At 45.8% G+C, this 1,153,433-nt stretch overlaps 2 protein-coding genes across 5 annotated transcripts; one reads left to right on the top strand and one right to left on the bottom strand.

Annotated features, from left to right (window-relative positions):
- The first annotated feature begins 397 nt into the window (after positions 1-397).
- ERGIC3 (ERGIC and golgi 3) lies at positions 398-352,777 on the top strand. The gene is made up of 13 exons (XM_085619066.1): positions 398-604; positions 79,491-79,561; positions 84,231-84,318; positions 85,600-85,719; positions 89,994-90,087; positions 106,279-106,444; positions 149,256-149,313; positions 258,697-258,728; positions 294,745-294,841; positions 295,428-295,492; positions 338,471-338,607; positions 347,766-347,821; positions 351,784-352,777. Exons 1-13 carry the CDS (start codon positions 511-513, stop codon positions 351,861-351,863), a joined length of 1,158 nt encoding a protein of 385 aa, XP_085475192.1. The 5' UTR covers positions 398-510; the 3' UTR covers positions 351,864-352,777.
- A 42,000-nt stretch (positions 352,778-394,777) lies between these two features.
- On the bottom strand, positions 394,778-904,245 carry LOC146812060 (protein MTSS 1-like). 4 transcript variants are annotated; one of them, XM_085619067.1, is made up of 14 exons: positions 903,861-904,245; positions 819,073-819,134; positions 785,010-785,083; positions 699,475-699,559; positions 651,839-651,930; positions 609,553-609,627; positions 557,992-558,149; positions 552,743-552,850; positions 551,581-551,678; positions 514,301-514,415; positions 460,950-461,075; positions 442,609-442,759; positions 423,458-423,484; positions 394,778-399,010 (listed from the first exon to the last, which is right to left on the bottom strand). In XM_085619067.1, exons 1-14 carry the CDS (start codon positions 903,930-903,932, stop codon positions 398,244-398,246), a joined length of 2,010 nt encoding a protein of 669 aa, XP_085475193.1. In that variant the 5' UTR covers positions 903,933-904,245; the 3' UTR covers positions 394,778-398,243. The 4 variants fall into 4 exon arrangements, with proteins under 4 accessions (XP_085475193.1, XP_085475194.1, XP_085475195.1 ...); XM_085619068.1 differs by lacking the exon at positions 423,458-423,484; XM_085619069.1 differs by lacking the exon at positions 460,950-461,075 and having other exon boundaries at positions 903,861-904,237.
- Positions 904,246-1,153,433: the final 249,188 nt, after the last annotated feature.

Consider the following 1,153,433-nt stretch of genomic DNA (forward strand, 5'->3'; position numbering starts at 1 on the left):
ATCAGATTGTAGTTCTTATCGAAATCGTGAGGCATGCGGAGACGGTATTTTGGAGACGAACGTGACATTCTCGATGTTACCGTGCATATTTTAAAACATCGCAAACGTGTCTAGTGTGAAATATATTTTTAAGAACACACTAGAACTTTGCTTATGTTTTTTCCCGACTGTTTAATATAAGGACGTTAGCCTCCGTCGCAACAGTTAACCGTATTGTTTATATTCACTTGGCAGTACCGCTCATGCGTGAATCGCTCAAGTCACACAGAGGCCATGTTGGGTGTGGATGTAGCCTTCGTCTAGAGGGAGGAGCAAGTAGGGTGGTTATCATTTCTCAAGTTACACGGTTTGCGGCCAGACCGTGAATCCCCAATTAACAAGGCACACGAGAGGTATAGTGTCTGAGGTGTGTAAGGTGCACGAGGATTGGCTGCATGCGTTGCGCGTGCGCTTGAGGGTAGCGTAGTTGGCTGTTCAGTCCAGGAAGTGAGTGCATTTCTGAGGCTGATAATGGTCATGGACAAACTGCACAGGCTAAAGCAGTTCGATGCATATCCAAAGACTTTGGAGGATTTCAGGATTAAGACCTGCGGGGGGGCTGTAGGTAAGAAAAATTCTTATTACCTAGATGCTGAGAATGGTTTGTTTCATACAACAAGAGCTGGTTTGTTTCATACAACAAGAGCTTATGAATTGGGAGAGTTACAGATCATTTTTTGTGTGAAATCCGGAGAAGAGGCAGCCAGTTCATGGTTTAAAGGGGGAGAGACAGACCTTTCGTTGTGCGCATGGGAAAGGTTCCTGGTATACATTTTAGGTGACAGTTTCAGTTGGCTGCTAATACATCCTGTTCATCGCATATGGCTCATGATCTTAAACATCTCAGATGCACATTTACTCTTTTTATGAATATTTGACGGTGTGTGTTGATTCCATTATATTTTCTTCTCCACTGATTTTTTGACATTCATTTCAATGCAGCTAAAACTTTGTCTCGACAAGGTCTAGTTGCAGAATTCCTTTCCAGCTGGTAACTGTTTTTGTAGGAAGGAAACACCGAATACTGTGTATGTTTGTGTGGTTAGGGGTGTGTAAGTCAGCAATTTCAGACGAAGAGCCGATCAAGTGGTTTCAGTTCATTTTTATTTGATATAAGATATCTGACATTATGAATAAACATGTCGTTACCAAGGACTGAACACTTTTACATAGTTTGAAATTCAATTATAAAAGTACGTAACACAAATCGGTGGAGAGTATCTCACCATTGTGCAAAGATTAGTACTGTGTGCTTTTTATACAGCGTTTACTACCCCTACGTTGGCACGGGAACACATTCTGCAGTGGCAGCATGCTGCTCTGTGATATGCTGACTGCATTATAGACTTTGATAAGAAATTACAGTTTGTCATGTTGATTATTACACAGTTTGAAACGGAAATTGGAAACAATTCATCATACAGTTTTTAGAGTAATTCAATGTACATGGATGTTACATGTCTTTTTTGTTCTTTGAGTAGTAAGGTTGTTATAAAATGCCATGAGAACATCATGCATTATATCTGGTTTAGAATAAGTGCTCGGATATTCCTCCTGCTGTTTCACTGAAATAGTTTATGGTGAAGCCTAGTGGTCTCGTAGGTGCTTGTGCATTTCGGTCATGTAAGGAACAGTGAAAAGGTGCTAATCACAAATTTTAGCCTGAATGCTATGGTACAATTTTTTTTTGTTTATCGCTGTTCCTTAATAGTGGATCCTTATGCTTGTTGTGGAGTACCATTCATGACATCCCATAAGCTCATGTATGCAAACAAGGTACAATGTTCCTCAGATTCATGAAAAGTGAAGGGAGGTATTACAGGGGTGGGGGGTTCCCCTTGGTGGAACTAGAGCTCACACACACCCAGCAAGCTAGGTGTCATGCTTCATCATATGAGCTTGCCCCTCGTCAGGGCGGCGCTGCAATCCCTGACGGGCTCCCGAACCAGGGCTCTTTGGCGGGGATCTTTTGTTCCTGCCGGTTGGTGCAGTGGGGGTGAGGGGCCTGGTATTGTAGATGTGAGTGGAAGTGGATTAAAACAGGTCAGTCTGTCCGTCTGTCCTAGCCATTATTTTATTCATAAGGTAAACTGCCTGATTAAAAGGGGGGTGGAGAGTGGCAAAGTACTAGCTGTAAGGTGTCTAGTAATGTAGCTCTACTCTCAAGATTAACATGTTTCATGCCTCTATGGTCAGGGGGATCCGGGCACTTCTTCAGGATCAAGAAAGAACAATCTATCTACACTGCGTGGTTAAGTGAACTCTACATACCATGTTCACAGGTCCGTGACCTGAAAAGTAAAGGTGAATGAGTTTAGGACACAATTTCATTAATGTTCAATTCATAGCACAGTTACCCTTAAAAATGGACACAAGACCAGAGTGCAGTACGGTGGTAACACAATCATTGTTGAATTGATCTAGGCGTGGGTACTTGATTGTACCGTGTGTAATCTCTAAAAGCGTCCTATCACCTTATCATGCCAATGGTAGTGCAAACAATAAGGATGGTTAGGAGTGAGGAAAACAATGATAAGAACGTAGTAATAAAAACTTCATGGTAAGGCTGAGGGCTGGAGAAAGCGACGGGTTGATCGACTCACCTAGTCTATTGCTGATAAATGCCAGCAACAGTCCTGGCGGTTATGTAAAAACGGACTCCGATTGTGTCCTAAACCAAGTAATAAACAAGGAAAAAGTATAATGTAAAGGTATACTGGAGCAGTGTGTTAAACAATGCTGGTTTACGTGATAAAAACGCCTCAAGCTGCGTAACAAGGGAACCAACTCAGGGCGTCCGCGCTCCCCCCGTAGTAATGCGAGCAATGAAACCGGCAGCCGAGAGACAGTGCGGGATGCGCACTGGGTCACGTGTCTGATGGTAACGGAGCCGGGAGGGAGGAGGCGGCACCGGACAACCCCGAGAAGTGCCAAAGTCGCACTTGCTCATGAAGCGACCGGGTCAAATCCCGCTAAAGGTAGGGAATGGAGTCAGTACTCACCCGCGTTTAGGTAACGCTGAGCCTTCGACCTACCCTGCCGCCAGGAACCGGGATGGTAACTGGCACCTGGGGTGGAGGGCAGATGTAGTCCAGGCTCGTCCGGCCATGGGCGGGGTTTGCCGGGAGTGGCGCGCATGCCTAGAGGCGCGAAGGGTTCAGAGTGAAGGGACGGGGGATACCGCGGCCATCTTGGAGTGGAATGAGATCATATTATGCACCAACGTAGAATACAATGTCATGGGTGCACAGAATACAAGCCGAGGTACTGAAGTGTAATACTCCAGTCAAAATAATTTACTGTCAAAAGCGGCGGTAATGCAAGGGTGTGATCACCAGTAGTAACGATCGATAAAACCTAACGCTAATGGCGGCATCAATGAAAACAATACTCCTAGTTGAGCAGCCATAAGGTAGCGGTGTATGTAAAACAGAAGGGGTGGTCGAGTTGGTTAAAGACCTGGATCAGATGACAAGGGAGAATCTCCGTCTAGGTGGCATACATGGAGACAAGGGTTTGATAGTTGCCCCTAAAGATAATGATAAGCAGAAGTGACCCCCATGGGATAGCGTCATTAAGTCCTTTTGTGTGGGCCGACAGTCTATGAACCCATCTCTGTTCAATCCTGAACAAGGAAGATTTGGAAATCTGTGGGTGGGATTCCAGAATAATCCAGTGTATTGAATCTGGAGAATGTTGTGCTTCTGTGTAGTGTCTGTATAGTCTGGTGGCTACTCTTTGACAGCGAATGTTACTCCTATGTTCAATTATTCTGGTTTTGCTGTTCGCATTGTCATCCCTACATATTGTAAGCCACAAGGGCACGTATTATCCCATAAGCTCAGCCACTGTCAGTTCCACTGAATATGATTTCAGCCATGTCTGGCCATTGCTCCTTGAGTGGCACTTGATAGGAGTCTGAGGTTGATAAATTATTTGCCACCTTTTCCAATACCTTTAGGGATTAATGGTGATATTTATGTAGAATCATGGGTGTTGTATAACTCGCCTGTATTGGGGAATAATTGTTCCTATCCTTATTGGGTGATAATATTTAGGTCTGGTCTGTTAATATTTTCGTGGCTTTGGATAGGGAAGAGCAAGGTCTTTTTGTCCATTTGAATTCCGGGTGATTGTTAATTGATTTTATCATTATTGGAAGGGAGTTTCTTATTTTTTTTCAGCTTGTACCCATCATTCCTGTGAGTGGTTGGTATGATTACCTAAGAACCAGTCTGGCTTGAAGTGCTGTTTTCTGAGAGCATCTCGAGCTTTACTTGTAGAAATACAGAGCCCCTACTGTTTGTGGCGGTCTTTGTAATGCAATGGATCTTTAAAGTAGAGCTTCTGGTGATAATGAGCCAGTGAAAAACTTATAAGGCAGAGAGAGATATGGGCTTGTAGCTTTATGGAAGTTGTCTTGCTGCGTTCTGTAGTTCTGAGCAACCGTTAATATAAAACAATTGCTGGCTCCTGAGCAGCCCTGTTAAATGGACCCACTTGAAGGGAGCTGACTGGGTCGTGGGGGCCATGGGGCTCCCACGGCGGCCCTCTACGAAAAAAACACCAACAAAATACTGGGTGTCCCAGGTGGGACCGGGACAACCAGGAAAACCCCCCCACAAAAAAGTGAATAATAAATAACCAGCCACAAGCGCTCATTTATTATCAAGAAGTGCCCCATAATACATATTTTTAGGTTGAGCATTCGAGACCTCTTGTATATACTTTAGTACATACTTATTATATACTTATATGTGTATGTACTCTGTGGGCTCTAGAGATCCGCCCTAGGACTGGTCTGCTTCCGCTTAGGGACTATTTTTCTGTTGAACTGCCTCTATTTAACTGTCTTGATAAAAAACGACCAGCAGAGGTCAGTAAAACACCAGAATTACTTTCTGCTTAGGGACTTTCCTTTTAAATTTTTCTGGCAATTGCCTCCATTTAACTTTCTTGGTACAAAATGACCAGCAGAGGTCTGTAAAATACCAGAATCATTTTAGCATTCTCTAGGTTCCAGCCATAGAAATTGTGTTCCACGAGCACCCGTAGACAATAATATTTTTTTCAAATCTTGTATTTTCAGTGATATGACCACCGAAGGCCCTGATTTTTTATTAAAAACAGAGCTTTGGACTATACCATTTCCCGCTGAAAGGCAATATTTCTCTCCATGTGTTGCCATACCTGACGTGTCACGCAGTTTGGTGCTTACTTTCCCTCCATGTTAAAGAACAGTAGATGTTTCAGCACCCAGGCAAATGTGCTGCATAGCTAAATACAAATAAGGTCCCAAAGGTGAGACCGATTTTATTGCAAATGCTTGTTTATTTTTGGTGATGCCCCTTGAAGAGGCGTGGCATTACCTCACTTTTTAATGTTGCTGGGGGCTGCAGGGAGTTCTGCAGCCCCCAGCAACATTATGAAAAAAACTGTAAGTCTCCTGGGTCATTGAATTCATAACCCCAGGAGAGCTTACCATATGTTTTTTTAAATTCTGCCCAGGCTGGGACGTTCGCTTTACTGCTGGGAGTGCAGTGTTCTTTAGGGGATGCTTCTGTGGATGCATTTGTGTTCTGGAGATGTATAAAAAACGGCACAAGGATCTCCTGTGGTTGTTTTTATGATTGCATTTTTGGGCTGAAAAATGTTAAAAGACTCAGACCTGTTATGTTTTTTTTTTTAATAGTGTTTCTGTCTATTTGCTTATTATTTATTATTCCCCCCCAAAAAAGTAATAAAAATTATGTAAAAAGAAAGAGTTTGAGATGTTTTAATAAAACCTTATTAAAATTAAGTAATTAATATGAATTAACATTGCATTGTGTGAAGTATTAAATATACGTTTGATTACAATTATTGGTGATTTTTGAAGATGAGAGGTCTGCTTAATATATATTGTTATGCTCACACCTTGAGAAAGCCAGTAGGATATTTTTTTAATATTTTGGTGTTGCAGTGGTGTAGAGTTTGCTGCTCAGGGGCCAGGCCCTCTGGCCAACCCCATGACATGCTCAGTAGAACAGAGTCAGCGAGGCCACATTCATGGACTATTTCATTCTGAATCGGGCTCCCTCTGCACTCAGAGCCACCATTGCTGAATCCCCATTGGAGCCTGCCGGCTTTAGCCCACTGACTACTGTGATCACCGATCCTGACAGTGCACGGATAGTTTCTAAAATGTACCGAGACTGCATGGCCATAGTTCCCAACAATGACAATAGGATTCGGGAGGCTTGGGAGCAAGATCTGGGGCACCCAATAGTAGACCCACATTGGGAATTTAGCTGCGCGCAAACCAAAGAAATCTCCTTAAACAGTCGTCATAGGTTACTGCATTTTAAATTCATGCGAAGGGCTTATATGTCTCCAGAAATAATTCACAGTATAGACCCAGATAGGCCACACTCCTGTCTGAAATGTGCGAAATCACCATGTGGAGCCCCACATCTAGTTTGGTACTGCGTTAAGATCGATCAGGTCATATTGGCGTTCCGTTTGCAAAGAACTTGCTAGCATGATAGGGATGGAGGTCACGCCTACCCCTGAATCCGCCCTCCTGTGATGCGTGCTTGACTTTCCAAAGGTGTCCGCAAATTTACTGCAATGGCGTTTCTGCTTAGCGGTTAAGTGGGGCTGCAAAACTGCACCTACATTAAAAACCTGGCTCCAGAGTCTGGCCTACTGTAGCACAAATAGTGATCTATATGCAGAAACCCAGCCAATAGCGTCTTTCCCCAAAAATATATGGGGCCCTTCAAGGCCTACTTGGAAAAACTAAACACCTCTCCGGCTTCACAACAGCCAGACGGTATTGTCCCCACTGGGGTGAGGTAAGGTATATCAAGTAATGTGAAGATGTTGCATGTAATTGTTATTAAATTATGTTACTTTGTATTAGGTGGACGGTGCAATTTTTACGCCTTGGGTAGGTCTGAGTGAGGGACTTTTGTAGGAGTATGTTTTTTCAAACATTGCGGGCCTAGATAAATGTGACACTGGTTTGTAAATGTAAAAGGATAACAGTATACGTTTTTTTGCTTTTGATGCTCTTGTATTAATCTACAAAAGGCAGTCACAAGTTGATGTATGTAGTGAGTAACTAGGATTGAATGTATTATACTATGAAAATGGAAAATAAAGTAAATTTGTTTTTTTTTTTTAAATGCCATGCTCAGGGATTTGGTGCCTGTAGGGGGGTTGGCCTAAGGCCAAACCCCTGCCTTGCACGACCAAAGGCCATGCACTGTGAGGGGTTGGCTGTCTTTGGGAGGAGGTTTGCCGCAGTGCCTGGCTGCAGACCAGGCCATGCAAGCAACCCCCCACTGCACACAGCTAAAAGCCGGGCATGGTGAGAGATTGGCTGCACACGGGGGTTGAATCCAGGCCCTGTAGCCTACCCTCCGCCGCACATGCTCAAAGACCTTGCCTGGTAGGTGGTTGGCTTTACGTATGTTAATAAAATATCACTTTGTTTAAAAAACCCTAGAAATTCACAAAAAAGGCAAATGCTAAAGTGACGTTCTAGTTAGGTGAAGATGTCAGTTTAAACATGTTGTTTTAAACGTACAAAGCTACTGAAATTGACCAGCTATAGTTCTCTCAAGTAGCTATATCTCATGCCCTAACTCGCACCCTCGCCATGTACTGCTATTACCCCGTATGTTACATCACTCATGACATCCTGTATGGCACCATTCATAATATCACTGCAACATTTGCAATCAAATTATAGATGACAAAATTGTGCGACCTTCAGACTTTATGTCTAGCTGTTTTTGTGCTCGATATCTCTTCTGCAGCAAAGGGGATGCTTCCGCCTCAGCTGCCATGACTCAGTACCAAAAAGTAAGCTGCACAGTCAAACAGTTCAAGCTATGCTGTTTATTATTTGCCATTTGCTAATTTTTACCAGCACAGCTAGCGAGAAATGAAGTTCCCGACTCTTGGGTCGATTAGTGTCATAAACACCCGCAGGATGCACCCAGTCCATTGTTATAGGGCATATGAAACTAAGTTCTTGGGGAATCACCCCTCCAACAAGAACCCACGGTGAGAGCTACATCATTGTTACTTGGCTTCAGCTCACATCATGATGTTCGGCGATGTGACTGCATCATGGGACCCCATAACACGAATGTCATTGGCCCCCTTAATCGTACTGCAGTGTAAGTACTACTGTTGTGGGCCCGTCTCCAAGCCCAAGGGGCTGCATGGGTCCAAGTTTATCTGGTGTCACACTCCGCATTCACTCTTGTGGATGCTGGTTCAGGGGTGGGCACAGGTTGGCAGGTAACCGCTCAATCAACTCTACTCACGTGGATGTACTAGCTTCGAGGGCAGCAATGACCTCCACCTCCTAGTTCTGCAGCGGGCGTTGCAGGCAGGTCTTTGGAAATTAGGGTCAAGTGTTCAAGGAGGGGAGAGAACTGCGCCAGAGGGGAGTAGTGTGTGCCCTGCCACAGTGGGCAGGCAGCGGGAAGCCTCAGGCTCATTGAACTTCCCGGTCATTGTCAGGCCTCCGGGGCTTCTCCCGCATGTGCAGGCACCAATTAAGGCGTGTTGTTACTAAGCTTTAAACAGCTCTCGTGCGCGCCACCCCCCAAGTCGCTGGCACCCTGTTCTCCACCGTACCACTCTAGAACGGCAGTAGCACTCATTCTGACTGCATGGCCAGAGCTGCGACGGAGCTTTGCAACCATCTTGTCTGCAGGCTTAGTCACGCTCACAAACTTTCCTTTTTGTGATAGGATTGAACAGGTTCCTCTTTATTTTTTGTTCTTATGTAAAAAATAGGGAGGAAATTTCTGATGCCACAAGAAATGATACAAAGAAAATCATGGTCTTCAAAGAACTGGCAAGCGAACCTAAAAAAAATCAAAGAAACCCTCTTTGAATGTCTCTACAGTTCACTGTGTGCTGCTTTTCCTCTTGAAGATGGAAAACCAGGCAGAAGATGTCTGCCAAGCCTTTTGAGCATCTCGGGCCTGAGAAAAAGAAACCACAGGATTTTGTAACCCAAAGACTGCCACAATGAACAAAAGGAGGACGACTGTTTAGCAAGCTCATCTTGACGCACTCTTTAAATTAAATATATAATTTGCATTAGTGATCACCCTAAATGTATTTTCTGAAAATCCCTGGATACATGTACTCTTAATTGTATTTAATCATTACAAGAACAGGTTTAGCTGTGGAAGATGGCTGGAGGTGGAAAAGTGATAGGGACACATTAAACCTTCGAACAGTCAGTAGGCAATGTGGGAACTTCAGCAGTTGTTGCAGGGAAACCACTATGATCGTGAGTAGAGTAAGAGTAGTGTTCACAGATAAGGTGGGCACCTGGGGGTAAAACAATGATTATGTAGCCTAGGGGTAGAAGCCCTCTTGCCTGTTACCATTTGGGTGCGTTGATTGGAATCACTGTGTTTAGCTTACCACTTTTGCCATTTTGATATACATCAATAAAAATGTGATTGCAAAGCTACTTTCCACGTGACAGGAAATGGTGAGAGAAGACCACGGTAATGCTAATGCGGCCTGACTTTTCTTCAGCTAACTTGATCTTCTCGAATGTCCAGGGCAATGCTTTGTTGGGATGAAGCTGAAATGTACTCCCAACACATAAATAGGGCTACTGAGCAGATCCCATGAATTACAGGCTTCTTGAATGTGATCCCACAAATTAGAAACTTCTTTGATATGATCCCGGTGCTTTAAACTCTTAACTATTTGCAATAATCACGTTACTGTACACCAGTACATAGTCTGAGGTATGCGTTGGCATTAAATGGTGTTGGGTGAGGTTTATCTTAAACCACTGCAGGTTAAAACCGGTTCTGTTCTTGCAAATCACTTGTTTAACTTGTAAATTTCAGAGAGGCTTGAAGCAACGACTAAGGTGAATGCTCTACTCCATAAAATTAGAATAATATTTTTGCCTCTTCACATGTATGCTGGTTATACAAGAAGGACAGCTCAAACCTCCAAGTTTAGATTGAGCTCTTATTATTGTGACAGATGTACAACTAGGCAAATATAATTTTGTATGTTAGTTCTTAGAGTATCTTCTGCTCCGTTGGTCCATTTGTTTTGAGTTTAATAATAGATCGTAATTTATTAAATCTTCCCCATAATTACATATAAAATGTGGCTAACGTAACACGAGCATCTTGATGCAGTTGTGATCAATATGATGTCTAATACAGAAGTCCTACTTTGATGTAAACTCCTCTCTCGGGGAAGATTTTCTTGCATTAGTACTACAAGCATTCTTGACCTGAATCAGTGTCTAGTTGGTCTTCTGTAGCTGGAATGTTTAGCTGTCAAACATTTTTTGGCTATCAAATGATCAACCATGGTACAAGAACGTTGCTTGATTATTTGTTATTAGGTGGGGGAAATTCTAATTAATTCATTATATTATAGTATTTTGGAAGGAGATAACAGTTTCATGAATGTCCGTTCCTTGTTATATCAGATGATGGGTGCAGTGTAAACGATCTGTGACCAGAAGAATGTTTTCTTTGTAATAATGATGTATAAAAGCAACTGAAACGGTCTAATCTATATTTTTTCAAATGTTCAAAGTAAGCCTTCAAACCTTCAAGTAAGCCTTTTAGCAGCTTTTGATAAAAACACAGTTATTAGACTCAACAGTAACACACGTTCTATCCAAACCAAGTTTAGCTGAAATGTATACTGTGCTAACACTAGTTTTAATCTCTCTACAGAAATATGTCAAGGAATCCCTTTTTTATAAAAAATAGCAGGCTTATGCTGTTTAGATTTTCACGCCTACCTGATCTGATGACTGGAAACACAAGACTAAAGTTGTTTGCCCATTGAAGCATAAGTAACCACTATTTGGCTATGACAAGATTTGCTCAGTTCATACATTTTGTGAGCAAACCTACATCGCAACATCCTTACAGGATCGACTAGTGGTCTAGGAGCGCTTTTCTAAAGTATTCATGCTAAAATCTTACCTTACAGGATCTTACGTTCTGCAAAATGGATGAGACTGAAAAATCCTGGTGCTTAAAATGAAAGTTAAAGGTGAGCTTACATGGCTCATCGCCGTCTAAAGAAGTATGGGGCTTTTAGTGTCAATAAAATACGCCATTTGCTAGCAACTCAAAGCAAATGCGCTTTTCTAAAGTATTCATGCTAAAATCTTACCTTACAGGATCTTACGTTCTGCAAAATGGATGAGACTGAAAAATCCTGGTGCTTAAAATGAAAGTTAAAGGTGAGCTTACATGGCTCATCGCCGTCTAAAGAAGTATGGGGCTTTTAGTGTCAATAAAATACGCCATTTGCTAGCAACTCAAAGCAAATCAGCCTTGTAAGATCACTGGGCTTGTGCTCTTTTGGACGTATACTATCTTAAATATAAAGTTCACAATTTACAGGGATAGTGGGCATAAAAACATGTGTACTGAGACTAAATAACATGTTGAAGCAGCTTGTAGAATGCTTTACAGTACAAGGCCTCCTGTGTCTTATTGACAATCGTACACAATCAGTTCATTTCGAAGTTATGTGATCATTAACATATTAACAGATGATACTGGCTTATACAAAATATAATGATATGTCCATATCTGATCATGACTCCTAAGATTTGTAAAGAGTCCTCTGATGAATACAGTTACTGATGCCTTATTTATAATGGATGTTGTTGCAATTTCAGTTTTTAAACGTACCCCACAAGCCAGAAGAAGGGCAGTGGAGAAATATAAGGGCCAAGCTGCAGTTCATTGGTTGGCCATAAAGAACTAGGCCTTTTCTTCCCCTTGCATTTAAACGATTTTCGTCAGCCTATTTAGGAAGACCTTGTCTAGGGCTGCAAAGAGGTTCAAAAAGGAAAGCAGCAGTAGTTGGTGTTGATATACAATCTGATGTTGTTGTTTTTTACATTCAGTTAAGTAATGTTGTCCCATTTACTGTATTAAATCTAGATTACTAAACATTCAGCAACCCATTACTGTCCAGATAATCTTGTACATGACAAGCCAACATTTTTTCCTTATATCCATTCACTAGTATGCTGTTATCATAGGGCAATTCCCGGCAAACGGAAGGAAATCTGCATCTGGAAAACAGCATCATATGCAGATAGTTTCCACTTCCAGCACAAAAGATTTAGGCTTCATTGTAGTTTAGTAAAACCCTGTGCAAAACATTTACCAGAGAAGGGCATGCTTACTATTTAATGAAATATCTCTAGTTTGTATGCAGCAAATCTGCCATTGCTTATCCTTCAGTGGACACTCCTGATCAACATCTCAATGCTGCTTGGCCAGCATGATACCCACTGCCATGATGTCCAAAATCCCCTTACATCTATGTGATACTATGTGCTCGGATTAGCCTGATGATCATTTGTGATAAAGTCCTGACTATGGAACCCTGACCGGTGTGCCAGGTAGCAGTGCTGCAAGGTGCCACAAATCCAGAAATACAGAAAATATCAAATAAGGTAATGTCCCATAGTGTTTTGAATCAAAATGGTGACAGAAATTCTCTCCTCTTGGGTATATATATTTTATAAGATCCAGCTGTTATCTTGTAAATTAGTCACGCCTTAGGATTTGTTGTTGGTGGAAGAGGCAGGTTGTTCATTAATCTAACGTCAAGTGACTACTGTATTTTAGTCCCAGGTGCCGTTGCTGCGCTATGCTGTGCCGTGTTTGGAAGGCTCCGGTGCCCGGCTTGCCATGACAATATTAAAGGTGCATGGTGATACAGTTACCCTCACTACTTCAAACTGAAGGAGAAGTGGTGTCAGTTGATACCAGTCATATACAGAATGTCCCTGGGCAGCATTGAAATAAAAATCAAATGCAGGTACTGTATAGCCTCCTCATGATATGGCAGTGACAATACCTGCCATCAACGTTGTGGTTGTCTAACTGCCCAAACCAGCCACGTCATCAGCAATGTTAGGGTACTCGAAAAGGCTATAGGCAGTGTTCTCAGAATATTACTAATGAGTTATAATAACTTTGACAGTATGTTAAGAACAGTGTGCCTTGCACTAAAAAAGGGGAGGGCAGGCTAACCTCCTAGCATAACCTGAATAAAATATATATATATTTTGCAGGCTCATAATTTTCTCTGAAGACATCTTCAGCTTACCAGTGGATCTTTACACTTAAATAACTCACTGATGTTTCTTGCCTCTGTAAATGGAATTATCATTCAAACTTTGCTGTTGTGTGGGTCCACTTGATTTACTCCAGTTGGAGTTCCAAAAGACCTTGTAATCCAATTATTGTTTGAATAATTGGGTCTTAAATGTGTGCCCCATTTGTGGTATTTAACAGAATGTAGTCTGCATTCAGAGATATCAGAATCTTCCATTTCCCAAAGAAGACTCCTCCGTGTGAGCAATACTTCCGGAAGATACATGCTAGAGGTTCTAGGGAGATAATAAATAATACTGAAAACAAGGGGCAGTCCTGGCCAGTGCCAATAGTGAATACAAAGCTGGGCGACAGGCACTCGCTAACTGACAAGGTTATCTACTGTGCAAGCTGTTCACCTAAGCCAACCTTCTGGAGCACCAGGAATATAATATTCACTCGAGAGAGTCCAATGTTCACTTGAGAGAGTCCAATGCCTTTTTTGCGTCCAGGAAGGCCATCACAGGCTCAGGGTCATTGGGTAAATCAAGGCTAAAATTGTGTGAAGGTTATGGACCATTGAGCGACCAGAGATTCTTCAGCAGAACCAGGACCATCATGTATTGGAGTAATCTCATTGCAAGTCTTTGCCAATATTTTTGTATGTATGTGTGCTAAGGGAAGTGGCTCATAAGGTAGGCATTCTGACACCAGTTTACCTGGGCTCGATGAAACCATTGAAAATTGCCACTTCAGTGTCAGAGGTTACATTTAGATCGCCCATGTATGTTTCGGCATGCTCCACAATATGCCTTGTAGAATTTTGTTTTCTGTCCATTGCTTCCATGTGCCTTGCCATTAGGCATGGACTTCATAGTATCAAATGCTTTCTGCAATGTTGGATGAGCCTCTGCTTCCTTTTCTTGCTGTTCCAGCCAGACCAATGCTACCTTGCCTAGGAAGGCATGAATATTAGACTCCGAGTAGACTGCCTTAGAAGAGTAAATGTTACTAATAGTATTCCACGAAGGCCACAGGAATGTCAGGAGTATCTCTGCAAGTCTGCACTTCTCTTTCCTCTAGCTCCTCCACCTTCCCATTAGCCAAGTAGGGCTCGATCTGCTTTGTCAGCATTCTGCCAAATCCCTAACCCTTCCCATATCTTCTAGCCATGGCATATTTGTTGAGAAACATATCCTCTTGCTGGGCTTTATCATGGAAATCTGTTCACTTTACTTGTTTCATCTCCAACCATGTGCTTTTGTGATTCATATGGTACCTGTTTTCCAGTTATCGGAGGTCATTTTCTAGTCTCATAAGCCAATCAAGATACAATGTAGAATACTCTAGTGTGCTTGGATATGCCTATCCCCCTTCTATATGCCATAAACCCTCCAAGGTCACACACTCATTTGAATAACTGCCTGTACCCTAAAAATGTGTCCAACAGGGCGTCCAATTGAAAGCACCTATTTTTGTGCCCATTTCTGGTAGTTACCTTACTCTCTCAATGCTACTGGGCAGTAATCTACATCATGGGAGGCAAAATAACACTCTCCACTGACGAGTGCAAGCAACTTCTCAGTAATCTGTTCAAGATGTTGCAATTCATGGAAAAACACATTTATATTCCCAGTCTCTTAAATGCCTCTGGGTTCTTTTCAAATAGCCGAATTTTTACATAATTTGTTAGCTTCAAAAGATATAGACTGTGTAGTAGCTATTAATTTTCTAGCGAGGTATTAAGTATTGCGTTGAAATCCCCCTCCCAAGACAAAAGCACATGAATCTATCCTCGTACAAGCTGAAAATTCTTTCTCATAGACTTGATGTCATCGATATTAGGGCCATATGTATTAGTTAACATCAAATGTGTATCACACAGCAATCACTGGTCCACATCCGATTATGCCCTAACATACAAGAAAGGGACAACCTTTCCCAGGGAACAAACACGTATCACATGAGGAGAAATGTGTTCTCCCTATCAACATCCAAATTACATAATGACCCAGGGGGCAAATGAGTCTCCTGTAATAAAGTGATATGGACCTCATGTTTTTTCAAATAAGCCACGTTCTTATATGATACTCCTACCATTGTTTAACGCCCTCACATTCCAAAGCACTAGCCGAACCTTGAGAAAATGGTTGTCATGCTAATTGGATAATACCTGCTCCGATTCCCTTCACCACCTGCCTATCATGGGGTTTGACAAAGAGTACACACCAGGCCTCCAAAAATTATAAAAATGTTGCCAGACCTGCAGAACTAGTGACTTGAATAACGAACTCGACCTAACTGTAATGTGCTTGACTCATAAACTGATCTCACATTGTGTGATCCTAGGCAAATATTTTATTTCACTGAGTTGACTTTTTCTTCATTATCTCAAATGAAAGACAGAGAGCAGTGACTAATCTAGTCTGAATATCAAATGAGGATGTACACATGGTAGATGTTGGGGTAGGAATTGTCGTGAGTGACTTGTTAAGATGAATACAGAGTTCACTAACCTTACGATTGTTACAAGGTATGTGTGCGAGAAGGTGTGAGTTCAAATATGTGAGTTCAGCATGTCTGCAGTACCAAAAACTCTAGTTTGACTTATTAGACCAAACTTTTCCTCTATGTTTAATGGGAAGCTAGCCCATATATAGGGTACACGTGACTCCTGACTTGTCTCTTAGAATAGCATTGTTATCAGGGCGGGATAGGAATGTTTCTCAGTTCATGTTTAAAAACTCTCACTTCTAATTAATATATTACTGAAGCATGATGAGGTAGCGCACTGTCATTTACAGACCGCACATTTTCCATGGAAATGGCCACACACTTTCCCACTTACTGATAAAAATATATAGTGTACAAACGCTAATGTGTGAATATTGGGTTTCAGCAAATATTTATCATTTACACATTCCCAAGTAAGATGTTGCGATTTGTTTTGATCCTATTAAAACCTTTGTTTCCCACACACTTCTGAATTACAAAAAAGTGCTTTTCTCACTTCTGACATTTTGAAATATGTGTACTGTTCATTTACAATCTATTTAAATGTTGTGTTTAGAAAAAACACTGACATCTTATAGCCTTTGATTTCACCCTATCTGTACTCGGCACGATTATCAGCCAGTTCGCTTTACAAAATCCTCTAACTTTGCAGTCAGAGCAAGAGAAGTTATCCGCAATCTACAGGATAAAATATGTATCAATTTGTAAGAAGACATAAGCTGACATTTGACCTCTGTCTTTGAACGCACAGCAAATGAGACAAGTAAAAACAAGATTTAAGGCATTTTTATTGCTTGTTCACTATGAATGAGCTGTACACCTGTTCTTTGCCAGATCAAGCTCTCACCAGAACTGGCAAGTTGGCCCTATAATAGCTTGCCCTGATAAAATTGTACTCGTCATAGCAAGGGTTATGCGACGTTGTATCGCATGCCATTACCCCGCATGCCGTTGCAAGGCCAAACTTTACCCTGACTTGCTGTCGGGGGGACGCTGGAATTTGGAATAGATTAATTTTCTATTCAAACTCCAGTGTGTGCAACAGTAGGGAAGGTGTTGGAGTTAAATCCAACACCTTCTACCCACTGCTACAAACGCATGCGTAATAACGGTTGCTGTGTAAAGGCCGTTTCCGCATAGCAAGTGGGCGAGTAGATTTTTGGAAGCCTGTACATATAGTATCTGGATCATTCTCACCCTTAATCCTTGCATTCTTAGGCTTTGCCTAAAAGACTGCGCAGGCGCTGGCTTTTAGCGAGGTAGTTGTTGGCTTGCAGTGGGCTTTGAGCCACCCATTACTTACCATTGGTTGTTATCATTGTCACTTTAATTTGTTGGCATGTATGGGCTTTTGTTATGATTGACCGAAAGGGTTCACTCCTCTTCCCCTCCTGACTAGACCTTGTTTGAATGTGCGTTAGCATTGTTGACCTGAAGGTTCTACAGCTGACTGTCTTACTTCAAGTACCGAATATTGCAGCGGTTGTGCAGAACTCTGGTGTTTACCGGGTTTTCTCCGGCTTGTGTTCCGATTCTGAGGATTCCTTTACCAGAGCCTACGTGTTGCTGTGGATGGCGGTTCTTGCCTCCAGACCTGCCTTTCCGGTTCTTGGAGCCAAAGAGCACCTGCAGAGAGCGTTCCGTGCCTCTGACATGTCCGGAGGTTTCCATGGGCGTGTCTTCAGTGGATGGGATTTCATCTTCGCTTTTTTAATTCAGCTTTCCTGCACTTGTTGAGCCAAGGTGCGCGTTCTTTATAGCAACACCGGTCTGTTTAATCTACGGACACTAGTGAGAGGAATTATACGATTAAACCGTTGTCCTGACATACATCGTGTGCAGTTGCCTAGCGGTTTCTCATCATTCTGATACTTTTATACTGTACCTCTAATTCAGTTTATTTTCCGTTGTTGTGCAATTTCGTAAAGCTAGCACGCAGTCTCCTTCACGCTGATGGACACAGCTGTTCTCGTCGTGTTTCATGCAGTGGAACGAGTTTATTCTTTTTTTTACATGCAATTAGACACTAATGGGCATGGTGTCTATACCTGTCTGCTTACCATCTCGCTGAGAGGCACAGCATCTGGAGGGGGATTTCTTGGAATCTATCCTCAGCAGTGGAGGCATTTCTTTTTTCAGAATTTCTTCTTACATGAGTTTTGAGAATGCTAACTCACGCTGACAGGCATAGTTATTAATTTTTTCCAGCCTGTCATCTTATCATTCTGCTGATGGGCACAGCATGTTGTAGGGATATTTTTATTTTAGGGAAAGATTCCGGTTGTAAAGAGTTCTTTGTTTAGACACATTTTCTAGTGTGTGAAGCCATAACTCTAATATGAGTACTTATTTCTTCCATGCGTATCGTTTCTACAAGCACATCTGTCAATTGAATTAAGTGTATAGTTTTTCCACTAATATTCTGGTTGGTGCAGCTCATGGTGGAGAGTTTTTCAGCAACTTCGTTCTCTCATGGAACATACATTATAGAACATTTTTGTTTAAGGTTATTGTGTTACATCGACAAATCTCGTTTTAGGTCTCGCCTGGCGTTGGAGCGCGCATGCGCCTCTCGCCCTGCAAGGGCTATAGTAAACACTCAAAGAAGGGGAACTTTAATACATGCCCCTGTGTCTCGACCGTTTCCAATTGGCTTAGGTCGTGATTAATGTTTTTTCCGTGCTTGTGGTTTGCTGGCTGTCACTTTTGTTGACGCCATCGTGACAAGCGCATCTGTTTTCACTTAGCCCCAGCGAAATGCAACATATACTGGCGGCTGGATGAAAACAGATGGTGAGCGCTTTTTAGGTCTCGCCCCTCTGTCCTAATCGTTTCTGATTCGCTCACGTCGTGATTAATGTTTTTATCATGCTTTTTTCATTTTATGGACGTCATTTTTGTTGACACCCTTGCTGTTTTTAAGCCCGCCCATCAGGATAAGCGCACGCCATCTTTAATCACGCTGTGTTCACGCTGTATTAGCATGCGCCAGTCGTCTCTGTGATTGGTGGACCTTGTCAAACAATCACAGAGACAACTGCCGCATGTGAATGTGGCGTGAAGGCAGCGTGTCGCGCGCGCAGAGCTCCGGCATGTGTGCCTAGCTCTCTCCACAGTGAATTTGTGTGCGATTCAATTGCCTGCAGCTATTTCCCTGGAAGCTAAAGCTCTGCAGTCGGAATGCAATAAGGGTGCGTAACAACTGTCCTGTACCCACAGCTCCAAATAATCTCCTGACCTGCACACCGTCACATGTGATGCCCGCGTCGGAGGGGGCTGTCCTCCCACATCGCTCTCAGACTGCATGTCAGCTGTGTAATTGGAGCAGTCTCCGTGAACTGTGCACGCAGCGTGTGATAATGTGACAATATGTTGACTGTGTACTCACATCGCCACAACAGAGAAATGTATTCACTTTGCCATCATATGAAGTTAGTGCATTTTCCCCTGTTTTTTTCCCGCTGTCTCTCTCGTTTTTCTCGCCCTTGGCCTCCTATTTCTCCTCTTTTCTGTTATTGACCGTTGCCTCAGTCTCAGCCTAACTGTGGTAACTAGCGTCTGTGCGTGCAGGGACCGGAACATTAAATTATGCATGGCCCTTCCCTAAAGGTAATGGGACGTTCGTAAAAATGAAAAATATTCCGATGTGCTACATTTAGACTCAGTTTTCGCCAGGAAGAAGGATGTTGGTTTGTGCGTAACACCCACCTTATCTGCATTGTCTCCTGGGTACATAGCTGAGTTTTAGTGCCCATGACAATAACTTGTCCATGCATTCCCTGGAGTAAATGTGTAGGGAAACCCGTGTGAGGTCACGGACTCGTAGCCCTGAGGAACAAATGCAGCAATCCTGCGGTTTAGTGTTTACATCATTCTTTATGTGACTGGGAAATCCGAGTTATAATCTTTCTTCCTCGCTCAGGCAGGCTGTGTGATCCTGAGGAAATCCCTTTATCACGCTGTGCTTCTGCTCTTTCCCTTTCAACAAACTGAGAGCTCGTCAAAGCGGTGGAACCCTAGAAGCTGCTAACAGTCTGGACGTTACAGGTGCCATGGGTTGGAACGTAGAACGAACATACCTGGTATGTACTGAATCCCACCTCAGAAGACTGAGCAGTGTGCTCTTCGGTACATGATCACCTGTGGGGCCGCCCGCCTCTGCTTCTCTGCCGTGTATCGAGGGTCCGATGAACCCTCCCGGGGTGCTGAATACTTACGGTAGGTAAATGACTGCAGAGTGGTCCGGAGTGTCACACCCAACCTACCCCTCTCCAAAGCGCTGCACCTCGGTCCCGTTCCTGCTGACAGCTGCTCGGTGCCCGGCTCGATACCCCGAGGGCACATCGCCAAGTGTGGCACGGGTGAGCCCAGCACGGCTTGCGCAATGATGTCCAGCGGTGTCGAAATCCGGCCCGACTAAAAGGGAGCGACCATTGAACGCGGCGGACTGTTCAAAATACGGTATCACCAGTTGGGAGGGAGAGGGAATAACAAGGTGGGAACTTGTCTCTGCCCCCTGGGAGTTTGTTTGTATAGCGCATATTTTGATTTCAGTGACTTTCTGGGCGCTGTGGTGCACTTGCAGGGTTAATCTATTCGAACAGGATTTCCATCAATTACACAACCCAGTGGGATTTAAAGAGCAGTGTTAGCTTGTATTATCAGATTATGCTAATGAGATGAATGTGAATCCAGTGGACAGCTGGGTCAGGCTCGCGCTGCTGTGGCGAGACTGTTCGGTGAACTAATAACCCTGAGCGGGAGGTAGATCGGTGGTTGAGCGCCTGCTGCAGAGATCTAAGTGCAATCTGCATTTTAAGGACATGGCCCCCCAACAACCCCATCGTAGCGTTTCGTTAAATGGGCACTATGCAAGTACAACAAGATAAGCGCTATGGAGCTTTTCAGGTCTGGGAAAGAAGGACTACATTTATCACCATCTTGCGGCAGTTCAAAAGTGACCAAAAGTGAGGCACAATAGAGCAGAATGTCATTAAGGATTTACTTTTAGTGTATATATATTTTTTTTGGGGGGGGGCGCAGTGTCCACTTCAGGGGCACCGCACTTTCTGTTTCCGTTTTTTTTTTTAACCCCCTCTGACGAATGTTTCCAGAAGGGCCTCATGGGCGTGCGGTGCGCGGGTCATGTTACAGGCCGCAACATATGGGGACGCAGGCAATCATGGTCGACACCTGGACTGGCTTCAGATTCTAACAGGCGGGGCGGGCCTGGCTCCTCACATGGGGAGATTTGCACCCAATCTTGTGGTAGGTTTCTGCGGGCTCTTTGATTCGACTTCCATAGGTGCCTAGTACACCCTTCCACCCCCCCCCCCCCCCCCCCCCAGCACGCCCCAAGTCCAGCTGGATGTATTCCCACAGTGCTCACATGCTCTCCTTGGTGAAGAGCCCTCAGGCTGCACGCCAGAGTTAAGTAAACCAGCCTTTCCCCCCAGGGACCTCCGGTAAGCATGTGTCCCACCTCCAGGAGTACACCCCTTCCCGGACAGTTAAGTGTGGTGTCCACCTGTCCCGTCTCCTCTTTCCAGGAGTTCCTATGCGTCAATGGTTTGCAGGACACATGGTGTAACAGAAGGGGCATTATATACAGCTTCGGGTGGACCGTTCTCGTCCCTCCCTCTATCTCTTACTCTACCCCTTCGTCTCTTACCCACACTTTGCTTCTTTCTACCCCGGTGTACCTTGCTCCTTACACCCCCTCTCTTAGCTTCTACCTCTTTATTGCTCTCCATCCTAGTGGCTTTTGCACCCTACCCGCTGTCTCATACTATCTAGCCCTATCTTTTGCTCTCTACCCTGTCTCTTGCTGTCTACCATCTCTCTTTCCTCTAGCACTCTCTAATCCCCGTACTCCCTAGTCTCCTGCTCCCTGCCTCACTATCACTTACGCCATACAATACTGTCTCTTGATTCCGTCCTCTTTTCTTTCTCCCTCCTCAGCGCTGTCATAAGTAAATAGGAATTGTGTAACCATGTGTGCATATTTATCGGGGGGGGGGGGGGGGGGGTCCCTACAGGCCTCGTGGACACAGTTCTGAGAACACCCACCGCTAAGAGGGGGAGGGGCAGAGCGGGGCCTATCCACAGACGGAGGCACCAGATCACCCACTTGCTTTTCTATTCTGCACCACAAGGCGCTTTGAATCCGGAGGCGTAGGCGCTAGAGGCCTCTCACAAGTGGCACTTTTATTAGCTTTTTTAAGCAATAAACATCTGTTATTCAGCGACAAGAGACGTTGGGGTGAACGTTATTAATATCCACGGTATATTTCTCTCAGATGGGGGAGGGGGCTTAACATGGGGCAGAGGGTGTACAAGAGACCACGTCATGCTCTCAGGTGGGGGGCAGGGGCTTCACATGGGGTCTGAGGGCGCACAACAGACCAGACCATGCTCTCGGTGGGGGAAGGGGCTTTTTATGGGGTCTGAGAGTGCACAACAGACCAGACCATGCAAAAAACATTGCCATTTACAATACCAACAACTTTAAACTTTACAAATGCGAGACCTATTGCATTGCACATGCTTGTTTCTTGGGTTAGTAATGCAAGTTGTAAATTTGGTGTTGCCATAAGCTTATATTTCAAATTTCCATCTCTGCATGCTATTACATTGGGGGGGGGGGGGGGGAGTGCAAATACAGTAATTTTACCTGCTTTGCCAATCTATCTTAGCAATTTGTCAGTACACAATGGCTGCAACAAATATGTCACAACCACCTTTAGTTTTTAGGTCAAGCCTAGAGTCAGCGCACAAGCGCTGCTCTGCGTGGCATGATGTAATCCCTCTGTGGACTTTGAACACGCCCACTGATTTTCTATTGGTTACTTGGTCTGCCTTTATAAATTTCATTGTTTTCATTGGTGAATACTATACATTTGTCCCGTTTTGTGGCGTTTTCTTCCAACCCTGGTGCCTACTCCTGCTACTTGGATCCTTTCACTATTGGGCCAGATGTTTTGGTGAACTCCTTTTTCTTTCCTCCCTCTCCTCGCCGCTCGGACGCAAGGCACTGATTTGCTGTAATATTATAACTTTTCAGAGGGTGGCCTAGTGAGTGCTGGATTCTCATTCCTCTGTGTGTTGAAATGCTTTGCCGTTCAGAGCAACATTAAGCTTTACAGCCCGACATGAAAGGGCCCCAACATGATGCTGATCCAAAGCTTCCACTCTTCCCCTCTGGAGGCAGGCTGGGCATGCATTGTGTATCAGTGAGTCACTGATACACAATGCATACAACTGATTACCTGTAAAGGGTGTGCTTGTGTGCTTTCACCTCCAACTTCACACTGCTCTAGCTCATTTGCCTCTCTCACCCTGCCCTCCACGTTGCTCTCTCTATTGTTTGCTTCCGCATGCCCTCTGTGCCCCTGCCCCCACCTGTGCTCTCTATTTTTCTTCCCCACACCCATGCCGTCCGTGTTCCTTCTGCTACCTCCCGTTTGCCCGCCCCCTCGCTTTTAAAAATGCTTTGGTAATTTTTTCTTTTCACTACAGGGTCCAAATTGTTTTTTTTCCTGATAAGTTTTGATGCTTTGCAATATCCATGTGAAAGTGCTGCTTTCAAGGCATGCATGCAGCGCACATGTTTAAGTGCTGTTTTCCTCTTCCGTCCACGTCTCTTTCCTGCTGTATGTGCATTTTTGTGTATGTAGTCTTAGCCTCCACATTAAAATGCTTATTTGTGCTAGTCCTCAGTAGCGTTTGCTTTCTTGGACAAATATGTGCATTCTGAGGCGCTTAGTCTCACAGATAGTCATTGATCTTGGGGTGAGTGGGGCCCCCCTGTAGGGTTGCCCCTCTGTGTTTTCATGCGTGTATTACTTCAGACTCCATATTAAAGTGCTTCCCCACGAGCCCCCGGATTGAGTATTTATTCTTGCATCCGTTTTAAAGTGCTTTGTACCCTTCATGTGACCACTGCTGCAAGTCATGTTTGCCACGCGCCCTTATATTTAAATCGCTGTTTTCAGATAATGAGCTTGTGTGTATTTGCATGTTTATGTGGAGCCCCCTGCAAAGGCTTTTCTTTCTGTCCATATGTACCAGCCTCCTGTTGCGAGTGTGTCTTCTTGCACTACGTTTATTCTCCACGTGAACATGCTCCCTTCTGTTAGACTGCACCCGCTGGAAGGATGGCTTGCATGTTGAGGTTGCCCTCCAAGTTCTCCACGTGGGTGTGTGCTCTCTTTCGTGTTAAGATGCAGAGTTCAAGGTGAAATGCCCCACGCAAGCCCCCTGCTGTTGAGGTGCGGGCTCAATTTCAGACCCTATGTCTTACCCCTGATAACAATGTGAAAGCGCGAGAACACAACACACAGCAAGCAGTGGGCAATCCACATAAGAGGGATAAAGCCCGGCATCTCTAAATTAAATACAATTGTGTTCTCTTTGGCAAACTGCACTTTGAAACAGGCAGCAGTACTATGAACTGCTACACACACTGGTCCGGAAGGGCGCGGGGATTAAGAAAGTTGGTAACGGTGTAAAAGTTAGCAAAAAAGCTGAACAACAATGCCAGGAGTGTGCTCGTCCCCTAAAGACTATGAAGTCCAGAACATGTGCAAAATGCTTACCAATTAACCACTTCCCTGGGGCCTGAGTCAGTGCTGTTCTGTTCCTGGAGTATCATGAGGCACTAGAGAGCCCTTTTGGTAAACTCTTTTTGCAAATGCAGTAGATCTCTGCATTTGTTAGAGTTATTGGCATTATAAATGCCAATGTTTTTTAACTAGCCATTTTGCAAGGTGCAGTACAATAAGTGGCCAAAAGAGGTCCCATGGGACCTCTTTTGGCCACATATGGTACTGCAACATGACCAGGTAAAAACCATTGGCATTTTTAATGCCACTAACTCAAACAAATGTGAGATCTATTGCATTTGCAATACTTGCCAAATGAGGTGGGAGAACCTAATCTACCACGGAAACAATGGAAAGGTTTGTTTGAATCTTATCTTATAGGTGTTGGGGGGGGGGGGGGGGGGGGGGGTAATTCACTTCACTGGGCAAACAATTCATTTTACATTACAATTGAAGGGTAGAGGGCCGCAAAACTTATGATAACATCACAGAGTCTCCCCAGGATGAGGGAGAGAGTGATGATGAGGAGAATGTATATCAAGTTGTATTAAACAAATTATAGAAACATTTTGGAAAAAAGATTAACGTAGTGTTAGAAAGGCATACATTTGTTTTTCTAGAATGCAAGGAAAAGGTGAACAAGTGAAATCGTTCATTGCTGTCTTGAATGGATAATCCAATACTTGTGAGTTTGAATGCTTAACAGATTCTCTTATCAGGGATCAATTAGTCAGATGCACTAATAATTCCAAAATCCAAGAAAAGCTGTTAGTTGTGAATCCTGATCTTAAAAAAGCAATTGACATTGCAGTGAGCATCGAACCTTAAGGCTGATTGCATCAAAGAAACGAAAGAAGGTAGTGACACCACAGCGGAGGTAAATGTGATAAATAAGAAAGACCTCAATAGAGAATTTAAACACAAAAACCAAAATGAGACACCCAATGGAAGCACACTCAAGTATTATAGATGTGGGAGCCTAAATCATCTTGCTAATAATATGTCTTTTCAGGCCAGAATGGTAGTATGCCACAGGTGTGGGATGAAGGGCCATTTAGCTAGAGTATGTAAAGATCTGCGTTCCAAACTGGTGTTTGTGGAACAAGATAAACCACTTGAAACTAAATTGATATTCCAATTAGAGTATTGCCCTGATGTAACAAGTTTCCTGTCTTGCAGAATCACTTTTCAAAACAAACCTGTTATGTTGTTCGCATTTTCACCTTGTACTTTGGTTGACAAGGAATTGTTTTCACATTTGTTCCTTGACATGCAGAAGGATTTTGAAGTACCTGACATTAAACAGAGGGGGATACAATGGTGATCCAATACTGTTACTGAGGATGACCACTATGGAAATTGGTTTTAAAGGAAGGAACACTGTGGGAAAAATCTATGTCACAGAAGAGGGTTCCAATTTGTTAGGCTGGAGACACCAAAAAAGAACTGAGAATCAAACTAGACCACAACAGTCCAGACCAAGTACTCCTAGTACATCCTTCTTTGTGTGGGAGTGATGTCTGCAGCGATTTCCCTGAGGTATTCACTGAGAAGTTGGGTTTGTTAAAAGAATATCAACATTGCATTAAACTAAAATCCAAGGCTAAGCCTATAGCACATAGGTAAGATCTAATCCTCACATGATGCATGCCCCTTGAGGAAAGTTCTAGACGGACTTGTAGAGTTGGGAGTAATTGAGCCTATAGAGAGTTCACATTGGTTGGCTCTGTAGTACTAGCAACTAAAACCTCCAACATATACATAAGATTATGCATAGATCTGAGGGACCTGAACGCTAACATATGGGTGGACAGACATCCCATGCCGCGCATTCATGACGTCCCCTCTTTCATTAAGGGTGCAAGGTGTTTTAGTCTTTTGGGCTTATTCTCTGCATATCACCAGGTGAAGCTACATCCCGATTCATGCCACTTCACCTCTTTCGTAACTCCCCTGAGTGCATTCCAATATTTACGCATGCCTTTCGGCTTAGCGTCCGCTGCGGCCGCTTTTCAAAGGATCATGCAGCATGTGTTTAAAGGACATATCTAGGGACAGATGTACGACTCACCAGTTTGCGACTCTCAAATTGCGTCGCATTTGCGACTTGCAATTTGCGAATCTCAAATTGGGATACACAACAGTGTCTCAGACACTGTTTGTGATTCCTAATGGGGGTTGCAAATTGCAAGCCTCATTAATATTAACGAGGCAGGCGCAATTTGCGATCCCAGTAGGAATGGCTAGCACTCACAGGGATGGTGGCTTGCTGGCGTCAGCAGACCACCATGTCTGTGACTGCTTTTTTAATAAAGCAGTTTTGTTCAAAATGCAGCCAGTTTTCCTTAAAGGAAAACAGGATGCATATAAAAAAGAACAAGCATTGGCATAGCCAATAGGTCTCGCCTTTGGGACCTTAGAAGTGTTTAGACATGCAACAGTTGATGTTGTTGCACCAAGGATATTGTACTGCATAACTAAATACTTATAAGGTTCCAAAGGCGAGACCTATTGGCTATGTCAACGCTTGTGCTTGCAGGAGCCTCACACCGCAAAGGAATGTTTCAATTCTGTACAGAATGTGTACCCCGCTGTAGAGCTACAGAGTTTTATTTGTTGTTTAAAAAAAAAGTACTCCTGTATATTTACTCCTATGTTTGGAGGAGATTGGAATTCTCAGAGGATAGCGGGGCACTCGTGGGAAGCTGTGGTGTGTATTTTTATATAGCGCCTACTACTCGTGAATAGGCGTGGAAGATGTCATGTCGTGGTTTCCAGGGGTACTTCTGGAATTATTGTAAAAATGCTTAGCTTTTCTTTGTCGGAGGGATATCACGGGCATTTTAGGAATGTCCGAACACTTTGCAAAGAGAAGGGAACTTTGAACATAGTTCCCTCACTCCTCCACCCCCCATTAAAGAAACCGCTTCCTCTAGATCTCCACACAATGTGGGGGTAGTCACTCCTCGCTGTGTCCTACATACTAATTTACTCCTGCCCTTGAAAGAAGTAAAACTTAAATTGTATGGAGCACGGGCGGTGCTCTTCGAATATTGCCCATGTCCACTTACTTTGCAAGACATTCTCACACTGAATCGTCCATTCCCCTGCAGGTAACATTTGCTTAGGTGTAACACCCCCCCCCCACACACACACACGTGCTCATGTAAAGCGCTCCAATATAAGCGCTCCAACAGAAGCACTATATAAAATTGCGAAAAAAATGTTACTATATGAGAACCTAGGTATAAGCCAACAGTATTTGCGCACATGGCGGTTTTATTTCAGGTGATACAGGTGAGTAGGTGGGTGCGGGGGACTGAATCAAGGGCGGGATCAACAGTGAAAATGAAAACGGTACTAAGGTGGTTATTGTATGGAGGGTTGGATCGGTGAGGTGAGGGGAGGGCAGAGCAAACACATAGCTGCCTGTAAAAATACCGCTTGCACCCCTAATATCAATATTCCCCACCTCTCGATGACCCCATTCTGTTAATCGGAGCCTGTGCTTTTTTTTGCTGTTGCAGTTTTACATAGCGCTAAGGTATTGGAGACATTACATGAGCACCAGTTGCTTTACGTTACAGAAGGACACATTCATTTTTGGTTGGCACGGGGATTAACTGATTTGCTCAGAATCACAGAATGTTGCTCCGACGCCGAAACTCCAACCGGGATCCCCAGCTCCAAAGTCGGCAGCGCCGACTCTAACTCCAGTGTCTGTTTTCTGTTTCCCCTACGGAAGAAAAAACTGGAAGAACTACTGATTAGCAACCCAATTATTTCAGGGCTGACTTTACTTGACTGCGAAGTTGCGTTTTCCATTCTAATCAAAGCCCTACAGGTCATTAGCTAAGATTGCCTCTGGTTACGCGATTAATCCCGTGCAGCAGTGCAACAGAGCTCTTCTGTGGCAGAGGTCACGTTACTGATACTAGTGCACGTGCAGCTGTATCCAGTGATAGCTGTGTGGACAGGGGCCTGGCAAGCACCAACAGCTTGTAGGTAACATCACACGCCCGAGAGGCTGAGCTCTGCATTCTGGAGAAGAGAAGCAGTGAGACAGCATGAAAGAGGACCCGAGCTTGTTAACCAAAAGTGCACCTTAAGACATTCGATGGTAGATAACTTTTATATAAACACTGTATGGCACACTATGCGAGTCAGAGAACAACCCCTAGGAAAATGTTCTCAAGCCTACTCCTATGGGGTAGCGTCCATCGTGTGATTTAGTTGGGAGGGTGAATGTCGGAGTACCAGATTGCCACAGGTAATCAGATTTCGAGACAGAGCTAAAAAAAAAAAAACATGCATTGCCCTAGCCATATACAAGCGTCTGCATTGCCCATCTGCGCTTTAAAAGTGAAAGTGGGCATGCACGCTCAATGGAAGCGATTTCCAATCACGAGGCAGCATTTGCCAGAAACCTAACCCTCCCACGTCACGGCAAACCAAGATGGCGTCAGCCAGTCGAAATGGGCCATCCTAAAAGTGGACAAGGTGGAAACCAAAAACCCCGGTTGCCAATCACGCGCCGTCGTTTAACGACGACGCGAGCCAGTTGAAAAGAAGAGCGTGGCTTAAAGCCCCCTTCTGAAATCGTATCGATTCCAAAAGGACCTCGCATGGCGAGAGCAGCGCATGCGCGCTTCTAACACCAGGCGAGACCTAAAAATGAAAGTTTTCAGTTTCATTTTTAGATCTCGCCTGACCCAGCGCTTGCGCTGGTCTGGCTAGATTTTAAGTAAGGGCTTCAAAAAATGCTACCGCTGGCTACAGCTTGCAGTGCATGTGCGCGGGCGCGCGCTTCAGCAGAGGCGCCATATGGCGTGATTACTGCTACGCGCGAACCACTCGCGCACATGCACTGCAAGCTGTGGCCGGCGGTAGCATTTTTCTTTCTTTCTAATCGCGGCACCGGTGCTTTACTTTTAACATTAAAGGTAAAGCACCGGTGCCACGATTATAGCAAAAGTAAAGAAATAGAAACAAACATCTATTTCTTTACTTTTGCTATAAAGTAAAGAAATAGATGTTTGTTTCTATTTCTTTACTTTTGCTATAATCGCGGCACCGGTGCTTTACTTTTAGTGTTAAAAGTAAAGCACCAGTGCTGCGATTAGAAAGAAAAAAATGCTACCGCCGGCCACAGCTTTAACAGTTTTCCTGCAAGTATGACCTGACTGTACCCATATATAATGGCCCCTTATTGTGGTGGGATAACTGTGCTTGTAGATTTGCTATATGGTAACCACTTTGTTGTAAAAACAAACTCATTGCACAGTCGCCAAATAATAGCTCACCTTCCATTGCATTAACATATTTACAGCTGCATTGACTACAGTCAGTGCTTCACTGTCCATACATGTCTTTGTCTCGCTGAAACGCACATGTGAACAATGTCTTAGGCAGGTTAGTGCGAAAATGGAAAAGCTGTCTGCAGCGTTTGAAAATGTTTTCAAGTACATGTCATGCCAGGTGGAATCATGAGTCTGGATATTTAGTGCATTCAGCTGCCTTTCTTTAACACCTGCGACCATATGATGCGTTGCAGCAATCTCACCAAAACTAATGTTTGTTGCATTGTGCAATATGAAAACCAAATGTCCGCTAGGTTCTTTTGTTTTTTTGCTTGTGAATGTATTGCGTGTTCAGTTGGTTTGAGAGCACATTAAGTTGCAGCCCTTCACTCCAGTGCAGTATCCCTCACAATCCCCTCCAGTGTAAAACCAGTACTTTTGCCTTTCGACTGCTTGCACATTCAGTCCTTGGCCTCTCTACTGAGGCACTCAATATGGGGACAGTTTTTGTCCATTGTGGTAGAGTTTAGGTTTGAAATATGCGTAGTGCCAAGGTTACGAGCCCATCTGACTTTGGATACTACAAACCTGGTTCTCCTAGCTCTCGGGTTTGTAGAACTTAAGCAAAGCTTACCGGCCTCTCTAGCCACAAATACTGTGTATTAAATTCTATAGAACAATTATAGATGGCTGCATGAATGTCCCATGACATACTGTTTCACAGCATGACACATTTATAATAACTGTTCAGAACTCGCGTTTTTAACCCTCACTGATGAGTGAGAGCAGAATAACACAGGTTGTGAATACTTCAGACCTCTGAGGTGGCACGCCCAGTTTTGGCTGCCTGAAGCCACCAGTACTATAATATGAACTCTCTGATGTAACAACTTCTCCTCCTGGCAGTGCAAATTGCAGATGTCCGTTCCACTGAGGTGGATGGTAGAGACGAATGTTCCCGAAATGATGAAAGGGAGGCCTATAAATTCATCATATGTGACCTACTATGCTGGGTGGTAACGGTCCATGCTTGTACTCTTAATTTGATCTATGTTTTGTGATACAATGAATTCTATTGCACTGTATTGTGTATCTTGTATGTCGCAATGTTTATGCGTCCTTTATCTATCGTATGGTAATTCAAATGCCGATAACATTTTAGAACAGAAAGGGAAGCCTATACTTAATAGAGTATGCAGTGGGATTTTCATGCAAGGATACCCAATCCGGGCACTTATTCGTAACAAAGGCCAACTTTCCATCAACTCTGTAGCTTATAATATCCTAATGCTTCAGCAGCCAATGACAAACACTGTTTTACTCTCTGCTTTTTTTGGCAGATGCTGCTTAAAACTATTTAAATTCGGATTACACTATGCAATTGTAAACATATCTGAAACTATCTGGTGTAAACATTAAGAATTATCCAAATTGTGTCACAATTAAACAAAAATAGCATTTTCTTGCCCTTCCCCCAATTTTCTCATTCTCCCTGCCCCGCAGCAGTTCATATTTTTACCATCAAGTAAACCACAAAAATTTGGGCCACCTGAATCTCTAGCTGCAGACTTTAAGATTCCTTTGCTGCTGCTGTGCCTTGGCTGATACCTTACACTTGATAGCCAGGTTAAATGGGATGCAGTTTCATATTGCAATAACCTTTGCTATTAAATGGTTGTGGAATTAGACTGAACCAGTTCAATTATCTTCCCAAAATTATTTAACCTGAAAAATCGTATGACACTGAAGAGTACACTTAGCTTTACCACGCCCTCTAGGTAGGTCTGAGCTTTTAAAAGCTCTTCTCTAGTCTTATAAAGTCTTTTAGGCTAGGCTAAACATGTATGTCACCATTTGGGGTGCATCTGCGGTTAAAATCTACTGTCACACCTCACCTATTGATCATTTTTGCTATTAACTATGGAAAAAGATCATGCAGCACTTTAAATACTCTTGAAATATCACCAGTCCCAAAAATCTGCATAATTGACCAGTCAAATAGGCATAATTTCTAATTACGCCCTTTTGGCTGGTGCTATCATCTCACCACACCAAATTTCCAGTCCTGTTTACTTTTCATTCTGCAGAGGTCTGGTAAAAATAGTGCAATTTGTTAAGTATTACATCCCATAATGTTTGTGTAAGTTACCAGATCTTTAGTTGCCACGAAGCACTCAACCATAGTATGGTCCTCCAGAACAATGTCAAGACACACAACCATTAACGATAATGGGGCAACCCAGTAACCCTCAGAACCTGGGTGTGATAGTATATGCAAAAACAATGGTTCTGTCGGAGTATAGACGGACTAACTTAATAGGTGCTGAATACACTTTTGATTATCAAGGACACACACAAACCCAAAGAAACAGGACAGAATCCAAGTCACTTGATAGAATGATATTAATTGATGTATCGAGAGCACCAAAATATTTACAGAGTAAACCAACCAAAAAACACAATTATAGTGAAACAATTAGTGAAACAGTGATACTTTGCACAAAACACATCACATATAACGAATATGTACAATGGACAATACATAAAAATAATCAACAAACAAGGTCCTATTTACAATACATAAGCCACTTAAGGGTTCAAATTTCCTTGTTGTCTGAGTGGATTTGCATGTGACGCATAGGACATGTAACGTCGACGTTTCGACCCTAGGATAATTGTGCCAATTACTACGCATCAAGGTGGGTCTTCATCAGGACAGACGAGGTTGGGGACCTGGGGAACCGACTTAGTTACGAGGAAAATGATTCCTGTTGTCGCTAATGCAGATGGCCAACATCAAATGTGGAAATAATATTTAATTCCTCTGTCACGTCAGTTGCAGCTGAGCCGTTGACGGAACTAGTTGTCCATTCACGGACTCCAATACGTGGCGATTGTAGAGACAGCACCACTCTCCCTTCTAAATCAAATATCTCCGTCCCAGAGGAATTAAATATTATTTCCACATTTGATGTTGGCCATCTGCATTAGCGACAACAGGAATCATTTTCCTCGTAACTAAGTCGGTTCCCCAGGTCCCCAACCTCGTCTGTCCTGATGAAGACCCACCTTGATGCGTAGTAATTGGCACAATTATCCTAGGGTCGAAACGTCGACGTTACATGTCCTATGCGTCACATGCAAATCCACTCAGACAACAAGGAAATTTGAACCCTTAAGTGGCTTATGTATTGTAAATAGGACCTTGTTTGTTGATTATTTTTATGTATTGTCCATTGTACATATTCGTTATATGTGATGTGTTTTGTGCAAAGTATCACTGTTTCACTAATTGTTTCACTATAATTGTGTTTTTTGGTTGGTTTACTCTGTAAATATTTTGGTGCTCTCGATACATCAATTAATATCATTCTATCAAGTGACTTGGATTCTGTCCTGTTTCTTTGGGTTTGTGTGTGTCCTTGATAATCAAAAGTGTATTCAGCACCTATTAAGTTAGTCCGTCTATACTCCGACAGAACCATTGTTTTTGCATATAAAGACACACAACCAACCATAACCAACCATACAACCACACACACACCCACACCCAACCACACCCACACCCAACCACACACACAAACACACACACAACCATGATCACGCACATAACCATAATCACACACACAACCACACACAACCCCCCACACACACACAACCACACACACCCTCTCAAAAACAACCTCAACCACACACACAACCACACACACAAACAACCACACAGCAACACAAACACAACCATACACACAAACAACCACACAAACAACCACACAAACAACCACTCAACACACACACCACACACACACACATTCAACCACACACACTCAACCACACACACATTCAACCACACACACATTCAACCACACACACACACACAACCACACACGCACTCAACCACACACACACAACACATACACACACAACCACACAAACAACCACACACACAACCAACCACAAACACAACCACACACAACCAATCACAACCAACCACACACACAAACAACCACACACACACACACAAACAACCACACACACACAACCACAACCACACACCCAACTACACACACACACAACCACACACCCAACTACACACACACAACCACACACGCACACAACCACACACACACACAACTACACACACAACCTCAAACACTCACACAAACAACCACACACACACAACCACACACACACAACCACAACCCCACACACAACCACACACACAACCACACACACACAACCACACACACACAACCACACACACACACACAACCAACCACACACACACAACCAACCACACACACACAACCACACACACACAACCACACACGCACACAACCACACACGCACACAACCACACACACACACACAAACAACCACACACACAAACAACCACACACACACAACCACAACCAAACACACAACCACACACCCAACTACACACACACACAACTACACACACAACCTCAAACACTCACACAAACAACCACACACAAACAACCACACACACACAACCACACACACACAGCCACACACACAGCCACACACACAACCACACACACAACCACACACACAACCAACCACACACACAACCAACCACACACACACAACCACACACACACAACCACACACACACAACCACACACACACAACCACACACACACAACCACACACAACCACACACGCACACAACCACACACACAAACAACCACACACACACAACCACAACCACACACACAACCACACACCCAACTACACACACAACTACACACACAACCTCAAACACTCACACAAACAACCACACACACACAACCACACACACACAACCACAACCCCACACACAACCCCACACACAACCCCACACACAACCACACACACAACCACACACACAACCACACACACAACCACACACACAACCAACCACACACACAACCAACCACACACACACAACCACAACCACACACACAACCACACACACAACCACACACGCACACAACCACACACACACACACAACCACACACACACAACCACACACACACACAACCACACACACACAAACAACCACACACACACAAACAACCACACACACACAACCACACACACCACCACACACCCAACTACACACACACAACCACACACCCAACTACACACACACACACAACCACAACCACACATGCACACAACCACACACACACAACTACACACACAACCACAACCCCACACACAACCCCACACACAACCCCACACACAACCCCACACACAACCCCACACGCAACCACACACACAACCACACACACAACCACACACGCACACAACCACACACGCACACAACCACACACGCACACAACCACACACACACACACACAACCACACACACACACACAACCACACACACACACACACAACCACACACACACACACAACCACACACACACACACACACACACACACACACACACAACCACACACACACACACACACAACACACAACCACAAACAGTTTTTTGGGCTGTCAGCATAAATACGCTGTCACCAAACACGATGAACACCTCGGGAAAGTTTGGGAAGTCACCCCCAACTTTGAAACCACTTGCTGTTGTAGAGTGTGTGCTGTACACATGGCAATACCTTGACACAGCGGACTGTTGCAAGGAATGCTTTGAGCCTCGGAGGCTGACAGACCTCAGTCTGTGCATTAGTTCACCCCGTCTTGGCGCTGCATGAAAACAGGGTGCCCACTGTCCAGCATGAAGTGAGACATTGTGATCGGGGCTGGAGATGCTATTTAGCAATCTGCTTAGAACATTGTGTTTCATTTATGGCATTAAACATAAAGGACCACTGGCAACGCTGCTAAAATGGATTCCATTTTGAGTAGTGACTAAAACTTTAAAAAAAAACCTTCAGTACTGAAACAAGCGCAATAGGTCTCGCATTTGCAAAAGTTTAAGCTATTAGCATTGTTCATGACAATGCCTTTTTTAATCTATTTTATAAAGTAAACACATAAATAAATGTAATTATCATTTACAATGCCAATAGCTAGTGTTGCATTATTATTAGCAATACCAACTGCTCACACTTTTATAATGCGAGACCTATTGCATTGCAAATGCTTGTTTTTTAAAGGCAGGCAGTGGTCCCTGGGACCACTGCCTGCCCTTAAAAAATATTTTCTTACATAGATAGATATCTTTTATTTCGGCATCGAGCCATAAAAAGTTGCATAAATAAACAAATTCCAGCGGTCATCATACATACAAAGTTATTACACATAAAGAAATTCAGATAAAATCAGCTTAAAAAGGAAGTGATACCAGCTAGAGAATCGATTGTTATAAATGCAATTGATCTTGGCCCTATATATCAAGTAAAACAAACTGTATAACCTCTTGTAGGACACACAATCTAAAAGGATATAATATCATTAATATAGATATTAAAAAAAAAACATGCATCTAAAAATCAGATCATAAAAGTAAAAATAAGCATCGGACAATATGCTGGGTATCGAGGAAAAGACAGACACTAGAAGTCCTATATGAATTATGCTCTGCAAAATAGCTATTATGGTTAGGTTTTCCCTATAGCCTTCTTTCTTAATTTCCACGCGCAATGCAGATACCGCAAAGGCTAGTTGTTCACTGGTATCGCTCTTGAAGAGTCTGAAGGCCTCCCAATAGTGTCTGAAACCCACAAGTTTACATACTGCTAAAAGCCATTTCTTCCGCGCAAACCTATATAAAGAACAAAAGAGCATGAAATCGGCCTCAGTTTTGTCAGTGTCAGAACAGTTAGGACAAGAGTTTATAGGGGAAGGGACATTGGACCATATTGAGGTGTGGATTCTCAAGGGTAAAAGCCCACATCTAAACTGAACATAAAAACATTTGGCCTGAAGGATACATTCTATCCATATAAGGTTAAAATCTTGGGAGACACTTATGGTTTAGGAACTGACCTGTCAGGCTACTATTAGGGAAAAATTTCCAATGTCTGGGTCAGGGCTGCCTCCCAATGTAGCTGTTTTGCTTTTTGTGCATCACCCCTAGCAGTCGACTCGGGGATGAACATAATTCGTCCATACCTATACAATGAGAAGTTTCTTTAATAGCCTTCAGCCATGGGGTGCGTACTGCCCTGCACATTCTCTATTGGTTCCTAATTCAATCTAATTCAATATAACAGTGGTTTTATTTTGACTATTAAATGTATAGGGCTAAGCTCTAAATCGAGTCATAATGGGGTGGTAGGTGAGCTTGGGAGAAGTTTAAATAAACCCTTTATGAACTTATTTGTAATCTTGGTTAGGGACACCGAGGTACAATGACCCCATATCTCGGCTCCATAAATCGCCGAAGGAACCACCACTGCTGCTCTATATACCGTAAGAACGGGAGATATTGCACCTCCCGATGAGGCCCTATGTTTTCTCTCTATTGCAGAGGCTTTCTGTTAGAGTATGGTTTTGCTTTTTTCCAACTGCGGACCCCATGATTGACTATTGCTTAGCCTCACCACAAGATAATCGAAATGGGACACCTTTTCTAGAGGAAGTCCCCCAATAAGCATATTGCCTTTATATTTTTTTTGTGTGGGTTTATGGCCATTACCTTGGATTTTGAAGGGTTTAGTTTGAGTTCTCTTTCCATGCAAAAACTAGCAAAGGTATTCAATTCAGTTTGCAAACCCATAGGCGTGAGAGAAATCAGCAGGGTGTCATCTGCAAGCATTAGAATAGGGGTGGGCACACCGGCTAATTTGGTGGCATCATTCATACATTCCTTCAGCTTCCTCGCTGCACCGTTAATGTATAAGCTAAAAAGTGTTGGAGCAAGGACACACCCTTGTCTGACTCCTTGGTTAATCTTTATCCTTTCTGTCAGATCACCTATATCATTCCATCTGACCCTTGCATAGGGGGTGGCGTGGAGCTCTATAAATATTCTTAGTAGCTCTGAGGGGATGCCGTAACCTACCAATACTTCCCACAGGGTTTTTCTTGTGACCAGGTGGAATGCCTCTCTCAAATCAATGAAAGCGACATATAGATAGATGGTCACGCTTCAAGGTGACATATTTCCAAGTTATCACCTTGAAGCAGAGGACCTGGTCCAGTGTGCTGACCTTAGTTCTGAATGAATCCTGCTTGTACCTCATCAAGGATGTTGTTTTGTTCAGCCCGATCTCTTATATAGAGGACCTGTCTGCAGAATATTTTCTGCGTGTTGTCTAGCAGATTTATGGGGGTGTGGTTGGAGGGGTTGGTTCTGTCACCTTTTTTATAAACTGGTATTATGACAGTGCCGTGCCATGTCGGTGGTATTGAGTTACCTTTTAATATACTTTTGAATTGAGCGTTCAAAGATGGGCACCAGATGTCTGATTGGGAAAGAAAAAGGTCGCCAGGAACACCATCCGTTCCTCGTGCCTTGCCTTTTTTCGTTAATTTAACTGCTTGGTAAGTTTCAGATAAATTAAAAGTGAGGGGAGATTCGGCTAGAGCAGAATGTTCCTTCTCAAAATGCGTCGGAGTGTGGTCGTAGGCCCAATTTAGGGAAGGGCTTGTTTCATAACTTGGGGGATGTACTCCACTATACAAACTGCTAAAATGGGTGACCCAAGATGCAGGTTTAATTACAGGTTCTAGGTTGTTACCAGTGGCCCGGTTGACTGATAGCAATTTCCAAAAGCTTGTAAGATCTCCCTTTTCTAGTGTTTCAGCAATAGTGGACCACTGGTTTTCCTCCCATTCCCTTTTTGCTTTGGCTAACATAATTTTATAACTGTGCCTAGCCATGACGAAATCTGCTCTACAACCCTTTTTGACAGCTTTCAATAAATGGGGTTTCTCTGAGCGACAAGATTTATTAAACCAGGATGGCATTTTTCTTTTAACTGCTCCTCTCCTCTGTTCACTCATAAAGCAAGGCCTTAGTGCTTCCATGAGCTCGCAGTGTATAGGAACAAAGTTGATGTTGTGGGCATTAGGGAGATCAATCAGGGAGAGTTTAAGCACAAAGAAAGAGGTTACACATATATATATATATATATATATATTCACTGAAAAAGCCATAGGTTTCACACATGTTATAGTTAGCTGGACATTTTACTGATAAAAAACCAATGAAATTCCCCCGTTATAGTTACTGTAGGCAACTATAACTCACGCGACCGCAATCCTCTGCTGATGCTAATACTGTATTTAGACACTTATTTGCCCATATCTTCTTCCATTAAATTTTAGCTATACATATATTACAAATATTTTTTTTTCATAAAGACACATATGTCATCAGCAGAGGATTACGGTCGCGTGAGTTATAGTTGCCTACAGTAACTATAACGGGGGAATTTCATTGGTTTTTTATCAGTAAAATGTCCAGCTAACTATAACGTGTGAAACCTATGGTTTTTTCAGTGAATTAGCAAGGTTTTTTAAATGCTATTTCCTAACTATAACGTGTGTGAAACCTATGGTTTTTTCAGTGAATTTGTACGGTTTTTTAAATGCTAAGTTACTTTACGCCATTTGTGGCGTGCGCGCCCACTTAACGCAGTTCGTTCCGTGCACGGTTTTTATCAACTTTAATAAGCCCTGTACATTTGGTGGCCTTCGGCCACCAAAAGCACAGGGGGTGAGGTCAATGTGGATAGTGTTTTTTTTATTTCGATTTTATAATTTCATGTTGCCAAAATTACGTTTTTTTTCTCTATTAATAAGCCCTGCACATTTGGTGGCCTGCGGCCACCAAAAGCACAGGGGGTGGGGTAAGTGTGGATAGTGTTTTTTTTATTTTTATTTTTTTACCGTAAGCGTACGGTAAGCTTACGGTAAGCGTAATTGCCTAAAAAAAAATAAAACCGTTTTTGCTCTTGGGGGATGTTTGGGGACTCCCTCAACATGACTATGTGGGAGGGAGTTGTCAAAACAGCCCCGTAACATGTTTTTGGCCATCATGTTTGATAAACAACACTCAGTGCGAGAGACAAAATGGCGGACGCCGCTTCCTGGTTTCGGCCGATTCGAATGTTTACTAAGATCTAAGAGCCAATCAGAATCGCGCTCGCGCACGCCACCGTAAGCTTACGGTAAGCGTACGGTAAGCGTACGGTAAGCGTACCGTAAGCGGGCTCAGATATATATATTGATTTAAAGGCTATTTTCTCAGAATCTACTGAACAGATTTACACCAAACCTACAAAAGGCACTTCCTTGACCTAGGGACTACCTCTCTGCCAAATTTCTAGTAATTCTGTTCAGCCGTTCGGGCTGTAGCTCGTTCTAAAGGTCCTATGGAAAAATGCATGGGAAAAACGCGTTTTGGGACCCCCCTTTTATCTCAGCCCCCGCTTGACGAATCCCCCCGAGACTTTCAGGGTAGGAGCGGAGCGTAGCGCCCCACCTATTTTGAGAAATTCGCGAGGATTCGTCGACCGGCGCCAAAGTTATTCAAAATAGAATGTTGAGGTTTTCCTATGGAAACGTGGTCCTAACTATAACTACCTACTGGCGACCGCCAGTAGGTAATATATATATATATATATATATATATATATATGTATGTATACATATGGCGAATTACTAAGACTCAAACACATATGCAGTTCACCACACAAATTTGACAAGTGCTCCAAAGAAATGGTAGAGAGACTCAAGGAGGGAGGATACAGTAAAACAGTCCTCAAGGCACTGAGTAAGGCGTAGGAAAGGCCCAGAGAGTCTCTACTGCTCCCTAGAGATAAAACTGACACGAATGAGGAAGATAGTCCCCGCCTAATCACTACCTTCAGCAAACAAGAGAGAAAAATTAAGTCAATCATCAGAAAGAATTGGCCTATAGTTCTCACTGATGGAGTGTTGGGTAGCAGACTTCCGGAGATACCTACCATTACTTACAGAAAACCTAGATCAATGCGGAGCCAATTGGTGTGAATGAGTCCTGAACTTGGCGTAGCCAGCACATGGCTCAAACTGAAATTAGGCTTCCACAAATGCTCATCCTGCCGAGCTTGTAAGTTCGGCATAAATACCACCCACTACATTACTCCATTTTCAGACAGTAGTGTGGCCATTAAGGGTAGCTATTGCTGCAGAACTGAGTATGCTGTATATGTTCTGACGTGCACCTGTGGCCTGCGTTATGTGGGAAGCACAAAGCTGCAGGTGCACGTCAGAATTCTACAGCATCTCAGGGCGATCGTGAACAACAACAACGCCTATGCGGTCGCAAGGCATTTCAAATCTGTACATAACAATTAACTGAAATGCCTTACATACTACGTGATCAATGCAGTGGCCCCCCTCAGAAGGGGAGGTAACAAGAAAAACTCCTAAGAAAACTAGAGACACGTATCATTTTAGAACTAGACAGCAAGACTCCCAATGGGTTGAATACTACCGAAGACATGTACAATTATTTATGAGCATTTTGAAATAGAGCGGTGCCTTTTACATTGCAGTAAATCTATTTAATGGTTGTATTATGTATATCTTTTGCACATTGGTTGGTTCGGGTCTAGAAATAAGTAGGATCATGCAGGGTAGGATGAACCAACTAATACTTTCACTGAAATATACTTTCGAGTATAAATTAGAGCAAGATTCCTGTTTTTTAACCAATTTTTTACTTGCACAGTTTGGGATCAGAAGTTTAGGTTAGGTGTTTTATGTATTTAAAAATTTATATATACTTGTTATTGATACAAATATTTTTCGTCACTGTAGGAGCAATTCAGCTTTTTTTTAACACCACTTTTGTACATAGAGGAATTTTTCAGACAGTCTGTTTCAGGAATATATACTCGTAGATTGTATTTTGGGGACGATTTTAATGGCAATATGTGTTATGCATTCATGCAGATAAAAAGATTTTGTCTATATTTTCTGTTGACAAAGATATATATATATATATATACATGTTCTCATGTGGATCAGTATAGCATTTATACTCCAACATGGTGCCTGTTATACTGATGACCCATATTTGCAGAATTTGCACAGAATACTATGTTTTGCACAAATGATTGTTTACATATTTATTGATATTTTAATTATTTATGTATTCGGGTCAAATTATCTGTTCCACAATGACATCAGAACATAGTTTACATTTTTTAATGTTTTTATATATAGATATATTCAATTCAATTCAATTCAAATAGACTTTATTCGGATTTCAACAAACCATCCATAAAAGCACATAGACAAACATTTTAAAATACACAACAAATACTACAATTTTGGGCCGTTAGTTGTTACATATAAGAATATAATTTATAAAAAACAGCAATGAAAACACAAATAACCTACTGGCTGGGCTGTGCAAAAGAGGCCATCGTACAACAGTATATAAGGTTATACATAGAAAATTGGCTCATAGATTTATAATAGTAAAACTAATATAATATATTAAATTTCAGCAAGACATGTTTTAAAGTGCAAAGTGAGTGTCTAAGCAGAGCTAATCAATTTTCAACGACCTGCGTGAGCATACAATGGCTTTAAGAAAGCTACTAACTCTAAAAATTAATTCGTCAGATCCTAGCATTAAAAAGTGTCTATAGGAAAGGTTATGGTTAGACAAGTCATATTTCTTACAATATGGTATTAAATAATGTCTTGTGAATTTCATATAAAAACCACAGCCGAAGATGAAATGGAGCATACTCTGGGTTCCACCGCGGTCACAGGGACAATGTAGTTTTTCCGGGTTTTTAATATAACCCAGTGGAAAGCAGATGAGGTTTATAATGCTCCTATCCCTGAATCTAAATAATAAAAATCTGGACCATCTACCCAGTTTTTTACATAGATAGGGCTGGGGGGACATCAGGGATTCAATATGAGATTCCTGGATTGATAAATAGTCGATTGTGGATTGTTTCACAGAGACTGCTCTTTCCCTTTCGTTGTGAAAATGCTGATAGAGAGCTCTTCTCACCAGGTTTTTATGGGAGCCGTCAATCCTATCCGGGTATGTGAAGAGATGACCGTAGTTGACGCTCATAAGGCTCCTCCCTACCGCATTAATCCATGGGATTAGAGCTACATTATCACTTTTCAAACAATCTAAGATAATCTCACGAGTCAAAGAAGCTGCCGGGTTTTGCCATATCCTTAGCCAAAATAATGCAGGTCTCGCTCTAATAAAATCCTCAACATATTGTAATTTTAATTAATTGTGACATACAAAGGTCGGTGCACTAATAACTCCCCCCAGGATTTTTCGACAGAATCTGTTCTCTTCGCTCTGTATTGCTTTACAGTTCGAAAACCCCCAGACTTCTGCACCATACGTGCCATTTGGGAGACATTGGGTTCGGTAAATTTGTAGTAAACTAAGAACCACATCAGCCTGGCGTGGTTGGCGTAGGGAGGTGATGGAATTAATCGATTTTGAAAGTTTATTTCTCCCCATCGCCACGTGTGGTTGCCACGAACCACTATTAGAGAATAACAGACCCAGGTAAGGGAAAGTGCAAGTGCTTTTTAGGATGTTTGGACCTATCACAATCTTTGGGATTTTATAGTTTTTAGGGCCGCAAGTCATTATAAAGGATTTGTTGAAATTAGTGCACAACCCTAGATCGGACATATAATTAACAAATCCCGTTATTAGAATACGCAGAGCATTTGGGGTGCGGCCCATAAGGACCGCATCATCCGCGTAAAGTAGCGCCGGGATAGGTTTCTTATTGATAATTGGAACGTCCTTTGTCAAATTGCATAGGGAATGAGTTAATTCATTGATGTATAAGATAAAAAGCAGGGGGGCCAGGACACAGCCCTGTCTCACCCCCTTGCCGATTAAAATCTCATTTGAAACCTCACCATCATTATTTAGACGAACTCGAGCTTTCAAGTTGCGGTGAAGATTGGCCAGGAAGTGAACTAGGGGTTCGTCTAAGCCATAGTTTAAAAGAATGGACCACATGCGGGAGCGATTAACGAAATCAAACGCTGAACTTAGGTCCATAAAGCCAAAATACAGAGGGGATCGTTTAGCTCTCGTATATTTGGCCATTATGAGGTTAAGGTTTAAACATTGTTCCACCGTGCCAAGCTTGCTCCGAAAGCCAAGCTGACACCGGTGGATAATGGAGTTTTCGTCTGCCCAGGTGCTTATTTTGTCGAATAAGACCCTACCAAGGACCTTCAGGGTGTTGACGATCAATGATATTGGACGATAACACCCCGGGTCCAACCTATTTCCCTTTTTAAAGATAGGAACAATGGTACTACAAGACCATGTGGGAGGGATGGATTCCTTGCCTAAGTTATTAAAAAGATTGCAAAGTATAGATATATATTTATTGCATTTGCCACTTTTGCAACTTTAAGCATTGATGCTGTTTACAAAAAACTGTCTTGCAAATTTAGAAGTTCCTCACTCATGAAGCTATTATTTTGTGGAGTGGCGGAGTATTTCTTCTATGTTTATGGTGGAGGTCATGTGACTCACAAAAGGGGTTGGACACCTAGCAACATAAAAACAATGGCAGACGCTGTATTTTCGGTGTGATCAAGGGCACAGTGTGCTCGAAACGCGTCGCAGAGGAAAAGATTGAATAATAAACATCTACCTGCCAGAGCCGTTTGGGTCCGTTTCTCTCATTTCGCCGCAGTGGAAGTCTTGAGAGTTTTGCTTTTGTTATATATGTGTGTGTGTGTGTATATATATATACACGTATACATATGTATGTATGTCATTTTCTATGAGTCAGTAATTAAGTCTGCCCATTTAACATTTCTAAGATTGTTGGTAATGTCAATTTGTGGGGTGGCTACAACGGTTACCAGCTTAGCATCTTTAAGAGAGGTCATCGAAAAAGTTGCACTTAGTACTGGATATTCACTCTCTGGTCGAGGGACTACCTGCATATCAATTAAATCGGGCCATAGTTCATGGTCTAACAATATAAGATCGTTCCTAGAAGTACTACGGCCTCTTTTAAACGTGGGGCGGGGTGGATAATCAGATTCCGTATTGCCGTTAACAATTCTCATCCCATGAGAAGTAATAAAATCTAATATTGGGCACAAACTTTAGATGTTTTGATTGCCTTCTTATTCTCTCGTTGAGGTGACATTTCTGAAATAATACACCCAGCATTTATCGGGATATTGGTATTGCAGTCTCTAGCTATGAGTTTTAGTGCATTAGGATGAAACTGACCCAACAATTTGTCAAGTTTATTCACGGTTGAGGATAGTACATTGGAAGAGACTGGTCTAATGTTAATGTCCACCAGGGCTATATATATGGTGCCTGTTTGGGTGGTAATTTTAACTTGTAGGGCCAGTAGGTCTCTGGAATTGGTGGGAATGGTTTTTACCTCTGGAAATAAGTCGAGGTTAAGCCAGATCAAGAGACCTCCAGAAGGATGGCCAGCCGGGGAAGGGACCGCATTTTCTGTAAATGTCAGGAAACCAGGGAGAAGTACTGAACTAATGGCCCACGTTTCTTCTAGGAATATAATGTGGTATGAGTCGACAAGTGTACCCCACTCCGGATCTGGCAATTTGGATTTAATGCCTGCAACATTCCATGAAAGGAATCTTAAGCAGTCATGCTCTATCGGGACTTGGCCAGAAAGTTTAGGCTGTATACAACTTCCCAATGCTGACATATGGTCCTTGATAGTAGTGCAGGGCTCTATTACCTCAGACTTACAATACTAGACAGGGTGTGATTAATAGTATGGAATGGGGCTCTTCGATAGCAGAAAACTGATGTCCTTCTGAATAAAAGTCAGTCTTGACAAGTTTAAGTCAATCTATATCTGAGGTATTGGAGATGCTACATGCTGTCCTCGGGTTTATCTTGCCCAGCCCAAGCGGGGATATTTGATCTCTTTTGTCCCTTAAAGCTCTCAGATCTAAGCTTAGACCTGGGGGTTGTAGTTTCAGTCTAATTTGGATGTCATTGTCAGGTCTGAATCGTAATTCTAATGCATTCAAACCTTCAGTTAGAGCAGCATCCCTGAAGGATACACCTACGTAATCCCTCACTGGATTATCACAAACAAACTTTTTGACATCCAATATGTTCTCTCTTATTATGGATCTACATGCCCTTTTATTTTCTCACATACTCACAAAGGGGAAGAGGTCCCCTGGAGACTCCGTCCCATTTGCGAGTGGTTTACCACCTACTTGAAGTAGGTGGTAAACTGCGAGTGTTTTGCGGCCGCAAATGCGGTTGCAAAGCAATAGTACTTGGTATGGTGACTTGCTATTAGGAAGGGATGCCCCTTCCTAATGGCGAGAGTCGCAAATGCTATTTTGCGACTCAGTGACCCGAAAAATAGCATTTTTACATCCAATTGCCCTTTTTTGCAGTCACAAACTGGAGGATCTCCCGTTTATGGCCTACAAAAAAGGGTCATACATGTGGCCCCTAGTACGTTGTGTTTCCAGGAGGAGAGTCTTATCCACAGCAGAGATATGAGAGAGCATAATGAAATGCTTAGAAAAGTATTAACAGCATTACGGAGTGCTGGGTTCACCCTTAGGAAGGAGAAATGCTGTATAGGTGTGGGTTCTGTGGAATATTTAGCACACACAATTTCACAAAATAGAATAAAGCCCAAGTTGAATTGTGTGGAAGCCATTCAGAATACTGGAGCTCCCACCAATATCGCCTAGCTCAAATCTTTTTTGGGGCTTTCAGAATACTACTGCAAATGTGTACAGAACTGTACCAGTACTGTGGAATCTTTGCCTAGATTACTTAAGGCGAAAGTTCTTTTCATATGGAGCAAAGAATGTCAAAGTGTGTTCTCATCCGTAAAGGCTAGTATTATTGCAGCCCCTTGGCTCGGCAGATTTGACCTGACCAAACCCACTACTCTTACAATGGATGCCAGCAATAGGGGTTTAGGTGCTGGTTTGACACAACGAGTAGATTGTAATGAACACATGGTTGCTTTTGCCTCCAGGGCACTAAAAGGGGCAGATAAGAACTAATCAGCTGTGGAAAAGGAGGCTCCTGCGTGCTTTTAGGCAGTCCGATACTTTAGATTCTTATGGGGCATACCATTTACCATCAAAACCGACCATAAGCCATTAATTTTTTTTTTTAAAACAGACTTTTATTGAGTTGCAAAACATAATACAATCAATCCCCTTACCCGTTACCCAGCCCTCCAGCCAAGTCAGTGCGTAGGGTAGTAACCAGTCCACCAAACTAACCACAACGGTACAGCAGTCACCCCATCAGCATCTGTGCTGTGAGGTATCCCATCCACAGGATTAATCCACTACCAGTGTGTGACATAACCAATATGCCCCCCGCCCCTGCCCCCAGCAACCCCCCCAACATATCCCCCCACCCTAACCACCCACCCAAGCATGTCGCCAGTAGCTACCATAACTACGTGTACAGCAAAGCCTCTCGTGCCACTTGTCGGATCCACCTCCCACATACTACAGCAGACATTGCCTCAAGAGCATAAGGGGAAGCCCGTCACAGGGCTCTCACGGGACCAGAGTCCCATCACCCTCCACTGGATCCCCCCCATCCTCCACAGCCGAGCGCTTGAACAGTTCCAGGAGTGTCATCCATGCCCGGGCCAGGTCTTGCGACTCCGACCATAAGCCATTAATGTATGGTTTTACGACAAAAGGGTCTGTCAGAACCACACCTGGGATATCCAGCTGGATTTTGGGGTTGGAAGGTTACAATTTTAAGGTACAATATTTCCCTGGGGTACAAAATGTGGTTGCCGATTTACTGTCTCGCATCCCTGCAGAAGACGAAGATACCAATGTTGAAGACCAGGAAATGGTGCTTAAATTGTCGAGTATGAATAAAGAAGAGTGGGAGGAGTGTTTGAGAAATGACAATGAAATGAGTTCCCTGAAAGACTGCATACAAAATGGCTGGCCAGAAAACAAAAATAAAGTGCCTGCCTCATTGTCCAAATACTTGGATGTTTGGTATGAATTAAGTACCCTGGACCGGACGGTGTATAGGGGGGGATAAAATTGCCCCCCCCAGATAAGTTGAGAGAGAAGATTATTAACCTGGCACATGTGGGACATTTAGGGTGTAGCCTCATTAAGAGTAAAATACGTCTGGATTACTGGTGGCCAGGCATGGACTCCATGGTTGAGACCAAAGTGAGAGACTGCGTGAAGTGCATGAAGAGTGGCAAAACACACCAAGCCAGGAAGACTCCTCTTTCTCCTGTGAATGTCCCAGATACTCCTTGGACCAAAGTAACACTCAACGTAATTGGTTCCCTTAATCTGAAGGTGTTAAATGAACATTTTATCCTTCTATTAGTTGATTATCACACACATTGGATTGTCACGAAATGCATACATCAGATCAATACCAACTGTAACGCCCTGAACGTCTCAGGATCGTTTAACAGACACGATAATGAGGACGCAACCACTTGTGAAGGGTTAGTTATTTTAATGAAGGCAAAAATAATACAAAGAATAAACAAAAGATATAGTCACTGGAATCCTCCAGGCTAAGTACGTTACCAGCCCTCCGCACGGATGGTCCTAACCGTCCTCTGCATATACGCCGATCCCGGCGTATGCCAACAGAGGGCAGAAATTAAATGGCCGACAATGCCAATCGGTAGGCTGTGAGGGGCACGAAGAGGGTTGGGGAGAATCGAGGAGTCAGGGAAACACCCAGCCGGGGTCTCTACCTGAAGGGAGCAGCCGCTCAACCTCTTCCTCAGACTGCACCGGGACGCGGAGTCACCTCCTGGTGATGCGTCACCGATACCCCAATCAAAAAGCAAGAAGACTGAACCGAGAGCAGCCGCTCGATCGATCCTGTGGACTTCCGAGTCTGTAACGCGGCAAACACCTCCTGGTGTGCGTTACAGCTGGCAGCCCCTGTATCTCTGGTCGGGCTGGGAGTTACGACTCCAACCAGCAAAAGCGCCACTGCGCTTTGACTCAGCCGAGTCAAAAAGCGAAGCTCAATGGTTGACCGGTAGAGCTTCCGGGTCCTTCACAGGTGACGATGGGGCAAGACACGGCCCAGGGAGTAACGACTCGACCTACCTCCGTTCTTGCCTTACTGGAGCACCACTCCGGAACACTGCTCTTCACGAAGCAGGTACGTCGGTGTAAACACAATATCCGACAGCGTTGTACCTCCCGGTTCCTCCCTTTATAGGGCGTGTTTTCCTTGAGTTATGTAACAGCTCTCCTGTTAACTCAAGGAAAACACGCCCTTATGTAAACAGGAGAGCTGTTACATAACTCAAGGAAAACACGCCCTTATGTAAACAGGAGAGCTGTTACATAACTCAAGGAAAACACGCCCTTATGTAAACAGGAGAGCTGTTACATAACTCAAGGAAAACACGCCCTTATGTAATGTAACAGCTCTCCTGTTTACATAAGGGCGTGTTTTCCTTGAGTTATGTAACAGCTCTCCTGTTTACATAAGGGCGTGTTTTCCTTGAGTTATGTAACAGCTCTCCTGTTTACATAACCTCTCAACCGCTAAGCATCCTGGGGGATGTAGTCCGTTTTCGCTGGTTACCGTTTTCTTCCCCTCGAAAGACAGGAATTCTTGACACCAACTCGCTTATCCGGTTTCTTGAAGATGTGCTCTTTGAAGAAGGCATTCCGAGCATCTCAGTAACTGATAACTGGGTAGAGTTCACGTCTGATCTCATGAAATAATTTATGGCCAATCTCCAAATACAACATCACAAAACTTCTTTATATTGCTCCTATTAAAATGGGTTAGTCGAAAGAATGAATCACATGATTAAAGAATGTTTGCAGTGAGCATAAGTGATTGGCACACCTGCTAAAACTGCCCTACACGACACCTTGTGGACTTATCGCACCACACCTAATTGTAGCTCGGAAATTGCTCTTTTTGCATCCTTGAACGGTAGAGTTCTCAAAACTAAATTATCTGCTACATGGCTAAGAAAGAAGGGCATGTGTGTGGTGGACAGGAGTGACATATCTAGGAGAATTTCCCAACACCAGGATAAGTACAAAAACAGATACAATTTTAATAAATATGTAAAACCCCCAGAATTTTCAGAGGGAGACTGGATCCATATGGACCTTCCAAAACCACGTAGGAAGAATGACTCCAGGTACTCTAAATCATTTAGAATAGCCAGGGTGGGTAGCGACGTTGTACATCTCGAAAATGGTCAAACCTGGGGCATGGACAAAAGTGTTCCACACAATTCCACTCTGAGTCTAGTGCAGACCCTACCTCTAAAAGTGTGCAAATGGATACCAATCCATACATTCCCTGAAGATCTCGGAGTATAAAATTCTCTCTTGTTTGTCACAGAGATTACAGCATCAAATTATAGTATCTGTCTTATCATACTAAACATCTATATCCTTATCTAGCATTACCTTACCTACTCTAGTTCTTGTATAATGTATGCATTGTATGTATATATATATAGCAATATATATATATGCCGTCCCACACTGCGCCAAAGCACACCATGCACTCCTTCCAATTGAAAGCACGATTACGAGATCAGGGCTTAAAAGTGGTTTTATTCAGCAGAAAACCAGCCATACATGCCCTACGCGTTTCGGCGTTACCGCCTTGCTCACGGGTAAGTTCCGCCATCAAAATTCCAATTTTTAAACATGACGCGAACATAGTGAAAATAGAAAAGGTACATTGTTATATAAACAGAATCACACCGAATGTTGCGGCCATATTGGAACGGTCAATAAACATGATACATACAACCTTAATACGAAGTATATACTCATTTTTCACTTCTTAATTCATTTTACACAGTCTAATATTTGTGTAATTGAGTGTGCAAACAATAATGATATTACTTCGTGCGAAACCACACATACCAGAATGCTTCATTTTCGAAACCACCAGAGGAGGTCCAATGAGGGCCACCATTTAAGAGCCAGTGAATGAAGGAGTGGTTTACGAGGAGGCAATAGCTGGACGATGCCTTTGAAAAAGTTCGGGAAGAATGAAACGCGTCAGGCTGCATGTCCGGATGAGAAAGAAATAAACAAGCATCCAATTACCGTTTTGCGAGTGCGCCTCCCTTCCTTCCTTGCTGAGGGAGTCTTTTGGATAAATTACGGCTTGGTCCTGCCGTTGGACGCACCACCCGACAAGAGCGCCATTATGCCCCGAAGTGGACCGTTCAGTTTGCTGTCGAAAGACGAAAATGGGGAAATGGCTGCCACCTTGGACTGACCGAGGTTGGGATCTAAGCCAGCCTTGAAAATGGGCTGCAAAGGAGTAAATCGGTGATATGTGCTAGCATTCAACGGACAACAACATTCCAGCAATTACCCACTGGAGGGTCACCCACTGGAGGGTGCAAACAATAATGATATTGCTTCGTGCGAAACCACACATACCAGAATGCTTCATTTTCGAAACCACCAGAGGAGGTCCAATGAGGGCCACCATTTAAGAGCCAGTGAATGAAGGAGTGGTTTACGAGGAGGCAATAGCTGGACGATGCCTTTGAAAAAGTTCGGGAAGAATGAAACGCGTCAGGCTGCATGTCCGGATGAGAAAGAAATAAACAAGCATCCAATTACCGTTTTGCGAGTGCGCCTCCCTTCCTTCCTTGCTGAGGGAGTCTTTTGGATAAATTACGGCTTGGTCCTGCCGTTGGACGCACCACCCGACAAGAGCGCCATTATGCCCCGAAGTGGACCGTTCAGTTTGCTGTCGAAAGACGAAAATGGGGAAATGGCTGCCACCTTGGACTGACCGAGGTTGGGATCTAAGCCAGCCTTGAAAATGGGCTGCAAAGGAGTAAATCGGTGATATGTGCTAGCATTCAACGGACAACAACATTCCAGCAATTACCCACTGGAGGGTCACCCACTGGAGGGTGCAAACAATAATGATATTGCTTCGTGCGAAACCACACATACCAGAATGCTTCATTTTCGAAACCACCAGAGGAGGTCCAATGAGGGCCACCATTTAAGAGCCAGTGAATGAAGGAGTGGTTTACGAGGAGGCAATAGCTGGACGATGCCTTTGAAAAAGTTCGGGAAGAATGAAACGCGTCAGGCTGCATGTCCGGATGAGAAAGAAATAAACAAGCATCCAATTACCGTTTTGCGAGTGCGCCTCCCTTCCTTCCTTGCTGAGGGAGTCTTTTGGATATATATATATATGTATGACTTCTACTCCCTTTCACGCAATCGTTTTTGCCGCTGCAGGTAGGAGCCCGGACCACAATTTAGTGCATAAGATTCGTTTTTAATGTCTGTTCACAAGCACAGCACAGCCATTATATATATATATCAATCAGGCTCCAAGGTTACCACACAAATTGGGAAGCACTCGGCAGCTACGAAGGTTCAACCTTTAAACCTTTAATGAAAGGTACGGGCGGTGCACAACAAGCTGGAAACATTGTAGCAATAAGTTCGTCATGCCTTACACGTTTCGAATAACTTCTTCTTCAGAGGCATAGACGACAAAGTGGCAAACCGGCACTCCCCCGCATCTTAAATGCTCGATACCACGCCCTGGATGGGCCGCCCAAATGAGACTGTGTCCTATTGCATTCTGGGAGTTGGAGTGCCGCACTTTAAAATCCATAGATGGGTGCACTTTCTTGCTGCCGAGTGCTTCCCAGTTAGTGTGGTAACCTTGGAGCCTGATTGATATATATATATAATGGCTGTGCTGTGCTTGTGAGCAGACAATAAAAACGAATCTTATGCACTAAATTGTGGTCTGGGCTCCTACCTGCAGCGGCAAAAACGATTGCGTGAAAGGGAGTAGAAGTCATACATATACATATATATATTCACTGAAAAAAACATAGGTTTCAGGCACGTTATAGCTAGGAATTAGCATTTAAAAAACCTTAGAAATTCACTGAAAAAACAATAGGTTTCAGGGGCGTTATAGTTAGCTGGACTTTTCACTCGTACAAAACCATAGAAATTCCCCCGTTAGTTCAGCTAACTATAACTCGCGCGCCCGCAATTCACTGCTGATGACGTCACATATTACATCACTCATGACATGGTCAGTGACAAAACTCATGACATGGTCAGTGACATCACTCATGACATCACTGATGACATCACTGATGACATCACTGATGACATCATCCAGTGAATGTGTTTTTCTGAAAATTACATATGTTTTATATATGTATATCTCAATGTCGATGGAAGAATAAATGGGTATATAAGTGTCTAAATGGATGATTTGTTTTTGAAAAATTAATTGTATAACTGACTAATTAAGTGTATCTTAGTGAATACATGGCTTAGTGAGTAATGTTTAAATATGTAAATATCTGTATCAGTCTCTCACTTTGTGTATAAGTGGCTGCATGGGTTGGTGAGTAGCTACATGAGTGTCTATATAGGTTATTAGTTGGTTTTTTGAGTATCAGTATAAGTGTCTGATGTCTGTATGGTTCGGTGGGGGGTATTACGTAGTGCATAGGTGCATGAATGAGTGACTCACTGTTTGTATGTGTTGAAGACAGCATGTGTGCAGGACTGTATGGGTGGATGAGTGTGTGCATGGGTGTGCTAGTGAGTGAATGACTGTCTCAATAGTGTCTCTATGAGTAACTACATATGTTTTAAACTAGTATATGTGACTATTGGTGTATATAAGTGAGTATATGTGAGAGTGAGAGATTGAAAGAGTTCCTGTATGAATAAGTATGTGTTTCTATAAGTGGTTGTTAAAAAGACTAAGTATGTGTACGTTTCTGTAGAAGTAAGTGTGGTGGTGTGTGTATAACTGTATATGCAGGTAAACGGATGTTTGATTCTTTATTAGCATGAGTGACTGTGTGTGAGTAACTTTATGGATGAGTGGCGTTGTGTAACAGGATGTATAGGTGTATAAGTACATATGATGAGTGAGTACATGAATGAGTGACTGTATAGGACTGTTGGTGAATGAGTGGATGTGTATGTGGATCTTACAATTACTGAATAGGTTGTTGTAACTGGTATTGGTATGTCGATTGTTTTGAAAATTGTAATTTCTATTTTTGAATGTGTGTATCAAAGGTTATATTAGGGGGAGAGGAGGTCTGCCACTCTATCACAAGGATGATGTCATCAGTGATGTCACTGACCATGTCATGAGTGATGTAATATGTGACGTCATCAGCAGTGCATTGCAGGCGCGCGAGTTATAGTTAGCTGAACTAACTATAACGGGGGAATTTCTATGGTTTTGTACGAGTGAAAAGTCCAGCTAACTATAACGCCCCTGAAACCTATGGTTTTTCAGTGAATTTCTAAGGTTTTTTAAATGCTAATTCCTAGCTATAACGTGCCTGAAACCTATGTTTTTTTCAGTGAATTTCAAAGGTTTTTTAAATGCTAATTTCTAGCTATGCCTACAGAGATAGGACATGTGAAGAAAGAAGGAAAAACGCACAGAAAGAAAAAAAAGAAATGCAGAAAGAAGCAACAGAAGTCCTCAAAGACGAAGAAAAGTGCAGGAAGAAGTATAACGTGCAGAAAGAACAAACAGAAGAGCAGAAACAAGCCTTGTTGCAAAATCATCCTGTACCCTCAACTTTTTCAGACGGATACTGGTGGTAACTGAGTCTGACTAACCAGTCCTAGAGCCAGTGCTATGTTAAAAGACACTCAGAATACAGTGAAAACACCTACATACACTAGGGCACACTATGTGTTGGGGTCCCCCTGTGATTAGCATGACCTCCTCTGTAAACCCCTAGTATATAATAGGGCAGGGGATTAAAACTACCTCTTAAAACGCACCACAGGGCGTGTTTGAACACGTCACCTCATGCCCCATCCCCTCCCTTCCCCACTGTGTAAACACGCCCTGTAGCCGTTTTAAGTTGGGAGATTAAGTCCCCTTGAATCCTGAGGGTCCCTAGGGTCCAACTAGACCACTAGGTACCTCCAGTAAGCGCCACAGAGCTGCGTTGCAGAGAGGTGTAAAAAGTGGCACGGCCTGCACCACCTCTCTGCAACGCAGAGCAGTGGTGCTTACTGGAAGCATCTGGTGGGCTAGTTGGACCCCAGTGTCCCTCAGGATTGAAAGGGAATTATTTCCCCAACTTAAAAACGCGCCACAGGGCCTGTGGGTGTTCTGAGTTGAGAGATTAAGTCCCCTTGAATCCTAAGGGTGCCTAGGGACAAACTAGCCCACTAGGTACCTCCAGTAAGCGCCACAGAGCTGTGTTGCATGGAGGTGTAAAAAGGGGCGTGGCCTCAGAACACCTGTCTGCAACGCAGCTCCCTGGCGCATACTGGAGATACCTGTTGGGCTAGTTGGCCCTCAGGGACCCTCAGTATTGAAGGGGAATTAATTCCTCAACTTACAACTGGCCAGGGGGCGCGTTTGCAGAGTGCTGCAAGGAGGGGGCGTGGCCTCCGGCGCGATGCCGGTCTTTTATTTATTTATTTTTAAGAAGGAGGGCTGTGTGGCCCCCTTTCTTTTTCTAATTTATTAGCCCTGGGGACCCCATCCCCCAGGGCCTGCACCCTAATTTTTTTTGTTGAAAAAAAATTAATTTGGCCCTCCCAAGGCCTTAATCGGCCCCGGGGACCCCAACCCCCAGGTCATGGCCTTTTATTTATTTTTTTATTCTTTAGGAGGGGGGCTGTGTTACCCCCCTCCTCAGGCCACTTATGGCCCCGGGGACCCCATCCCCCGGGGCCGGCCTTTGTTTTTTATTTTTAAAAAAATATATATATTTATAGAAACACCTAGGACATGCTGGACAAACCGTATGTACCTATCACCATGACGATTTGCGTGATATTCATTAAAAGGCGACTATGCATACAATGAATCCACGTAGAATGTATTCACACCGCTAGTGAAGCTCTGACCTGTCTGACACCCTACCGTGCCTAATCCCGGCGCCCCCGCTGGTGGGTACTCTCCAAGTAGACACCCTTCTCGTTTATTTATACAAACATGGGTAGCTATTGATGGGCACATTTAATACACATGCACACCAAGCCATTCAAAGGGGATTCGACAAAAATTCGACCTAACTATGCAAGAAACCCCCTCACGGTTAATAAAACACACATCCTCTGCCGGATGTGTAATACTTTTTATTTTACTCTCTGGAAAGGAGACAAACCTCACTTGAGAGTCACAGCGTGCTCCTGGCTGAGCCCAATGCTGTGTTACACCCACCAGTGCCCGCCGAGTGCCACACACCTCTGTGTTGTATTCCACCAGCTAGTGCGTATGCTATGACACTCTCTAGCCCATGTGCACTGTAACACCACCCCGTGAATATGTCATGCCACACTTGCCTTCGCACGGGTTATATTGCCCCATCTAACGTGCCTTCCTTGATGCCTATGTTATAAAGCACAGCGCTATGCCATACATATTACAATCTGGGATCCATATCTTTGTCACAGTGCATATGCAATGTTACACTACCCAGCACATATTTTATATTACAACTTTAGAGACTACTTAGGTTACACAACACTGCCCTGTGCATATTACACTCCAAGGCGCATATCACATAGCAAGCGCTAGTGCCTGTGCTATCTCGCGCTCTCCAATGAATCTGTCATTGCGCACAATGTATTGCATATTATATTTCAAGCCCCGGTTCATCTTATATCACACTTTTTGGTGCATAGTTTATACCATATACTATATCTAGTTTTCATTTTCAATCGTGCTTTCAGGACTATGTTCTATATAACACTGCGTCCACCTACCCTTTTCACTGGCATTACATTTTGCGATGGGGGGTGGAGGGTCAGGGGATGTTTCTGCCAAGTGAGCCCGGAGTCACAGTCCCAAACGTCCTCTTCTTCCTGAATAAAAGTGAGATTATGCTGCATACTTGTTCATATTTTAAGTAGTTCGTACAGACACACATTTTAAAAACAATAAAGTTCCTAATACCCACCTTCTATGAACAGTTAGCTTGCTGCCCCATCCACCTCCTCCCTATCCTCTGTTGTCTGAATCCATGGACTAGCCTCCTCTCTCCTGCCATGCATGGTCTGATGTGCTGCCACTGCCCTGCATTTAGCATGATGTACCAGTCCACTCATCCTGCCCTCCATTGCCCAATTCTATGGCCCATCATTGACCTCCTGCTTAGCCTCTGTGCTTTGCTTGCTGCCCCTATTCTCCTTCCCACTGCCCTCCAATGTCTTTGTGCATGCCCCTGCTCCATCCTTTTTGACCACCATGTTCCATGGACCTGCCACTCCTATCTACTCTGAGTGTTCTGTTGAGCTGCCACTGCCCTACCACCTGCCTAGCATTGTCAGATGACTGTAACCTGTCCCTGCCACCTCCACCCTGCCTGTCCACATGCCATGCCCCATCCCCTTCCTCCTGTCCTCCATGGTCCATTTTACTGCCACACCCTTCTGCCCTCCCTGGTCTGTTGTGCTGCAACTGCTCCTCCTGCCTGCCCCGCGCGGTCAGTTGCGAGGCCCCTTCCCCTGAACTCTCTTGTCTGTGCCCAGGTCCTGACCCTCCCTTCTATCCTCCATGGTCCTTTGTGCATGCCCCTGCACCCTCCTTCTTGCCCATCATAGCCATTGTGCTGCCACTAACCCTCCCGCTTGCCATGCATGGTCTTCTGTGCTGCCATGGCCCCTCCCACCTTCCCTGTGTGGTCAGCTAGCTGCTCCTGACCCCCTCCCACCTTCCCTCCATGGTCTGTGTGTATGCCATCATAGTCTCACTGTTGCTCTCCATGGTGTGTCTTGTTTCTAGTGCCCATCCTGCCTGACCTCCATGGTCATCTTGCTGCTCCTGCCCTGCCCCCTTGCCCCCAACCCTCTGTTTCCATGTGCAGACCCCTATTCCCTCCCTCCTGGCTTGTCGGTTCCATTGTAATGCCCCTGATCCGTCCCTCCTGCCCTTTATGGTCTGTTATGCTGCAGCTTTCTCCTCTGTCTGTCCATTATGGTCAGCTAGCTACCATTGCCTCTTGCCCCTCTGTTGTCTGTTGTCCATGTGCATGGTCATGTCCCCTCCCTATTGCTTTCTATGGATTGTTGTGCTGCACTCCCGTCCCGCATGCTTTGTGTGGTGTATTGTGCTGCTGCAAACCCTGATGCCTGCCCTGTAGGGTCAGTTTGGTGCACCTCTCAATGTCCCTCCTGTCCTCTGTTATCCGAGTCCATGTCCCAACCCCAATTCCTCCTGCCTACCATGATCCAATGTACCATACTTGCGAACATTTTGAACTTGGTAAGAGGGAGATTTTGAAATAAAACTGGGGTATTGATTTTCCCCTTTGAGTTACATTGAAAAAGAGAAGATTGTAGACAGGAAACAGATCAAGTAAAGCCCATTTAAGCTTACAAACCTTGGACGTTTCCTGGCTGAAACGGGTCTGTTGGCATGTATGGTTGTATGACCACTGCCTCTTCCTTCTGCCCACAATGGTCTATTATATTGCCACAGCCTCTCTTGCCAGTCCTGTATTGTTGGTTTGTTGCCCCTGCCCCCCTTTCCACTGCCCTCCATAGTCTGTTGTGCTGCCACTGCCCTTCCTGCCTGCCTAGTGTGGTCAAATTGTTGCCTCTGCACTCTCCTACCTGCCTTCAATTTTCAGAGTCCGTGCCCCTGGCCTCTGCCTCTCAACAGTATCCCAATGAACAACTAGATTGCTAACATTCTATATTTATTACAAAAGTGTGGAATGCCTGACGTCATCTTGATGTAATCAAAACTGTAATGCCTAGAGCATTTCCTTTAGAAATTACATATATGAGAGGGTCTTATTTGCATCAAAATTATGGTTAGTGCTCTAAAAAACTAAAATGAGGACATATTTTCTGAGTTTTCAAATAGCGACAAAGAACTTTTAAATTATTTGTAATCTTAGTTTTTTTATCCAGTTGACCACTTGATTAAATGTTGCATCCAAGGGGAGAGGGTGTGGTGTTACTTCCAGAGCTGCAGACTTTGCAACTGGGGAACCAGGTTGGAGTTTCTGCTTCAGCTCAACATTCTGTGATTCTGGTCAAATCACTTAGTCTCCCCATGTCTACAACCAAAATGAATTTGATCTTGTGTGATGTAACCAATGTTCATGTAAAGCACTCCAATACCTGACAAGTCTGCACTATATAAAACTGCAAATACACAAAAAATAAGGGTTTTGCACACTTCTGTCATTGGGCTACATTTGGGCTACATCTGGGTGATATTTGTACTGCATTTGGGCTCTTTTGTCTCTGGTGGCCATCTTGGGAGATTTATTTGTTATGAAGTTTCTTAATTTCCTCATTTACTGCAGTCTCCTCAGTTGGAAATGCTTTCAGTTTTTTACTTTGATTCCATCAAGAAGGTATTCAGATATGTCACACATTTGCCATAAATTCAGAATGTTAGCACTCTAGTTGCTCATTAGATCACTGTAGTAAAGCTACTGCTCACCACGGAAGTCTGCTGCTAGTATTAGAAGTGCATGTTTCAGTCTGCATATCAGAATTTTTTAATGAAATAGAAGAGGATTTGAGAAGTCGCTCAAAATGTGCCCTCATTTTTCTTTCTTCAGCTTCTCCGCACTAATCATAATTTCTATGGCAAAATGAACCCCCTCATTGTGTTCCTTTTTAAATTAAATGTTTTAAGTGTTACCAGTTTATTCCAATCAAGATGGCTTCAGGTGTGCCATACTTTTGTCATAAGTAAGACAGTAAGCGCTCTAGTTGTTCTTAAGAACACTCTGGGACATTCTGTCATTGGGCTATACTTGGGCTACATCTGGGTGATATTTGGGCTACATTTGGGCTCTTTTGTCTCTGGTGGCCATCTTGGGAGATTTATTTGTTATGAAGTTTCCTAATTTCCTCATTTACTGCAGTCTCCTCAGTAGGAAATACTTTCAGTTTTTTACTTTGATTCCATCAAGAAGGCATTCAGATGTGTCACACATTTTCCATAAATTCTGAATGTTAGCACTCTAGTCGCTCATTAGATCACTGTAGTAAAGCTACTGCTCACCAGGCAAGTCTGCTGCTGGTATTCAAAGTGCATGTTTCAGTCTGCATGTCAGAATGTTTTTATGAAATAAAAGAGGATTTCAGAAGTCAAAATGTGCCCTAGTTTTTCTTTCTGCAGCACTAATCATAATTTATATGGCAAAATGAACCCCCTCATTTTGTTCCTTTGTAAATTAAATGTTTTAAGTGTTACCACTTTATTCCAATCAAGATGGCTTCAGGTGTGCCATTCTTTTGTAATAAGTAAGACTGTTAGCGCTCTAGTTGTTCTTTAGAGCACTCTGGGAAGCTGCAGTAGAACACAAAGGAATCAACTGGCAGTCTCTGCCCTTGTTGGATGTACATGTTTTACTGAGAATGTCAGACTTCATTCTTACATGACTGAGAAAGATAATGTGAATTTACAGAAAATATGCTCTCAGTTTAGGTTATAGATCACCTTCCAAACCTCTGTGGGAAAAGTATGAGAAAATAGTTTTCTCTCAAACATGGTTCGTGATATCACAGCAGAAGGCTTTTTCACATGGTAAAATCACCTTAGAACACACCACAGTTCCTAAAATGAGTATGGTACCATCAACAAATGATTTATAATGTAACTAAAGTCTTAAAACCTTCTATTAACTGCAATGCTTTTTAATGAGGTGCTATCATGTATATTGGTCCCAAGATGGCTGACAACACTTCTTGGATGAAGTACTGACAGCCAATCAGATCTCACGATGAGATGTGTGGTTAGGCTCCGCCCAGGTATGTATGTGATTTTCTCAGGAACTACTGAACAGATTGACACCATATATGCAAAAGGCACATGCCTGACCTGAGGACTACCTCTTTGCCAAATTTCAAGTAATTCTGTTCAGCCGTTCGGGCTGTACCTTGGACTAAAGGTCCCTATGGAAAATTGCATGGGGAAAACGCGTTTTGGGACCCCCCTTTTTTCTCATCCCCCGCTTGACGAATCCCCCCGAGATTTTCAGGGTAGGAGCGGAGCGGAGCGCCCCACCTATTTTGAAAATTTCGCGAGGATTCGTCAACCGGCGCCAAAGTTATTCCAAATAGAATGTTGCAGATTTCCTATGGAAACACGGTCCTAACTATAACTATCTACTGGCGACCACCAGTAGATAATATAATATAAAACAGATCACTCCAACGAAGAGACCAAAGGACACAGCGGGGAAATTTTCACAGCGACCTTTTATTCACAGATGCAAGGCATAATGCATTTCGGCGTCTGCCTTCTTCGGTTGCCTTTTTGCACTGGGTTACATTCGCTCCCTCCTTTAAGCAGTCCGATGTAAATGACTGCAAATCCCAGCTTGCATTTCTTCGGTAAATACCGACTGCGAAGCCATGTCATGCTTCAATGCATGATGATGTGCCTGGAACAGAGGGGAGAGGGCTAGGTAACTGCCGAATGAATCCCAAAATAAATGTGTTCGTGGCCGCCTTGAGTCCCCAACGCCTCAGCCCCAGATCCAGAAGTCCAGTAGGGCCGTGACACGAAGATACAATGATCCAGTATCCCCGTGCAGTCACGGACTGCTGACAGCAGCGGCCTTTTACTAGTCCTTAACCTGAGGCGGGCCTGCAAAGTCCAAAACTGTAAGAGTGGGCAGAAAAGCTTGCGACACAGGTGTGTGTTCGTAAAGGTTTTAATGGGGAATAGAGCAAGGTCTCAGAGTCTCAAAACGAAGTAAATAAAACGTATCCAAAACAACAGGGGAATGTGTTCTGCTTCGTCCTTCAGTGGGATGTGTTCTCCCTCTTTGAAGCCCGTCGTCTGGCCCTCTCGGCCGGGATGCCGTTGCTCAGCGATGTCACCAGGGTTGTACCAAAAGAAAAGAAAGGAGACCTATTGGGACCTTTATAGTCTTTCTTCGTTCTGAGGAAAAGGGTGTGAGGGAAGTCACCAGGCTCTGTTTAGATAGGTCGTGCGGGGATGGGTTCCACCACCTGAGTAGGATTTAGGGAGAGGGGAGCGCACAGATGCTAGGATTCCCCACCTGGCAGCCCCACTCCTCCCTTGGCTCTAGGTTCAACCCGCCTCCCGGTACCCAGCAATCGCTGCTGTACCTGCTCAAGCCACGTTCGTCCGGGACCGTGGCAGGGCGCTTCGCAGGAACGATGGCCTCCAGGCTTCTCTGCAACCGCGTCCTCCGGTGTCCTCGCGACCACGGGATCCCTCGCTTCTTCGCCTTCACTCCGTCTCTCGTCTCTCCGGGCTACTTCCTCCTTCACGATGACGCCGTCCTCTTCATTGGCTGCTTGGGCTTTTACGTCCGATGACGCGGTGTGGCTCCACCCCCATGGGCGGGGCCAGTAGCCGTCCGTCTCTTCCTGGAAGGGCCAGGACCCGGAAGGGGGGGAATCCAACGTGGCTGTCCAAACCGTGGTGGGGTCTTGCGACTGAAAGGTGGAAACAGCGGTGAGTGGAAGAGGGGAAGGCAACACCGGAGTTTCACAACCCTGCCCCTGACACACCCCTCCCCTAGATTCCTTCCCGATCGGGGCCGAATGGAAAAAGGGACAGGAAGTCGGCATTGGCATTGAGGGCACCCTTTCGGTGGCGAACTTCGAAGGAAAAGGGCTGTAGAGGGACAGGAACCACCTCATTACCCTAGGGTTGTTCCCCTTTGTCCTACTCATCCACACGAGAGGGGCATGGTCGGTGTACAGAATGAATTGGGCTCCCTCGAGGTAGTATCGCAATTTGTCTATGGCCCACCAGATGGCGAGACACTCCTTCTCGACTGTGGGATACAGCCTTTCGCGGGGAAACTGTTTCCGACTGACATACAGGACCGGACGTTCGGAACCGTCAGCGGTGGTTTGGGAGAGGACGGCTCCTATACCCACATCGGAGGCGTCCGTCTGGAGAATGAAAGGACGAGAATGGTCGGGGAAACTGAGCACGGGATGGCTAGTGATAGCCTTTTTCAGTGTTTTGAAAGCGGTAAGGACAGCGGGAGATGGGATCCGTAAGGCCCTATTGGGGACCCCTTTTTGCAATAGGTTGGACAGGGGGGCGGAAATGTCAGAGTACTGAGGAATGAACCTCCGGTAATAGCCAGTGAGGCCCAAGAAAGCCCTGATTTCACGTTTTGTGGAGGGCAAGGGAGTTTCGGTAATGGCTTTTATCTTTTCGTCCTGAGGTTCGAGACACCCGTTCCCGAGTACGTACCCCAGATACTTCACTTTGTTGAACCCCACGCGTGATTTCTTGGCGTTAATGTGCAGTCCGGCCTCTTTTAGCGCTTGCAATATCTGGTGACAATGTCTCTGATGGTCTTTCCAAGTCCAACTGTATATAATTATGTCATCCAGATATGCTGTTGATGGGGAGTCAGGATTTTATTCATTAGTCTCTGAAAGGTTGCCGGGGCCCCATGTAGGCCAAAAGGAAGAACTGTGAACTCAGAGGCCCTCAGGAGTAGAGAAAGCTGTCTTTGCTTGATCTCTTTGCCTTAGGGGCACCTGCCAATACCATTTTGTTAGGTCTAAGGTGGTGATATATTTGGCCTCGCCAAGTCTCTCGACTAGTTCATCTACTCGAGGGAGAAGGTAGGCGTCTAGCTTGGAGATAGCGTTTACCCCACGAAAGTCTATACAAAATCTTATTGATCCATCGGGTTTTGGAACCAACACGATGGGGGATGACCACTCACTTCGTGAGTGTCGGATAACCCCCATTTGCAACATTTTGTGGACCTCTTCCTTGACTGCTTTCCGTCTGGAGGCCGGAATGCGATAGGGTTTTCGTTTTATCACCTTCCCTTCCTCAGTGGTTATACAGTGTTCTAGAAGCCGGGTTTTTCCAGGTAGGTCAGAGAAGAGGGCCCTAAACCCTAGGGCTACGTCTAACAACTAGTTTAGCTGGTCTGTTGTTAAGTCTGGGTTTACTACCAAGTGTTCCAGAGAGCAGTCAGGTATGTTTTGGGACGTCACTAGATGGTTATTTACGGGAGGGTGTCCCAACCACTTCTTTAAGAGGTTAATATGGTATGGTTGGGTCCTCCTAGGGCCTAGGCGGAGCCTATAGGTGGTTTTCCCAATGGTGTCTGTGACCTGAAAGGGCCCCTTCCATTCGGTTGTTCCCTTGGCGAGGGAAGAGGGTAATTGAACTAGAACCCAATCACCCAGACTCAGGGTTCTCCATTTTTTTCCCTTGTCGTACATCTGTTTCTGGCAGAGTTGTTTTCTCTCTAAGTTGGCATGGGCTAGGTCTCTGAGTTTCCCGATCCTGGAGCGTAGATGTTGGGCGTACTCGAGCAAACTGTTGGTATCATGGTTATCCTTTTCCCAGGTCTCTCTTGTCATCTCTAACAGGGTTCTTGGTTGTCGACCATATAACAATTCGAAAGAGGAACAACCTAGACTGCTTTGTACCTGTCCACGTATGACAAAGAGAGCCAGGGGAAGGAGCCGGTCCCACGACTTGCCCTCGCTACTCAACATCTTCTTCAGGGTCAGTTTCAAGGTCCCATTGTAACGTTCTACCAGGCCATCGGTCTGAGGATGATAGACTGAAGTTTTAATGTGTTTCACGTCCAACATCCCAGAGACCTGAGACATGAGTTTCGAAACAAATGGGGTTCCTTGATCTGTTAGTATCTGGCGTGGAAACCCCACGCGTGAGAAATATTCGAGTAGTTTATCTGCTATATTGGAAGTCGTGGGGGCCCTAAGGGGAAAAGCCTCTGGAAATCTGGTGCAATAGTCCACTAAGACCAAAACGTATTGGAACCCCTTTGTTGACCGAGGTAGTGGTCCAATGATGTCTAATCCCACCCGCTCAAAGGGTTTTCCTACTATAGGAAGGGGTTGTAAGGGTACCGGAGGGGGAGTGTAGGGGTTCTTTCTCTGACAGATCGGACATTCCCTACAATGTTGTTTGGTTTGGGCATAGATTCCAGGCCAATAGAAGTGACGTAGCAGTCCCTGGGTGGTCTTCTCGGCCCCTACGTGTCCGGCCAATAAATGGGAATGTGCAAAGAACAACAACTGCTCTCGGAATTCTCGGGGAACCAGTAGTTGTGGTTTATCACGGGGTCCCGCTACCCGGTATAGTAAGTCGTGTGATATAAGGAAGTAAGGATATGATCGGGGTTGGTCTCTTGGGGTTGTTCTGGCTTCTTCCCAGGCGTGTGTAAGTGAGGCATCATTATGCTGAGCCCAACGGAAGTCTTTGTCTGTTAGCCAGGGTTCCTCTGTCAAAAACGCCATTTTCTCTTCTCCCTTAAGTTTCCCAGGGTTTTTTTTTTCTAGAGTGTCCATAAACAAGGACAAGAAATCTGGATTGTCTACTCCTAATATGACCTCCTCGGGCAGGTTGTCTAACACCCCTACTAATACCGGGGCATGAAACCATTTTTGGGTTTCCAAGGAGACGCGGGCTACTGGATAGGATCGTACGTCCCCGTGTACACACCGGATGAGTACGTTTTTCTCGGGGATCAGTTGCTCGGGCCTTATCAATGACTCCCTTATCACGGACTGTCGACAGCCTGAGTCCAAGAGGGCCTGTACTCGTATTTCATTAACTACTAGACTTACATGAAAACAAGACCCCATTTCAGCAGTGTACATGAGACTTCGGGGAAGATAGCTGACGTCCATAGGTTCCTCGGTCTTTTTCCGAGGACAAGCACGGGCGATGTGTCCCCACTCTCCGCACTCAAAACATTGGGGTCCACGGTTTAGCGGGGGCTCAAAACGACCCAATCGCGCCCGTTCGGGTTCTCTGATGGGTCTGAGGGCTTTTCTCGGGGCCGGTGGACCTTTAGAGGGTTTTTCCGGCTCCCATGAGGGGAACCGGGGTTGAGCCCGGGAGTAGGAAGTGGCCATGTCTAAGGCTTGCTCCACAGTTAGGTTGGCATGCTGACGCAACCATCTTTGCGTGTTGAAGGGTAGGGCTTCCAAGAATTGTTCAAGGATGATGGTGTTCATAAGGTCCTCTTTAGTGTGGTCTGTGGGTTTTAGCCATTTTTCGGCCGCCAGTTTAAGCTTATAGTACAGAGTCTTGGGGGTATCTCCCGGGGCTCGTTTTTCTTTTCTAAACCGCAGTCGATAGGCTTCAGAATCCATACCCAAATGATCGAGGATTAAGGCTTTGATCTCATCATAGGGCGTAACGCCCCCAGCGTTAGCAACCTGATACGCTGCTTGCGCTTCGCCCGTCAGGAGGGGTGCTAGGTAGAAAGGCCATTTCGCTACTGGCCAGCCAGATGCCCGCGCCGCTCTCTCAAAATTTAAGAGAAAGGCGTCGGGATCTTCCCCCACCGTATACTTTTGAAGAGACACTGTGGGTAGCGCGGATAGACCCCGGTGTAGTCTCTGGCCCGCGGGAGAGGTTGTGGGTTCCTCAACGACCTTGATAAGGGTCTCTAGCTGCGCCTTCATGAGGTCTTTGAAGGTGTCTCGATCTGCCTGGGCGGCGGATAGTTGACGCTCTACCGCCCATTCTAGCTTCTTCTGCCCCTCTACGATATCCTGTATGAGGTTCTCCATGGTTGGGTTCGCTACGGGAGGTTATCGTGCCCGCATTCTCCACCACTTGTAAGAGTGGCCAGAAAAGCGTGCGACACAGGCGTGTGTTCGTAAAGGTTTTAATGGGGAATAGAGCAAGGTCTCAGAGTCTCAAAAAGAAGTAAATAAAACGTATCCAAAACAACAGGGGAAAGTGTTCTGCTTCGTCCTTCAGTGGGATGTGTTCTCCCTCTTTGAAGCCCGTCGTCTGGCCCTTTCGGCCGTGATGCCGTTGCTCAGCGATGTCACCAGGGTTGTACCAAAAGAAAAGAAAGGAGACCTATTAGGACCTTTATAGTCTTTCTTCGTTCTGAGGAAAAGGGTGTGAGGGAAGTCACCAGGCTCTCTTTAGATAGGTCGTGCGGGGAGGGGTTCCACCACCTGAGAAGGATTTAGGGAGAGGGGAGCGCACAGATGCTAGGATTCCCCACCTGGCAGCCCCACTCCTCCCTTGGCTCTAGGTTCAACCTGCCTCCCAGTACCCAGCAATCGCTGCCGTACCTGCTCAAGCCACGTTCCTCCGGGACCGTGGCAGGGCGCTTCGCAGGAACGATGGCCTCCAGGCTTCTCTGCAACCGCGTCCTCCGGTGTCCTCGCGACCACGGGATCCCTCGATTCTTCGCCTTCACTCCGTGTCTCATCTCTCCGGGCTACTTCCTCCTTCACGATGACGCCGCCCTCTTCATTGGCTGCCGGGGCTTTTACGTCCGATGACGCGGTGTGGCTCCACCCCCATGGACGGGGCCAGTAGCCGTCCGTCTCTTCCTGGAAGGGCCAGGACCCGGAAGGGGGGGGAATCCGACGTGGCTGTCCAAACCGTGGTGGGGTCTTGCGACTGAAAGGTGGAAACAGCGGTGAGTGGAAGAGGGGAAGGCAACACCGGAGTTTCACAACCCTGCCCCTGACAAATACCTTGGAGAATTATTTGCCACCATGCCAATATTTTCACAGGCCTCTTTCAAGACGGGTCCTCTTTCACGCGCTACTGGCCAGCGCGTGGAAACATGCAAAACAGATCACTCCAACGAAGAGACCAAAGGACACAGGGGGGAAATTTTCACAGCGACCTTTTATTCACAGATGCAAGGCATAATGCATTTCGGCGTCTGCCTTCTTCGGATGCCTTTTTGCACTGGGTTACATTTGCTCCCTCCTTTAAACAATCACAGTGCTCCCATTGGCGGGAGTGTGACAGGCTCGGCTTTTTAATTGCTTGCAGCTGCAGTCCGATGTAAATGACTGCAAATCCCAGCTTGCATTTCTTCGGTAAATACCGAATGCGAAGCCATGTCATGCTTCAATGCATGATGATGTGCCTGGAACAGGGGGGAGAGGGCTAGGTAACTGCCGAATGAATCCCAAAATAAATGTGTTTGTGGCCGCCTTGAGTCCCCAACGCCTCAGCCCCAGATCCAGAAGTCCAGTAGGGCCGTGACACGAAGCAAAGACTCTCATTTAAATTTTCAAAGTTTTCTAGTTCTTCTTTTTATTTTAACTTGCATAATAACTCCAGGGTTACAGCAAAGGCAGCCCAGTGGACACATTACTTGTGTTCTTCCACTGCTCCCTTTTTAGGTGCTACGTTTTTTTTTTGTTTAGGCACTCAGAGATTGCATGTTTTCTACCTGACTTCCTCACATACTTCTCCCCTGCAGTGCGCTCACACTTGTTGCTCCTAAGCACCGCATTTTCTAAAAGAACTTTTAACGTGGAAGGGGTGAATAATTTTCAAATTTTCGGCGATATGTCGGCAGCATCGGCCCACAGGCGCAGGGACTCTGTGAGGCTCATTGACCCCTTCAAGAGCAAGGAAGCCCAAGCTATGATAGTGCAGCAATCGAAACTCAAAGTCTTGGCTAAAGGGAAATTTTTTATATTCTCGGCCCTGCATGAAGCCCAGTCATTCCTCGATGGTCTCGGAGGATGATTAATTAAATAAGTTGCTGATTTTTGCTGAACTCACTACTCTTGTAGGGCGGACGCTTGATGGAAACAGGAAGCACACAATGATGCAATGAGATGGCATCCAAAAAGAAGAAACAGAGAAGGACGGAAGTGGGACACTCGGGTCTCCGTCCACTCAAGGGGGGAGGGGAGGGGGGTGAAGGGGGGTGTCGCAAGGGGGAAAAAAGAGAGTTCAAAGGCAATATGTTTCTCTACACTTTAAAGATTATGGTATGAGTAAGGCTATTTTTTCTAAAAAAAAAAAATGTTTCATATTTTTTGCATCTTGCCCAAATAATATCTCACACTCGTCACTTTTCTCCAGATCGATCATGCTAAGATGACAAAACCCTATAAGTATATCTGCCTATTTTGCACTAGGGTAGGCTCAAAACCTTCAAACCCGCGCTGCTATTTGTACTATCTTTTTGCTTATCTGCATATTTGCACATTCTTCGGTATTTTATTTTTTCGATGACATATATTTTTATATGGTTTTTTGACTTGCATAATGAGTGGTATGTGTTTTCATATAACAGCATTTTATATTCTTTTTACTCATCTGTAAATTTGCACATTGAAAATTTAGATCCTATAGGTATTGTTTTTTTTACTGTTTTATACATATATTTTAAATGCTGTTACCGCTGCCTGTATATTTGCACACTTGCTCATTTGCACACTTGCATACTAGCTGAGGGTTATGTCCGACATCTTAAACATCAAAAAATATGGTGAAATTTATTTCCCTAAATGTTAATGGCCTGAACAACGTTCGTAAAAGGAACGCTATTGAGTGCTGGTTGAAAAACCTTGCACCAGACGTCATCTATTTTCAAGAAACCCATCACAAAGATCAGGCAGACTCAGCTAAACTTTTCAAAAGCTGGGTGGGCTATAACATATCTGCTCCTGCCGGGATGGCCCAGAGAGGGGTTTCTATATTAATAGGGAAACATGTAGGTTTTAACCTCGAAGGGACGCGCACAGACCCCAGAGGTAGATGGGCAGTTGCACACGGTAAATTAAATAATGTTAATGTTATCCTTGCCACAATCTACGCACCAATTTTAGACGACCCCCAAGCTATTCTACAGGTCAAGCAGGCATTAACCGGTCTCTCTGGGCCAATAATTTGGGGGGGTGATTTTAATTTGTTACAAAATCCTCGCTTGGATTCATCTGAGAAAGACCGCCGACAGAATAAACCCCAAGTTGCCTTAGCTGTTCAAAGTTGCAAAATTGACTTAGATGTCACTGATCATTGGCGTAACTTAAATCCTACCAAGCGCGAGTATACATGTCATTCAGCAAAATATAATTCTGCGTCAAGACTAGATTTCTTTATATCATCCCATGGTCTAGAAGTATATAATCATGTTTATTTACCTAACGCTTTTTCAGATCATTCAGCTCTCACCATGGAGATTAACTTGGGGAATTATGAAATAAGACCTACAAGTAGATGGTTTTTTAATAAACTTAACCTTCTCGACCAACAATGGTGCACGGATATCAACGAAAAGATAGAGCAATTTTTTAGACAGAATAGAGGTACAGCCCCATTAAACATTATCTGGGGTGCATTTAAAGCCACTTTACGTGGAATAATTACATCTAAAGAAATTCCCAAGCTCAAGGCAAGAAGGGAGGAGAAAACCAAACTCCAAATTGAACTCTCACAGGCAACCCAAGAGCATTGTAGGGTCAGATCTATGATCTCCCGACACAAACTCCATGAGGCGAAGTGCAGGATGAAGGATTTTTATTATGATTTAGGTGAGATAAACAGTAATTTACAAGCACAAAAGATCTATGAGGAGAGTGAATACACAGGAAAGCTGTTGGCCTGGCAATCTAAAGAAAAGCAGGTGCGTAATAGAATAGATCAGCTAACAGATCCTACCACCATTTCCATCGGCGAGTTGTTTTTAAAACATTATGAGGGGATATATCAAGAGACTGAGAGGACTACATCCGACTCTATCACGGAATTTCTACAGCCACTTGAGATACCTAAAATGGATGCTGAGGGTAAGAATTACCTCACAAAGGATTTTACATTATTAGACTTAGATCAAGTGATAGAGTCCTTCCCCAATGGCAAGGCCAATGGTGAGGATGGCCTTCCCATTGAATTTTTTAAAAAATTTGGGGGAACATTACGTAAGGAACTTTTGAAATTAATTAATAATTTACTCCAAGGAAGTCCCCCACCAGATTCCTTCCATACAGCGGTGGTGGTCAGCATTTTAAAAAAAGGAAAGGACAAGGAAAATATAAATTCATATAGACCGATTAGCCTTTTGAATACAGATTATAAAATTTTCACAAAACTTTTAGCAAATCGATTAAATAAAATAGTAGGTTCTCTGGTAGCTCATGATCAGTGTGGTTTTATTGCAGGCAGGCATCTCCATTCCAACACCACATTTTTATTGGAGGCACTAGATTATTTTAAAACTAATAAGGTGAAGGCACAAATTTGGTTTTTAGATGCGGAGAAAGCCTTCGATTTAGTGTCTTGGGATTGCCTGTTTGCAATTTTACGTAGTTTTAATTTCCCGAATGTCTTTATTTCTCTTTTACAACAATTGTATTTGAATTCTAGGGCACAAATTATCGTCAATAACACTAATATTGGGTCGTGTGAGGTTTCTAGAGGCACGCGACAAGGATGCCCACTGTCGCCAATTTTATTTGCATTATTTATTGAACCTCTAGCAATCACCATCAGGAATATTAAGGCTGACACTGCCCCAATATTAGGAATGACAAACATAAAATTATACGCGGACGATATTGCCCTTTTCATAGACTCCAAACCCTCAAGTCAATTGAAGATTTTAAAAATCTTCTCTGACTTCCAAAAGCTAGGGGGCTATAAAATTAATGTAAGCAAAACGGAAATTATTTTACTCAACTGCACTACAGACACTTTAGTTCCAGAATTTAGGCGGATATACAATATGGATCCAAAGAGATATCTTGGAATATTTATATCGGATAGCCCAGACGATCTCTTCTCACTTAATTTTTTACCTTTATTAAAAAAGGTGGGCTCTCTTTTAGACCGCTGGAACCTACTACCCCTGTCCCTTATGGGGCGGGTATCGCTAATTCGAATGTCGGTCTTACCTCTTTTTAATTTCCTTTTCAGCGCAATTCCCTGCGCAATCCAGGCCTCCTACTTCAAAAAAATAGAAGTTTTGATCTCCTCTTTCTTATGGGCAAAAAAATCTCCTAGATTAGCACTGAGCACTTTATATTTACCATTTACACAAGGAGGGCTGTCCCTTCCAAATATCAAAGAATATAATTTTGCATCTTTTGCACATTATAGCCACAGGTTTTTTTTGTTTAGATTCATATGAGACAGATAATTTTTTTATGAAAAGGGTGTTGTTGGAATTGAAAATATATGATCCGGTCAGAACTACGAAAGATCCAAAAAAAGTACGTTATAAATCCCTTCTGTGGATTTTCAAGGTAAAAAGTCAGTTTTTCAAATTTTATGACTTTTCCACGCTAAGTAGTAAGACGAATTTAATAAATTTCAGCTTGGGAGATGCTTGCTGTATGGACAAAAATATATTAACTCTTTGGAAGGAGAATGGATTTGAGAAAATTGAAGATTTCCTCCTGGGCAACAGGTGGAAATCTTGGGATGAAATTCATACCCAGCTAATTCACTCCCATCTAATCCTGAACTGGTCATTTATTAGGATAAATCCAAAACTCCGAGAACTCAATATAGGAAATTTATTTAATAAAGAAAATATCACCACTATTTTTAATAATAAAATACAAAAGAAAATGAGTATTTGCATTGAAATATTAAAAGAAAGTAAGGACCAGGACCCCTATAGCAAGATTTTTGAAAGATGGAAAAAGAGAGAAGACATTATAGTTAATCAACAGGTTTGGGATAAAATAAATAAATTCAATAAAACCATTTTTCGAGGAGCAAACTTTAAACGCATGCAATTTTACACCAAATGGTTAATATATAGAACTCCGTCCTTTTTACACAATATCTTCCCCCAAGTAGCCGATAAATGCTTCCGATGTGATGAAAAAGGTACTTGAAAACACATTGTTTGGGAGTGTCCAAAAATCCAGGTTTTCTGGAAGGAAATAGAAAAATATCTTTCAATTGTTCTCAAAACTAATATTGTATTTGATGGACTAATTCCCCTCTTAGGCTGCTCTCCTATTCACACCCAACACGATGAGTCCCTTTTTATAGCTTCCTTATTAGCTAAATCCCTCATATTACAGTCATGGAAAACAGATCTTGTTCCATCTCTTCAGACATGGAAGACAAAACTACTTCGAACCCAGGGTAGGGAAAAAAAATACGCCCTTAGAGCAGGGGCTCTCAAAAAATATGATAAATATTGGAGCGTATTTGATTTTTAAATTTACCCTGTTATTACCTAACTGGATCTTCATTTTTGCGAGAACATCTATTAGTCTATTAGTCTATCTCGACTCTGCATGCTGTATCTCATAATTCAGTTCTGCAATATTAACTGATAAGATGCTCACTACATTTAATTGCTACGTACTGTTCTCATTCCCACAAAATCCTTTGAGTATTAACGAAAGTCGTTTGATTGTTTGTATAACTTTGCACTTTATAACTTAAATGTTAAATTGATAATTTTGTATGAATGTTTTTTAGTATTTTCCTTCTCATACCATATTAATTAATTGGACTCTAACTGTATCCCGTTTATATATTGTATTACTATCTTTGCACTCTCAATAAAAAAATAACAACAAAAAAAAAAAACACTTGTTGCTCTTTCACTACCCATGTGTGCCTCCCTCCCACCTTCCTCCATGATACCCTCTTGTGCTTATCCCAGTTTAGCTCTTTTGCCCCTGTGCTTCTTGCCCCACTCCCCGTTGCGTTCTCTCGTTTGTTTGCCCCCCCCCCGTTCCTTTCTGTTTGCTACCCCCCCAGGGCCCTCTGTGTTACTTTCTGTTCACCTGCGACTCCTATGTTGCTTCCTCCCCACCCGTGCCTCTGTTTCTTTGCTTCTTCTCTCCTGTTGCTTCCCCAGCCCTTTGTGATTCTGCCCAACCCCCTCCACTTGTGTTTCTGCTCCTCCACATGTACTACTTTTTATTTCTTTCATCTTTTTGTTCACCAATCCAACTTGAATCTACAAACAAAAAGGAAAACAAGCATTTGCAATGCAATAGGTCTCGCATTGACGCGAGTTTGAGCTATCGGCATTGCAAATAACAATGCCTTTTATTGTAATTTACAATGCCAATAGCTTAAACTTGCGTGACTGCGAGACCTATTGCATTGCAAATCCTTGTGTGCGGAGACTAATCCGATACAGGGTGAAAGGTCACCGATCCGGAAGGCATGTAAAATCACGATCACTTAAACCCCGTTTTGGGGTAGCAAGCTTAGCTCGAGGCGACTTGTAGGCAATGGTTATCCCCTAAACAATGGAATGTTAATTGTGTAAACGGATAGTTCATTATTTAAAGGCGACTCATTTAAAAACTGTCAATGTCACAAAGGAAACTGAGAGATTAGTAAAGGGAACGTGCATCCCTTTGAAGTAATGAGTGTGAAAGGGCAGAAGGGTAAGGCATTCAGTGGAGCTGCTCCTGTGTCGCAGCGATAGAGCGCTTCATGCATGCCTTGTACTCAGTGAGTGAATTCCGCGATGGAGCGCTACATACTCGCTTTGGGTCACTCAATGAATTCTGTGATGATCGTGCGCTTTCTGTATCTGGCACACTGAATGAATTCTGCATGGAGCGCTTTATACGTGCCTTGGGCCCACTGAATGTATTCTGCAATGGAGCGCTGTATGCGTGCCTTGGTCTCTCTTAATGAATTCTGCAATTCAGCGCTACATGCGCGCTTTGGGTTCACTTAATGGATTGTGCGATGTAGTTTCAGGTGCGCGTGGAGCTCGCTGAATGAATTCTGCAATGGAACGCCTGAAGCGCACATTGGGATCCCGCAATTACTTCTGCGATGGACCACTGCAACTGAGCTCTTCATCACCCATTGGGCTCATTGAATGAATTCTGCGATGGAGCGCTTTCTTGCGGCTTTTGGCCTCACAGCACTTCCTGCGCGCCTTGGCATCGCTGAATGAATTCTGCGACAGAGCGCTTCATATGTGTGATGTGTTCACTTTCTGAATTCTACGACAGAGCGCTTTATGCGCACCTTGGTCTCACTGAATGAATTCTGTGAGGGAGCGCTTCAAGGAAGCATTGGGTTCACTGAATACTATATGAGATTAAGCTCTTTATGCGGGCATAGGGTTTACTGAATGAATTATTAGAAGAAACGCTTTATGCTTGTGTTGGACGCACTGAATTCATTCTGTGATCGGCTTCATACGCGCTTTGAGCTCGCTGAATGAATTCTGAGAGATGGCACGGTCATGCTCACTAAATTAATTCTGAGATGTAGAGCTTCGTGCTCGCTTTGGGCTTGCAAAATAAATTCTACCACGGAGCGCTTCGGTGCGTCTTGGGCTCACTAAAAGAATTCTGCGAAGGAGCGCTCCCTGTGCATGTTGGACTCAGTGAATGTATTCTGTGGAGGAGCGCTTTAAGCGTGCCTTGGGCTCAGTAAATGAGTTTTGCGACAGAGCGCTTTATGCGCTTTTTTTGGGGCTCACTGCGCTTCATGAGCGCACTTGGTTCCCTGAATGCATTCTGAGATGAAGCGCTTCATGCGCGCCTTGTACCTACAGCGCTTCGCATGTGGGGCTCACTGAATGAATTGCCGTGTTGGGGGCCAGGAGCGAGGCCCGGCGTCGCCGCAGCAGCAGTGTGTGCCCTGCGTCCCGGATGCCACCCTCTCCAGCCGGCCAGATTACCGTTCAAGGTTAGAGCAGCTGCCTTCCCTTCACCCGACTTCTAATTACACCGCTCTCCCGGCAGCCATTATACGGGGCACGTCGGCGATAAGGACAGGGCACGGACAGGAGCACATGGGGCAGGGGTGACATTTCAGGAACAACGCACAGGCTGCCGGGTGTGTGCACAGAGCAGATAGCGCGCTTCCGCCGAGCGCATTATCGGTGTTCTGCAGGAGTCGCCTGGCGCCATGCACCGGTGAGTGCACACGGGTATGAGCGTGGCAGAGTCAAGAGAGGGGTGAGGAGGGCACAGCCATGCCACTCTCTCCGGCCTCCAGCACGCTGCCTCCTCCCACCACATCCACAGCATCTCTCAGCTCCTCTTCCCCAGAAAGTCAGATCTGTCCTTCGGCCTGTCTTCTCCTTAGCACATCACCACCTCGCATCTGTCTCCTCTGAAAGGACAAGCGCTCGCTATTCCCGCTGTTTATTTTTGCATCGCGCTTTCACTTTAAAGTGACAGCGAGATGCAAAAACACGTGGCGCCAAGTCTCCTTTTTTTGTCTGGCCCATCCGGACTGGATCGCAGAGCTTGTTTACATAACACGCCTCCTTGCGATAAGAAACTGCTTCACGACAGCCGTGAAGCAGGCGATCTAGTCCGGATGGGCTGGACAAAAAAGCGAAAAGGAGGCACCCCAGAAAGCTCATTTCCAATGGCAGGCCACCGTTTAGCATAAACGGTGACACCAGCCAATGGAAATAAGGGGCGGGGCTTAAAGCCCTTTTGTCAAACTCCTTATTAGCAATAAATCTCGCCGAGCGAGCTACGCATGTGCGCAGCAACGCTAGGCGAGACCTAAAAAAAGCATCTGCTCCATTTTGTACACACTGCATGCTTGGTGCATGTGCTTACAGAATGACACATAGGCTTTTTATTTTCTTTTTTTTCTTTTCTTTTTTTTAAAGTTATGTTGAATAGCTTTGGTAATTTCTACAGCATTGTTAGGAACATTTTCAAAGCCAATAGGTCCCAAAGCAAAATATATTGATTTTGACAAAGCTTGTTAATTTATGTTAAACTGTATTTTGTTAGTGTTTCAAAGCAAATAGTAAATTTTTTTACTCTAATAAGAATCGCTATTTTCGGGTGATGTGTGTTAAAATTGAAAAGGATTTCTGTACTTGTTATGAGTACAAATTCCAGCTAGGTAGCACATAAACTGTTCTATTAAAATTATATGTGATGGTTATTATTTTTAGATTTAAAATGTAGCAATTTCATTGCAAGTGCATGGCCGCTATATTTGGGCAGTGGCATGTATTAATGTGTCTTTGCTTCATTTTAACTTTATGGCATATGCTCGCAAAACAATAAATGTACATTTCACCAGCTGCCAAGGCCAGACCTGCTGACATTGCCAGTATTTGTTTTAGCAGGGTTCGTGCTTTCACTTGCTGATGGACACCTATGACCAAATAGGGAGTAATTGGCAATACAGCAGCTGTCATACTCTGCTTCTTGTGAAACTCTTTTCGTGAAAAAATGGCAATATTGTTACAAGAGGCCTGTTCCCGCGCGGGCATTCTTGTATCTCAGTGGTCAAGAATAATCATTAAATAACCCCTGCCATTGTTCGCATGGATCTTTGTAAATTGACAAGGAGAGCTGATTGTTATGTTCATATCTTGCTCTAATCTGTTCTGTGTTAAAATGATGAACTAGTTCAGTAAATAACAGTTGCGACTTCCAAACACCGAATCATGCTAAATCTGAAGAGATTTGGTGGATAATGGCTGGGTATGCATTTACTAAATGCTTAAGATGTGTGAAATCCTAGCTGCTTTGGGGTTCTGTTGGTTTATTTTTCAATCTGAGTGTTCAATTAAGGATGGTATTCAGATGGATCACTCATAGTGCGCAAGTGATGTTACTTCCACTAAACTGTAGATAGTACTCGCTACTCAAATGTAACCATTTTCTAAATTCTGCAAACCTAGGCACATTGAAATGTAGTAATTTGTACAGGATCACACAGTCTGATCATTTGGGGAAACCAATATTACATCCCAGATCTCCAGTCAAAGAACCACCCACCTCTGCCCTGATGCCAGCTCAATTGAACTATGCGTTTCTTAGTTATCTTGAGGGGGCCCATAGAGATTTGTGTTTAGACCCAGGGATCTATGAATTGACCTCTGGTAACCAACTATCAACTAATGGAATTGTTTAGGACAAGGATGTGTTTTTAGGTCTCTCCTAAATGCAGTGCATGTGCTGTCTGTAGTGTAAGGAATTTTGTTAACTTACAGTTGGCTTAGAGCCTGTCAGTTGCTTACAATTGGTTGTCTTTATTGTCACTCTCATTTTAATGTGTCTAATTTATCAGCTTTCGTAGGGTTTCCTTCCTCTTGTTTGTCCTGCCACTTGTGTTCTTCCACTGCTCATTTGTCAGGCGCTACTTTTTTCTATCAGCACTCTGAGAGTGCATAGATTTTCCAATTGTCTCCATCATACCCTCTCTGTGATCCTATTTCTCGCCCTCCCTCAGTTGGCGTTCTTTAACTTACCCACCTCACTTTCTTGCTTCCCCACTACTCAATTGTCCATTTACTCCCTCTGCCCTGCTTGGTCACCGTCCATTGTCAGTGTTTCCCCATACTCTTCCACCCGCCCTCCATTGTCGGCTTCCTGCCCCAGCCCCCTGCGCCCATCCTGCGCCCATCCTCTACTGTCAGTTAGCTGCCCCATCAACTTCCGCCCACCCTTCAGCCTTTCTTGCCTACCCTGCGTTTTCAGCTTTCTGCATCAGTCCCTCCCACTCTGTCAGCTTGCCACCCTAGCCCTTTCCACCCGCCCTCTGTTGTCATCTTGCTGCCCCAGCCCTTACCACCCGCCCTCTGTTGTCATCTTGCTGTCCCAGCTCCCACCTTCTCTCCGTTGTTCGCTTGCTGCCCCATCAACTCTTGTCTGCCCCAACCTCTTCCGCCTCTCCCAGCCACTCCCCCCTGTAACCTGTTTTCAGCTTGCTGCCCCAGTTCCTTCTGTCTGTCCTCTTTTGTCAGGTTGCTCTCCAGCCTCTGTCCCTCAATCGTGCCTGATAATTTTTCCAGTTGACCAGGCAAGTCTGTATCTGGGCATTTATCTCTTTTGCCGCTTGTTTTTTGTTCAGACTGAAGCATTTTTTCCAGTTAGAACTTTTTTCTCCCTTGTTCTGTACATTGGTCATGTTGGAATGGAAAAGGCAACTATATCACAGTAAACATTATCCAAGTTTTGCTTTAGATCTATTTGTGATTTCCTTACAACGGACTACTCACTGGAAGAGATGTTCGAACTAGTGTCTCTCTCCTTCCCCCGGTGGTCTAGAGGGGACAGGTTCACTAAGAAGGAAGGACTTTCACCAGGTCGGATTTATTTTCCACCTTCAATTAGGAGCATCCTGTTTTGTTGCTGGTGTGGTGGATCTTCTTTGGCACTTGCCTTAAAGCAGTTCGCGCCTTTCTAGGGTAAAGTAGATTATCCTTTGAATGTAGCTATTGCCGTTTCCCTTTTGCCACCCCAAGAAGATTCTCATCACCTTCAAATTGTATACGGATGAGGTGCATGTGTCTGTATACAAGGTGTTCACTGCCAGACACAAATGTGACCTGGACCTCGCAGGTTCAGTTTTGTCTGATTTGAGGTTGCTCATGCATGCTTCTCATGGGCATGAGCACACACCTGTTTTTGACCTTTCTTCTTTCTTTGGTGCTTGAGGGACCTGTGCTGTTGGATTACACTTTCTTCTGCTTTGGTTTCCTTTTACTTCCTGGGCCAGCATTTTAGTCAAAATGTGTTTGTCTTTTCTTTTGCCTGATGTGTGGTCACAGTGTATGCCTGTAACAGTCTTTTGACTTGGTTTCCGTTCGAGAGGTTCTGTAGTGTCCCTTTCAAATGTTTTGTTGTTTGTATCCATTTTGCTTCAGTCGTTTTTTACCATAATCTCTTCTCTGTATTTAGGTGTCGTTCTAGCTCATTTACCTTAGTTCTCTGAATTAAGACAGGTGGCATGATTAGTTGATTTAATTATTTCAGAGTTTGGTTCAAGCATCATATTGTGTGCATCATGAGACAGTTACTAGAGGCTGGATTGTACATGTAAATTATTCCTCTGTGTTTTTGTTTGTTTCGCCTTTTTTTTTTACTTTGATTTTTTTTGTGCTTTATCTCCTATCACATTTTCACGTGACTATATGATCATGTCTATATTGAGAAATGACCATTATGGGGACGTTGATTAGTATGACGAAGGATCGATAACTTTCTGGCATTTTAGATTTCTGCCTTCCTCCTCTGTTGGTCTAGTTTTGACCTCTGATTGGGAGTTAGTCTTTCTTCTATGTATTGGCACCCTGGAGATAGTTTTTTTTTTTTTAGTACTAGAGTAAACAAGCAGAGTGCGTATCTCCAGGGTGAAGAAGCAGTATACTTTATAAAACTGTCATAAGAAATAGTCAGGCTCGGAATAGCAGAGATTACCAGTAGGCTATCCATTCATTAAACTCTAAACGCATTGTGAGAAGTAAAATATTTGGTTGACCCCTCCATATTGTTTGACATGTCTGTTTTTATTTGCAGTGACGGTGATCAGTGGCCTTATAATGCTACTGCTTTTTTTCTCAGAGCTCCAGTATTATCTTACAAAAGAAGTAAGTCTTTCTTAGTATGTTTATTACAATTTTTCTATTTCTATTTGTTCCTCAAGAAAGATGCAGTTTGTTTGAATGTTTTTTTAGCTTCTTTTGTGAGCGAATTTTAAATTTGGGAACTGAATGTTGGGTCTGAGCCTAGGCCTAAAAAATATTTGCAGCTCTTTGCTGAGAAGAACCAGAGGCTTCTTTACGGAGCATATGAGAATTTACTGCCCTCAGCTATCTACAGTTCACTGACCTAAATTACTCCTTTTAAGTACATTGTACGTAGCTTATAATGCAAACTCATTTAAATTATTTATAATCAGCCATTGTATCAATTGGATGCACGTGAAGCCTTTTCAACAGAACTAAACATTGTTGGTTTCCAGGAGTTTTCTCAACACACAGCTGTCTTTGAGCGGAACTACAGAATTGATGAATGGTGCCAGAAAATAGACTAGTGTATGGTGGAGCAATCAATAGCCATCTTGAAGCAAAAGCTTCTCCAATGACTTGAAGATGAAAGGCAGGCCTTCCCAACTGGCGTCAACATGCAAAGATGCATAAAGAAATGGCATATGTGGTTAAGACACCGAACGTCCCCAATGTGGAGACTGGGAAAAGTGTGAAGCAAAAGAAAAAAAAGAAAAGCAAACCAGAAACCAAACCCAAGTTGATTATTACAGATATTGAGCCATTGCATTCCTATAGAAAGCGCAAGTAGAAGGATCCAGTGGCTTCTGGCACATTCGCCATCCTTTCACAACAGCCTTCTGTAATAAAGGGCCAACTCCACTCTGTGGATGTAGTTTCTTCATTGAGGAAATCTGGAGAAGTCAATGGGAAGCCTGTGCCAAGACATTGTAAGTGTTTCTGTATTAAACCGGAACAGAGCATTCTACTCTGCTGTCCCTATGCACTTGTAAATGGAATACCTTTCGTGGTTGCTCTAGCAATGTACATACTATTCATAGCTAAGCACCCGCTCCATTTATATTCACTAGAGAGCCCGTTCAGAGGGTGTATATCTTGATGGAACAATATTGTGCTTTGGAGACCTTTAGACCAAGGAAGAAAATTACATCAATTGCCACCAGATAACATCGTCCTCTTGGAGAGCATTCTTTAGACCCCCGCCCCAAGAAAACACCTGTACTTCTACCTGCACTTCCAAGTGATTTGAAACCTTCATCCCAGAAAAAGTGGTTTAAAACCTTCATCCCAGCAAAGTGGTTTGACACCTTCATCCCAACAGAAGGTAAAGTCATATTAAAATATGTCCCCTTGGTAACATGGGTCACCGCCAACAAGTTGCACCCATTGGCCTGGGTTCAAATGTGGGGTGACAATCCAAGCAATTTTTGAAAATGAAAACAAAAATAATAGTTTTTGTCCCCCAGTGATTCTTATAGCATACGAAACTGTGCTTCTAGCTTTGTATGTTATGTGGGTTGGCCTGCATTCTGAGCCCTTTCTTCAGATGTCTGCTACTCATTGGTCCCACTAATGAAGAGTATTTTTCTGGGTACGTACAGGGCAAGGTCTCTGGTAGCTCTGCACAAAGTGTGCCTGTCCTTGACTTTAGATTGTTAAGGAGACTTATAGGCTAGCCCTGCTTGCCCTAAGCTTCATAATATGGTGGTCTGCTGGTTAGTCGGCCTGGGGCATCCTATAATGCCACACTTGATACACAAGAGTCAGACATATGAAAACTCACTGACAAAGGCTTTCCATATAGAGACAAAGCATCTTATCCTGGAGGGGATGTTGTATCAGCCAAACGTTACCTGTTTTTAACACACCCTGGGCTTTACAGTAAATTGTGTCAAGGAAGGCACAATGTTTCCATGCACAAACTAGTTCTTGTATATGTTGTGGGGTTAGGATGCTTTGGTTATTTTTGAAAAAAGAAATATTTAACTGCCTCCAGTTTCACACAGGATGAAATCTAGTTGCAGCTCTTCAAATATGATAGTTCTGCATAAGTGAGCTACTACAACATAAAACGAAGCTCAGTACTGTTCTAACATCTCAGGAAAAAATAATACAAGGAAGGCACTGGAGGATGAACATGCCAAACTTGCTCAGTTCTGCAGCTGATTTAATTTGCATATAATGACTAGTTCCTGCACTTCAACTAGGGCCCCTTTCTGGTGTTCCACATATTTTAGGTCTCAGCTGTAGACCGCTTTAGCCGCCTGTTACCTATACATACTGTTTCAAATCTCATACACATATTCTTACGGAGGGCTTTGGGTAATCCCCTTGTTCATGATTGGATTGCTTTGCGTATCAGTATCTGCTTTCCGCCCTTTCAATGGCTTTCCTCCCTGATATTATTTTGGAACCATGTAAGAGCATGGTACCTCTACAAATGTGACAAGTTGTTCCTTTTTGCAGACTACTGTTGACGAAACTATACTGATGAACCATCTTTAGACCAGAGATTAAGACACCGTATTGAAAGAGTAGAGATTTTAACTTTTTCCTAAAAAGTTACCTATATGTAAATAATAAACACTTGGCCCACATTGAGCCATTTTGTAGGTGTGTATCTTATGATTCTTCAAGGAGTGAAGGCTAGTGTTACACCATGTAAGTTGCAGCAAACAATATACCGCTTGATAAAGGTTCTATCTTGTTATATTGGAAGCCATGGAGTCTTTAAATACAGGAATAGTCCGGGCCTGTATGAAAAAAGTTATTGTAGTTCTTCTAGGTAAAAAGTCTAATCTTGATCCTCTGTTAGTTTCCAACAACCACGCCATTAATTTTCTTCCAGCAGTTGCTAAAATCTTGGGAGACTTGTGTGACAAAAACAATGATACTCCTTCCTTTAATCGCAAAAAACCCCAAGATAATTCCCCAAAGATTTTCATACTAGCAGAAGCACAGAATTATCTCTTTTGGCAGTGGTGGTTGACATTGTCTAACAGCGGATGATAATCTTAATTTAGACTTAATTTTGTGAGACCGCCCTGCTGTATTAAAAACCATTGACCACGCTATCCTTATAAAACAACTCCACATTATTGGTATCATAGCTTAGTGTCTTAGATAAGTAGGAAACTGTTTTCATCCTTCCTCAAAGATAGAAGTTAACTGGCGATCTTTTACTAGAATGCATCTTCCAAACAGTTAACTTGGGTTCCTCAGGGTTCCTCGCTGCTGCCTCACCTGTTTAACATGTCACTGTGGACTCATTTTGCCTTAACTTCTATACTTGTGCTGAAGACACTCGGCTATTATGTTAACTTAGAGCAAATTCCATGGATTCTTCACATACGCAGAAATGTGTGGCTACTTCCCAGACATGGGTGAGCAAAAGCTGGATCATGTTTAAATGTTTAATATGGACAAAACCAAGATTCTCAACTCTGATTCAAACAAACACATGTGAAAACCCACTTCTGGCCTGTAACTTGTGGCACTTGCCCTATGCAACGGTGAAGAGCTTAGGATGCAAGATTGACACTTCCTTGCAGATGGTTTGTCAGATTTCGGCAGTGCCCTCCTTTTGTACTTTCGACCTTTCTCATCTTCGCCCACTCCTGCCATACACAGCAGTGGAAGGTATAGTCATGGCTATTTCTGCTGCCATCAAGTGAAAAATGTAACTATTATATAAGTTCAGAGTTTAAAGTGAAAACATCTCTTCTTTATTGCTGTCAATCCATCCAGACGAAAGCAGCTAGACTGTCTGTTGAAAAACAAAGGTTCAACTCTTCAACTGGCATTCGCAAGACACTACATGGCTTCCAATATAACAAGATAGAACCTTTATCAAGCTGTGTATTGTTTGCTGCATCTTATATGGTGAAACACTAGCATTCACTCCATGAAGAACTAGCAGTACCAGAGGAACAATAGCCTCTAGTTTTGAGAAATATTTGATGGTTATTTAGTCTGTGATCCAGATTGCGCTGGCTTAGTGAAAACCTAAATTCAGGGATTCTATAGAATCAAATTCCACCCTCTTGGTCTTGGCTGATTGAAGAGTTGAGCCCATAGTAGATGCTGAGTCATCTGTAACTGGAAATGCAGTCCTATAATCTCTAATTTGTTTTGTATTTTGAAGTGAAAGAAATTGCCTAATTGTTCCCACAAATGTGCTAGAATGACGAAGAAGGAGCGCAGTTGCACAAATCGCTGATAATGGTGAATAATTCTTATTGCTTACTAGGTATCTAGGTATTCTTAGCAATTTTGTATTCTTCTAATGCCCAAGCTCCTCTTTATAACAAAGTTGATTAAATGCATAGGGTGTAACCATATTTAGGTTAGAACAACACTGCTATCTTATTAGAATCTCTGTTTTACACGTCATTGTGCCTAAACATTTTTGTAGTGCTTTTGAAGCTAATTTCAGTTATGTTTTAGTCTAGAACCTAAACTTGTGAAGAGCTGAAATGTGATTGTGACTTGAAAATGATGCTAAAGGGCTCTGTTGCTATTTTCTTGAGCTTCATTATCCTTTCAGATTTAGGCGACTAAACATTCCTCAGTCAATCGTTCTTACACTATTAGGTCATTTGCGATTTTTCATCTGCAAATATTTTAATTGACTCCTAAATTGCACTGTTTGGTGACTTGATTACGTGATTGTGTAGTGCTAATTATTGTTCACTTTTTTCTGTGGATGAGTCTACACCTGCTGCTGACATACTTTTTTGTCTCTCCCTAGGTGTATCCAGAATTGTTTGTTGATAAATCAAGAGGAGAGAAATTACGAATAAATGTTGATGTTTTCTTCCCGCATATGCCTTGTGCATGTGAGTAAACTGCCAATGCTTTGTGTTGTTGAAATAAGCACAGTAAAATCGTTTTTGTTTGTTTTCCATCTCTTGTTAAAGTTGAATTGGTTATTTCTAGCTTGCCAATCAATGGAAATTAGCAGTGACTGGTATCTGCAGGAGGGGTCACAGGTGGTGCCCACGTGCAGCCATTGGCCACTATTCCATTCATTGCCAAACATTGGTCCAGTACAGGAATAGGCACACATGCTCAGTAAATACCTGGTGTGGATGAGGGGAGAGTCTGTTCATATTTGGCCCAAAGGCTTCTTGGTGGAGAGGCAGAGTCAGTGAGCTACTGATCCCTTACCAACATTTGGGTCATAAAGGGCAGTGCTCATTCTGTCAGTAAAATTGCACGGCTATCTAGGCATCTGTGCAGTGACCTGTGATCTGCCAGCCCAGAAACCCACTTGTGGTTTTCGCCAACAAACAAGTGATTTTATTTTTGCCCTGCTTTGATGTGTACTGGGCCTTGTAGTTGGCGACTTATTTGGCATGCTTGCCAAATACAAGTGTTTGTGTCGGTTTTACCCTTTTACTGCAGACACAACACCAGTTGTTGACTGGGGGGTTGTTAAGGTTGTGGTCAATGACTTGGGAAGAATACACATTGGGGGCATTCCCAGTTGCAGAGATAATGCCGAAATGGACCCTAAGGCATTTCTGCTTACCTCACGTTTGTACGTCAGTGAATGGCAAAGCACATAAGGTAGTTTGCTTGAAGTCCTTTTCAATCTATACGCAATTAAAAATAGTAGTATTAATTTTATATCACTTTATGTCAGTATAAGTTGTTGGAGTTAATATAAACCAGTAGGGAGGAAATGAAGGGGGGCACTAGATGTGAAAGATGGAAGACTCAGTAAGGTGCATACTGAATGTACCATGTCCAAGCTATCTCTCTTTGTACAAAGGCCTTCTCGGCCGATCTACAATCTCCGTCCACTTTTCTACTTTAGGTCACGATGAATGAACTATAAATGCGCACTAGTCATGCTAAAGACCATTTGAACCTAAAGAATGCCTGCCTCTTGTGATTTAATCCATGTTCTGAGTGATCTATTTGTAGCTTATTCCAACTTAATGCATCATCAAGCCTCATTTGTGCAAAAGCATTTTATTTCTGTTTTGCACCCAGGACAATGTGTGATTATTAGAAACAAGATGTTAAATCCTACTCTGTGAACCTGTCATGGATTTGAGTAATGCCAGGATTCCTTTGAGCCCGAACCAATCTGTCTCTTTTGCTTTACTCAGACTTAAGTATAGATGCTATGGATGTGGCTGGAGAACAACAACTGGATGTTGAGCACAACCTCTACAAGCAGCGACTGGATAAAGACGGAAATCCAGTGTCGCTAGAGGTCGAGAAACATGGTACAGTTCACCTCTTCCCTCCCTTGCTTGATTGGCTCTAAACCACTTTAGGCTGTATTTGAGAATTATTTGTGGATAGTAAAGTTTTGAAGTCTATGTAGCTGAATGGTAGCTTTCCCAGTACTTACTTGGTTACTAGCCCATTGTGTTAAATATCGTAACTGATTTGTAAATGCAAAGTAAGTTTCCCTTCACTGATAAATATCTACACACAAAATAAAGTGGCGTTTCTGTGCCTTTCTTTAGTGTCCGAACAAGTAATGAATGAGCCATTGCCTGCATATTCATTTATGTAAGGAATTACACATTGTGTAGACCTATCTTAAAACAGTGGTGGACCACTTTACAGATTACGTCTTTTACAGCATTGCAACCATAGGTTTTGCACATGGAACAGAATTGGGTGTGTGCTATGTCCAGTCGGGATCCAAATACAGAGATCAAAAAGTGGTAGGCAGGAGATAATGATCACTTGTGATAGAAACAATTGTTTACACCACATATTAACACCTGGCCTCTAGTCACTAAAAGCACCATCAACAACCCTCCCGTCAACCACTGAGAGGAGCCTCTATCTCCACTACGGACGCCCTTCGCTTCCTCACCTTATTCCTTGACTCAAATGAACATTGAGCAATGATATCATCATTTCAGTCTCTTGTCAGATCTTTACTCCACTCAGAAACCTCAAAAGATAATGATCAGTGTATTATCCCATACATTTTAATACTCTCTACCTTATATCTGTTCCTATTCCTGTCTGTGTTGAAAAGTATAAACAACCTTTACATCTACTACATATGAGAAAGGGATACTAAATGATTAAACACAATTATTACAAGCATTGGCAAAGCCGATTGGTCTTGGTTTAATGTGGTAACTCATGCATCATAACCACAATAAAATCAGACATGAATGGACTGGTGAAGTATAGGGAAGGCTCCCCTGCCTTCGTATCAGTGTTTTTTCATATCTATTTAAAATAAAGAGGGCTATAGCTGTAAAGTAGTCCCTCATACAGTTCAATGAAAGTATTTGAGTTATGCCCAAACAGTCAATAGAATTAGGTGAGAAATGAATACTCCTCTGGGGGGAGCCAAGACTTGATTGACAATGTCTCAAGCTGATGGCTGAAGGAGATGGCACACAGTTGAAAGGGGCAGACCCAAAGACCTCTGTGTGTATATTGTAAGCAATAGGTCTGTTTCACAAGTGTGCTGTCAGAACCCAAACTTAACAACTGGTGCCTGTTTAATCTTAATGTCCAGGCGAAAAATCACGAGGCAAAAAAGGCAGCAGTCGTGTAAAATGTATTCTTTTAAAACTGTAGTATTCATATTGTATGAACTTCATATTATTAGCAAAATCAAAACGAGCTGTTTGCATGAGATTTTCCTCACTAAAATATTTTACATTATTTGAACTTTATTGTTCATTATTAGTTATTCTCGCCTTCATTTTAGCAACTTGTTTCTGGTGTCACAGATGGCAGGAGCAGCTCCTTCCACCTCCCACTACCCCACTCTCTGCACCAAGAGAAGAAATAACTCAGGAGATTGGGATTGTAAGAGGAGGGACTAGGACTTTTCCTAGTCCTTCGCCTTTCACTCCATACTTCCTGCTTAATTTCTTTCATTTTCAGGACCACTCCATCCTCTCACAATAATTCTTTGTGCATGAGAAGGAGGAGTTGTGTGTGTGTTTGTCTCCCAGTAAGAAGCCGGAGATGGTTGGGAATTTTTGCATCGGCTAAGAAAAATCCAAACGTCTGGCCCTGTTTTTGTTTGGATGCACAAACACACAATTAACCCTGCATCTGCCTTCTTGCTGGGGAAAAGAACTGTGAGTCTGTATCCAAGCAAGGAGCCAGACACTGGATTTTTATCTCATCTAAGAATATATAGAAATTGGGAGTTAATGAAAGCTATATAATAAATATGGGCAAGAATCTGAATTTAGGGCTAGGGAACATTTTTACCACACCAACTTCTAATCTGGTGATTCAGAGGAAGTTTTTGCAAAAAGTGTTGTATTGTAGATACTGACTTAGAACAGGAAATAAAAAAATAGAGAAACTCAATAGATAATCACCAATGTCCTGCCGTCCTGCATTTCCGTACTTCTCCCAAAGTAGTCCCCCACAAGTGCATTGTCTATGACAGGAAAGGCTCAAGAAAGCAACCTTGGAAAGTGCAAGAAAGAAGCTTGTAATTTGGTTGAATTTTTATTTTTTAGGTGGGCATTTACTGTATTTTAACTTGGGGTTGGGTGACACGTAAGGAAACCTACCAAATCCAGGTGTTTATGGAATCTAGCCATCTGGGGGATCCTTTATGGTGTGACTTGCATGAGTGTCACCTCATTGTCTTACAAAGAAAAATTCCCTGCAAACATCTGACACTGGGGGAAAAATCAGCATGTCTTCACATTTCTGTGACAGAAAGTTCCAGATATTCTGGGGAGCAAAAAAAACTCCTGCCACTCTGTATTACCCCCTCATAATAAAAACACTACCGAATGTGGGGTTGGGCAATCATAAACAGACAGCAAGCAACTAAATGATATGAAGTGTGACGTCAGTGTGGTCTTCACATGGTCATGGTCTGGTCTGGTCTGTCGCGGTCTTGTGCAATAGACCCACTCATACGCCTAAGGTACTGACTTTATTAGAAGTATGAAAACATTGCATGGCAGGCCTTTGTCATGTGCCCAATGTTCCAGAGTTTTCTGTCACAAACATGAAGAAACTTTAATTTTATTTTTTTATTTTTTGTAACCCATGCTTGAAAATTTGCTGAGGATTATGGATCGTATTCACACAAGCAATATCACTTGAATTCCCCCTGGCCTCTAGTTTACAGAAATGTCTGGGTTTGGTAGGCTTTTTATGGTACTGTCCGACCCAGGGCCTAAAACTGCAGACCTGCACCATGGAAGCTCCCCTACCGCCCCCATCAAAAACATTCCCTGCTGTCTAGTCTTTTGATTGCTGCTCTTCCCCAAGGAAAATGAGCACATGTCTGATATCAAAACACTCAAAAGACCAGGAGGACATAGAGGTTTCTCAGGGATCTCTTTCTTTGTGAGGAAGAATGATGGAAATTGGTGCTTTTTGTGGTCAAAATGGTAACTCTGAAAAATGTCATGTTCAGTGTGTTCTCTTGGCCAGTCAATTGGAGCAAGGCACGGCTGCCATGCAGTTTTGAAACCATAAAATGTGCAGGTGTTTAAAATAAATAGTTGTGGTAGATTTTCATGGAGCACAGATGTGATACCTGCAACTAAAAGACAGTTACCCTAAAATGGCTTTTCCCTTTCAGTTGCAATCAAAATTTCAGACACACGCTGTACCCAGTTTGTCTGTGTGTCCCCCAAAACCTGTAGAATACTCCTATTTGTCTGATACCTTCATACTTGGGAAACCCAGGAGAACACAGATGTGGGGATAAAGGCTTGACAGTTATATGTTCTGCGCGAGGGAGACTGGAGGCCATTATCATGGTTTGGAAAAAAACTATTTCACACAATTGGACACATGTCATGTTCTATCTATTCTGCAAGCCAGACACTCAGTCGTGCACCACTAGATTCCTCGGGTTGTACAGAATTAGAAAATATAGCTTATATGCTTTATATATAGTCATGAATTTCATATGTCAGCAAGCAAACAATGCATCCTAAGCATGGATAGTGCCACTATTTAGTGATATACATTTGTATTACATAATTGAATGGGCAGACTATATTACCTCCAAAAATCCACATTATTTCTTGTTGCCAGACTCCAGATATTCAGGGAAGCATTTCCTTGGTTAGTGTTCCAGGACTTGTATTTGTTCATTTGAGGAAGGCAACAAAATAATGAACAAATGTGTTAAAAAATGAAACCTCTAATATTTCTGTTCTGTTTAGGCTGCAGTGAGACATTGTTGTGGGGATTGCACCAATACGTTATTAACCTTTCTGAGATGGGAAAGAGCATTATTTAGTTGTATGGATGCATAAAGAGAACAAAGAGGTACACTTGTTTGAATAAACAATGACTTATTAAAAATGATTTTTTTAAAGTTCTGGCACAGAGGTGTACAAACAGCATGGATTAACCGTATATTGCAGCAGTATACATTTATGCATTAATACAATACCTGTGGGATTTGGTCTCCAAACTTCAGTCTGGCAGAATCTCTGTTTTGGTGGCATGGAAAATTATTTTAAAAAGGTGGTGGTCTGCATTATTGTTTTCTCATCTTCTGTGTTTTTTTTGTTAATTATAGATTTTGGGACGGTAGAAGAGAAAGTGTTTGACCCAAGTGAGCTGGATCCAAACCGCTGTGAAAGTTGTTATGGAGCAGAATCAGAGGATATAAGGTATCAATATTTTGGATCTCTTGAGCTTTAAATTAAAAGCGTGTTCACAAGCAATGCTAAATGTGGGCAAAGTTGCACAACATTTCTTCATTTCCATTTACTGGAAAGAAATTGAGATGGAAAGGCATAAACCTTTGGGTGCGTGCATCTTCACTTGAACCTTTCTTGGCAGATGGAGGCATTACGACCCGTCATAGCATCTAAAGATTAAATGTTGGTCCAATTTTCCTTATGTTCTTCATTGCCATTTTCTGCTATTTTATTTTCATCAGCGCTAAATGCCTCATAGAACTATGTGATACCAGGCTTCTCACTATCATCAGTATTGATTCAAGGACACTTTCAAGGGTTAAACTATACGTACCTTTCAGTGTAAGAAGAAACTGTTTTCCAGCCTTTGTGGTTATATTAGAGGTGTAACAAAGTGGCTTAACGTCTACCCCAGCACCACTATATTAAATGTTTTAACTTAATGCTAAAGATGCATGGCTCACAGGATTTTTTAAAATGACTGCATGTTTGCTCTTGTTTTTGGTGGAACCTTCAAGCAACTTTGTGTTCCTAGCTTGTGTCTACCAAGAAAACATAAGCAGCTAGGTCCATACTCCTGTACTGATTCTTTAGGTCTCGACTAGCGAACGCAGCGCATGCGTTGCTTTCGCCTTGGCGAGACTATTGTCGGTTTTGCTAGCGAAGGGAGACACACCATGTGCGCGCATGGACAGGCGATGTGCACGCGCATAGCGTCTCCTCTCTGCCCCACATGCTCCCACCGCGCGCTCACACGCTCCCACCGCGCGCTTGTTGAATACGTTCTTTCGCATCGGTATCAAAGCGTAGCTTGCCCTCTCCTGGTCACGTTTCACACACCTTGGCTTCCGAGTTGGGTAGGCACAAATGTTTAACGAGGCAAGAAAGAGTTTGACTGCGGTCTGTCTGCACTATATAAATCATCGTTATGTTTTTTTCAGTGTCAGCTCTTTGGAGTTCGGTTTTCCCCAGAATTTTTACCTGTGTGGCTCCCTTCTGCCTTAATGACAACGGACGGTCTTCATTTACAGACACCACCGCATCATGCGTAGGTGTTTAGACTATCACACGAGCTACACAACCCTCCCTGTATTGGAGTGCCATCAGCGCCGCTCTCTATTGGGTAAACACGGCCCTGTTTGTGGCTCGTGTGAAGGTTGTAAATGCTACTTTTGTAGGGATGGAGCCACAGGGAAGGGCGGGGGGAGCAGGGAGGTGTCCGTGAGTATGAGCCCTCAGGGCGACCAGAAGTCTCACCTGGGTGACGTTTTCTCAGCTGCTTTGGGACACGTAACTGGAGACAGGACTATTCTGGACCCCCCTGACGTGTGCGGACACAGCAGGGCTCTTCTGCGCGGTCATACAAAACCTCCCCTAGCCTAGGGAAACATGTAAAGATGTAAGGCCACAGCCGACCGGCCGGTGCCCTGGAATAAAATTTTCCTAAATAAATATAGGCAATAATAAACCCTTCCGGATTGCTTTTTAATATTGAGGTTTTTTAAGGAGTTACATTCGGGCACTCCTCACAACCGGGGTGGATGTTTTGTGTGTGTGTGTGTGTGTGTGTGTGGGGAGGGGGCTTGGCTTTACATTGAAGAATGTTGAACCAATGCCTCTCTATTCACTCAACCTCCAGACTTTACACTCAGCTGCAGCTCTCTCAAGTAATCGAAAGGTGGCATACAGCAATTTAAAAACCCCTCAAAGAATACATTAAAGCATGACACACGCCCACATCCTTTCTAAATGCTCTCTCTCAGGATTCTCTAAAGTTGGAAAAGCTGCTGAAAAGTCACACATTTCTGATGCCCAGCAGCTCACCCTTTCTAATTCTTGGAGGCCCTGACAAAGCATATATTAGAAAACCTACTCCACATTCAACAAGCATTTCAATGCAGTAGGTCTCGCAATTGCGAGTTTTTGAGCTATTGGCATTGTAAATGGCAATGCCTTTTACAACATTAAAAGGCATTGTCATTTACGATATCAATAGTTCAAAGTTTTGTAAAAGCAATACCTATTGTAATGCAGAGTGTGGTGTCCTAAAACACTATGATGCGACCAACATTCACCACATTATAGCTCTTGTTTTACTTTACATTAAACCATAATACAAAGCCGCTGTGCTGCTGTTCAACATAGCTAAAACACTGGCAAAGCCAAAACGACTGGCATAGGTGAGACATATTGGTTTTGCCAATGCTTTTTTTTTGTATCTGCAGCACTCACACAGGACAATGGTGGCTACTTTTCGTATAGAGCGTTATGCCGCTCTAACTTTTAAGTGGCCGCCCCCTTCCCTCACAGCACTCACTACACAATGGCGACGTTCTATCACCTTTTATTATTTTTTTTATAAATTGGCATGCTGAGTGCGGCACTTGCTTTAGGGACACCACGCTCAGTTTCATTAAAAAAAATATATATAATGTGCAGCGCGGCGCCCGCTTCAGGGTCACTCGCTCTGTTTCATTTTTTTATTTTTTTAAAAACTTCAATTGTGAGCACAGTGCCCACTTCAGGGACACCGCGCTCTGTTTATTTGATTTTTTTTTTAACTTTATTGGTGAGCGCGGCGCCCACTTCATGGACACCGCGCTCTACAATACAATAGGTGTTGCTTTTGCCAAAGTTTGACCTATTGGTATTGTAAATGACAATGCCATTTAATATTATAAAAGACATTGCCATTTACAATGCCAATAGCTCAAAATATTGCAATTGCGAGACCTATTGCATTGTAAATGCTTGTTTTTCTGGTTGTTAGTGGCCAACAAATTAATAGTCATTCCCAGTTTCACAAGTAGTTGCCCTCTGATATGTTTGTTTATTTTTATTTCCTGAGTAACTTGAGGCACTTATTTGAGCTTTAATCTCCATATGTCTACTGTGATCCTGATGATGACCTTTCAGGCATTGTGACTGTGAGCGAGAGATGGCTTATAATCACAGACGCAAGGCCAGATTTGTCACTTGGACAATATTCTTCCTCATGCAGTGCCTGTAAATGTTTACAGAGAAGATGTTTCTTCTTGGGTCAATTAAGGTTAGAATTCAGCTAAGATTCCCTCATATTGGGTTCAAGCTGTATTAAAATGATGCACTAAAATGTTTCTTCTTCCAGCATTTAAAAATATATATTGGATGATAAGCTGCGTTCGATGGGTAAGAATAAAATGGCCTAGAACTGGTCAGAAGTATCTTATATATGACAATGATGAGCTGACCTCGATACATGTCCAGCGTAAGATGTTAAATATTATTAGTTGGAATATTTCAGGGATAGTCTCCACGCTCGGAGATTAGGGATGGCTAGATTTTATTATTAATTATATTTTTTTGCAGGAGACGTGCGCCAAGAACATGACCACTTTAGACCGATTTACTAGCGTTGTTAGGCCGGCTTCTCCACCTCCCTCTGATAGAGCAATGACCATGTTTACGGTTTCCTTGAATATTAAGGTGGTGTCCATTCCTGTTTATTTTTCGTGGATTCAACTCTTTTGGGTTATTTTATTGAGGCTTTCTTATTGATTTTTTTTTTATTTTATAAGAAATTTCTAATTTAAAAAAAGTTAATGCTAAACTATTCCTTTTCGGTTCCTGACTGCCAACATCTGCAAAACTATACAAACCACAATTGCAGGAAAATCACGCAGGTTTGTGCAGTTTTTCACGGTCTCTCCAGAGAAAGAGGATCAGATCAATTTGTGGTAAAAATAGTGCAATGATGTGCTTCTATGGCCGTCCTTTCGGTTAATACATTTAAATAGTAATGCCGTACTACCGAGAGAACTGAAACTTTTTATTACAGATATATTTTTACCTTCCATCAAATGAAAATGTTACCTATTGTGCAAGACGGGATGTTCAGCTCTAATAATACATAAAGGACAATATGTGATTCAGCAGTTGTGGAGTTTAAAAGGCACTGACTTGGAACTCTTTTGTGCTAATCCGGGCGCTCATGGCCACAATGCACACAGGTCCTAGCTTTTGGTATCATGCATGGACTTTTACGGAGAGCCTCTCTTTATGAGCCTCATTGTGAAAGGAGAAGAAAGACTTGGCGTATGTAACTAACTGCCATTATAACCCAACAACAGTCGTAGATAAAGAGCCTTTTCCTCATCCCCAAAGTTGGCGTGCAGTAGTTGGCCGTTGACCATAGTCCAGGTCAGGCGTATCTACAAAGACTATAGGCACTGAGCTAGGGATTCATAAAACTGGACCAATTGAGGCACAAGGGTATTGGATTTTTTGCTTTTATCATTTGGTATTTGATCTAATCCTGTTTTATCTTAAAAACTTGAACGTGTTGCTAACACTTGCATATATACAGCCAGGTGCAAAAAAATAGGCTTTAGAATAAGCTCTACTATAGAAAGTTAGATACTAAGAGAATTTATGGTTTTGTTTTGCTGTATTATGTCACTGCCAACAACTGATGTAGACAGTATATCTGAAAAAACTGTATGTTCAAGCAATGCGTTTTTCATTTAATAAATGTTTTAGAGAGGATCATAAAGGCTTCTCATACCAGGTCTCTGTACCAGGAAGATAAAGCTTAGAAAGTTCCTAAGTACTAGCTATGCCTCATACACCGCAAAAGTTATAGACTCAGCTTTATGGGAGTGAGCTGCACCCTATATGTGGGGGTGATTAAAATACATGAAAATAAATCCTTAGACAATATGAACATGTTTGTTCCCAACCTATACAGGCTGCACAGTGGTCTTGGATTGTGATATTCAAAAAATATTAAGTGATGCTCTCTTGTGTGCAAGAGACTGTCCTGTTTCACAAATAGGACTGGAGTAAAAAACATTTATACCCATAACTGTATGCAAAATTAACTTTGGTACAATTGTTTTTACTTCCACTTGTGCATGTGGGTCGCTTCACTGGGGCCATCTACTTTTCCCATAGAGCCTGTAATGAGACCTGATAACGCAAGGTTCCAGCAGGCTGCCTGCGCTGCTCTTGAGCAGGTGCTGGGACCACCTCCACCGGTAGCTAGACCTCTGCAGGTTCTCTTGAACTGCATACCATGCACTGTTACTGAGTCAATGCTGCTAGAAGCTCTGCTGTTTTAATTTGTATTTGAACAATTGAATTATTTGCCTTTCAATCCATTTATTTAATAGTGAGTAAGTACCAGTTACACATGTTCACAAGCATACTATTGAAGTTTATCAGTTTTGTAATTGTATTTTACAGTTGACAAGCATAGTAAAACATAGGATACCATAAGGCCAGAGGAAGGGCTGAATACCATTTCTAGCCATTCATGATTGGGTTCGGCCAGAAGAAGGAAAACATTCATGCCCACTTTGCAAATCACAGTTTTCCCAGGCCTATGTAGAATCAATAGAAGAGAAAATTGGTTGCAGAATATTTGTGAGGTAGGGACAGAAGGCCGTTCCACCTTTGCATCAAGATTTAAAACCAGAAGAAAAATCGAGATATATATCAATCAATCATTCAATAAGGTGCTTATAAAGCGTGCTACTCACCCGTGAGGGTCTCAAGGTGCTGTGGGAAGGGGGGGTTGCAGCTCCTGTTCAGTTGAAGAGCCAGGTCTTGAGGTTCTTCCTGAAGGTGTGCAGAGTGGGGGAGTGTCTGATGTTGATTGGGAGCTCGTTTCAGGCTTTGGCTGCGGCATAGGAAAACGCTCTTCCGCCTGCTCTGGTTTTGCGGACGGGGGGTCTCTGCCAGGGCGAGGTCGGCGGAGCGGAGGTTCCTTTTGGGTACGTGGAAGGAGACTCTCTTGTTGAGGTATTTGGGTCCGATGTTGTGGAGGGATTTGTAGGCTTGGGTGAGCAGTTTGAAGGTTACTCTCTTCTCGACGGGGGGCCAGTGGAGGTCTCGTAGGTGTTGGGTGATTTGTTTATGTCGTGGGGTGTTTAGGATGAGTCTGGCTGCGGTGTTCTGGATGGTTTGGAGCTTGTGTAGAAGAGTTTTGTTGATTCTGGTGTAGAGGGCGTTGCTGTAGTCCAGTCTGCTGGTTGTGAGTGCGTGGGTGGATGTTTTTCTGCATTCGGGGGTATCCATTTGAAGGTCTTGCGGAGGATGCGGAGGCAGTTGAAACTGGTTGAGGCGATGCAGTTGACTTGGCGGGTCATGCTAAGGGAGGAGTCAAGGATGATGCAGAGGTTATGTGCGTGGTCAGTAGGAGTGGGTGGACGCCCGAGGGTGGAGGTGCCAGCAAGTGTTGTCCCAGGCGGATGTGGAGGGTTCCGAGGATGAGGACATCAGTCTTCTCCGAGTTGAGCTTCAGGCAGCTGTTTTTCATCCAGGTTGCAACATCCTTCATTCCTTCCTGGAAAGAGTCTGGTGTCTTTGCGGTTCTTTGTGAGGGAAAGGATGAGCTGGGTGTCGTTGGCATAGGATACTATGCTGAGCCCATGCTGTCTGACAATGGCGGCGAGGGAGGCCATGTAGATGTTGAAGAGTGTGGGGCTGAGTGATGATCCTTGGGGTACTCCGCTGTTGATCTCTGTGGGTTCGGAGAGGAAGGGGGGGGAAAGTCTGATCCTCTGGGTTCTGCCGGAGAGAAAGGATTGGATCCAGTTGAGGGGGGTTCCTCGTATCCCAGCGTCTAGTAGGATGTGGGCTGCAGTGTGGCCCTGGTCGAGTAGCATGCGGATGTCATTGGTGGCGGCAAGGTGTGCGGTTTCAGTTCTGTGGTTGCTGCGGAATCCGTACTGGGAGGAGTCTAGGATGGAGTGTTCTTCAATGAAGGCGGTCAGCTGGGCGTTCACGAGTCTCTCTGTGACTTTGACAGCGAAGGGGAGGAGAGAGATGGGTCAGTAGTTTTTCAGGTCCGTCAGGTCGGCCGTGGGATTTTTGAGGAGTGGTTTGACCTCCGCTCGCTTCCAGACATCAGGGAAGATGCCGGATTCGAAGGAGGTGTTGATGGTTTGTCATTGTTCGAGTGCGATGGCGGCGGCGGCCCTGTGGTAGATGTGCGGTGGGAAGGGGTCCGTGGGGGCTTCTGAGTAGGTGTTCATCATGGTCACGGTGGTGTGTTCAACAGAGGCAGGGTTCCAGGTAGTGATTGTCAGCTCTTTGTCGGTGGTGGTGGGGGGCTGTAGTGTCTGGCGTGTGTTCGCTGAAGTTGTCGTAGAGGGCCTTGATTTTCAGATGGAAGTAGGAGTTGAGCTTGTTGCAGAGTTTCTGGGGTGATGTGATGTCCGTGGCTTCACTGGGAGGCTTGGTGAATTGCAGTATGACGTTGAAGAGTTCTTTGGCGTTGGTTGCGTTGGTGTGGATTTTCTTCTTGATGAAATTCCGCTTAGTGTCTCGTATGAGCTGGTGGTATTCCTTCAGGGTGTTCCTGTAGCTGTTCAGGTTTTCCGTGGTTTACCTGTTTCGCCAGGTTTTCTCGCGGTGTCTGCAGGAGCGCTTGGCTTCTTGGAGTTAGATGGTGAACTAGGCAGCCTTCAGGGGGCACTGTTTGGCCGAGTGCCGGAGGGGTGCGAGCTTGTCAGAGCAGTTGGAGACCAATCGGTGCAGTACCTTGGCTGCGGAGTTGGCGTCTGTCTTGGCACAGGGGGAATCTAGTAGGAGGGTGGTGTCGAGGTGTTCCTCTTTGCTCTTGCTCCAGTTCCTTTGTGGCGGGCGCAGGACCGGTTTGGGTGTGGTGGTGGTGGTGTTGAAGGTGAAGTGTATGCAGTGGTGGTCCGTCCAGATGGGCTGCAAGGTGTGGCTGAAGTAGATGTTCTTCCCTCCTGCGAAGACTGGGTCGAGGGTGTGTCCTGCTCTGTGTGTGGGGGTGGTGGCGAGCTGCTTCAGTCCGAGGTTGGAGAGGTTGTCAAGGAGGGTGATGGAGTCGGGGTCGCTGTGGTTGTCGAGGTGGAAGTTCAGGTCCGCGAGTAGGATGTAGTCCGAAGAGGCGATGACGTGGAGTGCGACGAGGTCGGTCATGGTGGTTGTGGCCTGGGCGCGAGGTCCGGGGGGGTCTGCAGGCGAGGGTGCTGCGTAGCGTGGTCTTGGGGCTTGTGTGGATCTGGAAGTGGAGGTGTTCTGTGATAGAGTGCGGGGTGCTCGTGCTGGAGGTGGAGAGTCGGAGGGAGGTCTTGTGTGCGATGGCGAGTCCTCCTCCTGGGCAGTGGGAGCGGTCCTTTCTCTGGATCTTGTATCCGTCAGGGATGGAGGTGGCGATCTCAGGGCCTGAGGTGGCTAATCCAAGTTTCCGTGAAGAAGACGACGTCTGGCGAGAGGGTGTCGAGCAGGTCCCAGATTTCTACGGCGTGTCTGTGTAGGGAGCGTACGTTGAGGAGGATGCATGTGGGGCGGTTGTTGATGGTGAAAGATCGTCGGCAGCGTCTGCAGGAGAACTGTCCGTGGGCGCTGTTTGGTGCGGCTCTTTTGCAGTCGTTGTGTCTTCCTGGGTTTAGTGCGTGGAGGGCGGCGGAGTCGTATCTGTGGGATGTAGGAGGTCCAGGGTTCCTGGCGCTGGCTGCAGTCGGGACGCGGACGGGTGCAGACGGGCTGTATATAGGTTTCTGAACCATCCCTCAAACACATTACACTAGACCGAACCTCCAACCTGTGGCGCCAGACCACATGTGAATTTTTACAGTCTTCTAGTGCATGCTACATCTGAACTCCGCAGGGCTTTCCAAAATCCTGCCACCAGGTCTCTCCTTTGACTGCCTTCTGATATCTGAAATTGGGTTGATCCCACCACCAATTATCCCTTTGGAGCCCGAACTGTTTGAACACTCCATTTTTGCATTGTTACATTTCCCCCAGCAGATGGGTCATTCCTTTTATTATAGGGTGCACAGCTGCAAATATCTTTTTCGGTGCCGCTCTCTTATCTGTATACATTGATTCGCAGATATTAAATCAAGAGTCCTTCTTGCCCTGCTGTACTTCTGTGTGTAAAGTAGTGCTGTGTGTTTGGGTATCTGACTGCTGCACCTCTTTAATTTGGTTATTTGTACCCTCCCAATTGCCCTCTTCTTCCCTGTGCATCACCGACAACAGGCCCTTAAATGTACTCTTTAGGAATAGCGGGAATTGAAACATGGCTTGTTGCCAAAAGGTTAGAGTCTATAGGTCTCACTCATGTTATTTCTCTTCTTACTTGCTGTTCAAGTCCATTGATTCTAAACTCCTCTTTTAGCTATCATATGCGGTATCTTCAATTTGTCTTGCTCTTTTCTGCTCAAGAGGAGTCGGTCAGTGATCACTAATCTTAATTTAACAGAGACCTCCCCTACAACCAAAGCTTTTGAATGAGAACCTCCACAGGCCTCCTGTCCTTGTCTCTCCACAGTTTTTCCAAGTCTTACTGGGTCCAGGTCGCTTGCTTTAGGCACTGCTGCGAATGCTCCTTTCAAAATATCTGCACTTCCACTGTCCGCACCTTCATTTTAATTCTGTTTCTGCCAACAGTACGCTCTCGAGGACCTGGCCTGGCAGTTCGGTCTGGACTGTTCCCATGGGGCACAGGGTCAAGACTGATTTGCATATGGCTGGGTCCAAACTGGGGTGGCGTAGTGGGCAAAAGAACGATGGATTTAACCCAGATCTTTTGACTGGGGGAGAATGTTTGCATTGTCAGCATCCCGTCCATCAATTGTTTGCTGTAACACTTTTTGCCCTAAGTGGGATGGGTATGCCCAGACGTGGGTCCCTTGCTCACAGCACCACTGGATTCAAGCTAGCCTAGCTGAAGAAGGGTGACATACCCTGAAACCGGTCCCAGGATGCTTGTTTCTGGTCCAGGTAGGACCTGGCCTGGCAGTTCGGTCTGGACTGTTCCCATGGGGCACCGGGTCAAGACTGATTTACATATGGCTGGGTCCAAACTGGGGTGGCGTAGTAGGCAAAAGAACGATGGATTTAACCCAAATCGTTTGACTGGGGGAGAATGTTTGCATTGTCAGCATTCCGTCCATCATTTGTTTGCTGTAACGCTCTCCGACTGGGAACAGGGCTGGTTGTGCTACAGGAATGCCACTGCCATCTCCAGAAAACGTTGATCTGAATGTGAGAGCATGTCTTTAGGTGTTTGCATTAAAGGGCAGCACTAAATATTTTTCTGAGGTATACACATGGACTCTTATCTCGTTTGATCATTTAGCTTTTGTTCAGTCATGTCCTACATACCGGGGAGTTCCTGCGAATCCCCAGAAGTTGAGCCTGCCGGGAGTTCAAATAGGGTACATCTGCCCTTCTTCAGTGCTATTTGTATTTCACATCACCAGTTGCTCAACCACATCAGGGATAGATCTTTAATGATTTACTACTTTATGCAGACTTTACTGTAGTCACCAGTTATGTGTCTTTACTGAAGCGTATTTTGGAGCCTACTTGTTGAGGCTTTTGGCTTATGTCTCCAGTGGGCATGCTCCAATGCTCATGGAGGATCAATTTCACTATTTCCCCGAAATCATTTAAAAATAATTGTCAACAAGAACTTGTTTCTGCCTTTGACTGTTCTGCTTGCCCTTTCACTTGTTTTACTGTTACCCACACTGAAACCTTTCAACCCACCCTGAAATCTATTCTGTAGAAAATCATGTTAAACATTAATTTCAAACTTAACAGAGATATCAAGTCATTAGGTTTGTTACTGATTCAGGAATCTTGAATGGTCGATGAAGTAGAGGTCCTATTAAACATATGTTACTGACTCAATATAAATCCACTAGTCGCAACTCGGGACGCGGAGTGGAGCTGTCATGTGTCTGGGAAATGAAACACACTTATTTTTCCCAGTTTCAAAAATGGTATTGTTTTATTGTAAAAAACGAACAAATTTACAAGAAAGTTCAAATGAAGGAAGATAAAGAGAATAATCCTTTCCTTCGTGCACATCACTTTTGATCCATTTTGTTCATCCTTGTCATTCCACTTTCGATTCATCGTGTATGTTTCGGCCCAGTGCCAGAGGTTGGGCACAGTTTTGCAGATGTGACTATGAAAGTTCAGCGAAACCTGCTATTTTATTAGTACGAGGTTCGTCGGGGTTTGTGCAGAAAGAAATTAACTGAAACCACGTTGCCTCCTCAAAAAAGATGTCAAGCCGCTAAAGTGACACAGTTGTTGAGTGACTTGACTTGTTGCGGTACACACCGTTCAACAATACCTTAACTTACCAGTCCCTTGCTTCCTGTTCCAAAATTTAGTCAGTACTGAAAGTCTGGAAGATTGCTTACTTATTTAATAATTATTTACTACACTTTTCCCCATATCAATCTTTAAGAAATATAAGGAATTAAATGACAGGTTGAATAGTAGAAACAGTGAGTTTGCACAAGGCAGATTACCCCTGACCAGTTATGGATTAATAGTGAGTAATGCCAGTTAGGAATGAGATAGGTGTGCGAGAAAGGGAAATTGTATTTCATTTCATGTTTTTTGAGAGAAAAAAGTTTTTTTGGGTGAGATTTCCGTATATTGAAGAGAAATGGTAAATGGTCAGCAAGAGAAGTTTTAAAGAAGCAAATGGCAAGAACGATTTGATAATATGAACGAGGAAGCTGAAAGTTACAAGACTTTACCATAGCAGAGTGAAAACACAAACCCAAGGGTTTCAAGCATATGTAGAGAAAGAAATAGCTGCGTAGAGGAATCGCAAAGGAGTCACTGCCAATTGTTGATCCGATATAGACAAACAAGCAAAAAGATGGGCTCAAAGATAACCAGAAGATAATCAGAAAAACTGAAAAAGAAAAAATCAATTTGCACATTTGTGAAAGGAGTTAAACCTAAACGATGAATAAGAAAAGAAAACAGAATAGGTTACAGTGAAAAAAAATAAAGGGCCAAAAACAAAAGCCTGTAAAGAACAGTTAATGAAGCAGAAAGGTCACCTTTCTAAGAAACTAAATGGGAATGAGAAAGAAATGGGCGGGGGTAGAAGGGAGAAAACCAGTTCAGCCCCGTCACATAGATATAAAGATCGGAAAGAGAACAAATAGGAGTAGAGTGGTTCACCGTGTCAAAAGCAGTGGACAGATCAAGAATAATAATGATAGAAGAATATTTATTGTGACAAGTCTGAAGAAGATTCAAATGACGCAGATCTTGTTTCGTTTCTAATGTCTGTGACGGCTGATGTAAGAGATAAATCTGTTATCTGACAATCCATTTTGATGAATATAACTGAGTGATGCGGTACAAAAGGGGGTGGTGATGGACGGAGCATCAGAACCAATCAAACACTCACACCCAGTCAACAGATCTGGCTTTGATCCATCACCGTTCTTTAGCCCACTCTGCCACCCAGTTCAGACATGGCCATATGCAAATCAGTCTGACCCTGTGCCTCCTGGGAACAGTCCAGCCTGAACTGCCAAGCCATACCTTCCCTGGACCGGAAACAAGCTTCCTAGGACCGGTTTCTGGCATTTCAACCGTCTTCCGCCAGGCTTGCTTGAATCCAGTGGCAAAGTGAGCAAGGGACTCACGTCTGAGCATACCCTGCCAACTTATGGCGAACAAAGCGGTACAAAAGGGGGTGGTGATGGACGGAGCATCAGAACCAATCAAACACTCACACCCAGTCAACAGATATGGGTTTGATCCATCACCGTTCTTTAGCCCACTCTGCCACCCCAGTTCAGACATGGCCATATGCAAATCAGTCTGACCCTGTGCCTCATGGGAACAGTCCAGCCGGAACTGCCAAGCCATGAGGCACAGGGTCAAGACTGATTTGCATATGGCTGGGTTCAAACGGGAACGGCATGGTGAGCAAAAAAACGATGGATTTAGGCCCAGATCTCTGTACTGGGGTGAATGTATGACATTGTTCTGCATTCTGTCCATCAATTGTTGTTTTTGCATTTATAACTGAGTGATACCTGTATGAAATTGCCAAGCCATGCCTTCCCTGGGCCGGAAACAAGCTTCCTAGGACCGGTTTCTGGCATTTCAACCGTCTTCAGCCAGGCTTGCTTGAATCCAGTGGCAAAGTGAGCAAGGGACTCCTGTCTGAGCATACCCTGCCAACTTATGGCGAACAAAGCGGAACAAAAGGGGGTGGTGATGGACAGAGCATCAGAACCAATCAAACACTCACACCCAGTCAACAGATATGGGTTTGATCCATCACCGTTCTTTAGCCCACTCTGCCACCCCAGTTCAGACATGGCCATATGCAAATCAGTCTGACCCTGTGCCTCATGGGAACAGTCCAGCCCGAACTGCCAAGCCATGAGGCACAGGGTCAAGACTGATTTGCATATGGCTGGGTTCTAACTGGAACGGCATGGTGAGCAAAAAAACGATGGATTTAGGCCCAGATCTCTGTACTGGGGTAAATGTATGACATTGTTCTGCATTCTGTCCATCAATTGTTGTTTTTGCATTTATAACTGAGTGATACCTGTATGAAATGTTATCCTGTCAGTGACAGAAGTAAAAAATCCAGCTTAAACACACTCCTCTGGTTCCCGCGGTGTATAATAGCTGCTAGTGAATTAAAACATAAATGATAAGCTTATGGTAAGGTGAGTAATTGTCATTGTTACATTAATATCCCACTAAAATCACATGATTTAAGAAACATAGCACGCCTGTGGGGAGCGGGGACACCTCCAATGATTAGCGAATGGAAGAAGGACATGGACTGGTGCATGCTGCAAGAGAAGACAGTTTATTCGGCACGGGGGTGCCCGAGGAAATGGGTGGCGGTCTGGTCAAAATGGAATGAATACCTGGTGAATTTGTGCAAACCTCCCATGCTCCCTTCCCTTGACGAACCACTTACATTATAATGCTGATGGACTGCTATATGTTTGAATACCACTATCCTTGAAGTGATCTTTCTGTATATCAATCTGGAGCCGCAACACTGTGCAATATATATGTGCAAATGTAACAAGACCAACAAGTTTATTTGTGGTAAATAAAAAGAGTTAAAAAAAAAAAAAAAGAAATCGCATGATTTAGATATGCAAAAATGAATACCCACGCCGAGTAAAATCTCACGTCTGCAAAAAGAACTTTGTAACAGTGATGTGCTAGGCAACACTATTAAGTCCTCACAGGATTGTTACGATAGGAGCTTTTATGTAGAAAAAAATTAAGTATCAAGCTGCACACCCATTTCTGCCATGAAAGGTCGTGGCCTCCCACATATTTTGTTTTCTCCCACAATCCAGTCTATTTACACTGAAAAATGTGTTACAAGCCTCCGCATAGAAATCCATGTTAACAAATAATTTTTCGAGAGCAGCAAAGCAGCACTTCATCAATAACTCCTCAGGTCTAGGCATAGCTCCGGTCTTAAAAATGTATTTCTTAATGACAGTCCTTAAAGAAAAGGGAAAAAACCTAGTTTCTTAGCCTGGTGAATGCACTGTCCCCCCATTTTAAAATGTCACAAGCCCCTTTGAGATGTTAGCAAGGTCTATACTAAACCAGATTCACTCTTATTTTTGCACCCTCCTTTTGTCTGGTCTAGGCCAGAGAGAAGGAACTGATCTATCCTGTTACCCAACCTACATGGTTTATTACTTTTAGTGGATACAACTGATATTAGTACTTCGTTCCTTTTAAATCTTTCAGCAGCCATAGAAACTGCCCACTCTGACCGCCTTCATTTCTTGGCTGTGTGATATAGGGTTGGGGGCACAGTCATCTGCTGCATTATCTTTTCTTGTCAACAAGAGGCAGCATATTTCACCCTCACCGTCCATCTCCCCACGTCAGTCAACAGCAAAATAAATGCATTGTCAGTTTCCCATCAGTCAGTCTTATGTATTTTGTAAAATGTTTATTTGCACACTCTTCCTGCCCCAATGCAATCATTTGGATTTGCCTTCATAAACTACTCTGATGATTTTACAGTTAAGTTAGAGCTTAAGTTGTTTTTCACATCCATGTGGATGTTGCTTAATGTCTCTATTGAACTAGATTGCCTTGATTTCTCCAAAAAACTTATCCGTGAAATGGGAATTCTTGTTTCTTGGTAATTCTTCATTAAGCTCTCTGCATGCATTCCCCACCATGTTTTAACATCCTTTCCAACTCCAGCAATAGTTCTGTAGAACCCAGTGGTCCTAGTGTAACCCCATGCTCACTCTTGTTTTCTGATCTTGAAGAGCCACAAAAGCTGCAGATAACTATTGTGTAAGACCTCTGGAGGCTTGGTGGTGTGAGCAGAGTTTGTCTGAGGTTTCCTGCTTACTTTATGAATATCAGTGTATAAAAACAAAACTTAAGCCAGTGGAATGCCTGAATTAAGCTCAGCCACTGGGCCACATTCCAGTCCATCTTTTGGCTCACTGTGCCACTATAGATAGGGACCAACCATTGGTCCTGCACCTGTAGGAACAGTCCACCTTGCACTGTTAGACCACATTTCCTACAAACGGGGGCACAAGCAACCACGGACAGGTGTCCGCCTTTTTTATCTAAATCAGTGAGCTGCAGTCTTAGGCATGAGGAGCTAAGCAAGCTAAATTTGGGCATAACTGTTGCAATTGGAGCTTCTCAATGAGAAAAATAAAGTGGCTTTCACTGGACTTTTCATGTGTTGTCAATGATTTGCAGGTGTAAGCTCAAATTAATCATCACCCAGTCTCTTTACCACCCTCCCTCCCTCCTCCCCAAATCTCCCCCGACTCCACCTCATCATTTTCCCCATTTCCTTCTCCTTGTACCCCACAATCCATTTCTCTGCCTCTCACATTCAACCACATCGCTTCTCCAATCCATCTACAGTAGCATATTTTAAGCGGTTTGCCTCTTTTCGCAGTTGTGAGAAAAGGTAGGGGGAAATAAACAAGGTATTTTCCTCTCTTCTTGGTTTTAATATCTGTAAATCTACCGGAGATTCTCTTGATTCTCTCATGTTTTACTGAATTTTGGAGTTCTGAGAGAAAGGTGGGTGCTGGATATGCTTAAAAGAAAATTCAAGAGGAGACAAGGCTACGTTATACAGCCTTTCTGACCTTGGTTGGTGAATTTGTGCAAGCCTTATGTTTCACAGCTCTTATCTTCACAAAGTTTATGCCGGCAAAGATTCTCAGTAATAACCTGTTGTGTGCTCAAAAGAGCTGTCAAAATGTGTAATGAGGAAACCTCTCAATCATGTGCCTTCCACCTTGCTGGTCCATTGATTGTTTGTTTAATAAGTTTAAGACCCTTTCCTTCTAAAATATCAATTTAAAACATCTTTTTTCCCAGCTGCTGTAATGTTTGTGATGATGTTCGTGAGGCCTACAGGCGGAAAGGATGGGCTTTTAAAAACCCAGATACAATAGAGCAATGTAGAAGAGAAGGCTTCAGCCAGAAAATGCAAGAACAGAAAAATGAAGGCTGTAAAGTATATGGATTTCTTGAAGTTAACAAGGTAAATGACCTATTCCCAATAAGAACCAACTTTGTCTCAGTAGTGAACCGAAATTGGCATATGTGTAATTTTATGTTATACAGAGGAGTTGAAGACAAATTCATTAATGAGGGAAGGTATGGCATATTGTTTGACACACCAGATAAGAATACATGTTGCTCCTGTATTGTCATTAAGGTTAGTATTCTTCTTCAGATGTAACTGAAATGTTCATGATGGTTAAGGACCATGTTGTCGGGTTACAAATGGGTAGTAATCCTGTAGCTCGGGTCTCAGATAGTCATCTGAAGATACTTTCTGCAAAATGCCACTATATTGTTCAGTGTGCTAAAATCAAGTGCTTCTCGCTACCTATTGAAAGAGTGACCCTGCTCGTTCAAAATCATCAACCCTCAAAATCCATCTAATTAACGCTGCTAACAATTTAAAATGCAGGAATTTCAGGAAATCAAATTATGGACCACTACTACTGCATACAAGGACAACAACAAAAAACTTCTTCTTAACCCACAACACTTCTTTCTGGAAGAACCTTATTCAAAGGGCAAGCACTCGTTTAAACGTTTTGGAAGAACACTAAAGAAATTAATAATAATTTTCTTGTCAGTTGTCTTGGGAAACAAACCCACAGCTAGGACTCAGTTTTGAGCATTGATTGTGATGTTCACATGAATTTTGCAAAAAGAAACTGTGAACTTTAAATTTAAGTCACTGCCATTAGTTCATACTAGAAAGTTAAATCTCATCACCTTGCCAGATGGAAATTCTGTTCACATATCTTCTCCTATGATTGATGTAGACTGCATTAACCATGACTGAAAATGTTACACTGCAAAGTAGGCAATACGGGGGAAATGTGGCCTCATGCTCGTCCCTTTACCTGTCCAAAACAAAGCAATTCATTCTGAAAAAAGTAATTGTTCAGTACCATGGTATGTTCACATTCCTTAATGATTTCAGCAGCAGTAAAAATATTGCTATTTTTCTAGGCATGTTTGTAAATTCAACTGGGTATGTTTGTTTTTGGGGTATTGCTGTTTTATATCTAATGCTACCAGTAGTTGAAAGGCTGCGTTAAAGGCAACACTTAATTTGTTTTTTCATATAGGACTTTATTTCCTCCCCAAGATCATGGCAGTAGTTTAAAAGTGAGAAAGTAACAGAACCATTGCCAGATATTCTGCATCACAATTTGAAGTTGTTTATTATACTTATGGATTTTGTGTAATCCATTGATTGCAGGGATTGCAAGGACTTCCACAGTTTTATTTCCAAATTGTTCTCTCTTTTTTACATTGCCAGACCCCTTTTTTAGCCGCAGCAATTTAATTGTTCAATTTCTTTACAGGCTTCAGGGAAAAGTTCAATCTGGGTATTTTAAGTAATTTTATAAACCTTTCATCTTATAAAAAAGTATCTAACAGTGCCTGCTCCACTCCCTTAACGGAGTTTTATAATACTAGTAGTGTCACTGCCTTGAACTTAACATACACTCTGTTAATCTATAGTGCGCTTCCTTCTTACAACAGTTTCATGGCTAACTGGGTCTAAAGGAGAATAAAACATACAGCACACAAACCAGAGATATTGAGTTCACTGCCAAAATGTACATTTCAATGGATCTTCTCAGGCGAATCTTACAAGTATGATTATGCTGCCCAGAACATATTTTGTACATTACTATACAGTAATAATGCAGTGCCTTTTGACTAGGTTTGTGCTGTACAGATTCCACATGCATATATACAGGGTGGCATCCTGAACAATAATAATGGGGCATACAACACAAACCAAGCTCTAGACCTGGTAACATTTGTTGGTCTAGAAATTCTTCGTAACTTTATAGGCTACATCTGAGCCCAATAAATCAGCAGAAATGACCTATGCTAGAGGATTGGTAAAACCAAGCCAGCAACTAACTCAAAATACCAGACTGCCTGTGCTAATGTGTCAGCGCCGCAAAGCAAGGGGGGAGGAAGGGGAGGTTGCACCTATCCATTTGTCCACATATCAGAGTTCAGCTCCGCTCCATAACCAGTGGTCACAATGTATAGAACGGTAGACATTTTCAACGTATGCTCCACCACTCTTTCATAGTATTTTCAATGGAAATACAGTAATCTTTGATAATGCGATCCAAAGGCTGAGTCAGCCATATTAATTTAGGAGAACCAACTCGGAGAGGGAACCAAAATCAAAGAAAATCGTACTGTAAACCTACCTTAACTTTTTGCTGCTAGACTGACTGATTCTCTTAATCAATTGCTCTCAAACCCTTTTTGCCCTGTTCGTACTATTTCTTAGTGAGGAATAAGATGGACAATATGGGCAGAAAACAAGGGGCCAAAGTCCAATTTGGTTTTTACAGAAACATTAATGCTGTGATCAATTATAGATGTTTTAATTTTACAGGTACACTTGTCAGGCTTGAAATGTACCCAGGTGGATTGCCTCACATATTTATTTTGAGTGGACATTTTATAACCGTTATTCATAATCTAAAGTATTTCACAACTTAATCTGTTTGCAATGCATGCAAACACAAAATGGCAATACTTGGTCAGCAGGCACTGGTATTCAGGATTTGCAGGAGTTGTGATTTCAATGACATGGGCAGGAACATGTTTGTTTGCTTTTCCCTTTCTTCTTGTCCCCATATGACGGTAAAATATTAGATGAAACAGTATTTTGATACATGGATCTTCAGACTGTTAGGCCTTTCTTAGCCTAACAGCCCTCTCCAGCATTTTTAGCCCAGGAACCCTTTTTCGACGTCCATCTTCATTTGCAATATGTGCCATGGGGAAATTTAGTTTGTAGTGCTGGATTGTACAAGGGACCTGGGAGCTGAACTCCCACACACTTAAGGGGCTTGCTCACAAATGGAGGTTAGAAGGGCTTTTAAATTACAGTGTTCCTTACCAATGTAATTCAAAAGCCTTAAATATGCTAGAGGGGTAGAAGCAGGGGCTGCAAATAATGTTTTGGTAAACCGTTTTCATAATTTTTTGCAAATACAAACATACACATAATCAATTAACATAACATCATGGACGATTGCCAGCAACATATGTCAAGTGCATTTTGTCACCAGAAATAAGACTATGCAACCAATTGTAGGCAATTACTCCACGTTTCCCTTCAACTTAGCTCAGCTAAAAACACCCCCAAAGTTATGTACCAGATTCTAAAAACTTTCACCCATCCCATAGCCTGCGAGACAGAAGAAGCTCCCTCTCAAACACTGTGCGATAAAATAAGTAACCATTTCATACAGAAAATTGACAACATCTACAACAATATCATCGCCTCTAAGCAGTTCCCCTGCTCGGATACTGTATCAGACATTCCTCGCTACTGCCCATCGCATTCGACCATCCTACAGAATTTCCCCCCTCTTACACAGGAGGACACTGAATCCATAATGATTAACATAAAATCCGGCTCCCCTCTGGATGTTATACCCGCCAAGATCATGAAATCTTTAGCTAAACAACTTTCCCCTTCAGTCTGCTCCATACTAAACCAATCACTAGAGGAAGGGCACTTACCTCCCTCCTGGAAGGCCGCTCAGATCATCCCCAGCCGGAAAAAAAAAAACCTCCCTATGGAAATTCTCTCAAACCTCCGCCCCATCTCCCTCCTCCCTTACCTGAGCAAAGTCCTGGAAAAACACGTAAATAAACACCTCTCCGACCATATCGAAGCAACTGGCTACTTGGACCCGGCCCAATCGGGCTTTCGTCCAAAATACAGCATGGAATCAGCCCTAGTGGCCGTCACCGATAACATCAGGTGTACCTTAGACCAGAACCAGTCCACCCTTCTTGTGCTATTAGACCTTTCGGCTGCGTTCGATACGGTCGACCACCAGACTTTGCTCACGAGAATTAGGGAGGCAGGAATCGGGGGGACGGCCCTAAAATGGATGACCAACTTCCTCTCCAAGCGCTCCCAGACTATCAACCTCGGCCCTTTCCGGTCTAAACCGCAAGACCTCTCCAAGGGGGTGCCACAGGGTTCATGCTTAAGCCCGACTATGTTCAACATCTACGTAGCTCCCTTGGCCACCTTACTGAGACACCACGGATTCGTCCCAATATCCTACGCGGACGACACACATCCCACTTTCTCTTTTAACAAAACCTCTCAGACAGCTCAATCCACATTTTCCACCAGCTTGCTGGCCATATCCCGCTGGATGGAAAGTAATTTCCTCCAGCTGAATGCCGGAAAGACGGAAATTCTGCTCTTCGGTGATGCCCCTCTCCTGTGGACTCCTCAATGGTGGCCCCTGGAATTAGGCGCCCCCCTACCCCGGCGACCACTGTCCAGAACCTCGGAGTTCTCCTTGAACCGACTCTCTCTATGAAGAAACATGTCTCTCATACAGTGGGCTCATGCTTCCACATCCTGAGCCTTCTAAGAAAAGCATTCCCCTATCTCCCCGACACTACTAGAAAGACCCTGACGCAGACCCTGGTACTGAGTAAGCTAGATTACTGCAATGCCCTCCTGATCGCAGCCAATGAGTCCTCATTAGACCGCTTACAGATGATACAGAACACCACCGCTCGCTTGGTCCTAAATGCGCCCTACAGATCTGCCTCGCTACCTCTCCTTCATCAACTACACTGGTTGCCCATTCGACAACGCGTGAAATTCAAGATATGTTGCCTAACACACAAAGCGGTTTGGGGCACTGGCCCCTCCTATCTGGCGGAGAGACTCCATCATTACATCCCTCACCGGACTCTGCGCTCCAGCTACAAATCGCTCCTAACTATTCCCAAGATAAAAAAAACAAGAACGGGAGGAAAAAGCTTTTTCCTACCTGGCTCCTCTCATCTGGAATCAACTTCCCCTCGCCTTAAGACAATGCCCAGACCACTGGAAGTTCAGGAAAATCCTGAAAACTGCCCTGTTTATAGACTAATACCCCGACTAATGCTTCTCTGCAAATCCAGAGCGCTGAGATACCCTCTCGAGGGGGATTCAGTGCGCTATATAAACATATAAATCAAATCAAATTTATCATTATACATATCGCAACTGGTATAGAACAAAGGTTAGTGGGCCCATCAGTAATGACTGGACTCAGAAAGAACTTTTTTTCGTGAATCCATACCCTCTCCAGAAAGGTGAATAGATTTTTCAGTGAGTCTTGTCATTCTGTAGGAACATTGGGGCCTGCATGAATTCCTTTCAACCCCTCAAAACTTACAGGAGCTTAGCGTTTCTCCTGACATGGAACTATATGATTTCTGCAGCTTTTGATTATTCATCATGGCCCCTGGAGGGGGTGGTTCCACACTTTATTTTATACATCACAAGGGCCAGTGGCAGCAGCAGTGCGGTCGCAAATTTTTCTGGGTCCCAGGGCAAAACATTTTGGTGAGGCCCTCTAACCCAAAAATACTTTTTGTCATTGGAAGGATGAAAAGTTGACTGGCTCTGACTTGTTCAAATCTGTGACATAGATGTTTGTACCTAGCAATTTAACTCATTACCTATGACAATTGCACACACAAATAAAGGTGTGCTTAGGCACAATTGGACACTAGCATGTTGCACTATGTATATTATTTGCATATTTTTATTTGCGGCACCTGTATATTGGCCCAGTGATGACTGTCACATTAATATACAATTTACACTGAATTTACACTGAAGTGGCATCATCTATGTCCTCCCAAAACAAACACTTCATTTTCTGTCCCTGTTCTCCCCAAATCATCCCTTCTACCTTTGTGCCTGCCTACCTACCTGTGTGTTAACTCTGTTTTTGCTGTTGAATGATTGGCTTTGTAAATGTTTGAACAGGAGGAGGAAAACAGACTACAGCACCATCCATATGACAGGGTGCACATATTGCAGAATAGCGTTTCATAGAAAGAGCCATACCTCCACCTCTCCCCACAGGACAAAACATGGACCTCAGTGGTTGTAAAGAACCTCTAGTGCTGAGACTGAAATCACAGGGTAATGATTAGACCCTGTTATCTCCATTCTACTATGTTTTTTCCCATATGTTTTCAATTGAGGTTTGTGGCCCTATCTAGAGTAGGCGCAGCTGCACCACCCCTTGTGATGATCCTGGACTGCTGAAATGCCTTCCTGCAAATTGTCAACTTGCTCTTGAGAGAGGATTACTCTATCCTACTAGCTTTTGTGTGTGACCTGTGTAGAACTTGCTCGAAGTATGCTACCATTTGAGGACACTCCCATACCAAATGATGAAAGGTAGATCTGGGTACTCCACAGGATTTTGAAATCCTAAATCCCAATAAATTGGTAAAAGATATTGTGCAGAAAAGATCAAGGACAGGCATTTATAACATTCAGAAAATTCATTAATAACAACTATGCAACAATTGGTATGAGTACAAAATAAGCAACATTGTTTTAAACATTTCAGTGAGAGTCATATCGAAGGCCCGCTTCTAAGAAAGTCTGTGATTTTCTTAAAATTTATTGGATAATCTAATAAGGTTTAGAAGGAAAGTCACGTTGTTGTGTTTTTTTAAGTGGAACTTTTAGCCAAACAGCGGTAGATTCGCAAGCGGGTGTTTTTTGCTACAAGCAAGAGGTCAACAAAGGAATTCTTACAACAAAGCCAAAGTCTGTTCCCAAAGTTCTGACAATTTCCAGCTTAATCATTCGACGGTCCTCCACAATTCTTGCCAGGTCCAACTAATGGAAGATGATTGCCACCAGAGACGTAGCCGCTAGCGTCCCGGCTCTCTCCCTACCCAGCCCACTTCCTGCTTCTCGCACCGCATCACGTCGACGCCGATGCCGGACACCGAAGCGGAGAACGCCGATAGTGATCGTAAGAGAGAGCTGATCTGAAAATTGAGAGCTTCCACATTGAGTGGAGCTGAGCGCATTTTGCACTGCAAATATTTGGGGGTTTTGTTTTCTCTACGCGATGACGGCGCAGTTGTCTGAAGACTGCACATGAGGACGACAGCATTCATAGGTTAAGCCTCCCTTCGAATCACCTTCCGAGGCACCACAGACGAGAGGACAATGAATACAGACGGTGGCGTGCAAACCTTGTGAGCCCTGTGAGGGTGAGGACAGCGCCTGGAGGCATCGGTAGGCAGGATGATAAAGGAGTAAGAAGCCGCTTTAAAGCATCTTTGAAACGAGTAAGCCAGGCGGTGGGGGGTAAAGTAGTTTTGACAAACTCCATACGGTATACCAGACCTGATATGCCTCTCCCCCTGTAGCTCATGGATGTCCTTCCCTCATGGCATACTAAGGCTGCGTGAGGCTTGATATTTTAATCTCCCTTACAGGACTATTGGCGCCCCCAGAGCTAACAGGACTGCGTAGGACTGCTAGACCCTCCCTACAGTCTCTGCACAGTTTCTACTGATCCCATTGGTATATCTATTTATCCCGCTGTGGCAAGTGATGAGAGGATGTTTCTTGTGGCTTAAGATGGCCTGTGATTATGGTACACCATGAGCCCTGCTTGTGCCCTACTGCTGCCCTCTATTTTCCGCTACGGCTAGGTTAGAGTGGGGAAGGAGGGGACCCCTGCTACACGGTCACAAGAGCCCTAGGGCAGAGAAAAGTGTGGGGGGGTACCATCTGAGATTCTGCTCCGTCTCTCCTTTGTAAGGAGGGGGCGAGAGAATACGCACAAAGCAACACAAGGTGGCAAAAAAGGAAACCATCAAAATTCCAGATCAGGATACCCCCTTCCCAGCTCCTAGAGGGGTACGAAGAGGCCAGAGAAACACACAGCAGCAAAGGATGGAAATGAAAGCTAAAGCGTTAGTTGAAAGAGAAAATAAAAATGTGCAATCCGAGCCAGACGACCCATCAGATGCCGAGAGCACGTCAGACTTAGAAATTGAGGAAGGTGCTGGTAATTATTCATCTAACCCACGCCCAGAGATAAGGAATGGTAGGGATCAAGATAGGAGCTTGGGGGCGCAGAACATAAATGATGATGTACCGCCTGGTTCTAAGCAATACCCTCTCTTCAATAAACATCAGAAGAATCAGATCACAACTAAGACCACGGACTTCGCCCCAGATTGACGGTGCTTCCCCTCGTGGCAGAGAAGGTTAGATTAGTACACCTGCAAGGAAAGGATAACCTAGATTTACACCCCTCCAAAGCTACTCAGCGGTCAGACAGGATCCCATGGGAAATAAATAGCGAAATTGAAGAAAGCACCGAAAACGTGATGGCGCTGGTGAAAAAAACTCTGGAGGGAGATAAGAGCGGAGAATCATCAATACAAAGAATGCCACTAACCATACTGAATGAAATTAAAGATTTGAAAAAATCCCAGGTTTCAGAGATCGCCCAATTGCACGAAAGACTGGCCAGATTGAAAGAAATCTCCTCTAGTGCACTGAAAAGGCTAGACGAGGCAGAGAGCCACATCTCTGACCTAGAGGGCAAATTATCTGCCATACAGCAGGATGTGCTAGTTCTGAGCAAAAGTAAGAGTCCGATGGAATCAAAGCTCCAGGATTTAGAAAATTATAATAGGCGTTCAAACCTCCACCTAGTGGGAATCCCGGAAGGATGTGAAGGCGCAGAGGTGACTAAATGGGCTGACTCACTGCTGAGGAAAGTAATGCCGCAACTAGAAGGGAACCTTACGATCACAAGATCCCAAAGAGTCCCAGCACAGACAATCGAATGCTAAATTTCAACGGACAATACTACTTAATTTTGCAGATTTTAGAGTTAAGGAAAAAATACTAAGTACGGCAATAGCAAGGAGATCCTCCTTCACCACAGAAACCCCTCAATTCAAAATATTTTCTGATATGTCTGCAGCCTCAGCACGGAGGCATAAATACTTTGTTAAAATGATCGACCTGTTTAAAAGAAGAGGTGCACAGGCTCCGATAGTCCAACAATCTAAACTTAAAGTATTAGCTAAAGGTAAATGCTATGTTCGAGGCATATGAGCTGCAGATTACACACGTGTGCATAGATCGCCATCTGGTGTTGGGCCCGGATGTTTGCAGTTTGTTTTTCCTCTTGGAAAGTCTTTGGAAGTCACGAAGTCGGTGACTCCTCCTTTGGATCGTATTGCGCATGGGCTTCGGCTCCATCCTCAGATTGTTTTTTTCCGCCATCGGGCTCGGATGTGATCTTCGCGCTCCGGTTCTGAACAGCTTCCAGTTCGACGGTCGACGCGCAATCCTCACCTTAAACCGCTGGATTGTTTCGATCGCGATCTCCCCCACTCAACGCGCATTCTCATCGGCACGGACCTTCAGTTCCAGTCGTCGACGGCGGCCTTCGGGCCTCTCCAAGCTTCGGTCCTGGCTAATGGAAAGGACTCCATTTAAAAAGTGCCCTCGATGTGGGTCCAAATTCCCCCACACTGATCTCCACGAGGTATGCAATCTCTGCCTCTCCCCTGAACACGAGGGTCGAGACTGTCCGGCGTGTAAGACCTTCCGGTCCAAAAAGACTATTCGGGACCGAAGAGCCAGAAGAACTATGGCGCACTCCTCGACGACGATTCCGGACGACATCTTCGGAGAAGGCATCGACGCTCCAGAGCAGTACACCGAAGAGGGACTCGTCAGCGCTTCCAAGGCCGACGACTCGGATGTGGAGGACATCACCCCGGCGCAGAGGGTCGTGAGTACTGATCCCCCCCCCCCCCACATCCCTGCCGGCACCGAAAAAGGCTCCGGTCACGCCTTCGCCTCCGGGCCTAGGCAAGACCAAGGACACTGTTTCCAACACCTCACCTTCGGGCCCGGTGAAGAAGCCAGCCTACTCCCGGCACCGATAAACATGCTTCGGCGCCGAACAAGAAGCCGATCCCCATATCGACACTGAGCTCCGCACCGAAGCACTCGGGGTCGAAACCCAGCTCTTCGGCACCGACAACACCTTTGGTGCCGACCAAAGCACACAAGGCCACCGGCACCGACACTTCGAGGTCGAAATCCATCTCGGCGCTGACCAAGCGTCCGTAGGTTCTCAAACCAGGTTCCAAACAAAGAACCAGCACAGAAAAGCCTAAAAAGCCAACGGCCCCGATTCCTTCGGCGCCGACGGACAGACCAGCCTCACCGGACTTATTTACACCGGATCCCTTGCAGAAAACACTCACCAAGGATCCAAAAACTGGACATTTGACACTTTCTTCCAAAAAGAGACATTTGGAGAAGCCTGCTCCACCTCCGCCTCCAAAAAGGAAGGACTTTGCTACCTTCCCCACCTCCTCCCCGTGGAGGAAGATTTCCTCCTCGACACGTTCGACACCACACACAGGTCTACCTCCATATTACCTATGCTTAAAGGAGTGGTAAAGCATGCGCCAGAGGTTTTTAAGGACCCAGTTAGAGCCAGGGTCATTAACCCGCGCATCGAGAAAAAATACAAAGCTGCCCCTACAGATCCCTCCTACATCAGAGGGCCAGCGCCACTAGACTCTCTGGTTGTATCCACTGCACGTAAAAGGGAAAATTGCCAGGCGAAGCACCACCACCTGACAAAGAGTCAAAGCTAATGGATGCATCAGGGAAACGCACTGCGTCACAAGCAGCCAATATGTGGCGTATCGCAAATACTCAAGCCCTATTGGCCAGATACGACAGGGCACATTATGAGGAGTTAGAGAGCATAATGCACCACCTCCCTGAGAAATATAAAGCTAGGGCCAACGAACTAATTCAAGAGGGTAAGACTATCACAAACACCTCTATACGCTGTGCCTTAGATGCAGCAGACACAGCAGACACAGCTTCCAGGGTGTGAGAAGTTGGCCTGGTATATGCTGTTTACTAGTTAAAGTGACCACCTTGTACCATGCCAAGCAACCCTTATGGTGTGGTTGTAAGTCAACCTTTTCGGACTAGCTGCCCTAGTGGTAGCGTAGGCTAAGCAGTCTTTGAGGCTAAACTCGTTAAAGCGTGTTAAGCAAGCTGTTTTACCATATGTAACCCCCTTTTATACCAATGAAAGGACACCACACAGATATATATTCAGAATATATATGTATTTATTACTCAAAGTATCCCCTAGACACTCTATGAGCACAGGAACACAAATCGTTAAACAAGAAAGTATTACAATATACAGAAGTTGCACTTTATATGGATAGGCCCTGGTGGCCGATCAAACCATATACTAAAATAGTGGTATAAGTACCACGAACAGGGAGGGGAAAAGGCCTAGGGCCTCTAGAATCGCTAGGCCTACAAGGAGCTAACTTCAGTTAGTGACCAGGAGGTCCACGGGTTGCGTGTGCAGTGAGGAAAGTTACACGCGGGCTCCCATAGGTTTTCAATGGGTGCGTAAAAGTTCAAAAGTTACTGCTAGAAGGGTCTTCTGGATAGACTACGAACTTAAGACTTAAAACACAGACACTAGAGATGTTACTCTACACTTGGGCACCGGAGTGCCAGCTTTACCTCACCCACAGGAAGCGGGTGCATAGGTCTCGAAGTGCGTCGGGTTTCGTCTATCGATTCAATGGAGCCTGATGACAAAGATGCTGCAGGCGGTCGGTCCAGAAGAGATGCGGTGGATCCAAGGGTGGATCGGAGTTGTAGAAGACCTGAAAGCAGAGGGGACAGTGTTCACAGTCACTAGCCAGTGACCGGCGTGGCACCAGGTAGGTACCAGGCGGTGTCGGGTGCAAACAGGTGATGAGGTGTAGCTTGTCTCCGCAGCCACGTGGTCCCTGAAGGTCGACGACGTCCAGGAGTCGGTTCACGAGCTGTCCCACGCAGGCTCTCGCTGTCGGCGGTGTCGGCGACTCGAAGGAAGCAAACAAGCCTTGGCAAAAGCAGAAGTCGTGAAGAATGAAGAAAGCTGATTATTCTGACCAGCATGGTCAGAGGGGCTGCTCCTTTGGAGAGCAGCTGGGGCCAGTCTGGAGCAACCAGACCAGCGTCGTAGTTTTCAAGGTTCGTCGCCAAAATGGCCACTAGCCAACGGGCCAGGGACCGGGCAGGCGCGTCGAGATGCAAAGTGCAGAGGGGCCCCACGCAGATCGTGGAGATGCTGGAGGGCTCACCTTTGGTGCAGATGCTGCTCGGATGTTGGGCTTCTCAGGACCCAAAGCACAACCTGGAGGGAGCCTCTGTTGTCGCGCTTGCAGCTTGTCGTCGGTCTTTCAAGATGGCTGGCTCCACGTGTCTCGGTGCCTCCACGGGTTCCTTCTTTGCAGGGACTGTGGATCGGGCTGTGAGAGGTCTGGAGGTCCAGGTCTTGTCGGGCTCTGGGCTCGGGCTCCGGCAGGAGGCGGCGGCAAAGCAGACGTCGAGTAGCTGGTTGGTGCTTGCGTTAGCAAGATGGTCACTCCCTGACCATAGGGGAGATTTCCTTCTGTCCTCTGTGCAGCAGAGCGTCGAAGTTCCCGTCTTCTTCTTGTAGTTAAGTTGATTCCAGGATGTCTGAAGTCTTAGGACACAGCTCCTACCTTTAAGCGGATTCTAGGGGCCGGACTACCTGCTAGGTCCCTCCCTAAGGGTGGGACCAGGAAGGGGGGTGGTTACACCCCCAATCCTTTGTCCAGCTCGCCCCAGGTCCGGGGCTGGTGTGCCCCAGGACCGGTTTGAACTGGCATATGCACCGAGGCTGCTTGTGAGCCTCAGGCATGTCTGATTCCATTCAAGCCCTACCTGACCAATACACAAAATCCTGTCTGGGGTGGTGCTCGCACCTCCCCTGGCAGGAAACCCTTTGTCCACGTCTCCCAAGCTGGAAGGACTCCCAGCAGCAGGAGGGCAGACTTGTGTCTGTGGTGGCAGCGTCCATTTTGTGGAGCTGAGGCTATGTCTGATTTTACCCGGGTTTCAGGTACTGTACATGTCGTGTCCCTCTAGAAGGGTGGATTGCTAACCCCGACGCCAGAATTGGCGAGCGGTTAGTATTCCAATTCGTATGACACCTTACTCGACATGTTTTGATAAAGCCAAACCAAAGATAGCATTTAACCGCGAGGTTCATAATGCACTTAAGAGTATATGGTATGACGATATCTGGAAACGGTAGAAGGAAGTTGTTCCGACCACTGCAGACAGGCTCAGCTCATGCCAGAGCACCATCTCACATGGAACCAAGCACTCTGCCTTCAGGATTGTTAAGGCCTGCCGTAGGAGTGACTTAGAGGTTAACATGTGTCCCATTTAAGGTTAGGTATAGGTATACTACACCTAAGTAAGAGGTGGTTACACCAACTTACCCCAGCTGAGTGATCAGCCAGTTGTGTCAAATTGCTAGGCCAGGCCTGGGGTGGCATAATACATGCTTCAGCCCCTGGTAGGTCTTAGATACACCAATGCCCTGGGTACCTAGTGTACACTGGTACAGGGGCTCACAGGGTGATCCAAATCCAATTGGTTAAGTACCTAGGGTACATGGAGTCCTGAGGCTGAGATCCTAAATGGCAGGATCTCAGGCCAACTAAGTCGAAAAACCAGCTCGACACTAGGCAAAAAATTTGGGGGTAACCATAGTCAGATATCCACCTTCCTACACAGGGCCATCAATGCAAGCGTCCTCCTCCGTCGCCATGCTTGGCTGAGAATATCAGGGTTTAAACCGGAGGTACAAGCCTCCATCCTTAACCATCCCTTTGACCAGGAACATCTATTTGGCCCAAAGGTAGATGAGGCCCTAGAAAAAATGAAGAAAGATACAGATACGGCGAAGTCCATGGGAGCCTTACAGTCACACCCTCCTAGACGCTCCTTTCGCCGCTCTTCCTTTTGCAGTACATCTAGAGGCTACTCTTCAGATACCGCGTCCACCTCGTACAAATCCCCCTCTCAGTCCACCTTCACGAGGGGTTATCAAAGAGGCGGCTATAGGGGTAACAATAATAAAGGCAGAGGCAAAACAAACAACGCTCGCTCTGCCACAACGCCTACCCAATGACTTCCCCCCCCCACTCCCCCCAGACCATTCCACTCCGGTCGGGGGCAGACTCCAACATTTCCTTCCCGTCCGGGCGACCATCACCTCAGACAAATGGGTGACACAAATAATTCAATCAGGCTACTGCCTAGAACTAATATCTACCCCCCCCAAACATTCCAACCAAACAGCGCCCAATGTCACAAGAACATTTAATACTCCTAAAGCAGGAGGTAGTCTCCCTCCTACAAAAACAGGCAATAGAACCCGTTCCTACCAACCAACAAAACATGGGAGTCTACTCCCTATATTTTCTCATACCAAAAAGGGACGAGACTCTGCGGCCCATCCTAGATCTCCGGCCCCTAAACACGTACATACACTCCGAACATTTTCATATGGTAACGCTTCAGCAGGTACTTCCGCTCCTCTCCCAAAATGACTTTTTGACCACCCTAGATCTAAAAGACGCGTATTTTCACATTCCGGTGCACAAAGCTCACCGCAAAAACCTCAGATTTGTAGTGGACGGACAACACTTCCAATTCAAGGTGCTCCCGTTCGGAGTCACAACAGCGCCAAGGGTATTCACCAAGTGCCTAGCAGTGGTAGCAGCACATATACGAAGAATAACACATCCACGTCTTCCCATACATAGACGACTGGCTAATAAAAGCCGGGTCGTACAATCAGTGTGTTCAACACACATCTACCACCATTCAATTACTCCATCAGCTGGGCTTCACAGTAAACCACCAGTAGTCCCATCTCCAACCATCCCACATAAAACAATACCTTGGTGCCACCATAGACACCTCAAGAGCACTAGCCTACCCCAATCCGGCCAGGATTGCAAGCATTCAGGCTCTACGCGCAAAATTCGCACTACAACACTCCCTTCCAGCTCGAGTGTTTATGCAACTAATAGGGATGATGGCCTCTTGCATCTTCATAGTGCCTCACGCAAGACTCCAGATGCGTCCTCTCCAAGAGTGCTTAGCGCGCCAATGGAACCAGACCCTGGGTCAATTAACAGATCTGGTGTTGGTAGACGGTCGCACCCATCGCTCTCTGCAGTGGTGGAACACCACAAACCTTTCCAAAGGTCGACCGTTCCTGGACCCGTTTCCTCAAATAGTACTGACAACGGATGCATCGCTCTCCAGCTGGGGAGCTCATCTATTACATCTCACCACACAGGGCAAGTGGACACCTCAACAAAAGTTACTCCATATCAACCATCTGGAGTTACTAGCAATCTTCTTAGCCCTAAAACCTTTCCAAACTCAAATTTCAGGCAAGGCAGTCCTGATCCGAACAGACAACATGACAGCCATGTATTATATCCAAAAACAAGGCGGCACACACTCTCCACAGCTCTCTCACCTAGCACAGAGCATATGGAGATGGGCGATACCCCAGAAAATCTTTCTCCTAGCTCAGCATGTCCCAGGAGTCCAAAACACAGTGGCAGATCTGCTCAGCAGACAGACACAACAGATCCACGAGTGGGAGCTTCACCCGTAAGTTCTTCACCCATACTTTCAAATGTGGGGGCATCCACAGATAGACCTCTTCGCCACCCACGAAAACGCCAAATGCCCAAGCTTCGCCGCCAGATACCCACACCCATTGTCCAAAGGAAATGCGATATGGATGAACTGGTCAGGCAAATTTGCGTGCGCTTTTCCGCCTCTCCCACTCATTCCACTAGTGGTGCGCAAACTACAACACTCCCTCACAATAATCCTAGTAGCTCCAACGTGGGCCAGACAACCATGGTATACCACACTGCTGTAACTATCTGTAGTGCCACACCAAAAACTACACCTCTCTCCACACCTCTTAACCCAGAACCATGGAGAGATCAAACACCCGGACCCAGCGCAGCTCAACCTTGCGATCTGGCTCTTGAAATCTTAGAATTCGGGTACCAAAATCTTCCCCCTGACTGTATGAATGTCATCACAGAAGCTAGAAGACCTACCACTAGAGCGTGCTACGCTGCCAAGTGGAAACGTTTTGTTGTTTATTGCCATAACAACAGCATCAATCCACTGGACGTGTCCATTCAACACATAATAGGCTACTTACTCCACCTACAAAGGTGCAATCTAGCCTATACGTCCATTAGACTACACCTCGCAGCTATTGCGGCTTACCTTCAAAACAGGCAACATCTCTCACTCTTCAGAGTACCTGCCATTAAAGCCTTCATGGAAGGCCTTAAAAGAATAATTCCCCTCAGAGTGCCACCCTCACCTGTGTGGAACTTAAATATCGTTCTCACAAGGCTAATGGGGCCTCCCTTCGAACCTCTCCATAAATGCGAACTACAGTTCCTAACATGGAAAACCGCTTTTCTTGTAGCCATCACTTCCCTTAGAAGGGTCAGTGAAATACAAGCACTTACCATCCAAGAACCCTTTCTCCAAATGCACCATAACAAAGTTGTTCTCCGTACCAACCCAAAATTCCTCCCTAAAGTCATTTCTCCCTTTCACCTAAACCAAACAGTAGAACTACCAGTATTTTTCTCGCAACCACAGACAGTTGCAGAAAGGGCTCTTCACACACTGGATGTGAAACGAGCCTTACTCTACTACATTCAGAGAACACAGTCTTTCCGTAAGACGAAACAACTGTTTGTTTGTTTCTCTCCACCACACAAAGGTAACCCCATCTCAAAATCGGGGATAGCTAGGTGGATTGTAAAATGCATTCAAATCTGCTACCATAAAGCAAAGCGAACGCTATCCATTCCCCCGAAAGCCCATTCTACACGAAAAATAGGTGCTTCCATGGCATTCTTAGGCAACATCCCATTAGATGATATCTGCAAAGCAGCTACATGGTCAACACCGCACACTTTCACCAAACACTATTGTGTAGATGTGCAAACTAAGCAACAAGCTAGTGTGGGCCAGGCTGTACTCAAAACATTATTTCAAACTACTGCAACAGATACGGGTGGTCGCCACTAACGGTGGGTACTGCTATATAATCTATGCACAAGTGTGTGATCTGCAGCTCATATGCCTCGAACGGAATATGTTACTTACCAGTATGCATCTGTTCTTGGCATGTAGAGCTGCAGATCTACACACGCCCACCCGCCTCCCCGGCTACCTTTATCTGTTCCAGTTTATCTTATTTAGATAGCACACACATGGGCATCTTCACTGTTAATACTACGCTCCATCTTTCCCTGCTGGCGAAAAACAATCTGAGGATGGAGCCGAAGCCCATGCGCAATACGATCCAAAGGAGGAGTCACCGACCTCGTGACTTCCAAAGACATTCCAAGAGGAAAAACAAACTGCAAACATCCGGGCCCAACACCAGATGGCGATCTATGCACAAGTGTGTAGATCTGCAGCTCTACATGCCAAGAACAGATGCATACTGGTAAGTAGCATATTCCATTTTTGCAGGTGTCCAGGAAGCTCAATAACTGCTATCAAAACTGACAGATGAATGGGAGTGAGACTCTGCTTCTGCCTTAAAGGGGATAAAATTAAGAAAGTCAAATGGTTATGGCAAAGCTTAGTCACTAATTTCATTGCGCTTGTAAAAGTTTGTTTAAATAGCATTGGATAAGAGGTAGGAAGGGGACGAATCAGAGGGTGCAAAAGATGCAACAAAATGGCATCCAGAAAAAAGGAGGGGAAAGAGGGAATGGTGGGTAATTCCGTCTTTCAGGGGAGGTGGTAGAGGGAAAGGTGGTGGGGGTGAGGCAATGTTTTAAAAAAGAGAGTTTGATTATGAGTGCTTAAAAGTCATGCGAGATGGATCAATCTAAGACGCATAGGCTCAATTTCGAGTTGACATATTTACATTTGGGGTTCACAGTATCTGCTTACAATATTATAAGCCATTTTATGCACTTTAGATCTATTTTAGAACTACAGCTGCTAGGGAAAATAACTGTTTGCCTGTGATTACAATATTTGTTTACATAGCACAAGTCACTTTATGTATCCTTGACGCACTTTGGGATTTCAGCTGCTACAATATTCAACTGAATGTCTGTGTTTACATTATCTGCCTATATAGCACAAGTCACTTTATGTATTCTAGATGCACTTTAGAACTACGGCTGCTATGGTATCTAAATGGACGTCTGTGCCTATAGCACTTGCCTTTATAGCACTTTAGATTGCCTGTGTTTAAAATAATTTTTTACATAGCACAAGTCACTTTATGCATCTCTGACGCACTTTGGAATCTCAGCTGCTATGATATTCAGCTTAATGCCTGTGTTTACATTATCTGCTTATATAGCACAAGTCACTTTATGTACTTTGGGGCACTCTAGAATTACAGCTGCTAGAGTATTCAAATGGATGTAACTTAACTATAATGAGAGGCGGCTACTGTACGCAACAACTTTACTATAGACTGAAAGCCCATATGATTATAGTCCTGTTTTCAAGAGCACAAGTCAGCTTATATATTTTAGATGCTCTTTTCGATTACCATGGCCCCTCTGTAAAGTTTAACACGATCCCCGTCTGCAGGGAATTCTTTCAAGACTTGAGTCTAGGCACAAATATTTTTATATATTTTAGGTATACTTCAACTTTGCACAGGCTCTATTTTTGTAAATGTGGCACTTACCTGGAAGGATTCTTAAACAGTTATGCATACACACGGCACTTTTTTGAGAAACCGGGGAGGGTATGTGCACAAGGATGGGTTCCTAGAAAAACGTGAGTCATTTTTTAGCATAATTACTTGTAGGTAATGGGCAGAAAAGATTTTGCAATACTTTCTTTTAATGCCAATGGACTGAACAATAAACGCAAAGCCCAGGCAATAGGAAGCTGGTTTAGAAGTTACAATCCAGATGCTATACTTCTACAAGAAACTCACTTAAAGAGCTCAATGGATGCAAGTAAGATTCTTCAGAACTGGGCAGGCTTCCATTGTTCATCAAACGCTGGGTGTACGCATCAGGGGTTGGGAATATCTGTAGGTAAGCATGTACAATTTCAAGCAAAAGTCACGCAGACGGACCCAGGGGGAAGATGGGGTTTTGTGCATAGAAGTTTGAATCCGATAAATCTCACTTTAGCCATAATCTACGCGCCAGTTCTCGATAAACCTCTCCCGCTACTTCAGCTCAAACAGGCCCTCTCCAGCATCCCTGGCCCTATCATATGGGGGGCGATTTTAGCTTCCTCCAGGACCCATCGGTTGATTCTTCTAAGAGTGCACGGAAACAAAATAAGCCTCTGGTGGCTATTGCAGTGGCCAGTTGTAAAAGGGATCTGGACTGGTAGATACATGGTGTCTCTGGAACCCAGGGAAATATGCTTTCTCATGCTTCTCGGCAAAATATAACACAGCTTCTAATATAGATTTCTTCCTGGTTTCGCATGTTCTTACAATGAGCAGGCACATATACATTCCTAATGCCTTCTCAGACCAAGCACTAGTCAAAATGGTAATAGCCGGGATTGGGCCGGAAGGAGCACCTGGGAGGTGGTATTTCAATAAAATCAACTTAGAAAGAGAGGACTGGTGCACAGAGGTAGCAAATTAAATTAGTAGCTTTTTTACTAGCAACACAGATACTGCCCTGGTAGATATAGTATGGGATGCCTTTAAGGCTACACTACGAGGGATTATTACGTCTAAAGAAATCCCCCTACAAAGGGCAAAAAGGGAAAAAAGACTCCAGATTGAGTTACGGCTTGAACACACAAATAGAGAGTACAATAAAAACCGAGACCCAGCATTAAAATAAGAGCTGCTATTAGCGAAATTGGAAATGCAGGAATATTACTATCAATTAGGAGACACAACGAACACGCCATACCTACAAAAGACATACGAGGAGAGCGAATACACAGGGAGACTGCTTGCGTGGCAGGCAAAAGAAAAACCGGTCCAAAATAGAATTGAATCACTGATAGACGGGGAATCCAAAGCACATCTAACTAGGTCCTCGGATATTGGAGAGGCTTTTCTTAGACATTATAAGAGAATATACCAGATAGACCGACAACCATCACCTGATTATATTGCTAACCTTTTAGACAAGCTACCAATTCCATTTTTGAGCGGAGGACTTGGAGAAATAATAACAGCGGAATTCGTTATTGAAGAAATAGAAATAGCAACGAGCTCTATGGCAAATTGTAAAGCGGCTGGGGAAGATGGACTGCCAGTAGAACTATATAACAGTTTTGCCCTGATTTTGAATACACAACTTCTTAAACTAGCTAACCACATACTAAAAGGGGGTATGCCTCTGGCCTCCTTTCACACAGCGGTGGTAGTTAGTATTCTGAAAAAAGACAAGAACAGGGAAAACACCAACTCCTATGGGCCTATAAGCCTTCTCAATGTGGATTACAAAATTTTCACAAAGCCTCTTACCAACAGGTTCAATAAAATTATGGGATCTCTGATCCACATGGACCAATGTGGCTTTGTTGCTGGTAAACAACTCTTAGCAAATACAACAATTTTAATAGAAGCTTTGGACCTTTTTTAATAAGAATAATATAGAGACACATGTGTGGTTTTTAGATGCTGAAAAAGCTTTCGATCTGGTGGCCTGGGAGTGTCTTTTTAAACAAATTCTTGCTAGGTTTGGTTTTCCAGAAGGTTTTATACAAATAGTAAGAAATGTATATAAGGGTTCACAATCCCAAACAATAATTAATTCTAGAAACGTGGGCACCTGCAGAATAAGTAGGGGTACAAGGCAAGGGTGCCCTCTTTCTTCAATTCTATTTGCCTCATCTATAGAGCCCCTGGCAATCGCCATCAGGCAAAAAGCACCACAAATGGCCCCCTAAAGGGCATGACCAATTTAAAACTATATGCCGATGATATCGATCTATTTTTAAAACCCGGCATGAACATTCAGAGGAAATACTAGAGTTTTTTCAGAATTTCAGGCAATAGGTGGATATAAAATAAATATTGACAAGATGGAAGGTTTGCTATGTAACTGCTCGGCTGAGACACTAGTACCAAGTTTTCGACTAATATATTACCCCCGGCCCAAGAGATATCTAGGGATACAGGTTTCGGAAAGAGTAGAGGAGTTATACATATTAAACTATATTCCCTTGGTACAAAAAGTCAAATGTTTACTAGTAAAATGGAATCAACTCCCAATATCTATAATAGGTCGGGTGGCACTTTTGTGAATGTCAATCTTACCGCTATTTAACTTTTTATTTGCAGCAGTCTCATGCGTACTTCAATCATCCATTTTTATAGAATTAGATAGCCTATTCACATCCTTCCTATGGGCCAACAAAGTACCAAGACTTGCACTAGCCACTTTAAACCACCCGATCGAGGAGGGAGGGTTATCCCTCCCAAACCTAAGGGAGTATTATTACGTAAATTTTGCACATAATAACCATAGATTTTATACACAGTTTAACTCTACAGATATGGATAATTATTTTATGGGAAAAATATTAGATGAATATAAAATCACAGATCCTATGAGGATGGCCAAGAACCCGAAGAAAGTGCGATACAAGGTTCTCCAGTGGCTGTTAAAACAAAAAACCCAACTGTTGAAATTTTATGATATCCCACGGCTAAATGCTTCTATAAAATTGGCTGACCTATATATTGTGGAGGTCAGGTTGTTGCAAACAGGTGTATTAAAGAAATGGGAGGAGAATGGGTACAGGCAAGTGAGAGATTTTCTCAATTCAGACTGCCTGAAAAAGTGACCAGAAATAGAGATTGCTTCATTCAAGGGATATGCTTAAGTGGTCATTTATTCAGATAAAACCCTTTTTAGAAAATATTGGCCCTAGATCGCTAAGAGTAAGATTAAAACTAAGCGAAGCAATACAAGAAACAACGGATAAGCAGTCAGTAAGCATCTGGGTGAAAAATTTTAACGAAAATAAATCTTCCGCTGTCTACGAAGCCCGAGATAAATGGCAGAAGAACAAAGGTTTCCAGATCCCTAGAGCAGTCTGGAATTGAATTAATAAAGTTAATGTAACAACAATAAGAGGCGCCAATTTTAGAAGAATGCAATTTTACACAAAATGGTTAATATATAGGACCCCATCGTTTCTCCATAATATATACCCCCAGATCGAAGATAGGTGTTTCTGATGGATACATCTGCCAGTGGATTTCTCACCTTGTGATTCCTCACCTTGTGAATATCCCATGCGCCAGCAACATTCGGAAACTTTTGTTGCTCTCCACGCTGACTAGTATGATGACGACGTCACAGAGGCACGACTCCGCATGCGGCTCCGCTGACGTCACTGGATCCATAAGAAGACCTCGTCGGCGTGATGACGACCGTTCCCTTTTTTCCGCGCCGTCGACGCTAACGTTTTCTGGGACTCTCCGTAGCTTTGGCTAGTTACTTTGTATTTCTGCTGTGTCTCTCTTTCTTCATGCTTCCTGTTAAAGATGTCGACAAAAAAGTCCGGATTCAAGCCGTGCAGGGAGTGCGGCAGGCATATGTCCATCACGGATCCGCATGAGGACTGTCTGGTGCCCGTCGTCGGATCACTACGTCGAGGGATGCTCAAGCTGCCGCAAGATGAGTACTAAAGCTTTAAAAGAAAGAGAAGCCAAGTTATTTATTGCTAGAATGAAAAAGGAGAAGAGAGGTCGAAGACGATCCAGATCGAGGTCGGCGTCTAAGTCGACGTCGGGGCATGCTTCAAAGTCCAAGAAGCAGAAGAGGCATGGCTCTCGACACCGTTCGGATAAAGAAGCGGCTCGGAGATCGGCTTCGCCTACTCGACGTTGTAAGGACTTTGTGTCTCCTTCTCCTGTCTCTGTTCCTGCTTCTCCTGTTGGCCTGAACTCTCCTGTGGCTTCACCGGATCATTCTCCGGCTCCATCTCCGATGCCGGCTCATTCTCCAGTTGAAGAAGATCCGGCTCCTGATGAGTCTTCGACTCCGCTGGTTCCACCGTCGGCGCCGATTAGCCCGAGTCCGGTTATGCCTCAGTCTGAGCCATATCCCCCCTTTCCAGGTCTGGGTCAGGATCCATCGCACTTTTTGAATGCGATGTATGGAATCTTCAATAGAGCGATGTACCCCTCTGGAGCACCTTCGGGTCCCATGGGTCCTATGGCTTTCAATCTGGGGGTTCCCTAAGCCTACGCTCAGGCTCCATTTATGCCTTTTTTCCAGGCAACGCCGTCTTGGCATTTCCCGGCACCGAGGACATCGCCGCTTCCATCTTCACCGGCTCCAGCTCACCTCGTTCGACTCTGACTGCCCCTCCTGCTCCGTGTTCGACGCCGGCACCGGCGCCGTCGGAGTCGGTTACGGCGCCACGACGCCGGTCTTGAGGATTAGGTCCAGGAGAGAGGCTCAAAGAGTCCTGGAAGAGCAAAGGTACCAGGTTGAGGAGAAGGAAGAGGGTGAACTCATGGAGTCTGATGATTTGTTTGAAGAGTTGAAAGAGGCTAGTGGCCTGGATTTATCACCAGAGTGGGAAATTACTCCTCCAGCTGATACTCCCTCCAAAGATGTGGCCCCCTACCACACGGTTATTAGGAAGGCTGCGGAGCTTTTGGATCTACAGCTACCAACTGCTGAATTCAAGCCAAACATCCTCACTGAGGTTTTGCATTCTCCCTCCACTGTGTCAGAGCCCTTACTGCCATTTAATGAGGCCATCACTGAGCCAGTTATGGAGGTATGGCGAAAGCCCTTTTCAGCTCCTGCGGTCTCTAAAACGGTGGCTAGAAGGTACAGGGCGGATCCAGGAGATCCAGACTTTATTACTTCCCATCCTTCTCCGGAAAGTCTGGTGGTTCAGGCTGCTTGCTCTAAGAGGTCTTCTGGTGCCTTTCCTCAGGTTCCTAGTGACAGGGACGCTAAACAACTTGACCAGTCAGCCAAGAAAGTCTTCTCCTCGGCCAGAATGGCTTTAAAATCGACAAATGCCACCTGTCTTTTGGGCCGATATATCCATGCTCTCATGGATTCAGCAAAAATAACAGCCCCTAAGTTATCAGAGGAAGACAGACAGAACTTTAATGAGGTGCTATCAGACACTCGGGCGGCTACACGCCAGGTTATCCAGAGTGGCCTGGATACTGCGGACTCTGTCGCTAGAATTATGGGCTCTTCTGTTGCCACAAGGAGGAGTGCGTGGCTGAAATCATCGGAGTTCTCCCCTGATGTGCAGGCAACTCTTCTGGACTTGCCTTTTGACGGTTCTGGGCTTTTTGGTAAAAAAGCTGATGCTGCATTGGAGAGATTTAAAGAAAGCAAAGCTTTAGGTCTTTTAGGTGGTACAGAGGCTTTGGAAGATCGTCCTTTCGAACCTACAGGCAGCCCCAGCAGCAACAGCAGCAGCAGAACACCCTGTATAAAAGCTACAGGGGCAGAATCAGAGGTCGTGCTCGAGGTCGACAGCTCTCCTCCTCCTCTTCCTCAATCCCTCCCACCACTGCAAAGCAGCCCTAGATCCACCATTCTGGATCATGTTGGTCCTGTGGGGGGCCGGCTTACCCATTTTCTACAAGATTGGGAATCGGTTACTACAGACCTTTGGGTTCTAGATCTTGTAGAAAATAGGTACGCCCTTCCCTTTCGGGAATTTCCTCCAAATTACCCTCCTTGCCAAGGTGCTTGCTCGGAGGTCCATCTTCTACAGGAGGAAGTCCTAACGTTGCTGAAAAAAGGTGCGATAGAAGTCGTTCCAGAGCAGGAAAGGGGTCAGGGATGCTACTCCCGGTATTTCCTGATTCCGAAGAAGGATGGCAGGCTGCGTCCAATCCTGGACCTCAGGATCTTGAATCTTTTTCTGAAGCAAGAGAAGTTCAAGATGCTCACCCTTGCGCAGGTTCTTCAAGCACTGCAACAGGAGGACTGGATGGTGTCCATCGACTTGCAGGATGCGTGTTTCCACATCCCCATCCTAAAGTCGCACAGGAAGTATCTCCGTTTTACGGTAGGGTTGCAACATTATCAGTTTGCGGTCCTTCCGTTTGGTCTTACTACTGCACCTCGAGTCTTCACCAAGATGATGGCAGTGGTGGCAGCCCATCTTAGAAGGTCGGGGATTCCAGTTTTCCCCTATCTGGACGACTGGCTGATCAAAACGGAGTTGCCGGAGAAGGTGCTTCGTCATCTGCAGGTTACAAGTCAGCTGTTGTACAAATTGGGTGCCCAAATCTCACCTGGTGCCCTCTCAGCGCAACCTGTTTATAGGGTCGGTACTGGACACTACTGTGTGTCGAGCATTCCCACCTCCTAAAAGGATTCTCGACATACAGGAAATGATTCCCTTGTTTTACAATGGAGCGGTCGTTCCAGTCCTGAAGGTCCTTCGTCTGCTCGGTCTGTTTGCTTCCTGCATACTGTTGGTCAACCATGCACGCTGAAACATGAGGGCGCTCCAGTGGTGCCTCCGCAGGCAGTGGTATTAGCACAAGGGAGATCTCAGGGAGCCTGTGAGGATCTCCAGAGAAGCTGCAGCGGATCTGTCTTGGGGGAGCGTGGAGGGCAATCTGTCTCAAGGAAAGCCCTTCCATCTTCCTCCATCGGTGGCCACAGTGATAACGGATGCATCCACTTTAGGGTGGGGTGCTCATCTGGGGGATCTGGAGATCAAGGGTCTTTGGTCTCTAGAGGAAAGGTTGTTGCACATCAACCTTTTGGAGTTGCGGGCCATACGTTTGGCTCTCAAGGCCTTTCTCCCTTTCCTTTGCGGTCAGTCGGTTCAAGTCTTGACGGACAACACTACCGCGTATGTCAACAAGCAGGGAGGAGTGGGATCGCGTTGTCTCTGCAGAGAGGCTCTGCGTCTCTGGTCCTGGGCTCAGGATCACCAGATTTGTCTGATGGCAAATCATCTGGCCGGAGCTCTGAACGTGTATGCAGACAGTCTCAGTCGGCAGTTCTCCGACGACCATGAGTGGAGGCTCCATCCGGAGGTGGTTCGTCACGTGTTTCGGACGTGGAGAACTCCTCGGGTGGACCTGTTTTCCACTTACGAGAACGCTCACTGCCCGTCACTCTGCAGTCTCCAGTATCCGATGCAGGGAGCTTTGGGAGACACGTTTCAGTTGAGATGGGACTCACATCTCTAAATACAATGCACAAAGCTAGCGGTATCCCACTAAGGCAGCACCGGATTTCAGAGTAACTCAATGTATCAGTTGGTGAAAAAAAATTTTTGTTCACCAGAAGTGTGCAATTTTGGTTAGCACCCGCCAGCACAATGCCGTTCCATTAATTGGAATATACATATAAAAAAACAGCACCAAATGCACCACTCAGCCTATATAATTTAAATAAGTCCAAATCATTAGGGTAGTTATTTTTCCAAAAGCTTCTTCTTTATTATGCAGTTTATCATGCAATCTTTAAAACTTCCGACAACAGCAAAAGCAGCCGACGCGTTTCGTCCAACTTTGGACTTCTTCAGGGCTGCAACAAATTTATACACAAAAGGCAATATAAATGACACACATAAGGACCAAAACACGAACAACAATTTCAACACAATTGAGGGTATTAAAAACATTGTAAATACAAAATTATTGTTACTGGTCTGTCTAAAATGTCGTCAGGGCAATCCATAGTACATACAGTAAAAATTAGTATTTAACAACATCGTATCAGTGACATATTGAACACATGGAATTGCAAGATGAGTGCATTTGGAAAACATATGAGCACTCCTTACAATATGTCACATTTCTAGAGGCCCATGACAACCATTATATTAAAAGAATAAAATAGGCCGGTAGGGGACACAAGAAAGGAAAGGGAACCTCTTCACCCAGAACTTGATGTGAGGAGCGTGCGGCAAGCGATAAAATTGAAAAACCCGCAGGATAAAGCGGTAAGTTAGGTGATGGTGGCATAGGAATGGAAACCCAACTGGTGGTCCCACCTAAACCCGAAGGAGATAAAGAAAGGAAAAAAATGACTGCAGAGGAAAAGATCGATAAGTATGTACCCACCAAAAATAGTAGGTTGAATGTCAAACACGTGGGGTTCTTTTTAACTCTATTCAAGAATCTTGCTCCATTCAGTTCGTAGTATATCCCAAATAAGTGATCCCAGTACCTCGGAGGAAGAGAAGATCACATAAGGGGCACTGTAGAGAAACAAGGTCATCCTATATATCCGCGGACATATATCGGTCATAATGAAGTCCTACTTACTATTTAAAAACAGAAGTTTATGGTACGAGTTAGAAGGTTTCAAAATCCTTTGCCATCAGTTTCAAGAAATAGTATGATAGTAGATCTATACAAAAACTCCTCCAATGATAAGGGCGAGTGTATCCTATAGTGAGATACCTATAAAAAAAAGGGGACATACATGATGCATGCTTCATCAGAAAGATGGGCGTTATAGTTCCAGTAGAGGAGTACCTCACTGCTTTTAAAAAGGAAATCACGGACATAATTGGAAATATGTACTAAATCACTCAACATGTCAACATTTGACTAAAGCCAATAGTTTACTAAGCAGAGAAAAGTTTGATGAACTATAACTATCTGAGCGTCAAATCAATTGTGATAAGCATCCAGAATGATAAGGGCAGTTAGGGAATGAGAAATACCCTCTGTTACTTGCCACAAGGAGCTACCAACTGTATGCAATACTATCCTCCGTAAAGCACGGCGAGAAACACCTTACCCGATTCAGTATCCAGATGCGAGTAAAGGGAGGCACCAACCCCGTCCGATAACAGCGGCATCCACGTTTCACAATGTTAATGGGTATCTCAGATCCCCATTCTTTACTGCCCTTAGGTGTTCTTGTATCCTGACTTTTAATTCTCTTTTAGTACTGCCAACATATATCTTATTACATGGGCATCCCAGTATGTATGTCACAAACTTGGTTTTACATGTAATAATATGTTATGTTACGCCTTTTTCACTCTTTTGGTATTAACATTCGTTTTTTCTGGCACTGACTGAGGTGCTTAGCATGGCGCTTTTTGTTGCATCTACTGGTCGCAAAGATGTGTCCAGTCAAATCCTTGCTACCGACATTGACATATCCTTTCCCTCATCTCTTCTAGTGTTGACGTTGGCCAACTCATAGGCGCTCATCACCTCTTCAAGATGGCGCCCATCTCGATATTTAGGCACTAGTTTAAAAGTCGCTGTTATTTATAGACTTACGTTCGGGTGTGTTTCTTTACCTCTTGGGTTTGTATTTTTATTACTTTCACCATTTCCTGGACACTCTTCCAATTAGGAGATATAGCTACCTCTTACACCTTTGTTTCCCACAAACCGCCACATACACCTTTACCCTCCAAAGATGGCGGCGGACTGTGTGATTTTTTGATATGCCTTGGTTGAGACCTAAAATCAACTATACGACCATGGGCGCTTATCACCTCTTTAAGATGGCGACCATTTCTTTATTGAGACTTTGCTCATACAGTTGATGTTATTTGACTCGCCCGTTCGAGTGGTTAGTGTTATCCCCTGGCTTTGAGTTTGTGATTATTTTTTAACTAATTCCTGGACACACATCCATTGAGGTGATACCCTTCAAAGATGGCGGCGGACTGTGTGATTTTTTGATATGCCTTGGTTGAGACCTAAATCAACTATACGACCATGGGCGCTTATCACCTCTTTAAGATGGCGACCATTTCTTTATTGTGACTTTGCTCGTACAGTTGCTGTTATTTAACTTGCCCGTTTGAGTGGTTAGTGTTATCCCCTGGCTTTGAGTTTGTGATTATTTTTTAACTAATTCCTGGACACACATCCATTGAGGTGATAAAGCTAACGTTCACGCTGTTTTTTTCCCTTGTTCCGTTATAGATTGGACGGCTAACTGTTGGTCCCGCACGTCTAGGGCAGTATTATAGGTTCGTTTTATGGAAATCACGGACATATGGGAATAGTAATATCCCGACTATGTTACGAATCGGTTCATCGATATGTAGTTTTCTTTCGCCTTTCAAATATGGCGGCCGACTTACTAGACCTTTTTCCCTTCTGGAAGCGTTCGACTTGTGACTCGGAATTCCCGCATTCGGGGATTAGGATCACGTGTTTTCACTCTCGCCTGTTATAGATGCTATATAAACAGGTATCCTCATTCGTGGATGCCGCTGTTATTGGACGGGGTTGGTGCCTCCCTTTACTCTCATCTGGATACTGAATCGGGTAAGGTGTTTCTCGCCGTGCTTTACGGAGGATAGTATTGCATACAGTTGGTAGCTCCTTGTGGCAAGTAACAGAGGGTATTTCTCATTCCCTAACTGCCCTTATCATTCTGGATGCTTATCGCAATTGATTTGACGCTCAGATAGTTATAGTTCATCAAACTTTTCTCTGCTTAGTAAACTATTGGCTTTAGTCAAATGTTGACATGTTGAGTGATTTAGTACATATTTCCAATTATGTCCGTGATTTCCTTTTTAAAAGCAGTGAGGTACTCCTCTACTGGAACTATAACGCCCATCTTTCTGATGAAGCATGCATCATGTATGTCCCCTTTTTTTTATAGGTATCTCACTATAGGATACACTCGCCCTTATCATTGGAGGAGTTTTCGTATAGATCTACTATCATACTATTTCTTGAAACTGATGGCAAAGGATTTTGAAACCTTCTAACTCGTACCATAAACTTCTGTTTTTAAATAGTAAGTAGGACTTCATTATGACCGATATATGTCCGCGGATATATAGGATGACCTTGTTTCTCTACAGTGCCCCTTATGTGATCTTCTCTTCCTCCGAGGTACTGGGATCACTTATTTGGGATATACTACGAACTGAATGGAGCAAGATTCTTGAATAGAGTTAAAAAGAACCCCACGTGTTTGACATTCAACCTACTATTTTTGGTGGGTACATACTTATCGATCTTTTCCTCTGCAGTCATTTTTTTCCTTTCTTTATCTCCTTCGGGTTTAGGTGGGACCACCAGTTGGGTTTCCATTCCTATGCCGCCATCACCTAACTTACCGCTTTATCAGGCGGGTTTTTCAATTTTATCGCTTGCCTCACGCTCCTCACATCAAGTTCTGGGTGAAGAGGTTCCCTTTCCTTTCTTGTGTCCCCTACCGGCCTATTTTATTCTTTTAATATAATGGTTGTCATGGGCCTCTAGAAATGTGACATATTGTAAGGAGTGCTCATATGTTTTCCAAATGCACTCATCTTGCAATTCCATGTGTTCAATATGTCACTGATACGATGTCGTTAAATACTAATTTTTACTGTATGTACTATGGATTACCCTGACGACATTTTAGACAGACCAGTAACAATAATTTTGTATTTACAATGTTTTTAATACCCTCAATTGTGTTGAAAGTGTTTTTTTTTTTTTTTTTTTTTGAAACCGTTTATTGCAATCTCAAGTATATACAAGTATGGGCCTACAACCTTCCGGCCGGCCGCTAGAGTGACAGGAGCACCTGACAAACGTACGAAAAGGCACTTGGCGTTGCAGAGAAGTAAATCAGGAGGTATCAACGACGTGGGCCACATGACTCTAAGCCCACAATACGGTTTCATTTTATACAAACACAACAACACAAAAAAAAAAAAAAACACACCCGCAAGGCAACCCGCAATCGAAAGTAACCGCACGTGCTCCTCAAAGGAGGGACCCCGACCATCCACAGGAATCTAAAGAGGGGGAGGGGAAACAAATCCAGGACTGGGGGAACACTGTGCCCGGGGCTGGGGGAGGGGGTCAACTAGGGGGACGGAGCCGGTGAGGCGGCAGGCAGCAGTGGTGGCTCGCAGATACCCCCGCGGTAGGCGTTCCAGGGGCCCCATACTTTCACCCACGCCCCAGGCTTACCCCTTGCCACATACACCACCTTTTCTCGGAACATGCACCAATCCATGTGTTCTTTCCAGGCCGACACCGCCGGGGGCCGCTGGGACCCCCACAGTTGAGCGATGTCACGCTTAGCTATCATGTATCCCAGAGTCACCCATCGCGTCTGCGGAACCGAATAATCAGTTGGTTCCCACACATTCAGCAAGCATCTCCTCGCTTCAGGCAACCGCGCGACATGCGTAACCAGTCGCAGGACCTCATGCACACCACGCCAGAATCGCTCCACCTTCGGGCATTCCCACAAAATATGCAAAAAAGTCGCCAAAGCACCACACCCACGCTTACACAACCCATCCTCAGCATAGCCCATACGCAGAAGCCTTGGCCCCGTCATGTAAACCCGGTGGAGTATCTTAAGCTGGACGAAGCGAAGGCGAGCCGGTATGGCCACCTCCTTCGGAGAGGCCACCGCGGAAATCCAGTCTTCGTCGTCCAACTCCAGCCCGTCGGCAACCCAAGCCTCACGGAGGCCAGTCAGCAGGCCCGAGCGGTCATTAATCAATTTTTTGTAAATAAGGGAGATCGTGCTGTCCGGAACGTGGCCATCCAGCACTCTATCCTCCAGGGGGGAAGACTCCGGGATGGAGGCGACGTCTGGGAAGACGGAGCCCAGCGCGTGACGGACCTGCAAGTACCGAAAATATTCACTGCCCTGCAGCTGAAACTCCGTCTGCAGCGTCTCGAAGGTTTTAAATCCCCCCCTCGTCCAGAGATCCCCCACTTTACTGATGCCTATCGTGTCCCACTTCTCGAAGCCCTTCGAGGTCCACAGGGAGCCCAGCCTCTCAGGCGCATACAACGGTGACGCCCGGGTCAAACGGTCCTTCCATCCCATAGCTGCATTGGCCGCGTGCCACACCCGCACCATGACACGCGTGGGCCCCGTCAAGCGGGGATCGGGCGCGCCAGAGTAGAGCGCTCGATTGTAGTCGCCACCGGGCAGGAGCATCTTGTCCATTTCAAATGCCGGGTTTAAGGCGGGCCCATAGAGGCCGTGATTAATTGCAGCTAGCTGGGAGGCCCAGTAATACCGCTTAATGTCCGGGAGGGCGATCCCCCCGTCGTACCACGGGAGCGTCAACTTCGCCAGGGCTATACGCGGCCTCCCGTCCCAGAACAGGCGGCGCTGTAGACTCTCCACCTCACGGAAGTAGCGCGCCGGGACTAAGTCCATAGTGTTCTGGAGAGCGTACAGGAAGCGCGGCAACGACATCATCTTAAACAATGCCGCCCGGCCGAGCGGCGAAAGCGGCAGGCGCCGCCAGCGCGCGACGTCCTCCTTCAAGCACTGGAGGGGGGGAAGCAAATTCCGCTCGTAGCGGGCCTCCGGGTCCAGCGTGATATAGACACCCAGGTACCGAAACCCCTGCGAGGCAATCTGGATCGGACAGCCCAGCGGGAGGACTGGAGCCTCCCCGGAAAGCACATAGACACAGGATTTAGCCCAGTTGATGACGAGGCCTGAGTTACGGCCAAAGGAGCGCAGGACATCAACCAGGACAATCAGTGATTTGCGCGGGGAGGCTAGGTACAAAAGGATATCGTCAGCGTAGAGGGACACGCGGTCCTCATACTCGGGGGTCCAACGGAGACCACGGATGGAAGGGTGCCACCGCAGCCACTCCGCCAGGGGTTCCAAGGCCAGTGCAAACAGGAGCGGCGACAAGGGGCAACCCTGTCGCGTGCCCCGTCCCAGCGCGAATGGGGCCGAGACTCGTCCGTTCACTACCACCTGCGCTAATGGGCCCGAATACAACAATTTGACCCAGCTGATGAATCCCGGTCCAAATCCAAACTTCGCCAGCATCGCCCAAATGTATGGCCATTCGAGCGTGTCAAACGCCATGGTGGCGTCTAAGGACGCCAAGATGGCCGGCTCCCGCACAAACGGAACACGCGCGAGCACCCCGTGCAAGCGCCGCAGATTGAGGGCCGTGTTGCGATGGGGAATAAAGCCGGACTGGTCTTGGTGGACCAAATCGCCCACCACGCCGACCAGCCGGTTGGCGAGCACCTTGGCAAGGATTTTGGGCTCCGCATTCAAGAGCGAGATAGGCCGATAGGAGGTAACCCGGTCTCGGGGTCTCCCCTCCTTGTGGATCACCACGATTGTAGCCAGACGTTGGTCCGGCGGGAGGGAGCCCCGCGAATGGGCCGCCAGGAACATCGCGCGGAGGTGGGGTGCCAGTACATCCGGTCGCAGCTTATACAACTCGATAGGTATGCCGTTCGGGCCCATGGCCTTGCCAGATGCGACCGAGCGTATGGCGAGGGCAATTTCGTCCGAGGTAGGAGCAGCATCCAACGACTCCCTGTCCTCCACCGAAAGGGAGGGCAGCGCGATATCTCGAAGCAGGGCATGGGAATCCGCCTCCGAGCAAGGAGAGACCGGGGAATACACCTCGCGGAAATAATCCGCGAAGCAAGAGACAATGTCTTCTGGCTCGGTGACACGTACACCATCCATCCTCTCAATCAGCGGGACCACACGACTCGCTCTCTCCTTTTTATCCAACCACGCAATCAATTTACCAGCCTTGTCACCCACATCATACAGTCGCCCCTGTTGCTCTCTACTGAGGCCCCTGGCTGCCTCCGTGACGAGGGCCCTATAGGCCGCTTGCTTAAGGTGTAGAACATGTAGTGCAGCATCCGTCACCCCACTCCCCAGATCACCCTCTAATTCAGTAATTTCGGCCTCCACCCGGGTCACCTCCTCCTGCTCGCGCCTCCGGGCATGGGATATGAAGGAGAGGGCCTCCCCCCTAAGAACTGTCTTGAAGGCCTCCCACAGGGAGATAGCCGAAGGGACAGACCCCACATTCTCCTCAAAATACCGCTGCAAGGCTTTAATTAAGTCAGCACGAATGGTGGGGTCGCGCAGGTACCAGGCATTGATTGGAGCTACTCGGGAGGACATCAAAGTGCAACAGGAGCGGGGAGTGATCTGAAATACCCCGCGCCAGATGGCGCACCTCTCCCATTCTCCCAGCATAGGCCGCAGGGACAAGGATATGATCAAGCCGCGAGAGGCTACCATGGGCACCCGAATGGAAGGTGTATTGCAGCTGCGTGGGATGTTTTAAGCGCCAGCAGTCCACCAATCCCAATGTATCTAAGAGGCCGGACAGCCACGCCTGCGCCCGGGGGAGGTCCCTAGGGGGGTGACGATCCCTAGTCCCAGAAACCACCGCATTGAAATCCCCCCCAACCACCAGAAGCCCCCCCGAGAGGTCAAGGAGGAGGCGCCCCAGGTCCGCAAAAGTGGTAGACTGTAACCCCGGTGGGACGTACACTGAAACAAAGACAACTACTTTGCCCTCCATTCTCCCCACCAAGGCAGTATAGCGTCCCCTCTCATCATGGCGCACCTCGTCTATTTCCAGCGGGAGCGAGTTCTTAACCATGATACCCACCCCCCGCGAGCCAGACGTGAAGCCCGAGTGGGCCACCAAACGATAGCCACGCCGATTCATGGCACAAAAGGAATTACCAATAAGGTGTGTTTCCTGCAGAAAGACCACATCTGGCGAAATTCGTTTCAGATACTGCAGGACTACACCTCGCTTAATCCTATCCCCCAGTCCATTAACGTTCCACGACAACAAAGTCAAGTCCCTACCCCCCATCACGTACAGAAGCCATCATTCGTCCCCCCGAGAGCACCTCAAAAACACCAATACAGTAAAGGGTTTGCCTTGCGGTAAAAACAAACAACACCCCACCCCAACCCACCCGTCCCAACAGAACTCCCCCCTCCCTGCACCCCTGCATGAGCCCAAACAGCCCCCCCAAAGTGCAGTGTGCCTGTCGCCCCATAGATGAGAAAACTAACTAGTCCCCCAGAGGAGGAGGGAGAGCCCCCAAGAGACCCCGTACGACCTCCACGGGAGGGGAACTTACACAATCAGTCAATGATGACAATAATGTTGTCCAGAGCAAGGCCTACTATTAGTCCCTCAGTCCTGATCCGGCGAGCCCTCCCCGCCCACCGCGCCCCCCCCACCCCCCGGCCCCGATCCCCGGGCAAAGTGTCCAACCAGTCCCCGGCCGCCTCGGGACCATCAAAAAAGTGCGTGCGGCCATCCACCTCTACCCTCAACTTCGCTGGAAAAAGCATTGCATACTTGAGGTTCAGGTCCCGTAGGCGACGTTTGACTCCGAGAAAACTCAGTCTCTGCTTCTGGACCGCCGGAGTAAAATCAGGATAGAAGTTTACGTCCATATTGTCGAGTCTGACCGGTCCTTGTAGCCTAGAAGTCTGCAGGATAGCGTCTCTGTCCCGAAAGTTGAAAATCCGGGCAATGAGAGGCCTCGGAGGGGCTCCGACCTTAGGTCTTCCTCCGGGGACCCTGTGGGCACGTTCCACCGCAAAGAGTTTACTCAGCCCCCGGGGCTGGAGATGGGTGAGGATCAGGTCCTCCACAAACAGATCCGCCGCCTCCTCCTCACGTCCCTCCGGCACCCCGACGATGCGGACATTGTTCCTCCGGGCCCGACCCTCGGAATCCTCCAGTCGACGATCCATCAGGGCGCTCGCCTGGCCAAGTCGGCGCACCTCCTTTTGGAGGGCCGCCACGTCCGTTGTGAGGCCCGAGGTAGTGTGGGCCAAAGAGTCGACCCGGTCATTCGTCTTGGACAGATCGGCCCTCACCAGGCCCACATCCACGAGGACCGAGTCAATCTTCTGCGCCAGAGTGTCAAAGCGCTGGTCCACCGAGGCCTTCATCTCGGCGATGGCGCCCATGACGTCTCGGAGGGTCAGATCCGCGGGCAGAGCAGGAGCATCAGTCGGGCCCACAGGGGACCTACGCGGCGCCTCTGGAGATCCCTTCTGGAGGGTGTAGCGGTCCATGCTGTTGGATTGATGGGCTGCGCCACGGCGGGTCGATTTCACCTTTGTCCGGTCGCCATCTTGCTTCGTGGACATGGCTCCAGTCCCCAAATCGTGCCAATCTCCTTGAAAGGGGCCGACAAACCAGTTCACGGGCTCCGGGGGGGGGCGACCACAGCTCCGAAGGGCGGATCACAGCTGGCGGGCCGGCAGAGCACCCCGACGAGGCCACACCACCGCACGCCGCCACGCGACCCTACCTCGCTTGGCAGCAAGGAGGGCGCGAAAGCGAAAGTGAAAGTGCGGGGTACGCGAGTCGCCCAGCCTTGCCCGCCGCCGTTGTTCACTTTGTCTCCGGATCGCCCCACAACTCCAATCCGGGGGGCCGGCGTGGAGAAGGCCGCAACCCTCAATCGGTGCTCCCGCCGGTGTCCGAGGTCCGATTTGGAAACGGAAAACGGGTGGCACCTCAGCTCGGTCTCACAAACACAGTCCCCTCGTCTAGGACAGGATATAGTCAGGATTTATGCAGGAGGTCGCGGAGGTCCTCGGGAGCCTCGCACCTACGCGGCCATCTTGGTTGCGCGCTAGGCTCCTCCTGTGTTGAAATTGTTGTTCGTGTTTTGGTCCTTATGTGTGTCATTTATATTGCCTTTTGTGTATAAATTTGTTGCAGCCCTGAAGAAGTCCAAAGTTGGACGAAACGCGTCGCAGCTTTTGCTGTTGTCGGAAGTTTTAAAGATTGCATGATAAACTGCATAATAAAGAAGAAGCTTTTGGAAAAATAACTACCCTAATGATTTGGACTTATTTAAATTATATAGGCTGAGTGGTGCATTTGGTGCTGTTTTTTTATATGGGACTCACATCTCCTTTACGCATTTCCTCTCATACCCTTGATTCCTCGTGTATTGAGGAAGATTCGCCAAGACCGGGCCCAAGTCATATTGATCGCCCCGAATTGGCCAAGAAGGGTGTGATACACAGATCTTCTCCACCTCTCCTCGTGCCCTCCGCTCCGTCTCCCTCTCAGGGCAGATCTCCTCTCGCAGTCGGAGGGGCAGGTTCTACACCCCCACCTCCACAGCTTACACCTTCATGCCTGGAGATTGAACGGGGCAACCTGAATTCTTTTTCTCTCCCACCTGACATGGTAGACGTAATTTTGTCTGCCAGACATCATTCCACAAAATCTATCTATTCTTATAGGTGGTCTAAATTTGTCCTTTGGTGTGGAGAGAAGTCTATTGATCCTTTGAGGGCTTGTTTATCCAACATCCTTCAGTTTGCTCTTTCTCTTGCTTAGCAAGGCTTTGCTGTAGCTTCTGTGAAGGGATATCTATCGGCTTTGTCTGCTTTCCTTTGCTTGCTGGATCAGCCGTCCTTGTTTAAGTCACCTGTTGTTTTACGATTCCTTAAGGGCCTTATCAATAAGTTACCGCCTACTCCTTTTATTGTGCCTCAATGGGACTTAAATCTTGTCTTAACTTACCTGATGGGTTCTCCTTTCGAGCCCTTGCACAAGTGTCCCTTAAGGCTGTTATCTTTTAAAACGGTCTTTCTCGTTGCCATTACCTCGGCAAGGAGGGTAAGTGAGCTTCAAGCTCTGAGTTTAAAACCCCCGTTTTTGACCATTCATTCTGATAGAATGGTACTCAGGACCAGGGCTGCTTTTCTGCCTAAGGTGGTAACTCCTTTCCATCTGGGGCAATCCATTACCCTTCCTACCTTCTATCCTCCCCCTCACCCTTCCAAGGAGGAGGAGCGGCTTCACCGCTTGAACCCTAAGAGGGCGGTGAGCTTCTACCTCGATAGGACTAAAGACTTTCGAGTGGACGACCAGCTCTTCGTGGGCTTTGTTGGCTGCAGGAAAGGCAGAGCTGTGCACAAGCGCACCCTTTCCAGATGGATTATCTTGTGCATCAAGATATGTTACGCTTTGGCCGGTAAGGAGCCTCCAGAGGGTATAAGGGCTCCTTCTACTAGGGCCAAGTCTTCTACATCTGCCTTATCTAGAGGTGTTCCTGTGAAGGACATTTGTAGAGTGGCAACTTGGGCCTCCCTCCACACTTTCGCAAAGCATTACTGCTTGGACTCTGAGGTGAGGAGGGACGGACACTTTGCTCGTTCCGTCCTTCAGGACTTTCTGGTATAGAATGGTGGACACCCTCCGCCGGGAGTGGGACTGCTGTGGGAATCTTTTCACAAGGTGAGGAATCCACTGGCAGATGTATCCATCAGAAGAACAAGTTACTTACCTTCGGTAATGCTTTTTCTGGTGGATACAGTATCTGCCTGTGGATTCCTCACTGACCCACCCGCCTCCCCGTCGTCCACCCTTGTATACTACAGTAGTGATAATGTAACAAAATGTATCTATTACTATCAAAGGAAGTGTGTTATTTCTTTTGCCTTCCTGGGTTGTCTTCACACCGTGTGTGTTGGTTTGTATATTATGTACTGTGTATACTGTGTATATATATTGTTGTCAGTCCGTCCGTGTGCCTCGAAGGCACGGAAAAAAGGGCAGAACTGACGTCATCACGCCGACGAGGTCTTCTTATGGATCCAGTGACGTCAGCGGAGCCGCGAGCGGAGTCGTGCCTCTGTGACGTCGTCCTCGTCTGCGTGGAGAGCTACAAAAGTTTCCGAATGTTGCTTGCGCAGGGTATATTCACAAGGTGAGGAATCACAAGGTGAGGAATCCACAGGCAGAAACTGTATCCACCCGAAAAAGCGTTACCGAAGGTAAGTAACTTGTTCTTTTGCTGCGCTGAGGAGGGAGGAGGTAATTGGTCTCACATTGTTTGGGATTGCCCAAAGATAAAGCAATTATGGGAAGAAATTGAGAAATATCTCAGAACGACTTCTAGCCAAGCTTCAACTATTGACAAATATATTGCAGTTCTGGGATGCTCTCCAAGCATAACAGTGGAGAAAATGAAAGAGGAGTGGTTATTTATATCCGCGCTGGTGGCAAGATCTTTAATTATACAAAACTGGCGAAGTAATATCGTACCCACATTCCAAGCCTGGACAGCTAAACTGTATAAAGTTAAAGAGCTGGAGAGACGCTATGCTTTAAGATTAGGGTCTCTGATAAAATTTGAGAAACGCTGGTAGTTCATAGGAAATTGAATCTGTGATCTGTTTAAAAAAAGAAAACATTTAAAGGGAAATTGTACAAAGCGCGGCTATAATTGGCTTTTTCTGGTTTTAGGTACTTTTGTTTATGAATTCTGATATTCTGACGTTGAAGAGATCTAAGAATGGATTATGCTTGAGGGAATATGTCACCCAAAATTTTGAAATTAGGCACCATAAACACTTTATTTTGTACATGTATGTTGAATCGTGTATTGAACTCTCAATGAAAAATAAATAATAAAAAAAATAAAACTTGCTCTTGAGAGGGGATTACTCTATCCTACCAGCTTTTGTGTGTGACCTGTATAGAACTTGCTCGAAGTATGCTACCATTTGAGTACACTCCCATACCAAATGATGAAAGGTAGATCTGGGTGCTCCACAGGATTTTGAAATCCTAAATCCCAATAAATTGGTAAAAGATATTGTGCAGAAAAGATCAAGGAAAGGGCATTTATAACATTTATAACATTTTATTAATAACAACTATGCAAAAATTGGTATGAGTACAAAATAAGCAACATTGTATTAAGCGTTTCAGTGAGAGCCATGTCGAAGGACCACTTCTAAGAAAATCTGTGATTTTCTTAAAATGTATTGGATAATCTAATAAGGTTTAGAAGGAAAGTCACATTATTGAGTGGAACTTTTAGCCAAACACCGGTAGATTCGCAATTGGATGTTGTTTGCTACAAGCAAGAGGAGGTCAACAAAGGAATTCTTTCAACAAAGCCAAAGTCTGTTCCCAAAGTTCAGACAATTTCCAGCTTAATCATTTGACGGTCCTCCACAATTCTTGCCCGGTCCAACTAATGGAAGACGTTTGCCACCAGAGATAAGGTATATGAGAAGATGCCGTATATTCTGCGTCAGCAGAACTGGGTGTTTTAGGACATTTGTATAGCTGTTTGCACTTTTGACCACCTCAGCCTGGGACAGACTATTTATTTTTATTTCAATAAATTTCTGTTGAAGTTTATCAAAAAGCAAAATAAAACAAGAAAACATGATGATTGGCCGGATTTGTACATCTGAGTAGTGTGACTTACTGATAAGCGTAAATTGCATGTCAATTATATATCCTGGATGAAAAATTATAGAGAATAGAGGTAACTAAGAGGGGTATAAAATGAGGAGACAGAGAAAGATGTAGAGAAAATGGTAAAAATGCATTTGTGATCTAAAGTTTTCAGAAATGGGGGGTAAGACACAAGAGAGATACATCCTGAGTTCTGATGAGAATGAAATGAGAACGATAGGTCATGGGGGTTTCACTGTTTGTAGATATATTTCCAAACTGTTACCTAGAGGAAGACACAGTACATTTGTCATTGTGCATTATATTGTCCAAAGCTCTCATGGAACAGACCCAGGCCCACCATTCGTGATGCGAAATATCTTTGTGATACTTCCAACCTGCGGGTATGGTTTTTACTAAATTTTAAGCCGCAAGTCCAACAAATGAAAGTCTTATTTGCTGAGGAGGGGAATGTGGAACACTTGTTGAGGGACCCAAAGTGACCGTCAAAAAATTAGGATTCAGGGTGGTATTGAAGATCGATTGAGGGTGCGCTCACAGTGGTCCTAGAAGGAACTAATGTATTTAGGGTGGAAAATAAGGTGTTTGAAGTCCCTTACAGAGTCTTTACTGTGCCAACAAATGGTTTGAGTCTATCAAATCTAATTCTTGTAATCTCGTAGCTGTCCAAAATGTCCCACATATCATCCAAAATTTTGACTGGGATATTAAGGGGGATACTTTATATCTAATGCTTTTATCCTATATTTGATCCCACGTTACCTGTGTTGGAGGAGATATATTGTTAGATATACAAGCGTCTTGCCTCATTTTTTGAGTATGAGAGCTACTCGGATGAGTTCATTTCTCTAGGAGTTTGTTTATTGTGGATGTAATATGTCCTTTGCTATAAATGAAGATAGGGAATTATGTACAATCAGAAGGATGTCATTTCTCAGTTTTCTAATAGCAGCATTAATTTTTAAGAAATATTAGAGTTATGAATTGGGGTGAATGTATTTCTCAGAACTCGCGGGGAATCGGGGATACCCCGGCCTTTGAGGAGAATGCTCGTTTTCTCCCATAGCTCCAAAAACATGGGCTCAAGTATCATTGAGACATGAGGATTAAACCAAATAGGAGAGTGATCCGATTATATTTTTGTAGAAACCCATATTGGAAGCGTCTATCAAAGAAATATATTGCTGTGATGGTGTCTTTAAGATCTATTATATGAGGGAGGAACCTTCAGTTGCTTCTTAATTTTGTCAAACGTAATGGATTAACCAGGTCTGTTTCCATGTCAACCCATGGGGGCAGGGGGCGGGGAAGTTCTGGTTTTAACCAATTGATAGCTAGTCTGCAAGGAAAGCTGTTTGATAGTTATTAAAGGTGGGTATCCCTACACCTCATGTAAACTTATTAACGGTAAGCTTGCTGAAAGATATCTGTGCTTTTATCCTTTCATATGATGTTGGAGATAAAAGTATGAATGTTTTTATGAAAACTGCTGGGCAACTAAAGAGATAGTGTTCTGAGAATACAGCTTATTTGGGTGGCAACCATCATTTTAACAGTTTCAATGCAACCCCACCAGGTAATTAATTTAGGAAACCATGCTTCCAAAATATTTTTAATTTTGAATAATATTATGTGAGATTGTTTCTGCTAAGTTTTTTTTAGATTCACTTCCTAGGTATTTTAGGCAAGAAGATTTCCATTCTAAATTGGAGTCTTGGGCCATATGTGGTGAACATAATACATTATGGGGAAAATGTGCCATTGGCAATACCTATTCCAGCCTATATAACCTTCTGTCAAGCAGGCTGCTCCTTCAAAGTCTTTATATTCCTGGATTGACAGGCGCTATCTCGGGAAATCTCTGCAGTAGTACCGCTTGCGTACATCTGCAAAAATGCAACATGGAGGACATGGCACACTTTACGGGAGCAGTATTGTTTAGATATCTAGTCCATAGAGAAATTCAGAGTAGGCAAAGCAAATCTCTGGGGTCTACTTCAGTAAGGTAATTCCTCCTTTGCCTATTTAATTCATATACCGCTTGCTAGAATAGATTTAAAGCAAGTGCATCTTTGAAAGATTGGTGGAGAAAAAAAAAAGTTTACTCCTAACCACTATTCTCTAGGTTTTTTCATAGATTACCAAGTGACCATGTCTCCTTCTCTATAAAACTTTGTGTTTACACTCCTTTTACACTTCTGCTGTGAACTTCAGAGATATGGTGGCCTCTCAGGAGAGTGGAGGCTTAGAACTCAACATCTCATTGATTTCATTGAAGTCCAACATAATGACTTAGATAAGTTGTGAACTAATATGTTAAATGTATAGGTTCTGTGTATGTTTTATGTGAGATTCTCATGTACCATTCTAAGACAATAGCTAGTGGACTGTCCGTGTTAAAGAAAATGGAATTCTGAAGGTAGGTAAGAATGAAAATGACCGGTCTCACTGAAAGGAAGCACAAAAAAATAGGGCAACCGGATGAGGTGGCTGTCCTAATTAAAAAACCAGATGGAATGGAGGTGAGTAAACCACTTATTTTTTTCTGTTCTTCCCACACTAAATAGGGGGATTTGACAAAAAGAGACTGAAGTTGTCAACATCACTCGTTTTGACGTCCATATTTTCCAGAACTCTGCAAAAATGTTGTGTTAAACAAATCATGCGACTAAAATGTATTTTGAATGCCCTGGTTTGTGAGGCACTCCCTAAGAATCTCTGGATAGGCAAATGTTTTGTATCCTTCTATTAGTTATGTGGTCGACAAAACTGAGATCTCTGAGGTCTTAAGATTATAATTACTTTTCTTTTTCCATTAATTTGGATGGATATTGCACTCCTCTTTGTTTGTAGTTTTATTAAATGGTCGAATGCATGTCAGTCCTATCTCTTGCACGGGCTATATTGGCTTACAGATTAGGATCAACGGTTTGCTTCTTAATTAGCTTTTTATGCTGAACAGATGCTTTATTTTAACTCAGTTTTATAAACTAAGAGTATAATACTGCTATTCCATTCCTGAATAAAAAGGAGAAGCAATTTCTGTCTTGTAATGTGCGCAGGTAAAGTAATGTGCTCAAATTATTGTGTTCTACAGGTAGCAGGAAATTTCCACTTTGCACCTGGGAAAAGCTTTCAACAGGCTCATGTGCATGGTAAAGTATTAATTCTGTTCCTAAAGTTACTTTTGTCTGCATGGCATGCTGCATCAGCTGTATTCACTCAACCCTGAAGAAAGCTTATTTTCTCTGTTTGCTGCCCCCCGCCCCTTAATTCCATAACTGCTAATTCATACGTTGTAATGGAAAGTAGAGGCAAAGATTATCATGTAGTCCATTTAAAGGCAAATGTTTTGCCTCATTGTCCATCCCACCCACCCAACCAAGCTATCTTTCTATGCATCCTTGTGTTCCTCTACATTCGCTGCAAATTTTCCTTGTACTAGGATGTACTGAAACTGCAGATGTTCCTTGAAGGGCCAGAACTGCGTACTGGCATTTTTGTTTTAGTTGTAAAGGGTTGATTGGGTGATTATCTTCTGCTGTGTTTCTCTCACTTACCCTCTTTGCTTAACTTTGCAACCACATCATCTGCCACTTGTTTGGTTTCAAGAGGTTGACATCAGGCAGGACTTAAGTCTCTTCATTTGATTCCTTAGAGAAGCATGCTAGGCTTTCAGCAGTTTCAAAATCAAAATACACTTTGTATTTCCAGATAACTGGGTGGTATTTTTAGACCTTTACTATGGTGTTCTTGGCAACCACCTCAACCACCTTGGCCTGAAGAAATGTGATAAAAGTCTGCGGAACCAGGCAGATTGTCTCATACACCAGAATGCTGTTTTGGAGCAGACTGTGTAGCAATAACTACAGGGCATATGTCTGTACTGAGCTGGTGATCTTTCATGTGTACTCGATCAAGGATATTTGGTCCTAAAGAGACCAACCTTTGAGAAGTGCGCTTCCTGGGATCTCTCAGGAGAAACCTGGTTCTGGACATAGGAGGATGGAATTTCCATTATCTGTGATCCTGTCTCCGGATGTGGGTAGAATAGTTGCTTCCACACACGCAGATGATAATGTAGCCAAGTCTTCAGTAAACACAGGATATGGCAATGTATATGGATGGGAGGGAAGTATACGTTTGTAAATGGTACAATGTAGCAAAGAATGAGAAAACGTAAGTTAGCACCAAGAAAATTGATTTAGTTCACAAATGCATTTCCAAGTTAAGCAAATAATACTTGTGATAAACGGTCACAGTGTAAGATCAACAACACATTAATGAGGATGAGTGATATGCCCATTTATGGGGGAAAGAGGTACGCTCAGAGTAGCAAACCCCACTGTAGTGATTGCATGGGTGCTAGACTGAATATATCCTAGCAAAGAGCTTGGGCAAATAATTGATGCACAGCTAAAGGCACGAATAGTGATAAAAAACGTTGTTTTGTTATGTTATATGCATTTGTGAAACGCCTTATCACCCTCAAGGGTATCCTGGCACTGAGCAGCCTTAGGCTTGTGTGCCTAGCCTTGCCTATGGCAGATTGGTTAATTGAGAAGCCAGGTCATCAGCTTCTTGCAGAATTCAAGAAGAGAGGAGGAGGCTCTGATGTGGAGTTTTAGGTCATGCTATGCTTTAGGAGCAATGAAGAGAATGCCTTTCCTCCTGAACTAGTTCAGTGTATGTGCAGGATGTGTGCTAGCAGGACTTCTGCAGAGTGGAGGCCTATGAGTAGATCGACAAGCAGCGGAGGACACATTCTTTAATAACATTTAGTAGGAACTGTTGGAGACACTGTATAGTCTTTTAATACAAATAATCAAAGTGAGAGTAAAGTCTGTGTTGTTGCCACAGTCATTGAAGAAGAGCCAAGTAGCCCCAAATTGTCAAGAATATCTTTTATTGTTTTCCTAATTTTCTTGCAAGTAGAACCAAACATATGGATAAGGCTAAAAGGTTGTACTCTCTAAGCAAAGTGGACATTGTTTCTTGCACGATGACCACTCATTAAATGACCTGCACTATAAAGGTCTACCTGAAACCTGTGTGACGTTTAAAAGGCATGTCTAAGGTTTGTTTAGAACCCACTAATGGATAGGGTCTACAGCAATAGGTGCACCATTGCAGCTAAAGTTGTGGCTGTAATAAACAAGCATTGGCATAGCCAATAGGTCTCGCTTTTGGGACCTTATAAGTATTTTGTTATGCAGCTCCATAACCTTGGTGCAACAACATCAACTGTTGCAGGGCTAAACACTTATAAGGTCCCAAGCTGCATAACTAAATTCTTATAAGGTCCCAAAAGCGAGACCTATTGGCTATGCCAATACTTGTTTTAATTGCCAAAGATGTGATGAAACTGGCTCCGATGTCATTGCCAGTGATAATCTTTATGGCCTTTCTAAGCACCCACGTGCACCATCAGTGACTGCTGCCGTCACACCTCGCTTGGATTAGAGCATGTGACCTTTACTTGGAATCATCCCACCATCAGCAGTGCCAGCCACAGCTGCTCACAGCACTGCTGCTGCCATTAGATATCTGGAAGTTGGACCAATTTCTCACCAACTGCACGATCTAACTTTGCTACCTGTGAAGAAGCGCTTTGAATTCAAGGTAATGAATGCAGCTCATCGATGCTGCTGCAAAAGGTCTTCGCGGAGGCTGCAGGCTTGCCTCCCAGCTCTGGGATCAGTTTACAAAAAAATTCTGAAGGGTTCGTGCAAAATCAGACACTGAAAACCTGCAACACTGTTCACTGGGATGAACAAAAGGTACTTTAACAGTCAGAGCTTGAGACGTCACATCTCGGGTGCGCTCCGTAGAACATGCCCTGAAGGGCATTTAAAGGCAAACTCGAACCGCTGATCTTGTACGAGGCTGAAACCTCAGATGCTGATGACTGACAGGCTGTATGCAAACTCCAAAATGGTTATGAAATCTTCTCTAAACCAAGAGTTGATGCTAGGTGCAGAGCCCTCGATGCGTTGCTAGAATCATTTTAACGCCAGGGTTCAAGTTAGAGGTGCTGATGCAAGAAGCATCAACCAGCAGTACAGTGTGACTGAGAAAATGTTTGGTTTTAGGAAGAAAGTGCTAGTACTGCCAGCGCTGTGTTATTTGGGGAAAATGGCATCTGTTCCTGGGTTCCAAAGTTTTGGTTATAGCTTTTGCTTCAGCGGCACGGTCCGCTTAGCGCCAAGAAACACTTGCAATGCATGCACGTATGCTCAACAAAGCAGAAAATGCATTTGTTGCCCTTCTTAACAACGGGGTGAATCGCCAAAGGCTGTGAAGAACTGTAAATGAAAGGTAGGCCTCATCACACGGTTAAACTTGGTAAAACACAATGTTGCAGACAAGCGAAGATTCAGAAGTCAGTTGTAAATGCTGCAAACGGGTGAAATCTGCAACAAGTACTTTGACCAATGAGCTGCGTAGTACAACCTGTGCAAAAACAACAGGCGCACAACAATTACAGATTACACAAGCATAGGTGTCGCATTTGGGCTGTCACTGCATATTTATTGTTTTTTCCAATGCTTTTTTTATCAATTCTAGCCAGAATTGGCAAAAGGAACGAAAAGGTTTTTTGGTTGATGACTTGTGCTAAAGGCAAAAGAAAAAGTGGTTACCTGAATGGGAGCACTGGAAGAATACAAGTCCCTGAATCGAAATGATGGTAAGGAGGCGGTGCTCGGGGAAAGGACAAACTCAAAGGATGAAGACAGAGTGGAATGAAAGACATGCAAATGAGGGACAAGGAAACCAGACGACAGGCTGGCCCAAAGCCCACTGTAACCATAGTATCGCCCACGATCGGTCAGACAACGAACAGCTAAATGCAATCTGTAGGTGAGACCTGAAAATGCACATGAAAACATCGAACAACCAGCAAGGGCAATAGGTCCGCCTTAATATTAGGAAAAATGATACGCACTGATAGGCGAGTTGGGAGTCTATTTGTATGGGGATGTGCAGCTGGGCGAGTGACTATGGGACCATGCCATAGAAGGAAAAAAGAAACGGGATAAGTGTAAACAGTGCACCTCAAAGGAACAAGATGGCAAAAGTGAAAGCAGGGGTGCGCGCACAACGGCAAACACGCGAGTGGTGCGCGCGCAGCAGCGAAAAAAGTTAAAGCTCCTGATGGCGCCTCGGGCACTGAAAGCTGCCAGCTGCGTGCGTGCACGCTTGCGTGAACTCAAGCGCTAGGCCGTGTGGCAGCACTTTTAAAAGCCCTAACTAAATGTCTCGCAGAGCAGCGCAGGCGCTTGCTCAGGCGAGACCTAAAAAGGGTCAGGCCATACTTTGCGATGCAGAATGTCACAGTGATCAGGAGATTGATAAACACATAAAATGCTTCATTAAGAATAAAGCAAATAACCTTTTACTGAAAGTGTTGCCCTTTCTTTTCATATCTGAGAATCTGCTGCTATCCTTCGTTGTCCAAATTGTGAAACTAGGAGGTCATCTTGATTTTTGAGAAGAGGACTTTTTAGGTCTCGCCTACGCAGCGCGCAAGTGCTCCTTAGGAGGGGGCCTTTAGCAATCGCGCAGAACTTTGCTTGAAACTCGTGCATGTTTTGCATTGGTTTCAATTGCCACTCGTGCGCGTTTGGCATTTCCCTTGCGGGAGCGAGCAGCGGCGCCATCTGTTAGCAATTATCGCGCTCGCTCCTGCAAGGTAAACGCTGCACGTCACTGCACTCACCCGCCGCAGTCACGGACACGCCTTCCAGATTGCCAATCTGCCTGCACCAGTCCCTGCTCTCGGCCGCACTCCCCCCCCCCCCCCCCCGTCCCCCACCCCTCCAACTTGTTTATTTGCCGCTAAGCCAGAAGCTTCTGCACTATGGCAGGAAGTGATTTTAGTGCTTTTGACAGCTCCTGCTTGGCGGTCCACCTTAAGGAAAGCAGCAGCGGCGCTGCCGATCTACTTCCTGTCACTACACATCTTCCGTGCCATACTGTATCTGTCAACATGGCGGCTGCAGCAGCGGGACACGGAGCGGTGGTTGAGCGGCTCCCGGTGATCTCACGCACAGCCCATCTCACTGCAATGTTCACTGAATGGGTGTGCAATTAAAAAATAAAACACGCAATGATACAAAACCTTGAAGAACTCCGAACACTACAGCGGGGCTGTCAGCTTTGGTGAAAACTCCTGGTGTGAAACGGGGTGGATAATAAATGGTAGTAACTTGCTAGCTCGACCATTGCCTCACGCCACACCTGCTTCGTAACCCTGACGTCACAGGAGAGTGGGGCCAGTCTGAGTTGGCTCAGTTTGTTGGCAGGAGGAGTGGCGTGAGCCTGCATGGGGGGTGGTTGAGCACAGTGGCGATCTGTGGAGCTCAAAAGGGAACAAACATGTGGTGTAGTGGTGACCACTTTTAAGTGCGGCTCGCCCAACTGGCACCTTTGCTGACACTTTAACCAAGCTGCAGTAGGAGCGCGAGGTAGCAGTGCGAAGCAGCGACCGTGGTTGCGCAAACACTCAGAGGTCGCAGAGGCTGCAGCAGATGGCTCTGGACGCCGACTCTTCTCTAAAATATCCCTGCAGGGCAGGCGCTGCTCCCAGGAATCTTCAGGCTTCTCACGGTGAGTGCCACTCATGCTGGTTTACATTGTCAGTGCTACCAGCGTGAGGCGGAGTAAACCATATCTTTACGCGTGGAGGCAGAGGCAGGAAGGTAAACCACAAAACTTAAATGGAGTAAAGGTGGATCGAGAACCGTTCTCTCCCCTGAACAACTGTGCCTTGTTATGCCGGAAACGTTTCTGTATGTGATTGAGTTTAATTTTCTTGCAAACCGCATTTGGCTTCAAAGGCTGAGCTGATTCCTGGGGCGGGTAGGATACGCAAGGTACATGTTAAGTGAAGCAACATTCCTTGCTTTTCAACCCCATGTCGTATGACCTCTTCTTGCTCCGGTAGAGGTTGTGAGCAGGTGAAACGGGAGCCTGCGTGCCTCTCCTGTGTTCACGTTGAAAAAGAAGGAAAGGAATGCTTATGCATCAAGCAGGCAAAATTATAGCATTATTCGACTTTAGCTTATATGTTTGGACAGCTGGTACCAGGTACTTTTTCTTTATTCGCATCACGCTGTAGCCCCTGCAGCACTGGCTCCAATGTCACTGTACGCTATAGGGGGTTGTTCTAATCTTATGGCCCATAAAACTATCTGAGGAGCGAACTTCAAAAGAATGGCCTTTTGTTCCAAATGGGCCCTATTATACCCCGCACGGCTTGCATCAAATGTTTCCAGCAACATCAGCTCTGTGCTTTTGATGTGGGCATCCACGAGGGGACTGGCCTGTCACGCTCTTCTGCCACATACTTCGTACTTTCTGGGCCAAGATCTTCACCTCAATCACCGCAAAACTAAAAGTCCAAATAGAGCCTGACCTACAAGTGGCATTATTTGGAATTTCGACCAACAACCATAATTTTAACATTAAGACAACAACACAACTTCTTTAATGGATTGTTGGTTGCTAAGTTATTAACTCTGCAAGGGTGGAAATCTACTCGCCCCGACGTATGAATTCTGGGTAAACAAAATGGGCCTAGTAAAACAGCGGGAGGAGCGGTATGCACAGTGGGTGGGTGCACTTAAAACAAGCATTTCCAATGCACTAGAGCTCGCATTTACGCGAGTTTGAGCTATTGTTTTGGCTAAATTTAAATGGCCTTATTCGTCCACAAATCCATCAGCAAAAACACGATCAAGTTCAAGGATACAGCACAGAAAATGTCAAACAAAGAAATGTATAAAAGTGAAACACTTGTTACCACAAGCTATGAAAAAGTTGGAATTGGGGAGAATTCGGAAAACGTATTGAGCAATTCAGTGAAGGTCAGTGGGACCATGCAGCAGAATTTAAGATGATAGGAATCCAAAGTTCAGAAAATGGAATGGGACCCAAAGCAAATCGACACTAATGTACGCGAGCTGTCTTAAGCAAGGAGGCTGACCCATCAGAATAGTTACTATTGTACTTTATTACTTTTAAAGAGTTCAATCTCATCTAGCACAGCCTTCCTCAAAATGTGGTCAAAAGATAGCTCAGCAAGGCTAGATATGATGACTGGTTGCTTTTGTCAAATGATTGTGGACCCAAAAAAGCTCTAAGTAGGAAGGAACGTGACGTGAGACCAGGAAGGGCGAGTTTCCTGTTGAATATTTATGTCTTGCTTTCAATTCCACCAGCGGTGATCATAAAATAAAAAATCTTCTTCCTCCTCTGCATTTGAGTATTTGTAGATAACAATACTTTTTCTATTAGGAAATCTACCTGCACCCTGCTTTTAAAGCATCAACCAAACAGAGGCGCCTCTCCCTTATTTACCCACATCCAGTGAACACTGTGCCATGAAATTGCTTCTTGTCACTGTGTATTCTTTTTCTCTTTTCCCTTTTGGGGGCGTGGGGACACCTCAGTACATGTTCCTCTTTCTTCCAGGCAGTAGAGTACAATGACGCTTCGTACAGATCATTAGCAGAAAAGCAGGGCCTGCAGGATACCTTCTACAGTCCCATACTCCGCTTTAAGCATAAACACTTTTGTTTCAGGAGGCAATATGGCTCCAAGACTGTACAAGTTACAGGGGCATTTTCAGGGTACCTAATAGTCACTCGTTGGTTCCTGATAGGGCAGACGTTCAAACCAAAGTCGATCTAGTACTGCCACTGTACTGGGATAACATCCGAAACTGAAGATAGCTGAATGATGGTAAAGTAATTATCTCAGAATTAGTTTGATGGGTTGTCATCTTTTTCCTGAGCACCACCTTGTTCTTTGGGCCTGCTGTCCTCTCGCTGAGAACCGTTGTTTCTGCTACAGGAGTTCAACTTCCATGCTTGCCGTGTGAAGTAATCATGGCTAATAGAAGCCAATCTGCTGGTTATTCTGAAAGGAAGTCCTTTCTTAAGGTGGTCCTAAGCAAATTAATCCTTGCTTAGGAGGAAAGTCCCTTTAATAAGGTATACAAAAAAGAAAGACTCCAAGCTTCTCAAGTCTTCTCATCATTGAAAATTCCAATGTGGCGATCATTTCTAGAAACAAAATGATAAAATGATCCACTTGTAACTGCAGCATAGATGACATATTGCTATAACTTTTTTTTTTTTTTTTTTTTAAAGTGGTCACAGTTATTTCAATGGTCCATTTAGACTAGTTTCGGGTATGCAGCCAAATGTTGTCCTGTAATGTGGATTCCATTGTATTATTTCGAATGTTTTGAATTATTCCCCGTTGCCAGCCTGGGATAGGCTGTAAGATATTAAAACACACATAGGTAATACAGAGCGAGGCCTCCGGATCCTACTCACGTCATTGTTTGGGCCTGCACCACAGAGGCGAAGAGGCTTAGTCTTCCACTTCTCATAAACACTGCCACACTGAGCTGTGATCTTTGCTGCACTTTCCACCTCTTTTTCTAGCATTTAAAGATAGAAACTTTGAGTTCGGTTTCTATTACAGGTAATAGACCTTTTCTTAATTTCTTTTTCCCTAAATGTTTCCAAATGCGCCGCTTGCCAGGGTTCTTTCAAAAGCTCTCTCCGACTATAGGGTCTCAATATTTTACATTTATTCTGATCCGAACTTCAAACAGTGCTGACCTGCATGCTAACAGCTATGAGCAACTCTAAGTTCTGTAAAACATGCTTCCTTAAGAAGGTCTTTACCGGTAACCTATATCTAGAATGATTGTAATGCTTGATTGTGATGTATTGACCACCACATAACAGTTGGCAGTCATTTTCAGTTTATTCAGGATCATTGGTGCAGTTTAAGAGACTAATTCCTCTGAAAAAGAACTTGTCAAACATGCTTCTGCTTCCACTGACTCAAAAAAGCCTCTACATATTGACGCGCTTTTTGGGGATTAAAGGTTGAAAATTTGTGAACTGACCCACGTCTCCTCTGGAATGGGGACATCAGACAATTATAATCAAGAGCAAAAAGCCACTAAAATCTCCATCGCCCTCTAAATCTACCACCACCCTGCGAGCGAGTGACTGCCCTTGTTAGCAAGGCTATTGCTGTCAACTGGATATCTTTGTAAGTCAACCGGTGAGCATTGCTTGTCAATCACCACCTTTTTGCCCCAAAGACCTTCACGTCGGTAAGTAAGTTATTCACAACACCTTCATTGCTGAGCTCGGCAATGCCCCTCAGTAGGGTAGGTAGGCAAAACTGTAGCCAATGATGGCGTCCTTATCAGTGACCCCTCGTTTGCAACCAAGAATAAGCCTCATCCTTGACTGGGCCACCCAGGCCAACACTGCATTCTTGGCATTGAGATGGCTGGCGAATGAACAGATCACCACGAACCAGCTAGCCGCTTCAGCGCCTTGAGACCCTCTCAAATGATTTGCTGCTCTTTACAAATCCCTGATTGATTGATTGATTGAGATGGTAACTCCTACTCTTACTGTGCTCAGATCGCACATACTACTCGGTAAGAGTTCATGCAGAAGCCATAAGTGTTAGAACCAGAAAACTCTTCGGCTTTCTGTTGTGCTTACTCAGGAAATGTATGTGAGGCCACTTTATACGCCTGGGCCAGTAGTCCTAGAAACTCCTGCGCATGCGCTGAACGTACTTCTTTCCAAACTCATAAATCCTCCTATCCAGCCTATCCATAAGGCTGAGATCAGATACGTTCTACTAATGACACCTTACGCTGGAAAAACCTGTAGGTGAAATCCCAGGATCGTTATGCTAAAGAACCTTCTGAAGGCCGCACAATGCAATCCGAAATTAATTTCCACAGCTATGACCGATGAATCCTTTCCATCACCTGAAGTGTGAAATTACTTTCATTTCTTGTATGTGAAAAGATACATTTTGTTCAGTCTAGATACAACTGAACCTTTTACCGATCTGCTCAGTTATCTGTCTGCTTTGGTCTCTCTAAACGCAGGCAGTTTTTAAACAAGGGTGACTGTATACCCTGCTGTCGTACCGGGATGAACAGGCGCTTCCTCAAAAAGTCACTGAACGGGTATTCAGGGGTATGGCAGGCACAGCGGTGCTATTTTTCGAAGCACTTCTCCTGAACATGGTTCCGGAGTAGCGTGCTACTCGCCGAAAAAGCGTTTGGACGCCTCGTCGGTTAATAAGCGCTAGTTAAATGCAATTACAATACAAAGCTGCCACAGTGCATACATGGCACAGTTTCAGGAAGCACGATTACTTGGACATCCACTGCATAGTGGAGTTGAGGTTGGGCCAGGTAGCTGTCAGGTTGCATTAAAGTGGGCCTTTCCGATTTGTCATTGTACTACTTGCTGGTTTGAATTAGAACCTATGAAAGATCTAGTGCTGGAGATTTAAAAAAGAACCTGACTGTAACTACAGTAACCACGTTGATGTATTTAGATTTGCTTACCTTCTGCTTTGCAGGAGCGGAGTTGCAAGCCTCTCCACCTCATTGGTCGCAGTGCAGACCCGAACAATGAGGTGGAAAGGCCAACACTTGTGTATTACATGTTGGTGCTATAATGCTGTTACCTAGAACAGTTTGCCGAAGATTCCCAGTCTGACAGTGGGTAATGCATCATAGAATCTAAATCTGTCATGAATGCCATTTCTTGAGGACTCTACAGCAGGTAAGTAATCTTTCCATCTCCGGCACTCGGGGGAGTTAATATTTGAGCCACCTTTAGCATAAGAATACTTCTCAGTTTTCTGAATATTGATTGTGAGCGGGCAAGGACTAAGACTCCCATGTAGCCACCTACTTAGAGACTTTTCCACTAATCCTGCTCTTTCTACATATCCCCCATTTTCTCTTCATTTTCTAAACTTCTGCTAGCATTCGTTTTTTAATTACATTTCTTTTTCTGTACCTTTTCTCTGACATGTTATGGCTTGGGGGTACCGTTAGTGGCACCACTATAATGACATAGGTGTACAGTACACTCACGTTTGCCCACAAAGATCCTTTATCAGATGTAACGCAGTAGCTACAATTCCTTCTATAAATTGTTTGTTTAAAATAATTGAAACTATTTGTAAGATTCATTTTTAAAAGGGAGTGTGTTTTGGAAAGCGGCCACTAGAGGGTGCTCGTAGCAAAGCTTGGAGTCGCCGCCTTCGTTTTACTGATCAGTCTGAAAAGAGGCGAGGTAGGTGTGTACTGCGAGGTAGGTACTACCTGGTCTCTACAGGCATCTACCGTGTCCAGTCTATTGTCCCTAGTGAAATGTTTGTCCTCTTTTGTTCTTCAGTTGTCATATAAAGGACTCGGATTCCTCCTAGTTGGGCAAAGAAAACTATGAATAAATACATTTCTAAATAGCGGTACCGCTACAAGCCGAGATTTTTTGGTAGACCCGTTTGTTCCTTTCATTTGTAAACATTTTCCTTCAACAACGAACCGGAAGTGCTGCCTCCGTTTAAATGCAAACAAATCCCAGTATTGACGGAACTCTAAAATGCAAAGTAAATGTAAACCTTAATGCAAATGTCGCTGCCTCAGTGTGACCCTGATGGCGTTCATCCTGTTGTTGGTAGGATGACTACTTTATACATCACAGGCTTTGCCAGCGGCCTCCAGTTGCCACAGCTTGTTCTTATGAAAAGTTTGGGAGTTGTTGCCACTTGACCTTCCAGGAACTGGGGCAGGGGCGTTCACATTATTGTCTCTAAGGGCAGTCAGTGGTGGTTTATTTTTTCCTTTAAAGGGGCCTACCATCCGGTTGTTTGTGCTTGCTCACAAGGAGAGTACTTTCAACTCTCATCTTTGCTTGATGATGGTATGACTTTTCTGCCCTCGCTGCCAAACCACAGACCTGGCAGCTTCAGTTTTGGTAATTGATCAGTGGTTTACAGCTGGAATTACAGTCAGTCATTAATACATAAATTACAGATTTGCAATTTGGAAGGAACACCCTAAACATGCCCTTCCAAAGTTTGAACCGGCAATCATTTCTAAACCTATTCTGCTTTTCAGAAAAAGTTTTCTCAAGCACACAATTGGTTCAGAACATAAGAAAAGGTGATTTAGGGGTCGCTAACCCTATAAGTTAGCGATTCACCACTACCTCTTAATCACTCAGTAATTTTGGCCCAATGTTTGTTATTCTAGAGGGGCAATGATTTTTTTTTTTGTTGTTCAACATGGTTGACGTTGAGGCCAGGGAGTCGTGTCCCCCCGAGGTGGTGACATCTAATGACATGCGCCGTCTGAGATGGTCGGGTCTTTTGGGGTACCCTGCCACCTTATCAAAAATTATAGACTAAGTGGATGGTTCCATCATTGCTATAGAGTCAGTCTTTGCCTCTGATGGGAAACTGTGCTGACCTGGGAGAATACAAGATAGAAGCAGAAAATCTGGCCAGAAAGTTACAAGAAAGATCGTACCCAAAAAAGATTATTGAAAGAGCCAAGAAACGATCTCGTAACACACCCAGAGAGGCCCTACTCGAAACACATCAAAAAGAAGAACCGGACGCTCTCATATGTGTTACCACTTTTAATGCATCATCAAATGTGATTAAGAAAATCATCAATAAAAAGTGGACAGTCCTTACTTCTAACCAACTCAAATTTGAGAAACCAATGTTCTCTTTCAAACGGAACAGAAGTCTGAGGGATTCCCTCATTCACACTGATTTCAGAAAACCTAAAACACAATCAACAAATCAAGTAACACTATGGAATTTACCAATGGTCACCTGACATTACCCATGCGGGTCTTGCGTGGTGTGTCCATTTACAGAACAGACTAAAAAAATAGACCTTGGTATGCGATACGCGTGGGAACAGCGATCACATACAAACTGCAACACAGAGAAGGTCATTTACCTCATCAAATGCCCCTGCCAACTTATGTACGTAGGAATGACAGGAAGGAAAGTCAAAGTGCGCATATGTGAGCATAGAAGCACGATTAGGAGGGCTATTGCATCCACAAAATTGACAGCACACTGCATTGAGTACAAACACACAGATACAGACTTGTGGTGGACAATCATTGAGAAAGTGAGTGGGGAGGGTGATATGTCCAGAATCCTACTAGAACGCGAACAACGATGGGTGTATAGACTCAAAACCCACATTGTAGGATTAAACAATTCAATACCATGGAACCAACTTAATAAGAGATAATTCTCGTGAGGATTAAAAGACTGGAATATAAACGAACATCCCGACCCCGTAATTATTGTCCCAGGTATGTGGTCGTGCCTGACCTATAAACAACTAAGATTATCAAGTTCTAAAGAGGTGAGAACTTTTCCGAAGGATATAAACCTCAATTAATATCTTAATATAGCTACCATTTTTCAAAAAGATCTGTGGCGGAGTTTAAATAAGAGAATACGCACACTATTCAGTCCGGCAAGTGATCAAATACCAGCCCACTCGCTGTTTTATCCTATGTAAAGGTATAACCTAGATAATGTCGTAATACTTCCCCCTAAAACATGGTTGGTGATCGATCATGTGTATGTATCACTCACATAGATGAGTAACCATATGGCACTGCCGGTTTAGGACAATACTGGCAGGCTTTTGCAATACACGGCATTTCTACACCGGTACGCCTTGCTTAGAACAAACCCCTCCTGTCTTTACCGGTATTAAACTGATCAGTACAAACCGATCGGTAATAATCATAGTCCGTAACAATTAATAGGATCAGATGTGTGGCTGATTTTGACTTCGTGATAATAAAGCTCAGTTAAAAAAAAACCTAAAGAGCGGAGAAAGACGCGTAGTCAGATTAACACTACAACTCCCATGTTTCTTATCGTCTTTCGTTCATGCCGGATATGGGATGCGGAAGTAGGCGGGCTAACATCCAATTACAAACGGTCTACTTATAACGTCACAAGGAGATGAAGCAGTACCCCAAGCAGTGGAACCACCTCCGAATAGGATGATACGAGGGGCAGGACCCTTGATGGCGTGAGTAATGCTGGAACTTTACTACGGACATAAGGTATGAGGAAGAAGCTGGTCCCTCTTGGGATCCTGCATTAAGCATAACTCTTACGCACATTTTTCTGTGTTTATGTCTTCGTGTGTTTGTCTCTCTATATGTGTTTTTTACCTTATTGGGGCCCTCTTCCATTACTATGGAACAACAATTCGGGATACTCGAATCTCGTGTGGGTGATGAAAAAACGCTTACGAACATGAAGTGTCTGACTACAGGGCTACCCCGCAAATGTTGGTTTTCCACTTGGAGTCGATACCCCTCCCAGAACGGGGTAAGAATGAATGTGTGAAATATGTAGATGTATGCATGAGCGTGAAAGGTGAGCATGCAATTACGCGATCATGTTATATATAAAACAAACCACGGCAATTATTATTTTTATAGTGTTTTGACCGCAAGGGAATTACACGGGTGTAAGATCAATATGTTTAGACACACACCTAAGAGCAAAAGGTAATAGGATGCGGCGTAATGCCGCCACCAAGCCGGGCAATACACAGATAGGAGCGTGTGAGAAACTTAGAGTGTTTTTTCACCCGCCACCTCTATATATCTGTTGGTTTCACCATTAATAAGTTGAGACGTACGCCTGTAGATATGAACATTCCTGGATCTCCATATATAAGAATGTGTGGTCTCTTCTCTCTCTTTTTTTCTCTTTGTTTCTCTACTTAGATGGAGTGACATGTAAGACTAATTAGTCTACGTAAACTAATAAGGAGCGTTAGTTGACCTTATCACCAGTAGCGTAGGGAAAGCCCCTGCCCTACCCATACCAGGGGGCATTATATTCCGCCCTGAAGAAAGTCCAGCACCCTTTATGGGGCTTAATAGGACTGAAACATGTTGGCTATAGGGTCTTAGGACCATAATATCCCCATTGACCCTTAAACTTTATTTTATTATCACCCCCAGCAGGTCCAAGAATAAAAGGGATACTGGGATCTGCTGTCGGGTTTTTAATTTTTATCCCCCTGGCCAAAAACATCTTCTTAAGAGCTCCCTGGAATATGGTCGAGCCCACCTCGACTTGTAGGCGTCGAGGTGTCCCAATGATGAAGCATGACACCACTAGGGTGTGTGAGGGAATATAAAACAAAAGGAGTTGCCTCCTTCCCCACTTATTAGTGGTGGTCTTTTCTGACTTCACTTAGGGACCTCAACACCTGGTAGCTCTAGGTCTGTTCAAATACAACTCGCAACTTAATTGCGAGTTGATAGTGGGGAGTACTTTTGGTAAAATAATCTGAGGGATTTAACATCAGCGCATGATAGCTTATTTGTCAGTCTGAAATCTTATTTCCTTACAAAAGCAAAACCAGGACCAAGTGGTGTTAACCATCAAGTCTCTTGGTATAATAAAGAATGTAGGGAGGCTAGGCTACTACTTGGGAACGCCTTGAAGGGTGGCGATGTAAGCCTGGTTCGTCACAGAAGAATAATCTATAAGAGTTGTGTTGCCAGGGCCAAACGCCAATGGGATGGAAAAAAGTGGGAGGGCCTTCTCGAAGCAAGCCTTCAGAATAATAGTAAATTATTCTGGAGCATTGTAAAGTGGGGATCCGGTGGGCAGCCTGAGTGTCCCCAAAATAATGTTTCACAAGAGAAGTGGGTTGAGTATTTTAAACTCCAGTATGCTTCTCCCACTGATCTCCCCGAAAGCCTTGGGTCCCCCCAGATGTTCAATTCAGAAGATAATTTTACTAGTTCAGAGGTGGAACTAGCACTTATAGGAGTGGCGTCTGGCAAGGCTCCAGGCCCGGATGGAGGACCTGCGGATTTCTGTATGATCAGCTTAAATGGGGGAGATATATACAGTTGATTGCTAATGCGATGGCACATGGTGCCCCAATTCCTAGCTCATGGAAAGCGGCAGAAATAATTCCGGTGTATAAAAAGGAGGACCGCTCGCTTCCCGAGAATTATCGGCCTATTAGCCTGATTGACGCTATCCAGAAGATCACTGGTAGATTGATCTTAAATCGTGTGCATCTCTGGATAGCGTCAAACAATATTTTTTCTCCATTTCAGGCAGGATTTCGCCAGCACATTAGCACTATTGACCAAGTATTCCGTTTCATCCTCCTTTATTGGAAGACAGTGGTCCTGGGCAAGGGGAATTTGTACGCGGTGTTTGTGGACCTAAGGGCCGCCTTTGATTTAGTCCCTCGCCCCAAACTTTGGTTGACATTGAAAGATCTGGGGCTTCATGGCGGCTTGTTGTCCTTAATTCAGAGGCTTCACGCGGATAATTCTGCTAGAATTAGATGGGGAGGCCATGGTATGACGACCGAGGACTTTCCGGTCCAAAGAGGTGTGAGGCAGGGTTGTGCAATGGCCCCAACTCTATTCTCCCTATATATCAATGACATAGCGTTTCGTCTTTTGAAAGCTCACGTTGATGCCCCTATTCTTGGCAACACTAAGGTCCCTATCCTAATGTTCGCCGATGATACGCTTCTAATTGCTAAAACACCCTGCGGACTTCAGCGTTCATTGGATATTTTTGAGACCTTTTGTGTAGTTCGTGGCCTTGAAGTAAACATTAAAAAAACTAAGCTTATGGTATTCAGGCCGCACAAATCTTTTTAAAACCAATTTGTTTTGTTCAAAAATCCACTAGAACAAGTACAGGCTTTTAATTATCTAGGAGTTAACATTCAGAATAATTTCGAGGGAAATTACAGAGAGATTTGTCCACTTTAAAACATAGGCAGCTAGTTGGTGTACTGGCTGGCGAATTTAAAAAGTCTCCTTCAAAGCCCATTAGACCTGTCCTCCAGGTCTACAGTGCCAAAGCTGTGATTTCGGCTCTTTATGGTGCTGAACTGTGGGATACGAGAACCTGTCTTCCTTAACCATCTCGGAAAACAAGTTTCTGCGTAGCATTACTTCTCTCCCACAGAGCACACCTATAGTTCCCTTAAGATACGACCTTGAGAAGAACCCCATAGCCGGTGTAGCCAGGCTTCGACCCATTCTTTACTGGCGTCGCCTATGGACCACTCCGGCTTTGGCTCAGTATGCGGAGGGTTTCCTTGATATAATGTCTCTGGTGGGCTCTCGGAAGATTGTTTGGCTTAAAGAAATCAGAAAATCCCTTGAGGCTTTGGGGCTGAGCGATCTTTGGGAGAACCCTTCGGGTGCTACCTTTCCATCTAAAGCACTCTTGAAAGAGAAATACTGGGAGTTGGTAAATGCCAAGGTACTTTTTGATACTAAACCCCTTTCGCTATCTAATGAATTTTTGAGCTTCAAAACTGCCCCAAGGGTCGAACATTTCTGGGATCTTGTTACCAAAGTGTTAGATAGGAAACTATTTTTCCAGATGCGGGTGGGAGCGCTGCCCTTAAATTCATTTGTAGCCCGGTGGGAGACTAAGAGTAGTAATTCATGTTTTTATGCAAATCCCAGGTGGAAACACTAGCACACATGTTTTTTGTATGCCCTGCCTATTCGGCTCCGAGGCGTGTATGGTTGAGACCTGTTTGCCAATTATTGGGTACTAGACGGAGTGTTGAAGCAGGAAGACTCCTTCGTACCTGCACTGACCCGGTAATTGTTGTGGCTGTTGCTAAATTCCTGGGGTGGGCATGGATTATAAGAATTAAGAGCAATGGTTAGTAAAGTGTCAGCTGCCCTGGATGTTACCCCTAACGATCTTTTTTGTACTATATGTATTTTTAAAACCTGTAAATATTTTAAATAGTATCGATTTTATATTGTCTTTTTGCCAAACTATCTGTGTATTGTGTACCTGTACCTGTTTTGTATCGATTTTATGACTTTCGTCGAATAAAGCTGTTTTTGGATTGGATTGACATTAAAATGTTTCAAGCCCATTGATGTATTGGCTGCCAATATAGTATATTGAGCTAACACAGAAACGAAAGTTTGTTCTGTTAGTTAAAGAATTTCAGTGACCTGAATTTCACCTAACAGAAATTACCTCTGAAATGCATTTTTTGAATTTATTTATAATTTCTTTTTAACATTTTGGTAGGAAAGACATGCAAGTTACATTGATACAGAATATAACGGGATATACAAAAATATAACTTGTGAGACATTGAACCTATATGGCTCTTAGTTACTCTCCTGTTTCTTGGACCTCTAACACCAGTGCATCTACCCGTGTCATCTTTTACATTTGGCGTTGCCTCACAATTGATTATAATTGTCTGATGTCCCCATTTCGGACGGGTTGTGTGTGGTACTCCTAATATTTCTCAATTAATTTGATATCTACCTAGCTTACGATGCATAGTGTAAACTTTATTCATGAGCTTTGTGAGTGTAGCATCCTAGACTATCAACCGAGGGGGGGGGGGGGGTTGATGCCGCTCACCTGGCCTGCCGTCAGTAATGCCATACGTTTTGCTTCTGCCCACTTGAGCAATTCGCCCTTCCAGTTTGTAATCTGCAGTGTCCTGACTGATTTCCACACCTTTGCCAGTTGTATTTTGGTCAGAGACAGGGCGATGTCAGCAAATCTGCACTTGTTATTTTTTTTAGGTCTCAACTGAGCCAGCGCATGGGCTTCTCTGGCGTGACATTTAGTATGTGGGCTTTAAAGAGCCGACCAGCTTTTTGGCTGGCATAGAGCGTGCGGTTACGCGCACAATGACGAGCAGAGGCGCCATCTGGTTTTCCTCTCTCGTCATGGTGCGCGCGCATCGCACACCACTCGCCAGCCTGCTTTCACTTTTGCCGTCGCTCGCGCACCAATCTCGTCCTTTTTTTTTTCTTTTAGCACGCGCGCGCACACAACTCCCGGGCTTGTTTATTTTTATTTTATTTTTGCGCACGCACACAACTCCCGGTCGCGGCTGCACGTCTTGCTTGTTGCGCAGCCAATGCTTGTTTATTTTTAAAAATAATTGTTTTCAAGTGTGTTAATTCAATTGGATCAACTGAAGTGAAGTGGTACTACAATTCCCAGAATGCATTTGTTTCTTAAATAAGACCCCATGATTAAGCATTGAATCCTTGGTGATATACAGTCATCTGGTAAACTAAATATGGGTTTTAAACAGGGCTTAGTTTTCAATGCAGTGGCTTCTGCATAGCACTGCAAGGGCATTACCAAACTTCTCTGCTGCACTATTAGTATACAAACCTCTCCTAGGGGTATTGTCAGCATTTCCGTGCATAGATAATAGCACATCTCCCCCACAGTTCTCAACACCACAGACAGTACCAGCACTCCTTTTCATCACTGCATGCCTGCTATGATTGTACCACTGCACCGCTCCTGCACTACAGAAACAGAACTGGCCTTTCTCTGCTTCACTGCATGCCTGCTAGCATTGTACCACTGCACAACTGCTGCACTACAGAGACCGTCCCAGCACTTCTCTATATTCCCGCATTACTGCCTAGATAGCGCCACTGCGCCTCTACCGCACTACAGAAACAGGCTGACACTTCTCTGTTTCACTGCATGCCTGCTAGGATTGTACCACTGAGCCTCTGCTGCCCTGACAGCACTAGCATTTCTCTGATGCACAGGTGAGACATTGCAAGCACGTCTATGGAACACTGAAGGGGCTTTACCCAATTTATGGGACAGTCTCACTGTAAAATTACTAATTTAACAGCAGTTCTAAGCAGCACTATGGGGGCACTCAAGCTTCTGTAGTACAGCCAGGACTGCACCAACTCTTTGTGTTTTTTACAGCACTGCAGCGAGTGAAACGAAGGCTCTCTGTAATTATTGATGGGGAATACCAAGTGCTTCTAGGCAGAAATGCTAGAACGCCTTCTCAGCACTACATGACAGTATCAGCACTTCTTTGCAATACTAGAGCAAAGGATTGAGAGCTTGTCTGCAACACTGCAGATACATCAGCACGCCACTGCACCTTCCTGCAAGAACATTGACAGTGCTTCTCTGCTGCACTGGGGAAGTCACAACATGCAGCACTGCACAGGTCCTGCTCCCCCCCCCCCCCCAATCAGAACTACATTGACACTTCAGCCACACATAGGAACACTGCAGGGGCACTGAAACCACTCATCTTCAACACTGCATGTTCACAACAGGACCGCCTATGTTCACTGGATGTGCACTAAAGTTGCTCCTGTGCAGTTGCACTGCAAAGGCCCTGCTGCCATTGCAATCAGCACCACGTGGACACTTCAGCCAACCATTCAACAATTTAATGGCATTAAAGGCAGGCCTCTGCAATACTGCAAACACACATCTGTCTCACTTATAAACAGTGCAAGTGAACTACAGTCACTGCTCTGCAGCTGAAGTGCTTGGAGACAGCAGTCACACAGATAGACAGGGTATGTGAACTACAGTCACTGCTCTGCCGCTGCTGTGCTGCATGGAGACCACAAACACATGGATGGACACTGCTTGTGCACTACAGTCACTGCTCTTCAGCTGAAGTGCTTGGAGACAGCAGATTGACAGGGTATGTGAACTACAGTCACTGCTCTGCTGCTGCTGTGCTGCATGGAGACCACAAACACATGGATGGACACTGCTTGTGCACTACAGTCACTGCTCCGCAGCTGCACTGCATTAAGACCACAGACACACAGATGAACAGTGCATGAGCACCACAGACACTGTTCTACAGCTGCAGTTCATGAAGACCACAGATGGAAAGTACATGTGCACTACAGTCACTGGTCTGCAGCTTCACTGCATGGACACCACAGATGAACAGTCCGTGTGAACTACAGTCACTGCTCTTCAGCTGAAGTGCTTGGAGACAGCAGATTGACAGGGTATGTGAACTACAGTCACTGCTCTGCCGCTGCTGTGCTGCATGGAGACCACAAACACATGGATGGACACTGCTTGTGCACTACAGTCACTGCTCCGCAGCTGCACTGCATTAAGACCACAGACACACAGATGAACAGTGCATGAGCACCACAGACACTGTTCTACAGCTGCAGTTCATGAAGACCACAGATGGAAAGTACATGTGCACTACAGTCACTGGTCTGCAGCTTCACTGCATGGACACCACAGATGAACAGTCCGTGTGAACTACAGTCACTGCTCTTCAGCTGAAGTGCTTGGAGACAGCAGATTGACAGGGTATGTGAACTACAGTCACTGCTCTGCCGCTGCTGTGCTGCATGGAGACCACAAACACATGGATGGACACTGCTTGTGCACTACAGTCACTGCTCCGCAGCTGCACTGCATTAAGACCACAGACACACAGATGAACAGTGCATGAGCACCACAGACACTGTTCTACATTGCAGTTCATGAAGACCACAGATGGAAAGTACATGTGCACTACAGTCACTGGTCTGCAGCTTCACTGCGTGGACACCACAGATGAACAGTCCGTGTGAACTACAGTCACTGCTCTTCAGCTGAAGTGCTTGGAGACAGCAGATTGACAGGGTATGTGAACTACAGTCACTGCTCTGCCGCTGCTGTGCTGCATGGAGACCACAGGTAAAGAGTGTATGTGAACTACAGTCACTGCTCTGCAGCTGAAGTGCTTGGAGACAGCAGATTGACAGGGTATGTGAACTACAGTCACTGCTCTGCCGCTGCTGTGCTGCATGGAGACCACAGGTAAAGAGTGTATGTGAACTACAGTCACTGCTCTGCAGCTGAAGTGCTTGGAGACAGCAGATAGACAGGGTATGTGAACTGCAGTCACTGCTCTGCCGCTGCTGTGCTGCATGGAGACCACAAACACATGGATGGACACTGCATGTGAACTACAGTCACTGCTCCGCAGCTGCACTGCATTAAGACCACAGACACACAGATGAACAGTGCATGGGCACCACAGACACAGTTCTACAGCTGCAGTTCATGGAGACCACAGATGGAAAGTACATGTGCACTACAGTCACTGGTCTGCAGCTTCACTGCATGGACACCACAGATGAACAGTCCGTGTGAACTACAGTCACTCCTCTTCAGCTGCACTGCATGGAGACCACAGACACACAGATGAACAGTGCATGTGCACTGCATTAAGACCACAGACGAAAAGTGCATGTGCACCACAGACACTGTTCTACAGCTGCAGTTCATGGAGACCACAGATAGAAAGTGCATGTGAACTACAGTCACTGGTCTGCAGTAGTACTGCATGGGGACCTAGACACATTGATGAACAGTGCATGGAACTTCAGTCACTGCTCTGCAGTTGCCCTGCATGGAGACCACAGACACAAAGATGAACAGTGCATTGACAACAAAAACGCTTCTTTACAGTGCAATGGAGGAAACTTACAACCTCGATGTTAAAAAGCAGCTTCAAAGGCAACAATGAAAACCTACATAAAAACACAATGATTGACATATTCTCAATCAATTTCTCATGCTACTTGCCCAACCAAAGAGGTCTTCAAAATGTCATTGAATTCTGTAACCCAGCCTGCACTTCATCAAAAGAGCCAGTAACCTTGAATCTCAGGTTCTCTCAAAAGCTAGCACAACAACTCTCCCACTCCGAGCCTCGCCAAACCCATCTTACCACACAACCTAAACTCTGCTCTTTCAACCAGCTAACAGAAAAAGAACCCAATGGCCAAATCAAAGATGGAAACTTTGCATGATCCCAGCAAATCCCGGCCCCAAAACATTTTCTAAGCCAGCCTCTTAGAATCTCACATCCCAGGCTTAGTCAAACAAAATAAACTATTTTCAACCAGCCAGAACGCGTCAGATCTGGGAGAAGAACGAACTCCGCGTTATCTCCATCTAGGAGAACCCAGAGAACTCTGTTGACGCGACTGCATCTCTGGACTTCTCCTACCTGACCTATCATAGCGTTTGACACTGCAGATCACCAACTACCAGCCCGAGCACCAAAGGAAAAATAGATACATGACACAGTCCTTCATCGTAAAAAAACCTTACCATGATAGCAGATCCCCATTAGTCACATTACGCCTGTTCACCTCTACACAGTTCACCTGTAGCGTAGATATCCCACAAGGAATACAATGTCCTCCTCTTGTTCAGTAGGTACCTATTTCCTCTTCCAGGTCTTATGACCTCCTCCAAGCTCGCTTCCTACAACTCTGCGGATAACACTCGGATCGCCTTAAAGCTGGAAAGACCATCACTCTGCAAAGGTCTACTGCATTTGGGACAATGGATGCTAAAGTATCATCTCAAGCTTAACTCCTCAAGGACAGGCATACTCTTTTGCGGATTGTGAGAAGTTGGCCTGGTATATGATGCTCACTAGTTAAAGTGATCACCTTGTACCATGCCAAGCAACCCTTATGGTATGGTTGTAAGTCAACCTCTTCGGACTAGCTGCCCTAGTGGTAGCGTAGGCTAAGCAGTCTTTGAGGCTAAACTCGTGAAGCGTGTTAAGCCAGCTGTTTTACCAAATGTAACCCCCTTTTATACCAATGAAAGGACACCACACAGATATATATTCAAAATATATATGTATTTATTTCTCAAAGTAACCCCTAGTCTCTTTATGAGCACAGGAGCACAAATCGTCAAACAAGATTATCACAGAATACACAGAAGTTGCACGTTATATGGATAGGCCCTGGTGGCCACTCGAACCATATACTAAAATAGTGGTATAAGTACCACGAACAGAAAAGGGAAAAGGCCTAAGGCCTCTAGAATCGCTGGGCCTACAAGGAGCTAACGTCAGTTAGTGACCAGGAGGTCCACGGGTGGCGTGTGCAGAGCAAATAGTCACACGCGTGCTCCCATAGGTTTCAATGGGTGCGTAAAAAGTACAAAGTTACTGCAAAAGGAATCTTCCGGATGACCTAGGAACTTAAGATTTGGAACACAGGCACTAGAGATGTATTACTACACATGGGCACCGGAGTACCAGCTTTACCTCACCCACAGGAAGCGGGTGCATAGGCCTCAAAGTGCGTCGGGTTTCTTCTATCTGTTCCGTTGAGCCTGGGACAAAGATGCTGCAGGCGGTCGGTCCGGGAGAGATGCAGTGGACCCAAGAGTGGATCGGAGATGTTGAAGACCTGTAAGCAGAGGGGACAGTGTTCACAGTCACTAGCCAGTGACCAGCGTGGCACCAGGTGGGTACCAGGCGATGTCGGGTGCAAACAGGTGATGAGGGGTAGCTTGTCTCCGCAGCCACGTGGTCCCTGAAGGTCGACGACGTCCAGGAGTCGAGTCACGAGCTGTCCCACGCAGGCTCTCGCTGTCGGCGGTGTCGGCGACTTGATCGAAGCAAACAAGCCTTGGCAAAAGCAATTGCAGGAGGATTCGGAAATCAGCTGTTGGTTCTGACCAGCAAGGTCAGAGGGATTGCTCCTTTGGAGGGGAGCAAGGGCCAGTCTGGAGCAACCAGACCAGCGGTGTTTGTCGTAGATTTCGTCGCCAAGATGGCCACTAGCCAGCGGGCCAGCAACCGGTTAGGCGCGTCGAGTGGCAAAATGCAGAAGGGCCCCACGCAGATCGTGGAGATGCTGGAGGGCTCACCTTTGGTGCAGATGCTGCTCGAGGGTTGGGCTTCTCAGGACCCAAAGCACAACTTGGAGGGAGCCTCGGTTGTTGCACTGGTCAGCTTGTCGTAGTCGTTCCAAGATGGCTGGCTCCACGTGTCTCGGTGCCTCCACGGGTCTCCTCTTTGCAGGGACTGTGGATCGGGCGGTGAGAGGTCTGGAGGTCCAGGTCTTGTCAGTCTCTGGGCTCGGGCTCCGGCGGGAGGCGGCGGCAAAGCAGACGTTGATGCGCTGGATGGTGCTTGCGTTAGCAAGGTGGTCACTCCCTGACCACAGGGGAGATTTTCTTCAGTCTTCTGTGCAGCAGAATGTCGAAGTTCCCGTCTTCTTCTTAGTTTCAAGTTGATTCCAGGATGTCTGAAGTCTTAGGACACAGCTCCTACCTTTAAGCGGATTCTAGGGGCCGGACTACCTGCTAGGTCCCTCCCTATGGGTGGGACCAGGAAGGGGGGTGGTTACACCCCCAATCCTTTGTCCAGCTCGCCCCAGGCCCGGGACTGGTGTGCCCCAGGACCGGTTTGAACTGGCATATGCACCGAGGCTCCTTGTGAGCCACAGGCATGTCTGGTTTCTTTCAAGCCCTACCTGACCAATACACAAAATCCTGTCTGGGGTGGTGCATGCACCTCCCCTGGCAGGAAACCCTTTGTCCACACCTCCCAAGCTGGAAGGACTCCCAGCAGCAGGAGGGCAGACTTGTGTCTGTGGTGGCAGCATCCATTTTGTGGAGCTGAGGCTATGTCTGATTTTACCCGGGTTTCAGGCACTGTACATGTCGTGTCCCTCTAGAAGGGTGGAATGCTAACCCCGTCGCCAGAATTGGCGAGGGGTTAGTATTCCAATTCGTATGACACCTTACTCGACATGTTTTGATAAAGCCAAACCAAAGTTAGCATTTAACCGCGAGGTTCATAATGCACTTAAGAGTATATGGTATGACGATATCTGGAAACAGTAGAAGGAAGTTGTTCCGACCACTGCAGACAGGCTCAGCTCATGCCAGAGCACCATCTCACATGGAACCAAGCACTCTGCCTTCAGGATTGTTAAGGCCTGCCATAGGAGTGACTTATAGGTTACCAGGTGTCCCATTTAAGGTTAGGTATAGGTATACTACACCTAAGTAAGAGGTGATTACACCAACTTACCCCAGCTGAGTGATCAGCCAGTTGTGTCAGATTGTTAGGCCAAGCCTGGGGTGGCATAATACATGCTTCAGCCCCTGGCAGGCCTTGGGTACACCAATGCCCTGGGTACCTAGTGTACACTGGTACAGGGGCTGACAGGGTGATCCAACCCATTGGGTATGTACCTAGGGTACATGGAGTCCATTTTAAAGAGAGAACAGCCAGGCTGAGATCCTGAATAGCAGGATATCAGGCCAAATAAGTCGAAAAACCAGCTAGACACTAGGGAAAAATTTGGGGGTAACCATAGTCAGATATCCACCTTCCTACACAACCCCCCCCCAAACGAAGGGAGATAAGGCTGACCTTGACCAGGTAAGCCTATATTGCCCAAGTGGCCATATAAGGAGGAACCAGCACTGGCATGGTTACCCCCTGTCTCATGGTCCACTAAGCAATCCCTCACCCTAAGGGTATCAGAGGGTCTCCACCATAGGGAATCTCTACCTTTGGCGTGTCTTGGCAAAGTAAAAGGCTGGTGTTGAGATGGAGTACTGAAGTGAGTGTCCTCAAAGTGAGGCCTCAGCTTCCTCCAATCATCCTTCACCATGGATGCCTTTCTTTCCTTAACTGAGTTGCACTGTGCTCTCAGGGTCAGCCTCTGGCTACCTAAAGCTGGAGGCTGGGTCCCTTTTGTGGGCTTACTGGAGGGACAGGTCAGGTTTGGGGCCCTAAGGTCCCAGGTTTGCCTGTGCCCAACAGAATCCCTCTGGAGGAGGTCCCTAACTACCTGTAAAGGAGATCCCTCAGGAATGTTTTTACCCATCACCTGACTAGGGCTACTAGCCAGGCAATCCTCATTCTTTTGATGGGGGGGTTCTTGTGGACAGGGGCCCTCTGGGGGTCCACTGGCCTCCCTGACCTCTGCAGTCCTGGGCTGACTGAGGCAGGGTAGAGAGAGGCAGGTTACCTGCACCAGACTGGGTCCCACCTTGGAAGGGGCCACTGACATCAGAGGCTCTGCCAGGCCAGGCCTGGCTACCTCTGGGGCAGTTCCTTCACAAGGGGTGAGGTCAGATCCCTGAGGAGGCTGACCTTTTCCTAATGTCTGGGGAGAGGGAGACTTTTCTTCCTCCCCACTACTCTCAGTTTGTGTGGAGTGATCCATTGTTTCAGGCTTCACTACACCTATGTCAGTCTGAGTATAGGCTGAGACCATTACAGCCTTGCCAACCTTTTCAGGGGGGCACTCAGTTTGTGTTTGAGCTGTGACTGTCACAGCTCTGCCAGTCTCTACAGGGAAGTCTGTCTGTGCCTGGGCTGTGGCTACCACTGCCCTTCCAACCTTTTCAGGGAGGAAATCTATTTGGACAGGGGTTGTGAATGGCACAACCCCCCTACCCTTTTGTGACAGGCCTACCATTTTAGAATGGGTGTCTTGTTCAACTCCAGCCCAGGCTGAGAGTTCTAAGTCATTCCCCAGTAAGCAGTCTACAGGCAAGGTTGGGGACACTGCTACCCTTTTAGGGCCAGTGACCCCTCCCCAGCTGAGACATACCTCTGCCATGGGATGACTGTTCTGTTTGCCATCAATGTTAGTCACCTGGTAGGAGAAACCAGGCAAAAGCTGCTCAGAGGGAACTAGCCAATGGGCCACCATTGTGATGCTAGCTCCAGTGTCTCTGTAGGCCTCAGCCTTTGTACCATTGATGTAGGGCTCCTGTCTGTACCTACCCAAAGTGTTGGGACAGGCAGTGAAGTTGGCAAACCCCATGCCACCATCACAGACAAGAGTATCTGCTGCAGGGGAATTGGCTAAGCCAGGGTCCCCCTGTGTTCCCCAAGTAAACCCACCCAAATTTTTGGGGGCACTCCCACCACCTGGGGGATTACTGCTGACAGTAATAGGTGGTGTGACAGGAGTAATTGGAGGAACAGTTTTGTTTGTAGCCCTTGGGCAACTGCTGTCAGTTTTCCAATGCCCAGGAGTTTTACACTCATGGCAGTAAGGCTTTTTACCTGTGGTAGAGGAGGGAGCCTGGGACCCATCACCCTGTGTGGAGTTTTGGGGCCCTGAGGAAGATTTCTCTTTTGCTTTATCCCCACCCTTCTCTTGAGGCTTGGTGGTATCTTTCTTTTGGTCACCACCCTGATTCTTAGGCCTGATCCTGGTCCTGACCCATTTATCTGCCCTCTTTCCCAATTCTTGGGGAGAGGTCAAATCTGAGTCTACCAGGTGTTGATGGAGGAGCTGGTTTTGACAGTTACTTAAAATCTGTTCTCTCATCATCAAATTGTACAATCCTGTATAATCAGATACCTTACTTCCCAGCAACCAACCCTCCAAAGCCTTAGTGGCACATTCAACATATTCAGACCAGTCCTGAGTCTGTGTCTTTTGGGTGTCTCTGAACATTAACCTGTACTGTTCAGTGGTTAAGCCTAACCCATCAACCAGAACACTCTTCAGAACTCTGTAATTTCTGACATCCTCTTCTCTAACAGTGAGGAGTCTGTCTCTGCCTCTTCCTTCAAAGGAGAGCCAGAGGATTGCTGCCCACTGGTCTTCAGGAACCTGCTGTACTTTGCAGGCTCTCTCAAGAGCAGTTATCCATTTGTGGATGTCATCCCCACTTTTGTAGGGGGGCACAACCTTAGACAGGTTCCTATTATCAAAGACCCTATCTTTGTCCTTAGGGACAATGCTGCCACCAGTGGGTATAGACCCACTCTCTCTAGGTTGCCTAGCCTTCCTCAGTTTTTCTTCCATCAGGGCTACTTCTAGCTCCTGCTTCCTGATCCTCAGCTGGGCTTCCTGCATTCTGGCCTCATGTTCCCTCCTCTGAGGGGTGGTCAGTCTCCTTCTGGAGTGACCTTGAGAGCCTCTAGAGCCATGGGAAGCATTGGAGTCACCTGAGCGATTCCTTTGCCTTCCAAGCCCTGTGTTAAGTCCACTGGGGAGATCCAATGGGGTGAACCCACTGTCAGTCCCCAATAGCCTTAGTTTAGCTGGGCCAAGTATAACACTTGGCACTGGGCTAGTTCTCCCTTCATCCCCACTCACATCTGTATCCCCATCACTTTCTTCCTCTGTGGTAGGCATCCCATCTAAGGGGTGACTATTGGAAGGGGGTACCTCTGTGGCATCTTCAGAAGGGGGGCCTCCTGTTCCTGTCCCTAAGGGGGCTAACTGGGAAGCTTTCTTGAGTTCTCTCTGATTCTCATCATTCTGTAAGAGTTCTCTGAGCTCAGCAGAGTTTGGGTTCTTGGGCTGTTTAAGGCCTCTAAGAGTTGCCAAATGCCTGAGCTCATTCTGATTAAGGGTAGCAAAGCTGGATGTTGCCCTCTGGGGGTCACTCTCAACAGAGATGGGTACAGTGGACCCCTCTGCCCCGGCCATTGCTCTTAAGTGTGGGTGGATGTGTTGCAATCTACCTACACTTGTGTTTACCTACTAAACCTATCTAGTAGTTGTAGTCAGGGTGTGCTACTCCCTTTGCTCTACAACAACTAAGTTCAGTAGAACTTATGTATATCTAATCTTGTTTTATATGTACCTACAGGTACCTATGTGATCTTTCAATTGGTAACCAAGAGATTACAATGGTAAAACACAGCAAGCTCAAATCCAACCGCTGCTCACCAATGTGAGAAGTTGGCCTGGTATATGATGCTCACTAGTTAAAGTGATCACCTTGTACCATGCCAAGCAACCCTTATGGTATGGTTGTAAGTCAACCTCTTCGGACTAGCTGCCCTAGTGGTAGCGTAGGCTAAGCAGTCTTTGAGGCTAAACTCGTGAAGCGTGTTAAGCCAGCTGTTTTACCAAATGTAACCCCCTTTTATACCAATGAAAGGACACCACACAGATATATATTCAAAATATATATGTATTTATTTCTCAAAGTAACCCCTAGTCTCTTTATGAGCACAGGAGCACAAATCGTCAAACAAGATTATCACAGAATACACAGAAGTTGCACGTTATATGGATAGGCCCTGGTGGCCACTCGAACCATATACTAAAATAGTGGTATAAGTACCACGAACAGAAAAGGGAAAAGGCCTAAGGCCTCTAGAATCGCTGGGCCTACAAGGAGCTAACGTCAGTTAGTGACCAGGAGGTCCACGGGTGGCGTGTGCAGAGCAAATAGTCACACGCGTGCTCCCATAGGTTTCAATGGGTGCGTAAAAAGTACAAAGTTACTGCAAAAGGAATCTTCCGGATGACCTAGGAACTTAAGATTTGGAACACAGGCACTAGAGATGTATTACTACACATGGGCACCGGAGTACCAGCTTTACCTCACCCACAGGAAGCGGGTGCATAGGCCTCAAAGTGCGTCGGGTTTCTTCTATCTGTTCCGTTGAGCCTGGGACAAAGATGCTGCAGGCGGTCGGTCCGGGAGAGATGCAGTGGACCCAAGAGTGGATCGGAGATGTTGAAGACCTGTAAGCAGAGGGGACAGTGTTCACAGTCACTAGCCAGTGACCAGCGTGGCACCAGGTGGGTACCAGGCGATGTCGGGTGCAAACAGGTGATGAGGGGTAGCTTGTCTCCGCAGCCACGTGGTCCCTGAAGGTCGACGACGTCCAGGAGTCGAGTCACGAGCTGTCCCACGCAGGCTCTCGCTGTCGGCGGTGTCGGCGACTTGATCGAAGCAAACAAGCCTTGGCAAAAGCAATTGCAGGAGGATTCGGAAATCAGCTGTTGGTTCTGACCAGCAAGGTCAGAGGGATTGCTCCTTTGGAGGGGAGCAAGGGCCAGTCTGGAGCAACCAGACCAGCGGTGTTTGTCGTAGATTTCGTCGCCAAGATGGCCACTAGCCAGCGGGCCAGCAACCGGTTAGGCGCGTCGAGTGGCAAAATGCAGAAGGGCCCCACGCAGATCGTGGAGATGCTGGAGGGCTCACCTTTGGTGCAGATGCTGCTCGAGGGTTGGGCTTCTCAGGACCCAAAGCACAACTTGGAGGGAGCCTCGGTTGTTGCACTGGTCAGCTTGTCGTAGTCGTTCCAAGATGGCTGGCTCCACGTGTCTCGGTGCCTCCACGGGTCTCCTCTTTGCAGGGACTGTGGATCGGGCGGTGAGAGGTCTGGAGGTCCAGGTCTTGTCAGTCTCTGGGCTCGGGCTCCGGCGGGAGGCGGCGGCAAAGCAGACGTTGATGCGCTGGATGGTGCTTGCGTTAGCAAGGTGGTCACTCCCTGACCACAGGGGAGATTTTCTTCAGTCTTCTGTGCAGCAGAATGTCGAAGTTCCCGTCTTCTTCTTAGTTTCAAGTTGATTCCAGGATGTCTGAAGTCTTAGGACACAGCTCCTACCTTTAAGCGGATTCTAGGGGCCGGACTACCTGCTAGGTCCCTCCCTATGGGTGGGACCAGGAAGGGGGGTGGTTACACCCCCAATCCTTTGTCCAGCTCGCCCCAGGCCCGGGACTGGTGTGCCCCAGGACCGGTTTGAACTGGCATATGCACCGAGGCTCCTTGTGAGCCACAGGCATGTCTGGTTTCTTTCAAGCCCTACCTGACCAATACACAAAATCCTGTCTGGGGTGGTGCATGCACCTCCCCTGGCAGGAAACCCTTTGTCCACACCTCCCAAGCTGGAAGGACTCCCAGCAGCAGGAGGGCAGACTTGTGTCTGTGGTGGCAGCATCCATTTTGTGGAGCTGAGGCTATGTCTGATTTTACCCGGGTTTCAGGCACTGTACATGTCGTGTCCCTCTAGAAGGGTGGAATGCTAACCCCGTCGCCAGAATTGGCGAGGGGTTAGTATTCCAATTCGTATGACACCTTACTCGACATGTTTTGATAAAGCCAAACCAAAGTTAGCATTTAACCGCGAGGTTCATAATGCACTTAAGAGTATATGGTATGACGATATCTGGAAACAGTAGAAGGAAGTTGTTCCGACCACTGCAGACAGGCTCAGCTCATGCCAGAGCACCATCTCACATGGAACCAAGCACTCTGCCTTCAGGATTGTTAAGGCCTGCCATAGGAGTGACTTATAGGTTACCAGGTGTCCCATTTAAGGTTAGGTATAGGTATACTACACCTAAGTAAGAGGTGATTACACCAACTTACCCCAGCTGAGTGATCAGCCAGTTGTGTCAGATTGTTAGGCCAAGCCTGGGGTGGCATAATACATGCTTCAGCCCCTGGCAGGCCTTGGGTACACCAATGCCCTGGGTACCTAGTGTACACTGGTACAGGGGCTGACAGGGTGATCCAACCCATTGGGTATGTACCTAGGGTACATGGAGTCCATTTTAAAGAGAGAACAGCCAGGCTGAGATCCTGAATAGCAGGATATCAGGCCAAATAAGTCGAAAAACCAGCTAGACACTAGGGAAAAATTTGGGGGTAACCATAGTCAGATATCCACCTTCCTACACGGATGCTGGCACATTCAGTGCTTAATTTGTGCGGGTGTTTTCTGGTGCTCAGCACCAGCACTTATCTGTAAACACCAGCACATATTTCTGAGAAACCACCACATGGTGGCATTGTGTGTGCATTTTTAAGCAACGTTTATTAGGGAAGCATTAAACTATTTAGTGTGTCTTTAAAAAACGATAAAACTTGAACTTAAACCTGCAGTTTAAAGTGATATGAATTGTGCCACCTGTAGTGGACCAGGGAGTAATACTTTGTGCCACGGCGCCAATTTTTTTTTTTTTTTTTACATATTAAGCACTGCATTCATGGCCTATGCGCAACCACTTTGACTGGATTTCTAACCCGCACGAAAAACCTGGTCAATAAAGTGACAAGAAACTAATTTAAACACTACACACTACAATTGCTGTGCCATACATTCTCTTACTTCGGCCTCTCTAACTTGACAGGGATTAAAAACTCTAGTGCTGTCATACTTAGTTTATGCCAATGAGCGCTGCGTTTCTCTCTTTACACAATTTCTTGGCAACTTTAACAAGGCCAGAGTGCTTCAGACCGGCTACCATGAACCTGTGTAGATGGGGGTAACTTTAACTTTAGTTCTTTAGCAAAGCTCTACACTGGTTAGAACATTCAAGAAGAACGTCCCTCAGAGCGATATGCACTGTACTCCTGGTGGTCCATGGGACAAGACCCACCTCCCTGCATGCTAAACTCAGACTGTGCTGCCAAAAGAGAAACTCAAATAGAGAATGGCTCCACTCCTAAAAAGTTCCCATTATAAAATGACTGAACAGATGGACGCTCCTTCTCAGTACAGACATGCAAACTGTGGAATATACTCCCAAAGCGAACAAGCACGGGCAAAGCCAAAAGGACTGGCTTGCATGTTGAGTCCTGATTTAAACATATAAAAATGCCTGCTGCAGTGAGAATACAAAGAAGCATTTGCATAGCCAATAGGTCTCGCTTTTGGGACCTTATAAGTATTTAGTTATGCAGCACAATATCCTTGGTGCAACAACATCAACTGTTGCATGGTTAAACACTTATAAGGTCCCAAAGGCGAGACCTATTGGCTATGCCTATGCTTGTTTTATTGTTTTTCTGTTGTTTTTTGTGTGTGTTTTCTTTTTTTTTTAACTCGGGAGAGAACACTTTTGGAGAGATGCTATGTGTGTTTACTGTCCGCTGCTCTATAGAATGAGTGACTTTTGACTTTTTGTCAGTACCCAGATAGATCTGTGCAGCCCCTGCACATCTGTACCAGTCCACATGTTTGGAATGACACCTTGAACATATATCTTGGATCAATGGGTACATCCTGTGTAATTGGTTGGGTGTTATGTAGGTGTGGTGTCGTATACTGAACTGAATCAATTTAAAAATGGAGTTTCATGATACCGTCTTCAGGTATACCAGCATGGTCCTCCAGTCTGAGTCCGCAACATTTAATCCACGCGTTGGAGAGTCTGCCCAATTGTTTCCATCAATGCTGGGAATCATCACGTACCAGCCCTTCTTTCCATACCTAATTGGAGCATTGTCTCTAGTTTAGGGTGTGTCTGTGGGCCTCTCTTCCGCTTGCCCTGAATGCACCATCCTGAGGTTTGTGTGCCAGGAATTAACCAAAAGGGATAGCATACTTCTCTTGCAGAGAGAGCATTGTGTGAAGCGTGTCACCATCGCAAAGGTCTCCCACCTTTTCAAAATCTGTGCTGTTTTTTTTTTGTTGGTCTCACCTCGCACAACTTTACTAATTGTGGTATGCTCCACAATGGCAGGCCCCTGGGTGTATGTCATCTCCACCACAGTCATTCACATCATTTTGTGCCAGTAGTATATAGCAGTCTGCAGCTATATGGATCCATGATGTTTTGCTGACTATTGTGATAACGGGTTTAATGTAAATTTCTAAACCAAATCTGCCCTCAGGCATAAAAGATCAGCATTACGAGGTTCTCCAACTCACCTCACCTCACTACCTACTGCAACTGTACAGACTAGTGGTAATGTTCTAGGGTGGGTGAACCTAGCCCTCTGCAAAGGGAAGGGACTTGCTGTTTGTCACGGGATGGCTTGTGTGTTTTTTCCTTCCCATATTAGGTCTTTCAACATAACGTGTATTTGTAAAGCGCCCGTTCACCTGAAGGCATCTTGGCGCTGAATAACAGATCTTTATTGTTACCCATCTCAATACCATATCTGTTTCTACAAAGAAGCGTTTGTGAAGAAGTAAAAGGAACCTTGGTTTGAGTACCATTTTGGCGATGCCACTCTTCCAGAGAGGTAGCTTATTCCAAAATGTTACAAAACTCAATAAATTGGAAAATAATATTGCTAAGACTAGGTCATGTCTATAGGAAACAATCACTATCCCTCACTAAAGATCACGCTGGGTAATGCAATCATAGAAGAAGTCTGCACTTATAAATACTTAGGCTTCAATTTTGATAACAATTTTAACTTTGATACACACCAGCTGGACATGGTTAGAAAAAACAATACACTCATTCTGTTTACTTGTAAAAAACCTAAATGGCCCCTCCTATCAACCACTGCTTTCTGTTGTCAAAGCAAAATTGCTTCCATCGCTAACTTATGCAAGCATGGTGATGCATGGTAAGGATTCCAAAATGTTGGATAGACTACAAATTATAACATACAAACGGGTCTTTGGTCTCCCCTGTAATGCTTCTCCTGCTCAAATCCGTTTAGAATTTGGATTGACCCAGCAAAATATAGCAAGAAGATATCATTTTATTAAATCTATGCACAAAATTCGAAACAATCAGTCCAGCGCTTTATGGGAATTCCTGATTAACAATGTGAATTCAAGTTACAACAAATATTTGCGATCATCGTTACAAATATCTAATACGGGTGACTTATGGGACTTGAATCTGACGCATTCCACTTTTTGCCAAACGATGAATAAAGCAGCAAAAATTAATTCGCTAGTTGATGATAATAACATATTCTTGTGGCGATCCCATGCCTGGATGACAATTTAAACATATGTCACATTGCAACCTGCAACATATTTACATCTAACCTATCCGGCTTATGTCAAGAAATAATTATTGGCTATACAGTTAGGAGAAATGCCATCCTTAGCAGATAAACCGCCATGGAGATATAAAACGTGCAGATTATGTTGTGCCCTAAAAGAGGTTTTCTTGCATTTGGTCTGCATATGTCCCATACTATATAATGTACGCCGTATACTTTTAAAGCGCCTATTCAATGAGAGCGGGATTCGCACATGTAGAACAGCCATAATGAGAAGCCTGGACCCCACAGACCCTCATCTAAACTGCAACCTTTTGAAGTTTCTACAATTACACGATAAAGCAGTTAATCAGAATTCCAAGCAACTTACATCAGAATAAGGAACTTGGCCTATATTGTGAGCAAAATACATTGATATGATATTTACACAACTGTGGGGTGTTGACATTTGGAGCTGCAGATATTTTTATAAACAAAATTAGTAGCTAATTTCAAGCTGATGCACATGCCACTTTATAATAACTGAGAAGAGTATTAATGTTTATGAAGTGAAAGAATTTTATAATAACGCGCTGCAAAGAAGACCAATATATTTTCCTGTTTTGTGACAATACTAACCAATGCTTTTAAGAAAACTGATCATTTAAAAAAAAAAAAAGCGGATTTCAATTTTAAATACGCACACTTAATTTGTAATAATTGTAAAATATTGTGACGGTTTTTATTAACTAATAACAATAAACTTAAACTTACATTCCTGATTGTTCGTAGGGTTTTTGATATGTTATCCTTGATACAGTCTGCCGCTGCACGGTATATCTTTATATGCAAGTATTTCAATGGGTCAGTTTCCCATCTGAGTGATGGCAGGGCTCCTGGCCCCCACGCAGTTCTGTTTCAATAGTTTATATGTAGGACTTTTGCTTGCTTATCTTTAGTACAGATATCACTGCAAATCTTTTTGAAGATTTCTAGTAACTGATCTAAGTAACCTTTAGAGCACTTGGTTATTACTGCAGCACAAAATATTTAGTAGAAATTCTTGAGAAACAGAGAAACGAATTATGGCCCGTTAATGATGAGACACTCGAGAGTGACATTCCGAGTGTGCACTACAGTCCAAGCAGTTGTTAATAATAGTAACGCCTTGTTTTTCATGCGGCCCATCGTACGACAATTGTGTAATTTCTAAGCAAAATAAATAACACCTGTTACTATTACTGACTTTATAGTAATGAAGTAACTGATCTTGGAAGAATGGACTGCTAAGTGTGCCTTGCTTAGATTTAATATCAGGACCTGCACATCACTGCCTTTGATGTGGCCCTTATCCCAGTGACAAATAGATTTCCCCTGGGCTTCAAGTGGGGAGGCAATTCGCTTTAGGTGTAACTTAGGAACATAGTTTTGGAAGACCTCGTATCTCAGCACAGTGAGACTTTTCCAAAAGTAGAAGACAATTGTAATAGTTAAAATGCTTAGACATTAGGTTAAGGATTAAACAGTTTTGAAGGCGTGTTTCAGAGGAGGCCTTCCATAGTAGTCAACTATAACTAGAGTTCCTTGGACCTCATATATATATATATATATATATATATATATATATACTCCCAGACTTCCATTAACGTGAATAAGGGGCGTGATAATCACTTAAGGAGTTGTTGCCTACCAGCAGCGCGATCTTTTCCCAATTGCCTCTGATGAAGGGATTACCCAGAAACGTGTCAGGCATAAGAGAAGCTGCTCACAGTACCAGTCCATGTGTCCATCAGAACCTGTAATTTAGGCTGGTAACCTACATGCCGTCTCGAGTGCAGCCCGATTTGGGATACCATGTGTTGACAATTTGAATGCGGCAGCCCAGCCGCAGGGCTTGCACCACCCCATGATACCGAGGGGGCCACGGAAACGGATTCACCATTTCCAAAGTGGAGCGACATGCCAGGATTTATCTTGGACATAATGACTGGGGCCCAATTTGGGCTTTATCGACAGCAGGAATAAGCGCGCCGAAAAAAGGAAGGTATTGCAGGCACTACTACTCCCAGACTTCCATTAACGTGAATAAGGGGCGTGATAATCACTTAAGGAGTTGTTGCCTACCAGCAGCGCGATCTTTTCCCAATTGCCTCTGATGAAGGGATTACCCAGAAACGCGTCAGGCATAAGAGAAGCTGCTCACAGTACCAGTCCATGTGTCCATCAGTACCTGTAATTTAGGCTGGTAACCTACATGCCGTCTCGAGTGCAGCCCGATTTGGGATACCATGTGTTGACAATTTGAATGTGGCAGCCCAGCCGCAGGGCTTGCACCACCCCATGATACCGAGGGGGCCACGGAAACGGATTCACCATTTCCAAAGTGGAGCGACATGCCAGGATTTATCTTGGACATAATGACTGGGGCCTAATTCGGGCTTTATCGACAGCAGGAATAAGCGCGCCGAAAAAAGGAAGGTATTGCAGGCACTACAACTCCCAGACTTCCATTAACGTGAATAAGGGGCGTGATAATCACTTAAGGAGTTGTTGCCTACCAGCAGCGCGATCTTTTCCCAATTGCCTCTGATGAAGGGATTACCCAGAAACGCGTCAGGCATAAGAGAAGCTGCTCACAGTACCAGTCCATGTGTCCATCAGTACCTGTAATTTAGGCTGGTAACCTACATGCCGTCTCGAGTGCAGCCCGATTTGGGATACCATGTGTTGACAATTTGAATGCGGCAGCCCAGCCGCAGGGCTTGCACCACCCCATGATACCGAGGGGGCCACGGAAACGGATTCACCATTTCCAAAGTGGAGCGACATGCCAGGATTTATCTTGGACATAATGACTAGGGCCCAATTCGGGCTTTATCGACAGCAGGATTAAGCGCGCCGAAAAAAGAAAGGTATTGCAGGCACTACAACTCCCAGACTTCCATTAACGTGAATAAGGGGCGTGATAATCACTTAAGGAGTTGTTGCCTACCAGCAGCGCGATCTTTTCCCAATTGCCTCTGATGAAGGGATTACCCAGAAACGCGTCAGGCATAAGAGAAGCTGCTCACAGTACCAGTCCATGTGTCCATCAGTACCTGTAATTTAGGCTGGTAACCTACATGCCGTCTCGAATGCAGCCCGATTTGGGATACCATGTGTTGACAATTTGAATGCGGCAGCCCAGCCGCAGGGCTTGCACCACCCCATGATACCGAGGGGGCCACGGAAACGGATTCACCATTTCCAAAGTGGAGCGACATGCCAGGATTTATCTTGGACATAATGACTGTGGCCCAATTCGGGCTTTATCGACAGCAGGAATAAGCGCGCCGAAAAAAGGAAGGTATTGCAGGCACTACAACTCCCAGACTTCCATTAACGTGAATAAGGGGCGTGATAATCACTTAAGGAGTTGTTACCTACCAGCAGCGCGATCTTTTCCCAATTGCCTCTGATGAAGGGATTACCCAGAAACGCGTCAGGCATAAGAGAAGCTGCTCACAGTACCAGTCCATGTGTCCATCAGTACCTGTAATTTAGGCTGGTAACCTACATGCCGTCTCGAGTGCAGCCCGATTTGGGATACCATGTGTTGAATATATATATATATATATATATGTATATATATATATGTATATATATATATATATATATATATATATATATATATATATATATATATATATATATATATTCACTGAAAAAACCATAGGTTTCACACATGTTATAGTTAGTTGGACATTTTACTGATAAAAAACCAATGAAATTCCCCCGTTATAGTTAGTGCAGGCAACTATAACTCACGCGACCGCAATCCTCTGCTGATGCTAATACTGTATTTAGACACTTATTTGCCCATGTCTTCTTCCATTAAATTTTAGCTATACATATATTACAAATATTTTTTTTTCATAAAGACACATATGTCATCAGCAGAGGATTGCGGTCGCGTGAGTTATAGTTGCCTGCACCTACTATAACGGGGGAATTTCATTGGTTTTTTATCAGTAAAATGTCCAGCTAACTATAACATGTGTTAAACCTATGATTTTTTCAGTGAATTTGCAAGGTTTTTTAAATGCTAATTCCTAACTATAACGTGTGTGAAACCTATGGTTTTTTTCAGTGAATTTGTACGGTTTTTTAAATGCTAAGTTACTTTACGCCATTCGTGGCGTGCGCGCCCACTTAACGCAGTTCGTTCCGTGCGCGCACCGTGCGCTTCGCGCACCGTGCGCGCACAGACCGCGTGCCCACGTTACGCTAGATGGGCCATGAACGCACGATGCGCTTCGCGCACCGTGCGCACATGGAGGACATATGATGAGCATCGTTGTGACAGGTAACATATTAGTTTTTCTTTGATCTCATATGCCATGCACAAATGGTGCCCTTCTGGCACCATTTGCACATGGGGTGGGGAGAGTGTGGAATTTTTTTTTTTTTTTTTATTATTTTTTACCGTACGCGTACGGTAAGCATAATCGGCGACATTTTCAAAAAAATTAAAATTCCCTTTTTTGCCTTGGGGGATCGTTGGGGACTCCCTCAACATGGCTAGGTGCTTGGGAGCTGTCTAAACAGCCCCTTTACATGTTTTTGCCCTTTGTTTTTCAACCCCCTGTCAGAGTGCGAGAGAGAAAATGGCGGCCGCCGCTTCCTGGTTTCGACCGATTCGAATGTTTACTAAGATCTAACGGCCAATCAGAATCGCGCTCGCGCACGTCACCGCACGCGTACGGTAAGCGCACGGTAAGCGCACCGTAAGCTGGCTCAGATATATATATTGATTTAAAGGCTATTTTCTCAGAATCTACTGAACAGATTTACACCAAACCTACAAAAGGCACTTCCTTGACCTGTGGACTACCTCTCTGCCAAATTTCAAGGAACTCTGTTCAGCCGTTCGGGCTGTAGCTGTGTCTAAAGGTCCTATGGAAAAATGCATGGGAAAAACGCGTTTTGGGACCCCCCTTTTATCTCAGCCCCCGCTTGACGAATCCCCCCGAGACTTTCAGGGTAGGAGCGGAGCGCCCCACCTATTTTGAAAATTTCACGAGGATTAGTCGACCGGCGCCAAAGTTATTCCAAATAGAATGTTGCGGATTTCCTATGGAATCGTGGTCCTAACTATAACTATCTACTGGCGACCGCCAGTAGATAATATATATATATATATATATATATATATATATATATATAATTATTATCTACTGGCAGTCGCCAGTAGATAGTTATAGTTAGGACCGTGTTTCCATAGGAAATCTGAAAATTCTATTTTGAATAACTTTGGCGCCGGTTGACGAATCCTCACGAACTTTTCAAAACTAATGGGGCGCTAAGCTCCGCTCCTACCCTGAAAGTCTCGGGGTGATTCGTCAAGCGGGGCTGAGAAAAAAGGGGGGTCCCAAAACGCGTTTTCCCCATGCATTTTTCCATAGGACCTTTAGTCCGAGCTACAGCCCGAACGGCTGAACAGAATTATGTGAAATTTGGCAGAGAGGTAGCCCTCAGGTCAGGGATGTGCCTTTTGCAGGTCTTGTGTAAATCTGTTCAGTATTTACTGAGAAAATAGCATTTAAATCAATATATATATCTGTGGGCGCGCTTACCGTGCGCGATTCTGATTGGTTGTTAGATCAAAGTAAACATTCGAATCGGTCGAAACCAGGAAGTATCGGCCGCCATTTTATGTCTCTCGCACTGAAAAAAAAAGGTTGATAACATGAAAAGGGGGCAACGAAGAGAGTTGCAGACCCCCTAGCGTTCGTCAGGGGGTTCACGAAGGACCAAAAAGTATGAAAAATGAATTTAATAATTTTTTTTAAAAATCGCGGGGTGCGCGTACGGTAAGCTTACCGTACGCGTACGGTAAAAAAAAATAAAAAATAAAATAAAAAAGAATTAACAATCACATTTAATATATAAATCTAAGGACCCCCAAGAGAGAAAAAAACAATTGATATTTTGTAAAAAATGGCGAGGCGTGCACGGTACGAAATGTGCAACGTGGGCGCTCGGTGCGCGAAGCGCACCGAGTGCCCACAGCGCGCGCAAAAATTAAAAATAAATACATAACTTAGCATTTAAAAAACCGTACAAATTCACTGAAAAAACCATAGGTTTCACACATGTTATAGTTGGGAATTAGCATTTAAAAAACCTTGCAAATTCACTGAAAAAACCATAGGTTTCACACATGTTATAGTTAGCTGTACATTCCACTCGTAAAAAACCAATGAAATTCCACGTTATAGTTAGATCAGTTAACTATAACTTGCGCGACCGCAATCCACAATGTGTCATTTGAGATGTCATCATTGATGTGATGAGTGATGTCACTGAACATGTCATGAGTGATGTAATATGTGACGTCATCAGCAGTGGATTGCGGTCGCGCAAGTTATAGTTACCTGATCTAACTATAACGTGGAATTTCATTGGTTTTTTACAAGTGAAATGTACAGCTAACTATAACATGTGTGAAACCTATGGTTTTTTCAGTGAATATATATATATATATATATATATTCTTAACACTTTCTATAAAAGAGAGCAATATTTTGGCTTTAGGTCTCTCATACAGCGCTAGGAGCAATTTTGACTATGCTGGGACCCGTATTGATATCTATAAATATGTCCGTAAACTTAAACTTAAACTTCGCAAATATCACACACTACATAGGTCTGAACCAATGGTACCGCCTGTTCTACCAAGTCTAAGTCCCCCGTTTCTTACTGCTGGTGATGCGGAGTTGTTTAAAGATCTATTACATATGCAGACTGAGAATACGCAGGTGCCCTCTAACTTGGATCAAGGAAACAGGGTGGGGACAGCACCTACAACATTCAAACCCAAATCCACGTTCTGTCCATTAATGTTGAAAGACAAGGGGGTTAAGGACAACAAAAGACGCCAATACCGGGATTTCGCATATCATCAGTTGGTTAAAAAATTACTAAAGAACATTAATGTGGTCATTCGCCAGTCTGACAAAGTCGGGAATGTTGTACTTTGGCCGAGAGAAATGTATATGGAGGAGGCCCTTGGCCAATTAAACGATAGGAACTGCTATAAAAGATCTACGATGGCGGAGTCCAAGCTGGCTTGGAACCTGCTGTATACCAACTTGATGGCATGGAGAAGTATGGGCCTTATCTCCATGGATGAATATAAATTCTTGAAAAACGAACATCCAGTGATGCCCATCGTTTATTTCATCCCTAAAATTCATAAAGACACTATGAAGCCACCTGGACGGCCCATTATCTCGACCTGCAATTCCATCATGGAGAATACTAGCAAATATGTACACTTTTTCCTCCAGGAGCATGTCAAAAGACTCTCTTCGTTCATTTTGGATACTGGTGACCTATTACAGAAATTGCAGGGAATACAATGGCAAACAGATTATCATCTAATTTCATTAGATGTATCCTCCCTTTACACGGGTATCCACCATAGGGATGGACTGAGAGCAATTGAATACTATCTCAATATGAGACCTATTAACTTTCATGAACACAACAACATGTTATTGTCCATGATCAGAACGTGTCTGGAAAACAACTTTTTCTTATTCTCCAACCAGGTGTTCCAGCAGGTCAGGGGTGTGACTTTCCGGGCTTGTTTCTCCCCCAGCTACGCCTGTCTGCACATGGGGTATTGGGAGGAACAGGTCCTCATACCTACGTTCCCTGACATTATGTCCAACAAAGTTGTGAAATGGTTCAGGTTTATAGATTACCTTCTGATTATTTGGAAAGGAACTAAGAGTGATGCCTTGCAGTTTATTGAAAATTTGAACAAAAATGATTTGATTCTGGGGTTTACTAGCGAGATCAGTAACCGTGCAATATGTTTCCTTGATGTTGAAATCTTTATTCAGGATAATGAACTAAGAACCAAAATGTACCGTAAACCAATAGCTGGCAATGCCATATTGCATGCCTCCAGCCACCATCCCGCACACTTGATCAGAAGCATACCATATGGAGAAATGCTCTGTATTAGAAGGATCTGTAGCACTGATCAGGACTGTGCTGAAGCCCAAAATGAATGTAGGGATAGATTACTGAGAAGAGGCTATCTGCCTGAACTGGTGGACAAGGCAATAGGTAAAGCCAATGAACCTGGTAGGTCAATGGCATTGGCAGGTACATTGAAAACAGAGCAGAATGAAATCCGGCTAATCTTAACCTACAATAGTCAACATCAAAGCATTCGCAAAATTGTGAATAGCAATTGGGCTTTGATTGCTAGTGATCCTGTTTTGGGACAACAAATGCCCCATTCTCCTAGCATCACATACAGGAAGGCTAAATCATTGAGCAATCATTTAGTTTCCAGTAGCCCAAAGGTTAGGACTAATAGTTCATGGCTCAACAGCAGCAAGGGGTTTCTCAAGTGCTCTGCCTGTAAAGGCTGCAGGTTTGGGGTAAGCAAGACAGAGTACATGACTCCCCTGAGTAACAAACCCACTACTATACAAAGTAAGTTGACCTTCAAAACGGAGTATGCGGTATATGTGCTGGAGTGTCCTTGTGGCCTGCGCTGTGTGGGCAGCACCAAGCTTCAGGTCCACAAGAGGATACTCCAGCACATATGGGCCATTACCAACGGCGATACCGCGGACCCTGTGGCAAGACATTTTGAGGAATTGCATGATAAGAATGCAGCAGGTCTGAAATACTTTGTGATTGACACAGTCCCACCACAGAGAATGGGTGGGGACCGGGAGTCACAGCTACGCAAACTTGAGACAAGGCACATAATACTTATGGACTTTAAAGCACCAAACGGACTGAATACAAGTGAAGATTCTTTCACCTATCTTCACTAGGTCATTATGACCAAATAGTACATACTAGCTGCCTCATATCTCCCTGTAACTGTTTTTAACCATTTCTTATGTAATGCTATTTTGAATTGCTATTTTTGCACATGGTTTACACTTTATTTAATCAATTTTTTCACATACTCCCATATGCAATTTGCACAAGGTCAGTCAGATCTAAGTGGTTAGATATTTTTAGGCCCACTTGGGCGTAATTCTCCACTTCAACATGGTTACATCAGTGGAAGGCTGGTAGATCAACATAGACATTTAAATGCTGCTCTCTCAAGAGATAAAAGGTTTTTATAATTTTTTATTAATAAATATGAAATCCTTTTACAAGCTGCTATTTAACTATGTTTTTGTAAACTGGAATTTAATTGCCATTGTCATGAGCCATTTTATAACCGCACGATATTATGTATTTATTTAACCGCATTTATTGATATATATATTTATTTAAATATTTATGTGATTTTTATAATATTTATTAAATATGCTGTTTAACTTATGTGATAATTAAGCATAAGAGGTGAAATGGTTGTTCAGTATCAATGTATTTTACAGGCATTTGAACGACTCATGACTCGACTACCAAAGATATTTAGATATTTGTATAGTATATTTTCCATGTTCATCATTAATTGCTGGGTAGTATGTCACTTACTTGCACTTTAAATAATTTCCAACTTCCTCACTCATGTCATGTGATCAAGGCCCCACGTGTCATGGCGGTGGTGTCGGGCATTCAATAAAATATATGCCCCATCTATTGGGTTCGCCTCGTCTATATTGCAGAGTGTGATCGTATCTGAAGGACGACTTAACTTTATATAGATATATATATGTATATATGTATATCTATCTATATATATATATATATATATATATATATATATATATATATATATATATATATATATATACACACAGCAAAACCAAAGGGAATGATGGACGGAGTGTTGAACATTGCAAGCACTCACCCCCAGCCAACTGATCTGGGTTTAATTCATCACCGTTCTTTAGCCTACTCTGCCACCCCAGTTCAGACATGGCCATATGCAAATCAGTCTGACCCTGTGCCTCATGGGAACAGTCCAGCCTGAACTGCCAAGCCATGTCTTCCCTGGACCGGAAACAAGCTTCCTAGGACCGGTTTCTGGCATTACAGCCGTCTTCAGCCAGGCTTGCTTGAATCCAGTGGCAAAGTGAGCAAGGGACTCACGTCTGAGCATACCCTGCCAACTTATGGCGAACAAAGCGGTACAAAAGGGGGTGGTGATGGACGAAGCATCAGAACCACTCAAACACTGACACCCAGTCAACAGATCTGGGTTTAATCCATCACCGTTCTTTAGCCCACTCTGCCACCCCAGTTCAGACATGACCATATGCAAATCAGTCTGACCCTGTGCCTCATGGGAACAGTCCAGCCCGAACTGCCAAGACTTGTTCGGGCTGGACTGTTCCCATGAGGCACAGGGTCAGACTGATTTGCACATGGCCATGTTTGAACTGGGGTGGCAGAGTGGGCTAAAGAACGGTGATGGATTAAACCCAGATCAGTTGACTGGGGGTGAGTGCTTGCAATGTTCAACACTCAGCCCATCATTTTCTTTGGTTTTTGCTTTGTTCGCCATAAGTTGGCAGGGTATGCTCAGAGGTGAGTCCTTTGCTCACTTTGCCACTGGATTCAAGCAAGCCTGGCTGAAGACAGCTGAAATGCCAGAAACCGGTCCTAGGAAGCTTGTTACCGGTCCAGGGAAGACATGGCTTGGCAGTTCGGGCTGGACTGTTCCCATGAGGCACAGGGTCAGACTGATTTGCATATGGCCATGTTTGAACTGGGGTGGCAGAGTGGGCTAAAGAACGGTGATGGATTAAACCCAGATCAATTGACTGGGGGTGAGTGCTTGAAATGTTCAACACTCCGTCCATGATTTCCTTTGGTTTTTGCCATATATATACACACACACACACACACACTCACTCTCACACTCCTCATATTCCTTATATTTCCTATTGTCAAAAGAACAGGTGTCCTGAGCCCAGCATAAACCCTGTAGAATTTGTTCATACACACCCTAGCCTCAAAATGAAGAGAACCCACAAACACATTATCAAGACAGACTGGTTAAGAAAATAAACTGAAATGTAGAGCAACTATAACTGGGGGCCTGGACTTCTGCAACAAGTATTTCCTGTGAGAGGGACTCCGCACCTGGCTGCAGTTGTGGCAGGCAGGCGCTCAAAATTAATGCAGTTCTCATGCGGCGCGGGACGCCAATCTTGTCTACTGGGGGACTGGACTTCTACAACTAGCATTCCTTTTGAGAGGGACTCTGCACCTGACTGTAGTTGCGGCAGGCAGGCGCTCAAAATCGGAGCAGTTCTCCTGCAGCGCTGTACATGCCCGGGGGAATATAGGGCTTGTCTTCACCCATCATCGACCGGAAGAGGCCGGGCTGTTTAGAGGACATGGAGTCTTTATGCAACAAAGTTTTATGTAGTGGTTAAGAGGTAGTTATAAATGCATGATGATTGTAATGCAAGACATTTTGAGTGTCCACAGGAGCTGCCATGAGCTGAGATAATATGAATCTATTGAGGTTGTGGTGGCCTCATGGGTGATTCTTGATGGCCACATGGGTGATTCTTGATGGCTTGTTGGCAATTGAATCACAGGACATCCGCATCACTAGTATAGGGATTCAATTCACCTTTTGTAATAGCATAGGGCGGGGTGGTCACTCAAGAGCGGGTTAGAGCAATCTCAGGAGTGATCGGCCTTTGAGTAGTTTTGATTGACTGTGGCTGATGACTGCTCCCTGTTTCCCCGTGCCTGTCCCAAGCGAAGTTGGTGCTGTAGCCCGTGTACCCCAGTTAGAGACCAAGGCATATGCAGTTCCTAGAAGTAATGATGGGCATTGTCACTGTGCAACTCGAAACCATTGAATTGTTGCAGATCCTCTCTTGGTATCCTGCTGGGTTACAGAGTAAGTTGGCTGATCCACATTGGGGCGATTACATTGGTTCTTTTAACCTCTGCCTCTTCAAGGAAACTTGGGCCTAAGAGCCATTGCACAGGTCAGGTGTCGCTACCTATTCTGTGGGCACACTCTCCTTATTGTCTGGTCTCCCCTCTGGGAGCCTTTTAATATGGGTTAAAATCTTGTTGAATTGGGCAATCGAGTAGCTGACCATTGGATCGCCTGATGTTTTGGGGCTGTCCATCAAGATTTGCACTGGGTCTATTCTCAATGTCTACAACATCTATAATTGTAGTGTGGCCTTAAATAGTGTCTGTTGAACACTAACTACCCTGAATATTCACTTGGAGCCCCTGTCTTATAAACCTAAGCTCATTCTTGCATGTGACTTTAACACCATCTGTGAACCATTGGACTATACTATGCTAGTCACCGAACCTGAAGATGAAGGCTTGGTTGTCCCGCAAATTAATACCCCACCCTTAAAATCTTGTTCCGTTCTGGCTACTCAATTAGCTCTGTTTACTATTAATCATAGAGTGCGGGCGTGTAATGGCAGGACAGTCTCTGTTATGGGCAGGGCCTTCAAGTTTCATAGAGGTTTATTGAAGAGCAGAATCGATTATATAATGCTGTGTCTCAACCTATGAAATTGGCTGGAGGACTTTCGCTTAACTGAAAGAGTAGAGAGTGATCATAATCATTTGCATCTAATGTGTAAGGCAGGGTTGTACAATTGTACTACCCAGCACAGAGCCTATGCGAATTTAACAGTTGGGAACTCCAGGACGGTCTTAGAGTGGTCAAAAATTTGCTTTTGCCCTACACGACTCGCCTTAATTTATGGTTTCTTTGCCTCTACTTTATTTCCATATGGGGATGCTGATATGCATGCTGTCCCCATTTCTTCAATTCATGTACAATTGTTCGACTCCTGGAGTAGTTTATTTAAACTAGAGGGGGTACTGTTAAATTGAAAGTATCTGCCACTGAATTGACCTCTTGGTCCACGAAGGACTGTAAACAGGCTAAGGCTAGACTGATAACAGCCACAAGAGCCTTAAACCTTCTATTGATCTAAGGGGTAAGACTGCATTGCAAGGAGGTGCTTGCGGCTAGCAGAAAGAGCTGGGAGGATCACAACTGGCAGGACCTGTTAGAGGCCTCCAAAAGGAAAGGTACTTCCTCCTTTAGGCGCTTGAATGCTCGCACTGTGACTGTACATCCAACAGCAGGCATGGGTCCAATATTTGGCTAACCTATGTTCTTCGCCCCCTTTAGATAATTCATCCAGCAGTACTGTTCTGCATCAGCCAGTTGATACTAATCTTTTGCCGCCTGCCTTAGACTTATTTTCCCTGGCCGATACTAATGAAACAATAGTGTCTTTGAATCCAGGAAAAGCTTCCGGCCTGGACCTTGTTCCTGGTGACTTATATCAATCAGAGATTGAGATTTGGGCCCCTTGCATACATATTCTGTCCAATGCCCCTATGGCAGGAGATCCCCTTCCTCATTCTTGGATGGTCACTGTAATTATACCAATTTTTAAGAAGGGAGCTAGATCTGACCCTAGCAATTATTAGCTTAATCGACATCCTCCAAAATGTATTTTGCCGGCAGGTTTATACTAAACTCCAGGAGTGGATTCTTGATGGAAACATTCTCTCTCCCTTTCAGATCGGGTTTGGATTTAAGATCAGAATAGTTGACCAAGTCTTTTGGTTTATGTTGATTTTATGGAAATACATAAAGATTGAGAAGGACCACCTCTATGTCGGCTTAATCGACCTTAGAGCTGTGTTTGGTCTGGTTCCCAGATCCTGTTTCTGAGACTCCCTTAGATCGATGAGGGCGCCTTCCCCCCCTTGGTAGGGATTTTAGAGAGGCTCCACTAGAACAACTGTGCTATATTATGGTGGGGTAAGAATGAGGCGCTAACAGAGGATTAGCGATATGCGAGTGGTTCGGCAGAGATGCGTCCTGGTGCTGAAGTGCTTTTCTCTGTACATAAATAATGTATTAAACCACCTAAATGACTGTATTTATGATGCACGTAAACTCGTGATGTTCCAACCCCCAGTTGCGTATTGCAGGTGGTACCCTGCTTATCTCCAGAACTCCTGCCAGAACCCAGAATTTACTAAATAAATTCCAAGACTTTTGTAACCTTAAGGGGGTTAGAGATTAATGTCCAGAAAACCAAATTCATGATCTCACGAGCACATAGATCATTTCACCAGAGCCCGTCACTCGGAAACATGTTACTTGAGTAGGGTAACCACTTTGATTACCTGGGAGTCAGAATCAGTAGTTCCCTGACGTGGTCCGCCCCCACTGAGAAGAGCAAGGCCACTATTTTCCACAAAAAAAGCTGCTGTTGAAAGGATGTACAGGGCCACTTCCCAGAGGATAGTGTCTCCTGCTGTAGAAGAGTACAAGGCTGAAGGTTGGGCCATGGCCTCTTTGGATTCTCTTATTGCCAGAGAAAATCCCTTTATAAGATTATTATTTTCTTTACCTCAGTCTACCCCTACTTGTCCCTGTATACTTCGATCTCGCTTTAAACCGGACTGGTGATTTGGCAGTACTGAGACCCTTGGTTTATTGGGTCAGGATCTGGTCTCCGCCGGAATTGGAACCCTATAGACAGGGCCTCAGGGAACTGGTGCAGCAGGGTAGGAATTTGACTGTCCCCTAGCTGTTGCCTGTAAGAAATGGCTCCTTATCCTGGGCTTGGAAGTCATGTGGATTAATTCTTCTTCTATAAACTTCTCATTGAAAGCTCTCCTAAAGAAATCGTTCTGGGGTTTAGAAAAGCTAAATATCTACGGGACTCGGAAAGTGATAGCCGTACTGCTAGGGTTTTGATCAAGAAACTTTCCATGAACTTCAAAGTATACCAAGATGAGATTAATCCATATTGGACCACAACACTCTCTTCATGAAGTTTAGGGTTTGGTTCCCTGGCATTGAACAGTTTTACATGTAAATTTAATAGGGCGAGCCCTGGCAAAAAATGTTGTTCTGTATGCTTGGATTGGGTGGAAGCCATTGAACATGTTTGAATTAGCTGCCCGCTGTACAAACATGCCAGAACAAAGTGGTTGAAACTTTACTTCCAGAATCTAGGGTTCCAGCATTACTTCCCCCGCTCTCCGTATACCCATCTCTGACACACACAGGTTAAAGGTCTTCCATCTGAGCAGGTTCCAACTAGCAGTGGGAGCGACTAGGAAACATCTGGGCCTCCTACTCTAGTTGATGTGCACTCTGGATTTGAGGCATTAAATGAACCTGCAGCCTTTATCACTCAGTGTTGTCAGATCTGGATGTAGTCAGGATGATTGTTTTCCTAGGATGCCTGTATAGCTCCCGAACCGTTACAAGCTCTTTTGATTATTTTTTCCATGGTCTCATTCACATCCTTTGAGCCCTCTATATAAATTCATCAACTACTCAAATTATGAGTATACCACATATGCCTTGTCAACAGAGGGTCTTTTCCTGTACTTATAATGTTTTTGATGTAGAGATGTTTTTGTAGCACTTGCACGTTGTCTAATTCAGTTGATGGGTACGCATTTTTACTGCCTGGTGGGCATGTTAGGCGCTTGTTATCGGGGATGGTCATGCTGTGGTTTTTGTACTTTTATATCACGGTTTGTTTCAACTCTGTAATTTTAGAGCATACTGATGATTTATAATGATGCACTTGTGTATATTGCTCTTATGGTCCTGGTGACCGAAATAAAGTGTCTTTTGAGCTGAGTATTTCGTATGTTGCGGTTTTATACTTTTCTATCTGCCACTCATCAGGGGATGCTTTTCTAGGGGACTACCAATGTAGTAGAATTCAGATTTTAGCAGTACTAAGAGCTGTGGACAGTAATCATCTCACATGGCTAGTCAGCAGTGGTAGGTCATTCATGTAATGTAATAGGATTATCTTCCAGACAATGGGACCGTAGTATATAGTGCATTGCCTAAGGTATTTTATTTCGAAGTCCAATATTTTGCTAGGCCTGGACAATAGTACAGTATGTAAAGCCTGTCGCAGTCTGCCTGAACGCATCTCCAACAGTCTGCATGGTTTATTAGACCAACCTCTTAGTTTATGGGGTGTCCAGTACCAGCCTTGTATTGTCTTAAATAGAGTAAAGTTCATTCTAGATTCACTGACATATTTGTCTGTGTCTCTTATCGCCTCTTTCCAGTCCTCATCTGTATATTCAACTTGTAGCAGTCTATGCCATTTGACACTTAATTGTGTCAAGAGGGGTTGGAAGTGTAAGTGATGCACAAATTGTAGATTCCGGATCTCGCCCCTTTCAAGAGCCCCCAGTATTTCAAATACTGCAGTTTAGGAGAGTTTTGTATGTGCCATGTTGACTTGCCGAGTGCATGGAGTAAAGAGAGTGTTTCAATTGTATGTATCCCCATTCCTGGCTCCGGGGAAGGTGAAATACTTTCTGGTGTGAGGCAAAGGGTGCCTTCTGTCTGTATCTGCATTCCTGACTTTGCCAGCTTTCCCAGGATATGGGTTTACTCTCTACTTATATCCTTCTGTTGTGCCAAATCGGTGCTTTAACATGAATATGGGTGACACTTTTTAATAATTTATGTGAGTGGACGCATGTTTGAGTTGTTGTATGTGTAAGCCGACTTGTGGTCTACAGCGATGGTTGTTTCTGGTCATAAAGTATCTGATGCCCTGGTCCATGTGCATGGCCTCTCATTCTCTGACTACCCATAGGGGACATCATTGTGTTTTGCCAAAAAGAGATTAACTGTGATAGTGAAGGTCCATCAAGTAATGTTCCATACTTGGCAGACTCATCCCGCCGCAGTGTCTGTGGGCGATCATTTTACATATTCTCAGTCTGGATTTCATGGTCCCCCATATGAAAGACTTTATTCCCTTGTCTATTTCTCTCAGGGTTGAGGTTTTGACAGCTAGGTAGAGCATTTCTAGTACATATATAAATCTGGGAACTTAATTGCATGTACCCTACCCCGTAGTGACAGATTCAGAGGTGACCATTTAGCACGTTCCGCTTTTGTTTTTTCTATGAGTGGCTCAATGTTATCCTCTGCCATCTTTTCCCAGCCTCTGTTGATATAGACCCCCAAGTAATACTTAAGATGTTCTGGCCACCAATGGAACTTGTATTCTGTGGCAGTCGCGTTTGTCATTATTTGGGACAGCTGCAATATGTTGCTTTTGTCCCAATAGACCCGGAATCCCAAAATCTCAGAAAAGTCTGTTATGATTGACATTAGGGTGGAAAGTGAGGTGGTCAAGTCTGTTAGGGTGAGCAGGATATCATCTGCGTAATTAAGGATTTTCTTTTCTTTCGGCCTCCCATCCAGCTGTCCATACTGATGCCATGAAGTGTGGGATGAGTGCAGAGGTCCGAGCTGGGTCCTGTCGTAGGGGCCCTCTGTGGAATGAACCTGGGAGCCAACTCAGGCTGCCCCATGGCACCTGCTATGAACTGGTGTGTGGGCCTTCTGCTCATACCATCCTGCAGCCGTGCTATGGTTGTGTTTCGGGCCCGATCTCAGCCAGCAGCGGTGTCCTAATTCAGGGCAGGTGTTCCCGGCATTCTCTGCAATGTGTTGTGCAGCCGCCCAACGGGGTGGATGCAGCGTCTGCTGCAGGCTGCGAGAGCGAGCACCATGTCAATTGGTGCTGCACTGTGAAAGAGTTTCTGAATTTTCATGTCCTCCAATCACCCCCTCCAACGTCTCGATTGGGAGACGGTCCAGGCACTGCTGGGACTGTGTATACAGCCCCTCTGTCCCGCTGGCCTGCAGAGCTTCACTCCAAGGCAGCCATCACTGTTGAGGGCCATACCATGCCCCATCCCACCTTTTTTGAGTTTTCTCTATTGATTTACATATTACTGGTCCAACTGCTGATCTCTTTTCATCATCATAAATAAATCTTTATTCGGATATAAAATATCCATAAAAGCACAAGACAAAATACCAGCAAAAATGTATATTTAAAAACATTACACAATTTAAAACAGTAAGCACACAGGGGCCTGAGATATGTAACGTGCACAGCAATAAAATACACGGATTACAAAAGGATAAAATGTGCAAAACAGCCAATTCTTAAAAACGTATGGCAAAATTCTTAAAAACTAATGGCAAAGTTTCCCATGACAGGTAGCAGCATAATTTGATAAAGTGCAAAGAGATTTAACAGAGAGCAGCATAATATGGTATGGATACGGTCAAATGTAAACAAATAGCAGCATAGTACATTAAAGTGCAATCAAATATAGGCTGTAAGGTTAGGACCTTGAAGTACATGGCAACAATTTCTCCAGAGCACCATCTAAAGTCCAAGCTTAAGATCCCTGTCGAATAGCAGCAAGAAATAATTAAGTGCGATCAAGTCTGTTATAAAGTACTCATTGAAGCACGTGAACGAACTGCTTTTTTCAAAAAAGTGCTGACACAAAAAATCAAATCTTCCCTCTTAAGCTTAAGGATTTCCATATAGGCTGTTCTATAGACGATAATGGCAAGTGCCTTGAAAAAAGGAATCCGCAATTGTTTCGTATATTCTTGTTAAAAATTACAAAGGGGGGGGGCGTGGCTAACTGCCGACGGGAATGGGCGCTTGGTAGTTTCACTCCGGAGCGCCACTCCCGAATTATCCTGCAAAACCTTGCTCCTATCGGCCCGATCCCTGCCCAAGTGCCAGTAAATAGCAGCTGTGGGACCCGACGATCGCCGGGTGAAATTTGTGGCTCATCTGAGGAGGTGACCTGCTCGCGCTCCAGTGACCGGGACTTTGTGGGTGTCCCTGCCAGTGGCAGTGCTGCGCAGCACGGCCAACGCCCCACGCAAGACCGAGGCTGAGGCCTGACCCGACGGAGGCTGTGGTGGTGCGGAGGGAGCTTACCCCGCTTGAGCAGACACCGCCGGAACACTTGCAGTGGGGGCATTCTCCAAGTATCCGGTGAGTGACGGGGACCCAGCGACCGGTGCGTCAGCCCCCGCGGTAAAGATTGGTACGAGCCTTCACTGGAGTGTGCGCGAGGCCCGGCGCGATTGTCAAGAGGCGGCGGTGAGCAGCTGCTAACGTTTTATGGGAGTGAGCTGGAGGCCCGGGGACAGCTTGTGGCGCTGGATATTGGTGAGGCTGTGTGACTAAAACACCTGCAGGATTCGCAGTAGAGGCAGTGAGCTAATGGCGGCCTCTCATAGCTGAGACACTGGGACGTGGCTGTGTGTTGTGAGTGAAAGTGGTAAACTTCCTATAATATGGACACAAACGGTTGTGGCTTGGCTGGTGAGGGGTCCCCAGGCTGTTACTATACGCTATGACCCTACCGCTGGGAGCCTGAGATTTTGCTTTTGCTGGAGAAGGCTTCGGGGGCCTAGACCTCGGGCTTCCCCAAATTGAAGTGACCCAGACTGATCACTAGTAGAGGCCCAGTCATCATGGTGCCCCAGAGGAGCAGTGGCGGTCCCCCATGAGAGATCAAGGGCTGCAGGGTCCCATCCACGGAGTGGTCTCTCTTTCTATGGTGCTGGGGGCATTGTAGAGGTGCTGGAGTTCTCAAACGTCCGTCACTCTGGTGTGAGAGTATTTGGCACCGGGGGCCCCAGAGCTTTTGGCCTCCCACCACGCCTGGCTGACCTCCTGGCCAGAGCGGCACCCACAGTGGCGTGGAAGGACTCTAATATTGAAGGGGTATGGCCCAGATTTTCGAATAGTCTACTACGTCTGGGGACTGGGGTGCACTATTTTACCACCTGAGTGCATTACGTGAAGGATCAAGCCGGATCCCCCTCTGAGAAGGGTGCTTCCCACGAAAACCGACAGGTCAAGTGGAGGTTTTCACTGCTGGCGGCTGGGAGTAGCGGAGGCGCCCAGGTCATTTAGGGGTGAACCGGCGACAATAGACAATGGCATCCGGCCGTACTAGCCGGACGGCAACCCAGTCCAAGCTGGAGAAATTTGCCTGGCAGAAGCAACAGGCGGAAGATAGAACAGAGGCGGTGACACCAGGTGACGCCACGGAACCATCGAATAAGGATCTACTCGAGGCGATTACGGCGATACGGACCTCCCTGGAGGTGCGGATTGACACCGTGGCCACGGATGTGGCGCTGATCCGTGAAAATATGAAGAAAATGACTGAGAGGGTAGGAACTGTGGAGAACACTACTAAGTAACTAGTTACCGATACCGCCCTGCTCAAGAAACAAATCACTGACCTCCGCTCTTCTCACGAGGCGATGGGCCTGCAGTTGGACGATTACGAAGGCCGAATGCGAAGGAACAACATTTGCATTATTGGCGTGCCAGAACGCGCGGAGGGCAGGCGGTGGACCTATTCATTGAAGAACTGGTCCTTAAGCATCTACAACCTAGAGGACTCTCCAAATGCTTCACGATTGAGAGAGCTCACCGGGTGCCTGGGGGCCGTCCGAGACCTGGGGCACCCCCACGGCTGTTGCTAGCGCGGGTGTTTAATTTCGTGACTGCGATGTTATTCTGCAAACGGCTAGGGCAGCCCTGCCGCTTACCCTGGAGAACAGCAAGATCATGTTCTTTCCGGATTTCACGTTGAGAGTACAGAAACAACGGCGTAGTTTTCTGGAGGTGAAGCGGGCCCTACGAGATCAAGAGATCAAGTATGCAATGATGTTTCCCGCTAAGCTACAAGTGGAAGCCAATGGAAAATCATGTTTTTTTACTTGTCCAGAGGATGCTTGGGACTGGCTGGATGGCTGGCTCAAGGTCGCGAAAAAAGGAAGGAAGGCATTCTCAGCGGCGTATGATGATGTGGACTGGCGCCAGCAAAGGCGCTCCCCGTCACCCTCTAACTCTGACTCCCAGGGACCTGCGGGTGGGCACTAACCCGGTGCCGGGTAAGACTATTTGGTGTTGATAGTGGCCCACGGGCACTCTTGGGAGAGTGGTGTCGATGCCGCGACCACATGTCTAGTGTTGGGGGGGGTTGTGGATTGTATTTTTGATACCTATATGATGTGGATGGACCAGGCTATTTGGGACTGTTCTAATGTTTGATTATGTTACATGCGTCACTGAGTGCAATATTCGTTCAAAATGATTGACCTTTTCGGCAAGTGCTTGGTCTTCTTTTAGGGCTTGCTGTCGCACTGTGCTTGCCCGGGTGGCTGTCACAAGATGTCTATTGAGGACCATGCTGGACCTTGCTGTGTTGTAAATGGTTTGGGGGTGGGGGTCGGGCCGGGGAGCAAAACACCAACTGTATACTTATGAACTAAATGGGAGTGGGGTCACTTGCGTTCCCTGTAATTGTTTATGGGTGGGCGACAGGCACTCTGCATGTTGGGGGTGACGGGCAGTTCTGGCCCCGTTACGCAGGGAGGCAGGGAGGGGGGGGTGTGTTTTTAGGGCTAGGGACACTTGGGAGTTTCATTTGTTGGGGAGGGGGGGGTCTCACTGGATGTTACTTTGCAGCAAGACAACATGATTGATTATATGTGTACGGATTGGTTGTTTTTTATGTTCAGGCGACAGCAGAAATGATCCAATACTTTGAAGTTATCAGTGAAAGTCCAGGGGTTGTACAGTTTGATGCATTGGAGGGCTTCGGCCACTGCGGGCCCTCTATACATATTGACCTGTTGCTCTCTGGGACAAATGACGAAAGGTCAGGGGCTTAAACTTGTCACCTGGAATGTGAACGAGTTAGGAAACAAGATTAAGAGAGGTATCGTGTTGCAATTTGTCCACCGTCATGGACTTGATATGGTACTACTACAGGAAACTCACTTGATTGGTAACTCATGTATGGCCCTCGATAGGAAGGGATACCGAATGGTGGCACATTCAGGTTTCACTACTGGTTCCAGGCAGGGGGGGTGGGGATGCTCCTACGAAAAGGCTGTCCATACGTGATACAAAATACCTGGACGGATCCGCTGGGTAGATACGCAGCTTGCACAGACTTATGGGAGGGCAGAGTTCTTAATGTTGCTTCTGTGTATGCGCCTCCAGGTTTGCAGCGCATGACATTGACTGATATTGGGACATTATTACTGAACCTACCGGTGGGCACACTGGTACTGGGGGGTGACTTTAACTTGACGATGGATGGGCTCCTAGACAGATCCCCACCTAGACGTGACTCAGCGCACTGCTCCCACTTACGAGACTTTATAGATGCCCTGGGGATGGTAGACGTCTGGAGGTGGTCGCACACTAGGAACACGCACTATACATTTCAGTCTGGGGTACACGGAAGTCAATCCCGAATCGACTATCTGTTCACACATGCACAGCACATACAAGACTTTTTGAAATCAAGGTGTCTGGCGCAGGGGGTGTCGGATCATTCTCCTGTACTGACGGTCCTGGGTGTGCAGCGCCCGCCGCAACCTGGTCCAATACGGATTCCACCCCTCATATTAGAGACACTCTGAGGAAAGAAACTGATTACTACTTTGAAGAAAACATTGGGTCGGTTCAGTTGGCCATTACACTGTGGGGGGCATACGGTGCTGTGATCAAAGGGAGGGCTTTATCTGCAATAGCTGGCCATAGGGCCGAACGCCGTCGAAGAGTGACGGAGTTAAAAACTGAGATCCTACGTCTTGAGGTTGATGTTTCTCGAGACCCAGAGCCAAGCACTCAGCACCTACTAAATATAAAAAGGCAAGATTATAAACAATTGCTCCTAGAGGACGCCAATAGACGAGCGTTGGCCACCCTGCACCATATATATGAACAAGGGGAACGCACCGGTAAGTTATTGGCTTGGCTGGAGCGCAAAGAACAGTCAGCAAGGTGGGTGCGTGCACTTAAGGGTGCTGATGATAGTTTGATAACAGATCCTCGAGACATCGCGGAGTCTTTCGCTAACCATTATAAAACAGTTTATGGGGCTCCGAAAGATTCACAAGCCGCATGGGCGGCATAACTTCTTGCCACTATCGAGGTGATGTGTCTTTCTGAGCAAGATGGGTTGGCGCTGGATGCTGATCTATCCGCGGAGGAAATTCATAAGGCAATTCAAGACATTCGCACTGGCAAAGCGGCGGGCCCTAACGGACTTCCGATTGAGCTAATCAAACCAATGGCTTCCACACTAGCACCTCATTTACTTAATTTCTATAATGAAAGCTACAAATGCGCCCTCCTCCCAGAAGACATCCGAGAGGCCGCCATTGTGGTCATCCATAAACCCGGTAAGCCAGTAGACGAGTGTACTTCGTATAGGCCTATCTCTCTAATTGAAATAGAGGCCAAAATATTGGCCAAGCTACTGGCGAATCGTCTGCTCCCTTATCTAACGGACTTGATCCATCTGGATCAATCCGGATTCATGCCAGGCCGTGTATGCACCCTAGAGGAGGAGGCCATACTACTGGCACTAGACGCTCAGATGGCGTTTGACACCATAGCATGGGAGTACCTGTTTGCTGTTCTCGACCGCATGGGGATTGGCCCCAAATTTAAGGGATGGGTTAAATTGTTATATTCGCAACCCAGGGCTCATGTCTCAGTGAATAATCACCGCTCCACCTCATTCCCCCTGTGTCGTGGCACTAAACAGGGATGCCCACTGTCGCCACTCCTTTTTGCCATGGTTCTAGAGCCGTTGGCGGTTTGGATAAGGGGAGACCCGGGTATTAGAGGCATGCGATGGATGAATGATCACGAAGATCGCATATCACTATATGCAGATGATATTCTGCTCTACCTCGCCTCCCCAGCCCGCTCATGACACCGAGTACTTCATATCTTTCACATCTTTGGGGCACACTCTGGGTATCAAATAAACTGGTCTAAATCTCAGATGTATTCCCTTTGGGGTGAGCCACCTCGCAGTCCTCGAGGATATACTATCCCGGTGGCTTCCCAGGGTTTTCTTTACTTAGGGATTTTTATCACTATCAATGCCACATTGTTTTTTTAACGGAATCTGCAGGGGCTGTTGCAGCGGTTTCGCTCAGACGTCACATATTGGAAAACTCTCCCTTTTACGCTGTTAGGTCGTGCGTCCTTATTCAAGATGCTTGCTCTGCCACGTTTTCTTTATGCGCTACATAACACTCCCATCCCGGTCCCCAGTTCCTATTTTTCGCAGATTGATGCCGCAATACGGGACTTATTGTGGGACAATAGACCGTCTCGGATAGCCATGGCCAAGCTAACAATGGGTTGGTATGATGGAGGCATAGGATTGCCGGATCTGCGCCTTTACTACCGGGCTTCACAGCTGACGGCCATTAACCAATGGGTGTTCGGGAGACATGATGATCCCAGCTTTCGCACTGACCACTGGTTGTTGGGGAAAGGGGGCTATAATAGAGCGGTGTGCTGTGAGCTCCCAGCGGTTGCTGCCCTGAGACCTCCGGGGCCACACATTGCTGAGTGACGGGCCGTGCCCCGGTGGATGGCTGTGGAGAACCTGCTGAGTATTGTGGAGGCTGCGCGCCAGTAGGTGCTGTCGGGCCTTGAGGGAGAACAGGCCTGCCGATTGCAAATCGTGGAACACCGGCTGACCCTGCTGCTATCCTGACTGCGGGGTAGACCGGCGCTGCCTTCAAATGCCGACGCTAGCCGGCGCCGGCTGCGGTGAGTGGGGTGCGTCTCGACCCGGGCTGGTGGCTGGCGAGGCGGGCGCAGGCCTGAGGGCAGGCTGCGAGCTGTGGCGGGTGGCTGGTTGGCCTTGGGTGTGAGGGCCGGGGGTTCCCACCTCATCGAGGTGTGGGGTGCTCGATCTGCGAAGCTGGGGCCAGTGACGAATGGCTTGATGGAAGTAGCTGTGTGCCGGTGCCCTACAGAGTGATTTTCCGCGGCTGAGTGGCCCCCGCTTGTGACCCGCATTTGAGTGCTGGCCTTCTGCCTCTGCGGCTTCCTGGTGCTCCTCTTGCTCTCCTTTGACTTGCTCCCTGCCGCCTACGGTGGGGTACCTGCTGCTGGCCTTGGAGCTCCGCGAGCGGCTCTCCCCCCACCCCCTGGGATGGACGTCTAAGGGACCTAACCTGCTGATGGTGGGGTGAATTGTTTATGTGCACAACACTATTCGGAGGAGCTGCATCGGTAGATTACTGCTGGCACGGGATAGTCGGCGCAGGCTGTGTCTGCGAAGCTTGTGCTGTACATAAGTGACGAGAGTGCATTGTGGTGATACTGATTGCTATTGCCCGAACCCAACTACACATGGGTCGACTTTAACTGCTGCTGGTCCTTTGGAGGTTGTCGGCTGCTTGTCCCTGGTATGGCGGGCGATCCCAGGATTTGATCCCACTGTGTATGTGGGGAGGGGGAGGTCTTTGTCAATGGTCCTGCGATACGTGCTGACTACATGGGTGAAGTATTGTCCTTCCTAAACACCTCCCTTTGTTGGTGTGCACGGGCCAGACGGTGCAGCTGTGTCTCTGTGGCTGGTGTTTTGACTGGCTTTGCGGCCCACTGCAGGCCCCTTGAGTCTACATACCCTCACATCTGACACCCAGTACTCTGCTGTCCCCGCTCATCATTTGGTGTAAGTGGCGATCTCAGAGGTGGTTGAAATGGGGAGAACTGAGAAATCACAGACTCTCCTCACATTTGAGGTGTGTAAATCGTTGAAAACTTTGCAGAAGGCAGCGTCAGACTCAGAGGCGGATACTCAGAACGACAATCCTCCCAATCCTGAATCCACACTGCTGGCTATGCAACGCAGTCTTCAAGCCATAGAAGGTACAATGGCAGCGGTGAACCACCGGCTTGATCATATGTTGTCACAGCTTGAAAAACAAAATACTCGTATGGGGGAGGTGGAGCAACGAGTATCTACGGCGGAGGATGGCCTAAGTGACATCACAGAAAAGGTGCTCAATATGGAGAAAGTCTTAGCCCTTATCCAGGCCAAGAATGAAGATTTAGAGGCGCGGCATCGGCGCAATAATAATAGACTTACTGGCCTTCCGGAATCCACGAATGTGGGGAAAATGGAGACCTTCATAGAAAACCTCATTAAAGAAATCTTTGGCGCTGATCAGCTCTCTGAAATGTTCATTGTCGAACGTATTGTCGAACGTGCCCACCGCTCTCTTGCCGCTAAACCCTTTCCCGGGGGCCCCTCCCCGCCCTAACATAGCTCGTCTTTTGAACTACAGGGACCGAGAAACTATTTTAAGGATGGGAAGGGATAAGGGCACTATAGTACACCAGGGCAACACACTGGCCTTTTTCCCAGACTTCACTGTGGCCGTACAGGCGGCCAGACGTGAATTTGGCGGTGTTAAAAAAATGTCTGCAAACAGAAGGGGTCCCATAGGCAATGCTCTACCCTGCCTACATGTGGGCCCGGACGGTGATTTAAAAATCTTTTCAAATCCCAAAGCTGCTCTTGAGCACGCTAAACAGTTAAAGCGCAGGAGGCGGGAGGCAAGCGCTCCACCCGACTACGAGGAGCAGTAGAGAGATGTTACTTTGTTCAATAGTACACCCTCAGGTACTTTCCATGACCACTCCTGGTACCTCTTTTTTAGGTGTTTTTGGGCCTGGGCGGTTCTCGACAACGCGAAGACTATGCAACACGGGAACCGCATGCTGGGCATGGCCCGAGCAGAAGTAGACTCCCTGGCCTATTGCTATTGCTGTTCTACGATTATTTGTGACTAACTTCGTATTTCTTTTTTTGATCCTCCATTCCAATATGTATCGTTTCAATATAATGACATGTCTTGTGAGGGAGTTCTTCAATTGAGGTGTCTCACCGCTCTTAGTGACATTGTGATCTGTTAAATTGCGCGTTCAGCGACTGAAGTTTATATATCCGGGCACTGTTTTTAGACCTTCTCGGCCACCCCCCACTAAGTGTGAGGCTAGTAGCACTCTGCGCCCCCGAATTGGGTGCAATTTGCTTATTTAGTGGGTTTGTTGGGGATGGGGGTTTTACATTGGGATGGCTTTAGCGAGTTGGGGATGCTAAAGTGGGAGGGGGGTTTGGGGTTTGTTTTTTGGGAAGGCAGAATGACATTGCAGCTGTGCTGTGTATCCTATGTTCAGGAATCTTATGGTACTTCAGACATGCATTGTATGCACTATTGTACATAGGTCCGATTGATGATGGCTTGACACTATGAGCGGTAAAGTTAAGTTCCTCACCTGGAATGTGCGTGGGCTCAATACTCCTAAAAAGATAAGATCAGTATTCGCATATTTGGATAGAATGGGGGTGCAGGTAGCCTTGCTGCAAGAGACTCGCCTCACTAGAGACACTGCACAAAATGTGGGTGTGCGCTGGGCGAGTGCGAGACTCGTGTCCTCTAACTCTACCTATTCTAGGGGTGTGTTAACTCTTGGGAAGAAAGGTGTTCCGTTTGCTGTGATTCGTTCTGACACGGATGGACATGGACGAGTGGCACTAGTACATGGGCAATTGGGTGGCATGAGTGTGCTGTTGGTGAATGTTTATGGCCCAAATACGGATGATCCCTCCTTTTTTTCGGATGTGTGGCACAGAATTTCCGCATTTCCAGCAGCCTCAATTATCTGGGGAGGAGATTTCAATGATTGTCTGGATGCTACCTTAGACAGAGTTGGGAGTGGTGAGGCGAGGCCTAAACAGGCTGCGGAAGTGCTATAAGGATTACTAGATGCAGGCCACTTGCATATCATCTGGCGTCTTCGGTATCCCACTGGTCGGGAGAGCACATTTGTATCCTCTGTCCATGGATCATGGTCTGGCATAGATTTCTGGCTTGTTTCGGAAGAGGTTTATACTTGGGCGGTGGAGGTGAAGCATGGCGCTCGCACACTTTCGGACCAGTCACCTGTAGTCCTTGAGTTACAAGTTCCCACTTGTGAGCGACCACCCTTCATGTGGCAACTACAACCAACTGAGTTAACTGATTCAGTATTCAGACAGACAATTGCAGAGGCGATCAAGAACTTTTTTAAAGAGAATGAGGGGTCGGTGGATAGTGCGGGAATACTTTAGGAGGCGTTCAAAGTGACCATCCGTGGGGCTTGCACAGGAGCACAGTCTGGGGTGTTGCGGGATATCAGACGTAGGATTAAAAAGCAGGCATCTGATATCTCCACGCTTGAACGGGATTATGAAACTAATCCCTCCCATGCAAAATTGGCTGAAATACGAGTGCTGGTCACGGAACACAACAACACAGTTGATCAGGAACTGTTGCATTGCTCCCGCCGCCGCACTGCTCGATACTATGGGGAGGGAGGCCATCCCGGTTGCTCTTTGGCGCAAAAACTGGCAGCGCCTCATAGTCAGGAGTGTATAACGGAACTATTGGATGAGAATGGGGTTGCCCGGTACTCGACTCCAGAGATTTGCGATTCAGCTTTACGCCGCTAGGTACTCCCCTCCGCCTGAAGAGGGTGTCTCATATCTTGACGACATTGCACTAAGGTGGCTCTCTAATTATCATCGTGAATACCTTATGCAGCCGTTTGATGTGGAGGATGTTAAACTGGCTATAATGTCCCTACTGACCTGTAAGGCCGCAGGAATGGACGGGCTGCCCAGCGAGTTTTACAAGGCCTACGCGTCGGATCTTGCCCCCAGGCTTCTTGATGTCTATGCGGAGGCTTATGAGAAGGGTAAGCTACCGCCTTCTCTTAAGGAGGCTTTACTTGTGACACTATTGAAACCTGATAAACCTCCGAAGATGTGCATGTCTTGTCGACCTCCCTCGATCATTAATATCGACACGAAGATCCTGGCAAAAATGATCGCCACCAGGTTGCAGCTGCTGGTCCCTCTTCTGGTCCTTCCTGACCAGTCTGGGTTTGTGACCGCTCGCTCTACGAGTCACAACTTGCGTACTGTTTTCTCCACCTTTCATTATTTTGACTCAGACATCCAAGCAGTTGCAGTGCTGCTAGATGCAGCAAAAGCTTTTGACTCTTTCCAATGGCCCTACATGTTCACGGTCTTGACTAGAATGGGCTTTCCCCAGTTTTTTCTGCAATGCCTTAGAGTGCTCTATGACAACCCTTTTGCTCGGGTGCATGTTAATGGCTGGGTGTCACCGGCGTTTCCTATTGAAAGAGGCACGCGGCAGGGGTGCCCCTGTCGCCAATGTTTTTTTCGACCGCAATGGAGCCCCTATCCTGCAAACTCCATCCAAAGCATGCAGCAGCGGCCTTGCATTTTCGTGAGAGACCACTCGTGGTCTCTCTGTATACAGATGATATGTTGCTCTATGTCCTCGAGCCCGCCACATTTCTACCTGAATTGCTCCGGGAATATGTCAAATTCGAGAGGTTTTCCAGTCTCGGGATCAACTGGGCAAAGTCGGTGGTGTTTCCCCTGACGGCGCATACAAAGGAGGTGGAGCTGGATTTTCCACTAACTTGGACGTCGGATCCCGTTAAGTATCTGGGGGTGTGGATGCACAGAGACCCAGATAAGATGATATCTGAGAACTATGGCCGTACTGTCACGCGCATTACTAACCTGGCTGGACGGTGGGTGCACCTGCCCCTCTCGCTTGCAGATAGGATAGCCGTTGTAAAAATGGCCTTCCTCCTCAAACTACTCTATTTTTTTGTTAACATTACCATAAAACTGAATGTGGCGCTGTTTAAAATGCTCCAATCGGTACTGCTGACATTTGTTTGGGGAGGGAAGAAGCCCAGATGCAGGTGGGATCTTCTGGTTCAGCCGTTTTACCGGGGCAAGTTTGAGGCCCCCGACCTCGGACTGTATTATCTGGGCACGCAGGCACAATTTGCGCATTATTGGCATTTCCCCCAGCAGTTTCAACCTCACGTAGCTATTGAATCGGATGCCGTTCTTCCAATGCCACTGCAGGCGGCGACCCTATCTGGCGGCTCAGGTGGCCCACGGACTGAAATAAACCCAGTACAATGCACGGCATGGGCTTGGCGAATGCTTGCGAAAAGGGCTCAACTATCCTATCTATATGCTCCACTGTTACCTTTGGTCTCACACCCTGACATCTCTGCGGTACGGGAGAAGCCGGCCCTCCATGAGTTGGCCAAAGTTGGTATCACCCAGATGGGGGATTTGTATACACACGGTCGATTCCTGACTCTTCGGGAGGTACAAAATGGGACGGATCGTGGTTTTATGTTTGGCTTTACCTATGTCCGAGTTCGCCAAGCTATCACAACTGCGTATCCAGAGTTTCCGGCGGAACCCACTACTCTACGGGCATTACAGGCGATGCTGGCAGGAGAGGGACGTAAGGGCTTAATTAATAAACTTTACAATGCTTCCTTGTGAGAGAGAGAACAGAGCGACCATCACTCCTGTCTCAGATGACAGGTAGCGTTGGAGATCACCCTCGCGCCGGATGTTTGGAAGGCATGTTGCAAACTTACTGGGCGTCTCACAGCAAACTGCAACCTCAGAATAATTCACTTCAAATGTTTACACCAATTATATTACACCCCCTTCCGACTCCATAGGTATGGTTTGCGCGAATCCGCTAACTGTGTGCGCTGTGGGATGGCTGATGCAGACTTCCTGCATGTGGCATGTCTGTGTGCGGGTGTGTTTGCTTTCTGGACTGATGTGGTGAGGATGCTTACTGAGATTGTACTAGAACCCGTGCATTGCACTACCGAGATCTGCCTTCTTGGGTATGTTAAACGCCTTAAGCCTTGCAACAGACGCATAGTTGCAGTTTCCACTTTGTTTGCAATAGGGCTTTCGCACAATGTTAGGGTGCTAAGACAACTCCAACGGTAAGGAAGTGGTTTCAGGACTTGCTTTACTGTAGGGATCAGTTGTTGATCTATGAAGAGGAGTTACAAGAGACTTCCCGCCCCAAGGATTTCTGGGCCCCGATCACTGCATACCTGCTATCCCGCCCCGATTTGGTGTAATCTATGGAAATGTATGTATTCGTCATATATCTGCAGCAGCGGCTCTCTTCCGTCATCACCCCCACTGTCCTTGTCTTTGCTGCTTCATACGTGTAGCCGGAGGTCCTGTATGTCTTAGTTATCTGTTTGCCCTAGAGGCTTTAACTGTAAGAGCTCAACTATTGCCTTCAATCTTTGTTGCTTTGTACATGCTTGTCTAATGATGCACAGGTTTTTCCCCAATGTACCATAATGTGAATTTCGTTCTGCCTGGGGTGGTTCTCTATTGGCACTCTGTATTATACTTGCATTTATTGACTGTCATTATGTCTGTTGAAACCAATAAAGAAATTAAAAAAAATAATTCAGATTGAGATTTAGGCATTGTTCCACAGTTCCCGATTTACTTCTAAAACCTAGCTGACACTTGTTTAAAATGTATTCCTCCTCAGCCCAGGACCTAATTTTATTGGCTAGCACCCTCCCAAGTATCTTAAGTGTGTTATCAATCCGGGAGATCAGTCTATAACAACTAGGGTTGGATCGGTCCCCCTTTTTAAAAATCGTGACGATAATGCTGGTCAACCATGTGCTAGGAATAAAAGTATTTGTTAAATTATTAAAAACATTAAGTAAAAGGGGCGCCCAGAACTCCGGTTTATGCCTAATGAGGTCAATGGAAAGTCTGTCGGGGCCGGGGGCCTTTTTGCCTAAGCTTTGATGGATGGCGTCCTCAACTTCAAATACTGATATCTGAATTTGCGAAGCATCATGAATGTCAAAGGGGTCTTCGCACTGAGATGGAGCTGTGTATATTTTAGAAAAGTGAGCTTCCCAGGCTTCACTGGTTATGTTGCAGCTTAAAGGGGTAAGTGTAAGGCCCATAGATCTCATGTCCTTAACTGCTGCTCAAAAAACTTTTTGTATTATTGAGTCTAGCGGCACAAGCAAGATTGTCACAACATTCTTTCAACATCTCATCTTTCCGCTGCCTTGCCACTTGTTTATAATATCGCCTCAGCAATCTAACAAGGCTTACATCCCTTGGTACCACTGTAAGTGCTACACGGAGCTCTCTATTTGCCCATGAACAAGCATTATTAAAACACTTTGGGTTCTGGTTATTGTAAAGTGTGGGCCTCGAGATCAGTTGCTTAATACCAGCACATAGGTGGCTGAAAGCATTAACTGCCTCAGGATTGGGATCAATAGACGACAGACAGATCTCAATAGGTGAAGGGTATGTTGTTAACATTTTAGAGAACAATTTACTGTTACCAATGCCTTTCCAAATTACTCTCAAATTATCTGTCAAGGGCACTAAATTACTGGTCACAGGTTCTTTAACAAAGTCCGGTCTGGGGGCAAACCTGATTATAGGCGAGATTGGGTTATGGTCCCCATGCACAGTAGATACGACCTCCGCTTTTAATAAAAAGTCTTCTAATGATGCAGATATAAAAACATAGTCCATAATTGAGGCACAACCGCGACCTCTATATGTAGGAACTAAACAGCTGTCATTAAAATTTATGGCCGCGATATCCATCACATTTAATAAATTGTGGTTAGACAGGTGTTCCATTTCTAAAGACAGTAGTCCCTAGACAATTAGTGTAGTTTCAATTAATATAGACTCGGTAAGTGCTATATCTACTGCCCAGCCGGGCAGGTTTTTAATATGCAATAAATGGATAACAAAGAGTGAAGAACAAATTGAAGTGGGACACAACCTGCGTCCTACTAACACAAACAAACAAACAATAATGGAGAAAGGGTTCAGGCAAAGGGGGTGTGTCTGCATCTAAGTTCAAGAATACAGCAGACGTAATCACGTGCGGACACCACTACATATACAACACATCATAATATGATCTATGCATATGGTGTACATATGGTGGACGGCGTTTCGATCCATTAGTGCATTAATGGGATCATCTTCAGGACAGTAAGCATAACATGCCTGTATGCATATAATAATGTATGCTACAATTGCATAAACCACCGTTTGTGTGTGCAGCCAACTCCAGCATTTTGGGTGATCTTAACTTACATTTCGATCTTCATCATGACACTGAAATCGGCAGCTTGCTCGCAGACCTGGCGGCCTGCCAATTAAGTCAATTGGTCTCTGGCCCCACCCATACGGCCGGCCACTTGCTGGACCCCGTTTTCTCTAATATTCCTTCCGCTGCTGTTAAGACACCCAAGCCAGTAGGTTGGTCTGACCACTTTCTGGTCTCTGTCTTTTCCTGTCTTTGAGCCCCGTATAGGGCCGCTCAACCACCCTTCTTTAAACGCCCTTGGAGCAAATTAAGGCTAGAGGATTTTCACGCCCTTCTTTCTGCAAACTCTCCTAAACTTCACAGTGATTCTGATTTGTCTTATAGCTCACTTTCTAATTGGATTGTTCAAGCGCAGGACGCTCTCATCCCTGCCAAATGGTCTAAAGGTCGCAAGGCGGACTCTAGTACATGGTTTAATGATTCTTTGGCCACTATGCGTAAATCTTGTAAGCAATTGGAGCGTGCCTGGAGAAAGGATTATGACCCCGTGGCTAAAAGTTGCTATCTGGCCGCCATTAAGAGCTACCATAGGACCATTCACACCGTCCGGGCGGTCTACTTCGCTATAGAAATCAAGCTTAGCCGTAACCCGGCCAAGTGCAACTTCAAAATACTCAAGGATCTCGGAGCTAGGAAAAACTCTACTGCCTCTGTGATTGTATCTGAGCAACACTGTGAGGACCTAGCGACCTTCTTTGTCAATAAAGTTGAAACCATCTATAGGTCTTTCCCTTTGGTGCCTCCACATCTTGTTGCGTCTCACGGACCGCCTCCTCTTCATTCTTTGGAGGTTATTCCCACCATTAGGCAGGAATAGTTCGTACTATTGAGCAGGAAAGTTAAATCTGGCTCTCCGGTAGATCCTTTAAAACCAGCCCAGTTTAGGGATTCTTTACCTGTGCTCCTGGCTCCTTTGTGCCAGGTTGTTAATACTTCTCTCTCCACAGCTGTGGTCCTTGAGCTATGGAAGCGAGCTATGGTGGCTCCTATACTTAAAAAACCCTCGTTGGACCAGGCTAATCTGGAAAATTTCCGTCCGATCTCCCTCCTTCCATGGGTAGCTAAGATCACTGAGGCTCACGTGAATAACATCTTAACGGGGTTTTTGAACACTAATGGCACCTTGGATCCCTCCCAGAATGGCTTCCACCCTGATCACAGTACGGAGACTGCTCTTCTGGCTGTTACCGAAGATCTGCGAACCATTCTTGACTTAGGACACACTGCTGCACTGATTCTGCTTGATCTCAGTGCCGCGTTTGACACGGTCTCCCACGGGATTCTTTTACATCGCCTGGAGGAGGCGGGTGTCGTAGGCCTAGCTCTGGAATGGTTTAGATCTTTCCTGTCAGGGAGATCATTCCGAGCAACTGCCCCCCCGTTTCTCTCCCGTGTCCACTCCATCGGGCAGGGTGTGCCTCAGGGCTCTGCTCTGAGTCCTGTACTTTTTAATCTTTACGATCTACCTCTCGCTACGGTGGCTAGGAACATGGGCTCACCATGGTCTCTTACGCTGACGATACCCAGCTGGTGGTGGCCCTCTGCGACGGCTCCACACAGGATGCTTCCAAGTTTCGGAGTGGCCTGGCTGCGGTCGCAGAGTGGATGACCACCAACTGCCTCCAGTTGAACGCTAATAAAACGGAGGTGTTACTGGTAGGGAAAGACAGGAGTCTTTGGAGTGAGCAATGGTGGCCTACCTCTCTTGGTAGTGCTCCCACCCCTAAGATGATGTTCAAGAACCTGGGGGTATGGATGGATTCTACTCAGTTACCAGGATCACACTGAGAAGGTGGCTGGCACTTGCTTCGGCCTTCTTCGGGGACTTAGGCCCTTGCTGGGGTTTTTTGATCCACCTACCCGTCAGCTGATTGTTCAATCGCCCATCTTATCTAGATTGGATTATGCAAGCTCGCTCCTCCTAGGGGCTAATCAAGCTGAGGTTATGCGCTTGCAGCGTGTCCAAAATGCTGCCGCCAGAGCCCTGTTGGGGCTCCCGCATAGCTGCTCTTCTACCGGTGCTATCCGGCAGCTACATTGGTTGCCCATGGCCAAGCGGATTGAATTCAAGGCCCTCTGTCTGTCCTTTAAAATCTTTAAGCTTGCGTCTCCTGAGCTTCTGGTCAACCTGTTGGTACCTTATGTTCCTAGACACCAGCTGCGCTCTTTGGGGCAACATCTGGTTGTGGTCCCTCGAGTGAACCGTCTCCGTGCTGGGGGGCAGTCTTTCCGTTGTTTGGCAGCCAAACTATGGAACTCCCTGCCCCTCCAGATCCGTAGTTTGGACAGCTTGCTGTCCTTCAGAAAAGCCATTAAAACACACCTCTTCCCCTCGGTTTAGCCGCCTTCTCTTCCCTATGTGTACTATTTTTCTAGTTCTTAACCTCTATGTTTGTCTGTTGTCAGCGCCGCGACGCCTCTTCGCTGAGGCAGCTGCGCGCTATACAAGTCCAGTTAACATAACATAACATAATGTTGGGAAATGCAGTTTTCAAGATTTTTAGAACTGATTTGGTGCCTCCAATTGCCAGTCTTCTCGTTAATCGGCTTGAAATGGCACATATCTTCAATATGATCACCTAAGATCCAGAGGCTACTAGGGCCTTTTTCAGCCTATTTGTTACTGGCACAATTGGGTGTCATCGTAGTCTGTGTTGAAGTAGATTGATATGGGTAGGGAACCAATTGTCTGCTCTCATTGATTTTAAGGGAAATATTACGAATTACCTTTGGATGAGAGTAGTAATTGTGAACACCCAAACAGCATGCCATTCCACTTGGGAGAAGGTCCCTCTATTGGGATAGGAAGGAACCGGTCTTTCTATTTCCTGTAGAAAATGCACATTTTTAAGTTCTCCCCTTCTATTCTCCTGTCAGAAAACATAGAAAACACCAAATTCAAAAGTAAGAATTGGGCAGATCATTGTGGCAGTCTTCTACTTAACAGCCTTTAGCTTCATGAAAAGTGCAGATTTTACATTAGTTCCTTTGAGTGGTCTGATGTTTTTCTGGTCATGAAGGCTACACCACACTGAACGCAGTCTTGCTCATCTCCGTCAACAATTTTTGCACTACCCAACTGTCTTTACCTCAGAGCTGCTGACCATTAGATGTTCAGAAGGGTTTCTGGTTTTATGACATAACTTCTAACGTCAAGCTCGGCACTGATAAGACAGAGTTGCTGATCTTCGGCGGCAAAAACTCCTCCCTGGGACTCCTCATAGTGGCCTTTAGAACTCGACCCTTCACCGACGTCAGAAACCTCAAAATGATCCCAGACAGCAAACTTACTATGGCCTCTCAAATCAATGCTGTCACATCCTTCTGTTTCTTCATCCTGCCCATGCTACGCTATATATTTTCAAATTTCTCTCCCAGGACTCAAGGCATACCATCATCCAGGCCCTCGTCACTAGCAGATTGGATTACGGCAGCACACTTAATGCAGGAATATCATCCCCATCCAGAGGCTCAAGACCATCCAGAACTCTGCCGCCAGACTCATCTTCGACCTCCTTTGACCCACCCACATCACTCCCAACCTCAGACACATGCACTGGCTACTGGTCCAGAAACCATGCCAGATCAAGCCCCTCCCACACGCATTTAAGGCACTGCACAACATTGGAACATCTCACCGCCTCCACTTCCATCAAACCACCAGAAACCTTTGCTCTGCCTCTCTCTCGCTCTCTTTTTCACCCACACACCTCGCATACGCAGAAGCAGAGCCGGAAGGCGATCCTTCTCCCACCTCGCATCAATGTCCTGGAATGTCTTCCCCCTCTACATCAGGTCTTCCACGTCACTGCTGGAATTCCAAAAGAAGTTGAAGACCTGGCTCTTCGACTAGCACTCTAGTCCTTGCATCGTCTACAGCCAGGCTCTGATATTGCCTGCCCTGCACATGGATACCCACACAGATGATGAGCTTTGCTCTAGAAATCCACTAACATAACATCGTCGTTCATCAGTTTATCATATTGTATGACCATAATATGGCTAAGTGCTTCAAATATTTCTATTTACAGGTGGGGGACTCTTCTGCATCAAGCATTGCCATTGAGGTTCACAGTTGTCCTCAAGTGAACGTTCATGCTTCTCAAGCAGCATTGATAACATTATTTAAAAAACAAGTAATTTAAGCATCTGTAGGGCAGTTACAGGGCATTTCTCATGCCTTCTGAAAGCATTATTATGTGGAGGCTTCTTATAGCAATGATTTCTTTAGTAAGGTCATTCTCAATAGATTTATACTTGTAGACTGTTGACTCAATCTGTTATCTCCCACCTATTTTTGTTTTCTTGCTTAGAACCTCTTCTGATGCTGAAAAACTGAAGAGTGCCAGGAAGTAGGCATAAGTATTTGTACCATTATGGTTAGCTTTTGTTCCTAGCTCCTCTTCCTAGTTTCCAACACCCATCCTCCAAACCCTGTTATTGACCACGTTTGAATGATGCATGTCTCATGGAATGGAAAGGAGGTAGACGCACAACTGTGCAGGGAGGCAATTAGCTACATATGTGAATAGGGTAATGCAGATGCAGTGTTGACTTAGCAGAACATCAGCCTAGCGACAGCCTCAAGAAGCTGTTTCTGGTTCCACTACTTGACGGTGGAAAGATCGCTTGTGATAATAGGAGAGCATCAGACTCAGAGGGCTGAAAACACCATAAAGGGAACATTCTCTTTTGAGGTATTGCGATGCATTCAGAATTTCATTCCTGTAAAGGTATTAAAGGTTTGCAGTCTGCCAATTTTACCTCTTGAAAATGGTAGAGTATTCTAAACTTTGAGTACGTATGTCACCTTATGTCAGTCAGGGCTCCGCTTTGTGTATGACCAAGTGTCGTGTGTTTCATATTTGTGTGATCGTAAAAGTCTACATTTTTCTCTTTTTTCCTGCTTGCTATTCCCTTTTCTTCATGCAGTTCATGCTGTCGAGAGTAAGTGTTGCCTACATTTTTTTCCACATAAAAAATGCTTTTAAAGTCTTATGCAGTGATGGTGATCTCAACCAAAATGTCTGACTTTTCTCTCAGTTTTTGCTAAATGGCACCTTTTTAGTAATGTTCCTTAACTTGCCTGTAGCTGAGAAGAACACTGGTATGAGATGTTGGTTGAAGCTTGTCTGATGTCACTGCTATATTTGTTGATGCGGTTTTTAAAAATGTACAAGTTTTATCGTGGAGGGTACAATATTTTCTTAATGCATGTTCCCACCCTGACTGATATTATGACTATCCCGTTTAATTTTGGGCAATAGTGATTTACATGGTTTACAAATATTCATTAAGTGGCTGCGGTGATATTAATAAATACTGTATTGAGGTGCGATGTAGATGTATGAGTCGGCTCCATTTTTCGGGGGGGTTGGCAGAAGAGGGTGAGAGCCACAGAATATAAACAACCGGCACATCAGATCACTTTAGACATTACAGTTGATCCTCATTAACCATAATCCTTATTGCAATTTAATAAACTCATTTAATTCCTATTCAACTATTTTATTTCGGTTAGACCACCAAGACCATGTCCATTCACCAAATTCTGATTTGTCCCCGGATGTTTTTGTATTTGTCTAAATGCCCCCATTATTTATTGAATAGTTTTGCATGATAATTGTTTTCCCATCTTCTGTCCCAATTCTCCACAAAGGGGAGGTTCCTCTGATCTCCATTTTTGCACAATGAATATCGAGCAACTGATGAGCCAAAGAAAATCCAAGTTTTCACCAGTGATTTGTTTCCATACATGCATTTTTGTCTCCCCATAAACTCCCCTTCTTTTGTATAAGTGTATATTGAACTCCAAACGTTTAGACCTGGAGCATGTTCAAATAATATACATTGAAGTAACTCCTGATTTGAGGCATCGTCTTTATTGATTACCGCAAGCTTATATTGATTACTCATTGATTGCTAATGTGAAAGTCTGCTCTGTTATTGTTTACATTTGCGATTTGTTTCAGTGGAAAATTATCTACGCTCATGAAACTGTGTTGTATATTTAAATCATGTTTCTTAGACATCTCAGTGCTCACCTGCTGTCCTGGTATGTTTTCTTTTTGATAATCAAGTTTATTATATTTAAAGAGAACAAGAAATTCATTGGCAGTAAATCAGACACATTGTACATGCACACTGCAATCCTTAAGAATGACAGAGATCTGTCAAAACATTCATGGGATGGGTAGACCACCATCTTATAAATGACTATATACAAGATAGGCACAACATCCTCAGGCCCGCAGTAAATTAAACCATTTGCCCCAGATTCTGCCAAAGAGTTCAGGGCAACCCCTAGCCTCGAAAAGAGGCTTCTCCTGGGTGCCGCACCAGTCAACCCCCCCTTCTCCATCTCCGTACTGTGGGGGATTTAGCTTGAGACCAGAGTGCCGCAATGTCCCGTTTTGCCACCGCCAATGCCGTTCCCAAGAGTCGCTTATCAGCCCGGGATCCATTAAGGCCGTCGAACACCCCCAGGAGCATGCACAGCGGGTCGTGAGATACCTCCCACCCAAGGGCCTGTGTGAGCTCGTGCTCCACCCCCGCCCAGAATGGCACAAGGGCTGGACATTGCCTAACGTGTGATAAAAATCATCCGAAGTCTGCTGGCAGCGCGTGCAGGATGGGGAGGGCTGCAGGCGAGCGCTTTACAGGCGCACAGGGGTGAGGTATGCCGCATGGAGATAATAGAGCTGGACTAGTCGCAGCTTGGAGGAGGTAGTCAACGTTTTGGGGGCCATAAGGGCGTCCCTCCAATCCGCGTCCTCCAGGGGGCCCAGCCACCCCTCCCAGCGAGCGCGAAGGAGGTCTAGGACCGCGGGCCGTTGTTGACTAGGGAGCGATAGATCCGCGACACCCCCCCTCTACCCAGGTTCCCCATCATCACTTGGGCCTCTAGGGGGCTGAATTCTGGGAAGGATGTGGGGAAGGGGATGTGGACCTGAAGGGCATTTCTGAGTTGTAAATACTTGTAGAATTGGGAGGAGTGGAGGGAATTACGGTGCTGTAGGTCTGCAAATGATCTGACATGGTCCCCCACCCAAACGTCTCCCTAAAGCGAAATCCCTATGAGGTCCCACCTGCGAAAGTCCTGGAGAGAGGAGACCTCCGTCAGCCACGTCCCATTCCACAGAGGCGTCTGTCTGGTCAGTTTCCGGGTCCACTTTACATGTCTTAGCGCGGCACGCCAGGCCACAATCACCGCCCTTGTGACAGGGGGAAGAGCCTGCGGCACTGGGCTCCCACACAGGCAGGCTTGGAGCTGCGAAAAATCTCATGCCCGGAGTTCCACTCTGTACGCCGGGTCGGACCAGCCGCCCGCGAACCAGTCGTGGATCACGATAAGCCGTGTGGCCAGGTAGTAGAGGTGAAGATTAGTCACCCCCATGCCCCCGTCGTACGGTGGTATGCGGCAGTGTGCCAGGGACATTTGAGGCCTCTTTCCTCACCATAGAAAGCGGGTAAGGACCCCGTCCAGCTCCTGGAACCAACTCCCTGGGAGATACAAGGTAACATTTTGTAGTATATATAGGAAGCGGGGGAGGAACATCATTTTGAAAAGGGCACTTCTGCTAAGGGGGTTTTGATGGAGAGATTGCCAATTCTTAAGGTCCGCCTTTGCCCTAGTAACTAGAAGGTTGATATTCAAGGCCCACTCAAGCTCCGGATGTAGAGCAATCCACACCCCCAGGTACTTAAATGATTGCCTACGCAGGGGGATGGATGTTTGCCAATCGAAGCACGCACGTGAGGGGTGCAAGGGGACCAGCGTGGATTTTGCCGAGTTGAGCCTGAGCCCAAAAATTTGCTCCAAGGCCTCGAGAGCATCCAAACATCTCGGGCCAGAGCACTTGGGATCCACCAGAAAGAGGAGAACGTCATCTGCATATAAGGCTATTTTGTCAATCTGGGTCCGATCCCATGCCCAACCCCGGATGAGGGGGTCCTGGCGGATGAGACAAGCCAGGGGTTCCATCGCCAGGGCAAATAGAAGCGGGGAGAGCGGACAGCCCTGGCGAGTGCCCCTCTGGATAGGGAATGGCTCCGAGAGCATGCCGTTGATAAGGACCCTAGCCCTAGGAGCAGAGTACAGGACCCGGATGAGACGTCGGAACGCGGGTCTGAGACCCATCCTCTCCAACACGTCCGCCAGATGACCCCAATCCACTGTATCAAAGGCTTTCTTGAAGTCTAGGAAGAGCAGGGCCAGATACGGGGTGAGGCGGTGATGGTGTGCCAGAGCGAGGTGGAGGCGGCGTATGCAATGCCTAGTACCCCGGGCAGGCTTAAAGCCGCATTGGTCAGGGTGAACCAGCGTTTGAACCCGTATCGGGCGAGGAAGTTACATCGGGAGCCCAGGAGGTGTGTTTCCTGCAGGAGCAGGAAATCTGGTGCATGACGCTGCGAAGAACCGCTGTACGTTTAATCCGGTCCAGTAGACCGTTAACGTTCCAGGAGAGGATGTGTAGGGTCCTATGTAGAGTTGACACCATCCTCTTGGGTAGTGTGTGGGAGGGAAAACAGCTGCGCGGGCACTCCCAGGACCCAAGGGAGACAATGATCCGTGCCTGATGCCTTTGCGCAAGGGGCGTGTGAGCTGGTGAGTTTCATGTCGTCGTCGAAGGCAGTTGTGCGTGGGTGTCTACCAATGAAAACAAGAAACAGCGACCCGTGGGCGGCTAAAAACAACAAACATTCGGAAGACAACGGTCCTTCCCCCCTCCCATTCCCCTAACTCCCCCCACCCTACACTTCTGAAAATGAAGCATCTGTCGCCCTGGAAAGAAAACAGTTCAAAACAACAACCTCTCAATCAGACTAGGTGCTAAGCTAAAACGGTTAGTAAAACAAGAACATGGCGGAGATGGACCCCCCTCCTTATGTACGGATACAGATTCAACATCCGCTGCCATTACACATACGACTACATACATTAGGGGTTGCAAGTAAGTCCAGGGAGTGGAAGAGGAAGTAAGTCATATATCATGGATGAGCCCCGAGATCAGGGCACTCCCCCCCCCCAACCAGTACAAGTGGGACGAATGTGCATCGATAGCTGCCAGCGGGGCCAGAGACTAATTTAGAGAACTGGTCCCAACACCAGTAGCAAACCCGAGGCCGTGTTGCCTCTGCCTGAGAGTCGTGCACCAGAGTTTGAGAGTTGATTCAGGAAGTGTTCGATGCCAGTCTCTTTCAGGCAGCTTCATCGTCACCGGATCCGTTGAGCGCCGGGCTCCTGGAGAGGTCGGAGTCGGACACCGCCTGACGTAAGGCCTCCATGGGGCCCGGCTTACCGCTCAAGTCCAGCAGCGGGGTAGGTGGGCCGAGGGAACCGGAGCCCCGAGTCGAAGCCCGGGAGCAAGGGCACCCAGACGACACACCGGGTGATGGGGATGTTCCCCCACCCCCGACGATCAAGTTTCTTACGGGACCTGGTCCGGTGTCTCTGAGGCTTAGGCACAGTCGGGAGCGGCCGTGAAGGGGCCCGATGCAAGGGGAGGAGGACGACCGATCCAGGAGAGGCCGCTCCTCCGTGAGCCAGGTCCAAGCCGCCTGAGGGGTATCAAAGAAGATCGTTTGGTTTTGAAAGAGGACCTTGAGCCGGGCAGGGAAGAGAAGGCCATAGCGAAGACACATGTTCTGGAGTTTCTGTTTTACCTCGTCATAGGTTCGCCTCTGAGCCTGCACCTCCCTGGTGTGATCCGGGAAGATCATGATTCGTACGTTCTGAAACTGCAATGGGCCCTCTGCTCTGGCCGCTCCTAGGATAGCGTCTCTGTCCCGGAAGTTGAGGACCCTTAGGATTATGGGTCTGGCGGGGGCTCCAGGCAGAGGCTTGGGAGCCAAGGAGCGATGGGCCCGCTCGACGGCGAACCAGGGCGAAAGGGAGTCCTAAGGCATCCACGAGCGCACCCAGGTTTCCACAAATGTGTCAACTCGACCCTGTTCCACTCCCTCAGGAAATCCCACAAGGCGGAGGTTGTTGCGCCACGACCTGGGTGAAGCACCGAGGTCTGGGCCTGAAGACGCGTCACCTGGGTCTTAAGTTGGCCGATGTCGTCCTCCGCTGTAGAGATACGGGCCTCTGTGACTTGAGCCGTTGCGTTGCGCAGATCCTGATGAAGGAGAGCCATGTCGACCCTTACTTCTCCGATCATTTTTTCGACAGATGTTTGCGATGCGCCTATCGCTTGCTAGATGGTGGTGAGGTCGCCCCCGGGGGTGCCCGACCCGCTGGGCGCCCCGCCGCCAGGGTCCCTGACCGACGTGGTGAATCGGTCCATTTTCGTTTGGGGGGCCGAAGCCTGCAGGATGCGACTCTTGCCCATGACCACCAGGGCCGGATCCTGTTGACACAGGCTGGGCGAGCAAACGGTCCGCGGGGGAGGAGGGGGAACCGTCGACACCCAGACCGTTGATACTCAGGTCCGGGCACCCAAGATCCCCCACTGGGCCCCAGGGAGACAGGCCTAGCTCGACTAATCAAGTGCCGCGATAGACCATTGGCAGCGTTCCACCCCTTTCTGGTGACCACTGTGGCAGCAATGTCCAAGACCGGTCCAGGCGGAGCGGACTCACCCCCAGGGGCAGGAACGGACAGGCAGCCCAAGGGGGGCCGAGACCCGGGATCAGGTGTGAAGGGGGATCCTCAAACTCCTACCATCCGGTCCGAGGACGCACTCCTCGACAGGGAGCGCGGCGTGGAGTGAAGCGAGGCCCGTGAGTCCAACAAAGGGGGAAAAGAGGCGTCGTCTCGCCTCCACCCGATACGGTGGCCGAGTTCCACCCCAACTCCCCTCCCTGGAGGCTTCCACTGGCCGAGGGTCAAGGGAAAAAACCCCAACCCCTGGCACCTGAGGATCCGAGAGCGCCGAAAGTGCCGGTGTGCCCACGGGACGTTCCACAGCGCAGGGAAGCGGGCCCGGGCGGCCCAGGCGATGGCAACCAGTGTTGCTAAAAAAGCTAGCCAGTCACCGGCCCTGATGGAGGATGGAAGGATCTGGTCTCAGAATGTAGGGGGAGTGGAAGCGTAGGGTGACAATGGAGGGAGAGGAGGGGGGGCGAGGGCACCAAATCACCCTTCCGCCCCGCCACCCGACATAGTGGCGGATCCCCAACCCCACTCACCAGGGCCCTCCACGGCGCGAGCAGCGGGCCTCTCAACTCGTCTCCGTAGCCGCCAGCACCCCTGGGAGCCCGATCAGGCTCTCTGCCGGACCCAGGGCCTGCCCTCCGCTACCCGCTCTGGTAGCCGAAAACAGCGCGCCTCCTGGCCCCACCCGCGGGAGGGGGGGCTCCGCAAGCACCGGTCAGGGGACTAGCAGCGAAGGCCAAGCCGTGCTCCACCGCCCCTTCACAGGCCGAAAGTCTGCCTCAGGCCCGGAGCAGGCCCCGGTGTCCCTGGGGCCAAACTGCAGAGATCTGTGAGCGAGGCCCACCAGGCAGCGGCGTCATGCCGGCGCCCGATTCAGTCTATGGCCACGGGCCCCCACTGTCTGCTGATCAAGTCTGGGCCGAGGGGGGTGTAGGAGAGTAGGGTCTGCTTGCTATGTTCACCCCCACTTTTTGCTTTTGCTCCACTGATTTTCGACTTAGATGTGGCTGTGGGCCTGCTAATCAGACCCACAGCCCAGCTGTTCTCTCTCTAAATTCATTCTATGTACTTTAGGTGCATAACCCAATTGGTAAGGATCACCTTATTGGCCCCTGTACAGTGTACCCTAGGTACCCAGGGCATAGGTGTACCCTAGGCCTACCAGGGGCTGCAGCATGTATTATGCCACCCCTGGCCTGGCCTTCCAATCAGACACAACTGGCTGATCACTCAGCTGGGGCAAGGTCGTGTAATCACCCCTTGCTTAGGTGTAGTATTCCTATACCTACCTTATATATAGACACATGTGTACCTATCAGCCACTCCTATGGCAGGCCTTAACAATCCTGGAGGCAGAGTGCTTGGTAACATGTGAGATGGTGCTCTAGCATGAGCTGAGCCTGTCTGCAGCTTTCGGAACCATGTCCTTATAGCTGTTCTATGATATAGCCTACCATATACTCTTAAAGTACCTTATAATCTTAAACGGTTATGGTAACTATGGTTTGGCTTTATCAAAACATGCCGTGTAAGGTGTCTTAACACTTTGGAATAATACCCCCATACCATTTCTGGCGATGAGGATATTATTCCTCCCTTCTAGAGGGAGAAGACATGTTAAACCCTACTTACCCGGTTAAAGTTAAACAGAGCCCCAGCATCACAAAATGGATGCTGCTGCCACAGACACAAGTCTGACCTCCTGCTGCTGGGAGCCCTTCCAGCGAGGGAGACTTGGACAATAGGTTTCCTGCCTTGGGAGGTGCTAGCCCCACTCCAGACAGGACTTAGTGTATTTGGGCAGGGAGGGATGAAAGAAACTAGACACTGCCTGGGGCACACAAGGTGTCCCCTGCATAGTCCAGTTCAAACCGGCGCTGGGCCACTCCAGCCCCTGCTCTGGCGCGAAACTGGACAAAGGAAAGTGGGTGTAACCACCCCCCTTCCTGGTCCCACCCATAGGAGGGACCTTGCAGGTAGCCCAGCCCACTAGCCCAGTATATCAGTAGGTAGCTGAGCCCTGCAGAATTAGATTATCCTGGAATCTGCAACTTGAACAGAAACTCTGGACCTTCGACATTCGACCTCAGGAAGAAGACTGAAGAATCTCCCTTGTGGCCAAGGAGTGACCACCCTGGGCAACCAGGCACCATCCAGCGACTGCTGATTGCTTTGCGACTGATTCTACGAGGGACGACTGCAGAGACTGACAAGCGCCGTGACTTCCAGACACCTCTGAACCAGATCCACCTCTACAGCAAAGCTGAGACCCGTGGAGGCGACAAGGGACGTGGGACCGGCGACTTGGGAAAAGTGGCTAGTAACTGACTAGCGCGACTTCTGAGGTTTCCTCGAGGCTGTGCTTTGGGAATTGAGAAGCCCCTTTCCCGAGCACCATCTGCAAAGAAGATCAGCTCCCCACACTTCACGTGTTCTGCGTGGGGCCCTTCTGCACCTGAGTTGCTCGACGTGTTGTCCGGTTGCTGGCCCGTTGGCTAGTGACCTCTGTGACGATGAACCTTTGATTTTATTTTGCTGGTCCGGCTCCTCCAGACTGGCACTCGCTCCCCTGTGAAAGGGAAGCACCCCAGACCGTCCTGGTCTGCACCAGAAGCAAGTCCTCCATCCTGCGTGGGTTGCGCTTGCCAAGGCTTGTTGGGTCCGAACTCGACATCGACGCCGCCGACAGCAAGAGCCTTCGTGGGACAGCTCGCCTCCTGGTCCTGGTCGTCCTCGACGCCTCCCCATAAACCCCTTGGCTACTGCGACAAGCTTCACCTCTTCACCTGCATCTTCACGACATCGCCTGGTTCCTTCCTGGTGGGTGACCTAGACTCTGTCCCTTCTGCTTGCAGGTATCCTCCTTCTTGATTCCATCCTTGGGATCCACCGGACACTCTTCACTGACTGCCTGTCAGCAACTTTCCTTCAGGCATACATAGGAGTCAACGACGAAACCCAACGCAAGTTCACACCTATGCACCCGCAGCCCGTGGGCTAGGTAACTTGAGTACTCCGGTGCTCACAAGGGTATTGACTATCCTAGGGTCTAGTTTCCAAGTCTCGAACTCCTAGCTACTCCAGAAGTGTCCTAAAACTCTTAATTTCTAATTACTACTATTTCTATCGACTTTTACGCATTACGCGTGAGTGTTTCCACTCTGCACCTGAATCCCGTGGGCCTCCCACTTCCTAACCTTTGGTAGTATAGTGTAGCCCCAGCGATTCCCTAGGCCTAACCTGTGTTCGTGACAGTGGTCCTTATACCACTTACTTAGTATATGGTTTGCGTGGCCCCTAGGGCCTAACTGTATTACTTACCTGTGTGACTTATGTATGCTTAAATAAGATTGTGTTGTACTTACCTCGAATCTCATAAAGAGTGCTGAGGGTATTTTGACTAGAATAAATACATTCTATTTTTATATATATCTGTTGTGGTGTCCTTTCATTTGGTATTCAAGGGATTACAAATGGTATAACAGCTGGCTTCACATGCCATACAGAGTTTAGCCTGAGACTGCTCTTGTCCATTCTACCATTATGAAAGCTGGTCTATAAGGTTGACTTTACAACCAATCACCATAAGGGTTGTTTGGACTGATACAAGGTGTACACTAGAATTAGTGACATCATATATCAGGCCAACTTCTCACAGGGGGAAGGAAGGGCACCAAAGGAAACAAGGCGGGAAGGCTGCCGCGATAGTGGACCAAGACCCACAGCCCCGACCGTCCAAGACTCCCCAATGTCCCTGGGGCTGGGCGATGACACTCGTGGGAGGGGCCCCTCCGGCAGCAGCGACGATGCGGTCAAGTCCGCCGCGGGCCCCGCAGGCCGCACTCCCCCGCAGTTCAGGCCTCGCCGCGCGGGGGAAGTGGACACAGAAATATCAGCTGCACTCGTGAGACCCACGGGGCCCGCAGGCCTCGGGCGCGGCCCTGCCCCGGGTCAGTCTTCCCCCGGCACCGCTGCCTGACAATGGCAGCCGAGCTCCCGCACGCCCCAGGCTCTGCACTCACCGCTCACAGGCCGGCGGGTCCGGGCAGGCACCAGCTCCCGCACCTCAGCGCCAGTGACAGCCGCTCCCTGCGGCTCTCAGCCATGGAGAATCCCTCCTTGAGCGCTAACTCCGCTGTCCCGGGCGAGCCCCGCCATGGAAGGGTCAGCGGCGTCTGAGCTCCGCAGCGCCGTGGTGGGACGCCGGCGGGGCTGCCATTTTGTGGCTGCAGCAGCCGGCCGGTGAGGCAGAAACCGGCCGATAAAGGCTCCCATCTTGGGCCCAGGTACTCTGGGGTTAAGCAGATAAGGCACAGAGATTGCTGCAGCTAGAAACGAGGATAGATGGCAGCGGATGGTGGCAGATAGAAGGCAGATGATGGAGGGGGTCCAGAGCACTCTCAAAGTGCGACCGCCATCTTGACGCCTTTGGCCACGCCCCCCCCCCTGGTATGTTAATGTTTCCCTTCACATGCACATTTACCGCCAAATTTATGAGCAACTCTACACTGTTTTCTCAAACAGGAAAGGCTGCATATCCTTGTTGTGTTAGAATAAACTTAAAACTGACAATGATAGATATCTATAGTCAATCATCATCAATTAAATCTTTATTCGATTTCATGTATTGAAACCATAAAAGCACAAGATAAAATATAAAGTATTAAGTACGATCCACACAGAGACATACCAGATTTAACAATAATATATGCAAGTAAAAATGTCAAAGTTACCAAGTCTCCAATAACATATCAATGGTCATTATTGTATAATTTGGATTGAAACATAATGCGATGTGTGGAACTTTAATAGCCTGAGTTTGGGTAATCCACTTCAGATAAACCATGGTAGCTTAGTGTTACTGCTTAAATTATATTATTTATTCATCTCCGTTCAAAATGCATTTATCACATTGATAAACCCAAAGGTATGGGAATAAATGTCCTCATTGTCTACATTTAAACTGTTCTATGAAAGCCAAGGCATAATTCTACCAAATACCGGGAAATTTAGTGGAGTTATCTTTTTCAAGGTACATTCTAAAGTGCCTTTTAGATTTGACAAGAATAATTGCATGAGTATTGAAGCAATACAGCACAACCCTGTGTCTGGAATTATAAATCTGTTCCAAGTAATATAAACAAAATTGTATATAGTCGGAATGTGAAAACAACCAGTCCAATCAGCTGCCAAGTAATATCACAAGTATATGTTCACGTCTCATGGCGACTTCTATACTCCTTTGTCAAATGTGCCCCATGCAACCTGTGTTCTGTATGCAGCCACTTGAGAAAAATGCTCCAGCTAAAGTGGTTTTCTGTGAAATTCTTTGATGCTACTTGGAACAACCTTTACTAAAAAAAGTGCTCAGCGCTCAAACCACCCTGTATCTATGCAACCAACAGATCTGCAAAATCTATTCATGGTCGTCGACTTTGTGAGCTGCTGGTGCGGTTTCGTAAGTGTTTCCTTCTATCAGTTAAGTCTCTCTCACATACCATACATGTCAACGAGACCCTCTGCCACACTGACCTCCAACAAATTGAGGATGCAAAATACTCTGTGCTGGTTTTATTAGCGTGTCTCATTGCTCTTTGCAAGGGTATCCTCTAGTAAAATAGACCGGATTGTGTGAGTTGTGAATGCACTATCATGGCAAATCATGGATTTTAGTACAGAATCCCTCATCCCTGCTCCATACATCCAATTCAATTACCAGGTGACCACGCAGTATAGCCTTTTTACTGCCAAGCAATATTGGATGGTCCATACCTATAGCCCAACTTTGTCAAGCCCTTGTGTTGGAGTTTACCACCAGGAATGAGTTTTAGTGCAGGGTGAGAATAGGGTTGGTTTCCAAAAGCTGTATGTGACCCAAGTGTCAAGACCCATGTGACCCAAGTGGGAGGAGTTGGCCTAACGACTAGGGCGGTCGACCTTGAATCTGGGGAACTGGGTTCAAGTATCGGCAATGACGCTGAACATCCTTCGATTCTGAGCAAATCACTTAATTTCCCCATGCCTAACAAAAATGAATGTGTACTCATGTAACGAAACTGGTGCTATGTAGAGCGCTCTGATACCCGATACCTTCGGGTCAAGTTCACGCTATTTAAAACTCTGTAAAATAAAAGTGCTACCTGCAATTTTCCCTTCCCAGGTGATCTAGACTGACACAGTGATCAGATGTTTAGACTTTCTTTTAATATGTTCTCCAACACTAAAATCATGTAAATGAAATTTATTTTGGGGTAAATACATTGTGACGTGATCCATAAATCTATTTGTAATGAGTATTTCTGATGGATACATCTGCCAGTGGATTCCTCACCTTCTGAATATCCCCTGCGCCAGCATTCCACGGAACTCTTTTCCCCAGCTCTCTACGCCGACGTGGACGATGTCACAATGCATCGGCTCCGCTCGCGACTCCGTATGACGTCACCGGAGCCATAAGAGAGCCACGTCGGCGTGATGACGTCCGTTCCCTTTTTTCCGCGCCGTCGACGCGCAACGGTTTTTCCAGCACTCTCCTACTACTTTGTAGTCGTTTAGTGGTTACTGTTGGAGAAAATTGTCATGTCTTCGATTAGGAAGTCGGGTTTTAAACCCTGTAGGGAATGTGGGGGCCACATGTCAATGACAGACCCCCATGAAGATTGCTTGTGGTGCCTTTCATCCGACCACGACGTGGAAGATTGTTCCAGCTGCAGAAGGATGAATCCCAAGGCCTTGAAAGAAAGGGAGGCGAAGCTCTTCATGGCCAAGGCTAAGAAGGAGAAGAGAGGTAGGAAGAAGGAAAGATCGAGACCGGAGTTGTCGACTTCGCATTCTTCGAAGTCAAAGAAGCATCATAAGAAGAGGAAGCATTCCTCTCGGCGCCGGTCTTCGAAGAGCAAGGCGTCGAGATCCACTTCGCCTCGACGTCGAAGTAAGGATGTGTCTTCTTCTCCATCTAAATCTCAAGAGGGATCTCCTTCGCCGAAGCGGACTCCGGCGCAGTCACCGGCGCAGTCACAGGTTCCAGTGGAGTCTTCGGCTTCGGAGGCCGAGCACGAGCAATAGAAAGAGCCTTCTTCAGAGCCGAATGATCCTGCGGCTCCTGTTGAGGACACTGCGGCTCCGGTACCAGGTACTCCTCAACCGGATCCGGGATTATTCCCTTATCCGCAGTTCTCGACTCCGGGTGCGGATTGGACGCATTTTTTAAATGCGATGTATGGGGTTTTACAACGGGCTGCCTTCCCATCCGGCGCACCTACTGGTCCCGTGGGTCCTATGGCTTATACTCTGGGAGTGCCGCAGCATTATGCTCAGGCCCCGTTTATGCCCTTTCTGCCGATGGCGCCTTCGTGACAGTTTCCGGCGCCGTCTGGGAATCCATCTCGACTTCGATTGGATCGACCTTCTTCGGAGCCTTCCTCGACGCCGTTGCCGACTCCCTCGGCGCCTCCGACTCCGGCGCCGCCGACCCCGACACCCCCGGCTCCACGTTCGGTTCCACCGACTCCACGTACGGCGCCGCCGCCGCCGGCTCCTCGGATCCGTTCAAGGAGGGAGGCCCAGAGGGTCTTAGAGGAGGAGCGTTATAGAGTGGAGGTGGAGGAAGGTGAGGTGGATACATCTTCCGACGAATTTGAAGGGATTCAGGAGGCTCGTGGCCTGGATACGACTCAGGAGTGGGAGCATTCTTCCTCTAGGTCCTCTCCACCGCAGGAGCTGGCTCCTTACCATCTTGTGATAAAGAAGGCCGCAGAGTTGCTGGACTTGCAGTTGCCCTCTGCGGAGTATAAGCCTAACCTTCCGAGGGAGGTGTTACACTCGCCTACCTCGACCAGTGAGCCTCTGCTGCCCTTTAATGAGGCTATTTTGGAGCCAGTTATAGATGTCTGGCGTAAGCCACTTTCTTCGCCAGCGGTCTCCAGACAGGTGGCGAGAAGATATAGGGTGGCACCTGGGGATCCAGGTTTTCTATCTTCACACCCTTCTCCAGAAAGTCTTGTGGTACAGGCGTCCTGCTCGAAGCATGCTTCAGGGGCTTTTCCTCAGACTCCTGCGGATAGGGAGTCTAAGAAGGCGGATCAGGCAGCTAAAAAGACCTTTTCGTCTGGGAGCATGGTGCTTAAGTCCACTAATGCCACCTGCTTGATAGGGCGCTATGTTTATGCTCTTATGGACTCAATGAAATCGTTAGCCCTAAGTTGCCAGAAGGTGATAAGGCGTCCTTTATGGAAGTGGTCACGGACACTTAGGCTGCTGCAAGGCAGGTGATTTAGTCAGGGCTTGATACGGCTGATTCGGTGGCAAGGATAACGGGGTCATCTATAGCCACTAGGAGGCAAGCGTGGCTTCGTTCGTCTGGCTTCTCTACGGACGTTCAGGCCACATTGGTGGATTTTCCATTTGACGGACAGAGGCTTTTTGGTGAAAAGGCTGATTCCGCCTTGCAGAGGTTTAAAGAGAGCAGGGTGACGGCGAAATCTTTAGATCTGCAGGCTCCTGCTAAAGGATTTGGGCTTAAGAAGTTCAGAGGTTTTGGGAGATCTTCATTTCGCTCCTTCCGGCAGCCTCAGCAGCAGCAGCAACAACAGCAGCAGCAACATCCCCTCTATAGGTCCTATAGAGGGAGACAAAGAGGTCGGAGAGGTTCTGGCCGCAACCCCTCTTCATCTTCTACCTCCTCTGCTCCCAATGAAGCTTCAGGGAAGCAGCCCTAGATCCCCCATCCTGGAACATGTAAGACCTGTGGGGGGTCGGGTGTCCCACTTTCTGCGAGGTTGGAGATCTGTTACAACCGACCTTTGGGTTTTAAACCTCGTGGAGACTGGGTACGCCCTTCCCTTTCGGGAGTTTCCTCCCCCTTACCCTCCTTGCCAGAGTTACTGCTCAGAGGACCATCTACTTCTTCTACAGAAGGAGGTGTTAGCTTTGCTTCAAAAGGGTGCGATAGAGGTGGTTCCAGAGCAGGAAAGGGGTCAGGGATGCTACTCCCGGTATTTCCTGATTTCCAAGAAGGACGGCAGATTGCGTCCGATACTGGACCTCAGAGTCTTGAACTTTTACCTGAAACAGGAGAAGTTCAAGATGCTGACCCTTGTGCAGGTTCTTCAAGCGTTGCAGCAAGGAGACTGGATGGTGTCGCTCGACTTGCAGGACGCGTACTTCCATGTCCCAATCCTGAAGTCGCACAGAAAGTATCTCCGTTTTACGGTTGGGTCGCAACATTACCAGTTTGCGGTCCTCCCGTTTGGTCTTACTACCGCTCCTCGAGTCTTCACGAAGGTGATGGCAGTGATGGCAGCCCATCTCAGGAGGTCGGGGATTCCGGTTTTCCCCTACCTGGACGACTGGCTTCTGAAGGCAGAGTCCCCAGAGATGGTGCAACATCATCTGCAGGTAACATCTTGACTGTTATTCGACTTGGGTTTTTCGATCAATGTGCCCAAATCTCACCTGGTGCCCTCTCAACGCAACCTGTTCATAGGGGCGGTACTGGACACTACTGTGTGTCGAGCATTTCCTCCTCCTCAAAGAATTCTCGACATTCAGGAGATGGTCCCTTTATTCCACTATGGAGTGGTTGTTCCAGTTCTGAAGGTCCTTTACCTGCTCGGTCTGTTCGTCTCCTGCATTCTGTTGGTCAACCATGCACGCTGGCACATGAGGGCGCTCCAGTGGTGTCTCTGCAGGCAGTGGTATCAGCGCAATGGAGATCTCAGGGAGTCGATCAGGATCTCCAGAGAAGCTGCAGCGGATCTATCTTGGTGGAGCGTGGAGGGCAATCTGTCCCAAGGAAAGCCCTTCCATCTACCTTCATCGGTGGCCACAGTGATAACGGATGCATCCACTTTAGGGTGGGGTGCGCACCTGGGGGATCTGGAGATCAAGGGTCTTTGGTCTCCAGAGGAAAGGTTGCTTCACATCAACCTTCTGGAATTGCGGGCGATTCGTTTGGCACTCAAGGCCTTCCTCCCTTCCCTTCGTGGCCAGTCGGTTCAAGTCCTGATGGACAACACTACCGCGATGTGGTATGTCAACAAGCAGGGAGGAGTGGGGTCGCGTTGTCTCTGCAGAGAGGCTCTCCGTCTATGGTCCTGGGCTCAGGACCATCGGATTTGTCTGATGGCAAATCATCTGGCCGGGGTGCTGAACGTACGTGCGGACAGTCTCATTCGGCAGTTCTCCACCGACCACGAGTGGAGGCTCCATCCGGAGGTGGTTCGTTACGTCTTTCGGATGTAGGGAACCCCTCGGGTGGACCTGTTCACCACCCGCGAGAACGCGCACTGCCCATCATTTTGCAGTCTCCAGTTTCCGATGCAGGGGGCGTTGGGGGACGCGTTTCAGTCGAGTTGGGGCTCACAACTCCTTTACGCGTTTTCTCCCATACCCTTGATTCCTCGGGTTCTGAGGAAGATTCGCCAAGACCGGGCCCAAGTTATTTTGGTCGCCCCGGATTGGCCAAGAAGGGTGTGGTATACAGATCTTCTCCACCTCTCCTCGTGCTCTCCGCTCCGTCTCCCTCTGAGGGCAGACCTCCTCTTGCAGTCGGAGGGGCAGGTTCTACACCCCCACCGCCAGAGCTTGCACCTTCATGCCTGGAGATTGAACGGGCAACCTGAATTCTTTCTCTCTCCCGCCTGATGTGGTGGATGTTATTTTATCGGCCAGGCGACACTTCACCAAGTCCATTTACTCATATAGGTGGTATAAGTTTGTTAAATGGTGTGCAGAGAGATCCATTGACCCTTTAAAAGCCCATCTTTCTGATGTGCTTCAGTTTGCTCTTTCCCTGGCTCAGCAGGGCTGTGCTGTGGCCACGGTTAAGGGCTATCTATCGGCCTTATCGGCTTTTCTATGTCTTCCTGATCAACCGTCATTATTTAAATCTCAGATTGTACTAAGGTTTATCAAGGGCCTTACAAACATGTTTCCTCCTACTCCTTTTGTAATGCCACAGTGGGACCTTAATCTTGTCTTAACTTTTCTGATGGAGTCCCCGTTTGAGCCTCTTCATAGCTGTCCTCTGAGGCTTTTGACCTTTAAGACGGTCTTTCTTGTAGCCATAACCTCGGCAAGGAGGGTGAGTGAGCTTCAAGCTCTTAGTTCTAAACCCCCTTTTCTCACATTACATGCTGAAAGGATGCTACTTAGGACCAGGGCTGCTTTCCTGCCTAAAGTAGTTACTCCGTTTCATTTGGGGCAGTCTATTACTCTCCCTGTTTTTTATCCTCCTCCTCATCCCTCCAAAGAGGAGGAAAGACTTCATCGCCTGGACCCAAAGAGAGCTGTAAGCTTTTACTTGGACAGAACGAAGGACTTTCGTCTGGACGATCAGCTCTTCGTGGGTTATGTTGGTCATTCCAAAGGAAGAGCGGTGCACAAGCGCACGTTGTTGAGATGATCATCCTTGCCATCAAGATCTGCTATGCCCTGGCTGGTAAGGTTCCACCTGAGGGTATTAGGGCTCATTCAACTAGAGCTAAATCTTCTACATCTGCTTTGGCCAGGGGTGTTCCTGTGGCAGATATTTGTAAAGCCGCGACTTGGGCCTCCCTCCATACTTTCGCAAAGCATTATTGCTTGGACTCTGAGATGAGGAGGGAGGGCCACTTCGCGCTCTGTCTTGCAAGACTTTCTGGTATAGGAAGGTGGACACCCTCCTCCGGGAGTGGGGACTGCTGTGGGAATCTATTCACAAGGTGAGGAATCCACTGGCAGATGTATCCATCAGAAGAACAAGTTACTTACCTTCGGTAACGCTTTTTCTGGTGGATACAGTATCTGCCTGTGGATTCCTCACTGGCCCACCCGCCTTCCCGTTGTCCACCTTTGTATACCTTAAAAGTTGTCTTGTTTGAGATGTTATGCTTTCTAGTACATTGGTAGGAAATGCTTGTTTGATTTAGCTTTCCTTTTGTTTATGTACTATGTATATTTGATTGTATATTGTATACTGTGTATACTTTGAATTTGTCATTGGTCCACCTGTGTGCCTCGGGGGCACAGAAAAAATGGGTGGAACTGACGTCATCACGCCGACGTGGCTCTCTTATGGCTCCGGTGACGTCATACGGAGTCGCGAGCGGAGCCGATGCATTGTGACGTAGCCACGTCGGCGTAGAGAGCTGGGGAAAAAAGTTCTGTGGAATTCTGGCACAGGGGATATTCACAAGGTGAGGAATCCACCGGCAGATACTGTATCCACCAGAAAAAGCGTTACTGAAGGTAAGTAACTTGTTCGTTTTTAAAAGCCTATTTACACGAGGCCAGAAAAACACAGATCACATTTTTAGATTTCAAAATTGTAATCACTAAAATTCTACCTTTGTACTGAGCTGTTTATAGGTGCGCCTCCTGTGCACTGATGGCAGTTCCCGCCTTCTTCACCCATCAAGGCGTGGTCTGGAGCTCTGCTTTGACACTTCACTGGTGCTTTCAGTACCTTCAGTACAATATTGTTGCTAGTGTACTTGGGATCTCTGATGAATACTTCTAACCTCATATTCCTCACCCTGTGACTAATCCCCAGGTGTCAAGACTTGATTGGGAAACTTTCAGAGCATTTCTCCTGCTTGCCACTAGATTTTGCCATGCAGCTCCGCACATACATCGGTCTTCTCCAAAAGCACCACCCATGTGTGCTGATGTCCATTCCTTTATTTCTGTGCCTTAAGACATGGACAAGGAGCTACTCCCTGGTGTAGGACCAGACTTTTTAGCAAAATGTACAGAGACTGTTGCAAACAAATCGCAGAGACATATCCACACCAAGTCATTTTGTGGTGTCTGGGGTTGCCTCCGAGACCATTGGCAATTGCAGCAAGATGAACCTGAAAGCCACACGGGAACATGAAGCCAAACGCGCGTTGCCACTTACAAGAAGACTCTTTGCTTTGACCAGTCGAAGTCAAAAGGGATGTTCCTGCAGTGGCCATTATTGCCATTGAAATCTCTGGCTAAGTTGAAGAGACCTAAGAAATCCAAGTGGGAAACGGCTCCTACCCCTTACTCTTGAACTCTAGAAAGGGTGCAAGGATGGCAACGTGCCAACCTGTCTCGCACCCGATCTCAGTCGGAGCTGATTTTGACTTTGGTCTGAACGCACCCTTAGTTCCCAGGCTCGTTGGCGATTTTGCAGAAAGTGGAAACCTTCAAGGAGCCCCTGCTGCTTATTTTAGCCACTTTACCAGCTCCCCCAGGCAAGTCTTATGACCCCAAAAAACTGCAGGGGCCTTCAGTCAGACTTCCATCAGCATGTTCACCTTCGCCACCGATGGCCTTGGGACCCATATTTGGTTCAGCCTCGACTCTGCTGCCCACTTTCTCTGCTGCCATCCCCCACACTGGTCCCGCTTGTATCGACGCCTGATGAGGATATACAGCTTATAGTGCTATCTGAATTGAATCTGCCACGAGCTCAACCATGCCACAACCTCAACTGAAGTCCTGAAACTGGTTGACAGCCCATCTGAGTCTGATGCCTTACCCTCATCACATGGTAGGGTACAGAATTCACAGTCGTTTTGGCAGAGACTCTGAGAATGCTATCTATAATGAGGGGCACAATTAAGTGCCTCTCTGTGAGGAAGACAGTTGGTATAAAGAATTTCCAGGTGTCAGCAGGCTTGACCCTCTCCCTCCCCGCTGATACTTGCCTAGTGTCTCCCCGGGTTGACCCACAGAGGAAAATGCCTCTTTCACCTTATTGATGACAAGGACGGCAAAGGTGCTAGATTGGCTTGCTATTGCAAACCATGTAAGTCAAAATGTGTGTTAACGCAATTGGATCAGCGGCAGACCCGCCCAGAGTTGACAGTGTTTATGGCTGCATCACTACTGGTTCGAAGGGCCGTCTGGGACAGGTGGAGTTTGGAGGATTTTGGTCCCAAGAGGAGACTCCACTCCACATCAACTTTTAAGGTATTCTTTTCACCAGGAAACTTGGTACAGGGTGCAGTGGGGTCCTGGACCTTGTGCCAGAAGGCCTTGTGCCTCTAGTAGTGGCTGGACCACCAAGGGATGTCACTTGGTGGTGACTCAGGCACATAACTGATCACACTTAGTGACCGTTTCAAAGTCGACTAAGCGTGGTGAATCGTCAGGGCTGAGGCATTTAGTGTATAGTGATTTGTAATAGGCGATAAGCTAACGTAGGATATCCTCATTTGCCGTAACCTGAGAGCCGCCTGGAAGAGACGAGGAGAGACGAAAGACGCGGGCCAGTGTGCGGCCTGGGGGTTCGCCCCCGCCATAGCGGCAGGCCTTCGCATATTTACAGAGGTATGCAGACTCTCTTCCCACTAGGTCTTGAAAATCTGCTAGCAACTGGGTTATTTGGGTATATAGTCAGGGTTGGGATGTGGGGAGGACCACAAGGTCAGGTCCACTCGGGCCAAATCTCTGTGCAGGGTTTGAAGAATACCTGTATGCTTCGATATACAAACCCCTCGGATATATGCCTTGAAGGCGTCCCATAACATAGCGTAGGTGTTCACCGTGCCTGCGTTCAGCCTAAAGTACTCAATCTTCTCTCGCAACTCTGAGTGGAACACCGTGTTGAGTAAAGCGGTTGAAGGGAAGGACCATCTGAGTTCCCAACCACTGCCATAAGGTATCATAAGACATCCAAATAGGGTCGTGATCAGACAATGTGCATATCTCACATCTAGGGGATAGCATGTTTGGAGAGGAACCAGTAATCCAGCCGAGTTCATATCGCGTGAGGGGCTGAACAAAAAGTATGACCTGGATTGGCAGGATAAGGGGTGCACCTGGTGTCCATGAGAGAATATTCATCCAGTATATTGGGAATGGCTCGCAATGTACAGGGATTGCCACTTGAGCAATTGCTTGTGGCATTGACTGCAAGATTTAGGTCCACTCCCAATATTAACATGTAATTGTCAAAGGAGGTTAGGGTAGATAGGTCTTGGAAGAATGCGGAGTTGTTGACATTGGAAGCGTATAGGTTGAGGAGCAGGACCCTCTTCCCTAGGAGAGTGCCTGTGACTTAAGACACAGCGACCTTGTTTGTCAGTGACAGTAGTGTGATGGCGAAAAGAGAGGGTTTTAAGAATCAGTATGCAGACGCAGTCGCAGCAGGCCCTGTAATTCAAAGTTATCTTAGGGTCCCCCAGGCGGTTTCAAAAGTGGGCTAAGATTTGAGGTGGATGTGCGTTTCCTGTAAAAAAGCCACTATTACTGAGTGGCGATTTTAAACATGATAAAATCTGCTTACCCTTACTAGGGTTATTAAGACCTCGTATGTTCCAGGTGAGAAGCGTGAGGTCAAATTGCCGCTTATTGCAGCCCATCATTCAAGCAGCTGAGCATTAATGAGGGTGCAGAGTCGGTGAGAGGTACCCCGCTGTGTGATGTAAGGCCTAAGGAGAGTGATATAAGGAAAAAAACGAGAAAAGACAAAAAGCACCATTCAAATTAACCCAATACCCCCCACCCACACCGAGCCAAAGGGCATCAGGGAATAACAAGTAGAACAACGATATAAATATTGAACTCAACATGGTAAATGCCGTACTCCTGGGGAGGCAACGAACGCCATAGGTGTCAGTGCCCCTTCGGAAACCTGTGACATAGCTCCAGATATGGGGAGGCAATGCAGACAAAAAAGTGTCTCACACAGAATCAGTAAAGGAGAAAAAGAGGAGTGCCCAGGCACTGCCATCACGGAGTTACGGAAGCTCAACCTGGGTTAAACAGGTCCGTGCTTGAAGGTATGTTCAATTCAGTCGAGGAGCGCTCGTGAGCGATGCGGGTCTGTGATGGTCCACTGGAACTCTGCTGTTTACAGAAGGCTATGTTCTCACCGGAGTGTCAAAGAATCTGGCTTTGTTGTCCAACATACACGGAGCCTGGCAGGATATAGCATACCATACTTAAAGCCATTTTTATGGAGCAGTGCCTTGACATTGTTGAACTTTCGCCTAGCTTCCTGGACAGCGATCGTAAAGTCGGGGTAGATGGAGCCCGTGGTATTTTGATATTGCAGAGGTGCTTTTTCACCGACCAGTTGGAGTGCTGTGTCCCTGTCCCTATAGTTGAGGAGGCATGCAATTATAGGGCGGGGGGTGGAGGAGCCAGAAGGAGGCTTGGAGCCAAAGGACCAAAGAGTTTGGTGAGAAGAGATTCAATAAACAGCTCCGGGGGACCCATATTCCTCGTCTCCGCACTACCAGTTATTCGCATATATTATTTCGATGCGATCAGACTTCCAAGTTCTCGTTCTTGATAGCAACTGCTTCTTAGGAGGTGCTCAGTTTTCTCCAGGTGATGTGTCACAGCACTCACGTTGTCCTTGACTCCAGACACGCATTCCTCCACCGCATCCAGGCGATTCCCATGCCTCTCCAGGCACTCCGCCATCCTATCAAGACGAGAGACCAGGCATCGAGGCGGACATCCATGGCACCAAAGCCAGCCCGCCTCTCCGCCACGATCGCCGCAGTGCCATCCAGTGAGTCTGGGGCCCGAATGGGATTGCGGGTTTCCTGTGTCAGATGATGTCCCGGACCGGGCCATGGTCATGGAGGACTCAAATGTTAGTCTCCGCTGTTTGGGGCCCCCGCGGCCCATGGCGGGAACACAGCAGCACACACAAGTGACTGAAGAAGTAGAGGTGGTAATGGATAGGGCAGCCGCTGATTCTCAAGTGCAAAATCCTGGAAGGTGTATATCGCCTAGTAGATGAAGGATAAGCTGAATCCCGCTGAGGCAGCAAAGAGCTACATGCAGGTGGTCATGCAGTATAGGAAAGGCCAAGGGCTGTGCGCTGCGAGTATGTAGGCCGATGGTCAGGTTGTCACGAGGCAGCACCACCTCAAACACAGCCCAGACATCAAAGATAGGGAAGCCTGTCTCATAGCCCGCCACGGGTCTGTGCAACAGCCATCAGCCCAGGAGCAGGGGATGTAGAACAAGACTCCAGCTAAGCAGTGGATGATAAGGGGTGCTAATGTCCACATCTGGGCCTCTCCGCCCGCATGGATGTCCCCACTAATCCAGGGGAGTGGGTGGAAGGCCAGCTTCCATGCAAGGCGGGGAGGAGTGAGATGAAGATTCCAGACTATCACCCAGGAAGAGGGAGCGTGAGGTCAGCGGGGCGGGGGCAGCAAGGTTTCCAGCCCCTCCATGGTACCTGGTTTTATAGGTTCTTCATTCGAGTCGGGCCGGAGATGCCACTAACTGCATCAAGGGGGCGGGACCTCACGGCCCTAATCTGTAGCCCAACTGTCCAGTCCCGCACCCCAGCGCTCAGAGGCTGAAGCGGAGTGTAGCCGCCATCCTGGTGCCTCCAGAAAATGGCAGCCCAGGTCACTCCGGTTGTACCACCCGGCATCATTCAGATGCGCCTGCGAGTCCACGGAAGCACAGGTCGGGCCCACCCAGGACACCAGGGGGAAGCAGGCAAGCCACAGGCAGGAATCAGGCAGCCCCAAGCAGTCTGTGGTGATGAGAGGGAGAGCAGGGCCAGCGGGGACTCAGCTACCCCTGCCTCAGGCTCACCCGCAGCCCTGTCAACGTGGGTCCTCTTTGGCAGGCTGGGCCTCAAACACCTCCTTCAACAATGCGGGTGCATATCGGCCAGGCAGGCTGCTGTGATCAGGCTCAGGAGGTCGCCACGGCTCCCGAAAGTATTAAGGGGGGTCGTTCTGTGCCCCCTAATGAGGAAGTGAGCAGAGTCAAAGCTGCATAGCCTTCAAGATGTGGGCAGTCATGTTGGCGGCGGCTTAGCCATGCAAACCACCCCCCATCCCGGATCAGCATTATGTTAGTGTTTGACCTAGGATATTACAGGATATGGGGAGCCTTGCTAAGACACTACTATTAAACCATCTTCCTATTCAGCCCCCGTTGCCCTGTTGAACATAGTTAATCATGTATCAGGTCCCAGTCTTAAAACTACCAAATACAACTGACCGTGCGTGTTTTGGCTTATATGAAGCAAAGGAAATGGGCACAGTTAACAAGCAGGATCATGGATAAATCAAACAACCCATACGCAGAGCTAGAAGAAAAATTCAGAGGTATTCTAAAGGCGGTAGTTACAAACTAAGATCTCTTTGTGCAGAAGTGGACAATATCGAAGATCACTTGATTCATTCAATATTCCCTTAATAAACACTGTTGTACTAAATTAGTGCAGAGGTCAAGGTCAGTTTTGGTAACTTGCCTAGAAAATGTTCCTGGTGCTCCCTGGTTTGACAGTGTTATGGTAGCCTGTCTTTTTTGACATCATAATGTATGGTCCGTTACTGTTTAAGTTGGCCATACAGTATTATAGCATGGAGGCAAAATGTCCACTGTTCTTTCTTTTGGGACACAGACACAGGCTCTTCATTAGAATAGTTTTGTTTTTGAAGTTTGGGTTGAAGTAGTCTGCTTCTTCAATTGGCGCTTGATGTTAGGTTTTCAACTTACATTATTTACTTTTCTAATGCACAGTCTAGTCATATGGGATCTTGGTCTTTCTAGTTAGTGAGGCACTTAGTTTCCCATGAATTCTTGCACCACCCTATCTGCTATATAGTGCCAAGAAACCCTTATGGTGCCCATGTGCATTACAATCCCATACAAAATTATGGCGATCAGGGTGCCCTTTGTGTGGATTCCCCTTTCACTTCAGTGTTCTTAAGGCTATAGTGATGAATGTTTTCGCGTACTGCCCCTTTGACTGTTTGGGCGCCAGGTCAGACCTTATAAGCTGTGAGTAAACGCTAATGTCAGTCTGAGTTGTGATGCCTCAAAGCCGACTCGTAGTTAGACAGATGGAGAAAAAGTCTGCACAGTAGTTGTAAGTGATATAAACACTTTCCTTGTGCCTCCGATCTGCGGGCTCAATAATAAGTCTTTGGTTCTCACAAGTTTTGCATGTGTATCACAGGTTTAGGGCACATCCTATGTTTATGGATGACTGCCAATGACCATGAATAAGTCACAACAGCACCTCGGTAGCAGCTTTTAAACAGGCATGGATTGCTTGCATATCTAGTTCATGTCTAGGTCTTATATATATATATCTAGTTTTATATAACAACTTTATTACTTTTTCATAAAACACAACAAAAGAAAGAAAACTAAGGCACCCAGATGTCAGACTGGATCTGGAAAATCTTGAGCAGTGCCTCTGTGCGCCAGTAGGTGGTGGTGATCGGCTCCATGTTGGTGTTGTCCATGTTGGAAAGGATGTTGCTGTGCCACCCCGGTGCTCTAACATCAGATCCTTTCTTTCCGCACCAGCAGTGCAGATCCAGAGAGCTACCTCGGCCACATTTTTGGCCAACCTTTTTTGACTTTTTTTGTCGTAGTTTGTTTCAGAGCTCCCTCCCTCTGGCACACCATTGGGCACCATAGAGCAGAGAGATGCCCGGCTGGGTTACCACCAGTGAGTTCGCCTGCTGAGCCCTCAGGATCCATCCATGGATCCGGGACAATGCCGCATTGGGATTCACCATCTACCATGGCTCTATTCACCAAATGCCGTCCATGGCGTGGTCAGCATCACATGATGACGATCCCATTGTCCTTCTTGGGGCCGCTCCCAGCCAACCTTGTACTGTCCAGGCCTTACCAACCCCTGAACGTTCCTCCATTGGAGTCACCCTGTGTCCCTGAAGGGGCAAAGAGGATGATGTGTATGGTCCTGTGGAGAAGGATCCTGCTGATGGGGAAAACTAGTATGAGGAGCTGGGAGATGCCAGTGGCCTAGACACTTCACCAGACAATGGCATGCTTTCCCTTCCGGGCCAAGCTTTGGAGGAAGGCACATAATTTGCCACAGTGATGCGCAGGGCTGTGGAGGTCCTTGACCTTCAGCATCCTGCTTTCAAGTTAAAGTCCTATGTCTTGACTGAGGTGCTTCCAGCGGGTCAGGTACCCCAGAACCATTACTGCCCTTCATGCTCTCCTGGGGGCCTGGGCTAAACCCTGCACAGGGGCTCCTGTGCACCGCAAGATTGCTCAACGGCATCGTCCCACCCCAGGGAACCTAGTCTAGTGGTCCAGGCCTTCATAGGCAAAACCAACCCAATCTTGTTCCGTGCTCCTCTGCTGGATGAGATATCCAAAGGTCCTTCTTCTTACCTTCTGTAAGAGCAGCTGTTCTTCCTCCAGTCTTGCCTCTAGGGCCGCTACTCCCATGCATTGTGGGATTTGGTCATGCAGCTGCTTCCCATGCTACCTAAAAATGGCTGTGCCATTGTCAGCAGGCTTTGCAGGATGGCTGGGATGTGGCCACATGGTGTGGACAAGTCACTGCAACTCCCTTGTTAGGGCCATGGCTTTTAAAGTAGCACTTCGCCACCACACTTGTTTGTTCGGGGCGGTTCAGTCATCACTGATTGACATGCCCTTTGATGGGTTCTGCCTGCTCGCCTAGAAAGCCGACGTGGCGATAGTGATTTTGCAAGAGCAGGGTCACTACTCTATCTTTAGTCCTCTCTATTTTGACTTGTCCGCAACAACAGTCCTTTCCTCCCTGTCACGGCAGATGAAAGGGCAATTTTGGGCATCTCCACTACCAGCCCTACCTGGTACAACAGACAGCCCAGTCCTTGCAAGTGCCCAAAGTGGATGCATGATCCATCCCAGGCGAGCTGCCCAGTGCCCTGCTTCCCAGGCCGCAGTAGCCCCCAAGCCTCTTTAGTGTGCCCTCCAACCAGCAGACACATCCTGTGGGAGGCAGGATCAGACATTACTTGTCCCAATGGGCCACCATTACATCGTATCGGTGGGTGCTCCAGATCGTGCAGAAGGGGTACGCCCTTCCATTCATGGATACCCCCAACCCTTGCCACCAATCCAAGAACGGCTGATGGAGGACCCACTCGCTTTGCTCCAGCAAGAAGTGCAGGCTCTCTTGACCAAGGGAGCCATTAAGAGGGTGCCCGTACCAGAGAGAGGGCTTGATTGCTATTCCCACTACTTTCTAGTTCTAAAGAAGGATGGAGGCCTCCGCCCTAGCTTAAACCTGTGCCCTCTCAAATACTTCCAGAGGAGAGAAATTGAAAATGCTCATGTTGGCTTGGGTTCTGTCTGCCCTGGACCCCAGAGATTGGTTGGTTGCGTTGGACTTGCAGGATACCTTTTTTCATATCCCCGTCCTGCCTGCCCACAGATGGTACATTTGGATCACTGTGGGCCACAAGCACTTTTGGCCTCACCAGTGCCCCTCGGATATTCACCAGGGTATGGCGGTGGTTGCAGTAAATCTTCTGGGGTCAGTTGTTCCAGTATTCCCCTAACTTGATGGTTGGCTATTGCGAGTCCAGGATATTCAGGCTGTGATAGCTATGTTTCAGTCTCTATCCTGGATTTCGGTGAGACTGACTTTGAGGTTGCTAGACCTCATGGCCTCCTGCTGGAAAGCATGCCTGCTGGCATATGCATGCTCTGCAGTGGGACCTGAAGTCCATTGGGCGCAGCACCAGGGGAATCTCTCTGACCTGGTCCAAATATTGGAAGGAACTTGAAAAGATCTGCAGCTGTGGCTGACGGACCGCGATATGGTCAGTGGCAGACCCCTTTACCTTCCCCACCCAGATTTCATAGTGGTGACAGGTGCATCACTGCTAGGTTGGGGCGGCCATCTGGGAGAGGTGGAGAACAGAGAACTCTGGTTTCCAATGGAGTCTCTGCTCCATATCAGTTTTTTAGAGCTGAGAGCGATCCACTTGGCACTGAAAGTCTTCCTACCATCCATCAAGGGGAGGCTAGTTCAGATTTTCAGTGACAACACCACCACCCTTTGGTATTGCAAAAAACAGGGCAGGGTGGTGTCATAAACTCTGTGCCAAGAGGTTCTGAGCCTCTGTACTTGGCTGGAGTGCCAGGACTTTTTCTGGGTTGTTCATCACTTAGTTGACCCTTCTGAATGCCAGGGCAGACAAACTCACCTAGTTGGGCCTGGTGGACCACAAATGGCATCAGCACCCGGAGGTGGCATGCACTCTTTTTATAGAGAGGGGCGAGCATTGCCTCAATCTGTTTGTCACAGCTGAGAAAGCTCAGTCATTTCTTTTGCGTATTGGAGTTTCCAAAGCAGCTTTCACTCTGAAATGCATTTAGTCTCGAGTGGAGTTTAGGACTCTTGTATGTCATTCTGCCAATATCATTACTGCCTGAGTTTTCAAGAAGATTCAAACCGACCAGGCCCATGTCATCCTAGTTGGCCCAGATTGGGTCTTGGAGAGTGTGATATCCAGATCTCTTGAGCATGAGCGTTGCTCGTCCTTTGCCATTTAAGGCTTTATGTACTGTGCAGCAGATTTTAAACTTAATTCTCTGACGTATGGGAAGCCAGTGAAGTTGTCGCAGAAGGGGGAGAGATGCTGTTCTGGCTAGCATATTCTGGATTAGCCGCAGCCAAAAGAGCATTACAATAATCTAGGCGGCTGATAAACAGTGCCTGAATGTCGTGGCGTTAGTGACTATGACCAAGGAATTGTCACTAACCTCGGAAAGAAGCCGTCGGGAGCGATGGGGCGTAGCTGATCCCCCCTCGACCCTGAGGCGCTGACTCTCGCAGAGGGATGGAAACACTACTGCTTGAGAAAGCCCCCCGGGGAAAAGGGAAGTGGAGAAAATAAGAAAACGCTGCTCTGCCGTGGTGTGTCTCTGGTCCTGCGCTGGTAGGGGGTCAGGATTATGGCCAAGGCGCTCTCCCAAGGTAAACTATAGAGGGAACATAAGAAGCAGAGAGTAAGTAAGCACCTCCCACCCTCTACGCAACTCAGGCACTCCAGGCTACAGCCTTCACTCTGCCACACTCTGCCACACCTGATACTTACAAGAGAGTTGAGCAGCTGGCGTGGTACTGATGTCAAGTAAAGGGTCCTGAGAGCAGGACGCGGTGTCTAGAGAGGGAGACACTGTTCTTCACCTCTCTGTTTGGTCACAGTCTGGGCGTTGCCAATGCCACGCAGGCAACAAGATGACGGGCTGAGCGGGAGCTGGGACTCGTGCAAAGAGTGTCCAAGAGTGTCCCTAACACTCGGAGCGTAGCAATATCAAATGTACAATGTTGCAGCAGGTTGAGCGCGTTTGCTGGCACTGAAGAAGTCTTACGCGCAAGGAGAAGGTCGGAGTGGGCAAACGGGAATTCCGTGTCACCGGAAGTTTTGCTACTCACGCTTCCGGGGTCTGTGGAGAATTGTCGGGTGGCGGTGATACTGGCGACTCGCTTCTGGAACTGGTAGGCAGCCGAGTCCTCAATACCGCCTCAGGGTTGTAGATCTTCAGGGATGTCCGCAAAAAGGTCACGTGAAGAGAGGTATCCCACGGGGAATACCATCCGCGATCCGCGACTGTAAATTAAATCCGTATTGTCAAGCCCCGATCCTTAGCAAAAGGGAGGGCTTTATCGTGATGTCGGCGGGACTGCCAGGGACCACTTCCGGGTTGCCGGCCGCAGGCATGACGGGAGTCGTAGTCCCGGTCTTTTGCACCGACCGCGACCTCCCTTCACGCGCCAGACATACCGTGCAGCGCGCTGGATGGAAGAGGTACCGGGGGAGTGGTGAGTGTAGCGCGCAGCGCCCTGGCTATGTGAGGTGCAAATCGCGACACTGAACCAGGGTTTTACGCACAGACAGTGGAAGGAGGGGAAATACTCTATGTAAGAGATTCATCACACGAAAGCTGAAAGCAGGTGCCAGCGGTAGCCGCTACCTGAGTTTTCATGGAAAGAGCCTGATCCAAATGAACACCCAGAATTTTAACCACTGTTTTAGGGGTAGGAACTATGCCTAAGTCTACAGGCCACCACTCTGCAGACCAAAGTGTATGGGCATTGCCAAAAAGCATTGCTTTCATGCCATCCAAGAAACTGGATTTAGTGGAAATAGTACTATTATAAGAGAAGTTGGGTGTCATCCGCATATAAGATGGGGCTGAAACTAAATTCTCTGATAATCTTAGCAAGGGGGGCCACCTATATTTAAACAATTTAGGGCTGATACAGGAGCCCTGTGGCACTTCCTTAGTGAGCTCAGTGGTACAAGATCGGTAAGGTCCAAAGTTAATGGTCTGTGTACGATGTGCTTAAAAGCTAGAGAACCATTGTAGAGCTCCTCCACGAATTCCTATCTCCTCCAATCTTTGAAGCAGTGTGTGATATGACACTGTGTCGAAAGCTGCAGATAAATCCAATAACACCAGCAGCACAGCCTGGCTGTTATCAAGAGAATATCTGATGTGATCTGTTACAGCTATCAGTGCTTATTCAGTGCTGCACATAGGTCTAAAACCAGACTGTGAAGGGTCCAGGCAACCAATAGACTCTATGTATTCTGTGAGTTTTCTCTCAATATAGCCTTCAAATTATTTGCTCATCAAAGGAAGAAGGGAGATGGGGCGATAGACAGAGCAGATGCCGGGAGATTCGCCTTCTTACGAATAGGGATTACCTGAGCAGCTTTCTACTCTAGTGGAAGTTGGCCTTCACTCGCAGATTGATTTTTATTATCTGGCAGATGGATGGGGCAAGCTGAGTGGAAAGCTGCAAGGAAATCTTGGCTGGCAAAATATCAGCATTCCCTCCACAGTGTCCACCCGAAGAGGAGTGAAGTTTTCTAAAAGTGGGGCATTATCCATGTTCAGTGGAGTGAGGATGTTCAGTTCATTTGAGATGTCACTGGCTCCAGGAAATTTATCATAAATCAAATTTATTGTTTCTTCCAAGTGGTTAGTAATAGCGTCACATAATGCTTGAGAAGGGAGGGTAACATCAGCGCCAGCGATGGGGTTAGTAAAAGATTTAAGAACTTTGTAGAGTTCTTTGGAATAGCTCCCTGCTCGGCTAAGTTGAGAGGCAATGTGGGCTTTCCAAGCTTTTTTTATATTCTTGTGATAAAGTGCTAAAGAAATCTTGTAGGATTCCTTCTCGTTCAGCTTGTGAGATAATCGCCATGGTCTCTCCAGCTGTTTGCAAATTGACTTCTCCTTACGTAATTCAGGCGAGTTACAGGATGCAAGCCGTCTCTGAGTGTCTTAGTATTGTTTTAAAGGAGTGATAATGTCAATAGCTGATTTTAGAGCATCCTGGTAGTTGTCTAAAATTCAGTTATTATCACCTGACTTGTTTATCATAGGAGCCGTAAACTTTTCCTTAAAGGAGTCTGGAGTAATTCTGTGCCACTGTCTCCTAAGACTGTGAGTGGTCTTGTTGGAGGGACTGTCCACATGAGTGCCAGTTATCTGAAATTCAATCCGGGAGTGGTCCGACCATACTACCTGGTGAGGGGCCTTGGTGTATATATAGGGAGAATTTGTTAAAATGAGGTCCAACATGTGGCCAGCAGAATGGGTGGGACCAACGTTGGTCTTTTTCAGGCCCAAGGAGGCCAGATCAGAAAGGAAAGGAACTGAGCAGCGTCCGTATTGGAGCTATTTTCACTATGCATGTTAAAATCACCTCATAAAACAAAATGTATAGAGGAAATAGAGTGTAAAGCAATCAATTCCATCAATTTGAGAGTAAAGTCCCGAAGAGGTCCTGGGGGACGATACACTAGAGAGCCTTTCCAACAGTCATGGGGCGAGAGTTCTATTTTAAAGATACAGATCTACATATTATCCTCCAAGCAATTCTCAATTATAGATACTTTCAAAGACTCTTTATACATAATGGCAATGCTTAAAATGTGATCATTTTCAGGGAGAGCCAAAGTAAAGGAGGGAGTGGAGGCGGGTTTAAGCCATGTCTTGGTAAGGAATCCCAGGTCAGGAGTTTGAGGTCAGCATATCCCATATTTCAACAGTGTGCTTGGACAGTGATCTCACGTTGGTGTTCCATATGCTAGGTTGGCCCCCTTTCTGCATCTCAGTCAGAGGTTTTGTTGTTTGTTCTTTCCCTTTTTTGCAAGGATATGTCTGGGGCACTGTTAAATGGTATTTGTCGTACTTCTCAGCCTTCCTGAGGCTGCCAGATCAACCCTCTGTTTTTAAGTGACCAGTTGGAACTCATTTCCTTAAGGGCTTACAGCATATGTTTCCTCCTGCCTTATTTGTAATGCCTTAATGGGATCTAAATCTTGTTCTTACTTTCCTCATGTCTACTCTTTCCATCTGCTCTATTCTTGTAATTTACTGCTCTTAATGATTAAGACTGCTTTTCTGGTGGCCATTCCATCATCCAAGAGGGTCAGCAAGCTTCAAACTCTTTCTATGAAACCTTCATAAACCACCTTTTTTCCAGACAAACTGGTACTACGAACGTGTGCCTCTTTCCTTCCGAAAGTGCTCAAGGAAGGCCATGGAAGGCCATGTTAGCCAGAGTATCACTCTGCCTACTTTCTACGCTCTGTCTCATGCTGCCAAGGAAGAGGAAAGGTTCTATCACCTAGACCCTAAAAAGCGCTCTCTTTTTACATTGATCGCACCAAAGTTCACCACGTGGACAATCCGCTCTTAATTGGGTTGGCCGGAGCGAAGAAAGGTAAGGCTGTCCTAAGACGCACCACCTTCTGATGGATTGTGCTTTGTATCAAAATCTGCTATGCACTGGTGAAAAAACAACTGCCGAAAGGACTTCGCGCCCATTTCACCAGGGCCAATGCTGCCACTACTGTATTAGCATGCAGGTTCCAGGTCTTGGATATTTAGCAGGCAGCTACTTGTGCATCTCTGCACATGTTTACCAAAAACTCCTGCCGTAATAGCCAGGGCTGGCATGACGGGCATTTTGATAGTTTGGTCCTCCAGAACGTTTTGCTCCAACCAGTTCTCAGACCCACCTCCGGGAGCTATTGCTGGGGACTCTAAAGTGAGGAATCTGCAGTTAGAAGTCTCTATTAGAAGGACAAGTTACTTATCTTCGGTAAAGGCTTATCTGGTAGAGACTCCGTCTAACCGCAAATTCCTCACTGACCCTCCCATCTTCCCTGTTTAATGGCCTGGGTCCTTCCCTAAAAAGATACCACTAGATTGTGCACACTGGTTAACACATGTACATTGGGTTTTTAACGTGGCTCTGCATTTTTGGTGCCGAAACAGTCACGAAAGAAACAGATATCAGTGTGCCACAGTAGCGTTTATATGGGCACCGCAATGTCACTTCGGACGTGGACGACATGGAGATGATCAACGTCACCTACTGGTGCAGTGGTACTGCTCAAGATTTTGCGGATTCAGTCTGACACCTGGGGAATATGCTAAGGTGAGGAATCTGCGGTTAGATAGAGTTTGTACCGGTCAAGATGTTATCGAAGGGAAGTAACTTTAGTGCCTTGGTATTGGAAAACTCCGACGTTGAATTATGAGAGAACTTTGACAGTCTATGTTCTTGCTGTCTCCTTTGTGTGAAAGAAAATAGATTTAGATCATTTAACCTTCAGGCCGGATGCCCAGGTGCCTTCTTGTAAAACAAAGTCAGTATTTGGATAATGCGGCCTCAGATACACAGGGGTTTGTAAGGAAAGGTAATACATCATTGGCATACCCATCAGCTCATCTCTGTCCCCAGCTTTAAGCATTGTAGCCAATTAAATTGGCTAATGGATGTATTGCAATGGCAAATAAAAGGGAAAGATAGGGGGCAATCCTGCCTAGTGCCTCTATGGATTGGGAATAGATTAGAGACCACGCCATTGACTCGCACCTGCACCAAGGGTTCTGAGTACAGGAGTTTGACATATATTTGAAATCTGGGTCCAAATCCCAGATAGGGATGTACTTGGTCTAAAAATGTCCAGTCAACAAAATCCAACTCCCAAAATCAATAAGCAAAAATGCGCAAGAGGCCTCGATTTGATGGAGATGGGCCAATGTGAAATGTGCTCTGCAAATACAGTGGAGGATGCTATGGTTGGGTTAAAGGCCACACTGGTCCAGGTGAACTAGCAACATAAGAACCTGTAGCAACCTGTTTTCCAGAGCCTTGGCAAAGATATTAACCCTCGTATTTATAAGGGAAATGTTCCTGCATGAGTTACTCTGGTTTGGAGGGTAGTTATCTTGCATATAACCACATTACCGACCAAATCTTATTGTGGTGGGAGGTTCCAGTTGTTTTGGCCTCAGTATAAAGGTCAAGCAGGTGGGGCAACAACGTTTCTCGTATTTTGCAATAAATTTCATGGGGGATGCATCCGACCTATTTTTTTGGGATTTCATGCCTTGTAGTGTGTCCCCTATCTCCTCTAATAAAAGGTGTTAGTCTTACTCCCTTCTGAGAGAAGGCATCAGAGAGAAAAGTGGGAATTATCAGTAAGGAGTTAGTCTCTTTGCGGAGTTATCATTGTTGGGAGACGTAAAGTCTTTGTAAATCGAGTGAGATTGTTGCAACATTTGCCAGTTATTATCAAAGTCATCGTTCCAGATGAGACCAGGATTTCTTGGATGACTCTGGATGCCATCACTCCAGTGGCTAGCCAGTCGAATGATTTCTTAGATTTTTCCACCCATGCACAAACTTTCCTAGTCGTTGCCCGCCTGAATGCTGGGCCTCGTCTAGGGACATTTGAGGCAGTGAGAATCTGTCTTGCTCAAGTTTGCGATGGATGGTCTGTGATGCCTCCCTTAAACAGTAACATCAAAATTCAAGTCTCAAGCTCAACTAATTGTCCCTGTTTATCTCGTTTCTTACACCCAATCTAAGCCTTGGCAAGGCCTCTGATGGTAGCGTTCCCAGACGCCCGTAGCGAGCCTGCCGTACTCACAGATCCCTGATTTAAATCAAAGTAGGATAGTAGCTCTGTTGAGAGGAACTTCAAGCAGTTGTTGTCAAGTAGGTCCCAGGCATTGATACGCCAAATAGGATGAGGTTCGGTAGTCTGTAATCCTAACCTGATAGTAATCAGGGAGTAATCATAGATGTCTCTCGGGAGGATGTTAGCCTCCGTCTTATGGAGAATGTCTTCCGAGGGGGTGAGAATGCCTATCCGGGACAGAGTTTATGTGCCACTTAGGTGCCACTGAGCCACTGCTTATATTGGGGATGTCATATTCTCCAGGTGTCCCACAGTCCCAGAAAGGATGTCCAGTCCTGCAACCGCTTAGCCCTCCCTGTCTTTTTAGTCATATAAACTCCAGTGGAGTCTGACTTTGGGCTTGACGAAGCATTAAAATCTCTGCCAATCACAGTGATTCCTGTTGGGACGGTCAGTGCTACAGCTTCAACGGCCTCACATGTGGACCTATGAAAATGTGAGGCATGTATACACTGAGGAATTTGTGTTGGTGTCCGCCCTTATGTATCCACCTTGTGGGTCTGGGGTTATTGTATAGACTACAAACTCGAAAGTCCTATGCAATAGGATGTCCACCACCCTGGAGCTTTTGGCACACCCAGCATGGAAGGCTATCGTACCTAGATCGTCCCAGAAAGGAACACCTCCAGCCTATCAGATGGGTCTCCTGTAGCATAAGGCCAGCAGGAGTAGCTCTTTTGTTGTAGCAGCCCCTTTGATATGGTCATTCAAACCATTGATGTTCCAGGACATAGTTACGAAATCAGACATGAGGTATCGAACTTGGGGGTTTGATTGTGTCAGTATTTTCCAGCTAGCCAGTTTTTGAACCAGCAAGGCCTGTTGGGCTTTATCTGCAGATGGGTTTCAGACGTCTTAACATGGATACATAGGGTATTGAACTGAAATGTTAACTTAATGCATGGGTTAACACCCCACCCTCCAGCTCCCCTCACCTCCACCCTAGAAGTATCTGTTGGCCAACAAACCCCTCTACACAAACCAGTCTTACAACTTCTGCAGGACATTAGTATGTGGAACTCCCCTGCTATGCTGCTCTGTCATGGAGGCTTTCTCCTCTTCTGAACCTGTTACTCCAGAGTCAGTTGAGTCCACCGGGACAGCCAGTGGTCCATTATTATCATCAAAATCAATGCAAGGGTGGTTTTTATCCATGTCAGAGGATTCTGAGGGTACCCTGGTGTGCCCTCAGGTCTTAAGGGAATAGGTCCTTCCCCTAGGTTTAGGCCCCAACACATCTAGGGACAGGCAATCACGCTGGCCCTAGGAGTCCTGTGATGGAGGTTTGCCGTTTCCTAAGTGCTTACTTTTCCACTACCCTCTCCCATGTTGCCTCTGAGGTCTCAAAAAAATGTGATCCAGAATTGCGGACAACCCTGAATTTCGCTGGGAAGAGTAGCATGTATTGTAAGCTCATGGGGGGGATCTGCGGCACTGATAAAAAAAAACAAAAAAACAGAAGTCTCTCCCGGGGTGGGCCAGGGCCCAGGTGTGTCGCATATTTTTAAGGGTAGGATGAGGCCCCCTCCCCAATCCTCTGAAAAGGCCTCAGACGCCCCGTCCCTGGAGCCATTTGAATAATTATGGGGAGTGGTGTGTGCAGCCCCTCTCCCCAATGCCATCCCCTGGGGTCTGTAATTTGTTTATGGGTAGGAGACAGTGCAGCTCCCCTCCCCGAGCCATTTTTAGGCCTATTGTAGCCCATCCTCTAGGCTGATTTATTTTGTGGGGGTGGAGGGGGGAGTGCGGCCCCCTCTCAGAGTCTGTTTATGCTTTGGGGCTGAAGTCCTTTTTTTAAATGAATGGGCGCTGTGCTGTTCCCCCTTCATGGGACATTGAAAGGCCCTGGGGACTCCATCCCCCGGGCCCATTTTTTAATTTAGGAAAGGAGTCGTGCGGTCCCCCCCTTACCAAGCCTCGGTGACACTATCTGCCGGAGCCTGAACTAAGCTGAGTCTTAGTGAATCTGTCAGACAGGGAACTCAACTTTCCTCTTTCATTGTTGGGAGCACAGATAGATCTACTCCCCAGGGAGGGAGAAAAGGAACATAGCCAGCTTCTGCCGGCACCCAGGATGGCTGCCGACTGGGGCCCATCGAATCAGTAGCATTGTTAGCATAAAAACGTACCCACTGGAAATCATGATGCAATAAGTTAGTTATGTCAGGCTGTAATACGATAACCAGATGTTGTAAAATCAATCTCAGAAATTTTTCAGAATGTGTGTTTAAACATACTATAGGTACCAAGAATTCCATGATGCTTAGGGTCAGTAATAACTATGTAGTACTGAGAGGTTTCACCTACAAATAATTCTATTGCATGATGAGAGAAAACTTCCTCTTGTATAGACCAGTTTGAAAGCTAAGTATTGTATGTCCTAATACCATGCACACCATTTGCTTTACATTTTCCTTTTTTTTTTTGATAATGTATGTGGCAAGGTGTATTATACAAAACGTTTCCTGTTCATAAATTGAATAGTATGGTTACTATTAGGTACTGAAGGTATTGCTTCCTTTTTTAAACTTTTTTTTCTCTTTTCTATTACAGTTCATGACCTGCAGAGCTTTGGACTTGATAATGTAAGTATGCTGCTAGTACTGTATGTAACCTTATTTAAATATAAGTGTTTTTGTTTTGAATTTGCAACTGAAATAGAACCGTTTACTCTACCTCCTATATCTAGTAGAAACATCTAGCCGCAGATTCCTTAACTTGTGAATTCTCCCCAGGTGTCAGACTGGAGCCGGAAACTTTTCAGGAGTCCCACTGCACGCCGGCTACGGTGTTGTAAGGCACCGTGATGATCTTGACTCCGGTTGGGGCCATATAAGTACCCTCCGGTGCGGGGGCTTCAGTTACTTCTTTTCTACGCTGTAACGCGGATCCGGGGAAGTGGATCTCTAGACGTTTTTCAGTCTGCTGTGATAGTTTTCACCGTTTTTTTTGCTTTAAACAGTGTGCCAGCTCTCTATTGCTTCTGGGTTTAAAACCTGTGAGTCTTGTGCTTGACAGATGTTGAGTACAGATCCTCATTTCATATGCATGTGGTGCCTGGGCGAGCACCATGACACCGAACAATGCAGCGCTTGCCAACAGCATTGCGGGAGCAGCGAATGAAGCTCCAGGCGGCGCGGTTATCGAGGACTTCCAGGTCTCCTAAACATCGGGCGAGCCGTTCCAGAGGCCGTTCTCCTTGGCGTCTCTCTCCATCCAGTGAACGGCGAAGAGGTTGAAGTCCCCATCCACATCCCACAGTAATGGTCGTCGTATGCAATCGAACTTGCGGCCCTCCGGGGCTTCTTAGTCTGACAATGTGGGTTCAAGCGGCTCCTCACGCCCTCATGCTGAGGACTCATGCAAGAGTCGCTCCTGTGCTTCCGCACTTTTCCTGGAGCCGGAGCGACTCGGACCTAGATGTAAGAGTATTATGAAGCTCTTTATGTCATATTTGGGTCCTCATCTTTGACAGGAGCGCCTTCGGGCCCCAAAGAAGTGATGGGTGCAATGACTACTTCTTTGCTGACTGGTCCATCCTCGGCGGCAGATAGGCCTTTGGATAGTGTGATACTGGTGCACAGCCCTTCGGAGTTCACATCTGTGGTACCGACTGACTCTGGGACGACTTAAGTTGTTCCTCCGGGATAGGTTTAAATGGCGCCGGAAGACTCTGAACTGAACTCGGTGCACGAACCTGCTGAGAGTTTTGAGTCATCAACATCCCCTCAGCTCGTTTTGTTGGCACCTTTCCACTTTCTCATCCCGAGGTCGATACGGCGCCATGTCAGCGTCGATCAACATCGTTTACGGAGCCGATAATTCATGGTTCTGTGGGTGAACAGTTTGTGGAAGGAAATGTGTAAGGGTTTCCTTTTGTGTATCCAGTGCATACAGATCCTCCTACGATGGATAGCTGGATTTTTGAGTTAGGCAAAGCAAGCGGGTTAGAATCCTCCCCGGATTCAAGCCTTTAAACCCCCCCGGCCTTGCCTTGGAAGACAGCTTTTCCTTGGCAGATATGTTGAAAAAGGTGGCTACTGTTCTACATTTGCCTTCGGTAGAGAAATCTACAGACCTCCTCATTGAGGTTCTTCATCTGGGTCAGTCAGGCCAGTGCCTCCCTTTTGTGAGGCATTATATGATATTTTACTGAGGGCACGGGCTAGACCCGATACTGGTGCACCTGTGGACCGTACTATTGTCCACAAGCACCACCCTGCCCGGATGATCCTTCCTGCAGCCTTCGTCAACCGACACAACACAGTTTTGTGATTCAGGTCGCTACAGCTTCCCAAGATGTGTATAGTATTCCTCATATTCCGATTGATTCCCAAAAGCAAGACTCTTGTGGAAAACGTATGTTCTGTTCCACCAGTGCGGCTTTATGTTCCATTAACACAAGTAGCGTTCTTGGACGTTTTTTTCATGCCTTATGGGATTCGTTGCAGCAATTATTGCCATCTTTTCCAGAGGCTAATCGGAATGAACTGAGTCATTTGATTTTGGATAGGCAACAGGCAGCTAGGTTAATCCTTAGATGTGGAATGAACACCACTGATTGGATTGGTTGTGCCATGGCGTCTTCTGTGGCTTTACGCCGAGGAGCTTGGCTTCATTCTGCCGGATTTTCAGAGGCAGTCCAGTCAGCTTTAATTGACATACCGTTTGATGGCATTCATTTGTTTGATACCCATGCAGATGTCGCTTTGTGTAGGTTTAGGGACATTCGAGGTGGCTCAGACCCTTAGCCCTGTGCCCTTCTTTCAACTTTTTCCTGTATTTTAAGGGAAACTTTCCTGTGTAGAAAGCTTCTCTTGGTTTGTAATTTGTCTCAAAACTGCATTATGGCATGCTTTTTGCAGTGTAACGTCGCAGGATATGGTGTTCCTGCATTTGCAGGGCTTATTTTATAGAAGTAGTCTTGCTGTCAATGACAGGTTGTCTTTCTTTGAGACACTACGTGTTTTTTTCCCTACCCATAGGTAGGTTTTTCGTTTATCTCTGCTGGCTGAGAAGATCCTCACTCGAGAGATTTTATTCTATGGTTTCGTTCTCATGTGTGATTGATTACCTGTGTTACCTGCTTGTAGGCGCATTTGCAATGGGCTTATTACCTCTTCCTTTCTCTAAGTGTGGGTGGGTCCCTGCTGGTGCTGGACTGGACCTTTTATTTCATTGGAACTTTAGTTTCTTGGTTCATGGTTTCTGTTGTTAACTTCTTGTCTTAATTCAGCAAGTGGTATCCCTTAAATGTGACGGTACACAGCATTTGGTTCTCTTCTTTTGAAGCGTTTTTTCCTCTGCTTATGTTGGGGGTTGATTTTCTTCAATAGTTGCAGGTTGCAACTTATTTATTCTTGATGCCTTTCATTGGTATGGCATCAAGGTATTCTTATCCCTGCAGGGTTGCCATGCTCCTCCTGTAGGATTAAGGTGTATCCATCAATGTGGATGTTGAGTGTCTCTTACACCTACGTGTTTTTTTTTTTTTTTTTAAGAAGAAACCTATTTTCTAGTGTTCTTCTGTGAAGAACACGTTACACTTAACTCTCAAGTTTTTAAAATACTAGGTTGGGCGGTGCTGCCAATTACCATTTCATTTTTTGTGGGTGGAAGTTTTTCCCTTCCTTCTTTGAGTGATCCTTGTCTGATTTCCTGATGTGCTAAAGCTATTTAGTCGTTTTGAGGAAGGACGCTTTTCGGTCTCTTCCTTCAGTGTTCTGTTATTATGTTCTGTTTTGAAGCTCCAAATCTTTTCTTTTTTTTAAAGTACATATTTCCATTATGTACAGGCAAGTTTTCTGATTGTACATTTTGGATATCATTCTGCTCTTTGTAAGTGTTCAGAGTATGTAGCAATATGTTTGCCTGTCTCTGGTTATGAGACAGTGAGTGTATGCCTTATATGTATGAGGTCCGTATATTGGCACACATATTCATTGGGCTATGAGTGTGCAGATTTGCATAGGATTTCTGTATATATGTGAATGCACATATTTCTGTCAGACGTATATCTATATATTCATTACTTTTCTTTTGGGATACATTGGTATTGGATTTTAGATGCGTCTTTTGTAGCTTGCAGCATCATGCTGTTGTTCTTCCATTCCACCTCTGTGGGGTTACATAGTAGATGAGCCTCTTAGTTCGCTCTGGCGGTCATTCTTTTTTTTCAAGGATAGATCTTGATTTTAGCAGTCCTTCTGCTTATTTTTTTGTCTGTCAAGACAGTTCAATGGATACTTATTTATTCATGTGTCGTCATTACCTTGTTTAGTAATCCCTTGTCTGGGGGTCTCTCAGACTCATGGCCCTTATATACTGTCAGTGTTGTTACATATGACAAAATATGATTATCCATTTTCAGCTGTGATTATGATGGTGCTTTCATTATGCCAATAATCAGATAAGACTAGATGTTTAGTATTGTAGTTGTAATTGTCATGACCCACTCAGTGTATCATGTCTTTTCGTTATGCACCATAAGTCTGTTTCCAGTGTCTTGCCTTCTGCAGACATAGGGTAATTGTTCGGTTTGGTTTATTTTGTATTCCATGTTTCACATAATTAGTGTATTTATGTTATCTATGTTACACTTCTTTCAGCCCTGACGAAGTTCAACCTTTGAACGAAACGCGTTGGCTGATGCTTTGCGCTAATCCCATGGATTGTTTGAAATAAAGATTTAGATATTTTTTAAATGAAGACACTGATCGAGCTTCTTTATTGACATTATATTAACTTGGGAGTGCACCGCTCCATTGTTCTCAAAGTTCTGTATATCTGCTTGGCAGTTGGCATCCTACAACGGCGGGTGCAGGAGCAGAGGGTGCACACGGACTCTCATCATATTATTAATCCATTACTTGGGAATCACATCGAGGAAGTGTGGCAACTGGAGTCCGCCATTGGCTCTTTACTTTCATGCCACATTTTTGTGTTAGACACCATTGTTATAAAAAAAAGAATGACTGTGGCATCTTTCACTCTGGTCATCCTGTTTCTTCTGATTTCCCTCTAGCTCAGCGGTCCATTGTGAGTTCCTAGTTCTCACTGTTTACTATCGAAAACCTTACATGGAATTGCCGTTAGTTTCACCTTCAGACTTCTTAATCCATGGTTTCACTTCTCCTTTGGGTCATGTACTTGTTGGTACAGCTGATGGTTGTGTATGGATGAAGCTTGTTCTCCTTTTCTGTAGTCACATTTTGCTGTGCCTACAGAAGATCTCTCTTTACTTTGGATGCTGGTCCCTTTTTAGTTTATACCGGCTGGTCCTTCTGGTCTAAGGGTTCTTTTACCCGTTGGGGATCGAATACTGTTGTCTGGTGTCTTCTGACGTTTCTGTGCCTGCATTTCTTTTCTATTTACATTGTCTGTGGTCATTGCCATTTTTTTCATCTAATTCCTACTTATGTCTGGTTTTGGTTAATTTCGACCAGTTGGCTCTCTTGAGAACGTTCGTAGGAGATTAGTTTGCAGACCCTCACCCGATTGGGTATCGCTATGGTATTTAATTCAGAAGTTAAGGAATCTGCAGCTAGGTGTCTCTATCAGATGTAAAAGTTACTTACCCTCCGTAACGATGTATCTGGGAGAGACCTAGTTTAGCCGCAGATTCATAAACGCCCTGCCCATCCTCCCTGCTCTGCGAACAACATATGATTTAGAGCTTATGCCCCTTTTTTACTGTTATTTTTAACTGGTTTTATACTCCAGTGATTACTGTTTTGTGTAGTGGTATGACTTACCAAACCACATCGTCTTGAATCATAGGTCTTGTTCTGGTATTACCATACCATTCGTTTCCATTTGGGAGTGACCGGTAGAATGAAAGGTCTTTTGCAAGGCTGGTTAATACATCCGTGCACAGGGATATATTTTTTGCTTTTGTAATTCATGTGGTTCTTGCCTTTAAGTCCTTGTCTGGTGTTGCAATTCCATTTATTGCTACATTATAATTATTGTTTCATAGAATGTTTGATCTTTTTTGCACACTGTTTCCACAGCTAGTTTCTATGGTGGCTCAGAGTTCTGGCACAGAAGGTTTCACAAAAGAAGCTGATGCGCCGGAGGGGACTTGAATGGCTCCACTGACATCACAACCAGAGTCGAACTCATTACGGAGCTATATTACGCTGTCCCCCTGTGTGCAGAGGCACTTCTGAAAAATGTCCAGATCCAGTCTGATGCCTGGGGAGAATTTACAAGTTAAGTAATCTGCGGCTAGACTATGTCGCTACCATAAACATTGTTACCGAAGGTAAGTAACTTTTCCATTAGTAGCCTTGTGTTTTTGTCTTCTCATTGGCATTCATTTCTGAAGGTTCAGAGTGAGCATACTTTTCGCAACTGACCTCTTTCAGTTAATTGTTTACAAAGCACAAACATACAGCTATCCCAAATAGAGTACTTCTCTAGGTACAAGAGTTACCTGGTTACTTTTTTTGTTTTCAATGAAGTTCAGCAATTCTCTGCACGCTGAATTGTTTTAGCTTCCTTACAGAATCTGGTTGGAAAAGGAAATTAGACCTTGATTTCTCTAAACAGAGTGAATAGGGAGGAATTGTGGCAAGTTGGGAAGTGTTGGATGATTAGTCTGTAAAGCCAAAAAAGGTTTCTCGACCCTAGGAAAAACACTGTTGTGCGGATCATTACAAGCATCACAATCTCAGGGTGGAAACATGCACATAGAAATATCACGTCAATGTTGCTCCTCTGAATGGTAAGAAATTGCTGTAGAAAGTGCAGTCTCTGTTATGCGTAGTCTGCCATCTGCGTTGACTTGAGATAGTCACCAGGCTGGAAAAATAAAATTTCCATATTTACAAGATGGTCCTTTTATGGCATTGCCTCACTTATGGGAAAATTCCTGGACCTGTCAAAAGTCTCCGCTATTGTTGCCTGACCAACTCCTCAATGTTTTGGAAACATACCAGGGTTCCTGGAATTCTGCAGTTTTTTAAAGCTTTTTATTACCAATATTTCACAAACCGTAACGCCTATTACATCAATATTCAATAAAGGAGTGCCGTTCATGGAGTTTAGGGGTCACCACAATTGCAGCCTTTCCAGAACATGTGTTTGCTCCACCTGGGGCCATGTTATACATATGGCTCACTTTCCCTGTTTGCAACACGGCGCACCCTTCAAAAGATGCCCTGGGCACATAAAGGAACAGTGCGCCTTGTTACAAAGAATGCACAGCCTCCATGGCATCCTCAATTTTGTGCTGCCTATAGGGCAGCACGTTCAAGTGGAACACCCTCTCATGTTAGTGCTGGTGCTACATATGAACCAGCACTATCAGAATTACAGAAGGGGATCCTCCAGTGTCTGCGGCCCCTTCTGTAATACCATTGTGCCCCGAGGGTGCACAAAGTGGGCACATATGCTGATTGTGCCCACAGGGCACAATGTATAATACGGACCCTGAATTCGCTTTTTATCACATTTATAGCCTAAATGCAATCCCAGACTCTCAAATCCAGACTAAAACCTAATTCTTCATAAAATTAAATGACACAGATAAACTATGGAATAGGGTTCAGAAGCTGTCTGGTAATAAAGTCAGCTTTCATTTACCTGCTGTTTTCTCAGCAAAGCAAAGTATTCTAGATAGACCATTGGCTTCATTTTTTTTCAATCTGCATGACAGTCCTGGTGTTACGGTGATACCTATTTTTATTTGATGTTGATTCTATCGCATTTGGATGAGCAAATTGAAGAGCTGAAGGCTTAGGGGATGGATTTTTCACAGATGAAACTCAATCTTTGAGGAGCACTGATTTCTCAGAGTCCCAACATTAGATGCATGATAACTGCTTATAGAGAGTCACATTGAACTATCTAGAGGTGACCAAAGGTCCACCTATATTCCATGAAATTTAGTATGAGATGAATGTCATCTCAAGGTTAACATTTTATTCTAACCATCGCAGCTAAATACAAGGTACTGGAATTTGATAATTCTTATCTTACAGGTCACTCGTGCTCTGATTAGACTTAAGCAGTGCTTCAAAGGTGTATGTGGTGGACTTAAACAACTCAAGTTTAGGAGTTTCTTGCTTTCTGTGAATAGAGTGATCGGGTAAAGGGCAAGGATTACTTATGCCACTTAGAACTCTACCTTGTACCTAAAAAACATTTGTAAGGGATTTAATCATATAACTACATAGCAAAACGAGCATTTCATACATCTTGCCTTAGATGTCTACATGTCTAAGATGGCTTATCTTTTGGAATGTAGTGTGTCATCTGCCTTAATCTTACTGTATTTGTTTTTTCAAAATGTTTTTGGTTCAAGGAAAGTTGGATTTACTCCAATAGTGGGGGTTTGGGTCTTTTCAATATGGGAGGAAGGGGCGTTTTCTCCATTGGGGGTTTGCAATTGATCTCCCCGGGAATTGAAAGATCCTTTTCAAGGGCATCTGAACAGCTGTATAGGGGACTCATACTTTCACCTACAGACCAGTGGAAAAAGGGAGCTTCAGTGTCAAATCCTGTGTCAGTTTCTGCTGTTTTGTCTACTCTTCCCTGTCCTTATTTGACATGTTCTTGGTTGCTACATTTTCATAAATAAGTTTTGTTAAGGTATTTTTGTTTTTTAAATGTCCAGAGTTTTTATGAATGCCATTTTTCCATAATTATGAACTCCGTATGTGAGTCTTGTGGTGTCATTCCTGAAAGAGCATCATAACTTCTTCAACCAAGAAGCTTGATGAGTCAAAATCTGTCATGAACCAAATCCTGGTGTAAAATATCAAAGGATGAAAAACATTGCCCAGCCGCAGTTTACCTACCTGGGAGCTAGCCACAGATCAGATAGACTGGAGGTTGGTCTAATTCTGGTTTATAGAAGCAATTTTGTCAGATTCTAGTTTCTGATAGATTGGTAGGGTTCTGAGCCTGATGAGTGCAATCGGAAGCCATCAGAGACCATCATTACATTATCCAGTTAGTACTCTTTTGTGAGCTGTTTCTTTTGAATCCTTGGCAGTTTCTGGCCCATAATACAGGGGAAGAGCGACTGAAACTTTCATGGATGGCTCTTGCCTTTACAACCTCTGTGGCTCTGATTTGCTTTGGCTCTTTTGTAAATCTAATTTTTCCAGAATGCACTGTCCACATACATTTCTTAGCAGTCTGATAAAAACCATGCAACTGAATACATTGGAAGCCTTTTGTTAGTTGTGTGATTAAAAACATCTGCTTTGGAGCTGCCGGTACATTCTTTGAACTACAAACTCATGCTGCCAGCAGCCATATTGGGATTCAAAGGTGTCTAAACTGTGCTGTGACTTGGACTTACGGATGTCATGCTGTTTTGAAAAGTAAATGTCCCTTCCAACCTCTTACCATTCCAATGGTCACTAGAAGCAGCTGTTACTTTTTTAGGGTGAGTTCATTCCCAGCGTGGAGCTACTTCAAATCCGAAAGAACCATATACTATAGAGTGGGTAACCCAGATACAGCAAGGTCGTAAAGGTGCATTTAAACTCAAAGGTCAGGTATTGGTACTTGTATTGATCATGAGCGTTAATGTAAAAGCTGTCCTTGTAAGGTGCCTGTATCCAAAACATGGAGTTTAATAATTTCGACGGAAGGTTATTGGTATAATTATAAGACTAGTTTATTCTTTATAGAAAAGTGTTGTTTTACCGAAAACATGCCAAAAAAGAAATAACCCAAAGGTTTCTTGATATTTGTTTAAGTGCTATTGCGAAAGGGACTTTTGACCTAGTAATTCTCCATCGAAAGATGCTTTCTGGTTAAAATCAAGTGAACTGAAGACTGATATGTGTCTGCACATATCAGTAAGGTTCACATCATAGAATCTCTACTTGGGACATTATGACTGCTGCTTACCTACCATGCAATCACTTTGTAAACCTTTGTTGGAGACAAAGGAATTAGTTGTTATTGTCTGCCACTGAGAACTTGTTAGAGTTATTGTAAGATTGTAAATTGTTCTTCTTTTTTCTTATTGAGATACCATTTGAATTAAAGTGGAGGGCAGTAAAAAAAAGCATGTCATTACTATACCCTGCCTACCAAACCATTATTTTCCTACCTTTCTCCATGCCCCAACCCCCATCTCCAATTTGCCCCTTAATTGGTTCTGACTTCATTTCTGTGTCACTGGTCATGAAGAGAGTGATCACAGGGTTTTGGGCCTACGTGGACACACGGACTACTGCGCCGGAGTGCATCCCATGACCTTCTCAGTGTTCCCTGCCTGCTCTGAATTTCCCTCAACTTCCCTGTGCTCTCTACCTAGAGGCCCAGCGCGACCCATCACAATCGATCAAAATGGGCTGAGTGTCTCGCCGGAAGGGCTTCGCGACCTTACATGTGGAACCAACGGGGCACTTATCTGATGATGAGGAGGAAAGAGCAGACAATCGGAGGGAGGAGACAGCAGAGGGCCCTAAGCTGGTGGACATAATGCAGGCAATCACCTCCTCAAGAGAGGCCTTGGAGACCAAAATGGACGCCATAGGGGTGGATCTCAACTTGCTGAAAGACGATCACCGCAAGTTCAAGGAGCGGGTGAAAGCTACTGAGAAGTACCGGACGCACTTACTGCCTTGCAGTGCTCGCTAGAATTGGTGGACAAGGTCAGGATCTTAGAGCTGAGAGCAGAGGACAGCGAAGGGCGCTTTTGCAGGAATAACCTGCGCATAGTGGGGGTTCCGGAACGGGGAGAAGGAGATGACACCGTTCAGTACATGGAGAACTGGCTCCGGGCTCCAGTGGCTACGGAGGGTCTCTACCCCTTCTTCGCTCTTGAGCGCGCACACAGAGTCCTGGCCAGGCTTCCTAAGCCGGGTTCTCCCCCGTGACCGATGGTTGTGCGCTTGCTCCACTACCGCCACAGGGACCACATCTTACAGCAAGCGCGGGGGAAGCAGGATCTCCACATCGAGAATGCCAGGGTGTTGATCTTCCTGGACTTCACCAGGGAGGTGCAGAAACAACGTGCTTCCTTCCTTGCGCTAAAGCGGAAACTCCGGCAGCTGCAGCTACCATACGCCATGCTGTTCCTGGCACGCCTCAGAGTGATAGATGGGCCCACTACACACTTCTTCGCAGCCCCGCAGGACTCTTGGCAATGGCTAGAAGCACGCAAACCAAGAACAAGACCTGCTTCTCTGTCGAGCACTGCGTACCGCGGATCGCCTGCACGTTCGGGGACGCAGAGGCCCCTAATGCCGCCGGATCTTCAACTTGAGAGGGTCAAGGCTGTGCAGGCGGTTGCAGAGATCAGCCGAGGTAAAGCTAGCCCGATCTCCACTGTTGCTAGCCATGGCATGGGCGGACTTGAGACTTCTCCTACAAGCAGCACGGCTGGGGACACTGAGCCTGAACTTCCTGAGGTTACTCCCCAGACGGCGGATCTACTCATGTAAGATGGGTGCAAGAAGTTGGGTGAGAGAAGGCTAGGTTGGCGCCAGGGACTGGCTTCTGATTAGCCAAACCTCCGGGGGAGGAAGGACAATGGCACCAGACATGAGCTGTAACTGGGGGCTCTCCTGTTTAATATGGGCGGGGGGGGATGGCCGGGGGGCTTTGGGTCCTATTGGGTCAGCACACGCATCACAACGTTTAGTGAACAGTTGATTGTTGCATTAGTTTGGGTGGGAGCTAGTTTGATTGTACCTGTCCTGGGGAGTGGGAGTTGGGGAGTTCAAGGGGTTGATGGGGTTCTTATCGAGGTCAGGCATGCCCCTGGGCGCTGTTCAGGTTGGGAAGACGCTGAAGAAAGTGCCATGGGATTCACCGTAGGTATTAAATGTATGACCTGGAACCTCAGGGGTATGCACACTATGTCACGTCGCCATAAGATACACGCTTACCGTGTACGGAGAGGGGTGCAGATTGCACTACTACAGGAGACGCACCTCACGAAACAAGAGGAGGAGGCACTACAGCGCAGGTGGAGGGGGCAGGTGTTCTGTACAACTTATTCGGCCTTTGCTAGGGGCACTTTAATCTGGATTCGTGCGGGGGTCCCATTTCAGAGTACTAGACAGCTGGTTGACCCGGACGGGCGGTACGTGGCGGTTGCGGGGTGCCTTGACGTTAGGGACATTGTGTTGGGCAGCCTCTATGCCCCTAACATAGATCAGGCTGCATTTTTTGCGCATCTCTCAAGGCAGCTGGCGACCATGCTAACGGGGTCGGTATTACTGGGGGGAGACTTCAATTGTACTGAGGACGTTGACCTGGACCGCTCGCATCCCCCTCTCGTGGATGCTCCTGCGACCAGGCTAGCGGCAGCGAGACGAGCGTGGCAGCACCAGTGGGGACTGACAGACACTTGAAGGGATTCTCATCCAAGGATAGGCACTACTCTTATTTCTCTTACTTGCATGACTTACATGTTCGCTTAGATTCCATTCTTTGTTCGCCTGACGTGCATGGAGGGATTGCCCACAGTGAATACTTAGCTTGAACGATATCAGACCACAATCCGCTGTTGATATCTCTAAATTGGTTGCGGGGTCGCCCCGCTATTTCAACCGGACGGCTGCGGCCGGAGACATTGGAAGATCCAGTGATTCGGGGCACCATAGGCGCAGCGATAGAGGACTATTTCAGGGTCAACGCTGGGTCGGCGACGAGTCCACTAGTAGAATGGGACGCCTTTAAGGCGGTGATCAGGGGGCGCTGCATAGGGGGAAGTGGTGTTAGTGCAGAGGGTACTATTACAGGAGGTCCAAAGTGCAGAGCATAACCTTAGGGATGTAGAGAAAGAGAGACCGGAACGGCCTGATAAGCAGGATGCTCTCATTGCGGCTCGCGAGGCTCTGGCGGTACAACTAGAACGATTGAGATGCTTTGACTAGAAGGCTTACACTGCTCGGGCGCATGCCGACCGAGACAAATCTGGAGCATTACCGGCATGGCTGGCCAATCCAGCGAGGAGGGGGATGTCGATATTGGAGTTGAGGGATCCGGGTGGTGATACAGTGTATACTCAGTGTGCCATTAATGAGCTGTTTCTGCGGTACTACACGGGGATCTACCAGAGTAAGCTCACCCCGGGGATCCCAGGTGATGGGGATTTCCTGACTGCTGTGGAACTCCCCAGGATTGAGGAAGAGGAGGCGGAGGAACTTGGCAGGGCTATTGAGGTGGGGGAAGTTCGTAGTGCCATCAAGCACATGGCTATGAACAAGACGCCGGGGACCGATGGGCTTCCAGTGGAATTCTACTCTACATACATCGATGCATTGGCCCCGCGCTTGGTAGCCCTGTATAATAGAGCGAGACGGGAAGGTGTCTTCCTGGCCTCTACGCGAGAGGCAATAATTGTCCCCCTTCTGAAACCGGGAAAACCGACCTTGGATCGGACCTCTTACAGGCCACTGGCCATGCTCAACTTGGATTACAAGATACTGAGCCGTGTGTTGGCCAGTAGATTGCTGACCCATATGTCGACCTTAATACACGTGGACCAGGCCGGGTTTATTCCATCTCCGAATACAGCGATGAATGTTCGGAAACTCCTATGCATTTTATGGGCCGATACTTATTGCAAGGAAGAGGCCTGTATGTTTACGGTCGACATTGAGAAGGCTTATCTTTTTGTCTTGAGGGCTTTTTATTTGGGGGACCGATTCGTGGAGTGGACGGCGATCTTGTACAATAATTCCACTGCCAGGGTCAGGACGGGGGGACTGATCTCTGCTACCTGTCCAGTGGGAAGGGGTACGAGACAGGGGTGCCCGCTGTCCCCCACTGTTATTTGCTTTGGCAATGGAGCCCATGGCTATCCATGCCAGGACGTGTAGACATTATCAGGGGCTGCTAGTAGACAGTCAGGTGCACCATATAGCGCTTTATGCAGACGATCTGCTTTTGTTCCTAGCCAACTCGGGTGAAGCGCTCCGGGGCGCTAAAGACTTGTTAAGCCCACTGGGGAGAATTGCGGGGCTCTGGGTCAATTGAGCTAAATCATGTTGGTTCCCTACCAGTCCTGGAAGAGTTGATATGCAGAGTGTTGAGGGGGTTTCATGGGAGTTCAATTGCTTGCCGTATCTGGGGACTCTGATCTACCATGACCCCCGTGAATCTCCTGGAGGGTAACATAGGGCGGGCGGTGCGCAGCGTTAAGGGTTGCTTTGAATTCTAGGGGACACTCCCGCTGTCTGTGGCAGGTAGGGTTGCACTTGTGAAGATGGTTACCTTATCCAGGCTTTTTTATCGTTTTGGGACGCTCCCCATCTGGATCCCGCGTAAGATCTTTGTGCAGCTCACCTCCTTGCTCACGGGGTTTCTATGGGGCAGCGGGAGGCACAGAGTGGCACTTGTCACTATGCAGCGGCCCAGGGCGGAGGAGGGTTTTGCTCTGCCGGACCTTGAGGCCTACTGTCACGCAGCGCAGCTCCAGTTGTTTCCGAAATGGGTGGCGCGCCGAATCCGGGATACTGAGGATCTGGGTGGTCAGGACCCCAGTTTGGCTCAGCTCTCTCGGGTGCGGCTGCGGTTGCCTGTGAGTGATAGAACAATTCCCCCTGATTTACGAACGGTGAGACAATGTTGGAATCGCCTAGCTCTAAGGGCACGGGCACGGATCCCGTACGCGCCTGAGATTCCCCTGCGGATATGTGAAGCACTGCCTCATGGAGGCGATTGGAGCAAGTTGCGCCAATGGAGACTTGTTTGAAGAGGGTAGCCTCCTCCCCTTCGATGACCGGTCGGAGCGCCACGATTTCCCATGAGTGGACTTTCTCTTCCATGCGGCATTGACGGCAGCCATTAGAAAGCACTGGTGAGAGGGGTTGGTGGAACCCAAGACGTTCCTGGCCTGTCAGTACGTAGTGATGGCAGCGGGGACTATCCAGGCGGTTACATGTCTCTATAGGCGGATCACGCATGACTTGCGGCAGCCGTTGGTAGATCTACGCCGTAAATGGGAAGCAGACTTGGGGGAGGCCATTGAGGAGAAGCCATGGGGAGAGATACTAGAATGGGCCTGGAAGGGCACCAGGAATGCGCGCTTTCAGTTAATTCACTTCTGTGTTTTGCACAGGACCTACCTTACACTTTTTTTGGGGTATCATCCACCTGCCCAAGGTGTAACCTGGAGGGGGCAGGGTTTCTACACATGTTTTGGGAGTGCCCACGCCTGGGAAAATACTGGAGAGGGGTGACGATTGGACTGGCCACAGTGACGGAGAGAGAAGTAGCATTGACGTCTGGTTGTTGCCTGTCGCATTGGTTCCCACATACGGCTAAGACAAAAGTACTAGTAAATTTATCGACTTGGGATTAGTATTAGCAAAGAGGGAGCTTACTACCCACTGGAAGTCAAAGGATGGCCCCAACCTTCTGAGATGGAATAGGGAACTAGTGAAATGTGCGGAGCGTGAGGGGACCTGCAGGCTATGAATAACTACGCACACTGGGATTGAAAGGTCGATGGAAATGGCACGTGTCTGGATGGCACTGGTGGACCTGGTGAAGCACCCGCCTGAGGATGCAGAAGACGCGCTGGGGGAGAGGGGCAAAGCACCGAGCGATTAAGTCCAGCGATTCCCCATACACTTGGACATAGCATGGGGCCTGGGAGGGAATAGCTGAGGGCGCCTTCTCACTCTCTCTATGATATTGACCCCTGAGGTTCGGGATGTGGGAGACATGGAACACGTCGGATGCACAGTGGCCACGAACAGACATTTTACTGAGGAAGTGGCATGCCTGAGGGGGAGGGGGCACGGTGGGCATTTCTTGGGGAGTTTAGGAAGAGGGGAGGCGGGGAGTCGGGGTGGTGGGTGGCATTCACATGAGGAATCCTGCTGGGATGTTCACTCTGGGGAGGTGCTCTTACGCGGTCAGACACGGTGAGGGGAGGTAGAATTGCGGGCAGACGTTCCTGTTGCCCACCCGATGGGAGGCTCGACGTTGAGAGGGGAAGAAGGACCTTATGATAATGAGTGGGGGGATACCCACATTGGACTTTAATTGATCTGCATGATCATTTGTTGTGCCCTCTGGGCTGTTTTTCCTATGATGTCATCTTGAAAAGTCAGTAAAAATCTGTTTACAAAAAAAAAATGAAGAGTGATCACAGATAGAAGGGACTTAGTTATGTGGCAATACCCTATTATCAAGCTGAGTCTAACCCTTTTATTTAAGAACACATTTTTATGGATTTTTATCTGGACAGTACAGTTGAAAGAGGAAAAACTCTTAATATATTAAAAAAGAAAAAAACAATCCTGTCCAGTCCGACAAGTTTTGTGACCAAAGATCACCTTAAACAAGCGCATCAAATTTTTCAGAACCTCAGTCGTGTTCATCACCATTATGTAGGTATCTTGTAACTACAGATCTTGTTGTTTAACACTGGGGGTAAAGGCCCAATATGTTCCATTACAGTCCCTCTGAAACGACAAAATTCTGCCCTTATTTTATGGTGTTTTTGCAGGTAGCACCTGGAGATATAAGTAGGTGTTTCCATACTTGTGAAGGGGTCAAAACATCTTTCCCATTCCTCCACTGAGTGTGGTGGGGATTCTTTTCACACCATCTGCGTGCAACGTCCTTTTGCAACCAACACACCAAACCTAAATAATACTAGCTTGAGTCTATTGCTGTCTAAATCTTTGTTGATATACAGGATGATCATCTTTGGGGTCGAGTGGGAACTTCCATCTCAGTACAGGGCGTAATGTGGAGCCCCATACAGTGTGCAGTAAGTTTCCAATCTGAGAATTATATCTAAGACACGTTGGGGAGGCAGCTACACCCATCCTCCATATTTTATTAGGCGTAAAGTAAACCCTGTGTATGAACTCCAACTGGATCAAGCAGTGTCTAAATGAAATGCCAGATTCTCTTCTGGATGCCAGATCTTCCCCTCCTTTCTCATCAAAGAGTGAACCCAGGTTCCGTTTCCATGCTTGTTATAATGCCTCGAAGGAATGGGAAGTGTTAATTATTAGGGACCTATCAATAAGAGAGATTATATGATTGTATAATTCTCCTACTAGCAGCTTTGCCTCCAAGGCTGCAAATTGTGCTAGGTTTTCCTGCTCTGTAAATGTATGGCTGAATTCATTTGCAGCTGCCAATGGCAAAATAATTTGCTACAAAGTAAATTATAGTCATTTTGCAGCTCTTGAAAGGATTTCAGCACCATAGTTGACATCACATCTGCAAGAAGAGAGATGCCAATAGTGTCCCATTGTTTAAACCCCCTTAGAACCATCATTTGCTCAAGCCTTGATGCAACTCGCAGTGGTGTTTCTCCAGCGAGTTTCCAGTAGAGGCCCATTGTTTGAACACCTTTAGAGCCACCATCTGCTCCAACCTCGCAGCAGCCCACAGTGGTGTTTGTCCAGTGAGTTTCCATTATTAGCCTGTTGTTTGAACAACCTAAGAGCCATCATCTGCTCCAGCACCGCAGCAGCCCACAGTGGTGTTTGTCCAGTGAGTTTCTAGTAGTGGCCCATTGTTTGAACACCCTAAGAGCCACCATCTGCTCCAGCACCGCAGCAGCCCACAGTGGTGTTTGTCCAGTGAGTTTCCAGTAGTGGCCCATTGTTTGAACACCCTTAGAGCCATCATCTAATCAAGCCTCGATGCAACTCAGTGGTGTTTCTCCAGCGAGTTTCCAGTAGTGGCCCATTATCTGCTCCTGCCTCACAGCAGCCCACGGTGGTGTTTCTTCAGCAAGTTTCCATCCCCATCTCCTATCTTTTTTGTCCTTCCAAATCTTGAAAAACACATTAATAGCCAGAGGGAGTGCAGGGTGGATAGAGAGGTGGGATAGAGAGTTATTTAAAGCAGCTATTAGAACTGCTTGTAGGGGATTGCAGTGCTGCAGAGTTGGTCCTGGGGCCGGTACAGTGCTGCTACACAGCTACATGACTCCGTGAGCGAGAGCGAGGATCGGAGGTGGGGATTGCATGGCCTGGAGAGAGATGCGTTGCAGTTGCCACATGCACTGTAATGCACCCTTTGGAGCTACTAGGACCAGCTGGAAACGCTGCTGTTTGTCAGGAGGGCTTGTGGTGCCCCAAGCCTCTGGTGACATTAGAATTCTTGGACTGTTGAAGACTCAAGTGCACAAACCCGGACAACTCGTAGAGAACGTACTGGTGGATCTCTTTAGCAGGGAAATATCTCAAATTTGATGGTGATAGTTTGTGCCCATTTCCTATTTACACCTAGACCACCTCCTGCCCCCATTCCAAGACACATTATTGCCCCTTTGCTAAATTACTCTGACTGTAACACTGGACCATCTGGCTAGGGAAAAAGTCAATCAGGAACAGCAGAACTCTTGCCTGTCTTTCCCTGACTTCACAGCTGCGGGGCACGATATGCAGCTGTCTTTAGTCAAGGGGAAGAAGTGTCTTTACACGCGTAGCATCAGATATACAATGCTGTTCCCAACTAGACTAAGACTCCAGCACAAAAGGAAAACACACCTTTCGGGCAATGAATCACATCACATACCGATGGGGTTAAAAGGTCGCTTTTATTTCAGCAATGACAAATTCAATACAATAATGCAATCAATGAACTTGCATGTAACCCCATCCCCGCCACCCCTCCTTGATCCCCCATGAAATATCCCCATATCAATCCCCCATGAATTTTCCCCCTTCTCGATCCCCCATGACTTTTCCCCCATATTGATCCCCATTGTTTTCCCCCCATATTGAGCCCCCATGAATTTTCACCCACCTTGAACCTCGACCCCAACCCCTTAGTTTGTCCCCCTTCCTACATCCTGCCTCATTCCTCTGTCCTCTCTTTTCCCTCTGTCCCAAGGTATTCTCCCTGCCCCAACCCTTCCTGCCTGCCTCAATCCCGTCCAAATCTGCCACCAGGAAGAAACCCTGTAAAGGCGTTTTTTCCTGTCCTTAACCCCTCCACCCCCTCCCCTCCCCCCCCCCCCCCATTCTTATGATTTTAGAAGTGAAATATAAAATGCTATGCGTTATAGCATGATTAAATAAATTGGTTACTCTGCGTGTTACAGAACAAACTTTTAATGAGAAAACATTCTCAATAAATACCCCAAAAGCTCAAAAAGCATTTCCCCAGAAGGGAAAGCCGCTTATGCAATCCCTCAACCCCACTGATGTAGGCCCTTAATGTAAGATAATTTGTCGCTAATATTTACAAGGTATAGTTCATTCGCAATAAAAGACAGGTGGACCCCATCCGATCTAAAAAAAATTGAAAATCGTCTTTACCAGTGTCATCATGTGATAGCCAGCTGATATCGTTAATGATGCAGAACTGATGAAGCTCTCTATTGAACTTGCGCCTGGCTCTGTCAATAGCTGAAAACTTTTCGGCACCCCTCCAAACCCACCTTGGAACCAGAGCAGTAAATATGATTTTTGTAGAAGGCCAGAATGTAACGATTTTTGCCAAGTCAGCTTTAATATCAAATCATTCTCACTCAGATGAAGCAGCAAAATCATAGGGGATGGCTTAGAAGAAGCCAATTCCGATAAACTGGGCAACAGCTGACCCCAACGCATACCACTCTTACCAAACCCGGTAATTTCAATGTCCTCAAAACTAAAACCCAAATTTGACCCATAGTGGCTCCTCTCAGCTTGTTTGGCTGCCCATCTCACAAATGAGTGTCCAATGATCCAGACTCTCGCCATGGATGCCGGAGAAAAGATTTGACGACCTGGAAAGTAACAGATGTTAGCAAGTCCAAAATGATGTCTAAAATTCATTCAAATCTCTAACATATTTTAAACAGCAATTTGATGTCCAGCGGCCTAACCTTCGCAGCTGCTGTAAAGAAAAACCCCTTCTGACAGCTTCTGAACCTGCTCCTATTCTAAAAGAATGGGTACCAAATTCTAAAGGGTTAAGACCTAATAAGAGCAAATATTTTCTCAAGACCGCTAAAAGCTGTGAAGCGGTTAAGGCAGATCCATCCTGATGCTGAAAAATAAAATTATTATTTGGATAACTTTCAAACTCTTCAAATTGTAACCAAGCTGACCATGGGCATAGCGGACCGCCAAGCTTCCGCAACACCACAGTAGCCCCTTTACCTCTTTAGTCCGTTTTGGATGATTCTAAATGAATACTTAGAGAATTTGGTGAGGTAGACACATTGGAATATTTTAGCCCTTGAAGAAACAATTTACCCAACAACTCAGGTATCCTAGAGGCTCCAAAGAATAACCATAACATGCAAAGTTTAAACAATGAAGTTTCAAATTTGGAATAATAAAGTGTAGACAGTGTTGATATAATGCCCCCCAGTAAGGAAAAAGATATAGGTTTGCGCAGTACAGTGCCACGTCTCTCTATTTTAGACCAACCTAGTACAATTCTCCTTCCCAACTCACCCAAAGAGGGGTCATAACCCCAAACACACTTACCATAGGAAGAAATGCCTGAAAGCTTCCCCGCAATGGTGGTAGCGGATATATTCCTGTCAATGTTGCTCAGAACAAAACGCAGTATGTCATCGTTACTTAGTAAAGAGCATACTTGACCATTGGTACGACAAGCCGCACCTGACTGGATACATTCCGCCCAAGCCCTTCTGTAAGCTAAACGTGTGCTGATAGCAAGAGAGTGTTTCACCAACATCTTTATCTTCAGTCCGCTAGAAACCATACCTCCTGAGGAATTTGAGTCTTTTCTGGGTCTGCTGTGGGTGCCAAACCACGGAATCTCTGCCACTGAGAATGAGATAACGCATATGCTATATTATTGTCCAGACCAGGGATATGCTTAACTCTAAACGTTATATTAAACATCATGCAACCCAGCATAAATCTCTGCAACAATTTAAGCAGACGTTTCTCCTTTGCCTTCTGACCATTCACCAAATCAACGACAGTTTATTATCGACATGAAAAGGCACTGCCTTGTCCAAAAACGTGCCCCAAACTGTCAAAGCTACTATCAGGGGAAAGAATTCAAAGAATGCGATTCTCATCAACCCACTTATGAGGCCATGGTTCAGCGCACCATTTTCCGTCCCAGAAAAGCCCCAAACCGTTTGCTCCAGACGCATCGGAAAAAATTTGTACTGACCATACAAAGCGTTCATCCAAAGACCTGATAGGAACACCGTTGAAGCTTTTAAGGGACATCATCCAGACCTCAAAATCTGATCTCATGGACAGAGACACTCTAGCCCTGTGATGAGGTAATGAAACACCAGCCATAGCAAAGCCCAACCTCCGACAGAAGGATCTCCCAGCCTTTACTACCCTGCAAGCAAAGTTTAGGTGCCCCAATAACCGCTGCATTTCTAACAGAGTGAGTTTCGGTGACATCTTAGCATGTTCCAAAAAGTTTACAATTTCTTGCACTTTAATAACTGGCAACCTGGCGTCCATTTTCACTGTATCAATCTCAATACCTAGAAATATGAGACATAGATCAGGTCCTTCTGTCTTCTCTTTAGCCAGAGGCACGCCTAACTCTTGCATCAAAGATTGAAAAAATTGAAGTGCCTTGTCACACTGTTGTGATCCTTTTGTGCCAACAAAAAGAAAATCGTCCAAATAATGAGACACTTGTGTATGACCTGACCTGAATGAGAAAATCCATTGCAAAAAAGAGCTAAAGTCTTCGGAAAGCTAACAAGAGACTGCACAACCCATAGGCAAAACATTGTCAACAAAGAAATGTCCTTGAAAATGTATGCCAAGTAATACAAAGTCTTGTGGATGAACAGTAAGTAACCTAAAACCAGATTTAATATCACATTTGGCTAACTCCGCTCCTGAGCCGGCCTTCTTCACCAGATCAAGAGCTACATCCACTGAAGCAAACTGCACCACCGTGTCTTCTTTGGCGATAAAATAATTCACCGACAAACCCTGTGGCCAGGATAAATGTTGTAACATGAGAAATTCTCCCTGAGTCTTTTTAGGAACCTCTCCCAAAGGAGAAATGATAAGATTGGGAAGAGGCCAAGAAAGGAAGGGACCGGCAATCCTACCGTCAGCAATTTCAGAGTGTAATTTATGAGTAATGACCTGTGGGAATTGCTTTGCAGATTTCAAGTTTTGGGCAAACCTGCGTTGTCTAGGACCCTGCTAACCGAGCTTAAAACCCTCCTTAAACCCCCACTCCCCAAAACTGAAGCCAATAACAGAGCTTGGGGATATCAATTGATGTAACTGCTTTTGAAGTAAGGCTGGAATGGGGCGCCCCTCCCTCTACCTTGACTGATTGGGAAGTCGAATGCTTGTTCGCTAAGACATTGCAAAATGTAATGTTTGCCCCCACATTTAGAACATTCGTGCCTGTATTTGCATGGATTCTTCTGGCAGAAACCCCTGTTAAAATTCCAGCAGGCTCCTGCAGCAAAAGCTGAAGATCTTGCCCAAGTGCCCACCCCTTCCGGGGTGGGTCTGTTAAGAAAGAGCCATGGAGCAATAGCAAGTCCACTAGCAGTATGCATCGTAGGGGGAGGCCTCTGAGGATACATCCATTGCACCCATAAGTCGTTATCCGCCTCACCCCAAGGTTTCTCTGGAACTAGGACTAGACGGGCTATGAACTCTTCATAATAATATAGCCAGACAAAACCTCCAAATTCTGGCTGAGCCTTTCTAATTGTATCCAAGTATTTGAAAATTAAAACCGAACGATCTGGAAACCTTTAGCAGTAAACACTTGCAAAAATCAGAAAGGTTGAGGTCCAAGAATCAATATAAGTGGGAATCCTAGGCCTTTTAGCTAGCTCCCAAGCCTCCTCCCTAGAACCTTCTTTGGATTGAATCTCCCTATGCAGTAACTTGAACATATCCACAAACTCTCCATTCCAAATTTTTTCTTTGGTATGCTTATTAGGATGCCATCCTAAGGGCATCGACAGCCCCATATAGGGAAGCCGTTTTAGACCTATGGCTTTGTCCTTACCGTCCTCCTCCCCTTGAGAATTGGTGTTAGATGCCAACAATTTGTCTTGAACTGTATCGGGTTTAGGAGAAAATACATTCTGTAACCTTGAAGGAGACTCGCAACGGCAACAAACCTTAGCCTCTGCGGCCTTACCGACAACTCTGTCTGCTTTACATTTCCTAGAAACTGACTTAGAATGTATATCAATCATCGGCTCATCTGCTTGACACAGCTTTTTCTTGCTGGTGCCGTCAGATGCCGTGGAATACCGCTCTAGCTCCTTCCTACTCCTTTCAGATTCTTTCATCTGCAAAATATTAGCTCGGGAAATCGGGTTAGTAATCCCCCCCTGTTTGGAAAGAAAAAGGCTGTTAGACAAGTCATCCTCGCTAGCAAGCTCACTCTCTTCCAAATCATATAACTCATTGTCATCATTAGCATGAACCCCCTGACGAGCCCCAATGAAGGCTGGATGAGCTCCATCACCCACACCACCATCAAATTGTCTCCAGTTCACCGTTTTTTTAACTGAGAAAGCTTGTGGTCGGGTAAAGGCGTTGGAAAAATCGCTTCAGGATTTTCCGCGTGGTTGCGACGAGGTGAACAGGACACTTGAAACCTGCTCAGAGGCGGTTCGCTGCACCTGATGCCATTTTGCAGCCTTGAAACAACGTTGGCCTGCAAGCCGCCATTACTTGCAGACATGGGGGGTCCCTTGATATGGCCAGGTACCGCAGAGCTACTCTTATCTTCATTATCAATCCACACCCACCTACCCAGCCCAGGAGGCTCGCTACCTGCTCTGACAGAAAATGCATTTTCGCCACCAGCCTCAGAGGCTGAAGAACTAACCTTAACCATAAGATTAACACGCAAGCTTACACTGTTTAAATCAGAATTCACCACAGAATGACTTCTTGGAAAAACCTTTGAGGAAACCACAGTAGATAAAGCCGCAATATTTAAAAATAAATTGCTACTATCGGAGGAAATGATAGGTGAAAGGGGCCTCTCGCAAGAACCAGAAACCCCAGCCTTAGCCAGATGAAATTTAGTCCCAAAAATAGGTATGTCACGTCTGGTAGCCAAAGTTGAAGAAAAATTGTACTGGACATTACCAAAACTGTTTAAATGCCACTCGCCACTAGATGGCGCCAACGCTTCACTGTCATCCAAAATAACCTCTCCAGAAATTCTAGCTATCCCCTTAAGGTAGGCTGGTTTTCTGACACACTTTCCCCTGACTGAGCATGTGCGAGCCCTCCCCTTATCCACAACAGAGGAAGCTGGCTGCTGGACAGAGGTAAGAGAGGAGGCTCCCTTTGAAACTTTATTCATGGCACTAGTAACTTTAACAGGCACAACTTCAGGGGAGCTGTCAGACAAAGCACAAGCAACTACAGCAGCAGGCACACCATCAGAGGAAGCCCTTTTCTTAAGTGAAATACCAGTCCAAGCCTGACCCAAAACTCCAGTGGCTAATACATCCTCCCTCCCAGCCTGGCATAAGACCTTAAGAGCCTCCCTCACTTTATCAGAGGCTTCAGACATCTTTTAACAATAAGCAACCTCTTAAAAACAAATAAAAACTGACAAAAGCGGCACCAAAATGGCCACGCTGCCTCCTACCTCGCCTCAGGACCCCCAACTGGCACTAATTAGAACGCAGCGTTTGAAACCGCCACGTTCTAAAGCAGGAGCCTCGCCTGCGCGCGCTCACTCTGGGCAATACCATGCCCGAATAAGCCCGGGGGTGGACATTCTTCGAATGCCACCCCCAAGCCCCCCATTTTGGCATGCACAATGAAGTGTCCAGCAAAATAAAACTACAAAAGAAAGGAGACTGGCGATGGATTCTTGGACCTGCGGCTCGGGGTGTAGTCTAAACCTACGGAGGATGAGGTGACAGAAAGAAGGCCTTCGGAGGTATTTGAGAGCTCTGCATCTGGCAGCGGGAGGAGCTCTGGAGGCGGCCTTCTACCCCCCGGGGGCGGCGGAGGACAGTGGGGCAGTGCCGCAGAGGCAGGATGCTGTGAGGGCTGCCGGAACTGACTGGCCTTGCCGTCCGGGTTGGAGTCCGATCCTGCAGGGCGTAGCGGAGAAGTGACGTGGCCCTAGGAAGTGCATCAGCACCCTGGGAGCACCAGGAGTGGTGGCAGGACGCCCGGGAGGGCCTAGCGAATGACCCACTGACAATGGGAACACTGAGAGGCGGTGCCCAAGGAAGGCCACAGAGGACTGCCTTACTTGATATTTGGTCAGACCGGAGAGAACCCGTTCTGACACAGCCGAAGCGAGGCCTCCGTCCTTCCAGGCCGAGTCACAGCGATGCATCTGCCAGCGATCCACTGAGTGTGGGCCTGTTACTCAGTCACTAGGGTGCAAGCACTGACTTGTCTTCGAGGTGTAACAGAGAGGAACAGACAGATTTACACTGACGGGTGCGGAGCAGTGGGCCAGGGTCCTGATTGGGCTGTGCCTATGGGAGACATTTCCCCCCCATTTGAGAAGTGGATCGGCTCCCCGCGCTCTGAGGAGAGAGGTGACGTGAAGAGGGGCTTCGGTTGGCGGGCTGCCGCCAAGCAGAGTGTATGTCGCCCTATGCGCGGTGGGGAGGCGACAGCCCTGGATCCCTCCGGGAAATGCGGCTGTGATTCCCCGCCCGCTGCCCAATGAAACTAAGGAGTGAGCTGAATAGTGGAGCGAGGGAAACCTCGAGGGAGTTTGACTAAGCGATGTGTTGGAGGGGTGGATGACCCAGGCGATGGAACCTGTCCTGGCTGCATACCGATCAGGGTAGGAACAACAGGGCTTGACTCCCCTACGCCGATTGCAACCTGATCAAATTGACTCTGGTGTCTGCAAATTGAAGACCAGAGCGAGCTAGCTGGCAACCGGGTTCCCCCCTCCTAACTAGGGACCTGGCTAAGCTTGTCACCGGTGCCGCCCCACTCACTTCAGAGTACAAGGTGAGTACCAAGCGAAGGACCGTACCACCGCTGACTCATCATCAGATGGTGTTGGCCTTGTCACTCTGAGATAGATTATGGTCTGGCAAGGACAATCTCTCACCGGCCCCGGTGTGCTGCTCAGGGCACCAGGTGAACACTGTTGGAGGCGGGTGCCATATCCTTGGACTGTAGCACTAGAAAGACCCCTATGGTTAGGGGCCCCTGATTACAGGGACGTTGTTGTGGTGGGGACTCTAGGTCCCAGAACTCCTCACGCCAGGAGGTGCCCTACACAACCAGGGGCTGGTACAACTAGCGCCATAAAGCGGTCTCATACAGACCTTTTACCTTTTTTAGTTTAGTATTCTGTATTTTGTATTGAACCAGTACATTTCTGTGGTTGTAAGAGACAATAAAGGTGCAGGTCCTAATAGAATGTTGGTGGGTGTCCATTTGTTGCTAAAAGAGGTTAAAAGTAGTGATTATTGTATGTACTTTAATCATGGGAAAGCCATAAAGCAAATGGTAAATCCCCAGAAACAGGGAAGGCAAAAAAACAACTTAGACATGCAGCTGAAAACTGTATGTTAGGTGAAATAGATGTTCTGATAGAGGAAGTTGAAGGGCTTTTAACCACTTAAGCAACAAAGGAGACGATGGCCAAAGTGAAGCATCAGGGAAGGGGGATATCAAATCCACCTCCTTTTAATTTTTTATTTTATTAAGTGAAGGGTAGGGATATGACCATATTGTAGCCTAGTGTTTTCTATCTTTGTACTAATTCCTCTATCATGTAGACAAGCTTTACCTTGCAGAACGTGATTACTAAAATGCTTTCACTTGAGAGCTGCTCTGTTATCCTCTCTTGCGCCATTATTGATGCGGCACTCACGCTTTATTTTTTTAACACAATCCAGAACTTTTTTCAAATGTTTTTTTTAACGTAGCATTGCTCGCTTTATCACGTGGAATTTAATTTAGATAACCCCGCAGCTGTGGATCACTTGGGCATCTTGTCCCTTCACAGGGATTTAATAAATATCGCAAGTGTCATATGGCTCCGTATTGCTGTGCAAATGACCAACGCTCCGAAATGTGTGTGCCCGCTTTGAGTGACCTGGTTCACCCAGATTATTTATTGCAAATAAAGGCAAATTTAAAACTACCCTGGAATATGATCAGAACAAAGTGGACACGGTAATATACGTCACGGAGGAAGGGCGAGGAATGCTGCTGGATTGTAATTCGGCGGAGGCTCTAGGAATTGTCAAGTTCGCTTTTGGAATCCACCAAGAAGGGGCGAGTCAAATACTGCAAGAATTCCCCAAGGTGTTTGACGGAATTGGTTGCCTCAAGGACAAACAGGTCCATATCGATCCGTCCATACAACCAGTGGCCCTTCGACACAGGCGGCTGGCGTTCCACCTGAGACCCCTTGTGGAAAAGGAGCTACAGAAACTTGAAGACGCGGGAATCATAGAGAAAGTGAAAGGTCCAACTCCCTGGGTGTCACCTATCGTTGTGGCCCGAAAACCCAAACAACCAGGGGAGGTCAGGATCTGCGTGGACATGTGGATGCCCAATGCTGCGATCAAACGAGAACGACACCTCACTCAATTGATGATCTTATAGGAGAGATGAGTGAGGCCTGCTGGTTTTCAAAGTTGGATTTGAGGGCTGGATATCATCAACTTGTCCTAGATGAACAATCCAGGTACATAACGAAGTTCTCAACACATGTTGGACTAAGGCGGTACCGAAGATTGAGTTTCGGCATATCGAGTGCCGCTGAGGTGTTTCAGAACATTATCAGGGAGCTCCTGGCTGATCTCCCAGGAGTTATCTACGTGAGTGATGACATTTTAATCCATGCCAAGTCAATCACGGAACATTATGACCAACTGAGACAAGTAGTCCAAAGAATTCAAGACTCAGGTCTCACACTTGATAAGGAAAAGTGTGAGTTTCTACAAAGCAGACTACAGTTCTTTGGGTATACTTTCTCCGCATAAGGAATCGCTCGCATCCTGAGAAGGTCCGAGACATAAAAGAAGCTCCTGCTCCAACCAATGTAACGGAAATGCTCAGTTTTCTAGGAATGATTAATTATTGTGGTCGCTGTCATCGTTGACTATACCATTGAGAGAACTGACCAAGGCAGCCGTCCCATGGGTCTGGGGCCCGGAACAACAAGTTGCTTTTCAAAGCACCAAAGAAGCATTGTCAAGCTCCACCACATTAAGATATTTTGACCCACAGATACAAACTCAGATCGCAGTTGAAGCAGGGCCCATGGGGCTAGGAGCTGTTCTTCTGCAGCGGAAAGAGGTTGAGTGGGCTCCTGTGGCTTTTGCGAGCCGTTCCCTGACGGACACTGAATAACGCTACTCGCAGATAGAGAAAGAAACTATTGCCATTCATTGGGGGTGCCAACACTTCCATCTGTATGTCTATAGGAAGCCGTTCTTAGTTACCACAGATCATAAGCCACTCATCCCATTATTTGCTGGAACCGCATCCAAACCACCACCTTGTATTGAAAAATGGATGTTGCAGCTGCAGGATTATCACTACAAGACTGAGTATCAACCAGGGTCCAGTAACCCGGCTGACTATTTGTCTCGACATCCTCTTGCGGCCACGCAAAGTGAGGTGAAGGAAGCTGAGGAAACAGAAGCATACGTCAGATATGTTTCTGACCGATCACATCCCCTTCCGATCTCCATCAATGACCTGTGTCAAGCCACCAGTCAAGATGCCTGTCTACAGAAGGTCTTAGAAGCAGTGAGGACGAACAAATGGTGCCAGCTGAGGGACTCGGAGGCAAGTCTAACCCTGGAAACCAGAAAAGTGGTTGAAAGACTCAATCTTGTGAGGACAGAACTCAGTGCAGACCCAAATGGTTGTCTCCTTCGAGGTCACCGGCTGGTGGTTCCTAGTTCCCTGGTGGACCGGGTGGTCGGGCTGGCCCGGCTGGCCTATGCTGGCCATCAAGGAATGGTGAAAACGAAAAGCAGGTTGCAGACCAAAGTTTGGTTTTCCTTCATGGACAGCAAAGTTGAGGAAGTGGTCAGATCTTGCAGATGGTGTCAAGCAACCAGTGAACCAAGTGCTCCAGCACCCATCATAACCGAGCCGTGTCTGGAGGGTCCTTGGATGTGAGTGAGCATGGATTTTGGAAGTCTACCTGACGGGCGACATTCTATGGTGGCCATTGACGACTGCTCCAAGTATCCCAAGATTGAGGTGCTATCCTCATTAACGGCTGGAGAGGTGATTCCCAAACTAGAAAAGGTAATGGCGACACATGGATTGATTAAAGCAATCAGAACCGACAATGGTCTGCCTTTTCAGGGTCAAGAGTTTGCTTCATACCTGACCTCGCAAGGAATCATCCCCTGGAGAGTTACCCCGAAATGGCCTCAGGCGAATGGCGAGGCTGAACAATTTATGAGAACATTGAACAAGGTCATTTGCATTGCTCTAGCCAATTCATTCTTGCGTGACTACAGACAGACGCCCCATGTGACCACCGGGCGGGCTCCCGGACATCTATCCATGGGGAGGGTCATGAATGACTCCATTCCTTATCACCCCCAATGGACTGCCGAGGGGATCAATGAGGGAGCTGTGGAGCGCCAGTAAAGGCGTTCCAATGATCAAGTGAGTGCTCGACGACGGGCCCAGCCGTCGACCCTTGGAGTGGGAGAGATGGTCCTGGTTCAAAATAGACATCCGGGAAGCAAGTTCCAGCTACCTTTTGAGAAAGATCCTTGGTGCATTATTCATATCCAGGGCACCCAGGTCACGGCTAAGAAAGGAATGGAGCTAATTACCAGAAATGTTTGATTTTTCAGGAAGTATCACAATGTCCCAATTAATACTCAAGACCGAGAACTGTCCGCGGATGATGATCGTCAATGGGAAGAATGGACTGGGAGTGACTTATCTTTTGAGTCCAAGAGGATCTGAGAGGTTCCCCAGGCCGGAAGAGAGACCATCAGGAAGTGAGAGATCAACCCCGCCCAACATAGAAGTGCCAGCAGCTATTTCAAATGACAGTGTCAAGTGCTGAGGTGAATGCACTCAATACATCTGCGAAGAAATCCGGCACCCTCTAGCCAGCTTAGAGATTTTCACTGCTGAACTGATGTCATGTGGACTGGAAATTCTTGAAAAGGTCGTGAGTAACGAAAGTGTGGTTTCTCTATTAGAACGTAATGGACTCCAGCAGGTTGTTTCGTTTTGTTTCATTGTTTAGGAGGAATGTTATGTTTGTGTCTCATGATATCATGTGGAACAGTCCACTGGTATCGTGACTGTTACAGGGGTGAGATGCCGTCTCCCCCGCCTACATGCGTGATGTTAGTTTATTCCGCGTAGAGCAAAACGCACCCAATAAATGTCTGTGGGCGCCGTCTCTGCGTCAGAGCAGACACGCGCCGGCAGAGCAAGCAAACCTCACGGTGTCTGCATCTTTAATCAGTGCTCTGCTGCGTGGTGCCCGGCTCGATCGGGCTGATTAGCATCCCCACATACTGTGTACAGCCCGAAGCGGTATTTATGCAAAACACCACAAGCAGGTAACTGTCGCGTGCCCCAAATTCCACGGTGTCTTGGCCTCCACTGCGTTCTGTGTCAGGCGTGTGCAGGGGCTAAATGAGGCTTAGGAGTCGCGAGGCGGATGGGAATCTTCCCCTGTGCTGCCTACAGCGTGATGGCAAGCTCCGTTCCCCTCGCAATTCATCTGATATCCATACCCTCCTTCTGTGAGCAATTAGATCTGTTTATTGATAGGTGTGATCTTACATCATGAGGGGAAACGTGGTTCTTTACTTTCTTTCTGAATACTAACTGAACTTGAATATTTCTTTTCTTTGCCAAGAGGGCATCACATAATTTTGCTTCTTGTACAGAGAATGAAAGGTCATGAGTAACTGGGATAAGTACTATCCTGTCCCGTGCTTGCCTCTCAATGGTAGCGCTTCTCAAGCAGTCAAAGGGTCTTAGGTGGAGATATGGGGGGGGTCATACACAGGTTCATAACTCAAAGCATGAATAGTAGCAGCATTAAGACAATTGTCCAAATGCTAACTTTTATGAAATAATTCACGCAGTCCTCTTAAGGACAGTGTGCTAGCGCTATCTGTGGCGGGATCACCAAGTCCCTCTGTCCCTTGAAGTAGGGGTGGGGTTTCCCCATGCGAATAATGGTGGTGACACCCAGACGTACACACTTGAGTCCTGTTCAGCCCAAAGTCTATCCTTTGACTTAAGAGTTCACTAGCGCCTCTGCGCTAACTTTGTGCAAGTCTGCAGTGGCCTGGAAAAGTCTTACTTTGATTTAGTGGTAGCCAGTGATCTCAAGAGGACCAGGGCGCTCCTTTGCAAGCTCTAGTCTCCTCTCTTCATGGGTCTTTCCCCAACATCACTTCAGGCCAGCTCAGACCCGGGACGGCTGGCGTATGTGTCAAGTGTCCTCTTGCAATGAGTAAGTGTTCTCTACAGCATCCTTGGCATGACGGACAAGGGCAACAACCCTGTCTCCAAGGTGGCATCGCAGACACAAGGGGTAAGCAACTCTGTCTCCCCCAGAGGTGACAGCCTTGTTGTCACTGTGATCCACTCCTAGCACACGGGGTCATCGACCATAGCACTCCCACGGGCGACAGCCCACACTTTGCAGTTCCCCTGTCCTGCTACATGGGGTCACTGGCCATAGCAATCCCGTGAGTAACGGACCGCACTTTATGGTAGACCCTGCCAGACACATGGGGTCACTGCCGACAGCGCTCCCAATGGTTTTAGGCTGCTTTTCATAGTGGTCACATCTTGGCACATGGCATCACCACCTACAGTGATCTCATAGGCAGTGGCCCACACTTCACAGTGGGCCCCTCCTGGTACACTGGGTAACCAACTTCAGCATTCACACAGGCAACCGTCCCCATTTTTACAGGATTGGGTGGATGGCTTGCAGTCGTGCAATGGTCATGACCGGACAGAGCATCTCACACTTCGCTCACCTGGATCCACTCAACAGGATGCTCATTGAGCCTGACTCCTTCAAGGCAGTCGTACCTTTCCTCCCAGGGCTCTCAAGTGCTGTTCAATAAAGGAAGGGGCTCATGCCCCCACCTTTATAGTCCAATTCTAGGTACTCATATGATTTAGTTTCTTCCCTTTAAAATTCATGTTACCGTTGTCTGCTTATTTGAAGAGCTCTCTTCTCTGCACTGCCCTTTGTCAAAGGAACAGTTTGCCACAGCAGGAGTGGCTCCAATTCTGAGTGACCCACAACATGGGCCAGGGGAGTAAGCAGGGATCACACCAGGCTATTAGCCTTCACTGATATATGCCCCTTAAAGGTTCAAGTGGCTAAACTTCTCTCTATCAGGAAACCCTATGCCAAGGCCCCACTGACCAGTAGCTCTTCCTGGAATAAAAGAGCCCTTTGATATGCATACAAGATGCTCTGCTCTTATCTTTTCAATGTGTGTGTCCCACCCCAGTTCTCAGGAATGTCAGTAATACACATCTCCTGTTTTGGGGTTGCAGTCCTCACCTCTTCAGTCTCTCCAGGCCCTGGACATCCAAAATATAACCCACAGGCCACCATGTTATGCCACAGCCACACACATAAAACCATGCATGAACATGCAAGTATCAGATACTATCCGGTGCTACATGCCCTCCATACAAGCCAAGGTGAGTTAGATACACAGGCACAGTACTTTACATGAGTGGGTCAGTAGATACCACTCCAATGACGCAGGTAAAAAAGGCTGTTCCTATTCCTGAATATGCTATGATGCCACCACCATACTTGTTTGACTTAACTTCACGAGGATATTGGTTGGTTCACCCCTCTCGGTCTAGCCAGGCTTTGTTTCCGTGGGACAGGCCTATGCAATGGCTTTACACACATGATCTGTACTCACCCAAGACCTAAAGCCAGTTCCAGGGATCCAGATATCCATGCAGCTGTGGCACTCAGGTTAGGGCTACATGTACGTCACCATGCAGGAGACCTTTCTGTCCCAACAACAAGTTTGTCAGTTCTTGTCCTGGGTCTTCCTGTTGTACGCCATTGTAATGTTTCTCCACAGGTTTCGTTTTTCAAAAAAGCATGGTATTGGAAACAATTGGCATGGTGGTTTGATATCGTACATTATTCTTTGCTATGCTCATCGGTACTGCACAGCAGCTCTGGTCCCCTGATTGGTGGCCTTCGGAACTGGGAGCTGCACCTTCCCACAAATCCTCAGTAAAATACCTGAGCATTCACTTGGCGAGACTCTTGTTATGAAAGATGGCTACCACTTGCACCTGCTTTCATGCAATGAGTCTATTGGGCAGAATCTTTCCCTTACTCCCACTTTCAGTGCGCAAGACAGAAGTACAGGCTTTGGTGATCAGTCGCCTGGACAATTGCAATGCTCTTCTGGCTGTCATTAACAAATCTCTATTGGATAAACTCCAAGTGGTCCAAAATACAGCTGTCCGCTTAATGCAAAATTTGCCGGCCAGATCTGTCTCTATTCTCCTGTTGCGCTCATTCCATTGGCTTCCTTTGCGTAAAAGAATTACTTTAAAAATTTGCTGTACAGTGCATAAAGTGCTTAAAAGTAAGGGACACAGCTACTGAGTTGAGATACTCATTCCTTACCTGCCAGGCAGGCCTCTAAGATCAATGAGCTAGTTACTACTTACAGTACCACGAGTAAAGAAAACTCATTCTGGGGTCAGAGCCTTCTCGTATCTGGCCCCTCGCTACTGGAACAAACTTCCTACTCACATACGAGAGTGCACTAAACACCATATTTTCAGAAAACTTCTCAAAACCAAACTATTCTAATACTATGGCTGCCAGCGTGTTGGTCTCAGCTGAGATGAGATACCCCTTTGGCGGTGATTCATGCGCATTATAAATTAATTTAACATAACATAACATTCTTTGTACCAGGCATTTAGCGCTAGTAAGTTGTAGGTGGTGTCAACATAGTTGCATGCCATTCAGATATAACCAGGTGGATGTGGAAAAACTTGTTTGTGAATAGGGATTCTAGTAACTTCATTGTAGTGGTACAGAGGGACGATTTAAATTAAGTGAAGGGGTTTTCTTTGTCTACACATTGTAATTTGTGTTTTGTACAGAAACCGCACATTTATTGCAGTGACCACATTCAAATCAAATAAGGTGTTTGTTAAGCGTGACTACTCCCCCGTAAGGGTCTCAAGGTGCTGGGGGGTGCGCAGGTTCCAGTCCATCAAGGAGGGGGTCTGTCGAAGAGCCAGGTTTTGAGGTTTCTTGCGAAGATGGGGAGCGATGTTATCAGTCTGAGGTGGAGCGGAAGGTTGTTCCAGGCTCTGGCCGCGCGGAAGGAGAAGGAGCGGCCTCCCGATCTGGTCTTTCTGGTGCGGGGGACCACGGCGTAGGAGAGCTGGGCTGATCATAGGGTCCTTTGGGGTGCCTGGAATTTGAGTCGGCTATTCAGGTATGCTGGTCCGGTGTCGTGGAGGGTCTTGTGAGCGTTGGGTAAGCATCTTGAAGGTGACTCTAGCTTCGATGGGGAGCCAGTGGAGTGTGCGCAGGTGCTGGGCGATGTGGCAGTGTCTTGGCAGGTTGAGGACCAGTCTTGCGGCGGCGTTTTGGATGTTCTGTAGCTTGCGGGTGAGGTTTTTGTTTATTCCGGCATAGAGTGCGTTGCCGTAGTCGAGCCTGCTGGTGACCAGGGAGTGAGTGACGGTCTTTCTGTGTTCGAGGGGGATCCATTTGAAGGTCTTACATAGGAGGCGGAGGGTGTGGAAGCAGGAGGACAAGACGGAGTTGATCTGGCGGTCCATTTTGAGCTCTGAGTTCAGGATGATTCCCAGGTTGCGTGCGTGGTCCGTGGGGGTGGGCGGGCTTCCGAGGACGGGGGGGCCACCAGGTGTCGTTCCAGGCATCTGGGTTGGGCCCATGATGAGTACTGCCGTTTTATTGGTGTTTAGTTGTAGGCAACGGTTTTTCATCCATTTGGCGACGGCTTCCATGCCTTCTCGAAAGTTGTGTCTGGCGGTGTTGGGTTCGTTGGTTAGGGAGAGGATGAGTTGGGTGTCGTTTGCGTATGATACAATGTTGAGTCTGTAGGTTCTGACGATGGGGGCGAGCGGAGCCATGTAGACTTTGAAGAGCGTAGGGCTGAGGGAGGACCCCTGGGGGACTCCGCAGGTGGTAGGTGTAGGGTCCGAGAGGAAAGGGGGGAGTCTGACCCGCTGCATTCTGCCGGTGAGGAAGGAGCGGATCCAGTCGAGGGCCTTGTCTTGGATCCCTGCGTCATGAAGTCTGCGTATTAGGGTGCGGAGAGAGACTGTGTCGAACGCCGCTGAGAGGTCGAGAAGGATGAGGGCTGCTGTTTCTACTTTGTCCAGTAAGGTATGGATGTCGTCTGTTGCGGCGAGGAGGGCGGTTTCCGTACTGTGTTTTTTTCTGAAGCCGGATTGGAAGGAGTCGAGGATGTTGCGCTCTTCGATGATTGTGGCGAGTTGTCTGTTGATGGCTTTCTCGATGACTTTCGCTGGGAACGGGAGCAGGGAGATGGGTCTGTAGTTTTTGAGGTCAGTGGGGTCCGCCGAGGGTTTCTTCAGGAGGGGGTTGATCTCAGCGTGTTGCCAGTCAGGGAATGAGGCGGTTGCCAGGGAGCGGTTGATGGTGTGGCAGAGCATGGGCGCGATGGTGTTGGCGGCTCTGTTGAAAATGTGGTGAGGTCAGGGGTCCGTGGGGGCCCCGGAGTGGATTGACTTCATCGTCTTCAGTGTGTCTTCAGTGTGTCTTCGGTGATGAGGGCTGTCCAGTTGTCGATCGCTGGCTTCAGGATGTCGGGGGTGGTTGGTGAGGGTTCAGTGTGTTGGTTATCTTGCGTCGAAGTTGTCGTAGATGCTCTTGATTTTCTGGTGGAAAAATTTGCTGAGTTTGTCGCAGAGGTCTTGTGAGGGAGGGATGTCGGTGGACTCGCTGGTGGGTTGGGCGAACTCCTTGATGTTTAAGAGTTCTTTGCTGTTGTGTGCATGAGTGGAGATTCTGTCTTCAATCTCTACTTTCCTCGTTTTTCTGATGAGTTGGTGGTGGGCGTTGGTGGTGGTTCTGAAGTTGTTGGGGGCTTCTGTGGATTTGGTGTTCCTCCAGGCCTTTTTGAGGATGCGGCAAGTGCGTCTGGACTCTCAAAGTTCGGTGGTGAACCATTTAGATTTCTTGGCGTGGGTGTTGTTCTTCTTAAGGGGGGCTATTGGCGCTGTTGGAGATCCATCTGTGCATGGTTCTGGCTGCGGTGTTGGCGTCGTCGTTTTCCGCGATGGTTGGGGTGGAGTTGCTGAGTGATGAGGTTAGCTGGTCGTCGGTGATTCTGGTCCAGTTTCTTCGTGGGTGCAGGTGTCTGTGGATGGTGGGTGTTCTGAAGGTGAAATGGACGCATTGATGGCCAGTCCATGGGAGTTCGGTGGTGTGGCTGAAGGTGGTGGAGTTTCCTGTTGTGAAGAGGGGCCGAGGGTGTGTCCTGCTGAGTGTGTGGGTTCGGTCACGATCTGGCAGAGTCCAATGTTGTGGAGGTTGTCCAGGAGGGATGTCTTGCTGAGGTCCAGTTGGTTGTCGAGGTGGAAGTTGAGGTCTCCCAGTAGGGTGTAGTTGGTTGACGCGATGGCATGAGGGGAGATGATGTCCTTGATGGAGCTGGCGAAAAGTCTGCATTCTTTATTCTCTTTTGAAAAAGCGTGTATTACACATATGATTTTCTTTCAGATAAACATGACCCATATCATCAAGCATCTCTCTTTCGGAAGGGATTATCCAGGGATTGTGAATCCTCTCGATGGGACAGGTGTTACCGCCGAACAAGGTATGTGAACTAAAGAGAGAAGCAAAAAGTATTAATTCATTTTTCTGGAAGTTTTTGCAATACTGCCCCCCTAATACTGTATTGCAGGAACATTCTGTACTTCATTATGCAGCCTTAAACCATCCATACATTCATTTTACTTGCTTATAGAGCACACTTGTTCCACTCACTTAATTCTAAAAAACGTCTCTGTTTTTGGCAACAAGTTTAAGAAACCCCAACAACCCCAACTGCAAACAACTCTAAAAACAAGACTTTGTCTGTCCGATCTTATTAATCTTATAGTGTTCCATAAAGTTTTTCATAGGCTTGCCTGCATATTTGAGTTTCTATGTAAATTAACAGTACAATGCATTGTCATTTAGAAACATGATTTCATACATGTACTGACTTCATGGTCATCATTTGGAATAGCTTGCCATTATGACGTTTGTTTTTTTAGCAATTCATGTAGCGTACTGTATCGCCAAGATGTTATAAAACATATTGCATTGACTTCTTTTGAGTGCTTAAATTGTCATGTGATGCTATATTGATTCATACTTAATTGTCTTAAAAAGCTATACTTTCTTTTCTCCCTTTATAGCATCCATGATGTTTCAGTACTTTGTGAAAATTGTTCCCACAGTTTATGTGACGTTAGATGGTGAGGTAAGGATTTTTTTATTATGAATATAACTTTCCAATTTGTTACACAATTCCTACAGCTTTAATCCAAGGAATTAAACTTTGTGTTGCAGTAAGAGCACTTCATGGGGAAATTAAGATCTTTCATAACTCTAAACCTCGTTTAATCTATATTTATTTTTCGAAACACTTTAACAGTTTGCAGATATCTTTGCAACATTGACTTGTAAAAATCTAGAACAGTAGCACATTTCCAGTAGTTTCATCTCGAAAACCAAAATAAAGAATATATTTACAAGTTAGAAATATTTTCGGCTCAATATATATCTTGTTCCAAATCATAATGGCACACTTTAAAAAAGACTCTGATGGTGTCAGTGTTTTTCAAAACTGAAAAGTCTGTGCCTCTCAATAACTTTAACTCTACCACCCCCTTGATCCTGCAGAGATCTATAACTTGATTTGTATGTCGGACACAACATGTTTAATAGGAGCTTTTCTGATTGCATGATGACCAAAGAAGCAGAGCAGCTCCTAGTGTAGGTGCAATGGTGTGTGCAAGCTGAATGAGCACAGTCCGGGGAAGCATCTGGCTATACTGTGCAAAAAGGCTGTGCAGGGTTTGAAATATACCAGAGTTAACCTCTTTGTGTTGGGAGTCATGCAGTTATAACCAAGAAGTGCTGCAAGATCTGGTTGTACGCATCACTGTTGTTGATGAACATGGTTGATTCGTACATCTAAATAAGGTGGGTCTGCATTATGAAGGTAATTGGTGTAGGCTGCTTCACTCGGGCAGTTCGCAGTCAGTAGGCTCATCCAGATAATTTGTTGGTTGGGAAATGTGTATATTCAACAATTAGGGGCTGATTACGATGTAAGTTGGATTTCAACCGATGGCCTGTTGATTGCGATCTGACTGACATCTGCTGCCGCAGTCCAACCACCACATTATGATGCGTTGCAGTTGGAGACAGCTGCGGAGGGACCGACCGACGGTTTTGACGGGCTCAAATAGCCCGTTCGTTGGAATGTAGTTCCCTACAAAAACGGTGGTGCCTGCTCAGGCACCACCGTAGGGATTATAATGTCCCTTTATGACAGTTTTTTAGTGGCGGTCTGACCACCATTGAAAGGCTGTCACAAATGGACTTCGGGGGCCCCTAGCAGGGCCGCCATCCCTCTGCAGCCTCCACTGCCCCCCAAACATCCACGCACCTTGTGCCAGGCACCATGTGGTGCCTGACACAAGATGTATGGATGTTTGTTTACATGGCCTTTATCATCGCAACTTCTGCTGCTGCCCTTTTCTGACCTCTAGCACATGCCGCAATTTTACAGGGCATGTTCCCAACCGCCGTACCGGCGGTCGCATCCTAATGCGGCATATGGGACCTCGACTCCTTCTCGGGTGGTTCCATTACCACAACGATGTTGGTTGGGCACTCGTCCGACTGGCATTGTAATTAGGGCCTTACAGTGGGGTTTTGCATCAGCCCAAAGCAAGTGCTTCTGGGCTGCTCAAGATGTTTGAATATTGACAATTATTTTCCCTATTGGAAGCCCAGTTGCCCTTTGACTGAAATAATTTATTTGTGATTGAAGTGGTGCATTGCACTATGCAGAAGCAGTTTATATTATGTACATGTCTTCATTTTATAGACCGTTTCATCTAATAAATTAACAAACTAAAACTTTGAGATGTCAGTTTATTGCTTGTAGGCTTTGACAGAGTGGCATGCAGCACACTAAATTAAAATAACAGAACTCTGCGTGCAAACATCCCCACAGTTGGTTTTAGAAAAACCCTGTAAATGCCAATCAAGGCATCAATTTGTTACATAACCTTTGCATAGAGCTGGAGAAATGTCTGTAATTAACTTTAACTCTCAGTGAACATTTATACAAAGGGCTATGGGTGTAAAATGGCAATACTTTAAGACAAATATTTTGAATAATATCAAATAACATTCATTTATGGAGGTCATCGCAGTAAGAAATACTGATCAGAAACTCTGAAAAATGTTGTGAAATGAAGAATTCTACCGAAACCTAGCCCAGGGTTTGCATATTAGGAGCTGTTGCTTGGATTTAATGAACAAATAAATGTATGCAGAATTATCCAAGCTAGAGGCTCCTTGATGCAGGCAATTAGAAAGGAACACTGTGCCTTCTGCCTAGTATTTGCTGCCGCATCTCACACAGAAGCACCAGGAACCTGTGGTGAGAGTCAAATTCTGACGGCCAGCTTGGGTGAACAAAAGCAAGGCTAGTCCTTTCCACTCTTCCCATCTGGACAAGCCTTACCTCAGTATGGCCACATCTCTAGCATAGACCACAGAGTCAGAATTGTCTTCAAACAGTGCACCTGCGTCTCAGATAGTTCACAACATACCTAGAGTGCAAATCCGGGTTGCAGCACAGCTGCTTATTCTCCTCTTCAAGACCCTGCCCTGAGCAAGGCTGCCTATAAAGTGTTTCAAACTTTGCCATGTATGTCTCATTGACTGAAGCTTGATAGTGTTATTGATGTTTGGCGAAGGACTACTGCATCATCGCTTGCTAATTTAACACATGTGCATGTTCTCTTCTGTGATTCAACATAACTTGTACGAAATTGAAAGACAACGTAGATGTCCCTTGGAAGTTCCTCTGCTTAAAAAGTCAGGGTATTCGGGTTAGGAAGTAGACTATTCTACGATTATGTCCTGTGTTGGACAAAAAAAATTGACTCATATTTTACAATTGATACTCCTCTCCTTTATACTCAGACAGCCCTCTGTATGCCTGGATGTAGTAACAACCGATCCCTATGCAATACAGTTCCAAGTCAAAGTTCATCCCGTGCCCTGAAAGCCAGTGGTGGAGAGATAATTATGAATCATCTATAGGGCTGGTAATCTTTTATGTGTACTGCCACCTTTATATGAGATCTTCATTGCTCTTGCCTGCACTGGTATGAGCAAGAGTAAGGAGAATTAGTTGGTACAGGGGAAGGAGTTTCTGTGGTCTTAACAATGAAGATCACATTTGCATCATAAAACTGAGAAGAAGGTATGCACAAAAGTGTCTGAGGCCCACATTATAATAGAAATACATTTCTGCCTTGTGCCTAAAATATAATTCTTCCTTGTGCTTAATCTGTGCTGGTGGATGGTGTGATGTACACCGCAACGCACCAGTCTCACACAGACACAGGAGTCTTGCAATACTTTTGAACCGGCCCGCCTTGCCCTCAGGACCTTCTTCATTATTTTTCTACATAGTCATGCCATGCCACAGCTCGGACGTACACAGGTGGAACACTGCAACGCTACATACCTCAACTAAAAGTGAACATTGAAAATTTCCTCTCACCCTCGTTTAAACCTGGATATGAAACTAGAAACACAACAGAACATTACCCTATAGTGCACCAATGTGACTGTATTTTTCTGGTGTCTCGCACATATGCAAACAATATACTGCACCATTGTCTCTTCCTGCACATAGTTTTCATACCACTGGTTTCAGCCTCCTGTCCTTCGCGCTGACTTTCATCTTCTCGATGTGTTGCAGGTAGCGAGAGATCCTCCTCGTCATTCCCTATCGGACCCTGATTTCTGTCCTCTTCGTTCAGGCTTCCAGTCTCGCTATCATCGGGCCGTTCTTTGGCAGTCAACAACCGTTTAAAGTGAGAGATGTTCCATGATACACATTCTCCCTCTCTCTGGGAAGTCCTCTTCATGCCCCTTAACTTAATTACTGCACCATTGTCGCCAATAGATGGTCTAATTACAGGAACCAGTTCGTGGCCCTGAGTCCTTTTTTTAGGTCGAGCCTAGACAGCGCATGCGCTGTCGCAAGACCTGTAGTTAACAGAATATGGAGGGTAATTGCTCTTGCTGCTTGCCATTGGTTAAGTTTGGCATTGCTCTTCTTATCTGGCCTATTGTTGGCTGGCGATCCTGTACGTCACTTCCGTTTTGGCAGGAAGCAGCACCGACCAACTACAGTTTACTTACGATGCTGGCTGTTATCTTTTCATTTAGGTACTACTTGTTTTCTTTGCTGCACGCATTCCTAGAGGAAGTTTGCACACTGCCACCGCTGGCACATCTGCTAGCTTCCTGCCCTCACCCGACGCCTTGCTCCACCGCTCTCTACCCGGGACCGACGCTTCCTGTCTGGCACTCGCGTTGACAGCGGGCAGCATTTAATTAAATGATTTAAGCGAAAAGATAGCGCCGTAACATGCGCCCCCCCCTCGTCTTTTTATTGATTTATTTTTGCTATTTTTGCTTCCCTTCAAATATATGCACAGACCTCCGGTCCGGGCGCCACGCGCAGCGACTAATCTGCATTTCATAATAAACTTGAAAGTCACGTCTCTGTCCTTTTCTTGCTTAATACTTTTCTGCAACTTAATGCTTTCTGTGAAACTTTGCAGGCAGAGCCATCTATTGGTGGCAAAGTTTGGAACACAGCATTGCCGTCACCTCACTCCCCCACCCTTCAATGCCGCGGCAAGAGTCGCAAGACTGTCCTGGACCACTGGACGGTGTTGGGTGGTAGCGGAGACCGCCCCCCCCTCGCTAGGTTTGTTTCATATCCGCTGCAATTATTACGAGGATAATGCCGCTATAATCAGTGCGCTGCAGAGAGACTTAGTCTCACTCAACTTTCTCTTTGTTTGTGCATTGCACTGTCTGCAGCTGCTCCCTGTAACGCCCCCTCCCTCTCTTCCCTGTGTGACCGGGCACGTCACCCTTATTTTACTGCTTGGGCTTTAGAACTCGAGTGGTGAGAGATGCACCGGCGCGGAGTGCTGGCTGTCACCATCGACAAGGAGAAAGTGGCATAAGTGGCGACCTGTAATGATAGCTGACAGAGGATTGTCACGGCTATTGGGCCCTAGTTTAATCTGAGTTTAACCCATAACAGGCTACCGTTGCCTGACAATACCCTAAATATGAACGGTGCACTTAGGAGAGCAGAGCCGGTCTCTTTAAAACCCTGCATTCCTTTTATTAACACCGCTGCAAAGCATGCTTTGTTACAGCTGCCTCCAACGCCCTGGCACATCTAATGTAATCTAATTCAGTGAGCCTCATGTCTTTCACACGCTCAGTTCCTGTCTGTAACATCTGTTAGAGTTGTAGTCTCGGCGTCCCCTCAGCATCCTGTGATTCTGGGCAAATCACTTAATCTCCCTGGGCCTAAAGAAGAAATGTGGCTTCTGTAATGTAACAGGTGGTCAATATAAACTGGTGGTGCTCGTGCACACTGCTCCAATACTGTTTGTGCTATATAAAATGAAAAAAAACAGTTTCAGGCAGTATGACGCGTAAAACAACAAATCTAAATCAGCAGAGGGCGAGTGAACAATAAAGATTCAGTCCTACCAAGTTTTTTTTCCTGGTCCAAGTGTGAGGTGGTTTTTATCTTTAAATTCTAGGACTTGTAGTCATGCTCACTCCATCATAAAACAGGACTACAAGTCTCAGAATTTAAAGAAAAGCTCTAGATTGGAATAGCACATTACAGATGGAACTGGGGAACTTGAACGCTATGAAGATTATGTTGCACATTGCTTAAAATCACTTTATATCACTGGCATTTGTACAGCACTTTCAGTCATCATGGCATCATAGCACTATTTTCATCTGTGCAGAACAAGAGATCATTGTTTAATAATGTGTAATGTGATTTGGTTGTTTGCAGGTGTTCGGTATTTTATTCACTCTTTAGTTTCAATAGGAATTTGTGTAGTAGCACTGTCCAGTGGTCTTCACAGTCACATAACATAATCAAAGGAACTGGTGCCACATGGTAAATGATTCCTATTAATTACCCATATGCCGATCCCGAGTACATATACCATGTGTCTGTCTGTGTCACAATAAACTCAAGGTGTCACACATTGGGCTTTAGAATGTCACTTCTGCTCAGTCTTTTTCTATCCCTTGCATATTTTTCAAAGCTCTAAATTCTTAAAAGACATTGCCATTTACATCACAATAGCTCTAACTCCAAAAACTGCGAGACCTATTGCATTTCTAATGCTTGTTTCTTTCACTGCCCTTTGATGGGGAGTTAGATCGCTCATTGTCTTGGGGGCCGAGGCAGTACCAGCCTTGTTCCTTGCAGGCAGCAGCGTTCTGCAGTAATCAACAGCTCCTGTCGCACATTGTGACGGAAGACTGAAGTGTCTGCCTCGCTTCTTAGGTCCGATGGGTGGACTTGTCTGTGAGGATCCTCCAGTCTGAGGCTCTGAGTGCGGTGATAGTGAGCTGAAGGCAGTCATCACGTTTCGTGGCCTCATCTACCTTCTGTGCCTTCATCGGGAGGTGTCTGGCGCTCTCAAGAACAAGTCTTACATACTCTTCTATCTACTGTGCCAGTGTTTCCTCAGCTAGGGTGGGGGTTAGCGTGGCCCGACAGGAAGTTGCCTGGATTGCGGTGGCCCGGTCTGCACACATGGTTGAAATTGTACTCTTGAAGCTGTAGAATCAATTTTGTGATTTGCGGTGGCGGTTTGGACGTGAATCCCTGAACTTGCTTAATCAGAGACTTGTGGTCCGTGTGGACTGTGAAAGTGTGTTTATACAAATACAGATGGAAGTGGTGGCACCCCCATTGCACCATGATGGCTTCTCTTTCTGCCTTCAAGTACCTTTGTTAATTGGGAGTCCGTGCATGGCTGGTGTAGGTGACCGGGGGCCATCCCCTCCTCCTCCCTGACGCTGGGATAGCATTGAATGAATGAATGAATGAATACAAATTTATACCGCGCTACTAAGCCCAATGGGCGTCAAGGCGACTAACCAAAAAAGCTAGCTGAGTAAAGGATGAAGGAACTTACTGGTAGGCCTTAATAAAGTACCAGGTTTTGAGGGCTTTGTTGAAAAGGGCCAAAGAAGGTTGGGACTTGATCTCCAAAGGGAGAGTATTCCATAATAACGGAGCAACGATGGAAAATGCTCTACTGCCCCATCTGACCTTCTTGGAGCGGGGGACTACCAACTGATTCGCGTCTGAGGAGCGAAGATGCCTACTTGGAATATAGCGGGTTAGCAAGGATCCCAAAGCATCCGAGGAGCCTGCCAGAAGAGCTCTATAGGTAAGACAGAGGAGTTTAAATGATATCCTATAGTAAATAGGAAGCCAGTGCAGGCTCTTCCTGGCCATTGTAGCAGAAGATGCGTTTGGAAGTGCCAGAACAAATCTGGTAGCCGCATTCTGCACAACCTGAAGGCGCTGGACAAGGTACTTATTGGTCTCCGCATAAAGTGCGTTGCAATAGTCTAACCTAGAACCTACAAGAGCAATCACAGTCTGCTTACGCGCCTGGGGGGACAAATAGTGAAGGATTCTTTTAAGAATCTTAATGACTCCCCAACATGTGGCCACTGTCCTGTTGACCTGAAAGTTCATGGACAGCGAGGTGTCAAATAGAACGCCGAGATTCCTGGCCGATTGGGAAGGAGTGGGGCAGATTCCTAAAGATGTAGGCCACCACTCACTAGACCAAATGTCCTGGTCCTTACCAAAGACCAGGACCTCTGTTTTGTCGCCATTCAGCTTTAGGGAGTTTCGGATCATCCACTCCGCAACCATCTGCATGCATGACCTAAAGCCGAACGCGGATGTACTAACAGAGTGGGCCAGGGAAACCATAATTTGCGTGTCATCGGCGTATGACACCACCTCCATCCCCTGCGATCTTACTAATCTAGCAAGGGGGGCCACATAGATGTTGAATAGAGTCGGACTTAAGGCCGACCCCTGGGGCACCCCACATTGCAGAGATTTGGCAGGGGAGAGGAACTCTCCAAGCACGACTCTTTGCTCTCTAAGATGTAAAAAAGAGTCAAGAAGACTCAAGGCCGGCCTTGCCACCCCTGCCTCCCTCAAACGAGATGCTAAAATAGAGGGAGACAGGGTGTCAAACGCTGCCGTAAGGTCCAATAAGACCAAAACAGTCGTCTGACCGAGATCCACCTTACGGCGAATGTTATTAACCACCATAGTAAGGGCAGATTCTGTGCTATGAAATTTCCTGAATCCATGCTGGGAACTATCCAAGAACTCAGAGGAATCTAGGAAGGTGGATAGATGGGCGTTCAGGTGAGATTCAAGCATCTTTGCTGGGGCCGGTAACAAGGATATAGGTCTGAAGTTTTTAAGTAATCCAGGGTCCAGGGAGGGCTTTTTAAGAACGGGCTTCACTGTCGCCTTTTTCCAGGCCAAGGGGAAAGTACCCTGGGCCATGGCCCAATTCATTACTTCCAGCAGCGGCGGCAAGAGAATGTCCCTACATTCCTTTAGAACTTTCAAGGGACAGGGATCCAAAGGGGAGGCAGACTTAGTCCTGTCTAACAGGAGGTTGAGCCCCTCCAAGGAGAGCGGCGGAAAATGAGTAAGAGTCTTAGTTGGGTCTCTCGTCTAAGATTCTGAGATCGTAATGGCAAGAGAGGAGTTATCACCCAGCATACTCCTCTGGGTTTCTAAGGCGAGGTAAAGATCCGCGATTTTCTTGTAAAAGAACTCCGAGATGTTATTACACAGCTCCTGTGAGCCCACAACTTGATCAGGCACCTGAAGGGAACAAAGAGAGTCCACGATCTTAAACAGCTCTTTAGACGAGGTAAGGGAGGTCGTAAGATTAGAGAAGAACTCCTGTTTCTCTTTAATCACTCTAGTTTTATACTCCCGCAGCAACCGTTTATGTTCCTCTCTGTCGGAGGTATCCCACGACTTACGCCACCTTCTCTCCTTACTCCTACAGGTTTGTCTTAAGAGTCTTAGCGGCTCCGTAAACCAGGGCGCTGAGGGTTTCCGCCGAGCCACATATCGAAGAGAAGCGGGGGCTAGCTCATCAACCACTATAGTAATGGAATTAGCAAGTTCCTGGGCCGCCTCACCCGCTTCTCGCGAAGACGAAAACTCAGTACCTCTTATAAAAGGAGCAAGAGCTTCATTAGTGATATTTCTGTAACTTCTTTTGGGACCTCTGTTGGTGGCAGCGGGGTTGAACAGATCTACAGAAAGGGATGCTAGTTCTAGTAGTACTGCCAAATGGTCCGACCAAACCAAAGGCAAGGGGGAACCAACCGAGAGTCTGGAATCGTTGGTGAACATCCCATCCAATATAGGGCCAGCCCGGTGGGTTGGGCTGTTCACCAACTGGAAAAACTCGCAGGCTTCCAGCGAGTCCGTCAGCCGAGAGGTGTCTTTGGCCCCCAGATCGTCCAGATGGAAGTTTAGATCCCCAAGAATGGTAAAGTGTAATTTGCCAAAATTGGGCTCCAAAATTCTAAAGAGCTCGGAGCAGAAACTAGCTCTAGGACCCGGCGATCTATAAACAAGAATGCCAGTGAAGGAAACTGTGGGAGAGCACGAAATACAAAAGTACAATGCCTCAAATGCGTCCGAGGGCTCAGACAGAGTTTTTATAGTGCAGGAAAGTGAAGCCTTGCAGAGAATTGCCAACCCTCCCCCTCTGCGTCTTAGTCTATCCTGTCTATATAACGTAAAACCCTCAGGTATCGCCAGTAGTAAATCATGACCAGAAGAGTCAGACGCCCATGTTTCGGTCACAAACACCCAATCGGGTTGCCTATCCTTCACAAACTCACAAACGCTATGTTATTCTTGATTAGTGACCTTGCATTAATTAAGAAGCCCTTTCTAGGTTGAATGGCGGTCTGCAACACTGGAGAGGTTTGAGGTCTCGTCCAAGGAGAGGAAAACAGACGAAAAATCGCCCCACAAGTATGGCAAAAAGAAGAGCGCCTAAAGCCCTCCGGAGAGAAGCAATGATGGCAGGCTAAAACCGATGGTCTAAGAGCCAGCATCTCCCATGCGGAATATACCTTCCCTACCTGCTGGGTAAGGAAGGGGACCCCTGTGTCCAGCCCGACCAGCAGCCCGTCCTCAGCGCGGACGGGCTGAACTCAGGCGTAACTCCTGCGGAAGTCCGGCGTCCCCGCTGCGCGAATCCGCTGCGCGTCAGCATGGCTCCCTTTTGAAGACGTCTATCGTCCTTCTGACAACTAGAGCGTCCGAGCTACACGATGGCGCCGGCAGGCGTCATGAAGTACTCCTAATATGGCCGCCTATAATCCTAACCGAGACCGGGAAGCGGGCCCGCCCAACAGCGGTGAGAGTCACAATATTATGGTGCAAGCGAGGGGCATAACACTAAAAACAGGGTATAATTTAAAAAGCAGCAATTTAACTGAAATACAAAACGAGGAGAATTAAAAATTCCTAATTAGCAGCAGTTCCAAACACCAATCGCGCTGTGCGCAGGTAACGCTAAAAATGAACTAGCAAGAGAGAGCGCAGAGTTTACCTCCCTTTTGAAGACGTCTATCGTCCTTCTGACAACTAGAGCGTCCGAGCTACACGATGGCAAGGCAGGCGTCACGAAGTACTCCTAATATGGCCGCCTATAATCCTAACCGAGACCGGGAAGCGGGCCCGCCCAACAGCGGTGAGAGTCACAATATTATGGTGCAAGCGAGGGGCATAACACTAAAAACAGGGTATAATTCAAAAAGCAGCAATTTAACTGAAATACAAAACGAGGAGAATTAAAAATTCCTAATTAGCAGCAGTTCCAAACACCAATCGCGCTGTGCGCAGGTAACGCTAAAAATGAACTAGCAAGAGAGAGCGCAGAGTTTACCTCCCTTTTGAAGACGTCTATCGTCCTTCTGACAACTAGAGCGTCCGAGCTACACGATGGCGCCGGCAGGCGTTCACGAAGTACTCCTAATATGGCCGCCTATAATCCTAACCGAGACCGGGAAGCGGGCCCGCCCAACAGCGGTGAGAGTCACAATATTATGGTGCAAGCGAGGGGCATAACACTAAAAACAGGGTATAATTCAAAAAGTAGCAATTTAACTGAAATACAAAATGAGGAGAATTAAAAATTCCTAATTAGCAGCAGTTCCAAACAACAATCGCGCTGTGCGCAGGTAACGCTAAAAATGAACTAGCAAGTCCTGATGGGCTTGCAACCACCGCTACCTCGGACGTCTTTTTAGGGTCATAGTAGGCAGGCGTGGTTTCAGTGGGCAGTGCCCCTTTAGTGTTCTTGAATGCAGTCAATTGAGATTCACCCCAGACCCATGGTGTTGAGCTCTTGGTGAGCTCCCTTAGTGGTGCTGTGAGGTCAGTGAAGTTCTGGATAAACCGACTGCAATAAGTAACCATACTTAGGGAGCTCCTTACTCCATAGACCAATGTGGGAGCAGGCGCCTCTTGTATGTCTTTCAGTTTGCCTGGGTCGAGGGCAAACCTTTATTTTGATAAACTGTATCCGAAGAAACATATGTCCTCTCTGATGGAGGGTGAGCCCATGTTCTTGTAGCTGGAGGAAAATGACCGCAGCCAGGCCAGGTGGCTCTTTACTTTTGGGGCGTGAACCAGGAGGTTCTCGACTTGCCAATGTAGAGGCGAATTGAGCAATTCTTGAGGCACTCAATTCCGCTGAAGAGTGCGGAGAACTCCTGCAACAGCATGTCTAATCCTGCGACATGAATGGAGAAAGCAAACTGGATGAGGCTGACATCTTGTGATGAATGACAGCCAACTAGGAATCCCGTCCCCTACTGGGATGCATACACTTTGGCCCGCGCATTGGAGTGGTAGGGGCTGAGGATTGCGTAAAATACTCTGGATATGCGCAGTGTTGTATCGCTCCCAAATTTGTGAACCATAATGCGCGTGGGCCACAGACTTGGAGGCTTGGGCAATGACTCGTAGATGTCTGTGGCCATCAGGTTGATGTAGTCCCCTGTGTCAATGAGTGCCGTGAGCGGGAAGTAAGGATGCAGAGATAGGGCTGGGGTGCTTGTCCCCTGGGTGAACCACGTGGCTGTTATGTACTGTCCCTTGCTAATCATCATCCATATCGCTGTCTTGTTATATATCGAGTTCGGCATCAGTTGCATGTTTCTGCTGAGGCTTTTGGGTGGAACAGCATACCTCTGCAAAATGGTTTAACTTTACGCACACCGTGCACTTCTTTCTAGCAGCTTGGCACTTCCCCATGTGTGGATATTGACTTCCACACCACTGAAATGGGTGCGCAGGTGCTGGGGCCTTGTTGGGAGTTCGCATGGTCTGTGGGCGGTCTTTCCGCAGTGCGTTAACTGGTTCGACCTTTACTGATTTCTGCAGGGCTCGTTCTATGTGTGAAGCTCTGGCTTCAGACAGCTCTTTGGTTCAACCTAAAGCAAGTATTTTCTTAATCCGCTTGTTGGGAACCTGCAGGATCGGCTCTCTGAGCTTGGACAAAGCACATCCCCATGCAAATTGAGCTCTGATCTCATTGTCTGCATCTGGGAGGGTTCAGGTGCTGGCTAACTTCTTGATGCACGCAAAGAAGACCTCAACAAATTCATCTGGGTTTCGGCAAGCTTGTCGAAGAAGGAATCACTCGTAATCCGGATTGGGGTATGGTTCAAATTAGGAGATGATGGCATCCCTGATGGATGATATATATATATATGCGGGGGTCCAGCTTCAGTGATGCTCTCTGCTATGCTGCATATGTCTGCCCCCAGTAGAAGCGGTGCCCGTTTTCTCTCTTTGGTGACACCAACAGCCACAAAATAGTTTTCTACATGGTCCACTTAGTCTTTGCCGAGAGCAAAGGTCCATTGACTACAATTGGCTCCAGGGCTGGGATAGCAGCCATAGGTGCAATAAGCATGGCACAGCCACTGCCGTAGACTGATGAATTGAGGTAAACCTTTTATCTATATTAAATCTCCTCACACTCTGACATTTATTGCAGTGCCGTATTTCGTTTCACACAGTAGTGACTGTTAGTAGTGGATTATTAAGCAAGGAGCGTTTAAGGGAATAAATCTGCTCTATTTCTGACAGTTTTGCAAGTGCGTGCCATGCATAAACATTATTTAATATCATATTGAATTGTGCTGTCGGTGTGGGCACAGCTGTAACTATTACTGTGTTTAAGGGCGCAGGCCCAACCTATTGCGTGTGATGGCATTCTATACAATGCATTGTACCAGATGTAGACATGCTTCAATTGAGCTGCCCAAAAATAATTTTAAACATTAGGAATCGCAAAGCCACTTCTAGACAATGGGAGCCATGATAACCCTTTATAGCATCTGTTGTTTATTGGCCTATAGAAACTTTGACTGTTTGGAACAAATCTGTTGAAAAGAAAGCCTTCATAGGGGAAATAGGTGTAGGGCTAAAAATATAATTTTACCAATTGTTGCTCATGGTCTCATTGAAAGAGGGTCCATATCCCATAGTTTTGCTTTTTTATATTTGTAGCACCACTGACCCATAGTCCTCACTCAACACAATATCCATATCACGATGGATCCTAACCCCGGGATATCTGGCGATTCTGTTGATCTTTTATTTCTGTCTTAATTTCTTGTAAAATGTGGGGCACATTTAGAGGATCCCTTTCTGCATCTTCAGGCTGAATATTCTTGGACGGAGTCATCTTTATTTTTCTGTCTAGCCACAAAGAGATATATATAATATTCACGAAACTGTACCGTTATTTCCTCGGAGGTGAAACAGCGAGCACCGTCAGTGGACTCTATCTCTATTATGTCTTTTGAATGTCCACTTAGGAGCTAGCAGTCGTGTCCTGCTGGGCCTGTGACCCTTGTCATACTGGCGGCTCCTTGCCTGTTTTCCCAAATATTTGATTTATCTAGCTACTTGCTCCCAGTATTGGGCAAGCGTGTCATACAGTTCTTTCATTCATTGTTGACTCCATTTACTATACCTCTAACATTTTAGTGGTATCCTCCAGTTGATATCAAATTATCGTGAATCTTAATGTTATGCCTCCTTGTTTGAACATACTGTCTCCCCAGAAAGAGGCCTTGAATGCCTCCCATGTCACTAAGAACCGTGACATTGAGCCAGTGTTGTGCTCAAAGAACCCAATAATTCCTTGTCAGATCTAAACACTATTCCAACCAGCGCCGCAGATTGGAAAACCAAGGCCTGGTTGTGTGTATTAAAGAAGGTAACTGTATTGTTGCGACCACTGGGCTCGGTCTACCACCAATATGTGAGAGGATTAGTCTTTTCCAAACAGTGATGTCAACAGCTTCTGTACACACTACACCATCAGTATCGTTTTAGTTGACTCATGTACCCCTGTTAAGCACAAGTTATTGTGATGGGATCTTGATTTCAGGTCCTCATTTTTGGTACGTACACTGGCAAGCTCTTTTTCAGTTTGGTCAATCATTTTATCATGGGGTGAACTCATCCTCAGAAATAGCCGTTCAGACATTTCTTGGTGCTCAACCCATTTATTCTTTCTTTCTTTCCGTTAGTCAGTCCAATACAGCCAATAAGGGTGTCCATTTTTGCGTTGATTGTTGTGAGGCTCTGCTTAATATTCAGTGCCAACCTTTTCTTGTCCATATCATCAGGGGCTTTATTATCACACTTCAGGCTAGTGGTCACACTCTCATCTGTTCTTGAGTGTACCTTTGAAGCTCTGTGCGCATTGAATGCCAATTTTGTCAGCCTTTGGTCAACCTTAACCATTGTCGCAGTATCTACGCCAAGCGATGATCTCACTTTGAAGACAAACTTGTGTATGCAGTGTGAAAGATGGTGGGCCCTCTCAGATCTCGGCCCACTTTGTTTTTGTGATAGACAGCTCCCACCATTGGATGTTGTGGAGAAGCGCCTTCTGCATCAATGTTTTGGTGCTGTTAGGAGGACTATGTTTATTAGCTCATGCAACTATGTATCGGTGGTGAATCAAGACATCCCACATCAGGGGTCTCCCCTAGTATCCATCAACCATTCTCTGTGGGGTCCCCGCAGCCTCCATTCCGTTGTGGTTCAGTGCCCCGGACAGGTCTGCTCCAGCCATCACCCTCGTTGGTTCAGGGCCTTCCCACACACAAATCTGCTCTTGGTCTCACCTCACCATTTGTACAAGGCCCCAGATCGCTCAACACTGGGCCCTGGTGCCAGGTCCTCTCATTCTCCGCTCACTGATTCTGGCCACTGAGGGGACAGCAGCTGTCCCCTAATTGGCATACCTTACCTTGTTATGTACGCTGTTGGGTCCAGCTAATCTTTCTCACTCCTTCTAATCATGCTCCTTATCTGACTGGTCCGAGCCGTTGTTTTCCCCTACCCACCCAGGCCACTACAAAACAATGATGACAGCTTACAATGTTCTCTCACTACTTCAGACAGCCCCCGATCCGTCCAAGGCCCAGTGGTTCTACCCACCAGTACAGGACGCAGGGAGTCTCATCTCATTTTAGGTTCCATCAGTGCCGCAGCATCTAGCACTTGGCTTCGACGTCCAGGGCCGGAATATAGTTATTAGATCAGTATGACTCAGAAAGTATCAGACACCACGAGATCAGAGCCACTTTATCTAGCAGCTATGTTGGTTGATAGCTGTCTGGTGCCCCCCAGCACAACCTAGTTTTAATAATGTTCACATGCAGAATCTGTCGGCTCAGTGGACAGATGCTTCAACTGCAGGTACTTGTGACCTCAGTGTTCCAGGTTATCTCAGACTTTCATCCTTAGGTCAATAAAATTAGTATTATTGGGTTGGGTAACAGTAAACTTCTGTATATCAAGAGTGCCAAAAGACCATTTTTAGTTCTACATGTGCTCCACAGCTATGTATTTTCTATCAACACAGATGCAAATAAAGTCATCTTTAGATGGTACCTCACACCAAATGAGTCACATACTCAAATTAATATATTATTAGGTGAGGGATGTAGTTCACGTTGGGTTTTTTGCCACATGAAGCTAAAAAGAGTCCTTGTCCGAAGTTTGAAAATTAGTGACACCCTGAGAGAGGGGATAGCTACAGCCTCCTTCAGACTCTTCACTCAGCAGGTTTGGGAGAGAGACGTGTTTAAGGAATTCATGAATTAACAACAGTAGAAATAATATTTGCTGAAGCCTCAACCTGAAGGGTAAGTTTTTTCCTGTATTAATCCTTGGAAATTGAACCTGACCCTATTTCTCATAACTACATGGAAAAGTGAGAGGAAGAACTGGGTCAAGAGTTGGGGGAAGGAGCGTGGAAGGCAATATAGCAGGGCGCAGTAAATGTCTCCATTTGTACAAAATGCAAAGAAGATGCCTTTAAGCTGATGACAAGATCATTTGTAAGCCAGGTCAAACTTTGATCTATGTTCGGGGCGCTCAACACATGTAGGAATGGTTGCCAAGAATGGCACAGTGATACACTGATACAGTGATACCAAATGGTAGTCTGTCCCTCAGGCAAGAGAGTTATGGGTAGCCATGCTGATGACTCATATTAAAGATTTCACTGATGTCTAATTCCTGACAATTGTTGGGCCAACTGGGGAAGGATAGATTCTGCTCCATGCATTCACCCATGGGATGTCTCCTTACTCAATTCCTCCTTGCGGGTAGATTAACGTTGGCTCATTGTCAGAAACAGCTGTCCCCTTTGCCACTGGGTCCGTGGCGGACAAAGATTTGGCATATTTATGTCATTTAAATACTAACAGCATTATTGGCAAGTAAACTGTGCAAATTTCAATCTAGAAGCAATTCAGAACCTACATAAAAAGGCAAGTTGGAGGATGATGAATGGTGCGACATCCCCCACCGAACAAGAAAGAGGTGCTACCATTTTGTCTGGTTCATCAGATCAAAGTGCTTTGGATGTGGTCAAGGAACTCGATAATGACTAGGACTATAGGATTTACAATCTGTTGAACTTCCATGCTAGTGACTGGGGCTATGTAGACACCTATGATGATGATGATGTCAGTGTACTTACTGGTTTGATCTACCCCCTACTCCTTCACTCCCTCCTCCCTTGTATCGTCTCTAATAGGTGTGCCTTACCCTCAACATTTAACGTCAGAGATTATTATGTCGGTACATGTTCTGTTACATTTTCTTTTAATGATGGTTCGATGTTACAATTTAAAAAGCGAAATAAAGCGTGGGGGATACAAAAGAAAATTAATGGCTCGTTGCAAATTATCCATTAGGGGCATTACTTTGGGACTCTCAAAAAGTGTATATACTTATGTTATACTAAATTAAGTATGTACATTTTTTGTTTTGTGCAAGATCATAATGGTACTTATTTTATTTTTTTAAATGATCGCCATTTCTGGTATTTTTTGAGATCACAAGCATGTATTGTTCTTTTTGTGGGAATTGTGCATACAGTAGATTAGTGTGAGTTTTATTAATATTTCTGTGTGTGGAATATACTCGTCCCTAATGGTTATAAAAGTTTTTTTGTTTTGTTTTTATTTCCACTAGAGCGTATGATCACAAATTTATTTTGAGAAAATCTACTTTGTATTGAAGATTTCAATATTGGTGAATGAACGAGGTCTACCCTAATGTTTCTTAATAGATGAACAACAATCTAAACTTTGAAATCGATTCACTCATTTAATATGATCCGTGCAATTTTTACAATGTTGCGTAGAGCACCACTATTATTTTTTTTTAATTTTGAGTTTATTAAGAAAAACAAGCAAAAGAACAGTAGGTCTAACAATTTAAAACTCTATGTTGACTGAGGCCAATGAGGTGACTGAGTGCTAGGGAATATGTTTATTATAGAGAAGGGTAAAAAGAAATCTCAATTTGGGACCAAACCAATTGCCAAAATCTGTGGATAGGGGGACACTCAAATAACATGTGTTTTAAATCAGCAGTAGGACAGAAACAGGACCAACAAGTGAAGGACAAGTCCGATGTGAAGAATGCTAAGGTCACAGGAGAAAATAATATCCGATGATAGACAAAATAAAGGGTTTGTGTAGTATTAGCAGCACGAGACGTTTTGTGAAGCCTAAACCACAGCTTATACCAGGTACTGGTTGGCCAACATTGTAGTAGATCTTTTTCCTAAGCCAATTCAGTCTTTGATTTAAGTCTGTCCGGGGGTAATTGTAGGGATTTATATATAGTGGAAGCAGAGGTAGATCTATCTAAAATTGGAGAGAGATTTAAGCAGATTGTATGGGGAGTGGAAGTATTTGGTAATGTAAGAAGGTATTGGTTAAGGCCGGGACATAAAAGATCATTTTGCGGTTTAAAGGAGGCTGGTAAAGAAAACTTTGTTTGGAGATCAGTAAACGAAAGGGGAATATTGTCAAATAGAAGTTGGGAGTTCCAATGCAGGCCCTTGGAATGCCAATTTTTCCAGTATATAGAATGGTTTTTAATTCGTAATGATTTGATATGCCAGCTGGGTTGTTGTTGATATGAATTAATTGAAGGATATAAAGTCTGTAAGAGAGGGATTAAGAGTTTACGAGAATGAGAAATGGTAGGGTAACTAAACCATTAGTTATTGGAAGTAAAAGCGAGAATGTCCTGGAAATCAAAGGAGGTAATAAGAAATTTCTCTAATTCTATCCACAATGGAGGAAATATAAGGGGCCACGAGGACAGCCAACAAGTAGCTTGTTTTAGGGAAAAAGCAGAGTAAGTTTTGAAATCAGGAAATTTAAGACCTACATTGGTTTTGTCTTATTTTGAAGTGGACAAGGGTATACGAGAAGGTTTGCCTTTCCAAAGAAACTTTGTTAGGAGTTAGTCTGTTTTTTTTAAAGTAATAACCAGGAATGTGTACTGGAATCATGGAAATTATAAATAGAATCTGAGGAGTAAGCATCATTTTAATGGAGTCCATTTGGCCCCACCAGTAAAGAAAGCTAGGATGCCAACGCATGATAGTATCATTTAATGTTTTGGTAATGTGGTCGAAATTTAGTTTTAATGTTTCAGAAATTGTTAAAGCAAACCACAGGCCTAAATATGTTATTTTAGAAGATTGCAAAGAAAAACCTGTGTGGGCAAAAAAGTGTTTTGACATAAAACATTTAAAGGCAAAACTTTACACTAATCAGTATTGAGTTGATATCCTGAGAGCTGAGAAAATGTGGTTACTTGTCGAAGAAAAGGGGGGGCGAGAGGTTGCAGGATTATAAGAATATCGTTAGTGTAGACTGAATTTATAACTTGATGAGGACAATATTGAAAACCGGTAGTGACAGTATCTTGTCTAATTTTGATTAAAAAGGGTTCCAGCGCTATGACAAATAAGAGGTGATATGGGGCACCCTTATCGTACCCCTCTAATTAGTGGATAATAATCTGAGGTTTTACCATTAACAAAGATTGAGGCTTTGGGACCAGAATATAATAGAGAAATTAAAGCTATCAACTTAGATGGAAATCCTGCCCATTTTAATGCATGGAACATAAAGTCCCAACCAATCCTATCAAAGGCTTAATCAGCCCTAAGCAAAGCCAGACTGTTCCGGGCCTATGAGATCGGGTAGAGCGGGGTCTATACGTAGAGCCAGGATCTTAGCAAAAATCTTGTAATCAGTGTTGACTAAGGAGATGGGGTGGTAGTTCTTATAAAGAGAGAGGTTTTTACTCTCTTTTGGGATTAAACAAATCCAGGCTTCTTGGAATGTGCCCTGCGATGTGCGGTTATCGATAAAAGTATTAAATAAAGTTAGAAGATTGGGTAAGAGGAGATTTTTAAAGTGATCATAACATTCAATAGTGAAACCTTCAGGTCCGGGAACTTTTCCTCGTCTCAATACCAAAACTGCATGGGAAATTTCTGATAGGGAAATATCGATCCCCAAAGAATCAAAGTCAGATTTATGGGAGGAAGGAGAGGCAATGGACTGGAAATAAGAAGAGAGATCAGACTGAGTTGGTTGATCTTCAGGACAGTAGAGATTTTTATAAAAGGAAACAAATATTTTTAAAATATCGTTATCTTTAAAAAGAAGTTCTTAAGGGACCATGTAAAGATTCTATTTTAGTTCTATCTTTCCAAACTTTAAAATAATTAGCCAGTAGTTTCCCCATTTTGTTTCGACCCCCGCAATAGCGAGTACTACTTTTCAATAACAAGGAGGAGGCTGCGTTTGTAGATATTTTATTAAAAGTAATTTTAGCATCAATAAGATTTTTCAGGGAAGATTAGTCATTGGATTGATAATGTGTGTTCTAGTTGTTTAATTTTGTTGAGTAATTAATTGTATTGTGCCTCTAGTGATTCTTTCTTTTGTGATACGAAATGTATTATAAACACCCTGGCAGCTGCTTCAAAAGAATCCCTGACCATAACAAAAGGGGAATCTGGGGTGGAGTTAATGTCCAAAAATTCGGAGGCAATGGAGCTAAATTGGTGGCTGAAATTAGAATCTAAAAGTAGTGATTTCGTAAAGTGCCATCTGCCTGAATGTGGGGGGAAAGGGATAAGATCAATATCCACATATACTGGGGCATGATCTGATATTAAAATCGATCCAATTTCAGAGTGAGTAGCATGCTGGGCAAAGGATTTGCTTAGAAAAAGGTAATCTATACGGGATTGTGAGTGGTGAGGTGCTGAATAGAAACTATAATCTCAGAGATCTGGATGGCAGAGTCGCCAAATAGCTACTAAAGACTTGCGTTTTATAGTGGATGTGAATTGTAAATGCATTTTAGAGGGAACAAATTTCACTGTTGAGCGTCTGTCTAATATGGGGTCATGCATTTGGTTACAGTCTCCGCTGAATATAATGTAATCATCATCATGTAAAAGCAGTTTATCAGAAATTTTAGTCCAAAAACCTTTGTCAATAGAAGTAGGACCATGTACGTTAAAAAGAACGATGGGTGTCTTATCTATAAGTAGCTTAACAATAACCCAGCGACCTTCAACATCAGATTCTTGATGTACAAGGATAAGTGCAACTTTTTATGGCATAAAATCAGAGCTCCATTCTTCTTACCTAAAGCAGGAGAAGTAATTACATTACCCACCCAACACTTTTTCAATTTTTACGCTTCAGATTCAGAAAGATGTGATTCCTGAAGTAATGCAATGTTCGTTTTTAATTTGGCTAGGTGGGATAAAACCCTTTGCCTTTTAATTGGGTTACCTAGCCCTTTAATCTTCCATGTAGTAACTCGGAATGGCTCATAACTGGCAGACGCAGGGACGGGGTAGGTGGACAGGAGTCAACATCCCGGCAAAAAATCCCGACATTGCGCGGGCGTCCATAGCTCGAGCCAGAGAAGAACTACTTTTGTCAGTGGAAGGCATCGACCAGGAGCGGTATACATCATGCAGTTGCAGCCAGCTTATAGGTATACAGGCTCACTGCCCGCCCTGTCTTATTTAGAGGGCATTTTAATTATTATTTCACGTGCACTTTACAGTTTTGGTCCTGAGGAAGCGCCAACGACCACATGGGCGACAAAGGCGCGAAACATGTTGACCTACGACCTTGCTCACACCCAGGCATAATACGCTGCAGGGGCAAGATTTTACACAGGAGTCTAGTCTGTGAAGGGTATACAATCTTTACCACTACTGCCCGTTTACCCTTTATACACCGACTCATCACTATGCACGCACTACCTTGACCCTCATTAGACCCCCACCCCACACACCCGCATGCACCATCCGGCAGTCCTAAAAGATCTCCGACAAAGAGACCCTTCGGGGGACCCGTGGGGAATTGCAGCGCCGGCCCCACGAGGAGCAAACGCCCGATGATGAAGCATGACACTCCTTGGGGTGTGTGAGGGCAACAGAGGACTACATGTGTCCTTTCACTTCACTGGTGGGTCCCTCTTACCTAGGATTTCTTTCCTTTTCCTTTTCTTCTTTCATTTTTCCTTTTTAATCAATAGGTGACTTTTTGCACCTTGATGCAATGGTGACTATTTGCACCATGCAATAGGAACAGTATCCCCCCTTTGGTTTTGATAGTAACTCGGAATGTAACATGAAAATAAGAACATGAACAAACAATATGCCTACAATATTGAGAACGAAGTGAGAAAACAGTATAGAAAAGGAAAAAGAGGCACAGGAGTTAGGCATTTGATTGTGAAGAAGAAACATGGGAGAAGGAAATAGTGGAAGGAATCTTAGAGAAAAAAGCCAGGAAAGGGAAGAGAAAACAGGAAACTAAAAGACAGTACAATTCATACAAATGACGACTGAGAAAAATATCTACAGTACACAAGCCAGAATTGGGTATGGCGACACCCGAAGACGGCTACAACAGCATTCGAACTTCATCGGACAGCAGGGAAACTTTGGATGGGAAGGAGTCAACACATAAAAGTGACCATATGGAGAGTGTGGGGGGGTGGAACAAAAACACCTGTATTAGGAAGAAAATAGGATAATATGAATAAGATCGAAAAGAGAGAGGAGAAACAATGACCTAGTACACTAAAATCCTGTAAATTAACACTAAATTAATTAAATAAATAGGAAAAACAGCTCTGCAAGATGGAATAAAATAACAATCAAGTAGACTTTGAGGTGTCCATGACTTCTGCTCCGTGAAGCTGAAGAAATTCTTGTAGTGCCACTGGATCCTCAAAAGTAGTAGTCTTCTTCTTATAAGTACCCTTGAAAAGGCAGGGATGGATCAGTCCGTATCTGGCATTTATAGACCTCAGCTGAGGACGCAAATCAAGGAATTTATGCAGACGATCCACAGTGACTTTAGCTACATCCTGAGAAAAATATAGTCGGTGGCCTGCCCAAGAAATTTGGTTTTTGACTTAACAACCGACAAGACTTGAAGGAGGTCGGTATATTGTAGGAAGAACATAACTCCACGCAGTTTTGCTGAGATCTTGGTACCAAGCGTATGGGCCCGTTGGATGTTGAATGAAGTAGAGGCAGGCATATCCAGAAGCTGGTGTAGAAAAGTCTGAAAATAAACAGTTGGATTAGAGCCCTCCAAGTTCTCAGGGAGACCATAAATGCAAAGGTTATTTCTGCGATTTCCCAAAATCTTCAGTGTGCTTCTTGAGGAGAGTTATTTCTGATTCCAGAGGAGATACGTGAGTAGGTGAATTGTAGAGCTTCCGTTTTTTTTCCCCACCACTAGTACTTGTGAGTCCAGAGAAGCCCATTTGTCATCCAAATATTGTAAAGTCTTATTAGTTTCCTCCATAAAAGGTTTTAAAGCACACATTGGATGCTGAGAAAGATTGAACTGGTGATTGAGGGTCTTTTTTAGGATGCTTTGTGAAAATCACGGATAACTTGCTAGAAAGCTGCGACTTTGGAATGGTGCTTGCTGTGAGGTCAGATTTGTGAGTAGGATTGTCCTCCATATTGTTGCAAGCAGAATCTGAATCAGAGTGAGTAGTGTGTGTGGTAGGAGTTGAAAGCTTAAGGTTTTTTAATCTCCCCATATATAAGAAAGAGAAGAAAATATATGTATAGCACTGCGGAAGTATCAGCATGAGATAAAACCATCAAAAAATGTAACCAAGTTGAGTCACAAAGTGAGGGAAGTAAGGCCACAGTTCTAAAAAAAAAAGAAAAGTGAAGGTCACAGAATGAATCAAGAAATCGCAGGATTAAATTCGTTATCTGAGTGGGTAGTACCCATATAATAAAAATTAGTGCTTATTATCACTTTAGCCAACTCATAATGAAATGGAATATTTACCAAAATAAGTCACCGCGAGAAATAAGGAATCCAATGAAATAATGTCATGTTTCTCCTATTGATGTGTCAGCAGCATAACAGTATAGGTAGAAGATAAAGAAAAAATGTCACTAAAAAAAAGTGAAAAATGATCTATTTGAAGTTGTTTCAAGAAACGGAGACACAATGTTGTGAGGAAAAAGCTGCTTCCATATAAAAGGGAGCGCTCTCGCCTTTCATAATGGCGGGCTCGACATTACTTGTGAGGAGAAATCCACTGGGGCCGTTATGGCCCTAGAAATGCTGTAGCATTGACTCTGCAAAGGTTTCAGCGACTCACTGTTGCTTTACGGAGAGACGCCGTGAATCTCATCCCTCGGCAAGTGCCGTACGATAACAAATTGCGACGTACTTTCCTTAGTCCGTCGAAGCCTCGGACGGTCACGCCATCTTGGATGAGACAACGCCCCGAGCAGCACTGTTATTAAGCTGAGAACGAGTTTAGGGCTTTCCAGAAGGGTGTAAAAACACTCCAGGCTCAAGGGTTCTGCAGATGGTTGATAGATGTATATTATTTGGGTTCTACCCATGAGCTCGAACCTCACAACGAAAAAATTATTGATGTATATATTGAGATTATTGGACAAAGATGATTTCTGGATGGATGGGAATGTGGCTGCTACATTGAGTTACATGCTGTTATTTAGGTACACTGATATTTTAGATCGATTGTGTTTGATGGTAGGTTTTATTTCATTACTTTGAGAATGCTATTGGGATCTGAAGACCAGGCTTATTTTGAGATGTGTTGAGAGGCTAGGGAAGGAATAAGGACAATGTTAGATACATTTGTGCTAGGGAGTTTTATATAGCACGAACTCGACCCGAAGATATCTGTTGTCTGTTAGTCGTCCTGAATAAATATATTTATCGCTTACTACCCCAGACGAGGCGTGGATTTTCGGAGAGTAGCACGCTACTTTGGGACCCATAGAGGATTAGCATAGTGAAACATGCAAGTAATTTTAAGTGGTGGATAGGTTAGGCAGGTATTTGGATTCGGAATGATAGCAGAAGGATAGAAGAGGAAAAAAGGTTTGTATTTATATAGCGCTTGTTACCCCTGATGGGGTGTTGAAGCGCTTTTTTATGATATATTTATATATGTGTGTATGATTAATCCCTTTTGAAATTGTTTTAAAAGAACATAAAAATGTACTTAGTAAGCAAGTGTTTAAGAAATTAAAACATGTTACTGAATATTTCCTTAACTTAACCAATGACATCCAGCCTTTCGTATTTCATAATTAATTTACCTTTCACAGAGTTATGGTAAACCCTAATTTTATAACACGTGTGCAAAAACGTTATCTTGACACCTTAAACTATGTCTAGTAACATCCTAGACAATTCTAATGCTTGGTTACAAAAAAATATACCTTTAGCAGGTATTCCAGTATATTTCACTGTCTAAATCATACCGTTTACAATGCCTACTGCTGCTGTTTTTCGACAGGCCCTAATTGTATCTAGAACATCAGTTTAGTGCAAACTAGCTTTTAAAATTGTGCACACAGTGGGAATAAAAACGCTTACATAATTAACATAAATTCGTACTGTCCTTTGACGACTTTTAGCAATGCTAGGTCCTGCTGAAAATTATTTTGTTTTAATATATTCGTAATGCAAAGTTTATTTGGTCTCAGATTTTCATTCATTATTTGAATTATATTTCGCCCGCAGTTGTGCTACTAATGTTGCCAAGCTTTTTTTTTTTAGCTGTGCAGAGTCAATTTGCAAATATATTAGGTGAAGCAGCTTTTGGATTGAGAAAATAAAATGCATTTGAGATACTTTTCTCTGTGAAGCTGCTCCGGTGCTCTCAGTGCAGGCGTATCTCTGGGGCCTTTGATGAATATAAAATTATCATTATTTTAATGTAGTACCTAGAAACCTGCTCGCTAGTATTTATTGCTAATCCGTTATTGAACTGACCGTCGTAGAAGACTGCAATTTAGAACAGAAGTGAGTTAAACTCCCATGTCAATGCTCCCCATGTTGAAGAAAATGACCAATCCCCAAATTGTTGGTTGAAACTTACATTAACTGTGGCTTCTGTTCCAAACTATTTAAATGTGCCCCCGAGAGGCAGAGTGAAAACTTGGATAGGACCAGGGGTGGAGCTAAAAGCTGTACCCAACCCCTTCCCTGACCATAAGTGTCTACCACAAGGGATAACATTGCAATTGTAAAACTGCACCTTCCAGGGGTTTTACATCAGGACCATGCAGGAGTATAATGGTGGGAAAAAACACCACGGTTGGGTGGTAATGGTGCTGCGGCAGAAAAGAAGTGAGGTATGTTTATGACTGAGGGTGGGGTTACCAAGCAGCAGTGAAGCTTCTCCTGTAATGCCACTAATATACCCACCCGCCCACGCCCACTATCCTGTGTTGAGACCACACTCCAGTCACACCCACAGCTACTCTCATTCACCTTTATAAATATCCCACACTGTCCGGAGAGTCTGCCATGAACCCCCCCCTTCTTGCCAATAGGCCATTGCTGAGACACCCTTTGGCGTAACATGACTGCAGATGTATTCATATAATACACCATTTAAGAAAGTCCTCTCACAGGTGTTAAATCATTTATCAGTTTCCGTAAGAATTCATGCTTTGATTACATTGCCATGCTGTTGAACCAGGTGTTAGAATATTCAGCTTTGTTGACATTTTGCCTTTTATGTTCTGTAGTCTTTGAGGCCTTGAACTTGGGTATTCTTTGGGTGATCTGCCCTGCACAGATTTTCGGCCTAACTTGCTAACTGATAGCCTGTCGGTTATGGTTCACCTTAGCCAGCCTGGGCTCCAAGTGCTGTATTTGTCTTTGGATGCTGCACAGTTGTCTCCTGTAGCTAGACCTGCTGCCTGGTGTCCCAGAGCCAGCAGACTATAAAGCTGTCCTCTTCAGGGCCATTTTTGTGGCTGGGTGGTCTTTATTTTGCATTGATTGTCTTTACTACCACGTCCTCGAGTCTACCCACTTTCTACTTTTGGTGTCCCTGTGCCTCCCTATGTGCAAACTGCAAGCTCCAGGGTACCCACTATGTAGCTCGTGAACATCAATATGCCGATCACCGACAGTGAACCCAATCCTTGCCAAAGAACCCTGGGACTTAGAGGTTGATTAGCACTTGGTCATGGCTATGTTTATCTTTCTTCTGGACTTTTCTAGTGCAGTATATGCAAATCAGCCCCTTTCCGACCGAACCTAGCAATAATTGTTGACCAGATCATTCCTATTGTACCTGGCTTGCCACTTTAGTCAAACTATCCTTTATGTCAATAAGTAACTCCCCTGCCAAGCGTGTAAGTCGTTGCCTCCCAAGGGTATAGGAGTGCCTGGCTTGGCCTGCTTTCTTGTGCCCAGTCCTTGCGAGGACAAGCTTTTTCCAATTCATGTCCGGTGTGCCTAGCGAATGTAGTTTTTTTTTTGATAGTGCTAGGCCTGTCTTTGTGTCCTCTTGTCGCTCATTGCCGTGTGCTTACCATATAGGAATGACTAATAAATCAGGCTGTCTTTCATGCCAAAAACCAAAGGAAATGATGGACGGAGTGTTGAACATTGCAAGCACTCACCCCCGGTCAACTGATCTGGGTTTAATCCATCACCGTTCTTTAGCCCACTCTGCCACCCCAGTTCAGACATGGCCATATGCAAATCAGTCTGACCCTGTGCCTCATTGGAACAGTCCAGCCCGAACTGCCAAGCCATGTCTTCCCTGGACCGGAAACAAGCTTCCTAGGACCGGTTTCTGGCATTTCAGCCGTCTTCAGCCAGGCTTGCTTGAATCCAGTGGCAAAGTGAGCAAGGGACTCACGTCTGAGCCTGCTCTGGTAGCGGGCTCGGTGGAGACATAGGTACGAGCGGAACCAACGATCCAGGCAGTGCAACTCCACCACTGACACTGGAGTTACTCTATACAACTCTTTTTTTTTTAAATATTTTTATTGGGTTTATCAACAAAACAGAAAAACAAACACCACTCGTATAGTGCAAGGCAAGGCATACAGGGGTTACAAGGTACCGGAGCAATGACAGTACCGGTGTCACAGAGAGAAATAAACAGCCCAATGACAACACACCATCGCTCCCTTCCCCGCCCATCTCCAGCAGTGGAGCCATTAATCCTGGTCACTGAGATCCGAGTCCGCTGCATCCGGTGGGGGCTCACAGATATTTCCCCGGTATACATTCCATCCACCCCAGACCTGGGACCACTTCTTGGGGCACCCTCTATGGACATACACAGTTTTTTCGGTCACCATTACAAGGTCCATATCTCGGATCCACTGCGTCAGGGTAGGCCCCAGCCCCGATCCCCATTTCTGGGCTATGTTACGCTTTGCGAGCATGAGTCCCAAAGTCACCCAAAGCTGGGTCACCTTCTTGTGGTCCGTCTGTTCCCAGACATTAAGGAGGCACAGCCGAGGTTCCGGCAGCGTGGGAATTTTTGTTACCTGGGAGAGAATACGCAACACCCCTTTCCAATACGTCGCCACGACAGGGCACTCCCAGAGGGTATGCAAGAAGGTCCCCTCGTGGCCACAGTTCCTGAGACACAGCGGGGACTCCACCCGGTGGAGTCTGAATAGGAGGGTGCGGGTGTAGTATGTGCGGTGCAAAATTTTGAGTTGGACCAGTCTGAGCTTGGAAGATATGCCCACCTCCCTGGGGGATGAGAGCGCGGAATTCCAGTCCGTCTCATCAAATTCTCCAAGTTCTGCCTCCCACTTCCCCTTGAGGGCGGAAAAAGGGTCGGGCGGTTATTTAGTATCTTCCGGTACGTTAGGGACGTCGCCCTCTGGAGCAGATGCTCCATGAGGAGCCGGTCCTCTAAGGGCGATGACTCAGGGAGCCGAGTCCCACGTGGTATCGCCGCCTGAAGAGCGTGTTGAACTTGTAAATATCGGAAGTGCTCGGTGTCCGCCAGGTCGTAGTCCGCTTGCAGTTGGGCAAAAGTGATCACCTCTCCCTTGCGCCAGAGGTCTCCCACCCTGGAGATACCAATAAGATCCCACTGGTGGAACCCCTTGGTAGTGCGAAGTACCCCGAGCTGCCTGGTGTCCCAAAGCGGCGTTGCCTGGGTAATCTTTCCAGCCCATCCCATCGCCCGTTGCGCCGCGTGCCATATCCGGAGGGTATGGGCTGCGGGCCCCGCCGGAACGCGACCCCTTTTTGGGTTGTACAGGGCTCCCATAACCCCTCCGGGGCCAAGTAGTTGACGGTCCATACGGTATGCGGGGTCATCCCCCGGCACATGGAGCCACTGGTTAATAACCATGAGGTGCGACGCCCAGTAATAGGTCTTCATGTCGGGGAGGGCTATACCTCCATCATACCAGCCACTGGTAAGCTTATGGAGGGCAATGCGAGGCGACTTGTCCTCCCAGAGGAGACGAGTGATCTCAGCGTTGATCGCCGTGAAGTAGGAGGGTGCAATGGGGAAGGGGGTATTTTGCAGCGCATAGAGGAATCTCGGGAGGGCGAGCATCTTAAAGAGCGAAGCCCGCCCAAGCAATGTCAGCGGCAATGTGCGCCAGTGTTTAACGTCGGTGCGAAGCCGTTGGAGGGGCCTCATTAGATTTTCCGCGACAAATTTGTCCCGGTCGGCCGTGACGTATATGCCAAGATATTTGAACCCGTCGTTAGCTAGTAGAATGTTACAGCCTGACGGAAGCCGCGGTGGGGAGCCTCGGAGCATATATAAGATGGATTTCTCCCAGTTTATATCGTATCCAGACCTACTACCATATGATTCACATATGTTGAGGAGACAGGCGATAGAGCGCGCCGGCGAGGCGAGATAGAGGAGCACATCGTCCGCATAGAGGGATATGCGATCCTCCCATTCCAACGTCCACCTAAGGCCACGGATCATCGGATCCTGTCGCACCCACGCCGCCAATGGCTCGAGAGCCATAGCAAATAGGAGCGGGGAGAGGGGGCAACCCTGCCTAGTCCCTCGACCCAGCGGAAAGGCGTCAGAGACGCGGCCATTGACCACCACCTGTGCAAGTGGCTTAGTGTAAAGCAGCTGGATCCACGCGCAAATCCTGGGGCCGAGCCCCATATGGCGGAGGACGGCAAAGAGGACTCTATACAACTCTTAAAGAAATGCAGGGAGAGGCTCGGCAGGAGAGTAAGAGATCGCAACTCGCTACTAAGAAGCTTCAAGGGGCAGTTCGCTAGACGAACAAGCTATGTTCTGATATGTCCGAACGGATAACCCATGTAGAAGCACAACCTGTTGCCGTGGAGGAGGAGGTTGAGAAACTGCATATATTTAAAGCTGCTCAGGAAAAATATTCACGGGATGTGGACTGGAAACTCGAGGATTTTGAGAACCGGCAGCGCCGAAATAACGTCCGGCTGCTGGGCCTTGAGGAAAAAGTGGAGGGGGAGTACATTTTGGCCTTCGTTGTGAAGCTATTGAAGGCTGCTTTTCCAGACTTGGCCCATTGGAACTGGGAGATGGAAGTGCAGCGGGCACATTGCTTCCCAATGTTTAGGAAAACCCAGCCCAAAAGTCAGGGTGACCGACCTAGAGCGATACTGATTTTCATTGGTAATTTTTTGCTAAGACAGGCAATTATCGACCGAGCCAGACCGGACTCCAAAAGAACAGTAGAGGGGCATACCTTCTTCGCTCGGCTGATTTTTGCCACACAACGGTCGAGCGGAGATGGAGGCTACGTCAGCTGATTAACCCATTTCAAGGGGCAGGCTGCGATGGCTTTTTGCTGTTTCCTGCACGGCTCAAAGTTATCCATAAGGGCCGGGTTAAAATGTTTTTCTTGGAGATAAAAGCCCAAGAGTTTCTCATTGATTTAACAGAATCACAAGGGGTGAGGGCTTTGGCCAACGTAGCTGAAAGGGACAAGGGTGATACAGGAAAGGACTGATGTGTTCTCCTAGATGATAAAATATTTCCCAATTTGATAAATGTACAAATGCATAAAAAACCTAGTTTTGATTAATAATCAATTGACCAAAGATGTGGTATGGGCCACAGGGCTTGGGGGCAAAGTTCAATGCTTATATTCTTGCTAAAATTGAGGGCTGGGGGTGGGGCTCATCACTACCTGTTAGTTTGATTTAAGGATGTTTTCTTTTTGGTCTTGCAGTATTTGAAGTGGCTGTTCTTGGGGATACTCGGGGGGGGGGGGGTACTGGCGCTCTCTGTGTAGGAGTCTTCCCGGCCATATTTAGGTCATGTTGGACCTAATTGCCTGTAAGGGAGGTGAGCGGGGGGGGGGACGATCCAGGGTTCTTATTGTAGGGGGTGGTGTGGGTTCAGCACAGGTTAAGGTGTTTCAATTTGTGAGGCTAGTAAAGGGGCAGCAGAATTGGATTCGAGATGACTTGGCCAGGTTATTTCAGGAGGCTCGTACAATGAGCATGAATGGCAAGGCAGGGTCCGATGGACTAGCAGTAAAATGGGTTTATTGTAAGGAACTAAGAAATCTTAAGACCTGAATTTGCGGGTTTTGACAGTGAATATCTGTGGGCTCAATGACCAGAATAAGAGGAATAAGGCAGCAATTTGGTTGAAATCTTTTACGTGTAGACTTTCTATGTATTCAAGAAACACATATAGAGGGGAGCAGAGCTCGCATAATGGAACAGCTCGGTTTTAAACTGTTGGCACATACCACACAGGGTTCTCGAACTCGGGGGTGGCAATTCTTACTCGGAGGAATGATGTGAGGGTTCTCAAAAAGTCAGTAGATCAAAGGGGTCGGTGGGCAGTGAGTGAATGCTTGCTTAATCATTTTAAATTTACACTCTGTTCATTGTACAGCTCAACATGTGATGACCCGGAATTGATAGGAAACTTAGATTCCAGCTTGACAATGTGGCCTGCTCCTATTATTCTATGCGGGGATTTTAACATCAGTGGTTTGGGGGTAGAATGGGGCACTCAAGGAAGTAATTATTCAGGAAAAAAGAGAAAAGTTGGTCTTGCCTTATCTAATTTAGTCTGTAATAATGGTTTGATAAATGCATGGGCTTATTTGAAACCTTCGGAATCATGCATCACCTTTTTCTCTGCTCCGCATAAAGTGGTTTCCCGCCTGGATTATTTTTTGTGTCCAATCAATTTATTACTAATTTAGGGATTGAGAGGCACCCTCGTATTATTTCAGATCACAACCCATTAGTTTTGACTGTTAATTTTACGTTGATGGAAAAGAAGAATGTTTGCTGGACCTTTGAACGGAGGTTATTATTTGATCCTGATTATATTGTTTATAGGAAGGGATGGATTAAGGAATTCTGGGATTTTAATCGGGGGAGCACTAGGGTTGGAATTGTCTGGGTTGCTTTTAAGACTGGGTGAGAGGGAAGACTATAAGCTTCAGTTTGCGTCGTCAAAAGATGGAGCGACTTAGGGAATTTGAAATAAGGGAGGAATTAAATAACCTTGAGGAAATATTAGCCACGGCCATTAGCACTGGAGAAGTGCTAGATAAAATATTATTACAGCTGGCTATTAAAAAGGCTGAGGCAGGAGATCATCTTGCTAAAAAAGCAGCTGAGATTTATCTGTCTAAAAAACAGCACTGTTATGAATTCAATTAGCGTGTGGGACATACTCTGGCTGTTAGAGTCAGGCAAAAAGTGTCAGCTGGGGAGATTTCTGAAATTTATGATTCTGGCACGAAGGTTATCACAGACGCAGGAGGTATTCGAGAGACCTTTAGGCTTTTTTATCAGCAGCTATATACCGGAGGATCAGTCGCTGCGTCTGGGGGTATCCGCGAATATTTAGATAAAGTATCTATCCAGAAGGTTGATTCTATAGACAGGGAGGAACTCGAGAGGGGTTTTACCAAGATGAAATAATGGGTGCTTTACAAGATTTGCCTTCTGGAAAAGCCGTCGGCCCTGATCAGATCCCGTTGGAATTCTACAAGATTTTTAAAGACTCAATAGGATTGGATCTTATAGAGGTTATGCTGTTAGCTCAAAGGGGGGGGGGGGGGGGGGGGGCTGCTCCTGAATCATGGGTGGGGGCAGTTCTCATTGTTTTTTTGAAAAAAGATAAACCAGCTAGAGAACCGGGCTCATATCGCCCAATCACTCTATTGAACAGCGATGTAAAAAAAAATTCTAGAATTTTGGCCACGCAATTAAATGGTATTTTTAAAAAAACTATTCACCCCTGCCAACATGGGTTTACCATGGGTCACGGAACAACACATACGGCGGGTGATCACCCTTTTTGATGCAACGGGCATCTCAGGAGACCCTATGGCTGTCTTGTTATTAGATGCTGAAAAGGCATTCGATAGGGTCTCCTGGGATTTTCTCTGGGAAGCAATGAGGTAGTTTGGGCTGGGGGAGGGGTTTATTAAATCTGTTCAAGTGCTATATGCGGCCCCCACAGCTCGACTGAAGATTAATGGCAACTATACTTTCCCTTTTAATATACAGAGGGGGACCCGGCAGGGTTGCCCTTCCTCCCCTCTGCTGTTTGCTATCTATATGGACCCGCTGATACGATTATTTGAGGCTAGCAACGGAATCCGTCCAGTCGTAAGTCAGGGGGTCGAATCTAAAGTCCTCGCCTACGCCGATGATGTGGCCCTTATTACCACAGATCCACAATTGGCGCTGAAAACAGTTGAATCAATTGCGCTAGAGTTTGGTATATTCACTGGGTATGCACTTGATAAATCTAAGACCCAAGTTGTAAAGAATCGATCTATTAACTTTGAAGATCCCCGCGTCTCTGACTCAGCAGTTTATTTGGGTATACGAGTCACCTCAGACTTAGGGAAACTGGTGGCTGAAAATATGGAACCAGTAATTAGGAAGGCGAGGGTGGATCTTGACAGACTGAATAACCTCCATCTCTCTCTCGTGGGACGATGTAATGTCATCAAGATGATGTTTTTACCGAAAGTATTGTATTTGTTTAGGGCAATCCCTTTGGAATTCCCAAAATCCTGGTTTATTATTTTAGAAGGTTTAATCAATCAATTTATTTGGGCACACGGGAAAACTAGGCGGGCTCTTCGGTTTATGTCTTTATCACGGGGAAAGGGTGGTTTTTCGGTTCCTGATTTTCGTAGTTACTATTGGGCGGCCGCCTTGCAATATATAGGGATACTGGTAGGGTCGTGTCCTGGGGATAGGGAAGGGGAAACCGATCTCCCGGATGTTTACAAATTATTATTGGGCGAAAATGCAGAGAACTGCTTCTTTAAATTCACAGAGCCTAGCTATTATAACTGCTTCTTTAAATTCACAGAGCCTAGCTATTATAAGCGGACAAAATTTAAGACGCTGATAGCTGCTTTCAAGATCCAGGGGGCGTTAAAGAAGAAGATTGGACTAGGGAAACTCAATCATTATACGGTGTTATATAAAAACCCCACGTTTCCGGAGATATTCTCCGACAAGATCATGGCAGGATGGGCTACTAAGGGTGTCCGACAAGCTGGGGATGTATTTGGGAAGCAAGGGTTTCGTCAATTTAAAGATATACAGAAGGAGTTTGGGCTGGAAAGAGGCAATTTTTAAAAATATCTACAGCTGGCAGCTTCTTCTGTAAAACAATTGGGGGGGGCTTGTGGGTTTGCTTGCAATATAATAATTGACACTATGCAAGGCAGGATTAGGAGGGCGATTAAGCTGATTTATGCAGAATTGATCAATCTAAAACAAGATGACTTCATTAAACATGAGGCTAAATGGGCTGAGCGTGTGGGGGCTGCCCCCGGTGCACTTTTGAAATCCTTAGAGATGGGTCAGTCGATTTTATGTTTGGCTGGGCTTCAGGCACAACATTTTAAAACTGTTTTTTCTTTATACTACACGTCGGCCAGAATAGCACAGTGGGGTGGGTTACCAGGAACTACATGCCTCCGATGTGGGGGATTGGAAGCAGATCTGCTGCATATGTTTGCTTCTTGCCCTCGTCTGCAGGGGCAGCTGGATTTAATTATGGAATACCTAGATCGCCTACTTGGGGTAAAAACTACATTAAACCCGGAATTAATTCTGCTAGGAATAAGTAGTATAAACCAAAATGAGATCGCTTACCGATTTCTTTTTGTTGCTATGGCCGTCTTAAGGATCAATATTGCTTCTGCTTGGTTAGACCCTCTCCCCCCCCTACCTTTCAGCAATGGCTGGCTCGCCTACTTTCTATATACACAATGGAGAGAGCAATTTATGAAAGAAAGGGAAAGAAAGCGAAGCTGCTAGGAAGGTATATTTGGGCACCTTTAATAAAATGGAAGGAATCTGAATAATTTAAGTTAATTGGGGTGGAAATTTATTTGATGTTGGTATAAAGTGGTCAAAACAAATCAAAACTTCAGTGCTTCATGAAATGTGCTTCTGATAAATGGTTCATCTGAGTTTTACTGTATCTCAGTTGTTGATTTTTCTCATATTGCTTATATATCTGTTTGTTCTTGGGCCTCTACCTTTGCCTCAAACCTCACATTTCTGTGGTTTTTTGTTGATATTATTTATCTGTGCTGACACCCTTGATGAAATAGTGAAAAATCTTAATAAAGAAATTTAAATTTTTTATTTTTTTTTAAAACCCATGAGCCTTCTTTTTGGACAGTGTATTTGCTTTATCTATTAAATGCCAGAATTCTGGGTGGTGGAGATGCCATCATCTGTTGTCTGTGAATGGTGGCCGTCACTTGACCTTTGACATCTAAAATGGAGAAAGGGCATCAGCAGCTGTATTTGTGGTCCTAGTGACACGTCTAGCCTTTTTCACAATATTTGATCATAGCTGTATTGGTACCAGATTTCCCGTCAGTTGCAACACCCATGGGCAGTTTTCCATGCCTCCGTTTATCAGTTGTAGCACTGCACAATTGTCCGACCAGCAAATCTACTTCATGCCCATAAGCTTAACACCATATATGACCACAGGACTGTCGTCCGATTCGGATACCTTTGAACTGAGCTAGCAATATCTGCCACGCCATCAAGTCCTGGAATTCCCTTGTGTTCAGACTGATGTGGTGATGCTTCTTTATGACTCCACTTGTTGTCTGGACCAGACCCCTGGTAAAGACCTTGTTAGTGGAGATCACCCTGCTGCCAAAGTTAAGTCTGCCTAGTAGTTCCTGTATCTCCTCCAATGTTGTTTTCTCTTTATGGCACATGTTGTCTATGCATTTATTCAAGCCCTTAGCTTTAACTTGTAAGAATCTGCACACCCCAAAATCAAGTCAGTTTCTATACCCAAGTATGTCAATCTTGTGTCTGGCCCTTCATTCTTTTCATTGGCCAATGGTACTCGTAATGTTTTGGGTAAGCTGTGTGTAGGCAAATATGAGGCTTCGGCACTGCTTTTTCCACAAACTAGATATCCTCCAACGAATGTAGTATACTGCCTTTGGGGTGTTGGTCCCTTACGAGGCACTCTAGGAGGGTGCAGAAAATTTTGAAATATGCGGCTGAAACAGAGCAACCCTTCGGCATGAGCTTGTCAAAAAAGTATTATTGATAGCTTGTAAGTGAATGCTACCTGGGGGCCCCAGTTCCAGCTGTAGGACTGACTTTATAGCTGCTTTGGCCATTAGTGGTGTCGATCCAGAACTGCTTACCAAGTCTGTTACGTCATCAAGGAAGCACTGTGACCCTGAGCAATGCTCTTGGTTGATCCAGTCATTGGCAGGTTCAACTTTCGGGAACGATAGGTGGTAGATTACCCTGAACTGCTGTAGGTCTTTCTTTAGGACCACTCCCTATGGTGACATTGAAAAGTATGTTTGGGGACAGGGCCTTGGAGAATGGTCCCTTAACTCACCCCATGCTGATGTAGGGATGCTTCTTAATGGCTTTGCTTATTGGCTGGGCCAGACCCCTGTCAAAGACCATGCTAGTGGGATCACTATGCAGGCACAGTTACGTCTGCATTGCAGTTCCTGTATCTCCTGCAATGTTGTTTTTCTCTCTATGACATGCAGTCTAGGCATTTAACCACGGCCTTACTTTACCCTTGGCAAGCGAGTTGTATCCCAATAAGGCTTATTGCTGGTAATTGTTTTGACTTTGTTGTGTTTGTTTTTGTAACAGCTCTGCTGAACGGATTGGTCTGTCTTATTTTCCCCCTCTCTGACTGCCACCAATTAATGCATGTAACTAGGCACATCCTCATGGTCCCACTCAAGTGCAGAACAGGGCTGCATTATTAGGCAGAAATCCCTGATCATAATGTAATTATGCATCACCGCCATACTCGCTATTTGTGCTTCGTGAAATTTAAAGCTGTACAGCCACAAATCTACTGCACAGGATAGGTACTTTTAGACGATAATTCAAGACATTAACCTAAAGATGACCAACCTATTTTCAGTATTTCTTTATTTGTTTACTCTACTTTCTTTCTTTTCCTGTTTTTTCTTATCGTAGTTCAACAAAGTCAGGTGTTAACAGCTGCTAATTTCCCTTTAACTGTCCATGCATACTTTTGTTTCTGGCACTTAGTTGCAAGGAGGCCACTAAACTGCTGTTAACACTCCCGGGGAGAGAGGGGGTAGGGCAATAGTGGTTAAATATACATACAATTGTAGGTCTCAGTTTATAATCACACCTACAACTGCAGTTTTTCTTGATTGTGTGTACACCTGAAATATATATGCTAAGCATATTAAACTGAATTTAAGTTGAAAGGGTTAAGTGATTTAGCAATCTTAATTTATTAGATTAAGCAGATGCCTTTCATGTCATAATTACATCTCTCGTTTATAAAAGTTAGCAAATGCTAAAGGTAAGATTTTATGCAAACCTAGCATGGCAGAAATGTGCCCACAACATACTAATTATTCAACACCTTGACTGCTAAATATTTTTAAGTGGAACCATATTGTATTCTTTGTATCTTTTAAGTACCTTTTCATACCCCTGATGAGGCCCATATCACTTTCTAACTAGTGTAGTTAGCAGGTACTTTGTATGTTTATGGTTTATAAAGTGTGGATGTATTGAGTAGACTTTGTGCAGAATTCTGAGTGTTTTATATAAGTTTCGGTGCACACATTAATCTTGTTGCCGCCAGGGTCTTGCAATGCCTATACTTGAAGTGATGCAGTTGTAGTTGATAGACATTTTATAGTTTGGAGGGCAGGTCAATGTGGTTGCATTTACGCAAGAGTAGAAGTTGTTTGTCTATAGTATTCTGGATTTGTTGCGATTTGCGAAGTGGGTATTAGAGGGGCTCCAATGTGGAGGCCTTTGGCGTAATCAAGATGTGTTAACACTACCACTATCTTGGCTTGCACTGTCTATGGGAATCCCAGAGGAAGAATGATGTGGGGTTGTGCGCTGATATAGGAGGCTCTTTTGGGCATTTTGTTAAAAAATGTTAAAAGACAGAGGTTGTAGTCCATGATCCTCCCACGTTCTTCCCTTGTAAAATGTGTATGGATTTCTAAGGTTTTTATGCCATGTTCCTGTAAGGCGATGTTCTGACTAGAATCCGTAGGTGCGAATCTCCGTTTCATCAAATGGTTTTGTTGCTTCCAGTGGTGGGCTACTGGAGGGTACAGTTATGCAGATTAGGTGGTATTTCATTGTTAGGGTGATCTGCGGATCAGCGTAGTTGTGAGAGGATAAGGTTGGGTGTTACACATTCAAGTTGATCAACCCCACGAGAGGGCTATGGTATGTTTTAAAAAGAAAAGGGGTGATAGAGGAGCCTTGAGGGACACTCTCTCAAGAGGTGGAGGGCGCTGAACAAAAATTAGAAAGGATGATACCTTTAAAAAAAAAATGTATTTAGCAGTTTTATATAACTCATGAGTGTCGAGTGGCATAGGAGCGCTTTACAAAGCAACAATATTCTTGACATGACTGTTGTATATCAAACAAGAATTAGAGTAAACGGGGGGTTAGAAGGTAAAAGTGGGAGCAAAGAATAGGGAATGATAGAGGATCATGCATTGAACTAGAAACCTGAACAGACAGAGGGGTAAACAGAAGTGAACAAGGGCGGAAGGAACAGGTAGGAGTGAGGGGCCTGTGTAGGAGTGTCGGAATAGGCTGCAGTTATGTGGAGGAAAGGAGAGAGCAATTGTACACAAGCAATCAAATCGGGTTAGATCATCGAGAGAAGTACAGTCTGAAAAGATGTCTTGAGGTGGCGATGGAAGGACTGAAGAGTAACTCTGTTCCTGATTATAATGGAAAGAGAGTTTAAGAAGAGAGATTTGACTCCAGAAAAAGTCTCATGCAATGCTTGGGAGGTTTTCTAATCTAGAATTTCGAGAAGAAGGTTGTTTTTGTTCATGAGGTTTCTTGTGTTGCCGAATAGCTTGAAGAGATTAGCCAGGAAAGGAGGTTGAGTTTGAGTCGACTGCACTGAAGTGCAGACATTTGAGCTCCAATTTGATCCTAGCCTTATCTGCAAGAACATTTTTGTCAAAGTCCATACATGATAGAATGCTCTGGTATTGACTTAGTAAGTGGTCCGGTCAAAAATAGTATTATGAGGTCCAGGGTCACTTAGTGTAGGGTTATGCTTAGTTATGCACTGGCTTGCTTATGCTTAACAGTTGTGCTTAATGATTCCCTGTGTCGAAAGTGAAAAAGAGGTCCAGAAGGAGGACAGTGGATCTTCTCAGATAGCTCTCAAGGCAAGTTTGGTGCCTCAGCTAGGTTGTAATTCTGTTTTCCTGTTGAAGAGGAAGCTTTTTCTTCTCAAGAAGTTGACATCTGGTCAAAGACTGTTTTTTAAATAGGTTTTCTTAAGAATAGTCTGGTGGATGTTGGTTTGTAGTTTGATGGATCCATTAGGTCAAGCATTTGCATCTTAAGTATAGGTTTGATGAGAAGATTTGTAGAGCAGTGTAAAAGATTGTGGGGGAAAGGGAGAAAACGATTACCACTTGTGGCAAGGTTTTTGGGGAACACAGATCTGTTGCAGAGTCTGTATTGCTACAGGACTTTATTTGGTCACTCATGTCATTTGTTGATGCCGAAGTGAAGTATGGGATTCATGGTCGTAGTTCAGTGTGAGTAGGGTTTAGTAATGGTGATAAAGGGAGAGGAGTCATTGGTTACTTCTGTCCGAAAGTGGGATTAAGGTTCCTTTGCTTTTTGGATGAAATGGTCAGTCAACAAATCACAGATTTCTAGAGAATTTAGAAGGAGGTGAAGTTGGTGTTATGAGATGTTCTTTGATTAAGTATGTTTTCATTAATTGATATCCTGGTAGTTACAGGGTGCAGTTTACTGAATGGTGTGTTCAGGTACCTTGGATAAGCAGACTATGTTCCACCCCAGTACCCCAAATGACAGATAGGAGTTAGTCACCAGAGAAAAGAATCCAAAGGGAGGATCTGGGATATGTGGCTTGTTTGAGTGTGTATATGCTATCCGGAGTTGGTAGGTTCAACTCTCCTGTGATACACAACTCCACAAGTTCAAGGAAGCAAGTCTAATGGAATTCACCCAGGAGGGGGGGGGGGTGCAACACTGGAAGAGAGATCTCCCTAAACCACCAAGTCTGTCTGTGGAAATCCATCCAGAAAAAAGTGGGCTTTCAAAAACCACCATATGTAAGGAGGCTGGTTACAGGAGATGCAGGAAAGCTGTATAGGTATTCCTGCACCTGGAACTTCTGGGTTGCAGGAATACCAGGTCATTGCAAGATTGCCCTTGACAAATTGGAAATAACATGGAGTTCATTCTTCTACACTGATTCCTGCACATTATTTTCCATTTGCAGATGTTTTTTCACCTGGTCATTTCACCAGGGTGAAAACGCAAAGTGTAGCCAACTTATAATGGGGCCCACTTGGGTTTAGTGGCTGCGACCTACTGGAACATGAATTCCCTAAAACCTCAAGTATAATGGAGCCAATTGAGGAGTAGTCCAAGCAACCTAAATACGCAGTTCTGAAAACCACCAAGTGTAATAATACATGGACTCTGCACAAGAGTGAGAGATGAAAGCTACTAGAAGACAGAGCTTCCAAAAAAGCGTAGGTCTATGACTACCGAGCCTGTAGAGTCCACCCCAGTGTGGTGGGATGCATACCATTGTAAGCTGTAGCTGCCCTTAAATTATCAGATCTTGGGGGTTTTGAGTTGATCCACCTGGGTGTGGAGGTTCAATCGAAGAGCCAGGTCTTGAGGTCCTTCCTGAATTGGGTCAACAATGCGGATAGCCTAAGGTAGAAGGGCAGGGTGTTTCAGGTCTTGGCAGCGAGGTGGGAGAAGAATCTTCCTCCGGTTCTGGTCTTGTGGATCTGTGGGACGGAGGTCAGGGCAAGTTTGGTGGAGCGGAGTTGTTTGGCGGGTGTGTGGAATAGGAGTCGGTGGCTCAGATATTCTGGTCCTACATCTTGAAGAGCTTTGTAGGCATGTGTGAGGAGCTTCATATTGGTTCTCTTGTTGATTGGGAGCCAGTGGAGTTGTCAGAGGTGTTGTGTTATGTGGTTGCGGCGGGGGATTTCAAGGACCAGTCTGGCTGGGCATTTTGGACGTTCTGTAGTTTCCTGAGCTGTTTCTAGGTGATGACGGCATAGAGTGTGTTGCTGTAGTCGAGTCTGCTGGTGATGAGTGCGTGTGTGACTGTCTTTCTGGATTCTGTGGGGATCCATCTAAGTGCTTTTCGAAGCAGGTGGAGCGTTTGGAAACAGGATGAGGATACTACGTTGATTTGGCGGTTCATTGTGAGTGAAGAGTCCAGTATGATGCCGAAGTTGCATGCGTGGTCCGTAAGTGGGAAGGGTTCCTAATGTGGCAGGCCACCAGGAGTCGTCCCAAGCTGGGGGGGTGGGTCCCAGGATGAGTACTTCGGTCTTGCCTGAGTTGAGCCTGAGGCAGCTTTCTTCCATCCAAGTGGCAATGTCCTTCATTCCGCTGTGAAAGTTCATTCTGGTGGCTGTGGGTTTGTTGGTGAGGAAGAGTATCAGCAGGGTGTCATCGACGTAGGAGACGATACTGAGTCCAGGCTTCTGACGTTGGGCTGCGGGGGGGCCATGTAGATGTCGAAGAGGGTGGGCCTCAAGGAGGAGCCCTGTGGCACTTCGCAGCTGATCTCTGTAGGTTCAGAGAGGAACAAGTGTAGTCTGACCCGCTGTGTTCAGCCGGTAAGGAAGTAGTGGATCCAGTCCAGTACCTTGTTGCGGATGCCAGCGTCATGGAGTGTCGTGATTAGGGTGCGGTGGGAGAAGGTGTCGAAGGCGGCGAGATGTCCAGTAGAATCAGGGCTACAGTTTTGCCCTGGTTGGGGAGGAAGCGGATGTCGTCGGTTATTTATGGGCCTGGATTGCAATTAGAATGTTGGGGTTCTGCTTAGCTTTATAAATGGTGTTATATTTCAGCAAAGGGCAGTGGTGACGCTGTGTAAAGCGGATTTGTATTTGCACTATATAAATGCACTGTCATGCCTAGAGCAAATTATTTGACGAGAAAGAAAGGCAGAATAGGTCTCTAATTGTTACATACCTTTGTATTTTACCGGAATTATGTCTTGTCTGTGAAATAACAATCTTTCTGTGAAATTATGGATATTAGAACAACCGAATTCTGCATTAAAAACTCCCAAGCATGTAACACCTATACATTTCACCTGGAAAAAATAGTTAAAGTGAAGTATTTTCATCATCAATGAACTTCAAGTTATGGTTAGCTGCACAATCATCACGTACAGCCATGAACCTCACACATCACTGGTGACATCACCCATCTTCGCAAATTTGACATTAATGGGTCAGTAATTGTTTGTGTATGTTTTGTTATTTACTGATCGTGTTCGTAATTGCTGGCACATTTTGTTATCATGTCACTTCACCTACGGCCAAGCTCATCAGTTATGTGTACATATCTACCTAACAAGGTCTTTGGCCATGAATATCAGGTGTTAAGTGTATGGCCTGCCCTTTGGCCAAGCCCAGCACTCATGCCTTATTCTCAGTACACAAAAAGGCTCTTACATCTGCTTTACTTTCCCACTACTTCATCAGCAGGTGGAAAGGCAGACGTTAATTTTTAGTCCATTCATCTCACCAGTTATGAGTTTTATAACCATTTCACCTTTAGAGTAGGACTCAGTGAAATTAAAACTACTGTGCCTAGAAATGTTGCATTTTGTATCCACATTTTTTGTTGGTGCAGGATTACACTGCTTAGGCCATCCATATACTCATTGATGACATTGGTGAGGTGATATGCGATGTAACCAATGATGCCATTTGCGATGCCGTCTATGACATCCTGTGTGTGGGCATGATTAGTACATTGGGTTATGATCATGTAGCTAACCATAACATATTTCAGTGTTTTTTCAATTGAAAATGATATCTCTACCTTCACTTTAACTGCTAACTAAATTGCCACCTCTCTTTACAAAGGAGACAAATTGACAAAATTGCCCTAAAATGTTTTGGAAGGGAAAGATGGACATAATCAGGTCTGATATTTGTGATAATCATATTTGATGTCTTCTTTTTATTCCTAGGTGGTGAGAACAAATCAGTTTTCAGTGACACGACATGAGAAAATTGCCAATGGCATCATTGGAGATCAAGGGTTGCCAGGTGTATTTGTGCTTTATGAACTGTCCCCAATGATGGTCAAACTTACAGAAAAACAAAGGTAAATATGCAGTACACTTAAGTTTTTCTTTCAATATTAGTTTTAGTAATGATGGAATTAAAGAAGTATTTCTGTTGTTGCTGCCCTAGTGTACAGCCCAGATAGCCCCATATGGAACCACAGAAATACCCTCTAGTTCTTGAAACTTCATCAATCTTAAAGTCCATAGCACATGTGAAATACACTAAAAGGAGCTAGAGAGGTCTAGCTAAGATTTTAGGGGTACTCCACAGACTTCATAATCCTCTCTCTTCCCCCTACCACTCGCCCCCCAAAATGTAAATGCCTTCAACTTTATCATAATCTTGATACTTTTAGAGGCGCTTGGAGCTAAATGACTAAATTAAACTCAAGATTGAATGGATCCTGAAATCACCTGTGCTTATTTTCTCTTTTTTCACCATTTCCTGCCATCTCCCCTTCCAAAGTCTCTACTTTTGGCCTGAAACTTCTAGCAGTCTCCTTTTTATAAATGTGCTGAGGTCAAGAGCAGATACAGAGGGAAGTTGGTCCTCTTCTTTGGTGGATAGTACATGGTGTAAGGTGCATGCTGAAGCAAACTCTTTCATGGAGCGAGAGCACAAAACCCAAAACTTGCCCCCGTCCCCCCTCCCCCTCCTAACTTGCCCCTGAAATGAAGAGCTGGACTATCAGTGAATCAAAAGAGCACGTGAGCCACCAAGCATGTCTGCAGACTGTGCATGTCCACAGTGTAGACATATGAAAAAGAAACAAAGACAAACAGTACAGTCATTTTTGAATTCTATATTAGTCATATAGTGAAAGCCTTGTTTAATTTATTTGTCTGACTTCAGTTATACGTTTTTAGGGCCCATTTTCATGCCATGATGAGTTCCATGTAGTCATTCCAGACAGTCAGAATTGCTGGTACCAACTGGAGTTTCCATATACAATTCCTGCAATTACAAACTAGACCCTTTGGAATGAGGAATAACTGCAGATCTAGATTTGATCGTTGGAATTCCTTGCAATATTCCCAATTATGGGGTGAAAGAGGGTTAACACAGCCATTTGCTTCCTACTCCCAAGTAATTGTCTACAAGAACTGCTGTTCTGCACTGGGAGAGAGTACACTGGGGAGGGTGATTGAGAGCAGTGAAAAGTTTGACTGGCAGGCGGGACATTATATGCTCCCTAGGTTGACATGGGCCCGGGGAATGTATCCAGCCTGCTGTGCAGCCCTTTACTAATGCAGATTTACTGGCATTCTTCTTGGTCTTCCTTGCCTCCAAAGCCATCCATGATGCAGAAGACTCTGGGGGTTATTTAGAGTTTGGCAGATATGGGACATTCGCCAAAAGTAGGCAGATGTCCAGTCTGCCCGATTTAAAGCGTTTTTCCCCCTCCTGTATGCAGTCTGAATAGGGTGGAGACGACATCTACCTAGATTTGCTGGATGCTCAGTATCTGTTAATCTCTAAATGGTCCCCTCTATCAATGGACTTACCTCTCAAGGAGGTCAGGAGTGTCATGATAAAAATTATGAAAGCAGACTTCCTGTCACTTAAAAAGCATAATGTTCATACAAAAACCACCAAATACTGGCAGGCTAGAGGATTACGTCGAGAAGTTGCTCATATCCCTCTTTGGTACAGACACCTTTAAAACAAGCATTGGCATAGCCAATAGGTCTCGCCGTTGGGACCTTATAAGTGTTTTGTTATCCAGCACAATATCCCTGGTGCAACAACATCAAATGTTGCATGGCTAAACATTTATAAGGTCCCAAAGGCGAGACCTATTGGCTATGCCAATGGTTGTTATTAATTTGCCCGACCTCCAAAGTGAGGTCAGTGCGTGCGTGCATGTGTGAAAGCTTCAGGCACGCTTTAGCGCCACACTACAGTGCCCACATAAAATGCATCACTATTAACAAGATACACAAACATTTGTGCATTGACATGGTGATAAACAATCCGTTTGAAGAATACCCAACATAGCTTTTTACTTGAGGTCGGCATCATTTGGGGTGCCGATTCTACCACTATCTCCACTGAGAACCAGTTCTCAGGCCCATAGGCCCATCTGAAGATACCATGCAGTCATCACTAAAATGTAAGGAGTCTTCGAGACTACACGCCAGGAAATGGCCTTCCTATGAATACATATTAATTAACTTAAGCCTGTATGACGTGTGAAGCTGAAATGCCGGACCCATGGGGAAACCGTGGACAGCAAGGAGCAGCAGCGAGGAGAGGCGAGGGCTCGCCTTCCTGTGCCATACCGCACAATCGCAAACCGTAGCAAAACAAAGCGTTAGCCACAGGCCCTCGTGAGCCTCTGGAGGGGGCTGTTGGTGGCAGTGGTGGTGGTGGCGGCAGCAGGAAGGCCGAGCTGTGCTGGAGGCCCTCTGCAATCGGGATATTGTGCCGCGAGAAGCTGAAATACCGGACCCATGGGGAAACCGTGGACAGCAAGGAACAGCAGCGCGGAGAGGCGAGGGCTCGCCTGCCTGTGCCAAACCACACAATCGCAAACCGTAGCAAAACAAAACAAAGCTACAGCCATAGGCCCCCATGAGTTGCTGGAGGAGGCTGTTTGTGGCAGTGGTGGCAGCAGCAGGCAGGCCGAGCTGTGCTGGAGGCCCTCTGCAATCGGGAGAGTGCGCCGCGATCACTGTGGCATTTTCTCTCGCTCTTTTATCACCTTCCATCTTGTTGCCGCTGCTGCACGCTGGACACTGGTGAAGCATTGTTGACTTCGGCTGGCATTTAACGCAGCGAAACAAATACTCCTCGCTGCATAAAAGATGTTGCCAGGCTCGCGACGTCAGGGCAGTCAATTTGAGAGCGTGCATGTGTGAGCATCCGTGTGCGCGGGCGGGCATTCTTGGGTACGCGTGTGCCCGTTCACTTTTCAAGCACTGCACTCGTGTTTGTGGTGCGCCGCTGCTCGCTCCCGTAAGGTGGATGCTGCCACAAGTACGAGTGTGTGTTTGAAAATGAGCAGAGCGACGGCTAAAGGCCCTCCTATGCAGCGCATGCGCGCTGTGTAGGCAAGACCCAAAAATGCTGATAATAGAAAGGGCACATAGATCGCTCGCCACCAAGCCTGTCACGCGGAGCACCTGTGTTCCACCTTTATCTAATGCCTCTTGAACCATAGAAATCACAGCACTGACCTCAGAATGGCCTGAGAGACAGCCCCCCTGAACTTTGATGGTAACTCAATATCCCTCTTCCCGGATTTCACTATAGCACTTCAGGAGGCACAACACAAATTCTTGTTAGTCAAACAGAAGCTCAAGTGCCTTCGGATTTCTCTCTGCAGGAGACACCACATTTTTCAGACCCCACAGCAGGATCATGGCCTTCACAACGTAATGGCGTCTTTTGCATCTGACGGACCAGGAATACACGTACTTGTACCCAGTTCATGGCACACAGTCACGTTGCATTTTTTCTGGTAGCCCACCCGTTGCTTCCTGTTTTCTGTGAGATTCAGTAGTAGAGGGTGCACTTTTGGACCACTCCCCTATAGCTCTACAGGCTGAACTGGGTCTGCCACTGCCAAATATTAACTTGTCCCACTACAATCACCCAGTGGGCATGAACCAGCCTAAAACCCACATGCATAACTATCAGGAGCATAATGATGGCTCGGTTGACTCTGCCCTGACATTGTGAGTGGTGGCAAAGGCTCCCTTTAGGGGCAGCTTATGAGGGACACTGCCCTGTCCAACAGAAAGAAGGAGGAGCATCAGAAGGTGTTGGAAGCAGATATAACCCACCTCACATGCGCGTACACGGCCCACCCGTCCGCTATTACCGGGCGCAGTCTTAAGAATGCGTGCATGGACCTCAATACCATATTTACCTCCAAAGCAGAGTACGCGCTTAAAAGGTTGAAGTACCAGCATTATGAACAGGTAGAGAAGGCTAGACGACTACTGGCGGCGCAGCTCAGGCAGAGGGATGCGGGAATGGCCATTCCCGCTATTATCACTGACTCTGAGCCGCTGGCTACCAAGCTGCAGAAAAATGCAGACACGTTTGCATCTTACTATAGGGTCCTCTACACTCCAGAATTTGTCCCGGGACCAATGCAGACAAATACCTTCCTGGATGGTAGTTGCTTACCGTACCTTTCAGAGGATGGCAGACAGCTGTTTCAGGGCATGATCACCAAGGACCAGATAGAGCAGGTCATCTCGGATCTACCCTATAACAAAGACCCGGGTGATGACGGCTTCCCGGCAGAGTTCTACAAGTGGACCAAATCCGTAGTGGTGGATCTTCTCGATGAGGCCTTTGCTGAGGCTTATCACTCTGGCTCCTTGGGTTTACTCTCCAACAGAGCGCTGATTTGGGTCCTCCCCTAACCAGGGCCCTATCCTTCATGGCCGTATCGTCCCATAGCCTTGCTCAATAGACATGTCAAGATACTGGCTAGCATTCTAGCTGCCCGCCTCAAGCAAGTCCTCCCCTCCCTTGTTCCCGATTCGCAAGTGGGTTTGTCCCAGGCCGCTCGTCACGCAATCATCTTCGCACGTTAGCTCATGCTGTCTGGCTAGCATCCGGCCTTCCGGATGAGGCCATGGCACTGTTGTTGAATGCCGAGAACGCCCTTCACAGGATAGAATTGGACTACCTGTTTGCTGCACTCTGGAAATATGGCCTTGGTGATGACTTCATCTCCAGGCTGAGATGGCTCTACGACTCCCCCTCAGCTCAGGTCAATTGCAGGGGCTTTCTTTCTGACCCCTTTCTGATCCATCAGGGTACCCGTCAGGGTTGCTCACTCTCCTCTCTGCTATTTCTCCTTGCAATGGAGCCTTTAGCAGCGTCCCTGTACCAATCAGACTGATCATAGGTATTCCTTTGGAATGGAATGGAGGACACTAGACACTGTCTCTATGCAGATGACATCTTACTCACCCCTTATCGGCCATACCATCCTCCATCCCTGCAGTGCTGGAGACCACTCATGATTTTGCTGCAATATCCCGCCTCCGGTATCTGAGCATCCTGGTTTACAAGGGCCTGGAGCGCATGGTGGCAGATAACCTGGATCCATTTATTAATCGAATGCGATTGGGCTTCGTAAAGTAGTCCCACCTGAATTTCTCTCTCTTTTGGGATGGACTCAAGCAGTGAAAATAGTTACCCTTCCTGATTCATGTATATGTTGGGCATGCTTCCCCAATTAATAACCCTCTTTACCTTCCGTCAGAAACATAGGACCATTAAGGCCTTCTTCTGGGGTTCAGTGAGACCTCGCCTGGCAATTCGGAAGCTTATCGCCCATAGATCAGCAGGGGGACTGGACCCGCCTTCTGTGGAGCATTACTAACTAGCCCTACATTTGTCACAAATGGCCCATATGCACCTCTGGGTCCAAGACCCCCTATTATGGGTCGCGATCAAACTCCGATTCCAGGAGGCCTCGTTGGGACTACAATCCCTCTATCTTCATGACGCCACTGCCAGCAGGTCCCCCAACCCCATGCTGGAAGCCATGTACACCATCTGAATGAGGCTCACAAGCTTTTTTCGGTAGACACGCATCTCCAATGCAAAGCTCCCCTCTGGAACAATACTGGTATCCGCAAGGGGGGGCATGCTTTATTGGTGCCCCAAAACTGGCATCCTGACTCTTACACACCTGATCTCTGGCGGTGAACTCAAGCCCTTTGAGATGCTACGGGACGTATTTGGCCTGTTGCATTCTCAATTGTGGTGCTATAAACAACTACATCATTGCCTGCTGAGCAAACAGGGTCCCCAACCCTGGACCATCCCCTGTTCCTGGGTGTTCTTTTACCTTAATAATTGGGGTTAGTTTAAAGGTGTGATGTCTGGATTGTACAATCTCCTTCCTGATTCTCCACCTTTACACCCAGCCACAATTGCCTAGTCGCAAGATGACCTTGCAGGCTCACCTGCAGGTGGAATATGATGAGGAAGAATGGGCACAACCTCTGGAGGCCCTGGAATGGAGACATACCCTGAAACCGGTCCCAAGATGCTTGTTTCCGGTCCAGGGAGGACCTGGCTTGGCAGTTCGGTCTGGACTGTTCCCATGAGGCACAGGGTCAAGACTGATTTGCATATGGCTGGATCCAAACTGGGGTAGCGTAGTGGGCAAAACAACATTGGATTTTACCCAGATCTCTTAACTGGGGGAGAATGTTTGAATCATTCAGCATTCCATCCATCATTTGTTGCAGTTACACTTTTCGCCCTAAGTGGGATGGGTATGCCCAGATGTGGGTCCCTTGCTCACTGTGTCACTGGATTCAAGCTAGCCTGGCTGATGAAGGGTGACATACCCTGAAACCGTTCCCAGGATGCTTGTTTCCGGTCCTGGGAGGTCCTGGCTTGGCAGTTCGGTCTGGACAGTTCTCATGAGGCACAGGGTCAAGACTGATTTGCATACGACTGAGGTGGGGTAGTGGACAAAAGAACGATGGCTTTAACCCAGATCTCTTGACAGGGGAGAATGTTTGACTCATTCAGCATTCCGTCCATCATTTGTTGCAGTTACACGCATTCTCAATAGTGGTGCTATAAACAACTACACCATTGCCTGCTGAGGAAACCGCGTCCTCAAACCTGGACCATCCCCTGTTCCTGGGTACTCTTTTACCTTAATAATTGGGGTTAGTTTAAAGGTGTGATGTCTGGATTGTACAATCTCCTGATTCGCCACCTTTACACCCAGCCACAATTGCCTAGCCGCAAGATGACCTTGCAGGCTCACCTGCGGGTGGAATATGATGAGGAAGAATGGGCAGAACCTTTGGAGGTCCAGGAATGGAAAGTCCTGGATGCATGGATGAGTGGATTTAGTCTGGGTGGTTTTAGAAAAATCACTACTAGATGGCAAACCTATTTGTGCATACCTAGCGATGGACAACTACTAACTCCCCCATTCTAAATACATCATGAATAATACTAAAAAGGCTATGCTAAGGATGGACTGCCACTCTAAAATTAAGATCCACAACTTCAACCTGTCATCCATCTAGCTTAACCACAAAATTAAAATTGATGGAAAATCTGTAATGCAGCCTGACTGGTCTGGGTATGGAATTAACCTGGTCAAACAGTTATTTGATGGTACTTTCCCATTCCCCTTCTCAAATCTGCAATCATGCTTCAGGTTGGATAGCCTCGGCTTCTACAAATTCCTAAGGCTTGAGTTTCAGCTATCTTAAAAATTCTGCACTAAATGACCCCTCGTTACCTACCTTCATCAGTAACTTGTGCAAAGCTGACCGAGAAAAAAAAAAAAGGGCAACGGCGGACCTCTCCACTGCACCTCACATATAGTTCAAAATAGTACGACATGGTGCACTCCTCCTCCAATACCAGCCGTTGTATGGTATTACTGCAGAAGCAGACGGAATCTTGACAAAACAAAAAGTGGAATGGTGCACCCGTAAGCAAATTAATCAGTGAGTCTTTGAGTCCTTTAGAAAATTCCTGTTTTATACAAATCCAGTAAAGTCGTAAAATCCAATCAATAAAGCATGGATGCTTTTATTGATTGGATTTTACGACTTTACTGGATTTGTATAAAGCAGGAATTTACTAATGGGCTCACAGACTCATAGTTTTTGTATTAAATTATTTTAAAGAAAAAACATACATCACATGGATGGTAAAATTATACAACCATACACACAAGTGGCGAATCTAACTACTCATGTTCCTACTAAAAAACACAGACACATCTAAAGAAAGAACATGGAAGTACATAAAAGAGAAAAGGAGCAGAAGTTCCTTATTTTAACATGGCGTCATCTGACATTCAGAATATTGGTTATACAGGATCATGGGATGTGAATGTAAGCAGGGTTTCAAATGGGCTTGCTATTGTGAACCCTTTATATGTCAATAGTATCCAAATGTCAGCGGTGTGGTTATTAGTACCATATTAGACTATGTGGGCTATTTCAGGCTTCATATTATGAAATAATGTGGCATTTAGTCCTCATTAACCCCGAAAACATAAGCAAATGGAAAAAACAAACATCATTAAAAGATAAACTCAGATGTTTGTTTCCCATTTTTGCTCATTCTGCGAGTGAGCTTTGGAAGATTATGGTAAGAATAGTTTGTATACTTTGGATACCATATGGCCAGCTTTACAAAACAAAAAGTGGAATGGTGCACCCGTAAGCAAATTAATCAAGACCATTTGAAACCCTGAATGATTGAGTTTATCTTTTAATGATGTTTGTTTTTTCCATTTGCTAATGTTTTCGGGGTTAATGAGGACTAAATGCCACATTATTTCATAATATGAAGCCTGAAATAGCCCACATAGTCTTAATATGGCAGAACGGCTCAAGAGCAAACAGCAGAGCAAATTGAAATTGGGAAAGATGTTTCATTGATGGGCGGATGGCTATGACTTGAAGAAAATTGCAAACATTTTAACATGCAGCCCAATAATAGTTTTTGTATTAAATTATTTTAAAGAAAAAACATACATCTGCATCCACCAAACTTGATGTGTTCCCAGGAGGTGAATTCCGAAAATGGCAGTGCTAATCCTCAGTGTCCAATCTTCCTAATCTCTCAAATCTGAACCCTGGTGCAGGGATTGACATTAAAATCAGCATCTCGGTCTTGAAACATGCTGACAAAAAAAAAAAGAACTGCACTCCTATTTTGGTATGTGTAATACTTTTCCACATATTTTCTTTACATTTTAAAGTGTGTAAAGGGACACCATATAAATTATATTTAATTTATAGCAGCTACAAGGCTTTAGTCCAGATACAAAGCGGAATCTATTTTTCAGGGGATTCTTTGCGAAATGTGCCAATTAAACATATCGGTCGTCGTTGTTTATGCATACTTTTGTCGCCTTAGTCTGATCTTGTCACATTTCACTACAAAAGCTACTCTGTTTTCCTAGTTTATAAGAATACATTTCTGCAGTACCAAGGTAACCCAGTTTGGTGCAAATGCTTATTTTGACAGCTTTCATTCTACGTGTATGAATTAAATTAAGACAATTAAGTTTATATTTTGCATACCCGCAAACACAGGTTGTATCCCTTGGATGTATGATATGACGACTAGCCTAATGGCTCAATATATGGCCATAATATGTTAGAGACTGACAGGTTAAGACAATGGCAGCTTCATTGTAATTGTTGCAATTTGTTTTGTTTTCTACAGGTCATTTACACATTTTCTAACTGGAGTGTGTGCTATTATTGGAGGAGTGTTTACAGGTAAGATAATTATCTGATTGTTAGTCCAAACTAAGATAATTAGTAAACGTGAGGATTTGGGTGTGTTATATGGTATGGCTGTGCGGCCTTATTGCTTGCAAAAACTGTTGTGGGTCCAGTCAGGCTCGTTTGTAAAACCTTAAGTTCAACCCTGGTTATCTGTGGCTTCGAGCAAGGCTTAAACAATGGTACTAGTGTTAAGCATGTACCACAGAATTTTATAAAACTAGACTATATTTTTATGAACTTTTAGAATCCAAGATGAGCAAAATCCACCATAGGCTTCCATGGATACAGTCTTTTAAAGAAAACTTAAATCTCAGATTAAGTTCAAACAAACATTGGTGAACGTAAAGTTTGTAAACTTTTGAAAAGTTTGTAAGAGTTGAGTTTGACTATCATGGACCGGCTTGGCCAACAAAGTCTGACAGGGAGACAGTCTGGGGAGTAGGCAATATGGAGTATTTGGACACTTAGGTGGCCACAACAGCGTTTTCACATCCAGTTCCAAACTTTGCAGCACAACTGCCACAGACTTCAATGGAGTGGTCCTGATGCTGCAGATTCAGGAGATGGAAGATAGTCAAGGGTGCTCTGGGTACTGTGCGGTTGGCAGGGCTGCCTTTGCGGCTGCCTTTGCAGTTATTTCTAGGTCCATGGGTCATGTGGGGTGACTTTGGCCACAGAGGTTGGGGGTCTCCCTCGAAGTTCTCTTTGAAACAGTAGAAGACGAGATGCGGCTGGGCTACCAGTCTTCATCCACAGTAGTCCCAGCAATATCCTTTGGTGGACACTGATGTCCCTCTTGGGCATCCAATCTGATCTCGGACAACACTCCCCTGGGTCTGGCTGAGTTGGGTGCAATTTCTGGCTGCAGAGGATCAGTCTCTTGGGGTGGCCATCAGCAGTCAGTGGTGATTCTTCCGAAGTGGCTACTGACTTGCTACTTACTGGGCTGCTTCAGCTTTGTTGGCTCTGGTGCTGGTTCCAAGGAGTTAGCCAACTGACCCATAGAGTCACTTATTTGGTGTGGGGAGCAATGTTTCCAAACCCAGGAGCCACAGTCACAGTTCTCTCTTCGCTAGCACAAGGTGCATTAGGTGCAGTCCAGCAGAGGGTACATACTCTCTTTGTACCACGGGTCAGCATGGCAGTCCTTCTTGGGTCCTCTATCCAGTTCCGGTGTGATCTGAGATTCGGGGTGCCAGGGGTGCCAATGCCAGGTCTGACTTTAAGCATGGGAATTATCATCAATTTTCTTCCAGTAACAACACTCACAAAAGCCAGGGGCGCAAGAAAAAAAACAACTGTTCAGCTCCATTGTTTTCACATTATTATGACGTTACTGTGTGTGCAGAATCAACAAAAATCTCTAGATCAAAAGTTACTAAAGAAAACCTGCCACACTTAGTGCAGCACAGTTGCAGGCACTTAGCAAACGGAAATTGGTCACCTTTTAGTGAGTCTCAGTATTAAGATAATAAAATTGATACTAATTATGTGAAGCTTTTTCAGTCTTTATCAATGACCCAATGGGATGCTCTGGAGACAGGATTTTGCCTGCAACAAGGAAAAAAATTGTGTCATTTTCAAATGAATTCATCGAGTTGGGAATAATGATTCCTTTGCCAGGATAATGTTTCCTTCGTTATTCACACAAATTCATGTAAACCACAGGCATTGTTCTCAAAACAGTAGTTACTTCAAGATGGCTGAGTACAGAAAGTCCCAAACATTTCACTTCCCTTTTTGATTTCTTGACTCTTACAGTGCCAAGACAGTTAAATTATGTGTGTTTATGCAAAATACTGTTATTCAATGCTGTCTTGATAGAAAGTGGTGTATCTAGAAGCGCTTTGAGCGCCAACACAGTAAAACCTATACTGAAGAGCAGTTCTAAAATTTACTTAAAATATGCTTAATAAAAGAGGCGCACCATTTATTAAATGAACTGTTTTACTCTGATATTTAGAGGGAACAATGATAACATGTTGGTGTCCTTGTGCTTCCATGCTAGATCATGTTCATTGTTTTTGTTGAATTGCCTTTTCAGTAGCATTTGATGAATGGGTATACTTTTCCTTTTCAAAAATTGTTTTGTACTTAACATAGCCTTGATGTCCTTGTTTTATCAATGTGTGTTAAAATGAATAAATCCCATGATAATACACGCAGAGAATGTGCTGCATGATATCACGTAATTTTCTTTTTTTTCTTGATGCTTAATTTAATGTACCCTGTGCTCTATTTACGAGAAACTAACCCAGCGTGGTGCCACTAGTTATTTTGCTGAGCTGGGTTAGTTTCGAAGCACATGTATGCAGCACATTTACAACAATATGTCGCATCTCTGTGCTCTTCCCTGCGCTGGCGCAGAAACTGCTGCAAGGCGCCTGCAGAGGCTCCCTTGAACCATGGTGCAAGGATGCCTGCGTCGTGGGGGATTGTTTTTGTGCAGGAAGGGGCACCTTCCTGCACAAAAACAATCAATTGAGGTGATTTCCTCTTCCAATGCGTGCTGTATGCAGCATGCATTGAAAGAGGAAAAAAACAAGAAGAAATTAAAGCATTTGTCCATGTTGCGCCTCGCTACGCCACCCCTGTGGTGGCATAGCATTAGAGGTGGCGTAGCGTTCTGACGCATTTCCAGGTTTACGATTGCTCGTAAATCTGGAAATGCATCAGTTGATATGGGTGTTGCGTGGGAACACCCACAGTAACACCCATATCACGCCCCTAACACTCACAATGTTGCGTGAAAAGGGGCGATATTTACAACGCAGGGTGGCTTTAGGTGTGCTTGTAAATATCACGCAAAGTGACGCACCGGTGGCGCAAGGGGCTTGTAAATAGCCCCCCTGTGTTATCATTTTGTCCTCCGATGCGGCATTTTTGTTGTAGCCCTGCTGGCCATATCCTAAAATGGTGCAGGATATTCCATTGTTACAAGTGCTTTGCATCCCTAAAACCTAGTAACTAACGTCTTTCATAAAAGGCAAGTTCAGAAAATGTGTAGGTTTTTAATTCAGAGATGTGGTTTTATCAGAAGCTGGGAGATTGCCATGCAAAAGACGAAATATGACATCTGGAACGTTTTCACGGAATGACATCTGGAACGTCAAGCATGATGTATGGCCGTTTATATTATCCACCCGTGTCATTTCAATGCTTGTTTATTCCCAGTTGCTTCCATTGCAGTGTCTTTTTCCCGGAGCGAACACGTTTGCCAGTTCCTTATGTGACTAGCTCGCCCGGTTCAGGTTATGTTTTTTGTGGCTTGAGGGATTTTTTGTCCTTTGATTCCCTTTATAAACCCAGGACTACCATTTCAAGAATGCAAAGAAAGTCCTGGACACGGTGACCTGCTGACACGGCCCTGGGACACTTGAGCGTCGATTTTCCATCCAATTTATTTCATGGCAGTGTTAGCGTTTTGAAAGCGAGGGCCCTTGTTTTGTCTCGCGCCCTGGCTTGACATCACCAACTCATTAGAATGATTCTGCTAAGTGGTTGATTAGATATCTGGAGCATTTCCAGCCGTTTGTTTAGAACTGCGCGGCGCTCCTTGCTAGCGGAAATCCGGTTTCCGCCCACGTCATGCCTCAGCTCCACAGACGGCAGCACCAGGTCAATGGTCCGAGCTGATAAGGCGCCGGCGTTTTCTGACACATTTTTATATTTGAATGCCCCGTATTCTTTCTTGGTAGAGTACAACAAAAATCCATAGAATTATGAGAGATTTTTTTTCTCATCGACATTTTCCAGATATGGAAACATTCTATTTGTGTCTCTGTGCATTGCGTGCATAAAGCGAGCTTTAAGGACGGACGTAGTAGGAACAGGACGCCGATTGTATAACTTGCCGTCGGCCCATTGTTTGTTGTGTCACAGTTTGTTTCAAGTCTTTTATCTGCTGATGATGATTCATGTTGTCTGCTTCCCCCCTCTCTGTTCTCTTCCAGTGGCCGGACTCATCGACTCCCTGATCTACCATTCTGCCCGTGTCATCCAGAAGAAAATTGAACTTGGAAAGACGACTTAAAAGGGAGTTGGCACCATCCATCACGATTCACCGCGATGACAAACCATGAACCGTTTTCCTACATTTTAATGAACACGTACTCTTTGTATTAGTCAGAGCGACTCTTGCCAACTGCTCAACGTGAGGAATTTCAGCCGGAGAAATCCCTGGCACCAAAACTACATGAAAGAAAATGTGCACTCAGTATTTCACTTTGTTCAGTGCTTGGAGCATTTTTTTTTTTTTTTGCAACTCTTGATTTATTTTGGAAGATTACATTTGCTGACGTCACCTGATCAAATCATTTCATCAAGTTGTTTTCATTTTCCAAGGTACGAGGCGATGACATGACTTGAAAAATGCTAACTTCTTTCAAGTGATCCCACGCTGTATAGATAGAAAATCTAAAACTGGTGAAACGGCGGTCACAGAAATACTGTTTTTTCACGCGCCAGCAAAGGAAGAAAAGCACATACATGTTTGTACCATATTGGTGGGAACAAATGTGCAGCGGTGTATCATGTTATGGGAAATCTTGGTTCCTGGCAGTGCCTAGATGTACCCAAGTGATACCTACATTTTTAAATGTGTTTGTCAATGTGTCTCGTGAAATGTCTGTAGATTATGAAGTATTTTCAGGACACGTCTGCCTTGAATTAACTATCTATTGTATAGTGGCAGCGTTTTTGCATTTGTACCCCCAGCAACAGAGTGCATAAACCGCATCTAAACTGATGAAAGGACTTTCAGGCTATATTTGAGAGTATTAGCAGGGGGACAAAGCTCATTCTTGAGAGTACATTTGCTTTTAGACTACACACGTCATGCCAGCATTGGTGACATTTCCACCTGCCTCTTAGTCATTGTGAGCACATATCCTGCAGCCGTTTGAAACATTCAAAACCACTGATCACTGTAATAAATATTTACACCCATTCTTGCTTCAGGTGTGAGTACTGCAGATATTCTCCGGAATGGAAAAATAAGGCATGTTTCTCATGTTCTGCTGTTGCTTCTGCTCTTTTGTCATTGTATTGTTATTTATATAGTATTTGCGCTAAAGCGTTTTTCAGTTGGTCGATGTGTAGCTCCTCTGTATGTTTCAGCTATATACTGCAAACGAGGACACTTAGTGTTCCGATTAGCATCGAATTCTAGGGAACCACTCAAGGATATGGTTGAAAGGGTGTTGGTAGTAGCTTGGCCAATATGGAAACAATTGTGTACAGTGCATACGACTAGGCAAAATTGGTGCAGCAGGTAAGTATTCATGTTGCTGAGAACTTAAGGAGAGACACAGCCACTCAAGCATGTATGTACCATTTTTAGGTCGAGCCTAGGCAGCGCATGCACTGTCGCTTCGAGACATACTGTATTCACTCTGTGGGCTTACAGCCCGCCTGTTGCCTTTATATTCGTCCCTTCGATTGTCATTCAAAAACACTTGCTTGCTAGTGGTTAATCCTTCCTCTTTGTCCCTCTTTTTTGTGTTTGGTTTCCTCCCATAGAGTACAGCACAAATGTCTGTTAACATAATACTTCTGTGTTCATTTGGGGAACTATTTTTATCTATAAATCCTGCTCGTGTCACTGTTTGCCCGTCTATGATGGTTCAGCTTTCGCGCCTTTCGCTTAATCTCCCAGCCCGTTCAAATACCGAGATGAAAAGTCAGATGCTTCAGATGCCGTTCTCTAAATTGCCTCTTTAATTTTCTCTGACTTCAGAGTGTGAGAATTTCACCCAAACCCCTCCGGCTTTGCTGCTTGTTGCTTTAGCGAGCCTCGGTCACCAGACCTTTAGCAGCCCAACCTTGGAGCACAGTTAAGGGCAAGACTTGGGCAACTCCCATCACATTTCCTCTGACGCTTGTTTATATAATGTGAACTCGAGCAACCCGAAGGTGTTGTAGTGCTTTACATGAGCGCTAGTTGCATTACACAATGTCAGATTCATTTTTGGGGGTATTTTTATAAGGCACGAACTTGACTGACCCAAAGGTATTGATTCGCTTTGTGAAAGTGCCAGTTATGTTACACAAGGTCAGGTAAAATGTTTTGTTTTTCGGTGTGCCACCGCCGCCCCAGTTTATTCATAATTTGTCCTCTACCTGACATATGGGAGCAGCATTAGTCCCTCCCACCTCTTCCTATGTCACTGCATGCCCACCCCGCTGCCTCTCCCTGTCAATGTACTCCCCTCAGAGCTCTGATTTCAAAGCACATTCTCAGCAGCTCCCTAGGGACTGTGAGACATTTTTTATTATATAATATGAACTCGAGTGACCCGAAGGTGTTGGAGCACTTTACATGAGCCCTAGTTACATTATACAATGTCAGATTATTTTTTGGGGGCATTTTTATAGCGTGCAAACTCGACTTAACCAAAGATATTGAAGCTTTTTACAAAAGCAACAGTTACATTATACAAGGTCAGATTTATTGTTTTGTTTTTAGGTGCACAGCGATTAAGTGATGCTCACCCCATCCCTGTTTATTCATTATTTCCCCTCTACCTGACAAATGTGAGCATTTTGTTGTTTTTGCTATCTCCAGTGCTCCTATAGCCCAGGGGTTGGGACAGAGGGCAGGGCGGGGGCTTGCTGGTATATTGATGGTGCAAGCAGTGTTTTCAATGCAAAACTCTGGAGAAGGGTATCTGTGAACAGAGTCCTCTATTGGCCTCTATCCCCCATTTGAATATATGTCACTGCTTTTTTTCATAGGCTGTTAAATACTATAGTGATGAGGTCACACACAGAACGTTATAGTACTGTTGACTTAATCAAGGCTCTTGTCTGTGCATTAAAAAGCCTTTTTGTGTGTGGATTGTTATTGGAAGAGGTAGCTCTAATCTCGGTCTGTATAGTCCACAGGATTGTATACTACATTGAGCCATGAGCAGTTGAGAAAACAAGGATGATCCGTGGCATTTTGGGACTGGGCTATGGTGCTGTGAACATAGCTACAAAGACAAGTAGGAAGATTATCCAGTAGCATTTTGTCTGGTAGAGTTTTGATCTATAGGACTAAAGAGTGGCATTGCACAGGTCTGTATTGATGGTACGTCTGGTGCATCACTTAGATCAATTTGTCATTTACCGAACCTAAGATCATATATGGTCTTTGGTAAGTTAAGTCATCTTTGATGGAATAGCCAAGTTGTCATTGCTGTTCTGATGTTTAAGTGGTTGTTGTTTGTCTTATCTTCCATGGTAGGCTGTTCCATAGTTTTTAGGTTTGTACACAGAAGAGATTAACCATATAATCTGAAAGAAACACGTTGGTTAGGTAGTTCCTTACCTTAGAATTACCCCCAGGCGTCAGACTGGATCCGGAAAGTTTTTCGTCAGCAGTACCTCTGCGCTTCGGAAGGTGGCGTCGGACAGCTCCATGTTCATCGTTGGCGTTGTGTCGCCTGGATGACAGCGCGGTAGCTACGTAGACACCGCCCTCGTGTGCTGACGTCAGTTCTTTCTTTTTCTGTACCTCCAGTCACTTTTTGACTGACTTTTTCTCGACTTTTGTCGACTTCTTTCTTTGAGTCCATCGACTCCTGGTGCACGAGGGATGCCCGGCTTCAAGGCTTGCGGTTCCTATACCTGACTGATGTCCGTTACGGATCCACACCGCGGTGGCTCTTATGCCTGGAGCACGACCACGACCCCAAGTCGTGCACCGACTGCCAGTCGATTGTACCGAAGGCTTTGCGGGAGCAGTCCCGAAAGCTGCTTGAGCGCCGGCAGTCGGCTCTGCACCGTTCGAGGTCCCGGTCGCGAGGGAGGTCGAGGTCCCGGTCGCGAGGGAGGTCGAGGGACCGGTCCCGGGACCACCACCACTCTTCCAAGTCATCGAAGTCTTCGCACTCGGGGTCGGGTAAGTCGAAGCACAAAAAGAAGTTGAAGAAGCATCGTCGCTCTTAGATTTCTCCCTGTCGGTTGACTGATGCGACGAGGGATGCGGGCGATGCCCCTCCCACGGCTCTGCGCACAGAGCCCGAAGAGTCAAGGCCAGGTTTCCCTCACTTCCTGGGACCCGGAGCGACTCACCAGCAGCTTCGTACGTTCTACGAAGCGATGCATGCCATCTTTGGGCGGTCCGAACCAGTCGGCACTCCTACGGGCCCGCGGTCTCGGTTGGGGGGCATAGGCCTTCTCTGCCGCAGGCCCCCCTTGGATCCAGGCCTGAATCAAGATCGGCGCCGGTTGACCTCATTGCACCTTCACCGGCGCCGCTTCCCCCGGCACCGTAACCAACCCCGGTCGTGTCCCCGGCCGGCATCGACCCAGGCCTCAATCCCGACGTGAACCCAAAGCCGGACCAGCGTCGCCCAACGCAGAGAGGGTTTTTTGTACCTGGGGTCCCTTTTCGGCCAGATTGGCAACCTGAGGAGCAGGACTAGGAGGGGTCAGGTGACCGTTTAACTGATCAGATGGAATCTGAGCAGGACTGGAGAGAGGAACTGGGGGATGCCAGTGGTCTTGACACATCTCCTGACCTTGGCATGTTGTCTCCTCCTACCGTGGCTTAGGAGGAGGGAGCGTCATACGCAGTGGTGTTCCGTAGGGCGGTCGATGCCCTCAACCTCGAGCTTCCTACGGTGGCGGTCAGGACTAACCTCCTGACAGAGGTGCTTCAGCCTGCAGCGAGCTCTTCGGAGCCCCTGCTGCCATTCAATGAGGCCCTAACCGACGTCCTTTTGGGCACATGGTTCAGGCCCAACACGGGGGCGCCCGTGTATAGGATTATTGCCCGTCGCCACCGCCCGGCTCCGGGGCGGCCCCACTTTCCTCTCCCAACACCCCACCCCGGAGAGCTCGGTGGTCCAAGCCTCCACTTCCAAGAGCGCATTCCCTACCACTCCACTGGAAAGGGAATCCAAGAAGCGGGACCATTTTGGGAAGAACATTTTCTCTTCCGCCAGCTTGCGACTGCGGTCGGTAAACACCGCGTGTCTATTGGGCCGTTATTCCCACTCTGTGTGGGATATGGTTGCGCAGGTGCTGCCTCAGTTTCCGGAAGAGGCCCTGACATTGCTTTCCCAGGCCGTCGCCGTCGGGAGGGATGCGACTAAGTTTACCATCCATTGTGGGCTGGATACCGACGACTCTTGGCAGGACGTTTTCCACATCTGTAGCCCTTCGTCGCTACGCCTGGATGAGATCGAATGGCTTTTCGGGGGACATCCAGAACACCTTGATGGACATGCCCTTTGAAGGCCGTCGCCTTTTTGGCGACAAAGCGGACAACTCTCTGGAGCGTTTCAAGGACTCTATGGCCAAGTTCTTGGGCCTCTCCAGCCGCCCAGCGCAGTCTGCTTTTTGCCCCTTTCCTGGCTACGGCAGGGGTGCCCCACTACGTCCCGCCCAGAGCCACAGGCAGCAGCAAGTTTCCAACCTTCGCGGGAAGGATGGAACCAACGCCGTGGTTCATGGGGCCAGAGGGCAGGCCAGTCCACCAACTGGACTGCAGCAGCCACCAAACTCGCATAGTCCGACCTTTCAGGCACATCAAACGCCAGTGGGCAGCAGGATTCGCCATCACCTCCCCCACTGGCGCACCATCATGTCGGACAGGTGGGTTTTGCAAATAGTCCGAAGGGGCTACTCCCTCCCCTTCGGGGCTACCCCTCCAGCCATGCCTCCTCAATACCACCGCATGTTGGAGGATCACCTGGGCCTTCTCCAACCGGAAGTTATGTCTCTCTTGGCCAAGGGGGCCATCGAGCGCGTTCCTGTCCCAGAAGTAGGTTGTGGTTTTTACTCCCACTACTTTCTGGTACCCAAGAAGGACAAGGGCCTGTGTCCTATCTTGGATCTCAGGAACGTCAACCGGTTTCTCCGGAAGGAGAAGTTCAAGATGTTGACGCTCGCTCAGGTCTTGTCTGATGGTAGCGTTGGACTTGCAGGACTCTTATTTCCACATCCCCGTCCTGCTGGCCCACCAGCGGTTCACGGTAGGCCATGAGCATTTTCAGTTTACCGTGCTCCCCTTTGGTCTTACCAGCGCCCCTTGGGTTTTCACGAAAGTGATGGCGGTGGTCGCAGCTCATCTGCGCAGATCATGGGTCCCAGTCTTCCCCTATCTCGAGGACTGGCTGTTGAAGGCGGGCTCGCCTCAGGCTGTCGTCTCCCACCTCCAACCTCCAGACTACGGCGACCTCCTGCATTCGCTAGGGGTCTCCATCAATGTGCCGAAGTCGCACCTGATTCCCTCTCAGAAGATCCTCTTCATCGGAGCGGTTCTGGACAGGACGCGGTTTCAGGTTTATCCTCGCTATGATTCCGATTTTTCAGCCTCTATCCTGGGTTCGGTCGGGATGACCCTGAGGCTAATGGGCCTCATGACATCCTGCTGGTCAATCATGCCAGATGGCATATGCGGGCTCTGCAGTGGGACCTGAAGTTCCAGTGGGCGCAGCATCAGGTGAATCTGTCAGATTGCGTCCAGATCTCGGAATGCACTGCACAACAATTGCAGTGGTGGCTCACAAACCAGGATTGGGTCAACAGCAGATCCCTCTCCCTTCCCCAACCAGAACACACAGTGGTGACAGACGCATCCCTTCTGGGATAGGGCGGCCACGTGGGAGAGGCGGAAATCAGAGGCCTTTGATCTCCGGCGAAATCCGGGTTCCACATCAACCTTCTGGAGCTACGGGCGATTCGTCTTGCACTGAAGGCATTACTTCCCTCTGTCTGGGGAAGAGTAGTGCAGGTGTTCACGGACCACACCACCGCCACGTGGAACTGCAACAAACAGGGCGGGGTGGGGTCGTGGACCCTATGTCAGGAGGCCCTGCGCCTTTGTACATGGCTGGAACATCAGGGCATATACCTGGTGGTTCAGCACCTGGCAGGTTCCCTGAACGCCAGGGCGGACAAACTCAGCCGCCGGTGCATGATGGATCACGAATGGCGTCTTCACTCGGAGGTGGTGCAAAGTCTCTTTCAGCAGTGGGGAGAGCCTTGGTTAGATCTGTTCACCACCGAAGAGAATGAGCAATGTCAGCAATTCTGTGCGTTGGAGTTTCCAAGGCGGCACTTGCTATTCGACGCTGTTCGTCGCGAGTGGAGTTGGGGTCTGTTGTACGCCTTTCCGCCTATACCACTTCCGCCCAGAGTGCTGAAGAAGATCAGTCACGACCGGGCCCAAGTCATACTTGTGGCTCCGGATTGGGCACGAAGAGTCCGGTATCCCGAGCTGCTCAACATGGCCATCAATCCTCCGATCCGACTGCCTCTTCAGGAGGATCTTCTGTCGCAGCAGATGGGGATGGTCCTCCACCCGATCCTGTCCAGCCTCCACCTCCTTGCGTGGAGATTGAGCGGCGGCAGTTGACGTCATTTGACTTGCCTCCTGAAGTTTGTAATGTAATCTTGGCAGCCAGGCGTCCCTCCACTAAGACGGTATACACCTGCCGGTGGAGCAAATTTGTGGCATGGTGCACAGCAAAGGCTGTCGATCCCCTTTCTGCCCCTCTTTCTGAGGTTCTCTTGTTCCTCCTTTCTTTGGCCCGGCAGGGCTCTGCTCTGGGCACTATTAAGGGATATCTCCCGGCCATCTCTGCCTTCCTTCGGCTTCTAGATCAGCCTTCTCTTTTCAAGTCCCCGGTTGTAAATCGTTTCCTAAAAGGCATAACTTATCTCTTTCCTCCTATTCCTTTCGTTATGCCTCAGTGGGACTTGAATCTGGTCTTGACTTATTTAATGTGCGCTCCCTTTGAGCCGCTTCACAACTGTCCTTTGAGACTGCTGACGCTTAAAACTGCATTCCTGGTTGCCATCACATCTGCCAGAAGAGTGAGTGAGCTCCAGGTGCTTTTATCTAAGCCTCCTTTCCTTTCCTGTCTGTCCATCTGGACTAAGTAGTTCTCAGGACTAGTCTATCCTTCCTGCCCAAGGTTGTCATCCTTCGAAAGAGGAAGAGAGGCTCCACCGCCTGGGCCCAAAACGTGCACTTTCCTTTTATCTGGTTCACACCAAACCGTTCCGGGTGGATGACCAGCTCTTTGTTGGGTACGTGGGCGCCAAGAAAGTTTGGGCCGTACACAAATAGACTATCTCCTGATGGGTCGTTTTGTGTATCAAAGCTTGTTATTCTCTGGCGAAGAAGGAGCCTCCAATGGGGCTGCGCGCCCATTACGCCAGGGCAACGGCAGCAACCACTGCCCTGGGACGAGGCGTTCCTCTGAATGACATCTGTCAGGCAGATACGTGGGCTTTGTTGCACATTTTTACGAAACACTACTGTCTTGACAGTCAAACCGGGAGAGATGGCTTCTTTGACCGTTCTGTTCCCCAGGACTTTCTGGTGTGATCTTGGTTCGCAGACCTACCTCCGGGGTTGGAATTGCTGGGGTATCTATTCCAAGGTAAGGAATCTATAGCTAACGTGTTTCTATCAGATGAACAAGTTACTTACCTTCGGTAACAATATATTTGTAAGAAACATTAGTTAGTTATAGATTCCTTACCGCCCCACCCATCCTCCCCATTCTGCAAACTGATTTCTAGGGTTAAGGATATCCTTTCAGGACCCTAGTTTTGTGCACCAGTGGTCAGTGTCTTGCAGGGCTCTGCGTTTCTGGTGCGGGAAGTCATGTATAGAACTGAGGTCAGCGCACGAGGGTGGCGTCTAAGTAGCTACCGCGACGTCATCCCGGCGACACAACGCCAACAACGAATGCGGAGCCGACCGACGCCACCTTCCGACGCGCAGAGGTACTGCTGATGAAAAACTTTCCGGATCCAGTCCGACGCCTAGGGGTAATTCTAAGGTAAGGAATCTATAACTAAGTAATGTTTCTTACAGATATATCGTTACCGAAGGTAAGGAACTTGTTCTTTGAGTTCATCTGATTGAAAAGATGATTAGTAGCGGTGTCATTCTTAATCTAAAAGTTTCCTCTGGGTGCACAATTTGAATTCAGTTTGTACAAAAATTGATCCATTGCTATGGATAGCCCTGTGGTGAATGCAGAAAGCTTTGAAGGACTGTCTACTAGTTGCAGGGAACTAGTGTAGTGACTTAAGGCAAGGGTGAGATGATCATTCCGGTTCAGGCTTATAATTTATCTGGCAGTGGCTTGCTGTATTAATTGGAGTTTGGCAATTCGGTGCTTTTTGAATCCTAAGTAAAGTCTGTTAGAATAATTTAGGTATGACCGCATTAGTGCAGTTGAAGCCTGTACGCTGTGGGGGTAGGCCACATAAGGGAAATCTGTTGTAACGTTTCAATAGGTTTGAAGGGCCTTTCATCACATTGATTACCTAAGTTTTACATAAGAGTTTAGAGTGCATAAACCCACTTTAGTTTGGTCATTGTGTTGGGGGAGATCAACTCTTCTTAAGCCAACTTGCAGTTAGGTCTTAGATATCCCCATACATTCCAGAAGCAAAGAGGTCGGTTTTTGAGGGATTCTGTTTAGGTCATTTAGTACCATCCAGTTTTCTTCTACCACCAGGCATTCAGTGAGTACAAATGCCTTAAGTTCTGACTGGCTGATCAGTTGAAGAATAATGTGTTTGTTGTCTGCGAAGTCTAAGGACTTTATAAGCTCAAGGAATGGGGGAAAAGTATACAGTTGAGAGCGAGAGGGGCCATGGAAAACACCTGTCTTTTGTGAGGTGGCTGCTGCTGGAAATGCGGACATTGACATGATTTGTATTCTACCTGTGAGGTATGGCAGAATTCATTTTAGGAAGATGATTTCCCCCACATACAGTTGTGTGGTTAAACAAAGCATTTGTAGCATGTGTATGCTGCAAATACACACTCCTGCCATATTGTTGGGCTAGGACTCAAGGCCTCGTTTTTCTCGAGGATTTTTTTTTACTGCTCTTGTGATGTTGAGTCTCCACTTGCTCGATGCAATGTGCATGTTCAACAGCTCCTTTATTAGATTGATTTTTTTCTGCCATCAGGTTTGGACGGATTGCACCTGAGCACCGTGCAGCTTAGACACCTTCGCAGCCTGTGGATGCCCAATGGCTCATACCAGTCTCTACTCTTCAAATGTGACTTTGACGAGTTGTGATCAACTTCGCAAAACCCAGCTCCCTTCCAGGACCCATCAAAAATGTTCAGCCCCGTGTGATGGAGGGTAAAAAAAGACAGTCTTTTCCTTAAATGCCTTCAGCATGGGGCTAGATGCGCGTACTCAGACACACAGCGTCTGCAATCTCTGCCTGTCGCTGAAACATAAGTAACAGGACTGCACAGCCTGCTCAAAAATAAAAAGACAATTTGGACCAGACGAGACCCCAGATAGCACATAATAAGGTGATGGAGGTGGAAGCAGAGCTTTTGCCAAAAGAGGAACAGCTTCAAACCCTCTGAGATGAAGGAGAAGTTGATGCCCTAGGAGAAGAGGGCACCATTGTAGCCAGTCTGCATTACATTGACTCTGAGTCCAGCCAGCAAGAAGACGACGATGAGGAGTCAGCCTTGCCGGTCATGGAACCGACAGACGAACAAAGGCAATCAGTGCCCAGGATGAGGACAACGCCAAGGGCCATGAGTACACAAGACCCACCCCACATACAGAAAGTAGTCTCCCAGCCCTCCCAACCTGGCCTAGGTGCGCCACAACCTTGGGGTTCTGGCTGACACAGAGCATGTCTCAGAGCTGAGACAGGATGAGTCTGTACTCCATCCCGATCGGGCCATAGTCACAGGCATGGAGCCAAAACCCAGCAGCACTAGGTGCTGAATAAACCCTCGACTCCTATACACAAGACGGCACCTACACCCCGCCATCCTCCGGCACCGACAAAATCATTGGTGGCAAGCAAACGCACAGTGTTGACACACATAGGATCCGAAAAGGTTTCGGCAGTGACCGCTATGACGCCAACACCCCACACCTCTACAGAGGCAAAGAAAAAACAAACTGATAAAGACATGGCGCAAACAGCCAGAAAACTAGTGGCCTTTGAACTGAAGGAAATGTTTTTAAAAACCTTCATGAAATCATGCAAAAAAAAAAAAGCACAAAACAAGAGGAATTTTTACCAGAACAAAGCTCACAAAAGTAAAAGGCAGGACACTGACACACCTCAGTCGATTCCAAAAAAGACAACTACAGAGCATAGGGCTACAAGCCCTATGCCACTTGACTTTAATACATCTCCACAGCCCATATCCCCATCTTCCACACACTCAGCAGAGGAAGAGGCAGGGAGTCAAAGCCACTATACCCATGATTCAGACTCCCAAGGAGAGCCCCCACAAAGCCCAGAAACATGGGATGACATAGTGCTACCAGACACAGACATAGAACCCCCAATACCAGCAAAGGCCTCTCCCCAGACGACTCATTGCATTTGTATTTTGATATATTTAACGCACAGCTGAATTTCACAAAATACAAATGCACACCACAGAGGAGGACACAGACTTCATAGTAGAGACACTCTAAAACAGCGCTCAGTGCAATATCTTCTAATGAAAGGGTGCATGCTTAAGGTCTCCACAGAGATTTTTAAAAACCCAGTCAAGACCAGAGCGCTTATGCCATGAGAAGAAGTACAAACCTCCCCCCACAACCCCCTTTACATTAGGGGACATCTAACAGGTGGTTCCCTGGTAGTGACAAAAGCAAGGAAGAGAGCAGCTTCCCAAAGTACTGGAGATGTGCCATCTCCAGATAAGGCAAGTAAGCGCATTGATGTAGCAGGGAAAAGGGTGGCAACTGGGCACGCCAATCACTGGCATATAGCTAATTCAGTAGGACTCCTATCCAGATACAACAGGGCAAATGGGATGAGATGAAAGATCTTATTCAACATCTTGTTGAACAGTACAGGAAAAAGTGGGTAAGACCTAGTTGCAGAGGTAGACAAGTGTGTAATGCAAGCATACTTTGACCCTAGACAGTGTTGACACGGCTGCTAGAGGAATACATTCCTCTATACTACCATGCAGACATGCATGGTTGCACATCTTGGGGGTTTAAGCCAGAGGGGCAACATCTACTTAATATCCCATTTGACGGGGAACACCTATTTGGCCTGGAAGTAGATTCCCAATTAGAGAAAATAAAGAAAGACACCAAGACTGCTAAGTCTATGGGAACCTTGCAGTCTGCTACGCTTAGACCTTTGGGAGATATTAGGGAACCGGAGCTTCCAAAACACTGCTCCTGACACTCAAACTTACCAATACCAGCAGCAGCAAATTGGCAAGAGGTACTACAGAGGAGGGTTTAAACTAAGAGGAATAGTTAGAGGAATACCCTCGAGGGGAGCCTCTATCTATAAACAGCGACTTACCTTCCATTCCCCCGATCATACAACACCTGTTGGGGTAAGCCTACAACAATTTCACCAGTTGTGGCAAGAAGTAACTTCAGACCGGTGGGTGCTGTACATTGTCCGTGAGGTGTGTTGCCTAAAACTAAAAAGCCACCCACCAAACATTCCTCCTGCAAACAAACCAACAGCATGTACACTTCTCGAGGAAGAAGTAACAGCTCTGCTGCAAAAGGGGGCCATAGAGCCTGTACTACACAGACACTAAGTCAAAGGGGTGTACTTCCTATGCTTTTAAATTCACACACAAAAAATGGGACACTAAGTACTGGATAAACAACCACTCAACCTACACATCCTGCCAGAACACTTCCATATGGTGACATTACAGGAAGGCCACTACTACAAAAAGATGACAGCGTTAGAGCTGAAGCTACTACAAAAAGATGACAGTGTTAGAGCTGAAGGATGCATATTTTCTTATACCAATTCACCACAGACATTGCCGGTACCTTTGGTTTGTGGCAAGTGGCTGTCATTACCAGTCCAAAGTACTACATTTTGGGATAACAAGAGCCTCAAGAGATTTTACCAAATGTCTAGTGGTGGTAGAAGCACATTTAAGGAGACAGAACATTCATGTCTTACCATACCTAGACGATTGACTGATCAAAAGTTCCACCAAACAGAAGTGCTTGCAAGACACTCAGGCCACCATCAATTTGTTACACAAACTAGGATTCACAATAAATGCAACAAAATTGCACTTACAACCTCTTCAGAGGTTCAGCCATATCTGGGACCATTACTTAATTCGATCCCTGCCATAGCTTACCCCAATTAACAGAGAATGCTCAATGTCCAGAACAAACTGCCTCTCTTTCAACCACATCATCACCTACCAATCGGCAGCGAATCGCCTTCTAGGCATGATGGGCTCTTGTATAGCAAATGTCTCACTTGGCAGGATACACAGGCACTCGTTACAGGAGTGTCTGTCATTTCAGTGGTCACTTGCAGGATCTAGTGTTGGTTTCACTTGGAGTCCATCAGTCTTTAAAGTGGTGGAACGCACACCACATCCTGAAGGGCAGATCTTTCCTGGAATCAATCCAGCAAGCCACTGTTACCAAAGATGCATCACTCATAGGATGGGGCGCACACATGGAGGACATCACAGTACAGGGCTTATGGACTACTCACCAACAAATATTCCACATCAATGTTCTAGAGCTCGTAGCCATACAGATGGGTCTCAAAGATTTCCACCCCAATATATCAGGGAAGAAAGTTCTTCTCCACACAGATAATATGACTGCAATGTATTACATTCAAAAACAAAAGGGACACACTCAATACAATTGTCTCAGTTAGCATAGGCCATTTGGCACTGGGCTATTCATCACCACATTCACCTCCTGGGGGAATATATTTGGAGAATGGACAGTTCAATAGCGGACTTACTAAGCAGGACGCAGCAACAAACACTTGATGGGGAACTCCAACCTCAAGTCCTCCACGAGTACTTCCAGTGTTGGGGGACACCAGAACTGGACTTATTCGCCACTAAAGAAAACGCAAAATGCCAAAACTTTGTCTCTAGGCACTCACATCCACAGTCCATGGGCAATGCTCTATGGATAAACTGCTCAGGAATATTTGCATACACTTTTCCTCTTCTACCACTCATTCCATATATGGTCAGGAAACTCAGACAAACATCACACAAGCTGACTCTCATAGCTCCAACTGTATGATAAAAGATGACAAAATATCTAATGGGCGGAGTTTGCATTGCAATGGGTATTGTATGTCCGGTCTAGTGGCTGCTCTGGTTAGGGAGACCATGATGGACTTGGCCCAGTTTATCCAAATGCCCAACCAGTGGCCGAACTCCAAAATTTCCTCAATAATAGGGGTCAAATTAACAGCTGTATTTTTGACTACCTGCATCGCTTCATCGGCATACATGGATAGTAATGTGTAACTGAATACCATAGTCACCCGGTGACAATGGAACTCACGCAGTGCACACACCATGGGCTCTACGGTCATGGTAAAAAGAAGAGGTGACAGGGGGCATCCCTGCCATATCCCTCTACTTATTATAAACAATTCAGATACCCCATCATTCAGACGCAGCCTAGCTGAGGAAGAGGCATACAGAATCTGAACCCATTTTACAAATTCTCCAACCAAGCCTAGCGTAAAAAGTGCAGCAAGTAGAAAAGGCCATTCAACTGTGTCAAATGCCTTGGCGGCATCCTAAAACGACTGTACAGTTGAAATATACGGGTTTAGCTGGTGTGTGAGGGCGAAAAGTGAGCAGAGATTATCTGCTCTGGACCGGCCAGGAATACAGCTTGACTGGTAGGGATGGACCAGTCTCGGCATCAATTGAATTTGCCGATTTACCAAGAGCTTAGCAAGAATCTTGCTGTCTACATTGATAAGTGAGAGGGAGCGATCCGACTCACACCTAGATAGAGGCTTATCTGACCTAAAAAGCGTGATTAAAATGGGTCCCATACCATTGACAATGCGGGAGTCTATCTAAAATGCCTCTTTCTAGACAGCCAAAAGTATGGGAGGCAGCTCCTCAGCAGATGTTTTATAGAATTAGACTGGAAGCTCTCGCTCCCCAGCATTTTACCGTTGTTCATTAACTTAATGACACTATTAATCTCTGTAATGGTTGGGGGCTGACAGAGAAGCTCCCCTTCTGCCATATCTAACTATTCCATGGTTAGCCTATTTAAATAAGTGAATAGGTCTGCAGGATCCGCCAGGCATTGTGAAGTATACAAGCACTGATGAAAGTAACACATTCCTGTAATATATACACCAGATCATACACTAATTGCCCATCAGATGTATCTAGGCTGTAAACACGATTAGTAGCCCATTTGGGTTTGAGTAACCTAGCAAGAGTGTGCCCCGGTATGAAACCCTCTCTATACTTTCTAGCCTGAGAGTGTTTGCCTAGAAACTTCACCTCCCTTTCAGCCTCCTCCTGGAACTCGAGTAGGGGTGAAAGCATGCAATCTAAAAGTCTGTTGTCCTTAGTTTCATCTTAGCGTAGCTCCAGGGAGCGAAGGTTGTGTTCTAGTTTCACAAGTTCACCTCTTATGGAGTTAAGTATACCATGCCCTTTAGCCATACACCCCCTCCGAATAACAACCTTAAGGGCCTCCGAGAAAGTGGCAACTAACTTTACTGAGCCTTTATTTAATGTAACAATCGTTACTAGCAGATCGCACATATTGTCCTTAAATGCCCTATCTAGTAGATTCTTAGGTTGAAGGTGCTACAACGGCCGGCGTGTCCATCTATTGGGAAGGGAAATTAATGGTATCCCTGGGAATGGTCCGCTAAAGTTCTGGGTAGATGCTGGATGTTTTTTGTCCATACCATTACATCTCCCGATCCCACTCAGAATTCATGCCGTGAAGAGTTGTCATGCACAGAGGGCCAGAAGGTATATTCACGAGACTCACCATTTAGAGATCGTCAAAGGTCAATCATATCAAACCGTGCTATAATGGCGAGAAAGGCTGTATGAGCCTTGGAGAGGCTTTGCTCGTGGTGATCAGAACAGTCTAATTCGATAATCAGAAAAAGTTTATGGTCTCCTCCCCATATAATTGAATATGGGTCAACTGCCACAAAATGCTTAAGTACGGACTGAAAAAATCAGGGCTATACACATTGGGCCCATATGTATTTAGTAATGTGATATGAGTGTAACCATTAAGGCCCTGCACAAGGAGCTATTGACCGTCAGGGTCAACAATGGACGCAAGATTTTGGAATGGTACCTGCTTACGTATGATAATGGTGATTCCTCTAGAATAGGAGTAGTAAGACGCAAAGTATTGAAAAGGGTTCCATGCAGCAAATAGCCGTGATTCTCTTCCAAACAGTAAATGAGTTTGTTGCAAAAAAAATAATATCCACTTGATGGCGGCTGAGATAGGCCTTGACCTGTCGGCATTTTTGAGGATTATTAAGGCCTCGGACATTCCAGGTGACAAATCTGATAGGAAGATCACAGTGATCATGAGTGTGCTTCGTAGAAACCTGGAAGGACAGTAGCATAGTGTATAAATGCTGCCAATCTGAAGCCAAAATGCGATATAGGTTTGTAGCTGAACCCCCCTGAAACCCTCCCCCGACCCACCTACACCAGTACCCAAACTCCTAGTGATATTCCCAAACAGTGAATTTGATTGAATCTGAAAGAAGAAAAAAAACAGCCTAAAGCAAGGGGTGACCAGAGCACCGATAAGAAGGTTACAGTCAGCCAACTATTGTAGAAGCTCATAGTGCCAGTTTAGTCCTCAGCAAAATCATACATAAATCAGACAGGACAACAACTCGATGTGGCGTCAATCCAGAAACAATCAATGTTAGCATAACATCAGGCATATATAAAAGGAAACCAGGCATTTGCAAATAGCATGAATGAAAATAACAGGCCAAGGTAGCAAATAAGGACAGTCATTCCACTTCATCAAGAGGCGAACTGGTATTGCCATTTTCATGAGAGGAAGATGTTCCATGTGATGAATGATGTTTCTGTAGAAAAGTCAATGCTGCGGTGGATTTAGTGAACATCTTTTGCTTTCCTTTCCAGTGAAAATGCAATTTGGCTGGATATAGCATGGCATATGTAATGCCACGCTCCTGTAGTTTTTTACTGCAAGGAACTTTTTGCGAGCATCCTGAGCAAATTGCGCAAAATCAGGAAAAAAGGTAAGGTGCATATCCTCATGGTGCACTTCCCTAGTCTCTAGTGCCTGGTGAAGCACTTGATCCCTGTCCCTGTAGTTTAGGAATTTAACAATAATTGGTCGAGGAGAGGCCCCTGACACAGTTTGAGGCACCAGTGATCGATGCACCCGCTCAATCACAAAGGACTGGTAAAAGTGTTCAGCCTCAAACAAGGTAATACGTCGCTTCTCTATGTAGTCTTCTGTGTGCCCCATAGCCATAGTTTCAGGAATACCAAGAATGCAAACATTATTTCGCCTGGACTTGGCTTCCAAGTCCTCATTCTTTAATTGCATATTGCGTATATCCACCTCCAACTCCTCTAAGGTTTTGGCGAGCTGTGTTTGCACATACTCAACATCAGATATGCGCTGCTCAGTATCAGACAGTCTGTGTGCTGCTTATCCATACAATCTTTCATATCATCTATGTACCTAGTTAGTGAGTCTAGCTTATGATCAAAAGCACTGAGGCTAATTCTCATATCCAGCAAAAGTTTTAATGTCATTGGCTGGGGGGGTAAACCACTCCTCATGGCTCACTCAGTGATTGTTCGTCAGATGGCATGGGCAGTCGTCTCTGCCTCGGTGCTGGAAAGGTGAAGCGCTGCTGCTTGGCATCTGTTTTGCCCATTGTGCAGAATATAAAGTTAGCCAGTCCAGGCACACCCAGCAAAAAGGGGGCAGCAACAATATTCCAGAAGGATACCTGTACAATAAAGTAATTATAGCGTACAAGTTATTGTCAGGAAATACACTCCTTATCAGATTAAGCAGTGCGAGGTGTTGGCAGAAGGAGAGACAAGGCAGCAAACATGCAGCGTGTCATACCACTTCTACTGCGATGGCGAGCCTAGTTATTAGTGCTGTGAGCAGGTCCCATGAGGTGCGCAGGAGGCAGCAAAAGAGGTATATGCAGGATAAACTGCACTTACATGTCAGTAGGACAAAGCAGAGATTAGGCTGGGCACCTCCACATGTTGATGTTAGATCCGACTAGAGGACAGTGCTTAAATGTGCGTGCCGGTGTCCCGATCTGGCTCATGAGATGCACAGGTAGGCTGCAACTAGGCCGTAGGCACACCCAGCAGCCAACATGCACCGCCGGCGGTCCCCGGTGCGTCCAGCACCCCTGGCGGCTTCTGTTCTCGTGACCCTGGCTCGACTGCGTGTAGCGAGCCACCATCGCGATCGAGGGCATACAACGGCACCACACCTTATGAGCCGGGAGTCTCAGGTGCCGGCCTGGCGGTGCAGGCCTGGGACAGGTGGTCTTCTTCTGTCGCTCTCCCACTCGTGCTGCAGCGGGCCTCGCCGTTTCCACTTGGTACAGGATTGCTGGCAGGCTGCTCACATCCCGGTGTCACCGAAAAAACGAGGGGCAGAGCGGGATTATAGGGAGGATGGTTGCTCTGACCGGCAGAGAGAAATCAAAATGCCGCCATCTTGCTGCAACTAAACTAACTAAATCATCTGCATAAAACAAACACAGCACTTGGTGTCCATCCACCTTTGGAGAAAGAAACTTGTTTCCGCCCACACACATGAAAGATCAGCCATTTATAAGAAGAAGGGATTAGGGGCCAATACACATCTGTGCCTAAAACCATTCTGTAATTTAAGTTTATGGTTCAGAGTACCGAGGCCATCGGTTTCAAACTGTGCCCAATTAAAATATGATTCGCTTAGGACTGAAAGAAGACCATGAGAAATGACCATGTGTCAATTTCTGTCTAAAAGCCACTCTGTTAACTGAATCAAATGATGCTTTAAAATGGTAAACACCGTTTACGCCGCATGCGAAACAACGCATGCCATTACAACGACTGCGTTGTAACATCGCATGCCATTACAACGACTGCGTTGTAACATCGCATGCCATTACAACGCAAGCCATTACAACGACTTGCTGTAGGGGGCAGAAGGTGTTGGATGTTAAATCCAACACCTTCCCGACTGTTGCACAGACTGGAGTTGGAATAGTAAATTATAATATTCCAACACCCAGCGCCGCCCCCATAGCAAGTCGTTGAAATGGTATGCAATGTAACAACGCGGTTGTTGTAATGACCCCGTTCTAAACGCATGCGTTATAACGTGGCCTATTCCTTTAAAATCCACAAAACAACAGAAAAGTCTCCCCAGTTGCTCTATCCATTGGCAGGCTACTGCCCAAAGGCTAACACAATGATCAAATTGCCACTGTAAAACCACCCTGTTCAGCAGGGATTAGATTATGTTCATTGATCTAGTCCTTTCAATATTGCAATATAATTTTAGCACACACATTTGCTGCTACATTGATCTAACTAATTAAGCAATAGTTTTTTGGTAACATTTCTATATATAGGATTGATTTCTGCATCTCTTTAGCTTAGAAGAAAACAACATCAGATACCTTCTCACTGAGGTCTCGTTGAAATTAATTTGCTTCTGCAGAGAAACTCCAATAAGGACAAATATGTTTCTTCAGCCCTGGGAGACCAGATTGATTCTGGTGGTAGGTTCCAATACTCCGGAAGTCTAGAAGTCCTAATTTAAAAGGGTTCAGCCTCTTTCTCACTCAGCTCTTCACCTACGGCTCATGAAGCTCCGAGGAGTTTTAGGGCTTGATTCTGCCAAAGCTTTGCAGAGTCCAAGGCAAGTTCAATTGGAACTGGGCAAATTGCTTTCCAGGAAAAAGAGTTTCTTCAGCTTGTTGCGCTCCTGTAACCACTCAGGAGATCAACCCACTGACCCTTGGAGTCCACTTCCTTGCCCTGGTTACAAGAAGGAGCAGGTCCAGTCCTTTAGGGCCCCTATCAGGTCACAACAGGCATGGTCCAGTCCTTGGTCAGAGCTTCTTCACCCGGGCCGGTAGTGGAGGCCTCCCTGTGCTTGGGGGACCATGTCCTGGGCACTCTGCAACACGGCAGACCAGAGAATGGGGCCTGGGGCTGGGGCACCCACTTCCTGGGGCTCTGATCGGGAACCCAGTCAGACCTTTTACACCCGGCAAAGCAGGGGAGTCCTCCCAGGTGGGCTGAGAGAGGGAGTCCAGGTCCAGCAGGCTTCCACACTTGGGCCGGCTGGCCTTCTGAACCGGAGCCCAGTCAGAGCTTCTTCACCCAGACTAGCAGAAGAGGTCTCCCCAGGCCTGTGAAGATTATCCCTGGCACTTTGCGACATGGCGGGCCTGAGAATGGAGCTTATGGCTGAGTGCTTCAGCCCCTGAACCAGCTGGAGCTCTGACTCTGGCCTGATGAGTTTCTTCACCTGGACTAGCCGGGAGAGACCACCCCCAGGCCGGCGGAACCCTGTTGCAAGTATTCACTCTGCGACACAGCAGGGTGGGGAATGGAGCCAGCTCAGGGCCTGTGGATTCCTGCCCCTGGCCAGCTGGGTCTCTAACCCAGGGCCTGGTCAGAACGTTTTCATCCCAGCTATGCAGAGGAGGCCTCCCCGAATGTGCAAGACCCCATCCCGTGCTCCAAATGACAGTGCAGGGTACAGAAGGGAGCACAACCCTGTGGTGCTTCCACCCCTTGGTCAGCTGAATCTCTGCTCCAGCGTCCGGTCAGAACTTCTTCACCCGGCCCTGCCTCCTAAGCCTGCGGGACCCATCCTGGGCACTTTGCTACACAGGGGGCTGGAGAATGGAGTCGAGAATGGACCCCAGGGGTCCGGTCAGAGCTTTTCTATCCAGATAAGCAGGGAAGGACTCCCTGGGTCTGCCGGATCCCGTTCGAGGTTCCAAGTGGCAGGTCAGAGAAGCGAGCCCAGAATCAGGGGGCTTCCACCTCGGGCCACCTGGAGATCTGATTAGGGGCCCGGTCACAACTTCTTCATGCAGAACAGCCGATGAGACCTCCCTGGGCCTGTGGGATGCTGTCTCAGGTACTCTGCAACACGGCAGGTTGGAGAATGGTGCACAGGGCAGGAGCTTCCCCCCCTGGGCCATCTGGGGCTCTGGATCAGCGCCTCGTCAGAGCCCCCAACCAAGTTTGGGAGGCCTCCCTCAGCCTACAGGACCCCGTCCCAGCGACTTTCTGACACAGCAGGGTGGAGAACTGAGCCCAGGATGGGGGCTTCCAACCCAGGGTAAGCCATAGCACTGTCCAGGGGCCCAGTCAAATCTTCTGAACCTGGACAAGCAGGGAACACCTGCCTGTGCAATGCGGGACCCCCAGTGGAGTTCAAAGTGACACAGCGGGATGGAGAATGGAACCCAGGGCCTTGGTGGGTCTTGCAAACTTAGGCCTGCTGGATTACGGACACTGCGGAGTCCCATATGCTTTGAAACTCTCAAGACCTGACCAGGGGCCTGGTCAGGGGCTTCGAGCAGTTCCATGTGTAACAGGCCCAGCATGCACAGTAGACCAGAGTAAGTTGCTGGCAAACCGTCCCCGAGCAGACCACCCTGCCTGGGACTGCAGAGCCTAGTTCCGCACACTTTCCGACACAGCAGGCCAAAAATAGAGCCTGGGCTCCACTGGAGCTCTGACGGAGGGCAAGGCCAAGGCTCCCCATTACACAAGGCAAAGGCTTCTCCGGGCCTGCTGAACCATGTCCTGGGCACTTTGTTGCACCTGCAAACGCACTCCTGGTCCTGCTGCAACTCTTGCAGGGCCCCTCTCATTGGGAGGGGAATGGTGACTCTCACACTGGTCCTGCTGACAATGCCTCCTGTGTAGTGAAGGACATAGACAGTTTATGTCTTCGAGACCAGGCCATGGCATCTGACAAGGGCATCTCAGCGGTCTCCCAGGCACTTGTTCTAACTTGGCGCCAGGGAGCTGGGCCTTCACGGAGGGCTTGTCTCCGCTCAAGTCCGCAAGAGGAGCACAAGGGCCCTTCTCGGTCTCCAGCCACCATGCCCAGGGTAGTGAGTGCCACCCTAGTCCATCGGCTTAAGGTGCTGACCTGGGTCGGTGCTTTCCTCCTTCCTGGAGCCCAGGCCTGGGTTGCCAAGAACGGTTAAGCCCTCAGCAAACCCCACCCCCTCTCCCCTTGGGTCTGCCGGGAAGCCACTTTTACTCGACTATTAAGCTCCCATGAAGTGGGGGCTTACAGAACCGAGGAGGAGACACAAGCCTGAGTTAGCCACGCCAGCTGGCCACCTGGTCAGTCAGCCACTGACCTGTCATGTTTTCGAAAAACAAGCGACCAGAAAGCCCGGGTTAAGCCAACGACTAGATTGCCCAGGCAGACATGGGGACCCGCGCAGTGCACTTGGTAAGAGCAGTGACCTGGTAGCTTAGCACAAAGCAGTCAGGCTTAATTTAGAGACAATGTGTAAAGTATTTATGAAGTGCTAAAACTGTAATAAAGTGAAAAACTAACACAAGAAAAAACTATTTATAAAAATAGAGTATACTTTAGTACATAAAGTGACATTAAAGCAACAAAAATACGATATTTGAACTGAAGAGATGAATTTTCAAAGTTTTAATTTAAAATAGTTCCAAAAAGCATTAAGTGACAACCGTGGGGATCTAGTCGCACTAGACTAGGTCAAAGTCAAAAATTAAAGGTGACTGCGATGTCTCGCCAGTCAGATAGGGGGATCAGGTTCTTTACGGTTGAAAGTTTACCTTCTGGCTTAAAAACTTTTCTGGAGAAAAAGTGGTAATTAAAGAGTTGTCGGTGGGGCTTCAGTCCTAGGAAAGTCCTCTGCACTTTTCTGCAAGTCAGATCTTCTTTGGCATGGCAAACTGGCAAGTTGAGGCCGACTGGCTGTGTTTCAACAGCTATCTCAATCTCGGTCAGTTTGCCACGCGGAAAGTTGGCATAAAGTTTCTAAGTTCCAATTCTTGCAGTTTGGGGACAGGAGAAGCACACTCTAATATCAGTCAAGGGTCCAGGAACTGTGTGGCACCACTTGGGGGTAAGAGCTCACTCCAACAGAGGCATGCAGCGGGGTCCAGTGCAGTCCAGTGGAACTGGTCCGCTTTGTAGTTGAAGGGAGAGAGGCCTCTGGAAGCTTCTTATGTCCCTGTAGCTCTAATTGGTCAGACCACTGACCCTTTGAGTCACTTCTGGGTTCAACGTAGGCAGGTCCAGTCTTCCTTCTGGTTATTCAGACAGCAGGACAGTCCTCCTGATTCTTCACAGGTGCATGAGTGCTCTGAGAAGTGATCTGCAGATCCACATTTATGCCCAGTGCCAGTTTGTGGGTGAAGGGCAATTCCTTGACAACCAGTTAAACATGGTTAAGTCAGTTCCTAGCAACAAGAAGGGGAGGGGGGCAAAACGGGCTTTTTGTTAAGGTCCAGCTCAGTGTGCCCAATATATGCAAACAACAAGTAACAAAGCTGTTCCTAAGAGGGTAGGGGGAAGGGGTATCATGTATGAAGATATCTGTTATGGATATTGGAGCCCTCACACAGCCATCGGGATATTGTGAATCACATAACCCTCCGGATGTAATGTAACATCATCGGGCTGCTCCTACGTCGAGTCGGCTGGTGCAATACCCGACGGGCTCTTGTTTAGAGAGCACTCTTATGGAGATCTTCTATATCCACGATAGCCGATTGTTCAACTGTAACGAGTGTGGGGCTTGGTGAAAGTGTAGATGAATGTTAAAAAGGGGAGAGAGTACTATCTTAATAATTTTATTACGATGTCTCCTCGCCTGATTAAAAATATGAGGTAAAGTAATAGTAGCTCAGATCTATGTTCTGGGTTAACTATACTACCTCGTCTTGGTCAACATGTTTCTCACTATTGTAGAGCTGTACTCCAGTGATTCGTCAGGACCATGAAATTCTATCTACAAGTCTATCCAGGAGAATCAAGTGATAGACAACTGGCGTTAGTATAAAACTGGTGTTATTACCTGCTCCTCGGTCTACCTGTATGGAAGGTTGGAGACCAAGAAAAGTGTTAAAAACGCTCATTCATAAGACAGTTGTCATACATGGTGCTGGTGGAACGTGCATTTGCATTCAAAGTGCACTTATGTGTAGGGAGGGGGGGGAATAGTTAAAAAACACACACAAAACCACGTGAAGTGATCACTCTAGGGAGTACTACATCAGAACTAGTTGGACTTACCCTATCTACTCCATAGAATAAACCTCAGCAGTTCCTGGTAGGCTTGCGCAAGGAGTTCCTTGCGTTCTGTGATGGTGTATAGGAGCAGTATTAAATGGGAGAGGTTAGGTCAATACAAAACTCCAGGGTCATTAACACCCCTTCTCTTGAATATTTGCTGATTCATAGCTAAATTCGAAACGGTAAAGGTAAGTATATATACATAGTGAGCTCTAGGGTTACTAAAAATCCTGCACCTCGATTCCTATCAATCACATGTTCTAATACGGGGCTGTAGTCTAGTATAAACTGAACTGTACAAGCACGTTACATGAGCATGGCTATACTATACCACGGGACAATGGGAGCACATCTCTATAACGTACCCGGAGTGCTACTTAGTTAATTCCCGTATGTGTGTGTAAGCATGAGTTGGCCTTGAAGTGTGTGGAGTAGTGAACCGGAAAAATACAACGGTTTGCTCGCGCCATGGAGGCGTGTCGCCAGTCGGTCTAACCGACGCTGTCAGGCACTCGGCGGGGGTAGTGACGAGGTCATCACTGTTTTGCGAGACAAGGCGTCTCGATCCACAAGCGTAATGTCCGTGGGAGGGCATGCTTATAGTTGGACAACAACGGCGTGATCGGGCGAAAAACCAAGTATGCATAAACCAGGTGGATATCGGTATGCAAAGTCTGCAATATATGAACCGTGAAGGGTCGAAACAGTAAGACAAAGATATAAGGGTTTTCTACTTACTGACACGCCGAGTCCGTGTCGCTCATAGACCTACCCCGCTCTACCAGGACTGGGGGGTGAAGGACTGTGAGCTCGTGAGAGTTTAAAGCCGAGCCGGCGTGACAGTCAGATGAATCTAGAACGTGAACTTCCCTCAAAGCAACGGCTCACTTGGCCGCCATGTTGGATTTCCTACGAGGAACCTTATTGTTTGTGCGGTTACTCTGTGAAACTCACGTCACTTCTGAGGGGACCAGGGTAGTAGGGGAGATCTTAGATTCTCTGAAGGTGAATACATTCGTCGGCGGCACTCATAGAAGCGGCTAACTTGGCCGCCATGTTGGGTGTCCTACGAGGAACCAAATGTGTGTGTGGTTCCTGTATAAATGTTGCATCACTTCTGAGGTGGCCAGAATTATGTGGGAGATCTTAGAATTCCTGGAGGTTACCTAATCTGGTCCGTGGGGTGGATTGCCGTACTCTAAATAGTCCAGTGGGCAATATAAAAAAGTAAACAGACTGACTAGATTTAAAATTATGCGTACACCACGCGTATGTCGAGACAGTAGGATATTGTCTCTATATTCTGCTAGAAGGTTAAGGCTTGTCAATATAAGTGTACAGCTCACTATATAGTTAAGCCTATTGAAAGTCATTGTCTAAGCCATGTTTTGTCATTCAGTGTGGCTTGCAGGAAAGTGTAGTACAATGTAGTGGTTGAGCTACCTATGTGCTAGGTGGCAAGAAAGTTGGCCTTGAAAATACGTTTATCCTAACTTTCAAGGGGGCTTTAAGGAACTCCATGGGATGGCGTCATTGAGTCCTGAGTTATCTGTGCCAGTTTTAAACACCCACCTTTGTTCTTTGATCAGTAAGGCCTCCTTGGTTATGTTTGGAAATGTTTCCAAAATTAGCCAGCTAAAGGAGTCCGGGGGATGTCCTTTTTCTACAAAGTGGGTGGTCATTTTTGTGTTTGCTCTTTTGCAGCGGAAATTGCTGCGATGTTCTATGATACGTGTCTTAGCACTGCGTGTTGTCATGCCTATGTATCGTAGTGTGCATGGGCATGTGATCATGTAGACACAGTTGGTAGTATTGCAATTGGTATGGCGTCGCATTTCCCACTTGAAATTATCGTTGATATCAACTGTCTTGTGTATGCCAGTCAGGTGACATACAGAGCATGAACCACACGGATAATGCCCCATTACGGGGGGCAGTTCCCAAAGTGTTCTTTGTGGTATCCGGTTCTGTGTTCGTGGCCGCGTGTGTATTATAAGGTCCCTCAGGTTCTTGGTGCGTTTGAAGGAAAACCTTGGTGTTTCTAGGGACAATGAACCAGTGTTGAGTATCGTCCAATGTTTTTTGATTACCCTCGTGATTTGGTTAGATATCGGGGTAAACGAGGTTACACACGTAATGTTCTCTGTTTGGTTCTTGGTTCTCGGTTCTAGTAGGGCCTCTCTCGGGTTGTTGCGAGCCCTTTTGTTGGCTTGGGCAATCTGTTTTGCTGGGTATTCACGTGCTTTCAGATTCCTAGTTAGTCTTTCAGCTTCAGTCTTGTAGTCATTTAGATTGCTGCAGTTGCGTCTTATCCTCATGAACTGCCCCACAGGAAGGTTATCTCTCAAACTTCGCGGATGATGGCTTGTGTACAGTAACAAACTGTTGCGATCCGTTGGTTTTTTATATAGTGATGTAGAGAGTGTACCTTCATGGAGATTGATGTTAAGGTCTAGGAAAGGGATGCTCCTGTCTGACACAGCATGTGTAAATTTTAGGTGTGGGTCCAAAGTATTGACCCATTGGCAAAATTCCAGACAAGTTGACATGTCTCCTTTCCACAGTATCAAAACATCGTCGATGAACCTCTTCCAGAGGTAAACATCGGTGTGGAAGGGGTTAGTTTGGTTAAAGATGTAGCGAGACTCGAAGTCGGACATATACAGACAGGCCAGACTGGGCGCAAAGGTGCTACCCATACAAGTTCCTTGGGTCTGTCTGTAAATCTGTCCTTTGAATTCAAAGAAGTTCTCTGTCATGGCTAAGGTAGCACAGTCCATGATGAAGCTTATCGGCGTGTTGTGTTGCCACAGTTCATGTTGAAGGATGTTCTCCACGACTTCGAGGGTGGCTCTCTGGGGTATGTTGGTATAGAGGGCCTGCACATCTAAACTCAACAGTAAGGTGATTTCGTCTGTAGGGGGTAGAGAAGATAGGAGTCTCAAAAGATCTGAGGTATCTTGTATATATGAATTTGTCTTATGTACAAGCGGTTGGAAAAAGAAATCACAAAATTGTGACAGGGGTTCCAGCACTGAGCCAATACCCGATACAATGGGTCTCCCAGGAACAGGGAAGGTGCCTTTGTGGATCTTCGGGAGAGTGTAAAAATAGGGGGTACGTGGGTTCTTTTTAATCAGAAAATTGGCTTCTTTCTTACTGATCCAGCCTTGGCTCTCGGCCGAGAATACCAGGGCTGTGATAGTGTTCAGGAGACGTTGGGTTGGATCAGTAGTGACTGGAGTGTAATAAGTTCGGTCACTCAATTGTCGTCTGCATTCTAATTCGTAGTCCACCGTATCCATTATTACTGTGGCTCCCCCTTTATCTGCCTGTTTAATGGTGATGGAGGTGTCATTAGACAAGATGGAAACTGTCTCTATTTCAGCTTTAGACATGTTGTTAAAATGTCTAGAGTTAGTGATTTTCGCTAGATCCTTAAGAACAGCCTGTTCAAAAGTAATGACCTCAGGTGGGACCATATTGGTACTGGGGGTGAAAGTGGAAGCGTTGTGTAAGCCACTATCTGTCTGTTCAGGGGCCTCAGTGTTGGTAAAGAAGGCTTTCAATCTAATCTTCCGAAAGAATTGTTGAACCTCACATTGTTGTTTAAAGGTGTCAATCTTTGGAGTGGGTACAAACCCTAAGCCCTTCTGTAAGACCCTTTGTTCCATTTCACTAAGGTTTCTCTGTGAGAGGTTAACCACTAGGTTTTCTTCTTGTTGGTCGCATGGCTCCGTGTCTCCATGGTTCTCGGAGTGTCTTCCCACTGGATTCGCATTCCTTGTCGCTGACTGTTTTTTCTTTTTTGCCCGCGCCCTCTGCCCCAGCCTCTGCCTAAAAAAGGTTGGTTAAACATTGGGGGGTAAAATTGGGTCGGGGGGCCTTGTTGAGGCATAGGATAAGGTGGTGGACCCTGCAACAAAAATACGATATTTGAACTGAAGAGATGAATTTTCAAAGTTTTAATTTAAAATAGTTCCAAAAAGCATTAAGTGACAACCGTGGGGATCTAGTCGCACTAGACTAGGTCAAAGTCAAAAATTAAAGGTGACTGCGATGTCTCGCCAGTCAGATAGGGGGATCAGGTTCTTTACGGTTGAAAGTTTACCTTCTGGCTTAAAAACTTTTCTGGAGAAAAAGTGGTAATTAAAGAGTTGTCGGTGGGGCTTCAGTCCTAGGAAAGTCCTCTGCACTTTTCTGCAAGTCAGATCTTCTTTGGCATGGCAAACTGGCAAGTTGAGGCCGACTGGCTGTGTTTCAACAGCTATCTCAATCTCGGTCAGTTTGCCACGCGGAAAGTTGGCATAAAGTTTCTAAGTTCCAATTCTTGCAGTTTGGGGACAGGAGAAGCACACTCTAATATCAGTCAAGGGTCCAGGAACTGTGTGGCACCACTTGGGGGTAAGAGCTCACTCCAACAGAGGCATGCAGCGGGGTCCAGTGCAGTCCAGTGGAACTGGTCCGCTTTGTAGTTGAAGGGAGAGAGGCCTCTGGAAGCTTCTTATGTCCCTGTAGCTCTAATTGGTCAGACCACTGACCCTTTGAGTCACTTCTGGGTTCAACGTAGGCAGGTCCAGTCTTCCTTCTGGTTATTCAGACAGCAGGACAGTCCTCCTGATTCTTCACAGGTGCATGAGTGCTCTGAGAAGTGATCTGCAGATCCACATTTATGCCCAGTGCCAGTTTGTGGGTGAAGGGCAATTCCTTGACAACCAGTTAAACATGGTTAAGTCAGTTCCTCCCCTCCCAATGGATTTTGAGACAGCCTGACTAAAGACAAAAGGTAGACAGGCCTAGGTGTGAGCACCATCTGCCAGTTTCAGGGTGGGCATCCTTTGAAGCTCAGGAAGGATCTGGGCACAGCCCCCTAGCCATCCTCTCAAGGGAGAAGAGCCTCTCCCTACACCCAAGCACTATCTGGAAGCAACACATCTCACCACAGGGGAGACATCAGGGGTCAGGTGACAGCTCAAATCTTTTTGTTTTTAGGCAGGAAAATATCAACTTTCTAAAAGTGTAATTTCCAAAATAGTAGTATAAAAACGACTTGACCATTAAGTTGGATTTTAAATTAGAATTAAAATGAACACATTAAATATTTTTCTAGCTATTCTCAAACTGAATGTAGCACTTTTTAAATGTAACAGGGTAAACCAGTGGGAGAGCCAGCCTTGCTAAAGTGAAAATGATTTAGGAGGTTTTCACTACCAGTACATGTAAATCATTAAATATACATGTCTTACCATGAAATTCCATGCACCCGCCCTATGGGCTTCTAAGGCCTACCCTAGAGGTGATTTGTAAACATTAAAAAGGAAGGTTTAGGCCTGGCAAAATGTTTACTTTGCTATGTCGAAATGGTAGTTTAAAACTGCACACCCAGGCTGCAGGGGACAACCTGGACAACCTGTATTATAGTGCTACACTAGTGGGTAGCACCATGAGAGCTGCAGCTCACTTGTAGCATTTAATTTTCAGGCCCTGGGGGCAGGCAGTAACATATACAAGGGACTTTTAAGTAAATTAAATGCGGCAATTATGGGGATACCATTTTTACCATGTTTACAAAGGAGAGCATAAGCATGTTACCACTGGTTAGCAAGGGTAAAGCATGCAGTCCTTTGGCCAACAAAAAACGCCTCAGTAAAAGAATATAAAATCTGGGAGATATCATGCAAAAGATGGTCATTTCCAACACACCCCCAACAGCAAGGACTTTTCTCTCCTTCTCCCTGGTGCATTGATGTGCCTAGCCCTGTCCTGCTCAATACACTGGTCCTTTCGCATGGCAGTGGTTACAGTCGCAAATACAGTGTAATTAACTGCACAGAGCTTGATAAATTCCAAATCAACATGGGATTGCAAGCACAATGTACTGGCTATGTTGCAGGCCCTGTCCTATCAATCAAAAAAGACTGAGACCAGGTCATAGCCCTTCCAAGGGAGCAGGAGTGATTTGCATAAGGCTTCCTCTAATCTGAGGTGGCATGGTGGGCAGAAGAACAATGGGTTGGAATGCTCCCTCAAGTGATTGCCAGAGGTTAGTCAAAATGCAAGCATTTCTCGTGTCATCGTTTGTGTGTTTGACATAGCCCTTCCCTTCCAGATGAAGTCTTTGTGGGTTTGGAGAGCAAAAGGGGTTGCTCTTATCACTGCATTAGCTGCATGAGCTGGAAAAGCTCCCTGCATTCAGTCTGGCCAATGCCTACGAGAGTGAAGGATAGCAAAACGAGGAAATGTCAGAAACAGAATGTATTTCAGAGCTGGCGAAGGTCTATTTCCCACACGGAAACAGTGTTAAGCTTTGTTGGGGAAATGGCTGGACTAGCAGCTTGGTTTATCCAAACCTCATTCACTATAACAATAAATTTACTTTGTGGTAGGAAATAGGTTTTATAATTCCGCTTGTGAGTAGTATTTCCTGCTCCTATGCCACAAAGAGGCATCTTGCTTGTTCCTGTGTACATTAACCTTTAGTCCTCCTCTACAATAGGTTTTCAATAAAGGGAGTCCATTTGATACCATATGGGCCTAATCAATGTGATCCCTCAAGAAACAGCTGTTGGAAATAGACCAGCAGCTCGATCGAAAGGAGCTGCTGAGATCCAAGACATGAATAGAGTTCCTACAGACCTGCTTTCTTTCTAGCAATAATCAACCTGGTGCTCCCTGTCCTTTAGTAGTGCAGTTCCAACTTAGTCCTGACACGGACCACTGCAGGGATGATGAATGAAAAGTAATGAGTAGGGGACATGCGATAAAAATGGTCTAAGAAGAAGTAAGAAGTACTAGATGAATGCTCACAAAGCTACGTATGCTTATGGTGGAAATTGTACATGGTGCTAGATTACGGAGGTTTCTAAGTCTGTGCTGATGCCTTTAAATGGACAAAGACACTCATTCACATTGATATCTGCCACATTTCCACTACTTATTAAAAGAAATAGAGACTACACAATTGGAGATGCACACTGAAATGTACTGATAACAGTAGTAATAAGGCACAAAGAGCTATATATGAGTGTAGCTCACTGGTTAGCGGAGGCATACCCTGAAGCAGAGGTCAGACCCGGGACCAGGGTTCAATTCCCGACGCGGCAGGGTTCGGAGCCCAATTGTCCACGGACTCGATAATTCTCGCTTTGGTGCCCACTCCAAGCACGAGTTCACGCTATGCAGCTCTGGGCAACAAGCTTGCTTAATCTCCACAACGGCCCCCCGCGGCGGGATGCCTGGCTTTCACCTTGGGGATACCCAGTATGGGTTATCTCACAGGAAAAAACCAGGACGGGTTCCCAATGCAAGCGCCGAGATGCCCAAGGGTAAGTCGAGCGCTATATAAAACATACATACATACATACATTCACAAATCTAACGATATGGGACAAGCCACCAAGCACGTACAAGTCTTAAAAAACATAAAAGACTAGAATATGACGCAATGTATTTGAATTAAAAAGTATTCACAAAGGATATTTATGAAATATACTGACTGATTAATATTATAATAAATATGCATTAAATGGAACTTTATAAAAACCTGCAATCTCTGAAAAGAGTGACATTTGTCTGCTGTCTATGGGAAAACTTAAAAAATCCATTAAAGTCTAACAAACTTTGTATGTGGAAGAAAATGAAACATGAAATAAATTTAAATTAAAACCCGCTGGAGGCCCTGAGCCACCTCACTAGAGATAAGCAACCTTTCCAATATTGGATCCACCATAACTGTAGGTTCCACTGAAAGGCCTACATGTGCCACATAGCCAATAGAAGCACCATATAAACTCAAAAGCCTTAGAATCATCCTGGAACAGAGCACTATCTCGAAACATTAGGATCATAGCTTGAATGTCCCAGACTCGCTGCAGAGGTAAAAAATCTTCCAAGGTGAAAGTCCAAGATGGCTTTGATAAATGGCAGCCGCTGAAGGATGAAGATGAAACTTGTACTTCATGGAAAATCCCACGATGGACAACATTGTTTTTTGCAGGTGGTACAAGAGAAGCAGAGGTAAGCAAGTCTTCAACAACCAATCGTCAAAGACCAGGAATACATTTTTCCTGGCCTGCTAATGTGAGCCGTGACCTCTGCCATGGCTTTCATAAAGATTTGAGGGGCTCATGTAAGGCTGAAAGGGGCTTGATTTTGATCCTACCACAAAATACACGTCCTGCAGGTACAGGGACACCAAACAGGCCAGTGTGCAATAGGATCATCATGTTCAACACCTTTTTGAATAATGATTTCAGAACTTCAAAGTCTAAAAGAGGACTCAAGCCCCCATCCCCCACCCTGCCCTCTTATTCTTGGGGGCCAGAAAGTAATGTACGCAGCAATCTTATCCCTGTTCTGCCTCAGACACATGTTTGATAGCCCATAAAACATCAACAGCTCTATGAAAAGGTTACTTGGGTGGTCCGCCAACATCGGAGTAACAACAGGAGGAATTAGAGTAAGACTCCAGGAAAGGTAAAGGCATAGAAAATCTGTAGGTCTAAAGTGATCAAGCACCTGTGGACAAGCAGCGTCCGATTTGACACACCACCAGAGACAGGTGATCGTTCAAGTGGTTTTGAAGCACTGCCCAGAAATGACGAGGATGCGGTTCTCTGCACTGCCTCTGACTAATGCCACAAAACGTGTGTGTAGGTTGCTGAATGCGCTATGACTGCTGTCGCTGGTAGGTGAGGCCTCTAAAGCAACCTCAGAACTTTCTTTACTGCTGATGATAGAGTGAGCTGTAGCCAAGCTGTTTTTGACACCCTCCAGAGCCGAAGCAGCCTCTTCCCTAAATGTTGAGCCCCATCAAAGGGCATCTCCATCAATGTGGGTGTAACGGCAGTATGTAGCTCTTCAGGCAGGAGATCCTCACATGCAATGTTCTAGAGGGTTTGCAGCTTCATTAAATGGCAACAGAGGATCTCAAAGGTCCAGGTTGTAAACTTTCAGTGAGATTTGCCTTGGTCTTTTCAGTGGGGATGGGTAGTTTCAGCACTTCCGCTGCCCTCCTACCCACGTCAGCAAAAGAAACACTTTCTTCAGTTAGGGGTCCCAGAGAGGAATCAAGGACACATTCAGGGGGCGTGTCAAGGCCACTGGCATACTGTAAGTCGAGATGAAAGCTAGAAGCAGTATAATGAGGGGCTAGTAAGTCATTAGCCTCCTCATCATCTTTGTCATCAGGTTGGGCAGATTGAAGACCTTGCATTGTATCACAGTTAAAACTCCAAATTAGACTGGAGGGAAACCTTCCTCCATAGCTGGCTGTGCTTTTGTGATTGCACAGCGTGACAAAGGTTGAACCCTAACGAGGAAGGATCCAATGCAGAGCCTGAGTTGAAACTCGCCCGAGCTGCGGTCAGAGCCAACGGAGCAATGACTGGTCCGGCTTGCATCATAGGAGGGGACACGTGGCCTAGAAGTGGAGTGGGCTGACTTAGCCCAGGTACAGTGTGTCGTGAAATTATCTGAGCCCTCATTAGGTTCATGAGGCCAAAGGTGCATCAGAGGGAGCTGGATTCAAGCTCAACAGCTTGGAGCCGAGTGAACACTGACCAAGGAACTCTGGTGCCTCAGCTTCAGATGCGGGAACAGGTTAGAAGACGGAGAAGCACAAGGAGGTCAAAGACTAGTTTACTTTTCCTATGCTTCTTTTTTTGGCTTGGCTTGTCACGCACCTTCACCTTAGACTTACCTGACAAGAGCGAGCTGGATAGGGATCGCCCTGCAATCTGGAGAGGGAATTTAACTTATTTCTGGAACTCTTTGACAAAGAGTTTGGCTTCCTACTCCCTGGTGGCTTTGTGAGGCATCAGGGGGTGACGGGATTGTTTTTAGTTTGATTCTGTAACCTACATCTGCTTCAGCAAATGAATCTTGGAGAGCTATTTCAACAAATTGGCAAGAAATTTTGAAAATGTTGAAATCAGTAGGAGTGAAGCTCTAATCCCCATCGAATGCCAGAGCGCGCAGGGGTGGCATGTTTATGCAGCTCCATGTAGTTATGTCAGACGGCGAGATGGAGTTGTGACTGAGGCAGGTGGCACGACCTGCTGGTATGTAGAAGCTATTGCTTTACTCTCTGAAGAACCTCTGGAGGCTGGACAAGAGTCACAAAGTGAGGGATTGGCAGTTAGAAGTATCCACCAGAAATTTTCTGTTCATGTTATGGCAGACACTTATGTCAAATGAGTTGAAAAATCATTTGTATGGTTCTCCCAATAGTTCCCTCAGTTTGGAAGTGCAGTTTTATAAATTACATCTAGTTCATCCAGGCGCCCATTCAGAGCCTCCATCTGAAAGGAGTTATTCAGAAGGTGTTGGAGAGTCTTGTAGGTTAGGATGATTTTTGCTACATTGTCTAGGATTGTTATTTTCCGCTTCCCACACATCAGAAGAATTTCATTTCTCCAAGGCATTCCGTTTCGGTTAGCAACTACTGTCGCTTTATAGATTTCTGTCCTGAATATCGGTTCTCGCATTTCTCTGTACACTCTTATTCCTTGTGTTATGGTTGGTTACTGTTCAGTTCTTTCTCTTGGAAAGACAGCTCAGTTTTTTGGAAGTCAGGAGGGTTGTTTCTCTGAAAACGATGGGTATTTACCTTAGCATACTGTAACTCCTGAAATCTGTGAAGACAGAATATTTTTATGAGCCCTCAAGAAGGGAGTTGCATCTTGCTTGGTCAGGCAATGCCTGGTCTGTCGATTGTGTAAAATGGGGTGCAGAGATAAATTATTGTGGACTCGTGCCCATTCCTGCAATAGATAAGGTCCCACTGTAGAAGTCTATAGCCTCTCGCAGAATTTTCAGGTAACTGATATTGTCTGTCTCTTGCCATATGAGGGGCGCATCAAGCTAATGCCAGCCATGTCAGGCTGGCAACATTAACATAACCATCCCCACTGGTTCTATAACGTGTAGTAACGTACCATGACACAATTCCACATGCTCTGAATATGACAAAGAAACCTCGATGTATTGGTACGGCTCACATTGGGCAGGTGGATTAGCAGGTTTGTACTTCATAAAGAATCTTCTGTTACCATTGGCTGCGGCTACAGCTACCCAAGTGTAATCCATTTCAAAAGTGAACTTGGGATCTACACCTATAAGAAACATATGTCTTCCTCCTACCAGTGGGTACCTCCTACTATTGAACAGGCTATAAGCAAAGGGTGCACGTTGTATGGTACTTCACCCACGGATTCCAAAGACTCTGGTACTAATCAGTATTTGGAGTTTCCTTTGTATCTGTTAATCTTATAAAACTTTGGTAGGACACAGGTACTCCTTTTTTAGATCCTAGGACTTACGGATGTTGTTGATACCGTAACCCTGTGTAACTAAAAATTGTGCTTGCAAGAGCATGTTTCCATGTTGGGCACCATTGTTGCAACTCTTCTCCCATGTTTCGGGGCACACCAAGTTAGATATCCTTAGGGCCCAGAGAACTCTTCCTCTGTGGAAGAAGGGTAAAATGATATTCCTCTCACACCGCTCTCCAAGGGCAACACACATTGCAAGAAATTATTTTTGAAGAAAACAGACCTGCTAAGGGATTACCCCATTTAAAAAACCCCAAACCAGTACATTCCAAATAGGTGTCATAATATTGGGATTTATTATACCCTAGCATAATGCTACACAAGCAGATGAGAATATTCATGATCATAATGCAAACACTATTAAAAGCAAACAAATTAAAGAGAATAAAAATGCTAAACATTACACTTTCTTAGTAGGAATCATTGCCTAGATTTGTTCTTGGATCAGCCGAGCTATGTAAAAACTCTTTACATACCTAGTTAAGATTCAAGTGACTGGGCCATTCACTTATCAGTTTGAAGATCCTTGGTACGGCACAGCCCTCAGGCATGTAGATGGCCATAGGAGAAATAGGGTTAATGAGTCAATTTACCTGAATACATTAGTTGTCTTGAGAGGGTAGGATTGCCAACCGTTGTTGAGTGCAAGTGGTTGGTAATTTGTTGCCGGGCGCGAGCACTTGGTAATCTATTTCTGGCCTCTGCAAGTGAACTGTTGGTGATGAAGGTGGGCTGGCGACATATCTCAGTTCATGACGACTATGAGGATGGCAATTTTTACAACTTTCCATAAGGTCATACGGTGTTAGCACTATCACACTGCTATGCTCACAGCCAAATATTGTAAGGCTCTATAGGCTTATACCCTAAAGAGGTCATTAGAAGGGGTAATTAGTAGGGCACTATGGTAAGACACAAACTATTGTATATCAAACACTGATGAAGTAAAAAGTATCAAGAGGAAAAAAAATAGCCACCCGATTTGGAAAACCACACTATATCGTGTCATTAGACTCTGAGATGGGGTGTCTTTGATGCAATCAGGATTCCCTTAAATACTGAGAATGTGTGAGGTGCCATTTCCTTGATATCTCGGTCATCCCAATGAGCAGAGAGACTCCAGGTTGCGGTGATTTACCAGATGCCGCGTGATTTTGCTTAACTGACAGAAAGTGGGCTGTTCCTTGCTAATTCCTTGTATCTCCTTGAGCAGATACTTCGGAAGGGGGCTTGTAGCCTAATACCATTGCCATTCTCTGAAGAGGTGAAGGTACTGCAGGGGAAGATTTTTGCTTTTGAGAGGAACTATGTAGATAGGAGCTACTGTCAATGGATAACTCTCATTGAAAACTATGGTTGTGTGTTGAAATAATTTTTATTTAGAGGTAGAGCAGTCTTCTTCACTTCGGATAGTATTTTACAAATGTAAAAAATATATACAGAACTCTTCAGTCTCAGGACTCTAATGCACAGATTTACTGTTCTTTTATTCTGACGCTCATGCGACGCTAAGCGGTGCAAAGGGTGATGTCAAATTTCTCATTCAAATGTTTTTTTCACTAAAATCTCGCTTCGAGCACACTGCAAATTATATTTACCTAGCACCAAACCCCTGTAAATATATGTAAAAGGTGTAACTGATTGGAGACAGTACAAACACTTCTGGGATTCCAGGAAGATCCAAGTAGTGAAGCCTAATTTTGTGTGAAGTGGTACAGCCAAATGAAAGTTTACGCAGATAATGGAAAAAGGAAACTCGCATTTTTCTACAGGCAATAAAATACATTTTTGCAAAATGACACATATTATGCGTTTTGCACATGGCCTGTTTTTGCCTATAAAAAAATTGTAGTGGAGGGTGTCCATTTACTCCAATTATCAAGGAAGATACCACTCTCTCTCCTTTGCTCTATGGTGGAAGGCTCACCCTCGTGCAAAATCAGTTTTTGCCTGAATGCCACAGATGACATACCCCGCCCCCTTGCACATATTTTTACCCTTATGCAAAGAAACTGTTGATATTTACACAGTGTTGCACAATTTTAGGAAATCTAGGCCTCTGTTGCAGATGGTGATGCTAATTTGTACATTGCAACGTAAGACATTGCCAATCCATGGTTAGCGCCAATCCATGGTTAACTTGCTACGGCACTGAACTGTAAGGTAGCGCTTAGTTTCCAGAACAACATTTTTTAGCCATTAATCATTTTAGAGAAGTAATCAACCATAAAAGCACAGTGCATATTAAGTAGAACAAAATACACAGGTGCTTCAGAAGTGTAAAGTCCTTACCCATTGATTTTAGTCCATAAGATTCACAAACGGTCATAAGTGGTTAAATTACCATTTTCTCACCGAGATCATCAGAAAAAGAAAAGAAGATGCACATGAGCAAACTCGATAATATATTGTCACCTAGCATCAAATACAATACAGAAAGGAACTAGGCATAATACACTACAAAGCGGATCCTCCAAAAGACTCCCCCACCCAAACTACAAAAACTGAATCACATAGACAAAAGTTCCAACAACCATACAACAGTTGCCAGAAAGTCAACCAACTTAGATGTCTCAAGGAACAGTAGTTCTGATCGCCAGTGTTTTTGGATTTTACAGACTCCAGGAACTAACAGGTGGCATCTGGGTGAGAAAACACATGCACTGATAGATTGTGAGTTCCTCTCCTTTACATCCTGCGGTTCCTTCCTTTGGTGCTGTCACCTGTGACAGATCAAATAACATGTGAATCCCATAGTTTCTCCTCAATAACCCTTTTTCTTGCAGCCAATTTATTTAGCTAGTCTCTCTGATGGAGCCCAAGTCTGCAAGGATAGTGCCCTTCCAAATGGAGCATCCGAAGCACCTCTGTAGACCCTGATAGCTCTGTGAGAAACCCATTAAGATCACAGTGCAGGAAAACTTCAACAAAAGGCATTTAATGTCCTCTTTCTGTAAGGTTGGCGAAACCCCATCACTGTCAGTCTGGGTGCCCGCATAGTGTATTCCAGCCTTACACCTTGGGTTTCACCTTAGTCACAGTCTCTAATGAACTCTGCTGCTGCTGTCTCCTGTAGGTGAATCTGCAGATCCATAGCTGTAGTTGTGCCTTTCAGCCTCTTTATGGCTCAGTTTTATCGAGTGACATGGATCAATCAATCAATAAGGAACATTTATAGAGTGCGCTACTCACCCGCGAGGGTCTCAAGGGGGGTGTGGGGGGGTGGGGGGGGGAGAGATGGTCCTGGGTTAGACGTAGGTGGGTGGGGAGGGAGGGAGTTCCACGTCTTGGCCGCCAGGTAGGAGAAAGATCTTCCTCCGGTGGTGGTTCTGCGAATCCGTGGGACGGTGGCGAGGCTGGCGGGTAGGTGTGTAGAACGTGAGGCGGTTTTTGAGGTATTCGGGGCCCCTGTCGTGGAGAGCCTTGTGTGCGTGGGTGAGGAGTCTGAAGGTGATCCTCTTGCTGACGGGGATCCAGTGCAGGTCTCTCAGGTGGGCAGAGATGTGGCTGTGTCAGGGAATGTCCAGGATGAGTCGTGCAGATGCGTTCTGTGTACGCTGGAGTTTTTTCTGTAGTTTGGCGGTGGTCCCGGTGTAGAGGGCATTCCCGTAGTCCAGTCGGCTGGTGACGAGGGCTTGGGTGACTGTCTTCCTGGTTCCAGTGGGGATCCATCGGAAGATCTTTCGGAGCATGCGGAGGGTGTTGAAGCAGGAAGAGGTAACGGCGTTGACTTGCTTGGTCATCGTGAGGGAGGAGTCAAGGATGAGCCCCAGGTTGCGTGCGTGGGCTTGGGGGGGGGGGGGGTGCCCAGAGCAGGGGGCCACCAGGAGTCGTCCCAGGCGGAGGGGGATGGTCCGAGGATGAGGACTTCCGTCTTGTCTGAGTTCAGCTTCAGACGGCTGAACTTCATCCATTCTGCGACGTCTTTCATTCCTTTCTGGAAGCTGGCTCTGGCGGTGGCGGGGTCGTTGGTGAGGGAGAGGATCAGTTGGGTGTCGTCGGCGTAGGAGATGATGTTGAAGTTGTGTTTGCGTGCGATGGCTGCGAGGGGGCTCATGTAGACATTGAAGAGGGTAGGGCTGAGCGAGGATCCTTGGGGTATGCCGCAGATGATCTTGGTGGGCGTTGCGCGGAAGGGCGGTAGGCGGACTCTGAGTTCTGTCGGAGAGGAAGGAGGTGAGCCATTCCAGGGCCTTTCCTTGGATCCCGGCGCGGTGGAGTCGGGTTGACAGGGTGCGGTGGCAGACTGTGTCGAATGCGGCCGACAGGTCGAGGAGGATGAGGGCGGCCGTTTCGCCGTTGTCCAGCAGGGTCCTGATGTCGTCGGTGGCTGCGATGAGGGCGGTCTCGGTGCTGTGGTTCGCTCGAAATCCAGACTGCGATGGGTCGAGGGAGTTGTTTGTCTCGAGGAAGGTGGTCAGCTGTTTGTTGATGGTTTTCTCGATGACTTTTGCTGGGAAGGGGAGGAGCGAGATGGGGCGGAAGTTCTTGAGGTCTGTGGGGTCCGCGATGGGTTTCATCAGGAGGGCGCTGATCTCCGCATGCTTCCAGCTTTCTGGGAAGGTGGTGGATGTGAAGGAGTTGTTAATGATGTACCGGAGATGGGGTGCGATGATGGAGTTGGCTTTGTTGAAGATGTGGTGTGGGCAGGGGTTCGCTGGGGAGCCGGAGTGGATGGTGTTCATCATGTGGGTGGTGTCTTCCGTGTTGACGGGGTTCCAGGTGCAAAGGGTGGTGGTGGGGGGCGTAGACTCTGTGGAAGGGTACGTGGTCTGAGCGCTGAAGCTGTCGTGTATATCGGTGATCTTGCGGTGGAAGAACGTGGCGAGTGAGTCGCAGAGGTCTTGCGATGGCGTGATGTCGTTGTTGCTGGCGCTGGGATTGGGGTTGGAGAGCTCTTTGACGATGATGAAGAGTTCCTTGCTGTTGTGGGTGTTGTTGTCCAGTCGGTCTCTGAATGCTATCCTTTTGGTGGTGTGGATCAGCTGGTGGTGTTTGCGGATGGCGGTCTTGAGGGCTGTCATGTTTTCTGTTGACTGGTAGTTGCGCCAAGTTTGTTCGAGGGTATGGCAGGATTTTTTGGAGTCTTTGAGATCGTCGGTGAACCATGAGGCTTTCTTGCTGTTGGGATTGCTTGGAGGGTTCTTCAGTGGGCAAGGGCGTCGGCGCAGTTGGTGATCCACTGTGTGAGGTTGAGGGCTGCTTCGTTGGGGTCCGTAGTGTAGGAGGGTTGGTTTTGGCTCAGGGAGGTGGTGAGCTGGTTGGTGGTGATCTTGCTCCAGCATCTACGGGGAGCTTGTTGCGGGCGGTGGTGAGTCGTGGTTTTCCTGAAGCTGAAGTGGACGCAGCTGTGGTCGGTCCAGTGAAGTCCGGTGGAGTGGCTGAAGGAGATGTGGTTGCTGGAGGAGAAGATGGGGTCAAGCGTGTGGCCGGCGTAGTGGGTGGGGGTGTTGACCAGTTGCTTGAGTCCGAGGTTGGCGAGGTTGTCTAGCAGGGTGGTGGTGTTGTTGTCCTTGTTGTTCTCCAGGTGGAAGTTGAGGTCCCCTAGGAGGATGTAGTCGGTGGAGGCGAGGGCGAGCGGGCTGATGAAGTCTGCGATGGCTTCGCTGAATTGTGTGCGTGGTCCCGGGGGTCTGTAGATGAGGGTGCCTCTGAGGGTGGTCTTGGGGTCAGTGTGTATCTTGAAGTGGAGGAGTTCGGCGGCGGTGAGGGTGTCGTCGGTGTTGGTCGTGATGCAGATGGTGTTTCTGTAGACAATGGCGATGCCGCCTCCGGCTTGGTTGATGCGGTCCCTCCGGGTGATCTTATAGCCGTCCGGGATTGCTATGGCGATGTCGGGGGCTGAGGGGGCGTTCATCCAGGTTTCCGTGAGGAAGGCGGCGTCCGGCGCTGTTGTCTCAAGGAGGTCCCAGAGTTCGACGGCGTGCTTGTGGACGGAGCGGGTGTTGAGCAGGATGCACTTGAGGTGGTTGTTGTTGGCGCCTGTCCTGGTGGGCGCGGTGCAGGTCCGGAGGCAGGTGAACTTGCAGGCGTGGCAGGTGAAAGCTCCATGGGTGCGTTTCGGGGTGGCTCTGAAGCAGGCTGACTGTCGGCCGGTGCTGAGAGCGTGGCGCTGTATCTCAGTCGGGTGGGTTGGCTCCGGCGGGGGCCAGGGGTCCTGGCACTGGGTGCGGTCCAGGCGCAGACGGGCTTGCCTTAGGCGTGCCAGCGCCGCGGCCGCTGCGCAGCCTCCCTATAAGTGGTAGTGGGAGGGAGGAGCAGCTGGGAGGCAGGAGTGGGGTGGCGAGTGGCACAGCGGGGGGCGTGGCCGCAGGGTGCAGCGGCGGGAAGGTGGACCGGGGGAGCGGGGCACGGGCAGGAGCGTGGGACCTGGGAGCAGGGTACAGAAGAAAAACGGGTCACAACAATGAAGAATAACGGGGACCAGGAGCGGGGTACAGAAGAAAAACGGGTCACAGGGACACAACAATGGAAAAATAACGGGGGACCAGGAGCGGGGTACAGAAGAAAAACGGGTCACAGGGGCACAACAATGGCGAAATAACGGGGGACCAGGAGCGGGGTACAGAAGAGAACGGGTCACAGGGGCACAACAAAAGCGAGAGGACAGCAGGCGCAGGGGGCTTACTTGGCAGCGGCTGGTACTGGCAGGCAGCAGCAGAGCACAGGAGGACCGTGTGGTGGCTGGGGGGCCACCTACCTGCTGGCAGGGTCAAAGGTCGCCGCTCCCTCAGTAGGAGAAATCTTGTCTGCAATCTCTTATTTTGGCCCTACATCTACTTGGAAGTCAAAAAGAATCTATTTCCTCTACAACATACAGGCAGTATGAGGGGCATCCAGACCTCTCTAATTTTAAGTGCCCTCCTGTGATGTAGCAGATTTATGCATCAAAACCTTTTGGATTATCAATTCCATTATGTTCAGTTCTTTTATTATAGTCAGCTCACCATGGACAGTAACCAAAATACAATTCATACAATACAAAAATATGATTTTTGTATACCACCTGGATTGCATTAAAAAAAGTTAAATCGACGACAACATATTTTAATTGTGTAAATGTTGCATAAAAATGCCATTGTATCTTTCATCATACTAGTAGTTCATGAGAAATAGAGATAAAATAAAATGCAAGACAATCGGTATACAAACTGGGACAGCCAACTCTAAGGTGAGCTATCGTCTGTATATTTTCTCAAGCACTAGTCACACAATCATCCCATTGATGTAATGTGCTGCTTGGCTCCTCTATCGTATGGCACTGACTCGACTTTTAGCAACATCACCGTTTTGCAGGCTCTTATATACCACAGACTCAGCCGCCTCATTTCTGAGCTCAAATCTCAAACGGCATTTTTACAGAACACTCACCCTCTGGATACATTCTCTAAAGATCACATGACAACAATCCTACAACTGCAAAATCAAAAGTAGGCACTCAACCGCTCATTTAAATCTTTCTCCCACCTCAGTATCACCACATAAAAAATTCTTTAAACAGTTATCAGAAGCTGTGCAAACCGAGAAAAGTCACTTCAGCATAAATTTACAATACTTCTTTAATTTAAGGCTGTAGCTTCACCATTTAGAAATAAAAAATATTCATACAAAATAATAAAACAAACATATACAGTTACTCACTTTAACAAATTAATTATACATTGCCAAATTAATAGTACTGATCCTGAATGCAATAGTGCCACATCAATAGTCTACAACTGCGGAAAAATACATTTTAAAATTATTTAGCTATACTACATAACCCAGGTGTTTCAGTGTTGCATAACATCTTTGAAAGTACTTTACTTACAGTATGCTTTCATGACTAAAACATACAAATGTCCTGCAATCCTGTAATTTCAAAATTTAGGAACTCCATTTGAAAAGTTAAAACACACATTATATATATATCTCTCTCTACATATAAAGATATATAGAGAAAAATATATATGTGTGTATTGCAAAGTTTCTGTGCCTTGCCTGGTCTTCTTTAAAACATGTTTTATTCCATTTGAATAAATAATTTCAAAATATTGACATTCATTTTTTTTTATTTTGGCATAGTATCATTCACTGCAGTATTAAGCAACATCCAGGGTCCGTGAAGCAGGAAATTGATAAATTTCCTCAAAATCAAATCTAGCATGTCTATGAATACAGATCAGAAACACAATTGGCAACTGGTAAATATGTTTCCTAGATTATGTGGTTCAAAAAGTACCACTAAGATTTGAATAATCACAAAATTCACACTCCGCCACCCGCTGTATCACCATTTTACTTTGATTGCATTACATGTCAGCAGGAAAAAATGTTTTAACACTAATGCTATAAACTGTTTTTCAATAAAGAAATAATCTTTTCAGCTAATGGGTCAAAAACACACCCAGGTGATCATTTTTTTTAAAATGGTTGTTCAATACAGTATGAAGAGCACTCCTAAAATATAGATGGGTACTTAAATGTTGAACTCAGTCCTGCTGAGCCCACCAGCATTACACTTCAACAAAACTTGAAAACTGCATATTACAGTACTCTCTCTTAATATATAGTTCTCACAGAATGCTAAAATCGGGCACATACACAAAAATAGATTATTTTACCTTAGATTAGCAAAACTATAAAAGACATTATTCAAAAGGGCCTTGTGTCTGTACAGTATGATGCAATTCACTTATCTCTACCCCCACCTGAAATTGTGAAGTTTAAATTTGTTGCCAAGCAAAAAAACACAGGAATGGCTTGTCTAAGCTTTGCTCAGACAATTCTATTTTCGTAAACACAGCACTGCCATGTGCAATAAACTAACACCTTTACATCTAAAAATACTCTTACCCCTGTTATGTTTTTGGTTTCTTGCTATTAAGACTGATTAGTCGGTATACAAACTAAAGAGCCGTGCGCACAACTGAAAGAGCCCAAATACACTGTTTCACGAAGGAGCAAAAATATACTATAAATGTCAAAAGCATTCTTACCAAATTTTACATTGTTAGTGGATGTAGCTTGCAGATGTTCACTATGTCAATCACCCGAGGAAAACCCCAAAAAGGATATATATTGTATAATTCAAAACATTGCCCCATTGCTGTGTACCAACAGATGACAAGGTCTATTTGTAAAGTAGTAAACAATAAAAATAGTGTCCCCAAACTTTTGCATAAAAACTGGAATAAAGGCTTATTTCTCATAGCCAAAAGGCTGTGTTCTACCTGAGTACAATTTTAAAACTGTGCAACATGCCAAAATATTAGTGTTAAGAAAAACATTTTGTGCTGCACTGGTACCTTTAAAAGTAAATCATAATTTAAACCCTAGCATGTGTTTTTTGCATCCCAGCTCCACAACTGCATATGTATAAACGGGATACATTCGGATATACATTCAGAGTGAAACACATCCAGTAAGCTAGTTATTGAAGTCCCTTCGACTACCCCAACTACCATACCCTACATTCAATGCTGAACAGACCACGTATTGAATTTTGAAATTCTCGGTGCACGCCCAAAATGTCTGCAAGTGTAAATAAGTGAAATAGTTATAGAAACCCTTCAGTCGCATACATTAGCATTCAAATAAAATTGAAATGGGCGCATGCTTACCCTATGCAAGTGAGCACTGAAGTTTGCGAATTAGACGAAAAGGGTGATTTCAACTTCTGCAAACTAGAGTACATAAATGCTTCGCATTTTACATTTCTTTTATACCTCTTCTATCACAGCTAGCTGCATGGCGGGTGAGTTGCTCCCTAGCAAGTCAACTACGTCGAAAAGCTTTTCAGATGCAAATCTTCTGCAAATCGTGGCTTTACAGAGAAATCTTTGGCACACATTCTGTTATTGGCAGTTCTTTGTTACATTTTTGTATACATATAGCTCTCAGCGTATACACCAAGTATATTTCCGAATAGCCTTAGTTTATGACAGTGTACGGATATGAATGACATCTTTGAACAAACATGGTCTTGCAGATGTTTGTCAGACAAGTAATGATAAGATGCCCTTCTATAAAGCTCATTTTCCACAGAACTTCAAACCTATCTTGCCAAAGCATAACGTGGCATTCTTAACCAAACAAAGGGAGGTATACAGTAATGGGCATGGACTGAAGCGTCTTCTCATGTGTTTCTCTCAGACATTGACTTTTCATTAGATATGTCATTTGTTTTCTTCTTGCAAAGGATCAATCTCATTCCTACACGATCAAAAGAAACCCCATGGTGCTATGAAGATTTGACTCTGCCATAGAACAAACTGCCCAGAAATTGAAAGTAGGATTTTATCCAATATATTGGTTTTATTAAAAAGATCAGCAAGCCAGCTAATCTTTAGCATGTAACAGAAGCAACAGCACTCTTAAGAATACTTCTTCCCTGAACTTCTTAATTATATATTCTTCCTGCAGAATACAAATCTACAGCATTATCAGTGTAAAAAATAAAACTATGTTATGAAAGGGAATAATCTGTTTTCAGAGCTAAATAATTCGTTTTTTTGTTAACAACCTGTTACTTTTTTTAAAGCTATTGTATATGATTTAAAAGCAAATTCCAAAATGTACATACTACTTATTTTAAGAATGAAAATTATGAAAAGGAAAAATGCAGGAAAAAACGTAGCAATTCTTTCCCAAGAATGAAAAGTCTTTCTTTTAAAATAACACAATAATAAACGTTACTTTGTTTTCAAAAACCTAAAATTTACAGCTGAAAACAAGAGTTTGCTTATGTTTCATAACTACTGTGCACCAAGACAGTTGAGCAATCAAACTATTCATTTAGAAAGTGAAATGTATCATTATAGCTGGCACTGATCATTTTTTATGACAACTACTCTTGGAGCGATAAATCTATTTGTAAGCAAAGGCAACAGATCCATCTTATAAAGTCTGCAGGTATGAAAAGGCCTTTTTCTAGAGTTGTATAACCTTACATATTTAGAATATTATTCTTTCAGATAGCTGGTACAGTAGCACATACAATGCTCGTCAATGACTACACATTCTAATTTATTTAATCTGAGGAGCTGATCTATCATTACTTATTGTTTTTCTTAGTTTTACTCCCCGTCGAATCATTGCTAACATATTAGTCTCGTTTGGGGTTAGGAAATCCGATTGGAGGCCTTCTGATTCTAAGCTGCCATCTGTACTAGGTATTCTCTGAAAATTAACAGCTGTTGCAGTTTGAGGTAATGGCCTACTTTCTATGATGCTGTTTACCGCTGCCATTTTTATGCTGGGGTTTAATGATATTTTCTGTGGACTTGTGGGCGATAGATTTGTGTGCATGGGATAATTGTAGGAGGGGTTTGGTACAAAAGCACAGTATGGTGATTGAATGGCATTGAGGCTTTGGGCTGATGTATAGATGCCATGCTTCACGTGAGGGAGGTCAGCTCTCACATCCTGGACATTTACAAATTCCTCACTGTTAGTCCGCCCACCAAAGAGCCCTGCAGTAAGTTCTGCATAGTTTGGTCCACCTACAGGTACCACTGGCGTTCTAATTGGGATGGGCATGCCACTTATTGTGCCGCGTCTGAAAACAGGTTTGCCAGAGGGTTTCCTCCTAATCGTGGCCACATATGGAGACCGCACAATTGGTTCTGGATCTGCAAGAAGGCTGACTGTAGAAGCAGGTCTCTTGGTCTGGAACATTCGCCTGTAATTCTGACTGATGTCGCTGTTTCGTGGAATTGTGGACGATTTGTCAAAGTCCAATTGGTCTGTGTCTTCTTGTTCCCCATGTAACGAGATGTAATCATATTCTGCAACTGGGGGAAACAATGAAGCGATTGAGTATATATAAAAGCAATGCCTGGCTGTTAATCACATTAAATGTACAAACAAAATCCATGATAATTGTTGACAACATTAATTTTGTTTTAGGGTGATGAACAAAAGCAATGATGGTGCTGCATTTGTGTGATGTGAGTGCAAACAGTTTGAAACAGATTTACATAAACCGAAATGTCAGATTCTTTGTGAATGCAACAATCATGTATGCAACAGGAAAAAGGATTATTAAAAATTGAACTGCTGTTAAACAAAAACAGGAAAGATACGCGATCCAGAAAAAGTTCCCAAGTATTCAACAATAACAGAAAATTCTCACGCATAATTAAATAGATCTCAACACCACGAGATTGTAACAAAAATACACAACATTTAAGGCTTAAATTGAGGTGCGTCCTAACCAGTTGGTCCATGTAACTCATCCATGCAATATACAGATAAACAAGTTATAACTGAGCAGATAAAAAATACAAAAATAAGCAAAGGGTGGTGACCAATACAAGTAGGCTGGTAATACATTTCTGTTATGGCCAGTATAAGTGCCTGGAAGTGAGCTGCACTGCTTCTGGGAAAGATGACTGAACTCCCCTATGGAAGGTGGTTTACAGTATCAGACACATTCATCCAAAGGATCAGCTGGAATGAGATAGGGAAGGGAGGTAGCGCCAGATCCCCTTTTTATGTATGCTGCAAACAGCATGAGTGGGGCAACCACGTACCTACGTTTGAGGCCTCCAATAATTATACTTCTAGGCAACAAAGTGCTATGAACAACAACAATAGGACCTGATCTGCTCAGGCGAAACTCAAATGCACTTCATGAGTGGGTAGTGGGAGTATATTTTCTTCCTACACAACTACCCTTCATTTTTTATAGGTGTTGTCCCAACTCAAATTCGCCATAGATCTTATGATTTAAAAGAACCAACTTCCGAGTCACCAGTCACTGTGTTCAAGCAAAATACCCTACAAAATAACAGGTGTATATAAAACACAAATGTGCGCCTATGTGCAACAAAATGTGAACACACAAGGTAGCACCTCACGTGCGCACAACCAAGGGGGCTTTTGTCCCAGTTGGGACAAAACCTATAAAAAATGAAGGGTTGTTGTGTAGGAAGAAAATATACTCCCACTACCCACTCATGAAGTGCATTTGAGTTTCGCCAGAGCAGATCAGGTCCTATTGTTGTTGTTCATGACTGAGTGGAGGGTGACCTGATCTGATTTTTTTCCCCTCTACAGCTCCTTATTGTATGAAAAAAACCAAAGTGCTATGGCCAATGATATACATTTTGATTGAAAGTAAATTGTTTGACAGAGCAGAGCATGCCTTCCTGACATTCTGCTAAAGGGAGGTCAATGATTTTCAGCAAATTCCACTTACGGTCAACATGTACTGAAATAAACTGTACATCCCAGCATGAGGGAGTCCGCTAGTTTACATGGGGCTTTCAAAATGTACTCTGCCTTCTCATCACTCGGAAAACAATATAATTAAGACCAACCCCTGCTTTGATTGAAGTATTTAGTCTGGGATACTTTGAAGTAGGTTCTAAAGAAGAGACTACAGTGGGGAGTTAGTCCCTTCTATGAAGGATGCTAGGTCTTTCTCCTTCATATAGTACATGCATGGTAGACATATAAAGAAGTACAATACTGGAATGCTGAATTCTTCACAAAATTCTGAATAGGAGATACATTTATCATTGACAACTGGAAGCTGGAAACCTCCCAATATATTGTTTTCTATAGTATGGTACTGACCGAGTTAAAGGACAGCGGGTACGAGTAAGAAAACAGATTTTCTGTGCCATTGGGAGGTCTTATTTAAATAAAGATCTCCAGATAAAGGTGAGGCCTATGTCTTTAAAGAACTGGGCCCATTGGATGCAACACTATGCGGAAGAGAGTTTGATAGTGTAAAGTATGTGCTATTTTCACTCCAGCTTCTGCTTTCAAAGCCCCGTTCACCACATGTCCATCTCTTTACCGTGACTAGGTTTGTCCTGTCGTTTGCCTTTTTTCAAGGCCTTCAATAGCTCCTCTATATTAGGCTGAAGAGCGGTTTGGTTCCAAAGACATCTTGGACACATGTCGAAGGCTTATCTAGGAACGCATTTTGCCCTTTGCTTACTCATAATTGTTGGCCTTCTATTCGCTGGCTTTAGATTTTCTTAGCCCGTCCTTCTTGTCTTAGTCCCTCTTGCGGAGCATTGCTTGTTTATCACCATTGCAACTGGCTTCTTCTATCTCTTCTGAATGCACGCTTTTCTGGAACTCTTTTTTCCTTTTTCATAAAGCATTCCATGAAAGAGCATGTGTTTTCCCGTTGTCTTCCTCATGTGCTTCTCTGCCCACCCCAGCACTCCATGTTGTTTTCTCTCCTGTGTTCTGCTTTCCGCTGCCCGCCCTCTGCTGACCTTTGCTTCCTTCCTCCTCCAGCCCTGTTGCAGTTTTTCTTCCCCCTCCTCCATTGCTGTTGTGCTTTTTTCCCTGCTCTGCACCCTCCGAGCCTGTTGCGCTTTTTCCTCACACCCTCCCAACTTCTGTGTCCATTTTACCACCACCAACTCACAGCCTGCTCCCATTTCTCTCTCTCTCTTATGTCTTCTTACCCAGCATGCCATCTCTGAGTCACTTTGCCCCCACTAGCTCCCAATCCCAACCCACTCCCTTTTTAAAAAATGTTTTTAAAAAAGCCCCTTCGGAGCTACTTTTTATTTACCAATCGATTGCAAATTGCTACATTTAAGAAATACCTGTCTCATTTTGTTGGCACGTGTTCGTCTGTAGGTCCCTTGAAGCTGCTTTTCTTCCCTCTCCCATTGTTGCTGCTCCCTCCCTTTTCCCCCGCACCCCTCTTGTGTGGCTAGCCTCCCCTCGTGCCTTTTAAAAAAAATATATGGCTTGAAAAAAAAGTTTTATGAAATGCTAAACGCTAGCTGCGTCATGAGTTCATCACCACTCTAAGGGAGAGGGGCCCGCCACTGGATCAATTTAATTTGAGCAGCGATCACTGCAAATCTTGAGCCGTCTTTTCTGAGACCTGAATAGTGTCGGAACGATAGCAATGATGCTGGACCTACTGGAACTCCAAGCCTCATTGCAGAGCATGCATGTGCCACCTGGGATAGTTGACAGGGACAAAGCACATGGCCAAGAAGCCTCAGAGCGACCACTCTTACTGTGTTCCAGGACTGGGTACGAAAAATATCACAATCATAGCCGGAGTGTTCTCGACTCGTTGATGCAGAGGAAATGCCATGAACTACATGTTAAGGATTGCCCCAGTGAATGCAAGTCTCAGAAGGAATCAGGTAGCAGGTTTACAGTGAACCCCAATAATGTCAAGAGTTCAGTTGGCGTTCAAAGGTGGTCCATGACTGACTGCGGGAAGCCTGCCTTCAGCAGCCAGACGTTAAAGTACAGGACTACGGATACACCAGACCTCTGATGATGGGCAACGACAACAGCCATCAACTTTTGTGTATAACTGAGGAGCGCTGGTGAGGCCAAAGAGGAGTACGCTAAACTGAAAATACTCGTGGCCCACCTAAAACTGCAGATAATGTCTATGTGACTGCAGGACAGGTTTGTGAAAATACACGTCTTGCAAGGATACCATTCAGTCACCAGGGTCCTGATCTATCAGTCAGGCCCACATGAGCACTTTGAATTTTTCCTTCTGCAGTAGGGCATTCAAGGGTTAAAGGTTTCATGATAGACTTGAGGCCCCACTTCCTTTTTTGGGATGAAGTGATAGGGAGAGTAAAAACCCTTGTCTCTTTCCAAGTCTGGTACCCTCTCAATGGCCCCTTTGGACAGTAACAGACATGTCTCCTGTATTAAGATGGACAGATTCTCCTCCAAAATATTTTCTGCTGTGGGAGGAATAGCAGTTTTTAACTATCTTTAAGACCCATCTGTTGGGACGCGATGAATTGCAAATCCGGGAGGAACTGTTGAATTTTACCCCCACTGGTAGGGCATGCACCACTAAGGGCAAAATAAAACGGATTGATGGCTGCTGCAGCAGGGGAGGAGTTGGAAGACTGTTGCCCCTGCTGGCCCACACACTTTCTGCCAGCCGAACGACCACAACCTCGAAAAGACAAAGGAGTCTGCTGCATTACTAGCTGGGACGGCTCTGTCTATGTACCAGCCCTCTGGAATAGTCTACACTTCCAGAACTAATGTGAAACTGTTTGCAAGGGTACTCAACCCCAGGGATTGCGCTGTGGCTCTGCTGTCTTTAAAATGTTGCAGTATTGAATAAGTCTCTCCGGAGAAGGGGGACCCATCATCTGTCATGCTCCTTAGGGAGGCATGGGAGTCAGTGGAAAATCCAGTGGATTTCATCCAGGTGTATCTATGAAGCACACCACTAGTAACCAACTGCCCTGCCCAAGCAATCTGTGGTATCCAGGCCTGCACGCATAAAACATTTGGTTGCATCCTGCCGATCACGTATCGTCAGCGTCAAGGGCCTTACGGGACTGGCAGTAAGATCTTGCTGGCCATGTCCCAAAGAACATGAGTGTAGTGGCCCAGCATGCAAATTGCATTCATAGGCTGGAGAGCAAACTGGCAGAGGAGTCTCTTAATGGGGAGTGATTAAGTTCAGGACTGTGGAGGCTGAAAATGAAGTATCTACAGTATAATGCCTGCCAGATCATGAATTGGGTTTTAATCTTGAATAGGGATCTACATGAGTTTCCCTACTCTGGTTCAAAAGAGGAACGTTTAATCTAGCATTAATTTTCAAAGAAGGTATGGTGCCCCGTACTCAAAAAAGTTCAACCCCAATTTTTTTCAATAAAAACTCTTATGTCGGGAATTTGACTGATTCGTTATTTACCTTTTTTCTTTTAGATTTTGTATCACATTTTCACATATACATAGAAAGTTTCCATACTTTAATGTAACAAAACACAAACGACTGGTATGTGACAACATTTATCACAATGAATGACCCTGTGTGACAATGTAACTTGCACGTGAAATATCTTTGTACAGAGTGACATATTTCTACATTACATATATACAACATATATTTACAGGTACTTTACACCTCAATCTTTTTGAGAATTTGACCAGACTTCTATTGATGTGACTCGTGCCCTTCTATTACTTATTATAGGGGCCTGATTCCCTTGCGTCCTCTCACATTTTTACAGGTTACTGCTATTTTAAGGCCCTAGGGAGGTCAGAGCTTTAACAGATAAATGTTAAAGCGTCCTTGGTTACGCATTCTTTATGGTGCCTCTTGTACACCGGTTAGTTGTTCATGATAGCTCTTAGCCTCTGTGTGCAATACGCGGACGCATTTCGACGTCAGCCGAAGAACAAGGAAATAAGTCCATTGGAAGGAGCGCACTCAAGCAGTACGTCCGGAGAAAAGGGAAAAGACAGGCTTCGATCTAGGACACCTATTGGATTCAATCCAAGTAACAGAAGCGGCACGAAAGGTGCCAAGCCTCATACGCTCACCATAGAAGACAGCCTTCATTGCAGAGAAAAGAACATACCCCAAGGATTCTAACTTCCTATAAGAAAGAATACGTGTCCACAAGAACGTTATTGCCCTGAAGAAGACCTTCCACACAACTACAACCCAGGTCCACCCCAGAAGGTCGAAACGCGTTGGCATATCCCACACTGAGGCCGAGAGCTAAAAAAAAAAAACAATTTAAAACTTACCTTTGCCTGCCCGGTCTGGTCCAGCGTCCTCTCGCCTTCGAGTCCCAGGAAGCAGGCAGCCTCCCTCCCCTAAGTCAATCACAACGCTGCAATGGCAGCATTGTGATTGGCTGGGACGACGACCACACAGGCATCTATGGGGGGCTATTTTCCCCATATAGGCTGCATGTGCGTATGACCAAACAGTCAGCCCCCACAACAGTGGGCAAACCACTCCTCCCCTGCCCTGGAGCAGGACCGCCCACCCACCCGCCCCCAACCAAACCCTTCTGCTTTCTATTTATAATACCATTTTATGTTTCTGCTTCTCGCACTGCGAGAAAGCTGTGGGGCGACGCTCCTCCGCCCAAACGGAGGAGCCGCCCCTGCCAAGAATACAGCACATGACTTACTAGACTGTGGGAACTACAAGCAATGAAACAAAATTATTGGCTGTCCTAGATGGAAGGGAAAACCACTTTGCGAAAGCCTGGGGTCCATGCATAGCCTTCTTACCATGTGCTAGATATCTGCGAGTGCTCCGTCTCACACAATCCTATATTACAGAACAGAGGGATACTCTACTCATTTGAATTTATGAGGGAGGGTGGAGTATCTCGAGACAATCCCCAGTGATGACTTATACATTCCACAAAGTAAGGGGAGGAAACTAGTGTGGGTGAGAAGTTGGGGTTTTGTGATTGTAAAATGCTGTTTTTACTATGTAATTAAGCGTCCCCAATGGCCTGTGGTTGCAGTTGTCTGTAGCTGAATAACTTAATAAATTAGTTAAACCATAAGACCGATGCCAGTTTCTTTCTGGCCTTTAGTTTATCTGCTTTAAGAGAAACATATAAGAAAAGTTGTGAGGGTCGCCTCAGGAGGGGCGTTGCTGGTAGTTGTTGGATCAGTGTCTTGAAAAACTGCAGATAAAATTTAAATAAAAAAGCAAGGTTTAAGGGTCCACCAACAGAGACATGTTTCCTAAACCTCTGAAAATTTTGGGTTGGCTTTGGATGGAACAATCCTATTCCAACATAACAAAGGAATATGTTTGATTTGAGTTGTGTCCTGTTTACGGGGAAACAGTAGACCGAATATTACAATCGACAAGGAAATGGCCTGTCAATCCTGTTAGCTTTGTTAAGCCCTCCGATCCAAAACAAGATCCAATGGTTGATTAACAACAAATTGTATTAGGACTGATCCTCCTCGACTAGTTTGTGGTGATCAGAATCAGCAGAAGCAAGATCACTAGAAAAGCATACAGCTCCGAGATCAATCGATTCTCAAGGTATCTCCAGGTGAATCATCAAGGGGAAGGGCATATCACATAATCAAGGACACTTCCTGTTCTGTGACGTGGTGAGATCAGCAAATGAAACCCCACATTGGAGTAACTCACCTCTGTCATTTGAGGGTATAGCTCCCACTCGAGAATGAGAAGTAACTAAGAGGATCCACACTTGTGCTGAGGGAACTTCCCAGATCAGCCACTACTAGGATAATTCCCCATAGCTATGCCCGCTTCAACGGGTGAATCACTTCCCAACGAGGGGTCCAGGAATCCACACCACTCCACCTGTCGAGTAATGGACTGTGGTGGTAATGTTGGAGAGAACCTGGGTGTTGCTCTGTATGGAAGGGCAAAAACCCTTTGAGGCAAGGTGGACATGCCGGCTGCTCAAACACATTTTTGTGCAGGCACTGCTCTAAGAAGGACCAAAGTCCTTGTGCTGTCATGTCACCCTGACGAGCACCCCAGCCCATTGAGGATCATCCATAAGCAAGTGGTAGGCTGAAACTGCATAGGGCTGGACAGGTAACCCCTTGTAAAATTGGGCAGGCCCATCCACCAGTGCATATTCTGATGCACCAAATAGAAAATTTTCACCAGAGGCAAGAGACTTCCTTGAAGTCACTGCCTCCTCAGGCGCCACTGAAGGGCTCTTATTTACCATCTGGCGTGAGGCACCAGCAGACTGTATGAAGTGTAAAAGGCGCAAAACATGCAGGACCAGGATCAAAGCATCAATCAGACTACCTGGATCATCACACAAATATCCTTGATTCTCAGAGGAGGAGGAGGGCGGGGTTTAATAAGGTTTGTACTGAGAACTGCTCCAATAAAAGTCAGCTTCTGCAATGGAGTGGGGTAAGACTTCTAGACCTTGATGTTAAGGCCCAAGTCATATAGGAGATTCATCGTCCACTGGACCAGCTTTGGGGATTAAGTATTCATCAGCGAATGGTCCAAGTGAGGAAATACATTGATTACCAAACTCTGCAGCAAAGCTGCCATGGCTGCCAGCTCTTTTATGAAGCAGTGTGGTGCTTTCATTGGTTGGAATAGAAGGACCATAAACTGACAATATTCGGATCCCAAAGTGAAAGTGTGGAAGAGTCAGAAGATTGAAGCAAGAATTCTCGTGGTCTAGGGAAGCCAATCAATCTCTTGAGAACAAGGCCAGCAGAACCTGGCTCCGGAACTTGAAATTATTCTACCAAATGAACTGGTTGAGAAGGTAGAGAACCATGGATTGAAGAGTGAGCGGTGAGCATAATCTAAAAGGAGGACGGTGGTCTGGTGGGGAGGACAGGAATGACAGCAGGTTCCCACTGTGGACCAGATGGTGCCCCCTGTAGTCCGTCATGATCGCCTCCCACTGATTGAAAAAAATGGGAAGCCATCCCCTTATTGGGAAATTGTGATGTGAGGGTGATGAGTCAGTGTATTTCAGTGGTGGCAGAGCCCTGCAAAGGAAGGTGGGGACTGGACTTGCTGCTGATGATACCACCATGATCCACCGCTGCCTCAAAAGGAGTAGTACAACTGCAGAGGTGTTAGAACAAGCTATGACAGTTGCTATTGTCAGGACGAGAGAGCGCTAAAGGAACCACTGAACTAATAAGAATATTGGTGGAATTGCCACCATGCAGAGAAGGCCAAGCCAAGTGCACAGGCTGTAGCTCGGCTGTTTTTAAATATTTCCAAGGCAAAGTCAGCATTCCGTCTGACAGCTAATTGCTTCAAAGGGCATGTGCATAAACATAACCTAAATATCCCCTGAAACGCCAATGGAACACATTCAAGCATGTTGCCACAGCATTACCCGAATTAGGGTAACGGTGTCTGCAGAGTTAAAAGCCATATTTCAGGATTTCTTTTTTTTTACCCATCCTGGCCATAACTCACCATGGTTAGAGAATGGCTTCTTTGTGTGCTCTAGTAGACTGATGATTGCTAGTTTCAACAAATGCCATAAGGAATGGAAACTGTGGCTCAAAAGGCGGATGGTATTAGCTGTGAATACAGCAAAGCTACTGGAGATAAAAAACATTGTGACCAAAGGTGTCACAATTCTTGGAATCTCTGTGAAAGGGGCTGTAAGAAAGGTGTTTAGGTTCTGTTTTGAGGACAAAATCTAAACAAGTGATTGATAGGAGGGCAAAATGTGAAGGACATAAGGAGCTACCTTATGGATTTGGGCAATCTGCATTTGGACTGCAGCTATTATAGGGTCTAGGAGAGCCTTGTTTAATGGCAGCCAGTGCTCTGTGGAAACTCTGGAAGGTTGCAAGGTTTCCATTAGAATGTTCTATTTCAGTTCTGAAGAAGGCAGAGTCAGTTTCAAGGTCTCCATCACCCTCCGAAGAACTGCTGTGAGAGATGAGATCAGCTCTGAAGCAGGGCCAGAGGTGTGGGAAATATCTCCTTTTGGAGATGTACTAGGTTACAGGCATTTTGTTAAGTCCAAATAAAGATAAGCATCATGATTATAAGGAGGCAGCAGGAGATCAGCTTCTGAGGTATCAGCCTCAGTGTATCCACAGTATTCCTCTTCTATAGCCAAGGCATTTGAATATGAAGCAAATATTTCCTCCACGCAGGCAAAACATTAGGCTCTGAAAAAGGCTTATTGTAGAAATTCGCCCTCACCTACAATTTTCAACACGGATGATATTTTCTATTGTCAAGTCTGTAGCCTGAGCCAGAACAGGGCTGTGGGCAACGCAACCACAGACTCTGGGGTCGGACCTCATGAGAGCTCTGAATGTTCAGAGGACAGTGCCTTAGTCGGTGTCGACTTCTCTTGGTAATAAATTAAAAGCACATGAAGGCGCAGTGTCGGGTGGCTCTCGATCAGAGCCACAAGAATTGCCAAATCTGAAGCAATGGGGCTACCCTTAGTGAGTGGCTCAGAGAGGTGAGTGACATTCTGAAAACATCAAGTATTGATTATCGGAAGACCTCGACCTGTGTAGTGTTAGCCCAAGGAACTCTGGTCTCTGCTTCTACTACTCTTATTCAAAAAGATAAAAAATAATTGTGATGATTTATACATTCAATACATTTAGGTTCAGGCTGTTTGTCTATTTAGTGAGCCGGTGATCTACGGCAGAAATTGATCTATTTTGTATTTACATATACCCGGGAACTGAAAGATTTTACTCGAAGATGAAAATGATTTCTTCCTTCTTTTTGTTCGAAGATCTCATTGGATAATGTTCCTTGGAAAACAGCATGACATTACGGACGGAGGAGTCCACTTGAGTATCTCTGTGGGCCTTAGCCAAAATTAATTTCAGCTCCCTCTCCCTGATGGCCTTCTGGTGCATGGAGGCACAAAAGTTGCAGACCATGGCGTTGTGGCCCGACCCCTGACACCACATGCAGTGTTCATGAAGATCTGCAGAGGACATTTTGCGCCACCATCTGCAATGTGTGAAGCCTGTAGCCTTTTGAGGAGAAACTTGATCTAGTTGCTGTTAAAAGCTTAGCATTTCTTCTCATAGAGAGAGTGCACCGGACGGTAATGAGGAGGCATGCACAAATATGATCTATTTTCAGTGTGCTGGTGGACATCAATAAACTCTCCGGTAATGTCATGCCCAGAGCCACATGGCGATATCTGGCCACCCTGGAGAATCTGTGATGGGAAAAGAAGATTTCCAGATCAGTCTGAAGCCTGGAAAAATGATGGTGAGAAATCTGCAGGAAGATGTATCTATCTGGATTTTGCAGAAGATGAATCTAACTTGACCTTCTGCGATTGCTGCCATGGTGCATCCTCTAGAAAAATCCAAATACAAAAGTATCTCCACAACTTTTGAAATGGACTGCAAAGGAGGCAAGTTCTATAGCAATAGGTTAAAAAGTATACCAATTAGCTAACTTAAGAACCAGGCTGAAATGGAAAAATAGTGAGGAAAAAGATACTTGCCTGCAACATTTGGATTGCAGCCTGTAATGCTGCAGATGTATATGCGGTCCACACTCTTGTCATGGAGTGTAGGGTTTCGACACTGCCAGTTGTTTTTTTTCAAAGTGGTTTGGAGGGGACTCTTGATACCTTCACAAAAAACCACAATGCACAAGGACACAGACTGCACCTCAGATTGTTTTTTCTGCCATCGGGTTTGGTCACACCTGCAAAGACTGCTCCTTTCTTTTAAAGTGAGTAGCATGTTTAGCTAGGATTGCCAAGGGGTAGAACTAGAGACTCAACTGCAAGCCTTGGAGGGGGAGGTAAGGGGAGGCGGCAGGGCGCGGGTTTGACATAGGCTGTTTTTTTCACAGCAATAATTGTAGCAGCTGCTTTCAGATGAGCCCTGGATGGCTTGGCAGGCACGACAAAACCGGCTAGATCAATGGGATGATAAATCTAGCAAAATGCTGCATCGCTTGGCATAAGCGATGCAGCATTTTGACACCATTACAGCATTACAGACACCAGCGCTGGTCCTGGTGCCCTGGACCGTAGAGGGTGGGCTGCGTCTAGCCCCGGGATGTAGCCCAAGTACTGGCTGATTGCCTTCTTCCGCATATAGCTGAGCTGGTCCATCCAGACCAAGCAGGATTTATGCCGTGGCGGTCCACCGGCAACAATATTAGACATGTTCACAATAAATTGGCGAAGGCGCCCGAACTTGGGAAAGTCGTCAGCCCGCTTATTAGCGGACATCGACAAAGCCTTCGATTCAAATAGCTGGGCGTATTTATTTATTCAGTTAGAAGTCCTAAATCTGGGCCCCTGGTTCCTTGCATATATCCGCCTGTTATATACGAACCTGTCTGTGTCAGTCCGAGTGGCGGGCATCCGGTCTGATCCACTCCCCATTCACAGAGGCACCAGACAGGAGTTCCCGCTGTCCTGAGTTATTTGCGCTCGTCATGGAGCCATAGGTTGCATGAGTGCGTCACGATCCCCTGGTGCATGGCATGGGTCGATCTGCTGAGATATCCTACAGGATCGCAATATACGCGGGTAATGTCCTGTTTTTTTCTTACTGACCCAGCATTCAATGGTCCATGGATACTGCAGATCTTACGGGCATTCTCTGGTCCATGCATACTGCAGATCTTACGGGTCTTCGGGGAGACATCCAAGCACTACAAGAACGCGATGAAGTTGACGCTCTTTTCAGTCTGGGGTGCTCATGGGAGTAAGACATGGGTGTCACAGCTGACCCAGGCCACTGAGGGCTTTTAACACCTGGGAGTCTTACTTCCCCTGACCCGGCTATCTCCTGGCAGCATAATATAGGCACCTTACTATCAAGAGTCAGAGAAGAGGTGCCCTTGTCGCTGTAAGGTCAATCCGCCATCTTCAAAATGGTATCCTTGCTGCGATTACCGTACCGGCTTCAGAATTACCCATACAATGTCTCTTGCTTGTAGTCCTGGAAAATTAATGAAGTCCTTAATCACTTCCTGTGGGAGGGTGGCGCGATCCGCGTAGCTCTCAGCTCCTGCTTTAAATCCACCTTCTCTGGGGGATTACAGCGGCACATATATATTCCTATTATGTGGCTTCCCACCTCCTTAATATTAACGAGTGGTGGTATAGTGACCAAACTGACCCTGCCTATGCTGTGGAGAGATGGGCGTTGGGCACCAAGATTGTACTCGATTTTCTTTATAGTCAGGCGGGGACCGAGTGTTGCCCATAGTGGCCAGGGTGGTTATCCAAATATGGCAGCAGATCATTAGACGGTCAGGCTGGTGGGGTACTGACCAGGCAAACTCCGCTCTGGCATGGGACTGTACTGAGCCAAGTAGCTGCACTATCTGGGTTACGGGAGAGTGACCGCATAGGCCTGTCTACATTAGGGCCATCATGAAAGAATCAGTGCTAAAGTCCATTCAGCAACTACAAAATAAATATCAGCTCCACCGCAGCCAATTCTACAAGTATATGCAGTACTGACATGTCCTGCCCCAATATCTTCGGGGCATGAAGAATTTGCTGGAGCTCAGCCCACTAGAGGGTAGGTCGCTGTTGGGGGATCTGGGTTTCCACAACTTTCAACAAATATACTAGATACTAGTAACACATAGCCATATGACCCTGTCAACACTAAGAGCAGCCTGGAGGGGCGACATAGACCTAAATAATGATGACTGGGCTGAGGCCCTTTTGGCCCACGCGTTGCTGAGATATCGTCAAACTAACGCCTGATCCAATCCAAATATTAACACAGGGCCTATTATACTAGACACCACCAATGGGAGTCATACCCTCCTCTGTGTGCCTCTGCTGCGATGTGTGGAGTTGTACTGCATTACAGTAACTCTGGCATGGCTGACCTCTTGCTTGGCTCAGGTGTTGTCATGGGAGATCCCCCCTGCAGCCCAAACTGGTGGTTCTTCACAGCATAGAGGGGGTTTGGAGGGGAACCGGTATGAACAATATCTTTTGTTCTTGGGGCAAACACTAGCTAAGCGAGACATCGCTCAGCACTGAAAGGCAACATCCCCGCCGTGATTGGTGGAAGGGTGGCATGGGGATGGAGACTGCAGTTTTTCAGGCAAGAGGGTGCCCCAGAAGCGTGATAAAATCTGGAAGCGCTGGGCAATCTACAGAGGAATTGTGCTGCCCCGTACAGTCTGCTAAAGTCCTTATTGACATAGAGGTACAGGCGTATGGTACTGAGGAATAATAGGGAATTTCTGGCTGCTAGATGTACATCATCATGGGTGTCCGGAAGGTGTGGGGTTCAGGAGGGTGGTGTTTTCTCTGTGCAGGTTTCATGGGGTGCTGTTACATTAGAACCGTTGAGGCCTGTTGTATCATTGGTGAAATATTCATACAAGGGGTATCTAAGCCCTGATGTATTTAGAACCTCAATAAAATGTTTTTTTGTTTTTTTAAAAAGGACAAAGGCGTTCTGTGTAAGTCTGTTCAGGCTGCTGGACTTCCGCCAGGACACTAGTCTTGACTTCAACATATATAAGTTAGAGATCTAAAACGTCAGCAGCCTCTCATATTACCGAAGTAAACAAAGCTGTTTCCTCTGTGGAGGAAGAGTTCAACCCACTGTCTGGGGAGGTGTCCAACACTGGCCTTTTGAAAGTCCATAGTGAGATGCTTCATCCCCATCATCACCATCATTATGGTGGCTGTGCTCAGAATCAGGAGCAACAGGGTATTCTGGCCAAAGACAGAGTTCCATCTGAGTCAGATTGAGGTTGAACTGTTTGCAACAGAGGTTGTGGAGGGTGCAACTTCTGTTGCGGTTGAGTCTAATTCGCTTCAGTCAGATAAACAATAAGTTCTTCCTTCGGCATCGCTGTTGGTGCAGATTTGCTGAACCGTGGTGCCGATCTGAAGTGAGGTTGAACGTCAGCCAAGGAGTAGTGACAGACCCCGCAGCGGGTTAAAGATGCATAGACGGGTCGGATCCACCAATGGTAATCTGACAAGAGGCCTACTTTAATCATTGGGGCCCGAAGGCAGAAAGGTGCCCAAGAAGGCTTTAACTTGTTACGCCATCACTGATGGAGCCAGGGATTTGGATATTATTGGCACAAGCTGTGAGATCAGTTCTGCGGTAGGAGACTGGGATCGAGAGGCATCTTGAGGGCCCTATGACTTCTGACGAGAGTGGCGGGAAGTGAGAGAGTTACGCTTCAACGTCTTATGTTTCTTTTTTAATTGGGACTTACCAGATGACTTGGAATGGGAAAAGGACCTGTTGCGGCAAAGGCCTCTAGAACGGGAATGGGTCTGCATCCCCAGCTTGAACCGAGACCTGCCCTCACACGCCTTACAACAGTGTTCCTCAACACAGAGCTTGGCTTTGCATTCCCAAATCACCTTGGGATTCATCCTGGTGCAGTCCTCACGAGTCGTGCAAAGACACCAAGCATCAGTGATATACCTGGTGGGGGCGTCACAAAAATCTGTTTGCAAGGTATAAACCCTATAGTCTATGGAGGAGACATGGTCCCTTGCACACTGTATAGAAACATTTTGTACAAAACTCATCAAAACAACAAGAAAAAATGGAAGGAGCAAGCTCTGGATCCATGTCCGACGGAACAGAAAGAAAGGGACTTACATCAGTGCAAATATGCCACTTATATGTAGTTCCAGATTCACATCTGGGACTGGATGAAGCAGATGCAGAACCGCACGACCACCTATAGGCAAGCAGGAGCAATGCTGAAAGAAATCTCTTGATCCAGTCTAGCGCCTGTGGGTATTCATAAGGTGAAGAATCTGCAGTCAGAAGTATTCATCAGAACATACACTTCAATGTGCCCATGTAGTAATGCTTTTTTTGGAGACTGCCTCAACTGTCAGAATCATCAATTTATATAAACTTTGCGCCTAAACAGCAGCCTGAGAAGGACATTTTAAAGAGAATCAACCCAAACCCGGATGTGATAGTGGACTAACATCCTGTCAGAAATATGCGTACAAAAGTGGGATCCAAGTCACCCCACAATGACCCCAGTTCCAAGGTGTTTATTACCAAGGAAGGGGAGTGCTCAACAGAATACTCAAAGGATTGCTCTTTAACCAGGGCTGGTGTCTGTCTGAATATCTAGGTGCTACTGAGTTCAAGACCCCAGAGAACTAGCCTAACAAAGGTTTGCTAAAATAAATACCATCTTTTTAACTTTCCGTGTGGCCAAGGCCTTAGAGGCTACTTTAGGCATCTGTATTCTGCAGACATATTGGTGTGTAAGAGACAGTGCTGAAACACGCAGCAATTAGATACATCTCTAAAATGCATGACAGGTTCTAGGTTGAGTAGGAAACAATACAATAACAATACCATTACCAGTACTGTGATCCATGTTGAAAAGATTTTTAAAAAAAGCCTCATCTAATGTAGGGCACCAGACCCATGGATCAAATAATTCTACTATCTCATTTAATGTATCTGTTATGTACCCCAACATAGGCCTAGGAGCTGCACAACCCTTTACATACATGTGTTCTACCTTGTTCTACATAACTGCTTTGGCGCTGACCATTTGCCTAGTTAGGTGCCAAATAAATGTGTGGTTTTCTTCGAAAACTAGCCTCATTTATTATGCATGAGGATTCTCAGTATCAGAGCAGGATTACCATCTTCTGCATAATAACTCTGTATAAGGGTCATCACTATCGTCATCCTTGGCCGACATACCCACAATACCATGATACATCTAGGTAGAACCCCTGAGGGAACCCTTTGGGTATATAAGCACCACATCTTCGCTGGGCAAATCAGAACAAAAAAGACTGCCATGCCGGCATGAGAGGCTGAGTTCCCTGCACGCAGATACTACAGCATGCAGTGGTCTGACATACCTCGCGGGATGTCCAACTCGAGACTAAGACGGGGTCCCGCCATCTCTCACATCAGGTAATGGGATAGGATCTTTCCTAGAGGGATTCTTGGCTATACACCTACATACATGCTAGGTACACTTAAGTACATCTAGATAGGGTTTGCATTGTAGGACTACGCATTACTATTGTCATGTATCAATATGGTTGCATATATGCATTGTTTTAGCACTATGGTAGAATTCTACCTTTTCTTTACTCTGCTGGTGCTTATAACTGTATATATCTGTTTCTGTCTAACGGTTGTTGCAGCACAAGTATTTTATACTAGAATGACGCTGGTTCAATAAATGCTTATTGAAAATGTCCCCACCGTTTATTCTGTGTATCTCTCTGAGACCACTGAGCGAAATGTAGTGCACTGTATCCACGATCCCTGTGGAGTCAGGGTTGTCATGTTCGATAGTTGCAAGAAACTATTCGCTCCTTGGTAAGGTTGGGGGGCTTATAGTGGCACTGTGAGCTAGCTGGTCTACAGGCTAACATCCTTTGGGGGTGTCTGGAATCAGTCTGGACACCAATCATTTAGTTTATGTTGCCTAAACGCGCAGATCATAAACAGATTTATAAGAACTCATGGCGTATCCTCCCAAATCCTCAATGCTCTCTTCAGAAATAGTGGTAGAATGCCTAGAAGAAACTCATTTCATCTTTAGATTAAATTGGCTTTGATCTGTACAGTTAAATATATTTTAAAGAGACATCACTAATTGTATCACTGTAGTTCATTTTCTTGCCAGTAATTTAGTGTTCATGAATATAATTATATTTTGGTTAACCGACTATCTCAGGATTCCTCTTTTATGTAGAGAGCTCGCTTTCATGAGAATATTTCTCCTTCCCACGCTCCCGCTCTCCTTTCAGTATTGAGGCTCATTTCTTTAGGTTTCGAGCTGTGGGGCTCTTATGGCTTCTGCCTATCTTTGATCGGCGAAGCTTTAGTCGTCAAGGATGTTTTCCATACTTCGAGCTGAAGATTTCAATTCTGTCTGGTGCACCTTGCTTGGTGTGCTAACAGGCGTTTCTTCCTGCCATGTACTTTTCAGTGCTTTCCCCCAGCTTCAAAAATGTTTTTGACGTGAAAGGCTTTCCCGTGCCAAGAGGGTATCTTTGTGCGCTTCATCGTCATCGCCTGCACCACTGTGTAATGAGCCTTACTCTGCCTATCTCTTGCTTTGGTGGTTTTGGGTTATACTAGTCACACAACTTTGACTTGTGTTCTGTTAGGGAACAGAGATTACACATGCTGTGGCTGTCCTTCTGTGCAAATTTGTAGTGGCAGTTGGACCCCGATCTAAATGGGGTGTACTCCATACCCCTTTCTTAATCTCTGACCCATGTGGTCGATCCTCTTTAGAGAAAACCTCTGTGATCCTCGTTTTTTCTCTGTGTTTTTATGCGGTTTCCTTGATGTCCATCTAAAAGTCTGTTAGAAAGCTCTCTGACCTTTAGTGCTTTTTCAATATTTCAAATTAAAATCTTCCTTCATGGTTATGCTTCCAGATCCAACAGCATAAAAAAGAATCTGAAGATGGCAACTACATCAAGGGATTTCTAGGGAACACACCTGATGTCATTCAAGAAGAGGCAACAGAGCAAATGGTCGATGATGCCCACAAAAAAAGAGAGAAAGGACTAAAAGTACCAATTCCATAATCAACCACTAGATGGCGGAATAATGCACAACATGTGAATCCTGATGCAAAATAGCATCTGGTACCACATCTGATCTGGGTCTCCAAGAGAGAAAAGTCATCTGTTACCACAGTTACAAATAAAAATAAAAAAAACCTTCAAAACACCTCTCAGTGCCAAACAGCCATAAATGATTAGGATGATTCAATTTGAGTGCCCAACAAGAACAGGAAGGAAACAAACAAAAAGACACTGTCCAAATTAGACGGTACTAGGATAATCTCCCTTACCAGAGCGCAGTGGCCAAAATGAATCACTTGAAAATTTATGTCCTGTAAAAGTTCAACTGGTCACCGACTTGACTCCAAGGTTATGCTGAGAAAAGCTCAACTAACCAGAGGTCCTGATTGAAGGACTAAAAAGCCAAGCTTTCAATTCAGGCAGATAAATAGAATTGTCTTTACTCGATCATAAATGTGAAAGGGAACTGCACTGTTAGTTCAAAGAACAATGAAAATATGTTTTAGGACTCATGGAGGCCATCAGAACCAAGCAGAAGATTACACTTTATACATTTTTAAGGTGGCAGAAGAAAAGCACACATAATCTCTCTCCCAACCAATCTAGAAGGCATATAGATTGGAGACAGGGTCCTTACCTACCCATAAAGTAAAAGCAAGACATTTTAAACAAGACAGAAAAAAGTGGTTGCTGTCAGACAAACCCATCACTGAAATAGAGGGCCATGCAATTTCCACTAATTCGCGGCTGTATATTAGACTTCCTAGAGAGTGCTTCTGGGTGTTCTGAACTACCAGCAAGTATGTAGTACAGAGATATGCATTTAGAAACATCTCATCAAATTGCTCAAGGAGAGGAATTAGCTCCCACAACTTGTTTATTTGGCATTGTCAGTGTAAATGCAACAAACATGCCCCTAAAACCCAGGGCTGCAATAACTTTATATATTACATGTCTATTCTGCCTTGATGTCTAGGAATTTATGTCAAGAAACCCTTGCACCTAGGCTCATAAGTGGATGAATACAAAATAATGTATATCACTGTTTCTAAGAAACCGGTCCTAGGAAGCTTGTTTCCGGTCCAGGGAAGACATGGCTTGGCAGTTCGGGCTGGACTGTTCCCATGAGGCACAGGGTCAGACTGATTTGCATATGGCCATGTCTGAACTGGGGTGGCAGAGTGGGCTAAAGAACGGTGATGGATTAAACCCAGATCAGTTGACTGGGGGTGAGTGCTTGCAATGTTCAACACTCCGTCCATCATTTCCTTTGGTTTTTGCTTTGTTCGCCATAAGTTGGCAGGGTATGCTCAGACGTGAGTCCCTTGCTCACTTTGCCACTGGATTCAAGCAAGCCCGGCTGAATTGCCAGAAACCGGTCCTAGGAAGCTTGTTTCCGGTCCAGGGAAGACATGGCTTGGCAGTTCGGGCTGGACTGTTCCCATGAGGCACAGGGTCAGACTGATTTGCATATGGCCATGTCTGAACTGGGGTGGCAGAGTGGGCTAAAGAATGGTGATGGATTAAACCCAGATCAGTTGACTGGGGGTGAGTGCTTGCAATGTTCAACACTCCGTCCATCATTTCCTTTGGTTTTTGCTTTATTCGCCATAAGTTGGCAGGGTATGCTCAGACGTGAGTCCCTTGCTCACTTTGCCACTGGATTCAAGCAAGCCTGGCTGAAGACGGCTGAAATGCCAGAAACCGGTCCTAGGAAGCTTGTTTCCGGTCCAGGGAAGACATGGCTTGGCAGTTCGGGCTGGGCTGTTCCCATGAGGCACAGGGTCAGACTGATTTGCATATGGCCATGTCTGAACTGGGGTGGCAGAGTGGGCTAAAGAACGGTGATGGATTAAACCCAGATCAGTTGACTGGGGGTGAGTGCTTGCAATGTTCAACACTCCGTCCATCATTTCCTTTGGTTTTTGCTTTGTTCGCCATAAGTTGGCAGGGTATGCTCAGACGTGAGTCCCTTGCTCACTTTGCCACTGGATTCAAGCAAGCCTGGCTGAAGACGGCTGAAATGCCAGAAACCGGTCCTAGGAAGCTTGTTTCCGGTCCAGGGAAGACATGGCTTGGCAGTTCGGGCTGGACTGTTCCCATGAGGCACAGGGTCAGACTGATTTGCATATGGCCATGTCTGAACTGGGGTGGCAGAGTGGGCTAAAGAACGGTGATGGATTAAACCCAGATCAGTTGACTGGGGGTGAGTGCTTGCAATGTTCAACACTCCGTCCATCATTTCCTTTGGTTTTTGCTTTGTTCGCCATAAGTTGGCAGGGTATGCTCAGACGTGAGTCCCTTGCTCACTTTGCCACTGGATTCAAGCAAGCCTAGCTGAAGACGGCTGAAATGCCAGAAACCGGTCCTAGGAAGCTTGTTTCCGGTCCAGGGAAGACATGGCTTGGCAGTTCGGGCTGGACTGTTCCCATGAGGTACAGGGTCAGACTGATTTGCATATGGCCATGTCTGAACTGGGGTGGCAGAGTGGGCTAAAGAACGGTGATGGATTAAACCCAGATCAGTTGACTGGGGGTGAGTGCTTGCAATGTTCAACACTCCGTCCATCATTTCCTTTGGTTTTTGCTCTAAAAAATACTTGACACACCACAGGATATCCTGACAGGAGCATGGTTGCAGTTACAACTCCTCTTATTTAAGTGAAGCCAAGGTAATGCTGTATGTAGAGCACCCGCATGTTAGCATAAAGAGTCACCTGAGGGCAGAACCCATAGGCCTCAGTGCCTTCTATCAATACCATTACAACAAACAAATGATGGACGGAATGCTGACAATGCAGACATTCTCCCCCAGTCAAGAGATCCTTTTGCCCACTACGCCACCCCAGTTCAGACATGGCCATATGCAAATCAGTCTTGACCCTGTGCCTCATGGGAACAGTCCAGCCCGAACTGCCAAGCCATGTCTTCCCTGGACCGGAATCAAGCATCCTAGGACCGGTTTCTGGCTATCAGCCGTCATCAGCCAGGATAGCTTGACTCCAGTGGCGTAGTGAGCACGGGTCCCACGTCTGGGAATACCCATCCCACTTAGGGCGAAAAGCGTTACAACAAACAAATGCCACTGGAATCAAGCTATCCTGGCTGACGAGGGCTGATAGCCCGAAACCGGTCCTAGGATGCTTGTTTCCAGTCCAGGGAGGACCTGGCTTGGCAGTTCGGGCTGGACTGTTCCCATGGGGCACAGGGTCAAGACTGATTTGCATATGGCTGGCTTCAAACTGGAATGGCATGGTGAGCAAAAAAACGATGGATTTAGGCCCAGATCTCTGTACTGGGGTGAATGTATGACATTGTTCTGCATTCTGTCCATCAATTGTTGTTTTTGCATTTGTCACCCCGAGTGGGAAGGGTATGCTCAGACGTGAGTCCCTTGCTCTCCATGCCACTGGAATCAAGCTATCCTGGCTGACGAGGGCTGATAGCCCGAAACCGGTCCTAGGATGCCTGTTTCCAGTCCAGGGAGGACCTGGCTTGGCAGTTCGGGCTGGACTGTTCCCATGGGGCACAGGGTCAAGACTGATTTGCATATGGCTGGGTTCAAACTGGAATGGCATGGTGAGCAAAAAAACGATGGATTTAGGCCCAGATCTCTGAACTGGGGTGAATGTATGACATTGTTCTGCATTCTGTCCATCAATTGTTGTTTTTGCATTTGTCACCCCGAGTGGGAAGGGTATGCTGAGACGTGAGTCCCTTGCTCTCCATGCCACTGGAATCAAGCTATCCTGGCTGACGAGGGCTGATAGCCCGAAACCGGTCCTAGGATGCTTGTTTCCAGTCCAGGGAGGACCTGGCTTGGCAGTTCGGGCTGGACTGTTCCCATGGGGCACAGGGTCAAGACTGATTTGCATATGGCTGGGTTCAAACTGGAATGGCATGGTGAGCAAAAAAACGATGGATTTAGGCCCAGATCTCTGTACTGGGGTGAATGTATGACATTGTTCTGCATTCTGTCCATCAATTGTTGTTTTTGCATTTGTCACCCCGAGTGGGAAGGGTATGCTCAGACGTGAGTCCCTTGCTCTCCATGCCACTGGAATCAAGCTATCCTGGCTGACGAGGGCTGATAGCCCGAAACCGGTCCTAGGATGCTTGTTTCCAGTCCAGGGAGGACCTGGCTTGGCAGTTCGGGCTGGACTGTTCCCATGGGGCACAGGGTCAAGACTGATTTGCATATGGCTGGGTTCAAACTGGAATGGCATGGTGAGCAAAAAAACGATGGATTTAGGCCCAGATCTCTGTACTGGGGTGAATGTATGACATTGTTCTGCATTCTGTCCATCAATTGTTGTTTTTGCTTCTATCAATACCATGCCACTTAGAACCTAACCTCGCCGTCTACAGCATGGTTTTCATTTCTCAGATGAGAAAAAAAAAAGACATGCCCATAACACTGTACAGAATCACACTAAGAGCTAATATTTCTAAGAAAATGGCAATTACGAGGCTGACGGGTTAACTGAAAGGCCAAAGCAAATATGTAAGGTCAGTACCTAATGGTAAGTAGTCTTGAGAAGTTTCTGGTGCGGGAGCCAGGATTAACCAGTTGTGCAAATACAGGCACAGGCATGTTCCCTTCATCTGAAATACGCTGCCACCAAAGTCATGACTTTGATAAGAACCTGTAGAGCGGGGCTCAATCCAAAGTGCAGAACTTGGTATGAGCATTGCGTTCTTGCAGCGGTAACTCTGAGGTACCACCAATGCCATTCCGAAATCAGTATGTATTAAATACAAATTTTTCAAGACAATAGCTCAAAGCCAATTCAATAAAAAAACATTAGAAAAAAATGTAGACTACAGTCACCTGCCTTCTACATGATGGATGTGGAAATGAAGGTACATGATTATCCAATGTCTATCCTGTTCATTGACCCATAGTTATGAATCTAGATCGGGCACTAGGTTGATCAACACGTTAGACATGCTTTTTGTGGTGCTTAGTTACAGAAATGAATCCACTAACTTTAGGAAGGGCAGGAAGATGACTAGAGAAAGGAGGGCTCAGAGGTAGCCAGAAGGCTTGCCCAACCATGAACAGTACCTAAAAGATCATGCCCAATTAACCTCTCAGTCGCTTCATCGTGATGAATTGGTACATGATCAGTAACTGGGCCTATAACCAATTCTAGCTTTTGGTCTTTTGGACTGAGGATTAGGTGGTAACCCCTTATTTGAAGGGATGTTTTGAAGTTTATCTTCATGACTGCAGAATGGACATTCTGGCTGGCCTAGAAGGTGATTTGTAATGTCATGAAAGTCATGTGATGTCTGTTGTGGACTGAGAAACATTTATGTTGGCAATGACAAAATAACAAATGGGGATTTTCGAGTGACTGTCTTAGTTGTGTGTTCAGTATGTGGCTACTATCTTTAAGTAGAAAATAGGACTTTACTCGTGATAGGCAAGTCTTTTAAATAAACCACTAGAAGGTGCACCCAAAGAAAAGTCGACAATCCTTTGTATCAATGTTTTTTTCCTTTATTCTAAAATTCTTTGTTTCTTTTTTATAGAAACAGCCAAGGATTACAGCCAACAAGTTTCGTTCAGACCATGCTGAACTTCATCGGGGCTTACTTTCGTTTATGTTCCTTGCAACATACCTTCAAAAAAGGGTTGTTTTCACTGATTAATATTTCAGTGTATTGCTGCACAATAGTCCTTTATATAGGCTAGGGTCAGAATATTCCCCAACCGAGACACCTGAATACGTGTACAATCTCAACTCTGGTCAATAACCTCTCAATCCGCAACTGGCAAAAAAAGAAAAACCTTGTTTTGGTGGGAAGACTACAACCACTTCAAGCAAGCCTGCCTGCAGGCCAACTTGGAGACACGACCATGGTAATAAGTGATGGCCTGTCTAGAAGTGGGCAAAATATTCTGTTTCACCAGCGGAAATGGCGGAATGTTGGTCACTCCCTGTTACCACGTTAATTGTACGCATCCTACCCAACAAAGGGTGTCTAGGACAGTGGGTCGGAATATCATACAAATTATGAATCCTCCACTGTATCTTGCTAATAAAACAAACCAATCACAAAAAGGCAACTTGATTACTCTTGACACTAATATTAAATATTCCAGGTTATTACCATAGAAATATGACACTATTAGACTTTCAGAGCAATTAGGAGCAGCACTCAACAATAATTGCAAGCAATTCAGCTGCATAAGTTAGTCAAGCTTATACTTAAAATATTTAAAAAAAATTACAAAGTTGTCTGATTTCATGGTCAACCTTCTTTGCTTACTCAAACAAATATGAGCTCTGCAAGACTGCTACTAACCATATTCAAAGAGTATTCTTCCTTCATATAGAACTAGTTTTCAAAACACAAAATAGGATTATGAGCCTTCAAAAAATTATTACAAGTCACTTACAACGAATGTCCTAAGTTGAGCACGAGACCAAATTAAAATCTAGTTTCTTACCAAAAAGAGATGGGTCATTCTGTAAGGCTGTGGAAAGAATGCAAAAATGTTGGTTGTATGTAGATAAATAAAGCAACTAATCAATCAAGTTTCAGATTGTTAGTTAATACAGGTAGCTGTTTTTTTTAAGTTTTCTTGAATAGAAAGACATCAAGAAGGAACAATATCGTAACTACTGGAATTCATAATAAAACAATTTAAGTACACATTCACTGTTTGACCATATTGTTGATGTACAGCGGGGATTGCACTCTGTAAAAGCCAAGACAATACAAAGGTTTTTTCTTGCAGTCTCTCTACAGACAGCTCCCGCTGTTGTACAAGAGACATCATTGCATACCTTACTCGACATACCCAATCCCTGCTCAAAATTGGATGGCTTTCATGTCACTCTCAATTGCAAGTCTGACTGGCGTTGGCAATGCTAGTACTTCTAAATTATATATATTCCTGATAGTCACGCTCGTCTGCTTAGTCTATATACACCAGGACAGAAACCTCAGAGAATGTGCTATTGCATGTCACTCTCACAAGTCCTAGGCCATTAAAGGAAATCACAAAATGTTAATAAAGCTCACCTGGCTGTGTGCTAGATCATATAAGACCAATGGGCTGGTTAATTCGTCAGCTTGATTTCTGGTCCCAACTCCCTCAACTCAGACTATGAAGCTACAAAGAGTTCCATGAAAAGGAGCATGGAGTTTGTTTTCCGCAAATAATATAAAGGTGCAAAGAAGGAGCAGGCTTGTACTCCCAATCTAATGGCTCTACACATTAAAAAAAATCTTCGGTGTCCTCATACCCTTTCATGGTGGTAGATGAAATTGGTAAATATCAATGGGGAATGGATCACTTGTACCTGTAACCAGGGTTCAGGAGTTCTAGCTGTCATTACTTTAAAAACCCTCATTCACGTGAACAGGTCGTTAGGCGGTATATCTTGATTCTACGCCCTGCTCAAATACGTGACAGCATCATCATTGGGGTTCTTTTTATACTTCCTCCACCTGGAGGGAAACCACTGGTTATTTCAGTTGTGATCAGTAATAAAAAAGGAAGAAGTGAGGGTGCTCAAGAGAGGTGAACTTAAAAAATCCTCATGCTACCTGAACCTCAACTTTATTCAGTTCGGAGCATTGGGAGGATAAAAACAGTGTTGTGCGTAGTTGGACAGGTTATAAGTCCACTGCACTTAATAGTCCAGATAGATGGACGACATGTTTCAGCCCCTATGGGCGCCCAGGAGGGTCGGGGGGCTTTCTTCAGGACCTAGAATAGGATCCTGGAGGCAGAGTCAGCACAAGTCGTGAAAGCCTGCTGCGTCAGCAGTGTTCTGCGCCACCCATGTCTCAAGCAAGCCAAAATTTGGGACTCTAAAGGTACTTTTGACCTACAACTCAGATGTACGAATTCTGATTCCCACAGTTGGGACTGGGAAGATATCCAGTTGCACCATCTAAGTCCTGAAGAAAGCCCCCCGACCCTCCTGAGCACCCATAGGGGCTGAAACATGTTGACCATCTATCTGGACTATTAAGGGCAGTAGACTCATAACCTCTCCAACCACGCACAACTCTGTTTTTATCCTCCCCATGCTCCGAACTGAATAAAGTTGAGGTTCAGGTAGCATGAGGATTTTTTTAAGTTGACCTCACTTGAGCACCCTTACTTCTTCCTTTTTTTCTACTGAAATAACCAGTGGTTTCTCGCCAGGTGGAGGAAGCATAAAAGAATCCCAATGATGATGCTGTCACGTATTTGAACAAGGCGGAGAATCAAGATATACCACCTAACGACCTGTTCACGTGAATGAGGGTTTTTCAAGTAATGACGGCTAGAACTCCTGAACCCTGGTTACAGGTTCAAGTGATCCGTTCCCCATTGATATTTGCTGATTACTAGGAAGCTGAATGGATCACAGCTCCTTCTACCTCCCCCTTCCTTGATTTCAATAGGTAGATGAAATAGTACAAAATGCTGAGTCTATCACAGCACAAGTAGTTAATGTGGACTCCCAAGCGTAAGGTGAGTTAGCCCAAAAAGGGTACAAAAGTTTAAAGAACACTTTTACATTTGTTAATTTACGCACATTTTGGTGAACAGGAAATTACTGTGATGGGACCCATAATATACTGAAACATATCAAAATCAGTCCACATCACTGGTTGAGGAAGTTTAGAAGTACATTTTGTAGTTTTGATCCTACAGAACATTTTGTGCTGCAACAAAGCAAAAATTAAAAAATACCTGATAAATATATGCTTGAAAATATTTCATGTGTTTTAAAATATTACATAGAGTTATAATAGCATTAGACATTATTAGGAATCTCAGTTGAGATAAAAGCACACAAAGCAAAAATTTAAAAATACCTGATAAATAGATGCTTGAAAATATTTCATATGTCTTAAAATATTACATAGAGTTATATTAGCATTAGACATTATTAAGAATCTCAGTTGAGATAAAAGCAAGTTCAAGTGCCTTAATAGTTACCTACAAGTGCATCACAGTGGACGGTAAAGAGAGACAGAAGGAGGGAGACATTAAAATGGAATAACAAGCTACGTATGTGGAAACCCAAGAGTTAATAAACACAAAGGCAGTAAGATTTAAAACGTAACTGAATAGAATCACAGCCTTGAGGAGCATTGTGCCATTCCAGACTAGCTCGAAATATTGAAGTTTGAATGAGGGTTTTATTTATTACAGTATATGTTACACAAAGATACACAGCCAATTATGGACATTTTCCAGACGAAAGGTTTGGGGGTTTCCTAAATTTGATCCTATCATTAATCAACATTAACATTTAGCCATATATATGAATTGAATAAGGAAATCAGCTAATGAAGCATTACAACAGTTTGTCATGTACACTTCTGACTTTTGTCTTTTCTCAAGGCCTTGCAGTAAAAGCAAAGTTACAGCAAGCTCAGCAACAGGCCAGTAGGCCTTCTGATGTTCTGCAAGCTCCTATTAAGTGTCCCAAAATGGATTCTACACTTGCTGTTAGTGACACATTTTCTGTTCATTACTCTATCTCTCTGCAGATAGCTCACCTGTAGAATATTCCCCAGGTGCCAGACTGGATTAGGAGGTTTTCACACAGTGCTCCTGCACTGCTAGGTGGTGTCGTGTAGCTCTGCATTAGCTTTGTTCTGCCCTGGCAGTGATGGAATGGAGCCACATATAGGCACCTCCCCTGAGAGTCTATATCAGTTTCTTACTTGACTTTTATCGCACCCTCAGACTCAAAGCATGAACAATTGGTGGTACTAGTGTGCAGATCTCTAAGTGGGGACCTTTTTACATGGTAAAATGAAAGCCTCTTCAGAGAACGGGGAGGCTGGAGTGTGCTGAGGAATATGGGGTTAGACAGAATTTCCACCCGAAAGTGTTTACCGAAAGTAAGTAATGTGTTATGATGAATACTTCTAACGGCAGATTCCTCACCTGTAGAACTGATACAAAAGCAGTACCTCCCCAATACTGCGGGACTGTGGGGTGAGATCAGACAAAACGTTCAGCAGGATCGAACAGGTGAAATGCCCTTCGTGGCAGACCTGCCTGTCAAGGCAATAGTGCTTCATGACCTTGTGGTCTGACATCCACGTTACGGTCTGACAGATGTCAAGAACAGGCACTCCACGTGCCGAAGCAGTGGTAGACGCCTTGGCCCTGGTGGAATGAGGCCTCAGTCACTGCAGAGGCTGCTTTTGGCCCAACGCACAGCAGATCTCAATGCAGAGGACTATCTATCAAGACAAAGTTATTTTCTGCACCGCTTTACTCTTCTTTGCCCCCATGTATCCCACAAAAAGTTGATTATCCACCTGCTGGTCCTTGCTTCGGTAGGTGGTAGAAGCTTAAGGCTCCTTTGGAGTCCAACTGGGGGAGTTTCTCTTTCTCTTTTGAAGGGTAGGGCGGAGAAAGACTTTTGGAAGGGTGATGGATCGCCCAATGCGAAAAAGAGTCATGATGTTTGGCAAAAACAGCTGCTCTACTCCTCAACACCAGTTTGTCTGGGAAAAGGATGGTGTACAGTTGCTGCTCCAAGAGGTCCTGCAGCTCACTCATGTAACGAGCTGAAGTGATCACAATGAGTACGATAGTTTTGACATCAGAAGATGCAACCAAAAGCTGTTCACTGGACCAAAGGGAATGCACAAGAGGAACGTTAGGACCAAATTAGATTACACTGTATTATCACGAACACACATCAGACCTTTAATAAACCCCATCCCAACAGGTGATTTAAAAACAAACAGGTGATCCGGAAAATGCAAGAAGGCAGAAAGGGCTGACAACCTTTAATGAACAGCGCCATGTGCAGAACAGTTCCTATGAAAGGAATCCTCTGAAAAGGAGTCAGTGACTATGGCTCATTGATCAAGAACTCCAATGATGACAGAAGGTTCGCCATCATCTGGAGGTAGTATATGACTGACTGTGGAAAGCTCGCCTTCAACAGTCATTGAAGTGGGGGAAACCTGATGTCCCCCACATTTAAAGATGGGCAGCGACAATCACATTACTTTTGTGAACACCCGAAGGGCACTGGAAAGGCCGAAGAGTATTACAGCAAACTGAAAATGCTCCTGGCTGACCTGTAGCCACAGGTAACATGTGTGGGACTGCAGGATAGGCATATGAAAGTATGCGTCCTGGTATTTCTTTGCAACCATTCAGTCGTGCGGCTCTAGACAGACAGAACTTGGGCCAGTTGAGCATTTTGAACTTGTTGTTCCCTAGTAAGGCATTGAGAGAGCAAAGATTTAAAATAGTCCAAAGTTCTCAGTTCATCTTGAGCATGCAGAAATAACAGAAGTAACAACTCATCCCATCTTCCGAAGACTAGCACCCCCTTGGAGGGCACTTTTTTCACTGCAGCCTGCACCTCTTGCAGCAAGATAGATAGGTGCTCCTCTAAAAGCCACTCTTATGTGGGAGGAATCTGTGATGGTTGAAAAGAAACCAGAGGGCATAAACCTGCTGGATGACCTGGAGGCCCAATTTGTCAAATGTTACGGGCTGCCAACCAGGGAGATAATGTAAAATTCTGCTATCCACAGGGTGGTTGTGTACCACTAAGGTCAACCTAAAATGGCTTGGGGGCAGACACCGCAGTTGAGGGGAACTGAGAAAAACATTGTTCCTGCTGAACTGTGCAATGTCTGCTTTATACCTGTTCCCAGTCATGAAAGGACTAATGTGGCAGTTGCAGTGGTGGTGGGGATAGATTGGTCTGTCTGGGAGTAACCTTAGAAGGGTTGAAATTGATGAGGCTATTGTTGGGCAGAGGTAGAAAGGCACAAGGAACATTATGTGGCTCTGCTTTCTTTAAAGTGTTTGAGTACAGAATTGGCATTTTTGCTAAATAGGTGGGACCATCAAAAGGCATATTCATGATAGATGCCTTCAGGTCTCCGGAGAAGACAGTGGATTGCATCCACGCATGTCACTGCAGCACCATACTAATACCCGCCACTTGCTCCAAGCAATCCGTAACATCCAGGCCTGAATATATATTTGGCTGCATCTGGGCCATCCAGAATGGTTTGAGCCAAAGATGCCAGAAATTCCTCCGGAACTACTGGAAAGGCTTCGCTTGCCAAATCCCAAAGGCAATAAGAGCCTAAAAGGCAGACCATATCAACTGACATCAATGTCAAGTTGGCAGAAGAGAATATTCACTTCCTCAAAGCCTTAAATCTTTTTTCACTCCATGTCAGGAGGAGTTGTGGGGAATTTATTTGGATTTACTTTGATGCTGGAAGTCTGAACAACCAAACTCTCAGGAGTAGAACACTGCGTAAGACAATCCGGGTTGCTGGGGACCAGTTTGTGGCATCTGGTTACCTGCCTGTTCAGTGGTGGATAAGAAAGATTTAGACCAAGGGTATCAGTCAGGGCTTCCTTAACAGAGGAAGGGGCTCAGATGATGCTGGCCCACGGCACAAAAACCTCAGTAAGTACATTTGTCTTCCACAGAACGGAGCTGTAGGTCCAGGACCTTAGCTGCACGTCTAATGACTACGGTAAATGACAAACTCTCCCCCATCTGTGATCCAAGGGATGAAATTAACCCTGTATCGCTGGAGGTGTCATGCCCAATGACCTCTGATAGAGCAATATGTGTTCTGTTGTCATAATAATATCATGACCTTCGTAATCATTCGGTTTTGGCAAACTCTCATAAGAATCCGAGCCAAAAAGATGAATGGCTCCATGGCGGAGGAAGTATTTTGTACGAGTCAGAACATGTGGAAAATAGGTGCGCTGGAGTGAAGTCAAAGAGAAATCTCTGCAGGGGTCAAGACTGATTCGGTTCAGGATTGGGGCAAATTCAGCTCAGGGTCGGAAACAGCAGTCAGCAGGACTGGCGCCGATTTACCGACCAGCGTGGGTCTTGGGGGCTGAAATGGAAGTTGGAGTCAGTGCGAACTCTGAGGAGGTTTCTAGGGGCTCACATGACCCAGAGGAAGCACCTACCAGCGGTACCTCGATTGGAATTCCCTGTGGATACTTGGGGTCTGAGGGCACACCAGAGGGAGTTGGAAGAGTGCCAAAAATACACAGCATGGCCTCCTCAAAAGGTGTGCTGTTGTCGATGGCCAGGAAAATTCATATCACTTTGGTACCATCTGCAGATTTGGCTCTTAGATCGGGATCAGGAGCAAGAGCGATTGGCATCTTGATGCCTTCCCGACTTCTCTCTGGACAGAGAGTGGTGAGTTGGGGTCGAGTCCTGTTTAGACATCTTACGCTACTTCAACTTTGATTTCTATGTACCAAATATCCTTGACTGTGAAGAAGACCTCTTGCTGGAACGGTCTCGGGAACGGGTCTACACTATTGACGTGGAGCAGCAGTGGGACTTACTCGAGGTCTATGACTACCTTTGATGTTTGGCAACGTATAGCTTCGCTTCAAAGTCCCCGAATGCATAATGGCACATTATTTGCATGACTTGCAGTTGTGCCCCAAGCCCAAACAGAAGAAGCATACCCTATATGGCCCATCAACAAAGAGTCACAGCACGGTTTGAACCCTGTAGTCTTCAGTGAGGACATTGTTCTCTCGACACTGGTAAAGAAAGTTGAAAGAATTTGTCAACCGACGAAAAAGGTAGAGGAGCTCTGGATCCATGTTCACGAGTGCAGAAAGAAAGGAACTGATGTCGATAAGCAGGGGTCGTACTTATAAGTGGCTCGGCTCTGTCAATTCTGGCACAGAATGAGATTATCGTGTAGCTGCACATTGCCACCTGGTAGCGTGCGGAAGCACTGTTGTGAAAAATTCCAGATCCAGCTTGATGCCTGGGAATACTGTACAAGTGGAGAATCTGTGGTTCGAAGCATCCATCAGAAGAACCTGTTAATTAGATACAGTAAGTGTGATGACTTCCATCCACCACAGCTTGTCCTACTATATGCTATTACACAAGCATTAAATAACAGGAGCTTGCAGAGTTTATAGCAATAACTATGCTTAAACATGCCCTCAGACTTCAAGCAGGTGAGTGGGACAACAGAACAAAAGAAAGGTGCCAGGATTCCTTAGTTAGACAACTCACATTGAAAGTTAGCCTGGAGGCGATGTAGTAACATTCTAACAAAAACTGGAAGAAAAAGCAAAGCCAGAAGAATTTTGTATCTCTATGTTGAAGCAGAAAGATCAATACATCTATTTGGTTTTTCTAGTGAATACTTTGAATAATTCTGACTGGTCATTGGATTCTCTGGGCAAGCGTTCATCTTGGAATGCTCTGGAGGCTACGATGCAGTCATGTCTCCCGTAAGGTGCACTCTTCTCTTCCATGCTTTCCTGAAATAGCCAATTATTGCCTTCGTAACTTTATCTGGTCCGGGTTGCCAAAGAGGAAGAAAGCTGCTGGGGTGTATCCTCGATGCCTTCCTTCTTTAGATGGGTATGATTTTCCACTTGCAAGGTTGGGGTAAAATACTCGTTGCACTGTGATAAATGTTGATGGAGTATTAGACAAGAATATCTTTTGGGTGTGTTGTGAGAGTGCAGAGAGATTAAAACATATCACAATGCTTTTGATTCCAATGAACTGCTGAAATTGTGAAGAGAGAGCGCTGATTTGGACATTTTAGAAGTCATATTTGTTCGGTGAAGGAGGCCAGTGTATGTGGCATTGATGTTGGATTGAGGTTGATTAACACTTACATCATTACGATGGAAGGGAGTGAGAATGTTAAGATGCGAAAATCAGAACTTCGGTGCCAGTCATGTTACTGAAATTATCTAAAAAGGGCTATAAATTAAATTCAGACCCACAAAAAGTGAAGGACAGCGGGTGACACTGGAGGACAATAGGTTGTGGAGCTACGTTTGTTTAGAAGTGGTGTAAGGTAAGCTGAAGTTGTGTAAGAGGGAAAAGAATGGTTAGAACGTCAATAGGCCTGGGTGTGTGGAAAGGAGAGTATTTATAAATGGTGAGATGGGCTATTTGCTTCTGGAATATTATTTGTTTTCTTTTTTTTTTTTTACAGCAATTTCTCCTTTAAGTTTCTAAGTGTGTGTGAAGGTTAGGGAATGGAGGAGAAAGTAACTGAGCAAGCGCAAGGCACTGGTGGGTGGTGGGGTCTTAATGCCTTTTTAACCAGAGCGGAATCATTATTGGTCCATCAAATCCAGCTCACGGAGAAAAGACTTTCCCTGGACTCCATAGCGGCTCCAAAACGATCGTCCATGGGCAGTATAGCCATGACTAAATCCCCCAACGACGGGGTTCTTCCGTGTCCAGCGAAGACGGGAGGTGGTAATAATACAGAAGGACCTATTTCTGTTGTTTTGTCCCCGCAGTTAACTCCCCCCGCTACCCCCACCTACTGAGTTGCAATCTGCTGAGAGTGGTCCCATAGAGAATGTTTCAAGAGATATTGGGGGGGGGGAGACATTGATTCGGATTTACTGTTAAGGCAGGGGGCTGGGTCGACTGCACTGATTGCGCCAAATGCAAGTATCAAAACCACCTTACGCTCAGGCGGGGAGGTTATCACTCGCTCAAAAAGGGCCTCCAAACTGGATAGCTTTACAAAGTCACTAGATAGCGACACAGCCCCATTAAAGCGAACCTGGGGTGGGGGGTCTTCTAACTCTAAACAAAATCTGAAGCAAAAGCCCAGACCAGTATCTAAAGCTAATAGGACCCCAGATATAGCAGGCACTGTAGACAACCACCTGTGTCATAATTGTAGATATAATATTGCGGGGCAGGGAGCGGATACTGAACTATGGAAAAGGATGGAAATGATGTTAACTGCTCTTCTGGGGCCCGTATTAGAGAAAATTAGGTCTGTAGATGAAAAATTGTTGCTGCTCTTGACACAGAATAGTATTTCAATAGGTGTGCATCTAACAGCTCTGGGGTACAGGAGGGTCTCAACCTATTAGTTGTACCCACCATAACAGAGGGAAAGGGGGGGACCAATGTCAATGAACAGCCGTGGGGCATAAAGGATGGGGCGAGCAGAGTGCCCCCCCCTCCCCAGATCCCCCGGAAGGAAAGGCACATAGTACACATATCAACCCCAGAGGTCATAGGCACACGAGGGCAGGGACTGTAGGTAACAACACAAACCATCAATTAGCCCCCATTAATACAGGGGGTAGAGCCACCATAACCCAAGACTCTGAGGAAATGTCAGTTTGCACTGTTCGGAGTACCCCAGATCTGCCGTCTCTAGATTTACCACCTATATCATGCCCATACACAGTGATCCTTACAGGGGTTCCGGCCCGCACGAGCAATGGAGAAGAATCCCCGCTAATGTTGATTAATAAAGCAGCCCACTGGTTGAGTAGAAACGTAGGATTTAACGTCACAAATCACAGGCATATTTTAATGGCTAGAAGGGTGTCCTGGATCGGCAATTCCAGGAAATTTTTTCCAGGGGACTGCGTGATCGTGAACTTTAGGCACCCTTGCTTACGCAGAGTAAGGGTTTTTACCATGACGAGGGTGGCTCCAGTATTAAAATGCTCCCCTTGGGCTTCTTTTACAGACATATGATGAACCCGAATAACTGTGATGAATACAGGGGGCATATGGTGGAAACACACGGGGGTGGCCTAACAGTCCCAGTATATAACCGGTACGCACCCCTTAACAATGCAAGGGATCTAAATGGTATTGACTGACTGGGCTCGTCGGAGGCAACTAGGGGTGCTCACGGTCTTGAGAGTTATGTTATCAACACAAACTTGGGAGGGATAGTTAGGGCAAATCCAAATGTGGAAGCTGTAAATCTATCCCATTCAGAGCGCTTGGTACCCGGTACGCAAAAGCATAGTCACTCACTCACTCACAGAACCCCATAGTCCTCAATCCCGCCCTATATTAGACAACCTAGACGGACACAGCCAGAGAGATTTCAAGATAATTTCCTGGAACATAGCAGGCTTATCTGCCAAATTCAAAAATGAAGATTGGCTAGTTTATATTAGGAATTTTCAAGTAATCTGTCTACAGGAAACGTGGGAGGTAGAAAGTAGCTATATTCACAAAAAATACTCTAATGGACCTAAAAAAGGATCAATAAACTGAGGGAAAGAGGAAAGTGGAAGATTCTGAAATAAGGTTGTACCTAACCCAACCATGATCGTGGGGGAGAAAAGTATTTCTTTAAGTTACCCTCACACACCCTAGTGGTGTCATGCTTCATCATCGGGTCACCCAGACCCCTAAAAGTCCGGGTGGGCTCGACCACAGTGTTGGGAGTGCTTTTAATATGTTAAAGACAGAGGGGGTTAACTAGATAAAATACCTCAGGCAGATCCCCAGTTTCCCTTTATTTTTGGGTCTGTCTGGGTAATTAAAATGAATAAAATTGGGTCTTTGTAGGAGTGTTATGGTCCTAGGACCCTAGTGCCGACATGTTTCAGTCCATAAAAGGGCCAAAAAATGGTCCAGGACTTTCTTCAGGGCAAGGATGTAACTCCCCTATGTGAGTGAAATTACTGGGATGGGATGTCCCTATCCTGTCAGTATGGTGGGGGCAGAGTAGCTGCTCCACGTGATATTTCGTAAAAGTGGGTGTGTGTCAACTGCCAGGCTCCATCCAATTCGGGGAGGTTGACTGCATCTCACAGGACCAAAAAAGTCAGAACGGGCGGTCTTAATTAAGATCGGTCACCCTGCCTGCTACCTATTTGGTTCTGGTCCTCGGCTTTCGCATGTTCGTGGCGTTGGTGTGGCGCTTAAGTATCATAGAAGCGCGGTGAACCCCCTCTGTCTTTAACATATTAAAAGCACTCCCAACACTGTGGTCGAGCCCACCCGGACTTTTAGGGGTCTGGGTGACCCGATGATGAAGCATGACACCACTAGGGTGTGTGAGGGTAACTTAAAGAAATACTTTTCTCCCCCACGATCATGGTTGGGTTAGGTACAACCTTATTTCAGAATCTTCCACGTTCCTCTTTCCCTCAGTTTATTGGATCCTTTTTTAGGTCCATTAAGAGTTTTTTTTGTGAATATAGTTACTTGTAGGGAGGATATACTCTACACATTATCACTTCTCATACCCTTTAGGTCACTGGAACTTCCCAGCGCCTTGTTGTGTTATAGGTAGAAAGTAGCACCTTCCACCTTGAGGGTTACAAAACCTATTTTGTACAAGCCCGTAAGGCAGCATCTGGGAGAGCAAGGGGAGGACTGATTATATATGTCGATCTTAAGTTACAGGGCAGATGGACTGATTTGGGTTGGAATTCAGATTTCATGCTGGGGATTAGGTTTTATAACCAGGGCCACAAGTTGAATTTTATTAATTTTTATAATGTGATTTTAGCGGGGCAGAGTACTGTAAGAGTGGATGAGTTGGAGAGAAGGTTTGAGCGTATACATGAGCAAGGCGCGCTGTTGCCTCAGTTGGTTTTAGCCAGTGATTTCAATTGCCATTTGTTCCCAAACCTGAAAGTAAATGGGGGGGGGGGGGGGGGGGGGGGGGATTGGTCATCGTGCACTTTGGAAGAGGGCCTGCATATGGAACACACAAAGGAGGGAAGGGTGCTAGGCAAGCTATTAAACACACACGCCCTCATACACACCATGGACTTGGCTGAAGTTGAGAGAGATAAAATGGTATACCCCACATTTAAAGGCAGAGGAAGTGTGTCTTTTATTGATTTAATTTTTGTTTCCAAAACACTCAAAAAATGGGTCACAGGTTTTAGAATATGTCTAAGCACCTTCAGAGATCACAATCCTCTAGTTATGTCCCTCGTGGAGTTAAATCTCTTCAGGAACCCACCTAGAGGGGTGGGGGGTGTGGTATGTGCCACAGACCAAGGGAGAAAGCTCAGATGGTCACAGATTAACGGCGAAGCTCTCTACAGAACATTAGTGAAAGATGGCGAACAGCTCATTGCAGACTGCCTAAATCCAAATGTGGAGGGGGCTGAATTGGTCTTGGCATTTGAGAGTGTTGCCCACTTAATTGATGGTCTGCTCAGGACCAAAACACATAAAGCGAGAACGAATTACCCAAGGTGGTTTGACCAACAATGCTCCCGCGCCCTGAGAGAGTTGAAATTAGCATTAAAGTCCTCCCCAAGAGATAAGTGCAGGGTGACCCTATGTAGGGCAAATTATAAATTGGCAGTAAAACGCCGTAAAATCAGTTTGCAACAGCAGGCCTGAGCAGCAATAGAGCTGGAAAGTTATAAATGACCCTTGCTTGCAAGAAGCAAATAAACCCAGGGTAGCCAATAATACCCTGCCGGAGCCATGGCATGAGCATTTTCTGGGCTTTATAATCACTGCTTGACTGAGGCCCAGCTGGAAGCTGAAGGGGGGGAGCAGTCCATCAGCCAGATAATTTTCTCTCTGGGCGAGATCAAGGCAGGAATTGAAGGCCTGACTCGTAACAAGGCCCCGGGCCCTGATGGGAACCTACCCGATCTTTTCTTGAGCAAAGTAGACCTTTAGGCACCAATCCTGGCCAGAGTCATTAATGCAGCAGTAGACATAGGTATGCCACCATCCTGGTCCACAGCCACAATTGTTCCTATTTTTAAAAAGGGCAACAAGGACAGCCCACTCTGCTATCGTCCTATTTCCTTAATCGATGTGTCAGTGAAAGTTTTAGGAAGGGCTATCCTCAGCCGGTTAATGGACTGGGCTGAGGAACAACATATCACTGACACCCAATATGGCTTTAGGCCAGGAAAGTCAACCACCGATCAATGTCTGAATCTATATTTATTGGTAGCCAAGTACACTACTGCCAGTCATGAAACAGTGAACTTGGCTTTCATGGATTTGACGGCGGCTTTTGACCGAGTTAATCGTAGGAAATTATGGGCAATTATAGGTGGCCTTGGCGTGGATCCTGGACTTATCAACATTTTAAAAGTCTTGCACCAGAACACCACTGCCACAGTTAGATACAACCAGGAGGGAAGTATCACCGACCCTTTCCCATGTTCAAGCGGGGTTTTACAGGGGTGTATCCTGGCCCCATTTTTATTTACTCTTTATATAAATGGTTTGGATCAGGCACTCAGCACTTTAAAGGTTGACACACCGAGGATTGGCTCAAGAGGGATTCCTCCCAACATCATCCATGAAGAACTTGGCGTCAGTTATGTCAGAGATAGGTAGGAAGTCAAACCCTTAATCTGCTGGGCAAAAATGTGGGCAAACACAGAGGCCTCGTTTAGCAAGCAGATTATAACAGATTGCCTTGCCCGTGATCGGGGGCTGCACATCCCATGGCTTAAGTATGTGAAGGAGACTCTAGCAGGCATAGGATGCGCAGATCTTTTCAATAACCCTACAACAATATCTGTGCAGGATAAGGCCCTGGTTAAGGACCGGTTCCAGAAGCATGTTATATCACTCAGGGAAGATAGGGAGTTGGTCAAGCCGTCAGTTAGAGAACATCTCCTGACTAAATCATGTCTGGGTATTGAGCCTTACCTATCTTACTTCCATAATGCCCATGATAGATTTATAACGACACGCTTTAGGTTTAATCTTCTGCACCACATACAAGCTGACCCGGTAGGATATACTTCGTCTATAGAGTTGAAGGGTCCGTGTGGCTGCGACCATCGGTCTCCACAGGATACCCTTCACTTTGTTTTATTATGTCCTTTTTATTCACAACCCAGGAGCTTATTTTTAAAAAGTATTTTAAGGAAAGCTAAATTCAAACATGCAAGGGTGGCCCTGTTATTTTTTTAATTGTCCACAGATGCATTAACCCTATTTTGTACTGTAAACTTTTTAAGGGCAGCGGTCAGACTCAAAAATACAAGAGGCATTAGGTGAACAAATGTGGTCTGTAATGTTAGCCTGTAAATGGCCCTAAGAGTGAACGTGATGAGGGGAGGGGTTCTCAATTGTGGAGGGATTGAATATGTATTATCTTAAGTTGTTGAATTGTTATGTTTTTATATCAAGATGTATTCTACCCGTACTTCTGTGGTCCGTGAGGTTAGTCTTTTATTGGCTCTAAATATGAATTTTATGAGAGGAGGGGTTCCTAATTATGGATGGATTGAATATGTATCATTTTAAGCTGTCGAATTGGTTTGTTTTTACATCACGATGTATTTTTCCTCTACTTTTATGGTATCTTTTTTATACCGAATAAAGTATTTTGATTGATTGAATCTTTAGTAGAATAAATATATTTGGTGCTTCAATAAATAAGCATTATTGCATATAGCTGCATGAAAATAACAGTGTTGTATTACCTCTTTATGGCCCTTGCAGCAAGAGGATCCATAGAGGTAAAAGGAGAACGCACACTTGTAGCTGATTATGCTGAGCCACCGTGGTATTGCGACGAAGACATGCTTTTTCTTCTAATTTTGCCAGTGCTAAACAAAATCAGTAAAAAGCATTGGCAAAACAAATACGTCTGCATTGCCAGCCAAAACCTCTGTTACTGCGGGCAGACATACTGCAAGGGGCTGAGTGGTAATCGGACTCTACATTTAAAATATTCTATTTTAAGCCAGTAATGGGCATGGCTTCATTGGTGGTAAGATTTAAACAAGCATAATCTAAGCCTCCAGTCCTAACATGGAAATTAACATTTCCTAGAAATTGTGACAAAAAGTTTCAACTTTTTAAGGATGCGGAGGAGAGAATTCTACTACCCGGATAAAGGCACAATCGTTCTTCCCACCCTTGAGAGATAGTTCATTGGACAACATTTGACCTAAGTAGATCTTTAATCAATGGAGGTTTTACTGAAATGGGATTAAGTAGACATGTTTAAGATGGTTATGTGAGGTTAATGGCATTGTACAGACATTCAGATGATCTTCAGGAAGTATTTGTCATGAGGTATCTTTATTTGACAGGTGCTGAACAGAAACAAGCTCACCAGTGATGGAAAGTTCACTTGAGAAAAGAGCATCCTTGGGGATGTTCTTACGTGGGGACAGAGCAATATGATTGGTGGAATTTGACTTTTGCTTGGACTCATGGGAGTTATATTCCTTCGCTTGGTTGTTATATAATGTTCGTGGCTGGTGAGCTAATATAAATGAAGATGAAAAGTATAATCTCTGCCTCTGTGTCCTTAATAGAGTTCAAACTTTCCATCACAATAGCTAGAGAATTTAACACTGAACATGGTGTGAGAATGATGGTGCTAGGGCTCCCCCACGAAGGAGTATTACTGCACTGTTATATTCAGTATTGGGAATCATTGTAATCATCTCAAGAAATCACACACAACAGAAATAACATACCGGTTCATAAACTGAAACAAGCATTTTGCCTTACTAACCGATTGGCTTTGCTAATACTATTGCAGATGCTGTACAACATTGGGAAAACCAAAATGCTTAAAAAACAAATAAGAAAAAAAGGCATGCTGAAGACACCTTTTGATTCTCTGGGTACGTATGCGCCACTATGCAGCATTTGTGCCCACTGAAAGATGCAGTGGTCATTTTATTTACTTATCCAAGATGGTACAAGGTACTTTAATCAGTAAATAAAAAAATAATTTCAGTTGCACTTAAGTGCATTTTTTACAAAGGGGAGTATGGAGTGGCTCAGCAGCAAATGTTAGCTACTGGCCACTAAAGTACAAAAATCCATATTTTGAATTACTGGGAGAGGTGGGACAGCAAAGAAAGAGCGAGGGGAGCAACAGGAAATGGTCAGGGGAGGGGGAAGAGCAGCATTTGAGGGAGAGAGAAAAAGGATCCAGGGACCAAACAAGAGAGCAACATGGCACATCGGGTGGATGGTATTTGCTAGGGGGAGAAGAGCACAAGATAGAGAGCTAGAAAACACATGCCCAACCATGGAGTGCTTAACCAAAAAGAAAACAGGCGTTTCTTTAAAGTGAGCAGTGGATTGATACAAGTCAGCTCATCAGAAGGATGGTAATGAGGCTCTGCTCCAAGTTTGCGACAAACACAAGAAAAGGAAAGCAAGTCATTTCCTTGAATACAAATAGGGGACAATAAAGCATCCAAGGGGAAGCAATGGGTTCTGTAAACCCCCTATATGTTTTGCAATGTAGCTAAGACCTAAAAAGGGCAGCCCTCACGAAACTGAGTTCATCGGACGAGGAACTCCTTGAGGCAACAATAACCAAAGAGGACATTTTGATGAATATATAACTTTTCTTCACATGGAAGGTGTTGGATTTTAAATCCAACACCTTCCCCCCCTTACTGCAATTCGTAGTTCCGAATTGCGAAGTAAAGGTATGCTAACTAACAACGCGGTCGTACTAACGACCGCGTAGTAACGGCATGCGAAGTAACGCATGCTAAGTAAACGCCGCTTCCCCATTTTGATGCCCATCAAGTGCCTCATATCATCCAAGGCACATGGCTCGGACAGCTGTTCTAATGGTGTTTATAAAATGTCTGTGCCGCAATTACTACAGATGTTTTTAAAGGTATTTAAGAAAGACTCAGAGAGTGGTGGTGACTTAGATTATGACCAAAGCTACATTATAATGTATTCTTAAATCAAACAAACCTCCCATTGACTGCACATTCTATAAACACATTGTATTGCTATATATTGACACCAAATCATTGATCTCAATTCTACTTTCAAAAGTGCATGGAGTGATACAATCCTTAGTTGCCAAGGGCACTTTATCCAAGACAGGTAGATTGGGACAAAAAAAGGCATTGCATATTTTTGATATACGTCAGAGGGGAGGGAGTAAATCAGTGCTTTTGTCGCTCGATGCTGAGAAGGTGTTCAATTGCGCTTCCTGGGGTGTCTTCACTGAAGTGTTGAATACAACAGGATCCAGACAGAGCTTTCTCTATTGTAGCACGATAGCAAACACCAAAGGTATGGGTGTGCCTGAATGGTGGTTTCTCTGGATGGATTCTAAGAAGGAGGAGGGGGCCAGACATGGTTGCCAGCTCCCCGCAATTGTTTGCCCTTACGCTTTAATCATTGGCCTGAAGCATTAGCACAAACATACGTATTGGAGTAGATATGTTCAAGTTTACCATGTTCTCTGATGATATCCTACGTTGTGATCTTACTAGAGGAATTACAGATCGACCCTTGCATCTGAGGCTTTAAAATTAATTTGACAAATGAAATGTTTCAAGCATATATGGAGCCCAAGGACAAAACAATCAATCGCTGAATTGACTCTGTTCGAACGGGTTACCAGTACAGTAAGATACAAGGGCATCTATCTGGCTCCCACTCTATAAAACACAGGAGGTAAATCTGTGTCAAGTGAAAGAGTCCCAGCACCACGTTTGCATGCTTCCAGAAGCCCTATTCTTCAGTGGTCATGCAGGGACTACTTTTTCCATTAAAGCCACTTACGCCGAAGTACAGTCCCTGTTTCTTGGTCACTTGTAGGCTAGCTGTCACTTCTGGCACCTCTCACACAGTTCAAACCTTGATCCTACACTCTTGAAATTTCATGATGCCTACCACTTCACTAGTTCTCCAGGTGCCTCCCCTTAATGGCACCAAGTTCTAGATCACGCGCACACAGGGTCCCTAATATGTGAAGTGGCCTCCGCAGGCATTCATTTTGAAGTCCACATCAGTGGTGCCAGCCAGCGATCTGTGCATCTGTTTCTTCCTGCCTTTCTCAACTCAGCAGACTACTTTGAGTGTTACTCTTCCTCTCACCGTCTCTCACCGTCCTGGACTATTGTCAGCTTCTGGTTCACTCTAAGCTGGTGTCAGCACTGGGGTTGACGATCCCCTCTGGCAAGCCCTGAGGGCACTGCCATCTTGTGTTTTGGATAAGGCTGCTCCGTGTCCATGTTGCTCTGCTGCTTCGCCACCTCCACCCACTCATTTGCAAATGTGTGAGTTCTGCTGCTTTTGTCGGCCACCAGAGGTTGTGTTCTTCTCGGCAGTACCTCTGCTTTCAATAAGCAGTGGGAGCAGAGACCAGGAGCAAAATGTCTGCCATCATCTTGCACTAGGTTTCGCCTCCCTGTACCTTTCTTTAGATACTTTATTTTCTACAGCTATTATAAACATTACTGAACAACTTAATATATACTCAAAAATTTGTAAGAGCACTTTAAAATGAACTGCACGGATACTCTTAGTAGCTTATCATATAACAAGGATTAAGCGAAGCATACAAGTGGCAAAAGCAAATCAAATCTACAAAGTACATGTTTTTTCTATATTGTAGGATGAGTGCCTCTCAACTTTAATTTTTATAATTGCATTTCTGTAAATAACCACAGCTCATTTCACAGATTACACCTTCTCCTTCTTTAAAACCATATGCCTGCAACCTACCAATACCTAATCTCCTCTAGCCTATCTGTCCCACCAATCATGTCTACGAACTCACAGTAATCAACACATTTTACTCCTACTAATTTAATCAACAATAAAAAAATACATGGAATGGTTTCCTAGAAAGCACCAGACTAATCCAAGTGACCACAATTACTTTGGACTAATTATTAACCTCAGGTCCTGGAGTAGCATGCTATTGGCTGCAAAGAGTTTCAGTGCACCTTTAAGGGTAGTAAGTGCTACATAAATGCATTTACAATACAGTTCAGTATTATTCACATATGAGGAACCCGTCCTTGTCGAAGCCATTGCTGATATTCAGCATAGGAACGTGCAGAGGAATTCTGAAGATCTTTATTATTGATTGTGCTCAAATACTTACCGTGTGAAGGAATGGTGTCTTCGGAGCAAGATGGGGTGGTGGTCTGTGTACTATATCCGCTGGAGCAATGGAGGGAATCTCTACTGTGCTGAATTTCTGTGCTTAATCCTTGATTGAGGACCAAGGCCAAGTGGTCCCGAGCAAATTTTGTCTGCAAAACAGAACGAGTAATTACCACAACAGCAGGGTAGACATTCTCGGGAACAGCCTAATACATAGCTCTTACAGTTTAGCTCACTAAAAAATCATCAAATTATGTGTCAAGTTTATGCAGCAACAGACTATGTAGGAGTGATAACAAGTTCATCATTTTAAAAAAAAACCTGCATTATAACTCTATGTGTTCCTGTAATCATGTCTCTTTAAAGACAGTAGTTTTTCAGGCTCCTCAATATCTGAGCCACCTCCAGACCACAACCTCATCACATGAAGACCAAGGACTGTAAAATCCATGACAACATTTGTGAAAATAAGTGACTTCGAGCTAACATGGCTTGCATGTACCAAGTGAGGGCCCAGGATTCTGGACTTGCTTAATCATCTTAAACATTCTTATTGGGCAAAGCCAAAATGTGGGATGTAAACTAGGCTTTTACCAACAAGGTATATTGCATTCAAATACTGTTCTGGTAGGGGAAGGCACATATGGTAAAGCACTAGAGAAACTTAAATAACCACAAGTATTTGAGCAGATTGAGGGCTGTCTGGAAACCTTCAAAGCAAGATTGCTTTGGAGGCGGGGGGGGGAGGGAGGAGGGGACTAGGCATGGGCAGTAAATTCCGTTCCGCTTGCGGAATTTGGGTAATTTCGCGTTCCGCGGAGAACGCGAAATTGCCCAAAATTCTACTTTCCGCGACTTCGCGATATTTTTAGCTTGTTCGCGTTCTCAAAAGGCGTGTTCGCGAGATATTTCTCCCCGGGCACGCAAACACCGATTATGAACAGGAAAAAAGCATCGCGAACAAGCAATTCCGCGTGTTCGCGGAATTTGTGCGTCTTCGCGGAGATTTTTTACCGTTTCGCGGAGATTTGCGTGACGCGATTACGCAAATTCCGCCCACCCCTAGTGGGGACAGGCCTAAGGGAAGTCAAATAAAGAAAGTTTTACTTACTTGATACATTAGGTTTGGAATGCTGCAGTTTCACATGCAGTACACATTCCTGCCTTCTATTGCTGGGCATGGAACGTTACAAGTTGTTTTCGACCATAGAAGGAGTTTAGATTTTGAAAATTACTTGTGGTAGCGCCCATAAAACCTACAATGCACCAAGACAAATCATGTTGTGTTTTCCCCCCCAAGAATAGGTATATGGTGGAGAAGGAAAGTGCACAATATCTGTGTTTTGGGTAGGAACATGTAAATTCTATGGTAGCTATAATGAGTATGTCCATACATCTGGTTTTGTGCTCGCTTCCGGGGTGGATGTAAAGTGCATGTGAATCTATAGCACTGCAGTCTGCTGAATATTAAAGGTAAGTATCATTTTTCATTTGCAGTACATGTAGCTAATGATCACAAGTTATGTATTGACTGAAAAGCAGTACCCGCTTTCCAAATACTTTGACTTGTGAGCAGAGGCAGAAGATGTCTGAAATAATGTTTTAAGTACAGTCTGTCCTACTTAAGCCTTATCACAGGTGAATATCTAAAGAGTAATGCTTACTGAATGTGCCCATTAAAGTTCATATAGATGATTTCAAATATCCGCTAGGGGGATATTTCCCAAGAATACCACTGTGGCACCTTTCTTGCGAGTGGAATGGTCGAGTATGTCATGCAGTGTGTTTTTGACTCTTGCTCAACACAGCTGATGGCATCTAACAAACACCCTGCTAGTTGTGCCTTAGAGACGAGGTGGGCTAGATTCAGCTGTTCAAAAGCATAAATAATACGTTTTTGTTTTTACTAATACTAACAGAGCGAGTACAATCGACATAGTACGTGGTGGCCCTTGGCAGTGCTTTCTCTGCTACCGACTGTGGGACAAAAGACATAACTTTTTTGGACTGGTTGCCTTGAAATCCAGATACAATTTTGGGAAAAAACAATGAGGTGTGTCCAGCACAACAGTCTATGTGAACTTACATTAAGTGTTTCTTGGCTGACAAAGCCTAAAGCTCACTATCTCTCCTAGAAAAGGTGATAGCCATAAAAAGTTTATTTTAGAGAGAAACTGCAGTGGACACGAGCACAGTCGCTGAAAATTACCAGGGTTAATATGAAGGCCTTTAAGGGAATATAGTCAACAGATCTGAACAGGAATATATTAAAAACTAAATCTACTGTGACTTTCCAGACACACATTTTACATGTCTTTACAACCTATGGGAATTCATTGGCAAGCATTTGCAATGCAATAGGTCTCGCTTTTGTGAGAGTTTAAGCTATTGACATTGTAAGTGACAAAGCCTTTTATTTATGTTTTAAAAACGAAAACAAAAATAAAAGGCATTGTTATTTGCAATGTCAATAGCTCAAACGTGCATAAATGCGAGACCTATTGCATTGCCCTTAATGACCGTTCATGTCAGGCAGGCCCTCAAGCAAGACCAGCCAGGTCTGAGGGGAGACTTCCTCTTTCGTGCTCGGTCACGAAGTTTCAGGGTCGGATTGGGATTAAAAATAGGCCTGGGCATCCTTTTGCATAACATTTTTGGGTCAGTGTCACACAGATAATTGTCGGAGATAGCTAGGGTGAATGAATAACTTGCCAATAACCAGTTAGATCAGGTTGTGAACTCTCATTTCACTGAGCTCTCTATTGGGCCTACTGACAAATAGTTTGAGAGCTGATGAGCGTGCAGCAAATAGAGCCCAAAATGGTACTATTTTTTAACAAGCAATTGAGCTTTTCCTTTAAGTGTGATAAAAAAAAAAAAGAGATAGATGGGGTCCCTACAGTGGTTGTGACGAAATAAATGTAATTTAGAATATTTTATAAGAGAGGCGTAAATGCAACTATGGATGTGGCCTAAAACGTAAGCTCAGATCCTCTGCTTTCAAGGTGCGCCACCTAATCAGTATTTGAAAGCCTCTGCTGTGAGTACAAATACATCATAGAAAAAATCCATAAATCAAATCAGACCATTTGACTTTACCAGTGCATGTTGGCACTGCTTTTTACTCAATATCATATAAATGAGTATTCTTCCCTTCACAACTCTTTCCACTGTGGTGTCCCTGGGTTTGTTGCTTACACTCTTCTCATCACATCATCTTAAGTTTATCTCCATCTGTATGCCTCACATTCATCTTCTGCCCTTTCTTTTCATTTTCTCCTTCTGTATTTTCACCTCCACTTCCATATTCCCTCTTACTCACACACATACACAGAAACACTGCATTTCTTTTCCCTTGTTGCTAATGTTTTGACGGCAGTATTTGTGCAACAATTGTAAACATTTTCTCCTAAAATGGTCATTCTGATTGACAAATATACAGCTATTGCTCTGTGCTCTGAGCAGAGGCCAAGAATTGGATGAGTGTTACACCTTTGTGACCCAGGGCCAGGCACTGCGTAAAACACGTACTGCCTTCAGACTCCTCTCTGGAGCTGTGAATCGTGACCCGTCTTGAACACACACCAACAACCTGAACACACTCAGACATGAGGACTCCGTTGACAGAATGAGCTAGGAAAAGGGATAAGCAGGGCCACCATTATTATGTGACAGGGATCACTACATTATGTGGGAATAGAAAATAAATTATGTGGCATGACACGGCACACTTTGAAGCAGTAATGCTTCAATATTTTGCATTTTCACACATGTAAACACTAAATGCTCCAAGGTCAAAACATAAATACAGCTATTAGCAACTGAAAGATGGCCTGCCTCTGTGACAAAGGGTCTGTCTGACACTGAGCTGGAACGAGTGCTATAGCGTTTTTAGCAACTTTTGATCTTTTTGAGCTAGAAACAATTTATTTTGGTTAAAATCCGCCAGTTATGCAGGAGATAACGTATGTGATAAGTGCTGCAAATTAATAACTATACAGAAAACGCTGCTGTCGCAGAATTACATAACTCCAGTGGCCTGGTTGCTTGAAAAACGACACTACAGAATTGCACCTGAAAGGGGGAAATAGGTTATCGTACAAATAAAACCCGTGAAGTGTGATAGGGTCTGTATCAGTGACCTCGACTACTAACGGTTCTCACATGTTGTCCAAAAAGAGATCAGTATTTTGCAATGTAAAGTGAAGGACTTATAAATAAGACCTTGTAGAGGAGACCCGTTTCACGGTCTGTTTTTATTGCTACTGATTAGCACTGCCACTATCCTCTCCCATTCCAGGAAAACCTTAAATATTGAATCGGCGGTTGGGCCTTTAAATATAGTGTGGATAAAACAAGGATAAAATAACATCCAAGCTCTCTTCCGTGAGGACTCATGTATGACCTGGTCCAGTTCGCCATTAATATATCGACCCAGCAGGTAGGAGAGGTGACAAGGATTAACTTGGTCTCTGCATTTGGTGGCTGGCGAGGTCACTCAACCCCTCCCCCCACATCTGGTAGGTAGGGGGAAGGACACATACCACGGGTAGTTCATTTTACCCCTGGAGGACCAAGGGACCAGTGTCCTTGTAACCTCAACAAGAGAGATTTGTAGCAGGTGCACTGTAACAGGTGGAACTTATCTTGTCAACTTCCAACTCCGTAATGTCGATAGTACTACACATAATAGAAAACATTACCATGTACACCTGCCGGCGGCAGCTGCCCCAACTCTCTTAGAAAACGAACAAGCAAAGAACGCGCGCATACGCACAGGGCAGTAGCCGGTGCGGGGGTACAAGGTTCAGAAGGTACTTGATTGTTGGGTTCTCCGTTACGAGCAAGCTCCAAACACAGTTTCCCGGAGACAGCGCGTGAAAGCAGTGCTCCTGCACCCCGTGCCGCAAAGGTGAACGAAAGAAGGCGGAACACGAGTGCAGTGACGCCGATACGGCGCGTACAGCGCTCCCATCTCAAAGCAGAGTAACGTAACTGCTGCGACCGGTGATTGACTGCGCCTCTCCGGGCTCTCGTGCACACCCTATTGGTGTAGAGTTTGACCCTCAGCTGTCCAGGTGCACGAGGGATCTTCGTCGGTGCTTGCAATGTTAGAGCGCGTATCACACCCTTTCAGTTTAAGTGTCTGCCCCCAGAGTTAAACAAGAATGTACTATGTATGTCACAGGCTTTCACAAAAGCTACAGCGTGACATGGTCCTAAAAATTGCGAAGGTCAACGTAGCGCAATATTTGTATCATGACAACAGTCCAGTTTCTACCGGGACAGTCCCGGCAATTTTGAGACTGCCCCGGGTAATTCACTATCCCGGGACAGTCCTGGCAATTCAGAAATCTGAAATGTCGCCTAAATGTTTGCAGCGCTATTCTGAAGGAAGAAAGAGCGTTGTGTACCTGCCTAAGGAGGGTCCCGTGGTGATCGCCCCCATGCTGGTTCTCTGCCTCTTGTGCCTTATCCCCCTGCATCCCGGCAAACTGCCAAGTTCAAAGCCATCTGCTTTATGCCTGCTTCTGCCCACTGCAAGAACCACTTTTACCGTTGTCCATTACCGCGATCTTAGGCGAGCCCAGGGCATTTTTTAAGTGGGCCGGGTCCTGCCGGTGCTTAGTGCCTGCAATTTTGTAATTAGGTGTCGAGACGGGCTCTCCATTTTTAGCCTCAGGGTGAAAAAATAAGAGCCACGTGGAACTCAAAGGAGAGGAACCCTTCTCAGAGGCGGCAGTGAAATGTAAAAAAAAAAAAAAAAAAAAAAACCACGCCTGCGAGTGGTGCCTGCGCATGCGCCACAGCGAGCCATATGCTTTCAATTATCGCGCCCGTGTCTGGGCACGATAATTGAAACCATATGGCAGGAATGCGCGTAATAGGCCATGGGCAGAGCAATGCGCCCGCCTTTGGCCTATTGTGTGCTATCTTTAAAACAAACACGCAGGCAAAGGCCAATAGCAGGCCACAAACGTAAAAACACACGCACGAGCGTGTAAAATTCCAGGGTCCGTTTCGGAACCCCGGACAAAAGGACTCTCGCTGCGCGAGCAGTGCTGCGCACTGCATCGCTAGGCGCGAGACCTAAAAAGGAATGTTGAATGTAAATATATTTTAATGGAAACTGAAGTCAGTTTCTATGAATATCAAAGTGCTCTCACATGCAAGACCCAGCCTGCTCACAGGTGCTTTATCTCAGCGTCAGGTGCTACCTTGTTAAGCAATACACACTTCCTTAATTACTTTGGCATGGTTTGGATGCCCCTGGTGCCTCCCCAAGCACACATAATCTTATATGATGGGGCAGGTTTCTATGTATCTGGTTGAATACATAACTGGCATCATAGGCTGAGAAAGAAAGAAACACCATCTAATTTGCCTGCAGTCATTTAGAGCCAAAGGTAGCCTACGCTTGCTCATACAATGTGTTTAAGTGGAGTCCTACCTGGCTGCCAATATGACCTCTCTACAGTATATAGCGAAATGCAGATGCAATACGTAAATTCCTCTGGAAACCGGATTCAAGCAGTGTTTAAGAAACGTCCTCTGCCCCTTGGAACAGCAAAAGGACTGAAATCTGAGCAATAGTAGCTGAGATGCTGCTTGAGCACAGGAGTACTAAGGAACCAAAGAACTAACCAATGTGCAACCATTATCAAGCCATCTGTCGATCAGTGAAAAAGGTACTGCAACAGTGACAGAAGCAACCATCTGTAGATGTTGAAAATCACCCCTTGAACGATGCTTTACGTGGCCTTGATGAATGTAAGAAGATAAACCCTTCTGTCCATAATTAGCAGCCCTTCCCTAAAACCACCTAGAAATTCAAGTCTGCTTGTGAGAGAGTAGTAATTCCTTGGTCCCATAGGAGTTTCTTCGCCAATGTGTTCCTACATTTGGGTCTCCCTTCGTTTTACTGCAGTGTTTCAAACTCCGAAATGCTTTTGCATGAAGCTACAATATTTGCACTCAAACATGTAAAAAAAAAAAATATGTACCTACAAATAACTGCTGACTGATAAGGGGTCGTGTTCTTTGTCAGAAGAAATGTGGAATGTTATTATTGACATTCATTAAGATTAATCTAAGAAGGTGAAACTGCAAAAAAATTCTGTTTAGTGACCAACAACAAGGCAGTTTTACCCTACTTGATGATTGTAATCTCATGAGAAGGATCTAAAGAGAACAAGGTGAGGGTCACTGAACTTTAAGCAGACAATGTTAAGGCTCCTCTGAGTTGCACCTACTTGCTGGCTAAGATACACCACCACTGGAAAAGAACTGTGATGAAGATCATTGTAGCTGCATTCAAACACTGAGAAAATGCATTTCATGGAAGTAGCTGCAATACATATCAAGTTTTGAGGTACAGTTCTGTGAGTTGTAGTGCTGAAGCATACATGCTGAAGGCCCTCTGAGAGAAACCACTCTGAGTAAAACCAGCTGATCCCGAGGTGACAATGACCATCTTTAACTACTAAAAATAGTATACAGGGACAGAAACTAGTTGAAGCAAACATCTTCGATAGGCAGAAACGTGAATAGCGTTTTCAATCCCAAAATAACAGCAGAAACGTTTGGCACGCAAGGCTTCCAGAGCATGGCATTGCTCCCAGATGGAATAATCTGTGTACCTCTAAACAAAGGTCTGTGTTCAGTCTTTGAGGCACAGGCATAGCAAAAGGGGGAGAATTTGGGACGGCAACTACTGTTTCCTTTCTATATGAACAAACAACCCAGGTTCGCTCGATTTGAGAGACCATTTCGAAATTCTGATGCAAAGAGAGGAGGGACAGACCGCTCCCCATTTAAGTCATCTAGCATATTCATGAACTCTGTGGAGGAGGAATGGGCAGGCTTAAAAGAGCAACAGAAGTCATGGTGGCAAAGTATTTTAACAACTGTGCATGGTACAAGTTGTCGCCAAAAGAAAAACAAACATTGGCAATCTAGTAAATGCGAGTACTACCCAATGAAATAGACGAAAGTTATGAGCCTGTAGCACATTCTACCAGACAGGCAAAGAGTTGGCCAAAACAAACATGATCTCGAGAAAGGCTTTTTGAGTAAATGTGAATACAAAGAAGAGCAGGTTCTATGTGCCCCGGGAAAACCATAAAGACGACAAATCCAGACCATCATCAGCTGAAACTGCAGCTGTCAAAAATATTCATAAAGGAGCAGTGCAATATTATGCCCATTTCGGGTCATATTTCTCAATAATCAAAATATAAATTACACATCTAAACAACTAAAGACTACAAGCCTTTCCCATGGCCTCCTAGGAGGCTCGACAGAAGTGCATACACAAACCAGAACAAACGGCAATCTGAAGCAGTAAAGTAGCTAGGAACTCAAGCATACAATGAGAAATCATGCCATGTTCATACAGACAACCATGAGCATGGTGACAAAAATTAGACTTTAGCTGGGTATCACCGTGCTTACAGCTCACATCACTAATCACATGCCACACTGCCTACCTCAAGCAGTACACTTTCTAAAGAACACTGTGCACACACAACACACCAAAGATATAAAAAAACACAGTTAGGTATGGCCATCATAACATCAATATTTGCTACCAAGATCAGTCATATAAACACATTTTAGAGAGAACTCCTAACAAACATAAAACCGAACCAAATTACACCACTAAGTGGCTAATATGGCACCCACAAGCACTTGGAGAAACAGGCAATGAGAAAATGGTGGGTAACCAACAATTTTAATGGGTCTCATCTACAGATAGCTTTAGCTGCCTGCTACTGAAGACATGTTGTGTACAGTAAAATACACAGAGTGGGTTTTGGGTCAACCCCTTCCTCACTAGTGGATGGTTTCCTTGCTCATCTCGGTTGCCTGCTCCTTACTTTTCTCCCTATTCTTGTTTGTCCAGCCCCTGTAGCACAGCTTCTTTACATTAGTTTTTATTAGAAGACTTGCATCCTTACTTTCTATCATCACCAACGCCTACCACAAATACGCCAACACAATAATTCTCAATCACCCGCTTCATCCATTGCACATTTTAGAGCCTTAAAACATGACCCACATACTCCAGCACCCATCCTAACCCATACACCTTCCACACTAAACAGACACAAACAAAATAAACAACATGCCACTCTACACAACTTTGCATCGCCAGGTATATTACACAAGGATACAACACAGCTCACCAAATCATTCTCAATCACCATCTCCACAACTTACACACGCAGACCCAACAAAATGCCTTCTAAGCCTGCTGGACAAGGAATACGATATAGATAAACAACAAAACTGCTAACCGCATACAGCTAATACCAGCACTAATAACAGGCCTGCTACAAGTTGAAAAAATACTTCTCACTCTTCTAGAAAACAAAGTCACACAACCGCCAAAACACAATCTCTAAACTGCCTACTAACAACTGCTCGATCACTGTTTAAAAACAAGCACCACATCTATGACCTACTCAATGACACACTACCGGACTTACTCTTCATGACTGAATCATGGTTGGGAGATGACATGGCTCCGGAGTAGCATGAAGCTGTTCCTCCAGGCTATTAAACTATCACACAAAATCGTATATGCAAAAAAGGAAGTGGACTAGCTGATATATTCAAAAATACAATAAATCTCACCAAAGGTGATAGCGTTTCCTTACAAGGTTGTGAGGCCCTTATCACCAGATGCAACCCTACACCAACTTCCTCCTCCTTTGCAGGCCACCCCCTATCAATGCAACATTCCCAGAGACATTTCAAGACACAGTTTCAAACCTTATAACACTACACTCCAACCTATGCATTCTTGGTGACCTAAACATTTAGTTAGACAATATGCCCCATCCAAAAACTCATCACTGGCCTAGTCACACTGGGCCAACATTAGATCATACACAAACGCATACACATCGCTGGACACATCCTAGATGTCATGTTTGTAAATCCAAAACTAGTTACCTATGAAAGGATTACTTCATTCACATGGTCAGATCACCATCTGGTAGCTTTATAACATAAAATACCACAAATCAAAACAACTAAGACCACCTTACATGCATCCACCTGTTGGCAGTGGAACAAACTCAATTTTGAACACTTAGGAACACAACAAACACAGATCTAGACGCAATAAATTCACTTAACAAAAACTTTACGAGTAACTACAAGAACGCTTTGATGTCCTAATACCACTAAGAACATTAAAACAGGACAAAAGAAAACAAGCACCTTGAAGAGATACAGAACTAAAAAAGATAAAACAACAAATTAGAAGGCCGCAATGCACCTGGCTCAAAACAAGCAAAATTCAAGACAAACTTCACCTACACAAACATAACAGAATATACAAGTCAACAATCAAAAAAGCTAAAAAAAAAAAAATAAAAAAAAATTAAAATTAAACAAAAGGTACGAAGACAGAATTTATAATGCTAAGTGTCAAAATAATTTTATACACTTCTCACAGTTTAAACCTAAATGTACAGACGGAACTCATCCCATTACTCAAGAATTCACTGAAAAACTGGCAAATCATTACACAATTAAAACAGGCACGCTGGACGCCTATTTTAAAACAAAGTAAAACCGCCAGCACCAACGCATTTCGAAACATCTCCTCCAAGAGTAGTCTAACCCAACCTTTGCATTCCTTCAAATATCACAAAGTGTATTTATGGATCTGGTCAAATCAAGCAGGCCAGCTGGCTGCCCTTGTGACCCTTGTTCACCGCAAAACTTCAAGAACATTCTTTTAACTACTTCTGCTGCCATACCAGTAAGAAGAATCATCAATAATTATTTAACTACAGGCATCTTTCAAGAAGACCTAAAAAAGGTATACATATGCCCATTATTAAGAAAACCAATCTGGACCCGCATGACCCCAACAACTACAGACCAAATACAAATGGACATTTCCTGGGCAAACTGATAGAAAGAGTAGCATTCACCCAGATGTCACAATTCAGTGAAGATAACACCATACTTTCAGACTACCAAACAGGATTCCACCCAGGAAGAGGCACAGAATCTGCCCTCATCATCATCTGGGATGACCTTAAAAATTTAGATTAGACCAGAAGGGGGATGCTGCACTACTTCTCAGCTGCCTTTGACACAGTTCACATGACACTCTCATTCAAAGACTCTACGAAGATGGCATAGAGGGGAGTGCTCTCGACTGGATCACATTCTACTTTCAAAACTGAACAAATGTCATCCATACTCCCCCTTTCTCATCCAAACCATACTTCACAAAAGCAGGGGTCCCTCAAGGCTCTATCATCTCACCCATGCTTTTCAACATCTACATGAAGTCAATGATCAATGAATTTCACCTTACATGCTATAACTATGCAGATGACACACAAATATCCTTAAACTGGAAAGCCCGAAAGACATTGGAAACTCAAAAATCTTCAGTGGCCTCAGAGCCGTTGATCAGTGGATGACATGAACCATCTCAAATTGAAAGCTTCCAAAACTGAAATACTCACAATGTGGCAATTGGAAAAATTATAAACCACTCTGCACCTGGCCCGATGATCTGGGGCCACCTCCTAAAGTATCTAAGGAAGTAAGAAACCTTAGATTTACTATGGATTCCAAGTTATCAATAAACGCCAAAGTGTACAAATTAGCAAGATCAAGTTTCATTACTATGAAAACTCTTTAGCACATCTTCCCCTAACTTGGATTTCCACACAAGGTCCAGGCTACTATCTTTCTTGTACTGTCTAAACTTGATTACGCCAATGGCCTCTACCACGGTTCATCTTTATCAACTATGAAAGGACTACAACAGATTCAGAACTTTCCTGCCAGATGACTACATATAAAGCCACAAGCCCAAATCTCCCTTGCCTTGAGGGCCCTACATTAGTTATTGGTTGCCAGAAGTATCACCTTTAAGCTGCTTTAATCACCCAGAAATGAGTATGTGGTACAAAACTGCTTTTCATCAGGAATAAAATCGCCAAATACAGTCAACAAAGAAACCTCCCCATCTCACCTCAAAACACCACCATAGAAGATAAAAACATAGGTGGTACATCTTTCTCTGTTCAAGCAGCCAAACTATGGAATTTATTACCCCCAACCACAAGAGCCACCGATAACTATCTTATCTTAAGAAGACTAATCAAGAGATGGCTCTTTCCTACGTACCACCATACTCAAACACTAATGTACAGCAGCATATCCCTGTGTATGTGAACATTTATAATTTGATTATATGTATGTATCTAGATATGTGTATTTATTTGTACACATATGTATAATAACTATGGTTTTTAAAATATACAGATAGGTCTGTTTAACCAATGTATATATTACTTATGGTATATGTATATAGGTCACTACATAGTTTTCATATCATTTATTTGATTAGATGCTTATGGGTCTGCTTTATTTATATATCACAATATGTAAATATAACTATTTTATCTACAACTACTTCACTTCTGAAATACTGCGGAAAATATAAGATTTTAAATTAGTTATAAAAATACACAAATAAATTAGCTCCAAGTACCGCAACATATGAAAGTCTGTTTATACAATAAAACTTTAAATCTCTATATATTATCTTCCTTATACATGTATTCCATATCTATATATTTATGTGTGTGTGTGTGTGTATATATATATATATATATATATCTTCACTTAAAAAACCATAGATTTCACACATGTTATAGTTAGGTGGATATTTCACTTGTAAAAATCCAAAGAAATTCCCCCGTTATAGTTACCTCAGATAACTATAACTCGCGCGCCCGCAATCCTGTGCTCATGACGTCACATATTACATCACTCATGACATGGTCAGTGGCATCACCCTTGACATCACTGATGACATCATCCTTGTGATAGACTGGCGGTCGCGCGAGTTATAGTTATCTGAAGTAACTATAACGGGGGAATTTCATTGGTTTTTTACGAGTGAAATATCCACCTAACTATAACATGTGTGAAACCTATGGTTTTTTAAGTGAATTTGCAAGGTTTTTTTAAATGCTAATTCCTAACTATAACGTGTGTGAAACCTATGGTTTTTTCTGTGAATTTGTACGTTTTTTTAAATCTTAAGTTATGTATGTATTATAATTTTTTTTATATATTTATTTTTCAATAAACTACTTATTAAATTTTTCAAAAATTTTTTTATGGTTTTTCACTGTGCGCGCACCTCCGCGATTTAAAAAAAAAAATGTAAATTTTTTTTCTGCCTTTGGGGTCCTTCAGGGACCCCCTGACCAAGGCTAGGGGGTCAGGAACTCTCTACCCTGCCCCCTTTTCACGTTCGTCACCTTCCTTTTCCACTCTCGCACTGAAAACAAACAAAATGGCGGCCGACACTTCCTGATTTCGACCGATTCGAACGTTGACTGGCATGTAACAACCAATCAGAATTACGCTCGCGCACGTTAGGGTGCGCGGCTATAGATATGTATGTGCTTTTAAATGCAATTTTCTCAGGAACTTCTGAACAGATTGACTCCATATATGCAAAAGGCACTTCCCTGACCTGAGGACTACCTCTCTGCCAAATTTCAAGTAATTCTGTTCAGCCGTTCGGGCTGTACCTTCGACTAAAGGTCCTATGGAAAAATGCATGGGGAAAACGCGTTTTGGGACACCCCTTTTTTCTCGGCCCCCACTTGATGAATCACCCCGAGACTTTCAGGGTAGGAGCTGAGCGGAGCGCCCCATTAGTTTTGAAAATTTCGCGAAGATTCGTCAACCGGCGCCAAAGTTATTCAAAATAGAATTTTGAGATTTCCTATGGAAACACGGTCCTAACTATAACTATCTACTGGCGACCGCCAGTAGATAATATATATATATATTCCTACTGTAGAAGAAAAAATACTTTACACTACTCTGTCTCACTCTATAACTCTGTCAATATATCCTCTACCTCCATTCTCTGAGCTCATCCCAAACCTCATTCTACGACTATGATCTCCCTAATAACCCTTTCTAGACTCTTTCCTTCTCTATCCCTCGTCGGATCACCCCAAACCTCATTTCACTACTATTACCTCCCCAAACAACCCTTTCTAAATTCTTCGCTCATGTATCCCTCCTTTGACTCATCCCAAACCTCATCTTACTGCTATGATCTCCTTAATAACCCTTTCTTGACTCTTTCCTCCTCTATCCCTTCTTGGATCACCCCAAACCTTGTTTCACTACTATGATCTTCCAAATAACTCTTTCTAAATTCTTCCTTTATATATCCTTCCTTTGATTTATCCCAAAGGTCATTTTACTACTATGATCTCCCTAATCCCTTTCTAGAGACTCTTCCTTCCTCCATCTCTCCTTTTACCCATCCCAAACCTCATCTTACTACTATGATCTCCCAAATAACACTTTCTGGACCCTTTCCTCTTCTATTCCTCCATTATCCTATTAAATCCAACAGACTTGCATGTCCACCCCTCAAATTGACTCATGTATCCCTATGCTAATCCACCACGAATCCTTTCTGGGTTCCGGAATAGCGTGCTACTCACTGAAATGCGCTTCAACACCTCATCAGAGGTAGTACGCGCTATATAAATACAATTACAATCCTTCCAGTCTATTATCCATAGTAACTATATCTTGTGCTCTGAAGTATCTATTACTTGCACCCCCTCCATGCAGTCTTGTCATCCATGTTGTCATTTTAGATGTTATAGTGATGTTATTAGTGATGTCAAGATAATGTCATGAGTGATGTAATATTTGGGGTAATTAGTAGTGTATGGTGAGGACACGAGTTATAGTGATAAGATGGGGTCCCTGGGGCCTTACAGAGGCTTGGGGAGGGGAGCAATGAGCCTCCTTCCCAAAAATGTATTAATTCGGCCCAAGGAGATGGATTCCCTGGGGCCTGCAAAAGGCGCAGGAAAAGAGCCTCAGGGGTCATATTATAAATATTTTTTTAAATGGCAGCGGCTATTTTTTTGCCTTGATCCGCTGGGAGTACCACAGGATTGTAGCAAAACACCAATTAAGAAATATATAAATATTGTCTCCAGGGGGTTCCTCTTGGATTCCCCCAAAAGGGCTAGGTGCACAGGGTATCCCTATCCTGCCCCATTATATTAATTAAAAAAAAAAATTTGGGCAGGGGACAAAGCCCCTGGAGTACCGTAATGGCCACGACAAAATTGTTGTTCATGTTGTGACCAGCAAATCGGGGCGATTGCTCCTGTGAGACCCCCATACAACGCGGAAGAAAGACTGTCCAAAGGGAAAAAGAGCCAATCAGAATGCTCCATTTTTGGAAGTTGTGCATAGGGGGTTCTCACAAGAGTCCCGCAAACCCAACTGACCAGTTATTCAAAATCATTTTAACCTTAATTTCCCCAAAACTACCGAAGAGACTGAAAACAAATTACGAAAGGCATGCTTTCTGGACCTAGATGTGGCGTTTGGCCAAATTTAGTATAATTACATTCAGCAGGTTTTAAAGTATGCGTACCAAAAAAGGCTATGAAAAGTGCATAGGGAACTTTGGTTTTGGGAACCCATTTATTCCCGGGCCCCGCTTCATGGATCACCTTTGCACCTTCCAGGAAGGAGCTGAAGTGGATAAGCCTTTTTTACCTAAAGATTCGTCAAGTTATTAGCAAACCACAAAATGCTTTTCCTAGGGAAATGGAGACCTAACTAGAACTACCCAGTGGGTAATATCCATCTATCTATCCTTTCTTTAATTCCCCCACGGTGTCGCTTGGACCCGGCAGCTAGATACTACTGCCAGGTTACTTTGCTACGTGTCTGCTGCTTCCCTCCCCGTTTTTTTGTTTGTTTGGTTTTATCCTCTGAGGGCCTGGCAGCTGCACATTGCCACTTGGCAACTTGCTTCCTAATTCTAGTGTTCACATGCATTTTTTTTCTTATGTATCGATTTAAAATTGTCGTTGGCCAGCTTGGAATGATCAAGTCAATAGGTCTCGCCTTTTGGGCTTTTTGAAGATGCTGAACAGCATCACCAAAAATCTCAAAAATTATTTTGCTGTATAACCAATGCTAAAATGCACTGGCAAAAATAATTTTTTTAAATTATAATGAAGCATACGGGTGCATGCATCATCATGCATGAGTGCATATTAATTACGGCATGAGATGCGGCCTAACAGCCACAGATGCTTACTTTGGACCTGGGGAACTAGGTTTGAATCCTAGCCTCAGTTCAACAGCTTTTGAGCCTGGGCAAATCATTTAATCTTCCCAAGCCTAAAAAGAATGTGTAATGTAATCTGGTGTTTATGTAAAGCGCTCCAAAGCCCTAGGGCCAAGATCGCACTATATAAAACTGCAAAAATAAATATGTGCTGTAGTGCTACAGAGACCAAAGAGTCATCTGGCACCCAAAAGCCAGTTTGCTTTTTGATGGATGCCAGGTTGTGGGCAACAAGACAGGAGGGTGGTACATAGTGCAAACTAATAGGACCAAAGGTGTCCGATTCAATCAAAGGTGACAGGTTCAGTTACCACCCTGAGTCATCATAGGCGAATCCCCAGTTCAAGCACCCTTATCTAACCAATCACTGGGGAGTCACAAACAGGCTTCCCTGCAGCTAAGCCCTCCCCTTTATGTGTGCCACAAAGGGGCACCATCGATCTGCATTAAATAGGATGCCTATGCAGCCAACCATTGTGATTTCCACTAGAGGCTGAATGGCCCCTTGAGTTAAATCCACTGGGAGGAGCCCGGCCAGATGATTTATCTGCGGTGTCATGTTTGATGATCAACGTGGGCTGCGCAGCTCAGGATAGGGAAAGTCATAAGTATAATTATTTGTTTATACTCCAAAACACCGTCCTAGACTCATGCGCAGCTGCTGTTCTGGAACCCCAAGGAAATACGAATATGCGACTACACACAGTGTCTGCACAGCTTTCTAGCACCATATCATGGGAGCCCGGGAGGGGGTGGGGGGGGGGGGGGGGCGGACGGGGGAGGAGTTGTTGTTAGGACAGGGCAGCAAGCATCAACAGGCACTCTGAAGGAGTGTTGTGAAATGCAAAGAATAGAAAACAGCCACAATTGGGGGGAAAAATTTACCTCAACCCCAGCACCAGTAGATTAATGACCCTAATCAAAAAGAAGGTGTCAGTACTTGGTTCATGCTCCACAGAAGGGTGAAATGAACATAGAAGGTATGCACTGGCCATTCAGGAGCTAGCAAATATGAGTACCAATCAAGCCAAGGAATGGTAAGTAGGGGGTGGGCTGCAAGCCCCTTGTTATATACGATATCTCTTGCAAGCGAGACTGCAGTCGCTGTCGCCGGTGAGACCAAAAAATGACAGGCTGCTGGTGCATCACGTCTGAAAAAGCATGCTCAAGTGCAGTAGCTATCTTGAAATGGTGAAAACATATTTTTCCACCTTTCCAAGATGTACGTCATTCATGTGCTCCATACAACCTGACGCACCAGTGTCCAGTTTGCCTTTCTTATTGTACTGGTCCAATATACCCAACACCCATTTCAAAATAGTAAAATAAACAAATATATATAAATGGGAGCATCAGCGTAAAAAATGAAAAAATAAAACATTTATATTGCAAAGCCATTGGTCAGTATTTAACTTATAATGGTGACTTCTTGGCTTCGCCATTACTTTCTAGCCACAGTTTTTTATTCTCATCTTGCTACATCATCCAATGAGAATTTCAATGGTGAGGGGGAAATGTTCCCAAATGTATAAAATAACGTGTAGGTGAAGTGGCAATGAGGTCACCATCATTCAGCTAACAGCAAGTGATTCAAACCTATTTTCTATTTGCCATTTTTTAAAGGGAAAAAGGCCAAGTCCTCAGCCTGCCCATCTTTTTCAGACTGTTTCTAAACCAATCTTCACCAATTTAAGACCGAGCCTGATGTCTGGTCCTGCGCATGTTTTACTTGATCATGGGATTTAAGTCTAATCCTTAAAAATAGTGCTGTGGTCACATGCAACCCTTAAATATCCCAGGTTTGAAAACTACACACCAGAGTGTTTCTAAACATGCTTCTATAACACTATTCAAGGAATACTTGTCTGGCCTGGTCGCTTACATGATTATGATGAGCATGTCTGGCGAGATGCAGGTTCATAAAAGAGGCAGGGTGGGTCCTCTAGGGTTCACGCTTTTTTTCAACAGAAAGCATACTCTGAGTCTTAAAATAAGCAGAGTTTACTTTAAAAAATGTGTAGGCAGTGTGGAGGGTAGAAATGTCCTAATGTACGCAGCATGTGTATAGGATAACCCTAGGTGACCTTGTAAATCAGCACGGTATTTGCATTAATATTTTCATGGAAGTTGAATTTTTAGCTTCAAGAACAGACCTTGGTCAACAGATGAGAATTCATAGCCTGAGGTCCTGCTGTAGACTGGCTTGAGGTTGCAGTGCCATTTTCTCCCCCTGGATCACCAGAGTCTGTCACCTGCTGGGGATGGTTCATCTGCATTTCCTGCAAAATATGCCATCAATAAGTATAGCATGAAACACACAACTATTTGTAGCAAACCAGGTCACATTAATATTGAGTTCTACTCTTTCATGTTGTATGTCCAGTGTGCAGGTAGTACTCTGTAGACATCTTTAGTTATTGCAGAATATTGGTTGTCCTATTTATGTGCTAACAAGTTATAAAAAACAATGCTCAATTTTGAAGTACATGTTCCCAAGGGGAAATCTTAAAAACAAACTGGAGTTCCAAGGCACAACTCTTAGTGACACAAATGTTTCACACAAAGTGCACACAAACGGACTAAACCATATCCAGCGCCAACATGACCAGTAACAGTGAGAGCAAAGGCATGCCCAGAGAATCACAGGGATCCAAACGGACAAGCATTTTAGCGCTATAAGAAAATAAATAAGGGATTTTCCTTTTCAATTTCCAAGAAGAGCTTGTTTTCACAGCTTGGCACCAAATCTGTTAAGCCTTTTCCGCAGGGATATGAACAAAGTATCTCAATTAAAACGTCAATCCACATTTAAGGCTTTACGTTCTGGACGTAGGAAGGAAATGTAAGGAGGATGATAAGTAAAGGAATTAAATTAGTAATGAAAATGAATGTTATTCATGATCACGCTCTGGCCTGTCTCTATACATAGCAATATACTGTTCACGGAATATCTGTGCATGCAGCAGCCCCACGGAAACAGGAGCAGACATTCACACTGCAGTACCCCCTTTCCCCAACTGAAAACATTTAACCAGTACCATTCAATCCTTTACATTTGCAAAAATAAGGTTTTCACCTAAATAACGAAAGTAACTAAAGAAATGTTTGTTTCTGTGTCAAAACAGACGGCAAAGGCGGACGGGAGAGTGGACTAACTTTTGAAACACGTTATTATGAACAAGGATTTGGCATTCAAATGCTAGTATCCCTGCTTTGAAATTTGCACCGAGGGTTGTATTTTAGGGGTTCAACGTTCCTCGATATCATCGGTTACTCTCCATCCTCCAAAAGAGGCTTGGTGTGGTTTAGAATGCCAAAGCTTCACAAATCATTTTATAAAATACCTGCTGAAAAGTCACAAGAGCCACTCTGCCTTATTACTGAACTGCCCTCGGCCACTTCTATTTTGGACACAGACCAGGAGCTCTTGTCACAAGCGGATCCCCAGCCGACAGCGACGGTCGCCCTGCCCACCCACTGTTTTACCACGTTTTGACGCGCTGAACCCCCCCTTCCCATTCTGAGGCCTCAAGGGTGACCGGTGCTACAGCTCTCTGAGTCCTCACTCATGTAAGCCCCTTCACCTTATTATGTTTGAGGGAGATCGATCATTTCTATCAGTGGCGGCTGGCAATACATAAAAGTGGGTGGGGGCACGATGCGCCCAACTTACCACAAATTATGCTTCCCAGCAATGGTGCTATCCACGAGCAGGAAAGGTAAGGACTTGCCTTCTTGCCCAGTGGAATGCGAATCCTGACCAATCCTGGAGCAGCACTCAGCATTACAGCAGCTCCAGGACTGGTGGGAGCAGGATAACCCAGCGCTCATTTTGAAACTGGGGGCCAGTGCCAGCAATCCCCGGTTGTTTCACTATCGGGGATTGCTGGGTCTACAGTGAGCATGTCGGGCTACCCATAGGTAGCCAGCCGGCCAACCTGCCATGTGCACTGACAAGGCCAGCAGTATTCCTACAAAAGCAGAATTCAGCCCCCCTCCCCCCCCCGCCTTATGCTTGCGCTATACACAGCACGGGCTGGTGGCAAAATAAAATGGCATTATTATGCCATTTTATTTATTAGTGTTCTCCTGCTGCACTCACAGCAGGTGGTGCTACGCTCCCCCGCCATTTCGGAGGAGAAGCCCCTGATTCCTATTTGAGAAATGGGTGCTCATTGATTTTTTCTTTTATTTTTGGATATTTATTGATTTCTCTTTCTGCATTCTCCTCAGTAAAGATGTTTTTTATTAGTCATTTTCACAAGTGAGTACCTTTCCAATTTGAATACTTACTGTGATGTTTCACTCCAAATTCATAACTTTCCTTTTCTATATATTTTTATCTACCTTAGCAGTATGTCATAGGCGCTTCCAACACGTTTCTTATAATGCGAGTACCTTCTCCGTCTCTTCTCAGTTTACAAATCTTTTAAAGTAATTTTTGCACCTACTTTCCCATTTATCATTTCCAGCCTAGGGGGCTGTCACTGTAAGCACGTTTCATAAGTGCCCACCTATTTTGACATGCTAGTCTCTTCCATAACAATTATATAAATCCATTTTTGACCAGCGTTCTTTCTATTCTGATTCTATCTAGGTGTCCTTCATTGCTTTCTGCCCTACTAATGACCTTGAAAAGCAATCACTCTGGTCTAAACACTGTTGACAATGCAACTGATAGGGTAGGCCCCCATGCATCTATTTACAGCCTAAGCTGAGAATGGTTATGAATAACTAACCCAGCCCAATTCATTGACCACATCTTTATTACGGAGTGCATGATATTCTCTTGTGTAATTTTGTCTTCCTGCATTAGGTCTATAATTGTTGCCTTGCTTTTCCGACCCATACCCTGAACTAGTTGTAGTCATGGACTTTCTGCTTCAATGCTGATTTGATATCAAATGAGTCCTTTGTGAACCACTATACTTAGTAGTTAGAACCACCCAGGTTCTCTTTCGCTTTGTACAGAAGTTTGTCGGGATGGCATCTGTTGGTCGGAGGAGGCTTCTAGCCCCAATAATTGCTGGTGAGAAGGGCAAGACTAGCTGTCTTGGAGGCAAATGTTGGGACAAGGTCCCATGTGGAAGGATAAGGTCTCCGGCTTCTGGGGCAGAGGATGCAATTACCAATCACTACAACATGCACCTTCCCTTGGTGACATGATGGAGGGAGTAGGAACCAGTGCGCAAGAGCATTCCCTAGGGGGGAGTATGTCTTACTGTATTTTATAGAGAAGATCACCCACCAATTGAAGGCAGCAAGGGAGAGTGAAGTACTGATGTCTGGAAAGAAATACAAATTAGACAAACAGGACTTTTTTGCCACCCTGGCACGCAAATAAAGGCTAGCTACTGAGGAAGATGGCAGGACTTGAGATTTCTAAGAGGGCAAAAAGGAGTGCTGGACTCCTTAGTGGCATCTGTGAAAGACAGACTGGGCAAAGTGGATACGGGTGAATGATACAGAGCTGGGTTTGTGTGATATGCAGGATTTTAATCATGTTGCGTCAGGAGCGATTATGCAGACAGAGGGCAGACAAGAAGCGCTGCATAAGATGAGGAGGGCTGCAAGTCTATAGATACTGTAATGGCAATGAGGGATTCTTTGCTGCTCATCTATATTTGCCTGATCGCCCACTGGAGTGGGGGTGAAACAAGCCAATAGGATTGGAGACTTCTATGAGTGAATACATCTGAATCGAATCAGAGGCAGTGTCCTTGTGATGACAATTCTACCCTGCGTGAAGCCATTCTCAAGAAAGCAGGAAGAGATTTGAGTTGAGGGCAAATGTGTTTGGGTCTTTTCACAACTTCGGTCAATAGACAACCGCTTCAAATCAATCAGTTAGGTTTCTTGCAAAGGAATAGGCTACTTCACTCTGCATGTCAGTTAGATTGAGTGTGGTGTGTGAGGCAAACAAGGAGTAGTTTCTTTTCTGTAACTCCAGTTCTGTAGTAGGGGTATCTCTGTTATAGTCATAATCTAGTGAATAGTCCCGCCCATGTGCGGGGACCCCGGAGCAATAAAATTAATCTCTTAAGTTGTCAAGCCATGCAGACCTGCATCTACACTTAAGAGAGTATTCAAAGACAGATAATGCAGCCTATATCCACAGGCTACACTGTCCAGTACTTCAACTAGAAAATTCCACCAACATCCACAAACAGCACTGCCTGCCCAGCTTTTTCCACAGAGAAAAACCTGCCTCTACCAGCAAAAGCCTCTGGAATGATAGAGAGGGAGGAATGAACAGACAAGCCCCATAGGCTGCCATTATGTGGCTCAGAACAGGATACTGTGCCTTTAAGAAAACTTTCCAGAACTTTTCCAGTATCCCAGAATGCACAGCAGGTCCCTTTTACTTTCAGTTCTTTTTGAATGCGTAACACGCCAGACCTGTAGCATTCCTTACATTAACATTTATCTCTCCACCGGGGAGGAGGCCTGGCGCTTATGACTATAACAGAGATACCCCTACTACAGAACTGGAGTTACAGAAAAGAAACTACTCCTTCTGTAGTAGGAGATATCTGTGTATAGTCATAATCTAGTGAATAGAATGGCAAGACCATCCCCACACCAAAACGGCGGTGGAGAAGACTACAAAATAATACCACTATTGTGCGAACAAATTTCGCAGCGAAGCCTGCCCAACCTGAGCATCTGCCCTGGCATCCGTGTCCAGACAGTAATGCGCAGCAAAGGTATGGACCGACCTCCAAGTGGCCGCCTTGCAGATTTCTGCAATCGGAACATTACGCAGCAAAGCAGTCGTCGCAGCTTTGCCCCTGGTGGAATGAGCCTTAGGTTTGCCCCCTAAGGTCTTATTAGCCTTTTGGTAACACAATTGTATACAGGACACAATCCACCGAGAGATGGACTGTTTGGAGGTAGCAAGACCGGTCTTGACTGATCCATAATTGATAAACAATTGGTCTGACCTACGAATATCTTTGGTCTTATCAAGATAAAACTTCAACACCCTCCTAACGTCCAGGGAATGTAGAGACCTTTCCGCTGGAGAAGAGGGATTCTGAAAAAACGTAGGCAAAGTTATGGTCTGGTTGACATGAAAATCAGATATAACCTTAGGAAGAAATTTAGGGTGAGTACGCATAACAACCTTAGCAGCATGAAATACCGTATAAGGTTCTTGGCAACACAACGCCTGAAGTTCACTCACCCTGCGGACCGACGTAATGGCCACTAGGAACGCCGCCTTCCAAGACAGGTGCTGCAACGAAGCCTTGTGAATAGGTTCAAAAGGCTTCTTCATCAATCTGGACAGCACCACATTCAATTCCCATGAAGGCGAGGGAAGTCGGACAGGAGGGAACACTTTCTTCAAGCCTTCCAAAAAATCCTTGATCACAGGGATCTGAAAGAAGGAAGTCTGTGAAGGGCATTTCCTGTAAGCAGTCAAAGCAGCGAGATGGACCTTAATGGAATGGAAATTAAGGCCAGACTGCGCCAAATGCAAAAGGTACGGAAGGATGACATCTTCCTAACATGTCGTCGGGTCAAAGTGCTTGGACTTGCACCAGATGCAGAATCTCTTCCACTTGTAAGCATAGGACGTCCTAGTAGAAGGTCGCTTAGCCTCCTTCAGTATATCCATACAATCTGCTGGTAGATTCAAACGGCCATATTGCACTATCTCAGGAGCCATGCCGCCAAACTCAAAGACGAGAGGTTGGGGTGCACCAACTGCCCCCCGAACTTCGTGAGAAGGTCCAGCCTGCATGGCAGCTGTATGTGAGGAAGGAGAGACCGGTGAAGCAGGTCCGTGAACCACCACTGTCTGGGCCATTCCGGGGCAATCAGGATCATCCGCGCCCCGGACTGGAACAGCTTGATGAGCACCGCCGGAATCAGGGGAATGGGTGGAAAAGCGTACAGAAAGCTGTTCGACCAGTCGATCCATAGTGCATTCCCCAGCGTCCCCCGCTGGTAGTACCTGGATGCGAAGTCTCGGCATTTGCTGTTTTCGGCGGTGGCGAACAGATCTATGTCTGGAGTCCCCCACCTTGCGAAGACGTCCCCTAGTACTTCGTCGTTTATGACCCATTCGTGGTTTTTCTGAATCAGTCTGCTCAGTGCGTCCGCCTGAACATTCTGCACACCTGGCAGATGCGTGGCCGTAATCGTCAGTCCTCGGGCCAGAAGCCAGTGCCAGATCGACTGCGCCTCCTGCGACAGAGTGCGTGATCTCGACCCCCCCTGCTTGTTGAGGTAATACATCGTGGTTGTATTGTCCGTCTGTACAAGCAGCGAGTTGGTCTGGAAGGACGGATGGAAGGCCTTCAACGCCAAGTAAACGGCTCTGAGTTCCAGGAAATTGATGTGGTACGTCGACTCCAACGGGGACCACTTTCCTTGTATCTGTAAGTCTCCGGAATGCGCTCCCCAGCCCGGGAGAGACGCATCCGTCACGATACTCGTCGTGGGAATGTCCTTGTGGAAGGGAACCCCCCTGAGGAGATTTTCTGCCAAACACCACCACTTCAGCAACTGAAGAACAGGCAGAGACAGCCGTATCTTGTCGTCCCAAGAACCTGTCCTCTGATCCTCCAAGCACTCCTGCAGTGGTCTCATGTGCAGCCGTGCGTGAGGCGTGAGGAAGATACATGAGGCCATTGATCCCAGCAGCGAAGACACCCTCCTCACTGTTGTCGATGGAGCGGTCATAAGAGCCTGAGCCTTCCGAAGGAGTGATAACCGTCTCTCATCCGAAGGAGACACGCTTGCTGACAGCGTATTGATGGAGGCCCCCAAGTACTGTATGCACTGGACCGGAGTCGGGACAGACTTGGACATGTTGACGTGCAACCCCAGCTTGTTCAAGAGAACGCACGGCTTCTGGAAGTGCGCTTGTGCTTCCGAGAAGGAGAAGGCCTTGATCAACCAATCGTCCAGGTACGGGTAGACAAACACCTTGTTCCTCCGCAGGTGTGCAGCTACCACTGCCATGCACTTCGAGAAGGTCCTGGGCGCAGACTTTAGCCCAAATGGCAGTACTGTGTATTGATAATGATTGGCGCCGACTTGGAATCGCAGGAACTTCCTGTGCTTCTGTGCAATGGGCACATGGAAGTACGCATCCTGTAGGTCTATGGCACAGAGCCAGTCCCCTCGCTGCAGCTGAGGGTAAATCTGATGCAACGAAAGCATGCGGAATTTCTCTCTGCGAATCCATTTGTTTGCTTGCCGCAAATCCAGAATGGGCCTGAACTCGTTCTTGTCCTTCTGGCGAACCAGGAAGAACCGAGAGTACAGACCTCTTCCCCTTTGAGACAGAAGTACGTCTTCCACCGCCTTTTTTCTCAACAGGATGTCTGCCTCCGCCTGGAGCTCTCACAGTTGATACTGGAGCTTACCGGCGGAATCGCTGGAGGCGGGCCGATGAACCGAAGACTGTATCCATTGCAAACATTATTCAGCACCCACTTGTCCCGAGTAATTTTTCTCCACTCTGCCAGAAAAGATTGAACGCTTCCCCCCACTGGAGTGGGTAACGGTTGCAGGGGAAGTAATCGTCAGGGCCGAGACCCAGCCGGGCCCTTGGTCGCTGTAGCGGACTGCTGGCCTCCTCTACCCTTCTGGTGCTTCTGGAAGGGTTTCCGGAACTGCTGCTTCTGTCGTTGCTGCTGTCCCGAGGCCTGCCCACGCCCTCTGCCTGCAGCCCCGAACCGTCTCTGCAACGGGCGCTTTTTCTTCTCAGGCTTCTCTAACCCGACAGCCGTCAGGGTCTCTGCCTCCGTCTTCATGCAAGCTATTTCGTCGTCCGCATGCTGGCCGAACAGGGTTTCCCCCGAGAAAGTCAGGTTGGCCACTCTTTGTTGTGCCTCCGGTTTGAGTGAGGTAAGGCGAAGCCAAGCGTGACGCCGTTGGTTGATGCCATGACAATATCCATGTGCCGCTAACAGAGACACATCCGCCGCCGCGCTGATAATCTGATTTGACACCAGCATCCCCTCACGCAAAGTCTCTAGAAAGTCCTCCTTCTTGTCGCGAGGCAGCAGCTCTGCGTACTGCTGGAGAGACTCCCTAAGGGCACGGTCGTAGCGCCCCAACAGAGCCCCGGCACTTGCCGCCTTCATGGTGGTAGAAGCCGTCCCACAGACCTTTCTGCCCGCCGAGTCTAGCCAACGGCTATCCTTATCAGGCGGCACTGTCGAGTTAGGAGTGGTAGCATGCTGCTTCCTTGCCACCGTCACAATGACCAAGTTCAGTTTCGGGTCCATCCTCAGAAAGGTCGGGTCCAATTCCGGCACCCGATACTTCTTCAGGAGCCTTGAGGGGGCTGGTTTCGTCACCGCCGGAGTGAGGAACAACTCCGTAGCGGGCTCCATCAATCCCGGCACTAGTGGCAGCAGGGGGCGAGGCAGGTGCTTCTTGTGCAGCGTCTCGAAGATCACAGACATCGTAGGTGTTGGCACCGTCACCGTGATCCCCAGCTTGGCCGCACCCCTCAGTAGCACCTCCTGGAAGGAGACCACATTGTCGACAGGCGATACTCCCGTCCCTGGCGAGTCCGACAGCGGCGGCGAGTAGTCCCTGGCAAACGATCAGGTGCGGGATCTGGCCCTGTGCCTCCTGCGGCATCGCCCAGATGTCGATGACGACCGTCCACGGCTCTGTGATCTTCCTCTCCGTCCGGAGCGGGAGCGCGATCTGGACTTAACCTGGTGCCACGGCCTCGGAGTTCTCTTCGGCGGCGTCGGATACCTGGGCAACGACACCGACCGTGGCGGGGCCACAGGTGGGCCCGACGGTGTGTGAGGCGGAATGGTATGAGGAGGAGGAGGAGGAGGAGGAGGAGGTGGTGGAGGTGGGGTAAGGATCCGTGGTGAGGGCTCCCTTGGCAAAGGAGGAAAGGGTAGCGACCTAGGCGGGGATCCCCTCGACGGCGACCTTTTCCTCTTTGCCGACGGCAAACGGCGACCTCGCCTCGACGGGACTGCTCTCGACGCCGATGACTCGACGGAGAAGTCGACGGCGTCGAAGAAGACGCTGATGTCGTCGACGGCGGACTGCTCAGCTCCCTCGACGTCGAGGCCGTTTCTCCCCAGAGCCCTGGGGAGACGGTGAACAGACTGCAGCCATCCCCCTCGACGCCATAGTCGACGCAGAATGGGGACGTTTGCTGGGCTTCCTGCCCCTGGGGAGCCCCCCAGGGGCCTCAGCATGGGCAGAATCAGCCCGTCCTGACCCACCTTGTGCCCTCAGCCTTCTGTACTCCAGGCCTTGGAGCCTGATCTTCATCCTTTCTCTCAGGGTCCTGGCTGAGAAAGATTGGCAAATGTCACACTCCTCTGGAACATGGGACTGGGGAAGGCAGACGATGCACACCCTGTGTGGTTCCGACTTGGCCTTCTTTCTCTCGCACTCTGGGCACTTGTCAAACAAGCCAGGCATGTTGACAACACAGAGCACACACAAGAAGGAAGGCATCAAGGTACTTAATAAGCACTTGAAAAGTGAACAAATCCAAATAAACCCTTGAAAAGGGAGAGCTCAATGCTCCAGGGTCCTGCTAGCAGGAGCCGGAAAAAAGAACTGAAAGTAAAAGGGACCTGCTGTGCATTCTGGGATACGGGAAAAGTTCTGGAAAGTTTTCTTTAAGGCACAGTATCCTGTTCGGAGCCACATAATGGCGGCCTATGGGGCTTGTCTGTCCATTCCTCCCTCTCTATCATTCCAGAGGCTTTTGCTGGTAGAGGCAGGTTTTTCTCTTTGGAAAAAGCTGGGCAGGCAGTGTTGTTTGTGGATGTTGGTGGAATTTTCTAGTTGAAGTACTGGACAGTGTAGCCTGTGGATATAGGCTGCATTATCTGTCTTTGAATACTCTCTTAAGTGTAGATGCAGGTCTGCATGGCTTGACAACTTAAGAGATTATTTTTCTTGCTCCGGGGTCCCCGCACATGGGCGGGACTATTCACTAGATTATGACTATACACAGAGATCCCCTACTACAGAACTGAGATTTCTATGTAGAAATGTAGATGGGCCTTTGAAGCTCCTGGAAATTGGTGAATTTAATGAGTGAGTACAATCTTGTTTTTACGTCTCATTCTCTCACTGTCTGAATTCTTCCTTATGGCCACATATTTTTGCACTGTGATGTTTTTACCTCCTTTCATTTCAATAACTGCTAACCCACTACATTTTCCTTCTCAGTTACCCTTCCTGAGGGGATTGATGTTCTGTGTGTTTTTGGTAAGAGCAGTGTTGAAATCAAAATTACCTGAGGTTGCGACATTTTAGCCTACGAGTTCTGAAAGAGTGTTGGGTAATTAATTACTTTGTGACTTTCTTGTGGTTGTGACACTGATATGAAAGTAGATTTTGGTTTTCTGTCTTGTTTTGTTTTTCTCACGTTCAGTAAACAAATAATGTACAACAAGCATGTTCAGTACAGGTATGTCTGTATCTGAGGATGTTCCAGCTACTGTCAGGGGCATGGGTACAATTAACAGAAATCTGCGGTTTTGCAACACAGTCTGACGCACTGGTCTTGGAAGGCGTGTAAGGTTCGAGGAGCCTGGTTGCTTGGCATCCACAAAGGGATGTATTCACAGCAGAGGTTGTGACATAAATCAGTTCAGCTCCTTGGGAACTGAGAGAGGTGGGATGCCGATGTGTCCTCTAATTCACCTGGATTTAGAATAGGGCCTTTTGTTATGTAAGAATAGGTATGAATGTTGTGCGCTGCCTTGAGCATGTCAGGTGTTGTTTAGAAGGTTAAGTGTGGGTAGATCACAGAATATGGGAATGTTCTCTGTAGTTGATTGGATGGGACACAATGCAGAAGATCACTGTGACTGAAAGTGCTATTGCTCACTAAATAATGTTCTGACACTTTGTGTGCTAGAATCTTGTTATTTTAGAGATGAGGCTGCATGACTTGGGCACCATGTGACAAGCAAAATATTGTATTGTAATGTAGAGCTGGCTGGTTTACGATATACCTATTAAGAAAAACAGGACAGCTCCATGACTAGCTATGTTGGAGGCTTAAGTCACTACAATGTGGAGCAGAGATGGCAGAAGTGAGAAGTGGATGCAGAGCAGGGAGACAACGTCATGGGAATTTGAGAACAGTGACTGCCACAATGGGACGAATGTTTCCAATGCTACTACTGGCTGTGTGAGCATCCCGGTACTGATTAGCAGACTTAAAACAAGACATGTCGAAGCAGACCTTAGCAGAAGAATTCATCACAGGCCATTTAGCATGCTGCACCTGATTAGACTGACCTCTTGAGACTGCTTTACATCTCCAATACATCACAGACGCTGTCTCGATGACAACTGTGAAATAGCAAAGAGCATGGAAGGACTTTTTGTGACATCCTTCAGAAAGTAGCAGGAAGCCCAATGCAGAGACACAATAGCATGTGGTTGTGCATTTGCCATCCAACAACAAGGTGTGCTTATCTAGGTTGCACAGGTATGAAGCTGTAAAGCAAATTATTCTAACATTTAGAGCTAGCCAGGGGAACGAAACAGGGGCGTCTCCTCTCGCCCTTCATTTTTGCCCTCAGCATCAAACCCCTAGCAGTGAAGATACGAGCTAACCCCACTATGCAAGGACTGCAGTGTGGCTCTGTAGAACACAAGATATGCTTATTTGCAAACAAAATCTTATTAGCTATCGCCTCCCCTTGCGCATCTCTCAGATAGGTCTTGGCCTCTTTGAGAGGGTGGCAGGCTTCCAGGTTAATCTCCAAAAGTCTTTCCTCATTAACTTATCTGTTCCACAGGTAGAAATGTCGGAGATTGCTACATCTTCCCCCTTTCAATGGGTTAAAAAGGAAATCACTTATTTAATTATAAAGCCTACACCCCAGTGTAAGACATATACAAAGCAAACTACCCTCCCTTGTTAAGACGCCTGAAATGAGATTTTAAACGATAGGCCTCACTATACCTCGCTTGGAATGACAGCATAAACGCAATTAAAATGACAGTACTCCCATGCGTATTATACCGTTTTCAAGGGCTTCCGGCTGAAATGAATAGGGAATTCTTTTCTACTGCACGATCGAGGATTACTAAATTCATATGGCAGGGACGACGTGCTAGACTCTCCCATAAACTTCTGACTTCCCAAAGAGGCTGGTGTATGGCATTTCCAGATTTACCATCTTACTATAGTGCAGCCCAACTCAGAGTTATATCGGAATGTTCACTTAGAGAGTCAGATCAACACTGGCTACAGAAGGATAGGGCCGTAGAGGGCAGGACAATATGCGATGTACTAGGGAAACCTAAACAAGAGCGTCCAGGCAATGCTTACCTGAGCACCCCCACAACAGCCGCTCTCAAAGTCTGGGACACCGTAGTTCAATCACACAAATTGACAACTTTTCCCCTTCTCCTACACACCGATTCATTATAATGAGGCTCTCTCTCCAGCATTGATTCCCTGCCTCTTCGATAATTGGCGTGAGGGAGGTTGTTTAACGATTTCTGACTTATTTCACAGTGGGGACATCTTGACATTTGAACATTGTTGTCGCAATTTTAATCTACCTTCCTCTGAGATTTTCCATTACACTCAATTGCAACCACAGGTATGGCTCGCCGTTACTAGAGACCTGCTTCCCATCGAGCGGTTCGTCCGGTTGGCTGGGCCCACCAGGGGATGTATTTCCTTTCTCTATGCCCTTTTACTGTCTACCACACATAATTCTATTCCACGCCATGTACTCCTTTGGGAACAGATACTGGGGGTCATTTCAGAGCCCAAGTACGGGTGCTCCCTTGATCGGGATATCCATAAATATAACTGATCCATGGGGTTAAGGGAGGCTCATTGCAAACTTCTCTACGATTGGTACCTGTACCCGAAGAAGCTTCTGAAGATTTTTCCGAATACGATGGATAGGTGTTGGAGAGGCTGTGGGAGACTTCCGGCATAGATGGTGGACTGTCCATCTATCCACCCTATTGGAACTAAATCATATTGTAGATAAAAGAGATTTTGGGTTACCCAATTCTGAATTGGGGCTGAATTTGTACTCTTGAGCCTTTGAGACTGGTCCCTTAAGCACCAAACTGTATGAGACTGATTTATTTTATGGCTGTGATTGGGGGCAGCTAAAATGGCCCTAACTGCTACGTGGAAAAAACCTAAAGCCCCATCTAAGTCCCAACGGCACGATTGGCTCTGGCATCACTTACAATGGATTGTATGGCGATATTCTGACGGATGCTAGGAGAGGGTTTGAAAACATATGAGGATCCCTGGTTCGCTTTCTCCCACACGACTTCCACTTTTTTCATGCCCCACCAGAACAATGGCGCATTATCTCTTCCAGACATAGCAACCCTCACTCGTACCTTCACGAGAAAATAGCTTTACACTGATGCGCACAAATAATTCCTACCAATAATGCATCACTCGCTCTCGGAATTTTGCACTTTCACCATAACCTCCATACTTATGTTGGTTGACATTTTTATTTTTTGTTAAACTTGTTTACAGGTGCAGTTAACCTGAATGTATTCTTATTATAGCAAAGGTACCTCTATTTGTGAAGACGTTAACAAGTGATGCATGTTAGTTAGTCTTGGCTTCATACGTATACTTTGCAGTTTGTCAGCCAGTGATTGTATTACACAGAAATGGCCCCTGTTTTCAACTGTGGTGGGCTGGTCATACACAGTCAATGTCATTACTATGTATGTATCTTTTAAAATCAATAAAGAAAGTTTGGGAGAATAAAAATATTTTCACACTCAGCATCAATATTTAGTAGTACAATTCTTGGCGTCCCAGGTCGTACCTTTACTTAACTTAACAATGCAATGATTCCCCACACAGGTGAGAGCAATAACACGGTTGATGAATCTGGCATCAAACTTTTATTTTGGCCCTGGCTTCACAATAATGTAGGGTGTGCTCAGAGCCCTAGGCCTACTCCTAGTAATGTGAGGTCCAGGACCTATTCTGTGACCTCTAGTGCTACACCAAGCGTGCCCTTGTCATGGACAGAGGACTACTGTCAATGTCTAGGGTTTAGGACATTAAACTGGGTTGACAGTGTACAGTGTTTTGTGACTCCTTAGTGTGACAAAACCTTTTTGTCTGTGTGAGTGACAGTGAGGCCTACTGATAACTCTTATTTAAACTTATAGTGCTATGTGAGATCCAGAACCTTGCGCAGACATCTTGGGTGTATGCTGAGTGCATGATTATGTAATGCGTGTGTGGTAGTAGGACTCTGTGTGTATGTGCGCGAGTCCGAGTACTAAAGCCTCTGTTATTCATTCAGAATGGCCCTGGTTTGGCAAAGTGCATGACCAAGATGACAACAGTTTCCTCAGAGAGTGGAAGTGTATGGCTTGCATTCGGTTGGAGGGTGGAAATCCAGACAGTGAAATTCGGAGGAGGGCGGCTGGGATACCTTTAGAATTTTCATGAAGATTTTTAACAATAAACTGCTGATGTGTTCTTTCTGAAGACTGGCATTTGGCTCATGGTAGGGGTGAAGGGTGGGGCTGTAGTTTCTTGTGTTTTACTGTGAGGACGTTTCTAGGCCTGGCCAGCTCTTCCGTTGGTCCCAGACTGCTGCTCAGGATGTCTGATGCTTCTGTTGTGGGTGCTTCAGTAGGAGACAGCCCCACTGATAACTGATTGAAATGCGTCACTTTACACAAAGGCTATGTCTGTACAGCAGCCTGAGAAGGACACCTGAAAGGAAACCACCTCAAACCAATTTCGAAGATTGAGACAGCGGATCCACATCACATTTAGAAAATGTGTATAAAAGTAGGATCCAAGCCATCCCACTCTGTTCCAATGTCAAGTTCTTCATTACCATGGTACAGTAATGTTCCTCAAAGTTCTCTCATGATAGAACGGAGATCAGACTACCCTCGATGTCAGCGCTTAACATGGTGCTGAATTAACTGATATATCCGATATGAACACTTTTTGCTGATTTCCTATATGGTGCTCTACTTGTTGCTGGTCTACCCATAATTTTGGGGTTTATACCCCGGAAGGTTATAGGCCATACCGTATACTTGGTGCCGGCGTCTCATATGGTGCTGAACAGTGTTTATCACAGGAATTGATTGATATATCAACTTATGAATTGTGCCAACTACACTTGGATTAAGGATGTTGTATCTCTTCCGGATGCATTGCATCCACCCAGCAACTGATCTTTGGATATAGTTGTTTCAACTATTTAAATTACTATTGAAGTGATTGAGTTGTCCGATTTCCAGTCATCCACTCCGGCGACAGATATATTGGCCCATCGCTCTGAGTGATATTGCCTCTGCCCTGAAGAAGTCCATCTCTTTGGCTGGTCTACCCTATATGTTGTTTGATACTCATGATCAATAAAAGACAACTTGAAGAACAAATTCTGGATACAGATTGTATAATTGTCAATGTATTAATGTGTTGGTGCACCAATTGCTCTTTATGTGGAACATTGTGGGTCCAGTAGGACTGCACCTTGACAGTGGGTGCTTCGTTTGAGTGCACACATTTTGGGGTACATTCCCCTTTGTTCTAAAGTGATATATTGGGGACAGTAGGTTAGGTGCAAGCCAGTATAGGGTTTCACTGTCAACATTTGTATGAACCTGTTCTGCAAAGTACTGCTGAGTGACCAGGGCTGGTGTCTGCCTAACATCCATCCTCCCAGAGGTGAGTGGACATCACATTTCAAATTTAATTTCTGCTGGAAGAGCTGAGGGACTTCCTTGTGCCTAGAAATCTGCCTGCATACTGCGAGGGGGAAGGCATCTGTTTCACAGTTCATGTTCACATGGCCACAGTTCATGAGGACCTGGATGAGGGACACTCAAAGAAAGCAGACTGTCTGAGAGCATGCAGCCAGGAGGGATTTGTGTGCTGAAGTGGCTCTCCTAGTCTTCATCCACAGTTCCAATCGAGGATGCGCCACCCTTGTTGAGCTGTAACTGCCTTGGTACATGAATCCTGCACCAGGATATATAGGACTACAACTGCCTTGTTGCATGATTTCTGCACTGCCATGTCAGGCTGCGAATGCCTTGCTGTGTGAATCATGCACAAGCCTGTGTCAGGCTGCCACTGCTATAGTGGGTGTGCGATTTCTGCACTTACTCATGTTTGGCTACACCTACCATACCACCCAATTCTTGCAATGACCAGTGTCAGTCTAAAAATGCTGTGCTGTGTGTTTGTTGATGTAAGCCTGGAAGTGTGATAGGACTTCTGAGAACATTGAAGATCACCAAACAAGGCTTGCAGAGTGGCAACAGTCTGCACTCGAGAGGCCGTGAACACACACCGAGGACGTGGGCTGCACCCAGCTTCCTTTGTGACTATACAAGAACAGCACGGGCATAATGCAGGGCTCCAGATAAGTACTGCAAAAACGGTGAGGTGAGTGAGAAGACTTGAGACGGTTTATTACCTGCTACAACACCATGGTTAAGAACAAAATAGAAATGGTTAAGTATTTGAACTTGTGGGTAACAAAATGTGCACTGTGCCCAAGTTAAAGGGGCGGGGAGCTAAACAAAGTCACTGATGTTGGAAAAGGCACATGGGGAGTAGAGCCCACAGGAGAATCTGAACCAGGGATGTTAGTCTATATACTTCAATTGAACTGTGTGGCATTTACTATTGCTGTGCGAGTGAAAGTACTTTCTTTATCAAAAAGACAAGCACTGGGCCTGTTGATTGTTGAGTACATGGTTAAGAAGCCTGCAACTGCTTGCCCCCAGTACTGTGGGAGTCAAGTGCAGAAAGGGTGTAATTAGTCCAGTTTGCAAAGCAATAATACGGCGGACTTCGAAACACCACTGTCAAACAACCTCAACCACCACGGTTGAGGTCACAAATCCCTGTCTGTCCACCGTTTCCTTCCCACCAAGGGGGTCTGTCATTGGGCGGCCGGCAGTGTGAGTCAGGCAAGAGCCTGTTTCAACCTACAGAACTAAGTTCAAAGTTAGCACATAATTATTTGCACAGCACAATGGCAGACACAAGGTTGTTGGGAGTAGACCTTGACACACTATCATTAGGTCAGTTAAGGGATCTGGGTTTTGGAGGGCTGTAAGAAACAATGGGAGGGAAATCTTTGCAGTTTATAGTAAGAACTTTCATGAGATTCAAGTCTATTAAAACTTGCACCAATGTTGGGGAGGGTGAAGGTGTGTAACATACCTGGATCCCACAATGACCACATCATAGTTCGCTAATATGTAACTCCACAGATGTCAGTAACCAGCTCACAATGCCATTCTTAGGGGAATAAAACATACTCTTTCTTGCACAGTGTTTTTTACACATTTGAATTTTTTTTAAATAAATTTTGGCATTTTCTTGGTTCCCACAAGGGGAATCCACACACCCTAGGTCTCTTTCAAATCTCAGACATTTGGGGGGAAATTATGCAAATAAGGCCTAGATACCTTTTGTGGGAAAAAGCTATCAAGATTTAAGCGCGAAGAACCCCAAACATTGACAAACAAGCATTGGCATAGGCAATAGGTCTCGCCTTTGGGACCTTATAAGTGTTTAGCCATGCAGCACATTATCCCCTACCGGGCAGATTTCTGTAATGGAACTAGTACTTATGTAAAGTGCTTTGATACCTTAATTCACGCTACATAATGCAAAAATAAAAAGGAATGAAAGGAGAAGTGCTTGCAGATTTCTGAGGTGGGGGAGCGAAAAGATGCACTCTGAAGTGCCGGTGCTGAGCACCGGAAATCACCGGCTCAAATTAAGCACATTGTGCTAGATGTCCTATTCCCTCTGAGGGGGAGATGTTGATTCATCTATACCCAGTAGTGTAGCCAGCGTGTCATGGGCCATAGTGCAAAGGAGCTGATAGGACCTCCTGGCTGCTGTTCGAATTAAAAACACACAGCTATAATCAGTGCTAAGTGGGCCCCTCAGGCTTCTCTGCCCCAGTGCCACTGCACGTGTCCCACTAATTAAAGCCACGGCCCTGGCTAGTCAGTGTCTCAGTAAGAAACATTACTGGCACACTAATAGTGGGCTGGGAGGGAAGAATTATGCAAATAGGAAGAATGCTTTAACGCACGCAGTAATTTAGCTTTTTTGTAAACTTGTAAACCAGTTGTACCTGAATCAGCAGTGACTGTAGCAGGTTTCCTTGATAGCTTTAGTTTACATAAAGTTATTCATTGGTGAACTTCTAAGTTCAGCCGTGCATGAGCATGTCAGCAGGAATTAAGAGGTGGGGCGCTGGGGGCTGTGAGTGGGCGAATATGTCAGATATTTTCTTTGCATTGTCAGCATTCTGTCCATCATTTGTTTGCTGTAACACTTTTCGCCCTAAGTGGGATGGGTATGCCCAGACGTGGGTCCCTTGCTCACTGTGCCACTGGATTCAAGCAAGTCTGGCTGAAGAAGGGTGACATACCCTGAAACCGGTCCCAGGATGCTTGTTTCTGGTCCAGCGAGGACCTGGCCTGGCAGTTCGGTCTGGGCTGTTCCCATGGGCCACAGGGTCAAGACTGATTTGCATATGGCTGGGTCCAAACTGGGGTGGCGTAGTGGGCAAATGAACAATGGATTTAACCCAGATCTTTTGACTGGGGCAGAATGTTTGCATTGTCAGCATTCCGTCCATCATTTGTTTGCTGTAACAGATATTTTCTCATAGCAGCTGCGGCAGAGTGGGGCAGCGGTCTTTTCAGGGTCCCTCGCTGCAGCCCTCTTTCATTTTCAAAACGCTCACTATTGATCTCGCACAATACAAAACCCAAACTAGAACCGGTTCAGACCGGCAGTAGGAAAGGGGGAGGAAAGGGAAAAAAAACTGCCACTTTGACGTGCATCTAGTGAGCGAGCACCCAGTGCAGTGCAGCTGAGAGGCGCCAGCCGCGGCATACTGTGGCCCAGAAGCGGCGGTTACCAAGTAACCACCAGCCATAAATGGTGCTCAGTGCGTGTCTCGGGGAAGCACATCCAAAAGCGGGCAGCAACAGACGGGCGAGTAACAGCCACCGAGGCTCCTGCGGCCTCCGCCAGCCGGCCCCCATCAGCACCTCGGCTTAAGCCAATGCGAGCCCCACCAGGGGGCCCGCGCCGGGAAGTGGGCGCACAGGTAACACTGGCAGCGGGGTGCACGGGTTGGAAGAGCAGTTCCTGTGCACTCGCACCGCGTTCCTGCTTGCAGTTAGTGCAGCGGGCAGGAAGAACACAGCAAGCAGTTTATGTGCGGGCCAGTGGGTGGCACACTGACTGGACAGCTTTTCTTGCTAAGTTTAAAGGCAGTCAAGAGGGTGGAAGGCGAAGCCTGATAAACAAGCGCGGCCGCGAAAGTGAAAGCATTTGTAACCTGACCCAAAACAGATGGCAGCCTGTGTGCCGCTGCTGGCTCCTGAGAGCAAAACGCTCTGGGAGTAAACATTTCCGAACAAGTTGACAAGGGAGAGCGAGGGTGAGACAGGCAGTGGAGGAGCAAGCGATCGCGGCCACACCAATTGAAAACAGATGGCCCCTGCGAGCCGCTGCTCACTCCCCGCAAGGTGGATGCCAGCACAAGCACGAGTGCTTGAAAAGAGCTGACCAATTTCTAAAAGGTCATCTCCTAGAGCAGCGCATGCGCGCTGCACTAGGCTCGACCTAAAAAAAGGCTCAGTATTGGAGAGGTGGCAATGTCTGAGCAGTTAAAGGGTTAAAGCTAAGAAGTATGAGGGAGAGCCCCGCCCAGCCCCAAAATAACAAAGTAACTAAAGCAACACTGCCAACTACTGGTAAAAATAAAAAATAAACTGTCACATTAAAATGCAATTTTAAATTAATATTTTGGCAAAACAAAGGATAAGTATAGGCATTCTAAAATTAACTACCCTGTTATTAATCCCCTAAAATAAATAACAGAGTAATTAAGGGATATGAAATAACATGTAATCCATTTGAGACAATATGTCCATGTGTGTACTTTATGAAAATGCATTTTAATTATTCAAAATAAAAACAGGGTTTAGCTTCAAAAACGGGTTTGCAAAAATTACCAGCTTTTATATGGGGGATTGTGAGTTTGTTCTTAAAGTGGATACTCAAAGGATAATTCAAGCTGAATTGTCGAGACTTGCAGTTAATATTGTTTCTTTGATGTAGAATGTACCTGCAGTAATGGCGGTTTCTTTACTCCTGTGGATGTTTTTCTATTGGCTGAGCTTTTTATGACATACGTTTGGTGATTCTTTTTGATGTACTATGGTATTCAACACTGGCAATTCTGCTTGGGGTGCTCACCAGTTCAACTTTTTTGATGTGATCACTACTATAACCGGGGTGATATTTGTTAGCAGCTTGAGATGACTTTCAATGATCAGAAGTAGCTTTCATTATAGAAAAGTTTGGAGACTAATGTTCTATATGTTTGACATGGCTAGACGCACACTATTTCCACCAAACCATAACGTGTCTTCAATCAAAAGGCACTGACGTGACCCGCTTTTTCAGGCTCTGCTCTAGGGACATTTTTCACCTTAACCTAAATTTCACTTTCCACATTCCACTCCCTATATATTCAAATATTCCCTTTCACTGCATCCTTATCTTCTTCAATTATTCTTCGTCTCCGGTAAGGATTTAAATGTCTATTCTTTACTATTTAAGGACACCTGCAACTTTGAACTTAGACAAGGCCCATCTTCACTCACTTGGCTATGCAATTATATTCTTTTATTTTAGCATGTTCCTTTTTTTGATTCATGTACCAGATCACAGATCATCATGGCCCTCATCTGGGAAATTCTCTATTTCTCAAGTGTTACAGTCAATGTTTTTTTAACTTAACCATACTTATCAGCGTATGATTTAATAGGTCAGATAACACATTGCTGTGTTGAGCCAACGAATAATCATTAACTAGGCAAAACATTATTTTGAACTTATCTGAAACATGTCTACTGTCGGGATGGTCCTGTGAACTCAGTGGAGATGAACACCCATATACACTATTTATAAAAGAAACTACAAATCCCATGAGCACCAGGTGCCTATAACCATAGAGACTGTCTGTCCCTATATAAGGTATAACTGAGGTAACCACTTCCTCTTTCTTTGCTGCTCTGCAGCCAGTTAAATGCCTTTCCCTTACTACTCTCGCTGTGGTAGCGTATGAGTTCGGTCATTGGTTTATGTATTGTGGTACATTTAATTATCTTAAGGAATTTCGTGCTCTGCGCTCCTCAGTGCATGTTACTTGTTGGCAGTGTTGTCTGTTTGATTTCCTTATCGGCTTCCGCCCGCGTCAGTCAATCGCCGTGTGGGAGCGCTTCGGCCTTACCTGCCGGGCATGTGGTGCCCGAGGCAGTTTTTAGGTGGAGCGGGATTGCAGGGGCGAGGACCGCGCGTCGCATGATCGCGCTGAGTCCTCTTTCCATTGTGACAGACGGCCAATACCGCGCATGCGCGGCGGCCATTTTGGGTCATTCTCCAGTCGGAGATTGCTGATTTTGGCAGAGCGGGAAAACGCTACGAGTTTAAAAATGTATATTGGTCCGTCTACAGCCACTGGGACGCCCAACGCTCATAGGACGCTGAGGCTTTGCCTAGAGAGGTTTGGCAAGCCCTCCCTCCATCACATGAAATTTTTTGAATCTGTTTGGCTTGCCTGGGGTTGTTCCTCTCCCCCTTGACTCCTCACTAAACTTGTGTTGGCACTCATATTGTCATTCTATTGGCGGCCAGTACCTGTGATTTTGCGCAATGGCCGAATTCTTTTTTGAGGACGATTACCTTGAGTCTGAAACAACAGGTTCACTAGACCAGGACCTCGTGGAGGCCCTAGATGGAGGGGTACAACGCTCAGTTAATTCAGCCTTAGTGAGAGCGATTGTACCCCTCAAACACCACTTAAATAATTACACGCTTCAGCAGGGGTGGCTCCTTGCAGCAAGCTCTCGACCCAAAACCAGTGGCAAGAAGGGTTCCAACCCTCATACAGAGGATTTTGCTAGTCTCCCAAGTCCTTGGCGAACGACCACGCCTATACCTCGTCGGATGAGTCTAAGGACTCCATTCAGGGGGAGAATGGGGACTCCTTGTCAGAGAAGGATTCTGATCAGGAGGAAGCTCCCAGACCGGCGAAAAAACCCAGGAAGGAACACCACATTGATACCCCCTCAAAGTCCAAGCTCCTTGTGTTCGAGCTTGCAGACATCGTCCACCCTAATTCCACCACTTGGCTTCCGCCGCAGGACATCAGGGCACGACTTCGGTCAGAATGCCCGATACCGGATTTAGCGGCTCGGGTTGCGGATACCTCCGAGGTGGATCCTACTATACTCACTTACTTAACCCCTTCAGCGCAGCGCGGCGCGGATTTCCACGCTGTGCTGAAGGTTCGGTGCGTGGGCGGGGCCATGACGGAGCGGTTCCGTCATGCGCACTGCGCAACCGACATGCATGACGGAACCGCTCCGTCATGCGCATCGAAAGGGTTAAAGAAATATTCGAAGGATCCCAAGAAGGGCACAGACCGAGCTTCGCAGTCATGCCACGATAAAGAGCTAGATTTGTCAGGGCCTCTAACCAAAATTCTGGAGAAGGGGTTTCACGCCAAAGAATCCGGAGCTCCAGTAGACCCCGATGAACTCAACAGATGGGCGCAACGGGCAGTATGTCAGCTGGGCAACGCCAACTGCTCCATGTCCAGTGAGAGGAGACGGTCTATCCTCCTCAAACTGGACCCCAAGTTAGCGGAACTGTCCTCCTCGGAGGCGGGGCATGTGGCCAAGGGTCTCCTTTTTGGCCAGCCATTCTTGAAGAAACTCACCAAATTTGTGGCCACCTTCAGTGGCCTGGATAAAGCGCAGGAGTCCTTTAAGTGCGCTTTCCGGCTGGTTTTCACCAGGGCCGGACGATATTGAGGGTGGTCGTTCGGCTAAGGATCTAATCAAGGCGCCCCACGTTGCCAACATCACCAAAGAGGAGGGTATCAGGAACCCAACTCTGGAAACTCCTCCTTCTACCCCACCCGGAGAGCAAAGAACCGGTTCCGAAGGGGCAGGTTCGGTGGCAACCAGGGCGACCGCCAGAACGCTGGAACTACAGGTGAGTCTCATCTTGTGTTCGGAAGTGGTGTTGGGGGGACAAATCAACTCTTTCCTACAGGTCTGGCAAACGATCTCGCAAGATGCTTGGATCTTGGAGACGGTCCAGGGGTACAGACTGGAACTGTACGATACTCCCGCTCAGCAGTCTATTCCCTCTCCCATACATTTTTCCTGTCAGGAACAGAGTTTTATTACGGACGAGATACAATCTGTCCTGAGGAAAGGTGCTATTGTTGCCACTCAACTCCACCCTCTGGGTTTTATCAGCAATGTTTTCCTGGTTCAGAAAAAAGGGGGTGGGTCCAGGTTGGTCCTAAATTTGAAAGAGTTCAACGGGTGGATAATCTACCGCCACTTCAAGATGGAGGGCATCCATCTATTATGAGACCTTCTGCAGGAAGGGGATTGGATGGTCCGTCTAGACCTGAAAGACGCGTACCTATCCGTGCCCATCTACGCCCCCCCACCAACGGTTTCTTCACTTTCTCTGGGAGGGCTTCTGCTACGAATACAAAATCCTTCCCTTCGGACTTACGTCAGTACCATGGTGCTTCACGAAGCTTCTGCGTTCGGTAGTGGAATCTTTGAGAGCGCGCGGAGTTCGACTGATCGTCTACCTGAACGACATCATTATCATGGGCCGCTGCCCCCAACTGGTGATCACACACCTGGAATGGTCCATCAATTTGCTTAAGAGCCTGGGTTTCATGGTAAACACTCAGAATTCCATTCTGTCTCCCACACAATCTATCAAATTTCTGAGTAGCAGGACAAATGTTGATGACACTTTTTCTCAGAGAATTCTTAGTGTATCAGAGTGGCACCTTCAAGTTATGGTGCAGTGGAACAGTCGCCTGTGGCTCCTTTGATATGATAGGACCTGAGGAAATAATTATTTTTCTTTTTACCCCTATCTGAAAACGATTAGCTCTTGGTGTTAGCTTTACCTCAGTCCTCCAACCGCCTTTATTTTAACAAGCTACCAAAACACCATGTTTAGTAAACTATGTATTACAATGACAATCCAGTAAAACATAGTTATCTTTGGAAACAAAACGTCCCAAGGCAGAGAAAACCAGAGGCATCTTTCATAACATTTAGCGGCCGAGAGCTGGACTGAACAGCGGGCTTTAATTTTACCCAAAAACGCGGCTTGGAATGGAAGAGAACTCAGAGGACCAGCATTTAGCTGGCAAACATAAGCTTGAACGTCCATTTAAACTGAAATAAATTAACATGGCTTCCTCTTAACAACCTCCTTCCTTTCACCCACTGAACCCCACCTAATCAACCAATCAATATGCATTTATAAAGCGCAACAGCTACCTCGTCGGAGGTGTCCCGGTGCTAGTGCCGACTGACAGCAAAGATCAGTGAAGAAATACTACATCTGTGAGAAAAGTAGAGTCTTTACGGTCTTCCTGAACTCTAGTTCTGACTTGATCAGGTGCATATAAGGGGGCAAGGCGTTCCAAAGTTTGGCTGCCCAGACCAAGAAGGACCTTTCCCCTTGACACTCTTTGGCATATCGCGGCACAGGGACCAGACACGAGTGCCTAGATCTCAATATGCGGCCTTGATGATACAGGCTAAGCCTCTGCTTAAGATGGCAGGGGACCAAGCCTCTTATAGCTCTAATGAACTCCCACAGCCTTTTTCAGTCCCCTTGGATGCTCATCTTACTCTTGCACTACTTGACTTGTCCCTAAGCAGAACGTCTCTCCATGGAGAAGTCCTTCTCTGAGTGGGAGGTCCAAGCATCTGAATCTGACTGACTATGAGGCTTGATACGTACATTTGATGGCAGAGCAACGCTCAAGCACTCCGAGATGACAATCTACAGTTTAAGATACAATTATGAGGGGGCGTGGCTAGCAGCCAACAGGAATGGCCGCAGCTTGAGTGAGCTCCTTCTTCCCCGTATCGACATCCTTACATTATTCGCAGCCATCCACACACAAACTTACAGAAACGCATAGAGTCCAATTCCTTACCCCCTGGTGTGCGCGACGAGAGCTGTGACCCGCGGGGTGCCTCGGGCGATCGTTCCGGAGCTCCGCCATCAGAGCAGGCATGGCGGCATTGGCGGACTCCCGGTGAGAGGAGACTGTGGCGGTGGCCCCACAGCGGGTGATGAACCCAGGCCGCCTGACGGTGGGGGACGAGCCTCCGGGTGCCCAAGTGCCGGAATCTGCAGGCAGAACGACTGATTGTAATGACACCCACCATCGCCGTTGAGGACGAGACGATCGGGTGAGTGTGCGGACTACCCGAGTCCCCGGACTGGCGGCCTACACACGGGGAGGTTGCTGCCCTTGATCCAGCTTCTGGCGAGGTGAGGAAGCCCGGGCAGGCACACTGTGGCAAGTGGAGGCAGAGAGGGGGCCAGGCGCTGTGATTTCCCCGTGTGTTGCAGCCCCGATTGAGCCAGCAAATTACGTGAAGGAAGGGGCGGGGCGGATATGGATTCTCCGCTGCTGAAGTATCGGAGCTAGGCAAGGTCTGTGGCCGGACCGGCGGAGAGCTAATTAACGCCCTGCTGTTTAGGAGAGACCCGTAGCGCCATAATACGCCTAAGAACTGGGAACTACAAAGAGGGACAGGCGCTGGAGAATAATACTTTGCAAGGCTGGCTAAAGATTGTTGTGCAGTATTGGGGGAAGGAGGGCGCATATACTCCTGCCTATGCCAGGGAGGCAAAGGTTTCACTGGGCTGCGGCACGTTCAATGAGGGCGTTGAAGGCAGCAGTGTCCTCTGTGGGAGATGTTTTGGCGCCATAAAGCTGCGTGTCCTGGGTATCTGTAGCGGCACCCGGGTCTGCAGGGTCATCCCAAGCTTGATCTGGGACCTGCTGCTCCTCAGGATCTATATCCCTGGGGTAGGTGGTGTCATCACCCATGTAATCCTCCATTGCGTCCGTGTCGGAGGGCGTCGGAGAAAAGGACTGGGGATCTGGATAGGAGGTGTGGAGGCGTTCATATAGAACTGGTTCCGATTCTGCTGGCAGTTTTTGCTTTAGAGGGATTCTGTAAGAGTCCAAAGCCTGGTCGGAAGTGACCTTCCACTTTCGGAGCATGAGCCTGCCGGTGTCGGCATCGATGTATTGGGACGGTGAAGGCCCAGTAGGAGAGTGTCCAGTAGATGGGGACCGTGTCTGGGTGACACGTGTTCGGATCTCGAATAGTTTTGGCGCTGTGGACGGCGGCAAACCAAAAGTGATGTTGGCAGGTGCCGAAGGTGCCTTTGGAGCCTTTTTCGGCTCAGAGCCGGACGTGGCCTGGAGGGCTGCCTGTTCTCTGATACGTTGCAAGGACGCTGCAACTTGTCGCACCGAGAACGCCGAAGGTTCTTTGGTGCCGAGTGGTTCTGTGGAGGTAGGTGTGGACTTCTTCGAGGAGAGGTAGTAGCGGTCGACGGCGTCGATGACTGGACCGTAGTCGCTGCCTTCGCAGTGGATTCCGATGGAGCGGCCATTTTAACCTTGTTGGTCGGGGCCGATTGCTTCGGTGCCGGGGGCCGAGGCGCTTTGGTGGTACCGATGGCCTTCCTTTTTGGATCGGTGCCGACATCCGCTGCAGCGAGTTCGGCGCCGAAATCCCTTTTGGTGCGTTCGGAGCCGATGGTTTTGGCTGGCGTCGAAGGAGTGGAGGTCTTCGAGCCGACCAGTGCCAGTTTCACTTTCGGTTTCTGTTGAACCGGTGCGACGATTGGTTTCGTTGAAGGGAAACCAGTCTTTTTCGGTAACAATGGCTCTCGCTGGATGTTCGAGGCCGGGCCAGAGGGCGGGGCCGAAGAACTGCGGGATTGATCTCGGGTAAGGCCCGAAGGCGATCCCTCGACCGGAGCCTTAGACTGACGCACTTTAATAGCCTCCGTTTGGACGGGTAGGCCCTGATCTTCACCAGAGCTATCTTCTTCGGCCCCGAAGGCCTCATCGTAGTCCCCTACCTCATCGTCGGCTTCTTCCCTGTGAAAAAGCTCTTCATCTGCGTCTTCCGATCGGGAATCGTGTTCGGAAGCGGGGCTGGAGTTTATGTTTTCCACGCTTTCAACATCTTCGTCCTCGGTGCTGAAGATGTTGGTTGGGGCCGGTGCCGATTGCTGCGCTTCCAATCTCGCAGCTCGTCGATTCCGGAGAGTCTTCTTGGATCTGAATCTGGCACAGGCCATACATTTCGATTCGGCGTGATCCGGAGAGAGGCATTTGTTGCACACCGGGTGGACGTCGATATGTGGATATTTTGCGTGGCAAACAGGACACCGTTTGAATGGGGTCCTCGATTCCATCGTCGATGTAAGGTCGATGGTCGGATGAAACGGATCCGAAAAAAGTTGATAAGGTTGCTAAACTAGCAAGTAAGCTGTCGATACCGATCGGGAACAGTACCGACGAAAACTAAAGGCCTTTTGGCCTGAAACAAAATTTTCCTAACTTGAGTCAAGATAAGCACATCCAAACCCAATGGCGGAAAAAAACAATCTGAGGATGGAGAGGATGCCCATGCGCACTGTGGTCCAGGGGAGGAGTCACCTATCTCAGGATACTTCGAAGACTCTTCCAGGACAACAACGTGCAAACATCCGGACCCAACACTAGGCGGCGATCTATGCACAGATATGAATTCAGCAGCCCACATGCCTCGAACTAATATTCGCATCCTAGGCGTTCCGGAGCAGGCGGAGGGACCGGCAGCGGACCTATACGTGGAGAACTTGATCACTAAGCACCTCAAGCCTAAAACTCTGTCCAGTTACTTCTCCATTGAAAGAGCCCACAGAGTGCTGGGTGGCAGGCCAAAACCAGGGGCACCCCCGAGGCCACTAATCGCCCGTGTATTTAACTTTCGGGATAGAGATATTATCCTGCAGACTGCAAGATCTAGTCCCGCACTAAAAGTAGAGAACTATGAGGTGACATTCTTTCCTGACTTTACGGCCAAGGTCCAAGCTCAGCGTAGCAGTTTTCAGTTGGTGAAGAGGGAATTGCGGGACGGAGAAGTGAAATATGCAATGCTTTTCCCAGCAAAGTGGAGGGTGGAATCGGATGGGAAATCATGTTTTTTTGACTCACCGGAGGCTGTCTGGGAATGGATGGAAGGCTGAGTGGGCAAAGACGAGAGCGAGCGGGTAGACCTGGCCTGCAGAGAAGCATCACGGCGGAGGTTCGGAACACTGGCTCGGCGTTAGAGGGCAGCCAGATGACGGAGAGAGCCTGAAAACCCCTATGACTAATGTGAAGAACTGACACCCTGTTGGAAGCGCAAGTATGGGGGGGTGACAAGATTTAATTTACCCATCGGTGCCGGACATTGAAGTGGGGATAGGGCTGATCAGACCATGATGGGTGGGTTAATCGTAGGTGATTTAGAGAACACTGGGCTATTTGACATAAGTGGATGGCTTAATGTACAACCATTGTGATCTGTTTATGCGGGGAGGTGGGCTGACTAACCTCGTGCATCTTAAGCATTTTTTGGGGGGAGAGAGGCACTCTGCCGTGTTTGGGAGTGAGTAGTTTTAGATCCAAGGGCAGGGAGGTAGAGAGGGGGAGGGAACCAAAAGGTCAAGAAGTTGGGGACGTTTATGTGTTGACGGTTTAATTGGTATGTAATACAATTCACAGATTAAATTGTGTAAAATAGCCATATTGTACACAGGACCTAACTTTTTGGATGGGCAGGTACATATTTCGTATCCGTATATCATACTCCATAGATATGGAAATGGTATGAGGGGTGTGTATGGGGGGGATAAAGATAGAGTGCTTTCGGTATTGGCCTGGAATGTCAATGGTGTTGATGACAAAATTAAGAGAGGAATAGTGCAACAGTATTTAAAGCGCCATTCACCGGATGTGGTCTTATTGCAAGAAACGCATCTTGTGGGCCGGAAATCCAAGGCCCTCACCAGGTGGGGATACACACTTCTGGCTCATGTGGACTATACCACAGGTTCGAGGGGAACGGCTGTACTGGTTAGGAAGAGTGTACCTCTCATTGTTCAAAAGACATGGGCAGACCCAGGGGGGCGATTCGCTGGGGTAGGGGCCCAGTGGGATGGAAGGGACATCTGCCGCCCGCACTGGGTAAGACGGCATTAGAGGACCTGGGAAGTAGGCTGGCAGGACTCCGGGAGGGCACACTGATCATGGGAGGAGACTACAACATGACGATGGACGACACTATAGATCGTCACCCGCCGAGGTCTAGAGCTACCTCTAGTGTTCTCATGGCTGATTTCACAACGGCAATGGGGCTGACAGATGTGGGTCGAGAGCTTCAACCCACTGGCAGACAATTCACATATTTTTCTAATGTCCACCATAGACTATCACGCATTGATTACTTCCTTACACATATGTCCTCGATTGGTAATTTCGCCCAGTATAAAGTCTTACCCAGAGGTATATCAGACCACTCCCCTGTCTGGGTGGAATACACACACTGGGAAAGACAGGCAGGCACGCACTACTATCGTTCTCAACCCGTGGCTCTTACATATAGGAGATATTAGGGAGGCACTACTTAAGCGATCAACAAATTATTTCACCGAAAATGTAGGCTCGGTCGATTCTGCACAAACAATCTGGGAAGCTTACAAAGTGGTTTTGAAGGGGCAAGCTTTGTCATTGAAAATGGGCTATCTAGCTAAGAAACGTGAGCTTCTGACCCAGGTTGAGTTGGACCTCCTTGAATTGGAACGAGAGCACTCACAAAATCCCTCACCAGAGACGAGCCATAGGCTCTTAATGAAGTAAGATGAATACAAGATCAAAACCAGAGAACACATGATGGCTAAGAACCATGCCACCCAACATAGACTTTATGAACTAGGTGATAAAGCTGGTAGGACATTGGCGTGGCTGGAGAGGCGAGAGCAGGGTTCTAGATGGGTACATGCACTGATGACTCAGGGGGGTGAAACAGTGAAGAATCCGTATGAAATAGCTGAGGAATTTGCTGCTCATTTGGAGAGGGTCTACTCCCCCTCGTCCCATTACACGGCTGAAGAGTCCCGTCAGCTCCTCCGTGACAGTACTATACCGAGCCTCACGGATGTAGAAAGGATGTCCTTGGAGGTAGACCTCTTGATCGAAGAAATGAGCAAGGCCGTAGGGCAGATTAAATCCGGGAAGGCTATGGGGCCTAATGGTATACCAGTTGAGTTCTTGAAAGCTACCGCCTCTCTGACTGTGCCACACTTAAAAGCTATGTATGAAGAAAGTCTGGAGATGGGTAAGCTACCATTAGACCAGAGGCTGGACACCATTGTGGTTATCCACAAACAGGGCAAACCAGCAGATAGATGCGGCTCCTATCGGCCAATTTCACTGATTAATGTGGAGGCAAAAGTGCTGGCAAAAGTTCTGGCGAATAGGCTGGCGACGGTTATTACATCATTGATCCATCCAGACCAATCTGGCTTTATGCCGGGAAGGAATACGGCCCTCAATATACGACGTCTACATAATGTGATGGCCCGCAGGAACTGCATTGAGGAGGATGCGGCGGTGTTATCCCTGGACGCCTCGATGGCATTTGATTCTATAGAATGCCCGTATCTATTTGAAGTCCTGGAAAAGGTGAGATTGGGCCCGAAATTCATAGTATGGGTAAAGCTTCTATACACGGATGTGCTGGGACAAGTGAGGGTTAACAGTTATACATCCCGAACATTCCAGTTAAGAAGGGGTACTAGGCAAGGCTGCCCGCTCTCTCCGCTGATATTCTTGCTTCTGTTGGAGCCCCTTGCGGCCTGGGTTCGCAGAGATGTGATGGTGAGGGGGCTGCGGTGGGCGGACGGAGTAGAAGATCGCATCTCCTTATACGCAGACGACATACTGTTATACTTAGCCTCCCCGTATAAATCAATAAGCGTAGTCCTTGACATCTTCACGAATTTCGGCGAATACTTGGGGTATGCGATTAATTGCCACAATTCGGTACTGTTTATGCTGAAGGGACAAGTCCCCCGACTTCCGGCTGAATGCACGGTGGCGGTGGCTGAGGAGGGGTTTCGATATCTTGGGGTTTTTATCACATCAGACCCGATCTGTTTCTACAGATCCAATCTGGCCCACCCCTTGGCTCGGTTACGAGCAGATGTGAAACACTGGAGAACTCTGCCTTTAACACTGGTGGGGCTGGCTGCGCTCTTTAAGATGCTGGCCCTCCCTCGTTTTCTTTACATACTCCAAAATTGTCCACACAGAGTCCCAGACTCGTACTTTAGGGCGATCGAAGGTGAAATCCAAACGCTGTTGTGGGATGGGAAGGCCCCCAGGATAGTACTGACGAAACTGACAAAAGGCTGGTATGATGGAGGCATGGCTCTCCCTGACCTGCAACTCTACTACTGGGCGGCGCAGCTAGTGACCATAAACCATTGGATAGATCGCTCACCTGGCGACCCATCATATGCTCTGGATCGCTACCAAACTGATTGTTCCGGATATCTAGGGGCCCTATACACCAGTGATAGGAAAGATAGGGGGACATTTTTTGGACCGACTCAGCATACACTAGATATATGGCGCATAGCCGACGCTAGACTGGGATGGGCAGGAGTCCTCTCACAGGCGACGCCATTATGGTACACCCAGGAGCTGGGCATGTTATGTTATCAGCCCGGTTTCGATAAACGGGACCTCATTGGTATCTCCGCGGTGAAGGATTTGGTGAAGAAGGGAGCCATGCTTACGTTTGGGGACCTTCAAAGGCAATATCATCTGGCCCAAGGGGAACAGTACAGATATTTACAAATCAGTCATGAAATACGGGCAGCCTTTCCGTCTCTTAAAGATATACCACACTCGTCCCCACTAGAAGACCGCTTGTTGGACGGGCCCCTCGTCTCAAAGGCAATATCCCTGACTTACAAGAAGCTAAGTAATAATTTACCAAACACCTTTCCAAAACTCAGAGAGCGATGGCAGGATGACTTAGGCCTGATAGACGATGAAGACTGGCAGACGGCTCTCATGTCCCCCCAAGAGGCGTCCATCACCCTTAGATTTCGGCTGATCCAGCCTAGGGTACTTCACCAATCATACATCACGGGGATAGTTCTGGCGAAAATAGGTGCTAGACCGGACGATCTCTGTGTGAGGGGATGCGGACAACAGGCCACATTCTATCATACGTTATGGAGTTGGCCAAAGATACGTGCCCTATGGGAGGGAGCGTCAACTCATATGCAGACTGCTTTAAGGAAAGAAATAGTATTGAAGCCACAACTGGGTATATTAAACATATGGGAGGCGACTGACCTCACGGACGTTGAACAGCAATTCACAACACTGGGGTACACATTGGTTAAACGAGAACTGGCGAGAGGTTGGGAGGGAACAGACCCACCGTTCGTCACCCTATGGGCTAGGGAAATGGACAGATGTATTCTTGCAGAAACTGAGGTTTTAAGATGAGGGGGTGCCCCAAAAAATAGGATATGAAGTGGTCGCAATGGAATAAGTATAGAGGAGAGCCATGTGTGTCGCCTACAGTTGAACTGGAGTTGAATAGACGTGTTGAACAAGAAAGTGTTACTTAAAGGTAATGTACATCTATGAATGCCCAGCTGTTATGTTGTGTATCCTGAACATGTCGTCCACCCTTGTATATATGTCTGTAATTAAAACCAATAAACAAATTTAATTTAAAAAAAAAATGTAAAATTTTTTTTTTTTTAAAAGATACAATTATGAGGCACAATTTTGTACAGCGGGGGAGACATCCACTTTAATTCTGTTGGGTGAAAAATACTTACATTTTTTTTTTTTTAAATGATGACAGTACAATTAGCTGCAGATTAAACAAATGTGTGGAGTGGGGAACAAGGCATTCCGTAGTTAGTAGTCGGAGGCGTAGGGAACTTAATAGTATTAGAAGCCATAGTAAATACCTACTTTATTGTTTCACTACAGTGCTGACCAGTCATTTGAAAATTTCAGAGGACTAAGGAAAAAAAGGGAAGAGGGAAAAATATCAGAGGAGGTTATCCTTGGAAAAAAGTTTGAGAGGCCAGCCCTGCAATGAAGTTCAAACAATAGTAAAAGTAATGCCGGCTCCATCATAGTTCGATTTGCAAGTTGTTTCCACCAAAACGTCTTCCTTTTATTTCTCAGAAGCTTCACAATAAAGGTAGTCATGATTATTCACGTCTAGATAAACTAAATTGCAAGAGTCTAGCAGCTGCATGGAGAGATTGCTAAATTTAGGGATTAAGAACAATATAAGAAAAACATAACCGGAAATACTTCAAAACATTTGGATGACAAGAACAGACCGATACCACGGTGTTGAACACAAAGGTAACCACTGTCTTTTTCAAAATCAAAACATGTCCATGCAGCCAACACTCGATTCAGAGCCTTAAAAGAAAAGCACTGAACGCCGAACCATGCCAAAAAAGGTAAATATTTTTGTCTTGCCCATGGGTATATAACAGAGCCTGGTTGCTAAGCAAGACTGTTGTACGCAAACATTCCACATAAATGTGCATCCTCCCACAGTGCACTTTTCGTTCATTCGGCTTTTTATGAATCAGATTGCTAAAGCAGGATGTTGCACAAACCATGGAACAGCATGGAAACCATGGTGAATACATGTCTGTGGCTAATAGCTTGTATGCTCTGCATTATCTAAAGCTGTGGACCTTGACAAAAAAGTAATTTAAACTGGATTCCATTATTGTATTTCATGTTCACTGGGAAACCCCCTCCTGACGACCTTGTTCTCAAAAATGTCACTCAATAGCTTTATGGCACTTGTTGTAAAGATCTCCTTTAGCTACGTCATCTTAATTCGCTGTGATATTAGACTGTAACTAAGGTGTATTCCAATAGGCAAGATTTACATTGGCCAGACTTGATATCTCCTCCCTAAGCTGTTCTCATTGTTCCATGTCGTCATTCATTATTGGCACCAATATACCTCTCTTAATCAGTGGTTAATTTGTCCCCAAAAAACATAAGTGCCGGGGCTCTCGTCAGGAGGCTGCTTACACCAGCCCATTTCTCCGGTTAGCGCCGCTGAAAACAGAAGCTACAAATGAAAGTGAGGAGACATAATGGCCAGAGCGGCTGACATCGGAGCTGGGGAACCAGCTCTGAGTGTCGGTGTCAGTTCAACATCATGTGATTCTGGACAAATCACTTAATCTACCCATGTCTACTATAAATAAATGTGTCCTTAATTAACTGCTGCTCGTGAAAAGCGCCGGTGTTGATGATTAAGTGCCGGTACTGAGCACCGCAAACCACCGGCTCAAATTAAGCACTGCTTTTAATCTTATTTTGGTCTAAATTGTCCCGATATTGCACATAGGTTATTTTTATCAAGTACACATAGAAGGAATGCTTGCAATTTGATTAACCATTTGCAATCACTCGGGTAGCATTCCAACCCATCGTTTATTTGCATATGGCTGGGTCCAAACTGAGGTGGCATGGTGTGCAAAATCTAGATAGACTGGGATGCAGCCCAAGTGATTACCAGTGAATCCAAGCTAATTCAAGCATTCCGTCCAACACTTCTTTGTACTTTCTGCCAAGTCCCAATCCCCGCAAGAGCTACAAATTATTCATCTATTGATAATCATCCTGAAACTATTAACAGTTCTTCCATCAATGTTTCCCCAAAACCTGCCAAACCTTCCCTTTCTTCTGATGCCCAAACCTGCGACAAATATTTCTAGATCTGTAATACCACCAACATCAGCTTTTGAAAATTCTAACCACTTGCGTTTTAAAACAAATTAATCCAGATCCACCAGTACATACACCAACCTTTTCCAGCATTCGAGAGAGACAAACAAATAGTTGAACGTTTATCTAACCAGGCACACATTCTAATTGACATTTATTCTGTAATGTCCAGCTACCAAGTATGCAACGTATGATGAGCCTTTATTAGGTTCCTGGGGTCTAAAACATATGAAAAGGGATTTGTGAGCTGATCAAAAAACAAACATGTTCTCAAATATACCATCCTAAAGTAATTAGTTGCACTAACTAAAGGTAACTTAGTCTAAATCTCAGTATCCCTGCATAAGTCGTCAAATGTGAAACAAAAGACACAGTTCACTTGCAAGTAGCTCATTACAGTGAGAGCACAGCCCGCGTCATAGAAGCTCACATGCACTGCAACCACTAAAAAGCTTTCGTCCACATGTAAACCTCGATCAACTCCATTCCTTTGTGAAAGGTTTACAGTTTTCTACCCTATGCAGCAGTATACTCAACATCCTAAAAGATTCCATAAGCTTCTAATAGTATTCTGCAACACTCTCAGAAGAGCATAATTGTTCTTTATCGTTGCATGCAAGTCCATCTCAAGAAGCTTCCACCAAGCAAGATTTCAGATTTGCGCCTTCTTTAGAATCTTTCAACATAAACAATGAATTTCTTGCAATATAAATTTCGCCTTTTGAAGAGTTAGACCCACACTGCATAACATGCTAAACAAACGTTAGCAGTCTTTGTTATGCATTTACCCAAAAATGAAATGCCATCTAAAAACCAGTGTAGTATGGGACTTTCAGTATCGCGCGCCGGGTAGAGTGTTAGGCGCGCGATGCTGCTAGGTGATGTGGATAATGTATTAAGTGTACTTTTGAATACGGCTCGGGGCATGGCGTTCGGCTCACGGGCGTTCCGATGGTGTTAGGTCAGTTGCCGTCTGGACGTCTATGTGAGCGGGCGCTCATGTCACGGGTGGAGTGTTTTCTGTAAACTAAATAAACCTTTGAGGACTTACCACGATACCGAGTGGCTTATTTCATCTGGCGACGATTGGGATTTGCTCCACCCGTCGGACCACGCAGACTTTGAGGGCGTTTCATGAAAGTCAACACGACTTCGGAAGTTGGAGGAACGTTGAAACCTCGTCCATCACTTGATTTCGACGTCTGCTGTTCCTTCGACATTGCCGTTTCTTCAAGGATTCCTGTGGTGAGGTGCAGGCATACGGAGGTTCTGGCTTTCAGAGGAGGTAAAGTGTTTGAGCGCTCCTCGCGCATGACGAAGTGGGAGTATCGAAGTCTCCACGCATGCGCATAGCTTTTCGCCGGACTTCATACCCTCTGGGTGACGTCAGCGCGTGATTAGCGCGACGCCATTTTGGATTGGGATCGAAAAGTTGCAACTCCGCCGGTACAAAAGGGGAAACCGGCCATTTACTGCCTGTGTGTGTGTCGGATTCGACGATACACACGTCATAACTGGGGATTTTGCTTTAAATCCACCATACATTCAAGGAGACTGTACTATTTTATTTTTCAACGTGCTTGAGGATATTGGAGAGGCATAAATTTATTTTTCTTGGCATTTATTCATTTATTTATTTTTAAAGTTTAAAAAAAAAAAGGGAAAGAATGGCTACAAGCAACCAACAAAGTAACCTCAGTTTTACTCAACCACCACCTTTTCTAAGCAAACCTGGTAGCCCACCCATCATCTGGTTGGAATGGTTTAGACTGTTCGAGAACCATTTGGTGGCCATAGATGCTGACAGTTATTCTCCCGCACGAAAGTTCGCTATTCTTTTTGGTTGCCTGGGTCAAGCGGCACAGAGAATTTTCCATAGTATTGTTCCTATTCCTCCACCAGCCGCTCAGTCTGGGGATAACCGATGGAATGTGTATGTGGAGGCTGTCGCTAGACTCAAAAAGCAATTTGATGACGAGCCTAATATTATGTTGGAGCGGCATAACTTTTATGCTCGTAAGCAAAAGGAGGAAGAAAAGGTGGAGGAGTACGTCTCCGCTCTTAGAGTCTTGGCTACCACCTGTGGTTTTGGTCCCCTTTCCGATGATTATATTAGAGATCAATTTGTTTTTAATTGCGTATCTTATAAAATTAGACAAAGGATTTGGAGTTGTAAAAATCCTCCTTTGTCTGAGGTTATTGAGCTGGCTCTTAGCATTGAGCGGTCAACAATCACAAGTAAGGTTATGCAAGCTGACGCAAAACCAGGTATTAACGCTATGGACTCGATTGAACCTGATCAAGAAAGTTCTTTAGCGTTAGTTAATGTTAAGCCTAAGGGAGCAAAATTTGTACAGAAAAAACAAAACATATTTTGTTACAGGTGTGGATCTAGAAATCACATCGGTAATTTTCCAGGATGTCCAGCAATTTCAAGGCGTTGTGTAATTTGCAAAAAAGTGGGCCATTTTCAAGGGGTTTGCAGAAACGTTAAGAAGCCAATGAGCATTCGGTACTTACAGTCTGAAGTTGATGAGTGTACAAGTTCGTTAAACAATGTTATTGTAACTTTAGAATGTGGAACGTGTTGTATAAAAGGTCCGTTATGTTCAGCGGACATTGATAATGTTTCTTTACAGGTTATGGCGGATTCAGGGTCGCCCATAACAACTTTGAGAGACACAACTTTTTATGAATGTTGGAAGAACAAAGAACTACTTGTATCTGATGTACACCCCAAAGCCTTCGGGGAAAAGGACATAGATATGTTGGGGTATTTCACGGGCATGGTAAAATGTCTAGGTAGAGAAACCATCACAAAAATTTATGTGGCAATAAAGGGCAAGAACCTAATCGGGTGGAAGGATTTAGCCCGAATGGGGTTGTATTTGGTTCCGGGTGATGAGAACCCGATTAAAGTGGGAAAGATGCCCATGTCGGATATCAAGATGATAGAGACTGATTGTAACAATGAGGTACAAGAGTTGCTCAAGGAATTTAAACTGGTTTTTAGAGAGGTAGTTGGGAAAGTTAAGGGGGTGGTGCACCACATTAAGCTTGTTCCGGGGGCACAACCCGTTTCTCACAAGGTTCGCTCGGTTCCTATGAGCGTTCGTGAGGACCTTAAACTTATGCTGAAAAACTTATGTGAGCAGAATATTATAACTCCTACGGATTCTTCTCAGTGGGTGGCTCCCATCGTGGTCGCTCGGAAAAAATCGGGCGAGATTAGGCTTTGCGCTGACTTGCGCACCCTCAATAAAAATATTGTGGTGGACTGCCACCCACTGCCCAGAATTCATGAGTTACTAGCGAATCTAGGTGGCGCAAAGTGGTTTTCATTAATCGATCTTAGATCTGCGTACCACCAAGTGCCATTGTCAGAGGAATCTCAAGAGCTTACCACCTTTGTGACACCATTTGGGGCGTATAAGTTTCTTCGGCTTCCGTTTGGATTGGCATCTGCAGGGAGCGTGTTTCAAAAGTTAATGGATACCCTGTTCGGGGGGATTGTGGGGGTCCAGGCGTACTTGGATGATATTTTAATTTATGCCAGGTCTCGCGTAGAACACGATAAAATATTGAGGGAAGTCCTGACCGTTCTTGAGTCCAGGGAAATGACTGTAAGGGCAGACAAATGCAAGTTCGCAGTACAAGAGGTGGAATATTTAGGACACTTAGTATCTGAGAATGGAATTAAACCCAAGTTCTCTGTGATTAGAGCGATAGAGGAAGCTAGAGCTCCAAGCGACAAGGACGCTTTGCGTTCATTTCTGGGGTTGGCAGAATACTATGCTAGGTTTGTGCCTAATTACGCGCAGTCGGTTGAGCCAATGCGTGAGTTGCTTAAAAAGGGACGCAGTTTCAAATGGAACGATGACTTGGAATCGGCGTTTAAAAATGTTAAAAAGCTGATTGTATCTGCTCAGGCTTTGTTTGCCTTTAGGGACGATTGCGTGTCCCTTATAACCGTAGATGCCAGTATGTCCGGGTTAGGAGCGGTGTTGAGTCAGAGGGTAAACGGACATGAACAGACTGTGGCATTTGCTTCCCGGTCGTTGAAACAGTGCGAAAGGTTGTACAGCACGATTGAGAGGGAAGCGCTTGCGTGTGCGTGGGCCATTCATAAGTTCAGAATGTATATTTGGGGACGGAAGTTTGAATTGATTACGGACCATAAGCCTTTGGTGTATATTTTTAACAATATCAATTCGTCCAGCATGTCAGCTAGGTTGATGCGGTTAGTTTCCAAAGTCCAAGAATTTAATTTTTCGGTTAGACATATTCCAGGTGGGAAGAATTTTAGAGCGGACTGTTTGTCTAGGCTGTCTATGGAGAAGGACGATGTAGATGATGTTATGTTGGATGATGTGGAATGTGTGGCGGTGGTGGATGCGATTCAGGTGTGTGATTCGGTTTTGTCTGAGAGTGCGTGGAAAGACGCGTGTGACTCGGATGCAACCCTTAGGAAGGTGGTTGAGTATTCATCTAGTACATGGCCTGACTCAAGAAATCTAGCCGGAGATCTTAGGGTTTTCGCCCAGGTGGCAAGTGAATTGTCAGTTGAAAACGGGGTTGTTCTGCGGGGGGACAAGTTTGTCCCTCCGTGTGGCTTGCGTCCTACGATTATTAATAATGCCCACGCTGGTCATTTAGGGTCCACTAAAACTGCTATGAAGATTAAGCAGCATTATTGGTGGCCTGCTATTGACGCACAGGTGAAATCTGCTATTGACAACTGCCCTGAGTGCTTATTGTCAGATAAACATTGGCGTACGTTGAAAACCCCGCTCCATCCTACTGAATTCCCGGGTGCTCCTTGGGAAAAAATTGGTCTGGATTTTTCTGGGCCCTATTCTGTGCTTAATCAGGATAAAAAATTCATTTTATTGGCAGTGGATTATTTTTCGAAATGGATGTACTATAGTTTCATTGAGTCTCCTGATACGGAGTCAACTTTGACGTTTTTAAGGGACATTTTTTCAATCGAGGGTGCCCCAAAGGTTATTGTCACTGATAATGGTACACATTTTGTGTCGGAAAAAATGTGTGAATTTTTGAAACAGCTTGATGTGAAACATCTTAGGGTGGCACTGTATTCCCCAACTTCCAACGGATTGGTTGAAAGGGGGAATAAGATTGTGAAAGAGGGCATTCAGACTGCTTTGGCGGCAGGGTTGGATGTTAATGCATTTTTAGTGGAAAAATTATGGAGCTATAATACCTCTCCTCATTGTACGACCGGAGTTTCACCTTTTTCGTTGTTAAGGGGTAGAGAAGCTCACACGTCTCTGTTTCCGTCTTGGTTAAAGGAAAGGTCTGTTGAAAAAAGAATAGATATTGAGGAGGTTGCAAAGAGGGTTTACTCTAAGCAGTTACTGATGAAGGAAAATTTTGAAAAAAGGGAACACCCTATAGCGGAAGACGTAGTTGTGGGAGATTGGGTCCTGATCAGGAAACCAACTAGAGTGAGGAAAGGGGAATCAAAGTTTTTGAGACCTGAAAGAGTGTGCAATGTAAGTAAGGGGGCCGCTTTTGTGGGAAATAAAGGGTGGTGGAACAAAAGGCAGCTCGTAAAAATTTCTGATGTACAAGCCAATATCTTGTTGAAGAGACAGGATAACGAGGGTGATGGGCTCCATTGGGAGCATTGGTTAGAGCCGGGTAAGCCCCAGTCTGGTGCATGTGCCTCGTCTGATGTTGTTCATAATTCTCACGACACGGCTTCGGGGTCCATTGGGCAGGATTTGCGCTCTAGTGGCTATAAGAGTTCAACGCAGTCTTATGGGGGCATGAGCAGTGTCCATACTTCTAGGGGTCGCGTTTCTAGGATTCCCAGGAGACTTATGGATTTTGTTAAATAATATGTGTGTTAGATATGAGTTGCCAAGTTTTTTTTTGTTTTGAAAAAAAAGGGAAAATAGGATGTTTGAAATGTTATTTGTACTGTAGAGATTTAGTTTTTGTATGTTTTACTTTCTTTGTTTTGTAAAAGGGGGAAGGTGATGTAGTATGGGACTTTCAGTATCGCGCGCCGGGTAGAGTGTTAGGCGCGCGATGCTGCTAGGTGATGTGGATAATGTATTAAGTGTACTTTTGAATACGGCTCGGGGCATGGCGTTCGGCTCACGGGCGTTCCGATGGTGTTAGGTCAGTTGCCGTCTGGACGTCTATGTGAGCGGGCGCTCATGTCACGGGTGGAGTGTTTTCTGTAAACTAAATAAACCTTTGAGGACTTACCACGATACCGAGTGGCTTATTTCAACCAGACATTGTTATCATGCCCCTTAAACAAATCGGGCATTTTTCTCTAGGAGACAGAGTCCAATGAAGATAGCCCAACTGACAACTCTGCAAAATTAAAAAAATTCTTAGGTGGTGAATCTGAAAATGAATCTGAAGTAAAGCAGATTTCAAATTTATTTTAATGAAGTACTTTCTGTGCACATTTCCATCATCAATTGCATCTCAAAGGTTGAATAGGAAAATCTAACCCACAAAAAGTCACTTGTTCCGACTTCTGAAGTACATATAAAACATTTTATTGGCATGGACTGCAGGTGATCACCACAGTGGATAGCCAATATGTTCTACTGAACTCATTTCACCACCTTCAGAAGCATCCCTTTCAGTTGTAGTCTAGTGAAGCCGGCACCTTCGACATTTTCACATGAATGGCAGAATTCTAGATTATGATTTCATGCAGCTAATCTCCCAAACTACTTTGCCTTTACACTTCATATTGTATCAACATCTCTTAAATACTTGCACCATTTGCAAGATCACCTCAAAATCAGGACAGGACTCCTTTTTTAAAAAAAACTCTGCATCCATTGCTGCCATTTATTTAAAGTTTACTTTTGTTAAGTATGTTTTCTTTCAACAATTTTACTAAACATTGATTATGACCGTACTAACACAGAACTTTAAGAAATCCAAGCCTCACAACTTCACCACACGCTACCACCTCACAATACGGTTTCTCCATACAAACACTCCCTCCCCCACAGCTCTTACTCGTTCCCAATACTCAATACAAACTCATCTATCTTCTGATAGTCTGCCATCCCTTTTACAACCTTCATTTGTCACATTTAAGCTTTACCATTCTTGACACCAGTTCTCCTTTTTTCACGGCTTCGTTATTTTTAACACACACAACGCTTCCAAATTTCTTTTTCCTTATTGCCATATCAACCATATAAGGCATTGGCTCTTCAGTTAATTTACTAATAGTACATTTCATACTTTTGCTGTACTACAGCTTCTTGCTTTCACGTATAGCACTGTATAATTAATTGACTATGAACAGCTGCTATGTGGCTTAAATCAGTCACCTTCCTCGAAACTGTACACAGAAAGGCAAATTTGTTCACGCAAATTTGAAGTCTAGTAGAAAACGTATACATTTCTTTAAGTGAATTCATACTTTTCCCAAAATGTATGTCTAGACATTTCATAGCTTCCTCATGCAAATCCTTACTTGTATTCCCTTTTCCCCATCAACTGCTCTATAAATAAACCCAAAATCGTCTTACCTACCTTCGAACAGAGCATTCATTAACATGCACTCTTTCTCCCTGATCTGCAGTACAAACTAACATTTCTAAGCTTTTCTTGAACGTTTTTGCCATTCACTTCAATGTACTGGAAAACTATATGGGCTCTGCAAAAAAAAAATTACAAAAAATTGGGGGGTAAGACCGCTTAACATCGTTGTGGTCATCTGCAACAAGCTACTGTATACACATCTGTCTCTACTGTATAAAAAAGAAAAGAAAAAAACAAGCACTGCCTCCTTCAGCATGTCTTGCAATGCCTAGAAGGGAGGAGGGAAGAGGGCGATCATACGTTATACAGTGTGATGGCCAAACAGAACGTTCTCTTCATGAAATTGCCGGGGAGGGAGCTCAGCACATAAAGGAGGGGCATTTAAACAAATGCACCAATAACATGCCAGCATTTCTAAACGACACAGATAACAACCAATGGCATTCAGTGGGAATGCCAAATGCCCATAGAAGAGATACAACAGGTCAGACAGAGCAAGCGCTTTTGAGGCTCGACTTAAAAACAGCCCTCCCTCCATCAAAAAAGTGCAAAGAGCACCCAAGCTAACAAATCACCATGAAGTTCTCCCTTGTTTCATACGTTGCCATTACACTCCAATGCCGTTTTACTCCTCAATTTCATTTCGCCTTCAAGGGCATAGAACGAACACCCACCTAAGGTGCCTGTATCTTACAAAGAGACTTCAATTAACTGCCACATAAAGCAACAAATTATTTTAATGCCCTGCTGCTCTGCCATTCCAAGCCTAAGTAAGACTCCTTGCTCTCACTAGCTGACTGCATTTATAAAGCATACACAACTCATTAAGGTTTCAAGGAGCCAGTCTTAATTAAGCTGCCTAGGCAAACAAGTAAGTTCTTGGCTATTTCCTGAAACGTAAAAGTGAGGTGGAGGCCCTTATGTTGAGGTAATAAACTCCAAATCAAGGGGAATTGTGACAAAATATAGCATCCACTCCAAAGAAAGTTTACATTTTTGAGCCTTCAACAAGTCTTATTTTTTGCTGCAAAGGTCCAGGCTACTACTGTAATGAGTGATCTTAGCTGCAAGGTAACTTAGAGATAGCAGATTTAAACATTTAACATGATTTACATATAATGTAAGCACTGGGGACAAGCTGCCAGTGGACTTCCTTAAATTCAACCAAAATATGAACTTTTTTGGTTAGTTCTGTAAAGGCCTCTATGCCATACTCTGTAGGCTTTGGAGCAGGGCATAAAGGGTGTTAGAAAGGCCACAGTAAATAGCATTGCACTGGTTCAACCATGGGTTTAGTACTGCATCTACTACTATTGGTAGGCAGTATGGCACGTTTCTTCTGAGAGAGAAGGGGAAGGATAGGTTCAATTTTTTTTCCGCTGTAAAAGAGTTTTGATCACGCTACTAACATGTACACAGATCATAGTAGAGTAGTGTCTTCATTCTTTTATTCTTGTTTGTGGAATCTTCATATGCATTTTGTAAGCCAGATCAGTTAGACTTATTTCCCTACTCCGGTGGACTATGTGGGTTGGAATTATCACCACACGATAATAAGTCTAATGGAAGACAGTGAAGCCTTGAAAAAGTTGCATGTATATATAAACTGAGGCGATGAAACACGTGTTGGCTGTCAATCTGGCTTACAAAACTGCATATGAAGATTCCACAAACAAGAATAAAAGAATGAAGACACTACTATGATCTGTGTATATACTTGTGGTGACATACTATTGCTACTGCTGTCATTTTCTATGTAAATTGAACTTTACGTGTGCTAGGGATTTGAAAGTACTAGAGGTGTAGCTTGGGCCGCAGGATTTGGGGAGGTAGGTGGTTCTCTCCACCTTTTAGCACCGTACTAATAGAGATAGGACAAATTATACTTAGTGAACATACCCAGTGGGTGCCGGCATCCTATAACAATACCACCATTTCTTTTTGTGTCACACGCTACTAACATGGGTCCCAACGATATTCAAGCAACAGACACTACTCCTAAGTTCTTAAACTCTGAAGGGATGGCCTCCCATTGGTACCAAAAATAAGGCCTCTGTTTTAGCGTTGTTCAACTGGAGGAAAACTAAAATTCCTCCCTATATGGATAACCGAAAAAACCAACTGCTGTAGCTCTCTTTCAGGCAGATGATTGGGGGGAAACCTGATATAATTTTGGGTATCCGAGATGTAGGATAGAACCGACATCTGGAACCATTTCTAGGGATCACAAAGTGAGCACAAGTACGTATATTAACACTTGGCGATAAAGAGGAACCGCATGGGGCTGCAAAATCAGATCTCCAAATCTTAGAAAGTTAAGAACACGCTTTGACCCGCTATAATCTATTGATCAAACCATTTTAATGTATCATCTGCTCCAGAACCGTGGAAGAATCTTCCTCATTTATGAATATATATATATATATATATATATATATATATATATATATATATATATATATATATATATATATATACACACACTGTTATTTTTTGCAAAGTAAGGCTGTTTCTTTACCATAGCACAATCATTCTTAGATTAAATAGAGTACATTATGGAGAGAGTCTGTGAACTATTGTAATTGTTGAACAGCTACTTTTCCCCAGTGCACTGACCCCCACCAGCAGAGCAGTGATAGGCTGGATGTTGCCAGGGTCTTGGAGTGAGAGAATGGGTTTTATAATGAGGATGTAATGAATGTGAGCTTTCCTTCAGGGAGCTGGGTAACTAGACCTTCAGATGGAGAGGTTGACATGATGGAGAACAGTAGGAGAGGAAGATATTCAATTTTGTTTAAGAGCCCATCCCACTGCAGGGTCTCTGAGTGAGTACATACGATTTAGATTCACCAATAGAGTATTAACCTTTTCAAGAAAGGAAAAGTTAGAGAGGAATTTAACAGAACTCTGAGTGAGTGGTCAACTGCTCAGGTCTGGTCGGAACCTTACCAATTTCTATGTCCTCAGATTTTGCAGGCATTCTATTAAATCAACACAATATTGCTTCCCTCAACAAGTGGACACCTCTTTTTCCCCTACTTGGTCTTCATGCATCTAGTTTTCTGCTTAAAGGAAGCAAGTTTTGTTGTGAATAAGTCTGTTTTAGGAGAATGAACTCTAATTGGATAAGATAAAATTTATCTCATCAGATCTTCAAGCGCAGAGGTGCAAGGGTGAGAATTATTACAACAGAGGTTTTGATGTTAAATGGGATCAAAAGGAGCCTTAAGTTAGCTACACCAACATCAAAATGCCCTTTTTGAAATAGGAACACAAACTCGAGCATCTTCAGCCAAGGAATCAGGATAGGAAAGCAAAAAATAAAGGTAGGAGAGATCTGACCGAATGCGCCAATTGATAATAATGGAGGTATTCTTGTTTTGGTGAAAATATTCCTAGCCAACCATGACCTTTTAAATGTGTAGCGCTGTGGGTATCTTTAATAAGGCTCTTGCCAATATAATATGGCCAGATGACACATCCAGCAAAACACACACGATGATGGACGGAATATTGCACATTGCCAAAACATTCACCCCCAGTCACAGATCTGGGTTTAATCCATTGTTATTTTGCTCACCACGCCACCCCAGTTCAGACATGGCCATATGCAAATCAGTCTTGACCCTGGGCCTCATGGGAACAGTCCAGCCCGAACTGCCAAGCCAGGTCCTCCCTGGACCGGAAACAAGCATCCTAGGACCGGTTTCGGGGTTTCACCCCTCTTCAGCCAGGATAGCTTGATTCCAGTGGCACAGTGAGCCCAGGACCCACGTCTGGGCATACCTGGCGCACTTAGGGCGAGAAAGCAATTAATGGACGGAATGCAAAACAAATCAAAACATTCACCCCCAGTCAAGAGATCTGGGTTAAATCCATCATTTGTTTGCCCACCATGCCACCCCAGTTTAGACCTGGCCATATGCAAATCAGTCTTGAGCCCAGATGACACATCCAACCAAGCATTAAAGTCTTTCAAGATGGCAACCGATGAAAAATGTATGGCAATGGTGTCAAGATGTCCAAGAAGACCTGTGTGTTATATATAATGACATGGGCAACGTTAGCAGAAAAAGAAAGGAATATGCTACTTACCAGTATGCATCTGTTCTTGGCATGTAGAGCTGCAGATCTACACACTTTTGCATAGATCGCCATCTGGTGTTGGGTTCGGATGTTTGCACTTGTTTTTGTCCTGGAAAGTGTTTTGAAGTCACCAGGTATGTGACTCCTCCTTAGGATCATAGTGTGCATGGGCATCGGCTCCATCCTCAGATTGTTTTTCGCCAGCAGGGAAATGATGGAGCTTTGTAAGAAACAGGAAGATGCCCTTGTATAGAGTATCTATATAAGATAATACTGGAGCACATAAAGGAAGCCGGGGAGGCGGGTGCGCGTGTGTAGATCTGCAGCTCTACATGCCAAGAACAGATGCATACTGGTAAGTAGCATATTCCGTTCGAGGCATATGAGCTGCAGATTACACACTTTTGCATAGATTGTATAGCAGTCCCACGTCTAGCGGCGGCCACCATTATCTGTTACAGCAGTCTGAAATAGGGTTTTGAGTACAGCTTGGCCCACACTGGCTTGTTGTTTTGTTTGCACATCTACACAGTAGTGTTTAGTGAACGTATGTGGTGTAGACCATGTAGCTGCTTTGCAGATATCATCTAATGGAATGTTGCCTAAGAATGCCATAGAAGCCCCTATTTTTCTTGTAGAGTGGGCTCTAGGAGGAACAGTTAAAAGTGTGTTTTGCTTGTGGTAGCAAATTTGTATGCATTTAACAATCCATCTGGCTATCCCGGACTTAGATATGGGATTGCCTTGGTGTGGTGGTGAGAAAGAAACAAAACGTTGTTTGGTTTTCCAAAAAGGTTGTGTTCGCTCAATGTAATCGAGTAATGCTCTTTTAACATCTCAAGTATGGAGAGCTCTTTCTGCGACTGTGTGCGGTTGCGAGAAGAAAACGGGCAACTCCACAGATTGATTAAGGTGGAAGGGGGAAATGACTTTAGGAAGGAATTTAGGATTAGTGCTGAGAACCACCTTATTATGATGCATTTCTAAGAGGGGTTCCTGGATAGTTAGGGCTTGTAGTTCACTAACTCTTCTTAGAGAAGTTATGGCCACTAGGAAAGCAACTTTCCATGTTAAGAATTGTAGCTCACATTTATGTAGAGGTTTAAAAGGAGGCCCCATTAGTCGTGTGAGCACGATATTTAAATTCCACAGAGGTGAGGGTGAAACTCTGGGAGGAATTATCCTTTTGAAGCCTTCCATAAAGGCTTTGATGGCGGGCACTTTAAATAGCGATAAATGTTGTCTATTTTGTAGGCATGCTGCTATAGCAGCAAGGTGTGGCCGAATAGACGTGTAGGCTAAGTTGCACCTTTGTAGGTGTAGTAGGTAGGTTACGATGTGATGGATAGACACATCTAGGCGATTGACGGTATTGTTGTGGCAATATATCACAAATCGTTTCCACTTGGCTGCATAGCAGGCTCTAGTGGTAGGGCGTCTAGCCTCCTTAATAACATTCATACAGTCAGGAGGAAGGTTAAGGTAACCGAATTCTAAGATTTCAGGAGCCAGATCGCAAGGTTCAGCTGAGCTGGGTCTGGGTGTCTGATCTCTCCACAGTTCTGGGTTAAGAGGTGTGGTGAGAGGTGTAATCTTTGGTGCGGGACTATTGACAGTTCCAACAATGTGGTGTACCACGGCTGTCTGGCCCAAGTTGGCGCAACTAGAATGAGAGTCAGTGAGTGTTGCTGTAGTTTGCGCCCCACCAGTGGTATGAGTGGGAGAGGCGGAAAGGCGTACACAAATCTGCCTGACCAGTTCATCCATATCGCGCATTGCCTTTGGATAATGGGTGTGGGTATCTGGCGGCGAAGCTTGGGCATTTGGTGTTTTCGTGGGTGGCGAAAAGGTCTATCTGTGGTTGCCCCCATATCTGAAAGTATGGTTGGAGAACTTGTGGATGGAGTTCCTACTCATGAATCTGTTGTGTTTGACGACTTAACATATCTGCTATGGTGTTTTCGGCTCCTGGGACGTGTAGGGCTAGGAGAAATATTTTCTGAGGTATAGCCCACCTCCATATGTTTTGTGCTAGCTGGGAGAGCTGCAGAGAGTGTGACCCGCCTTGTTTTTGGATGTAGTACATGGCTGTCATGTTGTCCGTGCGGACTAAGACAGCCTTTCCCGATATTTGTTTCTGGAATGCTTTTAAGGCTAGGATTATGGCCAGTAATTCCAGGTAATTGATGTGGAATAACTTTTGGGGTGTCCACTTGCCTTGTATGGTGTGATGTAATAGGTGAGCTCCCCAGCCGGAGAGCGATGCGCCCGTTGTCATGACAATCTGAGGAACTGGTTCTAGCAACAGTCGCCCTTTGGAAAGGTTTTTGGTGTTCCACCATTGCAGAGAGCGGTGGGTGCGACCGTCGCCCAACACCAGATCTGTTAGCTGACCTTGAGACTGGTTCCATTGTCGTGCTAAGCACTCTTGTATGGGACGCATCTGGAGTCTTGCGTTTGGCACTATGAAAATGCAAGAGGCCATCATCCCTATGAGCTGCATGAACACTCGAGCTGGGAGAGAGTGATGCGGCTGAAATTTGGGTAGGAGAGCGAGAATGCTTGCTATCCTTGGTGGACTGGGATAGGCTAACGCTTTTGAGGCGTTTATTGTGGCGCCGGGGTATTGTTGTGTGTGAGAGGGTTGCAGATGAGACTTGGTGTGGTTTACTGTGAACCCCAGGTCGTGGAGTAATTGGATAGTCGTGTGAATGTGACGAACACACTGGTTGTACTGCTTTTATGAGCCAGTCGTCGAGGTATAGGAAGACGTGAATGTGTTGTCTTCTTAGACGGGCTGCAACTACTGCTACGAACTTGGTGAATACCCTTGGTGCTGTTGCGACTCCGAAAGGGAGTACTTTGAATTGATAGTGCTGCCCGTCCACTACAAACCTGAGATATTTTCTGTGAGCAGCGTGTATGGGAATATGGAAATAGGCGTCCTTGAGATCTAAGGTGGCCAGGAAGTCGCCCTGTGAAAGTAGAGGGAAGACTTGCTGAAGTGTGACCATGTGGAAGTGGTCTGACTGTATGTACCTGTTTAGTGGTCTGAGGTCTAGAATAGGTCTCAGAGAGCCATCCTTCTTTGGTATGAGAAAATATAGGGAGTAAACTCCCTTGTTTTGTTGGTGCAGGGGAACTGGTTCTATTCCACTTTTTTGTAGCGAGTAAATCACCTCCTGTTTGAGGAGTGACAAATGGTATGGTGACATTGGACGCTGTTTGGGTGGAATGTTTGGGGGGGTAGAGGTAAGTTCGACACAGTAACCTGATTGCACTATTTGTCGCACCCACCTGTCTGGTGATGTTGGTCCAGACAGGAAGGAACTGCTGTAGTCTTCCCCCGACAGGCGTGGAATGGTCGGGGGAAGCGGAGGGAAGTCACTGGGCAGGGGTGGAGGCAGAGCAGGTGTTGTTCGTCTTGCCTCTGCCTTTGTTATTGTTACCTCGGTATCCTTCTCTGTGGTAACCTCTGGTGAAGGTGGATTGGGTGGGAGACTTGTAGGAGGTGGATGGGGTGTCAGACGAGTATCCCCTGGAGTTGCCCCTGTAGGATGAGCGACGAAAAGAACGTCTGGGAGCTTGCGATTGCAAGGCTCCCATTTATTTGACTGTATCTGTTTCCTTTTTCATCTTCTCAAGGGACGCATCAACATTAGGGCCAAAAAGGTGTTGCTGGTTGAATGGTTGATTTAGTATAGAGCTTTGCACCTCAGGTTTAAACCCGGAAATGCGTAGCCACGCGTGCCTACGAAGAAGGACGCTTGTGTTCACTGCTCTGGACGCGGTGTCTGCTACATCAAGAGCACACCGAATAGAGGTGTTGGTGATAACTTAACCCTCTTGTATTAGGTCGTTGGCCTTATGTTTGTATTTGTCCAGGAGGTGTTGGAGCAGGGACTCTAACTCATCATAGTGAGCCCTATTGTATCTGGCTAACAGGGCTTGAGTATTTGCGATGCGCCAAATATTAGCTGCCTGGGACGCTGTTCTTTTGCCAGAGGCGTCCAGGAGTTTAGACTCTTTGTCTGGTGGAGGTGCATCACCTGTTGTCTGCGAATTAGCCCGTCTCCTAGCATTTGAGACGACCATGGAGTCTAATGGGACAGGGCCCCTAATGTAAGCTGGGTCTGTAGAGGAAGCTTTGTATTTCTTCTCAATTCTAGGATTGATGATTCTAGTCCCGACAGGGTCTTTAAATACTTCTGTAGCGTGTTGGATCACACCTTTGAGCATGGGCAAAGTGGATGTGGACCTTTGGGTGGTATCGAAAGTGTCCATTAAAAAATCATCTTCGACTGGATCTGTATGGAGGTCGACCACGTGGTACTGGGCAGCCCGGTGTATTAGTTGATTAAACCCCATGGTATCTTCTGGTGGTGAAGGCCTAGAGGGGTAGATGTCCTCTTGTGGTACATTAGGGACATCAGACGTATTATAGTCATCCCATGGGTCAGGGGAGCCTGGAGGACTGGGGTCATCCATTGGCATGTTGTTGTCACCGTCCCCTGTGTCATCATATGTGTCGTCATCATCTACTGGTGGAGGGGATGGAGTAGGAGACCTAGGTGGGAGGGGTGGTGGAGGTGGAGAGGGTACCCTAAGAGGTGATGTGGCTATATCCTCTTTTTAGGTGGTGGAGCTGGTGCAGGCATGTCTAGTGCTCTTTTCCTGGAACTGATAGTCAATTGACCGGTTTTAGGGTCTTTAGTTAAAGTTTTTTGTTGAGGGTATGATTGAAAAAGCTCCTCCAAAGAAGTTTGGGTGTTCGGTGTCGGTATCGAGGGCTTTTTGGGCGCTGGCTGTGGAGCTGTTTTGGGCTTGGAGCCATGCGATTTGTCGGATACTGTGTTTTTTCAGTGTTGATGCCTTTTTCGGCACCGAAGAGCGTGAGTCCGAACCTTTAGGGAGTGGCTTCTTCGGCGGCTCCGAGTGTTTTGTCGGTGCCGGGGAGTCACTAGTTGGAGTCTTCGGTCCCGAAGGCTTCCGGGTTGAAATAGCAGTCGGCCCCGAGGATGGGTGCGGCTTCTTTTTTGGTGCGGATGAATGGGTTTGGGCACCGGTAGCAGGCAGACTCGAGCCGGAGCCGCCGGAAGGCTTGGTAGGCTTCTGTGCCGGGCCCGAGGGCGGGCCATGGGAAGCAGTGTGTCGATGTGCACCTGAGCTCGAAGGCGAAGGTGTGACCGAAGCCTTTGTTGTTGTAGGGAGTGGGTCTGGGTCGACGTCTGTACTTACAACTCGTTGAGCTGGAGTTCTTCGACGTCGGAGTCATCGGCTTCGGAGGTGCTGATGAGCTCTTCTTCGACCCGCTCCTCTGGCACATCGACACCCTCGTGGAAAATGTCATCAGGGATCGAACTCGACGAGCGAGCCATGGTCCTTCGAGCTCGTCGATCCCGGATGGTCCTCTTCGAGCGGAAGGAGGCACAAGCGGGACAGTCTCTGGCCTCGTGCTCGGGAGAGAGGCAGAGGTTACACACCTCATTCAGGTCGGTGTAGGGAAACTTTGACCCAAATCGAGGACACTTCTTAAATGGCGTCCTTTCCATTAGCCAGATGCCAAGGCTCGGGTCGGCCCGAAGGCCTGCTTCGACGACCGGAATGGAAGATTGTTAGAGATGCGCGCCGATTAGGGGTAGCGTTCGAGACAATAACGTTGAAAAGGTGAAGGATTGCGCGTCGAAACTGGAATCGGTAACGGTTCAGAACTGTAGCGCGAGAAACACATCCGAACCCAATGGCGGATAAAAACAATCTGAGGATGGAGCCGATGTCCATGCGCACTATGATCCTTAAGAGGAGTCACATACCTTGTGACTTCCAAAGACTTTCCAGGACAAAAACAAGTGCAAACATCCGGACCCAACACCAGATGGCGATCTATGCAAAAGTGTGTAATCTGCAGCTCATATGCCTCGAACACTAACTTTCTGAAAGGAAGCCTGAGAATTACCCCTGAGCACTCCCAACCTCACACCATGCATGCTCATGGTTCTCACACTATAGAAATTGATACCGGCTTTTGTACTAGCATTGCACCAAGGCTCGAGATAGGTCAGTGCCAACAAGCCCTCACTTTTCACTCCTGTCCTGATAAACATTTTTGCTACATTAGTAGCTGCATCACAAAAACATACCTTCCTGTACCCGTGAAAGATTTTCCATTACCACAAACCAGATCAGCATCAACTTATACTGCAATGGCCAATCGGTAGAAATTGCCCTCATCCGGTAAAAATTGTGCATTTTTTCAAACTTTTTATCTCTTGAGCCTTCCTGGTTATGGAACCATGCTAAACTTGTGAATGAATGGTCAAGATACATAAAAATAAGCCCCCCAAAGCCAGCCCTCTATCTTTTAGTAATGCAAACATCTTGGTATCTGAAGTGACAATGAATTAAAATTGTAAGTGTAGAAACTTTTTTTGGTTTAGAATAATAATCCTTTTTTAAAGAGCTCAATATTAAAGACATGTTTTATTATTGTGCTATTATGCTCAAGAGGTGTTATAGTACATCATAATTTTTACATCTCACTGTCTGGTAGTACTTTGTGCACAGCTTGTTGGCATTTCATGCTTTGTGTTTCAAAACTTACTTTCAGTCATATCTAATTAGTATATAGGAAATATCAGGGGTTGTACATTTTGCAATATGGTATTTTGTTTGTGCAAACAGGTTTGATATAGTTTAAACGGTATGGCTGGTTGGGAGACTTTTTGACAGGCTCTTTAAATGCTTGTGCATGGCAGCCCAGTATCGAGGAGATTCATGTTGCTGCCTTTCAAAAAATTATATCTATCTATGAGAAATTAGTATGTGTGTAGTAATTCATGCACATCATGCACTTATTTTATGTGTGCCTGTATGATGTTTTCTCAAAATGTTCTTCAGGCTACATATCTGTGTATCTAGTGCAGCAATATTAGCAACAGAATGATCATGCTAGTATTACTTTCTTTCATTATGGCTATTGCCTTTCTTTACAAGTGCAGAATAAACAACCATAATGAGTTAATGTTATTGGTCTGTATATTTATGCCTTAAATAAAATTATCTACATTAAGTAATGGCACTCTGCACCTCCATACCTGGTAGATACTATCTGTTATTGACGAGGAAGATGATTTCATATGAAGTCCTTCAAGGGAGCTGGAGATGGAGTCCATTGATGGAACATGCCTCATTGAGGTATGCTGGTAATTGCTGTCAAAAGAAACAGAGGGAAATAAGACATTGTGTATATAAGAAAAAGACTGAATCCACACCTCAAAATGTCTAACAATCTAATAATTCAAAAGGCTAATATTATTAAATAATATTATTAAATAAGCGCTAGCACAGCCTACAGGTCTTGCTCTTGACACAGGGTGCAAACCTATTTATTTTATGTATTTATTTATTCTTTAAAGCGCCTGAATCACCCCAGCGGGGTATCTCCGCGCTCCGGATTGCTGCCGCTATCCAAGAGAACACACAAATCAGAACAGAGAGGTTTTAAGCAGCCTTCTAAACTTCAGATAATCTGGGCAGTGGCGCAAATGGATCGGAAGTTGGTTCCAATAGTAGGGGGCTAGATAGGAGAAAGCTTTGCCACCCAAGCGGGATTATTTGTAACGCGGGTTGAGAAGTAAAGATTTAGACCCGGATCCGAGAAACCTAGGTAGTACATATTTGCATATTTGGTGAATTTCTCTGAAAGAAAGCTGGGAACCTAATGGCTGTGCTCAGGGTTTCTTAGACAGATTTGCTTTTTAAAAAACACCTTAAAAGATGGCTACCATGCATTCATGGCTGCCATCTATCAATAGGTTTTGTTAACAGTAAAACAACAAGCATAGGCAATGCCAAAATGTCTGGTTTTAATGTGCTACACCATGAGCTCACAAAAGCACACAACACACTACTTTCACATGGGCACACCTCTCATCCCGCCACTTATACAAACACACCACTCACCCTTCACTTATAAACTGCCTATCCCTCTCTCTCTTACACTGCACACTCAACAAACACCCACCACTCAACCAACACTGACCAACCACACCATGCAGACACACACCATCAAAACACCACTTGCAGCTCACCCTTCACTTATCCACCTTCAAAACACACTTCTCACCCTGCCCTCACACACCACTCACCCTGCCCTCATGCATGCACTGCTCTCCTTTCACACTCCTCACCACCTACACATAAACAAGTTTCATATTGTAGTGAAACACTTCACACCCTTTACTCACACAACACACATTCAGCACTCACCTATCTGCTCACACAAATGCCAACTATGAACCTTGACATTGCTCAACCTTCTCTAAGACACCGCTCACCCTGCGATCAAGAAACCATTCACACACCTTTCACCCTGCACACACTCATCAAATACCTCACCCTGAACTCACACGCCTCTCAGCCTTTATTCCCCCACTGCTCCCTCTGCACACACACACCACTCACCCTACACACACACACACACCTTAAGCAGGACTCAGATCACTATTCACCCTAGACTTAGCCGGTAGTTACACATCACATTTATTGCACTCTTACAACGCACACTCTACACACGCCCACCACTCAAACAACACTTATCCTGCAGACAACGCTCACATCCTTCACTCACACAGCATTTGGCCGCACTTGCATTACACTCGTCTACTGCTTACCCTGTACACATAGACTCACCAAGTACATACCATTCACTCTGTACTCGCAGACACAGACCACATCGTGTACTCATACACATCACTGCCCCTGCACAGACATGCTGCTCATCATACACACACAAAGCTCACTATTCACAGTTCACTCTCTACTAACCACCTTTGACCCTGTACACTCCTGCTTCTCTTCCTGCACACTGATCACCCTGCACTCAAGACACCACTCCACCAGCATACACATGCTTCGCTTGCTAAACCTGCACTCCGACACAACTCATTATGCACTCACACTGCACTCGAACACCACTCACACAGCGCTAAAATACCACTTGCCCTGCACTCAAACGCTACTCACACAGCTCTCACCCTGCACTCACACACCACTCGCACTGCCCATCATTTACTAATGCAGTGCTCCATCATTCTGCACTAAAACACGGATCATTCTGCACCCTCACACCTTTCAGCCTGCAATCAATCATCATTCACACAGCACTCACAAACCATTCATCATGCATTTACACACCATTCGCACAGCTCCCTGCCCACAGATACACCTGTCACCCTCCAAACTCGCACACACAGCTCACCGTGCACAATCATACACTGCTCACCTTGCGCACTCAAACGGCTCACCCTACAAGACACTTTCACCCTTCACTCAGACACCGCTCATCCTACACACTCACACTGCACTTAGACATCCCTCACCCAGCACTCAAACACCGCTACTGTATTTAGGGGACGTTTACAGGGTCAGTAGCCAATGGGCTACTGACCTTAGGGTGACTACACCCTTGGTTTGCTCACCCCACGTGAGGGAGTGGGCACAATCCCTAATCCTGATTGGAGAGTGCCTGCCATTTGCAAGATGGCGGACACTGAAGAGTGGGCTTCACCTCGCCTCCCGCACCTGAGGGGTGGGGCTGGCAGAGGTGAGCACACCTTCTGGGCTGCTCTAATTGTTCACGTCTGTCTTCCCGCCAAAAAGGGGGTGAGACAGGAAGGGGCTTGCTTCTGATAACAGAAGAGGCTGGGGGTCGTTTTACAAAGGCAGCAAGGCCTTTGAGGCTCCCCTGCCACAGACGGCTTTTCCTGACCTGAAGGAGGTGTGAAGACCTCAGCCCAGGAAAGGCTTTATTTCTGGGCCCAGGGAGTGAAGGCTCCCACCCCAGGGGTCTAGAAACATGTCTCGTGGTGGCAGGCTGGTGTTTACCAGTCAGGGAACCCAACAGAGGCTGGTCGTTTCTCAGGAGGCATCTCTAAGATGCCCTCTGAGTGCATTGTATAATAAATCCCACACTGGCATCATTGTGGGTTTATTATGCTGAGAAGTTTGCTGCCAAACTTCCCAAAATTCAGTAAAGCCATTATGGTGCTGTGGAGTTCGTAATGACAAACTCCCAGACCATACACTCTTTTATGGCTTTAATGCTCTTACAATGTCTAAGAAAGAAGAAGAAGTAGAAGGAGGAGGAGGAGTAGAAGGAGGAGGAGTAGAAGGAGGAGGAGGAGAAGTAGAAGGAGGAGGAGGAGGAGGAGAAGGAGTGGAAGGAGGAGGAGAAGTAGGAGGAGGAGGAGAAGGAGGAGGAGAAGGAGGAAGAGGAGGAGGGGAAGGAGGAGGAGGAGAAGTAGAAGGAGGAGTAGGAGGAGGAGTAGGAGAAGTAGAAGTAGAAGGAGGAGAAGTAGGAGGAGAAGTAGAAGGAGGAGGAGAAGTAAGAGGAGGAGGAGAAGTAGAAGGAGAAGGAGGGGGAGGAGAAGTAGAAGGAGGAGGAGGAGAAGTAGAAGGAGGAGGAGAAGTAGAAGGAGGAGGAGGAGGAGAAGTAGGAGGAGGAGGAGAAGTAGAAGGAGAAGGAGGGGGAGGAGAAGTAGAAGGAGAAGGAGGGGGAGGAGAAGAAGTAGTAGGAGGAGGAGAAGAAGTAGTAGGAGGAGGAGAAGTAGAAGTAGGAGAAGTAGAAGTAGAAGTAGGAGAAGTAGGAGGAGAAGTAGAAGTAGGAGGAGGAGGAGGCGGAATAGGAGGAGGAGTAGGACGAGGAGGAGGAGAAGTAGAGGGAGGAGGAGAAGTAGGAGGAGTAGGAGGAGGAGGAGAAGTAGGAGGAGTAGGAGGAGGAGAAGTAGAAGGAGAAGGAGGAGGAGGAGGAGGAGAAGTAGAAGGAGGAGGAGGAGAAGGAGGAGTAGAAGGAGGAGGAGAAGTAGAAGGAGGAGCAGAAGGAGGAGAAATAGGAAGAGAAGGAGAAGTAGGAGGAGGAGGAGAAGTAGGAGGAGGAGGAGGAGTAGAAGTAGGAGGAGAAGGAGAAGTAGGTGGAGAAGTAGGAGTAGGAGGAGAAGAAGTAGGAGGAGGAGAAGTAGGAGGAGGAGAAGTAGTAGGAGGAGGAGAAGTAGAAGGAGGAGGAGGAGTAGAAGAAGTAGAAGGAATAGAACGAGGAGGAGAAGTAGAAGGAGGAGAAGTAGAAGGAGGAGGAGGAGAAGTAGAAGGAATAGAAGGAGTAGAAGGAGGAGTAGAAGTATAAGGAGGAGAAGTAGAAGGAATAGAAGGAGTAGAAGGAGGAGGAGAAGTATAAGAAGGAGGAGAAGGAGGAGGAGAAGTAGTAGGCGAAGTATGAGGAGGAGGAGAAGTAGAAGGAGTAGAAGGAGTAGGAGAAGGAGGAGAAGTAGTAGGAGGAGGAGAAGTAGGAGGAGGAGAAGTAGGAGGAGGAGTAGAAGAAGTAGAAGGAATAGAACGAGAAGGAGAAGTAGAAGGAGGAGAAGTAGAAGGAGAAGTAGAAGGAGTAGAAGGAGGAGGAGGAGGAGAAGTATAAGGAGGAGAAGGAGGAGTAGGAGAAGGAGAAGGAGTAGTAGGAGGAGAAGTATGAGGAGAAGGAGAAGTAGAAGGAATAGAAGGAGGAGTAGGAGAAGGAGGAGTAGAAGTAGTAGGAGGAGGAGAAGTAGAAGAAGGAGGAGGAGAAGTAGAAGGAGGAGGAGAAGTAGGAGGAGGAAGAGAAGTAGGAGAAGGAGAAGTAGGAGGAGAAGGAGAAGTAGAAGTAGGAGAAGTAGAAGAAGGAGGAGAAGTAGATGGAGGAGGAGAAGTAGAAGTAAGAGGAGGAGGAGAAGTAGAAGTAGTAGGAGGAGAAGTAGAAATAGGAGGAGGAGAAGTAGTAGGAGGAGGAGAAGTAGGAGGAGGAGGAGGAGAAGAAGTAGGAGGAGGAGGAGAAGTAGTAGGAGGAGGAGAGGTAGAAGTAGGAGGAGGAGGAGAAGTAGGTAGAGGAGGAGAAGTAGGTAGAGGAGGAGGAGAAGTAGGAGGAGGAGAAGCAGTAGGAGAAGTAGGAGGAGAAGTAGGAGAAGGAGGAGGAGCAGGAGAAGTAGAAGGAATAGAAGGAGGAGGAGAAGTAGAAGGAGCAGGAGAAGTAGAAGGAGGAGTAGGAGAAGGAGGAGTAGAAGGAGGAGGAGAAGTAGGAAGAGGAGAAGTAGGAGGAGGAGAAGTAGGAGAAGTAGAAGTAGGAGAAGAAGTAGACATAGAAGGAGGAGGAGAAGTAGAAGGAGGAGGAGAAGTAGAAGTAGGAAGAGAAGTAGAAGTAGGAGGAGGAGAAGTAGAAGTAGGAGGAGGAGTAGGAGGAGGAGAAGGAGAAGTAGAAGGAGGAGGAGGAGAAGTAGGAGGAGAAGTAGGAGAAGGAGGAGGAGCAGGAGAAGTAGAAGGAATAGAAGGAGGAGGAGAAGTAGAAGGAGCAGGAGAAGTAGAAGGAGGAGAAGGAGGAGTAGAAGGAGGAGGAGAAGTAGGAAGAGGAGAAGTAGGAGGAGGAGAAGTAGGAGAAGTAGAAGTAGGAGAAGAAGTAGACGTAGAAGGAGGAGAAGTAGAAGGAGGAGGAGAAGTAGAAGTAGGAAGAGAAGTAGACGTAGGAGGAGGAGAAGTAGAAGTAGAAGTAGGAGTAGGAGAAGTAGGAAGAGAAGGAGGGGGAGAAGTAGGAGGAGAAGTAGAAGTAGGAGGAGGAGAAGTAGAAGTAGGAGGAGGAGGAGTAGGAGGAGGAGAAGGAGAAGTAGAAGGAGGAGGAGGAGAAGTAGAAGGAGGAGAAGTAGGAGGAGAAGTAGGAGGAGAAGTAGGAGGAGGAGAAGTAGGAGGAGTAGAAGTAGGAGGAGGAGAAGTAGGAGAAGGAGAAGGAAGAGGAGAAGTAGAAGTAGGAGGAGGAGGGGAAGTAGGAGGAGGAGAAGAAGGAGGAGGAGGAGGAGAAGTAGTAGTAGGAGGAGAGGTAGAAGTAGGAGGAGGAGGAGAAGTAGGTAGAGGAGGAGGAGAAGTAGGAGGAGGAGAAGCAGTAGGAGAAGGAGGAGGAGCAGGAGAAGTAGAAGGAATAGAAGGAGGAGGAGAAGTAGAAGGAGCAGGAGAAGTAGAAGGAGGAGTAGGAGAAGGAGGAGTAGAAGGAGGAGGAGAAGTAGGAAGAGGAGAAGTAGGAGGAGGAGAAGTAGGAGAAGAAGTAGAAGTAGAAGTAGGAGAAGAAGTAGACGTAGAAGGAGGAGGAGAAGTAGAAGGAGGAGGAGAAGTAGGAAGAGAAGTAGGAGGAGGAGAAGTAGGAAGAGAAGGAGGGGGAGAAGTAGGAGGAGAAGTAGAAGTAGGAGGAGGAGGAGAAGTAGAAGTAGGAGGAGGAGTAGGAGGAGGAGAAGGAGAAGTAGAAGGAGGAGGAGGAGAAGTAGATGGAGGAGAAGTAGGAGGAGAAGTAGGAGGAGGAGAAGTAGGAGGAGGAGAAGTAGGAGGAGGAGAAGTAGGAGGAGGAGAAGGAAGAGGAGAAGTAGAAGTAGGAGGAGGAGGAGAAGTAGAAGGAGGAGGAGTAGAAGTAGGAGGAGGTGTAGAAGTAGGAGGAGGAGTAGAAGTAGGAGGAGGTGTAGAAGTAGGAGGAGGAGGAGGAGAAGTAGAAGGAATAGAAGGAGGAGGAGAAGGAGGAGGAGGAGAAGGAGAAGTAGAAGGAGGAGGAGAAGTAGAAGGAGGAGAAGTAGGAGGAGGAGAAGTAGAAGGAGGAGGAGAAGTAGAAGGAGGAGGAGGAGGAGGAGAAGTAGAAGTAGGAGGAGGAGAAGTAGAAGTAGGAGGAGGAGAAGTAGAAGTAGGAGGAGTAGAAGTAGGAGGAGGAGAAGGAGGAGAAGTAGGAGGAGGAGGAGAAGTAGAAGGAGGAGAAGTAGGAGAAGAAGTAGAAGTAGGAGGAGGAGGAGGAGAAGTAGAAGTAGGAGGGGGAGGAGAAGTAGGAGGAGACGTAGGAGGAGAAGGAGGAGGAGAAGGAGAAGTAGAAGGAGGAGGAGAAGTAGAAGTAGGAGGAGGAGAAGTAGGAGGAGGAGAAGTAGGAGGAGGAGAAGTAGGAGGAGGAGAAGTAGGAGGAGGAGAAGGAGGAGGAGGAGGAGAAGGAGTAGGAGGAGGAGGAGAAGTAGAAGTAGGAGAAGTAGGAGGAGGAGAAGAAGTAGGAGGAGGAGAAGTAGTAGGAGGAGAAGGGAGGAGTAGTAGGATGAGTAGGAGGAGTAGAAGTAGATATATATATATATATATATATATCTATATATATATATATATATATATATATCTATATATCTATATATATATATATGCAAAAAAGAAGCAGAGAACTCTGGGTAGTTCTCAAGTTTAGGTGGAAAGCAGCTCCTGTATGGAGCACCCTCAACACCAGCGACACTCTAGATCTGCTCACCTCAAATGTCTGTTTTTCTATCAAAATCTTTAAGCATAGGATTAGCACAGTGCCATCCACGCCGAGATAGAAAAGGACAAAGTCTTTTGCCATTTGTACAGCAAAGTCTTTAAGCATAGGACTAGCACAGTGCTGTCCTTGCCGAGCTGTAAAATGACAAAAGCCAATTACCACTCCAGGCACAGTATTAAAGCTATATATATATATATATATATATTCACTGAAAAAACCATAGGTTTCACACACGTTATAGTTAGGAATTAGCATTTAAAAAACCTTGCAAATTCAGTGAAAAAACCATAGGTTTCACACATGCTATAGTTAGCTGGAGATTTTACTCATAAAAAACCAATGAAATTCCCCCGTTATAGTTAGTGCAGGCAACTATAACTCACGCGACCGCAATCCTCTGCTGATGCTAATACTGTATTTCGACACTTATTTGCCCATGTCTTCTTCCATTAAATTTTAGCTATACATATATTACAAATATTTTTTTTTCATAAAGACACATATGTCATCAGCAGAGGATTGCGGTCGCGTGAGTTATAGTTGCCTGCACTAACTGTAACGGGGGAATTTCATTGGTTTTTTATCAGTAAAATGTCCAGCTAACTATAACATGTGTGAAACCTATGGTTTTTTCAGTGAATTTGCAAGGTTTTTTAAATGCTAATTCCTAACTATAACGTGTGTGAAACCTATGGTTTTTTCAGTGAATATATATATATATATATATATATATATATATATATATATATATATATAGATATATATAGACACACACACACTAAAACACAAAGCTGACACTGATCATAGCATTACCACCGTAAAGGATAACTCTTGGATGAGCTTGGTATCCAAAACGAATATCAGTTTAAGGAAGCTGCCATCATTCTACCCTGCAGCGAGTGCCCACGTGCTCTCCTGTATAAGTTAGTTTGAGTGGATCCCACTTCACATTGCAACACTGCAAATCTCCATAGACACGTATTGAATTTGACCATAGACACGTATTGAATTTGAGGTCATAAAATTTCTGTGATTTCAAAATAGCCTCTTTCAACTTATCATGAAGTGGCTAGTATGACAGATACATAACTTGCACACAGATGTTAGATGCCAATTTCATAAGCAACCGGCACTTGAACACATTCCCCTTCATTGGCAAATCAACAAGCCGTTACTAATTAAATACCTTTACGTGAGCAACTTCTAAAACAAGCACTGGTAAATGCATTAGGTTTCGCCTACGAGATTAATATTAATTCGTTTTTTGTTGTAAGTTGTAGCACGGTGAATAGTTATGTTAAAACGGTTTTAGTTGTGCAATTTAATTTACTGAAAGTCTGTTCAAGTGTTATGACTTGTTTTTTAATAAACACAATCGGTTTATAAGAAAGAAATTAAACAAAATATAGAAACTGAATTAATTTCAGAGGCAACAGTCCATATGAAAAAGTTAACTGACAATATAGTTTACCACAGAAATTATCTGCTACAGACTGACACGTTTGGCAAGAGAGGGAAGACCATTAAATGCTTAGTTAAAACGCTTGTTTATGTCCTATACACATTAGTCACTCTACAATGTTAATGTCCTTTCATGAAATAACAAAAGTGAACGGGCTGGCAGCTCAGATGCACGCAACAAATATCTCACACATAAGCACTTACAAACCATTTGGTGTAGTACAGACGGCTTTAAGATACCAAAAAATCGACATGGGTGTATGAAAAGCAATAACTACTTTGGCCCCAATAACATGGGACTACAATTCAGTTCAGAAGAGGGCCTTTAGGCGAATATGCCGCACCAGCCAGTGGTGGAGTCCATACGATCATCTGCTGAAGCCTTCAAGATGAAAGAGCTGATGTGTCAAGGTAGACACTGAAAAATTTGGCAGAAATGGGTATTTTAATTTCGGTGCAAATTATCAATGATGGGCAGCAACTCATCTCTTCTTTCTATTTACACATCCATCATGCAGCGGCAAGTCTTGCTTTTGTAATCTGATTTCACGTGGGCTACGCTGGCAAATTGTAATTTAAAGGTGCGAGAGTCTGAGCTGCCAGAGCACAGCCAACAAGATGTTTACTTTGTAAAAATGCTGAAGTTAGAGCACAAAAAACCCTGAAAATCCTACATCACCGATGAGGGAAATCAAAATATTAACAATGCTGGAGCTGCTCAGACTTGCATCTGGAGACCGAGTAGTATGCTTAGAGGGTTAATATGTTGCATCTTACCAAAGTGGTTTTGAAACTTAAGCAATTAATAGGCGCAATCCACAAAGAATACAAAACCTCTTATTCTAAACTTATTCTGCCTCCTATCCAAATATGTGAAGCTAGGGCTTTAGGGTCATCCGCATATGGGGCTGAATTATGGGGTCATTCTAATCTTACAACACTAACTACTGTCGAAAATAAGTTTCGACAGAATTTGGCTTCTCTTCTTCCGAGCATGCCCTTGATCCCACTTTTTAGGGACCTGGGCTTATGAAACTTCCAGGACAAAGCCATACTCCGTCCACTGTTGTACTGGAGGAGGCTATGGTCCTCCAACAAACTCCTGCACTACACCACAGCCCTCCAGGATGTCACTGCAGCGGGCCACTCGGTATCTATTCCCTGGCTTCAACATAACAAATTGTCACTAGAATCTATTAGGGTCCCCGAACTTTGGACCCAAATTTGTATCTTCTGTTGAGCAATCATTTATTTTTAAATGTTTAACTGAATTTTAACCCCTATTTTATCGATACTTGTATATTATCTATTGGGGAAGTTTTATGTAATGCTGCAGTACATGTATAGACTTTTAATATTTTACTCTATGTTCATGTAAATTATGTTTATACTGTACTTTTATGGCCCTGGTGGCCGAAATAGTTATTTAGAGCTTAGAGGGTTATTATTTCTCCTACAAAGCACATTATATAACACGCAGATGACAGATTTTTAATTAATGTTCACAGGTTACTGCTTTTAAGAAAGAGATCCCTTTGTTACTTGCAGTTCATAAATTGTAATCTTGCTAATACAGCATAGACCTATAGGAGGGTTGAGGCTGCTGGGGAGCTCGGTTGCAGAGGAGACCAGCAGAGGGTCTCGAAGAAGCCCAGAGGCACAGAGTGGCTCGGTCCGAGAAGAGCTGAAGCTGGAAGGGGGTCAATAGACCACGGGGCTGCAGAAGGGTGAGTGGAGGACTGAGCCTGGGTGGTTCCGTGGAGCGCTGGGAGGGCGTGGAAGCACCAAAGCTGTATGGATGGGGGGCAGGAAGTTCAGGCTCTGGGGCTGCCTGCTCATACCTGGGTAAGAGGAGCCCCAAGGCTGCAGCAGACTCGGAGCACCACCAAAACTGTTGGGGAGGAAGTAGAGACCTGTCACACGCGAGTTGGAGGAGGGTGGAGGTGAATCAGAAGTTGAAAGAACGAGACAGATACTGACCAGAATCGGCAGCCATGAAGTTAGTCCGCAACTGTTCCCCGTATGTCTGAAGCAACTAAGGTGAGATCAAACTTTGCCTGGGTAATAAAACCTCAAGAGGTCAGGATATGCAATAAAACCCCTCAGCGTGCAAGTATGTTGTTGTTGCCACAAGGCCGCGGCATGTGATGATAAGAATGTGATAATTGGGTTTGTGTTCATGATCCCAATGTGAGCTTAGGGGGGCCGATGTGAGCTACACTGAAGGATTACACTGTGCATAATTTATGGTGTGGCACTCAAGCACAGACTCTACAAAGCTGCGTTTTGATTACAAGGGAGAAACAGACGCAGAATGTCTGTCAACTAGAATAGCGTTGTACTGAACAATTGACAGAGCTCACGATATTCCAAGTAGGACACAAAGTGAAGCAAGCGTGGGTGCTGACACGCTGGCTCATAAGAAAGAAGTTCCACCAAAGTGGATGGAAACAGTACTTGGGCCATGGGAAACTGATAACACACGAGAGGGAAAAACAAGAAATAGTATGCTACAACCAATAGAAATGGAGCAAATGTAGGTGGCAAGTACACCAACCAATGGAAAGTGAGGGCAGTATGTAAACCCTTTTAAGATTTATACTATATACAATAGATTTAACAAGCTCAGTGCAAGCACTGCACAAGCAGCACCTGAAAAGGGGGAGGGGGTAAATAATTCAACGATCTCATTCTGTAAGATGGAAAGGAAGACTAAGACACTTATCCAGAAGACGCAACCATCTTTACATAAACCAATGGGATAATATATGCTGCAATTATTTACGCATCACAGATCTTGGCAACCGCACAATCGGAATGCAGCATACCACTGTGCCACATATGCCTAGAGCTCTTCCGAACCAACTTGAAGTACCACTGATTTGTGAGAGGAGCTTGGTACTGCTTACTGCCCTGAATCTTTGCTGTGATGGTATCTGCTACATATGATGCTATACTTTCAATGGTTAAATTCAAATTTCAGTGAGTCGATGGATCCACAATTAGGTGCAATCTATATCCAGTGCTGCTGTAGGACAGACCCTAATGATTCAGTCATCTACTTATATATAGAATTGCAACTCTGAGTAATTCATTTAGGTGACCATGGCCCCAAAGACACTATTATTTGGGGTAACAAAATTAATGTAGGCCACGATGGGGAATATTGTTCTGAAATTGTGAATATCTTATTACACCTGCCAAAAAAAGTGAAAACCACTGGTGCGCTTTGTGGACTAGAATTCTGGTAAAGGGGTCTAGGCTACAAGCAAGCATCTGAGCCAAGGAGTCCAAAAGGGAAGTGAAATACCACAGAAAATGAGATACAAATCTGCTTCTTTAATTCGGATCCAGGCAAGTACAAGTAACATGCCCGACCGGGAACGGCAAACAGCCACAACTGCCGTCAGTTATAACCATAAAATTCCGAGAAGAACAGTGATGGATTTAAGTGTCAGAATCCAGTCCCAACACATCTTCCCTCTTATACTTATTACACAGGTACATAATAAATGCATAGAAGATATATACATAAAACAGCAAGATGACTCACTCTACCATTGGTTAGTTTCGACACATCCCCTCCCCTTATACTTATTACACAAAACAGACTAAAAACAAAATAAACATAAAACAATCTATAAAATTAAAACGCATAACTGATGCACATCTTATTTGTTAAGTAATAACTGTAAGTAGTCAGAAAACCTGAAAAAGGTTCTATAATAACAGGTTACAGCTAGTCCTGAAATCGTGTGGGAGGTCTCCTCACACCAGAAGATCTCCAGACACACGTACTCCTGGCACACACAACCCCACCCCCCATCATCACTCACAATAACATTCCCACCGCACTGAGGTAGTCACCTTTCCTTGTTCCACATTTGGTGTCCTCAAGAATAACCACACGTTCCTTGACCTTAATGACTCTCTTGGGTTGGGAAAACTTGGATAGACCTTTTATAACTATTCCAGGAAGCCAGATTCTGACCAAATCTCCAGGTTTGATGGGCGAGGTATGAACTCATTCCTGCCTCACACCATCAGCATACTTCCCCTGAGACATTTCACATCTTGCTTTTACAAAAGCTAAATCCCTCTCCTTCACAGAAACACCCACCAAAGGACCAGACAGTTTGGTCGTAGGTTCACGCCCCTTAAGGAGAGTGAAAGGAGACACCCCAGTAGCAGCATTGGGAGTGGTGCAAATTGCCCGTAGTAAGTCCTTCATTTCTTTGGCCCAATCCAATCCGCAAGTAATAGACAACTGAATGTTATCCTGGATGGCCCCGTTGCACCTCTCAACAAGGCCTTTACTGCCAGGGTGGTACGACGAAATTTTGGTGTGTTACACACCCCAATGAGATAAAAATGGTTAAAACTCGTCAGATATAAATTGAACACAATTGTACGTCACAACCTCATCAGGCACTCCTTCCCTCATGAACACTGTTTGCAGAAATTCCACCATCGTAGAAGAATCAGCTGATCTCACAAATTCTACCTCAAGCCAACGTGAAAAAATAACCAATCTGCACAATTCCATACCTACAGTTCTACTCCACCACCGATAATGTCAATCCCCAAATTGGACTACACTCTGTCAGGAAAAGGTACAGTCTCCAACGAACTAGGCTTAACTTGTGACTTATCACTAATGGCACATGCCTTGCAAACTCTCACAAAATATTTCACCTCCTTGTCCAAACACGGCAACCAAAATGTATCGCTAATCCTCCTTTTCATTGCCCTCATAAGAACTCAAGCATCTTACCACGTAACCCACCAGACACAACCAAAGTATCTCCTCTTTTCGACAAACCAATCACATTATTCAATTTAGCAAATACTTGTTTGAAGCGTCCACATGCGCAAAAGACTTGTCCTTAGGCCAATCTTTGCCAACCTGATTACTGATATCCAGCAAATACCTGTCGCTCTCTCAAGCAGATCTCCACACAGATTCTGAAATGCACCCATTGGTAATGCTAGCTGTGGCACTAACCATGCCAAAATCATCAACATCAATGTCCACAACTTCCTTCACATCATTCAAGGGCAAACAAGACAGACAATCTGCACAAATGTTCCTCGCCCCTGGAATGTACTCCAACCAGTACTGAAACTCTGAAAGCCTAATCTGCCATTATCTGTACGTGGCGTGGCATTACAGGCACCTTTGGTGGTAAAAAAAATGGATTATGGGCTTATGGTACATCCAATAGTTGATTCCACACCCCACAAGCAAATCCGGAAGTGGTTAGCTCCCCACCAACAAGCCACAGCCTTGCGCTCAATAAAAGAGTAAGTGCTTTCAAAGCATGGGAAGCAAAAGCAACCACTCTTCACATGTTTGCAACAACACCGCCCATAAACCATACTGGCTGGCATCGGTAACAATGATAGAAGAATCTTGTGTCAATAGACTTCAAAGGAATAGCTTCTGCAACTTCCTTCTGAAATATCTGAAATTCAGGATCTACCTCCTCACTCCACACAAATATTTCATCTCTCTTGAGCAAATTCCTCAAATTACAGGTTCTCTTTGCACATTTGGGTATAAAACGGGAATAAAATTCAAACATGACGAATAACAATCACGCCTGATCCTTGTTAGTGGGAGCTGAGAATTCGGCAATTGCGCTCACTAAACTTTCCTTTGGCTCCACCCCTTGTCTCAAAATTCTGTAGCCTAAATAGTCCACACACTCGACTACAAACTTGCACTTATCTGCTCTCAACGTCATGCCTCTATCTGTCAAAGCAGATAAGACCCTTGCCAATGACTCGCCATGGGAGAACAAAAATCATCCTGAAAAATCGGACGTTGGGTATACACTTGCACAGTGCCTCCACAACTCTCTGAAAAGAACAGAGGAAGCTGAAGCCAAACCAAACGGCATGCGTTTAAATCTAAATGCACCTTCTGGCGTGATAAACAATGTTAAATGCCTCGACTCATGTTTAAGGGCAATCTGGTGATAAGCGCATTTCATATCTAAAGTTGTGAACACCTTGGCACCCTTAAAAGAAACTAACAATCCAGTTATATTGGGCAGGGGATGCCTGTCTACCCAAATTCTATCGTTGAGGTCTATGCATATCCTCATGGTCGCATTGGCCTTCCAAACTAACACAATGGGGTGGGAGGGACAACCATTCGGAACTCTCAATGATACCTTGATCACATAAATTGTTTAGTTTCTTCCTTATGGTTGATGGCACAAGGTTCACTTTGTGCACCACTGGAACAGCTCCAGTCTTTTATATGATTTGATGATAGATATCCTTATGTTTTCCCATTTTTTCTTTAAAAATTTCCAGAAATGCTTTCACCCATGGGCATTCACTAACAGTTGAAACATACTCTACCTTTGGTTCCCTCCAGGTGGAGGAAGTATACAGAAAGAGAACCGATGATGATGCTGTCACGTACCTAACAAAGGCAGAGAACCAAGATAAACCGCCACACAACCTGCCTACGTGAATGAGAGTTCTCAAAGTACCTAATTGAGTACTGACGGGTAGAACACAAAGGACCCTGGTTACAGGTACAAATGATCCATTCCCTTTGATTTTGACTTACTGATAGGAAGCTGAATCATAAGCTCCTTCTAGCTCCCCCCCTTCCCTGATTTAAAAAGAGTTTTCTGGATTCACGTGCTGTGCATCATTCTGCCATCTAATGGTTGGGTCCAAAAGTGTTTTTTTTTTTTTTTTTTTTTTTTTTTTGTTTTGGTCGCTGTCGACCACCATTTGGTGGCAGGTACGTCCGCTGTATGACGTCAGACGGCATCCTGGAGGTGGACGTGCGCGGTGGCCATCTTCGTATTCTTTTTTCTGTTTTTATGCTGTTCAATCCTTTTGATGGTCCTTATTTATAGCTCTTAATGTTGTACTTTGCTTCCCCACCTGTTGGTATTCCTTCTAGGGGAAGGCTGGGTGGGTCGCATGTGAATCCAGAAAACTCTTCAAGCTGCAAAACTACTCCTACTGGTAAGTAACCATTTCGTTTTGCAGCGTGAATCCTTTTCTGATTCACATGCTGTGCATCAGATTATGTAGCGGTTTCTTCCGTGTTTGGAAGGCTGTGGTGAGAGGAAGACTCAGCAAACAGACATTGAAGCACCCTTTATCCAATTTGAGCTCTTTATTCATTTGTATATCCACACAATAATGCTTTGTAAATGTGTGTGGTGATGCCCATGTTGCTGCTGCGCTGATGGCATCGATGGGTACATTTGCCATGAAAGCTAGTGTTGCTTCCTTCTTCCTAGTGGAGTGAGCTGTTGGTTGTATTGTTAGTTCTTTTTTGGCATAGGTGTAGCTTAGTTGTAAAGTTTGTACTATCCATCTTGCAATGGTTGCTTTATTGACAGCTGATCCTGTATCGGTATGTGAGTAAGCAACAAACAACTGTTTAGTTTTCATTACTTGTTCTGTTCTTTGCAGATAGTACAGTAGAGCTCTCCTTACATCCAGGGTGTAGAGGCTTTTTTGTGTCGTCGTTTTTGGTTCCTTGAAGAAAACTGGCAAGATGATGTTTTGATTCAAGTGATACTTGGTTACCACCTTTGGTAAAAACTGTGGGTTCGTTTTTAAGATTACCTTATCCTTGTACACTTGTAAATAGGGCTCTTGTATAGTTAATGCCTGTAGTTCACTTACTCTCCGTGGTGATATTATTGCAATGAGAAATGCTGTTTTAAAGAGTAATATGTTTGATATCCGCTGTATACATGGGTTCAAACGGTTTTCCCATCAGCTGAGACAGCATTGTATTTAAAATCCATGTTGGTACAGGAGCAGTTCTCGGTGGAGCCATTCTTTTTGCTCCTTCCAAAAATCTTTTGATGAGTGGTCTAGTAAAGAAGCTTTTGCATGTTGTTCCTCTTGTGTATGCCACTATGACCGCGAGGTGTACCTTTAGGCTTGAAAAATTGATGTTGCTGTCTAAAAGGTGGGGAAGATATGGGACTACTGTTTCCTGTGTGTTTATTGTATTGATATTGTTGTTAGCGGTGCACCATGTGGTATATCGCTTCCAATTAACTGTATAGCATTTCCTCGTTGACTGTTTTCTTGCCTCCCTTAGAATCTCCATGGTTCTGGACGGCAGTTTGAGGTGTCCAAATTCTATGTATTCAGGCGCCAGGCTGCTAGTTGTAGCGTCGCTGGTTCTGGGTGAAAGATGTGGCCCTGTTGCATTGTTAGCAGGTCCTTGTCTGCTTTTATCCTGATCATGTCTCCTTTGGAGAGTTCTAGGGAGAGTTGAGTACCATGTTTGTCTTGGCCAACGGGGGGCAATGAGAATCATATTTGTTCCTGGTTCACTTGCTTTTTGTAGTACTCTTTGTATCGGGGGAATTGGTGGAAAGGCGCAGACAAATGTCTGAGACCAATTGAGTGAAAGCGCATTTCCCTTTGACAGGTGGTGTGGAAACCTGGATGCATAGTTCCGGCATTTCTTGTTCTGTATTGTTGCAAAGAGGTCCCACACTGGTGTTCCCCAGATGTTGAACAGGTATTGTACTGTTGTTTGCCTTAGCTCCCATTCGTGTAAGCAACTGTTTTGTCTGCTTAGCCTGTCTGCTGTGATATTGCCTACTCCTGGTAGATGTACTGTTTGCAGATTGATCTGCTGTGGTATTGCCCATTTCCAGATTTCTTGTGCAAGTTTGCTCAGGGGAAAGGATTTAGTTCCACCCTGTTTGTTCAGATAAAAAATTGTAGTTGTGTTTTCTGTTTGTATTAGGATGGTCTTCCCCTGAATCTGTTTCTGGAATGCCTTGAGTGCCAGAAGAACAGTTTATTTCTAAGAAATTGACGTGTTTTATGGAGTCTTCTTCGCTTGATCGTCCATTTATCTGTAGCTGGTCCAGATGTGATCCCGAACCGTTGAGGGATGCATACGTGGTGATTGTCACAGATGGAGTTGTGTTCCTGAAAGGTCTCCCCTGTGCTATGTTGTTGTATGCCCACCATTGTGTCTCTGCTTGTATCCTTTGTGTAACAACCACTAGATCTTCCCAACTCCCTGTGGCTTGTGACCAGCTGTTGGTGATCCATTCTTGGAATGGTCGCATGTGTAGGCTAGTGTGAGGGATGAGTGTTATGCATGATGCCATCATGCCCATGAGTTTCATTAACTTCCTCACTGTCAGAGACTGTCCCTTCTGGTAGAGGGCTGTTTCCTTGTAGATAGCTTGTATCCTGTTCTGTGTGGGATAAACCTTTGCGTTCTTTGTATTCAGTCTTGCTCCTAGAAAGATTTTTGCCTTTTCTGGGTTCGTTGATGATTTTTTGTGGTTTATTGAGAAACCTAGACTTTGAAGTGTTTGTATTGTCTTCTGAAAGTGATTGTGGCATATTTGTTTTGTGTGTCCCCTTATTAGCCAATCGTCCGGATAGGGGTATACATGGATTTTTTCTCTTCTTAGGTAGGCGGCCACTGCGGCCAGACACTTTGTGAACACCAGTGGAACTGATTTTATTCAGAACGGGAGTACCTTGAATTGGTAGTGTGTTACGTTGTGTAGGAACCTTAGGTACTTTGTGTTTCTTGTTCATTGGAATATGTAAATAGGCATCCTTGAGGTCTATTGTTGCTAGGAAATCTCCTTTTTGGATTTGCTGGATTATTTATTGAAGGGTGCACATTTGTTGTGTCCATATAAGTTTGTTTTTGAATCTTAAGTCCAAAATTGGCCTCTGGGTTAGGTCTTATTTTGGTACAAGGAAGTATGGTGAGTAGTTTCCTTAGTGCCGTTCCTGTTTTGGTACTGTTTCTACTGCTTGTTTTAGATACAGTTCTTTGATTTCTGCGTTTAGCAGTGTTTGTTCTGATTTGGGTAATTTTCCAATCCTTGGTGGATTTGCAGGCGGTGTCTTTGTTAGCTCTATGCAATATCAGTGTTGTACCAAATTTAATATCCTTTGTCCCCTTGTGATCCTTTCCCACTGGTTGTGGAAAAATAATATTCTTCCCCCCCACTGGTGTTTTGTGTGGGTCCTTTTTAATGTGGAAGTCAGTTAGAGGCATTACCTCTTCCTCCTGAGGTTTGGCCTCTTCCTCCGCCATTTGTTCGTCCTCAAAATAGCTGCTTCTGTTGTTGCCAGCCCTTATAACCAGATTGTTGACCCATTTGTTGACTTGTGTTGTGCCCATGGGACTGTTGCAGCATCTCTTTGTTTTGGCCGAAGCTGCTTCTTTCTGAGGTCTTTCTGTTAGAGAAACCTCCTTTTTTGAAAGATCCTTTTTGTTGTAAGGCCCCCACTGCCCTAGCTATTTCATTATCCTTCTTGATCAGTTGAAAGGATTCATCCACTTCCTTGCCAAATAACTCCTGTCCATTAAGAGGCCTGTTGATAATTGATGTCTGGACTTCTTCTTTGAAACCAGAGATCCTGAGCCAGGCATGTCTTCGGAGTATGGTTCCCGTGCACATTTGCCTGCTTGCGGTTTGCACATTTGCCTGCTTGCAGTATCTGCTGCATCTAGTGCAGATTTTAGGCATGTATTAGCTACATTCTTTCCTTCTTCCTCTTTTCTTGTCCTCCTTATTTGTTTATAAACTCCTCCATTTCATCCCACTGTTGGTGGCCATATCTGTTCAGCAGGGCATTAGAGTTGGCAATGCGCCACTGCCTTGCTGCTTCTTTCTCCATTCTTCTGTCCACCAAGTCCATCCTTTTGCTCTCCTTTTCTGGTGGAGGTCCTGTGTTGGAGACTGCGTTAGCTTGCCTTCTGGCTGTCACGATGATAGAATCTGGCGTAACATTTCCCTGTATATATTTTGGGTCTTTTGACGAGGGTTTATATTTTTTCTCCTCTCTAGGAGTTACCCCTTTGTTAGATGCTGGTTCTTTGAAGGCTTCCTTGCCTTGGTCCAGAATACTTGGCAACATGGGTAGATATTGTGTCCCCCTTGTTGCAGGTGCCAGGGTTTCCAGCAGGAAACATGCATCCCCTTTTTCTTCCTCTAGGGGCACCCTGAACTGGTTTGCAGCACTTTTCACAATTTCATTGTAGGAGGCAATGTCATCTGGGGGAGATGCCTTCAAGGGATAGTTGCAGATCTCCTCCTCTGGACTCTCGGTGTGGAGATCTTTTAATTCGTCCTCGAAGTTTTCTTCATTTTGTTCCTCCAGTACGTTATCATATTCCTCGGGATCTTCGCCTCGAGGTTCCGGCGTTGGTGTGGTTTGGAGGATAACATCTTCCTCTTCTTCAGCCTCTTCAGCGTGGACGGTTTCCGGTTCGACGTTCCGGAGCCTTAGGGATTCGATACTCCTTTAATGATTTGTCGAATTCCTTCTTTCTTTGTAATAGCGCAGCCATCTCTTCGAGTCTTCTTTTCGACTTCGAGGGCTCTTTTAGCGTTGGATGCCGGGGTCTTCCTTTTCTTTTCGGCGTCGACGTTCGTTTTCGGCGTTAAGGCTCTTTTTGCGGGTTCGTTGTCGTCGACCCTTGGCCTTGGAGTCTTGTGCAACTTCCCCTCTTCGGCAACCCTTGAGTGGGTGCCGTGGGTTTCTTTTGTTCTCGGCTGACCTTCGATCGCCTTTTTGTTCGGCGTCGGGCTACCTTGGCTGTTTTCGGTTCGTGGCCCTTCAGTTCCAATGGATCTTTGGGTCTTACCTTCTCCGTCTTTTTCTATGACTCCTTTGCCTTCTTCTCAGCGTCTTTTTCTATAACTTCGATGTCCGATCCTTCATGTGTGGATTCCGCAGGAGCTGCTAGCTCCTCTTCGTCGCTCAGGAAACCCATCTCCCTTATGGAAGATTTCTTCGTTGGCATCGACATCGTGGTGCAGTGGGCCTGTCTATGATTTCGGCGTGTCCTAAGAGTCTTCAGCAGGAACGCTTCACAGGCCTCACAGTCTTTGTCCTGGTGCTCCTTGGGTAGGCAGAGGTTGCACACGGTGTGTGGCTCACGCTGTGCGTATTTGTGATGGCACTTAGGGCAGAATTTGAAAGGGTACTTCTCCATGGCCCCTACCTCGCCATTTTTGACCAGGAGTGGTCCTCTGGTGTTGAAAGGAGGGCCGCTGTGCCTCTATCTATGACTATGCGTCGATGATCGAGCTCTTCTCGTTGGATCCTTTCGATGACGATCTTCTTTTCTTGAAGTTTTTTGGGGAAAACAAACTTTTTTTCGGAGCGCCCCGTCTTGCTTCCAGACCCAACGGCGGAAAAAAGAATCTGAAGATGGCCACCGCACACGTAACCTGCAGGATGCCATCTGACATCGTACAGGGGACGTACCTGCCACCAAATGGTGGTCGACAGTGACCAAAACAAGGGAAAAAAACCAAAGACAATTCCGGACCCAACCACTAGATGGCAGAATGTTGCACAGCATGTGAATCCAGAAAAGGATTCATGCTGCAAAACTAACTTTAGCTACATATACAGTGGACTGCACTCTGTTCCCTTTAAAATCCAACACTGCATCAAATTCGCCCAAGACCTCTATGGATTTCCCTCTATACGCAATGGGTCACACACGGGACTTCCTTAAACTAATATCTTTTAATCTTTCCCACTCTTTAGTACCAATTAAAGGCAAAAGAAGATCCTGAATCAGCCATCATATTGACTGAAACATCAGCTACATTCACAAGACAAAATGGTCTCTTGACCTTTTCAGATTCAATTTTCATCACATCTTCGTCCAGACCACTATTCACATCTCCCCGCATCATATACACAAAACACAATATTCTCATCGTCGGATTCAGAAATATGATCCTTGCAGATAATGTTTTCAGTCACATTAATCTGTTTGGCAACACCCTTCTCGTTACTAGATTTACTTACCTTAGCAAAATGCCCCTTTTTCCTGCATTTCGCACACTTTTTATCCGTAGAAGGGCACACCGGAGAATTCCCTAAATGATTCCTAATCTCACATCTGTAACATTTTGTGACCTTTCTTTTAGTGTCCCATTTATTTTCCTTAAGCTTCACGGAGTCCTCTCCCTCAACAGCATGTACATGGGACACCTGTTCCATGTAAATCGTAGTAGCTTCAATGCTACTAGCAATTTCAATAGCTTTATCCAAGGTTAGGGCAGCCATGGGTAACAATTTTTCTTGAATCTTTTTATTCTTAGGTTTTTCCACTATCTGATGCCTGTTCATCTGTTCCTCAAACGTTACATAACTACAGGTAGCAGCTAAGATTCTTAACGCGCCGACATAAGATTCAAAGGACTCACCAAACAACTGTTGTCTATCAGAAAATGTGTGCCTTTCTAGAATAATATTTTTCTTTGTCTTGAACTGGGCATCCAAAGTTTTGATGGCCATAGCATATTCTCCAAAACATCCCCATCTCCCAACACTTAACACTAGGTAGGTGTTTTAACACTTTACTGCTTCCAGGGCCCAAGGAATGCCTTAAAATAGCATAATTCTTCTACTGTGTAAAAACGTTCCCTTCTATGGCCTCCAAATAGGCCAACAAAACCCTCCTTCCACTGTATCCATTCAATTTTGGAAGAACCTCGGGCTGCCAAAAAGGCCGAAGGCGGAATCATGCTCTGTTGCTGCTCGAAACACCATTGATGCAATAAATGCTTCACAAATCTATACGGGTATGCCTTTTATACATATGTATATCCACTTCAAGGTGTGCAAACCACCGTGAACTGCAGATGCAAATGTTCCAACCCTTTCACCAGCTCGCGAGGTGTGCGAATCACAGTGACTTCATACTAAATAATGGGCAGTACAGAAAATACCTTCATAATCACCCGATGCTTTCATAAATATGCATGTCAACACACCAGCGTCCCAGGCGGCTGAAATCCCCACACAAGTGGCAACACACACTAGGTCTCTGTGCCCAAGTCAGTGCCTCGGTCGGTCCTGCTCAGTGTAATTTGACAGGAGGACACTAGAGCTTGCACCATCGGCTGCCCTTGGCAGCACTGCCAATGACAGCACCAACCTACTACTAATCATCACACTCTTAAAAGTGTGACAATTCATACTATTACAGGGCCCTAAAGCTATAAACATGGCTATGGAGGCAAATACTAATAATTGGAAATTGAAATTAAAATAATAAACTGTAGTTGTTGTGCTCATACCTAAATTGGCAGACACCACTACTATGTGGCAGACAGTCATAAGCCCCAGTGCTGGCAGTTAAGTGCCGGTGCTGAGCATCGGAAAGCACCGGCACAAATTAAGCACTGGTCCTGCTTCTCCCAATTGTCACCACTAAAGGAAAGTGAAATAGACAAAACGAGGTACGATTCCGCTTCATTAATTCAGGTCCAGGCACATACAGGTAATACGAATGACCAGGCAGGCCAGACAGCTGCGATGGATTTGAGTGTCAGAATCCAGTCCCAACAAGTCCCTCTTCAAGTTAAGGGGTGGAAGAAAATGTTCTGTATATATTTTTGCACATCACTAAACTTGTCACCGTGCATACAGCAGGCCAAATTACAGAGGTGCTGAGGTTGAACTCAAGAGGACTTACAAACCTCAAGTGCAGACTGTGATCGAGACAGAGGGAAGCTAGCATTCCAATCCTCGAGCCGATTTATAGATTTATCAAAAAGCTGTCAATTTTCAAAAGTTGTCAATCTATCATTATTTCGAGGTTCATTAGCAGTATATATTAGTAGTATAAAGATAGGAAAGGAGCACATACAAAAAGAATGATTCAGAAAATCCAACTTCTCCAGAAACCCACTTAGTTCAAAATTACCACATTAAAATCCCAGGCCTATAAAATGCCCATCGAGCAAACATGCACCCTCATCTGCTGCTTGATCAGTCTGGCTGACGTCATACTGTGTGGGGGTTTGTGGTGGCGGTACACCCACTCTGCTCCCCGTTACTCAGAACCGCTCATTGTGAGTCTGCCGACGCGATGACATTTTCACGGAAACTCTGGCAGCAGAAACATAAAAAAAAGCCTTCCAATTAAAAGAAGAAAGCAGCTGGCCTACGCATTTATAGGCCTACGGTCACGGTGGAATAAAAGGAAAAGGAAACAGGTACATTAAACTATTTTCTGCTTCACCTGTCACCCAAGCATCTCTCCCAGCCTTAGAGCCTTGCACTTAAGTACGGCAGAAGCGGCCCATCACTGAACATGGAACCACAGTTTTAATCCCGGTTTTCACCTCTTCCTCGGATTGTTTATGCTTCGTAGATCACGTTATCTCCCAGTATTACATTCTCCTAAACTGGCCACACCTGGAGGACACAACAGAGTACACAAATAGTCCATGCACACCCGAAGGCGGTGTTCAGGGGATGCAACCACTGACGAAGAAGGACCTGGGCAGAAGCACGTTGTAGTCTAGAGGCCCCAAAAAGGGGGAGAGAGAGCGAAGGGAGAGAGAGCGAAGGGAGAGATCGAGGAGGAGAGAGCGCGAAGGGAGAGAGCGAGGGGGAGAGAGAGCGCCGAGGGAGAGAGAGCGCTCGAGGGACAGAGAGCGAAGGGAGAGAGCGAGGGGGAGAGGGGGAGAGAGGAGGGGAGTGAGGGAGAGGGGGAGCGGGAGGAAGGGGGAGGAAGGGGGAGGAAGGGAGAGGAAGGGAGAGAGAGAGAGAAAGAGAGGGAGAGAGAAAGAGAGGGAGAGAGAAAGACGGAGAGAGCGAGGGGGAGAGAGCGAGAGAAAGGGCGAGAGAGAGAGAGAGCGAGAGAAAGGGGGAGCGAGAGAGAGAGGGAGAGAGAGCGCGAGAGAGAGAGGGGTGATCCTATAGGATCAGCTACCATCTCCCCTATATCGAAGACCACTGGGATTTGGTCCACAGCAGATATGGTCAAGTAAAAAAACATTATTGACTTTGGTACCAGAGACTTGAGACTTTTGGCCCCAGAAAAGTGTGGAATTCTGGGCAAATCACTTAATACTATTCCTCAAACTGTACATCTTTGTAAAGCTAAAAAGCATGCACAACCAAGTATGAAAAAGTCTTGTACAATGTACTCCAATGTTTCTGCAGCAACATGCCCCTCTCCTATCATATTGTGGTTTCACAATCCTGCCTCAACTTGACACCACAAACCATGTTGTTGTGTGTGCAGGCCCTCATGTTCGGGGTGCTGCTGTAGGAATACATCTGTGTACAGGGCCAGCTCAAGGGCGGTGCACCGGGTGCCGACTTCAGGGGGGTGGCAGAGTTTGCAAGTTTATTTTGGTTTTAAAAGCACCTGCTGCTGCGTTCCTGGCAGGCAGCAATTTCCAGGCAACAATAAAAATATCAAAATAACTCCGGTGATGAATGTTGTTCCTGGAGAGATTGGAGTTCCACTAAGTTGAGGTTTTGACTGATCATAAAATAGTACAGAGTGTTAATATGCCTGCTGCAAAGAACGTGTACCATGACGATCACAAAGTGCATATAATGTAAATAGGTCACTGGGTTACTGCTTGTCTGAGAAACATCCTTTTATCGCTTGCAGTTTATACGTTAAAACTCTAATACAGAACAGTGAATTATTGACTGTCATCAAAGAGCTGCATGCACACTGCAAAGTATAGATTAGAACATAGCTTAATGTTGCAAAAGAGGTTAATTTGGGTAGAAATTGATTAATATTAAAGGAAACCTCTAACTATGGTGTTCCATTCTGAGTTTGTGCATCTCCAGACCAAACATTCAAACTATACTGCCTACCAGTATGAATGACATGTCACTCCTACACCTTGTACTCCACTGGCTTAGGTAACACTTCCTATACAATGATTTACACACATATTATTGATCGTCTCTGTGTAATGTGTGTGTGTAATGCAAAGTGCTCTGACACCCTACACTGGTATGAGGGGTGCTATATAACTAATTACATTAATCTAAAAGAGAGGGGTTACGGAGACTTGAGGGGCACTGCTTAAAGGTGGCAGTGAGGGAATCCATGGTGGAGGTGGTCACCACCACCACCATGGATGAGGGGGGGGCCGCGCCAACCAACATTGCCGCACCGGGTGCCTTCAGCACTAAAATTGGCCCTGTCTCTGTAACAAGCTGTGCTGCAACTTGGAGCAAGGTAAGCACTGCAGGAAATACACGATCGATGACTACGGAGAGGAACAATATGAAAAACAACTAATGAGACAAATATGTAAGGAAAACAAAGCACGCAAACTCAGGCATGAAACATCGTCGTCACGATTCCGACAAATAAATAGATAATGAAATGGCTTCTGGAACCAAAAGAATGGAAAACAAGATCAGGCTTGCTTCATGCAGCAGGCACACTGTAGGCACTCAGGCAATAAATATAAAATAAGGAGAACTAATCACTTACACCAGAGTTTGCATAACGTGTAAATCGTGAGGTAAGCGTATCATGAGATATTTCCATATGGAATGTTGCAAACCCAAACTCCTCCTGTGTGTACACACACGTTTATTTTTTACCACTGAAAAAACAGCTTGTCTTCCCATTATGCAAAGTTTTTGGAGGGGGTGCATTGCCCTCCATATCACGCCATTTTTCTCTCTATTGCATATAATATTTTGCAACAGTCACTGCAGCAGCCCAGGTTGTTGTCTCACACGGTTAGCTGTTAGCTAACCATTTGCTAGCAGTTTTGCAGAAGAAAAATCATAGCACCACTACAGCCTTAAGCTGATGGCACACCTAGAAAGAGGAAGCTAGGTCTGCCGTTAAAAGAGGCTAGGGAGAACCAAAGGAAATGATGGACGGAGTGTTGAACATTGCAAGCACTCACCCCCAGTCAACTGATCTGGGTTTAATCCATTACCGTTCTTTAGCCCACTTTGCCACCCCAGTTCAGACATGGCCATATGCAAATCAGACTGACCCTGTGCCTCATGGGAACAGTCCAGCCCGAACTGCCAAGCCATGTCTTCCCTGGACCGGAAACAAGCTTCCTAGGACCGGTTTCTGGCATTTCAGCCGTCTTCAGCCAGGCTTGCTTGAATCCAGTGGCAAAGTGAGCAAGGGACTCACGTCTGAGCATACCCTGCCAACTTATGGCGAACAAAGCAAAACCAAAGGAAATGATGGACGGAGTGTCGAACATTGCAAGCACTCACCCCCAGTCAACTGATCTGGGTTTAATCCATCACCATTCTTTAGCCCACTCTGCTACCCCAGTTCAGTCATGGCCATATGCAAATCAGTCTGACAAAGAGTACAGAGAGTAACACAAGGAAGGGGAACAGGAAAAGAAGGACTGAGTGAACAATCAGACTGTGCCCAGTACCACAGTACAATTATTGCTTATTAGCTGCACATTTGATACACAAATTGTAGGTATGGTCATATGGCTCTTCCAGCTACTACCATAAACCATGGGGTCTGTGACTAAAAGCTATTTTTGGAGTTCTCGTTTTTTTAAACTCTTCAAACTATAACAAGAGATTCCAGCTACGCGGTGCATGAGAGAAAAACAGAATTGATATGTGCCACTGTACTGATTTGAAGTAGCAAGGTGGTGCCGGGTTATTTGGCTAAGGGATCATGTTTGGGCTTAGAAGAATATGGCAGGTGGTTGTCAAGCCTCAGACACAGGGAAATATTGAAAAATAGTGTAAGGAATTTGTGGAGTGCCCTATACTGTAGGGCAGCTTACATGTTGGAGCAGATGAAGAGACAGATCGTGTATGGCTGAGCTGAAACCTGTGGCAAAGTTTAAGACTTGGTGGAAGAGCAAATTGTTTAGCCATCTTTTTCCGTGTGCCCTTAGCAACATGGTCAGTGTACAAGGTTATTGAGATCCTGTTCCTTTATGTGTCTTGCATTGAAAACATTACGATTTTTTTGGCCGTTCAAAGAAAAAGATGATTTCCTCCAACTAAACGTCTGCCAGTCTTACATGCGCTACTACCTCTGTGAACATACTTTTTTTTCGTTATTGTAAAATAAAGAGCATGCTGAGCCAAGAAGACCTATCATCTGTCTCATATGTAGGATTTGAGAAGAATCAATCCTGCCCACCGAGTTTCATTTTCCATGTTCAGGATCTATCCACTTTGTTTTGAAGCTGTTCAAGAATCCGTGTTTCATTTCATGGGATTGTGTAGGTCACTAATATTCAAGTTAATTATTTGGCTACACTAAAAGTTACATTCCATCACAGAGTTCAATATAGCCATCTAATAGGGTAATTAATCCTTTAAACTGGTTACTTTCTGTCTTACATCTGCAGCCCTGAGTCCCTCCAATATCAGCAGGCTCATTTCTTCTCACAAAGGGCAATCTGAGCCGACATTCCACCTTTCCTCCCTTCTACGTATGACATTTCTCAAACCTAATACACCATCCGTTATCATATTAATTATAGTAGCGAGTCTTAATGAGGACCAACCCGACCCATCAGACAATCACCCAGGGCCTAAGGGAAGCATCACAACAAGCTGAGCCTCTTGTACAACTTTTCTTAAGGAAAATCACACACTCCACTCTCCTAGCATTTCCTCCACTACAATGTAGAACGCTAGCGCAAAGAAGTGGCTAATTGGTCATGAGTTTGTCAAGTGCCATTTGCTAAGGCAGCAGAAGAATTTGAGGTGGCTGAGATACACCCATACACTTTCAAACAGTTTCTCAAACCCACATGAAACACCCATTGCTGAGTTTCCGCACACATCAACCTTTTTCTGTTGGCAACGTATACATTGCTCAGGCTCCTTTTTAAATTCTACCTAACATTTCATGGCCGTTTTGAAATTCAGTATCCACTTATCTGTACACAAGAAGCCTCACGCCCCATTCAGTGCTAGTTACCTATTTCCACACACATATCACACACTCTGTTCTAGCAGACAAACGTCCAAGTTCCTCAGAGACTGCATTCTAGTCAGTGCCAATTCTCCAATACACAATTGTTTTTCAAATTCCAGTAAACCATTTATTTATTCCTCTGGAGGCGTTTTTTCTTTGTAAATCACTGGTCCTTAAACTAAGGCGTATTGGTCACATTCAGCCTTTAAACTTTATTGCAGTGGCTCCGTGGTGCTTCCAAATTCCAGCAGTTGGTTTAACCCCTTGCATGCCCGCCCCTTTCCCCGCCCAGTGCTGCGCTTTGTATTAGCGGGCGGAGTTCATGACGAGCTGGACTCGTCATGGGCACAGCGTCACCGCAGCCCATGACGAGTCCAGCTCGTCATGGGCACTGAAGGGGTTAAAGAGGCTGAATGACAGGGACAGTCAGCGCTCTCTTCAGTTCTGTTCGATGTGCAAGCAGAGACCTCAGAGCTCTTTGCTTCATGTACACACTATACATAGCAAACAAACAAAAGGTGATGGAAGGAATGATTGTGAATATTCTAACCACTAGCAACTGCTTGGAGTAGCATTCCAACAAATGCAAAAACAACAGAATGCAGAACAATGTCATACATTCACCCCAGTACAGAGATCTGGGCCTAAATCCATGGTTTTTTTGCTCACCATGCCATTCCAGTTTGGACCCAGCCATATGCAAATCAGTCTTGATCCTGATCCAATAGAAACAGTCCAGTCCAAACAGCCAAAGCCTGGTACTCTCAGAAAAGAAAAACAAGCAATGTAAGACTGGTTTTGGCCTAGTTCGGCTTCTTCAGACAGATTTGTTGTGTCTTGCGAATTGGCAATGACGGAAACCTTTTGGCTTCTGATGGACTCCTTAGTGGTGTGACATAAGTATTAGAGCGGGATGCAATGAAGGGCGATTTAGAATGTTGAGTGCGCAGTTACAAGCAGAAGAATAAGATGTGTAATACTAAGCTCCGTGTGTTGTGTAGTCATTGGCGAGTATGCATTCTTGGGAAGACGCTACAATTGGAGACAAGATAGGGGATATGTAGCCCGAAGATCAACAGTGCTCTACCAGAGTTTTCCGTGGTCCAAGCAAACTGCTTGTGCGTGCCAAGTGTGCTGGCATCGATGTACAGAATCAACGCTTAATGCATGTGAAGTCAGAGCGCAGCTCCAGCCATGGTGAAGCAGTTACAGTCGAGAAAATAATTGCAGAGAAAATACACGTCGCCGGCCGAGTACCTGCTAGTCAGGCCAGACAAAGGTAACGCGCTGCCACACAAGATAAAGTCATACATTATACGGAGCATTACTGTTAAAGGCAGACACGCACAGCTACAAAACAGAAGCTCTAAAGACTGCAGTAGTCAAATACGAATAAAATATATCAAGCGCTGGCTGATGAAACAATTAACAAGAAAGCATACTGTCACTGCACTAACAGGAACCTTGATACGTGGAGCTCTAAGAACTCATCACCAGGTGAGGAGACCCAGGAAGACGCAGGAGGGTTGTGCTTATTGAGTAGTCAGGTGGTGGCTTAGAATAACTCCAGAGGTCTACAAAAACCAAAGGGCTCCGATGAAGACCAATAAGGAGGTCACCGTACAATCAGACTATCCGGGATGATCAGGAGGCCGATCCAATGCAGGGCCTCGGAGATGGTGCAGATGATGCAGGTCCAAGTAGGCAGCCAACAATCTCTGTAAAAGCTCCACCCTCAATGGCAGCCACTCTCATAAATAGTTAACATGCTGCCGCATTCCTGAAACCACCAATACCTTTCGATACTGCCAAAAAGCTAAATATTGGTGATAGATGGATTGTTTGGACAGAGACATTTGAAGATTTAATTGACGCACTTGAGGAGACTGATGATAAAAAGATTATCAAATACCTCAAAAAATCTTGCTGGTGATGGTGTAAAAAGAGAAGGTGACGAAAAAAATCACATACCTTTAAATTAAAGAAACTTTGAATCTCAAGTTTAATTTAATGCAGATTACGAAAGATTCATTTTCAGTCAAGAAGGACAGAAAGTTGATGAAACCATTGAAGAATTTGTGCAAAGAATGAACACACTCATGAAACAATGTACGTTCAATTCATTTAATGATTAAGCAGCTATAATTCTTAGAGGTATTGATGAATGCTTGTCAGAATCATTCAGACGACAAATTGAGAAAAACTCTTAATACGGAGCGAGTGTTAATGGCTGCCAGAGCTGAAGAGCGCACCAATAAAATAGCTGCTGACATGGAGGCTCGAGGTGCCCAGAATGAATCGGCCATGAGTGTGAAAAGTAAGCCATAGCAAAAGACTGGAGGACACAAAGTGATGGCCATCGGTAAAAAAAGTTGTGTTTTAGATGTGGATTTTCGTTTACACATTAATGCAAATGACCCACCATTGGACAGATATGTAAAGGCTATGGGAAGGAAAGAAGAGCCTTCTTCGGAAATCAAATGTGCAAAAGTGGTGCCATTGCATGTTCTCTGCTGTGACAAGAGACTGAGCCAGGTTTTTCTTCACTTCTGAAAGGCATCCTAAACCAACTCTGGGTCTGACTACCATTTGAAAATTGCTAGGTGTCGGCGACTGCGTTTGTCCACCCAGGCATTCCAAGGTCCTGAATAATCAGAAAAAAGCCCTGACGGCTCCACTAATTCCAGAGGTGCAGAGCCTCCTGGCTGAGGACCAAAGCACCCACCCAGCCATGTTTATTGTAGTACCACATGCCAAAGGTGTTGTCCATGAGAACCTGAACCAGCCTTTGTTTGATGGTTGGCAGGAAGGCTTCAATGCCAAGCAAATGGTCCGCAACTTTCTGATCTCCACCTTTCCCAGGTGGCCTTGCTAAGCCAGCAGCAATCCATCCGTCACCACCGTTTGCTCTGTGTGGGGGAAAGAAAAGGGTCTGCCGCTGGTCCAATTGTAGCTGAGTAGCCACCACTGCAGGTCTTTTGCAATCTCCTCCAAAACTTACATGGAATCTTACATGGAATCGGTTCTCTTGATGCTGAGCCTACTGAGAATTTGCAGAGACCACATGCCATCTGGCATAGTCGACCAGCTGCATTTAAGAGGCAAGGAGGCCAAGAAGCCTCAAAGTCACTTTAACTCCGCCCCAGGACCGAGGTTGAAACACTGAGATCATAGCCCAAAGACCCAGGACTCATTACATGGGAGGGGAGGTTTGGAACTGCATCGTATCCCGAAATCCCAAAAGACCAGAATGAATGGGAGCCTCTGCAAAGGTGTCAGGTGTGACTCTGGAACAATGATCGAGAAACCTAAAGATGTTATGTTGGTTCCTGACTGACTGCAGCTAGCCTGACTTCAACTGCCAGTCGACGAGGTAGGGGAAGACAGGTTTATTCAACCTCCAAATGTATGCTGCCACCACTGCAATCACTTGTGTGAACACCCTAGGGGCACTGGTGCAATAGAAGGGGAGCATGGCAAACTTAAAATGCTCTTGGCCTACCTTGAACCGCAGGTAGACCTTGTGGAACTGCAGGACAGGTATATGAAAAGAGGTGACCTGCAGGTCTAGTGCTACCATCCAGTCTCTGGTTCCAGGGCCAATGTGAGCATCTTGTATTTTTCAAGAAGAAATAAAGAGGTCACTATCTAAAACAGGACTTAAGCCTCCCTCCTTCTTCAGCACCAGGAAATAACAAGAGTAACATCCAGTCCCTATTTCCGGTGCCAGCACCTCTCTATGGCTCCTTTGTCTAATCAAGCCTGTTCTTCCTGCCACTGAATGGGGGTCTTTCGGAAACCATTGTAATGTGGGTGAAACATGCCGCAGGACTGACAGGAATGCCAATATCCTTGTTGAATGATTTGAAACATCCATTTTTTAGATGTGATGCTCTGCCACCCTTGAACATAATATTCTATTCTGCCTCCTAAAGGATGGTCATGTGGTGCCATGGGCAAACTAAAGTGGCTTGGAAGCTGAAGGAGATGGTGGGGTACTGGGCAGTATGCATCCCCCTCTAGGCTGAATGTTGTTGGCCAGATCCCCAACCACAGCCTCGAAAAGTCTGGGGGTCTGTTGCTGGGGCGGAGAGCCATGGTATTGTCTTTGAACCTAACCTATTCTGAAGCCTAGTAAGGGATGAAATTGCTACGAATACTGCCGCACGGGCACAGAAAGGCCTAGGGAAAGCATTGTGGCCCTGCTTTACTCGAAGAGCTCTAGTGTTGAGTATGTTTATCTCCAAAGAGACGACTGCCATCAAATGGCATATCCATTAATAACCCTTGGGAGTCACCTGAAAAACCTGTGGTCGTCAGTCACCTGTGGCACAAAAGCACCACATTGGTACTGACTGCCCCTAAGTAGTCATTACAACCCAGTACACAACAAAGTACTTTGTTGCATCCTGGCAATCTTGTATGATCTTCTCTAAATTAAAGCGAAATTCTTCAAGGACTGACTACAAAATCAGTACCTCCCTAAAGGCAGCGAGCATGTACAGAGTGAACAACAAGACTGGCAGAAGAAAACACTAGTTTTATAAATGCTTCCAAATGTTTGGTTTCCTTGTCAGGAGGGTTATAGGAAATGAGTCTGGGTTGAGCCTGGTCGTAGAATCCTGGACAACCAGGCATTCAGATGTAGGAGATTGAGTGAGGAAGGCATGGTCTCCCGGAGAAGGTCTGTGGCATCTAGCCCCTCAACTATTTACAAATGCAAAAACAACAATTGAGAGACAGAATGCAGAACAATGTCATACATTCACCCCAGTACAGAGATCTGGGCCTAAATGCATCGTTTTTTTGCTCAACATGCCATTCCAGTTTGGACCCAGCCATATGCAAATCAGTCTTGACCCCGCGCCCAATGGGAACAGTCCAGCCCGAACTGCCAGGCCAGGACCTCCCTGGACTGGAAACAAGCATCCTAGGACCGGGTTCGTGCTTTCAGCCCTCATCAGCCAGGATAGCTTGACTCCAGTGGCATGGAGAGCACGGGACCCACGACTGGGCATACCTGTCCCATTTGGGGTGTCAAATGCAAGAACAACAATTGATGGACAGATTTACAAGCAGGCAAGTGCAAGGTTTGGCACAGATGCCCATTAATGTGTCAATGAGAGCTTTGTTAAAATGGAGAAGCAGCTCCGTTGAGCTTGCACAGGCTGCAAAACATCTGTCAGAACATTGGTCTTGACCTCAATGGATAGTAGCTGAAGGTCCAAAACGTCTGCTGCCTGCTAGATGACCACAGCAAAAGAAGAGGAGTCCTCTTTTGTGGGGCCATGGAGGAACTCAACCCAGTGTCCGGGGAGTTAACCAAAACACTGCCCTCCTGTAAATCAATGAATAGATTAGCAGCATCATAATATTGGGCATCATCCACATTATCTCCATTGTCATCTCTGAGATTATGATTGCTTTGGTCAGAGTCAGATTCAAACAAGTTGTGGAGGGCTTGTGAATAATTTCCTGGTCCTGTCTGAATTAGCATGAGGCTGGACTGCTTGTGGCGTATGACGTGACTTCTGTTGAGTCAGATTTGTTTAGGAGTTGGACAAAATAATCAGGTCCCCCTCCGACCCTGACATGGCAGGAACAAATGTGGGTCTTGGCGCTGGGATAAAAGTCAGTTTGGTGTATATGCCGAAGGCAACTTGACTGCAGGCCTCCTCGGATCCGTGGGACCTGAAAACACATTGAAGGGAACTGGAAGAGTGCCAAATATACATATCTGACTTCTTTGAAAGCCTCTGTCTGCTGTGATGTTGCCGACAGACCTGGAAACCCAGGGTTTATCGGAATAAGTTGAGGGATCAATTCCTCGGTAGGGGACCAAGATCAAGATGCACCTATTCTGGTCGAGAGGCGCAGGGAAAGGGAAACATTCTGCTTTGACTTATTGCTTTTCTTTTTGTTGGACCTGAGGACTTAAGCAAGGAGAATCTGTCGCGAGAACAACATTCAGAGTGAGAGTGGGTCCACGCCCTCGACTTTAACCGGGAGCAAGACTTATGTGCTTTCTGTCGATGCTCGACGACGCCGAGGTTGTGCTCCACGGTCCCAGATCGCTTTGGGGATCATCTGGGCCCAGGTCTCGGAAATGTAGGAAGTCATGCAATAACCTTACACACCAGAGGCAGACCTTTTGGGGATCTGTCACAGACATCGGATTGTGACAGTTCATACAAAGCTAAAAGCCTATGGTTTTAGCCTGGGACATGTTCCTTTGCATGCTGTAGGAGAATTTGGAAACAAAATAAATCTTCTCAGAAACAAGGAAAATGTTTGAGAGCGAGTTATATACCCAAGTCAGAAGGAGAAGAAAGAAAACAACTGACTGCGTGCAGGGATGGCTCTTATAGGCGGTTCTTAATGTCACTTCCAGAATGGGGCGAAGAAGACACTGAGCTACACAACCCCACCTGACGGTAAACTGGAGACATGCGGAGAAAAAAAACACTCCAGATCCAGACAGGAACCTTGGGTATTCACAAGGCGAGGATACTGTGGTTAAAAGTATCCATCGAAAAATTTGAATTATTGAGGGAATTCTTCATTCAAATAACTATGGAAAATAAAGATGATTGTGGTATTTCATAGTGGGCGGATTCTTCAGAAAGTCGTGGTGAGGACTACTCGGGTAGTCAAGTAGTTAAACTGTGGGAAATTCTTAGCACACTGATTTTTTGAGGGGGTTCCTGGTGAACAGATTTCAACGGACCCTACTTTGTGACAACTTTATGCATTTGTCGTGTACATAACCGTCATTTTGCTGCACTGATTTGCCCCACCTAGCATAATTGCTATTAGGCTTGTTTTCACACATAGGTAAATTGCAGTATTTTGTTTCGGGACAGTTGTCTAGCAGATGCTGCCTTGTCTTTTTAGTACTAACTTCATTTGAGTCTGGTATTAAACGCACCATTTTTAATCTACTTAAAATATGGGCCCGGCTTAACAGTGGCACTGAATACTGCTGTTAGTGCCCTCCTCTAAACATGCATCTCTGGATACATATTCCAAAACAATAACAATGACACTTTTGTATTGCTGCAATTGTCTTGTTTGCATTGTATCCTTACAGCCCCTAGTACACTTAAGCTCTCCCTCAATTGCCTGTATGTCAGTCTCTCAGAGTATATCCCCTAAGCTCAAAAAAGCAGAATCCCGACTTAATTTGCAGGCGGGCCAGGATAAAACAACAATTATACTCATGGGGCTCTTTGAAGGCCTTGCAAACTGGACACCACCTAGAAAAACACACATGCTGCATCTGCCCATGTGGTCTCTATGCTACCCTACATATATGGCTTCACACCAAACGTTCAGCACCCCATAAAGAAATCCCACTGCATTCCCTTGAACACCTGTCAAATGTATGCGTTCACGCTCGTTCCAACATTTATGACTCCTTTCCAGTCAGTAGACTCTTCTCTGTTTATGCAGCCCTTTCTCTTATGTGCATTTTTGTCTTGCAAAATCGTTCCCACGATTCCTCTACGTGCTGTCATTTATAGTCTCTAATATTTGTCTTTTCCTAGTTATACCCAAGCCTTCCCTACTAGCCAGAGGCTCATTTCCCAATGTTACCCTTTCACCAATTGATGTGAACTTCATTGTTTCTATACTGTCATTTTTTAGGCACAAGACACACTGTGTACCATACACCACTATCAATAAATCCTACTAAAGAACCTCCCTTCAAATACTTCTCTTTGTGTGCCCCTTCGCCTTGACTCACTCACTTTCCTCATGTTCATATCTAAAGGCTCTCTTTCCAGTGAGTCCCCTCCATCACTTCACTTACTCCGCTTTTAACTTGCTTCAAGGTAGGGTGACCAGACATCCCGGATTTCCCCGGACAATCCTGGGTTTTTGTGGACTGTCCCAGCAGTTTTAATTATTACCGCGATTACTTTCACTTTCGCGGCCGCTTTGATGTTTGATCGCGATCACTTTCGCGGCCGCACGGCCGCTTTGATGTTCTCCGTGAGGCTTCAATAGATTGCAGCAGTTAAAACAAGCATTGGCATAGCCAATAGGTCTCGCTTTTGGGACCTTATAAGTGTTTAGTTATGCAACTGTTGCATGGCTAAACACTTATAAGGTCCCAAAGGCGAGACCTGTTGGCTATGCCAATGCTTGTTTTTTAAGCTACACCACTGCCCATGCCCCCAGGCTCACTGACCTTTGGTTTTCTAAACACTGTAACTTATTTCCCCACCGTAAAGATAACTTGCTGAGGGAATTTGGGGTGTTTATGGTTTTCGTCAGGAGGGAGTCCTTACGCCTAAAAAACTTTGACAAGGGGGTCTTGGCATCAACAAGTTTGAAGACCTCTGCTCTACACTCTTCATGATACAGCAGTCATAGAAAAGTCAACCCCATCATACAACAGCTGCGATCCCCCATTCTCACCCCCTGCATGCACCCACATCCCCTCAGCAAAAAAATCACAAACCCACACTCCACTCCCATACATTTAGAAAACACCAGTAAAGCGTCCCAAATGGAACACCAACATCTTCTGCGAGTAAGCTTGTCAGTCACTTGCATGGCGAGCGCATTGCTCACAGAAACAGCCTTTGTTTTGCTTCGAAGAACTAACCAGCAAGATCAAACGGCCACATCACGTATTGCTCCCTGATTGGATGGGTTCTATGAATACACAGAAAGGCCCGTCAGGAGCACATGCTGGCCGCGTGCACATTCCATGGGCGCAGCATGTGATCTGTGACTGCGGACGGCGAGCACACGAGGAGGAGACAGTGCGGGCTTTATCAGCCGCCTCTCTGTTCGTGCTGCTCATCCGCTGGGCGCCGCCCTTTATGGTGGCTGCTAGTTACCTGCTGGTGCTTGCTTTGCGTGAGAGCGTCCCGCTCGGCGAGGATGGGGGGGTCTGATAGATGAAGTTGTAATCCGAGCTCTTCAGGTCATTGATCACCTGCAGGAGAAGGGCGAAAGAAACGCATAAAGAGATAGGTGGGTTATGCAATAAGAATTCACAATAAGGCTTGAGCAGGAAGGCATGTACAGGCAATGGAAAAGCCAGCGATGAGCCACATCAAAGCCCCATCGCACGAGCCCCGGGAATGCTGCAGCTCTGGGCACAATCCGGCACCAGAGATTTCTGCTTTCACATTAATGACAATGTCATCCATCGCAAACCAACTGTGCTAAACTGCTCTCGCGGTTTCTCCCATAAAGCACCCTTTGTGCCTGGGACACAAGGCCCAATAACACGTAGCTGACGGACAAGTTCCTGAATTCACTACAGATGCAGCCAATAAAGGGCAACCAAGTTGTACAATTTAAAGAAATCATGGCCAGTGCAGCTCAGCATTCACTTCTGCAAGTAGAGAGCCCCCCCCCCCCCCCCCAGGCATCACAATACACCTCTGCTGCTCAAACACAAAGGTAGACAGGTGGTGAAATGCACAAGAACTTCTGCTTTCATAAAGTGTTTTTCACACGCAGACTGCTGAGCGTTGAGGCAAAGACGAACCTGGTGGTATTTTCTACACTCATTACTGCATGTACGTCCAAACATATCTCAGACAAGCATTTCACAAATAAATATGCAGTTGGGTCAGTTCTCCAGTGTAGACTGTGGCAATGAGCCCACACGCTCGTCTGTGGCTCTGCACATTGCAGCATTGCTTAAACTAACAGGAGTTGTTAGGGGGTATTTAGTCAGTTTCTGGGGCGGGTGATTCCACAAACATGATTTGTCTGATGTGGGGCATTTGTACACCTTACACTTGCTGCAGGAGGCCCCTATAAAGCTTATTAGTGCAAGTGGAGGGGACTTCAAAGTCGACCAGGGCATCAGAACCTGAGTGACTGGGTACCCAGCACAGCACACAAGTACGCTGAATTAATGAGAGTGATTGAACACTAATCTAGCACCATACAGACATTCCTAACTTTGCGTTTTCAATAAATTCACATTTTCTACCATTTTTAAGCATCAAAATATAGCTCAGGCATGCACAACTCTGAACTAACCTGTTCACTCATTGGAGGAAGCTTATTTGGTTCAGAGGTCAAATTTGTGAGGTCCTCGAGAAGAGTTTGTAAATGAGTTATTTCTCCCAACATTCCGATCTCTTCGTCCTGGAAGGAAACCCAGTAGGAAAACAGTTTACTCATGCAGCTCGCTATTTTACTCAACAAAGAACGTCTGGCAAGTTACAATTTTAGTTGCTACAGCTGATGGGAAACAGAACGTCCACATATAGTACACTTTCTATCGTCAGAACAGTTGAGTAATATTGCTCCAGATGCAGAGGGAAACATCTGCGCTTGAAATCACACTCAATACGTTCCAGAGGCGAAGAGTGACATTTCTTCCAGGCTCCAAAGATTGTTAACAGTGTGTTTTCTGGATGAAACTTGAAGCTTCCATATTTTCTTGAATTTAATATCCATATAAGGAAATACACATTCATTTCAGAAGGAGGCTGGCTTCACATCAGTCTGGACTGCTTACACTCGCACAGCATTGAGACTGATCTACCTTTTCACACTTTCTCGAAGTCAAGACCGCGAGAAATAAGCTCCCTTTGGCCCATGTGCAAATCGCAGGATGGAAGAACACGTGTTGGCAAAACCCACAATGTGGTATACATGTAAATCAACAATCAAACTCAAAGGAATACTCAATATATAACTTGCAAAACTGTCATCTGCAATAACACTGCCCTCAGTTCTACTTACAAATGGAAATTGCTAATTTACTTATAAGGATATTGAATTCAAGGACAAGTGCCTCTTCAACATACGTCACTGGACCCTGAGGTCAACCCCAGTGCGAAGCGCAACAGCAGGCTTGCAGAGATCTTAATAACTGAGGTCTTTACCCTCCAGCCATTTGTTGTATTCTACTCAGTCCTTCCCAATACTCTATCTAGATCTCACAGACCACCAACACGGCCCCTCCAGCAGCCCATGCCTGCCAGCCTTAAAGCCCTGACACTAAAGCGTGAGCCACATGCAAGAGTGGAGATGAATGACTCCACACTGGATACTGAGAGGCAGATCTTCTTCATGAGCTGGAAATCACTCCTAGAGCGCTTTTACAAATCCCAGAAAGACGAATCCGCTGGAGTCCCAGGTCTTGTTTTACAGAAGTGCCCACCACCAAATGTGTCCCAATTTTAAGAACCTACAACATCCTTCAATGAGTGCAAGTCCATTGTAAACCCTCTCAATGGTCTCACAAAAGCACTTACAAAAAAGCCCCAAGTTCCAAAAGAGGGAGGGAGGGCTTGGAGTTGTGCACTAGACATTAAAAAGAACCAATTCCACTTGCTGTTTCCCACTGTGCGACAAAGCCCACCACATGGAGGGCATCGTTTGCATCACGGATGGTGCAAAATTCGGTGCAAACAGAAGACAGTTTCCTGTTTTGTGGGGTTGTCTTTTTTAGTGTTACAGCATGGGATTAAGGGCTGCCATCCCAGTCTCATGCGAGGAAAGACTTGAGCTTAATACAGCCCCTCCCCTATGTTTAGGGACAAAGAATGCCCTACAGCACACTACCAGCGTCAACTCACAGAGCTCCTTTTCTGGGGGATGAAACCATTAGTCACAAAAGAACATATACAAGCAGGCTGGTGATCGCCCATATGCTCCAGTCCTATTCACCACTACCGGCTTCTCACCTGAATGGTGAGGATACATGGGGCTTAGATCCATGGCCCCTAGCTAAATGGGTTCCTGAAGGAACAGCCCGCAGCACTAGGCATTGAATCTGCAAGCTTATGTTTGAAACCATTAGTACATGTACGGTATTTTTGCAGAAGGAATATTAGAAAATTGGAATGTTGGGAGCTCCATTGAAAACAATGGAGCGCTCCGGGCTTATAATGTCCGGTATAAGCCCGGAGCACCAACATTCCAATGTGTCTTTGTTCACAGCTCTGGCTGTGAACAAAGACTTCAGGGAGCCTGAGGGGATTTCAATCCCCTCCGCTCCCTGAAGGCTTTGTTTTGTTAGAACATTCTGCCCTCTAGTGGCAGAATGTTCTAATAGCCTTTTAGCCCTTCGTAGCAGGGCTATACCGGCTTTTAAAGTCCCTCTGCTTTGTTAAAATCCCTCGCCTTCGGCTCGGGGCTTTAACGCTGCAGCGGGCCTTTAACAGCCGGTATAGCCCGCTACGGTGGGCTATAAGGCTATAGTACGGTAATAATAGCTTTGTGGATGCCTCAACATCTATGCTTCCTATTCAATCTAGGAATATCTGTTGGAAAAAAAATGTGATTGAATGACACCAAACTGGACATGAAGATTGAGTTTGTCCATGGGAGTTGCCTTTTGGGCTTGATGTTACTCTGTTCAGCGCTTCTGGAGGCAATGAAATCATATAGTGCGTAGCAATATGGAAGCCTGGTTAGATGACTGAACTATGAAGCAGGGCACCAGATCAGCTGTGACGAGCTGACCATCTTAAGCCCCATTTTTGAGATTTCTGAAGCTGCCCCGGATTCACACACCTTAAATGACTGATGGCATGTGAGAGAAGTGGGAAGGGGAAGGTGTGTCCTCCTTGGGGGACCAGGGCACTGCCCAGAGAGGAGAATACAGACTTAAGCATTGCATGAAATTGGAGTAAAACTAACAACATGCATAAGGATATCTAACCTAAAATATGATGAGTTGCTCAGACCATAAATTCTGTCCCCAAATGTCAGGAAAAAGCAAACAGCTTTGGGAAATGAAACCTTAACAGTGCAGGAGACTTCCAGCAACAGAAGCCCCCTTTCTGTACAATAAGACAGCAAGAGTGGAGATGTTTGAGCACACAACATGGGAGAAAGACAAGGAGGGAGGTAATATCCAGCGCATTGAATGAAAGTGGGAGTACCGAAAAAGAAATAGTGCAGCAGGACACAGGAAGCACACTGACCTGAAGTGAGCATCAATCTTGGTTTAAGAGTGAACAAGATCCAGCCCTGGAAGGATGTGACAAAGATCGCCTGGGCAAAAATAACCTCAAGGTCAGACAGACGGAGCAGTCATCTCGATGGTGAAACTGAGCAACAAAAACTAGACAACAGTGGAAGTACACGGTCTCTAAAAAGTGAAGACCCCTATGCTGAAACTCTTGAAAAAGAGCAATATCATTAAGAGATCCTACAATAGCAACCAAATACCATTTCGGAAGATGGGGGCAGCACCGAACCAAGAAAGAGGAGAAAATAATCCTATTTCAAGGCCAAGAGACAGTAAACGAAGATTGCAGGTACACTGCTTCAATAACTGGACTTTTGTAAGCAACCGTATCTTTTGTTAGTTATATGCACTCAAGAGCAGGGCTTTAGGTGGGCCGGGTCCTGCCGGTGCCCAGTACAGTCAGTTCTATAAAGCAAGTGCTGAGACGGGTCCCTATCGGACTCTCCATTACTGCCCTCACCCACAGGGTGATTTTTTTTTTTTTTTTAACTCTGCAGCAGTGCCACCCTTCACTGCCTTTGATGTAACTTTGAAGAGACGCATTGTAGGTCTTTCCTAGTCTCATAATTTTAGAACGGAAGCATTTTCAATATTATAAACAACGAAGCCATAGTTGTTGCTTATTTATCTTATGCAACTAACAACCATTGACAAAGCCAATAGTCCAGGCTTGTTGTAGGTATAATCTTACTTGCTGAATTATATCTCTGGATGCAATGACAGAAACAGAGACTCTGCGGGCCATGTCAATGGAGAAAGCAAATCTGTCAAAGGGGCACAAGCAGAACCTGTGATTTCTGAACTCCGAATGTTGGAGCATTAAAGTTTCATCCATAGAAGGACTTGAGAGGAAACAATGGGGAAATATGGCATTGAGTATTTGGCCAAATAGAACGTAAAATTAGTACGTGATTTAATTAGTTCAACATATTTTTGAACATAACCGCTGGGCAGACCTAAACGAAGCTACATACGGGCTGATATAAGTAAAGCATACTGGTCTGTGTTCGCTTTTGCATTCTTCAAACTATCACCTTTCTTTCCCAACAAACTCTCAGTCGCTGTGCAGTTCAGGCTCGTTAATCTACAAAAGAGGAGCAATCCGCGAGAAGGGTCCGATATACTGCTGCGATTTCAGCAGAAGATTTAACTTCTTACGTTGATTCGACTTTCCTAAGAGACCCCTCAGCGCAAGAAGCCCATGAGTAAAAAAAACAGAAGTCCAGTAAATATCATGATTTGGACATTTGTAGGTCTTGGAAATACTATTATCCTTACAAACAAGATCACGATGTGAATCAAGAGCTGCACACTTTGAAGATCAGCAGGAGCATATGGATGAGCCAGTATAGGCCATGGCGCCTTCTAGAGGATTCAGGCTTCACATTCTGTTACCAGCCCCCTCTTTCATCTCCGAGCCACACACTATGGCCACAGGGATGTAGATCCAGGTTATGAATTGTATATGAAGCAGTAGCACTCTATAGTGGTAAAAAAGGGAGAAACATTTTGGAATCTAACAAAGAACTATCGAAGACTTACTGTGCCATTCACATTCAACTTGTATTCTCCAAACAGTTTACATTTTTGAATATTTTACTAGCATATGATTATTTCTGTAGTAGAACGCTGGCATACATCCTCCCGCTTACGACTTACAATACTTTACACACATCTTGCTCCACACAATTGAAGTCCAACCAATGGGAATACTGCAGGAGCCTTTGTCTGCAACGAAGAAGGAGGGTCAACCAGCCACATTCAAGCACTGATGACATTGTGTGATCGAGAAGCCGGGCGCAACAATTCGATCACATGATTACAACTTTGCCTTGTTCATGTAATTATGTTTGTATTTTTGTAGTGTTACAACATATCAAAAATGCTATTTGGCTCAAGCTCGTACCTGAACGAACAAAACAAATTATTGCTAGCCTGGGTACTTCCTATTGGCAATAGAGTCAATTTTACCAATACGCCACAGGCCAAACTTTCAATTTGGGTGTTCAGTTCCCAATAATGGCACTCATTTAAGGAGTAAATTGATGAATAATGCGTGTAAATGTATGGAGAGCTGCTTCTGGGGGGCCTTCGGTGATGCGTCTGCAGGAGGCCGACATCACACTGTAGTGCTCCGTAGGTCTTAACGCACACCCACTCACCCTGGGCTTTGTTACAAAAGGGGAAATCATCTCAAAGGGAGTGATCTACTGAAAAGATTGCAGACACAGGAGAGTTATGAAAAGATACGCCACACCACAGACCAGTTTCCCATGTCCTTGTCAAGCAAGCCACCTACCAACACTGGTCTTAAGAGCGAAACAAAGCTGCAAAACCGCCCTCGCTCCTCAATCAGTGCTCGATGGACTGCCTTTTTTTCAGTTTCCTCCAACACCACATATTTATCATTAACATCCTGGAGGACAGTGTCGAGCTGCATACGGGCGTCATCCTTTCCTGTAGGCAAAAAAATAAATTAAATAAAAGCATATCAAAACAAACATGATAAAATGAACGAGAAAATGAATCTCACAATAAAACAACACATTTTTTAAAGCTAAGAGACATTTCTTAAGCTTTTGCATGAAGAATGGATGACACCACACAATCGGCACACAGGGAAAATTTAAACTTTCTCAGCATTACATTTTTAAACTTTAGTCTTTACTCTTTTTCTTTTGTTGTTGGGGGGAGTCGACCGACCTCCATTTGGTGTTCCCTGCTGAAGTCGGCATGCTTCCTTCGGAACCTCCCATCTTTGGTCGCCATTTTCAGATTTTTTATTTTTTGGCAGCTGTTCCCTCCTATCATCTTCTTGGTGGAGATGGGTGGGTTCACTTGTGAATCCACAAAATTCTTCAAGCTACAAAAAGCTACACCGACATGTAAACGACATGTTTTGCAGTGTGGATCATTTCTGGATTCAGATGCTGTTCATCGATTTTGTAGCAGTTTTTTTTTTACTTCAGTGGAGGTTGGGTTGAAGATGAGCATTTACTTGAAAACAGATGTTGTAAGACCTTTTGTCCTACTTGTGCTTCTTTGTTCATCTATGTATCTACACAGTGTTTTGTGAACGTGTGCACTGATGACCAAGTTGCTGCCATACAGATGTCTTGTAGTGGTGTATTTGCTAAAAAAACAAAAAAAAACAATGGCTGCTCCCTTCTTTCTTGTTGAATGTGCTCCTGGAGTCTTTTATAATGTATCTTCAGTATTCCTGTGACAAACTGAATGGTGTGAGCTCTCCATCTTGCAATTGTGTTCTTTGTAACTGGTATTCCTAGAAAACTATTTGCAAAGGGCACAAAAAGTTGTTTTGTTTTTCTGTCTGCTTTTGTCCTTTCTATGTAATACATGACTGCACATCTTGCATCCAGAGTGTGTAATGTTCTCTCTGCCTGCGTTTTTGGATTCTAAAAGAAACTGGTTATCTGAATACTCTGATTCCTGTGAAATTGTGAAATAACCGTTGGCATGAACTGTGTATCTATATTCATAACAATTCTGCCCCTGGGTACTTGAAAGTAAGGCTCTTGGAAGGTGACATCTTGCAATTCAATTACTCTGTGTAGTGAGGTAATGGCCACCAGGAATGCAGTCTTTAATGCGCACAGATGCAATGCAACCTTGTGTAAAGGTTCAAATGGTGCCTTCATTAGTTGTGTGATTACCTCTCTTGGAGGTGAGATTCTCTTTCCTCCTCCCAAAAACCACTTAATTACTGGTGCTGTGAAGACACTCTTTCCAATGTGGCCCCTTGTGTACACCACCACTGATGCTAAATGAACCCTAAGTAAAGCATATGTTGATTTACAGTCTAACAAATGTGTCAAGTACCTTAAAACTGTTTTATCCCTTGTGTTCTTCTTTAATATTCCTTTTTTAAGACACCGTAGTGAATATCTTTTCGATTTCACCGTGTAACATCTTCCTAGCTGTAGGTTTCCTTGCTTCTCTTAGAATAGCCATAGTCTTTTCTGGTAAGTTTAAATGTTCAAACTTCAATATTTGCACTGTTCTCTTCTCGCTTCGGAATACCTTCCTCTGAATTGAGTTTATTCTGCATCCCAAGAAATTCTTCTCTTATTCTGGTTTTGGAAATGATTTTTCCGTTTTTATGGAGACCCAGTTGATATAGTCTTCATGATATGAAGAATGTATTCTTTGTATCTTTTGTGCGAGTCTGCCCTTACCAACTTGGGTCTTCTAGGTAGGGCTAAACATGAATGCCTTGTCTTCGTATGTGTGCCGCTACTGCTGCTAAACATTTTGCAAATACTCACGGTGCTGATTTCATTCTGAAAGCCAGTACCTTGACTGATGGTGTTTCTTGTCTACCACAAATCTGAGAAATCTCTGGTGCCTTGAATTCATAGGATTGTGTAAATAAACATCCATCTTTTTACATGCAAACTGTTTCACAGATAAAACTCCTGCTCATGCGGCATGTTATTGGTGAATAATATTGGTCATGCTTACTGAAATAATAAATACAAATAAAATTTGAAAAAGACATTATCTCCAAAGATGGCAAACACATGACAAGTCTAAGCCTGAAAGAAAACTTTTAGATTCTATATATGAATCAGCGACAAGGCCGGACTGGCCGTAGCAGGCACCGGGCGTTTCGCTGGTGGGACACCAGGGTGGGGCCGGTTTTTGGGCCCTGGGGGGGGGGGGGGGGGCGTTTTTGTTACTGGGGTCGCCAATATCAGCCCCCTGTAACAAAATCGGCCCTAGCAAACCGCTCAACCGCACCCCCCTGTTTCCCCTAGGGGGGCTGGCTGAGCAGTTTGCCAGGGCCGGTTTCGATTCCCAGTCCGGCCCTGCACTGAAACAGGGGGCCTGGCTCAAAGTGCACAGTCAGTTTACCTTCAGAATGGGGAATGTACCTTCAGCATGACATGAATAATTCAAAGATGTACTGCTTACTCAGTATTAGTGTAAATATACTTAAACCTAAGCGACGCCTTCTCTGAGGCTTTGCATATCTGAGAAGTCTACTTCTATTTGAACTGGTGAGGACATGCAGACATGACTGCATAAGGCACGAACAAAACACTGGGTGTGCCGCTCCCACCTTTGTGGGTTTGAATAGATTTGGTCTTAGTAATATCAGCGCACATGCTCGGGCACATGCAAGGTTGTGTCATAAATATTAGGGTCTTTCGATAGCGTGTTTCAATGGTCCGGGTAAAATGCAGCGGATAACACAAGGAACATATGCACCCCTTCTTCTATAAAAGAACAGAAGGCTTTGGACAGACTAAGGGCACTATCTGAAAACAAACTAATATGAAATGAATTGCCTGCTGGGGCACTTCCCGCGAGCTGTGAAGTTAACAGGCAGCAGCCCGGGGATGCTTTGTTATCCCACCACTGCGGCAAGGAAAGCAGTGGTCTCTTTAAAAACCTACACTGTTTTACTCATATAGTCCAGAAATAGTGACTTATGTACTCACTCCTAGGTGTGTGTGATCTGAAAGTCGCCGGTCTGGATCCCAGCAAACTTGACTTCACTGTTCATTCTTCGAAGATACATAAAGTGAATACAAATGTTGTTCGGGGGAATTGCATACACAAATGTTTTACGTATATTGCTGTGGCGAAAATACAATATAAATATCACTACAGACGAAAGTGGGTTATTTTGATGCGCATGCTCACCCTCAAGGAACAATTTTTCAGATCCTCACATGGCTTGAGCAGCCTGGAATATCATGTTCCTAAAGGTCTGGGTGTGTCCCTGCATAGTGGAGCAAGATCATCAAGGAGAGAACCACATTGCACTACTCGGTTACCCATTGGATCTGACTGGACAGGTGTTGTCAAAGGGCTTTGAGGTACCATGATGGCATCCGTCAGTCTTGAGGGCATCCATTCAACCATTCATCATAACTGAATGCCATTGTACACTGGCAGTCTCAGTAGTTCAGAGGTGAAGTCCTTGTGGTCCAGATAGGTACTCCTGTGAAGTTGTACGCCAATGATGTCCTGGGAGTGTTTATCCAGTGGCATGGCCGAGTGGGTCCAACACTGCAAAAGAGGCCACATCTTGCCCTCCTAGTAGAGTTGAGGCCTTTCTATAGGTGGCATCACTGACAAAAGCCAGAACGCAAGGTTGCTTTGAATGGAATAGAACAGTTACCACGACCATGTGATAAGAACAGTTGTCAGCAGAATGGTTGGGTCACTGCCTACAGCCTCTGCACCAGTAGGACCTTTTATGGTGGCGGGTGAGAAAAAAAGACACTCAAGTCACGGATATTCTTACAGCCCTTCTAACTAATGGTCATACATCTATAAGCTGCATGTATGTTGTGCCAGGTAACGAGTATGGAGAACTTTAAATCAGTGCATTTTTAACAGGCTCCCCCATCTCACTTCAGCTAGGTTGGAAAGCTTGGTGAACACTATTCATTTCTACAAGCAGCTCCCTTCCACAGTCAGCATAAAAAATATTTTTGGCGTCCAGAAAGAGCAAGCCCCAGAGAAGTCAGAGAACTGCTGCTCAGAAATCTTTAGAGTGCATGGAAGGTGTTGGTGGAACAATGCTTACAAGGGATTCCACTGTGCTCCACGTGGCAGACTGCTCACCACGTTGCCATGGCCCTTTACAAGGAGCTTATAAAGCATGTACTTAATTGAAGATAAACCTTCTAAAGTGACTTTTCAAAAGATGTGAGAAAATCCTTAGCTTTGCATGATCACCCCCTTTAATCCTGACAAGAGTTACTATTATCAAACTCAACATACTAGGCACTCCTATCAAGTGTCAAAAGTATATTCTCTGACTCCTAAAACATGGTCAAATTGGCTAATCACCAACAGGAACATTCAACTTTCCACTAAAGCAATAGTATATGGGTCAGGAAAATACACCAGTGGCATGGGAAGTTAAATGTCGCCTGCAGCACATTCCAGGCCATCCACTAGGATGACAAAAGAAACATGGCTTCATGCTTGCCTGTGTTGACTGACCAATTAATGTTTTAAACCTGCAGGGAAAATTATCAAAATATCCTTTGACATGAAAGAGCCCTACTTTTAAATATTAACCCCTTCCCTGCGGGGGTAATTTTACCACGGTGCGGGGGGGGGGGGGGGCACGGCTCCGCTGTGCTCATGACAAGCTCAGCTCGTCATGACTCACAGTGAAGCTGTGCTCATGACGGGGTGAGCTCGTCACGACCCCGCCCACTGATTAATTCTCCCGCACAGGCAGGGAATTATTCGCGCATGGTCGGGCCGCGGCCGTTATGACAAGCTAAGTTCGTCATGAGCACAGCTCTACTGTGACTCATGACGACGCAAGAGGTTAAGAAACGGGGGCATGGCCTAAGGGGCCATGATGGTGGTTACTCCTTCCTAGAGCTCCCGGCTGGTCGGGCCCACCACTGCTCAAACAAGATGGTGCAGACAGGGTGATGACACGACAAACTGCTCCCTCAAGCCTCCAGGACACATGTGGCAAGCAGTAAGGGCCATGCTGCAGCCAAAAAGCCCCCTTTTGTCACCCGTGGCCGTCACTGGGTGAACCTGCGCGGCTCCACATTAAGTACTGGAAACCACGTGCCACTGAGAACAAGGAAATACCAGGCCCTCGGCCCTCAAGGCTGCGCTCAACAATGTGGCCGTCAAACAGCCCCCAATGGGGTTTCGGGAGCCGTGTGCCACAAGCAATACACCTTGGGAGGCACTGGGCCCTCGGCCCTGTAGACACTACTTCCCCGCCTCCTCGTGGTGCCGAAGGATTCATTGGCATACTGCTGGTGTGGGCATGGCGGGTGAGGCTCTTCCAGGAGCGCAAAGATGACAGCGCAGGCCACCACCCTACTTGCGGTTGCGGCTGGGGCTCCCGCTTTGGAGCGGCAGGGCCATCGCCATCCACTCTCTACTGATTTAGTCCTGGTCCCCCCAACTGGAGGACATGGAGGGGGGAAACTTGAAGAATGCAGGTGAGCTTGGGGGGACGGGTCACCTGGGGCTGCAGAGGGGCAGCTGTTTGCCAGAAACAGGGGCAAATCAACTGTTGCTGTTTCTATCAGCTGCATCTCACTACACTGCATCCTCGCTCTGCCTGGCTGATTGTCTGGACTGGGGCGACCGGCCAACAGTGGGGTTGGACTGGGAGTGCTGGTGAGGACGGCAGGACCACAGTGGTCCCTCTTCGCTTCCGCCATTTACAGGCATCTGGGGCTGGTCTGGACTTAATAGTAGTGCTAACGGGGGTGGGGTGTGACCACCCAGATACAGCTACTCGTGCTGCCCACCTTAGTTTGGTGGAAGTAGCTGATGTGCCCCACTTCCATAGATGGATGCCTAGAAACCATCCTAGTAGTGTTACCAGCATTGCCATGGCTTCTTAACTCATCATTCACATCAGCCTGCACCCGCTCTACACCATAGGCTGCAACAAACCTACTGCGACAAAACCAAATCAATAAATTCATGCCCCCTCGTCTAGAGCCCGGGGATCTGTGGACTCTGTAACCCCCCCATGGCAATGGTATGGCAGACAATCACCAAGGTAGAGGCCTGAATGTCCGCGCTGGAAGACACCCTACGTGACCTTCAGTGTACAGTTTCTATAATGTCAACAGCATCTAAGCTCCTGGAAGAGAGAGTAGAGGATGCTACAAACAGTATCAAAAACCTCCCCTGCAGCACCCCCTCAATCACGAATTACAGACACAGGGACAAAAATCCTCTAGACTTACACCTCTGTTTGCTTTAGTATGTCTGGAGGGGTGGGGCAACAGATGATTCTGGAAGGAAGTGCGGGGTGGGGGGACACACAAGTTCTTTTTTAAGTTCTTGCTATTTCACACACCATGATGTTCGCCACTCGTATATGAGCAGGTGGGTGCGACTCCCTCTCAAGACCTAGGTCATATTGCCTTGTTCAAAATGATTGTGCTACCGTGCATGCTGCACACCTTATAAATTACCCACTGCTGATACTGCATGTCTGGGTCTGCACCCTAATGGCAAAATTACCTGCCTTCAGAATAGCTTAATAATTTCTCCCGAATCGTATTCAGTAAACATTCCTAATCACCATACGATGGAGATACAGGCATGGCAGATGTCTGTCTCCATTACAGGCTGGCCCACGAGTTAGTGGTCAACAAATGGCTAAACGGCAGATGGGACGACCCAGTGTGATGTCTTGAGGTGGCAACAATGGGTCTAGATATCAGAGGTATGCTTTATGGAAGCCCCATCCCCTCACACCTTCCCGAGCCAATCTGGAGGGGTTCTCCTAAATTGGTGATCGTCGCAGAGACAAACTTGCTGGGATAAATGGATCATGCTGGAGACCCCATTATGGACGGGACGATGACTGCATCACTTGTCGTCCTTGGTTGGGTTTGGAGATTGGGATAATATCGGGATCTACTCGTCGGAGACAGGTGGTAGGGGTCACTTATAAAACCATTCCTATTCCTTCAAGCTGAATACGCACTTCATAAATCCCAATTCTTTAAATATCTACAACTGCGCCATGCCCTTGAACAACATTGTGACTCTCTTGGTGCAGTTTCGAAATACAATCCATAGAATCTTGAATCCTCATGAGTCCTATAGAAGTTAAGGGCAACTCACTGATTTACAGAACCCTCATACTTAACGCCTCAGACCTGTTTGTATCGCTGTGATCCCGCTGGGAGGGCTGGTTGGGCCCCCTAGACAACTCCAACTAGAGGGATGTGTGCATATCAGCAAGCATAATGGTCATCTCCTCAAGGCTCAGATTAATCGAGCTTAATTTTCTACACACGACCAACCTGACACTCCTGAGACTACACCATAAGGGCACAATGATAAACCCAGCATGCTAGCACTACCTAGAACGACAAGCACATTCATTCACTTGGTCTGGGAATGCTCCCAGATTGCACAAAACTGGGAGAAAATCTTTACACCCTCTCTGGTGTGCAGCGGAGGCAAATAGTTACTTCACCTGAGAGAGCCCTCCTAGGTGTCCTGGGTGGGGTGAGTGATACAGTGGGGGATAAAGACTTGGTGGGAATTGGAACCACGCTGCTCGAGAGACCTATAAAGCAGGTCCTAGAACCAGTTTGGTGGGGTTGAGGTGGAGACTTCTCATTTTCCCATTGGTTAGGGTGTGTCCAGGAGTCGCTCCCGCCCACTGGCTAGTGAATCCTACAAAAATGGCACCTCACCCACAGCTCATTAGAACACATCTGGATGGGGTAGAACAAAAGGAGGACTGGTCCTGCTGTCTGTGACCTTTGTGGATACCTGAAGGGCTCCTACTGGTAGCCAGGACTGAAGATGACTCCACGGTTCAGGTGGCTGACCGCCTGTAGGGCTTCAAGAGCACAACACACTGCAAGAGGTCTTTTTAGGTCTTGCCTAGGCAGCGCTTGCGATGTCTCTTCGAGACATGTCGCATCTTTGATATCAGCTTGAAAATGCACCTTTCTTTTTCAATGGTTCCTCTTGCTGTCCTGCCTAAATGTCTGCTTTTCATTGGTTAATATGCTTAGTAATCCCTCCTTTTCTACTATTGTAACCTCCCATGTGGACTGCCCCTCTTACATCTACTGTTACTCATTATGTTATTTATTCGTTTTGGAGCACTCTTTTTTTCCTTTGTGGTTAAGCTCAGGAACTACACGCGTGCCCATTCTTGCTCCCTCTCCCTGGCTGCAGCTGAATCCTCCTCCAAACCCTTTGCTCCCTCTCCTTGGCTGCCGCAGCTGCCGCCTCCTCCTCCCTCCTGCTTTTGAAACGCACGGCCTGGCATCCCAGTCCCGGTCTTCCTATAGCTGCTGCCTCCCGATTCCAATACCAGCTTTCCAACTGGGAAATCAGTAATTAACTGAGAGTTTGCTTTTCATACATACGCTTGCTGAGTTTGCTTTTAATTGCCTGGGCAGCAGGCACGGGAGGCGTGCGGGAGAGAACGGGGCAGCTTTGCCAGTGCACACTGCCCGACCTCAGCATGCTGCTCTTCAGAAAACTCAAAAAGTCTTCAGGAAGCTTTGCCTATCTCCCACCACACACCGGCCTCCCCCTCTGCTCAAATTACTGGCAGCGTCTCGCCTTACACAGCATTAGATTAAAGCGGCTCTATGCAGGGGCCTTTCGGGTACCGCAGGCATGCAAAGGAGCACACCGTGTGCCACGTAAACTTTAATTTAAGGATTTTTTGCGTTTGCCCATGTAAATAATGGCTGGGTAATCCGTAATTAAGTGTGAGCAGGCAGCACATGCGCTTGTCGAATGGTAATCAGTAATTAATTGCACGCAGGCAGCGCATGCTCTTTCCGAATTCGCTTTTTATTGCCTGGGCAGCAGGCATGGGAGGCGTGCAAGGGTACCGCTTCTCCCAGCCCTCTCAATCCCAACTCACCCACACCTCTCACAACCCAGTAGTGCAACACTCCTCTGCAGAAAACCTGCACCGTGTCTATTCAATGACCAATGCACGCCCAAAGCTCTATCCCATCTTAACCCGGGATCCCAACGAGATGTCCATTATTTGTCACCAAATGCCATTCGGCCCAATACACTCCAATTTATTTTAATAGGAGGTGAACCCACCCGACCCAGCTATAAAGAGGAGCAGAAAGTTGCCAAAATGTGGCCCTCGCCCACCCCCCTTATGTTGTCCCACTCATGGGCGCTTTTACCCCTCCCTTAGCCATTGATATTGTCTAGCACAGTAAACCCTGTGTTCGCTTAGCACCATTTCCTTGGCGGGCGTACAAATAAACCGGCAGGCATTTATTTGCAAGTACTTCCAGCTTTTAACTAAAGCAACACAGCATTTAAGTATTCTCTATCAAAATTCTTCCACACCTACAGCAGAATGAACTTAGACACGGGGGCCAATTCTTCTCTCAGTAAGTGGTCCGCTGCTCGGCCCCTCCACTCTTCCTCTTTCTCCCTCACACTCTCTCCTCCCCTCCCCTCCCCTCTTAAGAACCCCTAAAATTCTGCAGTTCACTATGTCTACAATATAAAGGCGCATTTCAAGTCTGGGGGGAGTGTATCACCCAAAAAAGGATAAATTAAACCCACTGTATGCGCCATAATTAATCAAAGCAATAAACGGATCACTGAGCACTCGCCCGGCCCCCTTTAAACACACTACCAGTGAAGAGGTTTACAAGCCATTATGCATTCCTGTTCTGCAGACTGCATGTCAGGAGATTCGCCCTGGCGCACGTACAAGAAAACTAAAAAAATTCTAGTTTCATCCACTTTAAACCAAAGGAAATTATTTGTTAGGTTTCCATAACAGATCAGCTAGATCAGTACGTTCTTTAAAATTTCTGACAAGTTAGTGTAGTAGTTCTCTGGTAGAAAACATTTCTGAAAACAGTTGGCTTGGATTTTCTTTAATTGCTTATGCGACTGCTGGTATATATTTAAAGAAAACATAACTAAGAAACATTGTCATTTGCAGCCCCAATAGTTATAATTTTTACTAATGCTAGACCGTTTGCATTGCAAATGCTTGTTCCTGAAGTGACAAGATGCACCTGGACTGGGACTGTACCCTGCTGGTGGCCTCTGCTGGAGTGAGTCCTGGCCCCTAAGTGCTGTGATTGAGGTCCTAGGAACCTTAGAAGTGATCAAGGGTAGCTGCTCCAGAAAGTCTGAAAAGTTGGGACTTAAAAAATATGTAGACTTTGTAGACTTTTCTAGCTTCCGGGGGAAAGATGCTAATTCTAAGAGAACTTATCTGAAATAGCTTTTGACTTGTTCGCTGGAGGATTTTGAGCTCCAAATAAAACACTAATCCCAAAGGTAGACAGATTGACCGGTCGCAGGTGCAAAATGTATTTGCCCCAATGAGAGGACTCAGGCAGCCACGAAATGTGAATTTTCCCACTTAACTTTTCCCGTCAAAACCAATGGCTTTAGCAGGACCTTATCCAACGTTATCTGACTTTGAGAGGGCTTTGACAGATGAGGCTTGCAGCTTTGCCCCGCTGGAGGATATCAACTACCATTTCAGAGACAGAGTCAAAAGGTAAAATCTTTGTACGAGATGACATGTGGGGGTATCTCAATTGCAGTCAGCTTGAAATGGTGCCGAGGTCCCAGTCAGTTACAAACAGTGACTTCTGATGGGCACTTTACTTTTCATAGCTTTTTTGACAGAAATCTTTAAAACGTTGTATCTCTGTTTTCCCTTATTCAAATAAGTGTAAGTTTCCCAATTTTTTTCTCGATTTTTAGAAATTGGTTGAGGGATTTTTAATGTGTTGTGTTTTGATTATTTAATTGTTTTGATACTGTTAAAGAACACACTTTTCCTTAAGATAAGCCGGTCTGCTCCGTGCCAAAGTAACCAGGGGTTGAGCCCATCTTTATTTATTGAACTTGCGTGTTGCACCTAATAGGATTTTGGATTTATTACTTGGGAAGGACTTGCATCCTCCCCAACAAATAATTCATTTTCCTATAAAAACATTTCATTAACTTTAGCAAACGGTATGACAAAATTGAAGGACATGAAGAAGGTACAGGAACCCTGCCATTCATTTTGATATTGAGCATTAACAGGCATTAGTGTATTAACAGATGTCGAAACGTCACACCCTATTGAAGCGTATGAGAGTATGTAGTTCACAATAGCTCATTAAGGGTAAATACCCTGCATGTGACAAGACTGCTCTGCTGGCATACTTGGAAGAATTCCTTGCTGCCATTAACTTAATTAGTAATCTACGTTTTCCGAGGACTTAAAAAAAGGCACTGGCATATCGGATCAGAAACTTTTACAGACGAGTAAAGGGCAAACGAAAATACTCCAAGCGCACGGGTTAATCATGAAAAAACAGACGCACTACAGCCCTAGCTTTTCTGACAGCATTCACGAGAACGAGTCACTGGGACAGCACAGAGACCTAAACACAAACCCAGACTATTTCATAGATTTAATTTATTATCAATTTGTTTTAAAGGCTGTGGAATTCAACACTAGCGTATGAGGGCTTGTGCAAAGCTAAATTGTTTATGATCACGAACAATGTAATAATAACTTTTTTATATATATTGCTTAATGAACAAGTTACTTACCTTCGGTAACAATGTATCTGTAAGAGACATAAGTAGTTATAGATTCCTTACCTTAGAATTACCCCCAGGCGTCACACTGGATCCGGAGGAATATTTTCTTAGCAGTACCCCTGAGCGTTGGTAGGTGGTGTCGTTCGTCTTCGGCGTCGTGGTTGCCGGGATGACGTCGCAGTGTCTTCTTAGACGCTGCTCCTGTGCGCTGATGTCAGTTCTGACACGACTTTCCATGCCAGAAGCGCACAGCCATGCAAGACACTGACCACTTAGAGAACATGACTAGGGCCCTGTAAGGGAGTCCTTATCCCTATAAGCCAGTTAGCAGAATGAGGAGGATGGGTGGGGCGGTAAGGAATCTATAACTACTAATGTCTCTTACAGATGCATTGTAACCGAAGGAAAGTAACGTATTCATCTGAAAGAGACCGTAGTTATAGATTCCTTACCTTAAAATAGATACCCCAGCAATAGGAACCCTGGAGGAGTGTCTGCGAACTAAGTTCACACCAGGAAGTCCTGGAGAACAGAACAGCTGAAAAAGCTATTTCTCCGGACTTGGCTATCCAGGCAGTTACACTTAGTGAACGTGTGCAAGGATGCCCACATGGCTGCCTGACAGATGTCAAGTAAGGGATGTCCGCGTCCCAAAACAGTAGTCGCTGCCATTGCCCTGATAGAGTGGGTGCGTAGTCCCACTGGAGGTTCCTTTTTAGCCAAAGAATAACAGATCTTGATACATAGGACAACCAATCAAGAGATGATACGTTTGTGCACTGCCCGACCTTTCTTAGCACCCACGTAACCCACTAAGAGTTGATCGTCCACCCGGAAGTCTTTTGTGCGGTCAAGGTAGAAAGACAGCGCACGCTTTGGGTCCAGACTGTGGAGTCTCTCCTCACCTTTGGAAGGGTGCGGAGGCGGGATGAAGGTGGGCAATGTGATGGTCTGACCTATGTGGAAATAAGTGACTACTTTGGGCAGAAAAGAGGGCCTAGTACGGAGGACTACTTTGTCCGGATGGACAGCAAGAAAGGGAGGTTTAGAAGATAAAGCTTGAAGCTCACTCACTCTGCGAGTCCGGAGTCACAAGAATAACTTGGGCCCAGTCATGCTTGATCTTCTTCAGCACTCTGGGTAGAAGTGGTACAGGCGGAAAGGTGTACAAGAGGCTGCAATTGCACTCGCGGCAAAAGGCTTCACCGAGCGAGGGCCACCTTGGAAATTCCAACACGCAGAACTGTTGACTTTGTGCGTTCTCTTCTGTGGTGAACAGATCTAACCAAGGCTCTCCCTACTGCTGAAAGAGACCTTGCACCACCTCTGAGTGAAGACGCCATTTGTGATCCATCATGCACCACCGGCTGAGTTTGTCCGCACTGGCATTCAGGGAACCAGCCAGGTGTTGAACCACCAGGGACATGCCCTGATTTCCCTGCCCTGTCCCCTGACCATAGGGTCCACAACTCCACTCTGCCCTGTTTGTTGCAGTACCACATGGCAGTAGTGTTGTCCGTGAACACCTGCACTACCTTTGACAGAGGGAAGGAATGCCTTCAGTGCAAGATGAATCGCCCGGAGCTCTACAAGGTTGATGTGGAGCCCGGACTCCGCTAGAAACCAGAGACCTCTGATCTCCGCCTTCCCTATCCCAGAAGTGACACATCCGTCGCTACTGTAAACTCGGGTTGGGGAAGGGAGAGAGATCTTCCACTGATCCAATCCTGGTTTGTGAGCCACCACTGCAACTGACTTGCAATCCCCTCCGAGATCTGGACGACATCGGAAAGATTCCCTAGATGCTGCGCCCACTGGAACTTCTACTAGCAGGATGCAAAAGGCCATGAGGCCCAGCAGCCTCAGGGTCATGCGAATGCAGGAGGTCCGCCGTAGTCTGGAGGTGGGAAACGACAGCCTGGGGCGAGCCCCCCTTCAACAGCCAGTTGTCGAGATAGGGGAAGACTGGAACCCCTGATGTGCGCCGATGAGTGGAGACCAACGCCATCATTTTGTGAACACCCGAGCGGCGCTGGTAAGGCCAAAAGGGAGCACGGTGAACTGAAAATGTTTGTGGCATACTGTAGGTCATGCCGATGGGCAGGCTAGACGGGGATGTGTAAGTAAGCAACCTGCAAGTCCAACGCTACCATCCAGTCTCCAGAGTCGAGGGCAGACAAGACCAGAGCCAAAGTTAACATCTTGAACTTCTCCTTCCAGAGCAAGCGGTTGACGTCCCTGAGGTCTAAGAGAGGATGCAGGCCTTCGTCCTTCTTGGGCACCAGGAATTAGTGGGAGTGGCAACCATGACCTACCACAGGGACGTGTTCTATAGGTCCCTTGGCCAAGAGAGCCGTAACCTCCTGGCAGAGAAGGGCCAAATAATCCCCCGACATGCGATGGAGTGTATGTGACATGGAGGGGGGTGGGGGGTAGTCTCGAAGGGGAGGGTGTAGCCCCTGCGGACTATCTGCAAATCCCACCTGTCCGACGTGATGTTGCCCCAGTGGGGGAGGTGATGGCGGATCCTGCCGCCCACTGGGAAGTGGTGGCCCTGAAAAGTCTGACTAGGAAGGGTCGAAGGCTGCTGCAGGGTGGGATATCAGTGGACTTATCCACCCGCTGGTCCCCAGACCCATGACGTTGGGTCCCATGTCCTCAGTCGCGTAGAGGCTGGGTTGCTTGCGCAGGAGTGTGGCTCTGGCTGGAACGTGGTGGGGCACCCCTTCCGTAGCCACGAAAGGGCCGAAAGGCAGATTGCATGGGACGAGAGGTGGCAGCGAGGCCCAAGGATCTGGCCGTAGCCCTAGCGTTCTTGAAACGCTCGAGCGTGTTGTCCGCCTTGTCCCCAAACAGGCGACGGCCATCAATGGGCATGTCCGAAAGGGTCGATTGAACATTCCCAGAGAAGCCAGTGGACCTCAGCCAGGTGTTGCACCTCAGGGCTACTGATGTAGAAATCGTTCTAACCAGTGAGTCGGCGGTATCCAGTCCACACCTGATGGCGAACTCTGCTGAGTCTCGACCCTCTGCTACAGCACGGGTGAGCATGGCGCAAGCCTCGTCTGGACACTGTGGCAGCACTTGCGCAACTGTGTCCCACACAGACTGTGTGTAACGGCCCAAGAGACATGTGGTGTTCACCGGCAGCAGTCCTAAGCTGGGGGAAGAAAACATCTTCTTCCCAAAATGGACCAGCTTCTTGGATTCCCTGTCTGGGGGAGCAGTAGGGAACGGGCCTTTAAATGTTGAGGCTTGGACCACCAAACTCTTGGGGGTAGAGTGTTGGGAGAGGAAAAGGGTGTCGCCCGGGGCCGGGCGATGACGTCGGACAATCATCCTATTCAGAGGAGCCCCTGTGCTGAACTTGGACCAAGTGCCCAGAAGGATGTCAGTGAGGGCCTCATTAAAAGGCAGTAGGGGCTCCGAAGAGGCCGCTGTCTGCTGAAGCACCTCAGTCAGGAGGTTAGTCCTGACTGACACTGTAGGAAGCTCAAGGCCTCAGCCACCCTACGCAACACCAAAGCGTAGGAGGCCCCCTCCTCCGTAGCCATGGTAGGGGGAGAAAGCATACCAAGGTCTGGTGAGGTATCCAGACCACTGGCCTCACCCAACTCCTCTCGCCAGTCCGGCTCCTCAAGATTGTCAGCTAGAGGGTCACCAGACCCCTCCCAATCCTCCTCACCCTCCTCTGGCTGCCAGTCAGGTCGGTAGGGAACGCCAGGAAAGAACAGTGGTACAAAAGTACCGGTCGACGCCGGTCTGGCTCCGTGTCCAAGTCGGGGGTGAGGCTAGGGTCGACGCCGGTTGGGGGCGCAACCGGCGACGGAGGTGTCGCCATTGGAATCGGCACCAGGGACGGTACCGTGAGGTTGACCGGCACCGATCCGGATCCAGGCCTGGATCATCGGGGGCACTCCAGCGCCGAAGCCACCAGCCTTGAAGGCCCAGGGCCCCCAGCCGAGTCCACGGGGCCCAAAGGCCTGCCAGCGGAGTCGGGCGGCCCAAAGATGCTATGCAGCGCTTCATAGAAAGCTTGAAGCTGGGCAGGGGATGCTCCGGCTCCCGGAAAGAGAGGGAAGCGCGGAGTCGTCCCAGAAGCGGGCTCCGAAGTCAGAGTCGGAGAGCGACGACTCTCTGGATCCAGCGTCGCGTCGGCTGACAGACGGGGAGAAGGCGAAGAGCGACGATGCTTCTTCGCCTTCTTCTTATGCTTTGACTTACCCGAGGAGTGTGGAGACTTCGAGGACGAGTGGTGATGGCTCCACGACCAGTCCCGAGGTCTTCCTCTCGACCGGGACCTCGAGTGGCGCAGAGCCAGCTGCCGGGCCTCCAGAAGCTTTTGGGACCGCTCCCACAAAGACTTCCGGTTCATGGCCCGACATTCTGAGTACAACTTCGGGTTGCGGTCTCGCTCCAGGCACCAGAAGCACACAAGGTGCGGATCCGTGACAGACATCCGCTTGTGACAGGAGTCACAAGGCTTGCAGCCGGTCCGTCGATGAGACATACCTACATGCACCAGGAGTCGAAGGACTCGAAAAAAGACGTCAATAAAAGTCAAAAAAGTTTTAGTCAAAAAGTGACTAAGGGGTACGCTCTGCCTGGATCTGCGCTGGCTGGCACGGAAAAAGAAAGAACTGACATCAAAGCGCAGGGGCAGTGGCTAAGTAGACACCGCAACATCATCCCAGCGACCACGACCCCAAACGCAGATTCGACCGACGCTACCTACCAACGCGCAGGGGTACTGCTAAGAAAAAATTTCTTGGGATCCAGGCTGATGCCTATGGGTAATTCTAAGGTAAGGAAAATATACCTACGGTCTCTTTCAGATATTGTATTTGTACAGGTTCTAAGCAATATACAAAGCAACTGTTACAATTATCAATTTAATGGTGCTCAATGATTCCCAGTCAGTTTACCTGTATGAAGATTTCCCAAGTGGATATCATGAAAACCTGGTAAAGCTCCAGATCGCCAGAGCCAAAGCTGGTCACCAGTCACTACTACTTTACAACCATCTAGGCACAGTGGAAAGTCGCTACAACATACTGCACCTAAACTGGACACGGCAAATAAAATCATGATGTAAAGCTTAGAAGGGTCCCAAGTTTACGGGCCTGCAGCCCCAAGACAAATGTGAAAAAAACGTACCGAATTCAGCAGTTATATTTTCTAATTGTATAATATGAAAGTGCTTTAATAAAGGGACTAATTTCTGAGAATACTTTAAACAACAGGGGGCAAAAAACAACTACCCAAATTAAGTGCCGTGAAACACACATTTATAAAGTGATACAATCTAAACGAATTACTTAAAGAGAAGCAAGCCACTCAGGAGACAGTTCGCTGTTTTTACGCAGTTAAATGTGTCGCAGACACATAGAAATCCAAATAACAAATGTTCACGAGTAAACTGTAAGAACAGAATATAGAACACCCTCTAGCTAGAGCTACGTGCACTGTAGAAGACATTGCTTTAGGCGTTTGATGAACCCCTTTACTGACTTCGCAGGAGTAGAATGTTCGAGGCCAAAATGTGCACTTATTGACCTTTTAGGGACAGTATACGGTTAAGGCACCAACTGTGCATCCATAAAACATTGCTTCAAATCCCTGTTTCTCCAATGAGCATCGACTGTGATGCTAGGCGGGTTTATTCAGTACTTACACTCTTCAAAATACTAAGGGCTCAGACACCGGCTTTGTGCTGATATAAGGCACTATATAAATAACTGACTTGGAGGGCAATTACATCACATACATGAGTCTAAATGTAATATTGGCCTGTCTGTTATTAAATCTTAGAAAATAAAAAATAAAACCTGGGCCAGATAGTCTGCGCCACCTAGAAGATAAAAAAGATTTTAAAGTTTTAGAAATTAGCAAAAGCTAAAAATGAGTAGGGACCAATGTGCTGGGAAGCGGTAACTCGAGACACCTTTGCTGCTGGTCACTGTGGGGGGTTCTCCATCTTGTGGGCGCTGGCGAGACCTCCTCTTCCACTCTGCTCAGAATGAGGGGTTCTCCCCCTTGTGGGCGCAGGCGCGGCCTCTGTCACTGAGCTCAGAATGAGGGGTTCTCCATCTTGTGGGAACTGGCAAAGGCTCCTCTTCCAGTGTGCTCAGAAAATGTGATCCAGCAGGCATGAACTTCCGTCTGTGCAGCTGCCGAGCCGATGTCACGAAGCACTTGTGCACATGCATGCGGCAGAGCCACAAGTGTGCATTCCACACAGTGACAGAATTTCAACCAAAGAAATTAACTGAATGCCTTTTTGTGCGGTTCCATTGCCAAGGAATAATATGTAAATACCATAGTCAACTGCCCATAAAGGTATGCGAGAGGCATAAACATGTAAACAGCACTGCCAGCTGCAGTTTTGAAGTTCAAAAAATGTAGGTTTAGGTTAACACTAGAATCTAGATGTTGGCAGACAATCAACTAAGGTTGAGTCAATTTTACAGTGGGATGTAACCCCATCTCAACTTGCATAAGAGAAAGTCCAATAGTGAATAAAGTGCTTATCTGATGTTAAGTCCTTTTGGTGAAGTCAGGCATGCATGCGATCCTAGTTACAAGAGCCGTGTCAGATGTGCAGCTATTGTAACTCAAAACCATGTGAACAGCCTCACGACAAAAGATCTGTAAGACCGGGCGCCTGTGGCCTTCTGTTGCATAGCCCACTGCATATTTATGTGCAGTTTTCACATCGTGCAGTAATGGGATTCGCACTGACAAGTTGTTGACCATTCCTAAAACTTTGTAGGACTTTACTGTCAAAGAGGTTATGGGTCTCGTACCAATGCTGGTTGCCATTGGACCATTCCCCTCCTCCCCCCGCATCTCTCTCTTTTCTTTTTTAAGATTGCTTTTCTATCTCGAGTGAGGTCACTGTGAGAGCCCTTGGAACTTCGTTTAACGCAAGGTGATTTTGAAGTTCCAACTCATTCTCTGCATTTTCTCGCGAACTCACATTTTACATGTGTTAAATTTGCGTACTTCACGTGTTCAATCTTTCAAACGCCAACAAAACTTGCAAACTGGATACTAGGCATGCTCCTAGTCTCGTTTTTACAGAAAAAAAAAAATCTGGTGCTTTATTCATAACCCTCTACTTACCCAGATGTAGAAGGTGTCACCCTATTTGGGTGAACCGTCATATTCCAAACCTCCAAAATATCCTCCACAGATGTCACTGGGATCACTCACCCCAAAAAGCTTTCCGGGCCTTCAAAATATATCCATCGATTTGGATGGTGGAAATCATTGCTCCACTGCCTCCCAGATACTGCATTGCCCTCATGAAAGGCGTGCTACACGCTAAAACACTTCTCATCAAGGGCCTGAAGACATGTAACCAGATTAATGCCCCACCACAATGGTACTCCACTGGCTGTCCCTATCAGTTGGGACAATATTGAAGACCAGCTGCATTTACTAAAAGCCATATTAAGAGGCATCCCGGTATTTATTTTCTGGCTGGCAAACTCTCCATCTCCCGTGGCTTTTGGCACACCAGCAGCCAGTACTGCATCAGATTGGAGACAAAGAAAAGAAAAAAGAAAAAAAAGACCACAGAAACCAAGCCATCTCCATCTACTCACCTAGTATAAAAAGAATCTGTCTTCATCAAACCACCCCAACCCTCTTTCAACGTAGAAAAGAGCTGGAGACACACTTCTTCACCGACACGGCATCACACGCCCTCTTTTCTTCACTTGTCGCAGTGGCCTCCTACCCACCATAGATTAAGTTTTATGTTTATATTTTTTTCTGCCTCCGTCTAGGTTGGCGCTATATAAATAGCACACATGCATATATATATTTTTTAAATGGGCTCGGTCTGTAAAACCCATCAATTTCACCCTCCGTTGAAATCCAAAAAAATCAAGACGTATGCCTTGAGTATCTATATTCAAAATGCCTTTTTGCCAGAGGGAACGCTTCAGGACCACGTGCCCTCCCATTACTACATCTAACTGAGCCTCTCACACGTCACTATCAACGGAAGGCCTCTCCTCAGCTGCACAGCTGCCGCGCGCCTGCTCGCAGCCTTCACAGAGGTCTGCGGCGCATTAGGAGTCCCAGAAGTGCGCTGCGTAGTTTAGAAGTCCTCTCGACAGTTCACCGCTAGGACCATAACAAAATGTGAGAAAGGTTCTATTTTTAGCCACTTTGGGCCCCCGCAGGAGGCTGCAGACTCACAGGAATGTCTTTCTTCCGTCTCAGCAGCGAAACGGAGGATAACAGCAACGGAAAATATTCACTATAAACACCGCGTACGCGAAAGCTCCACGTGTACGGCATCCGAGTCTCAGAAAGGACACATATTAAATTACACAAAAAGTGAGTAAAAACAGCCAAAACGGCAGGGGTTGCGTCCAACCCACTGACAGATGAGAATTTGGGACTCACGCGCCTGGCCACGTGCCCGAGACGTGCAACGTGCCAAGCGCGGACCAGACGCGATTGCCACATAGGCAGAGAAGAAGCGCGTGCCATCTCTGGTTCTTTTCAGACGTGCGGCTAGAAGGGACAAGAGCGCAGGGCAAGGGATCCAGGGGTCAATGGTCGGCTCTTTAAAAAAATAAAAAAATAAAAGTAGAGAGAAGCCTCAGAAACTATCGCCAAGGCTCTTCTAGATTTCTTTCATTTTTGGCATGACACAATTCAGGAAGTACATCTAAGAAGTCTATGGAAAACAGATTTTCAGATTCACACTGGGCTCACTCCAACTTCTAGCACTTACGCCTGAAGCATGTCTTCTCTACACAGTGATGGCAAGCCACAGAAGTACACAATAATATATGGTTTCCACTCTTTCCCAACAGTGAACATTTACCAGGAGGGGACAGACCTCCTCCCCATGTCCCCTAAAATATGGGGACGCTCGGAGCACGTTCCCAACCTATGCTTACTCCAAAGTCAAATGCAAATAGGGTTGAAAAACTCATCGGCAATGTTTTTGATCACACACAGTGTTATGACTTTGCAGTTTACAGTGACCACCTCACTTTAGGTTACTACGGACACTCTCCAATCCTTAACTTTTCATCTACAAATCACTGATTGCAGGTGTACTACTTTAATTAGATCAATGGCAGCAAAACAAAACTCTAACACATAGAATGCTTCAGACAAACTCAAAAAAGTCCAAGACTGGAAGCAGTGTCCAGAATGACATGGCGGGCGGTGAGCATACTACTGCGGGCATAGGCAGCATTCTGAATGGCGACTCTCTCGTGAAACACCCATCTCTCCATCACTCTACTTAAACGACTACTGCAGAAAAAACATCATTTTGACCGATTTTACACAGCGACAAATTGAATTCACTATTGAACATTCTACAAATCCAGGCTGTGAAAGAAGACTGGGCAGTTATGCTCATTAATTCCAATGTTTCCTTTATTAAGCTACACTCTCGACCACTAAAGTTGTGCGAATCGGCCCAAACAGTATTCTACGCTGAGGAGGTGTAGGAAGACCAAACAGTACCTTAAGGGAAAGCACTTTAGAATCCTGAGCACATTTATGTATTAAATTGGATACAAATGTGGAAAAATACACATAGTGGTGCACCAACGGTAAATAAGACTGCCTCCAAATCTCGTTCACGTCATTATTTACTGTTGGTGCACCACTATCTGTATTTGTCTATATTGTGGCCTCAGGTCGCACCCTTGAGCAGCGGGTGCTTATGCGAGCGCACAACGTTTCTTTGGAAATTACTTACTGTGGGACAATGGGGAGGTGCTTTTCTTTGGGCTCGTTGCTCATGTTGTATTGTTGAATAAAGATGTGGTGAAATTTTGGTCACAGAACTGTACTTGCACATTTTCAAAACTATCTAAATTATGAAATGGGAATTATTAATACCCCTTTGGGGTTTCAGGTAGCTTTTTGTGAAACCCCATTTACACCTGGTTGTAAAACAGTGTAAAAGAATCAGCAATGAAATGAAAATGAATGCAAAACAGGTGGGAAACTGTTTACGCTTCTTTATCTCCAATTTTAGGGCCCATCAGGATTATAAACTCCGAGATCTCTCAACGTAAATGTAATTTGGTATATGGAGTGTTTTATCAGCGACCTTTTGCTGAGGGAGGCGAATATCTTTATGCCATCTAAACTGCCTATGCTATACACCGGCAAAGATGGTCGCATTATGGTGTCGTTGCTAAAAGTACCTAGCCACTGCCAACTTCAATGTGTGACATGATATGCAAACAAACCCACCATAACAGGATTATGGAACCATTCTGATGGCAAGGACTACATTATCTCAAGGTAGAGACTTAATGTGTGGCACATTTCCTTGATTAGTGCCAGCGGAAAGATGGATCTACAGCTTGCTAAAAATACTTGTGCTTTAAATTCTGCAGCAATCTATTTAGGCCATGTTAGCTAAAACGCAATGGTTCGTCCTCATATTAAAAGCTACTATAAGCTAGAACTGATGCTGCCAAACATATGGTAGCTGTCATATGTTAACAAGCTAGTAAACAAATCATAGTTAAGACTTCTAAGTGCTGCATAGTAATTATCTTTCAAAAGGTGTGGAATTCCTATTGCCTTAAGCCTAAGACATATTGTTTGGGGGTGAAGTAGAAGACGGTTTCATGTTTTTTTGTCCACTGGACACGTCAGCACAAAACCTTTAGCTTCCAGTTTACAATCCCACGATTGCTTGTCTGCCAATAATGCAACATTTATGCCCATATTTACAAGTTATTCAAACTTGCACATATGATTCATTAACTCAAAGCCTCGAGTGTTAGGGTATGGCCTCTAATGAAAAGCCGATAGCTGTGGGATCAGCTTGCATTATAAACTATGATTGCAGTACAAAAACGTCTAGGCATTTGCCACCATGTAGAGTAAGGCCATTAGCAGTGCAGCTACAAGCGAAAGCAGGATAGTATATGTATGTAAACATATCACTGACTGATGGCTTTCATGTATTCATCAATGTTTTTACTGCCCACCAGCTTCCAGGTCCGCACAAACCCCTCAACCATGATGACAGAGAGAATGGAATGTGTTCAGGCAAGAGAATGAATCATCATACAGTAACATATGAGGATAGTTCACTTAAGTAAACATCACACATAATGCCTCTGGCAGTCCAATGGAAGGAGGCAGAGTGGCAAATGCCTCATTCCAGAGGTTCAGTTCACCACAGGCATACTTCAGTTTTCTGGATCGTAATCTGATGCTCTTGTAAAGCACTCAAATACCCATGGGCCGCTTTGTACTATATATACAATATAATCAAACTGAGAGCGGGATGAGGTGCGTGGAGGAGGTGAAGGGGGGTTGGCGAGGGGATAGGTTATAGAAATTGAAAAGTAGCTCCAAAGCATTGAGCAGTCAGAGGGCACTGGGAAATAATGCAGTACTTGGGCCATGCTCCAGGGGAGGGACAAACACACAAAGCGGAAACAAAGATGGCATACGCTGACCAAAGAGAAGCAAGGAAATGATAGAGAAGCAGAAGACAACTAATGGTAAGCAATGGGTGGGCTCCAAACCTCCTGTAAGTAAACTGTGTCTTGCAAACGACCATGCATTTGCTTTCTCAGACAAGACCCTGATGTGCGTGGGGGGGCAATGGAGTGTGTAGGAGAAAAGTAAAGGGGAATTGGGGAGGGATAAAATAATAAATTAAGCCTTTGGGTGATATGAGGAAAAGCAGCACATGAAGACAGCAAAACCGGGGTATGGGAGAAACAGACGAGAGAGCGAGAAACACAGAGCGTGGGGGAATTTAGCAGGAGAAAGCATTCAAGAGAGTGAGCAAAAGTCACACAAGGCAGAAAGCACCATGAAGTGTGAGGTAGGCCAAATATTTGGCTAGAGTGGAAAAGCTCAAGAAGCAGAGAGAGAGGAAAAAACCATTAAAAAAAACACATGAACTCCCACTGAATGTTAAAGAAAGAAGTAGTTCCTTTTAGGTGGGCAGTAGAAGGATGCAAGTCTGACAATCAAAAGGATTGTAAATTGGTTTATGCTCCAGGTAAGGAACAAACACAAGAAGAGGAAAGGCAAGCCATTGAATAAGAAGCAAGCGAGACTAAAAATAAACCCAACCAATGGTGAGCAGCGGACAGACTAAGCCCACTGTAAATTCTTGTGAAGCCAACAACAGGTCTTCTGCATCCAGGTAGCGTGCACGCCCTAGTAGGCAACATACAAATGATGCGTGATTCCAGTACCAAAGCAAGGACTGGTTAGCACTCAAAGAGATCAAATGCATTTACTGAATGTGCTGGGTCGCAGGAATATTTTAGTAGCATGCAATGGTACACAGAAAGCAGCACTGTGGCGCTGATATGCACGGTATCCCCTTCCCACGTGTCACACAATGTATAAGCAAAAAGCCTCTTCATAACCTGCACCAAAAATCATATAAATAAAGCAAGACCTCGTGGCTTTTCAATGCTTGGTGGGAAAGGGTATAATTTTCTGCAGGAAACCAGAGCTGCCAGTTTTTCACATGGCCCCCCCCCTCCTATGTCAGGGGACTGTTTGTGAACATACAATACTATCAAATTTAACAGGGGGCGGTGTTTTCGTATCCTCAGTAGAGCTGGTTTGTCTGCTCATGATGAACGTTTCGCTCTCGGAGGATTTTAGGTGCCCCAGTTACCTCATTCAGGATGAGTTGATATATATTTAGAACTTGGCTCTCCTCCTCAGCCCAGGTGTCTGGCTCCTTCCATTCATTCTTTCGGGCACCCGCCTGCTCTGAGCGGACAGGAATAGCTCCTTTACATCTGGCCTGGGCCAGCTGCATCTCTCACAGGAGCCTGGCTGTCTGAGGGCGCAGGCATCCTAATGCAGGCGACGAAAAGGGAATGGCACCTGGGTAGATATAATGATGGCGCCAGTTTTAGAATAGCAGATTTACAGGAGGGTCATAGGACTCTCACATGAATATTGGTCTTCCACAAGCAATGCGCTCTACAGCTGGAGCGGCCATTGAGCTCAGATATCAAAATGAAGGTAGGTCCCTGGACTGTCACTACCCTGTGCCTCTTACTGGCCTGCAGAGGGGCACAAATTGCAATCTAGCTGTACCGACATCCACCCGGCGTAACTGTGGTGAACAATTAATAGATGTATAGATGGTTAACAGCGAATTACGGGGAGGGTGTTTGAGTGACATCAAATAGACTACAAGAGCGAAGTGTCTATGATGTCACTCGAAACCCAGAGGTGAAAAAGTTTCCAGTAATTCAATTTTTACCCATTTATAATGTTGTGTTATGTATGGCCCCCAAAGTCATCTGTCCCTATTTTCAATAGGGCAGAGGAGTAAAGAGGGAGCAATACATGACCTGTCCTTTCCTCCCTGGCCCATATTTGAAAAATAAAGACCTTACCTGCCATCCTTAACCTGCCCCACCACCTCTTACCTGCCCATCCTTAACCTGCCCCACCACCTCTTACCTGCCATCCTTAACCACCACCTCTTACCTGCCATCCTTAACCTGCCCCCCACCTCTTACCTGCCATCCTTAACCTGCCCCCACCACCTTCTGTGTTTTCTTTCCTGCCCCACCACCTCTTACCTGCCATCCTTAATCTGCCCCACCACCCCTTACATGCCATCCTTAACCTGCCCCCACCACCTCTTACCTGCCATCCTTAACCTGCCCCCACCTCTTACCTGCCATCCTTAATCTGCCCCCACCACCTCTTACCTGCCATCCTTAACCTGCGCCCCCACATATTACCTGCCATCCTTAACCTGCCCCGCCATCCTTAACCTGCCCCCACCACCTCTTACCTGCCATCCTTAACCTGCCCCCCACCTCTTACCCGCCATCCTTAACCTGCCCCCCACCTCTTACCTGCCATCCTTAATCTGCCCCACCACCTCTTACCTGCCATCCCTTAACCTGCCCCCACCACCTTCCGTGCTTTCTTTCTTACCCCCACCACCTCTTACCTGCCATCCTTAATCTGCCCCACCACCTCTTACCTGCCATCCTTAACCTGCCCCGCCATCCTTAACCTGCCCCCACCAGCTCTTACCTGCCATCCTTAACCTGCCCCCCACCTCTTACCTGCCATCCTTAATCTGCCCCACCACTTCTTACCTGCCATCCTTAACCTGCCCCGCCATCCTTAACCTGCCCCCACCACCTCTTACCTGCCATCCTTAACCTGCCCCGCCATCTTTAACCTGCCCCCACCACCTCTTACCTGCCATCCTTAACCTGCCTCCCACCTCTTACCTGCCATCCTTAACCTGCCCCCACCACCTTCCTGCTTTCTTTCCCGCCTCCCACAGCTGTGCTCTCTGCTTTAAATCAAAGCATACAGCGGCACTGCATCCAGGCTCTCAGGGAGTCCCGTCAGCCTAACCTGGTAGGTCCTTATGACGCAGCAACAGTGGGTAACGAGTTTTATTATCAACTGTTGCTACATCATAGCAGTGAGTTATGAGCTCCAGATACCGAAATAAACAAGGGACAGGCATAAGAAATGGCCACGCCCCTACCGTTCCCGTGTCTGTAACGGGCCTTGTGTGTTCTTGTGTGACAGAAGTCAAGCACCATCGTTGCCTTGTTTCGCGCGCTGAAGCCGATGCTTTGTGCCCGCTGTTGGAACCAGCAGCACAGTTGAACGCGCTTGGAGAAGCGGGGGCTCCTATTGGTTGGCTCTCTTCAGCACTGTGAAGCGCAGGCTTCGAAGCTCTACAAAACGGGATGTGGTCTCCATGCAGAGGTCAGGTCTCCATACAGGAAAGTTAAATACTTCGAATATGAAACCCTTCTCAAAACTCGTCGTCAGTGAAGACAATATTGTAATTAAATACTGAGTAACAAATACACGATACATTTTGAAATGTGTAATGCTCTTGTGGATGAGAGTATTTTGGAGAAAAAGGAGACAATCGCCAAATCAAAATGAACACAATCCTACTTGTTAAAAACTATATTTCTTCATCAGTGGCAGTATTCAAGGAACCCTTCTCCTTTGTAGATAAGGGGAGCTGGGCACCGCAAGAAATTTGGGCCAGGATCCGCGAGGTGTTTCTAAGCTGGGCTCAGAAAACATTCTGACAGGACGGTGGGGGCTGGGAACGACTGGCACGGGCGATCAGACGGACGACAGAGCAGCTCTGAAAGGGACTCCTGAGCGTAGGAGAAATATAGCATTGCTGGAAAATTAGACATTTATAGACCATGGATGAAAGTTGTCCCTATACCTTGACATGTCCTTTCTCTCGCATAAAAATGTCTAATTTTTGTATTTTCAAATATTTAAACCTAGTTGCAGATATTTCTCAAATCTTAAATGAAAAGCTCAATAAACAAGGTATCAAGAAACATTCGCAGTGTGCTGGTGGAAAAAAATCAGGGGTGCAACGCGCTGTGGTGAATACAGCACATTCAATAATAGTGTGCTTCGAATGCACACACGGACATATGAATAGTTTTTAAATTGTTTCAGTGACTTGTTTTAAATTCCACTCTCTCTCCGGAATCCCTGGTGGTGACTGTTGTCCTGTCTGGATTGTAGCAGCTCCCGACAACTGGTATCTGCCGTCCAGCGCCTGCTGCTCTCGGCCAAGGCATTCCTTCCGAGCGCTGCCATCTGCTCCAGATCAAAACTGCTGCAGTGGCCCAGAGACTAGCCAGCCACCTTCGGCTAATGGACGTTCTTTCTATTAATGTCAATTTGTTTTTGTTTTAAGCTTCATACCTTAGTTTTTGTCTTCTGTAAGCCCTGTAAATAACAGATGTTATGACGAAGATGAATGATGATCAATTTAGCCACCTTGAAGGATGATGGAAGGTTGGTGGCCTTTCTGGAACGTGAACTCACAACCTGCAGGTCCCTACAGTGCAGATGGCGAGCGATTAACTGACTCAGCAGACACAGTCCATGTCACACAGGGACGCACACCAGAAGGAAATGGTTTCAACGTTCTTAGGTTTATACCTCTGACTGTAACCCACAGACAGAACACTGGAAAAAAATGTTATCACCACCTCGGAGCAAAAGGCACCTTTTACTCAAACTCTGGGGTGCTCTCAGCGTTTGTTAATACATCACCGGCAATAGAGCAGCATCACAGAGAGTGGTGCACCGGCCCAATCACTAAACAGCATCCGGTACCAAGCTGGGTGTCCACCTTAAAACCAATGCTTCAACCCATCCCCTGTCCATACAAGACACTGCAGGGAGGGCACAGAGACATTATCTTCCGGTCAATAAGGCTGCCACGGAGAAAGCTTGACAGGCATCATATGCCTCAAGGCTTCCGGTGCAGACATTTTAGGACCTGAAGAGGATTTTTAGACCTATGCGTCGAGGGCTACGCTTTGTTTTAGAGCAAAGAAAGTGAAGTCGTGGCTCGCTAAATGCAATTGTTCTGCAAGGGAAATTCTTCAGCAATACAGACCTCTATGAGGCCTACTCCACGCTGCAAACATTGCAGAAATGACTGCCGCAACTCATGGTAGATACACGCTTTCAGTTCAAGGTGTAGCCATTCGATCTGGGATTCGTGCTGACTGGGTTTACACAGAAGCGAGTGAAGTGGTTTTGTCGGAGGTTGAGAAGAGAAATATTCACATGTACTATGACGCAAATCCCCGTACTGTGGTTCAACCCATAGTCCAGGTGCGGCTCCTCCGCTAAGGCGGGCAAGCGCCGCCCCACTGCTCTGAGCAGAAAAAAATACAAATAAAACGATAATAACTTAATTAATGTTTTCTTTTTCTTTGATACAGGGCTGGGTTATGGCAGGGCGGGACTGGGGTCGGAGCTTGGGAGGAGTGGTAAATGCACACTCTCAAAGTGGCGTTGACTGCTTGGCTGGCTGTCTTAGCCTGGCCAAAGTGTCATGCGCACTTTGCATGTTCCCCACCAGGCTGCATTACACAGCCTGGTGGGGAACATACCCTGGCCCACAGTCCCCATCTGAGCGCCGAACCACGGCGCTCAGACCAAACACAACGTTGCATTGGCTATTGGGAACCAATCACATCGCTGCATTGCAGCGTTGTGATTGGCTTAGGGGAGTTGAGTGCTTCCTGGTTCCGGACATGCCAGGAAGAGAAGGAACACAGAGAATCGGCGGTGGTGGGAAGGTAAGTGGTTTTTTTTGTTGCTTTTTTTTTTCCTTTCTGTAAACCTCCCGCCCACCACCCCCGTTCCCTGCCAGCTGCCACTGACCCATACAATGATACATTGGCTGAGTCCTTCATGTATTAGAATGCATCTTGGTTCTCAAAACCAGACAACGCTGTGTAGGGATGACATTCAATGCAAACCAGTCACATTTTGTCTTTGGTCAGTGCAAACCAGCCACAACTTGTCTTTGGTCAGGGCAGATTTCATGCACTAAAAATGCACATTAACTTTTTTCCAGCATGCCAGGAATATTTTAAGTGAATCCTCTATCTAGTGAGGGAAGATTCAAGGTCGATTTTCTATCTTTGTAATACAATCTTTATTTAGTGGGTTCACTGACCCTCGAAAATGGGCCTCTGTAGTAGGAATTCAACTTTACATATCTACAGTAAAAGTAAAGGTGATAAGAAACCCTCGAAGGTCTCTGAGTGGAAGGCAAAAGGCTCATTGAAGTTCATTATATTAATGTATGTACTCACAATGTTCAACATATGCTGGAAAACATTCTAGTTTCACTATGAAAAGGGGAGAGAAAAAAGTAGAGAGATGGCAACAGAGGTAGCATCTTCTAAGGGAAACTAGTTGCAAGAGGATTTTCCAATGCAGCCTTAAAACTCTCTCCTGTGGGGACTTTTTCCATGAAAGAGGATCATGCCACACACCTGCTCCAGCTGCAGCAAGGCATTTACCAGGAAGGCCTGTTCATTGCCGTTTGGCTTTCGGTGGCAGAACAGCTGGAGCGGAGGCTTGTGAGCCCAAACATGCGCATGCCCGGTACGCTCTGGGTCTGACCAAGGTTTCCTTGTCTGCCTGTTAATGCTTTACACTTGTTCCTTTGATAAAGCCCGACTGCTCTGACCCACAGCTACCCAGGACTGAGCTATGGTTTTACCAAAGGACCCGGCTGGACCTGATGCGGCATTGTGTCTTTATTACATGGTGATGTTGCACAACCACAACATATAATAAACCACTTTCCTCACAATCTGCAGAAGACAACTGTAGAATATGAAAAGCATCACAACTCACTAAAGACCAGAGTACAATAAACAGAGATTAAGTAGCTGCTGAAAGTCTGCAGTGCTGTGGGCACAGCCACGTGAGGGAAAGGACATAAGAAACGTACCAACGTCAGTATCCAAATTGCAATACGAATACCATTAATAAGATGGACAGGCGCATGCAACTGTGTGGTGCACACCTGGGAGGGATTCTGTGTTTTTTTTTTAACTATGCAACTAAAGAGCTAAGTGGAGGTTGGAAACAATTAAGGCGAACCATATGGTTCCCGAAATGCAATATATATGGAAGGCAAATACAAATGTGGCCCTTGGAAGACCACAGAACTCCAAGACAAAATCACAGTGTTTCTTTTTGTGTCATAATTTTTCATTGGAGATCAAAGATAGGCAATTTCATCACAGTGTTTCTTAACTATCATGAATCAAACAAAGACCCAGGAAACTACAGTTAAGCCACAAAGTACCTTGATGGTCACAACACGAGAACGAAGAGCTACGCGGTTCCTGGAAAGCCACATTATCGTAGCACATAGGGAGTGTCAAAAGTAAACAGGTGAAGACCATTCCACCGTAAGGTGAAGCAAATATTTTCTGGGAGACAACAGTAACAAACATAAGCCATACTGTCCTTCAAATTGCTCTAAATTGTAAATCCCAAGAAAAATGATTATTAATAATTCGCACTTGCATAGGGCACAATCTATCCTTGGGGTGGCAGTGTCGAACCCTTTAGGTGATCTAGGGTCTGACTCTGACCTTCCAAACGTTTCCACTGCAGAGTCCGATACCAGTGGTTCTTGTGAGACTCCAGTACAGCACGTGAACGACCACAGCAAGGGCCATTCAACGGTCACCTCATGGCCACAGGACCGGGATCTAAAGGTGAGCAGCACCATGGCCTGAGGAGCCGGGAGAGCTCGCGCACACTGGGCAGGACTCTGGGATTACTGCCACCGGGCTCTCAAGAAACCTTTGAGGCTGTGAACACTGCAGCTGTCGCGGTGATTTCTGGAAGATGTCGCCGCTGGCGTACCCCCTTTAGGCCCCGGGGTTCAGAATTGCAACCTATGCATAGAGCCACTCTGCCATGCTAACCGTAGAGCGCATGCGCAGACGTCCTCCGCCACTTCTGAGTAGGTGTCACTCCCCCTGCTTCTCAACCACCCGCATCCGTTTCCTTGGTAACACGGCCCTACGGGACACTGCCTCGATCTGGCCCATGTGCCGAAAGGAAGTCAGTGCCCGCAAGAGCTTGTGCTATTCTGCAAACGCTGTCGTCCCTGGTTTGGCACCTCGTGTCTTAGGGTACTGGCTTTATTAGTTGTGTTCGGTCTGTGGTTGTCCAGCTGCCCTGCTCTGGTTGGTTTGTCCGATCTGTGCTACCAAGTGCCCAGCTGATGAGGCTTCAGGTGTTATTCATTGCACCAGTTTTGCTCTGTGGCCGCCCCTCTGCCCTAAACGTGCACTAAAATACCAGTGCTGCTTTGAAATGTGGTACTTGCTTCTTGACTTGCTCCGATTAACTTTTCTCTGGGGGTGTAGCAAGGCAGCTGAGGGAACAGGCTGGTTAAAACGTGACGATGGTCAATGGCTGCAGCAAAGGGCGTGCCACCGTGCACGTCACCGTCCAATGGAACAAGGTCAGAGGTCCACGGGGGAAACTGAAAGGCCACGGACAGAACTGAACATTGAAGCTTTTGTCAAAAAACAATGGTACTTGATCAATAGGTAAAAAGCGTGAGAATCCAAAAACACAGTGGACCCTGGGGGGGGGGGGGGGCACACCCACTGCATTCACAGCAAACACAGTATTTGATAAACACCTCTCTCTACACGACGATAACCTCTTGTGTTTTGGAAACTTTCTGCCGTCTGTACACGAACAAAATAGATGCCACAGGAAAGGTGCGCCCGTTGAAGACGAAGGAGAACACGCGCTCCTCTATAAACCTCCCAGTACAGGGACAATATGTTTTTTCTCGCTTCCATTCGCCTTTAGCTTAGTTTTCACCACCCGGAGCCCCTGACCCATTTTAGATAAAGCAATGCATCGGAAGTCTGTGGCTCTATTAAAAAAAATATAATTCAACAGTCCACATATTCATAGGTCTGGAAACCTGAATGGAGAAACAGTAAACCCTAGAATGTGGGTTTAGAAGAGGTGTGCCCGGACTCCAGACTCACAGCAGAGACAGCCTAACTCTTTCCACAGGGGGAACACATGCAGCATTATGTGCCTAAAAGACATCTTTGTACAGGTAGATGTGCTCATGCGGCCAGGCCAAAGAAAATCCAGTCGGGGTACAAAAGTTCTTTCAACATGCACACCGGCTGAGGTCACTGCTGGAAGCTGCACGGAAACAAACGGCCAACGCGAGGGAAGACAAGAATCTCGCTTGTTGGGTTTTCCATGGAGAAAGAAGCAAGGAACATTTACTGCACAGAAATGGAAAACACAGCCCGGCTATCTTAGCCAGGATGTGACGGCACAGCCTTGCTGAGGTGCCTGTGGCACATGAATCACGCTCGAGATTGAAGGCTTGTCGCTTAGTACAAACCGAGCCAACCGAAGACTGCAGGTTGAGAACTCCCATCATCCATGGGGAAACCGTGGCAGTCAATGCCAAAGCCTGAAGGTGTCTAAGCAACGTGTTGCAGTATTTACTAGTGGAATGCTTCTCGAGATCCACCGAAGAACTAATTGAGATGGGACAAGACAACACACTCCGCTAGCTACAGTGGGACTCCCCACCTGCCATTCCCCAGGGCAAAAACAGTACAAACCTTACTCAAAATGTACCTTCGTGATAGCAAATAGTCCCCCACTGCCCATCTGGCTTGATCGCCGTCTTCTTGAGCTGTTTGCCGTCACCATGAATGGTTTAATATAGCCTTAGAGCCCGCTGCAGCGGGCTCTACCAGTCATTAAAGGCCTGCTCCAGCGTTAACACTCAGAGAAGAAGGCTGCGTAGCAGCAGAAGCTTTCAAAACCTACCAGGTCACCTACCACCGCTGCACCCATCATCAAGATGATCCAACACAGCTGGACGAGGCACCCCCAAGTGGGTCAAATCATTCCTGATAGGCCCCACCCACACAGAGTGACCCTGACTGAAGAGCAATGTGACAAAAACAGTCTCCAGTGTGCAGCACTCACTCACGGACCTCCTACTCTGTTGGCTACCCTTCAATGCCTGTCTTCCCTGCTCTCCCCACCTTCTACTGCTCTGCAGCTTCTGAGTACCGCAGTAAGAGTCCAGCTGCACCTGAAGGCACAGGGAGTGGATTGAAAGCCTTCGGAAGTCAGCAGTGAGTGTCCTGTGACTGAATATACTCCATAGGTATTGGAGATTTGACCAGCCACCAAACTAACGACAGAGATCAGCAAAAACTCATCTCAGGTCCACCCAAGAGAATATCAATAACGGAAGTTCCTGAAGATCCACGAGTTCTTCCCTCACGCGGGCCCCATCCTTATAAATAACAGAATGCAAATGTCCCTAGAGGAATCATTTAAATATTATTTCTTATTTCAAAGCATGTCACATGTGTGAACACAATTTATCACAATCAGGGAATTTCTCATAAAACACTGTTGTATAAATGTTTACTTTAATTCAATTTTAGAGAAAATATTCAATTAAACATGTACGGCAACCAAAGTACTACTGATTGTATCCATTAATTTCACAGTAGTAACACAACACCTTTTGCTCTTTGTACATATGGATGAAAATCACCATATATCAAAATTAAACCGATCTCTTCATATTGCTTTCATTATGCCTCAAAGAACATAAATCCAAACAAAAAGGTGCAAGAGCGTCGACGTTTCAGTCTCTCTAACGGTCTAGAGGATTCCCGAGACCATCTTCAGGACGGTAGAGTTGCACAATCAATCTTAGAGTCAATCTTCAAATAAGTAAGCCGTACGAATAAATCTTCAAATGGGGCTTGGTTTGGAACCGGCGTCGCTCAGTTCTCCACCCGGCTACAAGGCCGTTTTAACCTATTATGTTGCAAAGGTGTGTTGTACCGGAGCGATGTGTACCTATTCCTTCAAAGGAAGATGTGTACCTAGCAGCACATCTTTCTATATCAAAGAATCAAATACCAGGCCAGTCCCACTCTTCTTACTAGGTGGCAACAATTCAAAACACTTCAGGGGTATCACACTGATGCCAGAGACAAGACCACAACAGTTCATACCCAGAGCAGAGAGGGGGTGAAGCACAGACCCAAACACTTCAGAACTTAACCTCAGTCTTGCGACAAAATCGAGAATTAACGAGGAAAATAACTGACCAGGCCGAACTAAGAGTGAGCTGGCCTCACTAGCGGACTTAACAAAAGTTTGCCAGGGTTGAACACTCGAGCAGTTGCACCAAATGGCATTATTAATCAAGTCAGTAACACCATAAATAATTTAACTACCAGAACAAAAGCACTTGATCATGCTTGAAAGCTTCTGCCCCACCAGCTGCAGATCTACGCGCACTTCTGCACAACAGCGGAGGGGTGGCATGCATTAAGAAGTTTTGCGTTCAAACACGTACGGTACATTGTCGAGTTTTGCCCTTCCTTGGCTCCCCCCATATGCTCAATATTTTAAGTTCAGGGGGTGGGGTGGGAGGGGGCAGCATCAGGGGGTGGAGTGGGGGGGGCATCAGGGGGTGGAGTGGGAGGAGGGCAGCATCACGGGTTAGGATGGAAGGGGGACAGCATCAGGGGTAAGATGGGAGGGGGCAGCAACAGGGGATAAGATGGGAGGGGGCAGCAACAGGGGATAAGATGGGAGGGGGCAGCAACAGGGGATGGGATGGGAGGGGGCAGCACCAGAGGATGGGATGGGAGGGGGCAGCACCAGGGGATGGGATGGGAAGGGGCAGCACCAGGGGATGGGATGGGAAGGGGCAGCACCAGGGGATGGGATGGGAAGGGGCAGCACCAGGGGATGGGATGGGAAGGGGCAGCACCAGGGGATGGGATGAGAAGGGGCAGCACCAGGGGATGGGATGGGAAGGGGCAGCACCAGGGGATGGAGTGGCAGGGGGGCAGCACCAGGGGATGGGATGGGGCAGCATCAGGGGGAGGGAGAGGGCAACATCAGGGGGTGGGAAGGGGCAACATCAGGGGTGGGAGAGGGTAAAATCAGGGGGTGGGATGGGAGGCAGCATCAGGGGGTGGGATGGGATGAGGGGTCAGCCTCACGGGGTGGGAGGGTTTAGCATCAGGGCGTGGGAGGGGGCAACATCTGGGGGTGGGGTGGGAGGGGGCAGCATCAGGGGTTGGGGGGAGAGGGGGCAGCACCAGGGGTTGGGGTGGGAGAGGGCAGCATCAGGGGGTGGGAGGGGGCAGCATCAGGGGGTGGGGTGGGAGGGGGGCAGCATCAGGGGGTGGGTGTGCACAGCAGCAGGGGGTGGGAGGGGGCATAATCAGGGGGTGGGAGGGGAGCAGTATCTGGTGTTGGGGTGGGAGAGGGCAGCGGTTGGGGTGGGGTGGGAGGGGATGGAGGGGGCAGAATCAGGTGGTGGGACAGGAGGGGGCAGCATCAGGGGGTGGGACAGGAGGGGGCAGCATCGGGGTGGGACAGGAGGGGGTAGCATCGGGGTGGGACAGGAGGGGGCAGCATCAGGGGGCGGGATGCGAGAAGGGCAGCATCAGGGGGTGGGGTAGGAGGGGGCAGCATCAGGGGCGGGGTGGGGCAGCATCAGGGGCGGGGTGCGGCAGCATCAGGGGCGGGGTGCGGCAGCATCAGGGGCGGGGTGCGGCAGCATCAGGGGCGGGGTGCGGCAGCATCAGGGGCGGGCTGGGGCAGCATCAGGGGGTGGGGCAGCATCAGGGGGTGGGGCAGCATCAGGGGGTGGGGCAGCATCAGGGGTTGGGGTGGGGTGGGAGGGGATGGAGGGGGCAGCATCAGGGGGTGGGACAGGAGGGGGCAGCATCAGGGGGTGGGACAGGAGGGGGCAGCATCAGGGGGTGGGACAGGAGGGGGCAGCATCGGGGTGGGACAGGAGGGGGTAGCATCGGGGTGGGACAGGAGGGGGCAGCATCAGGGGGTGGGATGCGAGAAGGGCAGCATCAGGGGGTGGGGTAGGAGGGGGCAGCATCAGGGGCGGGGTGGGGCAGCATCAGGGGCGGGGTGCGGCAGCATCAGGGGCGGGGTGCGGCAGCATCAGGGGCGGGGTGGGGCAGCATCAGGGGCGGGGTGGGGCAGCATCAGGGGGTGGGGCAGCATCAGGGGGTGGGGCAGCATCAGGGGGTGGGGCAGCATCAGGGGGTGGGAGGGGGCAGCATCAGGGGGTGGGGTGGGAGGGGACAGAAACAGGGGGTGGGATGGGAGGGGACAGAAACAGGGGGTGGGATGGGAGGGGGCAGAAACAGGGGGTGGGATGGGAGGGGACAGAAACAGGGGGTGGGATGGGAGGGGACAGAAACAGGGGGTGGGATGGGAGGGGGCAGAAACAGGGGGTGGGATGGGAGGGGGAAGCATCAGGGAGTGGGATGGGAGGGGGGCAGCATCAGGGGTGGGATGGGAGGGGGCAGCATCAGGGGTGGAGTGGGAGGAGGGCAGCATCGGGGGAGGGATGGGAGGAGGGCAGCATCAGGGGGTGGAGTGGGAGGAGGGCAGCATCAGGGGGTGGAGTGGGAGGAGGGCAGCATCAGGGGGTGGAGTGGGAGGAGGGCAGCATCACGGGGTGGAGTGGGAGGAGGGCAGCATCACGGGGTGGAGTGGGAGGGGGCAGCAACAGGGGGTGGGATGGGAAGGGGAAGCATCAGGGGTGGGAGGGGGCAGCATCAGGGGGTGGAGTGGCAGGGGTGCAGCATCAGGGGATGGGATGGGGCAGCATCAGGGGGAGGGAGAGGGCAACATCAGGGGGTGGGATGGGAGGGGCAGCTTCAGTGGATGGGAGGGGGCAGCATCAGGGGGTGGGATGGGAGGGAGGCAGCATCAGGGGGTGGGATGGGAGGGAGGCAGCACCAGGGGGTGGGATGGGAGGGAGGCAGCACCAGGGGGTGGGATGGGAGGGAGGCAGCACCAGGGGGTGGGATGGGAGGGAGGCAGCATCAGGGGGTGGGATGGGAGGGGGCAGCATCAGGGAGTGGGAGGGGCAGCATCAGGGGATGGGAGGGGGCAGCATCAGGGGGTGGGAGGGGCAGCATCAGGGGGTGGGAGGGGGCAGCATCAGGGGGTGGGGTGGGGCAGCATCAGGGGGTGGGGTGGGGCAGCATCAGGGGTGGGGCAGCATCAGGGGTGGGGCAGGAGGGGACAGAAACAGGGGGTGGGATGGGAGGGGGCAGAAACAGGGGATGGGAGGGGGAAGCATCAGGGAGTGGGATGGGAGGGGGGCAGCATCAGGGATGGGAGGGGGCAGCATCGGGGGTGGAGTGGGAGGAGGGCAGCATCAGGGGGTGGAGTGGGAGGAGGGCAGCATCAGGGGGAGGGATGGGAGGAGGGCAGCATCAGGGGGTGGAGTGGGAGGTGGGCAGCAACATGGGATGGGAAGGGGCAGCACCAGGGGATGGGAAGGGGCAGCACCAGGGGATGGGAAGGGGCAGCACCAGGGGATGGGAAGGGGCAGCACCAGGGGATGGGATGGGAGGGGGCAGCACCAGGGGATGGGATGGGAGGGGGCAGCACCAGGGGGTGGGATGGGAGGGGGCAGCACCAGGGGGTGGAGTGGCAGGGGGGCAGCACCAGGGGATGGGATGGGAGGAGGGCAGCATCGGGGTGGGATGGGAGGAGGGCAGCATCGGGGTGGGATGGGAGGGGGCAGCATCAGGGGTGGGGTGGGAGGGGGCCGCATCAGGGGTGGGATGGGAGGGAGGGCGGCATCAGGGGTGGAGTGGGAGGAGGGCGGCATCAGGGGGTGGGAGGTGGGCAGCATCAGGTGGAGGGATGGGAGGGGGCAGCATTAGGGGGTGGAGTGGGAGGGGGGCAGCATTATGGGGTGGAGTGGGAGGGGGGGAGCATTAACGGGTGGAGTGGGAGGGGGGCAGCATCAGGGGGTGGAGTGGGAGGAGGGCAGCATCAGGGACAGGAGGGGGCAGCATCAGTGGTGGGATGGGAGGGGGCAGCATCAGGGGGTGGGGTGGGATGGGAGGGGGCAGCTTCAGGAGAAGGGATGGGAGGGGCAACATCAGGGAAGAGGTTGGAGGGGGAAGCATCAGGGAGTGGGATGGGAGGGGGCAGCATCAGGGGTGGGGTGGGAGGGGGCCGCATCAGGGGTGGGATGGGAGGGAGGGTGGCATCAGGGGTGGAGTGGGAGGGAGGGCGGCATCAGGGGGTGGGAGGTGGGCAGCATCAGGTGGAGGGATGGGAGGGGGCAGCATTAGGGGGTGGAGTGGGAGGAGGGCAGCATCAGGGACAGGAGGGGGCAGCATCAGTGGTGGGATGGGAGGGGGCAGCATCAGGGGGTGGGATGGGAGGGGGCAGCATCAGGGGGTGGGATGGGAGGGGGCAGCTTCAGGAGAAGGGATGGGAGGGGCAACATCAGGGAAGAGGTTGGAGGGGGAAGCATCAGGGAGTGGGATGGGAGGGGGCAGCATAAGGGGTGGCATGGGAGGGGGGCAGCATCAGGGGTGGGATGGGAGAGAGGCAGCATCAGGGGAGAGGTGGGAGGGGGCAGCAGCAGGGGATGGGATGGGAGGGGTCAGCATCAGGGGTGGAGTGGGAGGAGGGCAGCATCAGGGGGTGGGATGGGAGGAGGGCAGCATCAGGGGGTGGGATGGGAGGAGGGCAGCATCAGGGGGTGGGATGGGAGGGGGCAGCATCAGGGGGAGGGATGGGAGGGGGCAGCATCAGGGGGAGGGATGGGAGGAGGGCAGCATCAGGGGCTGGGATGGGAGGAGGGCAGCATCAGGGGGTGGGATGGGAGGAGGGCAGCATCAGGATGGGAGGAGGGCAGCATCGGGGTGGGATGGGAGGGGGCAGCATCGGGGTGGGATGGGAGGGGGCAGCATGGGATGGGAGGGGGCAGCATCGGGGTGGGATGGGAGGGGGCAGCATCGGGGTGGGATGGGAGGGGGCAGCATCGGGGGTGGGGTGGGAGGGGGCCGCATCAGGGGTGGGATGGGAGGGAGGGCGGCATCAGGGGTGGAGTGGGAGGAGGGCGGCATCAGGGGTGGAGTGGGAGGAGGGCGGCATCAGGGGGTGGGAGGTGGGCAGCATCAGGTGGAGGGATGGGAGGGGGCAGCATTAGGGGGTGGAGTGGGAGGGGGGCAGCATTAGGGGGTGGAGTGGGAGGGGGGAAGCATTAACGGGTGGAGTGGGAGGGGGGCAGCATCAGGGGGTGGAGTGGGAGGGGGGCAGCATCAGGGACAGGAGGGGGCAGCATCAGTGGTGGGATGGGAGGGGGCAGCATCAGGGGGTGGGATGGGGGGGCAGCATCAGGGGGTGGGATGGGGGGGCAGCATCAGGGGGAGGGAGAGGGAAGCAGCGGAGAAGCACACAAGGGTGAGCATGACGAGGAGGGAGGTAGGGGGATAAGTACACAGATGAGAGCGAGCAACACTGAGCGTGGTAGAGGAAATGAGAAGTACACGAAGGAGACAACTGGAAAACACGTGCAACTTCATGGCATCCTTAACCAATGAGAAAAATGTAGTTCTCAAAATGTAAGCAGTGTATGGTCAACACAGAAGAGAAGGCAAGCCCACAAAAGGAAACAACTAAAAAGCAAGCCAATGAGAGTGATAAAGTCAACCAATGGTAAGGAACTGGCAGGCTCGAAAATGACTACGTTTGCAATAGGTCTTTTGCAGCCAGATAGCTTGTGTTTTCTCGTAGGTGAGACCTACAAATCACATCTTCAAGACTTGCTACACCTTAAAACCCAGCCCGGATTGTTGCCAAAGACCCAAATAAAACTCTGAAAACTCTGCAATCTCCTCATACAACCCTAGTTCACAAGTCTCTCGTTAAACAGCGTCACCACCACACTCGCCTCACAAGCAAATTCTCAAATTTGTTGCTTCATAAATTCAAAACAATGACAAGTCAGTCCAACACCAGTTGCACCTTCTAAGGAATGCCAACATTTTCACCTAAGAGGAGAGGACTACTGACTCACTGGCTGAAGGTCTAAATCTCGAAAGGTATGAAGCTGTAATTGCTTAACTCTTGGCCACCTGAAAGTTTGTAGCAAATATCATTACAAGTGCCAAAATCGGTTTAAGACCCCACCCCTCCTGATCTCCCACCCCATACATGCTACAAGATGGTGCGCTGTTGACACAAAGTTATCTAGCTTGCCCATATGCAGCAAACAATGTTGGCATATCCAGAGGTTAACTGTCCATCAATGCCTAGGCATCTGTCTCACCACAAATAAAACACCGACACGCATTCTTACAGTGGGAAGCCATATTACTTGAATTACCTATATATCAAAACACACCAATGCGGCCAGGCATTATTTTGGAAGCTAAAAATTCATCTTTTCAAACTAAATGTCACATGTTCTCAAATCCCAACAGCAATGTGTAGTGTTCTTACTTGAGGCTTCTTTGCCTCCTTGTTAAGTTGATGATGATGTCAGCCGCTGTGGGTGTTCTTTTAAAGAATGTGTGGTGAAGAGAATGTTATGCGTTGAAGCTAATGTCAGTTGCACTGGCTTGGCTGGAGGATGAGGTCTTAAGATTACTCTCTACATTAAAGAGCTTCAAATCAAACTACCGTTTCCTGCTTCTTCTATCCATCACCCATACCTCATTTTGGCGACGAGTGGAAACTCTTAAAGAAGACCTCAACTCATTTCTTTCTTCGAACTCATGCTGGCACACCGCTTACTACTTACAGCTGTGAAACAACTCAAAACGGCTCGCTCTACACTTCGGTTCCCTGGGATCTTCGTGGGAGCTCATCCGGAGTTTTCTGAGTCGTGAGTGGACAAATATGCTTGTGAGGAAGCAGGCCTCTGGTCCTTGGGTTGATATTGCTGTTGACATTTTAGGCCCTGTTAAGGTTAAGTCACAAGATCGGTATGTCCTAGTTTGTTTGGACATGTTTTCCAGGTGGCCATCCATCAAGATTGTGAATTGTGTTGACTCCTCATCGGTTATTAACTTTTTGGATGATTTGTTTGCGAATGAAGGGTTGCCAAATTCAGTGCTGACTGATAATGGGGTACAATTTGTCTCCAGAGTGGTTGAAGAATTTTTGAGTGAGAGAGGTATCACCCATAAGCGGGCGTCTCTTTATCATCCGGAGTGCAATGGGGTGGTTGAGAGGTTTGTGAGGGTGTTGAAAGAGGCCATGCAATTGGCCTTGACTTCGAATTACAACTGGGAAGAAGCCATCAAGAAGAAGGTGTTTGAATATAGGTTCACCCCACATTCCTCTACGGGTGTTACTCCTTTCACTTTGTTCAAAGGAAGGGTTGCAGGCACTCAAGTAAATCCTCTTTGGGTGTCCTCCAAGAGGTTAGAAGTGGGTGGTGTAACTGGTGAAGGTGTTGATTGGAAGAACCGTGAGTTAAATAAAATGTTGAAGAGAAAAGACATTTTTGATGCGAGAAAGGCTGTCAAAAGAACTGTTATTCAAGTGGGTGACATGGTAAGGATAAAACTCCCTGAAAGAAGGTTTGGTGTATCCAAGTTTAGTCAACCTATCAGAGTTGTCAAGCTTCTGGGCAACGCAGTGAGAACGCAGGATCATAGGGTCTGGAACCTCAATAGAATTGTGAAGTGTCCTTCTATGTGTGGCCAGGATGTTACCTCTGGGAACCAAGATAACTTCTCACAATCAGAGGGTATGAGACCAGTCAGAGTGAAAAAAGTTCCCCTTCGACTACAGGATTAATCTTATGGGGTTCTCTCTTTTTCTTTTGTTTTTTTGTTTTTGTTTTTTAATTTGATGGATGTAAAGGGGAAGGTGATGTAGTGTTCTTACTTGAGGCTTCTTTGCCTCCTTGTTAAGTTGATGATGATGTCAGCCGCTGTGGGTGTTCTTTTAAAGAATGTGTGGTGAAGAGAATGTTATGCGTTGAAGCTAATGTCAGTTGCACTGGCTTGGCTGGAGGATGAGGTCTTAAGATTACTCTCTACATTAAAGAGCTTCAAATCAAACTACCGTTTCCTGCTTCTTCTATCCATCACCCATACCTCACAATGTTTAGCAGGACATGACATCTCTACCCTGCTCACGAGTAGAAATGCTCTGTGATCACTACTGTTACTACCACAACTCTTAAACTGCCACAAAAAAAGAAAAATGCTGTAAAAAACAAACACACCAAAGCTTGATTGTTGTATCATTATGTAGTCTGAATTTGTTTCTAATCCATTCTGTAAATTAAGATTCTCCACCAGCGTGCGCGATAAACACTCCTGAATCAATGTACTATAGGATACTATTCAAACTTTTGCTTCATGAGTTTGCCTGTTGAGGCGCTGATAAATTATCGGGTACTATACACTGTCACTCACAACAAAGACATCAGATTGAGGTTATTGGCAGAGGGGTACTTGTGGTAATTGTGAAGGTGAAACAATATGCCCAGCTACCGTATCTGCCATTTCAGAAACACAATTAAGTGCTTGAAAATGCTCAACCACCAGTTTATGTGCCTCTGCAAAAAAGCACCTTTCATCCCCGTACATATAAGAAGAAAATGCAGAGATTCCAAAAGAGACAACAGTTTTATCTACAGAATAAACCAGCTCAACAATAGGTGGCTGTTTCATTCATACGCTGTGGGAGTGTCCACAGATACAACCTTTCTGCAACAAGACGAGGGACCACATTTCTAGGATAATCGGGATTCCATACAAAATGCTGGCATTACTGGCAGTCCCGTGGAGGGACGCACAGACCTCCCCAAGTGCAATACATTCTTCAGTAACATTGCAATATTGGTGGTCGGTGGAGACACATTTCAGCTGTGGAGGTGCCATACATTGCTATCCGTACATAAGGGGAGTGGGACCTTGGTTTGGTGTGTAGCAGCAGATGTAGTGGGCTATGTAGGACATGGATGTCTCATGGAGTGCAAGAAAATATGGGGACAGAGGCTAGAGTTCTGCAGCTTTACTTATAGGAGGCAGGAGCTGATGCCCAGGAAGAGGTGCAGGAATGCTTCACAGCCAAGAGAGAGAAATGCAGGTCAAGGGACAGTCTCCTTGGGTGAAGACGATATTTAGAAGGCAATGATGTTTATAAAAGGTTGGTGGTGAATAGGCGCTGTGACAAGATGAGAGGTGCTAAATGTTCTTGTGATACCTAACAATGTGCTGAGTTGGATTTTCGAAAAGAAAAGAACAATAACATGTTTTTAAGGCAAAATAAAGGTGGCTGATAAAAAATAAGGAATTAGTTTTAGCCAGGGCTCGAGTCGGGGTACCACGCGGGTGGACGGCGTCCCCCCACTTATTTTACCGGGAGCTCGATAACTAGAGCAAATGGAGCCACACATTCACTCTTTGGCCTCTCTGGGGCGAGATCAGAGCTCATTCAGAACGCTGGTCACGCGCTGGCTTCTCGGATGCAATCGCATCTAAGGGGTGAGCGAGGGGAGGCAATGAGTCTGATGGTGCAAGCCACCTTTCGAGATGTCACTTCCTGTCGTGACGTCAGCGTCCCCCCACTTCTTTCTTAGGTCTCGCTTGACCCAGCGCATGCGCTGGTCTGGCGAGACTTATTGAGAGGGCTCCAAAAAGTGCTACCAGGCCAGCCTAGTGCTACAGTGCATGTGCACGGGCGCGCGCACGCGCCGCGTTTTACCGTGATTACCTTCACTTTCAGCCGCACGGCCGCTATGATGTTTGATCGCGATCACTTTCACTTTCGCGGCCGCAGGGCCGCTTTGCATAGCCAATAGGTCTCGCTTTTGGGACCTTATAAGTATTTAGTTACGCAACTGTTGCATGGCTAAACACTTATAAGGTCCCAAAGGCGAGACCTATTGGCTATGCCAATGCTTGTTTTGGACTTGTGCCCTGGTTTTAGCACTCCTGAATGTGGCCTCTTTGAAAGCACTGAAAAACGAACTCTCAAATAAGTCCAGGACCCAAACAAGATCAATTGTTGGGAGTCTCTGCTATGTGTGTGAAAAAGGAAGTCAATTTGTATCAATTTTGATTTTAATTTGGAGTGAAATGCCTATTAACGTCGATTTCCAGTCACTTTTAGAGTGCCTAGTGGAATATGGAAAGCACAAACACCAGACAATCTGATGGTATGGTCGATTTTTCACTAGTCTAAGTTTGGGGTAGAGCTAGGAAAGTGTGTGATGTTGGGGTGAAAAACCAGCAAACTGCAGGAAAGAGCCACAAACGTTTGCCAGATTTCACGAACATTTTGCAGGTAATTTTCCAACGTGAGTAAGCACGTAACAGGACGCCTATCAATGTAAGGAGTTAGCTGTCCTCCTTTTCCCGTGGTGGAAAAGTGGAGGTGACACCTCCACATTGAATGACCATGCGGGGGAAGAGGTTTCATCAAGGTAAAACAGGATTTCTTTGTGAAGGAGGTAGGAAAAGAGTGATCTAAACATGTGCACATTGCGGCATGACGTCCTCAGGGGTACATTTTGAGGAGTGGGAGTACTCTGGAAATCGCGTTGGGAAAAAGGGGAAAAGCAACAACGATACAATTGATGGCTATGCAGGAAGGAGCAAAAAATGAATCAATATACCAGGTTTTCCAAATCTATAAAGGTTTTCAATTTTAACATAATAATCATAACATAATCATATTTGTATTGATTTTATTTTTTTTATTCAATATTATTTTAGTATTATACTGATAGACTTTCCAAATTTCTTACTCATATCAAAAATAGAAGAGACATATAAATATACATATGTACATTATACAGTGAATTAGACAAACAAATTTACTAGTGACATGAATCAAAACTACATGTACGCATAGCCTGAACTCAGCAATGATTCTGGATAATGATAAATGGATGAATAGAATCAGGTAATACAATTTTCTAGATCATTCTAATACCAGCGTATCATTACTTGGTTAAATGAAGTTTAAATCGGAGTGTGCCAAAAAAAATGAAGAAAACAAAGACAAATTATCAGTGACGTATGATGGAAAAGCATATAATGGAAGGACCAACGCGTTTCGGCAATGCCTTCATCAGGATTCCATCATTGTTTTTAACTTAATATGGGCAACCAGTAACGTTGCAGTAGGAGGCAGTGATGATTACAAAGTCTTCATTCGAATTTTAAAACCCTAGTGATACGATCCCAGTCGTTATAATTGGGTGTCAGGATATATTAGAGTGTCACTCCATCGTGGACACTCCCTTTATGTGTTGGCGCGGTGTAATCAAAATTCCCCTCCAAGTGCCAATGCCTTGGACACCTAGATGTTCATTCGTTCTATAGAGTACATGAATGCCTTAAATATTATGCGGTGGCTTCTGCTGTATCAAGTTCGTATTTACTTTCACACTCTGGAAATCTACAACTGTTGAAAGTTTTCAAAGCTACTCCTGGGATTGTTGACGATTCCCCAAAATCTCTCGAAACAAAGGAAGAAACTTACAGGAGTACACTTCAGGTTTTGAAAGTTCGGGTCTGTGAATCAGGCAAAGTGATTTCCACACAAGGAAAGCTAACGTTACAGTCCAGATCTTCCACATATAGAGCTTCATTCTACTTTTTCATTGCTTTTAAGTGCAGTAAATATTGCGTGTTATTATCTTTCATACACCGATAATGTTCTTATTTTTATTTAGAACCTCACTGTACCTTTTTTTTTTTTTTTTTTTACTGATATTTGTAAAGCGCGAACAGCTACCTCACGAGGAGGTGTCCCGGCGCTATAGACCGCTGGGGAACCCGTCCTGGCTATCCCTGTGAGATGGTCCCTTTCTGGGTATCTCCAAGGTGAAACCAGGCATCCCCAGCGTCTGTGGGGGGCCGTTGTAGAGATGAGGCAAGCTTAATGCCCAGAGTTGCCGAGTGTGTTCCTGGTTAGAGTAGGTACCGAGGCGAGAATTATCGAGTCCGTTTTGACCCTGGTCCACGACCCTGCCGCGTCGGGAATTGGTCCCTGGCCAATTCTCTGCTTGCGGGTCTGCCGCCTCTAACCAGTGAGCCACACCTCTCTACTTGGCTTGCTTTGAAGTGCAGTAACCATCAGGTGTGTTACTATTACTCAGTTCAATAGCAGTCTATTTCCCAGCCTCAGAAGGATGGGCGGTGGAGTGGGTCCCTGCCGGGATTCGAACCCCTGACCTGCAGACCACCTCTCCGAGGCGAGCCTTTAATTCACCGAGTCATCCCGTCAGTATGTAGATTAAGAGTCAATAATATGCTCTGGGGACCACGGCTTCATCGACGTTCACACCTGCACGCAGGGAAGACGCAAGGACTCAAACTATTAGGTGGGTAAGTACAAGGCACAAGCGCAACGTTTAGAGAACGGCTTCGGGGAGCGGCCGCGGGTGACATGTGACCCCTGTAATGGCTCCTTTGGCGAGGAGGGCCCACCGAGGCTGCTGGAACGGTGATTCTGCAGTACTTCGGAAAGAGTGGGAAACTAAGAGCCCCTTTGCAAGCTTTTACAGCCAGCTTCCTGTTGATAAAACGGAATTATTACCATTTCCGGTCTTAGACTTCCTTCAGCGAAGAGAAAGAAACGAAGGAAGTTTTCTCCTCTCAGAAAGGCAGGAAGTTCACCACATGTACAATAGCAGGCACACTTAAGCTGCAGGCAGTCACAGTAGTGTACGTTTGGCTTCGAACAACATTTTTCAGTTTTGAAAAAACGCTGACACGCTCCTTTAGCGACGGTCAAATACTTATTCTCACATACAAACTATAAATGTATCAGTGTAGGGTGTTACACAGAGTTCGAGGAAAACGGAAAAAACACTCGCCCAGCATCATACAATGATGTCACCAAGCAGGGAAGACGGGAGCCGTCGGGCCCGATCGCGTCAGAATCTTTAACTCCAGGTGACCTCTCCATTCTTCTCAGAACAATCAAAAATGTCCAGCTTAAGGGCCACTGTACGGAATGCGATATGGGCGTTCATTAGCGATTCATAAAACCGTCACGATTTTACAAGTGTTTGATGCATCTGTTGCCATGGTTACGGTATTGCAGTGCAACACTGGGTGATGCAAAGAGCGGCTGACAATACACCTGGCAGGAAGGCGCCCGCCTACTCCCGTGTTTATGAATGTGAACCACTCGCACACACGGATCCCAAGTTTATGAATGAAACGCCGGATTAATTGATACTGCACACGTGACTGCTAGCCCCAGTGCAAGGTGGCCCACCCTTCTCCAAATGATTGTTCACCTCCCGGTTAAGAGCACTGTTCTTCGGATGTAAACAAGTCCCCCTGCCTGCTTTTTACAGCCGAGCTGCATTTGGTAATTAGACACAAGCCTTCGGTCACGTCGGTATTTTGTTGCAAAAGAACGTTTCCTTGCTTAGAAAGAATGCGTCAGGTACTTACAGCCACACCAGAATGCAAGCACACCTATCAAACACAACGCAGGCGACACTAACAAACTGAAAAATTATGCCGACGTTTTACTATGATTCGGCATCCATAGCACAAACCTGAAAAGCAAAGACAAAAATGTAAACCGTGTTTTACACGTCGAGCCAGAGGTAAACAGGTGTTTTATCAAGTTAAACAGAAGTTCTCGCAGACTCAGTAATGCCAATCAGATGAGCACTTTTGTTTTGTAAAACCTACATCAAGAGCCCCTTAAAGAGAAACGTAAGTAGCTAGATTCAATAAAAGAAAAAACAAGCATTTACAATGCAATGGTCTCGGCAATATTATAGGTAGAGCTATTGGTATTGCTCATTTTTTTTAATTATTTTTGTATCCCTAAATAAATGGCATTGTCATTTCTATTGGCATTAGCTTTTTTTTGCATATGTGATACCTATTGCATTAGCAGAGAGAGAGTGAGGTAGTGAGATAGAGAGAGTGAGGTATTGAAATAGAGAGTGAGGTAGTGAGAGAGAGTGAGGTAGATAGAGAGTGAGGTAGTGAGATAGAGAGTGAGGTAGTGAAAGAGTGAGGTAGTGTGGGAGAGGGATGTTGTGAGGTAGTGATATATAAGCATAGAGTGATGTTGTGATGTAGTGAGATAGAGAGAGAGGTAGTGAAAGAGAGAGTGAAAGTGAGTTAGTGAGATAGAAAGAGTGAGGTAGTGAGATAGAGAGTGATTGAGGTAGTGAGTGAGAGAGAGTGAAGTTGTGAGGTTGTGAGCTAGAGAGTGAGGTAGTGATGTTTTGAGAGAGAGAAGTTGTGAGATAGTGAGGTAGTGAGATAGATAGTTACTGAGGGGCATTAGTACCACCATGTAGAATCATTTGCTTCTGGAACACTATGTACAGTATTTCATTGTGCCAGAATCATGTAAAATAAAGTTACTATTTTAAAAAGAATACGCATTGGCTAGATATTGAATTATTAACCGGTATTAGTTGTTTATGGTGACCTTGTTCTCCAACCTCACACCACCTCCCAGACTAAGCTTGCAACTGCTCGGCTTCACTAACCTGAGGGCCAAGTGCTAAAGGGCTCAGTTTGGGATCCCGCAGTAAGAAGCCGCCCCAGGACACTAGTACTAAAAGGCTCTCAAACTCTCATTGAAACAACCGGAGCTCACTAACCTTGACGACGTTGGGACTCCAGAACCAGGCCCATAGAAGACAAGTGTTTAACAGGGCAGAGAGAGACGACTGGGATGGGCTCATTTAATGGCTTCTGCTCAAGGCCTACGGACATCCCGGGGCAGGTACCTGCCCGTGCACTCCACACAGGGCAGTTTACTAACTACAGATAAACAACTAAAAGACACCCCGGTGCAAGTACCTGCCCGTGCACCGCACACAGGGCAAACTGGGGTGACAGGTAGGGTCATTCAGTGCCTACAGGTCAACATCTGGGGACACCCCGGTGCAGGTACCTGCCCGTGCACTGCACACAAGTGGGGTGTCAGGGGGGGATCATTCACTGGCGGCAGGGATCATTCACTGGTGGCAGGTCAACACCTACAGACACCCCAGTACAGGTACCTGCCCGTGCACTGCACATAGGGTGGTTAAGGAGTAGTTTACTGGCTACAGGTCAACACCTGCGGACACCCCGGTGCAGGTACCCGCCCGTGCACTGCACACAGTTCTCCGCCGCCCTGTCTCCCTCATCCTCCATCTCTCTGCAGGCCCCTCATGCTCTCTCGACTTTCATGGTTGGCTAAAAACAAAACCGATCGTGACGTTTGTACCTCTGGAATGCAAACAGTTCATCATTCTACACAATGGCGTGCAGTGGACAGGAGAGGGCTGGGGATTCCACGTGGTGACCGTCTAGACTGTTCCGAGCAGCAGGACGCCTGCCCACAGCCCTGCTCCTGCGTCGCCCGCTACACCGTGACGGCTCTCTGAAATCTGATCCCTTGCAAGACAAACGGACCCCAAACGTATCCTGCACGGGGCGGTGGATAGCACGGACTTTGGTTACCGCCGCCCCGTCATTTGTATTGGTGAGCCCGTATCTGGATCATCTCCTGAACACGGTGAGCCCGCCTGCTATAATTCCCATTGCGCAGATATAGACCGGTCCCGGGGGCCTACCGCTGGTCAGTTCAGCACCCTCTAGGCATCACTCTGTCGCGGCAACACTCAGCTTAGCGAGGCACTTCCCATTGGGCACCCCAGCACCACCATCTCTGCAGCGCCTGGTCCGGAGCGTGGCGCCTAGCTTCTGTGATACTGGCTCGCCGTTACCATGAACCCTGCTGCCCTACGACAGACTGCTACCTGAGGATTGCTATTAGACGGGATCGGGGAATATCTTCAAGGCATTAGAGTAGGCGCCGCTGCTGGTTCTCGCGCCCTCCCACACTAGCGGCGTGGTCTGCGGCATACCTACAACATTGCCCTCGCCCTGCTCGGCCCCCGTGCCAAACCGCCGCCTTTCTCCGAAGAAGAAATGCCTCGGAGAAACGCAGCGGCGGTTTCAGATTAGGGGGCGTGTTTCTTTTTCTCTCCTCTTGCCATTGGCTGGAGGAGAGAAAAACACGCCTGAGAAAGGGCGTGGCTAAAAAGTAGAAAGAACAGCAAGAACACGCCCCCGAATCTGAAAAAGACGGAGCCTATTTGGAGGGACGGCTCTCTCCTCCAATGGCTGGCCTCTGTTTAGGAAGCCAGCCAATGGAGGAGAGGCAAAAAGAGAGGCGGGCTAAGGAGCCACTCTAGAAAACATTAAATCTCCGACTTCCGGTTCTGCCTTCGGCAGACCGGTAGTCCTCGACCTAAAAAAAGAATATCAGTATACAAATCATACTGTGCAACAGGTGCACATTTTTGCTATTTCTCGGGGTCCGAGAGCTCCCACTGGTGGGTGATAAAAAATAAATAAAAAGGATCATCAGTATACAAATCATACTGTGCAACAGGCGCATATTTTTGCTATTTCTCAGGGTCCGAGAGCTCCCACTGGTGGGTAATAAAAAATAAAAAAAAAAGATCATCAGTATACAAAGTATACTGTGCAACAGGCGCACATTTTTGCTATTTCTCAGGGTCCGAGAGCTCACACTGATGGGTGATAAAAAAGAAAAAAAAGGATCATCAGTATACAAATCATACTGTGCAACAGGCGCATATTTTTGCTATTTCTCAGGGTCCGAGAGCTCACACTGGTGGGTGATAAAAAAGAAAGATCAGTATACAAATCATACTGTGCAACAGGCGCACATTTTTGATATTTCTCGGGATCCGAGAGCTCCCACCGGTGGGTGATAAAAAAAAAAAAGGATCATCAGTATACAAATCATACTGTGCAACAGGCGCATATTTTTGCTATTTCTCAGGGTCCGAGAGCTCCCACTGGTGGGTGATAAAAAAGAAAGATCAGTATACAAATCATACTGTGCAACAGGCGCACATTTTTGATATTTCTCGGGGTCCGAGAGCTCCCACTGGTGGGTGATAAAACAAAAAAAAAGGATCATCAGTATACAAATCATACTGTGCAACAGGCGCATATTTTTGCTGTTTCTCAGGGTCCGAGAGCTCCCACTGGTGCGCAAGTCTATACATGGATGGGTTCAATACTGGACCCATATGCCACATAGGCCGGTCAGGCAGGGAGCATCTCCGATTTAGAACCTGATGCAGAAAATACTGAGCAATCCACCACTACAACCACTGAATGGGATTAGCATCGCGTAGCTGAAGCGCAGGAACACCTAGGGATTGAACATTGGGCAAAAAAGCTGGGAAAACACAATTTTCTACAGTACTTGAATAGCAAACCATTGCCTCACAAGTGGCCATGTTTATTCTCTCGGAGATAGCATTATCAGTCAAGACTTTACATTCGGGTAAGATTACATGTATTTAGGACTCAAGTGGAAATTTGGACGACAAGAGAGAAAATGCAGTATCTATACAGGCGGCAGGCAGCAAACGGACCACATTTCAAAGCACCTACAATTTACCAAATGGTATAAGAGTTGGGACAGCGAAAATAAATAGCTGGGTCTCTGACTGCTGCAACTGGTGCTGAAATGGAGTAACTATTTTCATATAATAAACAGAACCATTACCTTGGCACAAGTAAACAACAGCAATATCAGCAAATCTGAAATAAGCAAGCAGTCTTACCTTTTCTCACTTTTTTCTGAAGCTTAATTGTATCAGAAGACTTTTTCTTTATTTCTGCACGGGCCTTTTTATAGTCTGAAAATAAAAAGGCAATTACATTTATTTGCAAAATGGCCAAAATAAAAAGGATTCTAATTAATATATATTTTTAAGCATGAAAGCTGTGGAATAAACTTACTTCGATGTATTCATACTAATTCCAATTTGATTAGTACAGACATCATACAAAAAAAACAGCATATGGATCAAAAGAGCAACTACAGAAAAGAAGGCAAACCAGCTAAAATGTCTATATTTAAATTCATATGAAACTGCATTGTGGTCAGCTTCATACCTTTAAAACAGGGCTGTATATTGGATCTTGAATATCATTCAATAAAATGCATTCCCTCAAGGACTGATACAGAGAGAATTGTGGCAAAACATGGGAAACAAATTCCACGCAGCTCATACCGCCGTGGCACAATCTGCCCCTATTGAGTCATGCTATTCCATCCCGGGCAATTCTAGCTTTATGGAACACCCAAACTTACCAGCAAATATTTTCTGGGACATTTCAGCCAGGAAAGGGATCATACATATTTTCAACTACTGTAATTATGCTAATTTACAACTAAGAATGATAAGTTTATAATGGCAATTTATTATCTCAATGTTTACCTACAAAATGTTGCCATAACTTCATTATTCAACTTATTAATGAGAAGAATTTGAACTTCTTTCTTGGTATTACCCATGGGTATTTCACTAGAATAATCTGGAATTCAGCATCACTGCCTTTTGTGAAGGACTCAAACATCGCTGACCAATGTCCTTCATGCATCTAGGGGCCGGAGTCAATGAACCACAATAAAGGAAAGGGCGACAAAATATGGACAAATAACCATCAGGAATATCTCGCCCATCACAAGCAGATAAACAGGCTCACTGCCTGCTTCGTGTCCCTGTCACTGAGCCTAGAATGCATGAAAAACGGCGATCAGCGCCTGCACGCCTAGCATTGGGACAGGCTGGCGGAACCATCTGAGGATATCCAAATAACCATCAGGAATATCTCGCCCATCACCAGCAGATAAACAGGCTCACTGCCTGCTTCGTGTCCCTGTCACTGAGCCTAGAATGCATGAAGAACAGCGATCAGCGCCTGCACGCCTAGCTTTGGGACAGGCTGAAACTTCTGAGGATATCCAAATAACCACCAGGAATATCTCGCCCTTCACCAGAAGATAAACAGGCTCACTGCCTGCTTCGTGTCCCTGTCAATGAGCCTAGAAGGCATGAAGAACAGCGATCAGCGCCTGCACGCCTAGCTTTGGGACAGGCTGAAACTTCTGAGGATATCCAAATAACCACCAGGAATATCTCGCCCTTCACCAGAAGATAAACAGGCTCACTGCCTGCTTCGTGTCCCTGTCACTGAGCCTAGAATGCATGAAAAACAGCGATCAGCGCCTGCACGCCTATCTTTGGGACAGGCTGAAACTTCTGAGGATATCCAAATAACCATCAGGAATATCTCGCCCATCACCAGAATATAACAGGCTCACTGCCTGCTTCGTGTCCCTGTCAATGAGTCTAGAATGCATGAAAAACAGCGATCAGCGGCTGCACGCTATGCGTTGGGACTGGCTGAACCATCTGAGGATATCAAAATAACCATCAGGAATATCTCGCCCATCACCAGCAGATAAACAGGCTCACTGCCTGCTTCGTGTCCCTGTCAATGAGCCTAGAATGCATGAAAAACAGCGATCAGCGCCTGCACGCCTAGCATTGGGACAGGCTGAAACTTCTGAGGATATCCAAATAACCATCAGGAATATCTCGCCCATCACCAGAATATAACAGGCTCACTGCCTGCTTCGTGTCCCTGTCAATGAGTCTAGAATGCATGAAAAACAGCGATCAGCGCCTGCACGCCTAGCATTGGGACAGGCTGAACCATCTGAGGATATCCAAATAACCACCAGGAATATCTCGCCCATCACCAGAAGATAAACAGACTCACTGCCTGCTTCGTGTCCCTGTCAATGAGCCTAGAATGCATGAAAAACAGCGATCAGCGCCTGCACGCCTAGCATTGGGGCAGGCTGAAACTTCTGAGGATATCCAAATAACCACCAGGAATATCTCGCCCTTCACCAGAAGATAAACAGGCTCACTGCCTACTTCGTGTCCCTGTCACTGAGCCTAGAATGCATGAAAAACAGCGATCAGCGCCTGCACGCCTATCTTTGGGACAGGCTGAAACTTCTGAGGATATCCAAATAACCATCAGGAATATCTCGCCCATCACCAGAATATAACAGGCTCACTGCCTGCTTCGTGTCCCTGTCAATGAGCCTAGACTGCATGAAAAAACAGCGATCAGCGGCTGCACGCTATGCGTTGGGACTGGCTGAACCATCTGAGGATATCCAAATAACCACCAGGAATATCTCGCCCATCACCAGCAGATAAACAGGCTCACTGCCTGCTTCGTGTCTCTGTCAATGAGCCTAGAAGGCATGAAGAACAGCGATCAGCGCCTGCACGCCTAGCTTTGGGACAGGCTGAAACTTCTGAGGATATCCAAATAACCACCAGGAATATCTCGCCCTTCACCAGAAGATAAACAGGCTCACTGCCTGCTTCGTGTCCCTGTCACTGAGCCTAGAATGCATGAAAAACAGCGATCAGCGCCTGCACGCCTATCTTTGGGACAGGCTGAAACTTCTGAGGATATCCAAATAACCATCAGGAATATCTCGCCCATCACCAGAATATAACAGCCTCACTGCCTGCTTCGTGTCCCTGTCAATGAGCCTAGACTGCATGAAAAAACAGCGATCAGCGGCTGCACGCTATGCGTTGGGACTGGCTGAACCATCTGAGGATATCAAAATAACCATCAGGAATATCTCGCCCATCACCAGCAGATAAACAGGCTCACTGCCTGCTTCGTGTCCCTGTCAATGAGCCTAGAATGCATGAAAAACAGCGATCAGCGCCTGCACGCCTAGCATTGGGACAGGCTGAAACTTCTGAGGATATCCAAATAACCATCAGGAATATCTCGCCCATCACCAGAATATAACAGGCTCACTGCCTGCTTCGTGTCCCTGTCAATGAGTCTAGAATGCATGAAAAACAGCGATCAGCGCCTGCACGCCTAGCATTGGGACAGGCTGAACCATCTGAGGATATCCAAATAACCACCAGGAATATCTCGCCTATCACCAGAAGATAAACAGACTCACTGCCTGCTTCGTGTCCCTGTCAATGAGCCTAGAATGCATGAAAAACAGCGATCAGCGCCTGCAAGCCTAGCATTGGGGCAGGCTGAAACTTCTGAGGATATCCAAATAACCACCAGGAATATCTCGCCCATCACCAGCAGATAAACAGGCTCACTGCCTGCTTCGTGTACCTGTCAATGAGCCTAAAATGCATGAAAAACAGCGATCAGCGACTGCACGCCTAGCATTGGGACAGGCTGAAACTTCTGAGGATATCCAAATAACCACCAGGAATATCTCGCCCATCACCCGAAGATAAACAGGCTCACTGCCTGCTTCGTGTCCCTGTCAATGAGCCTAGAATGCATGAAAAATAGCGATCAGCGGCTGCACGCTATGCGTTGGGACAGGCTGGCGGAACCATCTGAGGATATCCAAATAACCACCAGGAATATCTCGCCCATCACCAGCAGATAAACAGGCTCACTGCCTGCTTCGTGTCCCTGTCAATGAGCCTAGAATGCATGAAAAACAGCGATCAGCGCCTGCACGCCTAGCATTGGGACAGGCTGAACCCATCTGAGGATATCCACACCGGCTGCTAATATGCAATACAAGTGGGACCCAGTCTCCTGCTAACCTTGCAATTACTCTACGAATTGGAAGAACTAGGTCCATAACAATCTTCCTTGTGCTATTTATACGTCCATAAGGGCTTCAAATGATCACGGAACCCCAGTTTAATCTCTGGGTCTAAATGCTGTGCGAAAGATCCACTTCTGACAAAGTGTAATCCAGATATTTAAGAGGCTATACCTTGTGCACCGTGTCTTAAAGAGGTTAATATCAACAGCAACCCTGAAGTGGAACAGTTTTCAGTAAAACTCAACCAGGCAATTCGTTTTTTGTTTTTTAGGTCGAGGACTACCGGTCTGCCGAAGGCAGAACCGGAAGTCGGAGATTTAATGTTTTCAGAGTGGCTATTTAGCCCGCCTCTCTTTTAGCTTCTCCTCCATTGGCTGGCTTCCTAAACGGAGGCCAGCCATTGGAGGAGAGAGCCGTCCCTCCAAATAGGCTCCGTCTTTTTCAGATTCGGGGGCGTGTTCCTTGCTGTTCTTTCCACTTTTTAGCCACGCCCTTTTACAACAGCAGGAACACGCCCCCGAATCCGAAAAAGTTTCGAAGCTCCCATCCGCCATTTTTCTGCTGTCGTCTGTCTGCCCGTGACGATCCATCCGTTCGGCGCCGTGTTGTTGTGCTGGTGTCTGTCTCCGAGTGTATCTGACTGTACAAGCTTGACTTTCAGTTAGTCTCCATGCGCACGTCCGTCTTTCCGCCAGTGCTTCGGTGTGAGAACGTTTGCCTGCCCCTGTGTTTTTTTTTTTTGTCACTGGAGTCCTTGTTTGGCTTATCTTTATCAAAGAGGGGCACGAACCATATGTTAAGCAGCAAGCCCCCACCACAAAAGGAGCCCCCTCGCCTGAACGTCGAGCCCACGCCCCTATCTGCTCGAGACAAAAAAGCACCGCGGGACGAGACAGCGGGCCCTGTCGGGGCGGTGCCGCCTCAGACGTTTGCACCGGATACTATAGGAACGATTGAGCCTACCTCGCCGTTAACCGGGCTAACCAGGCCACCGGCGCAGCATTCTTTCGGGGGGGTTTTGTCTCTACGAAACCAGAGTAGCCACAGTTGTGTTGGCTAAATATTTCGGGCCAGGAATCACTAACGTGGAGCGCGAGCGTCACCTGCTGGCCACAAGTCGAGCATGGCACTGAGCTGGAATGTTGCATTTCTCTTTTTTCAGGGTCCCCGCAACAAAGATAGCTTTCTCCACCGCCAGCCGCGGGCATAGTTCGAACAAGGCATTCAGCACCCGGCTGAGATTGAGGGGCGAGACGGGCGAAGAGGGCGTTGTTAGCCAATCGCCCAGGGAGGAGTACACACACTCTAATGCAGGCTTTTCCAACGAGTAAGCTATGTGAGCCACTGGTAGTGCACCCAGCTGTGCCGGCTTACCCGCTGGCCTCCGCGTCTCTTCTGGGGCCGCCGCAGGAGAATCAGTGACTGTGCGGGAGGAGCGGCGGGCGTGAGCGCGATGGAGATAAGTGGGGCCGCACCTTCTTGATGTGCTCCGGAGCTCGCAGGCCTTTCGAGCTTGGTGGTTTAGCCGGTACGGGCCGCGGCAGCGCCAGCAGGTCCCGGTAGAGATGGTCGATACACGGTCCGCGGCAGCGCCAGCAGGTCCCGGTGAGGATGGTCGTTACAACGGGCCGCGGCAGCGCCAGCAGGTCCCAACGAGGATGGATGTTGCAGAAGGCCGCGGCAGCGCCAGCAGGCAGGACGATCGTTCGCAAGGTAGGGCTACGGCAGCGCCAGTAGTCCGTCAAGGCTGAGTTCTCTCGGTGTCTCTCGACTCCAGGATACAACTGCCTTCCTGCTCCGGAGCTGCCCCAGTTATAGGGCAAGCGCCCTTTGATGTCCGGGCCCTCGCACTTGGAGGTCGGAGGGCCCGGGATGAAGGTGTCCAGACACCCAGCAGGGGGTGGAGCCAGCGCCTGGGGGAGCTGGAGGCGATCGGCACCTGGCGGGGGAAGAGCTCTTGACGCTTCGTTCTCCCATCGACCTGCCAAGTGGTCCGCTCACCTCCTGGGTGGATGGTGGTGCCGGGATGTCGGGGCCGGCCAGGCCCAGGGTTAGGGCCGGGTGGAGGCCACGCGACCTCGTGGTGCAGGGCCCAAGATGGCGGCTTGACCCGGTCGGGGGAGCCGGTGGGTGCTGGGGCCCGTGATACATGGAGGTCCGAGGGCAGGAGTTCCGTCGGGAGATGGGGTGCGGGTGCTTTTCGTGGGTCACGCCTGGCGGGCCGGGGCTTGGGTCCTGTCATGCGGGGAGGGAGCAAGCCCTTCGTGTGGCCTGTCCAACATGCGTCCCCCCCAGCTGAAGGCGGGGAGAGTCACCCATCTTCTTGGGGACTCTCCTCGTCGAGGCGGAAAAAGCGTGACAGGCCATCTGCGTTGGCGTGGTCTTGGCCCGGTCGGTGCTCTACGGTGAAGTCCATTCCCTGCAGGGAAATGGACCAGCGCAATAGTTTTGGGTTCTCCCCCCGCATCTGCATCAGCCACTGCAGGGGTCGATGGTCGGTTTGTACCCGGAAGTGGGTACCGAAGAGATAGGGCCGGAGCTTTTTGAGGGCCCACACCACTGCGAAGGCCTCCCTCTCGATGGTGCTCCAGCGCTGTTCTCGGGCCAGGAGACGTCGACTGATGAAGGCCACCGGCTGGTCATGACCTTCGGGGTTCAATTGGGAAAGAACCGCTCCGATGCCGTGGTCGGAGGCGTCTGTCTGTACCACGAATTCCCGACCGTAATCGGGGGCCTGGAGCACAGGGGCGGTGCACAGGGCGGCCTTCAGCTTCTCGAAGGCCGCTTGACAATCGGGGGTCCAGGTAATCCGCTTTGGTTGGTTTTTGGACGTGAGACCCGTGAGGGGCCCCACGATGCTGCCGTAGTCCTTCACGAACCGCCGGTAGTAGCCGGTGAGCCCTAAGAAGGCTCGGACCTCGGTCTGGGTGACAGGGGGCTGCCAGGACTGGATGGCAGCAATCTTCAGTTGCAGCGGGGCCACCAGCCCGCTTCCCACTTGGTGCCCCAGGTAGGTCACGGACCCTTGGCCAATTTGGCATTTGCCGGCCTTAATTGTGAGGCCGGCCCGCTGGAGGGCCTGTAGGACTTCTTGGAGGTGGAGGAGGTGGTCGGACCAGTGGCGGCTGTATACAGCGATATCGTCCAGGTAGGCAGCGCTGAACTCTTCGAGCCCCGCCAAGACCTGGTTCACAAGGCGTTGAAACGTGGCGGGGGCGTTCTTCATGCCGAAGGGCATGACCCTGAATTGGTAGTGGCCATCGGGGGTAGAGAAGGCTGACCGTTCCTGAGCCCGGGGTGTGAGACCGATCTGCCAGTAGCCCGCTGTTAGGTCGAAGATACTGAGGTAGCGGGCGGCCCCCAACCGGTCAATCAATTCATCCGCTCGGGGGATAGGATGAGCGTCGGTCCGGGTGACAGCGTTCAAGCCCCGGTAGTCGACGCAGAATCTCAGTTCAGGTGTGGTGCCGGGGGCAGCGGCCTTGGGGACTAATACAACCGGGCTGGCCCAGGGACTGTCTGAGGGCTCGATGACCCCGATCGTGAGCATTTTGGCCACTTCCTCTTGTATGCAGGCCCGTACCCGATCTGGTACGCGGTAGGCCCGGTGTCGGATAGGGGGACTGTCCCCGGTGTCCACATCGTGCAAACACCAAGGGGTGACCCCGGGGGTGAGGGAGAACAGTGTAGCGAACCGCAGCAGGAGGTTCCGGCAGCCCTGGCGTTGCTCCGGGGTGAGGGCATCAGAGAGCCGGACCCCGTCCACGGAACCGTCATTTTCCTGAGTCTTCAGGAGATCCGGGAGAGGTTCGGAGTCTTCCTCTGCCCCACTGTCCGTAGCCATCAGGAGGCTGAGTTCTGAGCGCACAAAGTGTGGTTTGAGTCTGTTGGCGTGGAGGACCCGAAGGGGGTTCCGGGGGGTCCCCATGTCGATGAGGTAAGTGACGGGGCTTTTGCGCTCGACCACTTTGAAGGGCCCCGTCCACTTATCTTGCAAGGCACATGGTTCGGTGGGGGACATCACCCACACTTGTTGACCAGGCTCGAACTCGACGGAGGAGGCATTGTGATCATACCATCTCTTCATGTCTTCCTGGCTGGCCTCGAGGTTCGCCTTGGCCATCTCCCTGAAGCGCCGGGTCTGATTGCGTAGGGCCAGGAGGTATTTGAAGACGTCTGGAGGGGTCTTTAGGGGGGCCAACTCCCAACCTTCCCTGACTAGGCTGAGGGGCCCTCGCACAGGGTGCCCGTACAGGAGTTCGAAAGGGCTAAAGCCGAGGGACTTCTGGGGAACTTCTCGGTAGGCGAAGAGGAGGCACGGGAGTAGTACATCCCACTGGCGACGGAGGGGCTCTTCCAATCCCCCAATCATCCCCTTGAGAGTGCGGTTGAAACGCTCCACTAGTCCGTTCCCTTGGGGGTGATAGGGGGTCGTGAATCTGTAGGTGACCCCGCATTGTTGCCAGAGGGACTTCATGTATTTGGAGATGAAGTTCGTGCCTCGGTCGCTGACGACTTCTCGGGGGAAGCCCACCCGGGAGAAGATCCCCATTAGGGCCCGGCCAACCACTGGAGCCGTCACGGTTCGTAGGGGCACTGCCTCGGGGTAGCGGGTGGCGTGGTCCACCAGTACCAGGATGAACCGGTGTCCTTGTGCCGTGCGGGGGTCCAGGGGCCCCACAATGTCTATTCCTACCCTCTCGAACGGGGTGGTGACCACAGGGAAGGGTTGTAGAGGGGCTTTCAGCTTACGGCCACTCTTCCCGCTGGCTTGGCACGTGGGGCAGGACCGGCAGTGGTTCAGGACGTCGTTCCTCATTTTCGGCCAGAAAAAGTGGGTCACCAGGCGACTGTAAGTTTTGTCCTGGCCCAGGTGTCCAGCCAGGGGGACATCGTGGGCCAGGTTGAGTAGGAAGTCTCTGAAGCGGAGAGGTACCACCAGCACCCGCCCGGCCCCTAGCTCCGCGATTTTCTGTTCGCTGTATAGCAGGTCGTTATCCCAATAGACCCAATGAGTTCCGGTGGAGTCCCCTGCGCTCTGGGCGCTGGCTTGCTGTCGGAGTCCCTCGAGGGAGGGGCAGGTCTTTTGCTCCTGGCGGAACTGTTCTTGGGTGGGCCCCCCTTCTTGACGCCACTGAGCCAGGCCGGGAAGGTCCTGGGGTTGCGCGACCCCTTCGGCCGTTGGTTCTGGGGGGTTGGCCTCGTCGTTGTCCTCTACTGGGGCGACCGGGGGTGGAGGTGCTGGCCATTCCGGTTCTTCTGATCGGGGGACGGCACGGGCGGCCATGGACCGGGTGGTTATGCAGGCCCAGTCCGGGAGGCCCAGCATCCCCAGGTGCTCTCTTCTCTCGACGGTGGCCCACGGGGAACTCTCAAGGTCATTCCCCAGGAGGCAGTCCACGGGGGCATCATCCCGGACCGTCACCTTCAACAGGCCGGAGACCCCTCCCCATTCGAATGGGACGCAGGCCATTTGACACAGACTTTCAGAATTGTCGGCTGAGCGGACGGGGCAGAGAATGTTCGGCAGGATCTGCTCGGGCTTCACCAGGTGACAGCGGACGGCCGTCACACTGGCGCCTGTGTCACGTAAGGCCTCGGCCCGCTGTCCATTAATGGTCACCCACTGACCGTATTTCCTGGTGTTAGCGGGTAGGGGAGCCCGCGGGACCATGTCTTTTCCCCCTAGGCACGCCAGGACCATGGCGGCCGGCTCCCACTCTTGCTGGGCCGGCTCATACTCTTCCTGTTCCTCTGATAATTGCTCTTGCCCCAGGGCGGCGGCAGCTACCTGGCGGGGCTTGGGTGTTTGGTTCTGTGGGCAGCTCGGGTCATTGGCGTAGTGGCCGACTCGCTGGCATCGGTGGCACGTGACGTTGGCTCGGAACCCAGGACGCATCGGGGGGTTGCCCCGGCCGGCCGGAGGCGGGGTGCTGGCCACGGGTGTTGCCGGTAGGGCGTCTCTCCCTCGCCCCTGGCCTCCTCCTCCTCCTCGAGGACGGTGCTGGCCTTGGTTGCTTCGGTTTTGTTCGTGTGGCCCTCTCCGGCCCACCCGGGTGCTTTCCCATCGGTCAGCTTCGGCGGCGAGCTGCCGGGGGTCAGTCAATTTACTGTCGAGGAGGTGCTGCCTGAGCTCGACGAAACAGTTGTTCGACAGGTGTTCCCATACCATAAGGTTAAAGAGTTGTTCGTAGGTCGTGACATGGCTCCCCTTGATCCACCCCTCGAAGGCTCGGCTGAAATAGTTAACGTACTCCACCCAAGTTGTACCCGGAATCCGGGTGCAATCTCTGAACCTCTGGCGGTACATCTCGGGTGTGAGGCCGTAGCGGGTGAGGAGGGCAGCCTTCATGTGGTCGTAGGACGACATTTGGTGATCTGGGAGCTGCAGTAGGGCATCGCGACCTTCGTTGACGAACCTCCCCCATAGTCCGGCTCCCCAATCACTCCGGTCAATCCGGTGGGAGGTCATGGCGATCTCGTAGGCTTTGAACCACTGTTGTATGTCGTCTTCTCGGACATACTCTCGGACAACATCCTTGGGGATGTGGACTTTTTTCTCGGTTGGCCCCGGGGTGTGCGGTCGCTCAGGCACCCCCGGCTCTTTATTCTGTCTCCGAAGTTCTATTTCCGCCAATTTGCGCTCGTGTTCGAGTGTTATTCTTTTTTCCTCAAGCTCTCTCTGTCTCTGCTTTTCTTCTCGTTCTTCTCGGAGCCGCATATGCTCTAAATTTAGTTTCTGCTCGGCTAACTTGAGTTCACCGTCCATCTTGAGTCGTGCCATTTCTAACTCGTGTAATCTGGTTCTTTCTCTTTCTTGGATCTCCTCCTGCGAGAGGCCCGTTCCCCGCTCCTCGGGAGCCGTGGCGTTCCCCTCTGGTGTGACACTGTTTTGGTCGGAGGGTCCGGCGATCCCAGTTTCTGTCCATGACTCAAGGGCGTGCTTCAAATCATCTTTGGTACTCAGGCCGGTGGTAGCAATGCCTAGTTCCATGCAGAATTGTTTAAGTTCGCGGTGGCTATATTCTTCCAACTTATCCATTTGGAATTTTTCAGTGGAACCGCTATCTTTGGCTGACATCGTGGTTTTGTCGTGGGGTGAGCTACTCTCTGTACGATTACGCGTTGATTCGGATCGCGCCGCTGGCCACCAATGTTAGACGGACCGGGAGGGTCGGCCGAGGTCAGGGGGAGAGGTCTCCGGGGAGAGCCGTCTCCAGCGTTCGTACAGACAAATAACTTCCCCCCCCACAGACAGATACCACACAAGGAGCAGCTTTAGCGTTCTTTATAAGCACTTCTTAAGGTACGATTGAATGGTACAAGGAGGTCTGGACTCAGGGGTCCCCTCGATTCAAGTCTCTCAAGGTAGGGAAGGGGGTAGCGGGACAGTCTGGTTACCAGTCTGGTAGTTTGAGATGGTCTGGTGGGTAGCTCACAATCCTCGAGCTTGGTGGTTTAGCCGGTACGGGCCGCGGCAGCGCCAGCAGGTCCCGGTAGAGATGGTCGATACACGGTCCGCGGCAGCGCCAGCAGGTCCCAGTGAAGATGGTCGGTGTACGGTCCGCGGCAGCGCCAGCAGGTCCCGGTGAGGATGGTCGTTACAACGGGCCGCGGCAGCGCCAGCAGGTCCCAACGAGGATGGATGTTGCAGAAGGCCGCGGCAGCGCCAGCAGGCAGGACGATCGTTCGCAAGGTAGGGCTACGGCAGCGCCAGTAGTCCGTCAAGGCTGAGTTCTCTCGGTGTCTCTCGACTCCAGGATACAACTGCCTTCCTGCTCCGGAGCTGCCCCAGTTATAGGGCAAGCGCCCTTTGATGTCCGGGCCCTCGCACTTGGAGGTCGGAGGGCCCGGGATGAAGGTGTCCAGACACCCAGCAGGGGGTGGAGCCAGCGCCTGGGGGAGCTGGAGGCGATCGGCACCTGGCGGGGGAAGAGCTCTTGACGCTTCGTTCTCCCATCGACCTGCCAAGTGGTCCGCTCACCTCCTGGGTGGATGGTGGTGCCGGGATGTCGGGGCCGGCCAGGCCCAGGGTTAGGGTCGGGTGGAGGCCACGCGACCTCGTGGTGCAGGGCCCAAGATGGCGGCTTGACCCGGTCGGGGGAGCCGGTGGGTGCTGGGGCCCGTGATACATGGAGGTCCGAGGGCAGGAGTTCCGTCGGGAGATGGGGTGCGGGTGCTTTTCGTGGGTCACGCCTGGCGGGCCGGGGCTTGGGTCCTGTCATGCGGGGAGGGAGCAAGCCCTTCGTGTGGCCTGTCCAACAACATATGTCCCAGAAAGAATCTTCCCAGGACCACTAACAACTGCCTTCATGATTGCAATAGCAGTGTCTTTAATAGAGTCTCATGAAAAGAAACCATTCACACATCCATTCTAGACCTGGATATAAACAGCAGCTGAACATGGTGTAAAGTAAGCAGCAATATACCAGTCCCATCCCTAGTCTAACCCTGGGCGTAGTCGCGCTACGCGTAGCTACGCGAAGTGCACTTTTCACTACGTCGCGCTATGCGTAGCTACGTGAACTGCGTAGTGCGGTAGGTTAATGCTGTTCGCAATCATTGCACAATGTCGGATGCTTGTCCGCACTGTGCAATCATTGCGAACGGCATCATGCACAGTGAAAGCGGTCGTTTTCAGCCGCTCGAGTAGATTTGTACTCGAGCGGCAGCTTTCTCAACGCGGACTGGTATTTTCTCATTGCGAGCGGTCGTGAGCATACGCGACCACTCGCAATGAGAAACCTGAACTCCCCGCGTTGAGAATCTCGCTGGGAGCTTTATTTTCCACGCTCGCGATCGGCAACTTGATGTTGCCGATCGCAAATGAGGAAAAAGTCTGGCCGGGATGGTGATTTTGCTCGCTCGCAGTCGCCAACTTGCCGTTGAGGACCGCGAGCGAGCAAACAATGTCTGCTACGCTGCGCGTTTTTGCACTGTGCTACGTGCGATTTGCGTAGCGCGTAGTTGCGCTCGCTACGCAAGCTCCGCGAGCGTAGCGTAGTTTTCCACCCAGGGTTACTCTAGTCACAAATTCAAGTTTTATTTGGCTACGAATTATTGGATGACTTACGTTTATGTTTTTCCAAAACAGACTTGAAATGTTAACTACTAAACTTTCCTGCAATATAAATTATTCAGACTGATGAAATAAGGCCATTCTCAGCCAGCAGTCACCAGAACTCCGATTTCATGTACAGTTAACTTTTTTGCTAATCGTCAAAAGAACATCTTGAATGCTGATAATCAAGCCCCTGCCTAAAAAAATGACTCAAATGAGAAATACACTTAATGGAGTGTGTGCCATAACAAGTTCCAGAGGAGCTAAGTCCAACAGGTTCTGGATGGTCAATCATCTGAAATTCATGGTTAACCAAACAACCATTGGCAAAGCCAATAGGTCTCGGCAATCGGAGCTATTGGCATTGTCGATGTCAATGTATTTTAGACAGTTGTACCCAGTGCATCAAGACCACACAATGCACAGCAATTGTGCAATGTGACTGTGCTGCGCCGTGTAAACTTGTGTAAACAGTAATGTGTGCAGAAAGGTATTGTCCTGGCTTGCACAGTTTTGAAAGAGGGTGAAAACTTGTGTCTGTAGGTTGAATACAGAAAGTTTGGTGAACACTGCTTTAGGTGTTTATTACTGAGAATGACACCCATTAACATCAATAACAAAGTTTGGAATATTGGAAGAGTTAAGAAGCCAACGCCATCAGGAGGCTGAATTGAGAGATGTAAAGTCAGTCAGTGCTACGCAGACAGTCTCACAGTGCTCGCTAGAACAAATGTCCACAGCTAGGGAGGGAAGTAAATGATCATCTTGAGTTAGTGAGACCGACCTTCTTCTAGAGGCTCAAGAGGTTTCCCAAAAGTAACAAAGCCCTCTTCTTCTGCATCACTGTCCTGCACTGCCATCTTTACCCAGGTACAGGAAGCAAATAGGGACAAACTGCTTCCGCGAAAGACAAAACATGTTCACAACAAAGCTGACATCTAGTTACTACAGCACACTGGAACTCAGCTCGACGAGCTCCCAGCAATATTTTTTGGGGAAGTTTTTATATAGCGCCAACCCGACCCTAAAAGTATCGGAGGGCTTTACATGAGCACTAGTTGCATTATAGACGGACACATTCATTTTTAGGCACGGAGAGATTGAGTGATTTGCCCAGAATCACAGGATGTTGAGCCTTCCGCCGAGACTCGAACCGGGTTCCCCAGCTTCAAAGTCTGCCGATCTCGCTGTTACGCCACATCCTCTCTACTGTTGTAAGACTGACATACAATTAGCTTTAGTAATACCAGTAGAGCAGAAAAGAAAAATATTGTTGAATTTTATAAAGCAACCTACTTCCGATGTACCACTGAGAATTATATATACAGCAAAGTGTATTGTGGAATTAGCACCTCAGATGTGCAGCGCCGGCCAGAGAGCAGATGGGAGCATTGCATTAATCAAAACGCTTGGAAGCAAGACTTTAGGAGGAGCCGGCCATACCACGAGACGAAGCGAGTGAAAACACGAGCACTCATGTGGCGTGCTCAAAAGACAAAGAAAAAAGTTGCTCCAAAAACAGGAGCAGTGAATGGACACGAGTACTTGGTCCATACTCTTGGGGAGGGCCAAACACAGGAAGAAGCATGATGCATTTATGCTATGGACAAAGGGAAAAAAGAGATACGAGAGCGACGTTGGAGGGAACAAATGGTAAGCCTACGGGCGGGCTGAAGCCCACTGAATTGTAAATGTGTCTCTTCGATACAGCGCATGCGCAATCTAGCTAAGACCTAAAAAACTACCCTTAGTAGGAACCAGCATTTACTTTTATTATCCAGCGACATGATCTGCAGCAACACTGCCTTCTGAATCATCATTTACAGAGATGCCAAATCATACTTGGGAAACCTAAACAGTAATTGTGCTTTGAGCATGTTAGTTGTAGGCTAGACATATAAGTAAAGTCAATGTTTACCTGCTTCATAGGATGTCCATTTTCACAAGGCAAGGTCATTAAACCTTTAACCGATGGCCAGTGTTCTTACATTGAAAACATATAATTAATAGAAAAGTCGCTGTTAAAGACATGATGAGCTAATTTGGTTCTGCCAAAAGACAGGCCACCATTCACTTAGCCCAGCAGTTCCAAGCCATTAAGAAATAAGTGGAATCTAATACATTGCAATCAGCTTTATATCTACAACTTAATTCACCACCCTGCCCATATGGGAGTTCAAGTCCCCGTAAGTACAACAATATCAAAAGGATGGCGCTCATTTGAATTATTCTAGGTTCCAACGCAGATACATTTATTTAAGTCAGGAGCTAGGTATGCATTTCAAAATATTAGAAATGCATGGACACCCTTTAAAAGAAAATAATCTAACTACAAGCTACTGATCAGTAAGCCTTTTTAAAACAAAAAAAACGTAGCAAAAAAATTTGGCGCAGCCTTTTTCTGCCAATCTTGCCCAAGTTTACAATGAAAACTATCCAAAGATGAATATCAATTTTCAAGAAAGGGCTTTGTATCAACGTTCTATAAATTGTCTAAATCAATTACATTTCTACACTAATTGGCCACATTGCTGGAAAAAATATTAAGAGGTAGAGGTTTTAATCTCAAACTAGGGTGAAATTTATTATGAGGAGAACAATGCGACTCACCCGATCCCTCCTAAAACGTTGCCAATTTGTAATTCACTAGTTTATTTAGTCTAGTGTAATTCTATCACTCAAACAATGGTCTACTTGTGAAGAGTCTGAAGAGACCTTTTTTATAGTGATTTTCCAAATTAATAGACTCTGTATCCGTCTGGGGTTAAGCTGCATCACTGGAATTAAAATCAATTTAGAGTTCATAATTATATTTACAAATATATTTCCCGGTTTCAATTCTTTACAAGCCATACAGTTTCTACAAGAGAAACCTATAACTGAATACTGTATTTAACATCCCCTGTAAATAAACTGCATCAGGTATAAAGACCATTTTATTTATTTAAAACTGGGTGACTTAACACTAGGCAGTTCAGGAACTCGCCTGCTCAAGTGTCAAAATTGCTTTGAATCAGAAAAAAGTTGTTATCCTCCTATTCACCAATGCATAAATTAGTCAAGATTAATGTGCATTTAAATCACACAGTTACCAAATCAGGTGACATACACATGTAGCCCAATTCAACACCACTGCTTTTAGACTCCAAGTTTTCTTCCTGTATTTTTTTTTTTACTGACTGGACTGTGGATCTATTTTTGTCTGTAACTATCATAGACTTACGCTTCTCACGTTTCAGTGATATTTCCATTTTGATTGTTGATCTTATTACAGTTTAAATACTTTACAAAATGAGCAAAATTTAGTTCATGTTGTGATTTCCACCTATGAATATTTTTTACACTACACAAATTTGGCAATAGTGTGCTACACATGTTCAATTGCAACCTTGTATCCCCCAGGTCAGGAAAATCAAATAAAATGGATGCAGAAACTCACAAATTAGTGTCAGCCTCTTCAATTGTGACTTTCAGTTATTCGGTATATGTGACTTAGTTTAATTTCAATACAATTTTATTGATATTTTGTCATATACAAAAGCCATATAACATAAAAGCAGATACATAGAACATAAAACATGCACTTTATATCGCATGATGTTAGTTTAAACACCCAAGAACAGAAGTGAATTTTAGTTCTGTGAGTAAGCCTCACCAAAACGTTTCAGACATCTGGACTGAAAGGCGTAAAACTGTAATCGGAATTCTCTATGCAACTGCAGCAATTTACAACGATGCCGTCAACCGTGCCAAATGAAATAAAATGTGGAACTATCATACTTGTCACATCATGTTTCACTAATTGGTGAGCAGTTTATCATTGAAGTGCAAAATAGGAAAAAAAAATGCCATAGAAGGGGGCAAAGCCATTGAAGTCTATGATCAACTTTTTCTAGAGACTGCAGGGAATGCTCATCTCCTGAGCTCGAATGTGAGATCAGTGTCGGGAAACTAACATCTCCCAAGGTCCAGGCTCGACATCCAGTGAAATGAGAACCAGACCTCAGTTTACCTGGAAGACAACCCCACCAATTATGCCACGAAGTAGCTGGAGAACAATCCCCCATGCACTTGGCACCGTGTTTTGTTGGCGGTGACTGGGGAACAGAGGAAAAGATGACCCTGGTATTGGCCACAGTCTGCAGAGGTCTACAACCATCTAGCAAAACGTGGGGAATCTGCATCAAACAGATATTTTTCCACCACCGCCAGGGGAGGAGTAAACAAGCATTTTCCTACCAAAGACTGGGGAAGAGCAAAGAAACCAAAGAGCCTTCAAAAACACTCTGCTGTAGAGCGAGTCCAAACCAGTCCTCCCTTGTGCTCAACCTCTTTGCGAGTGGAAATCCCAGTAGGATGCACTACTGGCCACTGCATCACACTAACACCTACAGATCCATGTGCAAATAAAACTAGAGAACTGAAATGTTTAACAATGCTTTTTAATATCAATACTAATATGATCATAGCTGATGGCAACAGCTGATCACCTTTTAATCTATCGTAGTAGTAAAAACTGAACAAGCAGCCTCTTCAGTCACTTACACGCTCAGTGCTCTCGGCCCTAGGCTGCAAAAAATATTGTCCTGTGTGCAGAGGACTCAGGGAGCTTTTGCACAAATAATGGTAGCTGAAACTTTTATTGTCTCCAGAAGTTTCTTTATTTCATGATTTAATTATTTTTTCCTTTGCCTTTCTTACAACACCTAGGAGGTGTAGCGGGCGGCTATACAAAGCCTCAAAGGAGGTGTAGATCAGAAAAGAGAGCCAAATTTCAATCCCACTGTGGCATCACAAATGGTTTAAGGGGCAACATATGGACCAAACCTTTGAGAAAATCTATCACAACACAGTTATTTTAACCAGGACGACTGGTCCAATCAAAGTGTAAAAGGCCTCCAGGAGTGAAAGATAACCTTGGGACAAAGACAGAACAAACAGTAACGCATCCAGCAGTTTAGCTTGCAATAGGTCTGTGTTACAAGAGCGACACCAAACCACCAACTTGTCCCAGCGTCCGGCATTAACAGATTTAGTAGATTTAGAATGTGTAGCCACCTAATGGTATCCACTACCTTGGAAGGCAGACCGAATGTAGTCAACTGCCGCCACTCAATCTCAACACATAAAGGTGCAGACTGCACAGGCCTGGGTGCAAGACCCTGCACATACTGTAATTCTGCTTTTTCCTTGTCTCGTCTCCTATCTATCTATCTATCTATCTATCTATCTATCTATCTACCTACCTACCTACCTACCTATCCATCTTACCAATGCCTGTTGGAGCTACCTTGAGAGCTATAGGGGAAACTGGCTGTGGATTCCCTCCTCGGCCGTCACCTACACATTCGGTCTTTGGGCAGACTTTCCCTTTGTCTCTCATTCCGTCTTCCCCTTCTTCCTCTGCCTTCTTACTCCCCCTCTCCCCCTTTCCGCTCGTTTTGCCTTTCCTTCACGCTCTTTTATGTGTCGCATATATCTGATGTAACGTGTAATTGTTATAATTGTTGTAACATTGTTGAACCTTATGTAAAGTGCTCTAATATCTACGGGTCTAGCCAGTGCTATATAAAACTCGTTAAATAAAAAAATATGGACTCCAATACACACACAAGGTTCCCATGATAAATGTGCCCCACAGGATAATTGTTTTGTTAATATAAGCATTCTTTTAGGAACAGCAATGTGCAGGCAAGGAGGAGGTTTTCTTATAAATATCATCCAGCAGGGCCCAAAACAAAGGGCTGATTTAAAGGGTCATCAGCCCTTCTTTTGTACAAGTATAATCCTGGGAGCTATTTGGAACCTAACACCAAGTCACCAATGCAATGGATAAAGCAAAGGCGCACAAATTGTTATCACTTCACACACACTTAAGAGAAACTACTGGAGGCAGGTTTTTACTTTGTTCAACTCCCTAGGTTAGAGATGTGCTTGGACTGCACAGATGCAAGATGCATCTTTCTGTACGAGTAATAACACAAGAATTGATTTAAAAGGCGCCTACAATGCTTTTAATGTAATTCTTTTATAGCGCTACTCATCCCAGTGTAGGGTATCAGAGCGCTTTACATTACACACAGAGTCACAATAAATCATACACGTGTGTAAATCAATGTACAGGATATATTACGTAAGGCAATGAGGATCAGAAGGGGTAGTACTCACATCTACAACTGTACACATTATATGTTAAGAGTGAAAGGTCAGGAGAAATGCAAAATCAGGATATTAAAAGTAATGTTGTAATTGTGGTTGTTCATACTAAATTACTTCCCAAGGAACCCTTCCTTGCAATCTTAGAATAACACCACCTTGACAAAAAAACAATAAAGACTGAAACTCATGACTTACAATTTCCAAGCAGCTTCTTGATGCTGGTAAATAGATCGCTGCGCTATATTAGAAGTCTAGTAACTTATGAAGTGGAAGTAAAAAAAAAAAAAAAAAAAAGAATCTCAGTGTCGAAAGCATCCACCCACTTACCTATCTAAGTAAAATACAAATCTGTCATCTGCGTGTTACACAATGTGCTTTGCAGCAGGCATATTAACTCTCTATGCTAGTTTATGAGTCAAAACTGTACTGAACAATACACAGAACTCTCTCTGAACTGTGTCACCCACTAGAGTGATCTTACGCAAACATAATTCCCCAACATTGCAAGGCACACAATGATCTCTGCAGCAGATGCCTTAACCCGTAAGATAATTTTAAATGCAGCCGCTTTGTGACCAATCTAGAACAGACTAACTGGTATATATGTCCTTGTTGTTCATTTCTTTGCTACAGATTTTCTTAACAATAAATCTATAAAATTGACTGTCAGACTCGGCTTTTCATGAACGCCCCTTGTGACTCCTTCCCCCTGACACACCTTCACCACCAGTTTCTGGGTTCCCAGAGTCCTTTTGTTCCAACTCCAGCACTGTGTACAGGCGTGCCCCGTGCACTACTCTTGGCAGACTGTGTCTCTGAGAGAGAACCTTTTTGGGAACTCCAGCACGCAAAACTGCAGAAACTGGGCAATCTCAGATGTAGCCAACAGAATAAGCCAGGGTTCGTCCACTGCTGGAAGACACCTTGCGCCATGTCCGGGTGTGACTGCTATTCATGAACCGCTAGGCGTCGCCAGTTGATTTTATCCGTTCTAGCATTTAAATGATCCCATCAGATCCCAAATATGGAAATGCCCTGATATTAGCCAGGTCCAGAGGCGTAGAGCCTCCTGGTATAGCACCTGGGACCCAACACGATCTTGCTTGTTGCAGTATCATATGGCAGTGGTGTTGACTGGGAGAACCAGAAACAGAACCAGCCTCTCCTTGATGTATGGCAGTAAGGCCTTTAACACCAAGCGAATGGTCCATAATTAAAGAAGACTGATATGGAGCCGGGTCCCTGCCGGACACCAGAGTCTGCTGATCTCCACGTTCCTCGGATGATTTCTACAACCGAGTAGTGATTCATTTGTTACCACCATCAGCTCTGGGTGGAGAAAGTAAAGGGGTGTGCTGCAAGTCGAGTTGTGGATGTGCAGCCATTGCTGCAGATCTTTTGACGTCTCCTCCAAAATCTATCTGGAGTCTGACAGGTACCCTTGGGGCTGGGGTCACCAAGATTTCAGTTTCGACTGCTGAGCCCACATGTGCCACCTGGTATAGTCAGTTAGCAGGATGTAGGAGTCAAGAAGCCTCAGAGACCTCACAACCGAGACACAGACTGAGACTGAAACATCATGATCATAGGCCAAATGTCCTAGACTTGTCGTTCCAGACAGAAGACCCTATAGTGCACCATTTCCAGGATGGCTCAGAAGAAAAGAAGCCTCTGCGAAAGAGTCAGGTGAGACCTCGGTACATTGATCATAAACCCCAACAATGTAAGGAGGTTTGACATCGTCTGGAAGTGGTCCATTATTGACTGCGGAGAGCCTGTCTTCAACCGCAAGTCATCGAAGTAGGGGAAGATTGGTACCCCCAACCTCTGACGATCACTGATTTGACTAAAAAGGAGCACACCGAACAGAAAGTACTTGTAGTCCTTCTTAAACTGCAGTATGGCTTGTAGGAATGAGATAAGAAAATAGATGTCCTGAAGGTCCAAATCCATCATTCAAGTCTCCTAGACTAAGAGGAGAAAGAATCTGGGCCAGCATGAGCATGTCCTATGGCAGGAAGAAATAGAGGTATTACATATCTAAATTAGAATAAAGGTCTCAGTCCTTTCTTATTACTAAGAAATAACAGGAATAGCACCCAGTTGCTCTCTTTTGCTCCATTCTCCAAAAGAGCCTCAATTTCCTACAGCTAAATTGACAAATGGTCCTCCAAAACCCGCACTGATATAGGTGGAAGAGGCGGTGGAAGGAAAATAAATAGCAGGGTGTAGCCCCTCTGGACTACCTGCAGCACTCATCTGTCAGATGGTCCTGCCTGTCATCGATGGGGATAATGACTGATCCTACCTCCTATAGGGTGGTTGTGTACTACTAAAGCGGCTTAGAGGTTAATGGTGGAAGAGCAGGAGACTGGGAGGTCAGTTTTCCTTGTGGTCCAGGACATTGTCTGCTGGATTCCTTACCCCGACAGGACTGGGGTGGCTGGTCTTGATGCTGCCTGTTGCGAGTTACAAAATGGGTGGAATTTTTGGGGATGCTGCCTCGTGGGTGCGGAAAGGCCTAAGGAGCACACAGTGGCTATACTCTCTTCAAAACACTCCAGGGCCCTTTCTGCCTGCTCACAGACAATGCAAGCCCCGTTAAATGGCACATCATAAGCGACACTCTAACGTCGCCCAAGAAGGCCATGGATTCTATTCATGAAAGGTGCCTAAGGGCCACCCTAGCCTAAGCGAGACGGTCGTATCCAGGCCTGACCACATTACATATCTGTCATTTGCTGGTCACCTTGAATGGTTTGTGCTAAATTGGGGCAGAGGTCCTCTGGGTTTGCCATCAAATTTCAGAGACCATGCCCCATAATGCATTAGAGTATCTACCCAGCAGGTAGTTGGTATTGACCGATCTGTGGGCTAGTCTAGCGGAAGAAAACCTCCTTTTTACAAACGCCTCCATTCTTCTCAACTCTCTCTCTCAGGAGAAGTAGTGGGACAAGAGCAGAGACCTTGTACTATCAGGCTTTCAGGGGTGGGGTGTTGCATTAGAAAAGCAGGGTTACCTGGAGCCAGTTTGAGACGACATGCCATCTATGTGTTTACGGGTAGACAGGAGCAGGTCTTGGCTTGTGCCCACAAGGGTGTCCATCAGGGCCTCATTAAAAAAGCAGAAGTGGTTCAGAGGAGGGATGGGAGCCATTTAATTTATTTTTTGAGTTTTATATAGCGCTAGCTAGACCCAAAGGTAACAGAGCGCTTTACATACCATGTTAGTAAATTTATAAAGTATAGAAAATACAGAATTGGAGTAGTGTTAAATAGTCACAAAAACTACAGACAAAACAAGGTATCAGAGAGCTTTGCATATTATGTAAATAAGGTTGCTCAAAGTACATGTACGTATTCATATGGGACAGAATAGTCTTCATACAATACAGTAAAGAAAGTACAGAACTGAGGTGGTGTTAAATAGTTATAAAAAGTTTGTGACAAAAAATCCAAATGGAAACCAAACTAGTCAGACCACTGTCTCTGCAGGGCTAGTTGATGAGGGTAGGGTCTTAGGGAACGTGGACCAACCTCTGCTAGTGTTGAGGAAGTAGTTAAGTAGTAGAGCTTTGAGGTCCCGTGTGAAGCAGTCTTTTTGTACCTTGTCTCACCCAGGAAGGTACAGCCAGTGCTGCAGCCCTGGATGGATCCTCTAACTTGCATGCCCTGGGAGACCTTGGTACCATATACTAGGGACTTATAAGTAAGTCAGCTTATGCCAACTGGGGTAGCCATGGGTTAGAACACTGGCGCTGAGGTCTGGTTAGCAGGTCTCATTGTACTCTCAGAATCGAAAAACCAACAGCATTTATCCAATAGTTTGGGGATGATCGTGCAAAAAAGAGGCATTTCCTTACAGTATTCCATTGTTCAAGTGTTCCGAGATGGCCATCATATTTAGAAGCATTATCTTGGACCAAATCAACAGTGATAAACTGTAGCATTCCAAGTTGACCCTCCAGTGCTTATACCCCTTTCCACAGGGGTATAATCAATGTGCAATGCTCCAATAAATAATCAGATTAAAATTGGTAATTCTTTGCCCTTTTTCCTAAGAAAGCAGTTTTTCTGTCCGTCTATAAACTCAAGAAGACAGTTCAATACGCCACTCACCTAAAATGGAAAATAATAACTACCAGCACAAGCTCAGAGTTGCTTTGAAATCACAAGAATAAGCCTGCCGCTAGATTGAGTGTATAATGTATGCCACCTAACAGCCGCTTCAAAGCGCTTAAGTGGCATTTGTACTTCATTGGACAGACCGCCCATGTAGATCTCGTATTATCGGCCCCTTCAAGATGTGTTGCTGTGAAGAACTATTGCCCCTGGGGTCCGAACCATAAGCTTGAAGTTTAAGGAATATTTCACAAGTCTCTCTTTAGAATTCGGAGTGTAAGCGTTGGCTTCTTGGACAATATGTGTAGAACATTGTGCTATAAAGTGAACTATTTGAACACATTTTGGAAACATTGGACACTATGGGGTCTATTTGTATAGCGGGGGGAGGGATTGGGATCACGGCGGATGGAAAGACCGTCTGCCGGTTTTCCGCCAGTCGACGGCTCGACCGGGCGGAAAAGGGGTATAATATGGTGGCGGTGTCTGCACCGCCAACCATATTATAATGCAGGTGGGGATGTGCCTTTCCACGGCAGCGTTGCCGCCATGGTAAGGCATGCGGTGTCTGCATGTGGGGGCCCGTTGCAGGCCCCCAGGGTGTTGGGGGGTGCACATAGGGGATACCTATGGTACCCCCCTGCATTTGCATGCTGGGGGGTACCATAGGTGGTGCACAACGTGGCATGCACGCGGTGCGTGCCACGTTGAGCATGCAAATGCACAAAATGCCTTTTTTACATTGCAGCGGGTGCTGCTGAAAGCACCGGCCGCCGCAATGTAAAAAATGCTGGATGCGCCCGTCTGTGTGGCGTGCGCATCTTAATCTGCATCACTGAACCGCCGCACATATGGCGGGCGGTCCCTTTTGCGTTTACGGTGGCATCGTAATAGACCCCTATGTGTTCAAGGTTTTTCTCCCTTGCAGAGTCTAAACTGTGCAAAGAGGCATGTGTTGCAGAGAAGAAAACAAACATGCAGTGCACCCAAGCAAGCTTGCGTTTCCCAAATCTCTTTACCAGTTTCATTATCACCACAGTGATTCCGCCGCAAAGGGGTTGTACAGGGCGCACCACACTGGCGCCCCTCCACCTAGGGAACAGATGCAGCACCAAGGCAAGGATTGCACGGCGTTTCTTGTGCGCAAATTTAAATCCTTTTCCAAAAAGGTTAGCACCTGTGGACATCTTAAGGATGCTAGGGGCCCTGGGCGAAACGTATTCTGGGGGTCCCTATTCAGGACAGCTTTGAATTTATGATCCAATGTCAGCTCTTTCATGCCCTCTCTGGACAGGTCACTGACAGTGCACAGGCGCACTCCTCCAAATTCTAAATGTGTTTACATCTAATATTCAGGAAAAGTGACTTGTTTTCAATATTGTAACACAGCAGCCGTTCAGGAATATTACTGCAAATAATCTCTTTGATACCCTCCCATTCCTCATAAGTGAGGTCCTGTTTTGATCAAAATAAAGTTTTGTTTTATGGATGCTGCATGCAACATGAGCACAACATTTCTCTGCAAAATGTCTGCAGTAGACTCTCACACATCACCCACATGAAATCTGTTTATGTAGCATATCTTTAATGTTAGTGCTCTGTCTAGTAAACAGCAGCCCAGTGCTGCTGTTGACCAAATGGCCACACATAAAGGTCAGGAGGGGCGCATTTGGCCCCTGGGCCATACTTTGAGTATCACTCCCCTAGATGCTCAGTGTTGAGTGACAGCGTGCTTTAAAAGTAAAAGATCATTAATTTACTCATTCATAAATGTATGTGTGGCGAAGTGAAGCACTTCACTCATGTGATCAGCAACAGCTTTCAAAGGAACAAGCATTGGCATAGCCAATAGGTCTCGCCTTTGGGACCACATAAGTGTTTACCATGCAAAAGTTGATGTTGCTGCACCAAGGATATTGTGCTGCATAACTAAATACTTATAAGGTCCCAAAAGTGAGACCTATTGGCTACGCCAATGCTTGTTATTTTTGCCTCGGTCCACGTTAAACAAGGCAGCATAACCTATATTCAAGGAGCATAAGAGTCAACATAGCACCCCAAACCGAAACACGGGCCAAGAAGTGTAAAACTCAAGTACCCGCCCAGAGCCAGCTGGCCCTGCTAACCTGAGCGGGAGGGTAGGAAAAGAGAACAGTGCTTCCCAGCTACTTGAAAGAGACGCGATAGTGAAGGATTAAAGGGCTTCACAAACCTAAACAAGAGAGAGAATTCAGTGTGTTGTGCCTGCGCGCCGCATGAAAGGAGAGTGAGCGGCTGGAGAGGTCATCCATTCTGCAGGTAACATAACAGATAAGATGGTAATAAAAGGTTAATCAGGAAAGGAAGAACACAGCCTTTCAATGATTGAAGAATGGGTGTGGACTCTAAGCCACCTACCACATTGTTCTCTGTCTCTGCAGTGTGGGAGCAACAATACAGAAGAGCATACTCCTCCCAAAAATGATTTTGCTCCAAAAGCTGGCTTACAACAACTTGTGCGATCTGAAGGTCACGAGGTCTGACCCAAAAACGTCAACTCTGCCTTTCACCCTCCTAAGGGTAACACACTGAGTGCCAGTGAGTTGTGTAATAGTACCACCTCTGATTTTCCACGCCTTGAAACCACCAACCAATGGCTTAATGTACTAGAATTTACACGTATCATAACAAATACCTAATGGTTTACCTACATGTTCCAACAATGTCGTCTTGTGATTCTGTCAACATTTACTAATTGCTTTTGGCTTTTTGGTTTATTGTCATGTCACCAGAACCCTCCGATGGCATACCCCAAAAAGGCACAAAAGCCAAACTAATTAGGAATAGAAACACTTCCAAGATATATACACATGCAGCCAGAAACTAGGGACTGAGTCATTAGGATAGTTGACATCCTACAAACATGCTGAGAACATCTATGCCGGAGGGAAACACATCCTGAAGCTTGCATTCTGCAGACTTTTGTGCAATCAAGACACCACTGCTATGTTGTGCGTGCCATCGCCTCTCTCACAAAGGAGATGCTAAATTCAACAACCACTGAAGTTAAATCACTCCACACAACTATTCTCCACATTCTTCACAGGGGCCGGAGGCAAGGCAGTCAGTAAATTGGATATAGAAACACTACAAGAGGTTCCTAAGAATTATCATTCAACAATACTCCACGAGTTTAAGGCAATGTAATCCTCGCAGGTATTCATATTAAAATATTCATTTCATAACCAGCTTCTTTGCATGGATCTATCTACCGCATAATGTTGCATTAGGCATCCAGCCTCTATAGAACTAAAATTTATTATTTCATCAATCTATGTGTGATCTTCCGCTGAAACAGTGGCAAGTGCAGAATCATAAACTAATGACACTGCAATTTAAACACATTTAGAATATGATCATGTACAAGAACATAACGACTGGTTGACTGGTTAAAGTGCACAGATCATGTCGGACTTTAATCTGCATTAAAACAATGCATTAAACAAATGATCAATCTCAAAGTCCGCTCTAATTACACCGTTGATGTTTCGGTCCAATTGCCACACACGCGCACAGCATTCATCAGGAAAGAGTACTTGTGTAACATAAATATATGACCCTGTAACTAAGATGAGAAGACTATCAACTAAACCAATAAACAATGTCGTAGAATAGATAAATGTCTCAGGGGTGCAACAAACACAGCAAAGATAGTGGCATAATTAGCTGCACAAAAGGCAGTACACGTGTATGAACTTGCACAAAAGGCAGTACACGTGTATGAACTGTGCCAAAACCATGACATAAGTTCACTGAGACGAGACCATATCAAAAAGCAGCCAGATACCTCTTAATAAGCATTGGCAAAGCCAATAAGTCTCGCCTTTATAATGTGAGTGAAAAGCTTTGGGTTTTCCAATCTTTAACTGTAAGGCATTATTTAAAAAAAGTTCAACAAAATAAAATATCAAAATGTTGGAAGAAAAGCAAACAAATCTTTTAGTATCTCAAAACTGTACATAAAATTCACATTTTCAATTTGTATAAATGGCATGGTATATCTTTCAAATACTTTTCACCACGGGAAACTGTAAACAGAATTTAAAGGTGATAATGAAGTATCAGAATGTAAAGGGAAATGCTTTCCAAGACCTAATTTATTTTCCACAGGATCAGCCATTCGCCTTTATGTCCTAGCCCGCGGATTAGTTTTGTGGGCCTCCAGGAGAAGTGTCATGATAAGTACAACCTCTGCCTCATACGTCTACAGAGGGAGTGCAGCAGATGACCCATCCCTCCCCCAGCACTAGGAAAGGCTTTATGCGCAAAAGATTGTGCTTTGTAGAAATCAGAAGATAAAAAAAACCATAAGGACTTATTTGCAGCCATATCCCAGTAAAATACCCCTGTTGCTTTGCAGTTACATACCAGCTGGAAGGGGTGGGGTGCAACACAGCACAGGGGTGGTATTTGAGAGTTGAAGCAGTACATGGGAGAGAAAAGTAGCAGCAAACACATGCACTCTTAAGGAGTACTGCATAAAAAAAGAAAAGAGTAGTACCTTAAATGTGAGCCGGGAAGGACACAAGTCGGCCAACCAAAAGTACTGTAAAGAGGCTATGCTCTAAGGGAGTGAACAACACAAGAAAGGGAAGACAAGCCATCAAAGAAGCAAGCAAGCAAATGATCGTGACCCTGAAGCCAACAAATGGTAAGCACTGTGAGCTCACAACAGATCAACCAGACTGCTTGCGGCATTTGGTTGACACCACCTAAAACTCAGTTGATTAGACAAATATCTGATCTCCAGAGATCAGCAAGTGCCTTTAATTGATGTTTCTTCGGTTGTTTTTTTAATGCATTTGTGGCCACAGGCAAGGAATGTCTGTACACTCATCACAACTAAGGGGGGAATCCCTTCTTTACCGAGCGCCAGCATCAACTCGAGGTAATTGCTTGAACAGAAACCCCACAAAATGTAAACAAGGGTGAAGAAGAAGATGCCAGACGAGGAAGGGTGACGGAAGGCAGCGAGTCAAAAGGGAAGGTTGAGAGTCTCACCTCAACAGGTGCAGAGGATAAGTACAGAGATTGGGCAAACTGATCAGGGAAATGAAATATAAAAGGGGAAAGCAAACAGTGAGAGGAGAAGGGCAACTCTGGTGTATGCGATCCAGACCAAAACAGATCGCTCCATTTCTTTTGACGTAAAGTGCATTCACGAAGATGGATCTGAAATCTTGGCATGTCAGTGGTATAAAAATACGAGTAAATGGATTTGTAGAAACATTTCAGAAGAACCAGTTTCCACTGATCGTTTTTTCTGATATTTATCCTAACCCACTTGCATCTAATGTTTCCGCAAACACAACAAATTGTAGACTACAAGAAAAAAGACGTTGCCATAATGCTGTGTTTTTATCATAATAACAGTGGGTCAGAGGACTGGTGGATTCTACAACACTACTCATGTAATACTATTAAGGGAAGTCAGGAAAAACGCACCATTAATTAGTAAATGTCGAAAGCAAGGATGTATAAACGGGTTCAATATGCAGAACGGGTTTGAATCTTAAAGCAAATCTTCAAAAACACACAAAAAACGAAAGAAAACAGTGACTACAAACAAGTGCTTACAACACTTTGCAATACGTAGCCAAGTGAAAAAGTATACTCCTCTATAGAGCGTCTCTTCTTAGAGCCATGAATACCATTGTTCTCTCTGGACTAGTGCTCGGTGTATCACCTCCAGACTCGGCAAGGTTTGGGCTCTTCGCCTGGTTTCCTCCCCCTTTGGGTCAACACGTTATTTAAGGATCAGTTCATATCCAGCACAGGACCCCGGGGGCATGCCTGGTATTCGCCTTCGAGCACTCACTCATATAGTGCCTTTATGTAGGTCACAGTCAGCGGCATCACTGCCTCGGTACCCTATTCAGTTTCCACGTGAGGGGTCTGCAGAGCAGACGTAGGTTTCTACAAGCTTTCCTTCCATTGGATCATGGTGCATCAATGTACCCTCGGGATCACCATATACCAAACTAATATATCTCTCATATGCTTGCCTGCTACTTTAACAGGCATCCTGGGTGCTCCCACTCACAGCAATCCCATAAGATGAGTGACTGAATCATAAACCAATCCATGAGGAAATCTCAGAGTAAGCAGCATGGTGTGTGTGTGTAGCTACTGATCCAGACCTGGGCCTGAGCACACCTGTGTCTCCTTATCCTGAGCACACCTGTGTCTCCCTGTCCAGAGCACACCTGTGTCTCCCTGTCCAGAGCACACCTGTGTCTCCCTGTCCAGAGCACACCTGTGTCTCCCTGTCCAGAGCACACCTGTGTCTCCCTGTCCAGAGCACACCTGTGTCTCCCTGTCCAGAGCACACCTGTGTCTCCCTGTCCAGAGCACACCTGTGTCTCCCTGTCCAGAGCACACCTGTGTCTCCCTGTCCAGAGCACACCTGTGTCTCCCTGTCCAGAGCACACCTGTGTCTCCCTGTCCAGAGCACACCAGTGTCTCCCTGTCCAGAGCACACCAGTGTCTCCCTGTCCAGAGCACACCAGTGTCTCCCTGTCCAGAGCACACCTGTGTCTCCCTGTCCAGAGCACACCTGTGTCTCCCTGTCCAGAGCACACCTGTGTCTCCCTGTCCAGAGCACACCTGTGTCTCCCTGTCCAGAGCACACCTGTGTCTCCCTGTCCAGAGCACACCTGTGTCTCCCTGTCCAGAGCACACCTGTGTCTCCCTGTCCAGAGCACACCTGTGTCTCCCTGTCCAGAGCACACCTGTGTCTCCCTGTCCAGAGCACACCTGTGTCTCCCTGTCCAGAGCACACCTGTGTCTCCGTGTCCCGAGCACACCTGTGTCTCCGTGTCCCGAGCACACCTGTGTCTCCGTGTCCCGAGCACACCTGTGTCTCCTTGTCCCGAGCACACCTGTGTCTCCTTGTCCCGAGCACACCTGTGTCTCCTTGTCCCGAGCACACCTGTGTCTCCTTGTCCCGAGCACACCTGTGTCTCCTTGTCCCGAGCACACCTGTGTCTCCTTGTCCCGAGCACACCTGTGTCTCCTTGTCCGGAGCACACCTGTGTCTCCTTGTCCAGAGCACACCTGTGTCTCCTTGTCCAGAGCACACCTGTGTCTCCTTGTCCAGAGCACACCTGTGTCTCCTTGTCCAGAGCACACCGGTGTCTCCTTGTCCTGAGTACACCTGTGTCTCCCTGTCCTGAGCACACCTGTGTCTCCCTATCCTGAGCACACCTGTGTCTCCCTGTCCTGAGCACACCTGTGTCTCCCTGTCCTGAGCACACCTGTGTCTCCCTGTCCTGAGCACACCTGTGTCTCCCTGTCCTGAGCACACCTGTGTCTCCACACCTGTGTCTCCTTGTCCCGAGCACACCTGTGTCTCCTTGTCCCGAGCACACCTGTGTCTCCTTGTCCAGAGCACACCTGTGTCTCCTTGTCCAGAGCACACCTGTGTCTCCTTGTCCAGAGCACACCTGTGTCTCCTTGTCCAGAGCACACCTGTGTCTCCTTGTCCAGAGCACACCTGTGTCTCCTTGTCCAGAGCACACCGGTGTCTCCCTGTCCTGAGCACACCTGTGTCTCCCTGTCCAGAGCACACCTGTGTCTCCCTGTCCAGAGCACACCTGTGTCTCCCTGTCCAGAGCACACCTGTGTCTCCCTGTCCAGAGCACACCTGTGTCTCCTTGTCCAGAGCACACCTGTGTCTCCTTGTCCAGAGCACACCTGTGTCTCCTTGTCCAGAGCACACCTGTGTCTCCCTGTCCAGAGCACACCTGTGTCTCCCTGTCCAGAGCACACCTGTGTCTCCCTGTCCTGAGCACACCTGTGTCTCCCTGTCCTGAGCACACCTGTGTCTCCCTGTCCTGAGCACACCTGTGTCTCCCTGTCCTGAGTACACCTGTGTCTCCCTGTCCTGAGTACACCTGTGTCTCCCTGTCCTGAGTACACCTGTGTCTCCCTGTCCTGAGCACACCTGTGTCTCCCTGTCCTGAGCACACCTTTGTCTCCCTGTCCTGAGCACACTTGTGTCTCCACACCGGTGTCTCCTTGTCCAGAGCACACCTGTCTCCTTGTTCAGAGCACACCTGTGTCTCCTTGTCCAGAGCACACCTGTGTCTCCCTGTCCAGAGCACACCTGTGTCTCCCTGTCCAGAGCACACCTGTGTCTCCCTGTCCAGAGCACACCTGTGTCTCCCTGTCCAGAGCACACCTGTGTCTCCCTGTCCAGAGCACACCTGTGTCTCCCTGTCCAGAGCACACCTGTGTCTCCCTGTCCCGAGCACACCTGTGTCTCCCTGTCCCGAGCACACCTGTGTCTCCCTGTCCCGAGCACACCTGTGTCTCCCTGTCCCGAGCACACCTGTGTCTCCGTGTCCCGAGCACACCTGTGTCTCCTTGTCCCGAGCACACCTGTGTCTCCTTGTCCAGAGCACACCTGTGTCTCCTTGTCCGGAGCACACCTGTGTCTCCTTGTCCGGAGCACACCTGTGTCTCCTTGTCCGGAGCACACCTGTGTCTCCTTGTCCGGAGCACACCTGTGTCTCCTTGTCCAGAGCACACCTGTGTCTCCTTGTCCAGAGCACACCGGTGTCTCCCTGTCCTGAGTACACCTGTGTCTCCCTGTCCTGAGTACACCTGTGTCTCCCTGTCCTGAGCAAACCTTTGTCTCCCTGTCCTGAGCACACCTGTGTCTCCCTGTCCTGAGCACACCTGTGTCTCCACACCTGTGTCTCCCTGTCCTGAGCACACCTGTGTCTCCACGTCCCGAGCACACCTGTGTCTCCTTATCCCGAGCACACCTGTGTCTCCTTGTCCAGAGCACACCTGTGTCTCCTTGTCCAGAGCACACCTGTGTCTCCTTGTCCAGAGCACACCTGTGTCTCCTTGTCCAGAGCACACCTGTGTCTCCTTGTCCAGAGCACACCTGTGTCTCCTTGTCCAGAGCACACCTGTGTCTCCCTGTCCAGAGCACACCGGTGTCTCCCTGTCCAGAGCACACCTGTGTCTCCCTGTCCTGAGCACACCTGTGTCTCCCTGTCCTGAGCACACCTGTGTCTCCCTGTCCAGAGCACACCTGTGTCTCCTTGTCCAGAGCACACCTGTGTCTCCTTGTCCAGAGCACACCTGTGTCTCCTTGTCCAGAGCACACCTGTGTCTCCTTGTCCAGAGCACACCTGTGTCTCCTTGTCCAGAGCACACCTGTGTCTCCTTGTCCAGAGCACACCTGTGTCTCCTTGTCCAGAGCACACCTGTGTCTCCTTGTCCAGAGCACACCTGTGTCTCCCTGTCCTGAGCACACCTGTGTCTCCCTGTCCTGAGCACACCTTTGTCTCCCTGTCCTGAGCACACCTTTGTCTCCCTGTCCTGAGCACACCTTTGTCTCCCTGTCCTGAGCACACCTGTGTCTCCACACCGGTGTCTCCTTGTCCAGAGCACACCTGTCTCCTTGTTCAGAGCACACCTGTCTCCTTGTTCAGAGCACACCTCTGTCTCCTTGTCCAGAGCACACCTGTGTCTCCTTGTCCAGAGCACACCTGTGTCTCCTTGTCCAGAGCACACCTGTGTCTCCTTGTCCAGAGCACACCTGTGTCTCCTTGTCCAGAGCACACCTGTGTCTCCTTGTCCAGAGCACACCTGTGTCTCCCTGCCCTGAGCACACCTGTGTCTCCCTGCCCTGAGCACACCTGTGTCTCCTTGTCCCGAGCACACCCGTGTCTCCCGGTCCCGAGCACACCTGTGTCTCCTGGTCCCGAGCACACCTGTGTCTCCTGGTCCCGAGCACACCTGTGTCTCCCTGCCCTGAGCACACCTGTGTCTCCCTGCCCCGAGCACACCCGTGTCTCCTTGTCCCGAGCACACCCGTGTCTCCTTGTCCCGAGCACACCCGTGTCTCCCTGTCCCGAGCACACCCGTGTCTCCCTGTCCCGAGCACACCCGTGTCTCCCTGTCCCGAGCACACCCGTGTCTCCCTGTCCCGAGCACACCCGTGTCTCCCTGTCCCGAGCACACCCGTGTCTCCCTGTCCCGAGCACACCCGTGTCTCCCTGTCCCGAGCACACCTGTGTCTCCCGGTCCCGAGCACACCTGTGTCTCCTGGTCCCGAGCACACCTGTGTCTCCCTGCCCTGAGCACACCTGTGTCTCCCTGCCCTGAGCACACCTGTGTCTCCTTGTCCTGCCATGACAGCTGCCTCCATTGCTCAGCTGCAGCCACAGCAGGTGAATCACGCCGAGAGGAGAGGCACCTTCTGCACCTGATCACACAATTAACTAACTATTCAAGGCTGCAGCGTGATTGACAATCACAGTCCTCTGGTTATTTACCTTTAAAGGTGAGGTTAAAAAGCACATTAAAAGGACCACTTGCAAACACGAGGTTATAACAAAAAATAAGATGACCCTAGTTGGATAACATTGCAGATCCAATTCTTTAAATTCCTGGTGAAACATTTACGGTCGGATTATATTTGTATGGGAATGCAAAACGATGGCAAAGATATTTTCCATAAAGAAACACTAAATCTGAGTAATTAAAACCTAAACACAATCAAGTGAAGAGTGAGACATCTCACTTAAACACCAACAATGTCTGTGCAGACCGTGTTACTTTATGCAGACCTAAAACTGCTCGTAAAATCAGAAAGTCCCTATATTTGTTTTACTTACATACACAAATTGTAATTGTAAAAAAAAGACGTACATCACTCAAGAAAGTGAGCAATATCATACAGGAAACAAGCAGAGGCAGTAGTTCTGGCAACACCTTCGTAATTAACAGATATTAACAGAATTAAAAAGAAACGAATCCTCTTTCTAAAAGTGGCATGCATGTTTTTATGAAAGGTAAAATAACCCTAGCAATTATAGATATAAAAAAGAGGAAATGAACGTAGAGTTTGACAAACTGGTCCTGGCACTGAAGTTAACTACTTTTTAGGTGTATGCGTACAAGCAAAAAAAAGGCCATCGCTCACAATGAAGTAAACTGACCCACTGCCTAACCCTGTATGCCGTGGTGGGCAGAAGCAACTTATTAATGATGTTTGAGCCGAGCAATAAGTGAAGAGGGCTGATCAAATGCCCCTCTATGTGTATACATTTAAATTATGATTAAAAAAATGAAAACATTAGGTTGGGGACACAATTAGAGCAGTCTCTGGGCCAGACCTAAAAACAAACTGATAACTGTTGCATGCCTAAACATACACATATGAGGAAAAAGGCCTTTCTTACATACAACATATGTTGAGTGCTAAAAATAAAATTAAATTGCTTGGGCTTCTAAATTACAGGAGATATCTTTGGGTACCATTCCTTCATCTTTAACAAGATGAAATGCTATTCTATTCAAAGCTATTCTATTCTATACAGATATCTAAGTGCATGGCTACCCGAAGGCTTCCCCGGGCTAGCCTTGCCGCATTTAGACACCTAAGCTTCAGCGAGATCAGACTGAGGCAGAGGTTAAATAGGAGAGAGGCATGCTTTCAGCTGCTTCCTGAACACAGGTTTGTTATTGACCGGCCTCAGGTTGATAGGCAAGGAGTTCCACAGTTTTAGGACTAGATGTGAGAAAGAGCGTTCATCCCCTCGGGTCCTATGTTTTTGGGGCACTTTCATAAGTCGGGCATTGGTTGACCTCAGTGCCCTGCTTGGTGTATAGGGCACCATCACAGCTCGCAGCAGAAAAGGGCCTTTCACGTGAAGTCGTCCATGTGCTAGGCATAACGCCTTGAACTTCACCCGCTGCTCAAAAGAAACCCAGTGAAGGGAGACCAAGGCATTCTTAGAAGAGATGTGTTTCGGAACATTGAGCAGAAGCCAAGTCACCACATTTTGAAAGACTTGTAGCCTTTTTGTCACATGTTGTGGGGCACCTAGGTACAGGGAATTCCCAATTTGACTCAGCTCCTAAGGGTGTTGTATGTATATCCTACTGTAGCCAGTAGGTAGTTATAGTTAGGATCTAGTTTCCATAGGAAAAGCATTTTTTGACTTGCCTATAACTTTGGAGTTTTTTTGACCAATCTTCATGAAATTTCCCCCCAAAAAGTGTCAAAGTAGATTGTGTGTGTCATGGAAAGTTTGGGGGTGATCCGTGCAGTGAGGACCGAGGAATTGGGGCACAAAATAAGGGTACGTTTATAATGTTAATTTTCTTAGGAACGCGTTGTCGAAACTACAGCCCGAACTGCTGGCCAGAATTACACCAAATTGGGCAGAAAGGTAGATGTTGTTACGTAGATTGTGCTTTTTGTTATTTGGTGTAAATCCGTTCAATAGTTTTTCAGAAATTTAAGAAGAAAAAGATATTTCTTTGGTCGCAAAGCCTTCGTGAAAAAATATGTGCTTGTGCAGGGAAATGTACGGCTCTGATTAGCTGCCAATGACAGACAGATGATGGACAGTATGCAAAGCACATGAAACATTCGACCCCAGTCAATAGATCTGGGTTAAAGCCATCATTCTTTTGCTCACCACGCCACCCCAGTTTAGACTCAGCCATATGCAACTCAGCCTCGACCCTGTGCCTCCTTGAAACAGTCTAGCCCGAACTGCCAACCCAGTTCCTCCCTGGAACGAAAACAAGCATCCTGGGACCAGTTTCGGGGCATCGCCCCTTATCAGCTAGGCTAGCTTGAATACAGTGACACAGTGAGCACAGGACCCACATTTGGGCATACCCTGCGCACTTAGGGTGATAAAACAAAAGACACACAGATGATGGAAGGAATGCAGAGCAAATCAAACATTCAGCCCCAGTCAATAGATCTGGGTTAAATTCATTGTTCTTTTGCTCACCATGCCACCCTGATTGGCTGGCAGCACTTCAACCAGGAAGTGTTAGCAGCCATCTTGGGACTCTGCTTCACCGCACCGAGTCCCAAAAAACCAAGAATTTTCAACACGATGGGTCTCGCATTCGCGAGCGTTTAACCTATTGGCGTTGCGACAATGCCTTTTATTTATGTATTCTTAAAAGGAACACATATATGAAAGGCATTGTTGTTTTTAAAGCCAAGAGCTGAAACTCTTGCAAATGCGAGACCACTATAATGGTGGCTACGCCCCTTTTTATAGACGCTGCTAGCATATTTAGGCTACCGGAAGCAGCGTCTAAACCAGGGGTCTCGAACATTTTATGTAGCGACTGCTACTTCTGATTAGTGAAAATCCTGATGAGCTAGTGAAGGCTAAGCATTGTCCCCCTCTCCCCCCCTCCCCCCCCCAAAGCCCAGCTTCATTTACTTGCACAGTGCACACGCTCTGTTAAGTGTACAACACCCAACCCAGGATTCATATGTTCCTGTTGCAAACAACGCTGTGTAATGTAGAGTGCCCTAGGCTGATAGGATGCCTCAATTGCTTAAGGTCCTACCCGGAGAGCTACAGGAAAAGGCTTGAAATCCGGCAGGGCCTACTTTGCCGGTCATCCTTACAAGGCCCATAATGTGTTTTCTGTCCTGTAACCATTACACCTGTCATTCAAGCACCTGGTGCAGTCTGTTTGTTCAGTTGACCAAATGAATTTGCTACGGTTCACGTCAGAACAGGCTACAGGTGATATAAAAAGCAGGGGTCACGCCAAAATGTTGTCACAGTGAAGTAAAACCATAAAAAGCTCCTGGTGCTCTGGTTTTGAAAAACCTGTAAGGTGATCTGGGGGAGACTGGGGTGTTTAAGGCGACTCTCAATGGGAGAATATATGAAGCTTGACAGTCAAAGGTCAACAGCAGATCCCTTGGAGGGCCAGAGGGGAAGCTTGTCGCAGCCCTACCTTGAATTAGCTCAGGCAAACAGCAGACAGGTGCATGTTGTAAACGTCACCACCCGAGCAATGCACACAATACCATAGTGTTGTAACTCTGCCACTCCAGTGGTGCACAGTACCAGATTGTGTGTGCTTTATGCCACAGTGTTGTAACTGCAACATCTGAATTGCAGAGCTCTTTAATCAGCCGTCCGTCGCCCGGGCCAGTGCAAATTGTACCACTGAGTTGCTACTTCTCTACCTGGACTTCAGCCCACATCATACTGTTGTCCATTTCTCCAGCCCCTTAAAAGACCCTTTCCCGGTTTTTAGTGATCAACAGCTATTGTGCCTGGTTTGCTTTTAAGACAAGTCTGGGGGTCGTTAAAGAGACAAACACCTAAATTAAATAACACACAAAATATATCAATATCGGCCATCGGGCTTCCAAGCAGATATCCAGCACTTTGTGATCTCAGGACGGATTGACATATACTTTGATTACCAGCAAAGTCCTTTATATGCAAAATTCGCTCTGAGCACTTGCGTTGCATTTCCCATCTTTATTGTAGTGCTAAAAAATAATGCGTTAAAAAACCGGATCCAGGAACTTAATTTACGTTTTTTTGGGCTGAAAAGAAATGTAAAATGAAGTTGCAAGGGGTATTTTTTTAAAATCCCTGTGAAATACTGCTTTCATTCAATAAAATGTTTCACATTTTTTGCTTTTAAATAAATAACGTACCTCTTCGTTTTACATTGATCACCTATTTCAACAATAAAAGAGTGTTTCACATGGACATATATTTGTAAAAATAAAGTACCTCTTGCACGTTGACCGCAAACCAGCATCAAAGCCCTTATGCTGTCGGTCCCAGGCCTAACACTGGCTGTGCTCTTCGGGCCAAGGTGGCGAGCACTGCACCATCTGCACAGTGGTATGCAGCTGCAACAAACCCAACCAGATTCCTGGGCCTTACAAGGCTCCGGTGGCAAGATTGCTCCTCCGGCTGCAGAGATTGTGCATTATATAAGTGTAGTGTGGGGCAGCAGAAGGCAGGCCAATCGCTTCCCAAGGGCCAGCCTAATACTGCTTTTAGCACTGACGTCACCCCCGCGACCCGCTCCGGCTTAATGTAATCCAGCCAATTGTGAGCAGTTTATTTGGGTGAGGGCGGGCACGCACTGCAAGACGCCTAAAATAAAAAAAACAATAACGACAGGCTACATTAACCCCTTCAGTGCCCGCCCCTTTCCCCGCCCAGTGCCGGCCGTTGCATTAGCGGGCGGGGTCTATGACGAGCTGGACTCGTCATGGGCACAGCGCCACCGCGGCCCATGACGAGTCCAGCTCGTCATGGGCACTGAAGGGGTTAATTTTTTATTCAGGGCATCAAACTGCACTAAAATGAATGTTCGGGATGTGAGCTACTCACAGGGCGTCGGCGAACTACTCGTGATCGACCGGTTGGAGGACCCCTGGTCTAAACAAAGGGGCGCAGCCAACATTAAAGCGAAAGCATGCATGGCATTTACACCCAAAGTAAAAAAATCTTTTTTTAAAAGTACATTCAAAGGGTTCTAGAGTGAAAGCGGCCCGCTCTGGTAAGTAAATAGGCGTGGACACTAAAGTGAAAGCAGACCGCTCCACATATTAAATAAGCGTGGCAGCTACTATAAAGCGGGCTGTGCTGTAATTTGAATAAAAATACTATACTATTAAAATAAAATCGGGTGGGTGCTGCGATGTCGTGGGTGGAATAGGGGAAGAGCCTTAAACAAAAAAGTGCTCACCAACTTATAAAGCAGACCATGTAACAACTGAAGTAAAAGGGCCAGTCGTCATGGGAGGTTACAATTGAAGACAAGGTGCTATAAAGGAGGGACTAACAGGCCTATGTACGAATCAGATGCCATCATTTACAAAGAGCAATGACATAAGCCAATGAGAAATAGGGGCAGAGAGTGGGCGGGGCTTCAAGTGCATACTCCAATATAGCATGCGGCAGAGCAGCGTATGCGCTGCCCAGGCTCGACCTAAAAAAGTGAAAATAAAGAAAAGGGGTCAGGGTAGGAATACCCTGACCCCCAAGCCATGGTCTTGGGGTCCCCCTAGGACCGCACCACGACATAAAAGCATTTTTAAGACTAAAAAAAAACAATTGCTGCAAAATTGTGATTTTTGAGAATTCACAGAAACCGTTTAAAAAAAATAAATAATAAAAAAGCAAGCGGGGGCCCCCCGGGCTTGCTTTAAAATAATCCTCCGGATGGGCCATGTCCCTGGGGCATAAAGTAAATATAGGAGGGCGCATGGGGCCCCCCAGACTTAAAGCCCTGGGGACTGCCACCTCCCCGGGGCTATTTTGAATTATGTGGGGGGGTGGCCTTGTGGACCTCCCCTCACCCGGGACCACTACCTCCCCAGGGCTCATTAATACAATATAGGGGGGCCTCGGGGACCACCTCTGCCCCTAGGACGGCCACCTCCCCGGAGCTAATTTCAATAAAAAGGAGGGGCCTTGCAGACCCCCCACTGCCCCGCAGAGCACCACCTTCCAGGGGCTACTTTCAATAATAACGGAGGGCCTTGCGGACCCCCTCTGCCCCGGGGACCGGCCACCTCCCCGGGACAATTGTGAACAAAAGAGGGGGGCCGCTCGGCGCCCCTCCAGGAGTCCTACGGAAGGATTGTTAAGAGGTGTTCGGGAGCCATGCCCCCTTTCTCCACCACACTGCAAACGTGGCTCCTGGCGCACTACTGGTTGGGGGATGAAGTCCACTTCACTCCTGAGGGACCTTGGGGGCCAAGAAACCCTCCTGGTACCTCCTTTAAGTCCCTACACAGCAGAATTCCTGAGAGCTGGTCGGAGGCCCCGTCGCCTTTCTCCACTACTCTGCAAATGTGACTACTACTTTAAAAACAATAGAAATTCACTGAAATAACTAAAGGTTACAGAGACGTGATAGTTAGGCTCAGGTTTCACTCATACAAGACAAGAGAAATTCAGCAGTTATAGTTAGTTGAGCTAACTATAACTCGCGCCATGCAATGCACTGCTTATGAACTCACATATTACATCACTCATTACATGGTCAGTGACATCACTGATGACATCTTAATTGACATTACTGATTACATCACTGATGACATCATCTACAGAATCTGACACACTCACTCACACCCCAATATAACCTTTCATACACCCACTCCAACTTCCACACTACATTCTCAAAACCATTGACACACCCATACCACTACATACACACCCACTCATTGATTCGTAGGTCTACACACCCATCCACTCAGTCACCCATACAGCCACTCATACACTGCCAGTAAACCATGGAGCTACTCACATGCCTATTCACTCACCCAGAGTCAATCACACAGCCACTTACTCACCTATACAGTTATACACACCCACTCTCTTATTCATAACACATACTCACCTATACAGTCACTGACACAAGCACACACTCACCCATACAGCCACTCTCACAATCAATCACTCACACTACAGTCACTCATATACTCCAACACTCCCCTATATTGCCTTTCACATATGCAGTTACTCACCCATATACCACTGACACATCCATTCACTCACTTGACACAGCCATACACTCACTCACTCATACAGCCCCTCACAGATGCACTTACAAACTCATACAGCCACTAACTCACCCACTCACTCATCCATGCAGTCACACACACCCTCACCCACCCACACAGACACTCATACACCCATACAGGTACTCACACAACCAATCAATCACTGACTAACTAGCCCATACAGCCACTTAGACACCAACTGAAAGACTGATACAGATATTCACACAACCTAGTCACTCACGCATACATTAACTGAGACACCTATAATCACTCACTTATACAGTCAGTCCTGCACCCACTGAATCATCCATACAGGCACTCGTACACCCACAGATTCATCAATACACCTTGGTGTATATATATATTTAACACTAAAACCTTTTAGAAACACTTTCAGTCATGTCATGTGAAGCAGACTTTGGGAAAAACAGACATACGAAATCCGTCTTTTGTAATTTTGTCTGCTGCACTCCGTGACTTAATTAGTGCATATGCACTTATAACTGTATTACTGTCTCTGCTTATTTAACCCTCTGTAAGTACTCTCGTCCTATCAAATGAGCTCCGTAGTCCATGAGAATCGACTGCGGGTCAGAACTGCACACACCAAAATGGTGTTTGGAAATGGACAGATGTAGAGGTTTCCATAATTGACTGTAATATATTCCATAAAGTAAGGGCTGACATCGACAAACAGCCAAAATAAGAAAAACAATACCTGCAACACATGGCAACTTACCAGTGCTTTTTATTGGTTTGGGAAATCCTAAAACAGACTGATGTCGGTATTTCAATACTTTATTGAGTTTTTTTCATTACAGTAACAAGAGTGGCACAATAAAGATACACAAACCAATCGCCATACAGGGCGGATGGAGCAACAAAGTAAATGAAAAACAATCCCACAATTCAACTACAAGCAGGGCTGGACAGGCCGTAGCGGGCACCAGGCATTTCCCCGGTGGGCCGGAGGCCAGTTTTGCAGCAGTGCTGCAATATCGGCCCTCTGTAACAAAAGCAGAGCAGTGCGTCTTGCTAGCACCCCTGCCCCCCATCTCGCTCCCAGGGCTGGTCAAGCAGCAACGTGCCAGGGCTGGTTGTTGTTCCCAGTCCGGCCATGACTATAAGCCAGTTCCCCATAAAAACAGGTAATGAGTAATAATTCAAACGAGGGGAAAGGAAGAACACAACACAACCATCGAGGGAAGAAAGGGAGAGGGAAAAACATGAAGCACGCACCCGCAATGAGGAGGGAGATTGGGAGGATAAAACACACAAACAGGAAATATGAAACATGGAGGCATGTAATGAATGAGCACTTTGTTTGAGAGAAAAAAACCGGCCCATTTTGATATTTTTGAAAAGTGGGTCAACTCAAAAGCGTACACTGCGATATCATTATCATCAACACTGCGTTTTAAAAACCACACAAGTGGTATTAGAGGTTTGAGTGGTGCATGTGCATTTATACACGGGGCATCTTTGGTGAAATGTCTCGTCTTTCCGAGGCTCATTTGAAATACAGAGTGTGGCATCTATCATTCCGCCCTCCTCAAAATGTCTTTCCTCAAACTAGAACATTGTACCAGCAGCATACACCCAGTGGAGGCATCTGTGCAGACAGTCGAGCCACACAGAAATCACCTCAGGAAATAGTTATTAAAACCTCTTAGGAACATGGAGTTGTAAAAAGTAGCAAGTTACCTTTAGCGTGATCCTTGTCCAGCTGGTTGGCTACTTTTTTCCATTCTTCAATTTTAATCTCCAAGGGATTTATTAAATTGTCTGTTAATGCACTGAAAAACAAAAAATAAGACTTCTTAAAGCACTTTTAAACATAATCACTCCACAAAGAGAAGCAAGCAGATTAGGTAGAACTCGAACAGCAATCGGACAGAGTTAAGAGATGCAACATTGTCCCGGAAATGTTGAGGACTTTTGTAAATTTCAGTCGTGACTGAGCTGGTCATAAACAATATTGATTTTGTCTCTTTGCGCCCATGTCCTCCAGCTCCCGTGAACGGCCCAGGCAGCATGACAACATGACAGCATCCCTCGCGCGCAGCATCACGAGGTCTCAATGCGGGTAAACACTATGACGAGAGCCGAGGGGAGAATAATGTAGGGCTTCAAAGGGAGACACTTAATAATCAGGAAATGGAGATTGTGTACACCAGTGTAAACATTGCTGGGAAGGCCTCGCCCCGAGTATTGTGCTCTCATGATGACGCTGCAGTGGTGTCTCCAGTTCTGAAGCTTTCCCCTGAAATGCAAGTGGAAGTAACTGCTCAGGAAGCATGCCAGAGGGGCTGAAGGATTTCTGCAGGACACATGGCAGCACCAAATCTAAGTCACAGAAAGAAAGGGGATGTCAACTAGGAAAGTAAAAAACACAAACCCACAGACTCCCTCCTTCTCCCCATGCTCAGCATCGGTGAAACAAGCATCTGCAATGCAATAGGTCTCGCATACAATGCCTTTTATTTATGTGTTTTGATAATTAACGCAAATAAAAGCCATTGTCATTTGCAATGCCAACAGCTCAAACTGTTATGAATGCGAGACCCATTTCACTTCAAAGAAGCGGCCGCCATTGTCAAGGGTTGCCTGGAATGTGAAAGAGTGCATGGAGCGCTGAACGCTGCAGGAAAGCATGTCGTGCCTGCGGTAGGAGAAACTCATAACAAAATAAAAATAGTGCTTACAGACTAAATAAGACATTCCGTGTAACAACCAAAGTAAAAGGACCAGTCCTCATGGGAGGTTACAAATGAGGACAAGGCGGTACTAAGGAGGGACTAACAAGCCTATTAACGAATCAGAAGCCAGCATTTAAGAAGGACATTAACACAAGTCAATGACAAATATGGGCGGAGAGTGGGCGGGGCTTCAAGTCTATACTCAAATACCGCATGCCTCGCAGAGCAGCGCATGCGCTGCCCAGGCTCGACCTAAAAATCTCTTGCCCTTAAGCATCTTAGGTTTCTCATTAATGAATTTAAAGTGGATAAACTATGTACGAAGGCTACGGGGAAGTTGAATGAAGGGGTACGGAGGGACAAATACAATTGTTAGCAAAGACAAATTGTGTGCCTGCACACATCACAGGCAAGGCATCATCTGGAGTGTTATGTTCAACTCAGAAGACCAGATCTGTGTGTCCCACCAGTTCTGGGACCTTCACCTGGATTGTTCTCCAGTTCTCTGGCCTCATCTGCAGTGCTGCGTCCAGTATTAAAGGCAGCCCCAGGCATTTTGCGTCCCCTTCTGAAGGCTGCCTCTAACGTGCTGTGTGCAAACTCGGGGTCGATCTCTGCTGTCGTCTCCTGTCCGTATGTCATTTCTTAAGTGTTCTGTCCAGCTGACTTGCCAGCTGAAGAGATCTGTGAAAGATGGCTTTTTGTTAAACTCGCAAATCTTAAACTGCACGTCTACATGTTTTATTTGTTAAAAATCAAGGACCAGTGTCAGACAGAGGGGTGTGACATGTAAAATAGAGGCCAGCTTCGCAAGGACGTGCAGGTTGGTGTACTATAAATACGGATAAGAATCCCACTGCCGAATGAGGTATAAGAGAGGAGCGGGGACACCTTTTTCACCCTCCTCCGTACTACTAATGTCACTGCTGGGGCTGCGCCAAAACTAGGGTGAGTCCCGCTGCCCTTTATGCAGCCTTACCCGTGGATCTGCATCTGTTCCCATCGCCTCAACTGTTGCACTGTCCAACTCAGAAACGCTCAGCGGCAGCTCCTCCGCCCCCATCCCTCCACCCGTGCAGAGAGCTGGGCAGCTGAGAGAAACGGGAAAAATTATAATAAAACCATTTTATGTTTCTTCCTGCTAAAGGCAGACACATCTGGGCAGGGTGGTGTGTTGACAAGAGCAGGGGGGGTAGTGCACATTGCAAGTGCACATGATGGTTTGGCCAGCTGTCTATGGCTGGTCAAACCGTCATGCGCACTTTGATCTCTCTCCAACTGAGCTATGTTGTACAGCCAGGTGGAGTAGAGGCCCAGGCTCCGAGGACCCGAGCGAGCGTTAAACATACCCGCTCAGTCCAATCACGGCGCTGCTTTCATGAGAGCAGTGTCTAGATTGGCAGCTAGGAGCCTACGCAGTGTGCCGGGACCAGAACAGAAGAACCCAGAAACAGCGGCCAGCAGCAGGCAAGTGTTTTTTTTATTTTATTATATACCCCCAACCCTCCAGCCCCTCTCGCCCCACTACGTTATGAAGTGGAGCCACTACTGGAAATGCTGCCCCACTTAGCCCGTAGTGCCTGCAGTCTCCCACCTGCATGCAGGAGGAAAAGAGGCAAAGAAAATAATCTTGAAAAGGGATACGCAGAGCGAGCTGAGAAAGGTAGTGCCGAAGGGGAAAGAATTCAGGGAGTGAAAAGAGAAAGAGGTGGAGGGCAGGGGAGCAGTGAAAGAGTTTAGAACATGGCCAGGGCATGACAGAGGGTGAAAGGAGGGCCAGGGAGACACCTCCTGATTAGCAAACACCTGTATTTCAAGACATCGGGGATTGGCCATATCTGTAAAGCTGCACCACATCTGAAGCACACATACACAATATATAGAATGTGTCAAAGACACAGTTGTATAACATTTGGTGAAATATCTAGGTGGTCTAATGATATAAAAATTAGCACAATGAGTAAGCACCAGCACTTTAGACCTCTTCTGAAACATTTGTATGTTCTCATGGGAGGAGAGTTATTTTATGTGTTGGCTTCTTTCATCCCGTTTATGCACTCGCATTTAGGTAGTCATGACTCGCTTTGAGCCTGCCTTTTACTGGTGGAACTAGGTTGAAGCGCTTCTTTTAACTCTTGTGCCAGTAGGACTACATAGCGAACCCTAGTTGAGGTTTTTGTTCTCCTCCTTTTCTCTTTTTTTTTTAGCTTTGGCCGATTGTGATACGACTATGAGTGAACTAACGCCCCAAATTCTGAACGTGATTTGCAGCTTTGATTCCCTACAAATTTGGGTATTATTTGTTGATATGTGGAGCCTTAAAGCACGTTCATGTTTAATGTAAAATTGTATTAAACTTTTTTGAGAGATCATGGATTTGAATTGTATTATATGCACTTTTATGGTCTATTTCCAATTTAGACGGAATAAAGATTTTGAATTAAGTTGAATTGACCTGCTTCTGTCAAGAATCGAAAAGCAGGCCTCTAACATGTAAAGCACGTTCCCAGTCTCCATTCACGAAAAGATGGAAAATCTGGGACGCAATCAAGTGGCATTTTCAATTTCTCAAATCTCCTTGAATCTTGGATTTCAGCATCTTATTAGCAGAAAGGATCCTAGCAAATTGTTAAATGTGGTGAAGTAAATTTCTTTTCAGAAAGGCCTTACTAAAAACAGACAGATTGAAGGAGCACTTATCAGTGAGTTACAGGTCAGAATTACCATCGGCCAACTTCTAAGATGTACAAGGCACAGGTATCTTGCGGCAATGCATAGCTTTGAGGTTTAAGCCCGATCGCACCTAGTCAAGGATTTCTTCTCTTCTCACACCTTGATCCTCCCTGCTGCTCAGAGAGCTATGACCTTTGCTTTACACATTATTGTGACAGCTCTAAGCCTTGCTGAGCAATCCTGTCACCATGCCCCTTCAGATGAGCAGGGATGTCTAGCGAGTTTACACAAGGTAGACCACAACGTGCGGTTATGAGGCATGACATGTCTGACATTGGCCATTCAGGACGGGGCGCCACTGTTTACACTCCTTCTCTTGTAGTCCTTGGCGGTGACAGTTTGCTGGTTTGAGTAAGATCACAAGGGTAGCGTTGCTGGGGTTGAAAGCATGCTGGTGTCTTTAGAATTTGGCTTCCTGACAGTGGCTGGACTGCTGGGAGTCTATGGTTAATGTGCATATTATATAAGGGCAGAATGAAGTAAGTCCTGTTTAATGTGCAATTCTATATGAAGCCTATAAGCAACATTCAGACCATTATATTTATTATAGACTTTATATAGGGCTTCTTTTACAATTCTGTAGTACTGCAAAGAACAGGTGTTATCAGTGCTCCAGCCTTTGTTACGCAATCAGCCACAGTGAAAGGGTCTGAGATCGCTCTGCCTGGGGTTCAGCCTAGACCTGCAGGTTACCAACCAATATCAGCAGCGAGTGCTAAACGTGCTGACTGCTGTTCTTGATGACTAATATCGATCGTTTCTTCCTACAATTCACACTGAAGGCCATGTACAGTGTACTGTTCAGAACAAGGTCCTTTACGTAATGACACATTAGTGAGAGATGAAAGATGGAGGGCGGACCGGAATGAGAGCCTTATCTGCCAATGTACTACGCCAAGTGATAACACCGCGCTGCTCATCTGATTCGATAACACCGCACTGCTTATCTGATTCGATAACAACGCACTGCTTATCTGATTCGATAACACCGCGCTGCTTATCTGATTCGATAACACCGCACTGCTTATCTGATTCGATATCACCGCACTGCTGATCTGATTCGATAACACCGCACTGCTGATCTGATTCGATAACACCGCACTGCTTATCTGATTCGATAACACCGCGCTTCTCATCTGATTCGATAACACCGCACTGCTTATCTGATTCGATAACACCGTGCTGCTCATCTGAATTGACTTGTTTTCTGCCTGGGCGAGGCACAACTGGACAAGAGTCACAAACATCCCTTCACTTCTTTGAGATTATTTACTGGAGATAGGGCATGTTTAATAGAAAGTGCACGCTTTAGAAAATTTGGAGGATATTAGGCAGACTTTCTTATAAATGTTCCCCAATTTCCCTAAAATTGGGAACGCTCATTAACTACTGCAAGCATAAATGGGATTAACAGAAACAAAGGGAACCACTTTCAGGGTTGCCATTAACATATGCCAATGCATCAAGCAATCCTCCCTGAGAAACAGCGCCCTTGCGTACAGAAGCCGATTCCGGTCATTGGGTTTCTCCATCGGGGATAAGGTTTGGGTATTAAATGACCAGGTTCTGTCTTTTAATGAGATGGGCTCTCTAGAGTGTCTCTCATGGAGATCCATAACCACCATCAGAAGCCGGTGGCATTCTCTTCAGTGACATCCAGAGTCGCTGACTGTTGGGCGACAGCAAACTGGTTGCACTCTAATTGTTGAATGCAAAAGATTGTGCTTGCTGAGGCCATCTACATAAAGCTATACCACCCCAACTCTTTCCTTTAACCTAAATCGCAGACAAGTAAGTGCTTGCCCAGTGAGAAAATCCTGGATCTCTGTTTTTTTATCCAAAAAGATTGTTTGTTCATTAATACCAATCAGTAAGGAACTACAAGCACCAGAACCATCACATCTACCTCTGTGCAAAAGTGAACCCTGCCTCTTTAACAGCCTACATTATTTCAAGCAGTTGAAGAGGACAGCTCTTACACTGACCTCCCACCAAGGACGCTTATGAAACTGCAGCTGGGGTTGAGCAGGGCTTCCATGTTCGCTGCCAAGTAACATCACACAGTGATATTCAGCTACGTCATCCCCGCCCTGGACAGGCTGCCAGTTTCAACTAACATGTAGGTGAAAAATTCTGTGCTTTACGCCAAAGAGATCTTAGGAACCGGGCCACAAGTATCACCAAAATAAGAAAATTAGATAATAGAAGTGATTTTCTCAAACACTCTGGAGAAAACAGAAAAAGCAAATATATAGATTATGAACAATTTTCTCAAATATTATGGAAAAACAATCCCCGGCTTGTCCCTGGAAAACAGAAAAAGAAAGATGACGCGATTCAACTGCGAGGTCCCTCACTCCAGAAAGGGTCCCCTTAAGTCTTAGGATGGAGGAAAAAAATGAGAAACACATATATTATAGCTGCTCTCTTGTGAGGCAGTAGGACACTGTACTACATCTACTTGGACTGCAGACACCATTTCTATTCTTCGGCAAAGGCTTTTCCACCCAACAAGCATGCTCAGGGGGCACTCGAACTGTGCAGCAATGTTTTCACAATCCAAAAACATGTACAAACACCTAACCTGTTCACTATTCTGGGATATTAAAAAATATTGCCCTTAGAAAGACTGTTCGAAGAGAGTTAGGGATCATAATGGTGTAAGGATGACCCAAATACAAATCATCAGAAGAAATGACATTTAGAAGTTAAGGTACCCCTGAAATCCTGACTCAACCTTAGCTCCCACCCCTGCAAACACTTGAGGCAGATGAAAAAGTAAAGCGAATAAGAAGCTGAATATGACGGGGGCAGGCGCGCAACACCCATTGGACTCACAGGGCTTCAGCCCCCCCCGTCGTGTGTGGCAGCCCGGGATGAGACACCTTCCCGGGCAAAAAAGCAGCCGCGCCCGAGCACTTCACAGGTCTTTAAAAGACCATTTGCATGTTAATGAGGCCTTGCTGTTGTTTCACCCCTTCTAAGAGCCCCTGCAGCTCCACTCTGCCTATTGCTTAAAGTTCAGCCCCCCCCGAAATTTTTGCTCAGCCCCCCCCCGAAATTTGGCTCTAGTTGCGCCTCTGGACGGGGGTCTAATGCTTTGTGTTATTGTGTGCTTAGGTAGTTGCAGTGGGCCCGAAGGGATTCTTTTCTGTGTGTGCTCTGCTGCTATCATTCTGTGAGAGCGTCTGAGAAGGAGAACGTCAGCTATAGGGTAGAGGCTGCTCCTTATAGGGCAGATTAACACATCATTGTCAGCTGCATTGCTTTGTTAATGCTACTGCTCACTTAAAGAGGAAATGTGGGGATTAAAGATGACATTCAGATCAGAAAGAGAATATGTGTTGGGATAACTTAAAAGTTGAAAAGGATGGGGAGGGTCTGAGCAAAAGCATTAACGTAGCTTCTAAATATGTATACGTAAACTACTCCAGTAGCATTCAAACCATCCACCCAAACACCCACTTATTAACTTAACTTAGACTGATTCTCCTTTTCGATGCTGATTTTTTGGTAGATTTCACACAGCGCCAGGACACCCTCGGGTAACAGTAGCGCTCAATAAATGTTATAAATAAATAAAATAAATAGACTGAAGGGATTTCGAAATGCCACCTAGTTTTGTAAAAAATAAAAAAAGGTTTCTCCCACCAGGGAAGCCAGCTCTTCCTATAAATAGTCAGAGGGATACATAATCAAACAGTGGTTTGCATACCCTCCCATCGCTGCTGGCAGGTGGTAAGAGGAAGCAAGTACCATCTCTTCTGCACAGTATCAAAAGGGAGACACCTACTGTAGAATAAAAACATTGTAAACATCTGCATGTTAAAAAAAAAAAAAACTCCATGATTGCCTGGATCAGTAGTGGGGTTCTTCGAAGCGATGTGCCAAGTGTATTTTGTTGCAAGCAAAGTCGGACAAAGTTCCAGAGTTTGCCATCAGCGAACGTTGCAAGGTTTCCTGGGTTACCTTCGCCCGAGCTCATTTTTTTCCAGCATCGTAAAATATTTTCATGCCAATCGACCCCAACCAATATAGAAAATTTGTGCAAAACACTCTTCCGCGTTACCTTATACGAAGCTTTACTATGCAACATAGAACATGTTAGCAGAACCCGTCTATGCGAGTTCACCTTTTGCAGAGTTTTCTATAAACAAGCACGAAAAAAAACCACCGACTTCTGCGGAAGCATTTTGTTAATGTTAAATAAGGATGTGTGCGGCGAACTGTCGAAAGAGTCGAATTTTCCAGGCAAAAGTAGGAATAAAAAAATTATAGTCTTCGTGAAATGGGGCACATTGCACCGCACTTCAGGAAGGCTGCAAATAAATTAGAAAAACTTCACAGAACCTATTCCTTAAATGAGCACTCCGAGATATGGCTGAATTTATGAAAAATCCAGATGGTGTGCGTTGGCCTAATGACTTGAAACAAAAATAAAAATATAATTACACGCTCAAGGACTCAAAGTTTCATTCCCTTAAATAGAAGCCGATTTTACTAGAACATAGCAAGTTTAAACTCTGCAAGTTGGCAGAGTCAAGGGAAGCTTTGAATCACAGAATTAAAATTAATTTTAAATAAGGCGTGCCGGTGCTCGCAGCGGGTGGAAACAAAGCGTGCCTAGTCTGGGGCATGAGACCTTTTACTTGAAAGTGCCTGGTCCTGGCTGGCTTTATTCCTCATACACTGCGGCTTAGAAGGACGGATGCCGAAAGTGGCCAAACACCGAAACCCTCTTCACGGATGTTTGTGCAGCCAAACATTACAGTTCAAAAGGTACTGCGTTTTATAACGAATCTTGGTTGCTATGGAGACATCATCCGGATTTATTTCCATTTTGTAAAGGTGGCTTATGGGTTGGACAAGACGCATCTATCTCTAAAACAGTGGAACTGGGCACTGTGCTCTACTGAACTGACATGGGATGACTGAGTCGAAAGCACCAGCAGGCCGCTACACGCCCCTTCCCCTCAGGTTCGTATCCGATCCAGGATGGCATTTATTCACATCTATCCTGGTCAATGTTTAGGAAACTTGACTAGTACTTTACATAAAAATCACATCAACACCACCGCTAGGTAGTGTCAAAGCCAGCACGGCTCAAGATGCCTTGGGTGTTGGCTTCCCAAGACTTGTGGCTGATGGCTGGTAGGAATGCATTAAAGGTGAGAGGGGATGTACGATGCGGGGGAGAGCCCAGGACGATAACTATTAAGTGATCATAAAAGTACCTTTATTCACCTTACTGTAAAGACTTGCACAAATCATGTCAATTGCAGCTGCAATGCTTATGTCTGTAGTGGGCGTGTGTGGAGAAAAGACCATTGATAGCATCCTGTAGGATGTGCCTGACCTTCCAGGAAGGTTATGAACCACAATGTTTAAAAGAACATGCTAAACAAGACACCATCAGCCTTACCCTGATAGCTTAGACAGAAGACTTGTCTGCCTCTGACCTCCCTTATGTTAAAATAGATGGAGAGTAGGACAAAGTAAACCCTGGCACTGCAAATCCACCCTCAACAACCACAGACTCTTTTAGATCAGGGCTAAGGATCATTGCCTCAGCAGAGGATGAACAAGGGTGGGGAAAGAAGACAGAAAAAAACATTTCTTCACTTAGGGCCTAATTCTTATCTAGTTCGGAAAGCATTCCGACCGAATCGGTTCCGGAATGCTTTCCGGACGACTCGGATCGGAGATTCCGATTGAGCGAGTATGATGCATCCGGAAATGATTTGGTCGGGCTCTCATTCACTTCAATGGGAGCCTGTGTTCCGAACGAGAACACAGGATCCCATTAAAGATTTGGGGAAAATTGTGCACCCTGTGGCGGGCATCCCATGGTGCCTGCCACACTGTACATGGTTGGAAAGGGGGGTCCCTTGGGTACCCCCTCAGGACCGATTCGGAAGGCCCCGGGTGAAGGGGCGCCTGCTATGGGCCCCCAAAGACAGATTCCAGCAGCCGATTCGTTCAGGAGAAACCGATTCGGAATGGTGTCCGAATCGGTCATCGTACTCTCTAGTTTGAAAACTGAGTCCATAGAGCTCTACGATTCAGCTCCGTAAGATGCAACCTGTTCGAATGCCTTTCGGAACCGATTCGGACAGCCTTACCGGTTTTCCAGGCATCGTACTTGGTCGTTCAGAAGTGTGTCAGATTCGGTCAGAAACAAGGGCTCCGGATCGGATCCGGCAAACCGGAATCTGATTAGGAGCCCTCCCAAACTACATCGGAATTGACCCCCAAGATGAAAACCTGAAAAGTATCAGAGATCAAAAAAGGAAGACATTCTCACCACAACTTACCTTAATGTGATTGCAGACAGTAAAGGAACATATTTCTACTGGTAAAAAAACTGCTGTACCTCTGGGCTTATAGTATGCTGGGGTACCAAGGTGTATGGACTTGAGTGACTACCCGTCAGTGCCCTTACATACTTATGTAAGGGCAATCGAGGGGTATGCACTGCACATTGCAGTGCTCACTCTGCAACTTCGCAGAATTCTTCTGAATTTTCATATTATTCCAGGGAAAGAAACTCCGCCAATTCCATCCATCCCTAACAGACTATTCTGCCTTGAAGAGATTATTTATTACAAGTGAGGGGTCCAGGAAGTAACCGGACAACACAAGCATTGGCAAAGTCAATAGGCCAAGCCTTTGGGCCCTACTGGCTTTGCCAGTGGTTTTAGCCATGCTGCACAGTATCCCTCATGATGGGCAGGATGACTAATAAGCAGGAGGGGGAAAAAAGCCTACATGGCCAGCTGCGTATTTTGGTAGGCGCCTGAACCCAGCATATGCATGTCTACAAACGATGCAAGTGTTTATTGTGTGTTTATAGCTCTGATTTGTATCCGCAAACAATCAAAAAAGTAAAAAGAGCGGGGGCAGAAAGAAAGCGGGTGAGGACAAAACACAGATGGGAGAAGAAATATGCAGGGGGGAGGAAGCAATACGGAGGAAGCAACACAGAGGGCAGTCGGACACAACAATGGGGTGCCCAGGAAGAAGAAACATGGAGGGCAGGAGTGGGCGTAGGAACACGGAAGGTGTGGGAGAGAAGCAAATAGACAGCAATATGGGGGTCAACTAACAAGAAAACGCGCAAAATGGAGTTAAAGCACACAGAGGAGCTAAAGTTATATAAAAGTGAAAGCGTACGTAAGAGCGGCTCGAAAGAAAAGTTGTGGAAATTATATTTTCATATTGTTATACAAAGAAATTTGCTGGGAGAAGTCGGAAAACACAGGGAAATGCATGCACTCTCATGGAGTGCTTTTAGAAAAAGTAAAAAAAGACCCAAAAAAGTAGACTTTTGTGGAAGGATAAAAGGAGCCAATCAGAGAGATGACAAACAGGCTGCGATCCATACAATGGTTAAATAATAGATGGACGGGTTACAAAAAATGAAATCAAAGAATAGAAAGCAAGGCATGACAAAAAGCCGATGGAAAGCAGTAGGCGGAGTTGCTTTCAAAGACAGCTATGGGCCTGTTCCCAGTAAGTCGTTTGCAACCAGAAAGGGTAGGACGCAATGTCCCGCTTCAGGGTTGATTAAGCATCCTTGTAAAAATATGCTATTTAAGACGGAAACGTGCTGTTCAAAAGGCAAAGGATGATGAGCCTCTGCACAAGTGAGTTAAACATTTAAGGCTTTATAGCCAGGGGTTCAACATCTAGAGCAGTTTCCCTCTGCAAGAAAGGAAGGCAGCAAAGAACGGTTACTACATTCCAGTGGAATGTTCATTTAAGGTTGAGAAGAAAGAAAAAATTAAAGATTGATTGATGAATGTCTAACCCTTCCAGTGGTTACTGTTAGGATCACAGCGTACAGCACGGTCACAGAGTAGAGCTAAAAAGAGTTGAGACAGACAACTTTCAGAACAAGCATTTGCAATGTAATAGGTCTCGCATTTGTGAGAGTTTGAGCAATTGGCAGTGTAAATGACGATGCCTTTAAAAAAATATATGTTTTGAAAACCTGCAAGCAGCGTAAACACGCACTTTGTACTTCTAGACCGTACTTCCGAGAAGCAAGGCTAGCAGTAAAAGAGGCGCCGTTACTGCCAGCCTCAATTCTCGTAGGCAACGACTATAAGTACAAAGTGTGTGTTTATGCACCGCTTGCAGGTTTTCAAAACACATAAATTAAAGGCATTTTCATTTACAATGCCAATAGCTCAAACTCCCGCAAATATGAGATCTAATGCATTGCAAATGCTTGATGAGCTTTGAGACGGAGGCGGCAGCAGCCATAGTAAGGCAGGGACCCGTGACGCCAGGGCGTGGAGGGAGGAGGAGGCAGCTGCAGCCAAACCAGACCTCAGACTTTAAATGCACAGCAAATGTGGTAAGATAAGAGCAAGATTTACAGCCCTGTTTACAACAGAGCTCTGTAAACCATGAGCACTGGTCTCGAGTGCTCCAGCTTAAAGAAAGAAATTGTGCTCACAATTTCCGAGTAACAACGCAAGTAACAGGGGCAGTCTTTGAAAACGGGTGGAGCTTTTAAAGCCCTTACCATAATACAGCTTGTCTGGCAGAGACAGTGCAAGTGCTGCCTAGGCGAGACCTAAAAACACTTGTAACTTGGATGCAAGTAAAAGCACTAGAAGCTAACAGTGCACAACAAACAATTTTCAGGGACTGAACCAATGACTACAGTAATTATAAAACAGGGGTTCAAGCAAGCTTTTAAAACAGAGATAATGCAGGCAAGCCAGAACCATCTGCAATTGTAACAATGTAGAGGATGGAGGATAAAATTAACTGTCCACCCCTCTGCAACTTACTGCACATCGCAGATCAAGCCGCATGTAGACGTCAGGGCAGTGAAGAAGAAAGACGAGAAGCAGAAGCTAAACAAACCGCTCACATCTTTTACACAGTGCCTATGAGGGCAAACCCCTCAACATCAAAAGAGGTTTACTACAACTCTATGGAATGAGGACAGCAACCTTCTGTTAGTTCCTGACTTACACACTGTTCACGGGACATTTAAGAGCAACCTCAGCACAGGCACCAATTCAGTTGATAATTCAACCTGCAGCATTTTGGACCGACTGTAGGCACCCAAACTGATCATGTGGAAGGCCCGCCTCAAGGGCATTCCCATAGTGCAGGTGAATTAAAACAGTGTATAACGGGCTTGTTAAGACCTGGCGGGATGAATGCTGGATAATTACAGATATCTTTTTCATTTGATTGAGCTTGTAAATTAACAAAGCTTTGAAGACGAGGTGTGCGCCTGCCTAACTTTAGTGTGTACAGAGACACTAAACTCAAGAAACTACTCTGACTTACCGTCAAATCAAGGATTACAGACAAAAAGTTTCAATTGATCCACTTTCAAGAACAGATAAAAATATTGAATCAGGTTTTCCAGGCTAAGATCGTCTGGGGCGTTAGCTGTAAATCAGTAAACAGATCAAAAGTTATGAGTTCAGCAGTAGGTTTCATGAGACATGACTAGATTACAAAGACTTCAGGGGTGGTGTTTTCTTTCAGGATATCCACCCTAATCACAATGATCTCTAGCTCAGAAAATTATGCAAGCATGTCACAAACTTTCCTAGTGGGATGGAAAATGGAAAGAGAACAATAAGGAGACTATAGTACAGTGATAATCTGAAAGAGGTCTTTCAAAAAGTTTAGGGAGAGGACAATGCGATGGAAGAAATATAATCCCTTGGTTTTGAGGATTTTCGATTTATATATGGTTAACTGCGAGTCAGGCATCTCTAAGCTCTGCTCAGCGAGTTTTAATTTTAGAATGTTTAACTCGGGGCAGACCCAGTTGTTACAAGTAGTTTGGTATTAAGTGGTTTGTTTTTTGGTTGGCAATGCTGACTCAAGGATGGACAGAATACGGTCATTGATGGAGTCAAGTTAACATCTTAGGACCCCCGAACTCTCGGAGATGATAAATGGGGGTATTGCTAACTTACGTTGGGCCCAACAAGGGCGAGGCCGTAAGCTTTCCAGATGCCTGTCATGCACTATTACGTTTGTTTTTTGTTAGAAGTGAGGAAAAGAAAAACTGGAAGGGATGACCAGAAGATCCATCCATACCAATTGGATAGGTTCCCTCAGGGAAACTTTGTCCAATGTGGACCATATGAGTTCTAGCAGACTATCTTGCTTCGTGAGTAGCTTTTTCACTCAGTAATCTTAAATAAACCAATTCTAGTTTTGTTAGAGGTTTAAAGTTTGAGTTGGAAAGTTTCTCAAACCAAACATTAAATCACCAAAGATTAAGATAACAGTGAGGTTAAGTTTTTCAGCAGCGAATCAACTCATAGTATCAACTAGAGAGACCATGATGTCAAGAGTTGAGTCAGGAAGCCATTGAATATGCAAAAGTAAGATCTGACATTGTTCAAGGTGCAGGAAAAAGCAACTATCTTACAATTAGTAATAGGTAGCATTTTATGGGTTAAGGGGGGCCAGGGACCAGTGAGCTATCATGGTCCATCAACTCTGTTTTCTCTAATTGATCATAAAATCTTAAAATTACTGGGGACAAGTTGGGCTAATAGGCGGCTGGAGTCAGGGCCGAACTGGGAACCAAAACCAGCCCTGGCAAGGTGCTCGGCTGGCCTGCCCCCACCCCCCCGGGGCTAGGGCGTGCCGCCGAGCTCTTTGCCAGGGCCAGTTTTCGACCGTTTTTGTTACAGGGCTGATTTCTGCAAAAACAGCCATGTAACAAAAACGGCCCCCACCCATGCGGCGCACCGGGGGATTGCCCGGTGCCCGCTACGGCCAGTCCGGCCCTGGCTGGAGTCATGTGTGAGCCACATGTCTAAAATGCAGAGAAAATCCAAAGAATGGGTGTCAAATAGGTCAGCAATTTCAGGCCTATATTTAACTGCTGATCTAACATTACATAGTATGGAATTAAGTGTCTGAATATGAGTATGCTAATGGTAGGCATGGGAACTAACTCTTCAAAGTGGGATGGCATGAGATAAATTTAATAAGGGTAGAGTTCAAATCCTTTCTGTTGGAACGTAAGATAACAAGAATTTAGAGGAAGAAGCCAGTAAACAAAATATTTTAACTTAGATTTAAGATGAAGGTATGTTAGCGGATATGGGGGCAAGCTGGCTTGCCGCAGGTCACGGCTGATCACAGACGTGCACAGACTGGCTTGCCTTTGGCACTCCTTCACAGCTCCAGCCATTAACCACTTTGCACGTTCTCAATGCAGGTGTGTTTATATACCCCACTGAGCCTCTGCACATGGCGAAAATCAAAAACTGGACCGCAAAATATTAAGATGGTATTCAAGATATGGAACGCAAGTAAGGTGGCATCTTTAATAAAGAAGGAGGACGAGCAGTGAACTCTTAAACACACTTTGTAATGATAGAGTGACAGCATTAAGGCCAATCAAACATCTCTAACTAAAAAAGTGCAAGGTGGCACACTGGGAACCAAGAAGCATGGGTAAAAAAATAGTCAATTTAAAGTAAAATGCAAAGCATGCTTTTATTTTACTTTTCTCTTCATACTCACTTTTCATTTATTTACCACTCTCCTAAACACTGCCATCTTATCCATTTGTGTGCCGAACTGAGCTCTGGCTGTAACTTAGTTTAGACAAGTAAAAAACATAAGTTGTGAAATTGCTAAACTTATTATGTACGAGTGAATGGATGTCATGAGCCAGTTGGGGCTGTTTAATGCTTAACCCCTTCGATGCGCATGACGCAGCGGTTCCGTCATGCGCATCGGTTGCGCTGTGCGGATGACGGAACCGCTCCGTCATGGCCCCGCCCGCGCACGAACCCTTCAGTACAGCTCGGTAATCCGCGCCGCGCTGAAGGGGTTAATGATGTTCCTGTACTAACTTTAGAAGCATGTAATTGATCATAAAGTAGGAATCTCGTAGGCGCACTGGTGGTAGGGGTAGAGGGAGGGAGGCGGAGGGTATTGGAGGAAGCAGCGTGAATTATAATGTATCGGAAACGATGTTGTGTTATTGATGCTGCATATGTTATTGCTGGTTGAAAATCAATAAAATAAATTTAAAAAAAAAAAAAAAAAATGAGTCAGTTGGGGCTGCTCATGGTCTGGGCCAGGCTTCCATTCTGGATCAGCTAGAACCTCTCTCCAGCGAGGAACAAGCATTGAAAATGCAACAGGTCTCGCCTTTGGTTAAGTTAAAGCCATTTGCTTTGCTAATGGTATTGTATAGCAAGGCAAATGGCTTTAACTTAATAAAAGGCAAGACCTATTGCATTTTTAATGCTTGTTGATTAAAAGAATTCATTGCAATCCGTATTTGCAAAACGTGTTTGTTGAACAAATAACCAATGCTGCTTTAGGTATGGCTAAAAGCACTTGCTTAGTCTTCTTACATTTGCGTATTTTTTATATTTCTGTGGCTCTGACTAATAATGAAGGATGACCGCCTTCGATGTCGTGGCCTGCTAGTATACCCAACCTTTTCTTTTTAGGCTGGCGCCCATGTTTGGGAGGGCACAGGGTGAGAACCCAATGACTGCTGTCCCATATAAGCTTATCAATGCATTCAGAGCAGTCATGAGACGCAAAGAAGGCTCGCGAGTTAAAACAAAAGGAGTCCGCGTGGGGGCTATAAACTGCAGAATCAAAGAAATATGAAATGGCAATAAGCGGCTTGTAGAGAATGTGAGAGACTTCTAGACATTGAGTAGGGTGTCCCCCACGCTTTGAAAGGTTGCAAACCCAAGACTGCTGACACTTCAAACGTAGGGTGCATTAATTATCAGCGGAACAGGACTGACTCCTGAGTGGAGACACTGCAGCACCCAGGCCCTCTGATCTGTCTCGTTTACAAAATGTTTGTGAAATGTATTTTCGCCTGATGCCCCCTGAAGGCACACCCAGTACACTCTTATGTTGGGTGACCCCGGGTCGCAAGTAATGGCTGCAAGGTAAGTGATTGAGAAAGGCTTGTCTGACTAGGACCCTTGGAGTCCTCCCTTCGCATTCCTAAATTCTGTGAAGGAGGCTGCTTTTGCTCGCGCAGGGGTGGAGGGAGGGGGGAGGATGCCTCTCCGAGTGCAGATGATACACAGTTTCCTTGTAGAAAGCTTTGCTTCTCTCTCCTCCCATTCTCACTAAACACGCCTTAACCAGGACACTGGCAGCTCAAAAGCATGGGAGGAAGCAAAAAAAAAAAAAAAAAGAAAAAACACTGGAAAAAATTATGACTCCTTACCTATGGTGTTTGAAAACACGAGGTTGGACGACAACTTTTCAGGTTAACTCAGGCTGTTGAACGTAATATGTGTTATGCACTTGGGTGTAAGTGCGAGTGTCCTCGCCTGCATGGTCGATACCGACGGGGTCTGTTTGATTTGTGAGATTATGTGTTATCCTTTTAATCCGATTTTATTGATCTGACACTGTTAACCGATGGGGAGGGTGAACCTGAGGTGATTGCTTCCTGTCTCCCATCGTGCTTGCCTCAGAGGGCACATAGGCGGCTGTCCTCAGGGGCCGCGCGCCTGATGTATGCTCCTGTGCGCTCATCAACATTTCATGTAGGGTTTTTCAGTGCTAAAGACAGTCCCGCTCCCGCCCTGCATGACTGAAGCATGCAGCAGGCAGCTGGCGCACTGAACTTTCTCTTAATTATTACAGCGTGTAGCAGGCGGAGGGAGTCCTGGGATGCGGGGAAGCTCTGAGGGGTGCAGCGGCCTGTTGGATACAGCGCGCCGGCAAGAGAGGGTTGGCGTCGTTCTCGCGCTCTGTGTGTTTTTTGCCAGATCTGTGCCTCCGATGTTTTGAGGAAAGGGTCCCTGGCAGCAGAGAATAAAGAACAAGTCAATGGAGCATAATCACGTCTACAACACCTCGCTTCTTTCTCACAGCAAGTATGGCTGTGGCTTGGGGTCCGCACCTGTGATCTATTACAGCATACTGCTCTGCCTGGGGCTGCCAGGTGAGTCTTCGTTTTGTGTACATTGTCATTGGGTTGGTTTGGTTATGTGAACGCAGAGAGCAGACAAAACAATCTTCCCACAGAGTCTTTGACCTTTGTGTTAGGAAGCAGATTAGAACATGTTGTTTCAGCGCCACGAAGCCCCTTGAGGTGAATATGTGCTTTGTAAATCAATGTCATGTTATGTTACGCTGTTAAATTACTGTACTTTGTGTCATTTTATGTTATCCTGTGTTAGCTTATGTTTAGCTGTGCTGTGTTGTGTTATGTTAAATTGTGCTATGTTATCAATTTATGTGCATTAAATTGAGAGTCGCCTCTGTTGGGACTGGCGTTAGCTTGGCAGGGAAAGGCATATGTTCTGCTAAAATCATTGAGCCATCTAAGGAAGGGCATCCAACAGTTTAGAGTGACATACCTGCATGTCGGTCTGATAGAGGACATATTATTCAGGGTTGTGTGTCTACAGAACTGGCAGCTGTCTGTTTATGGAACTGACGTGAAAATTGAAAGCAAGTTATTGAGGTTCTGAGAAAGATCTCTTCATTGTGTTGGAAAATAAAAATACAGCTTTGGACTTTTGCCCTCAGTCAGTTAGAGAAGTACTGAGCCCTGTGCCAGCGTTCTCCTCGTGAATATGAGGGCGAAAATCATTGAACGTGAGCGCCGCCCGGATGGGCGCAGTAAAGTTCGCGCTATAAGGTATGAGCTGGACTTCAGGAATGGGCACCGTCTTGCTCTCTGCAACCTGTTAACAAGTGGATGCCTGCATGTTTTTGCTGTCAGTTCCCCCGGGGCACAAGCAGGCACCCACTTCTGTCAGGACAGCTGATCGCAGCAAAAAGACAAAAGTGAATGCCTGCTTGTGCCCTGGAGGAACTGACAGCAAAAATAAAAGAAAGGCACACACGAAGCGGCTTTTTCGTTGCTATGACAACGAAAGATTCACAAGATGGCGTCGGACTGTCCACGGTCCGACAGACACGCGCATGCTGTCTGCTATGGACAAATGGCAAGAGCAGCCATGTTTGTCCATGCAGACGCGTGCACGCAAGCCCTTCGCAGAATTGATTCCAAAAGGTATTTGCATGCGCTGCTTTTGCTAGGCGAGACCTAAAAATGGTGGCAAAGCCGGGGAGGGAGGTGGGACATACTTCTTCTCATCATCAACAAAGTTCTTTATATGATTTTAAAAATAAAATCATAAAAGAGTCAAATATAATACATAACAGATATATTGCATTAAAGGAGTGACGCCCATTAAAACTAAAAAATAAAATTATCGATAACATGGTAACACAGTTGCATCCAGAGGAGCTCGATCCGTGTAAAGTGAGGCGCATCAAAAGATGTAGTACATTTGTACACGGTAAAAGCAATCCCAGAAATATGCAACAAGTGTTACAATTAAGAAGAAAAACATGGAACACTCCTTAACCTTCCATAGATTTCCTGTGTCTAAGAGCCATTTTTAAAAAACAGCATACACGATAACAGACGTTTGGGCTGCCTAACGACTGTAAATACAACAAAGCATCATTACATTTCTGGAACATTTCAGGATGTGTTTAAAACAGATTAGGAAGAGAGTTTGGGAAAATTTACAAAAAAAACATAAAATGCATTAGTGATTGTTCTGCAGCCCCATCACAAGGGCGGACTTGTAGGTGATTCATTCAGACCGTAGATTCATCAGGGAAACACAATAAATGCCCTTCTGTGCCAGCCCAGAATCTAAAGAGTAGTAACTATTTCCATCGTGAGAGCTCCAACTGCAGACAAGCCATCTCTCCCGAGGCTAAAAACATTTAAAAATCATTCTTTGGGTGCTAACTAAAAAAAACCTTCATTCTTTGTAAGAAACAAAATTCTGCATGCCAAGATTTCACCAGCCCCTCAGACTTTTTTTTATTGTCCGGGGCAGTGAACATTTCCAAGAGACCTATATCATTGAAATCCTTTTTAATATACCTCAGCCAAGGAATTTACAGATCCTTGACAAGGCTAAGGCAATCAAGAACAACCTCCCTGATAACACTTAGGCTATCACTGGTCCATATCCAAACCCACAGCACAAGTGGTGCCAACTTAATGGAGTGCAAAACATATTGCAAATTAAGCTCAGAATGCAGAATAAAATTGGAGCTAGTAGGTGGGAGATTCAAAATCCGTATGCTTATCAGATTTTCCTCAACTTGAATAGGGGAGGTATTATGAAACCCCCACACCCCTGCTCCTTATGTATCTTGAAATAGGAAAAGCCATGGCCTGCTTTCCGCACAAGGTTAAATGAAGAAGCTGCCGCCCTGCTCAGTTTCAAATGAGCAGTGTTTGCCTGTGGCTGCCAGGAGTGATGTACTAAAAGCAACCCTGAGGTAGCTAAAGTTCTGCACAGAGCTCAAAGACTGATCTGCAATCCATAGGCAACAGATGTTCTTTTTCATAGGGCCGCATGCAATGATATGGAGTTCCCAAAATTGGTTGACAATGTCTAAATTCCCTATGAAAGCACCAAACGATGCACCCAAAATCGCAGTACGCCTGGGATGCTTGCCATTGAAACAGCATTGTTCAAATAGAACAACATGGGGCAAACATTAGCTATTTGTGGGACATCTCTGGTGGCTACAGGCAAATAGCTGCTTAACTTATCAATATAAATGATAAAGAGCAAAGGGGCTAAAATACACCCCTGGCGAACCCCACTGGATAGAGAACAATTCTCAGTAGTTTCATCTACACAGCCATATCGTACCCTGGCCCCCAAATTCTCATGCAGGGTATACAAGAAAGTCTATTACAAAATGGTTCAATACCGGAGGGTCAAAGGGAACATTTTTGAGACCGCACAGGATTATATCCCCAAATAAAGTATTACAAACACTAGGAACCCTGGGGTCTAAAATAACAAAAGGAAAGAAGTAAAGGTGGTGTGTGAATAAGAAACAAAAGCCCAATGCACTTAGTGAAAGGGCAATCCCTTTAGGAACGTAATCCCTCACTCACCCTAGGTGACATGCTTCATCATATGGGATTCTCCTCCCAGAGAAAAATCCTAGTTTCTCTGGGGGCTACAACCCCCTCAATGAGAGGGAGGAGCTCAGGGATGACTGACAAAAACAATGAATACACGATGTGCTAATTAATACAGGAAATTGGTTCACCAACAAGATCTGGTAGTGATAGAACCAAGACCAGACCACCACATGTCCAGTCGGTGAGTCTGTGTTTCTAAACAAAGAGCGGAACAACTCGAAGTAACTATACTTCGTATATAATAATGCCATGGTAAATGACCAGACCTACCAAAGAGGATTTATAAGGTAACCGCCTTCATGAAATCATAATGTGAATTAAAAAATGAAAAAAGAAGGACGGTGTGCGCACAGCATAGGAGATTAACAAAGGAGCCTACCTCTCCGTCGGGGAACCGGGCCGGAATGAGCCTGCAGCCGGAGGTCCCGCGGGGCTGGACGGAGTAAGGTTAAGAAGAGATGTGTCATCAAAATTGGGCCAATCAGGGGACCCGTTTCTCAAGCAACGTATGGGAAGAACCAATCGATGGCGCTTTACCGCCCGTGTGCCTGTTGCCACGGAGACCGGTGTGCAGCTGACGGTTGGAAGCAAGCTGTCAGAAGAACGTAGGAATGCGCGCCAGGAATAATTAAGGGAATTGGTGACAGCGCTCATTGCCGGTGTTCGATGGTTAAACAGGGGAGTATGGGAAACAGAAAGCGTGACACTGCCTTTGTGTCGCATGGTGTTTCCAATGGACAAAATAAAATAAAATAAAAATATGCTCATGCTGGAAGACGAAATGTCGAATCCAACACGGAGACGAGCTAGTTGAAAACGACACTAGCTTCTTAAGGAGAGTCGCTCCGTCAATGCAAGCTCACATCTGGGAATATATGTGAACTGATGCTGTAGCTACAATTTGTACAACACGGCGGAATCTAGTTGAAAAAGCACTAGCTGCGCCGAAAAGAACTTGGCAAAAAAAAATTTAATAATAACTCTTGGCAAAAGAATGACTGAACAGAAAAGTGCTCTGATGCCATAAACTATCGATATCTGGAAAAGACAAGATAGCAAGAGACTGTTAGGGGAAAGAGAAGTCAATGTTGACAAGCAGCCTAGAAGTATAAGACATGTGGCATGTGTATGGTAGCCCAATAAAAGTGTGAAGCAGCAATAGTTCAAAAGGTGAACCTTATAGGTGATGCCCACATGCACAGTTTGAAAGATGGGCCCAAAGAGTAAACTAAAGCCGCCAAATTAAAGGGACAACCATGGAATATCGTCATTGAGTCCTTGAACATGCGTCTTCAGCTTGTACACCCACCTTTGCTCACGTTTAAATAGAAAAGAAGAGCAATAAGTCAGATGGGGTGGTATGAAAGGTTTGTCGAGGACAGTCCAATGTAGGTCATTGGGAACATGATTGACCGCTAGAAAGTGGTTGGTAAGTTTGGTAGAGGAACGACCACACCGTATAGTGCTTTTATGTTCCAAAATACGGGTTTTTATCCGACGGGTGGTCATTCCAACGTATCTTAACCCGCACGGGCAAGTAATCAGATAGATCAAATTAGAGCTGTTGCAGTTGCTGTGGCTTCTGAGAGTCCACGGTCTGCCAGTGCCAATGTCTATCTCTTTAGTTACAGAAGTGTGGCTACATGCCGCACAAGAACCACATGGGTAATGGCCCACAACCGGTGGTAGACCCCACAAAGTATGTTGAGTGCCTGTTTGATTAGTGCGTGGGCGAGTATGGACCAATTGATCTCTGATGTTGCTGCTGCGTTTAAACGCAAAAAGAGGTCTAGGCAACCCTACATGACCTATGTTCAGTATCTTCCAATTAGATAAGATGATTTTTTTAATTTGATTGGAGAATTGACAATAGGTATGTACACAGGTAAGCCTGCTCTCAGATGTATTGGGGACCTTAGGTTCTAGAAGAGTCTCCCGATTGTTATTCGCGGTGCGTTTAGACGCTCTGCGGATCAAATGTTTAGGATAATGTCTAGCCAGTAGTTGTCTGGATAGATTGCTCGCATGCTCCTTGTATTTATCAGTTGTCGAGCAATTCCTTTTGAGACGTAAAAACTGGCCAAAGGGCAAATTGTCCCGCAATGCCCGCGGGTGGAAGCTGTCATACTTCAAAAGAGCGTTCACCGCCATGGGTTTCCTGTACAGCTCAGTGCTCAGGCCACCATCAAACGGGGTTATCAGAATGTCAAGAAAGGGTAGCTGAGTCTTAGAGTACTCACAGGTAAAGTTCAGAAAGGGATCACAGCTGTTAAGCCAGTTCTTAAAAGCCAGCAATGAGGATTGTGGTCCATGCCATATTACAAACACGTCGTCTATGTACCTCTTCCATGTCCTTATTTGATTTCTGTATGGATTGTTGGTACTAAGCACATGTTGTTCTTCAAAGACGTGAACATACAGATTCGCCAGGCTGGGAGCAAAAATGCTCCCCATTGAAGTGCCTGACACCTGCAGAAACAGCTGCTCCTCAAATTGAAAAAAATTCTCTTTCATGGCTAGCTTCGCACATGACATTATAAATGAAACAGGAGTGATGGAGTCTGGTGGATTAGCCAACAGGAGAGATTCGATGACATCCAAAGTATCATCCTGCGGAATGCATGTATATAGTGACTCTACATCAAATGAGACTAAGAATTCTGTTTCACAATCAAAGGACAAATCTTTGAGTAGGATCAGAATGTCCTTGGTGTCCTTGAGGTACGTGGGCATTTCGGCCACAAATGGACGTAAGAAGTGGTCTACAAAAGCCGACAATGGTTCCAATAAGGACCCTAGTCCTGAAATGATGGGGCGACCAGGAGGGGGACTCACATTCTTATGTACCTTAGGCAAAATATAAAAATAAGGTACAATGGGCGAGGTGTTAACCAAATATTGAGCTTCATTGGAAGTGATCCAACCATTAGTGCTGGCTTCATTCACTAGGACCTGAATGGTCTTTAGTAAACGTTTGGTGGGATCTTGAGCGAGAGGTTGATAGAAGTTGGTGTTACCCAACTGTCTCAAGCATTCGGAACGATAAGCGGTGGTATCCATAATGACTGTGGCACCACCCTTATCTGCCGGCTTGATCATGATGGTGTCGTCAGAGGTGAGAGAACGTAAGGCTAGACGCTCTGACTTGGTAAGGTTTTGATATTGGCGGCTACCTGAAGCACAGGTGGAAGACACCTGTGAGGTGACCGCTTTTTCAAACGTGAGTACCTGTGGAGGGACTTGACTGGGCAAGGGATTAAATGTAGATTTATTGCGCAAGCCCGTGTTCAAGTCTTGGTCATCGGAAGAGGTACTGAGTTCTGCGCGAAAAAAGAAATTCAGGCGGATCTTTCTGAAGAACAAAGCGAGTTCTTGATTAATAGAGAACAGATCACCTTTAAAGGAAGCAACAAATCCTAATCCTTTGTTCAAGAGGGACATTTCATCTCGAGCTCGAGAGAGACTCCAGTGGTCCCGAGCACGAGCACAACTTAGTCATCAATTTATCCAAAAGAGTTCTCACACAGGATGAAATGTCCCTCTTGAACAAAGGATTAGGATTTGTTCCTTCCTTTAAAGGTGATCTGTTCTCTATTAATCAAGAACTCGCTTTGTTCTTCAGAAAGATCCGCCTGAATTTCTTTTTTCGTGCAGAACTCAGTACCTCTTCCGATGACCAAGACTTGAACACGGGCTTGCGCAATAAATCTACATTTAATCCCTTGCCCAGTCAAGTCCCTCCACAGGTACTCACGTTTGAAAAAGCGGTCACCTCACAGGTGTCTTCCACCTGTGCTTCAGGTAGCCGCCAATATCAAAACCTTACCAAGTCAGAGCGTCTAGCCTTACGTTCTCTCACCTCTGACGACACCATCATGATCAAGCCGGCAGATAAGGGTGGTGCCACAGTCATTATGGATACCACCGCTTATCGTTCCGAATGCTTGAGACAGTTGGGTAACACCAACTTCTATCAACCTCTCGCTCAAGATCCCACCAAACGTTTACTAAAGACCATTCAGGTCCTAGTGAATGAAGCCAGCACTAATGGTTGGATCACTTCCAATGAAGCTCAATATTTGGTTAACACCTCGCCCATTGTACCTTATTTTTATATTTTGCCTAAGGTACATAAGAATGTGAGTCCCCCTCCTGGTCGCCCCATCATTTCAGGACTAGGGTCCTTATTGGAACCATTGTCGGCTTTTGTAGACCACTTCTTACGTCCATTTGTGGCCGAAATGCCCACGTACCTCAAGGACACCAAGGACATTCTGATCCTACTCAAAGATTTGTCCTTTGATTGTGAAACAGAATTCTTAGTCTCATTTGATGTAGAGTCACTATATACATGCATTCCGCAGGATGATACTTTGGATGTCATCGAATCTCTCCTGTTGGCTAATCCACCAGGCTCCATCACTCCTGTTTCATTTATAATGTCATGTGCGAAGCTAGCCATGAAAGAGAATTTTTTTCAATTTGAGGAGCAGCTGTTTCTGCAGGTGTCAGGCACTTCAATGGGGAGCATTTTTGCTCCCAGCCTGGCGAATCTGTATGTTCACGTCTTTGAAGAACAACATGTGCTTAGTACCAACAATCCATACAGAAATCAAATAAGGACATGGAAGAGGTACATAGACGACGTGTTTGTAATATGGCATGGACCACAATCCTCATTGCTGGCTTTTAAGAACTGGCTTAACAGCTGTGATCCCTTTCTGAACTTTACCTGTGAGTACTCTAAGACTCAGCTACCCTTTCTTGACATTCTGATAACCCCGTTTAATGGTGGCCTGAGCACTGAGCTGTACAGGAAACCCATGGCGGTGAACGCTCTTTTGAAGTATGACAGCTTCCACCCGCGGGCATTGCGGGACAATTTGCCCTTTGGCCAGTTTTTACGTCTCAAAAGGAATTGCTCGACAACTGATAAATACAAGGAGCATGCAAGCAATCTATCCAGACAACTACTGGCTAGACATTATCCTAAACATTTGATCCGCAGAGCGTCTAAACGCGCCGCGAATAACAATCGGGAGACTCTTCTAGAACCTAAGGTCCCCAATACATCTGAGAGCAGGCTTACCTGTGTACATACCTATTGTCAATTCTCCAATCAAATTAAAAAAATCATCTTATCTAATTGGAAGATACTGAACATAGGTCATGTAGGGTTGCCTAGACCTCTTTTTGCGTTTAAACGCAGCAGCAACATCAGAGATCAATTGGTCCATACTCGCCCACGCACTAATCAAACAGGCACTCAACATACTTTGTGGGGTCTACCACCGGTTGTGGGCCATTACCCATGTGGTTCTTGTGCGGCATGTAGCCACACTTCTGTAACTAAAGAGATAGACATTGGCACTGGCAGACCGTGGACTCTCAGAAGCCACAGCAACTGCAACAGCTCTAATTTGATCTATCTGATTACTTGCCCGTGCGGGTTAAGATACGTTGGAATGACCACCCGTCGGATAAAAACCCGTATTTTGGAACATAAAAGCACTATACGGTGTGGTCGTTCCTCTACCAAACTTACCAACCACTTTCTAGCGGTCAATCATGTTCCCAATGACCTACATTGGACTGTCCTCGACAAACCTTTCATACCACCCCATCTGACTGATTGCTCTTCTTTTCTATTTAAATGTGAGCAAAGGTGGGTGTACAAGCTGAAGACGCATGTTCAAGGACTCAATGACGATATTCCATGGTTGTCCCTTTAATTTGGCGGCTTTAGTTTACTCTTTGGGCCCATCTTTCAAACTGTGCATGTGGGCATCACCTATAAGGTTCACCTTTTGAACTATTGCTGCTTCACACTTTTATTGGGCTACCATACACATGCCACATGTCTTATACTTCTAGGCTGCTTGTCAACATTGACTTCTCTTTCCCCTAACAGTCTCTTGCTATCTTGTCTTTTCCAGATATCGATAGTTTATGGCATCAGAGCACTTTTCTGTTCAGTCATTCTTTTGCCAAGAGTTATTATTAAAAATTTTTTTGCCAAGTTCTTTTCGGCGCAGCTAGTGCTTTTTCAACTAGATTCCGCCGTGTTGTACAAATTGTAGCTACAGCATCAGTTCACATATATTCCCAGATGTGAGCTTGCATTGACGGAGCGACTCTCCTTAAGAAGCTAGTGTCGTTTTCAACTAGCTCGTCTCCGTGTTGGATTCGACATTTCGTCTTCCAGCATGAGCATATTTTTATTTTATTTTATTTTGTCCATTGGAAACACCATGCGACACAGAGGCAGTGTCACGCTTTCTGTTTCCCATACTCCCCTGTTTAACCATCGAACACCGGCAATGAGCGCTGTCACCAATTCCCTTAATTATTCCTGGCGCGCATTCCTACGTTCTTCTGACAGCTTGCTTCCAACCGTCAGCTGCACACCGGTCTCCGTGGCAACAGGCACACGGGCGGTAAAGCGCCATCGATTGGTTCTTCCCATACGTTGCTTGAGAAACGGGTCCCCTGATTGGCCCAATTTTGATGACACATCTCTTCTTAACCTTACTCCGTCCAGCCCCGCGGGACCTCCGGCTGCAGGCTCATTCCGGCCCGGTTCCCCGACGGAGAGGTAGGCTCCTTTGTTAATCTCCTATGCTGTGCGCACACCGTCCTTCTTTTTTCATTTTTTAATTCACATTATGATTTCATGAAGGCGGTTACCTTATAAATCCTCTTTGGTAGGTCTGGTCATTTACCATGGCATTATTATATACGAAGTATAGTTACTTCGAGTTGTTCCGCTCTTTGTTTAGAAACACAGACTCACCGACTGGACATGTGGTGGTCTGGTCTTGGTTCTATCACTACCAGATCTTGTTGGTGAACCAATTTCCTGTATTAATTAGCACATCGTGCATTCATTGTTTTTGTCAGTCTCCTTTGTTGTTAGATGATCAGCTCATATGTTTATCACACTCGCTCATGATATGTAAGTACCCCATTCTTCAGTAGTCTTACATCTTCTTTCAGAGCGGTGTTCCTTCCTGAGCGGTTGCCAGGTGGAGGTCAAATTTCCACCCAGTTTTCACGGGTGAGTGGCCAATCTTTAAGTTATCAAATTCATATATTTTTATCACTTAGCATTTGTGACCAACTTCCTTACATCGATTCTCTTTTGTTTAGGTGATGTTTGAATTACAAGGAGACGTACACCCGACAAGCAACTTTGGGGTGGTTACGGTATCCTTTGTGGAGTAGTTCTTATACTATCCTGTCCTTTTTGCAGTAGCTAACCAGGTCCTGATGAAAGCCGAGCCTATTTAGGCGCCTTGGCTGAAACATGTCGACCATTGTCTCATACATTGTACCATTGGTTATATTGAACTAGTGGTTCTCACATTTCTTTTTAATCTAGCATCGGTACGGTGGTCTTAAGAGATTCTTCCTTGCCGTCCCGTGACTAGTTTTAACACACTCTTACTGCACTATATATTTTTTTATTAGCACTGCACCCCCCACTCACACCCAGCTCTTCATATTGTGGATTTAGTCCACCCTTTAGTGCAATATCAAAACATCCCTGAGCTCCTCCCTCTCATTGAGGGGGTTGTAGCCCCCAGAGAAACTAGGATTTTTCTCTGGGAGGAGAATCCCATATGATGAAGCATGTCACCTAGGGTGAGTGAGGGATTACGTTCCTAAAGGGATTGCCCTTTCACTAAGTGCATTGGGCTTTTGTTTCTTATTCACACACCACCTTTACTTCTTTCCTTTTGTTATTTTAGACCCCAGGGTTCCTAGTGTTTGTTATACAAGAAAGTCACCAAGGGGACACTCCACTCCCAGGTCCTATAAAATCAGCCATAATTTTGCCCAGTTGACCCTGTCGAAAGCCGTAGACATGTCCATATAGGCCAAGTACAGTGGGTAGCACCTGGTGATGGTGCGCTTCCCCACAATCAAATGCAGGTTCCGGCACTGGTCCACCATACCAAGCCCTGGACAAAAGTCATACTGACATGGGGACAGGACATTATTAAGACTAATCCAGGTCAGCAAACGATTAGAAATTACCCTCCCCAAACGTTTACTGAACTGTCAATAAGCGAAATGGGCCATTAACACTTTGGTGACCCACAGTACCCTTTTTTGAAGATAGGAACAACAGTTAAAAGTGACCATGAACTTGGTCACCTAGTACAAAAAGAATTGTTAAACAGAATAGTGAGCAAAGGCACTCCTATCTTAGTGCTACACTTAATGAGGTCAATGGGCATCCCATCTGTCCCAGGTGCTTTACCTGCCAAACTCTGCCTGATGGCTGATTCTACGTCTTTCAGGGAGACATGAAGTGGGGGGGAATTTCCCAAACGAACCCTCAAAAGGTCGTTATGAGTCTTAACCTCATCTGACCGATAGATTGCTGAGAAGTGCTCGACCCACTTCGCACCGGATACGTTACAGATCAAAAGGTGGCTAGGCGATGCATCCCTCTGGCTGAACCTATTTACAATCTCTCAATCTTTTTACTGTTATTACATGAGGCAGCCAGTACCAGCAGCTCCCAGTCCCCATTATTTAAATACTTTTTCTTGTTCTTGATGGTACAATAGTATACCCACCTAGCCTCCCACACCTTCTCCGAGTCTCTTGGATGCTCAGAGAGAGCTTTCCTTAGACAGGGGTTAGCCGTGGAGGAAGCTCCATCGAACCAATGTGGGCAGTCTGAGCCTGGACAGAAGGGTGTCATTAACTGACGTTTAATACTTGATCATAAGAGCTGGAAGGCTCCAAAAAGAACATCTCTTGTGTTCTCAGTGAGACAATCCATTAATACAGGCAAGTGTTTTTTAAGGAGAAGACAGAGCGCCTGCTTGAGGTCATAAATTAATAAAATCAATCTAAGCCCATCCCTTGAATGATGATTTATTTCAAAACTAGTTGCAGTCTAAACATAGTGGGTTATGGTACTCCCAATGTAATTGTAGGATGGTACACTTGCAGAACTACTCAAGGAGGCTCCTTGGAGCAAAGACATAGTCAATAATGGACAACCGACCCCTCCCCCTGAAAGTGGGTACACTTCAGCCGGCGGACAAACAAACATTGACTAAATCAAGAGGTTCAATTGAGGAAAAGAAGCGCTTACTTCCCTCATTGTCAAGACAGTCGTCAATTTCAGAACTCATGGGGCTAAATCCTCTTGCTGATACCCCAGTTTGGCATTGCCATCTCAAAGGAGTAAGAATCTAGGTTGTAAGGCGTAAGGCTTAAGTCCAGCTATAATTTGCAACAGTCTCTCGAAGAGGTGGAGAAATGAGTCAGTGAAATTGTTATTGTAAAAATTCACTATATGAAAGTAAAAGTAGTAGGCAACGTCTTTAATGAGTATGGCTCGGAATGTGGAGCTGCTCGTGTTGATGGGGCTCGCTGTCACCCTCAAGTTCAGTTTGACTCATATTGAGAGCATCTCCCCACCCTTAGCTCTCCCATGAGAGGAGGGTAGTGCGGGGGAAGAATAACAAGAAAAACCCCTGAAAAAGATCGGTAATGTGACTCATGTTTCCTGCAAACCAACAAAATCAAACTTCACTATAAAGTACATCCAGTCTGGGATAGTTAACTTGTCTTTAACCCTTGCTATGTTCCTACTCACAAGTGAGAAACAATTGCTAGATTCAATGGGATGACCACAGTTCCCTTATCTGGGGCAACGTCTGCCCAAAGTGAACCAGATAACTAACCACCTATGGGACGATCGGGCAGTCAGTCAACCCCAGATAATACATCGAACCTATTCTCCACAGGCACATTGAACCAGGTGTTACCAGAGGCAGATGATGAAGCAAGCTGACCAGGCTGCACTGTGTCATGCATTAACCCCTTGCGTGCGGGTTTATTTCTCCCGCTGTGCGGGAGAAATAAACGGCGTTCGGGAACACGACGTCTACCGGCCGTCGTGCGCACACGCCCACCGTAATGCACGACGGCCGGGAGACGTCGTGCGCACTCAAGGGGTTAAACCCCAAAGACTCGGCTGGTCCAGAGCCAAAGCTTGCAGCCCACGAGGGGGCACAGACAAAAACTGAGGTTTATAAAAGTAGCCAAGAGGAACAATGACGATAAAGTTCCCAGAGTCACGCACACTCTTGTTCCAACACAAGATAGACTGGGCAATTGAGGGAGATTTAAAGGTAATATTGATGCAGTATCCCTGGGAGGTGATGGGGCCAGGACCAATCCAGCCTGTTCTTCACGTGAACAAATCTCCTGAGATAATGAAAAGGGAAAGTCTCTGTTTCTGGAAAGCCAGTTCAAGACTTCGTTTCGCAGCTCCACCCAGGATTCCTCCTGGTTTTTCCGTAAAGGGGGAACACCAATTAAAACCACAACATAGGGGTAAGCAGCTGGGGGAGGATTTAAAATAGTCCGATTCAGGCACCCAGGGATGTTCTTATCCTTATGTTCCCCTGCCCGGGGAGCAATCGCTGTTGCCTGATCTATCTGGACCACCTGAGTCATGGAGGGAGCGAAGGGAATGCCCCACCAACCCCCAGGCGGCGGTGGCAGACAAACATCTGATGACTTTAGGTATACGAATGATACAGCAGTGCTGGGTACATTATTTGAGACTGAGGGTGCCATAGAATTGTTGGAGAAATGGGTGTGCCGTAACAAGAGGATTTCAAGTTGAGATTCAATAGCCCCCCGCGCTGAAGAAAGGGGGAATGTTTGTTCCGCAGGATAGCCTTCGGTTTGAGTTGGAAATCATTTGAAAGGGGCACACTGCCATTGGAGGGCAATGAAGTAGCAAATTAATGTATCCTAGAAAGAAGGGGTAGTGGACCATTGTCGGCTGATGCCGACTGAATATCCGTCTGGGTAGTTACATCAGACAGGCTGCCTATAGGTCCCTGCTTAGATTTCTCTCTCTTAGGAGGTACCTTAGGACTAGTTACAACAGACGGGGCAAGCTTTGCCACTGCTGCAGAGCCCCCTGGAATATCCAAAACCGAAGTCGTACCAGCAGCATACAGAAGGACAGACAACGCAAGGGCAGTGCTGAGGAACCAAAAGAACATCATCAGCAGGCGCAAGAATAATGCCAGAGTTAAGGGACAAACGTCTCTCAGTGAAGGCAATTTCCATATCATTAACTCCCACTGCCCTCTCCAGCATCCAGTCAATGGCAGTGCATTTCGTCTTGGTGTGGTGTTGGGGGGTTTCCAGCACTCCAGAGGCCTTCCATTTACCCATGACTGACTTTAAAGTTATGGTACTGCCACCTTTTGGTGTATGGCCTTGTTCTGTTAGCCAAAAGAGACTCTATAGACTTTGTAGTACAACTTTGCAACAGTAGTTAATTTATCAGATAGGTGCCTAGTATGGTTGGTACAGGGATCAGTCCAATTGAGGAAAGATGTTTCTTCTTCTTTGGCTTTCTCCCTCTAGTTAATGCAGCTGGACTGGTGACCACCGGTACCCTCGAAGTAGAAAAGGGAGAAAGGGCAGCCAAGTACTTTATTCTGTATGAAGTCTCTTTAAGAGATCGGTTGATTACACTGTAGGAAGTTACCAGGGTATTGTGAAGGTGGGGAAAGTGCGTTATTAATTATAGCAGTGTAGGGGCTCTGACCCCGTCGTATAATCGTACCAGGAGAGTCTCCGCTAGTGTAATGAACACCCAACTAGTTGCGTGCAAGTCAGTTAAAGACCATTCAATCCCCAGAGCACAACCAAACATAATTAGTGAAAAGCCAGAAAACACCAGTGAAGAAAACCAAAAGAAAAAGTATTTCAGAATTGCATCTGCCAACCACTTTAGCTTTACAGAGGCTCAGTGCAAAGCTTGTTTCCCCCTCCCAGGCTTGTACCCCGGCACGCACCTGCAAGAGCCACACTCCTCCAGGAGCACGGCCTGAAATAACTCCCAACCAGCCAATTTCTTCTCCTCCTGGCTGGTGATTTGGGATGGCTTCCTTCTCCTCGTCTACGGCAGGTTGGTGTGGCGTCTCCCGCCTTAGCTCCAGGTAGGTTGGGACCCAGTTAACTCGCCAGTCGTCCTGCTTGCAACTACTGTTTACGCAACTGGTCATGAAAGAGTCCATCCTTTTATTGCGAACAGTCTTGAATATGAAGCCATACTAAGAGACACTTCCTGTCATGCTCAGTTGCAGAGAGGTTGCCCTCTGCCAAGGAAACTACTCTTTTGTGAGCTTTCTCTTTGGTACCTGGTAGAGCTGGGTCCTACCCTACCCGTGCCCCCTGAATAACAATCACACCTCTTATCACCTACTGTACTGGAACACCATGGTGCTGTGGTGTGGACATTCTCAGGGGGTGGCTGTGCTTCCCAAGGGCGGTAACTTACTTTGCATGGCAGAAAGGGATCTCTTGGTCCCAGCGTATTAATGTTGCGAGGCAAGGATATTGGCTGCACATCCTCATGGTGCTAGACCTTGGCTGTCTTGGATCCCCGTTTAGCCTGCTAATCCTGGCTTTTTACTCAACTGCACTTTACTGCTGGCGTTCTTGAGCCCATAGTTACAATGTTAACAGCAAAATCTCAAGAATCAGAATACAATGTGATGTCAGGACTGCCTTAAAGTGAGACATTTGCCATGGATACATTTGGCAGCTATGAATGCCTACACAACAGCAGCATCACCTTAATGTAATCAGGCAAAGACTGCAGAAAAGACGCGGCGAGCATGCTTAAAGCATCAAGTTTCTGGTGCCTCAGAATGCAGGACTACAAACCAATCTGGATTTTTTATTTTATTTTAAAGGTTTCACAAGGTACTATGCTGTCATTAGGGTTGACCACCCCTTCAATGTAATAAAATTCAGTAAGAAATAAATGAATGACGTCCACCTTTGTCCAGGAATTTGTTTATTAAAAGATTTGAATATAGCATCCTACTTTTTTAATTCATTAATAGCCCTGTAAACCAGACAGACCTCTGACAGTGAGTTTGTGAGATGATGAGTAGTGAGAGAAGGTAATAAGCTGTGTCAGTGAGAGTGCAATACACAGGCTTTGTAGGCTTAAAACACTCTAAAATAAGTCCATTAGACACATGACAAACGGGAAAACACTACATACCCTGCCTTTATTCGCCTTTAAATTAAATATGTGCTTTATAATAATTACAGCAAATAATATGTTTTTTAAAACACTGTAAAAACATGTTTTTTGTCTATGTTAGGGTTTAGGCGGTCAAATACACATTGATTTCACAAGGTTTGGAAAATGCTGATAAAACACCACTGAAACCCCCACAAAACACTGAAAGATTGACAGCTTAAGCATACTACATGGGGCAGTAGGTGGTCCACTTCAGCCACTGGCTAACTTTACTGTGAGAGACGGAATTCTGCTATTTTAACAAATAACACATCCATAAACAGAGGAGTTCTTGTCAGCGCTAGGGACTACAATGGCAGTGTTGTGTTTTTTAGGCCTCCCAAAAATGTTTACTTTTAGCCATTGTTTTTTAGGTCTCGCCTGACCCAGCGCATGCGCTGGTCTGGCGAGACTTATTGAGAGGGCACCAAAAAGTGCTACCAGGCCAGCCTAGAGCTACAGTGCATGTGCGCGGGCACCGCACTTTTACCGAGATTACTTTCACTTTCGCGGCCGCACAGCCGCATGGCATAGCCAATAGGTCTCGCTTTTGGAACCTTATAAGTATTTAGTTATGCAACTGTTGCATGGCTAAACACTTATAAGGTCCCAAAGACGAGACCTATTGGCTATGCCAATGCTTGTGTTTTATTGATGAGGGCACATCAGCTTCCCCAACAAAGGTATTTTGAAGAAACCATGACAAAACAAGCACTGACCAACCCAAAAGGTCAGCAACATCCCCACAAAAAACAAGCACTTGCCAAGCCAAAAGGTTGGCAGCTAAGGACAGAGCTCTTGGCTTTGCTAATGCTTCTTAATGAATGTTTTGAAATTAGACCCTCCGTTGAAACAGAGTTAACAGTGAAGGAATGTGTACTGCTTTAATTTTTCAAGTGTTCCTCCTGCTCCCTTTGCCTCGTGCTGCAGTCTTTTCTTAAAAGGAGTTACAGAGAATGTTAACTTGCAGCTAGAAATTCACGCCTGGTGTTGGGAATCCTCAGAAATGAGGAGGAAGCTGGGCAAGAGAAGCCCGGAAGACAAGGCCCAGATCCATCCTCAGGAAATTAAAACGATGCAATGCCTCGGGCATGGTGACAGCCTTTCATAATAATTAAAGTAGAACAGAACCGGGCAGTGAACCATGATTCTACATGCCCTGCCAACATAATAACATCCCACTGGCAAGTTCATCTTAATTGTATTAGAGAGCAATATTAAAGGAAGAGTGAGACAAAAACCATATGGTCGACACAATCTTGGATGCAAGCGAGAGATAATAGTCCTCAATGCATTAGGGGATTCATCAAAGATACACAAACAAAACAAATTAACACAAATTGGTATTGTATTATAGGAAATGATTCCAGACAACTGCAGGCAATATGAAAGAATGCGAGTAATCGCATTCATTTAGAAGATGCACAACACAACATCACATTTAAGCAATTATATACTATCTGAACAAAAAGTTAACAGTAGAAGGTGAGCAATTCGTTTTTTCCTGGGACTGAGGTGAAAAAGCTGCTGAAAGTTGAGAGGTATAATATTCCAATTTAAAATACTGAAGGGAGGTGAACCAACCGAAAACTAGATGGAGACATAAAAGAGGGATTAAAGTCACAGTTTTACATAAGTTACAGACATATATTTCTTATAGATAGCCATGAGAGCTTAAAATAATACACAATCCCTCACTTTAAGTAAGTTCATTTTTCTTAGACTACTTTAATTTGTTGGACTTTATTTATCCTTGCGAACAACAACAGCAACAAAGATTTTTTTATTTTGTGGGTTTTTTTTCAAATCTAATCGGACTTTATGAAAGTTCTAAATCTGTAATGGAAAAATACATTTCACACTAAACAAAATTAAACAATCCACAGCTAGATCATGAAGGCATACGGTCCAAAACAAGCTAAATCAAAGACAGGAACAACAAGACAAAGAAAATCTTGAAACTTGGACATTTTCTGACTAATGCTGGCCTGCAGCCTTTATGGCAATAACAAAAGGAAACAGTCAGCCTAACCCTTGTTCTCGATTGGATATATAGATAAAATGTGACTTTACAAGGTTTAATTTCTTCCAGAGCAAGGCTACTGCTACTTCTAATTTCTCGAATGGAACAGATAGTGGTCGAAATAAAGTGAATGTAGTACATTTTGGGTGATAAAGGTATATCGATGGGAGATCAATACGAGCCCCATGTGGTCTACACTTCTGATGAAGGACAGTGCTGAAGATTGGTCTACACCAACTTCAGGTCAAGCCTTAGAAAGCCAGCCTAGTATTACTTCACTATGCTACCGACAGGCAGTTAAGAGCAGACATTGTGATTGCATAAGCTAACTGAACAGTGTGAGCAGCAGTGAGTAAGCCTACTTCAGATGCTTCCTGCTATCGAAGAATGGTTGAAACAGCTAGACCTCAACTGCATTCCTCAAGTCATTGACTCTGAAAACTCACTGGGCATAACTCTTGACAAGAATCTCAACATGCAGAAGCACATCAGTGCTGCAACCAAAGGAGCAAATCACCAAATGAATATTCTAAAAACATTAAAACCTTTCCTCTCCCCACAACGACCTCAAGCATGCAGTACAAGCTCTAGTGATTCCCAGGTTGCACCTGTAATTGGGCCGGGGACACGCCACGCTTTGGGAGCCGGAGTTATTAACGGTAACGTGAACCAGGACTGAGAGGAAATAATTTGGTCCTCTCTACATTTGTGGAAATAGCAGAGAAGAAGGACGTGTAGGAGTACCATACACGGTGCTTGTACCATTGGGATACCACAACTGGAATCTTTTTGACCCTACACTTGAAAATTATTTTAACTGAATAGAGTCAAGCAGCAAGCTTGATTTATCCTCCAGAATCGTACACGATATCGGGAGGATCCCCTGTGATTAGCACCTAAAGCCTAGAAGCCCTGAGGAAGTCGTAAGGGATATACTCCCTTTGCGATGAAACGCGTTGGCACAAGGCTAAAAAGAAATAAAGGAACAAAAAGTAGAACAAGAATTTCAGCATCGTGCTTTGTTTTCAAGATAACTACGAACTGCAGTTTTAATTGTGTTATGCGTGTGCCTTGATTTTGTTCATTACTGTTTAAAATCATTTGATTGATAATTGGGAGGAGCAGGGTCTATCTCCCCCTCGAGAGCACCGCACTAATTGAGCTATTTTGATATATAGTGGTGCATTCCATGTACAGCGCCATAAAACTAATATACCCACGACAGTATGATTCCCAGGTTGGACTATGGTAGTGCAACCCTCCCTGGACTACCCAGATCAAAACTGGCTCCTCTATGGGCCTTGCTCAGCTCTGCCGCTAGGCTCATCACTGGCTCAAAAAGACACAATCACATCACCCCTGATCTCAAATACCTCAACTGGCTTCTTTACGAAGCAAGAATCCAGCTAAAAATCACCTGCATGACGCATAAAGCCCTCCACTACAATACCCCTAGATATCTCATCCAGAAACTCAATGGCGGCTCCAGATCACCCAGAAGCTTCAACTCTTTTCTTCTGAAACCTCAGATTCCACAAATAGAAAACCTACAACCGATCTTTCTCTGGGATTACCCCAAGAATCTGGAACACATTACCTCTTGAAGCCAGAATGAATCCCACAATCATATCCTTCAAGAAAGAAGTCAAAATACTCCTTACGAACACATTTCTTCCCTAGATCCCAAGATTCCATTTTCCTTAGTCACACGCATGACTATTTATCACTGAATACCTTAATGCGTTTGTCTGATCAGTACCAATGTTACACTCCTGCTTCTCAACAATGCCCCACCTGCTTCTCAACAATGTCTGGTACTGGCAGTTGTCTGAACTGATATTCTGTTTTTATTAGTTTAGCTCCCCTGCTCTCTGATCATGGTAAAGCGTACCCTTCCTTTTCTGTGTACTACCTTTCTCCTGCTCTTTATTTGAATTTGATATTATTATTATTACTAACCCTAGGCAATGAACTCCACTCCACTCCGCTGCCGGAGTTTGCGGAGATTTGTTGTTAAACTCTGTTCCTCCTCGTAGCGGAGTCAGCTACTAAACTGCACCCACAAATGCTTTGATAAAGCAACTTTACATGCTAAAAAGCATATAACCAATTCACAAAAGTGAACTTTGCAATTGAAAAATATCAAGCAATGAGAGAGGTGATGATTTTGGGGTCCCCCCTAACCTAGGGGGAGGACCAAGAATATGCCTTGAACACAAAGAGCATATCATGCTGAACGATTCAGTGGTGGTCCCATCCTCATAGGACCACCCCAAGCACAGTTATGGGCAAAAATACAATCCCAACCAAAGGCCCTGCAAAGCATTATGGGACGAGATTAGCAGTGGGCAGTGAATATTATAGTATCCAATATCAAAATAATTCTACAAAGAGCTGCAGTTCAACTAGTCATTACTAGGTGTCCCTCACGAGTCAAATGCAAAAGCACTGAAACTATTACATCAAGCTGCAGTTCAACTAGTCGTTGCTAGGTGTCCCTCAGACTCATGAGGGACACCTAGTAACGACTAGTGGAACTGAAGCTTCATGAAAGGGTTTCAATGCTTTTGCATTTGACTCGTGAGGGACACCTAGTAACGACTAGTTGAACTGCAGCTCTTTGTAGAATTATTTTGATATTGGATACTATAATATTCACTGCCCACTGCTAATCTCGTCCCATAATGCTTTGCAGGGCCTTTGGTTGGGATTGTATTTTTGCCCATAACTGTGCTTGGGGTGGTCCTATGAGGATGGGACCACCACTGAATCGTTCAGCATGATATGCTCTTTGTGTTCAAGGCATATGCTTGGTCCTCCCCCTAGGTTAGGGGGACCCCAAAATCATCACCTCTCTCACTGCTTGCTAAATTTTTATTTTCACTTTTGTGAAATGACTATATGCATTTTAGCATGTAAATTCTGAGATACTAGTTATTTTACCAAACGTATGAGGTTTCTGTTTTATTAATTGGGAGTCCAACGGAGCGAAGTTGCGGAATTCACCGAGTTTTTGTTCAACTTCGTGGAATTCCCCGTAGTAGTACTCCGCCAACTACACCCACCCTTAGTTATTACTACTCTGCTCTCTGTTAATTTGTAAAGCGCTCTGATACCCGCGAGTGTCATGTTCGTGCTATAAAAAACTATGAAAATAAAAATAAATAAGATTCTTTGTCCTGCCATCTACCTGAGCCAATTGTGGATAAAATTCCCTACAGAACCCAATAAACACTTCTACACATTTCATATCTGCAATGAGCATAACCCAGTGGAGATGGCTAGAGCATTATAAAAACTATGATTTACTAAAGAAAAAGCCTTCCAAGATTGCAGCCAATGAATGCGCATGTGTCATGACTTATTGACAACTGTTTTGGGAAATGCTTTCTTTTATGACAAAAAGCATTCCAAGGTGGCCACCAATTTGCGCACATACATTATGGCGCACTGGTGCCCATTTTTAAATACCTTCAATTACAGTTTATTATACTGTTCTAAGATGGCTAATAACCATTTTAAAGGCCACATCGAAAAAGTAAAAAACAATAGAGTGCGATGTCATACAAAACAATAAAACTGAGAATCCCAGTAGCAGCTCCCATGGAGTGCTAAAAGGCAAATAGAAAGATTTGTTTTCTGAGGTCAGCAGTGAAATAATACAACTCCTACAATCAAACCAATAGTAAAGAAGGTAAGCTCCATGAGAAGGACAACAAGCATTGGCATAGCCAATAGGTCTCGCCTTTGGGACCCTATAAGTGTTTAGCCATGCAACAGTTGCATAACTAAATACTTATAAGGTCCCAAAAGCGAGACCTATTGGCTAAAGTGATCGCGATCGTGATCAAACATCAAAGCGGCCGTGCGGCCTTGAAAGTGAAAGTAATTGCGGTAAAGTGCGGCGCGCGCGCCCGCGCACATGCACTGTAGCTCTAGGCTGGCCTGGTAGCACTTTTTGGAGCCCTCTCAATAAGTCTCGCCAGACCAGCGCATGCGCTGGGTCAGGCGAGACCTAAAAATCAAGAGTGGGGAAGAAAGCTAACCAATCAGGCGCAGCAAACTGACATAGGCAATCGAACTATTGAATTATGAACAGGGGGCTGGCCTACTCTATTCATTCCTCTGTGGTATGCAATAGGACTTTAACAACCTACATATATGCTGTGTGGCATTTTACAGTGCATAAATTAAAACGCATTTAAGTGACAAAACCATAAGCGCACAAAAGATAAACACACTAGTCAACGGTCTAACTAAAAATGATGTCACTTTGCAAAAATCTCCAACACGGCCTGTCAAACCTCGTCTGCGGGGCCACGGGGCAGACAAGGCTCCTGCCCCCCAAATGTTGAGGTTGAGTTGTTCTGCACTAGTCTTCTGGAGTTCATATGACTATGGATCTGCACCTTCGGCCAAGTACATTGTTTGGTTAGCACTCAGCGGCTTCTCAAGGAAGCAGCGTACTGGGCAAGAGCTCAGACCTCAACAATCAACCTGCAGACACATTGAAGTAATGTCCAGCCTAGTGCTCGTCTCAGAGTTAAAAGAAAATACTTTCCACACACAATAAAGTGAAATCCTATAAGCCAAATTAGGGTTCTCAGCTACAGGATTAGAATTCTGTTTTTATTCCTCAGTGAAGCGCTACACCTCCTTGGTACCATTCATGGCTATAAGTTTCCCAGAGTCTACAAAACCTCTTTGTGTAACGCAGTATTAGGCACAGATGAGTTCACTTCAAAAGTAGCTGAAAGTTTAGATGAGCTCCACAGTTCCGTATGCTTTCGCCGATACAGGTAAACCTGGTACAAGTCTTAAGTATGTACAGCAACACAATTCTGCTTCCATAGTCTCTTGTTCCACTAACAGTTTGGACCCCGCAGTCCCCTGCATTACTGTTGATGCAGCTTTTGCAGTGCAGGACATGCGCAGTCAGAGGTCCGCTCCTACGGCAGCAGGTCTTGTACGGCCGCCATCGCAGCGGTGACCTTACTCAGAACCTCACTGTTAGGGAGGCTCAGTGCGCAGTCTCACTCAGCGGCACAACCCTCTGTGGGATGGTCTTCCCAGGGTGGGTGCAGAAGAGTATCAAATAATATATCAACAATGAGTACCCAGTGGATATTCGAACTAGTGACGAGGCTGTGTTGTCATAGGACATTTTGACAGGGAATCCCTTCCTTTCAGGGCAGTAGCCCTCACCCACCATTTGCTGGTTTGTCACATCATAGGGCACCTTCTCACGCCAGTAACAGAAGTCCACGGAGTAGGCTACAACACTCCATCACAGAGGAGCTCTTATGGTGTTTAACAGCAAAGGTCTTAAGAGGAGTCGATGCAGTGGGGGTAAAATATATGGCGTCCCTACCACCTCCAATACAGAGATACAATACTGTTAAAATACCTTAGTGCGGACCAAAGGTTTTTATTCACGCCCCAGTATGGTATCAAAATGAAGGGGAACAACCCAACCCTAATAATCAGTCAACATGTTTCAGCCCCTAGATTGCGCTACTCCAAGGTGCTGTGGAGTTTAATCAAGACGAAGGTTCTAATTTTCTGCATGAAAAGGCCTACATGGGCTGTGTGGTGTTAAAAAAGAAAAGGTCATATATTTGACTGGGTGACCATGCGGGCACATCACTTGGTAGTCTTAATTCACTAAGATTCCATATGTTCTATCAATGGCCTATGCTTGTGTAACCGATCTAGGACAGCTGTTCGTCGGTCTCCTGCTCTGCATCCAATGGTTCTTCTGGCATTTCAATGGGTGCAGAAGAGGCCATTGGATGGCAAGTGTAGCCTCTGGGCAAGCCATCAGCAAATGGGTGTCATGTGCAGTAGCGGCATCCAATCCAATCATGGCTTTGGAATCGGTAGCAAAAAGGGATACCCAATTCCGACGCCAGCAGAATTTGGGTAATTTGAGTAATTTCGAGTTCCGCGGAGAAAGCGGAATTGCCAAAAATTCCGCGATCCGCATCTTCGCGGAATTTTTTGCTTGTTTGTGCTTTAAAAATGCGTGTTCGCGAGATATTTCTCACCGAGCACGCAAACAGCGTTCGCGAACAGGAAAAAAGCATTGCGAACACGTGGAACAAGCCATTGCGCGTGTTTGCGGAACTTTTGCATGCTCACGGAGATTTTTTACCATTTCGCGGAGCTTTGCGTAGCGCAACTATGCAAATTCCGCCCACCCCTACTTTCCAATCCAAAATTTTGCAGGGCTTGAAAAATCCACTCCCACGCTCGCATTTGTGAGCCAGATTTAATTAGGATGAGCTATTATCAGGTCCTACTCACCCTTTCTGGTGAGTAGGAAGGCAAACTGACTTTTGACCTCTACCTCTGAAAGCAGAGCAAGATTTAAAGGCATCTTTATTGCTCACAAACGGAATGAGCAATAAAAATGCCATTAATTCTTGTTAACTTGTCACATTTGCTCAGCTTTCAAAGACAGAGGTTAACTGCATTACAGTTAGGTCGAGTAGATGTTTCAAGTTACTAGACCTGTGGGTCTAGTGAAATTTTCATTATATTTCGAGCTCAGTCTTGGCACTGGTCTGGGGAGACTAGGGAGCGCTTTCACACAGGTCGCTCCTGGGTTTTCTCACTCTTTAGTCTCTTGCTTCATCTAGTTGTTCCTCATGCCAGGAACACTATAGTCTTCTCCTTCTGGACAGTCTCCCTTCCTACAAGGCCAGACACATTCCTTCCCTCTCTCAGCAGCCAGTCTTCTAGGCTCTAGCAGGCCATGAGATCCGCCAGCATAAAGTGCAGACTTCAGATGATCACTCACCTCTGGAATACTGACTGTTATGCAGACACCAGCCCTAGTCATACAGCAGTCCTTCACATACTCTGCGGAGCACTCTCTTCTTTGGAACTGGACCAAAGTGGGGTGGGTTGGATTGCACTTTTATATACATTTTCCAGACTGGGGATGTGGAGACACTGACTAAAGTTTAAGAAACAGCTTGGGGTGGGTTCCTCATTTAAATGTCATTTTCTGGCTATGCCTCAGACACAGCCTATGTGCACAGTCATGGCTCTCACAGCGGGTAGCAATGGAGCAGTAGCTCCAAGTAAAGTATCCATAACAAGAGTACAACTAAGTGCGAGATATCTGCACCTGGCTGTCATCAGCCTTCCTAAATCAGTAATCAGATAGAGAAAAAAGGCAGGCTCTGCCTAGAAACGTCCTCATCTTGTGCAAAAGAAGCTACAGTCACAGGAGCACCCAGACTGTCTACTAAACGGCAGTGCTCAAGAATAGCTAAAGAGCAGCCCTTTGCTGGCAAGGTCCTCACTGAATCACTAACGTTTGCCCCATCGCCATCATTCTTCACTTTAGTGTTTGGATCTCCAACCTCTTGCTATAGGAACGCAGTCAGTACACTTGCATATCTGGGGAAGCTGAATCCAGCCTCCATCTTGTGCCTTGCTACTACACCTGGCGACATCCAAAATGGCTCCCACTCATACCAGTACATACACTCTCACAACACAAAAAGCCCTACTAGCAAACACGTGCTAACATTCACTTCACATGTATGCACTCAACACGCAAACTAAATGTTTGAGCAAGTATCTCAGGCTCACATAACAGCAGAGCTTTACACCAAAGACGATCAGTAGACTGCTGTCGCCTCAACAAATAGGAAAAAAGGTCTGCTCACACTGATGGGACACGAAAACTCGTTATGCTGCCGCCACCACCACCACCACCACCACTTCACGTGACTTACATAGGGCATGAGTGCACTTATTCTGTGCCCTGACACAGGTTCTGAACCTCGCACTACCAGCGCCAGGTCTATGCCTCTGCACACATGCCAGATTCGCTTGGTGCCAGAGCCAAACAAAAAGTCAGGATGGCCGTTTCACACAGCCAGGCAATCAGTGCAGGGGTACATGCCCATGTACCATGCAGAGGACTTTACCATCCCAACACTGTCACTTTAATTGAAGCAATTTATAAAATATTAAATGAAGCAATAAGTACCACCACCTGAAATCTGAGTCTTTAACCACTATCAGAAGAGGCTTCAATAAAACACTAAATGTTCAAGGCAAATTGCAACGCGAGTACTAATCTACTACCACACAAAAACCATACCTAAACAGATTTCCTTAAATAAAGTTTTTAACTCAAATCATTGACCATGAAAAGCATTAGTGCCAGTACCCTACAAATGCAAAGACAATCTTTGCCTTGGGAGAAGTGTACTCTTTTCATATAAAAGCTCTTGATATAATTTAAGACCCTTTAGATCCGAACCAAAGAAAACACTTCATTCTGAAAACTAGTCAATCTGGAAACTTTAAGAGATCCTTCAGAACTCCTGCTGGGTAAACAAAACATGTGTGCAGCTAGTTTAGATGGAGGTGGAATGGATTTGTTTTCAAAACCATACTGAAGGCAAGAGGTTTCAAGAGGTTTGCTTGAGATCTCAGTGATGCACGATCGAGTTCTGAATATTTGCTGCGCTACAGAAGGAAGGGTTTGAGGCATGTGAACTTCTGCATTTGTCATTCACAGAAGTAAAACATCTCCATGCATCTCTATCAGCATTCAACCAATTTCAAAACTATGCGTTCTGCATAAGGTGTTGGTAAAATCTACCACAATTTAACTGTTTCAGCACAGAATGGTCCATTGGATGGTTAGAATTTGGCTTCGGGTCAGGACATCAGGGAACATATTTCAAAAGAGGATGAATGCAAATGAGGGCCTTTGATTCCCCAAAGTCTAACACTGTCTCTGATTCTGTAAATGTCCACAATAAATCCCTTCTCATATCGCGTGTGTTAGTCGGCCCTGGAATTACACCTAAACCGATGATAATGTATTATACTTGATATGTACTGGAAAGAAAGGTATAGATCCCTTCAGAAATGCAAATACGGAATGCAATCAAAACCTGAGCCTCATTAATGTCAGGAACAAACTTCGGGTAGTCTACTCCAAAAGGCAGGTTGTAAAAATCCAGAAAACATGCCCGTCTCTTCAAATCCACTTCTCACATCACGAGATTTGCTTGTAACACCTCACTAATGAAGACATCCAAAAGCTCCTGGTCAATTCCATATAATGTTCACTTCTGAAAATGTCTAGCATGGATAGAACAGTACCTTAGGAAAACAATCTTCACGTGTGAGAAATCAAAATGTAAAATATACTTACTGCCAATGGTAAATTCTTTCTGGTGCTCAACCCAACATATATAAACATAGACTGTAAATATACTAGGGTATTCTTTTGACTTCGGTGTGATATGGATGGACTAAAGAAAGGATGGATTATAAATGTTTGACTGTTGCATGTATAAATGTTTAAACATAATTTTAGAATATTTTTGTGTGACTGGTGATGAGAATATAAATAATATTCTTCAAACCTATGGTGAAATAACTGACTTTGCTTAAAACCATGCAGGTTCATTCGTTTGAAATGTCACACGATCACATTATTACAATTCTACCAACCAATGGGTTACCAGGCCTGTACAGTAACTCTCCACCAGCAGTTCTCGGATTTCTTTGGCCCTATGCAGTCGCACATGTTCTAAAAAGGCTAACATTAAGTCTGCAAGTAGGAGTGAATGGCACTATAATTGCAAATTAAATACCTTCGAAATGCACCGCTAAAATCGGAGAAAACAAAAGGTACGCCTGATGCCCTTGGCATATATAAACATATTACAATATGTAGGCAGGGCAACAATAACAAGAGAGCATTAGACCCGTGGAATCTGAGATCTACGTTTGGAGGCTTCTAGGCTCTAGAGATGTCTAGGAGTCCTGCATTGGCCACAAATTCCCCAGCATGAAATATATCGTTTTCAAGTTCATCTTCTTATGGTGAACACAAAAAGTATACTTTACTCATAATCAACATCCCAAAAAGTCCCTTTCCTAATGGCTGCGCGTACACACAGACAGGGTTTAGAGGCAGCCTGGCAGCCTCTGATGCAAAGGAGCCGCGTGACAGAGTTCTTGTTTATTTTAAAACGCCATGCAGCCAACTTTCACAGTCCACAACACGAGCTCAGTGTGTTTAGGCAAAACAGCCAGAGCACACCGTGTCTGCTCTCAGCAGGAGATAAGGGAACCAGCACAATCTCAGACATTGTGCAAAGATGGGGCTTTTTCTCAGAAATAAAGAACGCGAGTACACAGAAAGTCGGTAGGTCAGTCTCATGGTCATTTGACAAATGAAACTGTATACCTTGAAGTGGAGTATAGAGTGCAGTACATTTGCATAAGCAAAGAGGCATAGGGAAGGGTGGAGTAGAGTGGTGTAGGGTAGAGCGGCATAGAGTGGAGCCCCATAGAGTGTAGTGAGGTACAGTAGAATGGCATACAGCAGAGCGGCATAGAGAGGGGTGGCATAGCGTGGAGTGACGTACAGTAGCAGTGTTTGAATTGGCAGAGTGAGGTGTGCAATAGAGAGGAGTGGCATGGAGTAGAGTGGCACAGAATAGAGTAGCGTAGACTAGCATAGTGACGTAGAGTGGTACAGAATGGAACAGAGTGGCACAGGGTAGAGTAGAGTGCTTTAGAGTAGCACTGTGTGGAGTGGCATAGACTAGAGTGGAATAGCACAGAGTGGCGTAGAGTAGATTTGTATAGAGTGGCTTAGAGGAGAGCAGCATCAAGTAGAGTGGAGTGGCATGGAGTAGAGTGGCGTGGAGAGGAGTGGCATAGAGTGGAGAGGAGTGGCATAGAGTAGAGAGGAGTGGCATAGAGTAGAGAGGAGTGGCATAGAGTGGAGTAGAGTGGCATAGAGTGGAGCAGGGTAAAGTGGTGTGGAGTAAGAGTGGCGTAGAGGGGCATGCAGTGGTGTCGAGCGGCGTGGCATTGATTAGAGTGGCATAGAGTAGAGTGGCATAGTGAGGTGGAGTAGAGCACCGTAGAGTAGAGTGGCGTAGAGTAGAGTGAAGTCATATGGAGTGGAGTAGAGTGACAGAGTGCCGAAGATTAGCATTGTGTGGACTGGATTGGTGTAGAATGAAGTGGAGTGGAATACAGTGGAGTGGTGCAGAGTAGAGTGGCATACAGCGGAGTGGCATACAGTGGAGTGGCATAGTGGCGTAGATTAGAGTGGCATGGAGTGGCGTAGAGTGGAGTAGTGGCATAGAGTAGCATTGTGTGGAGTGGCGTGGCATGGAGTGGCGTAGACTGGAGTTGAGTAGCACAGAGTGACAGAGAAGATTGTTTTAGAGTGGCTTAGAGTAAAGTAGCATAGAGTGAAGTGGCATAGTGGGGTGGGATGGCTTGGAGTAGAGTAGCATAAATATACACTTAAATACAGCTACACAATCACACAACATGCTAAGAGCATACAGTGGAGTGGCATAGATTAGAGTGGCATGGAGTGGCGTTGGGTAGAGTGGCACAGAGTAGTATTGTGTGGAGTGGCATAGAGAAGATTGTTTTAGACTGGCGTAGTGTAGAGTGGCTTAGAGTAAAGTAGCATAGAGTGAAGTGGCATAGAGTGAAGTGGCATAGAGTGGGGTAGCTTGGAGTAGAGTGGCATAAATACATATATGGAACCCATGTCCTTCCAACCATAGCTAACAAGGCTATGTCAATTGTAGCTCTCAATCCAATTTCCCCCATACATGCTTAAGCACAGCTACATGTGGCACAAGGATACGCGCAGACCTGGTCAATATGCCACAGGTAATGAAGTCAATTGCATTTATATTATACAAATTAAATATATATATATATACTTAGTTTTTTCATTGTTTCTTTTTCAAATTATGAAGGACGATGAACCATAAAAAATAAAAAACTTACACTGTCAACTGTTTCAACCTGGATTCGATGTTTCTGTGCCTCATGCACATCCTGGTCAGTGCAGACCCAATTTCTTTTGTAGCACCTGGAAGAAACAGCATGTTTCAGTGATGTATGAAATAACGCCACTTAGAAATGTATAGTTAACATTTTATTAAAAAGGCATCAGTGGTCTTTCGGTAAAACTTTGGTAGCAAGAATGGCTGAGAAAGATGTACGGGTAACTTATAACTTCGAACTGTAACCACAGCAATCCTCAACTGCACATACTGTTGTGTTACCGCTCCAAACAAAAACCGCAATACTGATACAAATGCTAGTCGAAGAAGAGGGCGTTGTAGTCTTCCCTTTAAGTAGTCACTGAACATGTACATTCTACTCAGTCAATCAATCAATCCCTTTACTCGATCCACTTAAAACATAGATCATAAAAGTACAAGATACATAAAAAAAAATGACAATTTTGGCCCAAACTCATTTTGACCATTGCACGCCCTCATGAGTAAGTCTCGCAGTCAGCAAGAGATAAACAATACAATAATAAGGCAATTCATAGCTGAAGCATTCTACTCAGTGACGTGGGGGGGGACTGTGACACTGCTGGAAGGTGTGGCGGATGCGACTCTACTGGAGGATGGAGCAGAGAGGGGACTGATGAGCGGGCGATTTTGGTGGAATAAAGAAGTTGAGACAACCACCATCCAGCCTCTCTAGTTTTAAGACAGAGCTTTTCTACAAATGGACGAACAACATTTGAATAACTGAATAACTACTCACAGTGATGAAGTTATTGGGAACTAGTGAAGCTCCCCTTCACCCGATATATGGAGTCTGACTATTGAGAAGACGCCTGAGCTTTAATGCTCTGTCACAGTAAATATATGATGAAGAGTGGAACCACATTTGCGAATTATGATTAGCAATACAGCATTTCATTTATTACCCTCTGGGGAAATTTTGAGGAAAACCTGTGACATATGGCGCATGTTAAGGCGCACTAGAAGAGCAGCATTGATTGACTTTACATGCAGGGCCCAGTGCCACCCCCCCCCAAAAAAAATACCATTATAGGCAACTTGTGAGTCATGCTACTTTAGTAATGCTGGTTAGTAAGGGGCAGGGTTTATTAAAACGTTTCAGGTGGATGTTGGCGTAACTGACGCATTTTTTGAAATGGTTAGACAAACCTGAGTTTTTTTTAAACAAATTTTATTATGTCAAAAGTTGTATACAGTGCAGTGCTCCTTAAACCAGGAAACATCCGCCACATCAGACATTGCAAGTCATTCTCTTTGACAGTTAATTTATACATTTTCATCATCAGTATCAAGAATACAATGTAACATGAACATCTTAACCACCTCACCCCCCCCCCCCCAGTTGCACTAGCAGACATACGCTTTGGTTATCACCACATATCCCATCTTCAGCGACACCATCTCTCCACTACATTTCCAGTCCCTTACCCTAGTGACCACAGATTAAGACAGATGCATACACTGGGGGCACCGGGTCTAGTTCCAGGCCCCGGTATTCTGCCCATCGTTTCCAAATTTTGGGATGTTTTTGCAGGCAACCCCTGGCCTTAAATATCAGGATCTCTAACCCCATGCTGTAATCCAACCAATTCTTCCATGCTGAGAGGGAGGAGGGGGGTTGACGCCTTCCACAGCCTTGCTATATCTCTCTTGTCTAAAGTCAACCCCAGTAACAGTAAGTGCCTCTTGTATATGTTACCTCCTATGCCCTCCATAATATGGAGAATCGTCAGTCTCGGTGAGGAGGGGAGTTTCCACCCCAGTGCCTCCGCCAAGCAGGCCAACAGATGGTATGAATTAGGGACCCCTCTTCTCGTCCACATCGCAGGCACATCGGGGATGCCACCGGACCAGCCCTCCACAGCCTGAGACTTGTGTAATAGACCCGGTGAAGGTATTTGAATTGAATGAAACGTAGCCTCATTGATATCGCTGATACTCTAGGGAAGGCCAGCACGTCCATCCAGTCATCCCCATCCAATTGGCCCACATCCCCCACCCAGGCCCCTCCGAGTTAATTTAGCGTAGTGGAGCTGTGATTCACCAGGGATTGATAAATCTTTGTAATCCTATGATCTTGTAATTCCCCCATGAAAATCTTGGCCTGAATCGGACTTAATTCAGGAAGAGCCTCTAAGCCTGAAATACTTGGGTAAACAGCATGCCGAAACTGGAGGTATTTATAGAAATGAGTTTTTGGCATGTGGTACTCTTGCTGAAGATCTTGGAAAGATTTGAGGACAACACCGCGCATTACATCCCCTAATGTGGAGATTCCAATGTTGTCCCAGCCTTTGAATCCAGCTAGTGCTGCCAGCAAACTTGAGTTTTTTTTAAGTAAAGCGGGGTAGTAACATTGGTCAAAACGATGTTCAGATTCTCCCCTAAGAAATGTGTTCTGAAAATAGTGTCAGATGGTGCATTTCATGGACAAGCGGAGTATAAAGGTGGTTTCATAGGTTTATCAAATCCAAGTTGCAGATACAACAGACTTGTTTGTGGCATTGTGAACGCAAGGGTCTGCAGGCATAGGGTCACTGACAGACGAGAAAGGGTAGGAGGCACGAATAGCCCCAAGTGCTATCTAATCTTGACTGTGTCTAACTTTATTCAATTTTTTTTTATAATATGCTATAAACCCTAGAGGCTGTTGAAAATCAAGAGAAGCTCCTTCCTTGCTTGCATTAGGTGCCATAGAGATTATGGGTGCAGTTTTTCCACACAAACTGGGAAAGTGAGCTGGGAGGCCCTAGGAGAGGACAACAACATTCTTGTTAGTATAAAAGTGTCCTCCAAGGTGGAACTTCTGGGTCTACAAGAGGATTTTGGGTATGTGCGTGGTGCTAAGACTTTGGTCAGGATGGGACTATTATGCTCATTATCCACAATTTTTCAATAATACGCCTATTTAAAAAAAAAAAAAAATTAATAGCACACATTGGCAGTTAGCTCATGCACAAGCACACAGACAATCATCCCAAGACGGGAGACTCAAAGGAAGGTGCACACATACACAGATGTACACAGGAAGGGGCAAACAGCAAGACAGACACCAACAGAGAAACCTGCACATGAATGCACCCACAATCCTATACGCACTCGGGGGCATGGGCGAACGCAGATAGAGCTAGCCACGTAGTTCCTAGCCCCAGGCTAGGCGACCTCCCTCCCCTACAATTCTGGGACCCACGGGCCCGCAAGGAGATATAAGGCTGCTCCTGGGGGTGCAATACAGGAGTCACACAGGAAAGAAAACACATTTTCAAAAAAAGAAACGGAAGCCGCAGATAATCCGCTTTATTTGAAGGCCGCTCCCAGAGATGTAAAATTCAGGCTGGCACCCATGGCTGACTCAAGAAAACACCAGTAAGACTAGGGCTGAGCTGCGACAGGAGAACGCTGAGCAGAGGACATGCCTGCACAGCGACAAGCTGTAGGTCAAGATGTGATAGCAAGCTGAAGGTACTGCAAAACTGAGCTGGGGAGCGAGGGCCATGGAGAACGGGACGGATTGCTTGGAGATCGAAAGCCAGGCCTGAGGAGGTGCGGTGGATCGTCAATGGTCCAAGAGACAGAAGACAAAGGAAGGCACGATATGCACCACATGATGAACACACTGTACATTAAATTCCTGAAACAGCACAGAAGAGAGTGAAGGGCGGAGGCCGCTGCACAAGCGGGAGCAGGATGTGTGTATGGGAGCCTGACCGCCTCATGCATATGGCAATTGGTATTGACTGTTCAAACTGATTACTCAGCTTGCGTCACTAGACCAGGAGGCAGTTGATCAACTACAGGACCCTGCACTGGCAGAGGAGAAGCATGGGCCCAGGAGTGATAACGGAGGGCTGCAGGGCACGGGCCTGAATGAGATTAAAGGGGCAGAGGCAACTTGCCACGGCATAAAGACTGGGGCATGGTGGAGCAACTTGACAGAAGAAAGACTGGGGCATGGTGGCTTAGCATACACACAGGCAGTGGCAACTGATACACTGACAACCTAGCTTATGTTGAGCGAACAACGCTTAAGATAAACACTGACGGAGACATGGAGGGTGGGCTTGGGCACGTATAGTCTGCCCACCCCGGTCCACTTTTTTATTTAATTTGAACAGAAAAGCTTACTGTGATAAAACATTGAACCGACAGTAGAGGGTGGTACAGAGGAAACAGCTTTTGGGGGTTCTGAAGGAATATGGAAGCCTCAAAGTATAGCATAGGGGGTTGTGAAAGCACTCTATAGTTGCACAAGAATGGTGAAACCAAAAGCAAGTATAGACAGCCTGAACCAAGAAAGTCAGTCAACAAAAACCCAGGATGTTGTAGGGGAAACCGCGCTATATCCAAGGACAGATACCTGAGACAGACACAGGGTTGTAGAACAAGCGGGATAAGATGCTGGAGAGTAGAGCTGCTTCAAGGGGGAGATGGAACACGTATTGATACAGCGGCACTGGACCTCATTATCTCACGAGAGGATCAACGTAAATTAGCAGCCAGAGTGAAACACTCAAGGAACGCCTTAACAGAACTGCCTCCTGCTATGTAGATGGCCTACCAAAGCAGAGTGTAGACCTGACTTCAAGAGTTTGCTTTCTTAAATATAGAATGAAAGATGCAGACCTAAGGAGCAGAGGCAACAATATTAGTGTGGTGTGCCTCCTGGAGGGAATAGGAAAGATCATCACCATCACCCATCTATAAAACTGGCTTCTTATCGAGGATGCACCGTAGTCTTTCAAGGTTTCTCTCGCTGGAAAGAACACAAAGGGTCCTGGTCATGCCTTCTTCACTTGGGGGAGCGCCCATGCCAGTAGTGACCAGATTGCTCCACTACAGAGGTGTGTTGTTACAGAAGGCTAGAACTGAAGGACCATATAAGGTTGAGAATAGCACTCTTTCCTGATTCAATGACCGCCATCCAAAACAAGAGAACGTCATATACTGCAGTCAAGAAAACAATGAGGGTGGAGGGGAATAGGGAATATGTAGTTCATAAAAAAACTAAAAGTAATGTTGGAAGGTAAAACTTTGTTCTCCCAAGAACCACGGATGTATAGCACTGACTAGAACAGTACTCTGCAGGTAACGACGGCAAAGCAGGACCAACATGGGACCCCGCCCCCCAAAAGAAGATGACAGTGACTATTAGCCTGCAGAGATGTAAAACCTGTGACAAGAACTCAAACTGAGAAGGAAAGGTTAGCAATGGCGGAGGTAGAAAATGACCAACCAGAATGCAGCCTCATGAACTGGGGGAAGACACTGAAATCTCTAATACAAACTAGGGCTCTGACAAACGCTCAGATGACCACCTAGACATGCCCTAGTTGACTCACAGGATAGCAGATGATCTATGAGACAGGAGTATGAAGTGAAATACCCCATGGAGGGGTGACCACCTGAGTGCAAGATCTAACGAATGCACGATATTGATTTACCGGAAGGCACATGATACACATGGTCCAAGAATTCATGAAGGAACTGATATTGACATTTGATATAAAGGAGGGTGGGATATTGGCCAATGCCTGCGAGCATAGAGAACAAGTTTCCCCAAATATCCTCTTGTTTAGAAATGGTTGGGAGACATTTTGTATTGGTTATACAGGTTTATCGATTTGGAGCGTAGGGCAGTTGCTATTTGGCCCTGGGCGAGGGAAGTTGTGAATAAGTCAGTGTGGCTGGTTCAGCTCATTATGCGTCATTGCACAATGGTTCTACAGATGGTTGCTACTACACATGTGCTGGCTGTGGTGGGGTGTGTCGAATGGTAATTCCCTGACGCAGGAGAGTGTGAGAGGAATGAAAAGTGATGTGTAGAGTCACCAAAAGACAGAAGAAACATTCATATTTGAAACGCATAGGGATTCAAGTGGCTTTCCTACAGGAGACGCACCTCATTAAACAAGAAGCATTAAGGCTCAAGCAGAAATGGAGAGGGGTAATATATACCACTAGCTTCTTGCTTATGCAGAGGAACCCTGATGTGGTTTGGTCAAACCAAACATGCTCTTTCTGGCTGAAGCTATCCAAAATGGGGAAGGCGTGATGCCCTGGTAAAGGGGACACTGGAAGGCACTGAGATAGTGCTGGGGGGTTTCTATATCCGAAATTAGCGATTCTAGATAGACTTGTCTTAGTGCTGGTTAAATGCACACAACATCAAATGTTTTTAGGAGACTTTAATGGACTTCTGGATATGGGGCTGGATAGGTCCACGCCTCCCATGCTGAATACCCAGCTCATTAAAATATCCCAGGGTTTTGCGAAGTTGATAAAGGAATGGGGGTTACTGTATGCTTGGAGAATGAATTACGAGGAGGACAGAGAATATTCTTTTCATTCCTCAATGCATGATGTGCATGTAAGATGGGATAGAATGTTGTGCTTGGGAGGAGTGTACCAACACATCACACACACGGAGTATCCAGGCCTAACTATTCCAGACTACAACCCCATGCGCATGTGCATGCATGCCTGTAGTACAGCAAAAGGGCCCTATCCCCACATGGAAACTTCAGAGGAGGTCACTAGATGACACTCTATTTCGCACATCCCTCCATGATGCAATCAGTGACTATTTCACATTCAACCAAGGATCTGCAGCTACGACACTAATTGAACGGGACGCCTTATAAATTGAAGTCTGGGGGCACTGATAACACAAACGGTGAGAATTAAGGAGACACTAGAGAAGGAATTATGCCTATCAGATAAAACTATGCATGAGCGGGAAAGGGACCAACCCTGCTAACCATGAACAACTTGAGGTAGGAAGGGAAAAACATGCCAGCAATTGCGAGAGGTTGAGATGACAATTATAAGAAATACCTGGCACGGTCATAGGAATAGAGGGAAACGCAGGGAAGCTGACTGGCATGCCATGCACAACCCGAAACAAAAGGGGCCCTAATAACACAAGTGAGGAATCAAGCAGGCCAGCTGGAACTCTCCCAGACAGAAAAGAATTACGTTTTTCTACATTATAATGGCAAATTATATGGAGAGGGTGATGAACGAGCAGAGAAAATAATAGTGGCTTATTTAAATGGAGTTCTAGCTTAAACAGCTGCCAGGGGAGACTAGGTCGATGTTGGCGGGTGGGGGAGGAGAACCAGGCGCTCTTAACCAGAGGAGAATGAAGGGGCTATTCTATCGGAAACAACCAAAAGGTGTGCAGATTGTAGAACACATGCATTGGTAAAGTATAGGACCACACCCTCATGCAGCCCCTCAGAACCATCTCACCTTCCTTTCATAAGTCACTCGGTCAAACAAGTCTAAAGCCGTTGTAGCATGGTAGGGGAACCTAAGATACAGATTACTAATGGAACAGTTTGCAAAACAGTGGGACGGATGAAGACAATATCCAACAGCCACTCTATATTTTGGAGAAAATCCTGGCCAAACTGGATGACTCTTCTAGAAAATGCATACCGATTATAATTTTGCAAAAGAAATGCATTGCATAGCCTACATATACCAATACAAAAATCCCTAAAACTAACATGTGGAATAAAGGCCTACAATGGCATTTTTGCTCAGTTGTGAAGTGATTTCATCACATCTTAAGCTAGAAATGCTTGAATCTCACATAAAGATATAATAACACTTAATGGCAAAGCCAAGAGTTCTTGCTTTTCTTTAAAAGGCCATGCAATTGGCTTTACCGGTAAAGCCAATTTAATGGTTAATTTCATGCACATAAGTGTAAAAAAAAAATTCAAAACCTCTGCAGGTACATGCCAGCATGGCCCATACTGGCGGAGAGTCTGGAATGGTTTTCGAATAATGAAAAAATCATATGAAGGTGGCTGCCAATGTGTGCACATGTGATTGTCTCCATTGTGGCACACCTGCAGCTTTTTGGCATATTATTTGAAACTTTTACTAAACATTGCAAGATGGCGGACTAAGACATTAGAACAGCAAAGGAAAAAAAAGCAACAGATGAGTTAAGGACGGTGGTGCTGAGTGTACAGTGATGTCTGGGCAGGGGTAAGAGGACAAGGGAAAGCTCTGCACTCACTCCGCACACTAAAAGTCTAGGAAAAAATGTATTTCCCAGAAGTCAGCAAAAGGAGGATGCAATACATTTAATAATAATAAGGGCAGAAGAAATAAAATGGACCAAGGGTGGGAATAGAAAGGAAAGACAAGTAGGAAGAGGCATGTATTTGAGATAGAAGATAATGATATCCAATCATGAGCAAGGAGCTAAAAAAAAAGAAAAAAAAACCAACAGATAAAAATATCGGTAGGTGAGACCGGAGAAATTGCTCAAAGGTGACCATAATTATGAATTGAAAACCTAAAGTCAGAGGTTCCATTAAAGATGAAAGAAAAACAATGCTCCTTTGATATGTAAAACAGCTGTGGAACAAATTAGGAAAAACATTGAAGGGAAAAAAGTAAAAAAAAAATCTTACTTATTTCTCAGTACATTCTTAATGCTGGACTTCTTGAAGAAGAACTTGATTTCCTTGGGCATATTGGCAGAAAGACTGCGGACCAGAGGCCTCAAGGTGGTTAAGAGTGTTGCAAATGTGCAGAATAAGTTTGAGACAAATAGTTTTTCTCTGCCTCTAAAGAAATGCATTCTTCACCTGCAGGTACAAACTGATAATCCATCAATATTGTTCTTAAAGTTTAAAAGAGGGAGAATGAAGCCATGACACAGTAATGTCATGGAAAGGACGCATTGCGACATTAAATCAAAAACACAGTGCAACCAGATGATCTTTCCCCAAACTTTGCAGTGTAAAGATGAATGAAGGACACTTGTGGCATAGCAAACATCACGTCAATCTGCATGCCTGTGTACTGGGTAAGGGAAAAATGTTGTTTCAATCAGCTCATCAACCAAAAGACAAGCACATGCTATGGAAGTTAGGAATTGACTAACCCAATGATTGACAAGAGTACTCAACAACTCCTCCATCCAACAGTCAGACACTTCCTTGAAGCTGGGCACACCATTAGGCATCAAGTTAAAGGTGTGAAAGTCTATGGGGGAGCTTGGTAATAATCACCAGGTTGTCACGAAGAAAGGTGATCCAGCATTCATGCAAGCGGGAGAGTTCTCTCTGAACTGCCTGTCAAAACGCAAGACAGCAGTCTCTGCTGGAAGCAGGTAAAATGGTTTCTGCACAAGTGACAGCATTATGCCGAGGATCTCCCCAAGGAGGGACAAGGGAAGGGGCATTCTTGTCACATGTACTTTGCCAAACATTTGCAACATCACATTTATATCACCCATTTTCACATGGACAACTTGTGAACTGTCTCAACATATACCTAATTTTACAAGCATTTCATGTAAAGACATTGACCATAATGGAAGGAACAGAATTAAAACAGCGAGCAAATTATGCAAAGTGGTAGGAAGGTGGAAGTGACAATGTGAATGTTGACACTCATCAAGTCTGTTTTTATAAATACCCCCAGAGTGGCAACATAATTCCTGCATATCTTTTCCTGGATATCCTATTCAGATTACTGTCCAGCAGCCTCGCCAAGAATGTATCAACGCCATGATCCGGAACCCCCCGACAAAACCTAACCCAGAGGGCCCTCTGCTGCGCTCTTGTGAAGTTCTTCCTGATCGCTACCCCGAGCTATACAAAGGGTTTGAAGAGAGTCAAAGAAGTAAAAATGTGCACCTGAAACCAGTATTTCAATTTTTAAAACTGGAAAAGGTAAAGAATGATTTTCACTGCCTACATAAGGTCCAGTCTCTGTGGAGGAGTATTAGAAGCTTTGAGACTAGAAATGGCCTCAAGTATCAGGCAGAGCATGAAGCCACAACAGAGACTGTTCAGTGGTTAGAGTGGGCGGGGTCTAATGGGAACAATGTTCCCAGTCTTTAATTTTACAGAAACAGTTTCAATACTTTTTGTTAAAATACAACGGTTCCTGGACAGTTAATGCCAATGTTCAGGTGCCTTCGGTTGAAAGGGAAGGAAGGGGGTCTCCTGTTCTGTGAAGCCAAGGAAGAGGCAGGCAGAAAAAATAAACAAGCCTTCTCGCCAGGGCCTCTCTTACCTAAAAGACATGTAAATGTGTGTAGTTGGTTAAGTAGCGTTTCTAAAGGCTACTTGGGAGCCAGTATGATGCTTCAATTGGATGGAGCTATTTGACGCTTTGTTGTGACAAAGATTTATTTTTTTAGCAATAATGTATGGGTGTTATTAGCCTCTGCGTTCTAGAGTGTGTATTTCCAATGGAAAAACTTACCACAAAAATTTGCACTAAGCACAGTCCGATTGCAGACTGTTAAATAACTGTGCTAGAGGCTCCTTTCATCGTGCTGCCACTCGGGGTGTTGCCTGATGCAGGGCGTGGCACACAGTATACAAGACCAATGTAGAACTCTGTGAAATCACTAGTACACGCACACTCAGAATGAAAAGGTAAGAGTTTTAATAAAAGATACTCCAGCCTCTCCAATGCGTTTCGGCCTGAGGCCTTGATCACGCCTGTGGTGATGCTGATGGCATGCATACACATGCATCAGGTGCTCAGTTTCAAAACAGTAAACAAACGAAGGACTAGCAGTGCACTGTGCTCAAATACAGACAGAAATCTTTCGGCCATCTTGGAGTGCACTAATAATGACGTAAAAGAATATAAGTATCCACTTCTGCTTACTGTACAGTTACTATGCTCAAGATGTTATGAGTGAGATATCATACCTAATCAAAATATATCCCCAATTGTATGTGTAAACAAATTTGCCTGCATTGGTCCGCGTTTGAGAAAATGTGAGACAGCATATGGTTTTGTATGTACTTGAGACCAACATGTCGGTTTACGAACCACGCAGGCGTGTAACCTAACATGAGAGGCACATCATAGGTCATAAGTACTGGCAAAAAGATGTATACAGTATCAGCGTTCAAATATACTGCCAGAAATGGAGCACTCGGAGTAATAGATGCTGGGCAAAATACGGCAGAGCCGGATAGCATTCATAGTCACAAAATAAAGGCATCTCGAAAAATTCAAATAATGTGCCATCAAAAAATGCCATCACAATTCATGTATTAGTGGCGCTCAGGCTATGTGTGGCCCTACTATGATGTCAAGGATGAATCTGCATGTGCCAATGTCAGTACTGACCACGTATGAAGACAAAGGACAGAGGATAGGCATCGCATATATCTGGGTGTTAAGAGTAAGTGCAACAGGTAACTGCATAAGAAACCGAAGTAGAGATGCAATATGGCTGGAAAAGTAATTATGGCTGGAGCAGTAAAGAGGGTCTTGGACTTTCTTATTGCCCCACATGCGACTTTCTGCGACCAGAATTGACCTTTTCAAATTTACTAGGCACCTTAAATTAATGTCATACTGATGGAGATGCAAGATTGTGATGTTGACACTAGTGATGTTGAACAGATTCTGTGTGATCAGGGCATTGCATATGCATATAGTGTCCATACTGACTTCAAGCCCGAGTCCAAATTGACACCGATTTTGGGTTTCAATATGATAGATGCCTACCATGAGAAGGTAGTGAAAGCTCTTAGGAAACTTATGTTGAAGGGCAATAGAGCCAGTAAAAAGATCACATGGTGACACAGGAAAGCCATTGAGTCACTTGCCAATGACACCTGCATCATAGTGCGTCCCACCAAAAAACGAAGGGACATTGTGGTCATGCCTACTGACATGTACCCCACTGAAGCCAACAAACGACTCAACGACAAAAACTGTTACACCACTATCAGCAAGTCTGACTATAAGAGCACCATTGTCCTACTTTGGAATAAATGTAGAACTTGGAAGAGTAAAGGCCTTATAGAGACTGAGGAATATCAATTTCTTAATTTACCCACCAGATTACCTCCACTGCACCTTCCCCAGAAAATACACAAATCTTCCACCAACCCTCCGGTGAGACAGATTTTGTCATCCAGGAACAGCATCCTGGAGAATGCCTCCAGGTACATGGACCATTTCCTATACCTTTGGTCGGTGCCCTGCCCTCCGACATAGAGGACACAAAGTACTTCCTCAAAAGGATTGAAGGCATTGTGCGGGGACCTGATTTTCTCCTCCTTGTCCTTGATGTTAAGTCACTCTATAAGAGTATCTTACACAAGGATGGGATAATGGCATGTTAGCATTTCCTCAGAGCCAGACCGGTTTGCTACTTTGCACGCACATGGATGCTCCTTGACATGATGCAGTTTTGCCTCACAAACAATATCTTCCCATTCAACAAAACAATATACAGACATACACAAGGGACTGCAATGGGCACTTGCTTCGCCCCCAGCTATGCAAATTTGCTTATGGGCTGGTGGGAGGAGCAGGTGTCCACCGCTCCCGAATTCAGTGTAGAAATTATTAAGATCATACTTTGGTTCAGATGCATAGATGACCTGTTTATGATCTGGCAGGGTAACGAATTGGAGGCGGATGACTTTGTAAAAGTCTGAATTACAAAACTCTGAACCTCAAGTTCTTAGCAAACATGAGTCGAGATCACGTAGTATTCCTGGACGTTGAGATCCACGCACTACAGAACACGGTTACCACAACACTATACAGAAAACCCACAGTAGGGAACAGTTTATTCCATGCGCTTAGCAGCCACCCTAGCCAGTTAAAGTGGAGTATATCTTATGGGGAATTAGTACATGCCAAGAGGAACTGTAGCGATGAGGCCTAATTTTTGACAGAGCAAAATATCATGCTACAACGTTTTGCCCAAAGAGGATATCTTGAGTGCGTCGGAGACAAAGCCATCCAGAGTGTCAGTAGGCGGTCTAGGAACAGGATCCTTTTGGACACAGTAGCAAGATCCATGTTGAGAGCAAATCAGGGGCAATATGTGGGATCATAGTCAAAAACTGGGATCTGCTTAAATGTGACCCTGTTATAGGACTGTCTATGAGTGCTACACTCAGTATCACATATCGCAAAATAGATCTCTGAGAGACATGACAGAATACAATCACCCGTAGGGAGGCACACAACATTAGGACACCAGCTCACTGGGTTTTATATCTTTGGCAAAGCTTGGGAACACTCTACCTACTGCAATGACCTTGCCATCCCGGACACTACAAAACGCAAACGCATCACTCAATTTATCACCTGCAGTATGACTTATACCATATATGTACTGCAATGTCCATGTGACCTCAGATATGTGGGCAGCACATATCTGCGTAAGAGGATCCTAGACGATCCCAGAGCACATCAGAGCTATCACAAACCATGACAAACATTACCCAGCTGCACATCAATTTGAGACACACCACTATAGTGACAGAAAACCGATACGATTTTTTGGCATAGAACATGTCCGTCTTAATCCCAGAGGTAGGGATAGGACAGCTACATTAAGGAAAAGAGAATCCAAGTTGATCATTGAGCATAACACCAAGATCCCTTTCTATCTGAACCCCGATGAGGAGTTATATATGCATCTAGAATAATGTATATAATGAAGATCAGTTTTACTTGCGTTTTAATATTTATGCAGTTTACTGATATCCTTTTTTCTGTTTTATTTGCAGGGAGGAGAGGATGATACTCTCACCTGGCATGCTAGGTTCCAAGAGGAGGCCCTGGCCGGGGCATCCTACCCTATTCTTCCTGGACATCATGGACTCACAGGGTGTTATGGTTTGGTTTTGCACGTTATCACGTTTATTTCTAGATTTGGATGACATGGAAAGGCCTCTCCGGCTGTGAAATGTTCTTCATTCCCTGGCCATTTGTACAGCTTTTGTGGTCCATTAAAGGCAGTATATTTGAACGCTGATACTGTAAACATCTTTTTGCCAGTACTTATGAGCTATGATGTGCCTCTCATGTTATGTTACAAGCCCACATGTTTCGTAAACCAACGTGTTGGTCTCAAATGCATACAAAACCATATGCTGTCTCATACGTTCTCAAATACGGACCAATACAGGAGCATTTGTTTACACATACAACTGGGGATGCATTTTGATTTTGTAAGATTTATCGCTTGCAGCATCTTGAGCACAGTAACTGTACAATACACACAAGTGGATACTTATATTGTGTTTACGTTACTATTCCTACACTCCAAGATGGCCGGAAGTTTCCGGTCTGCATCTGACTACAGTGCGCTGCTAGTACTTCATTTATGGTTACTGTTTTGAAACCAAGCGCATGATGTATGGGTATATGTGTGATCACTATCACCACTGCCCCCATGTGTGATCAAGGCTGTTGTCCAAAACGCGTTGCAGGGGCTGGAGCACCTTTATTGAAGCTCTTTACCTTTCATCCTGAATGCGTTCGTACTTGTGATTTCACTGCGGTCTACATTACTTTTAAATAAATAAAATATATATATCTATATCTATCTATCTATCTATATATCTATATATATATATCTATATATATATTTTTTTTAAGGCACTTGTTTTAATCTTAAAGACCAAATCTCCTTGCATATTGTTCAACCTTCCATCTTATACATGTGTAACACATTATTGAAATAGTGACTTGCATATTCACAGTGCTTTCAGTCACTGTCTGAGTAATCAGAGCACTATAAATGCACATCACTATTCCCCACTGCGTCATCAAGGATTCAGTCGTGCGACTGTGGTTACACACAGACAACTGCAGGGATCACATTAACCAACTGAGCTTTCATGTGGCACAAGAGTGCATTTTCCCACTGGTTATTATAACTTGCATGTATTTCTCTTTTGCAGTGGGTAGGTTACATTTTGCATGTATTTAACTGAATGTGAAAGGCCAACAAAGTAATTATAGATAATTGTATTCATTCTAGCTGCTTCTCTGGCCCCGCCTCCACCCTCACTGACCCCGCCCCCATTCCACTCCGGAACATTTAATGCACTTCAACCACTGGGGTGTTGCCAAAGACCTTGTGGACCACTTCAAGGAGTGTAAAAACTACCCATGGCATGTTTAAGAAGGAGGTGTCCCCTTCAGGAGCCCGGGCTCTGCATTACCGGGTGCATGTCTCAGGCAGAAGGATCTCGATGGCCAAGTAAAGGTAACCATACAATAGATAGCAAGTGGTCAGCGTTCACTGACGGTGAAATGCAGGAGGCGGAGTATGCAAGAGGCCTGGAGAAAGAAAGATTATTGTCGCGCAGTGAGATTCCAATATTCAGGGAGCAAACAAACTTTAAAATGGGGCATTCTGTCAAGCCTTCTCACAAAGAAATGGTTGCACCATGACACAGCAGAACTGGTTGCTACCATTCAGTAGAAGGGACACTTTGGAGTACCAAACAACCTCTCTATCGCAATACCATAGCAACTGTCACTGCTTCGCCTCGCTTCATCAGCCTCCTGCCTCACATGAGAGTTGTGGTTAAGAGCACAATTCCAACCTGTGCAAAAAGAAACAAACCACAAATAAACAGAAAACAAGAGACGACAAAGAGGACAGTGTTGTGAGCGATTTGCACCAGGACCGATCTCCACGCCCCACCTTTGACTCATGCCGCAGCAAAGCAATCCACGAGAACCGGTCTTGTGTGTACAGGTGGGGGAACGTGAAGGAAGCATAACCCCCAAGGATGAGTATGCACTCACTCGCATAGCAGTGGGAGGAGATGCGAACCAGCCAGGGTAAAGATGAGCAAATAGAAGCATTAATGCACTGCAGAGTGTCCAGTTACGAGAGCTTCTGGGAAAGAGGTGAATCCACTGGAACATCTGAAGTCTACAACATAACTAAAGGGCGACAGAAAGCATGCTCAACAGAAGGGCATTACTGTATCCATTTCTAAATGATACATCACTCTTCTCTGGGCCGCCTGAAGCGCCTATTTTTATTTTTTTACAAATTGGTAAGCAAAGGTAAGGACCAAGGTGTTTCTCACCCAAGATAGACCCGATCAAAGGGAGTGAGCAGTGTAACTACAGTGTGCATAAAAACATCTTCAGTCACAGGTTCATAAAAGCAGAGTACGCATAATGTATACTTGGTGTTCATACTCCAAGCCATGGAGACTGGACGCATCACAAAATTAATCCAATGAATGCATGAGGCAGGACGAGGTGTCAATTTAATTAGCTTTGTCAGGTCGGTCAGTGGGAGGGTGGGTCTGGGGTTAACAATTCTGTATTTTGTTTTCTCCATTTTCTTCCCAGTCTGTTTTGTACATTTTACTAATCGGTTATGTCTTAACAACAAATGCTATAAACAGAACTTTAAAAAAAAAAAAGAAAAGCCATGTAGGGCAGGGAAATGCATGCAGAGTTGCTCTTTCAGACACTTTTCTATCATGCACCAGTAGTCAGGGGATCCATCTTCGTCCTCCATTTCTTTTGTTTTTTGCCAGAGCTCAACTTGGAAACCCCTTATCTAGATGTGTTGCGGTGAAATATCATCAGGTACAGCTTTGAATGCAGGTCAGCAGGGACCAGAAATCATCTCAATCTCTGTTTTGAGTTAAAACAAGGAACTGATGGAAAGGAATAAAGTAGTGACTACTGTACCCTAGATGCCCTCAGACCAGTATCAGCATTTGACGGACCTAGAACTAACCTTAGGTCTACCACTCCGCATCTACAGAGTAGATAGAAAGGTACCAGTGACACAGCCCTCAGTGAGGATGGAAACGCCATTAAGACTGAGCTCAGCAGTGAAAGCGAGCAGTGGAGGATCCAATATGTATGTAGACATAGAGGACAACGATCAACGTCACGCTAAGCTCTGATTTCTCAGACAACTTTTGATTTGGTGTGGTACACGAAACATAATAATCCAGAGATGGCACCAGATCTGGTCAGTATAAAAGCCAGATTAGAATGTCTCGTACAGGTCTCTGGATGGGGCAAGAAAGCAAGAGACAAGTACTTGCTTTTTGCTATCGCTACAAAAACCAGCTTGGGTGTTGATTTAGGCTGCCAGAGCGAGCGCCTGATAGTGGTCAATACCCAAGTAAAAGAAACCTGTGGATCAACTGTGTGTACATGTAATAGCATGCGAGCAATGTTGAAATTGATACATAGGGAGTTGAGGGCTAAGGAGGGCTCCAAGGAAGAAGAATATGAGCTAGCCAAGAACCCTTAGGACCCCTTGACAATAGAAAATTGGACAGCGGCTTTTCTAATTTGTGCAAACATCTATTGCGAAAACTATCCTGAGAGTTCTTCGGCCTTCTTTAAGTATATAGATCTGATACTAAGGGCGATGTTAAATTCGAGGGGCAATGCTTGGACCCAATATGATGAGCTTCGGGCTCGCATGGCGCTGGATCCTGGTGCGCAATGGGGGGAGGTGGACTCAGACCTTTGGCGCCATACCATGGGCCCCTCCAAGGTTGGAAAGACAAGCTTTACAGCAAGTGGATTATCTATAGTATATCTGCCCTTTAAAGGGTGCTCCAACTGGGGAGGTGAGAGAGCAACAGGCAAAGGACAGAGTGGGCGGACAGGCGCCTCCTGGGACTTTAATAACTATTTATGCAACAGGGAATACTGCAGGTTCTGGTGCAAACTTCAAAGTGTGCTGTCAGACATGCACTTATCCATCGCTAACAAGCGGGCAGACACACCAGTACTTCATTGGGCATTGGCAACAGCAACAGGTGCCTGGTTGGACCAGCAGCACAGTCAGGCATCAGGAATTAGGGGAGGACGGGGGGTGGTACAAGGACCTGGGGGTAAGGGCTTGTACACCAATTAAACTAGATCAACCAGATTTCTGGCTAGCACACTACAATCAGAAGGAGGATGCCAGATCATTGAGAGAGGGGTTTACATGGGGGTTCCAATTGGGGTATGAAGGCCTGAGAGTGTGCAAATGGGTGAACAATCTCAAATCAGTCAGTGCTTTCAAGCATGTAGTGAAAGATAAACCGTAGATAGAAATATAGGAGAGCAGGATCGCCAGCCCATTTGACAACTGGCCCAAGGTGGATTTGATTTTGTCACTTTTTGGATTCATTCTGAAAAAAAGAAAAAGGGCAAATCAGGCTAATTCAGCACTTTTTGCGGCTAGAATGATGATTTCATCCCTAAAGATCCGATCTCAGCAAAATATTTCTCAGTGGACGTGGCTCTATCATTAGCAGTGAGGGTAAGTCGAGGGGTGCAAATGGCTAAGAGCGACAACAAGTCGGCTTTCCGCTTGCTGACAGTATCCCAGATGACTTTCAGCTGTTGGGCTTTCAGTTTGAAGGCCAATGGTATGTTGACAAGGGTCACCCAATGGTGTGATTAATCCCATGTGCGCTACTTTTAAGTTTTAGTACCTTTCTGCAATGGGTGTTTTCATGGTGCACGGGACACAAGCACATCACACATTATCTCAATGGCTTCTTTTTTTGTGGGAAGACCGGCTCCATGGACTGCCAACAGCTGCTGGTAATTTTTCAGGAGCTCTTGGGGGACTTGAGGGTGCCATAGGCACCAGAGAAGACAGTCGGACCCTTCTTGGGCATTGAAATGAACTATGGGGCAACGGAAGTCGGCCTACCAGAAGAGAAAAAATTGACAATGCAATTGCTGTTGGATGCCATGTTGGCAAACAACAAAGTCACTGTGAAAGAATTGCAGGTGCTGTTGGGACATTTGAATTTTGCCTGAAGGGTGGTGAGAGCAGGGAGGACATTTTGTAGGCGGTTGGGGATTTAATTGTCTGGCTTGCCGATGCTATATCACCAGGTAAACAGGGACTAAGGAGAATTTGAGAATGTGGCACTTCTTGGAATCTTTTACTAGGGTGCCGCTGGTGGCACTGACAGAGGCTGAGTGGATGCACAAGTCTACTCCAACACTGCGAGAGGGGTTGGCTTCAGATTATACTGGCAAAGCACATGATGTGCTGAGAAATAGCCACACAAATGGAAGGAAGGTGGGTGGAGTATCCCTTTTCTATAATTTTTTTCCCCTAGTAGTGGTAGTGATATTGTGGGGAGAGCAGTTAGTGCACTGGAAAGTTGTATTTCGCATTGACAATATGGCTGTGACTCAGGTAGTCAACTAGAAATCAGCAAGAGACGCTCAGTGTTGAAACTGCTGCAGGCTTTTGTGCTGAAGTTTGACATTTCGTTTGGACCGTGCCATGTGCCAGGAGTGGACATGACATTGCGGATGCTTTGTCTCGTTCACCATGGGAGAGATTCCATGGGCTGTCCATGGAGGCAGACAAGAGTCAGAACAAAGATGCCACAGAAGCTTTGGACAGCAAGCAACAGAGAATGCTCCACTTGGTGGTAGAGACGATGGCTGTGTCGGCGAGATGAGCTTATAGTCCAGCTTCGGTGGAGTTGTTAGATAGTGGGGCACAGAGGACGCAGGACGTTTGGGACCGGACAGAAGATGTAGTTCAATTCATGTTGACATTGATTGAGAAAGGGCAGTTCACAGTCACGATCGCAGCCAAGTTAGTGGGCATTGCCTTTTTGGGAAAACTCCTTTGGGGCTACACCTCATAGGTAGGGGAGCTGGGAAAAAGGATGTGGAGGGGTGGGCCAGGGGGCTAGCCACAAAGTGCCATTGAGAAGGCCTCTGACTTGGAGATTATTTTGTGACGTGATTGAGTCTGCCTGGGATCCGTCTAAACAAGGATGAAATGGTTTTGTTCACAGCAATGAGAACCTGGATGTTTTTTGGTGCACTTCAGGTGTCTGAGCTCAGAGGGTTCAGGGTAGGCCCATCCTGCTGCGTAGTTACCCAGTGGGCAGGTTTTGCCCGGAATAATGGGGCACCTGCTGCGGGCACGGTCTCCCATTGGGGCAGATAGGGTTTTTCATCATGTAGATCACAGGCCGGTGTTGGCCTTTCAGCTATGGGCTGTACTACGATATGGGCTGACTCACGTGGGAGTTGATGCAAGGGGTTATGGAGCACATTTGTTCCACATAGGGATGGTGACAGAGACATGTAGAAGAGTAGGGAGAACATCATGGTCTGGGCGGGTAGTCCTCTGAAAATTTCCAGCGTTCTGTTCGGGGGGAGGAGGGGAGGTGTTGAAACATTATCAGTTTTTCAATTATTGTTCTTGTTTTCCAGGTTCAGTTCCAGACCTTGAGGTCGCTTGATTATCGCTATGGATTGTAGAGCACTCGCTTGTTAAGTGGGCCAAAAGGCAGGTGAGGCAGAGCAGACACGGCACAAATTTGGGGCTCTACCTCAACATGGTTTAAGTGTGCTGGCATGGCAGAGGGGGCTTGCGATGTAGGGAGCGGTTACCCTGTTCTAACAGAGTTCATCTTTCGTGCTCTAGTTTGGAGTTATATTTGCTGCAGGTACGGGACGTAGTGGCCAAAGTGTTGAACGTTCATTAGTGAGCGGTGGATAGGGGGGGCTGCAAAAGGCGAGCCAGGGCCTTGTTCTGGATGGCGGTTGGCGGATAAGTTGGCATGGGTTAGCAAAGTTTATTGTTGTTGACACAACAATCCAGGCTGAAAGGGAACAGATAGACAAGCTCACGTCTGGACGACGCAGTTAGTTAGAGGTTAACAGCTGCAGTAAAACAGCATGGGAGGTTAAAGGTCTCAATTGCTGAGGATCAGCCCAGGAGGAGGTAGAGACTAGCAGGTGTAAGTTTTGTGAGGGAAGGGACATTTAGGGGTCAGGGTAATTTAACATAGGTAACATATTTGTACAGTGAGGTTTTAGTTTTGTAAGGCAAAGGCCCTCGGTTTATATGTGCAGTGAACTTGTTTCGATAAAAGCGGCCTTTATCACACAAAACCGGTGTCAGTGGTCTGTACTGCTTCCTCTCTTCCCAAATAAGGTATTGGGGGGCAGCTGACCACAGAGAGGTCTGCCCTCCCGGGAGAGAGTGGTTATTGGAGCAGTCCAGCGGTCGGTTGGGTTCTTTTGGACTAGGAGGTAACCGAGGGGCAAGGGTATAAAAACAGACATTTTGCAATACCAGCCACCATTTTATATTGGTGACACTGTGGCTGGTATTAGGTCCCGGTAGCGTTTTTCCCACCCGCCCAGTCCTAATGTTGTGCTTTTGGGTTTGGTTATATTGAGGTTGGTCTTACTTTGGGCAGGCTTTAGTTTGGAACAGGTGTACGGGGGTGAGAATTCTGTATGGTTGTCGCTTTGAAGCAGGAGTGGTGGGCCGAGAAGTTGGCATGGGTTAGCAAAGTTTATTGTTGCGGACAGTGGCAATCCAGGCTGAACAAGTAGAAAAGCTCATGCCTGGACGAGGCAGGAAGTTTAAGGTTCATTAGGAAGTTAAGAAAGTTAGAGGTTAATAGTTGCATTAAAATGGTATGAGAGGTCAAAGGTCTCAAGTGCTGAGGATCAGCCCAGGAGGAGGTAGAGACTGGCAGGTTTAAGTTTTGTGGGGGGAAGGGACATTTAGGGGTGGGGGTTAGTTTAACATAGGTAACATATTTGTATAGTGATGCGTTCATTTTGTAAGGCGAAGGCCCAGCGTGTATATGTGATGTGCACCTACCTGTTTCAATCACCTTTTTCATACAAAACTGGTGTCAGTGGTCTGTGCTGCTCCCCCTCTTCCCCAAAGCGGATTTCTCCAAACCTTGTATGACCTGCAGACCTCATCACTTACATTCTGCCTTCACATGTATGAAAAATTATGCTTTTAGTTTTGTTCGGATATCAAAATGACATCTTCGTATTTGACAATATCTGTTCATGTTACACGGCTTTCCCCGATTTTATGGCACGACACGGAGGCAAATATTATGCAATAAATCCTTTATTGCTACCACTCAGCAGCAACAAGATAGAAACCATGTTCTTAGAATCAAGAATTCAGAACCTCTAAGAACATTCCAAATATAACAAAACTCCCCTACAATCACTGTTCTCCCTTCTTTTATTGCTGCTGCTCAAGGAGATAAGTATACTTTAAAGATTTGAATTAATTCATAATGCTGAATGACTTGTATTTTGATTAAGAATAATTGAATGTTGTACAATGGGCTTCAATTGAGACATGTATGTTATAGTGTTAGTTTGTTTAAGTTAGATGGCATGAATAGAGTTTAAATATGTAATAAGCTTGGTAATTTAAAAGATAGCCTCTACAACGGATTTTCAGCCCACCAAAGCTGTGGAAAATCTACATTATACCTGTGCTCCGAGTCACTAAACTGAACACGATTTCAAGTCATTTCTTGTTTGTTCTTGGTTAAGACTCCCGAGCCCACACCCTGTTGCTATGCATCCAGTATTCGTGTTTGTGCAGGTTTTCTTCCTTGCATTTCACAACATGATAAGGTCGGGCACCCAGTCAGCGGTTCAGCACCGCCGGCAACACTCGCCATGTGACCCGGCTTCTGTCTGCAGGCCTGACGGAAGAAAGTCCTGTGACTAACACAGGCCCCGCCGGGCATGGGGGCACGTTTGTTTGATCAGCAGGGCTTTCCACTGCAGATACTGCTGATGAGCAACAGGGCAGTAGCAGACCGAAGCCAATATGGAGTACAACCGCTCACCAACCACCAATATCTAATGAGTAAAATACACTAAGAGAGAGAAAAAGAGAGAAAACGAGAGAGAGAGAAAGAGAAAACGAGAGAGGAGGAGAGAGAAAGTGTAAGTGTGTGTCTCGCTCAGCCAACATTGAGTACAACCACTTACCAACCACCAATTTCCAATGAGTAAAATACACGGAAAAAGAGAGAAAAAGAGAGAAAACGAGAGAAAGAGAGAAAAAGAGAGAAAACAAGAGAGGAGAGAGAAAGTGTATGTGTGTGTCTCTCTCAGCCAACATTGAGTACAACCACTTACCAACCACCAATTTCTAATGAGTAAAATACACGAAGTGAGAGAGAAAGAGAAAAAGAGAGAAAACGAGAGAGCGAGAAAGAGAGAAAACGAGAGCGAGAAAGAGAGAAAAAGAGAGAAAACTAGAGAGCGAGAAAGAGAAAAAGAGAGCAAACTAGAGAGCGAGAAAGAGAGAGAAGAGAGAAAGTGTGTGTGCGTTTCTCTCAGCCAACATTGAGTACAACCACTTACCAACCACCAATTCCTAATGAGTAAAATACACGAAGAGAGAGAGAGAGAAAGAGAAAAAGAAGGTGTCTCTCTCTCAGCCAACATTGAGTACAACCGCTTACCAACCACCAATTTTTAATGAGCAAAATACACGAAGAGAAAGAGAGGAAAAGAGAAAGAGAGAAAAATAAAGTGTCTCTCTCTCTCTCAGCCAACATTGAGTACAACCACTTACCAAACACCAATTTCTAATGAGTAAAATACACGAATAGAGAAAGAGAGAAAAAGAGGAAGAAAGAGAGAAAGTGTATGTGTGTCTCCCTCTTTCTCTCAGCCAAAATGGAGTACAACCACTTACCAACCACCAATTTTTAATTAGTAAAATACATGAACAGTGTGTGTGTGTATTATATATATTTATTTACACACACAAACACACACTCTTACCCTGAGATTGCTTTGAAGGTGCAGTGACTATCGTTGCACTCATGACATACACAGGTTGAGAGTGCATACAATACTTCCAAAGCACTGAACGGTTTCCTTCAACTGTATCTTGAACATTATATCGGACTTACAAAAATGCAAAACAACTCGGATCTGAGTCTGAGACAGACTCCTCAGAAAACGGGAGAGTAGGTACCCGAACTCTAGCAGCACTGTGAAGACATACTAATAGTAATAAAGCGCTATACAAATCTCTGTAACATAATAACCGGCGCTAGACATACTAATAGTAATAAAGCGCTATACAAATCTCTGTAACATAATAACCGGCGATAGACATACTAATTGTAATAAAGCGCTACACAAATCTCTGTAACATAACCGGCGCTATAAAGTTTTGACTGATTCGATTCTCTCTTTTCAATCAGTAAAAGTCTGCTGGTTTCCATATATTTGCAATAACTCACGACTGAGAACTTTAAAACGTTGATGACGTTGATAGACACTGGCCCAAACCTTTGAACCATGCGTTTTGGTGGTTAACCAACTTTCCCCCCAATAGTTCACAATTCAGCAAGACAGCAGAGGAATTTATCAATGGATACATTTCTGCAATGAGGCCTCAGCAAACATCGTATGTCCGCCGACATATTTGTGACGATGCTGTACAGGTGCCAAGACCTCGGAGTCTCACCAATTGCATGAGATGCCTTTCAACGCAAACTACAATGCTCTCCTAAACAGTTGAATTATCGGAAGCAAACTCTTACAGCAGGCAAGGAAGTGTGGTCGGAAGTTGCCCACAACAGTGACTGAGACAATGGCCACAGCAAAGCTCAGCGAAACTGACAACTGTGGAAGTGAAGGTGAAGCTAGACTGCCATGCATGCAAATCAGCAGTCTTAAAGTCGCTTTTACAAACATGTCTGCACTAATTCTGGCCATACCAGACAGCTTCTCTAGCAATGAAAGGTGGCAAGATGCCGGCTATTTGATAGCAGATGGATGGTCAAACGTAGAAAAAAACAAGCATTGGCATGGCTTAAAGTTAGTGGCGTGGAGTGTCGAAGAATGAGGGGGGGCAGGGAGTAGAGGGGAGTAGAGTTCAGTGGGTCAGTGGCAGAGTGATGTTGTGGAGTGGCGTATAGTGGAGTGGCAGAGTGGAATAGGGTGGAGTGGGTTCCAATGGATTGAGGTAGTGGGATGGATTGGGCTGAAGTACAGTGGGTTGGGTGCGGGAGTGAGGTGAATTATAGTGGGTGGACTGGATGGGGTGGATTGGAGTGGGGTGGACTTAAATGGGATGAGGTGGATTGGGATGGATTTAGTGGGGTTGTTTGGAGTGGGATGCATTAGATTGGTTTAGGATGGATTAGATTGGGGTAGATTAGATTGTTTAGGGTGGGGTGGATTGGATAAGGTTAGAGTGCGGTGGTTTGAATTGGGGCGAATAAGAGTGAAGTGGAGAGGTGGATAGGACTGGACTGGAGGGGTTGAATTGCAATGGAGTGGATAGGACTGGAGTGGGGGTGGATTGGATTGGATAAGGGTGGACTGGATTAGAGTAGGGTGGAGTGGAGTGAGGTGGATTAGAGTGTGGTGGGCTGGATGGATTGGATTCAGTGGGTCAGACTAAACTGGGGTGGAGTGGATTGGATTAGGGTAGGGTGGGGCAGATTGGAGTACAGTGGGTGGATTGGACTGGACTGCAGTGGGGTGGACTGGATGGGGTGGATTAGATTGGACTAGAGTGGGATGGTATGGAGTAGGGTGGAATGGAGTACGGTAAATTAGATTGGTGTGGGGTGGATTGAAGTGGAGTAGATTGGATTGCAATGGGGTGGGTGGGGTGGATTGGACTGAGGTGGACTGGATAGGGATGGGGTGGAGTGGGGTGGGGTACACTGAATTTGGCTGGATTGGGGTAGAGTGGCATGGACTGGATTGGAGTGAGGTGGTTAGGGGTGAGGTGAGGTGGATTGGAGTGGGTGGATTGTTTTGGATTGGAGTGGGGCAGATTTGCATGGGACAGATTGTTTTGGATTAGAGTGGGGCTGATTTGAGTGGGGACATTGGAGTGTGACAGACTGTTTTGGATTGGACTGAGGCAGATTGTTGTGCATTGGAGTGGGTCAGATTGTTTTGGATTGGAGTGGGGCAGATTATTTTGGATTGGAGAGGGGCAGATTATTTTGGATTGGAGTGGGGCAGATTATTTTGGATTGGAGAGGGGCAGATTATTTTGGATTGGAGAGGGGCAGATTGTTTTGGATTGGAGTGGCGCAGATTGTTTTGGATTGGAGTGGGGCAGATTATTTTGGATTGGAGAGGGGCAGATTATTTTGGATTGGAGTGGGGCAGATTATTTTGGATTGGAGAGGGGCAGATTATTTTGGATTGGAGAGGGGCAGATTGTTTTGGATTGGAGTGGCGCAGATTGTTTTGGATTGGAGTGGGGCGGATTGTTTTGGATTGGAGGAGATGGTTTTGGATTAGAGTGGGGCAGATTGTTTTGGAGTGGAATGGGGCAGATTGTTTTGGAGTGGAATGGGGCAGATTGTTTTGGAGTGGAATGGGGTAGATTGTTTTGGATTGCGGAGGTGCAGCGTGGTGTGGGCAGGTTGGAGTGGGGCAGAGAGTACGAGGGGGGAGAGAGTACGAGGGGGGTGAGAGTACGAGGGGGGTGAGAGTACAAGGGGGGAGTGAGTACGAGGGGGGAGAGAGTACGAGGGGGGAGAGAGTACGAGGGGGGAGAGAGTACGAGGGGGGAGAGAGTACAAGGGAGGGAGAGAGTACGAGGGAGGGAGGGAGAGAGTACGAGGGAGGGAGGGAGAGAGTACGAGGGGGGAGAGAGTACGAGGGGGAGAGAGTACGAGGGGGAGAGAGTACGAGGGGGGGGGGGAGTACGAGGGGGGGGGGAGTACGAGGGAGGGAGAGAGTAGGAGGGAGGAAGAGAGTACGAGGGAGGGAGAGAGTAGGAGGGAGGAAGAGAGTACGAGGGAGGGAGAGAGTACGAGGGAGGGAGAGAGTACGAGGGAGGGAGAGAGTACGAGGGAGGGAGAGAGGACGAGGGGGGAGAGAGTACGAGGGGGGAGAGAGTACGAGGGGGGAGAGTACGAGGGGGGAGAGAGTACGAGGGGGGAGAGAGTACGAGGGGGGAGAGAGTACGAGGGGGGAGAGAGTACGAGGGGGGGGGGGGAGTATGAGGGAGGGAGAGAGTAGGAGGGAGGGAGAGAGTAGGAGGGAGGGAGAGAGTAGGAGGGAGGGAGAGAGTAGGAGGGAGGGAGAGAGTAGGAGGGAGGGAGAGAGTAGAAGGGAGGGAGAGAGTATGAGGGCGTGGGCACAGGGATAGGAGTAGGTAAGTGGCACATAGGTAGAGAGAAAAAAAACACATGTGCTTGCATGGTGTGCTAAAAGGAAAAACAAACATGAGTTCCCCAAAAGTAAGCAGTGGAAGGATGCTGGTCATCCAATCAATAGGATGGCAAAGAAGCTATGGTCCATGGGAGGGACAAGCACAAAAAGTGCAAAGAGCAAGAAAAGCCCTCGAAAAGGAAGCAAGAATATGAAATTGACAAGAAAGTCATATCCACATAAAAATAGATTCCACTGCTGAATAAATATATAAAGCAGGGAAACTATGAAAAGGTATCGTCTGTGACAGAGTAACGTATCGGACAGACTGGGGCTGTTTTAATCGAGAGATCTTCTAACTCAATGGGCACTCGTAGCCTGTTCCTGTCTGAAACTCATGTAGAACAGTAGAAGCTGGCAAGAGATATAATGTAATTTGACTACTACATCTAGGATTCACCAAAGTGCAAAAGGTTCCAGTGCTACAGACAGCTGGAGGTTGTGGGTGGGGGGTTTGGAGGGGTACACATTGTTCATGTCAATACATAAAGCAAGATACTAAGGTGTCCGAGACGCTGCAGTCAATCCCATGGCCTTTTCAGGTACAAGAAAGAATGAAAAGTGGAACAGAGTAAACATTTCTCAGAGACGCCAATTGTACAACAGATGAAATACATACAACCTTTTAGCACTTGAGAGACTTTAAGCTTCCCAAATGAGGAACAGTGGACATTACTTAGAGCTTGGAAAAGCATTTAGGATTAGAAATATGGTTACCGTAAAGTTTTGAATCAACGCATGAAACAAAGTTACCGGGTTTGGACCTGGCCACACAATGATCGTGAGGATATGTCCTGAATTTGCTGGAGTGGAGTTTGATCAGGAAGGTGACAGCCGGGGAAGGAAGGAGTGGAAAGGAAAGGGGAGCTATCCCCCTTCCTACCAGCATCAGAGCCACTTCAAAATGTACGTACCGCTCCTAGAAGACACTGGGTAATTTTCTGGTTCGAGTTTGGATGGCTTTTTACCATGCCTCTTTCCTCCTGAAAGTTCTTGAGAGATTCCCTCCTCGAACACTGGATCCTATGAATACACTGAAAGTCCTACAGCAAACAATTGATGGACGGAATGCTGACAATGCAAACATTCTCCCCCAGTCAAAAGATCTGGGTTAAATCCATCGTTCTTTTGCCCACTACCCCACCCCAGTTTGGACCCAGCCATACACTGAAAGTCCTACATTGTATGCTTTCATGCAGGCCCGTGGTTCTTTTCTGGATATTCTCTCATTAAAGAGTAGAGTTCCTACCATCACATACGTGTTGCTGAGTTTTTCTGCTCAGTTCCTGAGGCACTGTCGGAAAGATTGGACTCGCTGGACCCCGCTCAGGTGATGCACCGTCTCAAAGAATATCTGTTAAGAAAAGATTTTTTGCCCAGGGTGCACAAATTAAATCATCAGATGATACAGAAGCGATATTGTGAACAGGCTAAACTACATTCACAAAGAACGAGACTGGCCGTTGGACCAATCGCAAAGCTTGGAAAGTCACTTCTGATACCACAGTCCATATTACCTCTGGACAGGCAGAGTGTACCAGAAACTCTTCCAGTCAAGTTCTATCAGGCGCTAGAATCCTAGATGGTTTTGGTGGACTGGAGGAGTGAGACGTCACTCTCAGAGCCGGCCCTTGCTGGGTTAGTGCCCTCGGTGGAAGGATACATGGCGGCGGCCTCCCTGTCACTACTGTAAAACAAGCCGGCAGGGGGCACCTTCTGTGGGCACAGTTCAGATCCTGGCTACATACAGCAGTGACTGGCCTCTGAACACGAACACCTTCACCCCCCCTCCATATCATCCACAGATTAATTTGGTTATTCTGATGCCAAGTTGTTTGTTGGGGGAGGGCAGTCGGCGGTGTGTGGGGGCAGGAGGTGAGAGGGCAACAAAGGAGGGAGTGTTGAAAGCATGGCACGCAGCATGTTAAAAATGATTAAAACTACTTTACACAGAAACACTGGAGCCAAATAAGAGGGGCGCTGCAATATGCAGAATCATAATGCAGACAGCTCTGTGCGCCCCTCTTAAGACTGGCGCCCTGGGCAGGGGCCCGGCTCGCCCATGCCAAAAGTCAGCCCTCGCCACACTACTGGGGGCAGGTTGATGTTTGCAAGCAAATGCAGGCCTCTCCCGTCTGACCTCCATGAACCTGCTTGCACAAAACAGAATTGCTGAATACGGAGTAATCAGTAGGTCAAAGGATCTGCGGTAGCCTGGTAGTGCAAAGGCAAACTTTATGCCACACGGATGCTTAGTTTTGAGTGAAAGAAAAGTAATGCACTGGAATATGAAGCTGATGAGCTACACCATTCCATAAGGAACAAGCATTTGCAATGCACTAGGTCTCGCAATTGCGAGATTTTGAGCTATTGGCATTGTAACTGACAATGCCTTTTAATTATGTGTTTAAAAAACCTGCAATAAGTCAAAGTTTCTAAAATGCGAGACCTATTGCATTGCAAATGCTTGTTGTTTACAAGCGCCCCATGCTGCGCTTTCACGTTAATAGAGGCCACACCCTTTCTTTAGACGAGCCGTATCTAAAGAAAGGTCCTATTGCATTGCAATGCTTGTTGTTTACACGCGCACCAGGCTGCGCTTTCACGTTAATAGAGGCCACACCCTTTCTTTAGACGAGCCGTATCTAAAGAAAGGTCCTATTGCATTGCAATGCTTGTTGTTTACATGCGCTCCATGCTGCGCTTTCACGTTAATAGAGGCCGCACCCATTTCTTCAGATGAGCCGTGTCTAAGGAAAGGTCCGCGGCCACTATTAAAGTGAAAGGGCGGTATGGGCGCTTTTACCAACAAAAGCATTTGTCTGTCAAGTTGACAAACAAATGCTTTTTTTTGTAAAAATGCCCCGTGAAAGCGCGCATGGCACACTGAATGTTGCAGGAGAGCATGTAGTGCCTGCAGTCGGAGAAACTCATTAAAGAAAATAGTGCTTACAGGCAAAATAAGACGTACCGCGTAACAACTGAGGATAAAGGTTCATCCTCATGGGATGCTACAAAGGAAAACAAGGCGGTACTAAGGAGGGACTAACAATCCTATTAACTAATCAGAAGCCAGAATTTACAAAGGATAATGACACAAGCCAATGACAAATATGGGTGGAGAGTGGGCGGGGCTTCAAGTCCCTACTCCAATACAGCATGCCCCGCAGAGCAGCGCATGCGCTGCCCAGGCTCGACGTAAAAACATAGTAACGTAAATAGTTTATCATACACAGAACCCGTTTGGTGCCAGGCCGCAAAGGGGTGCTGAGGAATAGAGTCCCCACTAACAAAGGGTGAGCAGAGGGATCGATCTTTTAACCAATGTAGAGTCCCGTCGATGCATGTTTAACCGGCATTGAGGTGCTGCATGATTTTAAGTGGACGCCTCCTGAGAGTGAAAATGAGGAGCAGTGGCTTAAAGCGAGAGGAGTGGCCGGGCACTAGTAACTAACAGTCAAACGAATGGATGCAAAGATATCACAGACTGCGCACAAGGAAATACTGTTGAAAGTACGGGATGAAAGCAAAAATCCTATGGACGACAGCAAGAAAAGCCGTGAGACGGTACATCACAGGTTACAAGTAAAGACAGTTGTGTGCCTGCAGTATTTTCTGCATGAACATGAATTTGTCAAAAAATACATCATCTGTTGTATACATTGCAGATTTTTTGTTTTTTTTTGTTTTTAGCTAAAACAAATTGAAAGTTATGAAAATTGCTACACCCAACGGTGCAATTCCACGCCAGACACTCTACAAACACTAGATAACTAGCCTACTAGATTATTGGAGTGTGGGACGGTTTACACATTCAAATGGGCATTGGTTTAATTCACTTGCCTGTCATTTATGCAACTATACCGTTCCTTACAATTTTAAGTATGCACACCAGTATACAGTTCTAGTTTATAATCGTTATTAACACTGCTAAACAGATTTAAAGTGCATGATGCGTAATACTGTACATGTTTGAATTAGTTTTAAGCACGGGCAGTGTTCAACATTAGGCATTTTTAACCCCTTGAGTGCCCCGCCCTTTCCACGCCCTGTGCCGGGCGTTTCATTAGCGGGCGGGGCACATGACGAGATAGTCTCGTCATGGGCACAGCGCAACCGCGGCCCATGACGAGACCATCTCGTCATGGGCACTCAAGAGGTTAAAGCCTTTGAACCTGCATTAATGCACAGCTATAAAAAAAATAGGAGTAAAATACTCCAAGCTCAAATGTTGCTGTAGGTAAAGCTTAGGAATGAGTACATGTAAAGAATATAAATCCTGAAGTAAAAGAATAGAAATGAATAGAATATAAATCCTGGGTGGATGTGGGAAGACAGCATCCACCCTAGAAGAGGCAATATGAGATTGAAGGGACTGCAGCAATTCTGCCACAAGGGATGCTCAGAAATGGGCTCGGAAAACATTCTTTAAAAGAGAGGAAGTAAATGAGTGTAGCAAGCACTCAACGGAAGAAAAAGGGTTCAAAATAATGTAATGGATTAAAGAAAGCCTGGGACGACGGCAATGCGAGATCAACTCTTTAACCGGAGACAAAGGACCGTTTGTGGCGTCGAGAGTCAGAAGGGAGCGCTGGGCAGGCAGGATGTCTCGCAGTCCTCATCAAAAGCTTAAGACAAATAAAAGACGAGTGAATTTGGAGCGGAGGGTTGAGGCGCTTCCAGGAGCCCACAGGAGGCACCGAGCCCTTTCAGCATTGGTTCATCAACAATTAAGCAACTTCTGCAAACAGAAGGGTTTCATTTTATAAGTGGAGTATTTAAGGCCGAGGTCTGTAGTCTACTGCATGGACTGGAGTGAAAAGAAAAAAAAACACGCAGATGCAGAGCTCGAACAAAGGAGTCGCATCTGAAAACAAACTGCTGCCGAGCATGTGCGTGGCTTCACATGATAGAAAACAAGTGCGCCACCATGAGAAAGCGGTCTGTGGTGAGCCGAGGGTGAGTCATCTCCGCTAACAGGGCAGGTCCCGAGCTCGTCGAGCCGGTGCAACTGGTTCTGTACCTGGTTAGTACGCGCGCCAATAAAAGATAGAGGCACGAAGCTCGGAGGGACAGAAAAGAAACGGCTTAAGAGAAATAAAGACAGAACGAGTGGGCTGCATGTAGGAGCTCGAGAGGTGGAGATACCAATGGTCTACCGCAGAGATGACAGCCTACTGCTCAACACTACCCACCCTACCCTGCGCCCATGATGGGCTAGAATGATGCTTAGCGCTGGGACACGGTCACTTTCACATCATTTCCACCTACTCTCGAAAAATGGCACTGTGCTTTGTAGGCAGGAAGAGGGGCTTCTGCGCCTATCACACAAGCATGGGGCAGACCTCAATGTCACATTCCGCTAAGTACACACATTTTACCACCTAGTCAAGTGGCCCTTGCACCGCCTCCCTCAGTCAAATTCACCGCAGGCAAAAGCACAGCCTAGCAGTAACCGATAGCTGTCCAACCCCAAGCCTGACTCCATCCACCGACAGGCCACATTGGGGCAGTTCTCCTGTCCTCTCTCCAACTGACGTGATCATTTGCTTAGTTTTTTCACATCTATTATTTAAGCTTTTAAATTCGAGCCCTCCACACCCCATTGGCAGCAATGTTTGGCAGCTTGGCCTTCCGGCTGCCCAAGGCACCAGCACCCTCCCACCCCTTTGAGGCTATTGCTGAGGGCGAATGCTTACTGGACCCAGCTCTGCGAATGAAGCACAAGATATCTTGAAGGCGTTGGAATAATTTGGCTTGCTCAATCTTGGAGGGCGAAAACTGCTCATGAAAGAGGTAAAGCAGTTGTTGTTTTTTTACGCAGATTTATATAGCGCAAACTCGACCCAAAGGTATTGGAGCGCTTTACATGAGCACCGGTTACGTTACGCAAGGACACATTCAGGCACGGGGAGATTAAGTGATTTGCCCAGAATCACAGGATGTGGAGGCGACCCCGAGGCTCGAACCTTGGTTTCCAGCACCAAAGTCGGCAATCCAGCCCTCAGACCACATCCTCTCCCCAAGGTTGTTGGAATCTTGCAAATACTGGGGCCTTAAAAATGCCTCAACCCTTCTGGGACAGTACTCAATGGCACTCATGAAACTCTTCAATTGTCACCCTGAAAAGCCGGCCTACTGGAAATTCAAACTTTACTGTGGAGGAAACAGAGCCAACAACAGGCACTCCATCTACCGATGAAGACTTCAGTAAGGTTCAGTCCCTGTACTCTACCTCCCTCAGCCCGGACCAGTTTGGTCTTGTTTTGCACGCACACCTGGCCTACACACAGAAGATGAACTGCAAGAAGAGAACAAAGAGGCTCAAGATGTCCATGGTTAGCCAGAACAGTGAGAAAATACAAGAGTCCAGACTTTTTTCTGGTGTCAAGCCACGGTCAAACCATGAGCGTGATCACGGATAAGTGACAAGGATCGCGGCTAGCCCAGGTTTCTCCTTTTAAGCTTGTGTCACTAGGTGCAGGTGATAATACATCAGACACCACGGTGCAGAGCCAAAGAGATTGTGAGTAACAAGGGACAGGCAGGATCTTGTAAAACAGGGGCAATACTGCAGTAAAACAGGGAAGCACTGTCGGGAACAATACTCTTGTCCAAAAGAGCAGTAGACCTGAAGGTGAAAGACTGCAGCAGGCGACTGACTGAGTTTGTAAACACCGGAAGAGGAACCATTGTCCAACCACAAAGGCTGGCTTCTGAAAGGAAGGTGTGTTCCAAGAGGTAGCTAGTGAGGGTTCAAACAGGGATCCAAAAAAAGTCACACAAACGAAACAAGAAAGGCGCCCCACACAGCCAAGGTTGGGTGTGCATTAAGCAAACGCATGCAAAGACCAAAAGCAACAACCACAGTTTTTGCCTGTTGCCATGCTGACCCAGGAGGAATAATATCACTAAAGAGTCCTGTGGACCGAGGGATATAGAGATTGCAGAAGGTGTCCCCTTGGAGTGAAACATTCTGAACACTTCCTCCTTGCAGTGCAAGTTTCAGAGTCCCGGATTTTAGTAAACCTCCAGCCAACCTAAACTATCCACAGAAGTCAAGATTTCAGGGACCCGCACGTCATGCTGATGCCCGGATTCCACACCAGCAACCAGCACTGGCCAAATGCACTAAAGTTGAGGAAAGGCATCCAAACTATGTGACCCTCAAAATACAGTGCAGCACCCCAGTGAGGCCCCACACCATGGTAGGCAAGAACTACTGAACATTAGATAATCACTTTGAAGGACTTTAGAAGCAAATAGATACCTCCATGAGTCTTTGTCTCCAATCGGTGCCAGTGAATAGGCAAAGGACATTGGTGGTGGGCTGATTAAACGTCATTGACATGTGGTAGTAAATATCAAATCTAGATATGGGAAAATAAGTCGTGCTTCGATGATCTTTCAACTAAAGAAGTCTGACGCAGATTGGACTACTGCCACCCAAGCCACTCGAGGTAAATGGGACGAATGAACAAAGAAAGAACTAGTGATTCAAGGGTCATCTCCACAACCTTATGATCCGGACTGCGCCAAGCTCCGGGCTGCTCCTACTTCCATCTTCTTTCTGGTAACCTGTGATGAAGGCAATTCTGTAGCGCACGGCAACATGCTTTTTGGGAAACATCTTGGCGCAATTTCAACACAAAATACAGCTAAGAGATGGCCACTATCGAGGAGAGCACCAGCGGCCCGATGTATATTACCCGCATAACAATGTCGCTGAAGGCATCATATATACTGATGCTATATAGTAGCTACAAAATCGTCCGTACAGAAGGAAAACAAGCCCAGAACAATTCTGTTTTCCAAACTGAGCAAATAGATTAAACACACAAGTCCTTTAGCCATGAAAAGGAAATGTGGAAATGGGAAGCGCGTTCCAGTGTTGGAGTTTGGCTGATAAAGAAAAATCGGGTAGCTGGATAAGCAGTGTTAGCAGCAAAATTGAAAGACTTTCATGCATATGTATGTATTTATTACGGTTTATAAATGTAACATTATCTTTGAAACAGTGTCCCGTCCCACTGGGGGATTAGCAGTCCGAAAAGTTGCAAATGCGATTGAAGCAACAAAATGGATGCCACGGTAAAAGCCAAGTGCCTCTCCACTTTAATTATTATCCATAACAAATGGCGATTATTGCAATGAACTTGACCCATATCAATACAGGAGTGAAAATATGGAAATTGTTTAATGTATTACATACTGAGTTATATCCCTCAAAATGTTCCAAGATGGAAACAGCCCATTTAAAAGATAAAAAAATGCAGGTTTCCCTCCGAAAACCACACTAGCAAGCTTACTTTGTAGACCGTTCTTACATCTTTAAATCGCCTGTTTCTGCAGTTCCCTCTACCTCATCTCTTGCATTACTGTGCTTCTCGGCCTCTGCATTTCCTTCTCTCTATGTCTCTGTAAGTAAATACCATACTCTAAAAGCATACCCTTCTCTTCCCACATCTTCCTGCCATTCCAGAACATTCGTTTAATTTACTGCTCTCCCTACCTTGCGCATCTTTCCCCATCTCTCGCTACTTCACTCTGTCTCTCTCCATTTCCTGTATCGTGCCCTGTCCAATTTCCCTTACTAAGCAAGTTTAAATTAACTGTCACAATGAGAAGACATACAGGCCTGGGGTAAGTGTATAATATTTAAACAATTAGAATGGTGAAAATGTTCAGATGAGCGCTTTGACTTTCACTCTTGAAGCACGCCCGGAGTGGAGGAGGATGTAGCTGGGAGAATACAATCGGGAACTAAAGCTGCAATTACAGATACTAAGGGCATGCATATGTCATACTGTAATATTGTGCAGTAGTCGAATAAATATCTATCAAGTCACTCCTGGCATTGTTTTCCTATAATGGGAGAAACAAGCTGGTTAGATAGTGAATTTCACATAAAAGGTGGTTGGTTGCATGTGGAACAAGCATTTGCAATGCAATAGGTCTCGCACTGACGCGAGTTTGAGCTATTGACATTGTAAATAACAATGCCTTTTATTTATGTTTTTAAAAAGAAAACAAAAATAAAAGGCATTATTATTTGCAAATGTCAATAGTTCAAACTCGCGTCAATGCGTGACCTATGGCATTGCAAATGCTTGTTAACTTCTAGTCTTCAAGCCGGAAGTCAGGCACCCTTGTCCGGGACGTGGGCGGGGCCTGCTCCGGCAAAAAGAGAAACCAGCGTGCCGTGCTAAGGCGGGGCTCCCACGCTGAAGGGAGAGCCCCGCGGTGGCGGCCGGAGTGGAGAGAAGCCCCGGGTCCCAGGAGGGGACCCAGGTGAAGAGTGCGGCGGCCGAGGCTGCCCACGGCAGCGCGGGGCTCCCAGGAGTGCAGGGAAGCTCCGCAAGGGAAGTTCTGCAGCCGTGAGGAGGAGCTCCCCCCCGAAGAGCAGCCCGGTGAGTGAAGGGTTGGGGAGCTCCGTGTGGGCTATTGTTGGTGCCTGATCGAGGCACAGTGTCCTTTTGGCAAAGTGTCCTTTTGGCATTCTGAGCGGCCCGTCTTGCAGCGGGCCGCTCCAACGGGGCTGGCATGTGGTCGGAAGGGAGACAGGAGATGTGCACATTGCGTGTGACGTGCGTGTACACAGGCTCCAATCTGCCAAAAGACTTGCGCGTGCCCATCTCCTGTCCCACTTCTGAGGCAAGTCAGCAACAATAGATCTCGCTAGCGACAGCGCTTTCGCGCTGTGTTCACCAGGCGAGACCTAAAAAACTAGATCTAAACTAAAAAAAATACTTTGACATGTGTATGCACCAGTGGGTTCTGCAAAATACATTTTTTTAAAGGTCACAAGTGAGAAAAATAGCTCATTCTTGGTCATTTTTCTCAAGACAGATCCTTGGTTCAGAGGTACATAATGTTCTTTTCTGAGCTTCTAAAGCAGTGCATTCAAGGGGTGTTGATCAGTCCGGGATCAGGCGGTAGCTGCCTCCGACAATCTTCAATTCATCATTTCCCTACCATTCCACATAATTACACTCCATAAAACACAATCCCACTCACATTAATTCCATCAATACAACATAATTACTATCCACATAATTCCACTGCACACCATGCCACGTAATTCCACTACACAAATCCACACCAGACAATTCCACAACTAACAATTAAAATCCAACCTACATAATTCCACTGCACACCACATAAGTACACCTCATAACACATGGTTAAGACATTGTCACTTACAGAGCCAATAGCTCTAACTCAAGGAAATGCAAGACCTATTGCATTTCCAATGCTTGTTTCCTAAGTTCTTGGGTCCCTTCCTCATCTGTTAATTAGTGAGATTTTTAAAGGCATATTATGTCTTTTTAGGACTCACCTGAGACAGTACATGAGTTTTCTCTTGCAAGACATTTTGTTAGCTTACAGTGGAGTCCTGTGCTTGCTTCCCCTGGAGCGGACTTGTGTCTTTTCACTGCTTGCATATAGCATAAGTGGGATGTATACTAAAATCTTGGCATATGCCGATGACACCATGGTGCTTACCCCAGAGCCGGCAAAAGCCCTGACGGAACTAGAAAGGAAGACAAATTATTTGTCTTTTCCCAGTTAACTTCTCGTTAAAGGGATAACTCAGAAAGTCTGTAGAACGGCATTGTCTTTAGTGAACTGAAGGCAAGTGGAAAGTGAGACATATTTAGAGGTTAGGATCATGGCTGGAGAGGATAAAATCACAGGTATACATTTTACACCAATACGGACAAAAGCCAGGCAAGACCTAAGAAGAATAAACATTTAACATTAGTCGGCAGGTGCAATGAAGTAAAGAATCATCATTCTCCACAAAATCTTGCACCTATTCAGAGCACTACCACTTAAGGTAGAAACACGCTGGCTTAAAAAAATTGAGACCATTTTCTTTATTTTTTTCTGGCGGTACAAAAAAGTGCTGTGATGTCCAATGTATCTGGTGCTCCCCAGAAACAGAGGTGGCTGGCGATGCCTAATTTGAGATATTATTATTGGACATCACTCTTCCAGCATATGGGGATCATTATTACAGATAGAGGGGATTCTTCTGCAGTCCTGTCAGACCTACCATCAATTGGCGACCCTAGGACGAGAGGCCAGCAGATGTTTTGCCAGAAACAGAGTAGAGTTACTGTAAGAAAGTTACATTTAAAACTATCATGGCAGCTTTTAAAATCTAGAAATCACTCTGGGTTAAAATTGGTTTTACCAAGTATGATAAATGTGCCCCGCTACGGAAATCATTTATTTTACCATGCATTCTGTAGGGCATGGGAGCAGCTGGCTTGGGTTGCACAGCTGGGGGACCTCTTTAACCATGACAAACTCTACTCATTCGCTGACCATCAGATGAAATTTGGTTTGTCACTGCAATATATACATTTTTTTAAATATCTGCAGATCAGGGATTTTATTCTGCTGCCTGGTAATGACCAACTCTCGGTGGCCAAGATCTTGCTCCTGCAACTTATAAAGGGCACTAAGGGAGCCAGGATTAGGGAAATATATATAAAGCTCTAATCAATACAGTGCCAGGTGATATGCAGGACCAAAAAGAAAGATGGAAGAGCAGACAGGGGTTACGAATACACATCTGCAGATGTCATTGGAGTGGAGCTCTGAAGTGATGCTAACCGCAGGTTTGCAGAGACAACATTATATGACGGTGTTGAATCTATACTATACTTTGGCCAAGATGTTCAGCTGGAGTAAGAGACCTGATGACAAGTGCCGCGCTGGGAGGTGGGACCAGCAGACATGACGCACGTTTTGCTCATGAATACGATTACAGCCGCTATGAGCTGGGATTGGGGCTTTCGCGGAGGAGGTACTCAACGTGAAAATGGAGATTGCTCCCCCCTTGAAGTTATTTGGAATCAATCAACGCTTCCAGGGTAGTAAGGGTATGCTCCACTTCATATCTATAGCCATGGCAGTAGCACGACAGACTATAGCAGTAGCTTAGTTAACTCCAGAGCCCCCTACAGCTCAGCCTGTTCTCTCTCCACTCTTCAACGCGTATAATATAGAAAAAAACGTATACAGTCATACCCGTAGGAGGGAGCGGAAACGCGGAGCCCTGATCTGGGCGCCATTAGCAGACTGGGCAGAGCGCAAATATGGAATCAGGGACTGGATCTCGTAGTATGGCCTGAATACCTTGGTTAGAAACTCATCCACTGTTTAAGGTAGTGCACTTTATAGGTTGTTTTAGAAATCATAAAGCCCAGATCGACTAAATGGGAATGTATGGGTTCGGGGGGAAAAATGCACTAATGGCCAAATTTAGGGGATGTGTTAAGAAAGCTATCTCTTTATTGGGATATGTATTATATTAAGATCATGTGCCAAAATGTCAATATTGTTCGCTTAGTCGCTGCTGGCAGCATTTTAATGTATGCAATATGATAAATGTATATGGTGTATGTTCCACCCAAATTTTTTTTTAAATTAAATTTAAAACTGCACTGATGATAGTAAAAAAGAAAAAAAGGAAGAAAAAAAGCTACGGCGCGGCCTGCGCTGACTGTGTAACAGAGCTTTCCTTTTTTAACTTTGCCCCTGATCCCCCTGCCCACACACCCTCCCTCCCTCCCTCTGCCTTGCCTCATTCCCCGCCCTCCCTCGTTGCCAGCAATTAATAAAAGAAAATCGTGGAACAGGGCCAGAGCTGGCCATGTCATAGTACTTTTTTGTATTTTTTAACTATGTGCTGCCCTCTTGTCTTATTCCCTGCTCTCCCTCCCCGCCAGCAATTAAAGTGCTCGGATGGGGCCAACACTGTACAACATGGCTAAAATACATTGACAAAGTTAATATTTCTCATATGCGAAAACTATTGGATTTGACAATGCTTGTTTAGATTCAATAGCTCAAGAGATCGCAACAGCTCACAGGATGGGGTGGGGGCGCAGGAGCACTGACTGCATATAATACACCCTGCTTGAAGGAGCCTGAAGGCTTGTTCTGTGACCTATGCAGGCAGCAGAGGATTGATTGCAGGGGTCTACAGGAGCGGCACAGGTACAACCAGCGCACCCTTGAGAAACACCTTGGAAGATCAGTGTCTGTGCTTTGTGCCAGACCCATCCCCTACCCTTGTGGTCAGGTATGACAGGTAATGGGAACTCCCCAGGGGTCTCAAGCCAGAGAGTGAATACCCAGGTAATGTAAGTCACCCAACCAGGCACTAGCCAGACAGGCAAACCAAGTAAGCACTCCAACATATCAAGTATAACAGGCCGTTCTGAACTTGCAAGATGCCCCAATGACAACGGTTTGCCGTTTTACATGTCAGTATTAGGAGTCTTCAGAGCTTTAAGTGCGCCGGGTCCTGTCGGTGCTGAGGAGCACCGGCAGTTCTAAAAAGCAGGTGCTGAGACGGGTCTCTATTGGGCTCTCCATTTTTGCCCTCACCCTCAGGGTGAAAAAACTAAGTTTAATGCTGCAGCAGTGCCGCCCTTCACTGCCTCGGATGTAACTTCAAAGAGACTCGTTATAGTTCTTTCACAGTCTCCTCATTTCAGAACTGAAGCATTTTCAATGTTATATACAACAAAGCCATAGTTGTTGCTTATTTAACTTATGCAACTAGCAACCACTAACAAAGCACATAGTCCTGGCTTGATCTAGTTGAAATGCTACTTGTATTATTTATCTGGATGCAATGACAGACCGCAAAATACCAGTCGAGCGGCACACACTATGCTAAGCAGAGATTTATTTTTTTAGCATATGTGATTTTAGGCCACGCCTTTAATTACATCGGCCACACCCCTTTGGGATACACCCCCGCCAGCTTTTTCATCCCACTTAAAGCCCTGGGAGTCTTAGTCCAATTTGGTCACTTGGACAAAAAATGCCTGCAGCTCCCAGAATACACTAATAGTTTATACGAAGGCCTAGGCCTGGAAACCTGGTGTCCTGTTAACATGGACCGAGGGAAACATGCAACGCTGTTGCCAGTACTGATGTGTGCTTGAGCAGAAAGCTTGCGCTGCTGCTGTCCTGGATTACCATGTTCTGCATGTGCAAGTGAAGCTTGCACTGTGCATAATCTGTGAAGGGAGATCGCAGCGCTGCTTCCATTGCTGGACCTGTTCTGTATGCGAGGGAAGCTTGAAATGCAGCTCGAGTTCTGGTGTATGTCTAAAGCATCGCAAGATACTTTACCATACAAAGCCATAACCATTGGCTTTGTCAAAGAATTTCTAAAAGGTAAATGAAGACATTGCTCCTCTGTGAATTTGCTTGAACCCTAGCGAATTTTCATTGAGGAATCCTATTTTCACTTCAAGTGATGATTAGAAAATATTTTTATAAGTGCAAGGAGGAACTAACGAGGAGACAATGTTTTCCACATATTTCTAGTGCAAAGGACTGTTGAGAAACATGCCCTTTATATTGCACAAAAGCACAGAAAACCATGACCTTCTCTAAGGAGTATTTATCTCAAGGGAATCCCTGCAATAGTTGTCCCCCCTGTAGTAAAACCGGTTTCCTGGGGCGGGGCTTGTGTCACTCTGGGTTTGAAGATTTAGCCTCCGGCTACAGCGGTCCTTCAGACGAGATTCTTGTGGCTGAACATTGGGCGCACTAAGTGGGCGTACTTAATGCGAGTCATTTGCTACATGTGGCAACCTGCCCGTAGTCACTGCAGAGCCGCCTGGATGCCACAGTGTTCTGGTGAATCAGGTTTTCAATATTTTAAATGGTATTTAACAGAAGAGTTAACAAGCATTTGCAATGCAATAGGCCCTGCATTTGCAAGAGTTTAAGCTATTGGCATTGTAAATGACAATGCCTTTTATTTATCTGAATGCGAGACCTATTTCATTTCAAAGAAGCGACCAGCATTGTCCTGGGCTGCCTGGAAAGTGAAAGTGCGCATGACGGGCTGAAGGGTGCAGGAAAGCATGTTGTGCCTGCAGTAGGAGAAACTCATTAAAGAAAATAGTGATAAGACATACTGTGTAACAACAGAAGTAAAGGGCCAGTCCTCATGGGAGGTTACAAATGAACAAAGAATAAGACAAAGAAATAAACTATAGAACAGCACAAGGAAAAAACCTCTTTATTTAAAAGTACTGCGTCATACGACCCACGCCCGGGTAACGTGATTAGGAACCGGCATTTCTCCCCTGAGCTGCAATACAGCAGCAACATTCGGGTTCGAGGACGATCACAGACAGGTCTGTAGCGGGAGAGTGCCACATTGGAAGTAAGTGTACTGGGTTGTTTGGTTGGGCGGTGACGGCTACTCTTGGGAACGCGCTACCGCTGATCCCATTTGTTTTCGTTTCGATTCAGATCCTACAGGCATCTCTAACCCCCCTTCCGGACCCATGAAGTGAAGTCAGTCACTACTTCACGTAAGCGCCAAGTTTTCCATGCTTCGACTATTTTTAATAATGCATACTCCAAAGCACATTCACCGTGAATTAGCGCTTTGGCACGGGTCCATTACTGAGCACTTGAAAAGTCAATACACAACTAGCAATGCTTGAATCGCGCAAATATTTCCTTTTTAATGCGCCGTAAAGTTACTGGTAGTTACCCATAACTATGACCCCTCCGATAGCAAAGTAACACGGAGTGGCAGTATGTTTGACACTTGTGCCTGAGTCATGGGTACACGTGGTTTCACTTGCATAAGAATCTGGTTAACTCACAGCACAAGGTCGCCAAGCACATTAGACCTCTTGGATGTCTGACTAAAGATACCACTGAATCCACCAATAGTTGTGTGTGTTTCTGTGTGTGTTCTTTTTCTTTCAGAGTCCTTTGTCTTTTGGAAATTCCAGAAGGCAGCGTAGGTAAAACGGAGTTTTACCTTTCATGCGTCTCCGCATACGGCTTAGCGTGCGTATACCGCCGTGGAACTCTGGTCCTGAAGTATGCTTAGCATAATCGCACTCAAAAGCAGAAACATGTCGACCATTATTCACTTTTTATACTAAATCGGACGAGCTTGGTCAACCTAACCAGCCAGCTTACGTCCGTCTCACCTGTTTTTAACGATTTCTGGTTTTTCACCATTAAAATCACTTTTGGATAAAACCAGCCATCTTTTAACTTGCACCACTCCTGCACTGACACTGTCTCACCAAAGAAACCCGCTCCGTTGGAAATCAGGCGTCATTGCACACCAGGGGGGCACTCGACCTCTCTGGTGGGAAACCAATGATTAAGCATGTCACCAGCTAGGTTGGTGAGTGAGGGTTCTTTTAAATAAAGAGGATTTTTCCTCGTGCTGTTCTATAGTTTATTTCTTTGTCTTATTCTTTATTCACTCTTTTGTTGTTACCTAGTTTACTCGTCAGGGGGAAGAAGAGTGAAGATCCCCCTCTCTCTTGTTGTTAATATAGGTTACAAATGAAGACAAGGCGGTACTAATGAGGGACTAACAAGCCTATTAACTAATCAGAAGCCAGCATTTACAAAGGACATTGACAAAAGCCAATTAAAAATATGGGCGGGGAGGGGGCGGAGCTTCAAGTCCATACTCAAATACAGCTTGCCTCGTAGAGCAGCGCATGCGCTGCCCGGGCTCGATCTAAAAGGGAGCATACAAGACTGGGGCAACAGAAGAACCATGCATCGTATTTCAGTGTATTTCTGTGGACTGGTCGCTGTTCTAGTTCTAAACTAGTTCTACAACAAACAGACAAGTCTGTCTTCCCTTATCAAGGTAGCATCTCCTTCCTTTACAAGGGAGTACCTGCCAATGAGGCCAGACAGTCCTTCACTGAATGAAGTTCATGAACTCAACAGCCTTCCATTCCTACAGCCTTATTTCTCAGTTGATGCTGCACAACCTCAGGTTGAGACAGGCAACTGAGAGCTTCCAAGGTTGCCAAAATGCCAATCAAGCCTCCATCATGTGGCCAACTCTAGTCTCATGCTCATGGGTACACACACTAGTTGCAGAGCTCCCTGCTCTGCCTAATTAGACTGGCTCCATGGTAGAACCCTCTAGTGTGCCAAGCGGCAGCCTGATTCAATCGCTTCCTTTCCATTACGGTCCATCAGTCCTCCGCCACCACTAGCCTTAGCCACAATTCTTGGAGTACGAAATATACCTCATGCACAACACTTGAATCTTAGGACACATTTTTAAAATTGGGGTAGATACTGCCATGGTTCATATATCTACTCTACTTTGAGGAAAATGCTCAATTATGAGACCCATTTGACCAGTGTTCAACATTTTCCCAAACCAAAGACTTGGAGAGCCCAAACGAACACTTTGCGAAGCCAGATATTTGAGAATATTGAGTAACCGGAGAACCAAAAGGTTACGTTTAAAATTCCAATCTTCTCACATTGAAATGGAATGCACAACTGTCGCTCCAGAAGCTTCTGACGCATGCAGTAGCACCGCCACTTCACGAGGACCTGATCCCTCAAAGCCCCCTAGCAGCTTTGAATAGCTAAACATGCTCTCTATACTAGAAGGGAACACTTTGAGCCACTTAAAGAAAGAATCGCGAAAGCAGAAATTCAGGAAAGGACTTAAGAACTGGATTTTCAAACCACAGTACTCTTGAATTTCAGAATGGATCCCTAAACCATTAGCCTGATTACAGGCAAAACTGTCGCTTATTTGGCTACTCACAAAGTTTGATCAAACAATTAAGGTTTCATACAGGATCCTAGAACCGAAGTCCAATAATAGGGAGACAAAAGAGTTTCAGTCAAACCCCTAGGACTTGTAACTCTTTGCCATTAATCCTCAGGGAAAAAAGCATTCAGATGGCCAGAAATTACCCCAAAAACACTATTGTTCAGAAGTCCACCAGCTTCGGTTCACTCGTTCAATGAGTTTGACATCTACAGACTACAAGGCTGCACATGACGGCCATGTGTGGTCTGAGGGGTCTCTCTCCGAGTCCACATCTGGCATGGATCTCCAGCGGATTCCCCTCCGATCTTTATGCTTTTATTAAAAGCCAGTACTCCAATTGAGATCCATAAGTAGGCTTTATTATCGCAACCACCAATGTAAGCCAACTCCTCTTCACAGCATCTCTCAGCCTGAATGCCTGTCACCAGAACATCACCCAGACAACAGGGATTCCACAATCCAATCACAAGTAGATTACAACACATCCCCTTTACAATACATTAAAAACAAAATGATAATAAATAAAGATAACAAATACTAAACGCAAAATACAGTGCACAATATAAAGAATAACATATGCTTAATACAAAACATAATCTTTAAACTTGGCTGGTACATGCCTGAGCCTGGCGGAACCATAACAATTCCCATCACCATTTACAGGAACACAGGGCCGGTTGTTGTCTGAACGCAACTTGACATCAACAACTTTTACCAGTCTTGACATGCTCCAGGTACAGCCATTATTCAAAGTCACAACATTTTTCCTTATTGCAGTGATAACAAAAGGACCCAGAAAGTTAGACAGACCTTTATGACCAAACCTGGATCTTTTGACCCAAACACGATCACCAAGGTTCCACTTCCTTTCTTTCGCAGACATCTTGTCATCATAGCGCTGTTTGTATTTAGACTGATAATCAGCCAATCTCCTCTTCCTCACATCCTCACAGACCTCATTCCCCTTCCATACAGGAAGCCACCCTGGATTTAGCTTAGTCATCGCCACCCTCCCCCTCAAAGCCTCAAAAGGTGATTTTTGAGAAATAGCATTAGGAACAGTGCGGTGTGCCCACCATGTTTCCCTCAGCATACAACTGAAAGAAACCCCAGTATCAAGTGCCCTTTGAGCACAACTTTTCACCACCCTATTCATTCTCTCAGTGAGACCATTAGCCTGTGGCGAGTATAGCGCAGTCTTTAGATGAATTATACCAACACTCTCTAGAAAATGTTGCATTTCTTGGGAGACAAACTGCACCCCATTATCTGTGACTAGATATTTTGGAACACCTTCAGACGTAAAGACGTCCTTTAAAAACTCAATAATGGACTTAGAATTGACCACACCCATACACTTGGTAACCACCCACTTCGAGGTGTAGTCCACCAAGAGAACAACAAATCTTTCTTGGGCAGGCATAAGCTCAAAAGGACCCATAATGTCCAACCCCAACTTGGTCCACACCACATCCGGAACCTCCACAGGTGAAAGAGGAGCACGACTAGTCACATGAGACTTGTCATTGATGGCACACAAATGACAATCTTTCACAACCGTCTCCACCAACCGATCCATCCCGGGCCACCAATACCTTTCCCTAACACGCGCTTTCGTAAGACTCCTACCAAGATGTCCCTCATGAGCCAAATTGACTACTTTCTCCTTAAGAACATCAGGTGGAACTAATCTTTCTCCTCTCATAAGCTTATCCCCACAAAAGGTAAATTCATCCTTCACACACCAAAACGACTTCACATTCGGATCAAGATCCTTACAACTCATCCATCCTTTAGATATTAAATCCTTCAAAACACCAAAAGTGGTATCCTTAACCGCACAAGACAACCACTCCTCTTCCAACAACGGGTTTTCCATCACCCAATTCACACACTCAATCTCATCACTCTCCTCCCCAGAACACACAGGCAACCTGGACAAACAGTCAGCAGACTTATTGTCCAACCCAGAAATGTAGTGTACACGGAAATTAAACTCTTGCAGCCCCTCACTCCATCTCTTAAGCCTAGGAGTCATGCGCTCACTGTGACGATCAGAATAAATTTGTACAAGGGGACGATGATCTGACTTTACCATAAAAGGAATTCCCCACAAATAAAATTTAAAATGCTGTATCGCCCAATACACACTTAATGCCTCCCTTTCAATGCAAGAATAGTTAATTTCCGCATCCCTAAGGGCCCTAGAAGCAAAAGCTACCACCTTTTCTTCCCCATCAACAACCTGAGAAAGTACCGCCCCCAGACCCTTGAGACTAGCATCAGTTGTGAGAACAGTCTTTAATCTGGTGTCAAAATGACCCAGCGTTGGCATCTTCCCAATCTCAGACTTAATCAAATTAAAAGCCTTCTCACAATCTGTTGTCCAAACAAACCGTGAACCTTTTTTTAAGAGCACTCTGATCGGCTCTACCACTCCAGCAAACCCTTTTACAAATTTGGAATAAAATTCAGCCATTCCTAGAAAAGACCTAACCTGTTCCTTGTCCTGAGGTGCTGGAGCACCAATTATACTCTCTGCAAGCTGCACTTTGGGCTGTATACCCTTCCCTGAAATGACATGTCCTAGATAGGTTACAGACTCCAGACCAATACGGCACTTATCCTTTCTAAGAGTGAGACCTCGCTCCCTCAATTTACCCAACACAGATCTTAAAACAGTCTCATGCTCACCCTCACCCTTCCCATAAACCAATATATCATCTTGAAAAAACAAGACATTGGGAAGATCTCCAAGTACCATTTTCATGATCCTTTGAAAACAAGCTGCGGCCGAAGCCAAACCAAACGGCATCCTCAAAAATCGATACGCCCCCAAAGGAGTGACAAAGGACGTCAGATGTCTGGAATCCTTGTGAAGTCTCACCTGATGATAAGCGGACGATAAATCCAGAACACTAAATATTTTAGCCCCCTTCAATAAACTTAAACATTCTGAAATATTTGGAAGAGGTTGGCGATCCACCCAAATCCACTCATTCAACCCACGCAAGTCAACACACATCCTCACCGCCAATCCTCCATCCTTGGGTGCTAAAACAACCGGAGACAACCACTCCGAAGCCTCTATCTCTTCAATCACTCCTAGTTTGAGCAACCTCTCAAGTTCCTGCTTTAATGGTTCAACCATTAAATTTGGCACCCTCCGTACCTTATGCACACACGGCTTGGCTGAATCCTTCAGGATTATCCGATGCTCAAACCCTTTCAGACAACCCAGAGAATCAGTGAATACTTCCGGATAATCTTCAATATACCTTTCCACACTCACACCATCCACAGCTAATATCTTGCCAGCTGAGCCCATACCTAACTCCTCCATCAACATAACCTGGTCTTTTGGGTTGGTAGCACTAGGATTAAGAATTATGCCTAAATCACGCTGATGTCTCCAACCCAACAAATTATCACCTCTCACAGCCACATAAACCTTTCCTAAGATCTCTTTTCGTTTGAACACAATTTTTGCAGTTATGTATCCAAGAATATCCACCCTTGTACCTCCATAACTGAAAGGTGAAATGTCTGGAGATTGAAGCTTTACATTCTCCAATCCAACTACCTCATCCCATATCTTATTCCCAATCAACGTGAAAGGAGACCCCGAGTCAGCCAAGACAGTAAATTCATCACTATTCACCATAATGTTACAAAATGGCATAATAATCTTGTCCGAATCCACCTTATTCTCTTCTTCCGAAATGCTTGAAATGACCACTGTATGAATGTTGTCCGAGGAATTTCCCATGTTACGATCCTTTTTGGCCGACTTGCAAACTCTAGCATAATGCCCCTTTACCCCACAATTCATACACACACATTCCCTTGCATAACAATTCGGAAAGTTTGACGAATGGGAGAAACTTCCACATCTGTAACATCTCATCTTCTGTTTGTCACTGTTACTTTTCTCACGGTCAAAGGAACGCTGTTGACGAGGATCTCGTTCATTAGATTGTTGAGTATCTTTTAAAGCCATACGAGGTTGAGTGCTTTTCGCAACCACTTTAACTCTTGACCCTGAAGACACTTTGGCAATACTTTCAAATGACTCATCCTCAACATCACGCTCCAACATGGAATGGAAACCTTCTTGGTTTTTCTTTACACCTTCAGTACTCCCTTGGTCATTGTCATCGCGATTCTTCCTTATCTCCTTCACCCATGAGGAAGTATTTTCAACCCCCTCAACAATCGCAATAGCCTCAGTTAACGATGGATTCTTGGACAACAGTTTACCTTGTACCCTTGAACTGTTCGTGCATCTGACTAATTGGTCCCTCACCAGGGAATCAGACAACTCCCCAAAATCGCACGTGCGTGCTAACGTTTTCAGTGCAGCAATATAAGTTCCCACACGTTCTGTTTGACCTTGAACCCTGGTGAAAAACCTGTGACGTTCTAAAACAACGTTAATCCGTGGACCAAAATAGCGCTCAAGCACAGTCATAGACATTTCATAAACATCTGAAGGTTCACCATCACCACCTCCAATGATGATGGAGTCCATGCTATCGTAGGTGTTCCTGCCTTCAACTCCTAAATTGTGTAATAATATAGCTTGTTTCCTTGTGGCAGAAAATTTCTCCCCCCCAATAGCCACTAAATATGAATCAAACAAATTCCTCCACCTTTTCCAAGGAAGAATGGGTTCTCCTTTCTCTGACAGAAAAGAAGGAGGTTGTGACATACTAGAAGCCGTTGCCATGACGCTAACAATCGTCGATGTCTCCAAACAACTAAAATGCAATGTCAAAAATGACTTTGTTCACTTCTTCTTTTAAAAAAAAATAAATAAATAAATAAATAAATCAAGTCAAAAGAAGAATTCCTCACCCTGAACGAGTAGCTATAGTCTTCAAAGTCCAGAAACACGCGTCGCTATCGTCGAGAGATCAACAGCAAGGCTTAAAACTGAATTGCGAGTAATCTTCTTAATATCCCAATTCAAAATGGCCGCCACATAAGACTATTCTCATATCCCAAGGCAAAATGGCCGCCGCGTAGGATAACGTGATGCGTGTGACGCGCTGCGTGTGATGTCATTCAGCTTCCAGGAAACTCAAGATTCGGTTCTTCGCGAGCAGAGCAGAGCGTGCAGAAACTCAGGATTCGATTCTTCACGAGCAGAGCAGCGCGTGCAGGATCCAGTTTAAAAGTAAGCTTGACGGTTACCTTTACCTTGCTTTAGTCCTGAACACAACGGAAAAGTCTTTTTTTTCCAAAAGTCCATGAATCTCAACATCCAAGATCCGGGTGAGAAAGAATCACCAATCCAAGTCCAAATTTTGTGAGATTTCCACAATCTCAGAGCGATAGGCTCATCGTTAAAATCCAATCCATCCAGTCATGCGGGTTCGCAGGGGAATTGGTGGTTGCCGCTTGTCCCCAATCAAGCACAACTCGTCGCCAGTATTAAAAGCCAGTACTCCAATTGAGATCCATAAGTAGGCTTTATTATCGCAACCACCAACGTAAGCCAACATTTAAAAGGAGACAACCCTGGTACGATGCAGGCCCTGCACTCATAGCTCCTCCTCCATCTCACCACAATGGCACGTCACTCCATCTGAGGTATTCACATGAATAGCTGGACACTGTAGCAGTTACCGAGTTACACAATGTGCAAATGTTGCTCCTATTTGGCAGTCAAGACCTGGAGCTTTTGTCCATTGAGCACTCTATTGCTTCGGCTCAGAGTGTGATACACTCTGCCTCTGGAACAGCAACAATATATAGCTCAATACACATATGTATTGATGTGAGTATTCAATCATTTAACTGAGGTTATTGTGGAGGGCTACTACGACAGTGTGAGAATATCTGCTCAATTAAATAAAGTAAAATAAAATATATCTCCCCCTTTCAGAATTTTATATACATCGGCGCTGGGGATCCATAAAAAAACAAATAAGTTATCTAGAAGCCAACTCTCAGCTTGAATTAAAAGGGAAGGATCTGGCTATATTGCCACCTTTATAACACACCCTTGCTTAGGCAGTCCAACTTTTACATCTCATCCATTATTGTATTCTTCGCAGTGGACTGTTAGCCATTGATGAGACAGACTTCGCTGTCCATTTTTCTAAAACCTGCTTTCTCTGGAAAATGGGCATCATTCCCAATTGAAACTAGTAAGTCAAACTGAAGCTAGCTCTATAAATTATGTGGCTATTTTAACAGATAGCACACACTCTAGGAATCTTGCTAGCGTGGCATTTAGGAACTTATATCAATGTATATCATACCTTAACGTCACGTTCACAAATATGTCTCTGTATGGCACACTATGGTGTTTTGGGGGTTCTTTAATCCCTTCTGTCTTTCTCATTTTTTGTCTCACGTTTTGATACCTCCTTGTTAATAACAGACCGCCAGGAGTCCTGGTTTTTCTTTGTGAATAGCGCACTATTGTAGATATGCATTTATGTGGGTAATTCTCTCTGACTTTTTCTTTCCTTAATAATGAGATGGTCTGATCAATTGTTCACTGTAATTTTCTATACAATGTATGGGTTTATAAAAATATGTATTATTGTTGTTCTTTAGGTACCTCCTTTCTTATTTGCCCTAGTGACACTATTCTATTTGGGCGAGGTCCTGATGAAGGTGGTTCACGGCTTGTGTTACTCCACCGAAACACGCATCAACCACGCGTGCCCAAACCTTTTGGCTTTGGTCATCAAAACTGTCCATTGGAAACGTTGTACATCTATGTGTTCCTTATACCCAAATGTGTATATGTGTCTTGTATGACTAAGCGATTGTGAGGAATTAATGTGTTTTGATACTAGATTTATTTATTTATTGGGGGTTGATACAGCTGTATCAAACTGTATATAACATTTTGTAACAATCTTTGCACTAAAAATGTTTTAAAGTGTTTTTCTAGTAAATATAAAAAATACTGATTAATATGTATTGATCACAAACCGACAAAAGTTAATAATAATGAAAAATAAAATGAACTTATAAAAAAAAAAAAGAACATGTCTATGTGCACCTGAATGTTATAATCATGTAATTTTGCATTTGTACCTTAACCCATACTAGATTTAATCTTCAGTAAAGAAATATAGGTCATAGGGGAGTTTTCTTGTGCTAGTTGTTCAAAGCTGTGAAGTTCAGGCTGAAGGCAGTGCACATTTCTAACAGTGCTTCTCAGTGGGTCACAAAGGAATTCTGACTATATGTTCATCCAATCTTTGGCCTCTCCGAAAAGTGAAGAGAGTCAAGGTCATGTGTGCCAAGCAAGCGAAGGAGGTACACAGCTGTCAAAATATAGACAGGGTAAAAGTTAAAGAAAATGCAGCTCTAATAGGTGAGTGGGTACATTGTGTGTGTTGGTGCGGGCGTGGGGAGGTGAATGTGATGCAAGTGAGTATATACAGGGGAGGGAAAAAAAGGGCTGTTGAAGAGGAAAGAGATGAGGTGTGAGATATGCAGATGGAGTGTTTAACCCCTTCTGTGCCCATGACGAGCTGGACTCGTCATGGAGCACAGTCGCGCTGTGCCCATGACGAGCCCAGCTCGTCATGAGGCATTCCCTGGGGAATCCCTCTGGTGCGGGCACCAGAGGGATTCTCTTTCACTAAAAATAGCCTCGGGAGCTGGGGAAGAGCTTCCCCAGCTCCCGAGCCCCCCTGCTTTCAGTGTAATGAGCCTAGAGGCTCATTTGAGTTTCACCTTCTACATGCTCAGGGGGCTATATCAGCCCCCTGAGCACGTAGAAAGACGGGAGAGGTATTGTTGGAAAGGGGAGAATCTCCCTTTCCAATGATACCCCTCCCCAGTGGATCCCTGCTTGGGGATCGCCACAGGAGGGTGATCCCCAAGCAGGGATCCACCCACTGGACACCAGGGAGGGGGGAGCGGCCCCTTGGGCACGGGCCTTTGCTCCCCCCTAATTATTTTGGCACCATGGAGTCTTATTGCCCCCCTGGGAGGCAGATGGGGGCCTCCCACACGAGTGAGGCACTGTTTTTATCAGGAGACCCGGGGGAACGCTGGGTGGTAGGAAATTTGTGTCAGCCCGGTGATGCCACAACTTTCCCACACAAAAATGTGTGAAAAAGGCGATTCTTTCAGCTAAATTTGAGGTTTGCAAGGCATTCTGGGTAAGGAAACGTTGGGGGATCCACGCAAGCCATACCTCCCTGGAATCCCCCAGGTGTCTAGTTTTCAGAAATGTGTGTGTTTGGTAGGTTCCCCTAGGTGGCCGCCGAGCTCCGGGCCAAAAACTCAGGTGACTCCCCTTGCAAAACCAGGTCGTTTTGAGGTAGGCAATTTTCATGTCGCCTCAATACGTTGTGGGCCCTTGCCTGTCGCGGGTACTTGGGCCTCCCACACGAGTGAGGCACTGTTTTTATCCGGAGACACGGGCGAATGCTGGGTGTAGGAAATTTGTGTCAGCCCGGTGATGCCACAACTTTCCCACACAAAAATGTGTGAAAAATGTGATTTTTTTCAGCTAAATTTGAGGTTTGCAGGGCATTCTGGGTAAGGAAACGTTGGGGGATCCACGCAAGCCATACCTCCCTGGAATCCTCTGGGTGTCTAGTTTTCAAAAATGTATAGGTTTGCTAGGTTTCCCTAGGTGCCGGCAGAGCTATGGTTCAAAAACTACAGCTAGGCACTTTGCCAAAAAAGGGTCATATTTCACAGCGAAATTGAGGTGTGTCCACGTTGCGTTTTGCGCAGTTTCCTGTCGCGGGCACTAGGCCGACCCACACAAGTGAGGTACCATTTTTCTCAGAAGACTTTGGGGAACACTGGGTAGGTGGAAATTTGTGGATCCAAATAGATTCCAGAACTTGCCACCACATAAATATGGGGAAAAAGTGTTTTTTTGGCAATTTTTGAGGTTTGCAAGGGATTCTGGGTAACAGAACCTGGTGGGAGGCAGTCAAGTCACCCCATCCTGGTTTCTACTGGGTGTCTTGTTTCCAAAAATGTATAGGTTTGCTAGGTTTCCCTAGGTGCCGGCAGAGCTAGGGTTAAAAAAACTACAGCTAGGCCCTTTGCTAAAAAAGGGTCATTTTGCATTGTGAAAATGTGGTGTGTTCACGTTGGGTTTTGAGCCATTTCCTGTCGTGGGCACTATGCCTACCCCTACAAGTGAGGTACCATTTATTTTTATCGGGAGATTTAGGGTAATTCAGATTTGTAAAGGAACTGTTATTACCTATTGACTTTCGATGCATTTCTGCCTTCCAAATGAAAGACATTTCTAAAAAATTACTGATAATTCTCATGCTAGTATGAGTATTCCCAATTTCGGAAATATGCAAATATCTACTGTTTGTAAACTCTATATTTTGTTCCCATTTCAGAAATACATAGGTGTCTTTCATACCGATTTTTCCATGTACACATTTTTACAGAATAATTACTATATACCCGGTACATAATAAAAAACCATTGCAAGTTGCTGCTCAGTTTTTGGCTCTGGGTTTGTCGGGTTCTTGGTAAACCTACAAGTCCTATATATCCCCACAACCAGTAATGTCCAGCGGATGCTAGGTATATTGCTTTCAAAGAGCTGTCATAATTAGAAGATGTTACAGGTGAAAACGTTGACACAAAAGGCTGTTTTTTTCAAGTAAATTTCAATTGTTCCTATATTTAACTGTTAGTTTCTATAAAGAAACCTTGATGGATCTACACAAATAACCCCTTGCTGAATTCAGAATTTTGGCTACTTCTCTCAAATGTATAGCTTTCCAGGATCCATTATTGCTTTTGTACCCATTTCTACCATTAACTGGAAGGAGGTTGAAAGCACAAAAAATAGCAAAAATAGGCTATGTCCCAGAAAAATGCCAAAACTGTGTAAAAAATGTTGGGTTTTTGACAAAAGTCTGGTATCCCCTAAAAGCTGGGGAAATGGTGATTTCAGCCCCACAAACCCTTTTTTGATAACATTTGCAGGGAAAAACCCAGATGCTTTCATTTGCAGCCCGTTTTTCCCATTTTCCCCCAAAAAACTAACTTTTGCTATATTTTGGCTCATTTCTATGACCCCTCCAGGGGAATCCACAAACCCTGAGCACCTTCAGAATCCCCATGATGTTGGAAGACAAGGACGCAAATTTGGCGTGGATACCTTATGTGGTCAAAAAGTTACAGGGGCCTCAGCGCGCACTACCCCAAATAGGCAAAAAAGGGCGTGGCACAGGAGGGGGAAAAGGCCTGGCAGCAAAGGGGATAAGAAAAATATGGGGCGAAAAAGAGCAAAAGTACCTAACCCAGGGAATGCAGAAGCGACTGTGGAGAACTGGAATGGAGGTGATTGAGACACTCTGAAGGCCACTAGCCCTTCCACAGATCATAGTAATATTTCATTCAGTCTGCTTAAAATGCTTTTCTCTCTATATATATATATATATATATGTGTGTGCATTTATATAAAAGAATGCATGCATTTATTGCACAGGTACACACAATCTTCTTGATTGCCCATTGCAAGCGACCCCCACCTGTTATAACAATGGCCTCTTGGATGCTCCCCCCTCCCCAACTAATCATCATTTATAGAGACGGTACTGTGTGGCAGAGTGACAGCAGCAGCACCCAAAGACTTTTCATTTAGTACTCTGTGGCATAGCTGTGATGTTATGTTAACTTGGAATCGTAGAGCGCATAATCAACGGCAGGTCTCTTAGCGCTTTGAGAAAGTGGCCAAAACCCACCAGCAGTCACACAAACAGCACTTGGAGGGGCTTTTTGCTGAGTCCAAAGCCTCCCTAAACAGGAGAGTCGTAAGTTGTTTCCTGAAAGGGAGGAGTGCAGGTTCCTTGCGTAGATTTTCGGGCAGTGATACCCCCTTCTCTTGCTCTGTAGTTCGTCCCATAACATGGGCATTTAAACAAAGGCATGGGTCAAAATATCACAATACACAAAAAAAGCTGTTCTGTTGTCCTTTTTAACATTTCAACTTTTTCCAGATCCATTCTGCAGCAGTAGCCTGCACACAGCAACTAGAGAAGTGCCAGAGAGTCTGATTTGATTAACAAAGTTATCACAAACATTATGTTTCTTTTTATTGTAATTCCACTTTACCACACCTCACTAGAACTGTGCTTTATATTGCTATATTGACGAAATTAGTTTGATGTTCCCTCTACTATATTCACAGAGCTTTTCATGTCTCCTGCTATGCACTTTTTCTCCTGTGCAGCATAAACGCCAGGCCAGGGCGACATAACTGCGAGAGAAGATATCAGGACAACATGACAATCATAGCATAATAACTTGCCTTTAATATAGCGCTTCATAACACGCTTCTCCAATCTCCAAAGGATGGAAGGCTGAGAATTCCTTACCAAGTTCAAACTCATGAACTTCAGTCAGCAACAGACAGGGACAAGCGTTCTGCTCACTGAGCCATCCTGCAGGCTGACTGCATGCAACAGAATAGGAATGGAAGTTAAATATATCCCTCTGTCCCGGGCTGCTTAGAGAGACGCCCATTCTTGAATACTCGTTGCCCCACAGGGAAGTGGAGAAGGGGGGCTGCCAAAGGTTGAGAAACCCTTGGCAGGGTGCCAGAGGCGGCAGCCACAATCTGCAACCAGAACCCCCACAGGTCAGCGGAAGGCCTGAGGATGGACGAGGTTGCCTTAGGAGTGGGTCTTAGGGTGCCTAACGCCAGGGACATCACGGGGAACAACAGAAGAGTTGATGGGACGCCCCAAAGCAGACACTGGCCTTGCAGCCCGACACAGCCTAAACGGCCCAACGAGAGCAGACGGTGTTACCAAGGAAAAGGCAACGCTCAACCCATCGAACCTTTCATCTCCAGTGTGCAGCCTAATGATAAGCCTGCGAGCGGAGAGTGATTTGTGGCTAAGGGCCAAATGTATCAAAGGGTTTTGTCCATTCTGTGTCTATGGGGAAATGTGTTGATACATATGGCCCTTAATGACTTAGATATAATAAACCGTGGCCTGTTATTCCCAGCCGAGAGCCTCTGCGTATTCCAGGGAAATGGTGGTAGGTTGTTACAAAGTTGTGCCGAATGACACAATTGAGTGGATTCGGCTTTGGGAAGTTGAACAAGACGGCGCACAGTTTAACACGAGCTAAACACAAGCTAAGGGCAATCACGCCATTCTACAAACCACGACCAGGGAATCACACTGGAGACGGCAGCAGGATTCATGCTCGTGCTGCAGAGGGTTAACCTCAATGCAACCTTAGAGTGGCAGGAGACCGTATGGAAACCACTGAATACAGCAGCCCTTCTCCAGGTCAGGTGGGACTCCGTAAAAGAAATGCTTGTAAGTCTGGGCTTGCGAGTCGAAGCGCTCTAAACATCCGTCTAACACGGTTAAGCAATTACATGTTCAACAAGCATTGGAAAAGCTATTGGGTATTGGCTTTATCATTGTTTGTTTAGACATTTCTGGGCAAGAGGAGGTGGGTGGTGCTATGGCCAGAGCTGCCGACACCTGGGGAACCAGCTTTGAGTCTTGGCACACCATCTTGTGATTCTGAGCAAAGGATTTCATCTCCCCTTGCCTTAAAGGTTTTTTCAACGAATCTGACCTTGTGTATTGGTATCTGGTGCTACAGCTCATGTAAGTGCACCGATGCGGAGTTAGCGCTATATTAAAACTGCAAACAAAAACAAGTGTTGGTATAGTAAGGTACCAGACACACAGTGACGCATCTATTACGGTCCTGCCTTGGGGTACATCGACCAATGCATCCATCTCAGAGTGCATGAAGTAAATGGATAAAAAGATGCCTACAGAAACATGCGGACAGTGGAAGGACATTGGCCACAGAAAGGAAGCTGTGCTGTGTCCATGCTCCACGGCAGGACAAACGCTTAAAGCCTCCAGGAGGAAGCAGGAAGAACTGACCAATAAGAAGCAAGGAAACAAGAATGGCATCCAAGCCAACCAATTGTTAAGTAATGGTAAGTAAAAGGTGGGTTCTAACCCCATTTTATTTATTTGGCATCCAAGCCAACCAATTGTTAAGTAATGGTAAGTAAAAGGTGGGCTGTAAGCCCATTTTAGTTATTTATTTATTTATTATTTACAAGAGATTTTGCAAGCTGCTGTGCATACAAAACCAAAACAGAAGAGAGGAAAAACAGCACACACATTCATAGAAAACTTAAGCCGGAGAGAAACTCCCAAAAACTAGTTATGCACAAAATAAGACTCCGACCTGAAGGATTCAAATAAAAAACAAAGCATCCGCATCTTTCTTCGGAACTGTCATTTCATACCCTGCACTGGCAGAGCAGGTTGCCCCAGGGCTACTTTAAACACATGCAAAACTAATAGGTAAAGAGAACTACTCCCCCGCGCCCCCAACCCACTTCTAAATCAACAGCGAAAGGAGGGGAGAGAAACAGCTCTAAGGCAGAGAGCGGGGCAGAGGGGAGAGTTGAGTTCCCGGCAGGCTTAAAAGGATGGCATGGAAGGCTCTCGGATGGAGACATTTTACACTTAAGGAAGGGCAGAGCTCTCTGGAGGTCAGCCCGAGTCCATCTGATAGAGACATTTTACACTTAAGGAAGGGTAGAGCTCTCTGGAGGTGAGTCCATGTCCATTTGATGGAGACATTGTACACTTCAGGAGGGTAGAGCTCTCTGGAGACGAGCCCGTGTCCATCTGATGGAGACATTTTACACTTCAGGAGGGTAGAGCTCTCTGGAGACGAGCCCGTGTCCATCTGATGGAGACATTTTACACTTCAGGAGGGTAGAGCTCTCTGGAGACGACCCTGTGTCCATCTGATGGAGACATTTTACACTTAAGGAAGGGTAGAGCTCTCTGGAGGCGAACCCGTGTCCATCTGATGGAGACATTTTACACTTCAGGAGGGTAGAGCTCTCTGGAGACGAGCATGTGTCCATCTGATGGAGACATTTTACACTTAAGGAAGGGTAGAGCTCTTTGGAGGCGAGCCCGTGTCCATCCGATGGAGACATTTTACACTTCGGGGAGGGTAGAGCTCTCTGGATGTGAGCCAGTGTCCATCCGATGGAGACATTTTACACTTAAGGAAGGGTAGAGCTCTCTGGAGGTGAGCCCTTGTCCATCTGATGGAGACATTTTACACTTAAGGAAGGGTAGAGCTCTCTGGAGGGGAGTCCGTGTCCATTTGATGGAGACATTTTACACTTCGGGAAGGGCAGAGCTCTCTGGAGGGGAGCCTGTGCCTATCTGATGGCCATTTTACACTTTGGGAGGGTAAAGCTCTCTGGAGGTGAGCCCGTGTCCATCTGATGAGCTCTCTAGACGTGAGCCCGTGTCCGTCTGATGGAGACATTTTACACTTCGGGAAGAGTAGCGCTCTCTGGAGGTGAGCCTGTGTCTGTTAGATTGAGACATTTTACACTTAGGGGAGGGAAGAGCTCTCTGGAGGTGAGCCCGGGTCCATCCGATGGAGACATTTTACACTTCGGGGAGGGTAGAGCTCTCTGGAGGTGAGCCTGTGTCCATCTGATGAACTCTCTAGGTGAGCCCGTGTCCGTCTGATGGAGACATTTTACACTTTGGGAGGGAGGAGCTCTCTGGAGGTGAGCCCGTGCCCATCTGATGAACATTTTACACTTCGGAGAGGGTAGAGCTCTCTGGAGGTGAGCCCGGGTCCATCCGATGGAGACATTTTACACTTCGGAGAGGGTAGAGCTCTCTGGAGGTGAGCTCGTGTCTATCCGATGGAGACATTTCACACGGTGAGTCACTGCCCCTACTGTAAGCATCTCAAGCTTTAGTCAGAGCTCTGAGTCCAGTGGGTGGAAAGCAGAGGAATGTCAGCCTTGACATATAATCAATGAGGGCTTGCCAGCAGGCTGTGGCCTGTCTTTAAGTGTATTTCTGGAGGGGTTTGAACGTGCAGCTCTCACTCTACAGCCCGCACACTGGAATGCACGGATTCCTCTTCTGCGGTTTTGAAAGGTATAAAGCGAAAGTCCAGCCATCCAAGTGTTGTGTGCGCCTCCTCTCGAGCTTGCAGAGCTCACACAGCCATCCAAGTGTTGTGTGCGCCTCCTCTCGTGCTTGCAGAGCTCACACAGCCATCCAAGTGTTGTGTGCGCCTCCTCTCGAGCTTGCAGAGCTCACAGAGCCATCCAAGGGTTGTGTGCGCCTCCTCTCGAGCTTGCAGAGCTCACACAGCCATCCAAATGTTGTGTGCTCCTCCTCTCGTGCTCGCAGAGCTCACACACAGCCATCCAAGTATTGTGTGCGCCTCTTCTCGTGCTTGCAGAGCCATCCAAGTGTTGTGTGCGCCTCCTCTCGTGCTTGCGGAGCTCACACAGCCATCCAAGTGTTGTGTGCGCCTCCTCTCGTGCTTGCGGAGCTCACACAGCCATCCAAGTGTTGTGTGCACCTCCTCTCGTGCTTGGAGAGCTCACGGAGCCATCCAAGTGTGGTGTGCGCCTCCTCTTGTGCTTGCAGAGCTCAGAGAGCCATCCAAGTGTTGTGTGCGCCCCCTCTCGTGCTTGGAGAGCTCACAGAGCAATCCAAATGTTGTGTGCGCCTCCTCTCGTGCCTGGAGAGCTCAGAGAGCCATCCAAGTGTTGTGTGCGCCCCCTCTCGTGCTTGGAGAGCTCACACAGCCATTCAAGTGTTGTGTGCGCCTCCTCTTGTGCTTGCAGAGCTCACAGAGCCATCCAAGTGGTGTGTGCGCCTCCTCTCCTGCTTGCAGAGCTCACACACAGCCATCCAAGTGTTGTGTGCGCCTCCTCTCGTGCTCGCAGAGCTCACACACAGCCATCCAAGTATTGTGTGCGCCTCTTCTCGTGCTTGCAGAGCCATCCAAGTGTTGTGTGCACCTCCTCTCGTGCTTGCGGAGTTCACACAGCCATCCAAGTGTTGTGTGCGCCTCCTCTCGTGCTTGCGGAGCTCACACAGCCATCCAAGTGTTGTGTGCACCTCCTCTCGTGCTTGGAGAGCTCACGGAGCCATCCAAGTGTGGTGTGCGCCTCCTCTTGTGCTTGCAGAGCTCAGAGAGCCATCCAAGTGTTGTGTGCGCCCCCTCTCGTGCTTGGAGAGCTCACAGAGCAATCCAAATGTTGTGTGCGCCTCCTCTCGTGCCTGGAGAGCTCAGAGAGCCATCCAAGTGTTGTGTGCGCCCCCTCTCGTGCTTGGAGAGCTCACACAGCCATCCAAGTGGTGTGTGCGCCTCCTCTCCTGCTTGCAGAGCTCACACACAGCCATCCAAGTGTTGTGTGCGCCTCCTCTCGTGCTTGCAGAGCTCACACACAGCCATCCAAGTGTTGTGTACACCTGTGGGATGTGTGACAAAGTGTGTTGGTCGCCGTGGCTGCCCACGAAGGGCTTCTGGAGCTGTGGACGGTGGTAACTTTTACTGGAGTAAATTAATTGCAAGCATGGTGTAAGTCATTCTCTCGAGGTTATTTCCCGTGGATTTAATTTGCGAGCAGATCAAAGGCATCTATGCGCCTACAACACACCCTGAGTTGTTGAGCACTGTGGCACAACCCAGTGACTTAGCTTGAACCTTTTATAATACTAAATAACTCCGTCTGAATGCTTATTTTTTTTGCGAGCACGTTCGTCATTTGTGAGCGCGGTTGTATTTGCCAGTGCAACCTGCGAAAAGCGCACAGGAATTCCCACGTGCAGGGGAAGATATTCAAGCCTCCCCATCACAACACTGCTTGTGTGTAGGTTTGAGGAGTCGTTTGTAGACGAGCCACTAACACTACCCAATGGACCGTGGGTGGGGCCTGTCTGTACTCACTCTGAAGTCACCAACCAAGCTACGCAGTTTCATAAATAGGTGTGCGGCGCTACCAGGGCTTTAGTTGCCACGGGGCCTGTCGGTGATGGCACCGGCAGCTCTAAAAAGCAGGTGCTAAGACGGGTCCATATCAGGCCCTCCATTTTGCCCTCACCCGCAGGATAAAAAAAAATCTTAACCCTGCAGCAGAGCCGCCCTTCACTGTTGAAGCAACTTCAAAGAGACTCGCCACAGTTCTTTCAGCCTCATAATTTCAGAACGGAGGCATTTTCAATATTCTATACAACGAAGCTATAGTTATAGCTTATTTGTTGCAGGCAACTAACAATCGTTGGCAAAGTCAATAGTCCTGGCTTGTTATAGGGGTAATGTTACTAGTTGTATTATATATCTGGATTCAATGTGATAAGCAAACAATTACCAATCGTGCAGCATGCTATGCTAAGCACAGATTTCCATCTTCCGTTTTTCAAGCCACACCCCATTTACATCGGCCACGACCCTTTGAGAGCCCACCCTTTTAGTTTTTCATCCCACATAAAGCCCTGGGCGCTATCCAAGTCCTGTTACACACATACACGCTTCTTGACCCCCACGCTGCGGCAGCACGCCCACTGAAGTCGGGGAGTGGTTACTAAGCAAAGCAGGTCAAGGCATCTCAGTCTCGTTGCTGGAGAGGAGGAAGGCGATGCGTCCAGCTGTCACGGACGGAGAATGCCGAGCACTCCCCCAACCCCACATCCGGTTGAGCAACGACACCTCACCCTTCAGAGCGAGGCTCCGGGGCACCAGAACACTGTAGCCGAGGGGGGGGCAACAACTGACTCACAGCTCCCTGTCAAAGGAAGGCAGCTGCGAAACCACGGGCGGACCAAGCACAGACGTGCTCCTATCGATGTAGTCATGGCTACATATTTTTGCAAACACAAGCCCCAGTTTGTGGTCAATGCAAACTATGAAAGGAGTAGTCACACGTGAAACACAGACCGCAAAAGCCAAACAAGCACTGGCAAAGCCAGTAGGCTTTTCTTTAATGTTCTGTCTTGACTAAAGTATTTAAAGACCCAATAGGTCGGCTGTAGGTCTTTGGTCGTTCTAAATGCTCATTTTGTTGTGTCATGGTTTCTGCAAAACTTATTGTTTGGGGAGATGCTGGGCCATGAAAATATAAAACTTAAAAAATTAAAAAACATTGGGTAAAAAGCATTAGCATTTTTTTAAATCTTTAAAATTAAACATTTCTAAAGTAGTCCCTAGCACTGTAGGAAATGACTGTGTGTGTGGTTGTACTCCTTGTGAAAGAGCAGAATGCTGGTGATGAACTCATATTTGTAGAGTGCACGGCCACTCCGAGGAGTGTCCCGGCACCGAAGCAAGACAAAGGGTGGTCAGCTTTGAGAAAAAAAAAAACAAGGTTTCAGCTGGGGAGTTTGTTCCAGGTTGAAGGGCCCAAATGAGAAATACAACGGCTACCCACTCTAGGGCGGCGGGGCATGGGTACTAGGGCCAGAGCAGTGTTAGAGGAGAGCAACTTCCTGTTTGGGAGATAAGAATGTATCCTAGAGAGAGGTAACTGGGACCGGTGAGGTGCAGAGCTCAGTAGGTAAGTACTAGAGTTTTAAACAAGATGCGTTTATTCACTGGAAGCCAATGTAAGGAGTGGAGATGAGGGGAAATCTGGGCTTTCAGCGGAGGCTTAAGAAGCAGGCGAGCAGCTGTATTTTGTATTACCTGTAGCTTGTTTACTATGCACTGAGGGAGGCCAAAATATAGTGCATTTGCATAGTCTAATATGGGCGTGATGAGTGCTAGAATACTAGTTTTCCTGGATGGTGGGGAAAGGAAGTTCAGGGACATCTTTGCAGTATGTACCAGGTAAAAGCAGGTCCCAGCCCTGGCATTAACTTGTTGAAAAGACAAATGGGTGTCAAACTTCACTGCAAGGTTTTGGACCACCTCGGATTGCGGGCCTTGCGGGGGGGCTTTGTCCGCCCAGAAAGTCTGCCGGTCTGACAAACAATTACAGCTGAAGCAGACAACCTCGGTGTTATCCGTATTACACCTCAACGGGTTAATGCACACCCACTGGAAGACAGCAGCTAGACATGGTTTTTATACAATCTGATGTTATAGCTTCTCATTTACTGAAGGAGAAGAGGAGCTGTGTATCATCTGCATAGAAGATTATGTTGGCATCAAAGGGGCCAGCGGGGTCAAGTAGATGTTAAACAACGGAGTCTAGGCCCACCATAGTAGACGCAACGTGATCACATGAGCAACGACGTCCCCGGTTCACCCCCAGCCCCCATCCCTGCTGCGCATTCTAACACGGTCTGTCACGACGCACATCCCCTAGCACACACTTCGATGATAGTGGTTTCCCTTCCCTAGTTCTTTTTCAGTTATATAATTGTTTTAAAAGGAAAAAATAACAAAAAACGAGATCTAAGTCACCTTGTGTTGTTACCGTTGCCCCCCCTGACGCGGCCGGCCCCTCATGAGGTTGTAGGCGGCTTGCTGTGTATTCTACCTCCCCCCACATACCACCTAGCACTGGTACTTTGGCCCTGCCGGCCCGACGGGATGTAGGCAGTGGATGAGTTGTATGGCCTACGATAACAATAAAGATCTTGTTTGTTAAAGAAAAAAAAAAAGTAGATGTTAAACAATGTGGGAATCAGAGCTGAGCGCTGATGTACCCCGATTGTAAGTTCTTTGGTGCCAGAAGAGAAGGGGCAGTCCATAATTCCTGAATTCTGTTCTCCAAAAAGGACTTCAGTCATTGCAGTGCAAGGCCAGCGATTCCAATGCTCTGGAGGAGGGAAAGGAGCCTAAAGCAAGGAACCATGCAGAAGGATGCTGATAGATCTAACAAAATCAGCACAGCCTTGCCTCCTACATCAAGGGTTTCCCTAAGAAGCTCTGAAACTTCAAGCAGGGCAGTCTCAGTACTAAACGTGCGCCTGAAGCCCGACCGGCTGGGTTGTAGAAACTCGTTAATCTCTAGATAGTGTGAAAGTTGCTGGTTAACAAATTTCTTCAGCAGCTTGGACAACGCAGGCAGCAGAGAAAGGGGCCTATAATTTGCTGGCAAGTTGGGATCAGGAGTCGTTTTTTAAAAATACATTTTTGCAGGCTGTTGCAACAACCACAGTGGAAAGAGTTATTTATTAGTTTGTTAACCATCAGGTTAATCGCTTCAGCCCCCAAAGCTAGGAGGTTGGGGGACATGGATCTGAGGGTGATACAGATTTAAGGCCGAGTATGGCTGAAATAGTGTCTTCCGCAGAAATGGGGTCGAAGAAAAGTAGAGAACCTTTTATTATTATGGATGCTCCAGTGGGGATGTTAAGGCTTAAATCATGTAGTGGTGCAATATTCAGGCTGGCTTGAATTCCTTTCTGGAAGAAGGATGCCAGTTGTTCGCACCATTCGTCCGAAGACTATTTACTTCTAACACAAGCCTTTGCTGAAATGAAATTTTTTCACTATTTTGAAATGTTCTCTTCGTTTATTGCCAGCTTCTTCTATCCTACCTTCAGAGTAGTGCTTTTAAGCCATTTTGACCGAGGCCTGATATTTCTCGACATCCACTTTGTAGGTAGCTTTATTCTCCTTTTAGTCTTTGCGACATTTTCTTCCCGCGTTTTAACAGAAATTTTTCTCAATTGATAAGCTTTCCATGAACCAAGGCCCAGAGAGTCAATTTCTGCGGGAACTGCGACCAAAATGGGCGCCAACCTTTCTACGGTATTGTGAATCGAGGTGTCGACCACATTAGCTTCTGCCTTGACAGATCCGTTGAGTATAGGAGCAGATGCGTTCAAGGAACGTACAAGCTCATTCTGAGTGACCTTATTATAAGGTCTAAATGAAAAAGGAGCTTGTCTGAGCTGTAAACTATCCCGCTAGGTAACGGGCCATCTGAATTGAATGAAATGTTGGTCTGACCAAGGTAAAGGAAGGGGATCTACATATATAACTTGTTATTAGGAAATGCAAGATCAGTCATGTGCTCCACTTGATTTTAAATTTTAACAAGGGATGTACATAGTGTATTCACATTGGAGGATCTGGTCGTCCACACTTGGCAACTGGGATTCATCTACTCTCCCCATCAGCAAATATATGAGCTTGAGGACTATTGGAACACCATGGATAATTTACAGTATCTATTAATCTTTAGTTTATTGGTTCTATTAATCCACATACTAACTGTGAAGAGAGATAGGCAGCCCAATATCTGCTGTATACAGGGCTCACAATCAGTGTTTTGGCAATATACTCTTGCACACTACTAAACTATTTGTAAGGCTATTGAGCTCATATGTCAACAGTAAATGGCAAATTACTATCACTAGATCAAATGCAATGGTTCTACTGTCACTGCTAGTGGCCTCCCTAACCAGATCATGTAAATGTAATGAAACATTGATAACAGAATCCTCCGATACAGTGAGGCACATACCTTGTTAGTTATCAGTAATTAATTTGGATTATAAAGCATACCTCTGGTCGAAATAAGAGTGTAAATCCAGAGGGTTGTAGAAAAGGAGATGTATAAGTTATGTTAATAAGGAAACAAAAGCCCTCTGAACGAACATCTGAGGAGAACAGTAATGTTGTTTTTGATCTCCTGGAAACAACTTAAATTTAGTCTTTTTATTGGAAACGATAACGTTTAGCTATCTGATCCTTTAATTCATCTTCACCTCATTGTCAATGGCACAATAGGAAAGAAATGTACACAGTTTCTTGATAGCTTTGTTGTGCAGTACAGTTCACGCACGTGCCGTGTACACACCATACGTGATTTGCCACACATCACTGGCTGAGCTCATAATAATAATCCACATTTGTAAAGCGCGAACAATCACCCGTAAGGGTCTCTAGGCGCTGGGGGCCGTCGGGAAGATTAAGCAAGCTATTGCCCAGAGTCACATGGTGCTGGGCTAATCTGCCGCTGGCGCTGGGGATCGAACCATGATCCCCAGATTCCGGAGTCAGTCGCCCTGGCCGCGGCGCCACACCTCTTCCCTTTATGCACAAGGGCTCATGTGCCCTTGTGCATAAAGATCCTGCTAAGCGGATCACAATCAGGGTGATGCCTGGATGCCGCAGACAACTCCAGAGATGCAGCACCTTTTGTCAAAGGACTCCACCCTGTCCTGCTTACTGCAGTTCCACTGGGTGGTGGTGTTATCTGTGAGAACCTGCATCAACCTTCCTAGTTGAACAGTAGGAAGTCCTTCAACACCAGGTGGATAACCTGCAGCTCCAACAGATGTATGTGGAGCCAGGTTTCTGCCAGAGACTAAAGTCCTCTGACTTCCACCTCTCCTAGAGGACCCCCCCCCCCCCAAGGTCAGCAGGGACACATCCATCACCAACATCAGATCGGGGTGGGTAAGGGAGAGGGATCTGCCGTTGGTCAGGTTGTGGTGTAGTAGCCACCACTGCAGATCTTATGTAATCTCCTCTGAAACCTGGATGACAACCCAAAGGTTTTCCTGGTTCTGGGCCTACTGAGACTTCATGTCACATTGCATAACTTGCATATGCCACCTGGTGACGTGAGCAAGCAGGATGCATGAGACCAGCAAACTAAGAAGCCTCAGAGCTGCTCTTACCATGACTCAGGAGCAAGGCTGAAAAATCGGGGTCGTAGCACAAATGTCCCGAATTCAGGTGTTCTTTGATCGAGAATCCCAATGATGTTTGAAGGTTTGACGTCCGATCGAGGTGGTCTACAACTGACTTTGGTGAGCCCGTCTTGAACGGCCAGTCAAATAAATAAGTAGGGGAGAAATGGTATTCGCAACCTCTGAAGATGTGCAGAGACCACCACCATCACTTTTGTGAATACTCACATGGTGCTGTTTAGGCCGGATGGGAGGATGGAAAACTGAAATTGCTCCTGACCAAGCTTGAACAGTGGCTTTGTGGGATGGATGGCAGGATGGGTACAGGAAAGTATACGTACTGCAGGCCCAGGACAACGATCCACTTGTCCGCATCCAGGGCAGACAAAACTTGGGCCAGAGTAAGGATTCTGAATCTAGCCTTCCGTAGTGAGGGACTCAGATGGCGAAGATCTAAAATAGGACAAAGATCGCCATCCTTCCACCGCATGGGGCAGTAACAGGCGTAACAACCTTTCCCTACATCCGAGATCACCCTTTACACCTCCCACCCCCGGCCCCATGGCTCATTTGGCCAGTGGATCTTGCAGCAAGATGGATAGGTGATCCTCTGAAAGCCACTCTAATGTGGGAAGAAGCAGAGATCGGTCAAAAAGGTAATGACGGGCACATATGTTCACAGAGGCTGTCCCAAGAAATGGGGGAGAGTGTGGGACAAATAGAATGCCTATAGAGGCCACATCTGTACTCCCCCCTGTTGTGGATCATGGCTTGAACGATGAGGCATGAAGGGCAAAGCTGTATGACCTGTACGTTACTATTTATACTGATGATGAAGAGATAGTCTACCTGTTCTTTTACATGTGAAGAATGTACCGACAGATCTTTTGTTTAATGCAATAAAATGTTTATTAAAAAAAAAGAAAGGTACTGACGGGTAAAACCCTGCTGCAGGATCTGGAGGGCCCATCTGTAGGATGGAATGGTTTGTCGACCTGGAAAGAAAATGTCTGCTCCTGCCTCCCACAAGGCAAACTAAAGCAGCTTGGAGGCTGGTGCAGCAAGGGCAGAGATTGAGTGAAACAGTGTCCCTAGAGAGCTGCACAATGTCTGCTTGAACCCCATGCCTAGCCACAAAAGGACAGAGGTAACTGCTGCGGTGATGGTGGGATGGGGCTGGTAGTGCCTATATGCCAGCCATTTGGAATTGAAAGGATGGGGACTGCTGAGGGAACTGTTTAACAGGGGCTGAAATGCCCAAGGAACACAATGTGGCTCTCCTTTCGTTAAGGCATTCAAGAGCAGAATCAGCCTTTTCCCCAAAAAGGCAGGGCCCATCAAAAGGTATATCCATTTGAGACACCTACACATCCCAAGAAAAGCAATCGGTTTGCATCCACCCATGGCAGCAGAGCATCACAATATTCTCCACTGTACGCCCCAAGTAGTCAGTAGTATCAAGTCCAGTCCTAATGACATCATTTGCTACATCCAGTCAGTCCTGAATGGGTTGAGCCAAAAAAGCGTGACATTTCTATTTAAGTGACCGCAAGACCATGACCATGTCCCAGAGGGCATGTGTAAAACAGCCCAATAGGCAGACCGCATTGACGAACCTTAAAGCCAAGCTGGCAGCAGAGAACATCCACTTCCTGAACCCCTCAATTGTTTTAGACTCCCTCTCTGATGGGACCATGGGGAACACATTAGGTCTGACTTAGACGGTGGACGCTTAGACAACCAAACTCTCAGGAGTCGGCTGCTCCATGAGAAAGTCCAGGTCGCACATGCCGTTCTGTGGCGCCTGCCCACCTGCCTTTTTACCTGCGTGCTAGAGCAAGACTTTGCCTAAGTACTCATAAGAGTGTCAGTCCGGGCTTCATTAAACAGAAGTAAGAGCTCAGATGAGGCCGGTCCAGGGTGTAAAGTCTCAGTAAGGGTATCCGTCTTGACTTCCACTGAAAGCAGCTGCAGGTCAAGGAACTCACCTGCACATTTAATCACAAAGGCAAATAATGCACTCTCCTCCGTTGAGGGTCCAAGGGGAAACACCCACCCAGTGTAAGAGGAGGTATCCAGCCCACTGATCACTAGCCTCCTCAAAGTCCATATCATCATCATCATCATAGTGTGTGGGTAATTCATCTCCATAATCCTCAACGTAAGATTGATCAGAATCAATCAAAAAGGTGACGAAGCCTCTGAGGAAGGCTTTGTGGAAGAGGAGGAGTTTTGTCTGAATCATAGAGTACTCCGAGCAGGTGCTAGAGTGTAGTCAAGGCACAACGTCAGTCAGGTTCCAAGTGGATTCGGCTCAAGGCTGGTCACTGGAGTCAGCAGAGGCTCGATCTCAGGCAATGTTAGGACTGGTGTCGGTGGACAAGAGACCGGTACAAATCTTGGAGCTGGAATGATAGTTGGCTTTGGAGTCCATGCGGAACCCAAGTCAGTTTCTAGGAGCACTGATTGTGCAGAGGATGGATCTGCCAGCAGTAACCAGACAGAAGGCCCCCTGTGGATTCTTGGTACCTGAAGGTGAGCCAGAGGGAAGCAACTGGTACCTTGACATCCTACCAGCTTCTCTCTGGACAGATTGGCGGGATGCGGACAAGGCCCACTTCAACTTCTTATGATTCTTCTTAGATTTGGACTTCGACTTAACAGACTACTTTAACCGCAAAGAGGACCTGTTTCAATAGGGTAAACAAGTTTGCACACTCGACTTGGCGCAGGAGCTGGACTTACACAAGGTCTGTGACTTCTTTCTGTGCTGTGTGAAGCACAGCATCGCTTTGTGGTCCTGGATTGCCTTTGCACAAACGACTGACTCATGTCCCAAATAACAGAAGCACATCTTGTGCAGGTCCGTCACAGACATCTGTTTCCGACAGTCATAGGACTATTTGAACCCGGCAGACTCCAGTGGGAACATTGTTACCTTGCACACTGCAAAAGATTTTAGAACAAAAATGTCACCCAATGAAAAGGGAGTGGAGTCCGGATCAATGATTTTAAGGCATGGAAACAAAGGAACAGACATCAGTGCGCAGGCGTGGCGACTATATGCCGCTCTGCTCTGTCACTTCCGAAGCGGAACAAGGTCAACGCAGAGCCACACATTGCCACCTAGTGGCACACAAGCATTGCTGTGAAAACATGCAGATCCAACCGGTCGCCTGTGGAAAAGTCTAAATGTGAAGAATTTGCAATCAGAAATAGCCATCAGAATCAAACATCTACTACACACTTTAGGTCATATAGCACTATGTATACGTGTGCATGTATCAATTGGAATCCATACTGAACGACCTGAAACAGACAGCAACAGTGCCTATAAAAAGGATACGGATAGAGACGCATTTACCATTATGCACAAAGGGTGCGAATGAAGGGATGGAAGGGATGGGAAATCTCATTGTGTTTTGGGAAATTAAGACTTTAAGAAATTAATTAGTTTCTTGCATAGCCTTTCAGTACAATTTTCATATTTTCTAAATATATGCAAAGGTTATACAGCACTGCTAAAATGGCTGTGCAACGAAAAACACAATTGCTTTTTTCAAGTATTTTACGTTATTCTCTTAAAATAACTTGTGATGAGATAATGCGTTCTTGCTTGTGTACCCCTCGCCCGAGGAGCCATAGTGTGCACATTGGAAGTGTCCCCAATACTTGGGACGAAAAAATCCTAAAATAAATGCTACTTATTCATGTTTAGTGTTCGATCAAATAAAATAGGCGCCTGCTTTAGCAGGGCATCCACACATTTCCACTGAAATAGAGGACAAGAGGGTATACAGGGATAGAAAGTGGTTATATGAGACCGCTGTGATTGTGATCTTCAGTTTTACTTGGAATCACCGACTGAGTTCGCCTCCTGAATAAACACGACAATGTGCAGTGACAGGACACCCGATCACAAAGTCTGACCGTGGTCACCAGAGACCCGTCCAGAACCCATTGGTTCATCTTTGTAGGTCTTCTACTGAAAAGAGAAAAATATTTGCATTCTAGGAAGACTATAGCCAGGACCACTGGAATTATGTGTCCTCACACAATCCATCATCTTATATGTAATTTTAGGATTTTAACGAAAAAACGGTTGCTAGATCAAATGGATCAAAAGTTACAAAAAACATGTTGACACGTTTTGGCACGCGCTGGAAGACCCTTTGCAAAGTTTGCTTGGTCACATTTAGTTTGCTTATTTCGGTATTTGGGTGTTAAACTGTAACTAATTAGGTGAAACTTTTACCCAATGTAAGCAGGTCAAAGTAATGAAATGTTACTATCACAAAGCGTGTCGCATTACGCCACAATTTTCTTTTTCTTGATGCATAATTTAGCCACCCAAGCCACATAATTTGGTCCTCTCCTGTTGCATAATTCCAGTAGGCCTGAATACAGCTCACGGTGGAGGGGGGGTGGATGAGGCCTATTAAAAGAACCGGGTTAATGTACATCTGTCATCTTACCAGCACAGTTCTGAGAATATGAGAAATATGGGGGGCCACAGCAATTTCCACACTGCAACATTAATGATGACTTTATATTGTACAGAAATGTGCGTGTGGGCAGATATGAAGTACAAAACTGCTATCCAGGGTCCTTCCACACCTTGCAATGCTCACACAGTGTGCAATTACAGAGCATGGCGGACAGGACTTGACAGACACTCTGAGAAAGAGATGGTGGACTGCCAATCCTAAAACCTTGCTGTGCAGCGCAATGATGATTAACATGGCGGAGTGGAAAGCTCTCGTCTATTCCTGGAAGAGAGAGAGCTTTCGTACAGTTCGCATTCGTTTCTCTCGTATAGAGATGAATGAGCAGTCGTTCTGCATGGCGATTTCGCTGCTGCTATTTTTAGGCTCGGCAGCTGGCAAAGGAAACACTGACTAACGTGTCTCTTGAAAGGGCCTCCCTGAGAATGAATATCTTGCTGAAATCCTGCTTTTCCTCCAACGCTTCCCTTGCTGTCCACATCCACGTTTCTGGTCACCCCGTGCTCCGAATCACAGATGTCATTTCAACAAGCATAGCGACCAAGAAATATGACCACATATGCAGTCTATAAATAACCAACACTTTAGAATGGGAAAAGTACCTTTTTTGCCAATCAAAGTACTTTTTTACTTCTAAAGATTACATTCTTGACCTGTACAGTGAGACTGTTTCTAGGTCTCTCCTAGGGGCATCAGCTGTTAAAACCTGTTGCACACAGTACCAATACTTCTAGTGGCCTTGGTTCAACACCGTTGCTGGCTTTTTAAAAAAATTAATCTCCTCTGCTTGCTTCTTGTTCAATGGCTTGCCTTCCTCTTCCTGTGTTTGTTCCTTCCCTGAAGCACACCTAATTCACTGTCCTTATGACTGGATGATTTGTATCTTTCAAATGCTTACAGTCAGGTAGCTCCTTGCTGACAGACAGCCTTTAGCTGTTGGTTGTCAAAGACCTATTGTGTACCATACCAATACTTACACAGTGAACTTTGATTCAGCCTACTGCTCATCATGGACAGCTTTCCTGTCAATCTCATTTACTTATCATTAGATGGCTTTCCTTCCTCTTTTTCGGTTTATCCTTCTGCTGGAGCATAGTTTCTGTACCATCCTTTTGATTGGATGACTTTTAACTTTCCACAGCTCACATCACGGAAGGACTCCTTTCTTAGAGCACTCCATGTGAGCGCATGTGTTTTCTTATTCTCTGCCCCACAGGATGCCTCCACATCACCCCCTGCCGACACTCTCCCCGGTGCACCTTCCCTCTCCTAACGCCTCTGTAAAGCACAGCAAAAGCTATATTTTTTGCAGAGGTTTGACTAAAGGGCGCATTTCAATAAGTCGGTTTTGTTTTTATCTCCTCCTCTCAACCTTTTGCACGAAAGCTGAGGCTTTGGAACACAAAGGTACAATGGGACTGGGTGAGGAGCAGGCTGCTGCACTTAATCAGCAGGCTTTTGAGGAAGGAGGTGTACTTAGTGCCTGGACTGCCGCAGAACATCAAGACTGATTTGCATATAGCTGGGTCTGAACTGAGGTGGCGAAGTGAGATAAAGAACGATGATGGTTTCTACCCAGATCTGTGACTGGGGTTGAGTGTATGAAAAGTTTCAGTGCTCTGTCCATCAACTCCTTGTGTTTGCTTTGTTAGCCCTAAATTGGCAGGGTATGCCCAGACGTGGGTCCCTTGCTCACTTTGCCACTGGATTCAAGCTTACCTGGCTGATGAGGGGTGTTACCCCGAAACCGGTCCCAGGATGCTTGTTTCCGGTCCAGGGAAGACATGGCTTGGCAGTTCGTGCTGGACTGTTCCCATGAGGCACAGGATCAAGACTGATTTGCATATAGCTGTGTCTGAACTGGGGTGGCGAAGTGAGCTTAAATAACGATGATGGATTCAACCCAGATCTGTGACTGGGGGTGAGTGTCTGAAAAGTTTCAGCGCACCATCCATCATCTCCTTGTGTTTGCAGAACATCAAATAGCCAGAGCATTTATTCCATCACAACTTAGACCCGGTCTTGGCAAGCATTTTCTGGTAAATTCTGACACCTCCTTATTCACAGCCGGAGACAGCTCGTATGCACTTTTAAGGACCTGGAACTCGTCCTCTGTGTTATTTTTAAGCTTACAATAACACACAATTGGCTTTTTAAGAGCCTTTTCAGATCTTCCTGCGTTAAAGTATGTGAAAAATGAACAATGCCATTTGTAAAGTCTGAAAATATTAAAGTGAATGTTCAATTTCAAGATATGTAACTGTATACATCATCACACCGTAGTTGGCCATTTTTTTTTCTTTTTGGCGATCTGCTCAGTATCGCCAGTGTTTAGTAACATACTGCTGGATACAAATAACTACATTTCCACCAGGTCTGCTTTCTCCATCACACCTCTTCATTGAATATGGTAAAGTATCACTCAGGAGGCTAGCCAATTCAGTTATGACTTATAAAAATACTTCTCATATCACAAAAAAAAGAAAATTTGTAATTCATTTTTCTGCGCACTCGAGTTCAACTTGGGACACAAAACAAATTAATAAAATCTGAGAGTCTAATTCCGAATGCATTAAAGTGCACAGCCACCATTTCTATTTCAATATATTTTTTATTGTTTTTTACAACATATAACATTTCTAATACAACCTGAACACTAGTCCTCATGCACCAAATTCGGCTCTTCTGACAATGCATGCCCGCAGACAGAGTACTACAGGCCAGCAACTGCTATGGCGATTTCTTTCCATTACTAATTTCAGGGTTAGGGTCTGGAAAATGGGTGTACCCAGGGGAGGAATGATGTGCTGTACAAAAGGGGGTGGTGATGGACGGAGCATCAGAACCAATCAAACACTCACACCCAGTCAACAGATCTGGGTTTGATCCATCACCGTTCTTTAGCCCACTCTGCCACCCCAGTTCAGACATGGCCATATGCAAATCAGTCTGACCCTGTGCCTCATGGGAACAGTCCAGCCCGAACTGCCAAGCCATGTCTTCTCTGGACCGGAAACAAGCTTCCTAGGACCGGTTTCTGGCATTTCAGCCGTCTTCAGCCAGGCTTGCTTGAGGAATGATGTGCTGGCTACTGGAAGCACTTCAACAACCACAAAAGCTATGTACACTACTGGAAGCTAAAAAAAAAAAAGTGTTCATTCTCAGCAGCACTCACCACATTACCACAAGGCAATATCACTGTATTAGAAGCCGGCCAAACAAGGAGAATAACTTGCTAGAACAAGGTTTTTTAATTACTGTGCCAGGTGTTTTTTTTATCATCAACCTTTTGTTACTGGTAACGGAGCAGGACTTACAGCAAAGTGCAGATGTAATAATGTCATTATCAAATGAAATATTAATGCGTTATGTAAGGAACAAATCCAATCTTTATTGCTTCAGCCATATCAGGTCATAACAATAGCAGGGCCAATAGTTACAATAAAAATTCCAGTTAACTCATGAAAACGCATTAAAAAGTGTGGATGGTCCGCAAAGTGCAATATTTTTTAAAATATCTTCCGCACAAAGGGAACCTAGCTTGGTACTTGAGGGTATCGAGACTAAATGCTATTGCAGGGTGGTCAATTTAAAGAAACCCACATAATGTGCAAGTGGAGAGAGGCAGCCTTGGTGAAAAGCCAATCGGTGTGAGGCCGCTAGATACTAACAAAAGGAAGCACTTACTTTGATAGTGTGGTCTGTAAGGGCCATTAATTTCATTTTAAAGCAACACGCTGGGGGCATAAAGAGCACCAGCAAGTAGGTAAACAAATAAAATATTTCCGCGGCGGATACTCCCTGGGGATCGGTGAATTATTGCACTAGGTATCTTAGGAAGGGGTTGGCAATCTAATGTATGGCTCAGATACAGTAGAGCTACCCTTGGTGTTAATCCCCATTATGGCCGCCCCCGTTGTTCTAAGTGGCAAGGGCTTATCCCACTTAGGGATGCCTTCGCCAGTTGGCTGTCTCAATGTGGGTTAGCACTACTCAAGTACTGGACTTCATTTATCGACTACGGCGTTGGCTTCCTCCATCAAAGTGCTAGTTTTTGGTATTTCCTTCCTTTTACTGACTTATGGAAGCTACAGAAGAATAGCTATTGTAAGAGGCACAGAACAAGCCCAAAGGTTCAACTTAGCAGCAGATAGAAGGATTAACAATAACCGCGCGGTTATAGGCCTACGAGACTTGAATAAATCTGAAATGAGCCACTTGGTTATGGTATTTGTGGGGGTTTTACATAACTAAGAGTTCTAGTGCAACGCTCGTGCCCTTATATTCACCCTTCTGTGCACACAACATTGTAGCACTGGTTCGAAAAAAAGACCAGTATGTTTGCCAGTCCCGTAACTTAGTGGACCACAGTTACAAGTTAATTAATACTATATTGGCCCAAATGCAGTATATTCATTTCACAATGAGTTCTTGATTTGGAATTTATTAGAGCAATAGGAGATGCCGATTCCGAGTCAGTAGACGTGTTTTGATTACTTTTTTTTATTTTTTTATCAGCAGCCTTTTGTTAATGGCAACGGAGCAGGAGTGACAGCAAAGTGCAGATGTAATAACGTCATGATCACATGTAAAATGAATGCGTCATGTAAGTGACAGTGCGTGGTCGCCTTATTACTGTGTAAATTGACGCCCTCCCCTCCAGGACAGCTGCCCACTGCCCCAGTATCGCTGCTTCATTGCTATCCAAACACCACGACACCTGTCGGCCACCCCCGCCCTCTTCCCTCTACATGCTCTTGCGGGGGAGAGCTGCTCATACGAGCACCTGTCGAGGGGAGAGCTGCTCATACGAGCACCTGTCGAGCTACCCAGTCCCCCTGCTCCGGCGCGTGCTTCTTCGTGAGGAGCAAAAGGTCACGGGGGAAGCCATTAGTCACCCAGTTGTCCATCTCCGGCGAAACTAAGAGCGGCCCCAGTGTTTTGTGTACAATTCTATCATCTGCGCTATGGGCAGGTGTTATCCCATGATGTACACAATTCCTAATTTGCTAAAGGGTCAACTGCCGGCTACCCCAAAGCCCTCGCGCCAGCAACGGCATAGAGGCCTGGGCCAAGTGACAGAAGTCCCGGTTCCACCTCTGTGACACCCGGTCGACTGTCAGAGGCCATGGGGTTTGCCTCCCTGGCCCTTGGAGAAGGGACAAAGGAGCTGCAGATAGTGAGTGAATATATATGGCAAGAATGAATCAATCATAGCGGGTGAGGAAATACAAGGAAGGGAGGCGGGAGCGGCCATTCAACACCAGCTCTGGGGAAAGACTGAGAGGATTGTATTTGAAGCGAGAGTCTGTAAGTTTCCTCCCAACACTTACACTAAGTTGACAGCAGGATTAAACCGTGGGTGGTGATTTGGGCCACAGGGCGTATCGAAACTTGAGCCCCCCCTGCAAATTACATGGAACGGGCCCCTTCAGGACTTACTCAGGAGCTCACACCTGGGCAAATGTCAGGGGATAAAAAACAGTACAAAAATATCTAGCTATTAGGCAAAGGCACAGCGGCGGCTCCTCTGCAATGGCGGAGGAGCCTCGCCCCACTGCTTGGCTCAGAGCCAGCAAATGCAAAATAAAACGATGTTCCTGCATCGTTTTATTTTGCATTTGCCGGCTCTTAGCCAGCGCAGTAGGGAGGGGCGGGGAGGGCCGAGGCATGGGAGGGGGGAGAAGGAGTGCTATGTGCACTCCCTAAGTGCTCATGTGTGTTTGGCCGGACCTCTCATGCTGAACAAAACATACATGCGCACATGAGTTTCTCTAGCCCGGCTGCACTGAGCAGCCTGGCTACAGAAACCCCCACAGACTCCCTGGCCTGAGCGGAGCGTCTTTCTAGCCTGCTCAGCCATTCCCTGCGCTGCTCTGCAGCACAGGGATTGGATGGAAGTTTATCCCAGGGGCTGCTGGGACACAGGAAGGGGAGACGCGACGCTGGAGGCGGCCCCAGGCTAAAGGTATGATTTTAAAAACTAGTATTATTTCTAACACCCTCCCCTCCGTAGCGCTCTCCCTCCTGTGTTCCCTCCACCTGCCCCACCACCCTTTATTTACAGCGGCCACCACTGCAAAGGCAGGGAGGTATTACACTTTAAAAAAAAGTGCATAGTGCACTTCAGGGCTGATGAGAAAGATGTTTAGAAAGACCGGGGTGGTGGGATTTAAAAAAGGTGTGGGGGCAGACAGAGCAATACATGGCCCTTGAGCAAAGCTATGGAGGAGAGGGGCAAAGTCGGCGCTACATTCCTCCCAGGACAACTGGCAAGTCTGCAGAGGATTATTTATGACACACAAGACCAACATGAGTTTTGAAACCACCTTGGACCACGTGAGGCCAAGGTAAACTCTTTCCGGCCCCTAAGAAAAGCCGGAGAGGTTGTGCATAAGTGGGTGAGCCTGGGGCCCGTCCACTTGCATGAAGCCGCATCGACTCTACTGTTGCACTGTTTTATGAATTTCTCATGATGCTTGCGAAAACCAGACAGGCTTTTTTTATTGAGGCCATTTTCCCACATTAAATGAGCCTGCCACACAACGTACCTTTTGTTGGCAGGTGTTGCATGTTTTATTATGGAAAGCTCCTAATTTATTTTGTTTTCTTTCTTCTGATTAGTGAACATCTTTAATGTTTGGAAAGGATAAAAAGACAGCAGTACTCTGAAAACAAATTCAGAGACATTCCACCCAATCAGATTCAAGGCAACAACATTCAGAAAATAAAGACAACCCGAGGGCTTTTTTGTAATGTTTTAAAATGTTTACTGATGTTTCTAATAATCTAAATACATGTGCAACTCACATATGCATATTGGACAACTACATTACCAAAATTCACCCAACTCGCAGAACTCGCCAAAAATGACCTAAACTCTATCCTTTTAAATTTGTTGGATTTTCATCATTTTTGTTTTTAGTCTTTCCTCAGAGAAAGATCCATATGTAAAATGTCACTGTCAACATTCAAATTCTTTTATGAGGACTCGGATTCTCTTTATTCAGTCAGCAACAACGTGGGAATATTTACACTGGTCTTCTGAACATTTTTTGGCAAACTGGATAATAGCAGTGAGTCTGCCACCTTTGTGTTATTTTCAAACATAAGCCATGCCACTGAAAATAAATGTAGTCCAACTTTTGGAACAAGTGCTCTGGAAATAGTACAGGGATCTATTTATTACTACAATACGAAGCCAAATGGCATGTTTTACCTTGGTAAGGCCAAACTAATGTGTGTAAACACTGCTTATTGCTATCACAGATGGCTAGTATTAATTACTTAAAAGAGTAAAACAACTCTGCTATTAAGGAACATTAAATGATTTTATCTCGCCGATCTAAAGAAAGCCAATGGGTCTTAATTCTGGTTAAATACGTCTATACATAACAAGTGAAAAAAGAAAGGCAAAATCCACATATGCAAAATTGCTAAGAGTAAATATACTCTATAATCCCACAGTGGAGAAGTGTGGCTCAATGATGGAGAAGTGTGGCTCAATGGTTAGAGCGGCAGACCCTGATGCAGAGGTCTGGCCCGGACCAGGGTTCAATTACCGCCTTGGCGGGTCTTGGGCTCAATTTCCCCGGACCCGATAATTCTCGCCTCGTGCCTATTCTAATCATGGGTCCCACTCTGCAACTCTGGGCAATAGCTTGCTTAATCTCCACAACGGCCCCAAAAGCGCTAGGATGCTTGGCTTCACCTTGGGGGTGCCCAGGAGTGGGCACTTCACAGGGAAAGGCCAGGAAGGGTTCCACAGCGGTATGTGCACAGCGCCTGAGAGACCCTTTCGGGGGTGTGCGGAGCGCTATATAAATGCACTACATTTACATTTACTGTTAAGATAGAAGTGCATTATGCGCCACTAAAAGCTTCACCTCTTTTGAGGCAGGGCCTCTCTTCATTGTCAACGAGGGTAATAGGTCATAGTTTCCATAGAAGTAGTAGATTTTGTTTTCTTAATAACTCTGGTGCTGTTTGACGAATCGGCACAAAATTTTACCAAAAAACTTTACCCATCACTTTAAGGATTCCTTGTGGCAGGTTTTGTGAAGGTCAGTCAGATTTAATGTGGAGAGATATAAATGCATAGATAAAGGGCATAAGGGGGAGAGGGTAAACCTATCCTGTCCCTCAGTACAATGTGGACGTGCTCTAAAGTGACCCCCAGGGTAATTAAAATAAAACTGAAAAAAATAATCATCGTATGATTTGCAAATCCTATGCAGACATTGCGGATCTCTGACTTTCACTGGCTCCCACAGATCTCCCTGTCCCTCAGGAACTGTAATTCCAGCATGGGATTCGCAAATACTGGAAAAACTCCATGCCCGGAAGCAATCTCCCTGCTGCGCACTGCTGAAGACTGTGCGCAGTTGGGACTGGCCGTCCATGGAGTGTTGAGTGCCAGGCATTCTGGCCTACACCCGTTGCGCACAGTCTTCACGTTGTGGGTATCGACCATCAGTGGAAGGTTGGGCGCAAGGCCTGGCAGCCAACTGCCCGTTGCTCACAGCTAATACCTCACGGAGGGTTGACTGTAGGGAACGTTTGGCTGTTGTATATGATTAAAAGAAAAAAATTCAAAGAAATAAAAAAAAACGATAAATTAAAGTTATGGTTAACGTTGGTTATGACACCTCAACATATGTTTAAGAAATAACTGGGAAATTCAACTAAAAAGCAACCACAGTTAAAGTGCAGTTATAGTTACAAATTAAAACAGAGTTATGATTCGAAACCCAGTCTATAATTCGCCATGAAAACTATAAAACGCACACCACAGGCAATGGTTATAACCTCACAATATTTATACCAATGAGTAACTTTTAAAAGCAAAATGTAATGAAACACATAATCATACCAGTTAACTATACTACATTCATCATCTCTGTTAAAGTTAAATGGGTGGTGTAATATGTAATCTCTTCTGTAAAATAGTTTAGAACATTTGTAATTGCTGCGGTTTAAGGTTGAGCAAAAGCGTTATTTGTTTTGGCCTCTGCTGCTGCCTTGAAAGTTTTGGGGTGAGCCTTCAAGTAGGGGTAGAGAAAAAGGAGGGTCCCAAAATATGTTCTCTCCATGCAATTTACCATAGAGATTTTAGACAAGACTACAGCCCAGACCACTGGACAAATTAACACCAAATTTGGCAGAAAGGTAGCTCTTAGTATAGAAAGAGCCCTTTTTAGGTCTTGCCTAGGTAGCTGCATCTTCAATATGGGCTTCACGCACCACCCTTCTTTTCAATTTGTTCCTCTAACTGCTCTTTGTAAATGCCAGCTTTTGCTTGGTGAATATGCTTAGTAGTCCCTCCTTTTGGACTTTTGTATCCTCACATGAGGACTGCCCGTTACATGTGACTGATGGATTCATGAATATTGCCCAAATTATTAAAAAAATACATTCACACACTCACTGACACTAATGCACTCACTGACAGAGCCACTTACATGCTCTTCCACCCATTCATAGACCCATTGAGAGAGAGACACCCACTCAGACGCTCACACTCTTAGACCCACTGAGAGAGACACACACCCACTCACAGGCCTACTCAGACACTTATACATGCATTCACAGACCCACCCAAACTCATGCACCCACTCACAGACCTACTGAGAGACTCACACACGCACCCACAGATCCAGTCAGACACTGATGCATCCACTCAGACACATGCACCCGCTCACAGACCCACTAAGACACACACACCCACCAACAGACCCACATGCACCAATGGCTCTGCAGTGATTGGGTGGCCGCAACCTATGATGTAAGTTACAGCCGCCATGTTGTATAATGAGGCATGGTCGGGGGGGTCTTAAATTAAATACTGAAAGCTACAGAAGAGGTTAGGGTAGAACACCCTCCCACTGAGCCTACGACAGACCCAAGACCCGCTGACCTTCAGGAGAACACTCAAGACCTGGCTGTTCGATCAGTAGCGTCCCCCCCCCCCCAGTGCCTTGAGACCCTTGCAGGTATGTAGTGTGCTTTACAAATGACTGATTGAGGTACCCTAACCCCATGAGTGCAATATAGGGATCTTTGAGGGACCCTTTATGAGTACAAGATGTCAGAAAACGTTTTTTTCTTCCCCCCATGGGTAATATTCGCAAATTTGCGACTCAAGGTGCCCCCCCCATGTACAGTCGCGACAAACTCACGAATATCACTGATAAATTATACATTCACACACTCACTCAAACAGTAATGCACTCACTCACAGACCCATTCATACTCTTACACCCACTCACAGACCCACTCACAGACCCACTCAGATACTCATGCACTCACTCACTGACCCACTCAGTCATGCACCCATTCACAGACTCACGCACCCACTCACAGACCCACTCAGGCACTTATGCACCCACTCACACCCATTCAGTCACTCACGTACCAATTCAGACTCACTCACACATCCACTCACAGATCTACTCAGACACCACTCACGCACCCACTCAGAGACATGCATCCAATTGCAGACCCACTCAGACACACACACTTGTGCACAGACCCATTCATACATCCACTCACAAACATACTCAGAGACTCATGCACCCACTCACTGACCCATTCAGACAATTATACACAGTCGCAGACCCACTCAGATTCATGCACTCACTCACAGCCCAACTCAGAGACTCATGCACCCACTCACGGACCCATTCAGACACATGCAACCATGTATAGACCCTCTCACTCACATACCCACTCACAGAGTGGTGGAGAAAGGGGGCAGGACTTCCGACCAGTTCTCACAAATACTGCTGTGTAGGACTTACAGGAGGACTTCTTGGCCACAAAGGTTCCTCAGTATCCAAGAGGACTTCATTCACCAACAATAGTGCACCACAAGGCATGTTTGCAGAGTGGTGGAGAAAGGGGGCGGGGCCTCTGACCAGCTCTCTTAGCAATCCCACTGTGTGGGGCTTACTGGAGATAAAAGGAGGGTCTGTTCGCCCCCAAGGACCCTCAGCACCCAAGGAGACTTCATCCCCCAACAAGTAGTAATAAGCCAGGAGGTGTAGCTACAGAGTGGTGGAGAAAGGGGGTGGGGCTACGAAGACCTCTCAGCAATCCAGCAGTGTGGGACTTACTGAAGATAACAGGAGGGGTAGTTGGCCCCCAAGGACGTTTTTGGGGGCCAACAACTCCCCCGAATTCAAATTTGCAAAAGCCCCGCATTTGTTGCTAAAGAAGGCCTTGGGGGGGCCTTGCGCCACTCCCTCCATTATAAAAGATTGCCCCCAGGACCTGGCCCACCCTGGGGCCTATAGTGAACGAAGTGCAGGAGCCCACGTTTCGTTTTTAAAAATAAATTCCTGCACATGTGCACATTTTTTATTACTTCGCGGGGATTATTTTTGTATGCTTTTTTTTGGGACTTACTATGACACTTTATAAAAAAAAATTGTGAGGATTCGTCAACCGGCATCAAAGATATAGGCAAGTCAAAAAATGCTTTTACAATGGAAACTAGGTCCTAACTATAACGAGCTACTGGCGACCCCATGTTATGTCTATGCGGATTTTTCAAACACGACTACAGCCCGAACCGCAGAACGGAATTACAACAAATTTGTCAGAAAGCTAGAGGCTGGTTCAGAAAGCGTGCTTTTTGTGGTTTGGTGTAAATTCGTTTAGTAGTTTCTGAGATATTTAAGTTAAAAAAATATAGATACCTGGGTGCCTACTGAAATTTGATTGGCTGCAAACACTTTAACCAGGAAGTGTAGGAAGCCATCTTGGGGTAGTTGGAATCCAAGGACGTCATTAGGGGCCAAATACCCCTCCTGTTACCTCGAGTAAGTCCTACTAACCGGGATTGCTAAGAGGTCTATGGAGGCCCCGCCCCCTTTCTCCAGCACTCTGCCAACCCGCCTCCTGGCGCACTACTGATTGGGGGATGAAGTCCTCATGGATGGTGTACGGCCGTGGGAGACCAACAAGCCCTCCTGGTACTTTCTGTAAGTCCTGCACAGTGGGATTCCCGAGGGCTGGTCAGAGGCCCCGCCCCCTTTCTCCATTACTCTGCAAATGCCATTACTATATAAAAACCATAGGAATTAACTGAAAAAAACAAAGGTTACAGGGACATTATAATTGGGAATTAGCATTTAAAAACCTTAGGAATTAACTGAAAAAACTGAATGCTACAGGGACCTTATAGTTAGGAAATGGAATAAAAAAACCTTAGAAGTTCACTGAAAAAAATCAAAGGTTACAGGGATGTTATAGTTAGGCTTAGGTTTCACTCATACAAAACCAGTGAAATTCATAAGTTATAGTTAGTTGAGCTAACTATAACTCATGACCCCGCAATGCGCTGCTTAGGACCTCACATATTACATCACTCATGACATGGTCAGCGACATCCCTGATGACATCTACAATGACATCACCCACAAAATCACTAAAGCACCCACTCACACCCCATAGAACCTTTCATACACGCCCTCCCACACAACCATTCACAAACCCATTTACAGACCCATAACAGTATTTATACATCCACTCACTGATTCATAGCTCTAAACACACATACACTCACACAACCATACACCCACTCACTAATACAACCACTGACACATCCACTCACACACCCATACACCCACTCACTCATACACCCACTCACTCACTAATACAACCACTGACATATCCACTCACACACCCATACAGCAGCTCACACAGTCAGCCACTCATAGAGCTACTCGCACACCTACGCACTCACCCATACAGTTACACCCACTCACTTACTCTAACAGATACTAACACATAGTCACTCACCTATAGTCAGTGACACAAGCACACACTCACCCATACAGCCCCTCTCACATTCACTCACTTACCATTCAGTCAATCATATACCACCTTTCACATACCCGTTTACTCACTCATATACCACTGACACGTTCACTCAGTCACCCACACAGCCATACACACACACACACCCATACATCCCCTCACACACACACACTCACTAACCCATGCAGCCACTGAGTCATCCACTCACTCACCCATACAGGTAGCCTCACCCACCCAGACGCTCAAACACACATACAGGTACTCAGACAACCAATCACTCACCCATACAGTCACTCATGTACCCATTCACACACCCGTACAGCCACTTATACACCAACTGATGCAAACATTCACACAACCAGTTCCTCACCCATAGGTTCACTGAGACACCAAATCACTCACTTATACAGTCAGTCACACATCTACTGAATCATACAGACAGGCACTCATACACCCACTGATTCACCTATACACTAGAACTGCTGAATTTCACTGGTTTTGAATGAGTAAAACCCGAGCCTCACAATAACGTCCCTGTAACCTTTTGGTTTTTTCAGTGAATACATATATACACACACACATATATATATATATATACACACACACACACACACACACACACACGTTTATATCTGCAGCTGGAGTGGACAGCTGTTTGCTTGGATGACCATAAAATATTGATCTATAAAAGAAACATGGAGTGCCCAAAGATTAGTTCCGATTGAAATGATACCTGCAATCGTACCCAGTCTGTGGACATCCAATCTGCCATCATTAACATTTACTGACTTTAAATAATCTTGAATCAAGTCTTTAATCGAATTGTTGAAACGCATGGAAACAGTATACTAAGAAGTTGGAAAAACAGCTGCTGTTGCATTACTGAATTAATGATCTGTTTAACTATGCAACTTGTGAAGGCATGTTGTTTTACCCCATGGATAAACAAAAAAAACATTCATGCCCATAGGGCCGTTTTTTATCTTTATTAAGTATTTTAGAAATTCTTACGAATTTAAAGAGTATAACAGAGGTCAAATAAGAAGTCAGACGAATTTGAAAAAGAGCACGTGATGTACATGGTTCAATGTGGTAATTTCTGAAAGAACATCTGTAAATGTGCATTGCACTTACTATAGTATCACTTGTGACATCTAAAACTGACAACAAACATTTGGGCAGCTTCACTTGACATACGCAAACTGCTGCATAACCTTAATGAAAACTCTATGCACGCATCAATCATTTTACTCCAATTTCAAGACAATTTCGATAACCCAAATTATTAGTAAGAAAGAGAAAGGAGCACTTTCTTTGCTTTTCGAGTTTTCGTTGAGCAGTTGTAGTTCATAAGCCCATCAATTCTTGCGCGTTTTACCTCTTGTGTTGATGGCCATATCGGCAATTTTCTGGAAAGCATCCAAAAAGGAACCGGTCACCATTGTTGTCGTCCTAAAGGAGAAAATAAAGTAATTCAGAAACCACTAATGTACAATTTTTATGATATATGTATTAGCTACACGGGATAAAATAGTAATACATTGTAAAGCAACTGCACGTCACCAGGTAACTCGGTAACGATGTAGAAGCAAAGCCAAAGGTTGAGTCAGGAAAGTCTAGTAATTTGAAAGACTACAATACATACCTTCAGGATATTTCTATTCATTTTGTACTGTATATTAGATTGCTGGAGATTTTTTATATTCTTGGATTCCGCTTAGGGCTCGCTGACGTCTTGTCGGGTAAGAACATTTTCAGTGTTTATTTTATTATCAAAATAGAATCCTTATTATTGTGGCGTTGGTTTTCCCAGTTTTGTGGACCTCCACGGAGTTCCGCAATCATAAATAAAATTCAACTGAATTGATAGATTTAATAAAAAGCAGCAATAGAGTACCTCAACGCTTGGATTTACTAGCCTCGGTATGCACTCCTTGGCCCTGCCTCTTAATGTTTTCTGTCATTAGCCATCTTTCTGGTGAAAGGGATGGTGCTTCAGCGACAAAAATGTATCACAAATGTCCAATCTAAACCGAATCAATATATACTCACAATGTGCGCCTGGCACATATTTCAAGCAGGTTTAATAGAAAGCACTTTAAAACGCTGCCTGTTCTAGAATTCGTAGGTACCTTTCAACAGGCGCGCAACACCCATTGGACTTAAAGGGCTTCAGCCCCCCCCCCGTTGTGTGTGGCAGCCCGGGATGAGACAGCTTCCCGGGCACACACACCCGCACCCGAGCACTTCACAGGTCTTTAAAAGACCATTTGCATGTTAATGAGGTCTTGCTGTTGTTTCACCCCTTCTAAGAGCCCCTGCAGCTCCACTCTGCCTATTGCTTAAAGTTCAGCCCCCCCCCCCGAATTTTTTGCTCAGCCCCCCCCGAAATTTGGCTCTAGTTGCGCCACTGCCTTTCAAAGCCGACGGGCCGTTATAAAATGTTAAGTTGGCGCAAAAGGACGACATGAAATAAAGAAAGCGTCGCAGAGTAACGCGAGACAAATGTATGGAAGATTCCATTTCTCCTGCCCCACACTCCAGCGTTATCTAATTAAACAGGGGACTATAAACGCTTCCTGTTGAGCTACTGAATTAACTGACAGAAAAAAGCTGCGCGTGAAAGGGACCCGAAGAGACGCCCACCTTGCTTTTCTAAATCCAAGTGGCAATTATTTTAGTTCTCGAGAGAGCCATAAAAAGCCCGTGCACCCACCTCGATCAAGCGCATGTTTGCATCAGAATGGGAAGGCAACACGTTCCTGACAGGTTACTGCTGATGTCACAGCAGGGGCGCAACTAAGTGTTAATTTCGGGGGGGGGGGGGCTAACATGCCGAATGAAGGGGCGTGGCTAATGTTAATCAATAGGGACGGGGCTAAAACGGCAGACAATCAGGATCGGTTAATTTTGGCACCCCAAAACTCATTACCTCCCTGAACCCCAAAATTAGCACCGGAACCCCAAAAACCCATACCCGCACTGATCCCTAAAATGACACCCTTGCCCCCCAAAACCCATACCCGCCCTGAACCCTCAAATTTCCCCCCCTTGCATCCCAAAACCCATACCCGCCCTCAACCCTAAAATTAGCCCTCTAGCACCCCAAAACTCATACCCACCTTGAACCCTAAAATTACCCCCCTGCTCACCAAAACCCATACCTGCCCGAATCCTAAAATTACCCCCTGGCACCCCAAAACCCATACCCACCCAGAGCCCTAAAATTACCCCCTGGCACCCCAATCCCTAACCCACCCTGATTCCTAAAATTACTCCCTGGCACCCTAAAACGCACACCCATCTTGAACGCTAAAGTTACCCCCGGCACACCCCAAAAGCTGAACACTACAAGCTTACACTACATTTGCATATTCGGAGGGGACTGTCCTCCTTGGCGTTCCGATGTATGTAAAACAAGAACACTATTCACTTAGAGTAACCTAGATATGCAGCCAGTAGGTAACGCTGGTGATGCTGTAGAATGCATTACATTTACTGGAACTTACTTAAAAACTGCTGCCTGCTCTTCTGATACTATTCTGTGGAGTCGGGCTGATCAGCAGCACTGTCCTCCTGGCATCCAGCCCCTCCCGAAGTTTCCACTGTGTAGATAGGTGTGGGTCAAATGTGGCCGGTTTCTCCTAGCCAGGGCCTCCTCTACTTCTTTGTCGGTGCCCTTGGATGCAAAAAGAGACAGATCCATGGCCCTGTTCACCATTTATCTGGTGAGCAGCGCTGTGAATGTGTATTCCATACAAGTGCACAGACAGCAGGGGGAAAGGGATGGCAGTACAGGTGACGCTTTTCCTTTGTAAAGTAATTCCTGCTGGTGTCATAGCCCAGGGTTTCCGGTCTGTGCACTTGTATGGAATACACATCCATACAAGTGCACAGACAGCAAACCCTGGGCTATGATGCCAGGAGAAATTCCTTTAAATAGGAAAAGCGTCACCTGCACTGGCCATCCCTTTCCCCCTGCTGTGCACATCTTCCCACTCCCACCTCATGCTCACATTCACAACACATCAAGTGCTTAGGTGAAATCCCTGCCTTCAGACAAGGATATCACCTCTGTGGCACCAGTCTAAAAGAAAACAAAGGGTGGGGGCAGGGAGGGTCGCTGAGGCGGGCTGGCTCGGGCTGGTGGGCCTCTCAGAAGGGGCCATAAAAATCACATTCTCGTAGGCTTAGTATTCATCAGTGTGTGTCATCTTAGCCCGGACTGTAGAAGACGATGGGGGGTCTAAAGCCCGGTGAGCCCAATGGGTGTTGCGCACCTGTGTCAAAGGTAGGCACAGAAAAAAATGTCCACAACGTGTGTGCCTGAATCAGTAGCCCATGGGTTGTATATTTATGACTGCTGAGATTGCCACAATATCAATACCAACTTTAGAATGTCATTCTCATCTTAACCATGTATTTAATCTTGTAAAAGTTAGTCCTGTACTGGGCAGAAGAGAATATTCCTCCTTCGTGATAATCCAATCCCAAAGCGAGCTCTTATCAAGCAATCTTGCCACTTTGAGTTGGCACATGAGACATTCTTGGTGGCAACATGCTATGGAGGAACTCACTCAGGCTTCCATGATTGAAAGTAAAGTCCCAGAACACTGCCCTGGACTACAGCTAGTTTCATTAGAAAATTTAAAACACAGGCAGACATTACCCAAAGATTTTCCACAATCACAAGCAGGGTGCATATGGTAGCTGGCCAGGGCTATGTAGGAGGGGTGGGGGGGTGCTTCAGGTATAAGGAACCCTCTATCTCAATATTCTATGAATAGAAAGGTGGGGAAAACTCCACCTTAAAATACGTTTCCGGCAAATCATGTCTCCTCCTTAGCAACACACACAATGCATCACTTCACCACAGTACTTCACCACAGACCCTGCATTTCTGTAAGTGTCTCCAGGCAGCGCCATGAGTCAGCACATTTCAGGGCTCAACTGCTCCCCACACCTGCTCAGCCTGGCACCAAGGGGCTCTACACAAGTGACATTTGAAAACTAAGTCCATTCTGCTCTCGGGCAGCAGGTATTTTTCCAAGAAGCGTTTATTAGACGACGTTCAAATAAACGGCGGTTCCGGGAAAAAGTCCAACTTTCTTGGCAGCACCTCGGTTCTGCTGTGGCGTGGCTTAACTTATGCGGGTACACATGTGGAGGTGGAACATTCTACAGGCTCCACAGGACGACAAGATACAGCACGGATTAGGGTTATTACGGGTTTAGCAGCGTGAAAAGAATTCCCCTTTGATACACTTGGAGGAAAGGCCTCATGGGGCATGTGCACCAACCCCTAGTCAGTGTATGATGAAACCAACGTCTGTGATTCAGCGTAACGTAATCAGAGCTCTGGGAGGTTTTATCAGAGAAACCTCCTAATCGGAGACACTGAAAGAATGTATTGTGTCTGGAACAGAAGTTGTGACTGTGTTTAATATCAACTGATATGACGAGGTCAACTGTTAGTTATTCAGCAACTGTGCTTAGATTTTGCTACAGAATGGCAGCATATAAATTCCATATTAAGTGCCTGCAAGTGCTTATGTAAAGCGTGGAGATTATGGAACACAAAAACAAATAAAAATAGACCGAGGTGAACAGTAAATGTATTGCGTTTTCTCAGATGAACATACACATCCCGAAAGACACAAGCAGGTACATGCATCAATGTTGGCTTTCGCGATTCCTAAATTGCGATTATTAAGGAATCGCAATTTAGGAATTGCAAAAGCCTATGCATGTAGGAATCGCTATAAAATTAGCGATTCCCAAGCATTCCTGAATTGTGCCTTGCAATTAAGGAATGCCTTCCCATTCATTCCTATGGGCCTATAGGCCCATAGGAATGAATGGGAGATTGCATGCGCAATTTGCGAGTACCAATAGGTACTCGCAAATTGCGCATGCAATTTCAAGGGTGTCAAAAGGACACCCTGTTGCACCCCTGAAAATGATCTGTGCACACATGTTGCTCCCACACATGCCCCAAGGGCATGTGTGTGTGTAACTTACAACTTTGAAAAATGCACTTTAGTGCATTTTTCAAGGTTTTTGCGAATTACCATCAAGTACAAATTGATGGTAATTTGCGCCCCCTATTAGCAAAATCGCAATTTGCGATTCCATCATGCATTGCATTTAAGGAATGGCAATTTGCGATTCCTTAAATGCAATCGCAATTTAAGAAATCTAAATAATTTGCGATTTCTTAAATTGCGAGAGGCTGACAGGATGATGCATCGCAGAAGCCCTTTTTGAGGGCGCAAACGGACGATTTTTGCGAATCGCACCATTTGCGCTCGCAAAAATGGTTGATGCATGTGCCTGAAGAACTAGTATTTTTGTGTTCTACGTTTCCAAACATCTTGCATGTTAATATCTGACTACCAAGTGTTAATTTGCATTTGATAAACACACAACTCAATCAGGGTAAGTTATGCCTGGAAGAGGGACAACTCTGCACACTCCCATAAAATTCAGAAGTACATATTTCAATTCTCTACTGAAGTATGTGTATATTCATGCTTCCACCAAAAATACCAAATAACTAGTGATAGCAGTCAAAGACAGGTGGCAAAGATGGAATATTACTGTGAGTTATTTAATATTAGCATAATGTGTCAAATTGAGCTATTTGCTTCTTGCAGTTACATAAACCACATTCACTGTACCACTATTTAATCCATCTGAATTGATTGAATAGATATACATCTATATAACATAGTCTACCCGATTGAGGTCTTTGGCTGTAGAACACAAAAACTATTATTTAAAAAACAATTAAACATGTATTTTAAGCAGCATTTTCTTAAGCTTCTTAATTTATGGCAATTGCAGTTCTCATATCAACATGCAATTCAGTAGCTGACGTCCTGTTAAGTAAGGTATTCATGTGCAACTTAAAATGGTTCTGCTTTGTGGAAGGGTTTGAGACCTGCTGCCATGTTAAGTTTATCACAATGAAGATTAAGTAGACCTGCAGCTCAAGAACAACTGCCGTTATGCTTTAGTCCAGCGTTTTTATTTATGTTTTTGTACATGCTCATGGAGCTCGTGGTCACCTTTAGTGTTTTTTTTCAATTTCAAGCTCTTAAGGCCAGAGCAAGGACCACAGAGTTAATCCTTCTGTTTTGAATAGGTGGATGGGTGAAAGTACGTTAACATACCATCCCTAGTAGGAATTTAGAAGAACAAGTTGCTTACCTTTGGTAATAATCTTTCTGGTAGATACTGTAGCAACCACAGATTCCTTACCTTATGAATATCCCCAGGTGCAAGACTAGATCTTGAGATCAGGCATCGGAAGGTGGCGCCGTTTGGTTTCATGTCGGGTCCGTCCCACCGCAGATGCGATGTCGAGGCTCCTATATAGATGTCACCTCAGCTGCATGAAGTCAGTTTCTTTCTAATCTTTGATATGAAATCTTATTAGTATGGACTAGATGACTCCATTCCACAGAACAGGGAAGAATTCTGCAGTTAGATAAGAGTATCTGCCACAGAGATTTTTACCAAAGGTAAGTTGCTTGTTCTTCTGATGGATACTTCTAACTGCAGAAGCCCCACGTTGTGAATATATATCAATGCAGTACATCCGCAGGTGATGGTCCTGTGGAATGGCTCAGACCAGGAAATCCAGTAGACGTGATTGAGCAAAAAGGCTCTTCCCACCAGACCTGGCTATCCAGGTAATAGTGCTTCAAGAAAGTGTGTACTGACACCCAAGTAGTAGTCTGGCAAATGTCCAAGAGTTACACAGTGCGCCAACTGTGGTATCAGCCTTTCCTCTGAAGGAATTCTAGCGTAAGCCTTTCGGAGTTTGTTTCTTGATGAGCGCATAAAAGATCTTGATGCACAAGACAAGTTATCTGGAGATGCTTATTTTCCGTATCTCTTTCCCCTTTTTCATCCCAATAAAAGCACAAAGAGCTGGCCGTCCACCCGATGTTCCCTGGTGCAATCCATGTAGAAGCACAGGACTCCCCTGGGATCACTCTTCCTCTTTGGAGGGATGAAGAGGGGTGAAGAAAACTGTTAGAGGGATAATCTGTCCTATGTGGAAGGGCATGATGACGGTCGTTAGGAATGCAGCTTTTGTTTTCAGAACCAGCTTGTCTGGAAAAAAGTTTGCACACTGCTGCTAGACAGAGTTTGTAATTCCCTCACACTGACGTGATCGCTATAAGGAATGTAGCTTTTAATGTCAGAAGACGTAAGGAACAGCTGTGCACTAGTTCAAACTGAGCACACATAAGGAAGACGAGAACCAAATTAAGGTTATGGAACAGACATTTCAAGAAGCGCATCACAGCAGATGATTTAAGAGCGACGGCTGATCAAGTAGGTGCAATAAGACTGTAAGGATCATAATGAATCTTTAAATGTGCCTCAGCAAGGCCCTGCTAGGCTAAAGAAAGACAGAACAACTATGTCAACTTACTGCACTTGTAGAGTCTGTATGTTACGAGAAGAATGGGAAAAAATAAACTATTCCCAGCGTCCAGCATAAACGTTTTTGGTGGAAGGGCGCCTGGCTGCCAAGATGACAGCCAACTACTTCGAGAGGAAGAATGAAACCTATTAATGGTTGCCACTCAAACGCCTCACATGGAGGCGGAAGTTGTGAAGACTCTGGTGCAGGATCCAGCAATGCTGTCGCAGCAGGAGGTCCTCTAGAAGGGACAGTCGGATCAGAGTCAGATGCTTATGGCCTGAAGTTACCAGTACCTTACTCTCCTTGCCACGTCCGGAGACACTAGGATGACTTGGGTATGGTAATTCTTGATCTTCTTCAGAACTCTGGGCAGGAGAGGAAGAGGAGGGAAAGGAGAACAGGAGTCCCGAGCTCCAATCCGATAGAAAAGCAGGCTCCGAGGGGCAGTTGCTTTAGGAACTCAAACGTGCAAAAGCTTGGACTGAATATTCTCTATGGTGGAAAAAATATCTAGCTAGGATTCTCCCCACTGATATAAGATGCCATGTGCCACCTCTGAGTGTAGCCATCATTCGAGATCTGCTAGGCAATGTCGCCAGAGTTCGTCCGCCATGACGTTTAAAGATCATGCTAGGTGCTGCCCGGTGACTGAGATGCCCTGACAATTCAGTCACTTCAAGAGGCACAGAGCCTCTTTGAACAGGCCCCACAACCCCACTACACCCTGTTTGATGCAGTACCACATGGAAGTGGTGTTGTCTGGGAATACCTGAACTCACCACCCTTGATTTGATGGGATAAACACTTAGTTCCAAGCGAATCGCCCACAACTGCAACAGGTTGATGTGGAGACAAGCTTCTGATGGCGATCAGAGTCCTATGATGTCCACTGATGCAGCCATCACAATTGTTAACTCTGGGTGGGGTAGGGAGAGGGGCCTGCTACCAGTCCAACTGCTGTCTAGGAGTCACCACTAAAGGTCTTTCACAGTCTCCGACGACACCTGGAGGGAATGCAAAAGGTTCCCTTTGTGCTGAGCCCACAGAGACTTCATATCCCACTGCAGAGTCAACATGTGGCACCTGGTGAGGTCCACAAGCAGGATCCAAGAGGCCTCAGAGCCGCTCTCACAGAGATCCAGGCCAACGGTTGAAACATCAGGATCACAGCCCGAATATCCTGGATTCGTTGAGGAAGGAAGGCAGGCAGGCCTGGAAGAGCACCGTATCCAGGATGGCTCCAATGAAGGGGAGCTGTTGTGAACTTCAGCACATTATCTGGAGGTGGTTATGACTCTTTGAGGCAAGCCCGCATTCCGCAAACAGTTGTCAAAGTATGGGATAACTAGTATTCCCAACCTTCACAGGTGGGCAGTGACCAACACCATCAATTTTATTAACACAGGAGATAAACTGGTAAGGCCAAAGGCGAGCACTGAAAACAAAGTGCTTGCAGCTTACCTGAAATCATAGTTCGCACCTTTGGGACTACAGGAAACAGGGTTAAGATTAAGGAAAGGGCAAAAGCCACTTTTTTTCTTTGACATATAAAAATAAAGTGAAGAGCAACCAGTCCAGACTTTTGATGCAGGCACCATCTCTACGGCTCCCTTGGCCAAGAGAGCCTGACCTCTCTCTTAAAGTATGGACAAGTGGTCCTCCCATTGGCGTTGTAGTGTAGGGTGCATGCCCGTGTGGGGGTTGGACAAAAAGGGGAGAGAGTAATCATTCTGAACGATTTGGAGCACCCACTAGTCTGTAGTAATTCTCCTCCTCTTAGGGAGGGAAAGGGTGATTAGACCTCCCACTGGGCTATTGTGCATGGTTGAGGGTAAGTTTAAGTGGTTTTGCGGTAGCTGCAAAGGGTGAAGAAGGGACAGGGATTTAGATAGTTTGTTGCGCCTGGGGGCCTGGACACTGATGGCCAGAACCCCACACTCTGCCTCAAACATCTTGGGAGTCCTGCTACTGTAGAGCCAAGGTCTGCTGCTGTCATTGTTGGAATCCCCTTTCCTAAGCCCCAAAAGGTGCAAATATGTTGGGGAAACAGCTGTACAGGCAGTGCTAATCCAAGGGAGAGCTTTTTTTCCCCTTAAAGTGCTCCAGGACTAAGCCCACCTTGCACCTGATGAGACATGAATCAGCGAACGGCATGCTCATAAGGAACTTTTGGATGTCACTTGAGAATCCGGTTGAAAGGATCTAAGCGTGGCGCCAAACCACCACACTGATCCATACTGCCCTACCCAGACAGTTGGTAGTGTCCAGACCGGAGAGGATGTAGTATTTTGCTGCACCCTGGACTCCTGGATGAGGTACGTGGGGGTGCCATACTGTCTTCTGGGACAGTTGGGAAAATACCTTATTTACCCATCCCATAGCGCATGCCAGTATTTCCCTATAAGGTAAATGGTGCTTATGGATCTGAGGGCAAGGCTAGCTGAGGAAGCCAGGGGGTGACTCCGTCTGCCAGTGTGGTTGGGGACGCATTTCGTTTGAACCTGCTTGTGGGAGCCTGTAGTGCCAGGCTCTCCCGTATAGGATGTTGCATAAGAGAAGCGATGTCCCCAGACACAGGCCTATGTTGCCTTGCGCTCTGCCTATTATCGGAGGGCAAGATCCTGGTTTGGGTCAGGAGCCCAGCAGCATGTCAGTGAGAGCCTCGCTGAACCGAAGCAGAGGCTCTTGTTGCGACATCTGCCCTAGATGTAGGACTTTGTGAGGGCATTTTGTATTAACCTTAGTGGCTGATAATACATGGTCTAAACCTCTGCTGCCCTCGTTATGGCTGTGGTAAAGGAGGCCGATTCCTCAGTAGCCGTCATCATATAGTTGGCTTTCATTATCATCCACACAGGAAGGAATATTGCACTGTTACAAAATGCCTCAAAGTCAAAGTGGACGAATAGCTGAGGAAGGTGCAATGTCGACAGACACTGCATTGGTTTTTATCTCAGACACCAAAAAGACAATCAGCTCCCCCTCTGGCAGCGTCCGTGTCAACATTTGGGGTTGCAACATCAGTTGTGATGCCATAAATGGCATCAGACTTGGTGCTGTGCCCCAAGTCGGCGCAGACCTCAGTGTAAGGTCAAGTGGCACAATCAGCATCGGAAACAAATGTACTGATGGTAGACCACCTTAGGGCCATTTCAGATCCTAAGAGTCCGTAGGCACTTTAGAAGGATCCGGTCGGATTTCAAAGATCCTATCCATGGCCTCTTACAACTCTGAGTAGTTGCGATGGTGCTGACTGACCCGGAAAGTCGGGGCTCGTCGGGAGAAGCGTCAGAATTGGTTCTGAAGATGGAAACCAAGTTCACAGCCTGTAGGTACCCGGGACACTGCGCAACACCTTGAGATGAGAGGGGTGCGACAAAGGGTAGCCATGCTTCGACTCCCGGTTTTTCTTCTTCTTAGACTTACTTGAAGCTTTTCACTACAAAGTTGAGTGATCGCAAGATCAGCCTTGGGAATGACGGTCTCTTGACTTCAACCAGGGCCAGGTAGGTATTCATCATTTCTGATGGTGTTCCGCAACATACAAATTGGCTTCTTGGCCTCAGGAGGCCTTTGGGTTCATCTTAATGCATCTGTCGCACAACTTAAAATCGTGCTTAGAGCCCACCAACAGAGACATCAAGAGTGTTTGCCACCAAACTCTGCTTATGGCAGTCCTTACATGGTTTGAAACCTGTCGCTTTTGGAAGAGACATGTCCCTTGCACATTGAAAGAGCTTTCTGTCCGGTTCGGACAAAACACTGTGGGAGGGATCTCTGGATCCGCTTCAGAAGGTGTGGGGAAGAAAAAAACAACTGACCTCATCGTGAGGAGGTGACATATCTTCAATGAGAAGTATCCTTCAGAAAAAATGAATTACTCAGTGGGGCTTGCTTTATTCCACAGAGCAGATTTTGAGTGAATTTCTTGGGTTTTGTCAAATATATTCCAGTACCTGCCCAGAGAACCGTGAACAACCTGCTGCAATGCAGAGCAGTTACATGCCACAGGGTGTCCACATAACGTTTGTCATTGAAGTGCACCATGCGCCTGGTGTCCATGCCACAGGTCATGCTGGGCATGATCTTTGGCCACAGCAGATGGCCTCCGGGAGCAGGGTGTGACCTTATGGCAGTTCCACTAGGCATGGCCCTTGGCCAGTGGGCTCTGGGTGCAGATGCAGCCTTTGTGGTCATGTCATGCACTCAGTCAACTTCCCGAGATATCACAGGGCACACCTCAGCGGGCTTCGGTGCAGGTATTAGCCTTCATCTACCCGAGCCCCCCAGAGCACAGGCCCCAACAGTAACCTGTGTACACTACAATTCCCCTACTTCTAGATTGTCTGAGTGGAGAGCGTATACTTTTTCTGTGCCCAGTCGACCTGCCCCAGATCATCACAGGCAAAACCATTCAGCCAAATCCAGCTGGCTATGTGCATCAGAGCACTTCAGATATTGGTCAGGGTGGTCTTCGGACTCTGGGATTATTATGGCATGGAATCATCATTAATTCACCATCAGCAAATAGGAGATGGCATATTAATGTGGTACCTCCAGCGAGGTCATTAAACTCAGTTGGGCTGTCATTTGTCTATAAAGAAAATAATGGCTGTTGAAATTATACTGACTGTCAATAAACATTGGAAAAACCAACAAAGTAGAATGCCTGTGTTGATTAAGTCACAGGACACAGCTGTACAAAAAGCAGCTTTCAGTGCCAACCTATCTACAGCCTTGTGACATTATGAACAGTAGCATATTTATAGCAAGTGTTTCATCAGCTTAGCCACATATGCATACAGGTTTAACTACCAGCTCATTTCACAAATCCACACTGAGACTTTACGGCAATGTCCACCAGAGATGGGAATGGGAGGAGGAGCAAACACCCCACCCCACACTATAGAGCACAACACGCAACCAAACAAAAAAATAAACAACAGTTGGAACAACCCAATCTCATCCTTCAAATTTACCACCTCCTAAATAATGGCAAATCCCCCAAACACAAATGCCACTGCTACAGTCTAAATACATTTTACAAATGCCAAACTTTCGCAGGCAAAGAAAGAAATGTAACACCATAACAGAAAAACCAGCAGAAACACTTTGTTCAGAGGGACGCAACTTCAGGTTTCTAGAATAAAGCAATGCCAGTAAACGTCATCCACATAGCACCCTCTGCTACAGCTATTGATACGATAAAATAAAATGCCACAAGAGTTTCTTTAGGTGAGCAAGTACAAACCTCTCTTCATGATACAACATATGATAATAGTAAGTTAACCAAAATACTACATATGATAATAGTAAGTTAACCAAAATACTTAGCTTGCCCTATGGAGAAGCACATTAACTAGTAGATTAAAGAAAATAAAAGACCAACTTATTCACAGTGGATAAATATGCAATATGAACACATTCAGTGCCATAAGTAGACATCTTGCAGGTAAAAAGCAGAATACTTAAGGATTCTACCCCAAATGGGAGAACAAAATGGTCAGATTTGTTAAGTATTACTAAGGGATTACAGTAAATTCTGGGCAGAAAGAAACGGAAATAAAGTAAGCACAGCAGCGGGCATAGCACAGAAAAATAAGCATTGGAAAAGCCAATAGGGTTTGGTGTAATATACCAACGCTTGAAGTCACGGGCATTCACAAATGCTACCGATATGCGTCATGTGCAAAAGTACTGTTTATCATGTTAAAGACTGCCCTACTGACTTTCCAATGCTGTGAAAAATAAACAAAAAGATGGACTTGTGTCTAAAATGCATGTAGGGGATAAAGAATGAACTATGATAGAGTGAATAGTGACTACATTTGTCAGTCGTAAAACACTCCGTCATGCAATCCAATAGAAGCATCTCCTGGAAGGCGGAATGATGTGCACTAAAGAGTCCCATTATGACCTGTGATGGTAATACTCCACCGGTTGGAGTCAAAGCCCACTCTATGGATATATTTTTTTTTAAAAGGTAAATAAACGTCTTGCAGACATAAGATTAAAGAGATTATGAGCCAGAACTGGGAGTACAACAGCTATGTCACAGGACAGCGAACTTAATGACACAAACATGGCTTAACTTTATTTGAAGTAAAAAACATTGCTTATCTGAAAACACAGGAGTCAAGAGACCAGTGACCAAACCAGAACTCATGGTTTCTGCATTTAAAGACCAAATGGAATTGTGGCACAACTTGTGGTAAATAATGGGCTCCTAGTAAAGGTGTGCAGAACCTTGAGGACAATATTTTAGGGGTCATAATACAAAGCCAAGCAACCAATGGGAGCGCTCACATTTCTCTTGGACGCCACACCATTTGAACTAAGAATGGAGGGCCCCTTTCACAACGTCCAAAAGATTTGAGAACCAAATAGGTTGGGGTCCTTTGGCAGCCATCAGCCTTCTGTTATGTCATATCCTACAAAACTAGTGTACCCATCTAGAGAGGAACTCAATAGGATTTAACCTCTACAGCAACAGTGCGTCCCAAAAAGTGGAATAGCCCAACCTTGCCTTGCACCCTAAATTTGCAAGAGTGTTAAGGATGTCTCAGTGTGAAGACCAGAGAAAAAGCAACTGTTCACGAGTCCGGGTGATATTCCCCTCATAAGGATAGCCGCATCTATTCAACATGTTCACTAGTTTATGTTGGACTGCAGTCAACAAATGAATGCCCTCATTTGACACCTACAGCCAATATTCCTGATATGCACACAGAGACCAGGTGTCGGTTTCCATGTATTTACATGGACATGTGTTGAAAGCATATATAACGTGGTACTACTTGCTCACAAGAATGCATAATATCTGAGCATTCAGCTCAAGGATGCACATATGGAGGGGCTGTCCTTGAGAAACCAAAGGAAGAGCAGCTTGCACTCCTGCTGCTCCCAGACATCCTTACTTTTGAGGTGACAGATGTTATGGGCATCTTCGAATCTTATCAAGAGAAAAAAAAACAAGACTGAGGTAGCCTCAATGGACCACCAATCCAGGTACTGAGGAATCTTCCTGAGAAGGAGGACAGGGTATTGAAGAAGAAGATCCTTGGTTACTTCTCTCAACACATCAGAGCCTCATTCTCATTTCTTGAGTTCCGCAAGAAACTAAAGACCTGGCTCTTCATATAAGCACCTTGGGCGCCTCACACCTACATACCTGCCCGAGCGCCTGGATACCCTCTCGAGTGATTTGTACACTATATAAATCAATATAACATCCAAATAGGATGTCAGAAATAAGTGTACCATGTGCCAAGATGGGTACAAAACTCTGTGATGCACGACAGCCAGAAAGTCAAAGTGCTTTGGACCCACCAGACTGAAATGAAAGGGCAGTGACTGGGGTCCTGTTTAACAAAGCAGTCAATCTATGTACCTATGAATGCAATGTTTGACATGGCACTAGAGAAAAGAGGGCTAGAAGAGATTTGAATGTAACCCCAGAACATGCAAGAGGGCAGCAACTGGTGCAGGTAGTGTGCTGCAGCTGTAGTGAATACGCTTGAGCCATCAACAGACGGGTAGAAGCTAGTCTTACCTAGGACTGCGCTGCTCTGCACATCAATGGATGTACCCCAAAAGGGAGTTAACTCTTAATACTGCTAGTGTATCCATCATGCGCAACAGGAGTCCCGGATATGTAGCGAAACAATAATCTGCAGAAAGGAAGCTATATCAAACCAATTACTAGATACAGAACCTCTGATGGTATAGGAGATCGAAAAACATACCATACCTAGTTTTCAGAGCAAAGAACCTTAACTCAAAGCCCTCATTCACTTCCTCCAGGGGTACAAACAGCCCTTATATTGCCTAAGGCCAGGAGCTTTACTATCTTTAAGTACCTGCTAAACCAAATATGGAAAGGAAGGGGGAGACAGGCGAAAGGGAGAAATATGGAGAATAAATTAATTGCCCAACAACAGATCCACAGACTCAATGTGATCGAACGCCACTCATGGGGGTGGAAGCAGATGCAGAGACTCCATTCTCGCGCTTTGTTCCGGCTGAATAACCCACAAGTGTGAGCATCACTTAAAATGGGATTAAAAAGACATCCACATGGTCTATTATGTTACAAGGACTCTTGGACTATGGTAAAAGGAAGCCTTTCAAAGATCCAAGGATTTTCTTGCGCATTTTGGGTCAAAGTAGAAGAGCAGCCAGGTCAATCCAAAAATGGTAACTGTCCAGCCTTTGCTACAGAATACCATTTGAAGGCTGTGCCGTGCATCTTCCCTTTCATGCTAGTCAGCTTCATACCTCTTCCCATAAACTGCAAGGTAGCACATCCTGGGAACATTCAATCTACTTCAACCATTGAAGATTGCATATCCAGCCGAGTGCGTCATCCTGTTGAATAGAAAGCGGAATATTTTGATGCGTCTTCTACAACACTACATTGCAGAGCCTGATCGCTGCTACGGATCAATATGAAGATAATGGTTCTTGTCTGCATTGGGGGCTACCGTACCAATGAACATGTGAACCAGTGAGAGGAAATTTATGGATACCAGCTCGGAGTGACTTGGTACTTGTTGTTAGGTCTTCTTGACCACAGGACAGCTGGAAATCCGCCCATCACAATTATGTGCCCAATTTTAGGACTGCTGATTTACAGAGCTTCAATACCTTCACCCCGGACTTCTGAGATCGCTTGCTTTAGAAGCGCTGGAGGAAGAAATGTTTACCTGGCAGGAGGTCAGAGGGCTTCAGTTTCTTTCTTAAGATGAGTGATGGAAAATAGGATGGTAGCACCAATGATCTAGAATGCTCTACTCGTGGTGGGGAAAAGTGTGTTATTTTCATAAATAGCTAATTAAAAAAAATCAAATATCTTAGGGTTGTTCATAAGAGCCATACATGAAAATATCAGATCTTCAGGTGACAATACACAAACAAGCTGTGTTGGTGGAACGAAGCTTATTATTTCTGCTGACATCTGGTGCTGTGACTGTTGAAACCACTGAAAGAGCTGCCCTGGGACCAACACTTTGGCAAGGTGAGGGAGGGGCCAAAGGCACGCCTTGGACTATACATACCCCGACAGGCAGCAAACATTCCTAGCACCAGGTAGCTTGCTTTCAGCTACTATGCAGACAAAGTTTCCAGCTGAGGCATCATAGACGCAAGAAAGAAATCAGTGCTAAGAGTGGTGGTGTCCACTTCAATAGCTTCTCCCGCGACCAGAGGTGTGCTAGCTCATTTCCAAAGAACAAGCAATTGGAACAATATTAGACTGTGTCCCAGGGGTGCAACGGATGTGTGCACCTGCTTTTTGCACCTCGGGTGTACTATGGCATAACAGAAGAGGAGGCAGCAGACGCTGGTGCAGCCTCTTCTGTAATACTGATGGAGCTGGGACACTTGTAGCACCAGCACTATCCTAAGAACGCTTTCCCTCATTTACATGGGGACATGGCCCCATGAAAAAGAGGGAATCTCTTTGCATCCGCTCCATATTACCAACACGGGCACAGATGCAAACATGCTCTTAGGCGGAGATCTGACAGTGCGCCACAAAAAGGTGATGTACTTTCAGTGAGGCCCCTAAGGGCAGCTATCTTGAGAGGGGAAAGTGGGTCCCTTTGACTGCCCCAGAGATCCCTCTACAGGCGGGTGCAGTCTGCAAGGGGATGTCCTTAAAGTGCAGGCGGGCTGCCGCATGCACAAAGAAACAAGGAGGAGTTTTGAAGCAGCTGCTCTGTATTTCACTGAATGCACTGCCACCGAGGCACCGCAAGTCTGTGGCTGCCCTAGGAGCAGCGCATTCATTGTAATTGGTTGCAATGTTCCTGTTTTGCTCCTGGCGCATCTGCTGAAAGGTGCGTTGGATGACACATAAAAGGATAGTGTGCCCTATACGTAATATGGGCTCGGAGCAACACAATGGAAAAAAAGTCCATCCAACTTAGCAAAACTTTTCTGCTGTTGACAGTGCTGACACACCACTACCACATTTGAATATGGTGTGGTAAGAATATTACTGTACAGTCAGTTAAGACTATTAAAATACCGCCCCGTACATCCGTAATTTGGCGTCAACACCTGATTCGCTGAGTCCCACTTGATGGTTCCAGACTATGTCCAGACTTCAGCTCCTCCATTCGTATAGATATGAAATTTATAGCAGGCATCGTGTACCAGTCAGTGCCCGGGGCATTGAGGGGCCCACTGCACCCCAATTATGGTTGCTTTCTTACCAACCGGAGGACCTTGGCCCTTTTTGACATACTTGTGTAAGTGCTTCCGGGACCCTTGTTACAGAAGTGGGTGCCTTAACGATCATAAGGCAACCAATTCCAAAATGCAAAGGGACAGGTTCATATTAAAGTGTTTTTAGATTAAATGGCTGCAGATCTCTGAAGCCATGAAAGAGCAAGACAGGGCTGTGCAAGATAGGCGCGGGTACAAAAAAAATGAAAGCATCAAGGAATTACGAGAAATCACATGAAACCTAAGGAGGGAGAAGCTGACTGTAACACGCAAACGAACCCTAAGAATGTCACAAGATAGGATGACGCGTTAAAAATACGAGGCCGTTCGATGTTTTAGAAAGCTGCAGCACGAGGCACATTAAAAAAAAATGTTTAGGCTGGTGATTGCATTTAAAAGGACCTGATAAAGTACCATAAAAAAACAACATTAAAATATTTTGCAAAATGAATACAATGTTTTTAAACAACAAGATGGCTGCGCGACGGGGTTATGAAACAACTAAATCAGAAGGAGTCTGAAAACAATACAAATCGCGTAATCCGATGGACTGAAGGGTAAAGTGCGTGCCTTTACGACAGTGATAGCAGTAGCTGCAGACATCCTTGACTAGCACCAAGGTCTGCTAAAGCCACAACTGGCTCCACAGCAAAGCGAGGCTGAGTGTTGTATTACGACAGCCAGAGCGCGAGACCCTGAAGGATAAGCTTCGTGGTTTTGGCGGCACTGCGCACAAAGGTAAGCAGTTCTGCCTGCCGCGTGCTCAGTTTTCGATTTCTAGCACGTGGTAAGAGGTTGAATCACCGCAGCCCGGGCAGATGCAGGGCTCCATAGAAACCGGCACTTCCTGCGTCATTGCTCCCAAGGCTGACTAACGTGCGCGTGGCGCCGGGGATCCGCAACTGACAGTCCGAATGTATCTTGCACACCCACCGCTCCGCGCACAGGCTACGGTTTCTGGTGCATAGTTCACAATGGAGCAACACCTGCCAGTCTTCCGTCCAGTCAGAATTAGGCTGCCTTGATCCGCATTATGCACTGCACAGAGTTCGAAAACATGGCAAATAATCCTAAACGGGTGCATTTATTGAGAGACGTTCAACCGAATGGAGACGTTGATGACACCCTCCCTACCTTTCGAAAGCAAACTGTACTCTAACATTAGATTTTACCACAAGCGTGGTAACCTTTGTTCATTTTCCAACTTTTCTTTCCAATGTTTACATGCAAACCTATAGCAGAGGAGGCCTAACCCATAGGGCCACCAAACCCCTTTATCCTGTCACAAATTAGAGTGTTAGGAAGTTTCAATGCCCAGATCATGTCGTTATCTGGATGTGTGCCCGGAATGCCAAAAGAGAATTTAGGTGTTTAAACTTTATTTTATTTATTTTTTTAAACCTAATGCTCTGCACCTAGTCGTATTAATTGGCTTTGGTTGGCAAATTTCCTATTTACAATAAAGCTCTGCGCCCTCATTCATTCTCTTGAACTTCATTTTTAATTTGCTACTGGCAGAAGAAACCCCCCTCTCGCCCTGTGGCTACCTCCGACCGCCCCATGGCCGACCCATGAAACCTTTCCCACTGCGAACAAGAAAGTATCGACAATGTCATTGTCCACACCTGGCACATGTATGGCTCTGCAACTAAACTAAAAGGAGGCATTGTATAACTAAGACCTCAACAGCTTCCACAGCTGAGCTTCCCCTGCTGACTGCCTGCTAACCACCTACCCAACTGACAAGTTGACAACTCTGAGGAGCACTCTCTTGCGGGACAACCACTAACCCCCCCAGCATCCCTGCTACCAACTGGGGCAAGAACCCTAGAAATGCAATGCTGCGGTCACTCGTGCTCCCACTCTGGTAGCCATTCTTTGGTCCGGCACTGGCCTTGCCAATAAAGCCCCCAAAACTTAAACCCTTCTGGGTCTGAAAACAAATGAACCTCCCAATCTATGTCATATCAAAGCTGCTATAGGAATCCCATAAAGGACTGTAACTAAGACCCTCCGCATCTGCAAGTCCTCTTTTGACACCTGTAGATAACCTGGTCTGATGATGTGATAAGGGCAACCATGAGAGTGACAAGCCCAACCTCCGACAAAATGTCTGCCCCTCTCTCCCATGCTGCATACCAAGCCCCAATGACCTAACAGGAGCTGTAACTCCTTTGTTGTGACTTTCCTTTTCCAAACATTACCCATAAGCCCCTCCATCGTATGTTTCTCCTCCTCCTTAGTCAACTGGGTTTCAATAGCCCTTGATTCAATCGTGATACCAGAACCAAATGGGTTGTGCTGGGACCCACCGACTTCTATGGTACCAAAGTCCGCCCAAGAGCCCATGAGCTCCTTGAACTTAGGAGCGTACGCTGGCAGTCCGTGGAACCGGGTTTCTCAGAAAGAAAAGGTAATCTAAGTATAATGCGTTATGTGCCTAAGCCCTTTGCACCACATGAGACTCCATTGCACAATGTGCTCAATCACTCAAAGAGGTAAAAGAAAAAAGTCTGGCCCCTTGTCCGCGCTTTGTCTACCTACCATCTGTTCTTAAACTGTATGCCCAGCAAGGGAATGTTGGCAGGGTATACTGGCAACAAACGGAAAGCCGACTTAATGTCACACTTGGCCATAAGTGCCCCCGGCTCCACCAACTAAGGCTACTAACACATCCACTGATGAGTATACTACTGAGGCTTGTTCTACATGTATGAAATTCTTGCCTGACTGCCCTTCTGGACAGGAGAGATGCTGCCTCCAGCTGAACTCTCCCTACTCATTTTCGGGAGCGAACTCATTCAGAGACACTGCTAGGTATTCGATAGGTCAAGCATCAAACGGGCCTCTATCCTACTCTCCTGAATCCATCAGAGCAAATTGTCTCTAACAACCTACCTGTGTTTGCTGGCTGAAATCCAAATTAGCCGTTCCGCGACATACTTTCAGGTCTTCACACCCCAATCTAAGCTCCCACTTGGAGCTGTTCCACAATAGCGTGTGTTGCTGCCCCTGGTGCGTCTGTGGCCCCTTGCTGGTGCTTGTGCCCTGCTGAGCTGGATGACCCATCCGCCTCAAAGCAGTTGCCCCAATTGATGCCTGCTTGCACATTTGGGACGTGTACAGAGTAACTAACAAAGTTTCCTCGTGCAAAGTCCCTTGCTGTAGTCCCAGCATGCCCCCAAGTGACCCCCCAATCCTTTGTTTGAGACCATAGCCCCTCCCTGGGTGGGGAGCCCCAGCAAGGTCCCGTATACCCTCGAGAAGCCACCAGCAGTAACATTTTGTCTTGCCAAACTAAGTAGAGGGCATAGTGTGCTGCAATAAGCCAGTGTCAAGCATGCCCCATTAAGCGTCAGGGTCAGCCGCCATCTGGACTCCGAATTCTTCATCATAGGGCACCGTAATTTAAATGGGCTTTTCTAAGTATGTCTATTTCTTTAAATAGTGCAACCAACCTCACTGAGTACTTTTAACAGTACACGCCCACCTACAAGAAACATTGCTGTATAAATCTGTAACTATACCGGCCCCTTCATGAAACAAGTTTCTCCAGGTGAGGTTTGGAGCCCTGTCAACAACATTTGTTTCCCATGATAGACAAAACATTCGTATCCCATGATAGCTACCCTTGTTCCATATTATCTGTCCTTGGAACCCTGTATGGACGTAAGCTCCCTATGCAGCAGTGTCAGCATTGTTCCATATGCTGCCTTCCAAAAATTCTCTCCTTGGTCGCTAGCATGAAGTGATCCTTTAACTGTTTCAATGTCCCCATGTAAAGCAACTCTTTGATTATCGATTCATCACTCTTCAATTTTCCCAGCTTTCAGGACTTTGTCACTACATCATCTTTTGTTATTCATTTACCCCATTGGTGAAAATGTTTTGCTCAGAATGCATTCATCTGTACCAACATCAGTGTCCTTCCCATGAACCTTTTTGGAGACGGGCCTCCCCGCTCTCTGGTTTTGCCATACACGTTTTGGAGATGGGTCTCCCCGCTCTCCTGTTTTGCCATAGACCTTTTCGGACACTGGCCTACCCACTAGCCTATTTTGCCATAGACCTTGTTATATAGACAGGTCTCCCTTCTCTCCTTAAGCTCCTTCATATCAACGTTAGTGACCGTCACCTACGGACCTTTATGAAGACGGGCCTACCTGTTCTCCAGAGGCTCCTTCGCCTTGACCGCCACAAATAAAGATGTGGCATACGTACTGCCTCCGCCTCTTACCTGGCACCAAGGCCGGTGCCCGCACAGTAGCCCGCCACTTCGCATTTTGTTCCTATCAGATTCCACCTCATCCTCTGAGTTGCTGCCGGGCACCTGTATCCTGCAAAATACTAGCGGCATAGTGGTTAGATGAGGGTCCCCCCTCACCACCACCACAACCACCAAACCTTCACAGCATTGGCAGGATTTGACCCCTAAAACATATCTAATCTTTGGTTTGGCACTCATTTACTCCAATCCCCGCCCGGGCACCTCTGTCCGCCCAACTTTGCCTAAGTGTATCAGATTGTGCAGTTTCTCAGAAACCAACTTACACGGGGCCTCCCCTATGCTCCACCGATGCAGGACAAGCTATCCCATATGATCCCCCGCTGGAGGGTGCCAAAACACTTCCACATGTGGCACCACCGAGGCCACAACAGACATTCTTGAGGCGGTGATCTTGTGATCCATCGTCGCTGTAACTGTCCACATGAGTAACAGTAGTAGGATAAGCATAGTCACTGACCCCATTTACACTAAATTCCTTATGCAATTTAACTTTGTTCTATTGTAAGCGCTCTGACACCTCTGGGTGAAGTACGTACTCAGTGACATAACAAAACTTGAGGCACCCCCCTAAAAAGTACATAGAGGCGCGCCCCCCCCCCCCCCCACCACCACACGCTATGCAAACCACTCAGGAGTTCTTAGGTCCGCTCGTGCACAACGCTAGAAGGGGCCACTTGGAGCTCGGGCACCCCGCACCATGGGGGCTGCGGGGGCTATTGTTAAGCCAATGTACGCACTATATAAAAGGTATATCTAAATCTGCAAGACCTCTTCCAATTACTTAGAGGCCTTGAGCATGCCAAGGGAAAACCCGCGGCCACGCCCACATTCTGGGGCTACGATGCCTCTACTGCTCGCTGAGTGGCCTCGGCTCAACCAGGCTGTGTCAGATAATAGCGTGCAGCTGCGCGCCAGCCCTACTCGATTACTAAAGCAACCCCTTTTTATGTTCTCCGTTCATCGTATGGGCCCACATGCCCTCACTGAACTCGGACGGCGCTATATCTCCCAAGTAAGGAAACAGCCAGGTAAAGGGGGGTTGGTAACTGCGACACATTACCCTAAACTAAATATACCTGACCAACGGCAACAAATCTAGATGCCAGGTACCAGTCACCCTGTCACCATATAAATTGGTGGCTGGTACCTTAAATGGATATAGATATATATATATATATATTCACTGAAAAAACCATAGGTTTCACACATGTTATAGTTAGCTGGACATTTTACTGATAAAAAACCAATGAAATTCCCCCGTTATAGTTACTGTAGGCAACTATAACTCACGCGACCTCAATCCTCTGCTGATGCTAATACTGTATTTAGACACTTATTTGCCCATGTCTTCTTCCATTAAATTTTAGCTATACATATATTACAAATATTTTTTTTTCATAAAGACACATATGTCATCAGCAGAGGATTACGGTCGCGTGAGTTATAGTTGCCTACAGTAACTATAACGGGGGAATTTCATTGGTTTTTTATCAGTAAAATGTCCAGCTAACTATAACATGTGTGAAACCTATGGTTTTTTCAGTGAATTAGCAAGGTTTTTTAAATGCTAATTCCTAACTATAACGTGTGTGAAACCTATGGTTTTTTCAGTGAATTTGTACGGTTTTTTAAATGCTAATTTATTTATGTATTATTTTTTATATATTTATTTTACAATAAACTACGTATTAAAAATTATTATTATTTTTTTTTTTGGTTTTCACCCTGCGAATTATTTTTTTTTTTTTGTAAAAAAAATAAATTTTTTTTTGTGTTTTTCAGGGTGCGCGCACTGTGCGCGCACCCCCGCGATTTTAAAAATTTTTTTTTATTTTTTTTGCCTTCGGGGTCCTTCAGGGACCCCCTGACAAAGGCTAGGGGGTCAGGAACTCTCTACCCTGCCCCCTTTTCACGTTCCCCACCTTCCTTTTTCACTCTCGCACTGAAAACAAACAAAATGGCGGCCGACACTTCCTGATTTCGACCGATTCGAACGTTGACTAACATGTAACCACCAATCAGAATTACGCTCGCGCACGTTAGGGTGCTCGCACGGTGCTCGCACGGTGCGCGCACCCTGCGCGCATATATATATATATATGCTTTTAAATGCTATTTTCTCCGGAAATACTGAACAGATTTACACCAGACCTGCAAAAGGCACTTCCTTGACCTTATGGCTACCTCTCTGCCAAATTTCAAGTAATTCTGTTCAGCCGTTCGGGCTGTAGCTGTGTCTAAAGGTCCTATGGAAAAATGCATGGGGAAAACGCGTTTTGGGACCCCCCTTTTATCTCAGCCCCCGCTTGACGAATCCCCCCGAGACTTTCAGGGTAGGAGCGGAGCGTAGCGCCCCACCTATTTTGAAAAATTCGCGAGGATTCGTCAACCGGCGCCAAAGTTATTCAAAATAGAATGTTGCGGATTTCCTATGGAAAAGGGGTCCTAACTATAACTACCTACTGGCGACCGCCAGTAGGTAATATATCCATATATATCCCTTGGGATACTAAGTAGCCCAAAACCTGAGCAGTCGCCCCATAGATCTCCGGGAGGCAGACCTCCCTATGGTGTGCTGTCCCCAAATCTCCCTTGTCCCTACAAAAGGAGGGTCACCCTTACTTGCCAAAAGGGACAGGGTAGTTCAAGACTAGAAAAAAGGTCAGTTTCCCTTTTGTGTGTCTACAAACCATAAAAAAATAGGAACTTTCTTTAAAAACAAAAAAGTTTTAGTCCTTTGGAATTAATGCTCAAATGATTTAGAAGTCTTTTAGTACGTTGTGACACTGTTTGTAAGGTTTGAGCAGAAATGGGCGCAGTTTTGGATGGCTCGGGGGTAACACAGGTCTCTTGGGAAGTAACCACCTTTCGCGAGTCAATGACACAGGCTCGATTGCTCCCGTTTACACTCTATGGGATACACATTACTTATCCCATATAACGACAAAAGGAACCAGTAAAAAAAATAATACATTACCGCCCGTGAACAGTACCATCACAACCCGTGCTAGTACAAGGCAGCCATTTAGATAAGAGTCTGAGCTCTTTCTTGCACTCACCAAAAATTAACATAATGCGAGAAGAAAAGCAGACGTCACCATTTCAGTATTAGTTATATTTTTTATATATATTTTTTCTTTATAGATTTCTGGATATTAAAAGTACCAGGAACCATTTTTTAATAAAAGCAGCCCCTACCAACACAAGTATAATGAAGAGGGTATGTTTTCTTATCAGCAACCTAGATAATTTGCTCTTTAATGAAATAAAGTAAGAGGTAAGCAATTGCTGTTTGCTCTCAGGGGATAGTCCGTTTTTGCCAATCACAGATTTAACTATTCAGAAGAAACCCTAAATACATCCTATATTATTTTCAGTATACAAATTCATTTTGCTCCTGAAGGGTTTAATATAACCAGAGTCATTATACTCAACAGCTTTTGACAACAAAGAAAGCCTTCGGCCTCGGACAATGTACCCATAGCTAATAGAAAAGTCTTGCTCATGAAATTGGTAATTTTCTTTCTTCCGTTCGTGTGCCCTAAACAGCATACCTTGATCACAAAAGGATTGGCCATTTGAAAGAAACTGCTAGGTCAATCTATTTTGATCCGTTAATTGTATCACAAATTTCCTGTGGAAGTAAAGCACACACAGGTAAATAGGCATACTATATTAACTCATAAGCAAGCCGTGGTGGAATTCCCATAGTAACCTTATAGCATTAGACCTCCCCACCTAACAATGGATATACCTCACTCTACATGAGAAGATATTGCAACATATCAATTTGTTTGATGAAAGACATTAATCTGGGTCACTTGGTGTTTTAAAAAAAAAAAAAAAAAAAAATGGACATTAGGAAATCACCTTGTATAAATTAAAATGTGTAGTGATTGTGTGTATTTCTCTGTTTTGTTTTAGAATGTTTTAGACTATAAATCTATGTCCTGAAATTATTCCATTATCCCCCAAAACGCTGTGTTTACATATTTTTGTGTTTTATTAATATGTAGAAATGAATGCTTATACATTGGATGCTTAAAAATATGTGTATATTATGTTATAACTTTTTTCAGGAATTAACTGTGTGAGATGAACAGAGACGCCTATACGTTTGTTTTTTAACTTGTAATTTTAATATATATGAGAATTATTTATAAAGGTTTCTAAACAAATAAAAGAAAATACACACAGTTGTTGTGTTTCACACTATATCTATAAGGCCTTACAATAATATATAAGTTTATAAGTTTGTTAGTTAGTTTTTTTGGTGCCAGTAGCTGACCATTTAGTTTTTAAACAAAGTGCCCCATTGTTACTGTTTGTATACACACAAAAGGGAAACAAACTTTTTTCCCTAGATTTATGTAAATTGTGCCACTGACAAAATGGTCGAAAGGTGCTCAGACATACTGCATCACTGTCTGGACGATGGCAATTGTTACAAATCTACTAAGTCACTGACTGAATGGAGGCAAACTGCTCAGTTAACATGATGCCACCTGCAGTGTACCAATCCACTGGATCCATTTTTGGCTACCAACAAAAAACACCACAGACCCCTCTTTTACCCTCCTTGCTAAGAGGTATACATGCACAAACATCCACTGCAGCACAGGGAATCCAAGTTTGTCTTACTAAAATAGAAGCAGCTAATATTACAAACAACTGAGCTAAGATAAAAAGCTCAGTCACAAATTTTCCCTAAAGATGTTGAGAGAAATGTGTTAAAATATGGAGCGACAGAAGCAACCCATAACGGTACGACGCCCGCAAAAAGTGGTTCATTTTGCAAAAGAATTGAGCTTAAGACGGTGTAAAATCTTGACGGAAAAGTCATGCCCGCCTCTTGCTACTCCACAAAAGCCAACACTTGTAGCAAAGTTAAATGCTGCTCCAAGGTGATTTCACAGGTGATGTACAGTGCAGGCATTAAACCCAATTGCGATTAGAAGGCACCACTATAATAGAAAGTGTTCAGAAGATGGAAGCATGGCACAATCTAAAACGCAAGCTAAACCCTCGGGCAAACAAGTAGGGTTTCAAAGCCTTCCTTGTGAGGCTATGAAGAGACGCAAATAAATGGCCAAATGGACGCTGTTCTTCAAGTTATGGGACCTTGAAACCCAAAATATCAATCTTCCATTTCTACAAATTGTTAAGTCGGGATCTTCAAAACAATAAGTCTAATGGTGGAGAACACTCCCACACTACCTGGAGTGATGTCTTCTGACAGAGGTAGCAGGCCTTCACACGTAATATGCAGCACCCTATAAATAATTCTAGCACAGACTGATGCCCCCGTCCCTTGGTATTATCTCAGATAGTCAGGTGACCACCAGAAACGTGGAAGCTTTGCATCCGCATGCTGCAATTCAAGATGTCTAATGTGGAGCGCACTTCCGCAGAGCAAACTGCCACAGAGGCGCCAACCTACCAGAGCAGAACTCAAGTCATCAGGAATAAAAGGCACTACAGGAAGATGTCCAGCTTAAAACAGAAATGACACTCTGAGCCAAACCCCCAAGCTGCCCAAGGACTGTAGATGAATTTTAGCTAGGGGATGTCCATCAAGAAACAACTGTAATTCTCTCTTTTGAGTCTCTCCCCTCCCCACACACTGAGGAATGCTCTTGGCAAAACAAAGTGGTGCGGGCAAGTTGATGGCCTGACCAACCAGCCTCTCTTCGTCCCCCCTCTCTCCCCAGAATACTTTTTAATAACTACAATTGTTAGGAACCTGAGCCATGTTTCACTGACATTCTCACGGAGGATTTGTCAAAGAGGCAGTTCCTTGGGGTTTTTTCTTTGATTACTCTCACTTTTTTTGCGTGTTTATACATTTTTTTTGCATTACCCTCACCTAGTCTGCCACTACCCTAAACCCGTTCTCCCAGTGGGGTCGAGAGGGGCAAACATTTGCCTACAGCTAGAAGCCTTTGCAGCAGCAAAAAGGCATCCAGACAGGGAAGCAGATGAAGAGCTTAACAATATTCCCTCTATATGAATCTATCCTGAGTGCAGGTTTCAGAGGCAGATGCTTTGTTGTCTGGGTTATCTAGTAGAGTGACTGCTGTTTTGAGATTAGTCTGCTCAGTTAGCTTTCTGAGGTGGTTGTTTCTTATATGAAAGTCAAAGTACCTTTAAGTATTACCATAGAGTGTTCTACCTTGAGGGTGTACACTGTAAAATGTTGGTGGGTTCAAGCGGCAGGTGGTACTATAAACTCAAAATTACCTGCGTCAGCGATTTAATGATAAGTCCAAATACTTGGGCTTCATATTGGCGACGAGCTGGAAATGGTTATTGCGTCTCACCCAAGCTGCTCATCTGAAGTGTGATAGCAGGATATTTACAGGTGCAGATTCCAAGGGCAAACAAATCAGAGTATGACCCAAAAACAATCAGGCAGTCTTTTCATGGAGTACCCTTCCACTTTTTAAGGTCTGGCCTAGAAACAAGCTTTAGCGGTCTTCAAAGCCTCATATTTTCTAATAAAATGTGTAATAAAAAAACGAATGTTATTTTCGTTGTCTTTCTTTCCACCACAGCATGCAGAATGGTGCAATGGGCCACCCCACTTAATTCACTGGCTCTCTTTCTTGTGAGTGACAGCATTTTCTTTTGCACGTCTGCCTAAAAATAGATCAAAAGTATGTATTATTGTGAGGAGTGATTATTTTATCTTTTTTTGTAAACGTATCACACCACGGTTAAACATAATTCAGAATTTTTACGGCATTTAACCTTTTGTTGCTCGTTTCATATGTGAAAAAAATAAAAATCAAACAATGTTGGCATGGCAAGGTCAACCCTATTGGTTTTGTTAAGTGGTATGCCAAAAGGGGTCAAATGGGTAACAAGCATCCTTATACAAGGATCTGGACACATTCATTTAATTATTGGGAGAAGGTGTAATGTGCCATCATACTTTTTAAACAACAGTAAGCTCCTCATTCTGAGGTGGCAGGTAAATACCAAACTTGATGCAAATGTATGTTTACACTGAATTTGATATTCCAAGTCCTGAATAAACAGCGCTTAAATACACAATTCTTCCCCAAGCTAATCCTGTCAGCTTGTGGTGCAAGGAAAAAAAGAGAACGGTTTTGAGGCTAGAGACAAGAGAAAACGTATTTTTACCTTGCGGTGCAACCCAAAAAAGCTAGATATGCTCCATTCTGGCCTGCGGAACTCAGAATTAGGAGGCAAGACCGCCCATGGAAAAATCTCAAGTCACAGCACCGTTTTTCCCTGAGCTGTGTTACCGCCTGGTATTCCTTGGGCACCCGGAATGAGGGCCGAAGAGTAGACCCTTCTTGGAGGTCTATGTAAGCCGGGTGCACCACCGTAAAGGTTAATTTCAAAGATGGTCTCACAAGGCCTGTCAGTCAATGGAACTTAGTTACACAAAAACTGTCGACACCGACATCAGCATGTTATACTGTGTAAGTGCGTCACTGTAACACGACCAATCCTGCTGCCCGCATTACTGCTCGAGATAGGCACTGGGGGGGGATTCGGGGAGAGAAAACCCATTCACTGCAACCTTGCAGATGGGACTGAGGGAGGTTTGTGTTCGGCTATATAAAACACTGCAGTGAGCAACACTGAGCGGGCAAACGGACCTTTGAGCACTGGAAGCAACAATGTTAACCGAAAGCAATTCTACAGGAGTCAGCAAAATGCACCCCTATAGGGAAGTCCCTGACCACAGATGAGCGACACACACATGAGGACTCAGAATGGGTGCAACCTTAAAGGGCAGTAGCCCATCATCCTCCGGAATGGAAAGGCGCATTGCTTATACCGAGCCTATATACATGATGCTCCACATCAAATTGTACATTACATTTTCAAGTCTGGCCTTGGGAGGGCCTCATAATGAAATGAATGGAATCAAAATAATAACAATTTATATAAAAAATATATACATAAGGTGGCTTTTGATCAGCCATCTTCATCAATTGGTATGTTCAATTTTCATTCACATTAGCTTCCATCTACTACATTGTACAACCTGTGGTGACAGGTTAGCGCACTTCAGCCACTGGTTTTCTTACACTTTCACAGGTCAGATAATTGCTTACCAAGAAGGGCATTTCAGTGCCAGGGCTGATGACGAAATACTTTTCGTTGCCAATACTTCTTCCCAATCTTTAATAGAGTGGCGGTCGATAGAGTGGCGGGGGCGTCAAGTTGGGGGGGGGGGCACAGAGTGGGGGGAGGGCACAGAGTGGAGTAGTGTCACAGAGTGATGTGCCATGAAGTGGTGTGGCGTGGCATAGAGTGTAGTGTATCATACAGTGGAGTGACGACAAGTGGAGTGGCACAGCCTAGAGTGGAGTAAAGTGCCATAGAGTGGAGTAAAGTGGAGTGCGGTAGATTGAAATTGAGTGCCATAGAGTGATATGGAGTGTCAGAGTGGAGTAAAGTGTCATAGAATGGAGTGTCATAGAGAGGCATGGCATAGAGTGTCATTAACTGGCATAAAGTGTCCTAGAGTGGAGTGGCATAGAGTGGAGTGTTGTAGGATGGAGTGAGGTAGAGTTGAGTACAGTGGCCTAGAGTGAAGCGGCACAGAGGGGAGTAGACAGTTGCAGAGTGGAGTGCTGTAGAGTGTAATGGAGCAGTGTGTCAGAGTGGAGCATTGTCCAGTGTTGTAGAGTGGGGTGTCAGAGTGGAGTATCGTTAAGTTGCATAGAGTAGTGTAGATGAGTGGCATGGAGTGGAGTGGCATAAAGTGAAGAAGAGGAAAGAAAGTGGAGTGGCGTAGTGTGGTGTGGTGTGGAGAAGAGTGGTGTACGGTGGAGTGGCATAGACTAGAGTAAAGTGGCGTGGAGTAGAGTCGAGTATTGTCGTGGAGTGCTGTTGAGTGTCATGGAGTGTCGTGGAGTAATGCAGAGTGGAAAAGAGCGGAGTGGCATAGCGTAGAGAGGAGTAGAGTGGTGTGGAGTAGAGGGTGTGGTAGAGCACTGCCATTACAGGCAATACATTTTCAATTTTAATGACAATTGCATTGAAACAGACACAGTTTTACTGCTACAACTTTACAGCACACCAAACAATAATGTGTAGAAATGGCATCACCTAGTGTAATGTTTTGATCGTATTGAAATATTTGTTCCCACCACACTTCAGAATTAGAAAAATATGTGCTTCATTAGTGCTTTCCTGATTCTGATATATACTGAAATATTTGCCCAGCTAATTTACAGATATTTCAATTTTGTTGTGTGCTAGAAGAATATATATAACATCGTACAGCCTTCCTCCAGCACACCCCCAGTACCCAGCATGATTGTCACATAAACCCTCTCATTTGGAAGTCTGACAAAGAAAAGTAAACACCAAGCTCCCTCGGAAAACAGAGCCCGGCATTTGATCTCTGCCATTGAATGTACAGCAAATGTGACAACATCAGAACAAAATTTAGAGGCATGTTTACAGAAAGCAAGCACTCACAGAAGAATACTGAAGACAGGCTATGCTCCACAGGAGGGACAAAGACATAGTGGACAGCCTAAAACAAATAAAGCCAGCAAATAGAAAGCAAGCAACTGTGAGTTATAAAACACAAAGCCACTCGTAAGCAATGGAGGGAATGCATTCCCATTGAAGCTTTCCAAATGTCCCCCAAGAAGGCTTTGCAAACCAGGGCAGGCTTCCACCTAAAAAAACAAAAAGACTGACAAGAGGTTGCTGTAATTCTGCAGTTTTACCTAGTGTCTGCCGGAATTATAATACAAACTGTATCAGACTGGAGAAGGGAGCCCAAATGATTTGCACGGAGCATATCCATAGCAATTAAGCCCAATGTGGGTACATGGAAACTGTACAGTACTCCATCAGGAGGTTTACTTCCAGCGGTACTCTCCTCTGGGAAACCCCACTGCATTTCTGTAATGGGCAGCTGCTACCACTGAGAAATATATGGGAATGCCATCCCTCAGTATGCGTCCAAAACGCTCGCTGCTGAGAGCCTTAAGTTTGATCTTGAGACACTCAGACTGCATTTCCCTGCCCGGAAGGTCCTACCTTGGCTTCCTTTCAAACACAAGCTTTTAGTAATGAGCATAAGACAGTCAACATGTCTTGCTTAGGATTATTATAACGCTTGTAATGGTGTAGATCCTGTTATTTGCATATCCACAACAAGTAGTATATGTTTGTCAGAACACTTAGTCTATGCAGTCTCAAGAATAAAGGGATGAGTTAACCATTGAGGCACCTTGCTACTAAAACTGTTATTTGTTATGATTAAGGAGCAACCTCTCGCCAAACGTATCATAGACCAGGAGACTTCATTTAGTTTACACTAATCCATCTACGTCGAGTGACACTTTCTACTACTTGTTGTCCACTTGTTCTCACTAGCATAAACCTAGATGACAACTCCATTCTCCAATATATAAACAGAGGACATACAAAATTAGTGTTCTACAATAAATATAAAAACACATCACCTTACCTACTACACCTCTTCAATGGACAATTATTTACCACTTTACTCAAGAAGCCAAAGTCTTCACTATTGCTTTGAAAAAAGTCCATGAAGTGACTAAACATGTGATGGCTGTTCCGATGTAATAAAAATAATAAGCCTGCTCTGATGGAATGAAAAGAATTAACTGTCCTGCCATTGGGAAAATTATAACCACATGCTTCCAGTGCTGTTCAGTTTCAGATTATACAATAGGCATCCTTTCATGTGGCAAAACAGTAATTGGACACAGCGGCGTGCTTCCACTGCTAATATGTTGTTTAGGATTACTGTTCAAAACCGTTTGGTCTTATCGGCCAACTCACAATACCCTGCCCATCGATGCTGAAAAGTAGCACAGATATATTAATTACACAGCGGCCATCACCACTGTGTAGTTATAGTTAGGTCACAGTTTCCATAGGAAGTGCGTTTCTACCTTCAAAGATTTCACATGACCTGCAATTTTGAGTCAAGAGGTTGACAGATAGTATGCGTTTGCTGCTGAAAATGCACATTTTGCCACCAGGCCCTATGGGCAACACTCTGTAGTTTGGTAAAAATGTACTACAAACATTTCTGAGATGGGCACAATAGTGTACACCATTAGAGTCAAGCGCACAACACCAGTGTGCGATAAGCCACCTCTAAGTGGGACATCACTACATGCTACTTTATTCAACAATCCTCCAATACCACAAAATCTTCTTTGAAGTTCTGGAAATAAACATCCACTCCTTATAAATGTCCTTGCTACATGGCATTTGTCTGTAGCACTGTATTACAAGTTTGTAAAATGGCCACATACCCCAATAGCCACTGGTGGATAATATTTTGTCAACAGAAACTTTGGCCTGTAACAAAAAAATTTTGAACAGGCTTTAAAAACAACCTACCTCAAAACATGCCTCTGAAATCCACTTCCCGTGTCCTCTGCTTTCACCTTGTTTAACACGGACCAATACTTGCACCTCAGACTGTAGTGATTTGTAAACGTGCACCATATAACTTTCACCATGAACAAACACACTTGTCTCCAGGACTTGTGCTATTCCCATGCTATACACCCACATGTGTTCACACAGTAACTTTATTCCATATATAATACGTTAGTGTCATCAGACATGTCATCAATAATGTCATTTAAAATTATGTGAGTGATGTAATATGTGAGATAATAAGCACTGCATGACAGGGGTGCAAGTTATAGTTAGCTCAGAAAACTAACTGTGAATGTCAGTGTTTTTTGGTTTCTAAATATTAATTGCTGTGCTATTTTACACCTAACTATAACGTCACCATAACTTTCTTCCAGTGAATTTCCAGGGTTTTTATTGTAAGGTAAGATCTTATTACTATACCCAACTATGTCTCTTTAACCTTTTCTTTCAGCAACGATGTTATAGGCAGACAGACAGACAGGCAGACATCCAAACGCACTTCCCTCAATCCTTCTCTTGAACGGGAAACACACAAGATAATTCCCAAGTGATCGAAATCCATTAGGGTCGAAACGAGTCATGTTTTTTTGCCGTATGATATAAACTAATTGCTGCAAAACTAGTTCTGGAGTGGCTTGTGCGTTTCCTGTCCCAGATAAGGAGTGTGGACTGGGCATTTGGATTTATATGCGGAGTACTAGGGCATCGGCAGCACAATCCCCGGCCCCTGAGATGGGAGTATGCAGCGTGGGAAGTGAGAGAGTGAGTGAGTGAGTGAGTGAGTGAGTGAGTGAGTGAGAGAGTGAGAGAGTGAGAGAGTGAGCGAGTGAGTGAGAGAGTGAGTGAGAGAGTGAGTGAGAGAGTGAGTGAGAGAGTGAGTGAGAGAGTGAGTGAGAGAGTCTTTTTGTTTGTACGTACATGCATATTTATAAACATGCATTTCGACTTTTCAGCACGCGTGGCTGCGTTTCTTAAACTAAGTACTACATTTAATTTTTAAAACTCATGGGAAAAAAATCCTTAATAAAATATGATCATATTTTACTGACTTACCTTAACTGTGATTGCAATTTTATCGTCTTGCTGATAAAATCCTCCCAAGTGGGGTAGCTTGACTAAACAAAAGAGAAAGAAACAATGTATAACATGGGAAGCAACAAGCATGATTATAAATATCTGAAAACACAGAATACTATGTTAAATCATTGATAATTCAGGTGCCATACATTTTTCACAACATTTAAAAAAACACAAGTTTTAGAAATGTAAATTTTACCTCACGTAAGCAAACACCAACTATCTTCAATTGTTAGTGGAAACAAAACAATTTGTAAAAGTCTGCATTATGCAGTTAAAACAAATTCAGGCTGTCATGAATGCTAGAAGGGGGATGGCTCTTTCTTCTTACACAGGATCCGATTTTTTTAAATCTCCGGGCTGTGATTATCCTGAGCTATGTGCACAAGTGTTGATTTCTAAGGCATTCTATGTAATGTAGCCTCATCCGAGAACACACTTTCATTATATGCAAATACAAACAGAAGACTGGAAGCAATTAATTGCTTTCAAAATAAAATGTACCCATAAAACATTTTAAAGTTCAAAAAACGAAATATGCAGACAGTTTTGTTAAACTCGTGTAATTTCCTCTCAAAACGTAGCCAAAATATAGCCGCAAACTTAAAAGATCACGGTCTCTACAGACTTTTTTCTTAAGTGTCATGCAATTTTTAAGGACAAGTTGAAATGCCATTTCCCTAGTTCATTTAATAAGCCATCCTTCAAGTTTGAAAGTATTATGGGTTATATATGAAAACAATAAATTCGGGTCTCCACATTTAAAGAAAATCACAAACGTGCACCCACAAGTCTACGAGCATGCGTGAATGCAGATTTATGAGGAATTTGCACAAGTATACAGAAGAGGGCCTGGACACCCAAGCGAGCTGCAAACCCACATATACTCCTAGCAAACTTCTGAGAATTCCATTTTCACATGAGAAAATCTAGAAGTGTAGCTTTGGTCATGTGAAAATCTTCTGAGCAAGTGTAAATTAATTTAGTGTAACTTTTATTTCTTCTTCCTCCATAGCGAAAATATTTTCTCTGTCAGAGAAACTGATTTTCCTACAGCACATCGCTTTTGTGGAAAGGGGTTTCATTTCACTGTGTAAACAGTTTTACTCCTTTTCTCGAAAGGAGTACATTTTCGACCTTTTCCAGCAGGGCAGCAAGAAGCTGAAGAGAAGATGCTGAATTAAGCATGGGGGGGATTGCACAAAATCACAGGGCATTTCAGCTCAAGAACTACCATCTCCCACCTACTCCCAGCCCGTGAGTGCATTTGCTCACAGGAAAATCTCTTTGCTCCTTTTCACGAGCACACAATCAACTTTTGCGCATACAAGTCAAATGTACATGCCCAATAGCTTTGAGCATCATGCTCTAAACTTTTTGATCCTATAAGACCTTGCAGAGTTTCTCTACTTGTGAAATGTAAACGAACAGTTATGGATATAGCATTGTTATTTGCTCATGCGTATGGCAAACAGGGGAGCAAAGGACCTGGGAGTGAAGTGATCCGCACAATAATAATACAATGTGTTCAAGTGGAGAATGTTAGATGGAGTTGTCTTAGTGATCCTCTGGTGGAAACCTATGCGTTGTTCAAGTTCAATCTGGGTTTATTTACAGTAACATTTAGCAAAATGAAGTGAGTGCTTAAAAGTAAATCTGCAATAGCAACTCACAAGACGCCTCCTCTGAAAATGGAAGTAAGGAGGAGTGCAATGGTACATGCAGGCCAATGGAATACCTCAACTGTGCGGAAATCTGAACTCCAGCATAATACAAGTGCTGCGACATATGTATAAAGCTAGTCGAAAACGAGCTATCTCATAAACACTGCCTCTTCATACAGAGAACCTGTGAATCCGGTATCATCTGAAATATACCATAATCTAGAATAGAAACCATGATCTAATATGAACCCTGGCATAATCGGAGTTGCTATTTTCAAAACTCTGATAGAATGAGAATTAAACCTCCCTTTATCAGACCCCACAGACTCCACAGCTACCAGACAAAAGAGTATATTTCAGTTGAGCAAGCGCATCAATCAATTGCTGACCACTCCCGCCCATGCCTACCCCGGCTACCCACCCGAGAGTCCTGACTGAGCCCCTGCCCCGCCATACAGAGGTCCAGCTGGAGGCTGAGGGGCCGCGCAGCAGAGGGGACACCACGGGCCCGCAAGTCCCAGCGGCAGTGGGCAGTCCTTGCCCAGGACTCCGCAGGTAAGGGGGCTGAAGAAATGGGGTAAAACTACAAAGAAAACGTGATTATGGAGCTGTGTGCCTCCAAGGGAAGGTATGACTGGCTAGGGGAGGGGGTATGGAACGAGAAGTCACCGGTATTGGGTATGGGTTGGGGCTACCAAGTTGGATCAATAACCAAAAACAAAACATGAAAAAGTGGGTTTAATTATTTTTTTAAGCAGGCATGGCAGCAGAAGCAGCACGGTGTCAGAAGCAACGCAGGGGAAGGTGGGAGTCACAGAAGCAACACAGAGTACTTCAGGGAGTGCGTGGGGGACATGGGGGAAAAACAAAGGTCAGGAGGGTGACAGAAGCAACAGGGAGGGCAGAGAGGCAAAGAAGCAACACAGGGGTTTGGGGGCAGATGCAACACTTAACCCCTTGAGTGCCCATGACGAGATGGTCTCGTCATGGGCCGCGGTTGCGCTGTGCCCATGACGAGACTATCTCGTCATGAGCCCCGCCCGCTAATGAAACGCCCGGCACAGGGCGTGGAAAGGGCGGGGCACTCAAGGGGTTAAGTATATGACCGAGCACAACAGGGAGTGGGGTGGAGAGAAACAAAATGGGATAAGCAGCAGCAAGATGGGGAGCGAATTTCATGAGGGAGACAGCTTGAAAACACATGCACTTTCTGTGAGTGTTTTCTCAAGATAAAGTAATTTCCTGACATCAAGCACATTCACCAGGCAAAAACACACAAGGTAAAGAGGTACTGCTTCCTCAATGGAAGAGACGAACAAAAGTTTGACAAACAGACACAAATAAGAAGCAGGCAAATGAGAGTGACAAGGAAAGCCAACCAATGGTAAGCAATGGGTGTGTGCCAAGCCCCTCTATGTTCATGGTAAGTCACAATATGTCTTGCAATGGACAGCGTGTGCACTGTCTGGTAAGCTCGACCTAAAAATACCCATTTGCTTAATGTGTACCTGGTACCTATCAATTAATGAGCATATGTTAATAAATATGGTGACATTCAATGCAAGTACACTACTGGTTGGAATGACAGTGAGATGTTACTAGCGGGAGGTGCAGATGCACTTAGAAGCGAAGCGCCACTGTAAACGTGACGCGCTCTGAATGGTCATCAGCTGATCTGTGCAAGGACATTGGATTTACTTTAAGCCCACCAAGGCTGACTTAACATGCGAAGAGTCAAATTGCATAAAACATTGGAAAATGTGAGCAAAGTCATTATCAAAACAAAAATTGGTGACCATCGTGAAAAAGGAACTTATCACTATTAAAACAAGCATTGGCATAGCCAATAGGTCTCGCCTTTGGAACCTTAGACGTGTTTAGCCATGCAACAGTTGCATAACTAAATACTTATAAGGTCCCAAAAGCGAGACCTATTGGCTATGCCAAGCGGCCGTGCGACCGCAAAAGTGATCGCGATCGATCAAAGCGGCCGTGCGACCGCGAAAGTGAAAGTAATCGCGGTAAAGCGCGGCGCGCGCGCCCGCGCACAAGCACTGTAGCTCTAGGCTGGCCTGGTAGCACTTTTTGGAGCCCTCTCAATAAGTCTCGCCAGACCAGCGCATGCGCTGGGTCAGGCGAGACCTAAAAATGAGATCTGTTCAATACCTAAGTGCCCCTTTCAGAAATGGCATGAGCTTGGATTTAGCACCGAATCTAAAGCCTCAACGGCTCCCGCTGAGAAGATGAGTGAAGCTTTTAAGCCCCTGCAGATATGCTTGTGCCGTCACCTAAAATCTCGGAATGGAGTTTTTCTTTGTTTTTAAATCTGATTTTCCCTGATACAGCCCAACTTCTCAGCCAGTTATGCAGCCTTCAATCGGTAACCGGCTATTCGCCGGCTTGGATGCTCGAGTTATGTTGTGCCAACACACCTAAGCCTCAAAGGTCTATAATATGTGTTACTATTATGTCCCACCAGTGAACCCATTTCATTAGTCTTAAAGTGCATAAGATGGGTATTGGAAACGTGATCCTAAATACAATGGAGGCAGCGCCAGTGAGTGTGGTCATTACTAAAGAAACCAAAACATTCTGTTACTCTATTTTTGTAGTATAAGTAACTGCGCAGAAAATATAATGCTCAGCCCTTAAAAAAAAAAAAAATGCAAATTACTGCAATTTTCACAGAGAGGGAAACGCCTCCTTTCCTTTCAGCCGGAGGCAACTTAAGGTCGTCATTACTGTTTAAGAGCAGTTATTCTTTAATTAAAAAAGTATGGGACCTGTTTTGATGCGATTTTTAAAAAAAAACATGGAACTATGTTCCTAAAAGACCCCGCCCAGTTCGATCTCTGCTTATAAGGATGAAATGCGAGTTTGCCAAGGCCTGCTGCAGCTCGCACGGGTTTCTTGCAGGTCTAACAGCCCTTTCCACAGACCTTGCATTAACCTGCTGTGCGATCTGATGATAAAATACAATTCCAGTAAAACTGTAGCTTGATATGAAATACTTTGCCAGTCATTAATGCTCAACTCCCTTACAAAGCACTTTCATTATAATATAGACGTGAAGAAAAATCAAAGACGAGAAAGGATAGGGACCAGGCACAAGGCATTTTAAAATGCCAAATGAAACCTCCTGATCATTTAAAACAATCTTTTAATGATATACTTTTAGTCTCGCCTGACCCAGCGCATGCGCTGGTCTGGCGAGACTTTTTGTGAGGGTTCAAAAAAGTGCTACCATGGCCATCCTAGAGCTACAGTGCATGTGCGCGGGTGCGCGCTTAGGAGCAGAGGCATCGTATGGCAAACCTCTTCATGCTCATTAAGCGCCCGCGATCACTTTCGCGACACACCTTTGATGTTCTCGTTCAAAAAACATCAAACATCAAAGAACATGTTGTTGTGTTAATGCTTTGCTGCCCCCGTTTGACTTACAACGCGTTTTCTCTTTCCACAAACTCGATGTTCGTGTTCCTTTATTTTGAGATGCTTTTAGTATTACTGTCACAAACACAACCACACACACACACACAACCACACACACACACAACCACACTCACACACACTCACACACAACCACATAGCCAATAGGTCTCACCTTTGGGACCTTATAAGTGTTTAGCCACGCAACAGTTGATGTGGTTGCACCAAAGATATTGTGCTGCACAACTAAATACTTAGAAGATCCCAAAAGCGAGACCTATTGGCTATGCCAATGATGGTTATATATGAAGTCTGCCTACATCAAGGTTAGAGTAGACAGTAGCAGGACATAACCTGGTTTATTGTCTCAACATTGAATAGCGCTTGCCCTATACTGGGTGCAGCTGTTTGTCTTTCCTTGTATATGTGAATGGATGATAGGATTATCTCCCAACAGACAATCGCCCTACAGACAGCTCGCGCATCTTGACTCATCCCCGGAGCCTCATTCTGCAGGCATCTCTTGCACAACTTCAGCAACAGGACTTTTTGTACATCTGACCCTTGAGCCTTTCCCTCTGGCATCAGAATAGCTCTACAGGAACTTTTCCAACGGTAGGATTTATCTACGGGCTCACTAATCAGAAGAAACAAAAAAAAGAAAAGAGGATACAGGCTAGAACAGTTAACTTTTCGACTTCTGAGCACCCCCACTTAATCACTACTGGAACCCTGGACCATTACTGAATGATGATTGGAATACAGGGACTCCCCACTGAGTCATGACTGGAAGCTGGCGACTGAAGCCTAAGCATTTTCGATGATTCGAACCACAAAATAATACACACAAAAATACATAAACAACCATTCATCAGACAAATCCAGAAACGATGAAATGTTTAAATCACAAATACAAAAAAAAAATATCTATTTTTATATTAATGGGAAGCTTGGAGCTTTACTAAATGTCATTGATGCCACTCATCGATCCTAGAGCTTGTTTGACGCACTTTCACTGTTCCCACGAATCAATTTTAGGATATCAAATACATTTTTAGCCTTCAAGTTCACCTTTTCCTTTTTTATTTATATACACATTATTAATCTATTATTTCATTTTCGAAGCAGTCGCTGACCCCCTAAGTAGGCTTCATGGACAACCAGGGATCCCCGGACCACAGGTGAAGAACCACTGGGCTAGAAAGTACATCCTCACCGATAACTTGGTTTTCAATTCATAAAACGACATTGATCTTAAATGCACACTGCTTTCCAGATTACCAAAACGGTAGTGGTTTTAAAAAGTTTTCAAACATAAGGATGTAGTTACAGGGGCTAATAATGGCAGCGGCCAGATAGTCAGGGGCTATAAACGAAGGACTGGCGACTATTCTTAGATGCTGGGTACATTCTGGGATTCGTTGGCAGGGTCCAAGCAAAAAAAAAAAAAAGCATTTTGTACATTTGGGACGGGGTATTGATTTTTTCCTCAGTCAGGTAGGCCATTGCCAGGTCAGAGACACGACGCAGAATGCCTTGAAGTGAAAGCAGGTCTGAACTAGTAGCCAATTGAAATCTTTCCACCTATGGTGATATGTTTTCCTGGTTTTGTGTTCACAGCATCGTTGCAATGAACTTAAATTATTTTATACAGGGTTCCTATGCTTGCCCTGAACGAAGAACCGCAACCAGTAGGTCCCTCTCGGAAGTACTGCACTCAAGGGTGTAGTTGAGCTCAAGGTATCGGATGGCGGTTTCCTGCAGCAACCGGATTGGTCTTCAATCTATCTCAATGAAGTGTAGGAGACTTCGTCTAATTCAGACATCTACATCACGGAGGCACTCATAAGAGACCCTTAAGATACATTCTTCACTGGCTAGTCTGTGGTCTAGGTGGGTACTATGCACAGAAATGCAAAAGTATTGTTCCCCTATGAGTTGATTTTAGAAGGATGCAGATAACGAGACTGCATAGAATCGGCAGTACTGGAACTCCCCTGCCATACTCCACTTGGAGGTAACATTGATGCACTGAACAAGTTGTACTTTACGTTTCTATGCAACACCTAAATTGTGGTTGGCAGAACACCTCTTAAGGAGCGGTACTACCCATATGGCATTTGGCTCAAGAGGACAAGAAAGCTAGATGATCAAAGGCCAGGTGTAGGATGTTTTCAGAAAGGTGGAAAGTTATTTTTATTAAAATACATTCTGTTCATCACTGAACTGGAAGAGTGAAGATGTCAAAAAGGAGGCTCCTGCAGATGGCTGTCAAAGGGAGAGTCCTGACCTGCACGTGATCAGGAAATCCCAGTGCCAAAAACCGTGGCCATAGGCAATGGCTCGCGAAACAAGAATACGATTAAATGATAAACAGGATCAAAAGAAGGGTAGCAAAGGCAAACAGGAATTTTACCAGCTTAACTACCACATCAAAGACACATGCTGTTGCCACTCAATATTCTCTCTGATGTGGTCAGGATGCTGCGTAGGGGGCGGGAGACAGGTTAGAAAAACTGATTTGTTGAAGTTTCACCACAAGACTTTGGGAATCAGCTCATACTTGTGTAGGAAAACATGCAGTGTACCATCCTCCGTGGCTACAAGATGACCGGGCACAAGCAAAATGTGATAAACAACTGATTTCTATTAACAGCGAGCGTGGCGTGTGTTATTTGTTTTCAGTTTTTGCAAGGAGGTACTTGTTGCTTTCCATCAGCCTCTTAGTCCTTGTGGAGAAACAGCAAACGAAGAAAAGGAGGACAGTCAATCAGTTGTGGGTGGATCCGCCATGCAGACCGAAGAATGACGGCTTAATGTACGAGTAGGTGATGCCTTAAAGAACGTTCTATCCAGCATGCTCCTTCCGAGGCTTGATAGGTAATGGAAGGTGGCTAGTTTAGGTGTCTGGCTGACTAATCCAGGGTTTGCCGGGCATGCAGGATTTGAGACATGCGGTATTTAGGCTTCAGCACGTCTTCATGGGGCAAAGAGGTTGAGTGTTCACTCCTCTCAAATCTTTAGGTTCATTAGTGGGCCATTAGAGGGGATTGCCACTGGATTTGTTCACGTAGAACATAGGAGGAGTGCAGTTAGCATATACCAGGATTGGGTCGTCCTAGGGATTGGGGGGTTATTTGAGGTGTGACACCCCCCTACTAAATGGATTCTGTTGTGTTTAGTTGGGTCTAGGGAGCTCCAGTGGAGCTAGCAGTGTGTGTGGTCTGGTTTCCACTCAGATTAGCAACCCTCATAGCACAGACACAGGCCTCTATGAAATTTTGCAGAGCTTGAAAACACCCACCCCTTCTCTCTCTCCCCCCACCCCCAAAGACACAAAACAGGCTAAGAATAAACAAAGGACTGGATGGCTGTTATGTGGTGCAGAGAAGCCTTTTAAATGTGATGTATGGGTACGGCTTGTGTTTTTCCTGAAGCTTCTCTATGAAGTATAGGGGGGGGGGGGCTGTGTTTCACAGCTTTCCCTTCCCTTATTATTAGTTTTGTTTTTTTGTATTTTGTTTTTTAAAGAACAGCCGATTGGTTCAGCAGAGAGACCCCTACATTGCTGGTTTTGTCATAAGCCTGACTACAGCCAAGTTCCGGAAGCGCTGATAGAAGACACCGAGGGCACAGACTGTGGCGACCAGGGTCTCGACGCACCCTGGCCGACGTCCCAGAGCCAACGGTGCCTTGGCTAGGCTGGGACTGGAGATTTTGGAGTCTCGTTCCAGGGTGTATGGAATTTAAAAAGGCGGGGAATATGCCAACGGAAACGTTCACTGCAATATTTATTTGCCGTCCAAGGTGGCATCCGCCCTTGGAAGACGCTACCTCATCATCAAGTCTGGTCTTGTTCACTCTTCCCGAGGCGTTCTACAGAAGAGAGGTTCTGGGACTGCCAGCTGCATGCATAAGGAAGCACAGCTCCTAACTGTGCAGCTGAGGCTGCTCCAACTTGTCCCCCGCTCCCGCCGCCAAAAGCAGGATGTAACCCGTTGCCTATTGATAGGCCTATTTTACTTCATGACGAAGAAATGAGAAATCCTACAACTAAGGAAGGGGAGAAAAGGGACCATACGCTTCAGTTTGAGTGGTAGCTGCAACCACTGGCTTCCCCTTTGGAACGCCAGGCATTACCCTTTGAGAGGGTCGCGATGACAGAAGCAGAATGTAAAGGGGCCTCTCAGACCCTATTTACTTTCTGTAGATTCTATCTCTCGCCCAGACCCTTTGCAGCATCATTGAGGGTGGGTTATGTCACTAGCCCTAGCAGTTTGGTGACTCGGTATCCATTAAAGGGAGCGAGTAAGCAGAACCCCAAGTCTTTTAAGGAGTTTTAAGGAGCGAGTGGACAGAAGCTTAGAGTTTTAACCCCAGCATTTAAAGATACTTATTGGTAGTGCTTCCAGTTTTATGTCATTTATTTTTTAAACATTTGTCTATATTTATCCATATGTTTTTGGGGGCAGTCTTATCAATATGTATGCATATTTATTTTGTTTTTTGTGAATAAATGAAGTTGGAACGTGTATATTTACACATTTATTGAACTAATAAATAAGCACTCATACTTTGATGCCTGTCACGTTTTAACACCTTAAATAGCCAAATATAAATAAATCACACACCTATATGAAAATGTTTGCAGTATGAAACAAATATATATGGAGATCTGCACTGATTTAAGGAAACCTCAACCAGTTTCTTTTAAATCCCCAACCTGGCCATCGGCTCAGCTGCTTGCCAGACATTAGCGAATGACAGCATGGAAAGTCACTCAAAAGCCCAATTTTTTGTATTTTTCTGCTTTTAAAAATAAATATAGAAAGGAAACACCTTGTCTTCTGTCCGTATTTATCAGTAATAACAGTAAAGATGTAAAACTGAGTCTTATTAGTAACAGAAACAACTAATATTACATCTCCAGCTTTGAAACAAGTAACCTTTCAAACCCAAAACGACAGATTTACAACCTCCTACAGCCAGGGAAGCTCACTGCCTCTAGGCAAGGCCATCAAAATTATGTGCTAGGGAATGGCCAATTTATGCGGCAGTTGACTAAATTATGCAGCAAGAAAGGGCAAATTATGCAGAGTAATGAGACACATTTCTTAATAGTATTACTTCCTTATTTTGCAATGTTTACATAAGTGAACACTGTCTGGGCAAAGGTTTGGCCTTATTAGTCCCAGGTTAATACACAAATACAGCAATATGCCACATAAATGGGACCAGTCAGTCTTTGCAAGGGGCCTTCTACTGCAAGGCAACACGTATCACCACATTTTTTGTAATTTATCATCCATTTGAGCGAAAAGCAGTTTTTTTGGTTCAAATCTGCAGATTATACAGTTGATGAAGGATTATGTGGTGAACGCGCAAATCCATAATTGTGCTGAAAGAATCACAGACGCAAAAAATCACATAATTCCAGCGGCCCTGCGCTAGTCTGATCCAAGTCATTTTTGCTTTTGCTTAAAATAATGGAGCGCGAGGCTGTGAAACACTCCAGCCCATACACTAAAAGATAATGCCGGATATTTTTCCCATCTCAGCTTTTATCTCCCAACTAGCCAATTTCTCACACTTCAAAGAGACAAGTACAGGACTGCACATCTGTGGTCAGATTTGGCGCGTCTGGGAACAGTGCAGCAGGGGTGGTACTTTGCACTTTGAAATGCTCTTCTGGCCTCTTGCCTGTAGGTATGCCTACCTACTGTTCCTCTGCCTAAAATAGCTCCGTACTATAGCACTTCACATGGATTGGTCTGCTTTAGCAGGTTAAGATCCTGAATGTCTGCATCCTGAATTCTTCAACGTGACCGTAACGCGACGAAACACAAACAAATTCCCTTCTGGAGTCAAAGGGCAGTGGGACTCCACTACAGCAGTAAGTGAGATAACCTACAAAGAGGCCCTACCTATGCTTTGGTAGCAAAGGCCAAAGCACAATAAGCTAGGTCGCTGCTGGGCGAGGCCTACAGGCTCCGGAGAAGCACGCCTCCTTGAATTCTGGCACCTCTTCTCTCCCAGAAGTCAGTGCACCTAGGGAAATACAGGGGAGTGAGTCTATGAGCTTTAAATCTACCTCCCATCACATCTATTTTCATCTTGTCGGCCCAACAAGAAAATGTGTTAATCAGGGATAGACCGCGAACGGGTGCGAGAGCAAACACACAAAGAGGGAGGAGGAATCCGCCTCAGACAATGGACTAGGTCAGCTCCACACCAGGATTAATCTGGCCACTATTGAGAATCAGTTTGCAGGTAGCGCGACCTCTGGCCTTACTGGAATACAGTGTGATTTTTCTAAAATTGCTTCTGAATTTGTCAGTATGTCAGAACCAATCTTTTCTAAAGAGTTCTGAGAAGAAATACAAATACCGGAAGTCACCCTGGGCCAGGTTTGTCCATTCGCTTTCAGATCTTGGACAGGCGTGGCTCATACTCCACACCTTGGGGGAAGAAATCTGAACGCTACCTATGCTCTGATTAGCTAAAAAAAAATGTCTTTACACTCAAAGCTCTTCGGCCAAGAAACATGGCGTTGTTGCCTTGTCACTCTGTTTCCCCATTCATGTGCTCACATACAAGAAAGCCAACCCCTGCTCCTGCGTCTCCTTAGTAGCCAGCAATTCCCATTGCAGATAACCAATCATGAGATGCCTTTATAGCTAGAATTATGAAATGGCAGCGTTTCTGTGCCTTCACTGCTAGTTTCCCGTGCCAAGAGGGCACCACCTATTTCAGCTGTTTTTGTGCTTAATGGGCACTGTATACTTCTAGTTCCATGCGATTCTCTTTCAGAGTGGCAGCCTCTTTTCAGGGGCAATTTTTTTTCTCCTGCAAATATTTTGCCTTGTTCTTTCGCTTTGCTGACCTGAGCATATGAACTCCCCTGGCTATTCCATCCAGTGAACGAACTGGGTAGTAGCTGTAAACATCACACAGCGACGAAGGAGCTTTATTTTGACATATTATCTTTGTTACCACTCCGTATTCCGGAGTCACTCACTGTTTATGGCGAATATGTGACATTACAACGCGATGATTTACATCGCGGTATGTTACATCACAGTTATTACAATGCAAGCCGTTACAACGACTTGCGCTGGAGGGTGCTGGACTTAGGAATAGTATGATTTACTATTTCAACTCCAGCCTACGTAACAGTAGGGAAGGTGTTGGAATAGTAAATCATACTATTCCTTAGTGTATAGCGCCATCCAGCGCAAGTTGTTGTAACGACTTGCGCTATAATGACCGGGATGTAATTGCATCGCAGTGTAACGACCACGTTGTAAAGGTCGATGGCTGGTCGAGTGTTGCACATCCATAGAACTTTTGGGCCTGCTCATAACTTACCACACTTCAGGCTGTTTGGTTTCCTCCGCTAAACTAGTCCTTTTCTGTAGCCATGTGCAAATACTGTCCTGCTAGCTGACTCCATTGCTCCGTTATGGTGCCTGTGGAACAAAGTTTAATGAGCTACTCGAATAGCTGAAGGGTGATGTAATACCTTGCGCTTCTATCTTTCTCATTTCTGTGTGTATGCAGCTGTGGGCAGGACAGCGACTCTTAAAACAAACTATGCAATAGTATATTTTTACATTGAGACAAGACTTCGATGTACAAGCGTACCTCCAAGGAGACAAAGTGGTTTGAACTCTCATGCCAAGCTTACTAGATCCGCACAGCCAATAGATTTATGCCAAAGTGCCATTACAGAAACAGCGTGTTAATGTTAAATTTGCCGGAGACGATCTCAGGTTCCCACAAGATGGTTTCCGATTCAAAAAAATATGTAGTATAGGAATTGTATATGGAAGCGGGAAGTTTTGAGATCTAATCAATGTATAGGTATTTTATAGAAAAAAGGGATGCAGAATCTTACTTAATACCTGTTCTTATAGCGTCTCCTATATTAGTAGCACCCAGACATTTATATTTCCAGCAGCTGTTCCTATGTCACAATATAAGAATGGCTTATTGAGTCTTTTATATACATCCTCCTGTAGCAACAGATGTTTCAAAGATTTTTTTTTTAAGCTTTTCTAGGTTTATTCTCACCAATTAATTGTTGTGTTGTATTACTCAGTGGCGGTTCGTCCATTGGGGGCGTTGGGGCGTAGCCCCCCCGCCCGTAGCTCCCTCGGCATTTCTAAACTTAAGTAAACTGAATCAGTTTACTTAAGTTTAAAGATGCCGAGCAGCCGAGGGAGAACCAACTGACAATCATGTCAGTCAGCATGACGTTGGACCGCCCACCCCCTTCAGAGTCTGAAGGGGGTGGGCGGTCCGGCGTCATGTTGACTGACATGATTGTATCAGACATGGGGCAACAGGCAGCAGCACAAGTGCGCATGAGTGGGGAAGGTGAGCGGATTTTCACCCGTGCCCAGTCATGCGCACTTGAGTTTGCACTGGCTTGCGCATGCCCATTAGGAGCCCCTCGGTCTCCTAATGGGCAGGCGGCGGGCGTAGCGTAAGCTGTGCCGTCGGCCAATCCTGGCGCTGCTGGCCGCGCCAGGATTGGCTGAGAGGGGTTGGTAGGCCCCTCCAGTTCCGTTCGTGAAGGCGCCCAGGGGAGCAGAGGTCTGAGAGGTGGCGTGGACCCGTGGACCGGCTGTGAGGTAAGTTTTTAAAAAAAATATTACATTCCCCCCGTGCGCGACCCCCCCCCCTCCCTGCGAGCCGCGACTGGCATCATGAATCATGATGGGTGTTGTTAGACCGCCGCACACAGTCTGTTTTAGGAAGGGAGTGGAACTCTGGATTATTATATACTTTATGCCAGCCCAGTCCGGCCGACCTGAAGTGCCCTGGACTTGCAAAAAAAGGTCTTGGCCGCGCCGTCAGAAGCTCTTCCGTCACTAGCAGCCTGTCACTCCTCAGCGCGTCGGAATCCGAGGTCAAAGGAAGCCGTCCACAGAAGGAGGCACTTCGTCGACACTGGACCGTCTGTGTCTAAGTTTAAGGGAAGTGTGAATGACTACAAAAATAACCCGGGCCTGAGCGTTAGCCCAGGGTCCAGCACCTTTCAGCATGAACAGTGATGGGGAAAATGTTAGGATAAAGGAGAGCTTGTTCTAAACCCCAGAAAAATGCGCGGGAATCGAGTTTTACTTTTGCGAAGGGCACAGACACAACCGTACAGTTGTGAATCACATTACTGCCAAAACCGTAAATTTATGACCCCGCGTGGGCGTCTTCAAAAGCAAGGCGCGGCGTCACCCTAGATACAAGGCACAATGAAAGCTGGAGACTCGCGGTCCGAGCCTGTCCGCACTAACATGGGCCTCGATAGCTCTTTGTCCAGTGTGTTTCATTTAAGGGTTTTAGCATCCCCCTCTATTTCCCCCAAAATGCCGCGATTGCAAGGCTGGCTTGCAGCAATGACATTCTTCCTCTGAGGACAGCCGTCTCCAGGTCACTGGGAGTTCGCGTTGATGCGTAGGAGAGCCCAGCCCAGTCCTTCCAATCGTAGGGTGCAGTCAGAAAATTCCATTTCCAACCATTGGTGCCCGGTACATGTTCTATTCATGACACACGCGCTATCACTGTCCTTTTTGTTAATCACCACCAACCTCAAAGCAATATTTCACCCTTGAAAATAAATGCGCAACCGAAACATCACAATATAAAAGTTTAAAACCAGCGCATTCAGGCTGGGTTGTAGATGCAGCGATTGTATTGTGAGTAAACGGGGGCCTCATCAGGAGAAAATAATGACATCTGACCAGCCAGATGTTTATCATGTGTCTTGCCAACAGTGTTTGTGGTCTGCATTAGGAGAAATTGGTTGGTAGTTGGGGGAGGGTCTGCCTTATTTTATCTGTAAACTGATTCTTGCCCTATTTACATTTAGAGATAACGTTTTAGACCATTGTGTATATCAGGTACGACGATGAAGCACCGAGATACAATGCTATTTGTTGTTGTTATGTGTGATGTAAAAGATTAATACCATTTACGTATGATTTTAGACTCCCTGGTGTAAATTGTATTTCAACTGTGACAATTGTTCTTGCTGAGTCTAACAGATACCAAGAGCACCGCAGGCCATTTGTTGTGTCCCGGGTCACGAGCATTTGTCGCAGCGGGTAAATCACAGCAAGGGGAGATGTGTGGCTGGCTCGTCTACTCTCCGTGCTCCAAGTCCACTGCACGTGTGGCAAAGTCTTTTATTAAACAGCACACTTCAGTAATGGAAAGTGAATGAAAGGGAAATACAAAGGTGTGTAGGTACTCAGTGACCAAGAGTGTCTTTGTGTTATTGAGAAGTGCTGGCACTCTCCCATCAAAATTATTGCACGACCCTCACTCAGAGAAATCTCTCTTGGAAGCTGATGCATGTTTTCTACACATAGCGGGTAGCAGGCTGCACAGTGGGGAATGAGTGGTAGGCAGGGTGTATTGTTGGGATCTTGTGTGGGGGAGAGTTTTTTTGTCGTTTGTGACAGATCAGAGGGGCCTGAGGACGCGTCGCAGGACGTAAAGTGCGATGAAGGAGGTGGTTGAAGATAGAGTGCTGTGGGATATGGGTGCATTTTTGGCAGGTAGATACGGTTAGCAGCCCCTTAGTATGATGGTTTTATTTAAGTTTTCTGGAGAGGTGCATGAGTGCACAGGGAGAGGATGGAGACAAACAGATTATTATAAGGTCCCAAGTAGAGCAAGGGACAGAGCGTTGGATACAAGATAAAGTTAAAGGCAAAAGTGAAACAGATAGGAGAAGGAAAGACACAGCGACTGATGCAGAAGGGGCACAGAGAGCAAAGGGTCTAGGAGTGGTGGATAAAGGCAAAGGCGGTTAGGGGGGATAGGCACAGGGAAGAGAAAATGTACAGAGGAGTGATCCGTAAGGGCACGTGGAGAGGCAAAGACACAGAGGTGTGATGTATAAGGGCAAAGGGAGAGCAAAGACACCGAGGAGTGATATGTAAGGGGTCTGGGAGAGCAGAGACAGACAGGAGTGATATGCAAGGGCACAAGAAGAGGAAAACAAACAGAGGAGTGATATGTAGTGACACTGCGAGAGAAAAAAACACAGTAGTGATATGTAAGGGCACATGGAGAGGCAAAGGCACAGATGAGAGATATGTAAGGCCGCGGACAAAGGAAAGCACACAGGACAGGAGTGAGAAGTAAGGGCACAGGGGGAGCAAAGATACAGATGAGTGATATGTAAGGGCACAGGGAGAGCAAAGACACATATACTGACTAAGCAGCTACCTATGTTATATGACATCTCTTTATTAATTTAATAACTGCACTTTCACAATTGCTTTATTAACCTTCCTGCTTTCTCAATTTGCTTGAAAATGCACCATTTGTCCACTCTTTTTTCTGCGTAGGTTGTTCCGGTCACTCGCTACGCTCGCTCGTTGCGCTGCATTAGGACAATAATTTTACGCCCTCACCACTTTCAAATGTCACCAGCCGCCACTGGTTTACTTATGTATATTTGTCACTCTAGTGAGGATTACAATATCAATTTTTAAACGCATTGAACTGAATTGAAAAAAGTTTTTTTTTTTTAAATCACCTCCATTTCTACAACTTGCCATCTCGGTCCTCAAACGAGGAGACGCCTATTCAAAGGGGAGTGTGAACCGAAGAGTACTCCAACCCGCTGAAAGGTGGGCACACCCATCTATCTGGAAGCACCAGACCCTTCAACGGGTAAACGTGTCCTGGGTGGGTGCAAGTAAACCCGCTATGTGATTTTCAACGAAAACGTCAAACTACCTCATTGCGAGCAGCGTATGTTCATTCATAGCGTCTCTGGTGTTTAGTCAAGTACGGGCCGTGAATCGCGGACAACACAGAGGGTTTCGTGCTAACGGAAAGGCAGGAGGTAGCTGTGCAGAGCGACGCTTGGCATGCACCGCTGGCTCCACCACGCAGCGACTGCATCGCGCCAAATCGCAGCGATTTCCTACAGCAAACAATCCAACAAAAACACGCATCGAGGAAGCCGAAGGTTACCTCAAAAGAGCCCGAGCAGCGCAACAAAGGTGAATCGTTTAGGGGCGTGTGGCGGGCTGTTTGCAAGCTCGAGATAAACCACGGCAAGCAAGGGAGAATAAAACCCCATTCCCAGCCTTTCCGAGGGATGCCTGACTCAGCTGCCATGGAATACCTAATTTAGCTGCTGGGGTGTGCGTAGATGTCAGAGCAACCCGAGTCCTTTTCAAGTACCGCAAGCAGATAATTATGGCTTTATAAAACAAAGAGGGTGCGTGTATGCCTCCAGGCTGGAAAAAAAACATGACCATATGGTTGTCAGACATGATTAAGAGGCGGGCTTCTCGTCCCATCCCCTCATAGTCTCACATGCAAGCCGGGCACATGACGGGGTTCGGCCCGCTGGAGCCAAGTTCAGGCTTGAACTCGGATAATCCGTAAAACTAGACATGTTTCTTGAGCATGCTTTCCGCTTTCTCAGCAGAACCCAGCCCCTGAGACGAAGACACTGCTACTTCTGCTGCCTCTTGGGAACCAGATGGCGCGAGCACCCGCTGCCTGTGGTACCCAGCAGCTCTCCAAGAGTTGTGAAACAGCGAAGGCTTCCACTACAACACACAGCTGCAAACCAGGGAACAACTTCACGAGCTCCTCGACGCGCATCTGCGCGCGCGTGGTCGTCCCAGCATCTGCAGACATGATGAACTTGAAAAATGCTCGCTGCGTTTCATGCTTTTAACTTGAATAACGTCATTGTGTTTATTTTTATAATTAAGGCAAGCAGCCCCTTCTCAAGCAGGATACTTTCAAATAACGCTAGACGTAAAAGCGACTGGCAGCAGGTAAGAAGCTCGGCGTGCATTACTGGTCGAAGGGCAGCCATGTTTTCTGGTGCCACATTTGAGAACGCGCAACCTCCTGGAACCCCATACCGCTGGGCTGGTCTCACCACTCACCGGAAGTGGAAGTGGAGGATCGCGGGCTCTAGTGCCCTCATCTCGGGTTCAGCAAGATCCCGGAGCACCCGGGAGATATGTTCACACTTTTTTGTGCCAGAGATGAGTGCATTCTGCACGAGTTGGAGCCTGAAGGGGACTTCAGAGCATTATCGACAACAATACCATCAATACCATAGCATCAAAGTCAGATGGCTTCCACAGTAGACTTCCTACTATTTCGGCCATAATGGAGGTGGGCCTCGTGGGTATACCTGGACTTTCACTGTGTGCTTCTTGTCCATCAACGAGAGACCATGCCATATCCGGGTTGTCTTCCATCCCTTTCAACAAGGAAAAGGCGCTCTTGTGTGCAGCACGGTGACACCTGCGGCCGAACAGCGGGAGGGCCCTTCTCTCCCTCACCAGTGGTTTCACCCACCCGTCCCTCACCATTCGGGAAGGACAGAAGCCTCGAAGTGCTTCTGAGAGCAAATGTTGCGACTCTACAAAACTCATTAATTAGGACATTAAAAAATGAAAAGCAGTTTAGTTTGCTTTCTAGTAAAGCCTGCTCGACCTTAGGATCTGTGTGCGGAAGCAAAATGCACTTTAACATTACACATAACATTTGAAAAGTCTTTGTTCATTACAGCAAAGAACTGAAACAAGCAATTGCAGTGAAATAGGTCTCGCATTTGTAACAGTCAAAGCTTTTGGCGATGTAAATTCTTATGTTTCTTAATAACACTTTTTGGTACGCGTGCAGTGGGCACTTAACAAAAAAAGTGCACGTAACACACAGTGCAATAGGTCTCGCATTTGTGAAAGTTTGAATTTTTGACGTAATTTTTTTCTTTTATTTAGGTTTAGTTTTTTGTAGTTGGTTTCCTGTAAATGAGTGGCAGCGGTGGCCACCACAGAGACTTGTGATGTGAGGAGAGGTCACCCAGAGGGAATGGAACTGTGATGTACCATATTGTTTACACTACAAGAAGGGGGGGGGACAAGACAGATCTTTTCTGTAAATGAGAGGTAAATGCCAAAGGTGCTTGCCAGCCCGACTCCCGCACTGCCCTCATTTCCACATAAGCACTAACTCTATTTCCTTGAGCACGTTAAACTATGCTGTTGGATGAAATGCTACGGCATGACATGAGGTTTACAAATATGCAAACAGTATTTCAACCTGTACCGAAAGCTGTAATTTTACTGTCTAACAAATAATTTAGTGAAAAAAGACCTTCAACCCGGCAACTGTTATTCCATGCCTTTGCATTTTGGAGTGGCAAGATTTGCCTGTAGAAAAGTGCTTGAATGTTACCACTTCTCTACACAACGACAAGGATGGTCATATCGCGGCATTGGTTTTGACTACAAATCGAAGTAGAGTCCAACTCCATTTTTTAAAATTTATTGAATCATGAGGCTAAGTGGTGCATTGAAGTAATTACTGAAATAACTGAATTGTTTTGTCTGTTGTGCTCAAATTTCACAGGCGGGCCGCGATCCAAAAAAAAAAAAAGTAGTCGCGGGAGATCGTGTCCTGCCTGCAGGGAAAAGTCATTTAAGAAAATAATGCTCACAGACTGTAATTAAAACATCCAGAGTAACAAAACATGTAACAGGGGCAGCCCTCATGGGAGGTTTCAACAGGAAAAAAGGAGGTACTAAGGAGGGACTACTAAGCCTATTGTCAAATCAAAAGGCACCATTTACAAAGGACAGTAACAGGGCAGGTGTGAAGGCCGGAGGCTGGCCTATCATTTGTACACCAGTCTTTGAAGTTTAAGGTGAGTAAGGCCGCGCTGGCGATTATGGCACTTAGAGGCCCAAAAACAACCACAAAAGTGCTACATAAAAGAGAGTAAACACTATTATTAAAATAAAAGACAACATCTTCTTTGAGTTGTCACCGGGTCGGAGGAAGCATTCCAACATTAACCAAAATGGGGATCTGAAGCTAGGACTACTCTAACCCCAGAATCGCTGAAAACGTTCGACATTATTATTTTGATTTTTATATAGCGCTAGCTAGAACCGATGAATGCATGGCGGCTTAAGGAGATTAGGGAAAATTAATTCTGAAAAATAAGGTGGGTGACTCAATGAGGCAGCTAAGGCAGGTTAGAGTACATTCAGCAGAGTATGAATGGACAACAGAGCAACGCCTGCGCATCACCCGCCAACATGGGCAGTCCCTGCACAGCAGCTCGCCAGGGTTCCACAAGAAGAGCCGGACACCCTACAGAACCTCAAATCAAAGGATTCCTGAACTGGTACACAGAACAAACAAACACTAGTACTCTTCAGACCAGGCCTCCAAACAATTAGAACTTGACTTCGAAATGTCCAATGTTTTAAACAAGAGGAAAGTCCTTCCAATGGTTACCAACTAACTTCCACTGCTATAAACCCTTAAAGTTCAAATGCCCCAAAGCGAGGGAGTACTCTAAAGGGCACAACCGCTCATCAGAATGGTTTGTCTTCCAGTAGCCAGTGATCATGCCTGGAAGACAGCACACTATAAACGGTACTCACACAGGCCTGCCTGTCCATCTTTGTGTTTACCTGTAACGGTAGGCCACAGGTAGATTAAACAAACTCAACCTGCTCAAGGAAATCATAGAAGGTAGGCAGTAAAACAACCATTTAGGAAATCAACACAATTCATGTCAGAAGCTCCTAGAGAAAGTAGCATTTCGAATCACTCAGAAGAAACATTGCTAAAACCGGAAACGGAGTAAAGAGGATGAGATACATCATGGTGTAAATAAACGGTAATCTGTCATTTTGACAAATTTCTAATATGAAGTCAGGCTACCGAAACTGCATTTTACTAAAGTTAAAAGAACGAGATGCCTTGTCCACGGAAAAGACTAATATTATTTTAAAGGACATCCTTATGAAGAGCTAAGAAGGGAAAAGTGGGTAGGGTACAGGATGGAGGGGAGACAAGGGTGAGAGATGAGGGAATAAAAGTCTGTAAAAAAACGTCAAGAGGGGGAAGGGAGAGGACAGTAGAAAAATGTGAATAAAGCGGGACAGCAAGAGGTTTAAAAAATAGAGAAATGCAGGAGTATGGGTTTTGTGAAAAACGAATAAAGTGTGAAAGGGAGTGAGGGATTTGGAACAAATGAGTAAAGATTAAGAGGGAACAGGGGGATTGTTAAAAAAGTTAGAGTAAGGTGGGAAGGGGAGTAATACATTAGAAACAAGCATTGGCATAGCCAATAGGTCTCACCTTTGGCCTTTGGAACCTTATAAGTGCTTAGCCATGCAACAGTTGATGTTGTTGTACCAAGGATATTGTGCTGCATAACTAAACACTTATAAGGTCCCAAAGGCGAGACCTATTGGCTATGACAATGCTTTCTTTTTTTTTTTTAAAGGACAAGCAGTGCTATCAGGCTCTGGCTGCCACTTAGTCCACCGCAGGGTAGAAGACGGATAGACGAGGGGTAGAAGAGGGGTAGAAGAGGGGTAGAACAGGGGTAGAAGAGGGGTAGAAGAGGGGTACAGGGGTAGAGGGGTAGTGGGGTAGAAGGGTAGAGGGGTAGAGGGGTGGTAGAGGGGTTGAAGAGGGGTAGAGGGGTAGAAGAGGGGTAGAAGGGTAGAAGAGGGGTAGATGAGGGGTAAAAGAGGGGTAAAAGAGGGGTAGAGGGGTAGTAGAGGGGTAGGGGGAGGTAGAGGGGTAGAAGAGGGTTAGTAGAGGGGTAGAAGAGGGGTAAAGGGGTAGAAGAGGGGTAAAGGGGTAGAAGAGGGGTAGAGGGGTAGAAGAGGGGTAGAGGGGTAGAAGAGGGGTAGAGGGGTAGAAGAGAGGTAGAGGGGTAGAAGAGAGGTAGAGGGGTAGAAGAGAGGTAGAGGGGTAGAAGAGAGGTAGAGGGGTAGAAGAGAGGTAGAGGGGTAGAAGAGAGGTAGAGGGGTAGAAGAGAGGTAGAGGGGTAGAAGAGAGGTAGAGGGGTAGAAGAGGGGTAGAGGGGTAGAAGAGGGGTAGAGGGGTAGAAGAGGGGTAGAGGGGTAGAGGGGTAGAAGAGAGGTAGAGGGGTAGAAGAGAGGTAGAGGGGTAGAAGATGAGTAGAGGGGTGGTAGAGGGTTAGAAGAGAGGTAGAGGGGTAATAAAGGGGTAGAGGGTTAGAAGAGGGGTAGAGGGTTAGAGGGGTAGTAGAGGGGTAGAAGGTTAGAGCATTACATGTGTGGTAGAGGGCTAGAGGGGTCGTAGAAGAGGGGTTGAAGAGGGGTAGAGGGGTAGTAGAGGGGTAGAAGGTGGGAAGGGGAGTAATACATTAGAAACAAGCATTGGCATAGCCAATAGGTCTCACCTTTGGCCTTTGGAACCTTATAAGTGCTTAGCCATGCAACAGTTGATGTTGTTGTACCAAGGATATTGTGCTGCATAACTAAACACTTATAAGGTCCCAAAGGCGAGACCTATTGGCTATGACAATGCTTTCTTTTTTTTTTTTAAAGGACAAGCAGTGCTATCAGGCTCTGGCTGCCACTTAGTCCACCGCAGGGTAGAAGACGGATAGACGAGGGGTAGAAGAGGGGTAGAAGAGGGGTAGAACAGGGGTAGAAGAGGGGTAGAAGAGGGGTACAGGGGTAGAGGGGTAGTGGGGTAGAAGGGTAGAGGGGTAGAGGGGTGGTAGAGGGGTTGAAGAGGGGTAGAGGGGTAGAAGAGGGGTAGAAGGGTAGAAGAGGGGTAGATGAGGGGTAAAAGAGGGGTAAAAGAGGGGTAGAGGGGTAGTAGAGGGGTAGGGGGAGGTAGAGGGGTAGAAGAGGGTTAGTAGAGGGGTAGAAGAGGGGTAAAGGGGTAGAAGAGGGGTAAAGGGGTAGAAGAGGGGTAGAGGGGTAGAAGAGGGGTAGAGGGGTAGAAGAGGGGTAGAGGGGTAGAAGAGAGGTAGAGGGGTAGAAGAGAGGTAGAGGGGTAGAAGAGAGGTAGAGGGGTAGAAGAGAGGTAGAGGGGTAGAAGAGAGGTAGAGGGGTAGAAGAGAGGTAGAGGGGTAGAAGAGAGGTAGAGGGGTAGAAGAGAGGTAGAGGGGTAGAAGAGGGGTAGAGGGGTAGAAGAGGGGTAGAGGGGTAGAAGAGGGGTAGAGGGGTAGAGGGGTAGAAGAGAGGTAGAGGGGTAGAAGAGAGGTAGAGGGGTAGAAGATGAGTAGAGGGGTGGTAGAGGGTTAGAAGAGAGGTAGAGGGGTAATAAAGGGGTAGAGGGTTAGAAGAGGGGTAGAGGGTTAGAGGGGTAGTAGAGGGGTAGAAGGTTAGAGCATTACATGTGTGGTAGAGGGCTAGAGGGGTCGTAGAAGAGGGGTTGAAGAGGGGTAGAGGGGTAGTAGAGGGGTAGAAGCGAGTTAGGGGTAGAAGAGGGATAGAGGGGTAGAGCGGTGGTAGAAGGGTAGTAGAGGGGAAGTAGGGGTAGAGGAGGGGTAGTAGAGGGGTAGTGCAGTGGTGCTAAATATTTATCACAGCAGCAATACACTGGGAATGTCCTGCAAGGGTTTTATTTTATATACAATTACATCACTTTAGTAATGTCTCAGAATATATAAATATATGCAAAGAAAGAAAGTCAAAAAGTAACCAAGCTTGCCAATAGGTCTGGTCTTTATACATTTGTACAGGTTCTATGTTGAATGCATTGACAAACACCGCACGTGCAGGTGCTCATTTGCCTATAGGCACGGCCCAGATGTGCACTTGAATGCACATGTACACATAATCGGACCGCACACGTAGCAGCAAATGCAGACGCAGGTGGATGTTGGTTGGAAAAATGCTTAAAATCATGGCTGTGAAGTGCAGTAGAGGGATTGACAGCTGGCTGGGGGTGTATGCGATGTTGGGTGGAAGGATGTGTAGATAGAAGAGCGTTGATGCATTGCTGGGTGGATAAAAGAGTGAGTGAATAGATGTATGCTTGGGTCTCGGTGGATAAATGAGTGTTTGCTTGTTAGTGGATGGATATATGCTTGCGTGGGTTGATGGAAATATGTGGGTGAGTGGATGAATGTACGAGTATTTAGAAGTAAGAATAGACCGGCACTTTCTAAAATTTTGTTTAATTGATATTGGTTAAGCAGATCAGCCCAAAGATAGATTAATGAAGTGTTTAAAAAATGTATACGACATTGGAATCTTGCGCAAAGCTCTATTAGACAAAGTCTGTGGTGTGTTACTGATGAAAAGGATTTTTTTTAATTTAACTACATCCAAACTTTCCTCGATGGAATCTACGCAATATCCACATTGTAAGCCAAGAGGCCACACACTGTCATTAAATAAACATAAGACCACGTACTGCCAGGAACGCAAAACGCGGTTTCCAAGAGAAATGTAGAAGCATAGCTAGAATTCCTTCATCCAAACCAGAGAGAATATAGAACAAGCGGGAGTTGTGTGCGCGCGCGATAAAGAAAAAAAAAAAAAGAATGCAAGTGGTGCGCGCGACGGCAAAAGTGAAAGCAGGCTGGCGAGCGATGTGCGCGCACCATGACGAGAGGGGAAAGCCAGATGGCGCCTCTGCTAGTCATTGTGTGTGTAACCGCACCCTCTATGCCAGCCAAAAAGCTGTGGTCGGCTTTTTAAAGCCCACACACTAAATATCTCACCAGAGCAGCGCATGCGCTGGCTCAGGCGAGACCTAAAAATGAAGCAAAGCTGGAGTAAGCTGTTTAAAAAGAGAGGAGTAAAGTTGGAGAAGGAATAGGGGGTTCGTTAAAAAAAAAACTTGGAATAAAGCTCGAGGTGCAGTAGTGGGTTTGAAAAGAGTAAAGTAGGAGTAAGGGGGTGGTAAAAAAATGGGGTAAAGCAAAGGGGGTAAGGGGTTTGAAAAAAGGAAGTAAATTAGGAGTAAGTGGGTTGTAAAAAGGGAGTTACAGTAGAAAATGGAGTAAGGGATTTATAATAAAGTGGGAGAGGAGGAACTCAAGGGGCATGGAAGACAAGAAAAGGGATCTTGGACCAAAAAAAAAAAAAAAAAAAAAAAAAAAAAAAAAATCGAGGTTAAAGGGGGACCCCCTCTACCCCTCCCAAAACACACAGAATGAAAATGAAACATGAAGAAAGAAAAGGTTCTTCAAAAATGGCTTTTGGCGAACCTGGTGAGAGCCATTCTGAAATAAAATTTGTGTGGGTCGACAAAATAATTTGTCGACGCAATTTTGTTCATGTTTGATTTTCATCAAAATCACATACAACCAAACAAAACACACAAAACTACTGGCTCCCCTTCACAATCGTATGGGACAATAAAAGCCGAGAGATGCTTGAAAAGTTAAATTAATGGGAAGGAATGTGACGCAGAGAAAGGACGCAGAAGACGAAAGACTGGGCAAAGAATTGTCCCAGCTGCAAAAAAAAAAAGGTCCCACGAAGAATACAGTGGTGATTCAAATTGAACACAGATAGTTGGCGGACTATACTCTAGCTATCGATTGGGTCTCCCAAAACGGCATTGAAAAAACTCACCTTTCACAACAACCAACCTGGGCGAATTAGGTTGAGTCCTAGATGCATTAATTCGGCCTTGTTGCATGCTATGACTAAAACACATCCTGGAGACTCCTTCAGAATGGTGGAATTCTACAAGCTATAAAATAGTTTTAAAAATGTAAGATGTCGGGCATGTAAAGACATAAACCATTCTAATAAAAAACAAATACTCCGATATTTTGGCTGTGCTGTAAAGCCACAAATATTTCCAATTCAATAACAACAGTTGATGGACAGAATGCAGAACAATGTCATACATTCACCCCAGTACAGAGATCTGGGCCTAAATCCATCGTTTTTTTGCTCACCATGCCATTCCAGTTTGAACCCAGCCATATGCAAATCAGTCTTGACCCTGTGCCTCATGGGAACAGTCCAGCCCGAACTGCCAAGCCAGGTCCTCCCTGGACTGGAACCAAGCATCCTAGGACCGGTTTCGGGGTTTCACCCCTCTTCAGCCAGGATAGCTTGATTCCAGTGGCATGGAGAGCACGGGACTCACGTCGGAGTATACCCGTCCCACTCGGGGTGACAAATGCAATAACAACAGTTGATGGACAGAATGCAGAACAATGTCATACATTCACCCCAGTACAGAGATGATGGATTAAACCCAGATCAGTTGACTGGGGGTGAGTGTTTGATTAGCTCAAACGCTCTGTCCATCATCCCCTTTCGCTTTGTTTGTCCTAAGTTGGCAGGGTATGCCCAGACGTGGGTCCCTTGCTCACTTTGTCACTGGATTCAAGATAGCCTGGCTGATGAGGGTTATGAACCCGAAACAGGTCCCAGGATGCTTGTTTCCGGTCCAGGGAAGACATGGCTTGGCAGTTTGGGCTGGACTGTTCCCATGAGGCACAGGGTCAGACTGATTTGCATATGGCCATGTCTGAACTGGGGTGGTGGAGTGAGCTAAAGAATGATGATGGATTAAACCCAGATCAGTTGACTGGGTGTGAGTGTTTGATTGGCTCATCATCCCCTTTGGTATCACAAATATTTCCAAAGCAACAGGCTGAAACTTCTTTTCATCCAGCAGGACCTGCCTAATGCAATAGTATTGAACTCGTCCTATACAGTAAAAACAGCAGCATAAATTCGAAACAAGACTGACAAAGCCAGTAGGTCTGTGTTTAAAGTGCTAACACAGGCTGCACTAGCTTATTAGAGCAAGACGCACAGGAGGGAGCCAGTAGGAGCGTGAAGAGTGCCATAGTTGTTATGCAGTCCCTCATGGGGTTCAATTCATGCACCTGAGTGAAGGTGGAAGGATACAGCCAATAAACAGCATTCGGTGAGAGACGGAAGACAATGTCTCAAGCCAATGGCTGGAGAGAGACTTGTGGAAGAAAGCCAATCGTTGAAAAAGGTGGACCCCAAGTCCACTTCATTTATGTAGTTAGGAATAGGTCTGTTTGACAACTGGGCTGTCAAAAACCAGACGTGAAAGTGCAATTGCAAACAATGTGCACACTGAAAGAATCTCTCAGCATTAGATCTCCGGAGCTAAACAAGACTAAAAATTGTCTGTGAAAATGAGCTCTTCAGAAGCTCCAAAGCAGATTCCTTCAGCAGCAGCCCGTTTGTACGGGATGAGGGGCCACGCACCCCACCTTTTTCCAGGCAAGAAGTGTGTCTGTCAGGCTGAGCAAAGGTCAGCCTGACAGACACTCTTCTGGTTTAGGTGAGACAGCCAGGAGCTAAATATGCACAAGCTCCCAGCTGCCTGAACTGAACTTTGCCAGGCTGAGGATTTCACAGCCCTGTGGGAGTGACCTCCTCAGGCTGGCAAAAAAAGCCTCAAAGCCCTACCCCTCCTGACGAGGGGGAGAGTCGCCAAATGTCTTGGTCATGGGCGCTTCAGTTTTAAACCTTGAAGTGCCCAGGGACGAGTGTCAATCAGTGACACATCGTCCTGGGGTGGGGTGGAGTCAGCTCTTTCACTGACCCCATCTCACTCTATGATGAGGTTGGGACTGGGCCCGCCAACAAGGGAAGGCAGCAGTCCCAACCCTCCTGGGACCTCCGCGGCTTTCCTCTGAGAGATGCAGTTAAAGTAGGCTTTGTGTGTTTTTTTGTTTGTGCGTGCGTGAATGTATGTGTATTTGCTACTCAGTGTTGTGAATGGGTGTGTGCGCGCGTGTGTGAATGCATGGATGTGAGTGATGTGTATATGTGCGTGTTTGCCCCCCTCACAGGTAAAATTACCGGCTTACACTGGATTCCATATGAATGGTCACCCACAGCAGAGTTCTGGAGTAGACTCTAGAACGTTTTGATGAAAGATCTCTAAAACTATAGCACCCTGCCTGCTCTCTGTCTATCGAGATTGGCCAAATAAACTCCAGACTCGGGTGCACCTTCCTCGTTTCGCCCTGGCAGCTACAAAAAGTAGTATAGCCTAGGGAGGGTGGTGGTCTACTCACCATTTAGACAGGAGTGGCTTCTATCTCATACTGCAATGAAAAGATTTGGTCAATTATACACCACACCCTTGTCAAGATCCTGGAGACAAGGAGTACATTCTGCATCGTTCTTGACAAAATAAATGACTAAAGAGCAGATGTAAAAAGGCAGCTGACCATCATTATAAGGAGAAAGAGAAGAAAGAGACACTGGAACTACTTACTTACATTACTAACTATATACAGGGATGTACATTTAGGGTGTATTAGGGGTATTCCAATTTCTTTGCCACAGATAACAAGTAAGGACAGAACAGAAAGTGGCCTTTCCACAACTGGTTTAGGCATGAAGTTCAAAACCCCCAGCGCAATCTCACCGGAGCGGGAAAAGAAAGTATTCTGCTCTTGGATTTCGCCAACTACACCGCCAGTAGCTCTTCTGGACACTTGACATTTCTGACGCATCTTTTTCCATTTGGTGATCTTCTTTCTCATGAATTCTAATCTGCACAAAATATTTTTCCACTGAGGTTTGTCTACAGACCCTTACGCTGTGCTGTATAATTTGACGTTTTCCCATTCGTTCAGCAATTTCCCCCCTTCGGAATGGTCCAGCCGCAAAGAGGCTGAGGCTCTTGTGTCACAGCTGATGGGATATGAAATACCGACGGAAAAATTATCCTCTCCCTCCCTCTTGGAGGAATGCGCTCAAATTGGGGAAAGGAGACGTGCTGTCCCACTGTTAGTTTTTCATTTAATTCAGTAATATACCAGTGCTAATCAGAAATAATGAGAAAGAGCCCACAGAAGCAGAACTAATACAGTGTACAACATTGAGCACGCAACAAAACCCCATCTGCTCCTCTTGCACAGTCTAGAGGCACCCTGAAGGCAGTTCTCGTCTCACCTGGTAGGTGGCATGGGAGTGTATTGCACCCTCTTCCACTGAGTGCACCAGCCCCTGCGCTTGTTCACAATGAAGTGTGCACTTAATAATTTGACCGATGAATCGGATAAGTATAATCTTAACAGAAATGTACTGTAGTAAGAGCGTGAAGAAAACACCTGGATGTAAAATGCAGAGGGCTACGACAACACTGGCCTCATCGAAGTAGTCAGACAGCCCGCTTGTCAGCCTAAGTTGAGGGCTAGGGAACTGACATCCCATCCTACGTGAAACCACACTTAGCGGGTGATGGGGCTGTACCATCAGTTCTCTATAAGATTTCCTCAACAAACCAATGCCCATTTCCCTTCACAAGCCATGGTACATATGGGAACAACAAGCCCCCCAGCTCTAAGCCTCAAACTCCCACCTCAGCTGTGAGCCACAGGTGAATAGCGGTGAAGGTTTGTAGGAGATGCTGACTGCGACACTGTTGGAAGGGGATGATAAGGCGATCTTCTGTCTGCAAGAAACCCCCTCTTGCATTGTGGTGAGGGAAGGCGGTGTGTTTCCCACCATGCACAGGCACCTTTATACCAGACTAGATTGTCGTAAAGAGGATAGCATGATTTGCAATTCTTTTACACCCGGATTCTGTAGACCATCATACATTCCTACCGCCTTCCCGCTCTTATCACCCATACTTTTCTCCCATCCTGCCTTTCCTCTCTTGTTCCCATCTTCCTTCCCGGCACACGGTGAGAAATGTTCACCAACACAATCTTCATCGCCCGATCCGGTGAGATGGTATTTCTTTGGATTGTTCGATATTTTTGAGAGAAGCTGGTCTACTATTGTTAACATGCTGTGACGCTATGTAGAGTTGACAAACCAATGATCCAACAGTATACAACCCTAATCCTTGATCAGCAACAGCTCAGAGGGAAGAGGGAAGACTCTACGTTTCCCCACACTCACAGCAGAGCATCAAAGTCATATATTTGACAAAGCAAAGCTTCTCTCTACACCACTCAGTTTGTTTCAAACTCGGGTCTGCCATGCCCCCCTGAGCCAAATATTTAGGAGGTGGGCCCCCTCATACTTTAATGGGGTGAATGAAGCCGATGGTTAGGAGGTTTACGAAATCATCAGCATTGAGAAATGCACTAGGGGACAAGCACCATCCAGGCCGCCTCATCAAAAAGGCATCCAGAATGCCTCTGCAAAGGGCTATCCTCACCCTTCTGTACAAAAATCCTGCACTTAGAGTACATTTCCACCCAAAATCAAAGCGCAAAGCTTTCATCTAGAAACCTCTACAAAGCCACATCCAGACCCTCTGCAATCTACCTCACACCCTCTGATACTTACAACCCAGACCCCAACTGCTAAGACCTAACCAGGTCCACTTCTACAAAGCACTATTCACACATCTTTATTACCTCATGCAGAACCCTTTTTTAAAAACTCCATTCAGGCCTATTGTTAAAAGTCCCATACAAAAAGCCCTCTGTTGCGGGTGAATAAAACAAGGCAGCAGTAGGCCCCTTTCGTGTACACAGGTTAGTCCCAGGCTGATTACCCGACAGCCGTGACTGGCCTCTAAACCCAAACATTTCCTCTCCTCCTCCAACTCACCCACAGCTCAGCTCTATCACGCTGGGGCCAAATCATTGGTGGGGAGAATGGATTGTTGGTGCATGATGGTAGAGGGCGAGAGGGAGATGGGACTAAAATGACCGGTATTTAAGTGGCGTTAAAAACAGTGCCTCCCAGAATCCAACAGATGATTAAAAGTTGTTTAAAGGGGAGTGAAGTGAGAGGGGTGATGCGGTTTGCATGATCATCATAGACAGTTTCTTGTCCTCCTCTGAAGGTTAGTTCCCTGGGCCAAGCTTGCCCATGCCACAGGCAGGCCCTGCTAGTCAGGCTCCTCCCCAAAAGCTCACATCGAGTACCTCCTTACTGAGATCCCCATCCACTCTCCCATTTGTAAATCTCCATCCACACCGGTGAAAAATTTGAAGCATCTCATATTTTTGAAAGACCAGTTCAGTTTCCCTCTTTGCATGCCTGTACACCTTTAAAAATATCCAGTCCTGAAACGCTTAATATATATATGCCCTTTTGAATTTCCCACCCAGATCCTGTTGCAAAGTGTTATCCAGTCCCCTCCTTTCAAGCCATAGATAGTTTCCCCATTTCAAAGCCATAAGTGCTAAGTTTTCCAGGTCCATGCAAAACTAGCCGGCTCCGGTCTAGGTTTTCCATCTGCTTTCCCAGATTTGTAGGACTGGTTTTATAGTAAACCGAAAGCGAGTACAATCCCAGAATGCAAAGAAAAAATACAGGGAAGTTACAGGTGTGTAGCCATCAGTGGTGCAGCAGGTGCAGTGACAACTGGGCCCAGAAGCCTCAGGAGCCCATTACACTCTTATTATTGCAGGTTTGATTACAAACACAGCAGCCGAGGCGCTGAAGGGATTATTTTCCTTACTTGGCTAAGGGCCCCTGGGGTCCTTGCTACACCACTGACCAGTTACCATGCATAGAGTTGGGAAACCTGACAAGGCTTCCAAGCACCCTGCAGATCACCCATTAAACAAGCATTGGCATAGCCAATAGGTCTCGCCTTTGGAACCTTAGAAGTGTTTAGCCATGCAACAGTTGCATAACTAAATACTTATAAGGTCCCAAAAGCGAGACCTATTGGCTATGCCAAGCGGCCGTGAAAGTAATCGCGATCAAACATCAAAGCGGCGGCGAAAGTGAAAGTAATCGCGGCGCGCGCGCCCGCGCATTTGCACTGTAGCTCTAGGCTGGCCTGGTAGCACTTTTTGGAGCCCTCTCAAAAAGTCTCGCCAGACCAGCGCACGAGCTGGGTCAGGCGAGACCTAAAAAACGACATTTACAGCCATAAAGAATAATTTCCAGACAATCAATATCCAGAGCTGCCACCCTTCCCCTCCCCCTTTCAGTCCATTCAGACTGCGGCTCTCAGAACATTAACACAGTGGCAAAATCCCCCACAGTGTATATGTCATTTCTGCAAATCAGACTGAAAAGTCTGCAGAGAGCTACAAAACTATTACTAAGTGCTTTCAGAGAACAATGCTTCAACATCCCTGCCCACCCTCCCTTCCTTGCTGAGTTTCTGTAGATTTGTCTGCAATGGGCATTCAGGAGCAAGCCACATGCAGTAGAAGCCCCACTTCCTTTCAAAACAACCCCAAAAAACCTCAACATTAACAGGAAAAAAAAAAACACCAATTAAACCTGCACGTACGTTTCAATTTTGTGGGACTCAAATGCCATTGGGAGCGTGGACTCACGCCCCCTTCAGCTGACTCCACGGCACCCAGTTTGAAGACCACTGCTCTAGATAGATATAAAAAAATATTTCCAGTTCAGCCAAATACACATGTGGATAACGCAGGGAACATATCTTCTAAAAGCTAGCTTGTGTAGCCTTGAGTTTCATCACCCTCCCTTTCCTTCCGTATCTGCCAACAACTCTCACTTTGATTATTTACTAGACTTCCTGATCTACCTTTTTCTACATGTGTGATGAAACTTACCTTGTGATTTCATAGGTTTATGGTCTACGATAGCACCTTCGGCAGAGGACTGGCTCTCTTCTAGAGTTGTGTGTTCTGTATTTGGTTGCAAGGCAACACCACCTGTAGGATTACGGCAGGTGTGAGAAAGGTTTCTTGCGACTAACCCGTTCAATTGCTTCTCAAACTGAGGCCTCGCAGATTGTACCTTACACATGAAGCTAGAAAAGAGTTCAGCCGAATCATTAGAATTCTGTTCAGATGAACCCCTTGGTGGAAGGTTTGAGGCTTGTGCTGGTCCATCTTAGGTGGCAGACGTGGACATCTCAGTGGGAAGACTCAGATCAGCACTACCCAATGCTCCTAAAGTCTACGCATTATTGAAACGGAGACAGGAGGAACTACATCTTGTTCGGGAGAGCCAGTAATGCATTGAGATCCATGCTCATGTCAAAAAGCAGTAACAAACCATCAAAGCTTTAGTGGAGCGCAGAGGTCACATCATATCCACTTGTGTGTTAATTTATATACCTCCACCAAATGTGCAGAACCACATCCCATTATGTACTACTTTGAGAATAAGGACACACGAACAAACCATGGGGGATAACGATCTCACCAGACCGGATATCGGGTGCAACAGCAGAATTCCAATGTCACTTGTGCAGTTTTATGGGCCTTCTAGAAGCTCAGCCCATAGTCTTCTTTCAACACCAAAACAAGACCCGAGAAATATTTTTACAGAAGATATGCTTTCGCTTTTCTCCTGAAAAAGTGCAGAAGCTTCTTAAAACAATAATCAAATTATTCATAAGCCTACTACTCCTGGTACTGATGGCCCTCCATTGTACTTTTTCATACCTTTATTATATATTTTTTAACATGGTTACAGGGATACAGGTTATACAACATCTGAGTGATTTCATCATTTCAAACATATTTTGCATTCATCAATAAGTCTAGGTAACAGCGTAGGGTTATACTACAAGGGTGATTGCATCATATATAATAAGGTCCTTTCTCAATTAATCAAGCATTTATGTTTGATATTTTTTTAGAAGCAAAGAATGCCATTAGCAAATAATTCTAACGTGTGTTTACTATTGTCTATATTGATGCATTTTATAGTCGGGTTGTGCAGTATTCTTTGGACCAGAGATGCCACCAATGGTGCAAATATTAGGGTGAGGCACGCTTGTTGTTGAAATGTTAGTGGAATAATCCTTATTCACCCTATTTTAATGTATAGCTGGACTGGATAAATGTTTTGTTTTCATCAATGAGCCTAGTCATGTTTAAATTAGCACGTTAATTAAATATTGCCAGTCAACCCCTCAAAGGTCTTCTCAGCATCACGAGAGAGTGGGACCACTGTCTTATGTTCTCCTTTCTGCCGGGTCGATTTGCGTAGCCACCAGTCTCATACTGTCACCTGTGTGGCGACCTTTTATGAATCACGATTGTTGGAATGATCTCAGTTTAGGGCAAACAGCATGCACTCTGGAAACCAAATTTGATGTACACAGTTTGACTTCACAATAAAAGATCGCAATGCGTCTGTACAAACTACAGGACATTTGGTCTTGGTCTGGTTTCAACGTTAAGACTCAAGTGAGATTCAAGCGTAGTGTTGGTCACTATGCCACTGGTTAAGATGTGATTGAAAACCTCTGCGGGCAGGTCAGCCATTATATCCATGTAAGATGGATACCGAGAAACCAGCTACTCTCCGTCCCTTCCCGCCCTGTATTTGTTTTATAGACGCTCTGACCTCAAAAGAAATTTAATTTTCAAGAGATTCAAACTGTTTCTGGCGTGTGAATGGATTCTCATCGGCCAGATAGTCCTCTTGGGTATATGGGTCTAATTATGGTTTCCACATGTTTGATATACAAGAGTTTTCTAGCTACATCTTTCATGAGTAGCTGCTCCAGTTCCCCCCAAACTTTTCTTAAATTCCTTTAGGTACGCCTGGGGCCACCTAACTTATGATGTAATTCCAGCTCTTGAAGTGACAGCTTACAGTTTTTGCTGTATGCCACAGTTAACTTCCCCATCATTCTATTACTTCCCTTATCCTTTTCCTTCGCACTGGATCACATAAAGCAATTTCATTAACCATCCAAGGTTTTGTATGGGGTTTCTGTGGTGATTGGGTGAGGAGGTACTTGGGGTTTTACCAAATCACAGCAAGATCTGACAGTGCTGTTACCCCTGTTTAAGACTTCAATAAGTAAAAAGAAATCTATTCGCATATATGATTTTCTATACTCTGAAAAATTTGAAATCTTTTTCACCCTCATGCTGTTGCCTCCAAACGTCTAGAAGGTTCAGGCCCTCGATGCCCTGCAGCAACTATGGCCGGGCCTTGGGATAAGCCTCAATCAGAGGAGAGCTATCTTCCACGGAGTGTAGCATCGCATTAAAATCCCCATAAAAAATGTAGCTACCGTTTGCGAACTGTGCTGCTTTGGGAAAGAATCTTTCCTTCTCTTCATTGGGAATGTATCATGAAATGAGTATCACGTGCGATCGGTCCACTATGGCTTTTGTTCCTACAGATCTGTCTTTTATATCTGCGTAGTTTGTGTCTACGGTAGATTCAAGGCCATATCAAAGTAGAATGGCCACGCCTTCTGTTGTAGTATTGTTGATCAAATAAAACTGAGGGGAACCAGTTTTAGTGTAAACGTGGCATGCCTTTCATAAGGAAATGGGTTTCTTGCAGGAAAGCTAGATCTATCTCTAATTATCAGATAGTGCAGCACGACTCTTCGCTTGATTGGGAAGTTAATGTCCTATATGTTCAGGGATACTTTTGTTAATGGGTTCATCGGTTGTATTGTCTTGGTGGTCTGCATCTCGACCCACCCTGGTGGGCGTTCTGCACATTTTTACCTTTGGAAAGTTTATGCTGAGCTTTAATGTGTCATCATCCACACCCTTCCTTTTTCCTTCAGGACATTCCCATTCATTCTCATGCTAATAACTCCACCCCCTGCTCCTTCTAGTTATTGGAATCCATGATCAAAACTCTAAAATAAAATTACATAAAAACAATTGTAAATACTTTAGTGGTTGCATATAAAATCTTAGCTAGATTACCAGTATGACTGTGGCAGTCGACACAGTCCTCATAAGAGTGAAGGGGCTGGCTCAGAGGTATTGTTGATGGTCCCAGCCTCCATTCCCCCCAAAGCAGAAGTGCTCACTTGAAGTCTCTGGTTTCCAGCCAATGTACTGAACCAGTTTCAAGCAGGCCAGGAGCCATGCGGGTAAACAAACGCAGATATCACTGCGAGGTGAGTCATATTGGGGTGTGTTCAAATAGTTCTTTTTGTTCTGGCGATTTCATGTATCTGGTAATTTCAAAGCCAACACTGCCAAAACTGCAATAGTATGTTAATCGTCATGCGAAGTCATGGATCACTCTTGGTTTTTTTGTTGGTGTCGCAGTCGCTGCTTCTCTTTGCTTTTTAGGTCAGTCACCCACCACAGAGGTCTCTTGCAGTGGATGGTTCTTTGTCTGCTGGTGACTGTGTATTGGTGACAAGGTCTAGTATTCCTTTTGCCACTTTCCCTTCTCCAACCGCTTGTTCTTTCTCTTGCATCGTAAATTGAAGGCAGATTGAATAGTCCGGTCTATTGAGAATTATCTCAATTCTCAGATGTGAGCTGATGTCCATGAATTTCCTTTACTTAGCTAGAAGGAGGCAACATCTTGAAAAAACAGAATACGGTTTGTGGGTCATTGACAGGAGTCGTGTGCTCTCATTAGCACATCTGGAGCCAGGTTCTCCTGCAGTTGAAACACTGAGTACATCCTATGAGTGTAATCTAGAGGAATAGTTTAACCCTCTAGTGTCTGAAGGAGATGGGCAAACAAAGACAACATATGAGCCTCAGAGACTACATTAGCAAATTCCTTGTTTACGCCCTGAAGCGTAACACTGTTTCACCTAGAATCATTTTCAATGTCATCAATCCTTTCCAGCAGGTCAGCCAATCTCACCCTTTGCTCATTCTCTTTTGTACAAGGCTATTCTCCAAGTGCTCCAGCCTTGTTTCCACTTTCTGAAGCGACTGATCCACATCAGAGAGCACTTTGTTAAACTTTTGACGAGAGGTGGAGAGGAGAGGTCTTTCCTAAATTCATCAGAGTATATGGCTATCCTCTTTTACAGTGGCGCTCAGAGGTCAAGGTTATTGTGTTCAGGAACTTGTAAGGGTCTAAAAGATCTCAGTGCCATTGTGTGAATGTGTTTGGTTGGTTGTCTGGGAGTGAAGCATATCTTTTAAATACATATTATTTATAGCACTCACTATCTTAACTGAGCCTGTTTCTGAGCACTCCCAATGTTTACAGATAAGAAACTACAGAGCTAAGGGGATTGTGAACCCTAGGTTTCTATTTCAATCCAGCTCAATCACAAAATGTTTTTTGTACACTTGACTCACCATAGGTAGCGATTGCAAGCAGGGAAGGCTTACCCCAGGGAACAGTGGAGGGATAGAGACTCGGATACAGGATAACACAGTATCGTCAAATCTATGACACTTCCTGACATTATGGGCTTCATTCAGAGAGAAGTATGGAATGAAGCCCTCAAAATAATTTCACAACTCACTGTCCAAACCATATACATCCTTCGCTTCCCCTTACGTCCAACCCTCTCTAACCCTCAGGTCCCCAATTGCTGGCATCAATGCAACCCTTGGTCATGCCACAGACCATTCTTTTTGGCCACAGTGAAAATGTTCATGAATATCCCTGGGCTATACCGAGAAACAGCTTCACATTTTTATAGAGGGTAAAGCTGGAAGTACAGATTTAACAGCAATTTGGGATTGATTTAAAGCCAGTGAATTAAGATGATGCCCTATATTTGGCATTTTGGAATCCAACGCTAAACACAAGGAACTCATGCACTTACTGATCAAGTATCAGGCACTCAATCTTAGCTTGCTCTGCACTCGCATTAGGCCAGCAAGGTCCTCTGAGCACAAGCCAATAGCCCTGTGCCTTTAAGCCCAAATGCTGGTTTCAACAACAAACATAAGCTGCGTGGAACAATCTTCAGGCACCTTGGGCTGAAGCTTTCAAACAAAATCAATATGCATGGTGTACAACAGCCTTAAAGATTAGGGAAGTCACAGGAAAAACCAAGATCCAGTTTATTAGACAACAGTGGCAATGTCCTCCAAGATCTAAAGGCGTCCTACCAAATATGGTAAGCTCAGTCTGGGTCCTTTGAGAATACATTTGTGGAGTACTTGGTTGACTTCTCACATACTGGGTTAGAAATCAGACAGCAAGAGACTTTAAGCTAGCTGATCAGCCAGGAGGAACTACATGGACAACGCGGAGCAAACTTCCAGGCAATAAAGCAACGGAAGACTAGATTTGAGCCAAAATCTGCAAGTCATTCTGTAAATATTAGAACGCTATCACCACAAAGAAAAAAAGGACAAGGGTTCTATTCTGTTATCCTCCATTTGCCCAATCTTGCTGTCCAATGCAGACAAAAGAAGGTCAAAATCTTGGCTAGCAGGCTTACTCCTGTATTTGACAATCTGTTTTCGTCCAAGCAGTACAGATTTATCCGAGGTCAAAAGTGTAGGTCACTTGTTTCCTGTGTCTTGGAAATCAATAAAAGAAATTTAAACAAAAAAAGTGTAGGTCACACTGATCCAGCTGTTACTTATTCGGATATAGCCATTACGAAGGGCTTGTCTTCACTATATGGCAAAGGCTTTTAAAAATGACTCACTTGCGTTTTTTTATGAGGAATGCTACAGAAATAAAAGTTTCATCCATTAGTCCGTCATCCAATGAAATATCACAATAAGAAGTCTGTTGCAATTTTAACAATCAAAATATTACTGACAAAACCTCGCTGTGACAAGAATCCCCGCTATCTCCCTCCTTCTGCATTGCATGGATTGATTGCCACATCACAAAAAGTAAGGAGATCTGCCCACGTGTGTCAATGCAACATACGTATCGCTTCATGGAATTTGCCAGCCTTACTGCAGTAACCACCACAGATGTTTCAAAAACCATAGAGGCTATGTCTAAATATTTGTTATGAGATGTTTCCCTTCTTCTTCGTGGGTTTTGTTATTATTATGAAGTAAACTTATGGCTATGGAAATAAAAAATAAAAAAATTAAAAATCCATGGAGACACAACAGTGGATTCTCTACTATTTGCTATTCATTCTGAATACAACCTGAATATTAAACCCCAAACCCTCACAGATGAACCTGCTACCGCCCCTGCCGTCCCCCAAATTCCATTATTCTCATTCTAGCAAATACAACATATCTAGGAGTTTTTCACATTCATTCAGTTCTGACTTCCTCAGTTATAAACACCACTCTACGCTTAACTTGGGGGGGGCGGGTGGGGAAATCTTCCCTTTGCCTGCTGTAAATGGTAATCTTGGTCAAAATATCCATTTTGATCTTTTTAACTCTTTAGAGCTATAACTTGCTATGTGACTGCGTAAATTTTGAAACCAGCCAAACCTAATTTCTCCCATTTCATCTGGTGCATCAAAAATCCACGCAGAGCTTATAAATGGATACTGCGATCCATGGACAATGGAGCATTAGCTCACCACATCCGCTCTTATTTTTTGAGCTTCAACGGGTAGAAGGATTACCCAGACATAACTTGTTTTTTCATTGGACACAATAACCCAGAAATTAATTTTTGAATATCCAGATAGATGAAGACAGATTAACTACTATCACCTGCATTGTTGCAAGAAGGTAAGGCTTAAGAGACTATATTGTACAATATTAGGCATGACATTTGTCATTCGTGTGGAGCTCTTCAATGTTGCAGTTGCTCTCCTATATTGAAAATGAACTGCTATCGCATCACAGACACTACTTCCACTTTGAGGGGAGTGTGGTATATACACTCACTTAATTGATTGGATTTAATGACAATCTGCTTTGATGATCTCCTGTTCTCATTTGGCATGTCTAGGGCACACCATTTCAAACATCACTCACTAACACCCTGCGCAATGTCTCACCTACCTAGTGGTAGGCCTGATGTCTTGATATAAAGCCACTCAATACAAGGTCACTACTTGATTTTACAGGCGAAATAACCAACCAAACAAACTTAAATGAAAAGTGGGCAGTGGACTTGGGTGAAATAAGCTTGTCAATCGTGTTGGCTAAACTATTAACATATGCAGGTTTGTCTTTAAATTGGTGACCCGATAATTGCAGCATTTCCAAACAGAGGCTAGAGAGCTACTATAGGCTTACGAAACGTCGAAACGTTTTTTCCACTTGGGGAATCGCAATATTCCGCTAAACAATTAAAAAACTAATTCTTCAACAATAATGACGCCACAAATATCCCAAGCAGGTTTTTATTAATATGCATCATTTACTAACAAGTAGCTTGAAAGTAGCAGTGCATCACCTGTTTAGATTACCTGGAAACATTAGCCATTCCTAAATCTAGGAATCACTAGGACTACGCCCCATAAGTAAGATATATATATATATATATATATATATATATATATATATATAGATAGATAGATAGATATATACACATATCTCAAAGACGATACAGCAGGGATGCTTATCTTATGCTTTTAGTTTCAGAAAAGGGTACACTTAGTCAAATATCTGACTAGCTAATATGCTTTTCTAGAAGAAGTGTTTTTCTTTAACCCTCTTCTCTTTGGTACAATTCTGCCTTTGAGTCATTTCACCTGGCTTACATACTTTACGTTTTGGTCTACGTGTTGCTGCCTTACATCATATTTATTTTTCAATAAAAAAAGGTTCCATTCTGAAAGAGGCAACCTTATAGCATGCTATTGTTTGTTGAGCACATGGCCACAATTAAGTGCCATCCCACATGCCTCTGTGTACACAAATATCCTTTGAAGTTACATTGTCAAATTAGGGGAAGAGGTCTCCGTCGTCACATATCGATTCCTTTCTTGTTGTCAGACGGGTATGAAAGGTAACATCTCACAAGAGACTGGCATCCCCTCGTTCTCCCTGAACATAGGCCACCTTTATATGATATGCAAAAAGAATACAAAAATATCTGGCAGTTCGGGCTGGACTGTTCCCATTGTTGCGGTGTTAAGAGCGAATTGCATATGGCGTGGCTCGAACTGAGGGGGCAAGGGTGCAAAATAACTACGGGCTGGGAGCCGGGTCCTAGTAATACTCAGTGGCTGAGATTAATTCAAGCATTCCATCCATCACTTTTTGTATTCCATTATATGATGTTTTTTTAGGTCTCGCCTGAGCCAGCGCATGCGCTGGTCTGGCGAGACTTATTGAGAGGGCTCCAAAAAGTGCTACCAGGCCAGCCTAGAGCTACAGCGCATGTGCGCGGGCGCGTGCGCGGGCGCGTGCGCCGTGCTTTATCGCGATTACTTTCACCGCCGCTTTGATGTTTGATCGTGATCGCGATCACTTTCGCGGCCGCACGGCCGCTTTGCATAGCCAATAGGTCTCGCTTTTGGGACCTTATAAGTATTTAGTTATGCAACTGTTGCATAGCTAAACACTTATAAGGTCCCAAAGGCGAGGTCTATTGGCTATGCCAATACTTGTCTAATTAGAGTCCCATTATCCACCTCACCTTTCTCACAAAGTCATTTCCGGAGAATCACTGAAAAAGATAACCTAGGTCTTCTGGTCCTCTGCTTGACCTCCCGGCTCAACTTTTAGATAGAAATGTATCAGGATATCAGTAACCCAGAAATGAGTCATGCCACAGCACGTCAAACCATGTGAGAGGTCTCTTAGAACTTAGCACACTTTGATGGACTCTAGCGCTGGTCAAAACTACAAGTAGCAAATGACTCCATGCAATTCCGCGGTCTTCAAAATTTTACATGCCAAGCCACCTCTTGAATCAAATACTTTTGTTGGGCACACCAATCTATATTATCATTTTTCACAAGTATCAAAATATTAACTGTTGCAAGAAAACGGCAACACTATAGCGAGGCGTGAGTGCATTTTGAGAAACGTAGAAAACTGCTCTTCTATAGCACTTTTTATTTAGCTTAGTAAATGTAAGGCAAATAAAACATTTGAAGTTTGAACAAAGGAGGCACGTTGAAAGAACATTCCAAAACCTTTATTCTGTGTTGCTTTTTCTCTTACAAATCATCCAGCATATGCAATTAAAAGTAAATTATAAGTGAGGGTGCCAAACCATCTTATAGGTGAGGTGCGGTACCCCCCAATTGGAAGCCCTCTGGCTTAAGTTAAACCCAGCCAAAGCAATGGGCCACAAATACACTGGCAGTTCCACCGCTCAATTAGTCCATGTCATGGTTAAGCAAGCCAAGTTTACTGAAGCTCTAGGTTTCCAGCTCAACTTTTTTCAATATTTGTTGGCCATGGCCTTGATTAACTGCTTTGTTACTGCAAACAAGGATTTCATGAATAGTGACAGTGCAGTTAAACTCCTCACTATAAGAGTATGGCTGGAGATTTTTAATACTATCCTTTGTTCCATGCAGGCTGAGTTACTTGCTCACACCCTTTCACTCTTCCAGTCCCAGCTACACGTTGTCTTTATGTGGCTGCGTTAGTTTTTCCCACAGTGGGACTGCTTGCTATGTTTGAGCTCATCAGCATTGTTTTTTACACCATTTGTGGCCAACCAACTTAAGTGTTTTTGTCTTCTTGCAGGGTAGATCTTATTCCTGCTGTTGTAGCGCTACTGGTGCCCATTTACTTTGTCTCACTTTATCTCCTAACACTACACCTCGGATTCCTTTATTTGGCCCTCCGATGGATCTTGAATATTTCCGAGAGAGGTCAGATATAGGGGATCCAATCCAGTTATTCAATGAGGACCAGGAACTGGTATCTGTCCTACAAACTTGTAAATATATATATCTCAGAACCAAGGTACTGAAGTACAGAATTATCACAGCTAGACCAAATCTCCTGAAGAAATTCAGTCGCACTAGACTTATGCAGACCAATAATTCAGTTAGGACTATGCAGATTAATAACATTAGAATCGGCTGTCCAGAGAACGTGTCTGACAAAGGAAAGCCAATAGAGTCCGCAAAGAAACGAATGATGAGTCTCTCAGTCCACAAAAGAGCAAGATATCCCCCATCTCTCCTTCGCACAATGTACAATATAATCCTCAAGTTCCGGGTTGACCCCTCCTGGGTCACCTCATCTGGTCAGACCACTCAGTCCACTGGTCAGCTCGTATAGGGCGATTGTCATGCAGTATAAAGAAGACACATATTATAGCAAAAAGATGGTGATCATCGCGTAAGTTGTCAAATCATCCAGCATGTATAACTTCTAAACAATAGTCTTTTAACAAAGACACATGAGTGAGTTCAAGAAGACAGTTTCTCACAGCAGATGCTCCCAAAGTAACAAAGTTGTTGCACGCAGTCCTAGTACACGCATGGGAACTTTCCCTGTGAAACATAGCTTCATGCTACATTGTAAAACTGTAAGTTTACAAAGCCTTTCCATGAGAAAAGAATCAAGCAAAGTAAGGAAAATGCAGGTCTAAATTGAATTTAGCTCATGAAATACAGAATATAAAATAAAGGAAATAAACACTGCGCTATAGAGTCGGAACCTCCCTCGTCTCTTTCTCTTCGACTTATTTGCACTCATAAAGCATTAAGTTCCATTGTAATTAGCACATTTAACTATGACATATTACACATTTTCAAATTACCAATCTGTAGAAATCATTTCTAAACATAAAACAATAATATTGTTTCTGGTAATTCTCATTAGTATATGAATATTATTCTTTAAATGTTTCGAAGCATTTAGTCTTAATATAGACGTGCAACAACCTTTTCTCTTTTCTCATTTGGTGCATATTTTCAGGTAGGAAAACATGGAGTTTACAAATGAAACTCTACAAGTGGTGCTACGGCAGGGTCTGACACTTCTTACTGCATTCACGCCATTTCATATGTGATACTTATTTGTAATAACAATTTTAAAATCTCACTGAACTGCATGCTATGACAGCGTCTGGCACTACACCAGCTGTGGTTTTTTTATACGTTTTATCAATTTGCAATGGCTTTAATTAGCTGAGCATTAATAAACTTGAAACTACAAATTAAACCTTTAAATATTACACATAAATCTCTGAACCATAGACTTAATTCTTCACACACAATTATTTTGATAAAAATTGTTAGAAATCTTGTAACACCTAAACACATTACATTTACTTTTGCTTGATACGCACAGAATGAGCAACTGAAGCAAGTTAAATTCTAAACCAATGTTACTTAATGTATATACTGCCATCTAACCTACAAATCGTCTGCATGCTTTGACGATGCACTATGTCTTTTCATGATCTGTTTTTTCATGATTCTTCAACGTATAGTTAGCACAATTTGTGCACGTTTGTCATTTTTCTCTCAGATGTGTCAAAATCGGTTTAATAGGTCAGCTAAAGGGATGCAGCCATGTATCTGCTTCATCACTGCTTTCACCTCACGCTGTAATCCAAGTTTAGGGTTTCATCCATTTTGTCTCTTTGTGCACAATACAAGCCTCCTCAGCCACTTTTCTTAATTCATTCCTTGCCATTACCATCTCCAAGCTGGTCCTGGTGTCAATTATTTCTTTCCTATTACAGGTTGCTTCCTACTAGCAGTTCTTGTATTTGGATTCATCGAGTAGTACTTCTGCATCACCACAGAAGGATAGCAGTGATCACACCAGAATCCTACAAGTGACTAAGAGTTTTCTGTTTGCTCTTCCCCGGCAGTGCTGCAGATTTTCTCAAACTCTCGTATCTCATGAATATAACTTGGTCGATGCACACTAAACCAAGCACTCATGATTAGTAAATCTCAGCATCATAGTGCCTTACTATGTGCACTCAGTGAATCTTTCCAGGTGCAAGCCCTTCACAGGGAACCAAGCTTTCACTTTTTAATCCGATCAAAGATATTCTCCAGTCGGTCCTGATCTTGTCAAAAATGTAGTTATCCCGATCTCTACACAGGTACCCACCAGCAAGGTTGCAACACTTTACAGTTGTAGTTTGGAACCAGACAATCATCATCCAGCTAAATCTAATGAGAGAAAAATCTGAGATCATGATGGTAGGTATCACTGGTATGGTATGCATGAGGAGCTCAGGAAGGCCTACTATTGGCTCGTTCTAATATGGACACACTTCCGGAATGCTGATATTGATTGAGTGGTCGCAAGTTTAACCACGATCCCTCCTAATCTGCTATCTTGCACTGGCTTGCAGTCAGAGCCAGGGTACGCTTTAGTAGCCAATCTCTGAAACAAGGCTGATACCATATCAGCTGCAGAGAGACAATTGTGGAGAAAAATACGTTTTACAACAGTTGCAGCAATGGAATAATGAAGGGACAAGTGTTCAGTGTGCTTGTCCCTTTTTTGTAGAACCATATCCACTTCAACTTTTTGTTTAATTTTAACCTTTTGTCTTTCTCAAAGTAATTAAAATCATGTTTCGGTGTAGGTCTTTTAACCTTGCCGTCTTTTGTCAATTAAACCATGTGGTGTAAAAGAAAAGTAGAAATAAGCCTCCATCAGCAGTCTTGTCGCAATCCTTTTGCGATAGTTGTGTAGATTTTTTTCTTTGACTTTGATCCTTCCCTCCATTTCTGATGTTCTTTGCGCACACTGTGTGACACCCTCACTTTCGGGTCTGATCCGACTGCGTCAGAAGCACTGACACAAGCGCCAATATAAACGTTGTATTCCACTCAAAACGGAGTCATCACGCCAGGGGTTGATATAACATAAGGTGTATTTGTAAAGTGCACGTTCACCCCCAAAGGGGCATCTTGGCGCTGAATAACAGAGGTTTATTTCCATATGTGCAGTTACACAGCACCAGAACTCTACTGAAATAGCCTAGGGCTTCAACTGTACGAGCTTTCGAGGCCTCGAGTTCTGAAATCCAGCAGGAGAAAGGTCTGTGGACGTCTTAAGGGTCTGCATTGGGGATGAGAAGGTCGACCTCCTCACTGCAGAGGGTTTGATGGCGCCAGGTGTACACCAGGCCTTTGATGGAAAGCCGCGGTGGCCATTTTGAAGCCACGCAGTTTGTTTATTTGGTAGTCCTGTAAGAAGCAAGTAGCCGTGTTCTGGATGAGCTCCAGACACGTGCAGGTGCTGTCACCAATCTGTGCTTTGGGTGATTGGCGTTACAGAGTGTGGTGGCCCGCCAGGTGGGAACTCCACAAAGCAGGTCAAAAGCGCACAGAGGGGACGGCACCTCGGGGCGAAGGCATCTCTCTTGATCCCCTGAACAGTCGACCGCAAACGCCGTTTTTTGTCTTCCCTTCAGAGGTCCGGTTTCATCCTTACCTTTGAAAGTAAAGGCTCGTAAAAAACACACAATGAATTACACGTCTTCGGGACACAGCCTCGCTTCCATTCCAGCCTCATTCCTCACGAGTCCAGACACGAGGCTCCCCGAGCGTGTTTGGCGGAGCCCAGCTGTTCCAGGCGTGGGATGGGAAACCGGTCCGGGCAGCAAGGCGAGAAGGGTCCGCTTCCCACACACTTCTTTCATCCCTCGGCGAGGACGGCTTAGAGCGGAGAAGCTGCGGCTCCGGCCGGCGCTCTTAAGGCAAACCCTCGTTAAGGCGCGCTAAAGAAGCGAAGTAACTGGATTACTGAAAGCTCTGGAGCTGAAAGGAAAAACCAGCGCACTGAATACTGCTTGCGAGAGAGGAGGAACTACGGACCGATTACAAAATGTCTGTCTTACTGAAGAGATGGCGCGCAAACAACGCGGGCACTGGAACCTCTTCCCCTCTTTCAAACACAGCCTGGAAACAAAAAAGAGATCGGTATGCTTGTAATCTCGCAGATGGCTTATAAATAAACACAGAGAATATTTCAGTACCAATACCACACTATAATTCTAGTTTTGTCCATATTTACTAATTAGAACATGTTTGCAAAAGGCAAGTTGGAGTTCACTGTTTGGGAGCGGACAAGCCCAATAGAGAACTAAATCTGTCATTAACCTTCATTGAAAGAAGTGCGAATGTAGAGCTGCAGCAGTATTTTTGCACTTTGCATTGGGGCCACGTTGGATTTTTTAGGTCTCGTCTGGCGTTAGCAGCGCGCATGCGCTGCTCTCGGCCAGGACGAGGGCCTTTTGGAACCAAAGCGTGCACGCGGGGAAACAGAAGAGACAGAAGATGTGCATGCGGGGATTGGATGCTTTACTGGTGGCGTGATACACTGGGGACTTTTTTTTTGCGGCCAGTAAAGGCAGTCGCCGCGCTTGATTTTGGGTGTATCATGGTCTTGTACTTCTTGAGGGTTGTGTCTCACGGAGTCAGTGGGACCCGGTAAGCATGGGATGAAGCCTCTGACTTTTGGGGTGTAATGGCCCCTTCTGTGAGCTGGTAGCCATCTGTGGCGGGTCAGTCTGTTACAGTAAAACCCAGCGCCTCCATTGTCATTTTTGTACAGGTGGCAGTATTGGTCTCTCTGTACACTTTGTGGACACTAGTTGTGCACCGGCGTGTTTTCGTCTCCTCCTAAGAGATTGATTGGTCGTACTTGCGGAAGGTCAGAGGAAGTCAGGAGGGACGAGAGAGTGAGTCACTGTCTCTCACTGACGGTCAGTGTGAGTCAAGGACACTGCACGACTGGCCGCAGGGCACTGGGCTCTGTCGTGGTAAAGAGCAACCCCTAGCGGACACTGATTCAGCCTGTGGGTGCGGGTGGGGCAGAGTGTATACCTAAGGGCCCGAATTCGGCGCTCTCTCTGATCTGGGCCACCAACCACCTCAGTCACTTCCTTCCACTGAGGTAAGATAACACTTCGGTTGATGCTCTTACTGCAGAGATACGAAGGTCCAGATTAAAGCTTGGATGGGCTACCTGCGGCCTAGCAGCTAGAGCTGCCCACTTTGGAGCTGCGAACCAGGTTAGAATCCCAGCCCCAACTCATCAGCCTGTGATTCTGGGCAAATCACTTAACTTCTCCCGTTCTGGTTCTGATGGAAGGCGCTGTAACACCGTTAGGCCAAGTCCACGTTATATAAAGCTGCAAACATAAATACATGAAACTCCTGCCAGGATGACTAATGCACGCCCTCAAACTGTGCAATAATAACCTGTTTTAATTGAGAGATTAGATTTCTGGACAGTATGTATCCAGACTCTCTCCATCCCTTTCAAAAATAGCCGGCAAAACAAATTCAAAGGTAAATTTGGTGCACGTTGCTCAACAAACGCCAATGCTATAATCCGCAGCATAACATACCCCTCACTCTGATGACAAGGGCGTGGGAGAAGCAAAGGGCACCCTCCTACTCTGAGCTCTTCAGTGTGTGAGAGGCGCTGTGCAACAGATGATGTCACAGAGAAGACACAACCCCCTAAAACAATACTTCTCGTATAATTTTCAGAATGCAATGGACCTGGATGAGGTCACTACAAGGAAGGATTTCTGAATCTTATTCTAGAGGTAAGATCAGTGCCTTAAATGGGCCGGTACTGTCCGATACAGAGTACCGGCACTTTTTTATTTTGGGAGTGAGAGTACCTGCACTTCTCAAGACAAATGCTATACTTTTAATTGGAGAGTACATGCACTTCTGCTACAGAGTACCCGCACTTCTATTTTCCCATTTCAAGCACTGGGTAAGATGCCTTCACCCAGAGTGCCCCTTCTGGTGAACTGCCTGCTATCGAGTGGGTATATAATCTGTATTGTTATGGGTTATTAATACTTCCCTATTAAACATTCAGAGGCAATACGGCACCTAAACTGTAGAGATACTGGCAGGCAATGTGAAGGCTTGTACAAATACTAGGTAGCAATGCTGCAGCCTGTGGAAATGCATGGTACCTGAGAAACACTAGGAAGTAATTCTGTACCCCGCAGGGAGAAATAGTGGTACCTGTAGAAACACTAGAAAGTAATGGTACATGTAGAAATACAAGGAGGCGACAGTGCAGCATACATGAAGAATGACGGTAATACTTCCACTTGCAGAAATACTGTGAGGTAATGCTGGAGCCTGTGGAAATCAATGCTACCAGTAGAAAAACTAGAAAGTAATGGAACATGAGAAACACAAGGAACTAATGGTTCCCGTAGAAACACTAGGAAGTAATATCACCTATAGAAACACTAGGAAGTAATGGCACCTGTAGAAAAAACAAGCATTGAAAATGCAATAGGTCTCGCCTTTTATTAAGTTAAAGCCATTTGCTTTGCTATACCATACCATTAGCAAAGCAAATAGTTTTAACTTAATCAAAGGCGAGACCTAGTGCATTTTCAATGCTTGTTTTGTAATCCTGGGAATCTCGCTTGTAAAATAATAGGGCACTAAATATTTCGTGAAAAATACACACTCGGACACCCAAACTAGATACAAGGGCATGATTTGGGAGAGGTTCTCTCAGCTCGAGTGGTTTTCTTGAGAGCATGGGATAGACAGAATACTGGATAATCATCTAGGCCAATTAACGAAGTGGCTGCGATTTTGCAGAGCATCTGCCTTTCTGCAGAACAAAAAGAAAAGAGAACATGGCAGCCCTTATCTGACCAGCAGGACTCGTAGGAAATATATTTCGACTGTGAAGAGCTGCACTAGGGAGCCAGGCTCTGTGGTCACTGTACAGTTTGCATGCTTTTCCAAGGAGAAGGGGCGAGTTTTTAGAAGTCTAAGGCCCAAGTGTTTTTCAAAGTTTTAGCTGCCAGTACAGAAAGGGGTGTTGGGGTGTGACACCCCCAAATAAATGTATTATTGGCTTGGTAATAGGGGAAGGTCTACTTTGTCAGATTATCTCGCTGTGCACCAAGAATAAAAGACAAAACACTGACCTTTTATGTAAAATAGGAGACGGGGGGGGGGGGCAGACAGACAGACAGACACACACACACACACACACACACACACACACAAACACACACACACACACACGATAACCTGGAATCAATATCAGCTTCCCAACTTGTCCACATTGTGTGATCTTAGGCCAAATTTTAATTTCACAGAGCCTCCTTTTTCTTTATTATCACATATGAGAGCACTTTAAATACTCGAGTTCAGGGAGTTTGCTGTACAAGCCCCTCTTATAATTTAATAGACTATAATTTTGCTCCATCTATAAGAATCTAGATAGCGTTTACAGGACAACTGACTTGCCTCTTAGTTCACTAATGGCATGGTCGTAGGGGGAGAAGCCAATAACGTTTCTAAGTTCATATTTAAAACTATCACATTTAATAAATGTCTATGAAGTGATATAATCTGATGTACTAAACTGAAACACTTCTGTATGTTAAAGAAAAAATTGTTTTGAATTTTGACTAGGCTATATGATATTTTTACATTATGTCGGTTACATGATTACATGCCAAACTTTTTAATGGCTTGGCTAGTACTTGGACTCTAACAGCCAAGCCAGACCCTTGACAGCCCTGACTTGGCTAATCTATACATTTCTGGCACACCCACCTCTACATGCAAGTTGAGCTTAGTAAAAGAGGCCGTCAGTCACTTGATACAATTATTTGTCAAAGGCTAAGATTGGAAACGTGGCACCCTGCCTAAAGGCACCAATTTGACAACTCTATCATCAAAGCTTTTCATAGCAGAGGTGAGTGCATGCAATGAAAATACATTTAAAATAAGCAGGGACTTCAGGCTGTCATGATGTAGGCAACCCTAGTCATGAGTTCCCAGGAAAACTACCAGCCCCTATGGAACGGACCAGGGCGTACACTCAGGGGGTTGTTTCGGATGCAACACTCCCCAAATGCATTCTCGACTTGGTAGTTTGGTCAGGGTGCTCTGAGCCAGGTTTGTTATGTTTGTGTCGTTTTTTCTCATCTTTCTCATTACACTAAGAAATTTTAACTTGTTCATGTTTCTGGAGCGGAAACTTAGACATACATAGTGGCTGGTTTGCCCCCCCCCAAAAAGAAAAGATCAGCACAACTAGAAGTAATGTCTGAATGGGTGCAAATGTACCACTTTTTGGAATTCACAAGCATCGGCAGCAATAGAGTTGGAAAGCTGAACCAGTCTCTGGTATCCCGGCATATTAATGACAAACACCCAAAAGGTGATGCAATGGATGCTCGCAAATAGTCTAACCAGCGTCGACTGCTCTGGGTAGCATTGCAACCCATCGTTCTTCACCCACTGTGCCACTCTAGACAGAGGCCCCCCTAATGCAAATCAGTACGGATCCTGTCCCTCATGGAAACTGCCCATCCTGGTCATCTCACCCCTCAACCCTGCAGCCCACTGTCTTTTTAGTTGGGAAATTTGAGATTCACACCGCCCGAATCTCACTGACTAAGCTATGCCCCTGTTAACAAGTTGCCCGAAGGAGTAATTTGCTTTCATTCACTCAAAAGTTCTTGCCTCAACTGGCAAGTGTTTGTCTCCTGTTGGTCAGTAATCCTAAACTGCCTATATTCTACCAACTACAAGAAAGTTAAGCACTTGTGAGGGGTTAGATGATGTGCCATTGTAACACTGATGGCATGTCTACAGGGATGACTGATCAAACGGAGTTATTGGTAAGAAAGGGATGGGAGGAGGTAGGAGAGGGTGTGGGATTGAAAGATATTTCCATTTTTGTAAACCAGACAATATTTGTTGTGGGTTACATTTGATTATAAAAATCCAGCGACTCAATGATGTTTCGAAACTCGAAAATCTAATAAAAATGTAATTGGAAGAAAAAACAAACACGCATGTGACGGGGGAATTTGTGCAGTTATTCAACCAAACTATGCAAACAAGAGCCAGCCTCTTCCCATGGGTGGGACTCCCTTACGGCATTATCTACAAAACATGGCACTGCTTTTGACCAACGACGGCCTATGCTATGTTATTTGGATTTTTCAAGCTTGCATATTACCCAACCTGTGGGTATTCTGGCACTGAGAGGTTTACTGGATTGCTTAGAGTACTATAATCACTAGGGTTTAGAACAACCAGGTTCTGAGTTTTTACATGATATCTAAAATGCTGCTGGTGGAGCGAAGTATGAAATAACTTTTTGCAGGCTTTCGCAGACCGGCACAAGGAAAGATGCGTGGTGTATCGGCTTCATGAAGCGTGGATGTTAGATGAAGTTCACCTGGCTTATGAAAAGTGATTGTTTTGTTGAGGTAGTAAGGCCCAGGGTTATGGAGAGCTCTGCATGTATAACACAAGAGCTTGAAAAGAGTGCAAATATGAACAGGGGGCCAGTGAAGAGTTTGAAGGTGGTTGGAGACCAAGATGCGCTTGAGAAGGTTCCACACAAGGAAGGCGGCCATGTTTTGCACAACAAAGTCTACTGAATAAGTGTGCAGAAATTCCTACTTAAGGAGCACCATCATAATTCAAACCGCTGGTGATGAGGGACCTAGTGATAATTTTGCGGGTGTTGATGGGTAACCAGGTAAAGACTTTTCTAAGCATTTTTAGAATGCCGAAGCAATATGCTGAAACCACAGTTGCCTGATCGCCAATCAAGAGATCTCTATGTAGGATGATCCCCAGATTTCTGACAGAGTTTACGGGCTGATGTGTAGGACCCAGCTCCTTGGACCACCAAACATTTGACCAGCGCACTCTGTTTTTCCAAACAGGAACACCTCTGTCTTATTGCTATGGAGTTTGAGAAAATTCTGGCTCATCTTGCTGGTGAATTCAAGCATGCTGAGGTTGAAACTGGACTGGGTTATTTGGATGTCTTCTGATATCTGCATACAAGATGACATCACAACCATAAGATTTCACAATACCAGCCAGAGGGTCCAGGTATGTATTAGAAAGAGTGGAATACAGGGAGGAGCCTTGTGGCATGCCACATGAGATTTTCAAGATGTTGATTTGAAACAGAGAGGGGAGAAAGGAAACACGGAAGCCAATTGAAGGGCATTCAGACAGATGCCGAAGTCGTGAAGGCGTAGGAGCAGAAAGTGACACTGTTCGAACGCTGCTGAGAAATAAGGTAGGATCAGGGTCACCAATGCTTCCTGTTCTGCAATGTGACATAGGTTGTCAATGGCTGCAAAGAAGTCCATTTCGGTGATAAGCCTATCAGAAACAAACTGGGATGTGTCCAGCAGTTGGTTGGTCTCCAGATAATCTAATATCAGTCCACTATTCTTTTTTTCTAACAAATTCGCTGGGAAAGGCAGTTGAGAGATAGGTAAGAGGTTGGAAAGAGGTTTCTTCAAGGGGAGCTTGGCATGGTTTCAATCTGTATGGTAGGTAGCAGAGTAAAAGGGTGAGGTTGAAGAGGATGGTGAGGGAAGGACCTACAAAATCAGGGACTATAGATCAGATGTGACGAAGGCAGGGATCACCAGTTGATGCAAATGTAACTACTCGTGGCCTACTTTTTAATCAGCACAAAAAAAAATGGACGGACGGAATGCTAAACAAATCAAACATTCACCTCCAGAAAGATAGATTTAACTCATATCTCTTGACTGGTGGTGAATGTTTGATATTTTCAGCATTCCATCTGTCATTTGTTTGCGCAGCTTTTTTCGCTTTAAGTGGGATGGGTATGCCCAGACGTGGGTCCCTTGCTCGCTGTACCTCTAGATTTAAGCTAACCTGGCTGATGAGGGGTGCTATCCCAAAACCGGCCCACGGATGCTTGTTTTTGTCCAGATGGAACCTGGCTGGACTGTTCCCATGAGGAGCAGGGTCAAGGCTGATTTGCATATGGCCGGGTCCAAACTGGGGTGGCATGTTGAGGAAAAGAACAATAGATTTAACCAAGATGTCGACTGGGGCTGAATGTTTGATTTGTTCAGAACTCCATCCATCATTTGTTTGCGCAGCATTACTTTTTAATCAGTCCACTAAAGTGACAAAGGACGCATAGCAAGAATTTAATAAAGTTGGTGCTTTGGAAGCCGTAGCCAACAAGCTCTTGCAGTGGTACAAGAGTGGACACACAAGTACTGGCCTGAAGGCCTCCTTGCTGACTAGATCACCAAATGACATTTGCTTCTGCATTCCCTAGCAGATCCTTTCGCAGGAGGCTCACTCCTGCATCACTGGAAGTAAAGTTACATCAATGCCATGTCAAGCCACCCATAAAGCAGATCCTGAATAATAATATCTTTGATCAACAATACTATTCAAATTATTGGTAGTTAAAACAGAAATTAGTTTAAGCTTGAAAGGGAGAACAACGATAAAACACCAGGAATGTAAAGGAAAGTACAAGCATTATTTTCTATTCTGACCGCAGGCCAGAACTCATGCAAATGAAAACTCACATTGTTGAACTGAATTGCAGAACATGAGCCTCGAGTACCATCTTTTGGGAAGACAGAATTTCTCCACCGCCGTAAGCAGCTAGTCCCTGGTATAAAGCCAGCAGCAGCCGAAAAGACGCTTGCAAGAGGAGTTCCTCACCTGACTAACCAAAGTGAAGCTTTGCATTGGCCCTCTCTGGCCACCCCTTCCACTGCATCATGGCAGATGTGTTTCAAGGCTGAAGGCGGTTCTCCAGCTCAACCCTTTGGGCCATTATCACAAAGAAACACCAAAGCAGTGGTTGCGTCAGTATTAAAGACCCTCCAGACACCCAGTATCACAACCATGCAGATATAAGGACGTATCGATTTGTACTCAAGTAATAAACAAGAGAAATATGAATGACAAGAAAACGGGTACCGACATATGAAATGAGTAACAACAGAAACAGCCAAAGCGCCAGCAAGCAGACTGGTTGCAATAGGCATGGCTGCCCCTGAACACTCTCAGAGGAATGATTCCAACAACAGAATAATGAAAAAAGCAAAAACAAAACTGCACCAGCCTTGTGATCGCAGTGGCCATCTGATGAAGGCGTGTGAAGGTTTGATGCTCCATTGAACATAGACAGTGATCCGCAAGTCTACCACCAAAACCGAACGATCTAAACCACAAAGAACTTCATTCATGAAACCAGAGGAAACAATCTCTTCAAATCAGGAACGAGCAAACGGGAGAAAACTCTGAAGGAGACGAAGACACAAGTGCACAGCAGACCTCAGATCCACCCTCTCTCAGCACGACCGGCCACAATTTCAGGGTATCGGGACTTTTGCCGCCTTCTGCACTGCCCCAGTCTGCAGAGCAGCAGGAGACAGAAGAATTTTTTATTTCCACTTATGACATAGAAACTGCAGAAGACCAGCAGAAACATCGACCATTCACCAGGGACTTATCTGCAGCCGCTCTGTTATTTACAAACCAGAATGTTAATAAAAGAATGGCTGTTTTTGACACTCGCAGCCATGTACATAGCGCTACGCCTAGGCGGACGCCAAAGCCATCGCCCTGGTGGTGGGGTTGGCGGTGAAACAGCTTCAGCCAGGCTGCTGATCACCAGATCAAGAGAGGAACCGAAGGCCTACTTAATTTTGGGGGCTGTATTTACTTTAAAAAAAATAAAGCACTAGTGACAAACATCTCTCAAATAGATGCAACAGTCACAGGGGCATTTTACCTGCGTGGTTATCAGTATGATGAAAGGAGCTGGTGGGCTTCGAAGAAAAGGAAGCATGCTAGGGACAAAAGGAATGTAATAGAAACGCTACAAAAAGACAACAGGTAAAAGAAAAGAAAATACAATCCAAATGGCATGAACACAAAGATTCATTTCCCAGTAAAATGTGCCAACTTCCCCTGAATGATGCTTCAACACCCGAGCGACAAAAACATATGAAAGGCAGTTCTGCGTAGATGAGAATTTGGGGTTGTGAATTTAGGGAAAACAATCCATTTAAAGGCCAAACCTATAAACCTACAGGAATATCAATTTCAGCAGCAAAGAAGTCTCTATCCGTGACGCATGGCAATATGAACAGGAGGGATGCCAGTATTTCTGACAACCAAGTAATAGCATGTATAAACACCAGGGATTACCTGCTCAGAGAACCTTAGCTGGGATCAAGGCACCTGCGCCGTGGCAAGCAGCCTACTCTCGCATTAGAGAGAATTAGACGGCTCAGCGAAGGCAAGGCCGTACTGGCCGTACCGGGCATCCAGTATTTCCCCGGGAGGCTGGAAGGCCGCTTTTGTAGCAGTGCAGCAGTTTTAAAAGCACTGCCGGAGTTCCTTGTGTATCCAACAGATTTCAGGCAACAATGTAAGTGGCAAGATAACTCTGGAGAAGAATGTAGCGGCTGATCAGAGATTTGTCTAGTGGCAACTTGGACTCCTCTGAGGTAGCCCAGGGTGGGGGGTGAATATTCATGCCTCAAAGAGCATGTGATATATAGATCACAGAACAGTATTTTATGTGCACAGTTCAGTGGGTTCTGGACCCATACAATATCGGTGTTCCGTATGGAAGAGGGGTTGCTGAAAAGAGACGGCCTACCAATTTTGTTAATTCGGTTTGGATATAATCAAACCAGGGGAATTTCAAGCCTCTGTCATTTGTGAGGCAGTCAATAATGTCTCGATTTAATGAAGCATGGGGATTAACCCAGACGGAACACCCTAGGAGCAAGGGGGCGAGCTTGAAAGCATCACAGCATACTCCATCCCAAAGCTTGATAGCATCACAGCATACTCCAGCCCAAAGCTTGATAGCATCACAGCATACTCCATCCCGAAGCTTGATAGCATCACAGCATACTCCAGCCCAAAGCTTGACAGCATGATAGCATCACAGCATACTCCAGCCCAAAGCTTGATAGCATGATAGCATCACAGCATACTCCATCCCAAACTCCTGATGGACTATTAAGGTGGAGTCTCCTGAGCGCCTAGTTTTGTTCCACCTGGAGGGGGCTGGTGTTCGCATAACCCCGGAGTCCAGCCCCATAAGTAAGGATCGGGAGGCATTTCCTCTTATAAAGTTCCAATAAAGGGGCTACAGGCTTTTCATGAATACTTTAAGCCAGGTTGAAGATGCAGCCCACCAAGCTAACTAATTTCTGCCTCACCTTAGCAATGCTCAGTCCCCAATTAGACCTGGCATCCAGGACTACCCCTAAACATGAAAACTTTGTAATCGGAGACAGGTTGACCATTCAGAACAAGCCAGGCATTCTATTGTTTCTGGGCTTACATACCATGATAAATGTATTTGCGTGACTGCTAACCAAACCTTAAATCCCTAGAAAAAAATACAATCCTGAAGTAAAACGTTCAGACCATTGGGAGGTCTGGATAATAAAACTGCAGAAGAGGTGCCTTGAGACCTACCAAAACAATGTGAAGTCAACTAAGATGGTAGAATATTTCAAAGCAAAGTGCTGCCCAGAACACTCGCATTCTATGCCCAGGCAGGGCTACATCTTCTACCTCTAGGCAGCAGATGCCAAAAGCACCACATAGACAGAAACACAACCCATATTTGCAGTTAGGGATAGAAAGAACATTCAATGTACGCTGAGCTACCGAGAAAAAACAAAAAAGGACCTGAAATTAGAACCAAGAATACCTCTGAGCTTTATGCATTTTAATTCACATCGAAAACAAGATTTGATGATATCATACAAAACATTTTTCAGAGATAAGCTATCTGCAAAAAAAATACCAAAAATATATATTTTTTTTAAAAACAGAGAGGTGGGTATTCTCACCCATCAATGGCTTTTAATTATAGCTGGGCTGGGTGCTTGTGAGTGCATAAACAAGATTTACATGGGTTTATTTTTTAACTAAAATCAAATTTCCAAGTAGCAACTAGACACACTTACCCTCAAAATGCCGATCTGCATTTAAAATCAAATAAAATATAGGTTACAAGCAGACAACATTAAGAAGCAAACAACATATTTCATACTTAAATAACGCACCTGTGATTTGAAAACGTTACTAGTCCACTTTAAAGGATTAGATAGAATAATTATTTTGAGTTTTATATAGCACTACCTAGACCCGAAGGTATCAGAGAGCTTTACATGTTATGTGAGAACGTTTACAAAAAGTGCATGAGGGAGTCATAAGAGCCATAAGTGAACAATGCAGCATTAAGTGGTTATAAAGTAACACAAGTAGGCATTGAGGAATGGCATCGGGGACAGAATAGGGGACTGAAAGAGTTATGTGTCCGTCTTGAAGTAACTAGTCAAAGAGTGATACGCAGAACAGCTTGTGCGCGTGTTGAAGTAGTTGTTGAGTAGAAATTGAAGGTCCAGTGGACATGGCCTGTTAAAGCCTTTGCCGCGGCACGAATTCCGCCGCGGCGCTGGGGGGGGGTTTGGGGTCAGCGCGGCGCCGCCATGCTCATGACGGAACCACTCCGTCATGAGTCACGGGCGAGCTGTGCTCATGACGGAGTGGTTCCGTCACGACTCCGCCCACTTGCATTGTTCGCCCGCACAGGCGGGGAATCAGTGCCGCGTGGGCGGAGCGGCCGCCAACGGCCGCAGCATGACGGAACCACTCCATCATGAGCACACGGCGCCCGTGGCTCATGACGGAGTGGTTCCGTCATGAGCAGGGAAGGGGTTAAAAAACAGCAAGAATACAACAGACAGACATCTTCGGAGCATGCAGCAAGCGCATTCTGGCATCGACCATGTTAACAGTCCCCTAAAAACACTTTTAAAAAGCAAACATTTAAAAAAAACATTTTGTTAGCCTTAAAACACCTTCTTGCCATGCACAATCTCCCATTCTGACTCATAAGTGTCCTAGCCTCCTTCACCTTTATGAGATCGTCATGTCCTATCAGTGTTTTAGAACCATCATGTTCCCTAAATATTATTACTTAAGTCCTACTTTTATCAGGAATGATAAGTATTTTCCTTCTATGTCCCCTCTGACCGCTTCTGCGGGACCAGACTGGTCTGAATCCTGATCACCTGCAGACTAGTAACACGCCTTATCCCTCTGCATGGTACCCTCAGCCACAGCTGCTGTTTCTGCCGCAAACACATCACCCCAGATAACACTGCTGACTATCAGACACAGCACCCCAGATCACACTGCTGAGTATCAGACACAACACCCCAGCTCACACTGATGACTATTAGACACAGCACTCCAGCTCACACTGCTATTAGACACAGCACTCCAGCTCACACTGATGACTATTAGACACAACACCCCAGCTCACACTGCTGACTAATAGACACAGCACTCCAGCTCACACTGATGACTAATAGACACAGCACTCCAGCTCACACTGATGACTATTAGACACAACACCTCAGCTCACACTGATGACTATTAGACACAACACCCCAGCTCACACTATCCGACACAACACCCCAGCTCACACTGATGACTATTAGACACAGCACTCCAGCTCACACTGCTAACTATTAGACACAGCACTCCAGCTCACACTGAGGACTATTAGACACAACACCCCAGCTCACACTGATGACTATTAGACAACACCCCAGCTCACACTGATGACTATTAGACACAACACCCCAGCTCACACTGCTGACTATTAGACACAGCACTCCAGCTCACACTGCTGACAGACACAACACCCTAGCTCACACTGCTGACTATTAGACACAGCACTCCAGCTCACACTGATGACTAATAGACACATCACCCAAGCTCACACTGATGACTATCAGACACAGCACTCCAGCTCACACTGCTGACTATCAGACACATTACCCAAGCTCACACTGATGACAATTAGACACAGCACTCCAGCTCACACTGCTATTAGACACAGCACTCCAGCTCACACTGCTGACAGACACAACACCCAAGCTCACACTGCTGACTAATAGACACAGCACTCCAGCTCACACTGCTGACTAATAGACACAACACCGCAGCTCACACTGCTGACTAATAGACACAGCACTCCAGCTAACACTGCTGACTAATAGACAACACCGCAGCTCACACTGCTGACTAATAAGACACAACACCCAAGCTCACACTGCTGACTAATAAGACACAACACCCAAGCTCACACTGCCGACTATTAGACACAACACCCTAGCTCACACTGCTGACTAATAAGACACAACACCCTAGCTCACACTGCTGACTATTAGACACAGCACTCCAGCTCACACTGATGACTAATAGACACATCACCCAAGCTCACACTGATGACTATCAGACACAGCACTCCAGCTCACACTGCTGACTATCAGACACATTACCCAAGCTCACACTGATGACAATTAGACACAGCACTCCAGCTCACACTGCTATTAGACACAGCACTCCAGCTCACACTGCTGACAGACACAACACCCAAGCTCACACTGCTGACTAATAGACACAGCACTCCAGCTCACACTGCTGACTAATAGACACAACACCGCAGCTCACACTGCTGACTAATAGACACAGCACTCCAGCTAACACTGCTGACTAATAGACAACACCGCAGCTCACACTGCTGACTAATAAGACACAACACCCAAGCTCACACTGCTGACTAATAAGACACAACACCCAAGCTCACACTGCTGACTAATAGGCTCATCAGTCCCAACTGCATCTGAACAAATCACTACCCCAGTTGGGAGGGGGGCGGCGCTAGGCCCGGGGCTCCAGTGGGTCCATACCCTGCCCCGGCTCTCGTGGGTCTTTGGCCCAAAGCAGGGTAAAGGAAGAGGTCACATGGCTCGAGCTCAGGTGTTTTTCTGGCCGCCCACCTTACCTGACACTTGTGCATGGAAAAGGTCAGCACAACATGCGTGTCACCACTCACCTTGTTGTATGGGAGAAACCTTCACAGCAGTGTTTCAGTGAAACTTGATTTTATTGACATTTCACCTTGTGCTGAGCAATTTTTAAACGCAATCTAATGTGGATAAACCATCGGTTCAATGTTATGTCTAGAATTGGTTTGTAGGGCATAGAGTCTGGGCTTTTTTGGAACCCTGCACAGCTAATATACCATTTGTCCTTAATAAGTGCAAAAATTGAGTTTTTTAAATCCTGAAGAGGTGACAAGCCGAGCTCATCCAGATCCACCGGTCAACTATTGAGGAATTGATCCATCTAATGATACCACTTTCCACTGAGTGGCAAAGCGCTGTAGGCGAAGAGAAATCTCTTCAAACACTGCTCCGATTTAAAAACACACTCAACACCAAGAGAAGAACAAGACTTATACAAGTCAGATGAGAATAACTCAGTAAATTGTGTTCTTGCTATTGCGCTTCTTGCAGAATTTATTGTTACAGAACATAATGTTGATTTTAAGGCATTAGAATATTGTCTCACCTTGTGTTGTAAATGAACTGTTAGTAAGCAAAAACTTAAAACAGCACTTCAAGGTGCTAGTATTAATTTGGCTGAAATGGCAGCTTGGATCCCATCTTTTGCTGCAGTCACAGTGCACGGCCAGGAAGAACACGGTTACTAGGTAAACTTTTCTGATTGCAATTCAAATGGGTGATTGGGAAGTCTTGACTGATCACTCTGACCACATGATTTAAACCTATCAATTGTGTCTAGTTTAAAACCTATATCCATAATTTTTTTGTTTGAATATCTTTTATTAGTACATTTTCCTGCCTAATTTCCTGTTACAGCATGGTTATTATCTAGTATCAACAAGCAACACTTTCCATATAACATTACTTGGTCTCTGACGCTGTAAAAATAAGGCGTCAGCGTACATATCTTTCGCATAAACTTAGTGTCACCTTTAACCGTTGTCTGTAAAACCTATATCCATAATGAGTGCAAGAACGAGTTGTTCAACTTTCATCTTCCTTTATGGTGAAAATACAGCAGCCAGAAATGAGAACACTAGCAAAACAAGTTTAAGTTGAGATCACATCCTACTGTAATCTAACTCTAGCCGGACATACTCTTTTCTGCTGCTTATTTGCAGAGACAATTGTGTCTGTGCCATTTTGTTTAAGTCGAAGACTAATTTAATAGCCGATTCGATAGGTTGTATTTTTTTTCCCATTTCTGTATGTTAGGGTAATTTGCTAGATAGTATTAGGATGCTGAAAATTCGTTATGCATAACCATGCCAAGCCATCAAAATGGCTGTAGGGGACGACTGCGTACACAGGTGGTACTTAGCAGGCAGATACAAGTTCAATCAATGAACAGTGATGCCAGAACAGGTGTACACGCATGCCGCATGTAAAGTACTTCCACCACAGTGGATATCACCCATATGGCACACAGTGACCGTCTATAACGCAACTATTAATTAATCTGACTCGCGGAAATGTTCCAATGGACAGTTTCTTAACCCCACCTCGAAAATGCTCCAGGAGTGAATAAGGATTTTTCTCACCTCCTCTGAAGCCTCAGGAACAATAGCACAGCAACGATTTCACAAGTACAATTTCTTTAAACAGGAAACCATTCCATATCGGAAGATCACATACTGGAGAAGTGTGGCTCAATGGTTAGAGCAGCAGACCCTGATGCAGAAGTCTGGCCTGGACCAGGGTTCAATTCCCGTCTCGGTGGCTCTTGGACTTAAATTCCCCAGTCTTGTTAATTCTCGCCTCGGTGCCTATTCTAATCATGGGTCGCACTCTGCAACTCTGGGCAATAGCTTGCTTAATCTCCACAATAGCCCCCACAGCGCAAAGGATGCCTGGCTTTCACCTTGGGGTGCCCAGGAGTGGACATCTCATAGGAAAAACTAGGAAGGGTTCCACAGCAGTATGAGTACAAGCGCCGGGATGCCTCCGGGTAGCTGCGCGCTATACAAATACATCACATTTACATACTATCCCAGCCAAACCATTTAAACCTCGTCGGGATGAGCTAACAGATGTTTGAGGGCCCATTGGAAAATCATTCCAGTTGTCCTGGGAGACTGTTAGCCTACTTAAACCCTTGAACAAGCAGAACTTGTGAGGGAGGACACTAAGAGCAAGGTCTTTAGAGACACCGAAGCTCCTGCCATGTGAAGAATCACCCTCCTGCCTGAAGCGCCCTTCAGAAGTCACAGACCAGGCCTCTAAAAAAGGCTTAGCCTCCAGGGATTTTTTAATAAATAAAACACCTTTAAAAAGAGATAAACTCTTAGCAAAAAGCCAACCGTAAGAGAATAGGGGACTTCTACAACGAAGAGGGTATAGCTTCCTTTGAGCAATTTAAACAGGACTTGCATATTCCGAAACAGAGCGGTTACTCAACGTACAAATGAGACACTGGGTCACTCACCCTACAATTCAAGTTATGATTAAAACAGCTGCTAGCAGGACACTGCTGCCATTTGAAAAATGGTTAATCACAAAACATGACGACAAACACACATTATTTGATGTCTACAACCTACTGAGGACCCAGGCTACCCCTACTTCATCACATGTGAAGAGGAGGTGGAAGGTTAAACTGGGGCGTCCCATATCTGGGAAGAAATATAAACTAGGGTACAGTCTTCAGCAACCACTAGCACACGTACAGAAACCCTCACAAAAATAGCACACTACTGGGACTATACACCCGAGTGAACTGTTTCAGTGTGAGTACCTTGACCCATCTATTGTGAGATTCCCTAGGATTCACCAGTACCAGGAGATGGCACTCGACAGCCTTAACGGCATGTTCAACGGCGATATACAACAGTTTCCCTCATATATACCCTATTGGGCCTGCCCACCCTGCTGACATTTCTCTTGCAATCAAGTAAAGGCAAAGCCATGACTATGACATTGTGCACTGCTAGACAGACTGACGGCCCGGTGGAACACTGCATACCTGCCCAATCGGGGATTGGCTTTAACGCTTTGAGCTTTACTTGGAAAGAAGAGACTCGCTGTCACCTTAGAGAAGCAAGAAACACACCTTGAGATGGCCTGGGGACCCTATATTGAGTTGGAGTTTCTGTACCAGAAATATAGAGAACTCACCTGCCTCAGGAACTTGCAAGTGCTCCTGACGAAGACTAGTTCCTATTGACCACTGGAGTCACAATAGAATCCATTATCACACTGACAGGCTGAAAGTACAGGCACATACCTACCACATTACCTATGAGTTATTAACTGAATCGAAAGTGTGTGGGAATGTTGTGGAAGTCAAAACAGTATGTCAAATGTTCTTAAAACTAGGTCCATCTGGTGAGAACCATGGCAATTATTTAGATATGGGCTATTCGGGTTAGGTGCCATTGTTAACAGATTTTTCGTCTGTAGCAGAAAGTTACACAAAACAGAAGTAAAACAGAATAAAAAAGGTACATTCTTAAGACTGAACGTATTTTGCGAAGCCACATGTAATTCTGAATACCTTTCTAATATGACTATGTGCCTCATCGTTGCTTTGCGCAAAAACGTACGCTCAAAATTGTATGCCTGAGTTGGTTACGGCGAGAAGCTATAGGACCAATTGGTGCACTAGGAAATGCTATGTCCGATGCCATAAGTCTGGTCTGCTTATTATGAAACATAATGACAAAGCAGTTGGTCTAGCTTAATTATTGTGAAAATCGTTTGTTAAAGTAAGTAAGCCTTTAGCAGTTGGTTGCTGTCACATTGTGCTACAGGCTACAGACAAGTATTTTGATACAAGCAATCTCACAGATTGGCCACCCACTCTGGCAAATGGTGGAGGTTTTCACTGTGATGATTCTTGTTAGGCTCAATTGGGATGGGTTGTCTATCATTTGGCAAACTGTATTTTTCTACATTATTTGTAATTTTATAACTTTATGCATTGCCAGTTTATGTGCAGTGTGATAGCCCTAGGTTGGCTAAGGTGTTAAGACAATGATAAATGATATAGGCCATATCAGTCCATTGTGAAAAGTCATGCACTATTCCTTAATTTTGAAACATTATGGAAAAGCAAGTAGGCCTGGCCTACTTATCGTGAAAGTATACAAAAAGTGATGAATGGATTTCTTGAATTAATCTCAGCCACTGGTAATTAGTCTTGGTAATTACTCTGGGCCACATGCCAGTTTATCGTTATTTTGCGCACCATGCTACCTCAGTTTGGACACAGCTATATGCAAATCAGTCTTGACCCTGCTCCAATGAGAACAGTTCAGCCCAAACTGCCGAGCCAGGCCCTCCCTGAACCAAAACACAAGGAACTCACGACTAGTTTCGCTCTTGTTATGGGTTCATCAGCAGGATTTAGATACTTACTTATTGTGAAAAGCACGAGTTGAAGGCAATAGGCTTTAGGGATGGATTGTTATTACACTGTGCTAAAGCCTGTAGGCCGGTATTTTGTTAAAAAGAATCTCACTGATTACCTTAGAAGGCAAAAGTTTAGGTGCAGGTGACCTATCCGAAAAAAGCTATTGGACAGAGGAAATACAATTTGGTATTCCTTCTTGGCTCTATTAGCACAGATTTTATGTTGGTTTTAAAACTGTAATTTAGTACGTTTTTTAATGTTATTACTATATCATATTACTATATTCCTGATGGTTGTCTTGTGGGAAAGCTTATACCCAACACAGCAAGTCTGAGTTGGTTATGGTGACAAGTCAATGATAAAGGATACATACAGTCCTGTTTATTAGGAAGCATTACGATAAAGGAAAGACATATTGATTGTGGAAGCATATATTAAAGTCAAAAGGCCTTTATGAGTGATCACTCTGAATTAAAGCATATAGATAGGCTTTTTTATTACATGGAAACTCACAGGTTATCATGGTAGGCAAGGCATTTGGTATTGGTTACCCCCTTTGACCAATCATGTGTATAGAACGTTTTGCACGTTCAGACTCCTTGTTTGGCTCTCTTGGGAGGGACAGTATTTTGTTATGCCAACAGAAATTTTGTATTCATTTTCAATGTTTTACACTACACTTGATGGTTACCTTGCGGGAAAACCTACGCTCAGTATAGAAGGCCTGAGTTGGTTCTGGTAACAAACCAATGATAAAAGCTAGAGACCCAATTGGTTCACTAGGAAAAGATTTCATATACCATAGGTCTGATCTGTTTAAAAGAAAAAGTTATGATATGGCGGTAGGCCTGACATACTGACTGTGAAAAACATATGAAACGTATGCTGAAGTCAATAGACATTAAGGATAGATTTTTTATTTATGTATTGTAGTCTACAGATGGGCATTTTGTCGCATCATTAAATGTCACAAATTACCGTTATAGAGAAGGATTTTGGTGTTGGTTACCACCATCGACAAATATATATTGATACACAGAGGCCAGCTCTCTTCTGCCAGCGGTCGGTCTGAGTGTCATTTGCACTCTGCTTCCATCCATGACAGCATACTGCACTTGGGAGTCAAGTTCGATAATTAATTATTTTTTTATCCCCCATGTAAATACTGTGTCAGGGGAATGTTCTGCTGTGGCCAAGTCTCTCAAAAAAGGTTTGTTGACTTTTTACCTTTTTCAGCAAGGAAGGTGGTTATTTATGCCCTGATCACCTCAAGGCTTGACTGTTCCAATAGTCTCCTCTTAGATAGGCCCAATTATCTGATCCAGAGGCATCAGATGGTACAAAATGCTGCGGCAAAACCATGGAACAATCTTCTGCTAGATCTAAGCAAGCTGCCAACCACGCTACTTTCAGAAAGCTTCTGAAAACATGGCTGTTCACGCAATCTTAAGTATTTACTTTCTGGAGGGACAGGTTTCTTTCGTTTGTTTCAGTTTTGTTAGAGTTGAGATGCCTCTCGAGGTGATTGTTGCACTATACAAATTCCAAGTTCGTTCACTTACGGGGGCAATGGTTTAGTCCACATCAGTCACTGACACTCAAGTCCTGGGAATGATGACATTTTCTGATCACGTGCACATTCACCTGATAATGAGTGCGTTTCAGTGTCAGTGCTGGTTCGCCGGTCCATTAGTTTTCACTTTTCTCTTTTAGAATTCCCCTATTTCTTTGCTTCTCCTCTTTTGAATTTTTCCTTAAGAGGACTGAACAGCTCAAAAGACAGAGGGATAGCGGTGGTCATGAAAGCAGCACGGAGAGGGTGTTGGCGTCACGGAAGCAACAAGGGGAGGACAGAGGAAATGGAACCACTAATGGGGAGGGAAACAAGGAAGCAGCACGGGCAGGGCAGGAGGACATGAAAACAACAAGGGGGATGCAAAGTGTCGGATGCAATACAGAGAAGCACATAGAGCACAACAGTGAGGGAGGTGGGGAGAAGCAGTGGAGGAAAGGCAGCAGCATGAGAAGGAAGAACAAGCATTGAAAATGCAACAGGTCTCGCCTTTGATTAAGTTAAAGCCATTTGCTTTGCTAATGGTATTGTATAGCAAAGCAAATGGCTTTAACTTAATCAAAAGCGAGACCTATTGCATTTTCAATGCTTGTTTTCCCCTGGCACCGCCTTATAGACTCCTAAGGACACCCAAGGGCAAGCCGCAAGTCACAGCTACAGGGAGTTTAACCTGTGCTGCTTTTCAGCTTTCCCTACAACCTCTTACTTTATCCGCAGTCCTCCCCCTTCCTCGTCCCCCTGAGGCGGGTTTCCCCTAGGGCCTAACTGCTCCATTGTTGTACTGCTCGTCGCACCGTTGTTCTCATCCTTCTTGCCGCCATGTTCTGTTCAGTATAAATATTAAAGATTTTCATGATTTTTATATTTCTAAAATGATTGGATACAGCAAATTAATATACATGACGTATAACGGTGTTGATGTTTTGTATACCTAGCTTTTTGTTTCAGTGATTTGGCAATGCGCCTTCCTTCTGAAATGCATACGTCTTATTTTCTGACGTACGCTCCAGTACTATCCGTTATTTCCGTATCCCACGAAGATGCCATTTAAAATTCTGGTTGCTTCCACCTTGCCTAAGAAGGAGCACAAAGAATGAGGAGTTGGAGTTCACACACATCTTGTGTGAAATTTACTAGGAAATGTCATCCAGTTTAAAATGTCAGAGTGTGCTCTGAAAAGAAAGGCTAGCCTACTACAACAATGAAAAATGCATACTGTGTTTTAAATGTGTGCCTCAAAGTTGAAGCAGAAAGACACTTCTGAGCAGTCCTGTGGATGGTGTGCACTCCTTTGAAAGGCAGACCATGTTGCTTCAACTACATGTAGTAACTTACAGCACTGCATTATTTACGTCTGAAGGAGTGTTTCAAATATATGTAAAACAATGTTGTTGTGTTTAAGCTGATCAGGCACCGCTGACCGTAAAATCCAGTTTCCAATATATCAGACAGGGCTGGTTTTTAATAAACAGCGGATAGCATTCTGGGACGTGTAGTTTCATTTTAGCATCATCTGTCTTCGATTAGAAATCCAGGCTCCAACGTCCTGGCCACATAAAACGCGTGTTCCTCTTTAATTGTCTCCTAAATAAATTATACAGTCATTTAAAAATGTTATTTTATGTAGCACAATTCACGTCGTGATTTTCAAATATTTTTAGCTGCAGGAGTCATGTGACAACTCTGCTTTTGCCTGAGCTCCCCTCGAGAATTCTCTCCCTGACCTAAGGTCGAACTTGGGGATGATAAAAGTGTGTTTGGCAAAAGGACCCAGGTGACCAAAAATGCTGTACTTCAGGCCTGGGCTTTTCTGCGTTCTGGTGCGTTAGTTCCACGGACGTGAACGAGGAATACAAGTCCCAGAATGCATTTGGTTGCTGAACTACATCCAAGCGAGGAGAACAATGTCCCCGGTGCCATGGGGACATCGGGTAACATACTACGGCGAGGCCTGGTCAGTCACGTGCTGTGAAGATTCTGTGCGCTAGGACCGAGGGGGGATTGTAAGCGACCGGAAAAACTAAAGTGAGAAGCTGTTTCCGTAGTTGCAAAAGTAGTGCTTAAGAACTGCGAACTCTGCAAAGAAAACAAGGAAGACTAATGCGCCTGCCATACTATGTAAACAGCAGAAAAACACAACAAACCAGATGGACGTTTTCAGCCTATGTGGTCATTGGGATACTCTTTGCTGGACACTTTGTCACACATCTTGTTGCCATCACGGTGGACCCTCCAGACCCCTATGTCCTGGCCAAGAAAAGTTACAGCCTTGTGTAGCGCAACTGGTGTTCATGTAAAGCGCTCTGATACCCTCGAGTGAATTTTGCGCTATAAAAACCAGGCAGCGTGACGAAGCTTCTGATAAGAAGCTCAGCTGCCATGACAATGGAAAGCTTGGAATAAAGATGGCGTCGGACTGTCCACTGTCCGTACGTCCACGCGCATGCCGTTAGGTTTGGACAAAAAGGCGAGAGCAGCCATCTTTGTCCATCCCTACGCGTGCATGCAAAGCCTTCCGAGAATCGATCGCAAAAGGCTTTCGCATGGTGAGAGCAGCGCATGCGCTGCTATCGCCAGGCGAGACCTAAAAATGCATGAGGGAGATGTTTAGCAAATACATGCACTCTGTTAGTGTGTAAACAAAAAGAAAGTAGTTCCCCAACACCAGGCACAAGGCAAAAACACATGCAAAGGGGCAATGCAAACAAGAGTGACAAGCTGAGACACAAATAAGAAGCAGGCAAATGAGAAGGACAAGGAAAGCCAACCAATGGTAATCAATAAGTGGGCTCCAAGCCCCTCTATATTCATGGTAACACACAATATGCCTCTCAACAGACAGAACATGTGCTGTCTAATAGGCTCAACCAACAAACATCAGAAGCATGTGAGTCCATATCACATGCATGAAACGGTGGTTGTGTTTTTTAAAGTCTTTGTATGAAACTGTAGAAAAACAATAATAGAACCGCCGCTTGCGCATCCATGTACACACACAGGCTGATGTCTTTGAATTTTTCTATTAATAAAGTTGGAAAAAAATTGCTAAGTTGGCAGACCGCACTTGTGTGTGCGTGCACATGCATGAGAACATAGAGTGGGCATGTTGGAATGGGTCAAAAACCTATTTTAAAACATAACAACAGCAAACAGCGTGCAAAGGATTCAACACTCTGCAAATAGCAGCAAGGGTCCGCTAGCAGTGGCTCAAGTGCTGCCGGGCCACCAGAAAGAGTAAAATAAATGAAAAGGACAAAAATACAAAAAGCCCACACTGGCCCACAAGATCCTGGCTCTGAAAGGGAATAATTTCTCTGCGTGTGATGACATTGTGCATGGGCAGAATGCTGGCAAAGCAGTGCTTTAAATGGGCCGGTACTGAGTACCAGCTCTTCTTTTGTTCCCTCTCTGAGTACCGGAACCTCTTCCGGACACTCACTGCAGCATGTTCGGATTTCCCAAAGAAATGGTCATCATGAGAGCATGCACAGCATTTCTACTTTGCAGTGCATGCTCACATTATTAGCATCTCGCACTGGCAGTGAACATCATCTTGCCATCAGCAAAACGTGCGACGTCACTTCCCCGTAGTTGTGTGGCAGGAAGGAATGGAAGCCCTTTAAATATGCAGCTTACAATGGCTTTCCCTTCCTTCTTTGCCATACAGCATCGAGGATCGTCGAAAAGGAGCCAGCCAGGAGCAGCACCTGAGTAGCAGGCTTCCCTCCAGTGCCAGGCAGGGGTCCCAGGACCGCATTCCTGCATCCAGTGCCATCCGGGTCCCAGGAAGCAAGAATCAGATTCCTGCAGTTGGGCTCTCCATCCATGCAGCCACACTTGAGGACCCAGGACACGAGATGGGCCATTTTCACCTCTTAGCCTGCCTGCCAATGGGGTCTGATAGGGCCTTTCACCCGAGTCATTAGCCCCCTGCCAAGCTCGGACACTGAGCCCATAATGGGCTGGGGAGAGATGGCCTGAGCAGCCTCCCTGGAGCCCAGGTGAGATCGGAGGCAGCCTCTACCCTGGTGGACTCCGCATATGCGCAAGACCGTGCAGTGCTCACTCTCTCTGCTATTGCAAGATCCCCAGCTGTGGGGCCTTCTGACCCTGCCTGCTGCAAAGGGGCGGGCATAAGGGTAAATTAGACTCGCCGCTTTCAGCTAAGCCAATGCTGATGCTCAGTGAGCACAATCTAGTATTGTCAGGCAGATCTTTTTTTTTAGGTCTCGCCTGACCCAGCGCATGCGCTGGTCTGGCGAGACTTATTGAGAGGGCTTCAAAAAGTGCTACCAGGCCAGCCTAGAGCTACAGTGCATGTGCGCGGGCACGCGCGCCGCGCTTTACCGCGATGACTTTCACGGCCGCTTTGATGTTTAATCCTGATTGCGATCACTTTCGCAGCCGCTTTGCATAGCCAATAGGTCTCGCTTTTGGGACCTTATAAGTATTTAGTTATGCAACTGTTGCATGGCTAAACACTTATAAGGTCCCAAAGGCGAGAACTATTGGCTATGCCAATGCTTGTTTACATTTGTTTCTAGCTGTAAAAATAACTGCGCTGGAGTGAAGATGAAAGAAAAAAACGATGCCTTTAAATGTTTATTCTCCTGCCACAAAGGTTGAATGTGAGGTGATACAATCTGACAAATTGCTGCTTATTCTTTTAGCATGGAGATTGAGGTTTACTTTCCTTTCCCTGACTGCAGGATGAGAGCATTTTTGAAAGTTTGCAAACATAAATACCTGTGAATGAGCTGTACAAATATTTAAAATGTGAGAATAAGAAAGGATAAATGAAGCAGCTCTTTTGTTATTCTGAAGTGTCATGGAAGAATTTAAATAGGATACTTTATTGAGTGATGCACAAAAGATAAATATTCTCTAAAGCCATGGGTCTAACTTCCATTAATGCAGCAGGTGCAGTGGCACAGAGGTCTGGGCTGTATTGAAACCAGCTTATTGCTGTATTTTAAAAATCAAACTGGGGTAAGTGGCCCATTTCCTTCCTTGCATCAGGCCCATGACATACTGGCTGGGACTCAATGTGTGCACACAATATCCTTGGTGCACTGCAAAGTTTTTGCCAATAAAACTAAGTCTGTGCAAATTTAGTGATAATGACAATTGAAAATGTGTTATCTCTGAATGACAGTGTGCTACCACACTATGCACCACCAGTTGCATACCACACCGATTCCCATAAATGTTTGCCAGTAGCCCGCCCTACCCCGAAACCGCCTCCTCGCCCCGCCCCTTGAGTCACAGCTCAATTTGGTGAGTACCTGCACCCCCCCCACCACCACCACCTCCATTTAAAGTACTGTGGCAAAGAGAAAAGAACCAAGAATTCAAGTGGACTGAACCACTGGCATCTTGTAAGCTGCGGTGGGCAGTCCTAAAATGTAATGACTACTAAACAGACCGAGGGCTGGCTGAAAGTCCCTTCTGTAAAGTCTATTTTTATAAGTATTTTTATCAAACAAAAAAAAGCACACACTGAACAGAAAACAGCTACAACTTGTTTGCAACACTGTTCAGCTATTTAATAAAAAGCCTAACTCCTAAAGTTTCTCATGCACATATGTCCACGATTCCCCAATGATCGGGGAGCGGCTCAGTAGAGGGCTACCCAACCCACAATAATTGGGGATTAACCAATTAATCCCCAATTATTGAAGGGTTTCCCACCCAATCACCAAGATTCTTACTGTCCCACCAAGACAAACCAAAGCAACTGACAAATTTAAGCATAGATGACAGACAGGGATGGGCTAACAGTGGTACCATTATGTTGTCCCTTTAAAGCGGATTAATTCAAATGTAGTATTGTTTACAAGCACGTCCCTTGAGCAGATGCAAGACTTCCCCTCCAAATATAAGCCCAACATAATTTTGTACTGCCACAAAAACGGTGTAGGTTTACGAGTAGTCTATATTTTTTTTCCCATGCAGAATGGCAAGAGGTTCAGGAATATTGTGGAGACAGTCCAGTATCGCAAGAGGTAAGCGTGGTGTGGAAATTAATGTTTTGTCCTGAGTTTTAAAAACGTCTTTATTCAGGAGTCAGTTATGCTTAATTATAGAATTAACACCAAGCTTTTCAACCAGTGCAAAAAAGCGATACTCGATGGATCTACCTTCTAGCGCTATGGAGCGTCCCCACTGAAAGCAAGTAAGGGATCTGTGCTGTAGACATTAGTAGAATACCGCATGTGCTCCACCATATGGACCATAGCTCAATGGGATCTCCCAAAATGAAGACCTGCAGGTCATATGTGCGACTGCAGACATCGCCAACTCAGCCATTCGTCCTTCAGTGAGAGCTAAAATGGCTATTAATAGGTAACATATTCATTACTCAAGTTAGTCAAATGCATGTAGATATTTCAGTCGGTGGTGTGTTTTATGAACAACTGTAATCAATGGAAGGAATGAGAAGACTTAAAGTGGGTCGCTCCCGCCCCCCATTACAAAACATCAACTAATCAACAGAGAATGAGTCCACTACAGTGACCAATCTCCCTTACCCTAAGCTAGAAAGACATCGCTTAGGTATTTTTAAAGGACTCTCACCCACTAGGGGAACTAGTGGCATGCTTCACCGTGGAGTCCTCGTCCCGATACCTATTCTATTGGGACGGGCTCAACTTCGATTGTCAAGGGAGCTCTACTTGTTTTCCAGAGATGGAGGAATAAAGTTGTCTGGTGGAACCCCAATATTGCTTTAATTACAGGGACCCCAGACAATGTTTAAAAAAAACAGGGGGGGACTCCATTGAAAAATGGCGTTATTTCTGGCTCCATCCAGAGGTCAACATGTTTCGAAGGTCAGGTGGCTTTCGTCAGTACCAAAACGAGACCCCCGACCAGACCTGAATAGGTTAAAATCCTGAGACACATTCCACCATTCGTGTGAGCTCTACGAGGAGCGACATTCACTCATTCAAGCATGCCACACATTCGAGCTAATGGGTTGCAAGACTCAATGCGCTATGAGGACGATGTATTCATCAATAGAGGGGCAGGGCGTCTTGTTGGCACTACTTTTTTCCAAAGGTCGGCGCCGCCTCGAGGCCTATTCGCTCTTCCTTAGCCTGCAGGGTTTTATGAGCAGTCATTATAATTGCTGGCAATATACCTTTATGAATAGGTCAGAGTGTTTGAGCAGGCAAGTTACTGCAGCGAGTTACACGCTCGGTAATGATATCGGATCTTATCTAGAGGTCGGGAGTTTGAATCCCAGAAAGAGTAACTCGGCCTTCACTCTTCCGAGGTGGGTGAAGCGGCACCATTACATTGGTGCGGTTAGCACCGGCTATAAACAAGCGCTTAGAAACGGCAGGGACGCTGCCAGGAGGCTGCAGCAGACGCATGGCATTAGCTCCGATACCACAGGTGTACAGAAAAATACGCATTGTTTCCAGGGATTTTATATAAGCTGACTGAAAGCCTCGTCACAGAGGCTACACTCATGCTGGTGTACGCTGCTATAAACCAACCTCACACAAATTAAACGTGAACGTATATTCCTACGACCCTCCACTCTGGCGTCTCTTGCAAGGCGTTGGGGCTGCTGCCTGAGATGGTTACGCTTCGACGGCTCACAGGTATGTGAACTTTAGACCTCGACGGCTAATCTCTTCGTAAATCAGCCCTGCGCCGGGCTCCCAGGTCAGCGGCGCGCTGCTCCCACCCCTGGACTTCGTCAGTACGTGGGGATCCTCCGTGGTCACCTGACCAGCGCTTCCCCCAGCTCGCAGTGTGCTCCTCGCTTGGCCTTCCTGGCTGTACAAAACGTGCAGCGCCCATTTCCTGAAACGAACAAACCCAGGAATTGCTCCCGCAGTTCAGAAGGCAGGGCTGGTTGCTTTCTCCAAGTCTCAAGAATCCGCTGTGAAGGAGGCCCCGAGAGGCCTTACATTCATGTGATACAGCAGAAGTACCAGGCAGGACACAAGCCATAAAAAGAAGTGGGGGGACTAACTAAGTTAGGCAGTACGCAAGTGACATCATGGCGCGTGACATCAGATATTAAAACTTCAGGGGCCTTATTAGAGCGAGTGCCTCCAGGGTGCAACAGGCGTTGCGTCCACTTTGCCTATCCCCAGGGCACTTTCTATACAGAATATGCCGCAGACGCTTGTGGGGCCCCTTCTGTAATACCGATAGCGCAGGCACACAAACCACCAGCGCTATCTGCAGGGGGCGTTCCCGCATTTGCATGGGGGCTTGCCTCATGCAAAATGAGGGAATCCCTTTGCCTCTGCACCCTATTACAGACGCCGAGGCAAAGAAGCTGTCAGGAGGCGCACTGTCAGTGCGCCCCCTGAAAGCAGCCCTCTACCGGGGTCAAAGGGTGTCCTATGGACCCCCCAGGCATCCCCTTGCAGGCGGGTGCAGTCACTGACTGCACCCGCCTCCAAGGGGATCTTTAATCCCCCTTCAAAGTGCAGGCGGGTTGCTGCCTGCGCAGTAAACAAGGAGCGGCTGCTTTAAAGCCGTTCCGTATTTCACTTGAATGCACTGCCCTGGGGGCAGCACGAGTTCGCAGCTACCCTGGGGGCAGTGCATTCTATTTAATAGGGCACACTTTCTCTGTTTTCCCCCTGCGCACTGGTTTTAAGGTGAGTCAGACGCAAACATGGAAAGTGCGCCCCAATACATATTATGGCCCCATATGTTTAGAGGTCTCTAGTGAGTACATTTCAGCGCATTACGAAATTTAACACTGAGAATTTGTGTCAGGTTATGCCAAAAAAGTGGCACAACCCCACCGCAAAATCTGGGCCTCAACTTTAAAAACACATATATATATATTTTTATAACTGCCACAAATAAATTAGCAACAAGGAAAAGCATGGCAGTAGATCTGTTCAGCTTAATTGGTTGCAAAGTCAGCATTTTTAAATATCTTCTGGGGTCAAGGAACCTGCTACATATTTGTGTGCCCAATACAGCACTCCGACACCCTCCACTGGGGTGAGTAGAGCTACAACAGAAATGAAATAGTGGTATTTAAATTGTTATTTGTGTAAACACTGGGACAGACCAGCACATCGGACATTCTCACAGAGCATGCATATGTTTTATATACAGAGACTGAATAAAGTCAAAAAAAGGTCTCTCTCAAATACCTGAGAATTGATAACAAGCTGTGTGCCTTCCTTTCCCCTCTATTGCATATGCATTTAATGGTTAAGCTCCAGACCGTGCCCAGCCAGGAAGATATTGAAGATTTTGGAACAAAAGGAGACCTGATGGCAACCTAACTTCGGCCTTTATCTCTGGCCCTGCAGGAGGGGAAAATACAGAAAAACCTCCCTGCCTGCAAATTGCTGCTGGGAATGGAAAGCAGGCAATATGGAGGTGCTGCTGAAAGTTTCCAAGGCTGGACTGGCCATACCGGGCATTTTCCCGGGAGGCTGGGAGCCGGTTTTGTGGAGGTGGGGACCGGTTTTGTTACTGGGGGGGCGGTTTTGCAAAACAACAAGCAAGCATGTCCAGCCTCCTGTGGCCAGGCAGTCCTTCCCCAGAAGCTGGCCCGAGAAAATTGCAAGGGCTGCTATAGGTTCCCAATCAGGCGCTGAACGTGTCCCGGTGTCTGAAAATTACACTGGGACAAGTTCAGCATATTTCATGGGGACTAGCTTCGTGGCAGGGTGGACAGTGTCTACCATGTGAAAATAGTGAGCAGACACCATTTACCCGCGTGTACCCCCCAACTTTTGCCCTGCAAAGTACATTTAACTTACACCACCTGCCTATCCCTCTGAAATGTTTCACTTGGCCTCACGTTCACTCCATGTAGCACCTGGGGAGATGGCCTCACCCAGTACTCCTATGCCACCTACACCCCCTCCCCTGGTCTTCGGGCAGCTTGGCACAGGCCGTTACCAAGTGACCAACTGAGTTTGGGGGAATGATAGGGTGTGGGGCTTCCTCTTTTTGTGTCTTCCATTTCACACACACCTGTGGGACTTGCTGTGTCAATGTCCGCCCTTTGAGGACATGGTTTAAAGGGGATAATTGTTTTCCATACGGTGATGGCTGGCTTTGATTAGGGTGGGAGGGGTGCTATGACTGCCGCAGGTGGGGGACAGGTCTGGTCTCAAAAATGGATAAGGTCACAGGTGATGTGTTTAGGAATAGGTATGAGGGTGATAGGAGGGTTGGCTAGGCTCCTGGATGGGCAAACAAGGCTTGCAGAGGGGATCACTGAGTTGAGAAACGCTGAAAGATGCTAGGAGAAGGATGGTACTGGGAAAGAAAAAGCACATGGAGTTAAGAGCGGCGAATTGTTATTTCTGGTCAGTTACAGGACGAGTGGGTAAAGTGAAGGCTTAAGAGTGGGGCGTAGGCTGCTGTTGTATTAGTGAGGCAGGGCTTTTAGTTGTATGGCGATATGCTAGGTTTAATGTATTCGGGGAGTGTCTTGTCCTCACTACAGTGGCATGTCACACCCTACAAGTGAGTCTGAAGTGCTTTGGGTTGTGTTGCCTGATAAGAAATGCACAGATTCTTAAAGTAAGCAATTGCATCTACCAGGAATTAAGAGTTCAAAAAAAAAAAGACCAGAAAAGCACGATTCAACCACCTTGAGTTGAACCAGTATCAAAGCAGCACTAGGCGAGCAGGCCAGTTTGGCTCGGTTGTATTCAGTGTGAGGGTTGAATCGAGTTCAAACAATTCCCGGTAGATCCAAAACTGCTCGGCGTGTAGATCAAACAAAAACACACTACAATCGGAATCCCATCTATGCAATAGAAATTAAACAGCACAAAGCACAGCTCAGGTGAGGCACCACTGCAGGCAGAGCTGGAATATGGGGCGGGGGGGCGGGGTCAAGATTTGGCAGAGGAAAAGTGATGGAGTCACGAGGAGCAGAGAGTGAAAAACAGTCAGACATTTGATTTACATATCTTTTTTTTTATCTGCTGCAAAGAAATTGGCAACAAGGGCATGTGTGACAGTAAATCTGTTCTAGATTACTTACTGGTCACAAAGACGCTGCATTTTAAAATATCTTGCAGGGTTAAGACACCTGCGACGGAGATCATTGTGTGCCCACCAAGTTTGACGGGGATTATAACAGCTGTAAGATAACTCTAGTGGTTAAACTCAGTTCTGGGAGAATTCTGTGTTTTTGCACAGTCACAGTTTGAGTCAAAGTAGTATAGAGGGCTTATGAGCCTGCACATCACAGAACATGCAGATCACAGATTGGTATTGTATTTAGAGAGGTAAGTGGGCAACTGATTTTGACACTAAGAACATTTTGTTACTTCCAGTTCATAAGTTGCAAGTCTTCTAATATAGCACAATGATTTATTTATCGGCATCCAGGAGCTGCATGAAAGCTGTCATTTTATATATTGTTTACTGCTAATACCAGACCTAAACAAGCATTTGCATTGCAATAGGTCTCTCGTTTGTGAGACTTTGGGCTATTCGCATTGTACAAGAAGCAAGGCTGGCAGTAACTGCGCCTCTTACTACCAGCCTTGCTTCCATAAGCAAGGGCTAAAAGTACAAAGTGAGTGTTTAGGCACCACTTGAGCGTTTTCAAAACACATAAATAAAAGGCATTGTCATTTGCAATGCCAAGAGCTCAAACTCTTGCAAGACCTATTTAATTACAAATGCTCTTGAGATCGAGTCAGCAGTAGCCATAGGAATGCAGGGACTGTGAAGCCAGGCAGTGCGTTTCAAAAGTAGGAGGGAGGAGGAGGCAGCTGCAGCCAAAACAGACCTCTGTCTTTGAATGCACAGCAAATATGGCAAGATAAGCACAAGATTTACAGCCCTGTTTACAACAGAGCTCTGTAAACCATGAGCACTGGTCTTGACTGCTCTAGGTTAAAGAAAGAAACAGTGCTCACAAGCTCTGAGTAACAACACAAGTAACAGGGGCAGTCCTTGAAAATGGGCGGAGCTTTTAAACCCATATCCTGAGAAAAGCATGTCTCGCAGAGACAGCGCAAGCGTTGCCTAGGCGGGACCTAAAAAGTAATCTTATGGCACAACATACCCTGAAGGAATCATGAGATTCAAAGTCAATCAATATTCATTATAATAATAATAATCCAAATTTGTAAAGCGTGAACAATCACCCGTAATGGTCTTTAGGCGCTGGTGGGGCGTCGGGAAGATTAAGCAAGCTATTGCCCAGAGTCACATGGTGCTGGGTTAATCTGCCGCCGGCGCCGGGTATCAATCATTATTGCTTCAATCACCGAATGTGGGTCATACAATAGACATCAGAAATTAAAGTTCAAAATTACACAGAAGCAGCATATAAACATAATTACATCATCATACACAAAGGAAAATTCATAATACTAAACACTCATAAATCTGATCATTATTTTTTTTTTAAATGATTACTAATATAAAGATAGATAATAAAGTGCTAATATTAAACCAAGGTGCATAAGAATAGCCTTTTCATAAGGCAACCACCCTAACATACTGACCACCAATAGAAAAAGCTCTTAGTTAATACTTGGTCAGATTGGGGCATAGGCAATCTGACATTGAGAGTCAGTAACAGTAAAGTACAAGTGCTATTGCTATAGGAGATCAAACAACGCGGAATGACATACACTACTACGACCCCTTATATAAACAGAGTAATAATAAGGAGCAAATGTTATTTCGAGAAAGATTCCCACCGCATAGGGGCAGTAATGCTGAATATATAAATAAGAAGTACTAGCTGCCAGATTCAACAGTTCATACAGTGCAGAAATGTGACCGGAAGGAAGATACATTGGGGAAATGTGCCCATATACCTAGTATTAACGGTCTGGTGGTATATATATATATCTGGTTAAAGATTAAGTCAGAGTCAGTATACAGGCGTAAGGCCAATGCATCCTTACAATAGACGGAATTGTGGGTAATGACGAGGAGGCCGAGATAATGTCTTCTGATCTGCAAAGTAAAAGAACGAAGCAACGTAAAATGCGTGATTAATTTGTCATCCCCCCCCAACTCGAAGCTGCATGTGGATGGGCTACTTTCCCCGTAAGTCCAAGAGCTAGCATGTAATTTCAATGGCAACGTTCCTATTCCAAATATAATGTATAGAGCTCTTTTTTTTCCTGGATAGAGGTTGTCTTAGAGGGCTTAAAAACACAAAGCATTTTAAATCCTTGAAGGTGCGCCGTCAATTTCTCATTAAGGTGAGTAATGCTGTAGTCACAGAACTTATGGTACCAGATGCCTACTCCCTGGAATCAGGCGCTCAGGATTGGGCCAGAGATTTGAGCAGACCATAGAATTCAGCTTAAGGGCAACAGTTGAACCAAGGTAGCTTGCCTGACCCTGCATATGACCATAGTTCGCACACGATTTTCAGGTAGTTACTCAGCTCAGGCCTGGTCCATATTGTTATCCAATATAAAAGGGGTTAGAGTGTTATGTTCTTATTGACAGAGTTAAGACCCAGCTCAAACCTAAGTGCATCCAATGGGGTCCCTGGGCCAAGATGGAGACGACGTAGAATATAGTTATCTGATCTTATCACGCCCTTGGCCGTCTTGTGTTCCCATAACTCCGCCCCATAGGTACCTGCTGCTATTGCTTGTGCTTGGTTTGCCTCAAGAGCAGCGTGGATACGCCTGCAGCTACAAATCTTACAACTGCATTGGCAAACTGAGTTAGTGTGGCATCCCTTTTTAGTAAGTGTGCACACCAGGACAAGTCACACTACTAAAAGAACCCTCTCCAAAGGCCACAGGGTATGGAATAACTAAGCATCCACGGCTCTAATCCTACACCTCGCAATGTATGTCAGCACTATATACATGGTTGTTAAAGGTCTTTACTGCACGCGCTTGATGGCCAAAATTGCACTTCTGAGAATTTGTCATTGGGCTAGAATTAATATTGATCAAATCATTAAACAGTGACACTACAGCTGGTGAAGCCAGCGGGATATGGAATTACAAAGCAAGCGTACACATTTAAGTGGGTGTATATATATATATATTTTGTATTGTTTGATTAATTAAATCATTACAATTCACATGTAAAAAGTCGAATTGTAGAAAAACATTAAAGACTTTTTTCACTAGGGTTTAATTTAGGTGGGTGAATCTCAAAGGGGCTGTCTACCAATGCACTGGCACCAGAGGTCTGTGGGCGCAATAACATAGCATATTCACCTCACTGGCTGTCAAGCGTGATCAAGACAAGTCTGAAAGCACAAAAAAGTATCTGACAAGAAGATCACACAAAGGAGGCCATAAATAATCTTAAAAATACCTTGACACAAATGGTAGCGAAAAGGAACATTGCCAGACTCTGGGGAAGCCCTATTCCACCAAAACTGTCGGACCGGCAGAGTGATATGGACTGGTGTATGCTGCAGGAAAAGACTGTATATGTAGCGAGAGGGTGCCCCCGGAAGTGGGTGGAAGTGTGGTCCAACTGGAATGATTTCAGGGGGGGGGGGCATTTGCGAGCCTCCTTCCACCGCGCAGGACGGAGCAGGAGCTGTGTAGGAATCCCAACGCTCTTGTTGCTCCAGGTGCTATAGAGTGGGGTGCTGAGGTCGCCTCACCGGTACGGAGGTATTTACGGTGTTCAACGTGGTGACCCTGTTTTGGGGAGTTGGGGGGGGGCAGTTAATCGTTAGTCGCCCTTGCGCCATTGTGGTATTATCCCTATGTTTTATGGCTGTACCAAGAGAAAATGAGTCCTGCACTATCCTTCTCTAAACTGTGAGACGCTTGCACCTTATACCGCCGCCGTACCCCCGGGTTGACGGCACCGGGCTGTGTTATATACGACAAAATGCATGTGTACAAACTGCGCGGCCAGCCCGAGGGGTTGTAGGCTAACGCTGTGTATTGTGGAACACTACAATAAAGGTCTTTAAAAATTTTTTTATAAAAATACCTTGACAGAAATGTGGTAGGAGAATATGTTGGCAATGTGCCTGCAAGTTCCTTATGGACCCGACGAGCTATTTTACTGATTGACTGTAATGATAGTCCTTCAACCAGAAATCTCTTAGCAAATTATATACAATAATTTCAAAATGCATACAGTTTGAGTAAGACAGATCATAGATTGAGGTGTCATTGTCCCGGATCTAGCAGGGCAAAGTAAAGACATTACAGTAGGACAAAGAATATTTACCTATTTTACATTTGATGCTGTACAGACTTTAGTATGAGTTTTAATGCCAGCTTTAAAATGAATAATTGGTAAATGGATTATTGCAGAAGCTGCGCGGTCTGTCAGAAACGCAAATGGAGTAAAAGGGGTCGCGCTTTTCGGAAAAAAAAAATTCACGGAGCCTCAGAGTGAGAATTTGAACACCACAGTTGCTACAGCCATCCTCTCCATGAAAGTACTGTGCGCCAGAGTGCTGTGGCAAAGATAAACACTCACTCATACAGGTATACAGAGGGATGGAGGATTGTGCCCTCTTAATATGTCAAAATGAGTCTGGATAAATCATCAAACGTTTTCTTATGTTATTCGTGCTTGGTTTTTATTAGACGTTTTTCGTGAAGATGAGAAACAGACTATTGAAAGATAGCCATACAGGCTGTCGATCCTTCAATCCACGACGACTGAAGCACGAGTGAGTTCGACAGCGGACATGGGTAAGTTACTGTGATTGCCGCTGCCCGCGTCCCAAGCAGTGGGACATCAGCAGGGCAGCTTGTTAGTGGCCGCCCGTCGGAGCCTCCCCCTTTGCTGCCTCGCGCGCGAGGCTACACCCACTAAGGTATTACTCCCTATAGTTGGAGCTGGAGACGGGCCATTGGGGGGCGGGGGGCGCGGCTTGCCCCCCCTACTTAGGAGGCCCTCTCGCCCAGTTCCTCCTCTGTTTCCTGCGCGCCGCTCCAGCCTGGACACGCGATTTCCCACCCTTTCCACTTACCCCACGTGTCAGGCACAGCGCGTTTTTTGGAATGTTTTAATGTTTTCTGTTGCGTTGCAGGCGGAGTTACAGGGCGATCTGGATGCAGACGGGTACAGTAAGGGTACCTCTGCGACAGGCGGTACAGTAAGGGTACCCCTGTCCGGCACAGTAAGGGTGCCCGAGCCAAGGTCCAGGAGCCGAAGGGGGTTCTGGGAAGACCGCGACGGCGCCCCGTTAGTCCTTCGGGCGGTTGGGGGGCCTGACCAACCGGGGGTGTGCCACAACACGCTCCGCCCCTGTCGGAAGGGGCGGGAGTAGGATACAGATCACGTGACCCAGTGGATGATCTGTAAATAATTATGTGCCACACTGCCGGGCATCGACCCACCGTGTGTGCTGGCTCACCAGGCGGGCGGAGCAGCAAGGGGCTGCCTGCCCTGGATCGCCCGTAAGATAACCCAATTTTATTATCATACTATGTTGTATGAAATAAACCTGCAGCAGTTCTTCACCCACAACTAAAGTGTCAGTGTAATCATTGGGTGACGTCTGTGTATGCGTGTTGACTGAAGCGGATGACGGTGTGGTCACTATGAACTGAGCAGGCACCACGCCACGCGGGGATTCTTTTGAGCCAGGGTTGCATGATTTAATGGCCCACTGGAGAACCCCCTGATTTCAGGCGGCGGCCAGTATGAGGCAAACTTTCACGCTAGCAAAGGGTTTCCCCCAGACTGATTTATTACAATACGACGGTCTAACCGCACAGGGCGAGTGACACCCCAAGATGGCTGGTGATTGAGTGCCACTCCCACGCGGGAGGGGTGCGGCAGCAGCAGGCGGGTTCTGTATTCACACACAGTCTCTCCCGGCCACAGCCCGGAGCAGCTGTGCTTGGTGTACAGGTGTGTAACTTGAGCCGGGGGGGGGGAGAACCAGGCAGAAATCTCGCCCTGGAATCCGGGGAAGCTCCGAGAAAGGAGAACTGGCGCAGAGGAGGGGGCGAGGACAGTACGGGGTGGCGGTGTCCTGCCTGTGCTCTCAGAGTGCAGCCACAACAACAAGGACCCCCTCTCGCAGCTGGACAGAGTGAACTCTGCGGGCAGCCACAGCACGTGATTTGGTCACAAACAATTACATAAACTCCGACTTTCTAACTGGCTCAGTTCATACATATAAATGCAGAAGAAACAGTCAGGCTTGAACCGCCCATTCTAACAAAGGCCTCTCTATCCGTGAGGACAGACGCGCCCCAAGGAGATACACGACCTCACGACTCTAAACCAGGACTTGTCTCAGTACCTCTACCATCACGTCAGGCCGGCCTGTCACTCAAACCCAGCTCCGAGATTATAAACTCGTGAGAATGCACTGATCTCGATACCCAGAGTTCCCAAAGGACCCCAAAAACTCCAGAGAAATTCTAACCCTCTGCCACCCATGGGTCCCCGAACAAGATCCACCCATCAGGCGCCCTCCGCCTCCAGGTGCGCGTCTTCAAGCCTCCTCCGTCCTCCCACGGACTCGCGTACGCACGGGGCTTATAAAGTGGTATCCTAGCTACAAAGCAACGAAGCGCTGCACACCATAGGGATATAAATGAGAGCCAGAGGGGGGCCGGGAGCCAGAGAGGAGTTTGAGCTAGGGGGCTTCTCACAGCTGGACGAATGCTAGAGGAGGGAGGGATACTGCAGGAAGGGGCTGCGCGGCTGACAGAGCAACATGGGAAGCACGTCATGTGGTTGAAGGGGGTAGACAGGAGCAGGGAAGTAAGGGACTCTTTCACTGGACATACATGGGCCTTCAAATCCCAAACTCTCCTCTAGAGATGCCTAGGAGACCCCTCGTCCACAGACCTCCTAGCCCCTCACCCACCGATCCTAAATTCTCCTTACGGAGTCCTCTCCCTCTCATCCCTTCCTACAGGTAACTACCAACAGGGATTTCCAGTTCCCACACATGGCCAGACCCTCCTCCTGGAACCCCCTCCCCACAGATACTCTCTTCCAGGACTCCATTTCCCAAAGAGTTGAGAGACCCATGCTAGGCCAAGCTTTCCGCTGGAGCCCTCTGCCCATACATACTCGCCTCCAGAAGACTGTGCCCACTCAGAGACCACACCTCTTCCCATAGATACTCTGGTATAAAACTCTGCTACCCGAGACATCGGGAGTCATCGTTCTAAAGCACTCTTATAGAAACATTGCACCACACAAACTGTCACCCAGAGACCCTGTACCCCTAATACTCTCCTGCAGCACACTCAACGCTGTTGAGCCCAGGGTCACACAAGCACCATGTTAACTCAGGAACATTAATCCCAGGTACCTTTATCCGTGGGGGGGTCCTACCCCCACACTGTCCCTGTGGGAGACAATCTACCCCCATACACACTCCTCCATGGAACTATGCCCCAGGCGATCTCATCCAGAAATCTCGCCCATGGACTCTTACCAGCAACTCACTCCCCCAGGAATAACTACTCCCAAAAACTGCCCCAGGAGACTCCACTCAATCACAAGTCACAACCTATACTACCAGGACCCTAACTCTAGAGATCAGCCTCCGGGAACCGGCTACCACTACCCTTAAGGGTCCCTCTGACAGGACACCGCTCTCTAGAAACCCTCACACAGGAGACTCTGAACCCCGAAGAGACGGCCTGACCTCACACACCTCAAGAAACTAATCAAACACACCACCCACCGAGGACAGTCTCCCTCTAAATTACAGCGCCCACGGGCCCCGCATCAAGAGAGGGACCTTTGCTAATAGGCCCTATGCCGCACACCCGCTCCTGTGTGTGTGGGGAAGTGGAGAGAGGGTGTTCGTCCAGACACGGAGCGGGCCACTTCCAAAGAGAACTTCCATGCATCCTGTCCCCGGAGAGGCGCCCTTCCCCCCACCGACCCCTCTCGATGCACGCAGGAGCCTCTCCTACCTTCATGTCGCTGATGATGGTTTGGAAGAGCCCCCCGAGGGCGCTGCACTCCTTCTCCATGCCGGCATCCATATTTCGGCGCTCTCGGTGTACAATTCACAGTGACTCAGAGCCGGTGCAAAACTCCAATGCAGCTCCCCGCAGCCCTAAGCATGCTGCCCCGCTCGGGCTCTGCACCCTTCAAAAATGTGCTCCGCTCGGCTTCAGTCTCCCACCCGCGCAAGGTATCTCCTGTCCGCCGGGCCCGGCTCCCCCTGTTCCGGACTCCGCTCCCACCGGGCTCTCGTGCCACCGTTTCCCGGCTCGAGGCTTCTCCCAGGCTCTCCAGCTGCACAGGCTGACACCGCTCCCAATGTTGACGAATCCTCGTCCTCTCCAGAGGGAGGAGCCTCTGCGGCCGGAAACTACCGAAGAGCTTCGGCTGAGGGCAGAGCCCGGAGGGAATTGAAGAGTCAACAGAGATCCTCTGGGAGAAGCGAGCATGGCTGAGAGGGCACACTGGCCCTTCTGCGTCACCTTGGCAGGGAAGCTGGGCGGGTAGTCTGCTAATAACAAACCCAGTGGGATCACACCGAAGCGTGGACAGTAAGCCCAGAGACCGGCTTCGGGGTTCCACCCCTCTTCAGCCAGGATAGCTTGATTCCAGTGGCATTGGTGAGCCCGGGACCCGCGCCTGGGCATTCGCGACGCACATAGGGCGAGAAAGCAAAAGACACACACAATTGATGGACGGAATGCAGAACAAATCAAAACATTCACCCCCAGCATCGAAAGTAAAGGGGCAAGGCGCATAGCTAAAATTTTAACAAACCATTTTGCATCTGTGTTGATCATAGTACCCCCAGGGGCACCCCGCTGTCCCCCCTCCCCCATAATAGGTCACCCAAATGACACACACAAGACAGTTGGTGTTGGGTAACAATGCTGCAGGTTTATTACATAATTCCAGAATATGTAATGGGTGGGTTATCTTACGGGCGATCCAAGGGCAGGCAACCAACTGGGTCGCCTGCCCGCCTGATGAGCCGGGCAGCGCGGGAGCGATGCCCGCCGTTGCTGCCCTCCAGGGGATTCTTTCTACGATCACGTGCCGTTGGTAATTCTACTCGCGCCCCCCCTCTCGGGGCGGAGCGTCGCATAGCAAGCCCCCGGTTGTTCAGGCCCACAACCGCCTGCAGGACTAGCGGGGCGCCGACACGGCTTCCGGGACCTCCCTTGAGGCTCCTCGGTTTTGTCTCAGGCACCCCCTATGGTTCCGCGCAGAGGTACCCTTTGTACTGGCCTGCTTCCAGATCGCCCTGTAACTCCGCCACAGCCCTGGAGGCGGCCCACCGTCGCAGCCAGGGCCCCCACCAACCCGGTATAGTCTTACCTGCAACCTCTCCTATCTAGGGCTTCCTGCAACTAGCTGGAAGGGAACCACCCTTGCAAAAGGAAGAGTTGAAATTCTGCCACCTCATGACCGCGTGACAGCGCTAGCGGGACTCAAACCCTGTGAGATCCCTTATATCCACGGCACAAGACTTACCAGTGAGCTATAGCTCCTGGTGTTGTAGATGGCCCCATCTATGTCCCCAAGGCCCGAGACGCTATCCTAGGGTCTGCTGAAATAAAGGACCCGTTGGGCCTGAGAAGATGTGCCAAGAACTATTCGCCCCCCATGCGGGAAGGTTACCCCTTCACAATTCTGGGCCTGCCCGCTTAGGCTATTATGGCGAGAAGGGTTTTATTTAACCTTTGGACAGTCCCCTCTGATTGCTAAACCTGGAGCACAGGAGTGCCCCTGGCTGCCAGCGCGTGACCATGGGCAAGGGGCGACTCTTGCCCCTGCCCACCCTCCCTTATTCCTTATGGGAATTATGCCCCTACAGATCCCTCAGTGATGAAACCCCCTAGGCATACCAGCTGCGGGAATCTGACTGGCTTAAGCATTGCGCGCTGTCAGTAAAGTTCAAGCATTGAGGATTGACTAAGTCCTACTTCGCCCCTCTACAAACCCAGAGCATCCCCAGCGGTGCCAAATTCCTGCACCGTTGAAGTAGAGGCCCGCCTATGGAGCCTATTTACTTGTTTTGCTACTCGGCCCCCTTCTAGGTAGGCCTCAGAGTTAGGGCAACGCGAGTGCTCCCAGGGCACAGAGCTGCTGGAGAGCATATGTCTGTTACCCACACGCTGATACTTTATCTGTAGCTGAATGCCCTACCGCTGGAAGCTTCCCAAGGACCGTAGACTTCGTGGTCCCCCTAAATTGATCCCATCGCCTGGGGGGAACCCAGTGGTGGCAGGACCTGCATGGTAACTCCACCCCCACGTAGCTATCGCTTATTTTTGACGCTGAAGCAGGCGATGCCCCCTTAGTCTCAAGTTCTAACCCCTAGAGGATAACCTAGGGGGCAGATAAGTCTGTGGGAACCAACCGGAAACTTTGGTGCAAATACCGGCCCTATTCTGATGCACTTGGGAGTGCAACAACAACGACAAACGACCCAAGCCCCCTTTCAGCAAAAGGTTGGAGACGAGGAGGATCGGAATGCGCGACCCTTGCTGTAGCTAACACTTTATATCGCGCAAACTCGACCCGAAGGTATAGCAGTGCTGTGCATGAGCAACATATTTACACACCTATTCGGGCACGGGAGTGAGATCATGAGCCGCCAGGTCCGCGACCCTCGGGAACCCAGGCATACCAGGTCCAGCAGCTCGCATACAAATTCGGGCACGGCGATATTCATTGATTTACCCAGCGTCACAAACCCAGCGCAAACTCAATCCGAAGGTATTGGCGCGCAGTTCATGAGCACCGTATTTACATACATAATCGGGCACGGGGAGATTAAGTGATCTGCCCAGAGTCACAGCGTGACCCGCCCGAAGGTGTTGGAGTGCCGTACATGAGCCCCGTATTTACATACCTATTCGGGCACGGTCGATTAGTGATTAGCTCAAACCGTAATGCGCGCAAAATTATTAGAGCGCCGGACACAAGCACCGACCAAATAACCCATTCGGGTGCAGGTCGTAATGCCCGGAATCACCTGATGCGCGCGAATGTGGGCACGAGCAAATTCTTGTGAATAATACATGCACTTGTATCATGTGTCTGCATTATAGGAAGCCAGCCAATACATGTTGCATATTTATCTAGCGTGAACTCGACCCGAAGATATTGGAGCAAAATCTTGTGAACAATGCCTGTACTTGTATCAAGTATCTGCCTTATAGGAAGCCAGCACATACATGTTGCATATTTGTATAGCGCGAACTCTACGCCAAAGGTATTGCACCGCTTTACATGAGCACCGTATTTACGTTACACATACAGGCACGGGGAGCGTGAGAGATTCGTACCATAGAACACGGAACACGTGCCAGGTCACGCGAGCACCGCACCAGATTAACCTTTGAGGTGCAGGGGGGGGATTAGTAATACCCGTAATCGCGTGATGTGAACAGTGCATGTACTGGTATCATGTATCTGCCTTATAGGAAGCCTGCCATTACATGATGCATATTTATATAGCGCGAACTCGACCGGAAGGCATTGGAGCACTTTACATGAGCACCGTATTTACATTACCCGCTCCCCGAACCGGATCACGCGAGCACCGCACCAGATTATCCATTGAGGTGCGGGGGTTTATTAATGCCCGTAATCGCGTATGTGAACAATGCATGCACTTGTATCATTTATCTGCCTTATAGGAAGCCAGCAATACATGTTGCATAATTATATAGCGCGAACTCGACCTGAAGGTGTTGGAGCGCTTTACATGAGCACCTTATTTACATTACACATTCAAGCACGGGGAGCTTACAAGATTCGTACCATACTACAAGATCCCAGTGCCAGGTCCATTGCGCCTGCCGCACGCAGCCCACTGCATGCCCCCCCCAAGCGAACTTTCCCTTGGACGAGAACTGCACCTCTTTGAAAGGTTGTGAAAATTGTTGCCTATTTATATAGCGCGAACTCGACCCGAAGGTATTGGAGCGCTTTACATAAGCACCGTATTTACATTACGCATTCAGGCACGGGGAGATTAAGTGATTTGGCCAGAATCACAGGATGTGGACGCGACCCCAGATGTCCGAACTCTGGTTACCAGCACCAAAATCGGCAGTCCAGCAGAGGCCCAACCCTTCGGCTTTCTTCCTGACCTGCTAGTTCAAATCCCATGCTAACTGCACTCCCAAACCAATGAACTCTCCATTGGACGATAGGTGCACCCCTTTGAAAGGCTGCTAAAATTGCTGCAAATTTATATAGCGCGAGCTCGACCCGACGGTATTGGAGCGCTATACACGTGCACCGTATTTACAATACGCATTTAGCCATGGGGAGCTTAAATGATTTGTCCGGAATCAGAGGATGTGGACGCGACCCGAGATGATTGAACCCTGGTTTCCAGCACCAAAATCGGCAGTCTAGCCTAGGCACCCCATCCCTACAACTTTCCATCGGTGTGAGTTCACCTGAGGGTGTGGAACGCCTTAAACAGCCCCGTAGTTACCTTATCCATCCAGGCACTGGGAGAATAAGTGATTTGCCCACGATCACAGGGTGTGGGCGCGTCTAAGAGGTTCGCAACCTGCGCTAACAGAAGGGTTCTTATTGTGCATGTTTATATAGCGCGAACTCGACTCGAAGGTATTGGAGCGCTTTGCATAGTACCGTATTTACATTTAGATTGAAGCACGGGGAGATGAAGTAATTTGCCCCGAATCACAGCTGTGGAGGCGACCTCGAGACTCGAACCCTGGTAGCCTATGTTTCCACGACTAACTTTTGTAGCAATACATCACAGACGAGTCCTTCTTCGCTTCTTCCTAAATTCGGAGGACTTCATTAAAAGGATCCATGTACATAGATCAAAATACACACATATGATGAGCGCTGTGAATCTCGGAACGGACCCCAGCTATTCCATATGCCAATAACACAAGGGTGCTGTTTACTTGGAAGTGCTATCTGTATACGGCAGAGATCAGTGAACCTCTCAGGAGGCAGAACTACTCAGAGAGGGAGTTTGCTCATCTGCTGCATGCTTCAGCGGGAAAGTGTTTAGAGACGTTATAACACCCGCTACCCACGGCACGTTCCCAAATACCCCCGATACATACACCCCTGAAGTCCCCGAGTTCTGGAGACCGAGCTGTGCTTACCGTGCCACTGCAGCGGCAAGCCAAGTTGCTAGCAAGATGATGCGGTGGCCTGCGAGGGATGCCGTCTACTAGAGCAGTCCCTGTTCCTGACGAGCAGAAGTACGGCAGAAATTTTCCGAGATGCGGTCCTGTTCGGTAGAGAATGCAAGAAGGAATTGGGCGTTCTGGGAGGAAGGAGCGAGTCGTTTTGAGGCGCAGCCTGGAAACGTAGAAATGCCGAGCCCCGCAGCGCAGCTGCGACAGTCTGACGGGTCTTCCGCGCCGAGGAAGGGTAGGGGGGGAATACGCTGCTTTTCCAACGCACATACCGGTGACTGCCCCACCCCTCTCGGTCTTCCTGTGAATCGAAGAGGTTATCGTGTTATCTTGGAGTGGAGTGGGGTCGGGAGGCAGTGGCGCACCGGAGACCATGCGCCGGGAGTAGTGTTCGCCTGATGGTGCAGAGGAGTCCTGGGAGCCCAATGTGTAGTGAGAGTAGAGGTTATCCTGCTATCTCGGAGTGCATCCTGCCGACACCGCGAGCGGATCTGGAGCAGCGCGGGAGCCGCTGTGTACCTCACTGATTCCCGCCGCGGGGGGGGGGGTCTGGGCGCTGTGTGTCTTAAGGAGCCCATCAACTACATCTCGGCGCTCAAGCCGGGGGTCTGGTCGAAGGTGTACCCAAGTGGCTGGAAGTGAGTGGATGCCACGCTGGAGGGCTCCAGGGACTAACTGATGCCCGTGTCCACTGGGGACCTCTCTCAGCAGGAGGGGAGGCTCTGTCCTGGACCCGAGCGACAGAGAAGTAGCTTAGGGTCATCTCCCGCCACTTTGGATGTGATCGGAAGGGCCCGTGGATGTGGGGAAGGCAGGACTCTTTGGGCTAGCATCGACCGGCTCTTCGAGGCGCCGGGGGTGCGGGCATCGATCCCGGGGAGAATAAATGGGGGTGCGGGCATCGATCCCGCTACTTTTCGCGCGCTAATCAGGTGCTTTAGCAATCGGGGCGATTTTTCCCCTGCTACGCTGATCAGTGCTGCCGGCGGACCGCGTCACCGCCCTCTAAGGTCGCCACCCTCGCCCTAATCTTGCGCCCCCTCCGCCCGTGGCCATCCGCGCCACAGGGCCCTGTCGACCTGGTACTGCCCAGGGACAGGGCCGGGGCGGAGTGGGTGCAGCAAGACTCACCGTTGTTCCTGTGCTACAGTAAGATGACGGCGGGGCCAGGATCGCAGCGACGAAGCGAGGACAACGACCAATGGCGAGGTGGGCGACAAAGAGGTCGCCAGGAGGGTGGGGGAAGGCTAAATAGCCTCCCCCTCACACCAGGCCAGGAAGTGACACGCATTGCGCATCACTTCCGGCCAGCCCGAGGAGGGGGGCTCCGGTCTGCGTCCCCGCCCCCCCCAGTGGGAGGGGGTGTGGAGGGGTGACCGGTGCCCCGGGGGCACTAAGGCGCCGACCGCCGATTGGCCACCAGCGGGGGCCGCGGTCAGCGGCAAAGAAATAGGTCGGTAATACCCCATGTCCTCAGCTGGCCTACCTTTCTTTAAAAATGCCACATTATTAGTTGTATTCCAAGTATCAAGAACCACCCCCTTTTGTAGATATGTTGAATCACCTTTAAAAATTCACAAGCTACTATATTTTTGAATAATTGATAAAACTCCAAGGGTATAGTATCCTCGTCTGCAGCCTTGCCTGAAGGGGAGCAACCAGAGCAGCCTGAATCTCGCCCATAGAGAACTCAGCCAGCATCTCGCCTACCTGATTTAACCCTAAACGGGGCAAACTGTACCGCCAAATATACTCCACAAGCCCAGATTGGACAATTACTTGAGGCTGGCTGCATGACTCCTCATAGAACAGAGAGAACTGCTCCATAATAGATTTGAAGTTCGTATAGACCAGGGGTACTCACAAACTTTCTCTTGGGGGCCAAATTTACAGTGTGGTTTGTGGCCGAGGGCCGCACCTTGGATGCGGGGTCATTGGGGGAGGAGGCAGGGCTAGAGCAACAAAAAAAACAGTGACCATGAGGTGGAACACATGTCCCTGCAGGGGACGCCTTCGTCCACTGAGCCACCGGACCCGGCATACACATATCTCTCTTTCTCCCTCTCTCTATCTCCCTCCCTCCCTCCTCCGTCTCCCTCCCTCCTCCGTCTCCCTCCCTCCTCCGTCTCCCTCCTCCGTCTCCCTCCCTCCTCCGTCTCCCTCCTCCGTCTCCCTCCCTCTCCCTCCCTCCTCCGTCTCCCTCCCTCTCCCTCCGTCTCCCTCCCTCCTCCATCTCCCTCCCTCTCTCCTTCTATCCGTCTCTCTCCCTCTCTGTCTCTCTCCCTCCATCTCTGTGTCTCTCCCTCCCTCCCCATCTCCCTCCCTCTCCCCGTCTCCCTCTCTCTCCCTGTCTCCCTCTCTCTCTCCGTCTCCCTCTCTCTCTGTCGCCCTCCCTCTCCGTCTGTCTCTTTGCCTCTCTGTCTGTCTCTGCCTCTTATCTGTCTGTCCCTGTCTCTGCCTATCTGTCTCTGGCTGTCCCTGTCTCTGTTAGTCTCTATCTCTATCTGTCTCTGTCTGTTTCTGTCTCTCCCTACTGCCCTCTCTCATCCTCTGTCCCCTTACCCGACTCTCACACCCTGCTGTTCTCTTGTCATTTTTTGTCTCCTCTCCCCCCCCCCCCCGCCCCCTCCGCTTGTGTAGCAGTTGAGGCAGCTTCCCTTTCAGGGCACACACACAGCCCCACCCGAGTACTTCACAGGTCTTTAAGAGACCATTTGCATGATAACGAGGCTTTGTTGTATTTCACCTCTTAGCGCCCCAGCAGCTCCACTCGGACTATCGCTTGTATCCCCGGGCCTCCACAGAGCAGTCTGTGTTTGCTGACACTGTTAAAAAAACCAAAAAACACCGGTTCGATGTCTGAAAGGTCCGCGGGCCGCCAAGAAAGGCTTGCCGGGCCGCTGGCGGCCCGCGGGCCGTACTATGAGTACCCCTGGTATAGACCGAACCTTCCATACCTTTGATGGCTCGGATAGCACATTTAGACTGTCAGAAATATGATGCGCTAAAGTTTGACCTACACTTTCCCAATACTTCTATTGTAGAGTTATACTTTTAGCGTGCCTTGCTGCCATCTGTTATATATATAAATATGCCTTCATTGTATCCCAGAGTACTGGAGGTGACGCTGTACCTGCATTGGTGGCAAAAACCTCCCTAAGTAACCCTGATTCATGTCTTCTATAGTTGTCGTTATACAAGAGATGACGAGGAAATGGAAAACTTAGAACAGCTAGCTCTAGTCTCAGTAGGGCCAAATGAAAATAGAATTGGAGTATGGCTAAAGACAATCCTGGGACACACATCTATTTCTACACTTTCTGCAAAAGACCTCCCAGCAAAGACCATGTCGATTCTGGAGTAATGCTTGTGTGGGCATGAGTAGAAAGTATACCGGTGTTAGTGGGGTGGTGTAGGGTCCTCCATACATCACAGAGCCTGTGTAACTCGGTCAGGTCATTAATTGATACCCTAGTTCTGGGCAGACGTGGGGGAGTGGTGTGATTAGTAGAATCAATGCAATCAATCAATCAATGCATTTATATAGCGCACTACTCACCCAGAGGGTCTCAAGGCGCTGGGGGAGGGGGGTCCGCTACTGCTCGAACAGCCAGGTTTTGAGCTGCTTCCTGAAAGTGAGGTGGTCCTGGGTCAGGCGGAGGTGGGTCGGGAGGGAGTTCCATGTCTTGGCGGCGAGGTAGGAGAAGGACCGTCCGTCCCCCTGTGGTGGCTCTTCGGATACGGGGGACGGTGGCGAGGGCGTGGGTGGTCGATCGAAGCTGGCGTTTGGGAGCGTAGAAGTTGAGACGGCTGTTGAGGTATCCTGGTCCTTGGTTGTGTAGGGCTTTGTGAGCGTGGGTGAGGAGACGGAAGGTGATTCTCTTGTTGACCGGGAGCCAGTGCAGGTCTCTCAGGTGTTCGGAGATGTGGCTGCGACGGGGGATGTCCAGGATGAGTCGTGCTGAGGCGTTCTGGATCCGCTGGAGTCTCTTCTGGAGTTTGGCGGTGGTTCCGGCGTAGAGGGAGTTCCCGTAGTCCAGACGGCTGGTGACGAGGGCCTGGGTGACCGTCTTCCTGGTCTCGGTGGGGATCCACCGGAAGATCTTTCGTAGCATGCGCAGGATGTTGAAGCACGATGAGGAGACGGCGTTGACTTGTCTGGTCATGGAGAGGGAGGAGTCCAGGATGAAGCCTAGGTTGCGTGCGTGGTCTGTTGGTTTGGGTGCGCTGCCTAGGGCGGGGGGCCACCAGGAGTCGTCCCAGGCGGAGGGTGAGGATCCTAGGATGAGGACTTCCGTCTTGTCCGAGTTCAGTTTCAGGCGGCTGTACTTCATCCATTCGGCTACCTCTTTCATCCCTTCGTGGAGGTTGGCTCTGGCGGTGGCGGGGTCGTTGGTGAGGGAGAGGATCAGCTGGGTGTCGTCGGCGTATGAGACGATGTTGAGGTTGTGCTGGCGTGCGATGTCTGCGAGGGGGCTCATGTAGACGTTGAAGAGGGTTGGACTGAGCGAGGAGCCTTGAGGAACGCCGCAGATGACTTCGGTGGCTTCAGATCTGAACGGGGGGAGGCGAACTCTCTGTGTCCTTCCGGCGAGGAAGGAGACGATCCACTCCAGTGCCTTCTCCTGGATTCCGACGTTGCGGAGGCGCTGCACAAGTGTGCGGTGGCAGACAGTGTCGAAGGCCGCGGAGAGGTCTAGGAGGATGAGGGCTGCTGTTTCTCCGTTGTCAAGCAGGGCTCGGATGTCATCGGTGGCTGCGATCAGGGTGGTCTCGGTGCTGTGGTTGGCCCGGAAGCCAGACTGTGAGAGGTCTAGGGATCCGTTTGTCTCGAGGAAGGCGGCCAGCTGCTTGTTGACGGTCTTCTCGATGACTTTGGCTGGAAACGGGAGCAGCGAGATGAGGCGGTAGTTCTTGAGGTCGGTGGGGTCGGCTGATGGCTTCTTTAGTAGAGCGTTGAGTTCGGCGTGCTTCCAGCACTCCGGGAAAGTAGCGGTGTCGAAGGAGGTGTTGATGATGTCCCGCAGGTGGGGTGCGATGACTGCATCGGCCTTGTTGAAGACGTGGTGAGGGCACGGGTCGGTCGGAGATCCGGAGTGGATGGAGTTCATTGTGCGAACGGTGTCTTCGGTGCTGATCTGGGTCCAGGTGTGGAGGGTGGCGGTGGGGGGTGCTGGTTCGGTCGTGGCGTGCGTCGGTTGAGTGCTGAAGCTGTTGTGTATGTCCGCGATCTTGTTGTGGAAGTAGGAGGCGAGGGAGTTGCAGAGGTCTTGCGAAGGGGTGATGTCGTTGTTTCCGGCGTTGGGGTTGGAGAGCTCTTTAACGATGTTGAAGAGTTCCTTGCTGTTGTGTGCGTTGTTGTCCAGTCGTTCCTTGAATGCAGTTTTCTTGGTTGCGTGGATGAGTTGGTGGTGTTTTCGGGTGGCGAGCTTGAGGGCCGTCATGTTTTCTGGTGTTGGGTCTCTGCGCCAGGTTCTCTCGAGGGCTCGGCAGTTCTTCTTGGAGCTCTTGAGTTCTTCGGTGAACCATGGGGCTTTCTTGCTGCCGGGTCTGCTGGGCGGGGTCCTCAGGGGGGCGAGGTCGTCAGCGCAGTCGCTGATCCACTTCGTGAGGTTGGTGGCCGCTTGGCTGGGGTTTGTTGCGCTGGTGGGTGGGTTCTTGCTCAGGGAGGTCGCGAGCTGGTCGGCTGTGATCTTGTTCCAGCTTCTGCGTGCAGCCTGTTGTTGGTGGTGGTGGGTCGTGGTCCTTCTGAAGCTGAAGTGGACGCAGCTGTGGTCCGTCCAGTGGAGTCCGGTGGCGTGGCTGAAGGCGATGTCCTTGCTGGATGAGAAGACTGGGTCGAGTGTGTGTCCGGCGTAGTGGGTGGGGGTGGTCACCAGCTGCTTGAGACCGAGGTTAGCGAGGTTGTCCAGCAGGGTGGTGGTGTTACGGTCGTTGATGTTCTCCAGGTGGAAGTTGAGGTCCCCGAGGAGGATGTAGTCAGCGGAGAGGAGGGCGTGCGGGCTGATGAAGTCGGCGATGTCTTCGCTGAATTGTGTGCGTTGTCCCGGGGGTCTGTAGATGAGGGTGCCTCTGAGGGTGGTCTTGGGGTTGATGTGGACCTGGAAGTGAAGGTGTTCGGCGGTTGTCAGGGTGTCGTCGGCGTTGGTCGTGATGCGGATGGTGTTCCTGTGGATGATGGCGATGCCTCCTCCGGTCTGGTTGATGCGGTCCCTTCGGATGATCTTGTAGCCGTCTGGGATGGCGATGGCGATGTCGGGCGCTGAGGAGGCGTTCATCCAGGTTTCCGTGAGGAAGGCGACGTCTGGGGATGTGGTGTCGAGCAGGTTCCAGAGCTCGACGGCGTGTCTGTGGACGGAGCGGGTGTTGAGCAGGATGCACTTCAGGTGGCTGCAGTTGTTGCTCGTCTTGGTCTTGGTGGGAGCGGGTGTAGTGCAGGTCCGGATGCAGGTGAACTTGCAGGAGCGGCAGCTGAAGGGTCCGTGGGTGCGTTTCGGGGTGGCTCGGTAGCATTCCAGGAGTCGGCCGGTGTTGAGTGCGTTGAGGGTGGCGGCGTCGTACGTCTGGCGAGTGGGCTGGGGGCTGCGAGGGCCAGGGGGTCTGGCACTGGGCGCGGTCCAGGCGTGGACGGGCGCAGACGGGCTTACCTTCGGCGCACAATCGGCGCGCCCGCTGCGCTTGACCGCTGCGCGTTCGCACGGTCGCCATTTATGGCGAAGTGCGAGGGAGGGAGGAGCAGCTGGGAGGCGGGAGCGGGGAGGGCACAGAAAGAAAGGGGGCGTGGCAAGCAACGGAGGCGGGAAGCGGGGAGCGGGGCGGGAGGTTACCGGGGCAGCAGGGGGGAGAAAGTACAGGGGGACAGGCGAAATAATAACACGTAAACAGTACAACAATGGGGCACACAGCAGGAGAATCACGGGGCACAGAAGCCTGAAAAGGCAACAGCTGCGATCACGCCGCTCGGCGGCAGGGGGTGTGGTCAGCCGGCGGCAGGCAGGGACAGCGAGGCAGGCGGGGGGCGCACGCAGCAGCTGGTGGCCGTGCGGCGCAGGGGTGTCCTAAAGCTAGGTCACACTCACCTGCGTCGCACGGTCGCCATTTATGGCCAAGTGCGAGGGAGGGAGGAGCAGCTGGGAGGCGGGAGCGGGGAGGGCACAGAAAGAAAGGGGGCATGGCAAGCAACGGAGGCGGGAAGCGGGGAGCGGGGCGGGAGGTTACCGGGGCAGCAGGGGGGAGAAAGTACAGGGGGACAGGCAAAATAATAACACGTAAACAGTACAACAATGGGGCACACAGCAGGAGAATCACGGGGCACAGAAGCCTGAAAAGGCAACAGCTGCGATCACGCCGCTCGGCAGCAGGGGGTGTGGTCAGCCGGCGGCAGGCAGGGACAGCGAGGCAGGCGGGGGGCGCACGCAGCAGCTGGTGGCCGTGCAGCGCGGGGGTGTCCTAAAGCTAGGTCACACTCACCTGCGTCGCACGGTCGCCATTTATGGCCAAGTGCGAGGGAGGGAGGAGCAGCTGGGAGGCGGGAGCGGGGAGGGCACAGAAAGAAAGGAGGCGTGGCAAGCAACGGAGGCGGGAAGCGGGGAGCGGGGCGGGAGGTTCATACACAATTAAAATCACCCGTTAGAATCACTTCACCGACCCAATCCAACAATTCTAAAGAGAGCCCATCCAATACTTCCAGGTCATCAACATGCAACCCACAGACTGAACATATGACAAATTGTTGATAATATACTATCAATTGTACAAGCGCCCATCTCCCTCTTGAGTCTGCAGCCATTTTCAGAACCTTACATTGAAGATAATATGGCCACCCCCTAAATAGAAACAGATTGTAAGGTACAAAAAATTATATCATATCCCAAAGTAAGAACCGGTCCTTATATGCCAAATGGGTCTCTGTCAATGCGAGTAATTGGGGTTTATACATCCCTATTTCCTCCCGAACCAACTGCTGCTTAATCCATGCATTAATACCACAAACATTACAGCAAATGCATTTTATCTTAGCAATGAGCCCGAGAGATACTGTCAAGCACCCATCCATGTTCTAGACTGCAGTTTCGACAAGCTGAGACAAGCAATATGTATGGATTTGACAAATTAAAAACACTTTGACTTATTTTACTCCCCCCCACGAAGAACACTGTTATCCAAGGCTTAAAACTATCTTGTGTGACCTCCCCACCCACTCCCTTTCCCCACCCAAGACCAACCCCCTTTCCCTCACCAGACTAACCCTTTATGCCATTGGGAAGGAATCACCCCCACCCTCTGGCTGTCGTAGGATTGACATCCCTGTGAGAGTATGGCCCTCCACCACACCCCTTACCACCCACCAATAACCACCCACCATACAAATAAACAATATGTGATTCAGAGATAGAAATGCAAAATTACTGTCAAATTAAGAAAAGTATATACTAAAGCATGGAGACAAGAGCCTTGGATAGAAAAGGGAGAAAAGAGAGGTAGAAAAAAGGGGGGGGGGGGAAGAATGTCTAGAAACTATAGATCTACATTGTAGCCCCCTTCAAGCAGCTCAGAGCCTGCATATGGTCCACCTCAGAATAGCACATCTGAATCCACCCATCCTTGATAATCTTAAATCATGCTGGTTCTTGCAAATATACTTGAGCCCCAACAGCTTTCAAAGGATCAAAAAATTGGCGCATCTTCCACCGCCGATCCATAGTTAATTTGCAGAGACCCGAACGGGCTACAATTAACAATGCATCAACCAAGACCGGTGTAGTTAGATGGGCCTTAAGAGAGATCGCCAGCCTGTGGAGATAGTTCCCTACATAGATTAAGATTGGGCGAGACTGCATTGACTTAGAGTTAGCCGCATTGCGATTAAAGGGAAGGCGATGGGCACGCTGGACTTGTGAGTCCCAGTTCCAATTCATCAAATCGGGAAAAGCTTTCCCAAACAGCTACACACTTTATTAAAGAGGATTGGCCCCCTCCGGTATTCCAAATATCCTGAAGTTATTTCTTCTCTGGCGGTTTTTCATGTCTTCAGCTTTCGCTTGAAGATACTCCAACTGGCCATTAAGAATCCCAATGGCTTTAATTGTTGCCGTTCCTTCCTCCTCAACATGAGCAACTCGTTGCAGCTCTGTAATCTCCATTGTAAGACTGGTAATCTTTCCGGACACCTTACCCAATGATTGCTGCATTTTAAAATTATCCGCCCTTGCATGGGCAAAATGTGACTGTACCTGAAGGATCTGCAAGATTGCCATCATAGATGGTTCCTGAGAGTTATCCTCCGGACAGACCTCCTTGGTAACCAATGGTGTAGAATGGTCAGTGCGCGTACTGCACTATGTGGTTAAACCAGGATTAGGAGTAGTGCACTTAGGGCGAAAATGTTATTCTATAAGCTGTTTCTCCTTGTTTACCCCCAAATGGACTGCAGATAGGGGTGAGATAAGTACTCTCACCTTTCCCTTTGATGTTACCCACTTCCGTAGTGGGCTACTCTTAGCCCCAAAATCACCTGTCTTGCTTGCCTGCCATTGTTTTAGAGATTTGCCAGATTGGTGTGACATAACCTGCTCCGTAAGCTTCCTCCTAGTATTACCACTGCCCTTCTGAGCAGGCTGTCCACTCTCCCCCTGAACGCCTGTGGAATTATTACCAACGGGATTGTCCATGTAATGGCCAGAGACATAAGGTGCAGAGTTGGGCTTGGTCTCAGGCATACCCATTACGGGAAGTTGGGGGTCACCCAAGTCCTGTGCTGCCGCTCCTACATAGGGTTCTAGAGGGTTTGATCTTACTTCCCAGTCTGCTGCCTCTGCAGCCTCTGTTATGCTCTCCACTGAGCGCTCCTGATCCCCTAAAGCATCTGAAGCAGTACTCACTGTTTTTGTGGCCTGAGCCTCTACCATGGGGTATTGTTATCAGTTTTGTTCCTGAGAAGGCAGAGCTAGTGGCTCAATGATACACCTAGGCTGAAAGCTGACATATTGTTGCAGAGCAGGTACATCTAAGGGATCTGCAAAAGACTTACCACCATCCCTGACTTGAGCAGAAGAGGGGGGAGCTGTTGTGGGGCTCACTCCGATTGTAGCTGCCGCCATCAGAGCATCCACCAATGAAGACTCCTCGCCGAAGACTAGTTGCTCTTCGATAGCCGTTTGAATATACTCCTTCACAACGCCGGATTGGTGTAGTTTCAGTATAGGTTAACAGACCTGCAACAGTCCTGAGTCAAGGGAAATTGCCTGTGGCTCACCTCACCCTCCTCCAGTGTTGTAAATTGGCAGCGATTGGATTAGCATTAGCGGAATCCATCTGGTATTTAGAGGCTATCTTGTCCATGTTGTAGATTTGTGTTGGCCAACTTGGTTTGTTTTGACATATGTGACTTGCAATTCACATAGGCAGGTAATGAGGAGAATTTTCTCTAACTGAATTGATTTGAACGGCACATTGTACTAAAGGTACCTTAAGTGCTACTTTGATTATAATACTGCATATTCTGCACTATTTTTGGCATGCCTGTCTTTAGCACACTTCGTAGGATGTGTTGCTTTTGTAATGATACCACTTTTAGTCTTAATGAAGCACAACCGCCCCCCCCGGAGGGGACGCCTAATAGGGATATGTACATTAAGTATGGTCTTTCTTCTATAATGTACAGCACATTATGGAATAAATATACGCGTAAGGATCCTGAGTTGCGTTGGCCTATGTATGGGTCATTTGATTTACGAAAGATTGAGTATGTGGAGCAATGTATGGTTAAACGAAAGACTAGGCACGATATGTTTGATTGTGTACGAATGTGGGAGAAAGAAGTGTGTGAACGGATGAAACGTGAGCAAGCCTTGATTGGAAAAGAACAGCGGAAAAGCGTTTATGTGAAAGCATTAGAGTTAAAGAACAAAGAAATGAAAGAGTTGAAGGAGAGAGAAGATAGGGAGCGCGCTTTACAGTTAACTGGCCAATACCCTGTTCGGAGGCCCCTTTATCCTATACTTAATAAACCACAAGATGATTCCTTATTATTAGATCGTCCTCCACCTCCGTATACTGTTCCTTCTGCCCCCCATGAGTTAGATGAGGACTCTAGTTTGGAGGAAGATAAGACACGAGAAACTCGTTCTATGTTAACTGCTGCACGCTCGTCTCAGCTCCGATCTGCTGCTCGTAAAGCAGCTCATGGAACTGCCACCGCCCCTGAAATTCTTGATAGTATGAGAGGGTGGTATGAAAGGGAGCATCTGTATTTTACTGAGGTGTTTGCCGGAGAGGTCCTTGAGTTGTTTAGGAAATATTCTGAGGAGTTAGAGCCTAAGGATATAACAGATGATTATAAGCAAATGCGTGATGGTCTTTTTGTTTTCTCCCAGGTGGCTGATACAATCAGGCGTTTGGTTAAACTTCGTGTTGATGCAGTCCGCTTGCGGGAGGAGAAAAAGACTGCAGACGGGGCTGTGCAGACCTCTCAGACCGGCATGTCACAAGCTTCTACCTCCGGAACAGATAAGATTATGATAGTCCATGCGAAACCTATGCGGGAGGCCGCGCCCTTGTATGTTCCTCCTAAAGGACAGGGTACAAGCGATGATAAGGCCTCTCTTGATGCAAAGGGTTATTTTATTTATAATTGGGTTTACACTCCTTGGAATAGGACGGATGTTATGGCACTTAAAACTGCATTGCCTGATCCGCGGAAAAATCCAGCCGCTTTTTATGAATGAGGAAGTTGAAGGTGCTATTAGTTCTTGCACTATGACTTTGCCTGATATTGATTTATTTTTCGGATTGATATTAATGTGGAGAACTGTTCGTAAAATTGATGATCAGGCAGCTTTTGGGGCATTATGGAAAGACTTAGAACGAATGGATGCCGAAAGAGAACCCGCACAGAAGCCATGTCAGTTAATTTTAGATCTCCCTGCAGCTATACTAGTTAAGTTGAAAACGATTATTCCCCCTAAAAAGATAGATTGGACTGTTTTAGCGTCCTGTAAGCAAAAGGCAGATGAATCGGTCTCTGATTTCTTTACACGCTTTGAAGAAGCATTCCACGATTTTAGTGGCCAGTCTTTGACAGATGACACAGGCAGACATCTGTTTGTCGATAAATATGTCGCAAACCTGTTGCCAGGAATAGCTAGTCGCCTAAAGGCCAGTGAGAGTTCCTGGACCACATCTTCCCCGGTCTCCCTTTTGACTATGGCTCAGTATTATGAGCGCCAGGAATTAGAGGCAAAGGGTAATGAGGACAAAAGGACTAAAGAATTGAAAACGAAGATTATGTTGGCTCAGGCTTATGGTCCGTCTTTCAGAGGTAGCGATAGGGGTGGACGTGGGTCTTATGGTTCATCTTTCACTTCTTATACTCGTTCGAATTTGTCTGCTGACCAGTGTGCATACTGTAAGAAATTTGGCCACTGGGCTTTGGATTGCCCAGCACTACGTGCTCCGCAGTATACACGTGGTCGGGGACAAATGAGAACTCGACCAGGATATTCAGGGCCTAGAGGAAACTCAGGTGATCGTACTAGGGTTGATACTAATATACGTGGGCAGGATGGGTTTAACACTTTTGATAGAAGGAACCAATATCAAATGTCTGATTATGTGCCATCTGATTCTCAAGTTTCTGCTCATGCATAGGATTGCCTAAGATGGGGTAAGGAATCAGTTGAAGTTCCAGTAGATCAGAGGGGTCCCTATGTTACAGCAAATGTTCTGGGCTCCACTGATCAGTTTCTGGTTGATACAGGAGCTACTCGTAATGCCTTGTCTAAACAATTGGTCCCAAGGGCTCCGCTGTCTGGCTTAACCATTACATCGATAGGTTTCGATGGAACCCCTTCCCTTAGCCCATTGTCGCAACCACTTGCATTCCATGTGGATAAATTTACTGCTCCATGTCCATTTTTGCTTTCCCCGAATACACCAGACAATATTGTGGGTCTTGATATGCTTAAGTATTTCAGGGCTACGATACGCTGTTCTCCAGAAGGTGTCCGTTTTATCTTGAATGACAACCATCCTGTGGCGGAGAGAGCTTGTCTTGCTAAAGAGGATGTTGCATTAGCCTCACTTCCTAGTACTTTGTGGGCTACTTCAGATACTGATGTAGGGCAAATGGTTATTCCACCAGTATACATTAGTGTCAAGGAGGGCGCTGTATTGCCACGTTTGCCTCAATACAAAATTTCACAGGAAGGTGAAGAAGCACTCACATGTATTGTCCGTGATCTTATTGCAGTGGGGGTTGTTGAGGAAGTTCCCTACAATATTTGTAACAGTCCGATTCTTCCTATTCTGAAAAAAGATACTGACACTAAGGTCTACAGATTTATTATTGATTTGCGAGAAGTTAACAAGATTGTAGTACCACAATACCCCGTGGTTTCTGATATAACCACACTTCTTACTCTGGTTCCCCCAACTGCGACTACATTTTCTGTGATAGATTTGAAGAATGCTTTCTTTTCGATCCCTATTCATCCTGACAGCCGATATTTGTTCGGTTTTACCCTGAATAATCGATCGTATAGATTCTGTAGAGTTCCTCAAGGCTATACTGAGAGTCCTAGTATTTACAGTCAAGCATTGAAAAGACAACTTGATTCTTTTGTGTTGTCTGAAGGAGTGGCTCTCATACAATATGTCGATGACATCTTGTTGGCAGCTGACACCCCTGAACAGTGTGAAAAATGTACTTTGTCCTTGCTGTCCTTTCTTGCTTCCCATCATCACAAAGTATCACGAAAGAAATTGCAATATTGTAGACCGAAGGTAACCTACTTAGGTCACCTTCTGTCTAAGGAGGGACGTGCACTTACACCAGATCGCATTCAAGCCATTTTAGACACACCAGTGCCCCGTACTCAGAAAGATGTCAGTAAATTCATTGGCCTTACTTCTTTTTGTAGGCAATGGATATTAGGATTTTCACATATTGTTAAACCCTTGTTGGCACTTTTAACCAAAGACACCCCAATGCCCCTTCCATGGACAGATGAGTGTGAGACTGCTTTCCGACAGTTACAACAAGCTCTTTGTTCAGCACCAGTGTTAGGATCTCCAGATTATACGAAGTCTTTTTCATTATATGTACACGAGAAAGATGGATGCGCATTGTCAGTTTTAGTGCAGACACACGGCGACAAACAGCGCCCCTGTGCATATTTTTCAGCAGTTCTTGATCCTGTTGCTCGTGCGTTACCTGGGTGTTTCCGTTCAGTTGCAGCAACAGCTGTGTCAATACGTCAGAGTGAAGGGATAGTTTTGTCACATAAGCTGTTGGTGCTAGTACCCCATGCGGTTGATGCCCTTTTAAATCAGACGAAGACGCAACATTTAACTAGCGCTCGTCTGACAGGATATGAATTGACATTGTTGGCCCCTCACATTACACTAAAGAGATGTGCGACATTAAACCCAGCCACTTTGTTGCCATACCCGGTGACTCAGTCTCAGTCACAGGAGTCTCATGATTGTATATTCCTTACTGAGGAACAGACAAAGGGTCGTGTTGATTTACAAGACACGCCCCTTTTAAGTGTCGATGGGGAGCTATGGGTTGATGGGTCCTGTTTGAAGTTACCAGATGGTACAACGTCAGCTGCATATGCAATTACAACACTTCAGACGGTAGTTGAGACAGCTCGTATCCCACAGAAGTCAGCTCAGGCAGCTGAGCTAATAGCATTGACACGAGCGTGTGAACTCAGTACTGACTTATCTGTGAATATTTATACAGACAGTCGCTATGCCTTCGGAGTGGCTCATGATTTTGGGCTACTCTGGAAGGAGAGGGGTTTTCTTACATCCCATGGGGTGCAGATAATGCATGGAGAATTAGTGCATAATCTCTTGACTGCTTTAACATACCCGAAGAGAATAGCGATTGTTAAATGTAGCGCACATAAGAAAATAGTTGATAAGATAGGGCGAGGCAATGCTTTTGCAGACCAAACAGCCCGTGAAACTGCCATGCAGCGAAGCACCACGTCCATGTATGTAGTAAAGTCACAAGCTGAACGCTGGCATGATACCAGGCAGGAAGTGTTAGATATGCAGAAATCTGCTTCTGCAGAAGAAATTGAGCAATGGTCCAAGGAAGGAACATTGGATGATGAGGGCTGTTGGAGGAATAAAGAGATGAGTAAGTGGAGATTGCCGACAGCTTATTTACAACCTATGATTCATATGGCACATGGGCCGGCACATGTTGGAGCCTCCTCGATAACGAAATTGCTTACGCAAGTTTGGGAGCATCCAGAAATTGCCGGCACAGCTAAAAAGATGGTACAGTCCTGTCTGATTTGTCTTCAGCATAACCCTGGAAAAGGGACACAAACTCCAACAGGAGGGTTTGCTACGCCAACTGCACCTTTTGAAGTCTTGCAAATGGATTACATCCAGCTCGAGCGCTGTAATAACTTAAAGTATGTCCTAGTAGTGGTATGCGCCTTCAGTAAGTGGATTGAGGCATACCCTACGAAGGACAATACAGCTCTCACCACTGCAAAGGTGCTTTTGAAGGAATTTTTTCCTAGATTTGGGGTTTGTAAATTTTTATGGAGTGATAACGGTCCCCATTTCATTGGGCAAGTTGTCGAATATGTCTTGAAGGGGTTAGGAATAAAACAAAAGTTCCACGCCGCCTTTCATCCACAATCAGCAGGGTTAGTGGAGAGGTATAACGCCACACTTAAATTAAAATTGGCGAAAATACTAGCCTCCACATCCCTGAAATGGCCAGACGCGTTACCTTTGGCACTGTTGTCCATTAGATCAGTGCCACATTCGCGGTCTGGCCTTACTCCCTATGAGGTGGTGTTCGGCAGGCCTATGAACATTTGGGGAATTCCTAAGCCACGTCCCCTACACGACGTACCGTGTGTATTGATGAGTGACTATTTAGCACAATTGACTGACAGTTTGGTCTCTATTCATCAACAGGTTCGAGAAGCTCTTCCGGACAGGTCTGCAGGTGAAGGCCATGGACTCCGGCCTGGAGATCAGGTGATGATCAAATCGTTCCAGAGGTCGAGCTGCTTTGAACCGAGGTGGCGCGGCCCGGAGCAGGAGCGCCTATCGACGAGAACTGCGGTTCGAGTGACGAATAGGAGGAATTGGGTGCACTCCACCCACTGCAAGAAAGTGCCGTCTACCTTGGTGGATCCTGTTGCTTTGATCGACCATCGGGACATCTTGGATACAGAGAAAGGCCAGGCCATATCACCTGACGAACCTGAGGAAGTCTTCCCGGACCACACGATTCCTGGAGTATCCCGATACCAACTGAGACCACGGAAAGAGCCTGCATTGTCGAAAAAGACTGGTTGAGCAACCTCCCTGGGTTAGTGAAACGGAATGCCGATGTGGCAAGGGGGGGGGATCAGTTCTGTGTAGTGTAGCGACACCCGTCTTGACCCTCGGTGAAGAAATCAACGGCTGCCCAGGGATAAGAGCTCCAACGGTTGTTTTGATAAATAAGCCGATCATGTCCACAATGAGATCCACTGTTTCTAAGAGGAAGATCATTTGTACTATGGGGTTTGTTGTTGCTATGGTGGCTGTAGCAGTAATAACCTGGTTCGTTGAGAAGGTGGCTCCTGCCCGAGAACTTTTGATTGCCACTACTCCGGTACCAGTTGAACACCACTACTTCACGCTTCCCTATCATGAGCAGAAGCATCGACAATCCTACTTGAATAATACCTTCATTCAGATGTTGCATCATACTCACAATGCCACAAATACTACCAACTGTTGGGTGTGTGGGATGATACCTGTACATCAGAAGAAAGGAGGAACACCTTTTATTCCTCTTCCCTTTTCTCATAATGGTTCTTGTCAAGCTTGGTATGCGCTTTTTTTTGCATCCAGGAAACGTACAGTAGGCGGGCTTCTTTTTCGCCTCAATAAAGTATGCTACCAAGACAAAGATGGCTATCCTCAAGCCAACGGGACTAAATGGGAAGAGTATCAACCGGACAATATTTCAACGCCATATATTTTCACAAATATGAGAACTTTTCCTAGTAATAAACAATTTGTGATTTCTGTTACTAGAGCTAAAGCAGATTTATGTGTAAGCAGTGTTGGAAGAATTCCAGTGGGGAAAAGTGAATGTACTGTGATTCTGCCTATTGAGGGTACAAATAATAGCACTTTCATAGCCTCACCCAATACTTACTTTATCTGTGGTAGCCACGGATATTATCACCTACCTGTTGGATGGTCAGGCGTATGCTATGTATCTTTTCTATTGCCCCCTGTGTTTCTGGCACCTGCATCCTACCACCGAGACTTTAAGTTATTTACTGATATCTCTAAGAACAGATATAAGAGGACAATAAGTGTTGACGAAGTAGACCAAACAGATACCACTCTACAACAGTATGTTGATTTTAATTTGTGTTTGTTCTTCTTTGTGGGAGCTGCATTAAACAGTAGGAAAATTAGACGATTGACTAGAGTTGTGGAAGCTGTTACCAATCAGACAGCCTTGGCGCTTGGAAATATTACAGAGGAGCTGCAAATTGCAAGGATTGTAGCTCTCCAGAATCAAATGGTTCTAGATGTTGTTCTGGCTGATCGAGGTGGTGCATGTCGCATCATCGGTAGCAGCTGTTGTGTATTCATACCGGATCACTCACCTTCAGTGTATGACGCAATTTCAAAACTGCATAAGATCGCTGCAGAAATTCATCCAGAGACTGGCACCTGGACTCTAGCTGGTTGGTTCTGGACTCTCGTTTCTGCTTGGGGCTGGAAGCTATTAACTATCTTGTGTATAATTATTACTGTTTTATTTACATGCTGTGTATGCATCCAATGTGGTCCAATGCTTTGCTCCATTTGCATTTCTGCTTGTATACCTGTTAAAAGGAATATTGAAGAGATCAAGGCCCAGCAAATGTTGAATAAAGAAGTGGCCGGAATAATGTTAATAGATGTAAGAGATGCATATTTAGACTACCCTAGAGGAACAGATGTCTTCAGCTAATGCTAAAAGGGTTGTCTGTTGTAAATTGGCAGCGATTGGATTAGCATTAGCGGAATCCATCTGGTATTTAGAGGCTATCTTGTCCATGTTGTAGAATCCATTTTGTATTTCTGGCAGCCATTTTGTTTGCCATGTGCTCACCGTGTGCTTTGTCCTCCCTTAGTGTTAACTGCTCTTGTAATCTGCCTAGCAACAAACTATATTTAGTATCCTCTACTTCCGCACATGCCCAGTTGAGTTTGCAGCTGCTAGTATCATGTAACTGTCAGGATATGTTTACCAGTGTTAGCAAACTGTCAACTCCTCCCACTTGTCGACTGTGCAGTTTCTGTATGACCATATATGTGCATAACTCCTCTCAAGTATACTTGTACTGTCTCCTTTTAGCCCCTGTGTGGGTATAAAAGGAGCATGGCCCTGCTGTTCAGTGTGCTACTTCATTCAATACCGAAGGGTGCTGTCTGAATGTAGTTCCACCTCATGAGGTCTATTAAACTCTGTATTTTCTATTTCAGTTTCTGTGCCAACTTCTTTCCAATAGTCTGAGGACTCTGTGCAGAGAAGGGCGAACCCCTTGCACTGGTAGGCCTAGCTGAGGCCTATTTTCTACACCAGCTGCTGCCGTTCCTGCATTTTGGCGTTACCACTTTTGCTTCCCTTCTGGTTCCTCGTCCCCCACAAATTGCGTTTGCTTTCTGTGGTGCCATACCGCAGGGACTGAAATTATAAATACAGGGTGTAGGAGAGTGGAATCTGACTAATGGTTGCCCCCAACTTTTTGCCTGGTATTTAAGTGGTTTTTGACTAGTCTGGCTGGGATCCTGCTATCCAGGACCCCAGCCTATCTGCTTTCTCCCTAAAACTGTTGTGAGTACTCTAGGTACAAACATAATTGGATGCTGGGCATGCCCTACCAGTCCCTTGTAGATGGTACCCTAGGTACCCAGGGCATGGGTCCCCCAGTAGGCCTACCAGGGCTGCAGCACTTATTGTGCCACCCTGGGACAGCCACCCAAACTGACACCACCAGACCACTACTGTAGTCTGGGTAAGGTGGTGCTAGCACCCCTTACAGGGATGTAGGTACCCTATGTCCCATACCATACAACACATATACTCTCATAGGTCACCCCTATGGCAGGCCCTGGTAATCCTACAGGGCTGGGTGCTGAGGTATGTGTGAGGGGGGACCCCTACGTGAGTAGGACCTCTCTGCAACCTTCGTAAAATCGTTACTGGGTTGTTTGTAGTGTAGCCATACCATATACTCTTAACCGCATTATAAGTTATTGCGTCATCGCTGTAACTTAGGAATGGCTACACAGAACCATATCGTGTTTGGTGTCAAACATGAAGGAATCATACCCCCAGTCCAGCCATGGGCATGGGGGCACGATTCCCCCTTGCTAGGAGGGTGATATGGGAAAAGCGGTAGAATTTGGAAACCAATTTAAAAGTGCACATGTACCACAACATGGCTACTGTTCGCCACCTACACGACTCTGGCTGGCTGTTGCTGGGGAAAACCCCAGCCTCGCCATCTGGACAATAGGGCTCCTGTGGCAGGGAGGTGCCAGCACCTCCCCAGACAGGATATGTGGATTGGAACAGGGTGGGTGCACCAAAAGTCCATTCAGAGTTGCACGTAGGCAGCTGCAGAGCCCCAATTCTGCATACACCGCCTGGAACCGGTTCAGGGGCATCCTGCCCCTCGCCCAGGCGGGAAACACACAAAGGGGAGTGGGTGTAGCCACCCTTTCCCGCCTCTACTCTGATTGGTAGGCTCTCTTTTGGACCATCCCCTAATCTTGGGGATATATGGGAATAACTTTGCCCTAGAGCCTTAGATTCGTACAGGACTTCACAGAACTGACCTTCGACGAGCTGCTGCCCAGCTGACTGAAGAAATCTCCCTTGGGATAAAGGAGTTATCCCCCTGCTTGGCAGGCACCTAAAAGACTACAAGATACCCGGTTGGAACTTCGTTGCTCTCACGACCTTCGACGCCTTCCAGCAACCTCGAGGTGGGTCTCCAGTGCATCCCAGCGTCCTGTGAGTGTGCCCAGCAAGTCTGAGCACCCTGGACCACGTGGGTGTCGAGATCCCCGCATACCCCGAGACACCGGCCACCTCTTGTCCAGCACACGACCCCGACCAGTGGGGAAGTTGTGCTTTGGCCCATTCTTGAGCCAACCTTCAAGCAGCATTTGTGCCGACCCTCAGCTCCCTGGCCCGCTCCGGTGGCCCATGGGAGCCCTTTTACGCACTCCATTTTGCTGCCTTCTGCGGTCCCTTGTCCCTCGACTTGTGGGCCCTGACGGAGGACAATCTTCTTTTCTAAGAGTTCCCCTGGTTGCTCCAGGCCTGCTCTACGCTCCCTGCAAAGGAGAGCACCCTCAGACCACGTGGGTCTGCACCAGCAGCTGCTTTGTTCATCTTGCGTGGGTTGCGGTTGCCAATGCTTAGTGGATCCAATCGGGACACTAACACCGCAGCGACCCTCAGCCGACGTGGGACAGTCGCCCTCCAGAAGCTGGCCTTCCTTGAAGCCTCCCGGAGCCCGTGACTGCAGAGCCCAGCTGTACCTTCCACACCTGAAGCACCCGACATCCACGAGCTCCTTCCTGTGAGCTCCCTGGTCACTGTGCTGTGACCCAGACTCTGTCCCCTCTGCTTTCAGGTTCATCTTTGTCTTTTCTTCAACTTCAATCTTCACGACTTCAGCGACACTTCCAGCTAGCAGCAGTTTGGACTCCTTTTCCATAGAAAATCAGCCCGCGACCCGACACCAGAATCGACCTATGCACCCGGCTTCCCTGGGGCAGGTAACAGTGGTACTTCGGTACTTCCGTGGTGGTGGGCTCTCCAAAGCCTTAAGTCTCAAGCCTTAACTTTGTACTGTTGTTAGAAGTGTCCTTAAACCTTAATTATTCAACCGCGACATTCTCCATAGGCTAACATTGCGATCCCGACAGCAACTTCTCGCACTGCACACGCCTCCCGTGGGTCCCCTTCCTCTTAACTGTGGGTGGATTCTTAAGGGGCCAGCGATCCTGAATGCCCTAGGCATTGCCTGTAGAATTGTCGTGGTTCTTATACCACTATTTTAGTATATGGTTTGGTCCCCCCCTGGGGCCCATTGATTTCTGTGCTATTTATTGTGTTTAGAAATGCTTGTTTGAATTGTAACTTTGCCACTAGCCCCATAAAGTGACTGTGGGATTCTGTCTAGAATAAATACATATATTTTATATATATACCTGTGTGGGCTACTCTTTCATTTGGTTATTCAAGAGGTTATTATGGTAAAACAATAAGCTTAACACTCCTTCAAGACTCAGCCTGAAGGCTGCTCTCCACAGCTACCACTAGGATAGCTTTCTTTAAAGGTTGTCTTAAACCTACCATCAATAGGAGTCGAATTGGACTGGTGCAAGGTGTCCCTATAACTAGGAACACCATATGCCAGGCCAACTTCTCACATTGGTGTGCAGCGGTTGGATTCAAGCTTGCCATTGTTTTACCAGATAACAAATTGAATTTCTAAAGTGAAAGCCACAAGGTACCAAAGGTACATATAAATTCAAGCTAGAATACAATAAGTTCTACTGAACTTGGAGTTGTGTGTAGAGGGGTTAGCACACCTTGACTACAACTCAAGAGAGGGTTCAGTAGGCCACACTTAGTGTAGGTAGATACATCACTACACTAAACATGTCTTCAGGTGGCACTAAGGCTATGGAAGGACCCCAGAGGGTCCCTATAGATAAGTATGATAATTTCACCTTTGTAGAGCTCAGGGAAATGTGCACCCTTAGGGGACTGAAGACAGAAAGAGGTGCCAACACAAAACGTCTCAAGGAGATCCTGCTCATAGCAGACTTTATGGAGTCCATAGGATCCAGAGGGACGGACAGAGTGGGTGGGCACCCCTCAGAAGAGGACACTCCCAGAGTGGAATCTGAAGAGGAACAGGAAGAGGATGAAAATCCTGACCTGGAAGAAACAGACCACTCACAGCATGGAGGTGATGGCCCAAGAGGCACTCCCTCCACCCTTAAAAGGAGAGTGGTGGATCCAAGAAGGAACAGATCCCCCTCAGTGGGATCCAACCATTCTAGGAGATCCAAAGGGTCCTCTGCCTCTTCTCAGAGAAGAGAAACCTCTCATGAGAGGAAATGCAGACTGATCAAATTTGAGCAGGCTAAGCTTGAGCTTAAAAGAGAACAGTTAGCATTGGACAGGGAAACCCTGGAGCTTCAGAAAGCTTCAAAGAAATGGGGTCTAGAGATCCCTGGTGGCAGTGATGAAACCCCTAGAGTTAGAGAGAGAGTCCCTGACAATAGGAACCTCCACAAGATTGTGCCCCCCTATCAGAATGGGGATGATATCCACAAATGGATATCTGCTCTTGAAAGGGCCTGTAGAGTACAGAGGGTCCCTGTAGAGCAGTGGGCAGCAATCCTGTGGCTCTCCTTTTCAGATAAAGGTAGAGACAAGCTCCTCTCTGTAAGAGAAGAGGATGCTGATGATTATTATATCCTGAAAGCTGCTTTAATAGAGGGGTTTGGCTTAACCACTGATCAATACAGACTTAAGTTCAGAGACACCCAGAAAGCACAGAATCAGGATTGGGTAGACTTTGTGGATTGTGCAACCAAGGCACTGGAAGGTTGGTTAAATGGCAGTAAAGTTAATGATTATCAAGGATTGTATAATCTCATTATGAGGGAGCAGATTCTTAATAATTGTCAGAACCAACTTTTACACCAGCACCTGGTGGACTCTGATCTGACCTCTCCCCAAGAATTGGGAAAGAAGGCAGACAAATGGGTCAGAACCAGGATTAGGCCTAAGAACCAAGTTGGTGACCAGAAGAAGGATTCCACTAAGCCCAAAGAGAAAGGTGGGGATGATAAACAAGAAAAGTCCTCTGAAGGGCCCCAACAACCCAGTGCTGGGGGTGGGTCCCAAAATACTTCCTCTAATAACAAGAAACCATATTGCCATGTGTGTAAGAAACCTGGCCACTGGAAAACTGACTCCAGCTGTCCAAAGAATGGCAATAAAGAGAATGTCCCTCCAAAACCAGCTCCAACACCTCCTGTTACTACTAGTAGTAATCCCCCAGGTGGTGGGAGTGCACCCAAAAACTTAGTTGGGTTCTCTTTGGGGACACCAGTGGACTCTGGCCTAGCCAGGTCCCCTGCATTAGCAACTATGGTCTGTGATGGTGGCATGGGGTTTGCCAACTTTACCATGAGCCCCAGTATTCTGGGCAGGTACAGACAAGAACCTATAATCAATGGTCAGAAGGCTGTGGCCTATAAGGACACAGGGGCCAGTGTCACCATGGTGACCAAGAGGCTAGTGCCCCTAGATCAGCTTTTACCTGGGTTTAGCTACCAGGTGACCAACATAGATGGAATCAGGACAGATCATCCCATGGCAGTGATAAATCTCAGCTGGGGAGGGGTCACTGGCCCCAAGAGAGTGGCAGTGTCCCCAAACTTGCCTGTAGATTGTCTACTGGGGAATGATCTAGAAATCTCAGCCTGGGCTGAGGTTGACCACAAGGCCCATTTGAAAATGGTAGGAATCCCTGAGAAAGTGGATGAGACCCTGAGGGCCTCACCTCCACCCCAGGAGAAAATAGAAAGAGTGAAGCCTGAAACTATGGATCACTCTACCCAAACAGAGAGCATAGGGGAAGAGGAACAGTCCTCCCCCCACCAGACTACAGGTAAGGGTCAAGTTTCTCAGGGAACTGATCCTGCCCCTTGTGAAGTAACTGCCCCAGAAGTGGACAGGCCTGACCTGCCCACCTCTCTGATGGCAGGGGATCCTTCCAAGGTGCTACCCAGTCTGGAGCAGGTATCCTGCCCCTCTCTACCCTGCCTCAGTCAGCCCAGGGCTGCAGAGGTCAGGGAGGTCAGTGGACCCTTATTGGGCCCCTGCCCAGAGGAACCCCCTCATCAACAGATTAGGGACACCCAGCAGAGTAGTTTCAGCCAGGTGAATATTCCTCTACAAACTGAGGGATCCCCCTTACCCCTAGGTATAGGCACCCCTCAAATGGATGTTGTTGAGCACAGGGAAACCTGGGGCCTAGCTGCCCCAAACCTTCCAGTGCCCTCCACTATTCCAGCCAAAGGGATCCAACCCCCAGCTGTAGGCAGCCAGAGGTTGACCCTTAGGGCCAGATATGACACAGTCATGGGCAGAAAGGCTTCCATAGTGGCCAGTGATCTGAGGAGGTTGAGACCAACCCAAGTAGGGTCTCACTTCCAGACTCAGACACCCCACCAGCCCACCTCTGACCCAAAAACCAATACAGGTAATTTCCCTAGACTTTGGAGAAACTCTAGAACCCCTTGGGGTAGGATTTCCCAAGTGGACCATGACACAGGGAGCAACCATGTTAGTACAGGTTCTTCCTTATATGGCCACTCAGGAAATAAAGGCTTATCTGGACAAGGTTTGCCTTATCTCCTTTCGTTTGGGGGGGGGGGGGGTTATGTAGGAGAGTGGAATCTGACTAATGGTTGCCCCCAACTTTTTGCCTGGTATTTAAGTGGTTTTTGACTAGTCTGGCTGGGATCCTGCTATCCAGGACCCCAGCCTATCTGCTTTCTCCCTAAAACTGTTGTGAGTACTCTAGGTACAAACATAATTGGATGCTGGGCATGCCCTACCAGTCCCTTGTAGATGGTACCCTAGGTACCCAGGGCATGGGTCCCCCAGTAGGCCTACCAGGGCTGCAGCACTTATTGTGCCACCCTGGGACAGCCACCCAAACTGACACCACCAGACCACTACTGTAGTCTGGGTAAGGTGGTGCTAGCACCCCTTACAGGGATGTAGGTACCCTATGTCCCATACCATACAACACATATACTCTCATAGGTCACCCCTATGGCAGGCCCTGGTAATCCTACAGGGCTGGGTGCTGAGGTATGTGTGAGGGGGGACCCCTACGTGAGTAGGACCTCTCTGCAACCTTCGTAAAATCGTTACTGGGTTGTTTGTAGTGTAGCCATACCATATACTCTTAACCGCATTATAAGTTATTGCGTCATCGCTGTAACTTAGGAATGGCTACACAGAACCATATCGTGTTTGGTGTCAAACATGAAGGAATCATACCCCCAGTCCAGCCATGGGCATGGGGGCACGATTCCCCCTTGCTAGGAGGGTGATATGGGAAAAGCGGTAGAATTTGGAAACCAATTTAAAAGTGCACATGTACCACAACATGGCTACTGTTCGCCACCTACACGACTCTGGCTGGCTGTTGCTGGGGAAAACCCCAGCCTCGCCATCTGGACAATAGGGCTCCTGTGGCAGGGAGGTGCCAGCACCTCCCCAGACAGGATATGTGGATTGGAACAGGGTGGGTGCACCAAAAGTCCATTCAGAGTTGCACGTAGGCAGCTGCAGAGCCCCAATTCTGCATACACCGCCTGGAACCGGTTCAGGGGCATCCTGCCCCTCGCCCAGGCGGGAAACACACAAAGGGGAGTGGGTGTAGCCACCCTTTCCCGCCTCTACTCTGATTGGTAGGCTCTCTTTTGGACCATCCCCTAATCTTGGGGATATATGGGAATAACTTTGCCCTAGAGCCTTAGATTCGTACAGGACTTCACAGAACTGACCTTCGACGCGCTGCTGCCCAGCTGACTGAAGAAATCTCCCTTGGGATAAAGGAGTTATCCCCCTGCTTGGCAGGCACCTAAAAGACTACAAGATACCCGGTTGGAACTTCGTTGCTCTCACGACCTTCGACGCCTTCCAGCAACCTCGAGGTGGGTCTCCAGTGCATCCCAGCGTCCTGTGAGTGTGCCCAGCAAGTCTGAGCACCCTGGACCACGTGGGTGTCGAGATCCCCGCATACCCCGAGACACCAGCCACCTCTTGTCCAGCACACGACCCGACCAGTGGGGAAGTTGTGCTTTGGCCCATTCTTGAGCCAACCTTCAAGCAGCATTTGTGCCGACCCTCAGCTCCCTGGCCCGCTCCGGTGGCCCGTGGGAGCCCTTTTACGCACTCCATTTTGCTGCCTTCCGCGGTCCCTTGTCCCTCGACTTGTGGGCCCTGACGGAGGACAATCTTCTTTTCTAAGAGTTCCCCTGGTTGCTCCAGGCCTGTTCTACGCTCCCTGCAAAGGAGAGCACCCTCAGACCACGTGGGTCTGCACCAGCAGCTGCTTTGTTCATCTTGCGTGGGTTGCGGTTGCCAATGCTTAGTGGATCCAATCGGGACACTAACACCGCAGCGACCCTCAGCCGACGTGGGACAGTCGCCCTCCAGAAGCTGGCCTTCCTTGAAGCCTCCCGGAGCCCGTGACTGCAGAGCCCAGCTGTACCTTCCACACCTGAAGCACCCGACATCCACGAGCTCCTTCCTGTGAGCTCCCTGGTCACTGTGCTGTGACCCAGACTCTGTCCCCTCTGCTTTCAGGTTCATCTTTGTCTTTTCTTCAACTTCAATCTTCACGACTTCAGCGACACTTCCAGCTAGCAGCAGTTTGGACTCCTTTTCCATAGAAAATCAGCCCGCGACCCGACACCAGAATCGACCTATGCACCCGGCTTCCCTGGGGCAGGTAACAGTGGTACTTCGGTACTTCCGTGGTGGTGGGCTCTCCAAAGCCTTAAGTCTCAAGCCTTAACTTTGTACTGTTGTTAGAAGTGTCCTTAAACCTTAATTATTCAACCGCGACATTCTCCATAGGCTAACATTGCGATCCCGACAGCAACTTCTCGCACTGCACACGCCTCCCGTGGGTCCCCTTCCTCTTAACTGTGGGTGGATTCTTAAGGGGCCAGCGATCCTGAATGCCCTAGGCATTGCCTGTAGAATTGTCGTGGTTCTTATACCACTATTTTAGTATATGGTTTGGTCCCCCCCTGGGGCCCATTGATTTCTGTGCTATTTATTGTGTTTAGAAATGCTTGTTTGAATTGTAACTTTGCCACTAGCCCCATAAAGTGACTGTGGGATTCTGTCTAGAATAAATACATATATTTTATATATATACCTGTGTGGGCTACTCTTTCATTTGGTTATTCAAGAGGTTATTATGGTAAAACAATAAGCTTAACACTCCTTCAAGACTCAGCCTGAAGGCTGCTCTCCACAGCTACCACTAGGATAGCTTTCTTTAAAGGTTGTCTTAAACCTACCATCAATAGGAGTCGAATTGGACTGGTGCAAGGTGTCCCTATAACTAGGAACAGCATATGCCAGGCCAACTTCTCACACAGGGCTAAAGATACAATTCTGCCACTCCGTGTGGCCAGCCGCCAAGTCTGGTACGACCATACACCCTCCTGCTGCAGAGCTGTCACATTCGCGCTCCCTGACCGTGCACGGCCAAATTCACAGATCCCTCTCAGCTGACGAGCATTGGCATTTCCGGAATCAGGCTTTGTGGTTGGTGGTGGTCAGGGAAAGCTAGGGAGGAGCATGCACTCAGCAGTGAGAATCAACCTGCTGTCGTCCTTCCGCCTCCCACCTTGATCAACTGTCCATATGCAAAATACATCATCGATGTATCGGAGCCATGGGGATAACTTCTCATGAAATGCATTGTTATTAAAAACAAACTTCACTTCAAATTCTGCCATATACAGAACGGCTATTTCTGGTGTGAATGGCCACCCCATAGCAGTGCCTTTGATCTGAAGGTAGGATTGATCGTTGAAAAGAAAATAGTTCCAACTTGGCAAATTTCATGATGAATTCTGTTTGAATTTGATGGGGCCTTTCCCTTTTCTCCAGATATAGTTGGACCCCTTTTAAAACTTCTTCTTGAGAAATGTTGGTGTAAAGCCGAAATGGCTTCAAATTTCTCTAAAATTTGATTAGCAGCGTCAAATGTAGTTCCTTCTATGTGGGTGATAAAATCTGTGGTAACTTGTATGTAATATCTGGTGGTTTCAGAAAAGTTTTCAGAAAAAAAATTGCATGCTTAGAAAGGGGCTCAAGAATTGAGTCACAGACAATTGGTCTCCCTGGAGGGTTCTCAGGATCCTTATAGATTTTAGTGAGTAGGAACAGGACCGGGGTCCTTGGATTTTCTCTGGTTAGATATTTCAGTTCTTTCAGTCCCAACCAGCCTTCCGAATTACCTCCCACCAGGAGGAAAGCAATTGCTTTACTCACTTCTTTAGATGAATCATAATTCTGTTTGTGATAGTAGTTGGTATCTGGTATTTGGCTCGAGCCTTTAGGCATGTAATCCACTTTATTCTGGACAGTTATTGCTCCTCCCTAGTCTGCTGGTTTGATGAGAAGGTTGCTGTTTCCATTCAATTCTGCTGAGACATATGTCAAGGGTTGCAATAGGTTGGGCTTGTGATATCTCGATTTCCGTTCCAACTGTGTCAGGGATGATATCACTGCCATTTCAAAGCCAAGACTTGTGGCGGCATTTCTGAATTAGGCGGAACAAATGTGCTTTTCTTACTTAACTCTGTCACTTCTTTTTTTGTTATTTCTTCCATATCTAGAAAAAAGTGCTGCGAAGCGCATGAGCGGCGTATCTTTGCTGGGTGTATGTGTCCCTGTGAGTGGTATAATACAGAGATAATGCAGTACTGTGCAGTGCGTACATGGTAGACAGTGGCGGCACGCCGAGGGTGTGCTGCGGAGCGGTGGGGGAGGGGCAGGGTGGGGGGTAGTAAACTACGGCATACGGCCGAAGGGAGCTAAGTTAAGTATATAAATAAATAAAACAATTTACATTGCGCACGCTGCAACAGCAACTCGGCGATGCATCGCGCACAATGTAAATTGTTTTATTTATTTATTTACTTATTTAACTTCCTTCAACCGTTTGACGGAGTTTACTACCCCCACCCTGCCCCTCCCCCGCCCTGCAGCACACACTCGCAAGCCGTCACTGATGGTAGATGCATGTGCTGGGTGTATGCGTGCCTGGCACAATATATGAAGGATATAGCGTTGTGCCGTGCGTCCAGGTTAAATTTATGTGTTCGATGTATGTGTACCTGTGAGTGGTACAATACATGAAGGATGAAGTGCATGCATGTTAAATGCATGTGCTGAATATATGTTTGCCTATGAAGGGTACAGTACATGAAGGATACATTACTGTGCAGAGTGTGCATATTAAATGGATGTGCTGAATATATGTGTGCCTGTGAGGGGTACAGTTCAGGAAGTATACAGTGCTGTGCATTGTGTCTATGCTGTATACATGCACTGGGTGTGCTGGTGCCTGTGAATGGTATAATACATGGCAGTCTGGAACACCAGTGCCTGCCTGCTTCCAAAGACCAGTGTGCCCTGTGAAGAAGAGGAGAGTGTTGTAGGGACCAAGGTCCAGTGGGGTGCCCTGCTGAGTGGACTCTTTTTACGAGCTTTGAGGAGATGGCTGCTGCACCGATCGGGACGGAGCCTGTGTATAGTGGGGAGCAGTGACTCCGTATGGCAGGAAGGGGCTTCAGTGAGAAGACTGCCATGCAGTGAGGGCCAAAGCTCATGTGTGGTACTGGGCTGTGGCCTCATATGCCAGGAGGGTCCGCTGACGAGGACTTCACTGTGCTGATCCGACCACAGTTCATGTACCGTGAGGATACAGTGACCCTGTATGCCTGCGGGGGTCACCAGGACCAGCAAAATGTGTGACCTGGTTGAGGTAATCCATGGAAGAGTGACATTGCTGTGGGACTCTGCATACCTGCCTGGGATAAAGGAGTCACGTCAGGATCTTTTCAACACCCCCATCACTGGAGGAACGAGAGACTTACCCTGAAAGGAGAAGCCGCCTAGAACTTCTAACTGCTGTGGAGGCATGCCCGCACGTGAGGACTCTACACCACTGAGTGCAAAGTGCTTGGGTCACATGCAGCGAACTCACTGGAATCAGCTGCCGCTACTCCAGCACCCATGGAAGGGACACCCTCAGGAACTCCGGTCGCTCTGATCCTGCAAAGTGCGGGTAAGACTGATTATGGACCAGTCGACCCGGCCAAACTTTCTGCTAATTAGCGCTGCAGTGCTGGAACACTGTTGACTTTCAAATAGTGTCACAGTGGACTCTTGAGACTTGGACTACTAGTGTGGCATAGCTTGATGTTGCCTTTAGTGAATAGGGAATAACCACTACAGCTAGAAGCGAGGGAGGGAGTGGTGTTGTACGGTTTCCAATTCCCAGTAGGAACTGTGCGTTTATCAGGCAACATGAACATTAAGATTGGTGCCAGACTGATTCTACAAACCCCCTCAGGATATTTTGTCCAGTAGGCCAGCTAGCTCGCAGTACCCCCATAAGTCCCCTAAACCTAGACAGGCAACAAATAGTTTGGGCAACCTCAGAACAAGACAACCATGATTTCTCCCAAGAATCGTAACAGATCAAGTATCTTTTCCCTCACACACTCGTGCACTCTTGGAGAGATATACAAGACATACACAAAGGGGCGTTTTGAATATTTATTGAACCATTGTTATTCTTGTATAGAATATATGAGCTTCAATGATCAATAGGCAAATGCAGATTAAAGTGATTAGAAGTATAAGGACGGTAAAAAGATTGAACAATTCCCCCAAGGTGCTAAAGTACTGGATATATGCTGGCATATAAGTACTGAGTATAGTGTACTCCTACTATGCATTCCCTAACCTAGTTGTCTGGGGTGTGTATGCTCTGCAAGAATTCCCTGTAGGATGATTTAACTCCCCATTACCTGAAGGCACAGTATGTAGGTCAACATCTGGGTTACAGGTTGGACATCCCTCCTCGCAGAGGGATCAACAGGAACCAGCTAAGCTGAAACGTGAACACAGTGATGACCTCACAAGTGACAGCCGAGTGCTCCTCTAATTTGAGCACAGAAGTGCGTGTTGATTTATAACAATGGTATCCATGCTTCCGTGTCAATGCTTCAGCTGAGCTGACATTGTTTATTGTCCCTTTGATAGCAACGTCACCTCATGAGCGAAATAACAAATAACAACATTTGCACAATGTGTGTCCGAGGCCTTGTATGAAATGTTCATGGTGCCGTGATAGTTTATTTGCAAAGTTGTTTTCGGAGAAACTAGCCCTGAACTGTCACGCAAGCAAATGTTTGTCAAAAGTGATTGTGTGAAAGAGAAGGCAACTTAAGAAATATGTGCATTTAAAAATGGCAGTGTTCTCTTGCACAAGCTGGTCCACCCGGATCAGTGCGGCTTCATGCCGGCACGCGGTACCAGACACTGCATACGGCGCCTCCATCTCGCTTTGGCCCACTGCCACAGACTAACACCGTACCTGGCACTCCTACTTATAGATTTTTAGAAGGCCTTTGATACGGTGGACTGGAAGTATTCGGAGGACGTCCTCGTGACAATGGGTTTCGGCCCCCACTTCCGAAGCCTCATCCGTGTCCTGTACTCCAATGCCACAGCCAGGGTCCTTATCAACGGTGCCATCTCAGAGATGTTTCAAATCCGGAGAGGCATGCGCCAGGGGTGCCCCCGCTCACCCCTCCTATTCGCGCTGGCGATGGAGCCCCTGGCCTGCCTCATACGCAGTGACTCTCGAATCCAGGGCTGGTCCTGGGTTTCTCACCATGTGGACAAAATCGCCCTGTATGCGGATGATGTCCTGCTCTTCTTGGTAGACCCAGAATGCTCCAGTCCCCGCTACCTGGAGGTGTTCCCGGCCTTCAAGAATGTCTTGGGCCTGCAACTCAACCCGGCTAAGTCTACCCTGATCCCCCTCCATCCTTCAAGGGATTGCTTCGACTGGCAGTCGAATATCCCCATCAGGAGACAGTCATTCAAGTACCTTGGGATTTGGGTGGCTCCGCTCCCGGAGCTGGAATGGGCGCTCAATGTTACCCCCCTGGTCACGAAAGCCAAAAACGACCTCAAGCACTGGCAAACCCTACCCCTTATCCCCCTTGAAAGAGGGGCTCTTTTTAAAATGATGATCCTTCCCCGCTTCCTATACATCATTCAGAATATCACCTTTCACTTCCCGTGAACTTGTTTCCAAGAAATTGATGGGGTGATCACAAGGTTTCTGTGGGGGGATGGGGTGGGAGGCCGCCCATCGCTCTGGCCTGCTGCAGGATCCCACCCTTTGACGGAGGCATGGGAGTGACGAATCTCCACCTCTACTACCTGGCTACCAGACTCCTCGTCATCCATGACTGGTTCACTGGGCGGTGGTCTGACCCGGCCTATCGGACTGAACTTAGAGACACGGAGGTCCCACGAATTCAAGCTTACTTATATGGGGCTCCTATACCACAGGCAATGCCACCAATCACCAGAGCGGTCCTGGTGGCCTGGCACTCCGCCCTGCAACACACGTGCTGGGACAAGCGACTCACTCAACACACACCCCTGTGGCAGGGCACGTGGTTGCATGATGCGTCGACCCTCTCAGGCTTCTGACAGTGAGACCACGTCGGGATCTCCCTCCTTGGGGATGTGTGGGTGGGGGATCACATCAGGGCCTTCCCCGACCTACAGCAGCGCTATACCCTTCACACATCCCAATTCTATAAGTACTTACAGCTCAGTCACGCCCTCACTGTGCATATCCCTTTAGGTACGTCACTGCCTGAGTTTAGCCCGTTGGAAGCACAGGTCATGATGGGAAATCTAGGAAGAGGAGGAGTGTCACGGATATACCACTTTAGACTCTCTGCGGATCCGGTGGGAGGGATGGCTGGGCCCCCTAGAGGACGCAGATTGGCGCAATGCCCTTATGGCTCCCAAAACCCTTACGACCTCCTCCAAACTCCACCTCATTCAACTCTGTTACCTTCATACGGCCTGTCTTACTCCTGAGCGCCTATACAGGGCGGTACTGCGCCCCGCCCCGGACTGCACGCAACGCGGCCGGGCTCCGGCTGACTTTTACCACATTGTCTTGTTGTGCCCGGGCCTTGCCCCATTCTGGTCCAGGGTGGAATCCGAGCTCACGCAGACCCTGGGTTGGACAGCTCTAGGACAGACAAACACTTTCTGGGTACGGCGGTCGCGGTGGCCAAGCGAGATATTGTGGCGGCCTGGGCTCAGGCCAACCCCCCTACCCTGCGAAAGTGGCGCCAGGGAGTGGACAGGTGCACGGCCCAGGAGGAACCCCTCTTCGAGGCTCGTGGCTGTCCAGCGAAGTTCCACAAGGTTTGGGGCAAATGGTTGAATCTACCGTTTTAATCTACTTGCATTGGCTCTCCCATGTAATAATGTACTGCTTCTCAGGTGGGGTGACGTGCTTGAATACTCCTACCCAGATTGTGGATTCTATTGTCTGTTGGAGATGACTTCTGACTTACCGTGTAAGCTGTGTGCTGTCATTTTGTTTGATTTTCCCTCAAAATGCTAATAAAATTGATTATCCCCAAAAAATTGAAGTGTTTCTACCTGGGCCTAACTAAACCACATGACACCCGCTCCTTGGACATAAGTCGACTAAAAGCTATCTAATAATAAAAAACCTATGCGCTGTCATGCCCCGCGGTTCTGCCCCCGAGACATGTATAGTATATAAGGAGCGTAGGCGCGTGTAAACGCTGCTTAGCGTTCTTGCACCTAGCCCCATTTCCGTCCCCTTAGTGTTTGCCTGACTTCCGTTTCACAGTGTTTCCTGTTTCCGGTTTGAAGTCGAATCGAAGTGAACGAGTGCTGTCGGATTCGTGGTTCCTTGTCTGGCGTGGCGTTGCCGTGTTTGCAGAAGCGGTAACATTGGACGCGCAATCCATTTGGTTGGTGGTACTTTACCCGATTGAGTTCCTGCTATCAAGTAAGGCCCTGGAGTTTGTTAGCACCGCAAGGCAAACCCGCTACTGTGTTGTTGTTTTTAGGATGCTCGATGGGGGACGACCGATGGTTTCGACGTATGATGGGGGGTAGGGAGTTGACTGTGTTGTCATGGAATGTTAACGGCCTGGGGGATAGGATTAAGCGTGGTGTGGTCCTGCAGTACTTAAAACGTATTTCACCAGATGTTGTCTTCCTGCAGGAGACGCACCTTATAGGTAACTCCTTTCATGCAATGAATCGGCGGGGATATCGTTTGGCGGCCCATTCCGGCTTCACCTCGGGCTCGCGGGGGGTGGGCATTATGATCAAGAACTCGCTCCCGTTGGAGATTGATGAGGTGCGCCATGATGAGAGGGGACGCTACACGGTTCTGGTGGGAAGAATGGAGGATAGAGTGTTTATCTTTATATCAGTGTACGTCCCGCCTGGGTTACAAGCCACCACATTCGCGGACCTGGGGCGCCTCCTTCTGGACCTTCCGAGTGGCCTGCTGGTGGTTGGAGGGGACTTTAATGCGGTAGCCTCTGGGTCTATGGATCGCCATCCCCCTAGGGACCTCCCCCGGGCACAGGCGTGGCTGCCCGGCCTTCTGGACACGCTGGGCCTGGTGGATTGCTGGCGATTAAAGCATCCCGCATTGAGACAGTACACCTTCCACTCGGGTGCCCATGGTAGCCTCTCGCGGCTTGATTACATCCTTGTCCCGGCGGCCCATGCAGGGAGGGTGGGGGAGGTGCGCCATCTGGCGCGGGGTATCTCAGACCACTCCCCATTGTTGTTGCATTTCGATGTCTTCCCGAGGGGGGATGGCAGGGTGGCCCCAATCAATGCATGGTATTTGCGCGACCCCACCATTCGTGCCGGTTTGATTAAATCCTTACAGCGATATTTCGACGAGAATGTGGGGTCGGTCCCTTCGGCCATCTCCCTGTGGGAGGCTTTCAAGGTAGTTCTTAGAGGGGAGGCCCTCTCCTTTATCTCCCATGCCCGGCGGCGCGAGCGGGAGGAGGTGACCCGGGTAGAGGCCGAAATTGCAGAACTGGAGGGTGACCTGGGGAGCGGGGTAACAGACGCCAAGTTGCATGTTCTACACCTAAAGCAGGCGGCCTATCGGGCCCTCGTCACGGAGGCGGCCAGGGGCCTCAGTAGAGAGCAGCAGGGGCGATTGTATGATGTGGGTGATAAGGCTGGCAAATTGATTGCGTGGTTGGATAAGAGGGAGAGAGCGAGCCGTGTGGTGCCTTTGATTGAGAGTGTTGATGGTGCGTGTGTCACTGAGCCGGAAGCCATTGTCTCCTGCTTCGCGGATTATTTCCGCGAAGTCTACTCCCCGGTTTCCCCCTGCTCGGAGGAAGATTCCCATGCCCTGCTTCGGGACATCGCACTGCCCTCCCTTACGGTGGAGGACAGAGATTCGCTGGACGCCCCTCCCACCTCGGACGAAATTGCCTTGGCTATTCGCTCGGTTGCATCCGGCAAGGCCATGGGCCCCAATGGTATTCCCATCGAGCTATACAAGCTACGCCCGGATGTGTTGGCGCCCCACCTGCGCGCGATGTTCCTGGCGGCCCACTCGCAGGGTTCCCTCCCGCCGGACCAGCGTCTGGCCACAATTGTGGTGATCCACAAGGAGGGGAAGCCCCGTGAACGGGTCACATCCTATAGGCCGATTTCGCTCTTGAACGCGGAGCCCAAAATCCTCGCCAAGGTGTTGGCCAACCGGTTGGTCGGCGTGGTGGGCGACTTGGTCCACCAAGACCAATCTGGCTTTATACCGCACCGCAACACGGCGCTCAATCTGCGGCGCTTACACGGGGTGCTCGCGCGTGTCCCATTTGTGCGGGAGCCGGCCATCTTGGCGTCCTTGGACGCCACCATGGCGTTTGATACGCTTGAATGGCCATACATCTGGGCGATGCTGGCGAAATTTGGGTTTGGCCCGGGTTTCATTAGCTGGGTCAAATTGCTATATTCGGGCCCATTGGCGCAGGTGGTAGTGAATGGGCGAGTCTCGGCCCCATTCGCGCTGGGGCGGGGCACGCGACAGGGTTGCCCCCTGTCGCCTCTCCTGTTTGCCCTGGCCCTGGAGCACCTGGCGGAGTGGCTGCGGTGGCACCCTTCTATCCGTGGTCTCCGCTGGACCCCCGAGCATGAGGACCGTGTGTCCCTCTATGCTGACGATATCCTTCTGTATCTCGCCTCCCCGCGTAAATCACTGATCGTCCTGGTTGATGTTTTGCGCTCATTCGGTCGCAACTCAGGCCTGGTCATCAACTGGGCGAAATCCTGTGTCTATGTGCTTTCCGGGGAGGCTCCGGTCCTACCACGGGACTGTCCGATCCAGATTGCCTCCCAAGGTTTTCGGTACCTGGGTATCTATATCACTCTTGACCCGGAGGCCCGCTATGAGCGGAATTTGCTACCCCCCCTCCAGCGCTTGAAGGAGGACGTGGTGCGCTGGCGGCGTCTGCCGCTCTCGCCGCTCGGCCGAGCGGCCTTGTTTAAAATGATGTCCCTGCCGCGCTTCCTCTACGCCCTCCAGAATACTATGGACTTGGTCCCGGCACGCTATTTCCGTGAGGTGGAGGGCCTCCAGCGGCGCCTGTTCTGGGACGGGAGGCCGCGCATTGCTCTGGCTAAATTGACGCTCCCGTGGTACGATGGGGGGGTCGCCCTCCCGGACATTAAACGGTATTACTGGGCCTCCCAACTAGCTGCAATTAATCATGGCCTTTACGGGCCCGCCTTGAACCCGGCATTTGAGATGGATAAGATGCTCCTGCCCGGTGGCGATTACAATCGAGCGCTCTACTCTGGCGCGCCCGACTCCCGTTTGACGGGACCGACGCGTGTCATGGTGCGTGTCTGGCACGCGGCTAATGCAGCTATGGGGTGGAAGGACCGTTTGACCAGGGCGTCACCGCTGTATGCGTCTGAGAGGTTGGGCTCCCTGTGGACGTCGAAGGGCTTCGAGAAGTGGGACACGATCGGAATCAGCACGGTGGGAGATCTCTGGACGAGGGGGGGATTCAAAACTTTTGAGACGCTGCAGGCGGAGTTTCAGCTGCAGGGCAGTGAGTACTTTCGGTACCTACAAGTCCGCCATGCGCTGGGCTCCGTCTTCCCGGATGTCGCATCCATTCCGGAGTCTTCCCCCCTGGAGGACAGAGTGCTGGACGGCCATGTACCGGACAGCACGATCTCCCTCATATACAAAAAACTGATCAATGATAGATCGTGCCTGCTGACTAGTCTCCGCGAGGCTTGGGTTGCCGACGGGCTGGAGCTGGACGACGAGGATTGGATTTCCGCGGTGGCCTCTCCTAAAGAGGTGGCCATCCCGGCTCGCCTTCGTTTCGTCCAGCTCAAGATCCTCCACCGGGTTTACGTGACGGGGCCAAGGCTTCTGCGTATGGGTTTTGCTGGTGACGGAATGTGTAAGCGTGGCTGTGGTGCGTTGGCGACTTTCATGCATATACTGTGGGAGTGCCCGAAGGTGGAGCGATTCTGGCGTGGAGTGCATGAGGTCCTGCGTGTGGTTACGCGTGTCGCGCTGCCGCCTGAAGCGAGGAGATGCTTGCTGAATGTATGGGAACCGAATGACTATTCGGTCCCGCAGACGCGGTGGGTGACTCTGGGATACAAGATAGCTAAGCGTGACATCGCTCAATTGTGGGGATCCCAGAGGCCCCCTGCGGTGTCGGCCTGGAAAGAGCATATGGATTGGTGTATGTTTCGTGAAAAGGTGGTGTATGTGGCGAGGGGTAAGCCTGGGGCGTGGGTGAAACTCTGGGGCCCCTGGAACGCCTACCGCGGGGGTATTTGTGAGCCACCACTGCTACCGGCTGCCTCGCCTGCTCCGTCTCCCTAGACGGCCCCCCTCCCTCGGCCGCGGGCGCGCGGTCCCCCAGTCCCTGACCTACTCCCATTCCCCTCTTCAGAGTTCTGCTGCTGGTTTGGATCCCCCACTTAGGGAGCACGTGCTGTCACTTTGGATCGCGGGTTGCCTTGCGGGTGTGGTTTTTTGGTGTTGTTTTGTTTCAAGAAAAGGGAACCGTACTGTGGGCAGGGAGCTGTGTGGCCTGCACCATTGATTACTCCTGTTTCACTACTCTGCACTGCCGAGAGACTTTTACTGTATGTATGTAATATGCTTTTGTCACTCTAGCGGCCGGCCGGGTGGTTGTAGGCCCATACCTGTAACTTTTACAAACTGCAATAAACGGTTTCAAAAAAAAAAAAAAAAAAAAAAAAAAAAGTAAGGCCCTGGATTCCTTCTCGAGTCCAATTGAGTTTCTTTGGGTCCCGTTCCACGAGCTGTTCTCCTGTGTGGACACCTGTTTTGAAACCGGCATTGGTATCTTTTGTTCATAGCATTGGAGCCTGCAGTTAAGGCGCCTCTCTGTCGTTTAGATGCCGGTGTGTAACCTGTTTCTGTTATTATTCTTCTTGAATATTACTCGTCCATTGGTCTAAATACCTTCCATTGAATGAGAAAGGTATTCTCGTTCTGTATCCTGCATTATGTTCCTCATTACGTATTGAAGGTGGGGTTAACTAGCGTGGACCATCGCGCAACATTTAGGAGGCAGCATTTCATTTTAGAAAACACGGTAATAACGCTTTACAACACTTATCATAGATATAGGTGGGGTTTACATATGATTATCCTCCATGAATTCCTAACCAATGAATGTCATTACCCTTCGGCCCTTTAGTAAACCACTCACCTTAGGAGATTATTAGAAGAAGACGTTATTTTGCCTCACTCACAGTTCTCTTGGATACTTACGGGGTGAGCCTGGCACATTCTTTGTTTAAGCACCGTCTCAAAGTAGATTGCTAGTTATTAACCTTGTGTCTCGTCATAGGGATTTCTAGCATTGTGAGACAAATATAACCGTGCTGAGAGTTCCTCATATATCGAGTGGTGAAAAATAACCGTGGTAGGTTTCCCTAACATAGAGTGTTCATACATTGAGGTCACTTGATATTGAAGCACATTAATATAGATTTTTGTTTTACAGCTGAGAATTCCTGCCTTTAACCCTGACGTGGTCTAACAACACAACCTGCCTTCTCTCCCCGCCTATCCTTGTTTTGTTTCCCTGTTTTCCCCTGGCGTGTCATCCGTTACTCTAGAGTCTGATAGTGTCGGAAGGCCGTAGGGGACGACTGAGGGCTTATCTCCAGGTTCCTGACGCTCCTGTGGAACATACCAAGCGATCCTTACATGCATAACAGTGCTACTGTCTACATATGTAAAATTATGCTAAACAAATTCTATTAAAATCATTTAAAAAAGGCAATCGTACATCTTGAAAGCAGAAGCATACAGAAAGTCATTTAAATGATATAAAAGCATTGTAAAAGAACACATTTAAAAACTATTTAGGATGTTAAAAACAGGCCAAATCAAAAGTTCCCACCAAACAGAATAGCCAATTGTTGATGTGTTCAGAGAGGTAGACGAAACATTTCTGTTCCCAGCCACCGCAGGCAATAATCCCAAAGGCACACCTCGGAGCAGGTTTATGTGGCAAATGTGTTCCCATCGAGCCCCCACAGCAGCCACTGAGGGTGTGGCCACAGCCAATGAAGGGTCCGCAGAACCAGAACCAAGATCCAACTCACTAGGAGCAGAAGCATCCTAGGTAGGCTCATAAAATGCATTCAGAAGCAAAGGTATATGTGATGGACAGCTATACAAATGGGCCTCTACGGGGTCCACCAGTACATTTATGTCAGAAGGCTCAACCAATTGCATCCTAGCCACAAGTCCAAGGCACACCCGACAGTGGAATACATGCTGTACGCAGTGAAGCCAAACAGGCTGAAAAAACTGGACCCAATGCTCATTCAGTTCTTGAAGCAAAGGTGTGCTGAAGCATTGTACCGTGCGTTCACGGCACAGGAGCACATGTGGTAGTGCCAAGTCCATTCGATCTCAAAATGGGCCATCCCTTGCAGAGCAGAAAAATTAAAATCCCAGTCCTGACAATCAGGAACAGGACCAGTGGAAGACCCACAAAAACGCTTCCGAGCATGGAATGAATGAATGATGGAATAACTCCGAAAACTGCCTGCAAGGTGCTAACCAAACTGGAGCCCAGACTCTTAAAAAGTGTGCTACCCACATGGTATGGGACATGTTAAAAATGTGATGCACCCACTTTCCAAAATGTTGTGGGAAATCAGTGCGCAGTAGCGACTGTATCTCTGAAGAGGACCTTGCAACTTGAAAATCTAATGTCTCCTTTGCAGATGTTAAGGCCACATCTTTATGAAAAAGTAAGACTTTCAGTCTGCTCAAGGCATCAAAGTGCATGTTCAAAAGTTTTATTGAAGGTCATAACGTTGCCTCCCTAACTGTACGAGCAGGTGGAAATAATACTTGTGTACAACAAGTCACAATGATAGAAATTGTGACAAGATAAGCTATGCCAGGTCTTATCTCACAGCAACCTTGATTGTTCAACATCATATAACTCCCATTCGAGAGCACTCAGAAAGTCAGACAAATGACAGCCACCAGGGAACCCTTCAAGTAGCAAGATAAGTTTGCTGCAGAAGCATTACATGCCCTGTGGAGCGAAACCTCCTTGCACACTAAGGAGCCACTTTAAACATTCTCGCAGGCAGAGCCGTTGAGAAAGTCTTCAGTTTCCTTATTCCGACAATGGAATTTGAAAGGTAATTCCCAATACTTGTGTCCATACCCTTTCCCTAACTCTTCATATCTGTCTACATGATGGTGTTCTAAGCAGTATTGGAAATAAAATGTTGAAAATGAACCAGTGGCTTCTCCGATCCATGGAGGGTGTTTCAGCAAAAGTGAATGGTTGCCTGTCTAATTTCTCTGTGTGCAACATAGTGTATGTCGCATCTTTGCGTGTCATGAGTATTTGCTGTTTTGTTTGTTGGTATGGTGAAAACAAGCTGGTGGCATTAATATGTTGCCATGGTACGTGAGCAGAACGAAGTGTCTGAAGCATCCAACTCAGTAGCAAGATGGATCTAATCTGAGTTTGCCCATGTTATAAAGCAGACATGTCATGCTGTAAAATGTCAATTGATGATCACACTATGTTGCCCAGGGAGTACATTCTAGATGATAATGTTGTCATCTTATTGTCAACTACCGCTAAAGCCTTTTACAGATTAGCCCTGTTAATTTTGTTCAGTCTTTCAGCAGCTTCCTGCTGAGAAACCTTCCATATTTCATTGTATATTGCAAACAAGAAGGACTTTTGACATGGTTTTCCAGGAGCTAACAAGAAGTCTATTAGTTCCAGGTCATCAGAAAGAAGAGACAAGTGTTCTTTCACATGAGACAGCGTTGAGGTGTTTAGCCCAGGTTCTACACCATTGCGCGCTGTGCTTACTTCAAGACGTGTTTGTAATTTTAAAATACCCTGTTTCGTATTTTTGTTGTCTTTAGGTTAGCCTAGGTCCTTTCCCCCTGTTTTTACTCACCCTCCGCACTGCTGCACTGTAATTGTGTCCCTCACCGCTTTCTGGCGGCTCTGGCCCTCGCGTTCTGATCGTATTGGGCGCCATTTTGGGTTGGTTTCAGGGAAGCTCTCTCCTTCCCCGGCGCTCTAGCAGTCAGGTGGTTGGGGCGGAGGCAGTCCTTGGACATAGCTCTATAAGTGTGGACTGAGGTAGGAGCATTTTACCAGGTTCTACACCATTGCGCGCTGTGCTTACTTCAAGACGTGTTTGTAATTTTAAAATACCCTGTTTCGTATTTTTGTTGTCTTTAGGTTAGCCTAGGTCCTTTTCCCCTGTTTTTACTCACCCTCCGCACTGCTGCACTGTAATTGTGTCCCTCACCGCTTTCTGGCGGCTCTGGCCCTCGCGTTCTGATCGTATTGGGCGCCATTTTGGGTTGGTTTCAGGGAAGCTCTCTCCTTCCCCGGCGCTCTAGCAGTCAGGTGGTTGGGGCGGAGGCAGTCCTTGGACATAGCTCTATAAGTGTGGACTGAGGTAGGAGCATTTTACCAGGTTCTACACCATTGCGCGCTGTGCTTACTTCAAGACGTGTTTGTAATTTTAAAATACCCTGTTTCGTATTTTTGTTGTCTTTAGGTTAGCCTAGGTCCTTTTCCCCTGTTTTTACTCACCCTCCGCACTGCTGCACTGTAATTGTGTCCCTCACCGCTTTCTGGCGGCTCTGGCCCTCGCGTTCTGATCGTATTGGGCGCCATTTTGGGTTGGTTTCAGGGAAGCTCTCTCCTTCCCCGGCGCTCTAGCAGTCAGGTGGTTGGGGCAGAGCCCTATTTTTACTGGTCATTATGACGCGCAGCGTTAGCGCGCAGCGTGAGCGCCACAGTGACGCCGGAGTCACGCCAGAGTCCAGCCCGTCTGCGCCCGTCCGCGCTGAGGACGGGCTGTCCGGCTGGACATCAGGTCAGTGCAGGGAAAGTTATATATTCCGTTCATACTCTATGAATGACTTACTTAGGCTAAAACCCTCCAGACTCCCATGTTCCCATAAGACCGCACCGGATAAATTTGTACTTCCTTTAGGTTGTGGCTGTTCACTGGTAGGATCGGGAGATTTGATCCTCCCCCCTTTCTCCCATTTGTCAACACATAATACCAAGGTTGAAATCAATCTGATGGGAGAAGACTGTATTCTTATTAATGCTCGTTCGTTGATAAAAAATAATACGTCTTTTAAGGAGCTTGTATTGGACAGGAAACCCTCATGGGTCTTTGTTACGGAAACATGGGCAAGGGACTCCTCTGGTCCTGATTTGGTGGAAGCGGTCCCTATGGGCTATTGTCTGTCTCGGCAGGATAGAATTGGTCGTGTTGGAGGAGGTTTGGCGATTTTGTATAAAGACACTTTCTACTGCCACACCTTATCTTTATCAGACCCTAAAGATAATTTTCAGGCTATGTACTTTTCTTTAAAGGCTGCTCATGAGTCCATTTTTAATGGGATTTTGATTTATCGTCCCCCTGGTCCCAGAGGGGACTTTGGTCATCAGCTACTCCACATCTTAGAACCCTATTTCGGTCGCAAAAACCTTACGGTTCTGGGAGACCTAAACTATCATTTAGAATTACTGGAGTCTACCGATACTCTCTCCCTGCTGGAAGTTATGTCAGCCTGTGGATTGACGCAATTGGTCAGAGGCATTACCCATCGAGCAGGTCATACGCTTGACGGGATCTTCTCGAACGATGAGAAGTTGGTAGTAAGGGACCCCTTTTTTCTCTCTTGGTCCGATCATCTGGCTGTCCCGTTTGAGGTGTCTTGCCCGATTATGAACAGGCATGATAAAGCTCCTAGCAGGATGGAACTCCGTAGGGATTTTAAGAAAATTACGGATAGCTCCTTTGCTCCTTGGGCTCCCAGCCTGGCTGTCTCTCAAGAGGAGAATGTTCAGGGGGCGGTAACGCTATTTGAAAAGGCTGTTACTGACGCACTGGATGAGTTGGCGCCTATCCGGGTGCGTTATTCAGCGAGAAAAAAGCCTTCTGCCCCTTGGTTTTCGGAGCATCTAAGATCTCTCAGACAGGAAGTTAGGAGACGGGAGCGGCTTTGGCATTCTAGTTGGGATTGGAGGAACAAGGAAGCCCATAGAATTTTGATGAGGAAGTATAAGCGGGAAGTGATAAGGGCTAAACAGGAATACTTTACGGCCCTTTCCTCCTCTCTTTCCTCTCCTAAAGAGCTTTTTAGGATAGTGGACTCTCTTATGTCCCTTCAAACCCCGGACCCTGTTACTGCTTCGCAGCAACTCTGTGACAGTATAGCTGTCTTTTTCCAGACGAAGATCTCTGATATCTATTCCACCTTGGAGCTGCAGAGGACTTCGACTATTGAGCCCCCGGTATTTAGGGATGTGGCTCATGTTCCCATTGCTCAAATGGATAATCCTCTCGGGGACATTTGGAATCCTTTCCTCTTCTCTCCTTGCAGGATTTAGAGATCCTCCTGACTAATACTAAGTCTGGTTCGCCTCTGGATATTTGTCCCCTTAAGATTCTTAAGCAATGCAGGGAAACCTTCTTGCCTCCCCTTGTTGACATCATGAATAGGGCCATAAGGGATGGTATCTTCCCTCCTCAATGGAAAAGGGCTGTAGTGAAGCCCCTACTCAAGAAACCATCTCTTGATCCTGGGGTCTTAAAAAACGTCCGCCCCATCTCACTGCTCCCTGCCCCTGCGAAGATGTTAGAAACTCATCTCAATAAACATCTCGCAGCTTTTGTAGAAAGCTCTGGCTGCCTTGATCATTCCCAGCATGGTTTTAGGAGGGAACACAGCACCGAGTCGGCCCTCACCATAGTGCTGGATAATATCCGCACTCGGGTAGATGGGGGTCAGACCGCCCTCCTTATCCTACTGGACCTTACGGCAGCCTTTGATACCCTATCTCCCTCAGTCCTGTCATCTCGTCTGAGGGAGATTGGGGTTGATGGAGCAGCTTTGTGCTTATTGACCTCTTTTCTTGGTCAAAGAGAGCAAAGAGTGAAGCTGGGGGAGTTTCTATCTCCATCCCTGTCTGTGCAATGTGGGGTCCCTCAGGGGTCAGCTTTAAGTCCGACCCTTTTTAACATATATGTGACCCCCCTTGCCAGACTTATAAGATCTTTTGGGATGGAGGTAGTCTCCTATGCAGATGACACACAGATCCTCGTCTCTCTCTCCCAGTCAGTTATGTCAACTGCCTTCAACTTTAGATCTTGTATGGAGGCTGTAGGACAATGGATGATTCACAACTCACTGAAGCTGAATGGGGAGAAGACGGAGGTGATGGTGTTTGGTGGAAAGGAAGAGGTTTGGTCACATGATTGGTGGCCTGATTCATTGGGAATGTGCCCTGACCCCACCTCGTCGGCCAAAAATCTAGGCGTTTTGATCGACCCTACCCTTAACATGTGTCAACAAGTTAATAGAACGGTCTCTACCTGCTGGGGCATCATATACAGATTGAGAAAAATCAGACACTATCTCTCACAGCAGGCAAGGAAACAAGTGGCTGTTGCTCTTATCGGTTCTCGGCTGGACTACTGCAATGCGCTTTATGCGGGACTTAATAGAAGTCTGCTGCAGCGCTTGCAAGTAGCCCAGAACGCAGCAGCTAGGTTTGTCCTTGATTTGCCTAGGTATGCCTCGGCTACCTCTGCCAGAAAATTGTTACACTGGCTGCCTATAGAGGATCGTATACTCTTTAAGACCATGTGTATGACCTATAGGGCTCTAGCTAGGGGTAGCTCTTCTGGTGTGGGTGCTATTCTGTCCCATTATAGCCCCTCCAGGAACTTGCGTTCCTCTAACAAACTTCTCCTACTGGTTCCCCGTATCCGGAAAGTGAGATGGGGAGGCAAAGCCTTTTCCTTTCTAGCACCTAAGTGGTGGAATGATCTCCCACTCGAACTTAGGTCTCTTCCCACCTTACAGCTTTTCAGAGCTGCCTTGAAAACCCATCTTTTTGTAAAGTCATACTTGTAGTGGTGTTTTGTTTTCTGGTTTTTGATCTGTTTTGTAGGCGCCTTGATGCCTTCGGGTTTTAGTTGCGCACTATAAATTTATTTCATTCATTCAGCCAATCAAGGCACAAGTTCCAAACACTTTAAGTTGTTACCACCCCTGAGTGTTCAGCCTGCACGTAATGCTGGTCAGCTTTACATAGTTTAAAACCCTCGGTGTTACCCAGGAACTGCGCTTGACATCAGTTAGTACCTAACGGCCACACTAACCATCCTCTCCAATTGGTGTCTGATGAATTGCTGCCAGTTTTCAAAACATGCAAATGTGGGAATGTGCGGTGTGTTCAAATCCATTATCTTAGCTATACCAAAACATATGGTTTGTTGCACAGTTTTATTCAAGAAAATCATTTGTTGTGGTATAAGGCAAGCTCTAAACAAAGCCTCATTCCCCTGAAATGCTAGTCCCTTGTCCCCAAATCGATTTTACATCAATAGTGCCCCTCCAGAAGTCGAATCCTTGTGCGGACAGTTGGGAAAGAAAGGAAGCAGAAGATATCAGCTTGTTGTTTGTCAGAATATTTTTCTTTGCAGGTGATGGTGCAAGCCTTTAATAAAAAGAGGCTGAGTCAGATGTATCATAACCCAAAAAATAAACAAACCTATGTGCAAATTATTTTGAACTACCCCACGGTGTGGTGGTTCAGGGCAATGTTCCCATTGTGTGTAATTGAAAACAGCACGTGGACTACTTGCTTTATGCAGAAAATGATGATCATAATGTTGAAAGCAAAACATTTAATCATAATTAGATGTACCTTTGTACAGTTGGGAAAAATAACAGAACAGGATTGCGCCAACGCACGTTTCGGTAAACAGAACACACTTAGATGGATTATGCAATCTTCATCAGGACACTACATGGAATGCATGTGTAGCGGTTGAAGCCATTCACTCTGAACAGTTTGATGATGCAGGGAACTCACATCTGTTTCCCTAACAGGGTCTGAAATATGAACAATTCCAAATTTTATATATAGAATAGAAACACTAGTAAATAGTGAAAGGACTGAGGGAAGGAGGATACGCAGACAACAAACCTGCAAAGCCCCATAATACCAAGTACACCCAAAGTGCACAGAGTTTCTACCAGTTCATGCCCACTACAGTGTGTGTATAAAAAAGTGGATGCTGTAGAGAGAAGAATAGTGACATGCTTCAGACAGTGGTGTAAGTGGAGTCCCATAGCAGAGTTGACCATCTCTTAAAGTAAAAGTTAAAATTCAAACGAAATTAAATAACATAGGACGAGAGAAATACCTGTAATCTCAAGCTACAAGCATATTTCCCCCCTTGGCACACATGCCATAGGGTAAAGGTATTCCTGAGGTGAACACAGAAAAGAGCAAACGGCAAACCAAGGTCAAGCACTTCCAGTCCGTGTTGCGTTATGTTTTATGAAGTGGTGCAAACTCTTCACACACCCGCCGTCCAGGGGTGTTGTATAGAGACCAAGGAAAGGAAAATTGGAAGGTGCACTCAATTCGGAGTCAATTAGGTAAAAGTCCTTTTATTCAACAATTCGGTTCAAAAACTGGCACACAGCCAACGCGTTTCGTTCCCATTAAACTGCCAGTGGGAACTTCGTCAGGGCTGCAATAATATAAAATTACATAAAAGACGACATAAATATAACATAACATAACAATTCACAATACAAATATGAATAAATACCACAAAAGTATCACATAAATATCCTACATATAGATGGCCCAACAGAAAAACACAGCACAAGGAACAATTTTGTATCTTATATCTGTAGAGTCGAATAGTATGTGTAACTTCTTATAACAAAGCATATGAGACAAACATGTGACAAGCGACAAGTAAAGAATAAGTCAAACCAATTTACAATCATATTTACATAAAAACAAGGACATAAACAATTAATTCAAAAAAGTTGATATGTGCTCATATGTAAACAATGTGACCAATTCAAACAATATTAAGTAATATAACATACTCTAAATACCATGTGGGACAAAACTCAAAACAACATGAAGTTTTCTAAAAGCAAGTATTAGATTCCATATCACCAGCAGTGGACAACAGGTAAAGAAGGAAAGGAAATGACTCTTAAATTTGCCCAAGGTTCATTAGATTATTTCAAAGGGTTCTCACCTCAATGGAGGTTTTAAATCCACGGTTGGTATCAAATGCAAAGCAATAATAAGCCAACTGTTTCCAAATAGACAAATCCCAAACAAATTGTATATGTTGACCTAGTAATTCTCCATAGTGTGGGAGGCCAATTGTCTAAAACCAAGAAACAAATATAAACCATAAGACACTAAAAGATTGGTGAAGAGTGGTTTTTTCTAAAAGGAAAACATAGGGTCACTAATAAAAGGCCCATATTCTCACCTATTACGTCCTAGGTCCGCAATAAGTATAGTACATTTTCAGTCTGGGAAGGTGTAGTCGGAATAAATAAGAATAACCCACTTATATTGAGTGAGAAAGAGAATCTAGAAAAAAGAAAAAAGAAAATATACACCAACCACGTTGAGCATATAAAGAAATATATCTGTACTTATTGGCAAGCATAATTTACCAACCATAATAACATAAATTGGTTAAATTCATCAAAGTGGACACTCCCAAGTCTGACATGTCGAAAATGTGTCTACAGAAAACAGTAATTCTATACACTTAACTGTCAAGTTGTATATGAAAGAGGCGTATACAACGAGTGGCGTAAACTAACTACAAGTATTTATCAAAGGCCCTAAGATAGTCATTCATAGTAATAAAATTTCCTCGACTGACGCATTAATTTCTAAAGTTGACGGACATGCAGGTGATACATCTAAATAAAGAAACCAATGGCCTGTCTATAATGGTTTTGAAAAAAGGGAGCATAGTGAACAGGAGGCATAATAAGACATAGCGTGTGCTTCAAGAAATGCAAGGCTATCATTAACCTAGCTCTAAACATAATACCAAGAAATTTAACAATAATATTCAATTCCTAACTATCACTTAAGTAACTGGAAGTTGATGGGCACAATACGTCAACCATAGTGCTTCGTAACAAGCATAAATAACTGTCACATGAGTAGCCAGAGAATAACGGGCATGTTGCATCGGCCATAGTACTTCGTAACAAGTATAGAGACCATTGAATACTCGTAGAGATGTAGAGCAATATGTTCCTGAGACATTGGATAACAGAAAGCAGATGGATGTTCTCAAATATAGCAAACTAATAAAAAATAATCCATCAAGTAAGAAAATAATATTGAAAAACGAATAAACGAGCATAGTGTTTAAAACTATCAGAAGAAAAGAAAAGGAAAAAGTAAAAATGCGCGAGCCGACAAGGCGGCCAATAAATACTGAGACGTTGACTAAACATATAATGAAATATCATTTACCTGTAGCAACTGGTAGTTCAAAACGGCATGATAACCGGCAGTAACGAGTGGGAGAGGACGCGCTCTTCTTTTTAAACCCAACAATCGTGTTGGACTACAAACAATGAGTCACGTGGGTAGAAAACAGACCAATGGGTGAAATGCTGCCAAAATAGAGGTAGCCTAAGCCCGATAACATCGCGGCCATCTTAAGGTGGTTGATAAATATATATACTTGGCCGAAAATATGACTGTAACCGAGTATAGGTTACCTGTAGCAACTGCTCATTTAGCCAGCCTGATAACCGATACTAGTAAAAAGAAAGCGACGCACTCTTATGTAAAACCTGGCATATTATCGGGCCGAGGTCGATGAGTCACGTGGTCTATAAATAGACCAATGGATACAATGCTGCCAAAATATAGGTAGCTATTACAATGATTCGGCCGCGGCCATCATAAGATGGCTAAGTGTACTTATAACCATAGTAGATAGAAAATAGGAAATGCCTAAGGATTAAAAGTAAGATCCATATATAAATGATCAAGTATAAAGGGATATTTTAAATAAGAAGAGTTCGATGTCATGGGATACAGAGATGTGTTTCATGTTGTTTTTCATGACCATTGGGGAGAGGGTAGGGGAAGCATATCACTTCATGTTGAGAGACTTAAAATGATAAACAGGGAAGATATGGATAACATCCCTGTAACAGATACATGTAAGGTAACCAATCACAGTAAAGAGAAGGAAATGGATATTGATTACTCTAGAAAATAGTGCAATTCCTGAGGTGAATATTAGAATCCGGGAGCCCAACATTGGATAAATAACCTTCTGGAAGGGCTAGAAATAAAGGGGCAGATTTATGTTGAACTTGCGCCACTTTTGCGCCGCCGTTGCGTCACTTTTGTGACGCAGCAGCGGCGCAAATCCTGCGCCATGGTGCGGGGTATTTACAACGTGACGCATCTGGGAGATGCGTCACGTTGTAAAGCCCTGCGCCACATGTAGGCGTTCCAGGGCAGGTGGGGGCGTTCCGGTGCAGGAACGCCTCCTAAAAGTGGCGGAGTGAAATCTACAAGATTTCACTCAGTCACTTTTAGGCCCATGCTGCGTCAAAACCCTGCGCCTGCTTGAAGCAGGCGTAAGGATTGACGCAGCATTGTACAGATAGGGCCCCCCAGAACATTGCTGGAGCTGCATTGCGCTTGCGACGCAACTCCAGCAATGCGCCACTTTTCGGCACAGATGCGTCACGCATCTGTGCCGTTTTTGCCCCATTATGCGCCGCATTATAAATGCGGCGCATCCATGGTGGCGCAGCTGTGGCGCATAATAATTGGCGCATCCCTGCTGATATGCAGGGATGCGCCAGTTAACATAAATCTGCCCCAAAGAACATATAAACTAACATAAGTACAAAAAGAAATAGATAATACAAGGAGCCTGTGCAAGACACGTTCGCCGTCCAGTTAGGTGAAAGTTACAGAGACTAACTAGCCACCCAATACTTGCCTTATGGCGAATCCGTATGGAAAAATATGGACAAATGTCAAGGTCAATCCACTCATAAGGAAGGGCATGCAAGTCGAAAGGTATACAAGATTTGCCTGAGATGCTTCACAAATAGACCCTTTACGACTGATAGAGAAAAATCCTGTAAAATATACATAGTTAAAGTTATGTAATTCATACACACACTTACATAGCTTAATGTCCTCCATCTGCTGAATCACAGTAACTGTAGGGGGGATTTTGATTTTGGGGGAGAGGGTACTCAGTTCAATGGCAATGCAGTACCCTCTCTGCATACTTACTGTCCACCCGTCTGATTTAGAGCTGTGCAGACTTTAAGTATGTTAATGACAGAGCCTACCCCCAACTCTGCTGACGACATGCACCTCTGACAGTCTGACATAGTAGCCATCAGATGCGTTAGCCATATGACCGTCAACCCAATTTAGAGTTGCCAGTCGTCTGCCTTTTACTTGCTGTTCACCACCACCAGGTTTTACTGTTAGAGACAGTAAAAATAAAAAATAAACAAGCATTTACAATGCAATGGTCTCGGCATTGGTAAAGTGAGAGCTATTGGCATTGCTCATGACATTGTTTTTGTTTTTAAAACATTTAAAGAAATGGCATTGTTATTTACAATGTCAATAGCTTAATCACTCTCAAATGCAAGTCTATTGCATTTGCACCCACACACAGAGCCACCTACACACACACTGATTAAGCTATTGACATTGTAAACAACAATGCCGTTTCTCTACATGTTTTAAAAACAAAAACATAAACAAAAATAATGTCATGAGCAATGCCAATAGCTCTAACTTTACCAATGCCGAGACCATTGCATTGTAAATGCTTGTTTAAGTGAGTGAGGGAAGCACACGGAGGGTTGATTGTTGGAGCGGAAGCAACATGGAAGGTGCGCGTGGGAGGAAATGACAAAGAGGGTGGGGAGGACCTATACAGAGGGCGTAGGGAACCGACACAGAGGGCAGGGGAAGCAACAAGGAGTGTGGTGGAATAAGTATCCAGAGGGGGAGGGGAGGAGAAAAGCACATGGGCGAGAGAGAGAGAAACATGGAGTGGGGCAGAAGGGTCCTGGGGGAGAAATACACGAGGGAGAGAGCTGGAAAAAGCACATGCACTCATGGAGTGCTTAACCAAAAAGAAAGCGCTAGCGCTTGGAAAGTAAGCAGTGGAAGAACACAAGTAATGTGCCCTTTCTCCAGGGGTGGGATAAACACAACAGGGAGGAGGAGGAAAGCCCACAAAAGTTAACAAATAAAAAGCAAGTGAGTGAGAGGGACAATAAGTCCAACCAATGGTAAGAAGTGGGCAGGCTTCTAGGCTCAATGTAAGCTGGCAATAGATCTTGCGCTGTCTGGTAGGCAAGACCTACAAAAGGGTACTGAAATTAAGCTCACACTCTAAATGTAAAGCAAGCGGGCAAAATAATATAGAAGGATTTTACAAAAGGCATTTCTACACAACTCTTTTACTAGCAAACTTTAGTCGAGGTGTTTTTTTATTGTTAAAGGCTGTTCAAATAGCCTATAAATGCATAGTGTGCTTGGCGCTAGATACAGACATGCTTCACAGATAACTGAGTGATTAACCCAAATGTGCTCCTGGTGGACAATGCTCCCAATAAAACCAGAAGAGGCTGGTACAAAATGATGGCGTGTTGTGCTAACCTGTGCTGCTTCAGTTATTTTGGAGGAATAAGGCACACTATCACTACTTTCACTCCTGAAGCCTTTCCACAAAATGTCTTATGAGCTGCCAATCCATTGTGGTTCCGCAAACAATAAGCAATATGCTCAATGGCTGTTCACAAACAGCCTACGTACGGCACTGCCAGAGCATTCATGCATGTAATCCATGTTCACGTAGGTGTGCCCACTCCAAGACGGCCTTCCTCAACGTATGATCTTAGAAGGCACAAGGAAAGGAGTAAATTGTAAGCCAGAGAAGGCAGTTTCTGCTCGTCCAGTCTAGGCGCACCCAATATACCTTTGCTCTTACCGTGCTTGAATGTTGCTATGCACATTTCAAATTTCACCCATTTGTTAGAGGTGGAAACGAAAAAGAAAGAATTTAGAGAAAGGGACCTCATGTTGGTGGAGAGCCAGGAGCCTGCTAATGTCCGTAGATCCATGTTCCTTCGTTCACATGGACGATGGGAACCAAAGAAGAACTAAGCATTTGGTGGCACTGTTATTCACAGAGAACCTTGGTAGTGCTGCTGCTGCATTCACCCTCTTGCCCATCCCACAACAGATGGGCTCATTTTGTGAGAACGGGGATCCACATTTTGTGCAATATGGGCCCAGCACTTCTTTAGAGAATTGGACTTGATATCTCCTGAAATTGGTGATCTCGTGTTGCGTATGGCATTGCAAGTAAATGTATGTGTTCCATTTTCACAAAAATATACACATGCAGAGGTATTCACCCCAAGATTTCCTGTCTGCCCACCCCTCATCGGCACTTTCCAATAAGCGCACTGCGGATGTCTCCCAGTTAATTTGCCTTGCAAACAAGCAAGTCTTAATAGCCATTTCTTCCACAGTAAGGATTTTGCATTACACTAGGATCAGAGGCGCTAAAAGCAAAGCACTAAAATGGACAAATCAATTAAGCCAGTCTTAGGGGCTAGATGAGATTTTGTGCACTTTTATTTTAATTTCTCATCCACAGCAGAAACAAAAGCATAAATATGTATCTAGGGAGGAATTGTGGCCTACAGTACATAGCTGCCGACTTCAGAGCTGGGGAACCAGTTTCGAATCCCGGCTTTGGCTCATCATTATTGGACTCTGGGCAGAGAACTTTATCTCCGCATGCCTTAAAAACGTGAAACTACTCAGATTCTCTAGTAAAGCAAAGTGCTCTAATGTCATTAGGCCAAGTCGGTGCGATGTAAAACAGCAACAACCAAAAAATAATAATAATTAATTGTCCAGTATACATTAGTGTTCATGATCAAAGAATAATGTACTTTTTGCTAAAACGAATCTAAGTTTTATTTGTGGCCATTCCCGTTGAGCAGCAACAAAGGGTTTGCCCTGTATACTGCTGCAGAACAGCATTTTTCGATGTTACACTATCTCCGAAGAAAAAAACGGATGTCGATTGGATACAAAAATACAATCAAATACCAGTAACCGATTAAAAACTAAAACTGGTATTAATATAATTTTCTTCACGGGAGTTCGTTAAATTGCCAAACACCTCTATGCTTCCATTAAATTCAGGAAAAATAATTTGAAACTGTCAACTGAACGGTCCACTAGGGTTATGCGAGAACACCTCATGTTTACAAATAAAGAATGGAAAAGGGCAGTCAAAAAGCATAACATGTAGTTTCGTTTTTAAATGTAATGTTATAGCCCTCAAAGCAGAAACAAACCCTTTATATTTCTTTACAACCAGGAACATTTTCAGTCTTTTTTCTAAGTTTGTGTTCAAATTTTAGAAGATGCCAAACGCAGAAAGACGACTAACACAACTGTTGCGGATTTCCTGCATATTCTACAGAATGCACAATGGCACTTTTCAGGGAACACTAATAAAAGGAGCACCAAAAAGCACAGAAATACTGCAAATCTAAATAACCAGAGCTCCAAATCAAATGTTTCGTACGGTAATGAGGAGGGACCTAGAGGGAAAAAGAATGGGGCTCATACTTAAAACAATGACACACCTAGTAGCTCAGCATAATTTGGCAGTGTTTGATCTCCAGATTATTCCTTGGTACAATATATTCGAAATCAGGTTGGTGGTCTCAGCGCGGCTACTGGAGCATGTGCCATGTATATTTAGATGTTGTGCGCTCCTCAAAGAAAACCTCTGGAGGCCCAACTATTTCTCTAACTTTTAAGTAAATAAGCTATGGCAAAAGTGGTGCACGCACACCAAAGCACCAGGCCAGACACACTGAGAAGGCTCACCTTGTTTAGGGGGTGGTGGTGATAGGCTGGGGGTACCTGTGGATTCCTAACCCTCCACCACTCACGCGACTCTTTGGCCTCTGCTCCCTGCTCTTCTCTCTTGCCAGAGGGTTGACGAGCCCCCATGAGGGCAGGAGAGCAGGACTGGGCCGGCACTGCGGGAGGTGAGGGATAATTGAATCTTGGGCATTCCTCCCCGGAACTGCAGGCTGGACAGGACGATATAGACATTGCTGAACTGACAACGTGGACTTTGCAGAGGACCAGCTCCGCGGCCAACTGCTGCTTCCGTTTGTGCACGCACCTTTCCTCCTGCCTCGAGCCCGAGAGTCGGACCTCCCTGGGTGCCACGTAGTGCGTCCCCTACGCATGATGGCAGCGGGGTTCCAGGCGGGCACCTGTTCACCCCAAGAGGCACTCGAGTTTCTGTGCCCTCCCAGTCTGGTTCCCGTGATCTTACGTGCAAGGGCCCCAGGAGGGGTAACAGCTACTGAAACTTGTGAGGTGTCAGGTGGGCCGGTGCATGGAGCAGGCAGAAAAGGAACAAGTAAATCCTCAGCATCAGCACCAACGAGCTCTAGATACAAGTCCTTTGCTCCGTCGTGACAGTGAGGCAGCTTTCAAACTTTGAGCAGCTGCCTTTCTCAGAGTTGACCCAATGTCTGAAAACCCGCCATGCCTAAAGGAGGCAGCCGTCGGGCCTTGTAATCAGCGTCAGCCACACTGGCCCATATTGGGCATTTGTTCCGGCGCAGTAGCATGACGTGGTGTTTGTAAGCAGTGTCGGACATGTTGACACACACAGGGCATTACTGCACAGTAATGCAGCCCATCCGCGCACAACACAGAGCAGGGGAGCGTTATTTCTCCTTTAAACTCCGGGGCAGCAGACGTAGAGAGTCAGTAGGGTTGGGGCACTGCTGGATGTTTACTGGAGCCGAGCGTCTGCAGAATGTGTATGGACCTAAGGGCACGAGCAGGCGGGAAGGTGAGATGTTAGCTGGCAGCAATGAAGCGTGACTGCAAGCATGAGTGACCTCCCAGCACAGAGGAAGACAATCCGTGAGAGCACACAATGCCGAGACCGTTGCATTGTAAATGCTTGTTTATGTACTTGCAAATAAGGAGGAAGACCCCTCGTCTCACCCCTTCCCCTCCTCATAAACTGTCCAGATTTGCCTTCTTGCCAGGTGGTCACCCTACACTGGAGTATACCCTCACCTGCGCCGTCCCGGAAGTCCCCCTGCTCCTCCTGTTACCTCCAACACTCCTCCTCCATGCCAGTCTCAACTCACTTGAGGTACCATAGCCCCAGCGCCCGCTCCTCTCCCTCTCTGATCTTCTCCCCTACAGGCTCTCATCTTCTTTCTGTTATGCACTCCTCCTCCTCGCCTCCTCCTTCATCTGCAGCCCCCTTCCTGTCTTGTTCTTTACCCTGCTGTCTCCAGTTTACTCCTCTCCTGCCTTTCTTCTTTCTTTACCTGAGGGCTCCCTCTCTATTCTCACGCGGTTCCCCACGCCCCTCCCTTGTGCCGCTGCCCTTTGAAGTCCCCCTCAGAGGTCTCCTCCCCTTGGGTTGGCCCTCTATTCTGGCATCTCTCCACCCCGTGTTCACTTGTACCATAGCTGCCAAGGTTTCAAATTGCTTATGTGTGACCTTTTCATTTCATTGTAATTATGAGTGACATTCAGCGATTATGAGTGACACTTTCTCGCGAACGGTAAAATGCCACCCACACTCAGTAGAATAATGTACCCCTGCAGTACACCCCTCCCCCTGTTATACAGTCTCTCTCCACTCTCTCCACTGTCTCTCACTTCCTCGTGAAGTCTACATCCGTGACGTAGCACGGGTGCCTTGGTCCCTAATGCAAGCAATCAGATTGGACTCCACGCCCCGTTTTGGTAGTAAAAACGCAGCTAGTAACTGGGGTGAGGTGGGCCGCTAACATACCTGGGGCTTGGTGCCACTACGCCTGCTGCTCTGTTGGAAGCTACGCCCCTGTTCTGAAACTATCCTTGCACACAAACAGCAGCCCGTGCCTCCCCTGGAGCTTGCCACCTCCCTCCGTTCCCCACTGTGGTCTCTTCCCAGCTCTCCTCCCGGTCTCTCCTTCCTGCAGCCCCCCTGCTCTAGTCTGTCACCTCTCTCCATCTTCCTCTCAGGTCAACCCCGTCCTTCGTGCAGCCTGCACCCACCCGTCCCCTGTGAGGTCGCCTCTTCCTTCCACCTTAGTTTCCCTCTCAGCCCCGGGCAGACTTCCACCTCCCCTACTCCCTTTCACTCTCACCCTACCTCCTAGTCCATAGCTCCTTCCTCCGGCAGTCTCCCTCTTGGCGGTTCTCGTTCTTCGCGCACCTCTGCCCTGTAACCTTCCACCTCCCTGCACTCTCACTTCTAGCTCGCCTCCATCAGTCTTCCCCCCTCCCTCTGCCCTCGTGTGAAGAATGAAGGTTTAAGTCAAAACAAAATTCGCAAGTAGGCGAGGACGCGTGAAGAGAAGACATGAGAGCTGGGCTGCAGAGAGGACCCGTGGCCGGAAGGGGCTGTCCTGCCCCCTTCCTTAACCCAATCATAACCTCTCTAACCAGAAGAAGCAGTTGCAGGGGAGTATCTCAAGCGTAAAGGTAGGAAACTCTGCCCCCCTCCTCCCCCTCTTACGACACGATCCCCTAGAGATGAAGCAATATCCTGAATGGAAGTAATATTGCGCTGCTGTAACACCAGACTAGCGCAAGAACATGCTGCACCCGAAGACCTGCAGTCTGTGGCGTTACTCTGTTCGTTCCCCACTGAAATCATTCAAAGTGCTTATCTACTGAACGCAGGAGAGGGAAATACAGGCGCTGTGGCAACAACAAGGAAAGATAGTCAGGGACGCTTCCTCCAAAGGGGCTGTAGATTTTAACTTCACAGGTTGAAAAGTTCGCCGAGGGACACGTTGAGACCCGCCCCTCCTGCACGGCAGCCCTTCGCCGTGGGATACGCAGGAAAATGCAGTAAAACAATTACCCTCTTGGCACCAAAGCGCCCCCGCGTCGGCATCAGCAGTTTTGGGAAGCCTTTTCCAGTGCTCAACTCTTGCCAACCCGCCCTTTTCCTCAGGTTCCGGTGATACTCCGAATCTGGGGGCTGGCGGAGAAGTGTAGCAAAACGGGGCTCACAAGAACAGCCCCCCCCCCTTTCTAGGCTGGGGGGGGGGGGGGTCTGCATAGCAAAGAAACAATGACATTACTTTGCAAACAATGTGATGAAAGCGGCAGAGGCAAGCACACCACCGCCTTTCTCCGAGGCACAGCGAAAATGCCTCGGAGAAAGGGAGCCTCATTTTCGGATCTGGGGGCGTGTTTTGCTGTTGTCTCCTCCCTGAGACTTCTCGCAAAAAACACGCCCCCGATCCGAAAAAGACGGGGCTTCAACGGAGTGACTGGACCTCTTCTCCAGTGGCTGGCCAGCATTTAAGAGGCCAGCCAATGGAGAACAGGAGCGAAGAGGGGCGGGTGCAAGCCCCTCTTCTCAATGACATTAAATCTCCGGACTTCCGGTCTGCCGACCGGATGGTCCCGAGACCTAAAAACGACCCCTACAAGATTGGAGAAAACGTCCATGGTGTATGGGTCATTAGTTTTAATTTTTTCTAAAACAATCTCCAGATTTGGGAGGTTGTTTTTGAAAAAAGTAAAAATATGTAAAAAGTTGACGGATTGCTGTCCTCTTTGATGAAGGCATCCGTCAAAATTGTACAACATTAACAGGAACCATCACAGCGGCAGTTCCAGATAATGCAGAGAGATGTCCACGAGGCCGGCATACATCTCTAGAATTGGGGGACGAAATGTCCATCGGGGTGACGGCATGATTTACTCTGTTGCCCTGACGGACAGTACTCTGTCCTCCAAGGTTTAAATCAGGCTCTATGTCTTTTTTGATCTGTCAGTTATCTAGGCAACTGACCAGCAGAAACCAAAACAACTAAATAATGTGAGTAAATTGAGGTTATCAAGATCTTCTCATTTCTAGGGTGGTGATGATCTTTCATCGACTTTAGGATCTGCATATGATGGAGCTTTCTGTCTGTGGGAACCTCCTCATCCCTGTCGTAGTCAGGGTTGTATAATTAACCCTGGCTGCTCAGTTAAGAGCATTCAAGCTAAGGGCACAGACTTCCGTTCATGTCAAAGCAGCCATTTCAATGACTAGTATTAGTGTTTTTTACCAGTTTCTTCTAAGTAGTTAATTAACCACTGCATCAGCTGCTTTTGGATCAGTTATGTCCTTCAGATAAGAGAGTGTATATTATTTGGCCAGTCTTTTGCACTACTCTTTCTGAAGGCATTAAGCTGATTGCCTACATTCTCATGCCATTTTACAGTTTGAAAATTGAGTACTTACCAGTGCCTACCATCGCTTGTCGTGGGCCACCCTGCTCACCTAAGTAGGGCTAGGGTAGGAGTTTAGGAGCCGAGAGGGAGGAGCGTTCTCTCGGAGTGCAGGAAGAGTTTGCTCAATACAGCCAGGGCCACTAGAATTATGAGATTGTGCAGCTGCAGCATTTTTCACATTATAATAGATTTGCCACATTTGCCACATAATCCATTATCAGCTGCATAATCTGCAAATTTCCTTTAAAAATGTATTGGATCTAGCTCAAACAGTTCAAAAGTTACTAAAAAAGTAGCGACACATGTTGCCAAACCCGGAAGGCCCTTTGCGAAAGCTGACTGGCCACCTTTCTGTTGCTTATTGCTATATTTGGGAGTTAAACTAGTTCTAATGAGATGCAACCAATTCCCAGACAGCGTAAACAAGTGTACAAATGACAAAATAATGAAGTAATGCTATCACAAAATATGCTGCATAATTTGTCTTTTCTTGCCGCATAATTTACTCAACCGTGGAACATAATTTGGTCCTCCCCTGCAACATAATTCCAGTGGCCCTGAAAATAGCCAAACCACCTCCGATTGTGAGCATCCTCCTTGTCTCCAGTGCATATTAACAATAATCGCTATTTGGTTGAGAATAGGTGTCTTGGAAACAGAACCCAGACTGCAATTCTACTATATTTTTCTTAATTGCTCTCTGATTCTCCTAATACATTGCAAGACCGCACTTGGGAAACAAGGTTTATAGCCAACTTTTGAGCTAAAATGTAAATGTGTTGTACTTGTATAGCACACTGTTACCCTAGGGTGTTCTGGCGCTGTACTCATACCGCTGTGGAACCCTTCCTGGCTTTTCCCTGTGAAATGTCCACTCCTGGGCACCCCCAAGGTGAAGCCAGGCATCCCAGCACTGTTGGGGCCGTTGTGGAGATTAAGCAAGCTATTGCCCAGAGTTGCAGAGTGGGACCCATGATTAGAATAGGCACCAAGGCGAGAATTAACAGGTCCGAGGAAATTGAGCCCAAGACCCGCCGAGGCGGGAATTGAACCCTGGTCCCGGGCCAGACCTCTGCATCAGGGTCTGCCGCTCTAACCATTGAGCCACACTTCTCCATTTGTACCCTTGTCCTCTCTTCTGATTGCCATATTTGCTGGAGTAAAACGATTCCAACTTTACCCACCATCTTGAAAAATCATTTCGTACTTGCTGCAGACAGTGGCAATTGAAGCCTTTCGCCTGGAGATGGGACTAGGCTCTCTCTGTTCTGAGGATCATTCTTCAAAAAGTTACATTTTTAGCTTGGCTAAGGAGGAGTTGCGTGGTTTACATCAATGCTCTTTGGGAGAAAGATCAGACGTCTTTGGACAATCGCAGTCTTTGCTGTCCAGAAAACCAATTAATGAAATACATGGAAAATATAACTTAGAACCGCAACTGGAATATTGAATGGTGGGGAATGATGGCAGGAGGTGATAGGTATATATTGAACCAACCTGCATTAGATATATATCCCTTTATAATTTGTATATAAGTGATACAAATGCATTCGCAAGCCTATCTGTATGATTAGAAATAGGGCTCCTGGTTTTATGGTATTTTTTTTTTTAAACATTTCCGTCTGTATTTATCCATATATATTTTGTGTCCATTTTATCGGTATTTATCCGTATTTATTTTGTGTTTTGCGTATAAATGAATTTGAAAGAAAGATACATTTCCATATTTATTCAACTGACAGACGCGCACTCATACTTTGATGTCTGTCGTGTTTTAGCTATTTAAGCTGTCAAATATTACATAACAATACATCCACTAGTAAATACTAGCATTCTAGCATAAATGTATGTGTTGACATATGCCGTTATTTAAATACCTTTCATCCTGTTTTTTATTTTCCATGCCGTCCATATGCTCAACTGCTGGGTTATAATTCATCAAAGACCGCATGGAAAGTCACTTTAAAGGAGCACAATTTTCTGTATTTATCCTTTTTTAAAAATAAATACAGACAGAAAGCACAATTGTTTTCTACATTGTTTTCTGTCTGTATTTATCTGTAAAAATCCATAAAAACGAAAAACAGGGAGCCTTAATAAGAAATCGCAGGGAGGTGTCACTGGCTGTTTCATTAACACCTGTAATCCATATATGAGGTGTTTGTTGCTGCTGATGAGGTTGGGACCAATCCTCGGCCACCTCGGGCCTAGTGTGGACGTTGAGTTGGCAAAGTCTGGCTTTTGTTAATGTGGGCACCATTTCATGAACAATCTTTACCATCTCGTGTCCACCATTTATTGATTCTCACTGACAACAATTAAAGCCAATCTCAAGGCAAAATAAAAAATAAATGAAAGAAGCATTATAGCTTTATTCACGATGCAATTTCACTTTGTAGCGTGTAAAGTGAATGATGACGTAATTGTCATAATAAAACTTATGTATTTATGAAGACTATGTTAGTATTTTTTTTATATATTTTGTGGTTGTAGTGGCGCTGTGACTGACGTTTTGTTATTTTTTGTATCTATAAGGCACAGCCTTCTACAGCTTAATTTTATTAAAATAATTATTAGGTGTAATTTTTTTTTTTAATCACGACAAATTTCGATTACTAATTAACGATGACAAAAATCTTACACATTTTTTGCAGGTTTTGAAGAGGAAGACATTTCTTCGGCCTTTAATCTGTATCACGACACCGACGCTTGTGACTAAAATTCGAGACTGCCTCGAGCACATAACAGTCACTTAACTTGGGCCTGTAATTATGAAGAGTCATCCATCTGGCTTCCATATTATTTGTCCTTGGCAAGTGTTAGGAAATCTCAGTTTTTTTTCATATCCATGAGCTGCTGCAGCTATTTAAAAACTCTTAAAAAGGAATAGTTTCCAAGACTTAATAATCCTCTTTGATGAAATCACTGCTAAAAATATCTTTGAGATCCAATGACATGAGCAAATCCTTCCCAATCTGACAACTACCTTATTTAGGCAAATTATTCGAGAAAGGTGTTCCTGGCCCGATTGCAGTATTCCACAAATGAAAATTATCCACTGATTCAATTTCAGGCAGGTTTTTAGGGCAGGCCACATCCCCAACATTGGCACTGTCAATACTGGACGATTTACGCAAATCTGGTGGCAGTGACGTGGCCACTGATATTAATAGATTATTTCATAGGCTTTTGACACCATCGATAGGACCATTCATAAAAGCAGACAGGCTGATGCACAACAGCAATGGACTGGCTGGAATAATTGCGGCAGAAAAAAATTCAAATAGTTACCACGCCCCCTTCCTCATCGCAGCCATGGCAAAGTTCTGTGGAACCCCCCTAGGTTCGATCTGATACCAGATTCTTTTCATATTAATACCAGTGATATATTCATTGTGTCAGTACAAGTCTAGCATTTTGCCTGCAGGGAATATTAATCTAATTTTTGGTTTGGAAATGTATCACTGGAGTTTTGGGGACCTGGGGCCAATCCACTCTAGACAACTGCTCAACCGTTACACAGTGGTGGATGTCCAAAAATCTTCGCCAGCTCAATCCAAGAACATAGCTACTCTTCACCAAAGGAGATATATCTATCCGGGAGTAGGTTGCGTGGCCTCAGATCATGCTCTCCTCCCCTACACCTGCAAACTTTTATTCATTTAATTTTCCCTTGTGGTCGTCTGTCGAGCCCCCCCCCCCCCCAACCCGGCCCCACTGCTCTTACCTGCACGGGCCGCAGCTGCTGCCAAGTCCACTCCCATTTGGGGCATTTGTCTGCTCACCGCGTTGTCTCTGGAGACCTGGGCAGCAGCGGACCGTGTAGGTAAGCGGAGGTGCGGCGGGGCTGGGTGGTGGTGGGGGGGATTTCAGCAGAGGAAGACGAGGGAAAATTAAGTATTTATTTAATTTTCCCTCATGGTCGTCTGTTGAATCCCCCCCCAACCCGGCCCCACTGCTCTTACCTGCACGGGCCGCAGCTGCTGCCAAGTCCACTCCCATTTGGGGCATTTGTCTGCTCACCGCGTTGTCTCTGGAGACCTGGGCAGCAGCGGACCGTGTAGGTAAGCGGAGGTGCGGCGGGGCTGGGTGGTGGTGGGGGGGATTTCAGCAGAGGAAGACGAGGGAAAATTAAGTATTTATTTAATTTTCCCTCATGGTCGTCTGTTGAATCCCCCCCCAACCCGGCCCCACTGCTCTTACCTGCATGGGCCGTAGCTGCTGCCAAGTCCACTCGCATTTGGGGCATTTGTCTGCTCACCGCGTTGTCTCTGGAGACCTGGGCAGCAGCGGACCGTGTAGGTAAGCGGAGGTGCGGTGGGGCTGGGTGGGGGTGGGGGGGATTTCAGCTGACGAAGACGAGGGAAAATTAAGTATTTATTTAATTTTCCCTCATGGTCGTCTGTTGAATCCCCCCCAACCCGGCCCCACCGCTCTTACCTGCACGGGCTGTTGCTGGACTTGGGTCTCCTTGATGCTAAAATCATCTTTCATCAGCTAAAGCTTCTGAATAAGGTACAGTAATGTATTCACCTCCTGTGGCACAAGGCAGTGATTGACGCCCTCTTCTAATCCTGTCTCTACCATGCAATGCCACATAACCTTGTCCCGTTAGAAGGTTTGCACAGCTTGCAGCCAGTTCAGAAAGCTGAAGCTAGTCTGATCTGTGGCCTTCCCTGAAAATAACACATGGCACTGGTTGTCATGTCTCTGCACTGTCTACTCATTTGGCACAAATCACCTTTAATACCAAGAACACTGTCCAAAGGGCGAGTCAATGCAAACACTCCGGATGTTTGAACTGCTAAATTCAAGTAGCAAGTTGAAGGCCATACCTTGCATTCCGCCCACCAGACTTTACATCATGTCCTTAAAACTAGAGCAGGTCTAGTGTTATTCATAATAGTTCTGCGTATCATATATTTTGGAAGCCAGTTGAAGATTATATAGCTGTCGATTTTTAATTCATTTTTTTTTAACTGTTCTCTTCCTATATTTACAGGGTTTTTATGGTTATTATTAGTAGCTTTGTTCTAAGTCTTTACAGTGATGCTAACCTGTATTTCTCCTTTTCCTTTTTTAGTTGTCATTTTAATTTTTTATTTCCTATATATCGTAAACGTTTTATTTTTTGTATAAAGGTACTTTTATTCTATTATTATTATTGCCGCCGACAGCCGCTGACACCTCAGACCCACCGCCCCCCAGCCACACCAGCCTCCTGCTCTCCTGGAACCACATCAACGACGAAGACTCCATCAAAACCAGGAACAGCATCCACTCCGGCTCACCGGCAGACCCCTGCCCTCACCACATCTTCAACAAAGCGAGCTCCATCATCTCACCCCAACTCCGGAAGATCTTCAACAGCTCCTTCGAGACTGCCACCTTCTCGGAGAGCTGGAAACATGCCAAGATCAATGCCTTACTCAAGAAACCCAAGGCAGACCCAAAGGACCTCAAGAACTTCCGGCCCATCTCTCTGCTCCCGTTCCCGGTGAAAGTCATCGAAAAATCATCAACCGACAACTGCCCACTTCCTCGAAGAGAACAACACCCTGGGCTTGTCCCAATCCGGATTCCGCAGCACCGAAACCGCCCTCCTCACCGCCACCGACAACATCAGCACCCTGCTGGACAACGGCGAAACCGCGGCCCTCATCCTCCTGGACCTCTCGGCCACCTTCGACACCGTCTGCCACCACCCCCTAAGCACACACCTCCACAACGCAGGAATCCACGACAAAGCCCTGGACTGGATCACCTCCTTCCTAACCGACAGAACCCAAAGAGTCCGCCTCCCTCCATTCCGATCCGAAGCCACCAAGATCACCTGCGGTGTACCCCAAGGATCATCCCTCAGCCTGACCCTTTTCAACATCTACATGACTCCACTCGCCAACATCGTCCGATCACACGACCTCAACATCGTCTCATATGCCGACGACACCCAGCTGATCCTCTCCCTCACCAAAGACCCCGCCACCGCCAAAACCAACTTCCACGAAGGAATGAAGGCCGTCGCCGAATGGATGAAGAACAGTTGCCTGAAATTGAACTCGGACAAGACGGTGGTCCTCATCCTCGGCTCCACCCCCTTCGCCTTGGACAACTCCTGGTGGCCAGCCTCGCTGGGAGCTGCGCCGACACCCACCAACCACGCACGCAACCTGGGGTTCATCCTGGACTCAGCACTGTCAATGACCCAGCAAGTCAACACCGTCTCCTCCTCCTGCTTCAACACCCTCCGCATGCTTCGCAAGATCTTCAGATGGATCCCCACTGGACCAGAAGGACGGTCACCCAGGCCCTCGTCACCAGCAGGCTGGACTACGTCAGTGCCCTCTACGCGGGAATCACGCCAAACTCCAGAAAATACTCCAACGCATACAGAACGCCTCTGCACGCCTCATCCTCGACATCCCCTGCCACAGCCACATCACTGCCCACCTGAGGGACCTGCACTGGCTCCCCGTCAACAAGAGGATCACCTTCAAGCTCCTCACCCAAGCACTCCACGATGCCGGACCCAACATGCCGGACCAGCATACCTCAACAAACGACTCACCTTCTACACCCCCAACCGCCATCTTCGCTCCGCTGACCTCGCCCCCGTTCCACGCATCCACCGAACGACCACCAGCGGCAGATCCTTCTCCCACCTCGCCGCCAAGACATGGAACACCCTCCCCATCCACCTGTGCTAGACCCAGGACCTGCTGACCTTCAGGAGACTTCTCAAGACCTGGTATTCGAGCAGCAGCAGCCCCCCCCCTTTAGCTCCTTGATACCCTCACGGGTGAGTAGTGCGCTCTACAAATGTCTGATTGATTATTTTTTTTTTTTTTTTTTTTTTTTTTTTTTTTAATTTTTATTGAACAATAATTCGGTTACAAGCACGGGCCTACAACCACCAGGGCCGGCCGCTAGGTACAGAATGAAATATACATTTATCAAGGCTGCAGTCAAGTCCCGGGGCGCAGCCCCGTAGTGGCTCCGGATAGTTCTAAAGGAACAGGAGACTTAAGTCCAACAGACACAAAAACTAAAAGAAACACAAAAGGCGAGGCATAAGGGCAAACAGTGCGGGTCAGGCTTCCTCCGGGGAACTCCAGTGCAGACCATTAAGCAGCCGGCAAAAGGAAGGAGTACCGGGAGGCTGGGGACGGGGGGGGGGGGGGTCAAGGGAGATGAACGTCCATATGTAGTTATTACAAAAGGTGCCAGGAACCATCAAGGGTCAGGGGGACATGGCGATATCGGTGTCCACCAGGGGGGGCGTACAGATACCCCCGCGATACGCATTCCATTGCCCCCAGATTCTACCCCATGCCCCCGGCTTACCACGGGCCACATACACAGTCTTCTCCCTGAACATACACCAGTCCATATTCTCCTTCCATACTGACACGGTGGGCGGCCGTTGGGCGCCCCATAGCTGCGCTATATCTCTCTTGGCAATCATGTTCCCCAGGGCCGCCCACCGAGTCTGAGCCGCGCTGTAATCATTGGGCTCCCACACATTCAGGACACAGCGACGCACCTCCGGCAGCAGCACAACCCCAGTGACCTGTCCCATAATCGTATGGACCCGGCGCCAGTAGTCCGCCACCTCGCGGCACTCCCACAGGATATGGAGAAAGGTGGCGCTGAGCCCACAACCCCGCTTACAGAGCCCGTCGTCGGAAAATCCCATCGAGACCAAGCGAGGACCCGTCACATACACCCGGTGAAGAATCTTGAGCTGTACCAACCGGAGACGGGCTGGAATGGCGACCTCCTTGGGGGACGACAGTGCAGACTGCCAGTCCTCGTCGTCCAATTCCACCCCATCCCCCATCCAAGCCTCCCGGAGGCGCACAAAGAGGTCAGCCCGATGATTAATCAGTTTTTTATAAGTTAAAGAAATGGTACTGTCAGGGACATGTCCGTCAAGTATGCGGTCCTCGAGGGGCGAGGAAACCGGGATCTTGGTCCCCTCCCCAAAGACCGAGAGCAGGGCGTGTCGAACCTGGGCATAGCGGAAGAACTCCCTGTCCGTAAGCTCGTATTCGGCCTGGAGCGCCGCGAAAGTCTTAACCGTGCCCTTATGCCACATGTCTCCCACTTTGCTGATACCAATCGTATCCCACTGGTCAAACCCCTTCGTAGTCCAGAGGCTGCCCAGGCGGTCGGAGGCAAACAAAGGAGTAGCACATGTTAGTCGCTCACTCCAGCCCGTGGCCGCAGTGGCAGCCCTCCAGGTCCGCACCGCAATCTTAGTAGGACCCGTAAGGGTCCGGCCAGCCGAGCGGGAGTAAAGTGCCCTGTTATAGTTCCCGCCGGGAAGCAGGAACTTGTCCATCTCATACGCCGGATTCAAGCCAGGCGCATACGTGGCATGGTTAATGGCCGATAGCTGCGAGGCCCAATAGTACCTGCGAATGTCAGGAAGCGCGATGCCCCCGTCGTACCAGGGGAGAGTAAGCTTAGCAAGAGCAATACGCGCCCGCCCGTCCCACACCAGTCTCCTCTGCAGGCTCTCCACCTCCCGAAAGTAGGCCACCGGGATAACGTCGAAGGAGTTCTGGAGTGCATAGAGGAACCTGGGAAGGGACATCATTTTGAACAGCGCGGCCCGACCCAGCGGGGACAGGGGCAGCCTGCACCACCGGGCCGTGTCCTCCCGCAATCGCCGGAGTGGACGCAGGAGATTCTGCTCATAGCGAGCCACCGGGTCCAGCGAAACGTATATCCCCAGGTACTTAAAGCCGCTCAGAGATATTTGGATCGGAAGCCGAGGCGGCAGGAGAGGAGGACCACCAGAGATGGGATAGACGCAGGATTTAGACCAATTGATCGTGAGACCCGAATTGTTCCCAAAGGAAGTCAGAACGTCAAAGAGGACGTTGAGCGACTGCCGCGGTGAGGTGAGATACAGGAGAATATCGTCCGCATACAGCGAGACCCGATCTTCGAAGCCCGGGGCCCACCGGATCCCCCTAAGCGAGGGCTCCCAGCGGAGCCAAGCAGCGAGTGGCTCCAGGGCGAGAGCAAAGAGCAAAGGGGACAACGGGCACCCCTGCCTCGTGCCCCTGCCGAGGGCAAAGGGCCGAGAGACGCGCCCATTCACCACCACCTGAGCCATGGGTCCCGTGTAAAGAAGCTTCACCCAGCCAATAAATCCTTCCCCAAAGCCAAATTTAGCCAAGACAGCCCAGAGGAATGGCCACTCAATGGTGTCAAAAGCCATCGTGGCATCCAAAGAAACCAGCACGGCTGGTTCGGAGAGGAGCTCCGCCCTGGCCAGGGCGCCGTGAAGACGCCGCAAGTTAAGAGCGGTGTTGCGGTGCGGGATGAAGCCGCATTGGTCCGGATGAATAAGATCGCACACGACGCTCAACAAACGATTGGCAAGGACTTTCGCCAGGATTTTAGGCTCTGCATTTAGCAGTGAAATAGGCCGGTAGGAAGTACAGCGGTCTCGCGGCTTGCCCTCCTTGGGGATCACGACTATCGTGGCCAAACGCTGGTCAGCCGGAAGGGAACCCGCCGCAAGAGACTCACGGAACATGCGACTGAGGAAGGGCGCAAGCTTATCAGGGCGCAATTTATATAGCTCAATGGGCAGCCCGTTGGGACCCATAGCCTTGCCCGAGCGAAGGGAGCGGATCGCGGTCGCTATTTCATCCGCCGACAAGGGGGCGTCCAGCCGCTCACGGTCCTCAACGGACAGGCCGGGCAAGGCAATATCCCTCAGTAGAAGGCGAGAGTCGTCCTCATCTCTGTCAGTCACTGGGGAGTACACAGCCCGGAGGTGGTCGGCGAAACATTCCACAATCTCATCCGGCTCAGTCACACACACACCTTCCGCAGCACGCAACTCCGGGACCACACGATTCACTCTCTCCTTTTTGTCCAGCCACGCAATCAACTTTCCCGCCTTGTCCCCGGCGTCGTACAGTCGACCCTGCTGCTCCCTATACATAGTTTTGGCCGCGTCAGTGACCAGGGACCTATATTCAAACTGTTTCAGGCTAAGGGCATGGAGCCCGTCCGGAGTGACATTCGCCTCCAAGGCCGACTCCAGCCCCGAGATGTCAGTCTCCAGCCTCACCACTGCCTCACTCTTGACCTTCTTAGCCACCACTATCTGGGAGAGGGCGTGTCCGCGGATCACGGTTTTAAAGGCTTCCCACAGGGACATTGCAGACGACACCGACCCCTCGTTATCAAGGAAGTATTGGTCCATAGCCTTAACCAGGCTGTCGCGAGTCGTAGGGTCTCGCAGGTACCATGGGTTAATGGGAGCGATCCGCCCTGCAGACCGCGACCCGGTGTCAAAAAGAAGCCACAGCGGAGAATGGTCGGAGATACCCCGCGCCAGGTGCCTGACCTCTCTAATCCGACCAGTCTGCGCCGCGGGCATAAGGAAGTAGTCTAACCTAGAGAGACTCCCATGCGCCCCCGAGTGAAAGGTGAACTGACATTGGGTCGGATGCATTAATCTCCAGCTATCCACCAGGCCGAAGGTCTCCAACATCCCACCCAGCCATGCCTGGGCAGCGGGGAGGGTCCTTGGTGGGTGACGATCCAGTTCACCCGAAACCACAGAATTAAAGTCCCCGCCCATGAGCAGGAGGCTGTCCGGAAGGTCAAGCAGCATTCGGCCCAAGTCAGCGAAGGTGGAGTTCTGGAGGCCCGGGGGGACGTAGACTGAAACCAGGGTAAGGGGCTGCCCCTCCCACCTCCCAATCAAACACACATAGCGCCCTCTGTCATCAGAGACTATCTTAGTGATCTCCACCGGAAGGGAGGTTCGCAGGAGAATGCCCACCCCCCTGGAACCAGTTGTGAAACCAGAATGGGCTACGAGGCGATATCCCCCCCTGTTCATTGCATGACAAACATTACCAACCAGATGCGTCTCCTGGAGAAACACCACATCAGGAGTCAAACGACGCAAATATTGCAGCACTACACCCCGCTTGATACGGTCCCCCAACCCATTGACGTTCCATGACATAAGCCTCAACCCGTCCCCCCCCATCCCCTCCAATAGATCAAGGGTCCCCCAGCCTGCAGCACAGTTCCCAGATGTGAACAAAAATCAATACCTCGCCCTGTAAACAAAAAACACACAACAAAACAACCCCTCCTCCCCCCCAACCCCACCCCAAGTCCAACTCCCCCCACCCTGCACCCCTGCGGGCCAAAAAACCCCCCCAACTTGCAGTGTGCCTGTCGCCCCACTAACCCCATTCTACGAAAAGACCCCGGAGGAGGAAAGGGACCCGTCCCCGCCCGCCCCCCTCACAGGTCCTGGTGAAACACAATATACAAAAGAAGTAAGACCAAACTGAACAGTGCAAAACGTCAAAATCAAGGACCAAAAGTCATTCTAAAGGGGACCCGTCACCTGCGGTGCCCGCAGAGGGTCCGGGACGGCCACCTTCGTCCGGCAGCGAGTCCAGCCAGTCACTTGCGGCCACAGGAGAGTCAAAAAAGGCTGTCCGATCCCCATGTTCCACTCGGAGTTTTGCAGGGTAGAGCATCGAATACTTTAGGCCCAGCTCGCGGAGACGACGCTTCACCCCTTGGAATCCCATCCGCTGTTTCTGGACCAGTTGCGTGAAGTCCGGGTAAAAATTGATGGTCGAGTTCTCGTGACGAACCGGGCCGTGGGTCCGTGAGGCCTGCAGAATAGCGTCGCGGTCCCTGTAGTAGAATAGTTTGGCCACGATAGGCCTCGGGGGGGCCCCCGGCCGTGGCCGACCGCCCGGAACTCGATGGGCCCGCTCCACGGCAAAGAACTTACTTAGGCCAGCCGGGGACAACTGTTGCAGGATAAGTTCCTCGACCACGAGGTCAACCGGGCGGCCGTCGGAGGACTCCGGTACACCTATGACGCGGATGTTGTTGCGTCGGGCCCGTCCCTCGAAGTCCTCAAGCCGCCGGGCCATATGATCGTTGACCACCCTGATGTCTCCAAGCGCGGCCCGCAGATCCGACACCTCCGCACCGAGGGTGGAGGTCCGTGTATCGAGGGCCTGGACCCTCTCGTTAGTTTTGGAGAGGTCGGCCCGGATCAGGGTGACATCAATCGCGACGGTGTCGATCTTACGGGCCAGGGCCTCGTATTGCGTGGCGATGGTTTCCCTGATGCCAGCGATGGCGCCCATAATGTCCTGCAGGGAAAGTTCCGTAGAGACGTTCGTGCCTCCCCCTGCAGCGTCCGGGGGGAGGCCAGCAGCGCCAGGGGACCCTCTGCCCTGGGTGTAGCGGTCCATGTTGTTGCTCTGGACCGCTCCCCCGCGGAGGGAGGCCTTGGTCTTGCGCCCCTCGGGACCCCCTTTGCCCCCCATGTGAACACGGTCACTCAAGGGGACCTCCAATCAAGAGGTGTAAGGGCACCAGCAAAAAGACCTCAAAATGTCGGTATAGGGGGTCCGAGGCGATAGGCACTCTAGTGGCAGGTGGAGGAAAACCTCGTGCAGAGGCCCAGGAAGCACCTCGCCACCCCGAGCGCACCCGCCAGCTGGTCTCCTGAAGTCCAAAACCGAAACCGAAAGTGGTGGATCGGCAACTGGCACCGCGCTGAAGCCGCTGTTGTTCAATTGCAGCCCGGCCCCACGGGTCACCTTCACCCCGGTCACCTCCGTCGGGTGGGTCCCAAAAGTTCCGACGACGACAACTCAGGATTCCCAGGTCCGAGTTGATTTTTGAAAAGAGATATGTGCTCAGCTGGTCTTCATCTCCCAGATTCCATAAACCACATCAGGATATTCTCAGGATAAATTCCGAGGAGCAGAAAGGGTCCGGGGAGCCCTGTGCTCACGCGACCATCTTGGATGCGCGCTAGGCTCCTCCTCTCTGATTGATTAATTGATTGTTATCTCTCCTGTATAAGTGCCTAATTCGGTGCTATTTTGTGTTGTCATTCTCTTATTATAAAATTCAATAAAATATTTTGAATATCAAAAAAAACTAGAGCAGAATGGGCGTAGAGCTTCATCAGTGGCTGCAGCAACACAAAATGATTCGCTCCCATAAGCATAATGAGCAGAGTCTCTCTTGATAAAATGTAGGAAATAGATCCAAACATTTCACTTTAATAAGTAGGACTTCCCTACTCCTCTATAACGTAGGGTTTTCCCACAGCACTATGAGCAGAATCAAGACTGACAAAAAATAGGAATGTGACTTCTCAGAGCTTGCCTTACACAAAACCTTTGTACGAATCGGGGAGGAGGCACAATTTAAGGTCATGTGACGGAGTTACGCCTGCAATTGACCAACATTATAAAGAACTGAAAGGTGATAGACACAAAGTGGTACATAAAACGAATAAATAAATACAATTAAATCACTAAAACCTCTGAGCATACAGAGAATGAGTATCTTAAATACATTTTCAACAACAATTCTCCCTATGGCTTGAATAACTGCCTCAAACCTAGTCTCTATGCACACTCTATGGAAGATAAGTTATAGTTTCTAATTGACTCTTGTGGTAATTGACAACATTAATATTCTGGTATTCCTTACCATAGAAATGTGGAAGAACATACTAGTAGTAATACCTTATTCTTAGGCATTCATACATGGTATGAACAAAACAGTCCTGCATTGAGTATCCTTCCTTTTCCAACAGTGGACAACCCTTAAGTTAAATGCAACAAATTCACAGTCGAAGAAGATTTGATGCTAAATGTTCAAATAGTTCAAAGTTTGTTTGCGACAACAACATTACTTACAGAAGTACTTCTCTATTTTTCCAAGGTCCTTCTATACAAATCCTAAAGGAAGCAAGTAGTCTTTTACAAAAGAAATCCTAGATCTGAGCATCAAAGTCCTGGCTGCAGCAGCATTTGTCTAATTTACCAAGCACAGACTCCGTGGGCCATGAGCGAAGTTGTACTCAGAGATTCAAGATGGCTGACACCTCTCTAGGCTATGTGAGAATTTATGTTTGGGGATGTAGTTCATTGTCAGGGTGCTTTTGCATTGCGCATTCTCTGAGCATACAAGGCATCAGTTCTGAAAGTGCTGACACTTTAATTTATATTACCTACTGGTGGTCGCCAGTAAGTAGTTATAGTTAGAACCTAGTTTCCATAGGAGAAGCATTTTTTGTTTTGCTAATAACTTTGGCGCCGTTTGTCAAATCTTCTCAAAGTTTTCAAAACTATTTTGCCACTCACTTCAGCTGCTGCCTGGAACGTTTCAGGGTGATTCATCAAGCGGGGGGCAAGAATAAGGGTGTGTCCCAAAAATGCATTTTCCTCATGCAATTTCCGATAGGACACGAGTACAGCCCAAACCGCTGAACGTAATTACACCAAATTTGACACAAAGCTAGATCTTGGTCCAGAAAGATCTCTTTTTCAATATCTGGTGTAAATCTGTTCAGAGTTTTGGAGTAAAAGAAACCAAACTATTTATGTATATCTAGGGGCGTTGAGGGTCCACAAATCCGACAGATCTCATGCTGAGATCTGATTGGCTGCCATCACTACAACCAGGAAGTGGAGGCAGCCATCTTGGGACTTGGGACTCAGCCTGAGTCCCAAAAAAGGCAAACAAACCCGCAAAGGGGCAGAGTAGGATTACCCTGACCCCCTTGTCCTGGTGGTGCCACGCCTAGAGCCAAAAATCCTTATTTTGTGTGGGATTTTGCTGCCACTTGGGGGCCAGTTTCCGGGGGAGATTAATATTTTTATTTGGGAGGAGAGGGGGCACGCATCACCCCTTTCCCAGGCCAATTTCAGCCCGGGAACCCCATCCCCCAGGGCCTGACCATTAAAATTGACTGGGATGGGGGCTTGCGGCCCCCTCCTGTGTTGATTGTAGCCCCAGGGACCCCATCCCCTAGGGCCCAACAGTTGTTGAAAAGTGGAGGCGAGATGCTTTACACGATGCGAGCTGTGACAGGCCCTGCGACACGCTTCCCAGTTATGCGGCCGCGTCTGCTGCGACGTCGATCCTCTCCCCTGGCGATGTGAGTTGCTTCCACAACGATGCGAGCCGCGACAGGCCCTGCGACACTCTTCCAGGTGATGCGGCGGCGTTTGCTGCGACATCGATCCTCTTCTGCGGTGATGAGCCGCGACAGGCCCTGCGACACGCTTCTCTGAGATGCGGCGGCGTCTGATGCGACGTCGATTCTCGTCTCCTGCAATGAGCCGCGACAGGCCCTGCGACACACTTCCCAGTGATGCGGCGGCGTCTTCTGCGACGTCGATCCTCTTCTCCTGGCGATGCGAGGCGCTTCGGTGGACCTTCGTTGACTCAACGATTCTTCTGCGACACGCTTTCCGGAGGTGCGGCAGCGTCTGCTGCGATGTCGATCCTCTTCTCCGGCGATGCGAGGCACTTTGTGTTGTGAAGCGGCAGTGGCAGTTCGGCGACACGCTTCTTGTTCTTGAGTCGTGCTTCCAGCCCCTTGTGACAGGCAAGTCCTCAAAAAGTCCAGCACAACTGCAGGCACTTTAAAAGAACTCTTGGGGAGCTGGTGGCTGAAGTCTATTGTCCCTGAGACTTCAGCAGGAGGCAAGCTCTCTTCTAAGTCCTTGGAGATACTTCACAAGTTGAAGGAACATGCACACAAAGTCCTTTCTCCTTTCTTTGGCAGTCAGGCCACCACTGCAGGCCAATCCCCCAAGCAGCACTTCAGCTTAGGGATAGTCTCTCCTCAGTATTTTCTGGTTCCACTCCTCAGCAAAGGTTTCTTCTTGTTCTCAAAATGATCTAAAGTACTTGGGTTTGGGTCCCAATATTTATACCCAGTTTCTCTTTGTTCTCTGAAGGCAGAGAGGCCTTTGCCTAGTCCAAACCAGTTCTGGTCAGTCCCGGAGCACTTTGTTTACATGACTCCTTCTTTCCTTTCAGAGTGCAGGGCAGAGACATCAGACGCACCACAGGAGGTGGAGCCAGCATTGTGGAGGGAAGGCACAGCCCTATTCAGGTCCCAGGTGCAACTCCTCCCTCCTATCTAGATGCAGCTCCCTCTAATCACCACTGGGCTGACTCACCCTGTCTCCTGGAATTCCCCAGCCCTGTCACTCAAACTCCAGACAAGGAATACACAGCCTAGCAGAGGCAGGTTTGAATGGTTAGACAAGAAAATACCTACTTTCTAAAAGTGGTATTTTCAAACACAGAATGTTAAAACCAACTTTACTAAAAGATGTATTTTATCATTCTGAGTTCAGGCATACTAAATTCGAATTTCTACCATGTTCCCTGAGTCAGTTAGGATTATAAAATGTAATGATTTAACTTCCTGGCCTATGGAGAACAGGTAGCCTTGCAATAGTGAAAAACAAAAATGGCTGTAATTCACTATTAGACCATACCACACACACCAGGGCATGTCCTACCTTATACTTACAATGCACCCTGTCCTTGGGCCTACCATAGGGGTGTTTGATATGAAGAAAAGTGAAGGTTTAGGGACTGGCAAGTGGGTGCACTTGCCCAGTCAGCATGACAGTACCAGACTGCACGCAGACTTTGCAATGGCATGCCTTAGACACACTTTTACAGGCTGCTTCTGTGGGTGGCACAACCAGTGCTGCAAGCCCACCAGCAGTATTTGGATTACCAGCCCTGGGCACTCCTGGTGCACCGTACTAGGGTCTGACAGGTAAACCAAACGAACCAATCATGGAATCACTAATTCATACATCAATTTACCATAAGGAGCACTTGCACTGTAACACCAGCAAAAACACATAAGGCAACAGCAAAAATGGAAGGGAGACCCACGCCAAGGTGCCAGGTCTAACAGTCAGGAGCTTGAATTGACATCTCTTCTGGATGGGAAACCAGTGCAGGTCTTGCAGGTCTTCCAGGTGCTGGATGATGTGGGTCCTCTTTAGCAGGTTGCTGATCATTCTGGCTCCTGCGTTCTGGATTGTCTGAAGTCTCATGAGTTCAGTAGTGTTGCTTGCTTACAGTACGTTTCCGTAGTCCAGCTGGCTGGTGATGAGCGCCTGCGTCACAGTTTTCCTGGTGCTGATGGGGAGTCACTTGAATACTTTGCGGAGCATGCGGAGAGTGTGGAAGCAGGCTGAGGAGACAGCGTTGACCTGATGTTTCATGGAGAATTCACTCCGAGGTGCTGAGGTTATGGGCGTGGTCTTTCAGAGTGGGGATGGGTCCGAGTTGCAATGGCCTCCAGAAGTCATTCCAGAGAGAGGTGCGTCTGCCGAAGATTAGTACTTCCGTTTTGTCTGTGTTGAGCTTCAGACAGTTGTTCTTCATCCAGGTTGAGACATTCTTCATACAGTTGTGGAAGTTGATCTACGTTGTGGTGGGGTCTGGTAAGAGCGAGAGGACAAGCTGGGTGTCGTTGGCGTAGGCGATGATGTTGATGTTGTGGGTTCAGACAATGTCCGTTAGTAGTGTCATGTAGATGTTGAAGAGGGTTGGACTGAGGGATGAGCCTGGAGGGACACTGTAGATGGTGCGCTTGGGTTGAGAGAAGGGAGGAAGACAGATTTTCTGTGTGCGCCCCGTGAGAATTGATGCCATTCATTTGAGCGCGTCATCTGTGATTCTGATCTGGCACAGTTGGTCAACGAGTGTGTGGTGGGAGACAGTGTTGAAGGCTGCGAAGAGCTCAAGCAGGATCAGGGTGGTCTATTCTCCTCTGTTGAGTAGGGTGTGGATGTCGTCTGTTGCAGTGATCAGGGCTGTCTCTGTGCTGTGATTTTATCTGAATCCTGATTGGGAAGGGTCCAGCAGGTTATTTCTCTCTAGGTGTTTAGTGAGTTGGAGGTTGATTGCTTTCTCCAGGACTTTGGTGAGAAACAGGATGAGTGAGGGGATGGCAGTTCTGGAGCTCGCTGCCGTCTGCAGAGGGTTTCTTGAGAAGAAGCTCAACCTCTGCATGTTTCCAGGCATCAGGAAAGGTGGCTGTGGTGATGGAGGTATTGAGGATGGTGGTGATCTGGCAACTGATCACGTTTCTTCTGAGGTTGAAAGGTGGTGGAGGCATGGAACAGTGGGGGCTCCAGAGTGTATGAGTTCATTAGAGTATTCGTGTTCGGTGTACTGAGCTGTTCCCATGTGGTGAGTGGGTGGTCAGCTGCAGTGGTCTATGAGATGCTGAGAAGGTCGATGGGTTGGTGATCGAAGTTTCTGTAGATGGTTGCTACTACTAAATTAGAAGCTTTTGTTTGGTTGAATTAGTACATGTATATCAAAATTGAAAAGTGTGGATTCGGAAATGAAAATGCGTGTATTTTCAGAACTCATTAGTTGATGTTCAGAGAAAAGTGGTTGAATTTGGACAATGTAGTAGCTAAAGCTAACATTTGATTGCTAAATCGTGTGGCGTTGGGGACACATTACTTATATCATTACCTTGGTGTCAGGGACACTGCAGCGATGACTGTTCTGTATTACCCCATGAAGAGCCATTCCAAATTGATAACGCTTTTTTGCGTCACTCCTGGTGACATTGCTTGTTCCCTGATCACTGCTGCCATTTTTGCGTGGGGTGACACCAATGTCATCTTGCTTAACGTGGTCACGATTTCAGCACAATAATGCTAGTAGCTCCAGATGGTTTATGCTCATTGAACATAAGTATCTCCTAGTGCCAAAACCGTGGAGACCCCTGGGCTGAAGTATGAGGGGGATTAGTGGTGGTGGCCCACAGAATCAGAACGGGAGCGGACCACCTACAATTAAGAGACTCCTGAAAACCAAACTTTTTATAGACGCAAAACGACTCCAGTTCCAGCATGGAGCTTCCCAAGAATGCCATATGTGCACCCGACTAAACTTCCACTCCTGCTCCCATATATTCATAATTTCTGAAGGGGTTTTCTTTTACAGTCTACTCTAGCGCTCTGCAGTGGCCTAGATGAGGTGCAGCGCTATATAAAAATTTCAACAACAACAAAAATGTCCTGATGTTTTCATTTCTCATTTTTAGTGGCTTTGCACTGAAGGATTGCAGGACTCTTCCCACTCTCCTTAAGGCCTAGGGACACTCTCAACAGTGTGCAGATGGTTTACATTGCTGCAAACTAAATGGATCTAGAAAAGTTCACCTTTTGCAAAGGAATACCACGAGCAGCTTCCAATAGAGGCAAAATATTTCACACTGTATGAAAGGAAGCAGTTACCATAAGATGTTTGCAGTTTGAAGCACCATTAATAGATGTCATCTTGCGCCCTCTAGTGGCCAGACACTGCTGGTGGAGATTATTTTACAGTGAGAAAAGTGAAATTGCTCTGGTGTTATTCTGTCTGCCCTATCTGCAGACAAAATACTTTCAGAGATAATGAGGTTCATGTGATTTTGAGGCGTATTTCCTAGCAGATGCCTTTGCCCACAAGAACCATGAAAATAACAATTACTCTCCCTTCCTATAGATTGAGGAGCAAGAATACTTTACTATCATGAATAGCACCACTCCTTTCCTTCTTGGCATTACCTTGCTCGCATTTAAGTACTCCACTCTGTACCCGATATATAAGTATGAAACTTTTCACCCACCTAGGTGCGTGCTAAGAGCTCTTGCTTAATTACCGGGTCATTTTTCTCTACAGAACACATAGTTCTTGAACTATACAATATTACCCTCTGATCTCAACCGTTACTTTGCATTACACACTGCTCAAAGACCAGATATTTTTCCATCCATCGCAAGTATATACTTTTTTCAAAGAACAAAAGGTTTTAAACAAGATGCATTCACAATGTCTTGTTTGAGTATACAAAGAAATTCTTCTGTACCTTTTCCCAACATGAATTTTGCATTTTTCTTCAATAAATGACGTGGTGATTCCACCTTGGATACATCAATTTTCAATAAATCTAAAATACATTTCAGGGAGTTCCAAAAACTATATTAACCGTTTCTTTGAGGTTATGATCAAGCTGTACACCATAGTGTGACATTTTGTATCACTTCATCTTTCTCACATCAGCACTTGCTAAACTCAGTGATTAAACCCACTTTTTGTAGGACTGCTACCACCGCCCTTAAGCATGTTAAATACAAAATGTCATCCTGGAAATACTTTGCACCAGTTAAACTCTCCAGCATCTTATACATAATTCCATGGCAAGAGCGGAGGCTATCATTATGCATAAATAATTTTATTGCCACTCCTTGCAGCACTTCAAAGTATTACATCACCAAACACAGAAACTCTAGAACATAGAATGTCCAACAGAATATAAACCACAACACAGCAGCCATCTTCTTCTTTTATTTACTGCTCCTTGCAGATAAGTATACTGTTATGTGTTCTTAAAGCAGATTTAGTATTAAGATTAAATGTTTGTTAATTTAGTTTTGAAGTTTATGGATTATGTGGGTAAGAGTGATTATTAGTTTGTAAGTAGTTATTTGTAACCTTTTTGAATAGCTTAAGTGTAAAACCCAATTTATGGGTTGTTTTATTTAGTTAGTAGGTAAGTTTTGATTTGTAAAATTTTAAATTTTAAGCTTTGGTTTATATTTTGTTCCGTTTGTTGGTTAAAAAAAAAAAAGAAAGGAAAGTTTACCGTTGCTCCACGAGCGCGCTTGAAATTTGCGGCTCGCGGCTTGTGTTGAGGCTATTTCTCCGAATCGCGTTGTCAGGAGCGGCTTGGAGATGAAGAGAGAGGGTCGAGAAGCGTCATCATGCGTGCGTGCGTGGTGACGCGTGGCAGCCATCTTGAGTGAGGACTAGCGCGGGTCTGATGCTTTGAGTGTATCAGAAGGTCGTGCATCCTTAAATCCGGTTGAAACGGTCTCAGCTGATTATTTGAGTCGAGAGAGGCATTTGTAAAGTGGCAGGTTGGTGTATTTTGGGCTAATTTTAATTGGAAAGGTTGATTTTAACAAAGCAGGTTATATTTATATTATTTAGTAGCCAAGAATTTTTATTTTGGTATTTGAAGAAAATATTGAAAAAAAGAATAATGGAGGCATGTGACAATACTCAGGGTCCAAGCTCAGGTGAGGCTGATTGGAGGAAGATTATTCAAGAGGAGATTAAGAACTCCATGAAATATGTTTTTAAGAGTGTCATTAGGAGAAAGAGGAGATTTGAGGAAAATTCAGAGGAGGAATTTTATTCTTTAGATGAAGAAGGGAGTAGTGAGAACAGAAATGGAGGAAAGAGAGTAAAGAAAGTTAAAAATGTTGAGGTGGGTGTCAGATTTTTGAAAGGAGGAAAAGGGGAGCCTTGCGCCACAAGAGAAGAAGGTGTCCTTTGCGGCACAAATGAAGGTGTCCTTGGCGGCACAACAGAAATAATTGAATCACAAGATGATTCATTGGATAATGAAAGTGGGGATGATGAAGATGAGTTCATACTGGATGATTATTTTGATGATGGATGGGACATGGATAAGGATAAGGTGGAAAAAGAAAGAAAGGAGAAAGGTTTAATCAAGGATCCTCAGGGTGAAGATATGTTTAGTCCTGAGCTTATTAGACATCCAAGGAGCGCTGATTGGTGGCCGTTGCCGCATGTTGCTGAGTTTATTAAGCTTTGGATAAGGAAGCCTCGAGAGGACAAAGCAAGGGCGGTGATGAAAGCAGAGTGTTCACGCCCTGTTGTAGATGGAAAATGTTGTTTAGCTCCTGAGCTTGATCCAGATTTGATAAGCTACCTATTTAAAATGGGATAGATTACTGGATGTTTTGGGGCCTTTAGCCAGAATTCTAGATATGGCGGAAGAGGCAAAGATAAAGAAGGTTCATGTTGATTTAGATCTTTTAAGAGGCTGGTCTCAGAGGGCTGTATGTTTGTTAGGCTACGCTAACTCAGCCCTAACGTCTGAGAGACGTAAAGCTGTTTTAATGAGAATTAGCTGGGTGATTTTTCAAAAAAAGAGCCAGCAGATGATCCAAAATGATTTCTCTTTGGAGAGGGTTTGGTAAAGGGGGTTGGAAAGTACGTTTCAACCTTCACCAACTTGGTTAAAGCTCAAACATCCCTTAAAAGTGTGTTTGGAAGGGGTGTTTTTGACAGGGCCGAGGCAAGGGCTCGTTTCTCTGGCCGTACATTTACAAGGGCGCAATATCAGTCAGGTGGAAGAGCCGCCTTTAGGGGACTTCAGTTCGCCACTGGTTTTTGCCCCCAAAGACGGAGAGCAGCTGGAAGAGGGCGACAACCAAGAGGTCGAGCTCAATTTATTCAAGGATCACATGGTAAGTATGAGGACAGATTTTGGTTCTTCCCCAGACAAGGTAGGGGGAAGGTTGAGATTTTTCGTGGAAAATTGGAAGTTGATAACAAGAGACGGCTGGGTTTTAAATACAGTGAAGGGTTATATGTTGGAGTTGGTGGAGCTGCCAGTTCAGTTGAAAGAACCGAGTCAATTGGTATTCAAAAGGGAATTGCAAGATGTCGTTGGAACAGAAGTTATGGAGATGTTGCAAAAGGATGCAATAGAGGTAGTCTCAGAGGAAAACAAGGGATTTGTAAGTACTATATTTTTAGTGGAGAAGAAAGGGAAAGGTTGGAGGCCAGTGATAAACTTGAGAGGGATGAATCATTATGTGGTTTACAGGCATTTCAAGATGGAGGGTATCCATCTTTTGAGGGATATTTTACAGGAGGACGATTGGTTAGTGAAGTTGGATCTGAAGAATGCTTACTTCACGATTCCGATAGCAGAGGAAGGCCGCAGGTCTTTGCAGTTCAGGTGGATGGGTCAGTTGTACCAATTTATTTCCCTTCCGTTTGGTCTGGCATCAGCACCTTGGTGTTTCACAAGGTGTTGAGGCCAGTGGCGACGTTTCTCAGGGAAAGAGGTGTGCGAAGGATTATGAATCTGGATGATTTTCTGATAATGTCTCAGAGCAAGAAGGATGTGAAGGAACAGTTAGTCTTAACCATGGGTCTTTTGAAAAGTTTGGGTTTTATAGTGAACAAGGAGAAGTCAGTTTTGGTACCAAGTCAGTGTCTGGAGTTTTTAGGATCCGTTGTGAACACTGTGGAGAAGACTTTAAGTTTGCTAGAAAAGAAAGTGAAGAAAATAAAGTCAGAAGTGAAATGTATGTTAAGGAAGGAGAGAGTTAATTTGAGGTCTTTGGCAAGAGTGAATGGCTTGTTTTCCTCCTCAATTCAGGAAGTTTTTCCAGGGCCTCTTCATTACAGAGCATTACAGAGGTTGAAGGCAGACGCACTCAGGAGAGGCTTGTGGTATGGAGATCAGGTGTTTATATCAGAAGAGGCTCGGGAGGAATTGGTTTGGCGGTTAGAGAATCTGGAGATATGGAATGGTCGTGCGATTTTTGGGATATGTCCAGATTTTGTGTTAGAGACGGATGCGAGCCTTTTTGGCTGGGGTGTATGTCTGGAAGACCAGGAGACAGGTGGAAGATGGTCTGTGTAGGAGAGTGCAGTGCACATAAATGATTTGGAGATGATGGCAGGGCTTTATGGCTTAAAGAGTTTTGGGAGAAAATTGAAGAGTTTCAATGTCTTGTTAAAGATGGACAATTTGTCAGCGGTGCAGTACATAAATCGTTTGGATGGAAGCAGATCGAAGAATCTGACAAAGTTGGCGAAGGAGATCTGGGGTTTTTGTTTGGAAGAGAGAATTGGTTTGCAGGCAGAGTATTTTACAGGCCAGTCCAATGTAGTGGCAAATTGGAATTCGAGTTATCTAAGGGATTACAGCAACTGGAAATTGAAGGTTCAGATTTTCAGAAGGATTTTTCAAGTATGGGGTCCATTGGAGGTGGATCTGTTTGCGTCAAGGCTTTCTTTTTAGTTGGATCGGTATTACAGTTGGATACCGGATCCTTTGGCATACGAAGTGGATGCTTTCCAGCAGGATTGGAGGAAGGTTCGGGGTTTTGCTTTTCCCCCATTTGCATTAATACAGAGAGTTTTGTTGATGGTGAGTAGACAGAAGTGTCAGCTGGTGTTCGTGATGCCGTTTTGGGCAAGTCAGGCTTGGTTTCCGGGTCTCTTAGAGCTGGCTGTAAAGGAACCATTGTTGATTCCGGATTCAGAAGACGTGCTTCAGGGAGAGGGAGGAGTTTTTCATCCTATGGTTCTAGAAGGTGCTTTAGCCTTCTTGTATGGAGGATTTCAGGAGAGGAGAGCAGTTCAAGGAGCTTTCGAAGCAGGCTCAAGAGCAGCTCAGAGAATCTTGGGCCCCAGGTACAAGGAAAAGGTATTTGGGAGCTTGGAGGAAGTGATCTAGTTGGTGGCTGGAAAGGGGGGTGGAGGCTTCTGCCATAGAGTTGGTAAATTTTGTATCTTCTTTGTTTGAAAAAGGTTTGAGTTATAGGACAATAAATTGTTATAGGTCTGCAGTTGCAGCAGGTCATAGTTTGGTAGGAGGTTGTTCTATCGGTAGGGAACCTTTAGTTTTCAGAGTTTTGAAAGGTGTTAAGTTGAGATGACCTCCAAAGCCTTGGTATAGTGGTTTGTGGGACGTTAAAAAGATCTTAACGTTATTTGAAGGTTGGACAGCTAATAGGTTTCTGAGTTTGAAACAGCTATCTGGTACATTCGTCGAGTCTTTTATGTTTAATTGCATTTTGGAGAGTTTCAGATGTGAGGGCTTTAGACATCAGTAACAGGTGTTTTTCACCAGATGCGGTTATTTTTAACATTACCAAAAAGAATAAATGTATGTCTTCAGTTTTTTATCCTAAATTCGACGATCATCCAAAGTTATGTGTGGTTAGGTGCTTGAGAGAGTACGAGGGTAGAATGAGTGAATTCAGGAGTCATGGAGATGATCAGTTGCTGATTTCTTTGGTTCATCCATTTAGGCCAGTTACATCAGCCACCATTGCTAGGTGGGTGAAGTTTTGCAAGTTTGAAGCTGGTGTGGACTTAAAAGAGTTTGGTGCGCATTCTGTGAGGGGTGCGATGGCGAGTAAGATTTTTCTATCTGGTTGTCGTTTGGAGGAGATATTGTGTGCAGCAGATTGGTCGAGTTCAGATGTTTTTGTTAAGTTTTATTTGAAACCTTTGGGTCATGTTTCGTCAGTTGTTTTATCACAGCTATGAACATGCATAATGATAGCCTCCGGTCTTGCCATGAAATGTAGATTCTCCAAGTATGTGTAGAGAGAATCTGGATTTCATTAAAGACAAGGAGGTTAGCATTATCCCCCCACCCTCCCATTTAGTTATTGGAGGGGGTGAGAGTTGTACAGAATTTTTTTGTGTATTTCTTGTCTGTGAGGTGTATTTATGGAAATATTTTGGTTTCTTTTCCAGATGTTCAGTAGTTCAAAAGATGATGGAATTTTGCAACAGAGAACAGTTTAGAATTTCTCTTCAGGAGCAGCTTAAAAGAGGAAGATGGCTGCTGTGTTGTGGTTTATATTCTGTTGGATATTGTATGACCTAGAGTTTCTGTGTTTGGTGATGTAATACTTTGAAGTGGTGCAAGGAGTGGCAATAAAAGTATTTATGCATAATGCTAGCCTCTGTGTCTTTAATGAAATCCAGATTCTCTCTACACATACTTGGAGAATCTACATTCTCTGAAATACCAACACATCACAGGCAATCCTGGAAGACATGCCTGTGTATTGCTATTCTGCCACCACCCTGATACAGTTAATCAAACAACGTTTTGCTCATAATGGTATACCATGCACAAGAATCTGTCATCATCTTGACTTCAGTTCCACTAATTTGCAAGACAAGATAAAGCAACCCTTTTCCCATTGGAACCACTCTTGCTCATGTATAAAACTACCACTTCACACATACCTCCCTCATCATCCATATCGGAGATGCATCTCACCATTCTACCACCATCTCGATACATCTTTCCAAAATGGTTCCTCCTTTTGAAACAAATTAAACGTTATCAATAGCTAGTCATATCTTAGCTTTGCACAAATGATTTGTACTACCTATAGCAGTTATATTTCCATGTGTCTGGCTGACGATTCAATTCACCCAACAAGCTTCATGTTTCTTTTCTTTCTTCCTGTCTCTGTGTTTATTGTGAAATACTAGATTAATATAATTAGTTGTTTCCTTTTGACCCTCTGTACATGTTTTCAGATAGTTCTATGCTCCTAGCTATGCTTATGGCACCTTGAAGTGTGGTGCCATAACCTGCTCACAACCATTCTTGTACTTCTTATGTTTAGGTCTTTATTTAGGCTTTGGAGGACATCCCTCCATGCCACCAGCAGGATGGAGGTCATTGCCTCTGTCACTTTGGTGTAGGACTGCCTGCCATATTTAGAGATCTCTGTCTGGTAGGGAACTCTCTGCTGCGAAGGGAGTTACAGCCATGACTGTCAAAGTGCACTACAGCTGAAGCAAGCAAACACCTTGACAAGAGTAATCCAGGGGTTTCTCTGACTCTAAAAAGAGTTGGAGAACCACTGGTTCGATAGGGGGAGGACCACTGGTTTACCAAGTTTCTCCTGTTCCACAAAAAAATTACACCGCTAGTTTTCATAAAGAGGCGGTCTTGTATAACTTGTTCATTTGTTATGTGCAAAGAATTACTTGTAACTGTCATAGATCCTAATACTGCAACATATTGGTTGATTGATTCTCCTTCACCCCGACATCTAGAATAAAATGTATAACTTTCCAGAACAGTGCTCACTCTCTTCCCATAACTTGCTAGTTGCTGGGTAACGGCCACCTGACAAGCATCCATTCTCACAAAATTTTCCAAGGATGGAACATTCTTGAAATCTATTAACACAACACCTCCCAGACAGTGTTGAATAAAGATAGTTGTCTGTACAGAGAACTTTACCTTTCTTCTAAATCCTCTACGTATGCCTTAAAAAATCCAACCACATCTCAAATTTAGTCTCTGGGGCACCAGATTCAGAAAGAAATGGAGGATGTGGAAGAATGGTGAGCATTTTGAAAAGAGAACCACAAGGTTCTTACAATTATGTTCAGGTGATATCCCTAAAGGTAATAGTTATGGATACCAGCAATTTTTATTTTTTAAGTAAACAAACACAACAAAAGCGGTCACAGTTTTCTAAGTGATGTCTCAAATACTCGAGCACATCAGGAGATAATTAACCTCAATTCTTGTAATAAAGTCCTTGTGGAATTTGAAATACAGATATCTCTCTATTCACATGATAATGGTAGAACCAGAACCCTGGGCTTAAATACTGCCCACTGTTGTGAGGTAAGTGACCTCGACAGCAGAAACATCTGTTCACTGAACTGCCTTGGATAGTTACATGCAACAGCTCCAAGATACTCCTTTTCCCTGATCATGTGGGACACTAACGCTGAATTCACCAAAGTCCTCCTGCAGAGCCACTTCCAGTTCCAGTTCCTCCTTGATAATATGGAAGGCTTATACAGCCTCTTCTCTCGGAATTGCACAACACTATGGCTCCAAGTTGAACTGCCACATGAACACTCTGCACAGGCCAAAACAACAGCACTACCACTGGTCTCCTGTATATAGAGGGTGCAGTAGTAAGGTAGAATTGGTTGCCGCCGAGAACACACCCACTATCACTACATCCAGCAAAGGTATAGAGGTGCCAACACAGGCAACGGTCCTGGCTGTGGCTTCTACCTTCCACTAAAATCATCATAAAGAAGATGCAGCACCAGCACTACTTGGAGACTTTGTATCCTGAAACTACATGTTGAGGTAATCCAGAAAACTCACACCTTGTCCCCGGTGGGTTCTCCTGAGCTGTGGTCTCAAAACCTTGTACCTTTACATTTGCATCCTGTTGTTGCAGGGATTCTGCAAAGTCAAAGAACTATGCTTGGGACCATAGAACCTTAGTAGGCAGGGACTGAGTTATCCTACCGCCTTAGTACCCATGAGCCTGGGACCATGACTCATGTATATAGGAGCTCCCAAGAAGTTTGTATCTACCTACTGGGAAATGTTTCATGCCGGCACTGAACTGGAAAGTTGAGATGGGCAATGAGACCCAGTGTATTAGCCAGACTGCTGAAGATGTTTCCACTATAGTGAAGGGAAGCTATTCAAGTTTCTCTATGTGTAGCATGGTATAACTAGCATCTTTCATAGCCCATAGCCATTGATTGCCGTATATGTGTCAAATTAAAGGATAAGAAGCAAAGAGGTACAGTTGAGGTAATGTCAAGGAACGCGCCCGTTCTTAAATGTCTGGAGCGTCCAACTAAATTCATGATGGATCTAAGTTGATTCTGGCCATGATACAGAGTAGACATATCACTTTGCAGAATATCAATGACAGATGATACAATATTATCAAAGCTATAAATTTGAGAGGACAATGTATTAATACTGTTGTCTACAACAGCTAGCTCTTTATCCAAATTATCTTGATCAATTTGGTGTACACGTACAGCAGCTTCCATTTGCGACAATCTCTGAATTTCATTATAGGCAACATAAACAAATCATTTTGACCATCAGGATATTGGAACCAAAAGGAAGTCAGAAAGACGTATATCTTCAGATAGAAGAGAAAGATGTTGTTTCACTGGAGACAATGTGGAATGTTCTAACCATTGTTGGCATAACTTACCCATGGAATAAGTGGTGACAGCGTTAGAGTGCATTGATTGCGAATATCGGGGGTCAGGTCTATTTGATGTGAACCCAGAGGTGGAGTAAAAAAAATTAGCATAACAAACGTTCCTGTCTACTGCCCATAATAACCACTCAACCCGGGGCCTTAACAGAAGAGTTAAGTGTAACATTGTGTATCATACTATTTAATTGATCGTCAGTGTAATTTGTATAAGAGTGCCAAACATCAAAAGTGGCAATGGATGGAATAGTTGAAGTATCAATTCTTTCATTTTAGCCAATCCTTTTATTTATGTATTATTATCAATGGGCTGAGAGAGAAGATTTTTCTTACAGGGGAGGAATGCGACTCCACTGCCGGTCATTCCCTTGTATGTCAACATGTAAATATTCATGGCGCCTATCATGTCTCTTCCCCTTATTTAGCTTGTTCTTTAAAAGGAACTCCTGTTCCTGCAAGTATTCCTACCCTCACATTGCTTTCAAATGGAAGCTGTCTTGTCCTTAATAATCAGAACTGTTGCGGTCTGCGGGCAGGAATCCTGTATGTGGTGTCCGTTTCCCAGTTAGTCACTTGTTGCAACAATGTCCTGTCTCCCCATCCGCAGGGGAGTGTAGATAGTTCATTATGGCCTTCCATTCCAACTTTGAAAACAGATTTCAATAAGCTAAGCCGACTCAAAGCGTTGTTGTTTCAACAAGAAGTGGCTCTTACTTCTGCTCCCGGGACCTACGAATTGCAGATGGCGAGAACTTCTAATGAAATACAGTCATTGTTAAACACAAATCTTCCCCTACATTTTGGTGAACTGATACAGCAACTATTTAATGCTTCTGATACCACGGACCTGCACACTTTTTGAAACTGGTGGGCTCCAGCCGCGTGACATCTATTCAAACTATTTTTGGAGTAATATCAGCTTTTGTACATTCAATTTTTTCTAGCGTGCTCAGTGGTTTCCCACTGCTCATCTTAATTTTCAGCCTGATAGTGCTGTTCCTGCAATTCTGCAATGGATGCTTCCTTTGGGGTCCTTCCATGGCAGGCATCGCTGCAGCTGTTCCATGAGCGTATGCTACAGCTCTTTGGATTAATGCCCCTGGATGCCAAGTTTTGTTTGACCTTCCGCTATGCTTTCTTCACCTGTGTGCAACCTGTGTTTCATTGCATCCGATGCCCCTTCCAATGGCCCTGGACAGCTACCTGGCTACACCACCACACGCTGCCCTGGATTTCGAACTGTTGATGAGTCTCTTAGTGGCCCATTACCAGGACTGTTACTTGGGCATGGGGCTTGTTCATAACCCAGTGTTATGGCCAGAGGCCAGAGATGAACCCTGTGCAATGGCACAGCATCTCAGTTTCATCGAATTCAACACAGATTGTCCTATGATGGTCTTGTTGATTACCGGCACAGAAGAGCATGTTTGTTCTTTTGACCTGCTCAATTGGATGGCTGATATTTTTACCTCAGAAGACTCGGATTTCTTGTTGGAATCATTGGCTTCTCACTTGGGATCCCACATCCTGGGCTCCGGGACATGCTGTAAATAATTACAGTCATAAGAAAAGCCTTGATGTCCTGTGTCAGTGCGTTAATGACTGGCCAGTTTTTCAAACGCTTTGGGTTGGCTTATCTCCTGAGATCTGTAGTCACTGTGGTGCTACCATCCTCACCAAGGGGAGGGTGTCATATGTCCCGTGCAGGCCCATTGTCATTTTCCCTATGTTAGCCTAAGCATGTTGCAGGCTGCACTCTGCTTTGCATACGTTACTATACAAACATGTTTTGCTTGTGCCACGCAGTACTTTCACACCGAACCTGCCATTGTTTTTGCGTTCTGTTCTTTCCTGGGATTTAATCTGAACACTGTAGACAAGGTCAAACAACAATGCCCCTTATTATTCTATAGCACCTAGACAATGCACATGAATGCAGCTGTTGTTTGGGAGCACGTCCTCTTTGTCATATAGGTATGCACAGACATGCAAAACACACACTTGAAAAGAGACTTTCAGCTAGAGGATTGAGACTACACCTGAGATGTAGAACTTTCATCTGTGCATGCTAAGGTACGGGGTCCTCCGCAAACACCCATAGATCTTCTAATATATAATCACTTTGCTTCTGCAGAAGGGGAGGGGGGTTAGTTTACCCTGTCTACATAACATGACAGCTCCATTTATGATTTATGGTTTACTTACTATGCTGACCTTATTTGTGTTAGGACTTGTCTTAGTTATTGTGGTACGTATACTGCATACTAGAGCAGGATAGTTAAAATAAACATTTTACACTTTTATCGTGTCTCTGTCAGATCTTATTGTGGACAAGTATGAGTGTGAGAGCGAAAAGGTGTGTTCTGTCACCGCGATTCCTGAGAGGGTCGGTAGTGTTGTGTTTTGGGGTGTCTAATCACTTGTTCCTCTATAAGGGAGTAGGAGGGAAAGTGGGACACTAAAGCTAGTTGGTCCGAGGCTCATGGGTACTAAGGTGGTAGGATAACTCAGTCCCTGCCTACTGATAGCGCGTGGGCAGTGGAAAAATTGGGTTTTCGCTAACTAAAGCAGAGTGTGTAATTTTACACCACGCGCGAAATCAGTCTAAAAATCTCTTCTACCGAAGACTGAATTTTGGTCCATATCAACATAGGTCCTCTGAAAGATCGGAGAGTTGAAAATGATTGGCAAAGGATTCTAGATGAATATTCCCCTTATGAGGACCTAGAACAAAGGGAACATTATTCAAACCATACTATATACAACTATATATAGTTCTCATTATTTACAATAATCGAATAATGACAGACTCAGTTTTACAATTTACTTTGCTTTATCTAATTCTCTTTTTGTAAGTATATGAAAATAGTCAATCAAAGATACAAAATATGGAATCTGAATCATCACACAAGAGAATATAAAATCAGTAATTCATAATAACATCTCATTTAATGTGCATGAGTTGTTGAGTGGATAGAATAAGAGACAAAAATGAATTTTAGGTTTAAATCTGTTTTTTATTAGAGAAAACAAAGTATTGGAGCGGCATCAGCAGCTATCGCCTACAACCCTGCGGGCCGGCGGATCACTGCGCTTGTAGGTCAGCCCATCAAGGCCTCATCTAGCTCCCCGTGGTCGGCCCCCCTTTACACACAGCATGTCGCCTACAACCCCGTGGGGCCGGCCGCGTTTTAAACTGAAGGGGACAGAAGGACCCCCGGGGTCTCTGAGGGGCAGTGTTGACCATTCTCCACCATATGCAGCCCAGCCGGGCCGGGCCATTGAGGAACCACTCCGCACAGCGCATGTCAGATAGGGGTCTCCCCTAATGAGGCTAAGACTCCGCTCTAGGCGTAAGGCTCTGCGACCATGATCGACCCGTTAGGGCGTTATCCACCTCAATACTTCAAGAAAACAAAGAGAAAGATAAACTCAATCCGCCCCCCTAAACTCTCCCCCTCCCCTGCCCAGATACCCCCACCCCCCAGAGTCCCCTACCCCCAACCCCCCTCCCTCCCGTCGTCCAGTGCGCGTCCTCGGATATTCCTGGGGATTTCGAACAGTCGTTCTCAGGTGTTGCGTGGCAAACACAATCAAGAGGCGCCCTCCCCCTGCACGGTAAGCCGCAGAGGTCGAAGATATCGTGGGCAGGTCAGTTCTCTGAATTCCGTGACCAGTAAAGACTGGAACGGCTGCCATATGTCCGCGAACCGTTCCGCCTCGCCCGCCACTGCCAACGACATCTTCTCCATTCCCAGTACATGCCACAATCTATGGAGCCAGCCCGTAACCGTGGGAAGTGTAGCGGTGCGCCAATGTGCCAGGATGTTCTGGGTGGCTGACCCTAAGGCAATGGCTATCTGTCTCCCTCTGCGAGATTTTAAGGGGTACATCAACTTATTAGGGAGGCCTAGCAAGATATAGACCGGCAGGTGCGGCAGCTCGGTGTCAAAGTGGGAATCTACGTTGTCTAACACCTCCTTCCAATAGGCGTCCAAGAGCGGGCAGTCCCACAGGAGATGTGAAAGCGTGCCCACCTTCCCACAACCCCTCCAGCAAGTGTCCTCTTTACTATGGTCCATGGCGTGTATGCGTTCTGGGGTATTATACCAATAGGTCGAGATTTTAGTGAGGGTCTCAGTGAGGCCTGTGTGGTATGCCGAGTGCCTGGCCCTATAAGCTATCTGTTCCCATTCTTCCTGACTTAAGGCTCTGCCCAGTTCCTTCTCCCAGCGCTCCCTCCCCGGGTTATAAAAGTGTGACGAGGGTAGTTGGAGAAACTGATAGAGGTCGCTTATGAGCTTAGCATCCGATGTCCTCGTCAGAAGCCAGCGTTCGTAAGGGAGGAGCCGTCTGTCTGCAGTCTCTCGTACCTGAGGATGCAGAGCCCAATGGCGCACCTGCGTGGAACGCATCCTCTCAGTTTCTTGGAATGAATATTCTTGCAGGAAGCACTGAAAGGGAATGACCCCTTCCGAGTCGTACAGGTGACACAGCGCCCGGCATCCCGCCGTACGCCAGTGTGTGAACGCCCCCCGTTCCATCCCCGGGGTAAAGTCAGGGTTATCCACTAAGGGAGTCAGTGGCGAAGGAAAGGTCGTTAGGCCGAGCGCTATGTTGGTGGCGTCCCATACCCTTAGAGGGACTCTGGTGATATAGGAGGCATATAGATTCACGGGGAGGTGATCCCTGCGTAGAAACGGCACTTCCTGCAGGGGCCTGCCCGCAACCGCTTGATCCTGGAAGAGCCAGTGTTTGTCGGACTCCCACCGGCTCCATTCCACTAGATAACGCAACTGCGTCGCCTGAAAGTATTTGCGGAGATCCGGTATGCCCAGTCCTCCCGCCTCCGGTGCCAGCATCGAGAGCGCTCTCCTCATCCGAGGCTTCTTGCCCTGCCATATAAAGCATGCTAGGTCAGACTGTGTTTTCTGGATCCAACCGACCGGCAGCTGCAGCGGCAGCGCTCGAAACAGATACAAGATCTGAGGGAGAATCATCATCTTGACTGCCGCCACTCTACCCAGCAGCGAGAGGGTGTTGTGATCCCACCGAGTCAATTCCCCCTTTATCTTCTTGCCCAAGGCGGTATAGTTCGCCGCAACCATAGCGGGCAAAGTGGGGGCCAGCATAATTCCCAAGTAGGGCACTGGATCTGACGACCAGACTATCGGTACTCGGTGTTGTAGAAGGGTTCTGGTCGTCGGTGTGAGAGAGAGGTCCAGGGCTACAGATTTGCTCACGTTCATCTTGAATCCCGCGACCTCTGCGAAGGAGGTTAGCTCCGCAATGCACGCCTGCAAGGCCCGCATCGGGTCTTCCAGTGAGAGTATGACGTCATCAGCGTATAAGCTGACGGTGTGGTAAAAACCACCAAATTTCACCCCTCTCACTGGCAAGTTGCTACGGATCCTGTGCGCGAAGGGCTCCATGTAAAGAGCAAAAAGTAAAGGCGACAGCGGGCATCCTTGCCTCGTGCCTCTTTCAATGTTAAAACTTTTAGAGCTGTACCCGTTCACTCGCACCACAGCAGTTGGGGACCGGTAGCAGTTGAATATCATGCAGCGGAATTTGTCCCCCAACCCCACTTTCACTAGTACCTGTTCTAGATAAGGCCAGTGGACGCGGTCAAACGCTAGTAACATTCTCTCCCCTGGGATCCGGGACGCCTTTTCTATGAGATGAGTAATCCGTTTAGTGTTGTCCACCGTCTGCCTTCCTGGGACAAACCCCGCTTGATCCGGGTCAAGAACTCCCGGTAGATGTGGAGCCAGGCGCGCTGCCAGGATCCCAGTGTATAATTTGAGATCTATATTTAAAAGAGATATCGGCCTGTAAGAGCCGCACTGCGATCTATCTTTCCCCGGCTTGGGGAGAACCACGAGGGACGCCTGTAACAAGTCCGGCGGGATGGCCCCTGGTTCAGAGAAGGTGTTGAAAAGGCGCGTGAGAACCGACGCTAATGTCGTACAGAACGTTTTGTAAAACAGGGACGTATAGCCATCTGGGCCCGGGGATTTACCATGCTTAAGACGAGCAATGGCCGATACAACTTCGTTGACCCGTATCTCCTTGTCTAGGGTCTACGCCTGTGAGAGTGTCAGGGATGGCAGGGAGACCGAATCCAGATACTCCTTTGTCGCGAGTGCGTCCGGGGGTTCCCCGGCGTAAAGGTCGGCATAGTACCTGCGGAAGAGCTCTGCAATATCAGCTTCCTCCGAGACTTTCGAGCCCGTTGGGCTGGAGATCTCTTTCACCATCTGCTTCTGTCGTACCACCCGGAGTTTACTTGCCAGTAGCCTACCGCACTTGTCCCCCCTGTGTGATAGGCGTGCTTTAAGCGCAACGCCGCATACTCCGCTCGGTCCATATCTAACGCCGTCAATAGCTTTCTCGCCTCCTTGAGCCGCCGCCAAACCCGGGGGGCCCCAGTCCTACAGTGCATTTGCTCCAGTTCACGGACCCTCTGAGTGAGTTCCTCCCGCTTCTGCCGCCGGGCCGCATTATCCGCGGAGGAGATAGCGATAAATTCCCCTCGCAGAACCGCTTTCAATGCAGCCCATTGGGTCGCTCTGGAGGTGTCAGAACCGTCATTGTGGGAAAGATATTCCCGGATCGCAGCCGTGACCTGCGCGACCACCTCCTTCCTATAGAGCAAGGAGTCCCGGAGACGCCAGACCCGGGGGGAGCGGGAAGCCGGCGGCAAGCTAAACGTAGCCATGACGGGGGCGTGGTCCGACATGGATAGCACCCCCATCTCCGTCGCCGTGGCTAAGGAGTGCACTGGCCCCGTGACCAGAAAGTGGTCCAACCGCGCGTAAGTTTTGTGTGCGTGCGAGTAATAGGAGTAGTCTCTGTCAGTAGGGTGCAAGCAACGCCAGAGGTCATGTAGATCCATCTCTGCCAGCCGGATTTTGCACCCGGCCGAGAACTCCCCAACCTGCGGGGAGCGGTGCGCGGACCTGTCAAGCGCCGAGTCAAAGACCATGTTGTAATCGCCGCCGACAATGATGCCTGTCTGGCGTAGCCATGACCTCCCCCACTGCTGAGCTAAGGAAGGATTCCTGCCTGTCGTTCGGGCTATAGAGAGACCCTATTGTGAAGGAGAGGCCCGCCACTCTGAACCTGTAAGCTAAGAGCCTTCCCTTCTGTTCCGCTTGTTTGTTGAGGATTTCTCCTCGAAAGTGTCGGGCTACTAGGATCGCTACCCCCGCTGTTTTCGTGTTGCAGGACGAGAAGAACTGTGTTGGGAATGAGTGTGAGCGTAATCGAAGGCAGTCTCGGGTAAGAGGTGCGTCTCCTGAAGAAGACAGATATCCGCCCGGGTGTTCTCTAAAAGGGATAGGACCGCCCGCCGTTTAACTGGGATATTAAGGCCCCTGACGTTAAGCGTAACAATGTTAAGAGTTGTGGCCATCGCGGGAGGAGACAGATGTATCCGCGTAGCTTTTTAACTGACCCCCGACTCGTGCCCCAAGCGCTGCAGCTGCGGCCGGGACCCTGTTCATGCACCGGACGACCCCCCCCTCTCGCCTCGATCTCCCACCCTCTGTCCCATCGGACCCCCGTCCTCCTGTCCTCCCCCCCCCCTCTCCTCCCCCCCCCAACTACCCCTCCAACCACCCCCCAACCCTTCCCCTGGCAACGGGCCAATAACTCTGGGCAACTCCTCCCTGGTCTCCCCCTCCCCCTTCCCCAACCCCTGGTCATCATAGTCCAAGTCAAGTCCCACCGGGAACCAGTCTTTGGTAGGGTACTCAAGTGGACGTCCAGCCACCGGTCCCTCCCCGCTCGCCCCCCCTTCCCCCAGCCCCCAAACCTGCAAGTGGAAGTTGGCAAAAGTGATCTTCCCCCGGAGTGATTTTATGCAGTCAGTGCCACCGTGTTGGCGCCGGTGTTCTCGGCCACCTCCATCACTGCGCTTTCCATGCTGGCCCTGATGGTGGGCGAGTCCGGTCTCCTGGAGCGCTCGTGGGGTCGCCGCCTGGATACCCGCTGCCATCCATCCCCCCCCAGAGCGCCCCCGTCGTTGCGCTGTCGTATCATCCTCCGCTGCGGTAATGCCCAGAACTCCACACGTCTCCTGCAGGGAGCGGAGTTGGTGCATAGTGCCATTCCACCTGAATATTAGTCGAAAAGGGTGTCCCCAGGCGTACGGTGTGCCATGCTCTCTTAGAAAGTCAGTAGCAATTTTGAAAGTTTTTCTCTTTTGAAGTGTGATGGCGGATAAGTCTTGGTAGAGGGCCACCGGGTGGCCCCGGAAAGTCAAGGACTGTTGCTTCCGCGCCTCTGCCAGGATGCGCTCTTTAAGGGGGAAGTCCGGGAGAAAGGCCAAGATGTCCGGGGGCGGCGCCGATGCTCTCCGCGGCGGCCCCACCCTATGCGCCCTGTCGATTCTGATGGGGAAGTCCTCCGCCTCTCCCAGAACCTCCCGAAACAGCTCCCGCAGATATCCCGCAGTGTCTGCCCCTTCTTCTTTTGACGGAACTCCCCGAACCCTGACATTGTTCCGCCGAGATCTATTTTCGAGGTTTTCGGCATGTGCCTGGAGGTCAATCTGCTGGTCCCAGAGGCGCAGCACCTCTTGTTGCAGTAGTTCGAACTCCTCGTCGCGCCTCTGGCCAGCATCCTCCACTGTAGCCACACGTTCCCCCAGGCCATCCACCTCTCGGCGCATCTCCCGTACTTCGCTGGCCACCTCGTTTTTCAGGGTTTGGAAGTCGTCCCTGAGGGAGCTAAAGAGGGATTCCATAAAGGACCTTGTGATTGGAGGTTCGCCACCAGCAACCTCCCCAGTGCCTCCAGAGGAGCCAGGCGACGGGTGCCCCTCTCCGTTCTCTGCTGGTTTCTGCCAAGGAGCTCGGGGAGTGTGCGCTCCTCCTTCTTCCCACCCTTGTTGCCTGCCATGTCTGGTGGGACGTGAGGCCTTTCGACCGGTCCGCTCCGCTCGTCACCCGTGAAGGCCCCCGGCCCTCAGCGCTGCCTCCAGGTGCCCCCGGCCAAGTCCACGTGTTCACCCCTTTGCGGAGGCTTCTACCTGCACCAGTGCCAGCGATCGCTAGGCCCTCGAGTCCCTCCGCGCGCCGGCGATCCGGCCCTCTGCTCTCTCCGTCGCCGCTGCGTCCAGGGTCCTGTGCTCCGTTCCTGTCCTGCCGCGGGTAGCGTTGGACCCCTCGTGGGACCTCCCCCGCAGCGCTATCCACTCGCTTATGGGCTCAGCGCTCTCGTCTGGTGCGGCCTCAGTCCCTGCCACTCCCCGGTGCTATGAGCCGCGGGCCGTGCCCTCCCCGCCGAGCTCCACCATTGCCAGTCCTCCAGGATAAGTAGTCGGGGGCGGGGGGGTCTCCCTGTTTCACCCCCGTTAGTCGCCTGGGGGTAGCCCTCCGTTCCTCCTCCGCTCCCGGGCAGGCTGCAATCGGCGAGCCCCTGGCGCCGGTGTTTCACTGCGCGGCCCCCCCCTCGAGGGATCCCTCCTCACCTCCTCCGTGCTGCCGGCGCTGTCTCGGCACCGCTCCGTGGCGCCAGGTCCGTCGCCGCGACTGACTCTGTCTCTAAGCACCAGCAGTCCCGCGCCAGAGACCCGAGGCTCACTCCAGGCCGCCGCCCTGATAGCCGTTCGCCCCCTCCGGTGTGGGCCTCCTCGCCCTTGTACGATGCTGGTCGGCGCTGCTCCCTCCGTCAGCCGTCCTTCGCTGCCACTGCTCTGCCCCCCTGCCTCGTCGCTCCTCGCTGCCGCTCTCAGGGCACCATGCGCTGGTAGAGCTCCACGTGTCTCCGGGGCCGACTCTGACGTGTGCCGCGGGACAGCCCGCGCCTCGGGGCCAAACAGCACCCCCAGCCGCCTCCCACAGGCCGTTCTTCCGTCCGGTCCGGCCCTCGCTCACCGCCGGGCGTCTCCGGCTGCTCTGTTGCAAGGCGGCAGGCCGCTCCCTCAGCGCCGGGCACTTGCGTGAGATTCAGCCCAGGCGCGCGGTCTCCCGGCCCGGCTCCTCGCTCCTCCTCCCGGCCGCGTCGTCAATCTCGTTGGCCGCCGGGTCACAACGGCGCTCCTCGGGACCCCCGGGTTCCGCACAGCTGCAGCCAGCACTCCACCGCCGTGGTCTCCTGTTCCCCCGCAGATGAGGGGGAGATTCTGCGCTAATTACCGGTCTAGGGGCTGAGAGGCCTAGGAGCTCGCGGGGAAGACGTCCGTTCACCTCGCCATCTTGGCCACGCCCCCCAAAAATGAATTTTAAAAGATAAATGCAAATTAAAGAATCTCATACGGACCTAAGAAAACTATAGCACAGCGTGCCAATAGTGGAAAAGCTAACCCTCCAGCTGGAAGGGAAAGCTGGGGCAATCCCCACAAGGTATGAGGAGCAAAGATAGGAGTCAGTACACAGACAGCATCAGCTAAGGATCTAAATAGTAAACAGCTCACACGAACACCTCGTCTCAGATGTGTCGTCTCTCTTCTCTACTCACCTAACCTAACAGTGAAATTCTAGCACTGATAGTTTTACCCTAAATAAAGTTGTGGTGTCCTACCTACACTTGTTTCAAAATCCGGAAAATATTTTCTTCTGATTGGCTAAGATGCATAGGGTGTCAAGTCACACCACTTCCGACTTTCCTTTCACTCAAAAGATCCTTGTTTTGTTCCATGCGGTCATCATCGTCCTCCAGCAGAGGAAATCATATTTTATTTTCCTCTTCGACAGGCGCATATCCGAATAAGCATTGCAACAATTATAGTACAGTTATCCAAAAACGAATTATTTGCTTCAGGCATTAGGAAGTTCTGTTGATATTTGAAACACGTAGCAGCCAATAGTAATTGATGAAAATAAAACACAATTTTCTGCATTTCTACATTTTAAAGCAAAATTAACCCTAAGTCAGCTTGAAGATTTTCCTTGCAGGGCGTGCAGTATTTATCTAGGAGAAATTAACAAGATTTAGATTTAGTTTTCAGAATAAGACTCCATTTTAAGATTCATTTCAATCTCCATTAATCAATCCGTTAATAAACGCTATGTATTTTCAAACAACTATTCTATGTAATTAATATTTTTTTTCAGTTAAACGTTTAAAACAACACGTTTTATCCTTACGCATTTACTCGTACTCATCGTGCACTTTTATTAATTCTCATACAAAAATCATTTAAGGCCTACTTAAACCCATTGTCGTTTTCTCTTGTTTTCTAATTTTCTTTCCTTCTTGGTTATTTAATAACTCGTTTTCTGTTAATTTCAAGCTTGTTAATATTTCCACACAATGGGAAGTTTATTCTGAGCAGGTTTTATTTACGGAAAGCCCTGTTCCATCACTACTAAGGTTCTGTGGTCCCAAGCATAGATCTGTGACTTCGCAGAATCCCTGCATCACTGTTTAGGTGAAGCAGCTGCAAGTGAAAACCGCCTGCTAGACTGTATATTTGGAGCAGGCTGCCAGGTGTTGCCCTTTTTAGCTGCTGACATGCTAACATGGTGCACTGAGTGAATTTATTTACCAAGTAGTTTGACCGGTGCTATGGAGTCGTTATTTTGGACTATGATGAAGGTCACATCTTCCACTTTACCAGGAACCAAGAAATTTGCATTTAGCGCTGATCCAGTTGGTTGAAGCATCTGAAATGTTTAAACTGATAACTATACTTCTTTCTTTTTTAACAAGAGACACATTCAGAAAAGATTACCTTTTGACACTCGTGAGTCACCAACTAGTGTACAGGCTTTAACTGATTTATTTTCTTGTTCTCGTGATTTTAATGAAGCTGCAATAAATTACTGACTGACCCACCAGGCCTTTACATGAGTGATGTGGGATGGCCGGAGAATTAAGATGTTCCTAATTGAGTTGTTCTTTTTGAAAGAAAACAGATCACATAGTTGAATATCTTGTTCAAAAATATTATCGTCTAATCATTTGGTGTTAAGTTTTAGATAACACGTTTTTGAAAGTCATTCCAGGAAGGCTGTTCATGAAAAGGCCAATACTGTCAATGAGTTTATTTGGAGTCCATAAACTGATGTGCAGCAGAAAGGCTATGCATTATTTGTGACAAACTCTGCCATCAAAGAAATTGGCAACAAGGAAAAATGTATTAGTAATGTGTTCTGGTTTACTTAAATGGTCACAAGCAGTCTGCATTTTAGCATAGAAGACTATCTAAGCAGTAGTTTAAGTGAACTTTAAAGGGGATCTCTAAATTCTCTTTGGCCTAAGAATAATAACTAAGGGACTAATTCCGTTGTCGGGCGGACTTAAGTCTGCCCGACATCGTTTCGGTCGTGGGACCACCCGACCTCCTGTCGGTGGTCCTGACCGACCAATTAGGATGCGAATGAACTGCGTTTGGTCGCACCCCTGTTCTTTACAATGGGAGCATGCATTCCGACCGGAATGCATGCTCTCATTGTAAAATGAAGAAGTGTACTTCATCACTTCATCCCGTAGCAGGCACTGGGGTGCAGGCACCTCAAGGTGCCTGCCACGGGATGCAGAGATCAACAGGGGGCACCATAGGTGCCCCCTCTGCCACCAACCGGATGCCGTGCACCCATGGGGGCCCTGCTGGGGGATCCCAAAGTCTGTGACAGCCTTTCTGTGTCGAAAAGGCTGGCACAGAAAGGCTGTCGGAATACAACATTGTAATCCCTCGGGTGGAAAGAGCCGCCTCTTGGGATTACTGAAGTCATTCCAACTGGCGGATGGGCTCTCCGAACCCATCGAAAGCCAGTCAGATTGACCTGTCGGATTCCTTTCCGACCGACACCATCCAAATTGGTTGGGCAGAAAGGAATCCGACCGACAGATTACAATGTGTTAGGAAACGGCTCCGACCGACGGTTGGAGCCGTTTCCTAATGCATTGTAATCAGCCACTAAGAATAGTTTTAAGAGCAACGGCCGCTGCAATTAATGATATGCCATTATACGTGTGGCTTAGAGTCACATTGGCTTTCTTCTCCTTGGGGGTTCCCTCCTCCTCTAGAACTCATGCCCCTCCGGTTGCTTCAGCTCAGGACAGTGAAACTCAAGGTTATCTGCTAACTGATCTGGAATATTTATCCTATGTACCCTATGTAGACAAAAGTATGTATTTTTAATCACTTTTCTCTCCCTTCTACGAGCTGCATCAATTGTTGCCCAGTTATAAATGTTTACCGAATGGCAATCTTGTGCGTCCCTTTTTAATTTTCGCTGTTTTGTCGTTTCAGTACCTTATATTACATGTGAAGAGAATTGTATACGATTTCAATTACATTATGCAAATATGTTGGGAAGATTTATTGACAGAAATTGCTCTTCATAGATTTTGGAACAAACAATGAATTAAGTTCAACAAGAATCGAGGTTACAAGCTTTGAACAGCACATCATCGCAAAAAAACAAAATTTATAAGCCCAAACTCATATCGGCAGTCGCTACGCTCATTAAATCAATAAGGTAGTATTAAGACATAAGAATTTAAAGTGTTATGACTATGTATTAAACTGAATCAATTTGGAGAATCTAATGACAGAATATATAAAAGGAAACACAGCTTGAGAGATTTGTTAATACTTGCTAATATTAAACATCCATGTAAAACACAACAGACTCTAAAAAATACTCCTTTTGTAATCATCTTAAAATGGTTCAGGTATCCATCACCCAAGAACTGGCAAAGAAAGAAATTCAGTGGAAACATGTTGCTACCTGCACAACCAAAGGACTGATTCATCTATTAAGAGGGCCCATGTGACGGCGGGTAAGTAGGGCAAGCTTTTAGAATGCTCAAATTGAGGATCAATGAAACCAAATCTAATATTCAAATGAAAGGCTTCAAATCTGGTGTATCAAAACACTTTGTAGAAGCTGTCCATAATGTTACACATATTACACAAATATGTGTCAAGTGTGTGAAGTGGAGAAACCAGATCCAGGAGGTGCTTATCTAACTCACAATTTTTTACAGAAAAAATGTTGGTGGGAAGAGAGTTTTTAAACTGAGTGGCCTTTTGGTTTGAATGATAAACACAATTTCCTATCCGGTCAGTTGAGTTTTTCACAACTGGAAAAGAGAGTTGAAGTAATGTTGAGAGTCGATCACAGCTGCATGACCTAGTGTATCATTAAGAATGATTATGGGTGATCATTAGCATTAGGCATTGGAATTCAACTATTTCTCGATGAATGTTTGAGTGTTATTTATTCTAGGACTTCTTTCAATTTCTCGTCATAAAATGATTGTTCTACCTGAAGAAGGGATGTTTCAATTCTGAAAAGTATTGAGGCTTTGTTAAAATAAAGGAAAACGGCTGGAATAAAATGTTTGCATAAGAAGAAGTTTGCACAAAAGAATATTTAAACAACTTATTGAAAATAGAGGAATAAAAACGATTACCCTTCACCGCTGCAGGAACACGGTACTTCTCCTGGGATTTCCCACTGCACTGAACACAGTCTGTAGGATTCGGTCGGACAAGCCTGGATTCCAGTTCTAACTCAATAATAACCGCCATATTCAGAATCAGGTTGGATCACCCATTTTTCCTGCTCTGGATGCATTTTCTTTAACAAGGTGTAAATCTCTGTGGCCACCTACCAGTATTTACTTCACCACACTACTGGCAGCTTTTTTCACTAGGAGATTTTTACCCTCCATGTTACATCTAAAAACATCCATGAGCTCCTCCTTTTTATAGTAAATAAAGGAGTTGTAGCTCTTTAACTGCACTAGGTGCAGTTAAGGGAGGTCCCAGATGATGAAGCATGCCACCTCGGTGGGTGATGGGACTTGGTCCCTCATAGAAGGACCTTTTTATGTCTGAATATGCTGGTTCGCTGTCTTTGTGTCTCAGTTAGACTGTTGTAGACCCGCGGATTCTTGTGTTGTTAAAGTCTGAGCGATTTGGGGATTTGTCCGCGCTGGTCTTTAAATTAACCCATTGTTTTTTTCACCTACCAGTATATTTAGATCCAGTGGTGCAGCAAGAATGCCATATGCTGTGACTCAAGCAAAGAATATGGCCCAAGTGCCCTCGGTATAATTGCAAAATATAACCATATTCAAGGTGCAGTGGGCTTCACACCCCAGGGTCTGGTGCTCCTGCACCAGCTGTGCTAATATTTAGCTCTGTGTGCGGAATTAAAATAATTATGATTTTGTTGATTTCTCTTGTGTTCCTTTGGCTGTATCAAGTGTCTGATCAACCACAAGAGAATACACTTGGCTAGAGGACATGAAGACCTGACCTGAAGATACCCCATTCCCCCTTTTCGCCACTTTTTTTCTGTTCACTGAAAGAACACTATTATTTCACATTGGACAGAAAGGGTGCAGCTCTAGAGAGGTCAACTAGCTCATGCAAAGTATCCAACTTGGTAGTCCCTTGAGCTCCGTGACAGGCAGGCTTTGCAAGGATGAAAAATGCACGTGGAGGGTGTAAGAATAACATTGCTAGGCGCAAACGTCTTTGCAACTCTCATTGTCAACATTTCAGATAGAAAGGAAGGGAGTTGTGAAGAGGTATTTGCCCCTTTGCTTACAATTCACAAGAAAAATGTGTTACTGCTCCGTGATTCTTCAGGTGGTCGGAAGCATTGAAAGGGACCAACTGTCCTTGTCAGACAGAGGGAGACTGAGAAGGGAAACCTCAGAGTGTGTTGATTGGCTGGCCCATTCTCCGTGCTGTTAGAGAATAGAGATTCTGTTCCGACCACAGACATATCTTCCGGGAAAGGAGAAAGAGGGGATGGTGCCTCCCCCCCCCCCCCCCTCTCTCTCCCAATGGTTCAGGTATGCTTTCTCTAACTGGTTATCTATTTTTATACAAAGGAAGGGGATGGAGGAGTGGTGCCCTTAATACAGCCAATTCAATACAATTGGAAGATTAGAGTGAATCCTGCCTGCTCCACCTGCTTTGAGCTTTGGCTTCTCCGAAGACTGCCCTCCAATCCAATCTGCTGCCATCTATGGATCCGAGGAGATGGTAATGGGGAAGGATTGAGCTAGTTGGTGACTCCTGTTCAGACTATCTGGAATAAGTCACCAAAATAATCCAGTCGAATATGAGGAGTGACTGGGATTGAGGCATGGTAATCGTGGGACACAGGTTTCCAATGGTGCGGGATGTGATGAACCATAGGATACAAGTGACAGTGGCTTCAAGGGATAACTGCTAATGTAGAAGCCATCTCTCCTGACTTTATAGCCATTGCCTCACTGAAGCCTGTGAACTTGTCAGGCGGGTGGATAAATGAGACACTACTCTGTCTCTTTTTCAGGTGCTAGAAACACCTCTCCCAAGTCTATATTAAAGGGGGTTCATGAATTGTAGTGACAGAGGTGGAAGACATTTTGATTTTCTGAGATTCAGGAGGAAACCATAGTCCTGAAGAGAGCCTCATACTTTCTTGACATCCTGGTGCATCTTAGGAAGAGAAGAAGAAACAATTAGCCAATCACTGAGATATCGCTATATCTGAATACCTCTAGCATGTAGGATACCCACCAACCAGACTAAGAGCTTTGTATAACCCCTAACATCAGGAGACAGGCTGAATAGCCAGACTCGAATTGGAAATGTTGATTGCCTACTGCAAATTGTAGGAATTGCTGGTGAGCAGGAAAGATTGGCACATGCAAATATGCATCTAGCATGTCTGGAGATGCTACATAATCCCTCTTCTTCCACAGAGGGAAGATAATCTGCAGGGTCACAATTTAGAACGTTCGATAAACAATGAATTGATCCACTCCGTTTAGGTCCAGGACCGGACAATACTCTCCTGATGCTTTCTGGACCAGGAACAGAATTGTATAAAAACTGTGCTATTGTTCATATGGTGGACTGGCGATAATGGAGGCCTTGTGAACTAACATTTGGATATCATCCAAAATTGCTTGTTGATGTAGTGGGTCCTTTGGAAGAGGGGTCTGCTTGAAGAAGGGACCTGGTATCTTTGCAAATACAAAGCGGTATCCCCTTGATACTAATTTATAGGCTACGTAAGGTCTCTTATAGTCCCTTCCAAATTTTTATACATCAGATCCAGAGGACAGGAATCCTCTGAAACAACGTTATCCTGTGGTAAGTCCTGCCATGAGGCCATCCACCTTAACCATTGCAGGAAATCCATCATGGAACTTGTTAGCTCGATAATGCCAGGACAAAAACCTTGCAAAAGATGTTTTTTCCACCTCTTTCCACTCTTGCTCTGGAACCCTCCTTATAGCAGCATGTAAAGGTACAGTCTCTGGCTCCAACAACTGGCAATGGGCAAAAAAATCCTCCTCTTTCAGAGAAGGATCTAAAACAGGAAAGCTAAAATTATCCCGTAGATATTGCAACAATTTAGTGAGCTCTAGACCCTGAAGAAAAGGTTGCCTTTTCTCTTCCTCTTTCGAATCTGCACTTGGATCACCATGGTCCTGTTTCCTAGGGACCTTGGGGGGAGGGCCAGCTCTATCCTTAAAAGCAGCCTCCACTGCAGCCTCAATCATCAGCTGTAATTGATGATCCCACAGTGGATGGACCAGCCTTTTCTCTGCTTCCTCCATAGAAAGAGCTAGACAAGGTATGCATCAAGGAGGAAAAACAAATGGCAATAACAAACGCTCTATAGATAAGTCAGGAAACTATAGGAAAGAAGGCACTACAATAGGATGATTCACAGATAAGCAGCCACAACCACTGCCAGCAACGGAGGTCTATCGCTTCTTTCAACCGCCTATCTTAGAACCTCCACAACCTTCCATACTGACATTCCACCCTCACCATTCCACCCACATCCTGGCCCACCCAGATCCTGGCCCACCCAGGTTCCAAGATACAGAACACAACAGAAACAATTCTGAACAAGGCCGTCAGAACTGAGATTGATAGCCGACCAAAACATCTTGTTTTAGTTGGTATCTAAGCAAGTCTCACCACTGATCCGGAGAGAGCCTCCATGGGCAGAGTGCATCAGCAAATGGAAACCAACCAACTGAATTGCTCAGGGAGGAGGCATTTTAGGAAAAAAGCAGGTACAAAAAAAAAAGAAGAAAAGAAAAACAAAAAGCAGGCACAAAAAAAGAACAAAAAAGAATAGCAAATGAAAGATTTTCTGGCTCGGAGAGAAGACTGCTAAGGCAAGTCACCTTCTGAACAATAGCCCCATCTGCTAGACCATGGGTACTCACAAAAATGTCCTCAGGGCCCACAAATGTGGTCTTTGAAATGACTGAGGGCCGCATTGATACCAGCAAGATGGCTCTAGGGGTTTGAGGAGGGGTTTGTGGTAAGGTGAGTGTAAGGGAAGCTAGGCGTATACATCTAGTGTCTGAATTGCACAATGGGAAACCAAAAACTTGAGATTATTCCTGGCTTCTCCACTTAACCAAATTGTGTGATCCTAGGCAATTATTTTATTTCACTTTTCCTCCTTTTTCTTTATTATCACATATGAGGACCTCGAAATACATGACTTCAGGATGTGTGCTGTACAAAGCCTTCTCCAGTGTTTGATTTAATAAACAAAATGTTTTTCACATATAATAGAAATCCTGGTCCCCAAAAAGTACACATGACAACTGACTAGCCTCTTCGTACACTATTGGTTTTGTTATCAGAGTGTAGGGAAGAATGACTGTTTCTCAAATCATGTTTGAAAACTATCACTTAAAAAAACATACTTCTCAATGCACTGATAATCTGATGTACTAAGGTGAAACGATTCTGCATGTTAATGAATTATTAACAGACTTTATCATACTTTTACTGCAAGATGTATTTATAAATGAAGGTGTTCTTAAAGTTAAGTGGTTTAGGACACCCTAGTTACTTATTTTCTTTAATTTCAAACAACCTTTAAATATATGCTTGCTGGTTTATTTAACATATTTATTATGTCAGAGTTATGTAAACAGTAGCCCGACCGATACCCCTGGAACATGCAAAGAATCAATGTCGTCCCAACCCCTACAATATGCAAACACAAGAAACTAGTGATGTTTATCACAACATTCTTGTATAAGAAAAAATGCATACATCGGCATGTTACATGCATTATAGCACAATTCCAGCCCAGCTTTGTAGGTCATATAAACTGATTTACAGCAAATGGTAATGAGGCTCCATTTTGGTATTTTCAATTGATACTTATAAACGGTATGTTATAACTATTTGCATCGTGTGCTATCATCCAGGATGGTAATCTGGTGCTGAGGCACGGGTAGACCTTGCCCGACCTAGGGCTGAACAGTGGGGCTGTTCGAAAAGCAACATCTTCAGCTTCTTGCGCAACTCAGGAATGGAGAAGGTGCCTCTGATGTGCAACAGTAGGTCGTTTCAGGATTTAGGAGCGATGTATAAGAAAGGCCTGACCTTAGGCTTTGGTTTTGCGTATTTGTGGAGTGTGTGCGAGAAGGAGTCCGGCTGGGTGGAGGTGGCTCGTGGGTTTGTGAGAAGAGGTTCAGTCGTTGAAGTAGGCTGGGCATGTATTATGTAGGTGTTTGAGGCGTTTGAACTGGGTTTGTTTGTGCTTTGGGAGGCCATTGAGCTCCCTGAGATGTGGCGTGATGTGCGTGCAGCGAGCTAGGTTGAATGTGATCATGACTGATGATGATTTCAGTATGCTTTGAAGGTATCTGGTGAGTTTCTTGCTGACTCCAGTGTGGAGGCTACAGTCCAATTTGCTTGTGATGAGGGCATATGTGATTGTAGTGCTGGTGCTAGTGGGGAACCATTTGAAGATTTTCCTTAGCATCTTCAGGGAGCAGAAGGAGGAGGCTGTGATGGTGATGAATTAGGCGGTCATGTTTAGTTGGCTGTCAATGGCAATCCCAAGATTATTAGTGTATGTGGTCGATGTAGGTTGTCTTCATCCAGTCTGAGACTTTGGTCATGTAGGTGGTGAACTTGGTCAAGTGTTTGATGTATTAAGAGATTTTAATAGCTGAGTGTTGTCAGCGCGGAATAGGATGTTACTTTCCTGGTTGCGGATGAGGCTGGAAATTGGAGTCATGTAGGTATCGAAGAGGGTCGGCCTGAGTGACGATCCTTGCTGTACTCCACAGATGAGGTTGTGGGATCTGAGTGGTAGGGAGCCAAGCTGATTAAAGGGGACTACCATTAGGAAGGAGCAAATCCAGTGGAGTGCTAGACCTTGATGCAGTTGTTGTTTGAGGATGGGTGGGATACTGTATCGAAGGCCGCAGAGAAGTGCAGGAGGATGAGGGCTGCAGTGTCTCTTCTGTCCTGGGGCACACACATGTCACCTGTTGCAGCAATGACAGCTATTTTTGTGCTGTGGTTTGGTCTGAATCCGAATTGGGTGGCATTGTGGAGTTGGTGTTCGTTGAGAAGGCTGGTTGAGCACTTGCTGATCAGTTTCTCCAGTACTTTGGCCATCTAAGGAAGTAGGGAGCTAGGTCTGTAATTGGCTAGCATCATAGGGTCTGTGGATGGCTCCTTGAGAAGGGGTAAGAAAGTTGTGCGTTTTCAGGCATCCATATTTGCATCTAGGCGTGACCACTGAGCTGGTGGATTGTTTTTCTTTGGTGAAGAAGTGGTGGGGGCAACAGTGTGATGGAGCCGCAGAGAAGATGGACTGCATGCCGGAGGAAGTTTTGTTCATGGACATAGCGTGCCAGACAGTCAGAATCAGAGCGGTTTCTTTGGTGTAGATTGGGAGGTGTGTAGCAAGGTTGGCTGGGTACGGTTGGGGGTTGAAGTTATAGTGTATGCTCGATATCTTGATGGCAAAAGAATTGAAAAGGCTTGGTGCAAAGGTCCTACGAGGGGGCAATGCTGATGGAGGCTGCTGTTGGGGAGGTACAATCTTTCGCAATGGAGAACATCTCATTGCTGCTGTTGGTACTGGTGACAACGTTGGTACGCGGACCTGGAGTTCATTGGATAAAGGACACTGCTCAAGGTGAAGTTAGCTGTGATATGGTGCTTGAGAGCCAGGTGTTCCATATTGCTGGGTGTTGCACCTGATGAGGTGGTGCAGCTGATGGAATCCTTGAAGACCATGGAGATTCTGTCACCAGGCTTGTAATGGATGTCCGGTCTAGAGATTTTGTAGTTTGCAGAGGAGGACGGTGCAATGTTTGGGGCAGATGTGGGGGTTAACCAAGTCTTTATGAGGAAGAGCAGGTATGCTGCGGGGTAGTGAAGTAGGGCCCAGATATTGGTAGCAAGTTTAGTGAGATAGCGGGTGTTTAGGGCTGTACAGGAGAGCATGGAGTGTGGTTCGATGGTTATCTTGTGTGTGTGATTGTGAGAGAAATGGGAAATGGTTATTGCCGATGTGAGGGGTGAGAGTGGTGGGTGTGGGGAAGTGCAGGAGAACATGCACGCAGTAAAAGAGAACGCCTCTTCAAAGTTGTGCGGTACTGTGTGGCAGCAGTGCATCCGGCAGCGTCCAGAGTTGAAAGTGAGAAGGGTTGTGCCGGGGTAGCAGTAGGAAGTGGGGGACCAGAATTCCTGGTGCTGGGCTCTGACGGGGTGTGGATGGGCGTAGATGGGCTTGCACGGAACGCAGAAGGATGGAAAGAGGCAATGAGCACACAGTGAGGCCAAGAGGGGGAAAAAAGAGTAGGAAAGCTCAAAGAAGGGGAAAAAGAAAAATGGCACAGATGGCACAAGGAAGAGAGTGGAATGCAAAAAAAGAAACCGAGTTAGAATTGCAAAAAAGGGAGAGTGAGCAAAAAGCAGCAAAATAGGAGCTGAGACTTAAGAAAGAGGTGGGGGATAAGGTGAGGAACAAGGCTTATAGAGCGAGAGTCAAAAGTGAAAAAACATGAAAGGAAGAGAGAATAAGTGGCTAGGTGCATGGGCACTTAGTGAGAGTGAAGAAAATGAGCGAGCATGAAAACGAGCAAACAGGGTAGAGAAGCAGAGTGATAGCAAAAGTACACAGCACAGATAAACAGATAACCCGAGCAAAAACATCGCAAAACAAGGTAAGCAGAGAGGCAAATCTGAGAAACAACTGCAATAACAAAACAAATCTGAAGAGAGGAGCAAGAGGGAGAGAGGTGAGAGAGAGAGAGAGAGAGAGAATCTGCGAGAGCAAGGCGAGAACCTCACACGCTCAGGAGCGAGGTGACTTCACTTAGACAACATAAGTTAGCGAAAGCCCCATGAATGGGCTTGTTGGAGAGAGAGAGAGAGAGAGAGGGAGCCTGGCTGCCTGCTTCCTTGTTCCTGGACTGGAGACAGGAGAGCAGTAGCAGAGACGCAGGGCCCGACGGAAAGGTAAGTTTCTTTTTTAAAAATGTTTTCTTTAATTTTTTTATTCGTAACACCCCTGCGATGCCACCCCGTGACCCACCATGCCCGCCCCACCACCCGCGAGCCATGTCGGTCACCCCTGAACTCCTATGTGTGATCTCACATTAATTTCTGAACCACTCACTGATGTAACATTGGCGGGAAGGACCGTATCGCCCCTGTACCATCCTCGGTGCTTGCTTGCCATCCTCCGCATGAGCTGGCAACACAGGGAGTTGGTCTATGCTTATGGTGAGGCCTGATCCTGCAACCTGACCATGGGTACTGGCATTAGGGCCTCGTCCAGCCTCATAATAGAACACTTAGGTCAGGGCACCGTGAAGGAGCCCACTCTATTCCTGTTGCCACGGATGGAAGAGAGAAAAATACCAGTCTTCTCGATAAGCTTCTCAACCACAGAGCAGGAAAGTGAGGCAAGACACCTCATTGAAAGGTGTTCATCATCAAGGAGGCCACACCACCCCTATTTTTCTGCTACTCTTGAGATTTCCTGTACTATAAGAGAAAACTCATCATCACTGGCCAGGGGAGTGCCTCCTGAGGCTTCTATATTGCTAGTACTGGCATTATAAGTGCATGGTGGCTGCCATCCTACTTCACTCACACAGAGAACACCCAAGCCAGTCAGGAGGTCATCTATTCCAACTATCACCCCTTTTGTGATCTCCAGCCCCCCTTCTTTGCACCCAAATGGAGGTTGTGCATGGATAGGTTTGATATTTACTTCTCAGTCACGGACGTCTTGGATGAGACCCCCTACTATTATATGCAGCAGGTTGGATATTTTTAGGTTATCACATAACATTTTCTAGGCCGGCCCACCGAAGACCTACCAAACTATGGTGAACGCATTGAGCAAAAGTTTAACTCCACTGTCGAACCCTGATTATAAATGCTTCTTACTCCCCCAAGCCGACAAACCTCTGACAAATCAGTTGATGAATTCTGCACTCGGATGAAAGAACTGGCCAGTGCATGCACATTGGTTGGTGAAACTGAAGTGATAAGAGCCGAACTCATTCACAGTTGTGTACCAGCAATCACTGCCAGACATTCTGATATTGAGGTGCTCCCTCGAAAATTGCGGGGCCAAGGAATCCCATTGAGAGACTGCAACCCATCAAATCAGAGCCTGTCAGTATGATCATTAAAACTCTGGCATGCCCCAAGCTGACATCCAAAATAACTGAGAGCTGCTACTGTTGGCATTGCCCCTCATTCTATATGTCTGATGTATGTCTTATTGTTTCTTTGTTTCCTAGGTTACACCAGGAGCGTTTCAACTATTTACTTGCAGCCAATCTGTAGGGTTCACAGTTTTGGCTCGCCCTGATTCCACAGAGGGTCTATACCCCTTCCACCTATCACTCATGTGCACTGTTCACATTACACTCCATCTTTTGGTCCTGATGAAGTGCCACGGATCTTTATGACCGCATAGGTGCGAAACATGTTGACCACTTAGTTACCCTGGCACATTGCGCTGATTGGGGTAACAGTTAACCTTCGGGTTTTTTACTCTGACAAGGGTACTATCACAATAAACACATTTCTTTGGTAACCCTTAGCCAGTTTTAACCTTGCACGCACTGACTCACCCTCCATATAGGTCTCACCTCACATACCCGCACACATCAAACGGCATTTTGCAAAAGATCTCCGCTAATGCGACCCGGAGGGCATTGCAGCGCCGGCCCAACAAGGAGCAAACGCCCGATGATGAAGCAGGACAGCCTTTGGGGTGTGTGAGGGCAACAAGAGGCAAGACTTGCTCTTCTCTCTTACAAGTGGGTTCTAGGCCTAGGACACCTCCTTTTGATCTTCTTTAACACTCTCTTTTACTCCTTGGAGTGAGTGGGTGACACGCTGCACCCCTCGCCTGGAACAGTGTCTCCCCTGTTTTGATGTAACAAATAACCATTTCAGCCAAACCCTCCAGGAAGATGAGTGTTAATGGATTCATACAACACCTAAAGTGCACTCTATCCTGCTGCAAAGTTCCAGCTTTGACCGGCACGGGAGCATCGATCAATGTCATGTCCAGAACAACCTTTGCAGCCCTGGTGAAGGAACTGATGTTTCATCCTATGAAGACCAAAATCTTTGCCTATGGACATACGAATCCACTACAACATGTGGTAACTCGCTCATGAAGTACATTTGATCACAGCAAAAGTGTATGTCACAAAAGGGGTTATGGGGATGAGCCTAAGATGTTAAACAGCAGAAAGTCTCGACTTGATTCAGTGTGTCTACAGTGTGCACACAGCAGAGCTGTAGAAATGTCTCCAAGAATATAATAGCCCGTTTCAAAGCATTGCCTGCTTGAAGGGTAAGACTGTACTTGTGCGGCTGCACATTGATCATTTGGTACAAACGATAGACTCCAACATCACTGAGCGGCATTCCATCTTCAGCCTAAAGTAGAAGAGCAACTTCTGAAGCTGGAAAAGGCTGATATCATTGAGAGAGTCGATTGGCCTACCCCTTGGGTTTCCCCAGCTCTGGCCATGAGGAAACCTAAGCAGCCTTGAGAGGTGAGACTGTGCATGAATACGTGCAACCTGAATCAAGCCATTAAAAGTGAATGGCATATCTTGCAGACTACTGGTGAAGGGGTTAATTAAATCAATGGGGCTTGCTGGTTTTCCAAAATGGATCTTAAGTCAGGATGTCATTAGGTGATGCTTGATCCCGTTTCATGATACATCACAACCTTCTCCATGCACATGTGCCCAAGAAGGTAAAAGAGGCAGAATATTAGGATTTCCTGCACCACAGGCACCTTCCAAAATATCATCCAGGAAGTTCTCTCTGGAATGCCCTATGTCACTTATGACAGTGATGACATCTTTGCGTTTGACGGCACGCTATAAGAACATTGTTACTGCCTCTGAAGAGTCCTGTAATGCCTCTGAGATAGTGGTCTCACCCTCAACCTAACTAAATGTGAATTTCTGAAGAAGGATAACAGTTCTTTAGAGTGTATGTTTTCAGCCAAATAGGAGGCCCTGGACCGGCCAAGGTTTCGGACATCAAATCTGCCCCCTGCTTACATGGGTTTGAAGTTTTCTTGGCATGGTCACCTGTTGTGGCAGGTTTATAAAGATTTTATGACATGTGGAGCATCTATACCCTCCATCCACCTGTCGCAGAGCAGATTCAGGAAATATTCAGAAGACTTCATCTTTAGTTAAATAACCCATTTTAATCCATGTTTTATTTAATCATTTTTTCATTATTTTCTCCATTCACATAAAAGGCTTCATATTTCCCAATTTTTTCAACTACTAAAGAAATGCCTATTCAGGCCTTTTTCTATGGCATGTAGAAATACATAATTCATTCTGGGCAGCTTTATTCGCATTAACCCAGTGCATTTCGGGCTGAACAGTCCTTCTTCAGGGGTAGCTACAAAATTAAAATCACTATTAATATTTTACAACATTAGACATAAAGCATAAGCTTTAATATCATGACCCATTGTGCAAACTATAAGCCATGCATGTTTGATGTAAAAGAATAATACACAGACACCCGTAACTCATAAGGCCCCACCATTACCTTGCTGAACCTTGTGAATAAAAAAATCAAATAAAACATTGTCAACCAAGTGCTCTTCCTGTGTGACTTAATAAAAGCCACTGTGTGCAAACTAAACACCCACAACGTGATGGCTTCCCAAAAAATACAAAAAATAATCTGTACCTGCACATACTAAATGCTGTTTCTGGCAGTTAAACCGCCTCATCCACTCCTCATCACACCACCTCGATAGTGCACAAATAGCCCACTGCTGCTCTAGTGATCCCTCTTTAAACCCCATGCGTGCATTCCAATGATTCATGTGATGCTATATCCTGTTTGTATTTATGTATGTTTCCCAGCCTAGCTGTTTCCCTGCTGCTCAGCCAGAGTGAGAGTTGGTATTGGAATGTTGGTGTGACTGTGATACATGGAATGCTTGGGTGCCTGTGTGGATCAGTGGTGACAGTTGGGGATGGGCTGAGCAGCAGGCAGGCTGGTCCTGGTGGGGTTGGTGTATGAGCTAAAGAGGCTGGAGCATAAGGATAACCAGACTTATAGACTGATGTACATATTTACAATCCTGCAACTAAGAAGTTAATAAAGTTATTCATGGAAGACAACTTGGCTACGTCTGGTAAGACACAACAATGTAACTCTAATTATCAATTGAAAATACCAAACCACAAAGAAATACAAGTCCTGCTAATTGTAGGGGCAGGGCACAAAGCAAGTCTGCACGTGAACATTTTTGCCTAAGAGCATCTTGAAAAAATGATTTTTGAGTATAAAGGAGTGCATTCTGTCACTTCAACAAGGAGTTTATAAAGAACCAGACAACCCTGACAGGTCCTTTAAGAGAGTTCACCAAGTTTTCTGTGTAATGGAAGTTGGGGGGGGGGGGTGCAGAACAGCAGGCAGCATTCCAACAAACCAAGGATGCCCTGTCAGTGGGGAAAACCCTACCATATTTTGAAAACACCAAAAACTTGGAGTTGGCAAAAGATGCAAGTCCCACAGGCCTTAGGACCCATGCTTCTGCAGAAATAGGAATGTGGAGAATGGCCCTGGTGGCCTATGCCAGCAGTGCACTGACACCCACAGAGCAGCACTGCTCATAGATCAAATGAGAGGCCATTGCCATCCAATATGGTTGCAGTTAATTTCACCGAAATCTCTACGGTCATCCTTTCACTGTGTGCACTGACCACAAGACACTCCCATTGTTTCAGGGAACTGCATCTAAACACCCTCCCAGGATTGAGAAATGAATACCCCAGCTACAGGAAATGCATTAACATAAGCCCGCCAACTGCTTATCATAGCACTCATGGCTAGCAACCAAGGAAGAAGAGGCAACTGCATAGGACACTGAGCAATACAAGAGGATGATGGTGGAAATATGGCATCCACTGACGATGTTCCTAGAAGACACTGTTGCTATCACTAGCACTGATGACTGTGTTACGATCTGGGCCCACCCCATAGCAACAAAGGTCAGATTTCTCACTCCCTGAAACAAGGACTTAGTCAATACATCAATACTCATTCGGAATCCAGTTGGACTGCAACCTATCCACAACCAACTGAATAATACTGCACAGGAATTCTTTAATGGTACTGATCAGCCCCACAAGATGAATTTATGGACATAGTGGAACTCCAAACCCTCTTTCATAAGTGAATAACACACTCAACATAGCCTTAAGATACAGGACATGTATTTTAAAATGTATATTTTAAAATCCTAATCTAGTGCTTAAAATATGAATGATAACTACACAGAATGCAAAAATGAATGCAACTAAGTATGTTATGGTCAGCGAGAAAAGCAGGAACATTTGTAACATAGCTATTTAATTTTTAGCATTCTAACTCCCTCAAGCTATTTCTAAGCGCTATGCTAATTCTAGGTAAAGCAAAAAATATCAAGCCTATGTTCGAGTTTCTCAGGATAGATAGCACAGCATTGTTTAGCTTTGGAAAATAAACAGCGACAGGCTGAAGGCCACTTCATCTCGCTGTCCCCGATGTCTCCTCCAACTGAGGCTGGTTAGCGCTGCAAACCAGCGTGCCCTCTGGCGTGATGGTCCTAGTGCGAAGTCAGACCCTCTCTGACTTAGGTTCAATACCTGAGTTTTTATAGTATCTGTATGCTGATTTTATGTTATATCATGGTAACAAATTTAGCACTTGCAAACACAAAGCATCAACAAGACAAAATAATCATGGCGACAAATCATCATCTCGATTATCACATTAATTATAGTTACCCGGCATTATAAACATTAAAAACATGGAAACATGTCATCTTGGACAGTAACAGACATAATGCAAACATTTCTATGCATGTCTTTAAAATGTCACACTTTCTATGAAGGAAATAGAAGAGTCTGAAAATAGACACAGAATAGAAATAGTAGAGTCTGATATACCAAATGAGGGAAAACAGAAAAGCTAGAAAAGAAACTGCTAGTGTGCACGACATCTGCCTTTAACTGGCAGTCCAAGCCATGGGGACAGCTCAATGGAAAATGCTGGTTAGGAAGTAACCTCCCAGCCACACGGCTGAGGCCCATCATTTCCAAACATCTCTGATTCACATATAGGATAAACTAATTTCATCATTAGAAGGCTGTTTCTACAAAGGCAACTGTCTAGTAATCCCACAAGGGCTGGCACCGCAAGTGGTGCACTCGACCTACTCTGACCATCATGAGATGGTGAAAAGTGTGCTTCCCTCTTCTAAATGACCTGATGGAGATAACAGTGAGAGTGCTCACTAGGCCAAGCCATGAGTAGGCCAAAACCTCCAGTTACTGTAAGTAAGGAAGATATTCGGAAGTCCTGTAGGTCAAAGTGAGCGCTGATTTTGGTAGCCTGCCTGAAGGGCAGCATGCTCTAGCGCCTCTTCCACTATCCAAGTGCCCTGAGGATAAAGTGGAGAATACCACATCAGGAGAAGAAGTTATCCCCAAAATTTGAAAACCTAATGGCAGCCCATGGCATTTTTCATCAACAGACAATGTTCCCCCGTTTCAGGGACAAAAGATGCTAAAGTTCTTATAGCAATTTTGCATAAAGCTTCTAACCAGGCAAACTGATTTGCTGAAAGATTCGTACGGGCTCACACCAAAGTGATAAGAATTGCATTGGTAGGCCATCAAATGTTGATCGAGCAATCTACTAATTTTTGCAAGTGTACTGTCTGATACCTCACACCACAACAGAGTGCTCTACAAGTCAACTATGTATGGCAAATCCTGTGGATAGTAGAAGCCAGCCGTGGCATCTTCTACCTAAACATGCCAGCTTGTACACACTGTTAATCACTCTTACAGTAGAACCCAAGGCTGGGCATCATCTTAAACGAAAAGGGTATTCAATTTTTGGAAACCTATTCCCAAATGTGATGTTGGAGGTGCTTCAGGATTATCTTCGGGCTGTGGGAGGCTCTCCATTTGTATTTTTTTTATATCACAGATTAAAGCTTTCAATTTAGAAAGTTCTTGGGGACTTCCCACATGAATGACCACAGCTATCATACATTAAAGTAGCTCCGGTAGCCAAACAAATGGTATTAAAACTCAATATAATGACAATAACAATGAAGGCAAGAATGCCACCAAAACTTAGGCATCTATCTATAACTCTGGGAAGAGGCCAAATGTGTAAAATGTGGGTATCCTGATGCAGATTGTATCCACTTGGTTTGGGACTGTCGCTGCCTATTGGGTGAACATGTTCACAGACCTTTCAGAAACGCCAAAAATCAACGTAACGTTGGATCCTATTACTTCTGTTTTGGGATATGTTGCAAATCTGTATAAGAAAGTGTAGTATTAGTTGAGCAGGGTGAGATTCCACCTCATATAATAATCACAATCATTGCCACGGTTAAACACTAAAGTCACTAAGCAAACCTTGTGCCTAACCCTCTGGTAGCTTAGCACAAAGCAGACACGCTTAACTTAGATGCAAATATGTAAAGTATTTTTTGCAGCACTCAAACAGTAATAAAGTGACAGGGTCCAAGTCAAAAGTTAAGACCAACCACAATGGATCACCAGTTAGATAGAGGAACCAGGTTCATCCTGGTGGAACTACCTTCTGACTTAGAAACTGTTATGGAGAAAAAGTGGTCTTCGACGAGTCATTAGCAGAGCAAGCTGCAAGCTGGATCTGAACAGGGCTTGACAACTACAAGTTGCAGAAGAGCGGGGTTCCGCTGCGGTCGTTGATAAAGGTGGAAAGCTCCAAGGGGGTGAAGTTTGTGCCCAGATGATTTGACATTGACTGTGGCTTTGATGGCGACTTAGACTCTGGCGGTTCTCCAGACAGAAAATGGACAAAAAGTTTCTAAGTTCAATTCATTCAGCTTGTTGGCTGGATGAGTACACTCTTACACCAGTCAAGGGTCCAGGACTTGGTGGAAACCACTTGGGGGTTAGGACTCACTCGGACAGATTTCAGCAGCATGGCCCAGGGCAGGTTCAGTTGAAAATGGTCAGCTGGACAGTAGCAAGGCGAGAAGCCTCTGGAAGCTTGTTGTGTCTCTGTAGCACAAACAAGAGGTCAACCAACTGACCCTTGAGGACATTTTTAGTGTCTTGGGTTCAAGGCAAGCAGACCCAGTCTTCCTTCAGATTCTGTCTTCAGACAGCAGAGCAGCCCTTCATCTGATTCTTCACAGGTCCAGGAGTGTTCTGAGGCGAGGTCTGTGGGGCCTGAATTTTATGCCCAGTGCCAGCCTGTGGATGGAGGGCAATCTTTTGTCTACCCCCTTAACCATTTCTAGTCCGTTCCTCCCCTACCACTGGGCTGAGTCAGCCTGACTAGAGAGTCAAAAGCAAGGCAGACCTAGGTGTGAGCTTCATCTGCCTGTTACAAGGTTGGTATATTTTGAAGCTCAGGAAAGTGTTGGTAACAGCCCCCAAGCCATCATAGCCGGGTCTGGTGGCTTAGTGGACTAAAGCGTCTGCTGTTGGGGCCTATGTTCAACCTCATGGTTATAGGTTCAAGGCCTGGTGGATCCACTCAGCCTTTCATCCTTCTGAGGTTGATAAAATGAGTACCATTGAGTTGGGTAGTAATAAACATCTGTTATTCTGCACCAAAATATCCTTGGGTGATTGTTCGCTTTACAAATAGACATGTTATGTTATCTTGTCAAGAGAGGCGATCTCATTCTCACACCCAGTTCCCTTTGTCCACCGTCTAGGAGCAATACACATCTCACCACAGGGGAGCCATCAGGGTTCAGGTGACAGCTGCACATTGGCAGGAAGTTCTTTGGTTTTAGCCAGAAAATGAACATTTTCTAAAAGTGTAATTTCCAAACTAGTAAAAATGAGTTCTTGAAGCATTTGTCTCACTATTCCAAAACCGAATTTAGCACTTATTAAATGTAATAGTGTAAACCAGTGTTAAGCTATGGGAGAGCCAGTTTTGTCACAGTGAAAAACTACTTCGAAGGTTTTTCACTGCCAGGACATGTAAAACATTAAATATACATGCCCTGCTTTTAAATACCATACACCCTGCCCTGTGGTGGCCTTTTAAGACCTACCTACCTTAGGGGTGACATATAAATATTAAAAAGGTAGGTTTAGGAGTGGCAAAACATGTGTTTTGTCAGGTCGGAACAGAAATTTTAAAACTGCACATCCAGTCTGCAGAGGCCAGCCTGCAGACATGTTTTACAGTGCTACTTTAGTGGGTGATACAATGAGTGCTGGAGCCCACTGGTAATATTTATTTTGCAGATCCCGGATAAATGTGGTATCAATCAATCAATCAATCAAAGTAGCTTTATTTCGATAAAAAACTATCTTAAAAAGCATTACAGCAATAAAAACACAACAAAGTTAATTAAAACCTATAAAAACATAAACAATAAGTAACTAAAAAAGGTTGAATCAAGGGACCATTATTAAGCAATTAGTAAAAGCCTTTTTGCCCTGATAAGCCATGCCCAGCTCAAGTATTTGGCTAAGCCACAAACATACAGCAGCCGGGTATCTGAGCTCAAAATTCGCAGGGCGACGCTGCATAGTCGAGTACCCAACTCCCTGCACAGTGGCTTTAGCCACCTAGCGCGGGGCGCTTTGTAGGCAGGGCATACAAACAAAAAATGGGGAATCGACTCTATCTTCGACGGGCAGAAAGGACAATAGGGTGTGGTTTGGGCCGGATGTTTCCACCGGGCGGTCAATATTCTCACCGGCAACACACCAATTCTGAACTTGAAAAACAGGGCTCTATCCCTGGAGATTGTAATAAGGTCCAAGTAAAGTTCCCGAACTACCACATCCTTTACAAGCAAGGAATCCCTGGAGGCATGGCACAGGTTAAGATCGGTATTTCTTTTACTTGTTACCCAAGACCAGTATAAGTTCTTCAAGACTGCTTTGGTAGGGGCATACCGAGAGTGCCAAGCCCCCTCAAGACCAAGATCTATCAGCAAGCTTTTCACGTCCCTTAACCACCTTATTTTTGCCCATCCAGACAAACCTAAAATCTCCTTTAGCCCCTCGGCATAACTGGCCAGTTCCGGAACCCTCCACAGGCGAGCCCACAGCAAGAGATGACGCAGCCTGGCCTGGTCCCGGATGGAACGACACCCCATGTCCAACAGAAGGGGAAGAGTAGGAGTGCTCTTAGGAAGGGACATCAAGCCCCTCAGAAAGTTATTCTCTGAGCACACCAACTGGCTCATATTCTGAGCGCCCCATAGCTCCGCTCCATAGAGCGCCGCACTAACGCCTCTAGCAGCATAAATGTCGAGCACCGGGGCGATAGGTTTCATAGAGGATGCCTTCTGCTCCTTCAGAAGAGCTCCCACCACCCTTTTATGGCTTAAGGTCATTTTGTAGAGGTGACTGTCCCACTTCATATTATCAAGGAGGCGTATGCCCAAATAATCAAATTCCTTGACCCTTTCCAAAGGAGCCATGTTAAGCACTGGAGGCCGTCCAAGTTTTTTGGGGGGGTTCAAAACAAGGAACTTGGTTTTGCCAGTGTTGATCTTTAACCCTGTTAGCTCGCAGAATTGATCAAAGCCATCCAAGAGACTCTGTAAGCCAGCCGGGGTCTTGGAAATTAGCAGGGTATCATCAGCGAATAGTAGGGTTGGGATCTTCCTCCCTGCCAAGGATGGTGTATCAGCTGGGATTTTAAGGAGATGGTCCACTACCCCATTTATATAAAGCGAGAAGAGGGTGGGAGCGAGGACGCACCCCTGGCGCACACCTCTGCTAACTTTAATACGAGCAGTCCTTTGTCCCTGGGTTCCCCACCTCACCTGTGCGAAGTTGTTCTCATGGAGTTTTATTATTAGACACAGTAGGTACGGGGGCATGCCTAGTTTTGCCAAGACCCGCCACAGGCGCTCCCGGGGTACTAGGTCATAGGCAGTCCGCAGGTCAATAAGTGCCAGATACAGACTGCCTTTGCCTATCACTACCACCTTCCAGTAAAGCATCAACAGTCGAAATGACTGTTCGATGGTCCCGGTGCCAGCCCTGAAGCCTGCTTGGAAGTCAGACAATATTTTATTCTCTTCTACCCATTGAAGAACCCTACTCAGAATTACTTTCCCTGCCACTATTTGGGATGAGTCTATCAAGCTTATGGGGCGATAGTTAGTTGGGTCATCCCGGGACCCTTTCTTAAAGATCGGGACGACCTCTGCACCCATCCATGACTCTGGGAATGAAGCTCCTAGCCTAGATGCATTAAACAAGGAAGCAATAAGAACCCCCCACTCTCCCGAATTAAGGCGGAACAGGTCCCCAGGCAAACCATCCGGCCCTGCAGCTTTCAACGGGACAAGGGATTTAATAGAGTGTTCGACCTCCCTAGCTGTGAAGAGGACATCCGCCCCTGGGTCATGACAACCAAAAATAGGTGGGACAAAAGGGTCTAGTTCATCCTCCAAGTTCACGGTGTAGAGAGAAGAAAAGTGCTCAAACCAGGACTCCTCAGAGATGTTACAAGTAATGAGCGAATCTATGGGCCTGTGTTTGGCTCTAATTACGTTCCAAAAACCCCTAGGATTTTTCTCTGCACTTGCGGATTTCAGGTCGCTCCAGAACTTGTCCTCCCAGTCTCTCTTTGCGACCTGTTGTGCCGACCTGTACTTCTTCCGCGCGGCCGCCACTAACCCTCCGTCCCCTTTCTTCACTGCCATAATTAATTCCCGCTTCGCTTTCCGACAGGGGGCGGAGTACCAGCCAGGGTTACCCTTGGGGCGAGACGCCCTCCGATCGCCGTCCACTCGAGTGGGGATAACAAAAAGATCCCCTATTGATCTGATGGTGCTACTAAATAGGGAGGAAACCTCAACAGCATTTAATGTAACAGCTGATAACCTTCGTAAGATGTTTGACATGATTACCCTTATGCCCGTGACCTTCTCCTCGTCAAGGACAAACTTGTCCCATTTTAACCGCCTCCCGCAATTCGAAGGGCAGACTTCTCCGGTCAACCTTATAACAGGAGGGGTTTCACGACTGATGTTTTTACACCATATGGGGGTTAGGCTCAAAGAAAGTGGGTTGTGGTCGCTATCCGTAGATGCAACGACCTCCATGTCTACCAAATGAGACCAGAGACGAAAATCTAAGAGGATGTAATCTATCCTAGATGTATGTCCAACCCTATTATAAGTATGTGCCCCGTTCTGATCAGAGATGGATCTCCCATTGGTCGCCCTTAGGCCAAACTCCAGTGTGAGTGCATTCAATTGTAATGCACGTTGAGACCATCTCTTGATTGGACTTATATCGAGGGGCGGAATACCTCTTCGGGTGTCCTCACCTAGGGTATCCAGGATATCGTCCCCTGCAAGTGGCTCGTACGTGCAGTTAAGATCCCCCATAACTAGAATATATGAATTTGAGTTGCACTCCCTGAGCCCGTCCTCCAAGGCCACTAAGGTCGGGGATGGTAAACCTCCTTTTAAGCTTCTGGTATAGATGTTAAAGATCTCCAGAGGACTGCCACTATGAGAGCCCCTCACAGACAGTCTCATTAAGTCGGGGGAATTAGTCTTGAGCTGCCTCACGTGCAAACCCAAAGAAAGTCTCACCCAGATGAGTAGCCCACCCAACGGGCGCCCCCTTCCCGTAGTGGATGTGCTTGCGGCAACACACAAGATCATAAAGCCCACTTTGTGCCATGTTAACATGTGGTGCAGTTATAGTCCCCTTCTTCCCTCTTTCCTGCACTTTCGATACTAAAATGGCAGAAGAGGTTGAGGGTACTGGACAGGACCCGCCAACAAGAGCGCTACAGGAAGTATTGGTATTCTCGGCCAAAGCTACTGCACCCAATTTTGAATGATCTGTGGTCCTCATAACAGATTTGGTGGGTTTTTTCGAGTTACCAATGGTTTTGGGCTGTGTCTTATTAACCATAGGTGGGGACCCTAGTACCTCCCCCCCCCCCCTCCCCCCCCCCCTCCGGATGCAGAGTGGGATTACACGACACGCTTTCCCCGGTTACAACCTGTGTCTTCCCCACTGTAACTAATGTTAGACCCGGACTCCTTGCAGGGGGCCCAGGTGAAAAGTGAGAAGATTGCCCATCCTCTCTATTTTTCGAGTGCAATTTGATCAAGGATTTTACCGAGAAAAAGTTGTCAAGGACAGTCTGTTCAAAGGCATCCACCCGCTCTGACAGTTTTTTTAACCTCTCTATAACCGGGAATATCAGTGATTTCACTAAGCACTCAAACTTAGGGAGCAAGAGGCTCTCCGAGGGCGCACCAAAGTGTGAGGCCGGATCTAATCCTACAATCGGCTGTTGCTGGAGATTATTCACCCCTGCTACTGCCTGCTGATTTTTTAAGGGATCTAACCCCACCCCTGGGCTCTTCCCGAATGCAACCCCCTTATGAAGATTTTTCTTCCTTAGCTTATTATGGGGTTTAAACAAATTCCCCCTACGAGGGCTGACAACACGTTTCCTTTTGACTGGAGCAGCTCCCCCCACTACCTGTGCTTGAAAATCCGGCTGAGGGGAGAGAATATTAGAGGCCTGAGGCACAGGAAAATTTGTGACTACGGGACAGGGTAGCTGGAGTGTTAGAGTACTATCTGGGTCTATTAAATTAACACCACCCTGGGCAATTAGAGACAACCTATCCAGGCTTGCACCAATTCTGTTAACTCGTTGATCATCATGAGGTGAAGGATCATCAATCAGGGAAACAGGAACATGGACATGAGATGAGGCTAGTGCCAGGTTGCCCAGGGATGAGCGTTTGTTGGTAAGAGATTCCCGTGAGAGTCTACGCTCCGTCAGGGCAATCTCCTTCTCTACAATGGAAAAGGCACGCGTTAAAAATTGATCCATGGTGCCGCTCACAAAGTCACCCCCCCATCTACGCAATTTATTTGAGCGAGTTGCCATCGGCATTTGAGGATGGACAACAGGCCCGAACTTACACCAGCGCACTACCCAGAGGGGTAGAGGGGAAACCTGAGTGCGTCTCACAGGGGAAAGCAAATATCACCGGATAGGAAGGGCCAAATCAATGTTCCTTGCCAGGGCGACTTCGAGAAATGGCCCAGCCCGGCCTCCTCCGGCCCCTGACGGCCACAGACGGTCCCGCCCTTGTCCCGGGCTTCTCCCGGCGAGTCCCGCGAAGCGTGGAGTAAAACCAAATAAGTATAGGATATGGCGGACCGGGGGCGGGGCTCACAGAGTGCGCAGGCCAGGTGTCAGGGGCCGTGCAGGGACTCCTGGGAGAGTGAGTCCCTGCAGCGCGATGCTCCTCCCCTGTTTGAGCCACCCAGCCGCCTCGCAGCGTCACCACCAGCTGCACAAAGCAGCACCCGCAAAGCGGGTGCGGCGAGATGTAGAAACGGCAGCAAGCCCAGGTCCGCAGCACCAAGCCCAAGTCCACAGGGCCAAGGAAACAACAAGCGGTGTCCACCAACAAGGGTCCAGACAAAAAGAGTATCCCACAGGTGTCAGGAGAGGCGGGACCTTTTAACAAGGTGCCGGTCCGGGGGCGGGGCTCACAGAGTGCGCAGGCCAGGTGTCAGGGACCGTGCAGGGACTCCTGGGAGAGTGAGTCCCTGCAGCGCGATGCTCCTCCCCTGTTTGAGCCACCCAGCCGCCTCGCAGCGTCACCACCAGCTGCACAAAGCAGCACCCGCAAAGCGGGTGCGGCGAGATGTAGAAACGGCAGCAAGCCCAGGTCCGCAGCACCAAGCCCAAGTCCACAGGGCCAAGGAAACAACAAGCGGCGTCCACCAACAAGGGTCCAGACAAAAAGAGTATCCCACAGGTGTCAGGAGAGGCGGGACCTTTTAACAAGGTGCCGGTCCGGGGGCGGGGCTCACAGAGTGCGCAGGCCAGGTGTCAGGGGCCGTGCAGGGACTGCTGGGAGAGTGAGTCCCTGCAGCGCGATGCTGATCCCCTGTTTGAGCCACCCAGCCACCTCGCAGCGTCACCACCAGCTGCGGGTGCGGCAAGATGTAGAAACGGCAGCAAGCCCAGGTCCGCAGCACCAAGCCCAAGTCCACAGGGCCAAGGAAACAACAAGCGGCGTCCACCAACAAGGGTCCAGACAAAAAGAGTATCATAAACTAAGGACTTACAAGAAAATCAAATGTGTTAATCAGATGCACACCAATTCTAAAATGTTTGAAAGGGAGGGCACAGGCACTTTGCTCCTAGCTAGCAGGGGTAAAGTGCACAGTCTTGTGACCAACAAAAACTGGTGCAGCAACAGAAGACAAAGATCTTGGGGAACAACACATAAAAGATGGTAATTTCCAATTAGACCCTTACCTACGGTGACTGCCTGGCATAGATACCTAATCTATTGTAACAAGAACTGTGAATTGTATCCACAATTACAACTTCCTAAAAAAAAGCCGTAAGACTTTTGGCAACGCTTGCAAAATTTCATAGCAACGAGATGAAGAAAGCAGCATGTTATTACTCGGAAATGTGAGCTCCTACGAGGTTATCGGTCACTCAATGTAAATTTGTAATCCCTAAGGAATTGTTTGATCTCCACATCTCTTGTGAGAAGTAATGTGGCATTGATTTAGCAAAATCATTATTGTGAACATCAATGGTATACAAGTGCATTATGATTGGTATATTTGGTGATGCAGTAGGGTCAGTACTTGAAATGGCATGCTACATAACTAATTCAATAATGGTTTATTTTTAGATATCTTGGTTCTATTATGGAGATGTGTTTTAAAATGTAAATAAGTTTACAAATCTGTGTATGGCACAAACAGTGGCGGAGATCATTTCTCACCACAAACACCCAGGGAACAAGTTCCCACTCCCATAAGAACTAACACTATTTAAGATCATCCAAATTCAGGGGAACATGGTAACTGTGAAAAGAGGACTGGAAAAGGTGACACGGAACATGTCTTTCTTTCACAGGTTCAAAGTCCTCCCCCTTCTGCAGAGGGGTGGGAGCCCATATCTGATAATGGAGACAATGATCCTGGGGAGAGTGACCACTATAGCCACTCTCCAAGGCATGGTGGTTTGTGGAATCCTGCTTTACACATGAGCAGTTCCGTAGCTGACAGTGTTCTCGTGCCAGAGGTAGCGGAGATTAGAGGGAAGGGGAGTGATCCGGACTTGAACAGAAAGACGTGGAGATGTGGTCTTATGTTCCCAGGTCCCAGGTAAATCCAATCCCTTCTCAGCCTTATATAGACTAACAACAACAGACTGTTGAGAATGGTCACTAGCCATGTTTTCTGCCATTTGTTTTTAGGTCGAACCTAGGCAGCGCGCATGCACTGTCGGAAAAACATGCTGTATAAAGTGTGTGGGCTTTCATTCTGCCCCCTCATGGCTAATTGGTTAAGGAGAGCATCACTTGTAAAAGCTTGCTTCTCAGTGGTTTATTTGTGTTCTATGTCCCACCTTCTCGTGTCTTGCTCCTCCCCCGGATTATGGGCCTATTACAGGTATCCTTTCACAAAAGAGTTTTTCCCTCAGTGTTTGTGAATTCTTTTAGTTGTGCCCTGCCATCTTTGTTCATAAAGAGCGCTTTTCCCAAACACGTGTGAGCCGGCCCCCAACATGCTGCAGGTCATGGCCTGGAACAAGGGCTTTTAGTGGTTTGAAGGACGACAGAACAAAAGTCGACCACAGTGTGCTGCCACATCTAGGGGTGTGCAGCCACTCACAGTGCTGCTGACGAGAGCCAGTGAATGGAGAGGGCAGGCGGCAGAAAACTGCCGCTAAAGCGGCGATAATGGGCTTTATAATATGCCCTTGGGAATTCCCATAGAAGCCCATGTTCTGGTGTCAACATGGGCTTCTATTGGAATTCTCTGTGGCATATTATCAAGCCCATTATCGCCACTTTAGCGGCAGTTTTCTGCCACTTAAGCGGCGATAATTCTAACGCCGTGCTTGATAATATGCCCGCAAGTCTGGTAAATCACTAGAGTACTTTATCATCCTGTAAGTCTGCTATCTGGCTTATGTAAACTGTTTGAAAACGTCATTCTTGCCCATCCCAGCAAATTTGCACTAGCAAAAATCTTTTCTCCAAATAACAGTTTGGGTTCCAGAAAGAATATTCAACAAATCATCAACTTCTCCGACTGGTGGACAGTATAAGCCATAGATTTAACATCAACAAATCAACTGGAGCCCACTTTCGTAGCCCAATAAAGTCCAAAATATAAACAGGTGGGTTTTGGGCTCCGTGTCACCATTTCAGGTTAAGGTGACTGGTGGCTGGTGACAGGGAGCAAGTTAGGCAATTTTCGTAGTTAAGGCCTTAAGTCTAGAAGTGTGACAGTCTTGTGCAGCAGTGTGTCACTTACTTTAGTATTGATGATGACTGTCTCATTGGTGATGGCTGTGGTGGACAAAAAGGGGGCTGAAGCGATGCAGCTTCTTTTGGAGGCAGGCAGCTTCGACCTCATGGTCGGTGGGGAGGCATGGGTGATCGCAGCTTACCTGGCCCGCCAGGCATTGCCGCACATGGCAGCTGCTGTTGTCGCATGCTTGTCGCCACGCACGTGGAAGGAGGTAGCGGTGTCATCACCTGTGGGGGTAAGTGCAAGGGGCCACTATGTTTCCAGGACAGCGGCCCGTCAGGCCGTAGGGAAAAAAGGAGCACTTGTGGATAGAGCTGGCCGGGCTGCTATTCCTGAGCGCACTGACGCTGAGTTGAGGGCAGGGCGGGGGAGGGTTTTGAAGCAGCAGGAAGGCCGGTCTGGCATAGCGAGCTCGGGCTCGTGTGCCGCTGCAGGTATCGGTACTGCATTAATGGCTGCTGCCCCTGCGGGTGTACAGGGTGGGGGGAGGCCTCAATTAAGGAAACCAGCAGCCTCTCGAGTGCCGCCGTGGAGTAAACACACAGTGGGGGTGAGTTTGGAGCCAGGAAGCTAGCAGAGTCACCAGCACCGATCCCGGCTTCATTTGTGCACAAAGAGGAGACACAACAAGTGTTGAAGTGGGAGGGGGGAATTTTGGCTGACGCTGAAGAGGGTCTGGTTTTGGGGCTACTTAACACCTCACAGCGGGAAGAGGAGCAGGGGATGGCAAAAATAGGTACTCCCATGATGAGGAAGAAGGGGGAGAAGACAGGTTGTACATGGAGACGTCAGTGACTGGTAGGGACTGAGTGGGGGCATTAAAGAAGAGGCCATATGGAGAGACCTCAGCAATGGCAGAGCTATCCTGGGACGAGTTAGGGAGAGGAGGCGGGGATATGGTATACCAGCTGGATGAGTACCTGGGTAGAGGGGGGATTGCAGGAGACAAGCGGGAAGACAGGAGGAGGGGGAATGAGGGGTTGGCTCTGGGGCTGGGTGGGCTATGGCGCAGGACAGATAGTACAGTGCGGCAGAGGAAGTGGCAGGGACAGTCAAGGGCCCCGTATCCATGATATTGGTGGCCATGTTAGAATGGAGTGGGGAAGAGGATGCAGGAGAGGCGGAGGTCCCAGGGAAGGAGGGCTTAGGCTGAGGGGAGTCTGCGGTGGAGTGGGAAGTGCCTGATGATACTTTAGGGGGGGTTGGGAATATCCGGCGGGTTGGGTACCTGGGGAGAGTGGACTTGGTGCAGTGGCAGGAGCAGGGAACCAGCACACCAGTCATGTCCTCTTTATTGCTGGCACAGGAGCAGAGCAGATTTCCGGACTCGGTAGAGCTGGGAGCTGCTCTTGGGCACCTAGGGGAAGAGATGGTTGGGCCCGTGCAGTTCACCTAACTTTGTTGTGGGAGGCAGACAGAAGGAGGTCTGGTACGACCCCGTCAGCCCCACCAGCTCATAGGTCACAGACGATCTTAGGTGATCATGGTGGGGCACACAAGCGAATGGTGTCAATGAAGCAGCCTTGTGGGTTTATTTCGGCCCCCTGGGTGCTCACGTCGGCATACCACTCCCAGACAAGTACTGGCTTTCAGGCAAGATGTGAGTGCGGGCCCCAGTTGGGGCAGTGCAATAAACCTGCGAGGGGTCACAGTGTTGGACTACGATGTTGAAAGCCTTGAAGACGGCAAGGTGCGGGATAAGGAACTAGGAAGTGACGGGAAGGGGAGTACAACTAATTGTCATGTCCAGTGTGTTGCAGGCAAGCAAGGAGTGGCTAGTAGGATGATCGGGGTGCAGAGGCCCCTGGCGAGGTGTCAAGCAGCAGTAGGGGCACCGTCCTTGGAGCCAGGTAAAGCTCGGCCAATTGCCGTGGGTCCAGTAATGGTATCCACAGGTGTGGATGGGGGAGGATTCAGGGCGAGGCAGTGGAGATGCTGAATAAAAGGAAGTATGTAACTGATGTGGGTGTGGGCATGGAAGAAAAGCGTGAAGGCATACAGGGAGACTAGAGTGGGTAGCTGCAGAGAGACAGGTAGTGGAGGGGTCACAAGAGAAGGGAGAGAAGAAGGAAGGCCTTGAAAGTAATGAGCTCAAGAAAAAGAGGTTACCTTACATGGGGGTCACTAGGCTATTGGGAGCACATTTAATGCTAGCCACAAAAGAACGGATATTGAAAGGGAAGTATGTTGAATTGCTCAAACTCCTGCATAATGAGGTGCGCTCCAAAGAGGGTTCAAAGGAAAAGGAGTATGAGCTGGCAAATCAGCCAAAAGTACCCTTGACGATTGAGAAATGGACCACCGTATTCTTAATTTGCACCAACGTTTACTGTGAAAAGTATCCGGTGCGCTGCATCGCCCTGTTTAAGTACACTGAAAGAAGGACCAACTTACCGGGGGTGTTATGCATGGGCCCAGTAGGATAAGGAATTTCAGGTGCTATTGGCATGGGACCCTGAAGCGAAGTGGGAGAAGTTGGATTTGGACCTGTGGCAGCACACCATGGGGGCACAAAGCTGGGTAAGACCATCTTTACAGGAAGAGGTGAGCCAATTGTGTACCACCCCGTTTAGGGACACCCTACCCAGGACGGGGTGGGTTTCATAATAAAAACCCAGACAGGGACGGAGGTACCTGATGGGACTTTAATAAAGGAATGTGCACTCTGGAATAGTGCAAATTCCGCCTTGAGTTTTCCAATTGTGTGGGTAGGCACCCCCTCATCAACTGATTCATTGCTGGCGGTGGCCATTAGGGACAGGGCTCAAGTCAGTGGCAGCAATAATGAGAGCAGACAGGGGCCCCATCAGCAGCAGCACTTTTCTGGCAGCAGGGAAGGGAAGGGGGCCAGGGATCAGGTGCAAAAGGCTCATACTCCAGTTAAGTTTGACAGGTTGGAATACTGGCTGGGGCTCTGCAGGCATCGGGAGTAAGCAAAATTCTATGGGAGGGGTTCAGATAGAGTTTTTGTTTGAGTTACGAGCGCCCGTGGGTGCGGAAGTGGGTGGATAACTTGAGGTCTGCAAAAGAGCACAAGCAGGCTGTCCAAGAAAAACTGGAGAAAGACATTTTGGAGAACAGCATGGCAGGCCCCTTTCTTGATTGGCTGATGGCGGAATTGATTGTTTCCTTAATCTGAGGGGGTACCCAAGAAGGAGCAGAGTCGGTTTTGCATGATTCAGCACTTGTTCTGGGTGAATAGGCAGTCATCCAGGGACACGCAGGTTCTAAAAGTGCGCCATGATATTTCTTTTACAATGCAGCATGTGCCAGGTGTGGATAATGAATTTGCAGATGCTTTATCTCATTCACAGTGGGGGAGATTCTGTGGGTTGGCCAAGGATGTTGACAGAGACCCGACGCCCATGCCAGAGAAGTTGTGGTTGGTAGGCAACGCAAGATAGTACAACTGGTGGTAGAATCCCTTGCGGAGTCCACACAGAGAGCTTACGGTCAGGCACGGATGGAGTTATTGCATCGGGCGACGCAGGAAGGTTGGTTGCAGGCAGAGGATGTGATTTAGTTTATACTGGATTTTATCGATAAAAGTCTATCTCGGGTTACGATCACAGGCAAACTGGCAGGAGTATTGTTCATTGGCAACTTGTTGTGCAGACATGCTCCTTCAGAGGGTGAGTTGGGATGCAGGAGGCTGAAAGAGTGGGTGAAGGAAATGGTGTGTGTGGGTGGATCAGGAGACCGATAACTTTGCAGTAGCTATACACCATTTTGGGGTAGTTGCCGTGGGTGTGTAGCGTGGCGTCAGAATTTTGCTTGTGCTCGGATCTTATGTTGTGGATGTTCTTCTATGCTTTCCGGGTGTAGAAGTTGTTGGGAGGCAGGGGACAGGGAGGGGAACTGTGGGAGGATGGGTAGATGGGAGGTCTGGCTTCGTAGTTAGAAAAAAAGACCTAAGAGTGCAGGGTAAGAGCTTAGGATTGCATGCGGTGGGATCTCTTGGGCAATGCCCAGTGTCGTGGGGGGAGCATTGGGCGTTACAATGTGGGTCTAACACTGGTTTGTTTTTCTGACACAGATCTGGAAAGAAGCTCACCGCGTTTCACCTGCTATCAGTATTGCGAAAAGCTCTTGTGTGATTTGGGTTGTCCCCTGCTGATTTTGGAATGCATTCTTTTTACATTGGCACAGCGACAGAGGCAGGAGAACTGGGCTTGGACACTCGAGGACATCATGCACTTGGGCCGCTGGTCTTTTGATTGCTACAGGTGCAATGTGCAGGTATTGGAGGAGGAAGAAAGGTTGGGAGGCCAGCCTTTTTGAATCCCTCACTGCTGTTTTGTTTCGTTCCAGGTTCCATGGCAGGTCGGTGTCAGAAAACCTGGATATCTGGGTGCTGGGCCACTTGTTCATGAAGTGGTCTGAGGTGCAAGCTCATCAAAGGGATTTTGGGGCCAATTTGGGTTTTAATAAACGTTTGTTTCTGATTACGTGGAAAGGAAAAGGTGGGATGCTTTGGAGGAATTTGTTAAAATGGCTAAAGGGTATGCTAGAAGGTGGCAGTTGCCCAGATGTGTTGATCATTCACTTAGGAAAAAATGGTCTTGTGAAGGAGAAGGATGTAGTTTTAATGAGGGCCATGAAAAGGGATTTGCTCCAAATTAAGGTGAATTAGTCCGGCTACTTTTTCTTATGGACAGACTTTATCCTTAGGTGGTCTTGCAGGGGGGTGACCATGCCCACCGCCATTGACAGAGCGTGCAGGAAGTTCATCCAGGAAATGGCCCATTTTTGCAGGGAGGCTAGCTTTGGTAGTATGTGTCATTCCAACATAACATTTGAGGATAGGGAGTTTTTTGGCAGAGATGGGGTGCATCTGTCACGCGTCAGTATGGACCTATACGTATTGGAATTGAGGGAGGTCTTGTCTAGGACTCTGAAGATCAAGAAAATGAGGCACTCTAAAAAGGGATCTAGAGGGGGGTTAAGGGGTAGAAAAAGTTAGCGGGCTCTCTTTTTCTGGGTGGCGGGTGTCTCAAAAGTTTTGCAGGACTTGTCATTAGTTTGGTTGGCTTTGCCAGTTGGTGAACCATGTCCAAAGGGAGGGTAGACAGGTAGTTCAAGGTTCATTTTAGGATGTGTGGTTGCTTAGGCGTTCATACATGCACTCATAGGCACTGGGCGAAATATAAAGTTCAAATGTTGAAATGCACTACAGTTAACTGGGATAGCTGCGGGTGGGCTTGTGAGGGTGGCCTTAGGGGTGGGGAACATTGGTTAGTTACATCTGATGTTTAGCTAGGTTTTCGTTTTGTAAGTTGGTTTGCCAGGAAATGTTTGTGATGTACGCCGGTTTCAATAAAGCATCCTTTTTCAAACAAGTGGTCAGTGATATGTGCTGCACCCCTCTCTCCCAAAACAAGGCCCTTTGGATAGCAGCAGGTGCTCCTTACTACACAAGAATAGCAGACCTCCACATCGATTTAGGCGTTGAGATGGTGGCCGACCATCTCTGAAAACTCAACCGGAAATTCTGCAAAGGATATGATCAAAATAAATACCCACAGTTTAAAAAACGATCCCTGATATTCCTGCAAACCCTTTTGACTGCTACCCGTGACCCATCACAGCGCTGACCATGTAAACCAGTTTACGTTCGACAATGTGACTCAAAAGAAAACAAAAATCTTACTTTAAAAAAATCTAAGTGACTATCAAATAATGGGGCTGAAGCCTCTCTATCCAAACACACCTCTGTCACATCGAATCTGATAACCAGAGAAGAACAGATTGATCCTGGCTAGTTGCAGAGAATAATTCGATTTTGTGGCGACGTTCATTGCTGCTCCGCTCGCCGTTGCAACTTTTCTCAAGCCAGTTTCTTTAACAAGGGTTTAAGAGGTATGCCAAAGTCATTTGAAAATTGCTTGTCATTGTTATGCTATATAAAATCTTTCTAATCCTCACTGTACATACAAAAATCAGAATTTCGTCCACAGGAGGGCGCTCTGACGCCATGTTATACCAGTGGCGGATGGTGACATTTGAAAGTGGTGAGGCGTAAACTTTCTGTCGGAGTGCACCGTGGCGAGCGAGCGCAGCGAGCGAGCTCGACCACCTTAGAGGGGGTTCGGGGGGGTTTTTCCCCCCGAGAAAATTTTGAAAAAAAAGTGGGTAAAGGGTGCATTTTCAAGCAAATTTCAGAAGCACAGAGACTAGAGCTGCAAACACACATAGAGCCCACTGCAGAGGGTATGTTCTTAGGTGAAGTCCTGCTGAAACTAAAATGCATTAACATTATAATCTCAGTTTCCCCACTTAACAAAGAGAGTCTGACTAACGTTATGCCCACTTCGCCGGGCAATTATTAATACTGTCACTGGCTGCCCGCTCTCCTGTCCTTTGCTCATTAATTCTTTCACTGGCTGTTATTCCCCCTTTCCTCTATCCTAATGTTGGCTTGTATGTTAAAAACTACAAACCAACAGGTACATGGTACAGCATGAGGTATCTGCATCACAGTGCACCTGTACTGCTAATCACATCTAACAAATTCAAAGAAAATGGAAATGGAAAAGAGGAAATGCATTTTTATTCCAAATACCACATTTCTAAAAATAGCCATCAAGTTTATGAAAGCAATGCAGCATTCTCAGAATGACAATCAATGGCTGCCCCGTGTTTCTATTGGTGAATGCTCTCCTGAGCAGGATGTGTCACCACGCTCCCAGCAGCGTGGTAGCAGTTCCCGCTGGGTTCTGTATACAAACATGGATGTCATTGGCTGTAAACTGCCCCTGGCAGCCATTTTGTTTACAGTAAACACCAGGACCTCTCCATTATTGGTCAGTAAATGTCACATGCGCTAGGCCTGTTTGGAAAACTTCCTCTCTCTGATTGGAAAAAAATAAAACAACTATATTTCCGGATTGAGCATCAGTTTTGCCCTATAATTCTCACCACTATTTTGAGGGAGAGATGAGGACAGGGTTAAATCATAGACAGCAAATCCGCCCTTACAATGCCAATGAAAATTAGAATTTAGCAAGCCCTACTTTAATATTAGTCATTCCTCGATACAGTTCAATGAGTGAATAATGTTTGTATTGTTCGCCTCACAAAGAAGCCAAATAGAATAATAAAGTGATAAAAATAGCACACAAACGTGGTGCCAACGCCGAGAAATAAAAAAAAAGTGAGCGCCTCTTAGGACGTTGCAGTCCTTCTCCAAACATTGCATGAAACCAACCAGCGTTATAATTGCTTCGAGTTGTAGCCAATTAAAGCGTAGGAACCGGACATTTAAAGGACAAAACACGACAACGGCTCCAGGTAAACAAGACACCGTAGCAAGGCTTCTGCCTCGAGGCATTTCAAAGTGCACGCAATGACACCGAACTAGTGGTCACAAGTGCGGCGACAGAATTTAAATGCCCACTTACACTTCAGGGCAAGTACGAAAACAGTGGGGCAAATCTGCGCACTTCTAGCCCCTCCTCTAGGCTTGTTCTACGGACGGGGTATGACAAAAAGGCATTCATTCATATAGTATCGGTCACTGTACACGCATTCATTTATGAATGCACGAAAGGGGGGCTGTTGCGAAACACATGAAGCCACACGTATCTGTCAAAAAACTCTCCCCGACTCCCGGGTGAGCACACGCAGATATAGTTATAAAGTAGTCAAAAACTAAGACGAGTACACACAAAGTAAACACTCTCTTTCAGGCACACCTCCCCAGTGAGCGCCATATGAATGCAATTTAGAAAGCGATCCACACACTATGTATGATCTACTCCTGTGAAGATTTGTCCACACTTTATAAACAAACTGTTTCTCTCTCACACACACACAAATATCGAGTGTGACATACAGTGACACAACTTGCTTTAAATAGGATACAAAAACAAAAAGGTAACAACTAAATCAAACATCAAGAGAGCCATAGGGCAGAGATTAGAGATTCTGATGTGTAGTTCATAAGACATATATACATATTAAAGGTGATCAAAAACAAAAAGACTAAATCAAGGGCCAATATGTATACTTTAAAAATTACTGATGTTTATTGGTCCATTTGTATTTATACATTGTCCGTTTAAATGCAAAATGTGCATTGCCTAGTCAGGAGGTGGTAGTGGGACGGGGAGGGAGGAAGGAGGGGGTTAAAAAAAAGTTCACTTACCTGTCGGCTGCCTCCGTCCTCTCCCTGGTTCTCGGCCATCATTCATTCCCTATGAGGGCTCCTTAAACACACTCCGCTCGTGCTGCCAATTCTTACATTACTCGCTTTTCTTCATGTCCAGGCCCGCGTTGGCGCCTCTCTGCAACTGCCCCTTCAAACGATCCAGAACACCACGTCCCCGTGACGCAACCCGGCCCTCAGCCAATCCTGGCGCTGCAGCAGCGCCACTGATTGGCTGACGGCACAGCCTACTCCTCGCCCGCCGCCTGCCCATTTAGGAGACCGAGGGGCTCCTAATGGGCATGCGCAAGGCAGCAAAAATACAAGTACGCATGACTGGGCACGGAGTAAAAAATTAAGCTCCATGCCCACTCATGCGCACTTGTGCTGCCTTTCCCAAAGGCGTCCGACAATGATGTCAGTCAACATGACACCGGACCGCCCACGGTCCGACGTCATGCTGACTGACATTCACAGAGGGAGGACTCGGGAGCTGCGGTTGCGGACAGTCACAGAGGAGGGAGCTGCAGCTGCGGGCGCGGCGCGGGCGGGGGGGCTACGCCCCCACGCCCCAATGGACGCACCGCGCCTGTGTTATACACATTTTTTGTTTACAGTTCCATTGATTTGTTTTTCATATGAAACGGTAACATTTACTGGTTCCAGTCCATAAAGTAAAAATATATAAACAAAGCATGATGGCAGAAGTTCAAGGAATCAAAACCTCACAGCGATGGCAAAATGAAGGCAGGAGCGTTGTGCACCACACCACAGGCGCATTATAGGGACAAAGAGCATTCTAGTAAGCACAACAACAAAACAAATCATTAAAACCCCAGAGAAAATGACGGAGAAGGCGCAGGAGGGACGTCACCGGCACGTGCAAACCAACATTAGGTGGTATAGTGAAATGAAAGGATTTTTTAATGATTATTAAGCAAAAATATGTAGTTTTGGGCAAAGGTAGGTGGGTAAAACTAGTTTTGAAAAACCCTCTCCCAGGCGCTGGATACAACTGTGTGGGGAAGAGGCTTTCTCATTGATATACACCTAACTTGGGGAGGCTACTGCTTGGCAGCTCCATGCCTCTTTAGTCCAGGGCATGGGTACTCACAAACATTTGCCCAGGGGCCACAAAGTACGGTCTTTGGTGTGTCCGAGCGAGGGCCGCACTGATGCTAGCAGCGTGGCGGTAGGGGATCTGGGTGGGTCAGCGACTGTGTAAGGAGGTCTAATAAAATGTTAAATAAACGTGCAAGCATTTATTTGCAGGTTAATAAACGCTTGCCCGTTTATTTAACATCCTTTTCTGGATATTAGTGCTCAGCATCTTAACAACAGCTCATGCTGCTGTTCACCAGGGGGGCCGCATGTAAAGGCCAAGAGGGCTGCAAGCGGCCCCTGGGCCGTACTTTGAGTATGACTGGTCTAGGGCATGGGTACTCAAAAACATTTTACCGAGGGCCAAAAAGTTTGATCTGTGATGTGCCCGAGGGCCGCACTGATGCCAGCGGGATGGCAGTTGGGCGAGGGGTTGGGGGGATTAGCGGTAAGGTAGGTGTAGGCGAAGCGAAGGATATACATGTAGTGGCTGAATTGAATAATGTGAAACCAGAAAACCTGAGATTAATCCGGGTTTTCCCATTTTTTGTACACAAATTGGTCGCACACTGCTCGTCACACCAGCAAGTTGCCCCAAAGGACTGTGGTAAATGAAGTGGCGACGGCGGGTACGCCTATGCCACGATGTGTAAAGAGAACAGTATGTGTTGCATTTAGCCATCCCTGGACACGTGTTTCGAGGTAGTTGCCTCTCGTCAGCAGGGAGTAGGACAGTGTAAAGGGGTGCCGTGTGGACTGCCAAAATGTAATTAAAAACAGGTCAAGTACCTCTCATGGCGCGCAGGTGCAGATCCAAGGCTCGTCAGCCCGTTAGCTCAAGGGAGCCGTAATAATTTGTACACAAATTGGTCGCACACTGCTCGTCACACCAGCAAGTTGCCCCAAAGGACTGTGGTAAATGAAGTGGCGACGGCGGGTACGCCTATGCCACGATGTGTAAAGAGAACAGTATGTGTTGCATTTAGCCATCCCTGGACACGTGTTTCGAGGTAGTTGCCTCTCGTCAGCAGGGAGTAGGACAGTGTAAAGGGGTGCCGTGTGGACTGCCAAAATGTAATTAAAAACAGGTCAAGTACCTCTCATGGCGCGCAGGTGCAGATCCAAGGCTCGTCAGCCCGTTAGCTCAAGGGAGCCGTAATAATTTGTACACAAATTGGTCGCACACTGCTCGTCACACCAGCAAGTTTCCCCAAAGGACTGTGGTAAATGAAGTGGCGACGGCGGGTACGCCTATGCCACGATGTGTAAAGAGAACAGTATGTGTTGCATTTAGCCATCCCTGGACACGTGTTTCGAGGTAGTTGCCTCTCGTCAGCAGGGAGTAGGACAGTGTAAAGGGGTGCCGTGTGGACTGCCAAAATGTAATTAAAAACAGGTCAAGTACCTCTCATGGCGCACAGGTGCAGATCCAAGGCTCGTCAGCCCGTTAGCTCAAGGGAGCCGTAATAATTTGTACACAAATTGGTCGCACACTGCTCGTCACACCAGCAAGTTGCCCCAAAGGACTGTGGTAAATGAAGTGGCGACGGCGGGTACGCCTATGCCACGATGTGTAAAGAGAACAGTATGTCTTGCATTTAGCCATCCCTGGACACGTGTTTCGAGGTAGTTGCCTCTCGTCAGCAGGGAGTAGGACAGTGTAAAGGGGTGCCGTGTGGACTGCCAAAATGTAATTAAAAACAGTTCAAGTACCTCTCATGGCGCGCAGGTGCAGATCCAAGGCTCGTCAGCCCGTTAGCTCAAGGGAGCCGTAATAATTTGTACACAAATTGGTCGCACACTGCTCGTCACACCAGCAAGTTGCCCCAAAGGACTGTGGTAAATGAAGTGGCGACGGCGGGTACGCCTATGCCACGATGTGTAAAGAGAACAGTATGTGTTGCATTTAGCCATCCCTGGACACGTGTTTCGAGGTAGTTGCCTCTCAACAGCAGGGAGTAGGACAGTGTAAAGGGGTGCCGTGTGGACTGCCAAAATGTAATTAAAAACAGGTCAAGTACCTCTCATGGCGCGCAGGTGCAGATCCAAGGCTCGTCAGCCCGTTAGCTCAAGGGAGCCGTAATAATTTGTACACAAATTGGTCGCACACTGCTCGTCACACCAGCAAGTTGCCCCAAAGGACTGTGGTAAATGAAGTGGCGACGGCGGGTACGCCTATGCCACGATGTGTAAAGAGAACAGTATGTGTTGCATTTAGCCATCCCTGGACACGTGTTTCGAGGTAGTTGCCTCTCGTCAGCAGGGAGTAGGACAGTGTAAAGGGGTGCCGTGTGGACTGCCAAAATGTAATTAAAAACAGGTCAAGTACCTCTCATGGCGCACAGGTGCAGATCCAAGGCTCGTCAGCCCGTTAGCTCAAGGGAGCCGTAATAATTTGTACACAAATTGGTCGCACACTGCTCGTCACACCAGCAAGTTGCCCCAAAGGACTGTGGTAAATGAAGTGGCGACGGCGGGTACGCCTATGCCACGATGTGTAAAGAGAACAGTATGTCTTGCATTTAGCCATCCCTGGACACGTGTTTCGAGGTAGTTGCCTCTCGTCAGCAGGGAGTAGGACAGTGTAAAGGGGTGCCGTGTGGACTGCCAAAATGTAATTAAAAACAGTTCAAGTACCTCTCATGGCGCGCAGGTGCAGATCCAAGGCTCGTCAGCCCGTTAGCTCAAGGGAGCCGTAATAATTTGTACACAAATTGGTCGCACACTGCTCGTCACACCAGCAAGTTGCCCCAAAGGACTGTGGTAAATGAAGTGGCGACGGCGGGTACGCCTATGCCACGATGTGTAAAGAGAACAGTATGTGTTGTATTTAGCCATCCCTGGACACGTGTTTCGAGGTAGTTGCCTCTCAACAGCAGGGAGTAGGACAGTGTAAAGGGGTGCCGTGTGGACTGCCAAAATGTAATTAAAAACAGGTCAAGTACCTCTCATGGCGCGCAGGTGCAGATCCAAGGCTCGTCAGCCCGTTAGCTCAAGGGAGCCGTAATAATTTGTACACAAATTGGTCGCACACTGCTCGTCACACCAGCAAGTTGCCCCAAAGGACTGTGGTAAATGAAGTGGCGACGGCGGGTACGCCTATGCCACGATGTGTAAAGAGAACAGTATGTGTTGCATTTAGCCATCCCTGGACACGTGTTTCGAGGTAGTTGCCTCTCGTCAGCAGGGAGTAGGACAGTGTAAAGGGGTGCCGTGTGGACTGCCAAAATGTAATTAAAAACAGGTCAAGTACCTCTCATGGCGCGCAGGTGCAGATCCAAGGCTCGTCAGCCCGTTAGCTCAAGGGAGCCGTAATAATTTGTACACAAATTGGTCGCACACTGCTCGTCACACCAGCAAGTTGCCCCAAAGGACTGTGGTAAATGAAGTGGCGACGGCGGGTACGCCTATGCCACGATGTGTAAAGAGAACAGTATGTGTTGCATTTAGCCATCCCTGGACACGTGTTTCGAGGTAGTTGCCTCTCGTCAGCAGGGAGTAGGACAGTGTAAAGGGGTGCCGTGTGGACTGCCAAAATGTAATTAAAAACAGGTCAAGTACCTCTCATGGCGCACAGGTGCAGATCCAAGGCTCGTCAGCCCGTTAGCTCAAGGGAGCCGTAATAATTTGTACACAAATTGGTCGCACACTGCTCGTCACACCAGCAAGTTGCCCCAAAGGACTGTGGTAAATGAAGTGGCGACGGCGGGTACGCCTATGCCACGATGTGTAAAGAGAACAGTATGTGTTGCATTTAGCCATCCCTGGACACGTGTTTCGAGGTAGTTGCCTCTCGTCAGCAGGGAGTAGGACAGTGTAAAGGGGTGCCGTGTGGACTGCCAAAATGTAATTAAAAACAGGTCAAGTACCTCTCATGGCGCGCAGGTGCAGATCCAAGGCTCGTCAGCCCGTTAGCTCAAGGGAGCCGTAATAATTTGTACACAAATTGGTCGCACACTGCTCGTCACACCAGCAAGTTGCCCCAAAGGACTGTGGTAAATGAAGTGGCGACGGCGGGTACGCCTATGCCACGATGTGTAAAGAGAACAGTATGTGTTGCATTTAGCCATCCCTGGACACGTGTTTCGAGGTAGTTGCCTCTCGTCAGCAGGGAGTAGGACAGTGTAAAGGGGTGCCGTGTGGACTGCCAAAATGTAATTAAAAACAGGTCAAGTACCTCTCATGGCGCGCAGGTGCAGATCCAAGGCTCGTCAGCCCGTTAGCTCAAGGGAGCCGTAATAATTTGTACACAAATTGGTCGCACACTGCTCGTCACACCAGCAAGTTTCCCCAAAGGACTGTGGTAAATGAAGTGGCGACGGCGGGTACGCCTATGCCACGATGTGTAAAGAGAACAGTATGTGTTGCATTTAGCCATCCCTGGACACGTGTTTCGAGGTAGTTGCCTCTCGTCAGCAGGGAGTAGGACAGTGTAAAGGGGTGCCGTGTGGACTGCCAAAATGTAATTAAAAACAGGTCAAGTACCTCTCATGGCGCACAGGTGCAGATCCAAGGCTCGTCAGCCCGTTAGCTCAAGGGAGCCGTAATAATTTGTACACAAATTGGTCGCACACTGCTCGTCACACCAGCAAGTTGCCCCAAAGGACTGTGGTAAATGAAGTGGCGACGGCGGGTACGCCTATGCCACGATGTGTAAAGAGAACAGTATGTCTTGCATTTAGCCATCCCTGGACACGTGTTTCGAGGTAGTTGCCTCTCGTCAGCAGGGAGTAGGACAGTGTAAAGGGGTGCCGTGTGGACTGCCAAAATGTAATTAAAAACAGTTCAAGTACCTCTCATGGCGCGCAGGTGCAGATCCAAGGCTCGTCAGCCCGTTAGCTCAAGGGAGCCGTAATAATTTGTACACAAATTGGTCGCACACTGCTCGTCACACCAGCAAGTTGCCCCAAAGGACTGTGGTAAATGAAGTGGCGACGGCGGGTACGCCTATGCCACGATGTGTAAAGAGAACAGTATGTGTTGCATTTAGCCATCCCTGGACACGTGTTTCGAGGTAGTTGCCTCTCAACAGCAGGGAGTAGGACAGTGTAAAGGGGTGCCGTGTGGACTGCCAAAATGTAATTAAAAACAGGTCAAGTACCTCTCATGGCGCGCAGGTGCAGATCCAAGGCTCGTCAGCCCGTTAGCTCAAGGGAGCCGTAATAATTTGTACACAAATTGGTCGCACACTGCTCGTCACACCAGCAAGTTGCCCCAAAGGACTGTGGTAAATGAAGTGGCGACGGCGGGTACGCCTATGCCACGATGTGTAAAGAGAACAGTATGTCTTGCATTTAGCCATCCCTGGACACGTGTTTCGAGGTAGTTGCCTCTCGTCAGCAGGGAGTAGGACAGTGTAAAGGGGTGCCGTGTGGACTGCCAAAATGTAATTAAAAACAGGTCAAGTACCTCTCATGGCGCGCAGGTGCAGATCCAAGGCTCGTCAGCCCGTTAGCTCAAGGGAGCCGTAATAATTTGTACACAAATTGGTCGCACACTGCTCGTCACACCAGCAAGTTGCCCCAAAGGACTGTGGTAAATGAAGTGGCGACGGCGGGTACGCCTATGCCACGATGTGTAAAGAGAACAGTATGTGTTGCATTTAGCCATCCCTGGACACGTGTTTCGAGGTAGTTGCCTCTCGTCAGCAGGGAGTAGGACAGTGTAAAGGGGTGCCGTGTGGACTGCCAAAATGTAATTAAAAACAGGTCAAGTACCTCTCATGGCGCACAGGTGCAGATCCAAGGCTCGTCAGCCCGTTAGCTCAAGGGAGCCGTAATAATTTGTACACAAATTGGTCGCACACTGCTCGTCACACCAGCAAGTTGCCCCAAAGGACTGTGGTAAATGAAGTGGCGACGGCGGGTACGCCTATGCCACGATGTGTAAAGAGAACAGTATGTGTTGCATTTAGCCATCCCTGGACACGTGTTTCGAGGTAGTTGCCTCTCGTCAGCAGGGAGTAGGACAGTGTAAAGGGGTGCCGTGTGGACTGCCAAAATGTAATTAAAAACAGGTCAAGTACCTCTCATGGCGCGCAGGTGCAGATCCAAGGCTCGTCAGCCCGTTAGCTCAAGGGAGCCGTAATAATTTGTACACAAATTGGTCGCACACTGCTCGTCACACCAGCAAGTTGCCCCAAAGGACTGTGGTAAATGAAGTGGCGACGGCGGGTACGCCTATGCCACGATGTGTAAAGAGAACAGTATGTGTTGCATTTAGCCATCCCTTGACACGTGTTTCGAGGTAGTTGCCTCTCGTCAGCAGGGAGTAGGACAGTGTAAAGGGGTGCCGTGTGGACTGCCAAAATGTAATTAAAAACAGGTCAAGTACCTCTCATGGCGCGCAGGTGCAGATCCAAGGCTCGTCAGCCCGTTAGCTCAAGGGAGCCGTAATAATTTGTACACAAATTGGTCGCACACTGCTCGTCACACCAGCAAGTTGCCCCAAAGGACTGTGGTAAATGAAGTGGCGACGGCGGGTACGCCTATGCCACGATGTGTAAAGAGAACAGTATGTGTTGCATTTAGCCATCCCTGGACACGTGTTTCGAGGTAGTTGCCTCTCGTCAGCAGGGAGTAGGACAGTGTAAAGGGGTGCCGTGTGGACTGCCAAAATGTAATTAAAAACAGGTCAAGTACCTGTCATGGCGCGCAGGTGCAGATCCAAGGCTCGTCAGCCCGTTAGCTCAAGGGAGCCGTAATAATTTGTACACAAATTGGTCGCACACTGCTCGTCACACCAGCAAGTTGCCCCAAAGGACTGTGGTAAATGAAGTGGCGACGGCGGGTACGCCTATGCCACGATGTGTAAAGAGAACAGTATGTGTTGCATTTAGCCATCCCTGGACACGTGTTTCGAGGTAGTTGCCTCTCGTCAGCAGGGAGTAGGACAGTGTAAAGGGGTGCCGTGTGGACTGCCAAAATGTAATTAAAAACAGGTGAAGTACCTCTCATGGCGCGCAGGTGCAGATCCAAGGCTCGTCAGCCCGTTAGCTCAAGGGAGCCGTAATAATTTGTACACAAATTGGTCGCACACTGCTCGTCACACCAGCAAGTTGCCCCAAAGGACTGTGGTAAATGAAGTGGCGACGGCGGGTACGCCTATGCCACGATGTGTAAAGAGAACAGTATGTGTTGCATTTAGCCATCCCTGGACACGTGTTTCGAGGTAGTTGCCTCTCGTCAGCAGGGAGTAGGACAGTGTAAAGGGGTGCCGTGTGGACTGCCAAAATGTAATTAAAAACATGTCAAGTACCTCTCATGGCGCGCAGGTGCAGATCCAAGGCTCGTCAGCCCGTTAGCTCAAGGGAGCCGTAATAATTTGTACACAAATTGGTCGCACACTGCTCGTCACACCAGCAAGTTGCCCCAAAGGACTGTGGTAAATGAAGTGGCAACGGCGGGTACGCCTATGCCACGATGTGTAAAGAGAACAGTATGTGTTGCATTTAGCCATCCCTGGACACGTGTTTCGAGGTAGTTGCCTCTCGTCAGCAGGGAGTAGGACAGTGTAAAGGGGTGCCGTGTGGACTGCCAAAATGTAATTAAAAACAGGTCAAGTACCTCTCATGGCGCGCAGGTGCAGATCCAAGGCTCGTCAGCCCGTTAGCTCAAGGGAGCCGTAATAATTTGTACACAAATTGGTCGCACACTGCTCGTCACACCAGCAAGTTGCCCCAAAGGACTGTGGTAAATGAAGTGGCGACGGCGGGTACGCCTATGCCACGATGTGTAAAGAGAACAGTATGTGTTGCATTTAGCCATCCCTGGACACGTGTTTCGAGGTAGTTGCCTCTCGTCAGCAGGGAGTAGGACAGTGTAAAGGGGTGCCGTGTGGACTGCCAAAATGTAATTAAAAACAGGTCAAGTACCGCTCATTTTTTGAACTTGCATGATCCTAGGCAATTGTTTAATTTCATGTTGCTTCCTCTTACTTCATTATCACATATAAAAGGACCGCGAAATGCATGATTTCAGGGTAATCGCTGTACAAAACCTGCTCCTGTGTTTGATTTAATAAACTATAATGTTGTTCATGTACAATAGGAACCCAGGCCACCCAATAAGTGCACATGAGAACTGACTTGCCTCTTTAGTTCACTATTAGCATTGTTGTCAGGTTAGGGGGAAGAATGAATGCTTCTAAATTCATGTTTGGAAACTATCACTTAAATTAATAATTCTCAATGCACTGATATAATCAGTTGTACTAAGGTGAAAAGGTTCTGCATATTAATTAAAGACACTTTTTTAATTTTACAGAGAATGTCATAATTTTACACTTTTGCTGCAAGATGTCTTTAAAAATAAAGGCGTTTGTAAAGTTAAGCACAGTACTCTCTGGTTACATCCTTTCTTTAACACCCATTAACCTTGAAATAAATGATTGCCTGTCTATTTAACATCTTTTTATTGCTAGTGCTGAGTCGAGTAAACAGCATCCCAGTGTTCCTGTTGACCAGGGTGCCACATATAAAGGTCAGGGGGGCCGCATGCACCCCCGGGCCGTACTTTAAGTATCCATGATCTGGGGTAGAGGTCTTCAAACTTTTTTGCTCTGAGCCCCCCCTAAGCAAAACGTTTTGAGGTCAGGCCCCCCTACAAAACTTTAAGGCAATGATTGGGGGAGCGAGAGGGACATGGCTGTGTGCAAGGGACCGGGCTTATAAGATGATTTTGGGAGTACTTTTTCTATAGGTCTTAAACCACACTAAGTATGATACTTATAAAACAGCAAATGCATCAAACAAAAACATGTATGGTCCCAAAAATACTGCTCCCCATAATTGGGGTGTTCTGAGCCCCTCACACTCTTGGACCCCAATGCAACTACACCTGCTGTATTATTGATAACAGCAGTCCTGAGTATCAGGCTATCTCCTCTGCATCTTTCACCTCTTCCCCACCATGCCTGACCATCACTCCGATTTTTAATAAGGGTCTCTGTCCCTTTCAGAAAAAAATAAAGCTCCCACACGTTGTCTCCCTTTTACCTGCAAAGGTGCCTTCGGTCCTAATGCTAAAAAGAAAAACATGCTCCCATGCCCCTTTTTTTAAAGGTAGACAGTGATAACTGTGATGCAGTGGGCCCCTAAAACCGATGGGCCCCAGTAAAAAAGGGGGGGAAAGGCCACTTATATTAACGTATTTGCTACATAATCCATCATCTGCTGCATAGTAATGCATATCCAATTCTTCAGTGCTGTAAACTAGTACTTACAAACATTCTATTCTGGAGGACAGATTTATGTGTTTTCGATAGTTCTGCTTTCTTGTGCAGTAGAGGAAGACAAATGCGTTCTTGTTGCACTCTCATGTTTTTAAGTGAACCTAGTTCTATGTATGATGTGGGTTATTTTGCTGCACAATTCACTTCTTTTGTGGTCTTCTGTCATGTTTTTTTAAATATGTTGAACGTGGATTTAGCAGTCATTTAGTCTCCCAAACCTACTTTGGGATGGGATCACCACGGTCACCTTGTTGCTGTTGTCATAAGGCCATTTGAGCTCAGATACATAAGACCAATCATCTGCTTATTGTCGCGCAGATTAATATGTCCTCACAGCACTCAAACAAACATTCACTATTCCCTTTGCCGCTAAACAATTCCCACCCCCTTAAACAATTTCTTATTTAACTTCATCTTGACAACTTCCGTTAGTGACAAACCCTTTTGCCCTTTCTCCTGACTTCAATATGTCTTTGCACCGAACCAGCCTATCTGCCTGCCTTTCTTTCATTCCACCATTCTCCTCTTACTTCCTGTTTATCCTATCCCTGTCACCTCTAAACTCGTTCTTAGTGCCTTTTGATGAGCTTGACCTCTAAAACTAAAACCTCTTCCTCTGACTGCATCTCTTTCCCAGTGCTCAACCTGCTGCTGAAGCCTATTGTTCCTGTACCAGAGTGGGCTGGTAGGCTCAGGGCTTCCCTAGAGTAACTGCTCGGTTGTGAATTCAGTGCTGTGAAGCAATTAACACTCCCAAATCTCCTGGGGTGAAGAGGGCAGTACCTACCAATCCACCCAGTGCCCTGCAAGTCCCTCAGTGTGTGATGTGCATGTAAACTTCATAGGAAATAACAATTGAATTTACCAATGCTGTGTGGTTCTGTAATTACTGCATATCTTATAATCATGATTGAAGCAGAAAAAAACAGCTTCCACAAGATTCAGGACTTTGGAAATTTCTGTAATAAAGGCCTAACTATTGATGTTTATGCATTACAATAAATACAGCCAGTTGTTAACTCAATGATATTCAATGAGTTTTGAAGCACTTATTTTGGTACTCTTGCTGTTAACAGGATGTTAGTTAAATACATTCTTGAACCATCCTCACATAGGTCAGGAATGGGGCAAAAATAAAAATACATAAATGTCTTTTGTTTCCAGCAATTCGTCAAGAAACATCATTTACAATGCAATAGCTCTAACTCCCACAAATGCCAGACCTATTGCATTGCAAATGATTGTGTTTTTTTAGCAACCTTTTTGACCCTGCCAGTACACTTCCTGACCTCCGCCCCCAGGGCACTCTGATCACAGTTCTCACAAGGGCTCGAAGTAAATGAAGCAAATAAACATCGCCGCACTTCCAGGCCATCTTCATTTACATGCAATTGCAGAGGCATTTGTGCCCCCCTGGGAACCCATCCACGCCCCCCAGGGGGTCGCACCCCACAGTTTGAAGACCCCTGATCTAGGGTGACCAGGCGTCCCGAATTTGCCAGGACATTCCCTGAGTTTCACCAGCTGTACCAGCAGATTTCGGCAATTTTGGCTCATGTCCCAGTTTTTAGAGGGAGTCAACTAAAAACAGTGAGATGCATTTTTTTAGGTGTTCTAAAGCTGTGCTAGTTAGCAGCTGTTATAAGTAAGCAATTTCTTTTAACAGGTATGTTGCTTGTTTTAGAAATTACATTTTATTCATTTTCTTAGTGCCTCTTCCGTGTTCCTATGTTGATGAGAACTGGCACTTGCGCCTCCTCCGTTGATGTAAAATTGAGGTCCTTCTTCTATTTTTGCAAAGTGTCCCGGTTTTTGGTTCTGAAGACCTGGTCTCCCAACCTACTCTTAACACTTAATGTAACGATGCTTGTCCTCGCCGCTCATGATGGGTGGGGTGCATAGCACATCCCTTCCAGACCCATCTGAGACACTTAGGCCAGGAGAGCCCGCATTCCCTCAGGATCTGCTTGCGGACAAATATAAACTCTTGTGTCTATTCACTGAGGGACATATCTGAAGGTCACTGTTGTACGTGCGGCCTCCAGGTGCATTGTGGATCGGGGTCCATGTTAACTATTGTTTGGGCTCCACGTGGGAGAATAATATACCTCTCTACCTCTTGCGAGAACGTGCAAGTGTAACACGCGGAGGAGAGGAGTAATCCACAGACTGTCCAAAAGTGAACAAAACACTTGTAACATAACATCCCTCCTCAAACAAATCGTAAATAGCACCCTGAAAGTAAACATTTCGACACTTTTCATGTGATAGTGAAACAAAGGGGCATATTTTACAGTGGCGGGGCAGAGGAGCGTCGCCCCACTGCTTTTAGCAGGGCAAAGAAGGACAAATAAAATGATAATAGCTTGACGTTATTATCATTTTATTTGTTCCTGCTGCTTGGCAGCTTTGCGGGCCGGCCGGGCGGGGCTGCTCTGATCTCAGAGCAGGGGAGGTCTGGTGGGCAGTCTGTAAGGTGTGCAATGACTGTTTGGCCGGCCCTCGCGGACTGGCCAAACAGTCATGCGCACTTTGCATGTTCTCCACCCAGGCTACATTACAGCCTGGGTGGAGAACATGGCCAGACCTCCATTCCCTGGCTGAGAGCGCTGAACCACTGCACTCAGACCAATCACAATGATGCATTGCAGCGTTGTGATTGGCTATAGGGAGCTTGGGAGCCCGGGGGCTTCCTGCTTTCACAGAAGCCAGGAAGAAAACTGAGCAGAGGCGGCGGTGGTGGGCCAGCCGGCCGGCAGGTAAGTCAATATTTATTTTTTGTAAACTGCCCTTCACCTTCTTCCCCCCCATCCGGTCCCCTTGCTGCTTCCCGGGAGCAGCTGCCACTGCATATTTACAAAGGCTTATTGCCACCAGAACACCACTTTTTATGGAGTTCTGGTGGTGCTAAGCCCTTCAACTAATTTTCAAAGTGGTGTTAAGCCACTTAACGTGGCTTAACGCCACCTTGTCAATAAGACCCCTTTTCACGTAGCATTTAGCGTGAAAGGGGTGGGCACTGGATGTTGCGTTGGGTGTTCCGCCGCAACTCCCATTGCTTTTGATGCTGCCCCCTATTTACAGGGGTGGCGTAAATACAGGGCAGTGACAAAAATAAGACTAAGGAAAACCTAGTCTTAACCTGGCAAAAGGAGGAGAAATTATTCATTTCTCCTCGTTTTTGCTGTTTCCATGAGTGCTGCATTATAGCACACATAGAAACAGCAAATCACCATTAGTGATTATTCACGTGCAGGAAGGTTTTCCTTCCTGCTCATAAACAATCATTTGAAAATGACGAGTTGTAAGATACACAGACACCCTTGAACTATGGTGCAAGGGTGCCTGCGTTGGTGCTAGGCAGCTAGATTTAGTGCCAGGGGAAACACAGGGGTGTGCCGCATTCTTGTGAATACGGCGTATCCCTGCATTTTTAAACTGACAGAGTGCAGCATAAGCAATTTTGTAGCTACACCACGCTCTCCCAGTTTATTGTAAATATGCCCCAAAGTATTTAAGGAATTTGGTAGGCATTGGATTAGGATGCAAATTATAGAGGGACGGCCAGGGTCGGACTGGCCTATGAGGCAATTTGACAATGTCGGATGGGCTGGTCTGACATGTCCGTGCATGGACCGTTTGTTTGGCTGCTGTGGGACTGTCTTATGGTCTTGTGGGCTGGTTTGTACTGTTGGGTTTCTGGTATTACAACAAACATTGCCTACAGCAAGCAAAAATGCATGGAGTCCCCATACCTTGCTAAACACCTATAAAGAAAGGCTACCTAAGTCTCTGAGATATGGTTGGTGAGTATGTGGGCGGGAAAAAAGGGGGTAATAGAAAGTCAAGGGAGTTTGTCTTCAAAATCTTACGTTTGTTCTCTATCTTTGCCCATGTTCTCAAAAAAGGGCGAACGGACATCTTAGACTGCTAAGTGGTCTCATATGGTATTTTCTTTCTAATATGTACAATACTCACGTACTACTAAACGCTATTCACAAACCTCATAACTGATGTGGTTGCATTCTCCTAAATAAAATTAGCATGCAGCCTCACTTGACTTTATGATTGATCTTTCTGTGGTTACAAAGAACAACATCATCCCAATGGTGACTAACTTTTTTCCCCCAAGAATGAATCATTTAATAGCTTTATGGTTCAATAATTTTTATTAAAGGTTACATAAAAGAAAGAAACAAAGCATTACAATATAAAACTTTCCCCAACCATGCCACCCTCCGACAGGGTATATCACACATATCAAATTATGGTGACTCACCTTTCTAATTCCCAGTCTAACACTGAGATCTACATGGATCATGGTCCATAATAAAATCGATTGCTGCCCTATGTCTGTCCGAAGACAATGTCAATCAAGTTACTACTTCTGTCCCACTACTTCTGCGGATAACATAACATTTCGATCTCTACGCCTGTGGTGGCCCTTAACATTTTGAATAGGTGCAACTTCAAGGCGGGATTTCACAGTGTCTGGTACGCACTCATTACAAACATTTTCATAGAGGTTGATGGCCTGCTGTGCATGTCTAGTGCCTAGTTTCTTAGACAGTGGCTGGGCTACTGCCAAACAACAATGACCAAGAGGTAATGGTTGCTTCCTGACAAGTGGAAAACCAAAGAATCAACACAAACAGCTGGTCTTCAAGTCACGGCACCAGAACATAGTATGCCCTCTTAGATCTGTTCTGCTGGCAATGGAAGATTACACTTTCTGCCTTCAATGAAAGAGGGAAACTTGATTTGCTACTGCCACTCTGTACCTTTTCTGTACGGAAGCAAAGCTTGCACTGCTGCTGCTGTTTCATTGTAATTGTTCGGTACTGGGAAAAGCTTGTACTTCTCCTCCTCTTGCTGTACCTGTCGCCTGAGGGAGAGAAGCTTGCACTGTTTCTGCCCAAGGTGTATCTGTTCTGTAAAGAAGGGGTATTTTCACTGCTGTTGCCCTATCCTATGAAAATATAAAGAATCCATTAAATACACTTAAATTACATATCATATGAATTAGGGACAGTTTCACAATATCTGATGTGAGATACCTACAGTCCTGAGTAAGGTGCCTCATCCCATATGGGCAGTCATTGAGTGCCAAAACGTGTTGATGGAAAAGAGAGCAGGGCCTATTGTTTGACCCCCCTCCGTTTTTAATCTTGTGGTAGTGGGACACCAGTCAAAAATGTTTTAGCTAGCCACACACACATTTTAACATAGGTCTTACAGTTTAACAAAGAAAGAACACAAATGTCGGCATAAACAACAGAACTTCACCGAAACTATGGAACCCATTACTAGGAGACTGTACAACTATTGAACAGTAGTACTTTTAGATACTTCCTAGTGCTAGATATTGAACCCGCTGAAGAAGCCTACCACAAGAGGCATGTAAGCGTTCATCATCTTATATTAGTACATGAATGTATGGTAATTCCATTAGAGGTTTGGCAGTTTGTTAGAGGAGTTTTATTCTTTGTTTATATCTGTTTTTGAAAAGTGTAGATCATTCCTATAACGTTTCTCACTCCCTCTTTGATGTGTTAGCTACCTGTATTGCTGATGCTAGTGTTAGCATAATGTATGTTTGCTTTTTGTGTTCAATGTGTGCAAGTTTTTTAAATGGACAAGATGACTTCAAAATAAAAATTTAAAACATAGCTGACAAATGGCTCCATGCCATGACAGTTTAGCTAACAGCACTTTGTATGCTGGGTTTTGAGCCCATAATGAAACTGTTTAAATTAAAATTGCAAGCCCCACAATGCAACATATCATTAGCTGAAAAGCCAGGAATGGCTAACGGTATCGCCTATCCTAGTGCTACTTGGCAGATTTGTGAAATGCAAAGTAAAATTGAGTTCCTAACTTTCAGTCTTTTTTCTAATAGGCAATCAATTAGAGGGTAGAAATGACATTTTAAATGAAAGTGCAAGCTTCTCACTGCTAATGGGTTCTTTGGAAACCAGCCTTCTGAGAAAGACATTAGTTACCCGTTGTAGTTAGACGTGTCTCAAGAGACACAGAGAAAGCAAAACAATGTGCTGGCATCCCTCGTCCAGAGCTCATCTCCATCCTAGAGGTTGGATTAGCAGAGGTGGAGTGCCTGCAGCCCCACTGTCATGAGCCCTGCCTTGGACATGTACTGCAGGTACTGCCCTACGAGGGCTGCCAGTGCTGCCTTTCATCATTTGACTTTGGCCCAGAAAGTGGTAGGGTTTGCAGCAAATGTCATGAGTCACATGATTATCTATTGATTTGTGAATACTATCTGGGTTTCATATTGATGTGTGTTTCCTCTTACATTTAAATATGTGGTTGGTGAGGAAGGTAGATTTGTTGAGTTCATATAGTAATTACTTGTTTGTGCATGGCTTGTGTATTATAGCTAAAATTCAAATGACAGAACTGGCTAAAGGGTCCCTGGCTTCCACCAGTTTTGAGTCAATAGAATAGACGTCAAAAGGTTAACGTCCACTGCCCAGTGGTTTGAGTTGGTGGATGTCACATCCAGGTGTATCATGCAGTTAATTCTAAAAAACTGAGCTTTCAGCTTAGAAGCTGGGGATATAGGGGCACCCTACATTTAACATGATTGTAATGCATTGCAAAACCTGGAAGCCAATGGACTGGTGGAGTGTACTTATAGGTTTAGAGATTGAAGAGTACATTCACCTCTGAAAAGTGGGTTTAATAAAGATGTAGTCATGCACCTGGCCACTGTATTTAATGACATGTCAAGCACATTTTCTTCGAATAATTTAATGGCAGGATGCCCAGTACTAAGTTAAACTGCGATGGATGGAGTGTCTATTTGTTCACAATTTGACTTTAGGAAAGTGTTTGAATGAGAGCAGTCCAAATTACAGCAGTACATGTTAATATGATGTCAAAGAAGGACAGAAGAGTGCTATAAGGAGAGGATGTGGCCTTATGGTCAGAGGTGCTGACTTTGACACTAGGGAACCAGGTTTGAATCCCTTTGGCATAGAGTGGAATAGAGTGGAGTGGTGTAGAGTAGTGTCATAGAGTGGAGCAGCATAGAATGTTGTGGGGTAGCGTGGAGTGTAGTGGTGTAGAATGCAGTAGTGTAGATTGGAGTGGTGCAGAGTTGAGAGGCGTAGAGTGGAGTAGAGTGTCGTAGAGTGGAGTGTTTTAGAGAGGAGTATCATAGAGTGGAGTGTCCTAGAGTGGAGTGGAATAGAATGGAGTGGCACAGAGTGGATTAGAGTGTCATAAAGTAAATTAAAGTGGAGTGGCATAGAGTTGAGTGACTTACAGTGGAGTGTTGTGTAGCGGTGTATAGTGAAGTAGAGAGCTGAAGAGTGGTGTGGCATATAGTGAAGTAGAGTGGAGTGGTGTAGAGTACAATAAAGTGTTGTACAGCGGACGGACAAGGGTGGCACGGATTGTCATGGAGTGGCATAGAGTGTTGTAGATTGGAGAAGAGTGTTGTGACATAGAGTTCAGTAAAGTGGCATAAAGTTGTGTAAAGTGGAGTGTCGTGGAATAGAGTAGTGTCATAGAGTGGAGTGGCGTAGAGTGGAGCGGTGTAGAGTGAAGTACAGTGACGTGGAGTGACATAGAGTGGAGTGGATTAGAGTGGAGTAGAGTGTCCTTTTCCCAGGAATAACCCTTGGCTGTGAAATTGTGGGGCATTTTGACCCTACAGGGCCACAGCAATGGTCCCAATATGTACTGCTTTGCTGCGGCAGTGGTCGGCACACAGGTCACCCATCTTAAGGTTGCGACAATTTCCTCCCATTAACTCCGCACCTGATCACAGTCACAGAACATATGAAGGAAAGTTGCTCTGTTTGTGCAGCACACAGGACAAGCCGGAGGGTGTTGTGGATAGATTTTGTGTATCCTCACTGGGGTTAGGTAGGTGCGGTACAATACCTAAAAATATGTCAATTTAAAACTTAGATTGCTAGTTATTTGTTTGGACTAGTTTGCAGGCAGGCACTCATTCCTTATCTGTTAATGGTTCCCCCAGGTCCTTTTCCCGTCTCGCCTGAGCCACCATCGAATCCTTCATTCTATTCCTTTTCAGGGATTTGTACAGTCTGGATATTAAGGGGGTCATTAGCATGGCGGGCGGACTTTGTCCGCCCGCCATAACCCCGTGAAATGGGACCGCCCGCAATGCATGCGGCGGTTGCACACACCATTAGGATGCGCCCTCCACACTGGCGGGCGCATCCCGCATTTTTAACATTGCGGCGGGCGGTGCTGCAAGCACCGCCCGCCGCAATGCCAAAAATGCAAGTAATGCATTTCAATGCACAACGTGACAGGCACCGCGCGGTGCCTGCCACGTTGTACATTGAAATGCAGGGGGGTACCATGTGCACCCTCCACCCCCCAGAATCCCTGTTGAAGTCTGCATGCCTTTCCGTGGCGGCGCTGCCGCCACAGAAATGCATGTGCCCACATGTATGCTAATATGGATGGCGGTGTCTACCAGACACCGCCACCATATTAACAGCTTTTCCGCCCGGTAGGCAATCGGGCAGATTGACTATCGGCGGAAAACCAGCAAACGGTCTTTCCGGCCGCCGGGGTACCCCCGGCATAGTAATATGGCGGGGGGAATTGGCATGCGGGTGGGCTAAAATGTCGGGCGGATCGCCACCGCCATGCAGGCACCGGTGATCCGCCCAACATGCTAATGGGCCCATTAGTGTCTGCCCCCTCCTTTTTCTAATATAATTTCTAGTGTGAGTGACACCTTAGGCGTGTTCTGTAACTCCACCCAGATCTCTCTGGCAGTTTTACTCAATTTTGCAAATTGCAGGAAAGGTCGCACAGGCATCAGTGTAGGTTATGAACTTATCCATTGGATATAGGTCCCCCAGAGTAGTACAGACCCCTCTCTCCAACACTCTAGGGCCATGGCCCTTTCTATGTCTCTAAATAGCTTTATCTACTCCAGTTGTAGCACCCTGGAGAACAGCGGCCTGTGTAGCACCCACTTGATGGCATCCTCCTACGCTGCTGTTACTTTCTGGACTATTGTTGGGAGTTAGTCCGTTTGATGGGATCCCTGCATCAAGTAGCGGGGTAGCTTTTCCGTAACTACTGTGCCAGTCAACAGTGTCTTTTCCCAGTTGGCCCCTTCCACACACCAAAGTGTTGAGGGCTGGATCTGTTCCGCTATGTAGTGGAGTTCAAAATCCGGAAGCCCAATGCCGCCCTTGACTTTGTCCTAATATATGTTAGTCACACCGTTATTCGCTTTCAGGCCCAGACTAGGGAGGTCAACAGTGTGTCTAGCATCTTAAAGGTCTGGTGTTGGATGTGATGTACAGAGTTCTGCAGTGTATACAGGCAGCAGGGGAGAAAAAAACATATTTGCCAGTGCCACCTTACCGATAACTGAAATAGTGAGTTTAACCCTGAATTTAACTGACTCCTGAAACCCTAAGAGTACCTTGCCCATGTTGTAGGTGTAGTACCAGTCCGGGTGTCTGTCATTTGTATTCCCAGATAACGTAACTTTCCTGTTACCCATTGTAGTCCTACTACCGGCAACTGGAGGAAGTCAAGCGTATGCTGCCAGGGGGAATAATACAGTCTTATGTTCATTAAGACGTATGCCTGTCAAGTCTCCAGAGCGTTGAAGTTTGCAGAGCAAGACTGGGATTACCTCCTTTGGGTGAGTCAGGTATATTAGTTTGTCATCTGCATACATCGACACAAAGTGTTGAGGTCCCTACTTTGATTCTCCATTACTGCATATGCTCGCAGAGTATGAGGGCTAAAGGTTCTATGCCCAGTGCGAACAACAAAGGCGAGAGTGGACAGCCTTGTTGAGTGCCCCTCTCTATAGCCAATCGTTCTGATACCTAACTCCAGAAATTTACTCTGGCTACCGGGTTGGTATAGAATCTCAGAATCTCAAACTAATTATAGGTAAATATGTAGTGGCTAGACACAGTCCACTGTACTTGGCCTTGATGGACCTGTCCAGCACCTTTGACCGGCTCAACAAGTCTAATCTATGGCCATGTTGATCAGCAAAGGCAGTGATCCAACCTTGGTTAGTCTGCTGTCCTCTTTTCACAGAAATTTGGTAAGAATTATGAATGTACAGAGCCTTTTGGCCTTGACATAGGAATTCACCAGTGTTTCATCCTGGCACCCATGTAATTTATCTTATACATAAATGATTTGAGCCACTATCTGACTTCTTGTGGACAGGATGTACTGCTGATAGGCACCTTGCAAGTATCAGCGTTATTCGGCGGATAACGCAGCACTTCTATCCAGCAGGTGAAGAGCTTATCACATTTGCTAATAGATTTTGCAAATTTTATGAGAGATTTAGATATGGATATTAATTATTCTAAATCTCACATTATGGATTTTGGTAGTTAGAGATGCATATCAAGTCCAGTATACATCAACTCTAACAGGTAACTACGGTGTAAAGTATTTCATTTTTGAGGGTCAGTTTTGAAGCTACAGGTTAATGGCATTCTAATCTATCTATGTCACAGGGATTGTGCTTGTAAGCAGAACTGTGCCTTGGGATGATAGGACATCAGAATGTAGGGACTGAGCCTTCTACTGCATCAGTATCTGACTACAAAGGTAGTATGCGTTGTAATGGAATGCGTTGTAAAGGTAGTTTTTAAAAATGCGTTGTAGTGTCATGCTATGTAATGGAATGCGTTGTAATGGATTTTGCGTTGTAAAAAATGCGTTGTAAGTGCATGCGTTGTAAAAGTGTGCGTTGTAACGACATACATCCGCTGGGGGCACCCAAGATTTCTTCCACACAATCAATGTTCAGTGAATCCAGAACGGATTCAGTCTCCACAGACAGTGATTCCTCAATTGCCCCATTCAAAAGCTCCAAAGAACAGACATGATCCTCGTTATCAGACGATGCTGAGGAAGTAATCTGTTGTCCTGCATCCGTGTCATTAGTGCCGGAGTTCAAAAATCCTGGTCCTGAAGCAGCCATCTCCCCATTGGAGAGCAGCTCATACCATGCACTTTGATGCAGCTACAAGTTCATAGGACAACTCCGAAAATGGGTCGTTATTGGACTCATCAACAGGTTCATGTTCACAGGAACAGGCTATAAAATACATTATGGGGCATCATGGGAACTAAAGAACCACATACATCATAGGCCAGTCATCCCACGGAAGCAAATATATTCATTATTGGGCATTTTTGCAGGTTGAATAACTATGCAAGCATGAATATTATTAATTTTCAGAAAGAGAACATTACAATATGAGCTGAAAGCAATTGTCCAAACATTGTTGGAAATTCTAATGTACAGTCTCAGCTTAGTGATTGTATTCATTTAGTAAATCAAAAACCCAAGAACAATTGTACAGGGCTCAGTTTACAATGTAGGTCTTTTTGAGTCCTTGTTTGTGATGTCACTGTACATCAATGTGAATTTAAAAATAATGCAAAGTAGTAATGTATTGTCAGTTTGGTGATAGTCTTGGCTAAGTGCCCTGTTCACCAGTCACAAGTCTTGTACTTTATATATCCTCATCAGTAATGGTATTGCTACATGTTGTTTGAAAGTCAGTTCATAGACCACTGAGTTTAAGTTGCCTTTCTCCACACTGTCACTCGTAACCTTGCTTTTTGCCTCTTGGATCCATGTTTCTATTTCAGAAAAAATAGTCCTAAAACTGGTAACAGCTCACTGTTTCTCTGCATGAGTGTGAAGCATTAGCTTTCCACTTTTCTCACTGATAAACTCCCAGGCCCTCTTCAACTTACAAATCAATTTTGTAATCACAGTGCCGCATTGATACCAGTTTGAAATTCCTACCTGAGGAAGACCCCTGTTTGGGCAGAGTCCTCTGACTCCGTCTGTTTGGCTTTCAAACCTCCGCAGCTGTTGGAACCCTCCTGGTTGATATAGGTAGAGAAGTGGATACTGTAAACAGTATTTACTCTATGGAGAGAGTTTATTCTGTGCCAGACTGTTTGCAGACTCTGAAACTCTCATGACAAATACACTATAGAATAATAAAAAGTTTTTACTGAGCACAGTGTACACTCTTGCCCTAAGAGCCACTAGTCACTTAAAATAACCAAGGTCTGAAAGTGATAAAGATCATACTACCTACAGTCTTCATACTGTGCTGACAACTTTACAGATTGCTCATCTTCTGAAGCAAAACAAACCCATGAGCATAAGTTAATACCTGGTGCACACAGTCTTCTATGTTAAGTAGAACTTGCCATTCTGAGACGATTCTGTCTAATAACTCAAGGTTGCTTACAATACTTAGTGTGTAGTACATAGAATCTTTGCCCTTCTGGAAACGTTTTCTGCAGTATCAAAATACATGTGTGGAACATCATGAAAACAAGTCAACTGTCACTTGTACACCGAGTTACTCTTCAATACAAAGATTTTTAACATGTTCAATGCCTCTACACACCTATGATGCATTAGAAGCAGATGCGGTTTGTAAATACTTACAACCCTTAGCCGGACACAGGTTGTAAAAAATTGGTTAATAAAGTAATATGGTGGTTACCCACTCTGGTGTCTTGTGATTGGCAATGACAAACCCTTTTGGCTGCAGATGGACTCCGTAGAGCTGAGACATAAGTGCTAGAGTGGAATGCAATGAAGGCTGGTTTAGAATGTTGAGTTCACATTTACACTTAGAAGAATAAAGAGGTGTAATACTAAGCTCTGTGTGTGACGTAGTCATTGGTGGTTACCCAAGCTGGGGAGGACGCTACAATTGGTGACGAGATAGAAGATGAGTAACCTCAAGATCAACTGTGCTCTGCCAGAGAGTTTGCCATGGTCCAAGTAAACTGCTTGTGCATACCCTGTGTGTCATCGTCAAAGTACGGAATCAACACTTATTGCATGTGAAGACAAAGTACAGCTCCAGCCGCTGTAAAGCAGTTGAAGACAACTAAAGCAGTGCAGAGAATCTACACGTCGTTGGCTGAGAACCTGCTGGTCAGGTCATACATAAAGGTACGGCGCTGCCACGCTTGGTAAAGTTATATGTCATACAGAGTGTTAACGCTGAAGGCAGACAAAACCAAGTTCTCAAATAGCAGTCATTGATAATTGAAAATTGCAAAATAACACTGCGAACAGAAGCGCTGCAAGGCGGAGATCAACCAGGTGTCAGAAAGTGCAAATTGACATTTAGAAAAGAAGAATCAATTGACTTACCTAACCCATTAAAGAGAGTCATCGTACCACTGCACTTGATGAAGTGACTCAAGGAGTCTTCCCCAAGGTTGTGCTTACTGAGCCGACCATACCTGAAGTGGCTCACCACCAAAACTGCTGAGTGGGGCTCAGAACAACTTAACAGGTATTTGAAGAATAAAGAGCCGAGTGTGACTCTGGGAATATGGACATTTTTCAGAAGACAGCTAAGAAGGAAGCCACATTTCCAGTCAGTGTCAAAGACGACCCCAAGGCCAGCACATCACAAGACCTCAGACATTGTTTGCACAAACAAGCTCACAGTGATCATCAAACAGCATCAGAAAGAATGCTACTTCCCGCCTCAGTAATTTCCACTCTGTTCTACCACGCTGCTGCATTCCTGAAACTACCACCACCTTTCAATAATGCCAAAAAGCTAAATATTGGCGATAGATGGCTTGTTTTGATACAGACATTTGATGATTTCCTTGACGCACTTGAAGACACTAATAAAAAGATTATCAAGTATCTCAAAAATCTTGCAGGCAATGCTGTTAAAGATGTCATAAATAAAATGAGGAGAACTGACAAAGAAGTCACATACTGTCAGATTAAAGAAGCTTTGAATATCAAGTTTAATCCAATGCCCAATGTTGAATACGAATGATGTTTACAGTAAAGAATGACAGAACGTTGAATGAATTTAATGATGAAGAAGCTATGCGTCTTAGAGTAATTGATGGATGACTTTTCAGATTCATTCAGACGACTAATGCTGAGAGAAACTCTTATTCTGGAGCAAGTGTTAATGGTTGCCAGAGCTGAATAACTTGCTGATAGACAAGCTGCTGACATGGAGGCCGGAGGTGTACAGAATAAATCAGTCATGAGTGTGAAAAGTAAGCCAAAGCAAAAGTCTGAAGGACACAAAGTGATGTCTACACGTAAAAAGAAGACCTTTTTTAGATGTGGATTTTCTTTTCCACATGAAGGTAAATGTCCCCCCATTGGTCAGATATGTATAGGCTGTGGGAAGGAGAACCATTTCGTGACGGTTTGTGAAGCGAAGGAAAAAGTAAGTGCATCACAGCGCGAAGACAAAATGACCACCAGAATGTTCCAGAAGCGGCGTTCGACGTACACCCACAACGCCAAGCAGCAACATCAGTTAAGACATATTGACACTGATCGAAGTTGACTGTCATCTAAATCATCGTCAAACAGTACTTCTTTATTAGTATCAAATGAAAGTGAAGAGATGATTGACTGTGTTGATGCTTACCTGTGCATGTTAGACTGGCCGCATGTGAAGAAAAATGTCAGTCAAAGAAAAGTCGACATGCCAAAGCACCAAAGTCATTCAAACATTGTCCGAAGAGTACACTGAAAGTAGATGGTTGTTCGATTTCATTATTATTTGATAAACATTAGGCCTGAGGAGAAGTATAAAGAAATGTCTCTATTACAACAACTCATGCCATCAACAACCAAAGTGTATACATGGGCTCCATCAACACACTTAAAAAGTCAAGGTTCATTTGTAGTGACAATGAAACACAAGAAAACGAAGGTGCAAGCACACATCCGTGGGCTTCAAGTTATAGCTTCAAGTGCCTGTCTACTCATTAGATCATAAATGCTCACCTCTTAGGGCCCTTCCGCCCGCATCGGAATGTGCGGGACGTATTCCTTTCCGACCGAGCCATGCTGATGGGCTCGGATCCGACCCAGATTTCCGAATGGCTTACGACGAGCTCGGAGAGCCCGTCCGGCGTCCGGCGTCCGGAAATCCTTCAGTTCTCCCCCAGCGCCTCTTTACGACCGAGGGAGTACGATGGCAGTTTTCCATTGCCTTTTCATGCCGGTGTTTCTGGCACGAAAAGGCAGTCGGAAACTGTCTTTGGGGTCCCCCAGTAGGGCCCCCATGGGTGCGAGGCTGCCGAATGGTGCCCCTCTGTTGATCCCTGCACCCGGTGGCAGGCACCTTTGGGGTGCCGGCCACCGGGTGGAGGGATGAACTGCACATATCCATTTCACAATGTGGGCATGCAATCCGCTCGGAATGCATGCTACCATTGTGAAACATACGAGTGCGACCGAACAGGGTTCGGTCGCATCGTACTTGCAGGGCCGTAACCGATGACAGTAGGTCGGTCGGTCACAGTTCCTGACCGATTTCGGATGGACTCAGGTCCGTCCGATATCTGAATCAGCCCCTTAATAGTAATTCAATTCCCTTCGTTGTTTCATGGTTTAGGAAAGCTTAAGACTATGATAGTAAAGTTTTATACTAAAGAGGACATCTGTCCTGCTGCTCAAAGCCATAGAATAATTGCTTATCATTTACACAGCCGTGGCCGCTGCAGGTAAAAGCGGTAGGGCGGTGGGGACAGGTGAGGAGGGATTTCGAGCAACGATTACGAGGTAAAATTAAATAAATAATTAATTTTCCCTCGTAGTCGTCTCTCGAAATCTCCTCTCACCTGGCCTCACCACTTTTACCTGCAGCAGCTGCGTCTGCATTTACAAGAAGCTGTTGAAAAAGAACTTGAATCATTACTTAAGCATGATATCATTGAGTGTTCTACTGCTCCATTGCCATGGGTTTCTCCCGTAGTAGTAGTGCCCAAAAATAAAAGTGAAGGAGCTGTACACATATGCGTTGTCATGCGTCAGGGAAACAAGGCCATTGAACGAGAACGACATCCAGGTCCACGCATTCCTGACATGATAATGCAAATAAATGGTGCAAAGGTCTTCTCTCGCCTTGATTTGGATAAAGCTTATCATCAGTTGGAACTCGAAGAAAATTGCAGGTACATTACAACCTTTTCTACACATTTTGGTCTGGTCACAGTTACACGAAGAAGAATAAAGATGTGTAATACTAAGCTCCATGTGTAGCATAGTCATTGGCAGGTACTCAGGCTAGGGAGGATGTTACACCTGCCAGTATGTAAACTATAAAACAAATGAGCTCACTCATTGGATTATGTCATCAGTGATGTCATCAATTATGTCATTTGTGATGTCATCTGTGCTATCATAAATGATGTCATAGAATATGTCATGAGTGATGTCATATGTGAGGTTGTAGGCAGTGCATGGAGCTGGCGCAAGTTATAGATAGTGCTGCTAATTATAACTGCTGAATTTCTGTGTTGTTTTTAGTTAAAACCGTTAACGTTGTCACTGAGAAATTCACCTAACTATAACATTACTTTAAACATAGTTGCTTTCGGTGAATTTCTAAGTTTTTTTTAATGAAATCAGATATTTTTATTACACCTTACTATAACGTTTCTTTAATCTTTGTTTTTTTCAATGAATTTCTAGGTTTTTTAAAAGTAAATTAAAAATATTTTAGTAAAATAATGTTTTTTATTGTAACAAATCAGGATGTGGTTTAGAGTTTGCAAACACTTTGTAAAATGTGTATGAATATTAAACAGTTAAATCTTCAATAGAAATTGTGTATTTGCTCAGTTATTGCAACTCTGATATAAAGACATGTCAACAGCAATCTTTTTATGAGGTGCCAATTCTCTCACAATTTGATGGGTGTTTGCAGTGGGGTGTGTAGAGGGAATGGCCTCTCTGCTGAGACCTCTCTCTGTAATGATGTGTGTGCGTAGTAGGGTGTGGAGAGGGACTGACCTCTCCATTCAGATCTCTCTCTCAGATGACAAGTGTGCATAGTAGGGTGTGGGAAGGGACTGCCCTCTCCTTTCAGACCACTTGCTGAGACCTCTTTCTGTAATGATAAATGTGTAGAGTAGGGGGTGGGGAGGGACTGGGCTCTCCTTTAAGACCTCTCTTTCAGATGATGGGGGTGCGTAGTAGGGTGTGGGGATGGACTGCCCTCTACTTTGATACCTCTCTCTCAGATGATGGGTGTGCTTAGCAGGGTATGTGGAGGGACTGGACTCTCTGCTGAGACCTCTTTTTCTAATGATAAGTGTGTGCAGTAGGGTGTGGGGAGGGACTGGGGTCTCCTTTCAGACCTCTCACTCAGATGACAAGTGTGCATAGTAGGGTGTGGGAAGGGACTGCGCTCTCCTTTCAGATCTCTTGCTGAGACCTCTTTCTGTAATGATAAGTGTGTGTAGTAGGGTGTGGGGAGGGACTGGGCTCTCCTTTCAGACCTCTCTTTCAGATGATGGGTGTGTGTTGTAGGGTGTGGGGAGGGACTGTCATCGCCTTTGAGACCTCTCTCTCAGATGATGGGTGTGCGTAGTAGGGTATGTGGAGGGACTGGGCTCTCTGCTGAGAGCTCTCTCTGTAATGATAGGTGTGCATAGTAGGGTATGGGGATGGACTGGGCTTTCTATTAAGACCCTCATCTCAGATGATGGGTGTGCATAGTAGGGTGTTTGGATGATCCTTAATTCTCATCATAACTCTTCTCAAACCAATGAGCATAAATAGCATAGTATCTTAAACATCATCTCTAGTAAGACTCCTTCATACAGTAACAAGTGTTTATAGCAGAGTGTATTCAAACATCACCTACTCCTTTTTATTTTTCACGAGCCCGCTATAGTCTTGTGTCACAGGGGGATGCGGACTGAGGAGCCTGTCGTAAAGGCCAAGACTGTGACCGACAACGTTTCCCCTCTTTCTTTTCTTCAGCAGAATGAGTGGTTCCCTACAGGAGCACAACCACCCGTCGCGAACGAAGAACCCGGCCTCTGTACCTTTAACTGGAAGGGATTCGACGATGGCTCCGCCCCCAACAGTGACGACGAAGAAGGCCGGGCGGATATAGTGAGAGAGGTCCAACCTCCAGGGTGCGCGGACACCGGCGAGAGGAAGGAGGCATATGAGCAGCGGAGCGAGAGAGTGTTTTTGGCAAGCGGAGGAGCGGAAGGCGAGAGAGAGAAGGTCAACATCGGGAGGAGTAAGGACGAGGCGTGGGACTGCCGTCGAGTGACGGAGGAGCGGAGGACGACGGCCGGAGAGGAAGCGGTATCCAAGCTACGAGAGCCAGGAGGCCACCGACCCCGTGAGCCGCCCAGCCACGTTCCCGGAGGAGCGTGGCTCTCCAAGGTACGAGAGCGTCTCTCGGGCTGGGGAGGTAGAAAGAGAGGTACTGACTAAAGGGACAACCGGGCACTAGAAGCTAGCGTGTTGGTGTTAAATCCCATTCACACCTCTTCCCGAGCACCACTTCACACATGGCCTGACTGAACGTGCACCGAGTGTTCCCTCACCCCCTTTCCTGAACAAACCAAGCCTAAATACCAGTTACTCAGGGCTGTTTTTCTCCTTTCTTTGAGCGCTTGAGCCTCTGGGGAAGAAGCGCAACACGACCCCTACAGTGCCGGAGCCCGGAGAGGAAGGACCACGGCGGGAAGGAGAGAACCCAGGGAAAGGACAGCAGAGGCCCCCCTGCCTTATTACAGGCCCACCCCCATTCGTAAAAGACAGCATAGAGCAATAAAACCGTTACAAAAACCACCTTGGTCTCCCGGGTTGTCATATTCCTCACAACTGGTGGAGAATGCAGGCAACTTAACCATCTGTACACCAACGATGGACTCGCTCATACAGCACCTGGTGAAGGGCCAGGATCAACTGAGTTGGGTGGTGGAACAGCAGCTGAGCTCTGCACAGGCCGATAGGGAAACGTTCAAGACCACAGTAGCCGCCCAGTTGGAGGGATTACATGAAACGTTAAGAAAACCGGGGGTCGCGACACCCCATGAAGCCCGCTTGCATACGCCAACGCCTTCTGGGATCTCCCTCCAAAAGTATACGCCTGGGGAGGACCCGGACGCCTTCCTTCTCAATTTTGAGCGGGTGGCCCGGGCGTGCGGTTGGCCACAGGAGAAGTGGCCGTTCTTTTTGGCCCCGTTGCTTACAGGGGAGGCTCAATCCGCATACCAGGTGGCCAATCCGGGAGGGGTAACGGCCTATGTCGATATTAAGAGGGTACTACTTGACCACCTAGGGTTAGATACCGAAGCCTATAGGGTCCGTTTCCGGAAAGAACGAGGAACCCCCGGGGAAAACCCTAAAACATTGTTCTATAGACTCAAGATGGCAGCCGATAAATGGTTGACCCCTGATATCAGTACTAAAGAAGAGATAATGGACAAAGTGTATCTCGAGCAATACTTGGAAGCCCTTCCCTATACCACCCAAAGGTGGCTGCGACAACACCCACGGCTCACTACGGAACAAGCCATGGAAATGGCTGCTACGTTTGCTCGAGCCCAACCAAAAATGCCAGTCTGGGACACAGAGAAAACAAACCGACCCTCGGGGGCCCGATACGAACGGAAGACTCGGCCAGACCCCATAAAGATAACCTCCCCGAGACCAGCCATTCCTACACTCAGGGGCCCACAGTGCTTCGAATGTGGGACCTGGGGCCACATTGCCCAGCTATGCTCTCAGAGGAAAGCGACCGAAGAGCACATGGAGGTCGGCTACGTCCCCAGATCCATCCTATACACCGCTGAACTGGGGAGTGCGTTTCACGTAAGTGTACGGGTGAATGGGAAGACCGTGAGGGCCTTACTAGACTCAGGTTGTCGACAGTCCGTTGTCCAAGCAGAGTACATACGCCCCGATCAGATTCTCCCTGACACCCAGGTGCACGTTAGGTGTGTACATGGGGATGTCAAACCCTACCCAGTCGCCATCATACCCCTTGGGCTACCGGAGGGTTTAACCTGTTCAGTTAAAGTAGGAGTGTTAGAGGCCCTTCCAGAAGACCTTATCCTAGGTACGGATAACCCCAAGTTTTTAGACTTGTTCACAAGGACCCTGGAACAACAGGCTATTGCACGGCGCCAGAGTAACACCCCTGCCTCCCCGCTCTCTACACTGACATCCCCCGAGCCCTGGGTATTGGATCACAGTTTTAGGTTTGCCCAGGCAAACGACGCAACGCTTGGTAATGCATGGGACCAAGCTCACCGAGAACAAGACAGCCCTAATCCAGTGTTCCCCCGTTTTCTTATCAAAGACGGGTTATTATACAGACAGGGTGATAGGGACGACCCCCACCAACTGCTGGTCCCGACTACCTTTCGTGATCAGATTATGTTTTTCTCGCACTCACACTTAACAGCAGGACACATAGGGAGCGAAAAGACTACGCAGAACGTGCTTCGCCACTTCTTCTGGCCAGGGATTTATCAGGATATAAAGAGACATTGCCAGGCCTGTGACGTTTGTCAAAAAAGGAACACTCACCGTCCCACAGCAGTACCTCTACAACCTCTTCCCATAATAGGCACACCTTTTGAACGGGTGGGAATGGACCTCATAGGACCCCTACCAAAGACCCGTAGGGGAAACCAATATGCCCTCGTCATAGTGGACTACGCTACCCGGTTCCCTGAAGCTTATCCGCTGCGGTCCCCTACGTCCCGCCTCATTGCAGACCGCTTCGTGGAACTCTTCTCCCGAGTGGGGTTCCCTAAAGAGATTCTCACGGATCAAGGGACCCCGTTCGTCTCCCGCTGATGAAAGAAGTATGTACCCTTCTCCAACTCCGGCAGATCCGTACGGCGGTCTACCATCCACAAACAGACGGCCTGGTGGAGAGGTATAACGGGACACTAAAAGCTACATTGAGGAAGATGCTGACCGTGAACGGAAAAGAATGGGACCAACTCCTGCCTTTAGCTCTATACGTCATACGGGGACAAAGACAGAGCAGCCTCGGATGCTCCTCGTTCGAGATGCTCTATGGACGTCAACCAAGGACTCTCCTGGAGATGACCAAAGAGGCATGGGAGAAAGAAGAAGGAGAACAAGAAAAGGGGATGCTCGAGTATAAAAAAGCCCTAAAATCCAAAATAGGAAAATTGAGGGACCTGGCCTATTCCAACTTGGAAAAAAACCAGAGGACCCAGAAAACGTACTATGACAGAGGCAAGAAATGGAGACGGTTGGAAATCGGGGACTGGGCTCTGGTACTCCTCCCCTCCTCTACCAAGAAATTCCAAGCCGAATGGAGAGGGCCCTACAAAGTGGTGAAGACCATAGGGAAAACCAGTTATCAGCTCCAACTCAGCACCAGGACACGACAGACCTACCACATTAACCTGCTGAAAAAATGGATTGGACCCCCACCAAGGCCGACACATTTGACTTTATCGATGCCTTCCCCTCCCTCCTCCACACTAGCCGACCTCGTGGTGAATGATGACCTTACGGACACGGAGAAAGGGGACCTGAGAACGACGTTATTACCCTTCGCTGACATTTTTTCAGACCAGCCTGGAAAGACCAACCTAACCGAACATCGCATTGAAACCTTGCCGGGTAGGACCATTAAGCAGCGCCCATACTGCATACCGGCCGCCCGTAGGGCCGCCATTCAAAAGGAGGTAGAATCCATGTTGAAATTAGAGGTAATAAGACCCTCAAGAAGTGAGTGGTCTTCCCCCATCGTCATGGTGCCCAAACCAGATGGGACTACGAGATTCTGCATGGATTTTAGAGCCCTAAACGACATCTCGTCATTCGACGCCTACCCCATTCCTCGTATCGACGAGCTCATTGAGAAATTGGGGACTGCCAAATACATCACCACCTTGGACCTCACCAAAGGCTACTGGCAGGTCCCCTTATGAGAAGAAGATAGAAAGAAGACTGCGTTCGCCACCCCAGAAGGCCTGTACGAGTTCACCGTCCTGCCTTTCGGCCTACATGGAGCACCAGCAACCTTTCAGCGCCTCATGAATCAGGTGTTGCGACAATATCAATCATTCTCCTCGGCATATCTTGACGATATCGTGATTTTCAGCACGGACTGGGAACAACACCTACATCATCTAACTACCATATTGAACGCCCTAAAACAATCCGGGCTACACGTAAACGCAAAAAAATCCCGGGTGGGATATCACAAAGTGAAATACCTGGGTTATGTGTTGGACATGGAATGATAGCGCCCCAAATAGAAAAGGTCCGGGCAATAGCAGAAACCCCCTTTCCCAAAACAAAAAAAGAAATGCGAGGGTGTCTAGGCCTGATAGGATACTACCGTCGTTTCATTCCTCAGTTCTCAGACATAGCCACACCCCTCACAGACACCCTCAAACAAAATATAAAAGCACAGACCTTGCTGACAACCACCCCTGTGATGTGGAAAGCCTTTAATGCCTTGAAAAGAGTGGTCACCACCAGCCCCGTATTGTCATCCCCTGACTTTTCACGTCCATTCATCCTCCACACAGATGCATCAGACTATGGCATTGGGGCAGTCCTATCTCAGGTAGGCCAGGAGGGGTCCGAGCATCCCATTTTATACATTAGCCGAAAGCTTTTCCCTAGAGAGTTGAAATACCCCACGGTGGAGAAAGAATGCTTGGCAATAAAATGGGCTGTGGACAAGCTGAGATATTATCTAGAGGGCCGGACCTTCACCCTATACACTGATCACGCCCCCCTGCAGTGGATGAGTCGCAACATCTCCCTAAATCCAAGGGTGATGCGTTGGTTCCTCTCTCTACAGCCCTTCTCCTTCTCTGTACTGCATAGGAAAGGCGCGGACAACCAAAGTGCGGATTTTCTATCTCGCAACCCTCTCCCCAACCGGGAGAATCCTAGGGGGGAGGTGTGTCACAGGGGGATGCGGACTGAGGAGCCTGTCGTAAAGGCCAAGACTGTGACCGACAACCTTTCCCCTCTTTCTTTTCTTCAGCAGAACGAATGGTTCCCTACAGGAGCACAACCACCCGTCGCGAACGAAGAACCCGGCCTCTGTACCTTTAACTGGAAGGGATTCGACGATGGCTCCGCCCCCAACAGTGACGACGAAGAAGGCCGGGCGGATATAGTGAGATAGGTCCAACCTCCAGGGTGCGCGGACACCGTAGAGAGGAAGGAGGCATATGAGCAGCGGAGCGAGAGAGTGTTTTTGGCACGCGGAGGAGCAGAAGGCGAGAGAGAGAAGGTCAACATCGGGAGGAGTAAGGACGAGGCGTGGGACTGCCGTCGAGCGACGGAGGAGCGGAGGACGACGGCCGGAGAGGAAGTGGTACCCAAGCTACGAGAGCCAGGAGGCCACCGACCCCGTGAGCCGCCCAGCCACGTTCCCGGAGGAGCGTGGCTCTCCAAGGTACGAGAGCGTCTCTCGGGCTGGGGAGGCAGAAAGGGAGGTACTGACTAAAGGGACAACCGGGCACTAGAAGCTGGCGTGTTGGTGTTAAATCCCATTCACACCCCTTCCCGAGCACCACTTCACACATGGCGTGACTGAACGTGCACCGAGTGTTCCCTCACCCCCTTTCCTGAACAAACCAAGCCTAAATACCAGTTACTCAGGGCTGTTTTTCTCCTTTCTTTGAGCGCTTGAGCCTCTGGGGAAGAAGCGCAACACGACCCCTACAGTGCCGGAGCCCGGAGAGGAAGGACCACGGCGGGAAGGAGAGAACCCAGGGAAAGGACAGCAGAGGCCCCCCTGCCTTATTACAGGCCCACCCCCATTCGTAAAAGACAGCATAGAGCAATAAAACCGTTACAAAAACCACCTTGGTCTCCCGGGTTGTCGTATTCCTCACATCTTGCAAGATTGTAACATTTAAAAAAAATAGATTTAACCTTCTAATCATCACAGTACTTATCTCTTACACACGTCCTCTAAAAAACAAGGACCACAATATGCATTCCTACTAATAGAGCGTATTGAAAACTCATCAACTCCTTTTTAATACTCACAATCCCTTGAGAGTCCCACGAGATTGTAAAATTAGTTTAAAAGAATATATATTTATTTTCTTCACAACAGTTATCCCTTAGACACCTTCTCTCTAAATCTAGAGGGGCAGCATGCCTTTATACTACCCCTCATATAGATTTTTGACAAAATTTCCACAAAACCTCAAATGTTTTCACAGTAAACAGAAATGGTGGCCATTTAATTTCTAACATTCCAACAGCCAGCCAATCAGAGCACTCACTTGACAGTGTAAAGGCTCATGGAAAAAATTAAGCTCTCCACCAATCACAGGCCTCCATTTGTTATTTTGCGCTCTCGCAAGCTCAACTGCAAAAATATACATTTCATTTTACCCTTAGTATCTCAAAAACTACTGAACAGATTTACAGCAAATCACAAAAAGCATTATCTGTGAACCAAGATCTAGTTTCCTGAAGAATTTGGTGTAATTTCATTTAGCAGTTTTTGCTTAAACCAGTGTTAAAGAAGTCTATGGAAAATACATGGAGAGTTTATGTTTTGGGATCCCTCTATTTTTCTCTGCCCCCGCTGGATGGGTCACCCCAAAACTTTCCAGGAAGGAGCTGAGGTAGATGAACTTGTTTTATTGAAAGTTTTGTGAAGACTTGTCAAACAGGTCCAAAATAATTAGCAAACCAAAAAACACCATCTATGGAAAAGCAGACCTAGCTATAACTACCTACTCGCTATCTATCTATCTATCTATCTATCTATCTATCTATCTATCTATCTATCTATCTATCTATCTATCTATCTATCTATCTATCTATCTATCTATCTACAAAATAAATATATATATATATTTAAGTTTGTAAAATATATATATTTTTTGTCATTTCAAAGTGTCTATCTCTCTCTCTCTCTCTCTCTCTCTCTCTCTCTATCTCCCTCTCTCTTTCTCTCTCTCTCTCTCTCTATATATATATATATATATATATATATATATATATATAGATATACCACACATTTAATTTGTAATGTATACACATCAAACCATTTCTCATTAACAGCAACAATGCAAAACAAAACCAACAGAACAATTTCACATAAAGGAATTTTTCTGGCTTAGAATGTTAAAATCCAATATCAATGAACCAATGACTTCTGCATATTACCACACCTACCGTTGTAACATATACATGCTGCAAAGCTTTAATACATATCCTAAATTTAGAAATGTAAACACCATGAAATATCAAAATAATTAAAATAGCACTCATATATTGTGGAGTGCAAAATATTACAAGGTCAGCATAGAATATGTTAAAAATGATTACTTTCCCCAAAATATTTAAAACATTTTAAAAAAGTTTGCATATACACACTTTGTGTTCTTTAACTCCGTTTTGTTCTTAAAATTAATATCAGAAAATTATCTGAACCAAAGTCAGTGTTATCTGTTGCTCTGGCGAGCCATATAACTGGCTGAACTGGGACAGGACATCATCTGTTAACATTTCCAGTACATCTGGACTGACGTTTGGGGCCCAGTTGCAAGTAGAATCTGCCATTGTAGCATGCAGAGTTCGGGAAGCAGCAATGTTGGAGGAAGTCTGCACTGTACCAAGGTTAGGAGGAACGTGAGAAATAGTTAGAGATACGTGTACACCACTGTGAGGTACACAAACGTCAATAGATGCCCACACCAATAATTGTATTGACTCTTATCAATGAACGCCGTTGATTAATGGAAATCCCAGTAAACGCACAATGTCCGTCTTGCATGACCGCCATTTTAAGTGAACCAAGTTTAGCTTTCTAGAAATGTTGCCAGATCTGCCTAAAATGGTAGTATATGGTTACAATAACAGCACGTGTTTAATAGATCTGCAATGGATATTTTACAAAAGATATACAGGAGATAATGTTAGATTGGACAATACATACATTGTACATTGTGTAAAAAAAACCTATACTGACATTTAAAAAATATATGTATAATGTTAACAAATGTAAAGTCACAAGTATATATTTTGTGTTAATTTTGCTTAAACATGTTTACTAACCATATAGCTATAAAAATAATAGTAATTTCCATATTTTTTAAGACAAATACTCCAGCCACCACAGATGGCCCCTGGCACGAGAGAAAACGCCAGCCAAGAGTCTTCCATCCTATTTCACCATACAGGAAAGGAATATCATTAAAAGTATATGCTGAACTGTTAAACCATCTTGGATTTAGCACATTAGCTGGAGCCTCAATTTATGTCTCGAAATCAAAATCCCACAGCTACTACGCCACTTATCAGAACTATGGCAGTACTACATTTTGCTGCAACTGGATCATTTCAGTACTTTGCTGCAACTGGATCATTTCAGTACACTGCTGGAGATTGTAATGGAATGTTCCAAGCAACTTTCTCTTGTGTGCTACAGCAGTTCCTTACTGTGATGATGAGCCACAGGAAAAAAGCACTTGTATTCAACTTCCTCAAGATGTGCAAACTCTCAACAATACAAAGGCTAAGTTGTATGCATTGAACAGTATACCACATGTGGTTGGTGCCATTGATGGAACACATATTGCTTTGGTTCCACAACAGAACAGAGAGCAAGTATACCGCAAAAGGAAACATTTCCATTTGATCAATGTGCAGATAGTCTGCATTCCAGATCTTTACATCACAAAGGTATGTGCCCGATTTCCTGTATCCAGCCATGATTTCTTTGTGCAACACAAAAGCAGCATACAACATCAGATGGCACAACTTGGAAATGTGAGAACCTGGTTTGTTCGTAAGTGCTATGTAAAAGGGTATAAATCCATACAATATGTAATGTCTTAACCCTATTATTTAATTAGAATGCTTATATTTTATTTTTTTAAGAAGACTCTGCTTTTCCACAACGAAAATGGTTGTTACCACCTCTGAGAAATCCAACATTGCCAGGGGAAATCCGATTCACTGATGCACATGGTTGAACTAGAAAGCCTGTGGAGCGGGGTTTTGGGCTCTTGAAAGCGAGATTTTGCTGTCTGGATAAGTCTGGTTAAGCATTCCTCTGCTCACCTGATAAGGTGTGTCAAATAACAATTTTATGTTGTATGCTGCACAACATTGCCTTGCGCCGGAACATCCCTTTCATCCCAGATGATGACTACAACATGGATGCCCCGTGTGATGTTGAAGATTTGCACATTTAAAATTACATTGGTTGTCGGGCTTGCTGTGCTCCCAATCACGTATGCGCCCGGGGCGGAGCAAAGCAAGTATAAAGGAAGTCGAGCAGGATGGAAGAGCGCTTTGCGTTCCAAGAGACTCGTGCTGGTCCTTCGCCCTGCCCTCTCTGATGCTTACCTGATTCTTTCCAGGTTTGTCACACCTGGGTCGAAGTTCCCTCATCGGGCCTCTGCTGCGGTGATTTTTGGCTTTTCCTTCTGCATCTCTTTTTCTATCCAGCGCCACGGTGAAGTTTACGTTGCTCCTGTGAAAGCAAAAGAAAAAATAAATTGTTCTAAAGAATCCTCATTTCTAAAGGCGGTAACATTTTGCTTTTAGCTAAATATTGAATTATGTACTTACCTGATGTATGTCTCCATGGTTTATGGAGAGCCTGCTTTTTTGTTGACAATGCTTGAAGACTGTAAGGGCAACATAAATATAAATTAGTCTCCTGACTATTTAAGGGGCTGATTATTCATTTTACCTTAGCCCTGCACATTTTTTCTTTTTTTCTTATTTCCTTTTTCTGTTTATCCTTATCCATTGCAGGAGAATATATATATATATTTTTCCCTTATATTAAATGGATATGAATATATTGGGCTTTAATTGGATTCCAAGCAGCACATCTCTTTAGGTCAGTTATATTAGATACTCCCTTAATTATAGTATCCCACTGTTTTACTCATGAATAGACCTAATGATTCATTCTTCCTCATATAGATACTAGAACTGATTCTGCTGTCGGATACCATATATATCTAAGCGGAAGAGGGACTTTACACAGGTAGTTATTTTTAGTAGGACCACACTAATTGGTTGTAAAGTGTTATCACCAGAATACATACACATGGTAATACCTCTAACTTTATCTCCACTACAGGAACCACATAAAGACCACTCAACGAGACTATCCATACCTGAAACACGTCGGTGACGTGTCTCCTTTTTCTTTCCTTGTTTTGTTTCCCCCTTCCCCCATTTCTACTGTGTTGGCTTTGACATTGTTGGGCTTGCACAGGTAGGTGTGGGAAGCTGGGATCTTGCTCCAGACCTTGCATCTCGGCCCTGCGGAAACAACAGGTGAGAATTTCAGTGTTTAGGAAGAAGGCAATGACCTGAAACTAGATGTAATAGACAATTTTTTCGATTGAGGTATTTTCAAAAAGTACATAATTAAATAGTAGCTGTATAATTTACTAGATTTTACAGTCAATTGTAGAATTGTATTAACCTAGTTGCCTTCTATGATGTTAAATGTAGGTGACTGGACATGGTGATGCAATTGTATTTGTGTAAGTTTGATACACAGTACAGTGTCATACTTTGTATCTGCAAGATACAATTCCCATAAGTATTAGATGAGAAGGTCAGAAATGTAATTGGGAAATGTGATTTACTGTGATATGAGTATGTCAATTGGAAGTGACTAAAATACAATATTTACTTTCATGTTACTCATTTATGCTATAAGTCACATCACACTGCCATCTTCTTTAGTACTAGGGAATCATTGGTGACTCTTAGATATGGTAGGTAATATAACTTGATATTTAAGATGGAGAAGGTAAACTACTTGTGTCTTGGTGTGGTTCTTTGTATCTTGCTATCATAAAACATTTACAGAGTGATGGATGCATTGCAATATGTGTTTTTATTAATGGCTACATCTAATGTATATGTAAAAAACCCAAATGTATTAGCATGGTGTGCAGCTAAATTATGTCTTCTGGATTATATGTTCTGAGAATTTGAATTATCATGTAAGTGAATGTAGATGTTAACACAATAAAATGTATTTGTTTCTGTTACTTTGTGTGATGTTAATGATCAATATATATACAAATAAAATGTATATTTACAATCAAATAACTGAATGTTTCATTTGTAAATTGGGAATTTGATAATGTAATGGTTGTGGAGGTCAAATGTAATACATATATCGGTTTTTTAAATGTAACGTGGCAAAATATTAAAGGGAAATGTATCATCCATTTTTGGGTTAGTAAATACATAGGCCTACAAAGCTGTGTTTCCGAAATTGTGGGTCGTGACCCACTGTTGGTTCACAAACTGTTTTATGTTGGTCACAAGTCAGAGCAATACATAAAGATATTCTGTGTTTAATTTGTCACATTTCCTGGTGATTCAAAGACAGAAGTCAAATGTCAGGCTGCTTTATTCTTTTAATAAGGGGATTGGTGTTTATTTTTCTTTCCCTGACTCCAAAGTGAGTGGAGTTTTTAAGATGAATTATTTGACAATTTAAGATGTTGGTTTTTGCAATACATAACAGAATGTAACTATCTGTCAATGAACTGTATGCATTCAGCAGTTTGGAAAGCAAAACATAAGCATTTTGTTTTTGTAATTCTTAAGTGTGATGGAAACAGATATTTTGGTGGTTGCTGGGAGAAAGGTGGTTGCTGGGGGAAAGCAAGATGGCTATTGCTTAGAGCTCCGCAGCGGATCCTTTCCCCCGAGTCCCACACGGAGTGGTGTAGGGGAAGCGTGGAGAGTCTTGAGGCACCCGCTTACCTGCTGCAGTATCGAGTGGAGCCTGGCGGCTTCAGGGGGTGTTGGTTTGCGGATTTTGGACGCGGTGCTGCTTGGACGCCCCTCTTGGTGATCGGAGCTCCGAGGATGCTCGCATCAGGTGTACGCTATCCCACCAGCTTGGAATCCGTGGATCTACGCAGCAGCGTTGGGGAGACACAGCGGATCGCAGGAGATAGGGGCAGCACAAGACAAGGTGGCTGCTAGGGCTCTACTGCCAAAGGAATGGGCTGAACTTTTACGCTGCTCTCTTCGCCTGTGGGTTGGATTGGTCGCTGCTGCTGGTGGTGGAGTAGTTGAAAAAGTACGAAGGATATTTGGCAGCAGGTGGTAGGTCACCGCTTGTCAAATGCCTCCTAAATTTACCAGGCTACAGAAGGAGCAGAAAGAGGCAGCAGCGTCTAATGCTGCTCAACATAGGCAAGAGCATTCACCGTCAAATATGGATACTAGTTTGGGTAACCCTCAAGAGAGCCATAACCAGAAAAAAACACAGGACACGGGCATGGTCAAACGGAGACTGCTGCAGGAAAAAAACCAGGCAGCGGGCAAAAAATGTAGCGTTTCAAAAGCTCCGGATGAAACAGGGATGGCTCATGAAGTAAATAATTCTGTTTCCACGTCCACGCCACCACAGCTGGCTATAACCGCATTTTTTAAAGCCAGAGCAGGACTTACAAATGGGGAGGCTGGGGCCGAAGTGGCTAATCTATTATCTAAAGGGGACACTGTCGTCATTGTTGGTCCAGAGAGAACTGCCCAAGGCAATGAGGAGACTTAGGTCTCACAGGAGATACAAGGAATGTTTTTGGTTTATGAAGCTAATCCGGATTTATCCTGTGTGGCTAGGGCCGCAGAGCAATCACTACCACAGGCGACAAATTCGGCTGCCCTGTCCCCCACTAATGAGAGGTCTATCTCTCCACCCGAGGCATCATGTTTACTTTGAGGTCAAGGAATTGACAGGGACATAAATAAGCCACCTCCTACAGAGATTATTTCAGAAGCTATCTCGGATGGGCCGGACAAATTCTTTTCTCTGACAGAAGACTCCCATTCAGGGACTTTGGATTCCAACATGGAATACAGTGACTCTGATCACATTGATACTACCTCGGGGTCAAGCACATTGGAAGCCCCAGACACAGCTCGAAGGCAACATAAAAAATCTCGGAGGACCTCTAAAGGCTCGAAGAGGCCTAAAGAAATATGGAAGAAAAAGAATAGTGGGGCCTCTGTTCTGAAATGGGACTACTCAGACACTGGGATTGCTGCCCCTTTAGGATCAGCTTCAGTTTTTGCGGATCCCTCTCTGACGGAACATCTCGGCTGTCCTGCCCCAAAGGAAAAATCATTGGCGAGTTTTATCTTGGAGACCATTAAGGAGCATCGTACAGAAACCAGAGCCGATGGGAAAAAGACTAGACAAGGCACAAACAAATTGGAGGGAGCTATCCGGAAAGTAGGCCGCACATGTGGAGAAATTTGTGAAAGGCTGGACGCTATGGAAGTCAGAACTGTGGCAGTTGAGAAGGATTTGGAGGTGGTGAAGGAGCAGACAAAGACTCATGAAGCCCAACTATCGGATGTAATGTGGAAATTGGAGGACATAGAGAACCGTCAACGTAGAAATAATCTTACAGTTTTGGGACTCAAGGAAGGCATAGAAGGAGATGACATTCGGGGCTTTATGCTAAGTCTTTTCAGGGAATCCTTTCCGGAGCTTAACGGGTGGGACTGGGAGCGAGAAATTCAGAGGGTTCATAGATTCCCCTTTGCTCGCCAGAAGGTGTCAAATAGAGATACCAGTCAGCCTAGGGTAATTCTGTTATTTTTTGCAACTTTGCACTTAGGCAGTCCATTTTCGAAAAAGCCCGCCCTGAGGCCAGAAGGCAGTTTAAGGATGTCTCTTTTTTTGTACGCATCAACTTCTGTCATATAACCATGGAGCGGAGGTGGCGTTTGCGGCAACTAATAAAACCGTTTCAGGATGCATGGTTTGAGGCGAACCTACTGGCTCCAGCAAGGCTTAAAACGATTGTCAAAGGGGCTGTCAGATTTTTTACTTCCGAAATTCAAGCTAGGGAGTATCTTGATCAGGTTCACGGGGAGAAACGAAAAGAATAAGAATGATTATGAATAGCCCTGGCTTCATGTAGTGTTCCTCCAGGCTTTTTCTCCTTAGTTTGGATATTGTTTTTTTCTTTTTTTTTCTCCGTGTGGGGGGGAGGGGGTGCCGTGGTGCTGTGTGCTTTCTCTATCACTCAGACTTGGGAGATCTGTTAGCTTTCATGGAGTGGGGGGGTCTGGGCTTGGGGGAGGGTGGAGGTGGTTGGTTGTGGGGGGGTTGGCAGTTTTTTTGGTGTCAGAGTTGAGAACAAACTACAGTTGAATGAAGCTATATTTTCTAATTTGAATTTTTGTTTGTATTTTGATGGGTAAAAATGTTGAATCTGCCAGAATAAGTATCCAGGGCTCTTTTGAAAATCTGATAGGCATTGTGTGCTGTTGTGTCCGAAGTCTTTGTTTAATTTGGCTGGGATTCTTCGAAGGGATGTTTTTAATGAATAATGGCTAATATTCGCATTGCCACTATAAATATCTGTGGCCTCAATGATGGGAGTAAAAGAAGAAGGATACAAGAAGACCTTAAAGTTCTACGAGCGGATCTGGTGCTTGTAAAGACTTTAAAATACTCGATACTCTAGGGTTTAAGCTGATTGCGTATACGACTCAGGATGTCGGGACTAAGGGAGTTGCAGTTTTGTCTAGAGATTAAAATATTATCGGTGAGAGAAAGATTGTAGACAAGCATGGAAGGTGGATAGTTATGGAAATCAAGTGTGGGACTGGGGCATTCACTTTATGCTCAGTATATGCTCCCGTCTTAGATGATCCCTCAGTACTGACCAACCTATCCATTGAGCTCCCCTCTTGGCCCTCCCCTATCTAGTATATGGGGATTTAAATGTGAATGGATGCAGGGGGGTAGTCGGGGCAGTAACCACAACTCGCAAGCCTCAAGTCTGCAGGGCACTGAAAGATTTATTAAGAGATGTTGGTCTGATTGACGCATGGTCTAACCTGAGGGGCACTGAGCCGGGATATACAGATTATTCGGCCCCCCACCAGAAATTCGCTAGGTTAGCTTATTTCTTGGTCTCACCCTCTCTTTTGAAGGATGCTCAAATAGAATTATTTCCTAGGGTATTGTCGGACCACAACCCGGTAGTGTATGAATTTTCTCTAGAGTCTCTAACAAGGACACAGAAAAAATTGACTTTTGAGAGAGCACTCCTTTCTGACCAGGAGTCCCTAAACTATATGAGAGGGTGGATCTGCGAATTCTTTAGGTTCAACAAAGATAGCACATCTACAGGAATGGTATGGGATGCCTTCAAGGCATCAGTCAGCGGGGAGACCTTGAGATTTAGCCTTAATAAACAAAAGAAAAGTATTGAACAAATTAAATGTTATTATCAGAAACTAGCTCGTTTGCTGTGAATAATGGTGGGGACTTTTCTATAATCTCAGACTCAATTATGGTGACTAAAGCTGCCTTAAATGATTTTTATGTAGATAAAATGACCGGCAAGTACCTCGCTAAAAAACAACAGTGTTACGAATACAGTGAGACAGTAGGTCGACTAATGGCAGTCAGGTCCAGACAACAGACTGCGGCGGGGTATATAAAACAAATTAGGAATATGCAGGGGGATATATTGTCTGATGCCACCGAGATTAGAGAAGGCTTCAAAGAATATTATGGGGTACTTTATACTGCGGCAGTCCAACCTGCTGAAGATGACATCACTTATGAGTCTGACTTTCCACCTAAGGTGAGGCTATCACAGGAGGAGGCTCTTTTTCTGGGCACTGACATTTTTCAGGAAGAGCTTCAGGGGGCACTGCAAGGCCTTCCTTCTGGTAAGGCCACTGGCATGGACGCTATACCGCTTGAGTTTTATAAAGTTTTCGTCTACAAGGTCGTCCAGGAGATTTTGGATTTGTTTAAAGAAGTTAGGGTGGCCTCATGGGAGACTGCAAATATTGTTATCTTTTTAAAGAAAGGGAAGGATTCTTTGAACAGGGGGTCTTATAGACCAATAACATTGTTAAATAGTGACGTAAAATTATATTCAAAGATTTTTGCATCACGATTAAATAAGGTTATGCAGCAGTTAGTTTCAGTATGGCAGCATGGCTTTATTCATAGTAGGGGGACGGACGACCACATTAGGCGGCTTATTTCACTATTCGATGCAGCAGACGTTTTAAGGAATACCACGGTGGTGGCCTTTTTAGATGCCAGTGCTTAATTTGTAAAATATGAAGTCCAGGTGCTCAAATGTTTGTCAGAGGCCACACCTACTTTCCCCGGCTCCACCCACTTCCTTTATTGGCTCCACCCACATCCAACTGGCACTGCTAAAAGCCAGATGTAATACCCCCATCCAATTCTTGGGGGTGTCCAGGCTGGTGTGTGAAACAATATCTTTAATGCCCCCCACCCTTCTCACTGCCCAATTTGTGTATTATGTGTGTAATCCATGGTTCTCGCAGATGTGCAAACAAAACAGTTTTTTTCTGTGTTTGCACTGGTGACCCTTGAACCAGCAGCACATTGACTCAGCAGCTCAACCTTTAAGGCACCCACACTGAGAGTCAGAACATAGTTCGAACAGAGCTTCAAATGCACCTACACCTGGGTTTCACTCAGAAAAAGGTCACAACAGCACAACATTGGAGAAGATAGGTACCTCGAAAATCAGATTCTACCATACCATAAAATGTGCATTTGTAGCACACATGTTCGCCCTAGAGAAAGCTCAGAAAGATGAAAGTCTGAGAGGACACAGAGAGAACACGAGTTTCAACACAGGCCCCTACAGTGGATGCGCAAGTCCAGGGGGGCACTAGGTCCAGCTATACCTAAACTGACTCTGAGAGAGCTGACTTTATCTTCAATAGTCTTAGAGCCCTGAAGTACCCAGAAAGGAGACACGCAGCGCTCTGTAAAACTCCCAAACAGATCAATAATAAATACCTTGGCCCGCAGACCACCCTGTCCTAACTATTCAGCTGCTGATTGCAGGGGTCCGGGCCCCCTCACAGCATGGATCACCTTTGACTTCAAATAACCCAGTTTAACCAGTTGAGCGTCTTCCTCAAACAACAATTTCTACAGCAGCCTCTCAGCTGGACTGTGCCATTGCAGGGCGGGTGTGCTCTTATCCTGAAACACATTTAGCCCATATTTTTAAGAAGGCTTTAAACATTTTGGCATTTTGCTTTTTCCTCTGTACTTTCCCCTTCTATCAGTTTGTTATTGAAAAACAACCCCACTTCAGCGCCAAAAAGCCCTGACCGGACTTGCTGCTCCAGATACAAGTAGAACTACCGCCCCAGCACCTGCAGTGCAGGTTCATCACGCCTAACAAAAGTAAAATCCCAAAATACATAAATGTTTAAACATAACATCACAAGGAATGATCTGACATGAAATGATGCACCTCAGAGATTGTCAGTAAGTTTAAAAGTCAAGATAACTTGTGTCGATTTCGCTTGACTCAGGACGCGTTTTAATAATATAATTAAAAAAATAACAAGGCATGGAGTTTATATTTGAAGATAACACATAATTGTTTTCAAACTATTACTAGAAAGTAGAAGCAGAAGACAGGATTTGAAACCACCGAGCAGCAACCAGCAAATGACGTCCTCAAAGTGAGGTAAAGCCACAGTTCCAGTAATCCTATGTAGGCAGCGTGACATGCACCCATTTCATGCCTACTTTTGTCAGCCTCATTCCTTTTTAGTAGGTCCATCACCATCATCCTGCACCTCGGAGTCGGACTCGAAGGAGTCGTCACGTAACATTACTACCAAGTTTACACTGCAACCACGATGAAGAAAAAGAAGTGTTGATTACTTACTGTGTGACGGTTACAGTCTTTTCACTAGAGTCCTGCTGCTGCACACTGGTTGCATGAGACGCTGCTTCAAGTAATGGTGCCGTCGTGCTGAACTGACGGTGCATGCGTCATGACTCAAGATTACGCACGCTGTCGCAGCGCAGACGCAGAGTCAGGACAAATCCAGCCCAATCAGTGGCCCGCCCTGCAGCAACACTGACTGAAGGGCAGGCATTGATTTATCAGGTAAGCAAGCACTCTTCACCGGGAAGAGTGACAGAATGTAAGTAAATAAATTATGTTTTTGGGACACGTGCAGTTGTTGTTGATATAATTTGGCAAGCAGTGACACTCCGGTCTAGATCCGGCCCTCAGAAATAAGTGCCGGTGCTAAGCACCAGAAAGCACCGGCACAAATTAAGCACTGCCGAAAAGGCGTTCGACCGTGTGTCATGGAGCTATCTATGGAGGTGTTTGGAAGCCAACGGCCTAGGATCAGGGTTCATTAAGGCTATGCAGGCTTTGTATAATAAACCCACATCTCGGCTACAGATTATGGGAGGTAAGTCAGAGCCTTTTGTGATTGCTAGAGGTACAAGACAGGGGTGTCCATCTTCCCCCTTGTTATTCGCGATACATATGGATCCCTTTCTTAGGCATCTTGAGGCTTCTGTGAATATCTCCCCGCTTGGCCTACATGGTATAGACACAAAATTATTGGCATATGCCGATGACGTGGCCATTATCACCTCTGAGCCGGGGAGTGCAATGATTGAAGTCGAGACACTGGCTGAGCAGTTTGGGTCATTTTCTGGCTATCGACTTAATAGGGCAAAAACTCAGATTTTAGTTAATAGGCATATCTCTGCTGTAGATAGCAGGATTGTGGTAGAGGCAACATATCTGGGTATACGAGTAAGAGCTAAGGTAGAAGATATTATAGAGATCATTCTTACCCCCATAATCGGCAAAATTAAGAACGATATGTGCCGCTGGGACAATCTAAAGCTATCTATAAACGGCAGATGTAATCTGATCAAGATGATGATTCTGCCTAAACTGTTATATATCTTTCGTACGATTCCTTTAGAAATACATAATGCATGGTTTAGGCAGATTGAAAGGGAGGTAGCCAGATTTATATGGTTTTATAAGCGGACACGCAGATTGAATATATTTCTATCTCTTCCGAGGGAAAGGGGCGGTCTTGGGTTACCTAATTTTAAATTATATTACTTAGCAGCATCACTAAAATACTATCGGCTTTTATTCGGTATTACGGAAAATGGGGATACCAACTCCAATTATCTGCCCTCTATATTTGAAAAGTTGACTGGTCCACGCGCTAATGGCTGTTTGTTGAAAATATATGAGCCCAATTATTTCAAAAAGACTCGTTTCAAGACTCTTATAGCAGCATATCGAAACTGGGCGTGGATCAGAAAGAAAATAGGGCTTGGTAGATTTAGTAGATATACCCCATTAATGGACAATAATCAGATACCGGCGACATTGGCAGACGAGTATTTACAGAGGTGGGGGAAAGGAGGGGTTTGTAGGATAGGTGACGTATTGGCTGGGGAACATATTGCTTCTTTTGATATAATTATGGCTAGATTTAATATCAATCGCCAGGATTTTTTTAGGTTCTTACAGATCAGGGATTTCCTTCTCAAGAAAGAGGGTGGGACATTGGGGTTTTCTGTGACTTCACTGCTGGAAGTGCTCACTGGTATATCTGGCCCGTCAATTTCATCAGTGTATAGCATACTGCTGGAGGGGGTAACAGATGATATTGAAAAGCACTCTGTGAAATGGCAGGCCCGGGTGGATGTCACAGACCTGTGTCTTTATAAATCAATAGAAATGGCGAATGCTGTGCTATGCACGGCAAGTTTGCGGGCCCAACATTTTAAGACTCTTTATGATCTATAATCACCCCGGCAAAAATTGTTAAATGGGGTGGTACGGAAGGGGCCCACTGCTTTAGGTGTAATAGGCATGGGGCGGATATGACCCACATTTTTTCCACATGTTCTAATCTAGATATATTAAGAGGCAAGGTCTCTGGTTTTTGGCAATATGTTTTAAAAAGAGAAGTTCCGCTGTCTCCTCAGCTTATGTTATTAGGGGTAACAGCTCAAGATGACTCTAGTAGGGAATTTGTATTTATAGCCATGTCTGTGCTTAGATTATGTATCGCCTCAGCTTGGCTAGATCCTCTATCTCCAACCTTTGGGCAATGGAAAGCTCAGCTTTTACATATTTTTAACTTGGAAAAAGCACTTTACGAACAAAAAGGAAGAGCTAAAGGGCTAAAGATATGGAGCCCGCTCAAAGATTGGGTGGAGGGATTAATCTAGAAGTGCAACCCTCGAATTTAGGATGAATTTAATAATAATTATCGGTGCTTTGAAACCCCCTATCTGTATATGTATATGTGTTTGCCGTTGTCTGTTTTTGCCCTATTTAAAATTTTCATCTCTGTAAATTTATTGGTGCTATGACAATGAAAAGCCAGTTTATGTTTTAAAAAAAAAAAAAGGAAACAGATATTTTAATTAGGATCAAAACAAATCAACACACTTACTAGGTGATGCACATACATATTCACAGAAACCCGATTTCCAAACATTATCATTTGTCACCTATATAGTTTTATCAGTAAAACTGTACGTCTCTACAAATTTAGTGCCCAATTAAATGGAAAATGTGCTGTCCGTAAATAACAATCCTCTACCACACAATGATTTACTTGCATTAAAAAATTGCCCCACCTCATGTCCATTAAATGTAGATAGGTGACATAAGTTTGTTGTTCTAAAAAAATGGTCATGGTTCTAAAAAGTTCGAGAACTACTGCTATAGAGGCACTTATATGGCTTGTTTTACAGTGTTTGATATGTTAAAATTACTTTATCTGATTAGACAAAATTCATTCTTCAACCTGATAATAACAACACAGAAAAAACAGTAAAGGGACTATGAAATGTGTTTATCTATAATTTTAATGAATGAAAACCAATAAATTAAGTTGTTTTGTTTGGCTCTACAAAAGAAAAAAATACAATAACTTAAAATAATCTATTTTCAGACTCAGAATTTACAGTCCATTTCCACAGTATATGTTTTTCTCCCAAGACAAATGTGTGGAAGAAATTGTCCCATAAATGAAAAGTAGTGGCTCACAGGTGGAAGTTAGTGCTTCCGCCTCCTGGTTGTGATCACTGGTCCAGATGGAGAACTACTCCTAAGGGGGACTAATGTATCCACAGTTGCAGACTCCAAAGTGATGACAGGTTTTCTGAGTTTTGCTGGGCCTCCCTTTCTGTAGAGGAGCCTGGTGAGATGATGGCTGTTGATGATGGTCCACAGAAAGGGGTATATGACTCCCTAATAGCCCTACACATGTCTGTAAATACATCCTGCACCACCTCAGAAAGGGAGCACAAGATAGAAATCTGACACTTCTTAAGGTCATTGTGCTCCCTCCTCAAATGATTTTTCTCCTGCAGGAGGTCACTGTTTTTTTAGGGACCCTATGATCTTGCCCATCTAGTCTTCATGTCTGGAGGCTGCACCAGTGATGTTCTGGCCCATAGTTGTGCAAAAACTATGGGTATTAGTAGCCTAACTCAGCTGTGCCAATGGTGGCCTACGCCTTTTCAAACTACCCTGTGACATTTGAACGCTGTGCACCATCACAGTGGGTCCTTGCTCAATAGCAGATGGTGTAGGTTTTGAAAATGCAGGTACCAGGATTGGTATGCAGATCACAGAGGTGCTGATGGATGTTTGTCCACAGCAAGCAGAGACAACTATGGGCGTTTGAGGAGGACCCTGCACTAAATTACTTGCTGTAGCATTTAGAGGCTGGTTGAGGCTCAATCCTTGCAGCCTGACCAGAGAAACCTGATGGACCAGGCAGCTCCTCGTCATGATCCAGACCAGCAGGAAATGGAGTAGGAGTGGTGGTTGGGATGTTTGCAGATGGTTGCTGGACCTCACCTCTGGCTGACTGTCCTACAATGTTAAAGACAACAATAATTAATAAAACATCTTTATAATAAATCATTATAGACTAATGATCTTTGGTTTAGAATGCTTTCTCCTCAGGGTAACCTAATATTCTTAGTGATAATCAAATTCTCTTTTATGTGTTAAATATTATTTGTTGGCTTAAAGAAAGACATCTTTACTGTGACTGAAATGATGTCTTCCATCACAAACATTACATACATAAAATAGAGTAAGATGCAAAGGATTGATTTGCCTTGACACATGTAAGACATTAACCACAATGTCCAGGATTTGTTAATGAGAGTAGCTTGTTTTCCTAATTTAATGTGCCCTCATTAATGTTCAACACAAAATAAGATGGAGTTTCCCTAACATATAATACCTTAATTTCTAACAATATTTTTTACACCTATTTAGAATCAATATGTTTATTAAATACCGTTTTGTATGGTTAACATACTTTAAGATGTCAGATGTATGTGGAGTGACCGTACTACACACACCCATTGATTAAAAATATTTTTCATGAGTAGTAGTACTTATGGAACAAACCAACTGATTTTATTAACTATTTATTTTGAATGTGAATTTAAGTCACATAAGAGGGGTACCATCATTGATGTATGGGCACAGAAGTAAGTACGTATATTTGAACATAACAGTGCGGTGCTTCACCTTGTTAACAGTGAATCAACATTTGCACTTCTCATTACAATATTGGCATGGGACAGTACATCATAATGGCTTAGTATGTTTATGACGCAAACCATGACTTGGAAAGCCTAGAGACAACATGACAATGCAGTAGTAAGTTTATTAACATTTGCATAAATAAACATGACCTACAAGGATGCATTATGGGAGATGTAGTCATTGACCCCTAAGAATGTTTCAAAAGATGTGGCCCATAACTAGTATTCACTAATGATATAAAAGGAGCTGTCTGTGAAAGTATAATTAATATTAGTATATGTAAGGACAAAAACCATCTCTTGTGTTTTGCCACACTCATACTAAGAAACAGACAGCAGAAGCTAGATTATCAATACGGGCCTGCATCTCTGCAGCGTTCCGTGGTGATTTTGGGCGAAAGTGAACCTCTCACCGAGTTCAGCACGGATGCGGTTTAAATAATAAAACAGCAGGCTAATCAAACTGTGTCAAAGGTGTAGGACGGTGGTTTAATTAGACTGAATCTGAAGAGTCATCTCTTTGGGAGCACAGAAACTATAACAATGCCTCATGTTCTGAATTTGTGTGACCCTGGAACTAACATGCAGGCTACTGGGCGTCAATACCTATCTAAAAGAATTGTGTGTTGGCAATTCTTGCAATAGAAAAACATGTACAAAGCACCATTATAAAATGAGACTAAGTTAACATGAAAACTAAAATGGAAGCTAAATGCAAACTGCATAATACCCGAACAGCCAAGCCATGTCCTCCCGAAAAGGATCACAAGCAACCCAGGACCGGTTATGGGCTCATCAGCCAAGTACATCTTGGTGCCAGTGATACGGTGAGCACAGGACCCACGTCTTGGCATACCCATGCCACTTTGGGAACACTGAAACACACAAAAGGTAATGGGAGGCTGCTTGCAATAAGTTTAACCACTGGCAATAGCTCAGGGTAGCACTCCAACCAATCGTTCTTTTGCTCACCATACGATTTATATCTTGGTGTTTTGTCCATACGTTCTCAGAGGTTTCAATCCGTTCATCATGCTGGCAGAGGTTCTTCCTCCCAATTTATATATTTAATGGTAGAACTTACCTCAACCGTGATGGAATTTTATCCGTCCGACCCGGGTTATCCCCCGTCAGCGGTCTATATTTGTCTTGTGTCAGATAATTAATCTTTTGCATTAGATTGGCGATTTACCGACAGCCAGATTTATATGTGTCCATAATATTGGCAGCCTTGCTGGGGTGTACTGAGTAATTACGTTGCAGATGTGTTTTACTTTGCAGTATCTATCCATCTTAAAAAAGATGGATGCGTACATCTCACACCTGAGATGAATATGCAAAGTAGTCACTCCTGCACACTACACTATACAAAATACCCCTTTCAAAACTACGATCCTTTGTCTTTCTCGTTTTCAAGCTACTAGATATAAGGGTAATTTTGCCCTTGTCCTACTCCATTTACAATATATGTATACCTTAGTTTCTCGTGTTCATTGTTTTAATCACATTGGCTAGAAGAAGGAAACCAAGATTTTCAGACACAGAACTAACTGTCATTGTTGATGAGATTATTAGGATATAGCCACAGTTGTATGGCGCCCTTGTTCAGAATACCGCTATTACCCAGAAAAGGCAAATGTGGTATAGAATTGTCACAATAGTGAATGCTGTGGCTAACAACAGGTTTTCACATGAGGAAATTATAAAGTGCTTGAATGATCTGCAGGGGAGAGTGTGCTCCCTGGCATCAAAAACCCACCTAAAGGCCCAGCTGACAGGTGGTGGTTCTCCCAGGCCCGTGAACCTCTTGCCCTGGAATAAGAAGGTATATGGAATCCTCCACACCGAAGGGTTTGCAGGAATATCCGGTGCAGTGGAAACTGGTAAGTGAAATCACTGTATGTCATCCTCCAACTTTCACATTCTCAGATTTCTTCTTCTCTATATATAGATGTTCCTTTTCATTATTTTTACAAATGGTTTGTTTGACCTTAAGAAAGTTTACATTTTCATTTTAAGTTTCAAATGTAACTTTATGATCAATCAAGGTTGTAATTTTATATGTCATCGCTCCATGCTCTTTAAATAATCTGTACAGCCATGCATCTATTCTCATTTATATGTTTTCTACTTTGCTAACAAGTAGCCATATGTGGTTATTCAGCATCTTCTCCCTGACCTTCATCCTGAGCAGGAAGATAGCTGTACCCAGAGGTGCATCTGTGGATACACTGATCCTGGCTTCCTGATATACACTATCAAGGTATCAGGTTAAGGTCATTCCAACAGACTGCACAGATTGGTACTCCTAATATGCTTTCTTTAGCATAGAGGCCAGCAATAGATAGGAGTAACATTAGTAACACTAGAAGCATAAGTAACGTTATGAACAATTACAATGATTGAATTGTTTGTATTGGTTTACTATTCAAATAATGCTTACTGCAATAATATATCTCACCTTTCTTACAATCACAGTTCCTGTTTTATTTGCAAAGATTAGAACTTTTCAATAAATGTTTGGAAAATGCAAGACTGTATTTTTTCTTTGTAAAACTTTAGGCATGCATGAGTGACAAACAAAAGGGTTACATCTGTTTCCACCATTTTCTTGGGAATCTGAGAGTCATGTTCTAGGTTACTGACAACATTCATAACTCTGGAGGTTTAGGAGTTTGGAAGCGGTGCTGTGGGCTAGCGAGATAGGACAGCATTTACTGATTAAATAAGAAGACCCAGGGCCCGATTCCCAGAACTAACTTAAGACAAAATCCTAAACTTACTACCATTTTGGTATTCACAGTAGGCACTTACTCATTTCGGTATTGACAGAAGTTAGGAGTCCTAACTTTAGGACTCCTAAATGCCTTCTGTGAATACCGAAAGTCTTAAAATTAGGATTTTTCTCAGTTTAGTAGTAGTATAGTTAGGACTCCTAACTTTAGGGCTCCTTAATGCCTTCTGTGAATACCGAAAGTCTTAAAATTAGGATTTTTCTCAATTTAGTAGTCCTAAGTTTAGGACTCCTAACTTTAGGACTCCTAAATGCCTTCTGTGAATACCGAAAGTCTTAAAATTAGGATTTTTCTCAGTTTAGTAGTAGTATCGTTAGGACTCCTAACTTTAGGACTCCTAAATGCCTTCTGTGAATACCGAAAGTCTTAAAATTAGGATTTTTCCCAATTTAGTAGTCCTAAATTTAGGACTCCTAACTTTAGGACTCCTAAATGCCTTCTGTGAATACCGAAAGTCTTAAAATTAGGATTTTTCTCAGTTTAGTAGTAGTATAGTTAGGACTCCTAACTTTAGGACTCCTAAATGCCTTCTGTGAATAGAAAAAGGCTTAAAATTAGGATATTTCTCAATTTAGTAGTCCTAAGTTTAGGACTCCTAAATGCCTTCTGTGAATACCGAAAGCCTTAAAATTAGGATTTTTCTCAGTTTAGTAGTTGTAAAGTTAGGAGTCCTAACCTTAGGACTCCTAAACTGAGAAAAATCCTAATTTTAAGGCTTTCGGTATTCACAGAAGGCATTTAGGAGTCCTAAACTTAGGACTACTAAATTTAGGACTACTAAATTGAGAAAAATCCTAATTTTAAGACTTTCGGTATTCACAGAAGGCATTTAGGAGTCCTAAAGTTAGGAGTCCTAACTATACTACTACTAAACTGAGAAAAATCCTAATTTTAAGACTTTCGGTATTCACAGAAGGCATTTAGGAGTCCTAAAGTTAGGACTCCTAACTTCTGTGAATACCGAATTGAGTAAGTGCCTTCTGTGAATACCAAAATGAGTAAGTGCCTTCTGTGAATACCAAAATGGTAGTAAGTTTAGGATTTTGTCTTAAGTTAGTTCTGTGAATTGGGCCCCCAGTCTCTGTATTATGAAGTCATTTTGCTCTAAATACACAGTCCTATTAGATTAGTAGTAACCGTATAACAGGGGCTGGACTGTTCCCATGAGGAGCAGGGTCAAGACGGATTTGCTTAAAGCTGTGTCCAAACTGAGGTGGCATGGTGAGCAAAAGAACAATGGGTTGGAGTGCTACCCAAGCTATTGCCAGTGGTTAGACTTATTACAAGCAACCTCCCATCACCTTTTGTATGTTTCAAGTACGCCCTAGGGAATGGGCGTGGGTATTCTCAGATGTGAGTCCCGTGCTCACTCTGTCACTGAAACTACGCTGTACCCCGCTTAACTGGGGCAAAATCGGTCTTGGGTTGCTTGTGTTCCAGTTCAGGGAGGACCTGGCTTGGCAGTGCGGGCTAGACTGTTCCCATGAGGACCAGGGTAAAGACTGATTTGCATATGGCTGGGTCCAACCTGATGTGGCATGGTGAGCAAAAGACCAATGGGGTGAAACCCTACCCAAGCTATTTTTTTGCAGTTTTATATAGCGCAAACTCGACCAGAAAAGTATTGAAGTGCTTTACATGATCACCAGTTACAGTACACAAGGACACTTTCATTTTTTGTAGGCACGGGCAAAGTAAATAATTTGCCAAGAATCATATTGCAATGGTGAGACTTATTGCAAGCACCTTCCCATCACCATTTGTGTGTTTTAAGATATTATTTGGACCCTTAGCGTTTTGGAACAAACACCCTGACACTTGGATAATATGAGACTGGTAATGTTTAGTGTTAGGAATAATTAAATACGAGCATGATTTGATAATAGTTTTTCCAAACACACACCCTTCCAGTATGGCGCTCTGTTTCAAGGTATGCATTTTTTTTATAAGTTGTTTGAACATACACTCTTATAACATGGCGCTTTATTTTGGTTTATGCTGGTATTTAGATGCTGTTTGATGGTTTAGGACATACATGTTCACTCAATATAGTGCCCTACGTGTTCACGCATACACCCTTCTAACATAGCACCCATATTTTTATGATTTAGCAGTTTGGAATATACAACTTGCCTCTTTGACAGTATGGAATTTGTAACTTTTAGTGTTGGAGTGAAATCTGAGAAAGAAAAATCCAAGACATGATTGGCAAAGTAACATAGGTTTAATCTAATACTGCTGGGGAGATCAGTCACCTCCGTGGAACTGAAACCTCATGCCCGAAGTACTGCTCGCAGGCAATGATATTTCTACAGACAAACCACAAGATGTTTGTTTCGAAACCTATTGACGTTTTAGCAGTTTCAATGCATGACAGGCAGAAAGCCCCAATGTGGGTTTCAGTTCTCGGAATAAAAGCGAAGCAAGAATATGTTTATGTGATCGCATAGCGTGTGGTTATATTGCGCTAAATGCTAATTGGGCCAAGCTATGTGACCTTTATGTGTGGTTTCTGCAGCTAATTGTGCCAAGTATGTGACCTTTATGTGTGGTTTCTGCAGCAGCATTCATATGTTCTAGGGCAGGATGACACACCTGGCATCTCATCCTGTGTACATGTTCAAGCAGGGGTGTGAGAAACCACAGCGCTTAAAGGGGAAGCGAGCCCATATGTGATTAGTGCATCTCAGATAGTTCCCTTAGCGATTGATGATTGTGGTGACCTATTTCGTGCAGTAGCTCATCTGAACTCACCACAAGATGTTCTGTCAGGTTTCCTGAAACTGAAGTGTGATGTGACGTGTCTGTTCTAGTATTAACCACTGTCTTTCAGCACGTATCTGTATCCATGTATGGGTCTGTCGCTGCTTGCATAGGTTTGATGCTATTGATGGAGCAGTTGGCATTCGGGCCTACTAGGCCGCAGTACCCAAGATGGCGTTCTCTGAAGCAGATGCCACCATGTGAGCGCGATGATTTCTGCGCATGTCCGGATGGCTCTGGAGATCACCAAATGACCTGAACTCTTGACATCGTGTTCCCTGTCAAGGATAGGGACTTGTTCGCCTGCCAATAGATGACTATGTGGGAACAGCGGAAAGGACAATAAAGAACCAGTGTAATATGACTTTTTCACCTTGGGAAGTGTTACATTCGCTGCTCTCGCCTGGGAGCCAGAACGAAAGTTAATAATTTGTGCCTTCCTATGCCAAGTCATCATGAAGAACCAGTTTTGCCCTGGGAAACTTTAATAACCTACAGATAACCCAGAACTGTCCAAGCAGAACATTTTCTCTGCCCCTAAATGTCGCCATGTTTTATATGAAGTAAGGGGGAAAAGGGTATAAAAATGGCCCCTCATCTGTCATTGGGTTAATGTTCTTTGGGTTTTGTTCCCGCTCATTTGTGGCGTTGGTTTGGATTGGGCTTGTTGGTGTTTGGGAGAAGAGATTTGCGGTGTATTATATAATTTGCCTGATGGTTTGATCCCTCGGTGTGGGTCAGACAGCCTGTCCTGGGAGTTGTACCTGAGAATGCGGATAACTCTCTTCTTGATCAAAAGCCATCTTCGTTTGCAAATTGATAATTAAGTAACTGCGATTTCCTAAACTCATGTCTATTTACTAGATGTTTGATTTCTCTTTAAATAAAACTAAATTTATATTATGAGCTGTAGTAAATAAATGCAAACGTAAAGAAATGTATTATTATTAGATAAACAAAAATTGAAATAATAAGAAATTATTTAGTGGTTCTTTAATTAATTACAGGAAATACCAAATGTGTCTAGGCTTTAATTGTGATTTAGCTGGTTCTAATTCACCATCCACCAGTCCAACTAATTGGTCCATCGACCAAGTGGTGGAGTGCCTTGATGTTAAGGTCAGGATTCTGAATATGTATATGTATAATGTGTATATAATGTAAAGCAAATGAATCCTGATAGGTAAAAAAGGTACCCACATGTCCAGCGCTTTTCTTCTGTTTACAGATTCGAGTGAGATTTATTGAATAGCGAGTGTGTGTTGGTGTTATGGGCCCCACCAATGAATGAGTGTATGAATGAGTTGTTGTGATTAAGAATCTGTGACATAGGGAGAATATGTAAATCTTGTCCACGGTGCTGCATCAGATTTCTTGGTAGCGGATTGATGGTTATTATTGTATAGGTTTGGTGATTATTGATTTATGTTTAACACTTTATGTCGAGTATTGTTTATGTTAAGTGTAACGGCAACCAAATTGTAGAGGAGCCGAAACTCATGCTACCTGAAGTATTCCCCTCCAACGATATGCGCAGGCTCAAGTGGAGTGTGGTCAAGACCAATAACAAGGTCACTGATAGTATTGATAAACAGCTGGCCAAAACTATAATGGAGTTTGAGAGTCTTATGGCTACTGCCCCAGGCAATGCACTAACCACTGGACTCCACGAAACTTTCTTCGAGGGAATACGCCGGCATTTTTTGAAACCTGTCAGGAAAGATAGGAGGGCCCCACCAAAGCTACTAAGATGGCATGATAGAGATTGCAGGAGAGCTAGAGCTGATCTTGCTGCAGCCCTTTCCAGTGGTTGTAGTGATCTTGTACGTAAAGCTAGACAACTATACAAAAAATGTATAGGCCTGGCCAAAAAGAAATGGGACGAGCTCTATTGGTCTGATCTGAAGGGTGCTAGTCAAGCCAGGGATACTAGGCTATTTTGGAACATTATCAAGTGGGACCGAGGAGGGTTACCTGACAGACCCTCAAACCATGTCTCACAAGAAGAATGGGTAAAATATTTCAAACCCCAATATGCATGTGATCTCCAGTCTAATCCCTCCTGTGAGATAACCCATGTCTTCTATCACCATGGTCCGTTTAATATTGAAGACTCCCTATTGGCTCTGGGTTCCGTAGCATGCGGACGAGCTCCGGGACTAGACGGGGTCCCGTCTGATCTTTTCCTCCATAACAAAAATTGCTGGAGCAAGTATATCACTTTACTGGCAAATGCCGTGGCTGAAGGTGCCCCAGTCCCAAAATCTTGGGGGGGGCTGTTATAATCCCAGTGTTTAAGAAGGGTGACAGGACGTTGCCTGGTAACTATAGACCAATCAGCCTGATTGATACAATCCAGAAGGTTATAGGGAGGATGGTCTTGAATCAGTTACTAGTGTGGATTGAAGATAACATGATCCTGTCCCCTTTCCAAGCTGGTTTTCTCAAATCAACCAGCACAGTGGACCAGGTCTTTCGTTTTGTGCAACTCCACTGGAAAGTGGTTACTTTGGGGAAAGGCAGTCTCTAAGTAGCCTTTGTGGACTTAAGAGCTGCCTTCGATCTCGTGCCTCGTCTGCGGCTGTGGGCAGTGCTAGAAAAACTAGGGCTCCCCGCAGAAATCTTGACCTTGATAATGAGGTTACACGAGTCTAACTTTCCTAAAATCCAGTGGGGGGGCTTAGGTGACGTTACCCCTGAGTTCCCGGTAGAACGCGGTGTGCGGCAAGGCTGCACCATGGCCCCCACGCTCTTTTCGCTATATATCAACGGGATAGTTAAATCCATGCTTAGCGTCCCTACAGATGCCCCAAAGCTTGCCGGAGTCATCACTCCGATACTGATGTTTGCGGACGACACGCTCATCGTATCAAAAACTCCGAGTGGCTTGCAAAGAGCTTTACTAGTCTTTGAAGATTTTTGTCTTGGCCATGGCTTGGAGGTAAACGTGACCAAGACGAAACTAATGGTTTTTAACCCACATCCGAGCTTTAGAGGGAGAAAGTTTTTTATGGCTGGGCATCCGTTAGAAATGGTTACCAATTTCGTTTATTTAGGTATACACATAACTAGCAACAATAAATGGGATAAGATATAGAGATGGCTGCCCTGAAACACAGGCAAATATCAGGAGCCTTAACTAGGGAGCATAAAAAATCTTTTACTAAGCCCATAAAACCGGCGCTCCAAGTCTATGAGGCTAAGGCCCTAAGTTCAGTTTTGTACGGGGTAGAATTATGGGGGTTTGATCGGCTGGTTGCTTTAACTAAAGCCAAAAATACATTCCTCCGTAGCATAACAGGTCTCCCTCAGAGTACCCCTATGGTTCCTCTAAGATATGAGTTAGGTAGGAAGGCCATCGCGGACATAGCTAGACTTCGCCCGGTTTTATACTGGCGAAGACTCTGGACTACTCCGGAGCTCTCCCTGTATGCTAAAGGGCTTATGGATGTTATAGAATTAGACGTCTTTCATAGGATTGAATGGCTGAGACAGCTCCGTCAGACCCTGATAGCCTTGGGTATGGAGGGGCTGTGGAGTGACCCAGCGGCTGCACAGTTTCCTTCAAAGAGAATCATCCAAATGACTTACTGGGAACGAGTTGACCATCAAGTTTGGAACAGAGCAAATTCCACTGGGATGACTGGTCGCTATCTAGAGGTAAAGACCACTCCTGCTCTAGAACAGTACTGGGACCTGATTACAAAACCCGGAGACAGGAAGCTCTATTTCCAGCTCAGAGCTGGTTCCTTACCACTCAAGTCTCTTACAGGTAGATGGTCTAGTTCGCGTGAAGAAATGTGCCCCGCTTGTGGGTTACAAGCAGAATCCATTGCCCATTTCTTGTTTGTCTGCCCAGCATTAGTCATCCCAAGGAGAGTGTGGTTGTCTCCTATGTGTAGAACTTTAGGTATTAGGAGATGTGCTGTTGCTTTAAGAATCATATGCACTAGCACTTTACCAATTATTTCTATATCAATAGACAAATTCTTGGGTTGGGCATGGACCTTAGGGGCTAAAGCCTCTGGTAAACACTCGAAGCATCCCTACTAACTTGTCTAATTGACATAACATGGCGTGTACTTAATTATTGACTCTCTCTAATTTTGTTGTTGATATGGGTGTTTTAACTACGCTATTTTAATCTCGTTGTCATCTTGAACTGTTTAATGTCTTCTTATTATCTTTTAAGTATTTATTGATGAATTACAAATGATTTTATTGGATTTTACATGTCATGTTTGTTATATGTTTGTGTCTTTCATGATTTTTAAATCGAATAAAGACTGATGATGATGATGATGTTAAGTGTAGTCGGAAATCTGAAGCTTCCGGGAAGTAGGGAGTAGATTTATGTGGCAAGAGCAGTCACATGGAATTGAACATTGTCTGTTTCCAGAATTGTAATAACACAGAATTGTGTTATGTTAGGGAAATCTCTGTATGAATGTGTGTGAGTGGTATAGTAATAGGTTCCCTTGTGAAACTCTGGCCTTACTTCTCAGGAGCATTGTAGTCTCCACATGTGTCTTATCCCCAGAGAAACAGGTTTGCCTTTTGCTTGATAGAAGGGTAAGGTAGAGGGAAGTGCTGCTTTATCGGCGTAACGGAAAATTCTGTGGTGGGGTAGAGGTAAGCGCTGCCTGCTGGAAAGACAGAATTCTTGTGTAAATGAACAAAGCTTTCTTTTTGGTTTAGTGAAACAGGCAATGGAGATGTTTTATTTTGTTACTAACAGATTTTGATTAAAAGAAAACGTAAGAAAAAATTGCCGATAAAACTTTGTAAAGGGGGGGTCAGAAAGAGCAGGAGTAGTGAGAGAGGCTGACGTCAGAAAGACTGCGCTGGGATTGGTCAGCTGCAGATAGACAAAGTGTTCACTGATTGGTGCGTTAGTGTGAGACGTGCTGGGAGTGGAGAATTACCAGAGTGACGTAGACGCACAGGATTGGTGCGTTAGTGTGAGTCGCGCTGGGATTGGAGAATTTCAAGAGTGACGTAGATGCTCCGGAATGGTGCGTTAGTGTGAGTCACGCTAGGATTGGTCAGAATACGGAGAAGCCGTGAAGAAGTGATTTGCAAAGCTTAGTTGATTAAGAACTTTTGAAAATAAAAATGATGTACTACGATCCACCTGAGAAAGAGAAAAAATCATGGTTTGGAAAAATCAAAGACCTATTTAAAAAGGATAAGCCGATTGTAACTAGGGAAGGGCAGATACTTACTCCACCGAAAACGCCTGCATCTTTTATGGTGGCGAAATATGGTTATCATACTTGTATTTGGCTGGAGAATTGGGCAAAGTATACCAAAGATGATGGAGTATTAGCGTTTCTGGAAAATGGTTCATTTAGTTTGGCAGTACTACGAAATTTAAGAGATAGAATGATGAGGTTAGAACCGAAACCCAGACCTACCCAATTTGAGGCTTTGACTGAATGGGAAGAAGAGATGTATGAAAGGGAAAGGCATCGGAGTGGGAGAAGGTATAATTATATATTTGGTAGACATTGTGGTCAAGAAAGTCATGATGACAGAATGAGAAGATGGCAAAATGCGAGCATGACTGATGGTATGTTTCCTCTAAGAAATGCTGGAGAGATGAGTGGCAGAAAATGCACAGAAAAGAGAAATAACACAGGGACAGAAGGTTACAGATATGGAGTGAGTGAATCGGAGGATGAAGTGCTGGAGGACATGTTTTATAAAAAAAAAAACCTCCATATCAACAGGATTCTGCGTTGGTGACGCCAAGTGCACCGGCAAAGGAGACTGTAAAGAATACATTTTTGAACAAATGCCACCTAATTTTGGGAAAAATAATCCATTTAAAGATTCAAAAATGTCACAGACCGTAAAAACTGAAAACGAAAAATCTGCAGAGTTAGCTAGAACTACACTGGAATTAACGGAAAAGATTAGAGAATTAACTAAGAATATGGAAGCAGTGACTGTGCCTGTAACTATAGGGCCAGTGATATCTGCTTTTGATAAACAAAAAGATAGTGAGCATTGTTTAACAGTCCCATATAATTGCGGTGTGCAAAAGGAGAAAGAAAGGAGTAGTTCAGGAGAAAATGAATGGAAGGTTACTGCAGGTATATCGGGATTAAATACCCCTAAAAATGTAACTGTAAATCAAAGTCCAGCGAGTAAGACACCTATGGCAACAGAATCAGCAACAGAAACCCCAGAGAGAATGACAGATAAAATGAGAATAGAGACAACCCCTGTAGGACCAACATCTGAAGAATTAAGTGATTGGTTGAGAAGTTTACAGAAAACAGATGCAGAACCACAACCTTTAGATGTGGCAAAATTAAAAGTGACTTTAGAAGAGTTAATTGTAGGAACAATTCCAACTGAAAAATTAAAAGCATACCAAGATGAGGAGTTAATGTTTTTGTGTAAAAGCATAACCTGGAGATCAAGCACTTTGCTTGAAAAATTAGAAGAAACAGAGAGTGAAATGGGAATAGATTTTGAAAAAATAAGGTCATTACAGAAGCCATACAGGGTAGATTTTTCTGAAAAGGACATTGAAAACTTGAATACTGCAGGGAGATTGACCCAAATTAAAGAATTAATTGCATTGTTAAGAAAATGGGGTGATGTGGATCGATAGAAAAGTAGATGGTTTAGAAGGAGAGAGGAAACTACAGACAAGGCCTCTCTGGCTTTCCCAGTGAGAGAAAAAGAGCCAGTGGTAACAGAATGTCCCATGAGAGAAATTCCTGGAGGAGGATATGTACATGTTCCATGGACTAGACAGGATATTTTGTCATTTACAAATGATTTTCCAACGTTAACAGAAAAACCAGTTGAATGGTACCGACAGGTAGAAAGGTTTGTCAAACTTTCAAAGGTGTTGTGGATAGATCTGAATGGTCTTTTTGATATAATTGTGCCTGCAGATTTATGGGCAGAATGTAAGATTACAATGGCTTGGCCAACACAAGAGTATCCTAGGGATCCTAAGACGGGAGCCCCTGATCCAGAAGTAATGAAAAAATATGATCAGGTAATTACTTTTTTGAAAAATAAAGTACCTCCAAAAGAAACTGACTGGGTAAAGATTGACAGAACTCACCAGGAGGCTAAGGAATCTGTGCATGCATATTACAGAAGGTTATTGTTGGCTTTTAAACAGTACAGTGGCGACGAGAAATTAAGTGAAAAGGATTTGAGTCATTTTGTGTACAGATTTGTTTATGGTTTAAGGCCTGAAGTTAGTGAAATGATTAAACAGCATACAGTAGATTGGCAAAACAAAAAGATAGACAAAGTGTTACGACATGCAAAATATTTTAGTGATGAAATTGAAGCCAAACAGCGTAAGTTAAAAGAAAAGGCAATGTGAGCACAGGTTTAGGTAGCAGAGCGACAATAAGCCCAGTTAATCAAACAAGCTCATGGATTAGGGCAAGCAAAACAAAAGCCTAATATTGGAAAAGGAAGAGGACAGATTAGCATAGATGAAACTAAAAAGAAATGGCCATGTCATAATTGCGGAAAATTAGGGCATTGGAAATCCGAGTGTAAATTGCCACCGAAAGCTAATGGTGATAATTCATCATTAAATCCATAGGTGCAGAATGAGGTGAGTTGCCAACCGCCGCGACAGCAGCAGGTTGTTACCCAACAGTGTCAGGTGCCAAAGCCACCTTTTCCACAGAACGTAAATCCTCAAAGATACAGTAATGAGACAGGATTCTAGAACAAAGAAAAGGTAACAAAGCTACCGCGCGCTGGTGCCATTTCGCAGTATTGGCTGCAACGCGATGAGAGTGAGTCAGAAGAGAGTTATTGACGGTGCCTAGGAGAGGAAGAAGATTGCGTACTTGGCGCAACTCTAGAGGTAGACCAGTCAGGACCCTTTGTGGATGGAAAGGTGAATGAAGTAAACATTACTTTCCTAGTGGATACTGGTGCTACTCGTTCAACTGTTAGATCAGCTGAAGTGAAAAATCTTCCTCTCTCGGGTGAAACAATCTAAGTAGTTGGAGTTTCAAACAAACAGATAAAAGCTTATCTTACTGATCCGGTAAAGGTTAGAATAGGAAAATTTGCTGATGTGCATCGTTTTGTAGTTTGTGACACTAGTCCTGTAAATCTGTTAGGAAGGGACTTACTCTGCAAGATGAACTGTACCATCTTTTGTACACCTGATTGTATAGCCTTTGAAACTCCAGACGATGATGTATTGTATAAAATGACAATGGCAAACATATAACCAGAAATTACTGAAGCATTTGTTGTATTTGATCCAGAAGGATTACCTCAAGAGTTAAAAGAAACAGTGAAAACAGAAGTGTGGGATTTCACAGGAGAGGATGTTGGATTAATGAAAAGAGTAGATCCTGTGAAAATAACTGTAAAAGAAGGAATAAATTACCCGAACATTCCTCAGTATAAATTAACATCAGAGATAATTGCAGGAGTAACGCCTGTAATAGACAGAATGATTGAACAAGGAATTCTGAGAGAAATAATGAGCAGTCCATGTAACTCTCCGATCATGGGTTTGAAAAAGCCAAATGGGACATTTAGAATAGTACAAGATTTGAGAAAGGTGAATAAAATTGTTGTTCCTTCTTGTCCCATTGTGCCAAACCCTTCAGTAATTCTTTATCAGATTCCACATGATGCAGAATGGTACACAATCATTGACTTGTGTCATGCTTTCTTTTCTATTCCACTGCACCCTGAGAGCCAACAAATGTTTGCGTTCCGGTTCGGCAAGCATATTTTGGCATGGTGCCATATCCCTCAAGGGTATACCGAGAGTCCTTCAATATTTAATCAGATTCTAAAGAAGTCACTGGAAGATTTAAAGATGCCAGAAAGTTCAGTACTTGTTCAATATATCGATGACCTATTAGTGGCATCGAAGATGCGAGAAGCATTTGTGATTGACACAGTTGCGCTGTTAAATCATTTGGCAGATGGAGGACTTAAAGTATCCCCATCAAAATTGCAGTTTTGTCCGAAAGAAGTACAATACTTAGATCATAAGATTGAAAAAGGCCTGAGAAAAGTAACAATGGACAGAATTAAAATAATTAAAGGAATGAGAGCCCCAATGACACAGAGAGAAGTCAGAATGTTTCTTGGAATGGTGGGATATTGTCGACAGTGGATCAGCAATTTCTCGCTGATCGAAAAACCACTAGTACGTTTGACAAAGAGTGATGTGAAAGATCCCCTTGAGCTGAATAAAGAAGAGATGACATCTTTTAAACAATTGAGAGACAGCTTGTGTGAAGCACCGGCTCTTGGAATGCCTGATTATGAAAAAGAATTTGAGCTTTATTGCAGTGAGAGAGATGGAAGTGCTCTTTCCGTATTAGTGCAGAGACATGGAATATTGAGACGACCGATTGCTTATTTTTCAGCTGTACTAGATCCAGTAGCTGTAGCATTGCCTGGATGTCTGAAAGCAGTGGCTGCCACCTGTAAGAGTTTGGTACAAAGTGATGGAATTATAATGGGATAACCTGTGAGAGTGTTTGTTCCCCATGATGTGGCGATCCTTTTGACAAGAAGTAAAACACAGTTCATGACGCATAGTCGTCTAACTAAATATGAAAAGGTCATTATGGGTGCTACAAATGTGAGTCTTGTAAGATGCACTAATGTGAACCCATTGACATTACTACCTGATGCTGTGAATGCAGAGGTAAAAGATGATGTTGATCATGATTGTTTGGAAGTGCTTGATTTTTGCACTAAACCGCATCCGGACATAAAAGATGTGCCTCTGAAAGAGAGTGACTATGTGGTGTTTGTGGATGGATCGTGCCTAAGAACTGGAGAAGGGATTTTGAGTACTGCATATGCTGTGTGTACTGTAGCGACTGTATTGGAAGCATCTTGTTTGAGAGGAGTACGATCTGCTCAAGTTGCTGAGTTGTTTGCACTGATTAGAGCATGAAAGTTGGGAAAGAATTTGCGAGTCACTGTGGTTACTGACAGCCAGTATGGGTTTGGAGTGGTGCATGATTTTGGGCAAATTTGGTCTCAAAGAGGTTTCTTGACGTCAATTGGAACTCCAATTAGAAATGCAGAAATAGTTGGAAAATTACTTGAGATGATACAGCTGCCTAAACAGATCGCTGTTATAAAATGTAGCGCACACAGGAAAGGAACCGACTATGTGTCAGCAAGCAATGAATTTGCCAATGATCTAGCACATTACTGTGCATGAAACCAGACTTTATTAAATCGTAACAGGGAAAAGGAAATGGATTTATGTCCCTTGCTTTTTACTAACATCCTAAGTACATGGGATGAAGTGAGACAGTTACAGGAAGAGGCAGGGGAAGAGGAGAAGAAGCAGTGGATAAAATCAGGATGTACACAACGAGAAGTAGACAGAGTTTGGGTTTACAGAGATGGAAGGCCAGTAATGCCTGATAGCATGATCTCTACCATGGCACGGATGTACCATGGACAGGCCCACATAGGCAGGGATGCCATGATTAGACTTTTTAAACAGACCTGGTATAATGCAAAGTTTCGGCTTATAGCTGAGAGCCTTTGTCAGAGATGCCTCATATGCCAGCAATTTAATCCAGGAAGGAAAACTGTGGTGAGCTTGGGAACCATAGGACGGGAGGGAGGTCCTTTCACTCGTATGCAGCTTGATTTCATTGAAATGCCCTCGTGCAACCGGCTAAGATATGTCAGTCAGTCAGTCAGTCAGTCACAAAGTCTTTATTACAATTATTCATCTTAAAAGACATATATACAATAAAACAATGAAAGATACAGTGGCCCTAATGGGAATAGCAAAATACATAATTTATACACAACAACAATTCATTTAAAATTTGAATAACCATAAAACCATAAAACTCCATCTAAAAGAATAAAATCACACATTTACTGTATCTCACCATTTCTTTCACGGATAGCCCAAGACCAGCTTAAGAATTTAGCCACCCCTATTATAATGGTTTCATTGTCTCCAATTTTCAGGAGACGTTTAGCGATCATAGCAGAGGTTGTACAAAAGGATCTGCACAGGGGTTTGAGCCACATGCCCCTAGCTAAATGGTAGGCTGGACAGACATAGAGAAGATGGTTTATGTCTTCAATACAGTCAGATAAATGGGAGATGAAACAGCTAAGCGCGCACTCGAAGAAAGAAACTATTAATCAAAACGTATACACAATATTCTGGTTGTGTGTGCAATGCCTGAGGTGGTTCTACCCTGCCACCTGTGAATGAGAACTGCAACTAGGCCCCTGCGGTCTAGACAGGCTATGCACTACCTGATTCACTCATGGAAGAGTATATTACATGCTTCAAAACATTCTTAACATAAGTTTGACTAGTTTAAACTCATTATAACCAGTTGATAAACAACAAATTGAAAAAACGAAATTGTTACAAGAGTTAATCATGTAATTTCCGAAGACAATACGAAGAGTCCAAAGTAGAAGTGCTTCAATAAATGTTTCTTTTGGATGTGTAATCTTTTATTACCACATCTGTAAACGTAAATCCAAAAAGTTTCTTCACAGAAAATCAAATTAATCCCAATGCATTTCGGGTGTAACAATCACCCTTCTTCAGGGGTTCTACGAATAACAAAAATACATATTAACAATATGGTACATGCTTGTTTGAATACAATTAGAAAGAATTAGAGTGAAATTTAAGTTAACAGCTTAGTTATGTTGAGGAGATAAATGGTGTGACATCTAACAGGAGGAAAATCGATTGTGTTCAGTTGTTTGTTGAATATCCAAAAGTGTTCACGAAATAGCTTGTGACAGTCGGTAGTAAAGAACCAGAAGGCCCACAAAGCACCAGCATGCCGCGTGTCTGATTGTGTGTAAAAAACGCTGTGTAAAACAACAAGTTGACTACCTTAAAATGAGTCTGTGATATAAGAAACTGCCGGTGATTAAAACGATGAAAAAGTATGGCACACAACCTGAAAATAAACATGGGTGTCATTGTAAACTAATGCTATATTGATAAGATAGCATTCTGAGTTGTGAGGTCTGACCAATGAAACTTCACTAATAAATACCTCATGTGAATTCAAACGAATTCGAAATAGGATGTGGAGGAAAACCAAAACAGCGTACTGTTTTCTTGGACTGGACTCCTTTGAAGGAGCAGATAACTTCCGTGGAATGCACTCATGCTGAGTGTAGTAGCTGTGCCCGATGAAATCAATGTCACGGATATCACTAAAAGTGAGATAGAATGCGCAAACAAAGATGTAGAAACTCCGTTGAATAAAACGACAACGTGAGAGGTTTACGGGACTCGGAACAAAGTTCCTTACCTTTATCCTAGAAGACGATACGGTGTGGACTGGAACTGTGCTCCGGTAAGGAAAGGATCCCAGGTGTGTTAAACAGTCAGTAAACTCACGTATATACTGGCGTGAGAGATTAATATCTCTCTTTTAGTGATATCCGTGACATTGATGCCACGCGGCATGCTGGTGCTTTGTGGGCCTTCTGGTTATTTACTACCGACTGTCACAAGCTATTTCGTGAACACTTTTGGATATTCAACAAACAACTGAACACAATCGATTTTCCTCCTGTTAGATGTCACACCATTTATCTCCTCAACATAACTAAGCTGTTAACTTAAATTTCACTCTAATTCTTTCTAATTGTATTCAAACAAGCATGTACCATATTGTTAATATGTATTTTTGTTATTCGTAGAACCCCTGAAGAAGGGTGATTGTTACACCCGAAATGCATTGGGATTAATTTGATTTTCTGTGAAGAAACTTTTTGGATTTACGTTTACAGATGTGGTAATAAAAGATTACACATCCAAAAGAAACATTTATTGAAGCACTTCTACTTTGGACTCTTCGTATTGTCTTCGGAAATTACATGATTAACTCTTGTAACAATTTCGTTTTTTTCAATTTGTTGTTTATCAACTGGTTATAATGAGTTTAAACTAGTCAAACTTATGTTAAGAATGTTTTGAAGCATGTAATATACTCTTCCATGAGTGAATCAGGTAGTGCATAGCCTGTCTAGACCGCAGGGGCCTAGTTGCAGTTTTCAATACAGTCAGGGCAGAATGGACACCTATCTCCCGTACCAGTTTTCCATTTACTGGTGATTTTCCTAAGTGGGAGCGTTTCTACCCTGAACTGATGGTACAGCCTACGATCTCGAGGTTTGGTGATCAAATCCCAATATACTTCAAGGGTTGGTTCATCCTTAAAATCCCAAAAGGCTCTAGTCAGCGGGGAGCCCACCAAAGTAGAGAATCTCCTGCTTTTTACTAGACTCCAATATGCTACTCTTAAGTCGGTCTTAGATGGCGGGGAGACGATGTCCGGGGATACCCAGAACTCCCTCATTCCCATATCTATAAGGAGGTTTTTAACATTTTTTAGCCATGGAATCTTATTTGAGTGGTCCAACCCCCTTACTTCAAGTAATGCCTTTGCGAAGTGATGTAGTTCTGGGGTAGACCACAACCTTCTCCAAAAGAGGACTATTCTAAGCTGTACAATGTCCTCGATGGGATTACACCCTAGATCAAACAATAAAGGGATTCGAGGGGTTGATTGTGGGAGGCCTACGATTGATCTTAAAAATTTGTTTTGGGCTAGGACTAGATCGGACAGGTTGCAACACCCCCAAATCTCAGCGCCGTATAAAATAGCAGTAACAATTTTTAAAGAATACAGCTTAATGACTGGGGCCACTGGCTTGGTTAAGGAGAGCCTATGCTCCCTTAAGAGGGCTCCTGCAAGCTGAGAGTGTTTCAGAGCTAGGAGCTTCATCTGTGGGGTCCAGCTCAACTTTTCACCCAGGGTAATGCCTAGGTAAGTAAAGACTTTGGTCTGCTCTAAAGGCTTCCCACCCATTGAGACTTTGGCCGTAACATCTCCTGCCCCGTGGAGAACCATAAATTTTGTTTTTTCTACGTTTACCTCAAGCTCATGTTCGCTACAAAAGGCCTCAAAGCTGGATAAAGCCCGCTGCAGACCCTGCCGTGTTTTGGATAAGATCAGGGTATCATCAGCGAACATGAGCAGGGGCACCCTTTGGCCATCCAGCTTAGGAGCATCAGTGGGATAGTCTTCAAAGAACTGGACGATCCCATTGATAAACAATGAGAACAATGTTGGGGCAAGAACGCACCCCTGGCGCACTCCTTTCTCTACCATGAATTGTTCTGTGACCTCTCCCGGGTTCCCCCAACGAACCTGGGCATAATTGGAGCTATGAAGCTTGATCACGAAATCAACTAGTTCCTTAGACATCCCTAACCTTAACAGCACGTCCCAAAGTTTTGATCTTGGGACAAGATCAAATGCGGATTTTAAGTCCACAAATGCTGCAAAGATGAGCCCCTTGCCCAAAAAGACCTCCTTCCAGTAGAGTAAAACGAACTTGAAAACCTGGTCCAGTGTTCCCATGTGGGCCCGAAACCCTACTTGGAGATTTGATAGTATATCTCCTTCGACCACCCAGATATGGATTCTCCCAAGAAGGACACGAGCAATAATTTTTTGCAGCGCATCGATGAGACTGATTGGCCTGTAATTGCCCGGTGCAGAACGATCTCCCTTTTTAAAAATTGGGATTATTTCTGCACCGGACCAGGAATTGGGGAATGGAGTTCCCCCTGCCAATGAGTTCATCAGATTAGTTATGTATGGGGTCCAAAGATCGTGATCCTGCCTAAACAGGTCCGCTGGAATGCAGTCGGGCCGGGAGCTTTGCCACTGGGGATGTTCTTCAGGACCGCCTCCACTTCCTTAATGCTAAACCTTAAAGGAGCGTCTATGGCTATAACAGGAGCGAGTGTCACCCGCTCAGAGCCCTGCTGGTATTGGGCTTCAAAGTGGGCAACCCAGTGATGTGGGTCCACATTGTTGTTAGGGACTAGCGACCTCTGTCCATTCCCCCGCTTTAATAAATCCCAAAAATGGGACATATTCCTGCCTTTGCAGGCTTCAAGCAGATCTTTCCAACGGTTCTCGTCCCACTCTCTTTTAGCCTGCTTTAGTGTAGATTTATACAAGAGCCGAGCCTGTTTAATTGTAGGATAAATTCTAGATTTAATAGCGGACAAGAGGGCTTTATGGGCGGACCTACATAGCTCATTGTAACAGGATGTTGGTTCAAATTTTTGATTGGCCCTCATGGGCTTGGTATTAATAAAGTAGGTCTTCAGCTTGCTGGTGAGCTCCTTGTGGATCAGTGGCACTTTGATATTAAGGATGTCCTGTGAGCTACATTCGTTCATTTCTCCAAGAGCTCTTACAACCAGGGCCCTAATCTCTGACACTTTTATCTCATCAAGAGCCACCTTAGCCCATTTGACTCGCCTAAAATCATTACCCAATGTTAGTGGGACTCCGCAGCTGGCTATATTCCCGGCAGCCGGGGGATTAAAACCTTGAATATCTAGAGTGAGGACCAGTGGATTGTGGTCACTTTCAATGCGAGTTTGAACAACCATATCTAGCACAATGCGCCAGATTACCAAATTGACCAATATGTAGTCAATCCTACTTTTAGTACGACCGTTGTCAAACGTCGCAGCACCCAGGGCATCAGATTTGGTCCTACCATTAACTGCTCTGTAGCCCCATTCCAGACACAACCGTTTAACTTGGAGCGCTGCCTCCGTCCATTTCTTAGCGGGTGGTAAATTCAGCTGCGGGACGCCCCAAAAGGTGTCCTCCTCCTCACTCAGCATGCCATCCTCACTGCCCAGGGGTTCAAAACAAGTATTGAAATCTCCCATAATGATGGTGTTATCACTTGTTGGGACTTCCGCTAGAAAGATCTCAAGTGCGGAGATAACCTGGGAACTCCTACCACCCACTTGGCCCCTAGCATATATATTGAAAAGAAATAAACTTGGGCCAAACTGGAATTTGACTTTAATTCCCAGAATGTCCGGGTTATCAAGGGGAATCATTTCAATACTCACCCCCCTAATTTGCCCAACCCAAAATGTTAGACCCCCCGCCGGTCTCCCTCTATATCTCCTGATTGCAGGTTTCGAGAAATTTAAATAGCCTGCAGGGAAGATGTTCTCCACTGCCCATGTTTCTTGGAATGCCCAGATGTCAACTTCGTCAATTGATAATGACCAATCAGCTAGACCAGTCTTGGATTCCAACCCAGCAATATTCCAAGAAGCAATGGTCATGGGTTCCTTAGGCCCTGGGTTGATCGGACACCCAACAGACGTTAGTGGCTCTACATATGGCCTGCCTGACTGCGTTGTGGATGAAGTGGGGATCCCCATTGGAACGACACACTCTACCGAGTCGACTTGTTGGGATACAACAGGGTCAGCAGCAGTTCCAGTACCGCCTTCCACAGGATACCCCAAACCACCCAACCTCTGTCAATCAATGTCTTCTAGGGAGGATAGGACCTCAAACCGATTGCTAAGCTCGAATCGGGAATCTGGTCTATGTAGAGCTCCCTTGTGTAGTTGGACACCTCTATATCGCATAGCCACCTCCTGTTTGTAGAAATAGCCTAGCGGTAGAATATTAATGGGCAGTCAATCAAAGGGGGCATTAGCAGCAATCTCTAGTATATGTTTGACCAGTCCTGGCGACCTAAAACTTAAGACCACAATGATGTGTACTGGTGATTGTCTGTCTGTTTTCTCGTTGGGTTGAGGCTTACTTGACCAGAAGGAATGATGGAGTTACTGTAGCAAAACTCCTACTGAGAGAGTTCATTCCTAGGTTTGGTTTCCCAGTAACGATTGAAACAGACAGAGGGACACATTTCCAGAATGAGGTTATAAAATTGATTTGTGAAGCATTGAAAGTACAACAAAAACTGTATTGTGCCTACCGACCAGAGGCTTCTGGAGTGGTGGAGCAAATGAATGGCACCATAAAGAACAGATTGGGGAAAATGTGTTTAGCCACAGGTCAAAAATGGCCAGATGTCTTGTCCCTGGTTCTGATAAGCATTAGGTCAATTACTGATAGGAAAACTGGTCTTAGCCCCCATGAAATTATCATGGGTAGAGCAATGAGGCATGTTTTCATTCCTGTCAACAAACTGCTGCCTATATCTGATGACTTTGTCTTGGATTATTGCAAGGGATTGGCTGATATGGTACATTCTGTGTTTCATCAGTTTGGACCAGATGCGACCACTATTGAAAAGAAGCCAGCTCATGACTTGGTTCCTGGAGATTGGGTCCGTACAAAAGTACACAGAAGACGAAATTGTCTGGTTCCACGCTGGGGAAGACCACGACAAGTGATTCTGACAACAACAACTGCTGTGAAGTGTGCAGGGGTGAAGAACTGGATTCATGCCAGTCACACTCTTCGAGTCCCAAATCCGGAAGATCAAGCTGAAGAGGAACAACGAGAAGTATCAGATACCAGTTCCAAATCAGAATCAGAAGAAACGAGAACAAGACAAAACCCAGAAGCAGGAGAAAAGGGTCTAAGTCAGATTACTGGACAAGAAAATATACCACTAAGATGACGACTTGAAATTTCTGATACAAGCTCTGAATCTGAGACAGAACCAGTGGGAATACAAGAAAGAATAAATCATGATACTGGAAAAACTGAACAGGTAATTTTTGGAAAAGAAATCCCGAGTACAAGCACAAGAGAAATTCCCCCCGAAGTAATAGAGATAGAAGGTGAGGAATTAGATACAGAGAGTGAGGGTGAAGTAATTGCGGAAGAACCCCGAGGAGGTGTAGGGACACAACATACACAGGTAGAAAAAGGGACACATAGTCAGCAGGAAGATTGCGTGGAAAAAACACAAGGAAGGATAGATACAGACAGTGAACCTGAAATCTTGAGGATAAAATCCAAGGAAGGTGAAATCCAGACAGAGACAGATTCTGAAGAAAGTGAAGCAGAAAGTAAAGGTGGAAGAACTTTGAGGAAAAGAGCTTGGAAAACAGAGCGAGAAGGGAAAGGATCTAAATTGAAAAGGACTTTGAAAGAAGATATTTGGCCCAATAAAATCAAGAGGTTGAGATATAGACTAACCAGAATAAAGTCTGATAATGCTGAACAAGTGAATGCAAAGAGAATGTCAAGAGAAACAAAAGGACACTGATCAGAAGCACTTGCAAAGAGAAAAGAGGATAAAGAAACCAAACCAGTAGTACTAGTCACCGGAATGGACATATGTGGCACTTCCTGATATACAAGAGGAAGCTGATAGCCAAGAAAGTCTAAGAGTGACTGTGCAGGAGGTGGACAAAAGAGAAGAAGATTTGGAAATCCTGAGAGTTATCTTGTCTGACACCAGAGAAGATACAGATGATCAGGAAATTCTGAACAAAGACTGTGTACCTAAGGACAAGGGCAATTCATACATGGATTGAGTGACAAAAGAAATCGAAAGGAATTAAAACCCGGACAAGACACATGACCAGAAAGGAACCAAGTAGGCAACTAAAGCCTTAGGTTTAGACGAAGGTAAATTGTTGAAGAAAAGAGACTAAGTCAAAAGACACTGATCATTACCAAAATAGCAAACAATGAAAATAGAAATCCAACATGTGGATTTCTCCGAAGATGGTGTAAAATGTGTTTTTGTTGTACAGGATTACTAATGCTTGTCTGGATCATATTAGCAATAACAATTTCATTTAGAGTAACATTTGAAAATATAGGTGGACACACAGTAAACAGAACTAATGATGAAAAGGCTGATGAATGTCATGTCACAAAACTGGTAGATAGAACAGAATTTCACAAAGATAAGTCCATAAACGATTTTTCTAACAATGTTTTTTCAAAGTTCTTGTATGAATATGTAAAAACAATGGAGGTTAGAGACTGCTATGTATGCATGCAGTTACCTGCTTCTGTATCAGAAGGTGTCACTTATCATCACCTTCCTTTGACATATGGGATAACTTGTAGTGTCTTAGCTAGTTTGTTTTATAAAACAGGAAAATTAGAATACTATTAAACTGATATAGATAATATTTTCTCACAGATTCCTGTAGTTCCTGAACTAAACAAGGTGATTCCTGGTAGAACACTAGGTGAATTTTTCCTGGAAACAAGAGAATTAATTTTAGAAGAAGTATTTAAGAAAAACCTTACTTGTAGTTTAACAAAAGAAGAGAAAACTTTCCTGGACATGGTAGAGGAGAGGAGAGTTAAAATGCAAAAGAAGGTATCTGGGGAAAAGATGGAAACAACATTTTGGGATGTTGGGAAGGAAAATCACTTAAAGGGAGAAACAAATCCAGCAATGGCTTTAGATTGGCCCCAGAAAGGGAAGTTATGCATAAGTAGAGATAATACTGTATATGATACTTATTTTGTAGGTGCAAGTGAATGCCATGACTTATACAAAATCATGGGAGGATGGGGATTTAAAGGAGGAAAATATCCAGTATTTCCGGGAATATATTACATCTGTGGGAACAGAGCTTATTATAGGTTGCCGGACCATTGGTATGGGACTTGTTATGTAGGTCTGGTCTTTCCAAAAATATTTCATGTGGAAAGGGGAGATGACGGATTGCGTGAAATAGGTAGAGAGCTAACACATAGAAGAAGGGAGAGTTGGTCAGAAATTATTGGGGATATCTTTGGAGCACTGATACCGGCAGTTGGAACATCTCTGAATGCACATAAAATTAGAAAATTGTCTACAGTTGTGGATCGTTTATCAACAAGCACAGCTGGAGGGTTCTTAATGGTAAATACCGAAATGGTTGCCATGAGAGCGATGATAATGCAAAATCGACTTGCCCTTGATATTATTTTGGCAAAAGAGGGAGGAGTCTGTGGAATGCTGAAAGTACAATATTGCTGTACTTATATTCCTGATGAAAGTCGGAACCTAAAGAAATATATTAAGAATATAACTGATTTGCATGAAGAAATTGTTCCAATGGAGGTTGAAGGTGTATGGGAGAAACTTGGTAAGGGTTTTTCCACTATTAAGAATCTATTAACAAAACTAGGTAGCTCCTTTGTGCGAAAAATACTGATACCTGTGACCTTTGTGATTATTTTAGTGGTAATATTAAGATTAGGATGTGTGTGCATGAAAAGAAGAAAATTACAAAATAAGATAAAAAGAGAAAACAAGAAAAAGAAAGAGAAGGAAATAAGAGCAAGAGAGATAGAAGAAATAGAATTAGAAGAGTTTCAAGATAATGTGTACAAGAAAACAAAAGAGAACAATATGGAGAACACTATGATTTAAAGTAACAAATGCAAGTGGAACTGAATAAAACCATTTCCGTAGATAGATTTAGTGAAATTAGTGAGTAGTGGTGATGTTAAAAATCACCAAAGGGGGGATTGATGGAGCAGTTGGCATTCTGGCCTACTAGGCCGCAGTACCCAAGATGGCGTTCTCTGAAGCAGATGCCACCATGTGAGCGCGATGATTTCTGCACATGTCCAGATGGCTCTGGAGATCACCAAATGACCTGAACTCTTGACACCGTGTTCCCTGTCAAGGATAGGGACTTGTTCGACTGCCAATAGATGACTATGTGGGAACAGCGGAAAGGATAATAAAGAACCCGTGTAATACGACTTTTTCACCTTGGGAAGTGTTACATTCGCTGCTCTCGCCTGGGAGCCAGAACGAAACTTAATAATTTGTGCCTTCCTATGGCAAGTCATCATGAAGAACCAGTTTTGCCCTGGGAAACTTTAATAACCTACAGATAACCCCGAACTGTCCAATCAGAAAATTTTCTCTGCCCCTAAATGTCGCCATGTTTTGTATGAAGTAAGGGGAAAAAGGGTATAAAAATGGCCCCTCATCTGTCATTGGGTTAATGTTCTTTGGGTTTTGTTCCCGCTTGTTTGTGGCGTTGGTTTGCATTGGGCTAGTTGGCGTTTGGGTGAAGAGATTTGCGGTGTATTATATAATTTGCCTGATGGTTTGATCCATCGGTGTGGGTCAGACAGCCTGTCCTGGGAGTTGTACCTGAGAATGCGGATAACTCTCTTCTTGATCAGAAGTCATCTTCATTTGCAAATTGGTAATTAATTAACTGCGATTTCCTAAACTCATGTCTATTTACTAGCTGTTTGATTTCTCTTTAAATAAAACAAAATGTATATTATGAGCTGTAGTAAATAAATGCAAACTTAAATAAATGTATTATTAGATAAACAAAAATTGAAATAATAAGAAATGAGTTTGTGGTTCTTTAATTAATTACAGGAAATACCAAATGTTTCCTAGGCTTTAATTGTAGCTGGTTCTAATTCACCATCAACCAGTCCAACTAATTGGTCCATCGACCAAGTGGGGGAGTGCCTTGATGTTAAGGTCAGGATTCTGAAGATGTATATGTATAATGTAAAGCAAATTAATCCTGATAGGTAAAAAAGGTACCCACATGTCCAGAGCTTTTCTCCTGTGTACAGATTCGAGTGAGATTTATTGAATGGCGAGTGTGTGTTGGTGTTATGGGCCCCACCAATGAATGAGTGTATGAATGAGTTGTTGTGATTAAGAATCTGTGACACAAGGAGAATATGTAAATCGTCCACGGCGCTGCATCACTAGCCCTATCAAAAAGAAGAAGCTTGAAATACAGAGGTACAGAACTCAACATATCAAACAAAAAAAACCCTACTTGTATAAAAGGGCGGAATATCTCACCTCAATATAAAGTGCTAAAGCCTCACGATAGAGCCAAGTGATTCAACAGATCAAATAATAAAAAATCTAATTCAATGTCTCTTTCATTAAATATAATACATTGTTTTTATTCCAAATTTAATATATAATTTTTCAAATAGCCATGTAGGTTAAATACATAATGCACATTGAACAAATACAGAAAAGATAGAAATACTCACTCTGTGTGATATTATACATTGTCCCCAACCAAACCCTCCTGCTCACTCACATATTACACACCACACTATCATACCACAAATATCATTCATACAGAAAAACGTATAAAAACAAGACAGGAATAATCATAAGGGATTACAAGGATCAAGGTAACAGTCTCTTATCCAATCTATTTATAGGTCATGTGCATCCATCATATATTCTTATACTTCAAAATAGATCAAAGCAGTCCAAACATTAATACATTTAAATGTTCTGGTCCTTGTTCTTTAGTCTTAGGTATGCACCGACACACGTCCAACCTTCTCCACTGTTCCCAGCCTGACGGACCTGGTGGGGAAGGAGCGTGGTGTGCATCATGGCTGAGCCACACTGTGTTGGCGCCTGCTAGGAACACAACCGGCAGACTGGAAACATATGGACTATGTTTTTGCAGTCACCGTCAGTCAGGTAGATTCGCCCTGCTGCTGCTCTGGGGTGAGAACTCACGACCCGCATACCCCACCACCTGAGGGAGCCATGACGTATTGCAGGGTCTCGCTAAGCCTGAAACAAGAGCATACCTGCCAACTCACATAGTGCCACAGGGTGACACACTATATCGGCTCCCATCACATGATCACCCGGTGAGGAGCCGATATCACGCTGCGGCAGGGAAAACGAGCTGAAATCCACTGTAAATAGCGGTTTTCCAAATCGTTTTAGGGAGGCTTTGAACTGCTGATATCCATTAAGGGGTGTGAAAACACCCCAGGACATGGTAGAACACTAGGTGAATTTTTCCTGGAAACAAGAGAATTAACTTTAGAAGAAGTGTTTAAGAAAAACCTTTCTTGTAGTTTAAGAAAAGAAGAGAAAACTGGGGGGGGGGGGGGGCTTGGGGGCGGGATAGGGTTCAAAGGTGCCTCCTATGTACTTCTCCCCACGAGGCCCCGCCCCCTCCTCATGCTGTGAGATTGTTCTACAAGTTGGCAGGAATGCAAGTGGCCACCTCTGATCTCAGTAGCAACACTCCGGAGTGTAGAGAATAGCACTTGGTTCCTTCGCGCCTCAACTGCCACCCCACTTTATGACCATACTGGACATAGTGCTCAGAATATGAATGTTCATCTCGACCTCATGTGGCACTCCAACAATGCGCCTTATGGGACGGCACTCTGCGATGACTGGATTGGTTTTATTTGTAACACCTCAATGGGCTCCCATGAGTGCTTCTTTTACCAGATGGTCTCAATAACAACAGAGCGATGCACGGAACTAGTGACTTTAATACCACGCTATCACAGCTTTACAGCAAGATCAGACCGTGTGCTAGAACCCTTTACACCACTTGTCATCGGCAACTTCAGTCGAGCACTGTGCAACCCCAGGACACACTAACAGAGGCATCCAAACGGCTGCTTCCATTACTATCACTAGGACCACTTGCAAGCAAGCTCCGAAACGGCGTTGGCTGATATTGCTGCAACTGAGCTTTTCGAAGGTGCTTGTTCAGTGGATCTCCCCTCCAGTATGTCTCCTGTTGGAGTCATCTGTTTTCCACCATGCATCAAGGTCTAGGCTGCCTAGCGTCCCAGCAGACGGCCCGTTCATTTGCACCACCTGTGGCCTAAAAGCGTTATAAAGTGCGAACTCTTGTCCCGCAATGCTGGTGTTGGAGTCATCTGTTTGCCACCATAAAGCAGGACACTACAAGGTCCAGACTGCCTAGGGCCCCAGGAAGCGGCTCATTCATTTGCACCACCTGTGGCCTGAAAGTGCCATATAGCGCAAATGCTTGTCCCGCAGCTCGGGACGTGAACGGGCAGCGCCCAGGCTAAGGGCGGGCCCGTTCTGAGCCCTTTAGTGCCAGAAAGAGGTGGGGCAGGGCCACCTCCCTTCGCCCTGCGGCCGGGGCCCCTAGATCTTCATGGGATAAGACCATTTGAACTTAGGGGGATATGTACAAGTGAAGTGGCGAGTGAGGCGGTAGCCGTCATGACTTAACTCCTCACTCCGCCACTTCTGAAACGCAAGGCTGCACCATATTTACAAGGATATGGTGCAGCCTTGCGTTTCCCCCTGCACTGGCGCTACACTTAGCAGTGCAGCACCAACACAGGCACCCTTGCATCATAGTGAAAGGGTGTCTGTGTGCAGGGGAGGATTGTTTATGTGTAGGAAGGTGTCCCTTCCTACACATAAACAATCCTAAAATGCCATTTTGTCAATTTGATGTGTGCTGCTTCATGCAGCACACATGAAAGTCACAAAATTGCATTTTTTTACAGATTGTTTATGTACAGGATGGGAGACCTTCCTGTACATAAACAATTCATGTCATTTTGCTTTTTCCATGTGTGCTGCACAAGGCAGCACACATGGAAAAAGGAAAAACGTGAAAAAATAAAGCATTTCTCCTCATTTCACCAACTTAAGACCAGGTTTTCCCTGGTCTTAATTTTGGCACTGCCTCCGATGTATGCTGCCCTTGTACACAGGGAGCAGCGTCAAAATCAATGGGTGTTGCGGTGGAACGCCCACCTCAACACCCACTGCCCATCCCTTTCACGCTAACCATAGTGTGAAAGGGGGCCTTATTTACAAGCTTAACGCTGCCTTGTAAATAAAGTTAAGCCCCTATCGCCACCACAACGTCGGAAGCGACGTTGTGATGGCGATAGGGCTGTACATATACCCCTTAATGTTCTATCTATTGCCAATCACGCTGGATGGTTGATCTAACCGCCCTGCTGTCAATAGTTGACCGAGGATTGCGTAGAGGTAGCTGTCATTGATACATTTGTCCTGTTCAGTTTTTTGCATTGTATGGGCAGCCACCACGATCTTGAGTCTTAATCCTTTCTGCACACAAGGTCGGTCACCCGCGTGTTGCAGAGATGACCAGCACCTGCGGAAGTTGGCCCAGTTGGAACATTTCTCCCGTGACCTGCCTCATCTGGGCCCAGCGGTGCACGACTTGTTTATTCTTCTTAATGTGATGTGTTGAACCTTTTCACAACACGTTTGACCATTTGGCCGGTGGCCCTGTATCTTCGGATGGACAAGGCCCTTTTGTAGTCTGACACATTTTGACTTGATCAAGGGCTTTTGTTTTTAGGTCTCGCCTGGCGTTGGCTGCGCACATGCGCAGTCTCGCTGGCGAGGTTTAATGATTTTGGGTATTTTGTGTAAAGGCCATTAAGCCACGCCCCTCTTTTCCATTGGCTGGCATCACCGTTTATGCTAAACCGTAGGCCAGCCATTAGAAAAGAGTTGGTAGTGACGTTTTTGTTCGGCGTTTTGAGCCGTCCCATTTGGACGGGCTCGTCTGCCTTCCTTGTGTCGTAAAAGCTTTCTTATCTTTATGGGGCCATGTGTTTCAAACACATGGCCCCATAAAGATAAGACATCGTTTTGCGACGCGAACCGTGCTTGTTCTCCAGGGCCACCTCGCGAACAGACGTGAGACAGAATGATAGAGGACGGAGACGCTTACTGGAGGTCAGCGTTTGAGACCCGTTGTTTCGGAATTGGCTTTGAAAGTGTACAAAACGTCGTATTGCGGCCATTCAGCTTACTGTAGCATGTCTCTGTTTTTCTTAACTAACATATTTTTAATTATATGTATATTGGTCGTTTCCCATTCCATCATGGCCGTCTTGTCAGGCTTAATTAGACTCCGTCTTTACGGTAGGCGGATTACGAAACTGAAGCTGTCTGCGCAAGTGTGAGAGAGTGCCACCTACTTTAGCGCATGCGCTTACATTGTATTTGTCAGAACCTGTACGCACAGGGAATGTTCTTGATAATTGGCGCTGCGGGTTGTCCTGTATCCGGCTGACAACGAACGTCGTTACCAGGGGCTCCCTAGACGAAGATGTGAGTCTTCTGAGTCCAGGATTACTTTTTAGCAAGTGGTCTCTTTTGTGGTAAGAGATCACCGCCGGGAGCTTCATCGGGAAGTCTACGGGAAGTTGGGGGATCGGTGCTCGTCGTCTTTTGCAAGCAGCAGTCATCGTGTAGTAGCCTTGCAGGAATACTGGGCAGCGGAGTTGCTGTACAGCTGGAGTGCAGGGATTTAGCTGTGGTGTACTTGCGGAAGTTGCGGTTCACGGAGGTAAAGGGGGGGCTTTGGTTGTGGTACTGGGCAATGGCGGAGGAGGCTCTGCAAGTGTTTTTGTAGTTAAACGGGGGTGGGGGGCTGGATCAGGTGACCCCTCTAGCCTCTGGTTCCTGCGGCTGCCCGGTGCGCATAATTGAAGACATGCGTGGTGTCCCTGTTTGTGCTGGGAAATGGCGTTCTTCATTGCCATAGTGTGTACACAGATAGAAAGTGCTACTGTTCCTGCCGTCCAAAGTACTTCCCCTCAGCGCCACGAGAGAGAGTCTGTTAACACTTTAAATTGGGAGTCAGTCCCAGAAATAAACCCCTGAGTCACACCTGTTACACAAAAGTCCAATTTCAAACGAAACAATTCCTACCATGCTTGCGTGGCCGCTGTACTTCTGTGTTTCCCTAAATACCACCTCTTTTGGTCCTGGCACTATACAACCCCTTGTGCCACAGTGCAGCCATTATCACCACTATCCTGCCCCCTCCTGCTGCCATAAACAATGCCTACTCGGGTACCCTTTCACTTTCATTTCCAGCAGCCGGCCGGGCTGTGAGAACCTTCTCCCAATCACTCCACCCAACCTGTTACCTGGCACATCCCACCACCAATCAGAGCTTTGGCCTCCTACCAATTGTTGGCCGAGCTGGGGTGATCGTCACCAATAGCCACACTGCCTGCAACACGTTCCACCAATAAACCTTCGACAGAGAAACGAGGCGTGGTGCAATTTTCATAGAGAACTTCGGAGAGACAAGCGAAGGTAGTGGGGACCTACAGAAGAGGTAGTCCTAAATATCTTTTTGGAGTTGTTTTAGGTAGGCTGCACGGTGGAAAAGGACTACGGAAAGCTTTTCCTTCGAGGGGGTGCAGTGAAGGAAGGGGACCTGTGAAAGGTGAAACAAGTTCATCTTCTTAAAGAGTCAGCCACCCTGATTTAAGGTTTCAGTGGGGTTACACAAGAGACCAGGTCACAGGCGTAGGCACGTGTCATATGTGCATACTTGGCCAGTCATGGAGGTTGATGGCCCTTGCCCTGTCAAGTTTCTGTGATGGTGTATGTCAAAATTGTTTTGTTTATCAACCTGTCGACCTCCCCAAATCCATTCTTAGACCAGCGTGGTTTTAACCTTCAAACTACTGCGTGCTAGCTATAATTGTTTTACAGTGCCTAGACCTTGCTGTTGCATCCTACCGCTATGGTGAACTGCCTCTCAGAATATTTTGTATATAAGAACTTTGAATCAACAAAGACCTGACGAGTTTTTTTCTTATCTCACTTTTTTTTCGTTAAAAAACTTCCCTACTCAGTCTTTAACTCTGAGTTTGTACCAAAGTTTAGCTAGCAAATTGAAATGAGGGGTAACTATTTGTCATTGAAAGATTCTGGATGAAAAAAAATGATCTGCCGTACCCATACAAATATTTTTGAACCGAACCGACAAGTAAAATTTTGTTCGGGCATGCTGTACAAAAGGATACGGAAGTGGTACATGGGACAAAGCAGGTTGGGTGATTTACACGTACCAGAGTTTTTGAATATTGTATGCGATAGGCTTGCTGTTACAGAAAAGATAACCGCATGGCCAAACATAGCTCTTGCTACAAAACACGTGTATGGCTTCATTTCCATATTCACATATTTACTCTGCTTGATTAGCTAATTATTCGCCACCAGCTTCCTGTGGCCCAGATCCTTGTCCCTGATCAATTTTCATGTCCGATAACATAAGAAAGTTCTCGAGCATTTTAAAGGTGCATGTATCTGTAGGAGACTAAGAAACCAAGCTCATGGATCCCCAGTTTCCATCAGCTTCACTTGATGGCAATATTAAGAAAGGAAGTAAAACTGTGTCCTGGTCATGTGGGCAGTGGTGTTTCCTTGTGTCTAGGTAATCTCCGATACCCTAGAGGTCTGTTTACCCTCTAGCTGTCTATTTTGTGGTGTTATGACAATCTTTGGTTTGGTAGACCAGCCCAAAGTGATTGCACCATATGAAGTACGTGAAAAGCGTGCAGCAGTAGATGCAACCCCACCTTCACCTTTCCTCCTAGATTTCTAGGCCCTATTGCTTGGTACTAAGCAGATTGTTTTGGTCTGCTGAAACGCCTGTCATCTGTGCGGATAAGGAACTCTTTTTGATTAAATACATAAAAGATACAATGAAAACTTAAATAAAAGTAAACCTAAATAAAAATAAATAAGTTCAATAGATCAGTTATAAACCCAACATTAGTAGTATTCATAGCCGCTATTTATTAAACAATTTACAAATCAGTTACTGGGATTCGTATACGTACAGCAAGAACGGAGAGCAAAGGAGAACCTTAACCTTAGTAAGACCCGCAACAGAATTGAAATGTTGCTATAGTGGGCTCTGGATAACTGAATTTCAGAGGCGAAGGGTTAGGAGCATCTTACATCAATAATAAACTAGACAACATTATGTATAGAAGTGTATTAGGCACAGGGTGATGATAATTTTCGAGAATCAAACCATTTTTGTGGGGCAAAAGGTGAAGTTCCGGTCATAACCCAGGTGTCTAGATTGTAAAGTCAGGTTTTTAGGCCTTAAATGACATTTTTCCCCAATGTGCAATAATTTACCATGGAGAAGTTGAGCTGTGCCCCCATACAGAAGGGAACGGTCTCTAAAAAATCTCAACTGCATTTCTTAATATTTGTTCCATGTATTTTATTGTTATAAAGTTATCAGAATGTCTTTTGTGTAAGAAAAACTCATCTAAACAATGTCCGCTGTTTACAATTGTTTTCCATCTCAAAATCCATTTCTTAAAACGCAATGCAGTTAAGTCTCTGCGTCTCAATTTTTATACAGGGACAGTCTATTAATTATTCAAAATCAATTATTAGACATTGATGGTACTGTTAGTAATAGTCAATCCTTTTCATTCCGGGGTTTACCATTTTTTCTGGGCCCTAGAGTTCCACAAGTGTGTATATCTTCATATAACATGATTGTTATATATATATATATATATATATATATATATATATATATATATATATATATATATTCACTGAAAAAACCATAGGTTTCACACATGTTATAGTTAGCTGGACATTTTACTGATAAAAAACCAATGAAATTCCCACGTTATAGTTAGTGCAGGCAACTATAACTCACGTGACCGCAATCCTCTGCTGATGACATATGTGTCTTTATGAAAAAAAAATATTTTAATATATGTATAGCTAAAATTTAATGGAAGAAGACATGGGCAAATAAGTGTCTAAATACAGTATTAGCATCAGCAGAGGATTGCGGTCACGTGAGTTATAGTTGCCTGCACTAACTATAAAGGGGGAATTTCATTGGTTTTTTATCAGTAAAATGTCCAGCTAACTATAACATGTGTGAAACCTATGGTTTTTTTCAGTGAATTTGCAAGGTTTTTTAAATGCTAATTCCTACCTATAACGTGTGTGAAACCTATGGTTTTTTCAGTGAATTTGTACGGTTTTTTAAATGCTAAGTTACTCTACGCCACTCGTGGCGTGCGCGCCCACTTAACGCAGTTCGTTCCGTGCGCACACGGTGCGCTTCGCGCACCGCGCTCCCACTTTACGCAGTTAGTGCCGTGCACGCAGGGTGGGCACGCGGTGCGCTACGCGCACCGCGTGCCCACGTTACGCTGGATGGGCCATGTACGCACGATGCGCTTCGCGCACCGTGCGCACATGGAGGACATATTATGCGCTTCGTTGTGAAAGGTAATGTTTGCTTTTTTGAATTGCAGGTCAAAAAATCAATATGCCATGCACAAATGGTGCTCTTCGGACACCATTTGCACACGGGGTGTGGAGAATGTGGATAATTTTTTTTTTTAAATATTTTTTTACCGTACGCGTACAGTAAGCGTAATCGGCGATTTTTCGAAAAAAATTAAAATTGAATTTTTGGCCTTGGGGGTTCTTTGACAACACCTTCATCAAGGTTAGGTGGTTGGGAGCAGTCTAAACATCCCCGTTATATGTTTTTTGTCTTTGTTTTTCTTCCACCCCCTCAGAGTGCGAGATAGAAAATGGCGGACACCGCTTCCTGGTTTCGACCGATTCGAATGTTTACTAATATCTAACAGCCAATCAGAATCGCGCTCGCGCACGTCACCGTACGCGTACGGTAAGCGCACGGTAAGCGCACCGTAAGCTGGCTCAGATATATATATTGATTTAAAGGCTATTTTCTCAGAATCTACTGAACAGATTTACACCAAACCTACAAAAGGCACTTCCTTGACCTGTAGACTACCTCTCTGCCAAATTTCAAGGAACTCTGTTCAGCCGTTCGGGCTGTAGCTGTGTCTAAAGGTCCTATGGAAAAATGCATGGGAAAAACGCGTTTTGGGACCCCCCTTTTATCTCAGCCCCCGCTTGACGAATCCCCCCGAGACTTTCAGGGTAGGAGCGGAGCGTAGCGCCCCATTAGTTTTGAAAATTTCGCGAGGATTCGTCGACCGGCGCCAAAGTTATTCAAAATAGAATGTTGCGGTTTTCCTATGGAAACAGGGTCCTAACTATAACTACCTACTGGCGACCGCCAGTAGGTAATATATATATACACATATATATATATATATATATATATACATACATATATCAAAAAACTAGGGTGTCCCCAAGGAAACATCGCACCTGGAAGGGTTACCACTCTACACCTCCAACAGCAGCAACCACTGTGAACTCTGGCAACTTTCCATTTGCATGAAGCCATACGCGTTTCAAGCCGTAGCCCTTGATCACTGGCATGCAAAACAAAGTGAGGCAGCAAAGTAAATTAGGAACACCTTTATTTTGTTCAAAGTCCCGCCCAAGTGGGCGTGAGCAGGCATGGCATTCTGGTAGATGTAGTCCATCTGCTAAGACTCACGTTCCATGTAAAACCAAGTGGCTCAGCTGCCTCACATTTGCGACAATGTCAACCCGGTTGGGTGGAGGTTACCAAGAGGGTCACGGTGTTGCTCCCAATGTAATCTGGTTGTGAGGCCCCATCCACTCCCGAACCGTGCCCGCAGTCGCGAGCACCAGGATCCGCTAAAGTCCAGCGGCGGGACGTCTCCGCGGCCGGACAAGCCGCAAAACATCAAAAAACTAGGGTGTCCCCAAGGAAACATCGCACCTGGAAGGGTTACCGCTCTACACCTCCAACAGCAGCAACCATTGTGAACTCTGGCAACTTTCCATTTGCATGAAACCATACGCGTTTCAAGCCGTAGCCCTTGATCACTGACATGCAAAACAAAGTGAGGCAGCAAAGTAAATTAGGAACACCTTTATTTTGTTCAAAGTCCCGCCCAAGTGGGCGTGAGCAGGCATGGCATTCTGGAAGATGTAGTCCATCTGCTAAGACTCACGTTCCATGTAAAACCAAGTGGCTCAGCTGCCTCACATTTGGGGCAACCTGTTCTTTTTCGTATTTAGCGGGTGGTCCGGCCGTGGAGTGGTCCCGCCGCATGAAGTGCGGATCCAGTGCTCGCAATCGTGGGCACCTATTGGAGTGGAGGGGGCCTGACCCCTGGATTGATATTGGTTGCAGAACAGCGTTTTCACCTGCCATTTTTCGACCATGAGCAATTTTGAACATTACTCCACTTGGTTTTAATTTCAAGCGAGGACAGCATTACCAATACAAGGGCTGGTATTCAGGTCCGTTATCATGTGGACTACCGCTACCATCATGCCACGGTGTTACGCCCTGATGGGCGGGACTTATGATGCAATAAAATGGCTACCTAGCTGAACTATGCTGTTTTCGTGTGTTTTCATGCAGGCCAGTGATCAAGAGCCATTTGGGCTCGAAACGCGTTTGGCAGACTGCAGTGAAGTGAGCAGGGAGCGCTGCGGTGTTGCTGCCAGGGGCCGTGTGCTGTTTCCCTTCCACGTGTGACTACTTCATTTGGGGCAACCTGTTCTTTTTCGTATTTAGCGGTTGGTCCGGCCGCGGAGTGGTCCCGCCGCATGAAGTGCGGATCCAGTGCTCGCAATCGTGGGCACCTATTGGAGTGGAGGGGGCCTGACCCCTGGATTGATATTGGTTGCAGAACAGCGCTTTCACCTGCCATTTCCGACCATGAGCAATTTTGAACATTACTCCACTTGGTTTTAATTTTAAGCGAGGACAGCATTACCCATACAAGGGCTGGTATTCAGGTCCGTTATCATGTGGACTACCGCTACCATCATGCCACGGTGTTACGCCCTGATGGGCGGGACTTATGATGCAATAAAATGGCTACCTAGCTGAACTATGCTGTTTTCGTGTGTTTTCATGCAGGCCAGTGATCAAGAGCCATTTGGGTTCGAAACGCGTTTGGCAGACTGCAGTGAAGTGAGCAGGGAGCGCTGCGGTGTTGCTGCCAGGGGCTGTGTGCTGTTTCCCTTCCACGTGTGACTACTCCATTTGGGGCAACCTGTTCTTTTTCGTATTTAGCGGCTGGTCCGGCCGCGGAGTGGTCCCGCCGCATGAAGTGCAGATCCAGTTCTCGCAATCGTGGGCACCTATTGGAGTGGAGGGGGCCTGACCCCTGGATTGATATTGGCTGCAGAACAGCGCGTTCACCTGCCATTTCCGACCATGAGCAATTTTGAACATTACTCCACTTGGTTTTAATTTCGAACGAGGACAGCATTACCCATACAAGGGCTGGTATTCAGGTCTGTTATCATGTGGACTACCGCTACCATCATGCCAGGGTGTTACGCCCTGATGGGCGGGACTTATGATGCAATAAAATGGTTACCTAGCTGAACTATGCTGTTTTCGTGTGTTTTCATGTAGGCCAGTGATCAAGAGCCATTTGGGCTCGAAACGCGTTTGGCAGACTGCAGTGAAGTGAGCAGGGAGCGCTGCCGTGTTGCTGCCAGGGGCCGTGTGCTGTTTCCCTTCCACGTGTGACTACTCCATTTGGGGCAACCTGTTCTTATATAAATATAAGATTGCTATCTATGTGACTGGAATAGCCTTTATATGCTGTTGTAGCAACAGATTAGTTATGTATGGATATTTTGATGCATTTGTAAATTACTTTGTTTTGGACCCTGGCCCATTTCTGCTACCTATTTAAATAGTAAAATATCTCAAGTCTGTGTAGTAACTTCAGTGCAGTGTAAGCGAAGGTGGAGGAATGAGGGAGAAGGGGAGTTAAAGTTAACCTAGTTGATTATATAGCTCAAAATTGCCCGATAGTTGCAATGGTAGGACAACAACCTGGACACACAACGATGTACATTTTCAATCAGATGCTCTCACTGGAGCTACACTTTTGGTCTGTCTCTGCCTGCATGAGTTTCTGTAGTTCCTTTCAGTTGAGCTCAGAGCTGTGTGGAATAGTGTCATTTTTCCAAATTAAGCTGGGCCTTTGTAATGTGCTTTAGTACTGTCTTCCTCGAACAGACGAAGAATCTGAATGAGGAATATAGTCATAGAAAATTACCCTTTTCTGGACAGCGATTTGGGGCATCGTCACTCTAACTGTCCTCAAAAACTACCCATAGCATCCCTCCTTAAGGATTTATCTTTAATGCTCATTTGTTTAAAAACTCGAGTTATCTAGTTTTGGGTGTACTCGCTGAGAATTGGCCTAATTAAACAAGCATTAAAAATGCAATAGGTCTCGCCTTTTATTAAGTTAAAGCCGTTTGCTTTGCTATACAATACCATTAGCAAAGCAAATGGCTTTAACTTAACCAAAGGCGAGACCTGTTGCATTTTCAATGCTTGTTGTATTTATTGCTGCAATATTGTTACCCCCTGCATGGAGAGTTCTTCTTTTTTGCCCTTCTTATAGATGTTATATAGATCTTCTCTGCAAACCTTTATCTCCAGACTAACGTGCATTGATTATTATATTGAGATACTACCCAGAGATTGTTTTTTTACCCTGTGCCTATTGCCACAAACGCACATGGGCTACTGTGTGTTATAGCTATGGGCAAATGGAAAACAGCAGACACTATTGGGCAAGAAAGACAACAGCTGCAAACCTATGTCAAGCCCCAGGCTCCTCCCAACACTTGCTAACATAGACACTCTAATAGAGGAGGTGGAGTTGCTCCTGGGGGATGACAAGGGGAGAAATCGCCCCAAAACGTGATAAAGTAACGCCCATATTTTCTAGAAAGAAAAAGCCTAAATCTCTGGTAGCCAAACCCATCCAGCAGGCAGAGGATTTAAGCCAGGGTTTATCTAACACTCCGTCTCTATTTACTAACCAGACTGAGGCTCATATTCATGACCGTGGGCTATTGACTAATCTACCAGAATGCTCGAAGAGGTTTGCTGCTCTTGCCACATTTGCTTCTCTGTCAGGAGAGAAGCCAGTGGGAGCGCCCTTGGTCACCATATCAGGTACCTTCACCATCACATCTAGTGACGAGACACAAGCAGTCCAAATGAAGTACCACCAGCATCCATGACTGGGGCATATCTGTTTGAGGGCAAGGAAGCATTGTCACATTTAAGGCAGCTACAAGATGAGATTGCTGCACTATAGGCCCAGGTGTCTTCCCTGACTGCAGAGGTTGGGCATTTAAAAACTTAATACATCCAACTTTATGCAAACCTCCATCAATATCTTATGTGGTCCTGATCTAGGAGCCCAATAGGCACAGAGATAATAACTTAAGGATAACACATACACAATGGGCTTGCCATCACCTACCTAACACTCACCCTGATATCTGACTAACTCTTGGGCACTTCCATGGTAGACTGACTGAAAACTACTTCAAACATATCCCCTGTTGAAGGATTGGGCCACCCGGTGCAAAATGAGCTAGTCTCTCCAGATTGTAATGCTATGAGGGGAGCCCCAAATGCGTTAGCCATGCACCCTCTTTTGACCACTTGTGCTAAAATTATGATTGTAGTCAGTTTGTTATCTTGGAATGTGGCTGGGATCAGAACAAAGTTAAGAAACCCAGAGTGGGGATCATTTATTGACCAATTTGATATGTCTACTACTGTTTCCTTCTTCTTTATCTCTGAGCCCCATCACTATATGCCAATTTACTTCAACACTTTGGCTAACGCAGGTATGACAGTAAAGGAGTCCATATTTTTTCAGCTCTTTTTTTAAGGTTTTAAACATTTTTAGCCACAATGGGCCATATGTATCAAGCCTTTTTCCCGTTTGCAAATGGGCAGATTCTCAGAATCTGCCCATTTGCGAATGGGAAAAATCTTTTAGGATGTATCATCCCAAAAGGCCATCGCAAAATAGAGAATCGCAAAATTTGCGATTCTCTATTTTGCGAAAGCAATTAGGGAATTGCAAATTGTGATTCCTCAAATGCAATTCTGGAAGCACCAGAAATTTGCTATTTGCCCTTAAGGAATTGCAAATTACCCCCAACTTCAAGTTGGTGGTAATTTGCGATTTTCTTTAAAAAGCACATTTTTGATTTTTTTTAAAGTGCCATATGTCACACATACATGTCCTTATGGCATGTATGTGCACAAAATGTGCACACATGCATAGCATATTTCAGGGGTTCAACAGGGTTTCCTTTTGGCACCCTTTCAACCTTGAAATTGCATTCTCAATTTGCGATTCTCTAATTGGTAATCGCAAATTGAGAATGTCTTCCCATTCATTCCTTTCGGGCTTCTAGCCCATAGGAATGAATAGGAAGGTATTCCTTATTTGCAAATCTCAATTTGCGATTCACAAATAAGGAATATGTAGGATTCGCAAAATTTTTTGCAAATCCTACATACATTGCAATTTGCGATTATCTAATTGCGATTAGCTAAAAATCGCAATTTGAGAATCGCAAAACTCTTTTTTGATACATATGGCCCAATGTCTTTTGTCTAGTTTATAATGTATTTTATGGTATTATCCATTTAGGTTACTTTACATTCTATTACGGATAGGTCCATGTTGCACATGCTCATTTGAGATTCTTTTCCTTGTTTTTTATAACTTCTATATAATCTGCACTGTGTCAAATGAGCTCCTGGTTGATGTATACTTTTCGCAAAGTAGTGTATGTGGTTTTTTTTACGTTTTTACTCCTATGGACTTTGCTATGATGGATGTCAGCACTGACAATGTTTTGCTTCACTATTGGATGCAGTGGAGATAGGTTTGACATCCATTGGCTTCAATATGAGCTGCTGAAGTTGTCATTATCTGCCTGCTCATCATGGCAGATTGTTGCCTACATTCAGTGCATGATGTGATTTTGTACAGAACATTTAAGTTTAGTCATTGTACATAATTGTGGAGATGTTCACAGTTGAAATTCATTGAAATAATACAGTGTACCCTTTCAATGCTGGTAGATCCCTGCTGGTGGAACTGTCTATAGTACTGGGTGCCAAAAAACACCCTCACAGACTAGTATTCCACCTACTTTGCTACACAAGTATGTAGCCTTAACTGCTGGGGGCCTTATGACGGTCGTCGCTTGAACGTTATTCATAATGCAGCACTATAACTGTTAGATCTTTTAGCTCGACCCTGTATGGTAACTCAATGGTCCTAGATGACCCTGGGTTTCCCTTCTTTATCTTTTGACATGTGCAGGAGGTTCTGCCCATTTTTCTAGTGTGGGACTTTCACATCCTCTCACACTGTCCTTCATCTAATTGAGGCTTGCTCCCTTAACATAAGCATATGTCATGTTTGCATCTTTATTTTTCCTGCACCCTCTGTCCTCTTTGTCCTTTCTATCAGCACAGCTTTACTTTTCTTTCTTCTAATGAGCCTTGCGATACCACCAGCCGCTCTTTTAGAGGGGTTCCTTTTCTCGGTACCTCACACCATATTGATTTCCCCTACTCCAATGCCTGACCAACTTTTGACTTTGGTAAAAATCATTTCCTTCAATGCGAAAGGCCTTAACCATCTAGTGAAACACAGGAAAATATCTAAATACTGTAATTCCCTTAAGGGTGAAGTGGTCTTTTTCCAAGAGACCAGAATTGGCTTCAAAGAGGCACAAACATGCGTAATGGGTCGGTAACTGACCTTTCCTGCTCTCCGGTGAATTCTAAGAACAATTAGTTAATTGCCTTAATCCAAAAACATCCAGGCTTCTTGATAATCACTTCAGAACAAGACGATAATGGCAAGTGGCTCATCACTCTTCTACAGAGTGACGACATGTATGCCTCCACAATAGACAACCCACAATTTTGGTCCACATTATTTTCTAAATGATCATTACTACCCCCTAAAGCCAGGATTATCTTGGGAGGAGACTTCAACCTACTGATGGATGTCATCCTAGACAGGCATCATGCCCTTAAACATAGAATACCTAAAGCCCACGAAGCAATGTGAGCTCTCTGCCCAGCACACGGTCTAGCGGATGCATGTAGACTCCATAACCCATGGGGTAACAACTTCACATTCTATTTGCCTTCTCACAATTTTTTATTGAAAATTGATTATATTCTGGTTGACCATTCCCTCTTACAGGACACTCTCTCCTCTTATATTGAACCTATCATGATTTCTGACCACGTCACTGTTTCTATTTTACCACATATACGCCCTATCCAGATTAAAGCACGCACTTTGTGTATGAACACAGAGATTCTGTAAGAAGAATCAGTTGTGCAAGATCTTCACAATGAATTATTACTGTTGTTACAAGAAAACATCACCTTGGTTTCCTCACCTGTCACATTCTAGGACACAGTGAAGAGTTTTTAGGGGTTAAGTTATAGGTCACATGGCGAAGAAAAATAAAGACCTCAAAATCTCACTAGACATGTTAGCGACTGAGATTAAGTCCAAAGAAATATCATACAGACACTCCAAACATCCATCTACCTTGACCACTTTAAAACAACTTAAGTATGAGTACAATACTATCATTAGCAAATGAGCACACCTTTGGGTTCACGCCCAACTGTTCTAAAAAACTGTTCTATCTGAACAAAGCACGAAAGACCTTGGCTGCCTTTTTGAAATTTAAAAATAATACACCTTTAATCTCAAATATTAAAGATCATCAAGGTGGAATACAAACAAAAACAGAGGAAATTCTCATTGTCTTTTAGAAATTCTATTCAAACCGATACAACCCTTCTCTACTCACTCCCAAAGACATATGACTCCAATTTCTCCAAAGCCTCCCAATGAAAACCATCTCAGAAGAAGAAAACCTCAATTTCAATAAACCAATTGATGCATGAAATTCTGAAAGCAATTAAACTAATTTCTTCAGGCAAAGCCCCAAGTCCAGACGGTCTCCCTATTAACCTTTATAAAACCTTCAACCACGGTCATTGACCCATTAGAATCAGTGTTGAACCACTTTGAATCTTTGGGGAAGTGTCGAGCATAGCCTCGGAGGCTGCTAATGTGGTTATTCCTAAAGAAGAGATGTTCCACTCTGACTCTAAGAATTTCAGGCCGATCTCACTCATCAGGACCGGAGAACAAAATATAAGCTAACATACTTGCCACTCACCTTGCCCCTCTGATCACCAGATTAGTCCATACTACTGAGACAGACTTCATTAAGGGTAGGCTACCATGCGATAGCATCTGCATGTTCTCTCATGTCATTGAGAAAACATCTTTATTGCATTCTGCTGCAGCAGCGGCCATAGCGCTAGATGCAGAGAAACCCTCTGATAAGGTCTCCTGGCCTTACATAGAGGCCACACTACACCGATACAATCTTGATGAATTTTACACTAAAATGGCCATCTCCTTATACGCTAACCCCTCAGCTAGAATTAGAATCAATGGAATGTTATCTTCCTCATTGACTTTGCAACAAGGGAAATGACAAGCCTGTCGGCTCTCCTCCCTACTTTTTCTTCTAGCCAAGACCAATAAAGTTTGTGTTAGACCCACTCCTAATAAAGCTAAATTAAGTCACAGAAATTGCTGGAATAAAATTTGGTGATTCGACTCTCAAAACAGCGCATATGCAGATGATGTACTCATATTCACAGAGGCTCCAAAGGTAGGGATTCCTGCCATTATAAATCATCAACACATTCTCCAACTTTCCAGTCTTCACAGCACTGCCGTTTTGAGGTCTCCTAGTGGGGTTTTATTTTTCTTAGAATGTGCAGGAGTACGTTAGAGCTTCTAGTTGTAGCTTGTATGTGAGCTTGCATGTTTAGATTTGAGTCTAGTGTGATGCCTAGTGATTTTATGGAGTCACAGAGGGTTAGTGTGCAGTGTAGTGAATTTAGGTTCTGAAGTTGAGGTTGTTGGGATCTAAGGGGTAGGGAGGAAAAAGTGAATTCAGTTTTATGCAGGTTTAGTCTTAGAGGGTTGCGTGCCAGCCAGTCCAATGTTTTCCTTAGGGTATTATCCAGTCTCTGGATATCCTGGTGCAAGGAGATTTTGATGTAGAGTTGAGTGTGATCTGCATACATGTGGTAAGAGATGTTTGATATTTGAAGGATTTCAGCGAGAGGTTCCATGTATAGGTTGAAGAGCATTAGAGAAATTATAAATTCTTGCAGAATGCCACTGTTAATGTCAGCTACAACAGATGGGGTTTTTCTGAGTGACTTTTTCATGTTGGTTCTGCAGAAAGGAGGTGAACCAATTAAGGACAGCACCTGATAGACCCATTCTGAATTCAAGAGTTTCTCTGAGGCGTTTGTGGCTGACCGTGTCGAACGCAGCTGATAAATCCAGAAGTATCAGGAGGCAGGATTTGTTTTGGTCTAGTGATGTTTGTATATCATCTAGGATGTTTAGAATAACGGCCTAAGTATTGTGTCCGGGTCTGAAACCTGATTGGTGTTTGCCTAATAGGTCAAAATTCTTGATGTGCTCAATAAGATGATTGTGTGCACATTTTTCTACCAATTTAGCCAGGAAACCTATTAGCCAGGATACCCGTCGGAAGTTGTTTAACCCTTTCGATGCTTGTGACGGAGCGGTTCCGTCATGCGCGTCGGTCGCGTGGTGCGGATGACGGAACCGCTCCGTCACGGCCCCGCCCGCGCACGAACCCTTCAGCACAGCGCGGTAATCCACGCCGCGCTGAAGGGGTTAAGGCTTTCAGGTCCTCGCCCAGTTTTTTAATAGGGGAGATACTTGGCCTATTTTTAGGCAATTGTGGGAGGGATCCTTGCTGGAGATATAAGTTCACAATTTTCGTCCATAAGGGGGTGACTGCTATGTTGATCTCTTTCAGTAGGGGTAAGGGAATGGGATCATCAAAATGTGTGGTGGGTTTCATTAACATTGAATGTTTTTCTGCATTTCCCTCTCAGATAGACATATGAAACTGTTCTAATAGGCTCTGTTTTACCTTGAGAAAGTAGGGGTGTGTTGGTCAGTATTCTTCCTGTGTGTTGTAAGAGTGAGGTTGTTGGATTTCTTGTGTTGGTCACTAGCTTGGCTGGGAATAGAGTTGCTTACGGAAGTGATTTTTTTCTTTAAAGAAAGCTGAGAAGGCATTGAGGATGCCGGTCGACTTGTTTGCACTCCAGATTCCCCGGCAACCCAGCTCCCAAACACAGCCCTCAAGGCAGTAAACAAGAGGCAGTGGGGAACAACAACCAACCCGAACAATGTATGGGTGTCTCTCCTTAACACAGTAGAGCTATCTGGGTAGGCATTATAGACCCAATCAAACAAACATGGATATCCAGTTCTCACTTCTTAACACCATGGCCGTGGCAGGGATTGATGACAAAATAGGGGAATTAAACTCCTTGATTAAGCGGGTTCAATCTGATACCACATTCAATAAACTGGCCCTGCACCAATATCATTGATAAGCTGTCAACTCTTCCTTCAATGCTAAATGACTTCATAATTGGCTTCAAACAAAGTTCAACAACACAGGGAGACCAACAAACTGGGGTGAGACCATCTGACCACAATCCAACCACCCGCAGGGACCACAAGCCTTTCATCGACCGCTGAAGGTATCAGCGGGCATGCAAAACCAGCTCAAACGTCAGCAGTGGTTGCAGGGAATGCGGGGGACTCACACAGGGAGACTCTAAATCAATAGGGGTGGCCCCAGCATAGCTCCGGATATCACAATGCCAGATCTGCCGGCAGATATAGCTGCACTCCAATCCAGGTCAAACACGGCAGGGAGCACAAGCAACAATGCCAAATTCAGACAGACACAAAGGAGAAAGAGACGGAATAAAAAAACTTGTTGACCAAAACAGAGTATACCCCCTCTTTTAACTCAACAGCAAGACCTAATATAACAGTTCACCAAGCCTCTCAAGAAGAAGAGCAAGAGGATAAGCAGGAGAAGGGCAGGCTCACATCCCAACAAGCCCATAATGGGTGGGTAAACAGCCAGACGTGACCAGCACTAGGCCTTCAGCAGCAAGCTCCCTTGGCACACTGCCCGGGCAACCATCTGTGATAAATCCCAATACCAGTGCTCCAGGGGTACCGCCAATGGGGTTGGCAGTCGATCTCTTGGACCCACTCACCACCGGATGCCCTACAGACTCTCAACCTATCAACCTAACGAGCACAAGCGGACCCACAACCTAGATGATCTCTGTAAACATCACCATGATAAGGAATGATTGCATACAGCACACGAGGGCTGAGCTGAACTTATTGACAAGTACAGGTCATAAATATCCGCTCAATATTTGTACTAACCAAAACAATGAACTCAGGGGTGTCTCTGAAATCGTTGCGACTGGCGTCACCCCACAAGAGATCACACCGACGTCACACCTTGTACAACAGGAACATGAACACCTCTTGGGAACTGCTGGGGACTATCAAGATAACTCCACAGTGCTAAACTTCATCCCTGAATATGCCTCCAGAGGGAAACATGATGTCCTACACATGGGCAATATTCTTCGGCTACTATCAGAAATTCCAGTACTGCATGACCTAAGCTCTAAGGATCTTGTGTCAATCCAGTTCAAACGCTCGGAAGAAGCTCCGGGTGGGGAAGCAGCCAAGACTATATGGACTTCAACCAAATCTGCATAGAGAATCCTCAGAAAAGGGCCTACCTTTGGGAGGTGGGGAATAAAGATCACTTCACGTTATGAGCCAGGATACCCCCTACGTCTTGTTCCTCCCGGCCAAACAAGAGGGCAAGCCCGGGTGGGGAAGACAAACTCTTCCATGCTTAAGTCCGCAAGGGGCCCCTCGTCCAGTGAACCATCAGCACACATTAACCATTGGAGAATAGGATGAACTGAAATCAAGCTACTGAAAGATGCCGCACAGGGTATCATGAGAACAATCACCTGCTCCCCCATGACAATGTGACTGTGCATGGCCCAGGAGCCACATGGCAGAGCTAACACCCGCCTACTCCGCATGTGTTCCTGGAACATAAACGGTCTCACTACAAAGCTAACAGATCCAGGTCTATACAAGTATCTGAGATCATTTGACGTCATCCTTTTCCAGGAGACCTGGCTAGCCGAAACAGTCCACATTTAAGGTTTTATGAACTTCTCTGCCCCAGTAAACGGGCAAAATACAGTCACCTCTCGGGCAGCTTGGCAACCTATGCCTTAATAGCAAGCATATCTTCTGCAATGGCACTGGACACAAAAACTCCCCGTATAAGTGCAACACAATGCACCATATCAATCAATAATACAGCAGTGTGCGTAGTCTTTATCAATACCTATGTCCACCCAAAAAGCTAGTCAAAAGATTGCAGGAAACTGGAGCAGAAATTAACAAGGGTTACAGAAGAGAATGGCTCTGCATATCTTGTTGTCTCCAGGGACTTCAATCTGCACCTATTAGGTGCCACCACCAGTTACATAGCAGCAGTTCATACAGCTCTCTGGGAGATTACCGCGCAAGACAGAAATACATTTGGGTCCCAAACAAAAACTGGTAGCCGACTGCCGAAGAATGTCGAACTAAGCTTCAGAGCACTAAATGGTAGCTCACAGAAGATAATCCACCGGCTGCCACATATCAATCTAACAGAACTAGCACAACTCTGGACTAAACTTTTGTCACTCTCTCACTATTCCAATATGTTTACACATACCAAATTAAAGATAGAACTGGCAGAGATCACCTCCAGCAGGAGGTATCCTCCTCTCCAAATCTATCTATCCCAAAACACATCAGGGAGACAATGGACACAACTTTCACTTATAGCTATAAACGAATCAAGACCACCCCGGCCATTCTCTAGTGATTGCCCACAGCTGCGGTGGATATACTTCAGAAATCCAGGGGTGCAAATGGCGAAGCAGTATCTATGCGAGAGTCTCTTATGGAAACACTTCCGGAAACATACACAAAAGTGATCAAACCTAAGCCTTCCTGCAAAATCGCCTCGAAGCGAAGGAACACAACACAAGAAATCAGACTTGGGCAGCTGCGAACCCTGCAGAAAAGACCAGGTGACTCGACCGCTCTAACGGCTTTAAGACAACACAGAACTCAGATAAAAAACTGAAATGGGCCATAAAAGGAGCTCAGGACGACAAACTTTGGGCCAAGCTGCATATGGACTTAAAATGCAACAACAGCACCAGATTCTGGGCCTCTATCAACTACCTCCTTCGACATAACCACGGAGACATTGACTCATATCTCTGAAACCACCTGGAGACAGTTTTTAAAAGAACATTTCAACAGCCCAAAGACAGGCAGTCCCCAACAGGACTCTCAGGAAATTGTAGTCTCGATATCCACAGAAGGGTCCAATGAGGTGGATACAGATAAAATCATAAGGCAGATAGCCAAAGGGCAGAGGGGAGGGGCACCCGGCCCCAATGGCATGCCACCGGCGGTATTCAAACGTGACCCAGGTCTTTGGGCAGAATCCCTAGCACCGGTAGTCTCTGGCTACCTTAGCACCCTACCAGCCTCGTGGAGGGGCTTGGTCATATCACCAATTTTCATGGGAGGCAACAGATTACTCCCAGCTAATTATCGCTTAATCGCCCTGATCAATAATGAGGCCAAATATTTTGCTGGGAACCTGCTCAAAAATCTTTCACTATGAGCTTCTAGCAACACCATCGTCCCATCCAATCAGACAGGGTTTTGAAAAAAATGTCAGGCACAACAACAAACATACTAGCAATTTCTTTCCTAATGGATGCTGGCCAAAGTACCAAAACACCACTATATTTCTGCTTCATTAATTTAAAAAAGGCCTTGGATAATGTTGACTTGGAAAGGTTGTGGCCTAAGTTGGCAAGCTGGAAAATATGTCAAGGCCTCCTGAACATGTTAATCTTGCTCGATAAGGACTCATGGGTGGGGGTTAAGCTAGGTGCCGGAATGCACCTCTCCAGAGAAATTCCAACTACCCACAGTCTAAAGCAGGGGTGCGTTCTGGCGTCAACTCTTCTTTTTATCTTTTTCTGGTGGATTTGGTGGAGCAACTGCAATACTGCAACCCCCATGCTCCAAAATTAGGGGACACGACAATATCCAGCTTCCTTTACGCTGATAACATGGTTGTGGTCCTTTGCACTCAGGTGGGGCTGCAGCGGATGCTAGACTGAAGGCCTATTTCCTGGCCAGCGGCCTGACCATCAGCCTTGACAAAACCAAGACCATGGCGTGCAATACCAAGGAAAACAAACACAGCCATGTTTCTGGAGAGACACCCAGAAAGAAAGTATGGATGAGTACAAATACCTTGGGGTCATCATTGATAAGAAAGGCTCATTTGCAGTCCAGAAGGAGGAGACAAAAAGGAAAGGCTTGGCGCTGGCTGTAACTCTTAAAAACCTAAAGAAACAGGTGGCCGTCCCTCTCTGATGCTCCTACTCCAAGTAGCATGTGCAAAACTCATACAAATGATCTCATACAGGAGTGAACTGCTAAGAGGTTGAGATTCCAGAGTATAGTCTTTCCCAGTATAATGGTGCCTGCCTACAAAATCATCTTCTTACTCCCACGTCTCACCACACAGCGCAGATTCGGCTGGAATTTGGCTTGCAAAAACAAACAGTCATTAGCCAGGCTTGGAAGGGGAGAACTTAATATGCTGGAACAAGATCAGGAAATCAGAGCCAAATACACTGAACCATTTTCTATGGAAGGAGCTGCAACATCGCGATTTGTCGCCGGCGATGGTCTATCTGCAGTACAAAGTACGGAAACCGCTCTGTTAGCGGTGGTAGAAGAAAGCAGAAAGATTCTGCACTCAGGAGGGTCATCAACCATTATACTCCTCGACCTGAGTGCACCATTTGATACGGTGGATCACCGTATCTTGATTCACCGTCTCAGAAATATAGGAGTAACTGGCACTGCATTGCAATGGTTGCGCTCTTTTCTGGAGGGAAGATTCTTCCAGATATTTGAAGGGAAGACAGTGTCTAAACCCCTGCCTTTGCTGTGTGGTGCTCCCCAGGGCTCATCGCTGAGCCCAATTCTTTTTAATGTGCATATGGCCCAGCTGGCGGCTATCGTGGCCCCTTTCGGAATCCATATGGTGACCTATGCCGACGATACCCAATTGGTTGTTGCGCTGAATCAAGCAAACCAGTTGCCAAACAGCCTTTACTCATGTCTTGAGGAAGTTTTTAGGTGGATGGGGGCATCCCACCCTAAGCTCAATGGTAAAAAAACTGAGATCATGATTCTGGGCAATCCCTCAAGCTTTACACAGAGCACTATGTGGCCAGCACGCATGGGCCCAGTCCCCGTCCCCAAAACCAAGATAAAGAGTCTGGGCATCTGGTTAGACCAGAACTTGACATTTAGGGCGCAAGCAAGGAAGACGGTGGCCATTTGTTATGGCCGGCTCAGATTGGCTCACAAAGTGCTTCCTCTTCTTCCTTCCCAGGCCAAAAAATACTAGTTCAATCACTGATACTCTCGAGGATACATTATGGAAATGCACTGTACTTGGGGGGCCCCAATTGCAGTAATTACGATACTTCAAACTGTTCAAAACTGCGCTGCCAGACTGTTGTCGGGAATGTCTAATCGCCTCTTGGCTAAACCTGCCCTTTGCTCTCTTCACTGGCTTCCGGTGAAAAAAAGAATTAGCTTTAAGGCCCTCTGTGTTGTCCATAAGTCCCTGCAAGGGAACGGGCCACCGATAAACTCAACCATGATCCGCCCCTACAAGGCCAACAGGAAACTGCGCTCGGATGAACTTCACTTGGTTGAAGTCCTAAGGATCAAAAGGGCCAGAAGCAGCGGTCAACTCTTTTCTCATAATGCGGCCAGACTCTGGAACGCACTGCCACTGTGTCTCCGCAGGGAATCTAGCCATCTTGCCTTCTGAAAGCAACTGAAAACACTACTGTTTCCCTAAGTTTCTTTGCTACTGGTCACTAGTCTTGCCCAGCGCTGGGATGCTCCAGGGTAGCCATGCGCTATATAAATGTATTTTTCATTTAATTTAATTTAATTTAATTTCATTAGAAGTCACAGGGCTATCAGAACTTTGGGACACTCGCACAAGACATCACGTTTTCAAGCAGATGGCCTGGAAGGCCTTAAAAATCCTGTCCGTCACTGAGGATAAGGCCTCAGTATCAAACAGAGCACATGGATTGATGACACTAAATAACTACAGAAACCTTGTGCCACAAAAATACTTCACCATCGGATACCCAGCCACTGTGAAAGTGTAGTTCTTAAGATACCGGCTGGCCTTACTACCCGCACCCTGGCTCCGAGAATGCCTCCCTGACGTCTGTCACCTGTATGGGGCAGGGAAAGAATGCCTCCTCCACTTAGTCTGAGAAAAGGTACAAGGTGAAAAAAGACAGTTACTGAAAACACCCTTTAACCAAAGAGGAAAATGCTCGCGAAGGCAGGCGGTGCTGGCATGCTTCGATCATGGGTCCATCGGCTATACTTTCGTCATGTCAAATTCCTGCTGAAGGTGGAGAAAAGGTTACTCCACAGCACACACCCCCAGTCTGCCAAGGCAAATGCACCTCACCATGATGGAATCATCCGTCCTCAAACCTGATCACATGTGGATAACATTGGCCACACTCTCCGCACTTGCACATTACCATCTACATATTACCTTTTGTAATCACGATTAAGTGATGACTAACACTAATCATTCCTGTCGGCACAGCCAGACTGATGGGGCTGCAAAACAATCTAGAGAGCAAACTGTTTTTTATCACCCCTGATTGACTAGCTCCCACAACAAAACACAGCAGCCATCTCGGAAGTTCCAATCTCACTTACTATGCGAAAGCCCTATCCACTGCGCCTGACTCACTATGTGCCTGCTGATACCCCGAGCTATGCAACAGTAGCCTCACTGAAATGGTTGATGAGGGCGCTCCTGCGGACATAGCTTCAGTAACATGGCCACATAAGACAAATAAGCAAGGCTGTCACAGCCCTCAATGAAAGTCACTCACTGATCTACCTGCACAGTGGAACCCTGAGACATCCACCATTCATCCATCGAAATCCTATTGACCCGGTGCCTGTAGTCCTACTGATTTTAAAGAGTTTTAAATTTACAATGTGGTGTTTTAAGTAAGTGATATACTATTATTTTTTTTATCTGGTTTAAGGAACAAAATATACCTTGTGTTTTATAATTGTCTTTTTATTGAAATGGTTTTTATGTAACTATGCAATTAACTAATAAACTTACGACATACTAAAAGTTAAAGTCAAACTCTTCATTAACAAAAAAACTAAAAACTTGCCACAAAACATAAACGAAAATTAACAAATCATTTTTTAATATAAATAGTAAACATAATATTTTATTACATCAGTCTGATCACTAAATAATACTCCAATACTAAATAACACTGAGATAATAAAATTATATATAAACTGTTAACATAAAAAATTTAAACCTGACCAACAAAAAACGGAAAGAACAAACTTAATCCATCACTTAAAAAAATACAACATATAAACCATACATTTGAAAATAAGAATCAGTTATTCTTCGCAGAAAAAATTAAATATAAAATTCCCCCCCCCAAATTTTTTAATAAATATAATTTACTGTTCAGTAGCTGCAGATCTTCTTCTGTATCCATGTAGTCAAAAATAATAGTTCACCAAAACCGGGAGAAATGTCCTAAAGCCCCCCCCCCAAAAAAATGCAAAAATGTTATAAATCCAATAGACATCCTCAGAAGCAATCTGAAGTATGTAAGAACCATTGAAAACCGAAAAAAGTGTTTAAAAAGAGAAATGCTCCTGGAAACGTGAAAAAAAGGAAACCAAAACTGAAAAAAAAAATGTTACTCCCAAACCCGTAGGACACAATCTTATACCTGTAAAGTAAGCAATAAAACCCACCCACAAAACACATAACATTCCCAAAAATACATATACATTACACTGAATCATCATAAAATACGTAAAAAAAATAATGTTACATAACATTGCAAAACATTAGTTAAACTGTGTACGAAAACCCCAAATTACACAAATGTCCAAAAACCCCACAAACACTACAAATAACCTCTATGCCTCCAACTACACCCCCACCCTCAAAACCCTTAAAAAACTTTAAAATGTAGTTACCTATTCTGATTAACCGCAGCACCTTACCACAATCTCAATCCCAGAAAATAGACTAAAAATGTCACAGATAGACTACAAAATAGAAGGTGGTGGTAAAAAATGGCCGCTAAATTAAACTAAAAGAAAGAGGATCTCCCCATTGAAATAAATGGGAAAACATGCAAAAATGTTGAACAATTGTATTTAAAAATGTCTAAAAATATTAAACATATAAAACATATCACATTTTTTCTTATAAAACAATAAAAATAATTCTAAAGTATAAATTAAATTATTGTATAAAATATATACAATTATTTAATATATACTAAAATGCATTTAAAAGGATGTTGAAAATATGTATATAAAGCAATGTAGGAAAAGTAAAAAAAGTTGAACAATGCAAATAAAAGTGGAAAATGTAGAACATGCAATACAATTTAAATATTATTTAAAATTTTTATGTAATAATAAAAATGTATTAAAACTGTTTTACTTATTTATCTACATATAAATGTGTATTTTTAATTTGAAATATGTGTTTAAAAATGTAAATATAGAAATAAACTTTGAAAACAAATACATTTAGAAATATGTGTTTTTTTGTCTTTATTATACAAACAATACGTAATGAATAATATTATGCACCACAAATATAGAACTAACATTTTTTCTATTACATTTCTAAACAACAACAATACTAATTAAATAACACAAACTACATAAAAATGCAAATTTAACAAAGTATTTCACACTAAAATTAGAAAATTAATTCCCACTCCAATCAATAGCTTTTTAGGGAAGGTGTTGGACACTAAAAGGGTGACATTTACGAGTCCCACTACATTATATGACAATTTGGGGAAGGTGCTGTGCACTGAAAGAGTGACATTTACTATTCCCAATCTGATTTAAAACAATTTAGGAAAAGTGTTGGCCACTAGAGGGGTGGCAATTTACTATTTACAATCCAATCTAAAACACTTTGGGGAAAATGTTGGGCACTAAAGGGGTGACATTTATTATTCCCACTCCAAAATATATCCAATTTGGGGGGGAGATATTGGACACTAAAAAGTTAATATTTACTATTCCAAGTCCAATATAAAACAATTTTGGGAAAGTGTTGGACACTAAAGGGTTGACATTTACTGTTCCCTCTCCAATCTACAACAATTTGAGGAAGGTGTTGGACACTAAAGGGGTGACATCAAACTGTTCCCACTCCAGTATATACCAATTTGAGGAAGGTGTTGGACACTATAGGGGTGGCATTTACTATTCCCACTCCAATCTACACCAATTTGGGGTAGGTGTTGGACACTAAACGGGTGACATTTACTGTTCCCACTCTAACCTAAGCCAATTTGGGGAAGGTGTTAGGCACTAAAGGAGTGAAATTTACTATTCCCACTACAATCTAAAACAAGATGCAAGATGCTACAAACTAAAAATGTTATATGCACAATCATTGCTCCATACTCACATAAAGTTTAAAATATATAAAACATTAACAAAAATGCACTTAAAAACACACTAACCAAAACTACAAACCTATATATTCATATGTAAACAATAAATTATAAAATCATCATGGTAATCTTTATTTTGGCAAATGCCATAAAAGAAAAGATTAAAAAGCACAATAAAATAAATAAATTAACAGCTTAAAATTGCAATGCCAATACTTATTGCAATACATAGTGCAGGAAAAGCAGTGCTAAGAAGACAAATTTGTATTACATGGCAAATAAAAGATGTTAAAAGAGAATAGAAATAAACCGCTCTCATTAGCTTTAATCATAAGACCACCAACCCTCAGGGGGGGGCATGGTTCTCCCAATTAAAAGAAAATAAAGAATAAATACAGTACCAACATATCCCTTCACTCATAAACTGCAAAAATGGTAATAAGGGAAAGGGAAAACAAACAGATTATTAAATGTGCTTCAGTGGCATTAGCGCTGAGTATAGATGTTTTCTATTTAGACCTGATTGCCACATTCAGAGTAGGAACCTGGACACTGCAAAAACTATATGTTGACTGGTATCAGTTTCCAGTATCCTATAGGCCTCCTTATGCTGTGTGGTTCCAAGGTTGCAGCAAATTGGAATAGAGCATTTGACCCTGATATTTTTTTATGCGGGTCAAAAGCAGAGGGGGTGAGCCACCGTTTCTGGGGCTGAGCTGCAAGACGGGAAGGTAGACTCTATTGGGCTTCAAGGACATACACAACTGGCAGGGAAAGAATTCAAAGGGAGGGTCCCAAACCTAAAATGGGTGAATAGTTTTTGGGTAAAAGTGGGCTGAATCTCGTGAAGGTATTGCTTTGCTGAGTATTCATCCTTCCATCGAAAAAAGCCATAAGTCAAAGAGCCAAGGCTGTCCAAGATAACTGGGAGCTAGTGACGTGCTGCATATAATTGGACTTCAGGGCTGCTTTAGAAACCAGAATAGACTTCCCCTTGAGTCCCCCTACAAGCTCTTGTTTCCCATTGCCGTTAGGGATTCTCTCACGTACTTGAGCCAAGCAAGCTCACCTAACTTCAGGATGCTCAGTATTTCTTCCAGCACTTGGTGATAGAATTGTAACTTGCGAGTAGATCAAATCCTTCTCCAGTATAATTAATATCAATCTTATCAGTAATGGGTCTCAGCCCTGCGTCCAACCTGAGAGGAAGCAGTGGGAGACTGATCAGTTGTCGAAAGAGGTGGTTCTCTGAGATTGCCAGGGAGTTTGCTCCCTTGTGCCCCCAAAGCTTGGCACCATAAAGGGCTCAGGGCCTGCAGGTTATAAGTTTGAGTAACAGGGAAAACAGGTCTAAAGTAAGTACCACTGTTTACCTTTAATAGTCTCCCTATATGATATTTCTGTTTAAAAGTCTACGCCTTGCAATGTGCTCAGTGAGGGTGATCCCAAGGTAATCAGTGGTGTGCAACTGTACCTAATAAAGTGGGGTTTGATCTCAATGTTGAGCATGGGTTGAACACAATGAATTTGGTTTTTGCCACATAGATTTGCAGGCCCTTTAGTCTGCAGAAACTACTGAATTTATTTAAGATTTTCTGAAGCTCCATTGTAAATGTAAACATGAGGAGCATATCATCTGCGAATATTAATGCCGGGACCTTCATGTGGGCTAACATTGGAACATCACCCTCACAGGAGTTAAGATGGGAAATCAGGTCATTAACATACAAGGTGAAGAGGGTAGGGGCAAGGACACAACCCTGTCTCACCCCCCTGTTAACAGGGAATGGCTCGGTCACCTCACCCAACTGACCACATCTGACCTAAGCAAAGTTAGACTCATGCAACCTTACAATAACACCAAGGTGGTAAATAGGAATTCCCATATTGGCTAGCATGTCCCACAGCGTAACCCGTGGAACCAGGTCAAAAGCAGACAGTAGGTCCACAAACGTGACATTCAGCCGACCTCTCCCTAGGGCCATGGCTTTCCACTAAATTAGCTGGAGCCTAAACACCTAATCGATAGTGGAGGTGTAATCCCGAAAACCAGCTTGCAGAGGGGTAAGTATCTCGTTGACCGCCATCCAATCAAGTAGCCGGTCAAGGATAGTTCTGCAAAAAAGCTTTTGAGTACCATCTATAATGCTGAAGGGCCTATAGTTGGAGGGGGAAAGAGTGGAACCCTTTTTATATATGGGTATGATTTCTGCCCCTTCCCAAGATGGAGGAATAAGTGTCACACACATAACTGCATTTAAGAGAAAAGTGATGTACAGGCCCCAAACGTCCATCTCAGCATGGAACAAATTCCTGTGAATCTTGTCTAATCCTGGCGCCTTGTTGGGAGCTATCTTCCAAATTGCAGACAACACTTCCTGAAGATTGAGAGGGTATTCTCCACTCCCTATGTCACCACTTAATCCACCCACAGATTGACACACTCTTCAGCTGGGTCAGAATACAAGCCAGAGAAGAGCGAGATCCAGGTGGCTGCTGAAATGTTATTGTCTATGGGGCAGACACCTCCCGGTGGCTACTAATTTCCAAAAGCCACGTTGATCACCTGCTCTCACAGCGGCCAACGGACCTTCCCACCTACCTTGGTTCCACTCCATTTTGGCCTCAGAATTAGCTAATTGATAGGCTGCCCTCCTTAGACGTATCACCCTTCTATCCTGTTGTTTAATTGAATCGATTAGATCTGATTGAGCTTTTCTGCAAGTTTGGTTAAACCAGGAGAAGGGGCCTCTCTTTACTGCCGTGGGATTTGAGTCCACATATAAATATGCTGGGGTGCTGGGTTGTAGGGTGGGTTCACTGGGTGGTGTTGTGGTGGTGGGTGGAAGAGGTGACCAAAATTATTGTAACAAATTTCAGCAGGATCATTTCAAAAGTATTCAAGTTGCTGTCTATTTGGTTATTTTTCAAGGTCAATAGCAGGAATATATTTTCTAAAATTCTTAAATTGTTTGTCCATTTTCATTACAATCAATGGCTGGTCCCAGACTGACGTGCGCAACCTGGAATATCTGCGGTCTGAATGACCCTAAGAAGCGGAGGATTTTTCATAAGATGCTACAGTTGATGCAATTGGACTTAATTTGTCTGCAGGAAACCCATATTCCTTGGGGTAGCCGCTCCCATCTTAGATTCTCGGGCTATGATCTAGTGGCTTCCACCCGACAAACTTCTACTATCAGGGGAGTTGCTATCATTTTAAAAGTCGGGATTGGGCGGGTTATTAGGATAAAGCAGGATAATTCAGGAAGATGGCTAATTGTAGAATTGTTGGTTAACAACTCCCCGCTTTCTGTATGCTCGATATACGCATCTAATTTAGATGACCCGCAGGTCCTGATGGATCTAAATTTAGAATTAGCTACATGGCCGCACCCACTGATCTTTTGTGGGGATTTTAATATCAATATTCCTAGTCAGCTAGATATTAAAAAGCATAGTGCTTATATCGGGCGGAAGCCCCAAGTCTATAAGGCGCTTTGTACTTTACTTTTTGAACACGGGCTCGAAGATCTATGGCATGTCAATCATCCAACACATGATGGGTTTACTTTTTATTCAATACCTCACCAAAAGTTGGTCCGTATCGATTTTGTTTTCATGTCCCCTGAAGTTCTTGGATCTATTAAGATCCAAACCAATCCTCGGACCATATCTGATCACAATCCTATTATTTTTAGTTTTTCATGGG

Source organism: Triturus cristatus, chromosome 7 (genome assembly GCF_964204655.1).
Source record: "Triturus cristatus chromosome 7, aTriCri1.1, whole genome shotgun sequence".
Lineage (NCBI taxonomy): Eukaryota > Metazoa > Chordata > Amphibia > Caudata > Salamandridae > Triturus > Triturus cristatus.

What these genes read in the sequence shown, in the direction of transcription:
- LOC146812060 (XM_085619067.1), bottom strand. Translation starts at nt 903,932, where the DNA reads ATGGATGCCGGCATGGAGAAGGAGTGCAGCGCCCTCGGGGGGCTCTTC. An exon ending in CGCTCTTAAGACCAGTGTTG is followed by an intron (nt 552,851 to 557,991) that starts GTAGGTGGCTTG and finishes GTTTCCTTCCAG; the next exon opens with GACGAAGAGATCGGAATGTT. An exon ending in TTCCTCCAATGAGTGAACAG is followed by an intron (nt 551,679 to 552,742) that starts GTTAGTTCAGAG and finishes CTTCTCCTGCAG; the next exon opens with GTGATCAATGACCTGAAGAG.
- ERGIC3 (XM_085619066.1), top strand. Translation starts at nt 511, where the DNA reads ATGGTCATGGACAAACTGCACAGGCTAAAGCAGTTCGATGCATATCCA. An exon ending in GACCTGCGGGGGGGCTGTAG is followed by an intron (nt 605 to 79,490) that starts GTAAGAAAAATT and finishes TTTTATTTGCAG; the next exon opens with TGACGGTGATCAGTGGCCTT. An exon ending in AAACTTACAGAAAAACAAAG is followed by an intron (nt 338,608 to 347,765) that starts GTAAATATGCAG and finishes TGTTTTCTACAG; the next exon opens with GTCATTTACACATTTTCTAA.